Source organism: Macaca fascicularis, chromosome 1 (assembly GCF_037993035.2).
Source record: "Macaca fascicularis isolate 582-1 chromosome 1, T2T-MFA8v1.1".
Classification (NCBI taxonomy): domain Eukaryota; kingdom Metazoa; phylum Chordata; class Mammalia; order Primates; family Cercopithecidae; genus Macaca; species Macaca fascicularis.
The window spans coordinates 31,721,865-32,874,940 of NC_088375.1; the positions used below are offsets into that span (position 1 = coordinate 31,721,865).

The 1,153,076-nt window shown below is 39.1% G+C and overlaps 6 protein-coding genes, 4 long non-coding RNA genes, 2 other non-coding genes and 2 pseudogenes across 54 annotated transcripts; 8 read left to right on the forward strand and 6 right to left on the reverse strand.

Moving 5' to 3' along the window:
- Positions 1–37,324: 37,324 nt before the first annotated feature.
- On the forward strand, positions 37,325–836,901 carry RABGAP1L (RAB GTPase activating protein 1 like). 30 transcript variants are annotated; one of them, XR_010581946.1, is made up of 27 exons: positions 37,325–37,461; positions 107,497–107,667; positions 109,697–109,889; positions 119,274–119,484; positions 123,280–123,454; positions 132,497–132,654; positions 134,501–134,611; positions 153,851–153,917; positions 158,680–158,782; positions 162,486–162,652; positions 180,519–180,660; positions 242,387–242,480; positions 259,087–259,237; positions 474,626–474,739; positions 519,839–519,913; positions 532,870–532,995; positions 535,466–535,609; positions 583,025–583,066; positions 649,885–650,013; positions 712,365–712,578; positions 798,488–798,580; positions 810,562–810,672; positions 816,988–817,092; positions 819,731–819,814; positions 823,574–823,645; positions 830,251–830,448; positions 831,456–836,901. XR_010581946.1 is itself a non-coding variant. In XM_065531858.1 (27 exons), exons 3-27 carry the CDS (start codon positions 107,530–107,532, stop codon positions 831,606–831,608), a joined length of 3,156 nt encoding a protein of 1,051 aa, XP_065387930.1. In that variant the 5' UTR covers positions 37,325–37,461; positions 44,387–44,441; positions 107,497–107,529; the 3' UTR covers positions 831,609–836,901. The 30 variants fall into 30 exon arrangements, 29 of the variants coding, with proteins under 29 accessions (XP_065387930.1, XP_065387928.1, XP_065387932.1 ...); XM_065531858.1 differs by lacking the exon at positions 712,365–712,578 and adding an exon at positions 44,387–44,441; XM_065531856.1 differs by lacking the exon at positions 712,365–712,578 and adding an exon at positions 70,299–70,518.
- On the reverse strand, positions 84,869–84,970 carry LOC123571221 (small nucleolar RNA U13). The gene has a single exon (XR_006695406.1). It is a non-coding gene; the product is annotated as a small nucleolar RNA U13 (small nucleolar RNA).
- Positions 238,471–239,282, reverse strand: LOC123575310 (UAP56-interacting factor pseudogene; annotated as a pseudogene).
- GPR52 (G protein-coupled receptor 52) lies at positions 311,880–314,946 on the forward strand. The gene has a single exon (XM_065531920.2). The coding sequence runs from the start codon at positions 312,015–312,017 to the stop codon at positions 313,098–313,100; it is 1,086 nt and encodes a 361-aa protein (XP_065387992.1). The 5' UTR covers positions 311,880–312,014; the 3' UTR covers positions 313,101–314,946.
- Positions 414,930–421,136, forward strand: LOC141408727 (uncharacterized). Its single transcript, XR_012425050.1, has 2 exons — positions 414,930–415,006; positions 419,056–421,136. It is a non-coding gene; the product is annotated as an uncharacterized lncRNA (long non-coding RNA).
- A 1,204-nt stretch (positions 836,902–838,105) lies between the features above and the next one.
- LOC123570941 (U6 spliceosomal RNA) lies at positions 838,106–838,211 on the forward strand. Its single transcript, XR_006695169.1, has one exon. It is a non-coding gene; the product is annotated as a U6 spliceosomal RNA (small nuclear RNA).
- An 860-nt stretch (positions 838,212–839,071) lies between these two features.
- On the reverse strand, positions 839,072–841,251 carry LOC135967766 (uncharacterized). Its single transcript, XR_010581996.2, has 2 exons — positions 840,211–841,251; positions 839,072–839,324 (listed from the first exon to the last, which is right to left on the reverse strand). It is a non-coding gene; the product is annotated as an uncharacterized lncRNA (long non-coding RNA).
- On the forward strand, positions 841,026–852,650 carry CACYBP (calcyclin binding protein). 4 transcript variants are annotated; one of them, XM_074017896.1, is made up of 7 exons: positions 841,545–841,793; positions 843,344–843,604; positions 846,199–846,418; positions 848,334–848,430; positions 848,689–848,788; positions 850,180–850,277; positions 851,766–852,650. In XM_074017896.1, exons 3-7 carry the CDS (start codon positions 846,313–846,315, stop codon positions 851,920–851,922), a joined length of 558 nt encoding a protein of 185 aa, XP_073873997.1. In that variant the 5' UTR covers positions 841,545–841,793; positions 843,344–843,604; positions 846,199–846,312; the 3' UTR covers positions 851,923–852,650. The 4 variants fall into 4 exon arrangements, with proteins under 4 accessions (XP_065388002.1, XP_073873997.1, XP_065387999.1 ...); XM_065531927.2 differs by having other exon boundaries at positions 843,505–843,604; XM_065531930.2 differs by lacking the exons at positions 841,545–841,793; positions 843,344–843,604 and adding an exon at positions 841,026–841,292.
- Positions 852,651–852,751: 101 nt separating this feature from the next.
- LOC135967768 (uncharacterized) lies at positions 852,752–853,915 on the reverse strand. Its single transcript, XR_010581999.2, has 2 exons — positions 853,835–853,915; positions 852,752–852,954 (listed from the first exon to the last, which is right to left on the reverse strand). It is a non-coding gene; the product is annotated as an uncharacterized lncRNA (long non-coding RNA).
- Positions 853,916–856,349: 2,434 nt separating this feature from the next.
- Positions 856,350–856,448, forward strand: LOC123570930 (U6 spliceosomal RNA; annotated as a pseudogene).
- A 1,836-nt stretch (positions 856,449–858,284) lies between these two features.
- On the reverse strand, positions 858,285–867,337 carry MRPS14 (mitochondrial ribosomal protein S14). Its single transcript, XM_005540053.5, has 3 exons — positions 867,269–867,337; positions 862,362–862,520; positions 858,285–858,690 (listed from the first exon to the last, which is right to left on the reverse strand). Exons 1-3 carry the CDS (start codon positions 867,311–867,313, stop codon positions 858,508–858,510), a joined length of 387 nt encoding a protein of 128 aa, XP_005540110.2. The 5' UTR covers positions 867,314–867,337; the 3' UTR covers positions 858,285–858,507.
- Positions 867,338–922,952: 55,615 nt separating this feature from the next.
- Positions 922,953–994,007, forward strand: TNN (tenascin N). 4 transcript variants are annotated; one of them, XM_045399296.2, is made up of 20 exons: positions 922,953–923,055; positions 925,724–925,921; positions 932,565–933,008; positions 934,510–934,884; positions 935,335–935,598; positions 938,921–939,106; positions 940,606–940,695; positions 949,128–949,391; positions 952,539–952,805; positions 953,455–953,718; positions 963,975–964,241; positions 965,597–965,860; positions 970,132–970,395; positions 972,837–972,967; positions 973,906–974,038; positions 974,469–974,620; positions 981,725–981,821; positions 982,699–982,866; positions 990,265–990,428; positions 992,839–994,007. In XM_045399296.2, exons 3-20 carry the CDS (start codon positions 932,600–932,602, stop codon positions 992,977–992,979), a joined length of 3,900 nt encoding a protein of 1,299 aa, XP_045255231.2. In that variant the 5' UTR covers positions 922,953–923,055; positions 925,724–925,921; positions 932,565–932,599; the 3' UTR covers positions 992,980–994,007. The 4 variants fall into 4 exon arrangements, 3 of the variants coding, with proteins under 3 accessions (XP_045255231.2, XP_015301343.3, XP_045255298.2); XR_012424415.1 differs by lacking the exon at positions 925,724–925,921 and having other exon boundaries at positions 965,597–965,687; positions 992,839–993,706; XM_015445857.3 differs by lacking the exon at positions 925,724–925,921.
- Positions 994,008–1,002,479: 8,472 nt separating this feature from the next.
- On the reverse strand, positions 1,002,480–1,037,193 carry LOC107128934 (uncharacterized protein KIAA0040). 8 transcript variants are annotated; one of them, XM_045392979.3, is made up of 5 exons: positions 1,036,721–1,036,865; positions 1,021,699–1,021,772; positions 1,011,433–1,011,597; positions 1,005,618–1,006,047; positions 1,002,736–1,002,872 (listed from the first exon to the last, which is right to left on the reverse strand). In XM_045392979.3, exon 4 carries the CDS (start codon positions 1,005,912–1,005,914, stop codon positions 1,005,618–1,005,620), a length of 297 nt encoding a protein of 98 aa, XP_045248914.1. In that variant the 5' UTR covers positions 1,005,915–1,006,047; positions 1,011,433–1,011,597; positions 1,021,699–1,021,772; positions 1,036,721–1,036,865; the 3' UTR covers positions 1,002,736–1,002,872. The 8 variants fall into 8 exon arrangements, with proteins under 8 accessions (XP_015301366.1, XP_015301380.1, XP_065384699.1 ...); XM_015445880.4 differs by lacking the exon at positions 1,036,721–1,036,865 and adding an exon at positions 1,036,939–1,037,193 and having other exon boundaries at positions 1,002,480–1,006,047; XM_015445894.4 differs by lacking the exons at positions 1,021,699–1,021,772; positions 1,036,721–1,036,865 and adding an exon at positions 1,036,939–1,037,193 and having other exon boundaries at positions 1,002,480–1,006,047.
- A 30,770-nt stretch (positions 1,037,194–1,067,963) lies between these two features.
- Positions 1,067,964–1,117,001, forward strand: LOC141408753 (uncharacterized). The gene is made up of 3 exons (XR_012425217.1): positions 1,067,964–1,068,191; positions 1,107,276–1,109,187; positions 1,116,340–1,117,001. It is a non-coding gene; the product is annotated as an uncharacterized lncRNA (long non-coding RNA).
- The last annotated feature ends 36,075 nt before the right edge of the window (positions 1,117,002–1,153,076 follow it).

A 1,153,076-nucleotide genomic window follows, 5' to 3' on the forward strand; every position in this document is an offset into this window, starting at 1 on the left:
CAGGCCCCACCTCCAACAATGGGGATTACAATCTGACATGAGATTTGGGCCAAACCATATTGGAAACAATGAATAAGATCTAGTATTTGATAGCACAATGGGGTGACCTGAGTTGATAATTTAATTCTACATTTTAAAATAACTAAAATAGTATAATTGGATTGTTTGTAATACAAAGGATAAACACTCGAGGTGATGGATATTCCCTGATATGGTTGGATCTGTGTCCCCACTCAAATCTCATGTTGAATTATAGTCCCCAGTGTTGGGGGTGGGGCCTGGTGGGAGGTGATTGGATCATGGGAGCAGTTTCTAATGGTTTAGCACCATCTGCCTTTGGTACTGTATAGTGAGTTCTCACAAGATCTAGTTGTTTAAAAATGTGTAGCACCTTCCCCCACCTTCTTCCTGCTCTGGTCATGTGAGGTGCTCACTCCCCCTTTACCTTCTGCCATGATTGTAAGTTTTCTAAGGCCTCCCCAGAAGACAAGCAGATGCCAGCCACTATGCTTCCCATACAGCCTGCAGAACTGTGAGCAAATTAAACCTCTTTTCTTTATAAATTACCCTGTCTCGGGTATTTATTTAGAGCAGTGACAACAGACTAATATGGAAAGTTGGTACCAGGAGTCACGTATTGCTATAAAGATACCTGAAAATGTGAAGCAGCTTTGGAACTGGGTAACAGGCAGAGATTGGAACAGTTTGCTAGGCTTAGAAGAAGACAGGAAGATGAGGAAAAGTTTAAAAACTTCCTGAAGACTGGTTGAATGGTTGTGGTCAAAATACTGGTAGTGATCAATGGTTGTGGTCAAAATGCTGGACAGTGAAGGCCAGGCTGAGGGTTTCCAGATAGAAATGAGGAACTTATTGGGAACTGGAGCAAAGGTCACTTTTGTTATACTTTAGCAAAGAACTTGGAGGCATTGTGGCCCTGCCCTAGAGATCTATGAAACTTTGAACTTAAGAGTGATGATATTCAGGGTATCTGGAGGAAGAAATTTCTAAGCAGTAAAGCATTCTAGATTTGGCCTGGCTGCGTCTAACAGCCTATGCTCATATGTATGAGCAAAGAAATGACATTAAACTGGAACTTATGTTTAAAAGGGAAGTAGAAAGTAAAAGTTGGGAAAATTTGCAGACTGGCCATGTGGTAGAAAAGAAGAGCCTATTTTCTGGGGAGGAATTCAAGCAGGCTGCAGAAATTTGCAAAAGTGAAAGGAAAGCAAATGCTGATAGCCAAGACAATGGGAAAAGGCCTGGAAGGCTTTCATACATCTTTGTGGCAGCCCTTCCTACCACAGGCCCAGAGACCTAGGAGGGAAGAATAGTTTTTGAGCCAGGTTCAGGGCCCAACCATTCTGCAAAGCCTTGGGACACTGCTCCTTGTATCCCAGCTGCTCCAGGTCCCGCCTCGGCGCAAAGGGACCTAGGTACAGCTCAGGCATCTGCTTCAAAATGTGTAATCCATAGCTTTGGTGGCTTTCATGTGGTGTTAAGCCTGTGGGTGCACAGAATGCAAGAGTTGAGGCTTGGGAGCCTCTGCCTAGATTTCAGAGGATGTATGGGAAAGCTTGGATATTCAGACAGAAGCCTGCTGCAGTGGTAGAGCCCTAACAGAGAACCTCTACTGGGACAGTGGAGAGGGGAAATGTGGGGTTAGAGCTCCCACATTAAGTCTCCACTGGGGCACTGCCTAGTGGAGCTGTGAGAAGAGGGCCATTTTCCTTCAGATCCCAGAATGGTAGATCCACTGGCAGCTTGCACCCTGTGTCTGGAAAAGTCAGAGGCACTCAACATCAGACCCTGAGAACAGCTGTGTGGGCTAAACCCTGCAAAGCCACAGGGGTGAAGCTGCCCATGACTTTGGGAGTCCACCCCTCACACCAGTGTGCTCTGGATGTGGGACACAGAGTAAAAAGATATTATTTTGGAACTTTAATATTTAATGACTTCCCTGCTGGGTTTTGGACTCGTACGAGGCCTGTAGCCCCTTTCTTTTGGCTGATCTCTCCCTTTTGGAATAGGAGTATTTACCCAATGCATGTACTTCCATTGTATCTTGGGAGTAACTAACTTGTTTTTGATTTTACAGGCTCATAGGTGGAAGGGACTTGCCTTGTCTTAGATGAGACTTTGGACTTTTGAGTTAATGCTGAAATGAGTTAAGACTTTGGGGGATGGTTGAGAAGGGATGACTGTATTTTGCAATGTGAGATGGACATGAGATTTGAAAGGGCCAAAGGAAGAATGATATGATTTGGATCTATGTCCCCACCCAAATCTCATGTCAAATTGTAATCCCCAATGGTGAAGGTGGAGCCTGGCGGGAGGTGACTGGCTCATGGGGGCAGTTTCTTTTCCTTTTTTAAAAAACTTTTTCTTTTACATTAAGTTCCAGGATACAAGTGCAGAATATATGCAGGTTTGTTACATAGGTATACATGTGCCATGGTGGTTTGCTGTACCTATTGACCCATCCTCTAAGTTCCCTCCCCTTGCCCCATACCCCCAACAGACCCTGGTGTGTGTTGTTCCTTTCCCTGTGTCCATGTGTCCATGTTTTCTCATTGACCAACTCCCACTTATGAGTAAGAACATGCAGTGTTTGGTTTTCTATTCCTGTGTTAGTTTGCTGAGGAAGATGGCTTCCAGCTTCATCTATGTCCCCTCAAAGGGCATGATCTTATTCCTTTTAATGGCTGCTTAGTATTCGATAGTATATATGTACCACATTTTCTTTATCCAGTCTATCATTGATGGGCATTTGGGTTGGTTCCATGACTTTGCTATGGTAAATAGTGCTGCAATAAACATATGTGTGCATATGTTTTTATAGCAGAATGATTTATATTCCTTTGGGTATTGACCCAGTAATGGAATTGCTGGGTCAAATGGTATTTCTGGTTCTAGATCCTTGAGGAATCGCCATACTGTCTTCATGATGGTTGAACTAATTTACATTCCTGTCAACAGTATAAAAGCATTCCTATTTCTCCACAACTTTGCCAACCACTATTGTTTCTTGCCTTTTTAATAATCACCATTCTGACTGGCATGAGATGGTATCTCATTGTGGTTTTGTTTTGCATTTCTCTAATGATCATTGATGTTGAGCTTTTTTTCATATGTTTGTTGGATTAATAAAAATCTTCTTTTGAGAAGTGTCTGTTTATAACCCTTGCCCACTTTTTGATAGGGTTGTTTGTTTTTTTTCTTGTAAATTTGTTTTAATTCCTTGTAAATTCTGGATATTAGACTTTTGTCAGATGGGTAAATTGCAGAATTTTTCTCCCATTCTGTAGGTTGACTGTTCACTCTGATGATAGTTTATTTTGCTGTGCAGAAGCTCTTTAGTTTAATTAGATCCCATTTGTCAATTGTGGCTTTTGTTGCAATTGCTTTTGGCATTTTTGTCATGAAGTTTTGCCCATGCCTATGTCATAAGTGGTATTACCTACGTTTCCTTCACGGGTTTTTATGGTTTTGGGTTTTACATTTAAGTCTTTAATCCATCTTGAGTTAATTTTTGTATAAGGTGAAAGGAAGGGGTCCAGTTTGAATTTTCTGCATATGGGTAGCCAGTTTTCCCAGCACCATTTATTGAATAGGAGATCCTTTCCCCATTGCTTGTTTTTGTCAGGTTTGTTGAAGATCAGATGGCTGTAGATGTATGATGTTATTTCTGAGGTCTCTGTTCTGTTCCATTGGTCTATATGTCTGTTTTGGTGCCAGTACCATGCTGTTTTGGTTACTGTAGCCTTGTAGTATAGTTTGAAGTCAGGTAGCATGATGCCTCCAGCTTTGTTCTTTTGGCCTAGGATTGTCTTGTCTATACAGGGACTTCATTGATTCCATATGAAATTTACAGTAGTTTTTATCTAATTCTGTGAAGAATGTCAATGGTAATTTGATGGGGATAGCATTGAATCTATACATTACTTTGGGCAGTATGGCCATTTTCAAGATATGGACTCTTCCTATCCATGAGGTTGGAATGTTTTTCCAATTGTTTGTGTCCTCTCTTATTTCCTTGAGCAGTCGTTTGTAGTTCTCCTTGAAAAGGTCCTTCACATCTCTTGTTAGCTGTATTCCTAGGTATTTTATCCTCTTTGTAGCAATTGTGAATAGGAATTCATTCACGATTTGGCTCTCTGCTTGTCTATTATTGGTGTAAAGGAATGCTTGTGATTTTTGCACATTGATTTTGTATCTTGAGGCTTTGCTGAATTTGCTTATCAGTTTAAGGAAGTTTTGGGCTGAGATGATGGGGTTTTCTAAACATACAATCATGTCATCTGCAAACAGAAACAATTTGACTTCCTCTCCTCCTATTTGAATACACTTTATTTCTTTCTCTTTTCTGATTGCCCTAGCCAGAACTTTCAATACTACGTTGAATAAGAGTTGTGAGAGCAGACATTCTTGTCTTGTACTGGTTTTTAAAGGGAATGCTTCCAGCTTTTGTCCATTCAATATGATATTGGCTGTGGGTTTGCCAAAAATAGCTCTTATTATTTTGACATATGTTCCATCAATACCTAGTTTATTGAGAGCTTTTAACATGAAGGGATGTTGACTTTTATCGAAGGCCTTTTCTGCATCTACTGAGATAATCACATGGTTTTTGTCATTGGTTCTGTTTATATGATGGATTATGTTTATTGATTTGCACATGTTGAACCAGCCTTGCATCCCAGGGATGAAGCCAACTCGATCATGGTGGATAAGCTTTTTGATGTGCTGCTGGATTTGGTTTGCCAGTATTTTATTGAGGATTTTCACATCGATGTTCATTGGGGATATTGGCTCAAAGTTTTCTTTCTTGTGTCTCTTCCTGGTTTTGGTATCAGAATGATGCTGGCTTCATAAAATGAGTTAGGGAGGAGTCCCTACTTTTCAATTATTTGGAATAATTTCAGAAGGAATGGTACCAGCTCATCTTTGTACCTCTGGTAGAATTTGGCTGTGAATCCGTCTGGTCCTCAGTTTTTTTTTTTTTGGTTGGTAGGCTGTTAATTACTGCCTCAATTTCAGAACTTGTTATTGGTCTACTCAGGGATTGAACTTCTCCTAGTTTAGTCTTGGGAGGGTGTATGTGTCCAGGAATTTATCCATTTCTTCTAGATTTTCTAGTTTATTTGTATAGAGGTGTTTATGGCATTCTCTGATAGTAGTTTGTATTTCCATGGGGTCAGTGGTGATATCCCTTTTATCATTTTTTATTGTACCTATTTGATGCTTCTCTCTTTTCTTCTTTATTAATTGAGCTAGCAGTCTATTTTGTTAATTTTTTCAAAAAATCAGCTCCTGGATTCATTGATTTTTTGGAGGGTTTTTCATGTCTCTATCCCTTTAATTCTGCTTTGATTTTAGTTATTTCTTGTCTTCTGCTAGCTTTTGGATTAGTTTGCTCTTGCCTCTCTAGCTTTTTTTTTTTCCTTTTTTTTGAGACAGAGTCTCGCTCTGTCGCCCAGGCTGGAGTGCAGTGGCATGATCTCGGCACACTGCAAGCTCTGCCTCCCAGGTTCACGCCATTCTCCTGCCTCAGCCCCCCGAGTAGCTGGGACTACAGGCACCTGCCACCACACCCAGCTAAGTTTTTGTATTTTTAGTAGAGATGGGGTTTCACCGTGTTAGCCAGGATGGTCTTGATCTCCTGACCTCGTGATCCGCCCACCTCGGCCTCCCAAAGTGCTGGGATTACATGTGTGAGCCACCATGCCTGGCCCTCTCTAGCTCTTTTAATTGTGATGTTAGGGTGTCAATTTGAGATCTTTCAAGTTTTCTCACGTGGGTATTTAGTGCTATAAATTTCCCTCTTAACACCGCTTTAGCTGTAGCCCAGAGATTCTGGTACATTATCTCTTTGTTTTCATTGCTTTCAAATAACTTTTTGATTTTTGCCTTAATTTCATTATTTACCCAGCAGTCATTCAGGAGCAGGTTGTCCAATTTCCATATAATTGTGTGGTTTTGAGTGAGTTTCTTTATCCTGAGTTCAAATTTGATTGCACTGTGGTCTGAGAAACTGCTTGTTATGATTTCAGTTCTTTTGCATTTGCTGAGGAGTGTTTTAATTCCAATTATGTGGTTGATTTTAGAATAAGTGCCATGTAGCACTGAGAAGAGTGTATATTCTGTTGATTTGGGGTGAGGAGTTCTGTAGATGTCTATTAGTTCCACTTGATCCAGAGCTGAGTTCAAGTCCTGAATATCTTTGTTAATTTTCTGTCTTATTGATCTGTCTAATATTGACAGTGGGGTGTTATAGTCTCCCACTATCATTGTGTGGGAGTCTAAGTCTCCTTGTAGGTCTCTGAGAACTTGCTCTATGAATCTGGGTGCTCCTGTATTGGGTGCATATATATTTAGAACAGTTAGCTCTTTTGTTGAATCATTCCCTTTACCATTACGTAATGCTCTTGTCTTTTTTTTTTTTTTTAATCTTTGTTGATTTAAAGTCTGTTTTTTCAGAGACTAGGATTGTAACCCTTGCTTTTTTTTCTTTTTTTTTCTTTTTTTTTGCCTCACATTTGCTTGTTGAATTTTCTTCCATCCCTTTATTTTGAGCCTATGTATGTCTTGCACATGAGATGGGTCTCCTGAATACAGCACACTGATGGATCTTGACTCTTTATCCAATTTGCCAGCCTGTGTCTTTTAATTGGGGCATTTAGCCCATTTACATTTAAAGTTAGTATTATTATGTGTAAATCTGATTCTGTCATCATGATGCTATCTGGTTATTTTGCACACTAGTTGATGCAGTTTCTTCATAGTGTCATTGGTCTTTATATTTTGATGTGTTTTTTGCAATGGATGGTAGCAGTTTTTCCTTAGCTTCTTCATATTGAATTAGAACATGCTCCTTTAGCTCAGCATAGTTTTTTATTACCCATCTTCTGAAGCCTACTTCTGTCAATTCATCCATCTCATCCTCTGTCCAGTTCTGCTCCCTTTCTGGAGAGACAATGCAATCATTTGGAGGTGAAGAGGCACTCTGGCCTTTTGGGTTTTCCGTGTTTTTTTTTTGTTGTTGTTGTTGATTCTTTCTCATCTTCATGAGTTTGTCTAGTTTCGATCTTTGAGGCTGCTGATCCTTGGATGGGGTTTTTGTGGGAGCTTTTTGCTGTTGTTACTGTTTGTTTTTCTTTCAATGGTCAGGTTCCTCTTCTGTAGGGATACTGCAATTTGCCGGGTGGCGGGGGGCTCCACTTCAGGCCCTATTCTTCTGGTTTGTTCTTGTGCCTGGAGATGTCACTCAAGGAGGAGAACAGCAAAGATGGGTGCCTGCTCCTTCTTCTGGGACCTCTGACCTCAAGGGGCACCAACTTGATGCCAGTAGGAGCACTCCTGTATAGGGTGTCTGACAACCCCTGCTGGAGGGTCTCACCCAGTTGGGTGGCATGGGGAACAGGATCTGTTTAATGAAGCACTTTGTCCCTTGGTGGAGGGGTGTGCTTTGCTGGGGGGAAACCCACTCTTCTGGGCTGCCTGGACTCCTCAGAACTACCAGTAGGAAAGGCTAAGTCTGCTGGTCCAGAGACTGTGGCCTCCTCCCCCTAGGGGCTCAGGCCCAGGGAGATGCGGGTAATGTCCTTGAGCCTCTGGCTGGAGTTATTGGAGTCCCTGCAGGGAAGCCCTGCCCAGTGAGGAAGGATGAATCAGGGTCAGGCCTGAAGAGGCACTCTGGACACAGTCTGCCACAGTCAGTGTGTTGAGCTGTGGGGGACATATCTTGGGACCAAGCTGTCCAGCTTCCTGGCCCCAGCAGGGGAAAAGTGTGGCCTGGAGCCATAGAGATGGCTGCCATCCTTCCCCTGCCCAGGGAGCTCAGTGTGTCAGGCAGTTGTGAGTCCCAGTGCTGGCTGCTGCCCCTCCCACAAGGAGCTCAAATGGCTTAGACAGCAGGCAGCTGCAGCCCTGGTGCTGGTCGCCCCTCCCGCCAGGAGCTTGGTAGGCTTAAGCAGGTTCCAGCTAAGAGGCTATTGAGAATATGTGCGGCTCTGGGGTTGGGATGCTAGGCCCCAGTGGTATGGGTTTGTGAGTGAGATCTACTGATCTGTGGGCCGCACAGGTCTGTGGAAAAAGCACGGTTTCCCTGGCTGGGTACCATGCTCACTCACCACCTCCCTTGGCTCTGGGGTGGGGGCTCCTCCGCCCTGTGTGGCTCTCAGGTGGGCCACTGCACCACACTGCTCTTGTTTCCTCTCCGTGGGTCATGCCAGTCCCCTAGTCCATTTTGATGAGAGCTTGGATACCTTGGTTGCTCGTGAAGGATTCACATGCTTATTATGGTCCTTTTTGATGGGAGCCTCCAATCACCGCTGCTTCTAGTCGGCCATCTTGGCCCCGATGGGGGCAGTTTCTAATGGCTTAGCACCATCGCCTCTTTGTACTGTATAGTGATTTTGTTCTCACAAGATCTGGTTGTTTGAAAGTGTGTAGCACCTCCCCGACTTCCTCCCGCTCTAGCCATGTGAGGCGCTTACTCCTCCTTTGCCTTCTGCCATGATTGTAAGTTTTCTGAGGCCTCTCCAGAAATTCAGCAGATGCCAGCTGCTATGCTTCCTGTACAACCTACAGGACTGTGAGCCAAATAAACCTCTTTTCTTTATAAATTATTCAGTCTCAGGTATTTATTCATAGCAGAGTGAGAATGAACTGATACACTCCTTCAAAAAAATAAGTTAATAAGTTAATTGAACAACAACAAAAAATTGGCTACCACAGCCCAAAAAGTACACCAGCAAGTACACAGATAAAAACATTTGACTCTTGAATAACATGGGTTTGAACTATGCAGGTGAACTTATATATGAATTCTTTTCAACCAAATGCAGATTGAAAATACAGTATTCAAGAGATGCAAAACCCACGTATAAAACAGGGCAACTTTTCTTATACAAGGGTTCTGCAGGGCTGACTGTGGGACATGAACCTGTGCAGATTTTGGTAAACGTGGGAATCCTGAAATCTGTCCCCAAAGTATACTGAGGGATGACTATAATTGAAGAGTACCTATATAGAGAGATATTCCTCAGCAATAAAAAGGAAGAAGTATTGGTACACACAACAACATGGGTGAATCTCAAAATAATTATGCTGAATGAAAGATGCTAGACAAAAAAGTGTGTGTGATTTTACTTAAATAAAATTCTAGAAAATGCAAACTAACGTATAGTGACAGAAAGCAAATTAGTGGTTTCCTGGGGAAGGAATAGACAGAGAGAGGCAGGAGGGAAAGGGGCATGAGAAAATTTGGGGTGATAGATATCATTATCTTGGTTGTGGTGATAGTTTCACAGGTGTTTATATATGTGAAGAGGTATCAAATTACACACTTTAGGCCAGGCACGGTGGCTCACGCCTGTAATTCTAGCATTTTGGCAGGCCAAGGCAGGCAGATCATTTGAGCTCGGGAGTTTGAGGCCAGCTTGGGCAACATAGTGAGACCTCGTCTCTACAAAAACTTTTTAAAAAATTAGCTGGGCATGGTGGCTTGCACCTGTAGTTCCAGCTACTTGGGAGGCTGAGGCAGAAGAGGGCTTGAGCTTGGGAAATCGAGGCTGCAATGAGCCATGATCATGCCACTGCACTACAGCTTGGATGACAGAATGAGACCCTGCCTCAAAAAATTTTTTGCACATTTTAAATATGTGCAATTTTTTCTACATCATTTATGTCTTAATAAAGTTGTTAAATCTGGGGGGCAGGAGAGTCAAAGGAGACTGTCTCCATGCCCTGACAAAAGTCTAGAAGTTTTTCTCTACCCATAACAAAGGGCATGTAGCTTCTAATTCAGGTGGCCAGGCTCGGGCCAGATATTAGGTTTCTGAGGATGCCCTGGATCTCTTTAGAGGAGCTTTGTTTTGGGGTCAGCTAAGCTTGTTCACTGTGATCCTCATTGGGGCCGCCTCTTGCCCCCATTTCTTGTGCTTATCATTTGCTATCCTGAAACGAAAAATAGGAGTGGGCTGGGTGTGGTGGCTCATGTCTGAAATCACAGCACTTTGAGAGGCTGAGGCAGGCAGATCACCTGAGATCAGGAGTTCGAGATCACCCTGGACAACATGGTGAAACCCCATCTCTACTAAAAATATGAAACATCATCAGGGTGTGGTGGCGCACCTGTAATCCCAGCTACTCAGGAGGCTGAGGCATGAGAATTGCTTGAACCCAGGAGGCGGAGGTTGCAGTGAGCCGAGATCGTGCCACTGCACTCCAGCCTGGGCAACAGAGCAAGACTCCGTGTCAAAAAGAAAAAAAAAAAAAGACTGAAGTCATTATTTGTTCAATAAGTACTTACTGAGCATCTACTAAGCGCAAGATGTTGTGGGCATATTTATTGGGCAGTTTCCCCACACCTTGTATGGGATCCTTGTAACTTGCTTTGACCCATACAATGTGGAAGAAGTAATACTGTGTGCCAGTTCTGAGTCTAGGCCTTATGAGACATCTGCTTGGAAATCTGCTAGTCCACGTGAATAAGCTGGTGCTAGCGTGATGCAGGATGACAGATATATAGTGCAGTCATCCCCATCTCCTAGCTGCTTTTTGCTATACTCTAAAAGCAGAACCTCCTAGGTTCCTGGAAATTGACTGCAGATGCATAAACCAGTTCAACTGAGACCAGAAAAGCTGCCCATCCAAGTCCAGCCCAAATTACTGAACCATAAAATTGCTGAGTTAAATAAACGGTCTCTTTCTTTCACGGACACATACACACATGGTTCCTCCTCTTATGACTAGTACCCAAATGACTTGGTCTCGTTATTTAACCTGTCAGTACTTCAGTTTTCTCATCTTTAAAATGATTATAAAAATACCTATATTTGCTTATATATTTGAGGTAATTATATGTTATATAATTATATATATAGTTATATATAATTGAGGTAATTATATATTTGTTATATATAATTATATATTGAGGTAATTATATATTTGTTTATATATTTGAGGTAATATTTGTAAAGTGCCTAGCACAATGCCAAGTATAATAGGTAACAGAATATGGTAGCAATAATTATTTTTTGAGATAGGGCCCATATTTTACTTGTCTTTTTTTCTCCTGCAACTAGCACAGAGTCTTCTTCATGAAAGAAACTCAATAAGTAAATGTAACTATTTTAGAAGTGTAGTAATCTCAATGAATAATCTGATTATAATCTTTATAACGATAGTTCATATCTTCATAAAGATATGTCTATCTTAAAGGCAGTAAGAATCATTACCTCTCTAGCCGGGATTTTATTTTATTTTATTTATTTTATTTTTTTTGAGATGGAGTGTTGCTCTGTCGCCCAGGCTGGAGTGCAGTGGTGCAATCTAGGCTCACTGCAAGTTCTGCCTCCCAGGTTCATGCCATTCTCCTGCCTCAGCCTCCTGAGCAGCTGGGACTACAGGCACCTGCCACCATGCCTGGCTAATTTTTTGTATTTTTAGTAGAGACGGGGTTTCACCGTGTTAGTCAGGATGGTCTCGATCTCCTGACCTCGTGATCCGCCCGCCTCGGCCTCCCAAAGTGCTGGGACTACAGGTGTGAGCCACCGCGCCCGGCCTAGCTATGATTTTTAAAAGCAAGCTAGCAAATAAACAAAAAATCTTTGTTATCTTCATTTCCTTGAAATCCAGGACTGATATTGGAATTCTCACTTCTTTTCTTCTTAACCATTCAATACCAGCTGATCATTCCTTTCTCCTTGAAACACTATCCTTATTTGGCTCCTATATAGCATACTTCGCTGATTCCTGTCTGCATCATCAGCCACAGACTCTTTTGAGAGTTCATCCTCCTCTCCTCAGCCTGTAAATGTTGAAGTGATCTAGGGCTCAGCCCTTTGCCCTTTTCTCTTCATTTCCATTCTTTCCCTTGGTGATGTCATTCAGTTTCATGGCTTTAAATAACTTTCCTATTACTGGCAATCTCAAATTTTTGTCTCTAGCTCTGACCTCTCTCCTGAACTCCAGTCTTATAAATCCAACTTCATAAATCTAACTGCTGATTTGACATCTCTATTTGGGATACTTAATAGGCATCTAAACCTTTATGCATCTAAACTTTAACTCCAGAGTCTGCCCTTCTTCCACCTTGAAGTTGTTCCTTCTAAAATTTTCCCTATCTCAGTATATGACAATTCCTCTTTCTAGTTCCACGCACTGCTAGGACAACCTAATATTTAGGGAGCAATTCTCCTAAGGTATTGCCCATTATTCTGCCTCATATTACACATAGCAACCAGGAGTGAAGGGTGGGAGATTGTCACAGTATATCAATGCTAGATGTTGTCAATGCCAGTTTGAGACCATTCATGGTCCCCTGCCTCTTCAGCAAAGTTCTCCTGTCTTATATTGCTTTTTCTTCTCATCATTCTAGGTAAAAATACATGATAAATTAATTACTTTTAAGATGATACTTTTTCAACAAGCTTTGTGCCCTTAAAAGCTCCCTCTCTACTAGTGGGTTCCTGTGCTGGCATTTTATAGCAAGCTCCATTCATTTCTCTGATGAATTATTCCAAAATTATATGTGTGTGTATATATATATATTTAAAACTTTCTGTTATATATATAACTTTCTGTTTTATATGTATATATGAAGGTTTCTGTTTTATATGTATATATAACTTTCTGTTTTATACTTGTTATATATATATAAAACAGAAACCTTTATATATATATAAAACAGAAACCTTCAGTATTTCAAAATTCAAAACAGTAAACACTGGCCATCGTAGCATGACTACTGGGGAATACAGTGTTAGACAAGTTAATCTTTTCATGCCAGTCAATATCATACTTGACCATCTACTGTGCTTCTCACAAATGAATTTGTCTTCTCACAAGAGGTTAATTCTGTTTCAAAAGTATATTTTAACATTTTTATGTCTTCTTTCCTTCAGAAGACTTTCATATGCAAGGAGCCCAATTATTTTTCTGCTCCTGGGTTCCAGAAGGCTATTCTTGAATACCCTTGAACCCCTCCTGGGTTCCAGAAGGATATTCTTGAATGAAGTGTCATTTTCTCCCTTTTTCATAGATTTATTCAGCATCTGAAGAATTACCCAAAAAAGAAATGAATCTGCATGGGATGGTTCATATTGCATAAAGTTTCAAAATTACTTTCATATCCACTTCCTCATCTAATTCTATTAATATCCTACTTCTAATACTGATATCTCCTGATTTTATTATTACTGATACTATTGCGTATCTTGTCTCTTACCCCTGCTACAAGCTGGTACCACACCCTCACTGACTATTTGTATGGCTTCCTAATATATCTCTATATTTTAAAAAAATATAGTAGAATGCATGATGGATTAGAGCAAAGAACAGTGACTCCATGTTCTTTGCTCTAATCCATCATGCAGTCTACTATATTTTTTAAAAATCTGAATTATCAAATTTGGACTACTTTCTTTTCCCTTAATTCTGGGGCTTTATATAAGGCTTTATAATTTTCAAGAATTTTTCAAAATAAGTATGAAATATAAGTATTCATAATAAATATTGCTTTATTCTTTTTTTTTTTTTGAGACAGAGTCTCACTCTGTCACACAGGCTGGAGTGCAGTGGTGCAATCTCAGCTCACTGCAAACTCTGCCTCCCAGGTTCAAGCAATTCTAATGCCTCAGCCTCCTGAGTGGCAGGGATTACAGGTACCTGCTACGACGCTCGGCTAATTTTTGTATTTTTAGTAGAGACAGGGCTTCACCATCTTGGCTAGGCTGGTCCCAAACTCCTGACCTCAAGTGATCTGCCCAACTCATCTCCAAAAGTGCTGGGCTTAGAGGCATGAGCCACCGTGCCCAGCCAATATTGCTTAATTCTTATTACAGTCCTATATTACTAACAGTATCACTAACAGTGCTGTAAAGATGATGCAACAACGTATACAGAGTAAGCACTACCAAAGAAAATCACACAGGTAATGCATGTCAGATTTGAGAGTCAAACTCAGGTCTTCTTTATTCCAGCTCAAGTAATTTTTTTTTTTTTTTTTGAGACAGAGTCTCACTCTGTCACCTAGGCTGGAGTGCAGTGGCACGATCTCACCTCACCGCAACCTCCGCCTTCCAGGCACAAGCGATTCTCATGCCTCAGCCTCCCAAGTAGCTGAGACTACAGGCTTGCACCACTGCAGCTGGCTAATTTTTGTATTTTTAGTAGAGATAGGATTTTGCCTTGTTGGCCAGGCTGGTCTCAAACTCCTGGCCTCAAGTGATCCACCTGCCTTGGCCTCCCAAAGTGCTAGGATTACAGGTGTTAGTTACTGCACCTGGCAACAACTCAAGTAATTTTTTTACAATACAGATGCTCTTTTTAACCCTTCTGATTACCTTGCTTTTTTTCTATTTATTTTTTATTTTTTAATATTTTGTAGAGATAGGATCTCACTATGTTTCACAAGCTGATCGTGAACTCCTGGCCTTAAGCAATCTTCCCACCTTGGCCTCTCAAAGTGCTAGGATTACAGGTGTGAGCCAGTGCACCCAGCTCCTAGAATGCTTTCTTATTCTATTCTCTATCTTTCAAAACTCTGCCGTCTTTCAAGTTCCAGTTCAAATACCATGTCTTCCTTAATACCTTCTTTGTCGTTACACCTGGAATTAACAATCAATCTATATAACTATAGCATTTAGTTTGTATAACAATATAGCTAACACTCATCACATATTGCTTTATAGAATTATTTGTGTGCATCGTCTCATCTGGCCTACTGTTGAGAAAACCTCTTGAGGGCAGAAAATTTAGCACATTAGTTTTTATGTTCCCCCACTGAGCAAATATATGGCAGTTGTTTGAGTAATTGTGAGTAAATGAATGAACACATGAAGGTCTTGGCCCACGCAGTTCTAAAAGGGATTAAGGCCTAAGGAACATCTGGATATCAACTAATGCATTCACCTATTGGCTTAGTTATACTATCTTAGAAAGAGATAATGAAATTACTGAACTAATAGTTAGTTAAGCTGTTGGTGCCTCAGGACAAAACAGAGCGGTGAGAAGGATTGATATATTTAAGTTAATAGCCCCCTAGATGCAAAGGTAAAAGTTTAGCTCAGTATTTCCTAAACTGTATTCACTTCACAGATAAGGAACAATAGTCATTTATTATAGAGTCCATAGTCATATAGTGAAAATATTGATGATGATGATGATAATGATAAAATTGCCTTCTGAATTTATTATTTGTCATTCCTGGACACATAAACAATATTATCTCCAAATTTTATTGGCAATTATAGTTAATTTTTTTTTACACATTTATATATTTTTCAATATAAATATATATACATGTATCACTATGATGAAACTACTTTATAATTATTTTATTTTTTTATTAAAATGCATTTTAAGCATTATATAATGTTTCATAAAATACTTCATGAGGTAACCACCTATGGTTTGTACAGAGAATTCACACCCTCAACACCCTTGCTCTTCTCTCCTTTGGTACTTGCCTGGCAAAACAAGCCTGGTGAAATGCAACTTCTCACCTACTCTATGCCTACATCTAATCAACTGGAAAAGAACAAATTATCATGCTAATTGGACTCAATTTAAAATTATGACCTCAAGCCTCAAGTGGCTTCTCAGTGTTGCCCAGCAATTCTTTACAATTCCGTAGTCATTTGACTCTTCTACTCTTCAGATGAAACTGTTCCCCTCAAGCCTCTTTCTTCCTCCTCCCTCTCAGCTGATGATCTTGCTTTCTATTAATACTTCACTGAAAAAAAGAAGCAACTAGAAGAGAACCTTCACAACTTCTCACCACTAATTTTACTCACTTACCTGCATCTTATCTTCCCTTCTACTATGAAGGTTGAAATATTCGTGTTTCTGTCTGAGTCTAACCCCTCCCTCCTGTGCCCTTGGTCCTATCCTCCTTTGCTCCCAAAATTATCCCATCTCTTTCCTGTATCAACTTTTCTCTTTCTGTAGAATCATTAACATCAACATATAATATATATTTGAATATCTCCCACTTAAAAGAAACTCTATCCTGATCTCACATTCTTCTTTAGCCACGGCTCCACTTCTTTTGCAGAAAATCTCAAAGGAATTATCTAAATTTATTGTCCCTTGGTCGTCTCTCATTCTATCTTGAATTATCTTGAATCCACTCTAATAAGCCTTTTTGCCTTCACTATTCTACTAGCAATACTTTCATCAAGTATACCATTGCCCTCCATATCACTAAACCCAATGCCGAATTATCAGTCTTCATGATATCATGGATGACCTCTTAGCAGTATTCAGCACAGTTGATCTTCTTGGAACACATTCTACATTGGCTTCCAAAAAAACCTCTCTCTCCTGGTTTCTCCCTTATCTCTTTGGCTTCTTTGGAGTCTACTTTGCTGGTTCCTCTTCATTACTTGTCAAAGTAACGAAGTGCTGGAGTGCCCCAAAGCTAGCTCAGTTCTCCTCTAGCTACCCTCATTTCATTCCCTAGGAGCTTTCAATCAGTCTTGTGTTTTCAAAAACTATATATAATAGTTTGTATATAGTTTTAGATATAGGATATCTAGGTATATAGATATAGATATAGATACAGGATATATATATCTTTCTCTTCCCCTTTCCTTTCTCTCCTTTTTTTTTTTTTTTTTTTTGTGAGACGGAGTCTCGCTCTGCCACCCAGGCTGGAGTGCAGTGGCCGGATCTCAGCTCACTGCAAGCTCCGCCTCCCGGGTTCACGCCATTCTCCTGCCTCAGCCTCCCGAGTAGCTGGGACTACAGGCGCCCGCCACCTCGCCCGGCTAGTTTTTTGTAGTTTTTAGTAGAGACGGGGTTTCACAGTGTCAGCCGGGATGGTCTCGATCTCCTGACCTCGTGATCCGCCCGTCTCGGCCTCCCAAAGTGCTGGGATTACAGGCTTGAGCCACCGCGCCCGGCCTCCTTTCTCTTCTTAAATGATTTGATCCCAAAGCCATTAGGTGGAAAAAGCAAGGTTGGAATTGGGCCTGAGTTGGGGAGAATCACAGAGGCCAATTGGGATTTTGGAGTCCAATATGGGAAAGGAGGATGCTTGCATAAGAGGACTGTGTAGCAAGGATAGTTATAGCCTGAGAAGAGTGAGAAGGACATCCATGCAGAGGGGCAGCATAGTATGGGCTACTGGGTATCTGCACAGAAAACTGGTCATGCACGAGGAGTCAAAGCCTAAGCAGAATGAGAAAGACATTTACATGGCAGGGGTAGACAGGTATTAGAGACTGAGTGGGGTGAGGAGGACATTTGTGCATAGAAGAGAGTGGTGGTGACAATCAACAATCTGTTATTACAGGGGGCTTAATTACATAAATAAATATATTAAAAAGTTAGAGCCAGGTTCCCCATTGACAGATGGAAAAGAATACTAGAATAAACCTTGTGATGTTTGATTAGAATAGGAGATATTTGTGTGAACTTATGGTTATATATCTAAATAGATTGATTGATATGGATATCTACATATAGAAATGAATACAGATGTAAAAGTGTATGTGTTTTCATGTATCTCTATTTTTGTCTCTATATTCCTCATTTCTGACAAAGCCTGGGAGTAGCTATACCCCAGTAGCAACTGAGCACATCTACTAACAGATTTTGACTTCTAAGTATCGTTCTCCACAAAAATAACCAGGGTTCTTTGAGAAATGGCTCATTCCAGTACTGGGGCAGCAAAAGTACAAATTAACCCTGGAACATCTGCTGAACCAGAAAAAAAAGTACTCTAGGAATGATGGGGGTACGTCAAAAAGACAGAGAAGCCAGCTTGAGGGGCTTTCTACTGACCAAATCTGGGACAATTGGATATTTATTTATTTATTTAGACTTCCTCAAATCATGGGATGAGATGATTTGAGAATTAATGGTGGAAACAGATTATACTCATTTAAAAAACAAACAATGAGTCAACACAAACATAAATTAATAAATTTAACACATGAAAAGTTTGAAGGCTGGGCATAGTGGCTCATGCCTATAATCCCAGCACTATGGGAGGCTGAGGTGGGTGTTTCACCTGAGGTCAGGAGTTTGAGACCAGCCTGGCCAACATGGTGAAACCTCATCTCTACTAAAAATATAAAAATTAGCTGGGCATGGTGGTGTATGCCTATAATCCCAGCTACTCAAGAAGCTGAGGCAGGAGAATTGTTCGAACCCAGGAGGCAGAGGTGGCAGTGAGCTGAGATCATGCCATTTGCACTCCAGCCTGGGCGACAGAGCAAGACTCCATCTCAAAAAATAAATAAGTAAATAAATAAAGTTTGATGAAGAATAGGATATTTGCCAGGCATGGTGGCTCACACCTGTAATCCCAGCACTTTGAGAGGCCAAGGCAGGTGGATTGCTTGAGCCCAGAAGTTCAAGACCAGCCTGGGCAACATGGCAAAACCCTGTTTATACCAAAAACAAACAAACAAACAAACAAAAAACTGGTGTGCTTCTCTAGTCCCAGCTACCCAGGAGGCTCAGGTGGGAACATCGCCTGAGCCTGGGAGGTTGAGGCTACAGTGAGCTATGATCCTGGCACTGCACTCCAGCCTGGGAGACAGAGCAATACCGTGTCTCAAAACAAAAACAAAAACAAAAAAGAACAGGATATTTACATAGCTTCAAAGTACTTTTCTACAAAATACTTATTAAGAACAAAAGGAAAAAAAAAAGTTTTAAAATGGAGAAGCTTATATTACTTTAATCAAGTGATTCAAATGAACATCATCAATAATGAGACAAATTGAAATTGTGTCCCTAACACCTGATAGGATGCCATAAGAATATAGGATTGCTTATTTATATTCTTAATAAAGAGATGCATAATCTGAATCTAATCACGATGAAATATAAAATAAATTCAAAGGCCGGGCGCGGTGGCTCAAGCCTGTAATCCCAGCACTTTGGGAGGCCGAGGCGGGCGGATCACAAGGTCAGGAGATCGAGACCACAGTGAAACCCCGTCTCTACTAAAAATACAAAAAAAATTAGTCGGGCGCCGTGGTGGGCGCCTGTAGTCCCAGCTACTCAGGAGGCTGAGGCAGGAGAATGGCGGGAACCCGGGAGGCGGAGCTTGCAGTGAGCGGAGATCGCGCCACTGCACTCCAGCCTGGGCAACAGCGTGAGACTCCGTCTCAAAAAAAAAAAAAAAAAAAAAAAAAAAAAAAAAAATTCAAACTTGAGGGATATACTGGCCTGTAAAATAACTGGCCTGTTAATCTTCAAAAGTAGCAAGGTCATGAAAATCAACGAAAGACCAAGGAAATGTTCCTCAGTGAAGGAGACTAAAGAGACATAATAGTAAATTCTGAACTGAATCCTTTTATTATAAAGGACATTATGATTTGGATAAGGTCTGAGGGTTAGGTAAGTATAGCAGTCTTAATTTCTAGATTTTGATGGGTTATTGTGTTTATACAGGAAAACATCCTTATTTATAGGAAGAACACACTGAAGTATCGGGGGTAATGGGGAATAGAGTCAGCATTCTCATTGTGTTATTACTGGGTCAGTTTTTGTTGTTATTCTCAAATGACTGAGGAAAAATGTTGTTTGTGCTATCCTTGCATCTTTCTTGTAATTTTTGATACTGTTTTTTAAAAAGAAAGAAGACTGCATGTTAATGAGTTTCAAATTTCTCTCTCTGGCATGAATCTGAACCCAAGATCATATATTTAATATTCTAGTCAAAATTGCCACTTGCACCAAACTGGGCAACATAGCAAGACCCCATCTCTACAGAAGAAAATTAACCAGGCATGGTGGCATACACCTGTAATCTCAGCTACTTGGGAAGTTGAGGCAGGAGCATCACTTGAGCCCAGGAGTTTGAGGTTGCAGTGAGCTATCATGCACCACTGCATTCCAGCCTGGGCAACAGAGGGAGGCCCTGTCTCAAAAAATAAAATAGGCCGGGCATGGTGGCTCATGTCTGTAATCCCAGCACTTTGGGAGGCTGAGGTGTAAGGATCACCTAAGGTCAGGAGTTTGAGACCAGCCTGGCCAACATGGTGAAAATCCATCGCTACTAAAAATACAAAAAAATAGCCAGGTGTGGTGGCAGGTGCCTCTAATCCCAGCTACTTCAGAGGCTGAGGCAGGAGAATCATTTGAACCTGGGAGGCCCTCCGGAGGTTGCAGTGAACTGAGATCACGCTGCTGCACTACAGCCTGGGTGACAGAGCAAGACTGTGTCTCAAAAAATAAAATAAAATAAAAAGCCTTCACTTGGATGTCTAATCACTGTCAACCTTAAAATGTAAAACTGAGGGTGGCTGGCAAGATGGATGAACAGAAACAGCTCTGGTCTGCAGCTCCCAGCGAGATCAATGCAGAAGATGGGTGATTTCTGCATTTCCAACTGAGCTACCTGGCTCATCTCACTGGGACTGGTTAGACAGTAGGTGTAGCCCATGGAGGGCAAGCCAAAGCAGGGTGGAGTGTCACCTCAGCCGGGAAGCACAAGGGGTTGGGGAACTCCCTTCCCTAGCCAAGGGAAGCTGTCAGGAATGGTGCATTCTGGCCCAGATACCAGGCTTTTCCCATGGTCTTTGCAACCCACAAACCAGGAGATTCCCTTGGGTGCCTATACCACCAGGGCCCTGAGTTTGAAGCAGAAACTAGGCGGCCATTTGGGCAGACACTGAGCTAGCTGCAGGAGTTTTTTTTTTTTTTTTCCTTACCTCAGTGGCACCTGGACTGCCAGTGAGACAGAACCGTTCTCTCCCCTGGAAAGGGGGCTGAAGCCAGGGAGCCAAGTGGTCTAGCTCAGCGGATCCCACCGCCACAAAGCCCAGCAAGCTAAGATCCACTGGCTTGAAATTCTCGCTGCCAGCACAGCAGTCTGAAGTTGACCTGGGACTTCGAGTTTGGTGCGGGAGAGGCATCTGTCATTACTGAAGCGTAAGTAGGCGGTTTCCCCTCACAGTGTAAACAAAGCCACTGGGAAGTTCAAACTGGGTGGAGCCCACCGCAGGGCAGCAAAGCCGCTGGAGCCAGACTGCCTATCTAGATTCCTCCTCTCCGGGCAGGGTATCTCTGAAAGAAAGGCAGCAGCCCCAGTCAGGGGCTTATAGATAAAGCTCCCATTTCCCTGGGACAGAGCATCTGGAAGAAGGGGCTGCTTTGGGTGCAGCTTCAGTAGACTTAAACATTCCTGCTGGCCAGCTCTGAAGAGAGCAGTAGGTCTCCCAGCACAGCACTCGAGCTCTGCTAAGGGACAGACTGCCTCCTCAAGTGGGTCGCTGACCCCCGTGCCTCCTGACCAGGAGATACCTCCCAGCAGGGGTCGACACCTTGTATAGGAGAGTTCTGGCTGGCATCTGGTGGGTGTCCCTCTGGGACAAAGCTTCCAGAGGAAGGAACAGGCAGCAATCTTTGCTGTTCTGCAGCCTCCGCTGGTGATACCCAGGCAAACAGGGTTTGTTTTAGACCTCCAGCAAACTCCAGCAGACCTGCAGCAGAGGGGCCTGACCATTAGAAGGAAAACTAACAAACAGAGAGGAATAGTATCAACATCAACAAAAAGGACATCCACACAGAAACCCCATCTGAAGGTCACCAACATCAAAGACCAAAGGTAGATAAATCCACAAAGATGAGATAAAACCAGTGCACAAAGGCTGAACATTCCAAAACCCAGAATGCCTCTTCTCCTCCAAAGGATCACAACTCCTCACCAGAAAGGGAACAAAACTGGATGGAGAATGAATTTGATAAACTGACAGAAGTAGGCTTAAGAAAGTGGGTAATAACAAATTCCTCTGAGCTAAAGGAGCATGTTCTAACCCGATGCAAGGAAGCTAAGAACCTTGATAAAAGGTTAGAAGAATTGCTGACTAGAATAACCAGTTTAGAGAAGAACATAAATTACCTGATGGAGCTGAAAAACACAGCATGAGAACTTCGTGATGCATACACAAGTATCAATAGTCAAATCCATCAAGTGGAAGAAAGGATATCAGAGATTGAAGACCAACTTAATGAAACAAAGCAAGAAGACAAGATTAGAGAAAAAAGAATGAAAAGAAACGAACAAATCCTCCAAGAAATATGGGACTGTGTGAGAAGACCAAACCTACGTTTGATTGGTGTACCTGAAAGTGACGGGGAGAATGGAACCAACTTGGAAAACACTCTTCAGGATATTATCCAGGAGAACTTCCCCAACCTAGCAAGGCAGGCCAACATTCAAATTCAGGAAATACAGAGAACACCACCAACATACTCCTCGAGAAGAGTAACCCCAAGACATATAATTGTCAGATTCACCAAGGTTGAAATAAAGGAAAAAATGTTAAGGGTAGCCAGAGAGAAAGGTTGGGTTACCCACAAAGGGAAGTCCATCAGACTAACAGCAGATCTCTCTACAGAAACCCTACAAGCCAGAAGAGAGTAGGGGCCAATATTCAACATTCTTAAAGAAAATAATTTTCAATCCAGAATTTCATATCCAACCAAACTAAGCTTCATAAGCGAAGGAGAAATAAAATCCTTTACAGACAAGCAAATGCTGAGGGATTTTGTCACCACCAGGCCTGCCTTAGAAGAGCTCCTGAAGGAAGCACTAAATATGGAAAGGAAAAACTAGTGCCAGCCACTGCAAAAACATGCCAAATTGTAAAGACCATCAATGCTATAAAGGAACGGCATCAACTAACAGGCAAAATAACCAGCTAGCATCATAATGACAGGATCAAATTCACACATAACAATATTAACCTTAAATGTAAATGGGCTAAATGCCCCAATTAAAAGACACAGACTGGTAAATTGGATAAAAAGTGAAGACCTATTGGTGTGCTGTATTCAGGAAACCCATCTCACATGCAAAGACACACATAGGCTCAAAATACTATGTATTTGATGGAGGAAAATTACCAAAATTAAGGCAGAAATAAATAAGTTATTTGAAACCAATGAGAACAAAGACACAATGTACCAGAATCTCTGGGCTACAGCTAAAGCAGTGTTTAGAGGGAAATTTATAGCACTAAAATCCCACAGGAGAAAGTGGGAAAGGTCTAAAATTAACACCCTAACATCACATTTAAAAGAACTAGAGAAGCAAGAGCAAACAAATTCAAAAGCTAGCAGAAGACAAGAAATAACTAAGATCAGAGCAGAACTGAAGAAGATAGAGACACAAAAAAATCCTTCAAAAAAATCAATGAATTCAGGAGGTGGTTTTTTGAAAAGATTAACAAAATAGATAGACCACTAGCCAGACTAATAAAGCAGAAAGAGAGAAGAATCAAATAGACACAACAAAAAAATGATAAAGGGGATATCACCACTGACCACACAAAAATACAAACCGCCATCAGAGAATACTATAAATACCTCTAGGCAAATAAACTGGAAAATCTAGAAGAAATGGATAAATTCCTGGACACATATACCCTCCCAAGACTACACCAGGAAGAAGTGGAATCCCTGAATAGACTAATAACAGGTTCTGAAATTGAGCTGTAATTAATAGCCTACCAAACAAAAAAGTCCAGGACCAGATGGATTCACAGCCGAATTCTACCAGAGGTACAAAGAGGAGATGGTACCATTCCTTCTGAAACGATTCCAAAAAATAGAAAAAGAGGGACTCCTCCTTAACTGATATTATGAGGCCAGGATTATTCTGATACCAAAACCTGGCAGAGACACAACAAAAAAAGAAAATTTCAGGCCAATATCCCTGATGAACATGGATGCGAAAATCCTCAATAGAATACTGGCAAGCCGAATCCAGCAGCACATTAAAAAGCTCATCCACCACAGTCAAGTCGGCTTCATTCCTGGGATGCAAGTCTGGTTCAACATATGCAAATCAATAAACATAATCCCCCCCCCCCCAAAAAAAAAGAAAAAATAAACGTAATCCATCACATAAACAGAACCAATGACAAAAAAAAACATGATTATCTCAATAGATGCAGAAAAGGCCTTCAATAAGATTCAACACCCCATTCATGCTAAAAACTCTCAATAAACTAGGTATTGATGGAACGTATGTCAAAATAATAAGAGCTATTTATGACAAACCCACAGCCAATATCATACTAACTGAATGGGCAAAAGCTGGAAGCATTCCCTTTGACAACTGGCACAAGACAAGGATGCCCTCTTTCACCACTCCTATTTAACATAGTACTGGAAGTTTTGGCCAGGGCAATCAGGCAAGAGAAAGAAATAAAGGGTATTCAAATAGGAAGAGAGGAAGTCAAATTGCCTCTGTCTGCAGATGACATCATTTTATATTTAGAACACCCCATCATCTCAGCCCAAAATTTCCTTAAGCTGATAAGCAACTTCAGCAAAGTTTCAGGATACAAAATCAATGTGTAAAAATCACAAGCATTCCTATACATCAACAATAGACAAACAGAGAGCCAAATCATGAGTGCACTCCATTCACAATTGCTACAAAGAGAATAAAATACCTAGGAATACAACTTGTGGGATGTGAAGGACATCTTCAAGGAGAACTACAAACCACTGCTCAAGGAAATAAAAGAGGACACAAACAAATGGAAAAACATTCCATGCTCATGGATAGGATGAATCAATATTGTGAAAATGGCCATACCGCCCAAAGTAATTTATAGATTCAATGCAATTCCCATCAAGCTACCACTGACTTTCTTCACAGCATAAAAAAAAACTTTAAATTTCATATGGAACCAAAAAAGAGCCTGTATAGCCAAGACAATCCTAAGCAAAAAGAACAAAGCTGGAAGCATCACACTACCTGACTTCAAACTATACTACAAGGCTACAGTAACCAAAACAGCATGGTACTGGTATCAAAACAGAGATATAGACCAATGGAACAGAACAGAGGCCTCAGAATTAACGCCACAAATCTACAACCATCTGATTTTTGACAAACCTGACAAAAACAAGCAATGGGGAAAGGATTCCCTATTTAATAGATGGCATTGGGAAAACTGGCTAGCCATATGCAAAAAAACTGAAACTGGACCCCTTCCTCACACCTTATACAAAAATTAACTCAAGATGGATTGAAGGCTTAAACTTAAGACCTAAAACCATAAAAACCCTAAAAGAAAACCTAGGCAATACCATTCAGGATATAGGCATGCGCAAAGACTTCATGACTAAAACACCAAAAGCAAGGGCAACAAAAGCCAAAATTGACAAATGGGGTCTAATTAAAGTAAAGAGCTTCTGCGCAGCAAAAGAAACTATCATCAGAGTGAACAGGCAACCTATAGAATGGGAGAAATTTTTGCAATCTATCCATCTGATAAAGTGCTAATATCCAGAATCTACAAGGAACTTAAACAAATTTACAAGAAAAAAACAAACAACCTCATCAAAAAGTGGGCAAAGGATATGAACAGACACTTCTCAAAAGAAGACATTTATGCAGCCAACAAACACATGAAAAAAAAAAGCTCATCATCACTGGTCATTAGAGAAATGCAAATCAAAACCATAATGAGATATCATCTCACGGCAGTTAGAATGGTGATCATTAAAAAGTCAGGAAACAACAGATGCTGGAGAGGATGTGGAGAAATAGGAACGTGTTTACACTGTTGGTGGGAGTGTACATTAGTTCAACCATTGTGGAAGACAGTGTGGCAATTCCTCAAGGATCTAGAAACAGAAATACCATTTGACCCAACAATCCTATTACTGGGTATATACCCAAAGAGTTTGTAAATCATTCTACTATAAAGACATATGCACACGTATGTTTATTGCAGCACTATTCACAATAGCAAAGACTTGGAACCAACCCAAATGCCCATCAATGATAGACTGGATAAAGAAAATGTGGCACATATACACCATGGAATACTATGCACCCATAAAAAAGGATGAATTCATGTCCTTTGCAGGGACATGGATGAAGCTGGGAACCATCATTCTCAGCAGACTAACACAAGAACAGAAAACCAAACACCGCATGTTTTCACTCATAAGTGGGAGTTCAACAATGAGAACACATGGACACAGGGAGGGGAACATCATACACTGGGACCTGTTAGGGGGTGGGGCATAGGGGAGGAATAGCATTAGGAGAAATACGTAATGTAGATGACAGGTTGATGGGTGCAGCAAACCACCATGGCACCTGTATACCCATGTAACAAACCTGCAGTTCTGCACATGTATCCCAGAGCTTAAAGTATAATTTAAAAAATGTAAAACTGAACTTTAGATTATCTGTTCCCTAACTCCGCTTACTCCTTCCCAATGTTTCCACCATTCAGCTAGTTGATTAGGCCAAAACTCTTAAAATCTTCGACTCTTCTTTAATTCTTGGGTCCTTAGCAAATCCTGTTGGATCTGTCTTCAAAATACATCCAGAATTCAATTACTTTTTTCCATTTATCCCACTACCACTCTATTTCAAGTTGCCATCATCTTTTATCTGGTCTTTGAAGCTAGATTTCTAACTGGTCTGCTTGTTTCTACTCTTGCTTCCCTGTTGTTCATTCTCAACAATGGAGACAGATTGATCTTTTTAAAGCATGGAACTGATCTCTAAACTGATCCCTCCATCAGTTTAGAACAAAATCTGTAGTCTATGAGGCTCTCTATCATCTTAGCCACCAGCTATTACCCCAAACTCATCTCCTAACACTTTTTAATCACTGGCCCCAATCAGACTGGTTTCCCTGCTGTTCTTAGAATGCAAGGAGTCTGCCATCTTAGCCCATTTGTACTAATTAACCATTCCCTTATTAGAATTTCTATCCAGACATACTTCCCCAGAGAGGCCTTCCCTGACTACTCTATCTAAAATGGCACTTTGTTTCTCTATAGTGTTTTATTTTTCTTCATTGCATTTATTACCACCTGACATTATATTATAATATCTATTTATTTATCTATCTGTTTATTGCTGCTGTTTTACATGAGTATCCATGAGGGCTTGGACTTTTTCTATTGTGTTTACTGTTGTATCCTCAATACCTAAAACAGTACCTTTTACCTAAGAAGTACTCAATAAATATTTGTTCAATGAATGAATGAATGAATGAATGAATGGAAATGATTAATATTAAACTACTATGAACAAATGAAAATTATGTGGTAAGCTCTGATCAAAAGAGAAGGGGGGGGGGACTTTGAAGCAATATCCTTTAAAAGAATGATTTGCTTTTATTGTTTTGTTTTGTTTTTGTTGTTCTTGACCAGGCTGGAGTACAGTGGTACGATCTTGGCTCACAGCAACCTCCTCCTCCTGGGTTCAAATGATTCTCCTGCCTCATCCTCCCAAGTAGCTGGGATTACAGGCACGTGCCACCATGCCCAGCTAATTTTTGTATTTTTCAACATTGTTTCACCATATTGGCCAGGCTGGTCTTGAACTCCTGACCTCAAGTGATCCGCCCATCTCGGCCTCCCAAAGTGCTGGGATTTATAGGTGTGAGCCCCTGCACCCAGCAAGAAAGAATTTTGGGGGGTAAGTAAAGATTGTTTTTCTTATTCTGGTGGTGGGGGGTGGGAGGGAGTAAGAAGGGAATCACGCCAGGGACAAAAGTCTTATATGTCTACATTTCCCTTTTCTTCTTTCTGCTTACCCAGTTAGAAGCCAAGGAAAATCTTTGGAGAAGAGAAAGCTAAAATGTAGAAGTATAACTCAGTAGCAAAATACTGAGTAAAATAGTCAGTGTAAAGTAGTCAGTCATTGGAATTATTCCACAAACTGGTGCAGCTCTACATACATCTAGAAGGGCATTTGATTTTAAAGTGGTATTTGATTTTTAAAGAGAGCAGTTTAATATCTATTCTGAAAGATTTTTGTACTCTGAGGAGAACTGAGGGTTTGTTAGGAGAGAGTTTCTTAGGTCTGAAGGAATTCATGGTGGAGTGGGGAAGAGGATATAGGAATTAAAAGAAACTAGGGATGATATTTACCAATGAGAGAGAAAAATAACAATTTTGCTTTTCATGTTATTGACTAGTTTGTGATTATTATTATCAGTTTATATTCCTGTTGTTTTAATAAAGGAGTCTAATTTTAAAAGCATAATATATTGGGAAATTGTGCTAATCTCTCGGCAAAACATATCTGAGAAGTCTGGCTATTCGAATCCTGAAGATGTAACAAATATAACAGAAGATTGCATAGAAAATTTTGGCCTCAGCATTCCAATGCAATAGATGTGACATTTCTCAGTAAAGTACCAGACTAATAAGCAGCAATTTCAAAACAAGTTTCCACTAGTTAGAAGGTTTTGAAAAACCACAAATGTCAGACAGTAGAATTGAGACTGCTTTTTGTCAGAGGTGTTCTTTAGAGAAAGCCATGCTTTACATCCTATGTCCCTCTCACTAGGGTGAAGGAGAGGAGGGTGCCTGCTTCTCCACCTCAAGCCTAGTGAGCAGGGCTTCTTACAGAACTGTTCAAAGAACTGTAATGGGAAGATTGGGATGATGTCTGACTCCTTCCTCCTGGAAAAATCTAGAAGGCCAGAAAGAGAATGCCTGGCAGGTTCTTCATTATTGGAGAGGATATATCCAGTTGCATTATGACCAACCAGCTCACTCAGAGTTTCTCAACACAAATGATGCATAATGCTTCCCATGGACCAGATGTGGGCCACACAAGGGATAAAGAGCCAGGCTGGAGCTCTTTGTGACTACTGCACAAGGCAACTGCCTGAGATGTCAGTTGGGGTCTAACAGAAAACAACAACATGGTGTAGAGTTCTAAAAAATATCTGAGACTAGGGAGAAGTGGCAGCAAGAGGAATAGAATACACGGCCTGTATCACAGAAGGTGGAGGAGTTGTAGCTTGACTGACCAAGCATGTGAGTCTCTGAGGAACTCACAAAAGTGCCTGTAAGCCAAAGATTAGCTTTAAATATCTGCTCGTTTAAAGCTAACATATGAGAGAGTACAAAGCCACCTTACTACAGCTTCAGTCAATGAACACCTTTCTGCTCCCTTTTCCCTTATTCTCTCCCTGCACTTAAACCCAGAGAGTCACTGACCACAGCCATTGAGTAGGTGAGAATACGAACAGGAAAGACAGAAGAGCTGAACACGTTTCTTTTCTCAGAAGCCTCCCTTTCAAATGAGGCTGAATTTTGTGATTTAAAACATTTAAGACCTTATGATTTCTAAAAGTGGGCAGGAAAGTCATGAGACTTGCTGGAATTTTCATCTTTGTGGCAGGGGAAAAAACTAACCCCACTGAGTTAGTTTTAAGAGAATAGTTATGTTTTGATTATATTTTACAAGTCACACCAGCTCAATGCAATGAATATACAGATTTTCTGCTACACAGTTGGTGGAAACCTTTCAGAACCTGCAGGTACACGTCTTAAGAGGAAAAGAGCATTGCAAGCTCAAATTTGTAAAATAAAAAATTTGACAATTCCTATATTAGGTTCATTCACCAATCACTACACTAAGTCCCGAAGTGAATAAAATGTATGTATTCAAAATTTGTGAAAGAAATAAATTAAAAATTTGAATGGGCCCGGTGCGGTGGCTCACGCCTGTAATCCCAACACTTTGGGAAGCCGAGGCGGGTGGATTACGAGGTCAGGAGATCGACACCATCCTGGCTAACATGGTGAAACCTGGTCTCTACTAAAGAATACAAAAAATTAGCTGGGCGTGGTGGCGAGCGCCTATAGTCACAGCTACTCGGGAGGCTGAGGCAGGAGAATGGCGTGAACCCGGGAGGCGGAGGTTGCCGAGATCGCGCCACTGTACTCCAGCCTGGGCGGCAGAGCGAGACTCTGTCTCAAAAAAAAAAAAAAAAAAAAAAAAATTTGAATGACAAAAAATTCAGTCTTCTGGCCAGGTGCGGTAACTCAGGCCTATAATCCCAGAACTTTCGGAGGCCAAGGCAGGCGGATCACTTGAGGTCAGGAATTTGAGACCAGCCTGGCCAACATTGTGAAACCCCATCTCTACTAAAAACACAAAAATTAGCTGGGCATGGTGACGCACGCCTGTAATCTCAGCTACTCTGGAGGCTGAGGCTGGAGACTTGCTTGAAGCCGGGAGGCAGAGGTTGCAGTGAGCCAAGATCACGCCACTCTGCATTCCAGCCTGGGTGACAGAGTGAGACTCCCATCTCAAAAAAAAAAAAAATTCAGTCTTTTTTTTTTTTTTTTTTTTTTTTTTTGAGACGGAGTCTCCCTCTGTCGCCCAGGATGGAGTGCAGTGGCCGGATCTCGGCTCACTGCAAGCGCCGCCTCCCGGGTTCACGCCATTCTCCTGCCTCAGCCTCCCGAGTAGCTGGGACTACAGGCGCCTGCCACCTCGCCCGGCTAGTTTTTTGTATTTTTTAGTAGAGATGGGGTTTCACCCTGTTAGCCAGGATGGTCTCGATCTCCTGACCTGGTGATCCACCCATCTCGGCCTCCCAAAGTGCTGGGATTACAGGCTTGAGCCACCGCGCCCGGCCTCAGTCTTTCTAAGACAGGGAAATATGCAGTGTACTTTCAGTAGAATGATTTTCAAACCACAAAGGACTTAAAAAACAACAACAACAACCCTTTAGTCATGGTTATTAAGATGAAATAATTACTGAAATTCTTATCTAAATTTCCTATATCAGCTATTCTTCTAGATATGAGGTATCTAAGTGAATAATTTCAATTTTAAAGGAATTATTATTATTGTTATTATTATTTTTAGAGACATGGTCTTCCCTTATCACCCAGGCTGGACCACAGTGGTGCTATCATAGCTTACTATAACCTCAAACTCTTGGGCTCAAGTGATCCTCCTGCTCTAGCCTTCATAGTAGCTGGGACTACAGGTGTGTGCCACCATGTCTGGTAAAAACTTTTTTTTTTGTAGAGATGGGGTCTTGCTATGTTGCCCAGGCTTGTCTCAAACTCCTGGCTTGAAGTGATCCTCTTGCTTTGGCCTCCCAAAGTGCTGGGATTCAAGGCGCAAGTCACCATGCCTGACTAGGAATTTTTATTTGTTTTTGAGATAGGGTCTCACTTTGTTGCCCAGGCTGGAGTACAGTGGCAGGATCTCTGCTCACTGCAGCCTCCACCTCTCTGACTCAACCAGTCCTTCCACTTCAGCCCTCCAAGCAGCTGGGACTACTAGCAGGCGCCACCACACCCAGATAATTTTTGTATTTTTTGTAGAGATGGGATTTCGCCATGTTGCCCAGGCTGGTCTTGAACTCCTGAGCTCTAGTGATCCACCCGCCTCAACCTCCCAAAGTGCCAGAATTATATTTTTCTGAAATTATTTTAATAATTCCGTAAATTATAAATTATAATCTATTCAGAAGTCATGTGAATCAATTAAAAAGGAATATGACCCTAAGATAAGGTTTAAGAGTAAAAACAGTAGTTAGAATTAAGTTCAGTTGCAAGTGAGTAAAGCTACAAATAATAAATAATGGATTAAACACACAAGGTTTCATTCTCTGTAAGTTTGGACATTGACATTTCAGGTGGGATTTCAGGTGGGATAGAGGTTCCACAAAGTCCTCACGGACATAATCTCCTTCTGGTTCGTCACTCCACCATACCTAGGGTGGTCCTCATCCTCCGGCTGAAGATGGTTGCTAGATTCAACCATCACATCTATGTTCCAGGTAGTAGGAGGGAAGAAAGGGAAAAGAAGAGCCCAGTCTCTCTCTTGGGAGAAAATTTCACAGTTATTTTTCTCATTTGCCAGAATATGTGGCTGCAAAGGAAGCCAAGAATTATAGTCTTTTATCTGTGAATAGTTTAATATTGAATAAATTTGGGGTTCTTTTACTAAGATGGAAGGAGAAAAATGGATATTGAGGCAAACAGCTAGGAGTCTGTGGCATACAGACTTAAATATATTTCTTTTAATAAGATGGTTAGGTCTGACGTTAATTACTAACAAGTTAGAATTATTGGTAAAGATCTTTAATTGTACTGTAGATTCGGTGTTCTTTAAATGCTTGCTTTCTCTATGTAGAGAACATTTCTGTCACTTGCAACCAAAGAAAGATTAATTCATGGTCAGTAATCAGGGATTTGTTCTATTATTTAAGCTCTCTGTTTCACTAAGAGAAGCATCTCAGCAAATTCTAACACTAATTTGTAAATACATTCATTCAATTATTCATACAATAAACATACTGAATGCCTAGGTACTAGGAAAAAAACATAATTTTTTACTTCAAAGTGTTCACAGTCTAGTAGAAAAAGACAGTGATAAAAAATTTTAAATGTATAAAAGTGTTATAGGTGCAATAAAAATGTATGTATCTGGTGTTGTGGGGTATAGTACAGCGAGATATCAATTCTACAAAAATGAGATTAAAGGGTATGCATCCAAAGTAAGGCATACATTGATGGTGGAATTCAATTAAAAATGATTACATAATTTAAAATACATCAAAAGGTACAGAGAATAAGACAATGGCTATCAATTTATGCACATCTACCTATGAAACAAGATATTTTGAATATAATTACAAGATACAATTCTGATTTTCACATGCAGTTTGAAATTATTAGTAATGATGTATGTAGGTATGTCAAAAACTAAAAATCTTCCACGAAGAGGTTATTGTCACCGTCACCAAATCAGAGAATTAAATAGTAAGAATTTTCCTGAAATTGAGTGTCAGACAAAGTGTTAGGAATATTTTAATATATTCTAAAGCAATGGCATTTTCATTTTATAATTCCCATTTACTCTTGTATTAGAGAGTCTCTTAGAATTAGACATAATCTTTTTACAAATTTGCAGCTTATTTTTTATGTGGCAAAGGGAAAAGGACTAAAAAAATGTCCTGGAGAGAGGGTTAGGGTGTGGTGGAGAGGGCGTGAACTTCCCTTGACTCAGAAGAGGAAAGTGGTAATTTTCCTCCCTTTACCATTAAAGTATTTGTAATTTTTGAAGTAACTTTTCCTACAAAACATATGTATTTAAGGAATATTTCTTATATGTTCAAAACCTGCAATTTATTTGGTCTATGGTAAGTACTTCAAGGGAACTTGGAGTTTCCTGCCAAAGCTCTGTTTGGAAAAGCTTGTGCAGGGAAAGCATCAGGAAGGAAGACACCACATCTATAGAAAGGCAGGCTCCCTCTTTGTATAGTTTCTTTACATTGTTAAAAAATTAATATAATTCAGACTAATATGGCTAGCTAGACTGACAAGGGAAGACTCCATACCTTTACAAAAATATACGAATGCTGGAAAATAACTTTAAAAATTGAAAAAATATATTTTGCCAAGCTTGAAAGCAAGAAAGGGAAATCAGCTAGGTATGGTGGCTATAATACCAGCACTTTGGGAGGCTGAGGCAGGAGGATTACTTGAGCCCAAGAGTTTAAGATAAGCCTGGGCAACATAGAGATGTCCCATTTCTACCAAAAATTAAAAAATAATGCAGGCATGGTGGCGTGAACCTGAGGTCCCAGCTACTCGGGAGGCTGAGGTGAAAGGATCACTTGAGCCCAGGGGATTGAGGCTGCAGTGAGCTGTGATCATGCCACTTCCACTCTGGCCTGGGTGACATAGTAAAACTCTGTCTCAAAGAAATTTTTTTTGAGCCATCGAAATAACAGCAACAACAACAACAACAACAACAACAAAGGAAATCACTAGCTTTTAGAAAAAGGAAAACAAAAAACGAGAGCATTACAGGATGCTAAAGGCAAGCATATACTGAAGCCCAATGGCTCACATGAGTACTGGAACTTGATACATGCTGTGAGACTCAAAGACTTAGAAGGAATAGACTACTGACAAGTGCAAAAACATGAATGAATCCTGAAATGATTATACTGAGTGAAAAAAGTAACACAAAGGAAGAATACACACTATATGATTTCATTTATAGAAAATTCCAGAAAATGCAAGCAAATCTCTAGCGACATCAGATCAGTGACAGCCTCAGGACATGGAGGGGGATGAGTCAGAATAAGAGGGAGAGATTACAAAGGGGCATGATGGATATGTTTACTCTCTTGATTGTGGTGATGGTTTCACAGTTGTGTACATATGTCAAAAACTTGTCAAATTGTACACTTTAAATATGAATAGCTTATTGTATGTCAGTTATATCTCATGAAGATGTTAAAAAGGACAAACAAAATCAACATCCAAGCAAGTTCAACAGGTCCTTCTTCTCACTTATATGTGTGCAATTTACTTGCTGAAGAAACTTGGTGGTATGTCCTATAGAGTTTCTCACATTCTGGATTTTATTGATTGCAAAAAGGAATCCTTATCTTTTTTTTTTTTTTTTTTTTTGAGACAGGGTATTGTTTTGTCACCCAGGCTGAAGTGCAACTGGCACCGCTGTCACCCAGGCTGAGGTGCAACTGGCACCATCATGGCTTACTGCAGCCTTGACCTCCCAGCCTCAAGCGGTCTTCCTACCTCAACCTCCCAAGTAGCTGGGACCACAGGTGCATGCCATCACCCCTGGCTGGTCTCAAACTCCTGGGCTCAAGCAATCCTCCTGCCTTGGCCTCCCAAAGTGCTGGGATTACAGGCCTGAGCCATCATGCCTGGTCAAGAATTCTTGTCTTTTAGAGCTTTATACGATGAAGTATTTATGGGTGATATCCATGTGAGGGGTGGGGAAGGAGATTGGCCATATGTTGATAATTGTTCAAGTTGAATGACTGACTCATGAAGGGTCATTATACTCTCCTCTCTACTTTTTATGTGCTTAAACATTTTTTATAAGAAAAAGTTGAAACAAGTCCTGGGGCCTATCTTAGAGGTACTGAATTTCTTGGGGGTTGAGCATAGAGGTATGCATTTTTATAAACTCCCAAGTATAACAAGATTTAGCTATACACTATAGAGGATCACTGCCCCACATAAAAGAAAAGGACTCCTATGATGAGGTGAATTTCAAACACCTACCACAAGGCATGGGAAAAACCATTTTTGGTAGGTGTCCTTTACATTCAGTATCAAATTCTAAAAGTAGTAGGGGCTGGGCATGGTGGCTGTGGCAAAAGAGAGAATGCACGTCCTGCAGCTGATTGTTGTCATGTAAGAATGTAAGCTCACTCTTACCAAATCTTCCACTTTTTAAAGAGAATCCCAAAATGCATGTATAATCTTCTGGTTTATAACTTTGGATATAGATTTTTTAAAGTACCATGTATGCAAAAAAAAAAAAAACATGTTTGTGGATTTGATTTGTACCTGGACCACCAGTTGTCATGTTATGAACCATGCTGGAGTATTTTATAACAACGTCTCTCAAAGTGAGAGTTTCAGTCCTTTCATGGACCAGGGCTGCTAGGACATGCTTAATGCAAATGAAGCCACAGTGGAAAGAGAAGTGAGCAGTACATACCACATGAAGAATGCTTTCTTTTAGTTTCTCGAGTAAAAGATTGAAGACCTGTTAATAATTTTTTTGGCATGTGCTTACAATTGTTTTTCTGGTGATAGGGATGAGTTTGCACCAGATCACCTTAATTGTCTTTTATCTAGGTTCTCTCGTGACTTGTCTCTTATCTATGTTGTACTGTGAGGAAAAGTTCAGTTCTACAGAATGACCCCTGTTGATGAGAGGTGTTACATGTGGCCATGGGACAGGATTTTTCTTTTCCTTGTAGTAAGCTGGCACATGAAGATATCATGCTCCACTTAAATAGAAGAATTACCTCGCCAGTGGTGGCCACTATAGCTTTCAAAGACATATGGAATTGAGTTTGGGGAACACTGAACTTGTTTTGGACTTGCCATTTTTTTTTTTAATTCTTTTTTTGGCTAAGTTACCTATTGAATGCTCATAATTACCATATCTATTGTCCTTTTTTGTCAAAAAGCTTCACTCCAATTAGAAGATACCTGAAGGCAGAAACTATGGCTTTGTCAGCTGTTGACTTCCTCATGGTACCAGTGTAAATATACTACTACTTTATTTAGTAGATTCTTAGTACTTACTTGTTGGCAGATTTACTAATAGTTCCTGTACATCTCAGCAAATCAACAGATGATTTAGGTTATTCTAACCCTAACTTTATTTAATATAATAAAAACTTTCAGCATTTATTGTTAGGCCCAGGGCTAGGTAGGCTCCTGGGATAGAGAAGTTCATAAGGGAAGGAGCCCAGAAGGTAGGGGAAACAAAAAAATAGTTACAACACTCTTGATATGTCTCAGCATATATAGACATTAACATCAGGAAAAGCTGAGGGGTGGGGGGAAGGAATTTGTGAGGGAGGGCCCTTTGGACAAATGTCACGTTTCTCAGAGTAGCTTTTAGATATGGGTGGGAAAATGAGGGCAGGGCAATTGAAGTGGGATAGAAGGGAGATACTTAAACTAAAGTAATTCTAGGGCTCCAATCACTGACACAGGTAACTCTTCCTACACTATATTCATTTATCCATGCAATCACATTCATTGAGTGCTTCCTATGAGTTAGGCAGGGTGCACTGTGTAAGATACAAATGAATGAAGCAGGTCCACAGCGGTTGCTAGGGGGATAAAATGCTGCACAGGGCAACCTGGATAAGCCTGACACGTTAGGTGCCACAAAGCTACAGAAACAAAGTGCTAAGGAGATTCGGAAAATTTACAGGTCATTTCTGGATGCAGGATCTGGGAAGAAGGATGTGCACAGTTCAAAGATCAGTACAATCTTCGTAGCGAAAAAGCGTTGGTTTATTCTACCTCTACCTAGTTTGTGCCTCAACATCTTTGACCCCAAAGGATAAAAAGGTGCAAATAAGGGCACATTTTCTTCATAGAATACGTAATGGTATTTATTTAATGCTTTCCTCTTCATTCCCCGCAGTGATTTCCCTCTTCACTCTCCCCCGAGTCTCACAGAAGGAACAAGGGAGCGCTTCACAAGCACAGACACCTTTAAAGAGGCGCAGAAAAGAGTACTTGGTGAAAAAGTTAGTATTCTTTCAGGTGACTTTCCTTAAGATTACTGGTCATTAAGAATGAAAATATGTAAACCAGGTTTACGAGCAAGAAAACAAACTCTCCACATTCAGTTAATCTTCGAACTCAGCAACCGTCAGCAGAACTCACCCCCATCGAGGCGGGCTCGCGGGCGCGGTCCCACCCACAGGCCCCTCCCCCGCGGAGGTTCTCCAGCGCCGCCCGTACTCCCGCCCTTCGCGCGTCCCTGCTTTAACAGCTCTGGTTCTGTCAGGACCTCACTCCTCCGCCCCCGGCGCAACCGCGGCCAGGCAGCGACGTGCACCCGCGTGTGCGCCGCCGCCGCCCGGCAGAGTGGGCGCCTCCGACATCAGGAGCGCGCACGCCGTGCCGAGGGGCCTGGACGAGCGCGCTCCCGACCCACCGCCTCCTCCTCCTCCCCCTCCTACTCGGCCCGCCCCCTCCCTCGTCTCTTCCTGCCAGGCCGTCCTTCTCCCCTCCCCTCTCCGTTCCCTCCCCCCTCCCCGGGCTCCAGTGGCGGCGGAGTGAACGGGACCGGCCCGGCCTCAGAGCGCGAGGTGGCGGGTGGGACGCGGGCGCCTGAAGGAGTTGTTGTTTCGGCAGCGCCCGCGGAGACGTGAAGAGGTGAGGCGAGGGCGGCCTCCTCGGGACACGAGGGCGGCCCGGCGGCCCGGATCCACGGGCCGAGGCTGCTTGGGTGTGTTGGCGTCGGGCTGAGCCTGGGGAGGGTCGAGATGGGGCCCCGGCCCGGGACGGGGATGCGGGAGGACCGTGGGAAGGCAGGCACCGGGCGGGTTCAGGACTGTCGGCCGCTTCCCGGACGCCGCGGTTCTCCCAGGTGGCCGCCCCTGGCAGCTAGGGCGGGCGGGGTCTGCGCCCTTACCTGGGGGCGGGGTAGTGGCTTCTGCGGCCGCCGCCTCCAGCTGTGCCCTCCTGACATTGCTGCCTGGGCGGCTGCCGCCCGCTGCTACGCTGTGGCTGCTGCTGGATTCGCAGTCCCAGCAGCCCTGCGTCCGGTGGGCGAGTGGTTAGAGTATTTTCTTACCCACACGCAGGCTTCTGTGCTCGACCGTTTCTCTCCCTCGCCCTTCCTCTTCCTCCCCCGAGCACTTTGCTCGGCTCCTGCTGTTGATGCTTGTGGTTTTGTAGTTTGGGATGGGCTGCGTTCCGGGCAGATCCCTACCTGCAGGGAATGCCCCGCTTCAGAGTTGACCTCCTGAGCCATGACAAACACCTCCCCCCAGCCCCCACCCAGCTTCTGGGTGCTTAGTGTCCTGATAACTGAGTCAAAGTTTCTGAGACTGGGCTGGTACTTTGCACTGGTCGCCAACGGTACAGGGCTGGGCAGTGCGTCAGCATGTGGAAAGGGGCCACCGGCTAGCGGGATATGGCCGGGTGCATGGGAGCTGAACTGACGGGTTTCACATACTAGGCAGTGTGTCCAGGTCCTTGGATCTCTCAGATACGGTTATGTTAGAATATGTGCCAAAACTTAGGTGGTCACTTGCAAAATTGGTTTCATGCAAGTAAACTGAAATGCCAACCTTATTACACTAATGGTAAGGAGAACTTTTGCTTGCCGGACAGATTTCAGCGCAGTTTGGAAAATGATTTTAAGGCCTTTATTTTTGACACTGGAGGGGTTTAGGGATTTTTAATACATTTAAATTTCCTTGTGCATAGTGGGAGGTAAGTAGTTGCTTGTTAAAATTCTGAAAACACAGTTTCATGAAAACCTTCTGACTTTTCTTACAGTAGTGTTTATGTTTGACATCTTCTGTAGAATATCCATTAGTTATGATGTCAGAAGATACGGATGTGAAGTTTGCTTGTGGTCACATTGGAAGTTGATTTTGTTCATGGAAAATACTGGTTCACAAGCTCCTAGTACTAGAAAACTGGCCTGTGATTCATTTTCTCAGTATAGCGTCCATTATGAAATTGACAATGAGATTTCCAAGGAGAAAGACTAGTTGAACTTTATGTATACATTATCATCAAATTGTATTAAATGTACACCTGCTTCAGGGGTTAGCTCTAGACTTTGAGTTACACTGGTGTCTATACTAAATCAGTTCAATAAATGAGCTGATATTATGTTTTGTTCATTTGGAGAGAAGTAGATAAAGCAGGGCAGAATTTATATATTAGCATATTATATAGCCTACATTTGCTCTGATGTGTATTATTATTATTATTATTATTATTTGGGACGGAGTTTCGCTCTTGATGTCCAGGCTGGAGTGCAATAGCGCCATCTCGGCTCACCGCAACCTCCGCCTCCCGGGTTCAAGCGATTTTCCTGCCTCAGCCTTATGTGTAGCTGGGACTACAGGCATGCTTCGCCACGCCTGGCTAATTTTGTATTTTTAGTGGAGACGGGGTTTCTCCACGTTGGTCAGGCTGGTCAAACTCCTGACCTCAGGTGATCTGCCCGCCTCAGCCTCCCAAAGTGCTGGGATTACAGGCGTGAGCCCCGTGCCCGGCCTCTGATGTGTATTATTAAGTCATCTGGGGAGAAGTAGATGAAGTAGGGCAGAGCGTATATGTGAACATATTATATAATCTACATTGTCCTCTAGAAAGCTGGAAACAAGTTAGTAAGTCTCAGTACTATTGGGGCATATGGTGAATATACAAACCAACTTTAAAAAGTGTGACTGTAAATGTACGAAGTTTGTTTGTTTGTTTGTTTTAAAGAGACAAGGTCTCGCTCTGGCGCCCAGGCTGGAGTACAATGGCTCAATCCTAGCTCACTGCAGCCACAAAGTTCTCCTCACAAGAGATCCTCCCACCTCAGCCTCCTGAGTAGCTAGGAGTACAGGCACATGCCACCGCACCTGGCTAATTTTTTGTTTTAGTTTTGTAGAGTCAGGGGTCTCACCATGTTGCCCAGGCTAGTCTCCAACTCCTGGCCTCAGGCAGTTCTTCTGCCTTGGCCTCCCAAAGTGCTGGGATTACAGGCCTGAGCCAACCATGCTTGGCCCCCTTTTTTTTCCCACCTGAGTTATTTGATGGGAATTTCTATATGTTACAGTTGTGATATTCTGAGAATTTTTGTTTCTTTGATAATTGTTTCATGATTTAGATATTTTCTTTTTATCCTAGTAGTTATGATTTTTTTCCTTTGAATGAAATAATTTTATTAGGCATGTGAAACAGTAGTTTTCATGTAATCAGCTCACCAGTTCTAAATTTGTGACTTTTAAAAAACTTGAATTTTTTTCTTTGCCTTAACCCAAACTTGAATTTGCTCAGCCGCTGTATATTTATTTGAACTCTCAGATGATACAGCATTGAAGCGGAAAGTCCTTTTATCCATTCTTTTGGAGTAATCAAAAGAAGGAATTCTGTTGTGCCAAGTAAAAATATGTGTAGGAGATAGCTAGGCTTCAAGACATTGACTTTGAAGAGAGTAGCAGCGAAGTAGCAAAAATTTTCTTTTCTTTTTTTTTTTTTTTGAGACGGAGTCTTGCTCTGTCCCCCAGGCTGGAGTGCAGTGGCGCGATCTCGGCTCACTGCAAGCTCCGCCTCCTGGGTTTACGCCATTCTCCTGCCTCAGCCTCTCGAGTAGCTGGGACTACAGGCGCCCGCCACCTCGCCCGGCTAGTTTTTTTTGTGTTTTTAGTAGAGACAGGGTTTCACCGTGTTAGCCAGGATGGTCTCGATCTCCTGACCTTGTGATCCGCCCGCCTCGGCCTCCCAAAGTGCTGGGATTACAGGCTTGAGCCACCGCACCTGGCCGCAAAAATTTTCTGTATTGAGGGTGTAGAACTGGGGCTGCATTCCAACCTACCATTGTCTTCAAGTGGGGTATGGATCGTTATGACTGGTTAGAGGAGGTTTGGAGAATGAAGTTGATCCTGTAATGCTATGGGATTCCCAGGCGCAGAGCTTGCCTATGTCTTAATTTTAATGAGTTCTATATTTTTGTAACTCTTGACTTATAGAAATGGGTCAGCCATTGAGTCTGAGGATGACCAGCAGCCCAAGGCTATTCCAGGTGCTGGTATTTCAAAGATGGCTCAGGGATTTCTTGTGGAGATGATCTGATGAGCATTTTGCTATTACAAACAGTGGAGGCTGAGAAAGTATGGACTTGAGCCTGAGGTATGGTAAAAGATACTCGTTTTTAAAGGAGAGTTTTAATGTTGATATTATAGAGAAATACGTTGTTTGACTCCTAGACTTTCAGAATGGGAAATAATTTTGACTTTATAGTCAGTATTTGAATTGAGTATAAGTTTGTGAATTTCAGTGGACCCTAATAAGGAAGAGTTAATGAATTAAGCAGAGCTTTCATCTCTGAACATCTCCTTTTTCTACTTCATTTGCTTCCCATATTGCTCTTATTCAACAAATGGGATGGCATAATTGAGTATAGCAAGTTTATGCGCATGCTAAGTCTTTTTTGTTATCTTTTGGTGTTTTTTGGTGTACTTTTGGGGATTTTCCTGGGAAAGTTCTAGGCATATATTCAGTTGATTTAGAGTTAGATTTGGGCTAAGATTATTAGTATACTTGAAATTCTGAGCATTCTTATTTTCTAAATAGCTTTTAAAATAGAAAACATTTTGCCATTGCTGTTGGGCTTCAAAAAAACAAAACCCAACAACAACACAATTCTTTATAAATACTCATGAAAAATCAGGTTACAGGCTGTGTTGTGATAGACATTGTACAGCCAAAAATATATTTAAGAAAATTCTCACCCAGTTTAGTAAGCTTAAATAAGAAGAAAATAAGACTTTTTTTAAAAAATAAAAGCCTGATTTTCCCAGAATATGAAGCCTAACTACTGTTTGCTGTGTTATTTTCCCTCTTGCCTATTCTAAATTCAGCAAGAACTATGCATCCCTAGTCCATGGTAAAAGCTTAGTTCTCGTAGGGGATTCTTAGTAACGGAGGTCTCATTGAGGGATGCAAGGGATTTTGATTGGGAAACATCAGGCATGGAACATTTCCTTTTTACTGCTCTAATTTTCTCTGTACCTGGCTATGCAGTGGGATGGGAACAGGAGCACAAATACTAGAATTATCTGGATTTTTTTTTTTATACTATGGATTTCCTCTTCTTACCCCCTACCTGCCCTCCAACCCATTGCTAAGTGAGCCATTGATAGTAGGAGTGTGTTATATCCTTTAGGTATGTAGGGCTGAACAAATGCTAGGAACCTTGGCACTTGGCTGATATTCCATAAACCAAATTCCTGCTCTGTGTAATTTGCCTTCTGGTGATATCAGGAGATATTTGTTAATCCCATTTTTGAAGAAAAATATGAATTGTGGTGAAGAGACATCTGTAACCAAGAGTAAGATTTATCAAATTAGGTAGTATACATGAAAGACATCAGGAGGTTGTTTATCTGAACATTTATTAAACTCTTTTGACTGTGACCTACAATAAAAAATACATTTTACTTCTTGATTCAGCAAGTGCACACACACACAAAGTTGACAGTTTGGTGAAATAATATTTATCTTTTCAGGGCCCTGTTGAGTTGGCTATAATGGCTTGCAAGACCAGTTGTGCATATCTCTTCCTATCTAGCTCTATGTCCAGTGACATCATGTTGGTAGCTCAAAATTGGTCATGGTGGGAATATTTACACCAGGAAATTCAGCAAATGGTATTCTCAGGGCTTCCCTCTTCTTAGGTAGTTGTTAAACATTTATAGCACCCCATTGTTTATAACACACATAGATACATTCTGTTATTTCATTTCATTTTTAAAATGCTGGGTTTTGACTTCCAAATTAATTTTACACCCAGATAATGGATTATGGCCTACAGTTAACAACAAATACAACTAGTTTAGCCTACCCTCTTAACTTTGTAAGTGAAGGAACATACTAAAAGCCTCAAGTCCAAGGTTAGATAGTGAGTGAGTTATTAGCAAAGCCAGGGCTCTGGACTCAATCTGGAGTTGTTTCTGGTGGGCTTCTTTCCTAACCTCACTTAGTATGTATAAGGGATTGTGTTAATCAGTTTGAATAAAGATGGACCTTGACCCTGAGGACTTTATGCTTAGGTGGGGGATTAAATATGGAAACAGCAATGATAATGAAAGGCAGAAAGTAATGGGTGGTAAAAAGATAAAGATAAGGAACTGTAAGAGTTGGAAGAGGGAGAGATTACTTTTAGTTAAAGTAATGGGTGGTAAAAAGATAAGGAACTATAAGAGTTTGGAGAGGAGGGAGAGATTACTTTTAGTTGTTGTTGTTTTTTGACCCAGGCTGGAGTGCAGTGGTACAATTTCGGCTCACTGCAACCTCCGCCTCCCAGTTTCAAGCAATTCTCCTGCCTCAGCCTCCCTGAGTAGCTGGGATTATAGGCACTCGCTGCCACGCCCGGCTAATTTTTGTATTTTTAGTACAGATGGGGTTTTGCCATGTTGGCCCGGCTGGTTTTGAATTTCTGACCTCAGGTGATCCACCCGCCTCAGCCTCCCAAAGTGCTGGGATTACAGGCGTGAGCCACCATGCCTGGCCTGCTTCTAGTTTTAAGGATAAGAGAAGAGGTGACATTTGAACTTTTTTTTTTTTTTGCGATAGCATCTCACTCTGTGACTCAAAACTGAGTGCTGTGGTGCCATCACAGCTCACTGCAGCCTTGATTTCCTGGCCTCTAGCAGTTCTTCTGCCTCAGCCCCCAAGTGGCTGGGACTATAGGCACACACCAACATGCTTGGCTAATTTTTGATTATTTGTAGAGATGGGGTCTCATGATGTTGCCCAGGCTGTTCTTGAACTCCTGGACTGAAGCTGTCCTCCTGCCTTGGCCTCCCAAAGTGCTGGGATTACAGTTTTGAGGCACCATGCCTGGCCCCTGAACTATGTTTTGAAGAATGGGTAGGATTTGGATGTGTGGAAATAGGACAACTCGTATCACCCTGGGCCAAGGGCCAGGGTGATCAAAGGCATACAAGCATGGACAGGGAAAAATGAATAGTGAAAGAGCTAGGCAAGAAGGAGTCAGTTAGCACCAGATGGTTAAGAGCCTAGAATGCCAGTTTTCCTTTCTGCTTTTTGGTTTATCTTTCATTTTTGACTCTGGAGCAATCTAGTACTTCTTAACATTTCAAGATTTATTTATTGTGATTAAAATATGATCCAGAGAGCACCTAAGTATCCTTAGAGTAGAAGCTGAAGGGAAAAATTATTAGTTTTAGAGAAGCAACCTTGAGTTTACCAATTCTAAAAGTGTTGGAAAGTAAAAAATATTTTATTTGTAAGGAGATACAGTGTTTTTTTTTTTTTTTTAGTTCACCAAATAGCATCACATTGGCTGGAGTAGAACAGGAAGCAGTTTTGAAAGTCTTTACAAGGGCCTTCTAAAATGTGATTTCTAAATGACTGGATCTTAATTTTTGGAGGCAGGTTTAGTTCAGGCAGAAGGGTAGTTTATACAGATCCGCAGCTGAGCTGAGTAGCTTTTAGAATTTAGGGCAGCAAAGCAGGGTATTTTACGCAAAATTCATTTGTAAGGGATTGATGGCTTCTTTACTCCAAGAATTTTCTTAGATTTCAGTATTTATGTCTTTAACAGCCGGTGTGACTGAAGATGTTTTGAAGTCTTGGATGGAACTTGCCTTATTTCACAGGTGAATTGGGTGGCTAGAAATGAAGGTAAATGCCAGTAAGTTGTGTCTGTTAATCAAATTGAAGTACTGGTGGCAGTTCTCAAGATTTTCTGTCTGCTGATGATTTCACACTTACTGCTTCTAATTACATGGTGTATAGTCGATTTGAAGAAGCCTTGGTTCTCTTTGACCCACCAGTTCTGTAAAGGTAAAAGCCTTCTTAGAGTGTTGCCCAGGTAACAGCACATACAGAGACTGTTTAGTAGCTTGTCACAGAAGTGTGTGGAAAATTTTGGAAATGTTGGTAAAGAAGTTGCTATAGTAAATAACTGGTTGGTAAAAAGCTGGGCTACTTCTGCATAGTTGATAAAGAGTTTTTGAGATGAGCCTTGGTTCTAAAATAAATATGAATTGTGTCATTGCCATACTATTTTCTTCAGTTAAATAAGCTCCTAATATGTAAATGTTGTTGTCCTATCATTTTAGAAGGTTTCAGCAGTTTATAACTGTTCCACAACATAGCACACCCCAAACACCACGATAAGAGTTCAAATACGGCATGGCCCAGATGCCTCACACCAGTTAAATGATAAAGTTAATCATGTCAGCACAGTGTTTTTTAAAAGTTTTTTCCCCCTCTTTTTTGAGGCATGTTAGTTTTCACAAATTGAGGTTATTAGAATCTTTCCAGATTTTCTACCACCATTTTTTGTGTGTGTGTGTGTGGTAAAAAGTACAATGATGGTGTCCTTAAACTATGTAAACATTTGTAAAGATATACACACATACACATAGTGTGTGTATATGTATGTGTAGACATACATACATATATATTTACATATCATTAGTTGTTGGAATTTGTGGTGAAAATACACCCACCCACGGCAAATGACTGAAAACAAGTGTTCTGGCTCTTTGAAGACTACCATGTGAAGTATTCACAAATATGAAAGTAATGCAAACCCAAAGGGAGTTTTTGTATGCCTGATTTCAAGAAAGGAGCATTTTAAGAGGCAAGTATGGAATTCATTCATATACCAGTGAGGAATTTCTCAACTTCTCCTTTACCCAGCACATACACCCATTTACCGTCCTCATTATTAGCAGTAAGCAAAATTATGGAACTTTGAATCAGACTTCTACTACAAGCGATGCAAATAAATATTATTTTTAGAAAAAATACAAACTTGTGGTTTTGAGTTACAAAGGTTTAAGAGACACATATCACTAGTTTTTTAATAAACTACATGGAGTGTTTTCTGTGCTTCAAGATGTTTTAATTGTCATTGTGAGGCCTTTTGCTGAGAGCATTGTATAAAGGCATAGTTGTTAAAATGGTTATTAGGTGTTCTTTGAATAGTTTATTTTTCTGTAGTCAATTTGTCTTGCATACACTGATGGCCGGGCGTGGTGGCCCACACCTGTAATCCCAGCACTTTAGGAGGCCAAGGCAGGCAGATTGCTTGAGGCTAGGAGTTTAAGCCTAGTCTGGCCAAGATGGTGAAACCCCGTCTCTGATAAAAATAAAAAATTAGTGTGCTGCGTACCCATAGTCCAAGCTACTTGGGAGGCTGAGGCACAAGAATCTCTTGAACCTGGAAGACGGAAGTTGCAGTGAGCCGAGATGGTGCCATTGCACTCCAGCCTGAGCTGCAGAGTAAGACTCGGTCTCAAAAAAAAAAAAAAAATGAATAGAGTATACTACTTCACTGAAAAATCAACCATTGAAGGGAGGTTATATATATATATTGGCAGACAGTAGGGTTTCTGCTGTTGTTTTAGAGTAATTTTGTTATTCAGCAGCTGTTTATCCCCAGACCTCATTCATTTATTACTGCTTTTTCCATTTCTTTTTAATCTCATGAACTGTATTCTTTCATTTTAAATCTATCATATTTGCCCTGCGGTCAGTGGTCATATTTGTACTAATGTTTTGATTTGCCATTGCCTGTGCAAAGATCTATTACCAAGTTGCATTATGAAGTTGGTATTGAATGGTAATTCAGTTAATGTCCTCTTCTCTCCATTCTTTTTTTCCTTCCGTATTCTAGAAGTTACCCTAACACTAGTGTTAGATTCCTGGCAAAGTTAATGGGAAAATGAAATTAAATATTACTGTTATTCAAATCCTAGGATGACCTTTTTGCCAATACTAATGAACATACAAAATTCTTTAGCATGAATTACACAGCTTAAATTTTCACTGAGGCTAGGCCTCTTAAGTTTAAAAAATTAAAAATTAAAAAAATATTTATGGGGTACAAGTGCAGATTTCTTACATGTATAGATTCTTACATGTATAGATGTGGTGAAGTCTAGACTTTTAGTGCACCTATTACCTGAATATCCACCATTCTGTATGTCCATGTGTACCCATTGTTTAGCTCTCACATACAAGTGAAAACATGCGGCATTTGACTTTCTGTTTCTGAGTTATTTTACATATGATAATGTAGGCCTGTTAAGGTAAAAACCATTCTGACATGCATTTTATAGTTCTTTTTTTTTTTTTTTTTTGAGACGGAGTCTTGCTCTGTGCCCCAGGCTGGAGTGCAGTGGCCGGATCTCAGCTCACTGCAAGCTCCGCCTCCCCGGGTTCACGCCATTCTCCTGCCTCAGCCTCCCGAGTAGCTGGGACTACAGGCGCCCGCCACCTCGCCCGGCTAATTTTCTTGTATTTTTAGTAGAGACGGGGTTTCACCGTGTTAGCCAGGATGGTCTCGATCTCCTGACCTCGTGATCCGCCCGTCTCGGCCTCCCAAAGTGCTGGGATTACAGGCTTGAGCCACCGCGCCCGGCCCGCATTTTATAGTTCTTTTCAACGTTATCAATAGCTTTGCTAGATGAAACAGGTTTCTTCTGTTGCACTTGGTATCACAAACAACAAATTAGCTATCCCTACCATTTGAAAATATAAGATAAAGTTTTTTTTTTTTTTTTTTTAAAAACAGAGTCTTGCTCTGTCTCCCAGGCTGCAGTACAGTGGCGTGATCTCAGCTCACTGCAACCTCTGACCTATGCCTCCCGGGTTCAAGCAATTCTCCTGCCTCAGCCTCCTGAGTAGCTGGGACCACAGGCATGTGCCATCATGCCTGGCTAATTGTATTTTTAGAAGAAGTACTTTCACTGTGTTGGCCAGGCTGGTCTCGAACTCTTGAACTCATGATCCGCCAGCCTTGGCCTCCCAAAGTGCTGGGATTACAGGCGTGAGTGACCGTGCCTGGCCCAGATAAAGTTTTTTTTTAAAAGATAATCTAGTAATAGTAGGAAAGAGAAACCACTTTATCAGTTAATCTACTACTTCTCATTTTGAATATAAATTTCATTGTGTTGCATGCTAACTTCATTATGTTCTACTGAGTATTTACTTTTCTAAAGACAGAGCTTTAACAATTTTTCTTTTTTTATCGTGTTTTGGAGACAGGTATCTCTCTGTTGCCCCAGCTGAAGTGCAGTAGCACGGTCATAGCTCATTGCAGCCTGGAACTCCTGGGTTCAAAGTGATTCTCCAACCTTCATCTCTGGAGTAGTTGATGGGACTATAGAACTGCACCACCACACTCTGCTAATTTTTTAAATGGGAGTCTCCCTGTGTTGCCCAGGCTGGTCTCAGACTCCTGGGTTCAAGCAATCCTCCTGCCTCAGCCCCTTCCAAAGCATTGGGATTACAGATGTGAGCCACTAAACCCTGCGCAATTTTTCACCTTTTGAGAATTTCACTTAGAGGAGGATCATAGTAGCTTTTAGACATTTTTATCAGTTGTCCAAGGGTGGAAAAAAGTAGTTAGGATGCAAGTAACTATAAACATTTTTGCTTTTGTGGGAGACAGTGTAGGTAGAACATAGGACCTTAATTCTTGATCTGCTGCTGTGAGATTCAGAGAGAATAAGTGATTTAGACACAACTTTTTTCTCCTTTTTGCACACTAACCGTGAGCTAACATTGAGTGTTTACATGGGGTATTTATTACATAAGAAAATGTACATTATCTAGCTAACCTTCACAGTAACCATATGAGGTAGGAATGATTATAATATCATTTCCAGTTTGCAGGTGAAGGAAACAGGATTAGAGAACTTCAGTAACTTACTTAAGATCACATAGCTTGGCTGGGCACGGTGGCTCACACCTGTAATCCCAGCACTTTGGGAGGCCGAGGCGGGCAGATCACGAGGTCAGGAGATAGAGACCATCCTGGCCAACATGGTGAAACCCCAGCTCTACTAAAAATACAAAAATTAACTAGGCATGGTGGCATGTGCCTGTAATCCCAGCTACTCAGGAGGCTGAGGCAGGAGAATCACTTGAACCAGGGAGGCTGAGGTTGCGGCACTGCACTCCAGCCTGGTGACAGAGCGAGACGCCATTTCAAAAAAAAGAAAAAGAAAAAATCACGTAGCTTGTGAGAGACAGTTATTTCTTGCTTCTAAATCTGTCTCACAGTGCCTCTCTACTACTACTCTGTATTGACAATCTTTAAATGGGATGATACTTGCTTTGCACATTTCATAGGGTGGTTATGAGAATCAAAAAAGATAAGATGTACAAAAGAACACACAGATGTCTCTGGTATATTAATTTTATTGGATAATATTTGAGACACCAAAGAAATCTTTGAAATCTTGTATACATATATTAGTTTGTAATCAGTAATGCTATAAAATAGGTTTAACAGATGAATATTTGAAAAGTTATCTATAAAGACATATTTTGTGTGCATTCAAGGGATCTGTGAGTGAAAGGTAGAGGAAGGCAGAAATGTAGGGATGTATTGAATAAAAAGTGGATCATATGATCTCTAGCAGCCTGAATTCTTTCTGCAGTGAGGAGTATATGTAAGTAACAGGTGACCTATAAGATCCCTCCAACATCAATAATCTATGAGTCTTTGTTATGGGTTACTTTTTTTCTGTTAGAATATCCTCAAATTAGCTAGATGTGCCCAAAAGAGCTTTTTAATTTTATTTTAGCTTAGATCATCAATAATCACCATTCTTTGTCCTTTTCTAAAATTGTATATATTTAAGGTATACCACATGATGTTTTGCTATACATATACAAAACATATATAGATACAAAATCATGAAATGATTTGTATGTTTTGATATACAGATACAAAATCATGAGATGATTACTACAGTTAAACAAATTAACCTATCCGTCTCCTTCCACAATTTTTAAAATTGTCTGGTATGAGCATCTAAAATCTGTCTTAGCACATTTTATATATACTATACAATATTAATAATTATAGACATGCTGTGCATTAGCTCTCCAGACTTATTCATCCTACATAACTGTGAGTTTGTACCCTTTGACCTACTTATTCCCATTTACTCTTGTTTCTATGTATTCCACTTTAAAAAAAAAAAAAAGGATTTCTCCGGGTGTGGTGGCCCACGCCTGTAATCCCAGCACTTTGGGTGGCCGAGGCAGGCAGATCACGAGGTCAGGAGTTCGAGACCAGCCTGACCAACATGATGAAAACCCGTCTCTACTAAAAGTACAAAAATTAGCCAGGCATGGTGGCGTGTGCCTGTAATCCCAGCTACTTAGGAGGCTGAGGCAGGAGAATCGCTTGAACCCAGGAGGCAGAGGTTGCAGTGAGCTGAGATCATGCCACTGCACTCCAGCCTAGGCGACAGAGTGAAACTCCGTCTCAAAAATAAATAAATAACACTTTGGGAGGCCGAGGCCGGCGGATCACGAGGTCAGGAGATTGAGACCATCCTGGCTAACCCGGTGAAACCCCGTCTCTACTAAAAAATACAAAAAACTAGCCGGGCGAGGTGGCGGGCGACTGTAGCCCCAGCTACTCCGGAGGTTGAGGCAGGAGAATGATGTAAACCCAGGAGGCGGAGCTTGCAGTGAGCTGAGATCTGGCCACTGTACTTCAGCCTGGGTGACAGAGCGAGACTCCGTCTCAAAAATAAATAAATAACACTTTGGGAGGCCGAGGCCGGCGATCACGAGGTCAGGAGATCGAGACCATCCTGGCTAACCCGGTGAAACCCCGTCTCTACTAAAAAATACAAAAAACTAGCTGGGCGAGGTGGCGGGCGACTGTAGTCCCAGCTACTCGGGATGCTGAGGCACGAGAATGATGTAAACCCGGGAGGCGGAGCTTGCAGTGAGCCGAGATGGCGCCACTGCACTCCAGCCTGGGCGACAGAGCGAGACTCTGTCTCAAAAAAAAAAAAAAATAATAAAAATAAATAAAATAAATAAATAAAAGAATAAAAAAATAAAAAAAGGATTTCATATATAAGTGAGATCATGTTGTATTTTTCTTTTTGTGTCTGGCTTATTTCATTTAACATAATGTCCTCCAGGTTCATCTGTTGTTTCAAATGACAGTATCTCCTTTTTTTTTTTAAGGCTGAATAATATTCGCGTGTGTGTGTGTGTGTGTGTATATATGTATATATATATGCCACAAATTCTTTATCTGTTCACTTTAGGAGAGACACTTAGATTGTTTTCATAATCTAGTCTATTGTGAATAATGCTGCAATGAATATGTGCAGGCATGTATCTCTGTGAGATGCTGATTTCAGTTTCTTTGGGTGTATACCCAGCAGAGGGATTTCTGGATCATAGGCAGTTCTATTTTTAATGTTTTGAGGAACTTCTGTACCATATTCCATAATGTTTGTGTAGCAATTTACATTTTCTTTTTTTTTTTTTTTTTGAGGCGGAGTCTCGCTCTGTCGCCCAGGCTGGAGTGCAGTGGCCTGATCTCAGCTCACTGCAAGCTCCGCCTCCCGGGTTCACGCCATTCTCCTGCCTCAGCCTCCCGAGTAGCTGGGACCACAGGTGCCCGCCAGCTCGCCCGGCTAGTTTTTTGTATTTTTTAGTAGAGACGGGGTTTCACTGTGTTAGCCAGGATGGTCTCGATCTCCTGACCTTGTGATCCACCCGTCTCGGCCTCCCAAAGTGCTGGGATTACAGGCTTGAGCTACCGCGCCCGGCCGCAATTTACATTTTCAACAACAGTGTACAAGAGTTTCCTTTTCCCAACACTTTGGCCAACACTTTTCGTCTCTTGTCTTTTTGATAATAGCAATCCAAACAGGTGTGAGGTGATAGCTCATTGTGGTTTTGATTTGCTTTTCCCTGATAATTAGTGACGTTTTCAGTGCTTTTTCATATACCTGTTGGCCCTTTGTATGTCTTCTTTGGAAAAGTGTCTCTTCAGGTTCTTTGCCCATTTTTTAATTGGGTTTTTTTTTTTTTTTTTTTTTTTGCTGTTGAGTTGTGAGAGTTCCTTATGTATTTTGGATATTAACCTTTTACCAGATATATAGTTTGCAAATATTTTCTCCCAGTCCATAGACTGCCTTTTCATTTTGTTGTTTGTTTTGGAGAAGCTTTTTAGTTTGATGTAGTCCTACTTATTTATTTTTGCTTTCGTTGTTTGAGCTTTTGGTGTAGTATCCACCAATATCATTGCCAACTTCAAACAATATCAGGGAGCTTTCTCCCTGTGTTTTCTTCTAGGGGTTTAAAGGTTTTATTATAGATATTAATGTTTACTTCTTGAAACTATTTTAGCAAACATTCTTTAAATGTCAGTTGCACTTAGATTGAATACAAATATATAATTGTCTGAGTAAGATGCAGCTATGGTGGTTTGCTTTTCCCCCCCCAAGTTAAAAAGATCTTTTTTTTTTTTTTTTTTTCTTGTTGCCCAGGCTGGAGTGCAATGGCATGGTCTCAATTCACCACAGCCTCTGCCTCCTGGATTCTAGTGATTCTCCTGCCTCAGTCTCCCTAGTAGACTGGGATTACAGGCGTGCGTCACCACACCCGGCTAATTTTATTTTTAGTGGATTGGGGTTTCTCCATGTTGGTCAGACTGGTCTCAAACTACCGACCTCAGATGCTCTGCCCGCCTCAGTGTCCCAAAGTGCTGAGATTACAGGCGTGAGCCACTGCGCCCGGCCATTAAAAAGATTTTTCTGAGGATGGGGTGGGTGAAATGGCTTCCTATTACATTATTACATACTTGGTTCTTAATGCATTTCTTATGACTTCCTCTTAAATTTGGATTTCCTGAGTGTGTGCATTTTGAGAAGAAACTTAATATCATTATGTATATGAAAGGTCATTTTAATTTTATGTAGTGTTATAAGTTTATGGCTTTTTATACAGTTGGTTTCATTCTCCGTCATTGTTTTTTTCAACAAGCATTTATTTGTCAAGTAGAATGTGGGTTTTTTGCTGGAGAAGCAGAGATGAGAGATTGTTGAAGAGCTGACAGTCTTATTGGGGAAACAGATAAATAGAGTAGAGAGTAGCAAAGAGGGGGCACCACAAGATGTGTCTTCCGAAGGATATGTAAGCTGATCTGGGTGTCAAGTAAGGCTGTCTGAATATCTGAGTTGATAGAAAGCAAGAGGGATATTTTAGATATAGTATGAAACTTTGACATAGTAAGTCTTTACCTATCTAGACCCAGTGTCAGTACCTCATCTCTCTGAAATATTACAAAAGACCCCAATAGTTGTCAATTTAATAAGAAATTCTTTATAAATAAAGCTCTTTAGGCTGTCACTGAGAGTTCATTTTTACTTTATATGTGATACTTAGGGTTTCTAAGGTTGTAGTAGATTAAGGAGGAATAATTTACAAGCAGCAAGGTGCTGCCATGAACATATTGATAACGAGACAGATTTCTGACAACATGGTAGCAGTGAAGAAATTGCTCACACACACACACACACACACACACAACCGGATAAGTCATAGATAATACAAGGAAAACATCCTTGGACAACTAAATTTGCTTTAAGGGTATCAAATGTATTTATAATACTGTAGAATAATAATGAAAGTTTGCTGTGCTCTCTGTTACCAAGAAAATATGAAATATATGTTCTGTATAGTATATATATTAGTCAGGATTCTTCAGGGAAACAGAACCAATAGGATAGCTAGGTGTAGATACAGATGTGTTGGAATTGGCTTACACAATTATGGAGGCTGAGAAATCCTGTGATAGGCTGTCTGCAAACTAGGGAACCAGGGAAACCAGTAGCTCAATTCAAGTCCAAAGGCCTAAGAACCAGCAGAACCAACATTGTATTAGGTTGGTGCAAAAGTGATTGAGGTTTTTGCAAAATAACTCTCAATTTGAGACTGAAGGCTGAAAAACGAGGGGGCTGCTGATGCAAGTCCTGGAGTCCAAAGGCTGGAGAACTTGGAGTTCTGAGGTCGGAGGGCAAGAGAGACAAATGTCTGAGCTCCAGAACAGGGAGCAAGAGAGTGAATTTGCCCTTCTTCTGCCTTTTTGTTTTATCTTATCCCCCAGCAGATTGGATGGTGCCTGCCCACGCTGGGTAAGGGTGGATCTTTCTTACTCAGTCTGTTGATTCAAATGGCAGTCTCTTTAGGAAACACCCTCATAGGCATATGCGGAAATGATGCTTTTACTAGCTATCTGGGTATCCTCTCGTTTAGTCAAGTTGACAACTAAAACTAGCTATCACAGTAAATTTATGATGGTATTAAAGTATTTATATTACTAAGATTTTTAAAATATGAACTAGGATGAAAACCAGGGAGTAAACTTAGTACAGTTATCAAATTGTTTTTTTCAGTATGATTGATTTCTAAAAGGCTTTGAATAACCATAGATTTAATTTTCTTATATGTATATGATGTAGACCTGCAGTGATGTAGACCTGCAGATTATGGAATACTAGACATTGTTCAGTACAATATTATATAACTGTAGCTAAGAAATTACTTATATAAGATACCGGAGTTATGGTTCTTAACCACTTGGGTACCAAGAATTTTTAGAGAGCATGAACCATGTCATCTTTTTGCTCCAGATGTCATGAAGTTGGGGTCTAAGCATAGATATCATCTTAAAAAGCCTTTCTTGAGACTGTGGTCTCTGTTAGAAACCTCTTATTTGTGCTTTTAAAGCACTCCTATTTTCCTCTTTGTTGTCATGCTAATCACATTGTATTGCAACTTGCCTGTTTCTGCATTAGACTACAGGCTTTTATCTTGGCTCACTGTAACCTCCGCCTGCCGGGCTCAAGCAATTCTCCTACCTCAACCTCCTGAATAGGGACTACAGGCACATGCCACCACGCTCTGCTAATTTTTTTTCTTTTTCTTTTTTTTTTTTTTTTGAGACAGAGTGTTGCTCAGTTGCCCAGGCTGGAGTGCAGTGGTGCGATCTCAGCTCACTGCAACCTCTGCCTCCCAGGATCAAGCGATTCTCCCACCTCAGCCTCGCGAGTAGCTGGCATTACAGGCACCCGCCATTGTGCCTGGCTACATTTTGTATTTTTGTAGAAATGGAGTTTCACTATGTTGGCCAGGCTGGTCTTGAACTCCTGACCTCAAATGATCTGCCTGCCTTGGCCTCGCAGAGTGCTGGGATTAGAGACATGAGCCACTATGCCCAGCCAGGATTGCTTAATTCTTATAATAGTCCTGTATTACTAACAGTTTAGCAAGAAGACAGCATTGTTTTAGATTTTGCAAACCTCTGTAATGTCTGGCTTCACAGAAGACATACAAATTCTCATATTTGTTACAGCATTCACCCTATTGCAGTATGCTGTTTGGGTTGAAGTATCCAAAGAAAAGCTGACCTCATATGTAGCTTGTAAAGGGAGGAGTATTTTAATAGTCTTTTAAGATAATGTCAATATTTTTCTTTTATATCATACCACAATTCTACAGTTGGTAGTTTTATATTAATGGTTAGTTGCCATGTGAAATATTATATCACGTTAATGAACCTTTTGTAACCTGTTACATTTAAAATACACTGATCTGTCTTGCAGTTTGAATGGATCTTTTATCTATGCATAATTTTGTAACCGGTCATTTGTAAGGCATTGGTTCACTGATTAATGCAGATCTTTACAATATTGGCACATCTTATACCATATAAAGAAGTCAAGTTGGGCATGGTGGCTCACACCTGTAATCCTAGCACTTTGGGAGGCTGAGGCGAATTGCTGGAGCTCAGGAGTTTGAGATGAGCCTGGGCAACATGGTGAAATGCTTTCTCTACCAAAAATACAAAAAACTTAGCCAGGCGTGGTTGCACATGCCTGTAGTCCCAACTACTTGGGAGGCTAAGATGGGAGTATCATTTGAGCCTAGGAGACAGAGGTTGCAGTGAGCTGACATGGCACCACTGTACTCCAGCATGGGCAACAGAGGGAGACCCTTTTTCAGGGGAAAGAAAAAAAAAGTTGGTATTTGTTAATACCGCCATCAATGTCATCAGAAAAGTCTTCTAAGGGCTGGGCATTGTGTAATCCCAACACTTTGAGACGCTGAAGCAGGCAGATCATTTGAGTCAGAAGTTTGGGACCAGTCTGACTAACATGGTGAAAACCTTTACTAAAAATACAAAAAAATTAGCTGGTCACGGCGATGGGCACCTGTAATTCAAGCTACTCGGAAGACTGAAGAAGGAGAATTGCTTGAACCCAGGAGGTGGAGGTTGCAGTGAGCTGAGATAACACCACTGCACTCCAGCCTGGTCGACAGAGTGAGACCTTCTCTCAGAACAAAACAAAACCAACAGAACCAACAGTGTAGAAGCATTCCTATTTCTCCACAGCCTTGCCAGCATCTGTTGGTTCCTGACTTTTTAATAATCACCATTCTAACTGGCATGAGATGGTATCTCATTGTGGTTGTGATTTGCATTTCTGTAATGACCAGTGATGATGAGCTTTTTTTCTTATGTGTGTTGGCTGCATAAATGTCTTCTTTTGAGAAATGTCTGTTCATATCCTTTGCCTACTTTTGATGGGGTTGTTTGTTTTTTTCTTGTAAATTTGTTTAAGTTCTTTGTAGATTCTGGATATTAGACCATAGTCAGATGGGTAGATTGCAAAAATTATCTCCCATTCTGTAGGTTGCCTGCTCACTCTGATGATAGTTTCTTTTGCTGTGCAGAAGCTCTTTAATTAGATTCCATTTGTCAGTTTTGGGTTTTGTTACAGTTGCTTTTGATGTTTTAGTCATGAAGCCTTTGCCCATGCCTGTGTCCTGAATGGCATTGCCTAGGTTTTCTCCTAGGGTTTTTATGATTTTGGGTTTTACATTTAATTTTTGTATAAGGTGTAAGGAAGGGGTCCAGTTTCAGTTTTCTGCATATGGCTAGCCAGTTTTCCCAACGCCATTTATTAAGTAGGGAATTCTTTCCCCGTTGCTTGTTTTTGTCAGGTTTGTCGAAGATCAGATGGTTGTGGATGTATGGTGTTATTTTTCTGAGGTCTGTGTTCTGTTCCATTGATGTGTATATCTGTTTTGGTACCAATACCACGCTGTTTTGATTACTGTAGCCTTGTAGTATAGTTTGAAGTCAGGTAGCATGATGCCTTCAGCTTTGTTCTTTTTGCTTAGGGTTGTCTTGGCTATATGGATTCTTTTTTGGTTCCATATGAAATTTAAAGTAGTTTTTTCTAATTCTGCAAAGAAAGTCAATGGTATCTTGATGGGAATAGTATTGAATCTATAAATTACTTTGGGCATATGGCCATTTTCACAATATTGATTCTTCCTATCCATAAGTATGGACTATTTTTCCATTTGTTTGTGTTCTCCCTTATTTCCTTGAGCAGTGGTTTGTAGTTCTCCTTGAAGAAGTTCTTTATGTCTCTTATAAGTTGTATTTCTAGTTATTTTATTCTCTTTGTAGCAATTGTGAATGGCCTAATTTGGCTCTCTGCTTGTCTATTGTTGGTGTCTAGGAATGCCTGTGGTTTTTGCACATTGATTTTGTATCCTGAGACCTTGCTGAAGTTGCTTATCAGCTTAAGGAGTTTTTGGGCTGAGATGGTTGGTGGCAGTATAAATTAGTTCAGCCATTGTGGAAGACAGTGTAGCAATTCCTGAGGGATCTGGAACCAGAAATGCCATTTGACCCTGGGTATATACCCAAAGGATTATAAATCATTATGACATAAAGACAAATGCACACGTATGTTTATTGCAGCACTATTCACAATAGCAAAGACTTGGAACAAACCGAAATGCCCATCAGTGATAGACTGGATAAAGAAAATATGGTACATATACACCATGGAATACTATGCAGCCATAAAAAAGAATGAGTTCATGCCCTTTGCAGGGACGTGGATGAAGCTGGAAGCCATCATTCTCAGCAAACTAACACAGGAACGGAAAACCAAACACCACATATTCTCACTCATAAGTGGGAGTTGAACAATGAGAACACATGGACCCAGAGAGGGGAATATCACATACTGGGGCCTGTTGGGGGCTGGGGGGCAAGGGAAGGGAGAGCATTAGGACAAATAAGTAATGCATGCAGGACTTAAAACCTAGGTGATGGGTTGATAGGTGCTGCAAACCACCATGGCACATTTATACCTATGTAACAAACCTGCACATTCTGCACATGTATCCCAAAAGTAAAACAAACAAACAATAAAACAAAACAAAAAAATCCCAGAAAAGTCTTTTAAGTAGTGTGAGGCTGTTAAGCTAATTTTTTTTTTTAAAGAGACAGGGTCTTGCTGTGTTGCCCGGCCTGTACTCAAACTCCTGGGCTCAAGTGATTCTCTTGTCTCAGCCTAAGCTGATTTTTGCTTGAAGCTAAAATTTTATCATTGGCAACAAATACTGTCAGTTGTTTTCTTCGAAGTGACTGTCTTACCTTGTTCTATTTGGAGAAAATGTCTTCCAGATACCTGAGTCCTTACAACTATAGTTTGTCAGTTCGTTCTTCTTTAAAGTAAAAATGGTATTCTATGAAGAAAGTGGTTACTTTAACTTGCTACTGAAACAATTACACAAGTGCATTTTCTTCTGAAAACTATTATACTTCGGTGTGCAGCAGAAATACTTTGTGTATTTCCTACTTTGTCACATAGAATGTTAGAAAGATGTGTGCTCAAAAGCTTGGAGACAATAATTTTTGCTGTTTCATTGAAGACAGTTTTAAGCAGCACACACACACACACTTTTTAACTGAGCACATATGGTTGTACGGTGACTACCAGTTTACTTTGGTGCTGCTGTTTCATTTGTGTTAAGACACCAGTAGTCTCACTCACCATTGCTTTTGCACCATCACATTAGCGCAGTGAAAAAAGCAAATAATGTCTTAGTATTATTAGGAAAATTGCTTTGACCTTATGAACTCTCTGAAAGGGTCTTAGGGGACTTCTGGGGTCCATGGACCACACTTTGGAAATAGCTGGAATAGAGCAAGCCCTGTATAAGCCCAGCAATTTGTTGTTCAGTGTTACTTTTTCATCTTATGTATGCATTTAATGTAGAAAATAATACGTTAGTATTATTCAATAATTTGGATATTTGTTAAAGTCTCAGAATACATTCCTTGGAGATAGCAAGAGTATGCTGGAGCAAACTTTTTTTTTTTTTTTTTTTTTTGAGACGGAGTCTCGCTGTGTCTCCCAGGCTGGAGTGCAGTGGCGTGATCTCGGCTCACTGCAAGCTCCGCCTCCCGGGTTCACGCCATTCTCCCGCCTCAGCCTCCCAAGTAGCTGAGACTACAGGCGCCCGCCACCACGCCCGGCTAGTTTTTTGTATTTTTAGTAGAGACGGGGTTTCACCATGTTAGCCAGGATAGTCTCGATCTCCTGACCTCGTGATCCACCCGTCTCGGCCTCCCAAAGTGCTGGGATTACAGGCTTGAGCCACCGCGCCCGGCCTGGAGCAAACATTTTTAAAATAACTTTATTGAAACATGTTTTATAATGCATATTCTTAAGACTCTTCTTCCTAAAAGGAATAAAGAATTAGTTGAGATTTCCATAAGGGATACCTTTATATCAGTTGCTAAGTTCAGGGTACTGATCCTGTATAAGAATAGATTCCAATTCAGATCTATAAACAACAAAATAGTTTAGTGAAAACACACACACAGGATTTGGAGGTAGTAGAGAACAGTTGTTCTAGAGCCAGACAGACCTGGTTTGAACCCTGACTCCATTGTTTTAACCTTGGGCAAGTTGATGTGACTACACTGTCATTTCTTAGCACCCTTTACTGCTACTTTATATGTTCTCGAGGTCTTTCATTAGTACTAGAATAATGATACAATGATAGTGATGCCTGTAATTATGACAAGTGGAAACTTGCTATTTCCTCCATTAACTAAAATTTGAAAACCATAATTGATAAACTTTGCTTAAGTTGTACGTTTTTTTGAGAGGAGGCCTCATTCTGTCATCTACCTTGGAGTGCAACAATGTGATCATAGCTCAGTGCATCCTTGAACTCCTAGGCTCAAGGGATCTTCCTCCCTTAGCCTCCCAAGTAGCTGGGACTGAAGGCACATGCCACCATGCCTGGCTAATTTTTTATATTTTTTGTAGAGACAGAATCTCGCTTTGTTGTCCAAGCTGGTGTCAAACTCCTGGGCTTCAGTTATCCTCCTGCCTTGGCCTCCCAAAGTGCTAGGATTATAGGCATGAACCACCGTGTCTGGCCAAGTTTTACTTTCATTTTGTGAAAATAGTACCCGGTAGCCTCTGAATAATATATATTTCTTGTTGTGTTTTAAAATTTGGCTTGTGTTCGTGTATTCAGTCTTGATAATTTAATAATTCTTAAAATACTTACTCTGTGCCTGGTACTTGTTTCATGCTTTACCTGCATTATTTCATTTAAGATCAATATGTGAAGTGGGTACTTTTCTTACATTTAATTCACATGAGAAAAGAGGGATACAGGGAGATTGAGTAACTTGTCCTATATAATATGGTTTATAAGTGGCAGAACTGAGATGTAAACTTTTCTATTAGGTTCTTTTTTGCTTCAGTTAACACCAGAAAAGTAGCTTAAACTTAGGATGTACATAGGTTATATGCCAGTACTAAGCCATATTATTTTATTTTGATTTTTTTTTAAGAGATGAAGTCTTGCTGTATTGTCCAAGTTGGTCTTGAATTCCTATGCTCAAGTGATTGTCTCACTTTGGCCTCCCGAGTAGCTGGAATTATGTGCATGTGCCACTGTGCCCAGTTACTAATCATTTTGTATAAGGGTTTTTTTTTTTTTTTTTTTTTGAGACGGAGTCTCGCTCTGTCACCCAGGCTGGAGTGCAGTGGCACAATCTCGGCCCACTGCAAGCTCCACCTCCCAGGTTCACGCCATTCTCCTGCCTCAGCCTCCTGAGTAGCTAGGACTACAGGCGCCTGCCACCACGCCCGGCTAATTTTTTGTATTTTTAGTAGAGACAGGGTTTCACCGTGTTAGCCAGGATGGTCTCAATCTCCTGACCTCATGATCCGCCCGCCTCGGCCTCCCAAAGTGCTGGGATTACAGGTGTGAGCCACCGTGCCCAGCCTATACAAGGGTCTTGAGCATCATCTGTGGATTTTGGTATTCATGGGGATCCTGGAATCAAGCCCCCACAGATACCAAGGGACTGTAACCACCATTACTAGTAGGGCTGTGAAGAGAGAGTATGTGTGTGTAAGGTTACTGAGCATATGCCAGTAAGGGAGACAAACAAATTAAGGGCTTTGCCAATAGAAAGAAGGGAGATGGGTAGGAATGATTATTTACATAGGTAGCAAAGGGTGTCTGCTACTTTGTGTCTTTTAACCACTACTATACTGTACTCCCTCCCTAATTTAAGAAGATATTTTAAAATAAAAAGCATAAATGAGGGAGAAATATAAATGGTAATAAATTTCAGGATAGAAGAAATCCTATGGAGATTTGACAGTTACGGTGGTTAGGTAGTCTAAGTTCTGATGCAGATGGGTAAGTAATACAGATCATGTTAAAAAGCAACTTTGGGGTGAATTAATATAACTGTGTCCTCGGTGGACTGATTAGTAACCACTTGCTTTACTTAACCCTAATTCGCTTCGTGTTAAATAATTTGGTTTAGCTGTGTATTTTCAGGGCTATGGGAAGAAACTGAGGAGATTCAGGGAAAGAAAATGAAATATGCATTAAGGAAATGAAGCATAGGCTGTCTGAGCTAATTACCAGAATTAGTGGAATTTGTCTGTATGTTAGTAGAGAGAAAATAAGTGACTTTAATAGTTTTCAAGCTTATAAAATTTCGAAGTTGAAATGGCTCCTGTCTCTCCCACCCCTTCAATTCCTAGAAGAGGAAATTGAGATTATAATAAAATACTTTGGTTAGAGGTAAAGAACAGCTTTCCGACTGTAGAGGTTATTAAACACTGGATCTTAGGGGAAGAGGGCCAGCTGTAGGTTTCAGTCAAAAGATGAAGTGAAAAGGCAAGACCCATAAATCGTAAGTTATAGTTTAAGCAGTGAAATTACAGTTTAAGCCATTTTTGAAGCTGTCGGGACATAATTCTGAGTCTGAATATTTCCACAGTCAAGCTCCTGAAGGTCCTGCCTCCCATCCTATCCTCTCTCCCCACTTGAATGAATCTTTGTTAGCGTTTAAGACTTTTAGTTCCCCCGTGTAAATAGTTCTACAACAGTGTAGAATTTAAAAAATTAGAACTGCAAATATGTGTTGCCCTAAGAAATACATCAACTATTTTGATTTTTTTCATGTTGCCTTTCTCAGTATGGCTATTTAAAGTTTCTTAAGACATTTTTTTCCCACTAAGTTATTTATGTTTATTATAGAAAACCAGAAATAACTTCTGTGAGCATGTTATAATTTTCTAAAGCTTTTTCTTTATATGCATGTGTTTCAGAGTTGTGTGACTCTATGGTTTCATAACAGCATGCATAATAACACTGAGTTATAATAGTTCCCTTATTATCTCTTTCCTATTAGACCATGAGCCCCTTTAAGGCATATATTATTGTGTTCATCTTTATATACCTTGCAAAATCGATGTACTTCACATAAAGATGAGGTGAGAGTTGTAGATAACAATTTGTATATTTTCTTGATCTATCATTAGCATTTTCTTCCATATTTTATTAAAATGGATGCCAATAAAAACAGATAAATTATTCAACTCACTCTGTTGTCCAGGCCCTGCAGTGGTGAAGATCACGGCTCAGGGGGTGTTGCTTTGTTGCCTAGGCTGATCTCGAACTTCTGGGCTTAAGTGGTACTCCTGCCTTGGCCTCCCAAAGTCTTGGGATTACAGGTGTGAGCCACCGTGTGAGCCACCAAAACCGGCCTAAAGATATACTTTATTTTTTAAAGCAGAAAGTACAGAGAGTTCCTGCATATCCCCTGCCCCTACACGACATGCACAACCTTCCCCACTATTGGCATTCATACATCAGGGTAGTAAATTTATTACAACTGATGAACCTACTTGACACATCATTTCTTCACCTTAAGTCTGCAGTTTACATTAGGTTTCACTATTGATGTTATACATTCTGTGGGTTTTGACAAATGTATAATGACATGTGTCCACCATTATTAGTATCATATGGAATAGTTTCACTGCTCTAAAAATCCTGTATTCAGCCTATTCCTCCCTCCCTGGACCCTAATTTGTCTTGCCTCAATACTTTTGCCTTTTCCAGAGTGTCATGTAGTTGGAGTCATAGAGTATACAGCCATTTCAGATTGGCTTCTTTCACCTAGTAAAATGTAGTTACTGTTCCTTTGTGTGTTTTCATGGCTTCGTAGCTCATTTCTTCTTAGCATGGAATAGTATTGCATTTTGTCTGGATGTACCATGGTCTATCTATTCATCTACTGAAGGACATCTTGGCTGCTTCCAAGGTTTGACAGTTATGAATAAAGCTGCTGTAAATATCCATGTGCAGGTTTTTGTATGAATGTTTTCAACTCATTTGAGTAAATACCAAGTAGTGCAATTGTGGGGTCATATGGTAAGACTGTGTTTAGTTTTGTAAGAAACTGTCAGACTGTCTTCCAAAGTAGCTGTATTATTTTCTATCTCCACTAACAGTGAATGAAATGACATCATAAATTTAAATTCACTTAAAATGTCCAAAATGAAATCTGTCAGCATTTTTTTTTTTTTAATAAATTAAAACAAAAACAAAACACTTTTAAGCTCAGGAAATTAACCTCCAGAGTACTTTCAGAATATCCCAGACAAACTGGGGCTTCTCAGATTAATCTTTGCAGGTTGATCTTTGCCTGGGATCTTCCATATAAAATTTAAAAATGAAGTCTTATGGTAGCTGTTCTTGCCTGGAGTCTCTGCTAATAGAGAAGTTTCATGAAACTCTACAATGTTAATCCCTTATAAACTATGGATTTAGAAACTCATATTCCCAGACTAAGACCTAGTCTCTTTATTTATTTCTTCAATTCATAGTAGCCAAAGGTAATTAGATTTTACTTTTGGCAGGTGTATGCTAGCAATGTCTACTTTAGTTAAGAAGATGCTCAACCTCTAAGTGGTGTGGGAGGTGTTCCTAAAGGTCACTCAAGGTTGGGGTACAGTTGTGGTGGCAACCCTTCCCTGCTTAACTTGGTATTTGCTCTGTAGGGCAATGATTCTTAACCTCTTTGGGTTATAGATTTCAATGAAGTGTTTCTAGGGATAGGAGGAGCCTGGGAGGGATCTGTCAGTGCTCTCTGCTATCCTTTTGTTTCTAGTGACAGTATCTGCGAAATATGGGGAGACCTTAAGAAGTCTTATAATCTTTTAGATCTGTTAGGTTGGTGCAAAAGTGATTGCGGTTAATAACTTCAAAATCTACTGGCTAGGGATCATTCAGTAAGCAAGTAAATATACCAGCTGAGATGGAGAAAAGTGTAGGCAGCTTGCTTTGAGAATTTTAGAGCTAAAGTACAGTGAAGGGTAATTTTAAATTTTATTTTATTTTATTTTTTTTTTTGAGACGGAGTCTCACGCTGTTGCCCAGGCTGGAGTGCAATGGCGCGATCTCGGCTCACTGCAAGCTCCGCCTCCTGGGTTCACGCCATTCTCCTGCCTCAGCCTCCTGAGTAGCTGGGACTACAGGCGCCCGCCACCGCGCCCGGCTAATTTTTTGTATTTTTAGTAGAGACGGGGTTTCACTGTGGTCTCGATCTCCTGACCTTGTGATCCGCCCGCCTCGGCCTTCCAAAGTGCTGGGATTATAGGCTTGAGCCACCGCGCCCGGCAAATTTTATTTCTTTTAGAAGGTTTTATTTATAGTTAAAATGACTTTTTGGTTTTATTTAAATAAATATAAAATTATACATTCAAATATTTCAAGAAATTTATTTCTTGAAATTTTCTCCTTTATTTTAAAATGCTGGTTAGTATGTGATAGTTGTAGCACATTTAAAGAAGAATGCAAGTAAAAAGTACAATTATACTTCTCCCTATACATTGTTTAATAAGCATATGCCTTTTAAAAAATGAGTTTATAATGGACTGAGTATATTTTGGATATTTTTCTGTGGCAACATAATACCACATAATTAACTGTCTCCTTATCGTTAAATGTTTAGAATCCCTCCTCCCCGCACCCCCTTTGAAAGAAATCCTGACATGTGTGTCCTTGTAATTGTACTTTCATATATTGGCAAGTAGTTTCCTGGGACAGAATTTTGCAGATGGATCCTGGATCATTGTGTACATTTACTTTAAAATTTGCTTAAAGGCCGGGTGCGGTGGCTCACGCCTGTAATCCCAGCATTTTGGGAGCCCAAGGTGGGCAGATCACCTGAGGTCAGGAGTTCGAGACCAACATGGAGAAACCCTGTCTCTACTAAAAATACAAAATTAGCCAGGTGTGGTGGCACATGCTTATGTTCTCAGCTACTTGGGAAGGGTGAGGCAGGAGAATCGCTTTAACCCAGGAGGCGGAGGTTGCGGTGAGCCAAGATCCCGCCATTGCACTCCAGCCCAGGCAACAAGAGCGAAACTCTGTCTCAAAAAAAAGAGAAAATTTGCTTAAAAATTTTCTTTTAATTCTAACAGAGTTTTATGTTGACTTTTAGTGCTTTTTGGGCGCTGATGCTCAAACTTATTTTGATAAAGATGAAAGATGTTTACCAAATAGAATATTGGACGTAGAAACTCCCAAGGAAATTCTCTACGTAGCTGAATTACAGGTAGATGGTAAAGATGCAAGGATAATCTCACAAAGTTATAGCTAATAATCACTAATTCTGAGTGATTTGGCAATGTGTGGGCAAGTAGTTATGTTATGTTATGTTATGTTATGTTATGTTATTTTATTTTATTTTATTTTTTTTGAGACAGAGTCTCGCTGTGTTGCCAGGCTAGAGTGTAGTGGCGCAATCTCGGCTCACTGCAACCTCTGCCTCCTGGGTTCAAGCGATTCTCCTGCCTCAGCCTTCCAAGTAGCTGGGACTACAGGCGCTTGCCACCACACCCAGATAATTTTTGTATTTTTAGTAGAGGCGAGGTTTCACCATGTTAGCCAGGATGTTCTCGATCTCTTGTCCTCGTGATCCGCCCGCCTTGGCCTCCCAAGATGCTGGGATTACAGAGTTACGTTATTTTAAACTGCTTTCTAGTAAGAAATATAAAGTCAATGCTTTGATTTAAAAAGAATGCATGTGGTTAAAATTTAAACAGTTCAGAATGTTATCTGTCTACTGTGTAGATCCCTGCTCCCCTTCCACACCAACCTGTAGAAAAACTAGTCAGCTCAGTTATTCAGAGGCTGATTTACCAGTTTGTTATTATCTGTGTACTTTTATTCTCTATATTTGACCTTTTACTACTCAGTTCTACATCAACTAGTATGGACATGTGAAAGGAAAGGGAGAGAATGTGATCATATCTAGTAAATGATGGGTTAATTGAAAAAGTTGTTTAAAGTCAGGAATCATAAAAACATAACATACATACACTTTAAACATTTTACTTTAACTTGAAATCGATGTATACATTTATTTACCAAGATTTTGATGTTGGGCCAAGGCCTTCTGGCATTCTATATCTTGGTCTTTCTTTCATGCACTTCCCCTATGCTTCATTGTAGATTTTTCAGTGTATTTAAAACTTTAAATCCTTAAATGTGGTACAAGACTGTACATTATGTGGCTCTTTGCCAGTTCTTTTGAAATCTACTTATCCTCAGGTTTTCTGTGATAAGTTTTACTGGCTTTTCAGTTTCTTAAACTTGCCTCAGGGCCTTTCCACATAATGTTCCCATAACCTGGAATGATAATTTCTTTAAATCATTGGCTGGCCCAGATCTTTTGAGGTCTCATCTCAAATGCCCTCAGAAAGTCTTGTAAATATTAGATAATATTCTAGTATAAAGTAGGATAACCCCAACTTCCCCACAAGCCCACTAATATCACCCTTTTCTCTTCCTTCACTCTACCTGCCACACTTGGCAGGAAGTGAACAGAGTGATTTTCTTTTTCCAAGACTGAAGACTCTGTGAAGGCAAGGGCCATATATGTTGGGTTTACCATAGTGTAATAGCCTTTGCTTAGAGTAGTGTCTGTTATATAATAAGAAGCTTAAATATTTGTAGACTTAATCAAATGTTTATTATTTGTATATAATGTGTCAGGTACTGTGGGGGGCATTACTTAGTAAAATGCCACTTAGTCACCTCATTGATAGCCTATAGTGCATTTTAAAATGGAAATGTGTACATCCAAGTGTGCATTTAATGAAATATGGGACATTTAAAAAGTTCTCAGATGCTAATACTGGAGAGAATAATACAAATTTACTAAAATAATTAGGACCCTTTTTAAAACATGGGGGCAATGTTGCTTATCTTTTTAAAAATAGTCATTTATTTTTCATTCACTACCTTGAGAATTCTGATCATCTTGTAGGAAACTTAGAAAAACTGGGAAGGTCATAGGAACTATTATTAATAATTATAGAATTGTTTTCCTCTAAATTAGAGTTTTCTTTGTGACCCTGCATAATGTAATGATACTTGCTCTCTGGAGAGCCAAATGGGCTTGAAGTATAGAAACAGAACTGGAGCCTAGGTAATTAAAACTAAACTAATATACTATAATTCTGATTGTTATATCTTAAGATCTGTTGGCCTTAATAAGGTGTGCTGGGATAAACAAAAAGGAAGGCATCATTTGTAAAGATTTCCTCCTGTAATCCCACTTTTGTTTTTGCATAACCAGAAATTCTCTGATATGGCAGGGTACACTTTATATAAAGACTATGGGCGGTAAGTGTTTAGTGTTTGTCTTTATATTAGGTCTGTGGAGTGTGGTTTCTTGATTATGGGTGAGGAAATTAGCCTTTCAAATTCCATTTGCTGTAAAGTGAATTTGGATTTGGTATTTGTATTAGTTGGCTAATTTAATTCAAATCTTTTGAAATTTTCTGTGCTGAAATGATCTTAGAAAGATCAAAATGTCTCTAATAGAAATTATTTTGGTCTTTGAAGTGTATAAATTTAACCTATTCATAAAACAAGTGTTATCAGCTGGTATGTTTCTTATACTTTTCTGGGAATATAAAAATGAATAAGGCATGGTTGTTGTCTTAGAGGAAATAATTGTAATTGATGAGATACATATAAATAATATGATACGATAAATGCTAGAGTAGGAATATAAATTATGTAAAGTGTTGTATAAGCACTGTAGAGGGAGTGATTGACTCTTTGAGAGAGTTGGAGAAAGTTTACAGATTTGTTAATCCAGACATGTCTAATTATTAGGATTTTTAACACTTTTGTGTCTTCTCTTTTTCCTGTTTAGCTTTGTACCTTGCCATTAGAACTGTTGAGTGACCACGTGCATTGTAAATGAGCAATAATATTTTGAAATAAATCTTTTTTCCTGAGCAGCGGGTCTTAAAATACTCAGTAAACAGTGCTCTACACAGATGTGCTGTCATCTAGGCTTTGTTGTTCCATTTTTACAGCACAGGCAGAGTAGATATTGCATAATTTTTAAGGGTCCTGTGATTTTTGCAATGGGATGTGAGCATTGGATTCAACTTAAAGTCACCAGCTGCATTAGCCTCTAGAGAGTCAGCATGTCCTTCGAAGATTTGAAGCCAGGCATTGACTTCTCTCTAGCAATGAAAGTCTTAGATAGCATTTATCTATCTATCTATCTATCTATCTATCTATCTATCTATCTATCTATCTGTCTGTCTGTCTGTCTGTCTATTTATTGAGACGGAGCCTCTCTCTGTCTCCCAGGCTGGAGTGTAGTGGCCTGATCTTGGCTCACTGCAAGCTCTGCCTCCCGGGTTCACACCATTCTCCCACCTCAGCCTCCCGAGTAGCTGGGACTACAGGCAACCGCCAGCACGCCTGACTAATTTTTTATGTTTTTGGTAGAGACGGGGTTTCACTGTGTTAGCCAGGATGGTCTCGATCTCCTGACTTAGTGATCTGCCCGCCTCTGCCTCCCAAAGCGCTAGGATTACAGGCATGAGCCACCACACCCGGCAGATAGCATTTCTTTCAGTAGAAGATTGTTTGTTTACATTGAAAATCTGTTGTTTAATGAAGCCACATTCATCAGTTATCTTAGCCAGATCTTCTGGATAACTTACTGCAGCTTCTATTACTGTATTAGTACTTACTGCTTCACTTTATAGTGTGTTATGGAGATGGCTTTTTTTTTAAACCTTGCTTATTGTTTGAATATTTGTCCCCTCTAAAACTTCTGTTGATATTTAATTTCCATTGTGGCAATATTGAGAAGTGTGATTTTCAGAGGTGATTGCGTCGTGAGGGCTCTGCTTTCATGAATTCATTCATGGATTAATGTATTAATGGATTATCATGGGAGTGAGACTGACTCTTTAAGAAGAGAAGGGGGCTGGATGCAGTAGCTCACACCTGTAATCCTTGTACTTTGGGAAGCCAAGGCAGGAGGATTGCTTGATCCCAGGAGTTTGAGACCAGCCTGGGCAACATAGTGAGACTCTGCCTCTACAAAAAATAAAAAAATAACTAGCTGGATGTGGTTGTGTGTGCCTGTAGTGCCAGCTGTAGTCCCGGGCTGGGTGACAGAATGAGACTCTGTCTCCAAAAAAAAAAAGGAAGGGAGACCTGAGTTAGCATATTCAGCCTCTTTGCCATGTGGTTCCCTGTTCTGCTGTTCTGCTCCGACTCTGCAGAGAGTCCCCACCTGAAAGAAGGCCCTCGGCCGGGCGCAGTGGCTAACACCTGTAATCCCAGCACTTTGGAAGGCCAAGGTGGGTGGATCATGAGGTCAGGAGATTAAGACCATCCTGGCCAACATGGTGAAACCCCGTCTCTACTAAAAATACAAAAATTAGCTGGGCATGGTGGCATGCGCCTGTAGTCCCAGCTACTTGCGAGGCTGAGGCAGGAGAATCGCTTGAACCCAGGAGGTGGAGGTTGCAGTGAGCCGAGAGTACACTACTGCACTCCACCCTGGTGACAGAGTGAGACTCTGTCTCAGAAAAAAAATAAAAATAAAAAAGAAAGAAGGCCCTCACCAGATGCTGCCCATTTACCTTGGGCTTCTCAGCATCCATAACTGTAAGAAATCATTTTCTTTATAAATTACTAAGTCTCAGGTATTTTTTATAAGCAGTAGAAAACAGACTAAGATAAATGATGTGAACCAGCATCTGCTACTTTCAGACTTTTCTTCTGCGGTTTCCTTACGCTTTTCATCCTTGCTTAAAATTGAAGAGTTAGAGCCTAGCTCTGGATTGGGATTTGGCTTAAGACAATGGTTGGTTTGATGTTCTCTCCAAAGTACTAACACTTTCCACTCAGCAGCAATAAGGCTGTTTCACTTTCTTACCATTTGTGTGTTCAGTGGACTAGCACTTTAAATTTTTTAAAAGCACTTTACCTTTGCATTCAAACTTCACTGACTGGTACAAGAGGCCCAGCTTTTGGTCTGTCTCCGCATTCAACATGTTGCCTTCCTCAGTAAGCTTAATAATTTCTAGCTTTTGATTTAAAGTGAGAGACTTGCAACTCTTCCTTTCATTTGAACACTTAGAAGCTATTGTAGCATAGTTAATTGGCCTATTTTAAATATTGTTGTGTTTCAGGAATAGGGAAGCCCAAGGAGAGGGAAGGAGATGGAAGAATGGCTGTTGGTGGAGCAGGCAGAACACACACAGCCTTTAAACTGTGAAGTTCGCTGTCTTAGATAGGTGCAGTTGTGGCGCCTGTCAACTATTGCAGTAGTAAAGATCACTGATCACGGATCACCAGAACAGATAGAAAAATAATGAAAAAGCATGATAAAGTAAAGCACAATAAAATGAGGTATGCCTGTACCTTATAATGGCTTGAAAATTTCTTAAATTCTGTGTTTTATCTCAGGAATGTGTGTGAATTTTGCATTTCATTGCATACTGTTAATATACATATACAAATATTTGAATTACTGCCAGGAAAATAAAAACAAAAATCATTTCCTTTTTGTCTATTAATTTGTGAAAACTGGCGTGAATGAAGAGAGCTGACACTACATACCAGGTTTAGCACTTACTTTCTTTTTCTTAGTATATCCCTGGTATGTTTCAGTTTATACCTGAAGATGTATGTCACCAGTTTGAGAAAAAAAGATTGGTCAGTCAGATCATGAAACATTGCATTCTTTTTCTCTCTCTTATATATAGTATAGTCTTGGAGAAAATTACTTAATTTGAGTCTTCTACCCTCTTAAATTGGGCCAATAATGTGTACCCATACTTTTTTTTGGAGGGGATCATATAGTAACTGCTAATTAAACATTTTATTAGCTGCTTCTTCCTTTTCTTCCCACATTCCTGTTGCTTTCTTCTTGGCTTTAACCCAGGTCTTATAACTGCTTGGTATGCTTTAATCAGCTTGCTTACTGCCTTGCTGGTTTTTATTAGCCAGTGTGTAGAGAATAATGTGAGAAGATGCTTGGGGCATAAGCTGAGACATTCCTGGAATGATAGAGACACACTGACTCAGGAGCAGTCAGTGCACAGGGAAATGTTGAAATTTAGCTCATCAGAATAAGCAAAGGTCTAGAAAGACATCTACATTAATCAATGGAAACAGGGGCCAGACTAAAAATTGGAATTAGAATGTAGGACTGAATGCATTTATACGTAGAGTCTGCTTTCTGTGCCGCAGTAAAAGCAGGTGGTATTGACTTAGGTTTTTTCAAAGTGGTTAAAGTATTAGACTGAATGGTCTAAAAATTTCCTAGATTGAAGTAAAGGTATGTTCAAGAATAGACTATCTCTGAAATGTTACAATTGAACATAGAACATTTATGTTAGTGGTTTTATTCTGTAAATGATAATACTAATCCCTGTAGTTCTCTTTATGTTGTCAGTGTGTTTCATTAACTGTATCTGCTTGATCTCAAACCTTGATTATTTCTCTAACTGCATAAAAGTCACTTATCCACCTCTCAGGTTTTTTTGTTGTTGTTGTTGTTGTTGTTGTTGTTTTTTTTTCTTTTCTTTGAGACGGAGTCTCACTCTGCTGCCTAGGCTGGAATGCAGTGGTGCGATCTTGGCTCACTGCAACCTTCACCTACCAAGTTCAAGTGATTCTCGTGCCTCAGCGTCCTGAGTAGTTGGGATTATAGGCACATACCACCATGCCGAGATAAATTTTGTGTTTTTAGTGGAGACAGGGTTTCACCATGTTGGCCAGACTCGTCTCGAACTTCCAACCTCAGGTGATCCACCTGCCTCGGCCTCCTAAAGTGCTGGGATTACACGCGTGAGCCACTGCACCCAGCCTCAGAGTTGTTTTTTTTTTTTTTTTTTGAGACAGAGTTTTGTTCTGTCCCCCAGGCTGGAGTGCAGTGGCACGATCTCGGCTCACTGCAAGCTCCGTCTCCTGGGTTCAGGCCATTCTCCTGCCTCAGCCTCCCGAGTAGCTGGGACTACAGGCGCCTGCCACCGCACCCGGCTAATTTTTTGTATTTTTAGTAGAGACGGGGTTTCACTGTGGTCTCGATCTCCTGACCTTGTGATCCGCCCGCCTCAGCCTCCCAAAGTGCTGGGATTACAGGCGTGAGCCACTGCGCCCGGCAGCCTCGGAGTTCTTTACAGAGAAGAGAAACAATAAGTCTAATGTGGATCAAAATGAAGTATTGAGCTTCATTACTGGTAAAGGTGAGTTGGAAAATGTGGTGAATATTACAGTATTGCACTCCTAGTGAAAAGTGAAAGCTCCCACATCAAAATAGGAGAACAGAGGAATAGGTTTTTCTTTTCAGTGTAATGAGATCTGGCATTGCCAGAGTCCCTTCAGATAAACACTTTGGGCAGGAAACTAGGCAGGCATATCACCATTGGGCTTCAGATGGGCACCTAACAATGCTGTCGTTACTTTAGGAGACAGATCACCACAAAGTGAGATCGATTTGGTTGCTTCAGATCTGGACTGAATATTGTATTTTAATTAGCTATATTAAATAAAACAAATTAACTCTTTTGAATGTATTGCTTCATTTGTAAGGTGGGATTACAGTTATTTGAGTGATGATTACAAACATAAACATGACTAAAATGCCCAGTACTTTCTGGTTTATAGTAGTGGTTTCTGGTTTAGTAAATAGTAATAAAAGGATAACTGTTAACAGTTAACAAGTCAAACCTTGAAAATGTTTGCATCTTTAAAAATTGTAACTGCCACATTTGTTACATTTTAAATTGTGCTGTTAAAAGTAGAAAACTTGGCTGGGCGCAGTGGCTCACATCTGTAATCCCAGCACTTTGGGAGGCCCAGGCGGGCAGGTCATCTGAGGTCAGGAGTTCCAGACCAATCTTGCTAACATGACAAAACCCTGTCTCTACTAAAAATACAAAAATTAGCTGGATGTGGTGGCAAACGCCTGTAATCCCAGCTACTCGGGAGACTGAGGCATGAGAATTGCTTGAACTTGGGAGGTGGAGGTTGCAGTGAGCCGAGATTGTGCCACTGCACTCCAGCCTGGGTGACAGAGCCAGACTCTGTTTCAAAAAAAACCCCCGAAATTGAAAACCTGTCTCCTTAAACTAATATTGTTTCTCTGACCTACTCATTTCAGGAAACAAAAGGCTACAATTGCCTTTATGCTGATATGCCCTTATATTGAAGACTTGACCATATATAGGAACATTACCCAGAATGCCGGGTATAGGTTTTGATTTTCTTGTCAAAATAAAATGTCAGACATATTCTCCATGTGTTTTGGAGAAGGTAGTATTATATGGGTCAACTGTACATTAGTGAAGACCTGTCATTTGAAATAGGAGCTTTTAAAATTGTATATATTTAAGGTGTAAAACATGATGTTTTGATATACATATACATAGTTAAATGATTACTACAGTAATAGGAGCAATAATTTCAATTTGAGCCAATGTGTTGAGATTGTGGAAAAAGTGTTATTTTAGGGCACAGGAAAACATACAGAATATACTGACCTGACTTAAACTTTCTATAGGATAACTTGCACATAATTATTGTTTAGTAAATATTTGTTGACTGGCCTCTTGCTGTATATTCATTTAGTCAGATACATTAATGAAGATCCTAAGGTACTTCATTAAAATTTGAATATGTGTAACAGGATACTCCTTTATCGATGGAATAAAGTGAGGCTAAAACATACATTTAGTTGTGTTCAGTCTGTTTGATGCTAGAAGTTGTAACAAGGGGCTGGGATTTCTGGTACTAAATAATATTGTTCTTTGGGGAGAGAATTCTGGAGCTTTTCTTGGACCAGTTACTGTTTACTGATTTAGTTTTAAAAATGTATATGAAGAAAGTCATTTAAGTATGTGCTGTGTCCTACGTTGTCTGCATCAAGCCTCCAGCTGTTTAACCATTCTCTTGATAGAGCAAATTGAAATGTTTTTGGCCTATAGAAGTTTGATATATTTTGACAAGATTATGGCAAGTTTGAAAGATCTTATCCTTTTATTTTTTAAAAAACTTTCATCTTATACTGATTTGCCATAGCATCAAGTGTTACTGAAGTTGTGTGCTAGGGCTTTTATGAAAGGCTGATAATATTTAGCATATTATGTACAAATTGCTTAAATAACCCTGTAAATAAATAAATAATAATAATTTTAAGGTGCTGAGGGAGGTTTTGACTATTGGGAGGAAAGTTACTTGGTGATGTTTTTTTTTAAATGTGAAGTTCAGATGTAGAGTTAACTACTCTGGTTTCTGTGTTGATTATCTTGCTAACAATTTCCCATTTGTTCACTTGCTAAGGCCATTAAAAAAAATTTCCCTGCCGGGTGCGGGAAAATCCTGTAATCTCTGCACTTTGGGAGGCTGAGAAGGGAAGATTGCATGAGGCCAGGAGTTTGGGACCAGCCTGGGCAACACAATGAGACCCTGTCTTTAACTCCCCCCGCCAAAAAAAATAGCCGGGTACTGGGGGATGGTGGCATGCACCTGTGTTGGCTGAGATGGGAGGATCACTTGAGCCCAGGAGTTACAGGCTGCCATGAGCTATGATGGCACCACTGTACTCCAGCCTGGGCAACAGGGCAAGACCCTGTCTCTTAAAAAAGGAAAAAAAATCTCATATGCAAAACATAGTTCAAAAGTGGTAATTTTCTTATAAAATTTTCTTATAAAATATTGTTTTTAATCTGAATTTCTTTGTTCAGAAGCAGTAGAGGATCCATGTCTTATTTTTTGCGTTTAGGAGAAACAAATAACATTTAGTTGTGTGTTAAAAAGATAACTGGGGAATTTACTTGAGGGGGAGGAACCTTTGACTTTTTACATTGTTCTTGGGTATTGGTTTACTATTGTAAAATTCCCAAGTATAAGCTTTGTGAATCAAGAAGGGATTGTTTATATAAGGGAGCATTACTATGTTTATACCTGTATACTTACTGTCTGGCCCTATTCATAGCTATTAGGAATAGTCAATTTTTATTTTGTATTTATAACCTTTTTGAGATAGGGTCTCATTCTGTCTCCCAGGCTGGAGTGCATTGGCACATTCATTGCTCACTGCAGCCTCAATTTCCTGATTATCCCACCTCAGCCTCCTAAATAGCTGGGACAACAGGTGTGCACCACCATACCTGGCTAATTTATTTTTATTTATTTTTATTTTTTTGTAGAGAAGAGGCCTTGCTATGTTACCCAGGCTGGTCTCAAACTCCTGAGCTCATGCGATCCTCCTGCCTCAGCCTCCCAAAGTGCTGGGATGAGGTGTGAGCCACTGTGTCTCGCCTATTCTATGTTTTTTTATGGTAGAAATAATTGTTTATTTCACAATTATCTCAGTATAATTTAACTAGATTAAAAGAAAATGCCTCTGGTTAAATAAACTAAACTTCAAATCTTCCAGCAATACAGTAATATAAAAACGGCTTCGGAAAACCAGAATTCATCTTCCCAGCTTACCTAGATAAATGAGGCTATGATGTAAGAGGCTCTTTACCAGTCTTAAACTTACTGATAGAGTTAGACAGACCATTTTATGTATTTGTACTGCTTGGAGCTTTTAGACTGTTGGGATTTTTTTCTTTTTTCAATTTCAAGTTTTGACTGTGTCTTTAAAATGTAATAATAGTTAGATTTGGGATCCAAGTAGATCACTTTACTCAAAAAATTTGTAATTCTTAGTGGGATTTGGTTTCAGGATAAAAATATAGCTCAGTATAACTATCTGAGCTTTTTTTTTTATATGTCTGTCTTTCATCCTGTGTTTATAAAAATCAATAAAGTACAGAGTTGAAAAGTGTTATTTTGCTGACTGAAGTTATAAAAGCCTTGAGTATTTGAGTTCAGTTAAGACTGATTTCAGTGATAGATATTTTCTTTTTTTCTTCTTAATGGTATCAGACTATGAGGGCTCTTCCCTGAGACTTTGACTGTCATTATTATTGACTAAATTGGTAGGTGAAAATTAAAAATAAACTTTTCAAATAAAATAATGAGTTCTCATTTGTTGACTTTATTTTCTTTTTTGTTTGTTTTGTTTGTATAGAAGCTGCATGCTTTGTGACTTGCAGTGCAACTTAAGGAACCCAAAATAAGGATTATGTCCAACCTCCTTCATATGGGTACCTTTTTTTTTTTTGAGACAGGATCTCACTGTCATCCAGTTAGGAGTGGAGTGGTGCGATCATAACTCGCTGCAGACTTGACCTCGTGGGCTCAGGTGATCCTCCCACCTCATCTTCTCAAGTAGCTGGGACTATAGGTGCATGCCACTATGTATGGCTAATATTTTCTATTTTTTGTAGAGAGAGAGTTTTGCCATGTTGCTGGTCTTGAACTCCTGGGCTTAAGTTAACTGCCTGCCTTGGCCTTCCAAAGTTCTGGGATTATAGGTGTGAGCCACCATGCCCGGTCAGATTGATACTTGCATTTGTGGACTTAACACATGCAACTAGTGCTGTTCCTTTAATTCTTATGTTTTGGGATATTCTCATTTTTATTTTGTATTCAGGATCAGGAACCTATAAGACAACTGGTTTGCTTTAAGAGACTAAACTTTATTTTGGGGGAGTTGGGAAGAATTGTTTGGAAGTGCTGAAATTTTTGTTTTCCTTTATGTTTAAAGAGGTCAAATAATCCACAAGGTGTATGTGGTGATTTGAGAAGCTGCAGGGACACTCCATTGTTGTAGGTATTAGGGGCCTGAGGAAGCCACAACTTTAATTCATCTCTAAATTCTCAGCTTGTTGTGTTAAGTACATTGTAGACTTCCAGTTACTGTTTGAATGAATGAATTCATGGTAGGCACATTAAATATTTGGCATATTTTGGGTAAGTATTTAATTATTTTTCTTCTATTTTTGGGTCATCTTTAGAAATTATGATACATCATAGTTGCTCCATTTTCTTAAAGTTAGGCTGATGTGACTAGCCATTTATATGGTTTGTTTTCTGAGTTCTGCTCTCCTGGAAAATTATATGTCTCTGTTTGTCAGACTTTTTATGCGCTTCAGTAAAATTTACTAGTATTCTTTGTATGTTCTGTATATATCATAATTTTATTGTTACATACCTGTTTTATTGATATTTTATCATAAATAGGTTTCTGTCACCCCTGTTTGGATGAGGGTAATGAGATACAGCTGGTCTGAAAGAAAATTGCTGAATTAGTATGTTTTCTATCTGGCAGGTTTGCTTAATAAAATTTATATTATTAATTGATTTATTATAAATTGATTAATTTATTAATAAAATAGGAGATAATACTGATTATCTCCTATCTTCATAAGAAATGTATTTAAAAAAATTTTTAGATATGTCTAAAAGTAAGATTTACATTGCAGGGTGGGGGGGTTCTGTATTCTATTCATAGATAGCTAAGTAAAGTATGAAATTCCTGGAAAACAGATATTGTTTTTAGGCGAAGGTTAATTATGAGCTGGTTGAGATTATTTCTACAGTTTCAGGGGCCCTGGGGAGGAATTCCAGTCACTTTCTTATTGTCTTGCTAGCCTGAAAGTCTTTGGATGGGACCACATATCTGTCCTGGTAGTGGTGAAGATAGGGATTTTACTTAATGGTCATGACTGCAGAGGAGACCTTGCCTTTTTCCTCTGGGCAGATAATGTCACTATAAAAAAAGAGGAAATAATATTTGTCCCATGGGTATAAATAATTGCATGTGGTATAAGAAAGGCAAGTTAAGAGAGTTACGTATTTATAAAACATGAAACTATGAAATGTTTTTTATTATAATTAAAAATATTTATAAATATATTTTTATAAAAACAATAAAATGACTAGCACTATTTTGTATACTTAATATGTCCTAAGAGTTCTGTTATTTTTCTGAAATCGCTTATTAGTTTTAATTGTTTTTCAGTTGATACTTTCAGATTCTGGTGGCAATTTGCACAGTAATAGTACTATAATGGTACAAAACCAGCAATGTTTTGATATATATAGTATTTTCATTTTTATAATTTAAGCAGCTTGTGATTATACTTTTGATGTCTTTATTGCCACCAAGTGTATAGTGCTTTTTAATTTCATTCAGCACATATTTATTTTAATATGTGTCAGGCACTTGTTTAGGTGCTGAGGATGCAGCAGTGCATGAAACAGATCTTATGTTCTACTCAAAGCTGGGGAATGTTGAACAATAAGTGAGCAATTACAATCCCCTCTAATTGATATAAACTGTAATCGATACTTAGTTTTATTATATTTTAGTGAGGAAATATATCCTAAGCAATCTCTATGAAAATTATTAAAAGTTTTTTTTTGTTGTTGTTGCTATTATTTTTTGTGGCTGAGGGTATGATCTCTTTTGAAAATGAACCTTTGTGTTTGTTTAAAGTAATAGCTCAATATTTAGGTATATACCAGTTAACCATAAAAATTAAATGGCACTTTATATATCCTAATTTCTTATGCATTTGATTTGTCAGTGACTAATTTTTCTTCTGCTTGAATTGTGTTATCTGTCAATTTTTTATTGTTTTTGAACAGTTTTTGCTGTATGTATTTGATGTTATGCTATTTGGTATATAAAGGCTTTTGACTAAGAGAGTTTCAGTTTGGCTTGTATTACTTATCAATATAAAAAGACCTGTTTGTTCTATTTAATGCTTTTGGCCAGAATCACCCTCTGATACTGAATCTGCCAATTTCAGTATCTTTTTTGTTTAATTTGCCCGATAGTGATTTATACTTTAAAAAAACTTGGCATGTACGTTTGTTTTAGGTATGACTCTTAGGAGCAGTGTATATTAGGTTGAACCACGTGAAATTGCCATTTAAAAATTTTATTCTTTAATTGACTTATAATTGTACATATTTATGGGGTATGTAGTGAGATATGATACATATAATGTATAATGATCAGATCAGGTAATTAGCATATCCATCATCTCAAATGTTTATCCATTTCTGTAGGTCAGAAAATTTCATATACTGGCAATTTCATATGGTTCAACCTATGGATAGTCATCATTTTTTTCTAGTCATCATTTTGACTACATGTGAGAATCTTTTAATAGGCAGTATAGATATCAGTAATAATTAGCATTTATTGAGTACTTATGTGTGCTGTTCTAAGCACTTATGGTAACTCATTTTATGTTAACAACAATCCTGTGAGATAGGAATATTTGTCTTCCATCTGAAAAAAATGAAGGCATAGAGAGATCAAGTTACGTGTTCAGGGTAATTAAACTGATCCATGTAGAAGCCATGATTCAAAACCAGGCATTCTTAGTGCCCAGCTTGGGGTCAACACTGACCTGCTTGGCTTTGGTACCTCTTTACTTGGATTTGTACTAAGCACTCAGTCAGTAGTAACCATTCTCTTCTCCCTTGTGGTAATTAATGGTGGTGGTGGTAGAGAGTCTACAGGATTAGGCTTCAGTTAATTCTTTTCTTTTCTTTTCTTTTTTGGAGATGGAGTCTCACCCTGTCGCCCAGGCTAGAGTGCAATGGCATGATCTCAGGTCACTGAAACCTCCGCCTCCTGGGTTCAAGCGATTCTCCTGCCCCAGCCTCCCAAGTAGCTGGGATTACAGGTGTGAGCCACCACACCCGGCTAATTTTTTGTATCTTTAGTAGAGACGGGGTTTCACCATGTTGGCCATGCTGGTCTCAAACTCCTGACCTCATGATCTGCCCACCTTGGCCTCCCCAAGTGCTGGGATTACAGGCATGAGCCACTGCGCCCAGCCGGCTTAAGTTAATTCTAAAGCCTGGGACTGTCAGTAGGATTTTAAATCTTAGAGACCAGTTCTGAGAAAGTGACCTGTTGGCTCTGTATTGCCCCCAGGAAAAGTGTTAAGATTGTTATCAGTTACCTGACACCTGGTGGGCCGGCATGCCTTAGCCACAATCTCTTGAATAGTCAGGAATGTCTAAAAAGTTGTAAGAAGAAAAAGCAACAGGAAGAGACAGACAACAGACAGGTGGTTGCCAGAAGCCGGGGTAAGGGGGGAATGGGTAGTGACTGATGGTGGGCACAGGGTTTGCTTTGAAATTAGATTGACACAAATTATTATTTTCCAGTGTATAAAATCAGGTTTTTCAGGAAGTCTTTACATTGAATCACGAGTGATTTCACCCTAGTGTGGTGTAATTGATTTTATTGTTCACTTTTAGTTCTTTATAGACTAATTTCCCCCTCCTTGAGTGTTTGTTTTAAAATTTTGGCTCTTTCTTGGTAACCTGGAATATATATTTGGATAATTATTTTCAGGAAGAGTATATAATATGAGTGATCTCTTTTCTGAGTTCTTGTCCAGTTGAGAAGGACTTGATTATGTACCTGTGCAGGTATGGGATTCTCAGATTTTGATCTTTATGTTTCTGCCTGGGAAAGTTTAAGGGTTGTTATAATCTGGCTTTTACTTTTCCAGAGGAAAGGGCTAAGTCTGAGATTAACTTGATTCCCCTTGGCCCTTCCTCTCCATTTCTCCTTTTTTCCTCTTTGTAGGTAATCTTTTTTGATTTCTTGTTTTTTGGTAGGATTAAAACATGTTTTTACTAGGCTATATTTAGATATTGGCATGTTTTAATTAATTTTTCCCTATATACTCAAACTCTGTACATGTCTGATTCAGATTTTTCTTCAGTTTAGAAAAAATTCCTTCTAGTATTGTTTTTGAGAGTGTAATATGTTTAAGACCACAGACTGAGGAGCCAGACTGCTTGATTTCCAATTCCTGTTATACTAGTGACTTTGGGTAGGGTTCTTAAGTTTTCTTTTTTTTTTCTTTTGAGACAGTCCCGCTCTATCGTACAGGCTGGAGTGCAGTGGCGTCATCTCAGCTCACTGCAACCTCCGCCTCCTGGGATCGAGTGATTCTCCTGCCTCAGTCTCCTGAGTAGCTGGGATTACAGGTGCACACCACCATGCCTGGCTAATTTTTTTGTATTTTTAGTAGAGATGAGGTTTCACCGTGTTAGCCAGGATGATCTTGATCTCCTGACCTCGTGATCCGCCCACCTTGGCCTCCTGAAGTGCTGGGATTACAGGCGTGAGCCACTGCGCCTGGCCTGTAGTTCTTTTTATTTTCTGATTGTGGAATTATTTTATTTAGATTGCCTCTTTTGGATATGATCTCCGTGTTTTTCTTTCCTCAGCATTTCTATTTCTTAATCCTTTTATTCTTTCTGGGAAAATTTTTTGAGTTTTTAATCTTTTTTCTTTTTTTTTTTTTCTGTTTACTGAAATACCTAATCTGCTGGCCAGTTCTGCTGTTGTTGTCATATTATTTTTTATCTGCAGTTTCTCCAAATCTTAGGTTGTTCCCCATCATAACTTCCTGCTCTAGTTTCTTGTTTGTAATCTTCTCTTGGATTGTCCTGAGAACATCAGTTGGAAATTTTATAAACATGTTTTCCTGTATCTCATAGTAAATCTGTTTCTGAAGAAATTTGCATTCATTGTTTAGGCTAGTATCCATAATTTGAATTAATGGTATTTTTTTTGGACATCAATTTTGTCTTCTGCTCATTTTTATAGTGGAAGGTCTCTGCTAGCTTGGTATTAGTCTTAGCATATGGTAGAATTTGAGATGTTTTATAAGAAAGATAGATGTAGATCATATTAAATTTTTGATTTAAGAAAAATGAAAGGTGGCAATATTTCTTGAAGCCCCAGGAATGACTGATCTGGGATTCATAATATCATAAAAGAGAACGATAAGTGATAAACATTAATATTTATTTAGCTTTTTAAAATGTGCCAGGCACTGTGCCCAGTGCTTTACATATGAATTATATCCTTTACTCTTTCTCAACAACTCTATGGTAGATACTATTTTTCCTGTAAACTTAACGAAGTTGAAGTTTAGAGATTTACTCACTTAAGGTCAGGATTAAACCCAGGTGTGTCTGACTCAGGCCGTTGACTGTCAAATAGTTAGGTTTTAATGGCCTCTCGTCAGTATCCCAAAGGGCTTGAACCCTTGTAAGTAGGTTCAGTTCCAAAATGATACACTGCCCAATCTTAATCATGATGGTCAGTAGAAGATGTGTTTAGATCCCTCTTGGTGAAAGGAGCCCCCGAGTTTCCATGTAATACACTTGGAAAACCACAGAATTTGTTTCCTTAATTTTGCTCATTCACAACCCCTCTGTCACACTGCTTGATTCTTCTCTGTTTCTTAAGCGTTGCACAATACATCTGATCTCTTGTTTTTAAAAAGTCTCTTCTGCCTGGCCAACATGATGAAACCCTGTGTCTACTAAAAATACAAAAGTTAGCCGGGTGTGGTTGCGGGCGCCTGTAATCTCAGCCACTCAGGAGGCTGAGGCAGGAGAATTGCTTGAACCCGAGAGGTGGAGGTTGCAGTGAGCTGAGATTGCGCCATTGCACTCCAGCCTGGGTAATGAGAGCGAAACTTCATCTCAATTTAAAAAAAAAAATCTGTTATGGTCTGTGTTATGTAGATATTCTTGGAGTTCTGGGCATGTAGCTGACACCTTTTCATGAAGTGCAGAAAAACCCATTTTATATGAATGTGTTTTCAGAGTCAACCATAGTTCCTATTACAGAAGATAGACCCATTAATTATTGGTTGTGTGAATGTTGTATAAATTAAATTAGATAAGGAGATTACATATCATACTCCTCTAAAATGGGCATATTTAAAGTAGTTGGGTATATGTATCATGATCAACTGGAAATCTTTTTCAAAATACAGATGTTTATTATGACTTAGAAACACTCTTCTAAGTTGAGTATATTTAGAGACTGTAAAAGTAATTGAATAGTTTTTGGTCAATAATTGCTACTTTTCTTGATTTTTAAATATTCATGCTGTAATGATCAAAATGTCCAAATTCATAGCGTATATGGTTTAGATCTAGTTTATATTATACAGAGAAAGGCTGTCAGGAGTTTCTTGAGGTAATAAATACATTATTGTCTAGTTCATTTTGGAGTTATTTACTGTACTAAACCAGCCTTACAATGAATTTGCAGATTTTTGATATTACTCTCGGCTTGCAGAGAGAGAAGGATGCACAGTAAATAATCCCTAAATTCAGGGAGTTGACCTAATGAGAGTAAGTTGAGAATAGTTGAATTTTTAAGCTCTTTGGATTCTGGGCTAGTATTTTGATTTATTTGATTTAAGATGATTGTTGAGGTTACATGAAAATAAGTCTTTCCAAAATGAAAATATTTTTAGTAATCAAATGAGGATTTTCTGATCAGCGATAGGGTGCATTGGAAATGAGATTTTCTGATCCACAGCAGCATGGATTGCACCGTACTGGGGAATTGATGTAAAGTAATACTTAAAAGTTTATATTACTGGCCAGGCACCTTGGTCATCAAGAGTGAGTGAGTCCAATAACTAGTAGGTGTCTTGGCTTGTGAGGTGCCCCCTCCAGCATTAATGGGAAAAGAGATGAGGGCCAGGGCCGGGCACAGTGGCTCACTCCTGTAGTCCCAGCACTTTGGGAGACCAAGGCAGGTGGATCACCTGAGGTGGGGAGTTCGAGACCAGCCTGACCAACATGGAGAAACCTTGTCTCTACTAAAAATACAAAATTAGCTGGGCGTGTGGTGCATACCTGTAATCCCAGCTACTTGGGAGGCTGAGGCAGGAGAGTTGCTTGAACCTGGGAGGTGGAGGTTGCAGTGAGCCAATATTGCGCCATTGCATTCCAGCCTGTGCAACAAAAGCAAAACTCCGTCTCAAAAAAAGAAAAAGTTCTTATTACTGAGGAAAATTAAAAAATTCAGTGCCTTCAATATAAACACTTAAAATTATGGAATATGAAAATTATGGACATATCAGACCTGAATTTTATGTTATTTTACCCACTTGACCGGTAGGGTCTTGAGTCATATATTTTAGTGGAGGCAGTTTTATTCGTGTATTTTTTTTTTTATTTTTTAAGACAGGCTCATGCTGTGTTGCCCAGGCTAAAGTGCAGTGGTGCGGTCTCGACTCACTGCAAACTCTGCCTGCTGGATTCAAGCAATTCTCCTGCCTGAGCCTCCCGAGCAGCTAGGATTACAGGCGTACACTACCACACTCGGCTAATTTCTGTATTTTTAGTACGGACGGGATTTCACTGTGTTGGCCAGGCTGGTCTCAAACTCCTGACCGCAAGTTATCCGCCCACTTTGGCCTTCCAAAGTGCTGGGATTACAGGTGTGAGCTACCACACCCAGCCCATACATTGTTTTTCAATTCTAAAACATTCTGTTTTAAAAGATCAGTTATTTTGTTCATTATTTCCTTAATAGTGTATTCTTTCATGATTATGAGAGCCAATTCAATATCTCTAATGGTCTTTTGAAAATCTTAAATACGACAAATTTTATTCTGGGTTTCCATGACTCAAAAATCAGTGTTGATGGTTCTTGTCTCCCCTCCCTCATAATGTGGTTTGGCACAATGCTTCAGGGAAATAACAGTGAGGGTGATTGAGGGAAAATTGAAAAATCCATGAAGGAAGTAATAGCTATTCTTAGAATTATTGGCTCTGAAAAAATACTTTCTTAGGTTCTCTTTAGTCATGATTACTCATAGGAAACAAATATGAGGTTTATAGTTTTAAATCCAGGTATTTCTTTAAAGAGAAAGTAAATGTTAAAGAAGTCATATTCATTGTTTTCATTAAGATTTGAGATTTTTGTAACAAGTTAGAGTAAAAGGGAAGTAAAAATCAAATAAGCTAAAATAAGTACCTGAGATGTCTTTTTTTCCCATGTTAGACAGATAATGTACCAACGCTGTAGCAAGGTTTGAGGGAGGCACATCTCATATGTGTGTGGAAACCCAGTTATCACGCTTATGAACTACAAAAGGATCTATATAAGTTCTTGTGTAGGTGTTAGCTAACAATCTGGTGTTCCTAAAATGTGAAACGCATATATCTTACTCTTTGGCAAATTAGCAAAGTAAGCTGGCGTAACAGCTTCTATTCCTGACAGGAAAATTTTATACCTTTTTGTACTTGATTATTCCATTACATTATTATCTACAGTTACCTGAATGTGAATTAAAAATTAAAAAGAAATCTATATATGAGGTAGATGGATGGCTCCCAGAAAACATGTACGTACAGATGTTTTTGCCATAAACCTATAGAATAATCATATTTAACTAGAGTAGATTTAATCACTTGGGGACATTGTTGAAACTGCTTCCAGAGGTGGCACAAGTTATATTTTGAAGGTTACAAATTTTGTTATATTTAGTTTATGCCACTTTAATACTTCTAAGGTTTAAATTTTCTGTGCTTTTTTGTTTACTTGACATTTCTGGGATTGAGATCGTGTTTGTTTCCTGCTATATTTGTTTTCTAGTCACGTTGAACCTTGTTTTTCTAATAATTATGCTGCAATATTATTTGATACATAAAATTTTAGCTATGTTCTCTTGTCCCTGTTGATATTTTGCATTTATATAAATAACCTTTATAGGATAAAGTACAGTGTCTTTTATCTTGAAAAAAGATGAAAAACTTTTCCAGTGTGTCCCCATTTGGTTCCAGTTATCCACATTTGAAGTCACTGTGGCTTCGCCTGTTTAAACAAGTTTCTTTTCTTGTCCCTGCAGTAGCAACCACCAGGGCCATCGTTTTACATGTCAATTTCTTTCATTCAGAAAGAGGTGCTCACTTTGGTCATTAATTTTTGTTTTCGTCTGCTCCTCTCATTATGGTAGTTTATAGAAATTATTTTTTAATTTTAGTTTTATTTTTTCTTTTTTTGTAGAGACAGTCTCACTCTGTTGCTCAGGCTGGTCTTGAACTCTTAGCCTCAAGCAGTATTCCTGCCGCAGACTCCCAAAGTGTTGAAATTACAGGTGTGAGACACCACACCCAGCATAGAGATGGCTTTTTTTTTTTTTTTTTTTTTTTTGACGGTCTCCTGCCTCAGCTTCCCGAGTAGCTGGGATTACAGGCACCCACCACCACACCCGGCTAATTTTTGTTTTAGTCGAGGTGGAGTTTCACCATGTTGGCTAGGCTAGTCTTGAACTCCTGAGCCCAGGTAATCCGCTGACCTTGACCTCCCAAGGGGCTGGGATTATAGGCGTGAGCCACTGCACCCGGCCTAGAAACTATTCTTTAGCTGTGATATGTACTTTATTCTATCATCATTTATTTTATTTAGATACCACACACTGTGCTAGATTCTAAAGGGAATGTATGCTTGTATTTTTCTTTTTTTTGTTAAGCTAACTTTTTCTCATGCTTTTATTACTTGGAATTTTTTTTTTTTTTTTTTTTGAGACAGAGTTTCACTCTTGTCACCCAGGCTGGAGTGTGATAGCGCAATCTCTGCTTACTGCAACCTCTGCCTCTTGGGTTCAAGCAGTTCTCCCACCTCAGCCTCCTGAGTAGCTGAGATTACAGGCGCCTGCCACCACGCCTGGCTAATTTTTGTATTTTTAGGAGAGACGGGATTTCACCATGTTGGCCAGGCTAGTCTCGAACTCTTGACCTCAAGTGATCCTCCCGCCTCAGTGTCCCAAAGTGATGGGATTACAGATGGGAACCACCGTGTCCGGCCTTACTTGGCTTTTTTATTCTTTTTATTTTGGCAAATTTGAAGCATATACAAAACCAGGGAGACTAATATAAATATTCCTGTCACCTTTTGCCAACTTTAGCAATTACCAAATAAGGAGCAATCTTATTTCCTCTATGCCTCTATGCCTCCCAGTTCTACCTTAGATTATATGAAGCAAATCCCAGACAGTCACATCATTTAATATGTAAATATTTCAGTATGTACTGCTGCAAGGACACCTTCATAACCATATCACCATCCTCACACTCTTAAAAATGTCAGCAGTAATTTCTTAAAATCATTATCTAGTCTGTGTTCTTTGTTTTTCTTGCATAGATGGGAAATTTGGAGAGGAAATCTCAACATTTTAATTTACTCTTCCTTCTTTTAAAAATTATCTTTTAGTGTCTCGTATCATAAACCTTCAGAAGTTCAAGTGTGTACTGGTGAGTTAGTCAGTTGAAAGAAACCCATCAGTGTACTTATAGTGTTCCCTCAATGGCACAGTCCTGATCAGACTGTGGAGTACTGGGTGGCTCCTGGAGTTTCAGAAACTTTTAATTTACTCATCTTGGAATTTATTTGTGCAGCAAATATTCAACTGTCTGCTCTATGCCAGGTGTACTTCTAGGTGCTTGGGTTACATCAATGAATAAAACAAAAATCTTTGCCTTTGACAATGTTGTATTCTAGTGACAGACAGTAAACAGTTAATATACTACAAAAATAAATTATATGTTAGTAAGTAAGTGCTCTGGCAAGCAGGAGTAAGTAGAACAGAATAAAGGGGGAAATTGGAATTTGATGGTGGTGGGAAGCAGTATTAAATAAGGTGAGCATGATAGGTCTCTCAAGAGGATGAGATTTGAGCAAAGGTGTGAATAGGAAACTAAGGATGGTAGTCAGGCAGTTATCTGGGAGAAGTGTGGGTTGTGATGGAACAGCCAGAGCAAGTAAGCCAGGGTTGTTTGAGGGATTGCAAGGAGATCCTTTAAATGGAGTTGAGTAAACAAGGGGGATAATTGTAGAAGATAGGTTACAGAGGTGAGGTAAAGTGGAGTCAGGAGAGTAGTGAGGTGGGGTAGTTTGTAGTACCAGGTGTGTAATGCTTTTGAAGGTCATTTGGCTTTTATTCTGAGTGAAATGGGAGAGTCATTGGATGGTTTTGATCAGAGCAATGACAGGAACTAAATTAAAAAGATCACTCTGACTACTTTTTGGAAAATAGGCCATAGGAGAGCAAGTAAAGAAACAAGAAGGCTGGTTAAGGATGCTTTTAGAATAATCCAAGTAAGAGACAGTGACTGGGACTGGGTAGTGGCAGTGGAGATGGTGAGAAATAGATGATTTCTGGATATAATTTGAAGGTAGAGCCAAAGGAATTTGCTGACTATAGATATAAAGGGTGTATGTGTGTGTTTAAGGAAGGACAGAAAGAGAGGAGTAGCATGACTCTTAAGTTTTTTGGCCAGAGTAGCTGCAGGGAGGGAATTGCCATAAATTGAGATGAGAAAGCCTGCAGGAGGTTGGTGTCCGGTTAGGGGTAGGTTGGAGGTAGAAAGAAAGGTTAGATTTTTGAGTGTGTTGAGTTTGAAATGTCTTTTAGATGTCTAATTTGAGAAGACTGCCTTATAACTATGTCTGTTAAATAATAAATTTTTGACACCACCACCATCACCAACAAACTCTTGTTAAAAAAAATGAATTAACTGGATTCTGTGTGAACAGCAGTAGAGACCCCATGGCTGTAATATTTCAGTTTCTGCCCTCAGTAAGGCAGCAGGTCTCTTGTGGCTTGACCCAGGATTTAAAGGCATGACAGATGTCAAGATGGACATCAGGATGCAGATTTAGCAGCATGAGTGTTGAAGATTGGATAGGTGATGGTATTTTATAATGCCTTTCCTGTTTAAAACATCTGAAAGCAATGAAAAATATCCGTTAGGTGGACTATTCAATAGAAATGGTTATGAGGCTAGTTGATTCTGTTGAAAGCATGAATAATTTTCATTTCCAATTATGTAAAATACCTTTGGATTTTGTTTGCCTTGTGAGAATGAAAAATTGTAAAACCAAGTAGAACAATTCAGTACTAGAACAATTTTTCACTTTATTTTCCAAAGTAACAGTGACTCAGTTTTTGTATTAATAGTTTCAACTCAACAGGAACTGCTCTCTCTTGCTTTTCTAAACACATGGCATTATATTATTTCATAGAAAATACTTAAGAAATTTTAGGCATGTCATAGTATTTCCTAAATATTAGCTTCTTCAGACCATTCTTCTGTGTGTTTATATTTTTTGTTTGTCCTAATTGGTCATTGATTATCTTGTCCAAGCCAATTGTGATTTCTGCATCAGAGGTTGAAAATCCTTTTTTAAGGGTTTGAAAACTTTTCCCCTGACATTTCATAAGTTTCCTCATAAGTATCCTGCTGAATCATTTTACTGACAATATTAGGAAGTAGTCTCAAATGTAAACTCTTCTTTGTTATAAATTGTTATCAAATCAAAGGAAAATGCCTTTTCTTGAAATCTAGTTAATTTGAGAGGTTTTTATGAATTCTAATTCTTACATGGATCTCTTTTTTCAAATTTTTACTAATTCTGTAAAACTAGGCAGATATAAGTGCATACACATAAAAACATGCACACAGATATACACTATATGCCAAGAAGCCTTTGAGTACTGTGCATTTCAAATTCTTCTTCTAATAGCTTAGAAGGTATTAAGTCAGGCATATCTCAGAAATCTCAGTGTTCTAGTAAACCCAGAAGGCTCTGTGCTTCAAACACAGAAATTGGATCCTTGCTTTTAGGCTTTAATGGGAAAGGAAAAATAGATAATTAAAAAAATAATTTGAGTTCTCTTCCTTAGTTGTGTTGGTACTATATCTTTGTGGGCAGTGACTGAGGCTCCCCTGACTGCTGATCTTATTTGGATCCGTTAGTTGAAGAGAATAACAGGGAAATTTCTTAGTGTTTTTCTTAGCTTCAGAAATCATGTTCGCTTGCCAAGTTAATGAATTCTTACTTTCTACCTTGAATCTTTCTGTGCCAGACCCAACAAATTGGGTAATGGCTTTTCTGTTAACTTAATGCCAGTTATGTAGGATATGCACAGTAAACATTAATTCACTTTCTTTCCTCCTTATTTCTGCTTGCTGTTGTACTTTGGTATACTTTTACAGAGTGCATTATGTGATGGCAGAACAGATAGTCAACTGGAATGTTGACTATCCAGTTGAATGTTCAAGGCTAGTCTTGAACTCCTAGGCTTAAGTCATCCTCTCACCTCGGCCTCCCAAAGTATTGGGATTACAGGTGTGAGTCACGATACCTAACCTCAACGTCTTTATCCATATTAAATTTCTTCATATATAGATATATTCTGAAAATAAATAATTGATGTGTAGAATTTTTAGAGCTCAAAGATCTTGGATATAAACTAGCCCAACTCCTTATTTTTCTGTTAAAGAAAGTGTGTTCGTAGAGATGAGATGCGTTTTCCATGGACACATTGGGCTGGAAAGAAATGAAGTTTTTTTTAAAAAAACTTTCAGGTTCAGGGGTACATGTGCAGGATTATTATATAGGTAGACTCATGTCACAGGGGTTTGTTGTACAGATTATTTCTTCACACAGATACTAAGCCTAGTACCCAATGGTTATTCTTCCTGCTCCTCTTCCTCTTCCCACCCTCCACCCTCAAGTAGGCCCTAGTGCCTGTTGTTCCCCTCTTTGTGTCCGTGAGTTCTCATCATTTAGCTTTCTCTTATAAGTGAGAACATATGGTATTTGGTTTTCTGTTTCTGTGTTAGTTTTTTAAGGATAATGACCTCCAGCTCCATTCATGTTCTGGAAAGACATGACCTCATTCTTTTTTGTGGCTGCATAGTATGCCATGGTGTATATGTATCACATTTTCTTTATTCAGTCTGTCATTGATGGCCATTTAGGTTGATTCCATGTCTTTGCTGATACGAATAGTGTTGCAGTCAACATTCACATGCATTTGTCTTTATGGTAGAATGATTTATATTCCTCTGAGTATATATCCAGTAATAAGATTGCTGGATTGAGTGGTAGTTCTGTTTTTAGCTCTTGAGGAATCTCTCCACACTGCTTTTTGCAATGGTTGAACTAATTTACACTTCCACCAGCAGTATATAAGTGTTTTCTCTGCAACCGTGCCAGTATCTGTTACTCTTTGGCTTTTTAATAATAGCTTTCTGACTGGTATGAGATGGTATCTCGTGGTTTTGATTTGTATTTCTCTCATTATCAGTAATATTGAGCTTTTTTTCATGTGGTTGTTGGCCATGGGTATGTCTTCTTTTGAAAACTGTTCATGTCCTTTGCCCACTTTTTAATGGGGTTTTTTTTTTTTTTTTCTCTTGTAAGTTTGTTAAAGTTCCTTATAGATGCTGGACAGTAGCCTTTGTCAGATGCATACTTTGAAAATATTTTCTCCCACTCTGTAGTTTATTGACAGTTTCTTTTGTTGTGCAGAAGCTCATGAATTTAGTTAGATCCCACTTGTCCTTTTTTTGCTTTATTGTGATTGCTTTGATGTCTTTGTCATGAAATCTTTGCTTGTTCCAGGATAGTATTTTTTAGGTTGTCTTACAGGATTTTTATAATTTTGGGTTTTACATTTAAGTCTTTAATCCATCTTGAGTTAATTTTTGTATATGATGTAAGGAAATGGCCCACCTTCTGTGTGCTGCATATGGCTAGCCAGTTATCCTATCACCATTTATTGAATAGGGAGTCTTTTCCCCATTGCTTGTTTTTGTCAGCTTTGTCAAAGATCAGATGGTTATAGGTGTGTGGCCTTATTTCTGGGCTCTCTATTTTGTTCCATTGTTCTGTGTGCCTGTTTTTGTACCAGTACCATGCTGTTTTGGTTACTGTAGCCCTGTAGTATAGTTTGAAGTTGGGTAACGTGGTGCCTCCAGCTTTGTTATTTTTGCTTAGCATTTCTCTGGCTGTTCAGGTTCTTTTTTTGGTTCCATGTGAATTTTAAAATAGGTTTTTCCTAGTTCTGGGAAGAATGTTGTTTGTTGTTTGATAGGAATAGCATTGAATTTGTAAATTGCTTTAGGCAGTATGGCCATTTTAATGACATTCTATCCATGAGCATGGATGTTTTTCCATTTATTTGTGTTGTTTCTGATTTCCTTGAGCAGTGTTTTGTAATTCTCAGTGTAGAGATGTTCTACCTCCTGGTTAGCTGTATTCTTAGGTATTTTGTTTTTTTGTGGCAATTTGGAATGGGATTGCCTTTCTGATTTGGCTCTTGTCTTAGCTGTTGTTGGTGTATAGGAATGCTAGTGATTTTTGTACATTGATTTTTTTTTTTTTTTTAAGACAGAATATTTATCTGTTGCCCAGACAGGAGTGCAGTGGCATGATCTCGGCTCACTGCAACCTCCACTTCCCAGGTTCAAGTGGTTCTTGTGTGTCAGCTTCCTGAATAGCTGGGATTTCAGGCGTGTGCCACCATGCCCAGCTAATTTTTGTACTTTTAGTAGAGACAGGATTTCACTATGTTGGCCAGGCTAGTCTCAAACTCCTGACCTCAAGTGATATGCCCACCTCGGCCTCCCAAAGTGCTGGGATTATAGGCGGGAGCCACTGCGCCTGGCCTGTACATTGATTTTGTATCCTGAAACTTTGCTGAAGTTGTTTGTCAGTGAAGGAGCTTTTGGGTTGAGACTGGGGCTTTCTAGATACAGAATCATGTTGTCTGCAAACAGAGATAGTTTGACTTCTACTCTTTCTGTTTGAATGCTCTTTATTTCTTTCTCTTGCCTAATTGCTCTGGCTAGGACTTCTAATACTATTTTTAATAGGAGTGATGAGAGGGGCATCCTTGTTTTCTGCTGGTTTTTACAGGGAATGCTTCTAGCTTTTGACCATTCAGTATAATGTTGGCTGTGGATTTGTCATAGATGGCTTATTATTTTGAGGTATATTCCTTCAGTACATAGTTTATTGAGAGTTTTTTTTAACATGAAGGGGTGTTGAATTTTACCAGTGGCCTTGATATGGTTTAGCTCTGTGTCCCCAACCACATCTCATATTGAATTGTAATCCCCAGTGTTGGCGGAGGGACCTGGTGGAAGGTGATTGGATCATGGGGGCGGATGTCTCCCTTGCTGTTCTCATGATACTGAGTAAGTTCTCACAAGATGTGGTTGTTCTCACGAGATCTGGAGTGTAGCACTTCCCCCTTCACACTCTCTCTCTTTCCTGCTCCTCCATAGTAAGATGTGCTTGCTTCCCCTTCACCTTCTGCCATGATTGTAAGTTTTCTGAGGCCTCCCAGCCAGGCTTTCTGTACAGCCTGTGGAGCTGTGAGTCAGTGAAACCTCCTTTCTTCATAAATTACCCAGTCTTAGGTAGCTCTTTCTAGCAATGTGAGAATAGACTAATAAAGGCCTTTTCTGCATCTGTTGAGATAATCACGTGGTTTTTGTCTTTAGTTCTGTTTATGTGATGAGTCACATTTATTGATTTGTGTATGTTCAATCAACTTTGCATCCTGGGGATGAAGCCTGCTTGATTGTGGTGGATTAGCTTTTTGATGTGTTGCTGGATTTGGTTTGCAAGTATTTTGTTGAGAATTTTTGCATTGATGTTCATGTAGGATATGGGCCTGCAGTTTTCTTTTATTGTTGTGTCTGTCAGGATGATGCTGGCCTCATAGAATGAGTTGGGGAGGAATCCCTCTTCCTCAGTTTTTTGGAATAGTTTTTGTAGGAATGGTACCAGCTCTTCTCTGTAGATCTGGTAGAATTCAGCTGTGAATCCATCAGGTCCTGGGATTCTTTTGGTTGGTAGGCATTTTATTACTGATTCAATTTTGGAGCTTGTTATTGGTCTCTCTGGGGAATCAGTCTCTTCCTGGTTCAGTCTTGGGAGGACATATGTGTCTAGGAATTTATCTGTCTCTTGTAGGTTTTCTAGTTTGTGTGCATAGAGGTGTTTGTAGTAGTTTCTGATGGTTATTTTTTATTTCTGTGGGGTCAGTGGTAACATTTCCTTTGTTATTTCTAATTAGGTTCTCTTCTTCTTTATTAGTCTAGCTAGTGGTCTATCTATCTGCTAATTTTTTTCAAAAAACCAACTCCTGGATTCATTGGTCTTTTAATTGTTTTTTCTTGTCTCCATTTACTTCAGTTCAGCTCTGATTTTGAATACTTCTTGTCTTCTGGTAGCTTTGGGGTTGATTTCTTCTTGCTTCTCTAATTCTGGAAACCCAATTCAAATTAATTTATGCAAAAATAATTTGTTGAAAGGAATATTTTATGGAAATAAAAGAATGGCAGATTTATTAAGACTGAGGATGGGGACAGTTGGAGCTAGGCCTCAGGAATGACTCAGAGGGATATGACTTGGTTAAGACTCTTTTTCTTGTCTCCGTCTAGGGTTTACTTTTCTCTCTCACTGCATATTGTCATTCTTCATTGAGGAAAAACATGGCTGGTCACTAGTCCAAAAATCTTAGAAATTGGATTAATTGATCCAGCTTTGATTCATTTATTTGGCTGTGGGTTGATATTTTTATAAAAGCTATGTAGTTTAAGTAGAGAGAGGGCTTATTCGCAGAATAAGATGTTTGAGAATTATTGTTGGGTGGATAAAAATAGGTATCCATTAAAGTAATGTGAATTAATAAAGTTTTTTTGTGCTGTTTTCAGGGCTAGAGACATACTTGTGTACATGCATACATATTGGTTTGGTTCTTGCTTGGGAACTAGAGTAGTGGATAGACTGTTTAGTAAACAAAAGTCATGGTAGTTTTTTCCTGGATTGGCTCAGTTTTTCAAAGCACAGAAGAATTTTGGTTGGCAAATGTTGTGCTATAAAGTATTTGTCCATTTTCTTAGTGTAAGTTAAGAATAGTTCCCTTTCTATTTTTGTAATGGATCTCCTACAGTCATTCTAATTCTTATGCCTAATAGTCTTTGCAGCCTATCGAATTTTGACTCACCCTTGTATTTTTAGGTTTCTATTTTAGCTCAGGAGCCACTTGAAAATGAGTAGGCACAAACACGTGATCTGAAAGCAAGAAGGAGGATAACCACATTTGGCACTGAAGGAAATTAGATCATGTGCACTGTGATTGCATAGTGTCGAATATGTTCAGTTATTTTGGGAAGAAAATAGCTTTCAGTTAGACATTGCTGAATATTGTTGTACTATTTCTTGTATATGTGAAAATTGTAGTTTTAGGCGTCCAAGTGAGGTGTTAATTTAGATGTCATTATTTCTCGTTTAGCAAAAATGATGTGGCATCAAAGTAAGAATTATAAGCTATTTCACTTGGTAGAATTTTTGTAGTTGTGGGGGAGAAGTGTGTCTTTAAGTGATTTAATTTAATCTAAATATTTATTGAGCTCCTTTGACTTTAGAAGGGGATGGACAAAAGAAACCAAACACACATACGTACCAGATTTTCTATAATGCTGATAAGCTTCTGTTCCTTATTTCCATATATCTTTAAAATGCCCTGAAAATGAAAATATTTATGCTTATATTTCCATTATTTTTTGCGTCTGAAGAAACGTAAAAATCTTTTGTCAGATTTTATATTCTGATTTTTAGATTGCAACAGGACAATCTTTTAACTAAGTGCATTTTAAAGCAGTTTTGTGTTTGTACAGTGTTCTGTAGTACATGCTGCATTGAAATGGATGTATTAATCTGAAATTCACTAAAACAGTGAGCTTCATATTATTTAAAAGACCTCTGAGAATATTCCAGCTGTTGAAATAATAGCAGTTTGCCATACATAAAGACAAAGTTAACATTTTGTTATGGCACACTTCTGCGTAATAGTAGACTTAGTAAATTATATTTTGAAAGGACGTTTTGGAATGTAGGTCAGGAACTGACTGGATTCTTCTAGAAATCACATAGCGTGAGAATCTTGAGTCAAGTCAGTACTTGACTTTAGAACTCATGCAATCCAACTTCCTACCTGATGCTGGAGTCCATCTTGCTATCCCAAATAATTCATTTGGTTATTAAAGAAGTATTTATTGAGCCCATAGTGTGTGTAGACACTGTCCTGGGGATGTGTTGGCTAAAATAAAAATAGACTTGATCCCTGCCCATGTGCAGATGGGTCTTTTTTAGAAGGCTATTAATTATTGTTGATTCAATTTCTTTCAAAATATAGGGGTATTCAAGTTATCTGTGTTTCCTGGTGTGAATTTTGGTACTTTGTGTCTTTTAAGGAACGTGTCTCCTTCATCTCAGTGGCCAAATTTGTGGACAAAGAGTCTAACTTGTAGTTGAGTGTTCAGTGCTCAATCAGTCTCAGCAAGTTATTTTTTGAATCAAAGTACTTAAGTTGGGAAGAATTGACAATTTAACAACTTTGAATTTTCTAATCCATGAACACTGAATATCTCTACATTTATTAGATCTGCTTTAATTTCCTTCCTCAGTGTTTTTTAGATTTCTCCTTACAGACCCTATACATATTTTGTTAGATTTATACCTAAGTATTTCATTTTTCCGCTTGCTCTTGTAAATGATACTGCTTTTCTAACTTTCAAATTCCTGTTGTCCATTGTATGTAGGGAGAATAGTGACTTTTGTATATTTACCTTGTATCCTCCAACCTTACTATACTTGCTTATTAGTTCTGATGGTTTCTTTTTTCTCTTTTTGAATCTTTAGAGGTTTTCCACATTGACAATCATGTAATCTGTAAATAAAGACAGTTTGATTTCTTTCTCTCCAATCTGTATACGTTTTATTTCTTCCAATCCTAGGGTGAAAGTGTCTGGTTCATGATTATTAAGTGTGATGTTTTGTAAATTTCTTTATCAGAGGAAATTCCCCTCAATTGCTAGTTTACCGAGAGGTTTTTTTTTCTTTTTTTTTTAAAATTATGAATGGATGTTGGATTTTGTCAAATGCATTTCATTTGACAAGATTATGATTTTTCTTTAGCCTATTGATATGTATGATGACATTGATTCGTTTTTGAATGTTGAGCCAGTCTTTTGTGCCTGGTATATAATTCTTTTAATACATTGTTGGATATGGTTTTCTAATATTTTGTTAAGAATTTTTGTGTTAATGTCATTATAGATATTGATGGATAGTTTTTTTTTTCTTGTAATCTGGTTTTGGTATTAGAGCAATGCTGGACTCACAAAATGAGTTAGAAAGTGTAACCTCTGCTTCTATATTCTGGAGGATATTGTGGAAAATTGATGTTATTTTTTCTTTAAATGTTTGGTGGAGTTTACCAGTGAAGTCATCTTTGGTGTTTCCTTTAAAAATATAGGGCTATTCAGTTTATCAGCTTGGCGATAGTAGGATAGAACAGCAGTCCCCAACCTTTTTGGCACAAGGGACCAGTTTTGTGGAAGATGGTTGTCCACGGAATGGGGGTGGGAGATGAGATGGTTTCAGGATGAAAGTGTTGTACCTCAAATTATCAGGCATTAGTTAGATTCTTATAAGGAGCACTCAACTTGGATCCCTCACATGCGCGGTTCACAGTAGGGTTCACACTCCTGTGAGAATCTAATGCCACTGCTGATTGGACGTGAGGTAGAGCTTAGCCAATAATAATACTCACTCACACACTGCTTACCTCCTGCTGTGTGGCCCGGTTCCTAACAGGCTTAGGACCAGTATCAGTCTGTGGCCTGGGGCTTGAGGATGAGGTAGAGCACAAAGTGGAGTCTTTGGGTCCCCATTTACAGGCCTTGGCTCTTAGATGATATTTCTGGACCTGCCCTGGACCAGAGGTGAGCCCTCTGCCCTGAGGAATGCGTTCCAGGCCAGCCAGCATTCACCAGAAACTGACTGAAGAGCCCTTGGGCCTTAAGGGAACATTGGCAGTAGCCTGGAAATATACCCAATGGGCCTGTGTTGTGGGTGGCCACGGGATAAGGCTCCTCTGCCTGTGGAAATGGTAGAGATGAGTGGGAAGAACTGTGTCTTGTGGTTTGAGTGCCAGCCCAGCTGTAGCATAGTAGAATACTAGGTAGACCTCTAGGTTTTGCAACTCCAGTCCCTGGCTCCCAGATGATACCTCTGGACCCACCTGGGGCCTAGGGGAACTTGCTGCCCTGCGGGGAAGGACACAAACCTGGCTGGCTTTGCTACCTGTTGATTATAGAGCATCAGGGCTTTGAGCTGCTATAGGGGGTAGCCAGGTTGTGCTTACAGCAGGCCTTTGGTGAGACACAGTGCTGTACTGACTTTAGGTTTGACTCAGTGCAGTCTCAGTGGTGGTGAAATAGGGGTCTTGTATCACTCTGTCCTCAGCCCCAGGTGGCACAGAACAGAGAGAGAGATTCCATTGGTTTGGGAGAAAGTAAGTAAAGAGAACAAGAGTCTCTGCCTGGTAATCAAGAGAATTCTCCCAGATCTCTTATCCAAGACCATCAAGGCTATACCTTTGTGAGTCTGCAAGAGCTACAGTGTTACTGGGTTTGGATGGAGTGCCCCCAATGCAGATACGGCTTAGATCACAACACCCAAGTCCTTTTGATTGCTAGGAAAGCCTTCCCAAGAAGGATGGGTACAAACAAGCCCAGACTGAGAAGACTACAATAGATACCTAACTCTTCAATGCCCAGACACAGATGAACATCCATAAGCATCAATACAATCCAGGAAAACATGACCTGACCAAAGCAACTAAATAAGGCACCCGGGACTAATTCTGGAGAAACTGAGATACGTAATGTTTCAGACAGATAATTCAAAATAGCTGTTTTGAGGAAGTTCAAAGAAATTCAAGAAAACACAGAGAAGGAATTCAGAATTCTATCAGATATATTGAACACAGATTTAAATAATTAAAAAGAATCAAGCAGAAATTTTGGAATTGAAAAATACTGTTGACACACTGAAGAATGTGTTGGAGGCTTTTAATAGCAGAATTGATCAAGCCAAAGGAAGAATTTGTGAACTTGAAGACAGGCCATTTGAAAATACACAGAGGAGGCCGGGCGTGTTGGCTCACGCCTGTAATCCCAGCACTTTGGGAGGCTGAGGCGCGTAGATCACCTGAGGTACGGTGTTCGAGACCAGCCTGGCCATCCTGGGGAAACTCCATCTCTACTAAAAATACAAATATGAGCCGGGCTTGGTCGCGGGTACCTGTAATCCCAGCTACATGGGAGGCTGAGTAACACGAATCACTTGAACCCGTGAGGCAGACATTGTAGTGAGCCGAGATCGTGCTACTGCACTCCTGCCTGGGTGACAAGAGTGAGACTCCATCTCAAAAAAAAAAAAAAAAATACGCAGAGGAGACAAAAGAAAAACAAAACAAAAACAATGAAGCATGCCTACTGGATCTAGAACATAGCCTCAGAAGGGCAAATTTAAGAGTTCTTGGCCTTAAAGAGGAGATAGAGAAAGATACGGGTAGAAAGTTGATTCAAAGGGGTAATAACAGAGAACTTACCAAATCTACAGAAAGGTATCAATATCCAAGTACAAGAAGGTTATAGAACACCAAGCAGATTTAAAGGAAGATGACGTCTGCCTCAAGACATTTAATAATCAAACTTCCAAAGGTCAAGGATAAAGAAAGGATCCTAAAAGCAGCAAGAGAGTTCCATTGTGTCTGGCAGCAGACTTTTCAGTGGAAACCTTATATACCAGAAGAGAGAAGCAGGACATGTTTAAAGTGCTGAAGGAAAAACTTTTCCTCTAGAATAGTATGTTTAGTGAAAATATCCTTTAAACATGAAGGAGAAATAAAGACTTTCTCAGACAAAGAAAAGCTGAGGGATTTCATGAACACCAGACCTGTCCTATAAGAAATGCTAAAGGGAATACTTCAACCAGAAAGAAAAGAATATTAATGAGCAATAAGAAATTATCTGAAGGTACAAAACTCACTGGTAATAGTAAATTTACAGAAAAAGACAAGAGTATGATAACAGTAACTGTGATGTGTAAACTACTCTTGTCCTAAGTCGAAAGAACAACTTTTCAAGACATAGATAATCCAAAAAGATATAAATAGAGACAAGAAAAGATTAAGCAGGGGATGAAGTTAGGGTGTAGTGTCTTTCTTAGTTTTCTTCTTGCTTGTTTGCTTGCTTATGCAAAGTGTTGTTATCAGCTTAAAATAATGGGTTACAAGATAGTATTTGCAAGCCTCATTGTAACTTTAAATCTAAAAACATACAATAAGCACAAAAAAAATGAAAAGCAAGAAATTAAATCATACCATCATAGAAAATCACCTTGACTAAAAGGATGACAGAAAGGAAAGAAGGAAGCAAATACCATAAAACAACCAGAAAACAAGTAACAAAGTTGCAGGACTAAGTCCTTATTAGCACTAACAATGAATGTAAATGGACTAAACTCTCCAGTGAAAAGATACAGAGTAGTGACTGAATGTACAAAAAAAACCCAAGACCCACTGATGTGTTGCCTACATGAAACATATTTTACCTGTAAAGACACACATAGACTGAAAATAAAAGGATGGAAAAAGATATTCCATGCCAATGGAAACCAAAAAGGAGCAGGAATAGCTATACTTCTGTCAGACAAAATAGATTTTAAGACAAAAACTATTAGAAGAGACAAAGAAGATCACTATATAATGATTGAAAGGTCAGTTCAGCAAGAGGGTATAATGATTGTACATATATATGCACCTAACCCTGGAGCACCCAGATATATAAAGCAGATATTATTAGAGCTAAAGAGAGGGATAGACCCAAATACAATAACAGCTGGAAACTTTAACACGTCACTTTCAACATTGAACAGATCTTCCAGTCAAAAAATCAATAAAGAGTAATCCGACTTAATGTGTCTTATAGATCAAATGAACCTCATAGATGTTTATAGAACATTTAATCCAATGGCTGACGAATACATATTTTTTTCCTTAGTACATGGATTATTCTCAAGGATAGACCATATCTTAGGTCACAAAACAAGTTTTAAAACATTAAAAAAATGAGATGATATCAAGCATTGTCTCTGACGACAACAGAATGAAACTATTAGGTTGGTGCAAAAGGAATTGCAGTCTTTGTCGTTAAAAAGGCAATTACATTTGCATCAACCTAATAGAAATCAGTAACGAGGAATTTTAGAAACTATACAAACACATGGAAATTAAATAACATGCTCCTGAATGACCAGTGCTTCAATGAAGAAATTAAGGAGGAAATTGAAAAATTAATTGAAACAAATGATAATGGAAACAGAAGATAGCAAAATATATACGATACAGCTAAAGCAGTACTAAGAGGGAAATTTATTACTATAAGTGCCTACATCAAAAAAGAAGAAAAACTTCAAGTAAGCAACCTAACAATACATCTTAAAGAACTAGAAAAGCAAGAGCAAACCAAACCCAAAATTAGTAGAAGAAAAGAAATAATAAAGATCAGGGCAGAAATAAATGAATTTGACACAAAGAAAGCAATATAATAGATCAACAAAACTAAAAGCTGGTGGTTTGAAAAGTTAATCAAAATTGACAAACCCTTAGCCAGACTAGGAGAAAAAGAGAGATCCAAATAAATAAAATCAGAGATGAAAAAGGAGGCATTACAGTTGATATTGCAGAAATTCAAAGGATCATTAGTGGTTACTATGAGCAACTATATGCCAATAAATGGGAGAACCTAGAAGAAATGGCTAAATGCCTAGACACATACAATCTGTTAAGATTGAACCATGAAGAAATCCAAAACCTCAACAGACCAATAAGTAATGAGATTGAAGCTGTAATGAAAAGTGTCCTAGCAAAAAAAGCCTGGAACCTGATGACTTCACTGGTGAACTTTCCCAAATGTTTAGAGAACTAATCAAATATATTTAAACTATTCCAGCCGGGCATGGTGGCTCACACCTGTAATCCCAGCACTTTGGGAGGCTGAGGTGGGTGGATGACCTGAGGTCAGGAGTTCAAGACCAGCTTGGCCAACATGGTGAAACCCTGTCTCTACTAAAAATACAAAAATTAACCAGACATGGTGGTGCATGCCTGTAGTCCCAGCTACTCTGTAGGCTGAGGCAGTATAATCACTTGAACCTGGGAGGTGGAGGTTGCAGTGAGCTGAGATTGTGCCACTACACTCTAGCCTGAGCGACAGAGTAAGACTTATTCAAACTATTCTAAAAAATAGAGGAGAAGAGAATATTTTCAAAGTCATTCTAAGAGGCTAGTATTACGCTCATACCCAACCAAAGACACATCAAAAACAAACAAACAACTGTAGGCTAATATCTTTGATGAATATTGATGCAAAAATCCTCAAAAAAAGGTTTCCAAACAAAACACAGTAACACATTAGAAAGATCAAATTGATCACAATCAGCGGGATTTATCCCAGGGATGCAAGTATGCTTCAACAGACATGTATCAGTTGGTGTGATACATCATATCAACAGAATGAAGGATGAAAACCATATGATGATTTCAGTTGATGATACAAAAGCATTTGAAAACCTTCAACATCCCTTCATGATAAAAACCCTTAAAAACTGGGTAAGGAAGAAATATACTTCAACATAATAAAAGCCATATATGACAGACCCATCACTAATATCATACTGAAGGAGGAAAAGCTGAAAACCTTTTCTCTGATATTGATAACACAATAAGGATGCATACTTTCACTGCTTTTGTTTTCAGCATGTATTGGAAGTCCTAGCTAGAGCAATCAGACAAGAGAAAGCAATAAAGGACATACAAATTGGAATGGAAAATGTCAGATTATCCTTGTTTGCAGATGATATGGTCTTATATTTGTAAAAACCTAAAGACTCCGCCAAAAAACTGTTAGAACTGATAAACAGATTTATTAAAGTTGCAGGATAAAAAATCAACATACAAAAGTCAGTAGCATTTCTATATGCCAACAGTGAAAAATATGAAATCGAAACCAAGAAAGTAATCCCATTTACAGTAGCTACAAATAAGATAAAATACCTGGGAATAAACTAAAGAAGTGAAAGACCTCCACAATGAAAACCATAAAACATGGATGTAAGAAATCAGAGAAGACACAAAATTGGAAAGATATTTCATGTTCATGGGTTGGAAGAACCAATATTGTTAAAATGCCCATACTTACCCAAAGCAATCTACAGATTAAATGTAATCCATATCAAAATACCAATGACATTCTTCACAGAAATAGAAAAAACAGTCCTGAAACTTATATGAAACTACAAAAGACCCAGAATAGCCAAAGCTAGCCCAAGCAAAAGAACAAAACTGCATCTATCACATTATTTGCTTTTAAATTATGCTACATAGCTATAATAACCAAAACAGCAAAAAACAGTACTAGCAAGAAACACATAGACCAGTGGAACAGAGTAGGGAACCCAGAGATATATCTGTACATCTATGGTGAACTCAGTTTTGACTAAGCTGCTAAGAACATACACTGGGGAAAGCACAGTCTGTTCAGTAAATGGTGCTGGGAAAAATGAATATCCATATACAGAAGGATGAAACCGGACCCCTGTATTTCATCATATACAAAAACGAAATTAAAATACATTGAAGACTCCAATATAAGACCTCAAACTATGAAGCTACTAAGAGAAATTATTGGGAAACTCTCCAGGACGTTAGACTGGGCAAAGATTTATTGAGTGTTACCCTAAAAGCGTAGGCAAAAAAAGCAAAAATGGACAAATGATATCACATCAAGTTAAAAAGATGTCTGCACAACAAAGAAAATAACAAAGTGAAGAGACAACCTACAGAATGGGAGAAAATATTTTCAAACTACCCATCTGACAAGGGATTAATAACCAGAATATACAAGGAGCTCAAACAACTCTATAAGGAAAAAGTCTAATCTAATTAAAAATCTAATTTAGATTGGGCACAGTGGCTCATGCGTGTACTCCTAGCACTTTGGGAGGCCAAGGCGGGTAGATCACCTGGGGTCAGGAGTTCGAGACCAGCCTGGCCAACATAGTGAAACCTTGTCTCTACTCATAATACAAAAATTAGCTGGGTGTGGTGGTGCACACCTGTAATCCCAGCTACTCGGGAGGCTGAGGCAGGAGAATTGCGTGAACTGGGGAGGTGGAGGTTACAGTGAGCTGACATTGTGCCATTGTACTCCAGCCTGGGTGACAAGAGCGAAACTCCATCTCCAAAAAAAAAAAAAAAAAAAAAAATAATAAAATATAATTTAAAAATGGACAATAGCTTTGAATAGACATTTCTCAAAAGAAGATATACAGATGGCAGAAAGTCATATGAAAAGGTGCTTAGCAACATTGATCATCAGAGAAATGTAAATCAAAACTACAATGAGATATCATCTCATCCCAGGTAAATTGGTTTTTATTCAAAAGTCAGGCATTAACAAATGCTAGTGAGGATGTGGAGAAAAGGAAACCCTGGTACACTGTCGGTGGGAATATGAATTAGTACAGGCACTATGGAGAACAGTTTGGATGTTCCTTAGAAATCTAAAAATTGAGCTGTCACATGATTCAGCAATCCCACTGCTAGGTATATACTCCGAAGAAGAGATATCTGCACTCCCTTGTTTATTGCAGCACTACTCACAGCAGCCAAGATTTGGAAGCAACATAAGTGTCCATGAACAGATAAAGAAAGAAAATGTTGTGTACTATTCAGCCATAAGGAAGGAGATCCTGTCATTTTGCAGCAACATAGATGAAAGCAGATGTCATTATGTTAAGTGAAATAAGCCAGGCACAGAAAGACAAAGTTCATACGTTCTCACTTACTTCTGATTGCCAAAAAGTGGAATAATTGAACTCACATAGATAGAGAATAAAACAGTGATTACCAGAAGATGAGAAGGGTAGTGGGAAGGTGGGATGGGTAAGGGACATGGGGATGGTTAATAGGTATGAAAAAATAATTAGAAAGAATGAATAAAACTAGTATCTGCTAGCACAACAGGGTGAATGTGGTCAAAATTAATTTAATTGGACATTTAAAAATAAGAGAATAATTGAATTGTTTCTAACACAAAGGATAAATGCTTGAGGTGATGGATACGCCATTTACCCTGATGTGATTATTACGCATTTCATGCCTGTATAAAAATATGTCATATAACATATTAGTATATACACATGTACCCACAAAAATTAAAAATAAAGGAGTAAAAGAAATCGATTTTTAAATAATTTTATACTGCATATAACCCACGTACAAGTAGCGCCATTACCTTATAACAGGATATTTCCAATTCCTCTCTCTCCCTCCCTTTTTTTTTTTTTTTTTGCCATTTCTGTCATGTTTTTTTATCCATGTGGTATAATCATCCAATATATTGTTAACCCTTCCTTTTATCACTAGATCCACGTTTTTGACCTATATAATTTTCTTTGTGTCTGAAGAACCACTTTTAATCTTTCTTTCAAGTCAGGTGTGCTGGCACTGATTTTTCTTGGTTTTTGCTTGTGTTAGAACTTGCTGTGATTAAGGAATTATAATGAGAAAGTGATGGGGCAAGGGTGTATTGGGCCTTGTAAGTCTTGGGAAGAAGTCTGAATTTTATTTAAATTTTAGTGAAAAGGTTTTGGTCTGGAGTTTTCATATATTCTAATTTATTTTTCAATAAATAAATAAATAAATAAATTAGGTGGCTTTGTGAACAATGACATAGATTGAGGGAAGAAGACTGGAAGTAGAAGATGGGTTAGGAGGCTTTTATAGTAGATAAGAGCATTGTTTGGACTAGAGTGGTAGTAGTGGTAGACAGAAAAATGGATAGATGTGAGGCTTATTTTGGAAGTGGGTCTGACATGACTTGCTGATGTGAGGAGTAAAGAAGTGGAGGTGAAGATGATATCCAGGTTTCTTGTTCAAGTAACTTTGTAGAAGATGGTGCTGTTATTTACTGAAATGGTAAATCAGGACTGGAAACAATTTTGGAGGAGACATTAGGAATTCCATTTTGGTCATGTTTCATTTAAGATACTGATAAGACTTCCACGTGGAAATATCAAGTAGAGAGGTGGATTTCAGGGCAGGAATTTAGAGAAGACATTTGAGTTGGGGTAGAAGTTTGGAAGACTGTTAGCCTATAGATGGTATTTTCATCCATGACAATGAGAGACATTACTTAGAGTGTGTGAGAAGGGAAAAGGTCAGGATCTGAACTCAGGGAATTGCCAACATTTAGAAATCAGGTAGAGGAGCAGCAACCTGAGAAGGACTTGAAGGATTAACCAAAGAAAGACATCTGGAATATGTGGTGTTTTGGCAGTTAAGGATTCATTGTGCAGTCTGAAAGAGTAAAGACACGGCTTGTAACACATTCTGCATTTTTAGAAACATAATATACAAAGTGAGAAAAAACCTTTAGAGGACAGATGAATGTTGCTGGAAGGATTTTAAAAAGAAAGGGTGTTAACATGCATAACAGAAATAAATGATGGCTAGCTAATTACACTGGTCCAGGAGTATGGTTATTATTTTGATATTCTTAAATTTTTGATTTTTTGTAACGTTGGAACGTAATTACTTCTTAAAAGATACACATGTAACTTGAAGCTGGAATCAGTCTTTTTATTGCCAAGAGTAATGGTGTTAGTGTCACCTAATGGCCAAATGGAATATTGCAACTATATTTATAGGCTATAATGAAAAAGGTAACCTAATTATAACTAGAAAAATAACATTTCTGGGAGGATTTTAGGCATGGATCAGTAGACTTACTATGGTTTACAAGGTCCTGTGTTCTTTAGCCCTAGCCTGCTTGTTCTGTCCCTCTATCACATTACTTATTTGGTCACTGAGCAGATTGTGTAATAGGGTTCTTTTTTGTCTTTCAGTTTTAGGCTCAGATATTTTCCTCTCAGAGAGCTTTTTCCTACCACCTTAGTTTGTCCCTATACTTCCCACAGCTACTGTTTGTCACATTAACATGTGTATTTTTTGCATAGCCTTTAGAGTGACTTGGAATCACCATTTGCTCAGTTTCTTGTTTTCTCACTAGTATGTAAGCACCAGAAGTGCAGGCTACTTGTCTTCCTTATTCACTTTGTAACCTCAGGGCTGAGTTGTGTCTGTTATATAGTATATATCTTCAGTTGAACTTAGTTGTGTGAGTACATGAACTTCTGGGTATGATAGTGAGTGTTCTTTCTATGCTGTAGAGATCTGTCGAGAAAACAGAATTACACTGTCTTTGATTACTGAAACATTGTTTGCTATGTGAATGCAATATAGAAGCTTTTTTCTTTTTCTTTTTGTTGTTAATAAGTGATAATGTGTCAGGAAAGAGAAGCTATATGTCTTAGGATGTTGAATTCTGTATTAGTCAACTTTAGTTACTCAGAAAAAATATTTGCAGGTACAATATTCGGTCTTGAGGAGATAAGTTTTTTTTTTTTAAGTATTTAGATTTAATTAGTATAGCAGTGTCAGTGAATATGGTTTTGTGTCTGTGCATGCATTTGTAGGTATTTCTAGTATCGTTTAATTATTTCCTCTATTAAAAAGAAAAGAAAACAGTATTTCTGAGAGAAATGAGAGAGTGTGTGTCAAGTAAACAGTGATAAATCTGGTTGAGATATGAACTGGTTGTGTAAATTTTTAGGTAACAATGTGACTCTATTAGTCTGGAAACTTAGGATGAAGAGCAAGTACATTTCCAAGTGGCTCAGTCCAAGAAGGTAGCTTTCCTAACTTTGAGATAATTATCTAGCCGGTAGGATTCTTCACATGAACCGTTTTTAAAGCTTTATTAGTTCATGTTTTTAATTAGTTCATGTTTTTAATCAGAAGGGGTTTTTTTTTTTTTTTTTTTAAATCCCTTTCGTTTTTCCAGGTGGATGTGGGAAGAGAAGTTTGTAGAACTGAGATGGAGGTCAGAGCTTCATTACAGAAGGTTAGTGGATCATCTGATTCTGTGGCTACAATGAACAGTGAAGAATTTGTTTTGGTTCCTCAGTATGCAGATGATAATTCTACAAAACATGAAGAAAAACCTCAACTGAAGGTATTTTTTTCTTTTCTACATATGGTATAATTTTTAACTAAAATATATATATATATACATATATATATATATATATATATATATTTGAAACTTACCTCAGGAGATGTGTGAAATCCAAAAGTTTTTCTCAAGTGCTGACTTTCAGAATAAAATCAACGTTTGATTTATCCAGACCCTAATTATTTGGTTTGTATATTTTAAAAAGTTCTTGCTTTTGGTTATTTACCTTTTAATTTGGAATTTTAGGGGGAAGAATAAAAGAGGAAAAAGAAGAGAAAGGATTTTTTGCTGAATTAGACATAATGGTTAAAATTTACATTACTTTATCTGGATGTTTTTGTTTCTCTTACTGCTGGGTTTCAGAAGTTAATGAAATGTTTTGCTTTCATTTGAGAGACTTTTTTTCTTCATGATTTTAATGTTTTAAATCAGCTGGTAATGTTCCATTGTGTGATTTAACAGTCGACTTGTCTGAATGTTTTTAAAGCATATCTTATATTTTTAGCTTTTGAGTTTTTATTTAGATATAGTCCCTTTTCTTTTTCACTTTTGTGTTACACTTTCTTTTTTTTTTTTTTTTTTGAGACGGAGTCTCGCTCTGTGGCCCAGGCTGGAGTGCAGTGGCCGGATCTCAGCTCACTGCAAGCTCCGCCTCCCGGGTTCACGCCATTCTCCTGCCTCAGCCTCCCGAGTAGCTGGGCCTACAGGCGCCCGCCACCTCGCCCGGCTAGTTTTTTATATTTTTTAGTAGAGACGGGGTTTCACCGTGTTAGCCAGGATGGTCTCGATCTCCTGACCTCGTGATCCACCCGTTTCGGCCTCCCAAAGTGCTGGGATTACAGGCTTGAGCCGCCCTGCCCGGCCTTGTGTTACACTTTCTAAGTCAAAGAAAAGGAAGCAAACAAACTCAGTTATATAGGCTTGAAGATGGTATAACTATCCTCTAGAAACAGGAATAGGAAAAGTAGTTAAAAGTGCTATGTATTATTTATGACTTTTATTTACTGTTAACTATGGCATCAAAGGTGTATTAGTATATCAGTCTAATAAAATATATTCTGAAAATGAGATTACTAAATGTTTATGTTAAGAATATATTGTTTTATAATTTTATTTAACTAATCAATGACTTTATTTTTAGATACCTGTATTTTAGCATTGTTTAAGACATCATTTATTTGCTTAGGCTTTGTGTCTCACCTGCCTTTGAGAAAACTGTCAGTCAACTTAAGTGTAAGGAAATTAGCAGGATTCATCTTGGGGGCTAGCAAACAATTGGTAAAGAAATAGAAATATGGTTATGCTATGCTAACAAGAAATATAACCTTTTAAATAATATTCATAATAGATCCTATTTAAATTTACCTATTTTTTCCTTTAGACATGTACATTTAAGGTTATCTGATTTTTAGGATGTGTTCCTAAAAAAGAAAAAGAAGGGCCAGGCATAGTGGCTCATAGCCTGTACTCCCAGCATTTTGGGAGGCCAAGGTGGGCGGATTGCTTGAGGTAAGGAGTTCAAGACCAGCCTGGCCAATGTGGTGAAATCCTGTCTCTACAAAAAATACAAAAATTAGCTGGGTGTGGTTGTGCACACCTGTAGTCCCATCTACTTGAGAGGCTGATACATCAGAATCGCTTGAACCCAGGAGACGTAGTTTGCAGTGAGCCGAGATTGCACCACTGTATTCCAGCCTGGGTGACAGAGTGAGACTCTGTCTTTAAAAAGAAAGGGAAAAAAAGATAAATACATCTCTGTAAATAGGATCTTATATATCCAAAATGTAGTTGGAAACTGCCTTAAGTGTTTTATAAAGAATCCTTTTGTGAAACTAATAATCTTCCTCTAATTTAGTTTTATAATCTGGATTTTAATGTATTATATATGTGAAACAACTTCTTAGTGTTTTAGTAACCATATTTAAATATTTAGATTGTTTTAATTTCTTCTAGATATGAAATATTTTCATAAAATTTAGCTTCAAAACTATAATAGAATTGAAATAGAATTATCTTGCTCTGTCTGTAGATAGTTTCTAATGGTGATGAACAATTGGAAAAAGCCATGGAAGAGATTTTGAGAGATTCCGAGAAAAGGCAAAGCGGTCTTCTTGTTGATTGTCAAAGTTCCAGTGAGATTTCAGACCATTCATTTGGAGATATTCCAGCCAACCAAACAAATAAGCCATCTCTTCAGTTAATTTTGGATCCGTCTAACACAGGTACTGTATTGAATTCTTAGAAACTATTGAAGAAATGGTATGAAGAAATGGTATAAAGTAATGGTGAAAATTTTAAGATGAAAATCAGAAAAAATTATTAGCTTTTTTCAAGCTTTCAGTTCTCGTTGAGAGTTTCCACTTCGGTGGTCTTATGTTTCTGCCTGTATCTCTGCCTATAAAAACCAGGTCTTAATGTTCTTTGGGAATAAAGACTATGTCTGGGTCCTCATTTTACACTCAGTACTTCATGCATGGTAGGTCATTAACAAGATACTTATTGAACAAGTGAGTAAATACTTGGGCATCACAGAATAGTATAATGGAGATAGTCTTTCATATGATGTGCCTTCTTACTCAGTTTCACTAGACTTATTTAAAGTTATATTTAGTAAAACTCTAAGTAAAATATATCAATTCCAACAGTGTATTAAATAATACATATATCTATGAAAAATTAGGATTTGTACTTTGAATACTAGCTAATAAGTCAGGATGCTTTTGGGTGCCAAAATAAATAAAACCAAAACCAGCTCCAACTTCAGCTGGCTTAAACACCACAGGTATAATTTGATCTAGGCTCTGATGGTGTTTTTTGGTATACTACTCAGCTGTGATCTCTAGGTTACCTTTCTCCTTAGCTGGTTACAAAGTAGCTACCAGCAGAAACTGGTAGGTAAGGGAAACTGGTAGGTAAGGTGGCCTGTTTATGCCTGGTGGCAAACAGAAAGTCTTCATTCTTTTACTGATTTTTAAAATTTCTCTGGTGTCAGGGTCTCATTCTGTCATCCAGGCTGAAGTGCTGTGATGCCGTTCAGCCTCCTAAGTAGCTGCGATGGCAGGCATGTACCACCATGCCTAGCTAATTTTTTTTTTTTTTGTAGTGGTGGGGTTTTGCCATGTTGACCAGGCTGTTCTTGAACTCCTGGCTTCAGGCAATCTGCCCACCTCAGCCTCCCAAAGTGTTGGGATTATCGATGCAAGCCACTGCACCCATCCCTGGCCTATTTTACTGATTAAATAAAAGTTCTGAGTTTCACTCTGATTGGACCAGTGAAACCATTTTCTAGTGGTGAGGGAAATGACATGAACTGGTAGCCATAGGCCTGGGTTACATTCAAACCTCTAAATAAGTCACTGTGACAGAGGGGATGGGATTATCCTAATTGGCTTAGGGAACTCATGATTCATTTCTGAACCAAATGAACCTTGGTACAGGGTAAGTGTAGGTGTAGCCAAACTGTTACACAATAGGGCTATGATGCATTTGTGTAGGGAATGTAATCACAGTGCTTTCCATGGCAAGGATGATAAAGCATTAGAAAAATCTTTCACTGTGGTTTACCACATAAAGTAGTGAAGAGCGAAAAAGTATCAATAGATAAAGAACAAGCACTGGATACAATTTAAAATCCATTTTATGTATATGCACATGTAAAGTTCTTGGAACACTTAGAAGGAAACTTGCTTAACCAAGTATCTATCAAAGTCTTACATTTTATGCTGAAATTTAAAATCCATTACCATCAAGATATATTGAAACAGGAACAGTTAGGGCATGATAGTTATCACCATAGCTCTTTGACATTGTATTAAAGAATCCAGACAATGCAAGATGACAGGAAAAAGAAATGAAGTGTCATTAGAAAAAAAGTGAAAAAATTCTCATGATTGGTAAAGTATTTAAGAAAGGGAATGGATAAGCTATTAGATTTAAAGACTTTTTGCCAGGCATGGTGGCTCACGCCTGTAATCCCAGCACTTTGGGAGGGTAAGGTGGGCAGATCACTTGAGGTCAGGAGTTTGAGACCAGTCTGGTCAACATGGCAAAACCCCGTCTCTATTCAAAATACAAAAATGGCTGGGCGGGGTGGCTCAAGCCTGTAATCCCAGCACTTTGGGAGGCCAAGGTGGGCAGATCATGAGATCAGGAGTTAAAGACCAGTCTGGCCAAGACAGTGAAACCCCGTCTCTACTAAAAATACAAAAATTAGCTGGGTGTTGTGGCATGTGCCTGTAGTCCCAGTTACTCGGGAGGCTGAGGCGGAAGAATCGCTTGAACCTGGGAGGCGGAGGTGGCAGTGAGCTGAGACTGCACCATTGCACTCCAGCCTGGGTAACAGTGATACTCTGTCTAAAAAAAAAAGAAAAAATTAGCAGGGCGTGGTGGTGAACGCTTGAAATCCCAGCTGCTCAGGAGGCTGAGACAGGAAAATCACTTGAACCCAACAGGTGGAGGTTGCAGTGAACTGAGATCATGCCACTGCACTCCAACCTGGGCAACAGAGTGAGACTCCGTCTCAAAAAAAAAAAGATTTAACGACTTTTAGGAAGGTTAGCAGCAACAGTAGAAAATAAAAATGCCATTCATAATACCAACAAAAATAACAGGTATCAAGGAAGAAACTAAAATTTATGTAAAATTTTAATAAAGAAAATTATAAAATATTATTGAAGGAAATGAACACCTGAATGAATGGGGAGAGATGCCATATTGATTGCTAGGAGTCAACCTTGAAAAGATGTAACTTATCTCTAAATTAGCCTGTAACTTGGGTGGGAATTTCAAATTTTCAGTTATTTTTATAAACTAATTCTGAAATATATCTGGACAAGTAGAGGTACACAGGAAGAAAATTTTTAAAAAGAACGTTATGTATTAAGATAGACTACAGAGTTACAGTGATTAAACCAATGTGGTATTGCTTTGTTATAGAAGTAAATCACTAGAACAGGGTACCAGAAACAAACCTATGTATATAAAGGATTTCAGTACATGACAGAATCCGCTTCACATATCACTGGAGGAAATGGTAACTATGGAGGAAATGGTAACTATGCAGTAAATGGTGTTAGGACAATTGCATCTTTGAGTGGAATAAAATAAAATTAATTTCCTTAGTTGTACATAAAAATTATTTTTAGTGAATAAAATATTTAAATGTGAAAAATAAGCCTGTAAGAAGGAAAAATGGAGTGTATTTTTGTGATTGTCAGGGTAGGAAAAGCCAAATCAGAAAAGGAAAAGATAGATGCATATCATTATAGAAAAATTTAAGTTTGGACTGGGCATGGTGGCTCACACCTGTAATACCAGCACTTTGGGAGGCCAGGGTGGGTGGATTACTTGAGGTCAGGAGTTCAAGACCAGCCTGGTCAACATGGTGAGACCCCTGTATCTACTAAAATACAAAAATTAGCCAGGCATGGTGGTGCCTGCATGCCTGTAATCCCAGTTACTTGGGAGGCTGAGGCAGGAGAATCGTTTGAACCCAGGAGGCAGAGGTTGCAGTGAGCTGAGATCACACCACTGCACTCCAGCCTGGTCAACAGAGTGAGACTCCATCTCAAAAAAAAAAAATTTAAATCTGAGTGCAAAAGACCATTCAGGTTATCTGTTTCTTCTTGAGTGTACTTTGGTGTTTTCATCTTTCAAGGAATTGGTCAATTTCACCTAAGTATGGGGAAAGAGTTGTTTCTCTGTTACAGAGTAATATTTTCTTATTATCCTTTTAATGTCTGCAGGATATGTATTAATATCCTCTCATTCCTGATACTGACATATGTATTACATTTACATACATTGAAAAACCTACCAGTCTAATATATTTTGCTTTCAACAGCCATACATATATTTCCTTGAGCACTTTAAAAATGCTTTTCCAATGTCTTCTCATCTCCATTGTTTCTGACAAGGAATCTGAAGTGATTTTAATCAGTGTTTTCCTATTTGTAATGTGTTATTTTTCTTTGCTTTTAGTACTTTTATTTCATCGTTTTCTTTTCAGCAGTTTGATTATCTGTGAGTGGTTTTCTTTGAGTTTATCTTTTTTTTTGGATCACTGAGGTTCTTGAATCTGTAACTTTATATCTTTAACCAAATTTGGGAAGTTTTCACCCATTATTTGTTGGTAATTGTTTTGTTTCTACACGAATCTCTTTCTCTTCTGGAACTCAATAGACAAAAATGGTAGACATTTCTATACTGTTTTTACAATTCCTTGGCTCTTTTCATTGTTTTCCCTATGTTCAAGCTCACTGACTCTTTACTTTGTTAATCTCCATTCTGCTATTGAGATCTCTTCTGATGAATTTTTAATTTTAGATATTGTATTTTTCTGTTTTAAAATTTACATTGGTTTTTTAAAGTTTTTTTGTTTCTCTGTTGATAGTTTTAATATTTTTATTCATTACAAGTGTTTTCACGTTTATTTTATGGAGTATTATTATATCAATTTTAAAGTGTTTGATGATTTCAGCATTGGGACATCTTGGGATTGATCTGTGAATTATTTTTTCACTTGAGAATAGGTCACCCTTTTGTGTTTTTTTGTTTGTTGAGTAATTGGCTTGTTCCCCAGATTTTTTGAATATTATATTTTGAGACTATTTCTTGTTAAAATCCTCTGAAGAATGTTGACTTTTTTTTTTTTTTTTAAAGCAGACATTCCACCTGGTTGTGTCCAGACTGCAAGATCTGTCTTGCTTTCTGGTTCCGAAGTATTTTCAATTCTCAAAACCTTTGCTGTGCTTCTTCAGTCTGTTCCACATGCATACACAGTTAGTTTACACACAGAATTAGGTGTAAACTTCTTCAGCTCTCTCCTCTCTGAGATTTCCCCACACTCCTTGGGCCCATTTTCCTTCTACCCCTCTGTAGAAAGACAGGTTTCTTTCTTAGAGTTTTTGCTGCTTTGTGCTGTTGTGCAGAATCTCATGTCTGGAGCTAACTTTAGGACAAAGTGGTGAGAGAAACGAGAGGAAAAAATAATAAGAGATTTTCTTTTCCATTTTTGGGTTATAGGGGCCTCTTTGCTTCAGTATTTCAGCCTTTGAGACACTTCTTTTCCTCCAGGTTGTAGATGCTTACAGTACTACCGCCACTACCAGCATTTCAGGTAGTTCTGTGGTTGGGGCTAGCGGTAGAACTGGGAGAGAAAACAAAACAGAAACAAGTCATGATTTCTCAGATACTCTCTAGTTTGCAGGGACTTCTTTTTCTGTTATTTGGCCAGAAAGATTGGATTTCTTTGTTTTGTTGCTCACTGCTGTTCTGCAACTCAGGCCACCCTTAGATCAAAGCTGGGAGGTGATGATGAGAAAAATGGAAAACTCACCACCGTAACAGAGATTCAGGTTTTTACTTTCCTTTCCAATCTGGCTGTTCCTGTTTACTTTTTAAAAAGAGGCTGGATGTGGTGGCTCACGCCTATAATCCCAGCGCTTTGGGAAGCCAAAGTGGGCAGATCACTTGAGCTCAGGAGCTCAAGACCAGCCTGCGCAACATAGCAAAACCCCATCTCAATGAAAAAAGAAGGAAAGAGTCCTCAGGTAGTTGCTTTTTATATTCTGTCAAGAGTTTTCAGTTACAATCTGTGGGAGAGATAAATTATAACAGTGGGAGAGAGAGATTATAACAGATTATAACAGACTTATCACTTCAATTTGACTGGTCCAATTCAATCATCTTGAGTCTGATTTTGCTTCAGCTATTTTGAAGTTCTGCTATTAAGGGCACAGTCACTTAGAATTTTTGTGTTTTCTTAATGAATTGACCGTTTTAGCATTGTGAAATATCCCTTTTCTTTTTGTTAAAATTCCTTGTCCTGAAGTCTAGTTTTTCTTATGTTAATATAGCCACTTTTGGTTTCTTATAATTAGTGTTTACATGGTATATATTTTTGTTTTTCCTTTTTTTAAAAAAAATTTTCACCTATTTTTATCTTTAAAGAGTGTTTATCATAGATACCTTTTGAAAATCCAGTTTGATAATCTCTGTCTTTTAGTTGGGTTTAGACTAGGGTAAGTAAACTACTATCTGTGGGCCAAATTCCACTTCTTACTTGTTTATGGTGTGGTTTGCAAAGTAAAAATGGTTTTTACATGTTTAAATGGCTGAAATATATCCAAAGGAGAATAATACTGTGACATATGACACTTATATGAAATTCAAATTTTAGTATTCATAATTAAGTTTTAAATTTTGTTAAAAAATCTGTGGAGGGTTGTTTTCTCACTTGTATAAATACTTGCATAATATTGTAGATTTTGTCTCTTGGCCCACAAAACCTAAAATATTTATCATATGACCCTTTACAGAAAAAGCTGACCATTAACTTTTTTTTTTTTTTTGAAATGGAGTTTCATTCTTGCTGCCTAGGCTGGAGTGCAATAGCACGATCTCAGCTCACTGCAACCTCCACCTCCTGGGTTCAAGCAATTCTCCTGCCTCAGCCTCCCGAGTAGCTGGAACTACAGGTGCACGCCACCACACCCAGCTAATATATATATATATTTTTTTAGTAGAGATGGGGTTTCGCTATGTTGGCGAGGATGGTCTCGATCTCTTGACCTCATGATCTGCCCGCCTTGGCCTCCCAAAGTGCTGGGATTACAGGCATGCGCCACTGCGCCCAGCTGACCATTTACTTTTGTTGTAATTTTTAATATATTTGGATCTAAGTGTACTTACTGTCTTGCTGTTTGTTTTCTCTTTGTCTCTTCTGTTTTTGTTTTTCCCCCTCCTTTCCTGCCTTCTAGATTATTTTTAATGTTCTATTTTATCTCCATCATTGGCACATTAGCTATATAATTTTGTTTTATTATTTTAGTAGTTGCTCTGGAGTTTATAACCCAACTCTAACTCATGTACATTCTAATACTATCATAACACTTCATGTACATTGTAAGAATCTTTTGTTACCTTCTAGATTTTATGCTTCTGCTCTCATTCCTTTCACTAATACATAGGTTACAAATTCTACAAAATACTTGCATAGGTTGGAGTGCAATGGCAGGATCTCTGCTCACTGCAACCTCCACCTCCTGGGTGTTTTTCTTTTTGGCTTTAAATAGTCTGTTATATTTTGAAGAAATTAAAGAGCAAGGAATATGTCTTTTTCTCATATTTAACTTCTTGTGCTCTTCAGTTTTCTCTGTATCATTTTCCTGTAGCCCAAGGAACTTCCTTTAACATTCTTCTTCTGCAATTTAGAAACTGCTGTTATATCCACCTGGGGAATATTTTACTTCAGATCTTATATTTTTTCAGCTCTAGAATTTCTTTTGGTTCTTTTTTATGTCTTTCATTTTTCTTCTTATTTTGTTAGATGTTTATCTTTAAATCCTTGATCATATTTATAATAGTCGTTTTATAGGCCTTATCTGCCAATTCTATCATTTGTTATTTTTGGTTCAGTTTCTGTACCGTTTTATATTTGGGATTTATAGAGTCATGAATCTTGGTTTACACAGATTTGTAAAATACCTCTTCAAACAACTTCTTTTTGGCCTCCTCTTTTCTCTTTTTTTAAATATTATTTTTATTGTTTCTCCCTAGTTCCCATTCATCTTATATTTTTTATTTTTTTAAGACTCTAGTTACACACTATGTTAGATCACTTGAACTACTTAATCACCCAGGCTCATCAGTCTTATTGTTGCTGCATAAGTGCTTGTTACATTAAGAAAAGTATGTAATAACCTACATGTATATAATAATCTAATACAAAATAATTTAAACATATTAAAATGTATTTGTAGGTTTTTATTTATCCCTTTTGAAATACATTGTAATGAACTGACTGAAACAGGGAGAGAAACATGTTTCAGTGGTTGAAGAATATGGTAGATGAAGTAGTTCATTTTGAATGGCTTTAGTTCCTTAACAAAAAAGTCAGTGGTGAAGTTGCATATTTTAGTATAATATTTAGGAGCTGCAGTGGGGGAATTTGAAATGACTTCTGTGAATTATTTATTAAAATCCTATCCTACAAGAGGAATCCTGGTAATGGCAGTCTGAAAATTCTGCAAGGACCTAGTTCAAGTGATACATTTATGCTTAATTTTGTGCAGCATGAATGTAGGTAACAAAGGGGAAGCCAAGCAGAATGTGGATTTTGGGTAGGGGCATGAAGGGAGAATGTTATACTACCTGGTATACGCAGATGGATGCTCTCTAACCACAATTGGACCTTGGCTGCCTGCTGTTGTTAGAATAAAATGAACAGTTTTTTTTTTTTTTTTTTTTTTTTTAAAGAATTTCATTATGATGGGGATGGAATTGGTTGAAGCAATCATAGATTCATTCTTCAAAAATAATTATTTTGAGAAAAAAAAAATTCCACTGGAACACTTAACATAGTTCATAGAAGCCAGCAAACCAGGAGTGAGGGAAGTAAGGAGCTTGACATTTGTTGTTGGTATGAGATGTAACATTTTAACATAGCTTTTTTTTTGCTTAGGAAGTTAGGCTGCTTAATAAATGTGGTGCAGTGAAGGATCTTTACAGTCAAGAGAAACTTTTAACTGATTTACTTTTGTTTAGTCCTCATTATTTTGGGGCTGATTCGCGCTATCTTTAGTGTAGTTTTTTTCTCCTTATTGTTCTATATCACTTGTTAACCAAAAAGTGGCAGGTCTCAATCTGTAGAGGTTTACTTAGTCAAGGGTTTAGTATGTACCTGGGAAAAACATAGGTCACAGGAGTAACTGTGACCTGTGCTTTTCTAGAGGGGTTTTGGGAACTTCAGCGTTTAGAGGGGAAAGTGCAAGAACAAGTTAAAAAAGAGGGAAAGGTAGGCGGTAAGGCAATGGTTGCTTTCTTATGAGGCTTTGACTAGCCTCAATAAATCTACATTTTACATGTGAAAAGAAGTAGAGGAAAAAGCCAGTTACACATTCATCTTAGTGTAAGTGAAGGGATGATTTCTGGTCTTGTCCTGTGTCTGTGAAGATAAGCTGATAATTGAAATTGTCAGGATGAGATTTGACAGAACTCAGCTTTAGAGCTAGTTTATAGGGAGGATACATATTTTAAAAGATTTAGGGGCTCACAAGGAATTTCCTTGTGAGTAATCTGTGAGGGAAGCCATCTGGGGAGATATGTGCCCTTCTATCGTTGTGGGAACCTGGCATATGGATGAGGCTATGACACAGGGTTGTGAATTTACAGCTATCTGGGAACAAAAAGAAGGCAGTATTGTGTGACTCGGTTCCCAAGCTTATCTTTTGCTTTGGCATAGTGAGTTTGGAGACCAGAGGTTCTGTTTTCTTTTACATACTTGTAGTCTATATTTTTGATTTTTTTAAATATAAAGCTTAAATTTTTTCTCTCATCTGAAGAACTTATAGTTAAGTAAGATAATATTTTGAGAGACTTGAAAGTATGAAATGGCTGACTCTGGAACTCTGACATAAGATTTAGGATTATAAAATCCTAGAATCCTAGATTTTAAATCCTAAAATGTTAAAATATAAAAGAAATGAAAATACAGAGAGACCTATATTTTATTTGAAATATTTCATTTCTTTTTGGGCATTGGCAAGATTATAATGATGGTGGAGTTTTGCATTGACTTTTGAGTGTTTCTTTTTTTGTTTCTTCAGAAATTTGTACACCCAGACCATCTTCTCCAGGTGGACTACCTGAAGAAGATAGTGTTTTATTTAATAAACTGACCTACTTAGGATGTATGAAGGTTTCTTCCCCACGTAATGAAGTAGAGGCTTTACGGGCAATGGCAACCATGAAATCTTCCAGTCAGTACCCCTTTCCTGTTACCCTGTATGTACCAAATGTTCCAGAAGGTTCTGTGAGGTAAGCTCTAATTTTTTTTTTTTTTCCCCTAGACACGTATTAAGTCTTTTGGGTAGTGGCAAAGATGTTACAGCATCATCAGGTGTAGGACTTGCTGTGAACTCACTGTAGACATGCAAAGTAAACATGTTTAGGCTTAAGACTGTGTTCACTGTTTGAAAGGGGGCATTTGAACAATTGTATTAGTCTATTCTTGCACTGCAATAAAGAAATATCTGAGATTGGATAATTGATCAAGAGAAAAGGTTTAACTGGCTCTTGGTTCTGCAGGCTGTAAAGGAAACATGATGCTGGCCATCTGCTCAGCTTCTGGGAGGGAGGCCTCAGGAAACTTACAATCATGGCAGAAGTCAAGGGGAAGCAGAATCGTCTTATATGGCAGGAGCAGGAGCAAGAGAGAGGGGGGAGGTGCCACACACTTTTAAACAACCAGGTTTCATGAGAACTCAACTATCATGAGAACAGCACTGAGGGGATGGCTAAACCATTCATAAGAAACTGCCCCCATGATCCAGTCACCTTTCACCAGGCACCACCTCCAACACTGGCGATTACAATTTGACATGAGATTTGGATGGGGCTGCAGATCCAAGCCCATATCAACAATTACGCTTAGAATATTATAAATAGAAATAAAACTGTAAAAATACTTGTAATGTGCATTTCTCTATCCTGAATGAGCATAAAAATCTGCCTTCAGCTTGTCAAATAATAGTGGTTGAAAGAAACTGGAGTGAGCCATAGATTTTAAGTTACTTACATTAGACTGGAAAGAAGCAAAATGACTTTTTCCTCTTATGCTTAATTAGGAATAATACATTATGTCAGCTGAACCTTTAGTTTCTTTAAATGTAACTCAGGGCCGGGTGTGGTGGCTCATACCTGTAATCCCAGCACTTTGGGAGGCTGAGGCGGATGAATCACTTGAGGTCAGGAGTTCGAGACCAGCCTGGGCAAAATAATACAAAAATTCGCCAGGTGTGGTGGCGCATGCCTGTAATCCCAGCTAATTAGGAGGCTGAGGCAGGAGAATTCGCTCAAACTCGGGAGATGGAGGTTGCAGTGAGCGGAGATCACGCTACTGCACTCCAGCCTGGGTGACAGAGATCCCATCTCAATTAAAAAAAAAAAAGTCAGACAATGTTATTCTCCTACATTCAGTCTTTGCCTCAGTCACACTTGTGGTTATATTTGAAATCCTTATCATGGTTAGCTACTGTTGACCTATTGCTCCAACTTGTTCTTCCCTTCCTCCTCCTCCTTCCTTCCTTTCTTCTTAGCCTGTTTGTGCTGCTATAACAAACTGCCATAGACTGGTGGTTTACATACAACAGATAATTATTTTTCACAGTTCTTGTGGTTGGGAGTTCCTAGATCAAAGCTCCAGCATATTTGGTGTCTGGTGAGGGCCTGCTTCCTGGTTCATGTGTTCTCTCATGGTAGAAGAGAGTGTAAGAGCTCTCTGGGGTTTCTTTTATAAGGATACTAATCTTATTCAAGAGGACTCCCTTCTCTCTCACTCTCTGTCCTTCTGTCTCCCTCCTCCCTTCTCTCTCTTCATTCATCAAAAGAAGATGCAGATTTGTGTGTGTGTGTGTGTAAGATATGCAAGAATATGAAGATTTGTTTACTTGCAATGTTAGTACCACTTTCCTCTCCCTTTCTCTCTCTTCATTCACTACATTCCAGTTATCCTAGCCTCTGTGTTCATTCTCATAGGACTTATCAGTCACACTTCCCGCCCCAGGACCTTGGCATATTATCTTTATTCTCCCTAAGTAAATCTTTCCCTGATTTTCCAATGTTTTTTGTTTCATCTTAGTAAACATTTTATCATAAGAAGACTTCCTTGGTTATATCATGTAACCCTCTTTCTTCATACTGGGCTTTTTTTTTAAATAGCACTTTTCTTTGAATAGATATTATATTTATTTGCTTATTAGTTTATTGGATATCTTCTTCACTAGATTATAAGCTTGTGAGAATAGCTTCTTTGTATTTTTCCCTGCTGTAGCGTCAGTGGCTAGGGAAGTAAGTGATTCATTGCAAGATTTTAGCAAATATTTGTTGAATGAACAAATAAGCAGACCAGGTCAAAGAGAGGAGGTTGAATTTGTCTTGAGCCTGGAATATTCTCTGAAAGTTGCTTTAATCTTTTTAAAACCCTGTCTAATTTGCCTCATTCTCTAAAGTTTAGAATGTGGGAAAACTTAGGTAAGTTCCGAGTACTAAAATAATAGCGATATAAATTTAGAAAATTTTGGTAAAAATGCTTGGAATTTTTCAGGAAGGGGTTTTGCATGTATATTGTTTATATGTTGGCGTCTAAAAATGTCAAGATGTCTTTTTAAAGAAAAATTGTTTTCAAAATGTCTTCTATGTTATCTGTTTAGCTTCAATTTGCCAAACACACCTTGACAGAGATTTAGTGTTTTGACTTGCCTCTTTATTCCTGGGGTTGTCCCCTTACCCCTCAGTTTCTTAATTTCAGATCTTGAAGGGGTCTTGAATGTGTAGATCAGTCCAGGACTTAGGATTGTTTTTTGTTTTGTTTTCATTTTTGTTTTTGAGACACAGTTTCACTCTGTCGCCCAGAGTGGAGTGCAGTGGCATGATCTCGGTGCACTGAAACCTATGCCTCGTGAGTTCAAGTGATTCTCATGCCTCAGCCTCCTGAATAGCTGGGAATACAGGTGCCCATCACCATGCCCGGCTGATTTTTGTGTTTATTAGTAGAGATGAGATTTTACCATGTTGGTCAGACTGGTCTCGAACTCCAGACCTCAAGTGATCCACCCATCTCGACTTCCTAAAGTGCTGGGATTACAGGCGTGAGCCACTGTGCCCAGCCAGGACTTAGGATTTGTGTAGGGAAAGTCAGAGAATTATTTGCTTCCAAATCCCACAGACTCCTTTCAGCTGTTGTATTCTGTTGTTGAATTCATCTTTGGAACCACCTGACCTTGTCTGTGGTAGAAAGGACCTCAGTTGAATAATGAACTGGGGCTTAGATAAACTAATAGGTGCTGCTGAGAATAGAAGTGGGCTCTTTAGGGATAGTCTATACTGTTCTAGACTGGCATTCCTTTTGTCATAACTGAAAAAGACTAGATTTTAGGGATGGGTGATATAGTTGTTACCAGGCATGTATACTTAGCTTTGGAGTAAATGAGTTGGATCATAGGAAACATAAGAGTGAAGAAATTGTCAGAAGATAATAAAGAATTTGTGTGTATGTGTGTGTGTGTTTGCATGTGTGTGTGTGTGTGTAATGAAAATGAAGATAATTTGTTCTCTCTTGCATTGTTAGTTCCAGTTTATTTTTGTGATTTTTAAGATACTTTTGATTGGCCGGGTGCAGTAGCTCATGCCTATAATCCTAGCACTCTGGGAGGCCAAGGCAGGGTGGATCACTTGTGGTCAGGAGTTCAAGACCAGCCTGGCCAACATGGCAAAACCCCGTCTCTACAAAAAATACAAAAATTAGCCCAGTGTGATGGCGGGCACCTGTAATCCCGGTACTTGGGAGGCTGAAGCGGGAGAATCACTCAAACTCGGGAGGTGGAAGTTGCAATGAGCCAAGATTGGGCCACTTCACTCCAGCCTGGGGGAAAGAGCGAAACCGTGTTTCAAAAGAAAGAAACAAAGAAAGGGGAAAAAAGATAGTTATGTTTATATATCATATATTGTCATAGTAAAACTATTTGTTCTTTTTTTTTTTTAAACCTAACTGGAAATATATCTTTGTTCTTCGATAGTTAATATTTTATCTAACTTTTCATTACTGTTCTACAGAATCATAGACCAATCCAGCAATGTGGAGATAGCATCTTTTCCAATCTATAAGGTTTTATTCTGTGCACGTGGACATGACGGAACAACAGAGAGCAATTGCTTTGCATTTACAGAGAGTTCCCATGGTTCAGAAGAATTTCAGATACATGTTTTCTCCTGTGAAATTAAAGAGGCAGTAAGTATACTATAGTGTAGCAATTTGCTATAGAGATGAATTAGGGTAACCTTTTTGAGCTCTAATTTCACTGTTGTATAAATATATTACATAAATTTGGAGCATATTTCTAAAGACAAAATTAGTATTTGTAATGACATAGAACTGAATGTGGAAAGTCAAGTCCGGTATATCTGCGTAGGTAGGGCACTCTCACAGCTTAGCAATTGTCATAGAAAAATACAACTGGATGAGTTGCCTTTCTACCAAACCATGGTAGTGAATTACCTATGCTCAGAAGGGAGACTATTTTTGCAGTTCTCTTATTACTTTGCCCTAGTAGATTTTTCCATGTGATATAAAAAAGTGCCTATAATGATACCTGTTTCTCTGATGGGCTGGATAGTTGCATATTGCTTTCATTTAGATATTGCATTAATATTATTTTATTGATCTGTGTGGTTTTCACTGGTGATTATTTGTTTTGTGCTTTCTTGCTCAGAGGCTATATTTTGCTTCAGAGAACTGGCTTAATTAAAAATACAAATGCTCACATAGAGCGGGTATAACAACTTGTTGTCCTTTGAAAATGCCAGTAAGTTTTTTTTATAGCAATTATTAATTGGTAGATTATTGTTAGGAGAAATGGTTTAGATTAAATGCTGTTAAATGCATAGGGAAATCTTATTTTCTACATCTATTGAATTATCCCCAATTTTAAAATGTTGCACTATTAAACTCTTAGTACTTGCAGCCATTTCAAAGGCATTCATAAATGTGTGTGGATGGCAATGTCTCAGGTATGTTTGCTTGTAAAAAAATAAATTATCAGCAGAAAGTGCTGAAAGCAATAGTTATTCTAGCTTGTATCATGAAACATGAATAAATCATTCTGTTAACAGGAGTTTTGGGTTTATTTCTGGCCACAAAATGGGAATTCATGGAAATGTAGATTTCTGTGAGTTTGATACAAAGCATGATGTGGTGTCAGTTCTTGTGCCCTGGTAATCAGTTTGCTTTACACTAAACTGAACATGCACAGATGCATAAAATTTAGAGTGTAACTGTAGAAATTATCTGTCAGAACCCATGCCTTATGAAAGAAGTTGAAGTTTTGTGTTTTGTTTTTTAGATGGGGTTTTATCTATTTTTTTCCCCAGCACTTATATATCTATGTGTATACTGACTTCTTATTCAAAATGGTCTGATAGATAAGAGAGTGAATGCGTGTAAGTTTGCTGCTAGTGTGCCTGGCATATAGTAGTGAATATAAATATGCTGAAGGAATATGTATGTTTTTGTGAATGAGGGGGGCTATTTCTGATCCTTACGAACTCCACTACAGAGGTGGGGAAGCAGATGGTAGAATCCTGGCATTTCATGTTGGCAGCCATCATTTAACACACCTGTGTGATTTCTGAATCACTGGAACTCAACAGCAAGGAAATGAGCTTTGAAGACCTGGAGAACCTGCTGCTTGGAGAGAGAAATGCTGCTGCAGAAGGAAACTGAATTGCTGCAAGAGGTTTCCATAACTAATGGTATGAAACTGTCTTCTTTTGGATTATAGCATTCACTTGGGTTTAGAGTAGGGGAAATGTTTGTTATTTTTGAGAGCTTATTATGGTAGGTAAACAGTGTGAAAAAACTATAGGAAATTCTTGGCCAGACCATTTTGGATATAGTATTAAATAAATGCTCTCGATTTCTAGAGAGCATATTTGTTCCATTGCACGTTGTAAGCAAGTTATCTCCATCTATTATAAATTTTTTAGAGTGCATTTTAGAAAGTGTTACATTATGCAGGCATTAGTGGTAAAATATATTGTTTGAAGGAGAAATACATGACAGTGGTCATTAAACCTTCTTATGAAACATTATTTCTTTTTAAAAAAATTTAAAAATCCTCCTCCAGGTAATGAATGAGACATCAGTTCTAAATGAGGAATAACCCAGTATAAATAGAGAGCTTATGCCAGGCACTGTGCTAAGCATTCATTTGATACTCATAACAGCCCATGACCAGGTTGGTCTTATTAGACAAGTGACTTTATGTTTCTCTTTGCCTGGAGCAGTTCTACTTTATGCTTATTGTCCAGGTTATTACTAATACCCTCATTTTTATTCTCAAAAGTGTTGTGGTTTGGATGATAAATTGTGTGATTACCCTTTGTTTATCCTGTGGCTAAGAGACTGGGTGAGAGAGCTGGGTTTTAAATTGAAGTCTTTGACTTTGAAGAGCCATACAGTTTTCAGTAACAACTTTCCTGTTGCTTACATATTCTAAAACACAAATGTGGATTTTTGTATTTTAGTTATGTTTTATAAAGGGATTTATTGATTGGCAACATAGCTTGCATTCCAGTTACTTTTTGTATTTTATCTGACCCTTTTACAGAAGCTGTCCAACATCTTCCTCTCTGCCCTAAAAAATAATTATGCTTTTAATTAATCTGAAGTCTTTTAGTTACATTTACTGGCCATCTGGTTGTCTAGTTCCCAGAAGTTTTCTGTTCTGTGATGAACACCTTTAGTCGTTAGTATTTCAGTCCCTCTTGATGGGCACAAACTGTTTGCAGATAGTTCAGGAACCAGGTGACAAACATTCTTACTGCTTAAGTATGTACTGTCCAGTAATGCCACACATTTATTTATTTATTTATTTATTTATTTTATTTTTTTACAGAGCTCATGGATGAGAGCTGAAGAGGTTTGTCGTTAAAGGAAGATTTCTGAAGCAGGAGTAGCAACATGGCTGCCACTACTGTCACTGTGATGCTTATTTCACTATAAAACCCCTCAAACTGCAGGCACCAACAGTGGTAGAAGGGAATCCCAGTGAGGGTGATGACTCTCTTGGACACCTGTGACACAAGGATTAGGAGGTCCCACAGAAGGGTTAGGACACATTTGACTTGCAACAAACACTTTGCTGTGCTTCTACAGGACCCTGCTGGAGTAGATTTCAGTAATCTATGGCAAAATGGTTGGACAATCCAACCAGAAGTATCTTGAGGTCAATGATCTCTGTATAAGGAGAATGATATGCTAGGCTTCTGCTGAAGAATTGCAGACCAAGCAAGGTATCAGAAAGTGTAGTAAAAAAAATACAAGGAGGCACCTGTTCTTGTTGCATCTTTGTGGATGTATTATATAAAACTTTTAATAAGATACTTTTAAAGTGTTGAGTCTTTTTAAGATTATGTTTCTACTAGCTAGTGTAACCATTCTATTCAAAGCAGATTTTGATGATATTTGTATGTTTTAGGATACTATTCAGTATTAGAAACTCTTGAATGTTACATTATAGGAGCATGTTTTTTATCATCTGGTGTTAAAGGCATTCAGAGATATTTCTTGATAAATATCAAGGGCATCATTGGGAAGATATTTATTCTTATTGCATTGGGGTTGCAGATATGACACTGTATAAAATAAAACCTGTTCCTTGCATGGGAAAATTTCTGTTTCTTTTTCTTCGAGATGAAATTTCACTCTTATTGCCCGGGCTAGAGTGCAATGGTGCAAACTTGTTGCAACCTCCACCTCTCGGGATCAAGTGATTCTCCAGCCTCAGCCTCCCAAGTAGCTGGGATTACAAGCACGCACCATGATACCTGGATAATTTTGTATTTTTAGTAGAGACAGGGTTTCACCATGTTGGTCAGGCTGCTGTCAAACTCCTGACCTTAGGTGATCCACTTGCCTGGGCTTCCCAAAGTGTTGGCATTACAGGCGTGAGCCACCACACCCAATGGAAAATATCATTTCTAAACAAATATTTAATTGGTATGTTAGCTAAATGCCTCATTTTGGAACATAATTCAGAAGTTGTCTTGTCCATGTTTTCCTTAAATCAATTGATATTTATGATTTTTAAAAAGTTCCCTGGTAATGTGCCTCTTATTTTAGCTCCTTCCCATGAATAATGTATTTGAGCTAGTTGTTTTAAAAATTTTAATACATACCTTTCAAGGTATGTATTTTTCACATTTATTTCTTGGGTGAACTTTTTTTTTTTTTTTTTTTAAGTGGAGTCTCCTAGGCTGGAGTGCAGTGGCAAGATCTCAGCCCACTATGATCTCAACCTCCTGGGTTCAAATGATTCTTCTGCCTCAGCCTCCTGAGTAGCTGGGATTACAGGCACATGCTACCATGCCTGGCTAATTTTTACGTTTTTAGTAGAGATGGGGTTTCACCTTGTTGGCCAGGCTGGTCTTGAACTCCTGACCTCAAATGATCCACCTGCCTCAGCCTCCCAAAGTACTGGGATTACAGGCATGAGCCACCATGCCTGGCCTTGGGTGAACATTTTCATGATATATGGTGTTTCTAAACGAGTGGGTTATCTTTCACCAATATTAATGAAAAGACTTCATCTTGGAGAAACTAGCTATGTTATTTATTTTAAATAAATACCTTTGTTACTTAATAACAGTGTTTTGGACTTTTAAGATGTAATACATATTTGAGAATTTGGAAAATACTGAAATAAAAAAGAAAATAAAAGGTGCTTAAAATTCCGCCACAGTTAAGATTTTGGTGTATCTCCATTCCAGATATCTACATGTGCTGTCCTCCCTGCCTCTTCAAAAATAACAACAACAAACTCAAACAGATATACTGTTTTGTGTTTAGTATTTTCTATAGATACTGTTTTCTGGAGTAAGATTGTATTATTTATCAATAAACCTTTTCCTTCTGCAAAGAAAATTCAAGACTATTGGTGTATGTGTTTTAATAGTGTGACATATATTGAAGTATTTGCCATGGAATGTGTTTTTAATTTTCTTTTCTTGATGTACAGTCAGCCCTCTATATTTGTGGGTTCTACATGAATGGAGTCAACTAACCATGGCTTTAAAATATTTGATAAAAGTGTATGGTTTCATCTGTACTGAATATGTATAGCCTTTTTTCCTTGTCATTAGTCCCTAAATGATACAGTATAAAAACCATTCACATAGCATTTATATTCTATTAGGTATTATAAGTAATCTAGAGATTAAAGTATATGGAAAGATGTGTGTAGGCTATATGGAATATTACCCAATTTTATATAAGGGACTTAAACATCTATGGATTTTGGTATCTGGGAGTTTTGGGGGGTCTTGGAAACAATTCCCCATGGATACCAAGGGACAACTGTAATTGGTTATCCAGTTTGTCCTAAGATACTGATAGTCGTTGTTTCTGAAGTTTATCTTGTTAATTCTTGGATTAGTGTTTCAGCTTATTCACAGACTCTAGAATTCACAATTTATTTTAACTCTTGGTAGAAGTGACAACTTGTAAGACGTAGTATTAAATGCAATTTGATTGCCGTTAATGCGGTTAATGTACTGTCATATTCTTTCTCCAAAAGAAAGAAAGATGGAGTCTGATTTTTTTTTTTTCCTCCATCATTCTCTATCACTCTGGCTCAGCTCCATATACTTAACCTTTCTATAAAGAATTTCTTGAAGCCTTGCCATCTGTTTTAGAATTTGTCAAGTTCTTTGACTTTTTTTGATATGACCTTCTGATGTGACAAGCTGGCTGATCTGACATAAAGAATGTGAAAAAGAAGAGATGGGAAAAAAGAATAAATATGGCTGGGGTTTAACTCTACCAATGTATACAAAATTACATACAGGTGTTCCCCTGTTTTCACATACAGTGCTTTCTTAAAAATATACTTGTCTGGAAGTAGCCAGAAAGAGTCTTGGCCCAAAACCCCCTAACAGCAGTTATTGTGGTATCTCTACAGTGGGGAATGTTGTCGGAGTTATTAAGATATTATTTTAGGCATATAGAGAGGAAAAGGGGTCCTTGGGAAATTTTCATTTTTTAAAGCATCTCTGGAAAAGTTTCTTGTAAAGCCCCGGCTCTTAGAGCCAGGCCAGCAACCTATAATATGTAAATGCCAGCCGGTAGAAACTGGGTCCACCTGACATGGCAATTCCCATGGCCTTCTTGCCCTTGTCCCACATGTTCCTGGCAACATGGCTGCCCACACATATCCTTGCATGTGGAGAGCATCATGGCGCCCTGTATTTGCATATTAAAAGCTAGGGTGGGAGGGCTAGCTTTTTCCGCCTGCTACTTGAATGACATGCCTAGTCAAACCCATCCCCTGAGCCCTATGCAAATCAGGCATTGCCTCCTCCAGCCTCTGCATATATACCTGGTTAGTATCTGTGGCAGGTGGTGTTCTGTCTCTTGGCTTTGGAGCCCCTCTCCCTCTGTCTCTGTATAGGGGAGCTGCTGCTTTTTTTCTTTGCCCTTCTTTCTTGCCTGTTAAACTCCCCACTCCTTAAAACAAAACAAAACAAAAAATATGCTGAAGTTAAATGTATAAAAAGCAGACAGTAGATTTTATATTTCATTTAGGAATAGCAAGTGGAGAATACCCAGAGAACTAAAAGTAGTTTAAAGTCTCTGTTTATAGTTGACCTTGTAGGCATAGTCTTCAGTGACATGTGTCTAGCATATTCTTTGGTTCTGTTTTCCTCTATAAACATTTGAATTATTGGGCTAAATCCAGTAAGTATCCAGCTGAGGCTGAACCTTTCTGCTTTTAGCTTACCTAATGATTCCCTCTCATCCATCCCCAAGCACATTCAACTTACATTTGCTGAAGTATAGGCTGTATGTTCTCTCTTGTATTTTTGGTACCTAGACTAATACTTGGTATACAGAAGGTGCTCAAATAATATTTGTTGAATGAATGAGTTTATCATTGTCTTAATTGTATAAGATTTGAGGCCTACAGTTCTTATTAGCGTCAATCCTTTGCTGCTTTTGTTATTTTTACTCATACAAGATTAAAATGGGGATAGCATGGTAAAATACTGAAGAAATTTTAGGAACATTGTGATATAAATATGGTGCTACTGCAGAAGTTGAACTTTAGACTGGCAGGTAGGATTTCTGTAGAGTCGTTAAAAGTTAAACTATTAATTTGGCATTGGGAAGGCACTTTAGGGTAATCATTGATTAATGGGCATAAATGTGGCAATTGGAAGTTTTTGAATGTGTTAGACTGTGTGTGCTTGTACAAGAAAAAGTGGCAGAATATGTGAATAAAACAAAGGAAAACGAAAGACCTCATACATTAACAGACTCTTCTGTTATAGGGAGTATTCCTGTTTCAAGCAAGTTACAAATATTGTATTCCTAGACTAATACAGTTCAACAAGTACTTTGAATTCACTTTATCTAAAGTGAGGGATTTATTAATGTTCACAGCATTCTTCTTACCTATAATTTCCAGTGTGACATATTGAAAATATTTTTTTAACCCATCATATTTCACCTTGTTTTCATTGTCAACCTATGGGTGGGCTGAGAGATTTGGAGAATCTTTGGTGCTTCAGGCTCACAAGTTTGTGATGATCTGATGCATCTTTTGGAACCAAGAAGGAGAATAACTTCTAGAGAAGTGTTGGATTTAGAGTACTTCTTCACTTTGAGGAAAGAAGATGAGCTATACACACAAATATACACACATATGTATATCCATATATATGTATGTATGTATAAAAGTAGTCAGTAGAGTGGCCTAATACCAATAAAATAGATAAGAATAAGACCATTTCAGCATTCATTCTGGGAACCCAACACTTTTATAGCACAACAGCATTGAGTAAAAATGCTGGTAGCTCTTTATATTACTGGCTTTAGCAATAAAGCCAGTATCTACTTTATGGTTCTGTATCTAGCCCCCAGAGGCTGAGGGAAGTGAAAAGAGAACTTGGGAGACTTGGGCTAAAACCTTGTTTGTGAGAGAGTGTTGGGAAGATTCAGATACTAATACCATTTTAGTAAATCATCTTAAGATACATTCAATTTCGTAGTATATTTTGAAGCCTAGAAATATCTATAAATATAGTTTATTTTGCGAACTTAAATTAGTTCAGTATGTTTATCACCGTATGTAAATGTCAGAGTTGAGAGAAGCAAGCAAATATTTGAAAGATAATTTTTTTTAAAGTAAAAGGTCCGTCCCTTCCTTCCTTCCTTCCTTCCTTCCTTCCTCCCTCCCTCCCTCCCTCCCTCCCTCCCTCCCTCCCTTCCCTTCCCTTCCCTTCCCTTCCCTTCCCTTCCTTCCCTCTCTTCCCTCCCTTCCCTCCCTTCCTTCCCTTCCTTCCCTTCCTTCCTTCCTTCCCTCCCTCCCTCCCTCCCTTCCTCCCTTTCTTTTCTTTTCTTTTCTTTTCTTTTTTCTTGTCTTGTCTTTTCTTTTGTCTTTCTTCTCTTTCTTTCTCTCTGTTTTTTTGAGACAGAGTCGTACATTACCCAGGCTAGAGCAGTTACGCAATGGCTCACTGCAACCTCCGCCTGCCAGGTTCAAGCAATTCTCCTGCTTCAGCCTCCCGAGTAGCTAAGATTACAGGCATGCACCACCATGCACTGCTAATTTTTTGTATTTTTAGTAGAGATGGGGTTTCACCTTGCTGGCCAGGCTGGTCTTGAACTCCTGACCTCGTGATCTGCCCACCTTGGCCTCCCAAAGTGCTGGGATTACAGGCGTGGAGCCACCGTGCCCGGCCCTCTTGCCCGTCTTCATTCTCAAGATGCTCAGATTCTAGTTGCAGCTCCTAAATCATAGTTCTCTGCTGGTCTCCAGTATGTAAGCTGGTGGTGCTTACTGTTGAACTTTGTGTACATTTGAAAGCCCTCCTCAGATTTGAACTTAAGTTTCCATGAAGTGAAATGATACCCCATTATTAATTTCAAAGTAAAACATTCTGTTAATTTACTTTTTAAGCGATATTTCTGCAATATTTCCCTTCTTGGACTTCACATTGATGATATTTTTTAGGTTGTAATAATTTGGAGTTTGGATGGTCTACATTTACCACCAAAAGTTGTTCACCCCCTCTTTTTTTAAATACACAAGTGATGAAAATGTCATGTAATTCTAAACATCTGATAAATACTTGGACTATATATATAAATATATATATTCTGCTAAAGAAAATTCTGGTCATGGAAAATTATAGATTGAATAGTTCGGAGAGAAGGCTATCAGAATGCAATTAAAACCTTTGCCTAATGGTATTTCCTTTTTTATTCTTTTAGGTAAGCAGAATTTTGTATAGTTTCTGTACAGCATTCAAACGTTCTTCCAGACAAGTGTCTGATGTTAAAGACTCAGTTATTCCTACCCCTGACAGTGATGTGTTTACCTTCAGTGTCTCTTTGGAGGTAAAAGAAGACGATGGAAAAGGAAACTTTAGGTGAGGCATTTGGAAAGATTAAAAATTAGCATTGTGTCTGGAGTATAATATAGGCTCATACAAAGTTTTAAGAAACTATAAAATGTTGGCATAAAGCCTCAAACTGATAAATATTTGATTGGTGAATGAATATTTTTATTCTCGTGCTTGTCAGATATTTCTTTCCTTTTTTTTCTTTTTTTTTTTTTGAGATGGAGTTTCATTCTTGTCACCCAGGCAGGAATATGCAATGGCACAATCTCGACTCATTGCTACCTCCGCCTCCTGGGTTCCAGTGATTCTCCTGCCTCGGCCTCCCAAGTAGCTGGGATTACAGGCGCCTGCCACCATGCCTGGCTAATTTTTGTATTTTTAGGAGAGACGGGGTTTCACCATGTTGGCCAGGCTTGTCTTGAACTCCTGACCTCAGGTGATCTGCCTGCCTTGGCCTCCCAAAGTGCTGGGATTATAGGTGTGATCCACCGCGCTGGGTCAGATACTTATTTCCTTAAAGATTTAAAAGATATTGATACTTGAGAAAATTTAGTAAAATAATAAAAGTAGAATAAAAACTATGATCTTGTCAGCCACAGTCACTTTTAACTTTGGTCTGTTCCCTTTGTTTATTTCTAGGGGAATTTTTACACAATTATATATGTAAAAAAAATTGTAACCTTTTTTTCTTTATGTTAAGTGTGCTAATCAAAATTGTTTTTAACAGTAACTGATAATATATGGTTTGATCACCACTTAATTAACCATTTCTTTCTTTTGTATGTTTAGAATGTTTTCCTCCAGTTCAGATATAGACAGTTAATAGGAAACAGTTACATTATTTAATGCTCAACTTTGTTCCTTAGCTGTGCCTTTAATTCTAAGAGTAGTTGCTAGCTAGGCGTTTTATCTGTAGCTTTACAGACATAGAAATTGAGGTCATGTCAAAGTTGCTCAAGATATTTTTTCTTTTCAGATAAGACAACCCATATTTTATACATTGTTTTAATTAATTAATTTGTAAGAATGGTCTAGCCTAGGCTAGAATTTGATTAACTTGTCCCTGTTATGTATCTTTGTCCATTTTTTATTTATATATTCATGGATACATCACAGTCATCTCAAATTCTATGAGTCTAAAAGTATGCTTTTCTCACTTCCTTTGCTTTGGATTTTACTGTTTTACAGGCACTTATGATCACCCAACCAGCTAAACCAGACATGTGACAGTCTTAACAATTTTAAGTAAACATTATTCCTAAATTTGTTTTAAAACTGAAATTTATCATGTTCTCTCTCTGTTTTTTTTTTTTTTTTTTTTTTTTTGAGATAGAGTCTTGCTCTGTAGCCCAGGCAGGAGTGCAGTGGTGCGATCTTGGCTCACTGCAACCTCTGCCTCTTGGGTTCAACCAATTCTCCTGCCTCAGTCTCCCGAGTAGCTGGGACTGCAAGCGTGCACCACCACTCAGCTAGTTTTTGTATTTTTAGTAGAAATGGGGTTTCACCATGTTGGCTAGGCTGGCCTCAAACTCTTGATCTCAAGTGATCTGCCTGCCTTGGCCTCCCAAAGTGCTGGGATTACAGGTGTAAGCCACTGCGCTTGGCCATGTTGTCATTTTTAAGATCTTGCTTTTAACCTTAGTTAGCAGACAAAATATAAGGCTCTTATAAACTCAATTTAAAAACTAATAATGGCTGTGTTGCTGACTATAAAATTTATAGTTTGCTGCCTGTGGCAAGATGAGAGTTTAGTATATCTTAAGAATAAGATTGTTGTTGCTTAAATACTTCGTTGTTTTGTTCTAACCTTGGAATAGGTATTTTATCATTTTATTAGATTATTGGTAATTCCTTTTCCTTTTTAATATTTCAGCCCTGTGCCTAAGGATAGAGATAAATTTTATTTCAAATTAAAGCAAGGAATAGAGAAGAAGGTTGTGATTACAGTGCAGCAACTTTCTAACAAAGAATTAGCTATTGAAAGGTAAGCAGCTTGCTCCTGAATGCTCCCAAAAACTTGTATTGACATTGTTACTGTCTCAGATGCATTGCTCAGTGTGGCTTTTCACTGTGCTTCATTTTCTCCAATTAAAAATGAGAATAATTAATAATACTTTCTCTACTTTAAGTTAGATGTAACTGGTTCATTGAAAATCTCAATTGTTGGGGTAAGTAAACATGAAATGGCTTTAGTTTTTCAGTCATAACTGTTACAACTGGGTTTGTTCACATCCCTTTTTCTTGTTCCTTATTTACCTACAGCATAAATACTTTAACTTTTCAGTTACTTTCGATTATTCTGCCACTTAGCTGCTGGAATTTCAGAAACTTTAAAAGACACATTTTTAAAATATATAAATACATACACATATACTTGTGTGTCAATTCACAGGAAAGCCATTCAGGAAACAAAGGAATGGTAGGATAAAAGATATAAATAAGGTCAATAAGAAATGATAGTTCTGGGAAAAAATTTGAAATATAGATGATAGAGGAAAAGTTAATGTCTACAATATACATAAATTTCTTAACAATTGTCAGAAAGCAGAGGAGAAAAACAGGTCAGAGTATAAATAGATGACAGGAAAGCTATTGGATGGCTAATAAACATATGTAAAGAGGTCCTGATTCACAAAAATATAGGGAAATATGAATTATAGTAACCTTAAGATATCAGATTGCAAAAATACGTAGTGATGGTGGGGGTTTGGGGAAAAGGAATTCTCATACTGTTAATGGAAATGTAAAATGTATGTATGTCCTTTTTGAAAATCAGTTAGGCAACATATATAAAGATTTCAAAAATACCTATAATTGGACACATAAGTCTTATTTTAGGAAATCTGTGCTATTTGAAATAAAAGTATCACTATTTAAGGACATATCTGTAAGGATGTTTGTTAATAAACCTAATTCAAAGTTAATTCAATACCTAGTACTTCTTTGTCTTTGTTGCTACATATTTGTTAAATTGAAAGTTGCTTTATTATGCCAAAAAGGAAGTGCTAAAAAAAATGATGGGGGCATATCATAAAAATAGGGTTTGAAGGGGCTCCAACTGGTTACTTCTCGGGCAATCTGAACAGTAAAATAATTAGGTACTTCAGTCAATTATCGGTAAGTACTGAAGTCAATCTGTACTTCAGTCAAACAACAAAGGATGTTTATTTAACTTTGAAGTATTATTTGTAGTGGCAAAAACTGGAAATACAGATACCTATTTAGCTTCAAGGAGCGAAGGAAGTTGGTGATGCTGAAGAGAAATAAAAGCCTCTTCATCAAGACTGCTGTATACTATGACACTTCCCTCTGTCTTCCCTCCATAGTCTCTAGACTGGGATGAGAGTGGGAGGCAATTCAGGCGCTGGCTGATGACATCATGGCCACTTCTGTTGCTCTTAAATCTAGGAGAAGGTATCTGGCCCCCAAATTATCTGCGGTTTTTTTTTTAGAAGGTAGGCTGTCTAGCTCCACTTTGTTCCCGTCTTTGAATCCTGCCAGGCAACAGGAAAAGTTTTATTCAGCATCTTGGTACAGTGATGCATGCATGTGTTTTTAATTGCTTGCAAAGTTTGGCCATATGTAAAAACCATCTTTTATCAATTTTAAGATGCATGTGTTTTCATATTGAATATCTCTGAAATTGTAGTTTGTCTTATAATTGATGGCATTTTTAAAAAATACTTTTTAAGTTCTGGGATACATGTGCAGAACATGCAGGTTTGTTACATAGGTATATTGTGCCATGGTGGTTTACTACATCCATCAACCTGTCATCTAGATTTTAAGCCCCACATACATTGCTTATTTGTCCTAATGCTCTCCCTTCCCTTGCCCCCAAACCCTGTCAGGCACTGGTGTGTGATGTTCCCCTCCCTGTGTCCATGTGTTCTCATTGTTCAACTCCTACTTATGAGTGAGAACATGTGGTATTTGGTTTTCTGTTCCTGTGTTAGTTTGCTGAGAATGATGGTTTCCAGCTTCATCTGTGTCCCTGCAAAGAACATGAACTCAGGCTTTTTTATGGCTGCATAGTATTCCATGGTGTATATGTGCCACATTTTCTTTATTTAGTCTGTCATTGATGGGCATTTGGGTTGATTCCAAGTCTTTGCTATTGTGAATAGTGCTGCAATAAACATACATGTACATGTGTCTTTATAGTAGAATGATTTATAATCCTTTGGGTATATACCCAGTAATGGGATTGCTGGGTCACATGGTATTTCTGGTTCCAGCTCTTTGAGGAATCGCCACCCTGTCTTCCACAATGGTTGAACTGATTTACACTCCTGCCAGCAGTGTAAAAGCATTTCTATTTCTCCACATCCTCTCCAGCATCTGTTGTTTCTTGACTTTTTAATGATTGCCATTCTAACTGGCGTGAGATGGTATCTTATTGTGGTTTTGATTTGCATTTCTCTAATGGCCAGTGGTTATGAGCTTTTTTTCATATGTTTGTTGGCCACATAAATGTCTTCTTTTGAGAGGCATCTTATAATTATAGTTGTCACTTTTTTTTTCATGAGATATAAAAAATAATGATGAGTCTTACAATTGATGACTTTCTTAAAATTGATGAAAAAGAGTTGAAGATAAAGTATTTTTGATGTTGAATATTATGGTTCCAAAATAATACGGTTACATTTTACATATAGGAACCTTTTAGTTTTTAGGGGTAAGCATTATATATAGCAATGTTTTAAACTTTTTATTTGGAAGTAATTTCAAACTTACAGAAGAGTTAAAAACAATCAAACTAGTAGAGAGAAGACCTGTATACTCTTTACCAAGATTGTTACCAATATCTCAGTGTTACCAATGTTACTAAAATCTCATCTATTGGAGACATTTTACCTAATTTGCTTTGCATTCTCTTTCTTTTTTTTTGAGACAAAGTCTCGCCCTGTCAGCCCGCCTGGAGTGCCATGGCCTGATCTTGGCTCACTGCAACCTCCACCACCCAGGTTCCAGCTATTCTCCTGCCTCAGCCTCCTGTGTAGCTGAGATTACAGGTGTGCTCTACTACATCTGGCTAATTTTGTATATTTTTAGTAGTGACGGGGTTTCACCATGTTGGTCAGGCTGGTCTCGAACTCCTGACCTCAAATGATCTGCCTGCCTCAGCCTCTGAAAGTGCTGGGATTACAGGCATGAGCCACTGCGCCCAGCTTGCATTCTCTTTCTCTTCTCCCTGCTACTCCCCATACACATACAATTGTTTTCCTGAACACTTTTAAGAGTGAGTTAAATACATCATGGCCCTTTTCTCCTAAGTGCTTTGGTGTATATTTTACAAGAATAGGGATATCGCTTACATCACCACAGTATACTTATCAACCTACGTGAATTTAGCATTCATACACTATTAATCTAACCTGCCATTTACCTTCCTATTTTGCCAGTTAACCTAATAATATCCTTTTCCCTCCTCCAGTTCAGGATTCATTCTAGGATTAGATATTGCATTTAGTTGCCATATGTCTTTAGCTTTCTTTAACCTGGAACATTTCCACAGCCTTCCACTGTCTCTTAAGACGTGGAAGTTTTTGGAGAATATATCCATTTTTCTTCTTTTTAATGTAACATTGCCCTTTTTTTGGCTTTGTTTAATATTTCCTTGTGATTAAATTCAGATTATATATTGCTGCATAAGTTATGTGTCCTTCACAGAGTATCACATCTGGAGGCGCTTGATAGCCATCTGTCCCTTGATGATGATGTTAATTTTGATTACATAGTTAAGATGTCTGATTTCTTCCCTCTATGATTACTTTTTTTCTCCCTTGCAACCGGTTAGCAGTTGTGAAGAAACACATTAAGACCATGAAAATATGCTGGGCGCGGTGGCTCACGCTTGTAATTCCAGCAGTTTGGGAAGCTGAGGCGGGCAGATCAGGAGGTCAGCAGATCGAGACCATCCTGGCCAACATGGTGAAACCCTGTCTCTACTAAAAATACAAAAATTAGCTGGGCGTGGTGGTGGGCGCCAGTAGTCCCAGCTACTCAGGAGGCTGAGACAGGAGAATCGCTTGAACACAGGAAGTGGTGGTCGCAGTGAGCCAATTGCACTCCTGCCTGGTGACAGAGTGAGACTTCATCTCAACAAAACAAAACAAAAAAACCAACCACAAAAATATATCCTGCTCCTCATCAAAATTTCCTCCTTAATTTAACATTCTTTTATGATTCTTGTTGGATCTAGTCTGTACTATGATGATTGCAAAATGATTAATTTCTCAACTCTTGCCTTCTCTCTACATTTTGCGTTCAGTCCTTGGCATTCGGATGTAAACCAGAGCTTTCCCTTTTCTTCCATTTAACTACTTGTTATTGTTACAGATTCCAAAATTAACCCCCCTCCCCCCAGTAATACATAATTGATTGAAGTACCTAATTATTTTGGTGTTCAGATTGCCCCAGAATCAACCAGTTGGAGCCCCTTCAAACCGTGTCTTTATGATATGCCTCCATCGTTTTTAAAGCATCATCATCCTTTTTAGCCTAACAAAGCATCTTTCAATTTAACAAGTCTGTAGCAACACAGACAAAGAAGTACTAGGTATTGAGTTAATATAACTTTGAATAAGTGTTATTTTAAAATCTTGGACTTTTATGATTAAGTGGTATATTATGCCTAAACTGTGCCTAAATGTGAAGATAGGCAATCTTTTCTTTTCTCAGTAAGTTCCAAGTTTGATCAACTTGAATATAGAAACCTAGACAAATATAGGTGAAATAGTTGAATGCCTAATTATATATATGTTCTTTGCTAACTGGGTAAAACATTTGCACACACATTTAAATATATTACACAAAACAATAACTTAGAAATGTTACTTTTTGCCCACTCTTATATTCATAAAACAATTTTATCAGACTCTCATAATCTTTAATATCAGTGTCTTCATCATCATTAAAGCTACTTTTTGAATAATTTTAAGGCATTTTTTCCAGAGCACATTATGTCAACTTCTGCCTGAGTTGAGAGAAAATGCCTTTTGAATCAGTATATGCTACTGTCATTAGATAGTTTACCAAAAACATGAGTACACATTTGTACACATTAGGACAATTCTTTTTAAAATTACTTTGAATACATAAATACTATATTGGTTTTATTTCTTTTTTAATTGACACAGAAGAGTTGTATTGTATACATGTTTTGAGAGATGTATACTTGTGGAATGGCTAAATTACATTGCTTTTATTTTAACATAACTATTTTGCTGATGCTAATATCTGACGCTTGCAACCATGGACTCATATATCCAACAGTAATTACTGAATCCATGTTAAATTGCGTTGCTTCCTTTTCCACTGATTTTGTCAGATAATCTCTGTAAACATCCAAATGTTAATTGACTAAAATTTCTTCAGGTGAATGACTCTTCCCTAAACAATACTTTGTTCAGCATAACAGACCAAATTACCTGTGATGTAGAAGATTTTGTAAATTCTTGGATTTTTCTATGTTGGTAAAAGAAACGTTTGCATTTCATTGGGTTAAATGTGGTATTTAATATGTTTAAATCAGACTGTAAACAGTGGAATTTAAGGTTGTCCAGCAGGTGGCAGCCTTACCAAGAAAATTTTTAACACCTCCGAATCTTTTCTGTTAGGCAGGGTCTCACTCTGTCACCCAGACTGGAGTGCAGTGGTGTGATCCTGGCTCACTACATCTTCCATTGCCTAGTTTCAAGCGATCCTCCCATGTCAAAGGAGCTGAGACTACAGGCACATGCCATCATTTATGGCTAATTAAAAAATTTTTTTGGAGAGATGGGGGTCTTCCTATGCTGCCCAGGCTGGTCTTGAATTCCTGAGTTCAAGTGATCTTGACTTGGCTTCCTAAAGTGCTGGGATTATAGGCGTGAGCCACTGTGCCTGACTGAAATCTTTAATAACTGCTGCTGACAAGTTAATTTGTACTATAAAAACACTGGTGTGAAAGAAAATCCTTCAAATTACATAATTTTTGCTTATCTTCTGAAGGAGAAAATAAACTTTATCATTAAAAAAAATTTTTAAATCATTTTTTAAATTATGTAAAATTTTCAACATTCAGTTTTTTGTTGTTGTTGTTGTTGTTTGTTTTTGGTGACAGGACCTTGCTTTGTTGCCCGACTGGAGTGCAGTGCTGTAATCATAGCTCACTGCAGCCTTCAGCTCCTGGGGTCAAGCTATCTTCCTGCCTCAACCTCCCGAGTAGCTGGGACTACAGGTGCCCACCACTACTCTGGGCTAATTTTATCTTGTCTTATTTATTTTTCATGGAGACGGAGTCTCGCTTAGTTGTCTGGGCTGGTCCCAAACTCCTGGCTTCAAGTGATCCTCCTGCCTCAGCCTCCCAATAAGGGTTGTTTATATCTAGATATTTTGCAAATTATACTGCAGTTGTCTGTCTTGACCCATTTGATAACAAGTACTATGTTGTTTATCCCAGAATCCCCAGCATATAGTATAGTGCTTGGAACATGGAGCTTTATGCTTAGCTACTTACTCCTGCTTAGCACTTTCTCAGTGCCAGACACTGTTCTAGGTGGTATTTATGAGGTATAGGTACTATTATCTTCATTTTGCAGTTGAGGAAACTGAGGTACAAAAGTTACATAACTTGACGGAGGCTATAAAATTAATTTTTAACTAAGTACATCTGGTACTGGAATACATGTTCTTACTCTTTACTGCTTCTTTTTAAATACTTGGATAAATGAATAAAAAGTATATAAAATTTTATAAAGATAGAGCATTGGCTAAATTTGTTATAATATGGAATTAATAACTGAATATTGCACCAATAAAATCCTGTATTTTTTAGAGAATGTATGAAAACTGTTCTCAAGTCATGAAAACGTCCAGTATTCTTTTCCTATTCTTGATTACCTATGTTGGATATCACATACTAAGTTTTATTTAATAACTGGATATAAAAGAGCAATAATAATGGCCAACATTTAATGAACACTTACTGTTTGATGGCCATTGAACAACTTATCTAAACATGCGAGGAAGGTGCTATTATAATTACTCCATTTTTTTTTTTTTTTGAGACAGAGTCTTGCTCTGTTGCCCAGGCTGGAGTGCGGTGGTGCGATCTTGGCTCACTGCAACCTCTGCCTCTTGGGTTTAAGCAATTCTTCTGTCTTAGCCTCCCAAGTAGCTGGGACTACAGGCATGCACCAACACACCCAGCTAATTTTTGTATTTTTAGTAGAGACAGGGTTTCACCACATTGGTCAGGCTGGTCTTGAACTCCTGACCTCGTGATCTGCCCACCTCAGCCTCCCAAAGTGCTGGGATTACAGGCGTGAGCCACCATGCCTGGCCTATTACTCTGTTTTTACAGATGACGAAACAGAGGTTTAATCAGGTTAAGTAACTTTGGTTACTTGGCCAAAAACTGGTAGAGCCAGGATTTAAACCAGGAGCATCTGATTTCTGAGTGTGTACTCTTAAAGGCTAACCCCAATTAAATCTTGATTATATACTAGGTTTAAAATTAAGCCAGTTTGAAGATAAATGAATTGGTATTCTTTGGTATTTTTTCAGCAGAATTTAAAAGTGCGAACTTAGATGTTAGGGCATTCAAGTGATTGCTTAGGAATTTCAAACCCTCAGTGCCTTGGGAGAAAAGCTGATTTGTAGAAGAGAAAGCCAACATTAACAACTAAGAGGAGAAAGCAAGATCATTGTATATGAAATGTATGAGGAGTGGTAGGCCGAAGCTTACTTATGGAGGGCCTCCAACTGAGATGTTCAAGTTTGTGCACATGAGGTCAGGGTCTTCTGGTGTTCCCAAAACAGAAATGGTGATCATTTCTCTCCCTGACTAGCTGCCATTATTATGGGTTTTGGTATCACAACATACATAAATATTGCAAAAGATTTCTTGCATACGAATACATTGATATGTATTTTTAAAGCCTTGATAGTGTTTAAAATAGATTATTACTAGCACTGTTACCTGAATGCATTATTACTAGCACTATTATTTAGCACCCACTTGGATGCTTTGAATAGTTTGCTATGCTCAATAAATATTCTAAAGGTCAGAAAAGAGAAGGGGAAAATTTTTCAGTCTTTGCTGTATTAGTGCTCTGTCTAGTTGATTTTTTTGCCAAGTATTACTTCTTATTTCATGATAAAACGATTCAAGTCAAATAATACCATATACATTTAGAAAATGAGCCTCTTTATTATTCTTTAACATGAAGAGGTTCCAATAATGGTAATTTCAGGCCTTGGGGAAGAGTAATGGGGAGGCAATTTTTGGCACCAGGGTTTTATGTCTGTCCTATCACTCTGTTCTCAGGGGTCTGCCCTCATATTAATACTTGTGCTAACCAGAATGAAGTGTAGTGATACAGCAAGCAGAATATAATGATTAGAGTTGTTATAAGCACACAACTCAATTTGCAGCGAGTAACATGGGCCAATACTGTTGGAAAAGAAGGATTTTCATGAGCCACTTCTATCTCACATTGATTTGGGGAGATATAATTATTATATATACATTAGAAAAAAAACACATCATTTCTAAAAGGCAGTGATCATATCAGATCATGTAGTTTGATCATTTGGAGAGTTCAGTGATGTGCCTCTTTCTGTAGCAATTTTGCTTCAGTTTTCAGTTTGTGCTTGCTGGCTTGCAGCACAAACTTTATAATGAGAAACTGAAGTGATAAGAACCATACCCTGTAGCATGGGTGATTGATAGTACCTTTCCGTGTGTTATTTTCTTGAGGAAAAGATTTCCTAGACAAGGATTACTGAAAAAATCACCCCGGGACTCTTTTCTTCTTGTGAAACAGTTTTTTAGTGTGATTTGCCATCACGAAATTTGATGGACGTAGAATTTGAATTGTTTATTATTTTTGACTGCTCTAACTTCATGTTAGACCATTCTGAGGGTCTTTTGCTGAATTTACTTGGTACTTATTTTTACTTTCGCCTTAGCAAGTTGTTACCGTTTTATTTAAGAAAAAAGTCAAGTTACTGTCTTGAAATTGCCTAGAGGTTAGTCTGATTTGGATGTTTTATTCTCTTATGTAAATTAGTACGTTTTTAAACTTTTACAGCAAAATAAAGAATTTTGGATGTTCTAATAATTTCTCTTAGAGGATATCATTCTTCCCCTTCCTGAAAATGGGAATAGATGAGTGGGATGACCCATCTTCTGCATAATGTTTGAAAAGCTGCCCTGTGAGCTTATTCACTTGTCCTGTTTGTGTTTTCTTTTAAGGCAGTAGAAAGATGACTCTCTTTTTCCTTAGGAAAACAGGCATTACTTACTTATACAAAAGTACTTTCATTGTTCTCTGTTAATGATTTCATGTGACAATTGATAGAAAGCTATTGGCATTTTCAGGTGAAAAATTTGGGGAGTGGATAATTGGAAGCTTCTACCTGACTCTCAGCCTTTGAAGTGAAACTTGTAATCAGCACAGAATTTTCAGCATCTTTTTATTGCTGGCTTCTGTTGGCATCCAGTCGGGAGAGGTGGCATCATGGTTTAAGTATTAAATGTGGATGTAGTACTATTACCTTTTCAGCATTGTATTTTAAGAAATACTTTTAAAATATGAGCAATGAAAACATATATTGTTGTCTGTAATGTGTTCTCATAAGTTGATTGATTCTAGATGTTTTGGAGCTCATTAAAAAAAAATTCTAGTTTGAAGTAATTGTAGATGCACAGGAAATTGCAATAATAGTATAGAGATGCTCCATGTATGCTTCCCCATTTCCCCCTGTGGTAACATCTTACATAACCATAGTACAGTATCACCGCTAGGAAATTGGCATTGGTACAATTTGCAGACTTCTATTGCAGCTCTTTTTGAATCCTTTTGTAAATCACAGTATACTCTATAATATAAAAATTTAATTTGTTGGTTTAAGAAATGTGGATATGTAGCCTGGCTGCTAAGTAATTGGAAGAGATTGGGTGTTTTAACCCTATCCTGTCCAGTTATCATGTTATTGCCCCTTGGCTCCAAATCTGTCCTCTTACCTGATCTGCATTAATGGAGCTTTAAACATTTCTTCTTTGCAGCAAGCACAATATTAAATTATGCCAGTAGAGGGTGTTGCAGGGACACTGTAGGAAGATGGGGTTTCTTTTGTTTCTGATGTGTTACATTTAGTGTTTTCTTGCTCTTGCTACAAGATCCAGGGACATCCAGTGATGCTGTGCTTTTGCTGATGTTTGGTTCAACCTAGCTGTGCAACCAGTGCATGCAGTCCCTCCGTGAGCTCATAGCTTTGGTTCTGTCTCAGTGAGGCCCTTCTACAGCCCTCGTGACACAGACATTGTGTGCCCCAGGCCTCATACCACACTGCCAGTGAGCTGGCTCTGGAAGCCCTGATTTCCTTTGCCCACCTGCCTGCCAGCCTTTGCTGGCTGCAGCCCAGAGGGTTATTTCCTGCTTGCCTGTCGTCCAACTTTGCCTAGGCAGTCCAGCAAACTTCTTTGCTATTCATTGGGCTGTAATCCTACCTTCTCCAGTGAGGTCTGAATACCAGCTTTGGCGAAAGGACCCAACTGCCAAGTTAGTTCTTCCTTATGGTACTCTCCCTTAGCTTTAGGGTTATAATTCTCTTTATAGTTACTCTACTATGACAATTAACAATTCTTTATAGTAATTTCCCCCTGTTTAGATTACTGTGTTTTCTGTCCTAATAGAATCCTGACTTACAGTATCTAATTGAATTAATATCTAATGATATTAAGCCATCCATAAAGTTTCTGATATTTTTCCAGGAAAAACAAAACAAAAAGTGGTTTAGATAATCTTTTTACTGTCACAGTAATGGCAAGGAAAAAACAACTATTTTTTCTACGATATGTTTATTTCCATTCCACGTAGAGCCTTTTTCATACTAAAGCAAGGAACCCTGCAAAGTAGATTATCTTTTATTTACTTTTTTTTTTTTTTTTTTTTTTTTTACAGTGAGTAGGGAGCTAAAGCATATTTTTTTTTTTGCTTTGCTGTGAAATCTAGCTTATAATTGGCAACACAAGTATTTGAATCAAGACCATCTTGCTATTCTTCCTAAAGCCTTTTCATTTGACTCTTCTTATGATTTTTTCTTTCTTTTTGGGGGGCTGGGGGATGTTTACAGGGGTCAGTGTTAAGTTCCTATAAATAGGATATGATTATTTTATTTTATTTCTTTAGTAAATATTGTTTAGTTACTAATATTTTATCCGTATTTGTAATAGTAACATAGTTGTTTTATTCCCTTTTAAAGATCTTTGGATCATTTGAAAGGAAGAGGGACTTAAAAATGTTATTTTTTTTAGTAGGACTTTAGGCAATTAATTAAAAGTTAAATATGTCTTATAGGTGAAATTTTGTGTTTGTACTTTAAATGTTTGATTTTTAAAATCTTCGTATATTTTAATAAATTTACTCATTCTTTTTATTTCCCTGTTATTTTTAAAATTTTTATTTCCTTTTTAAAATTTTATATATTTAGGTGAATTATTTCATTATTCCACTGTACTATAGAAAACTTAATTCTTTTATAATATGAAATGTCTGTGCTTTTAAGGGTAATTTTCTACTTGTATACTATATTTTATTCCATTTTGCCATCTCAAAGACATCGTTTGAGCAGTCTTTCTTCTACCACACTTGCTTGTTAGATTAGCCCATCCAGTCTCATGACTTTAAATATATCTATAAGTGGATGATTCCAAATGTTTATCTCTGACCTGTTGTCTCCAAACTTACATATTCAACAACTTCAGATCTTCATCTGGCATCTCAAAGTTAATATGTTCAAAAATCAAACTAAAAAATCAAGTTTGACACCATCCCAAACTTGTTCCTCCCGTAATTTCTCACAGTCTTATTAATTTTTAACTTGATCTTTCCAATTACTGTGGATGAAAAATTTGGCATTTTCAACTCATTTTTCTCTCACTCTACATCTAATTCTTCATTAAATCATATTAGTTCTACTTCCAACTGTGTGAAGAAAGATAAAACTCTAGAGGAAAGGAATTAAATAAAAAATACAAATAGAATTGGGAAAAAATGTAGACTGTAGATAAAAGAAAAAAAATTAGAAGAAAAACAAAAGAAATGACAATCGAGAGAAAAAGAAACAGGAACTCCAAGTCAAATTGCTAGGATTCTTACTTTATCAAAAGTTAATGTAGGTGCTTTTGCTGTAAATTTTCTCATTAAATTGAATTCATCATTTTTTGCCCATGTTTGGTTCAACCCTATCTACATGTGTTTTATGAGTGATAATCAGGAATCAGTAGCCTGTAAAATCAGCCTTTGTGAAGGAGAAAAATGGACTTTCGTTAATTAGCTGTAGCTATACAGGGGAAGATACTCCTTTTCTTTATGCTTTTAGATGTTTTTGAATTGTGTTTACAAGTATATTCAATTGAAAAAATACTTGTAAATTAGCACCCGTTTATTTTGATGCATATATCTAGTATCTACAAAAGTCCAAATAATATATCACTATCTGAATGTCCTGCATTAGTCTTACGGAATGGAAAAGCAAAATAATTGATTTTAAATGTTTTAAGCAGGGATTAAACCATGTCAGACTTTGAAATTTACTGGTTTTCTTGTTATAATCATTTTAAATATGTTTTAAAATCTGACTGTAGCTAAGTTCTCATTTTGTGTTTGAAGGGAGTTAGTAAAAGTACTCATATTTGGTGGGAGGATGGCTTGAATCAGGAGGTGGAGGTTGCAGTGAGCTGAGCTTGTGCCACTGCACTCCAGCCTGGGTGACAGAGCCGGAGCCTTTCTTTAAAAAAAAAATGAAGAAAGAAAACACTCATATTTGAGTTATTCTGCATTTTAAATTTTGACCCTTTATTAATGTGAGAATTAATGGGAACATTATTGCTAAGGAGGGTTTTTTTTGTTTTTGAAATGTATTCAATGAAAAGTTTTAAAAACATTGACCTAAAAATATTCTTTTTTTCTGTATGTTATTTTCTCTGTACTGGTATTTTTTTTTTTTTTTTTTTGAGATTTATGGGTTGAAAATTTTAAAAAATTGACCTAAAATATTTTTCTTTTATAGCCTGTCTGTATGTTAAATTCTGTATACTGGTAGCAGCTCTATGGCAGTCCTAAGATCTATTTTAGGTTATTTTTTTTTTCCTGGTGGTTTTTCCTAGTGTTCTAGGAAATCTAAGATAGTTGGTTAGTTAGATACATAGATACATAGATAGATAAAACTATTTCCTACCTGATGAATGAAAAGAGTAACCAATTTTTAAATCTCTCTTGCTGGTAAGTGTAAATCCTACTGGAGAGACTTCTTCCTATTACTGATATCACTGAAGTTACTAGAGTGAAATTTTTAGGATAAATAGCTATGGAGTACCCTCATCTGGGTTTGAATCTTGGCTTTACAGTGATCTTGGTCAAGTTATTTAACTTTTCTGTGCTTCAGTTTCTAATTTGTAAATTGCGAATAAAACTTACCTCTTAAGATTGTGGGGAGAAGATCAGCTAGTAAGTGTTCAAAATAATGCTTAATAAATGCATGCTATTATTACTATTAGTGGTACTATTACAATAACCACAGTTAAAAATTTAAGACTATTGGTATTTTGTGAATGATAATCAGGAGTAAGTAACTTGCAAAATCAGAGTAGACTGCCACCGTCAGAAGGCAAAATCTTGGCTAGAGTTCTTTAGAACCTATGTGTATGTACAGGCAGTCCTTGCTTTGTAGTTATGGTATACATTATTTTCTCTTACCGTGGTTCAGTTATAACACTAGTCTCCCAACCACGTGGTTCAAATTTCTGTTACCATAGTATATTAACAGAGTAATTGCATATCAAACTCGGCTGTTCAGTCCACAAGTCACGATATACATACATGATTAGTGACCAATCATGTCACTTCTTCCAAAGTCTGTTGGTGATTGGTCACTGTGTATCTGTTATTCACTTTACTTTCAGATAGCAAAGTATGTGGTTGTGTTGCCTCTTTGTCTCTGGTAGTAAATCCGTTTGACATTTTACAAAAATAGATAATCCAAAGAGTAAATTGGCCAACAAAGATAACAGTGCTACAAAGAAATGAAAAGTCATAATGCTGAAAGTGAAATTGCATGTAATTTTAGAAGATGCACAGTCTTAGAAGATTTCAAAATGACAACAGCAAAATGAAGACAGGTTGACACCTAGGCCTGTTTAAAGCTGTGATATGAATCATATTGAAAAAGTATGATGAATTTAAAAAAATGATAAAATCACTCCAACATCGTTTAGTTTAAGTTTCACTAGGAACAGAAAGCTGCTTATGGTTTAACTGGAGCATATACTTCTGCTTTGGATTGAAGACTAATACACAAAAATTCCAATCAGTTTTGCTAGCATGTCAGCCAAAATATTGAAGTTAGATGCCACATCAAAAGGAAATAGTAATTATAAAGAGACTGGAAATTATGCAATTTCTTTATCTCAATTTTGGGAGAAATATGACATAAAGCATGCAGTTGAAGGCATCATTTCAGGGAGCAACAATGAATATTATGTCTGTAGTATAGCAAAACTTTTACTTCGCTATAGAAGTACGTTTGCGGGATCTGAATAGGACATGTATGGAGATGTAGGAGAAATAGCTGTCTGCGGGAGTGCTGCCACTGTTGCTATTCAGTGGACTCTACATATGCAGCCAGAGGAGCTTTGTGAAGATGAACTTATCAGCGTACATAAGGAAAGTGGTTGTGATGAAAAGGATGAATGTTCCAGGGGAAATGACTCTGGCGAATTTTTCACATTAAAGGAACTCTCGGAGCTATTTCACAACACTGAATATGCAAAGGATAAAGTTTGGAAGCTAATCCAAACTTAGAAAGGAATATGACAGCTTGCCAAGATAGAAAAGATACTTTGTATTGTAAATTGTATGAGAAGGCAGCAAGCACTCTTCAATATATTCTTGATAAGTTTTTTTTCAAATAATTAAAATACTTTAATTTTTGTGCTTCAAACAACGAAGTGCTAAATAAATAATAGTTTTACTTTTTAACAATTGTCCTGTACATTTATAACTGAAAATAAGAGAGTTTTTGAAGTTTGGACAAAAATTTTTAAGGGTTACTGAAGAATCATAATTTTTCCCTTTGAAAATATGATCATTTTATATACAGTTTTAGCTTATATGTTTATTTTTATGGTTCTACACCACCGTACATAGTGACAAATGCCTGTGTATCTTTTTCTACTTCAGTCTTTTTAGTAAGGGAAATAACAGTCTCATTGACACAATAGAAGATTTGCCCAATTATCTTTCTGCTTTAGCCCCTTTGGGGAGACTGACTGAGATTCCAACTTTTATGAAATTATTTAGTTTTAGTGTTTTGCATAAAGTTTTGAAAAACTATGATTACATTATAGATTTTCTTATTTGCAGTTCTGTTTTCCCCTTAATTTTCTTTTTTTTTTTTTGACAGTAACTGTTTATTGCTTGCTTACTCTGCAACAATGCTTCCTAGAATAGTGTTTCTCAGTTCTTGTGAGATACAATTTTTGCTCCTTGATTTATACAAGTACATTTATACTAGTTGGGTAATGATCTAAGTTTTAATATTTGTTTTTTAAATTATACTTTAAGTTCTAGGGTACATGTGCACAACATACAGGCACTGTCACTTTTTCATTTTTAATAATAAAAGTACAGCAAGAGACAGTGTTCTTGTCCTCTCTCTCTCTCTCCTTCCCTACCTTCCATTTTTATCTTCATGGAGATATATATAATTCCTAATGATTTGATAAGCTAAAGGTAAAAGTTTTTAAAAAATTAGTTTCATATTGCAGGACATTAATACATCTGTTTTTCTCACTTTTTCCTGCAATTAAGTCTAAAGTGTATTAGTGATATGGAGTTTTTGGTATTTGTTCTGGTGGTTAACTTGGTGTTAAAAGCTGCTTAAAGTTCTGTTTTGAGTAAACACTAAGTACTACTATGAAAGGCAGAGCTTTCTCTTCTTAATGATAATGGTAATTATAATAATGACTTATAATTATCAACCGCTTTATAGCTTACAGTGCACTTTTACCATGAGTTTTTTCATGTCAAGTTTACATTGACGTAATCAACATGAAAGCAAGTATTTGTACTTCAGAAATGTGGAAAGTGAGACTTTGAGGTTTGTGATTTGCCCAGGGTCACTCAAGGAGTTTATAGTCTTTTACTGATAGCCCTTGGCAGGCTGAAATGTAAAAGACCATATAGTTTTGTAGTGATAGACATGGGCATGAATCACAGTCCTGTAACTTAGTAGCTATGTGGCTTTGGGCAAAACCATTCTTTTTGAAAATCAGTTTTATCATTTGTTATATGAAGGTTGCTTTGAAATTTAAATGCAGCAGTATAGTAGAGCCTGGCTTAAAGTTAAGACATTCAATAAATAATATCCACTACTATGATAATAATTGATATAATAGCATCATCATCAGCTCATTCTCAGGAGGTTGATTTCAGTTTTTGAGTGAAATCAGCTAGCTATTCACTCTATTATAAATTATGTTGGATGTCTCTTCTATACTTTGTTAATATTGTGTACTTACAGGTATTTTAGAACTAACAATATCAGATTCTAATTGCCTATTTACTTACTTTCCCCCCACTATACTGTAAACTCCTTTAGAAAATAGGTGGGATAGCAGTTTGCTTTTTACCTTATGAGTTAATAAGAGACCGTTGAATGCTTTGAACTCCCCAGTGAAACACTTAATACTCCCATTAGGTGTTAGTGTTACTAATAATATCTATCTAATTTCTGACACATTATTCTTAATAGATCTTGCTGGCCTCCATAGGAATCCTGATGTGCTTTAATGAAGTGTAATTTTGAAAATGACTAATACAGCTTGACAGAAAATAATTATGTAATTTAAGTGCTTAAAGTTCATGTATTACACTTTTCCTGTTTGCTAGAAGAGGGAGCTGAGTCCCAGGGGATTAGGTGCTTTCTCTAAGGTCATGCTGGTTGGTGGCAGGCCTTTTTTTTTTTTTTTAATACAAGCCAGGAAAAGATTAGTGCATTAAAGATTATCAAAATAAGATGATGAGTATTGCTACTTAAGAAAAATCCAAACCTCTAAGGCTCCTTTTGCAGTACAATGTAATATAGAAATATTATGCTAAGAAAATGTGAGATTTCATCTGTTTTATCATTCACCTGGAAGTGCTTGAGAAAAAAATGGCATTATACTTTAACTTTTATTATAGCCATTAGAGATTACAAAAGGTAGGAGGGTGGGAGAGGGGGGTGAAGGTTAAAAGATTACCTGTTGGTTACAATGTTCAGTCTTTGGGTGATGGGTACTCTAAAAGCCCAGACAGACTTTAACACTACATAATGTATACATGTAAGAAATCGACACTTGTAATCTGTATGCCTATAAAAATAAAAATTAAAAAAAATATTTTTCTGCCTTAAAAAACAAAAAATCCTTTAAATTTTAAAAAAGAACAGAAAGAAAGAGAGTATACATTCCAAACTGTTAGCATTGTTTCCTAAGGAGGCTGAGAGAAGGGAGAACTTATTTTTTCTTTACATACTTTGGTAATTGTTAACTTATTATGGTGACTATATAATGGGTTTGTAATTTAAAGCCTATAATATAGAACATTGTTCTTAAAACAAAAAAAATTAGAGATGCAAGCTGAAGCAAAGTATGTAAGGATGTGTGAGATAAATCTGTTCTCACTGACCTGACTTTTTAGAGGGACCAAATTTTATTTCTAAAAAAGAATTAAATTTTTATTCTTCCTTAGCAAGAATTTAGGACAGTAGTATAAGAAATAGTACAGTGAATTGCATGATTAATTATCATTTAATTTGTGTAGACAGTGTTTATTACAAGAATTCATAGGAGAGAGATCATAGCAGTATATAGTTGAAATTATGAATACTAGAGTATAATTATTTCTCTTGTAGATTATATTTTTTGTTCACTGTATTTGAAAAGTTATCTTCAGAGCTTACCAACTTTAGCTTTGCTATGTACCTGATCATTTTTGGGGGCCAGAAGGAAGCCTTGAGCAAGTCATCCTCAAGCACTTATAGGAAGTATATATTTACTCCTTACTAAGCTTACATTTGGACAGGACCAGTGATCTTGCTCATGTAAGCATTAGCCATGATACTAGGAGAGTAAACCTTTAAAAAACAACAAGGATCAGAATCACAGCTGAGTGGTTAGCTGCCACTACTTTGAAATTGAAAAAATCTTATGTTTAATGTAGTTATATTTTTTACCCTTTCTATAAATTATTACACAGCATATCTTAAAATTTTGGGAAGCTACAATAAAAACATTCTTGTGTGTGGGTATGCGTTGTTGGCAGAGGGACCCTGTGGACAGATTACATTGCTTCTCAAGTTATGGGACCTGTAATATAGCAATATGAATTTGAGTAAATTGCTTAACTTCTCTGGACTTCACTTTGCTTACATGTAAAGTGGAGTTAATAGTAGCTAACAAACATAAAAATCTTCAATTTAGCTGAATTTTAGAGCTTATGCAAATCCTTTACAAATAAAGTGGCAGTGTTGATGGGATTCCTAGAGCTTCTCTGACATCAAGAAGCACAGAACAATATTAAATAGTTAACAGTGTATTAATAATATGTTGGATATGATATCTTCACTAATAGCACATTTAGTAATAAAATTTGTATAACTTTTTTTTAAAACAGAGGATATAGTATTAACATGCTACTTAGTGAACATGACTGTGGAGGGCCAGGGTAATAGTTTGCTTTCTTTTAAATCTGGTTTGATGCAAAGAGAGCATAGTGTCATCTTCTTATTTTTAAAAACCTCCTTTTTGGTTTAACTGGGTTAATGGACCTATATGTTTGGAATAAGTCTAAGGCAAATAAAATCTCTTATCTTCCTAGAAACTAATTTGTTTCTCTGTACCATATTTTCTTTCAACGAACGATTTATGGCCACTTTTATGGCAGTTTCTTATCATTGGTAATCTTTTACGTGCAAATAAAGATCTGGAAATTTATATGACTTATTTCTGTGTGATTTTATTGTGTATCTTCATAAATACTTATTTCTAGTGTTCTTAGAAAAAAACTAAAGCTTATTATAAATACAGAGCTCAGATTGTATAGTTATTGTAAAAAGGCTTTTTGCTCACTGGGCTTCTATATATTCTTGATACCTTATTTCTCCTTTTTTCCCCCAATATTTTCAGATGTTTTGGAATGTTATTAAGCCCAGGTCGAAACGTGAAGAACAGTGACATGCATTTACTGGATATGGTAATGATAATCTTAAGCACCTTAACCAAGTATAGATGATAGTTATTTTATATTTTACAAGTATTTTCTGTTTACAAATTTTGTCATATTGTCAAAATTATTTCTTGCAGCTGTGTGATAGTAATAATTAAATTTGGAAACACATACTTAAAATTGTGAAAGAGGAATTCAGGACAGTTTCCACCAAAACAGTCATATGCAAGTTGAAAGCAAATAAAAGGATTGTGTTATGACAATGTCCATTTATTTTTTTGGCTTCTTAGAAAGATGTTTTTTCTTTGAACCTGTAGTAACAAGTACATAATTATAACAAGCATCTCCAGAGTGAATATGGTGCCTTTCATTTATTTTAATGCCCTGCTATTAATTTGAGTTCGTGACGGATACTTTTGTTTTCTTTAAAGTGTTTCCCTTTCTAAATTTCTTCTTGATTACCTGTCTTTAGCAAAGTACGTTTATTCTAGGAGTAATATTTATTTAAGGAATGTCCTTAAAGGTTAATATATATTCAACAGTTGATATTTAGTGTAAAAGTAGCAAGCTATTTTAACTTTCAAATAGAAATACCTTCTAATATTGCAATTCGTGAAAACATTTAATTTGTGATTTAGAAATGTTATAGGAAACTAATCATCTTAGAGTAAGTGTAAAGTTTCTTAGTGAACTGAGATTCTTATATTTAGTGATAGTAAGCACTATACGTTTTCATCTTTTCAGCGTGTTTTGCAAATATCAGTTAAACATTACTAATTAGGTCAACTTTTTTGAGTAATTTCATGGTAATATCAATATTGATTTTATATCAGTACAGGAATGGTTTATTCAGGCTTTTGGGTACCTGTTTGTCTGCTAAGTGTTGTGTGAAGTGCTGAGGTTATGCATGTGAGTAAAATATAGCTCTTACCATCTGTGGGTTCATGGTCTTGTGGGAAACAAACCTTTTCAGTATCTGGTGGTACAACGAGCTGTAGAAATATAGAGGAAGCACTGCCTGAATAGGTCAGGTAAGGACAACCAGTTAAATTGAGTATGAAAACATAAATTAGATACTGATCTATGTCTCTTACCTCTTTTTTTTTTTTAAACCACATATCAGTAATGAAAGTGGTTTTACCTAAGGCAAGTCATTAGCATTTTGGAGCCCTGAAAATTCCACGAGGAAGTAGATTAGGAGGATTGAGGTATTAAAAACTTTTAAGATCCTAGGTCTTAATTAATCATAGTCTTTCAGAGTTTAAAGGACTAAGATGAATTACTGCAGAGATTTGTCCATAAAACCTAAATTCAGATTACAGAATTACAGAACTGGTATAAACTTCTGAGGCCTCTTCACTGTGTCTCTCTAACTTTCAGAACAGTCCTCCCCACCTTCGAGTCCATATCTAAATCAAAAGAATTGTGAGCATTCATGCTCTCAGACAGAGAAGGGGCTTATTTGCAATAAATAGTTGGGCAAATGAGAGGCTTGTATGTGCAATGATTAGCAGTTGTGATTTGTTATTACCCAGTATTGTTAATCTTCATAGTGGACATTAAACCTCAGCTAGACTACTTCTAATGAAAAGAAACTCATTGCCTTCTGTTAAAGTCTAAGGGACAGTTCTGGTTATTACAAAGTTATTTTTTTATAATCACCTGAAATCATAGTTCTTGTAACTTTGCCTAATTAGTCTTAATTCTGCCCTCTAAAACAAGATATTAATACTTTTACTCCTTCTATGACACTCCCAAATATCATGTGATCCTCATGAAAGGAAAGTCCTACCTATAAATGAAGATATATTTTTCAGTGAAATAGCCAGATTACTTATATATAACAGTCACACGCAGAGTAAGAACATTTCCGTGAATGATGTGCCATACTTTGAAGGTCGTTCTGTCAGATTATAATGTATTTTTACTGTACCTTTTCTGTGTTTAGGTACACAAATAGTATTGTTATAATTGCTGTAGTATTCGGTACAGTAACGTGCTGTACAAGTTTGTAGCCTCGGAGCCACAGGCTAGGTGTGTAGCCCCTATACCATCTAGGTTTTTATAAGTACAGTATATTCTATTTGCACAAAGAAATCACTTAATGACACATACCTCAGAATGTATCCCTATCATTAAGCAACAGATGACTGTGTGTGTGTGTGTGTGTGTGTGTGTGTGTGTGTGTGTACATACACAGTTTTTTTGGGAGAGTACAAGTAGTAGAGACTCCATTTTCTTCCAATAATGAGAATATTGATACTTGTAGGAATAAGGAAATATTGATACTTGTAGGAATAAGGAAATTAGAATTTTATTTTTTATTTTTAATTTTTTTGAGATAGACTTGCTCTGTCACCCAGGTTGGAGTGCAGTGGCACAATCTCGGCTCACTGCAACCTCTGCCTCCTGGGTTCAAGTGATTCTCCTGCCTGATCCTCCCTAGTAGCTGGGATTACAGGTGTGTGCCACCACATCCAGCTAATTTTTATATTTTTAGTATAGACAGGGTTTTGCCATGTTGGCCAGGCTGATCTCGAACTCCTGACCTCAGGTGATCCGCCTGCCTTGGCCTCCCAAAATGCTGGAATTACATGTGTGAGCCACTGCACCTAGCCAAAAATGAGAATTTTTGATTCACAGTCCTGGATTCCTGGGAAAAGCCTAACAGTAAGGTACCAAGAAAAGCAGAAAACTCAGTAGAACCAGGTTTCTTGGAACTGGAGCATAATTTAAAATTTTAGATTAAAGTCCTAGAGATTCCTCAGAAAGTTTGTGGATCTTTACAATTAACCATATATTAACACTAGACCAGTAGCTATACCCACAGTTACAAATACATTTTATGTTGTAATCTAGCATACTCATAATGTGTATGGTGTATGTGCAAAAAAGCAAAAGTAAAAGTTTCATAAAACAGTTTTACATGTACGATGATTTCTGCTATTTTCTCTTCCACTTGCTCCCTCCCCCACTTACTGCCTCCCAGTATCTGCTTTTGTTTTTTTGTCTGTATAATTTATAATTTTTAAGGGTTTTTTTTTAATGTTTGTTTTCTCCATTTCTCTTACCACTTAACAGTTTTCTAATACGTTGTACTTTATATATTTTTTCCCTACTTCATAATTGTTATAACTTTGTCTTATATGTGGCCTATCATAGCCTGACTCCTAATGAAAACCTTTTAGCTTCCACTGGTGACTGCCCACTTTCTTTGGTTTTTGTTGATTGAAAGAGATTTTGAGCACTCAAGCACAGCACAAGTTCTGATCTTGAAATGGATTGAATTCTTTTTGGGTCAGAAACCTGTTCCTGTACCAAACGGAGCCTTAATTAGGGAGTAGAGATGGAGGATGGGGGCCTGTGTACATGCCTGTGTGTGTGTGTGTGTGTGTGTGTATGTGTCCTGTTCCAAACGGAACCTTAGTTAGGGAGTAGAGATGGAGGATAGGGGCCTGTGTACATGCCTCTGTGTGTGTGTGTGTGTGTGTGTGTGTGTGTATGTGTGTGTGTGTCCTGTTCCAAATGGAGCCTTAATTAGGGAGTAAAGATGGAGGATAGGGGCCTGTGTACATGCCTGTGTGTGTGTGTGTGTGTGTGTGTGTGTGTGTGTGTGTCTGTAGAGGTGGTGGAGAAAGAGACTGTAAACATATGAGTGTGTTGGTGAGTGGGTTTCCTTTACAAATGACCTTGAGTGTATTTCATCTCTGGAATGCATAGTCCCTGCACTCAAGCTACACAATCTGATTAGTGAAGTATTACTAATAAACTAGAAAAATATACATAGTAATTACCACATGACTGACACAATTTTATAGGGGGTTCAGAGAAACATCTGTGAATGGGTAATAATGAAAAAAGGAAAGTTTTTCTCTTTGTTTTACCCTTTTAACAGTCTCTATTCATAATGTGAGGAAATTGCTACAAAAATTGAAGTATTGCAGATACTGTTCATTTGCATGTGGAAATACTTGTATGCTGTATGTTGTTCTTTCATGGAACAACATCTACCTCTCCACATACATATCCACAAGCTATAAGTAGCCTTGCTTATAGGAGTTGCTGGCTTTTTTAGTGAGAGTCAAGAGCTGGCTTAGTAAAGTCTTAAAGAATGGAGGAGAAGAGGAAGGAGAGAAGGGAAGAAAGAGGGAGTAAGTGTAACAGTAGAGGGAGAGAGTTAATACACTTGGATGTTGCTTACAAACCAAAATTAGTCTCCTAATACTAATTTATGATTGTAAGAAAGTATACAAATACCTGACATACAGAAAATAGAAAAGTGTTAATTTTAAAGGTATTAATGGCCATAAACAAAATTAGTATTTTAAGAATTCATTAAAAATTAGAATATTAGAAGAAAAATAACTTTCCCTACTGTGATTAGCTACTAGTTCAGTTTGACTGTCTTCAGCTAATTCTATATTATTGTTTTAATAGAAACCATATACATCCTATATGTATATGAGATTTGGACAGTTGGCATCAAGATCAAGTTAAATATAACTTTGTAACAATATTATGTTTTTGTGATTCAGCATGTAAGTGTATGCCTCCTTTTACCCAAGGGTACTTGTCTTTAAGTAGAAACCATGCTTGAAGAAAGCTGTAGAAGAATTTAATATTTAAATAAATGCCTTTGTAGGATGAAAAGAATTTACAGTGGATATAAAGCTCCTGCTTGACTGTAAATCCAAATGTTAATACATTGTATTGCTTAAAGTAAGATATAATTTAAAGTAGTGATTTTTTTGATATCTTTTATCAGTAATTACTGTTTGAATTTTTATAGGAATCCATGGGAAAGAGCTATGATGGGAGAGCTTATGTCATCACTGGCATGTGGAACCCCAATGCACCAATATTTCTGGCGCTTAATGAGGAAACACCAAAAGGTGACTTTTCTTAAAATATCCCTTTTGTTTGCTTTACATTTTATATTATGATCAATGTTGTTTTGTCATGTTTTTTTAAAAATGTGGAACTCACTTAAAGTGAACATATTCTTTCTATTGAGAATTTGAGGTTCATTTTTGTTCTTTATGCTTCTATGGGGGAAATCTCCACTATTTAAAAAAATCCTCCCCAAAAGATATGTGAATGATTATTATTGTTATTATTTTAAGAGACAAGATCTCACTCTGTTGCCCAGGGTAGAGTATAGGGGCATTATAGCTCACTGTAACCTCAAACTCTCATGCTCAAGCAATCCTCCCACCTCAGCCTCCTTAGTAGCTATTAAATAGAACTACAGATGTGTGCTGCCATGCATGGCTAATTTTAAAATTTTATTTTTGTCATGCTTTGTTGCCCAGGCTTGTCTTGAACCTTTGGCCTCAACTGATCTTCTTGCCTCCCAAAGCACTGGGATTATAGATGTGAGCCACTGCACCTGGCTTAAATTAATTTTATTAGATTATAGAGAAAGCATTTGGGCTTTGGTTTTCATATACCACTATAGAGTTGTTTCATTTGTGGAGACTAGTGATAGAGAAATATTAAAGAAAATGATGAAAAGGAAATATTTTGGAATTTTGAATATTTAAAAATTATTATTTTAACTATTTTTGCATTATAGTTTACTTATAGTTTTCCATTTATTAATTATTGGCTCCAGTCTTTTGGCCTTTGGGATGCTAGAATATATATGAAATATTTCAGTTGTAGCAAATAGTTTCTTCTTTGTTTTTTACATTTTCATATTATTTATCATGTCTAGTATTGAACAGAATGTATAAATGTTAGTCACATTTTTTCATTTTTCCATTGTGTTTTTTCGTTCCTACTTCATCCAGATAGCTGTTAATTTCCTATGTTTTTTGCCCCTTCATCATCTACTTTTAAACTAAATTTAAAGTTTTACCTGGTAAGTTACATTCCTACCCTGCTTTACTGTCGTTAAACCATTAATTCATATTTGCAATATAATGGATCAGTTTGTTTTATCATTAATTTTGTATTATTTAGTTTATACCCACAGTAGACTTTTGCTTAATGACAGGAAGCATTTGTGAATACTGATACGAAAATATAATATGTTTATGAAGGGCATTAAAATGATAATTATTCTTTCATTTCCTTAAAGAGAGTATTCACCATTTATATAAATCACATGCATTTAATCATATATTAAGCTGTCTAAAAATGAGGGCTAAAAAGAAAAAAAAGATTATTTAAAATTTAACTTTTCATTTATTAGCAGTAAATAATTTTTAGATCCACAATTTGTTATTTCTGGAGATAGGCTTGCAAATACCTGTAACCTTCTTTCTTATACCTGTTCAGAAGGAAGCCACGAAAATGATAAAAATAAGCCAGTTGACAGTTTTGAAGAACAAAATAGAAGAATTTTGTATATCAAGTTATAAAAATAGTTTTTGTGTTTTTAATGTAACACCTAGTTTAGTTTCATTTTGCAATAAAATATATATTTGGTCCACAAATAAAAGAAAATTTATTTATAATTTATTAAAATAAACTATATGATAGTATATTATAATAATATTCTGGTCCAAAGTATACGTTTTAAATTTAAAATTATCTCATATGCCACACAAAAATGTTGCCCTGATTTTTAAAATTTCTAAATGATGTCCTTGAAATTACACATTACTCAGAAAATTTGTGATCAAATAAAGTTTGATATTTATGGAAGACGTTTAGGCCCTGAGAGATGAAAAGTCTTGGATCTTTCCACTGCACTAAGATTCAGTTGAGTGTTATATTCTGTCTTGTGTTATTCTTACTCTTTTCCCTAAGTTCCTTCAGGTCAAGTACAATGTCTAACAAATTTTAGTTTCTCTTGAATTGGCAGGTGTATTTAGTAAGACTGTAATTAGTAAGAATGTAATAAAATTGTTATTGAATTTAATATAAATAGAGAAGTAGCTGATGAATCTGAATGTTATATAATATTTAAAAAACACTATTGAGGGTTTCCTCTAATGGTGGCCTTGGTTATTTGGACTTTCCTTTAACAGAGAACTAAAAATTGTAGCGAAAATAAATTTTAAAAAATATTTAAAAAGGAATGAGGAAATTACAAAATAGTATGGAATGACCAGGCCATAGATTCAAAAACCTCAATGAGGCCAGGCGTGGCGGCTCATGCTTGTAATCTCAGCACTTTGGGAGGCTGAGGGGGGTGGATCATCTGAGGTCAGGAGTTTGAGACCAGCCTGGCCAACATGGTGAAACCCTGTCTGTACCAAAAATATTTTGAAAATTAGCTGGGCCTTGTGGCAGGCGCCTGTAATCCCAGCTACTTGAGAGGCTGAGGCAGGAGAATTGCGTGAGTCCTGGAGGCAGAGGTTGCAGTGAGCCAAGATCGCTCCATTGTACTCCAGCCTGGGTGACAGAGTGAGACTCCTCTCAAAACAAACAACAAAAACCTCAATGAATATCAAGCAGAGTAAATAAAATAAAATAAAATGAAATTCATGTTTCAACTCCTCATAGTGAAACTGAAGAAAACCTACAGACACTGGCCTAGATGATTCGAGATTCAAATTAAAGGAAGACTGTGGCCTAGTAAACATTTCAAATCATAACTAGAATTTTGGCTGATAACACATATCGTCGTTGTCTAAAAGCACTTGTCAGGACTCTGATATATGTGTATATATATTTATACACACACACATATATATTCATGTGTGTGTGTGTGTGTATATATATATATGAAAACTACACAGGACTATTTCTTTGGAACTTTGATTAATGATTTTCCTGAGGGTTAATATGTATTACAACAATGAGGGTACTGAAAAATCTCTGGAGACTTTTCTTGAAGCATACAGCATGCAAGTATTTATATCAGTGACGTGCTTTTTGAGACAGAGTCTCACTCTGGTTGCCCAGACTGGAGTGCAGTGGTGCAATCACGGCTCACTACAGCCTCAACCTCCTGAGCTTAGGTGATTCTCCCACGTCAGCTTCCTGAGTAGCTGGGACTACAGGCGCGCACAAACATGCCCAGCTAATTTTTTGTATTTTTAGTAGAGATGGGGTTTCACCATGTTGCCCAGGCTGGTCTCAAACTCCTGGACTCAAGTAATCTGCCTGCTTTGGCTTCCCAAAGTTTTTTACAGTTGTAAACCATTGCGCCCAGCTTTCAATCACATTTTATGTATACAAGTTTAACATAGAGAAGGCTGAGTGTGTCTCTTGATTTGACAGTCCTTCCAGTGCAACTCATTAAACAAACCTAGTAATTTCTATTATCTTTTTTTATAAGATGAAGGGATAAATCTCTGATTTTCTAGAGGTTCTCTGGGAAATCAGATAGTTTTAGAGTAAAAGATATGCTTTATTATTGTATTCTATTTATTTTTATATTAAAGACCTAATTTGGGGAATGAAAAAAGAAAAAGTGTCAGGTAATTTATTAATAGACACTTAGGATTATTAGTTCCTAAGAAACATGCTTGGAATACTTGCATACTTATTTAATCAAAATGTTAATAGAACATTTAAAAATAAACATAGAAGGTATTACAATTGTAAAGAACATTAATTCTTTCATAAGTGAGGAAACTTTATTTAAAATAGTCAAGGAATACTAGAGCTAGCATAAAACCCAGAAACTTTCTACTACAGATAAGCGAGTATACATGACTGTGGCAGTGGATATGGTAGTCACAGAGGTGGTGGAGCCTGTTCGCTTTCTCCTGGAGACAGTAGTCCGTGTGTACCCTGCAAATGAGCGATTTTGGTATTTCAGCAGAAAGACTTTCACAGAGACTTTCTTCATGAGATTGAAACAGGTAGGACCTTTTTTTTCTCTTCATATAGTAACATACGTTTTTCTTTCCACACTTTTTTAATGCCAAGATAATTCCTGAAATTGCAAAACAATACAATTCCTCAAATAAATCAAATGATATTTGAAGTCAACCAACAGAGTGTTTGAAAAATTCACATCTAGGTAATACTAGCTAAAAAACCCCAGCTAGTTTAATAATTATATACTTTCCCCTAGAAACCTGTAATGTATGAACCTTCTTAACAGAAATATTGACTCTGTATATAAAACAACTTATCTACCCTTTATAAACAATTACTTAATGCCAAAAAGGCAGTGCACAGAAATATCATATGCTTATAAAATTTTAATGAAAATGTTTCCAAGAAATACCTAATTTCTATAGTTATTTCTACCTGTAATATTAGATAGACAATATTATCTGAACATCTTGTTTGACTCAGTAGTGAGGTTATAAAATTATTTTAATATTAAATGAACAAAATTATCGTTTCTATGATCTCAAATTAGGCAGTGTTAGTAGATAAAATATGTAATTTTTGTATTATAGCGAAGGAAGCAGATAATAATGAAAACTAGCTTGAATGCTAATTGTGAGTTTTTAAAAAATCAGGATAAAAATGCTCTGTTACAATAATGAACATCTTTTATATGCTGTTTTTGTTAGTAACTTCCGTTCTCCCAAGTTTTAAAATGCTTGCTGCTTCATATACTATAATATGTGAACTGCTGTGTGATAAAAGCAGGCACCAGCACAGGGAACAAATATAGAAGCCTCTTACCCATTTTCATATTTTAAAAACTTGCCATGGATCATTTTGGCTTCGTATACTGTGTACTTGGAAATTCTTGTGGTTTTAAAAAAATCTTTCATAAAATTATTATGGCTGTTATTTGACTCAGTTTTTATTACTGTGTGAACTGCTTTTATAGCATATTGTAATGAAGGTTATATGAGCAATATTCAAACTTCAGTCTCCTAAGCATCTTTTAATATTTTATTATAAGATTTTTTTTCTCTGTCTTCCTTCCTCCCCATCCTTCTGTCCTTCCTTTTGCAAAAAAATAGCTTAGTTGTTATGACTATCCAATAATTCTTCATTTTGAGCCAAAGAATTATTCATAGTTGCATAATCGTGAATAAAGGAGCTGGAACTGTATAGAAAGTTGTCATTCTTCTAATGATGATAAATTATACATTATAATGTAAATTACACTTCCTAGAGATCTGAGAAAAAGTTAGGTTTTTCCCAGTTCTAGTACTTTTGACTGTCTGTCTGTCTCCAGAGAGAGAGAGAGAGAGAGAGAAGTTAAAGTAATTGTTAAAATTCATGTAATTATTGCAAGACCTGAGACTACAACTCCTTACCTTAAACCAGAGTATGCTGCTGTAAGGCCATACTAGCATCTTTCTACAACTCCAAAGAGTGGGTTGGTTTGGGGTGGTTGATGGTAATCTGGAGATGTTGGTCTACACTATACAACATCAGTAGAAAGAATGAATTAGGTGATTACCTAATGCAATTCAAAGTAACCTTTGAAAATCTGGGTCTAGGCCATTACTACTTTAAAGAAATAGAGAGAATGCATTGATTTCAGTTCTAAGTGATTTAGACACCTAGAACTTTTTCTTTCATTCTGAGAGTGTTGGACTTACTGAATGAAACCAGAACTTGTCCTGTACCCAGACAGGATTAGACCAGACTCCTCGGGGCAACACCAAAGTAGATGAGATGCCCTGTTCCCAAACTGTTTTTTCTTGGCAGCTTTCTTCTCTTAAATATAGCAGGACTTTATGTGTGGGCAGTGGGGATGTATGAAAGTCTGCTTTGTTCCTGTTTAGTGTCCTCTCAGGGCCAAATGGCATTTCATTTCATTCATTGTCCATTTACTGGGAGCAAGGAGAGCACTTAACAAGAGGACAGAAACTAGAAGCTGGGAAAGTAAACTAGAGAAAATCCTTTTGTGCCCGGAATTTGTTCCTTCTGGTGAGTTCTTGGTCTCGCTGACTTCAAGAATGAAGCTGCGGACCCTTGCGGTGAGTGTTACAGTTCTTAAAAATGGTGTGTCCGGAGTTTGTTCCTTCAGATATTCAGATGTGTCTGGAGTTTGTTCCTTCCGGTGGGTTCGTGGTATCGCTTACTTCAGGAGTGAAGCCGCAGAGCTCTGCAGTGAGTGTTACAGCTCTTAAAGGTGGCGCATCTGGAGTTGTTTGTACCGCCTTGTGGGTTTGTGGTCTGGCTGGCTTCAGGAGTGAAGCTGCAGACCTTCACAGTGAATGTTACAGCTCATAAAGGTAGTGTGAACCCAAAGAGTGAGCAGCAGCAAGACTTATTGCAAAGAGCAAAAGAACAAAGCGCCTATTGCGTGGAAGGGTACCTGAGCGGGTTGCCGCTGCTGGCTGGAGTGGCCATCTTTTATTCTCTTATTTGTCCCTGCCCACATCCTGCTGATTGGTCCATTTTACGGAGTGCTGATTGGTCCGTTTTTACAGAGTGCTGATTGGTGCATTTACAAGCCTTTAGCTAGACACAGAGCACTGATTGGTATGTTTTTACAGAGTGCTGATTGGTGTGTTTACAAACCTTTAGCTAGACAGAGCGCTGATTGATGCGTTTTTACGGAGTGCTGATTGGTGCGTTCACAAACCTTCAGCCAGACACAGATTGCTGATTGGTGCATTTACACTCCTTTAGCTAGATAGAAAAGTTCTCCAACTTCCCACTGGACCCAGAAGCCCAGCCGGCCTCACCTCTCACCTTGACCCGAGGTCTAACGGGAGTAGACATTAATTAGGTGTAAGTGGGAAACACCAAGCATAAATGCCCAGACAACCGGAAAGACTGGGAAGCACAATAGTTGATGATGAAAGGCAAGTAGGTCCCCGAGCATGTGAAACTTTGGAGTCTACGTTCAGAGTTCTTTTCGAAATCAACTTTATTGAGGTAGTTAGCATACAGTAAAATGCACCCATTTAATAGTACATTTTGATGAGCTTTGACAAATTTATACACATGAATAACCACCACCAAAATTAAGATCCCTCACTCTTAAAAGTTCCATCGTGTCCTTGCAGCTAATCTTTCCCACCCTCAGCCTCAGGCAACCACTGATGTGCTTTCTGTCATTGTAGATTAGATATACAGTAACTGGAATCATACGCTTCTTTTATGTAAAAGCTTTCTTCGTGTAACAATGCTTTTGAGATCCATCCATGTTGTATGTCATTTGTTAATCTTTTTATTGCTGAATGTTATTCCTTTGTATGGATGTACCATAATTTATTAGATCTGTTGGAAATTTGAGTTGTTTCTGTTTTTGGTTAGTGTGGTTAAAGCTCCTGTGTCTTTCTGTGTACATAGATTTTCATTTCTTTTGGGCTGATAACAGGAAATGGAATTGCTGTGTGGTATGGTAAGTAGAAACTGCCAAACTGTTTTCTGCAGTGCTTGACCACTTTATTTTCCCTCCAGCAGTATATGTGTGTCCCAATTTCTCCTCATCTTTGCCAGCCTTTTAAATTGTATTTAGTATTGTCAGTCCTTTAAATTGTAGCTATTCTTAGGGGTGTGTAGATGTATCTCATTGCAATGTCAATTTGTATTTCACATTGAGTAATGATTTTGAGCATTTTTTTCTTGTGCTTATTAATCATTCATGTATCTTCTTTATAAAATGTCTATCTAAAATTTTTGTCCGCTTTTTGTTTGTCTTACTGAGTTGCAGGAGTTCTTTATGTTTTCTGAATATATTTTCTTTTGTCAGATACACATATTTCAAATAGTTTCTTCCTGACAGTGGCTTGCCTTTTTAAACTGAATGTCTTTTGAAGAACTGAAATTTTACATTTTGATGAAGTCATATTAATATTTTATTATTTTTGCTTTTTTTGTGTCCTATGTAAGGAACTTTTACCTACCGCAAGGTTGTGAAGATGTTCTTTATGTTTTCCTGTAGAGACTTTATAGTTTCAGGCCTTTTATCCATTTTCTGTTAATTTTTATGTATGGCATGAAGGCTTGAGGTCATCCACATCGCTCTCATATGGGTATACAGTTGTTCCAGCATCATTTGTTGGAAAGACTCTTTTATCTATAGAATTAGTTTGTCTAAAATTAATTGACTGTAGATGTATAAGTCTGTTTCTGGGACATTATTTCTCTTCCATTGATTTCTATGTGAGTACCACACAGTCTTGATCATTACAACTTTATATTATGTAATAAAGTCTGTGTTGTAAGCTTCCCAACCTTTCTCATTCTTAAAGTTGTTTTATTTGTTGCAGGTTCTTTGCATTTCCATCTGAATTTCAGGATGAGTTTGTCAGTTTGTAGAAAAATGCATGCCCAGGCTAGATGCAGTGGCTCACACTGGTAACCCTAGCACTTTGGGAAGTTGAGGCAGGAGGATCACTTGAGGCCAGGAGTTTGAGACCAGCGTCGGCAACATAGCAAGACTCACTTTGTAAAAAAAAGTAAAATAAAATTATCCAAGTGTGGTGGTGCACACCTGTATCCCAGCTACTCAGGAGGCTGAGGTGGGAGGATTGCTTGAGCCCAGGAGTCTGAGGCTTCAGTCAGCCGTGATCATGCCGCTTGCACTCCAGCCTGGGCCACAGAGTGACACCCCATCTCTAAAAAATAATAATAAAAAAAAGAAAAATGCATTCCCAGATTTTGACTGAGAATGCTTGGAATATGTATATGATTTTGGGAAGAGTTGCTTTTTTTTTTTGACATGAAGTCTCAACCTGTCGCCCAGGCTGGAGTGCAGGGCACCATCCCAGCTAACTGCAACCTCTGCCTCCCAGGTTCCAGTGATTCTTCTGCCCCAGCCTCCCAAGTAGCTGGGCTTACAGATACTCACCACCATGCCTGGCTAATTTTTGTGTTTCTAGTAGAGATGGGGTTTTGCCATGTTGGCCAAGCTGGTCTCGAATTTCTGACTTCAAGTGTTCCTCTCTCCTCGGTCTCCCAAAGTGTTGGGATTACAGGAGTGAGCAACTGCACCTGTCCTCTAAGAGTTGCTGTCTTAAAAAGAGTGAGTCTTCAATAAACATGGCCTATCTCATGGAATATCACTTCTTTTATTTAGCTCTTCTTTATCTCAGCAGTTATGTCACTTTTAGTATAAAGGTTTTACACATACTTTAATTTATCTCTACCTAGTTCATGAATTTTTCATCTCAGGGTATAATTGACAAAATGGAATAGACTTAAGGTGTACAATGCAATGATTTGATACATATATATAGTGAAATGATTACCAAAATCAAGTTAGTTAACACATCTGTCACCTCACGTAAGTTACCTTTTTGTGTGTGTGTGGAGAACACTTAAGATCTACTACTGTTAGCAGATTTCAAGTACACAATACAATATTGTTAACTATAGTCACTATGGACTGTATTCATCTTATAACTGAAAGTTTTTACCCTTTGATCAGCATCTCACTTTTTCCCCCAAACCCCGTCTCCTGGCAACCACCATTCTACTCTCTTTCTATGAGTTTAACTTTTTTAGACAGTTAAAAATGAGATCATACAGTATTTGTCTTCCTAGTCTAGCTTTTTTTTTACTTAGCATAATGCTTTCCACCTTTACACATGTTACTGCAAATGATAGAATTTTCTTCTTCTTTATGGCTGAGTCATATTCCATTATGTTCATGTATGTGTATATATATTCATTCATTCATTGACAGACACATTTCCATGTCTAGTGAATAATGTTGCAATGAACATGGAGTGCAGATATCTCAAGATACTGACTTTGTTTCTTTCAGATATATACCCAGCAGTGTGATAGCTAGATTATGTGGTAGCTCTATTTTATATTTTTTGAAGAATCTTTGTACTGTTTTTCATACTGGCTGTACCAGTTTACATTCCTACCATCAGTGTGCAAGGGTTCTGTTCTCACCAACATTTGTTATTTCTTGTCTTTTTTTTTTTTTTCCTGTGATAGGGTCTCATTATGTTGCCCAGGCTGGTTTCAAACTTCTGGGCTCAGCTGATCCTCCTACCTTGGCCTCCCAAAGTGTTGAGATTTTAGGCATGAGCCACTGTGCCTGGCCATATTTCTTGTCTTTTTAATAATAACCATTCTAATGGGTGTGAGGTAATATCTCATTGTGGTTTTGACTTGAATTTATTTCTTTGAAGATTAGTGATATTGAGCACCATATCATGTATCTGTTGGCCATTTGTATGTCTTCCTTGGAAAACTCTCTATTCCAGTTTTTTGTCCATTTTCTAATTAGAGTATTTGGTTTGTTTCTTTTTTTTTTGCCATTGAACTGTATGATACACACACAGACACACACACACACGCACACACACACGCCCCTCATCAGATATATGTTTGCACATATTTTCCCCCTTCCATAGGTTGCCTTTTCATCTTGTTGAATATTTCCTTTGCTATGCAGAAGCCTTTTAGTTTCCTGTAGTTGTGCTTGTTTATGCTTTTTTTGGCCTATGCTTTTGGGGTCATATTCAAAAAATAATTACCAAGACCAGTGTAAAGGAATTTTTCCCCTGTATTTTCTCCTAGGAGTTTTAATGGTATCAGGTCTTAAATTTAAGTCTTTTTGTCTATTTTGAGTTAATATTTGTGAAAGATAAAAGATTGGAGTCCAATTTTAATTCCTTTGCAGATGAATATCTAGTTTTCCCAGAATCATTTGTTACAGAACTATGTATGTGTGGGCTTACTTCTGGGCTCTCAGTTTTGTCTCATTGGTCTGTGTGTTTTTATGCCAATACACTATTGTTTTGATTATTATAGCTTTGTAATATATAGAAATAAAGAAGTGTGATGCCTCCAGCTGTGTTTTGTTTTATTTTCCAAGATTGCTATGGATATTTGGGTTCTATATGAATTTTAGGATTGTGAAAAATGCCATTGGGATTTTGATAGGGATCACATTGAATCTATAGATTTCTTTGGATAGGATGGACATTTCAACAATATTTTTTCAATCCATGAACATGAGATATCTTTCCATCAATTTGTGTCATTTTCAGTTTCTTTCATCAGTGTCTTACAGTTTTGTTTTTTGTTGTTTTGTTTTGTTTTGTTTTGTGACGGAGTCTTGCTCTTTTCGCCCAGGCTGGAGTAGAGTGCTGTGATCTCGGCTCACTGCAACCTTCACCTCCCAGGTTCAAGCTGTTCTCCTGCTTTAGCCTCCTGAGTAGCTGGGATCACAGGTGCCTGCCACCACGCCTGGCTAATTTTGTACTTTCAGTAGAGACAGGTTTTTTATGTTGGCCAGACTTCTCTTGAACTCCTGACCTCAGGTGATCTGCCTGCCTTGGCCTTCCAAAGTGCTAGGATTATAGGCATGAGATACCATGCCCGGCCGACGTCTTATAGTTTTCAGTGTATGGATCTTTCACTGCCTTGGTTAAATTTATGTCTAAGGGATTTTTTGTTGGTATGCCACTGTAAATGGGATTTTTTTTACATTTATTTTTCAGATAATTTGTTGATTTCATATAGAAATACAAGCAAATTTTGAATGTTTAGTTTGTACCCTGTAACTTTACTAAATTTGTTTGTTCTAACAGTTTTTTTTTGGTGGGGTCATCAGAATTTTCTATGTAATAGGATCATGTCATCAACAAACAATTTAACTTTTTCATTTCCAATTTGGATGCCTTATCTTTCCCAGTTGCTCCTGCTAGGACTTTCAGTACTATGTTGAATAGAAGTGGTGAGAGTGGGCACTCTGTGGGTTTGTCATATATGGCCTTCCTTATTTTGGGGGGTACATTCCTTCTATACCCAATTTATTGGGCATTTTTATCATGAAAGGATGTTGAATTTTGTCTTTTTTCGGAATCTATTGAGAAGGTCATATGATTTTTATGGTTTATTAATGTGGCTTATCACATTTATTGATTTGTGTATGCTGTCATCTTGCATCCCAGGGATGAATACCATTTGATCATGTTGTATGATCTTTTTACTGTGCTGTTGATTTCAGCTTGCTGGTGTTTTGCTGAGAACTTTTGCACCTGTGTTCATTTGGATTATTGGCTTGTAGTTTTCTTGTGATGTCTTTGTCTAGCTTTGGTATCAGGGTAATGCTGGCCCCATGAAATGAGTTTGCAAGTATTTCCTCCTCCTCAGTTTTTTTTGAAGGAGTTTGTGAAGGATTAGCATTAAATGTTTGGTGAAATTCAGTAGTAAAACCATCAGGTCCTGGACTTTGCTTTGCTGGGAGACTTTTTATTGCTGAGTCAGTCTTCTTCTTCTTTATTGGTCTGTTCAGATTTTCTGTTTCTTCATTATTTCATCTTGGTAGGTCGTATGTTTCCAGGAATTTATTTATTATTCTAGGTTATCCATTTTGTTGGCATATAGTTGTTCATAATAGTCTCTTATGATCTGTTGTATTTCTGTGGTATCAGTTATAATGCTTCTTCTTTCGTTTGTAATTTTATTTATTTGAGTCCTCTCTCTTTTTTTCTGGGTTGTTCTAGCTAAAGTTTTGTCAAGTTTTGTTTATCTTTCCAAAAAACCAGCTTTTAGTTTTGTCCATTTTTCTGTTGTTTTACTATTCTCTATTTCATTTATTTCTACTCTAGTCTTTACTATTTTTTCCGTATGCTAATTTGGGTCCAGTTTTTTTCCCTAGTTTGCTGAGATGTAAAGTTAAGTTGTTTGAGGTCTTTTTTTTTTTTTCCCTGTAATGTAGACATTTATCAATATAAACTTTCCCACTTAGAACTTCTTTTGCTTTATCCCATAAGTTTTGATATGTTGTATTTCCATTTTGTCTTTTATTAGATATATTTTAAATTTTCTTTTGACCCATTGATTGCTTAGGAGTGTGTTCTTTAGTTTCTGTATATCTGAATTTTCCATTTTTCCCTCTGTTTTCATTTCTAGTTTTATACGTTTGTGATCAGAAAAGATACATGATATGATTTTAATTTTCTTGAATTTAAGACTTTTTTTGTGTGTCTTGACATTTATTCTAAATACGTGTGTGTGTGACAAGAATGTGTATTTTGCTGCTGTTGGATAGGATGTTCTTTATATGTCTGTTAGGTCCGCCTTTTCTATAGTGTTGTTCAAATCTGTTGATTCCTTATGATTTTCTGCCTGCATGATCTATCTATTGTCAAGAGTGGCATAATAAAGTCCCCTCTATTATTATATTGTCATTTATTTCTCTTTACAGTTCTCTTAATACTTGCTTTATAATGAGGTGCCTTGATGTTAGATGTATTACTGTTTACAATAGTTAAATCTTCTTGATGAATTGACCCCTCTTTCATTATATAATGATCTTCTTTGTCTTTTCTGACAATTTTTGACTTAAAGTCTAGTTTGTCTGATATAAATACAGCCACCCTGTTCTCTACTGGTTACCATTTGCATGGAATATGTTTTTCCATCTCTTCATTTTCAGCCTGTGTGTTCTCAAAGCTAAAGTGAGTCTCTTGTGGGTAGCATATTCGTGGATCTTAATTTTGTATCCATTCAGTCACTCTATATCTTTCTGTTTTTGTTTTGAGAAGGAGTCTTACTCTGTTGCCCAGGTTGGAGTGCACTGGTGACGTGACCTTGGCTCATTGCAGTCTCCATCTCCTTGGTTCAAGTGATTCTCCTACCTTAGCTCCATGAGTAGCTGGGATTACAGGTGCACACCACCACACCTAGCTAATTTTTGCATTTTCATTATAGTCAGGGTTTCACTGTATTGGCCAGACTGGTCTTGAACTCCTGACCTCAAGTAATCTGCCTGCCTCAGCCTCTCAAAGTGCTGGGATTACGGGTGTGAGCCATAGCACCCAGCCTACTCTATATCTTTTGATCAAATAATCCTTTTACCTGTAATTATTGGTAGGTAAGGACTTATTGTCATTTTGTTGATTTTTTTAATGGTTTGTAGTTCCTTTGTTCCTTTCTTTCTCTTTTGCTGTCTTTCTTTATAATTTGGTGACTTTTTGTGATGGTAGGCTTTTATTTCTTTCTATTAATCTTTTGTGTATCTACTACAGGATTTTGCTTTGTAATTACCATGAGGCTTACATAAAATATAATTATTACATCCTATTTTAAGCCAGTAACAACTCAACTGTGGTTGCATACAAAAATTCTACACTTTTGTTCCCCCATCTCTCATGTTTTAGGTCATTGATGTTACAGCTTTTGATATTGTGTGCCCATTAAAATTATTTTAGCTATAATCATTTTTAATATGTTTGTTTTTAACTTTTATACTAAAGTTGATAGTGATATACATACCACCACAAGAATATTAGAGAATTCTGATTTTGACTATCTATTTGTTTTTACCAGTGAGTTTTATACATTCATATGTTTTTACATTGTTAATTAGTATCCTTTCATTTCAGCTTGAAGATCTTTGGCATTTCTTATAAGGCAGATCTTAGTGATGATGAACTCCTTTAGTTTTTGTTTGTTGGGGAAAGTCTCTCTCTTTCATTTCTGCTGTACAGCTTTGCCAGGTGTAGTATTCTTGGTTGAGGGTTTTTTTTTTTTTTTCTTCAATATATTGACTGTATTATTCCAGTCTTTCCTGCCCTGCAAGGTATCTGCTGAGGAATCCACTTATAGTCTTACAAGGGCTCTTTTGTATGTGACAAGGTGCTTTTCTCCTGCCATTTTCATAATTCTCTGTCTTTGACTTTTGACAGTTTAATTATACTATGTCCTGGTGTAGACTTTTCAACCTGTTTGGAAATCTTTGGGTCTCATAAATTTGGCTGTCCTCTTCTATTCCTAAATTTGGGATCTTGTCAGCCATTATTTCTTTATATAGATTTTTCAGTCTCTTTATCTGTCTCTTTTCCTTTGGATATTTCTGGAATGCTTATGTTGTTTTGCTTGATGGTGTTCCAGATATCCTGTAGACTTCCTTCACTCTTTTTTTGTTTGTTTGTTTTTGCTTCTTTAACTGGCTACTTTTAAATGACTCATCTTTGAGTTCACTGATTTTTTTATTCTTCTGCTTGGCCAAGTCTGCTGTTGAAGCATGCTGTTAAAAATTTTTTTAATTCAGTGATTGTGTTCTTCAGCTTTATGATTTTTTTTAAGAGGGTGCAGGGTCTCACTCTGCCACCCAGCCTGGAATGCAGTGGCACAATAATAATTCTCTGTAACTTCAAACTCCAGGGCCCAAGTGATGATCCCACCTTAGCCTCCCAAATAGCTAGGACAACAGGCATGAGCTACCACAGCCACCTACTTTTTTAAAAATTATTTTTGTAGGGACATGGTCTTGGTATTTTGCTTAGGCTTGTCTTGAATTCCTAGTCTCAAGAGATCTTCTCACCTTGGCCTCCCAAAGTGGTAGGATTATAGGCATAAGCCACTGTGCCTAGCTGGATTTTAAAAATGGTTTTTATTACTTTGTTGAACTAGAATATTGATCCAGACCTTTTTTTTTTTTTTGAGACAGAGTCTGGCTCTGTGGCCCAGGCTGGAGTGCAGTGGCCCAATCTTGGCTCACTGCAAGCTCTGCCTCCTGGGTTCCCGCCCTCAGCCTCCTGAGTAGCTGGGACTACAGGCGCCCGCCACCACGCCTGGCTAATTTTTTGTATTTTTAGTAGAGACGCGGTTTCACCGTGTTAGCCAGGGTGGTCTTGATTTCCTGACCTCGTGATCCTCCCGCCTCAGCCTCCCAAAGTGCTGGGATTACAGGCGGGAGCCACCGGGCCCGACCTGATCCAGGCTTTTACATTACCCATACCTTTTGTTGTTTCTGAGCTGCAGCCGGAAACTGCTGGTTGGTTCATGGGAACAAGCAGGGTTAGTCTAAAATGTAGGCAAAAACTTAAAAACAACTAGTGAGTTTAGAATTTAATGGCAAATAAGTTTTGAAACATGATTTCTCTCTGTCTAGTCCTCATGTTGTTAAAAAACCAATCATCATAGGACTGAGTGGTTTGCAAAATAGACATTACTTTTATACTTGGCCTGATTATTTGCATAAAGTACATCAAGAATAATTATTTCTATATAGGCCTTTTGGATTGACTTTGATGGAAGTTTGTTCCATAAGGAATTTCAGATAAGACCTTTTAAAGCTGAGCCCAATCATGGGTTTGTATCCTCAAACACCTGTGAGTTGGGTGATTCTCTCCTCTTAGGGTCCCAAGATAAACTTGGAGCTTCTGGACCTATTAGAAAGTGACATTCTTTACTGACCACAGGTCATGAACTCTGTACAGGGACTGTGTAGACAAGGGTAGGAGGCCAGTTTCCCACTGGGCTTTTATGGGCTCTGCAAGTTGAGATTGACTCAGCCTCAGTAAAGTAACCACTTTCTCCAATTGTGTTCTGTTGCAAAAGAAAAATGAATTCTTACCGCACTGATGGAAACAACTACATTGCCATAAGAAGACTCACAGATGGTTTCCAAATTCTGGTGGAACCAGGCAGAGAGAAACAAACATGCTCCAAATCTTGATCATAGGAATATACCTCACTCAGTTACTGAAGGCCATAAATAGTTCAAAATAAGTTTCCTTGACTCTGAAAAACAAAGCATGGATCAGCAGTATTCCAAGCAAAAGTCAAAAAGGTTTCTTCAGCTTTATGAGTTCAGTGCATTTAGTTAACTCTTGTTTTGCTTGATATTCATGAATATTTCAGCTCTTCGTGAGTCCTGTACATTTTCCTTTATTAAAATGTTACAGTCTCCAAAGTTATCAGAAGTCTGTGTTTGAGAGCAACTGTTAAAGTTCTATGGCTTATTATAAACCATCTTTTGAAAAGGATTAAAATAAGACAACAATTGTCTGTGAATAGCAAAATATCAAGGGTAGTTACAGTTACAAACACAATTAACAAAGAAGTGTGGTTATTTCTGTGGTTTATGATAACTTAACATTAATTATGGTTGACAGCATATACTTAGACATTAGAATTTTAGAAATCCCATGTGATTTTTGGACTTATATTAGCATTACTCACAAAAATATAACCGAAAGAAGATTGAACATCATTTTGGCAATCTCATGTACCTAAACATGTCAAATAATCCTGTTTACCTCTCGTTTGCTGGACACTTCAGGGCCCCCTGAAGTATTTGAAAAGCCAAGTGGTGGCTGGGAATAGTGGCTCATGCCTGTAATCCCAGCACTTTGGGAGGCCAAGGCCAGTGGATTGCCTGAGGTCAGGAGTTCGAGACCAGCCTGGCCAACCTGGAGAAACCCCATCTCTACTAAAAATACAAAATTAACAGGTTGTGGTGGCGCATGCCTGTAATCCCAGCTACTTGGGAGGCTGAGGCAGGAGAATCCCTTGAACTTGGTGGGCAGAGGTTGTGGTGAGCCGAGATTACACCATTGCACTCCAGCCTGGGCAACAAGAGCGAAACTCTGCCTCAAAAAAAAAAAAAAAAAAAAAAAAAAAAAAAGCAAAGTGCCAAGGAACACGGTTTTGCAACTGAAGTTTGATTTTGGGAAGGCTGTGAAATGTTCAAGCTTTAAAAACACTTGAAGCCAGGCCTGGTGGCTTATGCCTGTATTCCTAGCACTTTGGGAGGCCAAGGTGGGTGAAACCCTATCTCTACTAAAAATACAAAAATTAGCTGGGCATGGTGCTGGGCGCCTGTAATCCCAGCTACTCGGGAGGTTGAGGCAGAGAATTGCTTGAACCTGGGAGGAAGAGGTTGCAGTGAGCCAAGATGGCACCACTGCACTCCAGCCTGGGCGATAGAGCGAGACTCCATCTCCAATGAATGAATGAATGAATGAATGAATGAATGTCTGAGAACTGAATGACAAGAAGGAACTCACCATAGTGATGCAGGATTTTTCTTGGTCACTTTGCCAGTCGGAGACCTCTGGCTGATAACGCCCCTGTCTGGGCCTTACTGGGCCTGGTTTCACCACAGGAGATGCCCCATCCACTTGGCCTGCCAGTTCATGCCTGGCCTGCAGTTTGTCACGGATCCCGTGGCCATTGCGACTGTGTGTTCAGCCCCTGGTGAACACACAGTCAAGTATGTGGTCAAGTATGTGGTTCAGCAAGTATGTGGTCTGACCAGTTGTTCCAAGTGCCGGCACAGAAGCAGGCTTTGTGCGGTGCTTGTTGCTGGACTAGGCGTGTCTCAAACCCCTCCTGTGATGGTCTCTGATGTCCAGATGGGGGAATGTGGTGGCACCCAGGCAGGGGTGCCATGACTCCGAAGCCCCTGAGGGGGTGTTACAGCATGTTAATTAGCTCAAGGGGCTGAAAGAGCTGTTAACATGCCATCATCTGGAACGGATGGTGATGTGTTAACAGCTCTTTCAGACCCTTGCCCCACTTTGGCCTGTGGCTGCAGGCCTGGCTCAGCCCCACTGCTGCTTTCCGTTGTGTGGGGCAGCTGCCCTCTGCCAGCAGAGGGCAGAGGGTCACAATGTTACAGCCTTCTGTGTACCCACTTTCAGTGGGTCCTGAGTTCTTGTCCCACGTCCAAGAAGAATAGGATCACGCTGAGAATAGAAGAGTGAGGAAGGTGGAGAATTTAATTGAGCAACGAAACAGATCTCAGCAGAGAGGGGACGCAAGGGTGGTCCCCTACCCAAAGTCATGTGGTTTCTGTCCCACTGTGGCTGGGTCTGGGGCTTTTATGGGCTCAGATTGGGGCGTGTATGCTGATTGATTTGTGAGTATGCAAAAAGATTAAAACAAAAGCACTACTCAAAGTTGGGCACAACAGTGTAAAAAGTCAATTAGGGAAGGATAGGTATATATAAAATAGGTGAAGGCTGAGGATCAATCAGAGGAAAGTGTGCCAAATGGGAAGCCATTCTCAGTCCGGTTTGCGGATTTGACTTGTAGCTTGGCTTTCAGGCTTTAAACTGTCTTTTGGCTTGAAGGTGGGGTTTCACTGGGGACCTGCCCCTCTCTGCTTAGGATTTGTCTGCCTTCTGCCACTGTCAATATAAAGATCCAGGGAAAGACCTTTCAAAGGAACAACTAATGAAAAAGTTCTAAGATATGGACAAGCTGGGATTGTTGTTAGGATTGAATTCTTGCTATCCTTATTGTTATTACCACAGTAATTATTTTTGCAGGATTTCCAGAGTAGTGCTAGACTAGGACACGAAGCCACTTTTGCTGGTTCATTATTCCTGAATATTACTTGTGTATTGTACTATAGGTTAGACTCTCTCATGCCTCATAGTGTTACGTCAACAGCACAAAATGATAACAAGAATTAACACTTGTGTAGCACTTTCTGTGTGCTGAGCATTTTTCTAAATACTTTACTTGCTTTTTGTGTCTGGTTTGGGACACAATTTGGATTCAGAAAAGAGAGAGGTCTCAAGAAATGAGAGGAAGGAAAGTTAGAATGAATTGAGAGGAGCTATAATGGTAAAAAGACATGAAATGGTACTTCAGGTGAAGAGTTAAGGGGGAACAGAAACTTTTCTCTTGACAAATCTGTTTTCCACATGCCAACTTACTGTTTCTTGTTTTCAGACAAGAGATAGTTTGGAGGGAAGACGCTTGCCTATAAGAAAAGGATAGGCTCCAGGTCAGGACAGGAGTTTAGCTGTACTCAGAAGTTTCTATGACTTGACTTTCAATAAAGGAAGTAAGCTACTTTTTTGATCTGTGCTAGGTGTGGGTTTGATATTAAAATATCAAATGTTTTCTTGCCCTCTCCTCCAAATCTCTTCTTTACTTTTGAGTGCCTTGACATTCCTTTTAGTTGGAGACAAAACTTTTAATCAACTATTAGAGTTAAAAAGCATAAAAGGAAAATTCCCATTTGAAGATGCATGTTGGTTTCAACTTATTTAAATCAAAGTATGATCAGTCAGTAAATAACCAAAAGTAACTGATTAATAACTATTCTAATTGCAGAAAGGTGAAAATTAACAAGGTTGTGGAGTACTTCTAAAGTTGTGAGAAAATAATCTGTTGGGGACTTTTTTTTTTTTTTTAACTTAGTGCTTCTGATTACCTTTGGCGTCTTTACTGTCACCTCAGCAGAGGTAAACAGAAGCTGCTTGGAAATGTATTTTTTTCATGTGATTTTATGTATCTGTAGCTTACTGAGAATATTTGATTCTGTTATGTGTTTTATATAGACATTCTTTCTGAAAATAACAGGTCTTGTAGGCAATAGTTCTCAATTCAGCTTTGCATCAGAATAACTTGTGACCCTTAAAAAAAAAATCCAGATTCCTAAATCCTGCCCTAAGGAGTAAGCATTAGTGTTTGAAATATAAAAAGCCTCAGATTTGGTTTCCTCATTTATAGCCACTGTTGAGACTTGTAACTTTAGAGAATTTTTAGAGATATCAGCATATTGTACTTTGTATTTAATAGTTGATGATGGCATGCCATATTGAAAAAGGTTTTAGAGTTTATTTGCATAAATGTGATGAATCTTTGTAATGTAACTTAGCCAACCCACATTTATTGAGCTCCTGTTTACATGTTGCTAAGCTGTAATGAATGCTAATATGAATCAGACAATTTTCTTTACAAATACAGATTGATTTTTTAGTTATCTAAAATATGTGAATATTGGGAACAAATAGTGTTTTTAAATAAAAATATACTTTATTTGAAACTCAGTTTTTAGGTGCAATATTTAGATTCTATATGAGATCAAAGTAGTTCAGATTCTGCTTGTATAGGAAACTTAAGTGCAGATGAAATATTTTACCACTATTGTAGAATTTTGTACTACAACAGCAGAGTTGAATTGTTTATACAAAACGTTTGTCAACTTCTGAGAAAGACAGTTACATTGTTTGTAAATAAGAACAGTTTTATTTCCAATCTGTATGCTTTTTCTTGCTGTAATGCACTGGACAGGACTTCCATGGGCTGTTGAATGAGAGTGGTAACAGTGGACATTCTTCCTTTTTCCTCCATCTCAGGGGGAAATTATTCAGCCTTTCACCTTTAAACGTAGTGTTACTTGTAGATTTTTCTTAGATACTCTTTATCAGGTTGAGGAAGCATCCTTGTATTACTTGTTTACTGAACAGTTTTGACATGAATGAATGCTGAATTTTCTCAAATGCCCTTTATTTTGATATGACATTAATTGATATGAACATACGGTCTTTCTTCTTTCGTCTATTAATATAGTAGATTATGCTGATTGATTTTTCCAGTGTTGAACCAGCTTGGCATTCCCCAACTAAATCCTATTGATTGTGATGTATTTTGCATGTATGTATGTATGTATAAAATTTGTAATTTGGTTTGTATGTATTTGATTTGAAATATATTTGAATAAATATTTATTTGAAATTGTTTTATGTATATGTATAAAACTGGATTTGATTTGCTAATATATATAATTTATAATTTGATTAGCAAATTAAATCCATACTTTTATATGTAACCCACATATATATTTTTATACATATAACAAATATATCTTTAACAAAAAATATAACAGCTATATCTGTGGCTACCTATCAGGGATGGGTATAATACAGGAAGGCATATTGGTATGGGTGTGGTTGCCCAACTGTATACAGTTGTAAAAATTCTTTGAACTATATACTTTAGTTTTGTGTAACGTACCCAGTTAAGAGTCTAGCATCACTTGCTTATCTGTCTGTCCTAGAACCTGTGGTGTCTCAGGTTTTTCTGATGAAAAGAAATTGAGCTCTCCAAAAATAATGAGTAGGTTTCATTGTATTAGTTAAAAATAATACTAGAGGAACATAAATTTAGAATATCCTGTGAAGGACAATGCACCTTAAAAGTTTTCAGAATCTCAGACATGCTGGAGATCAAACACAACATGCCATTCTTCATTGCAGCTCTTTTGAATGAACTATTTAAAATAATATCTTTCAATACTATCTGCCAATGTTTCCTTCAAATTTCTAATACTTACTGTTATATTTTTCTCAGTCTGAGGGAAAAGGCCATACCAATGCTGGAGATGCAATATATGAGGTGGTGAGTCTACAGCGAGAGTCTGACAAGGAGGAACCAGTCACTCCTACTAGTGGAGGGGGTCCAATGTCACCCCAGGATGATGAAGCAGAAGAGGGTAAGAAGTTGGACTTACTCAGTTTCTTCTGTCTGTATAGCTGCTTTACTTACAATCTTCAAAGGAGGTGTGTGTGTTGCGGGGAGAAGTGGAGGTTATTCCTAACCTCTGTTACCCTTAGGCTAGATTCTACAAGATGCAGAAAAGAATTTGGTTCATTTGGTTCCTAAGTTGCATAGTCCCCAGTGCCACTTATGCAACTATTTAAATTTGACAGCATCACTTGGCTGTTGTTGTTTTCTATTTTATTTCAATTATTTTTATTTTGTATTTTTTTGAGATGAAGTCTCCCCTGTCACCCAGGTTGGAGTGCAGTGGAAAACCTTGGCTCACTGCAACCTCTGCCTCCCGGGTTCAAACAATTCCCCTGCCTCAGCCTCCTGAGTAACTGGATACAGGTGTGCGCCACCACGCTTGGCTAATTTTTTTGTATTTTTAGTAGAGACAGGGTTTCGCCGTGTTGGCCAGGCTTGTCCTGAACTCCTGACCTCAAGTAATCTGCCCACCTCAGCCTCCCAAAGTTCTGGAATTACAGGCATGAGCCACTGCACCTGGTCTCAATTATTTTTGAAGTGTCTAATGAGAAGTTTCAAATGATCTCATGTGATTTTAGAATTTTTATGTTTGTTACGTCATGTCCTATTTCTCATCTGACATTATTCGGTTCTTGTTTTTTGTTGTTGCTGCACCCCTTACCCCTACTTTTTTTGGAAATAGTGGGGTATCTGCTCTATTTGCTACTTGGTTGCTGCTGAGAGATAACTGACCTCACAAAAGGCACACATCATTTGGCTCTGTGCTCAATACTCTTTTTATAGAAACTAGAACTAAATGACAGATGTTTACTTTGAGACCTTGTATCATGTGCTTCTAGGGTATGGTTTATTAATAGTAAATTTCTTGATTTTTATTACCGTTGAAAAAAGCATCTTAGAATTCTCAGTCTGTCTTCTGTATGAAACTATTTTTTTCTTTGATTGCCATAAACATAATTATTTTTAGCTATTATTTATTTAGTGCTTACTATATTCTAAGAACATTCCAGGTATTACAAATATGTTACCTTATTTGAGTCTTACAATCCTGTGAATACTCTTATTAACTTGGTTTTAAGGATGAGAAACTGAGACAGAGAGAGCATAATCACTTGCTAAGCTCACTCAGTTCAAAGTGGCAAAGCTGAGATCTCAGTCCAGGCTATCTGACTTTAAGATTTGTACTTGTAACTATGGCATTATTCTGTCAAGTTAGCCAGTTGATTAAAACATAAAAACAATTCACTTTTAAAACTAAGGTAAAATTCACATAACATGAAATTAACTATTTAAACATGGACAATTCAGTGGCATTTTAGTACATTCACAATTTTGGGCAATCATCACCTCTATCTAGTTCTTAAACATTTTCGTCATCCAAGAGGAAATATTATACCCATTAAGCAGTCACTCCCTGTTCTCCCCTTTCCCTTCCCCCAGCAGCCACTAATCTGCTTTCTATCTCTGTGGCTTTACCTATTTTGCATAATTCATATAAATGGAATCATACAAAATGTGACTTTTTGTGTCTGGCTTCTTTCACTTAGCATAATGTTTTTTGAGCATTTTGTTTCATCTACATTGATACGTGATGTAGCAGGTGCCAGTATTTCATTCCTTTTTATGACTGAATAATAATTAATTATTTAGATAAAGCACATTTTGTTTATCCATTTATCTTTCAATGGACACTGGTTGATTCCATATTTGGGCTATTGTGAATAATGCTGCAGTGCACATGGGAGGGCATCTGTCTCCTTGACATACTGGTTTCATTTCCTTTGGATATATATGCAGTAGTAGGATTGCTAGATTATATGGTAGTTCTATTTTTAATTTTTTGAGGAACCACCATACTGTTTTTCATAATGGCTGTACCAATTTGTATTTCTACCAATAGTGTTCAAGGGTTCCCTTTTCTCCACATCCTTGGGAACACTTATTTTTGCTTTTTGATAATAGCCATTTTAACAGGTGTGAGATGATATCTCATTGTGGTTGTGATTTCCATTTCCCTTATGATTAGTGATGTTGAGTACCTTTACATACACCTGTTAGTCATTTGCATGTCTTCCTTTGAGAAATGTCTTTTAGGTCCCCTGTCCCTTTAGAGAAATTTTTTTTTTTTTTGCTATTGAGTTGTGTGAATTTCACATATATATGTGTATATATGTATGTATGTATGTATATATGTATACAGACAATATACATATCTATACATATATACACATATACATATATTGCATATCTGTTATATGTGATTTGTAAATATTTTCTCCCATTCTGTAGGTTGCCCTTTCATACTGTTGATTGTTTCTTTTGTTTTGCACATGTTTTTTAGTTTGACGTAATCCCATTTATCTATTTTTGCTTTTGTTGCTTATGCTTTTGGGGTTGTATCCAAAAAACCATTGCCCAAACCAGTGTCATGGAGCTGGTCCCCTTTGTTTTTTTCTAGTAGTTTAAGTCTTTAATCCATTTTTAGTTTATTTTTATGTATGGTGGTGTGAGATAAAAGTCTAATCTCTAATTTCATTCTTCTGCATGTTGTGGATATCCAGTTTTTCCAAAACCATTAATTTGAAGAGACTGTTCTTTCCCCATTGTATGGTCTTGGCACCTTTGTTGAATGTCAGTTGGCTCTAAACACATGGAATTATTTCTGTTCTCTTTATCCCATTGGTCTATATGCCTATTTTTCATGCTGATCTCATGTTGTTTTGGTTACTTTAGCATTGCAGTAGATTTTGAAGTCAGATAGTGTAATGCTTCCAGCTTTGTTCTTTTTGCTCAAGATTGCTTCACCTATTTGGGATCCTTTTGGCTCTGTATGAAAATTTAGGATTTTTTTTTTCTATTACTATGAAGAATGTCTTTGGAATTTTGTTAGGGATTGCGTTGTGATCTGTAGATTGCTTTGAGTAGTATAGACATTTTAAACATATTAATTCTTCCAATTCATGTACACAGTATATCACTCCATTTACTTGTATCTTAAATTTCTGTCATCGATGTTTTATAGTTTTCAGTGGAGAGATCTTTCACCTCATGAGTTAAATTTATTTCTAAGTATTTATCTTTTGTAGCTATTGTAAATGGGATTTAAAAAATTAGTTTTCAGATAGTTTGCTGTTACTCTGTAGGAATGCTACTGATTTTTGTATCCTGCAACTTTACTGAATTTATGTATTAATGCTAACAGTTTTTTTATGGAGTCTTTAGGGTTTGCTATAAATAAGACCATGTCATCTGCAAACCAGGACAATTTGATTTCTTCTCCAGTTTGTATGCCTTTTATTTCTTTCTCTTCCTAATTGCTTTGGTCAGGGCTCAGTACTATTTTGAATAGTAGCGGCAAGAGTAGGCATCCTTGTCTTGTTCTGAATCTTAGAGGAAAAGTTTTAACCTTTCCCCATTGAGTATAATGTTAACTGTGGGTTTGTCATATATGGCCTTATTTTATTGAGGTATATCCCTTCTATACTTAATGTGTTGAGAGTTTTTCCCGTGAAAGGATGTTGAATAATGTCAAACGTTTCTTCCGTATCAGTTGAAATTATCATATGATTTTTGTCCTTCATACTGTTCATGTGATGCATTACATTTACACATTTGCATATGTTAACTCATTCTTGCATCTCCTGGATGAATCCCACTTGATCACGATGAATAATCTTTTTAATGTGCTGTTGAGTTTGGTTTTCTAGTGTTCTGCTGAGGGTTTTTGCATCTGTGTTCTTCAGAAATATTGGCCTGTAGTTTTCCGTTTTTGTAGTGTCCTTGTCTGTGTCTGGCTTTGGTATTAGTGTAATGCTGGCCTCACAAAATGAGATTGGAATTACTCTGTTCTCTTGAATTTTTTGGAAAAGTTTGAGAACAGTTGGTATTAATTCATCTTTCAGTCTTTGGTAGAATTCAGCAATGGAGCCATCAGGTCCTGGGCTTTCTTTTTTTGATGGGATACTGTTTATTATTTATTCAGTGTTATTACTCATTATTGGTTGGGTCAGATTTTCTATTTCTTGATAATTTAATCTTGGTATGTTGTATGTGTCAAGGAATTATTCATGTGTTTTAGGTTGTTTAACTGAATATAATTAACTATAACAGTATTTTATGATTCTTTGTATTTCTGTTGTATCAGTTGAAATGTCTCCTTGGTGTTCAGGAGCATGTTGTTTAATTTCCATTATTTGTGAATTTTCCAAAGTTTTTTCTGTTATTAATTTATAGTTTTATACTGTTGTGGTTGAAAAAGATACTTGATTCTATTGCAGTCTTCTTAAATTTGTTAAGACTTGTTTTGTGGCCTAACATATGATCTGTTCTAGAGAATGTTTCATATACAGTTGAGGAGAATGTATATTGTGCAGTTGTTAGATGGAATGTCTCATATATTATTTAGCCTAGAGTATACTTTAAGTCTGATGTTCCTTTATTGATAATTCTGTCTGGATGATCTGTCCACTGCTGAAAGTGGGTTGTTGAAATCTCTTACTATTTTTGTATTGCAGAATGTGTCTCTTCAGATCTATTAATATCTGCTTTATATATAGGTACTTTGATGTTGAGTGCATATATTTACAATTATCATAGTTTCTTGCTGAATTGACCTTTTATTATATCATCACCTTCTTTGTTTCTTTAAATTTTTTTTAATTTTAATTTTTGTGGACACATAGTAGGTGTATATATTTGTGGGGTACATGAGGTGTTTTGGTAAAGGCATGCAGTGTGAAATAAGCACATCATGGAGAATGGAGTATTTATTCTCTCAAGCATTTATCCTTTGAGTTATAAACAATCCAGTTACACTTTTTAAGTTATTTTGAATTGTACAATTAAGTTATTATTGACTATAATCATCCTGTTGTGCTGTCAAATACTAGATCTTACTCATTCTTTCAATTTTTTTTGTACCTATTAACCATCCCCACCTTCCCCTCCCAATCCATCGCTACTATTCCTAGCCTCTGGTAGCCATCTGTATTAGTCTGTTCTCACACTGCTGTAAGGGTACTACCCAAAATTGGGTAATTTATAAACAAAGGAAGTTTAATTGATTCACAGTTTTGCATGGCTGGGGAGGCCTCAGGAAATTTACAATCATGGCAGAAGGGGAAGCAGGTACTTTCTTCACAAGGTGGCGAGAGAGAGAGAGAGAAAAGGGAAGAGCCCTCTTATAAAACCATCAGATCTCATGAGAATTTACTCACTATCATGAGAATAGTATGGGGGAAACTGATTCAGTTTCCCATTATTCAGTCACCTCCCACCAGGTCTGTCCCTCAACAACTGGGGATTACAATTCAAGATGAGATTTGGGTGGGGGATGCAGAGCCTAACCGTATCATCATCCGTCTACTCTCTGTGTCCATGACTTCAATTGTTTTGATTTTTAGATCTAACCAATAAGTGATAGCATACAATGTTTGTCTTTCTGTGCCTGGCTTATTTCACTTAACATAATGATCTCCAGTCCAATCCATGTTGTTGCAAATAACTGGATCTTTTTTTTATTTTTATGTTTTTGAGATGGAGTTTTACTCTTGTTGCCCAGGCTGGAGTGCAGTGGTGCAATCTCAGTTCACTACAACCTCCACCTCCCGGATCTAGTGATTCTCCTGCCTCAGCCTTCTGAGTAGCTGGGATTACACGTGCCCACCACCATGCCTGGCTAATTTTTTGTATTTTAGTAGAGACAGGGTTTCGCCGTGTTGGCCAGGCTTGTCTTGAGCTCCTGACATCAGGTGATCCACCCACCTCGGCCTCCCAAAGTGCTGGGATTACAGGCATGAGCCACCGTGCCCCGCTGACAGATGACTGGATCTTATTCTTTTTTTATGGTTGAATAGTCCTTTGTTGCATATAAGTACCACATTTTCTTTATGCATTCATCTGTTGATGGACACTTAGGTTGCTTCCAAATCTTAGCTGTTGTAAACAGTGTTGCAACAAACACAGGAGTACACATATCCGTTTGCTACACTGATTTCCTTTCTTGTTGGTATATACCCAGCAGTGGGATTGCTGGATCATATGGTAGCTTAATTTTTAGTTTTTTTTAAGGAACCTCCAAACTGTTTTCCTTAGTGGTTGTACTAATTTACATTTCCACCAGCAGTGTACAAGGGCTATTTTTTCTCTACATCACTAGCATTTGCGATTGCCTGCCTTTTGGATGTAAGCTATTTTAACTGGGGTGAGATGATATCTCATTACAGTTTTGATTTGCATTTCCCTGGTGATCAAAGATGTTAAGCATCTTTTTCATATGCCTGTTTGCCCTTTCTGTGTGTTGTTTTCTTGAGAAATGTCTATTCAGATCTTTTGCCCATGTTTTAATCAGATTATTTGATTTTTTTCCTATAGAGTTGTTTGAGATGTTCCTTTTATATTCTGGTTATTAATCCCTTGTCAGATAGGTAGTTTACAAATATTTTCTCCCATTCTGTGAGTTATCTCTTCACTTTGTTAATTGTATCCTTTGCTGTGCAGAAGTTTTCTAACTTGATATGATCTCATTTGTTCATGTTTGCTTTGGGTGCCTGTGTTTGTGGGGTATTACTCATGAAATTTTTGCCTAGACCAATGTCCTGGAGATTTTCCCCGGTGTTTTTTTGTAGTAGTTTCATAGTTTGAAGTCTTATACTTGAGTCTTTAATCCATTTTGTTTTGATTTTTGTATATGGTAAGAGGGGACTAGTTTCATCCCTCTGCATATAGATATTCAGTTTTCCCAGCACCATTTATTGAAAAGACTGTTCTTTCTCCAATGTATGTTTTTGGCACCTTTGTCAAAAATGAGTTCACTGTAGATGTATGGATTTATTTCTGGGTTCTCTCTTCAGTTCCATTGGTCTATGTGTCTGTTTTTATGCCCGTTCCATGCTGTTTTGGTTACTATAGCTCTGTCGTATAATTTGAAGTCAGTTGTGATTCTTCAATTTTTTTTTCTCTTTGCTTAAGATAGCTTTGGTTATTCTAGGCCTTTTGTGGTTCCATATACATTTTAGGATTTTTTTTTCTGTTTCTGCAAAGCACGCCATTGGTTTTTTGATAGGGATTGCATTGGATGTGTAGATTGCTTTGGGTAATATGGAGATTTCAGCAATATTGATTCTTCCAATCCATGGGATATTTTTCCATATTTTTGGTGTCCACTTCAATATCTTTCATCAGTGTTTTATAGGTTTCATTATAGAGATCTTTTACTTCTTCGGGTAAGCTCATTCCTAGGTATTTAGTTTCATTTATGGCCATTATAAATGGGATTATTATTATTATTTTTTGAGTGGGAGTCTCACACTGTCACCCAGGCTGGAGTGCAGTGGTGTGATCTCGGCTCACTGCAAGCTCCGTCTCCTGGGTTCACGCCATTCTCCTGCTTCAGCCTCCTGAGTAGCTGGGACTACAAGGCGCCTGCCATCATGTCTGGCTAATTTTTTGTATTTTTAGGAGAGACCGGGTTTCACTGTGTTAGCCAGGATGGTCTTGATCTCCCGACCTCATGATCTGCCCACCTCGGCCTCCCAAAGTGCTGGGATTACAGGCGTGAGCCACCGCGCCTGGCCATAAATGGGATTATTTTTAAAAATTCTTTTCCACATTGTTGACAATTGGCATATGTAAATACTACCAATTTTTGTATTGTAATTTGGTATCCTGCAACTTTACTGAATTTGTTCATGAGTTTTAATAGTTTTGTGGTGGAGCCTTTAGGTTTTTCCAAATACAAGATTATATCATCTGCAAACAAGGATAATTTGACTTCTTTCTTTCCAATTTGGATACCCTTTATATCTTTGTCTTGTCTGATTGCTCTAGCTAGGACTTGCAGTACTGTGTTGATTAACAGTGGTAACAGTGCTGATTGCTCTAGCTAGGACTTGCAGTACTGTGTTGATTAACAGTGGTGACAGTGCTGATTGCTCTACCTAGGACTTCTGATACTATGTTGAATAACAGCGGTGATAGTGGGCATCCTGGTTGTGTTCCAGATCTTAGGGGAAAGGCTTTCAGTTTTTCTCCATTCAGTATGGTACTAGCTGTTGGTCTGTCATATATGGCTTTTATTATGTTGAGGTATGTTCCTTCTATCTCAAGCTTTTTTTGAGGGTTTTTATCATGAAAGGATGTTGAATTTTATCAAATGCTTTTTCAGTATCAATTCAAATGACCATAGTTTTTTTCCTTTATTCTGTTGATAAGATGTATCACATTGATTGATTTGCATCGCAGGGATAAATCTCAATTGGTCATGATGAATGATCTTTCTAATGTATTGTTGAATTCGGTTTGCTGATGATTTTTGCATGAGTATTTATCAGAGATATTGGCCTATAGTTTTCTTCTTCTTTGTTTTTTTTTTTTTTTTTTTTTTTTTGATGTGTGTTTGTCTGGTTTTGGTATCAAGGTAATACTGGCCTTGTAGAACGAGTCTGGACATTTGGAAGAGTTCCCTCTGCCTCTGTTTTGCAGTAGTTCGATTTGGATTGGTATTAGTTCTTTAAATGTTTGATCGAATTCAACAGTGAAGTCATCGGTTCCTGGGCTTTTCTTTAGTGGGAGACTTCTTATTATTGCTTCAATCTCAGTACTTGTTATTAGTCTATTCAGGTCTTGGATTTCTTCCTGGTTCAATCTTGGTAGGTTTTATGTGTCTAGGAATTTGTTATATTCTTCTAGATTTTCCAATTCATTGGCATATAGTTGCTCATAGTAATTATTAATGACCCTTTGAATTTCTGCCATCTCAGTGATAATGTCTCTGTTTTCATTTCTGATCTTATTTATCTGTATCTTTTTGATTTTTTTTCTTAGTCTGGCTAAAGTTTTGTCAATTTTGCTGAAATTTTCAAGAAACCAGTGGTTTGTTTCATTGATTGTTCATTCTTTTAAGTTTCAATTTATTTCTTCTCTGATCTTTATTAGCTCTTTCCTTCAACTAATTTTGGGTTTGGCTTGCTCCTGCTTTTCTGATTTTTTAAGATGCATCATTAGAATGTTTATTTGAAGTTTTTCCTCTTTTTTGATGTAGACATTTATAGCTGTAAAGGTCTCTCTTTGTACTGCTTTTGCTGGGTTTTGGTATGTTGTGTTTCCTTAATCATTTATTTCAAGAAATTTTTCAATTTTCTTCTCAATTTCTTCATTGACCCACTGGTCATTCAAGAGCATATTGTTTAATTTCTCTGTGTTTATATAGTTTCCAAAATTCCTCTTTTTAACAATTTCTAGTTTTACTCCACTGTGGTCAGAGAAGACGCTTGATATTATTTCAGTTTTTTTGAATGTTTTAAAACTTGTTTTGTGACCTAAAACATGGTCTGTCCTTGAGAATCATCTGTGTTCTGAGGAAAATAGTATGTATTCTGCAGCCATGGGATGAAATATTCTGTAAATACCTATGAGGTCCATTAGGTCTATGGTGCAGATTAAGTCTGATGTTTCTTTGTTGATTTTTTGTCTAGAAGGTCTGTCCAGTGCTCACAGTGGGGGGTTGAAGTCTTCAAGTATTATCGTGTTGGGGTTTATCTTTCTCTTTAGCTCTAATGATATTTGCTTTATTTATCTTGGTGTTCCAGTGTTGAGGGCAGATATATTTAAAATTGTTGTATTTCCTTGCTGAATTGATCCCTTTATCATTATATGCCAGCTTTCTTTGTCTCTCATAGTTTTCTATCTTGAAATCTATTTTTTCACTATAAGTATAGCTATTCCTGCTCTTTTTTGTTTGTTTGTTTGTTTCAGTTGGCATGGAATGTCTTTTTCCTTCTCTTTATTTCTGGTCTATATGTGTCCTTGTAGGTGAAGTTTATTTCTTGTAGGCAACAGATGAATGGGTTTTGATTTTTCATTCATTCAGCCAGTCTGTGTCTTTTGATTGGAGAGTTTAGTCCATTTACATTCATTGTCATTATTTCTAAGTGAAGCTGTACTTCTGCCATTTTGCAATTTGTTTTCTGGTCTTCTTTTCTTTCCTTCCTGTCTTTCTTTAGTGAAGATGATTTTCGCTGTTGCTATGATTTCATTTCTTGCCTTTTTTTTTTGAGACATGGTTTTGCCATGTTGCCCAGGCTGTAAGATCTTTTCTTTATCTTTAGCCGTTGGGAGTTTGATTATCAAATGCCCTGACATAGTCTTCTTTGGGTTAAATGTGCTTAGTGTTCTATAACCTTCTTGTACTTGAATATTAGTTATCTTTCTCTAGGTTTAGGAATCCATTTCAATAAACTTTCTACCCTATCTCTTTCTCTACCTCCTCTTTAAGGCCAATAACACTTAGATTTGCACCTTTGAGACTTTTTTTTAGATCCTGTAGCCATGCTTCATTCTTATTCTTTTTCTTTTTGGCTTCTCTGACTGTATTTTCATATAACCTGCCTTTAGACTCACTAATTCTTTCTTCTGCCTCATCAGTTTTGCTGTTAAACGACTCTGATCTGTTCCTTGGCTCCAATTGCATTTTTCAGCTCCAGCATTTCTGCTTAATTAAAAAAAATATTTCAATCTCTGTTATATTTCTGTGATAGATTTGTGAATTCCTTCTTTGTGTTATCTTGAATTTCTTTGATTTTTCTCAACACAGCTATTTTGAATTCTCTTTCTGAAGTTTCACATATCTCTGTTTCTTCAGGAGTGGTCCCTGGTGTCTTACTGAGTTCATTTGGTGAGGTCATGTTTTCCTGGATGGTGTTGATGCTAGTAGATGTTTTTCAGTGTCTGAGCATCAAAGAGTTAGGTATTTATTGTAGTTTTCACTGTCTGGGCTTATTAGTACCTGTCCTTCTTGGGAATGCTTTTCAGATATTTGAAAGGACTTGGGTGTTATGATCTAAGCTGTATCTACTTTAGGGGCTAGCTCCTCAAGCTCAGTAATGCTGTGGTTCTTGCAGACTCATAGAGATACTGCCTTGATGGTCTTGGATAAGATCTGGGAGAATTCTCTGGATTACCATGTAGAGACTCTTGTTCTCTTTTCTTAGTTTCTCCCAAACAAACAGTCTCTCTGTCTTTGTCCTGAGCCACCTTAATCTGGGGATTGAATGACACAGTTACCCCTGTGGCTGTCACAACTATGACTACACTGAGTCAGACCTGGAGCCAGCACAGCACTGGGTCTTGCCCAAGGCCTGCTGTCACCAGTCCCTGGCTGCTGCCTATGTTTACTGAGGCTCTGGAGCTCTACCATCAGCAGGTGGCAAAGCCAGCCATGCCTGTGTCCTTCCCTTTAGGGTGGTGAAGTCCCTCAGACCCCGGGGTTGGAGGTTCAGCGGTGCCATCCAGGAGTCAGGGACCTAAGAATTCTACCTGTTGTTCTGTCATACTGTCCCTGACCTAGCAGTCGAACCACAAGGCACAGTCCTTCCCACTGTTCTCTCTACTTTCCAAAGGCAGAGGAACCTCACCCCATAGCCACCACCCACCCAGGCTACGAGGAGTACTGCCAGAGTGCCATAATGTTCCTTTAAGGTCCAAGGGCTCTGAAGTCAGCTTGTGGTGAATGCTTCCTGGCCTACGACTCAGCCTTCAGGGCAGTGGGCTCCCCATTTGGCCAGGGCAGGTTCAGAAGTGCTGTCCAAGAGTCAAGTTCTGGAATCAGGGACTACAAGAGCCCACTTAGTGCTTTGCTTCCCTGTGGCCATGCTAGAACCTAAGGTGCAAGACAAAGTCCCCTTTACTTTTTCCTCTGTTTTTCTCCAGTAGAAGGAGTTTTGCCCTGTAGCCACTACAGCTAGTAATGTGCTGAGTTTTACCTGAAGCCAGCAAGTGTCAGAGGTTCAGCCAAGGCCCTTGATGTAGTACCTGGGTATCACTGCTGGTTATTTCACGTCCAAGGCTCTTCGGATAGCAGGTGATGAACGCTGCTGGGATTGGGTTTTTTCCTTCAAGGCAGTGGGTTCCCTTTTGGCTTAGGGTGTGTCTAGAAATGTTGTCTGGGAGCTACGGCCTGGAATGGGGACCTCATGATTCTTATGGTGCCCTATCTTGCTTTGGCAGAGCTGGTATCCAAGATGTAAGACAAAGTCTTTCCTACTCTTCCTCTCCTCTCCTCCAGTGGAAGGAAGGGTGTCTTTTGGAGCCGTGAGCTATGCAGATTGGAGTTAGGGGAGGGGTGATACAAGCACTCCCTTGGCTGCCCCAGATGATATCTCAGTATGTCATGTTTCCCCCCAGTCCACTGTCTCTGAGCCTAGTTCATCACTAGGACTAGCCTAAGAGTTGCAGTCCTTATGGTCTAGACTGCCTTTCACATTTACTTGTACATAGCACTGTAGCCCTTGGTGGCAAGGTTTGCAGGAACTCAAATTTGTACTGCTGGGATCAGGGATTTCCCTTTGGCCAGGGCTGGTTTAAAGGCTCCCTCCATGGGCGGTTATCAGCAAGAGTTTGGTCAGGTTTTGCTATCTCCTCTAACAGGACAGCACTAAGTTCAGTGCCCCACAATTGCTGTGTTCTCCCTCCCCCTGTGCCCAAAGATGTTCACCCCACCGTGTCACTGATGCCAGGGGTTGTTGAGGGGTGGTATTGGCAATTCAGGACTGTTTTTTTTTTCTATCTCTTCAGTGCCTCTTTCAGCAATAAGAAGTTAAAATCAGGACTATGAGTGCTCACTTGAGTTTTGGTTCTTACGAAGGTTTTTTTTTTTTTTTTTTTTTCTGTGTAGATAGTTGTTAAATTGATGTTCTTGCATAGGGGACAATTGGTGGAGCTTTCTATTTCCTATCTTTCTCTGCCTGCCTCTCCCCTTGTCTCTTTTTACACTTTTGAACTTAAAGTCTGTGTTGTCTGATATAAATATAGCTACTCCTGCTCTGCTTTGGTTTTTATTTGCATGGAGTAACTTTTTTCTTCACTTCATTTTTAGGTAAAGTGAGTCTTAGGTGAGTTTCAGGTAAACTTTTCTCCTTACAGGTAAAGTGAGTCTCTTGTAGGGAGCTATAATTGGGGTGTTGAGTTTCTGTTTTGCTTTGTTTTTCTTCCATTCAGCCACTCTATGTCTTTTGATTGAAAAACTCAATCCATTTATATTCAAGATATTTATCTTTAGATAACGACTTTCTGCTGCCATTTGGTGATTGCCTGCCTGCCTGTCTGTCTCCCTTCCTCCCTCCGTCCCTCCCTCCCTCCCTTCCTTCCTTCCTTCCTTCCTGCCTTCCTTCCTTCCTTTTTGTTCCTGTCTTACTCTCTTTCAATCTTCCTTTGTGATTAATAATATTTGTAATGACACACTTTGTTTCCTTACTTTTTATCTTTTATGTATTTGCTATACTTTTGCATTGTGATTACCATGAGGCTTATGAAAAATATCTTATAAAGGCTATTTTAACCTGACAACAGCTTAACTAACTGCATTAAAAAAACTTTATACTTCATCTCTCCTTCCCATATTTACAATTCTTGATACTACAATCTATATGTTTTTAGCCTGTGTATTCTTTAAAAAATTATTATAGCTATTATTGTTTTTAATAGTTTTGTCTTTTAACCTTCATACTGAAGATGTAAGTGATTTACATACTGCCATTACAGTATTTGCATATTTTATATATTTTACATATTTGCATATTTGTACTTTTATCAGAAACTTTTATACTTTTAGATCAGTATGTTTTACACTTTCAAATGTTTTTCTTACTAATTAGCATTCTTTACTTTCAGGTTGAAGAACTCTCTAGCATTTCTTGTAAGACAGATCTGGTGACATGATATTCTTTGATTTTTTTTCCATCAGTTTTATAGTTTTCCTCATAGATCATGTACATATTTTATTGGATTAATTTTAAGTACTTCTTGTTAGTAATATGAATGATACTGAGTTTTAAATTTAAAATTTCAATGGCTTATTTGTGGTATGTAGAAAGGCAGTTGACTTCTTGTATATTGACTTTGTATACAGGTAACCTTACTATTCTTGGTTATTAATTCTAGGAAGCTTTTGTTTGTTTTATCAAATCTTTGGAAATTTCTGCATACATCATTATGTCACCTGAAAATAAAGACAGTTTTATTTCCTCCTTCTCAATCTGCATAGCTTTCATTTTATTTTCTAAGTGTCTTATTGCATTTACTAGGACTTCCTGTACAGTGCTTAATAGGAATGGTGAGAGGGGAACATTCTTGTTCTTTTCCTGATCTTAGCAGAAAAGCATCTAGTTTCTTACTATTAACATTAAGATGTTAGTTGTAGGTCTTTGTAGGTGTTCTTTATCAAAGTGAGGAAGTTCTTTTCTATTCTTAGTCTGCTGGGAGTTTTTTATCATGAATAAGTATTGGATTTTGTTAATTGCTTTTATTGATATGATCTTAGGATTTTTCTTCTTTAGCTGTTGATGTGATAGAGTAATTAATTGATTTTCGAGGGTTCCTCTGTGGTTATTTATTTTGCACTCTCTACTTTCTCATGCCTTGCCATTTTGCTTCATCTGTTCCCTAAATAAAAATCTTGGATCACTATGTTTTTGCATCTTTAATATATGAACCACCAGTTGAAGTTCCTGCCTTCAGCTTGCTCACTCTTCAAAAACAGGACATTTGACTGATTTTAGTCTAAAAATTTTGATGTGGGTTTTGATACAGAACCATTGAAAATAAACAGTATGAAGGCATAAATTATATACACTAGAATGAACGTATTTTGAGTGTGTAGTTCACCGAGTTTGAGAAGTGTTATACATCCATATAATCACCACCAGAATTATGATATGAAACATTTTCATCACCCCAGCAACTTTCTCTTATGCCCTTTATTACTCATCCTTTCTCCTCACTTGTGGTTCCTGGCAACCAGTGATCTATTTTCTGTCATTATAGTTTTACCTTTTCTTCAATTTTATATAAATGGAATCACTTAGTACATAGTCTTTTGTATCTGGCTCTACATTAGCATAATGCCTTTTAGATTTATCTACATTGTGTTAGCAGTTGGTTCCCTTTTATTGCTGAGTAGCAATCTATTGTATAGATATGCTACAGTTTGTTTAGTCATGAGTTAATGGATATTTCGGTTGTTTCTGGCTACTGGCTACCATGAATAATGAATTTGATTACTTTTTTTTTGGCAAATATATGCTTCCATTTCACTTGGAAAAATACCTACGAATAGGTTCACTGGGTCGAAATTACCAAGCTACTTTTCCATCCTTACCAGCAATAGATGAATCAGTTGCTCTATACCCTTGTTAGCATTTGGCCTTACTAGTTTAAAAAAATTTAGCTATTCTAGTATGTGTGTGTTGTGGTATATTGTGGTATTAATTTGCATTTCCCTAATGACTCATGTTTTTGTGTATCTTTTCATGTGATTATTTACCATTTGTATATCTTCTTGGTCAAGTGTCTGCTAGAATATGTAGCTCATTCGTAGATTCTGTTACTTGTCTTACTGATTTATGAGAGTTGTTTATATATATTAGACAAAATTTTTTTATAATGTGTTTTGCACATATTTCTTTCATTCTGTTATTTGTTTTCATTTTCTGAAAAATGTCTTTTGAAGAGGAAGTTTAATTTTATGAAGTCTAATTTGTCAATTTCTTTCCTTTATGATTTATATCTTTTGTGTTCTGTCTAATAAACCCTTGCCTAATTCAATGTCACAAAGATTTTTTTCCTTTGCTCCTTTAGATGTTTTATAGTTTAGGTTTTACATATAGGTCTGTTATCTATTTGTTTTTATGTGTAATTGCAGGTAGTTTTTTGGCTTAAAAAACAGAAAACATTTATTTTATGGTTTCTGCAGGTTAGGAATTAAGGAGTGGCTTGTCTGGGCAATTCTGGCTAAGAGTTTCTCATGAAGAATCAGATACTGTCTGGGCATGAGGTCACCTGAACTCTTCACTGGGTGGGGCAAGAATTCCCAAAAGGACTCACACATATAGCAGTCAAAATGATGCTGGTTGTTGGAAAGTAACATCAGTTTCTCTTTACGTAAGTTTCTTCAGAGAGGCTACTTGGTTGTCCTTATGATATAATGTCTAGCTTCTGCCAGAGAGAGCAACCCAGGAGACCAAGGCTGAAGTTTCAGTGCCTTATATTTCCTAGCCTTGGAATCATACAGTATTACTTACACAGTATTCTGTAGGTCACAGAGTTAAGCCCTTATTTACATTGTGCAATTCTACTGTATTCTGTGGAAGACTTCCAGGAACACTGATGGGTCATTTCTATCTCAGCTGACATGAATGGGTAAAGAGAAGAGATCACATGCAGGAGATTTTTGGGGCAGATCTAGAAGCTGTGCACATTATTTTCTGCTAAGCAAGAACCACAGGGGCAATTCGAGAATGTAATTGAGCTGTGTGCTCAAGGAGAAGAATAAATAGGTGTGATAAGCATCTACCAGAAAGTTATTTGAAAACAAGATTTCAGGTAATGTCATACAAAAATGCCATTTTCTTTAGAAATGAAAAATACATGGAACTAGAATTGAGAGAGAATAAAATTAATAAAATGACAGGTGCTACTGAATAAGAATATATTATACACTTCAGTATCATATAATTCGGCCTTTTGCTCTAATTTAGTGAAAAACAGTTATCACTTCTGTCCTACTATGTTTGAAGAAGATAACTGACATGGTTTAAGTACCTGTTTTGTGGCATATATATTAGATACTTAATATACCTAGATTTATATTTTACTCATTTTAGCCCTGAGAAATAACTATTATCATCTGCATATTACATATAAGGAATAAGATTCAAAAAATGTAAGTAAATAGTTTGAGATCATAGGGATAATATACAGAATTCAAATCTATGTGAATCTCACCTGGAAAGCCCATGATTTTTCATGATAAACAAAATAAAGATACTCTTCTTTAAATCACTGAATCTATATAAGTTCACTCTTAACTGCTTAAAAGATAGTATTTTTAGTGTTCCCTTTCCAGATGAGACATTCTAGATCTTATATATTCTTAATATTCTGGATCTGTCTGAAATTGCAGACTTGTGATAGAAAGATATAATTGAATATAATGTGAAAATAGAACATGAAACCGTGTCTTCTAAACACTATTGTTTAGGGAGCTTTCATCATATTTGGAAGCATTTTTGCAAAGTGGTTTCAAGCATGCAAATAAACTAGTATGTTATCAAGGAACTCTAGGTATAGAATATTTTAAATTATGTCACCCAGAAGCCACATATACTTCTTTAAAGGACCAGTTGTAGAAAAATCTACAACTGGAAACCAAAATATTCTCTTCAAAATGTCTTTTAGACAACAAATACACCTTTAGTGTTTATACCATGCATTTTGTATGATAAATTACTTAATGTTATTAGAAGTTTGAAAAGGTATTTTATGATCCAGTGTTAATTACTTTAGTGGTGAAGAAATTTGAAAGTTGTGCGGATATGCTCTATAATGGAAGAGTTGTTTACTTATGAAAAACAACATTACTAGAAAACTGATAAACTTAGAAGTAAATGGCAAGCCAAATGACCCCACAATTTTGGCATGTTATTAACCTGCAAATTATCCAGAAACATCAACTAGGATCTTAAAATCATGTAGGTGAATCATTGGAAAGTCATTTTTTTTTTTTTAGTCTTAGCAAAAAGCTAAATTAGATCAATATTCATTTTTTCTCATGGCCATTTTGACAGTTTTCTTGAAACAGTTGCACTGAAATGACTACTTCAAAATATAAGAAATGAGGGGCAGAAGAGACAGATTCGAGATATTCTGGAGATAAAACTAGTGAGGCTCATAAATGAATTGGATGCTATAGGTGGCAGAAGAAAAGGGAGGAGACAGAATCAAAGGTTATATTCCAATTTTTGGTTTAGGTAACTGGATGATCTTGGTGCCAGCAAATGAGATAGGAAACACAGAAGGAGGAAGAGTGGGTTTGGAGGTGGGAGGAAAATATATTCAGTTTAAATGTTGATGAGTTTGAGTTCACTGTGGAACACTGAAGTGGAACTATTTTTCAGTTATTAGAAATAGTCTTAAACTGTGAGAGAAACTTTACAACTAGCGATATAAAGTCTTGAGAGTCATCAGTATGAAGCAATGAGAATAGCTGAAATTACCTTTGAGGAAAATGTGGGAGAGGTGGGTTAAAAGTAGATGTTAAGACATCACTAACATTTAAGGGGTAGGTTCAGGAATAGAAAGCCCTAGCTAAAGGATCTGCAGAAAAATGATGACAATATGAGAGCCAAGACCGGGATAGACTAAGGGATGGAGATTGTCAAAGAAGAAGTGATCTTCAGTGTTGTCAAAGAAACAGGGAGGTTTAGTAAGATAAAGACCAAAATCTGTTCTTTGGAATTGGTTAGTTGGGGGCGGGGTTATGGAACCTCTATAAGGCCAATTTTAATAAAAATGGGAAAAAAGCCTCCTTGTAGGGCATTGAGGATTGACTAAAGATGAGGAAGGCGAGAACAGTGTTTTAATAACTTAAGAAATACAAGAAGAGGAAAGAGATTAGATTGAAAATACTGAATTATTTCTGTCCAAGAAAGGACAATTTTAGGGTGCAAAAGACTTGAGCTTCTTTGTGGTTAGAAAGGGAGAACTAAAAATAGAGAGAAGTTCACCCACCCTGCACTTAACCATACAGTTTCCTGACATGCTTCTGTGTCTTAGCAACTGCTATTTACTCTGCTTAGAGTTTTTTTCAACAAAGGCATGTTAATAGTGGGGGAAAGAAAGTAATTTTAGCATAGTGGCAGTTTCTCAGACATCTTTCAAAATATTTTCTATGACCTTTTTACTAGGTTACTCTGGCAAATTTTATTTAAAATGCATTGTGGGTGGAGCAAGATGGCAGAATTTATCTCTCCATTGATAGTACCCCTACAGAAACATCAATTTGCACAACTATCCACATATGAAAGTACCTTCATAAAAGCTAAGGGAACCTGAACATGCAATCAAGGCTGTAAAGCCCCGATGAACTGCAAAGATGAATAAACTGTAGTTGGAAGATAAGAGTATTGGTTCTCTGTGACCAAGATGCCTCTTCCTACAAGCCATTACAGTGCCACATGTGGAAGTTTCTCCTGGACTCATGGTTTCTACACTGGAAAAAATGAGGTGGAGCTGCACATTTGGCTTCCCCACAATCCCGTGTCCTTTCGCAGGAGACTCTCTTCTGCACTGGCCCATGGGGAGCAACACAAGTCCTGATGGAGCTCAACTATCTGAGGCCAGCTGGGAACAAACAGAAGATGTGGGACTAGCAGCAGCTGGTGTGTGGAACTTGGAGGTGGCTCATCATACCTGCCATAGGAGCTGCACTAAAGAGGCTGTTTATGGGCATCATGCTGCAAGAAGCACATTCCACAGGCCCTCTGGACTTGAGAGCCTGACTGGCTCTCCCACATGGCGTAGGGGTCCTTCATGGACCTTCCGTGGGTCCATCCTTTGCATCAGTGGTAGAGCCATTGTGAGACTCGTGTCTAACCTGGGCTTAGGATGCCTTCTAGCGCTGAAATAGAATACAGTAGTCAGTTCAGATTCCTAATCAAGCCCACCAAAATAGACTGATCACAAACAAACCTAGACTACAAAGACTAGAATAAATATCTAATTTGTCAATGAGTAAACAGAGACGCATGTCTACAAATAGTAGGAATATCCTAGGAAAAATGGCCTCACCAAAAGGACAAAACAAGGTCCTAACAACTGATCCTAAAACATGTAGATGAATGATCTGGTGGACAAATAATTCAAAATAGCTCTTTGAGTAAAACTCAGTGAACTTTTAGAAAACAGAGAAATAATTCAGAAATTTATCAGAGAAATTGAGAATCATATAAAAAAATCAAATGGAAATCCTGGAGTTGAATGATATAATAAACAAAATCAGAAATGCAATAGAGGGCATCGCCCGCAGAATTGATCAAGAAGAAGAAAAATCAGCTCGAAGACAGGCTCTTCAAAACTATATAGTGGGAGGAGGAAAATGAAAAATGGAATTAGAAGGTATGAAAAATCTGATAGGATTTATGGGGCACCATCAGAAGAGCAAATGTGTATATCATTGATGTTCGAGAGGGACTAGAGTAGGGAAAGGGGATAGAAAGCTTTTTCAAAGAAACAATAAAAGAAAATTTTTGAAAACTGGAAAAATATACAAATATCCAGGTATAAGAAGATTTGCCAATCTTCTTATAGATTAACCCAAATAAAACAACTGTAAGACATATTAAAAACAAACTGCCAAAGATCAAAGACAAAGAGTGGATATTGAAAGCAGAAAGAGAAAAGCAAATAACAAATAAGGGAATTCCAATACTCCTGGAAGCAGGCTTCTCAGCAGAAACCTGACAGGTGAGAATGAGTGGAATGATATATTCAGAGTGCTGAAAGGAAACAATCAAACAAACAAAAAAACTTGTAAACCAAGAATACTGTACACAGCAAAGCTATTTTTTTTTAAATGAAGGAGATCTGAAGGCATTCTCAAACAAAATCTGAGGGAATTCCCTGTAACCAGATCTGCCTTGCAAGAAAGGTAAAGAGAGTTTGTCAAACTGAAAGAAAAAGATGCTACTGTGTAACATGAAAAAAGTCTGAAGATATAAAACCCATAGGAAAAAGTTAAGTGTCCAGGCAAATTCAGCATACTCTAATGCAGTGATTGTGGGACATAAACTACTTAGGGTTTAACCTTCCTTGTTAAGGGTTAAAAGACAAGACAAAAATAATAGCAGCTATTATAATTTGCTAAGGTATAAGCAGTATAAAAAGATGTAAATAATGATATCAAAAGATAAAATGTGGGAGAGCAATGGAGTTCGTGTTTTCTTTTTTTGAATAAAATTATCAGCTTAAAATAATATGTTATAAGATTTTTTTGTGTCATGGTAACTACAAAACCTGTGATACAATAAAAATAAAAAGTAAGAAATCAAAACATACTGATAGAGAAAGCCTCCTACCTGGAAAGGAAGATAGTAAGAAGAAAGGAACAAAGGTTCTGCGAAACAAGCGGAAAACAAGTTGATAATATGGCAGCATCAAGTCTTTACCTGTTAATAATTAACTTGAGTGTAAATTGGTTAAATTCTTCTTTGAAAAGACACAGAATGGCTAATGGATAGAAAAACAAGACCTAACTATATGCTGCCCAAAGAGACTCACTTCACTCTTAAGAACATGTATAGACTGAAAATGATGAGTGGGGAAAGGTATTCCAAGCAAATATAAACCAAAAGAAAGCAGAAATTCCTATATTTCTATCTGATAAATGGAATGCAAGTAAAAAATTAGAAAAAGAGACCAACAGGGCCATTTTGTAATGTTAAAGGGGACAGTAGAGCAAAAGGATAAGAGTTGTAAATATATATATATATACACCCAACATCAGAGCACTTAAATATATAAAGCAAACATTAATAGATCTAATGGAATATATTGGAATACAGTAATAGTAGGGAACTTCATCTCACTTTTAACAGTGGACAGGTCATCCAGAGAGAAAATTAACATAGAACTGGATTTAAACTGTGCTCTATACCCAATGGCCCTAACAGACATTTACAGAACATTCTGCCCAACAGCTTCAGAATTCACATTCTTATCAACTGCATATGAAACATTCTCCAGAATAGATCATATCTTAGGCTAAAAAACAAGACTTAACAAATTCAAAAAAAGTGAAATTATATCAAGTGTTTTTTCTGACTATAATAGAATAAAAGTTGAAATCAACAACAGGAGGAAGTTTAGAAACTGTACAAATGCATGGAAATTAAACAATATATTCCTGAACAACCAATGAGCCAATGAATAAAGGGAATTTTAAAAATTTCTTGGCTGGGTACAGTGGCTCATGCCCGTAATCCTAGCACTTTGGGAGGCTGAGGCGGGTGAATCATTTGAGGTCAGGAGTTCAAGACCAGCCTGGCCAACATAGTGAAATCCAATCTCTACTAAAAGTATAAAAATTAGCTGGGTGTCATGGCAAGCACCTGTAGTCCCAGCTACTTGAGGCAGGAGAATCACTTGAACTGAGGAGGCGGAAGCTGCAGTGAGCTGAGATTGTGCCACTGCATTCCAGCCTGGGTGACAGAGCAAGACTCCATCTCTAAATAAATAAATAAATAAATAAATGTTTCTTAAGGCAAATGATAATGGAAATGCAATATACCGAAAGAGCAAAAGCAGTCCTTAGAGGGAAGTCTACAGTAATAAATGCCATCATTAAAAAAGAAGAAAGATCTCAAATAAACAACCTAACTATCCATCTCAAGGAACTGGGAAAACAAGAATGCATCTCAAGGAACTAGGAATACAAATTGAGAGAAGGAAAGAAATAGTAAGGATCAAAGCAAATATAAGTGAAATAAAGACTTAAAAATACAAAAAACCCCCTAGGAAACAAAAATTTATTTTTGAAAAGATAAAATTGACAAACCTTTATGTAGACTAAGAAAATAAAAGAGACTAAGTAAACTTAAAAATGAAAAAGGAATCATTACAACTGATAACCTAGAAATACAGTGGATCATAAGAAACTGCTATGAACAATTATATGCCAACAAGTTGGGTAACCTAGAAGAAATGGATAAGTTTTTGAATGCATACAACCTGCCAAGCTTGACTCAAGAAGAAATAGAAAGTCTGAACAGACTGATATTGAGTAGCAAGATTGAAGCAGTAATAATGTCTCCCGTCAAAGAAAATTCAAGGACCTGATGGTTTCACTGCTGAATTCTACAAAACATTTGAAGAAGAACTAATACAAATTATTCACAAAATATTCTAAGAAACTGAAAATGAAGGAACTCTTTCAAACCCATTTTATGAGACTAGCATTTTCTTGATTTGAAAACTAAGCAAAGACACAATAAAAGAGAAAACTACAGGCCAGTTTTCCTGATGAATATAGATGTAAAAACAAAAACAAAAACAAAAAAAACTAGCAATAAGGATTCAAAAGCACATTAGAAAGGTAATTCACCATTATCTTGAAGGATTCAACCGAGGAATGTAAAGATGGTTTAACATAGGCAAATCAGTAAATGTGATACATCACATTAACAGATTGAAGGATAAAACTATGTGGTCATTTCAATTGACACAGAGCGAGCATGTGACAGACTTCATCTTTTTGTGATAAAGCTTCCAGCAAATTATGTTTACAAGGAGTATACCTCAACATAAACAAGGCTAGATATGATAAAACCACAGCTTGCATCATATTAAACAAGGAAAATTTCATAATAATATTTTTTTTTAAAAAAAATACTGATTTGAATAATAATAAAACTTTGGTCTCCTGCAAAAAAAAAAAAAAAGTTGAAAACTTTTTCTTTAATTTCCGGAACAACATGTGGATGCTCACTTTTACCACTACTATTTGATATAGCACTGGAAATTCTAGTCAGAGCAGTTAAGCAAGAGAAGGAAATAAAAGACACCCAAATTAACAAGGAAGAAATCAAGTTGTCCCTGTTTGCAGACAATATGATTATCTATATAGAAAACCCTAAATAATCCACCAAAAACTCTTAGAACTAATAAACAAATTCAGTAAAGTTGCAGAATACAAAAAGCAACATACAAAAATCAGTAGCATTTCTATACACCAATGGGAAACTATTGGAAAAATCAAGAACGAAATCCTATTTACAAGTCAGATGCAGTGGCTCATGCCTGTAATTCGAACACTTTGGGAGGCTGAGGCAGGAGGATCTCTTGAAGGCAAGAGTTTGAGACCAGACTGGGCAATGTAAGGAGACCTTTTCTCTACCAAAATAAAAATAAAAAAATTAATGGGGCACAGTGGCACCCACCTGTAGTCCTAGCTACTCAGGAGATTGAGGGAAGAGGATTGCTTGGGCCCAGAAGTTTGGCACTGGAGTGAGTTGTTATTGTGCCCCTGCACTCCACCCTGAGTGACAGAGTGAGACTCTGTCTTAAAAAAACAAAAAACAAAAACAAACAAACAAACAAAAACACCTACCTAGGAATAAATTTAAGGAAGTGAAAGATCTTTTCATTGAAAATTATAAAACACTGATGAAAGAAATTGAAGATAACATAAATGAATTGAAAGTTATATCATGTTCGTGGATGGTAAGAATTAATGTTCTTAAAATGTCTGTACTACCCAAAGCAATCTACAGATTCAGTGCAATTTCTATCAAAGTTCCAATGACATTCTTTACAGAAATAGAAAAAAAATTTTTTAATTCATGTGAACCCACAAAAGACCCTGAATAGGGCAAGTTGAGCAAAAAGAACAAAGCTAGAGACATCATGCTACCTGATTCAAAATCTACTACAAAGGTATAGTAGCTGAAACAGTATGACATTGGCATAAAAAACAGACATAGACCTATGGAACAAAATAGAGAGTCCAGAAATAAATTCATGCAGCCAGCTGATATTTATGGAAGGTGCCAAGAACACACAATGGGGAAAGATTTTTTGCTATAAATGGAACTGGGAAAACTGGATAGCTACATATAAAAGAATGAAACTAGGCCCCCCTCTCTGTCTATATATAAGTCAATTCAAAATGGATTAAATACTTAAATGTGAGACTTGAAACTATGAAATTGCTAGAAGAACACATAGGAGAAACACTATATGTGATTGTTTTGGGCAAAGATTTTTTTTAGACAAGACCTCAAAGATAAGAGCAACAAAAGCAAACATGAATGGATCTACATCAAACTAAAAAGCTCCTGCATAGTAAGGAAAAAATCAACAATGAAGAGACAGCCTACGATATTGAGAAAATATTTGCACATTATGCATTCAATAGCAAAAAAATCCCAAATAATCTGATTTAAAAATGGGCAAAAGATCTGAATAGATATTTCTCTAAAGATGACGACAAATAGTCAATAGGTTTATGATAAAGTGCTCAACATCATTATCAGGGAAATGCAAATCAAAACCATAATGAGGTATTGCCTTACCGTGGTTAAAATGGCTATTATCAAAAACACACAAAAAAATGTTGGTGAGGATGTGGAGACAGAGAAATTCTTTTTTTTTTTTTTTCGAGATGGAGTCTCACTCTGTCGCCCAGGCTGGAGTGCAGTGGTACCCAGAACTCAAATTTCATAGACTGACTTTGTTCTTAGTAGAAAATCTATTTGAAAGGAAATTTGTGAAGTAGCAAGAGAAAAAGAAAAGCATGGTAAAGTTAGTATTTCGTTATATAGGTGTGACAGCTGGCACCCAGTTTTCTCGTTTGGTTATTTAAGTGAGCCTAAACAAGTTGTCAGTATTCAAGGCTATATCTGTACAGTTGGATATTTTGACAAGTCCCAAATATGTAATTCAGGCTATCATGAGTGAACAGTCTAATAAAGTTCATCTTAAGATCATAAGAATATTTTTATATTGCTTATTAGTTAGTTGAGGAAGAATTGGTCTTCAGTGTTGTTTATACTCTTTGAAGGGAATTTTATCTATTTTTTTTTTTTGAGACGCAGTCTCACTCTATTGCCCAGGCTGGAGTGCAGCCGCATGATCTTGGCTGACTGCAACCTCTGTTTCTGGGTTCAAGCGATTCCCCTGCCTCAGCCTCCTGAGTAGCTGGGATTACAGACGTGCACCACCACGCTTGGCTAATTTTTGTATTTTTAGTAGAGATGGGGTTTTCCCATTTTGGCCAGGCTGGTCTCATACTCCTGACCTCACGTGATTCACCCTCTTTGACCTCCCAAAATGTTGGGATTACAGGCATGAGCCACTGCGCCCAGCTGAGAAACAGGAACTCTTATATGTTATTGGTGAGAAGGTAAGTTAGTACAGCTATTGTGGAAAACAGTGTGGAGGTTCCTCAGAAAATTGTAAAAGCTAAAACAAACAAACAAAAAAAACTGATCCAGCAGTCTCACTACTGTAGTATTTATCCAAAGGAAATGAAATCAGTGTGTCAGAGAGACAGCTGGACTTCCATGTTTATTTATAATAGCCAAGATATGGAATCCACCTAAATGCCCATCAGTGGATGAATGGATAAAGAAAATGTGGTATACATACACAATAAAATGCTATTCAGTCATAAAAAGGATGAAATCCTGTTATTTGAGACAATATGGATGAGCCTGGAGGGCATTATGCGAAGTTTAATAAGCCAGGCAGAGAGACACAAATACTGCATGATCTCACTCATATGTGGAATCCAAAAAATTGACCTCTTAGAAGTTGCGAGTGCAATAGCGGTTACCAGAGGTTGGGGAGAATGGGGAGAGGAAAAATGGGGAGAGGCTGGTCAGTGGGTACAATGTTACAGTTAGGTAAGAGGAATAAATTCTGCTTCTCCAGTTTTACAGTGGTGTGACTGTAGCTACCTATAATGCATCGGATATTTCAGATAGCTAGAACAGAGGATTTTGAATGCCTTCCCAACAAAGAAATGATAAATGTTTAAGGTGATCATATGCTATTTACCATAATATGATCATTACACAATGTATACATACATCAGAGCATCACATTATACTCCATAAATATGTATAATTATTACATGTCAACAAAAATAAGTAAAATAAAAAATGCATTTAATGCAGAGTGGCTGAGTGAAGAGCTCAGCAAGTCCACTTACTCCCAAGTGATGATTAAAGTGGATTAAACTGTCAAAAACAGCCATTTCAGGACTTTGGAAAGCAACTAAAATTATACACCAGATTGAGAAGCAATTATTCAAGAAAAACTACTGAACCTTATGTCTATGGTGTTTTAGCCCCTGAGACTGCTCCCATTCTGCTCATTTTCACCACTGACTTACTATCATGTTAGTTTTTATTAGGGTAGGGCAACCTGTAGAAACCAGTAGCTTTGCTGTTGATGCTAGGGAAGGCTCACTTGATTTGGAGCAGAGCATGGAACAACTCTATGTTTCCACAGTATTGTTAGAAACACTAGTGATTTTTGTAGCAAAAGAATGGGAAGCTCGGTGTTGCAAGTAGCACGAGATTATAATCCTGGTTGGGGAAAGCTACAGATTGGCCAGGATTTTAACATGGAGATCTGAGGAATTAGTGGAGCTCCTACAATTATCACTGGTCATCTGGAAGGCTCTTTATATGTGCAAGGCTCTGGACACACTCAGGAGAAACAAGAGAGGGCCCGCCCAGCTGGTCATATGTCCATGTTGAGACCTTGCACGTGTATGATGGAGACATGTTTCCAGAATTCTGTCTCCTAAATAGTTTTGCTTCTTTCTTTTCTGTTGTGTGAAGAGAATCTGTGCTCCCGGAAATGACTGGCACCTGATTCTCACACAAAATCTACAGTCTTGTCAGTAAGTGGTGGCTCTTCGGCTCCAAGTATAGGAATTTATAATCCAACCTCTGTCTGACCCTATCTTTTCTGTACTGGATTATTGTAATACCTCAAACTGGTCTTCCTGACTTCCAGCCTTGTCCCCTCCCCTGCAGTCTGTGTTCCACACACCAGCCATAGTCATCCTTTTGAAATGTGTCAGATGACATTATTCCTTTTCTGAAAATCCTTTGTTGGCTTCTCATTTTACTTAGCTAAAGTTCTTTTTATCATGATTCACAAAACCATACATAATCTTGCTGTCCGAGTTTTACTTTTCTGATCTAATTTTCTACCACTCTTAGCCTCATAAATTATACACTTGTCCTTTTGCTGTTCTTCCAACAAACAAACCAGATGAATTGCTGCCTCTGGGCTACTGCACTTGCTCCTTCCTCTCTACCTGGAGCTCTTTTTTTCCACCAGATAGGCACATGGTTCTTTCCCTCCTCTTTTTCCAGTCTTTCTTTGAATGTTGTCTTCTCAGTGAAATCTTGCCAGCTCAGTAAATAGTATGAATAATAATAAATGAATGAATGAATAGCAATAAATGGATAGTAATGTGAATGAATGTTTTTCTTTTAAAATACCTTAAAATTATTCAGTAATGAGAAAGACTAGAAAAGCAGAGATAACATTTCTGGAATTGTACTTGAAAACATGAAAAACATAAAATAAAAATTTCAATTACTTATTCTTATATATGGTCCAAACAGGAGCAAGTCATTGAATTTCTGTTTTTCTCTTAAAATTTTTTTCACTTTTGTTCTTAACAGTTTTTCACTATTTGAGATGTCACCTTGTCTTTTGAAATATGTATTAGCCATCACCTATGAAAAAAAAAGCTACAAAAATTACAGAGTAGGAAGTAATAGTTTCTTTTCTTTTATAGATCAGATGTTTCATACATTTTCAATATACTTTATTATTAGTTCTGTAATTGACATTTTGTCAACGCAAACATCAAAAGTTAGAGCTGGAGGTGGCATAAAAATGTTTCCTGCTGTGGGGAATTAAGAGTATTCTTTTATTTAATTATTTTCAACAATTTGCCTGTCAAAGCAAAAGTGGAAGTTCAAGTCATTCTAAATTGTCTTGCCTTAGCCTGTAATTTAACTAAAAAGGGATACAGATTTAAAATGACTAAAATTGCTTTTAATTTTCTGAGAGAGATCTAAAGTAAAATGAATTAAGGTATCTTTACCTATCTTTCACATCCTGTTCAAAAAATGAAATGTGTTAAAGGGTATGAATGCCAGTAATCTTAGCAGAAAGTTAAGTCCACCAACACTGCTTTATAAGGATTATTTTTAAATTACTTTGTCACCTGTATTTACTTCCACATGTTCTGGATTGCCTCTGTTGAAGTTTGAGGGACACTTAGTTTTGCTTCATGCAAATTTTAAACTGGCTTTCTGTTTGTTGGCCTCATACTTGCATTTAGTTACTTGTAACATGGATAGTAAGCTACAGGAAGAAGCTATTTGAAGAGAACAAATGGCTTATACAGTGTGCTATCCTAAAGGCTCAGTTCTGGGTTAGTGCCCCTTGGAAGAGGGCATATTTGTGTAGTAATTTGATTCATGTAACAAATATTTGTGTACCTGCTGTATTTTTAGCACTATGCTTGATTCTGAGAGATGACAGGATAATTCTATTTCTATTGCTTAAAAGACATATGCCCAAGTAATTTTAAGTGTCCAGGTTCATGGTAACATTAGGTAAGCTTAACACTTTGTTGTACCTTTTAGGTGTAGTAAAATCTGCATTTTTTGTTGTTGTTTTTGTGTTTGGATTGGCTAAAATGCTATCTTAAAAAAATTTTCCTCCTGAGTTGTCATAGCTTTTACTATAGAAACAAGTTTGCAAATGAAAATTCTTTTTTTGAGACAGGGTCTTTCTTACTCTGTTGCCTAGGCTAGAATACAGTGGTGTGATCATGGCTCACTGTAGCCTTGAACTCCTGGGCTCAAGTGAACCTCTCATTGAACCTCCTGCGTCAGCCTCCTGAGTAGCTAGGACCACAGGCATGTGCCACTATACTGGGCTAATTTTTAAGTTTTTTGTGTAGTCGAGATCTTCCTATGTTGCCCAAGGTGGTCTGGAACTCCTGGGCTCAAGTGGTCCTCCCGCCTTGGCTTTCCAATGTGCTGGGATTACAGGCATGAGCCACCATCCCCGACTGAAAATTGTTTATAGTTGGATGAAAAGGAACTAGAGGATATGGAAAAGAAATGAACTTTTAAAGAAAAGATAATCCTATAGTGCTTATGTGTGGCAGGCACTGGTTAAATAAATGCTTTTTAAACTTTAAATGTGTACGTGCATTACCTGGAGATCTTGGTAAGATGAAGCCTTATTTTATAGGTTGGGGTAGGGCCTGGTGTGCTTTTCTAAAAAAATCTCTGGATGCCACTGCTCTTGGTTACACCATGCTTTGAGAAACAGGAGTTTAAATTGCTTACCTTTATTAGCTCATTTAATCCTCTTATCAACCCTATATGGTAGGTACAATTATTATATCCATTTTACAGATGAGGAAATATGTTTCCATAAAATAATCTTGGCATGATAGATGCTGTTTCTTTACCAGTCAGATAATTTCGGTGTTTATAAATGTGTGTGTGTGTATGTGTGAATGTGTGTGTGTGTGACACAGAGAGATAGAGAGAGAGAGAGAGAGAGAGAGAGAGAGAATGGAGGAGGAAGGACTTTAAAGTATTGTTTTATTCTTGCATTTTTACATTATGTATTCTGACAAATTAAAATGATTAAAAATATATCTGATAAGGAAGAGTATTTGAGAAAAAGTGGAGGGAGAGAGTGTATTTGTATTTGTTTTCTATTGCTGCATAACAAATTACCCAAAACAAATTTAGCATCTTAAATCATCACACATTTACTAAATCACAGTTTCCATGGGTTAGGAGTCTGGACATGTCTTAGTTGAGTCCTCTGTTCAGAGTTCAGATGGCTGTAATCAGTTTTGTTTAGGGCTGCAGTCTCTTTGAGGGTTGGGATGCTCTTCAAAGCTCACATGATTTTGGTAGAATTCATTGCCTTGCAGCTTTAGAACCCATGGTAACTTGCATGTTCAAGGTCAGCAGAAAATCTCAGGGAAAAGTAGAAAGTAGAAAGGATAACATTTTCACATTTGTAAAACAAGAATTACAGGTGCAAGCAGAATATGAAGTATGGTTATGAGGCAATGTATGAGGTTGGAGAGGCAGACTGAAAGCAGGCCATGAAGAGCCTCCACAGAAGCATTAAACATTATGGACTTGAATTGTGTAAAGTAATGGAAAATCATTGGAGGGATTTGAGGTAGGACATAGCACGAGCAAAGATTTTCGTGAGGAAGGTTAAGCTGGAAGTCAGCTTTATAAAATGTAGTTAACAGAGAAGAACCTATGACATGTAAGTCTCATTTCAGGGGATAAAAGCCTGAACCTAGGGTACTGGCCCTAGAAATAGAAAATGACTGATTTTAAGAAAATTGTTGACAGGAAGGGGTGACTGAGTCAGACCTCTATTTAATTGCCATATTCAAGGACTCAGTTCTGGGTTAGCTTGCCCTGGAAGAGGCCATATTTGTGTATTAATCAATTTTATTCATTTAAAAAATATTTGTGTACCTGCTATATTTTTAGCCCTACGTTTGATTCTGAGATGGCAAAAAGTTCCTTTAAGGTTGCTTACATTTTAAATAGGAATAAACAATTTAAATCATTACAGAAGTTAAGGAATACTGTGAAACACTGCAGTTTGAGTTGCATTTGACTCAAATATAGTAAGTGCCAAATGCGTGGCTTAGATCCTTAGTGCTATGGGACTAATTAAAAGTATTACTTGACTCTTGACCTTTTTCTCTACAGTTAACCAGTGGTATTTCAAAAAACAATTTAACCATTGTATGCTTGAGTGTGATAGGGTCTCGTATCAACTGGATTCAAGCATTTAATGTGAATTTTCTCCCCTGTGATTTGTATTTGATTTAAAGCTCTGAAATACAAAATAGCAATGTTAAATTTATTATTATAGTCTGTTAAGGTTTAATCTTATTCTAGCCTCAATCACATATAATCATTATGTATTTTAAAAATACAACAGCTTCTCAACTGTGACAATCGACAGCATTCAATGAAAGTATCTTAAATTTTCAGGTTTCTGGGTTGTATGTCTTTTACCGGTAAAAATCCTCATGCAGTTTTAAGGAGTAATTGGCCTTTCAGTTTGACAAAGAATATATTTTAATCAACTCCTGTAGCAATGTTTTTGTCACTGCAGAGTTTATTATCCTGTTTTAACTAGTGGAAAATTTACTGAAACGTAGTGTTTTATTTTTTTAAGTGGTACTATTCTTGAATTTGATGGATTGAAATCTGATTTTAACCTTATTTATTTAGTGTATGTGGGAAGTGATTTTTATTTTATGTAAATTATAAGGTATATAGTCTGGTATTTTATTATAATAATAATGTTTATTGCTATAAATATATTCTCACTTTTAATGAAATTGTTGCTTTGGAAAAGTGTAGTATTGGACACTTAAAACATTCTTTCATCTTTAACATTTTTGAAGCAAATAAAATATGAATTGGTACTCTGAAAGGAGCCTTGGGTTGTCAAATTAGGACTCCTGAGCTATGAATGGTTGCAATAAAAAAAGAAGAAAAGTGTGCTACAGAGCTGAAAATATTTACTACTTGGTTCTTTACAGGAAAGCTGGCTGACCCCAGTAGTCACAGCATATTTGTGAATAGATTTAAGTATGTTTTATGTAATTCCTGAAAGTCTGTGGAATGTACTGTATTACTATTCTTTTCTTGTGTACATATCATGTTACTTTGGTACATTTTATTATATAATACATTTTCTTTGGATTAGTGCTTCAAAATAAATGGTTCTTATAAAACTTTTTACATGGATAGTATAATAACGTTTTAGTGTATTTCTAGTAGAAAATATCTTCAAAAAATTAAAGTTTTTTTTTTTTTGCATTTTGAAACAGTCTTAGTGCAAAACTCAAATTTCATAGATTGACTTTGTTCTTAACAGAAAATCTGTATGAAAGGAAATTTGTGAAGTAGCAAGAGAAAAAGAAAAGCGTGGTGAAGCTAGTATTTCCTTATATAGATGTGACAGCAGGCACCGAGTTTTCTCATTTGGTCATTTAAGTGAGCCTAAATAAGTTGTCAGTATTCAAGGCTATAACTGTACAGTTGGGTATTTTGGCAAGCCCTAAATGTGTAATTCAGGCTATCGTAAGTGGACAATCTAATAAAGTACATCTTAAGATCATAAGAATTTTTTTTATATTGCTTATAAGTTAGTTGAGGAAGAATTAGTCTTCGGTGTTGTTAATACCTTTGAAGGCAATTTTAGCTAATTTTTTTTTTTTTTTGGAGATGGAGTCTCACTCTGTTGCCCAGGCTGGAGTACAGTGGTATGATCTCAGCTCACTGCAACTTCTGCCTCCCAGGTTCAATTGATTCTCCTGCCTCGGCCTCCCAAGTAGTTGGGATTACAGACGTGCACCACCATGCCTGGCTAATTTTTGTATTTTTAGTAGAGATGGGGTTTTGCCATGTTGGCTATGCTGATCTCGTACTCCTGACCTCAAGTGATCCACCCACCTTGGCCTCCCAAAGTGCTGGGATTATAGGTGTGAGCCACCACGCCCTTGAATGTAAAAATATCATATGAAGTTTAAGTTTTAACTTTATAGTAAATATGAGTTGTGACTATGACTTTTTGTATTGTATGCTTTTAGAAAAGAGTTAATAAAGTTTATTTTTAAATGCTTCTATTTGGTTATTAAATTTTTATAGGTTTAGTTTTTCTTCGTGATCTTTTATTCCCTTTTCTTTTGGTGTTTGCACACTAATGTCAAATTTAGTTCATTTAGTACTTTGTAGATATACCATGTACATGATACGAAACAATATTAATGTGAAGAGACATTGCCACGAATTAAGTGAATATGTTTCTCTTTATTTCTAATTTGTTTAAAACTCTTTGTTTCAGAAGTTAAGGAATTAGTTCTGAATTAGCCAGTGCCCCACAGAATGTTATACTTAGTTTTTCCTTTTCTTTTTTTCTTCAAATTTTAAGTTCTGGGGTACCTGTGCACATGGTTTGCTGAAAAGATCAGTCTATCACCTAGATATTAAGCCCAGTATCCATTAACTATTCTTCCTGATGCTCCCCCTTCTCCACTCCCCAGACAGGCCCCAGTGTGTGTTGTTCCATGTGTCCATGTATTCTCATTGTTCAGCTTCCGCTTATGAGAATATGCAGTGTTCGCTTTTCTGTTCCTGCATTACTTTGCTGAGGATAATGACTTCCAGCGCCATCCATGTTCCTACAAAGGACATGATCTCATTCCTTTTTATGGCTGCATAGTATTCCATGGTGTATATATACCACATTTTTTTAATTTAGTCTATCTTGATGGGCATTTGGGTTGATTTCATGTCTTTGCTATTGTGAATAGTGGTACAATGAACATACAGTGCATGTCTCTTTATAATAGAATGATTTATATTCCTTTGGGTATATACCCAGTAATGGGATTCCTGGGTCAATGGTATTTCTGCTTCTAGATCTTTCAGGAATTGCTACATTGTCTTCCACAATGGTTGAAACAATTTCTCAACAGTGTAAAAGCGTTCCTTTTTCTTCGTGACCTTGCCAGCATCTGTTGTTTCTTGACTTTTAAATAATCACCATTCGGAGTGGTGTGAGATGGTATCTCATTGTGGTTTTGATTTGCATTCCTCTAATGATCAGTGATGTTGATTTTTTTTCATGTTAGTTGGCTGCATGAATGTCTTCTTTTGAGAAGTGTCTGTTCATGTCCTTTGCCACTTTTTAATGGGGTTTTGTTCTTGTAAATTTCTTTTAAGTTCCTGGTGGACTCTGGATATTAGATTGTTGTCAGATGGATAGATAGTTCTTTCTTAATTCATGTTATTTTCATGTGATGATAAGGTGTATACAGCTGTCCATCATTTTTTCTAACTTCAGTGTGATAAGTGCCTCACTTCTCAACTCCCCAAATTCTGAATGCCAACTAATATGATGCTTGTTTGCCATGCTTCATGTTACAAAATGTTGCTTGAAAGATGAAGATTAAAATTAATTTATAACTTACCTTAGAGATATTGGCACCATGCTGGTTGTATGATTTCTTTTCAACACTTCTGTAAATGTTGTAGAATAGGATGAAATTGGATAGGAGAGAATATTAGAAGTAGGAGGGAAGTTCAATTTAACAACTTGGATGAAAACTTGACCACTTATGTATTTTATTGACATTGTTCAGAGTACATGTTGTACACAGATGTTTTATTTAAAATCCCTGAAGTTTGAACTGAAATGGAATTTTTCATGTCCATTAAAATCCCTTTTTTCTACTTAATGTAATTCATAGAATAATTGGGAATTGGGTGAAAATCTTTGATTTCTAAAGTTTTAAGCTAATACAAATTTTCCTTCTTTGTTTTTCAAGGCAGATAATTATCTTATGACCTGAAGATTTGTTTTGCTTAATGAAATATGTTTCAAAAGGAGAGAAATCTTACATATCTACATGCAAAATAGTCGTATTCTAAAAAAAGTTATACACTGATACTTATCTGAGGGTTGGAAGGCTTAATTTAAGTATCTTTGTTGATAAGTACAGCCAGCCTTTAAATGATGAATAACTGAACTCTGTACTTAAAGGGTCAGTGGAGCTGGCTAAATGTTATGTAGTTTTTCATACAAATTTGACTTAATTTTTAAAATCTTTCAATTTATGTGTAAGTATATTTTCTTAGGTTGTTCAGTAAAGTGTGTGTTTTAAAAGACTGTCTAGATGCAGCATTCTAAAAGAGGGAGGTAAGAATGTTTATTCATTATGGCTACAGTCTAATATGTTTAATATGTTATTAATAACATTTTAAATGGTAGCTTAATAAAGAGAGGGGATTGGTCAGAAACAGGATAGAGTTCTTATTGCTGTTGAGTAATGATAAACTAAATGTAACAGAAAATCCCCAAGTGGATTTTATCTGAGATAAACTGATAATATAATAGCATTTTCTATTTTTCCCTAGTAAGTATTGTTGATGTTTATCATTTCATTTTTCCCAAGCCCATGAATTAGCTAACGTTATTCTCTGAACTAATCTTAGTTTTTGACTGAGAATATCATGTACTTAACCAAATCTTTGAGATATTTAAATAAATTAACAAAGCTATAAAAATCATCTCTGTAAAACTAGTCACAGATTTATGATTTGGGAAAGTAAGCAGCTTTGTGTTACTTAGAAAACAAGTAAAAATATGTAGAATTTCTGTTCTTTTTCTTTTTTATTGTTTTAAAATTTAAATCAACATCAGTGTGTAGATGGGTAGATAAAAATTTAAATCAACAGATGTAAAATGAACCATTCCTCTTCCCTACCCACCAATTCTAATTCTCAAAAGATTTTTTTTTTCCTTTGAGGTGGAGTCTTGCTCTGTCGCCCAGGCTGGAGTGCAGTGGTGCTCTCTTGGCTCACTGCAACCTCCACCTCCCGGGTTCAAGTGATTCTCCTGCCTCAGCCTTCGAGTAGCTGGGACTACAGGCATGCGCCATCACGCCCAGCTAATTTTTGTAGTTTTAATAGAGAGGGGGTTTCACCATGTTGGCCAGGATGGTCTTGATCTCTTGACCTCAGGTGATCCGCCTGCCTCGGCCTCCCAAAGTGCTGGGATTATAGGCATGAGCAACCGCGCCCAGCCAGAAATTTTTTTTAACAGTTTATATATTGTTTTCCAAGAGTAATATTCTTTATATCCTGCTTAGCAACTTGTTTTTCATCTCAAACAATGTTATGAACACTACATTAAATGATTTCTCACTCTTTTTAATTGCATGGTATTCTGTGGTGTGGATGTAGCATAATTTTGTTTTTCCATTTCTCTTTTGAGGATTCTATAATCAGTTTCCCTTTTTATTTCCTGCTATTACACATATACAAATAGTATGTACTCTGAAACACAAACAAATATCTGGAATTGAAATTGTTGTAGTATGGAGATCTGTTTTTTTATAGGTACTACCAAATTTCTGTCCAGAAAGATTGCAAATATATGCCCTTTCCTATTGTGTATCCGAGTACCCTTTGTCTCATAAATTTACCAACAGTAGATATTATGTCTTTTCAATTTTTACCACTCTGATTCACAATAAATATCTCATTTTGTTTACATTTCCCTGATTACAAGTGAGGCTTAGCAAGTTTTATATGTTTATTGGGCTAATACGTTTGATTTTTTAGGTAGACTATATGCTGTAAAACCCCACTAAGAACTGCTCTTTCTGTCAGAGATTTAATTTGACAATACCTGTAGTCAAATTTTCAAAATCTGATTGGGTTTATTAGTCTGCCTCCATATTATTCTAAAGGAAAGTCAGAAAAGTAGGGGAAGAACCATGAAAAATTATTCCTTCTTTCCCTTCAAAAGGAGTGGGTGCTCCTTTTGGATTTTTATCTGTTAAGCAGTCTATATTGTTTGGGCTCTCAGTACATTATAGATTTACAGATCAAAACTACTAGGAAAACCAGAAATAATCCATCCTGTGTGAGGGGAGGGGATTTGTGCCTTCCCCTAGAAAGGCATCTTTCTCTTAGATGTTTATTGAGTGTCTTCTCTGCCAGCACTGTGGCTGCTGGCCATTTAGTCCTGTTTCATCCCTGACTGACACCAGCTTTACTTGGTGTGGTGGCAGTAAATCAAATCAAAATGTCGTGCCATTAGAGTAAGACATCTTAATCATGTTTCAACTGACCTAACAAATTTAAATGTTCTGGAGGATGATCTCTGGTGAGAGCTGGAGATCTTACAGTTTGTCAGGAATGTTAAGGTATAAAGGGTGTCTAAAAGCGTATAGTACTTGAAACTTATTTTTGTGGTGATCTCTGGAGAATGCTTTCTGTAATGATAGTAACAACAATAAGCGTTAGCTTTTATTGAGCATTTACACATGCCTGGGATTACTGTCAGCATTTTACATCTGTTCTCCATAGTGTGAGGAAATACTTTCTGGCCTTTGGACTTTTACTCTCATAAGTAGTTGTAGAAGGTCTGCAGCTACACAAAGCCTATTTCTTTAGGAACCTTGTGTCTAGCGGTGCTTGCATAGCCATTTTACCCTCTTTTGCTGCCTATTTAGTGATTAGGATTCAGACTAAAAAATGATTCAGTGATTACCTTGGTGTGATCATTCACACATCATGGTGATAGTGATACACCTGCATATTTTCAGTGAATCTTTGAATTTGAAGAGTTAGAGTCATCTACTGCTTCCCCTTTTCTGAAACAGAATCCCCATACTACCTTGTGAGTGCACTGGCCACTGTGGAAACAGACTGAGTGACTGATTCACAATGGAATTAATTACACTTTCTAGTTAATAATAAGGAAAATATGTGTGAAACACTTGGTAATTATCCACTTACCAGAAGCTTTTTAACTTGATGTGATCCGTTTTGTCCATTTTTGCTTTGGTTGCCTGTGCTTGTGGGGGAATTGCTCAATACATTGTTGCCCAGACCAGTGTCCTCGAGAGTTTCCCCAGTGTTTTCTTGTAGTAGCTTCATAGGTTTTGGTCTTAGATTTAAGTCTTTAATCCATTTTGATTTGATTTTTGTATATGGTGAGAGGGGCCTAGTTTCATCCCTCTGCATATGGATATTCAATTTTCCTAGCAATAACATTTATTGAAGAGACTGTCCTTTCTTCAATGTAGGTTCTTAGCACCTTTGTCAAAAAAGAGTTCAGTGTAGATGTATGGATTTATTTCTGTGTCCTCTCTTCTGTTCCATTGGTCTGTGTGTCTTTTATTTAATGCCAACCCCATGCTGCTTTGGTTACTATAGCTCTTTAGTATAATTTGAAGTCAGGTAATGTGATTCTTCCAGTTTTGTTCTTTTTGCTCAGGATGGCCATGGCTAGTCTGAGTCTTTTGTGATTCCATATAAATTTTAGGATTGTTTTTTCTATTTCTGTGAAGTATGTCATTGGTATTTTGAAAGGGATTATATTGAATCTGTAGAGTGCTTTGGGTAGTATGGACATTTTAACAATATTGATTTTTCCAGTGCATGAACATGGAATATCTTTTTATTTTTCGGGGTCCTCTTTGATTTCTTTCATCAGTATTTTATAGTTTTCATTATAGAGGTCTTTTGCTTATTTGGTTAAGTTAATTCATAGGTATTTAGTTATTTTTTAGATTGTTTGCTCTTGACTTATAGAAATGCTACTGATTTTTTATGTTGATTTTGGATTCTGCATTTTACTGGATTTATCAATTCAAATAGTTTTTTGGTAGAGTCTTTAGTTTTTCCAAATATAAGATCATATCATCTCCAAAGAAGTGTAATTGGCTTCTTCCTTTTCAATTTGAGTGCCCTTTATACCTTTCTGTTGTCTGATTGCTCTGGCTAGGACTTTCAGTACTATGTTGAATAACTGTGGTGAAGTTGGGCATCCTTGTTGTGTTCCATTATCTTAGAGGAAAGACTTTCAGTTTTCACCCATTCACAATGATACTAGCTGTGGGTCTTTTGTATATGGATTTTATTGTGTTGAGATATGTTGCTTCTGTATCCAATTTTTTTTTTGAGGGGTTTTATCATGAAGGGATTTTGAAGTTTATCAAAAATTTTTAAACATCAATTGAAATGCTCATATGGTCTTTGTCCTTCATTCTGTTGATAATGATGTATCACATTGATTGATTTGTGTATGTTGAATTATCCTTTTATCTCAGGGATAAATCCCAGTTGGTCATGATGAATGATCTTTTTAATGTGTTATCGAGTTTGGTTTGCCTAGCATTTTGTTGAGGATTTTTGTGTAATTGTTCAACAGGGATATTGGGCTGTAATTTTCTTTTTTAAATGTGTTTTTGGTTTTGGCATCAGGGCAATACTGGCCTTGTAGAATGAGTTTGGAAGTATTCCCTTCTCCTCCTTTTTTTGGAATAGTTTCAATAGGATTGATATTAGTTCTTCTTTAAATGTTGGGTAAAGTTCAGTGATGAAGCCATCAGATCCTGGACTTTTCTTTGCTGAGAGATTTTTTATTACGACTTTGATCTCATTACTTCTTATTGGTCTATTCAGGTTTTGGATTTCTTCATAGTTCTATCTTGGTAGGTTGTCTGTGTCTGGGAATTTATCCATTTATTTTAAGTTTTACAATGTATTGGCACGTAGCTGCTCATAGAAGTCTTTAATAATCCTTCAAATATCTGCAGTATTGGTGTAATGTCTTTTTATCTCTGATTTCATTTATTTGGATCTCTTTTTTTTCCTTAATCTGGATAAAGTTTTGTCAATTTTGTTTATCTTTTAAAAAAAACTTGTCATTTTGTTGATTGGTGTGATATTTATTATTTCTTTTTTTCTGCTAATTTTAGGTTTGGTTTGTTCTTGCTTTTCTAGTTCTTTAAGTTGTATTGTTACGTTGTTTGATGTTTTTCTACTTTTTTGATGTAGGTGCTTATAGCTATAAACTTTCCTTTTAGTACTGCATTTGCTGTATCCCATAGGTTTTAGTATGTTGTGTTTTCATTTTTATTTGTTCCAAGAAATTTTAAAATTTCCTTCTTAATTTCTTCATTGACTCACTGGTCATTCAGGAGCATGTTGTCTAATTTCCATGTGTTTGTATAGTTCCCCAAGTTCCTCTTGTTATTGATTTCTAGTTTTATTCAGTTGTGGTCAGAGAAGACACTTGATATAATTTCAGTTTTTAAAAAAAATTTAATACTTTTTTTTGGCCTAACTGATGACCTATCCTTGTGAATGATCCATGAGCTGAGGAGAAGAATTTGTATATCCTGTAGCCATTGGATGAAATGTTCTACAAATGTCTGTTAGGTCTATTTGGACTATGGTGCAGATTAAGTTCCATGTTTGTTTGTTTACTTTCTGTGTGGATGATCTGTTCATTGCTGAAAGTAGAGTGTTGAAGTCTCTAGCTATTATATTGGGGCTGATCTTTTTCTTTAGTTCTAATATTTGCTTTATATATCTGGTGCTCTGATATTGGGTGCATATATATTTACAATCATTATATTCCATTGCTGAATTGACTGCTTTATCATTACATAGTGACCCCTCTTTGTGTGTGTGTGTGTGTGTGTTTTTTTTTTTTCTTTGAGACGGAGTCTTGCTCTGTTGCCCAGGCTGGAGTTCAGTGGTGTGATCTTGGCTCACTGCAAGCTCCACCTCCCGGGTTCATGCAATTCTCCTGTCTCTGCCTCCTGAGTAGCTGGGACTACAGACACCTGCCTCCATGCCCAGCTAATTTTTTTGTATTTTTTAGTAGGGACAGGGTTTCACTGTGTTAGCCAGGATGGTCTTGATCTCCTGACCTTGTGATCCGCCCACCTTGGCCTCCCAAAGTGCTGGGATTACAGGTTGTGAGCCATACAATTTTTCTCTTGAAACCTGTTTTGTCTAATTATAGCTTCTCCTGTTCTTTGCAGCTTCCATTTGCATGGAATATCTTTTCCATCCCTTTATTTTCAGTCTGTTGTGTGTCTTTACAGGTGACGTTTGTTTCTCGTAGGCAACAGATCGTTGGGTCTTATTTTTTAAATCCATTTAGCCACTCTGTGTTTTTATTGGAGAGTTTAGTCCATTTACATTCTGAATTATTATTGATAAATAAGGACTTACTCTTGCCATTTTGTTATTTGTTTTCTTGTTGCTTTGTTGTATTCTCTTCCTATCTTCCTTTCTGTGAAGGTTTTTTTTTTTTTTTTTGGTGATGTGCTTTGATTTTTTGCTTTTTATTTTTTGTGATCTTTTGTATGTTTTTTGACTTGAGGTTACCCTGAAACTTGTAAATAACATCTTATAACCCACTATTTTAAACTGATGACAGCTTAACACTGATTGCAACAACAAACATACTATTAGATTGGTGCAAAAGTAATCACAGTTTTTGCCATTACTTTCAATAGCAAAAACTGATTACTTTTGCACTAACCTAGTAACAAACAAGCAAAAAGAAAACTAATAAAAAATCCACACTTTACCTTCATTTGCCCCTCTTTTAAACTTTTTGTTGTTTCTATTTATACCTTATTATCTTAGGTCTAAGTCTTGAAAAGTTGTAGTTATTTTTTAACAGGTTCTTTTCATCTTTCTACCCAAAATATGAGTAGTTCACTAGTTTAAAAAGCACAATTATAGTGTTGTCATTTTCTGTGTTTGTGTACTTACTATTACCAGTGAGTTTTGTATCCTCAGATAATTTCTTATTGTTCATTAATGTCCTTTTCCTTCAGGTTGAAGAACTCCCTTTAGCATTTCTTGTAGGACAGGTCTGGTGTTGACAAAATCTCTCAGTTTTTGTTGATTTGTGCAAGACTTTATTTCTGCTTCATGTTGGAAGGCTATTTCACTGAATATACTATTCTAAGATTTTTTTTTTTTTTTTTTTACCTTCAGCACCTTAAAATGTCATGGCACTCTCCTGGCCTGTAAGGTTTCCACAGAGAAGTCTACTGCCATACATATTGCAGCTCCATTGTATTTGTTTCTTTGCTCCTGCTGCATTTAGGATCTTTTCTTTATTCTTGACCTTTGGGTATTAGATTGACCTCTGGGTATTATACAGTCTCGACCTTTGCGTGTTACAAAACAACCTTAATGTTGTCTTCTTTGGGTTAAATCTGCTTGGTGTTCTGTAACCTTTTTGTACTTGAATATTGATATCTTTCTCTAGGTTTGGGAAGTTCTTGGTGGTTTTTTTTTTTTTTTTTTTTTTTTTTGAGATGGAGTCTTGCTCTGTCGCCCAGGCTGAAGTACAGTGGCATGATCTCGGCTCACTGCAGGCTCCACCTCCTGGGTTCATGCCATTCTCCTGCCTCAGCTTCCCGAGTAGCTGGGACTACAGGTGCCTGCCACCATGCCCGGCTAATTTTTTTGTTTTTGTTTTTTCAGTAGTTACGGGGTTTCACCATGTTACCCAGGATGGTCTCAATCTCCTGACCTCGTGATCCGCCCGCCTCGGCCTCCCAAAGTGCTGGAATTACAGGCGTGAGCCACCACGCCTGGCTGGGAAGTTCTGTGTTATTATCCCTTTGAATACACATTCTGCAACTGATCTCTCTCTCTCTCTGCCTCCTCTTTAAGGATAATTATTCTTAAATTTGCCCTCTTGAAGCTATTTTCTAGACTTTGTAGTTACGGTGCATTCTTTTTTATTCTTTCTTTCTTTTATCTCTTCTAATTGTGTGTTTTCAAATAGCCTGTCTTCAAGGTGACTAATTCTTTCTCCTGCTTGATCAGTTCTGGTGTTGAAAGACTATGCTTCATTCTTCAGTATGTCAGTTGAATTTTTCAGCTCCAGATTTTTTTCTTGATTTTAAAAAAATCATTTCAGTCTCTGTTAAATTTATATGATAACGATTCTGAATTCTTTCTCTGTGTTATCTTGAATTTCTTTGAACTTTCTCAGAGCAGCTATTTTGAATTCTCTGTTTGAAAGGTCACATATCTCTGTTACTTTTGGATTGATCACTAGTGCTTCATTTAGTTCATTTGGGAGTTGATGATTTCCTGGATGATCTTAATGCTTATGGATGTTTGTTGGGTGTCTGAGCATTGAAAAATTAGGTATTTATTGTAGTCTTCAAGTTTGGATTTATTTGTACCAGTTCTTCCTGGGAAGGCTTTCCACGTATTCAATGAATTGAGTGTTGTGAGTTAAGTCTTTGGTCACTGCAGGTATATCTGCATAAGAGGGCACCTCAAGCCATCTAATGATCCTTGCAGCATTTTAGAGGTACCTCTTTGGTGGTCTTGGGTAAGATCCAGGAAAATTCTCTGCTTTAGTAGGCAGAGAGACTCTTGTTCTCTTCCCTTACTCTTCTCCAAAGAGAGTCTCTGTCTGTGTACTGAGCTACCTGGTGTTTGGGGAGGGGTGACACAACCATTTCTGTGGCTACCACCTTTGGGACTGTCCTTTATCAGACCTGAAGCCAGCATTGTACAAGGTCTTGTCCATGGCCTGTGGCTCTATTGCCTGGCTACTGCTGATGTTTATTTTAGACCCAAGTGCTCTTCATTTAGCAGGTGATGAATCCTACCAAGAGTGGATTCCCTTTTCCCTTTTGACCTAGAGTGTGTTGCGAAATGTTATCTGAGAGTGACGGCCTGGAATGGGGGCTTCAGGACTCTGCTTGGTGCTTTATTTTACTATTGCTCAGCTGGCATTTAAGTTCCAGGACAAAGTCCTCTTTACTCTCTCCTCTTATTTCCTCAAATTGGAAGGAGTATCCACCAAAGCTGCAAGCTGCGCTGCCTAGAATTACAGGAATGGTGACATAAGCACTCCCTTGGCTGCCCTACCTAGTGTCTGTCTACGTCACATGCACCTCATGTTCCCTTGCTCCAAGCCCAGCACGGCACCAGGACTTTCCAGGAATTACAGTCCTTGTGGCCTAGAGTGCTTTTCAAGTTTATTTAGGAGCCCAGAGTGCTTTAGCCTGTGGTGGTGGGGCTACCTGGAACTCACTGACTGCTGGGATTCCCTCTTGCTAGGGCTGGTCTAAATGCTCCCTCTTTCGGCATGGGCTGAATTTTGTCCTGTGTTACTCTCCGCCATGATAGGGCAGCAGTGAGTTCCAATGCAAAGTTTTACAGTCACTGTGCTCTGTCTCCCCCAAGTACACGGATCCTGTCTCTGAAACACACAGGCACCGTCCAGGGATGAGGGAGTGATGGTGTAGGAATTCAAGACTGTCTTTTTTCCTCACTCCAGTGCCTCTTTCCTTGATAGCTACTCTGTCTTTACCATGTCTGGTATTCGAATTTGCTCAGTGACTCAGTTTGGTTCTTTTCAGTGGTACAAATAGACTTTAGGAGGGGATTATACAAAAATCTGAATGCAGATATGAACCTGGTCTCATTGTTACTTCCTTGACTATCTGATTTCATGTTGTTGTTTTGGCTAGTATTGTGGACTTTTCTCTTTTATTATTGCTTTGTATTTTCCCTTTTAGAATTCCACGCTTGATTGAAGACAGTGATCTGCCCAGTTAGAGATGGGCTCTAACATCTAACATCTAACATCTAACAGATGTTAGCAAGCTTCCTTTTCATCCATTAGTTAAGTTTGAGCTATCTTGATGGGTTCTTTCTTTTCTTCCACCACTTTGCTTCTTTCTTTTAATTCAATTTAATTTTTATTAATTAATTTTTACCTTGCAGCTCCAGCTCAAAGGAAGCTTTGCTTCTATTACCTCCAACACTTGCTTAATTTTTTTATTGTAATTGATTGGCTGCCTTATAAAAAGCCTTTCTTTGAATGTATGTTTAAAACTAATCCTTTCTGTAGCTATTTATGTATCCTTTCCTATCACCTGCAGAGTGCTTCTCTCCTTTGCTACCTCTCAATTTACTTTGAAAAAAGAGTCATAGATAATAAATTCAAGTAGACATTCCTCAGTTATTGAATGATAACCACATGCTACCCTGTGATTAAGAAAGCATTTTCCTTAATATTGTTAACTGTTCTTCAGATAAGATGTGTTGACTGCCCTAGGTCTCGAGTATTTTTGACGGGCTTCAATGATTAATGATATGTTTTTATTAATCACTTATGCTTAGCAGCTGCAGGGATTTTTAATTAAACACTTGTTACTAGATTCAGAATGACAGTGATGATGCTCAAGTTGGGAAAGAAATCATTTGAGTTGTAGTCTTTTCTACCTTGAATCTTCTCTCTATAATAAAGCACCCTGCTTTTGACAGTGGGAAATGTTATAATATTTAAGAAATTAAAGATGATTTGTGTTAGCTTTAATGGCTTACATTTGTATGTCAGCTTTTCTATAGAACAAGTATAGTATTCTGATTCTGTCATTTGAGAAACGAGAGATTATATTGCATTTAAGATCATACACGTGGTTTTAGTCTTTCACAGTCCAAAATGACCTAATTTACATGGAGGTAATGAAAATAGATCACTTTTATATTATTCTAGTTATACAAGTATGATTATTACCTTTTCTGATCTGTGCTGCTTCCTACAGGCTTGCATGATTAATAAGATTTTGGGTTTTTTTCCCTTGTTGTGGTTAGAGGAAAGTTTATAGAACCTATTGTTGCCTATATTATTTTAAGCAAGGATTTATTTACTAAAAACAGTAAAATTAAGAGAAAAATCTCTGAAGACCCTCAATTGCATTTTATTTGTGTTCTACTTGGTAGCTTTTAAAGTAATTCTCTGGTTAAAAAAAGAAAAGAAAAAAATGAGATTTTGTGTATTTTTGCCCCAATTTTGTGATTTATTTTTAACTTTATTTGAAAACAAAAAAGAATTGTGTGTATAGATATTTCTTTTATAATGTCAATTAATACTGATTCTGAAAATTTCCTTTTATTATTAGGATGAAAAGCATTGCTAATAGAAACACAATTTTTTTTTCAAAGCCGGGAGTGACCAAAATTAAGAGAAACAGCCCTGAAATTATTTTGATTGAAGTATCATACATATTTATTTTGTTTGATCTAAAAATTTACATCTATTGTATCTTATTTTGGTGTTGCACAGTTAGCTACTGATCTCTACATGTTAAAAATCAGTGGATAATAAGAGATAAAACAAACTGGGAATGTGTTTTTAGTTACCTTTGAAGTGACAGACATAAAGCAGAAGACTCAATAACAATAATATTAATTCAAAGAATGATAGCTAACACTTGGGTACTACTGTGTGTCAGGTATTATGTTTAGCACTTCATATATATTTTCATTTAATTTTTACAACACTATGTGATTGAGACTATTATTTCCATTCAACACATGTTTAGATTGAAGTGGTAGTCCTACTGTATGGGTCTGATGACATCTTGTATACTCTGTGTAGTACTGCTTTTTGAAGGAAAACAGTAAACCGCAATAGATGAGGAAAACGTTCATGAAAAGGAGTTGAAGTTAGGCATATTAAAGGAGACTTCACCAAATTCTACTCCCTAAGTTAAGCATAGTCTCTCAGAGATCTCTTCTAATGTTAAAATTTATAGAGGAAGTTGGGACTGCTAGGTATGAATTTTCTTAACTTCCTTTCTTAACATCTTCATAGTTTCCCAAAGTCCCAGTCAAAAGATAAAGTGCCCTCCTGATCAGTCACGTCCCCAAATCTGGGCACTTTCATATTTTTAAGGAATGTACTCAGTTCCTCGTCTTTGTCTCTCTATTGTTTTTCCTTACCCTAAGCATGTGAATATATTCTAAAAATAAAGCACTAACAAAAAAATTCTTTATTTCACATTCCAGTGTCATGTGCTAAAAGCTACTGTATAACAACAAATAAGATACAGTCCCAGCACTCAAAGAGCCTGGATTCTAGGAAAGAGAAAATACATGTAAACATGAATATTGTAGATATTAAACACACGAGTAAATAAAACCAAACATGTTTTCATGAAAGTTTTATATGTATTATAGTAGAAGTCTACATAGCAAAAAGGAAGGACTGGCCAGTTTTCCAGGAAATGGGAGTTGATAAAGGGAGCATAAGGCTTGCATTGACTGTGCAGTTCTCTTTAGCTATATTAAACCTGTCTCTCATCTTTCTTTATTTCCTGAGTTGGGTAAAGAAGAGTATACATTTAATATCTCCACTTTCCTCTCATATATTCCTCAAACCTGTGCCAGTAGGCATTCATGTTTGTTAAATGGTAATGGCTTGTGATAGCTTACACTTATAGAGCTCTTGCCCTTTGCCAGGCACCCTAATAACATGTTTCACATATAGTAACTTGCTTATCTCTTACAACTACTTTCTAAGATGAGTACTGTTATTAGATACAGACAGCTGAAGCACAGAGAGGTTAAATACCTTGACCCGTATCACAACTAATAAATGTTGGAACTGGGCTTCAAATCTAGGCCATTTGACTTCGGGACCTATGCGTTATGAATGACTTGTGAACAAAATTCTCTAAAAAGGAATTTGGGGAAAAGAGACTTTTTTCCCAGTCAACAGTTTGCAAACCAGGGAAACATAGCCGTCAGTGTAAAATGAAGAATGCATTTCAGAGAACAAAGAGAAGGTTTGGATTTTATAGAAAAATACGCTTCCTAAATTCCCAATCAGGTCCATTTATGCAAATGAAAGATTTAAATTCATGTAGTTCCCAATAGTTGGCACAGTGGAGTTCTGATTCGTTGATACGGCTGAGCCCTGATTGGCTGGGGCAGGTGAGTCCTGATTGGTTGCTTTCCAAGCCCTAAACCAGAGATCTCTGTCAGATGTTTCTTTCAAATGCCTGGCGGGTGGTATAGGGTTTTTGGTTATTTATCTTGGCACAGACATCAGGAACTGGTTTGGCTTGATTGTAGAAAGGGAGGGCCTGTGACACTTTTACATCTTTCTGAGAACACAGAGTACATGACTGCTCCCTCACCCAGGATGGCCGCCTGGTTCTGTCTTAAGTTTGAGCATCTCAATTAGCCACAGAGAGTCCGTTTTGTCTGTTGGATAGGGTATACTTTTAACAGACTGAATGAACCTAGTTGCCTTTTACCCATGTCTGCACACAAATGCCTATATGCTAAAGTTCATTTATTTCCAAGGCATACATTTTTCCTAGTTTTAATGGATTTTCCATTGTCCTCTCCCTTCACTCATTGAGGAAATTTTGAATACTCTTATGGCCAAGTACTAATCTAGCACTGCAAATATAGAAATAAAAGTGGCCACTACTATCACAAAACTCATAGTATGGGAGAAAATGTGGAGGAAAATGGATAATTATAATATGACGTGCTAAGTGTTATGATGGTATAGGCCTAAAGGGGGCAATATTTAACCCAGCCAGAAGAGGGTAACCCCTAACCTGAATTATGATGGAAAAGTAGGATTTGGCTAAGCTTCTTTCTATTATTTGTCCTCCCTATTTTTTTGTATGTGTAATGGGATACAGTTGCTTTTTCAAAACCTTCAATTACCCCTTTACATATCTGCACTGTTGCATTGTTCCTTCTGTTTTCTTCTTCGTCATGTTCTACTTGTAAGCCTTCTCAGTGTGTCTTTTACTGTACTTTGGTCTCCAGTGTCTTTTTCATTCTTATTTCCTTTTTAGCTTATTCATCCTATCTAGAAACTTGTCTTATCTACTACAGTAGGAAATTTAATTTACTTTTCTTCAGCTCCTTTATTCCTCTCTGGCAGGCTGCCAAAGTGTTTAAAACACTCATGATTATTGGTTTCTTCAGAGAGGAAGATAGATCTGGGTCATATGCTTGATGTGACTGGGATATTCATTTCATTTTTGTTCTTTCTGGGCATCAAGGGAATTTTACCCCTTGAAGTCTCTCAATTAAATCTTCCCCCAATTTACTGTTTCTTGGGCATGTTCCTTTAATGTGCCTAGCTTTTCTGTTTTTGGCACGAGTGCCCAACATTTACTGCATATTGGCACTTGGCACACAGACTGATATCTGCTGAATGCCAGATACAGCCTCCTCTACAAAACATGGTGGGAAAAATTATAAGGGAAGGTAGTATTTGACTCTGGATTCAAACACAGGTTGAATTCTAACCTTTTATCATTTATTAGCAGGATAACCTTAGGCAAGTTACTTAACCTCTCTCTGCCTCAATTTTCTCGTTTTTAAAATGGGCAAACTAATAGTGACTACCTCATTAGGTTTTTAGAGGATTAAATGGGTTAATGCCTTTAAAATTTAGAGCAGTGAATGGAATATAGATAAAAAAGGAAGACATTTAATAAGAGCCTGGGGTTCCTAGCCTCCCTGGCCAAGAACTGTTTTTCCATCCAACTGTTTGGCCCCTGATTTGCTGTTGCCTCTCCCTTACTTGTTCATCAGGGATCTGGTTTTACTTCAAATTGTGCTCATTATCTTTTATTTTCCTGTGATTCTCCTCTGATAATCTAGGTTTTTATAGTTCTAATATCCTTTTGTAGTGGAAAATAATTTGGGAGCTTGTCAGGAAGACAGTAATTGTTGTTAACAGTGAGATTTTATAGCTCATTGTTGGAGTTTATAATAATAGGTTTTTGTTTCATATAGCAATAGGAATTGTTCAAAAGTTAAATTTTTTTTGCCATCCTTATCATTATGCATACTTATAAGAGATTAGAATATTTCAGAAATATAAAACTCAGAAATAAACAAAGTATTCCCTAAATATTTCGTGCTTGCTATGTGGTAAGATACTGTTGGAGGTACTGAAACATAATTGCTAGTAATAGTTTGGCATAATTTCTTACAGTTTTTCAAAAAGATCTGTATAGTCATAAAAGTTACATTATTTATGAAAATAAGAATGATAATGTTTTTTTTTGTTTTGCAGGAAAAGTCAACACTAATAATATGCTCTAGAGAAACTATCGCTTGCTTAGATGTTTTTAACATTATAGTAAACTAATATGCCAAGCTTCAAAATGACCAAACATACAACTTGTAGCTGTGGTATTTTGGTGTATTTGGCATTATACCGTAATTTACAGTATATAACATCTGATGACTTTTAGCAGTATCTTGGTACAACAGACTAACTCCTTCCATCCTATCAGAGGTGGAGAGAGGAACTCTTTTCTCCCCATAAACTCTTGATTTTTAATTAATTAATTAATTAGTTTTTCTAGTTTTCATCTCCTGTCTTAATATTGGACTTTGATATTTACCCTTTTTATTCATTTTGTTTATTTTTTTAAAAAAATTTTGTGGATGGCCGGGCATGGTGGCTCACACCTGTAATCCCAGCACTTTGGGAGGCCAAGGCAGGCAGATCACAAAGTCAGGAGATCGAGACCATCCCGGCTAACACAGAAATATGCTGTCTCTACTAAAAAAATATGAAAAATAAGCTGGGCGTGGTGGTGGGTGCCGGTAGTACCAGCTACTCTGGAGGCTGAGGCAGGAAAATGGCATGAACCCGGGAGGTGGAGCTTGCATTGAACTGAGATCGCACCAGTGCGCTCCAGCCTGGGCAACAGAGGGAGACTCTGTCTCAAAAAAAAGATTGTGGATATATAGTAGCTGTATATAGTTATGTGATACATGAGCTGTTTTGGTACAGCCTTGTGTAGAATAATAATGACATCATGGAAAATTGTGTATCTATCCTCTGAAACATCCTTTGTGTTAAAACAATCCTAGTATACTCTTTTAGTTATTTTAAAATGTACAATTATTATTGATTATAGTCTCCCTATTGTATTATTAACTACTAATTTTATTCATTATTTCTTTCTTTCTTTCTTTCTTTTTTTTTTTTTGACACAGAGTTTCGTTCTTGTTGCCCAGGCTGGAGTGCAGTGGTGCGATCTCGGCTCACTGCAACCTCTGCCTCCAAGGTTCAAGTGATCCTCCTGCCTCAGCCTCTTGAGTAGCTGGGATTACAGGCATGCGCCACCACGCCTGACTAATTTTGTATTTTTAGTAGAGACAGGGTTTCTCCATGTTGGTCAGGCTGTTCTCGAACTCCTGACCTCAGGTGATCCGCCCACCTCAGCCTCCCAAAGTGCTAGGATTACAGGCGTGAGCCACCATGCCTGGCCTCTATTCATTATTTCTAACCTTATTTTTTTAACCCATTAATTATCCCTACCTCCACCCTATCCCCCTACTATCTTTCCCATCTTTTGGTAACCATCCTTCTATTCTCTATCTCCCTGAGTTCAGTTGTTTAAATTTTTAACTCCTCTAGATAAGTGAGTACATTTGATGTTTGTCTTTCTGTTCCTGGCTTATTCACTTAACAAAATGACCTCCAGATCCAATCATGTTGTTGCAAATGATAGACTCTCATTCTTTTCTGTGACTGAATAGTATTCTGTTGTGTACATATACCACCTTAGGTTGCTTCCAAATCTTGGCGGTTGTGAGTGGTGCTGCAATAAACATGGGAGTGCAGATATATCTTTAATATACTCATTTCCTTTCTTGTGGGTGTATACCTAGCAGTGGGATTGCTGGATCATATGGTAGCTCTATTTTTGGTTTTTTGAGGAAACTCCAAACGGTTCTCTGTAGTGGCTGTACTAATTTACATTCCCACCAACAGTGTACAAAAATTCCCCTTTCTGCACATCCTCACCAATATTTGCTATTGCATGACTTTTGGATATAAGCTATTTTAACTGGGGTGAGATGATAGCTCATTGTAGTTTTGATTTGCATTTTCCTGACGATCAATGATGTTGAGCACCTTTTCATATGCCTCTTTGCCATCTGTATGTCTTTTGAGAACTGTCTATTCAAATCTTTTGTCCATTTTTAAATTGGATTTTTAAATTCTTTTCTATAGAGTTGTTTTAGCTCCTTATATATTCTGGTTATTAATCCATTGTCAGATGGGTAGTTTGCAAATATTTTCTCCCATTCTGTGGGTTGTCTCTTCACTATGTTGATTGTATCCTTTGCTGTGCAGAAACTTTTAAACTTGATATGATCTCATTTGTTCATGTTTGCTTTGGTTGCCTGTGCTTGTGGGATATTACTTAAGAAATTTTTGCCCAGATTGATGTTCTCGAGAGTTTCCCCAATGTTTTCTTGTAGTAGCTTTCTAGGTTTAGGTCTTAGATTTAAGTCTTTAATCTATTTTGATTTGGTTTTTGTATATGACAAGAGTTAGGGACCTAGTTTCATCCCTCTGCCTATGGATATTCAGTTTTCCTGGCACCATTTATTGAAGAGACTATCCTTTCTCGAATGTATATTCTTGCCATCTTTGTCAAAAGAGAGTTCACTGTAGATGCATGGACTTAGTTTCTGTGTTTTCTCTTCTATTCCATTGGTCTCGATGTCTTTTTTCATGCCAGTCCCATGCTGTTTTGGTTACTGTAGCTCTGTGGTATAATTTGAAGTCAGTAATGTGATTGCTCCAGTTTTGTTCTTTTTGCTCAGAATAACTTCGACTATTCTGAGTCTATTGTGATTTCATATAAATTTTAGGATTTTTTTCTATTTCTGTGAAGAATGTCATTGGTATTTTGATACGGATTACATTAAATCTGTAGATTGCTTTGGGTAGTCTGGACATTTAAATAATATTGATTCTTCCAATCCATGAACATGGAATATCTTTGCATTTTTTTGGTGTCCTCTTCAGTTTTTTCATCAGCATTTTATAGTTTTTATTATGGAGATCTTTTACTTCTTTGGTTAAGTTAATTTATAGGTATTTAATTTTATTTGTAGCTATTGTAAATGGGATTACTTTTTTGATTTCCTTTTTGAATTGTTCACTGTTGGCATATAGAAATGCTAGTGATTTTTGTATGTATATTTTGTATCCTGAAACTTCATTGAATTTATCAGTTCTAGTGGTTTTGTTAGTGGAGAATTAAGTTTTTTCCAAATATAAGATGGTATCATCTGCAAGCAAGTTTCATGTGACTTCTTCCTTTTCAGTATGATGCCCTTTATTTCTACCTTTTAAAAAATACTTTTAAGTTCTGTGGTACATATGCAGATTGTTACATAGATAAATGTGTGTCATGGGGGTTTGTTGTACAGATTATTTAATCATCCAGGTATTAAGCCTAGTACCCATTAATTACTTTTCCTGATCCTCTGCCTTCTCTCACCCTCAACCATCCGATAGGCCCCAGTGTGTATTGTTCCCCTCTATGTGCCCATGTGTTCTCATCATTCAGCTCCCACTTATAAGTGAGAACATGCACTATTCAGTTTTCTGTTCCTGTGTTAGTTTGCTAAGGATGATGGTTTCCAGCTCCATCCATGTCCCTGCAAAGGACATGATCTCATTTTTTTTATGGCTACGTAGCATTCCATTGTGTATATGTGCCACATTTTCTTTACCCAGTCTATCATTGATGGACATTTAGGTTGATTTCATGTCTTTACTATTGTGAATAGTTTTGCAGTGAACATACGTGTGCATGTGCCTTTATAATAGAACAATTTATATTTCTTTGGGTATACCCAGTAATGGGATTGCTGGACTAAATTGTATTTCTGTCTTTAGGTCTTTGAGGAATCGCCACACTGTCTTCCACAAAGGCAGAACTAACTTATACTCCACCAACAGTGTATAAGCATTTCTTTTTCTCTACAGCCTCTCCAGCATGTGTTATTTTTGACTTTTTAGTAATAGCCATTCTGACTGGTATGAAATGGTATCTCATTGTGGTTTTGATTTGCTTTTCTCTAATGATCAGTGTTGTTGAGGTCTTTTCATTGATTGTTGGCCCCATGTATGTCTTTTTTTGGGAGATGTTTGTTCATGTCCTTTGCCCACTTTTTAATGGGGTTGTTTTTCTCTTGTAAATTTGTTTAAGTTCCTTATAGATGCTAGATATTAGGCTTTTGTCAGATGCATAAATTGCAAAAATGGTCTCTCATTCTGTAGGTTGTCTGTTTACTCTGTTGATAGTGTTTTGTTGTTATTGTTCTCTTTTCTGTGCCAGAAGCTCTTTAGTTAAATTAGGTACCATATGTCAAGTTTTGCTTTTGTTGCAGTTGCTTTTGGCATCTTCATCATAAAATCTTTGTGCCGATGTCTCAAATGGTATTGCTGAGGTTGTCTTTAAGGATTTTTATAGTTTTGGGTTTTACATTTAAGTCTTTAATCTATCTTGAGTTGATTTTTGTGCATGGTGTAAGGAAGGGGTCCAGTTTTCATCTCCTGCATATGGCTAGCCAGTTATCCCAGTGCCATTTATTGAATAGGGAATCATTTCCTCATTGCTTGTTTTTGTCAGGTTTGTTGCAGATAGTTGTAGATGTGCGGTCTTATTTCTGGGTTCCCTATTCTCTTCCATTGTTCTATATGTCTGTTCTTATATCAGTGTCATGCTGTTTTGGTTACCATAGCCCTGTAGTATAGTTTGAAGTCATATAGCATGATGTCTCCAGCTTTGTTTCTTTTTGCTTAGGATTGCCTTGGCTATTCAATCTTCTTTGGGGTTCCGTATGAATTTTAAAATTTTTTTTCTAGTTCTCTGAAGAATGTCAATGGTAGTTTGATGGAAATAGCCTTGAATGTGTAAATTGCACTGGGCAGTTTGACCATTTTCACAATACTTCTTCCTGTATATGAGCATGGAATGTTTTTCATTTGTTTTTGCTCATCTCTGATTTCTTTTTTTTTTTTTTTTTTTTGAGTCTCGCTGTGTCACCCAGGCTGGAGTGCAGTGGCGCGATCTCGGCTCACTGCAAGCTCCGCCTCCCGTGTTTACGCCATTCTCCTGCCTCAGCCTCCGAGTAGCTGGGACTACAGGCGCCCGCCACCATGCCCAGCTAGTTTTTTGTATTTTTAGTAGAGACGGGGTTTCACCATGTTAGCCAGGATGGTCTCGATCTCCTGACCTCGTGATCCACCCGCCTCGGCCTCCCAAAGTGCTGGGATTACAGGCTTGAGCGACCGCGCCCGGCCATCTCTGATTTCTTTTAGCAGTGGTTTGTAGTTCTGCTTGAAGAGATCTTTCACATCCCTAATTAGCTGTATTCCTAGGTTGAATGTCCTTTATTTCTTTCTCTTGTGTGACTGCTTTAGCTAGAACTTTCAGTACTTTGTTGGATAACAGTGGTGACAGTGGGCATCCTTGTCTTGTTCTAGATCTTAGAGGAAAGACTTTCAGTTTTTCCCCATTCAGTATGATACTAACTGTGGGTCTGTCATATTTGACCTTTATTATATGGAAGTATGTTTCTTCTATCCTCATTTTTGAGGGTTTTTGTAATGAAGGAATGATGACGTTTACAGAGTGGTTTTTCAGCGTTAATTGAAATGATCATATGGTTTTTGTACTTCATTCTGTTGATATGATGGATCACATTGATTTATTTGCATATGTTGAAACATTCTTACATCCCAGGGATAAATCCCACTTGGTCATGATGAATGATCCTTTTAATGTATTGTCGAACTCATGTTTGCTTGTATTTTGTTGCCAATTTTTGGATCAGTGTACATCACTGATATTGGCCTATAGTTTTCCATTTTTGGTATGTCTTTGGTTTTGGTATCAGGGTAATACTGGCCTCCTAGAGTAAGTTTGGAAGTATTCCCTCTTCCTCTATCTTTCAGAACAGTTTGAGTAGGATTGGAATTAGTTCTTTAAATATTTGGTAGAGTTCAGCAGTGAAGCCATCAAGTCTCAAGTTATTCTTTACTTAGAGGCTTTATTAGGACTTCGATCTTGTTACATATTATTGTTCTGTTCAGCTTTTGGATTTCTTCATGGTTCAATCTTGGTAGGTTGTATGTGTCTAGGAATTTATTCATTTCTTCTAGATTTTACCATTTATTGGCATATGGTTGCTCATAGTAGCCACAAATGATCCTTTGAATTTCTGCAGTATCCATTGTAATGTCTTTTTTATCTCCAATTTTATTTTGGATTGTGCTGGGTCACCCCTGAAACCAGCATGTCTCAGAGCCCAAGGTCAATGGTATACTTGTGGGTATGAGTGCTGGTTGTTCAGGGCCCAAGGGTTCTTTAGTTAGCAGATGATAAATCCTTCCAGGACTGGGTTCTTCCCTCAAGGCAGTGGGATCCTTTATGGCCCAGGGTGTGTCTAGAAATGTTGTCTAGGAGCTGGGTACTGGAATTGAGGCCTCATGACTCTGCCGTTACCTTATTCTACTGTGAGTAACTTGGTGTCCAAGATGCAAGACAGAGTTCTCTTTACTCTTTGCTCTCCTCTCCTTAAGCAGAAAGTAGGAGACACTTTCTTGCTGGGAGCTTCACTGCCTGGGGTTGGGGAAGTGATGACATAAGCACTCCCTTTGCCATGCCAGTTGGTGTCTCTCTGGGTCACATGCCACCCTATTTCACTAGCTCTAAGCCACGCCTAGTGCTAGAAGTTGCCTAGGAATTGCAGTCTTTGTGTCCTAGACGCCTTTCAAGTTACCTAGGATCCCAGAGCATTTCAGTTTGCAGTGTTGAGGCTTGCTGAGCAAGTTCCATCTGTTTCGATGGGTGTTTCCCTGCTGGCTAGGGCTGGGCCAAATGCTCCCTCTGTGTGTGGGCGCTAGCTGAACCTAGGATGGCTCTATCCTCCACTGTGACAGGGCAGCACTGAATTCAATGTGAAGTCCCCCAGTTGCTGTGTTCTTTATCCCCAAAGTACACAAATTGCCTTTCTGCACCACAGGCGGCTGCTGAGGGATATGGGTGGGTTGGTATCAGCAACTCAGGACTGTCTCTCCATTCTTCCTCATTGCCTCTTTTGGTAATACAAAGTTAAAACCATGCACTGTGATTGCTCACCTGATGTTTGCTTCTTACGACAGTGTTTTTCTGTGTGCAGATGGTTGTTTAAATTTGGTATTCCAGGGGGTGTGGGAGTGTGATTCGTGTAGGCTTCTATTCTGCAATCTTACTCTGCCCTCTGAACTTTAATTTATACCATACAATAAATCAGAGTGAAAGGTAAACAACAAGGTTACAATGTAACTCTATTATAAATTTTGAATTTTTTTTGGTGACAAATACCAGTATATTTTTGTCTTTGGAGCTATAAATTACTTAATTTAGCAAGCTCTAAAGCTTATACATTTTAACTTCTCAAGTAAGAAGTCTGGCACTTTATGGCTATAAATTTTACTATCAAAATATCCAGGGTAGTGAATTCATTTTAATAATTATAATTCTTCTAAACATCATTTGAAGAATTATTTGTGGACACTAGACTCAAGACTATATATACTAAATCCAAACAGTATGCCTAGGACCTCAGTTTTGAGTTTTTCATCTCAGTTATCTGTCCTTCAACTTACTACTTCCTCTTACACTTTCATTTACTAAACACATTTTCAGATTTTTAAATTGGACCTTCTCCTCCAAGGCCCTATCGGACAACTTTGTAAATATGCATTTACAGCCTTTAAACACCAACATTTTAAACTGAGACTAATTCCTGCAACCACATTCCTTGTTAAAAGTTCAGCACTAGGCCGGGCGCGGTGGCTCATGCCTGTAATCCCAGCACTTTGGGAGGCCGAGGTGGGCAGATCATTTGAGGTCAGGAGTTTGGGGCCCACCTGGCCAAAATGGTGAAACCTTATCTCTACTAAAAATATAAAAAAAATTAGCCAGGTGTGGTGGCGGGCCCCTGTGGTCCCAGCTACTTTGGAGGCCGAGACAGGAGAATCGCTTGAACCCAGAAGGTTGCAGTGAGCCAAGATGGTGCCGCTGCACTCTAGCCTGGGTGATAGAGCCAGACTTCATCTCCAAATAAATAAATAAATAAATAAAGCTCAGCACTAACAATATCCCTCTGTCATTTTCTTCTGCTCAAGGAACAAAAGAAGTCAAACAGATAATGGGTTCTGCCTGAGCCATTTGTGAAGTCTAAGAACAGATATGTATACTCCCTGTTATTCTTCCAGGGCATTATTTTATCCTTTTTTTTAAACCTTGAAAAATAAGTGTTACTTACCCTTATAAATATTTTGAAGTAAAGTTTCTGAATTTCCGTGAAGAACTCTTCTAGTAATTCAGCTTTTCAAACACAGTCGTTACTCAATAGTCCCTGTAACATGGGATTTATTCCACAGTTAAAAAGTGACTTCCCCCTTTGTTACATGTGAGAGTGGCTCTTTGTTTTCTCAGGATCCCAAACTGCTCATTCAAAACTATCTCTGTCTGTTTTCCAACACTATTTATGTCAGATTGTAGGGAAACACCCACGGGAACTTTTCTTTATATTCTTTTGCTGCTGTTTTTTAAAGAATGAAGGTACAGCAGTGTGAATTAATCATGGTTTCTCAGTTGCTGGGCATTGTACTGCTCCAGGGTTGTCAGTAGATACAGTCAGATTCCTGCGTTTCTGATAGAAGTCTGGCGTTGACTAGTTCTCTTTGCTACTACATCATCTAGCAGTTGCTCCGTGTTCAACTGGGCCTGAACCTTCTTCAGGCCTCTTCCGAAAAGAAAAGTTACCTGTGAAGTGTCTTTCTGATGGCTTAATTTATTTCTTCTCCTGGTAAAATTGGCTGTAATGTTATTTTTTCTGTTTAGCTGGTTAGGTCTCTTGAGACCTGCAACTGGTTTCCTACATACTTCATTTTGTTTCAGAAGGCTTGCCTTTCTTTTTAACACTGGAAAGTAGTGTTTTGTATTCTTGTCAGTTAGACATGGACAATTCATAGGACTAATTCCTTTTCCAATTCCAGATGATTTCCTAACTGCAAGGCCAATGATTATCCATGAGGATGTCTCTTTCTAGGCATTACTCTTCCTCTACAGCTTAGACTGGTTTTACCAACACCAGAATTCTGTTGGAGTACCCATTGTATTCTCATCCTAAATTGCTGGAGTCTTCTGTTTAGTTTTGGAAAAGTCTGCTTTTTCCTTGCTTTCAATTCGGTTTGATGACACCATCCAAAGACATGTCAATTTTGTCAAGGTTTTTGTTGCTGTGGGCTTTCAGCAGCTGTGACAAGGTCACCATGGCTTCTGCCAATTGGGTACCAAACTGGTTTATAGCTTGAAACGTGGTGCTAAAACAGTCAGTGGGGAAGGCCAGAGTTGGAGACCTGCCACCTCTCATGCATGCACGCAAGCAGACTACTGGGCAGCATCCTTGTCCTCCCACCTGTGGTTGCCAGCATAGACCAATTTATCCCATTCATTTAAATTACTTGATAGTGTTCTCTGGAATACTCTTGAATATACCATAATTTAGCTAGTAAAACATATTGATGGATTGCTGATAGTTCAGTTTCTTACTATTACAAGCAGTGACACACTAAAAATCCTGTTACACATATGTCTTTGGAGTATGTGTTTCTGGAGGATACATTTGATGAAATGATATATTAACTTAGCATCTTAATAAATTCAAAAAGATTGTTCTTATTTAAACATCAACCTTCTTGCCTGTTTCCTTATGCTTTTAGAAAAACTTAAGTATTATCAATTTTTATACTGTCTGTCAATGTAATTGGTAGATATGTTTCATTGTTTTAATTTGCATTTAAAAGATTAATGAAATGGGTTTTCTATAACATTTTTATTTTAGTCATGTTTTACATATTGTGACCTGTACTGTCTTGATATCCTTAGCTCAGTTTTCTGTTGGATTTTTCTTTATTCTATTGATTAGTAAGATTGTGGTATATTAGTGAAAATAGCCATTTGTCAAATGTTAGAAATTTTTTTGCTTTTAAAAAATATACATACTCTATACTGTCATAGATGTTTTTAATTTATAGGTAATCAGATTTTTAAATCTTTTTAATGGTATCTTTGATTTTGTTCTTATGCTTAGGAATTCCTTTCCCAGCAAGAGTATTACAAATTTGAAAGATTTTCTGTCATCAGTATTTCTCATTTTTATTATAATCAAGATTTATGATATCCAGGAATGTTTATTTCCTTTTCCTTTTTTTGTTTTCGTTGTGTTCCTAGATTCTGGTCTCTAATTTGGCATGTACAACATCATCAAATAACAAGCCTGAAACCTTGGCATATTATTATTTACTGTGGATCAGAATAAAGTATTAGATGGGATGATCTTGGATTCTGCTTAATTGAATACCAATTTATAAGTACCTATACTTGGTAATAGTTTATAAGTGGGCCAATTATCAGTCCTTGTTTGCATGACATAGTCTAAGTTTAACCTGTCTTCCAGAATAATTTTTTTTTGAGATGGGGTCTCACTCTGTCACCCAGGCTGGAGTGCAGTGGCACAATCTCAGCTCACTGCAACCGTGGCCTCCTGGGCTCAAGTGATCCTCCCATCTCAGCCTTCTGAATAGCTGGGACTACAGGAGTATGCCACCATGCCCAGCTAATTTTTTGTAATTTTGATAGAGACAGGGTTTTACCATGTTGCCCAGGCTGGTCTCAAACACCTGAGCTCAAGCCCTCCTTGTCCTCCCAAAGTGCAGGGATTACAGGCCTGAGCCACCACACTTGACCAAGAATAATTTTTAATAGTCTCCTTTCACTGTAAAAAGTGCCTCAGTTTAAATAAAAAATTATAAATGTTATAAAAGATAGTTGTTTACATGGGATAGTTCCTCAGGGTATTATAACAGTAAAGCTTTAGTTGTTTCTATTTATGTCATTCAGTTGTTTCTGTTTACATTACTTCTATAGTAGTAATATTTCATTTGCTTTAACTTTTAAAATATGTTATTTTCATGATGAACTTATTACAAGCTTCATACAGTTGCTTATGTGAGAACAGTCATGCTAGTGTGTACTTTCTTTGCCTTCATTTTAATTACCAGAATGATGTTCACTTTTTGCATTAAATGTCCCTTACAATTCTTATTTACCTAGTATTGCTTTAAAGATGATGAAACATTTGTCTCTGTATGTGGACATATTTTGGTTATATTTTATTAAATATGTCATCAAATCTTTTTTGTACGGCTATGACCTAATGTTTTAACCTGGCCAAATAAACCATTACTTATTACATTAATGTTTTCTGATGTTGCATATACTCAGATCATTGGATTTTGTGGTGTGCTAATTAATACTGGATCATTGGATTTTGTGGTTTGCTAAGTAATACTGTTCTTAACACAGATCCCTGTGGGAGCCACTAAATGCCAATCCCTATTGTACTGTCACAGTGTTGATAAAAGTTTGGTACTTGTTACCTGCCAGATAGATTTTCAGCTATCTTATTTTATTCTGATAGTATTTCTCCAGCCTTTTCTTATGTAGTACTGTGTCAAAGAATATTTTATAATAGGTAAATTGTGTCTGTTGTTCTTTCTTTCTTTTCTCTACTACCTCTGCTACTGCTTAAAAGGTTTATAGAGTTTAGTATTGGTCATTTTCACCACTGATTATAAACTGTAAATCAACCCATATTCTTTTGCATTTTGAGGTGTTTTGTAAAATTGCCATATAAAAAGGCCAATTTCAATTTTCCTCTAATTAAAAATATCTTTTTTTTTTTTTTCCGAATACATCTTAAGAAACCTAACTTTTTTTTTTTTTTTTTAAATAACATTTCTGGTTGTTTGTGTGTTCATGTCATATATGTTTCTCAGTGTCATATTTAGGTATATATGTTTGACCCTTAATTTTTATGTTTGTTGGTCCCATTAATAAAATTTGAGAATATCTGTGGAGTAGAACACCGTATAGGAATTACCAATTTGTGCCACCACTACCTTTTAAACATTACTCTTTGGATATAGCTATTTATTTATAGGTATTTTCAATTTCATGTTATGTAAACTGTATATGACATTTTCATAAAAGTTTGTTCTTTTAAAATATCTAGGCACTGAAGATTAATGAAGTTCTTACCATTATTTTTGCAATGCATGTAATAATGTAAAAAGAAGACTGTTTTATTAGACACAGAGTCATTTTTCTTGTTTTATGATATTTAAAGTATCTACTGTAATATATAAAGTAATGTTTGTTGGTGTTTGCGTTTCTTCTGCAGACAGTGATAATGAACTCTCAAGTGGAACAGGTGATGTGTCTAAGGATTGTCCTGAGAAGATCCTGTATTCTTGGGGAGAATTGCTAGGAAAATGGTAAAATTTTATTTTTCATACTGAAAATTTTATATTTACATAGTTGATGTTAATTTGTTGTATTAAAATCTCTGTGTTAAAATAGGTTTTAAAGGATTAATATTAAAATCTATCTTAATATCTTAATGTTTAAAAACTTAAAAATTAAAATATATTTTATAGATACTCTTTATATTTGGCTAGGTCTTCCCCCCAAGTATGGTTTTATTTAACTTGCTTTTAGAAGATGTCTTTGTCTTATTATTTCACTCAGACCTTATTATTTGTCTTATTATTTCACATCATTTAGCAGAGTCAATTTTATGCTATATTGCCAGTGCATTTAAATGTCTACTGTTAAAGGGTTACATTTTTTTAAAACCAAGTCTATTACCACTCAAATAGGCTGTATAGTTTAGAATTTCTCATTTTACCACTGACACAGCTTGTTTCATTCTTTCTGACTAAAACTATTACTTTAAATTTTGATGTATTTTATGTGGAATTACGAAAGAGTACTCTGTTTATATTTATTATATTAAGTACTCTTTATATTTATTTTAAATACATTTTTTAAAAGGACTGTCATATGTTGGTGTAATGAAAAAATTCTGCCAACAAAATACTTCCCCATACTAGTATAGACATAGAAATTCAATTTATTGTTGAATAAGCATATCAGATTACATGCATGCAGGTAGTCCAGGGGAGACTACAAAGTCTGGGCAGTCACATCTCTCTCAAGACTTAGTGTTTTGTTTTGTTTTGTTTTTCCCATTCCAATAGCTTTTAGGTTTTATTTTCACATGGAGCACCAGTAAGGTATTAGAGCCAATCAAAATAAGGAGTTGATTTAGAGATTTATTTTCTTTACCTTGCAATTCATTTGCACTACCATGAATGGGAATCCTTTGCATAGCTATGGACAGTAAACTTTGCATTGCCATTATGTTATATATGTTGAGAGTTGTAAACTAGCCTAGTGAAAGACAAAGGCACACACTTCTGTGTTGTCACACAATTCTCAGATGTTCCAGCCATTCCACTGAAATGATGTTCAGTAATCTTTTTGTCCATTTCCGAAATCTTATACAATTTTACCCCACACTATATCCAGGATCTAATTTACTCATTTGCAAGCATTGTCCACCTAAATCTAAATTTATCTCATATGTTTTTATCTGTTTTATTTAGGGTTACTCTCTTACTTTACTTTAAGATGAACAGTTCTCTTTTTAGATGGTCCTGAGTTAGGACAATTTCAATGGGGGATGGAGAGCGGCAGGAAGTAAGATGGGAGAGTGTGTTCTAGTTAGAGGCAGGTGACTTTTTCAGTCTCAGTCCAGGCTGGGAAATAGGAAGCATGCTAAACTTTTAAAACAGAAGCATTTTAATGCAGATAATTGACTTACAATGTGTTAGAAGTTTGAGAGAGCAGAAAGGAGACATTATGACTGGAGTAACCCAAGTAGTAGGAAACAGCTATGGCCTATAGGACTGGAGAAATAAAATGAAAGAAATATTGTTACCAGAATCTAGGAACTCAGAGGACGTCTGAGGAGCTGACGCAGGAATCTCTGAAGAGGGCTGCATCCTGGTTGCTTAGAATTATGAGGATGCTCATAGCAGCTAGTGTTTAGAAGGAACTATCAGGGCAGGGGACAACTGTTTAGTTCCACACTTCTGAAGAGATATCCAGATCTCGGGTATCGGAGCAGGTGGGGAGAACCACATCATTGGTGCTGGTACTTCTTGGCCTGGCTAGAATTAGTATTTTTCAGGAGTTATGGTATAGCTGGTGCTGGCAATGGAATTCGTTCTTCCATTCTTCTACCTTCCACCTGTATATGTCTATTACTCATGGGCAGAATCTAACCTGGAAGCCAGTGGGTAAGGGAGTTTGGGATATGTAGTCTGCAGATTCTCGGCCTTTATATCTTTGAGCAGAATACAGAAAGGTGGACTTGTAGTTGATAGGCAGTGGGTAAATGACTACAAAAGGGTAAAAGCTGGGCCTAATTCTCATTTACCCATTTATCTGGGTCAGTTGAATTAGGCATTCTTAATACCCAATGTTTTTAGATAGAGATTTATTTATTAGGAACACTGGTAAGGAAAAAAGTAAATAAAAAACAGCACCAACAACTTGTCCTAATCTTCTTCATCTTTGGTCTGAAAGTGTACATTTATGGTCCAACCATATGGATGTGATTGATAGCAGTGGATAGAATGGTAGCATATGCATTGATACCACAGCTTGGCTTCTACTGTTACATGGTTTCTTTCTTTCTCACTTCAAGTTATTTGCTGGGGGAAGGCTTAGGAATTTACATGGACCTCCATGCACCATAGAAATAAGCAACGTGTCTCCTGCGGCAGCTCTACTCTCTGGCCAGAATTTATTTTTCCCTGATTCTCTGGTCAAGAACAGGGGCATAGTCTTCTATTGTGGTCACTTCATAAAACAAGGGCTCCCTTCTTACTGGATCTCTCATTACTGAGAATTGGGTGCTTACTTTTTACCGGCCCAACACATTCATTCTTTCTAGTATAGCAAAATACATGACACCTAAAACTAATACCTTATACTCCAGTTGAAATTAATCAACAAAAGAGCTCTTAGAGATCTATATATAGGTATTGTAGAAACTAATTTTCTTTGGATAAGATGTTTCTTCTTGTCCATAATTTACTCCCAAAGGCAAACTAATTTCAACTTGATAAGATCTATGGAAGGGGAATATAATTTAATGGGAAAAATACATTATGCTAAAACTCAGAACTGAATTAGAGTTCTAGTTGTAGTGCTAACTTGATAGGTAGCTTGCACAAGTTATTTAACATTTTTGGGTTCCATTTTTCCAGTGAAGCTTTTATAAACTTGCTCATGTATGCATGCTTTGTCTTTCAGAAATGGAATAATGTTTGCAAAGTTTTTTTGTGTGTTTTGTTTTTCTTTTCCTAGCCCTTAGATTGAGAAAATACCTTAATTTTTATTGTCTTTTTATGGTTTGGGATTATATCACCATTCTTGAGGAATTTACAATAACAGTCTGGGCTCTTTCATTTAAGAGAATATGTGCAAACATCTCACTTTCTTGATTCTTAGATGAAATTTAGTTAAAAGTCCACATGCTTATTGGGAGAAATGGCAAGGTGAGAATGGTTGGGAAGGGAAGTAGAGACAGATACTGGCTTTTTATCAATCAAGTTTCGTTTGATTTTAAATTATTTATTCATAATATTTTCTACATGGCAGTTAATATTCTAAAATGATAAACAAAATTTAATATAGAAAAAAAATTATGCTTTTCTTTTTTGCCTTTGCATGCTCTTATTTCAAAATAGGTTTAAAATTCATGGCATATTATACTAGAAAACAAGTCTGTCAATGATCTAAGCTTCTATCTTTAGATACTAGGAAAAAAGAGAAAAACCCAAAGCAAGCAGAAGCGAGGAAATAAGAATATAAATAAATGGGGTTGAGAAGAACACTACAGAAAATCAGTCAAACTGAAGCTAATTTTTATAAAGATAAATATATTTGATAATGATAAACATCTAACTAGACTGATCAAGAAAAACGAGAGAGAAAACACAGATACAAGAATCAAAGAGGCTACATCATTACAGATCACCACAGACATTACAAGGATATAAAAGAATATTATAAGCAACTCACTGCCTATAAATTTAGAAGCTTAGGTGAAATCAACAAACACTTGAAAGTCATAAATTGCCAAAGCTTACTTGAAATAAGTAACCTGAATAGTCCTATATTAGTTGACAAAATTGAATTTATAGTTAAAAAGTTTTCAGTAGAGAAAATTTGAGGCCAAACTGACAAATTCTACCAAATATTTAAGAAAAAAATAATAAGACTGGGCGCAGTGGCTCATGCCTGTAATCCCAGCACTTTGGGAGGCCGACGCAAGCTGATTACTTGAGGTCATGAATTTGAGACCAGCCTAGCCAACATAGTAAAACCCCGTCTCTACCAAAAATACCAAAAAAATTAGTCAGGTGTGGTGGTGTGCACCTGTAATCTCAGCTACTTGGGAGGCTGAGGCACAAGAATTGCCTGAGCCTAGGAGGTGGAGGTTGCAGTGAGCTAGGATTGCACCACTGCACTCCAGCCACTGACAGAGCAAGACTCTGTCAGAAAGTAAAGTAGAGTAGAGTAGAGTAGAGTAGAGTAGAGTAGAGTAGAGTAGAGTAGAGTAAGAGTAGAGGAAAGGAAAGGAGGAAGGAAAGAGAGAGAGAGAGACAGACTGGCAGAAAGAAAGAAAGAAAAAGAAAGAAAGGAGGAAGGAAGGAAGGGAAAGAGAAGGAAGGAAAGAGAGAAAGAAAGAGAAAGGGAAGGAAAGAAAGGAAAAAAGAAAGAAAAGAAAGAAAGAAAAAAGGAAGGAAGGAAAGAAGGAAGGAAGAAAAAAGTATATAAATTTTACATAAACTTTCCAGAAAATAAAAGAGAAGGCAATACTTTCCAGCTAATTTATGTCATTTGCTTACCATGCTATTAAAACCAGATGAAAATATTACAAAAAAGAAAATTGCAGACCAGTGCCCCTCATGAATATAGACTAAAAAGACCTCAACAAGTCCTAGCATATCAAATCCAACAATATGTAAACTTAAAAAAGGATAATGTTGCATGACTATGTGTGATGTATTTTGGGAATCAAGACTGCTTTGACATTTGAAAATAAATCAGTGTTATTCACTTATATCAATAGGCTAAAGAAGAAAAGCCATATAATCATTTCAATAGATGCAGAAAAAGCATTTGACACAATTCAGCATTCATTCATGATTTTAAAAAACCAAAAAACAAAAAAATCTCTCAGCAAGCTAGGAATACAAGAGAGCTTTCTTAACCTGATAAAAGGTACCTATGAAAAACCTGCAGCTAACATCTAACTTAAGAATGTCAGATCCCAAGACTGGGAATAAGGTAGGAATATCTATTCTCATGAGTCTTACTCAACGTAGTACTAGAGGTCTTAGCAAGTGTAATAAGCAAGGAAAAGAAATAAAAGGCAAACAAGATTGGAAAGGAAAATATAACACTGTCTCTATTTGCAGAGATGTGATTGTCTGTGTGGAAAACCCCAAGGAATCTACAAAACAAACAAAAAACTCCTAGATCTAATAAATGAGTTTTACAGTGTTAAAAGATACAAGATCAATATGTGCACATCAGTTTCATTTCTATATACTGGCAATGAAAAATTGAAAATAGAAATGTTGAAACAAAAAAGCACCATAAAAGAAAACCATGAAATAGACAGAAATCTAACAAATTGTGAGCTAGATATATACTTTGACATACTAGAAAACAGTAATCAAAGACATCAAGGAAGACAGAAATAAATGAAGATATATACTATGTTCATGGAATGAAAGTCTTGATATTGTTAAGATTTCAATTATTCCAAAACTAATCTTAAAAGTAGTGCAATTTCAATACAATTCTCAGCAGATTTTTTGGTAGCAACTAACAAGCTGATTTTAAAATTTATATAGAAAGGCAGAGTAAGTAGAATAGCCAAAACAATGTTGAAAGTGAAGAACACAATGAAAAGACATATTACCTGATTTCTAGGTTTACTATAGAACTACAGTAATCAAAAGAGTATTGATACAAGGATAGACATTGAGATTAGTAGCATAGAAAACAGAGTTCAGAAATAGAGCCACACAATCTAAAGAGACATTTTCTAAAGAAGACATACAAATGGCCGAGTAGCACATAAAAAGATGCTCAATATCATTAACCATCAGGGAAATGCCAATCAAAGCTACAGTGAGATACCACTTCATACCCACTACGATGTCAATAATCACAAAGACAGATAATAACAAGTGTTGGCAAGGATGTGGAGACATTGAAAACGTCACATAGCAACTGCAACTTTCATATGTTGCTGGTGGAGATGCAAAATGGTGCAACCATTTTGGAAAATAGCATGATATTTTCTTATAAAGTTGAAGACTGTTATACCACCCAGCAATTCGAATCCCACTGCTGTGTATTTACCAAGGTGAAATTAAAACCTGTATGTGAATGTTTATGATAGCCTTGTTCATAATTACCCCAAACTGCAAACAACCCAAATGTCCTTCAGAAGTAAATGTATCAACCAACTGTGGTATATTCATTCTATGGAATACTACTGAACAATTAAAAGAATGAACTGATATACATCACAACTGATGGATCTCAAGTGTATCATGTTAAGTGACATATGCCAAAGTCAAGTGACTTAATACTATGTTATTCCATTTGTATGATATTCTGGAAACCCTGTCATCATAGGAAGCATGTCAGTAGTTGTTAAGGACTGGTGGTATTGACTACAAGAGGGTCCAGGGAATTTGGGTATGGGGGAAATGAGGGAACTATGCTATATCTTGGTTATGGTGGTGGTCACACACCTATTTGCATTTGTCAAAACTCACAGAATTGTATACTAAAAACGTGAATTTTACTCTGTATAAATTGTGCCTTAAATAAACGGCAAAAAAGAAAGAAAGCCCAGAGTCTTAACTGCTAGTAGGTGCTGAAGCAAGAATAGTATCACTAAATCTAAAAAAGAAAAAAGAGGAAAAAAAGGAAATTTATGTCTTATACATAGATGGCTATTTGAAGTGTGTTCTTTTCTCCTGTCACAACAGTTCCTTCATTATACCTTGCATACTCATTGGTAACTCTGTCTTAACTAACTTTTCTCTTCTTATCCTGCAAAGTTATGTCAAATGCACATGACCTCCTTAAAGTCACTGTTGTTTTAGAGACATCTCCTGCAGTTCCTAGAGTATAGTAGGTGCTCAATTCATATTTATTGGCTGAATTTTTTAATGAAATATCTCTCACCATTACAGATTTCTGTCCAATTTTATGAATATTTTATATATCTATATTTGGATCTATATTTGGTAATTATTTTTATCTTATATAGTGTTTTAAGAAATCTAAGTTGTAATATTCTCCATTAGATTATACACAGATTCATTTATCTTATATCTGGCTTCATCTTGAACCCTGGGAATGTTACTTGAATAATTTGTGTCTTGATCATGTCATGGTGAGATATTCTGATTTAAACATTTTAAAAATATTATTCTGACTGCCCAGTGAAAAATGGATTAAAAGGGAACAAAGATGGAAGCAGGCAGAATAGGTAGAATGCTATTGTAAATAATCCAGGGGAGAGATAATTATGTTTTGCACCATGCTGGTAGCAGAGGGTGACATGTGATCAGATTCTGGATATATTTTAAGAGACTAATGATAGTATTTGCTTCTGTTTTCTGTGTGGCCTGAGAAAAATAAATAACTGGCCACTGATGTCAGAGTTTTTGGCTTGAGCTACTAGAAGACTTGTTGTTTACTCAAATATAGAAGAAGAGAGATTTGGAGGATAAAATCAAGATTTTGGAGACGTTGAGATGCATTTAAGACATCCAAGTGACTATGTCCATTAGTCATTTTCATATAACACTGAGTTCAAGGAAAAGATAGGGAAGGAAATATGAGTTTGGGAGTCATCAGTATATAGATGGTTTTTAAAGCTATTAGAATGAAATGGGTGAGATTACTTAGGGAGTGAGTTTAGATGACGACATCATCCAAAGACTGCACCCCCGACCACTCCAGTGTTTGGGAGTTGGAAATATGAGGAGGATCATGCAGAGGAGCCCAAGAAAGCACAACCAGTGAGGTGGGAGGAGAATAAAGATAAAAATCAAGTAAACTAAGTCTATCAGGAAGGAGACAGTAATCAAATGCTGATAGGTGAAGTCCAATGAAGCCTAGAATTCCACTGGGTTCAACAATTTAGGTGTCACTGGTGATCTTAAGAACAGTTTCAATGGAGAGGCAGGAATGAAAGCCCAGCTGGATTGGAAATCAGCAGATATAGATAACTCTTAAAAATAGTTTTGCTATAAAGGGATGATAGGAAATGAGGACACATTAGTAAGTGGATGTGGGTTGAGAGTTTTTTATTAAATGGGCAATATAGCATGTTTGTATGTTGTTAGAAAGGATGTAACAGAGAAAACTTGATAGTGTCAGAGAAAGAGGACATAATTATAGGATAAGTTGATGAATAGGCAAGAAAAGATGTATATGTTGACTAGTGGAGGGGTTGAATTTGGAAGCAGAGGTAGCTCATTGTAACAGAAGGAAAGGTGAGGCGTGGCTACAAAGGTAATAACTGACAGTTCGGTGCACTTACTATGTGCCAGGTTCTATTCTAAGCACTCTCCATGTTAATTGTTGCAGCAGCTCTCTGAGGTAGGTATTATCATATCTTCATTTTAGAGATAAGAAAACTGAGGCATAGCTATGTTAGGTAGCTAGTGTAAAAATACAGAAAATATAATGGCAGCAAGTAAGTAACTTGCTCAAGATCTCACAGCCAGTAAGTAATTTGCCCATGATCATGTCAAGTAAATGACAGAGCCAGTTTTTGAATCTAAACCACTCTGGTTTTAGAATTAGAAGTGCGTGTGGGGGTGTGTGTGTGTTTTCTGTTTTTCTTTTCTTTTTTTTTTTTGAGATGGAGTTTCACTCATGTTACCCAGGCTGGAGTGCAATGGTGACCTCGACTCACTGCAACCTCCACCTCCTAGGTTTAAGTGATTCTTCTGCCTCAGCCTCCCGAGTAGCTGGGATTTATAGGCATGTGCTACCACGCCCTGCTAATTTTTGTATTTTTAGTAGAGACGAGGTTTTGCCATGTTGGCCAGGATGGTCTCGAACTCCTGACCTCAGGTGATCCACCTACTTTGGACTCCCAAAGTGCTGGGATTACAGGTGTGAGCCACCGTGCCTGGCCATTAGAGCCAGAACATTTTTAACCAGGTGGGCAGGCTGCCATTTCTATAAATATAGGTACCTTGCTAGAATAGTTTGTTTTTTTTTGAGACAGAGTCTCACCCTGTCACCCAGGCTGGAGTGCAATGGCGCGATCTAGGCTCACTGCAACCTCTGCCTCCCAGGTTCAAGCGATTCTCCTGCCTCAGCCTCTTGAGTAGCTGAGATTACAGGTGTGGGCTACCACACCTGGCTAATTTTTTGTGTCTTTAGTAGAGGTGGGGTATCACCATGTTGGCCGGGCTGGTCTTGAACTCCTGACCTCGTGATCTGCCTGCCTGGGCCTCCCGAAGTCCTAGGATTACAGGTGTGAGCCACTGCACCTGGCCTAGATTAGTTTTTATAAGAGCGTGTAGAAGTTCTAGTGAGTGAATGAATAAACTAGGAAAATTGATACTCTTGCCCAGGTAGTACTTGAAGCTTCTGGTCATGATTTTAAAGAGAGATTATGAGAATGGCAGTATGGTGGATAAGAAAACAAAATCTTTTGATGACTAAATAAATAGCCAAATAGAGATCTCCACTTAGTTTCTAAAATGCAAGATTTATTACTTGATTCAATGAAAATTTATGAGGCATCATCTTAGGCTCTTAGAGATACATAGAAAACAACATAGTTTCTACCTTTGAGGTTTATAATCAATGTGGGTGGGAACGCATACTCATAACAGTTATTTAACAAAGTTACTGAAACACTGAGACTGTTTTCACATTTCTTGACCACTTTTTTCCAAGTCACTTCATTCATTCATTTATTCATTCAACTTTTAAATCTTAATCATCTATTCTTTCTTAGGGACTTTAACAGACACTGCTGATTTAAAGATGAGTAAACATAGTTTCTACCCTCAAGGTTTACCATGTTATAGAGGCGTGTAGACCTTTAAATAGAAAATTGTGATATAATCAATAAATCCTTCTGAAAGCATTGTAGACCCAATGGACATTTTTGAATGTATACAGAAATAAAATAGTACAATGAAGCTTCTTGCGCCTACTGCCCAACTTCAATAAAGACAATATCTAACAAATTTCTTTAAGCTGCGATCCCATTGTTTGTTTGTTTGTTTTTTTTTCTTTGGCGGGGAGGGAAGGTAATATTGGAGTAGAAAGAACATTGATTAACAGGAAACAAATTGGGAGGTAATTGCATGGGTTGATGATATTTATACCAAACTCACAGACCCTGTGTACGGAGAGGAGGCTCCAAATGGGAAAAGACTTTTGAGGTAGAATTGACAGAGTTTCTCAGCCGAAATTCAGTGTACATTTTTTTCAGAAATAAAATATTTCTAATAATATTTTTATTAATGGACTTGAGGAAATTATTTAAAGGTCTGAGGGAAATGTTTTTAAAAACTAAGACAATTGATTCTTAGACCTTTAGAAAACTTGTTGCATCTTTTACAATTCAAATATTTTTTTTTATTTGGGCCATTATAATTATGTCATGATATGAAAAGGGTAACATTTGCTTAAACTATAGAAGTTTAAACTACTATGTCTTTTATACAAGGATTGTCAAATATTTTTAATTGTGCTCAGAATTTCTTTCTGAAACATTCGATTTAGAGATTTCCTAAGTCTCAGGAAAAATAGGTAGGCATTTACATACAGACTTTTTTAGTGATTTATGTAGGTAAAGCACCTGTCGTGTGGAGTCCTACACTTTGTGCTTTGTGGAAATATTTTTTAAAGTGAAGAGACAGTATATATACTCAGTGAAATTTTATTTTTATTTTTTTATTTTTTTATTTTTATTTTTTTATTTTTTGAGACGGAGTCTCGCTCTGTCACCCAGGCTGGAGTGCGGTGGCCGGATCTCAGCTCACTGCAAGCTCCGCCTCCCTGGTTCACGCCATTCTCCTGCCTCAGCCTCCCGAGTAGCTGGGACTATAGGCGCCCGCCACCTCGCCCAGCTAGTTTTTTTTTTTGTATTTTTTAGTAGAGACGGGGTTTCACCGTGTTAGCCAGGATGGTCTCGATCTCCTGACCTCGTGATCCGCCCGTCTCGGCCTCCCAAAGTGCTGGGATTACAGGCGTGAGCCACCGCGCCCGGCCCCAGTGAAATTTTAAATGTGTTTGAAAATATTTTGAACTTACTCTTAAATAGCTAGATCATTCTATTAAACAAGCAAAACATGAATAAAGTCAGAATTCTTATAATCAAATATACTATCAGAAAGATGTAAAGGAAAAATATTTCAATACTAATTTGAAATCATTAGAAAAAATAAAAATAATATAGAAAAGAAAACTAAGAACAGACTATATAAAAAGTTCAGTACTGGAGGTCTTTAAAGCAGATTGGAGTTAAAGGTGTATTGAAGAAATAGCTGCATGAAAAAAGCATGTGAACTAAAGAAAGAAAGATTGAGAGAGAGAGAGAGAGAAAAAAAAATCATTTGTGATGGGAGAACTTGTAAAACCAAAACTAGAAGTGGTAGCAATATTTCTTCATATGTTGAATATATTCAGAATGGTAATGATGATGATTTAACTATTATTTAAATTATTTAAGGGATTAGGCAGAATAATATCTGGATAACTGCTTCAGGTTTTGAAATGCATGGAAAACTTGAAAAAGTTTAAAGACAAAAAAAAAGGTAGTGCTCACTGTGAATACTTAGCCATAAGTCAACTTTTTTCAGGAAGAATATGCAAGAAGATTTTCTAACCAGAAAGACTAAGTGAACATTGGAGGAAAAAAATTGGGTATTGGATTATTACATCGAGTAAAATCACCTTCAAATCTGTCATTCTCTTTTATTGAATAAGATAAAATTGATACTTATTTAATAGGCATTTTAATTGTATTTTTCATGGCTCTTAATTACTTATCATCAGAGTGGGAAAATGTATTCAGAATCTGTATGCTTTTCATCTTCATAATGACCTTTAATCTATCCTTTTTCTTGAAACATTTCTTAATGTAGGTCATATAACTTCTCCGTATGTAGTTCTTCTCATTATTGTGGGATGGAGAAATCTCCGACCTTTCTTGATGCCACCTCATCTTTTAATTTCAGTTGTAGTTCTTTCCTTTTCTGGAGAGAACTTTTTCAAATGGGTCATGCTGCTGGTGTCATATTCTCGTATCTAATAGCCACCTACTTCCACCTCCTATCAAAATTTCTCTAATTCCATTGGTGACTTTTCAGTGGTCATATTCAGTGACTTTTATCCCCCTCATCTCTTGCTTTTTCTGCTGTTTTTGTTAGAAATAACTCTTTCCCTTTGAAATTTTATCCCCCAGTAGACACCTTTAAAAGTAGAGTTCTTACATGCCTAAGTAGCTTCAAGAAAATCCTCTTTGAAAGCAAAGGAAATCCACTAGATGAGTCTGTGGCATTTTTTTGATCCTATTAAATTCAGTGAGAATGTTTGCTTCTAAAAAAGCATTCTTTTTTGTTTAGCTTTTGTAATTGAGATACTAATTTCATTTCATAATTATATTTATTCACTTACCAAAAATGTATTAAATGCCTTTTATATGCAGAGCACTGCTTCTAGGTGCTTAAGATATATAAGTAAAGAAGACAAAGATTCTTGCCCTTGTGGAGTTTCTATTCATGCATTAAAACCTAGCCAATTACTGTATGATTAATAGATATTTGATTTATGTGTGACTTTAAAAATAATTGTATTAGGTATCCATCTTGTTTCTAGGGTAGAGTTCAGCTGGTATCATAACCAGTTGCATATTTTCAAGTTCCTGATAGCTACAGTTAATGTATTAAAGCAATGGCAATGTGTAGTTACATTTTAATCAGAAATATTGAAAGCAATGATTATTTTTATAAATTTCTGTTTTATTTATTTGGATCTTCTCTGGTCATAGATATATACTAGCAGCATCTGGCTTAATATTTATTAGTGCCTCTCAAGTGATAGGGTGCTATATGCGGTATAATTGCTGTACTGTTACTTGGGATAACCAGTACAATAAGGCTGTTAAGCAGTGTTATGAGTGACTCAGTTCTTTTTAAATGTTAGTCTCTAAAGATAAATGGTGCTTCAATTGTTAAGAGAGGAGAAAAGACATTTTCGTTTGCCTGGCCAAACAAGTGGCTAAGGGTCAGCTAGAAACTGAATCAATGGAGTTGGATTATATTATGATAAAGTATTCATTGGGGACTGTTGACTATTAATCTTAAGGAGTATGTGTATGTATGTGTGTATGCATGTGTTGGAAGAGATACTGAAACTTTAAAATATTATAGTTAAATCATTATTATATATCATTATATAAAATATTACAGTTAAATCATTATACAAAACAATCTGGGCCAACCGAATATTTAACCAAGCTGTTTGTTATTTTCATTTTGCCTACAATATTGGAAATATGTTGTAGTAGGTCCAGTGAATGTTAGGATGCTATTGCAGAGGTTTAGGGAGGATAAAGTTGGTTGCAGTTGAGATAGAAGTGCATGAACTTTGTAGAAGTTGAGAAAATAAGATATATTAGACTTGGTGATGGATTAGTAATAGATGATGGGGCAAAAATAACTCCTGGGTTTCCAGTTAGGATGGATTGTGGTAACAGTTTCTGAGGTGGAATACCCTGGAAAATGACCAGGTTTAGGGAGAAGAAACTGAGTTCAGACTTGGGCATACTGATTTTGAGGTACCTTTGAGCTTCTGGAACTTGGGATACATGTTTATAGGTGATAATGCCTACAGACAAGAGAATGAAAGAAAAGCGCAAGAGTAAAGAGAGAGAACTTTAAGCACTTAAGAGGTTAACAGGAGAAGCAATCAACAGTGGAGTTTGTGAAGGTGGATAAAGAGGTAGTGCTTTGTCACTGAAGCCAAGGGAAACAGATTGGTCAACAGTGAAAGGACTGAAAGTATGTCTTGAATCCAGTGGAACATGGAGAGAAGTCATAGATCATTTAAGTGAAAACTTTTCAAGGAGAGATGCAGAAGCCATGTTGAACTGAATTGAGGAAGGAATTGGAGGGTAAGAAATAGAGATAGTGCTTCTATACCAATTCTTGAAATTTGTTGCACAGGGTAAGAGTATGATGGAGAATTATACATGCCATTGAAGAAATGATTTTTTTCAATGTTCTTAGTTTTTAAATTTTGGGACAGGATCTCACTCCGATGCCCTAGCTGGTGCGATCTTAGCTCATTTGGTCTCAACCTCTGAGGCTCAGGTGATTCTCCCACCTCAGCCTCCCAAGTAGCTGGAACTATAGGCACATGCCACCATGTCCAGCTAAGTTTTTTGTGGTTTTTTTTTTTTTTTTTTTGGTAGAGATGGGGTTTCGCCATGTTGCCCAGTCTGGAACTGGTCTGGAACTGGTCTGAACTCCTGGGCTCAAACGATCCTGCCTACTTCAGCCTCCCAAAGTGCTGGGATTATGGATGTGAGCCACTGTGCCCAGCCAAGAAAGGATTCTTTGACATGGAGTTTTAATTAATTAAATTTATTGGAGTTTTAATAGCTGTAGAGACACAGTGATGTCTTGCTGATCTCTATATAACATGTAACATATACTATATTTAACTACTTTGGATTTCCCTTACATGATATTATAAATTATTGGACTCATAATTCAAAGTATTTTGCATTTAATTTTAGAGGGAATGAACTTTGCTTTTTGTACATCATTGCTTTTAATTAACCTAATTTTCTATACTAATACCCTTAACCCATATGTTTTTCCTATTCAAAAGTATAATCAGAGCCAAACATTAAATTACAAAAAGATCCTTTTATAACTAATCCTGGCTCTCTTGTGGCATAATATTCTTTGTCAAATAGTTTATTCAGGTGGAAGTCTTCTGAAGAATAATTAATACTCTTCCTCTACTTGATATATTTTGTGAAACATAATTATCTATAGTGTTTTTCCAAATTAACTGAAATTATGTTTTAATTTAAAGCCATGAGAGAAGTTTAAAGAATTGAAATGACTTTTTGTGTTTAATGATTATGAAAGAATTTAAAATTATTATAAATATTTCAGACAGCATAGGAAAATAAAAGGGCTACTTTCCCTCTTAATTCTATTACATAGATATTTTGGAGTATGTTCTTCCCTATTATTTTTCTAGGCGTGTGTAAAAGCAGGTTTCAAAATAGTGGGTATGTAGGTGTATTTAAACTAACACCTATTTACTAATTTGAAACTTGCTTTTGTCACTTGGCACCATAACTGTTATTTTAAGGTGTTAAATCATATCAGCTCTACCTGTCTCTAGTTTATTTTTGCTTCAAGCCTATCAGTATTATCAGCTTAGTTTCTCTAACCCAACAATACAAAAGCTTAGCTAGAAAAGGCTAAAATAAACCATTAAATCTGATGGTTTACTAACATTATTACTGGGATGAGTTTACTTGAACTTGTTTCAGTTGTGGAAGTTTTAGTTTTTTTCTGAGATAGCCCAATTATGACAGTATGGGAAAAGCAAGGAATATATTTTCAGTGGAAGGTATGCCAATACTGGGGTTTGAGCTAGAGGTGGAACAGTGTGTATAATCTAGTGAAGTAGCTGGGAGGTCACTTTTAGAAAATAGACGTGTGGCTTTTATGACTTTTGAGGCTCAAAACTTGAAACCAGAGCCTGGGGTGTTAGATCAAACCAGAGTACATTGTCAAGGTTTGGAGTCCCAGTGGTTGCACCAGAGTCAGCTCTAAGAGATAAAAAGTGAGCAGCAAATAAAAGTAAAGTCTGAGCAAAAAGGCATAGAATATAGTTCCAGATTCAAGCTAGGCACCCAGAAAAAGATGACAGATGAAATTACATTCACAATATTGAGATATGCAATTCAGTTTCTTGGTCAGATGTGCATAGTAGCATATTTACTATGTTGTGATCATTGATTTTAGGAGGAGAGATCTTTGCCTTTGTTCTGACGCCGCACACCTTCGGGATGTGGTAAAGCCTGATAAATATATGTTGCTTCCCCAGCAAGTTGGAGTTGTTGCGTAAGTTCTGGTGATTGTAGGAAAGGGCTAGGTCCTTCCTTTAGTGAGCACTTGCTGTTGTAACAAGTCAGGGAGACAAATTCAGACATGTAAACAATAATGAACTCTTCTTACTAGAAAACCTATCTTAGGTCGTTTTAACTTGGAAGTTCATTGATATCTAAGTTTATCCTGGAACAAAGAATTCCGAGTTAGGTCATCAAGAGACAGGGCTTCCTGGAGGACCTTGAAGTCAGGATGTGGCCGCCACATAAAACTTGACTGTAATATGTATGCCTTATGTCTCCTATACTGTGGAGCCTGTCTTTGGCACTTGGCCCAGCTCAGCTTGGCCTCAGAGAAGTGGGTATAGTCAAGGTGTGATAGGCCTGTGGTCCATTTTCAACATCATTTCCTGAACCCTATTCCCTGCCACACATCATTGTCCAGCTTGCTGTACATTCATTTCAGGGGATTCAGATGGTTCATTTTATGCCTTGGAATGTTGCCTAGCAATATATAACTAAAACATTCATTATTATGAATAAGTCCATAGGATGATTTTTAAAAGTAAATGAGAGGAAGAAAAAGCTTTTCCTGGAGGTAGAATTATCTGGTTCACCAATAAAGAAGATGAGATCAAGAAAAAAAGTTGAAGACATAACTGAGCTTAAGCAGTACTATTGTTTAATGCCCCACCGCAAACAATTTTCTCTTGAGCCAAGCTTACACTTTTATATAAACTAGTATATTTTTCATAGCAACAGCAGTTCAGGAGTTATAAAGGGAGTGTGAATGGATTATTTTCTTGTCTTCTCAGGCACAATAACCTTGGTGCACGACCAAAAGGGCTATCTACTCTGGTGAAGAGTGGTGTCCCCGAAGCATTGAGGGCAGAGGTATGGCAGTTACTGGCAGGCTGCCATGACAACCAGGCAATGCTGGATAGATACCGAATTCTTATCACAAAGGTAGGAAGTTATTTCATATTATTTTCATTGGATGACCTATTAAATAAATCCTAGTTTTCATAGCTCCCGTAAGCCATAAATGCTTTGAACTTCTTCATGAATATATTGAGGTCATGAAGTCAGTACTTCTACCTTTTGTTCTGAATACTTGTGGTGGTAAACAATGCACTTAGTCATCTATGAATACTGTATGCCTTGGTTTTCATCTTTTCATTCAAGTGATTTTATAATAGCTATTTACCAAATTGGAATATATTTATATTTCAAGTGTTTTCTAACTTCTCAACCTTTTTAAATTCTATGAGATTTATATAGTTATAATCATACATAGTTACTCTATTATAGTTTTATAATAACATTAAAATGAAATAAAAAATTCTTCTGTGTTTATGTCACCTAACATTTAAATGATGTAGATACTTGCCCTTTTTCTGTCAGGGGCCTTTGGTTTCACTGTAAATTCCTTTGCTTATGTCTAAATACCTGGTTTTAGAGCATAAGTAAAGGTAAGTGTTGGCCTTGATCCTAGACTCACCACCCTAGGTCTCACCACCTAATTACTTAGTCTACTCTAAATACTGGATTTTTAAATAATAGTAAAATTTTATTTTTTAATTTAAAAGAACCTCTCTTCATAAATGAGATTTTTACAATCAAGACTTTGTTCCTTAGACTATATGAACTTTTAGAACTTTTTATCTGCTGTAATTTCTTTTTACTTTTCTTTCCTCTTTGCCTCCTTTCCTTCCATAAATATTTTCTGAGTGCCTAGTATAATTATCACTGCTGAATTCAGTTTTTTTTTAAACGTTAACCTCTTTTTTTTGTTTTTTTAAGATTGATGGCCTCTACATTGGAATATGCAGGATGATCCATTGGTGTGTGGGAAAAAATGTCCAAAGTTCCATTTGTATATTTTTAAAAATAATTACACCAAAGGATACTAAGCTGTACTAATATTTGGTGTGCCATAGTACTGAGGGTTTATGAGGTCCTTGGATCCAGTGGCCACTGGTCCCACATGGTTCAGGAGTGACCTGAGGGAAGAATGGAACTTGCACACTTTGGAGGAATCATTGTGGGGCTCACACTCGTATATTAACTTCCAAAATATTACAGTTTTCTTGCATTTTGCATGTGTTAGATTAAATGGATTTACAGGTTATCTAGGTGTAACTTAATCCTCATAAAATGTGTGATCGGCTTAAAAAGATTGCTATCACAGGATGCTGCATTTCAAGTTTTTTTTTAATTTAATATGTTCCTTCAGTGAAGAATTCATATTATGATAATGAATGACAAAGCAACTACTTTTGGAAACAAACTCAGGTTACAGAGATGGACATTTTGAAACATATGGCGATTTAAACACCTCTGTGATTTTTTTCATTGAAAAAACATGCATCACTATAAAAACTTTCACATCTTCACACTTAACCTGGAATCAGAAATTTTAAATATGTTTAAAACTTATACAAGCAGTTGCAGAGGATTTGGAACTGATTGTTAAAAGCATATAAACACAACACCTTCTGATTTATTCATATGAGTATCTAGAAGCTGGCGTGGTGGTATATGCCTGGCGTCTCAGCTGTTGAGAGGCTGAAGTGGGAGGACTGCCTGAGGCCAGGAACTTGCACCTGTGACTAGCCACTACACTCTGGCTTGGGCAACATAGCAAGACCCTGTCTCTAAAAAAAAAAAAAAAGAAAGAAAGAAAACCTAGAGAAAGCAGATATTTCCTAGCCAAATTTCAACAAAATGATTGATGAGTGGGACTGAAAAAATGATGTATGTCTACTTGGGTCTGTGGATCTTTGCAAGTCTTTTTTGGACATGATAACAGAACCATGAATCAAAAAACTGATGCAGAAACAAGTTTTCATTGTTGTTTTGTAAACTGCTATAACAAACATATTAAAAATACTGACTCATATTTTATGATTATTTTTATATAAAATGTTTAGAATAGGCAAACCTATAGAGACAGAAAGTGGACTAATAGTTGCCAGGGGTTGGAGGAAAAGGGAATTGGCAGTCACTGCTAACAGATATATGGGGTTTGTTTTTAGATGATGGAAATATTCTGGAATTAGACAGTGGTGACAGTTGCTCAAGATTATGAATATACTAAAAACCACTGAATTGTACACTTCTAAATGGTGAATTTTTTGTTATGTTTAACACAATAGAAAAATTTCACACACAAAAATAATGATCCATATTCAATATTGAATAGTATTTTATAGCATTTTTAATTATCTTTTTTACATCCTATCTAAATTTCTGTGCTTCATAATATCTATATTAGTATAGTAGCACTTGTACATGATAAATATATGTATATTAGATATTTATGCCTAGAAGTTTTTATTGATGGAGTATCTGATTGAAATTTTCAGAGGTCATAACTCTGGGCATCAGAGTACTTTTTCATGTAAATAATAAACTAAATTATATACATTTATTGGCTGCCATGGGGTAAGAGGTAACTGCCATTCCCCTTTTTTTCACTAAGAGGCTCTCATAATTCATACCTTTAAAAATTTCAAGGGAAAAATGTAAAGAATACCATCCCATGATATTATTTATGAATTCTTGATAAACAGTGTATGTTCATATAGTGAGAAAATTTTTATCATTTATACCAAACACCATGGTAGTTTTAATTATACAACTTGCAAAAAAAACCCTTTAAGATCAGGAGATAGGGCTTGGCTCAGTGGCTCATGCCTGTAATTCCAACAGTTTGGAAGGTCGAGGTGGGAGGATGGCTTGAGCCCACGATTTCAAGACCAGCCTAGGCTACATAGTGAGACCCTGTCTCTACAAAATAAATAAATAAATAAATAAAATGCTGGACATTGTTGCACAAACCTGTAGTCCCAGCTGTTTGAGTGGCTGAGATGGGAGGATTGCTTGAGCCCAGGAGATCTAGGCTGCAGTGAGCTGTGATTGTGCCATCAGACTTCAGTTCAGCTGGGGTGACAGAGTGAGACCCAGTCTCAAACCACAAAAAACAGAATGGCAAAAATCATGAATAAAATATATGGAAGGTACTTGGAGGCTGATAAAATATATTTTTTAGATTTTTTCCCTCTGGAGTTCTAGCTGTGATTTATTTTCTGCCAGTGAAGATTGCAGGGAGGCAAAAGCCATATTTTCTCTGGCAGTGTGGTTGGCAGATACCCGGGCTTCACCAGTTGTGAAGTTTTTGCATCTGTCTCTGGGCATTTCATTCTCAATCACTTGCCTTCGCTCTGGGGTTCCTGTTTCCTGTGGTTTCCTTTCCTGAGTGGCCACAGCAACCTCCTGATTCTCTGGACGATAGCTGTGGTGACACACCTAAAGAGCTGGAAGGGCAAAAGACTGCTACAGCAGGATCTTCAGTCTTTTGCCCTTCAGCTCTTTCAGGAATGAAGGACCTTCATTCCTGCATTACATCATTTTTGAAATAGTTTACCTGATTAAACCCTGTCTGATAGACTTGGCGTATATTTGTCTCCTTGTTGTCACAAGATGGCTTTTCTACATCCAGCATTACATTTAGAAAAGAAGAAAAGAAAAACAAAGTCAACTCAAGGTAGCCAGATTTGAGGCTAAGAGCCCAGTCCTCCAGACTGCCAACTTTGTTCAAGACTTCTGACATCAACCACAATTTGGGGGTTCTTAGTGCCACCCTGACTTCAGACCAACTAGCTTCAAACTTGTAGATCCTCACAGACTTCCTCAGGTTTGATAATTTGCAAGAATAACCTACAGAACTCAGTAAAGTGCTATACTTAACAATTGTAGTTTTGTGGAGTTTTTTTTTTTTCTTTTTTTCTTTTTTTTGCAAAAATATACAAATCTGAACCAGCCAAAGGAAGAGATGTATAGGGCTGAATGTGGGACTAGGAGAATTCCCAATGTGAAGCTTCCATTATTCTTAAGGATATGTTGCCCTCCTGGCATCATCCTCAAGGGCTCAGTACCTGCCTAGCATCAATATGTAGCAATATACACTTGGAGTATTGCCAGTCAGGAAGCTCACCTAGTTTTGGTGTCCAGAGTTTTTATTGGAGTTTTATTACATAGGCATGATTGATTGGATCATCACCTACCTGCTAGAACTCAATCTCTAGGCTCCCCTTCTTTCCTCCCCAGAGGAAAAGAAGATAGGGACACAGCCAAACCATAACATACTGGGGCTGTTGCGTGGCTCAAAGCCCCAATGCTCTAATCACATGGTTGGTCTTTGTGGCTTGGGTAGCCTACATCATGAGTCTTCTTCTTAGTCTAAACTATCTGGGGGCTTACCATGAATCATCTGATTAACATAAACTATCAGATGTGGTTAGAGGGGCCTACCACAAATAACAATCCTGTTATTTAGGAAATTTCAAGGGTTTAGAGGTTACCGTCCACGAGCTGGAAAAAAGACTAGACCTCTCTTTGGCATTTCAGAACCAAGTCTATCACCCTTTTAAAGAATTTTTCTTAAGCACCAAACAACAATCCCATCTGTATATTCTTGACCAGAATTCTGTTACATGGCTACTATCTTCATGGAAAACTAGAAATGTTTTTTTAAAGATAGACACATTGATTCACCCCTCTACCCCCTCCAAATCTAGGCTTTTTGTAAAGAGGAAAGAGAAAATAGGTATTGAGTAGAGAACTATGTTTCTGTTCACCAACTGCCTCTTAATAGTGGTACTAGTTGATACCTATTATGGAATAAATTATTCTAAAAATATATGTAAATTTGGTTTATTTTAGATATTTACACTATATATAGTGTAAATATTTACTAATTACCACTTGAGATTGACTATCAATGTGTAATTCAGGTCGTATAATAAATATTTTCACATTCAGCTTATAAATCTATGACAGCTTAAAGTTTTTAATGTTATTTCTATTGTTAATACAATTCTCAAAAACATTTTCATACAAACATTATAGAAATATGTGACTCTAATCATGTGTGTTTATTCAAATCATAAACAGGGTCAAATCATAAGACTTCTTTGACATAAAGTACAGTGGTATATTTAATTTTATTGTCTTCCTTGCATTTATAGTAAGATGAATAATGTCATTTTTTCTAAAAATGATTTTTTCCTTTTACTGTCCTTGGGGTAGCAATGAGATAACTAGTGCCTGTAGCCAAGAGTATATGTAAGTACTTTGGTAGTGAATACATCTGAGCTTACTAGTCACTAAGTGGAAAGGGCACGAACACCCGGAGGATTTTCTATAAGAAGTGCCTGCATATTTGGCACTTGTTGGTCATGGTTCAGCAGCTGTTTGTCCTTCTTTTGGTCCAGTTAATTTTTCCTGTCTTATTAAGGGAATGGCAAGATTTCAAGGTTAGTTAATGAAATGGTTCAGCTTGAACAAACAGTTGCTTTATAAAAACCCTACCAGAGGCCTCAGATTACACAGGGAAGAAGGAATATAAAGTATTTTGTATTTGTCTCTTCTCACACTGCTATAAGGACCTACCTGAGACTGGGCAGTTTATAAAGGAAAGAGGTTTAATTGACTCACAGTTTCACAGGGCTGGGAGGCCTCAGCAAACTTACAGTCATGGCAGAAAGGGAAGCTAACACATCCTTCTCATGGTGGCAGGAAAGAAAAGAATGAGCAGGGGAAATGCCAGATGCTTATAAAACCATCAAATCTTGTGAGAACTCACTCACTATCAGGAGAACACCATGGGGTAAACCACCCCCGTGATTCAATTATCTCTACCTGGTCCCTCCTACGACACATGAGGATTATGGGAAGTACAATTCAAATGAGATTTGGGTAGGGACACGGCCAAACCATATATTTACAGAAAACTTAAGGTTTGGCTTCCATGAAAAAGTAGTCTACCATTTAATTCTATAGTAGGAATGCACATTCTGAAGCATTCTTTCAGGGGTGGCAAACATACAACCAGCAGGCTAGGTAGAACCTACAAATATGCTTTGTATAGCTATCAATACATCAAAGAATGGTATACACTTATGGGTGAAATTTGTACTTTCTTTTTGCTATGGGTGTATTACTCTATTACTTCCTATCTATCTTTTATACATTTTAATGCCTGTTTGGACCTCAAATATATTCAATTTTGTGAATCTGTTATTATACTATGTCAGCAGCCATTGCTTGCTTCAGAGGAGGGGGCTATCACAGTGTACTCGCAATTGATTAATGTCCACTTCCCCAGCAGACTTTAAAATCCAGAGGAGCAAAGACCACAACTGCGTTGCTCTTTATGAGATATCCTATGCCTGGTATAGGGCCTGCCTGACACATTCTAGATGATAAATAAAATTTTGTCCCTCCTGAGGGGAGCATAAGGTCATAGTTGACTTATTTGTATAGTTATTTATTCTTTTGTTCTTTTCCATGAACTATAGCCTTATATTGTGTTAGGTCCTGGATAAAGCTTTTAAGTATGAAGCAATGTCTTTTTTGCAGGAAACCTATTCATCTCGTTGGGGAGAGCTATAAGCAGTGGGTCAATTTGAGCAGCGGTTCCTGGTGAACTAACCTCTTCTGTTTTTGCCAGGAAGGAGGCGGCAGCCCTTAAGAATTAGTCCCCTAGAGAATTTTGCAGTGGTAGTGGGTCATGTAGATTGAGTCACCTTGAATCACGGTAGGTCAATGATTGGCCTACCATGGTAGGATAGACAATAATACTGAACATAGAATATGGCCGGGATTACAGTGTGGAATAATTATACTTTATATCGTCTTGTTGGTTTTATAATCTATAGAAAATAAAGTTCTTCATATCATTTTGACTGGTAGAAAATGACTGTAGGGACCAAAGTTTAAAAAAGGGTGAAAATCTCTGGATGAGATTCAAGTGAAAATGAAGTAGGTTAGGAGCTGTAGACCAACTGATAACCTCAATCTGGAACCAAGGACCAAGCAGGACCAGTCAGAAGAGCTGTTATATGTAAATCCATGGAGAATTATGTTGAGTCACTCTCCACTTCAGAAGGAACTTTCAGGCACACCTTGCCTTGGTAACAGTGGTAGCTTCGCTTTAGGAGGAGATTTTGGTGCTCACTATGCAGGAAGACCCTGGGTTTGAATCTCAAATTCTGCTACTTACTGGTTTGTGACCTTGGGCAAGCTCCTTAACTATCTTCAGTCTCAATTCCTTCTTTTGTAAAATAGGCATAATCATATGTATCTTACAGGATTGTTGTGAGAATTTAATAAGATAATTTATATAAAGCACTCAGTTGCATGCCTAATACATAAGCACTCACCAGTGATAGGGAATGAGGAAAATTATAAAGCAATATATGCCTAAAGGAAGTTTGAAGTAAGCTTTCAGAAATAACATCATCAGAAAGTACTATAGGAAATATGGAGATTACTGTGGGCTCTTGAGATCTGTGCAGGTTTCAAGACATTCATCTGAGAAACGGGGAGAAAGAAAACAGGAAGTGTGTAGCCCCCTGTTATCTACTTGTACCACTAATTCATTCATTATTTATCAAACAGTATCTCTTCTGTATCAGAGGCTATGCTAAGTACTAGACGTGTAAAGAAGAATAACACCTATACCCTATCCTTGAGGAGTTTACAGCCCAGTGGGGGAAGATAGTCAAAAAGGCAAAGCAGCAGCGATAACATGTTTAAGCACTGTGACACAGGTATGAGCAAAGTGACAAGTGAGGACAGAGACTGGATACAGCCATTTCTGCCTAGGAGCAGAGAATGGGAGCATGTGTTTAGGCTGAGGCAGTGCCATGCATAAAGACACAGAGTTGTGCAAGGTCCTGCCATGGTCAGGGGGTGAGAAGTTCCGTATGACCCATGGGGGTACTCTAGACTCTACTGTCTGAGCAAACTACCAGTGAGCAAAGACGGTATCTGGGTTTTGCTCACTGCTCTAACTTTACTACTCAACGCTAGGACTGCCCTTCAGTAGATGCTAGATAAACGCTTCCTGAAAGATTTAATGGGGTATGTGGGAGACATTATGTCTAGTGCTTTCATATATCCTTTCCATGTAAGCCTAACAGCTTCTGTGATGTGATTCCCATTTTTACCATGAAGAAAGCTGTCACATAGTTACTAAATAGTAGAATCCGTAAAGTCGAAAACCCAAAACTAGAATGAAAGGGACAGCTCATCCCTACTTTTGGTCTTGTAAAGATCCTTTAGAGGGAAAAACTCTTTATATTTTTCTGACCATCAATTATTAAGCGTAATAAAGAAGGCTGGGCGCAGTGGCTCACGCCTGTAATCCCAGCACTTTGGGAGGCCGAGATGGGCGGATCATGAGGTCAGGAGATGAAGACCATTCTGGCTAACACGGTGAAACCCCGTCTCTACTAAATTACAAAAAATTAGCCGGGTAGTGGCGGGCGCCTGTAGTCCTAGCTCCTCGGGAGGCTGAGGCAGAAGAATGGCATAAACCCGGGAGGCGGAGCTTACAGTGAGCTGAGATCGCGCCAATGCACTCCAGGCTGGGCGACAGAGTGAGACTCCGTCTCAAAAAAAAAAAAAAAAAAAAGAGTCATAAAGAAAAGGTTGAAGAAATAAAAACGCTATCGCATTTCTATATACTGTTCATTGTATGGAAATGAAAATTGATAATTTAGAAACTATTCTGTTTCTATTAGGAAACAAGTATAAACCTTACAAGTCAGTGAGTAAGAAAGAGTTCTAAAGCGCCTAACTTCAAGTCATCTCTTTTAAGATGAGTCTTGAGCCTTCAACCATTGTCTCTTGTTATATGAGTCCTGCCACTGAGGCATAAGGTACTACTGATGCAGATGAATCACTGGAAGACTTTTACCACATATTTCTGAAATCCTATGTCCTTTATTGTTTATCATTGAGATGTTTTTATTATTCCTATTAAGCTGCATTTTTCATAACGTTTGAGGTGATCTGAAAGGACAATAGAAGGATCATGACCTTGTTCCTGTGTAGAAACAAGCAAACAGAATTTAGAGCTTCTGAAATGAATATTTCTTAATTGTTGGCTTGAGGACCCACTAAGCAATGATCATAGTTTCACATATTCTTAGTCATTTGAAATGGGGATTGTGTATGTTTTAGGGCAACTCAAATTTTATGTAGCATAACAGCTGTGTGTGTACTTTCAGTAATTATATGACATATATGGTATAGTTTACCTATCACATCTGCTGGTTTATATAACATAGCAAATATTAGATTGTAGTTGTATGCTCTCTTTTAAAAATTATCTTTATGTAACATTTGTACCACATACTTTGTTAAAATCAAAATAAGCTTTTAATTCATAAGCTTTTAGAAATAATAACGCCATGAGCTCTTTCTCTCTACCACTTGAATTCCTGTTTTTCTCCCAAATGAATCTTCTCTTTCAAAAGTGTGTTTATATATGAGAGTGTGTGTGTGTGTGTGTGTGTGTGTGTGTGTGTGTGTGTGCGCGCCATTTCTTTTCTTTCTTTCTTTTTTTTTTTAAGAGACAGGATTTCACCATGTTGCTGAAGCTGGAGTGGTGGCTCTTCACAGGTGTGATCATAGCGCATTGCAACTTACTCTTTTAAAAATATTTCAGTGCTACAGGTTGATAGACCTGGATTTAAGATTCACCTCTCCCATGTATTAATTTGTGATCTTGGAACATTATCCCAACTTTTTAAGCCTCAGTTTCATCATTTTTAAAGCAGGCTTAATAGTAGTATCTACCAGGATTTTTGTGTAAATTACATAAAATGATGAAGTGCTTGGCGTATAGTAAGTACTCATGATTAGCTTCTACTGTCTTTATCAATATGATATTACATCATGAACAACAGTAATAGTAATGTTAATACTAATAATGGATATTGGTGTCAGGGTATGTTTCTAATTTAATACTTGTGTTAGATAATTTCCAGTTACACAGTTTTTATAAGAGCACATGATGTGTATAACAGCTGGTTAAACTGAAATACGAAGTGTCAGGTTTGTATTTTTCTGGTTTGGGGTTTTTTTCTGGTTGGTGAATATCATGGAGTATTTGCATTCTAAAATTTGACTTTGTATTGGTTATATGAATTATTTTAGTGATTATGCAAATTCAACTATATAGTAAAGTCAAATGATATTCTCTAAAAATCACTCCTAAATACTGTGTGATGTAATCAAGACTGGAAGGGAGGTATTAATCTCATTCACTTATTCATTCACTTATTCACTAACTCTTGATTGATCAACTTTTATGGGCTAGGCTCTCTATTGTTTCTAGGGCTATGTAGATAAAAAGACTTCACACCCTTGAGGAGTCCAGCTAGGAAAACCAGGCTTATGCACTGATAGATAATTTTATTATGATACAAGTTATAATAACTGTCTTAATCAAATATGTAGAATGCAGAAGAGATAGTGACAGCTCTGCTTGAGTGAACCAGGGAAGACTTCACAGAGGAGAGAATATCTGAGGTGGGACTTGAAGAATATTTCTGAGCGGGATAGAAGAGGGCATGTAGTATAGGGAGTGGCTTATGTAGTTTTTCAGCTTCCATTTAATGAGTTAGCTTGGATAGGTTATCCAGGAAGCCTTTGAGAGTTAAATCAGTGTGTTCCTTCGCCTACTCTCATGCTAGTTGGCTGCCGTCATCTATTTATGCATCAATGCGTGTCTCCTTGTTAAATAGAAACTTAATGTAAGTTTATTCTTGTTAGAACAAATACATATCATGATAAGCCTTGGGAAATATGTCATGTCAAAATGATATCACAAAAGAATATTTAATTGGTGATCTAAGGTTGATGTAATAAGATTTTAACTTATTAAAGCATCTATTCAGTTAATGTTTAAGTACCTATTGTGTGCCAGGTACTGTGCTAGGATGATAATACATATTAATTTTTAAAATTAATTAACTGAAAAAATATTGATTGACTAAAGTAAAACAATATAAACTTGCAAAGAAGCAGCACTGTTTTATAAACTCCAGAGAGCAAAAAGGGCAATAGTTGCAAATATTAATTTGGTAGTTGCTGTCAAAAATTCTTTTTGAAATAATAAAAAAAAACTGCAAGAGTGGCTCATTTTAAGATTCTGAAAATTCTCTGCTTTGTTGATCATTATATGGACAGATAAATTTTCCCTGCCTTTATTCACATCTGATTACTGGTACTGCTCAGAGTAAAGCCTGTCTTCTTTCTGTTCTCCAGTGTACTATTGTAGCAGATGGCTTTTAATAAAACATTTAGCTAAAGAAGAATTTTTACTCTGGGTTGGTGGAATGTATTATAATGATAATATTGGAAATTCTCAAGAGGGGGTGTTTAATTTGATATTTTTCTTTTGATTGAATAACCTTTAGTGAATATTTAATTGAAAAGTCAAATTATGGTATCTGTTACATCGTTTTTTATTTGATAAGTTTCAAAACTAAATTAAACCCTGTAGGTCATGTGTAGCCAAGTAAATATTTGCTTTTTCTTTACATGGTTTACTTTTTAAAAATTAAGGCAGTTTATTAGTCAGATAACACTGAATACTAGATTTCATTGAGAGTCAGAGCATTGCTTAATTATATGGCTGCTCTGTTCTCTGTCGTCACCTTGTCTAGGTGTAGGCATTGAGCTTTTTGATAGAATGAGGTTATTCCAGCTGTGTCTGTACCATTGGTATTTATAAAAACCACAGGCTGTTGTATAAAAACCACATTACTGATATAAATATAAAATTTACAAAGATCTCATCAGAAATTTATAGTTACTAAAAATTTACTAACCAAAACAATGAGACAGGCAAGGAGAATAAAGAGTACTCATTATGTTGTAATGTAAATGCCTTGAATATGTAGGTACTGGAAGGCCTTTATTAAAATAAACTAAGAATTGGCTGGGTGCAGTGGCACACACCTATAATTCCAGCACTTTGGGAGGCTGAGGCGGGCTGATTGCTTGAGCCTAGGAGTTCGAGACCAGCCTGGGCCACATGGTAAAACCCTGTCTCTACAAAAAATACAAAAATTAGCTGGGTGTGGCGGCACATGCTCGTAGTCTCAGCTCCTTGGGAGCCTGGGGCGGGAGGATCACTTGAGCCCGGGAGACAGAGACTGCAGTGAGCCAAGATCACACCACTGCACTCCAGCCTGGGTAACAGAGTGAGACCCTATGTCAAAAAAAAAAAAAAAGAAGAAAAGAAAAAAAACCTAAGAATTAATGAAAGAGATTCTTTAAGAAAATATACAATTTATTTTCTCTTTTCTTGCATAATTATACATTTGCTTGTGATTTTTTTTTACAGAATGATTTAAATCAAATTTTCTTGATCCCCATCCTTTGAGATCTTTCATTTACTGTCTGTCTATAGTGATATCTACATGTATAAAAACTATAATTATATGTGAATTTGAGAACTAACAGTTTTCTTCTCAACTCTCCAACACTGTATAAAAATTTTAAAACATACTCTAAGTATTTTCATGTACTTAAGTGATATATTCTATTATTAGTAACAAATATAGTTTTTGTTATCCTTCAAATGTGTTTCATAGTTTTCAGGTAAATTAAGGAAGATATAACTTTTTAATATTACCTTCATTTTCGTATTATGGAATTAGAGTAGGATTATACTGTTTTGAAGAAAGAAGTTAGAGGTTATTGTTGAGCGTAGATCATTTCATGGCTTACATGGTTTACTTTTTAAAAATGTAAGACAATGTTAGTCAAATAACACTCAATACTAGATTTCACTGAGAGTCAGAGAATTGCTTAGTTATACGACTGCTCTGTTCTTTGTCATCACCTTGTGTAGTTTGGTAGGCATTAATCAGTAATAAAATCAGTACTTGCTTGGGCATGGTGGCTCATGCTTGTAATCTCAACACTTCTGAAAGCCAAGGCAGGAAGATCTCTTGAGTCCAGGAGTTAAAGACCCTGTCTGTACAAAAAATACAAAAATTATCTGGGTGTGGTGCCACATGCCTATAGTTACAGATACTCGGGAGGCTGAGGTGGGAAGATCACTTGAGCCCAGGAGGCTGTAATGAGCTGTGATTGTGCCATTTCCCATTTTAAATGACAAAACCCACAATTACTTTTGCACCAACCTAATCTCATATTTTCAAGAGCCTGGGATTACACTCCTGTATTCCAATTTCATAATAATTTTATTGATGTTAGCACATATTTCTGGAACATATTTAATTTATGTTTCATTGGGTAATATGGTGTGGTGAGTTTTCTCTAGGGATTTTGCTTTGTCTTTTATTTACTTTTCCATTTAAATTTATGAAATTTATGTTTAGATGTGTTTACTATTGATTAGGGCTGAGGTGAAAAAAGGGATAGGCAGCTGATTCCCATGAGGCAGGTATCAAAAGTCTGTCTTCCTGCCTCTTGCCCCAACATGTTACACATTTCTGCACATGTTTTGGTAACAGTTCCATTTTGTAGCCTCTTATTTGATTGCTTCATGAATCTGTTTCTCATTATCTTCTTTCATCTTTGTGTCTTTGTTTTTTTTTTTTTTTGTCTCTCCATTATGTCTTCAATTTTCTTTTTTACTTGCCTCCGTTTCTTAATTGTCCAAAATGTAGAGTTGACTCTTGAAGAATGCAGGGGTTAGCGGCCGGCTTCCACGTCAAGGCAGTTGAAAAATTGTGTATAACCTTTTGCTCCCCCCAACCTAACTACTAATAGCCTATTGTTGAGTGGAAGCCTTACCAATAACATAGACAGTTAACATGTATCTTATATTATGCAAAATCTGCAGAATCTTTGGACTTTTTGCATAATATAAGTGCTGATGTAGCTGCATTGACAGCTTCATGAATTTCCTCTTTAATTATTATTATTATCATTATTTTTTACTATGGTCCTTTTGCTGGATTCATTTATCTCAAAGTGGTGGACCTCCACAGCTGCAGACTTCAATCTGTGGTACTTATTCAGAATTCAGCTTTTTCTTGTAATGTGACTTTTCTGTGCTTCTTGAAAGCACTTTCAGCTTCACTAGTGGCACTTCATATGGGTCCCATGGTATTATTCAAGTTTTATGGTATTGCACTAAACAATGAGAAATACGTGATCACTTTTTACAACAATAAAATGTATTGGAGAGATGAACTGCTCACATGGAGATGATTAGCATTACCCAGCATTTCAAGCAGATATACTCACCACAATAGCAACCTGAGATGGGGTTGAAAATTTTGCAGTTGCGTAGTATGTACTACATTTAACTTTGTGTAGTTTTGATGTAATACTGCATCTTTATGTTTGTTTTTTGTTTTTCAAATTTTATTTTAGATTCAGGGGGTACATATACAGTTTTGTTACCTGAATGTATTGTATGATGCTGAAATTTTGGGTGTGAATGATCCTGTCATTCGAGTACCGAGCATAGTACCCAGTACTTAGTTTTTCAACCCTTGTCTCTTTCCTGCTTCTGTTAGTCTCCATTGTCTGTTGTTGCCATCTTTATGTCCGTGAGTACCCAATGTTTATCTCCCACTCATAAGTGAGAACATATGGTACTTGGTTTTCTGTTTTTATGTTAATTTGGTTAGGATAATGGCCTCCAGCTGCATCCACGTTGCTGCATAGGACATGATTTCATTCTTTTCTGTGACTGCATAGTATTCTATGGTGTATATGTACCACATTTTCTTTTTCCAATCCACTGTTGATGGGCACTTGGGTTGACTCCATGTCTTTGCTATTGTGAATAGTGCTGCAGTGAACATGCGAACATGTGTCTTTTTGATAGAAATATTTGTTTTCTTTTGGGTATATACCCAGTAATAGGATTGCTGGGTTGAACTGGGTAGAATGGTAGTTATTTGAGAAATCTCTAAAGTGCATTCCACAGTGGCTGTAATAATTTACATTCCCACCAGCAGTGTCTATGTGTTAATTCCCCTTTCTCTGTAGCCTTGCCAGCATCTGTTGTTTTTTTGACTTTTTAGTAATAACCATTTTGACTAGTATGAGATAGTTTCTCATTGTGGTTTTGATTTGCCTTTCTCAAATTAGTGATGTTGAGCATTTTTCATGTTTGTTGGCTGCTTGTTTGTCTTCTTTTGAGAAGTGTCTCTTCATATCTTTTGCCTGCTCTTTAATGGTGTTATTTGTTTTGTGCTTGTTGAATTTTTTAAGTTCCTTATAGATTCTGAATTTTAGACCTTTGTCAGATACATAGTTTCTGAATATGTTCTCCTATTTTGTAGGTTTTCTATTTACTCTGTTGATGGTTTCTTTTCCTGTGCAGAAGCTCTTCAGTTTAATTAGGTTTCACTTGTTAATTTCTGTTTTCTTGCAATTGTTTTTGAGGGCTTAGTCATAAATTATTGTTGCGGGAAGTCAGGGATCCCGAATGGAGGGACCGGCTGGAGCTGCAGCAGAGGAACATAAATTGTGAAGATTTCATTTTAATATGGACATATATCAGTTCCCCAAATTAATACTTTAATAATTTCTTATGCCTGTCTTTACTGCAGTCTTTGAACATAAATTGTGAAGATTTCATGGAGATTTATCAGTTCCCAAATGATACTCTTATAATTTCTTACTCCTGTCTTAATCTCTTAATCCTGTTATCTTTGTAAGCTGAGGATGTGCGTCACCTCAGGACCACTATAATTGTATCTAACTGTACAAATTGATTGTAAAACGTGTGTTTGAACAGTATGAAATCAGTGCACCTTGAAAAAGAACAGAATAACAGCAATTTTCAGGGAACAAGGGAAGACAACCATAAGGTCTGACTGCCTGCAGGATCAGGCAGAATAGAGCCGTATTTTTCTTCTTGCAGAGAGCCTATAAATGGATGTGCAAGTAGGGAAGATATCACTGAATTCTTTTCCTAGCAAGGAGTATTAATAATTAAGACCCTGGGAAAGGAATGCGTTCCTGGGGGGGAGGTCTATAAATGGCTGCTCTGGGAGTGTCTGTCTTGTGCTGTTGAAATAAGGACTGAAATACGCCCTGGTCTCCTGCAGTACCCTCAGGCTTACTAGGTTTGGGAAACCCCACCCTCGTAAATTTGAGGTCAGACCGGTTCTCTGCTCTCAAATCCTGTTTTCTGTTGTTTAAGATGTTTATCAAGACAATACATGCACAACTGAGCATAGACCCTTATCAGGAGTTTTTGATTTTGCCCTTTGCCTTGTGATCTTTGCTTTGCCCTTTGCCTTGTGATCTGTATTGGCTGCAGAAGCATGTGATCTTTGTTCTCCTTTTTGCCTTTTGAAGCATGCGATCTTTGTGACCTACTCCCTGTTTGTATACCCCCTCCCCTTTTGAAGTCTTTAATAAAAACCTGCTGGTTTTGCGGCTCAGGTGGGCATCACGATCCTACCGATACGTGATGTTACCCCTGGAGGCCCAGCTGTAAAATTCCTCTCTTGGTACTCTTTCTCTTTATTTCTCAGACCAGCCAACACTTAGGGAAAATAGAAAGTACCTACGGTGAAATATTGGGAGCAGGTTCCCCTGATAAATTATTTCCCAAGGCTGATATCCGGAATGGTGTTCCCTAGGTTTTCTTCCAGATTTTTATTGTTTGAGGTCTTACATTTAATTTATTTTTTATTTTTTGGAGACGGAGTCTCACTCGTCGCCCATGCTGGAGTGCAGTGGCACAATCTCGGCTCACTGCAAGCTCTGCCTCCTGGGTTCACATCATTCTCCTGCCTCAGCCTCCCGAGTAGCTGGGACTACAGGCACCTGCCACTATGCCCAGCTAATTTTTTTGTATTTTTAGTAGAGACGGGGTTTCACCATGTTAGCCAGGATGGTCTCGATCTCCTGACCTCGTGCTCTACCCGCCTCAGCCTCCCAAAGTGCTGGGATTACAGGCACGAGCCACCGTGCCTGGCTGAGGTCTTACATTTAAAATTTTAATTCATCTTGAGTTAATTTTTGTATATGGTGACAGATAAGGGTCCAGTTTCTTTCTTTAGCGTATGGCTAGCCAGCTATCCCGTAATAGCAGGGATAATGTGTGGCTAAGTCTTTTCACCATTTATTGAATAGGGAGTCCTTTCCCTATTGCTTATTTTTGTTGACTTTGTTGAGGATCAGATGGCTATAGGTGTGTGGCTTTATTTCTGGGTTCTTTATTTTGTTGGTTTATGTATCCGTGTTTGTACCAATTATCATGTTGTTTTGGTTCCTGTAGCCTTATATATAATAGGAAGTCAGGTAATGTGATGCCTTCAGCTTTATTCTTTTTGCTTAGAATGCTTTGGCTATTTGGGCCCTTTTTTGGTTCCATATGAATTTTAGAATAGTTTTTTTCTAGTTCTTTGAAAACTAATGTTGGCAGTTAAATAGAAATAGCATTCAATCTCTTGCTTTCTTTGGGCAGTGTGGCCAGTTTAATGAAATCGATTCTTCCAATCCATGATCATGGAATTTTTTTTATTTGTTTCTCTCATTTCAGATTTATTTGAGCAATGTTTTGTAGTTCTCCTTGTAGAAATCTTGTACCTCCTTGTTTAGATGTATTCCTAGGTATATTTTTTTTGTGTGTGTGTGGCTAATTGTGGGATTGTGTTCTTGATTTGGCTCTCAGCTTCAACGGTATTGCTATATAGAAATGCTACTGATTTTTGTATGCTGATTTTGTATCTTAAAACTTTTCTGAAGTCATTTATCAGTTCCAGGAGCCTTCTGACAGAGTCTTCAGGGTTTTCTAGTATAGGATCACATCATCAGTGAAGATAGATCATTTGACTTCTTCTTTTCCAATTTGGATGCCTTTCTTTCTCTTGCCTGATTACTCTGGCTAGGACTTCCATTACTATGTTGAATAGGAGTGATGAGAGTGGGCATCCTTGTCTCGTTCATTCTCAAGGGGAATGCTTTCAGTTTTTACCTGTTTAGTATGATGTTTGCTGTGGGTTTGTCATAAATGGTTCCTGTTATTTTGAGGTATGTTCCTTTGATTCCTAGTTTCTTTCATTTTTATCATGAAGGGGTGATGGATTTTTATCAAAAGCTTTTTTCACATCTATTGAGATGACCACATGGCTTTTGTTTTTGTTTTTGATTCTGTTTATGTGTTCATTCAAATTTATTAAATTTTTGATATGCTGTTGAATTTGGTTTGTTAGTATTTTGTTGGGGATTTTTCCATCTATATTCACTAGGGATATTGGGCTATAGTTTTCTGTTTCTTTTGTGTCTTTGCCAGGTTTTGGTATCAGGTTGATGCTGACTCTGATTTTATTTACTTCAAAGTATTTTTTAATTTCTGCCTTAATTTCATTGTTTACCCAAAAGTCATTCAGGAGCTGGTCATTTAATTTCTATGTAACTGTGTGATTTTGAGAGAGCTTTTTGATACTGATTTCTATTTGTATTCCACTCTGATCCAAGAGTATGGTTTGTAGACTTTTAAAAATATATATTGAGACTCATATTGTTGCTGAGCATGTGATTGATCTTGTTGTATGTTCTCTGTGTAGATGAGAAAGATACATATTCTGTGGTTGATGGGTAGAGTATCCTGTAGATGTTTATTAGGTCCAATTGGACAGATGTCAAGTTTAAGTTCAGGATTTCTTTGTTAGTTTTCTGCTTTGATGATGTGTCTAATGCTGTCAGTGGGGTGTTGAAGTTCCCCACTATGACTGTGTGGCTAAGTCTTTTCGTAGGAATAGGCATACTTGTTTATACCCCAAACTTGGGCGTGTATATATTTAAGATAGTTAAGTCTTCTTGTTGAATTGAACTCTTTATCATTATGTAATACCTTTATATTTGTTCACTTTTACTTTTGTTGGCCTAAAGTCTGTTTTATCTAATATAAGAATAGCCACCCTTGCCCATTTATGTTTTCCATTTGCATGGTAGATCTTCCTCCATCCCTTTATGTTGAGGCTTTGGGTGTTATTATGCGTGAGATGGGTCTCTTGAAGACAGCAGATGTATGGATCTTTTTATCCAACTTGTGACTCTGTGCCTTTTAAGTGGGGTATTTCGACTATTTACACTCAACAATAATATTGATAATGTGAGATTTCGATGCTATCATAAAGTTGTTAGCTGGTTGCTTTGTAGTTTCTATTGTGTTGTTTCCTGATAGAGTCTGTGGGCTATGTATTTAAGTGTGTTTTTGAGTAGGAGGTATCTTTCCTTTGATTCCATGTATAGAAATATCTTAAGGATCCCTTGTAGGACTGGTTTAGTGGTAATGAATTCCCTTAGCACTTGCTTGTCTGGAAAAGGTTTTATTTCTCTTTTGCTTATGAAGCTTAGTTTGGCAGAATATGAAATTCTTAGTTGGATGTTTTTTTCTTTAAGAATGCTGAAAATAGGCCCCAATCTTTCCTGGCTTGTAATGTTTCTGATGAGAAGTCTACTGTTAGCCTGATGGGATTCCCTTTGTACGTGATCTGACCTTTCTCTCTAGCTGTCTTTGAAATTTGTTTCTTTAGCATTAAGCTTGGATAGTCTTGTGACTATATAACCTGGTGATGTTCATTTTGTGCAGTATCTCACATATGTTCTCTAGATTTTTTGTATCTGGATGTCTACCTCTCTAGCAAGATTAGGGAAGTTTTCTTGAATTATTCACTCAAATATATTTTTCAGGTTGTTTACTTTTTCTCCTTTCTCAGGAATGCCAGTAATTCATAGATGTGGTCATTTTACATAATCCTATTTTTATCAAAGACTTTGTTCATTTTTAAAAATTCTTTTTTCTTTATTTTTGTTGACTGTATTAGTTCAAAACACTGGTCTTCAAGCTTTGAGATTCTTTCCTCGGCTTGGTCTCTTCTGTTGCTAATACTTTCAATTGTATTTTGAAATTCCTTAAGTGAATTTTTTAATGACCGAAGCTCTCACTGATTTATTTTTAAAGATATTCTCTCTTCTCTTATTTCCTGGCTTGCTTTAGACGTTTCTTTGTGTCAATTTTCAACCTTGTCTTGGATCTCATTGAGCTTCCTTGCAATCCATGCTTTGAATTCTTTCTGTCATTTCTGGGTTTCCATTTTAGTTGGAGACCATTGCTTGACAGCTCTAAGACAATCCTTTGGTAGTGCCACTACATTGAGATTTTTCATGGTGTCAGAATTCTTGTAGTGGTTCCTTCTCATCTGAAGACAGTGGCACTTCTAATTTTTGTCATTATTTTTTTGCAGATAGGATTTTTTTCTTTCTTCATTTTCCTATAATGTTATTTTATTTTTTCTGCACCCCCCCCACCCCCTACCCTTTCTCTATGGGTGAGACTGCAGAGAATTCTGGTTAGGGTCTTTTGGCTTTGCTTCTATAGCCCTATGCTCTTCTTTGGGCAGGTTTTATATGGGGCTGTGCAGTTTAATGTACAAGCCAGTAGATGGTGCTAGGCAGCCAATGCAGTTGGGTATATATTTGATTCTTACTTATTTTCAGAAGCTCTCTGTTGTGTCAGGCAGTGTACTGATTCTTTGAATGCACAGTGGTCTGAGCTCCCTGCTTAGCTACCATAGGACAGATGCCATGAAGGGCAGAGCTAGACCAGCACATCTGCCCACACGTCCCCTGACGGCAGGCACTTAAATTTCTCTCAACTGTGAATGGCACCATGTATGGTCTGTGTTTGTATATGTACGTTTTTATAAATTATAATTTTTAACGATAGATTTGTATATTTTTATGGCAGTGAATTATAACAGACTAGTAGTTACATATATTTCATGCATCCATGAGATAACTTTTTCTTAATTTTTTTGATATTTCTAGGCCACACGGTTTGCATGTTTTTCATGTTATCACAGATCTTCAAAAAATTTTCCAATAATAGTTTTTGAAAAAAATCCACATGTACTTGGATGCATTTATTTCAAACCCATGTTGTTCAGGGGTCAACTGTAGTTCTGAAAAGTGATATTCATTATGTGTTGTTTTTTATTTGCTGGATTTTACTTTCCCTTTCAGTTTCTCAGATTAGTCTGCTTTTCAGTTGTATGACTTTTAGTTGGTTTTTAAATTGACAGGATAGTGGGCTATGTCATCACAGAGAAACTGTGTTCTTTCTTTGTACTTTATATGCCCAGAGCCTGGTACTAGCCCTTAATAAATAAGCATTGAATGACTATATGAATTAAACTTAGTGCTCCATGATATTTTTTAAAAGGAGAAGTTAATTTTCTATGGCACTGTAATTGAAGAATTTGATTTTGATTTGAAGTTATATAAATTTTGGTAGAAAACTTTTAAGTTATATACAATAGCTAATTAATTGAAGTCTTACTTTTTTTCACCACATTTAATGAGTAGTTCCTAGGGACCAGATGCAAACTAGTTTTTTTTTTTTCACTATAATTACTTCATTTTACTTATTACTTATGAAATAGAAACGTAGTTGCTAATATGCACACCTCAAAATATGACCTATCATACATCTATTGAAAACTGGTTTCCTAGTTTTTACTGCCTTTTTCTGTCAAATAGAAAAAAAAATGGAAAAACCATTTAATGGAAAGCCACTGAGTAAATTTAAGATTATTGTTGGCCTTGGAAAAATTCAGTTCTTCTGTGAAATTTCTTGAGCTTCATTAAAAATATTCTGTGTAAATACCATGTTGGGGATATTATTGATACCGTAAAATCTTTTTAGACTTTAAAGCTTTATTCCATAAACTGGCTTGTGATTTAATTAATATATTGTTCTTTTAACATTATTCATTAGATTGTTTCAAACTATTTCAATTAATTCAATACGTTGCAATGTTAAAATAATAATTATATCCTTTTTTTTAGGATTCTTTATTCAGTTCCTTTTTCCCTGTATTAAATCTTTACGTTTTCTAGATTAACAGTTTATCAGTAATACTTCCATTAAACGCACATAATAGACTTCAATTTTCTACATACAAACATTTTTATTCCTAATAAGTGATGAATAGGCTCAGTAAAAGTTGCTAAGAATTTTTTTGTTGCTGGATTGGAATATCATGGATATGCATACTTTTTTTCATAGGAGAGAGCTTTAATTGTTACTGAAGTCAGGATAATTCAGTCACTTTTGCACTTTGAGAAGCTGATCTCTGACATGTTTATGAAAACTGCTTAATCTTTTAATAGGTGACAGATTTTTTGAAGACAGCATCATGACGCTTCTACCTTGATACCTGCAAAAATGATGTGAAAAGGAACAGTTTTCATTTTTCTTTTTATATCTTCAGTTCTGGTGTGAAGTAGCATGGCAATTTTGGATTGAAAGCTTATCTTAATTTTTCTACCCATCTGTCTAGTTGGTATTTAGATATTCTAAGTAAGGCTCCATTTCTTCATAGGGATTCTTTAATCGATGTTACTGTAGCTTGCTTTCTTTACTTTCCAGGGACCTCAGATCTTATTTTCAAAGCTCAAGTATTTGCAGGGGTGATTTGGGTATGTTCACACAATTTTTGACTCATTCAGTCCTATGAATTTGACCTTGGATTCAAAATGCTTATTGATCTTTATTTTATATTATTTAAAATCAAGATTTTCTGCATAAACTATACCAGAACCTTAAATTAAGTACTTAAGGAATATCCCTAGATAATTTACATATACATATATCTACATACTTTTTTTTTTCCTGTTTGGCCTGATTATATGTCTCTTGCTGTGAGCTGCAGTTTTTCCAACTCACTTCTGCTGTGACAGACCATATCCCATTTGGACAAAAAATAGATTGAGCTTAATACTAGGAAAAAGATTATGCTTAACTATTACTATGAAGAGAATAATTGTTCATCCCAGTGGCACACTGTAGTCTTGTATTAAGTGTTCTGGGACTAATTAATCAGGAAACAACTCTTACTGAAAAGGAAACTGCTCATCAGCTGCCTGCTTGGGCTATTCCATAGAAACAAACTGTAGACCTGGCTACTTGGACTCCATCTTGTAGCATCATTGTTTAACTGCTTATGTCCCAATTAAAAGAAGTAATTTAAGGATTTTTAGCAGAGCTTATTTTGTAGTGATAAACTGTAATGTTAAATTAATATTAAAGGACTTGTTGAGTGTAAATTAACATAAAAACAATAATATTGGGCTAGAATATTTTGGTCAATCTGGAAGGTTTCTTCTAATCTTACAACATTTTAAATCCTGGAACAAGTCATGCTGCTTAAATATAATCCTAGTAGATAGCATTTGAGTGTGTATGTAAATATATATAAACAAACGTGTTTGTCATGCAAGATGAAAATTTAAAAATGTAACTATTAGTGAGTTATTTGAAGTACATCATATTGACATTTATGTTAACTTACTAGTTTATTTGACTTAACTAAAGTCTTAGAGAATTACTGTATAAGAGAGTATTTTAACTTAACAAGAGTATGTGCATTACATATGTGTTATATGTGTTATTTCCCAAGCTGGTTTGTGTTTGTAAGATGATTATTGTATCTAGGGTTTGAGGTGTTTCTTAATTTACCAAATGGGAATTGATTATAAATTATTAATGAGAATTTTATAATTGTTCTTGATGTTGCTTTTGTTAATTTTACCTTTTCCTTTTTGATATTTATCCTAATACATATACACTATCACAAGTTAATTAGTTTCTAAAATAAGCAAGTAGTTGGATGAATTAGGAAGGTTTTTGGCATTACTTTCAATGGCAAAAACCGCAATTACTTTTGCACCAACCTAGTAAGAACTGGAAAGCTATTCTCAGTGAAGACTGGGATTGTAACTTACTTTTCTTGTATCCTTCCCACCATTCTGTCCCCAACCACCGACACATAATGCACATACTCTGAGCATATTTTTATAAAGCCAATCTGAATTGTGGCCTTTTGGGGATTTATTCTGTGCTATTGTAATATTTCAAATCAGTTATAGTTTAAGGTGCTAAATCTTGTACAAATGATGCTGCAATATAGTCTAATGTTTACAGACTTCATGGCACTGTTAGGTAGGGCAAACAATCTTGTGAATGTTGGGGGTAGTTGCTTTTTAATAGGTATTTGCAGTTCTATTGGCTTGTTTGTTTAAACAAAGGAAGAAAGTTATTAAATGCCCAACTTATTTTATATGTGATGCATCTGACGGAAACAAGACAGTATCTTGAACCAGAACAGTGTTAAAGCCATGGGTTTTATTCAGGTTTTATATCTCTGGGCTTATTTTTTTAAATAGTTTGTTTTAAACTTTGGGTATATAGATTTGTATTAATTGCTATAACTTAATTACTCAAGTGCTCACCTTACTGGAAGTGTTGTTGTGTGTGTATTTAACACAGTCATTTTAAGAATCACATATTAATTTACTTTTGTGACTCATTAGTGGACTATATTGATTTCAAATAATAATATTACAGTTAACACAGAAGTCTAAAAGCTTAATTACCCAGCCCAAGTCAAATAGAAAATGTGTTTTAGAACTGGAAATACAAATGGGAGTTACTAATAGTTTATCTGTGATTTCTAACTCTTTTTTTAATGTTTTCCACTGAACATTACTTGGAGCATAATATTATAGAGAATTTTTTTATATTGTGATAAAATTGCAAGCTTATCAAAGTTTCCATTAATAGTATTTCCACAGACTAAACACTAAGAGGCAACTTATTGGCTCTCCAGAGGTGAAATTTTGAATGCTGAGGCATGACCGCACATATGCAGAACTTGTTTTGCTTTTTGGTTGTGTTGCTTACCGATGCTTAGTACCTGTCTTCCTTGGTGTACATGAGGCAATGGATGAAAGCTGTACATCACTCCAAAATGATGCTGCACTGATTCCAGTTTGATACTTGAATTACCTCCTTTCCTAAGGTAACATGTCATGTTCAGTTTCAGTGTGGTAGTAGATATTATTTCCACAGATATTGTTTATGGAACTCAATGTAGAATGATTTTTTACCATATAAGAGGAAAAATTATCTTGTTGCTAAATTCTATCCAGTTTGGACCAGTTCAGTGGTGTCTTAAGTCACTGGATAATTCTTGAATGTAAGGTTCCTGTGATGGCACATTAATGCTTTGATAGAATGGTTACAATTAAATGATGATGATGTCTTTTTATCCTGGATAGAGATACTCTGTAAGAATGCCTGCAGCAGTGGGGTGTCATTGAAATTTGAGGGAAACACATGTCTTACCTTGGTGATCTTAAAGGTTCTTTAAGGATTCTATGATGCTTCAGGGCCACTCCAAGCAATTTTTAATGAGTCTTTAGTCTCATGAAAATATGGCAGGAAAATGATATGCCAACATTTTGTCATTTTAATCCTGTGTAGCGTCTAAATTTTGGAATACAGGCCGGGTGCAGTGGTTCATGCCTATAATCCCACCACTTTGGGAGGCTGAGGCAGGTGGATTATTTGAGGTCAGGAGTTCAAGACCAGCCTGGCCAACATGCTGAAACCCTGTCTCTACTAAAATGCAAAAATTAGCCAGGTGTGGTGGCGTGCACCTGTAATCCCAGCTGCTTAGGAGGCTGAGGCAGGAGAATCGCTTGAACCTAGGAGGCAGAGGTTGCAGTGAGCCGAGATTGTGCCACTGCACTCCAGCCTGGGCAACAGAGTGAGACGCCTTTGCTAAATAAATAATTAAGAATGCAATCTAAGGTACCAATTCCATATCTCCCTTCATTCAAGTCTTGATTTAATGATTAGAGCACTTAGTTTTTGATAATCTATTCTTGGTTTATTTATATTCAGTTTTAATTTTACTGCTACCTTTTATTTGTCAGAAACATTACCTAGGACAGATCTCAAAATTTAATGTGCATTAAAACCACCTACGGATCTTGTTAAAATGCAAATTCAGTAGGTCTGGGATAGAACTTGGGATTCTCATTTTGAACAAGTTATCAGGCGATGTCAACACTACTACTAGTTATGGATCTCACTTTGAACCAAGGGTCTAGATCATCGACTGTAAACTCTAGAATGTTTCTAAAATATTTTTTGGATTATTATTAGCTCAGTGAATTCATGAGATTATTTCTCGCTCAGTTTAGTTTTAAGAAAATAAATAGTCTAAAAATTTACACTATATCTTACTATTTTCTATAAAACAGTTTTTGAAATTTTCTGTAACTATGGTTTGCTTTCATCGTAATAGAGAGTTCATGGCATAATTTGTTACTCTAAAAAGATGGACAGATAATATAATTTAAAACTTAAAATAGTTACAGTTCACTATCAAAAGAATATTATGTAAATAAATATAAAATGAACTATGAAAGTGGGCTAAAGATACTTGCCTTATAAGGTTTAAGTTATTTTTTCTTAATTTATGCTTTATGTAACAACTAAATCATCTGACATTTGTCTTTTATGTGATGTGAAAGTAGGAAGAAAAGTCAGAGAATCAAAGAAGTAGAAGATGATTCTTCTGAATTTTTTTTCTCTCGGGTTTTGGCTGTCCACTTTCATTTTTGATTCAGGCTTCTTTAACTTTTCACATGTATAGAGGCATTTAGATTTTCCATTTGAGCCCAAGAAACAAGAATTAGATTTTAGTTCCATGAATCTTCATTCTTATACTATTAATATTCAACACAGTTAAAACCATAATACATTTTACTTCCTAGGAAGATAAGTTTTGTTTCCCATTCCTTCTCTCGGGTTATACTAAGAGAAGAGGGCTTTAATGAAAAAGCCAACCACATTAATTTAAAATGTTCTATCATGGAGCTAGTAGTTTAACACAGAGTTTAAGGTTCTTAGAGGCCTAACCTCCTTGTTTTTTTTTTTTTTTTTAATGGATAGAGATGTAGCCAGAAAGCTAGAAAGGTATTGTGACAAACAGCCCTCTGGGAAAACTGGCCAGTGTTTTTGCTATGGAAATGTAGTGGCACATACTAAAAGCTTTGACTCAGCCTCTTTATTTGCACTATCTTTTAGAAATCATTCCCAAGAAGAAAGAGAGTTAAGATGTTATTCATGATATAGTTGATTACTGACATTGAGATAATGATATGAATCTTGAACATACAATTTGCTAATCTAGATTATTGACTTAGAGAACATTAGGTTGAATGTTAACTAATTTAATTTGTTGGGGTGCTTTTTAAATGACATTCATCATTTAAGACATCTCTAGTATTATTCTAAATTATCAAGAGAGTTTATAAACTAGCCTTTAACATCATTCCTAATATGCATTCCTAATATGCTGCTTAGTTTTGTTTGAGTATGCAGTGTGGATTCAGGTTTTATAGGACGTGAAGCTTATATAATTTGGAGGCAACAGCTCTTTAAGGACAAGAACCTTTTGTGGGTGTGGGTGCAAATTTTACAAAAGTATTTAATGATGTGAATGTGTTTCTAGGGACCCTTCTAGGACAGAATGAAGATAAGCTAAGCTTCATCTTCTGCTACTGTCACAAACTGAGATGATACTTCATATTTTTTTTATGTTGAAGGATAGTCCACTGTGTTTGGAAAGAGCATAGGCTTATGTTACAACTGGGATTCAAACATGGGCTTTCTCCATCTTCTTTGCTACTGTTAGAGTCTTAGGTACATCTTTTTCCTAGGCAACAACAGCTTTCAAAATGGTATTCACATTTCCATCTTTGTTTTTTTACACACTCCTTCCCTATAGCCTGTTCTCTACAGTGCAGCCAAAGAACCCTTTTTAAAAACGTTTCAGTGACATATTCAGGATGTAGAATAAAATCCAGATTTTTTACTATTTTCAGTGTTCTTCATTCATTCCTAAAGATCTGAGTTTCTCTCTGCTGTCATTTCTCTTGAGCCTGAAATAATTTTTTTTAGCACTTCTTATGGTTCAGGTCTGTTGGTGAAAACTTCTCTTAGTTTTCCTTTATTTGAACATGTCTTTATTTTGCCTTTATTCTTTATTCTTGCAGGGTGTTTTCACTGGACTGCTGGGTTGACAGTTTTTGCTTTCAGCATTTTGAAAACGTTCTGCTGCCCTCTGGTCTTCATACTTTCTGATGAAAGTTTGTGATTTTTGTTTGTTTGTTTTGTTTGTTTTTGTTTTTGAGACGGAGTCTCACTCTGTTGCCCAGGCTGGAGTATGGTGGCACGATCTCGGCTCCCTGCAAACTCTGCATCCCGGGTTCAAGCAATTCTCCTGCCTCAACCTCCTGAGTAGCTGGGATTACAGGCATGTGCCACCACGCCCAGTTAATTTTGTATTTTTAGTAGAGACAGGGTTTCGCCATGTTGGCCAGGGTGGTCTCAAACTCCTGACCTCAGGTGATCTGCCTGCCTTAGCTTCTTAGAGTGCTGGGATTACAAGTGTGAGCTAACATGCCCAGCCTCTAGTGAAAGTTTATTATCATTCCAGGATTGGTTTCATAGGCATGTGACCTATGTGATTGCATAGGGACCTGTACTTAGAAAGATCTTGTGTTTCATTAAATGTTCTGCTATTGCTGTCTTGATATGCTTAATGACTTTTGAACAAGGGCCCTGTATTTTCATTTTGCACTGATTCTGTGGTTTCTTCTATTTTATATATATTATACATGAAGCAATCCAGAAATTCTTCTCTGCCTATTGGGTAAGAATTGTCTTGTATCTAGGCTACCTGTGCTTGATTAATAGGGATCATCAAGATTTAAGTAGATTTTTTTTAAACATTCCACCAACTTCCAAAAACAGTTTTTAGGAATAGAAAATACAATTTATAATAATAAGAATACTCATATTTCATAGACATTTATAGTTTATCAGGTTATTTCCAAATACTTTCTGATTTTATCCTTATAAAAGCCTTATTAGTTAGACCATTAATAAATTCTATCCCCTTTTATTGATATGCAGATACAGGCCCAAGAGAAGTTATATGAATTAATCTTAAATCAGTCGGGTAACCATTCTTCTCTGATTAAAACCTAGTTTAAGATTTTTTTTTCTCTGGCTGGGTGTGGTGGCTAATGCCTATAATCCCAGCACTTTGGGAGACCGAGGAGGGCAGATCACCTGAGGTCAGGAGTTTGAGAGCAGCTTGGCCAACATGGTGAAACCCTGTCTCTACTAAACATACAAAAATTAGCTGATGTGATGGCACACATCTGTAATCCCAGCTACTTGGGAGACTCAGGCATGAGAATCGCTTGAACCTGGGAGGTGGAGGTTGCAGTGAGCCGAGATCAAGCCACCGCACTCTAGCTTGGGTGATAGAGTGAGATTCTATCTAAAAAAAAAAAAAAGATTTTTTTTTTCTTGAACCATTATAGCTAAAAATAGTGAATAGTGACATTTTTTAGCACACTTTATAATTTTTTTCCCAAAATGTTTCATAAATATAATCTCATTTAACCTTTCAGTTAGCCATCTGATATAAGCAGTATCGTCGTTGTATTTCCCTTTTTTGAAATGAAAAAAACCTCAAGGTACAAAATATTATTTGTATGGGTTACTTAAGTAATAATGTAAGATCTAAAGCTGTAGCCCAAATCTCTAACTGTAAATTCTGTGTCCATTTTTTTAATACTGCACTATTTTTTGTTGTTTAGAGATGAATTCAACAATATACAATATACGTTTATTGTCAGCTCACCAATATTTTTACCTTGTGTCTTTAGACTGCATCTAATGTAGGAAGCACTCAACACTTTATTGAATCAACAAATAATGAATGTAAAAAATATCTTTTGGCAACGTCTGATGTCCTTTGGACTTTGACTTCTTTTTTCTCTTCTGGAAAATGTACTATGAGTAAAACTGCCTTATCTCTAATCTCAAAATGAACTGCATAATATTTCCAAAATGCCATATACCTGTATTTTGAATTATGAATCAACTAATAAAAAAAATTAAAAGACTTCTGGGCCAAAAGGGCATTTAAATGCTAAGTAATATGCCTTGGGATGAAAACACATTATAAATATTTACATTTAACCAATTTTTTATAAACCCTTTTGGAGGTCTTTTGAAGGTTTCTTTGTTTGCTTCTTCCTAGCTCCCTTTCTCCCTCCCTTCTTTCCTCCCTTTCTTATAGGGAATGCTATTCTGTAAAAGCTATATTCTATCTTCTGCCAAACCCTCAAATCTAATTTTGGAACAACAACTTCTGTAGGTAATTTAAGTACAGAAGATAGATTTAATGTTCATTTTACTTTTGATTTATATATGACATCTGTTTGGAACCAAATTTTCTCTGTTTTTAGAAACAGAGAAAAAAATTATTTTGGGATATGTAGGCCAGAGGCAAATGATCTGACAAGTTAGCCCCCTTGTTTCTAAAGGAAAAATTACCACAGTTTTTATAAGAGTGGTATAAAGGCCAAGAAGTTGACCAAGACCAAAGGAGATCACAAAGAAAGCATAGCATACAGTAGACTTTCAAGAAAGAAGTTTACTGAATGATGAAGGAAAGTATGTGTCTATGGTTTTTATGGCCTACCTAGAATATAGGATGTATCTTCTTTTTTTCTGACCCACTACCAAAGAAAAGTTATAAAATTCCTGTCTTCAGTCGTGTTGACCTAAAATAAGACATACTGTGGTATGACAATATCAACCTTTATGTGCCTTATTCTCAGTCTTTGTGCCTTTAGGTTAAGTAGAGATATTGGCTAATAGCTTTAAGTCTTGCTACTTTTCTGTTCTCAGTGTGATGTTCAAAATTAGTGAAATACAGACTTTTATTTCTTCCCTCGAATGTAAGTCATTTCTGTATTTCTGTAGTTATTAAATGCTTTTTGATAATATGATGAAAATATACATTGCATTGGCTTTTAGGAACATTTTCGTCATATATATTTCAAACTTTAATTAGGACCTCTAACAATAACCATATTTTAAAACAAAGTTGGGCAGCAGTTGGCTTTTTGTTTTCTTTAAAGAAATTGAAAAGGTGCTATAAGAAGGTGCTGAGTAATTTTAACCACATGCAATGTAGTAATCACCTGGAAATCACACACTTCCTGAATTGTCTTATTGCTACTATGAAAAACAGGAATAAATTTTAGTTGTTAACACCTTTATTCTTTTTTTTCCGGAGAAAGATTGAAGCTGAATTTAACACATTTAATTGACTTGTATATCACATCATTCGTGACACAAATTCATATTTTATTTGTGCACATGATTAACACTTTATTGGCATTATTACTATTACAAGATTGTAATATACAATTGGATCCAAATTTTTGTGGAATTAAAAATAAGCTGACAATAAGATTATCATTAAGCATTTAGAGCCGAATGGGTTAAACTGTCGTTATTGGTCAGAACAACCAAATAATAGGATTTTCTACATTTTATTTTTTTGCTGGTTTTGGTTGGTATAGAACATCATTATATAACAAATACTATTTGAGATGTGTAGATCATAAACTACAGCACTGGGAATCTTTTGGTCATGCCAAGGTTTTTCATTGGAATTTGTTGTAGCATTTGCTGTAAGTGGGTTTGACCTGTATAACCAACAGATAGTGTAGGATGTTACTCTTTACCAGTAGTTTTCTGTAACTATTATGTGTACAGTCTTTGTGTCTCAGCCTACATTTATGATATCTGTACATCTTAACAGGCACTCTTTTGAATGTAAATATTTAAGAGCTCTTAAGGAACTTAAAGACATCTAATCCTGCTATTGCATGCTTCAGGTGGTAAGCGTGTCATTTTAAAAAATGAGACATATAGGCGTTTAGGACTGGGAGAAGTCATGAGTTTCTCCCTGTCATCCAGTGAATAAGTGGATTAGAACTTTCTTCTGTTATTTCCAGTAGTGTTTGGCTAAGACATGAAGAATATTTGCAACAAGTGAATTCAGAATTTGTCACAAACTTAGATTCTCATGAAATCCCCCAAAATGTAAGGAACAAATTAGACATAACTTAATGGTATTTATACTAACAGAGTTTTCTAAAACCGGATAAGTAAAACAAGACAGAAACAAACACCTTAGTTTCACTGTCTTGTCTGTTATCTTTTATTAATGATGAAGTTTAGACGTATTTTCCATGAATACAGTGTATGCCTGTGTTACTTAATAATTGAAGTTTCCTTCAACTCTGTTTAGTTGGTTAAAACCATTTTTTATGTAAAGTTAAAATTTACAGATATAAAGACATTCCAGGGATATTGGGTAAATGGTTATTCCAAAAATATCCAAAACTTTTTAAACACCCATTTCATACACATATAAACAAATGTTAGTTGTAACTGCCATACATCTAATTTATTGGAAATTCAAAGCATTTGAACTATATTTATAATTAAGTTTCTTATATTTAGAGGGAAGAAAAGTTATTTGTTGAATATCGTTGTTGTAATTGAGTGATATAATTTTGCTGTGTTACAATCAATCATCATTGTTCTCATAAAATTCTGTAGGAAATACTGCCTATTTAATACCTTTACACTTGAACACCACCAATAATTTTGTTTCCCTTCAGGGCATACAGCTGTTTCCAGCCTACTCAGTACCATGTCAGGACATAAAATTATCTTGACAGAAAGATTTAAATTATAAATAGTCCCATAATGACATTCAGCTTGGGCGGTACATTTATAAAAGGAGTTATTAAGGAAAATGTCATTTCAACTCATTACTATAACTAGATTCTCTCATATTTCTGAAGCTGTCTTTTGGTAGCCCGATAATATTTGCATATGTAAGCATTTAAACTATTAAGGTTATCAAGTCTACAAGTATAAAAACATAATATAGATATTAGATAAATGGTTTCCTGAAATTTTCCAAAACTTTTCTGTTACAAATACGTCTTAATATATGTCTTTGCCCTATGAAAACTGATAAAATACTGGGGAGTTGAGACCCCAAGATCTTGATATTATTCAAAAAGCATAGCACTGGAAATACTTTATATATAATGAAAGAAGAAAAGGACTAAAAGTCAATCTATCTTATAAGCAACATCAGAATATTGGATAGTGAATAAAATTTTATGAGCACTTTTTTCCTGGAGTAAATGTTGACTATAAGTTACTTGGTGTTAGTGTTCTGATTTTTAAATACCCAGTTTACCATTTTATTAGTACATTTTGATCCTATGAGAATCTACTTTTAACCCAAGTCATATTTTTCTCTGAAAAAAATTATATTTATTCAAAAAGCTTTACTATTTGAATAAGTATTGCTATGAGTCATTTTTCTATTTTATGCTGTGTGTGTACTTAGTTATGTCAGCATCTGAAAGTACAGATACGTAACAGAAAGTGAATGGGAAGATCAGTGAATCATAACAATATGTAATATGGGTCTATGTTGCAGAGCCACACTTATCAAAGCTTTAGCCTGTGTTATGGTCATCACTAAAAAAATCTAGAGCATTGCTGGTTTGAAGCTGGCATGGTGGAGATGTTAGTGTTAGATTAACAGTAACATTTAACCTCTGTAATATAAACCTCTATGAAACCTCTGTTTAACATAAACCTCTGTGTGTTTGTGTGTGTGTGTGTATGTATGTGTGAACATTGATTTTACTTCTAAAGTCTGTAGTTTATAAACATTATTGCATTGTGCTGCTTAGTGGGCCAGAAATTACCCAAGATGATTGCTGATCCCAACTTCAATCTTTAATTCAGTTTTGAATCAAATTTTCTTGTTTTGATTTTGACTCCTTCTCAATAGAGATATGTCTTACTGGGTTTCTGCCAGTTTAGCAACATTCATTTCTCTCTTAAGCATGCCTTAGAAACAGCCTAATATATTTATTCTTTACTTTCCCAATTTCTGTCTCTTAAAAAGGGATTTCTGTCAAAGGTTCAGTGTTCTGAGTTGTTCCCTATGCTACCTAATCACTTTAGCCACTTAGCTTTGAAACTACCTGATGAAAAAGGAAGTTGTACTGGCATATGTAGGTCAATTCCTTTGATTTCTCATTTTTCTTATTCCCGCACATAGAATGATGAGAAAGTTTAATATTTTTAGCTTTCTTGTAAACAGCTTTATATTCTGGGTGGTTTTAAGTCACCCCAATTTCTGATAATTTAAAAGAATCCTGATGTTTATTCTAGATAAGACACCTGCTATGTAAAATAATATTTTATGTTGATGTTCAACAGGAAAGGGATGCTAATCAGTCCACCTGATTTATTTAGCAAATATTGTTACCTTCTACTGTGTGCCAGGCACTGTGCTTGCCACCAAGGATAACAGTAATGAAATATTTTGTCAGAGGAGCTCCATTGCCTAGTGAAGAAGATGATCAAGCACACTGAGACCTTTGTTGATTAGTCAATTGAATTGCTTAGTAAATTATTTCAGGCCCCTGCAGTAGGATCGTATTGATCTTCTAGTGAATACATCCCTGGTCTGAGAGTTAGAAGGTTTTCATACCATTTCTTTCTGCTGGCATTTCATCTTTTATCATACATCATTTTTATAAAGTTAGTAAAGTCTGTTACAACATATTGTGAGATCTTTGGGACAGAAATGCAGAGTCAACAGAAACATTATCCTTTCGACAAACATGCACTGAGTACCTATGATTGAAGCACTATGTGTTAGGCTCCCTGAGTGATACAGAGATAAGTGAGTTCTCTAGGTCTAGGAGCTGACAGTGCAGTGTGTTGGATGGAAATGAGGTATGGGGGAAGTATAGAGGAGGCCATAACAGTTAAGACATTTCTTTAGTGCTTTCTTGTAAAGAGCAAATGTATGTTTAAATGAGAATCTTATTATTAACTGTATTCTCTGTAACTCTTTATCTGTTAATAATGATTTGTAGTTGGAGATTTTCCAAAGCTTAATGGGCACTGTAAACTAAAAAATTAAGTTAGTTTATTATCAACTTATTTAAATAGTGTTCTTTAGCTGCCTTCACTTTCGCTTGTATTGCCAGAGTAATTAATCATTATTAAGAGATATTTTTTAACATTTCTACTATTTGTGTCAGGGTTTTCAACTTTGAATAACATGCCAAACCATTTCATGGGGGAAAAAAGTCCTCACAGACCCTCTTTTCACCAGTGTTGGGTGTGTGTGTTTGTGTGTCTGTATTTTATTCAGTGTTATCTAAATATACGGAGATATACAATTAAATACAAACTATACCCTTAACTCTCATGACCATAATCTATTAGAAGCAAACTATAAAATCAATGAAAATGTGTATTTGCCATATTAATCTAATGTTATAAATTAGGTTGTCTTCCAGAAAATAAATTACTGCTGACAGTGTGAATATGATACTGAGAGCTACAATACAGATTTTTTTTTTGAGCTTTCTTTTAAAAAGCACTATTCCAGCTATGTAAAATTATATTAGGTTCCTTTTCTGGTGCTTTTTCAGTGCTCGTAATTCCTTTTTTAAAAACTAGGACAATTAAGCTTTTGTTTAAGATGCAGGTAAGCATGGAGTAGAATCAAGCAAGGTATTGTAAATCATTAATCTAAAGGATAGTAATATTTATTTTAATGAAAGGCAATATAATTATATTAGGCTAGCTTTAAAATAATAGTGGTCATCACTAGTCATCTTCTTTACTGGATAAGATAGTTAAAGGAAGGGCATCTGTGTTTTTTGAAGGCATTATGTTGCTACAGAGTTATGAGGATCTATAATATATATAACAGGCTTTCCCTAACCAGCAAGTCCCTTTCTAGGTCTAAGGAAAATCCATGGCACTCTTTCCCACCAAGCCCAGCTTCTCAAGTCTTCTTTACTAGCTCATAAGATAAACCAATGGAGGGCCAGCCATGGTGGCTGATGCCTGTAATCCCAGCACTTTTGGAGGCCGAGGCGGGCGGATCACGAGGTCAGGAGCTCGAGACCCACCTGGCCAACATGGTGAAACCCTGTCTCTACTAAGAGTACAAAAATTAGCCAGACATGGTGGTGGGCGCCTGTAATCACAGCTACTCGGGAGGCTGAGGCAGGAGAATTGCCTCAACCTGGGAGGCGGAGGTTGCAGTGAGCCGAGATTGTGCCATCGCACTCCAACCTGGGTTACAAGAGAAAGACTCCATCTCAAAAAAAAAAAAAAAAAAAAAAAAAAAAAAAAAATACACCAGTGGATTTAGGGGGAAACAAAGGAGACAGATAGAGGGTATAAATAAAGCAGAAAGGTATGGAGAGACATACATAGGGGTCTGTTTCCAGCCAGGTTTGTCTATAAATGCTGGGGAAATGTGCTATGTTAGCAACATATATTACATTTGTTACTGCATTTTGGTCACTAGTTATTAGCAAGGAACATAGGAAACTAAAGACGCTTCTTGATTTTTTGATACAAAGCATGTAAATTTAAAATTGTATTTCCCAATAAGGCATCTTTGGGGAAAATAAATTAATTTGTGTTACTTCTCAGCTTAAATCCTTCAAAGGGCTGCATGCAGTGGCTCACCCTTGTAATTTCAGCACCTTGGGAGGCCGAGGCAGGCAGATCGCTTGAGCTCAGGGTGAGACCAGCCTGGGCAACATGTTAAAACTCCATCTCTACAAAAAATACAACAATTAGCTGGGTGTGGTGGTACATGCCTGTAGTCCCAGAGTCTCAGGTGGGAGGATTGCTTGAGCCCGGAGGAGGCAAGATCGCACCACTGCACTCCTGCCTGGATGATAGAGCCAGACCCTGTCTGAAAGAAAAAATAATTTTCAAAGGCCTTACCACTTCTTATAGCACCTTCTTGATTTTATTTTTTCTGTGAGAGTAGGGTTCCAGACCTCAAACAATACCTAGCATGCAATAGACCTTCATTAACATTTTAATTTAATTGAACTCTAATTGCACGAATCTGGGCACCACATGTTGGCAGTAAGTAAATCTTTTCCATTTTTAGTGTATTCTAGGGCAGAATATTCAAGATTGGAGGTATGGAAGCAAGTTAGAAGAGCAGAAAATCCAAATTTCACACAAACCAAATACAGTTCAGTTTAACAGACATTTATTGAGTGCTCAATATTTCCCACTATTCTTGGAAGTCAGTAATATGTAGGGTTGTCAAAGTCACATTGTTGAATATGTGTAGAATGATGAAAGATATAAGTGATATAAAAAACAACTCTTATGATTAAGGTTTTGTTTTTTGTTTTTTAACTTGGACTGCAGAGACAACTTATAAAGACAAGAGCATGAGTATTTCAAGTTTTCTTTTGAAAACTGAGTCATAGATGTTGCATTTCAAGCCAAGGTTTGATCATTCTATACTTCATGGCTTTTTAAAATTCTAGTTGCTATAACAACTTTGATATTTCTTTATTATTTTTAGCACTTCAGTTGCCATAACAATAAGATATCCTAAAAAATAGCAATTTTCTTTTATAAGAGAAAATTTTCTTTTAATTAAAAATGAATGTGAACCAACATTTCTTTCCTATAATGTGAACCCATTATTTAAAAAAGGTTTGTACTCTTCTGTTTTCATATAATTTTAACAAACTTTTGTAGGAAATGTCTTAAGGTTCAACTTTTCTCTCTCTGTTTTTACTGTACAAAAGTTGAAGGGATACAGCTGTTTTGAACCAAATTCTATGAGATAATTCTAATTTTTATCAGGTTTCATTGATACAAAAATGAAATGATATAAAAAATTTAATTTCCAAGCAGGAAAAGATCATGATTGATGGATACTTGTAAGCCATGGGAGATGTAAGAAACGCTGAAATTTCCTTTTCTCCTGTGTTATTTTTAAGTGTATTTTCATACCTGCTGCATACTAAAACAGTTACCTCCTCACTTATCTAGAAATAACTGACAGCTTAGGCCTGAGCTATGGCACTTTACTCATAGAGCAGTTACCTTTATTTACTCTCTTTGAGAAAAAGTTCTTATAAGCTTAGTTTCTGATACTGAAGCCTCTAGAAAATAAGCACAGCAAATAAGAACAGGAAGGAGGGGCTACTGCTATGTTTGCTATGCAAATAGATTCATAAAATATAGAGAGCTGAGTATTATTTTTAAGGTACCTAATTCTTATGGAAATCAAACAAATCCAGCAGCTACAAAGGTATGATTATATCAGAAGACAATATTCAAATTGATGTTAATAGTGATGATCTTAGGCTACCAAATATTAAATTATGTCAGAATTCTTGGTTTAAGAAGACAGAGGAATAGATAATACATCTTACAAGAATTGAGATGCCTAATGTATAGGTAAAACAAATTTTTTTTAAAACTTGAGATCATTTTTCTTTTTCTTTTTTAAAGAAATAATTTCAACTTTTATTTTCGATTCAGGGATACACATGCAGGTTTGCCATATCAGAATATTGCATGATGCTGAGGTTTGGGGTATGGTTGATCCCTTCACCCAGGTAGTGAGCATTGTACCCATAGTTTTTTAAGCCTTACCTTCCTCCCTCCCTTCCAACTCTAGTAGTTCCCAGCATCTATTGTTGCTGTCTTTATGTCCATGAGTACCCAATGTTTAGTTCCTAGTTACAAGCGAGAACATGGGTTTTTGGTTTTCTACTCTTGCATTAATTTGCTTAGGATAATAGCCTCTGGTTGCATCCATTCTGCTGCAAAAGATGTGATTTCATTTTTTTATGGCTGTGTAGTATCCCATGCTGTCTGTGTACCACGTTTTCTTTATCCAGTCCACTAGCATAAAACATAATATTAAAAAACAATTTTAAAAAGCCCCTCATTTATCTGGGAAATGTAAGATCCACATACCTTAGGTTTTCATAGACTAAGCCTTGGTAATTTTTGTGTTATTTTATTCCTAATCACAAGATTTTCCTAAAAAGCATGGTCAAGTTCAGACAATGATTTTTCTTTTCTTTTCTTTTCTTTTTTTTTTTTGAGAAGGAGTCTCTCACTGTCACCAGGCTGAGTGCAGTAGTGTGATCTTGGCTCACTGCAACCTCTGTCTCCCAGGTTCAAGCAATTCTTCTGCCTCAGCCTCCCAAGTAGCTGGGACTACAGGCATTCACCTCCATGCCCAGCTAATTTTTGTATTTTTAGTAGAGCCAGGGTTTTTCACCGTGTTGGCCAGGATGGTCTCGATCTCTTGACCTCATGATCTGCCCGCCTCGGCCTCCCAGAGTGCTGGGATTACAGGCATGAGCCACTGTGCCTGGCCGATATTTCTTTTCTTTAATGTACTTTAAAAAAGGAATGATGAGGGAGTTGGCAGTCAATAGAAAAGAGAAAGTGTTATTATTAATTTCCAAAACTCAGCATGTTACCTGTGGATGTAGTTTCTGAAGGAAAAACGATTGAACAAAAAGCTTACTGATGGTAAAATAATATGCTTATCTTACTATCAGTGAGCTTTGAATGAATAGCCACTGTATGCTTTGTTTTTAAGTTTTTAGTTTTCATAACCAACTTTTAAAGGTAAGTATTTACTATCTCCATTTTAAAGATGGAAGCTGAGATACATGGAAAGATATACTCAAGGCCTCATAGTTAATGAGTGGTGCAGCCATCATGCCAACCCAAGTCTGTCTGATTGTAAAGCCTACATTCTTTCCTCGAAGTCATAGTATCTCCTTGTCTTCAAACTTAATAAATGTTTATTAAAGGTAATAACATACCTAGGGGAAAATATGAGAAGAAATATACTGAGTATGGTTTTATTTTATTGCTCTGCATACTGTTTTGACCTATTAATTGAGTTTTAAATACATATTTTGTGTTTGAGACTTTCTCCCACTAAGAAGGTGGTAAATATATATGTAAATTGGTATTTTTTTCTCCATTTTTCTTTATGATTGATGAAACATAATGGAACCTCTCAAAGGTTTTGCTTACTTAGCCCATTGTCTTAGATCTCAGCTAGCTAGGGCAGTCTCAAAGTGTTGTATAACTGGCATTTAATATGTCTTTTCTCAGTGTCTCACTTGCAGCTGGGCTGTTGTGTCTTGAGTACAAACACTGAGCCATGAGTCAGATATGCTGATTGAGTGTGAAAGTACGCACAGGCTGGATATACTTACTCCATCCACCAGTATCTGTTCTTTTAGACATTTTAGTAGCTCTCCTTCTTTATGGCACATTGCTACAAAGGATTCTGGTATGTTTCTTTTTAAATATCATTATACTATATAATTTCCTGGCAATGCCTCAAAATTCACTCAAATTATTTAGGGCTCTCATTTCGTGGCTTTACACAGAAGTTGAACACTTGATTACATGCAAATGCCATCACAGCCTTTTCAGGCTTTTCAGCTATCACTTTACACAGGTCTTAAATATTACATTTTAATGAGCTTTGACATGCATGCATGTGTGTAACCACATGTATCAAGATACAGAATGCTTCCCTCATTCCTGAAAGTTCCCTCATACCTCTTGCCGGTCTTGACTGGTACATGTGTGCACATGAGTGCATGCATACACACACACACACACACACACACACACACACACACACACACCCTGCTGAGGCAACTAGGGTTCTGATTTCTTTCAGCAAAAATTAGTGTTTCTCATTTCAGAACCTCATATAAAATCATGCAATGTGTATTCTTCAATGTATGGCTTCTTTCCTTTAGTTTTAAGATTCATCCACGTTATGTGTGTCTTTAGTTTTGTTCCTTTTCATTGCTATATTTCATTGTATGGAAATATCACGGTTTGTTTATTCATTCCCCTGTTGATGGATGTGTGTGGGCTGTTTCTGGTTTTGGCTATTTCATTTTTATACATACTGCTATGAACATTTTTATGCAAGTCTTTGGTGGACAATGTGTTTTCCTTTCTATTGGATGGAATTGATGGGAGAGAGAGGGTAGTTTTTTTAAATGTCATAAGAAAATTCCAAACTGTTTGTCAAAGTTTTCAAAGTTGAGCCATTTTACACTACGACCAACAGTGTATGGTTTCAGTTGTTCTATATCCCTACCAACATTGTTCTGTCAGTCTTTTAGTTTTAGCCATTCTAGTGGGTATATATTGGTATCTCATTGTGGGTGTATATTGGTATCTCATCTACTTTGCCTTTTCCTGATGACTGTGGATGCTGAGCACTTTTTCATTTTCTTAATGGTTATTTGTATATCTTCTTTTGTGAAGTGTCTTCCAGTTTTTTCACCATTTTTCATCGGATTATTTGTATTCATATTAACAAATTGTAGGTGTCAGTTATGTATTTTGGATGCAAGTACTTTGTTAGTTATATGTTTTGCTAATACTGTCTTTGGCTTGCTGATTTGCTTAATGATGTCTTTTGCTAAGCAGAACATTTATTTTAAGTATAATGTATTAAACTTTTTTTATAGTTATTGCTTCCAGTATCCTAATAAGTCTTTGTCTATTTTTTAAGAGACACAGTCTTGCTGTGTCACCTAGGCTGGAGTGTGTTGGCATGATCATAGCTCATTGTAGCTTAGAACTCTGGACTGAAGCAGTCCTCCTGCCTCAGCTTGCAGGTAGCTGAGACTACAGTTGTGCACCACCACACCCAGCTAAATTTTGTTTTTGGTATGAACAAGGTTTTGCTATGTTGCCCAGGCTTGTCTTGAACTCCTGGGCTCAAGTGATCCTCCTGGTTAGGCCTCCCAAAGTGTTAGGATTGTAAGTGTGAACCACTACACCTGTTCATCTTTGTCTATTCTTAAGTTATGAAGATATTCTTCTTCTAGAATGTTTTCCTTTAGAAGCTATATGTTTGCAGTTTCAATTTTTTTTTGTTTAGATCTATGATCCATCTCACTTAAATTTTTCTATATATTGTGAGGACTTGGTCTAAGTTAATTTTTCCCCAGGAGATTATTCAAATTTTTCTAGTACCATTTACTGAGAAAATTTTCCTTTTTCCTTGATTTGTCTTAGAATTTTTAATTGAAATTCAGTTGACCATATAAGTGTGGGTTTATTTTTAGACTTTCTTCTTCTCACTGATCATTTTGTATATCCTTTATGCAAGATCTTAACTCTTAAGGCTTTATAATATGTCTTGAAATCAGATTGTGCCCGTCTTTCAACTTTGTTTTTTGTTTTCTGTTTTTTTTTTTCTCTTTCCCGAGATTGTTTTAGCTATCCTAGATCCTTTATGTTTACATATAGGTTTTAGAATTAGTAGCTTGTCAGTTCTACAAAAAACTGCCTGGATTTTAATTGCAATAGCCATGAATCTAAAGATCAATTTGAGAAAAATTGACGTTCTTAACAGTATTGATTCTTCCATTCCATAAAGATAGTAGGCCGGGTGCAGTGGCTCACGCCTGTAATCCCAGCATTTTGGGAGGCCGAGGCAGGTGGATCACTTTTGAGTTCAGGAGTTCGAGACCAGCCTGGTCAACATGGTGAAACCCCATCTCTACTAAAAATACAAAAATTAGTCGGGCATGGTGGTGGCCACCTGTAGTCCCAGCTACTCGGGAGTCTGAGGCAGGAGAATCGCTTGAACCCAGGAGGCGGAGTTTGCAGTGAGCCAAGATCACGCCACTGCTCTCCAGCCTGGGAGACACAACAAGACTGTCAAAAAAAAAAAAAAAAAAAAAAAAAAAAAGATAGTGCATATATATATCTCCATTTATATAGGACCTTTTAATTTTTCTCAAATGACATTTTATAGTTTTCAGAGTAGAGGTTTTTTACATTTTCACCTCCTTTCTGTTTTTCAAGGCTATTTTAAATGATTTATTGTTTTTAAATTTTGTTTCCTACTGTTTCTTGCAAGTATATTGAAATGCAGTGATTTTTATATATTGACCTGTGTTCCGACAAAATTTACTCATTAATTCTAGTGGGCTCTTGGAAAGACATTTTAGTATTTCTTATGTGCACAATTATATCTTCCTTTTCTTGTATGGCTTTTTTTTTTTTTTTTTTCCTCGATTGTTATACTGGCTGGGACCTCTAGTACAATGTGTATAGATGTGTAAGAGCAGATATCCTTCCCTTTTTCCCAGTCTTGGGAAAAAAGCATTTAATATTTCACCATTAAATATTTCACCATTAAATATTATGCTAGATGTAGGTTTTCCCATAAAGTGTCTTTGTCAGGTTGAGGAGGTTTTCTTTCTTTTGCCACTAAATTAACTTATTCTTAAATATTCTTAGTTGCTAATAATTTGTCTCATAATGAAATGAAATTGACAACATGAAATTGTTTTCTGCCCTTGAGAGGTAACTAAATCAGTAGATTGTGATATGTATCACTTCAGAGGTTTATTTGATTCTTGGCACTTAGACCAAGTTGCTTTAATACTACATTTGATAGTACATTTAAAGTGCATTGATCCTGTATTTTGCAGCATTTGGCATTGTTAAGATGATAAGTAATTAATCATTGTCTTGCTAGATAGGACTTTTCAAAGCGCTAGTGAAATACTCATATTTAGTTTAGTGTAGGGAGATTTATAGATGACTAATACTGCCCTTCATTTGAATATATTAGGAGGTTAATTCCCCCCTCCCACAATTGGGAAATACATTTTCTAGCTTTTTCTTGTGAAGTTTGTGGATTCTGAGCTTCACATAGACTGGATGTTAGTGTTTTTCAGTCCTTTGATAGACTCTTTTAGCTATTTTATGTGCCTTATATTAAAATTATGTTAAATACTTATTTGTTCAACACCTATTCTGTGTCTAGCACCACAGTGTAGGCACTTGAGATGCAACATCAAACAAAGCAGATGTTGCTCCCCTCATGAGACTTGCAATCTAGTCAAGAAGACAAAGCTGAATGAAGTAAATAATTATAAACCATAATAAGTGTAGAATCTGGTCTGGTTCCCTGTGGGAACTCAAGAAGATTTCCCAGAGGAAGTGTTATTAAAACTGAGACCTAAAGATTGCATCTGAATTAAATAAAAAGAAGTGTGATGGCCTAGTAAGCAGCAGTTATAAATATCCTGAGACCGTAGGGAACATAGCAAGTATATTTGTGACTATTGGGTGAGGGATATGAGTTGGTGGGGAGGTAGAGGTAGTTTAGTTAATCCTAAACAACATAAAAGAGAAATGAGACTGGGTGAATGCATGGAGACCAGTTTTTATAGCACCTGTTAGGATCTTAGCATAAGGGCAATATAAAACCAGTGAAGTGTTTTAAAACAGAAGTAATGTAATCTGGTTTGCATTGTGGAAAAAAATACTTTGTCTCTTTTGTGAGTAATGAATTGAAGAGAGACTACAAACAACTCAAAAAGGCCACACTGGAAGACCCTACAGGTGTCTAAGCACAAGATGATGCTGGTTTGCTAGGGTAATGATAGGGAAGATCGAGAAAAGTTACCAGGTAGGAGAAGTAGTAGAGGAAATAGGTAAATTTTGAACGCATATGCCTTTTGGTACGTTTTTAAATTTATTAAAGGACGACAGGTTTACTTTAGTCTCTATTTGTTTACTTTTTTTTCTTTCTTTTTTTTTTTGAGACAGTCTCAAAACTACCCTGTTGCTCAGGCTGGAGTGCACAATGGTGCTATCTCTGCTCACTGTAAGCAATTCTTATGCCTCAGCCTCCTGAGTAGCTGGGATTACAGGCATGCACCACCATGCCTGGCTAATTTTTTGTATTTTTAGTAGAGACAGGGCTTCACCATATTGGCCAGACTGGTCTTGAACTCCTGACCTCAAGTTAATCAGCCCACCTTGGCCTTCCAGAGTTCTGGGATTACAGGTGTGAGCTACCTTGACCGGCCTCTATTTGTTTACTTTCTTTGATACTATATTGCTTGTATAGTTCTCTTTGATAGACATTGCCTATTATTTATCCTATTTGCCATTGACGACTAATGGTCCTTTCATGCTTTGCTACTTAAGTTCTTTTGAGGAGTAGTTTGAATTGACTGGATGTTTTAATAATGAAATATTGATAAATATAAAAGAATAAAACATATCTAATGTATAAATAAAAAATCAAATGCCTGTGAAGTATCATGTAATAAAGCTACACAGTTTGGGCTGTTACAAGTAATTCCGTATAATGATTCCTCCTAGATATTTTCTGATTAGCATTCATCAGTTGAAAGCAGAAGGAGGCAGTTGATGATTGTGGAAAAAAATGGCAATAATAAGATACCTAATGACCCTGAAAATGAAGAGAATTATGCCTAATTTAAAAACAAAGAATGCTTTATATAGGAAACTGTGTAAATATATATTAGTACTCTTTTGTCAGTAAAACTTCATGTTATAAATGTGTTCATACTATAATCTGATTGGAAAAAAGTATGGGAAGGAAGAAAAGTAAGGAAGCTAGTACAGTCAGCTGGGCGCAGTGTCTCACGTCTGTAATCCCAGCACTTTGGGAGGCCAAGGCGGGTGGATTACTTGAGGTCAGGAGTTCGAGACCAGCCTGACCAGCATGGTGAAACCCCGTCTCTACTAAAATACAAAATTAGCCAGTCGTGGTGGTGCATTCCTATAATCCCAGCTACTTGGGAGGCTGAAGCAGGAGAATTGCTTAACCTGGGAGGCAGAGGTTGCAGTGAGCCGAGATCATGCCATTGAACTCCTACCTGGGCAACAAGATTGAAACTGTGTCTCAAAAAAACAAAAACAAAAACAAAAACAAACAAAAAAACAAGGAGCTAGTACAGTCAGTTGCTAAAAAGAAAAAACTACTTTATTTGAGCTGCTGAAGCTTTTTTCTTTTTTTTTTTTTTAAGCTGGTGGAAAGAAAGAGGGAGACTAGTGGGTCAAAGACACTGCTTCTGAAACTTTATCTCATGTTTTCATCTCCCTTTAGAAGCATGTGCAGTTATGGATTATTTACAGTATTTCTAGATTCAAATAGTTACCAGTGATTATTTTTTGGAAACAAACTAAAGGGATTTAGTATGTGAAATTTTCTGAATGGTATTTTTTGCCATTTTCCTAATTTTAGAAATATTATGATTCAAAACTGTTTCAAATATGTGTAATGGCTATACTTTTTCAATGGTTTGGTAGTGAATCTTAGCATTTAACTTTTCTTTACAAGGAATGTGAGACCTATCTATATTCATGAATATTTATCAAATATAATTTTATTTTAAATATTTATTTTTCTTGTACTAGAGAATATTAGATCTGAATTTGATTTTAATACTTTCATCTCTAAAAGTCAAAATATTTCCCTATAAAATAGGACTTTCTAGCCTTTTGTATAAAATTTAAATATTGCCTTTTCATCCTTAAACATAGTATTCATGTGAAAATTGTTATTCTAATGTGTCTTACATCTCATTTCTGGTAATGAGAAATACACTTACCATTCTATATTCACCTAAACCTCCAAAGATTTTGACGGTAACATAGTTTTCTCTGAAAGGCAATTCAACATGGAGGAAAGAATAGGGCCTTCTACTCTTTAGAAATAACTTTTTTCCAACTTTTATTTTAGAATCAGGGAGTAGAAATAATTTTTACAATTAATTATACATAATAGTTATATATGGGGTACATGTGATATTTTGATACATGCATACAATGTGTAATGATCAAATCAGGGAAATTGGGACATCTATCATCTCAAACATTTATGACTTACGGTGTTGGTAACATTCTAACTTCTCTTCAGCTATTTTGAAATATACAGTAAATTGTTAACTATAATCTCCTCACTAGAAGCACTAGAACTTATTCCTTCTATTTGACTGCATTTTTGTAACCATTAGCCAACCTCTTTTCATTCCTTCTTCCCTACCCTTCTCAGCCTCTGGCAACTATCATATTACTCACTACTTTGATAAAATCAACTTTTTAAACTCACACATATGAGTGAGAGTATTCATTGTTTGTCTTTCTGTGCCTGGTTTATTTCACTGAACATAATGTCCTCCAGTTCCAATAATGTTGCTGCAAATGTAAGGATTTCATTATTTTTTATAGTTGAATAATATTTTATTATGTATACATATTGCTTTTTTCCCCCACCTATTTATATCTTGATGGACACTTAGGTTGATTCCGTATCTTGGCTATTGTGAATAGTGTTGTAATAACATGGTAGCGCATATATCTATTTGATATTGCTGATTTCCTTTCTTTTGGATATATACCCAGCAGTGGGATTGCTGGATCATGTGATAGTTCTATTTTTAAATTTTTGAGGAAATTCCATATTGTTTTCCATAATGGCAATTTTAGTTTTACATTCCCCCAATGGTGTATGAGTGTTCTGTTTTCTCTGCATCCTCACCAGTGCTTGTTACTTTTTGTCTTTTTGATAATAGCCATATTAACTAGGTGAGACTATATCTCATTGTAGTTTTGATTTGCATTTGCCAGATGCAAATTGAGTAATTTTTCATATACCTCTTGGCAATTTGTTTGTCCTCCTGTGAGAAATGTCTATTCCTATCTTTTGCGTACTTTTTAATTCTTTTTTTCTCATTATTAATCCCTTGTCAGGTGGATAGTTTGCTAATATTTTCCCATTTTATAGGTTGCCTGTTCACTGTGTTGATTATTTTCTTTCTATGCAGAAGCTTTTTAGCTTAATATCATCCTGTTTGTCTATTTTTGTTTTGTTGCCTGTGCTTTTGAGGTCTTACTCAAATAATCATTTGCCAAAAACAGTGTCCTGAAGCATTTCCCCAGTGTTTTCTTGTATTAGCTGCATAGTTTCAGGTCTTACCTTTAAGTTTTTAATCAACTTTGACTTGATTTTTGTATATGGTGAGAGACAGGAGTCTAGTTTTATTTTTTTCTACATATGGATATCTAGTTTTTGCAGCAGCATTGATGGAAGACACTATCTTTTCAACAGTGTATTTTCTTGGTGCCTTTACTGAATTTAGGTTGACTATAAATGTGTATATTTATTTCTGGGTTCTCTGTTCTGTTCCATTGGTCTATGTGTTTTTATGCTAATATCATGCTGTTTTGGTTACTATATCTTTGTAGTATATTTGGAGTCAGGTAGAGTGATGCCTCTAGCTTTGTTCTTTTTTCTCAGGATTGCTTTAGCTATTCAGGGTCTTTTGTAGTTCCATACAAATTTTAGTTTTTTTTTTTTTTTTTTTTTCTCTATTTATTTGAATGTCTTTGGTATTTTGAAAGGGATTGCATTAAATCTGTATGTTGCTTTGGGTGATATTGTCCTTTTAACAATATTAATTCTTCCAATCCATGAACATGGCATATCTTTTTAATGCGTTGTTTGGTTTGCTAGTGTTTTGTTAAGGATTTTTGCATCTATGTTCCTCAGGGATATTGGTCTCCTATAATTTTCTTTGTTGTATGTGTCCATGTATGCTTTTGGTATCAAGATAATGCTGGCCTCATAGAATGAGTTTGGAAGTATTCTCTCCTCTTAACTTTTTAAGAATAGTTTGAGTAGAGTTGATATTAGTTCTTCTTTAAGTGTTTGGTAGAATTCAGCAGTGAAGCCATCAAGTTCTGGGCATGTCTTTGATGGGAGACTTTTTATTATTGCTTCAGTCTCTTTACTCATTATTGGTTTGTTCAGATTTTCTATTTCTTCATGGTTCAATCTTGGTAGATTGTATGGGTCTAGGAATTTTGCCATTTTTTCTAGGTTTTCCAGTTTGTTGGCGTATATATTTTTCACAATAGTCTCCAATGATCCTTTGTATTTCCATGGAGTCAATTGTAATGTCTTTTTTTTCATCTTTGATTTTATTTATTTGGGTCTTCTTTTTTTGCTTAGTCTAGCTAAGGGTTTGTTGATTTTGTTTATCTTTCCAAAATCAAGTTTTTGTTTTGTTGATCTTTTGTATGTTTTTTAGGTCTCAATTTCATTTACTTCTGCTCTGCTCTTTATTCATTCTACTAATATTGGGTTGGTTTGTTCTTGCTTTTATAGTTTTTTGAGGTGTGTCATTAGGTTATTTATTTGAAGTCTTTCTATTTCTTTGATTAGGCATTTATTTCTATAAGTTTCTGTGTTATTGCTTTTGCTGTATCTCATAGGTATTGGTATGCTGCGTTTCCATTTTTATTTGTTTAAGAACTTTTAAAATTCTCCTCTTAATTTTTTCATTGACCCATTGGTCATTCAAGAGCATATTGTTTAATTTCCATATATTTGCACAGTTTCCAAAGCTCCTCTTGTGATTTTTAGTTTTATTCCATTGCAGTAAGAAAAGATACTTGATATGATATAAATCATTTTTATAAAATTTGAAATTATTCTAAGACATTTTCTGACCAGCAACCATCAGAAGAAAGAAGAGAGTGGGGGTTTTATTTGTTTTATTCTTGTATTTTTGCTTATTTATGGTTCAGGGAGTACACGTACAGGTTTGTTACATGGGTAAATTGTGTGTCACTGGTTTGGTATACAAATGATTTCATCACCTAGGTAGTGAGCATAGTGAGCATAGTACCTAATAGGTAGTTTTTCAGTCCTCTCACCCTCCACTTTTCCTGTGGAGTCAGGCCCAGCATCTACTATTCCCCTCTTTGTGTCCATATGTACTCAGTGTTTAACTCCCACTTATAAGTGAGAAAATGCAGTATTTGGTTTTCTGTTTTTGCATTGATTTGCTTAGGATAATGGCCTCTAGCTGCATCTGTCTTTCTGCAAAGGACATGATTTTGTTCTTTTTATGGCTGCGTAGTACTTCATGGTGTATATGTACCATGTTTTCTTTATTCAGTCCATTGTTGATAGGCATCTAGATTGATCCATGTTTGCTATTGTGAATAGTGCTGCATTGAACACATGACTGCATGTATCTTTTTGGTAGAATGATTTCTATTCCTCTGGGTTGAATGCTAATTCTGTTTTAAATTTTTGAGAAATCGTCAAACTGCATTTCACAGTGGCTGAACTAATTTACATTCCCACCAGCATTATATAAGTGTTCCTTTTTTTCCACCACCTTGCAAACATCTGTAATTTTTTCACTTTTTAATAACCATTCTGACTGATGTGAGATGGTATCTCATTGTGGTTTTGATTTGCAATTTTTAGTCTTAAGAATAATAATAACCTATTTCAGTCCCAGTTTCACAAGTCTGTAATTATAGGCAAGTTATACTTACTATCTCTAGTATCTGCTTTCTTCGTTTGGAAAAGGATAATGATGATACCTGCTTCATAGAGTTTTAAGATTTTTATAAAGGAGAAGTATATAATGCACACAGCACAATGCTTGACATATAGAAAATACTCAACAAATGTTAGTTATCTTCCATTTTTATCTTGATTTTCCTGGTGTATTTTAATTCTGAAATAATTTGTAAATTAGTTCTAAGTCACTTTTAAGAAAAGTGCTGATCCCATAAGAAGTATGTTTAAAATAGTGAATGTTTGTCTGTAGTAAGTCAAAATAATCAGAAATGTTTTTAATGTCCATCAAATATTTGAGTTTAATTTGCATTGTTCTAGTTTAGGTATGTGTAGCTCAAGCGCTTAGAACAAATTTCTTTGACCATTTGACCTTTTTTTCATATTAGGATAAAAAGTGGATAAGCAGTGTTTCTATTTATTCTAATTTCTGTGCTCTGTTGAGATCATATTTGACCTTCATTATTTCTCTGAATAGATTTTGGTACAGTAGTGCTAGTTCTGTTGATTTGTTTGTACAGTTAAATACATCAAACTCAGCAATTTTTTGTGGGTGTGGTAGGGATTGGAGAGATTAGTAAATGATTTATAATTTCTGTTAATTAAAATATAGCTATATATTTTAGAGATAAATTAGTAGTCAAATCACTTTAGTTCATGAAGACTTGGCAGATTTTTAATAATTAATAAGTTTTTTCTGCCAATGAGCATTAGATTACTGCTGACTTTTTAGTGTCATAGTACCTTGTGGTAGTTTCTTTACAGGGTTTACAGGAGTATGCCAGTTTATTTTTTCTGTCCTGTCCATGCAAAATAATCTTTACAAATGCTATAAGGAGAATACCTTGAGAAGATCATAAATACCTTAATATATTATAAAGATCGGTCAGTTCCATTGTCTTCTTTTGTCAGTCTTGATCGGAGCTTGCCGAGTAAGTCTATAAGCCTGCATGTGCCTGGCAACTGTTACCTAGTGACAGTTTCAGCTGCAGTAGCCATTGGCTGTGCTGTTGATTGGGGCAGGAGGGCCGAGTCACCTTTCTGATGGTGAGTTTTTCTGCATCAGCCCAGGATGAGGAGGAGGAGGAGGAGGGCTTGGGCTCAGGTGGAGGCATTGATGCTGAGAGATTGTGAAGAATATACTGAGAGCATCCTTGTAACTGCATCACAGTAAATCGGACTTCTGAATCAAGCAGCCCAGCCTAGCAGCTGATAAGAGTGAATGTAGGTGAGAAGCATTACCTTATTCCTGTAACAAGAGAACTATTTTGTGATAAGTGAAACTAGGAATGTACAAGAAGAAATATCCTGTGGCTATTATAAAAGAAGAAGGACTTGCCTGAATGACTTGGTGGTGCACCAGAAAATAACTTTCAGAAGAATGCTTTCTATTAAGCTGCTGCATTGTTCCTGGAGGAAACGTTATTTCTAATGCATGTTATTTCTTCAAAAGATAGGATAACAAAGAATGACAAGAGACTCTCTGAAATGACTTTACTTTTAAAAAATACTTTGGCAAATGTTAACCTGATATCAAAATGACCTTGGAAGCATTTTGGATGGATTCTATCCTGCCAGCCTTACAATATTTCAAACTCTAGGATTTAAACTCATCTTGATACTTTAGAGGTATTTTAAAATAAGACTAACTTGCAACCTACCTAATGGCCCCTGTGTTAATTGAGCAGTTGCTCAAAATAGAATACAGAAATAGAAGAGGCATTTTTTAACATATGGCTGCTACATAACTGCAAATGTAATAAACAAGGTAATTTTCCACTTTCAGAAGATATAGTTGAAGTAATGATTTAATGTGTTAATCATCTACCAAAAATAGAAAAGGTATAGCAAAATAGAATATGAAGCCTATTAGAAATACCTAAGTAATAAATAATGGCAACATTTCTGGTCAAATAAGCTCAGAGTGTATTGAAAAGTTTTATTATTGTCTAACTTTACATTTATATAGATATGTGAGATATGGGTGTACAGTTGCAAAGGTGAAAAGTAACTGTGAGTTACATATTTTATTTTCATGCTCCATTATAAGGAATGTGGTATATCAAATAACAAATGTTATTTTAAGTTATAGATGCCAAATTAATATCAAAAATGATTTCATTTTGAAAAGGAAGAGGTATAAGTTACATTGCTGTTAGTACCACCAGTAACTGTAATGAACTAAAACTGCTTTCATCTAAATGCTTTAAAAATGCATGCAGAATTAAAACTTCAGAAGTTTATTATATTTTGCCAGGTGTTAATTCATTAATTCATTGTATATTATCTTTTCTATTGGAAAATACTTTTTTCTCATGAGAGTTATACGGCAATCTGTAGTCTGTTACCTCTGTTCTGCCCATGTAGAGATGAATCTTCAAATTAACTTTGATAGAGTTGTTTTTCTTAGATTTTAGAAAAATGAGAAATAGATGATAAATTTGACCCCCCAACATCAATCCCTGAACTAAGCCCAAAGACACTCTTTTCCACAATGAACTTTTTCTCAGCTTTTCAACCAAATTTGAGGTCTTAATTATTTAAAATCTAAAATACAAATGCATTTTTCATCATAGATAAAGCAGGAAGCCTGAGACGGTTTAAGAGTTTTCCTTTCTCATTCTTTCTAGTTGCTCCCTAAGAAACTGCCTCTCTTGGAGAACAGCCCACAGAAGCTTTTCTTCCTTTGGCAATTCATTTTTTTTTCTTTTTACAGATTTAATTTTTCATAGTGCAAGATAATAAGTCTATTTTCTCTAGAAGTACCTTATGCCTGCAAAAAGTTCTTTGAGGGCAAAGGAAACTAATTAGTGACCTCTTTTCACCTCCTTTCTAGCTTACCCCCTTCTCTCCCTTCTCTCCACCCCCCACCCCCCCACCCCCCGCCCGAAAGCTGAGGTGTGTCACTGCTGAACTGAGGCTGATGAAGAGACTTGAGCACTCTCTGGGACTCTCAGCTGTGACAGAAGCACTGACATTGTCTACTGAAGCAGGTTCTGAAACACTCGTGTGCGGTGTTTAACAGATGCTGGACAGGGCACCTGCTTGCAGTGGCCAAGTCTGCATTCCAAGCCATGAATGAATCCAGGTGGACTGAATGGAGGATCCTGAACATGAGCAGTGGCATTGTGAATGTGTCCGAGCATCACTCCTGCCCACTTGGATTTGGCCACTACAGTGTGGTGGATGTCTGCATCTTCGAGACAGTGGTTATTGTGTTGCTGACATTTCTGATCATTGCTGGGAATCTAACAGTTATCTTTGTCTTTCATTGTGCTCCACTGTTACATCATTATACTACCAGCTATTTCATTCAGACGATGGCATATGCTGATCTTTTCGTTGGAGTTAGCTGCTTGGTTCCTACTCTCTCACTTCTCCACTACTCCACAGGTGTCCACGAGTCATTGACTTGCCAGGTTTTTGGATATATCATCTCAGTTCTAAAAAGTGTTTCTATGGCATGTCTTGCTTGCATCAGTGTGGATCGTTATCTTGCAATAACCAAGCCTCTTTCCTACAATCAACTGGTCACCCCTTGTCGCCTGAGAATTTGCATTATTTTGATCTGGATCTACTCCTGCCTAATTTTCTTGCCTTCCTTTTTTGGCTGGGGGAAACCTGGTTACCACGGTGACATTTTTGAATGGTGTGCCACCTCTTGGCTCACTAGTGCCTATTTTACTGGCTTTATTGTTTGTTTACTTTATGCTCCTGCTGCCTTTGTTGTCTGCTTCACTTACTTCCACATTTTCAAAATTTGCCGTCAGCACACCAAAGAGATAAATGACCGAAGAGCCCGATTCCCTAGCCATGAGGTAGATTCTTCCAGAGAGACTGGACACAGCCCTGACCGTCGCTACGCCATGGTTTTGTTTAGGATAACCAGTGTATTTTATATGCTGTGGCTCCCCTATATAATTTACTTTCTTCTAGAAAGCTCCCGGGTCTTGGATAATCCAACTCTGTCCTTCTTAACAACCTGGCTTGCAATAAGTAATAGTTTTTGTAACTGTGTAATATACAGCCTCTCCAACAGCGTTTTCCGGCTAGGCCTCCGAAGACTGTCTGAGACAATGTGCACATCCTGTATGTGTGTCAAGGATCAGGAAGCACAAGACCCCAAACCTAGGAAACGGGCTAATTCTTGCTCCATTTGAAGAGAGCTACATAGTAAATCAAATGTAATCTGACAGTGGTTTTGGATCATATTCTAGATTCATCTGGAAATTTGCCATCAGAGAAATATTTACTTGAATAGTTGACTATAAAATGAAGTATGAGACTAAAGGTTTCTCTTTTTTTTTCTTTTTCATGGAAGAAACTAAAGGGAAGGATGTATAGAGGGTTATCTCATGAAATAATTACAGCATGTGAGTATTTGTGTGCAGTAATAGGAAAAATTAAGCACTGAGATGAAAAATAATATCTCAAATCTTCTGCAGGACATGAGCAAGCTCCTTGGCTTGGCGTTTCTGTCTTTCTGTCTGACTGTACCATGCCTCTGTCTTTCTCACTTTGTCTGTTTCTCTCACTCTTTGTGGAAGTTATTACTTACATAAATTACCCTTTATAGAAAAATGCTACATATTATATATGTGGCAAATTATAATTTTTGCATCAAAGTGTACCTTTAATCACACTAATCTACAATCCATAAGTGATCTCTTCATGGAGGATGCACAGTAAGCATTGCATTTTATTACTTGCCAAACAACCCCTTTGCTTGTGTTTCTAGAATCTTCTCTGCAGCACAATTTTTCTGCTACAAACAAATAGAAACACTATTTTTGTTTCTTCTGGGTGAAATGACATTTGCTATTCCCCCTTTTCCTAACAGTCTCCTGTTTTTTTGTTTTTTTTTTTTGTCTCTTTTTCTTGATCTGCATCCATTGCTACCTTACTTTAGAAGTGTCTTAGCTATTGAAAGAATCTACTGTATAAAGCATCCATAATGTTAAATAATGTATTTCTTCCAGCAAAGCAATCTGGTAGCTTATTAAATATTTTTAATGGCTTTTTGAAACATTTTTATCTGGTTCCTTTTAAATTAGTTCATCTGCTTAAAAGTGATGTCTTTTTTTGCTATAGTAAAGCTTTGTTTTTCTTTAAGAAACCCACTAGTAATTCTAATGCAAATGCAGGATACTCACCTAGCAGTGAGGCATTACTCTTAAGGGTACTTAGAATGCCCTTTTAAAAAATAAGTAAATAAAATAAAACATGAATCTTTTTTGTGTTAGGTCTACGATAGCTTACTGTTGTGTCCACTAGTCAGTCATTTGTGTGATATGCGTTTGCACATATTATATTTTTTACAGCAAAGAAAATGTAAATTATGTTATCTGTGCCTAATGTTTTCTTAGCAAAATATATAGATCAATGTTGTTTAAGTTGTCAACATTGGAAAAAGTATATATAAAAACTTATTTTAAGAGAAAAATACTTTTGTGTAACTGTTATTTAGATATTTATATTAGACAAAGCTGCATTTTTAGTGCTGCTGATAATATAATATACTTAATTATCAAATACAGGTAAGAGCTGACAGTATTTTCTTTTGTAATGATCTGTTTTCAAATGCAGAGATTAACTTATTTTTTTGCGTGCTACATGGGATTGTGTAATAAATTATCAGGGGTTTAGATATAGCAAAGTAGCATTTTGGGGAATTAGTGAAGCAGGTATGAGCAGTAAAACATCTAAATATAACTTTTTTACCATAAGTTTCTTGCCTGAAAGATATTTTAAAATTTATATCAAACTACTGAGTATTTTTCTTCTCAGCATTTTTGATTTCTTTGTTTTATGAAATGCATTTAATAAAATGTGCCTATGACTCTTCAAATTAGAAGCCAACCATGTTTGCACCCTGGTGGTTTGGCTTCAAAGGTCTTTTAGTAGAAATGTTGTCATTTTATTGAGGTTGTTCTGAACCCCTGTATATTTTTAAACGTGTAAGAAAAATTTAAAATAAAGAATAAAACAATATTCTATATATCAAAATCAGACTTTGCCTCAGTTTAATAAAACACTTAGGACAAGAATTTACTTTTTTGGGAATCAAAAAATAATTGTTTTATTCTTCTGTAGCTTGGGTTTATATTTATTCTTGTCCCCTGTTTGCCAGTGGCATCTTGGTTTAAATGTGCCTTTTAAATTCAGACCAGTTCAAGGAAAACATAAAGTTCAAGGAAATATAGTACTGCTAACATTCCAGATATCACCTATAAAATCTTCAAAATTATACATATTATTTGGTAATCGTATCTTAATTTCTTTAAGGAATAAATATAGTTAAAAAAGACCCAGTGGATTCTGTGTACAGAAAGCCTGAGGCCATGCTTACTGCATTTTATCCTTATTATGTGCCAGGCTCACTGTTCAGTTTTACATGTGTTATACATTTAATCCTCACTACAGCCTTTTGAGATAATAGTTATTATTCCCACTCCAAAGATAAGGAAAGAAAGAAAAATGATTATTCGTCAGTTAACTAGTCAATGGCAGAGGTTCCCGCCCATCCAGTAGGCCTGGGCCAAAGCCTGCCTACTTCACCAGTAGGCTACACTGCTTTCATTTCAAAAGCCTTTAAATTTTTGTACCTCTGTCTATACCTTTTCCCTACAATATTTCTCTGAGTTTTACTTCTTTTTTTCTCATCATAAGTCTTTTGCTTGAGTTATTTTCTTGTCTTGTGATCTTTTTCTTTGATCTTAAAAGTTTCTTTTATTAAAACAGCAATCTGATAAGCTCAAACTTACCAGTTTAGTCTGTAATCAAACTGAAATTCTTAATATTACTTTGGTTTACTTTTGTTATTTCCCTTGAATAACTCTTTGAAATCTCTATCAATTTCTTTTTGAAAAAAAATTGTTTTGAAGAGGAAGAGTAGAAAAGAAAGGCTTTATCATAGGCTGAAAGAGGCTGAATGAGGCAAGTTCTAAGTTTAGTTTTTAAATTTACTATAGTTTTTATATACAACTGTAGGGCAAACCACTTAACTTTCTTTTGTCATATTTAATGTGTTTTTATAATAAGATAATACTTATTTTGAAACCTCTTTTTTTAGGTAATGTGTTTTAAGAATAGGAAGCATAACCATTTTTCTCATCATTGTATTGTATTTTGTGGTAATTATCCGGCTTGGTTGTAAAAGACAGCCCAAAAATAATGCATTCTGTGTTCTCTTTCCTAAGGGTTCTATTATTTGCATAGCTGTTTCTAGAGTTATAGAGTGTTGGAAAGCTTCATAATTTACACTATTAGTATATGAAACTTGGGCTGAGATCCAGGCCCTCATAAACTGCTTGGCCTTAGGTAAGATACCAAATGCTCTAAAACCTTAGTTTTGGCATTGATTAAAAAATATTAAGTCAGAGACTTGTAGCTCCCTGTTCAGCTGAATTTGAGAACTAAATGAAAATTTGTAGTATGTGTGCCCAGCACAGCACCTGGCACAAAAAAAATGTTCAGAATATGGTAGCTGCTGTTTTTGTTTGTTTGTTTGTTTTTTGTTTGTTTGTTTGAGGCGGAGTCTTACTCTGTTGCCCAGGCTGGAGGGCAGTGATGCGATCTCAGCTCACTGCAAGCTCTGCCTCCTGGGTTCACGCCATTCTCCTGCCTCAGCCTCCTGAGTAGCTGGGACTACAGGCGCCTGCCACCACACCTGGCTAATTTTTTGTATTTTTAATAGAGACGGAGTTTCACCGTGTTAGCCAGGATGGTCTCGATTTCCTGACCTCGTGATCCGCCCACCTCGGCCTCCCAAAGTGCTGGGATTACAGGCGTAAGCCACTGTACCTGGCCTGTAGCTGCTGTTTTATTATCTTTGTGGGTGCCATATTTATTAACATCACAACTTAAAGGTCACTAATCCCAATTCAAACAGAAATAATCCATTGAGCATTAGGGTTTTCTAAGATAACATTTCTTTTTGTAAATTGATTTAAACTCAAATTTTGGGTTAAACTCAGATATTTCAAGTGTATTTCTGAAAGCTCATTTCCCAGGAATGGTTATTCATGAACACATCGTTTGAGATTAAAGATATCCAGCAAGCGGATGTTGAGATGAGACAGTCAGGCATGATTCAGAGGTTAACCTACCTCTTACTTTATTACACTAAATATGCTTAAACATTTTATTCTCATTAGGGAAGTAATAATAGGAAGGATTATCCAGGGATGTCTTGTCATTTGTCTTTGCACTTTAATTTTCCTTATTTATTAAAATGGGATTTGAAGTATTTTGTCATGTATCTATTTCTTGGGAGAAACAATGATTAATAAGCTGATTTGCTCCATAGATACCATAAATTATGTGAATTTAAAGATAAACGAAGTTGCCTTAAAGGACCTTTCCTCTTTTCCTCCCTACCCTAGAAGGTAATCATTAGATGTGAAAAAGATACAATTATATAATAAGTAGATAAAAAAGATTTAGATGTGAGAAATCTGCTGGTGTAACATTCTGAGCATAGATAGTATCATGTATGTGCAGGTAGGGCCATTTTGGTGCATAGGAGCATGTATGTGTTACTGAGTCAGTGCTATACTCGATGTGTAGGTTCCAAAAGATGCTCTTTTCCTTGAGCAGAACTTTATCTTAGATTAAGAGAGATATGTAGAAAGTGGTACATCCTGTAACCAAATATATAGATATTGAGGAAAACAAAATGGCTAGAATAGAAAAACCAGTTCCCATTTTATGATTTCTCATAAATGGAAGTTTGATTCAGTGTTAGTCTTGCTCTGTATTTTAAAATATTAATAACTTTTCTTAGTAGTAAAAGTGTTTTTTAAAATATTAACATGATGTAATTAAGTTTTTCCTTCATGACTATTTTGTTTTAATATTTTACAATGAGCATTGGTAAAATTTCTTTTATAATCAGGAGAATTAATATTTGGTTTAAAAGAATGCTGAAAGCTGGGTGTGGTGGCTCACGCCTGTAATCCCAGCACTTTGGGAGGCCAAGGTGGGTGGATCACAAGGTCAGGAGATTGAAGCCATCCCTGCCAAAATGGTGAAATCCCGTCTCTACTAATACAAAAATTAGTTGGGTGTGGTGACATGCACCTGTAGTCCCAGATACTTGGGAGGTTGAGTCAGGAGAATCACTTGAACGCAGGAGGTGGAGGTTGCAGTGAACTAAGATCGCACCACTGCACTCCAGCCTGGCGACAAAGCGAGATTCCTTCTCGGTCGGGGGTGGGGGAAGAAGAAGAATGCTGAATATTTAAAAAATATTTTAACATTTCATGAAACAGCTTATGTTGATGCTACAAATAACACTATCCAATAATGTCTCAATATTGTCTTATAAAGATAGGCTATATAGTTTTTCTGAGTTCTGTAATATTTGTTATTTCAGGTAGATTTTTCCGATAAACTTGACAACCTTCTCCTTGCAATAGTAGATGTTCTTGACTTATTTTTGTTTTAATGTAAACAGTTTGAGGTATTACTTGATGACTCTGAAATGGTTCTCAATCACTGTAGGATTTTCTTTCTTTTTTTTTTTTTTTTTTTGAGACAGATTCTCGCTCTGTTTCCCAGGCTGGAGTGCAGTGGTGCTATCTCTGCTCCCTGAGAGCTCTGCCTCCCGGGTTCACGCCATTCTCCTGCCTCAGTCTCCCGAGTAGCTGGGACTACAGGCGCCCACTACCACTCCCAGCTAATTTTTTGTATTTTTAGTAGAAACGGGGTTCTACCTCGTTAGCCAGGATGGTCTCGATCTCCTGACCTCGTGATCTGCCCGCCTTGGCCTCCCAAAGTGCTGGGATTGCAGGCATGAGCGACTGCACTAGGCCCACAGTAGGATTTTTAAATGCATCATTGATGGCACCTTTCTGCATTTTTCACATCTTTAAACAACAAAAAGATGGCCCTGCATTAGGAAATAGGCTCTAGCTGGTACGTTACCTGCATTTCCTACATAGGCAGAATTCTCCAAAGAGCATATTTATAATTTTTAAGGGTAACTTTTATTCTGCTTTTATGTATGACTTTCTACAAAGGTGAAGAAAATAACAGTAATAAATTTAGCTGGAGTCTGTTATATCTGATAAATATTTAACACGAAAGGCACATATCACCACCTTCATTATGGTAAATGGAGCCAAATTAGTTTTTGAGATTCTAAAATTCTAAGGTTTAAAGTGATAAATATCAGGAAACATAGTACATAATAATAGAATTCATGAAATGAAAATAATTTGCAAAAATTTGAAAACTTCCAAAAATGATACTTTATACAAAAGAAATACCTATCATTGACTTAAACATTTGACCCCAGTTTTATTTTATTTTCTACTTAAGCAATTGTAAATAAGGTTGATGCCAGTTAAAAAATGGCAAAATATATATTATAAACGCAATTATTTTAATTGCAAGGCACAAACAAGGTACAGAGTTGTACGACCTGTTCTTTAAAATTTTTAAATTTATTTTTGAATAAAATGTGGATTGTAGCAAGATATGTGCAGTAATTTTGTCTGAGATTATACATGACACAAAGAATGTTTTTGTACATACTCTGTGAAGTATAGCTTTAAGACGTTTACTTATGTTATTAATCGAGTTTGAAGTTTAATATAATTATTAGTGGATGGCACATTTTTATACAAATAACCTCTTCACAATTATTCATTTACTTTTTCAGGAACTGTATAATTAAAAATGCTAAATTGGTAAGAAATTATTGGAAAATGCTGCAAGTTGAAATTTGGAAATGCTTATAATGCTTTTGAAAATATATAATGCTCTTGACATTATAAGCGAGGTGTATTATAAAAGCTTCTGTGAGTAAACACTATCTCATTTCACATATAGAAATCTGACATAAGATTTTAAGTGACCCTAACAAGATCATGTCGTTTGACAAAGATACTACTGACCACATGTTTTGTGTGACAATAATGTTGCCTGTGATAAAGTTCTTGAATAATGTATTTATAGATGACTGGTAATAGAGTGACCTGATCTTTCTTTCTTGAGAAGAAAATGAAGACTTACTTATTTGATATAGAAGAAATTCTATGTGAAATTTTTTCTTTTAATTCGTGACGCAGGAAAAATTATTTTAAAATTAACTTTATGTTGGAGATGTGATTTTTGATATCATAGAAATTTTTGATATGATGTATTATCAGCCTTGATTGGTGTTTTAATATTTCTTAAAACAGTTTTTTATTTATAGAGGGTAACAAAAAATTTACTTCTCCTTTTGAAAACACAGCAGTCATCTACTGAATACATTGAGATATGTAGAATAAATTGAACAGTGTTCGCTGTGTATTCTAAAAACTATAACCTTAAAGATGAAGACATCATGTACCCTAGAACTTAAAGTATAATAATAAAAGATGAAGACATCAGAATCACATTATATTAATGTACCTACTTTTGGAAAGTACTGATTTCATAGTCATGTATTTTATGTTTTGAATTTTTTTTGGTAATAGATTTGCAATGTTGTTGAGTCATTATAGGTTGGATTTTTCTCAAGCATTATGATGGAAAAGATTTTGATTTTTCAGGCTATAGTGCTTTTGTATGTTTGTAATCTAAAATATCAGTCATGGAATCAGTGATTAGTTTGAATTAGTGATATATTAAATAAAGCCTTTTAAATAAATAATTCAGTTTTATTTCAATGAAATAAATGTAGTTACAGAAAAATTAAAGGGACTCAAATTAGGCAAACACAAGATTGCCTTGTAAATGTCCTTAGAGGAAATCTTTAAGTAGTTTCTAGTGTCTGTATCAGTTGAATAAAAATGAGTTCCATTGAGTTATTTGAAAAGTTTATTTTCTTAAATATGTAAAATTTCCATAACAATTTTATAGCTACTTAATTTATGTTACTTATTTAAAGAGTTTGCAGGATGAATCATTGCAAAGTCCAAATTTGGATTTTAATCTGAATTAACCAGATATTTTTGCATTTCAAATCAACAAGTTAGTTCAGTAAATATTTATCGATTATGCTATGTTAAGGGCATACATTGTGGTTCTATAATAGTCTTGGATTCTTAAGAGTAACTCATTGAATTGTGTGAATCCAATAAGCAGGAAGATTAATTTCTAGAATTTGAGGGAGAGATTGCAGAAAAGTCATAGGAACTATGTAATACATTGTAGCATTAGAGGGATTAATGCACTTTACAATATGAATTGGCTTCAATATTTAGCCATGTGTTTGGATGTTATAGTTCTAAAGGATACCACAGGATATTTGAGACGTTATTAAAGTGAAAGGAGAGGAAATGTTCAGTGTTCAGTTTAGTACAAAAGTGTTGTGGGGAGAAATACACCATAACTTTGGAATGCAGTGTAAGAAAAAGAAAATATCCTTTATGTGGATTATATCTGATTAGAGTAAAATCATCACTTTAGGTATAAATTATAAGCTGTGAGATTAGGACGGGAATATTAACATGGGCAGAAGTAGCTTGAGGAATTGCACATAGGACATGTTATACCAACTCAGGCATCGTCTTTTTTTTGAGATGGAGTCTTGCTTTGTCACCCAGACTAGAGAGTGATCACCAGTGTCACCCAGGCAGTGGAGTAATCTTGGCTCACTGCAGTATCCACCTCCCGGGTTCAAGTGATTCTCCTGCCTCAGCCTCCCAAATAGCTGGGACTACAGGTGTGCACCACCACACCCAGCTGATTTTTGTATTTGTAGTAGAGACTGGGTTTCACCATGTTGGCCAGGCTGGTCTCAAACTCCTGAACTCAAGTGATCCACCTGCCCTGGTCTTCAAGTGATGGGACTACAGGTGTGAGCCACCATGCCTGGCTTCAGGCATCTTCTTAGACCACTTTTTCTAGAGTTGTTTTCCTAATATTTGTCTTGTGATTACAAGTGAATGTCACTATATACAGGCTATTATGACAGGCAGGTTTTAACTTCTCTGTCAGTCAAGTTAATCATATTATGTAGGCCTAATATTTTTTGAATAATAGAATCACTCATTCTTTCATTTAAGTATTTATCAGGTTGTTACTGTGTGCAGGGGACTATTCTTAATGCTACGTAAGATAAGGAAATTTCTTAAGTAAAACAGATTTTCAGTTCTCCAAGAGCACTTAGGCTGCAAGGGGCTATATGGACTTTATATGGATAACTATAGGGCAAGATAGGAGTTGACAAATTATAGTCCACTGACTGTTGTAGATACAATTTTACTGGACCATAGCAGCGCTCATTCATTTATATATTACCTGTGGGTGCTTTTGTGCTACAATGGTAGAGAGTAGTTGTGATGGAGATGTTATGTCCTACAAAGCCTAAATATTTACTGTCTGGCCCTTTACAGAAAAAAATTTGCTGACCCCCTGGTATGAGACATTATAATGCCTTTTGTATGCTACTCGCAATAGAATGTTGTGCTTTTATGTTTGCTAAAGGATCTCATACAAAGGAGTGATTTCAACCTGATTCAGTCAGGCATCAGGAAAATTTCTAGCATATGAGTAAAAACCTAGATATTGATTCCTCCTCTATGATTCCAGTGGTTTGTCAATTGTATATCTGTCTGTAAATGAAACACAGATCTACTTTTTCTAATTAGTTCTTACTATTATATAATTGGTCTCAGGTAAAGTTCTTTGCATATCAAACTTAGTGTCTAGTTTCTTAACTACTAATATAGCATAATCATATTTTACTTTTAAGCATGGAGTCAGTAATAATTAACATTGGATGTAGTCTTCAAACTTCAGAAGCATTTGTTAAACTTCTCATCAATAAATGATAATCTCATAGTCTAAAAGAGTTAATTTACTTATAAGTAAGCATGCCTTTTTTGTAGTACTCTGATAGGCAGTAAAACAAAAAACTACAAAACAGAAGATCTAGCTGTATAAGAGCCAAATTTACATGCAACTCTAAAACATATACGACTTAAGAGAATTTATAATTCAGCACCAATGTGTGACATTTTTAATAGGCTCTTAATAATATATAAGTTAGAAGATAAATGGATATAGTCCTACACTTGGCTAAGATGTATTGCAGTGCTAGGAGTTTTATGTTTTTTGTCATTGTCAACTAATGAATGAAAATACAAAGCAATTTTAAATGAGCCACGATTTATATTTACACAAAATTAAGCCGTTTTAAAAATCTTGATGTTTCAGTTAAATCACAGGTATTTGATACATTATTTAATAATATTTGCCTTGGCAGTACTATTGTTTTAAACTATTAATAATCCATTGGGAAGTTTTGGTTTTCTTCAAGTTTAGTAAATCAGTAAGAAAATGAATAAACAATCTTGATGTTTTTCTTGAAAATACAGTTCACTGAGTCTGTTAGAATAAAGGAAACGCTTACACAATTGTCTGTCGTTGTCTGTGTGGGATTGGTTCCAGGACATCCCAGGGATACCAAAATCCACAGATGCTCAAGTCCCTTTTGTAAAATCGTATACTATAACCTACACACACCCTCCCATATACTTTAAATTATCTCTGAATTACTTATAATATCTAATACAATGTAAATGCAATATAATTAGTTGTATTATTTAGGGAATAGTGACAAGAAATGTACAAATACATTTCAAGTACATATACAAGTCTGTATATGTTGAACACAGATGCAGCCATGCATTTTTTTCCCCTGAATATTTTCAAGCAGTGGTTGGTTGAACCTATGAATATATAGGACTGACTGTATATGCTTTTATGCTTTCAGTACTGTTTAAAGTCATTGAGATAGTAGAGCCATCATTATAACCCACTCAATAATGTTTATTGTATGTTTTCCCAAACAAATGAATAGAATAATTTTATGTAAAATTGTGTATTAAAAGATTGTAAATGGTCAGGTTTCCATTAGTTTGATGTTGAGAGAAATAATTCAGAGAATCATTAGGTCCTTCTGCCTTTTTCAGAACAATCAATGGACTGAAGGGTCTTAAGAGAAGACCTCAGGGATTTCTTATAGAGATAATTTGAGTGACAAAGTATTGTTTCCACTTTTTTATATACCCACCAGCTTGCCCTTCCATAATTGGTACCTTTTAATTTCTGACAATGTTGTAAAAGGATGAGTTATAGCAAATCACTATTAAGTTATCTCAAATGTTTCTAATTCTCATCCCTTCCACATAATTAACTTCCTTTTATTCCTCCTCATTCATTTTAGTTATTTTTATTTTTAATTGTCAAAGAAATATTTGCTCATAAAGGAAATTTAGGGAATGTTTAAAATGATAAAAAGAGACTAAATTACACATAGTTCTCTTACCCAGGTATAATTAGGTATGATGATAATGACAGTTGATTTTGGTTTTCTTTTCTTCCATTTCCCCCCTATGGATTAGGGCTTTTTCTAAAGGATTTTTAAATGTGGGTATTTATAACTTAAATGTTTTTCCATATTATTGCATATTGTTTATGAACATTTTTATAAATTAGGCCTTTCCACATTTAGTATTATTTTCTTAACTTTTAAGGGAGAAATACTGAAGCAAACAGTATGAAGGTATTTTACGATTATTTATATATATTGCCAAATTGGTTTCCCAAAGGAGTGATCCAGTTTATCTTCACACTAATAATGTATCAAACTATGATGATTCATTGCAAACTTGCAGCAATTCTACATTAATAAATAAATTAAAGGAATTTGATTTTTTACTTATTTCTTCCCAGCCCCTATAGGGAATTTGTTTACTTCTTTGCAATTTTTTTTTCTTCCCTACACAAAACATATAGGTAGGTAGGTAGGTGGGTGGGTAGGTAGATGGATGGATGGATGGACGGATGGATGAACTAGGATGGATCTGCTGAGCCTCTTTTAAACCAAATTGTCTCAAATTATGTATTCCAGAAGTCTTTAAGCTCAGATAATCTTCTCACTATTGTTATCTCACCATTTACTTTGTGCTGCTGCTGCTTTGTTGTTTAAGGCTGTGCATTATTTTAAGAACACTGAATTCTGTCAATGCTGTTCTCCCATTATTACTGCTATCTTCAGCATTGTCTGTTTCATTGTATCTTGTGTGTGCCACACAGTCATGTAGATAATGGGTTTGAGAAAGTTTTCAAAATTTTTTTCTATTCTTCTGCCTTTGTTGCAGTGATATCTCTACCGGCCTTTCAAGGTAGGGGAGGATATTTTCCTAAGCAGAAAATTTTGAGGCCTGTGTCCTTGGAGAGTTTGTGAACATGAAGATTTCAGTAGTTAAGCGCTGACCCCAGGCCTGGTATTGATACTTAGGATTTCCCTAACCTGCAGAACCATGGGAATAGTATCTACCGTGGTAGAGCCATGGTAAGCAAATCAGCTTTCACATTAGAAAAGTCACGCTTGGTGTGGTTGTCTAACAAGCAAGCATGCTTGCAGGTCCGTACTGTTTCTCTTCATTATGTCTTTTACATCTCTCTGGTTCCTCAGAGTGCTTTGTATATAGTGGCTACTGAATTATTTGTTGAGCCGAGTACAGAGTGCTCTGTATATAGTAAGTCATCTATTTCTTGAGCCGAATTGAATTTGTTAGGGTTAACAGTATTTCTTGGGTCTCTTCCAGTAGTTCTTTCATCTCCAACTCACTTGGGGATGTGGTTGGACTGAAGATTACATCAAGATTCTTTTCCCCAGTGCTTTGCTGTTACCGACTGGGGAAGCTATGGAAAAGAATATTTTAGGAGAGTGGAATGATGATTTAATATACCTATCTTTTAATATAGCTTCCCACTTTAATTGAATTTTTCCTTCCAAAATGGACATTCAGTGGACTTGTAGGCTCTTCTTGAATATGTGTCTTAAAGGGGGGTGAATGCACTTTGGGGTAGCTCAGGCTTTTTCTATAATGTTTATTTATATTCAGCTGAAATGAATATATTTTTGGCTTTTTCCCATTGTGATTATATAGGAAGAATGAGAATTTTTGTTTTACCCAAGAACCTTCTATATACCTTAGTAGAACCATTGTTTCTGTCCAGGCTTCTCCTGGTCTTGAACCATTCTCATAAAATATGGTTTTGAAACTCATCACCAACTTTTCCCTGAATATGCTCTGATAATACTTCTTTTAATGGTGCTCAGAGCTGAATAAAATGTTACATGCGTGATAGGACTAGTAACAGATGAGAGCGAGACTATCGTTTTCCCTTGATTTATATAACTATTCTGCGATTTACTCAGGCCAGAAATAAGTTATATATTTTTAGTAGTTACATTTTGTCCTTTAATTTATTGAGTTTATTTTCAATAAATCCATATGTCTGCTTTACACGTGCTTAATTTATATTCCTTCTCCGTATACGTACAATGGTTTTCGTTTTTTAAAACTAATTTTACATTGTTATTTCCCTTCAACTTCATCTTGTTAGAGTTGGCTCAGTTTTTCCAGCATTGCTGAAACCTTTGTTCCGTTTCTAATACGGTCATTAAACTTTTGACTTCTGCAAATATGATATACTTTTTTTTTTCAACTTTTATTGTAGGTTAAGGGGCTACATGTGCAAGTTTATTACTTGGGGAAATGTCAAGACACTGTGCTTTGAGGTAGGAATGATTCCATCACCCAGGTAGTGAGCATAGTACCCAATAGGTAGTTTTTCAACCCTCATCCCCTTCCCTCCTCCCTCTAGTGGTCCCCAGTGTCTGTTGTTCCAATCTTTATATTCACGTGTACCTATGTTTAGTTCTCTCTTGTAAGTGAAAGCATCTGATGTTTGGTTTTCTGCTCCTGAGTTAATTTGCTTAGGATAATGGGCCTCTACCTACATCTGAGAACGTGAACAGATGCTTCTCAAAAGAAGACATATGTGTGGCCAGCAAAGATATGAAAAAATGCTCAACATCAGTTATCATTAGAGAAATGCAAATCAAAACCGCAATGAGATACCATCTCACACCAATCAGAGTGTCTGTTACTAAAAAATAAAAAAAATAGTAATAATAACAGATGTTGGTGAGGTTGCAGAGAAAAGGGAACACTTATATATTGTTAGTGCTTATTTTATAACATCTAATTTTATATAATCCAGATATTTGGATTTGTCAGATGAGAATTATTTATTTTCTAAGCTTATACTACATATTGGATTATAAATTTTTTAAAGTCCTTCCGTTTACCCGTTAAGCAACCAAAGTATAATTTGATGTATGATTATTTGATAGCATTTACTATGAGAAATGTTACCGTTTGTATTCCATAACTACACTTAAAATACGGAAAGATTTTAATACAGATACCTTTAGCGTTTGGGACATATTTTGCAGAAAGGTTTTCAAGAATGCCTTTTAGTGGAGATTTGTAAAATGAAAGATAATAACCTTTGGGGTTTAATGTAGTTCTGCCCAAGGACAAATAAATGAATGGATGACTTTTCAAAATAATCCTTACAGAGTTATAATTTTGTGATGCTCTCCCCATCCTTAATTAATTGTTCTCTTTAATTACTTTCACAGAAAGCCCATCTACTCTCTGGGATTAAACTGTCGTCCTTTTGCCAAGTATTCCAAAATAGAACTCTCAAATCTGGCCTTGTACCTTTTTTTTCAGGAACATGTACTATGCTGCCTTCAATGAGCCTTTGTATTCTGGATTTTTCATAAAAATTGAAACCTGAACAATTTCAAAGGAAAATCATTATTACCGTTTCTTGTTCCTTGTACTGCTCATCTCTTTTTGTTGTTGCTGTTATTGTTAATGTCATTGGTACCACTGCCTTCTTATATTTCCACTTCATAGCCCTGTCTGTTTAATAAATGTTCATTGAAAAAAAAGACTATCCAGATTTTTTCTTCTACCTTAATCACTATTTCATTTAGAATCCAGTTTATACACTTCGTTCTTCACTGTCTTTTAAGATACCTTCTCTGGTTAACCAGATCACTTTTTTTCCCTTCTTCCATAGAAAGATTACCTTATTTTTTTTTGAATCTTTATGTGTAGTTTTATTATATTCTCTATGTACTTTGAATCATAGGAACTTTAGGTTAACTGATAACTTATGGATACAGCCTTCTACCATGGCTAAAATTCCTTTCATAACTATCAAGGTAGCCTCTTCAATTATTATAAAGTTCTGTGACTTAGAAGATACTTCTTAATTATGAGCCCAAAATCTTCCTTTTGATCCTATTGACATAGGATCAAATGTCCACCATATCTCTGTGGAAACACAGAAATAAGTCTCCCTTTATGATGTAGCTCTTATGGCATATGAAAGCTACTGTTATATCTGCCTTCTCTTCTCAGTTTAAACATCTTTATTTCTTTAACACATTGCTAATTCATTCATTCAGCAAATATTTATTGAGCATTTTTTTTTTTTGAGGCGGAGTCTGGCTCTGTCACCCAGGCTGGACTGCAATGGCGCGATCTCAGCTCACTGTGACCTCTGCCTCCCAGGTTTGAGCAATTCTTCTGCCTCAGCCTCCAGAGTAGCTGGGACTACAAGTGTGGGCCACCACGCCTGGCTAATTTTTGTACTTTTAGTAGGTTCTGGGTTTCAACATGTTGGCCAGACTGGTCTCGAACTCCTCACCTCAGGAGATTCACCTGCCTCGGCCTCCCAAAGTGCTGGAATTACAGGCATGAGCCACCATGCCCAGCCTGTTGAGCGTGTTTTATGTGCAAGTCACTGTTTAGGTATTTGGAATATGGTGGACAGGAATGATAAACTCTTTTCTCATAGAGCTTACATCCAAATAGAGATAAAAAGTATTCTAGATTAAGATGTCAGCAAGTAGAAAAAAATAAGATAATTTCAGATTATGATGAATGCCATGAAAAGAATAGAACAAGATATTAGGATAGAGAGGTAATAGAGATGGGAGGCAGCTTGTCCATGAACCTTGATTTACAAATATCTCATCATTTTGGTTGCCTTCCACCACAACATGAATGAACTTAGCACTTTTAACATTCTTATGATGAAAGACTTCTGATCTGCTAATGTCCTCTATGTACATAGGAAAGTATGGAGCTTCTTAGTTACATGGAAGATGAATGAAGCTGTTTGAACTACATCAGTGAGGGAACTATTAAAGAAGGAGACACAAAAATGTAGACCTTTTGCAGTTATTGTTAGACGCAGTATTCTCTTGCTCAGTGTGCTCTTCTTACAGTGGGATGAGTAGTTGCCATATTTGGACAATGTGCTTCCTTTAGTGCAGCTCCCCACTTCCCTTAGTGCAGCTGTTTCAACAACAGGTCACCCTAGCTTTGTAGTGAACTTTTTTAGGTCTAGATCTCACCTGTTTGGAACTTGGAAAATCAGTTTATTGAACATAGTTGCAGGGCTTTGCAGTCATTCCTTACTTACTCAGCACTTTCTTTTACTTTAATGTGATCTTTTCTAAGGTTTTTAGTAGATTTGGGAAGCTTACGTTCTCTGTTGTCTTTAAAGTTAGCAAAAATGATATAAACAGAAGAGTACCTAGGCAGAACTTAGTAAAAAGCTTTCTTCTAAATTGATTTTTCTTTATTTAATTAGCACATTTTGAGTAAGGCCATATGTCTACCTCAAACTCTACCTAAACATGTTAATATCTAGTTCCCATTTTTTCCCTTTTGTTTAAAATATTTTATGAAATGTTTGCTAAAGAGACTGAAGCATAGGCTGGGCATGGTGGCTCACGCCTGTAATCCCAGCACTTTGGGAGGCCGAGACGGGTGGCTCACTTGAGGTCAGGAGTTTGAGACCAGCCTGGGCAACATGGTGAAACCCCGTCTCTACTAAAAATACAAAAACTAGCCAAGTGTGGTGGCACACCCTTGTAATCCCAGCTACTCAGGAGGCTGAGGTTTGCTTTAACCTGGAAGGCAGAGGCTGCAATGTGCCAAGATCGCACCACTGCACTTTAGCCTGGGCGAGAGAGTGAGACTTTGTCTCAAAAAAAAAAAAAATAAAAAAGAGAGAGAGAAGCATAATGGTTTAGCCTGCTCTCTAGAGTCAAATTGAAATTTTTTATTCTGTCACTTGTTACCTGTGTAATACTGGGCATGTTACCTAACATCTCTGACCATTGGTTTCCTAGTAATTGTATTGGCTTTATAGGGGTTTCTGAAATAATGATATATAAATTGCCCATCAGTGTCTGGCATATAGAAAAGTCCAATAAATGTCAGCAATAGCAGCTGTAGTCATTGTTGTTCCTGGTCCACAGAAATTAAATATAGTCTATTTTGGGCTTTCTAGATCTAAAAACCCTTTAAATGCATGTGCACACACACAAATATATACACAGCTAGGTTTTTTTGCCATTTATTCTTAGGGATGGACACAGTAAAAACATCTTTATTTTTTAAGTCTTATATGCCATCTGTCTAGAGTTTTACTAGATGAAGCATCAATGTTACCGTCTCTGAAATCCATATGTTCTTATTGAAAGCTTAAAATTTGTCTTCTCTCTAGTCATTTATCATCTTTTCAGGGGTCTACAATTTCTCAAAGATTAATACTACCACCAGATCTTCTAGTAGCTTCTTTGATATTTCTTTGTTTGAGCCTAGTTAAAAATAAGACATGGGCATGAGAGGCTGAAAATAAAGTCGAGAATTGCCTGGGTATTTCAGTTAGCCATGATTCTCAGGTCTTTGTTAGACAAAGAGTAAAATTATCTATACCAGGGAAGAGAAATAACATTTCTACTAAATAAATGTAAAAGTAATCACTAATAAATAGTAAATAACAAAGCTACTGTATGACAAGTACTGTAAATATATATTATATATTCATATTATATAATATGTTTAATCCTTTTAGCAACTCCTTTTCATAGGTGAGAAAATTGAGCATCAGTATTTAAATATCTTGGTTATCACACTTTTACTAAGTGGCAGAATCTATAGAATTTGCATCCAGTTTTGTCTGACACCAAACCATGTCCTTTCTACCTAATATATGCTACCTCCCCTACTATTTGGCAGTTAACATTATACTGACATGTATTAAACTGAAACTAATAAAGAGAAGCTAATAAAGGATTTTTTTCTTTTGACTCTAGAAGATACTTCTAGAGTCAGAGAATTGATGAGGATCCATGAGTGAACTCAACAAATTTCCCTCAGTAAGAAAACGTTAGCATTTTTGAAATATTATAAAATCATGAAATCTTAGGGTTGGAAGAAACCTTCTTGATTATGAGTTTTGTTTCCTGGCCACATAGCAATTATATATGTGGGATTATATTATAAAGAATTAATTTTATTATTGCTGTATCTGTAATATTTTGATTGAGATTTAAGATAAATTGTTGCTTTTGTTTACTTATTTATTTACCTTATTTACTTCTTTATAACACTTTGTATTTTTTTTTTTTTTTTTTTTTTGAGGCGGAGTCTCGCTCTGTCGCCCAGGCTGGAGTGCAGTGGCGCTATCTCGGCTCACTGCAAGCTCCGCCTCCCGGGTTCCCGCCATTCTCCTGCCTCAGCCTCCCGAGTAGCTGGGACTACAGGCGCCGCCACCACGCCTGGCTAATTTTTTTGTATTTTTAGTGGAGACGGGGTTTCATTGTGTTAGCCAGGATGGTCTCGATTTCCTGACCTCGTGATCCGCCCGTCTCGTCCTCCCAAAGTGCTGGGATTACAGGCTTGAGCCACCGCACCCGGCCAACACTTTGTATTTTAAAAGTTTCTTTTATATTGTATAGTCTAATGGTTACACAAATATGATACATGTGAATTAGGATAAACAAATAGAGATTTCAGAATTATTCCACATGTAAGAGGTGCCCTAGTGCTCTAGTTTATAACAGAGGGATTGTTATGGCTTATACTGAAATACTAGAAGAGAGTTTTGCTTGCAAAACATGTATACAAATAGGCTGATTTCATATTAAACAATTCTTCTTTATTGTAAGAATTCATCCTGATCATTGTTCAATAATGGATTCACATTCTACCTTATTTTTGTGATTGTGCTGGTGTTGTAGTATAAATTATAGTTATTTTCCACTTCAAATTTAAATGTTATTGATGAGGTAAAATTAAGCATTTCACATGACAGTGTGGGCAGATATTTTTGTGTAATATGAAACAGTGAATTTCAAATAGTAGTTAATTTCTTAAACTAATGTTGAGCATAATATCCCTAAAGACAAAAAATTTTAAACCCAGAGAAGAAATCATAGACACTATATCTGTATCTACCTCTACCTCTCTCTCTCTCTCTCTCTCTCTCTCTCTCTCTCTCTCTGTCTCTCTGTCTGTCTGTCTCTCTGTAAAATCATTCCAGTTTCTTCTGCTTAGAACAGTAAGTTCCACGGGGCAGGGACTTTGTCACATTGCCCACTGTTTCTACCACCGAGTGCAGGATGCCATACATGGTAGATGTTCAGTAAATATTTGGGGGCAGACTCTGTTGGCTTTGCAGATTTAAGTGTTATACTAAAAATGAGGGAAATGCTTTTGCTTTTGAGTAGATTACACTGATAATCATTTCAGAGTTTTGCTTGAATATTTCTCAGGGTTTACGTTTTTTCCCCCTCTGAATTTCTAGATGCCATTAGCAGAATGTTTTATACAAAAGTTAAGAACAGAATGTTTATATTTGTGGTAAGTATATGCTTATGTGTATTTATGTTCATGTCTTTTTATCTAGTAATAGAAAAATGCAGCTGTTACTGTGTTTTGTCTCTCATCAATTGCTAAGGGTTAGGTAAGTGTTGCTTTCATTTGTAGTCCCAGATAATAGGTTTAAATCTTTGTGCTTATATATCATTGTATATGAATATATTGCTGATAAGGGAAATTATTTTGGTTATCAAATATCAGAAAGTTTCATATTATTGCCTGTATCTTTCTGGTAACAAGGCCACTACTTTCTATTAAATCAGGTATTTTCTCTGATGTGAATTAATTCTGTAAGCCACTAATCCAACATTTCTCAGAAGTATAAACTGTGGACAGTTTACATCAGATTCACTGGTAGTGCTTATTAAAATTACAGATTTTCAGCAACTATCTTAGTTCCCCTAAATCAGAATATCTAGAATGTGGGTCTCTGAATTTGTGACAAGCTCTGCAGGTGATTTCTGTGTACTCAGAAGTTTGAGAATCATAGTATGAAACTTTCCTGGAAGTGTCTTTGCCCTTGGGAGGGGTTCCATCCTGGAAGCTCTACAGAAAGAATCCCTTGCTATAAGCTCTCTGCCCATTTAAGTTCCAAAATAGTCAGTCTTAAGACACTGATTGTGTCAGTTTGAATTACAACCAAACGTACATTATTTCCAAAAGCTGTTGGACTGGAACAAAACAGGAACATCAAAATTGCTCACTAGACCAATACTGAAAGCAGACAAAATTGCGCTCAGTTCCAATTCCTGGCAACATCCCAGGAAATGTCTCAGCTGCCTTCACTGGGGATTGTCACTGCCAAAAACACTTTACCCCTTTAAAGCCTAGTGGGGAACTAGGCACTCCAGAACTCAGCTAACTGGAGGGGAAAAAAAAAAAAAAGTTCTACTTTTTTCAGGTCTATAAGAACAGAGCTTTCTCTGGTACTATGAGAATTTCAGCCTAAAAGTTCTTTGTATGTGAGATCTTGACTATATGATCAAATCCTCTCTACAGCCATGACCCATCTTGAATATTTTACCGCTTGCACAGGGTTGCTACTGCATTTGGCAGGGTACCGAATGCATCTCCCCATCTCACAGAATAGATATCATTCCGTGTATTGATCCATTTTTTTCTCACTTCTCTATCATCATCTATAAACTGATTTTGAATTTCAGCGTTTAAATCAGGAACCCTTACTTTCTAGCCACTCAAAAGCCAGTTTAGAAAAAATGTAATTTTACATATGTACATTCTATGTAAATTTGTTTGTATCAGAGAGTTGGTAATACTACCTTTTATATACAAAGATGATGATACTGAATTAAATTTCCAGAAGTAATGATGAGTTTTTATTCATGCATGCATGTTGTAATCTCTGGCCTTCCTTGAATTCAGAGACATTCTAAAATGCAGTGTTTTGGCCTGGCACAGTGGCTCAGGCCTGTAATCCCAGCACTTTGGGAAGCCGAGATGGGTGGATCACCTGAGGTCAGGAGTTTGAGACCATCCTGTCCAATATGGTGAAACCCCGTCTCTACTAAAAGTACAAAAATTAGCTGGATGTGGTGGTAGATGCCTATAGTCCCAGCTACTTGGGAGGCTGAGGCAGGAGAATAGCTTGAACCTGGGAGACGGAGGTTGCAGTGAGCCAAGATGGCGGCATTGCACTCCAGCCTGAGTGGACAGAGCAAGACTTTGCTGTCTGGGGAAAAAAAAAAAAATCAAAAATAAAACAAAATACAGTGTTTAGTTAGAGAAGAGACCATACCAATTAATTTTTACATAAATTAAATCCATTGCTTGACTGGCATTTTGCCCTAGCCAAATTAGCCTAAGAAGTTGGATTTTGCCTCTGTGTTTGTTTCATTTAATTAGTCAAGAATTAAGAGTACTGACATTATGTATTAAGCTTTTTTGTACCCCCTGGGGTAACAAACTAGCATGGTGGCTTATACATAGCAGGTATTTAGGAAAAAAAACACTTTGATTTATTGATATTGATTATGTTTCAATACGAGGGCAGTTCAGCTACTTTGCATGGATTTCTTTGGGAAGGATTTACTATGATTTCTATTTATATATTCTTGTATGTTTTTGTGTTTGAGTTCAGTCATACTTATCACTTACCCATCTTCTTGCTGAAGCTCCCTTTTGATTGAATGTGGTTATTGCATTGATGGTGTATTAGTTGTTTTGAAGAATTAGTATTTCTTTCTAATTCAAGCCTATGATGTGACTCAGGCTGGTGATACAGTGATAGTATTAAGACAATGTTCATCCCCTTCAACAGGGAAAGTAAAACTATTCAACTTGCTTTTGAATACCCAGTATACCTGTTAGTAATTTATTTAGGAAGGTAATGGTCTCTGCATATATTAGAAATTTTGCCACATTAAACAAAATCTTAGAAAAGTCAATATTTATCAGAATTTAATATTAGGAAATTGTTTTTCAAAGGATTGAACATATCCAAATCAGAGCTAAATACTGTCACAAATAGCTCTAATTTTTTCATTGTCAAGCAAACCACATTCAGGTGTTATTGGCTCTGAAGTAGTTGTTCTGTATACTGTAGGTGTTGGAGGCCCCTCCTTGGTGGACTTTGAAATAGTAGAAACTCATAATGATTGCATTCTCTTAGGAATCTTACTTAATCTGGCTGCAGAGTACAGAATTTATTACAGGAGTCAGACCAGATAGGAGACTGTTACGGTGAATGTTTGTGTGTCCCCCTCTCCTGGTGTTCATATATTGAACCCGTAATCCCCAATGTGACTATATTTGAAAACAGGGCCTGTGAAGAGGTGATAAAGGTTAGATGGGGTCATAAGTGTGGGGCCCTAATTGGATAGGGCTGATTCCATTATACGAAGAGGAAGAGACATCAGAGCTCTCTTTCTCTGCAATGTGAAGACACAATGGAGAAGTGCGTAATGCATGCTATGTATAAGCCACCATGCTAGAGAAAGTAGCCGTCTGCAAGCCAGGAAGAGTCCTCACCAGGAACGGAATCAGCCAACACCTTGATCTTGGACTTCCTAGCTTCCAAAACTGTGAGAAATAAATTTCTGTTGTTTAAGACACCCAGCTGTATGTTTTTGTTGCAGCTAGGGCAGACTGAGACTGAGACAGAGAACACTGTCATAATCTAAGCTTGAGGTGGTAAGGGGAGTGGTATCAGGAAAGACGGCAATGAGACGGGTATGGTGGGAAAGGAAAGAAAGTGGTATAAGAGAAGAGTCCATGGGACCTAGTGGCTGACAGCATGTGGGGACAAAGGATGACGTATGTTATCTGTATTTCCCAAAGTGGGGAAAAGTTTTTTTAAGTCTAATTTTGTTGAGAGTTTTGCCTTCCAGGTCCCCAGGTTTGGTGATTTGCTGAGACTAACAGGACTCAGCATATAGTCCTCACTGCTATATTTATTACAGTGAAAAGATACGAAGCAAAATCAGTAAAGGGAAAAGGTACATGGAGCAAAATCTGGAGGAAACCAGGCACACACTTCCGAATCTTCTCCCAGTTAAGTTGCACAGGATTAGCTTAATTACTCCAGTATCAAGTTGTGAAAGTATGGTAAAGTGTTATGTGCCAGAGAAGCTTGCCTGAGCCTAGGAGTTCAGGGTTTTTATCAAGAGCCCATCACATAGGCACCCTTTGCCTAGAATGTACCAAAATTTCAGACTTTCAGAAGGAGTTTAGCATGAATCACATTGTTTGTACAACAGTTTAGGTACAGTAAACCACACTTAACAGGGAATGATGGCAACTCTCCTGAAATTCAAGTTTCCAGATGCCAGCAAAGGGCCAACCTTTCAAGCATTTCATTCTAAGAACAGCAGTCTCAGACCTGCAATGTTAACTGTTTTTTGCACAGTAATATTTTAAACTAGAAAAGGAACATTAAATATATGTCACTCTGTTTTTCTTAATGAAGTTTATGCATAATAGAAACAAATTTTAACCCTAATTATTGTCTTCAGTTGGCCACACAAAAGGATATTTTTGAGAAGTGTTAGGAAGAGAAAAACAACTCTGAATACAATGAAATGTTGCCATGCCTTTAAAGTCAACCGTGGAACAGAATTTTAGGTTATATTCTCCTATAGAGTAAGAGTTATATACACAGTATCTTTAGTAATAAATACCTAGAGAGCTCAAAGAGGTAAGATGTCTTTGTGAAAGCACCATCTCTTGATGACATAGGATCTCTGTAAACCTTGCTGGTGTGCAGAATTCCTCATATGTCAGGTGCACAGTCCCAAAGCTTTCCTGCTTTGTACTTCAGGTGCAAAGAGATTTTCAAAGCAGCATCTTATTTTCTTGATTTTGGTATAGCATCTACTGCCCAGAGCACTGGATGAGTCTCAGTTAGAAGTGGGAAGTAAAAATAGCATAGGTTCAGGAGCTTCCAGAAAACAGGATGCCCTGACAGTGTTTTCCTCTCCTATACCACGTATAGTCCTTTCTTTCCTTAGGATGTTACCTTAGAGGTTTCTCTTGCTAGTTAATAGAAAGATAGTTTTGGGGCAGACCACAAGTTCCTAGGTATGGTTTGAGGTAAGCATCATCTGGGACATATAATTACATTATGTTAAACTTTAAAAGTTTTCAAACTTTCTTTTAATGCCAACCAAATCTTGTTTAGAATCCACATATGTAAAACATGTAAAAGCTGAGCTGCTGAGCAGGTTGAGCTGAAGCAGGCTGAGGAGTCCTGCAATCATTCACCCCTAAAGCTCCTGCAGAGAATGTTACAAGCTCTTGGAGATTGCTTCTCCTCTCTAACTCCCTTGTAGTAGAGAGGAGAAAATGAGTGATCAGGAAATTAATCTCTATCAATTAGTTCTTTCAAGTCCTTACAAACCCTTTTCTAGACCTTCTTTGACTAATCCCATTTTCTCCTGTAGCTGTTCCTGTAACATTTTATATAAACATAGTGCTTATCATTTTGTTTTATACATAAATGTTTGTGTTGTCTCCCACAGAGTCCCTAATCTCAGTCTATTTTTAAAAATTAATTTTAGATCCTCAGTGCTTAATGTAATCCTAGTATATAGTAGGTAGTTAAGAAACACTGCATTAAAATGATTAAATTTATTCAATACTTTCCTTGGAAATTATTCAATTTGTAGCATCGTTTTGCATTCTTGAAGTCTTAATTTCGAATGGTTCTCTTGTTAATTTCTGAGATCGTTTATTTCTTCAACTACATTGTCAGCTCTTTTAAAATCTTTATTGCCTACTCCCCAGCATGAAACCCAAATAATAGGAGGATTTTGGTTAACCAAAGAGAATTCCATAGAAAATGGCATGATAACTGTAGCTTTACTTCCTTCTCAGTACCTCTCAAAATATTCCTGACGTTGACTAGTAACAGTGCTCTGCTCTTTCTTTTATGAGGCCAGTATGTAAAGAAGCAGTGTCTAAGTGAAATAACACGAATTTGTCTCCAGGATCTACCACTTATTACCTGTTGACCATGGTCATAATATTGAACCTCTCTGATTATTATTATTATTATTATTATTATTATTATTATTATTATTTGAGAGATGGAGTCTTGCTCTGTCGCCAGGCTGGAGTGCAGTGGCGCGATCTTAGCTCACTGCAACCTCCGCCTCCTGGGTTCAAGCAATTCTCCTGCCTCAGCGTCCCAAGTAGCTGGGACTACAGGCGTGCGTCACCACACCCAGCTAATTTTTTTATTTTTAGTAGAGACGGGGTTTCACCATGTTGGCCAGGATGGTCTCAGTCTCTTAACCCTGTGATCCACCCACCTCTGCGTCCCAAAGTGCTGGGATTACAGGCGTGAGCCACTGCGCCTGGCCTTCTGATTCTTATTTCTGTCATCTGTAAAGCAGGGAAAGTAGTATCTGCCTTACGATAAGTAAATGAAATAACATATTATGTGTTTTAATGTATGATTATATTAAATGTAATGTATGTTACAATAAATATTTAAATGTCAATAAATATCATTTATTAATAAATATTTAAATAATAGCTGATGTCATATACAAGCAGGTGTGATGAACCTGCTAGCGGTGTTTAAATTTTAACATGAGTAAAGATCACCTTCGGAGCCTGTTCAATTGCAGTTTCAGATTTAGTAGGTCTGAGTTAGGACCTGTAATTCTTCATTTCTGATAAACTCCTGGGTGCTGCTGATGCTGTAGTTTACAGACCAGACTTGGTGTAGCAAGCACTGGAGTATTCAAGATTACCATGTTACGTTTTTTTTCTTTTGACATATGTTGAATGATTGGTTGGACTGTCTTTGGCAGTTATTTTGTATCTTCTCAGATATTGTGACTGTTTTTAAGGTAGTTAATAATATTTTGGACTCATCCAGTGCTTTGTTTTGAAAACTTCTTTTTTGTTACAATGCCAGATACACAATATTTTTGAAAATATTTTGTAGCGCTGTATATAATAATATTAGGGGCAAACAATTAAGGCAAACATGATGATCTTATCTACTTTTGTAGGTAAATAGATTTATTGAGTTTGAAAGGATGCCAAGCAAGGATTTATGGCATATTAAGGCAGGTCAAGCCAGGAATGGTGGCTGACACATTTAATCCCAGCTCTTTGGGAGGCTGAGGTGGGAAGATGCTTGAGCCCAGGAGTTCAAGGCTGCAGTGAGTTATGATTGTGCTACTGCATTCCAGCCTGAGTGACAGACTGAGACCCTGTGTCTTTAAAAAAAAAAAAAAGATCAGATCTTTGGCCATTTGCTTCTGCTGTATAATTATCTACAGGCCAATAATTAAAAGTACAAACCTAAATCCTCAATGTTAGATGAACATTATAACTTATTAGAACATTATATATGTATAATTAACATTATACCAGTATATAACATTATAACTTACTATTTAGAAAGATTGTAAATCTAAGTTGAAGTTGAAAGAACACTAGGGTGGGAGTCAGGAGATGTGAATTCTGGGTTTGGCTCCAACAAAGCTTAGCAGAGTGACCTTGGAAAGGTGAGAGTTAATTCTCACTTTTTCATGCATTCATGATACTTTATAAAAATTACTTTTCAACAAAGTTCTCAGTCTTCTATTTAAGAAAATATCTTACCTATAATAATTTTCTAACCTTTAGCATTCAAAGTTTAAATGTAAAACTATCAAGTGCTCTGAAAAATTAATGTTGCCTATGCTATTTTTATTTTAATTGTATTAATTTTGTTAATAAGATTTTAAAGTAAATTTTGGAGCAATTTACTGGCTAGTTGAATATCTAAGATATTTCATTAAAATGTGAATGTATTTTTATAAAAATATAAGTAAAGCATTTGTAAAAAATTTTAAACTATAATTTCAGGTTTTCTTCTAATATATGCAAAATTATCTATTAAAGTAAAAGACAAAACACAAGAGATTTATGAAGTCTTTAATATTATATTCTTCAGCCACTATGTGTAACTCTTTCAAATACCATGTTAATTTGTGAGTACCTCCACAACCACAAATTAAAACATAAAGTAAGGAAATGGACATTTGGCACTATTGGGAAATGGTACTTGGTTAAGCAGTGCTTTATTGCGTACATGATATTTGAGAGGAAGGATTTGACAAGTTAATTAGTCTTTTCTGTTACCTAAGTGATTTCATCACTCAAATCCTCCAGAAGTTCCAAAGCAGTATCTATCTGTCTTCAGCAGCAGCACAAACCAAACCTTGAGAGCATTCTGACACATGATCCCCTTTTATTTTGAGGACATAGGGCAAGAGATGTGCAGAAGCATTTCCTTGGGGCTTGAAGCTGTTATTTGTGAGAGTAGATGTTCAAGGGTACAGATCACACAGTGTCAGTCTGAGGGCCAGCTCCCAGTGGCAGAAGACGTTCATGTGTTCTTCAGCAAATTTAATTTGGGTTATTTGTGATAGCTAGAGCCCTCTGAAACATAGGGTTTGTGGCAGGGTCCCCTCTTTCTTAGGCCTAAGGGTGGTACTGCTTGTGTGCCATAGTCCCAGGAGCAGAACTGAGTGTGCTGAGATATCAAAGTTATACATGTAATCTCAGCCAGATTGTTATAATTAAATATTATTTGGGTATCAGATAAAATGCTAGAAGTTAATACTGGGTAGGCTGCTGTCACAAATCTCCTTAGCTAATCTATATGTTTAAATGGCAGCCAGACAATTAAGTGTGTGAACAAATAGCATTGCAAGCTAACATTATGCTTTTCATAAGCAAATAACCTCCACTGTGCTTCTTAGCATCTTGGAGTTGTTCTCTTCTTGGTTGTGGCTACTGTTAGGATGTTCGTATATGTAATCATCAATGTTTAACATTTAGGACTTCTGAGCAATCAAGTAAGCATTGATTTTTTTTTTTCTTATTTCTAGTGTAGAAAGTAGGAAAGGAAGTAGAGAAAATTTTCAGTTTAGTGTTGATTCAAAGTCAACAAATAGGTGATGGCTATTTCACATAATTTTCTGGTATTTGCTTTCTGTAACATTGTTTTCAAAGTCAGGGTCCTCAGATGGGAGAAGTACTGGACATCTGGACATCTTCTTTTCTGACAGCATTGTCATAAGCTGTGATAACTATTTTATGTTTAAAACTAATGTAATCAGGCAACATTGTAGGGTGCAATAGAAACACTTATATAATGTGTGAAATAGTACAATTATATTTAAGAGGATATTGACATTTATTTTGTATTTGACTCTATACAAAATAAGTTTTTACTGTATCTACATTAATAAGATCTCCAGTAAGTGCTTTGAGATCAATTAGTGCTTAAATGAGTGTTTAGAGATCAGTCCTTTAGAGATTTTTTCAAGTATATATAAAAACCTGCATAGTATATTTTATAAATAGGCTGCTAATATAGATAGGATTCTCATAGCTGAGTGGTACTAATGTCATAAACTAGTAATAAGTTTTATAATTACTTTAATATGATTCTGTGGTTAAAAAATAAGTTTGTAATATGTACATAAAGTATTATTTATGAGGCAGCACATTTTGTCAAAGAATAATATTTATCTTGGATATGCATATTACCTTCTATTTTCCCTGTCTAGTTTTCAAGTATATCTTTTTGAGCTTTAGTCCCCTCTGTGATTGATTTGTACCCCACCTTGTTTCAAAGAAATTCAAGGGAACTGTCTCTTAACTTTTTTCCCCGTTTTTGTTGTTGTTGTTATTTGTTTTGATCGGAGGGGTGTGGTTGAGACAGGATATCACTCTGTTGCCCAGGTTAGAGTACAGTGGTGCAGTCATAGCTCACTGTAACCTTGACCTCCTGGGCTCAAGCAATCTACCTGCCTTAGTCTCCTTAGTAGCTAGTAGTATAGGTGCACACTGCTATGCCTGGCTAATTATTTATTTATTTATTTATTTTTTAGAGATGATGTCTCACTGTGTTGCCCAGGCTAATCTTGAACTCCTGGCCTCAACTAATCCTCTGGCTTGGCCTCCCAGAGTGCTGGGATTATTTAAAAACCAGGCACCACATTCAGCCTTGGTTTTTAAATTCTTTTCAGGAAGTCTTTTTATTAAGCACAAAACTATATCCCAACCTCAAATGCATTCATACATGGGGAAAATGTAACTTTTTGAATGTGTTGAATTTATAAATGAATAAGTTCTTGGTTATTATTTATATCTTAAGTGGGTCTTAGAGACCATTACAACTCACAAACCATTGCTACTATGAAACCTTTTTGAACTTTTGTTTCTTCTCAGTTGTATTCTGAATAACTTCCATCTTCCATCATTATCATTAATATAATACTGGAAAGAGTAGAATGGAAATGATATTAGCCTGAGTGTTTTTAAATTTCCAAAAGATATTTGGAATCTTCTGTCTGCATTTCAACAGGGCCTTAGCTTCGATTGCTTATTTTACTATAAAGTGTGTTTCACATGTTTGCCACAATATACTTTAATATGCTTTGCTGTTTGACCGATGTAAAATCATACCCCAGAAACACCTGCATCCAAGAATAACTGCTGTCGATCAGTGTGTTTAAGGCTTTAATGCAAATAGCAATCACTTGGGGATCTTGCTAAAATGTAAGTTCTGATTAAGCAGGGTTGGCATGGGCCTGAGATCCTGCATTTCTGACAAGCTCCCTTGTGATGCCACTGTTCCTGGTCTAGGTACCATATCTTAGGGAGAAAGTATGGGTTACATCTATATGTCTAGTGCTTCCTAATGCATTTGCCAAGTGTTACAGGTCTAACTTGTTCTTAGGCAGTGGTTCTCAAACTTTAGCATGCATGAGAATCACTTGGGAGAGTGAGTGTTGGCTCTAAATTTACATGCTTGGGCTCCACTCCTCAGAGTCTATTTTGGTGGGACTTTGGGACCCAGGAATTTGCACTTTTGAAAACTCCTCAGATTTTGATGCATATGGACTAACACCACAATTTGAGAAACTGATACTTTAAAGTTTGGAATTGCTATAGAAATTCATGGTCCCTTCTGGAATGACAGCTTGTTAAAGCCAAGCAAGGATACAGTGAAAAGCCCATCTGAAAGGAGATTGCTTTGAATGCCAGTGCAGTATTTGGTTAATGGGGAAGCAGTTGTATAATTTTGCATGCTTTTCTTTTCTATTCCCTTGCCTCAGGCAATATAATTTACTAGGTGTATAATTTATTGTAATATATCAGTGGTGAAGACCATAGCTCATTCACTCCCTAATTAACCCTAGAGGAGTCTTAATTGGATAATTGGTTAGAAATAGTAGATTAGTAGGTATATTAAATGTTGAACGGATGGTCAGTATTGATTCTTCTCTTGGATTCTGACCAGGATATTTACTCTATCTCTCGGAAACATCTGTATCTTTAAGATTACTTGCTATTATATTTACTAACTCTCACAAGAATACCCTGTTCCACATATAAAATACAGAGTTAGTTCTCATGTTTTTTGTTAAAGGGAATTCAGATAACTCGTGAGTTGTTTGTCATTTTCATTTAAGACAGAAGTTAAATTCTAAAAGTATGTCACTCAAAGTGAATTTTAAAAAATTATATCTTTTAATAACTTTAAGATTGATTCTTCATCTATTCATGTCTCTGTTTTAAGGATGTGGGTGGTATTTATATAATTCCTAATTGATTCTATACAAAGTATTTTAAACAAAAGGGTTATATAGAGGTTATAGTTATTAGATAATCTTGTCAGAAACAGTGCCATTTAGAATACTTGGTTCAGCAAACTGTTTAATGTCAGCCAAAGTGATTTAAAAGCTTTATTTAGGATTAATCCATCATCTGCTTAAATTTATTATCTCATTTATTCACTAATTTGCATATGACTTTGCAATTCAGAAATTTTAAGCAAACAGTGGTATACCCAAAAATGGATTACAGGATAAATTGAATTAAAGCAAACTGCAGTGCAATCAAGGCCAGCTCTGGACAGAAACCTGGGATTAGTGAGCTGTGATTACATCACTCCTTTTCTGCTCCTCCATCTTTAAGAGCACGCTTCTTTATGCTATCCCTGGATGGTTTGGTTCCACCCCCTTCGCTGTGAGGTCTCTCTTGCCCATGGGGATTTAAAGTTTTGTATCAAAAATAGGTTTGAAGATCATCATGACCAAATGTAGTTAGTGCTATGTGAGAAGGATATATGTCACACAAAATGCTTTATGGTCACAGAGAGATTAGTTCTGTCTGAAGGAAAAGGGAGATGATGAGAAACATTCCATAGGGGCAATTAACATATAACCCTTCTATGGGTGAGGATACTGGACCAAATGACCTTTTTGGGGTGCCTTTCTGTTGTGAATTTTCTAGTTTATTAATAAGAACTGTGCCTTATAGTTCATAATATTCATACCTCTCAAAACCAAGGTACTTAGGGAGGGAAAAGACTCTACTAATTTTTAAAGTAGACCTAAACAATTTGCACTGCAGGTGTCTTTGACCTGATTTTTTACTCTTACCCTTCTTTATCTGTCCAGTTACCTTTGTGCTCTACCAAAGCTTTAATCGTATGTCCTCTCAAACTTTTTATTTTACTTTATTTAACTACAAATTTATCAAAACAGTCATTTACACTTGATGCCAGCCCACTCCGAAACAGCTGCAATCTAGCTTCTGCCACCAGCACTTGACTGTGAGTGCTTATTTGAAGATCATCAGCGATACACTAATTAAAACTCCAGTGACTTCTCTGGCTTTGCATTCCTTCATCTCTGCCACAATTGAATCATTGACCACTTTTTGCTTGAAATTCTCAGCTCATACTGCTTTCTATTGAGTGCTTCTCATGCTACCTCAATGGTACTTGTTGAATGTCTTCCTTTTCTACTTGCCTTCCATTTAGTTGCACAAAGCCCCGACCCTCTATACTCGTCTCTGCCTATTAACAGATCCTACCTATGCTCTAAGGCCTGTTTCATAGGCCATCTTCCCTTTAAGTATTTGAGCTAAAATGTTTCCTCAGTTCTGTGGTTTTTAATCTAATTTTTACTTGGAGCATTTTTAGGATGGGTGTTTCCTTGATAATATGATTTTGTACACATTTCTTATCTACTCGAGCAGATGTTAAAAAAATAAAAAAGGATGAGAGAGATGATAACTGTAGCTTCACCAGTGCATTATCAGAAATATTTAAATATTTCCTTAATATACTGTGGTAGGCAGAATAATGGCACTCCAAAGATGCCCATGTCTTATTATTTGAAACCACTGAATATGTTAGGTTACATGGCAAAGTCAAATTAAGTTGGAATTAAAGCTGTTAATCAGTTGATCTTAAAATGTGGAGATTAATCTGGATTATGCTAGTGGGCCCATTGTAATCACAAACATCTTTAAAAATAAAAGAGGGAGGCAGAAGAGAGAGTCAGAGTGATACCATGTGAGATCTCAGCCCTTGCTTTAAAGATGGAAGAAAAGAACCATGAGCAAGGAATTTGGGAAGCCCTTAAAAACTAGGAAAGGCAAATAAAAGGCAAGAAAATAGATATCCCCCCAGAGCCTCCAAAAGGAATGCAGCTGACACGTTGATTTTAGTCTAGTGAGACCTATGTCAGACTTATGACTTACCAAATTGTAAAATATATACTAAAAATTCAGAGACAATGGTATAAGTAAAATAGGAAAATAAAACTCAATATTCCAAGACTTGCTTAATTCCCTTTAGAGGTAATTTGTTCATTATTACACTGTTTTTTGGTTGTTTTACAAAGGAATTCTATATAATGTAGTTATCTCAATGAAGAAGGAGCCCTGATAAGATATATTGATTTTTTATGTCGTAAAACAGAGTCTTGCTCTGTTGCCCAGATGGGAGTGCAGTGGCACAATCTGGGCTCACTGCAGCCTCACTGCGGCTCAAGAGATACTCCCACCTTAGCCGCTAGTAGCTGGGAATTACAAGTGTGCGACCTAATTTTTGTATTTTTGTATCGATGGGGTTTCATCATGTTGCCCAGGTCTCAAACTGCTGGGCTCAAGCTATCCTCCTTCCTTGACCTCCCAAAGTGCCAGGATTGCAGGCGTGAGTCACCATGCTCTCAAACAAGAAGAAATTGGTTGGTACATATACACAGCTTTCTGACTTCTTTTTATTTGAGCTTCATAATTTGAAAAAGAAAAAGATACCTCTATTGTTCAGTGGGGCTGCTGCATAGTAGGAGCTCAATAAGTATTGAATGAATGAAAAAATAAAATTGATGAATAAAGAGAAAATGTTTTTATTCATTCTAAGAAGCAAATTACCCTTTTAGCATTTTTTAATTTTTATTTTTTTGTGGATACATGGTAGTTCTATATTTATGGGTTACATGAGATATTTTGATATAAGCACGCAATGCACAATAATCACATCAGGGAAAGTGAAGGTATCCATCACCTCAAGCATTTATCCTTTATATTTCAAACAATATAATTATACCCTTTTTAGTTGTTTTAAAATGTAGAATTTATTTTTGTTTTACTATAATTACCCTGTTATGATAGCAAATACTAGGTCTTACTCATTCTTTCTATTTTTGTACCCATTAACCATCCCCACTTCTCTTCCACGCCCTGCCACAACTTCCCCTCTCAACCTCTGGTAACCATCCTTCTACTCTCTCTCTCCCTGAGTCAATTGTTTTAATTTTTAGCTCCCACAGTTAAGTGAGAACATGTGATGTTTGTCTTTCTGTGCCTGGCTTATTTCACTTAACATAGTGACTTCACATTCCAGTCATGTTGTTGCAAATGACAGTATCTCATTCTTTTTTATGGCTGTGATTCATTGTGGATATGTATCACATTTTATTTATTCATTCACTTGTTGATGGACACTTAAGTTGCTTTCAAATGGTGGCTATTGTACTCCTGTAATCCCAGGACTTTGGGAGGCCGAGGTGGTCAGAAGTTCGAGAACAGCATGGCCAACATGGTGAAACCTCGTCTTTACTGAAAATACAAAAATTAGCCAGGCATTGTGTCAGGTACCTGTAATCCCAGCTAGTCAGGAGACTGAGGCAGGAGAATCACTTGTATTCATAAGGTGGAAGTTCTAGTGAGCCACGGTTGCACCACTGCACACCAGCCTGAGCAACAACTCCATCTCAAAAAAGAAAAAAAAAAATCTTGGTTATAGTAAATAGTGCTGCAATAAACATTGGAGTGCAGATATCTCTTTGATATTCTGATATCCTTTCTTTTGGGTATATACTCAATAGTGGAATTGCTGGATCATATGGTAGCTCAATGTTCAGTTTTTTGAGGAGCCTCGAAACTATTCTCCATAGTGGTTGTACTAATTTATATTCCCACCAACAGTGTAGGAAGGTTCCCTTTTCTCCATATCCTCACCGTCATCTGTTATTGCCTGTCTCGGATAAAAGCTATTTTAACTGGGGTGAAAAGATACCTCGTAATTTTGATTTGCACTTCTCTGATGATCAGTGATATTCATTACCTTTATATATACCTGTTTGTCATCTGTATGTCATCTTTTGAGAAATGTCTATTCAGATGTTTTCTCATTTTTTAATAAGATTGTTAGATTTTTCTCCTTTAGAGTTGTTTGAGAACCTTATAGATTCTTGTTATTAATCCCTTGTCAGATGGGTAGTTTGCAAATATTTTCTCCCATTCTGTGGGTTTTCTCTTGACTTTCTACATTGTTTCCTTTGCTATGCAGAAGATATTTACCTTGATGTGATCCCATTTGTCCATGTTTGCTTTGGATGCCTGTGCTTGAGTGATATTACTCAAGAAATGTTTGCCCAGGCTAATGTCCTTAAAAGTTTCCCCATTATTTTCTTGTAGTGGTTTTATAATTTGAGATCTTAGATTTAAGTCTTTAATCCATTTTGATTTGGTATTTGTGTATGGTGAGAGATAGGGTTCTTCTGCATATGGATAATCAGTTTTCCTAACATTTATTGAAGAGACTGTCCTTTCCCCAGTGTATTTTCTGAGCAACTTTGTCAAAAAGGAATTCATTGTAGATGTGTGGGTTTATTTCTAGGTTCTCTATTCTGTTCCACTGGTCTGTGTGTCTGTTGTTATGCCAGTAACTAGCCGTTTTGGTTACTATAGCTCTGTCATATAATTCAAAGTCAATAATGTGATTCCTCCAGTTTTGTTCTTTTTGCTTAGTATAACTTTGGTATTCTGCGTTTCTGTGCTGTCATGTAGATTTCAGGATTGTTTTTCCTATTTCTGTGAAGAATGTCTTTGGTATTTTGACAGGGATTGCACTGAATCTGTTGATTGCTTTGTGTAGTATGGACATTTTAAAAGATTGATTCTTCCAATGCATGGACATGAAATATCTATCCATTTGTGTGTGTGTACTCTTTAATTTCTTTCAAAAGTGTTTCATAGTTTTCATTGTAGAGATCATTTACTTCTTTGATTAATTTGCAGGTATTATTTGCAGCTATTGTAAATAGATTACTTTTTAAATTTCTTTTTCAGATTGTTTGCTGTTATAAAAATGGTGTGTTTTTTTTGAGACGGAGTCTCGCTCTGTCGCCCAGGCTGGAGTGCAGTGGCCAGATCTCAGCTCACTGCAAGCTCCGCCTCCTGGATTTATGCCATTCTCCTGTCTCAGCCTCCCAAGTAGCTGGGACTACAGGCGCCCACCATCTCGCCCGGCTAGTTTTTTGTATTTTTTAGTAGAGACGGGGTTTCACCATGTTAGCCAGGATAGTCTCAATCTCCTGATCTCGTGATCCGCCCGTCTCGGCCTCCCAAAGTGCTGGGATTACAGGCTTGAGCCACTGCGCCCGGCCATAAAAATGGTTTTTGTATGTTGATTTTGTGTGCTACAACTTTATTGAATTTGTTTATCAGTTTTAATAGTTTTTTTGGTGGAGTCTTTAGTTTTTTCAAATGTAAGATTATATCATTTGCAAACAAGGATAATTTGACTGCTTCCTTTCCAATTTGATGCTCTTTATATCTTCCTCTTGTCTGACTGCTCTAGCTAGAACTTCTAGTACTATGTTGAATAACTGTGGTGACAGTGGACATTCTTGTCATGTTCTAGATCTTAGAGGAAAGGCTTTTATTTTTTCCCAATTCAGTATAATACTAGTTGTTGGTCTGTTGTATGTGGTTTTTATTATGTTGAGGTATGTTCCCTCTATCCCCAGGTTTTGGAAAGTTTTTACCATGAAGGGATGCGGAATTTTGTGAAATGCTTTTTCAGCATTAATGGAAATGATTATATGGTTTGTGTCCTTTACTCTGTCGATATGATGTATCACACTGATTGATTTGCATGTGTTGAATCATCCTTGCATTCTAGGGATAAATCCTACTTGGCCATGATGAATGATCTTTCTAATGTGTTGTTGAATTTGGTTTACCAGTACTTTGCTGAGGATTTTTGCATCAATATTCATTAATGATATTGGCCTGTAGCCCGCCTTGGCCTCCCAAAGTGCTGGGATTACAGGCATGAACCCCTGTGCCTAGCCTCTGCTCTGATCTTTATTACATCTTTTCTGCTAATTTTGAGTTTGGTTTACTCTTGGTTTTCTAGTTCTTTAAGATACATTGTTAGGTTGTTTATATGAAGTTTTTCTTCTTTTTTGATGTAAGCACTTACGTCTATAAACTTTCCTCTTAGTACTATGTCCCATAGGTTTTGGTATGTTATAGTTTTATTATCTTTTTTCATAAGATATTTTTCAGTTTCCTTCTTAATTTCCTCATTGACCACTCATCATTCAGAAACATATTGTTTAATTTCATGTACTTGTATAGTATTGAAAATTCCTTGTTACTAATTTCTAGTTTTATTCCATTGTGGTTAGACACTTTATATTTTTTCAGTTCTTTTTAATGTTTTAAGACTTATTTTGTGACCTAATATATGGTCTGTCCTTGAAAATGATCCATGTGCTGAGGAAAAGAATGTGTATTCTTCAACTGTTGGATGAGATGTTCTGTTAATATTTAGTAGGTCCATTTGTTCTATAGTGCAGATTAAACTGATGTTTCTTTGTTGATTTTCTGTCCGGAAGATCTGTGTAATGCTGAAAGTGGGGTGTTGAAGTCTCCAGCTATTATTCTATTGGGTTTTATCTTTCTCTTTAATAATATTTGCTTTATATATCTGGGTTTTCCAGTGTTGGGTCCATAGATACTTACAATTGTCATATTCTTTTGCAGAACTGACCCTTATATAGTGACCTCCTTTGTCTCTTCTTATAGTTTTGTCTTGAAATCTATTTTGTCTATTAGAGCTATAACTACTCCTACTCTTTTGTGGTTTCCATTGGGATGAAATATCTTTTTCCATTCCTTTGGTTTTAGTCTATGTATGTCTTTTTAGGTAAAGTGTTTTTCTTGTAGGCAACAGATCATTGGGTCTTGTTTCTTTATCCATTCAGCCACTTTGTGTCTTTTTATTGGAGAGTTTAGTTCATTTACATTCAATGTTATTATTGATAATTAAGGACTTACTACTGCCTATTTGGTTTTGGTTGTTTTGTGGTCTTCTTATCCCACTTTCCTTCCTTCCTGTCTTCCTTTTGGTTAAGGTGGTTTTCTCTGTTGGTATGATTTAATGTCTTGCTTTTTATTTTTTGTGTATCCATTGTATGTTTTCTGATTTGAGGTTACCATGAGACTTGCAAACAATATCTTATAACCCATTATTGTAAGCTTAACAACTTCACACTGTTTGTATAAACAAACAAGCAAAAAGAAAACTGATTAAAAACTCTACATGTCAACTTGATCCCCCAGCTAGTTAATGTTTTGTTGCTTCTATTTGTATCTTATTATACTGCCTGTCCTCAAAAATTTTAGTAGTTACTATTTTCTGTTGGCTCGTATTTTAATCTTTCAATTTAATATAAGAGTAGTTTATACACCACAGTTACAGTTTTGTAATATTCTATGGGTTTTTTTTTTCTGTGTATTTACTGTTACTAGTGAGTTTTTACCTGCAGTTTATTTCTTATTGCTTATTAATGTCCTTTTCTTTCTGATTGAAGTACTCCCTTTAGCACTTCTTGTAACAGGTCTAGTGTTGATGAAGGCCTTCGGCTTTTGTTTGTCTGAGAATGTCTGTATTTCTCCCTCATGTTTGAAGGGTATTTTCACTGGATTTGCTATTCCAGGATAAAAGTGTTTTTTTTTTTTTTTTTCTTTAGCAGTTTACATATGTCATGCCACTCTCTCCTGGTCCATAAGGTTTCCACTGAGCTTACTGTCTGACATATTAGAGCTCCATTGTATGTTATTTTTTTCTCTTCTCTTGCTGCTTTTAGTATACTTTCTTTATCCTTAACCTTTGAGAGTTTAACTATTAAATGTTTTGAGGTAGTCTTCTTTTGGTTAAATCTGCTTGGTGTTCTTTATAAGCTTCTTGTACTTGGATTTTGATATCTTTCTCTAGGTTTGTGAAATTCTCTGTTATTATCTCTTTGGATAAACTTTCTAACCTTATCTCTTTCTCTACTTTTTTTTTAAGGCCAATAACTCATAGCTTTGCTTTTTTGAGGCTATTCTGTAGATATTCTAGGTGTGCTTCATTGTTTTTTTTTTTTTTTCTATTGTGTCCTCTGAGTGTATATTTTCAAATAGTTTATCTTTTTTTGGTCTATTTTTTATTATTATACTTTAAGTTCTAGGGTACATGTGCACAATGTGTAGGTTTGTTATGTATGCATACATGTGTCATGTTAGTGTGCTGCACCCATTAACTCATCATTTACACTAGGTATTTCTCCTAATGTTATCCCTCACCCCTTCCCCTACCCTACAACAGGTCCCAGTGTGTGATGTTCCCCACCCTGTGTCCAAGTGTTCTCATTGTTCAGTTCCCACCTATGAGTGAGAATGTGCAGTGTTTTATTTTCTGTCCTTGGGACAGTTTGCTCAGAATGATGGTTTCCAGCTTCATCCACGTGCCTACAAAGGACATGATTCCATTCAGGACATAGGCATGGGCAAGGACTTCATGACTTACATACAAAAAGCAATGGCAACAAAAGCCAAAATAGACAAATGGATCTGATTAAACTAAAGAGCTTCTGCACAACAAAAGAAACTACCATCAGAGTGAACAGGCAGCCTACAAAATGGGAGAAAACTTTTGCAATCTACCCATCTGACAAAGGACCAATATCCAGAATCTACAAAGAATTTAAACAAATTTACAAGAAAAAATCAAACAACCCCATCAAAAAGTGGATGAAGGATATGAACAGACACTTCTCAAAAGAAGACATTTATGCAGCCAACATACACATGAAAAAATGCTCATCATCACTGGTCATCAGAGAAATGCAAATCAAACCCACAATGAGATACCATCTCACGCCATTTAGAATGGCAATCATTAAAAAGTCAGGAAACAACAGGTGCTGGAGAGGATGTGGAGAAATAGGAACACTTTTACACTTTTGGTGGGACTGTAAACAGGTTCAACCATTGTGGAAGACAGTGTGTTGATTCCTTAAGGATCTAGAACTAGAAATACCATTTGACCCAGCCATCCTATTACTGGGTATACACCCAAAGGATTATAAATCATGCTGCTATAAAGACACTATGTTTATTGCAGCACTATTCACAATAGCAAAGACTTGGAACCAACCCAAATGTCCATCAATGATAGACTGGATTAAGAAAATGTGGCACATATGCACCATGGAATACTATGCAAATAGTTTATCTTTTTTTTTTTTTTTTTTGAGATGGAGTCTCGCTCTGTCACCCAGGCTGGAGTGCAGTGCAGTGGCCAGATCTCAGCTTACTGCAAGCTCCTCCTCCCAAGTTTATGCCATTTTCCTGCCTCAGTCTCCCGAGTAGCTGGGACTACAGGCGCCCACCACCTCTCCTGGCTAATTTTTTGTATTTTTTTAGTAGAGACGGGGTTTCACCGGCAAATAGTTTATCTTAAAGGTCACTAATTCTTTCTTCTGCTTTATCAATTCTACTATTAAAAGAGATTAATATGTTCTTCAGTATGTCAATTGTATTTTTCAGATCCAGAATTTCTGCTTGATTCTTTTTAATTATTTCAATCTCTTTGTTCAGTTCATGTGATAGAATTCTGAATTCCTTCTCCGAGTTATCTTGAATTTCTTTGTGTTTTCTCAAAACAGGTATTTTGAATTCTCTCTGTAAAAGATACCATGTATCTCTTTCTCCAAGAGTGGTCCCAGGTGCCCTATTTAGTTTGTTTGGTGAGGTCATGCTCTACTGGATTGTGTTGATGGTTGTAGATATTCTTTGGTGTCTGGACATTGAAGGGTTAGGTATTTATTGTAGTCTTCTCATTCTGGGCTTATTTGTAACAGTCTTTCTTGGGAAGGCTTTCCAGGAATTCTCAAGGACTTGGGTGTTGTGATCTAAGCACGGCCTGCATGAAGGGGCACCCCAAGCCCGGTAACACTGTGGTTCTTACAAACTCATAGAGATGCTGCCTTGGTGATCTTAGATAAGATCTGGAAGAATTCTGTGGATTACCAGGCAGAGACACTTGTTCTCTTCCCTTACTTTCTTCCAAACCATCAGAATTCTCTCTATGTTGAGCTGCCTGGAGCTTTGGGATGACACAGGTGCCCCTGTGGTTATCACCATTGGGATTGCACTGGGTCAGACCTGAAGCCAGCATAGCATTGTGTCTCACCCAAGGCCCACTATAACCACTACCAGGTTATCGCCTATGTTTTCTGAAGGCCCTAGGGCTCTACAGTCAGCAAGTGACAATGCCAGAAAGTCTTGTGTTTTTCCCTTCAGGGTAGTGAGGTCCCTCAGGCCCAAATGGGTCTAGAAAAGCTGTCCAGGTGCTAGGGACTAGAGTGAAAAACCTTTGAAATCTACCTGATGTTCTGTTGTACTGTGGCTGAGCTCAAGCCATGAGTCACAGTTTTTCCCCTTCTTCCCTCCCCTTTCCACAGGCACAGGAGCCTCAGCCCACAGCCACCACCAACACAGGCCCATGGGGAGTACTGCCAGGCTTCCACCAATGTTCAGTTAAAGCCCGAGGGCTCTTTAATCAGCTTATGGTGAATGTTGCCAGACCTGAGACTCACTCTTCAGGGTGGTGGGCTCCCCTCTGGCCCATGGCAGACTCAGAAATGCCATCTAAAAACCAAGGCCTGGAATCAGGGACCCCAAGAACCTGCCTCATGGTCTGTCACCCTGTGGCCTAGCTGGTACCTAAGGTGCAAGACCTTAAAGTCCTCTTTACTTTTCCTCTGCTTTCCTCAAGTAGCTGGAGTCTCTCATCATAGCTACCACAGCTGGGAAAGTGCTGTGTCTCACCTGAAGCCAATATGTCTCAGAGTCTCTCACCCAAAACCCGTGACATATTCCATGGTATCTCATTGGTTATTCAGGGCCAAAGCGTTCTTTAGTCCACAGGTGATGGGATCTGCCATGACTGGGTACTTCCTTTCAAGTCAATGGGTCCCTTCTGACTGAGGGAGTTTCTCAAAATATTTTCTGGGAGCTAAGGCCTGAAATGGGGGCCTCATGACATTGCCTGATACCCTTTCTTACTGTGGCTGAGCTGGTATCCAAGATGCAAGTTAAAATCCTCTTTACTCTTCCCTTTCCTCTCTTCAAGCAGAAGCAAGGGGTCCCTACTGGAGCCACAAGGGGTCTCTTTTGAAGCCTGGGGCTGGAGGAGGGTGGTGAAAGCACTGTATTAACCATTGTATCTGGTGTCTCAGTAAGTTACATGTCCCCCCAGTCCACTGGCTCTGACACTGGCCCAGCACAAGGACTCACCTAGGACTTAGAGTCCTTATGGCCTAGATTGCCTTTCAAGTTTATTTAGGTGCCCAGAGCACTCCAGCCTGCAGTGGCAAGGCTTGCTGGAACTCAGATTTTGACTGCTCAGATGGGTGATTCCCATCTGGCTAGAGCCAGTCCATATGCTCCTTCCATGAGTGGGTGTCAGCTAAGTACACCTGGTTCTGCTTTTGCTATGACAGGACAGCACTGAATTAAGTGCAGAGTGTCACAATCACTGCATTCTTTCTCCCCAGATGCACAGATTCTTCTTGCCATGCAGCCACTGCTGGGGGATGAGGGAATGATTGTGTTGTCAGTTCAAGACTTTTTCCTGCCCTATCCAATGTCTCTTTCTGTGATATTCAGTTAAAACCAGGTAGTATGAATGCTTACCTTATTTTTGGTTCTTAGAAGGTGCTTTTTTGGTGTAGTTAATAAATTTGGTATTCCTCTTGGGAAGATGATCAGTGGAGCCTTCTCTTCCGCCATCTTGCTCCACCCTCTATGTCGAATTACTTTTACTTATTTTTTTGAGACAGAATTTCACTCTTACTGCTCAGGCTGGAGTACCGTAGCATAACCTTGGGCTCCCTGCAACTTCCGCCTCCCAGGTTCAAGCGATTCTCCTGCCTCAGCCTCCCGAGTAGCTGGGATTACAGGCACACCCCACCACGCCTAATTTTTTTTTTTTTTTTTTTTTTTTGAGATGGAGTCTTGCTGTTGTCACCCAGGCTGGAGTGCAGTGGCACGATCTCAGCTCACTGCAACCTCCACCTCGCAAGTTCAAGCGATTCTCCATTTCAGCCTCCCAAGTAGCTAGGATTACAGGCACATGCCACCACACCTGGCTAATTATTTTGTATTTTTAGTAGAGACGGGGTTTCACTGCGTTAGCCAGGCTGGTCTTGAACTCCTGACCTCAGGCAGTCCACCTGCCTCAGCCTCCCAAAGTGCTGGGATTACAGGCATGAGCTGCTGTGCCTGGTCTACTTTTAATTCTTTAAATGCACTGTATTCTTATCTCCACCCACCCTGCCTCAACTGTGCTCTCCCTATTCCTCCTCTCTTGTACAAATTATACTTCCATTACCATGAGGCTTTGTTCTCCTTCCCTTTGAATAAGTCCTAGCAATTTTTAAAATTTTTGTTTAAATCTTAAGCCTTCTGTGAAGGGTTTCTTCCTTCATCACTCACTGCCTTTCCTTCCCCTCTTCCATATTTATAAACAGGTATACCAGCTTTTTGTTTCCATAGCACCTTGTACTTCCACCATAGCCTTAATACATTGCAGTGTTATTGTCCATTTAATTGTCTTTTTCATTAGACTGTAAGCTCCATGAGGTTAGGGACTATGTCTCTTTTTCATCATTATTGCATTCCCAGGCTTGGCATAATGTATATTTAATAAATATTTAGATCAGGCGCAGTGACTCACACCTGTAATCCCTTACTTTGGGAGGCTGAGGCAGGAGGCTTGCCTTAGCCCAGGAGTTTGAGACCAGGCTAGGTAACATGCTAGATCCTGTCACTGCAAAAAGTTTAAAAATAAATTTTAGCCAGGTGTGTTGGTACATGCCTGTAGTCCTAGCTACTTGGGAGCCTGAGGTGGGGAGGTGCTTGAGCTTAGGAGTTTGAGGCTGCAGTGAGCTAGAATCACACTACTGTACTCCAGCCTAGGCAACAGAGCAGAGAAAAATAAATAAATAAGAATATTTATATCTAGACTAACATTCATGAAATTTACTAGTAATCTCAGATGTGTCCAAAATACAGTCTAGGTAGATATAAATATTGTTTTCAAGTTCTTTATTAGCTCATTTGTTGAAGTTCATAACCCTTCCCAATATTAAAGTTGATGATAATTTTATAGACTCAGCCCAGTGTGGTGGCTCATGCCTGTAATCCTGGCACTTTGGGAGACTGAGGTGGGCGGATTGCTTGAGTCCAGGAGTTCAAGACCAGCCTGGGCAACGTGGCAAAACTTTGTCTCTACTGAAAATACAAAAAATCAGCCAGGCATGGTGATGTGCACCTGTAGTTCCAGCTACCTGGGAGGCTGAGGTGGGAGAATCACCTGGCTCCATGAGGTTGAGGCTGCAGTGAGCCGGGATCATGTCAGTGCACTCCAGCCTGGAAAATGGGAGTGAGACCCTGTCAAAAAAAAAAAAAAAAAAAAAAAGTATAGGCAGAATGTAATGTCCTCTAACAGCAAATCTACTTTTAAGTAAACTATTTGAGGTTTATCCAAAGTTCAAAGTTGACATCTTGACATTGTTTCACATTTTTATTTGAACTTAAATACTTTTTGGCAGTTGTCATTTTTAAGTTAGATGGTGTTTTTCAAGCAAATAATTTTATTTTTTCTGACTTTTCTTCTTTGGAGCCTAGTAATTTTGGGAGCATATATTTAGAACATTGTGTATAGTTTTTTAAGAAAGAAAATGGTGATCTGTTTCTTGCCTTTTGAAAATAATACTTTGTTGGTGGTTTGGAAAGGTTTATGTAGAGGTAAATGGGTTTATGTCTGTTGATGGTCTCCTGCAGATAAAGCCACAGCCATCTTCAGCCATGCTGCTTTTGTGTTGATGTTCTGTTTTTCCCTTGGGACAATAGGTGCTGTTTGTTGTAAGGTAAAAATATGGTAGGAAAGGAAATTTGTTCTGTTTTGCTGCTATTTAAAACACCACAGACCTGCTTAGTAGACTCTGACACTGTATTCATCTCATCCTCAGTTGAAGTATTGTTGTTTTTTATTAGGGAAAATTTTCCTTGGAAAACTTTTTCCTTGGAGATAATGCCTACCAAGTAGTTATAATTTACAAAGTTTTCTTGGTTTTCCATGTGAAATGAAATTATTTCTGGAGATTTGGGCCTATGACTATCTGGTTTCAGAATCTTAATCATTAATTGTTTTGCCTCCTATTTAGATGATTAAAGTTAAAGCTAATTTATTTTCTCTATTTTCATTACTAATGTAAAATTTTTAGGTGGCCAGTAGAAAGAATTCCTAACAGCCAAAGGCTCTGGTCTTTTAGAATGTCATTTTAAACCACTTTTCTCTCATCTTCATATACATATTTGCTCCGACTCTACCTTTCGCTGTGGGTTTCATTTACCCTGGAACCTAGGTTACTAGGGGCTGCAGGAAGTCCCTGGTGCAGGAAATGGGTGCAAGAAATACCAGCACCCATTCTTTCATAGCCAGGAAAAAGGAGAGAGGGTGTTGGTATATATACAAACAAGTCAAAGTTGGGGAGACTTGAGTGCATCAAGTTGATAAGTCTTTGTCAAGTCCTGCCTACTGAGGGATGCTCAGTTTCTACAGGGCAGGGAAAACACCTTTGGTAAGGAAATAACTTACCTTCTAGCATTGATCACCTTATCAATCCCTTATCCTCCTTTAGAAGAACTGAAATGCCTCTGAGTAGCTTCTAACTTCCACAAAGCATGTAGTACCCTGCAGCCTGGGTTGTAAGGCTTACAGTGTTTACCCTGGTCTGGGGATTCTTTTTACCATAAGTGGAGTGTCTGATGGAAACTGCCTCCCTCTGAAAGATGTATATCATGAACTCTCATTGTTTCAGTGTAACTTCTAGTCTCACAAATTCATGGAGTGAAAGTATGTCAGAGAGTGAAATTTAGCTTTGTTTCTATGGGGATGCGAATAATCTTTAGGGCTTATTAAAACAATATCCTTTTTTTTTCCCCCAAATTTTCCCTTGCTCCTCTTGTTCCAGCTCTTCCCCCCCGATTCACCTATGGAATCATCTGCATTCATTATTTCAGGAGAAAGGTAGATAGAACCTAAAATATAGGAGTAATTGCTCAGCTCTGAGACATTTTATAAAAATAAATTCTTATCTTAATGTAAAATACTTGTACAGGAAAAAAATTCAAAAGATACAAAAGGATCTAATTGTACACAAATCTCCTCCTTCTTTCCCCCCAACTCACCAGCACTCTTTCTCTTTGTCATTCAGTTCTATATACACAAACAGTACATAGTTTAAACTCTTGTACATCTTGCTTTTTTCAAATAATACCTTTGCTATAGTTCTAGATTGGTACATATTCAACTACCTCATTATTTTTAATTAGTTATAGTAATCATATTTTACTGGTAGATATTATTTCAGTTCCTCATCTTATGCTTTAACAAATGATGCTGCAGTGAAAACCCCTAGCCACACATCATTTTGCACACATATGAGTTTATCGATAGGATAAATTCCCAGGAGTAGAATTGCTAGGTCAAAGACTTATTTTATTTTTTAGAGATGAGGTCTTGCTATGTTACCCAGATTGCTCTCAAACTTTGGACACAAGCATTTCTCCTGCCTCAGCCTCGCAATGTGCTTGGATTACAGATATAAGTCACCACATCCAGCCAAGACTAGTATTTTTAACTTTTGAGTTTTAAATTTTTTTTCTATGTCAAACTGTAGACATGAAAATTTAGGCTTTTTTCCCGAAACAAATTAAGATTTTTCTAAATTCTAGAAATTTCTCAATATGTATTAACAAAATTTGAAAATCTGTACATAATTCCATTATAAACCATGGTGTAGAAAGGACTGAAGATGATACATGGACAATTTCTGCCACATTAGAAGGAAAATCCTATCCAATATTGAGAAGAAGAGCCATAGGTCAGTGTCTTTATTACCCTGTATTCCTTTTCAGGAGCTGAACTTCAAAAGTAGGAAACAGGGAGGTGTTGACAGTGATAGTGATAGTAATAGTGAAAACAGTCAGTTAGGTTCAGGAGAGAATCTGAGAACAGCAAGATTGTCTGAGAAAGAAGACCCTCTAAGGGATAGGGAACTTCTAAGAGCACTGGTAGACTGGCCAAAGCCTAGAAACAGAGCATGGAGGCTGCAGAATACCTGGACTTTCAACCAGAGGATACAGCAAAACTTGAGGGCATCAGTAGTGGTTGCCAAGAAGATCAGCCAAATCTCAGTGAACACAACAAGCACAGGATACTTACTGACCAGGTTGAGTGGTAAATATCTCAATTGAAGGCAACCAATTGCCTGACCCACAGCAAGTGAACTAGCACGTGTGTCCTCTCCATCATGACCATGAAACAACTCAGCCTCCTTCTTGTACCTAGTTGCCATCCCAGGAATGAAGAGAGAGTAGAGAGATTCCTTAAAGAAGTTGGACTTTTTATGGAAAGATTGTTTGCCTGAAAGAGACTGCTTTAAACTAGGAGACCGAGTTATGTTTAGTCGGTAAATTTGTGACAACTCCCGACCCTTCCCACACCCATCACTGTTAGAGGAAATTGATGCTGCAGAGCAAAATGATATAAAATGTAGAAATGAAATTACATATTTTTTGAATGTCTCAGTCATTGTGTATAAATTTTATCACCCTTCTCCAGCATACACACACATGTGCACGCACTACTGGGGAGTATCTCTCTAGGTTCTTCTACCACATGTAAGGCATAACCAAGGGTAAATCATATTGTAACATACACAAGTTTCTACATTTTTTCTATTAGCTTTAATATTAATAGAATTCTGTGTGAGTATATAGTAACTTCTGATTGCCTGTAGCTATCTTTACTGAAATATTCCATCGTATCTTTACCATATCACAATAACTTAAATATGGACTCTTTTCCTTTTATCAAGTATAGTAATAGCTAACATTAGTGAGTGTTTATTATGTGTCCAGCACTGTGCCCATATGTAATACTTTGTGAGGATCAGTGGGCTGTATATGAGGGAACTGCAAGTTAAGGAACTTCCATGTATACTTTGAAGTTCATTCTCTTAAATAAGGAAGCTATATCGCCTTCCACTGCCTTGCATTTTTGTTTTCAGCCCTGCCCTTCAAAACCTTACTGTGTTTGTGTAAATTCTGTCTTCCCATGTTCCTTCTCCCCCACTCCCTTGTCCCATTTGGTTTTCTGGTCCTTCTCTGTTGCATGAATTCTATTTCCCTCCTTTTATTACCTGAGGTCTTTCTGGCACACTGATTCTCTGAGCCTGTTCTTATGCTCCTCTTCCCCTCCCACTCTTTGCCCTTTTGTCATTGGCAGCTTCTTACAGATTCCCTTGCTCTTTTTGTCTTCTCTCTCTCAGTCCAACAAAGACTGCTTATAAAGAGCAGTGACCCTATGATTTGAACAAAAGATTCCAAGAACCCTGTGTAGGTTGGTTCTTGATTTGCTTAACTGAAGAAACTGATTAGCTACTTCATCAGTTGTTGAGTATCTCTATTAATGTCAGGGTGTTACATGTTACAGTATTAGTAGCTCTGACAGTGACTGTCTTCAAATTAATTTTACTGACTGATTTTATCTCAGAGGTCTTATCTGTAGAGTGATCACTCTTAATATCTCCCGAAAGGAAAGATAAAATCCCTGAAAGTTCATTACCTTAGAGGCTTATTTTAAAACAACTTCTATTTTTTTATTTCACATTTTAAAGTTCTAAATTATGCTTGGAAAAGATAATATCATTTAGGCCTTTAAGTTTCTTTTAGCTTTGAATTCACTGATAATGTATTTTTCATTTAGATTTGAAATATGATAATTGAGAAGAGTATAATCATTCAGCAAAGGAAGAGTGAGGTAATATATGAATGTATATGTGAACCTAACTACATATATTTATAGAAATATGCATATGCTTCCATAAATATTAACCATACATGATTTTGTATGTAATAGTCACATATTGCTTAGGAATGCTAATTAATAAAAAGGTCTTGTTGAATTCAAATTGGTTTTATAATCTTCATTTTAACGATTTGTCATTATTACTGTGCGACTTTGAAAAACCAGGTCTATTGAACTTATGGATATGGGAAATACATATATTTAAACTGAAACAAAACTATTTTATTTTATTTTATTTATTTTATTTTATTTTTTGAGAAAGAGTTTTGCTTTGTTGCCTAGGCTGGAGTGCAGTGCTATGCGATATCGGCTCACTGAAACCTCTGCCTCCTGGGTTCAGATAATTCTCCTGCCTCAGTTTCCTGAGTAGCTGGAATTACAGGCGTGTGCCACCACACCTGGCTAAATTTTTTTTTTTTTTTTGTATTTTTACTAAAGATGGGGTTTCAACATATTGATCAGGCTGGTCTTGAACTCTTTACCTCAAGTAATCTACCCGCCTTGGCCTCCCAAATGCTAGGATTACAGGTGTGAGCTGCCGCGCCCGACCTGAAACAAAATTTTAATTGGGACTTTCTAGCATTACTTTCTCCTCAAAAAGCCAAGAATTGACTCTTTGATATGTTATCTAGTGAAATAAATTTGATATTTTTTCTTTGATTTCTGTATGTCTTACCAATTCAAGAGGTTTTTCCTTCCAGAAGAACAGTCTTCTAGCTGATATTAGTTGGTGATGTGCTGTGGACTATACTGCAGTAGAAAATTTTTGTTTATAGTCTAAATTCCTTTTGGATATCCTTAAGAATTAATTATTTTAATAAGTGGAATAGGTTTTCTAATTATTAGTAAGTTGTAATTATTTACCCCCTCATTTTTTTTCAATCTTACAAAAAAGGCCAAAGTATCACAATGAACATATCCAGTAGAACTGGGGGGAAAATTAAAAATGAGTTTCTTTATGCAAAATTGCTACCACATATAATGCATTATGATATGGGGAGTGGCTTACAGTTCATATATTCTTATAGTTTATATATTCTTGATGAAATCTTTTACAGAACTTAGAAATTTAAGTTAAAAACACTTATTTTATGTGGATTAATTTTATATTTTGTATACCGTTCATATGACTTAGAACATTTAGGAAAACTACAGGTATATTTTGGCATAGAAAATAGCAAAATGTATTGTTTTTACTTTTTTGTTGGATTTCAATCTGATGTTTACAAGTGTTGAGGTTATCTTATATAGTACTAGAAAGCTTAGATATCTAGAAACATGGATTTTTTAGTGGTGGGGTTTGGCATCAAACACACATTGGCCTGAGTCAGCGCTTTATCCATTTCAAGCAGTGTTACCTTGGGCTACCACTCCGAGCCTCAGTCTCCTTGGTTATAAAATGGGAGTGATAGCAATTATCAGAACGAATTATTGTGAAGATGAAATGATAAAATGTTTAGCACAGTGCCTGGCACTTGTTGAGGGTTAGTAAATGGTAGTTGTTGGTAATTTTAGCGATGATAACAGTTCTAGTGTTGTTTAGTGTGAGAAAATAAAATCAAATCTGAAACATATATCACATCACTTTCCTAGCTTTCTCTGTCTGTTTTCAGTCTCTGTTCCTGGGACTCTCTTTTAAGTTCATATATTATAATATTATTAATTTTAAACGCTATTAACTTCTAAACTGTTTAGAGTCACAGTTATGTAATCATAAACTTTTAGAGCTAAAGGGAATTTGGGGATCATTTAGTCCAAACCTCTTATTTTACGAGTAAAAAAATTGTCTTCGGAGTTGTGAAGTGATTTACTCAGTATAAATTACTTGTGGCAGGTTTCCTTTTTTTTCTTTTTTTCTTTTTTGAGATGGAGTTTTGCTCTTGTATCCTAGGCTAGAGTGCAATGGCGCGATCTCAACTCACTGCAACCTCCGCCTCCCGGGTTCAAGCGATTCTTCTACCTCGGCTTCCAGAGTAGCTGAGAATACAGGTCATGCCACTACACCCGGCTAATTTTTGTATTTTTAGTAGAGACGGGGTTTTACCACATTGGCCAGGGTGGTCTCGAACTTCTGACCTCAGGTAATCCACCCTTCTCGGCCTCCCAAAGTGCTGGGATTACAGGCGTGAGCCACCGAGCTCAGCTGGCAGGTTTCTTATAGGTAGAACGCTGTGCGTTGTACCACATGCTGCCCCCCTCAATGTATCATTCATTTAAAGTGTGAGGCTCTGTTAATTTGATTGGTTCACTTGAGACCCTGTTATACACTGGGTACTATGCGTGAAATGAGAAATAGAGAGTTCTCACCCTGCAAATATTCACAGTGAAAGGAACTGATTGACAATCACAGAAGTGTGAGAAGTATTATAGAAGTAGGGTATAGTAAATACAGTTAAAAGAAAACAAAGGGCTAGGAACCGTGGTTTATTAAGTGTCTATATGACAAGTAACTCCCATACACTGTCATTTAATGCAATAACCTTCTGATATAGATGTTATTATCCATAGTTTCTTATTTCATGGCAAAGCTCAGCCCCTGATTGAGAAGGAAGGAAGGAGGTACAGTATCCCTGAGTTCCAGTTAAAAATTCAGTGCTCGTGAGGACATGGGCCTTCTATAAAAGATTTGGTAGATATTGGTTGATAATTAAATGGGAGTGATGAATCATTGACTCTGTCTTTTTACCTGCAGCTGACAATTAACACCAAGTTGCTTTTTTGTCATTTGTAGTTTACAAATTCGTTGCCTTAATTGAGTAGGAGAAACTAAACATTTTCTAATTTTTTTAGAAGCTCTGTGGACTTCAGTGGGGTTTGTTCAAGGGTGCACCTCATTGTCAGTGGAGTAGTGACTTGGCCAGCTCTCCGGGATTCTTTTCTTTTGGAATAGTCAGTTTCTCCAGAGAGGAATCTTTCAAATTATTGTCTATGTAATATAAATTTGGTTGCTAATATTCTGCCTGGAGTTCTAGCTGCTTATAATAATTAATGAACTTTTTGCATACTTGTTGCTTTTAAAAACATTTTTAGTTCTTTTAGTTCTTTAGTATTTAATATATAAAATAGTCTAGAACTACTAGATTTTCAAGGAATGCCTTCATTGTGAATGAAAACCAAATAACACAAAACAGAGAAAAAGAAAACCCAGGAAACAACTCAAGAGAAACAGAGATCATGCAGAAGAAAATACACGGAAAATATATACATATATATATATATATATATATGTATATATATATAGTGTTTAAAGGAAATGATAAAGAGAACAAACAACTCTTAGAAATTAAAGATGTAAGAGCAGAAATTTTTAAAAAATTATTTAAAGGAGATAAGATGAGGAATTTCCCAGAAAGTAGGATAAAAATACAATGGAAGGAAAATAATTAAAATTAGAAAAAAATAATTAAAATATCAGTCTAAAAAATTGACATTTTATAAAAGGAGTACAAAGGAAGAAATTATTGAAGAATTCAAATTTTTCTAAAAACAAAAGTTATCACTTTCATATTGAAAGATCCTACCAAGTACCACCAAAATTTAAAAAGCTCATATCAAGATACCTCATCATGAAATTTAAAAATAGTAAGAATTAAGAAAAGATCTAGAAGCTTCTGGAGAGAAAAACAGTCAAATAAAAAGGCTCAGGGATTAGAGTGGTACCAGGCTTCTGAACAATAACTTTAGACAGAAGAAAATGGAGTATTAACTTCAAATTTTAAGGGAAAATTATTTCTGCCTTGTAATTCTACACTCAAATAATCAAATATGAGGATAGAAGAATAAATATATTTTCAAACCTGCAGGGTCTCAAAATCCATCATTTCTCATATACCCTTTCTTAGGAAACTGCTGAAGCATGTTCTTCATGAGGTTTTAAAAATGAGGGCCCAGCACAGAAGACTTGTAAAGAGACATCCCAGGATGACAGTTGTATACCAGATCCAGAAATGACCACTATAGATCGTCATAGGAGAACAGAGGGCCGCAGGACATATGTCCCCAAGAAGAAAATAGAACTAATGAATATGTAAAGGGTACTGCATTCAGAGGAGGCTTTTCAGTTCTTTCAGAGAGTATGAGATGAATTAGTGAAACTTTTCAAATGCAAAAATGACACAGTTACTAACTCTAGGAATGACCAAGCTTGAACAAGAATACATAATTACAGAACATTAGATGGCCTGTGAATAATAGGTATGTGGTCATAAGACAATAAATAGTGATTAACCTAAATTGGAGATATAATGATATTAGGATAATAGGTGTAGTAGAAGAGAGAGAGAGTGTATGTGTGTTCATTCATGTGCTTGTGCATACATACATACATGAGTGCAGACATGACCATCGGCATATGTGTTGGTGGATGGGTAAGTGCTATATTCTCATCTTCCACATTGGGAAGTCAGTAGATAAGGGGTTTGCAAACTACAACCTGGGGTCCAAATCCAACTGCCCACTGTTACTTCAAAATAAAGTTTCATTGGAACACCGCTACTCCTATTTATTTACATACTGTCTACAGTTGCTCTGGTGCCACCATGGCAGAGATGAATTGTCAAGAAAGAATCTATATGGCCTACAAAGCCTAAGATATTTACTATCTGGCTACACAATTATTAAATTTTAAAAATCAGGAAATAGCAGTACATCATTTAGAAATATATATGTAAGCCTGTGCGCAGTGGCTCATGCCTGTAATCCCAGCACTTTGGGAGGCCGAGGCAGGCAGATCACGAGGTCAGGAGATCGAGACCATCCTGGCTAACACAGTGAAACCCCATCTCTACTAAAAATATAAAAAATTAGCTGGGCGTGCTGGCGGTCACCTGTAGTTCTGGCTACTTGGGAGGCTGAGGCAGGAGAATCGCTTGAACCCAGGAGGCGGAGGTTACTGTGAGCGGAGATTGCGCCACTGCACTCCAGCCTGGGCGTCAGAGCGAGACTCTGTCAAAAAAAGAAAAAAAAAAAAAAAGAAAAAAAAATCAGTTGTGTTCTATATCGTAATAAGGAACTATTTAAACAAGAAATGAAGAGAACAATTCCATTTACAATAGCTACAAAAAAATTAAGAATAAATTTAACCAAGGAGGTGAAAGACCTCTACACTGAAAACTATAAAGTATTGATGAAATAAATAGAAGAGGACACAACAAACGGGGAATATATCCTGTGTTCATAGATTCGAAGAATTAATATTGTTAAAATGTCCATACTACCCAAAAACAATCTACAGATTCAGTATACTCTTTTGTGTGTGTGTGTCAAGGTCTAACTCTGTTACTTAGGCTGGAGTGCAGTGGTGTAAATCTCGGCTCACCACAAACTCTGCCTCCAGAGCTCAAGCCATCCTCTGAACTTAGCCTCCTGAGTAGCTGGGACTACAGGTATCAACCACCATGCCTGGCTAATTTTTGTGTTTTTTTTTGTAGAGATAGGGTTTCACCATGTTGCCCAGGCTGGTCTCCAACTTGTGAGCTCAAGTGATGTGCCCGCCTTGGCCTCCCAAAGTTCTAGAATTATAGAGGTGAGCCACCACGCCTGGGCAGAATCAACACCCTTTATCAAAATTCCAATAAAATTTTTCACAGAAATAGAAAAAATAACCTTAAAACTTGTTTTAGGATTGTTTAAATCTTATTTGTTTAAATCCTGTTTAGACCCTGAATAGCCAAAGCAAACTTGAGAAAAAACAAATAAACAAAAAAACCCAAACAAATAAAAACAAACCTGGAAGCATCACACAACCTCACTTCAGAATACAAAAGAGAACCATAGACCAATGAAACAGAAGAGAGGGCCCAGAAGTAAATATGTTTGTAGTCAATTGATTTTTGACAACTATGCCAAGAACACACAAGATGGAAAAGACAGTCTCTTCAATAAATGGTCCTAGGAAAACTGGATATCCTTGTGTAGAATAATGAAATTAGAGCCTCATTTCACACCATATACAAAAATTCAAGTCAAAATGAATTGAAGACTTAAATGTAAAATCTGAAGCTGTAAAACTACTAGAAGACAATGTAGTGGAAAAGCTCTGTGACATTGGTCTGGGTGATTTTTTGGATATAACTCCATAAGCACAGGCAACAGGAGCAAAGGTAGACAGGTAGAATTGAATCAGATGAAAAAGCTTCTGCGCAGCAAAAGAAATGACAGAGTGAGGAGACTTCCTACAGAATGGGTGAAAATATTTGCCAACCATACATCTGATATATCCAAAATATATTAGGAATCAATTCGATTGTAAGAAAACAACCTGATTTAAAAATGGGCAAAAGACCTGAATAGACACTTCTCAAAAGAAGACATAAAAATGACCACCACGTATATTAAAAAAAAGTTCCATGCTGTAAGAGGAATTTGCATACCTTTAAGTACAGATTTGGCAGTGATCAAAGCAGACGGCTGGAAAAGCTCAACAAGCAGAATTCTCCTTTGACTCCTTGAGGAACCTTACCTTTCAGATTGAGAAAAGCTATATAATATGATTTAAAATCCATCTGGCATTTGCTGTGATTTTTGGTAAACAGCAGACAGTGTCAGGTTTTATTTTATTTTCCTAGAATCAGGGTAGTCAAGAATATTTCATTTACTCTAGCCAGTTCTTTTTCAAATTTTGTCCCAAATTTTATTCCCAAACTTTATTCGGTACATATTTTAAAATCTAGCAAACACATGGGCATTTGTGAAGACCTTTTGTTTTGTACAAAATACGTTCTGAATTTTTGCTTGTACTGAAAATTATTTGCAATAAACACAGGAAGTGGTACACTAAAAAATGCTCAACATCGCTAATCATCAGGGAAATGCAAATCAAAGCTAAAATATCACTTCACACCTGTTAGAATGGCTGTTAGCAAAAGGCAAAAGATAAGTGTTAGTGAGGATATAGGGAAAAGGGAACCCTTGCACACTGTTGGTGGGAATATAAATTGGTAGAGCCATGATGGAAAACAGCATGTATGTTCCTAAAAAAATTAAAAATAGAACCACCTTAGGATCCAGTAATCCCAGTACTGGGTATATATCCAAAGGAAATGAAGTCAGTATGTCAAAGAGATATTTTCGCTCCTATGTTCATTGCAGCATTAATCACAATAGCCAGGATATGGAATCAACCTGAGTCCCTCAGTGGATGAATGGAAAAAGAAAATGTGAATACATAATGGAATACTGCCCAGCCTTTAAAAAGTTAGAAATTCTGTCATACACAAAAACATGAATGAACCCGGAAGATGTTATATTCTGTGAAATAAACTAGGCACAGAAAAACAAATACCACATGATCTCTTAACGTGCAATCTAAAAAAGTTGAACTCGTAGAACAAAGTAAAATGGTGATTACCAGAGGCTGGAGGCTGGAGGATTGGGAAGATGTTGGTCAGGGGACCCAAAATTTCACTTATATAGGAGGAACAAGTTCAAGAGATCTATTGTATATCATGGTGATTACACTTAATGAAAATATATTGTATACTTGAACATTGCTAAAAGTATATTTGATATTTACATATTGTGTACAGCCGCTCTGGTGCTACCATGGCAGAGAAGAATAGTCAAGAAGGAGACCATATGGCCCACAAAGCCTAAGATATTTACTATCTGGACCTTTACAGAAAACATCCTTGTGATACACAATAATTAAAACAAAAAAAATCAGGAAATAGCAGTATGTCATTTAGAAATATATATATGTAAATACAGAAAAAAAAAGTTGTGTTTCTGTACAGTAACAAGGAACTGTTTGAACAAGAAATTAAGAAAATGATTCCATTTACAATAGCTACAAAAAATAGGAATAAATTTAACCAAGGAGGTGAAAGATCTCTATACAACAAAAAAATGATAACTATATTAGGTAATACATGTGTTAAATGGCTTGATTTATCCACCTCACAGTGTATGCGTATATCAAAACATCATGTTGTCTACACATTGGGTACAGTGTACACTGCTTGGGTTATAGGTGCACCAAAAACTCCGAAATCATCGCTAAAGAACTTATTCATATAACCAAAAACCACCTATTCCCCAAACACTACTGAAATTTTAAAAAAGAAAAAAACAAAAAAACTCACACCTGTAATCCTAGCACTTTGAAAGGCCAGTGTGGTTGAATTGCTTGAGCTCAGCAGTTCGAGTCCACCCTGGGCAACATGGCGAAACCTCATGTCTACAAAAAATACAAAAATTAACCGGATGTGGAGGCACGTGCCTGTGGTCCCAGCTACTTGTGGGGCTGAGGTGAGAGGATCCCTTGAGCCTGGGAGGTGGAAACTTACCTTATATACCATAATTTTAATTTTTACTTGTCAATTTAAAAAGAATTTAAGAAACTATGTTTGAAAATATGAAAAGAAATAGCTTAAAAAATTGACAGTGTTCACCTAAGGTGTGTAAGAGTCTGAAGTGCAGAGGAGTGGGACAGAATACGGCAGCTTTTCATTTAAGCCTAATAGTACAGTACTGTTTCAAAACCGTATACATGTATTGCTTTAATAAAAATTTTAAAAATTAAATTTAGAAAATTAAGAAAAGATAGCCATTAGAATCAGGCTTGTTGATGTAGGATTTGCCATGTTATACTGATGCATAATTCACCAAATACTGTATTTAAAAAGAAAGTATCAGAGATACCATGGAAAAAAATATATGTTAAAAAATACCAGTACCTTCAAACACCCTATTCCCTATAGTATCAATTTTTTATTATTTGCTTTCTGATATAAGTATAGTAGGTAATTGATGCAAATAACCTCCATCTCTTATTTTAGTATTATTAGTGGCTTCAAAACTTCCATGTAGCAACTTCTTTTTATCATAGCTGCTAATGAGAAGCAAAAAGAAAAAAATCAAACCAAAGAAAATTGATTTACTATCTTGTCACACTCTTTTGGTGATGGTGGTAAACCAGAGGAGAAAAAATTAAAAGAGTAGTGAATTGGCTCAAAGTATATCAGATGAGTACTTCTGGGGGTCAATGAACCCTAAAACCTGATGGTAGATAATAAAATGTTGCTGAATTTTGATTTACTATTAAGTATCTCTAATGTACTGTATTTTATGTTCACCAAATAGAGTTATCTTTTCATGTAAAGCAAGATTTTTAAATGTAAAAACCATGGTTTATTTAGTTTTGTATCCTCTACAGGGTGGTGTTTGGACTTAGTAGGTGCCCAGTAAAGGCATGCTTTAATATGAATGGGTTTTCACTACTGAGTAGCTTGTTCTAGTTGATTTTCAAAAGAGTCTTAAATTTGTAAGTGAATAAAAAATTATATGAGTATTATGAATGTTCGAACAAATGGAAGCATTTCTTTTCCCTGATTTCGCATATGTGTATGATTCGTGCTAAGTGATGATAAAGACCCTTCTGTTTTTCACTCTTGGAAGAGAAATGCTTATCTTCTTTACAAACAATTTCAGGTTGTTATTGCTGTAAAACAAGCCCTGAGACCTCTTATCTATTCCTTGTTATTTTTTCTATTTTCCACCATCCTGTGGAGAACATCTTTTTAATGTGGTTTTATACAATAAGCCTTCAATGTGTCTCAGATACGGGTTTAGTAAATCTGTTACGTACTTTTGTTTCAGTCTTCTGCTTTTTCTCTGAACAATATAGTTTGCAATTTCCCTTGTTATTAAAAGTCAGGAATATTTTCTTATTTATCAATATACTTTTCAATCATTTCTGCCATGTTCTTTTTGGAAGACTCTTGCTTTTTAGCTAAATGGTACCAGAGCCCAAGAAAAAGTGGCTAAGATCTGATGACATTTGATGAATTGGTATGTCATTTGCAATTGTGTATTTTACCCAGTTCCCTGGGTAAAATTGAGAGAGATTTTCCCATGTTTTCTCATGGAAGTGCTAGAGAAATTGTTATAGCATAATTCCTTAGAAAAATTATTCATAGTAATGTATCTGTGAGACACATCTAGACCAGGGATATCTCATGGAAATGACTGTCCTTTCTGAACAAGTGCCACATATTTTCATTTGTAAACTTATTTTCTTCTCATCCTGGAAATCATGATATTAATATTAAAACATTGTGTGACTAGTGAGCTATGACTCTAATATACAAACAATACCTATTTTATTATTTCTGTAAAATAAGCAAGTCCTGTTGTGTTCATTTAGCTAGAAATGAAAAAAACCCAGCACCCCTGCATTTTGCATTTAATTAATTTGTGGTAGTATAGTATTATACCATCTTTTAAAAACTACTGGCAAATTTTAAATGTTCAGTGCACTATATAAATAGGAATGAGAAGAGTCTGTTCAGGGCAAGGTAATTAGAGCATCTTTGGCTAGAATATCTCTGAGTAAAAATAGCTGGTCTCAGTGTTGGAGTAAGGTAATTAAGTCCTGAAGAATAATGATGAAAACTTTTTGCTCAGATATCCTTTCTTCATTTAACTTCAATGCCGTACATTCAAATAAAATCTCTATGTAATCAAACTAGCCCGTTAAGTACTATTGAGTGAGATAAATTGTAACACCTATTCTATATCCTTGCAAAAGGGAAATGCATGTTATCTAAAAACATAACAGCTTATAAATTAAAAACGTTCGTTTTTCTTCTCTTTTGTCTTATATCAACTTTATGTATACTTATATACATAATCTCCTAGCTCCTACCTCCTCTTCTTTCTTCCTTCTTCCTCAGGTAATGTACAATAATACATTATAGTAACATAAATTGAGATTGATGGATTTTTTTGTGTTCTTCTTAACCCTCTGACAAATCATTTCTTGCCCCTTTTTCCCCCCAAATCTTAAATGTAAGCATCTTTCAATGAGTTGTCTCAGTCCCATTTTTCCCCCTATAGTCCATGCCTTGGTAAACCTTTATTCCTACCACAACACTTTATGCAGTGATTCCCGAACATGTCTTCCTGGTCAAGTCTCCTGGACTCCAAAATTGTATTTCCAGCTGTTGCCTGGATTTCTATATTTGAAATGTAATGACATCTTAAACTAAATGACTTCAAAGTCAAGAGTCATTATCTATTCCATCTAATCATCCCACCTCCTCTTCACACAGCCTTCACTATCTCAGTTCATGACACCATCAGTCACTTTTGATAACTTGCAGCATTTTACACATCCAACTAAAGTCATGTACATTCTACTTATGTAACATCATCAAATTTACCTCCTTCATTCTGTTCTCATTGCCCTTGCTTAGGTTGAGGCCCACATGTCCTCTCGCCAGGAATATAACAGTTGCTCTTCATCTTCATGTGCTGCTTCACCAGTCCGTTCTACCCACAGTTCATAGATGTGCTTTTTTAAGAACTGGACTGGTAATGCCATTACTCTGTTTAAAGACTTCCACTGGACCTTCACTGCCTCTTAATCTAAGACCAGAATTTTTAGCCTTATTTGCAAGGCCTGTCCCAGTTTAGCTCTTTAGCCTCCTTTTACACATATGCCCTATTCTAAAAAATGGAATGGATTTTTTCCCCTTCAGATATGTTACGTTATTTTCCATCCATATGTCTTTTCATAAAATGTAACCTTCATGAGGGCAATGATTTTCTTTTAATCTGTATTGTTTACTGTTTTATCCCTAACAAGTAAAACCCATATGTCACACGTAGCAGGTACTCAGTAAGTATTTGCTGAATGAATAGGTAAGTAAATGGATAGAAGAAGGAATTGGAAGATACATTTCATGAGACTCACCTATTCCTTTCCGACTTTGAGTTCTGAACAAGAGTCCTGTATCTTCTCAGTAAGTTTTCTTTGTTTGTGCTAACTTAAGTGAATTATATTACTTCTAATCTAATTATACTTTACTGAGACAGCACAAAAAAGTTAGAAAGGCAACTTGGATAGAGGGACTTGGTTTAGAGACCTGTTTCATTTTGAAAAGGTTTCTCTCAGCTTTGCTTTGTCATTCACACAGTATAAATCAACAAAACCCCACTCAAAGATCAGATATCCCACAACCCAAATATGTGCTGAAGGAAGAAACATTCTGCTTTCAATGGAACAACAATACTGTGTTTTTGGTTGCATGTAACAAAGAAATTTAATAAGACAGTCATGTATTAATTACAAACATATTTATCCTAAGATACTAATTTATATACTAATTAGTTGATTTTCAAGGCAAACTAATTTGGATGGTTGTCAGGCCACAATAAAACTATCCCCAATATTTTGTATCCACATTCATTTTCTTAATAAATGACCAAAACTGTAGGCAAGAAGCAAGATCAGAATCATGATGAAAATGTGATGTCAAAACTTTGGAGTTTTAACTACTAGTTATGTTTCTTAAGGAATCAAGACCTGAGATGGGGGACTCTAGATTCATAACCTGATAAAGCATTTTCAGGTTTGAATAGATGTTTGAAACACCTTTAAAAGCCAACTACATAGCTTCGATTAAGTGGAAGAATGTGATAAATAGAGGACAGCTTAGATTTTAAAAACAAAGTCAAGAAATAAATGTGTTTCTAAGGTACATAAGGTAACTGAGGCGCTGAAACATAGGTGCTGATAAATATGCAATTTTCTTTGGTTATAAAAGATTCTAAGAGGCTTACAGAAGATGCTGAATGTTTATAATTAAGTAAGCTTACTCTAAGAAGCACAAATTTAGAACACAAGAAACTAAAATAAATTAAGCCATAATTTCTGCCTAAGAGACATGAAAAGTTCATGCTTTTTTTCATGACTACTGGAGTAATTGTAGGTATACCGAGCATGCTTCTTTCATTTGATGTAATTTTGACTCTCCATCAATCTATCCCATGGTTAAAACTAATTCTCTCCTGGTGGGCTTTTTAGTAGCATGCGATTTTCTTAGATATTGTGAAGTGTTTTAGATGATTTTTTTCCAATATTTTATTTATTTAAGATTTTGCTTGACAAAGTATAATTGTACATATTCATGGGGGTACGTAGTGATATTTTGATCCACATAATGTATACTGATCAGGGTAATTAACATATCCATTCTCTCAAACTGGATGATTTTTAATGAATAATAAACCGATCTTATTTCTAACTAGTTAGGAAAAACAAAGAATTCTTCGTTACATTTATGCACAACACAAGGGTACTTATGAGAAGATAAGACTTACCATCTGCGACAAAACATTTCTACCCTAGTATTCTATTCATGGTGATGGCTAATAACTGACATTATTCTCAGGGACAGCAGTAGTGGTAGTATTGCCACTGTTATAGCTTCTACTCTAGTCACTGGCTTCCAGCAAACATATTCTTGTTATATATTTTCCAATTAACACCTTACATAATGTCTGAAATGTATGGTGGTAGGTGTTTTAACCTGTTTTACTTTAAAATGGGAACATAAGGAAGATAAACATATACATAAGAAGTCAGTGCTTAAGCCCATACTAAAATTTACATATTATACTCTAGCACAACACCTTCTTCGAAGTAAAAGGGACAGCTGAAATGTGTCATCTTGCCATGTATAAAAAGACATGTTTCAAAGCATAATGACCATACTGTAAGCCTTCACTGTTTCTCTAATCTTCTTTAAATTTGCACATGGGTAACAGGTCAGACATTCAGAATAGAGTTGCCAGGTAAATCAGAATTTTTCATTATCTGGATTTGTATGGCTGACTTGGTGCATTGGGGGAGGCCTCTATGACAAGCATGTTAAATGTATACTTTCTGGAGCCCAAAATGCTGAAGACATTGCTTTAACCTAAGTTATTCTTCTCAGAGAAGAAAAATTATTTACACATGTACATATATAAAATTATATATGCTATTTAATACATGTTTTAAATAGATATACATACAAATTTTCTTGCCCTTGCTTACATTCTTCATCTATAGTGCTGTAATGCAATGAAATTAAGCCTCTCTGGTAACTGCAGTTCTCCCTGAGAATAAGTTTCTCTTATAGTACCATTATGCTAGAGGGTCCTACATATGCCTTAAGGGAATACTTTATGACAGTTGCTAATATTATAGCCACATGATGCTTTTATTCCAGTTTAATCATTCATAAAAGGCACATATAGCATCTGGTAAGTACTTTCATTTATTTTTTCCATTAAGTGCTTTTAGAATGTTGATTCTATAGCATCACTCAATAATATTTATCAATATAATTTTAAGTATTATTTACTTTTATTTGATTTGAATATAATGTCTGCCATTCATGGATTATTTGCTACCTGAAAAAATAAACTTTGGGGTCAGATGCAGTGGCTCATGCCTGTAATTTTTGCACTTTGGGAGACTGAGGCAGGAGGAACGCTTGAGGCTAGGAGTTTGAGGCGAGCTGGGACAACATAGTGAGACCTTGTCTCTACAAAAATTAAAATAAAATAAAATAAAATAAAATAACCAGACTTGGTGATGCATGCCTCTAGTCCAGTTACTCCAGAGGCTGAGGGAGGAAGATCACTTGAGCCCAAGAAGTTGAGGCTGCAGTGAGCCATGATCACACCAGTGCACTACAGCCTAGGCAACAGAGCAAGATCCTATCTCCCCAAAAATAAATAAATAAAATTTGAGCCTAGTAGCTGTTGTCATTTGCCACTTTCCTAGACTAAATCATTATTATAGGCTATACCATATTACTGACATGTTTTGATTAATGTAACAAATGCTTTTCCAACTTAACATTTTTCACAGCTTATTTTGATATGGAGTTTCTCTTAATGTTATAGTAACATTACTAAAATAGTTTTATTTAGATAAAATTCTTTAAAATGTATAGTACAAATAACATCTTTGTTAGATCTGTAACTAAGAGGCAATAAATTTGAAGCACACTCCATATGAGAAATTGTAAAGCCAAACGAACAAAATCATGATTGTTTTGGGATGACACAATGTCACGAAAGTCGAGAGTATCATGGAGACTGAAAAATGATAGCACTGAATGCTGCTGTTCTTTTAAAGATGAAGGTTCAGCTATCAAAGCAGGAACCTAAGGGCAAAATCTGAAATTAATAAATCAAGAAATAGCAATATAAGCATATGGCTATTTAGGAATAATTATTACTATTAGATAAAAAGTTGCTTCTGGAAAGAGGATTCATGACAACAGTGGAATCATGGACTGTTTTGTGATATTGGATTTTTAAATCATGAAGCATGTGTTATATTTTAAGACAAAAAAAAAAAAAAAAAAAAAACTGGGGAGGGATCTTCGTGTTGGTAGGATTCATTTTCCACCTTTAAAAATTTAGGTAAGGAGAGTGTGATAGAAGCCAGACTTTAAGTAGACAAGAAATGGAGAGGAAGTGGAACAGCAGTCATAGACCAGTTCCTCCAGAAGCTTGACCTGAAAGAGTTAGTATCAGTTAAACACCATGAGATAGAGGAGGGTAATTTGCTATAAGTTATAACTTACACAGTTTGCTGATTTTTATCATGAATTAAATATATGTACTTGTTTAAACATTGCACTGTCATTTACCATTTGCTAAGTAGATGCATAAGAACACTGAGGCCAAACTTACAGTCTCAGGAGCCTCAGTTTCACTATGGAGTTTTCCTTCAGCAAATGTTTGCTTCTCCTGGTCCTTTTATTTTAGCTAACCTTGGTTTCTAGATCAAGATGATTTTCCTTCTTTGTTTTCACATAGCATATTCAATCACACCACACTCTTTTTAATCACAGTTCTTTCTGATGGGTTTTTGATTGGATCCAAATTTGCAGGCTGGGCCCTGAGAATCTAATTCATATGTCTGTTGTAGTACTTCTCAAATATTTTAGTTTCAGAACTGCTTTATATGCTTAAAAATTATTGAGGACCCTGATAATTTTTGTTTTTGTAGCTTTTGTCTTTTGATATTTTCCATATTAGAAATCAAACCTAAGAAATTTTAAAAATGTTTTTACTACATTTAAAATAACATTATTATTCCCATTATATATTAATATAACATTTTTCTGAAAAAGTAACTATTTTCCAGTATCAAATAATTGAGGGAGAAGAGTGTATGTTTTTTCTGATTAAAAAAATTCTCTTAGCAATTTTCAATGCGTTATTTACTATAGTCACCATTTTGTACAACAGATCTCTTGAATTTACCCCAACTGAAATTTTGTATCCTATGAAGTAGTTACTGTAATTACAGCTAATCTAGGAAAATGGGCAAATATTAAGAACAACTCTAATTCATTCAAAATATCCACCACTTTTGGGAAGTAAAATTATCCGCTCCTGTAATAAGATTAGATAAAATCTTAAAATCAATTAGATGGCACTTGAGTTATAACAGTTTTGAAAATGTATGTCTCTGTGTTCATACATGCACACACACTCAAGTATAATTTATTCAGAAACAGGGTTTGTTCCCACTTGGCAGGAGTGTTGGTTTTCTAGCTTATCTGCAGTTTGAGGTAATAAGTCTAATAAGTTTTGGGAGATCTTAAGTATTATACTGTAGTTTGAAGACTGATTTGTTACATTTGCAAATTGGTTGGTTTCCACATACAGACTGTAATACACCTACCTGTGTTAGTTACTTTTTAAATGTTTGTTATTGCTGCAACCATACTTACGTGTTTCATTGAATTACAAGTTCCTTAATAACAGTGATGGTATTTTAAAAATCTGGAATAGCCCACCATGACTAGGTATATTGTATTGAAGTGCTGTGTGCGTATTGACTGACCCATACTTGGTAGATAAGGGTTACTATAAATAGAAATAGTCCTTCTTATTGCTGACAATGGTGGTAAAGGCATAACTCTGGAAATTGTTTTTATTTTTAAAATAAAAATTGTAGAATGAGCACCCTATCTTAAGTTGGGTCCTACTATAATATTTGTAATTAGATCACTTGGAGACATTTCTTTTTTTTTTTTTTTTTTTTGAGACGGAGTCTCGCTCTGTAGCCCGGGCTGGAGTGCAGTGGCCGGATCTCAGCTCACTGCAAGCTCCGCCTCCCGGGTTTACGCCATTCTCCTGCCTCAGCCTCCCGAGTAGCTGGGACTACAGGCGCCCGCCACCTCGCCCGGCTAGTTTTTTGTATTTTTTAGTAGAGACGGGGTTTCACGGTGTTCTTCAGGATGGTCGCGATCTCCTGACCTCGTGATCCACCCGTCTCGGCCTCCCAAAGTGCTGGGATTACAGGCTTGAGCCACCGCGCCCGGCCAACTTGGAGACATTTCTTAGGTACCTGCTAATTATTTGTTAATCAAAATAGGAGCCAAGCTTCTAATAGAAGTGTCTAAAAAACAGTAATAATGATAGTTTCTGGAAAATCGCTTGCAAATATTCAAATGCAAAATAAACTTAAGAACTTTTATTAACAATGTAGATTATTATGAAAGTCAAGGGATGAAAACTGAAGCCCTACACACACACACACACACACACACACACACACACACACGCACGCATGCTTTGAGATAGGGTCTCGGTCTGTCACCCAGACTAGAGTGCAGAGTGGCACAATCACGGCTCACTGCGGCCTCGACCTCCTGGGCTCAAGTGATCCTCCTTCCTCAGCTTCCTGAGTAGCTGGTACTACAGACATATGCCAAATATGCCTATACATGTAATTCCCAGAGTTATTCCTATAGGGAATTGTAGTAAACTACAATTCTCACCAAAAACTACAAAAATATGACTAATTTTTAATTGTTTTATAGAGATGGGGGTCTTCCTCTGTTGTCTAGGCTGGTCTTGAACTCATGGCTTCAAGTGATCCTCTCTCCTTGGCCTCCCAGTGTGCTGGTATTACATTTGTGAGCCACCATGCCTGGCCCTGTATTTTTCAGTATTAATTTGAAGAACATCCTTGAATCAATGACTATTACTCAAATATAAAGGCCAAATTTAGAGTTTATCAAGACTCAATAGATAATTACAGTAGATAATATTTACTGAGTACACACTGTGTGCCAAGCACTGTGATACATACTGTTATGCATTTTCTCATTTAATCCTCAAAACAAGTGTGTTATAATTACTCGCACTTTATAGATGAAAAACTGTGGCTTACCAAGGTTTGATAACTAGTTCTAGTTAAGTGGCAGAGCTGAGACTTGAACCCAGGAATTTGAACAGTGATTTTTAAGCAATTATTGATGTTGGGAAGCTGAGGCAGGAGAATCGCTTGAACCCAGGAGGCACAGGTTGCAGTGAGTCGAGATCGTGCCACTGTACTCCAGCCTGGGCGACAGAGTGAGACTCCATCTCAACAATAAATAAATAAATAAATAAATAAATAATTGTGCTTTGAAATGTATGTTGTTAATATAGTTCTGTATTCAAGTGTTAGCACACAATTCTTTTAAAATGTGGAGCTAACCAATTATTCCAAAGAGAAACTTGTTATAAAGTCCCTAAAATTTCACTAAGGGGAAAAGTGCAGATACAGACATGAATAATATTTCACCAAGGTATAAGATTATTATAATTGGCTGGGCGCGGTGGCTCAAGCCTGTAATCCCAGCACTTTGGGAGGCTGAGACGGGCGGATCACGAGGTCAGGAGATCGAGACCATCCTGGCTAACACGGTGAAACCCCGTCTCTACTTAAAATACAAAAAAAATTAGCCGGGCGAGGTGGGGGCGCCTGTAGTCCCAGCTACTCGGGAGGCTGAGGCAGGAGAATGGCACGAACCCGGGAGGCGGAGCTTGCAGTGAGCGGAGATCGCGCCACTGTACTCCAGCCTGGGTGACAGAGCGAGACTCCGTCTCAAAAAAAAAAAAAAAAAAAAAAAAAAAAAAAAAAAAAGATTATTATCATTAATGAGATATTATGGGGATGCAATGTAACTTAACCATATGTTATTAAAAGTGTTTTTATTACATTGATGAGTTATACATTCATGTGAAGTATTTATTTCATATGTTTTGTAGTGAGAAATTTCAAAGAATTTGGTTAAATCATTTTGAGGACATAATTTGAGAGAAATACATCTTTTGCAATATTTTTATATCCCTGGAAATTTTTTGTTAAAAGCCTCCATCTTTAAGAGGGCTAGAGGTTCTCTCCTGGAAAGTGATTAGACCAGTGATAAAACGTTGTAGATCTGGAGTGAACAAATTATATCACTGCAGTTCCCGGGGTGCTATTGATATAATTTCTAGAAAAGGCAGTTTAAAAAATGCCTGTATCCATAGAAGTAGGTTCTGTAGAAATATATGTAGAAGTCAGAGCTGTACCTGTTAAACTTCTCCCTTCCTTATTATGGGGTAAAAAATCAACTCTAGCCATTGAATGTAAATGCTATTTGATTATGGTAGACTCTTCCAGATATACCCCATTCAACCCAGTGCATCTGTTTCTTTCATGAAGCAATGTGTTCCACTCCTGAAGAATGTTTGTCTTTAATGTATCACATTGAAATTCCTTCTTCTTATTTTATACCTTTACACAGTTGATATTGTTTTGGATGTTATTTTGTGTTGACATAGTTCTTTATATTTGCATTGACATCGTTCTTTATATATGCATGTTAACATTTGGCAATTAAGCGTATTACTAAGTTTTTTTTTAATGTTAAAGCTAGGTAAGCGTTTTAGGTAAAATATTTTGTGATGTCAATGGATACAGAAGATTAAATCATTTGTCTTTGTCTTGAAAGACTTGAATCAGAATTGATATCATTATATCAGTGGTTTTCAACCATGGTCGTACATTAAAATCGCCTAAGGGAAGTTAAAAGCAAACAGAAATGTATGTTAAAAAACGAAAACCAGAAAACAATACCAGGACCTGAGATTCTGGTCATCTGAGATTCTCATTTAACTTGTCTGGGACAAGGTCTAGGCAAGAGTATGTTTAAATTACTGCCCAGGTGTTTCTGATATGTGACCAGGGTTGACAGTCACAGGATTGAACTATCCATATACAGCCTCCCTCAGTATCTGGGGGGAATTGGTTTCAGGATGCCCCACAGACACCAACCTCCAGGATGCTCAAGTCTCTTATATTAAATGGTGTAGTATTAGCATGTAACCTACACACATCCTCCTGTATGCTTTAAATAATCTCTAGATTATGTATAACACCTAATACATTGTAAATGCTATTTAAATAGCTGTTAACTGTATTTTTGTTTGTATTTTGATTGCTGTATTGTTTTTTTTTCCTGATTATTTTCAATCATTTGGTTGATTGAATTTGCAGATGCAGAACCTATGGATTGGAGGGTAGATTGTATTCTGTATTCATCTCCTCTTGGGCGTCAAATATACATTTAGTACAGCCATGTTGTACAGTTCAAGGAGATGCCATTCACATTGTGTTCCTTCAGGAATGAATGGTGCCCTTTGGAGTTGGCTGCTAGTTGTAAAAATAAGCTAATGGCTTCAGTAATTGCTGTTGGAGGAATATGCATTATGGCAATAGCCTTCTTCAGTTCCAGTGTACAAATGATTGCCTTGACAGTCACTCTTTATTTAAAATTAGTTAGATGTATATAACAGCAAGACCAGAAAAAGTCTGTATTTTACAGTAGCTGAGGATTTCAAAGTTCCCAAGAGGAATGATGGGAGCTGTGTATGAAATTAAAATTTGCTTGAGGTTTCAGAACTAAGAGCACGGGAAATGGTCCAGTACAGCTTTTTCATCATTGCTGATTATGGAAGTGTTATAGAAAGCTGATTGCATTAGGCAGGGTTCCCTAGAGAGAGAGAACTAATTTATATATATATACACGCATATACACAAACACACACACATACACACACGTTATATATAATATATATGTATGTACTTTTTGTTTGTATTTTTGTATAAACTCCCATGTGTAAATATATATGTACACACACACACATATGTGTATATATGAGTTTATTAAGTATTAACTTACATGATCACAAGTTCCCACAATAGGCTGTCTGCAAACTTGAGGAGCAAGGAGAGCCAGTCCAAGTCTAAAAACGGAAGAACCTGGAGTCCGATGTTTGAGGGCAGGAAGCATCCAGTGTGGGAGAAAGATGTAGGCTGGGAGGCTAGGCCAGTCTCACCTTTTTATGTTTTTCTGCCTGCTTTATATTCGCTGGCAGCTGCTTAGATTGTGCCCACCAGATTAAGGGTGGGTCTGTCTTCCCAGTCCACTGACTCCAATGTTAATCTCCTTTGGCAACACCCTCCCAGACACACCCAGGATCAATACTTTGCATCCTTCAATCCAGTCACGTTCACACTCAGTATTAACCATAACATTTATCTTTCTAAAATAGAACAGAAAAATATCAATGATTGTAAAAAGAGACGCCTGATTAAATGCTATTAGAATAAAGAATACATGGTACATCTGTTGAGTCTCTTGGTAACATGACAAACATACATTGCTAACTGTGCGTAGGTTCTTTACATTTTAATTAATTATCCGTGATGTAAAAATCACTGGCCTTTAACAACAGTTTGATTTCAAACCCATTAATGAGGCTAAGGCAAAATGTGGCTTTAGTCTCTCAGCCCCATTGTGTATTCTTTATTGTGGTGAATATCAAAACAGCAGTTAATTATAGTAGTACCATTTCTGTTCTTCATTTCATTATCTCTGTCTTGCACTATTATTTTCTGTTGCTGCTGGCTATACGGCATCAGGCCTGGCACCAGCAAAGTATGAACACAATGCCAGCACTGCATTCAGCACAAGAATAGAAAGGCAGATGGCAGATTTTACTATTTATAGTTGTAGCCAATCTGCCTGAGGTGAGTCCTGCTGAAATGGTTCTTATCAAGAATGTTTTCATTTATTAAAGGGATAGGAAATGAAAGCCAAATAAAAAGCCTCAGTCCTCAGGACTCTGAGAGCAAAACTTTTGCTATAGATTACAAAGCAATTCTAAGTACTGAGTAGACATTTATGAACTGGAAAATTATATATTTAACTCTCTAGTCTCAAAGTAAAGACTTCAGGCCAGCAGTGACTTCACAGCAGAACTTGAGGAATTCATTGTTCAGTGAAGTTGTGCTGCCATAGCAACTGATGCAGAGTGAATTTTAATTGTTAAGATCAAAATAGGCTTATGATAAAAACTAATTATTTAACAACATCAAATATATGAACTGAATTGTTTTTACTTTCTCACTAATCATTTCTTGACTGCTATAGAAACAGCATAAAATAACTCTACTTCACATTTAATTCTTTATATTGTTTGAGAAAATTCATTGTTTGAAACTCCAGTAAATATTTTAGAATATCAATTAGTATGTTGAGCTAAACATTGTGTTCAAAATTAAAATGGCATGTGAATAATCTAGCCTTTCTTATCCTCTAGGCATCTGATTTAAAAAGTGTTTTAGTCTCTGCTGGGCGCGGTGGCTCACACCTGTAATCCCAGCACTTTGGGAGGCTGAGGCAGGGAGATCATGAGGTCAAGAGATTGAGACCATCCTGGCCAACATGGTGAAATCCCATCTCTACTAAAAAAATTAGCTGGGCGTGGTAGTGTGAACCTGTAGTCCCAGCTACTTGAGAGGCTGAGACAGGAGAATCACTTGAACCCAGGAGGCGGAGTTTGCGATGAGCCGAGATTGCACCACTGCACTCCAGCATGGCGACACGGCGAGACTCTGTCTCAAAAAAACAGTGTTTTAGTCTCAAGAACATTGTGGTGATAACTAATACACCCTATTGAAGAACTCAGGTGGTTCATGTAATCTGAAATACAGCAGTGAGTTATGATAGTGGCTAATTAAATTTATATTCCACAGAAAATAAAAACCTTAATTGTAGGCTAAAGAAATTAATTTGATTCAATCATAGTGATTAAAGAAAAATATTTTGATTGGATCTATTGGAATCTAGCAGATTATTTAGTAATATTCTAAATTATTGCAAAGCATCTGTTTGTTTTAAATCATGGTAAAATCTGTCATGTGAGTTTATTGATTTTATTAGATGAAATGATTAGTTGATTGGAAATTTTCCTTTTTTCAATGGCTTATACTTTGATAGAAGAAGCTTATAGAAAACTAGGTTTAGAAAGGTACAGCTACAATCTAAATTTAGAATTAGATTTCTTGCTTTATGAATTTTATGTTCCTTTTCAAAATATAGCAAAAAAGCAAAAAGGACTTCTGGTTAGACACAAAGATATGCAGATAGCTCAGGTCTTTCCCAATGACTCTCCAAAAGTAAAGAGGTTTTTAAATAAACTTGCAAGGGCAAAGAAAATTAGTGAGGAGATAAGTAATAAAATTTGGAAGTTGGAAGGCAGGTGGATGAGAGCTAACTAATTTAGACCTGAGGAATCTCAATTATAAGTTTATAGTGGGGGAAAACTGACAAAAATCTGATTTATATACTAGCATCTTGTACAACTCAGAAATTGGAAACACTAGGGACTTTTGGAAGTAGGAGTTAAAGTGGGGGCTGGGTGTGGTGGCTCACGCATGTAATCCCAGCTCTTTGGGAGGCTGAGGCGGGCGGATCACGAGGTCAGGAGTTCGAGACCAGCCTGACCAACATAGTGAAACCCCATCTCTACTAAAAATACAAAAATTAGCCAGATGTGGTGACACGCACCTGTAATCTCAGCTACTCAGGATGCTGAGGCAGGAGAATTGCTTGAACCCGGGAGGTGGAGGTTGCAGTGAGCCGAGATGGCGCCATTGCACTCCAGCCTGGACAACAGAGCGAGACTCTGTCTCAAAAAAAAAAAAAAAAAAAGTAGTAGTTGGTTTTCAAGATCCCATCCTCCTCATATAGCTGGGCCATCATACGGTAATGCCCCTCCTGCTTGGCAGAAGACTAAAGGCATATATTCTGTAGAGGGTAAACTATGGTTGCCAGGACCGTGGATATTGCAGAACAGCAGAAGGCAGAGGGTGGGTGTATTAGGCCATTCTTGCATTGCTCTAGAGAAATACTTGAGTCCAGACACAGTGATTCAAACCTGTAATCCCAACACTTTGGGAAGCCTAGGCAGGTGATCATGTGGCCCCAGGAGTTGGAGACTAGCCTAGGCTATATGTTAAAACCCCATCTCTAAAATAAATTAGCTGGGCATGGTGGCATGCACCTGTAGTCCCAGCTACTCAGGAGGCTTAGCTGGGAGAACACGGAAGGTTGAGACCTTGTCTTGAAAAGAAAAGAAAAAAGCAAAAAGAAAAGAAAAGACAAGAGGGGAAAGGAGGTGAGGGGAGGGATGGGAGGGAAAGGAAAAGAAAGGAAAAGAAAAGAAAAGAAAGAAAAGAAAAATACCTGAGGCTGTGTAATTTATAAAGGAAAGAGCTTTAATTGGCTTACAGTTCGGCAGGCTGTTCAACAGGAAGCATGATATTAGCTGGTGAATACTAGATTGAATCAGAGATAGTATATGGAATTTTTGCCTGTTGAGTGTTGAGAATTCAGTCTTCTGTTAGCCCTCAGCATATTGGTAATCAAGTATATATAATCAAGGCAAGAGACTAGAAGAGTTTTCTATGCCAAATTTAAGACGTCTAAGAAAGAAAGACTTACAGATTCCCTGGGAGTTCCCCAAGGATATAGCTCAGTCACATCATCCTTCAGTGAACACAATTGTCAACAAGCCCCATCCGTTCTACTGGCCTTCCACTTAGCTTTTTGGTGTCGTATTCTTAAATATGAGCATAAAGCCAAATAGCATTAGGCATTGGAAGACAGCTAATATCATCTGGATGTGTGTCCCGGCTCAAATCTCATGTTGAAAAGTAATCCTCAGTGTTGGAGATGGGGCCTGGTGGGAGGTGATGGAATTATAGGAGCAGATTTCTCATGAATGATTTAGCACCATCCTCTTCATGCTATCCTCACAACAGTGAGTTCTCATGAGATCTGATCCTTTAAAAATGTATGACATTTCCCACCTCTCTCTCTCTCTCGTTCCTGCTCTGGCCATGTGACATGCTTGTTCCCCTTTCACCTCAGCCATGATTGTAGGTTTCCTGAGACTTCCCCAGAACCTAAGCACTTAGCTTTTTGGTGCCCTATTCTTAAATATGAGCATACAGCCAAATAACATTAGGCATTGTAAGACAGCATTTGACTTTCTTTTAGAGACCACAACAAAAAAATAAAAACAACTTGAATAACACAGACTATTCAAGGAAGGGGGAAAAAACATAAAAAGAAGCTAAACTAAAATTAATATCTGGGGAGATGATAGAATATGAAACAAAATGAATATTTTCAACATTTCTTTTATTGATTCATAGTATGTTATGTGTTTATGGGGTACATGTAAGTATTTTTACATGCGTAAAATGTGTAATGATCAAGTCAGGATATTTATGGTATCATCACCTTGATGATTTATCATTTCTATGTGTTGGTAACTTTTTAAGTCCCCTCTTCTAGCAGTTTTGAAATATATGATAATACTGTTGTTAACTGTAGTCACTCTAGTCTAATATCTAGTGTTAGAACTTATTTCTTCTATCTAGCTGTAGGTTTGTACCCATTCACTGACCTCTCTTCATTTCCACCTCCCACCATCACACTCTTCCCTGTCCCTGGTACCTCATTCTATTCTCAATTTCTGTGAGATCAAGTTTTGTAGCTCTCACATATGAGTGAGAACATATGGTATTTATCTTTCTCTACCTGGGTTATTTCACATGCCATAATGACCTCCTGTTACAATCACATTGCTGCAAATGACAAGATTGACTTCTTTTTATGGCTGCGTAGTATTCCATTGCATATATGTACCACATTTTCTTCATTCATCTGTCAGTGGACAGTTAGTTTGATTCCATATCTTTGCTACTGTGAACAGTTCTGTGATAACTTGCAAGTACAGGTATCCCTTTGATATACTGACATCTTTTCCTTTGGACAGATAACCAGTAGTTGAATTGCTGGATCATATGCTAGTTCTATCATTTTTTTTTTTTAAAGAAATCTCTATACTGTTTTCCGTAGTGGTTGTACTGATTTACATTCCCACCAACAGCGTATAAGAGTTTCCTTTTCTCCAGATCTTTGGCAGCATCTGTTATCTTTTGTTTTTTTAATCATAGCCATTCTACCTGGCGTAAGATGATAACTCTTTCTGATTTTGATTTCCATTTCCCTAATGATTAGTGATGTTGGACTTTTTTTTATATACCTGTTCGTCATTTGTATGTCTTCTGTTGAGAATTGTCTATTTGTGTCATTTGCCCATTTTTAATGGGATGTTTGTTTATTTATTCTTGAGTTCCTTGGGTATTCTAAATATCAATCTCTTGTTGAATGAATAGTTTGCATATATTTTTTCCTGTTCAACAAGTTGTCTCTTTACTGTGTTGATTATTTCCTTTGCTGTGCAGAAGCTTATTAGTTTAATATAGTCCCCTTTGTTTATTTTTTTTTTTAGTTTTTTGTGCTTTCAAGGTCTTAGCTATAAAATCTTTGCCTAGACCAGTGTTCTGAAGTAATTTCCCTATGTTGTCTTCTATTAGTTTCATAGTTTTGGGTCTTACTTTTAAGTCTTTAATCCATCTTGAATTGATTTTTGTATGTGATGAAAGATAATGGTCCAGTTTCATTCTTTGGCATATGGATATCCAATTTTTCCCAGCATCATTTATTGAAGAGTGTGTCCTTTTCCCAGCGTATGTTCTTGGTGTCTTTGTCAAAAATCAGTTGGTTGTAAACAGGTGGATTTATTTCTGTCTTTTCTGTTTTGTTCCATTCGTCTTTTTGTCTGTTATGGTATTCCCATGCTGTTGTGGTTACTATGGTCTTGTAATATAATGTGATGTCAGCTAGTGTGCTGCCTCTAGCTTTGTTCTTTTTGCTCAGGATTGCTTTGGTCATTCTGGCTCTTTTTTGGTTCCATACACATTTTAGGATTGTTTTTACTAACTCTGTGAAAAATTACATTGTATTTTTATAGGGATCGAATTAAATTTTAGATTGCTTTGGGCAGTGTGGTCATTTTAACAATACTAATTCTTCTGATCCATGAGCATGGGTTGTCTTTCCATTTGTTTATACCCTTTTCAATATTTTCCATCAGTGTTTTATAGCTTTTTTTGGTAGAGATTTTTCACTTCGTTGGTCAAATGTATTCTGAAGTATTTTATTTTACTTTTTAGCTGTTGTAAATTGGATTTCCTTGATTCTTTTTTGGCTATTTCATTATTGGTGTCTAGAAATGCTTCCGATTTCTGTTTGTTGATTTCGTATTCTACAACTTTACTGAATTTGCTTATCAACTCTAAGAGATTTTTTGTTGGACTCTTTTAGTTTTTCTAAATATAAGATCATGTCATCTGCAGAGAGGGACAATTTGACTTCCTCGCTTCCAATTTGTATGTCTTTTATTTATCTCTTGGCTGATTGCTGTGGCTGGAACTTCCAGTACTATGCTGAATAGGAGTGGTAATAGTGGACATTCTTATCTTGTTTCATTTTGTAGAGGAAAGGCTCTCAACTTTTTTCTGTTCAGTATGATGTTAGCTGTGGGTTTGTCATATATGGTCTTTATTATTTGGCGGTATATTCCTTCTATGCCTAGTTTGTTGACAGTTTTTATCATGAATGGACATTGAATTTTGTCACATTTTTTCCTGCATCAATTGAAGTAATCATATGGTTTTTGTCTATCATTCTGTCGATATGATGTATCACACTGATTGATTTGCATATATTAAATCATTTTTGGATCTCTGGTATAAACTCCACTTGATCATGGTGTATTATCTGATTTTCATTTTCCTGATGATTAGTGATGTCGAACATTTTTTCCTATACCCATTGGTCATTTGTATGTCCTTTTGAGAATTGTCTATTCATTTCCTTTGCCCATGTTTTAATGGGCTTATTTGTTTTTCTATTGTCGATTGAGTTTCTTGCATATTCTGGATATTAGTCCCTTGTTGGATGAATAGTTTGCAAATATTGTCTGTTGTGCTGTTGAATTATGGTTGCTAATATTTTGTTGAGGATTTTACGTCTGTGTTTTTCAAAGATATTGGCCTATAGTTTTGTTGTTGTTGTTGTTATGTCCTTGTCTGGTTTTGATATCATGGTAATGCTGGCTTCATGAGATGAGTTAGGGAAAATTTGCTCCTCTTCAATTTCTTGGAATAGTTTGAGGAGGATTGGTATTAGTTCTTTGTGTGTTTGGTAGAACTCAGCAGTGAATCTCTTCGGTCTGGCTTTTCTTTGTTGGGAGACATTTTAATTACTGCTTCAAGTTCTCATTACTGGTCTTTTCAGGTTTTCTGTTTCTTCCTGATTTAATCTTGGTAGGTTGTATGTTTCTAGGAATTTATCCATTTTCTCTTAAGTTTTCCAGTTTGTTAGCATATCGTTATTTATAATAGTCTATTATGATCTTTTGTAGTTTTGTGGTATCAATTATAATGTCTCCTTTTTTGTTTTTTAAAAATTTGGGTCATATCTCTTCTTTTCCTGGTTAGTCTAGCTAGTAGTTTATCAATTTTTTCTTTTCAAAGAACCAATTTTTCATTTCATTGATGCTTTGCATTGCTTTTTTAGTCTCTATTTTGTTTAGCTCTGCTCTTACCTTTATTATTTCTTCCTTTCTGCCAATTTATGGTTTGGTTTGTTCTTGCTCTTCTAGTTCCTTGAGGTATATTGTCAGATTGTTTATTTAAAATCTTTTTACTTTTTAAATGTAGGTATTTATTGTTTTATATATCCCTCTTAGTACTGCTTTTGCTGTATCACACATGTCTTGGTATGTTGTTTTTCCATTTTCATTTCTTTCAAGAAATATATTTTTTTCCATCTGAATGTTTTTATTGACCTAGTGTTTGTTCAGGAGTATTTTATTCAACATCCCTGAATCTATGGTTTTCAACATTCCTCTTGGTTAAAACTTCTAGTTGTATTTCACTGTGGTCTGAGAAAACATATGATTTCTATTTTGTTTTCTTTTTCTTTTGAGACAGTCTCACTCTGTCGCCTGGGCTGAAGTGCAGTAGTGTGATCTCGGCTCACTGCAACCTTTGCCTCCTGAATTCAAGCGATTCTCTACTCAGCCTCCCGAGTAGCTGGGATTACAGGCACCTGCCACCATGTCTGGCTACTTTTTGTGTTTTGAGTAGGAACTGGGTTTCACTATCTTGGCCAGGCAGGCTGGTCTCGAACTCCTGACCTCAGATGATCCGCTGCCTTGGCCTCCCAAAGTGCTGGGATTACAGGCATGAGCACAGCGCCTGGCCTATGATTTCTATTTTTACAAATTAGTCGAGACTTGTTTTGTGCCCTAACCTATGGCCCATGATGGATAATGTTCCATGTGCTGATGAAAATAATGTCTATTCTGCAGTTATTGGATAACAATCTCTGTAAATGTCTGTTAGGTCCATTAGTCTAAAGTCCAGTTTAAATCCAATGTTTCTTTACTGATTTTCTGTCTAGATTATTTATCTAATGCTGAGAGTGGGGTGTTGAAGTCTCCCACTGTTGTATTAGAGTCTCTGTCTCCTTATATCTAGTAATATTTTATTAATGAATGTGGGTGCTCTAGTGTTAGGTGCATAAATTAATATATTTAGAACCATTATATCCTCTTATCCTCTTCCTGGAATAATTACTTTATCATTATATACTTGTCTTTTTTTTTTTCCTACTTTTTTTGATTCAAAGTCTGTCTTATTTGATGTAAGCACAGCTACTCTTGCTTGCTTTTAGTTTCCACTTGAGTAGACTTTTTCCATTCCCTTTACTTTCATTCTATATGTGTCTTTACAGGTAAAGTACATTTCTTGTAGACAGCATATAGTTAGGTCATTTTTAAAAATTCATTCAGTGAGTCTATGTGTAGTAAGCAAAGAGTTTACTTCATTTGTATTCTAGGTGGTTATTAATATATAACATTTTGTTCCGTCATATAGTCAGTTGTTTTTGGTTCTTTTGTATATTTTTTGCTCCTTTCTCTTTTCTTGTTTGTCATTGTGTTTTGGTGGTTTTGTGTAGTTGTACCTTTCTCCTCCTTATTTGTGCTTAAGTTTTATACATTTGCATATTTTCATGATGGTAGATGGTTATCAGTTTGCTTCCAGGTTTAGGACTCCCTTGAGCATTTCTTGTAGGGCTGGTCTGTTGGTGATGAATTCCCTCAGCTTTTGTTTGTCTGGGAAAGACTATGTTTTCTTCATTTTTTTAAGGATAATTTTATTTGATATGGTATCCTTGACTGGCCATTTTTTTTTTTCTTTCAGCACTTGGAATACATCATCCCATTTTCTCCTGGTCAGTAAGGTTTCTGCAGAGAAATTCATGTTAGTCTGATGGTTTTATTTATTTTTTTTAATTATAGGTGACTAAACACTTTTTTTGTTTTTAGAAGTATTTCTTTGTCCTTGACTTTAGACAATTTGACTATAGTATGCCATGAAGACCTTTTTGTGTTGTGTTTGTCTGGGAATCTGAGAGTGTCCTGTGTCTGGATGTCTAAATATCTTGCCATACTTGTCTGTTATTTCATTAAATTGGTTTTCTAACCCTTTCTTTCTCCCTTTGCCATCTGGGATCCTGGTAATTCAGATATTTGGTCATTTTATGATGTCTCAGATATCACAAATACTTCACTCATTCTTTTTTGTTCTTTTCTCTTCATTTTGGTCTGTGTGATTTCAAAAGACCTTTCTTCTGCTGTTCTACTCTACTGTTGAAGCTATAGTTCCAGAACTTCTGTTTGGTTCTTTTTTTTTTAATGATATCTATCTCTTTGGTATATTTCTCATAATGTCCTGAATTATCTTTTGTTTTTTGTTTTCAGAATTCTCTTATATTGCACTGAGCTTCTTTAGAATTGATAATTTTCATTTTCTGGGATTTCATGAATTTCTTTTTGATTGGGATGTTTCTGGGGGAATTATTGTGTTTCTTTGGAGGTATTATATTTCCTTGCTTTTCCATGTTTCCTGTGTTAGTACATTAATATCTATACATCTCATATAAAAGTTGCTTCTTTCAGTTTTTTGAATTTCTGACTTTTATAGAGGAGGACTTTTTCTGAAAGTGTATCTATGATGTTGGTTGGTTAGGACACTTTGGCTTTGATTCTGGGTGCAGGCTAGTAGTATAATCTTTGTATGATTTCTTCAACTGTAAACAACATCAGTGGATCTGTGATTTCCAGTGACTTAGGGTGTAGTTATTAGTGGAGGTTGTGCTGGAGTTTTTATGGGGATTTGGATACCAAATAGTTCAGTATCTGGGCCCTAGTGGTGTCAGTGGTAGGTTTGGTGTGCCTGTTCCTGGGCCTCAGAGTTGCATACGCCAGCACTGATGTTGGCACGTCTAAGCGGGCCAATACTTGGGCCTCCAGGTGACTTACCCAGGTGTTGAAGCCTTGGTTCCAGCAAGTGGGCAGGTTCTCAGGCCTCTGGGCAGCTAGTGTGGCATGGGCAATGACAGTGACAATGGCGGGACAACCCTCTGGTTCCTGAGAAGTATGCTTTCATATTGGGTTGCTGCAATGGGATGAACAGGCCAGTCTCCAAGCCTGCAGGCAGCATATGCTTGTAGGTGTTAGACATAGTGGTATTAGTTGGATGGAAAGTCCCACCTTCAGGCTTCTTGGGGTAGTGTTCAGATGCCAACAACGGTGGACTGGGCTGGGTATTCCCCTGACCCCCAGACTCTGCTCTGGCACGGAGAAGGCAGAGCTTGGCCAGGTAGGCTTGTCCTTAGGCCCTCTGATAGTGAGTGCAGGTACCAGCCATGTTACACAGGAGTGGGTCAGTTCCCATGCTACTGGCAGAATGCTTAGCTGGTGGGAGGAAGCAGTTGTGCTGCTGCCTTGTGACTGGGGAGGGTGGGACTGCCTTCAGTGGCAGGCAGCCTAGGCCTCTCCAGTGGCAAGGCAGCAGCACAATGGCCTTGTCACTGGGTGTACTACTTGCACCTCAGCCCCAGTGGTGCTTGTGCCTCAGCCTCCTGTGCAGTCGCCCATGTTTGCTCATTTCTAAGCCACATAGCCAGTTGCCATGTTTCTCTTGAGCTTTAGCCCTGGCTCTGTTGGATTCCAGAACAGTATATAATCTGTTGTAGACAGCATTCAAAGTAGTACCTTGCTGTAGCTGTTTAGGTTTCAGGGAGTGTCTGGGACCCAGCATGAGCTCCTTCCCCTCCTTGGAGCAGTGCTGTTGCACAATCTCATGGCATCACCCTCTGTTAGTTTCAGAGCCTGTAAGGACTGAGGGGTTCTCCCAAAGCTAGGATTGCAGGAGTCCACAGTGGGAATGTGGACTACTGAGGATCTTTCAATTACTTTTTCCCCACACTGGGGAGTAGCTCTTCACTCCCAGCTAATCCCAGCCAAGGAGTCTGCCTCCCTTCCTTTTTCCTTGCTTTAGGTATTTCCTGTCACTTTCTGTTAAATTCCAGTGTTCTCTCTTGGATGATCTATTTGAAGTATGATTATTCACTCACTATTTTGGTTCTTCTTAGTGGAGGAAGCAAGTATGACAATCAAAACCAAGATTTTTATACATACATACATACATACATACATACATACATACATACATACATTCCTATAAGGAACATTCAGGGTATTAAAACCAGCTTGTGGAATTTTTTTAATCAGAAAAAAATTTTAATTGAATCTAATAAAGGGTTACAAAATGAAGTTGAGGGTATCTCTAGAAAATAGTACAGAGAGATAGGAAATAGGATAGACAATAAAATTAGAGAACTCATAGCAGTAAAAAGAAGAGACTTGCTACACATTACCCCATGGGTGAATCTGAATACACAATTATTGAGTGAAAGAAACAAGGAGTATATAGTAGATGCTTTCATTTATGTGAAGTTTAAGAATAGATAACACTATGGTCATGGCCATAATAGTGGCTACTTATTAAAGATGGCTATAATACAGGTTGGTTATAACACAGGAAGATAGGTTGATTCATACGTCTATCAGAAGTGGTATAATACAAGAAGATAAATTGTGGTTCACCAAGTGTATACACATGGAAAAATTATTTGTGTTACATGCTTAAGTTTTGTTTACTGTGTATTATAAACACAATTGAAATAATAGAGAAGGAAAAAAAATCAGAGAATCAATCTAAGATGCGCAACACTTCAACAATAAGAATTTCGGAATTAGATAAAAATAAGAAAAATATAGAGCAGAAAAAACAGAAATATATCAAGGATGTTTTCTGGTATTGAGGACAAGTATTCAAAATGAAAGGGCACACTAGTTATCCAGCATATTGGATAAAATTCGATAAAAATGACTGTGTGGCTTAGATACCAGCCAGGGGCAGCTGGTCACATCTGTAGTTCAAGCTACTTGGGGAGCCAAGGTGGAAGGATTGCTTTAGGCCAGGAATTTGAGGCTGTAGTGTGCTTTAATCACACCTCTGATTAGCCACTGCACTCCAGTGCAGGAAATATGGTGAGACACTGTCTCAGGGGGGGAGAAAAAAAAAAGATATACTAAAACATATTATTGAGTAATTGTGAAACCCTAGGAACAAATAAAGATCTTGCAAGCTTCCAGATGAGAAAAAAATAGGTTTTGCTATGCAATAGAAATACTGGAAGAAAGGAGACAATGGAACATCACCTTCAATATCTGAGAAAAAATTATTTCCAACCTACAGTTTTATACCTAGCAAAATTACCAGTTATGAACATCTTCATTCACCTTTTCTCAAGAAGCTACTATAGTATTTTCACTGCCAAAAACAAGAAAACAAGTAGAAAGGAAGACATAAGATATAGGAATTAGAAAATCTAGTATGAGTGAGAGAGGTGAAAGGAACCCTTGGGAAGAGGGAAAGGAAAATTCCAACTCGATAGCTGAATAGAGGGCCTATTGAGAAAGCAGTTTAGATCGGAAGTCAGAAGGATCACAAGAGATTTTTTTTTTTTTTTTGAGACAGAGTCTTGCTCTGTCACCCAGGCTGGAGTGCAGTGGTGCGATCTCAGCTCACTGCAACCTTTGCCTCCCGGGTTCAAGCAATTCCCCTGCCTCAGCCTCTTGAGTAGCTGGGACTAAAGGCGTGCACCACCACACCTGGCTAAGTTTTGTATTTTGAGTAGAGATGGGGTCTCGCCACATTGGCCAGGCTGGTCTTGAACTCCTGACCTCATGATCCACCCGCCTCGACCTCCCAAAGTGCTGGGATTACAGGCATGAGCCACCGCACCCAGCCAGATGTTTTTCAAGAAGACGAAATTGATAAATATTGAGAGTATTTAAACATATTCAGAGAAGATTTATAAAACTGGGGGAGAGTTTTAGTACATAGAAAACGGAAAACAAAAAAACAAGATAGGTATGAACTGTGGAGGAAACTGTGAGAAATGGAATGGAAAGACAATAGTATATTATATTATCCAGCTATGAATGGGTTATGTAACTACATGACTATTAATATAAATATCTCATCCAGATAGTGTGAATACTATAAAGCAGCAAAGAGGAGTTAATCACAGATATATAAAAAACATAATGGGGAGTAAGCAAAACAAGTTGCCACTAATACTACTTATAACAAGTTTTGTTATATTTCTAAAAACGCATAAAAAACTATAGAATATAACATGATAAATATCCATATATCCACAACTAAGCTTAAGAAATAAACATTATGGCCAGGTGTAGTGGCTCACGCCTATAATCCCAGCACTTTGGGAGGCCGAGGTGGGCGGATTACAAGGTCAGGAGATCAACCATCCTGGCTAACATAGTGAAACCCCGTCTCTACTAAAAATACAAAAAAAAAAAAAAAAGAAAAAATTAGCCAGGCGTGGTGGCGCAGTCTTGTAATCCCACCTACTCGAGAGGCTGAGGCAGGAGAATCGTTTGAACCCAGGAGATAGAGTTTGCAGTGAGTCAAGATCCCGCCACTGCACTTCAGCCTAGGCGACAGAGTGAGACTCCATCTCAAAAACAAACAAACAAACATAATGGAATCCTCCCATGTGCTCCCCTCTGGTACAATTGCTTTTCATCTTTGTCTGAAGGTAACCACTGTTTTAAAGTTCATACTTGACATTCCTGCATACGTCTTTATACTACATACAGTTGACTCTTTAACAACGTGGGCTTGTACTTCGCAGGTCTGCTTACATGCAGATTTCCTTTTACCTCTGCCACCCCTGAAACAGCAAGACCAATCCCTCCTCTTCCTCCTCCTCCTCAGCCTACTCAGTGTGAAGATGATGATGATGATGATGATCCACTTCTATTTAATAAATAGTAAATATATTTTCTCTTCCTTATGATTTTCTTAGAGTTTCTTTTCTCTAGCTTACTTTATGTGACAATGTAGTATATAATACATATAACATACAAAATATGTGTTTTTGTTTTGTTTTTGTTTTTGAGATGGAGTTTTGCTCTTGTCACCTAGGCTGGAGTGCAATGGTATGTTCTCAGCTCACTGCAACCTCCGCCTCCTGGGTTCAAGTGATTCTCCTGCCTCAGCCTCCCAAGTAGCTGGGATTACAGGTGCATGACACCATGCCCAGCTAATTTTTTGTATTTTTATTAGAGATGAGGTTTCATTATGGTGGCCAGGCTGGTCTCGAACCCCTGACCTCTGGTGATCCACTCGCCTCGGCCTCCCAAAGTGCTGGGATTACAGGCGTGAGCTACCGTGCCTGGCCCACAAAATATATGTTAATCAGCTGTTTATGTTATCCCCAAGGCTTCTGGCCAGTAGTTGAGTTTTTGGGGAGTCAAAAGTTATACATGAATTTTTGACTGTGCATAGGGCCAGTGCCCCAACCCCTGCATTGTTCAGGGGTCAATTGTGTGTGTATATGTATTTCTGTCCCTAATCAATGTTTAGCAAGTTGACTGTTTTTAAACTCCCCCTGCAGTTATTCATGGGGATTACATTCCACGACCCCCAATGGATGTCTAAAACTATATTAGTACCAAATCCTGTATATATTATGTTTTTTCCTATACATATGTACCTATGATGGTTTAATTTATAATGTTTGCATAGGAGATTAACAACAATAACTAATAATAAAGTAGAATAACTAGAGCAGGCCGGGAGAGGTGGTTCATGCCTGTGATCCTGGCACTTTGGGAGGCCGAGGCGGGCGGATCACCAGAGGTCAGGAGTTCGAGACCAGCCTGGCCAACATGGTGAAGCCCCGTCTCTACTAAATACAAAAATTAGCTGGTCATGGTGTTGTGCACCTGTAATCCCAACCACTTGGGGGCTGAGGCAGGATAATTGCTTGAACCTGGGAAGTGAAAGTTGTAGTGAGCCGAGTTTGTGCCACTGTACTCCAGCCTGGATGACAGAGCAAGACTCTGTCTCCAGAAAAAAAAAAAAAAAAAAAAAAAAGAATAATTAGAATAGTATGCCAGGATCACCAAACTTTTTTTTTGTACTTTGGAGCAATTATTAGGGAAAATAAGGGTTACTTGAACATAGCACTGTGATACTGTAATAGTTAATCTGATGACAGTCGATCTGATGACAGTTGAAGAATAACCCAGAGGGTGCCTAAGGGTTAGTATATACATCGTGGTTTGATTCATTGAAGTTATGCTCACATCATGGTCAAAAGATGAAAGTGGAATGGTTTCTATTTCCTTGTTCTCAGGAAAAAATACAAGTTTTTGAATGCCACTGTTCAACTTGACACTTGATCTGTTGCAATTAAGACAATTTGCGTGCATCTTTTAGGTATAGCTGTAAAATTTTCTCTTTTGAAATATCATGAGTCAAAATTGAGCTGTGTGAAATAAAAAAATAAAGAATTTGTGTGTGTGTGTGTGTGTGTGTGTGTGTTTTAATGAAAATCTCTTCGTATATTGGAATTTCATGATGGTCTAGGAGGCCTGAAACTCTGCAGGTCTAGATTGTGAGGATCTCTGAGAACTGCATACTCTGCATATTATAGGTACTCAATCAGCAATGATTGCTGGTGGCATAAACTGCACGAGCTACATAATAGCCAGCAAGCAAAGATGCCCAATTAGTTGGTGAATGATTTACCAGGGGAAGTCTATTTTCAGCCTGGGTAGTTACTATTAAGAGAGGATCCTAGAAGCTGCACTTTTTGCCTGCTAGGTGTTCAGAATACTTTTGAAAGAACTGAAGTGTTCAGTTCAGTGGAGACATCTTGGATCGTCTATATTTACAGCCCTTCATTTCCCAATTTCTTCAACCTTTTTCCTTCCTGAAAGTCACACTTTCATAGTTTAGGGGAAATAATTAGTTTTATAAAACATTCAGTTCCTAAAAGATTAATAATTCCAAAGGAAAATATATTAGTTGTAGTTATGAAAAATGTAATGACAACAGGCTGTCAGCTTTCAGAATTGCTTCTTAGTTTTTCATTAAAATAGAAAAATCAAAATGTCCCATGAGTTTTATAGAAAAATTGAGCATATTTTAATATTAAGTTAAACGTGTATAATTTTATAAGAACAAAAAAGGTTTGACCTTGAAAATTTTTTTCTTCAGTTTTAATCTGTTACAGGACAGTGCCTGCACATTAGTAGGCACTTGGTGAAGATTTGTGAAATGAATGTGATAGCATCATGTTATCGGAATTCATCATTGCTGAATTAATGTAGATTTGTGTTTTCTGTAGGAAATCTTGTCCTTATCTCACCCCAGGTTTTTACCATAACATTTTTTTCCTCTTTGCAAATATCTTTTGATTGGTATTTTAATTATTGATAAGGTGTGCACTTGGAACATTTATTCAAAATGAATAATTCCAGTGTCAGGGGGAAAAAAAAACCCTGGAAATTTAATGTATGGCTTTTTTTAAGTATATATATCACTTTTTTTCCCAAAGAACAGTTTGAAAGTGAAATATTCCAAAGTAAAAACAATTTTAATTTTCTGCAACTGTGTATATGTTTGTGTGTGTGAAAAAAAGATGGAAAAAGGGAAAGATAGAAGAAGGAAGGGTTGGGAGATTGAGGGAGGGAGAGAGAGTAGAGAAATGTGCTTTCTATGAAATTTTGACACGTTTCCAGGATAACTGAGAATGATAAATTAAGTAAAAAGAAAAATAAGCATTCTTATTTTATGTGGGAAGAATTATGCTTTTTTCCTTTTAAAAAATTGGTTTCTATGAAAACAAGCAATAATAGCTTTAACAAATACATAATAATTTTTAGATCAAGCTGATAACTGCTTTTAGATAATAGCCTAAGTCACTGATTAGAAGGGAAAAACCATCTTTGGAAAAGATCTTTTGGAAATCATCTTTTGTGTATAATATTAAAATCAAAATTTTTCATAGTCGCTTCAAGGAAATTTTCTAACATTAGGAAGGGAAATATTATTAATTATTTTCAGCAGAAAGTAGAGTATCTGCATTAATGACAAATATGTTTTTACCTTAGACCTTTTAAATAATTAATTTTTTCCTTTTAATAGAGAAAAGGACACATTTAGATATTGGATGTTTATTTTACACTTCAAAACAGTCTTCTTTGGGAAAAAAATAGGCTGAAAATTGTAAAACCAACGAAATTTTAAAGTTGTAGAGCATAAGTAGATACTGACAATTTTTCTTGCCACATCTGAAGTTGGTTGTTTGACTTAAAAGGCCAACAATCTCATTTATTGGTTTCTTTGGAGTAGTTGGTTGCCTTTTCTCTCTCCTACACCAAACTATAAAGATAATTTCATGAACCTCTTTTTAGTTGAGCTTTTGTATTTTGCTAATTTTTCTGACTTAGATGAAGTTTCAATTAAAAATAGACTATAAACTTATATGTGGGTGGCAGTCGAATGAGTTGCTATGACAGTTCATATTATGAGGTTGAACCAAATGCAAAGTAGCTTAACAGAATTTGAGAAACATAGAGCTATATCAGTACTAATGATTACCCTTCTTTAACCTATGCTGGGTAAAAAGGAACATGCCTTTCTCTCAGGGTACAAAAGTTTTACTGGAGAAATCAGTGGAGCCTGTAACCCTTATCCTATGGCTACTAAGAGCCTATTTTCCTAAGGAACACCCCTCTTTCCCACTTGTGGATATTGGTAAGAGGTCTTGGGAATATCAAGTCTGGTCTGTATTTTCCCATCCTCTACAGGTAATCTCAGAAGAGGTGCTTAATAAATGCTATACACCATCATCCAATTCTTGCTCCTCCTATTCCTGACAGTTTAGATTTTTTTCTTCCTTTATGGAATTTTCTTAAACTGATTCTGCCATTTTCTGGACACCATATTTCTCTTTTTTAATTTTAATTTTTATTTTTTTTTGAGACAGAGTTTCACTCTTGTTTCCCAGGCTGGAGTGCAGTGGCGCTATCTCGGCCCACTGCAACCTCTGCCTCTCATGTTCAAGTGATTCTCCTGCCTCAGCCTGCCGAGTAGCTGGGAATACAGGTACATGCCACCCATGCCTGGCTAATTTTGTATTTTTAGTAGAGATGAGGTTACTCCATGTTGGTCAGTCTAGTCTCGAAATCCTGACCTCAGGTGATTCACCCACCTTGGCCTCCCAGAGTGCTGGGATTACAGGTGTGAGCCACCATGCCCACCCCTGGACTGTATTTCTCAATGGAGGCTTGGAGTGTTGCAGTGTATCTGTGCGTAGACCAAGCAGTTTTAATAGTCTATTATTAATGTGCCATTGGACATTAAGCTTTGGTATTGAGCAGGAAGGCAAACAGCATTTTACTGGCCTCTATTTTAAGAAAAGGTTTCCATTTACAGAACACTGGCAACTAAAAATAGAAAAAGGAGAATTAAAAGGAGGAAAGTTGGCAACTCTATTTTTATTAGGAAATGGCTAATAAAATTTATTTGGATAATGACAATTCAGATATTGGAGAAAGTATACAAGCATTGGGTTTATTTTCTCATTTCTAGGAGGAGCTGTGGGTAGAAGAAATTGACAGGTTTCATTCTCCTGTCTGTAATAAACGCTTTCAAAATAAAATGTTGATTGTTCAGAATGAAAATATGCACAACCAGAGTTGAACAACTACAGGTTTCACAGAGGAAACAGAAACCTCTGTTTATTTTCCCTAAGTCACAGTAAAGGCTTTTGATTCTTCTTGAGGAAGTAGGGTTACCATTCCTCTAATCAATCATGTGTATTTTATATATGCTATATTCTGCTTGTAACCTATATTTTAATTTCATTTAACACATCCTTGTGAACATTTTCCCATGCCTCCAAATATTTTCTATAACATAATGATTGCATAATTTTTTATCATAAGGCTGTTACGTATTTCACATTTTTTCTATTACTGAGTACTACTTCTGAATATAATTTTTAATGTTCTACCATGAAGTTTACAATCATTTTTTACTTTTTAAAATACTATATGCTGAGTTTTTACAATGACATACAAAGAAAACATTTTTGCTTTTGTTTTTCTCTCTTTTAATTACTGCATGCTGGGAAAGAAATAGTTCCAGAAGCCCACTTTAAGTATCTGAGGTGGTAAACTTCTAAAAACTGTGTTCTTGATAAAGGCTAGTAGAACTTAATGGACCACTCATACATAGCCTTTGTATATTTTTACAGATTACTCTTAACTTTGATTATGTGCTCTACCATCATTATTAACAACATTACTTAGTGTCTTAGTCTATTTTGTGTTGCTATAAAGGAATGCCTGGGGCTTGTTAGTTTATAAAGAAAAGAGAAAGCTCAGAGTTCTACAGGCTGTACAAGCAGCCTGGCACCAGCATTGGATTGGCCTCTAGTGAGGGCTTTTGTACTGCATCAAAACATGGTAGAGAATGTCAAAGGGAAAGCGAGCATGTATGAAGAAGGACCAAATCCAAGAGGCATCTTGCTTTTATAGCAACCCACTCTCAGGGGGAACTAATCCATTCCTGTGAGAACAAAATCAGTCTCTCCAGAGTGGAAGCTCACTGCCACAAGGAGGGCACAAAGCCGTTCAGTAGGGATCCACTTCCCACTAGGCCCCATCTCTCACTACCACCACACTGGAGATTAAATTTCAACCTGAGATTTGGTGGGGACAAACAAACCATATCCAAACTATAGCACCTAGATTCTAGGAAGATTCGATCCGGTCTCCTTGTTATGCCTCACAGGCAGAAAGTAGCTGCTTGATAAGTTTTTTGTTTTTAGTTTGTTTTTAATGATTCAAGAAAGGAAATAAGTAGGGAAGGAAGAGAAGAAGCAAGATTATTTCTTAACAGGTGCCTCATTTTCAAACTCCATCGTGATTAAATTTAACTTGAAAAGTCACATTTTCTCTAAATCTTATTTATAACTTTAAATTATACATTATGTAATTAGGTTGTAAAAATTCCTGTTTAACTTGAAAATTCTCTTTTAAATATTTATGACCCTTATTATTAAGATACAGTTTTTGAACTGTATTTTTATGTTTTGATAAAGATTTTATTGAAAATTAAACTTTTATATAACTAATGTGACCCTAAGGAGGACTTTTGAATATTATAATCTTATCTGGAGATACTGATATATTAGGTTTGTAAGTGGTTTACCATTCATTAAGAAATGTTACTTTGAAACCAGTACCTTTAGACTAAATAGACATAAACATATAAATGTGAAATTTATATTCACATTCAGATAAAACAACATTAACTCTTTGGCCCACTGAATCCAGAGCCAGTCTTGTCAGCACAGCAGGGGTTGCCTTTGGTGTCCCTCCATTACTTTACACAAGGTAACTCTACCAATCTCCATGCACATGCTACTGCTTTGTACGCAACATCAGTGCATGCATGCTGCCCAACTCATTAGTGTTCACCGAAGTAGTTAGAGATACCAGAAGGACAACCCAGAGGCTACTGCTAAGCATTCTTTTGAAATTTTGAAGGTTGGGGTATCTCCTACTCTGCCCATTGTTACCATGGCTCTGAGCACAGTCTCACTTTTCACCTAATTAAATCCTTGATCAAAGAATGGGATCCTTAAGTAGAATGGACAGATTAGTTCTTTCTCTTAATGAGAAATAGAAAAATTGTGATGTCATTTCATGTATTTACTGCTAGAATCATTTAGTCAATAGATATGTACTGAATATTGTCTACACGCCAGAAACTGTGTTAAGTACTTGGGATACAGTTATAACCAAGACAGTCCTTGAGATGCTATGAGTTGAGGGGAGTTATACATAAACAGGAAACCAAGAAGTTATGATATAATATGGTAAGTGCTGAGCTAACAGTGTATAATATTCTATGGGAGCTGATAGGATAGGCATCTTATCAAGTCTTGGCAGAAGGATGAGGAAAGACTGACTACCCTTGCCTTACCCCTAACATTTATCCCATTCATCCCCCCCTTTCCCTTTTTTTTCTGTAATTGCCATGTTTTAGACATTCCTACTTAGATTATTACAACCATATACAGTACTTCTCAGACATATCCACCTTAGAACTCTCCACAGCCAGCAAAGAAGAGGAAGCTAGTTATATGGAGAGAGGTGTAGAGTGGTGCTACCTTAGAGCATAATGCTAATGATCTGCCATCGTGTGAATTTTCCATATTATTCTGCATTGTTTGTGGTCATTGTGGAAAAGTATGATTCTGATGCATGTATAAGATCTTTTAAAGAACACAAAAAAAGTTATGATTTTTTCAACTCTAAAATCTTCCAGTGAAACTAACTTTTAAGGAAGATCTTCCAAGAGTATCTAGTGGCTTCACATACCCTCTATGCAGCAGTATTGTTCAATAACGACTCATCCAGTTAGTTACTCTCTTCCTTAGTCAGCCTTTTAAAAATGCTGCCAGATGACTCTCCTTGAAGCTCACATTGTTATGCAATTTTCCCTATTTTCCTTAGAAACAAATTCTGAAGTCCTTAGCTTGCCTGGAAATGCTCTCTACAATCTGCCCTGAACCTCCCTTTCCAATCTTAGACCTCATTTCTCTCGTCATGCGTGCTGTAGTACAACAATGTCTGAACCCTACTTTGGGAAAACCATTTCTTCGCTTATGTTGGTACTTCCGTTTGGAATGCACACTTCTCTTTGCTGTGAACATTTGAACTATTTCTAAAGTCCGGATCAAATGCCTAGTCCCTCTTAGGCTTTCTCTTGCTTTTCAACCTGGGAGTAATTTTTCTCTTTTTTGGTTTCTTTGTAAATCTGTTCTACATTTTATTAGTATTTAACCCTTCCCTGACAGTTCTTCACACATCTTTTTGTTCTCTGCCAGAATATAAACTACATAAGAATAATCTTTTACATATTCCCAAACCCAACATTGTCTGCTCTGTATCCTGTATAGTTTGTGCCCCGTAAATGTCTACTGAATTGAACTTAAACTTTGAAGTATAACCCTATAGATGTACCACTAATCTAGGGACATTTATATTCTCTTTCAGTGCTACCGTGTACTCTTTGAAGTGCATCCGGACATTTAATTTTTCTATTTCTTATTTTTTTTAACCCACAAGGTGGTTATAATATTTCACTCTGCACTATAAAATTGTTATGTTATTTATCAAAGAACTACTTTGAATTCCCTGGGAGAAAAATGGTCAAATATATGAAAATCATTATAGAATTTCACTTCTGACATATGGTACAACCTAGAGATAATTTTTTTTAAATGCCAAGTAATCTGGAGCTATAAGTTCCGTAATACCACATAGGTATATATGTGTATGGATGAGTAATCTTTCATGTTTATAACCTCATTTTGTAATGTGATAGTAGGCTATGGTAAATTTGTCTTCTAATTTTTTAGGAGGACAGAATTGTTACAGAAAAACATTTTAGTTTAGTGTGTTGAGAGTCTAGGCACTAGAGATAGACTGCCTACGTTCAAATCACTCTTTAGTCCTTCGTGTGACCCCGGGCGTAATGCTTTGGTTTTCTCATTTATCAATCAGAATAATAAGAGCTCCTATTTACAGTATAGTTTTCAAGAATAAATTATCTAATACTGGCCCATAGTAAATACATATTAATTATTATTTTTATTATATTTTCATGGATAAATCATACAGAGGCTTAGTTGGAGGCTAAACTTAGTGGTAAAGAACTTAGAATCAGATAAACCTGGGTTTTAATACTCACTCTTCCTGTTGCTACCTAGGTAGTTTTGTAGAAGTTACCTAATTGCTTCCAAGCTTCTGTTAGATTTTTTGAGAATTGAATGACATAGTACATTTTGAATGCTTAACATATTGCTTTGTGCATGGTATTATTTAATAAATATTAGCTTTGGTTATACTTGCAATGTTCTGTTATTTCTCTTTTTCACACATGTTGCTTCCAATCTATTTGGCATTTATTTTAGCATTAAAGTAGAAAGTTTTCAGTAGAAAGGAGTTCTGTATAAAGAAAAAAAAAATCTTAAGAAGATAAATCTAAGTGGAAATTTAAAGAAAATAAGGCTTTTTTAGACCTAGCCTGTAAACTCTTTTAGACTCTTGAATTTGATATTCCACTAGCTCTTCTGAGTATTAGGAAAAAAAGTTCTTTAAGCTGCTCTAAAGTTGGGTCTGGAGGCAATCCTTAAAAAGTGGAAGCTGGAAAAATTTCACATCTTTAGATCAATGGCATCCAAACTGAAGAGTATACTATAACCAAGTGGGTGAGAGAACATATTAGACCACCTACTTACATATATTTTCTCTAAAATTATTTAAAATACAGGTTGATAGTAGTGCATGTAGGTAACCTATTAGGTATAAATATATTGAGATAGTGACTCAGTTTTATTTTTTAAAAATATACTATCAAACCACTGCTCTAGAGAATGGCTATATTAAGCCAACGTTTTAGTATAAACAAAGTTTAGATATTTGTCATTCATATAATTTAGATAACAGTGCTGTAAATTATCAGCTCTTTGCTTTCCTGTAATGTGCCATTTGTGATAAGGGGGAATAGGAACTTTGCTCTGAATCCTTTTCCATAGGAGGTGCTTTTAAAGATGCCTCTTTCAGTCCTGGTTAGGTAAGGGAATTAGAACCATTAGAATTGCTTTATAAAAATTGAGGAAAAGGATGATAGAAATGATTTGTTTAGCTATCTGTTTTCAGTGAATTGCATCCTTTTCATTAAGATGAAACAGTTAAATTAAGACAAGACCAATAGAGATTTTATTAAGTTCACTTTTAAAAAATGAGTTTTGACATAGAGATTTAAAATTAAACAGACCTATATTCAAATCTTCATTCTTGATCTTGCTAGCAGTGACGTTTCTTTGTGAGTAAAAAGTTAGGGGTATAATAACAGTAGCCTTCTCCTGCTACCACCTGGCATTTAGCAGATCAGTTCTCAGTGAATATAAGCATTGATTATTTTTAAGGTGGTAGAGCTGATGAAAAGAGCAAGTAAACCTGGGTGCGGTGGCTCACACCTGTAATCCTGGTACTTTGGAAGGCTGAGGCAGGAGGATCACTTGAGCCTATGAGTTTGAGACAAGCCTGGGCAATGTAGTGAGACCTCATCTCTACAAAAAAAAAATAAAAAATTAGCTGGTTGTGATAGTGTGTGCCTGTACTCCCAGGTACTCAGGTGGCTGAGGTGGGAAATCACTTGAGCACAGGAGGTTCAGGATGCAGTGAGCTGTGACTGTGCCACTGTACTTCATCCTGGGCAACAGAGTGAGACACTGTGTTGTCTAAAAAGAAAAGAAGAAAGAAAAGAAATGTATCTTATACCATAGAGCTTAACTTTCTTTAAATATGTGTAAACTGAAAGTAATTCTGTGCTCTTTTAGACATGGGGAATTTCTCTGCAAAGTTTGGATATGGAGTCATTGTATTTGTATTTAAACTGACCTTAGATGTATCAATTTATTACCTATTACATAGTATTTGAAAATAATTATATTTATTTTGTCTTTTAGCAACAGATGAAATTTAGTCTTACACCCAGACAGACTATTCACCTAATTAAATATGAAGGGTCTGTGAAGGTCTCCATGACACCCTGTAACCAGCTGCAATTTGACATTAGACTGGATGTTCTGATTACTTACACTTTTTGTTTTAGTTCTTTTCCTGAGCTTTAATTGTACAAATATGTCCTAAAACACCAACTTATTAAGAGGCTTAATGCCTTTTAAATGCATCAGTGCTCTTGGCAGCTTAGCATGAGTGCTATCTTTGCATGGGAGGTTGCAGTTTAGAAGCAACTTTATGGATCAGTTCCCAGGTTGATGTTGCATATGTTCATTTTACAACCTGTGTGCATAATCTCTCAGGGTGAAGGTAATTAAGAGAAAGCATGAGCTACAGAATTGAAGCCAAGTAATCTAAGATTCTGTTTTTAAACTCTTTGCTATATAACATTAATTAAGTTGTTTACCTTCTTAATTTATCCATTTGTAAAATGATAGCTTTTGTTGTTAAAGTGCTTTATAACCCTTACATTACAAGTTCTGTCTACCATATATTTAAAACTATGGATAGAAATAATGAAGAAACTCTGAACTTGCTTTTGCTTATATATGGATATATCATATTATATGCTTAAGATTGGAGATAAATTTTATAACCTGATTTTCTCATGGCAGTGTACAAATGAAATTATTCTGTAAGTTTTTCAAAACAGTAAAATCACTATTTTTCATCTTTTTGTGAGATGTACTTTTTTCATACCCACAGAAATTTGCAGAGGGCTTCTGCATACCACCCAGCTTCCAGTATTTCAGTATTTGGCTAGGTTCCCCTCATTTTGCTTAATTATTCATTTTGGTTGGAAAGTTTACTACTGAAACTTCAGATTCTATATACTTACCACTTTTCTGATTTTTAAATTTAACATTCAGTAATTATTTGATGTTATTTTAGCTGCATAGGTTTAAGTAACACTAAAAGTATACCTGAATTTCTAGGTAACATATTTATAAGCTTAGTTAGAAGTATCAAAAAGCACTTAAAAAATAATTTAAAACTACAGTAGTGATCTAAAGTTTTTAATGATTTTTCAACTATGAAAATGTTTTACTATTGTGCTTATCCCATGAAGATTTAAAAATTTAGTGGCTGATACCTGAAATAGTATAGGTAGATAGGATACAGCATATGTTATTTTCAGTGTATCTAAAGCCATGTCCTTGGGTCCTGTGTAAATGCAAAGTGGATACTGAAAACTGGATTAATGCCATCAGATTCATCTGATAGGTTATATCCTACTCAAAAATGACAGGAAAACCAAAGGCTACTATGTTAGCAATTTCTGCTGACACTTATTGGTATCCTGTACCCTCTACTTCTTAAACAGATTACATTTTTTTCACTATACTAGTAGATCTCAAAAGGAGATAGAAGAAGCAGGGTTTTTTCCCCCAGGGTAGAGCATTGTTTTGACTATTTCTATTTTTTCATAATGTAAATTATAGAAAGTAAAACTCAACAAAATTTTCTTTCAGAGGATGGGAAAGTGGTGGCTGTAGGTACTTGAAAGATAACATAAGAAAGCATTAAAAGAGGAGACTGGATTTTAAACATTGGAGTGCAGTCCTATTTAGATATTCTAACATAGTATTCTGGTAAAGAGAAAAGCCACTGCAAGTCTATGCAAAGTTGGCCACCATTCCAGGCTAAATTTTAGAAGGATGTAGAGATGAATTAAAAATCTGAGACTTTTAGTAATAGCTCTTGAGATCTCAAGAAATGGAACAAGCTGAAGAAGTAAAACTATTAAAAAGCCAAGCCAACTTGTTGCTGAATTCCCTAAACCAAGAATAATTTCAGAAGCTTAATTTTTTTCCTACAATTAGTACAGAAGAATGAACATTGCCATTAAATAGGGGTTGTGCACTATACCAGTCTGAAACCCTTGAGATTAAAATTAGCTAGAAGACAAGCTATAGAAGACAAGACAGTTTATAATCCCTTCCTTCAACCTCTCCCAACTTAGGTTTTGGAAATAATCTTATGATAACTGAGGGTAAGCCAGGTGCAGTGGCATTCCCTGTAGACCCTGCTACTTGGGAGTCTGAGGTGAGGATTGCTTGAGCCCACAAGTTCAAGGCTGCAGTGCACTGTGATCATGCCTGTAAATAGCTACTACACTCCAGCCTGGGCAGCATAGTGAAACCCCATCTCTAACAATAATAATAACATTTTAAAATAAATTATTAAAATTTCACATTTAGAATTATTTTTGTGCTACAGTAATTGGTACCTCGCTCACTTAAAATGGTAACACTAGTTGAGAATTATACCTCCAGAAATATATATCTAGATAATCCATTATGTTGTCTCTAGCAGGTTTTTCTGAGGAAAAACCAAAAGGAGGACTGGTAATTAAAAGTAGTTAATTTTTACATTCAAGAAAGGAAAAGACTTCTTTGAACAAAGTCCCAAGTCATGAATAAGTAATCACCAGTAATTAGAAATCACTTTTGATCAGTACACATGATGTGAAAATCAGCCAATCAGTGACAGCCTCACTCCTGTGGCCATGCTTCTGAAAATCATCCAGTCATCAACAGCCTCACTCCAGTAACTATCTTCCGCATATCTGCAAATCAATGATAGTCCTAGGCTTCTGAGAGTCAGCCAGCGACTACTCCTATATGTTCTGCATACTGACTCATTATTTGTCATTAAAAATTCAATGGACAAAAGAACAAAGTATGTCTGATGTGGCTGCTTTAGAGGCCAGGATCTAAATGGACCCAGGATCTCTAGTTAGCACCTGATAGAACTTTTAGACAGAAAGTCAGCAAGGATATAAAAAAGATCTGAATAACACAACCAACCTACAAAATCTAATTGGCATTTATAAAACCCCCTACCCAGCCGGGCACGGTGGCTCACACCTGTAATCCCAGCACTTTGGGAGGCCAAGGCAGGTGGATCATGAGGTCTGGAGATCGAGATCATCTTGGCTAACACGGTGAAACCCCGTCTCTGCAAAAAAAAAAATACATACAAAAAATTAGTCTCGCATGGTGGCACATGGCTGTAGTCCCAGCTACTTGGGATGCTGAGGGTGGAGAATTGCTTGAACCTGGGAGGCGGAGGTTGCAGTGAGCCGAGATCACACCACTGCACTCCAGCCTGGGTGACAGAGCGAGACTCCATCTCAAAAAATTACAAAAACAAAAAGCTACTCTACCCAACACAAGTAGAATATGAGTGGAACATTCACCCAGGTAGATCCCATCCTGGGCCATTAAACAAGCCTCAACATATTTAAAAGAACTGAAATCATGTAGAGTATGTTCTCTGACCATAGTAGATTCAAAGTAGAAATCGATAACAGACAACAGGGGAAAAATAATCAATGGGTCAAAGAGGAAGTCTCAAAGGAAATTTAAAAATACATACAACTGAATGAAAATAATATATATCAAAATATGTGGGAGGCAGTTAAACCAGTGCTGACAGGGAAGTTTATAGCAGTAAGTGTTCACTTTTGAAATGAGGAAGGTTCTCAGATCAATACTGTAAGTTTCTTTCTCAAGGAACTAGTAAGTTTCTACCGTAAGAGACTAGAAAAAGAAGAGAAAATAAACCCGAAGTAAGCATAAATAAATAAATAATGAAGACAAAAACAGAAATCAAAGAAATTGAAAACACAAAACAGCAGAGAAAAACCATGAAACAAAAGCTATTTTTGGAAAAAACATTAATAAAATTGGTAAACCTTTGGCAAGACTGAAAAATCTAAAAAGGGAAGGCCTGAGTCACCAATATCAGAAATGGAATAGGAGACATCAGTTCAGATCTTGCAGCCGTTAAAAAATTTCAAGAAAACACTATAAACAACTTTATACCCATAATTTAGAAGAAATGAATCAATTCTTTGAAAACCACAGACTACCAAAATTCAACCAAGGTGAAATAGACAATCTGAATAGCTATTTAACCATTAAAGAAAGTGAATAGGTAATTTAAAGCTCCTGAAAAAGAAATCACCGTGTCAAGATATTTCTTCCTTTTTTAAAAAGATATTAATACATCTTTAATAACATTCATTTTATCCTTTCCATTTTGGCGTGGCACATGATCTTCATCTGGATTTATATTTTATGTGATAAATGATTTTTTAATTTAAGTTCAAGGGTACAAGTGCAAGTTTGTTACATAGGTAAACTTGTGTGCTGGGGGTTTTTGTATAGATTATTTCATCACCTAGATATTAAGCCTAGTATTCATTAGTTGTCTTTCTTGATTATCTCCCTCCTTCCACCCTCCCCCTCCACTCTCCAAAAGACCCCAGTATGTTGTTTCCGTCTATGTGTCCTTGTATTCTCATCATTTAGCTCCCACTTGTAAGTGAGAACATGTGGTATTTGGTTTTCTGTTCTTGTGTTGGTTTGCTAAGGATAATGGCCTCCAGCTCCATCCATGTCCCTGCAAAGGACGTGATCTCATTCTTTTTTATGACTGTCTAGTATTCCATGGTGTACATATACACCATGGAAAGAATGAGATAAAAAAAACAATGAGATCCTATACACCATGAAATACCAATACTCTTTATCCAGTCTATCATTGATGGGCATTTAGGTTCATTCTATGTGTTTGCTATTGTGAATAGTGCTGCAGTGAACATATGCGTGCACGTGTCTTTATAACAGAATGATTTATATTCCTTTGGGTATATACTCAGTAATGGGATTGCTGAGTCGAATGGTATTTCTGTCTTTAGGTGTTTGAGGATTCGTCACACTGTATTCCACAATAGTTGAACTAATTTACACTCCCACCAACAGGGTATAAGCGTTCCTTTGTCTCCACAACCTCAACAGCATCTGTTATTTTTTGGCTTTTTAATAACAGCCATTCTGACTGGTGTGAATTGGTATCTCATTGTGGTTTCAATTTGCGTACCTCTAATGATCAGTGATGTTTAGCTTTTTTCCATATTCTTTTTGGCCACATATATGTCTTCTTCTGGGAAGCATCTGTTCATGTTCTTTGCCCACTTTTTAAGCAGGTTGTTTTTTTCTTATAAATTTGTTTAAGCTCCTTATAGATGCTGGATATTAGACCTTTGTCAGATGCAAAGTTTGCACAAATTTTCTCCCATGCTATAGGTTGTCTATTTAATCTGCTGATAGTTTGTTTTGCCAGGCAGAAGCGCTTTAGTTTAATTAGATCCCATTTGTTGATTTTTGCTTTTGTTGCAATTGTTTTTGGCATCTTTGTCATGAAATCTTTACCTGTGCCTACGCCCCAAATGGTATTGCATAGGTTATCTTCCAGGGTTTTTGTTTTTTTATGTTTTGCATTTAAGTCTTTAATCCATCTTGAGTTGATTTTTGTATATGGTGTAAGGAAGACATTCAGTGTCAATCTTCTGCATATGGCTAGCCAATTATCCCAGCCAAGATATTTCACTGGTGAATTTTACCACACATTTTAGGAGAAATTAACTTCAAGTTTATAAAATCTCTTCCAGAAAAGAGAAGAAGAGGGAACACTTCCTGACTGATTTTATGAAGCTAATATTATTCCTCTAAAACAGACAGATAGTACAGAAAAATAAAACTATAGACCATTATTTCTCACAAATGTAGATGTAAACATTTTCAGTAAGAATCATAATGCAGAAATCCTCAACAAGAATCATAGAATTAGGGTCAGGCGCAATGGCTAATGCCTGTAATCCCAACACTTTGCAAGGCAGAGGCAGGTGGCTTTCTTGAGCCCAGGAGTTTGAAACCAGCCTGGGCAATATGGCGAAATCCCATCTCTACAAAAATTAGCGCGATGTGGTGACACACACTTGTAGTCCCAGCTACTTGGCAGGGCTGAGGTGATAGAATTTGGGCCAGGGAGGTCGAAGCTGCAATGAGCTGAGATCATGCCACTGCACTGCAGCCAGGGTGACAGAGTGAGACCCTGTCTCAAAAAAATAAAGAAGCATAGAATTAGAAGGAATTACAATCAATATTCCTCCTCTTCAAGATTAATAAAGACTGCCACTTTAATGGCAACCTCAATTCAGTGCTGCTTTAGTTACTTCTCCTTTAGTCTGAAAATGAATTGATTTAAGGCAAATTCAGTAGGTTTTTACAGTTTCATTTGTCATCAGTGTTTTTCAAATATAAGTACTTTTGCAAATTGGACCAAATTCTTGGTGCAATTTAAAAAGTTGGGCCGTCTCTCATTTGCCTATTTTGAGAAAGGCTATTTCCCTTTTCTTTGATTTTCTGTTTTTTTAGAATGTTGAACTTACTTATTCTGAAGTTTACCTCCCTTTTAAAGGAAATATCTAGAAGTGTTTCTGGCAATGTGTTCATAATTAGGTTAAATTTTCCTCTTGATAACCTGGTGGCTGTAAAACTGAAATCACTGTGAATGAAAATAATCTTACTATGTCTGCGTCCCCTTGGCATTTGTAAATGAGTTCCTTGAAATTTTGTATTGGTAGATTTTAAAATATCAGTACTTTTATTTCAAAGTAAAATATGCCATAATATGTTTTATAGGATGAAGTGTTTGTTTTTTATTTGTACAGTATAATTACATATTGTATCACCTTCTTTGAAAATACATATTTTTAAAATAATATCTCAGTTTTAGGCAAAGCACATTCCTAGAAGTTTAAAATTAACATTTTCTAAATGTCTAAATTAAGGAGATAATTTTCTGTGAAAATAAAATGTTTGTGGGGGGTGAGGCTTATCACATATCACAGATCATACCTGTTTTAAAGGAAGAAAGTGAAAATAATCTTTAAATTTAGTTGGTGACATAAGCAGAAAGCATGTTTACTTTTTGATACTTAATAACTCTTGAGGTAGTAATAAACGATGATAGTTTCATAATCTTTTTTGCACTGTTGTAATTAAGTTTACACTTGGAGTTTCCAAGGCCAACATGTAAGGAATTGCTCTTTAATTAGGTTCCAACAGTTAGAATAAGCAAAAGGATGCCTGACCTATGACATTGAAGTGTGTCCTGATAGAGTTCCCTTAGTTGTGGTTAAAGCAAATAAAGAAAACAGTGAGCATTCTTTCACAATTTTATATTTTCTGTGTAAATGAGAATTCTTATTTTTAGAGAAGTACATTGAAAAGTAATAACACAAATTAAATAAATGGAATAGACTATAAATTTAGAGCCACTTAAAAAGGATTACATGTATGCCAAGGTACAAATTATCTTTCATACTCAATTTCAGCTGTTACTCATCACTGCTTAACCTACTCTTGAGTAATAACAATATTCTTGAAGCTTTAAAACATTCTCTAATGTATTTTTAATATAGATGGAATACCTATCATTAGCTTTATGGAAAAAACCCTTGCAAACATTTGTTTCCCTTAATCATGTAAGCACCAAATATTTATTGATCACCTGGTGTAATTATATGTAGTGTTGTAAGTATGTCTCAGGATTCATTCAGCAAACATTTGTTGAGCATTTATTATGTAAAAGAAAAATGTATGATCCCTTTCTTTAATGTTTTCTGTGAATAGTGAAGATATAGGTATGCATAGAAAGACAACTAATAATTCATGGCAGTAAATTATCAGTGTTGACTCTCAATTTGGGGAAGAGTTTTGAGGAGAAAAAAAGATCACTTTTGGTTTGCAGTGGATATTGATAGTCTCAAAGGCGATGGAATCTCTGTGTAAAGATGATTTTGATAAAGGAAGGATTTAGGGACTACATTATGGTAGAGAACCAAGAGAGAAATTATAGGAACGGGAAAGAATATGTCTCGTATTCTTTTTCAGGGAATGTGACTGTATCAGTTTGTTTGGAGTGCAAAGTTCATTATAGAAGATGAATGAATGGTTAGAAAGGAAAGGCATTAGGGACTGAATATTGTAGGACTATGTTTGGATCACATAGTGGTAATGAAATATAAAAGCTGAGTTCTTTTGCCTTTTTTTTTTTTTTTTTTTTTAAGATGGAGTCTTGCTCTTTCGCCCAGGCTAGAGTGTAGTGGTGGGATCTTGGCTCACTGCAACCTCTGCCTCCCGCGTTCAAGCTATTCTCTTGCCTCAGCCTCCTGAGTAGCTTGGATTAAAGGTGCCTGCCACTGTGCCTGGCTAATTTTTGTATCTTTAGTAGAAACAGGGTTTCACCATCTTGGCCAGGCTGGTCTCTAACTCCTGACCTTGTGATCTGCCCGCCTCGGCCCCACAAAGTGCTGGGATTACAGGCGTGAGCCACCGCGCTCGGCCTTTTTTGACTTTGAAAAAATATTTCATTACGTATGTTCATTTTAGAAAGATTAGAATATATTGATGAAGAAAAAGTAGAAAATAATAACACAAAAATGAAAGTTTTTAGAAATACTTATTTGGTGTTATCCAGGATGGATGAAATAAAAGGATGAATGAAGGTGGGAGGCCAGTTAGGAGACTGTTTTGGTGGTCTTCTTTTCCTCTTCCCCATCCTGTACTCTTCTTTTTTATCAAATGGGTGTACTCGTGGCAGAAGCTTGAAATTTGAGGAGTCAGAGCCAAAAGAAGGATGCAGTCTGAATAGTAACTCTGGGATCAGGTTACACAGTTGAAATAATAGACATTACACATTACGTTTCTTTCCTGGGTCTTGAGGAAGTTCTTTAGTGAGGGCTCAAGACATTTGGAAATGTTTGTAGATGGATGAAGTAAGTTCAACTTGGGTGATGGCTTTGTGCAGTTTGATAACTGTACATTTCTCCAAGTACAAACTTATGGGAACATTATTGGTGGTGAGAAGGATGAATCTGGAGATTTGTACTAAAAAGTTAGTGGCATTTTTGTAGAGGGAGATTCACATCTCTGAATTCTTCAACCATCCCAAAATTGAGCATGTCACGGAATCTTTCTGGCTAACAGCAAGCTGTAGGTTGTTACATCCTTTAATGCCATATGTCTGCAAAGGATCTTATCTATATATACTCTTGAATGACATGAACTGGCACATTTATGACTAGTGCAAAGGGACTAACTTGGATTTGCATGCAAATTTTTGTGGCTGGAAAGGTCGACCCGACTGGCTTGTGCAGCAACCTTTGCCATTGCCCTTGCTTGATAATGCTGTGAATTGCCCATGATTTTCCTAAGTGTAGCATGGAGGTTCCACTCAAGATCAAGCCTGAGATTCTCCATGAACTCTTCAGGACTATGGCACCTCTAATATCTTCAATTTGGAAATTACCAACTGCCTTGCTGATGCCTTGATTGAGGCTGAGTGATACCATTGTATATCTGCTGGATACAAATATCACTACTGTCACTCTGATGGCCATGTGTATCCCTTGCTTAGGTAGTATTTCTGGCCTGAACCGGTGATGGGCTGTGTACCACCAGAGTATCCTCCAGAAATTCTTCTTACTTCTGTGACCCTACCCCATCCCCGTCATTCTACTTCTACTACTTTGGGGAACTGTGGGTCTACTATAACCTTGATGTAAGAGCAGGTGCTAGCACCCCACTGAATATTCCCATTTAGATCAGATCAGAGACTGTACCTGAATTATATCATCCTGTTGTTCTCATGGCCAGATAATGGGGGCAGCCAGTCCAAGCTAGGATCCCAGTGGTTTCTTTAGCTTTATACCAAGATTGAATGAGCTAGAGATGTTGCCTAAGAATTCTAAGCCTCTGGAGACTAAACTGCGTGTCTAAATCCCTATAGGAGTACAGACTCATTCTTAGGACTTAGAGTTTTACATCGTTCAGGATATACATTGGAAAAGAACAATTGCTTTGCCAGGAGGGCTGCGCTTTTTGATTGAGAAAGATGATGTGGCTGTGGAAAGCACGTGGATCACATCAACTTGGGGTCGGGGTTATCAGAGGGCAGTCAGTTTGAGTGCTACCACCTGAGCACTCTTCTTCAGAAGAAAAAGAAAGCACTCCAGCTTAATCCTTGCATTTTAACTATTCCCAGTTTAAAGAGTTACATTGCAGCCTTTTGCAGCCACTTCCTTATCCCCTGAAGGGGAATGGGATAAGGAAAACATTCTTCTTTCCCTGAAGAGTTTAAAATTGAAGGGAGAAAATTTTAAGTCATCAGATAAAGGCAAAGACAGTTCATCCCTATTACTTTTTGAGGCACAGATATATCTCAATTAAAATCTGTATTAATTTTCCCACAGTTCAGTTGTATTGATCTCCTTTTTCATTCAAAAGGTCCACCTTGGGGCTGCATGCCAGCCAACTTGGTGCTTTTTGTAAGGGCCGTGATGTTTTCTCTCAACCTAAGGAAATTCTTTGTGCTGTTTTATACCTTTACTGCCAGAGTAAGTTAAAATTGCCATTGAATCAATATATATAGGTTAATAAGTTTGCTCCTTTACCCAGTTTAACCTTGTCTCATTTTCAAGGTTTGCCAAGAGTTACCCTAGAGAGACAAATATTCTTTCTGTGTCATCTATCATTCTATTGACCTTCATAGTTGATTTGTCTGATATTTCTGAACAAAGGAAGACCAGTTAATGGTTAAAGGTAGAAGTATCTGGACCTCTACTCCAAATAAAAGCTTTCAAGTTACATTTGGAGATGATACTCTTGAATATTTTTTAACCATACTGTGTCTCTTAAACAAAAATGCTGCTGCTTACCCATAGCATGCTAATTAATACCTTATATGTCTCATTCCTGATAATGAAGTTACTAGTACCATGTGGGAGGTTCATTCCTGTGGGCATTATATGAGGCTAGAAGAAAACAAAGACATGACAAATCTATAGACTTATGGTTCAGGCAGATACTTTCTTTAGTTTTTTCTTAGTCATTATGAGTCTTTCATTCAAGACAAATTTAGATGTATTTGTCTCAGAGTGAATGATGGAAGAAACCTGAAGGTAGCAAGAGTTAGCTCTCTGACGACAGAGAAAGAAGGAATTACCTACCTGGAAATAATCTGTTCAGTATAGTTTTATTGTCAGAGTAAGTTAAAATGAATGATTCTGCCAGAATGTCAAGAATGGGTAACCTAGGCATCCTTTCCAGAAATGGGTCATCTAGTCAGTCATCCTTTCCAAGCTATGCTTTTGTTACTTAAGTATTCACTGAAATGTAAATACCATGTGTTTTATCATGTTTCATACTCTGAAAGTATCATTTTATTAATATGTTTTTGAAATAGGTACTGTGTTTTCTATTGCTCACATTATCATGATCATGAGTCTTAGAACTTTATGTATTCAAGGTAATAAAAATTTCAACTTTGGTCTGCCCAGACTGTAGAAAACCAAGCTTTGACACACACATAAAAATATGTACACACACACACATACACACACACACACACACACACAGAACATTTACTTTATTAAAAAAAAAAAGAGAGTGCATAGGGGCTTCAGGTCACTGTATTTTCAAGGGACTTATCCACATCTTTGATAATTCAGGATAGAGTATCTTAATATAACCTTTTTCTGTGCTCGACACCAAACTGTGCTGCACTGGTAACATATTAAGAATATGCTTAAAACATTTTCTCATGGAGATATTACCTTTTTAAAATATTTTAAATTTAAAGATGGTAGAAATCCATTTTCTTCTGCTATTGAGTGAGACTGAAGATAAGACTAGAGAATTGAGTGGAAGAAATAATTCCATTTGAGCCATTCTATTTCACGTCTTTCCTAAATGGTCAATTCTTTTGGTTCTGGTTCTTTTGAAGTCATCATGATGAGAAACAGGGTTGGTAAAGCCAAAAGCATGACCTGGGAACAATAATGGGTTATTGATTCCACCAGAAGTCCACCTACCAGTGGCCCTGGCACTGTGAGAATAGAGCAGGCACATGTATCCAGAAAAGTTCCCTTTTGGCCGAGTGTAGTGGCTCACGCCTGTAATCTCAGCACTTTGGGAGGCCGAGGCAGGCAGATCATGAGATCAGGAGTTCGAGACCAGCCTGGCCAACATGGTGAAACCCCGTCTCTACTAAAAATAGAAAAAATTAGCCAGGCGTGGTGGCACATGCCTGTAATCCCAGCTATTTGGGGGGCTGAGGCAGGCAATCGCTTCAACCTGGGAGACAGAGGTTGCAGTGAGCTGAGACCATGCCACTGCATTACAGCCTGGGCAACAGGGCGAGACTCTGTCTCAAAAAAGAAAAAAAAAGGTTTCCTTTTTTGAAAGCTGTATTTCAGGATTGACAGTTGTAGTTCCCATTTGGGTTTCTGTGTCAAGAAGACTTTCTACCACGTTTCCTCATCCTGTAGACTGTGCTAAACTGTATCTCCACCTTCACCCCCCCAAAATATACTTAAGTGTAGTATTCATAGTAGTCTCATATATCAGTTCTTTTTTCAGCCATATCAAAGTTATGCAACTGGTGGGTGCCCCATCCTATGAGTTAAGAATTTAAGAACTGTGAATAGAAAAGAATATTTGAACTGGTAGGTGACACAGTAAATGAGTAAGCTGAGAATAGGGGCAGGGGAATCTACTTTGTAAGTCATATGTTAATTGTGATGATTGTGGGGCAAAACTGCAGCTGATTGAGAACCACTGCTTTATTCATTTACTTTTTTCAGCTTTTATTTCAGCTTCAAGGGATACATATGCAGATTGTTACATCAGAAAATTGTGTGATGCTGAGGTGTGATGTACAAATGGTCTCATCACCCAGGTAGTGAACATAGAGTACCCAATAAGTAGATTTTAGACCGTCCTCCCCTTCCCATAGTAGTCCTCAGTGTCTATTGTTCCCATCTTTATGGCCATGTGTACTCAGTGTTTAGCTCCCGATTATAAGTGAGAACATGTGGTATTTAGTTTTCTGTTCCCATGTTAATTTGCTGAGGATGATGTCTCCAGCTGCATCCATGTTGCTTCAAAAGTACATGGTTTCAGAGAACCTATGCTTTAAATCACATAAATTATTTAAGGAAGCATACTTCTTGTAATGCAGTTAATCTAATTTTGACATAGTAGAGTTATTTATGTGTGTAAATAAAATTTAGAGCCGGGGTGAACAAACAAGGCCCTGAGGTCAAATCTGGCCTGCTTTGTGTTTTGTAGTAAAGTTTGTCTCTGTTTGCAGATGACATGATTGTATATTTAGAAAAACTCATTGTCTCAGCCCAAAATCTCCTTAATCTCATAAGCAACTTCAGCAAAGTCTCAGGATACAAAACCAATGTGCAAAAGTCATAAGCATTCCTGTACACCAAAAACAGAACACCAAATCATGAGTGAACTCCCATTCACAATTGCTATAAAGAGAATAAAATACCTGGGAATACAACTTGAAGGGATGTGAAGGACCTCTTCAAGGAGAACTACAAACCATTGCTCAATGAAATAAGAGAGGACACAAACAAATGGAAAGACATTCCATGTTCATGGATAGGAGGAATCAGTATCGTGAAAATGGCCATACTGCCCAAAGTTATTTATAGATTCAGTGTTATCCCCATCAAGCTACCATTGACTTTCTTCACAGAATTGGAAAAAACTACTTTAAACTTCATATAGAACGAAAAAAGAGCCCACCTAGCCAAGACAATCCTAAGCAAAAAGAACAAAGCTGGAGGCATCATGCTACCTGACTTCAAACTATACTACAAGGCTACAGTAACCAAAACAGCATGGTACTGGTACCAAAACAGATACATAGACCAATGGAACAGAACAGAGGCCTCAGAAATAACACCACACATCTACAAATATCTGGTCTTTGACAAACCTGACAAAAGCAATGGGGAAAAGATTCCCTATTTAATAAATGGTGTTGGGAAAACTGGCTAGCCATAAGCAGAAAACTGAAACTGAACCCCTTCCTTACACTTTATACAAAAATTAACTCAAGGTGGATTAAAGACTTAAGTGTAAGACCTAAAACCGTAAAAATCCTAGAAGAAAACCTAGGAAATACCATTCAGGACATAGGGATGGGCAAAGACTTCATGTTCAAAACACCAAAAGCAATGGCAACAAAAGCCAAACTTGACACATTGGATCTAATTAAACTAAAGAACTACTGCAAAGAAAAACTATCATCAGAAGGAACAGGCAGCCTACAGAATGGGAGAAAATTTTTGCAATGTACCCATCTGACAAAGGGCTAATATTCAGAATCTACAAAGAAGTTAAACAGATTTACAAGAAACAAAGAAAGAACCCCATCAAAAAGTGGGCAAAGGATATGAACAGACACTTCTCAAAAGAAGACATTTATGGCAGCCAACAAACATATGAAAAAATGTTCATCATCACTGGTCATTAGAGAAATGCAAATCAAAACCACAATGAGATAACAATCTCACACCATTTAGAATGGCAATCATTAAAAAGTCAAGAAACAACAGATGCTAGAGAGGATGTGGAGGAATCAGGAATGCTTTTCCACTGTTGATGGGACTGTAAACTAGTTTAACCATTGTGGAAGACAATGTGGTGATTCCTCAAGGATCTAGAACTAGAAATATCATTTGACCGAGCCATCCCATTACTGGGTACATACCCAAAAGATTGTAAGTCATGCTACTATAAAGACACATGCTCACGTATGTTTATTGTGGCACTATTCACAATAGCAAAGACTTGGAACCAACCCATATGTCCATCGGTGATAGACTGGATAAAGAAATGTGGCACATATACACCATGGAATACTATGCAGCTATAAAAATGATGAGTTCATGTCATTTGCAGGGTCATGGATGAAGGTGGAAACCATCATTCTCCGCAAACTAACACAAGAACAGAAAACCAAACACCGTATATTCTCACTCATAAGTGGGAAATGAACAGTGAGAACACATGGACACAGGGAGGAGAACATCATACACTGGGGTCGGGGGATAGGGGACTAGGGGAGGGATAATATTAGGAGAAATACCTAATGTAGGTGATGGGTTGATGGGTGCAGCAAACCACCATGGCATGTGTATACCTATGTAACAAAACTGCACATTCTGCACATGTACCCCAGAACTTAAAGTATAATAAAAAAAAAAAGAAAAGAAATAAAAATGAAGTTTGATATTATCATTTACATATCATCTATAGTTGCTTTTGTGCTACAGAGTCAGAGATGAGTGATTCCTATAGACATAAGTACTGGCTACCCAGCTTGAAATATTTACTATCTGACTCTTTACCACAAAAGTTTTTCAACATATTAGAGTGTTTTAGAGTTTGTCAGAGCCTCCTTTGCTATGCACTGAGCTGTGAGCTGTAGTGAGTCTTAAGCTTAATGTTTGGTTTTATGTGAAAGCTTTGATGAAAAAAAAATTCAATTTGCACAAGTATGTAAATTAGATATGAAATTAACAGTTATTGCATATATTTGTGCTGGCTGCCATATGGACATACAATATAGTACATTGATTAAAAGAGGAGAAACTATGGAGCCAGACTGCTTTGGTTCAAATCCTGGCTCTACTTTTCTGTCATCTAAGGCAAGTCACTTATCCTTTCTGTGCCCCAGTTCTCTTAACCATAAAATGAGGATAATATTAAAACTTGCAAGGGCTAAATAAATTAGCATATACAAAGCATGTAGAACAATGTTTTCCATGTAATAAACACTAAATATTACTGTGATAACTTAAGGGTTCCAAAATCAACTCAATGTTTGGCCTCTTTAATTCATTACATAGCAATGAAGTACAAAGGTGTAAATGTGTAATAGTTGTTTTCAGAGTAAAATGGGGGAAAATAATTTCACTTAATTTGTTTCTTTCCCTAGTGGTAGCATCTTCAATTGCACAGAATATACCTTTTCTGTTCTGGTCTGCAAAATTGTACAGAAATGAATGAATGGAGGGAAAGCTGTTGAATTGGCATCTAGCCAGGCTACACATTTAACTCCAGCCAGAGATTAGAGTCCCCCCAAAAAATGTTGTTACCTCAGGTCTTGCCACTAGTAGAAAACAAAAGACCTCTAAAAAAATTATGGCTTTTTCAAAATGTTTATTACTTTCAATGTCTTCCCTGGGATGGTTACTCCAGCTCATGCAAAGCTCTGCCTTGTAGTAATGAGGGGTATCCATCAGAGTTTGTGTGCCCCAGCAAGCCTCCTCTTGCTTCTTAGAAATGCACATTTTAGTATAATTTTCTATTTATGGTATATCATTTTTCCCAAAGCACAAAGATGATTACAAATCTTTTTAATCTCATATAATATCAAACAGTTATCATTTCCATATTTTTTCTTTTTGGAAAACCAAAAACAGAAGATTGGTAAATCTCAAGATAAAATTTTTATTCTCACTTTTTTTTCCCTGAGACATACTGGTTCTGTTAGATCTGTCACATATATTATGATTGATCAGCTTGCAATGAATTACTGAACTCCTTTGTATGCAGTTAATATTTATTAACCATTTAGGATATCAGCTACTCTACCAGGTGCTTTGCATGTGTTGCTTTGTTTAATCCACACAGCAACAACCCATGAGATACAACTATTATTATCACCATTTTACAATTGTATATGGTGAAACACAGAGAAGACAAGTAACTTTTTCAGATCACACATCTGGCAAAGTAGCCTGCCAGGGTTATACTTGACCGTGTCTGATTCTAATATTTTCAACAACTCTTATTCTGCTTCTTGTTCTCTTTTTCCTACTTGTTTGAAACACCTCAGATCCTCTGGGCAGAGTAGATAGATGTAATTCAGGGACTCTGGTTGGATTTCAGGCAGCTCAAGTGTCTTCGAAAGCATTTTGCTGGCTTAGAGATGTCAACTTCAGAGAAGTGAAATATGTGTAAAATTAGGGGAGAAAAGAACTTACTTAATATTTTTAGAATTCTCTAGATCCTGTGGATAGGAAAATTGTTTTAAAAGCAGTATACCTGAATAAGGTGGGCCACCCTGAACACATACCAAGGATTAACTGTCTTCTAGTTCCCAAATACAACTCCCCTTCACAAAAAAAAAGTTATTATATAGTATCATGCTATGTATCTTCATGAGTATTGTGATCATTTCCTCCTAGAATATCAAATATTTGCCATAAATTTAATAATTCTTTTTAAAAGGACAGAGCATTTGTTATAGAGTATGTAGGCAGTGTGCTTTGAAGATAGAGGTCACATTTAGTGGGGGATTTGTGGTTTAATAGATTAGAAGAGGGGATTATTAGATGGGATGGGTTTGGTGGGATATGTGAGTTTTCTAAAGTCATGAGGTGTTTTATGCATGAGAACATAAAAGAGCTAGGGCTGGAATCAATTTTATTCTAATCTAACAGATATCTTCTACTCTTAAGACACCTGCGTGATGAAACGTGGCTTTCCCCATGTCTCCCTACTTTCACTACACTTAATGAATATGCACAGCTGTACATTGATATACTGTATCATCTATTCCCAATAGAGGGGTTTTGCTTCCTTAGATTTTAATTATCAATAAGTTCATTGCAGTATTCTCTGCTTTCTTGGTTTCCAGCTAATTTCCCCACTTGTTTTTTGTTCAACTAGTTACTTTCTTCTTCTACCCCTGTCTATAGCGTTTCTTGGCTTCCACTTCCTCTTATGTTCTCCCCTGAATTCCTTTATGTATGTTAATATTAAGCTGATTGTCATAATACTTACAAGGTTTTCATTGTCTGGACTTGACACACTTTGGAATTTTCCTAGCACATCTGAAGTTAAGTTTTAAGTACCAAACAAAGTTATGCTGCTTTGTGTAACTTAACACCAGTCACAATTGAAGAAATTATGCCAAGGTTCATTTTCCCATGTCTTGGTTGTTTTGTGTTGGGAACCTGGAAACAGATTCTTTTTGAGGCAGGTAAAGTGCTACAGTTGAAAAAAAAAAAAAAAAAAGATGTGGGGGAATGGTATCTTTCAGGAAGCTGATCAGATCCATTCACTACACGAAAAATGTGGTGAAGATTTGGCTGCTTTTGGCAGAATCCTTTTCCATGGGTATCTAAAAATTGAACTTTCTTTAGTTGTTGAATAAATGCAAAATGCAATAAGTGTTTTCAGACAGGTAAGTGTTGATTTCTGGTATAACATTATATTAACAATTTCTCATTCCTGATTAGGATAAATTTCTTTACAATTCATTCCAAAAAAATACAAAGATATCTCAGTGATACTTACAGTTGGTGAATCCTTTCCTTTTTTTAAATTTTTTATATTTTTTGAGACAGGGTCTGGCTCTGTTGCCCAGTCTGGAGTGCAGTGGCAATGTCTTGTTCACTGCAGCCTTGACCTCCCGGGCTCAAGTGATATTCCCACCTCAGCTCCCCAAGTAGCTGGGACCACAGGCACATGCCACCACACCCAGCTAATTTTTGTAGAAAGTAGGTTTTACCATGTTGCCCAGGCTAATACTTTACTTTTTATTGTATCTTTTTTCTCTGGTATCAAGCTTTTGGTAATTTCATTGTTGTTAGCTGTTTGTATCACCAATAGAAGTTAAGCAGACAGCAAGTGAAGAAATTCCAATTTGCCATTTGTCAGTAACTGGAGAGGAAGTGAGGGGTGGGAGATGGAGAAGGATCTGGCTGGAGAGCTGTAGTTTCACCTACAAAGAGTTTTGTTTTTGTTTGTTTGTTTGTTTTAATTTTGTTTTTTCTTTTAATTTTGAGAGCTTGTTGGGTGCTATAGGGAGGAAAGGTGGAGGAGAACTGCTGTTGGTAATTGTTATTCACCCTGCTCTGCTTTAGTCTCTTTGATAGTATCAGTGTCATGGTTGATATTTTGTGGCATTTTTTAGGACTGCATAATCCAGCAACTTATAATTCCCTGCTAGGCAAGGAACCACAGCTTTCAGTGTATACTTACAGAGTGACTCAGACAGTATCACTTCTTCTCTTTATGCCATATATTCTTCATTTATAAAATGGAGATTATAGACTTGTCCTTGAATATCTATTGAAGTAATTGCAAAAGTTCCATATGTATTTGAGTCTTTGCGAGGCCTTGAACATAGACTTGAATTAAACAAGACCTTACTGAGAGTCTTTTGTATGTATGTGCAAGATTTTTTTCCTGAAGGCACTATTGATCGTGTTAGGAAAGCAAGGCATGGTTAGTGGATTTATTGTTTAGGTGTTTTACAGCTATGATAGTTTTCATTTGTTATTGGCCACAGGTTTGAGAAGAGTATGAAACAACCATGTAGAAAATTTTCTAGCATCTCCCAGTCCCAGAAGATCTTCATCAGCCTTCAAGAGTCTATGAAGTATGACTATAACATAATGTGCCTGATATTTTTTTATTGTGGTAAAACATAATATTTATCATTTTAATAACTGATAAATATAAATTCAGTGACATTAAATATGTTAAGTGTTGCATAACTATTACCACTATCTATATACAAAACGTTATCATTATCCCCAATAAAAACTATGCCCATTAAACAATAACTCCCACCCTCCCCCCTCTCCCCACAGCCCCTGGTAACCTACCCTACTTTCTGTCTTTATGAATTTGCCTATTCTAAGTACTTCATATAGGTATAATTATACATTATTTTCCTTCTATATCTGCCTTATTTCACTAAGCATAATGTTTTCCAGGTCCATCCATGTTGTAGCATATATCAAAATTTAATTTCTTTTTATGACTGAATATTATTCTGTTTTATGTATAGATCACATTTGGGTTAGCCTTTTATCTTGTGCCTTATATTTTAATTTATAAAATGGTTTCATAATAAAAGGCTGTGATTTTATATCTAAATAAGGGATATAGGAAGAGTTTATTTTGTTAGAGGGGAAATGATTTATGGAAGATGAATGAGTAGTAATATGGCTTAGCAATTTTAAAATGAGGATAATTATGGTCTAACTTATAGGGGTTGTTTTGAGGATTAAAGAGTTAGTATATGTGTCTTAACAGCAATGTAGTATTATAACAGTATAAGTGCTGTTTTGCTGTTTGCTATCATTATTATTATTAGTTGATGAGAGCTTCATAGTAGAGATCACAAATGAGGCAGGCCTTAATGCAACTCTGCAGGATTTGATTAGAAAAAGAATTTTAAGGTAAATGTAGAGAGAATGCAGATGGCATGTTTTTACAATAAGAAAGATGTCACACTGGTTAAACATATAGCTTTTGAGATCAACAGACCTGTGCTCCAATCTCAGGACTGCCATATATTTACTGTGTGACTTGGAATATAATCTTTCTAAGCTTTAATTGTAATCTTAAACATGGGGATATGTGTTAATTCATTCTTGCGTTGTTATAAAGGAATACCCGAAACTGGGTAATTTATAAAGAAAATACGTTTATTTTGTCACATGATCCTGGAGGCTGTACATGAAGCATAGCACCGACATCTGCTTCTGGTGAGGACCCCAGGAAGCTTTCAATCATGGCAGAAGGTGAAGGGGGGCCAGCACATCACATGATGAAAGAGAGCAAGCGGGGTGGAGAGGCACTACACTCAAACAGCCAGATCTGTGAACTCAGATGAGTGAGAAATCACTCATCACCAAAGGGATGGTGCTAAGCCATTTATAAGGGTCTGCCCCCCTGATCCAATACCTCCCACTAGGCCCCACTCCAACATTGGAGATTATATTTTAACATGAGATTTGGAGGGAACAAACATATAAACCGTATCAGGATAATAATGATGGTAACATCAAAGGATTACTATGAGGATTAAAAGGAGTAAGACACTTTGCATGTTACCTGGCAATGAAAAAAACTTTCAAACAGGGATAGGCTCTATTAATTTAATACTTTTTGTGGTTACCATTTTTTGTCGTTGTTACCATTAGCATTATCCACATTGGCTCATAGTGGGTGATACCTTTGGAAAGGTATTAGGGAAATAAAGAAAGAGGAGTTGTAAGTGATTATGGCATACCCTTAAAATAGGAATGTGCACTTGAATTTAGGCAATGGGATGCCACTAACATTTTATTTGAGAGAAAGAAAGAATGAGTGTGTGTGTGTGTCTGTATTTCTGTGTTTGTGTAAGTGTGTGTACATGTTCATGTATTTTGGCAGGAACATTAATAAGAAGAGGGGCCTTGCTGAAAGCAGTGATTTGAAAAGATCTGTTTACACTATGCAGATAATTTGGGTTTTGGAAAAGAATAGTTAAACAAAAGGGAACAAAATTGCTTTTACAATTTTTAACAATTAGAAGGAAATTAGTAAGAGAAAAAAAATCTGAAGAAAAATGTTTACATGTGTTGGGTATTTAATTGTATGCCAGGCACTTTGCTAACCTCTCTATGTTGATTACTACCATTTCATGTTCACAGTAACCTTATAATGGAAGATTCTATTATTGTCTCCATTTTATAGATGAGAAATCAGGGACATAAAGTGGTTAAGGTCACACAGATAGTGTGGTAGAGACAGCTAGTACCCCAAAATCCTTTATGACCTTTTCCCCATAGTAATAACATTTTCGGCTGGGCACGTGATGACTCCAAGTGAAAAACCACATTTCTTAATCTCCTTTGCAGTCAAGTATGACTGTGTTGTGCACCCCACCCACCCCTCAGAAAAAGAGTTGTGAATAATTTTGGAGAACTTTGAGAATTGGCTTGTACCCTCTGACCCTTCTTCCCTTCCTTATTCTGCCTTCCTCCTGTTACAGACATGTGACAGTCATAGCTCATCTGACTTCATGAAGGCCAGGGCTGCACCCTAGAATGGTAGACCATAAAGCAGGGAGGAAGCTGGATCCCTATGGAACTTGGAAAACAGAACATCCACACCAATTCTGTACTGCCAACCTTTGGGCATTTACATCAGAAAGAAAAATAAGCTGCTCTCTGGGGTTTCCTCTTACTTTTTCACCTAACACAAATCCTTACTAATGAAGATCAGAGGGCACTCTCATCCACAATGTATACTCTTTACCTTGGCTACTCTCAGATACCCACCAGTTTTTATAAGGAATTGTAAAGATCTAACTCTTGTGTTGTAGCTCAGACAGCCAAATTTACTGAAGTTAGGCACATGTCCAGAGATGGATTCAAGAACCCAGTGGTATATTTTCTCAGCTTTCTTGAGTAAAAATCAACCAAGTAGAGAAGTTTGAAAGCTCTGCTTCTTCTACCTTTTGCTAGACGAGATTGCTTGCATTTCTTTTTGCTTTGCCTAAGTATCTCTAATTTTGAGAAAAGTAACCTTGGCACATAAGGAAAGAAGTTGAAGGGTAGTTTATTTAATTATCAAGAGCAATGATGTATAAATGGCTTTTGGGAAAAAATGATATCTAACTTTAAGCTAAGAATTTGTGTAGTTATTATTGGAAAGAAGTGAATTCTGTAAAACATTTATATAAGGTAAATGCGCTTTTAGATGCTGCATGTTATTCTATGATTTCTATTTTGAGCAATAACAAAAAGATGTTGAAATTATACCAGTTGACCAGTTGCTGACAGGCAATCCTGAAGTATTGGCTGGAACTGATAAGAGGTTACCAGCATTATATATTCGTAGATATTCTCAACTTGAAGTACTTTCTAAAGCAAACAGTTCTGTCATCATCACTATGCATAGAGGTATAATGGTAATGCAGGGCGATTTTCAGATAGACTAGGTTTTTATTTTGCCTCTATGCTAGACAGGTTTTTATTTTGCCTCTATGCCTCAAGCTGAGTGACCACAGAGCTCCATATCTTAGTTACTAGTGTTTAAAGAGATTGTTTTTGCATTATCCTAAGTGAATTAACACAGGAACAGAAAACCTGCTACTGTGTATTTTCACTTATAAGTGGGAGCTAAACATTGGGTACACATGGACATAAATATGGCAACAATAGACACAGGGAACTGCTGGAGAGGGGAAGTGGGGAGGTAAGTAAAGATTGAAGATGAACTGTTAGGTACTATGCTTACTACCTAGGTGATGGGATTCATCATACCCAAAATTTCAGGGTCGTGCAATATACCCATGTAGCAAACCTACCCATGTACCCTCTGAATCTACAGTAAATGTTGAAATTATAAAAAATAAATGAAAAGACAAAAAAAAACTACAGTGGGGTATCATCTCATCTCAGTTAAAATGGCTTTTATCAAAAAGGCAATAACCAGTGCTAGCAAGGATGTGGAGAATAGATAACCCTTGTACACTGTTGGTGTACAAAATTAGTACAACTACCATGCAGAACAGTTAGAGATTCCTTGAAAAACTAAAAATTTAACTACCATATGATCCACCAATTCCATTGCTGGGTATATACCCAAAAGAAAGGAAATTAATATATGGAAGAGATACCTGCACTTCTATGTTTGTTGCAGTACTATTTACAATAGCTAAGATTTAGAAACAACCTAAGTGTGTATGAACAGATGAATGAAGAAAGAAAATGTTGTACATTTTCACAATGGAGTACTAGTCAGACATAAAAAGAATGAGATCCAGTCATTTGAAACAACATGGATGGAGCTGGAGATCATTATGTTAAGTGAAATAAGCCAGACACAGAAAGACAAACATCATGGGTTCTCACTTATTTTTGAGATCTAAAAATCAAAACACTTGAACTCATAGAGATAGGGAATAGAAGGATAGTGACCAGAAGCTGGGAAGGGTAGTTTTGGGAGGCAAGGTTGGGGGGAAGGGGGAATGGGCAAAAAAAAATATTTAGAAAGAATGAATAAGACCTAGTATTTGAGAGCACAACAGAGACTGTAGTCGATAATAATTTAATTGTACACTTTAAAATAACTAAAATAGTATAATTGGATTGTTTGTAACAGAAAGGATAAATGCTTGAGGGGATGGGGACCCAGTTTTCCATGTTGTAATTATTATGCATTGAATGCCTGTACCAAAATATCTCAATTACCCCATAAATATATACACCTACTGTGTACCCACAAAATTAAAAATAAAAAAATGTTAAAAAGAAATTATATTTTGTAATCAGTGGTGTATGCATGCAATATGAATGCTTGTTCCTAGAGGATTTCAAGATCATATGGTCTTTCTAAGTCACATACTATGCCAAAGCTCTTCAGACAAGAGCTTCTTATACAGTCTAAATTTGTGCAGAATCTCAAAAGGGCAATAAAATTTTGAAATAATGTGATTAACTCCAAATTCATTACAAATTATGTAGTTTCAGTGCTGGGAACCAAGTGAATTATAAAGTATGTTTACACTGTTTCAGCATGGTGGCTCCATTTTAGCTGCAAACAGAAATTCTTATCATTTTTTTCAGGATTAGTCCCAAATGCTTAAGTTTAAGTTATCCTAAATCTTTCTTTAGGAACGCCTCACAAATAAAATATAAGAAATTTTGATATTGTACTCTTGGCAAAGTTTTGCTCTGCTTCCCTCATCTGATGGGACAGTGACAGCTTACAATGAAACATTTTCAAAAACATTCCCTGCTAAATCTAATTGAAATCCAGGGGATTTACGTGGACATTTGAGATAGTATGTTGTAATAGAGCATAGACTGTCCAGTAAGAAGTCTCGCATGGACTATGGAGTAAGACCAGTCCTTCTGCCATCTTGAAACTTGACCTTTTTTTGTAAAATTGGAACCATAACAGCTCACCATTTTGTTGAGAAGACTAAATGAAATAATATGAAAGTTCCTTAAGGAAGAAATGTTAAATGTTATTACACTTGACCTGTGTTCTTGTTAACATCTTATATTTTGAAATTTTCTTTAAAGCCTCTAAACGTTGTTGTTTTTGTTTGTTTGTTTGTTTTGACGGAGTCTTGCTAGTCACCCCAGGCTGGAGTGCAGTGGCACAATCTTGGCTCACTGCAACCTCTGCCTTCTGGGTTCAAGCAATTCTATCTCAGCCTCCCGAGTAGCTGGGACTACAGGCACGCACCACCACGCCCAGCTAATTTTTGTATTTTTAGTAGAGACAGGGTTTCGCCATATTGGCCAGGTTGGTCTCGAACTCCTGACCTTGTGATCCACCCTCCTCTGCCTCCCAAAGTGCTGGGACTGCAGGCGTGAGCCACCGCCCCCAGCCAAGGTTGTGTTTTTAAATACGTTAAAGTTAGAGCATATCATTTTAAAAGCCTTTATTTCTCAACTCAAATATTAGAAACTCAAGAAAATGGATGCACTAAGTTGAAATTTCTCTACTACTTTGGCAGCCACATTTAAGGCAGAAAAGTAAGTTAAAGATCTTATACCTTTGAGTTTAAAAACAAACAGTGATTTTTTCTCATTTAGCAGCCGATCCAGAATCATAGCAGAATCATCTCATCTCTCTTGGGAGAGATGTTGGCAATTAATTAAGCCAATTCCTTTATTTTGTGGTTAAGTGAACTCAGATCCAGGCATTGACTTTGCCAAAGTCATTTATCTAGTTAACTGTAGAAAAGGCAGAACCTCTTGAATTCTTGAATTCCAAGCTAGTGGCTATTTCACTTTGCCAGTATTTTTAAAATCATTGACTTTAGTATATACACCCACACATATATAGTATATATACACACACACAATATATGTTTATATGTATATGTGTGTGTGTGTATATATATATATAAAACTAGTGTGTGTGTATATATATATAACTTTTAATGTTATTTTCCAGTGTCAGGAGACCATTTGAAATTAAATCTGGCTTCAAACAATGTTACTGTCAAAAGTTTTTAGGTGTTTTCTGGTTTTGATACTTGTATTGCGATTATATAAGAGGTGGTCCTTGCCCTTGGTTTACACAGAAGTATTTTATGATTAAAAAATATTAATAATTACTGCCTACCAATTTTTATGTTAGGTATTTTTCAAGGCACTGGGATTTTTCTTTTGAAAATCCTATCCTTGAGAGATTTTATCTATTACTATGTTATGGTGTATTTTTGCCTTACAGTGATTATGATTTTTTTTTTCTTTCTGCTTCTGAAATGTGGTAGATAATGTGTAGAAATCATAAGAAATGGCCATTCTTGGTATCAAACTTGTTTTATCTTCAATTATCATAATAAACTATTGAATGCAAAAAAAAAAAAAAAGTTGCTGAGAGTAGTAAGTGCTTAATAGAGAAATATTTAGAAAAGAGTGAAACCAAACCCAGTAAAGACCTCAGTAAAGACCCCAGTAAAGACCCTAGTAAAAACTCTATTAAAGAAGGATTGTGAACAGTACTTGAACTGAAATTTAGTTTCAGATCCAGAATTCTATTCAATGGCCTGTGCAAAATAATAATGTGAACAAGATTAGAAAGGGAATGTTTTCAATGGTTAAAAGAACAAAATGTCTCTGAGCGGCCAGCCTTCAGTAGTTGAGAATGCTGATTAACATACACATAAGAGGCATGCTAATTACAGGCAGCCTTATCGGGTCATTACAGCCGGTCTCCCAGGACCTTTCTGTTACTGGGTAGAACTTGAAAGTAATAAATTTGCTTTTCTTTACAATTATTCTATAATTAGAAATTTCACAAATTTAAGTCATTTTCTCATGGAATTGCCCTTATTAAACAATTGATTTTTAGCAAATATTCACACATTTCCTGATATATAATACAAAATAGATACTGATATGTGAAAAAGAAAGATGGTGACTCTATTAGAAAGCATCATCCTTTTTAGTTTTTCCACACTCATTTTGATGAGAAACTTTAAAATCCCTTTTACTTTTTTTTAAATTGATTTACATCTGAAGGCTGATATCGATCTTGTTCTTAATGAAAGTCAACATAGTATTCTTAGGTCTTAGGTCTAGTCTTTTTATTCTTCGATGGAACAGATAGAAATTTGTCTCTCCTATTGATGAAAAGATTGAAACTTTTAACAGAAAGGAGACATCAGTACCATTTTTTCAAAGAATATGCCCATATTTAAATGGTACAAATTTTGTTTTTCCATGAGTACAACAATCAGATATTAAAATGGCATTTTTTTTAACTTAAAAAGAGTACTATGTAGTTATTATTATGCACATTCATATGGCACCTTTTCTCAACTGTTAGAATATTCTTCTTAGATATCATCACCAAACAACTGATTGTTTGGCCATTTAATTTTTGGTCATGTGTTATCTTTCCTAATACCTAAATGGCACAAACAGCGATGAAAATAGCCTAAGGCTCAGACTTCATTGTACCTAAGAAATTAGTGAAGCTTTTCATCAGGTGGGAGGAAGAGTAGACTGGATTTTCTCTTAGATGTGTCTGCCTCTTTCTTTTAAAAGTTTGTTTGTTAGTTTGTTTTTGAGACAGAGTCTCACTCTTGTTGCGCAGCCTGGAGTGCAGTGGCGCAATCTCGGCTCACCACAACCTCTGCCTCCTGGGTTCAAGCGATTCTCCTGCCTCAGCCTTCCGAGTAGCTGGGATTACAGACATGCGCCACCACACCTGGCTAATTTTGTATTTTTAGTAGACACGGAGTTTCTCCATATTGATCAGGCTGGTCTCGAACTCCCGACCTCAGGTAATCCGCCCACCTCAGCCTCCCAAAATGCTGGGATTACAGGCATGAGCTATCGTGCCTGGCCTCTTTTACAAGTTTTTATAGTTTTTTCCAGATGGGATAACTTTTTACCTGGATAATATATTTGGTAAAAACATACAGTTTTCCAAAGTGTTTATATCATTTCAGTTGTTGTTTTGACCCTTCTCATTATTTAACAACTCTATTCATGGAGACTACTAGGGGGAAGTCTTGAGTTTTGCCTATTCATGGAAGGCAGGAAGTAAGCCAGAAGGAACCTCATTCCATCCCCAGATTTGTTTATCTGAAAAACCCATCATCATTTGTGAAATGTGGAAATTTTAAGCAGGGTCCTGCATATAAATTTTGTAGATGGGAAAACTGTTGAAAAAAGAAAATGCAGTTGAGAGATATTACTGGTATTTTTGTTGTTGACAACCAAGGATAACGATTGCATTGCTCCCTTGTTTGTGATGCATAGAGACATCCATATTTAAAAGACATTTTATTTGAGCACCAAAGTAATTATAAATGGTTTACTATATTTATAACTTTTTCTCTATTTATTTATGCTGTTTATGTTTAAGTATGGTTCCCTGAGAGCTCACCTGATAGATCACACTGCTAAAACTGAGCTAGATCTCTAAAGCTTTCTCCAAATTTAACATCCTATGATTCATTGACTATGTCAATTAATTATAACCATTGATGTTGAAAATGTCTTCTCATGGATCTGTAAAGGTTATGTAGAAAAATCTAGTTGCTAAATAACAGAGCTATCTCCAGGAATGAAAACTGGTAAAGAATATTGTTGGCTGGGTGCAGTGGCTCATGCCTGTAATCCCAGTGTTTTAGGAGGCCGAGCTGGGGGGACTGCCTGAGACGAGGAGTTCAAGACTAGCTTGGGCAACATAAAAAGACCGTATCTTATAAAAAATTTTAAAAACTAGCTGGGCATTGTGGCATGCACCTATAGTCCTAGCTACTTTAGAAGTCTGAAGTAAGGAGGACCCCTTAAGCCCCGGAGTTAGAGGTTACAGTGAGCTATGATAGTACCATTACATTCAGAGTGAGACCCTGTCTGTTAGGGGAGAAAAAAATATACACACACACACACACACACACATATACACACATATATACATATATACACACACAAACACAGTGGAAGAATTTAGTCAATATAAATGTATTTATATATATAGTCAATATAAATATGTATATATAGTCAATGGAAGAATTTCCATACATTTTTGATCCCTAAGTATACAGCTTCACTGGGTTATTAAAAATATTAAAAAACACATATAAAGTGCTTAGAACAGTACCTGGCAACCTGGTAAGTGCTATGTTAAGTGTTTACTGTTACTGCCACCAGCACCACTAAGGATCCAGCAGAGGATTCTATGATAAGTTGTCTTTGTCCTAAAAATAGTATATCCTCTTGCAGTTATTGGAAATAATGTGGCCAATAATCTAAAATATATAGTTTCCTATTAGCTATAGGCTATTTTGAAGTCATTCTAAAAACCAACCATTAAACCTGAGCTTAATCTGTTTAACACATAAAGAAAGCTGTTTCATAAGACTCTGAAAGAGATTTATAAAATGAAAATGCTGTGGCATCAAATATTAATATTTTGCTAGCAGCAGGCAGCCCAAATGTTAATGGCTGGTATGCATTTGAAGGCCTACTTAACTGTGAATTTTATTAGGACCATTCGTCAGAGCTAGAGTTATAAATGGGCTTATAAATGAGAAATTAACCACCCCTCTAGGGAACAGCAGTTTCTTTGAAATCTTAATTAACCAATCACACTGATCTTCTCTTTTTTCAATTGCCAACACTTGGTTAAATGTTGAATAAAACATTGTCTAATTGGAAATAGCTTAAGTACTGGGAACACCATTCTTTTATATGTTGAAATAAGTATAATGGTAAAATGAAATACATTTTGAAAAGTAGTGCATATGTGCCTGTTTGAATATTTTCTTTTGTTCACTATACTTTTAAAAAATTACACTGTAAAAAAATTTCATTGTAAAACTAGGATTTTTTCTTTTTTCTTTATTGAGACAGTCTCACTCTGACACCTAGGCTGGAGTGCAGTGGTACGATCAGGACTCATTGCAGCCTTGACCTCCCAGGCTCAAGCAGTCCTCTTGCCTCAGCTTCCTGAGTAGCTGGGACAACAGGTGCGCAGTACTACACCCTGCTAATTTTTTGATATTTTTGTAGAGACGAGGTCTCACTATGTTGCCCAGGCTGGTTTCAAAATCATGGGCTCAAGCGATTTTCCCACCTCGGCCTCTCAAAGTGCTGGGATTACAGGTGTGAGTTACCAAGCCTAGGCAGAAGTTTTTTTTTTTTTAACTGGAAAATAAGCATAAGAAACAGGATGTTTCATGTCTAGAATGGCCATTACTTACCATATGACTTTGTAGTATCACTTTGTTTACTTCCACACAGAACATTACAAATAGAGGCAACATATTTGTAAAGAGGTTAATAAATAAATATAAATAAATATTTGTAAATAAACTGATCCATTGTAAAGTGTTATCTAGAAAAGATAGTTTATGTTGTGGAATGAAAAAATATATACAGGTGAAAATTTAGTGACCTTTCTATTGAATTTTTTGAAGAAATAGAACATTATATTTTCTAAGATAAATTCTTCTATGTAATTTTATTACTTTCTTAAAATGGATACTACAGTCAATGTGATTTTCTTAAATTTATAAGAACATAGAAAAGTAAGATAGTTTTGTGAACAGTTAGCTCTGCCTTAGGCTTATTATTACTTTGAAATTGTTTTATTTGTACTGTATGGTTTTCATACGTATGAGGCTTTTCAATAATAGCTATTGAATGGAAAAAAAAAACATATAGAAGACATTTAAGTTACTCAAATTTCTAGAAATAAAATATGGAGACCTGCTTTCCCAAATATATTTGCTAAGTCCTTTTTCAGATTTAGCAAACATTATGCCTTCTATATGCCATACACATTTGCAGTTATCATATTTAATGTTGAATACAGTGTTGTTAATGAGAGATATGTTTCAAGCAGAAGGAATAGCATGTAGGTACAACGGTATTTGATTATAATGAGCCTGGCACGTTGGATAGGGTCAGAGAATTTTTAATGCTAATCTTTGGGAAGGGAGTTGGAGACCAGATGACTAGTAGGCTAAAATGATGTGTTAGGGCAGTTCCTGTTGGACATTGAATGGCAAAGGGGAATCCACAAGAGTTTATATTTTATTCTTTTGTCTGAGGGTCTTCGAATGGGCTTTAGTCCATTGTGAATCTCTTTAAATTATGTATGTGTATATGTGTTAGTATGCATATGCACTTGTACATCTGCCTCCACTGAATACATGTTCTGTGGAAAGGGTTCATCGTTTTCATTAGATTCTGTAATTCCACAAAGTTAAGAATCACTGCAGTAGATATGACATATCCAATTAGAGGTTCTAATTATGTGATGATGGTGTAAGAATTGTTGGTTGTTTGCTTTTTAAGAAAGATCATTTTGGCTACAAGACCACAGGTCACTATCTCACATCATATACAAGAATGAACTTTAAGAGCTAAGACTGTGATGCTCTTCGAAGAACACACAGGGGTAAATCTTCATTACTTTGGATTTGTTTTGTTTTGTTTTGTTTTTTTGAGATGGAATCTCACTCTGTTGTCCAGGCTGGAGTGCAATGGCATGATCTCAGCTCACTGCAACCTCTGCCTCCCAGGTTCAAGCAATTCTCCTGCCTCAGTCTCCTGAGTAGCTGGGATTATGGTGTGTGCCACCATGCTGAACTAATTTTTCTGTTTTTAGTAGAGATGGGGTTTCACCATGTTGGCCAGGCTGGTCTCGAACTCCTGACCTCAGGTGATCTGCCTTGCCTCGGCCTCCAAAAGTGCTGGGATTACAGGCATGAGCCACTGTGGCCAGCCATGACTTTGGATTTAATAGTGGTTTATTATATATGAAACTAAAAGTATGAGCAGCAAAATAAAAAACATAAACTGAATTTCCTTAAAACTTAGGACTTTTTGTATTAAAGGACATCATCAGGAAAATGAAAAGGCAATCTAGAGAAGAGGAAATTTACAAATCATATCTCTGATAAAGATTGAGTATTCAGAATATATCAGTAATTTTTATAACTCAATAAAAGTATAACCCAACTGAAAAATTAGAATCAATATTTCTCCAAAGAGAATATTTCTCCAAAGAAGAAATACAGATGCCCAGCTAGCACATGAAAAGATGCTTACCACCATTAGTCATCAGGGAAATTCAAATGAAAACCATGATGAGATACCACTTCACACCCACTAATATGGCTATAATCAAAAAGTCAAGTGTTGGCAAGGATGTAGAGAAATTGGAACCCTTACACACTGCTGGGTGGGATGTCAAAATGCTGCAGCTGCCTTAGAAAACAGCTGACACTTCCTCAAAAGTTTAGACATATAGTTACCATATGACCCAACAATTCTATTTGTAGGTATATAGCCAAGAGAATTGAAAGCAAAGCCACACAAAAACTTGTACACAAATCTATATAGCAACATTGTTCATAATAGCCAAAAAAGTGGAAAAAACCAAAATGTTCATAAAGTGTTGAAGAGATAACTCATCCATTCATAGCACATCCAAAACATGTTATAGTCATATAAGGAATATTACTGAGCAATAAAAGAAATGAAGTATTGATGTATGCTACAACATGGATGTACCTTGGAAACATACTAAGTGAATGAAATGAGTCACAAATGCTCCATATTATACGATTCTGTATATATGAGATGTTGAGAATAGGCAAATTTATTAGAGAGAATGGAAGTAGAGGCTACCAAAGGCCTCTGCTTTCAGTAGGAGAATCGGAATTATTGGAGGGTGATGACAAAAAGATACGATGTTTATTTTGGAGGTATGAAAATGTTTTAAACCTCAACTCGTGACAAATGTACAACTCTGAATATGCAAAAAGTCATGGAATTGTACGTTTTAAATGGGTAAATTTTTTGGTATGTGAATTTTACCTCAATAAGTTTATTTTTTAAACAAAAAGATTATTTATAATATTTCTGGGAGACGAAGCTCAGGTCCTGAAATAAGGTAGGAGCAATAGAAGTGGAGCAATGATGATGGATTTGAGGGTCAATAATAAAGAACATGTAAAATGTTTAAAATTGCTTTGACACCAACAGTCAGGAAGGAGAATGCATATATGGTAATTCCTAGATTTCTGGCTAGCAGGGCTGGATAGAGAATGGTGCCATTACCACAGTGGGGTAGGAATATGGAAAGGAAAAAATAATTTGGGGAAAAGATGATGAGTTGTTTTTTTAAGTAGGCTGACTTTGAGTTAACTGTGGGACAACCAGGTGGAGATGCTCAGTAGGCAATTTAAAATGTAGGTCTGAGACTAAGTGAGGTAGCTCACGCCTGTAATCCTAGCCCTTTGGGAAGCTGAGGCAGGTGGACTGTTTGAGCCCAGGAGTTTGAGACCAGTCTGGGCAACATGGCAAAAAAACCCATCTCTACAAAAAAATACAAAACATTAGCTGAGCGTGGTGGCACGCTGCACTCCAGCCTGGGCAACAGAGTAAGACCCTGTCTTAGAAAAATAAAAATTAAAAAATGTAGGTCTGAAGCCTAGAGATGAGGTTTGAAAAAAATCATTAGTGAACAGCTTGAAGTTGAGGCTTTGTATATGAGAAGCTGCAAAGAGATGAGATGAAAATCAGGCAAGAGGTATTCAGGAGCCCATGAAGAAAGAGGTTCAAGAAGAATGGAGTGGAACCTGGCAATGGTACGTGCCTGTAGTCCCAGCTACTGGGGAGGCTGAGGTGAGAGAAATTACTCGAGCCCTGGAGTTTGAGGCTAGTCTGGGCAACACAGCAAGACCCCATCTCTTTAAAAAGAGAGAGAGATGGAATGGTTGGCTTTGTCAGTCACTGTCCACTTCATACAATATGAGTACTGAAAAACATCCTTTGTGCATGACAATTCAGAGGTCACTGTAACCTTAATGAGCAGTTTCAGTGGAGTGTTGAGGGTATAATCTAGAAGGGTTCAAAGGAGGATTTCTTTTAAGATAGGATATTGTCAGGTTTATAAAAGACAAACTTGTTTTCCCTAATCCTTTTATGCCTTAATACTAGGACTTTTTCCTTTAATACAAGCATTTTCAAACCATGGTGCTTCATTGCTTAGAAATCACATGTGCTTTAATTCAGGTTGGTTTTTCTTTTCTTAACCAAAAATAGCAATGCAAACTATGGCATATGTATTGTACACTTTATTAGGGATCTCAAATTATGTAAATCTCTCAATTAACACACAAAAAGGATTATATTAGATTCTATTTGTGAAGTCAGAAAAATTCCTTTTTCCAGAGCCTTAACTCTTATATTTCCCAAGTGCTTTTATAAAGAAATAATCATTAAGGAAAAAATGACTGTGTTTTATTCAGTGAAGATTTCATGTCATCTAGTTAGCAAACTATACTTTGTCTTAGAGTCCTTTTAAGGTAGTTGGACTTAACACAGACATACTGACCAAAATTAGGATCATTGTATCCTTATTCTATGTCCATATTTCAGAGCCCATCTTTTACAGATCTCTCATGATTGCCCTAAAAATTCCATTTCAAGGGAGTCAAAGGCTGTCTTCTTTCCTGCTCATCTGCATCTCTTAGGAAGTGAGAAGTTTTGGGCTTCCTTGAAATTCTAGTGTGTTCTGAGGTAGTGGTGATCAAACTTTTTTTTACCCTCCCTGTACATTTATGTATGTTTGCCTGTGAGTCAGAAGCAAAAGTTTTCAGTAATCATTCTATGAGATGCTATAGTATTCACTATCTCTTTTTTCCTTTTCATTCCACGATGAGCTAGCATGCTGAGTGGTAGGTCATAATCATGATTCACCAATGGAGACTTAAAGTTCCCATAGCTCATACAGGAGTCCCAGGAATGGCCATATATTTGCTAACCCTTAATTTCTTCACTGTGACATCATCTTAGAAGTTTTAGGTGTGATCTGACTTTCTTGTAACATCAGAATGCTCTAGGAGTTGCCCAGTTTCCAGGTACTAGATTTATTGCCCTTGCGCTGTAGAGAAAGAGCAAAAGAATTTTAGGCTTAATAATACCCTTACATGTTTACTATGTGTCAGGTGCTATGATTGGTATAGATAATATCTAATCTTAAAACAATTTTGAAAATTAGAATTAGCATCACAATTTTGGTGGGTTAGTAGGGGAAATGAAGAAAACAAAGCTTGGAGACATGAAGTAACTTGTCTAAGAATATACAGTGTGTAGGTGGCTTTAAAACCCAAATTTTTTTTCACTTCCATAAGCTTTCTGAAAAAGGCATTCCATTATGAAGGGTCAGCCTCAGTGTTTGTCCCTGTTGCACCTAAAGGAGATAGAGAAACATGGGGTGGGGCGGGGAAGTCCCCAAATCATCTTGGATAGCCTAACCTTTACGCATTCTCACTGCTTAAATGGAGAACTCTGGCAATGTTAACATAATCAGGTCACTGCCATTTCAATACAGGATTCAATAAAATTGCTTTCATAATTTTTGGCAATCTGTGGATAAAAATTATCTCTGAGATCTGTACAATCATATGTGGAGTTCATTTAAGCCAAAGTCTATAAATGTTTAGGACCATGCCCCTGTTTGTGCTTTTTACTGGTGTTTCTCTATTAGCCTGGAGTGATAGGATCAATCCTTGTTAATTATAACTGATAGGGAAACATGGCTAAGAAATATCATTCTTAGGTTAGGCACAGTGGCTCATGCCTGCAATCCTAGTGCTTTGGGAGGCCAAGGCAGGAGGATTGCTTGAGTCCAGGAGTTTAAGACTAGCCTGGGCAACATAGCAAGACTTCATCTCAATAATGACATTTAAAAATTAGCTAGGTGACAGAGTGAGCTCCTGTGTCAAAAAAAAAAAAAAAATATATATATATATATATCAATCATTCTTGGTGATGGGTTTGGCTACTTTGTAAGAAACCTTGGTATTTCAGATGATAGGAAGAGGAAGCAAAACCATGAGCATTTTTCTCTGTAATGTTTAGTTGTGAGGTCAATAAACTTAACACTCTCGGAAGCAGGTTTTAAGAACTTCTTTTCTATCATTTTCTTCTCTGTTTTTACTCCCCTACTCAAAAGATGTGTGTGTGTGTGTGTGTGTGTGTGTGTGTGTGTGTGTGTTTAAATCCCTCTTACATAGAGAAAACCTTGTGGCAAAGGGAGCTCAGGTATAGGATGTAGCTTCTCCGTTAAAATCCAGTCCTGCCCTGTCTGATATAATAACCACTAGCCACATGTATTATCAAGCACTTAAAATGTGAAAAGTCAGAATTAACAAGTGTTGTAAGTGTAAAATATTTCATACTGTATTTGAAAGACTTACTATGAAAAAGAGGAATGTAAAATATCAATAGTTTTTAATATAGATTACATGTTAAGATAATATTTCACATTCATTGAATTAAATGTCATTAAAATTTCTTCTGTTTCTTTTTACTTTTTAAAATGTGGCTACAGTAAAATTTTAAATCACATATTTGGCTTGCATTTGTGGTTGTATTATATTTCTTTTTGACTGTATGGATTCTAGGGCAATACTGCAGCTACCCTACCCAGCCATGCTTTGAAATACAGCTCATTATCTAATTTTAGGACCCCCCCACCCAAAGAGGGCTAAATTTTGCCCAGCCTTTTCTTCCTGTCCACTCCCTACCTCAGCTTGAAAGAGTATATAGTGCTTTACTGGACAGGTAAGGCACATAAAAATAAATCGAGTTTTCCCCAGTTGGAAGTGAAAACAGATGGTTTTGGATGGCGTGGGACACCAGACTGGTAGGACCCAGATCCAATAGATTTGCTGAGGATATTCTGTGAAGCAACTTGAAGAAAGTAAAGGAAAGTTCACATTTTTCCCATTACAAGTACTTCAGTGGTTTTGTTTTTGTTTGAAATATCAAATTCTTCCAAGACAGTTTTGCTCCTTTTCAGGCACTGTTTTCCTGATGTGCTAAGCATGTGCTTAGTCTGTGTGATATACTTCCAAAGACCACCAAGCCCTTGATAAGTCCACCCTGGAGTGGTGACATGGCAGGTTGTCAATACCTGAGCCTTGAGAGCTATATTCCTTCAGTGGCTGGTTGACTGATTGCAGGCAAAAAGATAAAAATTGCCAATGAAAATTATTTCGAAGGAAGTAGTGTATCATGTGTGCGTGTCTATGTGTGTGTATTTATTAAAGAAGATTCTGCTTAAATTATTTCTACTTTAAAATTCTCTCTTTTAACCATTGTGGAAGACAGTGTAGTGACTTCTCAAAGATTTAGAAATGGAAATTCCATTTAACCCAGCAATCCCATTACTGGGTGTATACCCAAAGGAGTATACGTCATTCTATTAAAAAGATACATGGATGCGTATGTTCATTGCGGCACTATTCACAATAACAAAGACGTGGAATCAATCCAAATGCCCATCAATGATAGACTGGGTAAAGAAAATGTGCATATACACCATGGAATACTATGCAGCCATAAAAAGGAATGAGATCATGTCTTTTGCAGGGACATGGATGAAACTGGAAGCCATTATCGTCAGCAAACCAACACAGGAACAGAAAACTAAACACCTTGTGTTCTCACTTATAAGTGGGACCTGAACAATGAGAACACGTGGACACAGGGAGGACAACAATACACACTGGGAACTGTCAGGGGAGGGTGGGTAGGGGAGAGCATTAGGGAAAAGAGCTAATACATGCTGAGTTTAATACCTAGGTGATGGGTTGTTAAGTGCAGTAAACGACCATGACACATGTTTACTTATGTAACAAACCTGCACATCTTGCACATGTACCCCAGAACTTAAGAAAAAAATGAAATTATTTTTAAAAATTCTCTGTGTGTACATATGTATGTATTTATTATTTATCGAGATAGAGTTTTGCTCTCATTGCCCAGGCTGGAGTGCAACGGCGCGATCTCTGCTCACTGCAACCTCCACCTCCCGAGTTCAAGCGATTCTCCTGCTTCAGCCTCCCAAGTAGCTGGTATTACAGGCATGCGCACCACACCCAGCTAATTTTGTATTTTTAGTACAGACAGAGTTTCACCATGTTGGTCAGTCTGGTCTCGAACTCTTGACCTCAGGGGATCCATCTGCCTTGGCCTCCCAAAGTGCTGGGATTATAGGTGTGAGCCACCGTGCCTGGCCAAATTATCTGTTTTAAAAAGTGCAATATGAGAAGAAGAAAAATCACATCTTTCAATTAAATAATATACAAGTATTCAAAGACAGACCAAGAATTTGTTCAACTGTGTACCGTTATTATCAGACACTATAAAGGAATTCAAAAAGTTTGTGGGGAAAATGCAATTAAAAGAATAAAATAAATATGAACTTTTCTTCCCAACATAAGCTCCATCAAGGTCAAGACACTTCCTAAATAAAAAGTTATGAGTACAGAGTAGGTATATATGTTTATGGGGTACTTGAGATATTTTATACAGGCATACAGTGCGTGACAGTAACGGGAAATGAGGTATTCACCATCTTAAGCATTTATTTCTTTGTGTTATAAACATTCCAATTATACTCTTTAATTTATTTATTTATTATTTTTTGAAACAGAGTCTCACTCTGTCACCTAGACTGGAGTACAGTGGCGCAATCTTGACTCACTGAAACCTCCACCTCCTGGGTTCAAGCAATTCTCCTGCCTCAGCCTCCTGAGTAGTTGGGACTACAGGCGTGCACCCCCAGGCTTGGCTAAGTTTTTTGTATTTTTAGTAGAGACAGGTTTTTGCAATGTTGGCCCGGCTGGTCTCGAACTTCTGACCTCAAGTGATCCACCTGCCTTGGCTTCCCAAAGTGCTGGGATTACAGGCATGAGCCACCACGCCTGGCCTATTTATTTATTTATTTATTTAGAGACAGTCTTGCTCTGTCACCCAGGCTGGAATGCAGTGGCATGATCTCGGCTCACTGCAACCTCTGCCTCCGAGGTTCAAGCGATTCTCCTGCCTCAGCCTCCCGAGTAGCCAAGATTACAGGCATGCGCCATCTTGACTGGCTAATTTTTATATTTTTAGTAGAGATGGAGGTTTCATCATGTTGGCCAGGCTGGTCTCGAACTCCTGACCTCAGGTGATCCGCTTGGTTCAGCCTCTCAAAATGTTAGGATTACAGGCGTGAGCCACCATGCCCTGCCTGGCCTAATTATTTTCAAATGTACAGTAAATTATTGTTGACTGTAGTCACTTTGTTTTCCTATCAAATACTAGATCTTATTCATTCTATCTAACAATATTTTTGTACCCATTAAACATCTCCACTTTGCCCCCACTACTCCTGCTACCCTTCTCAGCCTGTGGTAACCATCATTATACTATCCGTCTCCATGAATTCAACCATTTTGGTTTTTTTAGCTCCCACAAGTGAGTGAGAAGGTTGTCTTTTTCTGCCTGTTTTGTTTCATTTAACACAATGTCTTCTAGTTCTATCTATGTTGTTGCAAATGATAAAATCTCATTCTTTTTTGTGGCTGAATAGTACTCCATTGTGTACATATACCACATTTTCTTTATCCATTCATCTGTTGATGAACACTTAGGTTGCCTCCAAATCTTGGCTATTGCAGATAGTACCACAGTAAACATGGGAGTGCAGATATCTCTTCAACATAGTGACCTCCATTCTTTTGTGAATATACCCAGCAGTGGGATTGCTGGATCATATGGTGGTTCTGTTTTTAGTTTTTTTTTTTTTTTGTTTTGTTTTTTGCAGAACCTCTATACTGTTCTTCATAGTGGCTGCACTAATTTACATTCCCACCAACAGTGTGCAAGAGTTCCCTTTTCTCCACATCCTTGTCAGCATTTCTTATTGCCTATTTTTTGGATAAAAGCCATTAAAACTTGGGTGAGATGATATCTCATTGTGGTTTTAATTTCCATTTCTCTGATGATTGATGATGTTGAGCACTTTTCTATATACCTGTTTGATACTTGTATTTCTTCTTTTAAGAAATGTCTATTTAGATTTTTTGTCCATTTTTAAATTAGATCATTAGATTTTTTTCTATTGAGTTGTTTGAGCTTCTTATGTATTCCAGTTGTTCATCATTTGTCAGATGAAGTTTGTAAATATTGTCTTCCATTCTGTAGATTATCCCTTCACTTGGTTGATCATTTCCTTTGGTGTACAGAAGCTTTTTAACTTGATATGATCTCATTTGTCCATTTTTTCTTTGGTTGCCTGTGCTTGTGGGGTATTACTGAAGAAATCTTTGCCCAGATTGATGTCCTTGAGAGTTTCCTTAATGTTTTCTTATGTTAGTTTCATAGTTTGAGGACTTAGATTTAAGTCTTTAATCCACTTTTACTTGATTTTTATATATGTCAAGAGAAAGGGGTCTAGTTTCATTCTTCTGCATATGGATTATTCAGTTTTCCCAGCACCATTTATTGAAGAGACTCTCCTTTCAGCAATGTATGTTCTTGGCACCTTGTCAAAAATGAGTTCAATGTAGATGTATGGATTTACTTCTAGATTCTTTACTCTGTTCCATTGGTCTGTGTGTTTCTTTTTATGCCAGTCCCGTACTGTTTTGGTTGCAGTAGCTCTGTAGTATAATTTGAAGTCAGGTAATGTGATTTCTCCAGTTTTGTTCTTTTTGTTCAGGATGGCTTGGGCTATTCCAGGTCTTTCATGGGTTCCATCAAAATTTATGATTATTTATTTATATTTCTGTGAAGAATGAGTTTGATACTTTGATACAGATTACATTGAATCTGCACATTACTTTGGACATTTTAACAATATTGATTCTTCTAATCCATGAACATGGAATATCTTTCCATTTTTTTGTGACTTCTTCAATTTGTTTCATCAGTGCTTTGTAGTTCTTATTGTACAGATTCACTTCTTTGGTTAAGTTATTCCTAGATAATTTATTTGTAGCTGTTGCAGGTTGGATTTTTTAAATTCCTTTTTCAGATTGGTCATCGTTGGCATATTTAAATGCTATTGATTTCTGTATATTGATTTTATATCCTGTAATTTTATATAATTTACTTCTCAGTTCTAATAGTTTCTTGATTAAGTCTTTAGGTTTTCCTAAATATAAGATTATATCTTCTGCAAATAAAGATAATTTGACTTCTTCCTTTTCAATTTGGATGAGCTTTATTTCTTTATCTTATCTGATTACTCTAGCTAGGACTTCCAGGACTATGTTGAATAATGGTGATGAAAGTGGGCATCTTTGTCTTGTTCCAGATCTTGGAGGAAAGATTTTCAGGTTTTACCTATATGTAGATGTGGTTCTTTTCTTTATGGCTTTTATTGTGTTGAAGTATGTTTCTTCTGTATCCAGTTTTTTGAGGTTTTTAAAATTTAATCATGAAGAGATGGTGAATTTTATTGAATGGTTTTTTTGTATCAATTGAAATGATCATATGGTCTGTGTCCTTCATTCTTTTGATATTATGTTTATATTGATTGATTTGCATATGTTGAACCATCCTTACATCCCTGGGATAAATCCCACTTGATCATGATGAATGATGTTTTTAATGTGTTGCTGAATTTGGTTTGCTAGTATTTTGTTGAGGATTTTTTGTATCAATATTCATCAGAAATATTGGCCTGAAATTTTCTTTTTTTGATGTGTCTTTGTCTGGTTTTGGTATCAGAGTAATTCTGCCGTCATAGAATGAGTTTGGAAGTATTCCCTCCTCCATTATTTTTTTGGAATAGTTTGAATAGGATTGATATTAGTTCTTTAAATGTTTTGTAAAATTCCATGGTGAAGCCATCGTTTTCTGTGACTTCTTTTGATAGGAGACTTTATTACATCTCAGTCTCATTACTTGTTATGGGTCTATTCGAGTTTTTGATTTCTTCCTGGTTCAATCTTGGTAGGTTATATGTGTTTAGAAATTTGTCCATTTCTTCTAGGTTTTCTGATTTATTGGCATATGGTTGTTCATAGTAACTTCTAATAATCCTTTGAATTTCTGTGGAATCAGCTGTATTTTTTTTTTTGAATCTCTGTATTTATTTAAGTCTTCTCTTTCTTTCTTAATCTTCCTACAGGTTTATTGATTTTGTTTTCAAAAAACTTTTCAAACTTTTCAAAAAAGTTTTCAAAAAACCTTTTGTTTTGTGAATCTTGTGTATTGTTCTTTTTCTCTTTCCAATTTCATTTATTTCTGCTTTCATCTTAGCTATTTCTTTGTTCTACTTTTTAATGTAGGCACTTATTGGTATAAACTTTGCTCTCAGTATTGCTTTCACTGTATTCCGGAGATATTGGTGTGTTGGGTTTCCATTTTAATTTGTTTTAAGGAATTTTAAAATTTCCTTCTTCTTCATTGACTCACTGGTCATTCAGGAGCATAGTGTTTAATTTCTATGTGTTTGTACAGTTTCCAACATTCCTCTTGTTGTTGATTTCTAGTTATACTCCATTGTGGTCTGAGAAGATACCTGTGATGATTTCAGGTTTTAAAAACATTTTAGGCCAGGTGTGGTGGCTCACGGCTGTAATCCCAGAACTTTGGTAGGCCAATGGGGGCGGATCACGAGGTCAGGAGATCAAGACCATCCTGGCCAACATGGGAAAACCCCATCTCTACTAAAATACAAAAAAATTAGCTGGGCGTGGTGGCGCTCATCTGTAGTCCCAGCTACTCGGGAGGCTGAGGCAGGGGAATCCCTTGAACCCGGGAGGCGGAGGTTGCAGTGAGCTGAGATCGTGCCACTGCACTCCAGCCTGGCAACAGAGCAAGACTCTGTCTCAAAAAAAAAAAGCCAAAAAAAACCAGGTGTGTCTTTGAGAATGATCTGTGCACTGAGGAGAAGCATATGTATTCTGCAGCTGCTGGATGAAATATCTATTTGGTCCATTTGGTTTATAGTGCTTAGTCCAGTGTTTTTTTGTTGATTTTTCAGTCTGGATGATCTGTCCAATGCTGAAAGTGGGATGTTGACGTCTCCAACTATTATTGTATTGGGGTCTATCTCTTTCTTAGCTATAATAATATTTGCTTTATATATCTGGGTGCTTCAGTGCTGATGCACATAAATTTATAACTGTTATATCTTTTTGTTGAATTGACCCCTTTATCATTATGTAATGACCTTTTGGTCTCTTTTCATAGTTTTTAATATTTAATTCTATTTTATCTGATATAAGTATAGCTACTCCTGCTTTTTTGTTTTTCATTTGCATGGAATATCTTTTCCCATTCCTTTATTTTTAGTCTATGTGTGTCTTTATAGGTGAAATATGTTTCTGGTAGCCAACAGATCATTGGGTCTTGTTTTTTTAAATCCATTCAGCCACTTCATTTCTTTTGATTGGAGATGTTAGTTCACTTACATTCAATATTGTTATTGATAAACTAAGGACCTACTCCTGCTATTTTGTTGTTTGTTTTCTGGTTGCCTTATGATCTTTCTTTCTCCCTCCCTCCCTCCCTCCCTCTCTCCCTCCCTCTCTGCCTCCCTCCCTCCCTTCCTTTTACTGTTGTTTTTGTGAAGGTGCTCCTCTCTGATGGTATGTTTTAATTTCTTGCCTTTTTTTGTGTGTTTGTATCTGTTGTAGGTATTTCAGGGTTACCACAAGGCTTGCAAATAACATTTTGTAAACAATCATTTAAAACTAACGTCAACTTAACACTGCTTGTAAAACCAAACAAACAAAAAAGCAGAAGGAAAACTAATAAAAAGTCACACTTTTATTCATCTCTCTCACTTTTTAACTTCTCTTGTCTGAAAAGCCACGATCTCTGTTTCTCCAGGATTGGTCCTTGGTGCCTTATTTAGTTCATTTTTTGAGATCATGTTTTCCTGGATGGTGTTGATGCTTACAGATGTTTGTTAGTGTCTGGACATTGAAGAGTTAGGTATTTGTTGTATTTTTTGCAACCTGGGCTTGTTTGTTCCTGTCTTTTTGGGGAAGACTTTCCAAGTATTCTAAAGGAATTGAGTATTGTGGCCTAACTCTTTGATCACTGCAGCTATATCTGCATTAGGGGGCACCTCAAACCAGTAACACTGTGACTTTTGCAGACTTGTCAAGATCACCTTGATGTTCTTTGATAAGATTCAAGAGAATTTTCTGGAACAACAGGCAAAGACTCTTGTTCTCTTTCTTTACTTTCTCCAAAGCAGACAGAGTCTTCCTCTCCATCCTGAGCTGCCTGGTATTGGCAAAGGGGAGACACAAGCACCCTGGTGGCCGCCATCACTTGTACTGTGGTTAGTCAGACCCGAAGCCAGCACAGTACTGGGTCTTGTCCAAATTTGGAGGCAACTGCTGCCTGGTAATTGCCAATCTTCATTAAAGGCCAGAATTGCCATTTGGAAGCCAGGGCCAGGAATCAGGAACCTTAGGATTCTACCTCCCGCTCTATTCTACTCCACCCAAGCTGGCACCCCCACCGCCAGACAAAGTCTTTCCCACTCTTCTCTTCTTTCCTCAAGTAAAAAGAGCCTGTCTTAATGGCCACCACAGCTGGTATTGTGCTGGGTCACATCTGAAGCCAGCACAGCACTAGGTCTCACCCAAGGCCCACAGCAACTACTGCCTGGTTGCAACTGATGTTTATTCAAGGCCCATGCAGATGATGAATGCTGCCAGAAGTGGGTTCACCCCTACAAGGCAGCAGGTTCACTTCTGGCCCAGGATTTGTCTAGAAATATCATCCCGGAGCTAGATCCTGGGATGGGGGCCTCAGGACTCTGCTTGGTGCCCTGTTCTTCTGTGGCTAAACTGGTGTGCTAATTGCAAGACAAAGTCCTTTTTACTTTCCCCTCTCCTCTCCTCAAGCAGAAGAAAGGATTTTCTTCTGGAGCTGTGAGCTGTGCTGCCTTGTGTTGGGGAAGGACTGACACAAGTACTCCTGGGCTGGCCTAGCTGGTGTCTTATAGGTTGTGTATACCCCATGTCCTCTGACTCAGAGTCCAGCACAGCACCAAGACTTGTCCACGAATTGCAGTCCTTGTGGCCTAGATTGCATTTCATGTTTATTTACGACCCCAACGCACTTTAGTCCACAGTCGGCCTAGCTGGAACTCAGATACCAACCACTGGGAAGGATGACCCCCTCTGGCTGTGGCTGGTCTAAATGCTCCCTCCATTGGCACTGGCTGAATTCTGCCATGTGTTTCTTTGCTGTGACAGATAGCATGGAGTTCCAATGCAAAATCCCACAATCACTGTCCTCTCCTTCTGCCTGTCACACATATTCTCTCTCTGTGCCATGCAGCTAATGCTAGGGGGTAGAGGTGATGGTGTTGGCAATTCAAGACTGTCTTTTCTGCCCTCTTCAGTGCCTCTTTCCTTGATATGATGTTAAACCCAGACACTGTGATTGTGTACCTGATTTTTGATTCTCATGAAGGTGCTTCATTGTGTGGATAGTTGTTCAATTTGGTGTTCCTGTGAAGGGGATCATTATTAGAGGATGCTATTCAGCCATCTTGCTCCACCGCCTTCTCTCCAGACACTTTTGTAAGTGATGATAACAGTCATTTAGTCCATCCCTGAAAAACTGAGGAATCTGGGAATTTACCATGTCAGTACCATCTTTGTAAGATTATTACCTAAGAAAAATGGGTGTTCTTTACTTTAAGAGTAGAAAACAGAAAGAAGTCACAAGTAGCCACACGAGGACTGTAAAGTGGATGCTTAATAATGTTTCATCAAAACTCTTATAAAATTAGGGTGAGTTCAGTGGCTCACACCTGTAATCCTAGCACCTTGGGAGGCTGAGGCAGGCAGATCACTTGAGGTCAAGGTTTCACCAGCCTGGCCAACATGGTGAAACCCTGTCTCTACTAAAAATAGAAAAATTCGCTGGGCGTGGTAACACATGCCTGTAATCCCAGCTATTCAGGATGCTGAGGCAGGAGAATCGCTTGAACCTGGGAAGCAGAGGTTGCAGAGAGCTGAGATCACACCACTGCACTCCAGCATGGGCAACAGAGTGAGACCCTGTCTCAAAACAAAACAAACAAACAAAACTCCTCTTATAAAACTGACCTTGTTTGATGGGAGGAATGAGCAGGAACATTGTTACGGTGAGGAGGGACCCTCTGATGAAGCTTTCCTAGGCATTTTTCTGCTAGATCTTTGACTAGTGTCTCAAAACACTCTCATAAGCAGATGTTATTCTTTGTCTCTCCCAGAAAGTCAACAAGCAAAATGGCTTGAGCATCTCAAACAACTGTTGCTATGACCTTTGCTCTTGACTGGTTTATTTTTGCTTTTACTGGACCACTTCCTCCTCTTGGTAGCTATTGCTTTGATTATGCTTTGTCTTCAGGATTATACTGTAAAGGCCTTTTTTAATTTATTTTATTTTATTTTTTTAATTTCCTATTACAGTTCTTTGAAGAAATGCTTCAGATCTTGATCCCACTTGTTCAAAATTTAGTTGAAAACTCTGTTCTTGTCTGAAGCTGATCTGGTCACAAAAGTTTTGTGACCAGATTGGTGCAAAAGTTTTGCACCCATCGCATGGAATATTTACTCAACTTTAATTTTTAGTCAGATTTATATAAGCTGAACCAATTGAGATGTCTGTAATGTTGGCTTTTGTTTCTGCAACTAATTGTTGGGCCCTTTCAATAAGAGCACAAACAAGATAATTTTGTTCTTGCAGATTTATATGGATGGCCTGCCACTGCAGGCTTCATCTTTAACATCATCTCATTCCTTCTTAAAGTGAATTTTCTATTTGTAAATTGATTATTTCTTTGGGGGCATTGTCCTCATAAACTTTTCATAAAGCATCATTGATTTCACCATTCTTCCACTCAATCTTCACCCTGAATTTGATGTTTGTCTTTCAATTTTGGTGGAATTAATGTTGCACTGAAAGGGACTCTTTTCAAATTTATGTCTTACTCTTTTTAGCGCCTCAAACTAGATCCTATTAAGACATGTTATAACAAGTTAGGGAGAATTTGTTTTGGTGCAAATGTTTTTGAAATTCATGCATTGTATTTAATAATGTATACTTTCCATCAACATTTTGAAGACCCCTCATATAGTACCTACTAGTTTATGAAATTTCAATAAAAATGTAAAACCCTTCAGAAAAATAATTACGAATGGCTAAGTGTAGATGTTAATATTTATTATCTTAGACATTTTTTATTCAAAAATAATTCATTTAAAATATGCAACTCATAAATTTTGATTTTTCCTGAATTCATAGTCATATATAATGGTGCTTGTCCCCAGCCTGCCACACCCACTGTCTTTCAGATTGTGCCCTGATACCACTTCACATCAATACTTGCAATGACAATACTAGAGAAATAAATTGTCCATTGATAAAGCATACCATGGGTTTATTTCATTATGCCAATTTTAAAGCTACTTTCTTCTGTGACCAGAATATTTTTTCAGATGTTAATTGGTTGGTCTTTATTTGGCATTTGATCAGAGGAGAGACAATATTGACAAAGCAGACATTTTTAGCATCTTTGTCGTTTATTCACTAGCGAGAATCTTCATCTGTTCTCTGCCTTCGTGTCTTTGGAGACCTCAGACCAGTCTGGTATATCTTAATTTGATCTTGTTTTCCAGGCCAAAATTCAGTTTTTCTGTGCCTCACAGGCTTGGTATTCTCATTAATGATGATGTCTGTCTGTTGTTATCTCAAAGTCCTCATTTTCCTCTCAGTCTTTTATAGCTGAGATCAGATTTTTCTGATTCTATTCATAGCAGTATCTGTAGCTTTTAACTAGTATTTTTGCATCTTAATTAAATAAATGTAACATAGCTAGCTTGTGAAGTAAAATGTGACTAGTTTATGTCAAATATGGTAACTTTCATACATAAATATTAAAACTTGTTTAATCAAGAATAAAACCATTTTTGCAGATACTGGGGAGTTGCTTTTCCCAACACTATGATATTAGTAGTCTGGGTAGGACTGCCATATGTAGCAAATAAAAATACAGAACACCCACTTACATTTTGGTTTCAGATAATTAACGACTAATTTTTAATATCAGTATGTTCAATGCAGTATTAAATTCCATGTGTTTTAACTGGGCATTTTATATTTTAACTGCCACCCCTAAATTTTCTTCATAGGGGCATTAATTCTTGTAGTTGCCCTACTGAAATCCTTTAGTAAAATACAAACAAAGAGCTAACAAGTTAAGAATTCTTTTTATGAAATACTGTGCCCCCAACTTATGTCATCTTTTCCCCCCATCACTTTGCCAAAGTTTCCTTCATTCTCTATGGGCAGTGGTCCTGTGGTGTTGCAATACCTGCTCTCAGAGGGTAGGGCCAGACCACTCTTTTGCCCCACTTAGCCCAATCTCATCTCCATCTCTCCCTAACTGTTGGGTTACAGACATTCCTTTGGTGGCAAAAGCAGAGGTGTCCTCTGGGCTGATACTCAGGATCACAATGCTGCATCTTTGTTGTCTAAAGACTCAAAATCAGCCACCACTCCTTTGTGCTCTCTGTGGCTCTCATATTTGCTGCATTTGTGAAAAATTATCTGGTTTACACTACTCCAGTTTTATTTCAGGGCTGTATCACTTACATTATGATCTTGAATACAATATCACAGCCATGATTAGCAGGAAATACTAACTTGGAAGAGAGCTATTTCTAGTGGCTACTTGGATAATTGGAGCATAACATCCTCTTCATAAAGCATTTTAGCTGAGGCTGAGTTGAATAAAGATTTAAGCAAAATGTGTGTTTTATAAACCTATGCAAAAACTTCTTTGGTTCTTCTTTCCTACACATCAGGAAGATAGTATTGAGAACTACAATGTGATGACTTGCTCCAGAGTTACCTTCAAGCAACCCTTAGGAAGGTGTGATTTTAAACAATGAGATCATTTGTTTCACGTGGGTAAAAATGTCGTGAATCATGGCATTGATTATGGCAGTAGTTCCATTGGATAACATTCTGCCTTATAATGGATTTTATAAACTCTCTTCCTAGGTAGACAGCTCAAAGCATTTCACAGGGCAGATGTGAGTGCCCAACAAAGAAAAATTTGCCCCATCCTAGCTTTCATATGTGCCGCAGTGTGAGGCATGACTCACCTTCCACTTAAGCAGTGATATAACCTTTTTCTTCATCCTCTGCCTTTCTGCCTTGGTTCACCATTTTCTTCTTTCTATCATATGGATCATTTATAATAATAATTATTCAACAAATATTTGTTCAGCCCCTATTACATTTAGGGTACTAGATGTGTTACTATAAGGTGCTGCCTATAGTGGCCAGGAGCTTATCTTTCAGTTAGTGGAAGTAAGATATGTCTTAGCCCAAGGCAATATGTGAGTACATGTTATATAAGTGTATACAACTTGGTATTATAGTAACATAAGGGAAAAAGGTGTTTTTACCTGGAATCATTATGAAAGCACTATGGAAGGAATCTGACGAGCCTATATAGATCATAGGAGGATTTCAGTAGGGGAACATGTGGGATGTAGGATCATTCAGGCAGAGGAAATTACACAAAAGCCTTGAAGCTTAAAGAAAAGCACAACTTTGCAGAATGGAATGTGATTCAGATAGAATGGAATAATTCTTTTTTTTCTATTTGAGGGTAACGGGTCAATATTATAGATGGATTTGAATGGTATATGGGAACAAAATAGTGCTTCAGGTAGATTAATTTAAAGGTACTGTGTAGACTGATCGAAGGGCAGAAAGTTTAGGGAATTGATTATTTGAAATAGTTTAGGCATAAAGTGATAATATCCTGACCTATTAATAGATGGTAGTGCCAAAAAGCACACAAGGTCTAGCTGGCCCACACAATGGTTGGTTTGTCTGATTAGACAATATATTGAATAATATCTATTTTTCATAATATTTTCATATTGTGAACTACTTAACATTAACACTCATACTGAATTACCTTAACACTAATAATATTTTCTTATTGTGAACTACTTAACATTTATGCCTAATTACCTTAACACTTATAACTAATCACTATGCAAAGTAAGAACAGTCTTGTATATGTAATTTGTTAGCAACCACTTAAAACTTTGGGAAAATGAAAGAGTTTTTATTTGTAGAACTGGGTCTAAATAAAAAGGCAAGGCCAGACAAATTCCTGGAAAGAAACCTTCTTTTAGCCCTATAGCCACTGAATCAAGTCAAAATACCTTCCACAAATGGCAACTTAATACTTAAGGAATAAGTGAAGTTACTTTTACAGTTTCTTAATTTTAACAGCAGTTGGATTTTCTTTCTTTTTATTACAAATTCAGACTTTAAAAATGTTCTCTTAGCTGCATGAGAGTCACTTAGGAAAAAGTTACATAAAAATCGTTATTCCTCATGGCATACAGATCAAAAGCAAATATGTATATTGATTAAAGTGGTAGAAGGGAATTTTAAAAGCGAGAAGGACCTTAACCATAAACTGTTTCTGTCACATATGGTATTAAGAACAGCAAAGAACCTGAGCCTATTACACACTATAATCCAGAGGTACACTGAATGGGAATTTTCTGATCCTTACCTAACCTTGATATCAATCGACTGCTTCAAGCTATTTATCTGTGAAAAAGTTAACATGTAAACTAAGACAGATACCTGAGATTTAAGAAAAAAACTATTATAATTTGCTTCTAACAGTGTTTCATACACATTATGTAATTCATCTGTCATTTTAATAAGACCGATTTTAAAATAATGCAGGGATTGAATGTATCTTTATCTTTTTTACTTCTTTTCATATAAAATGAAGTAAAACTCAATGAGCAAACCTCAAACAGTTTTTTAAAAATTATTTTGGATGAATCAAATAATAGTAGGATTTTACATTTCTATTTTAAGATAGAGATCCATTTTGTTTTGTCCATAGTTTATATAATATGTAAAATTATTTTTGTATATTATCTTTGATATTAGAAATGACATTCTGGTATGCATTTTGCTGTGAAATTTTGGTTTGGAAGTCTATGAATCCTTGTCATTTTCTTTGGTTATGGCACAAATTATTACCTTTTGCTACTGCTGTTGACAAAATGATGTTGGGAGAGAACTTAAATTTCAAAGCAAAAATTTAAAAACTTGAGCCTGTTTCCATCTTGAGGAATAGATGGTTACCCCACCTGCTTCCCTAATTCTGATTTATTCAGTACTCATTTGCCTAGTGCCTACTAAAGTCTCAGGCACCAGGGAAACAAATAAGAATTGATCATGGTCGACCTAGAGGTGGCAATCAAGTGGGGGTATTCATACATGGACACTAGTTAATTAAAATAGCAGAGTGAAAGCCCAGAGGACCAATTGATTAAGTGAGGAAAAAGGAGAGAAGACTTCCACAATAATTCTTTGTATGTCAGCTCAGAGATGGGAGTGGAAGTTCACTCTATTGCGGTTGAGAATAAAAAGGATACTTGACTATGTGGATAATTCTGAATTGAGTTTTATACTTCAGTTTTAAATGTGGAATGAAGTTCTGTTAGACCAGTAGTTCTCAAGTAACAGTTTGTGGCCTTTTGCTGGTGGCTACATAGATGCTTGTTAAAAATACAAACTGCCTGGAGGTACTATGTTCTGAAAAAGCATCTCAGGTGATTCTAATAATCCATAAGATATGACCCCTACTTTAATAAAGATCCAGGAGAGAGAAAATAAATGATAGTTGAAGTCACAGAAATGGGTAAGACTTCCCTTGAAAGTGTGGAGAGTAAGCAAAGCAGAAGACAGAAAGTAAGCAGAGAAGGAGCCAGCAAAGAAACTAAAAAGGAATATACTGTGTCCAGGAGCTAGGACGTATATTTACCTGAGTCTTTTAATTCTTAGATTGCTAATCCTCGTTTCGGAATCGATATATAGAGAAAAAATGTAGAAGAAAAATCTCTAGACTGCTACTTATGATTTGGCTTTATTCTAAAAGGGATTAATCAAGTTTCAACTTTGCCCTATCTCCAGAATTTTTTGCCTACTTCTGAAGGAAGTATAATCACCAAATCTGTAGCAGAAACAGCAACTGACCCTCTCAAATAGAGAAAAATGAAGAAAGTAGAGTATCAGAAAAGAAAGTTGTAATATTAACCAGGCTTTGTAAGACAAAAAATGCCCCATCATACAGTTACTAGATGGAATGAGGATATTTAATTTACTGAAGTGACCTTTATAATTGAGAACTAGAACTATTATAGTCTCTCGGGAACAAATCCTTCTGTTCTTAGGCATTACTGTTCTTTTGTATTGATGTTGTTGTGATCCATGCATCTTCTACTTTTAGGTGACTAAAGCCTTATGTTAATAGAAACGTGCTGTTATAAAACGGAACAAAATGGCAATTATATAACCTGAACTGGTATAAAAATTAATTGTCTTTTTCAAAATCTGTATCACAAAATAGAATAACTGTTGATCCTGAAGGATTTTAAAAATATATACATTGCCAAAATTTTGGTAGGTATGTAGTTATTATTCAATTTTTTTGAAATGGATAAGAGACTGGAATGCACTCACTCTTCTTTGAAGTTTCAGGTGATACTTTATGAAAAGGAATTCCAAGATCATTTTAATAGTTATGTGATCAACTTTTCACTTAGTATTCTTCCTTTCACTGATTAGATACAGATTTTTTTTTTTAATTTGTTTATTATTATTATACTTTAAGTTGTAGGGTACATGTGCATAACGTGCAGGTTTGTTACATATGTATACTTGTGCCATGTTGCTGTGCTGCACCCATCAACTCGTCATTTACATCAGGTATAACTCCCAATGCAATCCCTCCCCCCTCCCCCCTCCCCATGATAGGCCCCTGTGTGTGATGTTCCCCTTCCTGAGTCCAAGTGATCTCATTGTTCAGTTCCCACCTATGAGTGAGAACATGCGGTGTTTGGTTTTCTGTTCTTGTGATAGTTTGCTAAGAATGATGGTTTCCAGCTGCATCCATGTCCCTACAAAGGACACAAACTCATCCTTTTTTATGTCTGCATAGTATTCCATGGTGTATATGTGCCACATTTTCTTAATCCAATCTGTCACTGATGGACATTTGGGTTGATTCCAAGTCTTTGCTATTGTGAATAGTGCTGCAATAAACATACGTGTGCATGTGTCTTTATAGCAGCATAATTTATAATCCTTTGGGTATATACCCAATAATGGGATGGCTGGGTCATATGGTACATCTAGTTCTAGATCCTTGAGGAATCGCCATACTGTTTTCCATAATGGTTGAACTAGTTTACAATCCCACCAACAGTGTAAAAGTGTTCCTATTTCTCCACATCCTCTCCAGCACCTGTTGTTTCCTGACTTTTTAATGATCGCCATTCTAACTGGTGTGAGATGGTATCTCATTGTGCTTTTGATTTGCATTTCTCTGATGGCCAGTGATGATGAGCATTTTTTCATGTGTCTGCTGGCTGTATGAATGTCTTCTTTTGAGAAATGTCTGTTCATATCCTTTGCCCACTTTTTGATGGGGTTGTTTGTTTTTTTCTTGTAAATTTGTTTGAGTTCTTTGTAGGTTCTGGATATTAGCCCTTTGTCAGATGAGTACATTGCAAAAATTTTCTCCCATTCTGTAGGTTGCCTGTTCACTCTGATGGTAGTTTCTTTTGCTGTGCAGAAGCTCTTTAGTTTAATGAGATCCCATTTGTCAATTTTGGCTTTTGCTGCCGTTGCTTTTGGTGTTTTAGACGTGAAGTCTTTGCCCATGCCTATGTCCTGAATGGTACTACCTAGGTTTTCCTCTAGGATTTTTATGGTATTAGGTCTAACATTTAAGTCTCTAATCCATCTTGAATTAATTTTCGTATCAGGAGTAAGGAAAGGATCCAGTTTCAGCTTTCTACTTATGGCTAGCCAATTTTCCCAGCACCATTTATTAAATAGGGAATCCTTTCCCCATTTCTTGTTTCTCTCAGGTTTGTCAAAGATCAGATGGCTGTAGATGTGTGGTATTATTTCTGAGGACTCTGTTCTGTTCCATTGGTCTATATCTCTGTTTTGGTACCAGTACCATGCTGTTTTGGTTACTGTAGCCTTGTAGTATAGTTTGAAGTCAGGTAGCATGATGCCTCCAACTTTGTTCTTTTGACTTAGGATTGTCTTGGAGATGCGGGCTCTTTTTTGGTTCCATATGAACTTTAAAGCAGTTTTTTCCAATTCTGTAAAGAAACTCATTGGTAGCTTGATGGGGATGGCATTGAATCTATAAATTACCTTGGGCAGTATGGCCATTTTCATGATATTGATTCTTCCTATCCATGAGCATGGTATGTTCTTCCATTTGTTTGTGTCCTCTTTTATTTCACTGAGCAGTGGTTTGTAGTTGTCCTTGAAGAGGTCCTTTACATCCCTTGTAAGTTGGATTCCTAGGTATTTGATTCTCTTTGAAGCAATTGTGAATGGAAGTTCATTCCTGATTTGGCTCTCTGTTTGTCTGTTACTGGTGTATAAGAATGCTTGTGATTTTTGCACATTAATTTTGTATCCTGAGACTTTGCTTAAGTTGCTTATCAGCTTAAGGAGATTCTGGGCTGAGACGATGGGGTTTTCTAAATATACAATCATGTCATCTGCAAACAGGGACAGTTTGACTTCTTCTTTTCCTAACTGAATACCCTTGATTTCTTTCTCTTGCCTAATTGCCCTAGCCAGAACTTCCAGCACTATGTTGAATAGGAGTGGTGAGAGAGGGCATCCCTGTCTTGTGCCAGTTTTCAAAGGCAATTTTTCCAGTTTTTGCCCATTCAGTATGATATTGGCTGTGGGTTTGTCATAAATAGCTCTTATTATTTTGAGGTACGTTCCATCAATACCGAATTTATTGAGCGTTTTTAGCATGAAGGGCTGTTGAATTTTGTCAAAAGCCTTTTCTGCATCTATTGAGATAATCGTGTGGTTCTTGTCTTTGGTTCTGTTTATATGCTGGATTATGTTTATTGATTTGCGAATGTTGAACCAGCCTTGCATCCCAGGGATGAAGCCCACTTGATCATGGTGGATAAGCTTTTTGATGTGTTGCTGAATCCGGCTTGCCAGTATTTTATTGAGGATTTTTGCATCGATGTTCATCAGGGATATTGGTCTAAAATTCTCTTTTTTTGTTGTGTCTCTGCCAGGCTTTGGTATCAGGATGATGTTGGCCTCATAAAATGAGTTAGGGAGGATTCCCTCTTTTTCTATTGATTGGAATAGTTTTAGAAGGAATGGTACCAACTCCTCCTTGTACCTCTGGTAGAATTCAGCTGTGAATCCATCTGGTCCTGGACTTTTTTTGGTTGGTAGGCTATTAATTATTGCCTCAATTTCAGAGCCTACTATTGGTCTATTCAGGGATTCAACTTCTTCCTGGTTTAGTCTTGGAAGAGTGTAAGTGTCCAGGAAATTATCCATTTCTTCTAGATTTTCCAGTTTATTTGCGTAGAGGTGTTTATAGTATTCTCTGATGGTAGTTTGTATTTCTGTGGGATTGGTGGTGATATCCCCTTTATCATTTTTAATTGTGTCGATTTGATTCTTCTCTCTTTTCTTCTTTATTAGTCTTGCTAGTGGTCTGTCAATTTTGTTGATCTTTTCAAAAAACCAACTCCTGGATTCATTGATTTTTTTGGAGAGTTTTTTGTGTCTCTATCTCCTTCAGTTCTGCTCTGATCTTAGTTATTTCTTGCCTTCTGCTAGCTTTCGAATGTGTTTGCTCTTGCTTCTCTAGTTCTTTTAATTGCGATGTTAGAGTGTCAATTTTAGATCTTTCCTGCTTTCTCTTGTGGGCATTTAGTGCTATAAATTTCCCTCTACACACTGCTTTAAATGTGTCCCAGAGATTCTGGTATGTTGTATCTTTGTTCTCATTGGTTTCAAAGAACATCTTTATTTCTGCCTTCATTTCGTTATGTACCCAGTAGTCATTCAGGAGCAGGGTGTTCAGTTTCCATATAGTTGAGCGGTTTTGATTGAGTTTCTTAGTCCTGAGTTCTAGTTTGATTGCACTGTGGTCTGAGAGACAGTTTGTTATAATTTCTGTTCTTGTACATTTGCTGAGGAGTGCTTTACTTCCAATTACGTGGTCGATTTTGGAGTAAGTACGATGTGGTGCTGAGAAGAATGTATATTCCGTTGATTTGGGGTGGAGAGTTCTATAGATGTCTATTAGGTCTGCTTGCTGCAGAGATGAGTTCAATTCCTGGATATCCTTGTTAACTTTCTGTCTCGTTGATCTGTCTAATGTTGACAGTGGAGTGTTGAAGTCTCCCATTATTATTGTATGGGAGTCTAAGTCTCTTTGTAAGTCTCTAAGGACTTGCTTTATGAATCTGGGTGCTCCTGTAATGGGTGCATATATATTTAGGATAGTTAGCTCTTCCTGTTGAATTGATCCCTTTACCATTATGTAATGGCCTTCTTTGTCTCTTTTGATCTTTGATGGTTTAAAGTCTGTTTTATCAGAGACTAGTATTGCAACCCCCGCTTTTTTTTGTTCTCCATTTGCTTGGTAAATCTTCCTCCATCCCTTTATTTTGAGCCTATGTGTGTCTCTGCGTGTGAGATGGGTCTCCTGAATACAGCAGACTGATGGGTCTTGACTCTTTATCCAGTTTGCCAGTCTGTGTCTTTTAATTGGAGCATTTAGTCCATTTACATTTAAGGTTAAGATTGTTATGTGTGAACGTGATCCTGCCATTATGATATTAACTGGTTATTTTGCTCGTTAGTTGATGCAGTTTCTTCCTAGCCTCGATGGTCTTTACATTTTGGCATGTTTTTGCAATGGCTGGTACCGGTTGTTCCTTTCCATGTTTAGTGCTTCCTTCAGGGTCTCTTGTAAGGCAGGCCTAGTGGTGACAAAATCTCTAAGCATTTGCTTATCTGTAAAGGATTTTATTTCTCCTTCACTTATGAAACTTAGTTTGGCTGGATATGAAATTCTGGGTTGAAAATTCTTTTCTTTAAGAATGTTGAATATTGGCCCCCACTCTCTTCTGGCTTGTAGAGTTTCTGCTGAGAGATCTGCTGTTAGTCTGATGGGCTTCCCTTTGTGGGTAACCCGACCTTTCTCTCTGGCTGCCCTTAAGATTTTTTCCTTGATTTCAACTTAGGTGAATCTGGCAATTATGTGTCTTGGAGTTGTTCTTCTCGAGGAGTATCTTTGTGGCATTCTCTGTATTTCCTGGATTTGAATGTTGGCCTGCCCTACTAGGTTGGGGAAGTTCTCCTGGATGATACCCTGAAGAGTGTTTTCCAACTTGGTTCCATTTTCCCCCTCACTTTCAGGCACCCCAATCAGACGTAGATTTGGTCTTTTTACATAATCCCATACTTCTTGCAGGCTTTGTTCACTTCTTTTTCTTCTTTTTTCTTTTGGTTTCTCTTCTCGCTTCATTTCATTCATTTGATCCTCAATCGCAGATACTTTCTTCCAGTTGATCGAGTCGGTTACTGAAGCTTGCGCATTTGTCACGTATTTCTCGTGTCATGGTTTTCATCTCTTTCATTTCGTTTAGGACCTTCTCTGCATTAATTACTCTAGCCATCAATTCTTCCACTTTTTTTTCAAGATTTTTAGTTTCTTTGCGCTGGGTACATAATTCCTCCTTTAGCTCTGAGAAATTTGATGGACTGAAGCCTTCTTCTCTCATCTCGTCAAAGTCATTCTCTGTCCAGCTTTGATCTGTTGCTGGCGATGAGCTGCGCTCCTTTGCCGGGGGAGATGCGCTCTTATTTTTTGAATTTCCAGCTTTTCTGCCCTGCTTTTTCCCCATCTTTGTGGTTTTATCTGCCTCTGGTCTTGATGATGGTGATGTACTGATGGGGTTTTGGTGTAGGTGTCCTTCCTGTTTGATAGTTTTCCTTCTAACAGTCAGGACCCTCAGCTGTAGGTCTGTTGGAGATTGCTTGAGGTCCACTCCAGACCCTGTTTGCCTGGGTATCAGCAGCAGAGGCTGCAGAAGATAGAATATTTCTGAACAGCGAGTGTACCTGTCTGATTCTTGCTTTGGAAGCTTCCTCTCAGGGGTGTACTCCACCCTGTGAGGTGTGGGGTGTCAGACTGCCCCTAGTGGGGGATGTCTCCCAGTTAGGCTACTCAGGGGTCAGGGACCCACTTGAGCAGGGAGTCTGTCCCTTCTCAGAGCTCAACCTCCGTGTTGGGAGATCCACTGCTCTCTTCAAAGCTGTCAGACAGAGTCGTTTGCGTCTGCAGAGGTTTCGGCTGTGTTTGTTATTGCCCTGTCCCCAGAGGTGGAGTCTACAGAGACAGGCAGGTTTCCTTGAGCTGCTGTGAGCTCCACCCAGTTCGAGCTTCCCAGCAGCTTTGTTTACCTACTTAAGCCTCAGCAATGGCGGGCGCCCCTCCCCCAGCCTCGCTGCTGCCTTGCCGGTAGATCACAGACTGCTGAGCTAGCAATGAGGGAGGCTCCGTGGGTGTGGGACCCTCCCGGCCAGGTGTGGGATATGATCTCCTGGTGTGCCTGTTTGCTTAAAGCGCAGTATTGGGGTGGGAGTTACCCGATTTTCCAGGTGTTGTGTGTCTCAGTTCCCCTGGCTAGGAAAAGGGATTCTCTTTCCCCTTGCACTTCCCAGGTGAGGCAATGCCTCGCCCTGCTTCAGCTCTCGCTGGTCGGGCTGCAGCAGCTGACCAGCACCGATCGTCCGGCACTCCCCAGTGAGATGAACTCAGTACCTCAGTTGAAAATGCAGAAATCACCGGTCTTCTGTGTCGCTCGCGCTGGGAGTTGGAGACTGGAGCTGTTCCTATTCGGCCATCTTGCTCCGCCCCCCCAGATACAGATTTTTTCACAGCCTCAGTGAACAAGTGGTAAAATGGTCAACAGTGGTTCTAATATATTTAGCTTTGGAAGTTCTAAATTAAAGGTTATTTTTAAAAAGTTTTCAAAATTAACACGGTCTTAAGGAACTATTTTATTATGAATAATATTTTGTTAATGACAGAGGAAAAAGCAAACAATGATACATATATATCTAAATAGAGAAAATTTACTGGTGAGAATACCATAGTGAGATTCAAATTTGTTGATGGCCAATTTGTGAGAGTCTAACTAACTGAAAGTTAGGGAGATCACAATTCACACTGCCCTCACTTCTGACACCAGTTGTAAATTCAGGGAGTTATCAAAACCACCCTTAAGTTCATAATTCATTAGATGTGCTCATGGAAGCTGACAGAAAGCTGTTATACTCATAGTTACAGTGCGTTACAACTACAGAATAGAGATTAAAGCCAGCCAAGGGAAGAAACACAAAGGGCTGAGTCCAGGAGAAGTACCAAATACAGAGCTTCCTTTGTCCTCTCCCCATGAGTAATGGATGTTACTTTTCTGGCATCAGTGTTTGATAATACACCTGGAGTATTGCCAGCTAGGGAAGCTCACCCAAGCCTTGTTGCCCAGAGTTTTTATTGAGGCTCACTCACATATTACCTATGTGGCTGACCTTTATTCTCCAGCCTCTCTGTAGGTAAAACTTGAATGGCATGGTCCGAATCCTTAGTCATAAATAACATTGTTAGACTATTAAGTGGCCAAGGCCCTCATGCAAGCAAAGACCGCCCCGATCAGGCATGATAGTCCATGGACTAGACGTCACCTATTACTAACCAATGGCAAAGGCCAAACTTCTCTTTGAGTAAGGTTAATTTTTCACTACACACCATGTCATTCAGATAGTAAAAGCAGATGAAACCAAACTGGAACCAATGGCTTACAAAACTGAGACTACACAGACTATGACAGATAAAATGGCTCCATATTGTCCACAGGATTAAGTTAAAGTGTTTTCATTGAAGATCACCTTTCTATATTCTGGATCTCTCTCAACTTGTCCTTTTATGAATTCCCTTCTGCAGTCAGTTAGAGTCACATCTATTGGGCATGCCAAGTGCTTTCCTGCTTTGGAGGGTTTGTTCACACATTTACTGTTAATATATTCATTCATGATCTGTAGGCTTTGTTGAGCCCAGCCCAGGCCCCATCTCCTGTGGAAGGCGACTTTCACCACTTGACCACTTTTGCAGACATTCTTTACAGATTTCCCATAGCTAACATTGACCGTATAATTTTTTTGGCTGTTAGCATATATTTCTTTCCATCAATATTTATACCTATATCTTGTCTTTACAAGTTGATCATAAACCTTTTGCAGTTTAAGGAAATAATGGACTATGCCCTGTGTTTTTTTGAGCCCCTAAATCCTATCACAATGTCTTGCACATAACAAATGTTAAATAAATATTTAGTGGTAAGTTTTCATATAGACGTGCAAATAGGAGTATGTTATTCAAATATATGAATTAAATCATCTTGTAAAAATGATGTGAATTATACTTACAAATTTCTGAGGTAAGTTAATCCAGAAAAATATTGGAATCATTTTTGACAATTCATTGAAGACAGTGGAAACATACAGGTCAGAAAAATGCTGGAAAATGTCAAGAGAAGTATTTTGCCATTCCACTCCCACTTCAAGGCCTTGCACATTGCTTTCCCTTCTGACTGTAATATTCTTTCTCTAAATAATCTCACTCAGAGAGGCAAAACCACCCTACAGCCCTTTCTTCACTATCTCTTTATCTTGCCTTTTTTTTTTTTTTTTTTTTTTTTGAGACGGAGTCTTACTCTGTCACCCAGGCTTAAGTGCACTGGTACAGTCTTGGCTCACTACTACCTCCGCCCCGCTGAGTGTAAGCAATTCTCCTGCCTCAGCCTCCTGAGTAGTTGGGATTACAGGAGCCTCCCACCACACCTGGCTAATTTTTGTGGTTTTTTTTTAGTAGAGACAGGATTTCACCATCTTGGCCAGGCTGGTCTTCAGCTCCTGATCTTATTATCTACCCACCTCGGCCTCCCAAAGTGCTCAGATTACAGGCATGAGCCACCATGCCCAGCCTATCTTGCTTTATTTTTATATTACTTTTTACTAACCAATCAACATTATATGCTTAATGTCTTTCTTCCCTACTACCAGATTATAGGCTCCATAGGGTCAGAGACTTCTTCTTGCTAACCATTACATCTTCTACATCTAGAATAGTGTCTGATTCTTAGTAAGTGCTAAGGAAAGTATTTGTTGAATACATGAATGAGTTTGTACTATTCAGGAAACAGAAAGCTGAATTTTTATATACGTTCACTTTTTGTGGGGTGAGGGGTGTGTGTGTGTGTGTGTGTGTGTGTGTGTGTGTGTTTGTTTTGAGACTGGGCCTTGCTCTGTTGCCCAGGCTGGAGTGCAGTGGCATGATCTCAGATCACTGGAACCTCAGCCTCCTGGGCTCAAGTTATCCACCCATCTCAGCCTACCAAAGTGCTGGGATTACAGCCCTGAGCCAATGCACGTGGCCTTACAGTCGCTTTTTGTATTATTCAATTTAAGAAAATGTAATTCAGCTTGAGGAATTTCAAAGAGAAGCATCTAAAGTGATTGAGGAAGTGGTAGAATTGTTTTTTTTTTTTTTTTGATACAGAGTCTTGCTCTCTTGCCCAGGCTGGAGTACAGTGGTGTGATCTCGGCTCACTGCAAGCTCTGCCTCCCAGGTTCACGCCATTCTCCTGCCTCAGCCTCCTGAGTAGCTGGGACTACAGTAGCCTGCCACCACGCCCGGCTAATTATTATTATTATTATTTTGTATTTTTAGTAGAGACGGGGATTCACCATGTTAGCCAGGATGGTCTCGATTTCCTGACCTCGTGATCCGCCCACGTTGGCCTCCCAAAGTGCTGGGATTGCATGCGTGAGCCACCGCGCCCAGCTGGAAGTGGTAGAATGTTTTCTAAAATTACTAAAAATTATTCAGCTTATAAAAACAATTATTAACTTTGACCATATATGGGTGCACACATGGTCAAAGTTATAAAATTATAAACTGTAATAATTAGGTTAAAATAGGTATGTTCATCAAACCCTAGTTTTATCGAGGCATTCCTTAAAAGTTTTTCAGAGAAGTAAAAGAATATGATTTTTATATAGTGGATAATGAATATGGAGCTCTTTCTTAAAATTTGCATGTATTTCAAAAGAGTTCAAAGAGCTGTTTTGATAAAAATCACAATTTTAAAGATAATGCAAAATGAGAAATATTTATAACTTTGGAAAATAACAGCCTGGAGTTCAGCTATTGTGCTTTATCCTAAAAGGAGTTGCAGGTTTCATTATTGCCTGTTGATATGAATTCCAAGAATGTCAAGTTCCCCAGTTGGAACAATGAGCAGTCAGCAACCCTGAGAACGAAGGCATATCCAAATATGACCACAGGAGTATTGGGTAGGTGTATCTGGAGTCTAAAAGTAACCCCACATTTTTGTCAGAAAGTAATCTGGAACTCTGACCTAGATTACTTAAGATCTATGGGAAATTCAGGCTATGCCCATAGGCCTCAGTTCTTCCTAGTCTTAGAGTCTTGAAAGAATGCTTTGTTGTAGTCAAATATTTTCCCCTGGAATCCCAGCACTTCCTTCAAGAACAAAGTACACATCATGAATATTGACTGCTCTTGAAATATGCTTCCTCCTCTCCTCTCTACCCGCCTCCCTTTAGTTCTCATTGTAGCTTCTTTTCCTGGAGAGGTTTATTTCAACCTGAAGCTAGAATATGGCTTATATTTTTGGCCTTTGTGTCAGGCTTTGATTCTGAAGTGTTTGGCAGCGTTTCTGTGCAGTGACTGGGAAGCAGTGCGTTCACAATATGATTTTAATGAGGTTTTTTTCCTTTTCTTCTGTATTACCACACTTAAGACTCCCCCCACCCCATATTCAAGGAACAAAGGCTGGCAATGACCCAGCCCTTTTGTGTTGTTGTTTCAGTTCATGATTTTAGTAGCATGTTTGAAACTAGAATACACTTTTATATTTTCTCTTTTCATCTCTGCCTCTTTGGATTTTTGGCAAACATCAAGATGAATAAATCAGACCGACCACTGCAAACCCATCTGCTTTCAGGAACATGTTAGCAGACCAGTTTGTGATGTTTTACCATCCAACATAGAACTAAAGGAGGCTCCCTGTGGAGTAAGAATAGAAGGCAAAGTCTGAGGTCAAAGAGTTTTTCCGCTTTGAATTATTTATCTGCCTACTGATTGTGCTAGGGACAGTCTATATTGTCACGTTTAATGGCACTCACAGATTGGTATGGTATAATACTTATAAAGTTGAAATGATTTTATGGTAGATGTAAAGTGAAAATACAGTTTACACTTTGGATTTGACAATAGGGATTAATAAAAAAGATGCCGTCACAATTTTTTAAATAATGGCAAATCAAGGTACAAAGTGTTCATTTGACAGAATATTACTTTTACAATCTGCCGCTGCTAAGGTTACGTTTGAAAACAGTCTTCCTCACTAAAATGCCTTTCTAGTTGTTGACAGCCCAGAAATGGGTTCATAAAAAATAATAGGCTGTGGTCATACAGAGCTGTCCTCCTAATGCTTGTTGACACTTCAATGCTGCATTCATTTCTTTCTCACAATGAGCAAGTAAGTGATGATTCTCTTTGAATAAGAGTTAAGAGAATTGCAAACATGTCAGTGTATATAAGTTATACTGGGAGAACAGTTCATGTAATACTCTTGATAACAGGCACTAAATTGAACCTACTTTAAATTGATCAAAAGTTAAGCAAGCTGCTTACATCTCATAGAGTTGGTTTTAGGCTGATCTTCAGCAAGCTGAATTGTATTCTCTGCTGGACTATGATTTTATCCAGTAGAGATCAATGTCTTTTTTTGAGAATAAGTTTATTCTTACTACCTAATGGTTTGGAAATTAAAGAGAATCCTTGAAAGGCAGATTTAGTTTCTCTGTGATGATAATGTCAAGGGCGTGGGGTATGGGAGATAAAACTCAATTTTTCAGACTTTATTACAAATATCTTTCTACTTTGTGATCTGAGTCAGCTTTTGTTTATGGACCATCCTGACTAAGGCAGGAGAAAGGATGCTCTCAAGGACTTTGCATATGAGTTACATTCTTGGTGGTGATGGTCCAGAAGGGAGGTATATAGTTGTGATAGTGGTTTTTGTCCTTTCCATACATGACTTCAACTTTTTTTTATCTTTAGAAGCTAAATTCTAAAGTAATGGTGGAAATGGTGATTGCTCTGGCAAATTTAGGTTCTACTGTACCCTGTCCTTCCTATCCTTCTGGACATATTTGTGTACATCTTTATTGTGTGGGTTATATGCAAAGCTGGGGCCAGAGTGTGTATTAGTTGATAAAAGCAGTACTTTATCTGAATAGTTGTTCACTGTTGCTTTTATGAATAGATTCATAGAAAAAAGGGTAATTTAGGACACATAAAATACATGATTGGAAATTAAACTGAGTGTGTGTGCATGAATCCATTGTGTTGTAAATCTCTAAAGGAATTGGTTTCATAATCATAATGTAACAGAAAAGAGTTGTTTATTTAGGTATACAAATACAGAAGGATGTCTAAAATGTATATTCACCAAAAATTTTAAACAGTTGAATAATGATTCTTATGGAAATGGGAAAAATATTTCTTGTTAATTAATAATTTTATTTATTTAACAAGTACTCAGTTTATACTAGGCAATATGCTAAGTACTTCACATACATTCTAAATAATGTTGTTTTAAATAACATTATGCATTTGATATTATCATCCCATTTTACAGATGAGGAAACTGAAGTTTAGCAAGATTAAGTAACTTGTCTGAGATCCTATAGGAATTAAATGAGGAAAGTGGAAATAGAATCAATGAGTTTATCTGGCTTCATAGCCATTAAAATATTGTATTTGAGGTGCAAAATGGGAGATACACCTGCTGAGAAGTAAGTTCTGGAGCAATTTATGCATCCAGATATTGGTGAAGTGGCTGCCCCTAAAGGAATGACTTGTTCCCTCTTCTCATTCTGGAGAAAACTGGCGGGACTTAGGGAGCCCCTGCATATATGGGAATCTTCTCAGAAAATGAATTTATATCAGTTTTGGTTGTGCTATAAAATGTTTTTAGCCGTATAAAAATAAAACGTCACAAGAAAGCCCTTAGCTCCAGATATTTAGATGATGAATTATTGAGCCTCTTTTTGTCCTTCCTCTTTCTTCATTATATTTCTTGTAAAAATTGACCATTACAACCAGAATAAGTCTAAAAAGAAAGGAATTAATATTGAAGAGAAAAATTGTTTTGTTTTCCTTTTGAAGAATGTTAGGTTTTGTAACTTTCTTGACTCAAATATTTGTTGAATGAGTGAGTGAGTGAATTTGGATGATTAAATGTGCATTCCTGAAATATAAACTGTTCCTACTCTCAACTGTTATGGGTAATTGGAAGGTGGGTTGACATTAGCTTTTGCTTCAAAAACATAATTATTTTCTTTTGATTTTTCACAAGTTCAGTGCACAATTTCATTCCTATTGGGCTGTTTATGAGACTCTGTTATAATCTACTGACCTTCACTTATATGAGATGGATCAGTGAATAATGTAGCAACACACCTTATTTAGTCTATAAAGTGAAGTTCTAGAAATTATTCCCTTAGCCAAATGAGAGCACTATATAGAAAGAAAACTCTAGGAACACATATGTATTAAACATTTAAAAGTAATCCTAGGAAGGGAAATTTTATTTTAATTATTATTATTATTTTTTGAGATAGAGTCTCACTCTGTCACCCAGTGGCGTGTGATCCGATCTCGGCTCACTGCAACCTCCACCTCCCAGGTTCAAGTGATTCTCCTGCCTCAGCCTCCTGAGTAGCTGGGATTACAGGCATGTGCTGCCATGCTGGGATAATTTTTTATATTTTTTAGTAGAGACTGGGTTTCACCATGTTGCCAAGCTGGTCTCGAAGTCCTGAGCTCAGGCAATCCGCCTGCCTCAGCCTACCAAAGTGCTGGGATTATAGGCGTGAGCCACCGTACCTGGCCGGGAAATTTTATTAAGGACAAGGTGATTTTATTTTCATTTGATTTTGTCCTTTATTTCTTAAATATGGAAGGTCAAGTGTGCATAGAAAAAAAAATCTCAGTATTATGCAAATTTACCCTCTAGATTTTTTTTTCCTACCAATTTTTCTTTCCCTGAATCAGACTGTTGGAGCCATTTAAACACAGCATAATGCTAAATGCATAATCAGTTTCTAGGGAATACAGTCCAATGATTTATCTCTCTTAATGTCCTGAAAAGTACAAAAGAGTTATCCTGCGGGCCAGTGGGCACATATGGTTCCCAGTACACTGAAATAGTTCAGCAATGGCAGTAGTAACATTTTCATTCCTCATCTTTCAGGTAGTTTATAAGTGGAAACTATTAACTTATGGAAAGAGGGCTCTTCTGTTGGATAAAACCTGGCAGTGAAAACTTTGGTCTGCCTGGTAACCAGATTTTTGTACTCAAGACTCTAGACAAGATAAAACAAATGTTTTATAATATATCCCTTTATACAATACCTTTATATTTACCTTTTTCTATACCCTCACCCCTCCCTGCAGTTTTCTTTATCATTAGAAACTACATTTACCTTGGCAAATGTAAATTTTCTCTGTATCCTTTTGCTTAAGTTATGGTGATTTTTTAAGGCTCTATTTTAATTCACGTTTAGCATTTCATTCTTGTAAGCCATTAGAATTTCCTCTGCATCGATCTGTAAGCAAATTTGTTTGCTAGCAAATTTGGAAGTTTTCGGTTTGCTTCCTCTCTTTCTGTATATGAGATCTAATTACCACCCAGCATGAAATAGCAACTGAAATGAAGGCAGCAAGAAAAGGTAATGGCTTACCTTAGAGCTAATCAACCACCCCCTTCTTGTATATTTCACAGCTATAAAGAGAAAAAGAAATGGCATTCATTAAAATAACATATATTAAACTTTTTTTCTTTCTTGAGACTGAAGAGAAGATTTCTTCAAATCTTTATGGAAATAAGACATTAAGCAATTCTTTTAATTTGCAATAAGTAGTCTGATGTGAATTGTACAAAATACTTTCACCATCAGCATGGCTAAAAGTAGTCCCATACTATTTTCTTGACATTAAAAAGATAAACATTTCCAGGAATAAAGTAAAATCAAGAGAATGTTTAATCATTTTTATAAGGCTTAGAATTTGACTCAATTTGGGATTTTGGTTTCTAAGTTTGTCTTCAACAAATATCTAGGCTTATCTTTAAAGAAGATATCATCCTTCACGCCTGTAATCCCAGCACTTTGGGAGGCCGAGGTGGGCAAATCATGAGGTCAGGAGCTCGAGACCAGCCTGTTCCAACATGGTGAAACCCCATCTCTACTAAAAATGCAAAAAAAAAAAAAAATAGCTGGGCATGGTGGTGGGCGCCTGTAATCCCAGCTACTTGGGAAGCTGAGGCAGGAGAATCACTTGAACCCAGGAGGCAGAGGTTGCAGTGAGCCAAAATCGCACCATTGCATTCCAGCCAGGGCAACAGTGTGAGACTCTACTTCAAAAAAAAAAAAAAAGAGATCATCTTAATATAGTAGCCTGTAGCTTCCTGTTTTGTGGAATCAGTTTGTTGGGTAATTAACCTAGGAAAGATTGATAGTATTTTTACTTTTTAAATGACCATGGTCTGAATTTTTACTTATCAGATTATCAGATTTAAAACTTAGATAATCTGTGGTATTAGCCACACTCTACTATTGTTTGGAGTATGTATTGGAATGAAATTTAAATGAAAATTATAAATTACATTCATCAAAATTGGAAATGCATGTAACTTTTGACTTTGCAATTAAACCTCAATGAATTTTTCCTTGAACATGTGCATAAGACATATGTATAAAATATTCCTTATGATATTGTTTGTTATATAAATAAAGCAAAGAATATGGTCACTAATAGGAAAATGTTAAGTAAATTATGATATATCTATATCTAGATATACCTTATTTTTAAAAAGTAACTGCTCCTACAGAGAATAAACTATATGTACATGTCTTGATAAGGAACACTCTATGTTATCCCATTAAGTGAAAGAAACAGTCTAGTTTGCTTCTATGGAGATGTATGTATACAACTTCCTGCCATCCCTGCCCCTTCTCCCCATATAAACATACATACACACACAAATATATGTAGACGGATGGGTGAAAAGATACAAAGGAGCTATTGGTAGCACTTATCTTGGGTATAGGACTATGGGTCTGGGATAGAAGGAAAGTTTTTATGTTTTTCTGTTGTTTACTTGTTTGCTGTTTTAGTTTTTTACCATAACTGGAAAAAAAATTTAATAACCAGGTCTGGTTTTTTTTCTTTTTTAGGACTCAGCCCAGGAGAGTGTTATTACTCGAGATATTCATCGTACATTTCCCGCACATGATTACTTTAAAGACACTGGAGGAGATGGTCAGGAATCGCTCTATAAGATCTGCAAGGTAGGACCCTCTACCTCACTTTTTCTAAATTATTTTACAGAGCTGTATTTTAGAAACCCATTTAAGGATTTTTTTACTCTGTCTTCATTTCTTATTTGCACTATGCCATGTTTTCTGCTTTGCACACACGCTATGAGATCCTCAGTACTGATCCCAGAAGGTGACTTTTTGGTTGCATGTTTCATGCCTCATTATGAGGGAGGAGGTACAGCATAGCCTCCGTTTGGCTCTCCTGCTAACAGGAAAGGAACAAAAGGTCCTCTCAGGCTATGTTGTAAAAGCTCAAAAGAGTCCCAGATGAGGCCGGGCGCGGTGGCTCAAGCCTGTAATCCCAGCACTTTGGGAGGCCGAGACGGGCGGATCACGAGGTCAGGAGATCCAGACCATCCTGGCTAACATGGTGAAACCTCCTCTCTACTAAAAATACAAAAAACTAGCCTGGCGAGGTGGCGGGCGCCTGTAGTCCCAGCTACTCGGGACGCTGAGGCAGGAGAATGGCGTAAACCCGGGAGGCGGAGCTTGCAGTGAGCTGAGATCTGGCCACTGTACTTCAGCCTGGGCGGCAGAGGGAGACTCCGTCTCAAAAAAAAAAAAAAAAAAAAAAAAAGATGACTCTGTCTTTCTGACAAGATCATGCAGCAGTTGTCTCCATTTTTCTGACAACAGGCAAGCGTAAGAATCAGTGTGCTTATTGTTGAATACTGGCAAGTTATTGGATGTTGTTGATGTATTCTGAGTTCTATCACATCATATATTTTTGTATGGTTTTTATATCCCATTTTGAAATCTTTTTTCTCCCTCATTATTAGTAGGCCTAGAAAAAACTGTTTCCTGATTTTCAGTAAATGTCCTCTGCTTGGATATAGAAGATTCTGTCTCTGTCAGTATAGAATAGCCATCAAGTTACTAATTTTATCAGAAATGCAGAATGAAGTGTGGTGGGTATACTCACATTGTTCATATCTACCATTCTAAAGAGATGATTAATGAATAATGAACTGCACAAAAATTTGGTAATAGTATGGAGAGAAAGGCAAACATCATGGCTAGTTTGTAAGTTAGGTTATCAGTTCCTGAATAATCCAATTTAGCCTTTGTAATGAGTAGAAAATATTAGCCAGTAGGTAGTCAAAAGTATATTCACAAATCTATTTCATTTTATATTTATTGTTTTTTAAAAAGAACACTTATAAAAGCACTCGCCTACATATTCTAACCAAGTAGGATTAATGTTTAATTCTGCAAATGGCACAGCTTTCATTAAAGTCCTTGCATGTTGGTGGTTTTGGCCTCGTCCCACTCCTATCTCTTTTTTCCTTGCTTTTTCTCTCTCTCATACTTTTTGATCTAACCATTTTGGAGGCTTGTAAATATATGCTGATCAAAAATCTATTTTTATATGAATGTGTCATTCAGAGCTAGAAATATGTAACTTATAATCTGAGAGTATACTGATCTTTGGAAAACGATGTAGCATCTACTTTGAAAAGTACCAAAGACCATTGGATGCCACAAAAAAAGTTGTATGTTCATTATATGCCTGTGAAGGACAAAAGTAATTATTTAAAAATTTTTTCTACTAATTTGAAATTCTGCAAACTGATTACTGGCTTGTGTAAAGAGGTTAGGAAAATTTATATCATTTCCAGGTTTATTTAGGAGGGTCTATTTTATGGCATATGGAACATTTTTTTCCCCAGCATATAGTATATTTTCAGCCAGTCAATAACTTTTCCCTCAGCTTTCCTGTGATTGATACTAGATACTTTCTTCATAAAGCTAAAACAGATGGTTCTAATGTGCTTGCAACTTCTGACTTAAAATTTTGCTCCATTGTAGTAAAAATAGTGTTTGCTTTGTTATGTAATATTTAGAGGGGAAATAATCTGAAACATTTCTAAACACAAAAATAAAAGTTGAATGATGGGCACTTTTAAATAGTTGATACACTTTGCTTTGGTGTTGCAAACAATAATGCAACCTTGAATTCATTCGAAAATATTCATCAGTACATTTGCAGAGCTCATGTGGCCATTTTAGATTATCAGTATGTGTTTTACAACATGACTAAACCATTTTAAAACTCTTTCTGAATGAAGAATATTGTAAAATGTAGATCTGAGATACTTTATTATCGACAAGTAGCTTAAATCACACTAAATTTTGTGAAGTTGTAGAAAACAAAATTACATTAGACATAGTATTAAATAAAAGTAATAAAAGTTTTTAAGGATTTTAATACTGTACTGAGCTGTATATACATAAAAATAATTTCACAACAGTCTTTGATAATGGATGTGAGCAGAGATGTATACATCCTACCCTGTAGACCACTTGGTTTGTGACTGACCTGGTTCCTTCCCCTTTTGATTTACTATTATTTAGTAATCCAGTGCTCATGCCAGGAAACCTTAAGTTCGATGACAGCTCAGAAATACGATAGCATACCTATGAGTAATTTAGCATAGCATACTTATGAGTAATTTAGAATGGAGCATTATTCTCAAGGTTCTGCATCCACTCTTCTTTGTTTTTTGTATCCAATTTGAACCACAGTCTTTTATTTTATGACCCCCATCCCATATTCCCAAAAGCTGCCTATGTATAACCTTTAAGGCTTAAAGGTAGTCTCACCATTTAAAGGTAGTCTAAGGCTTAAAGGTAGCCTAACTGTGTAGTCTAACTATTCCAACATTGTTTCCAGAACCATTGGTTCTAGAATAATAACTAGCATTAAACCTCACACTCAGCAATCCACCTTTGAGTTTCAATTCTGGACACCCCGTGCAGAATTCAATAAACATTAATAACACCTTGATCTTATCTCAGCTGCTTTGCTATATGTAAATAAGGACAGTTTTACTTTTCCTTTACCAATCCTTATTCTTTTTCTATTTGTCTCTTGTCTTATTGCACTGACCACACCTTTAGTATAGTGTTCAAATAAAGCTATCATAGCAGATACCTTATCTTTCTCCTGATTTTAAAGGAAATGCATCTAATGATTAACCACTAAGAAAGCTGCGTCTTCTTCACATCAGCAACACAATCATAGGCCTTTAAAAAAAAAATACAGTGTTTTCTATATGTTAAAATAATTTTACATTTGCAGAGTACTTTCACATATATTACCTCGTTTATTTTTGACAATTCTTCATCAGTAGAGCGTACACTAGGGATATAATATACTATGCTCTTAAATTGAGCAGAAATTAAGAGAATTTCAGTGACAGTAAGTTTAGAAATCAACTCTGTTTTCAAGGATACAACAATCTGACTTTGTAGTTGAGAAGTTTTCTGTGGCTTTGGTGAAAGGAGAAATGATTTGAACTGCCATGTTAGAGGGAAGACTGTTAAAAATTCACTGTCATGTTTTAATGGCCCTGTCAATTCCAGTTTTGCCTCTTAATATCTTTTTCAGAGTAGGAGGAAATCAAAATGGTTCAAAGCTTCTTCTGTTGTCATAAATTTATGTGAGGGAAGTTGAGCTGAAAGTATTAGTAGAATTCATAGGTTTCTGCAGATGAAAAGGTTTGCAAATTAATAGATTTCTACAAATGAAAGTTTCTGCAAATTTGGTTCTTCCTTGTTTCTCTCCCTGTTTTTCCTATTGGTTAGGTCAATAATATATTTTAAAAGAATGTCCATAAGACAGGGAAGAATATATTACCACCCCAAATATATTTCGCATTTTTATTATTTAACATGTGATATAAAAATCTGCTGTAAGCTGGGAGACAGGTTGGTACAGTTTAAAGCACTGGGCATCAGGAAATCTGGTTCTGGTTTTGATTCTTTCACTCAGTAGATCTAAGAATAAGGGAAACTTGTAAGGGTGTGGTATCTGATAAGATTGTTCCGGTTCCAATTTTCTATGATTCTCAGTGTTGTTTAAATTTTTTTTTCCTGACATATAACACATAAATGCAGAATTTAGCAGTTAAATCCTGTGTCAGTTATTAGCTCTCTCAATACTAAAGATATAAAAGGGTCTTCTCCTTAAACCTGAAGATTTTACCTGGCCTTCTGTTACAGTGTGGTTTGTCCCGTCAAATGGAGTGCATTTCGTGGTTTCCTTTTAGAGATATATCTCTTTGTAAGACCTAAGACCAGTTAGTCATAGTAATCAGCTAAAATATTATTCACAACAATATAATTGGAAGTGATATTTGGTGTACAATTTAATTTGTGCATATTACTTTTTCTAATTTTTTGTTTGGTGTAAATGCTCTCTGAAAAAAGAGGATACTGCTATTAATGGGAGAGATTGAATATATTATAGAGAGATCAATACTTTTGTTTATCTGGATTAATAATTTGATAGCATAATGGTTTATAGGAGGACAAAATAAACTTAACCCTTATTTTACCAAATATTTTTATCAAAAAAGATTGTATTTATTATAAAAACTAGAGCATTTAAAGTATTGTTTTGATACTAATGATGAGTTATCTGCTGCATAATTTCGAAGAATGCAAACAATCACTGACTCTTAAAATGACATGTAATCATACATTATTTATATTGTTTTCTAGACATAGGGGATATTTGTGATTATGAGGATGAATTATTTTTCACTTAGTTGATATTATTTTCAATACAATTTTCTAGCCATTTGACTACTTTTAATTCAACTCTTTCTTGGTGTGTCTGAATGAGCCCTAGTTTGAATGTCAGCATTTACTGAACAAATTATAGTCCACTATGCCTGCCTGCCTGCCTGCCTGCCTTCCTTCCTTCCTTCCTTCCTTCCTTCCTTCCTTCCTTCCTTCCTTTTTTTTTTTTTGACAGAGTCTTGCTCTGTTGCCCAGGCTGGAGTGCAGTGGTGCCATCTTGGCTAATTGCAACTTCAGCCTCCCAGGCTCAAGCAATCCTCCCACCTCAGCCTTCCAAGTAGCTGGGATTACAGGCACGCACCACCACTCCGGGCTAATTTTGGTCTTTTTAGTAGAAACAGGTTTCACTATGTCAACCAGGCTGCTCTTGAATCCCTGAACTCGAGCAATTCGCCCGCCACGGTCTCCCAATATGCTGGGATTACAGGCGTGAGCCACTGTACCCAGCCGCCCAGCCCCTATTCTTTACATAGCCCTGACTGGGTGCTCCTCCTACTTCTGTGGAGCTCCTTCCACTCATGTCTTTGGAATCGGATGGGCTCCAGAGTAAAAGCTCTTTATTGTGGGATGATAAGTGCTCTTGGATTAGATGGATCCAAAAGGATTTAGTTTGGAGCAGTGCTTTTGAGGAATCAGGAAGTCCTTGGAGAATCAAGCATATTTTTCTATTCTCTGTGTGTCTCCTATCTCTTCCTTGATTTCCTAGTAAGCCGCTTTGAATTATGGCAACCTTCTAATGCAGATCCAAATATGGGCTTCCAAAGAATCCTTTGAACCCCTGGGACCACCTGCTTTGCCAGCACATTCTAATGAGCAGTGAATTAAGTGGTTTTAACAGACACTTAGGAACAGCAGCATATTCTCAAAGCAAATTAACTTCCTTAGGGAACAATGAATTCTTTCAGGTCTTATAAGAAAGACTTGGAGAACCATCCTACTGTTGATCAACATAATCATAACAGTAATAGTAAAAATTTGTAAAGCCCTGTGGTTTTGAAAGCATTTTTTTTTCATATTGTTATTTGATCCCCACAGTTACTCCAATAGAATAAAGAAGGTACCAAATTTGCATACTGATAAATATTAATCTCTTAGAGTCAGAGTTTGATTTAGGTTTTTTTCCTCTTTAAATCTTTTCATATTGTTTATTTTAGATGAATTGTCCAATTCTGCTTTATTGCCAAGGATAATTATGTTTATATCTATTTAGAACTCTAAATATATGCACACACATATAAATAAATCTTAGCAACCCAAAATTGAAAAGTTTCACTTATATGGCAGGGGTGTGTGTGTGCGCGTGTGTGTGTATGTACGTATGTTTGGGGCTAACTTCATACTTATCCTTTACTCACAAGACTTCAAAATCATTTATTGTCATTATAGTTATACAGAAGGGTTATTTTGGGGTTTTGTTTGTTTTTTTTTTTTGGTCCTTTTAATTTATGTATTAGTAGGATAGACTTTATGAATCACAGCTCAACTGAGACGATACAGTGTGATTTTAAAATTTTTCTTCAGAGACTGTAACAATGAAAAGGTCAGGGTTTGTGAAGCTAGAGTCCTGGGAAGAGAATGAGTGATTTATAATGCTCTTCAGAGTGCCTGAAGAGAGGTTTAAATTTCTTCATGGTCTTAGTCCCATAAGAGCTTTCCTTGAAATAGCTTTGTAGTTTCTGTGAAGCCTGTAGTCTTTCAATTAAAAGGCTAATTGAAGCCATCACACTATTACTGGGATACAGAAGAGAAAGAGTGGGATTATGAGGATGATAAAAATGTATAAACTTAGAATAAAGGGATTGGTGTGAAGCCTAAGGGTTTGATTATAGTCACTCTTTTTAAAAAACATTACTCTTTGAGGAGGAAAAGGAAAGTAAGATTACTATCTAAAATAGGAAAGAAAAAAAACTAACCTGCGAAGACAAAACACGGGGAACCTTCAAATAAAATGCTGTTTATGGTACCTCCTGAATTATGATTTTTTTTTTCATATTTGAAATCTATTTCTATACTAGATTCAACTGGCTTAAATGTCCTAGACAAAAACTTGTAGTTATTCTTAAATGGATTATTTTATGTTACAGAAGTATGGGGATGTATCTGCTGGTTACTAATTGTTGTGTAGTTGACAATATTTTTATAACTGAAGACTCCTCTTCCTGCACCTTTAAAGCCTCTTCTTTAACCAGAACCCTTCATCCTTTCTTCCTAGAAATAATGTGAATCTAAATTGCCCTACTCCTCCTTCCCATCTGTCCAAATCTAAGTTGCCCATCTCCCTTATAAAGGTAGTCCTACCCACTCTACCAACAGTGATTTATAGAATAAAACAAATCTGGAGATCAAATGTATAACATGAGCACTATAGTTAATAAAATTATATTGTATTAGGGATTTTTGTTAAATAAGAAGATTTTAGATGCTTTTGTTACACAAACAAAAAGAAAAGTACGTGAGATGATAGGTATGTTACTCTGCTTCACTGTAGTAACCATTTTATGATAAATATGTATCCCATAACATGTTGTAAACCACAAGTATACACAGCAAAATTTATTTTAAAAATATTTTTTAAAATTTGGACTATGTATTATATATATTTTTAATTATACTTTATGTTCTGGGATACGTGTGCAGAGCATGCAGGTTTATTATGTAAGTATACATGTGCCATGGTGGTTTGCTGCACCCAATCAACCTGTCATCTATGTTAGGTATTTCTCCTAATGCTCTCCCTCCCCTAGCCCCCCGCCCCCCGACAGGCCTCGGCGTGTGATGTTCCCCTCCCTATGTCCATATGTTCTTATTGTTCAACTCCCACTTATGAGTGAGAACATGCAGTGTTTGGTTTGCTGAGAATGATGGTTTCCACCTTCATCCATGTCCCTGCAAAGAACACAAACTTACTCTTTTTTATGGCTGCATAGTATTCCATGGTGTATATGGTACCACATTTTCTTTATCCAGTCTATTATTGATGGGCATTTGGGTTGGTTCCAAGTATTTACTATTATGAATAGTGCTGCAATAAACATACATGTGCATGTGTCTTTATAGTAGAATGATTTATAATCCTTTGGGTATATACCCAGTAATGGGATGGCTGGGTCAAATGATATTTCTAGTTCTAGATCCCTGAGGAATTGCCACACTGTCTTCCACAATGGTCAAACTAATTTACACTCTCACCAACAGTGTAAAAGCGTTCCTATTTCTCCACATCCTCTCCAGCCTCTGTTGTTTCCTGACTTTTTAATGATTGCCATTCTAACTGGTGTGAGATGATGTCTCATTGTGATTTTGATTTGCATTTCTCTAATGACCAGTGATAATGAGCTTTTTTTCATATGTTTGTTGGCCACATAAATGTCTTCATTTAAGAAGTGTCTGTTCATATCCTTTGCCCACTTTTTGATGGGGTTGTTTTTTTCTTGTAAATTTATTTAAGTTCATTGTAGATTCTGGATATTAGCCCTTGATCATATGGATAGATTGCAAACATTTTCTACTATTCTGTAGGTTACCTGTTCACTGATGATAGTTTCTTCTGCTGTGCCGAAGCTTTTTCATTTAATTAGATCCCATTCATCAATTTTAGCTTTTGTTGCCATTGCTTTTGGTGTTTTAGTCATGAAGTCTTTGCCCGGGCATGCCTATGTCCTGAATGGTATTGCCTAAGTTTTCTTCTAGGGTTTTTATGGTTTTAGGTCTTACATTTAAGTCTTTAATCCATCTTGAGTTAATTTTTGTATAAGGTTTAAGAAAGGGGTCTAGTTTCAGTTTTCTGCATATGGCTAGCCAGTTTTCCCAACACCGTTTATTAAATAGAGAATTCTTTCCCCATTGCTAGTTTTTGTCAGGTTTGTCAAAGATCAGATGTTTGTAGATGTGTGGTGTTATTTCTGAGGCCTCTGTTCTGTTCCATTGGTCTATATATATATTTTCATACCAGTACCATGCTGTATGTGTTACTGTAGCCTTGTAGTATAGTTTGAAGTCAAGTAGCATGATGCCTCCAGATTTGTTCTTTTTGCTTAGAATTGTCTTGGCTGTACAGGCTGTGTCTTGGTTCCATATGAAATTTAAAGTAGTTTTTCCTAATTCTGAGAAGAATGTCAATGGTACTTGATGGGGATAGCATTGAATCTATAAATTACTTTGGGCAGTATGGCCATTTTTTTTAATATTGATTCTTTCTATCCATGAGCATGGAATGTTTTTCCATTTGTTTGTGTCCTCTCTTATTTCCTTGAGCAATGGTTTGTAGTTGTCCTTGAAGAGGTCCTTCACATCCCTTGTAAGTTGTATTCCTAGGTATTTTATTCTCTTTGTAGCAATTGTGAATGGGAGTTCACTCGTGATTTGGCTTTCTGTTTGTCTGTTATTGGCCTATAGGAATGCTTGCAATTTTTGCACATTGATTATGTATCCTGAGACTTTGCTGAAGTTGCTTATCAGCTTAAGGAGATTTTGGGCTGAGACGATGGGGTTTTCTAAATATACAATCACAACATCTGCAAACAGAGACAATTTGACTTCCACTCTTCCTATTTGAATACTCTTTATTTCTTTCTCTTGCCTGATTGCCTTGACCAGAATTTCCAATATTATGTTGAATAGGAGTGGTGAGAGAGGGCATCCTTGTCGTGTGCTGGTTTTCAAAGGGAATGCTTCCAGCTTTTGCCCATTCAGTATGATATTGGCTGTGGGTTTGTCATAAATAGCTCTTATTAATATGTTCCACCAATACCTAGTTTATTGAGAGTTTTTAGCATGAAGGGGTGTTGAATTTTATCAAAGCCCTTTTTGCATCTTTTGAGATAATCATGTGGTTTTTGTCATTGGTTCTGTTTATGTGATGGATTACGTTGATTGATTTGCATATGTTGAACCAACCTTGCATCCCAGGGATGTAGCCAACTTGATCATGGTGAATAAGCTTTTTGACGTGCTACTGAATTCAATTTTCCAGTATTTTAGTGAGGATTTTTACACTGATGTTCATCAGGGATGTTGGCCTGAAATTTTCTTTTTTTGTTGTGTCTCTGCCAGGTTTTGATATCATGATTGTGCTGACCTCCAATGAATTAGGGAGGAGTCCCTCTTTTTCTATTGTTGGAATAGTTTCAGAAGGAATGGTACCAGCTCCTCTTTGTACCTCTTGTAGAATTCAACTGTGACTCCATCTGGTCCTGGGTTTTATTGGTTGGTAGGCTATTAATTACTGCCTTACTTTCAGAACTTAATGTTATTGGAATTTTCAAGGATTCGACTTCTTAGTTTAGTCTTGGGAGGGTGTATGTATTCAGGAATTTACCATTTCTTCTAGATTTTCTAGTTTATTTGTGTAAAGGTGTTTATAGTATTCTCTGATAGAGTTTGTATTTCTGTGGGATCAGTGGTGATATCCCCTTTATCATTTTTTATTGTATCTATTTGATTCTTCTCTCTTTTCTTTTTTATTAGTTTGGCTAATGCTAACGGTGTATCTGCTTTGTAAACCTTTTCAAAAAACCACCTCCTGGATTCATTGATTTTTTTTTTTTTTTTGAAGGGTTTTTCATGTCTCTCTCTCCTTCAGTTCTGCTCTGATATTAGTTATTTCTTATCTTCTGCTAGTTTTTGAATGTGTTTGTTCTTGCTTCCCTAGTTCTTTTCATTGTGATGTTAGGGTGTCAATTATTGATGTTTCTCGTTTTCTGATGTGGGGATTTAGTGTTATAAATTTTTCTCTAAACACTTCTTTAGCTGTGCCCCAGAGATTCTGGTACATTGTGTCTTTGTTCTCATTGGTTCCAAAGAACTTATTTACTTCTGCCATAATTTTGGTATTTACCCAGTAAACATTCCGGATGAGGTTATTCAGTTTCCATGTAGTTGTGCAGTTTTGAGTGAGTTTCTTAATCCTGAGTTCTAATTTGATGGCACTGTCGTCTGAGAGACTGTTATGATTTCCGTTATTTTGCATTTGCTGCAGAGTGTTTACTTCCAATTTTGTGGTCAACTTTAGAATAAGTGCGACGTGGTGCTGAGAAAAATGTATATTCTGTTGATTTGGGGTGGAGAGTTCTGTAAATGTCTATTAGGTCCACTTGGTCTAGAGCTGAGTTCAAGTCCTGAATATCCTTGTTAATTTTCTGTTTTGTTGATCTGTCTAATATTGACAATGGGGTGTTAAAGTGTCCCACTATGATTGTGTGGGAGTCTAAGTCTCTTTGTAGGTTTCTAAGAACTTGTGTTATGAATCTGGGTGCTCCTATATTGGGTGCATATATATTTAGGATAGTTAGCTCTTCTTGTTGAATTGATCCCTTTACCATTATGTAATGCCCTTCTTTGACTTTTTTGGTCTTTGTTGGTTTAAAGTCTGTTTTATCAGAGACTAGGATTGCCACCCTTGCTTCTTTTTGCTTTCCATTTGCTTGGTAAATATTCCTCCATCCCTTTATTTTGAGCCTATATATGTCTTTGCACATGAGATGGGTCTTCTGAATACAGCACACCAATGGGTCCTGACTCTTTATCCAATTTGCCAGTCTGTGTCTTTTAATTCAGGCAGTTAGCCTGTTTACATTTAAGGTTAATATTGTTATGTGTGAATCTGATCCTGTCATTATGATGCTAACTGGTTCTTTTGCCCATTAGTTAATGCAGTATCTTCATAGTGTTGATGGTCTTTACAATTTGGTATGTTTTTGCAGTGGCTGGTACCAGTTTTTCCTTTCCATATTTAGTGCTTCCTTCAGGAGCTCTTGTAAGGCAGGCCTGGTGGTGACAAAATTAGCATTTGCTTGTCTGTAAAGGATTTTATTTCTCCTTTGCTTATAAATCTTAGTTTGCCTGGATACGAAATTCTGGTTGAAGATTCTTTTCTCTAAGAATGTTGAATATTGGCCCCCACTCTCTTCTGGATTGTAGGGTTTCCTCAGAGAGGTCCACTGTTAGTCTGTTAGGCTTCCCTTTGTGGGTAACCTGGCCTTTCTCTCTGGCTGCCCTTAACACTTTTTTTTCCCTTTCAACGTTGGTGAATCTGACAATTATGTGTCTTGGGGTTGCTCTTCTTGAGGAGTATCTTTGTGGTATTCTCCATTTTTCCTGAATTTGAATGTTGGCCTGTCTTGCTAGGTTGGAGACATTCTCCTGGATAATATCCTTAAGTGTGTTTTCCAACTTTGTTCCATTCTCCCCGTCACTTTCAGGTACAGCAATCAAGTGTAGATTTGCTCTTTTCACATAGTCCCATATTTCTTCGAGGGTTTGTTGTTCCTTTTCACTCTTTTTTCCCTAATCTTGTCTTCATGATTTATTTCATTAAGTTTGTCTTCAATCTCTGATATTCTTTCTTCTGCTTGATCGATTCGGCTATTGATACTTTGTATGCTTCACGAAGTTCTCGTGCTGTGTTTTTCAGCTCCATCAGGTCATTTATGTTCTCTAAAGTAGTTATTCTAGTTAGCAGTTCCTGTAACTTTTTTTCAAAGGTTCTTAGCTTCTTTGCATTGGGTTAGAACATGCTCCCTTAGCTCGGAGGAGTTTGTTATTACCAACCTTCTGAAGCCTACTTCTGTCAATTTGTCAAACTCATTCTCCGTCCAGTTTTGTTCCCTTGCTTGCAAGAAGTTGTGATGCTTTGGAGAAGAGGTGTTCTGGTTTTTGGAATTTTCAGGCTTTTTGCGCTGGTTTTGCCTCATCTTCATGGATTTATCTACCTGTGGTCTTTGATGTTGGTGACCTTCGGATGGTGTTTTTGTGTGGATGTCCTTTTTGTTAACGTTGATGCTATTCCTTTCTGTTTGTTAGTTTTCCTTCTAACAGTCAGACCCCTCTGCTACAGGTCTCTTGGAGTTTGCTGGAGGTCCACTCTAGACCTTTTTTGCCTGGGTATCACCAGTGGAAGCTTCAGAACAGCAAGATTGCTGCCTGTTCCTTCCTCTGGAGGCTTTTTCCTAAAGAGGCACCTGCCAGATGCCAGCTGGAACTCTCCTATATGAGATGTCTGTCGACCCCTGCTGGGAGGTGTCTCCCAGTTAGGAGGCACAGGGGTCAGGGACCCACTTGAGGAGGCAGTCTCTTCCTTAGCAGAATTCAGGGGCTGTGCTGAGAGATCCACTGCTCTCTTCAGAGCCGGCAGGAAGGAATGTTTGCCTGCTGAAGCTGAGCCCACAGCTGCCCCTTCCCCCAGGTGCTCTGTCCCAGGGAGATGAGAGTTTTATCTATAAGCTCCTGACTACTGCTGCTGCCTTTCTTTCAGAGATGCCCTGCCCAGAGAGGAGGAATCTAGAGAGGCAGTCTGCTTACAGTGTCCTTGCTGAGCTGCAGTGGGCTCCGCCCAGTCTGAACTTCCCAAAGGCTTTGTTTACACTGTGAGGGGAAAGCCACCTACTCAAGCCCCTCCCCCAACCAAGCTGGTGCATCCCAGGCCAACATCAGACTGCTGTGCTGGCAGTGAAATTTCAAGACAGTGGATCTTAGCTTGCTGGGCTCCGTGGGGCTGGGATCTGCTGAGCTAGACCACTTGGTTCCCTGGCTTCAGCCTCCTTTCCAGGGGAGTGAATGGTTCTGTCTTGCTGACATTCCAGGTGCCACTGGGGTATTAAATAAAACTCCTGCAGCTAGTTCGGTATCTGCTCAAATGGCCACCCAGTTTTGTGCTTGAAACCCAGAGCCCTGGTGGTGTAGGCATCCGAGGGAATCTCCTGGTCTGTGAGTTACAAAGACCATGAGAAACGTGTCGTATCTGGACCGGAATGCACTGTTCCTCACGGCTTCCTTTGGCTAGGAGAGGGAGTTCCCTGACCCCTTCACTTCCTTTGTGAGGCGACACCCCACCCTACTTCGGCTTGGACTCTGTACCCACTGTCTAACCAGTCCCAGTGAGATGAGCTGGTACCTGTATTGGAAATAAAAAATCACCCACCTTCTGTGTTGATCTCGCTGGGAGCTGCAGACCGGAGCTTTTCCTGTTTGGCCATCTTCCCAGCCCTGTGTATTATAGTTTGAACAATATCTGATTAGTTTCATTTAAGTCTTCTCTGCATTGTGTTCAGTATTTGAGGGAAGAAGGTATCTGACATTTTCTTTGTCCTAGAGAGCCAAGTGTTACATTGTGTCCTAGAGAGCCAGTTACATTGTGTCAATATAATTAGCCCTGTGAACTTGACTTGATGAAAATGAGTATGTTAGTTCAGATCCTCTGAGAAGCCTGTCACTAAGACAGGATTAAGTGTGTAAGAAATGTATTATGGGGAATGCCTGTAAGAGAAAAACAGGGAAGGAGCTGGGAGAGGCCCAGAGAGCCATTGGACCAGAACGCAAGTCCTACCCCAAGGGAAGAAGTAAGGAAAGTTAGATGCAAATATTGTAGATTGTAGTTTATTTTTAAGGAACATTTGAAAAGACCAATAGTGAGTCGTCAGCCAAAGTTACTAATGAGGTTTCATTTCTTCAGAAGCTGGCCCACCTTAATATTCCTGCTGTGCTCAGTCACAGCTCCTGGGAACCTCGTAGGAACTATGGCCTTGGTGCAAAGGCAGGAAAGATTTTACGGCGTAGCCATCAGTTGGGCCCTCGTTCAGTTACAGTCTCTTCTGTTGGAGATTATGGCCAGAATACAGATATTTTAGATGAAAATTTAATGCATATAAACCCTAAAAGAGCATTCTATTTGTATCACTTACTTCTTCGGTGAAGAACTTTTATTCACAAAAACTTTTCAGGTTACATTCCTTAGGGCAGGGCTATAGCTTTTCTTCATTTTGTGTAGTTCATGAGTGGTGTCCTGTATTAGACCCTATTTAAAAATCAAAAGTCCAAGAATGTAAACTAAATGCTCTGAGTAATTTACCATGTTCAGATAGTAGTTTACTTGTAATGGGGACGTTACAATTTTTTAAAAAAGAATATGGTGTTCTAGTTGTTTTACATTTCTGTTTCTAAATAAAAAAGTATGTGAATTCACTTTTAAATTGTGGCCAAAGGCCTTTTTTTCTTTACAATGTTACATAAAAGGAAGCTTACATATAGGAATTTTGCCAACTATGTTAGATAAGAAAATTGCTTTGTGAGTGAATATTTGTGAGTACATCTAGTTTTCTACATTTATTGTCTCCAGTGTTTATTTCATATCAGTGAATCTATTTTTAGAGCTTATGTTGATACTCTCCTTTTTCCCCAGCATATAGGACAAATGTAATAACCTTTTTTAGACTCATTTTTTTATTACTAGATTCAACAGACAAAATGATACTGTCAAATTTATATATACATATATTTCCAAATTTTTATATATTTTTAACAACCTCAAACTCACAAAAGCTGCAAGTACAGAATTTTGTTTTCCTAAACTGTTTGAGAGTGATTTGCCAACATAATGCCTCATCACCCCCAAATACTTTAGGATATTTTTCTTATAAACAAGGATATTCTTCTACATAATCATAATGCAATATCCAAATCAGTACTACCTAATCTATAGACATCATTCAGTTTTTTTTTTTTTTTTTTTTTTTTTTTTTTGAGACGGAGTCTTGCTCTGTCGCCCAGGCTGGAGTGCAGTGGCTGGATTCAGCTCACTGCAAGCTCCGCCTCCCGGGTTTACACCATTCTCCTGCCTCAGCCTCCCGAGTAGCTGGGACTACAGGCGCCTGCCACCTCGCCCGGCTAGTTTTTGTATTTTTTTAGTAGAGACGGGGTTTCACCGTGTTAGCCAGGATGGTCTTGATCTCCTGACCTCGTGATCCGCCCGTCTTGGCCTCCCAAAGTGCTGGGATTACAGGCTTGAGCCACCGCGCCCGGCCTCCATCATTCAGTTTTTACTAATCATCCAAATGTTCTTGATAGGATAGAAAAAGTATCCAGTTCAGAATCACTCATTTCATTAAGTGTTCATGTCTTTAATTCCCTTCACTCTGGAACCATTTCTTACTCTTTCCTTCACTTTCTTGACCTTGATGCTTTTGAAGATTACAGGTCATTTTTTTGAATATCCTTCAATTCGTGCATGTCTAATGTTTTGTCATGGTTAGATTCGGGTCATACATCTTTGGCAGGAACAACACAGAAAGAATAATCTGTTCTTATTTCTACCTATAGGTAATATGTATGCAGTTTTGTTTTTTCCCATTATTGGTGATGATTAATTTGATTACATAAATAAGGTGTGTCTACCAGGCTACTACACTATGAAATTACTCTTTTACCCATTGTAATTAATAGGTATTTTGTGTAGGTATACTTTGTAACTATTTAATTGCCCCATTTCTCATCAGACTTTCAATTTATTCATTTATTTTTATGTTATATCAATATGGACTCATGAATTCTCATTTTATTCAATGGATTGTATTTCCTTGCTATCATTATTTGTTTTCATGTTGAAATTTTCCCCATATTGTCCAGTGGGAAGACTTCAAGCTGGTTTCTGTGTCCTTTTAATGTATTCCATCATCCTTCGAGCCTTGCCTTTCTTTATGGTTCAAAAAGATGTTCCAGGCTTATTTCTGTGTCCCAGATCTAGAATTAGATCTTTCTCCAAAGAGCCTTGTTTCCTTTAGTCAAAATATTAAGAAACCAAGATCTGGATGGTAAATGTGTTTATTGTTATAAGGGTGTCATTACTTACAAGTCATCTCATTGTACATAACTAAGGAATCTATATGTATATACATACATATATGCATGTGTGTGTGCATACAAACGTATTTGTGCCCATATTTTTTCTTTTTTATTAATATATAATTCACATAACATTCACCCCTTTAAAATGTACAATTCAGGCCAGGCACAGTGGCTTACACCTGTAATCCCAGCACTTTGGGAGGCCATGGCGGGTGGATAACCTGAGATCAGGAGTTTGAGACCAGCCTATTCCAACATGGTTAAACCACTTCTCTACTAAAAATATAAAAATTAGCCAGGCGTGGTGGTAGGCGCCTGTAATCCCAGCTACTCAGAAGACTGAGGCAGGAGAATCACTTGAACCTGGGAGGCAGAGGTTGTAGTGAGCCGAGGTCATGCTACTGCACTCCAGCCTGGGCAACAGAGTGAGACTCCATCTCTAAAAATAGAATAGAATAGAATAAATGTACAATTCAGTGAGTTTTAGAATTTACAAGGTTGTGCAACCATTACCACTGTTTAATTTCAGAACATTTCCATCAGTCCAAAAAGAAACCCTATACCCATTAAAAGTCACTCACCCTTTATCACCCCTGCCCTCAGCCCTTGGCAGTCATTAACGTGCGTTCTGCTTTTATGGATTTGTCTGGTGATATTATTGTTTGTTGTGGCAGTTGTTTGATTGGTTACTGACTTTTGTGAACTAATTCTGTAGAGTTTGTGTTCTTTGTCATGCCTGTCCTCTGAAATCTCTGCTTGGTGGTCAGTTAATGATTGAACAGACATTTCCTTAAATTTCTGGAACCAGTAAGTCTACCGGTCTTTGCCAAGGAGTTCTGTATTCTGTGTGTGTTCAAACGTGTGTTTCTGTTACTCAACCATTCAATTGAAAACTCTGTTTTGCATTCACCTCCTGCTTGTATAGAACTTCAAAGTCAGCCAAAGGCAAGAGTGTAGAGCGTTCTCAGGACTTTCCTAATGCACAAAGCCTTGAGCATGTACGTAGCCCTGCACATGAACGTTGCTCTCTAAGTTCTCAGAAATATATCTGAGTCTTTCAAAGCCTTTATGGATGTCTCATCCCCAGCATTTCCTTTTAAGCTTTTTGATTAGTGTATTTGCCACAGTTTTTTATTGTGTATAGTTAGGGTCACATAGTGGTATTTTGATACGTACAATGTAAAGTACTCAGATCAAGGTAATTAGCATTTCCATCTGAAATATTTATCATTTCTTTGCATTGAGAACATTCAGTATCCTCCTTCCAGCTATTTGAAACTATTTATTATTGTTAGCTATAGTCATTCTACAGTTCTATAGAACACTAGAACTTATTTCTCCTATTTAGCTGTAATTTTGTATCCTTTAACAAATCTCTCTCTCCACCCCCTTCTCCCTACCCTTCCAAGCTTCTAGTATCCTCTGTTCTACTTCTTTCTTCTATGAGATCAACTTTTTTAGCTTCTGCATATGAATGAGAACATGCAGTGTTTAACTTTCTGTTCCTGGCTTATTTTTTTAACATAATGTCCTCCTTTTTCATGTTGCCACAAATGACAGGATTTCATTCTTTTTTGTGGCTTAAAGTATTCCATTTGATATATGTACCACATTTTCTTTATCCATTCATCTGTTGTTGGACACTTGGGTTGATTTCATATCTTGGCTATTGTAAATGCTGCAGTGAACAAAGGAGTGCAGATATCCCTCCAACATCTTGATTTCCTTTCCTTTGGATAAATTCCCAGTAGTGGGATTGCTGGATCATATGGTAGTTCTATTTGTAGTTTTTTAAGGAAACTCAATACTGCTTCCATAGTCTTTTGCCCCAATTTGTATCTATCTCCTCAGACAGCCACAAAATTAAACAGTTGCCTGTAATTGCTTTTGACAAATGCCCCCAGGAAAAAGGCTTTTCATATTGGGTGAGTCTTGCAAGTGGAGTGTTCCAGGGAACCATCATTCAGGTCAAATAATGATAATTCTCTGCAAATAAGGCTTTGCATTTCACTGTCTCTGGTGCCTGCCAGACTGCTTGTCATTGCAAATGCAAGCTGTTAGTTTTCAAGGCATGGAGCTGGAGGGTGGGAGATGGCACCAAAGCAAGTTAAAAATGCCACAAAGTTCCCTGTTCCTACTAAGATTCAGTTATTTTTCTGGAATAATTACCCTTCAGGCAGCTGCAGGTCTTTGATCAGTTTCTAGAGTTCTGAAAAAGGTGATTCTGATTATTTTTGTGATATTTCCTGCTATTGTGGAGGAACTAATTTTTGGCGATTCTTGCTCTGCCTTTTTGCTGATGTCACTGCCTATATTTGTTTCCATACATAACCATTTGTGTTGAAAACTAGGGATTCATAGCAGTATTTCCAATTCCAATCCAACACCAGAAGATTAATCTAGTGTTCTCCCTTCCTATATTTGTAACTAACTTCTCTGACAGGGAGAAATGTAGCTCCCGTTATCCTTAATATATTTATCTTTTTGAGCAATATCTCTCTATATAGCCAATCTCCCATTACTGCTGTCAGTCCTCTGGTATGCAAATGCCCTCCTTACTATAGTAAGCTCTAACACCCTGTACCAGGATGAACTCCTCCTCATCTTGTCATACATTGATTCTCCATTCTTGGCCACCCACGTCCCCACCTGGGTGGGTTTGTCATTCTTTTTAGGGTCTGACACTCCACACTAGGCCACCCCTGTGTGAATGTTCTATCTTGCTCTGCCATAGGTTTCAGGAAGGGAACAGGAAGCTTAATTACTTTTTAAAGATGAATTGTATTACCCTTTCTGTTCTTCATGAGTTTTACTTATGAGAGTTTGCAAAGATGCGTTAGACCTAAATTGGTATGTCTGGCTTCAAGAATGAAGGGAAGGTACAAGAAACTGGTAAACAAATTGATTTTTGTTTTAGGCACCTGTAAAAAAAAAAAAAAGTGATTATTTTCAAGAAGGCAGTGAATCTAAGAATCCATAAGAATTTTAACAATGAGTAAGACCCTATCCAGGCAGCTCCATATTTATTCCTGATGATAAATCAAATGGGTTATTTGAAAGAAAGACATAGTAATTTTCCTTGACATCAGCCAGTCATTACTGCCATTTAGTCAGCACATCCCTATGTGCTAGGCATTGTGTTTAATCCTTAAGTTTGTATGGTGGTTTCGATTTTTACCTGTGTGTTACAGATGAAGATACCTGCTTTACTTTACCAAAAAAAAAAAAAAAAAAAAAAAAAAAATCCTCAAAAGATTGATCTATAGTTGCTGTTACTGATTCCTCTCTTCTTTTTATTAAACCCTTTTCAGTTAGGATTTCACCTATACCACTTTTCTGAAAATGGTGTGGTCAGTACACAAATGTATTCCACATCATAACTCTGATTATTAAACATTAGTCTTCTTCCTCCAGACCTGTCAGCACCATCCTGAACTGTTGATCACTCCCTTGTTCTTCAAGCGCTTTCTTCACTTGGCTTCTACTACTCTGTTTTTGTCTTGCAGTCACTTTGGCTCTTGCTTTCTCTTTTTCTCAGCTTCTTCATTTCAGTCTTTAGACATCTTTTTTCTATCTACACTTATTGCATTGGAAGCCTCATTGAGTCCCATGGCTTTAAATACCATGGATTCATTGATAACTTCCAAATTTATATATCTGACCCCAACCAATTCCTTGTACTTCAAACTTATGTATTCAATTGCCTATTTGATTTCTTCTCCAGAGCTCTAACAGATATCTCAAATACAGCCTATGTAAAACTGAATGTTTGATCTTTCTCACAAAAGCTGCTCACCTGTAGTTTTGTTTTTTTTTTTAATCTCAGCTAACAGTAACTCCATTCTTTGAATTGCTCAGTCCAGAAACATTGAATCATCCTTGATGCTAATTTCTTCCTCTTACACTACATATTGAGTAGGTAATACCTGTTGCCTACCACCAGAAGAGCAATCGCAGGATATTAGCCCACAACACGGTTTGCAGGTGTTAGGGTTGCCAAGAAAAACATGACTCACAGAGGCACTGGATGGAACAACACTGTACTCACAAAGAGAATAAACAGAACAACAGCATCAGTAGTTAGTGTCAGTGAATCTTGTCTCACAGCCGTGGCAGAGAGTGATCTGTATACACCTCTCTTGTGCTGCAAGTGAAGGACCTTGTTCGCTGTCCACCAGGGACAGAAATAGCAATGGGGTAAGCCAAATGCCATATGACACACACTTAAGGAGAGCAAAGAAGTATAAATCAAACTCAGAAGAGGGGAAGAAATTCCTAAAAAAGGTATGCTGTGAGGGCTCCTGATCTTCATGTAAGAAACTATTCCAGGCCCAAGGCATATTCTTTTGCAACCATGGAATGGTCAACAGGTTGCACACAATTCCCTTGCCCAGTACCACACAACCAATTTTTAGGAAATCTTACTGACTCCACCTTCAAAATACAGCCAGAATCTGATTATTTCTCGCCACTTCACTGTAACTACCCTGGTCTAAACTAACATCTCCTACCTGGTCACCTGGCTTCCAGTGGGTTTCTTTTTCATTTAGTATAAAAGCCAGCATTCTTATAGTGATTTACCAGGTTGTAAACTCCATGTATGACTATTCTCTCTATCATGCATTCTGTCCCAGGCACACTGCCAGCCTTGCTCACACTTCAGAGCCCTTGCCCTGACTGTTCCCTCTGCCTGGAACACTTATCCAAGAGATCTACATGGCTTGCTTTTTAACCTCTCTAAATCCCTTGCTCAAGTGTTACTTTCTCAATATGGCCTGCTTTAACCACTCTTTTAAGTTGGAACCTCTTCTTAGCCCAGCATTCCTCAGCCCTTTTCTCTGCTTTTTCACCATTGCACTTACTGCCTTCAAGATACTATATACATTATTTGGTTTTTTTTTTTTTTTTTTTTTTTTTTTTTTTTTTTTTTTAATACTTTAAGTTCTAGGGTACATGTGCATAACGTGCAGGTTTGTTACATATGTATACTTGTGCCATGTTGCTGTGCTGCACCCATCAACTCGTCAGCACCCATCAACTCGTCCTTTACATCAGGTATAACTCCCAATGCAATCCCTCCCCCCTACCCCCTCCCCATGATAGGCCCCGGTGTGTGATGTTCCCCTTCCCGAGTCCAAGTGATCTCATTGTTCAGTTCCCACCTATGAGTGAGAACATGCGGTGTTTGGTTTTCTGTTCTTGTGATAGTGTGCTAAGAATGATGGTTTCCAGCTGCTTCCATGTCCCTACAAAGGACACAGACTCATCCTTTTTTATGGCTGCATAGTATTCCATGGTGTATATGTGCCACATTTTCTTAATCCAGTCTGTCACTGATGGACATTTGGGTTGATTCCAAGTCTTTGCTATTGTGAATAGTGCCGCAATAAACATACGTGTGCATGTGTCTTTATAGCAGCATGATTTATAATCCTTTGGGTATATACCCAGTAATGGGATGGCTGGGTCATATGGTACTTCTAGTTCTAGATCCTTGAGGAATTGCCATACTGTTTTCCATAATGGTTGAACTAGTTTACAATCCCACCAACAGTGTAAAAGTGTTCCTATTTCTCCACATCCTCTCCAGCACCTGTTGTTTCATACATAGTGTTGGAAGTTCTGGCTAGGGCAATCAGGCAAGAGAAAGAAATCAAGGGTATTCAGTTAGGAAAAGAAGAAGTCAAATTGTCCCTCTTTGCAGATGACATGATTGTATATTTAGAAAACCCCATTGTCTCAGCCCAAAATCTCCTTAAGCTGATAAGCAACTTCAGCAAAGTCTCAGGATACAAAATTAATGTGCAAAAATCACAAGCATTCTTATACACCAGTAACAGACAAACAGAGAGCCAAATCAGGAATGAACTTCCATTCACAATTGCTTCAAAGAGAATAAAATACCTAGGAATCCAACTTACAAGGGATGTAAAGGACCTCTTCAAGGACAACTACAAACCACTGCTCAGTGAAATAAAAGAGGACACAAACAAATGGAAGAACATACCATGCTCATGGATAGGAAGAACCAATATCGTGAAAATGGCCATATTGCCCAAGGTAATTTATAGATTCAATGCCATCCCCATCAAGCTACCAATGAGTTTCTTCACAGAATTGGAAAAAACTGCTTTAAAGTTCATATGGAACCAAAAAAGAGCCCGCATCTCCAAGACAATCCTAAGTCAAAAGAACAAAACTGGAGGCATCACGCTACCTGACTTCAAACTATACTACAAAGCTACAGTAACCAAAACAGCATGGTACTGGTACCAAAACAGAGATATAGACCAATGGAACAGAACAGAGTCCTCAGAAATAATACCACACATCTACAGCCATCTGATCTTTGACAAACCTGAGAGAAACAAGAAATGGGGAAAGGATTCCCTATTTAATAAATGGTGCTGGGAAAATTGGCTAGCCATAAGTAGAAAGCTGAAACTGGATCCTTTCCTTACTCCTGATACGAAAATTAATTCAAGATGGATTAGAGACTTAAATGTTAGACCTAATACCATAAAAACCCTAGAGGAAAACCTAGGTAGTACCATTCAGGACATAGGCATGGGCAAAGACTTCATGTCTAAACACCAAAAGCAACGGCAGCAAAAGCCAAAATTGACAAATGGGATCTCATTAAACTAAAGAGCTTCTGCACAGCAAAAGAAACTACCATCAGAGTGAACAGGCAACCTACAGAATGGGAGAAAATTTTTGCAATGTACTCATCTGACAAAGGGCTAATATCCAGAACCTACAAAGAACTCAAACAAATTTACAAGAAAAAAACAAACAACCCCATCAAAAAGTGGGCAAAGGATATGAACAGACATTTCTCAAAAGAAGACATTCATACAGCCAACAGACACATGAAAAAATGCTCATCATCACTGGCCATCAGAGAAATGCAAATCAAAACCACAATGAGATACCATCTCACACCAGTTAGAATGGCAATCATTAAAAAGTCAGGAAACATTATTTGTTTATTATGGCCATTGTTTATCATCTTCCACTAGAAAATAAGCTATATAAGAGCAATTTTTTGTCCATTTTGTTCATTGTTTACCCTAGCCTTCCACATGATAGATAATAAATATGTGTTGCCTCAGCAAAAGAAGTAAAAGTTTAGGGAAGTTAAGTAATTCTAGTAAGTGGCAGAGCTGGAATTTGAGATGTTTAGCATTCAGAGCTACTGTTAGAAAACGTGTAAGTAAATTTATTAACAAACAGTGATTTTAAAGTACTGCCAGCTAGTTACTGTTCTGGGCTGTATATTTAGGGGCTAATTTTATGATCTAGACTAATCTAAGAACCTCATAACCATATTGATTTTATGGGAAAATACATGCTGAGTTTCAAAGAAAAACTGGTAAAGAACTTTTAGAAAATGATCTGTTCATCACTGTGGACTACCTGTACTGAACACTAAAGGAGTAAGAAAACGTGTAGTTGATAATGATTCTAAAGGCTTGGGGAAAAAAGAACATGAGGAATATTGAAAAAAGAACATGAGGGTACTGAAAAATTTTAATAAAAATATTTATTTAAAACCAATTTTTTAAATGTAAAATTGTAGTCTGGGAATATACCTATGTTAATATTTTACTGACTTAATTTTTCCAGTGCTTGTGGGCCTTCCTAAAACTAATAATTCATTATTATAATCAGTAGCAATTTTGGTTTTATTAATTAAAAATATTTTGTTATGATTTTTGTAGGCTAATGCAGCAATAAACTCTTTCGATTTAGTTCTAGATATGGCTGTGTGTGTGTATCTAATAAGATATACCATCATGCATCCCTTAAAGACATTTCAGTCAACAATGGACTGCATTTACAATGGTGGTCCCATAAGATTATAATGGAGCCGAAAAACTCCTATCACCCAGTGACATCATAGCATCATAACATTATAGCGTAACACATTACTCACCTATTTATGTTGATGCTGGTATAAAACCTACTGTGCTGCCAGGTATATAAAAGTATAGCATATACAATTATGTACAGTAAATAATACTTGATATGGACAGTAAACAACTATATTACTAGTTTATGTGTTTACTATACTGTGCTTTTTAATTGTTATTTTAGGATGTATTTCTTCTACTTACAAAATAACCATAAAACAGCCTGAGGTAGGTCCTTCAGGAGGCATCCAGAAGAAGGCATTTTTTTTTTTTGAGTTGGAGTCTGGCTCTGTTGCACAGGCTGGTGTGCAATGGCACAACCTTGGCTTACTGCAACCTCCGCCTCCTGGGTTCATGCAATTCTCCTGCCTCAGCCTCCCAAGTAGCTGGGAGTATAGATGTGTACCATCACGCCCAACTAATTTTTGTATTTGTAGTAGAGACAGGTTTTCACCATGTTAGTCAGGCTGGTCTTGAACTTCTAACCTCAGGCGATCCATCCGCCTTGGCCTCCCAAAATGCTCGGATTACAGGTGTGAGCCACCACGCCTGGCCTGGTTTTTTTTTTGAGACAGAGTCTTGCTCCGTCGCCCAGGCTGGAGTGCAGTGGCACAATCTCGGCTCACTGCAAAACTCCACCTCCCGGGCTCAAGTGATTCTCTTGCCTCAGCCTCCTGCCATCACACCTGGCTAATTTTGTATTTTTAGTAGAGATGGGATTTCACCATGTTGGTCAGGCAGGTCTCGAACTCCTGACGTCAAATGGTCTGCCTGCCTCGGCTCCCAAAGTGCTAGTATTACAGGCATTAGCCACTGTGCCCAGCCAAGAAGGCATTTTTATCACCGGAGATAACATCTCCTTGCATATTTTTGTCCCTGAAGACCTTCAGTGGGACAAGATGTGAAGGCGGAAGATGATGGTATTGATGATTCTGACCCTGTATAGGCCTAGGCTAATGTGGGTGTTTGTGTCTTCATTTTAAATAAAACAGCTTAAAAAGTAAAAACAAATAAATGAAAAAATTTTAAGTAGAAAAATATTATAGAACAAGGAAATAAAGAAAATATTAAAGAATTTCTGTATAGCTGTACAATGTAGTTTTAAGCAAAGTACAAAAGTTGACACGTTTTAAAAATTAAAGGTTATAAAATAAAGTCACAGTAAGCTAAGATTAATTTGTCATTGAAGAAAAATATTTTTGAAATAAATTTATTGTAACCTAAGTGTATAGTGTTTATAAAGGCTACATTAGTGTACAGTAGTGTTCCAGACCTTCACATTCACCCATCTCTCACTCACTGACTCACCCAGAGCAACTTCCAGTCCTGCCAGCTGCATTCTCAGTAAGTGCCCTTTACAGGCGTGCCATTTTAAATCTTTTATACCACATTTTTGCTGTACCTTTTCTATGTTTAGACACTCAAATAATTATCATACTGTTGTATAAAACCATGGCACATCCATGGTTTCTTGTAGCAACCCAGTAAAGAATTGCCTACCATTCAGTCCATAAGACTAAATAGCGTATACCATAACATGCTGTACAAGTTTATAGCTCAGAAGCAATAGGCTATACTATATAGCCTACGTGTGTAATAAGCTGTATCACCTAAGTTTATGTAAGTACTCTCTATGATGTTCTCACAACAACAAAATTGCCTAATGGCACGTTTCTCAGAATGTATTCCTGTCATTAAGGAAAGGGAATGCCTGTGCATATATGTATATGTACTCACATACACACACATGTAGTTGATCCTCATTATTTACAGATTCCGCATTTGCAAATTCACCTACTTGCTTAAATTTATTTGTAACCACAAAGTCAATGCTCTCAATACTTTTATGGTAATTCACTGATATGTGAATATGCAGTGTCAAAAAATTTGAGTCACCTGATGCACACATTTCAAGTTCAGGTGGAATAAGTTCTGCCTTCTTACTTCATTTCTCATGCTGTAAACAAGTATTCTCCTGCAATATACTTATCGCCATGTTTTTTGCATTTCTATGCTTCTTGGTGATTTTTCTGTTTGAAACGATCCCTAGGTGCAGTGCTGAAATGCTGTCTCCTGTTTCTAGGGACTCAGAGGCTGTGATGTGCCTTGCAAAGAAAATACACATTACATAAGCTTCACTGAGGCATGAATTACAGTAATGTTGGCCATGAGTTCAATATTAATCAACTATATATATTAAATAAGGTATCTTTAAACAGAAATACACTTAAAACAACTTTGTGTATTGATTGGTTGCTGAAAATGTTGTGACCAGAAGTTCTCAGGAGCCCAACCCTCTATTATCCCCTAGGGGTAGTAATTCAGTATTTGTTTATAATCAGTGTTGGGGTACCTTTATAGAACATAGCTATTAAGAACAATGAGAATTGACTATATATATTTGTATACAGTTTGTACAATTTGTATAATTTGTACAATTATCCCCAAGAAGAATAGTTGTCATTTGTTATCTACTTCACTATTTGAATCTTACATTAACCTCCAGTGAAGCCTTGAGATGTGTCTTCAATATATTTATATTCTGGAGAAATCACCCAAATTGAAATCTTAACACAAACCATTGAATGGATGATTACTAATGAGTAATTTTAAAAATATTTTAACTAATTTTTAAAATGGTGTAATATTCATTCAAATGAATAAAAATAATGTATTATTTGAAAAAGTAGCAGAAGTAACATCCTTGAACTTACAACTTAGGAAATATTACCAATATTTTTTAATACCTTCAAAGTGCTCCTCTTATATCCAGTCTTTCCCTACCAGAGTAAACCACCCTAGTGAATTTTGTGATTATGGTTATTTCTTTTCTTTTCTTTTCTGTTTTTTTGAGATGGAATTTCACTCTTGTTGCCCAGGTTGGAGTGCAATGGTGCGATCTCGGCTCACTGCAACCTCTGTGTCCCAGGTTCAAGCGTTTCTTCTGCGTCAGCCTCCCGAGTAGCTGGGATTACAGGCATGCGCCACCATGCCCGGCTAATTTTGTATTTTTAGTAGAGATGGAGTTTCTCTATGTTGGTCAGGCTGGTCTTGAACTCCCGACCTCAGGTGATCCGCCCGCCTCGGCCTCCCAAAGTGCTGGGATTACAGGCGTGAGCCACTGCCCTATTTCTCTACATTCTTCAACTAAAGTCGTTTTTCTGGTTGGTTTATGAATAGTTATGAAATGCAGATTAAAAAGAAAAATTGGCATTTTATAGTTAGGTTTTATGGTTGTTCGCCTGAATATCATGAGATCCAGAGACCAAATAGTGACAGTGGCTAAGTACCTGGGCTCTGGAGCTGGACTGCCAGAGTTTGAATTCTAGCTCTGCTGCATTCTAACTGGAACAAATTATTTAACCTACCTTGAATAAATTATTTAATTTTTTAGTGCCTTAGTTCCGTTCCCTTCCCCTTCCCCTTTCCTCCTTTTCTTTTGCTTTCCTTTCTTTCTTTCTTTTCTTTTCCTTTCTTTTCTTTTCCTTTCTTGTCCGCCTTGCCTCACCTCACCTCACCTCGCCCAGCCCCGCCCCGCCCCGCCTCGCCTCGCCTCTTTCCTTTCCTCTTTCCTCTTGCTCTGTTGCCCATGCTGGAGTGAGGTGGCCTGATCTCAGCTCACCGTAACCTCTGCCTCCTGGGTTCAAGCAATTCTCCTGTCTCAGCCTCCCGAGTAGCTGGGATTACAGGCATGCACCACCGTGCCTAGCTAACTTTTGTGGTTTTAGTGGAGACGGAGTTTTACCATGTTGGCCATAGTTTGGCCAGGCTGGTCTTGAACTCCTGACCTCAGGTGATCCGCCTACCTTGGCCTCCCAAAGTGCTGGGATTACTGGCGTGAGCCACTGCGCCTGGCTTTAGCTTCTTTATCTATAAAATTGAGGATAATAAGAGTACTTTCTCCCAGAGGGATGCTACAATGATGAAATAAATTAATATATGTAAATAAATGGAACAGTAGAGTAGTAGTAACTAATAAATAAATGTTAGTTATTTAACAGGTAGAGAAATTAATGCAAAGAATTCTTTGAAAGCTGCTTGAATTCTTACATACTATATTAAGTAATCTTTCTTTAAATGTTTCTGTAATTTCTTTTAAACAACTAGTGTCTTATGATTTTTGTCACTCTGTGACCTCTTCTTATTCAACTGATGGTGGGATTACTTAAAATTAGGCTTTCCTTGGTATCTCTTTGTGTCTCCCAGCTTATGTGAGAACAGATTTCTTTTCAGTTTGTAAATAAATTTATTCCACATATTTTTTACTTGGTTGTTCCCCTGACATACTCATTTAAGGGCTACTGCTGCCAAAAATGATAATCCAAAGGCTCATTTATGTGTTTTAGCCTCATGTTGGCAGAAGTTCTTTGTAGGTTATAGATGAAACAGTTTATCTAATAAATGGCAAATTGCTTTATCAAGCTCCTGTTAAAGTAAAAAAGGAGGTCTGTGTTAGTATTGTCTGTTCTCAACATTGCTATTCAATCTGTACTGAAAAAATCATGACAGTTCAGTATTTACATTAGACGTTGGAGAAATACGTGTCAGAGTTAAAACTGATGAACTTTGCCACTGTTTATCAATAGCAAGTAAATTGGCAAATATGTCATTTATGTTAGCAGTACCAAGAAGCTGAATGGGAATGTTTTAGAAGTTTGACCCATTCTTGCACTCTCACATGGCAGCCTCTTTATCTTGTTAGAGAACATCTTTTGATTTCCCTTTTCATTCTTCCTGTGAGTCTGAGCTTTCCTTTTTACCTATAAATGTGCTTGTCTTATCAAATAGTACTGCATGTTGCCCATTCCTGGGACAAAAGAGAAATACCATTCTGTATTTCTTGTAGCAACCCAGTTAAGGTTTGTGTGTGAGGGAGCATTTTGGAGAAAAGAGACTTGTAGATAAATGTTTAGGTATAATCTAGTTGGAAAACTAAAAACTTTCTATAATAACGTTAAGGTAAGTCAAGAGCAGTAGTAGTCATTGTGTGTTTCCGGTTAACCAAGAAAGCCCTACTGCCCTGTGAAAATTTATTTTCTTTTTTTTTTTTGAGATGGAATCTTGCTTTGTCGCCCAGGCTGGAGTGCAGTGGCCGGATCTCAGCTCACTGCAAGCTCCACCTCCCGGGTTTACACCATTCTCCTGCCTCAGCCTCCGGAGTAGCTGGGACTACAGGTGCCTGCCACCGCGCCGGCTAGTTTTTTGTATTTTTTAGTAGAGACGAGGTTTCACCATGTTAGCCAGGATGGTCTCGATCTCCTGACCTCGTGATCCGCCCGTCTCGGCCTCCCAAAGTGCTGGGATTACAGGCTTGAGCCACCACGCCCAGCCGAAAGTTTATTTTCAAAGTTAGCATTCCTATCAATGGATAACAATTACAAGGCAAAAAAAAAAAAAAAAAAAAAAAAAAGTCAAATATTTTCCATATTTATTTTATTAAGGAGCACTTATATTATGTATAAATGTTAGCACCAAAAATATTAAGCCTTATCAACTCTCTATGTTTCCTAAGTTTTATCCTGTGGTCAGCATGATAATTAATATGTTACATAACGAAATTAAAAGTCCTCCTTTCTAAGCCCAGAAGACAGGATTAAGCCTCCCTTGATCAGTTTGTTACTTTTTCCTTTTGAGGATAGGTAATTCTATCCTCCATCTCTATTGAAACCCAAGGCAAGTCAGAACATAGGTACCCCCCATCTTCCATGGACACAAACACAAATATCTAAGAAGCATAATTCAGCACAGAGACAATGTAAGTGATATAATGAAGGTAATAAGGGTATGGGCTTTGTGTTGGAACAGACTTGGGTTCAAATGCTGATTCTACCATTTACTAGCTATATGACCTTGCCCAAGTTAGGCACCTTCTGTAAACCTATTTGCATCTCACAGGACTTGTGAGATTAAGTGAAAACATTGAAAATAACTTAGCATTCCATCTGGCACATAATAAATATGTCAAATTCTTTCATGCCTTTGTACATGCCCTTTTTTCTGCAGCGTGCCTGAATAATTTCTATAGTCTTCCTTCAAAAACATGGGGTCAAGTTTGTAACACTTCTGGTCATGCCATCTTCTTTGAAATTAAGACATCACCTTGTCTGTGATACCTTCCTTGCCTTTAACTCTATTCCCTGTGCTATGACCTGGTTATTTACTCTTTCTCTCTGAGCTTCCATGTATCTGTCAGCACTTCTCTCACTGTGCACTATTTCATTGTACATGTTGACCTCCTCCACAGAGCTAAATGCTGAGGAGCATGGACTGTGTCTTTTCAACTTTGTATATGCCTTACTAAGCACAGTTTTTGATATACAGTAGGTGCTCAGTAAATACTCACTTGCTGAATGAAGGTATAAATCACTTTTGGGAGCACAGCCAGAAAAGTAGTCTGCAGTCCAGAGCAGGAAGAGGGACTGGGTACAACCAAATAATTTTTTTCCCCAAAAGTGTTATGAAAAGTTTTGAATATACAGAAAAATTGAAAGAATTACAAGGTAAACATCCAAAAACCTGCCACCTAGATTCTAGAATTAGCATTTTGTAAGAATATACTATATTGCCATTAATTGTAAGCATCATGCTGTACAGTAGACCTGTTAAACTTACTCCACCTATCTAACTGTAATTATGTATCCTTTGACCAACATCTCATCAACACCCCCTTCCTCCTGACCACCACAGCCTCTGGTGACTGCCATTCTACTTTCTAATTCAATGAGGTCAGCTTTTTTTTAGAGTCTGCATATGAGTAAGATCATGTGGTATTTGTTTTTCTGTGCCTGGCATACTTCACTTAATGTAGTATCTTTTAGTTTCATCCATATTGTTGAAAATGACAGGATTGTCTTTTTTATGGCTTAGTATTCCATTGTGTGTGTGTGTGTGTATGTGTGTGTATATATATATAGATATATATATAGATATCACATTTTCTTTATCCATTGATCTGCTGATAAGACTCTTAGGTTGATTCTGTATCTTGGCTATTGTGAATAGTGCTGTAATAAACATGGGAGTGCAGATCTCTCTTTAATATATTGATTTAATTTCTTTTGTATATATACCCAGTAGTGAGATTGTTGGATCATATGGTAGATCATATGGTAGTTTGAATTTTAATTTTTTGAGGAACATTCATACTGTTTTGAATAATGGTTTTACTAATTTACGTTCCCACCAACAATGTGCAAGGGTTTCTTTTTCTCCACATCCTTGCCAACAGTTATCTTTTGTTTTTTGATAGCCATTCTAAAAGGAGTTAGGTGATATCTCATTGTGGTTTTGATTTGCATTTCCAGGACAATTAGTGATACTGAGCATGTTTTCATATTCCTGTTGTATGTCTTCTTTTAAGGCATGTCTATTCACGTCTTTTGCTTATTTTAAATTGGGTTGTTCGTTTTCTTGCTATTGAGTTGTTTGAGTTCCTCATATAATTTTCATTATTAACCCCTCATCAGATGTTTTATTAGTTTGTTTTCACACTGCTAAAAAGAACTGCCTGAGACTGGGTAATTTATAAAGGAAAGAGGTTTAATTGACTCATAGTGCAGCATGGGAGGGAGGTCTCAGGAAGTTTACAGTCATGGTAGAAGGCAAAGGGCAAGCAAGGCTCCTTCTTCACAGGGTGGCAAGAAGGAGAATGCAGGAGGAACTACAAAACACTTATAAAACTATCAGATCTCATGGGAACTCACTGACTATCATGAGAACAGCATGGAGGAAACCACTCCCCTGATTCAGTTACCTTCACCTGGTTTCTCCCTTGGCACTTGGGGATTTTGGGGAGTGCAATTCAAGATGAGATTTTAGGTGGGGACACAGCCAAATCATATCAGATGTATAGTTTGCAAATAATTTCTCCCATTCTGTAGGTTGTCTCTTCACTCTGTTGGTTGTTTTCTTTGCTATGCAGAAGCTTTTTAGTTTGATGCAATCCCTTTTTTCTATTTTTACTTTTATTGTCCGTGCCTTTGAAGTCATATCCAAAAAATCATTGCCCAGACCAATGTCCTTGAGTGTTTTCTCTTTATTTTCTTCTAGTAGTTTCATAGTTTCGAGTCTTAACATCTTTAATCCATTTAGAGTTTATTTTTGCAAATGGTGAGAGATAAGGGTCTAACTCTATTATTCTGCATTTGCATATGCAGTCTTCTCAGAACCATATATGGAAGAGACTATTCTTTCCATATTGTATGTTCTTAGTACCTCTGTTGAAAATCAGTTGGCTGTAAATGTGTGAATTTATTTCTAGGCTCTCTATTCTGTTTCATGGGTCTAGCTTTCTGTTTTTATCTCAGTCCCATGCTGTTTAGGTTACTATAGCTTTGTTGTATATTTTGAAGCCAAGTCATGTGATGCCTTCAGCTTTGTTCTTTTTGCTCAAGATTGTTTTGACTAGTCAAGGTCTTTTGTGGTTCAATATAAATCTTAAAGTTTTATTTTTCTATCTTTGTAAAGAATGTCATTGGCATTTTTATGAGGATTCCATTGAATACATAGGTCACTTTGGACTGTATGGGCATTTTAACAATATTAATTTTTCCAGTTCATGAACGTGGGATATCTTTCCATTTATTTGTATCTTCAATTTATCTCATCAATATATTACAGTTTTTAGTATACAGATTTTTCACTTCCTTGGTTAAATTTATTCCTAAATATTTTTATAGCTATTTAATTTTTAATTTTTAATTTTTAAATTCTGTGGGTACATAGTGGGTATATATATTCATGGGATATGTGAGATGTTTTGATATGGGCACGCAATGTGAAATAATCACATCATGGAGAATGGGGTATTCATGCTCAGAAGCATTTATACTTTGTGTTGTAAACAATCCAATTACACCCTTTTAGTTATTTTTAAATGTACAATAACGTTATTATTAAGTATAGTCACCCTGTTATGCTATCAAATAGTAGGTCTTACTCATTGTTTCTTCTTTTTTTCTGATTAATCATCCCCACCTTTTCCCTGAATTCTCCCAATAACTACCCTTCTCAGCCTCTGGTAACCATCCTTCTATTCTGTATGTCCATGAATTCAGTTGTTTTGATTTTTAGATATCACAAATAATTGAGAAAATGTGATGTTTGTTTTTCTGTCCCTGGCTTATTTCACGTAACATAAAGATCTCCAGTTCCATCCATGTTGTTGCAATTGGTAAGATATTATTTTTTAAGGCTGAATAGCACTCTGTTGTTTATATGTACCACATATTCTTTATCCATTCATCTGATGATGGACTCTACATTGCTTCCAAGTCTTGGCTAATATGAACAGTGCTATAATAAACATGGGAATGCAGATATCTCTTCAGTATACTCATTTCCTTTCTTTTGATTATACCTAGCAATGGGATTGCTGGATCATATGGTAGTTCCATTTTTAGTGTTTTGAGGAGCCTCCAAACTGTTCTCCATAGTGGTTGTACTAATTTACATTCCCATCAACAGTGTATAAAGGTACCCTTTTCTCCACATTTTTGCCAGCATTTGTTATTGCCTGTCTTTCAGATATAAACCTGTAGATATTTTAAATGGAATTGTTTTCTTGATTCTTTTTTCAAACAGTTCACTGTTAGTGCACAGAAATGCTACTAATACACTTTTTATAAGTCGATTTTGTATTCTGCAGCTTTACTAAATTCATTTATTAGTTCTAAGTTTTTTGGTACAGTCTTCAGGGTTTTCTACATATAAAATCATGTCATCTGCAGACAGGGACAATTCAGTTTCTTCCTTTCCAATTTGGATACCTTTTATTTCTTTCTTTTGCCAAATTTCTTTGGCTAAGACTTCCAGTACTGTGTTGAATGGAAGTGAGAATGGACATCCATATCTTGTTCCAGTTCAGCTTTTCTTCATTCAGCATGATGTTAGCTGTGGGTTGTCATATATGGCCATTACCTTTTTGAGGTACATTTCTTTTATATCTAATTTTGAGAGTTTTAAATCATGGAGTGATGCTGAATTTTGTCAAATGATTTTTCTGCATTTATTGAAATGACTTTTATCATTTCTTCTTCTAATGTGATGTATCACATTTATTTTACATATAGCGAATCATCCTTGCATCCCTGTGGTTAATTACTTGATCATGGTGGATGATCTTTTTGATGTGGTATTCTACTTGGCTAATTAGTATTTTGTTGAGAATATTTGCTTGTATGTTTATCATAGATATTGGCCTGTAGTTTTCTTTTTTTGTTGTACCTTTGTCTGGTTTTGGTATCAGAGTAATGCTGGTCTAGCAGAATGAGTTTGGAAATAATCCCTCCTCTTCAATTATTTGGAAGAGTTTGAGAAAAATTGGTGTTAGCAGTTTAAATATTTGGTAGAATTCAGCTATATTTTTAAATATTTGGTAGTTTTTTAACTATCTGGCTTTTTGTTGATAGGAGACTTTTTTTTTTTTTTTTTTTGAGACGGAGTCTCGCTCTGTGGCCCAGGCTGGAGTGCAGTGGCCGGATCTCAGCTCACTGCAAGCTCTGCCTCCTGGGTTTACACCATTCTCCTGCCTCAGCCTCCCGAGTAGCTGGGACTACAGGCGCCCGCCACCTCGCCAGGCTAGTTTTTTGTATTTTTTAGTAGAGACGGGGTTTCGCCGTGTTCGCCAGGATGATCTCGATCTCCTGACCTTGTGATCCACCCGTCTCGGCCTCCCAAAGTGCTGGGATTACAGGCTTGAGCCACCGCGCCCGGCCCGATAGGAGACTTTTTATTACTGATTCAGTCTCCTTACTCATCTATTTCTTTATAATTCATCCTTGATCAGTTTTATATGTACACAGATTTATCCATTCTAAGTTATCTAATTTGTTGTCATATAATTGTTCACAATAATTTCTTATGATCCTTTAATTTCTGTAGTATCAGTTATAATGTCTCCTTTTTTATCTCTGATTTTGAGTCTTTTCTCACTTTTTCTTAGTCTAGCTGTTTATTTTGTTTATGTTTTCAAATGAACAACTCATTTCATTGATTTTCTTTTTCTTTTTTGAGACGGAGTCTCCCTTTGTTGCCCAGGCTGGCGTGCATGGCTCAATCTTTGCTCACTGCAACCTCCGCCTCCCCAGTTCAAGTGATTCTCCTGCCTCAGCCTCCTGAGTAGCTGGGATTACAGTTTTGTTTTTGTTTTTGTTTTTTTTTGTTTGTTTGTTTTATTTTTATTTTCCATTCCATTTATTTTTAGTCTGATCTTTGTTATTTTCTTCTACTAATTTTGGGCTTAGTTTGTCTTTTTCTAGTTCTTTGAGATCCAAGATTAGGTTTTTTATTTGCAAACTTTCTTCTTTATAGGCATTTATTGCTGCAAATTTCCCTTTCAAACTGCTTTTGCTGCATCCCATAGGTTTTGGTATGTTGTGTTTTCATTTTTCTCAAAAAAAAATTAAATTTTCTTTATAATTTCTTCATTGACTTGTTGATTGTTCAAGAGCATACTGTTTAATTTCCATGTGCTTGTGAATTTTTAAACATTCCTCCTGTTACTGATTTCTAGTATTATACTATGGTCGGAGATCTACAGTTTTTAGGAATCTTGCACTTAGACATCTTTCATGGGAAAGGGGAAGCGTTGAGAATATACTTATCATTCATGTAACATGCTTTGTCATCAACAAATCTCAGAGTTCCTAGTTCATGGAAAAGGAACAGACAGACTACTGTATAATCAGGAATATTCCAAATAGGGATAGGATTCAAACTTTTCCATCATTTCTTTCCTTTTTTCTTTCTGTATTCTCTCTTTATCCTACTTCCAACCCCTAATACACACACACACACACACACACACACACACACACACACACAGAAGAGTGTATGAGGGTTCCCTTTCCTCCACATCCATAAGCTCACATACATCCATGAGCTCTAGATAAAAGTACAAATTAAGCAATCAAATATAAATATATAAATCAAAGAAAAATAAGTAAAAGAATACCAATTGATCTTTCAAGATTAGGCAGCGCTCTGGAAACTGATGATAATGAAGAAAAGCTCATTTCACATTCATTATGTAATGATTCCCATGATCTAATTTTTCTCTCATTAGAACAGAGAGTGATAATATCATTAGCAGAAAAAATTAAAGGAGAACAATGGACCATAGTTTGATTTTTTTTTTTAGACTGAGTGATTGCCTTTCTATTTACTGAAAGATCTGAAAGGGTTTACAAAATTAAAACTCATGTAAAAATAGATAAACACAGTGACCAAGAGGAGTGGATGCTATCAGGTACCTGAGATGAGCTATTTTCTATACTTGAGTAATGAATCTGATTATTAATTTCTGTTAATGAAAGCAAAAAGAAAATACTAAATTATATATTTCTGTTCTTAATGCATTCTTTTTAAAAAATAAGGGCACAAATTTTTTTTTATTTTTCATGCACAGAATTGGAAGAATATAACCAGAGATACATGGTTATACTAGGTATGGGCATTTGGAGTAATATGGTAGAAAGTGACTTCAGTGTGGTTTTATAAAGGATGCATAGGTGGTACCTAAATGAAAATTCTTATATGGACCGGGGTTCTAGAGTTGAGCATTCTGAAGTCTGAAAGGCTGAATATGTAATGTCAAATACTAATTCAGTAAAGAGAGTTCCGCGGAATATGGTACTTTGCCAGCTCATTATTTAGCTTTACACAGAGATAATATTTAAAGCATGTGGAAATTTTTGTCATCAATAAATCACATAGTATGTCTTCCTCAAGGAAAATGAGCAAAGGATGACTTTTACTGCATATAAATTATACCTCCATAAACATGATTTGTAATAAAATAAATTGTTTTTGAGTGTTCAGAGTTTTTAATAGCTGAAAGACTGCATTGCTATCACCTACTTCTTAGATGTCATAGAATCTATGTGATTCTGGCCACATGCTGAATTATAACCAAAACATAGTGGTACTTAAAAGCCCCTGTAGCTCTCATACTTCTCCTAATATAAGCTTTTGGTTAAAACAAGAAACGTTTTTGAAAGAAGCATATTGTCATTATCCTTTTGTGAAATTTTAAGAGCCAGATTTGTATTCGTTACAAATCTCGTTAGCACAGTGGTGGATAACAGAAGAACTTGCAAGTAAAACCGAGGTTTTTTTGTTTTGTTTTGTTTTGTTTTGTTTTTTTGAAGTAAAAGAAAGAAAAAGCAGCTTTGAAGCAGGTACTTACACAAATACTACTTTGATTTACCACATGTCTGTAATGGATGGCCTGGGAGTAGTGACTGCAGCCTAAAAAGTAATTTAGGGCATGGGGTATTAACGGATGACCTTATCCGTAAAATAATTTTAGTTATCCTGTGGAAGTTCTGATTTTAGCTGACAAGACAGAAGCTTTTATAGACCTGTATATTGTTGCAACTACAATATGTTATTCTAAGAAGGCTTTTTAATAGATTTGCTGAGTGTAGTTGATGAAAATGGCCGTTTTAAATATTAGGGAATTCATACTAGATTTACTGTTTCAGTTTTTTCATTACAGATTTTGAGAGGCTTCTCCTGGTAGTAAAAGGTCAGACGAAACTGTTACTGTAGAATTCACTAGGTTACTTATTCAGTTTGTGAGTTTTAGAAAATGTTCTTCTATAGAGATTTTAAATAGTTTTTGTGACAAAGCAAAAACAAAGCAAACCGAAGTTCTCCCTGGGTTGAAGCAGCTCATCAAATATTTTAACATTTGGAGTTTCAACTTCTAAGTGAAAAGATTCCTGATTTTAAAATATAAAAGGATTATTTGAGAAGCACATACTTTGTGCATGAATGAAGAAATGTATCTATTTTCCAGTGAAAGTTTACATTTTGGTGACTGCTTCTTCTGAAGTGATAGCATGGTCAGTAGTATTCCAACATCTTTGGATACTGTTAGCTTCAGCCATGATATGGTTTGATTAATTGAACTGTTTCCATATGGTGGTATCTATACTAATCTGATTTTCTTTTTTATGTTACATAAAATTCCTCTCATAATTTGAGTATGTACTGGATTCAAAAAATTTATGATAGCTTAAACTCAGAGGAAATCATTTTCTAAAGGAGTCATCTGTAGATGGTTTATGTTAAAGTTGGACAAATGGATAGAACATCAAGATTTTAATATTTGTTTCCACATTTGTCCCACATATAGCATAACAATCAGGGAAGTAGCCAGATGGGGTGGCTCATGCCTGTAATCCAAGCACCCTGGATGGCTGAGGCAGAAGGAACACTTGAATTCAGGAGTTTGAGACCAGTCTAGGCAACATAGTGAGACCCCATCTCTACCAAAAAAAAAAAAAAAATTATCCGGGCATGGTGGCACGTGCCTCCCAGAGCTATTTGGGAGGCTAAGGTGGGAGAATCCTTTTAGCCTGGAAGGTGGAGGCTGCAGTGAGCCGACAGAGGGAGACCTGTCTCAAAACAAAAAAGAATCAGAGAAGATACACATTCATTTGCTTTTAGAACTTATAATAAACTGTTAATAACAACTCAAGGATTAATTAGGCCTAATATTTGAGCCAAGTATAGCATAACACTTCTGTTACAAATTACTGGAGGCATTTGTGAATTATCTAGTTAATTTCATCTGAAGAAAGAGACCTAAAAAGGAAGCTGCGGTAGACCTGCTTTTGCCACGTACCCCACTTCATTTCTTATGGCTAAGGTTGCCACAGTAGCCCTAGTTTCAAACCTTTGCCTTGGTAGCATAACACCAAATTTTTCTGAGGCTATAGCTTTGGAGTTGGAATTGCCTAGATCTTCACAGAAATGATTATGCTGAAATCTATTGGGTTGACAGAGAGCTGGGTACATACCACCCCACTGACCTATCGTATTTGGGGAGGATGACAGTTGGCAAGGATTGGCACCATTATCGGTATTTTAAAAAGGTATCAAGAAATTATACAGGCAAGTTTATAGCTTTAAATGCCTATATTAGAAAAGAAGATAGATCTAAGTTTCTATCTTAACAAGTAGAAAATTAAGAACAAATTAAAGCCTAAGTAAATAGATGGAAAGAAATAATAAAGAACAGAAATAAATGAAATAGAAAATGTATTAGAAAAGGAAAAAGATAAAACCAAAAGCCACATCTTTGAAAAGATTAATAAAATTAATAAATCCTTACCAAGACTAATCAAGGAAAAGAGAAAATATAAGTTTAAGCTTTTATCAGTGAAAGAGGATAAATCACATACAGATATTAAAAAGTCAACTAGGGACTTTTATGAACAAATTTATGTCAGTAACCTTAACAATTTAGATACATTTTTTGAAAAACACAAATTATTTAAATTGAAACAAAAAAATATGAAAATTTGGATAGCTCTATTTCCATTAAAGAAATTTAATTCATAATAAAAACCTTTCCAAGGAGAAAACTCTAGGCCCAGATGGTTAAAGAAGAATTAATACCAGTCTTACACAAAACTCTTTCAGAAGCAGAGTGAGAGAGAACACTGACACACTTGTTTTATAAGGCCAGCATAACCCTATACCAAAATGTGTCAGGCATTACCGAAAAAGTTACAGACCAATATTCCTCATAAAATATTCTCCAAAAATCCCCACAAAACAAAACAAAACAAAACAAAAAGAATAACAAACTTAATCCAGTAATATAAAGGATAATAACTCTTGACCCAGTTATACAAGGTTGGTCCAGCATTTGAAAATCGATGTATTTTACCACATTAACAGAATAAAGGAGAAAGTAATATGATCATTGTGTTACTGGGGGTCTTTGTTCTTAGAGTTCCCAAGATGGTGGCAGGCTGCTTCCAAGATGGCGGCAAGCCTCTGGTTCTCTGACCTGGGGTTCTTGGCCTCACAGATTCCAAGAAATGGAATCTTGGGCCATGTGGTGAGTGTTATAGCTCTATTAAATACAGCTTGATTAGGACGAACCTTGGGCACTTAGACTGCACAGGAACAATGGTGAGCCTCTAGCCCAATTGGGAGTGGCAATGGGCACAGCCTCACTGGATCAGGAGCATAGTGGACACCCTGCCAGATCCGGGGGGGATGGAAGTCAGCAGCCGGTGTGCAGCTGTGGCAAACTGCAGTGGTGGACAGGGAGCGAAAGTTCAGCTTGAGCCATTACAAACACGAACCAGAAGAGTGTGCAGTTGCAAGATTTAATAGAGTGAAAACAGAGCTCTCATAAAATGGGAGGGGACCCCAAGGGGGTTTCCACTGCCTGCCCGAATGCTTGGGTTTATATCCTGATCATTGTCCCTCCCGCTGTGCTCTCAGGCGATTGATGATTGGCTATTTCTTTACCTCCTGTTTTTGCCTAATTAGCATTTTAGTGAGCTCTCTTTACTACCTGATTGGTCGGGCGTGCGGATATGAGCTCAGTTGCAAGCCCCGTGTTTAAAGGTGGATGCAGTCACCTTCCCAGCTAGACTTTGGGATTCTTAGTCTGCCTAGGAAATCCAGCTAGTCCTGTCTCTCAGTTGCAATAGATGCATGAAAGGCATTTTATAAATTCAGTACCCACAGAAGATAAAACATGCTCAGCAAAGTAAGAATAGAGAGAAACTTCTAAACCTAATGAAGGATATCTATGGAAAATCTATAGCTGATATTATACTTCATGGTGAAAGACAATGTTTGACTCCTAGCATCTGGAAGAAGACAAAGATGTCCTTCCTCTTTCAGCACTTATATTCATCATTGTATTGGAATGCACTGTAATATAGTACTGGAGTCCGTGCAGTAGGGCAAGAAAAGAAGGCATATGGCCAGAGGAAGTAAAACTAACATTCACAAACAACATGGTTATGCATGTAGAAAATCCTAAGAAATAATAAATGGAGATAGATTTATCAGGTTCATGACTGTTAGACTCTATATTGTGAAGATATCATTCTCCAAATTTACTTATAGATTCAACACAATCCCAGTCAAACTCATGGTAGGCATTCCTAGGAAGACAATAAATTATTTCTTAAATGTATATGGAAATGCAAGGAATCTAGAATAAACTGTTTTGCAAAAGATCTAAGTTGTAGAACATAGACTTACCCGGTTTTTAAAACTTCTTATTTCAAAGTGGATTACAGACCTAAATGTAAACGCCAAAACAAAAAAAACTTCTAAAGAAAACATAGGAAAAAATATTCGTGACATAAAAACAGGGCATGTACAAACACAAATATGAACCATAAAAGACAAAAACTATTAAATTGAACTTTGTCAAAATTGAAACCTGCTCTTTGAAAGACAGCATTAAGAAAATGAAAATGCAAGCCATAGACTGGGAAAACATATTCATAATATGTATATCTGACAGTGGACTTGGCAATGGTCCCATTGTTTGTGTCACCTCAAAATTCGTATGTTGAAATCCTAACCGCCAAAGTGATACTATTAAGAGATGGAGCCGCCGGGCATGGTGGCTCACGCCTGTAATCCCAGCACTTTGGGAGGCCGAGGTGGGCGCATCACGCCATCAAGAGATCGAGACCATCCTGGCCAACATGGTGAAACCCTGTCTCTACTAAAAATACAAAAAATTAGCTGGGCGTGGTGGCACTCGCCTATAGTCCCAGCTACCTGGGAGGCTGAGGCAGGATAATCACTTGAACCTGGGAGGTGGAGGTTGCAGTGAGCCGAGATCGTGCCACTGCACTCCAGCCTGGCGACACAGTGAGACTCCTTCTCAAAAAAAAAAAAAGATGGAGCCTTTGGTAGGTGATTGCATCATGAGGGCGGAACCCTCAGGAATGGGATTAATGCCTTAATAAAAGAGGCCGGAAGGAGCTTGTTTGCTCCTTCCACCACGTAAGGAGACAATGAAAAGGCAACATTTCTGTGAACCAGGAAACTGACCCTTATCAGACTGAATTGGTTGGTGCCTTGATCTTGGATTTTGTAGCCTCCAAAACTATGAGAAATAAACTTCTTTTGTTTATAAGCTACCTAGTCTGTGGTATTCTTGTTATAGCATCCAGAATGGACTCAGACAGAGTTGTATACAGAACATATACAGAATGAAGAACTCCTATGAATCAAAAATAATGAGATGAACAACTCAAACAATTGGGCAGGCTGTAATCCCAGCCCTTTGGAAGGCTGAGGTGGTTGGATCACTTGAGCCCAGGAGCTCCAGACCTGGGCAACATGGCAAAACCCCGTCTCTACTAAATATAGAAAAAAACTTAGCTGAGTGTGGTGGGGCAGCCTATAGTCCTAGCTACTCAGGAGGCTGAGGTGGGTCGATCGCTTGAGCCTGGCAGGCGGAGGTTGTGGTGATCATGCCACTGCACTCCAGCCTGGGTGTCAGAGTCAGACCCTGCCTCCAAAAAAACCAAAAAACAAAAACCAAGAACGCATAATTGTGCAGGAAATTGAACAATCAGAAAAGAATATGTATCAATTGTCTAAAGGTAAGTGGAAACATTTTCTGTATCATTAGCTACCAGGGAAATGAAAGTCAAAACTACAGGAATTAATTAAAAGGAAGAAGACTGACAGTATCAAGTATTGACAAGGAAGTGAAGCAAAGGGTACTCTCATATGTTGCTGCTAGGGGTGTAATAATTGTATAACCACTTTGGGAAACAATTTGGCAATTTCTTATAAAGATAAACTTAACCTTAACATTTGAAGTTGGAACCTCCATTCCTAGGTATTTATTCAAGGAAAATGAAAATCTGTATCCACAAATGCCATGTATATATTTACAGCCCCATTCATACTAGCCGAAAGCTGGAAACAGAGGAATGAATAAACAGATCGTGGTATATTCATACAGTATATATTCATGCTACTCACCAATGAAAAGGAGTGAACTGCCGACGCACACAACATGAAAGAATCTCAGGAACGTTATGCTGAGTAAAAGTAGCTAGACACAAAAGCATACATATTATATGAGTACATTATTGTAGGATTCCATTTATATGAAATTTTTAAAAATGCATTTTAAAAATGCAAAACTAATATGATAAAATTCAGATCTGTGGTTGCCTGGAGTGGAGGTGTTTGACTAAAGAGAGGCATGGGGGAACATTCTGGAGTGATGGAAATATTTATAATGGCAGGGCGACATAAATGCCCCAGCTCAAGGAACTGTACAATTAAAATGTGTGCCTTTCACTGAATATCAGCTGTACATCAATACAGTTTATATTTTTGAGTAAAAGGGAGTTCCAGACTGTGCTCTGACAACTTTGGCATATGGGGAATACTACACTTACCCTCCATAAGTGAAGCCTTCCTAGTTATCTTTGATAAGCCTTGTCCTAGACAGAGACAATTTTTATACTGACAAAATAAAAATACATTCTATAAGGCAAATTAAATGGAAATCTCCTCACTAAAATGAAGTACAACACCTAGATGGAATACATGGGATGAGATACACATCCTGGACTCTTTGAGAGTCTTTTAAAAATATATTTGGCAGGCTGGGCATGGTGGATTATGCCTGTAATCCCAGCACCTTGAGAGGCTGAGGTGAGAGGAACACCTGAGGTCAGGAGTTCAAGACCAGCCTGGCCAAGATGGTGAAACCCCGTCTCTACTAAAAATATGAAAATTAGCTGGGTGTGGTGGTGGGCCCTTGTAATTGCAGCTACTCAGGAGGCTGAGGCAGGAAAATCGCTTGAACCTGGGAGGCAGAGGTTGCAGTGAGCCGAGATCATGCTGTTGCACTACAACCTGGGATACAAAACTCAGTCTCAAAAAAATATATATATATAAATATATATGTGTGTGTGTGTGTGTATAAAATATATATACATATTTATATATATATATATATATAAATATATACACACACATACATATCGCAACATCTAAATTTTAAAATTCTAATACAGGGTTCAGTGACTGGACCATGCAGCCTATTTTTGTACTGCCCCAATGTAGGAATGGTTTTACATTTAAAAAAGTTGTTTAAAAAAAAAAGTCCTATCCCTTAAGAAAAAAAAAAGCAACCAGTACTATAAGTGTTCCTCAAAGTCTACAATATTTACTTTCCGAACTTTTGCAGAAAAAGCTTTCTAACTCCCATTCTTTACCCTTTGATCTGCACACTCTACCTACTGTAACTGATTCAGCCTCTCAAAAACTAACATGTCTTTTTTTTTTTTTTTGCATTAGAGAATCCTAGATGTTTGTAGTACTAATTAGTATACACTAAGCATACAGCCTTATTTCCTTTCCTCTGAAAACTAAGAGGGAATGTTAAGTTGAATGATATGATAGCTACTTCCCAAGGAATGCTGTATTTCTTATAAATTGGCCTCTTTGGCTGTATTCCAGATGACGTTAAAGCTGTGGAATAGCCAAAGCACCTGAAATAGCAGGTATATATGTAGCATGAAGCCCTTAGCCATTTTGCAAAAAGCACGGGGCAATGCTAAATATTTCTGGTTTGCCCCAGTGGTATAGATTGGAGGAAACATTTTTACTCTTCAGCCTTCATGAAAAATGGCAGGATAGTTTAAAAGGTCTTTGAGAAATTTTGGAGGTTCTAAAGGGATTTTGTTTTGTTTTGTTTTGGCATGGGGTTGTCAGAATAGCAAATCTGCACTACAGTCTCAGCAATATCAAGATTTCCCCCTTTAGTGCATTTGAACTCACACTTCAACCTTAGAATCTTCTTACTCTCTCTCACCTTTTGCCTCTGCCTCCTGTGGTCTCATACAGCTGACCTAAAACCATAATGGATCTTTTAAAATTAACTTAGGTCCTCTGAGCATCTCTTTATTTCAAAATTTTAAAGATGAACCTGGGATAAAGGGACATAGAGCTGCTTTAGGAAATACATAGCCTCTTTCGGGATCTCACTGTGCTAGTGATACACACATTCAAGTTTGAAAGACCAGTGGAATTGTGGTGGATAGCCCAGGGACAGGAACAAGCAGGAGCCTGGTATGAGCTAACATTTAAGTTAAAATCTGTGACTATTTATGATATTTCTTTCTTTTCATCTTTTCTCTAGGCCTACTCTGTGTATGATGAAGACATTGGATACTGTCAAGGGCAGTCTTTTCTTGCTGCTGTATTACTGCTGCATGTAAGTAACGGTCCATGTGATAAATAGCACAGTGCTGCCAAGTTTATTGTACTTTCTACTGCCTTTATTCTTCCTTCTTATTTCCCATTTACCTGATGGAGATTACATATGGCATATCTTTTTAAAAATGTACATTAGGTGATAAAATAAGAAATATTATGTCAAAAATAGGACAGTTTCTCAATGGAATTAGTTTTGTTGTCTAGAAAAGGATAAATTGCTTATTTGGAGTTATTTTTAACTAGAATTCTCTGGAATTAAAGAAGTCGGTGTAACTGCCCAAATATCAGGACCTGGACCATTAAGACCCACTGTACTGTGACAAGGAAGTCCTTTATCATTTCTGTGATGTATTTTTATATATCCTCTTTCCTGTCAGTTACCTTCATTTGACAGATCATTTATTGAGCATCAATTGTCAGGTACTGGGCTATGAAGTGGGGTTATAAAGATGAATCATTTATAATTTGTGTTCTCAAAGGCTTCATAGTCCAAGATGGGGCACAGATAATGTAGGCATGCACTTATAATTTTCATTCTCTTTTATGTGTCTTTATTTTTCTGATGACAAAAATAATACATACTCATTAAATAACTTACAGTATGCTAAGGGAAAGTGATACACAGGTTAAGAGAATAGAGAAGAGAATTACCCAACGAAGCTCTGCCAGAACTTTCAGAAAAGACTTTCTGGAGGAGGTGGCGGCTTTGTCAAGACATAAATGAGATTGGAGAAGGTGAGAGGGGAAAGGGAAGGGGAAAGAATTATTGACAAAAATCACAGTATGAGAAAATGTATGGAAATACGATAGGGCACAGTGTACAAAGGGAACAATATGAAATTACAGTTTACTGTAGCAGTTGTACACTGGGAGTGGTATGACGTAAAAATGGTAAGATGGGAAATTGTGAAGACTTTGTAATATGTCAAAAATGCCGACTTTATTCTAGAGCTAATGAGGAACCATTGATCACTTGGGAGCAAGGGAATAATACAGTCATATGATCATTTTAGATAAATTCTTTTAATACCTGTGTAAAGGGCAGAATTAAGGGAAACAGACAGCAGCAGAGAGACCAGGTAGAAAATATCAATATGGCCAGGCATAGTGGCTCACACCTGTAATCCCACAATTTTGGGAGGTTGAGGCAGGAGGATCACTTGAACCCAGGAATTTGAAACCAGCCTAGGCAATATAATGAGACACCATCTCTACCACACACACACAAAAGGTATCTGGGCATGGTGGTGAGCACCCATAGTCGTGGTAAGCACCCGTTGTGGTGTTGAGCTACCTGGGAGGCTGAAGTGGGAGGATCACTTGAGCCTGGGAGGTCAAGGCTGCAATGAGTCTTGATTGCACCACTGCAGTCCAGCTTGGGGCAACAGGAGACTGTGTCTCAAAAAATAATAGTAATAAAAAGGAAAAGAAAATGTCAATTTAAATGAGAGATGTTGAGAGCCCAGAGAAAAGCAGAATTAAGAAACATTCGGGGAGCAAAATTGTTAGGTTTGTGGATGGACTGGCAAAGGAGCAGTCAAAGGTGACAGATCTAGTTTCCTGGCTTTGGTGACTGGATGAATGTTGTATTTTGAGTTGAGATAGAAAATATATTTATGGAGATTGAATGAAGGAAAAAGTTTAGGAGTTGATGAGTTCTTTTTTTTTTTTTTTGAGACGGAGTCTCGCTCTGTGGCCCAGGCTGGAGTGCAGTGGCGCCATCTCAGCTCACTGCAAGCTCCGCCTCCCGGGTTCACGCCATTCTCCTGCCTCAGCCTCCCGAGTAGCTGGGACTACAGGCGCGTGCATCACCATGCCCAACTAATTTAAGTTTTTTTTTTTTTTTTTTCCCCCAGTAGAGACGGGTTTTACCATGTTAGCCAGGCTGGTCTTGATCTTCTGACCTCATGATCCTCCCACCTCAGCCTCCCAAAGTGCTGGGATTACAGGCGTAAGCCACCACGCCCGGCCACAAAGTAATCTTTGAACATACCGTAGTTTAGCATTTTTTACCTGTAGCCCTGTTTAACATATTATAATATATTCATTAACGTTCAGTGAGAAGAATATCTCTCTGAGAAATCTGTTTTGGATTTTACAGGAATTTGGGTTAATTGTAAGTTCATAATTATTTGGCAACACCCTCCCCACCCCCGCCCCCAAAGAGAGAAAGAGAGAGATTCAAATAACTAGAGAGCTGAAATACCTAGAATTTTTTTCTACATTATGTACTCTCCTATTATAAGGGCCACGTGGTGAGTCAGCCTTAGTGAAATGCAACAAGATAGTTTCCAGTGTATGTTACAAGAGGGACAGAAATTCAGTCTAGTATCTCACACTTTCTACATTAATAGAATTATTCAGTGTTTTCATGGCTTTTATAAAAGTAACTTGAAATATAGAAATCCTTTTAGAATCCTTAAGGGAAAGATGAACTAATATTCAGCATTCTGTTAATGAAAAACATGTCATTTTCTAATTTTTAATTGGCAGTATGTTTGATGATTCTGTTAATTAGTATATTCCATTAACTAACCAACCCATCCATTCAACCAATTTGAATAACAGAAGTTAACTGTAATTTATTTTTTACTATATTTTTGTCTCCCTGGTTTAAACAAATGGAAGAATACGGACTGGTTTAAACAATTCATCAAACACACTATCTCAGGTTCCAGAGAGATACATTATTAGGGTCTTACTGACTAATTTGTTATCAGTTACATAAGCTATTGCTTCTTTTTGCTGCCAGACATCTTTGGAAGCTCCATATTAATCACTGTCAGAGCCTGCTTCTTTTTGGGTTGCTGTCCTTTCCTCACCCATAGTCATTTATATTTCACATTCATTGCTTGAGAAGAAAGTAAGACCAAAAATGAAAGTATGTTCAAAAACAGTTTTGAATTTTTAGGATTTTTTTCATGTCTAAATAGTTTAAAGAATTAATTAGCCTCTTCTTGTACTTGGAAATTTCTAGATGCTTTGACAATAGCTTTGTAACATGTAGTAGTTTAGGCAATGAGAATTAAATGTTTATCACAGTAGACTTTTATACATCCATTTATGAAATTACAAGAGATTTGTCATTTACAGTTGGAGAATGTTATAGTACAGATTGCCTGCAACCATTACAATGTTCAACTGCATTTGTAATCAAATATACAATAATAATTTGTAATTTCATAATAATAATATTAATCTTTATCTCTTAGTCATAATAAATTATGATCTGATTATATTTCACTTACTCTAAAAATTATAGAAAATATCTTAGATAATTTGTAACCCAATATATTTTCTACCATATTTATTGTTAGTAGTTTTAAATTTTTTGATTGAACATGTACCTTTTTAGACATTCAGAAGATTATGTTCTTTTTTAAGGTTAAATTACTGTATGTATACTAATATTGGCATTTATAGAAGCTTTCCAACTCAGGAAGGATTATGTTTGAATAATCTAGCATGTTTAAAACTATTGAATTTTTTTTAAAAAAATTATGACTAGGCACAATTCCTTTGGAAACTGGTTTGGCTTTATCTAATAAAGATATGCACACCCAGAAGTTTTACTCCTAGACATACCTTAGTCAAATTTATGCACTTGTACATTAAAATACTTGTATTACTTTTATCCTAATAGTGTTTATAACAGTCAAAACACTGAAGCAATTCAAATGTCCACTACTAAAATGTTCAATATTAGAATTGTAATTAGTAAGATGGCTAAATTATGGTATTCTTAGAGTATGAATGCCATACAGCAATGGAAATGAATATTTTACACTACATTGGTTCATACAAATGAATCATATAAACATAAGATTTAGTTTAAAAAAAGCAAAGTACAACATTACATTTGGTATGATTCCATTTTGCATAAAGTTCAGTAACAGGCAAAACTAAATTCTATTGTTAGGATGCTACATAGATGGAAAAAACTATAAAGAACACCAATGAAGTGATAACTGTTAAAGTTAGGAAAGTGATTTCTTTAGGGAGAAACTGGGAACCATAACTGAAAAGAGACACAGGGATTTTCAGAGCTATTGACAGTGTTCTCTTTCTTAACCTAGATAGTGGTTACATGCATCCTTAAAGTATACATTTAACTTTTATGCATTTTTCTGTTTGTTGTATTTCAGAGTAAAATAAATTTAAAAATTATAAATTTAAAAATATTTCTCACCAAAAAGACAGGTTTGGGATAAGATTTAACCAATGGATGTAAATAAAAAGCAGAATTACCTATTACAGATTCCAGAGTCCAAGGTGACAAGATAAAGGCTTCATTTTGAAGTCTCTATCATATGTATGTGTGTATATATATATAAGTTAAGCATTTGTGGCATTATATTATTCAAGACCCTTTCTGCTGCATGTGACAGAATTGACTCATATAACTGGGAAATCTAGGGTCAGAGATGATTTTTCACATGATTGACTCCAGAGTTCACATTTTGTCATCAATAATCTGTTTGTATCTCTGCTTTTCTTGAATTTTTTTGTCTTAATTATGTTAGTAGACAAAAAAGTGGGCAAAATGACTGTTGGCTGGCCTGGATTCATATGATCTGGACAACTTCATTTGAAAGGGACATTTTTTGCTACCTTGTTTAAAAGGGACTGTCTTACTATAGCTCCTGCATTTATTTAAAATGACACACAACAACAACAACACCTCCCTCTGTTTTTCTTCCTGTTGGACTTTGGCCTGGTTGGGTAGGGCATTCTAATTGTCACAGCCCAGGTCTTTAGTCCAGATCGGTGAACCCCATCAGCCCCTCCTAAACAACAGAATGGTCTTCCTATAGGAAGAGGGGTTTTGATATTAGATGATGGGACAATAGGGTGCTGAACAGATACATCACATCATCTTGAGTGATATACTTACTACAAGGTTTTAGAGTATTTTAAAAATGAGTCCTGTACTTCCAAATCACTTTTCTTTCTAGTTCAAGAGAAGGAAGCATTCATTTTTCTATTCCGAGTTAATTCTTATCAAGTGTTTTGAGCCATTTTCCAACATCTCCCTGTGTCCTAATATACACAAACATTTTACCTATTTAAAAAATATTTAACTACTATCTTATGTCTCTCTGCCTTTTGAAGCTGAACTCTTTCAAGGGATACTGGAAAGTACAACTGTGAATCTGGATTGTGGTTGGTTACATGACTTTGGGCAAGTGTCTTCAACTGAGCTTTAGTTTCTTGTTATCATTCTTCTAGGCTTATTATGAGTATTGAGTACCTTAGGATGAGCATAAAGAGTCTTACATATTTTGTACCTAGCACAAAAATAGTGCAGTTATGAGATTAAAACCAGGCTTTACTTTATAGACCTATAGTTAGTTACTGGCAAGTCATTTAACTTCTTTGAACTTCACTAGTATTACACTTACAATGTAAAAATAATGCCTACCTTGCAGGATTTTTGCGAGGGTCAAATGGGGTTATGGGTGAATATGTCTAATAATGGTAACTGTTGCTGTTATTTTTTATTTATTTTTATTTTTTAAATTTTTTTTAAATTTTTTTATTTTTTTGCTGTTATTTTTTAAATTAATAATTATTTGCTTTTAAATTAATAATTATTTGCCCAGCCAATTTTCTTTTGGTCCCCGGTCCAACTAATTTGAATGAATTACACATAGGAATCTAATATATCATACAATGATAGAATTTTATGGCTTATAAATTTACATTCAGTTTAAATGTATTAAGCTATTTGATTTAAAGGGAAAATAGACAAATGGCTAGAAGTTTTCATTCTATTTGCTTTTTAATATGTAAACAAAAAATGAAGACATGATAAATAACCTTGAGTTTCAAAATAGTCACTAGCATTCATCTTTTTTTCTTTTTTCTTTCTTTCTTTCTTTTTTTTTTTTTGAGACATAGTCTCGCTCTATGACCCAGGCAGGAGTACAGTGGTGAGATGTTGGCTCACTGTAGCCTCTTCTCCTGAGTTCAAGGAATTCTCCTGCTTCAGCGTCCCAAGTAGCTGGGATTACAGGCACATGCCATCATGCTCGGCTAATTTTTGTATTTTTAGTAGAGATGATGTTTCACCATGTGGGCCAGTCTGGTCTCAAACTCCTGACCTCAAGTGATCACACACAGCCACCCAAAGTGCTGGGACTACAGGCATGAGCCACCATGCTGGACCCATTCATTATTGTTGAAGAAAATTTGGAATATCAGTAGAGTGTTCATCTTCTTCATAGAGAAAGGTAGATCATTCCAAAAAGATGTGAAACACATCATGTGAAGTAGGAAATTTAGTTTTACACTAACTATGGGAATCCCTTTAAATTATCAAAATATAATTTTACTTCAAAAAATACCTTGATGTAAATGATTTCAGGTGCATCTTAAAGGCTTGAAATACTTAGCACTGCTTTGTTTTATAGTTTATTGTGGAGAGTAGTAGTGAGGGCTTGGAGATAGTCTCCATTCAGTGGTCATCACAATTAGTACAAGTGTCAGATGATTATCAACATTTATTACCAAACAGTGATTACATCACTCAATTCTCAATTATGCATGTGAGGCAGGTATTTTGTTTTGTATTTCATAAAGCCATGGATGATACTTTGATATCTTAAATTATAATATTTTAATGTTTATCCCCTCTTTTCCTTAATGAAATAACACTGTTAATAAAGTTTCTGTACACAGCAAAAATGGACATTCAGTCTTAGAGACCCACCATATTCCAACATCTTAATATTTTATATAAAGATGTGTTGTTCAATTATTTATTTTTATTGTAACTTTAGACGAATTGCATAAATTGGATAAATTGGATTAACTTATTCTATGAAGCATTAATCATTGTAATAAGTTAAATAGTCATTTTAGTGCTTTTTTTTTAAGTAGGTAGGTACCACCATACTACCTAGTGGAGGAACTGCATGTACTAAGGTGAAGTTTGATAGTACAACCTAGCATTGCATCTCACATCTCGGTTGATTTTCTTTATGCCGATTGAGGGATAAGCTGAATAGTCAATACAAAATATAGATAAAGGCTTTTCATATTTAGCATTTGGAATAGAATTATAAGAAATCAAGTTGGAATATAGTACCATTTGGCTGCCCCTTGCTTCTAGCCTTCACACCAATACTTTCCTTTTACATTTTTGTTGGCAGTTACCAACAGATTGCCTTACTTGTGTGGCATGACTTCATTAAAAAGGCAGATGTATTCAGAATTTAGCTAGTTTATCTTAAAGAAATATTTAACACTTGATATTTATTGAAGGTTTTATGCTAAGAGTTGTGGAGTGGGGAGTACAACATTACAGTAGTGTTTAGAGGTTAGAAGCGCACAAATAACTATAATGGTATACAACAAAGTTTTGGGATTCAGAGAAAGCAAGAGTCTCCTGAGGTTAAAGAGAAATAACAAAGTGCCACTTATGATCAGTTTTAAAAGATCAGTAATATTTTAAAGGCAGAGCTGTGCTATAGAGTATACCCCAACCCAGTTATCCCCTCTGAGCTTGTATACAAAACTATGTGGAGAACCTTGAAAGTGCAGCTTGTCACTACTTGAGTCATAAAAAGCATGGGGAGGAGGAGGGGGACGTTCTTCCTACTGATACACAAGAAATGCTGTCATTTATATGAAAAGCAGCACATTTTTGCTACTTCATGTTAAGAACTTAAATTCCAGCAAATCGTTTTAACAGAAAGATCTTAGAGTAAAAATTTTACCTATGCATCTGTTTATTCTTTTGAATATCCTTGTATAAAGCACTTTGGTAATTGTCGATGTATAAGACAGAGTCTCTGTCTTTAAGGAAGGAAAGAGAAGAGAAATTTAATTTAGTGATTGCCAACAATATGCATATGTCTCTTAAATATATTTCATTTAATACTTGTAGTATCCCTATGACATAGGTATTATTATTTCTAATTTTTTAGAAGTAAAAAATCTTAGGCATTAAAAGAGGTTACCTGCTCAAGATCACCCAGCAAGTAATTAAAACCTTACCTGAAATTAACATCTATTGGTATAATTCCAAAATCATGTTTTTCCCCTGTAACGCCTTTTGTATATTCATGATCTGTTTCTGGGCAAAACTTTGAGGGGAATGATTGAATATAGATTCTTGATTATACCTTTATACAAAAGAAAAGTGATAGATTCTCACTAAACCAAAATGTAGTTGTCCCTCAGTATTGAGAGCTAATGAGGAATTGGTAGCAGCTGCGTGACCTTACTAAAAATAAAAATCAGATCCGCTGCTGTAAACTCTTCACTGATTTCCCACTGCACTTAGAATACACTCCTAACTCTTTATCATGGTCATATCAGTGCTATGTACAGCCAGATCATACCAACTTTTGAGGGCCAATTGTTAAATTCTCAGGAATTCTGTGAACCAGTTGTTAAGCACAGCCATTGTTAAAAATTAAATGATAAAAATTTACAGTTAAATAACTCATGTTAAAAACAAAAGTAATAAGTACTCAAAATTCATCACTTCTTAGTATGTTAGCACTTTTTATTGTTGTCTGTGCTCTTGAAATTATTTACATTGTCTGTTTTATCTGTATGATAAAAATGGTATATAATGGTGTGCTGCAGCTCTACTGTTATGCATCACTTTTCAACTCCAGTCCATTTATTTTCTAGTATTCTACTCTGATCTCTTCCCCTACCTCCTCTTTATGGTCAGTAATTCATAGATTTGCCCTTTTGAAGCTATTTTCTAGATCTTGCAGGCATGCCTAATGTCTTTTTATTCTTTTTGTTGTTGTTTTTTCTCTATATATTTTCAGATAGCCTGTCTTCAAGCTCACTAATTCTTCTGCTTGATCATCTGCTGTTCAGAGACTCTGATATATTTTTAAGTTTGTCAGTTGAATTTTTTAGCTTCAGAATTTCTGCTTAATTATTTTTTATTATTTTGGTCTCTTTGTTAACTTTATCTGATAGGATTCTGAATTTTTTTCTCTGTGTTGTCTTGAAGTCATTGAGCTTCCTCAAAGTTGCTATTCTGAATTCTCTTAAATGTCACATATCTCTCACTGCAGGATTGGTCCCTGGTACCTTGTTTAGTTCGTTTGATGAGGTCATGTTTTCCTGGGTATTCTTGATGCTTGTGGATGTTCATCGATATTTGGGCATTGAAAAGTTAGGTATTTAATCTTCATAGTCTGGACTTATTTATACCCATCCTTCTTGAGAAGGCTTTCTAAAGGGAATTAAGTGTTGTGATCTAAGTCTTTAGTCACTGAAGTCATATCTGCATTAGGGGATGAGCCAAGCCAAATAATGCTGCAATTTTTGCAGACTCGCAAAGATTGAGCCTTGGTGGGTTTGGGTAAGATCTGAGAGAATTCCATCATTCCTAGAATCTCTTTTTCTCTTCTCTCACTTTCCCCCAAATAAATGGAGTTTTTTTCTCCTCATGCTGGGCTTCCTGGCGTTGAGGAGCAGGGTGACACAAGCACTAGCCACCACAGCTGGGACTGGCTACTATGGCTGCGACTGCACTTGGTCACACCTGAAGCCAGCATGGTACCTAGTGACGACTGCCTGGTTACTGCTGGTGTTTATTCAAGGCCCCAGGGTCTTTACATTCAGGGTAGCAGGCTTCCTTCTGGCCCAGGATGGATCTAGAAATCCTGTTCAGGAGCTAGGGTCTGGACTCAGGGGATTCAGGACTCTGCTTCATGTTACTGTGGCTGAACTGGTACTCAAGTTGCAAGACAAAGTCCTCTTTACTCTTTCCTTTCTTTTCCATAAGCAGAAAAGGGGTATCTCTCAAGCTGCCCTGCCTGGAGTTGGGGAAGGGGTGTATGTATAGCCATGCTTGCTTTTTTGTTGTTGTTTCTATTTGATCCCTTGGCTACCCCAGTTGGTGTTTCACTGGATCGTATGTACCCCAAGTTCACTGGCTTCAAGCCAAGCACAGCAGCAAGACTTGCCAAAAGATTGTAATACTTGTGGCCTAGACTGCTTTTCAATTTGTTCAGGACACCAGGGCACTTTAGTCTGCCAGGGGGCTTCCCCTCTGACCGGGGCCAGTCTAAATTCTTCCTTCTTGGGTGCCTGCTAAATTCTGCCCTGTGTTGTGTTCTGCTGTGACAGGGCAGCACTGAGTACCAATGCAAAGTCCCTGCACTCTCCTTTTCCCAAGTGCATGGATTCTTTCTCTACACATGCTGGGGGTATAGGATAGGTGTGGTGTAGACAATGTAAGACTGTTTTTTCAACCCTCTTCAGTGCCTTTTTCCTTGATATCATGTTAAAGCCAGGTACTGTGATCAGTCACCTGAATTTTTGTTTTTTATGAAGGTGTTTCTTGCATGGATAGTTGTTCAATTTGGTGTTCTTGAGGGAGGATGATTGCTGAAGGATGATTGCTATTTGGCCATCTAGCTCTGCCTCCTCCAAAATTGTCTCTGATGTTTACGTTTACTTCCAACACCCAACATTCCCTAGTCCAGGACTTCTGCATCCTTGTGAAACTCAAGCTGAGTTGCCTGTTTACTCTTCCCCTAGGGAGGCACTATACCTTTATCTCTGTATCCCTAAAGCCTAGAACAGTGCCTGCACCTCGTCTGTTCCGTGACTATATGTATGAATGCCAAAAGGCACATAAACCTTTTATTTGCCCTAATGATTTTACCACATTCAAATAAATAAAAACATATTCCCTTTATAAGATACCAGATGGTAAGACATTCAACTAATTGTCATTTACTTAGAAAGAGAAAGACCTAAGTGAATTAGTGTCTCTAGGACTGGCTATAGTTATCTTTTTTTCTTTTTTCCTCTTTTGAGCAGAGTCTCAAAACTCCAGGCTGGAGTGCAGTGGTGCGATCTCAGCTCACTACAACCTCCACCTCCCGGATTCAAGCAATTCTTCTGCCTCAGCTTCCCCAGTACCCGGGATTACACGTACGCACCACCATGCCCAGCTATTTTGCATTTTTAGTAGAGAGGGATTTCCTCATGTTGGCCAGGCTGGTCTCGAACTCCTGACCTCAGGTGATCCACCTGCCTTGGCCTCCCAAAGTGCTGGGATTACAGGCGTGAGCCTGGATACAGTTATTTTACATGCAGCTGTTTTGTATAGACATTTGAGTAGAGATCTGAGAGGAAGATGAGGAGGCTTACAACTTGTTAAGAGAAGTATTCTTGGCCATATATGTTCAAGTTAGTGTCACTTGAGGTTTTGATGACAAAGGAGTAAAGAATACAATGTAATTGTATCCTAAATAACCAAATGGAAGCTGAAAAATAGTTGCTAACTTGAATAGCTGAGGTCAGTGGCCAGAAATTTTGAAAAGGTCTCAAACAACTCATAGATAAAAAGAAAATAAGCAAATGTTTAAAGAATCAAAATGAAAACACTGTAGTGTATTTATTTAACTTTTGGAGATGTTATTTAACAAATTTGGGTGTTTTATGGTTTATAATTGGAAAATAGAAGTGGCTGATTTGTATAAACTTTTAAATAAACAACTGCATTTCTAAGTGGATAAATGGAACTCTACCTGATTCAGTTACTGAAGTATGAAGTTAGTCTGACAAATGTGTGAAATACCATAATCAACCAAATGTAAATTTTCAAGGAAGTTATATTTAAAGTAGATGTTTATACATCCTGGGACGTTGAGTAAGTACAACTTTTTCTGTATGTTTGGTGTAATTTCTAGAATATTAGATATGTCCTTTTCCATATTCTTTCACCTGTCGATACCACTGTTTAGAGGTTTGTTCCTTTGACTTCAGACTTTATTCCCTATTCAGATAAAAATACCTCTTAGAAAACTAATATGTTAGAGTTTACTGACCATTTCCCTGAAACTGTATTTTACAGAAAGTAGCAGCATCAAGAAAACTCAGGGAAGAGAGCCTCACACTCTTTACCAAAATTTAAAATGCATTTATTTTTTCACCCAGCATTCCCCTTTTTGGAAATGTGCTCTACCCCATCCCATTTTTGCATATGTACAAAATGATGCATATACAAAGTTTATTGAAGCTTTTTATGATTAAAAAATTAGGAACATCTCAAGTATCAATAGGAAACTGGTTAAATGAACTATAGTACTATATATTCTATATAATGGAATACTGTGTAATTGCTTTTAAGAAAAGAGACAACGCGTTGTATACTGAGATAGAAAGATTTCCAACTTATATTGTTAAAAATATCAAGATGTATAACAATGTATATAGAATATTATCTTTTATGTAGGATGGGACAAAATAAAATTAGAAAAGTAATGATTTTATTTGCATAGATAATCAGTGGCAGAATACAGGAGAAATTATTAAGAGTAGATATGAGGTTATGCAAAAGAGGTTGAGGGATGTAGGTACCAGGGATTAGTGTATGTATAATGATAGGGAGGAGTGAGACTTTTACCTTTAGATCCTTTTACATTGTTTTGATTTCTTTTTTTTTTTTTGAGACAGGGTCTCACTCTGTCGCCCATGCTGTAATGCAGTGACGTGATTTCACTCACTGCAACCTCCGCCTCCCAGGCTCAAGCGATCATCCCACCTCATTCTCCCAAGTAGCTGGAACTACACGCTCATGTTGCCACACCTGGCTGATTTTTTTATTTTTTGTAAAGACAGGGTTTTGCCATGTTAGTCAGGCTGGTTTGGAGCTCCTGGGTTTAAGTGATCCACCTGCCTTGGCCTCCCAAAGTGTGCTTTGGTTTTTTTAATCATGAGTGTATTGCCTATTTTTAAAGATGGCCTAATGAATGAATGACAACGTGATTAAAATTAACAAAAGAGGATAATTCATCTCAAGTAAGGAGGTCATGTCATTCTGCCAAAGACTGGCTCTGAAGGACTTCATTCGCTCCAGGACTTCAGCTACTTATGCAGAGGACTAATAACATGAGGGAACTTCTCTGACATTCTGGCAAAATGCCACTTATTTATGTTGTATATGTATATGTTTTTCTGTAGATGCCAGAGGAACAAGCATTCTGTGTTTTGGTGAAAATCATGTACGACTATGGTTTGAGAGACCTCTACAAAAACAACTTTGAAGATCTTCATTGCAAATTCTACCAGTTGGAGAGACTAATGCAGGTAAATAAAAATTAGGAATTTTTATCACTCAGGGATTTGTTGAGTCATAGAAAAAGCCTAATAGAGTTGGTAAGCAATAATGAATTATAGAAGTTTAATGGAATATTATAGAAAATGTAAATGGATTTAGTTTCAGACCAGCATCTACATTGGTCTATCATAATGTTTATTTAGCCATTTTACTATTTTAAAAATATCTCGCATTTTAAATGTTCAAATTAAACATACTTTGAAGTGAGAATCTAATGAGTTTAATCATTGAGAGATTGCCAAGTATTGTTTGTAGAGGAATGAAGATATTTACAGAGTAAAAATTGAAATACCTAAGAGCTTTCTCCATACTAATTAGCACCACTTCCTTATTTGGGTCTACATAGAACACTTGGAAAAGCTGGAAAGATATTCATAAGACAATAAAACATATCTGAAATACTGTAGGGATATATTTAAAATTTTTTAAACATAATTCCTAATTTCAATGTTGTTGTTGTGCTTTATAATACGTATTTACAAATGTGTGTGAGAAACATACATCCTTTTATATATACTAAATATTACATAGTAAAAAAGATTGTGACCACAGGCAAAGTGATTGACCAGAGCTGACAAAAGGAATTTTTAACTAACTTTGGAGTTCCACCCGAAGTTGATAATCTTAAATTTATAATGGGTCTATGTGACATGTTTATGTGACTTTGTCTAAAAGGGGTGTTGGGAATCCAAGAGAAATGTGAAGGAAGTACATGGATGGATTGATTCCATCTTGGGGAAGGGTAAAATGGTTGAGGAAGGAGGTTAGTAGAATGTGAGAGCAGAAGATGCTGGTAGGAACTCATTGATATGAACTGCCAGGGGATCTGTAGGTGTCTAAAGGGGGAAATGAAGCAAATAGGAGACTGAAAGAGTAGAAGAACAGGGCAGTAGAAGATGAATTTGCAGTGAGGTTAAAAGAAAAATTTATTCAGAGAAGGGAATGTAGGAGGGTAGAAGACTTTAAAATTGAAAAGAAATAAAAGGAGCGAGGGATGTAAAACGAGCCATAAGTACAATGACAAATGGGCATTAAGGAGGAAAAAGACTGTGTAGAAGAATCTGGTAAGTATGGATATTAAAAGCAATAAGCTCCTTTTTAACGATTTAATTTTACCAAGTAAATATTTGGGATTATTCACTTTTTGCCTTTTATTTACAAAAAAGTTCATATATTTTCAAAGGTCGGTATTCCTAAGGGCTTTGAGAATCAAGTAAATATACCTAATAAAGAACAAATTTGTGGTACTGTGAAGAATTTCAACCACATTTTTCTGTTAGCACTTTTTTTTTCAGTTAACTGAATGAGCATTTGGACATTCCATTTGAAGTACTTAATGGGCACATTTGGCTATTTTTCAAAGAGAGCATGTAGTTCAATAAATGGTTTATTTTGTTTTTTTTTTCTTCTTTTTGTGGTCTATTTATGAAAACAAAATGGAGGTGGGCTATTACATGACTTTGCCTTTGTCTTTCAGTTATGGTAATAACTATGCTAATACTTTGTACCTTGCTGTTCATGCTTTTGAAAACCATTTGCTTGTTTAAATTGGGGAAAAATAAAGTTACCATAAAGGCATTTTTAGGAGATATCCAATTTTATATATTATACCCTTGCACACTTTCTTTGCTTTGCCATTTTTAATATGTTGAAGACAGATTTCTAAATAGTTTGTCATACTTTGGAAATTTCTAAGTGTTCAAAAAATATACTGAAACATCATAGACCCCAGATAATGTTGGCATTAGATGATTTCCAAAGAGAAGATACATTTCTTTTCTAGCTAGTTAAGAATTGAACCCTGGCCCAGGCACAGGGGCTCACACCTGTAATCCCAGCACTTTGGGAGGCCAAAGCGGGCAGATCACTTGAGGTCAGGAGTTCGAGACCAGCTAGGCTAATATGGTGAAACCCTATATCTAGTAAAAAATACAAAAAATAACGAGGCTTGGTGGAGGATGCCTGTAATCTCAGCTACTCAGAAGTCTGAGGCAGGACAATGACTTGAACCTGGGAGGCAGAGGTTGCAGTGAACCAGGATCATGCCACTGTACTCCAACCTGGATGACAGAGCAAGACTCTATCTAAAAAAAAAAAAAAAAAAATTAACCCTGAATGGGGATGCTATGACTTGACCCTGGAGTCAAGATACTCATTAGACTACAGATGCTCTTGTAGAATGAGCATTTTGCAAGAAACAAGAACAGTCAAGTGAGCAAGAGATAGTCTTTCTTAAGTCTCTTTTTATTTTCCTCAATTATCTGTCATATCCCTAATTCTCATCTGCTGTCTTCACTTCTGCGCAGTTATATAAAAGACAACCAATACTAGAAGACAGTTACAGCGATCACAGAAAGCTGTAGTTGTGGCAGGAACTTCATTGTTCTGCTGCAAGCTTCTCATTGCTCCTCTTCCTAAATTTTCCACTTTGACTTTTAGGAACAGCTACCGGACCTGCATAGCCATTTTTGTGATCTGAACCTGGAAGCTCATATGTATGCATCCCAGTGGTTTCTCACTCTTTTTACTGCCAAGTTCCCACTCTGCATGGTGTTCCACATCATTGACTTACTGCTTTGTGAGGTAGAGTGACTCCCATCTTTCACTAAGCCAAAATAGAAAGTAGCTTCTACTAAAAATGGTTACAATTTTCTTCCTTTTGTTTTTGCCTGTGACATTAAGCCATAAATACTCACTGACCAAAAAGTTGTATTTGAATTATCAGTAAAAACTATTTTAATTGTAATTTTATTATTTCTGAGGAATGAAAATATTAAGGCATATATAATTCCTGCAAAGTAAAATGGGCGATTAAATTTGCATAATGAAATTCATAATAATTCTATATCTGTGTAATAATGTTTTACCAGTATACAGTGCCTTTAAGGTTAAATAAATGAATTTGGAATTGGGTGTTTTTTAATATTAATGAATTATACTCCAAGAGTGAATATAAATAAGATTTTTATAATAACTAATTTCTCAATTCATCAGATATCTTTCTGTTTATCCTGTTTGGGACTGCTGCCAAATGATGAGACAAATGATAAACTAAAGCTATTATGTCACATAATTATATTTTTATACAGTAGAATATTTCAAAAATTAGTTTGTAAAATTTCTTAGGTGTTTATATTTGTGTATTTTATTGCATTTAGTTCCTTAGGTGGCTATCTTTATTTACTTTACTCTTTTAAAGAAATAAACAGTATTATGCATGTATACAGCTTATATTGCTCGTCAAAATGTTTGACAATCTTAGCAGTAATGGGGAATTTGCCAGATAAGAAGTGTATATTTTCAATGACAGTATAAATGTATATAAAATACAGCTATCTTAAAAAGCAGGACTAATAAAAAATATAAGCTTATCTACGTGATTATAAGCTTAATATATACTCTAGACAGTTTTGTACCTACTATGCTTCTTAAGGTAAGCATCTTTCCTTTAAAAAAATTTTCTTTTGTATAAATTTAAGGGGTACAAGTGATGTTTTGCTACATGGATATGTTGTGTAGTGGTTAAGTCTGGGCTTTTAGTGTAACCATCACCTGAATAATGCACATTGTACCTGTTGACTAATTTGTTATCCCCTATCCCCTTCTCACTGTCCCTTGTGAGTCTCCAATGTCTATTACAAATTCTGTGTCCATGTATACACATTATTTGGCAGTATTGGACTTTCTGAGTTGTTTTACTTAAGATAATGGCCTCCAGTTCCATCCACATTGCTGCTAATGACATGATTTTACTCTTTTTTTTTTTTTGAAATGGAGTCTTGCTCTGTTGCCCCGGCTGGAGTGCAATGGTGCAATCTCAGCTCACTGCAAGCTCTGCCTCCCAGGTTCACACCATTCTCCTGCCTCAGCTTCCCAAGTAGCTGGGACTACAGGCACCCACCACCATACCCAGCTAATTTTTTTGTATTTTTTTAGTAGAGTCAGGGTTTCATGATGTTAGCCAGGATGGTCTCGATCTCGATCTCCTGACCTCGTGATCCGCCCGCCTCGGCCTCCCAAAGTGCTGGGATTACAGGCTTGAGCCACCACGTCTGACTGATTTTACTCTTTTTTATGGCTGAATAATACTACATTGTATGTATATACTATGTTTTCTTTATCTAATCATCCACTGATGGACACTTACGCTGATTTCGTATCTTTGCTATTATAAATAGTGCTGTGATAAGCATACAAGTGCACGTATCTTTTTTTATACAGTGATTTCTTTTCCTTCAGATAGATACCCAATAGTGGGATTACTGGATCAAATGGTAGTTGTATTTTTAATTCTTTGAGAAATCTCCATACTGTTTTTCATAGAGGTTGTACTAATTTACATTCCCACCAGCAGTGTGGACCCTTTTCTCTACATCCTCACTAACATCTGTTATTTTTTGACTTTTTAATAATAGCCATTCTGACTGTCATAAGATAATATCATGTTATGGTTTTAATTTGCATTTATTTGATAATTAGTGATGTTGAACATTTTTTCATATGCTTATTGGCCATTTGTATATCTTCTTTTAAAAAACGTCTGTTTATGTCTTTTGCCCGCTTTTTAATGGGGCTAGTTGATTTTTCTGTTGTTATTGAGTTGTTTAAGATTCCTCTTTCTTTTTCTTTTTCTTTTTTCTTTTCTCTTCTGGTCTGGTCTGGTCTTTTCTTTTCTCTTTTCTTTTTTTGAGATGGAGTCTCACTCTGTCACCTAGGCTGGAGTGCAGTGGCACAATCTCGACTCACTGCAACCTCCACCTGCCGGTTCAAGCAATTCTCCTGCCTCAGCATCCCGGGTAGCTGGGACTACAGGCACACACTACCATGCCCAGCTAATTTTTTGTATTTTTAGTAGAAATGGGGTTTCACCACGCTGGCCAGGCTGGTCTCAAACTCATCCTCCCAAAGTGCTGAGGTTACAGGCATGAGCCACTGAGTCCTGCCAGATTCCTCTTTCTTAAAGGGAAAGTCTAATGATTTTATTCACACTAGGAATTAGAAGTTTAAATTTAAACATAAGATTTTAAAAGATGCAATGTATAAGCTATATAAAGCATAAAAATGTTACTTCTCAGCCTACTAAAACAGTAACAGTTATATATGCAGGCAAGGCTGGTCTTTTGCTCTTCAATGGCTTTAGTTAGTACTTGCATAATACCTGAAGGTCACAGGGCGTTTGTAAGCATGTAAGAGTTTTAATCATTTGTACTGTACTTTGATAAAGAAGGGTTCAGTGACTTGCCGCACTCGCAGAATAGGTTTCCAAATCCTGAATACATAACAGCTAGAGGATCTGATCTATAATATGTTAATTCTCCGACTTGTTTTACTTACAAATTTGTAAAATGCATTTCTAAATGTATCTTAAAGGAAGAATTCGGAACTTGGAGCTGAAACTTTATTCAAAGTCAACATGGTGTGATCACAATATTCACAAAGCATATTTGGTCATTTGTACCAAAAACTCTACCTGATTATCAAAATTAGTATAGTGAACAGTTCCAACTCCGCTATTTTATAGGGCAATGCTCTTTGAAAGTATAAACCAAATTCACATCTTTGAGTTCTAGAATATTAAAATAAGCTAATGCTAAAAGTTTTGATAAATATTCATAGACTTTTTAGGTACTGAGCTGAGTTTAGTATTTCATGGTATTTCATAAAAATAGGAAAGTGGGGATATGACATTTTAACAGTTTTTGAATTATATATAGTATGAGCTTGCAAATATTTATTATTGCTTCACAATTTTTGCAGAAAGAGATTAATTTCATACTAGATTGGTTCTATAGTGTTCATTATAGAAAAGGGAATAAAATTAATGTGCTTAATCATAACCAACTAAATGTGATTTCTCAACCACTTTTCATAGAGTGGTATCTCTGCCCTTCAGTTCACTGGGATGGTGACTTTCTAAAGTTGTCTGCCTGAATGGTGGCACCCATGGCATTGGAACATTGTCCATGGGTTTTCCGGAACCTAGATTCAAATTTTATCTTGAAGATACATGAATTTCTAATGTCAGTTAAGAAAACTAGCAGTTTATGCTACAAAAAAGATAAGTAAATTTATTAGCCTTCCCATCACTTGTCAACTGTGACTTAAAATCAGTGTTTGAAAGGTCATAATGTTCATTAATATTAATAAGAACATCATAGTTACTACTTTTTCTCCCCTTAAACCTGTACTCTACAGCTGTTTAAGGAAGTTGGAAAACTTTTCAAAACATAGGTTGTAATCATAGCATCATGATATTCAGGGAAGTAAATGGTAACATCCTTTAACAGTAAAATTGCTTTTCAGAATAACCTATTGGAAACAATATTGTAGTGTGCCTCAGGATATTTATTCTTTCCACTAACTCATCTTTGTCAAGAATTATTTTACAAAGGAAATTTTTAAATAAACTTTTATTTCCTGCATGTCTGTGTTTTCTTTTTGCCCCTTTCCTTCTTGTAGTTAATAAAATATTTATATCAAAAGCTATTATTTCATATGTGATGACATACTCTAAGAATTGGTAACACAGTCTTAAATAGATAATCCATAGGTATTTGTTTTTGTCATATTCTCTGTTTTTAAGAAAACAATTTAAATTTTGAGGTTACGACTCAATGTTTAGTTATAAATGGAAGGACGGGAAACTCTCAGGTAGAAAAGTGTTGACTTTTCAGAGTTTTACATTCTGATTTTTAACACATGCAACATGTTTACTCAAAGATCCTATTGCAAAGCGAAAAAGAAAGACGTTGAGTTTGAAACTTTATGCTTAGAAGACGTATCATGACATGCTTTCCTAAGCTATATTATTTTAAAGTTTTCTTCATCCATTCTGAGGTTAAGCAATAAAGCTAATTTAGCAGAAAAGAGAAGAATTTTATAGACCTTGACAATGCAGCCTGAGTGAACAACTGCTAATTATTAATAGTTTTATTTAAAATATTTGCTTAAACCTGAATTACAATAACATGGGTTAGTTAATTCCAGAATGATGGATGGGAATGGGATTTGAAACTAGAGTTTAAAAACATTTTCTTATATTAAGATGAGTGAAATCTCTTTTGATTGTCTTTTAGTCAGTAACTGAAATAAAAATCATTTTTAAAAAAACAAACCTATATCTTATTATCTGCCTTTATCTGGTTAGCAAGATAAAAGTCTAATAGTATTACATTTATAGTGTAAATATTATGCTATTAACCTACCAAGAATAAAACATTGCAGTCTTTAAAATAACTTTTTATTGAAGTATAACAACAGATAAAAGAAAATGTGCAAAAATTAATGTAGAACTTAATGATTTTTCAAAAAATGGACATAATAAAGTAACCAGCACCCAGATTTAAAAAAGAACAAAAAGGAACATTATCTGCATTTCAGAAACCCTCTTTCCCTTCACTGCACTTTTCCAGTAACTACACTCTGAAGAGTAATCACTTTCCTGACTTTTAATGCCATAGTTTAGCTTTGCTTGTTCTGGAACTTTATGTATATGAAATCGTACAATACGAACTATTTTCTGTCTAACTTTTTTCACTCATCATTATGTTTGTAAGATTCAACCATATCATTGCATTTAGGCATAGTTTGGTTTTCCATTCTCCCATTCTATTGTTGATGGTTATTTGAGTTGTTTCTAGTTTCCAGAAGGCCATTATGAATAGTGCTCCATGTGAATCCTGTGAACTTTCTTGAACTTGTCTTTTGGTTAACGTACCTATGCACTTCTGTGAGTACACACTAAGGAGCAGAATTGTTGGGTTAGGATGTACATACATTCAGCTTTAATGGATACTGTCAAACAGTCTTCTAAGGTAGCATGAGCATTAACTTTGAGTTGTTTTTATTCAATAAAGATCTTTCTTGTGATCAAGGGCAAGGTTTTGTTCTGTTTTGTTTTGTTTTTAGATCGCAGATAATGGGTTAGATTAGAGTCCGTGAGTATGCAACAAAATGAAACTCATTTGGTGATTGGAATGAGTCACTTGATCTTTGAAGTTGCATACAGACAGATTGAAAACTAAGAATTGGATCTAAAAGCAGACTCCCTTTAGTGCTTTTATGAGGGAAGTTACTATGATGGGGAAAATCCAGCAAAGTATTTTCAGTCTTACAGAGAGCAATGTAGAGACAGTATGACATTTGGGTTAGGATATTGGACTTTTTAGTCAATCTCTCCTAGACAGCCTTGTTCAAGTTACTTGACCTATGTATATCTCATTTTCTTTATTTGTATAATGAGACTAACAATACCTGTCTCTCAGCTTTAGTGTAAGAATTAGATGAGATTATGGCATCAAGTACTTAAGTACTATGCCTACTATACAGTAAATATTCAATTAATAATAATATTGCCCTGCAGTCTGCTCCATTCATCTGTATAGCCTGTTTAGTTGCTTCTTAATTTCTTCAATTATCTAGGTTTCTAATCACCTTCCCCTCCACCACCCAGTGGTTGAGATGCTTCTTTGGTAAAAGCAAAATTTTAAGTGAGTGACCTTAATGGGAGCTTCATTCTATTTCCTTTTTCAGTAGTGATTCGCTTCATTCTATTTCCTTTTTCAGTAGTGATTCAAGTACTTCTCTAGAAGTGTTTTTTGCTTCTCCTCCACATTCTTTCAAAAGACATAAGGAAAATACCGGTATTTCTTTTAGTCTTCACGGAATAACTGACAGCCGGTGTTTGAAGTTGACTCTTCCCAGATAGTTCAATTTTTAGAGTACCAAATATGTTCAGTTTTATATAGTAACTTGGTATTTTCATGAAATTTAAGGAAATCATTGACCCTTCAAATTAGAATGTATCTTCTGCTTCTCTTTTCTTCTCAGGATGATGAAAAAATGACAGTACTACGATATTTGATTAAATATCACCAGGGATAATAATTCTTTCAAAGCAGTCTTCAGAAGTTGTTATCTGAAATAGATTCATTATTTATTACACAATATTCTCCCTCTTTATGCCCATTCTCCCCCATAAAAAACTCATCAGAATGAGCTTAATACAAGCAAGATTAAGACTCTGACGTAGGGGAGCTGGCAAGATGGCCAAATAGGAAAAGCTCTGATCTGCAGCTCCCAATGAGACCAGTGCAGCAGGCGGGTGATTTCTGCATTTTCAACTGAGGTACCCAGTTCATCTCACTGGGACTGGTTAGATAGTGGGTGCAGCCCACGAAGGGTGAGCAGAAGCAGGGTGGGGCGTCACCTCACTCGGGAAGCACAAGGGGTCTAGGAATTCCCCTCACTCAGCCGAGGGAAGCTGTGAAGGACTCTGCCATGAGGGACAGTGCTATCCAGCCCAGATGCTACAATTTTCCCTTGATCTTCGCAACCTACAGACTGGGAGATTCCCTCGGGTGCCTACACCACCAGGGCCCTGAGTTTCAAGCACAAAACTGGGCAGTCGCTTGGGCAGACACCAAGCTAGCTGCAGGAGGTTTCTTTTGTTTGTTTGTTTTGTTTTGTTTTGTTTTACCCCAGTGGTGTGTGGAATGCCAGTGAGACAGAACTGTTCACTCCCCTGGAAAGGGGGCTGAAGCCAGGGAACTGAGTGATCTGTCTCAGCAGAACCCACCCGCATGGGGCCCAACAAGCTAAGATTCACTGGCTTGAAATTCTCACTGCCAGCACAGCAGTCTGAAGTCGAGCTGGGATGCTTGAGCTTGGTGCAGGGAGGGGTATCCACCATTACTGAGGCTTGAGTAGGTGGTTTTCCCCTCACAGTGTAAACAAAGCCTCCAGGAAATTCAAACTAGTTGTGGAACCCACCACAGTGCAGCAAAGCTGCTGTAGCCATACCACCTCTCTAGATTCATGCTCTCTGGGCAGGGCATCTCTGAAAGAAAGGCAGCAGCCCTAGTCAGAGGCTTATAGATAAAACTCCCATCTCCCTGGGACAGAGCACCTGGAGGAAGGGGCAGCTGTGGGCGCAGCTTCAGCAGACTTAAACATTCCAGCCTGCCAGCTCTGAAGGGAACAGTGGATCTCCCAGCACAGTGCATGAACTCTACTAAGGGACAGACTGCCTCCTCAAGTGGGTCCCTGATACCTATGCCACCTGACTGGCAGACACCTCTGTGGAGGGGTGACAGATACCTCATACAGGAGAGCTCTGGCTGGCATCTGGCAGGTGTGCCTCTGGGATGAAGCTTCCAGAGGAAGGAGCAGACAGCAATCTTTGCTGTTCTGAAGGCTCTGCTGGTGATAGCCAGGCAAACAAGTTCTGGAATAGACCTCCAGCAAACTCCAGCAGACCTGCAGAAGAGGGGCCTGACTGTTAGAAGGAAAACTAACAAACAGAAAGCAATAGCATCAACATCAACAAAAAGGACACCCACGCAAAAATCCCATCCAAAGGTCACCAGCGTCAAAGACCAAAGATAGATAAATCCACAAAGATGAGGAAAAACCAGCGCAAAAAGGCTGAAAATTCCAAAAACCAGAACGCCTCTTCTCCAAAGGATCACAACTCCTTGCCAGCAACAGAACAAAACTGGATGGAGAATGAGTTTGTCGAATTGAAAGAAGGAGGCTTCAGAAGGTGGGTAATAACAAACTCCTCTGAGCTAAAGAAGCATGTTCTAACACAGTGCAAGGAAGCCAAGAACCTTGACAAAAGGTTACAGAAACTGCCAAGTAGAATAACTAGTTTAGAAAAGAATAAAAGTGACCTGATGGAGCTGAAAAACACAGCACAAGAACTTTGTGAAGCATACACAAGTATCAATAGCCAAATTGATCAGGTGGAAGAAAGAATATCAGAGATTGAAGATCAACTTAATGAAATAAAACAAGAAGACAAGATTAGAGAACAAAGAATGAAAAGGAACAAACAAAGCCTCGAAGAAATATGGGACTGTGAAAAGACCAAACTTGTGTTTGACTGATGTACCTGAAAGTGACGGGGAGAGTGGAACCAAGTTGGAAAACACACTTCAGGATATTATCCAAGAGAACTTCCCCAGCCTAGCAAGACAGGCAAATATTCAAATTCAGGAAATACAGAGAACTCCACAGAGATACTATTCCTCTGTGGAACCCCGCAAAGAGCAACCACAAGACACATAATTGTCAGATTCACCAATGTTGAAATGAAGGAAAAAATGTTAAGGGCAGCTAGAGGTAAAGGTCAGGTTACCCACAAAGGGAAGCCCATCAGACTAGGATCTCTCTGCAGAAACCCTACAAGCTAGGAGAGTGGGGGCCAATTTTTAACGTCCTTAAAGAAATAATTTTCAACCAGAATTTCATATCCAGCCAAACTAAGCTTCATAAGCAAAGGAGAAATAAAATCCTTTACAGACAAGCAAATGCTGAGAGATTTTGTCACCACCAGGCCTGCCTTACAAGAGCTCTTGAAGGAAGCACTAAATATGGAAAGGAAAAACCAGTACCAGCCACTGCAAAAACATACCAAATTGTAAAGACCATCAACACTATGAAGATAATGCATCAACTAATGGACAAAATAACCAGCTAGCATCATATGGCAGGATCAAATTCACATATAACAAAATTAACCTTAAATGTAAATGGGCTAAATGCCCCAATTAAAAGACACAGACTGACAAATTGGATAAAGAGTGAAGACCCATTGGTGTGCTCTGTTCAGGAGAACAATCTCACATGCAAAGACACACATAGGCTCAAAATAAAGGGATGGAGGAATATCTACCAAGCAAATGGAAAGCAAAAAAAAAAAAAAGAAGAAGAAAAGAAAACTGGGGTTGCGGCTGGGCACGGTGGCTCAAGCCTGTAATCCCAGCACTTTGGGAGGCCGAGACGGGCGGATCACGAGGTCAGGAGATCGAGACCATCCTGGCTAACAAGGTGAAACCCCGTCTCTACTAAAAAATACAAAAAAAAACTAGCCGGGCGAGGTAGCGGGTGCCTGTAGTCCCAGCTACTCGGGAGGCTGAGGCAGGAGAATGGCGTAAACCCGGGAGGCAGATCTTGCAGTGAGCTGAGATCCAGCCACCACACTCCAGCCCGGGTGACAGAGCGAGACTCTGTCTCAAAAAAGAAAAAAGAAAACTGGGGTTGCAATCCTAGTCTCTGATAAAACAGGCTAAACCAACAAAGATCACAAAAGATAAGGGCATTACATAATGGTAAAGGGATCAGTGCAACAAGAAGAGCTAACTATCCTAAATACATATGCACCCAAAACAGGAGCACCCAGATTTACAAAGCAAGTTTTTAGAGACCTACAAAGAGACTTAGACTCCCACACAATAATGGAAATTTTAACACCCCCACTGTCAATATTAGATCAATGAGACAGAAAATTAACAATGATATGCAGGACTTGAACTCCCCTCTGGACCAAGCTGACCCAGTAGACATCTACAGAACTCTCCACCCCAAATCAACAGAATATACATTCTTCTCAGCACCACATCACACTTATTCTAAAATTGACCACAAAATTGGAAGTAAAACACTCCTCAGCAAATACAAAGGAACGGAAATCATAAGTAACAGTCTCTCAGACCACAGTGCAATGAATCAAATTAGAACTCAGGATTAAGAAAATCACACAAAACCACACAACTACGTAGAAACTGAACAACCTGTTCCTGAATGACTGCTGGGTAAATAATGACATTAAGGCAGAAATAAATAAGTTCTTTCAAACAATAAGAACAAAGACACAACGTACCAGAATTTCTGGGACACAGCTAAAGCAGTGTTTAGAGGGAAATTTATAGCACTAAATGCCCACAATAGAAATCAGGAAAGATCTAAAATCAACACCCTAAATCACAATTAAAAGAACTAGAGAAGCAAGAACAAATAAATTCAAAAGCTAGAAGACATGAAATAACTAACATCAGAGCAGAACTGAAGGAGTTAGAGACATGAAAAACCCTTCAAAAAAATCAGTGAATCTGGCCAGGTGCAGTGGTTCACCCCTGTAATCCCAGCACCTTGGAATGCCGAGGTGGGCAGATCACCTGAGGTCAGGAGTTTGAGAGCAGCCTGGCCAACATGGCAAAACCTCATCTCTACTAAAAATACAAAAAAAATTAGCTGGCGTGGTGGTGGGCACCTGTAGTTCCAGCTACTTGGGAGCCGGAGGCAGGAGAATCGCTTGAACCCAGGAGGCAGAGGTTGCAGTGAGCCAAGGTCACACCACTACACTCCAGCATGGGTGATAGAATGAGACTCCATCTCCAAAAAAAAAAAAAAAAATCATTGAATCCAGGAGCTGGTTTTTTGAAAAGATTAACAAAATAGATAGACTGCTAGCTGGACTAATAAAGAGGAAAAGACTGAAGAATCAAATAGACACAAAAATGATAAAGGGGATATCACCACTGATCCCACAGAAATACAAACTACCATCAGAGAATACTATAAACACCTCTGCACAAATAAACTAGAACATCTAGAAGAAATGGATAAATTCCTGGACACATACACCCTCCCAAGACTAAACCAGGAAGAAATCGAATCCCTGAATAGACCAATAACAAGTTCTGAAATTGAGGCAGTAATTAATAGCCTACCAACCAAAAAACCCCAGGACCAGACAGATTCACAGCTGAATTCTACCAAATGTACAAAGAAGAGCTGGTCCCATTCCTTCTGAAACTATTCCAAACAAAAGAAAAAGAGGGACTCCTCCCTAATTCATTTTATGAGGCCAGCATTATCCTGATACCAAAACCTGGCAGAGTCAAAACAAAAAAAGAAAACTTCAGGCCAATATCCCTGATTAACATCAATGCAAAAATCCTCAATAAAATACTGGCAAACTGAATCCAGCAGCACATCAAAAAGCTTATCCACCACTATCAAGTTGGCTTCATCCCTGGGATGCAAGGTTGGTTCAACATATGCAAATCAATAAACGCAATCCATCGCATAAATAGAACCAATGGCAAAAACCACATGATTATCTCAATAGATTCAGAAAAGGCCTTTGATAAAATTCAACACCCCTCCATGCTAAAAACTCTCAATAAACTAGGTATTGGTGGAACATGTTAATAAGAGCTATTTATGACAAACCCACAACCAATATCATACTGAATGGGCAAAAAGCTGGAAGCATTCCCTTTGAAAACCAGCACAAGACAAGGATGCCCTCTCTCACCACTCCTATTCAACATATTATTGGAAGTTCTGGCCGAGGCAATCAGACAAGAGAAAGAAATAAAGGGTATTCAAATAAGAAGAGTGGAAGTTAAATTGTCTCTGTTTGCAGACGGTGTGATTGTATATTTAGAAAACCCCGTCGTCTAGGCCCAAAATCTCCTTAAGCTGATAAGTAACTTCAGTAAAGTCTCAGAATACATAATCAAAGTGCAAAAATCGCAAGCATTCCTATAGGCCAATAACAGACAAACAGAGAGCCAAATCATGAGTGAACTCTCATTCACAATTGCTACAAAGAGAATGAAATACCTAGGAATACAACTTACAAGGGATGTGAAGGACCTCTTCAAGGAGAACTACAGACCACTGCTTAAGGAAATAAGAAAGGACACAAACAAATGGAAAAACATTCCATGCTCATGGATAGGAAGAATCAATATCATGAAAATGGCCATACTGCCCAAAGTAATATATAGATTCAATGCTATTCCCATCAAGCTACCATTGACTTTCTTCACAGAATTAGAAAAAAATGAGTTTAAATTTCATATGGAACCAAAAAAGAGTCTGTATATCCAAGACAGTCCTAAGCAAGAAGAACAAATCTGAAGGCATCATGGCACCTGACTTCAAACTATACGACAAGGCTACAGTAACCAAAACAGCATGGTACTAGTACCAAAACAGAGATATAGACCAATGGAACAGAACAGAGTCTCCTCAGAAATAACAGCACACATCTACAACCATCTGATCTTTGACAAACCTGACAAAGCAAGCAATGGGGAAAGGATTCCCTGTATAATAAATGCTATTGGGAAAACTGGCTAGCCATATGCAGAAAACTGGAATTGGACCCCTTCCTTACACCTTATAGAAAAATTATCTCAAGATGGATTAAAGACTTAAAACGTAAGACCTAAAACCATAAAAACCCTAGAAGACAACTCAGGCAATACCATTCAGGACATAGGCATGGGCAAAGACTTCATGACTAAAGTATCAAAAGCAATGTCAACAAAAGCCAAAATTGACAAATGGGATCTAATGAAACTAAAGAGCTTCTGCACAGCAAAAGAAAACTGTCATCAGAGTGAACAGGCAACCTACAGAATGGGAGAAAATTTACAATCTATTCATCTGACAAAGGGTTAATATCAGGAATCTACAAGGAACTTAAACAAATTTACAAGAAAAAAACAACCCCATCAAAAAGTGGACGAAGGATATGAACAGACACTTCTGAAAAGAAGACATTTATGCATCCAACAAACATAAGAAAAAAAGCTCATCATCACTGGTCATTAGAGAAATGCAAATCAAAACCACAATGAGATAACATTTCACGCCAGTTAGAATGACAGTCATTAAAAAGTCAGGAAACAATAGATTCTGGAGAGGATGTGGAGAAATAGGAGTGCTTTTACATTGTTGGTGGGAGTGTAAATTAGTTCAACCATTGTGGAAGACATTCCTCCAGGAAATAGAACCAGAAATACCATTTGACCCTCCAATCCCATTACTGGGTATATACCCAAAGGATTAAATATCATTCTACTATAAAGACACATGCACACGTATGTTTAGTGCAGCACTATTCACAATGGCAAAGACTTGGAACCAACCCAAATACCCATCAATGATAGACTGGATAAAGAAAATGTAGCACATATACACCATGGAATACTATGCAGCCATGAAAAAGAATGAGTTCATGTCCTTTGCAGTGACGTGGATGAAGCTGGAAACCATCATTCTCAACAAACTAACACATGAACAGAAAACCAAACACCACATGTTCTCACTCATAAGTGGGAGTTGAACAGTGAGAATACATGGACACAGGGAAGGGATCATCACACACCGGGGCCTGTCAGGTGGTGTGGGGCAAGAGGAGGGATAACATTAGGAGTAATACCTAATGTAGATGATGAGTTGATGGGTGCAGCAAACCACCATAGCACATGTATACCTATGTAACAAACCTGTACATTCTGCACATGTATCCCAGAACTTAAAGTAAAAGTATAATAAAATTTAATTAAATTTAAAATTTTTTTAAAGTCTCTGACATAAATATAAATGTTTCTGAAAACTCTAGCAGTTGTAGTTGGCCACAAATGTAGAGAAAATTATGCATTGACTAAACCATTAAAAACCGTACAGACTATTATAAAGTTATACTTATCAACAGAAATTTTCAGTGCCAGAGAAAGTCTCTCTAAAATCTCATTTCTGGACCCCAACTCTTTCCCACCTACAAGAATCCTTATGGTTCTTATATCAGTTGACTTATAATTCTGTTTTGTGCTTTTATTAATTTTGATATTACAGAGAAAGGGAGAAATCTCAAAATGGCAGAACCATTGTCTGTGCTTCTTATGACTTTTAGAGGAACATCCATTCATTCATTCAACATTTGTGAAATAAATAAATTTACATAAACTTAAATCTAACCAAGTCCCTAGCACCATTGCAGTTGAGGGATAAACAAAAAGTAAAAAGCAGGTAAAATTCTTGCCCTCATAATATTTTTGACCTTGTGGACGAGACAGATAATAAGCAAATGACTTAGTAGAATATATAACCAGAAATAAAAAGTGCTATGGAGGAAAATAAAGGAAGGAAAAGATACAGTAAATATTAGTAGGTCCTTTTTAAATTTTTATTATTATTATTTTTGAGATGGGGGTTTCACTTTGTTGCCCAGGCTGGAGTGCGGTGGCACGATCATGGTTCACTGCAGGCTCAAGTGATTCTTACACTTCAACCTCCCAAGCAGCTGGGACCACAGGGGTGTGCCACCATGCCCAGCTAATTTATTTTTATTTTTAAAAATGACAAGGGCTCCCTATATTACCCAGGTTGGCCTTAAACTCCTGAGCTTAAGCAATTCTCCTGCCTCAGCTTTCAAAGTCCTGTAATTACAGGCATGAGCTACCACACCCAACCATAACAGGAACTTTTTTGACCATTGTAAAGACTAGGTTTTACTGATCTGAGATAGGAAACCATTGGCGGGATTTGAGCATAGGAGTGTCACACACTGATACAATTTTATTCTGATCACTGCAGTTTCATTGTTGAACAAAGATTGTGGGGAGTTAAAGGAGAGAAGTTGGAGACAAGGTAGGAGGCAATTGCAGTAATTTGGGTGGGAGATGATTGCTTGGACCAAGGTAGTGACAGTGGTTGGATTCTGGACAAGTTTCAAAGGTAGCCGCAACAGGATTGATGGATCAGCTGGGGTACGTTTTATTAATTATGTGTTCTCATTTAATGTGGTAGTGAGAGAGCAGGGTGGCTGGTTTTGTGGTTTCTACCCTTCCAGGAGCATCTTGTAAACAGATGATTTTGTGAAGTGACTGGAGAATGTTATTTTTATCTGCTTTATTCTGGCAATGCTCAGATTGCAATAGCTCTGCAGTGTTTATTCTAGAAGCAGGTTTGGATATGTGGGAATATTTAAGGTCAATATTTGCATCTCTAAATAAAAAATAGAGTGGAATAATTATGGAAGATGAACAACAGGAGAGTAAGCATGTCAAAACCAATGCTTTTAAATAAGGGTATATATTTATTTCTAAAAATAGAAGTGATATTTTGCTCTAATAAAACCAGATCCATATTACTTTGAAGATTCACAAAGACTTAGACCTGTTAAACAACCTTCACTATATTCAGTTGTGTGTTTCGTTCTCATGATCAGAGCAAGGATCACTGACTTCAAGTTATAAGATTTTTTTTTTCCTAATAAAAATTGTCCGTTTCCTCATGAGTTGGAATAACTCAATAAACCACAATGAGAACATTTCACGCCAGTTAGAATGGCGATCATTAAAAGTCAGGAAACAACAGATGCTGGAGAGGATGTGGAGAAATAGGAACGCTTTTACCCTGTTGGTGGGAGTGTAAATTAGTTCAACCATTGTGGAAGAGAGTGTGGCGATTCCTGAAGAATCTAGAACTAGAAATACGATTTGACCCAGCAATCTCATTAAAGTTACTTCATAGTATTTTTTGGTGCAGAAAAACCCATAGCAGTTAAACTGTGTACATTGATTGAATAAAATGACTAGACAATTTTTTAAAAATGTATGATTAAATATTTAAAACATACAAGAAAGCAATGTTAAAATGGGAAAAGTTCCCTTATCCCCCTCGCAGAGCATGTGATGGGAGTGTGGCTCACTTTTTCGGTGCCCCGCTGCTCCAACCTCTAGGGGGTACATGCAGACAGGCAGGTCATGGGGATCTGACCCTACAGCAGCATATAGGGATGAATTCTTACAGCTCCTGAAACCCCGGTGGGTGTGTTACAGTGTGCTCTTTCAGTTTAGCTCTCCGCAGGCGGCTTGTATTAATCAGCTCAATTAGACCCTCTGCCTTATTGCAAGGACAGAGGGCTTTCTGTATCCTGGGGTTCTTGCCTTGGTGTACTGGAAAAATCGGATCACACATGGACTTGGGAGGATGGGTACAAGGCTCTCAATGAAGTGGATGGGGAGACCAGAAGGGGAAGGTGGTGGTTTTCCCCTGAAGTCAGGCTGCCCAGCAGATGGGCTCTCCTCCAACCTCCCCAGCCAAACTTTGTGTCATTCCATAAGTCGATGGCCTGCTGGTGTCTGCCGGTGCCTGTTGGTGTGCTCTTCTGCAGGTGTGTTCCTCCCAACGTCCAGCCGCTTGTGTCTGTGCCCCCAGGGTCTTGGGGATTTTATAGGCACAGGATGGGGGCATGGCGGGCCAGGGTGGTCTTGGGAAATGCAGTATTTGGGGACAAAAACAGAAATGCCTGTCCTCATTTAGGTCCGATGGCACAGGCCCAGGGATGGAGCCCTTGCCAGGAAACCCCCACCCTTGTCCTCCCAGCACTTCCTTGCCCCCATCCTGCATCATTAAAACATATATTGAAGTGCTCTGTATCTCACCTCTAGAAGTAAAACAATGTCAATGAGATTAGAAGCTTTATATATACCTCTTCCTGACTACACCTTCTTTGGCCTTCCTTGGAACCATAAGGATTTCAGTGTTAAATCATTCCCATGCATGTCTATATTTTTACTACACATGTATGTATCTCTGGACAATTTATAATTGAAAATATTTGAAAAATATTATTTCAGTCTGATGTGGTTTTGATATTTGTCCCCTCCAAATCTCATGTTGCAGTGTAATCTCCATTGCTGGAGGTGAGGCCTTGTGGGAGGTATTGGATGATAAGGGCAGATATTTCATGAATGGTTTAGCACCATCCCCTTGGGAATGAGTGAGTTCTTATTCTGAGTTCATGGGAGATATGGTTGTTTAGAAGACTGTGGCACCTTTCCCCCAAACCCTGCTCTTGCTCCCTCTCTCACTATATGACGTGCTGGCTCCCCCTTCTCCTTCCACTGTGATAGTAAGCTTCCTGAGGCCCTCACCAGAAGCAAATGCTAGCACTATGCTTCATGTACAGCCTGAAGAACTGTAAGCCAAAATAAAACCTCTTTTCTTTATAAACTACCCAGCTTCAGGTGTTCCTTTATAGCAATGCATGAACAGGCTAACACATACTCACATACTCACCAGTTTATCAAGTCTACCTCCAAAATAGGTCTTGAACCTTTGTTCTTTCTCCGAGTCAGCATTGTCTCTTATTCAGTAACTTCCTAACCGTTCTTCCCACTTGTGCTCCTGTCATTTGTTTTCCCATTATTCTCCATAGCATCCAGAGAGGATTTTATAAAACATAACAGATTATAATCCTCTACTGAAAACCCTTCTGTGGTTTCCCACTAATAAAACTCACATTGTTTCAACTGGCCTGCAGTTATTCCCTTCCTTCCTCCCCAGTGGTATCCAAAGGTCAGCCTTTCTCCTGCTCTTTGTACTGGAACACTGGTCTTTTAGTTTCTGGAACACTTAAGATCTTTTCAGATTGAAAACATTTGTATATTTTTTAGAACAGCAGGAATGTTAATTAAAAAAAAAAAATTTTTTTCCTCCTTTTGCTTGGAATGAACTATTCACTCTACCTTGCTAGCTCCTTCGTCTAAGAAATTTTCCCTGATCACCGGTTCTTAAATGGGTACATCCTTTTCCTTTCTCTGTTAGCACCCTGTGGTTGGTGTTTATTTATTGACTTACTTTGTATTACTTTTAAAATGCCTATTTCCCCCATTAGATTATAAATTTCTGAAAGGAAGAGCTCTGTCATTTTTGTGTGCAACTGAATACCTAGTATCTAACTTCACATATGGTAGACATACTCGAAGTATCTGTTGAAGGAAAATAGGAATGAAGAAGTAATGGACATAATTATATTTATCATCTTCATTTAAATTCTACAGGCTGAAAAATAACTTTGCTCTTGAGTTTTAAGAGGAAAAAATAAGTTGTTTTAGTTTAGATATTTTAGGAAACAGAAATCTAGACATAGTAGCTCCAGTACAGTGGGGGTTTATTGTAAAGATAGAGGAAATCTGGGAAAAGTTGAGCAAGCAGACTTCAGGGAGGACAGGCACCAAAGTTAACCTAGACATTCGTCTGTAATTCTCTGTCAATCTCTATGAATCAGATTCCCCTCTTTCCTGACCTACTTCTTTGTAGCTTTGTTTTTGTTTTTGTTTTTGTTTTGAGATGGAGTCTTGCTCTGTCACCCAGACTAGAGCTCAGTCTCGGCTCACTGCAAGCTCCACCTCCCGGGTTCATGCTCTTCTCCTGCCTCAGCCTCCCGAGTAGCTGGTATTACAGGCACCCACCACCATGCCCGGCTAATTTTTTGTATTTTTAGTAGAGATGGGGTTTCACCATGTTTACCAGAATGGTCTCGATCTCCTGACCTCGTGATCTGCCCACCTTGGCCTCCCCAAGTGCTGGGATTACAGGCATGAGCCACCGCGCCTGGCCTATAGCTTTGTTTTTTTATAGGGCCTAAAAGATCTCAGAAAAGTCTACATGACCTTTTAACTCTAATACCAATAGCTCTTGATAATCTCCCTATGTGTCTTTTAGATAAAATTACTGAGGGAGAGCCTGATTGGTTTTGCACATGCTTTAAAATAAGTCTGCATAGTCATAGGTCACCTTAGGCCAGTTGTCAGTCTCTCATCCATTGTGCTGTGTCAAGGAATAGGATTGGGTGAGTCACATGACCTATAATCCATTGAACAGGAATTGTACATGGAGGCAGATTTCTGAGAAGGTCCACTGATGGATCTTATACAATAATATATTTCTAGTGTGCATGTAATTTAAGACTAAAATTCTTAATGTTGACTGTATTGAAAGTAGACATTTGATAAATGTAATATTAAGTAAAATTCTAATGCATCTCAAGATAAGCTATATATTAGCTTGGCATAGGAATTTATTTTTTAATTAGAGTGGCATAGGAATTAGCTTGGCATAGGAATTTATTTTTTAATTAGAGTGCAGCATAGCATAGTTTTAATATAGGGCATAATCTTTAAAATTATAATTTGGTCCTCAGGGTTGAAGTGGTAGCTGGATCCAAATCATTTTCATAGTATACATTTGCAGGTGAGGTTATAAGTAAAAGCAGTGTGCAATTTTGACCCATATAAATTATTTTAATGATTACTGGCAAAAGTATATGAAAGATTTGAATGCTTCCCATTGTCTAGAAACTGTATTGGGAAATCATATTCTAAGTAATAAGTGTTGAGAGACTTCTATTGCAATTATTAGTAACGTTCTTTCAATTTATAAATTATCTATATTGTCCAAAGAGAAGGAACTCAAACAGTATCAGCTGAAAGTGGATTAAAAATGAGACCTTACATTGAAGAGTATTTATTTCCCTTTATCATCTTGTTTTATAAATACCCAATTTTAGCTGATAAACTTTCAGACTTACTGTTTAAGTCTCAAATATTTGAGGACAGAATACTGGCAGGCTTTACTGGAGAGTATTTCTGGGCCACACACTGTACTCAAAGATTTACATACCTTGTCACACTATTCTTACCTTCTCTAAACAGACTGCAGCCCTTCACACCCCTCATACAGTTGCTCAATTTAGAAATAGGTTTTTCAACTTTTTTCAATTCACATGGGCAGACACTGTGATTATCCTTGTCCTTCATGTCCCTTAGCAAATAACAGATGGTCTTTGTCTCTTTTAAGACATCCTCATTACCTACTGTCATTTAAAGACAGAAGTCGTAATCAATTCCCAGTATCATTTTGGGTCTTTCAGTCCAAAACTCTACTCTGTTGATCTCGTATCCCAGGTACTTCTATGGTCTGGCAAGACTTCTCCATGTTAAATTCCTTCCCCTGATGCTCCTGGTATTCTTTTCCAGCTGCACTTTTCAGGCACAGTTTTCCATTGGTATCCACAGGGTTTAAAGACACCCTCATCCCCCACAGATACCAAAATCTGAGGATGCTAAAGTTCCCTGTGGCATAATATTTGCATATAACCTACACACATCCTCCCATATACTTTATATCATCTCTAGATAACTTATAATACCTAATACAATGTAAATGGTATGTGAATAGTTGTTATATTATTTTTAAGTTTGTTATTTTTATTGTTATTATTTTCATTTTAAAGATATTTTCCATCTGCAGTTTTCCATCTGTTGTTTGAATCCATATATGCAGAATCCATGGATAGGGAGGGCAACTGAACTTAATTATCTGCATCCATTGTTTGGCATTTAGTATTATTATTATTATTAGAGACAATCTTGTAGTGTTGCCAAGAGTGGAGTGCAGTGGCTATTCCCAGACCCTATCATCACAGCGCACTACAGCCTTGAACTCCTGGGCTCAGGTGAGCCTCCTACCTCAGTCTCCCAAGTAGCTGGGACTGCAGGTACGTGCCACCATGCCCAGCTGTTTGGCATTTTTAACCAAACAGTAGTTTTACCTTTTTCTTATTTATCTGGGGCTTCTTAACCATATCTAGACATAAAATATTTAGCTTTCAGTACTAGGACTGCTGACTGCATTTGTTTAAAAAGAGGCATAATAGGACTTTCCGGTCTCCTACTTTTTGGGTTGTCTCACCAGGGCTTTCAGAGGCTCTTATTTTTTATTTTTATTTTTTTCTTTCAATACCTTTGGTATGAAAGCTGTTATCTTTTAGAAGTCCACTTGACATTTTGCTTCTTGTCCTCATCCTAGTAGTATAGCCCATTTTGCTCTTCTTAGGAATATGCCAGAAAGTTTTTCATAATTGAAGAGAACAATTTCCTGCTGGTCCACTGGCTCATTGACCTATTGGATTTCAGCTTGGACCACATCATGTCTGGAAATTATTTCTTAAGGCATTTAAAGCACCTGGTAGTTTGTTTACTTACTTACTTCGTCTAGTTGTTCTCCTAATATCCCAATGAAGTAGGTACATCCTACTTTGTAGACTCTAAAGATTCTTAGTTATACTCATTGACAGGCAAGAATCCATTTTGTCCATAAGAATCCTTAATACAGCGAAGAATTAGCGCATTCTTAGTGTTTACCATCTCTGTTACCTTGCAAATATACGTAAAAGATCCGTCATTAATATTAACATGTGAATTTTAGGCCAGGTGCAGTGGCTCAGGCCTGTAATCCCAGCATTTTGGGAGGCTGAGGTGGGATGATCATTTGAAGTCAGAAAGCTGAGACCAGCCTGATCAACATGGTGAGACCCTGTTTCTACCAAAAGTTAAAAAATTTAGCTAGGCATGGTGGGTACAACTGTTCTCCCAGCTACTCAGGAGGCTGAGGCGGAGGATCGCTTGAGCCCAGGAGTTTGAGGCTGCAGTGAACTATGATAGTGCCACTGTACTCCAGCCTGGACAACAGAATGAGATCCTGTCTCAAAAACAAACAAACGTATGACTGTAAAAGAATGAAAGATAAATATTCAATAGTATTGATTAAACCTCTCATTTAAGTGCCCTCTTTTGTTCCCATTAAATAGAATCAAAGCACATTTTATCTAATAATATATAAGCTTTCAACTTGAAAAACAGCTTAAAATAAGTGACTAAGGTTGAAGCTAATATGAGTCAACCTTAAAACATTCCAAATTTTTACAAAAAACAGGTCGCCTTTAGGTGCCAGGTATTACTTTGCCTATTCACCAATTTAGATGTATGATCTAATTCTTGTCTTAGACCTCACATTTTTTTCCCCCAAAATCAGTATAGTTGCTTTCTGTTTATGTCTGGTAGTGAACCGCATGATAACTTTACAAGTACTGCTGGTTCTATGAGAGTCTTTTTCTTGCTATCAGAAGAGCATGAGGAAACAGTCCAACACTGAAAGAAAAAGGAAGTACATTAGTTGATTATACCAGTGAATCTTGAAGAGCATATCAAGTAATTCTTTTCTCCAAACTTCAAATTGTTATAGTTCATACAGAACTAATCTTGGGTAGGGAGGCAGATGGCGTGGGCTTCCTCTGTCTGCTGCTTCCTGTCCCAGTTGCTCCTCAACAGTAACACCTGAGTCTTCTTAGCCACAGTTCTCAGTACCTCAGGAAACCTCTGTGAAGCTTTCTTTCTCTTTACTTATCCCTCCAGACTCTCCATCTGTTGTCTTCTTCTTTTATTCCTTTGCCCTGTGGTCTTCCTTCCTTTTAGGTTTTGGTTTGGATTTTGGTTATTCAATCCCACCTAATTTCACCTGGGAAAATGTTTGAGATCCAATCAGGTTGAAGAAGAAAGGGAAAGAAAACCACTTGCACTAGTCCCTCAGGATCTACCGTATATAAGCCAAACAGACATTCTCCTCTGCTAGAATACTTACCTGTTTGCAGAACTTTGTTCCTAAGAATCTCTATCTCACTTCCCTGCTTAGAGTTGTATTATAAAAGACCCCTTTCTATTATCCTGGGTTGATATCAAATAGTATTTGTATCCTGGGTCAATAAGTACTCAAGCTCAAAAGGGAAAGAAGGGATGTGCTGTGCCCCAAGAAAGGATGATAGAGGAAGAAAAATCCTGTCTTGGCTCATCTGATGTCTTGGTTGGATATTACCCAGTTCTTAATGTTTAATAAGCCCATTTATTTTTGAGACCCTTGGCATCATTTGTCATCGTGTACTATTTTAATGACAATAAAACATTTCTCCAGCTGTATCATGCTGAGTGTGGGGATGGTGGAGACCCAAAGCAGTTTATATGAAACCCTCCATGGGAAGGAGAGGAGAGAAAGTCAGGATGAAACTACAGCCACAGGCAGAATGGTGGACTGAAGTACCAGTGTTCCCTCAGATGGGAGAATGCCTTCATAGTGTGGTAGGTTTTCTTTTCTTTTCTTTTTTCTTTTTTTTTTTTTTTTTTTTGAGACAGAGTCTCACTCTTGTTGCCCAGGCTGGAGTCCAATGGTGCCATCTTGGCTCACCGCAACCTCCGCCTCCCGGGTTCAAGCTATTCTCCTTCGTCAGCCTCCCGAGTAGCTGGGATTACAGGCATGTGCCACCATGCCTGGCTATTTTTGTATTTTTAGTAGAGACAGGGTTTCTCCATGTTGGTCAGGCTGGTCTTGATTTTCTGACCTCAGGTTATTCTCCCGCCTTGGCCTCCCAAAATGCTGGGATTACAGGCGTGAGCCACTGCACCTGGCCTATAGTGTGATAGTTTTCTGAGGCCTTCTTTATACCAGTTTTAAAAATAAATTTTTAAAATTGTGCCAGAATTCAGATTTTTTAAATCTATTTTTCTCCAAGAATTATTAGCTGCTTTAAAAAATATCTTTAATAATTAAAGATAAATTCGGATTTTATTTGAAATGTATTGTTAAACCTGAATTACATGTTACCTAACATATTAACTGTCTTTCTATCTTCAACCTTCAAATCTATAATAGACTTGATATCAAATAGTATTTTGAACCCAGTGGAGTTTCACAACCTTTTCCTGATCTTTCAAGTGTAGAACTACTTACTCTCAGTCAACAAGCATCTATTAAATCTTTCTAAGTTCAAGAAAAGATCCTTTAATTTAATCTAGCATTTGGATAAAACCCTTGAAAAAACTGGGTGTTGGTTACACTTTTTCTACTTTTCCTTAATGAGGCTACTTAAGGATTTATTTTGGTCAGATATGGCCAACTCAAATGCACAAAAATGAGTGAAATGTGCTAGGTGTAACACAATGCGAAGTATTGAGGACTGGGATGAACTGCAGAGTACATATTCATGTAAAGGAACTCAAATTCAACTTTTACAAAAATACTATGAGGCCAAATAGAATGTATCATCTGTTCAAATTCAGCCAAAGGCTGCCGTTTGTGACCTCTGATTTAGATAGCAAGATGACATATTATTCTTTGGTTGGGATTTTTGGAGGTGGTAGGAGTGACTCCAAATCATAATTAATATATTTGTACTTCAGAAGCCCATATTGCAAGAGTTGTATTTATGATGGCTATAAAATATATTGATAAAAGAGTATAATTATGCCTAGAAGCATAAGACAGTATTTCTCCAAGTGTAGTTCATAGCAACTTTCACCAGAATAATTTGGGAGGGGTGGGAGAGGGACTATTTCAAAACTTACTACAAAGCTATAGTAATCAAAACTGCGTGGTAATGGCATAGGTGTAAATCTATAGATTAACAGAATGGAAATACACTCACGTATTTGTGGGCAATTGATTTTCAACAAGGATGCCAAGGCAATTCAGTAAGGAAAGAATAGCCTTTTCAACAAATGTTGCTGAGATAACTGGGGGGGGAGAGAGAGAGAGAGATAGACAGATAGATAGTTTTTTCTTTTTCTTTTTTTTTTTGAAACAGGGTCTAGCTTTGTTGCCAAGGCTGGAGTGCAATGGCATGATCTCAGCTCACTGCAACCTCTGCCTACCTGTGCCTCCAGAGCTCAAACACTCCTCCCACCTCAGCTTCCTGAGTAGCTGGGACTACAGGTGCATGCCAGCATGGGCCCGGCTAATTTTTTAATTTTTTGTAGAGACGGAGTTTTCCCATGTTGCCCAGGCTGGTCTCAAACTCCTGAGCTCATGTGATCTGCCTGCCTCAGCCTCCCAGAGTACTAGGATTATAGGCTTGAGCCACCGGTCCCAGCTGGTAACTGGATATTGACTTATAAAAGAATGAAGTTGTACCCCTACCTCTATGGCAAATCCATAGAGATAGAAAGTAGATTAGTTTCCAAGAGTTGAAGAGAGGAGAGATTGAAGAGTGAGTGCTTATAGGAAAAAGTTTTCTTTTGGAGATGATGCAATGTTCTGGAAGTAGATAGTGATGATGGTTGTACAGCCTTGCAAATATACTAAAAACAACTGAACTGTACATTTTTGAAGAACAGATTTTATGGTGTTTGAATTACATCTCAATTTAACAAAATAACTTGAAGCAGGAGAGATTGCTCATTAAACATAAAAATTCTAGCGATCATCTTAGACTCAAGCTTCTTTGAGGATATGGCTCTAGAAATCTACAGGTTTAACAAATATACTCAGGTTTATTTCCTAATGACTAAACTAAGAAATACTGATTTAACAGTTGTGTATACTTGTACATTGAAATGTGTTTAGGCTAAAGGACATGTGCTTTTTGATCATTTTAATCATCAGCAGCAAAGAGTTGTGTGGTATTACTTTCTGTTCCATATGAGAGTTATCAAATGATATAGGTGTGATGCTTTCTCTGGAGGAACAAGAAGACAGCCATACAGAAGCATGAAATGTGTACTTTTTCATTTCTTTGAATTTGTTACTTTGGCAAATTCTAGGAAGAAAGATAATAGTTCAAGGTAATGAATTCAGAGAAGCACAAAACTTAAGGGAAATATCCAGCAATGTTCTGTGGTTGCTGTGTTTTTAGTGTTTATTTTGGGGATGAAAACCTTGGTGTGTTGATTTTTCTCAAGGCTTTCTTGGTCAGATGTTACTGTGGGCCTTTCAACAAAGCCAAGTTGACAGAGAACAGATGCATATTTTAATAACTAAACTTCCTCAGCAATAGTGTGTGGATCAGATTTGTTTCACAGCGGTGTTGTAGCAGGATAAATTATAATTAAAAATAGGCAGGTATTTTATTTCGTGAAGATTTAGGGGAAGAACAAGATGGAACTTTTTAGAGTTAGCAGTGACCAAATAGGGGGATGTAGATAGATCTGCAGTTTCCCAATACAAAGTATTTGGGGGCTTATTCAGATTTTTACTTGCACTGAATTGATAAATGGTATATGATCATCAGTAGTATTCTATAAATATTAAACTCTAAGTCTCTTTTGAAAATCTAAAATTACTCCTTTTTCTAAATTATCAAAGGTTTTAAAACATCAAATTCATAAATACCTTTTTTATTTAAAGAGAAAGTAGGATTTGATACTCAATTTTTTTGTTGTTGTTGAGATGGAGTCTTGCTCTGTCGCCAGGCTGGAGTGCAGTGGCGCCATCTCGGTTCACTGCACCCTCTGACTCCCTGGTTCGTGCGATTCTCCTGCCACAGCCTCCCTAGTAGCTGGAATTACAGGCAAGCGCCACCACGCCCAGCTAATTTTTGTATTTTTAGTAGAGACAGGGTTTCACCATGTTGGCCAGAATGGTCTCCATCTCATGACCTTGTGATCCACTCTCCCCACCCACAAAGTGCTGTGATTATAGGCATGAGCCACTGCGCCTGGCCGATACTCAATTTTTTTATGGTTGATGCCAGTTACACTTACTTTGGCTAATCCTATTTCTTTCACAATAGAAACAGATGATCAAGCTTAAAAGATTCTACACTTATATGAATGGTATATTGTTTTGTTATATGTAAGATGTAGGACAAGTACTTTGCTTAATTAGGGTCTAGGAATATGAATATCATGATTAGCCTTTCCCATTTTTGCTTTTTTATCGCAAGCTGCTGCTGCTTTTTTTTTTTTTTTGAGATGGAGTTTTGCTCTTGTTGCCTAGGCTGGAGTGTAATGGCGCGATCTCGGCTCACTGCAACCTCCGCCTCCTGGGTTCAAGCGATTCTCCCGCCTCAGCCTCCCAAGTGGCTGGGATTACAGGCGCCCACCACCACGTCTGGCTAATTTTTTGTATTTTTACTAGAGATGAGGTTTCACCATGTTGTCCAGGCTGGTCATAAGCTCCTGACCTCAGGTGATCCACCTGCCTCAGCCTCCTGAAGTATTGGGATTACAGGCGTGAGCCACTGCACTCGGCCTTTATCTCAAGCTTCTACCAGTAGTGATAAATGGCTAGCAGGAATCTTCTATGCCTTAACCTGAAGGAGATGGGTTCCATTACCAATCTTTCTTCCAAAATATGGAACTTCAGATATTTGCCCGAGGCTGCACCCTCAGCCAATATTTTGGCTCTATTTTGGCCTCAGCCAATATATTGTGCTTTATATTAGGCAGGTCACAGTACTTGATGGAGACACAGAACTGATAAACACTTTCAAAAGGAGGCATGTTGGGGTGATTCAATACAAGTAAGATAGACTCTTGCATTATGTTGACCCGTAGGAATTTGCTCTTTTTTTGTTTTGTTTTGTTTTGTTTTGTTTTTGAGATGGAGTTTTAACTCTTGTTGCCCAGGCTGGAGTACAATAGTACAATCTCAGCCCACTGCAACCTCCAACTCCTGGGTTCCAGCAATTCTCCTGTCTCAGCCTCCCGAGTAGCTGGGATTACAGGTGTCTGCCACCATGCTCGGCTCGTTTTTGTATTTTTAGTAGAAATGAGTTTCACTGGCCGGGCGCGGTGGCTCACGCCTGTAATCCCAGCACTTTGGGAGGCTGAGGTGGGCAGATCACAAGGTCAGGAGATCGAGACCATCCTGGCTAACACGGTGAAACCCCGTCTCTACTAAAAATATAAAAAATTAGCCAGGCGTGGTGGCGGACGCCTGTAGTCCCAGCTACTTGGGAGGCTGAGGCAGGAGAATGGTGTGAACCCGGGAGGTGGAGCTTGCAGTGACCTGAGACCATGCCACTGCACTCCAGCCTGGGCGACAGAGCAAGACTCCGTCTTGAAAGAAAAAGAAACCAGTTTCACCATGTTGGCCAGGCTGGTCTCGAACTCCTGACCTCAGGTGATCCACCCACCTGAGCCTCCCAAAGTGCTGGGATTACAGGCATGAGCCACCATGCCTGTCCAGAATTTGCTGTTTTTGTAAGTCAAAAATTTTTGAATATTGGCAGTTTCCTATGGTGCATCCTAATATTATACTGAGAGTAGTGATATGTTGGACATAAGGTCATAAGAACAGGTAATAACTAATCTAAAGTGGGAGAATAACTACTGTTCAATCCCACTATTGGGCCATAGTAGTCACTGTTTATATAATAAATGAGTGAAGTCTTCTGTGATGTCTTTTTGACACATATATTCAGTGTGTATTATGTGTCTAGTAGTCTCCCAATCTCAAAGCTTCTTTGAAGTTGCATATCATATATTTAAAATACATGTAAATTTTGCATTTTGCTGCACAATAGAGCCATAGTTGTCTTAGTACAAATATTTTTTTCACATGTTTAAGTAAAACTTGTCCAAAGAGATATAGCATATTTGCCTTGTTTTTCCCTTTTCTTACACACAGCTCTTTGTACCTCAGGGGTTTGTCACACCACAGTTTGGGATGCATAGTTATATAAATGGGAGGCCACTGAAAGTTTTTCAAGGTAATGCCTTTGTTAAATTGATGTTTGAGAAAAGTAATTCTGAGAGAGTCAAAATAATTTGTGTTGTGACAGCAGCTGGCATATTTGCATTAAAAACTGAACATTAAGGATAAATGCTGACATTGTGGATTATTTGTTGTTTTATGTCTGTCCTCTAGCACTTGTGCTTTTTATCTTTTGTATTAAGTATGCGTTTTAAGAGTACATGGTATACCACCCAATTGTCTAACAGTGCTACATTTTTGTGGAATTTTGAGGGAGGGATCATATATATTTAAAATTTTGTATTAGATTTTCTTTTATAGCCATTTACATGATGTGACTTTTTATATTTGGAGGAAAAAAGAATTCATAGAATACATTAATGTGTTACATGATGTCAGCAGATAACTAGATTTCTAAAGGTTAAGTTATTAAAGGCTTACATGGAAATCTAAAAAGACTCATGAGTAATTACTTTTAAAGGCATTGAAAGGAGTGAAAAAGTGGGTGACTATCTAATTCCAGATATGAGAATATGAATATGAGACAGACTAGTACTTATAGCAGTTAGGAGGATGCCAGGGAAGCCAAAAAGGGAGCAGCATATGCTTCCAAATTGTTTTGAAGTGAGGTTTTGTCTTATCTCTAGAAAAATGGCTAATATCTCATCAATTTAACATCTAGAGGATCAGAGATATTCACTGAAAGGAATGTTTTGTATTCATTCAATTATTCTTTCATTTATTAAGTATTGAACACACTTTAATGTGTTGACACTGAGGTAATCCTAACATACCATGGTTAACAAACAGACATTGTCTTTGCATCTATAGTGCTAATACACTAATGGGCAGACAGATAAATACAAAAAATGTATATGACTATATATTATAATAAATGTTATAAAGGGAAACTACAAGTTACCTCAAGATTTGGTAACAAGGAAATCTATTTTAGATTAGGGTTTCAAGAATGGTCTCTCTGAGTAAGTGACATTTAAAGCTGAGATCTAAGAGATGAGTAGGAGAAATTGTGGTGATGAGTAGGGGAAGTGCATGCTCAAGGCTCTTGGGTGGGAGGATCTAAAAGAAAGCCAGACTTTCTAGAACATAAGAGCAGTTGGCCAAGAGGTAGATAGGACCCAAATTATACCAGAGCTTGGTGGCCATATTGAGGAGGACATGAGATTTCATTCTAACTGCAGGAAAAAGCCATTGAAGATCTTTAAGCATGGAATTGGATGGACTGACTTAAGTGTTTCAGAAATGACTATGGCTGTTGTGAATGCATTGAAGGGGATAAGGAGACCAGGGAAACCAGTTAGGAGCTACTGCTCGGGTAAGAGTTGATGGTGGTTAGTTGAATGTTTCAGCAATGAGCTTGCAATTGAAGTCAAAGCTAACTATAAATTAAACTCTTAAGAATATTATTGGTGGTATGTCTCCCAAGAAAAAGACCTGTCTAGGAAAATAGGAAACATCATCCCCAAAAGACTAAATACATAGTGTGAAGGTTGAGAAAGAGGAATATATTGCAGGGAAATTTTTGGTGAGGTTTATTTGTTGTTGTTGTCTACTTCCAAAATATGGTTTCCATTTTTCTCCCCCACAAGTTTTCTATTTGGGAAAAGAGATTTAGTGGAATTATAAACTGAAAGAATTAATATATAACTTTTGCCTCACTTTACTTTTTATTTTCATTTTTAGTCTTTCAATTATTTCCTTCTATAACTTTCCTGTCTTTGAAAAAAAGAGTGCAGGTGCCTTATGTGTCCAAGAATGAAATGAAATAGTCTCTGAAGTACTATCTATTTGCTTGATAGCTTGCTGGCTTGCTGGGTCAAATAAAAGGAAAGGCTTATTTATACTGTAACAGTGTTTTGATTTAACGTGCCTCTGAGGTTTTTACTGTGTTCTGGGACAGTACTTATGAACGTTGGGAGTTAAAGAAAAGAATTGCGATGAGTTTGAGTGACACAAAAATAAAATTCTCACGATAATTCAATACCATAAATTATCTTTATTGAGTGAAATAAATTCTGAGGGTATAATAATTATTTTATGGTTCTTTTGCATTAGATTTGTGTTTGCTTAATAATTTAACACTTGAATTTTCTCTTTGAATTTTTATTTTTCCAGAAATGTTTGCAGGGTTGGAGTTTTCATATTGTGACTTTTGGGCTAACATCTCTGTAGCTCTTCTTATTGGTTAATTTTCAGCAGATTCTTTTTTTTTCCTATATTGCCCAGGCCAGTCTCAAAATCCTGGGTTTATGCGATCCTCTCTCCACAGCCTACCAAGTAATTCATTGGGATTACAGGTGTATGCCACCATGCCCAGCCTTGGCCGACTTTTTATATATTAGCATACCTCTTTCTTCTTTTATTTTTTCACATAATTTTGTTTTTGTTATGAGCAAGTCTGAATCAAAAGTAAATTCCTTTCCTGGTGGTCTAATTGCTAGGATAAAGAGAGGGAAAAAATAACTTCATCATTAGTGAATTATCAAAATGAGGTCTTTTAAATTATCTATTACTATTATAAGGCTAGTTAGAAAATTTGAGTCATTTTCTAAAAGATAGAAATTTGACAGCTTGATTTTTCTGACTTTTTGTCATTCCTTCACTGATGCATGGTGCCATCTGCTGTTTGTAGGAAGTATTTTATATTTTGAAACACTACACATAATAGAAATACAGTGTCTAAAAGAAAAATGCCAAAATAGATGAAATGAAAAAAGCAGAAGTGTGGCCCATTTGAAACTTTGTGACCTGTGGCTTATTTGTTTCTTTTTTACGTAAAATTATTTTTATATCTGATTATTTTTAGTACTTACATGAATCACAAGATTTTGTACTCATCATATTCTGTCTTAATTTTGTTTTTGCTGAAAATAGAAGTAATCGGTAAACATTTGTTGGTTGACTCATTTGGTTTGTGTTTTGTGACTACTCAGGCACCTTTCCTGTAAGCTGCTGCTTAGTCTATGCAACCTTAGGCAAATAATTTCAGCTCTGTAGCACTTCTGTTTTCTTCTCTGTAAGAAGAAGATAATAATGTCAATTGCTTAAGGTTGTTGTGAGGATTAAATAACACTTGTCATATGCATAGCACAATCCTTTCCTTTCACTAAAATGTTATTTCCAGGTCCAGTGAGTTTCCCTTTTACCTTATTTCAAAGACACCTTTGTTAAGAATCAGATTTCATTGCTATAGGATCATAAACTCTTTGAGCCAGAGGAACTATAGTAAGTGGGCCTCAAAATGTTAGTACGCATTTGAATCACATGGTGATCCTATTTAAATGCTGATTCGGATTTTGTTGGTGGTTATAGGATATGGAACCTGATAGTCTGCACATGTAACTTACACTTAAGCAATGCTGATACTGCCCCCACAGAATGCCTTTTCTGTAGCAAAGCTTTGGAAAACAACAAACAGAAAAACAACTAGTAAAGAAAGAGATGGATGGGAAGAGGATGACTGAAAGGCATAAAATTGCAATTAGAAAGAAAGAACAAGTTCTGGTATTCTATTGCATGGTAGGGTGACTATAGTCAACAACAAGTTATTGTATATCTTAAAATGACAAGAATAAAAGGTTCTGTGTCTTCACACCCCAAAAACAGTGATAAATGTTTCAGGTGATGGATATGCTGCTTAGCCTGATTTTAACATTACACAATGTATGTTTTGAAACATCACATTGTAACCAATAATATGTACAATTATTATGTGTCACTTAAAATAATTTTTTAAAAAAAGAAAGAAAAATAATCCACAAAAATCTGATTTTCTTTTTTGGGTAATCTCATGTGCCAATCATTATAACTGTATTTCTTTGTAGAAGAGGAAAGGAATCCAGAGTCTGTCTGCAGAAGATATTCCAGACTAATTTCTTATTCTTTACTCTCAGCACTAAATTTTATTAGTCAGCAGTTACATTTTGTTATTTGTACCAATGTTAAACAGCAGTAACATTGCTGAGAGAAATTATTAAAGAGAATTATATTCAAAACCCAGTTATTTATTGTCCAAGCATTATGACCTATAAATATTTAATTGGGATCCATTTAAAATTCAACTACAACTTTTATTTCTATTTGTAACTTGTTACCTAGTTCTTTCCTCTTCAAATTGTCTTTAAATTTTTATAGCATTAAAAAATGAAAAGCTAAAATTAGCAACTTCAGTAACATTTGAGGTTACAAAATCAATGTACAAAAATCAGTAGCATTTGTATACACTAATAATGTTCAAGCTCAGAGCCAAATAAAGAATGCAATCCCTTTTATAAGAGCCACACACACAAAATGCCTAAGAATACATCTAACCAAGGAAGTAAAAGATCTCTACAAGGAGAACCACAAAATGCTGCTAAAAGAAATCATAGATGACACAAACAAATGAAAAAACATTTCTTGTTCATGGATTGGAAGAATCAGTATCATTAATGTGGTCATACTGTTCAAAGTAACCTACAGATGCAATGCTACTCCTATCAAACTGCCAATGTCTTTTTTTTTTTTTTTTTTTTTTTTTTTTTTTTTGAGACTGAGTCTCATCACTCTGTCGCCCAGGCTGGAGTGCGGTGGCACGATCTCAGTTCACTGCAACCTCCCAGGCTGGAGTGCAGTGGCTCAATCTTGGCTCACTGCAACCTCTGCCTCACAGGTTCAAGAGATTCTCCTGCCTCAGCTTCCCAAGTAGCTGGGACTACAGGCGCATGCCACCATGCCCAGCTAATTTTTTATTTTTAGTAGAGATGGGGTTTCACCATGTTGGCCAGGTTGGTCTTGAACTCCTGACCTCAGGTAATCCACCCGGCTCAGCCTCCCAAAATGCTGGGATTACAGGAGTGAACCACCACACCCGGCCACCACCACACCCGGCCACCAATGTCATTTTTGACAGAACTAAATAAAACTATTCTAAAATTCGTATGGAACCAAAAGAGCCCAAATAGCCAAAGCAATCCAAAGCAAAAAGAACAAAGCTGGAGGCATCACATTACCTGACTTCAAACTATACTATAAGGCTATAGTAACCAAAACAGCATGGTACTGGTACAAAAATAGACACCTAGACCAAAGGCACAGAATAGAGAACCCAGGAATAAAGATGCACACCTACAAATATCTGATCTTTGACAAAGTCAACGAAAATCAGCAATGGAGAAAGGACTCCCTATTCAATAAATGGTGCTGGGATAGTTGGCGAGCCATATGCAGAAGAATGAAACTGGACCCCTACCTGTCACCATATACAAAAATTAACTCAAGAAGGATTAAAGATTTAAATGTGACATCACAAACTATAAGAATCCTAGAAGAAAACCTAGGAAACACCATTCTGGACATCAGCCTTGGGAAAGAAACTAAATCCTCAAAAACAATTGCAACAAAAACAAAAAATTGACAAGTGGAACCTAATTAAATTAAAGAGCCTCTGCATAGCAAAAGAAATTATCAACAGAACAAACAGACAACCTACAGAATAGGAGAAGATATTTGCAAACCATGCATCTGACAAAAGTCTAATGCATAGAATCTATAAGGAACGTAAACAGTTGAACAAGCAAAAAACAACCTCATTTAAAAAAGGACAAAAGACATAAAGAGACACTTATCGAAAGAAGACATACAAGCAGCCAAAATAAAAAAACATGAAAAAATGCTCCATATCACTAATCATCAGAGAAATTCAAATAAAAACCACAATGAGACCATCTCACACCGGTCAACATGGCTATTATTAAAAAGTAAAAATAAATAACAGATGCTGATGATGCTGTGGAGAAAAGGAAACACTTATACATTGTTGGTGGGAATGTAAATTCAGTTCAGCCACTATGGAAAGAGCTTGGTGATTTCTCAAATAACTTAAAACAGAACTACCATTTGACCCAGCAATCCCATTACTGGATATATATTCAAAAGAAAACAAATCTTTCTATCCAAAAAGACACATACACTCACATGTTAATTGCAGCACTATTCACAGTACCAAAAAATGGCATCAATCTAGGTACCAATCAGTGGTGAACTGGATAAAGAAAATGTGGTACACATATACCACGGGATACTTTGCAGCCACAAAAAGAACAAAATCATGTCGCTTAAAGCAACATGGATTCAGCTGGAGGCCATTATCCTAAGTGAATTGATACGAGAACAGAAAACCAAATGCCTCATATTTGCACTTGTAAATAGGAGCTAAACATTGACTACTCAGGGACATAAAGATAGCAACAATAGACATTGGAACAACTCTAGACTAATAGAGGAGGGGAGTAAAAGGGTGGGGGCAAGGTTTGATAAGCTACCTGCTGGATACTATGCTCAGTACCTGGTTGATGGGATCATTCACACCCCAAACCTCAGCATTATGCAATATAGCCAGGTAACAGACCTGAACATGTACCCCCTGAATCTAAAATAAAAGTCAGAAAAAAAACCCAAACAAATTAGCCCCAATGACTCTCTGTAAATTCTAGAGTAATTACTTGACTCCAATAAGACCTTTTTTTTTGGGTGAGAATACTGTTCTCTTGATGTTTGGATTTTCCTCAACACTGGTTGATTATATTTAAAACTGAATACTCTTGTGTCCAGTGCACTAGTGTGGGTTCAACAGGATAAAGTGTCTATCCACAGTTTTCTCTGAGAAGGAATCCTTTAGTTTTAGCCAGAGAGTCATAGAGTTAGTTGTTCACACCTGAGGGGTCATCCAGCCTAGTTACACAAGTTCAGGGTCCTAAAGGAAATTAAAAGAGGCATAAAATGACTTCTCAGAAATGTATAGATTGACTAAAAAGTAAAAATTGTGGCCTAGAAAAAAACTTAATGAGTAGAAAGTTTTTTCCAAATGAAATCTTATATATAAGGATAATATTACCCTTTCTTCCTACCTCCCCTGAAGTGATGCTAAGGAGTATCTTGCTATTTTATTTTTATTTTTTGGAACAGCATCTCGCTCTGTTGTCCAGGCTGGAGTGCAGTGGTGCAATCTCTGCTCACTGCAACCTCCACCTCCTGGGTTCAAGCAATTCTTCTGCCTCAGCTTCCCCAATAGCTGGGATTACAGGTACGTACCACCATGCCCAGCTGTTTTGTATTTTGAGTAAGGAAGGGGTTTCACCATGTTGGCCAGGCTGGTCTTGAACTCCTGACCTCAAGAGATCCACTCGCCTCGACCTCCCAAAGTGCTAGGAATGCAGGCATGAGCCACCACGCCCAGCCAGTGTCTTGATTTTATCTAGTGTAGCCCAGTGCATTCACAAGCATTGCTGTGAGACTAGACAAATGTCATGAGAGCTACTAGGATTTGTATGGACAGCTTGCACTGTCATCCTATCTGGATACTTGTCATGTTTAAGATATCTAGAAAAGGAACTTACCCAGTGTACTTTGATAACTTTTTCATGATTTTTAGTTCTCTTGCTTTTACATCTGTGAAAAATAGATTATTATAATACTTTTGAGGTATATTTTTTTCTAATGGATAATGTGAATGCAAAATCAACCAACAAAACAAACAAAAAACCCTGTTATACCCTGGAACTCCCAAGTTGAGAATTTTCTTTTCTTTGCCATTCCTGGCTTCCATCTTCACTGTCATTCATAGACTCACCCTCTCTTTAACTTTGCAAGATCTCTGGAAATTATTCCAGTCTTAAAAGGCTAGATTCTATAGGCATGTTCTGTAAATGCGTCTTGGTTTTCAGACTGCTTCATGGTAATGTTGTTGCCTTCCTTGCTACATCTTCTGAGAACTAGAACTTAAAGAATTCCATGTCTCTGTACGCCTATTCAATCTGTTCTTCTTTTAGAATCAGAAAAAACAAGGGACTATCTTTCTACTATGTTCAAATCATAAAGAATCATGGGCTGGGTATGGTGGTTCACACCTGTAATCTCAGCACTTTGGGAGGCCGAGGCGTGAGGATCACAAGGTCAAGAGATTGAGACCATCCTGGCCAACATGGTAAAACCCCGTCTCTACTAAAAGTACAAAAAATTAGCTGGGTGTGGTGGCGCGTACTTGTAGTCCCAACTTGGGAGGCTGAGGCAGGAAAATCACTTGAACTCAGAAGGTGAAGTTTGCAGTGAGCCGAGATTGCACCACTGCACTCCAGCCTGGAGACAGAGCGAGACTCCATCTCAAAAAAATAAATAAATAAATAAAAATTAAAAAAAAAATCATGGATTGTTAGACTTGAAAGGAACCCTACAGGTAGTTTAATTCAATACCCTGGTTTAAAAGAAGAGGACTTAAGTATGACAGTAAAGGTTGAAAGAACCATGACTGATCTCAAGCTCAAAGCTGGAGTAGATAGTAGCTTAGCATTAGGGCTTAAAGTTAATACTCTAAGTAGATTAGGTAATTCTTTAATAGTAGACTGTGGTATTTGGACCTATGCTACAGAATTCTGTCTAGTTTTATTTTTTAGACGATTTATAAGAGTCTTGAAGATAATTTATAGGTGAACAAATGAATTTAAAATTAGTTCGCATGATAACAGATCAAAGGAATTATGAATATTTCCCTGAAAAGGGTACCTTCAAAGGCATCTTCAGTAACATGAAAAATTCAACCAAGTGTTATCTACTCTATTTTTTTTTTAGGATAATACAAAAGGAAGTAAAGGCATACTATAGTAAAAAGAACAGTAGCAGTTAGGTGTGAGGCAAATCCACACAATGAAGCTGGTAAACACTAGAACAGGAGGGATATTTGCCTTCCTGGTTATTTTCCTCAAATTCTCTGCTTATTATCAATATCTGTTTACAGTGGTTGGGATTTGGCATCCAAAGGCATGAATGGATGCACTTCCCCAGACTCTGTCCTGTTTAGTGATATTTCATGGTCTATCTAATAAACTGTTTGGGGGACTTTAACATGATAATGTGTCCAGACATATAGTGCTTAACTATGTGTCAGACACTTTTCTAAGTATTTTTCATATAGTAAGTCATTTAATTCTTTTAAAAACACTCTCTGAGGTGTGTATAAGGAAACTGAGGTAGAGAGAGTTAAAATAACTGTAAGTCATATAGTTAGGAGGAGATGCAAAGTTGATTCAGACCTAAGAAGGCTGGCTGTGAGTCTGTCTCATAACCACCATGCTTTATTGCCTCTCCAAAAAAGAATAAAAGGAGGAACGGGTCAGACTTCAAGGGAAATAAAATTTCTTTTATGTTGCCCAGCTATCCCTAGATCTGATAACAGCTGGGACCAAGATACAGCAGGCTGCAGGGGTCAAGGAGAGCCAGCAAGCAGTGAAACACCTGCCTGCCTCTCCAGCTTCATCCCTCACATGCACTTTCTTGGTCTCATCCCTCCCAGATCACCAGCAGTTCTGGCTGCTTTGTTTCTCTCTGCCTTTACAGATGCTGTGCTGTTGGTTTGCACTGCTTTCCTCCCAATACTTTAACGTGACCAAGTTGTATTTATTTCTCTACCTCATTCAGGCAAAACTGCTTTGTAAGCATCTACTGCATTGTGAAACATTTCCAAGTCTACCCAAGAAGTACTGATCTTTCTACCTTTGGGCTCCCCCTGTGCCCTTTATGTCTCTCCTTTTTTTGTATTTTGATCACTCATTTGACAACTATTGATTTAGCACTACTATGTGCCAAGCACTATTCTGGACACTGAGGAAATCAGTCAGTCCAAATTTCTGACCTGGTAAAACATAATATCTAAGTGGGGAAGAAAAGCAAGATTTGGAAGAGAAATGATAGGATCTGATGTCTCTCTCTCTCTCTCTTTTTTTTTTTTTTTTTTTTTTTAATATGATGCTTCTTAAGGCCTTGGTTCAGAATTCTTTTTTTTTTTTTGGATTTTGTTTTATTTATTTATTTTTTTATTATACTTTAAGTTCTAGGATACATGTGGATAACGTGCAGGTTTGTTACATATGTATACCTGTGCCATGTTGGCGTGCTGCACCCATCAACTCGTCAGCACCCATCAACTCGTCCTTTACATCAGGTATAACTCCCAATGCAATCCGTCCCCTCCTCCCCCCTCCCCGTGATAGGCCCCGGTGTGTGATGTTCCCCTTCCTGAGTCCAAGTGATCTCATTGTTCAGTTCCCACCTATGAGTGAGAACATGCGGTGTTTGGTTTTCTGTTCTTGCGATAGTTTGCTGAGAATGATGGTTTCCAGCTGCATCCATGTCCCTACAAAGGACACAAACTCATCCTTTTTTATGGCTGCATAGTATTCCATGGTGTATATGTGCCACATTTTCTTAATCCAATCTGTCACTGATGGACATTTGGGTTGATTCCAAGTCTTTGGTATTGTGAATAGTGCCACAATAAACATACATGTGCATGTGTCTTTATACCAGCATGATTTATAATCCTTTGGGTATATACCCAGTAATGGGATGGCTGGGTCATATGGTACATCTAGTTCTAGATCCTTGAGGAATCGCCATACTGTTTTCCATAATGGTTGAACCAGTTTACAATCCCACCAACAGTGTAAAAGTGTTCCTATTTCTCCACATCCTCTCCAGCACCTGTTGTTTCCTGACTTTTTAATGACTGCCATTCTAACTTGTGTGAGATGGTATCTCTTTGTGGTTTTGATTTGCATTTCTCTGATGGCCAGTGATGACGAGCATTTTTTCATGTGTCTGTTGGCTGTATGCATGTCTTCTTTTGAGAAGTGTCTATTCATATCCCTTGCCCACTTTTTGATGGGGTTGTTTGTTTTTTTCTTGTAAATTTGTTTGAGTTCTTTGTAGGTTCTGGATATTAGCCCTTTGTCAGATGAGTAGATTGCAAAAATGTTCTCCCATTCTGTAGGTTGCCTGTTCACTCTGATGGTAGTTTCTTTTGCTGTGCAGAAGCTCTTTAGTTTAATGAGATCCCATTTGTCAATTTTGGCTTTTGTTGCTGTTGCTTTTGGTGTTTTAGACATGAAGTCCTTGCCCATGCCTATGTCCCGAATGGTATTACCTAGGTAAAACAGCATGTCTTAATTTGTATACAAGGTTACTATGTTGGTCTGTGAAATCCTTTAAAAAAAAAAAAAAAAAAAAAAAAAAGCGATTGATTTTCAGTGCTGTAATCCTGACCTCTAGTGGACATTCAGAACAAAAACCCAAACATCACATCGTTTTATTTCGTTACCCCATCAAGCACCATTAGCCATCCTAAGATAAAGAGCTTAAAACATGAGAAGCAGAATAAAGTAAAAGAATTTTTGGCTAATATTCTAAATATTCTTGCTGTAGAACCTATATTTAAGAGTAGCTAGTATTAACTTATTTCTTTTTGACTGTTAATTATCTGTCACTTTCACTACTTTCTTTGAAACAATGCATTGCTTTATAGATCATAGCAGCAAGAAATTTATCAAAGAGAAGTCAAAGGGGTTTTCTTCTGATTACCTGTAATATATAAGAAGCTACATGAAAACCGAGTGACTTTAAAGGGATAATGATTTTTATAGTGAGACATATAGTGATGTTATGTAACCTCCTGATAGAATGCACTGAGAAGCAGCAAACTATCGCAAGACAGAAAACCAAACACCGCATGTTCTCACTCATAGGTGGGAATTGAACAATGAGAACACTTAGACACAGGAACAGGAACATCACACACCAGGGCCTGTTGTGGGGTCGGGGGAGGGGGGAGGGATAGTGTTAGGAGATATACCTAATGTAAATGATAAGTTAATGGGTGCAGCACATCAACATGGCACATGTATACATACGTAACAAACCTGCATGTTGTGCACATGTTCCCTAGAACATAAAGTATAATAATAATAATAAAAAAAATGATGCACTGAGAAGGGCACATCATCACTTCTGTGGTATTTGTGCTGAAAATACATATTCTGAATTTAATCATAAGGAACCAGCAGACATATCGAATTGACAGACATTTTATAAAATAACTGGCCAATACTCTTCCAAAGCATCAAGGTCATGAAAAATAAAGGCTGAAAACGGTCCCATATGAAAGGAGACTAAGGAGACATGACAACCAAATTCAGTATATAATCCAGAATTGCATCCTGGACCAGAAAAAGGGCATTAGTGGGGCATTTGATAAAAATAATAGTTTCTTGGTTTTGATCATTATACGGTGGTTATGTAAGATGTTAATGTTTGGGTGAAACTGAGTGAAGGATATGTAGGACTTCTTGGTACTGGTTTTGCAAATTTTTTCTAAATCTGAAATTATTTCCCAGTGAAAAAAAATAAAAGCAATCATTTATTTTCTTACAATCTCATGAGTCAGAAATTTTGGAATTCAGCTATGTGGTTCATCTCTGATCCACTTGGCATCGGCTGGACCACCTGATTCACTTCCAGATGACTTCTTTACTCACATGTCTACCACCTTGGTGATTCTTGGTCTTTCTTCTTTACTGATGATATCTGGTCCTCCAGGCCTTCTTGTGATTGCTTGGTTACTTAGAGAGCATGGGGGTGTAAGTAAAATTGCACTTCTTATATGGTAGCTGGCTTCTAAGAGTGAGTGTTCCAACAGACTGGACATGAAAGCTGTCAATATCTCAAGGACTGGGCACATAAACTAGCATGGCACCACTTCCACCATATTCTACTGGTAAAAGCAGTACCATAGTCTGCCCAGGTTGAAATGAGAGAACAGAGACCTTAACTCTCAATGGGAGAAGCATCAAAGAATTGGGACTCTTTAATCCATCACAGATATCTAACCAAAGCCCCACTGAGTTAGCACTCAATGTGGAATTAGTGGAAAAAAGCATGGATTTGCTTTAGTCTGATAGACCTGAGTTATAGCCTGGCTTTACCATTTACTAACAGTGTTCTGTCTCTGAGCTTCAGTTTAGTCATCTCTAAAATGGGGGCAATAACACATATGCCATAGAGTTACTGAGAGGATTAAGTGAAAAATATAAAATACTGGATATATTAGGCAATGAATACATGAACCTAATAATAATTGCTAACGTTTATTGAATATTTACCAAATACTCAGTTTATTTGATGTATGCTATCTCATTTAGTCATTATCTCTTCCTAGGGTGGTATGTTTTCTTCTGGGTGGGTCAGAAAGGACAGAACCCCATTTCTTCTAGCTTTGTCTGTGAACCTGCTTCATTTACTTTGGCCATTTTTGGTTTGATAATTTGGTAATTTGGGTTACTGACTTGTTGTTAGGATTTCCATTATTTCCCTTTTATTTTGATCCCTAAGAACCCAGGTGCTGATGCACACTTGGTACTTTTTGACACTACCTTTTCAGCATTTGTTCTCAGTGCTGTCAGCTTAAGTTTTTGACAGCTTCTCACGCAATCTGTCAGCTCCCTCTGAACCCACGATTGCCTGCTTATCAGAGCCAAAATGTTCGATGTCTTTGTTTCAGTGGGTGCTCTACTGTCAGCCGTTATTTTATGCAAGACTGTGGGTGCTTAATCCTTGGCCTACCTGAGAACGCCATGATCTGCACTTTGGAGCAATTATTCAATTTGGGGCAATTACTTGTAGGTGTTCTTTAAAGCAAAGATGTTGCCAGAATGTCATTGAATTTTGAAATAGCAGTATCCAAATCAGTTAAAAATCTACTTCTTCATGCATACAAGGCTGATCTCAATCAGTTGTCATTAGAGGAAGGTGGTGACCCTTTCTTCCCACAGCAAGCTGGGTTTTTGTTGCCTCATATACTGCAAGCAGTCAGCTACTTTTTGTAAGTGTTTTCAGTGTGGAAACAAATAATAGAATTTAGTTCTGGTAGAAGAACTAAATTTGTTTGTTATCTTTTTACTCTCTGCTCTCAAAATTTACCTGCCTTTAAATGGAAAGAATTGCTTTAATCCTTTAGGAAGTAGAGGACACATTAAATAATATCCAAATAAGAGATGTATTCATTCATTCATATATTCATTGAATTATCTTCTCTAACTTAATTGTTTAGAGTATCACTTTTGGAATTAGGCTGCTTAGGTTAAAATCCTAGATCTGCACTTATTAGGTGTTGGACTTAGGAAAATTACTTTGATTTCTTTAAATCTTGATTTCCTTGTGTATAAAATGGAATTTTAGGTAGTTGTGGGATGAAATAAGGACATGCCTTTAATGTAATTCATTCATATCTTGGCACATACAAAATACTCAGTAGATGTTGGTTATTATTTTGCATTTGGAGTTAGACCTTGTACTATAAATGATGTGGCCATAACATGTTTACTTATTTTTTACTCTTAATAATTTTCCAAACTTTTAGCCCTTTGATTTCTACTAGGTACATGTTTTCCCCTTAAGAACAAACAAATTGCTGGGGATTACATATTCCTAAAAACTGGAGGCATCTTGAAAATGTATGACATCTTTTGCTTTTAAAAATACACTTCAAGGCTGAGTGTGGTGTCTCATGCCTATAATCCCAGCATTTTGTGAGGCCAAGGCAAAAGGATCACTTGAGCCCAGGAATTGGAGACTAGCTTGGGCAACATAGGGATACCTCATCTCTACAAAAAAAGTTAAAAATTAGCCAGGTATGGTGGCACACACATGTAGTCCCAGCTACTTGGAAGCTGAGTTGAGAGAATTGCTTGAGCCTGGGAGGTTGAGGCTGCAGCGAGTGGTGTTCACACCCCTGCACTCCAGCCTGTGTGACAGAGTAAAACTCTCTCTCTTAAAAACAAAACAAAACAAAACAAAACAAAAACCTGATAGAATAACAAGTTCTTTTCTGAATTCCATCAACTCAAATGTCTTAAAGTGTATTTGTTTGCATTGTCGAGCCACTCTGTTTTACTTTACTTCAAGGCTTATAAAGTCTTTACTTTTCTTTATTTTTATGGGTTAATGTCTAGAGCTTCATATAAGCAGATATATAATACCTTATTTTTCTGAACTTGTTTAAAGAATTTACATATATAAATTTTTCTGGTAACTGAAAGTTTCCTCTTTAGCTTCCCAAACTTCAAAACATCATTATCTACTTTTTATTTAAAACACACACTCACCTCCCTTAAGCACAGTATTATAACATGATATAAGCATTCATTAATCCTGCTAGATTGTCATTATTAATAGTGATAATTAACAGTGGTTAATAATTAACTATTGAAGATTATTGGCTCCCCCAAGTGGACCCAGAGAGCTATGCATTTTATCTTTTTTTTTTTTTTTTTTTTTTTTATGTCTTCTATTTCTGTGAGATCTGATATTTTAATTCTGACAACTGTCACTATAGGCTATCTATCCCTGATCCCATCTGGCACATACTTTATCTTGTGGTTTGCTACTTCTGATATCTACAAGCTTCAAAATCATATCACCAAACTAACTGGAAGTATGTATAGAATAAAAAGTTGAGCAAAGGTTTCTCTTGGTGTTTGTGAGAGCCATTTTGGCTATTTAGAGATCTTTATTTAATTTTTACTTGTAAGTTCTTTGTGTTTTGCACAGCTTGGTTGTCTAATTGATTTTGAGATAATTGAAGAAAGGGGTTCTTACTGTAATTTGATGATAATTCTGTAAATTGGTCTAGTTGGGTCCACAGGGAAATAAATCAACCCCAGAAAATTTGGGAAAGCTAGTGTAGTTTAATCATTAAGTCTTCAAATAAGCATTTACTATGCACATTATACCAGCACTGTGTGAGAAAATCTCACTAGACTAGACATCAGGAGGCTTGAGGGGGTGATTCTAGCCTGTTACTAAACACATATGTAAACTAAAAAGCATCTGAGATGGGTTTCATTCAATTTAGAGGTTTATTTTGCCAAGTTATAGACTATGATCCATGACACAGCCTCAGGAGGTCCTGAGAACATGTGCACAAGGTGATTGGGTTTCACATTGGTTTTATATCTTTTAGGGAAACATAAGACATTAATCCATTGCCGAGCACAGTGGCTCATGCCCTTAATCCTAGCACTTCGGGAGGCTGAGGCAGAGGGTTGCTTGAGGCCAGGAGTTCAAGAATAGCTTGGCAATATAGTGAAACCCTCTCTACCAAAAAAAAAAATTATCTGGGTGTGGTGGCACATGCCTGTAGTTCCAGCTACTTGGGAAGCTGATGTGGAAAGATTGCTTGAGTTCAAAACGTCAAGGCTGCAGTGAGCTCTGATTGTGCCACTGCACTCCAGCCTGGGTGACAGAACAAGACTCTGTTTAAAAAATAAAAATAAAAAAAGACATCAGGCCGGGTGCTGTGGCTGACACATGTAATCCCGGCACTTTGGGAGGCCAAGACCGGTGGATCACTTGAGGTCAGGAGTTTGAGACTAGCCTGGCCAAAATGGTGAAACTCCGGCTCTACTAAAAATACAAAAGTTAGCCAGGTGTGGTGGCAGAGCCTGTAGCCCCAGCTACACTGGAGGCTGAGGCTCAAGAATCGCCTGAACCTGGGAAGTGGAGGTTGCGGTGAGCCGAGATTGCACCACTGCACTCCAGCCTGGGTGACAGAGCAAGACTCTGTCTCAAAAAACAAAAACGACATCAGTCAATACATGTGATGTGAAGCATACATTCATTCAGTGCAGTAAGGCAGGACAACTCAAAGCTGGGGCTTCCAGATCATAGGTGGATTCAAAAATGTTATCTTTTTCTTTTATTTTCTTTTCTTTTTCTTTGTTTGTTTTTTGAGACAGGATCTTGCTCTGTCATCTAGGCTGGTGTGCAATGGTGTGATCTTGACTCACTGCAGCTCACCCTCTCAGTTCAAGCATTCCTCCTGCCTCAGCCTCCCATGAAGCTGAGACCACAGGTGTGTACCACCACACCTGGCTAATTTTTTTTTTACTTTCTTGTAGAGAGGGGGTCTCACTTTGTTGCCCAGGTTGGCAAAGATTTCCTGATTGGCAATTGGTTGAAAGAGTTGTTATTATCTAAAAACCTGGAATCAATAGAAAGGAGTGTCTGGGTTAAGATAAGGGGTTGTAAAGACTGGGGTTCTTCTTATGTATATGAAGTCTCCTAGGTAACCACTCCCAGAGGCAATAAATGGCAAATGTTTCCTTTAGAGATCCTTAAAAGGTTCTAGACTCTCAGCCAATCTGTCTTCAGGATCATAAAATGACCTGGAAAGAAAAGGGAATCCTCTATAGAATGCAAATTTTCCCCACAAAAGACAGGTTTTTAGAACCATTTCAAAATATGTTAAAGAATCTATTTTGGGATAAAACAGTTTGGTTTCTTTCAGGGCCCTGCTATCTGCCACGTGATGCTATACTTAGAGTCAGGTTGGAATTTGGTATCTTATTGCTACAGGGTCTTTTCTGTCTGTCTTAGGATCTCTCTTTTAATGTTAATGCTGGTCAGTTGTGTGCCTGAACTCCAAAGGGAGGAGGGTATAATGAGGCATGCCTGATTCCGCCTTCCTATCATGTTCTGAACTATTTTTTCAGGTTTAGTTGGGTCCCTTTGGTCCTCCATTTAGTCAGTTGGAGGGCTTAGAATTTTCTTTTTGGTTTTCACATGATAATATTGGGCTAGTCACATTCATACTCTAAAAAATGAGAATCATTTTATAAGTTGTTATAAGAATCAATGAAATTTCACTATTCCTGTGAATATAAGGAATTTGGGGGGAATGTTTGACAGGGAGGTTAAGAATACAGCCAAGGTAGCTGAACATGGAGTGGAGTTTCCAAAGGCTACCATGAAAGGATTTGGGAAGGAGAGGAGGAGTAGGAAACTGGCTTAAGATAAAGGACCAGAGCATTATGAAGATGAGAAAACAGAGATGAGAGGGGTTTACATTTTGAGCAGTGCCTGGAAAAACAAGAACCAGAGAAATAGTGGATCAGGTTCTGATGGCAGGCTGATAAGCACTCAGGTTGTGAGAATTCACTGTTGCCTAGCAGTTGTGATGTGGTGGTGGTGGACAGAGTTGGAGAACAGGGCAGTAGGTCTCTTTTATATTGGCCTTTAAGTTTTGGCAGGTGGGCAGCAGCTAGTGGGTAAGAAGTGAAATTTTGATTCAGAAAGCAAATTTTGCTTAATTGTAACCCACATTTTAAAATCTGTAATAGTCTTTCTTTTCTCTAGTTGGTAAATTGTGATCAAAACCAGTCTAGGATAATTGCTTAGTATGGTTATGAACTGCGTTCATTTGTTTTTATCTCCTGGCCTGATTATACTTATTTCCTACTTCTTTTGGTTTCTTAAAGAATTAACTGAGTAAACCCCAAACTAAAAATACTTGGTTTATATTTTAACCAACTGAATATTTGTGTTTATCATTCATTCCTTCCATCATTAGTCATATTTCTGGTAGCTGAATGTGAAAGGTTATGTTAGCAAATCATAACAGGAATACACTCTAAATATCTGGGGCTAATCCTTGCTTCTGGAGTTATTTCAGAAACAGAAAAAACATGGTTTATTGTAAGCTTTTTGGGTAGTACATTTGGTACAGCTCCATATCCAAAAGCTAGCCAGAGTGTATCAGTGACCACGATGAAGAGGGCACATGAAATAGACCCTGGACTTACGGGACTTATGCCAACTCATACTTGAAATATCTTTTTTCTTATGTATGATGACTTGCATGGCAAGGAAACAGCACATTTTGTAGCAAACTTATTTCTGATTGTTATCTTTATCATATAAGATTCTCTATCTTTTGAATTTAATAACTCAACATCTCTTCAGAGCAATTGGGCAGAACCCAGAGTTCAAAATTCAGTTCTAGAATGGCTTCTTCAAGAACAATTTAATTTGTTTATTTCTAAAGAAATATTGCTATGGTTTTCAGAAAAGAAAAGGAAGTCTGGCAGATAGCCGCTAATGACCACCTCTAGTTATACGAATAATACTTGAAAGCAATCACTAAAACAAATAAGAAAACAGTAAGAACAGTAGTGGAAATGCAGTGTGATACTTAAAGCCTCCAGTACACAATCTGTCCCACTTATCGGCAACATTGCCTTGTTTTGTTTTATTTTATTCTGTCTGCTACTTGTAGTTTAACTGTAACACCGAGATGTCTAGATTAGGGTTAGGAATTTCAATTAATAATTTTAGACTTCTGCATCATTATGCCAGCTTGAGCAAGGAATTTGACTTTCACAAGACTTAGGCACATGCAAATAATCCAGAAATTGACTGAAGGGAAATAACTTATTGTAAAAACAATTTTATGTGAACATTGATTAAATAGCACCTAAAATTTACAACAAGCCACTCAGGGAAAGAAAATGCCTTAAAAAAAAAACTCATGGTTTAGTTATTGTTTGTGAAGATGAAAGCAATTAGGAATTTTATTAAAGATATATGGAAGTCTTGGGGAAATAATAAAATCGTGGTATATGTGGCACTACTAATTTTCACTTTCTTTTTCTATTTCAGGGTTTGAACATAATCTTTCATGTAGCTTTGGCTCTCCTAAAGGTAAGTCTTTTTTTTTAATCTTAAGTTACCAAATTCTCTTACCTCTTTGCACTTGGGACTGGAATAATTCAATTTACAGTCTTTGAATCATTTTAGTTTCTCAGACACACAAGAAAAGATGACTTCTCTGAGAAACTCTGATCCTCTTCCCTCCTCTCATTCTTTTCTGTTGTTGTTTATTTGGAGTCTTTTTTTTTTCTTATAATCTATGTATTTAATGGTACTATTTTAGTGTTTTTTCCAGTAACATAAAATATCTTTTTATCATGAGTTGGATGATATAAGAGAAAAAGTTAAAAATTGTTTTCTGTCAGAATGATGCCTTCTTTTTTCTTAAAACACTTTTTACTGTAACATCTCTGGAGGTACCTAAACATGTAATTGAATTATTAAAGTTTCCATAATATGCTGACTAAAACAGGAACTACTACATTTCAATTTGCAGTTCTTTCTATGATAGTTAGAAATTTATAAAACACTTTAGAATTCTATTGTAATTACCTTGTTGGATTTTATGTCAACATATCATACAGCTTTAATAATGTGGTAACTGCAAGACATTTGCTGCAGAGTTGGTGAAAATAACCCAGCTGGTTTTTGTCCTTCAGTCAAAGAAGACATTCGGATAGTAAAGGTGATAATTGCCTCAAAGGCACAGGCTTACCCTTTCCTCAGTATAACATGGTGGTTAAAATGGCAGACCTGGACTCCGACAGATTTGCTTCTAATTTCAGCCCTACCGCATGACCTTAGGCAAATTATTCTAAGTGCGCAGAGTCTGAGTTTTGAGATAATAATAGAAATTAATATATGAGATTGTTAAAAGAATTGAGATGATCAAAGAAGTCCTTAATGTAGTATCTAGAACATTTTACTGCCTAGTAAATGTTAGCTGTCATTATTATTGTTCTTTACAAGGTGACTCAGAATATGTTCCTAGGTCCCTTATCATTCTTCTGAATCCCTCAAAAGATAGTGACGTGGTATCATAGGAGGACCTCTTGATATGTTAGGAGAGCCTTAACCATACCTAATCATTAACATAGCCTTGATTTTAAACAAAGGCATGAAATAGTACAGGCCCTCTGCAACTCAGTAAGTGGGTTTCTGTTCCTCATCTCTTATTCCATTACACATTTGCTCTTTGTGAAGTTCGTAAAATGCACTTTTTAAAATTAAATCATTTGTGTTTATATATTTTTATGCCAAAGCTATTTAGAAAATAGAAAAATATTTTAAATAAAATAACACAAACATATTTGCTGTGTCCTTTAATGAAGTCATGGGTTTTGACCTCTAATTTTTTTTCTTTTATTAAAACAAATCCAAGCCGAAACTTTGCAACATGTCCTCTCCACAGGGCTGGAATAAGACTTTTAGAATGCCTAAGCATTGAAAGTATATGTAATTCAGACTAAAAACAATATTAAAACATAAAGTAGGCCGGGCGCGGTGGCTCAAGCCTGTAATCCCAGCACTTTGGGAGGCCGAGGCGGGCGGATCACAAGGTCAGGAGATGGAGACCACAGTGAAACCCCGTCTCTACTAAAAATACAAAAAATTAGCCGGGCGCGGTGGCGGGCGCCTGTAGTCCCAGCTACTCAGGAGGCTGAGGCAGGAGAATGGCGGGAACCCGGGAGGCGGAGCTTGCAGTGAGCCGAGATCGCGCCACTGCACTCCAGCCTGGGCAACAGCGTGAGACTCCGTCTCAAAAAAAAAAAAAAAAAAAAAAAAAAAACATAAAGTAAGTATAAGGAGGTCCACGAAAGTTCTGATTTCTCATATTATATCTAATTTTTTAAACTCTTAGATATTATGTCTTACCCAAAATGCCTTTCCTCATTTTTTTGGTGACTCATCTTTACCAGTGCTTTCACTGCATGTTTAATCTGTCTTTTGAGTAACCCAGGACTACCTCTCTGGATATCAGACCTATACCCTGTGTCAACTTAATACTATATACATTAGTAAGTTATCTTCTTGATTGACATGTTGACTTGTTCATATTATTTTCATTTATTTTGTCCATGTTAACCCAGACAAGAGCTCTACAGAGGACATTCTCTGGTCACTGGGCAGGAAGGCTTTTTCTGTCTTCTTTAGCAATACATGGGCACTCTTCTAGCATCATCTGAGAGAATTTTACTAGTTAGAGAAGATAAAAAGAGCCCTCTCATCACTAGTGCCCTATATTTATGTAACTTCCTTATATGAATCCTGAAGCTGACCCCCCCAAAGACAAAGTATATATGGGACTAAACTGAAGTGTACTTTAGTCATCTATTGCCACCACTTGGAAAAAAGCATACCCAAACTAGTATAGTATACCAGAAAAATTATATGTATTTGTTTATATCAAAATTTAAAACTTTGGAGAACTTCAAATTGCTGGGGTTTTTGTTGTTGTTGTTTTGTTTTGTTTTGTTTTTTGCTTTTTGAGACAGGGTCTCATTCTGCTCACTCTGTTGCCTAGGCTAGAGTACAGTGGCATGCTGATAGCTTACTGCAGCCTCAAATTCCTGGGCTCAAGTGATCCTCCCACCTCAGCCTCTTGAGGAGCTAGAGTTACAGGTAGATGCCACCATGCCCAGCTAATTTTAAAAATTTTGTAGGCCGGGCGCGGTGGCTCAAGCCTGTAATCCCAGCACTTTGGGAGGCCGAGACGGGCGGATCACGAGGTCAGGAGATCGAGACCATCCTGGCTAACACGGTGAAACCCCGTCTCTACTAAATACAAAAAAAAGTAGCCGGGTGAGGTGGCGGGCGCCTGTAGTCCCAGCTACTCGGGAGGCTGAGGCAGGAGAATGGCGTAAACCTGGGAGGCGGAGCTTGCAGTGAGCTGAGATCCGGCCACTGCACCCCAGCCTGGGCGGCAGAGCAAGACTCCGTCTCAAAAAAAAAAAAAAAAAAAAAAAAAAAAAATTTTGTAGAGACGGGGTCTCACTATGTTGCCCAGGCTGGTCTCAAATTCCTGGACTCAAGCAGTCCTCCTGCCTTGGCCTCCCAAAGCACTGGGATTATAGGTGTGAGCCAATGAGCCTGGCCTTCAAAGTGCTTATGAATTGAGCCTAACGAATTTTCAGTATAGCTACAGAGAGACTTCAGATATCTCTGTATTATAAGCATTTCTTGTGATGAGGGGACAGACCTAACATTTCTTGAACATTTATACTCTGTGTTAAGTACTAACAGATTATCTCATTAACATACATTAAATGTCTAGGTGTTATTTGTGGAAGAGTAATGGTATTAGCCAGAGAAAAACATCTAATTCTTCCCCCAGCCCCTAGTTGATGATTGAGAGATCAAAGCCCAAGACCACCTAAAGACTTTTGTCTCAGTAGTGGGAAAATTGGATTTATAATGTTTTTGAATGGGATAGATATAGGATGAATTCTCTGTTGCTCAGTTTGGTTTTAAAGACACCTGCTTTCTGAACAGGATCAGCTTCTTTTTGGTTAGTAATAGCCTATCAGGTAGCTAGAAAGGTACTGAGCTAAAAGAATGATTCACAATACTAGGCAGCATCATGAAATCATTTTGTGTACAGTAGGTAGTTCAGATATATTCCTCCAAATCTAATTTATTTACTTATATGAAACATTAGGTAGTCATAGAATACATTCAATAGATTTAATAGACTGGAGATGATAAGTCAGAATTGATCTTAGTCACTTCATATTGGGCACAGAAATTTTTCAGTCAGAATAGGTTTTTTGTTTGCTGACCGTGGTTAAAAGCAAATGGCAGAGTGTTTTTCTCTGGCCTTCCCAAAGTATTATATGCTCGTTTCGTGTCCTACGTGTATATGCAAACACTACAGAGATAAATAAGGCCCAATCATAATCCCATTCCCAGGGATAACCATAATAAAAACTTGGTATAAAGCCTTTATCCCATGCTTTGGTCTATGGTTATATAAGTATGCATTACCTACCTATACACATATGTATGTATGTATGTATATTTTTAATCTGGGTTTGAGATAAGATGGGAAAGTGGGGGAAAATCCAGAAGAACAGTGTGAAAGGATGCACATAAATTTATTTTCTTTCAAAAAATGCTGTTGAACAATACTCTTTTTCATTTAGTATATCATGAATATCTTTCCATGTCACTAAACATATGTAATGGTTAAAAGCATGTGGACATTGGAGCCAGACTACTTAAGTTCAGATTCATTAAAAACAATTTGTCCAATGGTCTTAGGTAAATTACAGTTTCTCCATTTTTTAAATGGGGGAATATTAGTAATACCAGTCTCATAAGATTGTTGTCAGAGTTTAATGAGTTAATATATGATTGATGCCTAGCAGTCAGTACTACAGTGTACTGAGGTGCTATTTAGCACCTCTGTCTCTAAATTCTGTTAGAGACAGAATTTTCTTTTGACTGTTTTTATCCTATTGTATATGCCATAATTTATTTTGAGGCGGAGTCTGGTTCTGTTGCCCAGGCTGCAGAGCAGTGGCACGATCTTGATTCACTGCACCCTCCGCCTCCTGGGTTGCAAGTGATTCTCCTGTCTCAGCCTCCCTTGTAGCTGGGATTACAAGTCCAAGCCTCTAAGCCCTGCTAAATTTTGTATTTTTACTAGAGATGGAGTGTCACCATGTTGGCCAGGCTGGTCTCGAACTCCTGATCTCAGGTGATCCACCCACTTTGGCCTCCCCAAGTGTTGGGATTACAGGCGTGAGCCACCACGCCCTGCCCTGTACCATAATTTTTTTTTTTTTTTTTGAAAGCCACTGACTTAATTGATCTAAAAAACTTTACAAGGACAGTGACTTTTTTGTCAAAAAAGGAGCCAAATGGTATCAAATGGACTGAAAGTGAGGGTGGGGGTGAGGGACAGGGCCAGGAACCCATTCAGGAAAGCTGGTAACTGTCCCCAGGGAACTGGCAGGGGAAAAAGGAAGACAGGAGGCATGCAAGAGCGAGAATCCAAAAAAGTTAAAATGGTTAGGAGAAAAAACTCCCAAAAGACCCTGGAGTACATTGTAGGTGAGTAGGACAATAGCAGTCTTTTCCTTTGTTGAGGACAGGGGAGGAGTCTCTATTCGCTTGCAAGCTCCAGTTGAGGGCTGGGGATTGAGGGCTTCCCAGAAAGCATCACAAGAAGACGTCACACCACTCTCAAAGGCATCCGAAGCAATCCTGGTACTGCTTGGCATTGGCACCACCAGTGTCCCTCAGCCATTCTCGGAGGAGGTCTTCATCTTTAGCACCAGAAACTGGCCAAGGACAACATAGGCCTTGTCAAAGCCCCTTTCCTGCAGCTTCTTGTCCATAACTTCACCAATCCCAGCCAGGCTTCCTCCTGGCTTTTCCCCCACGGACTCTGCCACAAAGTCTCGGTGCTTTTGGGAGGTTGTAATCTTGCTGCTGTTCAGGTTTAATCGTCAGCTTCAGTTCTCATAATGGTTCCTCCTGCCACCCATCCGTTCAAGCCACTAGAACTTTCCCCTATACCATAATTTATTTAACCAATTTTATATTTAGTTTTTATGGACATTTGTTTCCAGAATTTCCTGTTAAACAAAACCGTAACAAATATCCTTAAACTTGCATCTTTGTGTACTTATCTGATATCTCGGGTAAATTTCTAGAAATGGAATTGCTATGTCAAACTGTAACCAACTTTTAATTTTGGATACATATTACAAAATTCTTCTCTGCCAGCAACATGAGAATGCATTTTCCTATACTCTTCAAAAAAACCAGAATTGCTAAACAAGCACGTTTATGGAAATTGAAAGCAAGTTATCAATATCAGTATAAATATAATATATAAACAAATGTATACATTTATATATTTATACATAAATATGTAAATGTAATAAATATAAAGCAAAGCAGTTTAAAAGTAATGATTTAGTAATCTTTTTATTAATAAATCATATAAACAAAGCTCTTCAGTCAGCTTCGAAGAGTCCAGTATTATTTTCTTTTTTTGGGAGAATATCCGGTTTCTTTAGGGAAGCAGTGAATCATAGCTAAATTCTAGAAGCCTGGACCTTCTCTTAGTTTGGAAGGGCTTATATAAAAGTTCTGACACTTGGGGGGCCAAGGTGGGTGAATTACCTGAGGTCAAGGGTTCGAGACCAGCTTGGCCAACATAATGAAACCCCATCTCTACTAAAAATACAAAAAACAGCCAGGCGTGATGGGGGGCACCTGTAATCCCAGCTACTTGGGAGGCTGAGGCACAAGAATCACTTGAACCTGGGAGGCAGAGGTTGCAGTGAGCCAAGATCACACCATTGTATTCCAGCCTGCACAACAGAGTGAGACGCCAACTCAAAAAAAAAAAAAAAAAAAAGTTCAGAAGGGAGCAAGATGGCCGAATAGGAACAGCTCCAGTCTCCAACTCCCAGCGCGAGCGACACAGAAGACCGGTGATTTCTGCATTTTCAACTGAGGTACTGGGTTCATCTCACTGGGGAGTGCCGGACGATCGGTGCTGGGCAGCTGCTGCAGCCCGACCAGCGAGAGCTGAAGCAGGGCGAGGCATTGCCTCACCTGGGAAGCGCAAGGGGGAAGGGAATCCCTTTTCCTAGCCAGGGGAACTGAGGCACACAACACCTGGAAAATCGGGTAACTCCCACCCCAATACTGCGCTTTAAGCAAACAGGCACACCAGGAGATCATATCCCACACCTGGCCGGGAGGGTCCCACACCCACGGAGCCTCCCTCATTGCTAGCACAGCAGTCTGTGATCTACCGGCAAGGCAGCAGCGAGGCTGGGGGAGGGGCGCCCGCCATTGCTGAGGCTTAAGTAGGTAAACAAAGCTGCTGGGAAGCTCGAACTGGGTGGAGCTCACAGCAGCTCAAGGAAACCTGCCTGTCTCTGTAGACTCCACCTCTGGGGACAGGGCAATAACAAACACAGCCGAAACCTCTGCAGACGCAAACGACTCTGTCTGACAGCTTTGAAGAGAGCAGTGGATCTCCCAACACGGAGGTTGAGATCTGAGAAGGGACAGACTCCCTGCTCAAGTGGGTCCCTGACCCCTGAGTAGCCTAACTGGGAGACATCCCCCACTAGGGGCAGTCTGACACCCCACACCTCACAGGGTGGAGTACACCCCTGAGAGGAAGCTTCCAAAGCAAGAATCAGACAGGTACACTCGCTGTTCAGAAATATTCTATCTTCTGCAGCCTCTGCTGCTGATACCCAGGCAAACAGGGTCTGGAGTGGACCTCAAGCAATCTCCAACAGACCTACAGCTGAGGGTCCTGACTGTTAGAAGGTAAACTATCAAACAGGAAGGACACCTACACCAAAACCCCATCAGTACATCACCATCATCAAAGACCAGAGGCAGATAAAACCACAAAGATGGGGAAAAAGCAGGGCAGAAAAGCTGGAAATTCAAAAAATAAGAGCGCATCTCCCCCGGCAAAGGAGCGCAGCTCATTGCCAGCAACGGATCAAAGCTGGACGGAGAATGACTTTGACGAGATGAGAGAAGAAGGCTTCAGTCCATCAAATTTCTCAGAGCTAAAGGAGGAATTACGGACCCAGTGCAAAGAAACTAAAAATCTTGAAAAAAAAGTGGAAGAATTGATGGCTAGAGTAATTAATGCAGAGAAGGTCATAAACGAAATGAAAGAGATGAAAACCATGACACGAGAAATACGTGACAAATGCACAAGCTTCAGTAACCGACTCGATCAACTGGAAGAAAGAGTATCTGCGATTGAGGATCAAATGAATGAAATGAAGCAAGAAGAGAAACCAAAAGAAAAAAGAAGAAAAAGAAGTGAACAAAGCCTGCAAGAAGTATGGGATTATGTAAAAAGACCAAATCTACGTCTGATTGGGGTGCCTGAAAGTGAGGGGGAAAATGGAACCAAGTTGGAAAACACTCTTCAGGATATCATCCAAGAGAACTTCCCCAACCTAGTAGGGCAGGCCAACATTCAAATCCAGGAAATACAGAGAATGCCACAAAGATACTCCTCGAGAAGAGCAACTCCAAGACACATAATTGCCAGATTCACCTAAGTTGAAATCAAGGAAAAAATCTTAAGGGCAGCCAGAGAGAAAGGTCGGGTTACCCACAAAGGGAAGCCCATCAGACTAACAGCAGATCTCTCGGCAGAAACTCTCCAAGCCAGAAGAGAGTGGGGGCCAATATTCAACATTCTTAAAGAAAAGAATTTTCAACCCAGAATTTCATATCCAGCCAAACTAAGTTTCATAAGTGAAGGAGAAATAAAATCCTTTACAGATAAGCAAATGCTTAGAGATTTTGTCACCACTAGGCCTGCCTTACAAGAGACCCTGAAGGAAGCACTAAACATGGAAAGGCACAGCCGGTACCAGCCATTGCAAAAACATGCCAAAATGTAAAGACCATCGAGGCTAGGAAGAAACTGCATCAACTAACGAGCAAAATAACCAGTTAATATCATAATGGCAGGATCAAGTTCACACATAACAATCTTAACCTTAAATGTAAATGGACTAAATGCTCCAATTAAAAGACACAGACTGGCAAACTGGATAAAGAGTCAAGACCCATCAGTCTGCTGTATTCAGGAGACCCATCTCACACACAGAGACATACATAGGCTCAAAATAAAGGGATGGAGGAAGATTTACCAAGCAAATGGAGAACAAAAAAAAGCAGGGGTTGCAATACTAGTCTCTGATAAAACAGACTTTAAACCATCAAAGATCAAAAGAGACAAAGAAGGCCATTACATAATGGTAAAGGGATCAATTCAACAGGAAGAGCTAACTATCCTAAATATATATGCACCCAATACAGGAGCACCCAGATTCATCAAGCAAGTCCTTAGAGACTTACAAAGAGACTTAGACTCCCATACAATAATAATGGGAGACTTCAACACTCCACTGTCAACATTAGACAGATCAACGAGACAGAAAGTTAACAAGGATATCCAGGAATTGAACTCATCTCTGCAGCAAGCAGACCTAATAGACATCTATAGAACTCTCCACCCCAAATCAACAGAATATACATTCTTCTCAGCACCACATCGTACTTACTCCAAAATCGACCACGTAATTGGAAGTAAAGCACTCCTCAGCAAATGTACAAGAACAGAAATTATAACAAACTGTCTCTCAGACCACAGTGCAATCAAACTAGAACTCAGGACTAAGAAACTCAATCAAAACCGCTCAACTACATGGAAACTGAACAACCTGCTCCTGAATGACTACTGGGTACATAACGAAATGAAGGCAGAAATAAAGATGTTCTTTGAAACCAATGAGAACAAAGATACAACATACCAGAATCTCTGGGACACATTTAAAGCAGTGTGTAGAGGGAAATTTATAGCACTAAATGCCCACAAGAGAAAGCAGGAAAGATCTAAAATTGACACTCTAACATCACAATTAAAAGAACTAGAGAAGCAAGAGCAAACACATTCGAAAGCTAGCAGAAGGCAAGAAATAACTAAGATCAGAGCAGAACTGAAGGAGATAGAGACACAAAAAACTCTCCAAAAAATCAATGAATCCAGGAGTTGGTTTTTTGAAAAGATCAACAAAATTGACAGACCACTAGCAAGACTAATAAAGAAGAAAAGAGAGAAGAATCAAATCGACGCAATTAAAAATGATAAAGGGGATATCACCACCGACCCCACAGAAATACAAACTACCATCAGAGAATACTATAAACACCTCTACGCAAATAAACTGGAAAATCTAGAAGAAATGGATAATTTCCTGGACACTTACACTCTTCCAAGACTAAACCAGGAAGAAGTTGAATCCCTGAATAGACCAATAGCAGGCTCTGAAATTGAGGCAATAATTAATAGCCTACCAACCAAAAAAAGTCCAGGACCAGATGGATTCACAGCTGAATTCTACCAGAGGTACAAGGAGGAGTTGGTACCATTCCTTCTAAAACTATTCCAATCAATAGAAAAAGAGGGAATCCTCCCTAACTCATTTTATGAGGCCAACATCATCCTGATACCAAAGCCTGGCAGAGACACAACAAAAAAAGAGAATTTTAGACCAATATCCCTGATGAACATCGATGCAAAAATCCTCAATAAAATACTGGCAAACCGGATTCAGCAACACATCAAAAAGCTTATCCACCATGATCAAGTGGGCTTCATCCCTGGGATGCAAGGCTGGTTCAACATTCGCAAATCAATAAACATAATCCAGCATATAAACAGAACCAAAGACAAGAACCACATGATTATCTCAATAGATGCAGAAATGGCTTTTGACAAAATTCAACAGCCCTTCATGCTAAAAACGCTCAATAAATTCGGTATTGATGGAACGTACCTCAAAATAATAAGAGCTATTTATGACAAACCCACAGCCAATATCATACTGAATGGGCAAAAACTGGAAAAATTCCCTTTGAAAACTGGAACAAGACAGGGATGCCCTCTCTCACCACTCCTATTCAACATAGTGCTGGAAGTTCTGGCTAGGGCAATTAGGCAAGAGAAAGAAATCAAGGGTATTCAGTTAGGAAAAGAAGAAGTCAAACTGTCCCTGTTTGCAGATGACATGATTGTATATTTAGAAACCCCATCGTCTCAGCCCAAAATCTCCTTAAGCTGATAAGCAACTTCAGCAAAGTCTCAGGATACAAAATTAATGTGCAAAAATCACAAGCATTCTTATACACCAGTAACAGACAAACAGAGAGCCAAATCAGGAATGAACTTCCATTCACAATTGCTTCAAAGAGAATAAAATACCTAGGAATCCAACTTACAAGGGATGTAAAGGACCTCTTCAAGGAGAACTACAAACCACTGCTCAGCGAAATAAAAGGGGACACAAACAAATGGAAGAACATACCATGCTTATGGATAGGAAGAATCAATATCGTGAAAATGGCCATACTGCCCAAGGTAATTTATAGATTCAATGCCATCCCCATCAAGCTACCAATGAGTTTCTTCACAGAATTGGAAAAAACTGCTTTAAAGTTCATATGGAACCAAAAAAGAGCCCGCATCTCCAAGACAATCCTAAGTCAAAAGAACAAAGCTGGAGGCATCACGCTACCTGACTTCAAACTATACTACAAGGCTACAGTAACCAAAACAGCATGGTACTGGTACCAAAACAGAGATATAGACCAATGGAACAGAACAGAGTCCTCAGAAATAATACCACACATCTACAGCCATCTGATCTTTGACAAACCTGAGAGAAACAAGAAATGGGGAAAGGATTCCCTATTTAATAAATGGTGCTGGGAAAATTGGCTAGCCATAAGTAGAAAGCTGAAACTGGATCCTTTCCTTACTCCTTATACGAAAATTAATTCAAGATGGATTAGAGACTTAAATGTTAGACCTAATACCATAAAAATCCTAGAGGAAAACCTAGGTAGTACCATTCAGGACATAGGCATGGGCAAAGACTTCATGTCTAAAACACCAAAAGCAACGGCAGCAAAAGCCAAAATTGACAAATGGGATCTCATTAAATTAAAGAGCTTCTGCACAGCAAAAGAAACTACCATCAGAGTGAACAGGCAACCTACAGAATGGGAGAACATTTTGCAATGTACTCATCTGACAAAGGGCTAATATCCAGAACCTACAAAGAACTCAAACAAATTTACAAGAAAAAAACAAACAACCCCATCAAAAAGTGGGCAAAGGATATGAACAGACATTTCTCAAAAGAAGACATTCATACAGCCAACAGACACATGAAAAAATGCTCATCATCACTGGCCACAGAGAAATGCAAATCAAAACCACAATGAGATACCATCTCACACCAGTTAGAATGGCGATCATTAAAAAGTCAGGAAGCAACAGGTGCTGGAGAGGATGTGGAGAAATAGGAACACTTTTACACTGTTGGTGGGATTGTAAACTAGTTCAACCATTATGGAAAACAGTATGGCGATTCCTCAAGGATCTAGAACTAGATGTACCATATGACCCAGCCATCCCATTACTGGGTATATACCCAAAGGATTATAAATTATGCTGCTATAAAGACACATGCACACGTATGTTTATTGCAGCACTATTCACAATAGCAAAGACTTGGAATCAACCCAAATGTCCATCAGTGACAGATTGGATTAAGAAAATGTGGCACATATACACCATGGAATACTATGCAGCCATCAAAAAGGATGAGTTTGTGTCCTTTGTAGGGACATGGATGCAGCTGGAAACCATCATTCTCAGCAAACTATCACAAGAACAGAAAACCAAACACCGCATGTTCTCACTCATAGGTGGGAACTGAACAATGAGATCACTTGGACTCAGGAAGGGGAACATCACACACAGGGGCCTATCATGGGGAGGGGGGAGGGGGGAGGGATTGCATTGGGAGTTATACCTGATGTAAATGATGAGTTGATGGGTGCAGCACAGCAACATGGCACAAGTATACATATGTAACAAACCTGCACGTTATGCACATGTACCCTACAACTTAAAGTATAATAATAATAATAAATAAATTAAAAAAAAAATCAATAAATTTCCCAAATAACAATCAAAAAAAAAAAAAAAAGTTCAGAAGTATATCTTTGATGTTTTTGGCTTTTCAGCCCTTTCCAGTATGGTTTTTCCTTACCATTCCATTGAAGCTTTTTTGATATCTTACTTGATCCTTCAACAGTTGTCAAAACAGCATAATGACAGACACAACGCTTCCTTTTTCTTCCCCTTCTTTTTTTATGTTTCGGAAACATCTTCCCTCGGCTTCTGTCCTTTCTTTTATCTCCACCTCTGCTGCTTCTCTCTTTTTTTCCCCTCGTTTCCTTTTTTTTCCCTAGCCATTAACTTGGAGTTCTACATATCTCCAGCCTCTAGGAAGTCACTTCTTGCTTCTCCCTTGTTGATCCTGTTCATTCCCCTGGTTTCATCTATAAATGTTTACTCTCATTTATTTTTATTTTTTTAATCCCTCACTCCGCTCCCACTCTTTCCCCTTCTGAGTCTCCAGTGTCCACTTTCTACTTTGTATGCTTTTGCATACCCATAATTTAGCTCTCACTTATAAGTGAGAACATGCGGTGTTTGATTTTCCATTCCTGAGTTAATTCACTTAGCATAATGGCCTCCTCTTTCAAGTTGCTACAAAAGACATTATTTTGTTCTTTTTTAAGGCTGAGTAGTATTCCATGGTGTATATATTAATGTATCACATGTTCTCATCTACTCCTCAGTTGATGGGCACTTAGGTTGAGTTTACTCTCATTTTTATTTAATCCAAACCCACATATTTGGCTGTGAACTGAACATGTCGACTTGGGTGTTTCACAGGCACATCAAAAGTCAAAACTGAAATAATGTGCCCTCCCAAATGTAATTTTCCTCTAGTAACCTCCACTTCAGTAAGGACTCTACCCAGCTGCTCAAACCAGAAACCTAGAAGTTATCCTTAACTCTCTTCTTAATATCCCATATCCGTTCAATCACTAAGTCCTGTGGATTCTACTTCTTGAAAATTTTTAGAATCTTCCCACTTTCCTCCTATTCTTACTTTGGTAGCTTTTAGGCCACCAAATTTTCCAGGAAAATGATGGTCTCCTGGATTATTGCAGGACCTCCTGTAGTAACAAAAATTGGATACCTATGAAGTGCCAGGTACTGTTCTAGGCATTGGAGATAAAGTAGTAACCAGGAAAGAAAGACCCTGCTTTCATGGAACTTGCACTCCAATGAAAGAAAGATAGTAATTAAACAAATAAATGAATATATATGTTAGTTCTTGCATTGCTATAAAGAAACATTTGAGGATGGGTAATTTATTAAAAAAAAAAAAAAGAAGAAGAAGAAGAAGTTTGAGCCAGGCACATTGGCTCACGCCTGTAATCCCAGCACTTTGGGAAGCCAAGGTGGGCGGATCGCTGGAGGTCAGGAGTTCGAGACCAGCCTGGCCAACATGGTGAAACCCATCTCTACTAAAAAAACTAGCCAGGCATGGTGGTGTGCACCTGTAGTCCCAGCTACTCGGGAGGCTGAGGCGGGAGAATCGCTTGAACCTGGGAGGCGGAGGTTGCGGTGAGCTGAAATTGCACCACTGTGCTCCAGCCTGGGCAACAGAGTAAGACTCTGTCTCCAAAAAAAAAAAAAGAAAGATAAGAAAAGTGGTTTTATTTTGGGCTACAGTTTAACAGGCTATACATAAAACATAGTACTGGTATCTGCTTCTGGTGAGGGCCTCAGGAAGCTTACAATCATGGCAGAAAGCAAGGGGAGCTATATATCACATGACAAGAGGAGAAGCAAGAGACAGAAGGGGGAGGTCCCAGACTCTTTTACAACAGCCAGATCTCATGTGAACCCACTGAGTGAGAACTAGCTCATTAGAAAGGGGATGGCAATAAGCCATTCATGAGGGATCTACCCCTGTGACCCAAACGCCTCCCACTAGGCCCTACCTCCAATATTGGGGATTACACTTCAACATGAGATTTGGAGGGGACAAACATCCAAACCATATCAATATGATTAGTTTAGATCATGCCGAGATTTATGAAAGAGTTAGGTTTGAGAAGATGGTGGCTTGAATTTGAGTATTAGCAGTGGAACTGACAGCAGTGGGTGACTGCACTTCCCCCATATACTCTTGACTGTTGTTCAGTCCATTGCCACACTGCCAGTAGAGCAGTCTTTTTAAAGCAGATTTTTTTTTTTTTTACTTTGAATTTCAGGGGTACCTGTGTAGGTTTGTTATATAGATAAATTGTGTGTCATGGGGGTTTGGTATACAGATTATTTCTTCACTCAGGTGATAAGCATAGTACCCAATAGGTAGTTTTTGGATCCTCACCCTCCTCCACCCTCAAGTAGGCCCCATGTCTATTGTTCCCTTCTTTGTGTCCATGTGTACTCAATGTTTAGCTCCCACTTATAAGTGAGAACATGTGGTATTTGGTTTTCTGTTCTGTGTTAGTTTGCTTAGGATGATGGCTCCAGCTGCATCCATGCTGCTGCAAAGGACATGATCTCATTCTCCTTATGGATGCATAGTATTCTATGGTGTTTATGTACCACATTTTATTTAACCCAGTATACTGTTGATGGGCATCTAGGTTGATTCCATGTCTTTGCTGTTGTGAACAGCGCTGCGATGAAGATACATGTGCATGTGTCTTTATGGTAGAACAATTTATATTCCTTTGGACATACACACAGTAATGGGATTGCTGGGTCAAATGGTAGTTCTGTTTTAAGTTCTTTAGAAATTGCCAAATTGCTTTCCATGGTGACTGAACTAATTTATATTCCCACCAACAGTGTATAAGCATTCTCTTTACTCTGCAGCCTCACCCAGGGTCTGTTGTTTTTCGACTTTTTAATACTATTAAAGCAGATTTTAGTTATTATTCAACAATATTTACTAAACACCTATTTAGAGACAGATGCTGTTCTATGTACTTGAATAGATCAGTGAACTAAAGTAACAAAGCTACTTGTCTCTGTGGAAATTATGTTCTAGCAAGAGACAGTTGATAATTGTATTAGTTCGTTTTCACACTGCTGATAAAGACATACACAAGACTGGGCAATTTACAAAAGAAAGAGGTTTAATGGACCTACAGTTCCACGTGGCTGGGCCAGGCCTCACAATTATGAAGGAAGGCAAGGAGGAGCAAGTCACATCCAACATGGATGGCAGCAGACAGAGAGGGCTTGTGTAGGGAAACTCCCGTTTGTATTTATTTATTTATTTTAACTTAAAAGTAAACTTTAATGTCAAAAATGCAAACCTGAGGAGGGCAGAAAGATCACACACAAGGTTGCCACTTCATACTTGTATGGCTGCAGAGCAGCCGGCAGAGGTGCTCCTCACTTCCCAGACGGTGCGGTGCGGGGGCCAGGGAGAGGCGCTCCTCACTTCCCAGACGGTGCGGTGCGGGGGCCAGGGAGAGGCGCTCCTCACTTCCCAGACGGTGCGGTGCGGGGGCCAGGGAGAGGCGCTCCTCACTTCCCAGAGGGTGGGGCGGCCAGGCAGAGGTGCTCCTCACTTCCCAGACTGTTGGGTGGCCAGACAGAGACAATCCTCACTTCCCAGACGGTGCGGGGGCTGGGCAGAGGCGCTCCTCCCTTCCCAGATGGTGGAAACTCCAGTTTTAAAAACCATCAGATCTCATGAGACTTACTACCAGGAGAACAGCATGGGAAAGACCCGCCCCCAGGATTTAATTACCTTCCACCGAGTTCCTCCCACGATACATGGGAATTGTGGGAGTTAGAATTCAAGATGAGGTTTGGGTGGGGACACAGCCAAACCATATCAACAGTAAACATAATAAATATATGAATGCAGTATATTAGAAGTTATAGTGTTATGGAGAAAAGGAAAAGTACTGCAGGGTAGTGGAAGTTATGGGTAGGCTGCAATGTTAAATAGGGTAGTCAGGATAGGCCCCAACTAGAGGGTGAGATTTGGACAAAGACTGAAGGTAGTGAGGAGATGCTCTGTGCTGGGAGTGTGACTGAGTGTTGAGGGACAGAAAGAAGCCAACGAGACTACAACAAGAGAGTGAGGGAAGGGCGGTAAGAGATGAGGTCAGAGAAGTAACTTGTTTCTTGCTTAAAGTCCTTCAAAGGCCTCCATTGCTCTTAGGATAAAGTTCACAATTTTGACACAGTCCACATAGTTTTTATGATCTGGCACAACTTACCTGTCCATCCTCAACTGCCCCTTCCTTTCCTCTCATTTGCACTCTCTCAATCAAGACATAATGTACTTCTTTCAGGTTTTCCGAGTAGACCAATCTGTCTTTCACTTAAGAGCCATCACATGTACTGGTTTCCTCTGCCAGGAATGCTTTTTCTCCCTCTCTTCAATAAGCTAATTTCCATTTAGCTTTCCTACATTAGGGACTTTCTGTGCCTTCTGCAAACTTAGGTTAGACAGTGAAAACACAGGCTCCCTTTGTCTTCTAGGACATCTATTTGGCAGCCCTTCGCACATCTGGGACTGTTACCTGATTAAATGGTTGGTTGGTTGTCTTCCTCCTTGTAGTTAATCTCTATATGGGGTCTGCCCACTAGTTTACCTTTGTATTGGAGTTGCTGGCACATAGTAGGCACTTAATTAATATTTATTGACTAACTGACTTAGAGTCAAATTGAGAAAGCATAGGTTTTCTTTTCCCTCAATTCCTCCTATGTGTATATGAATAAGAAATCTGCCAGGATAGCAGCTTTTTTCAACCCAGGTCTCCTTTGCTTTTTTTTTTTTTTTTTTTTTTTTTTTTTAAGATAGATTCCAGCTCTGTTGCTCAGGCTGGAGTGCAGTGGCTCTATCTCGGCTCACTGGAACCTCCATCTCCCAGGTTTAAGAGACTCTTGTGCCTCAGCCTCCAGAATAGCTGGGACTACAGGCATACGCTGCCATACCTGGCTAATTTTTGTATTTTTAGTAGAGGCAAGCTTTCACCATGTTGGCCAAGCCGGTCTCAAACTCCTGGCCTAAAGTGATCTACCCACCTTGGCCTGCCAAAGTACTAGGATTACAGGCATGAGCCACCGTGCCTGGCCTCCTTTGCTTTTCAAAGCTTTGAAATTAATTGCTCTTGTCCCCAGTATTTAGCTTCTCTCATTTTCATTATTGAGATATAATTTGTGTGTCATAAAATGCCCTTTAAAAATGTACAATTAGTGGTTTCTCGGATTGTCACAAACTTGTGCACCCATCACCTTTATCTAATTCTAGAACATTCTTATCACTCCATGAGCATAGTAGCCACTTCCCATTTCCCCATCCTGTCACCACCTGACAACTTCTAATCTGTTTTCTATCTCTGTGGATTTACCTCTTCTGAACATTTCATATAAATGGGATCATATAAGTGGTCTTTTGTGACTGGCTTTTTTCCCTTAGCATAATGTTTTCAAGGTTTATCCATGTTGTAGCATGTATCAGTTCTTAAATCCTTTCTATTGCTAGATAATATTCCATTATTCAGATGTACCACATTTTATTTATCCATTAATCAGTTAATAAACATTTCAGTTGTTTCCATTTTGACTGTTATGAATAATACCACTGTGAACATTTGTGTACAAGGTTTTGTGAATATATGCTTTCAGTTCTCTTGGGTATATGCCTAGGAACAGAATTCCCGGATCATATGGTAATTCTGTGTTTAACTTTTTGAGGAGCTGCCAGACTGTTTTCCAAAGTAGCTGCACCATTACATTCCCCGAGGCAACATATAAGTATGTTGTAAGGCCTAAAATTAAAGCCCAATATTATGTGCCGCCTCAACATCTGGCAGAAACCAGGAAGGTCTCCAATCACCTAAGTGCAAGGTCTCCTCCTTATTGTGCTCCTGTGGGTAAGGTTTCCTAGCCAAACAACCCTCCTTAACCAAAGGATGAGACACTGTTCTTTTCTTTGATTTTTTTTAGGGCTGGGGTCTCACTCTGTTGCCCAGGTTGGAGTGCAGTGGCATAATCATAGCTCATTGTAACCTCTAATTCCTGGACTCAATCATCCTGCCTCAGCCTCTAAAGCAGCTGAGACTATAGGCATTAGCCGCTATACCCAGTGGCACTGTTCTTTCTTATCCCTGAGTAGCAAGCTTCAGTTCCTTGCCAGCCTGTGTCATTACTCAAACAAGCCAATCACATCCTCCCAGGGGAGCTGGGGGGCACTGCACTCTCTTGATACCATAAAGGCTGCCTCCCACACCCCTGATTGTTCACTGTTTTTTAATCCAGGCCTTACATGATGTTTTCCTCCCTTGGGGATATGAATACATGTTACTAATAAACTCCTGTCAGTCTTATCTGTCTATATCAGGTGTGTTTGACCATGTTTGCAACCGTAGGGCAGGAATTCCTCCCGTATTAGCAGGGGGAATAGGAGACAATCGAAACAATGAGGGTTCTGATTCTTCCACATCCTTGCTAACACTTATTATTGTCTACCTTATTTTTTTTATTATAACCACCTTAGTGGGCATGAAGTGACATCTTGTTGTGTTTTGATTTGCATTCTCCTGATGTTGAACAACTTTTCAAGTCTACAGCCATACCACCCCAAATGCGCCCAACCTCATCTGAACATATTTTCATGTGCTTATTGGCCATTTGTATATCTTTTTTGGAGAAATGGCTGTTCAGATACTTTGCCCACTTTCTAATTGGGTTTCCTGCACTTTTATTGTTGAGTTTTAACAGATATATATGTATTTTGAGTCAGGGTCTCTTTCTGTTGCGCAGGCTGTAATGCAGTGGCATAATCATGGCTCACTGCAGTTTCAGACTCCTGAGCTCAAAGGATCCTCCCACGTCAGGCTCCCAAGTAGCTGTGACTACATATGTGCCACCACATCCAGCAAAAATTTTTTTTTTTTTTTTTAAGAGACAGGATCTTACTAAGTTGCCCAGGCTGAGTTGTAACAGTTCTTTATATGTGCTGGGTATTGCCTCCCATTCTGTGGACTGTCTTTTCATTTTCTAGATAATGTCCTTTGAAATACAAACATTTTTAATTTTAATGAAGTCCAATTTATTTTTTCTTTTGTTGTTTGTGCATTTGGTGTCATATCTAAGGTCATGAAAATTTCTTCTTTAAGGGTTTTATAATTGTAGCTTTTACATTTAGGTCTTTGATGCATTTTGAGTTAATTTTTGTATATGATATAAGGCAGGGCATTATGGCCGAATTGTGTTTCCCCCACCCCCAAAATTCATATGTTGAAGTCATAACCCCTAGTTACTCAGACTGTGACAGTATTTGGAAATAGGGTCTTTAAAGAGGTAATTAAGTTAAAATGAGCTCATTAGGGTGGGCCCTAGTCCAATATAACTGATATCCTTAAGAGGAGATTGGGACGCAGGCATGTATGGAGAGAAGACCATGCGAAGTCACAGGGAGAAGACGGCCATCTGCGAGCCAAGGCGTGAGTAGCCTCAGAAGAAACAAACCCTGCTGACACCTTGATCTTGGACTTCTAGCCTCCAGAACTGTGAGAAAATAAATCACTGTTGTTAAGCAATCCAGTCTGTGATTCCTTTTTATGGCAGCCGTAGCATACCAATACACTAGGGGTACACCTTCATCCTTTAGCACATGGCTGTCTACTTGTCCCCATACCATTTGTTGAAAAGACTCTTATTTCTCCTTTGGATGGTCTTGGCATCCTTGTCAAAAATCAGTTGACCATAGACACAGTTTTATTTCTGGACTCTCTATTCCCTTATCTGTGTGTCTGTTCTTACACCAGTGCCACAGTCTTGATTACTGTAGCTTTGTAATAAGTTTTGAGATAAGGAAGTGTGCGTTCTTCGGCTTTGTTCTTCCCTTTCAAGATTGTTTTGGCTCTTCCAGGTCCCTTGCATTTTCATATGAATTTTAGGATCAGTTTGTCAGTTTCTACAGAAAAGGCAATAGGATTTTAATAGGGATTGCTTTGAATCTGTATCCATTGAGGAATAATGCCATCTGAATGTAAACCAAAAATAAAATCCTAAGCCCCCTGACCATCTCTTACCTCAGCCCCTTGAGAAGGGCATCTCAGAGGTAACCTGAAAAATCAAATTCAGCCCATGATGGGGGAAGGTGGGAGTCAGACATGCCCCATTATGCCATCTTCCCTTTTGGAATTACCAATAGAAAAGACTTGTTAAGTCTGTTAAACATTTACAATCCATTCTCTCCAACCCTGCTATCTGGAGGCTTCACCTGCATGATAAAACCATGGTATCCACAACCCGTTATCTTAACCCAGACATTCCTTAGTCTTTAGAAAACAACTTAACTCTTTCACCCAATTGCCAATAAGTAAATCTTTGAATCTACGTGTGACTTGGAAGCCCTCACTTTCGGTGGTTTCACCTTTCTGGACTGAACCAATGTACATCTTCCATGTATTTGATTGATGTCTCATGTCTTCCTAACATGTATAAAACTAAGCTGTTCTCCGACCACCTTGGGCACATGTTTTCATGATCTGAAGGCTGTGTCGTGGGCCATTGGTCATTTATATTTGGCTCAGAATAAACCTCTTCAAATATTTTACAGAGCTTGACTCTTCATCAACATTAAAAATATTGAGAGACTTTTGATCCATGAACATGAGGTGTTTTCACATTTATTTAGATCTTATTGAATTTCTTTTGATGATACTTTATGGTTTTTAGCATACAAAAGTCTTAAAGCACTTTTTAAAATTTAATTCTGACTTCTATTCTGCTTGATGCTATTGTGAATTGAATTGTTTGTTAATTTCATTTTCACTGCATCATTACTGGTATCCAAAAATACAACTGACTTTTTTTTTTTTTGAGACAGAGTCTCACTCTGTCACCCAGACTGGAGTGCAGTGGCACGATCTCAGCTCACTGCAAGCTCCGCCTCCTGGGTTAAATACAACTGACTTTTCTATATTGATCTTATAACCTGCAACCTTGCTGAACTCATTTTCAACTTTAATATTCATGTATGTGTATTGTGTGTTTCCCAAGATTTTTGAAATACAAGATGTCATTGTATTAGTGCGTTTTCATGCGGCTAATAAAGACATACCCGAGACTGGGCAATTTACGGAAGAAAGGGATTTATTGGACTTACAGTTCCACGTGGCTGGGGAGGCCTCACAATCGTGACTGAAGGTGAAAGGCACGTCTCACGCGACTGTGGCAAGAGAGAATGAGCAAAGTGAAACAAGTTTCCCCTTATCCATCAGATTTCACGAGACTTATTCACTACCATGAGAACAGTTTGGGGGAAACCACCCCCATGATTGGATTATCTCCCACCGGCTCCCTCCCACAACACGTGGGAATTATGAGTACAATTCAAGATGAGATTTGGGTGGGGACACAAAGCCAAATTGTATCAGTCATCTTGTAGAGATATTTTTACTTCTTCCTTTCTGATTTGGATGCCTTTTCTTTGTTTTTCTTGCCTAATTCCTCTGACTAAAACCTGCAGTACTGTTAGAATAGGTAACTAGGCAGACATGAACAGGACAGGAGAGGGCCCTCCTCCCCTGGAATGTCAGGTCACCATCAGGTAATAGTCAGGCAGTTGTTAAACTACCTAAGATAATGGTTGTAGCTTCTGCCAGGGAAAGGCTGTCTCCCAATAGATAGAAAACACCTGAAGCTGGTGATCAGCAGCTTCTTAATAAGATCTCAGGATTTGGGCAAGTAGGCTCAAGCATGCCCACTAGGGGGCAAAATGGTGGAGTTTCACTGGTATATGACCCTCCTCTGGGAACACTTGACTGGTAAGGGAAAAAATATCTCAAATGAGCATGCGCACAACTTCAGTAAACACACTGTACATGTGGCCCCGCCCAAGGACTGGCAGGCCACTGTGCATGTGGACAACCCACCCCAAGGGAAGAATCTGGGGAGAAGAAACATAAACCCTGGAATTATGCCAATGTATAAAACCCTAAGTCGGGGTCAGACAGTACACTTGGATCTCTCAAGTTGCCCGCTTGGCTCTCTTCCAAGAATACTTTACTTCCTTTCATTCCTGCTCTGAAAGTTTTAAATCAATTCTCACTCCTACTCAGAAACTTGCCTTGATCTCTCACTCTGCCTTATGCCCTCTTGGACAAATTCTTCTTATCGAGGAGGCAAGAATCAAGTTGCTGCAGACCTGTAAAGATTCACTGCTAACAGTACGTTGAATGGAAGTGGCAAGAACAAGTGTCTTGTTCCTGATCTCTTTTACTCTCTTTCAGAAAAAATTTGTTTTCCTTAGAACTTCATTTCTGGATTACTACTATCACCATTATCACTGTAACCACCTGACAGGTGCTTCCTGCCCACTGCACAAACAAAATCAATTCATGGAGCATTGCAGTAAAGAAAGAGATTAATTGATATGAAGACAGCCACACTATGCAGGTGATGGAGTTATTACTCAAATCAATCTCATTGAGGGTTAGGGATTTTCCAAAGGTAGTTTGGAAGAAGGGGTAGAGGTGGCTAGACAGTGGATACTTGCTGCTGATTGGTTGGAGGTGCAATCATAGGCGTGTGGAAAACAGTCATCTTGTGTGCTGAGTTGCTTCTGGGTGGAGCCACAGGAGCAGTTGGTGGGTCTAGGTGGAGCCATTGGTGTCAGGCAAAAAACCTGAAAAGATATCCAAAAGGCCAATCTTAGTTTCTGTAATAGTGATGTTATCTACAGGAGTAATTGGGGAAGTTGCCTGTCTTGTGACCTCCAGAATAATGGCTGATAGTCATGTCCCCACCATAGCAGCATTCAAGCTCCTCTATCTCTCTAGCCTGGTGGTCTCTCATTAGCTTTACAACGTTGGTTGAGTTTTGGGGAGAGGCTTTTATCATTTAAACTATAAACAAAATGTTTCCCAAAGTTAGCTTGGCTTAATGAATGGCAGCTTGAAGGCTAAAGGTGAGAGGCGAGTTTGCTATATCATATATTCTGCACTGCCATAATTTTCTCACTGTTACAATTTTTGCAAAGGCGATTTCATCACCACCACCTCCTTATCTACTTGCTTAATTTTGAAATTTTTCTATCAGATATTATTCATTTGTCTCTGCCTATTTCACTTACTTTAGTATTCAGCTGTTAGAAAGGATCTCTACGTAAAAAACAAGAAATATATTTATATTACAATACTAATTTGTTTATCTTTTTTCCATGTTGCTTGTCTGGTACTACAGTTGATCTTAGCCGAGGGGCTTAGAAGTGATGTTTGTGTGGCTCTGATTTGTATTTCAAGTAGAATCTAAATGCTTAACTGTAACCAAACTTACAGTTAAACTTTCTTGATCTAAACTTTCCTCATGTCAGTAGCTTGCTACTACAGGCCTGGTTTCCATGTCTCAGAATCTATCTGGAATTTCCTAGGATAAATAGCCTTTCATATGCATCATTTTGGCCCCTGTCAAAAGCCTTCCAGCTTACTGTCACTGGGCTGGAAGCTCTCTCCTAAGCCACACTCTGTGTGTCCCATCCTGCTCTGCTTATTAGTTAAGTGTCCCTTCCGCAGCTAAAATAACCTCCCGCTATTTCCTTTTAGGACCTTTAATAACCTTCTAATTTCATAATCTTTCACTTGCTCTCCAGCAACTCATCTGCCATTTCCTACTCAAAACTCTCCTAGGACCCATGAAATGCATTATATATTAACATTCATTTATTTTATTCATTTAGCAATGACTTTTGAGGACCAGTTATGAGCCAGGCAGTATGTTTCATGATAGGGAGATACAGGAAGAAATATAGTCCCTTTCCTTGAGTTGTTTAAGTAGTATCTGGCTGGGCACAGTGGCTCACTCCTATAATCCCAGCGCTTTGGGAGGCTGAGGTGGGCCGATCGCTTGAGGCCAGGAGTTCGAGACCAGCCTGGCCAACACAACAAAACCCCACACGACAACACCCCATCTCTACTAAAAATTCAAAAATTAGCTGGGTGTGGTGGCCTGCACCTGTGATCCCAGCTACTGCAGAGGCTGAGGCAGGAGAATTGCTTGAACCTGGGAGGTGGAGGCTATAGTAAACTGAGATGGCACCACTGTACTCCAGCTTGGGCAACAGAGTGAGACTGTCTCAAAAAAAAAAAAAAAAGAAAAGAAAAAGAAAAAAAGAAAAAAAAGTACTATCTGGCAGTCCTTGTAATACATAATAGCAAATAAGACATCTTCCTCTTACTTCTTAATCCAAAAAAAATCTGCCCACCAGTCTCCAAAAAGAGAGTGTCCCAACTTATTTTAGTTACGTCATAGTAAGTCCCTAGAGCAGTAGAACTGAAAGTGATTCTTAACCATTGGTATACTTAATAATCATCTAAATCCCAAGGAGTTTGTTTAAAATTAGAATTCCTAAATGCCTCATTCTCCCCAACTCCAACTACCACCCCCATATTCTAAAGCCAGCAGTTGCAGAACAAAAAGAGTAGGAATATTCATGTACTGGTTAGAGCAGGGATTGTCAGCCTTAACTGTATATTAGAATTATTTGTATATTATAATCAGTTTTTAAATTTTTCTGATTCCTGAGTTGTACTCCAGACTAATTTCTTTTGAATGTGTAGGTGAGACTCAAGTATTATTTGTATTGTTATTATTCATTTTTTATTTTTATTTTTGAGATGGAGTCTTGCTCTGTCACCCAGGCTGGAGTGCAGTGGTGTGATCTCAGCTCAACTGCAACCTCCACCTCCCAGGTTCAAGCAATTCTCCTGCCTCAGCCTCCCAAGTAGCTGAAATTACAGGCACACACCACCACACTCGGCTAATTATTTTGTAATTTTAGTAGAGACAGGGTTTTACCATGTTGGCCAGTTTGGTCTCAAACTCCTGACCTCAACTGATCCAGCTGCCTTGGCCTCCCAAAGTGCTGGGATTACAGGTGTCAGCCACCGCACCTGGCCATTATTTTTAAACTCCCCAAGTAATCCCAGCGTACAACTAAACATCTAGTATATTATGATCAAACATTCATAATTAAATTAAAATAAAATTTTATTTCCCCCTTCCCTTTCTGCTGGCATTGGAAAAAAGGACCAATTCATTCTCAAGAGGCTCTACCTGCTACTCTCCCTACAGGGCCTTATTGGAATGCCATGTAGGGTTAAAGGAAGAGAACTGAAAAGCAAAAGACCTTGAAACTGGAAAATGGATTTCAGTTCTGCCTAGTCTTTGATGTACAAACTTGGGTTAAAAGTTCTTGTTTCTGTGTTTGAAGATAGTGACTTAAGGAAGAACTGAAGTTGGGAATGTAGTTTCTGTAGTTAATATTTGTGTTACAAAAATAGAAATCTAAACACCTGAAAAAAAAAAATGAAACAACTCATAAACTTTTTTTTTGCATTTGCATTTGCAATGATTTTGTATATTCCATTAGTTTTGTAATGTTCGTGAAGGAATGCCTATTGTCCTGTTGGTGGCAGTAAAACACCACTCCTGGATATGGAAATGGCCTATAATGATGCAGCACTTTGAATTCTGTGACATTGACATTCCTTTATTTCAGTTTCCTCTACCGACATTATTTGTTACTTGAATATTTCATTTGTTTGTTTTTAACTTTCTCTGGTACATCTTCAGTTTGATGATAGGTTAGATTCAAGATGCTATCTAGTAAATGCTAAAACAAACCAACAAACACAAATACTGGGCTTCTAATTAAGATACTCAAGGAATTTTAAAGTTTTAAAGTTTCAGAAATAATACATTTTATGAAATAGGGATCTGTATCAGGAAAATATCACAGTACTATTCATGTATTATATAATACCTTAAATTTGTTGAAGCAATTTCTCATTACTTATTTCTCATGAAACAATCCAAAATATCAAGAAGGGAAGACAGTTGAATAAATCACACCATTTCCAAGTAGTCAGTGATTAAATTGGACTTAATGTACCCTAAGAAATATGAGCTCACTTGACAGAGAACAAACAGAACGATAAAATCCAGTTTCCTCCTTGTTCTATTTTTGTGAGCAAAATAAATACTCATTCAAGCTTCCATCCCTTTTACTTAAAAATCTCTCTCCGTCTTCATCCTCCTCTGCTTTGCTCTTGTCTTTAATGAAGGTCTATTCTGCCCCCATTCCAAGGCTAATTTCCTCACTGTGTCCTTGATGCCATCCTTCCTGCCTCTCTTTGGAGAAGCCTGTGATGGTTAGTTAGTTCACTTATTCAACAGATATTCACTATTGACAGTCCCTGGGTTAGGTGTCAGGGGATACAGAGATGACATTCTGTGTCCTGAAGTTGTCACGTCTAATAGAGGAGGCACACAGACAGAGTTCAGTGTGATTGATCCTGGGGTTTAAAGGGGAACTTTGGGAGCCTAAAGGCAGGATGCCAGATTCATTCTGGGAAAACTAGGAAATATTTTCCAAAGGTGGCATCTAATCTGAGAATAGGGCATGAGAGTGAACAGCATGTAGAAGAGGAATGAGGAAGAATGGCTGAGGCAAGTCCTTTGCCATGGCACATTTGAGGGGGATGCGCAGGATACGATTCTGAGGGGCTTTAATTACATTTCTGCCATCAATTTACTGTGGGATTTTAATCAAATCGTCTAACCTTTTAACACTTAATTTCCTAACTTATAAAATAAAGAGACAGGGAAACATGCTCTAAATTTGTCATGCCAACTGTGTCAATCTATGCTATAGGTGTGTGTATATGTGTGTATGTCTTTCAGTTCAGTCCTTTAATGAATAGATAAGAATCTTTGTATAATTTGCATGTTTCTTGTTTAAGTGCTTGGCTAAATTTATCTTTGTCTCTTTCACACACACAAAAAAGTGTTTACAGAACGATATAATAAAATTAGGAGCAAAGGAATATTTTATTTGTTATACTTCAAGATGAATACCACCAAACTGTTTTCATTTCAACTAAAAATCTCCTTATAACCATGCTTAAATATAAACAACTCATTTGTTCTACATTAGTGAAATGTTAGTTTGTGTATTTGTGTGTGTGTAGGGGTATGTGTCTAGCACTCACACCTCTGCACTGTGATCATTCTATCAGGTATTTACAGATATCTAAGCAATGTGTTGGATCTATGTAAAAAACTTTGACAGCTACCATCAATAACAATATAATTGTGTAGCATTTAAACAGTTTGTAATGAGCTCTCAAATCATTTTAAAAATGTTTAATAAATAGAATTAATAGTAATACACCTATCATTTATTGAGCACTTAAAATGTATCTGATGCTGTGCTAAGCACTTTAAAACTAATCTTCACGGCAGGGCATGTTGGCTCACGCGTGTAATCCCAGCACTTTGGAAGGCCGAGGCAGGTGGATCACGAGGTCAGGAGTTCAAGACCAGCCTGGCCAAGATGGTGAAACCCCATCTCTACTAAAAATACAAAAAATTAGCCGGGCCTGGTGGTGGGCGCCTGTAATCCCAGCTATTCGGGAGGCTGAGGCAGATAATTGCTTGAAGCCGGGAGGCGGAGGTTGCAGTGAGCTGAGATCACGCCACTGCATTACAGCCTGGGCGACAGAGTGAGACTCTGATTCAAAACACAACAACAACAACAAAAGAACAACTAATCTTCACTAGATTTACTTTTGTTTATTGTAGTATAATATACATAACATAAGATGTACAATTTTGGCCAGGCACAGTGGCTCACGCCTGTAATCCCAGCACTTTGGGAGGTCGAGGTGGGCAGGTCACCTGAGATCAGGAGTTTGAGATCACCCTGGCCAACATGGAGAAACCCCGTTTCTACTAAAAATACAAAATTAGCCGGGTGTCGTAGCATGCACCTGTAATCCCAGCTGCTCAGGAGGCTGAGATAGAAGAATCGCTTGAACCCAGGAGGTGGAGGTTGCGGTGAGCCCAGATCACACCACTGCACTCCAGCCTGGGCAACAGAGCAAGACTCCATCTCAAAAAAAAAAAAAAAAAAAGTACAATTTTAACCATTCCTAAGTACACAGTTCAGTGACATTAGGTAAATTGGCATTGTTGTGCAACTATCACCACCATCCATCTCCAGATCTTTTATTCATCTTGCAAAACTGAAACTCTGCACCTGTTAAACAGTAACTCCCCATTCCTTTCTCCCCTTAGCCCCTGGCGGTCACCATTCTGCTTTCTGTCTCTATGAATTTGACTACTCTAGGTACCTCATGTAAGTGGAATTATATCGTATTTGTCTTATCTCTGGCATATTTCACTTAGCATAACGTATGACCCTTAATTTTTTTACAGACATTAATCAAAAGAAATCCTAATTTTAAGAATAATTCTATTACTGTTAATACTGTATTACTGTTTTATCAGTGATTCAATTACTATTAATACTGTATTGACTTGTTGGTATGAATCAATATGCTCATTTTACAGATTAGGAAACTAAGACTTATAAAAAATTAAAAAACTTGGTTAAAGTCATTCAGTCAGGCAAATGACATACCACAATCACAACTGGGCCTGTCTTACTACAGAGGCAGTGTTCTTAACTTCTGAGCTATGGGGTGTGTGTGTGTGTGTGTGTGTGTGTTTATTTTAAACCTTACAGTTGCTCTGTGAAGAAGAGATTATATCCCACTTGATACTCAAAGCCCAGGCATGGCGACACATGCCTGTAATCCTACCTACTTGGAAGGCTAAGGTGGGAAGATCACTTGAGCCCATGAGTGCAAGACTAGCCTGAACAACGTAGTGAGACCTGTTATCTAAAAAGTAATAAACAAATAAATAAATAAAAGCCAGGTGGCTCTCACTAAAAATTCCATGCCTTTTTACATTATACAGCAGGAGACGCTTAAATTATAGTGAAATCAGTCTCCATTCCATGTTGACATCATACTGTGAGTGAAAAGAGGTTTTTTAATTCAATTTGTTTGAATTAAACATATTCTGTTGTATGTTCAAAGATAGTTGTCCCAATTTAAAAATGTCCTTGGTTGAATAGGACAGAAGCAGAGCCAGAGCAACCAAGAGCCATTGCTGTATCAACAAATAATTGAATTTAGGCTAATGAAAATGAACTCACTGTCAAAAATGATCATGAAATTAAAATATTCTCTGCTCTTGACTGGCTGGAATAATATTTGATTCCTGAATTCTGCCTTTCCACTTATTCTGTCATAATCTTTGAGATATATGAAGTCATCCCTGAATACTGTTTAATGCTCTGGTTAAACTCCATTTCGCTCTGACCAATCAGAGTATGTGAGCTGATCATAAGGAGATATTATTGAGAGACTTGTCAGAGGATGTCATTGCCCAATATGTTTTTGTGACCCTTTTTATCTGTAAGAGTTGCTGGTATTGCTTTTGAGAATGAAATAGACTAATTTTGTCCATTACAGTGTTGATGGTTTGATAACTCACTGTGGGAATCAGTTGATCTTATCAGAATAATATAACCAGTAGAGGAAATGTAACTGAAGCATATACAGATTTATTTGATATATTGTTTATGCAGGTTGAGAAAAGGCTGAAATATGCTCCTTGTGCTGGAAATATAATAACTAAAACCCCCATAGCCTTGATCTTTTTTATCTTTTATTGCTTTTCCTTGACTAAGAGAATTTGGTTTTGGCAAAGCTAAATGAATTTAGAATAAAGTCATTTATTTGTGTCATACATAAGCTTGATTAAGAAGGTTTTTATGGTCAAGAGCTATGGCTCATGCCTGTAATCCCAGCACTTTGAGAAGCCGAGACAGGAGGATCACATGAGTCTTGGAGTTCAAAACCAGCCTGGGCAACATAGTGAGATCTTGTCTCTACAAAAAATAAAAATAAATAGCAAGGCATAGTGGCATACCATTGCATTCCAGTGATCGCGCCATTGCACTCCAGCCCTGGGTGACAGAGTGAGATCCTGTCTCAAAAAAACAAAGGAAGATTTTTATTTCTTTTTAGAAGGAGAGTGCATAAAAGAGAAAGCATAGGCCACGGACAGTACCTCATGCCTATAATATCAGCACTTTGGGAGGGCAAGGCAGGAGGATCGCTTGAGCCTAGGAGTTTGAGAGAAGCCTGGGCAAAATAGAGAAACCTCATCTATCCAAAAAATACAAAAATTAGCCAGGCACAATGGCACATACCTGTAGTCTCAGTTATTTGGGGGGTTGAGATGGGAGGATCACTTGGGCCTGGGGGGTTGAGGCTGCAGTGAGCCATGATTGTGCACTGCACTCCAGTCTGGGCAACAGAGCAAGACCCTGTCTCAAAAAAAGAAAGAAACCATAAAAAATATAATGACTTTAAAAAGATGGTGTATTTCTTCCACACATATTAGTCTAGAGAGAAAAGGACTGGCCCCAAAAGGCAGATAGCTCAGTTAAATAAGATCACTCAAGGACTCAGGTTCTATAATGAATTCGTTCAATTATCTCTTAGGATGTTGTCCTCATGTACATAGTTAAAGTCAGACACATCTTTCAATTCAGAAGAAGAAGAAAATTTCAAGCAAAAGTGAAGGGAAGGCAATTTCCTTTTAAGCAAATAGTGAGGAAGTTGCATATATCACTTTTATTCACATTCCATTGACAAAAATGTTGTCCACGGCCACACTTAGCTGCAAGGGAACTAGGAAATAATTGTCTGCAACTCAGCAGCCATGTGCCCTGTTAAAATTATTATATCTATGGAACCAGGAGAAAACTTTTTTTTTTTTTTTTTTTTTGAGACTGAGTTTCGCTCTTGTTGCCTAGGCTGGAGTGCAATGGCATGATCTCGGCTCACTGCAACGTCCACCTCCCAGGTTCAAGAGATTCTCCTGCCTCAGCCTCCCGAGTAGCTGGGATTACAGGCATGCACCACCACACCTGGCTAATTTTGTATTTTTAGTAGAGATGGGGTTTCACCTTGTTGGTCAGGCTGGGCTTGAACTCCCAACCTTAGGAGATCTGCCCGCCTTGACCTCCCAAAGTGCTGGGATTACAGACGTGAGCCACTGTGTCTGGCCAGGAGAAAACTTTTTAAGAAAACAATCAGCAGTCTATCATAGTCTACCCTACTGACTTTTCAGTGTCTGTGATTACCTTTATTCTCACACATGGATACTCCCTCTCTCCCAAGGGAGACATTCCAAGGCTCCCTTGGATTACTTCATTTGCTCAAAGTCAAGGATACCTGAATGATGCACATTCCTGACTTTCAGGTCTGTGATGGTCCCTCGCAGTTCACTAACATGTTTTCTGTTCATCTCGCATCCAGTATACTGCAGTAAAAGCTGTCATTCAGAAGATGGAAGAATGGGGAGCATGTCACAGTCAGTCCATAGGAATTTCCAAGATTCTTGCTATTTCAGTAGAGGAGATTTCTTGGTTAGCCTGTGTAGCTGTGCCCTGGTTCTAATTTCTAGGAACTACACCATTTTCCATTGTCCTCCATGGCCATATCTAAAATTGGTGTTAGAGGCCAGGCACAGTGGCTCACACCTGTAATCCCAGCACTTTGGGAGGCCAAGGCGGGCAGATAACTTGAGATCAGGAGTTCAAGATCAGCCTGGCCAACACAGTGAAACCCCATCTCTACTAAAAGTATTTTAAAAATTAGCTGGTTGTGGTGGCAGGCACCTATAATCCCAGCTACTCGGGAGACTGAGGCAGGAGAATCGCTTGAACCCCGGAGGGTGGAGGTTGCAGTGGGCTGAGATTACACCACTGCACTCCAGCCTAGGCAAAACAGTGAGACTTCATCTTAAAAAATAAAAAAATAATAATAAAGTTGTTGTTAGGGAATAGTACATCCTCCTAGGGAGCTGCACACTTTCAAAAACTTGCTGCTTGTGGAGATTTGGAAGCCCAAGAGCTGTTTTAGTGATCAAACAAATGACTCTTTTTTAGACCAATTTTGATTTCTTTTGGGAAATAATTCTCTGAATACTTTTGTCGACTTGTGGTCTTTTTGCTTCCATTCAGTTCCTTCTGAATAAACAGATCTAAAGATTTTTTCTAAACATAGTTCCTAAGTCTTCTTGTTTCATTTGTGTACCTGTTTGCATTTAATGGCCCATTCTTTTTCCCTCCATTTTAATGGTGGTTACCCTGAGGCTAGCTAAAACCACAAACTTGAGTGAGAAGGCAATACCATTAATTTGATCTTTGCCTCTTAGCTGGCTGTATGTTTTGGCTGAGAAGTCTTAGTGAGAGATACTTATGAAAAATGTAGATCCTTTTAAACCCTCTGTTTGGGTACAAGTAGTTCGATTTTCTAATCCTATATCCTTAAATTACTGTACTTAATCAGTTTAGATTATAGACCACTTTTTCTGAAGTGACAGGTATCATGGGCACACAGTCTACCTTCCAAGTTATCAAAAGCAATAGTTTTACTAAATATTGTGACATGACATAAAAAGGATCATTAGTTTTCCAGCCTGCAATATTTATTTTTTCACCTTGACCTTTACTCAGCCACAAAGCCAAGAAACATATTTGACATTTTAAGTTTTTATTTTGGCAGTGTATCATTTCTGGTTACTTATCCCAAAACACAGTACCTTAAATAAGAAATTTTTTTCTTTTTATGTGATAGTATGTGGAGATAGCACATGGTCCAGAACTTTATGCATCTCAGCTCCATGAGATCATTCACAGACTTGTGTTCTTTTCATCCTAGTGTTCTGCAGCAGTATTGCTCAAACTCAGTACTATTGGCATTTTGGGGCAGTTAACTCTTTGTTATAGGTGGCTGTCATGTGCATTACAGGATGTTCAACAGTATTCCTCATCTCTACAGGATGCCCATAGGACATGCTCATTTGAGACAAACAACATCTGCAGACATTGTCCAATGTTCCCCTGGGAGCAAAATCACCCCTGGTTGAGAATCATTGCTGTATAGTTGCCTAGGATCTCATCTTCATCTGCATGATCAAAGCAGATTTTGATCCATAATAAAGAGTAAAATAAATCATTCGAAATCACCCCAAATTTTATAATTGGCAGATAAAGACATTAATATTGTAACTTTATTCCATGTATTCAAAAAAATAAGTACAGAAATGCAAGATATTTAAAAGGAACCAAATTAAACTTTAAGAGATAAAAATTACAATGTCTAATAGAACTAAGAAATATATGGAATAGGATGAAGGGCAGATGGGACATTGCAGAAGAAAAGATTAATGAACTTGAAAACATACCAGTTGAAACTATTCAAAATTAAATACAAAGAAAAAGCAAATTTAAAAAAAGAGAGAAAGGAGCATCAGTGAGCTGTGAAATCCTTCAAAAGGCCTAATGAATGTGTAATTGGAAGACCTGAAGGAAAGGATGGGAGTGAACGGTGGGCAAAAAGCATTTGAAGAAATAATGGCTTATGTTTTTCCAAATTTGGTGAAAATTACGGACCCAAGAAGTTTTGTGAATTCCAAGCAAAAGAAACATGAAGAAAACTACATCGAGGCATGTTATGATGAAATTGCTCAAAACCATTGATAAAGATAAAATCTTAAAAAGTATCCAAAGGAAAGAAGATAATATGTGTAAAGAAACAAAGAAAAGTATGATAGCAGATTTCTCCTTAGAAACAGTGCCAGCAATAAGACAGTGGGACCACACGTTAAAAATACTAAACAAAACAAAAAGCAAAAATGTCTCTCAAAAACTAAGATGAAATGCTTTTATAGACATACAAAAGCTAAAATAATTCATCACTAGGAGATATGGATTACTGATAATGTTAAAGGAAATCCTAAGGAAGAAGAAAAATAATACTTCACAGAAATATCAATCTACTCTATGCAAAAGAATTGGGGAGCATGGCAAATGGTACCTATGTGGGTAAAAATATAATAAGAATATAATTCTGTATTCTTCAGGTCCTTTCTTTGCTTATCACTTTGGTGGGTTTCTCTTCTTCTGTAGTTTTCAACAATAAGTCCTTGAACCTTCTGCTTTTTTCTTTTTTTTTTTTTTTTAGTCAGAGTCTTACACTGTTGCCTGGGCTGGAGTGCAATGGCGCGATCTCAGCTCACTGCAACCTCCGCCTCCTGGGTTCAAGCGATTGTCCTGCCTTAGCCTCCCGAGTAGCTGGGATTACAGGCGCCTGCCACCTTGCCCGGCTAATTTTTTGTATTTTTAGTAGAGACGGAGTTTCGCTATGTTGGCCAGGCTGGTCTCAAACTCCTGACCTTGTGATCCACCCACCTCAGCCTCCCAAAGTGCTGGGATCACAGGCATGAGCCACTGCACTCTGCCACCTTCTGCATTTTTATATTGCATTCTTGCCTTTGGAGAAGTCGTAAATACACTTTTCAAAAAAAAGTAATTTCTAATTTTTGTCCTAACCCAAGTTCCAATTTAATAACTTTAGTAACTCTATATAAAATCTTCAGTGGACCAGGCAACTTGTGTACAGCACAACTTCAGGGATACCATTCCCATAGACTATGATTGTGCATCTGTACATCATGTTTCTGATTATAACACTGCATTCACCTTTTCACTCTCTCATCAAAAGTATTTGAGTTGAACTCGAGCACTGTTTCTTAAAAACATCTTTATCTCTTATATCATCTCCCCTTTTCTTTGTATAATACTGAGCCTTCCTAGCCCTTATGTTGTGGCTTAAGCCCCGCCTTCTTTAAAGGATGGTTCTAAATTCTTTCTGCCCAAAATGAACATCTAGTATGATTATACCATGTGTCATTCATTATGACACCAAAATACTGTCTTCTTGTTATTTCGATGTTTCGTATGTGTATGTCTTGTCTTGAATTCTTCAATTAAACTGTTTATTTTTTAAAGACATTGTGAGGCTGTTTATCCCCTAGGAGAGCAGTTGAAGTTCTGCATGTTCAGCAAGCATCCCTAATTCCAGAATTGATGCATAAAGTAGCAAAAGGCCAAAGGATTATTAACTTTATGCTTTTTTTCAGTTGTTCTATTTAAGCAAACTACACTCCATCTAAAGCAAGGTTTGAAGTAGTTTGAACTTTTCTCTAAAGATTTGATTTCTGCTTGGTTTTGAAGTTTTGTATTAGAAAGAAACCACATTAACCCTTACTTCATTTGATTAATATTTGTTAATTGTTTCTATGATAAATACAGATCTCTTCACATAGATTATGTATACTGAACTCCTTTCTTTTGAATACAAAAGTCCCATATTTCCAAAATTTAGTTTTTATTTAAATAATCATGTCCTGGATCACCTGAGGTCAGGAGTTTGAGACCAGCCTGGCCAACATGGTGAAAACCCCATCTCTACTAAAAATACAAAAATTAGCTGGGTGTGGTGGGAGGCACCTGTAAAACCAGCTACTCGGGAAGCTGAGGCAGGAGAATTGCTTGATCCCAGGAGGGGGAGGTTGCAGTGAGCCGAGATAGTGCCACTGCACCCCAGCCTGGGAAACAAGAGTGAAACTCCATCTCAAAATAAATACATACATACATACATACATAATTATGCCCTAATTAAAATTTCCCTCAATATTACCAGTGTTGGGTATGACCTCACATTGTTTCCATCCTGCTTTTCCATACTTAATAGGCCCTCACTGACTCCTAAATATTGAAAATGGAGTTCAAATACTTAGTTATTCCTCAAAATCCTCCCTCCATACTCTGCTCAGATGGATGATTCCAACCTCATCATGGATCTCTGCTCTACCTAAAGTGGAAGTGGACTCAAGATTAGCCACACATACCTTAGGCTTGCCTCCTTTCTGTCTGGGAATAGCCTTCCTCCAGCCCTCCTAAATCTCATGTTTTTCAAGTCTAGCTAGTATCTAATCCCTGGTCATCAGTTACCTTCCTCTATTTTTACATTATCATCCTAAATAGAGATAACTCACAGGGAATACTCTTGTATTATAGTTTACTTGCTAAAGTACATGAATTTTAATACATGCTTTACTTAAATGTTATTTAAAGAATTTGGTGAAAGCTCTGAAATTTTTCTTCATTTGTTACTCTTCTCTGGAGCACCTCTGCATTTCCACATGGGGTGGCACTTTGCATCATAGGAGAGAATGGACATTTCATAGGTACAGTGGATTGAGGTAGCGATATTGAGAGACAGGACTAGCTGGATTTCCGAGGCGGACTAAGAATTCTTAAGCCTAGCTGTAGATGGTGACCATACCCACCTTTAAACACAGGGCTTGTAACTCAGCTCACACCCAACCAATCAGGTAGTAAAGAGGGCTCACTAAAATACAAATTAGGGTAAAAACAGGAGGTAAAGAAATAGTCAAATCATCTATCATCTGAGAGCACAGGGGGAGCAACAATGATTGGTATACAAATCCCAGGCATTCGAACTGGGATCGGGCAACCCCCTTTGGGTCCCCTCCCGTTGTATGGGAGCTCTGCTTTCACTGTATTAAATCTTGCAACTGCACACTCTTTTGGTCTGTGTTTGTTGCTGGAGCTGAGCTTTGGCTCGTGGTCCATCACTGCCCAATGCTGCCATCGCAGACCCGCCATTGGCTTCCACCCCTCTGGATCCGGCAGGGTGTCCGCTGCACTCCTGATCCAGTGAGGTGCCCATTGCTGCTCCCAATGGAGATAAAGGCTCGCCATTGTTCCTGCATGGCTAAGGGTTCGTCCTGATCAAGCCAAACAGTAGTTGCTGGGTTCAACGGTTCTCTTCCGTGACCCACGGCTTCTAATAGCGCTGTAACACCGCATGGCCCACGGTTCCATTTCTTGGAAATCGTGAGGCCAAGAACCCCAGGTCAGAGAACAAGAGGCTTGCTGCCATCTTGGGAGCGGCCCGCCACTATCTTCGGAGCTCTAAGAACAAAGACCCACCCCCCTTAACAGTATGAGAGAGTACCAGATAAGAAATCTAAATACATTCCTAGCTCTTCCTGAGCCAGTTCTATTTGAAATGACTTCATTATTCAAGATAATGCCTAATACATAAGAGATATTCAAATAGAATTGCTACAACTTATTCAAATCTGTATTAATCCTCAATTTGAAATTAGTACTGCCATTCTCTGTTGATAATTGAGAGGTTACTGAACATCTTTGCATCGTTGGTATTATTTTCTTCTTCTTCTTCTTTTTTTTTTCACTCTGTCACCAAGCTGAAGTGCAGTGGTGCGATCTCGGGTCACTGCAACCTCCGCCTCCTGAGTTCAAGCGATTCTCCTGCCTCAGCCTCCCTAGTAGCTGGGACTACAGGTGCCCGCCACCATGCCCAGCTAATTTTGTAATCTTTACTAGAGACGGGGTTTCACCATATTGGCCAGGATGGTCTCGTTCTCATGACCTCATGATCCACCTGCCTCGGTCTCCTAAAATGCTGAGATTACAGGCGTTGAGTTTTTCTTCTTATTCTTCTTCTTTTTTTTTGACGGAGTCTCGCTCTGTCGCCCAGGCTGGAGTTCAGTGGCGCGATCTCAGCTCACTACAAGCTCCATCTCCTGGGTTCACGCCATTCTCCTGCCCCAGCCTCCCGAGTAGCTGGGACTACAGGCGCCTGCCACAGCGCCCGGCTACTTTTTTGTATTTTTAATAGAGACGGGGTTTCACCATGTTAGCCAGGATGCTCTGGATCTCCTGACCGCGTGATCCGCCCACCTCAGCCACCCAAAGTCCTGGGATTACAGGCTTGAGCCACCACGCCTGGCCAAGTTTTCTTCTTTTATTTGGATAACTATAGATTTTATTTGGATAACTATAGATTTACCTACTTATTCTCTATTCTTCCTTCTCTTTAGTGCTCTGTTGTCAATTTATTATATTTATCTTATCTCATATTTCTTTTCTTTCTTTTATATGACCCGTCTGCAGTCCCTCCTATATTGTGGTGGGAGGTGGGAGAGGCTTACCCCAGCAGGCCTGGGACTGGTAGTGGGAATATCTTCTACCCAGACATGGTAATATTTTATTTTGTAAGGGTTGAGTTGAGTAGATGAACTGAAGGAGGTAACTGAGACAAGCATGGGCCATCCAGCAAGGCTTGCCTGAGGGGCATGTCAGGAATCAGAGTACAAAGCCAAAAATAGACCGAACTGCAGGAAAGCAAAATCAAAATGAGTGTAAAGGAAGGCAGCCTAGAAATGGGGGTGTGTGGAGAGCAACGTGGGTGTTTACCTGGTACTAGGCTTTTACATGTTCTACAAGCCCTTGCATGGTTGAAGAAGCTCCATTTTGAAGAATCAGTATTGGAGCAGAAGCCACCAGTCAGTTTCTTCTTGATTATTAAATCATAAGCAATTCCTCCTTAATTAAAAAATAATGAAAGATGGCAATTTTAAATAAGACCCATTGTATTTTCAGTAGCATTTAAATGAAAAGGTATGTTTTGGGGGAGAGAATATACTACAGTATTTCACAATGAAATATTTCCATATAAGTGATTTTATTTTATTTTTATTTTTGTTTTTGTTTTTGTTTTTGAGACAGAGTTTCACTCTTGTTGCTCAGGCTGGAGTGCAATGACACAGTCTCGGCTCACTGCAACCTCTGCCTCCTGGGTTCAAGCAATTCTCCTGCCTCAGCCTCCCCAGTACCTGGGATTACAGGCATGCATCACCAATCCCAACTAATTTTCCATTTTTAGTAGAGATGAGGTTTCACTGTGTTAGTCAGGCTGGTCTCAAACTCCTGACCTCAGGTGATCCACCTACTTTGGCCTCCCAAAGGGCTGGGATTACAGGGGTGAGCCACCGCACCTGTCCTGAGTGATTTTAAAATTAGAGAATTGTCTTGTTCTGAGATTAGGGTTAGCTTATTGTTCAGCTACTATTACTGGAAAATAAATAATTCCAGTAAAGGAACGATAATTGTAGTTATCTTGGCTTAGTATATTATACTATGTTTAGGCAATTTTAGCGTAAAGAGAAGAAATCAAAAGCTCTTGCTTAGCACACGTGCTGGTTAGGCATTCTTGTTGGAAAATAATGCGTTCTCATTTCAGAGCAAAGACAGCAAAGCTGACTCTGGTATTTGGAGAGCTAAAGGAGTGATATTTAAGAACAGGACCATTCGAGCCCTGTAGGAGCTTTTAAGCATGTGTATTCAACTGTTCACTCTCATGTCTATAACCCGCGCTGCTTCTCCACCATTATGTGCAGACCATAAGCCCTATAGTGGTGACAGCTGCTTTTAGGCCCCTTTGCCTTAAATACAGCAGAATGCCTATATATTAGACTTTTATTTCTTGAATCTTGGCTAGATATTTCAACTTTCATTTAGGTAGCATCACATGATCAGAGCATTATAACCTGGAGTATCACTGATAGGAAAGAAATAGTAAAAAACCATATGTAAATATGTTAATGTAAAAATAAATGGAAATTTGAACTCAATTATTTGACTAATGTGTGTATACTGTCTGGCTAACTCCATTTCAAACATCTTATGCATTTACTTGTAGTTTTTAATCTTCTCTAAATATAATAACTTGTAGTAGAGACATGTGGAAGAGTCTTCCATTTACCAAAGTGATTTCTATGTCATTTTTTTGAGTTTGATTTCAGTCTTTTGACTGATAAATTCTAAGTATCTGCCCTTTTGAGCAAATAAACTTGTCAATCAGATATTTTCTAAAAGGAATATTTTTTGTTAATATTAGTTTAGGTTCACGTGGACATTGTTTAAAAATCTTTGAGAACTTTAACGATTAGATTTTATAATACTTTATTAGTTATAGCCAAGTATGCTGCTGCTTCCATCAAAACTTATACTCTGTTTCTACGTGAAATGAAAAATACTGTTTTATTTGACACTCCCCTCTTCATTGTATTGTACACACTAAAATCCAAACGGAAGCCAATAACTTCTGAACTCTAATTGTGTCCATCCTGCAAAGCATATGGGTTTGTTCACTGATTCACTTCCAGAGAACTAGACCATCATCATGAGAACCCCCACATTCCTCAAATCAAATTTACATGTTTCTGAAGGAACACCAGATGGTAGTGAGCCCTTTGCTAAATAACATTGAGTTTTATTTATTTTCTTATGGATTTTATCCTGTTTTACTATGTGTCAGTATCCCTCGCTTATTTTAGAAATCCATAAACATTGCACTTACTTTCATTTTGAACTTTCTTCTTACGAATTTAGACATTAAATAAAAGAGATATATATACTTATTATCCCCAAGTTTAATATATATATTTTTAAAAGTTAAGCTCATACTTTAATTTTATTTCTTCATGCGAGCATCATTTATTCATTTGTTTATTTACCCAATATTTATTTAAATGATCTGTGACCACAGTGACTAAAAACTGTTGCATACTAGAGGTGCAAAAATGAATATGTTGTGTGGTTAATCTTAGAGGTTCACTGGGAAGTAGGGGAGACAAACATGCATACAAATAATTGCCATAGAAGAGTTGCTATTGTAGGGTCATAAATGGGACAGGATGCAAAGGCAGAGGAGGGAGGTAATGACAGGGCTGACTTGAAAGAGAAAGTGAGGCTGGGCGTGGTGGGTCACACCTGTAATCCCAGCACTTTGGGAGGCTGAGGTGGGTGGATCACCCGAGGACAGGAGTTCCAGACCAACCTGGCCAACATGGTGAAACCCTGTTTCTACTAAAAATACAAAAATGAACCAGGCATGGTGATGCACATCTGTAATCCCAGCTACTTGGGAGGCTGATGCAGGAGAATCGCTTGAACCTGGGAGGCGGAGGTTGCAGTGAGGTGACATCGCACCATTGCACTCTGGCCTGGGTGACGGAGTGAGACTCTGTCTCAAAAAATACAGTAAAGTAAAATAAAATAAAATAAAGAGAAAGTGACATTTGACTCTTGAAAGATTAGCAAGAGAAAACAAGGAATGATGTTTTAGGCAACAAGAGCAATATATGTAGATAAGAGAAGCATCATTTTAAAAAAGCGTATTTGGGAAATAATGAGAAATTTCATGAGGACATTGGGCATGAAGGATCAAGGTGACAGATGTAATTGGAAAGACAGGATAGATCTAGCTTGTCTGAAGGATGTCTTGTGCTTTGAACCTGTGGACTAAAGGATATGGATACTTTCAAACAATTGCATGATGAAATGTTTTGTTTTAGGAAGATAATTTGGAGGCAAAAAGACTGAAATGTGAAGGTAGTGGTAATACATATGGAGAATAGTTAGGATACTACTAGAATAGTCTGGGGGAGAAATAATGAAGACTTCTTTAACCAAGACTGCAACAATAGGGATGTAAAGGGGCAAACTGAGCAGCATTTCCCAGGTACTGTAGGGAACTTGGGTACAGTGGATATGTGAGACAACGAATAGTGAGTCATTATTATTCTCCACTTTTCTTTTATCTTCCTTTAAAAAACTTCCCTGTCCTGGTCTCTCTTTAATTTTAAGGAAAAGAGCTGCTAAAATGTGTGCTTTATAGAGAAAGAAGCTTACTAGACCTTATATGTTCTCACTTACGGCTCATTTAGTGAAAACCAGGGTGTCCCTAAGCAATTGAGTAGTGATACCAGACCAGCTTCTGCATGGTACAGCTTTAATGTGTTATTGTTTGAACTTCATTAATAATTAGACTTGCAGGCCGGGCGCAGTGGCTCAAGCCTGTAATCCCAGCACTTTGGGAGGCCGAGACGGGTGGATCACAAGATCAGGAGATCGAGACCATCCTGGCTAACATGGTGAAACCCCGTCTCTACTAAAAAATACAAAAAACTAGCTGGGCGAGGTGGCGGGCGCGTGTAGTCCCAGCTACTCGGGAGGCTGAGGCAGGAGAATGGCGTAAATCCAGGAGGCGGAGCTTGCAGTGAGCTGAGATCCGGCCACTGCAGTCCAGCCTGGGAGACAGAGCGAGACTCTGTCTCGGGGGAAAAAAAAAAAAAAAAAAAAATTAGACTTGCAATGAAAATAACCAGTTCAAGTGATCTTATAATCAACTTTGTGCCTCAGCATCCGGAACTTTGAGAGAGCGACTGTGTTCATTTATCAGGAGGCATTCTGCTTCCTTGTGGTGTGCCATTCCCTGACTGGGTAAAGAGTATTGTCTCTCTGGCGGTTTTGTATCAGTGAGTTATACGAAGGAGGTCATAGCAAACCACCTGTACTTTAGAAAGTTAACACAGAAACGCGGAAGAGGTATTTCTTCTTTGTGGTACTTCTCAGATGCAAGCTTGGCTCTATTTCCATAGCACACCCGTCCGGGCTCTCATTTTCTCACATTCAGTTGACTACAAGAGCTTTCTGACTTGTCTACCTTCAGTCTCTTCCTCTCTTAAGCTGTCCTGCCCTCTGCTACTAGATTAATCTTTTTTTTTTTTTTTTTTTTTTTTTTGACGGAGTCTTGCTCTGTCACCCAGGCTGGAGTGCAGTGGCCGGATCTCAGCTCACTGCAAGCTCCTTCTCTCGGGTTCACGCCATTCTCCTGCCTCAGCCTCCCGAGTAGCTGGGACTACAGGCACCCGCCACTTCGCCCGGCTAGTTTTTTGTATTTTTTAGTAGAGACGGGGTTTCACCGTATTAGCCAGGATGGTCTCGATCTCCTGACCTCATGATCCGCCCGTCTCGGCCTCCCAAAGTGCTGGGATTACAGGCTTGAGCCACCGCGCCCGGCCTGCTACTAGATTAATCTTTCTAAAAGATTATCTTCATAGCATTCCTCACCTGCTTGTTGTCCAGTGCCCATCCTTTTAGCATTCCATTTTCATCATAATTTGGCCTCAGATGTACCTACTGGCCTCAAGTGTACCTGTTGGACACATTGAGATGAAGTCTTGCTCTGTTGCCTAGGCTAGAGTGCAGTGGCGTGATCTCGACTTACTGCACCCTCCACCTCCCAGGTTCCAGTGATCCTAGTGCCTCAGCCTCCTGTGTAGCTGGAACCACCACAACTGGCTATTTTTTTTTGTATTTTTAGTAGAGATGGGGTTTCACCATGTTGCCCAGGCTGGTCTCAAACTCCTGAGCTCAGGCCATCCTCCCTCTTCAGCCACCCAAAATGCTGGGGGTTCAGGTGTGAGCAACTGCAGTCAGCCTGTTTTGTGCTTTTAATTTCCTTCTCATTCCTAAAGTAGTTGACTGTTATATAACATGTATTATCCAAAGTTCACAGGACACTCTAAATACCAATATTATGATATCTTTATTTTTAAATATAGAAACCTTTCTCTTCTTTACCAAAAACCACAGTGACTCAGCTACTTGCATGTCTAAAATGGACTCTGCATTTTTCTGTGGCTAGTCTTTATGATGGTTATAGATCAGTAACAGCCTTTTTGGAAGCATAATATTAGGTATTAATCATGGCAATCTTAAGGAATCACTGCAGTTAACCAAGTAGACCAATTTAGTTGGACTGTTAACCAGGTAGACCAATTTAGTTAGACTGTGGTCTTTTTTTTTTAGTACATAAAAACATGGGTTCAGGGGATAAAAACAACTCAACATTCATGAAGAATGTATTTTCAGATGCTCTTACATTCCCTGATTTTTCAATACTGCTATGGTTTTTTAACAGTTTCTTTACTTATGAAATTGATATAAAATAACTGCCTTGTCATAAGAATGTATAATAACTGAGAAGGGCAAAGACTATAAGCTAATTTTACTCACCATCTGCTACATGGGAGTGACTCAGTTCATTGCTCAGCAAACCCACAAGTTACTGTGTTGTATCTCTGTGGGGTCTCATGGGGAGAACAGAAACAATAAATATTAAATCTGTAAATGTCAAGGGGTCACTTTAGTTGACTCTTGGTTGCTAAAGGAAACAGAGGTTCAAAGGTCCTGTAAAATTATAATCTTTCAAAGTGAAAATGAATGAATAGAAGAAGCTGAGACAAGGATCTTATTTTATGTTTGTTTTCCTCTCATACCCTTGTCAATTAAGATTTTTTGAATCTCTTGCTTTTCTCCACTGGAAGCCTGCCCTGATATTTTCTAATTGGGTACAGAGATAATACATAACTAGCCAGGAGTGGTGACTCATGCCAGTAATCTCAGCACTTTGAGAGGCTGATGTGGGCAGATCACTGGAGGCCAGGAGTTCGAGACTAGCCTGACCAACATAGTGAAACCCCATCTCTACTAAAAATACAAAAAGATTAGCTGGGTGTGGTGGCTCGTGCCTGTGGTTCCAGCTACATGGGAGGCTGAGACACGAGGATCACTGAAACCTGGGAGGCGGAGGTTGCAGTGAGCCGAGATCATACCACTGTACTCCAGTCAGGGAGACAGAGTAAGACTTTGTCTCAAAACAAACAAACAAACAAAAAAAAAGAGACAGGGAGAGCGAATACATAACAAAGAAGTAAGAAAACAATTTCAAGTAGTGATAAATGTCATAAAAGAAATAATACAAACTTTTTGCTGCCCTTCATTAGATAAAGATGGTAAGAGAGAAGGCCTCTGGGCTGGGCCTGGTGGCTAATGCCTGTAATCACAGCACTTTGAGAGGCCAAGGTGGGTGGATCACCTGAGGTCAGGAGTTTGAGACCATCCTGGCCAACATGGCGAAACCCCGTCTCTACTAAAAATACAAAATTAGCCTAGTGTGGTGGCTTACACCAGTAATCCCAGCTACTCAGTAGGCTGAGGCAGGAGAATCGCTTGAACCTAGGAGGCGGAGGTTGCAGTGAGCTGAGATTGTGCCATTGTACTCTAGCCTGGGTGACAAGAGTGAAAAGAAAAAAAAAGAGAGAGAGAGAGAAAGAGAAGGCCTCTGTGAGCAAAATGACATTGGAATCCAATGTTGCAGTAGAGCTAGCTGTATGAAGATCTGCAGCAAAAACAGTGCAGGGCCCTTCCGAAATTCTGCTGAATCCATCTGAAGCCATGAGTGTGTGTGTGTGTGTGGGGGGGGGCGTATGTGTTTATGTATGTGGGGAGAGCTAGAATGGGAGGAGGCTGTGCAATCTATTACCACCTTTGTTTCACAACATGGACTTGTCCGTTTCAAGAAAAAAAATGAGGCCAGGCACAGTGGCTCACACCTGTAGTACCAACACTTTGGGAGGCTGAGGCGGGTGGATCACTTGAAGTCAGGAGTTTGAGACCAGCCTGGCCAACATGGTGAAACCCCATCTCTACTAAAAGTATAAAAATTAGCCCGATATGCTGGCACGTGCCTGTAATCCCAGCTACTTGGGAGGCTAAGGCAGGAGAATTGCTTGAACACAGGAGGCAGAGGTTGCAGTGAGCCAAGATCGTGCCATTGCACTCCAGCCTGAGTGAAGGTGAGAGACTACGTCTCAAAAAATAAAAGAAAAAAAGAAAAAAATGAATGTCCCTATCTTGACATATTAATTTTGTAGAAATAAATTTACTTGCTAATACATGGGTTGGCCCATATAACTCCTCCGTTGAAAATATTATTTTTTACAATGACAGCTATTAAACTATACTTAGCATTCTATGTAACATGAAGATGAAGATGTTAGAGATTGCAAATTTAATATGAAATTGGAGATGGACCATAGGAAAAAGGTAGAGACAATTCACAACTTACTAGGATGAATACAACACCTCATTATTTTTTAACAACAAGGACAGTACACACACATAAAGATAAAAAAATGCTGGTCTAGCTTGAGAGGATCAGGGAATAGTCTAGATTCTATACACGATAATTTTAATCTGATCAATTCACAATTTAAAAACAGGCTTCTGCTAACATATGTTTATACATTCTGCTTAAGCTTGAAAATAAATATGAGCTTTATCCACACTGCCTAGGAAGGGGGATGAACGAACTGAGATAGCATTCCATTTTCAAGTCTGTGCCACTAACATGGCTTCAACAAAGCAGCTCTTACAGAGACGCTGTGGCTGAGCTGCCAAGGATGTAGCTCCTTGAACTGTTCATTTGGAAAAGAGAGTGCTTATCAGTTCAAAATTGAGAAGGCAGATGTGCTTTATTATAACAAGTGTGTGTTTAGAAGTGACAGTTCTCAAGGCAGACTTGTGGATACCCCTTCTCAACTCAACCTAAGAATCTTAGATTCTTTCATACCAGATGGCAGGCGCAGGCTCCGGATCAATTCCATGTGGAATAAAGTGGTGAAGCATAATCTTTCTAATACAATAGGTTCTTTATGGGCCACATTAATTGAAAGACCAAATTACAGTGCAGGAAATGCTAGGTTCCCTGCCGTGCATCTGTGCTCTGAAGATCTTGGCTTCCTGGCTTTCCCTCTGACAAGTTTTATGATCATGAGCAGTCACTTATCTACTGCCTCAGTCTTTTCAATAGGATAAACATGTTAGACCTTGGTGTTTTCTAGGGTCTAACAAGGTTTCATTACTTTATTATTTTGTTATATCTAGAGTATCTGTTTCAGTGTGGGCAGCCCTATGAGAGATACTGTCCAAAGCGTGTTCTTGAAGCAGCAAGCATGATTGTTAATAGTCTAGAATGGTCCAGAAACCAGCTCATAGGAGACCCAGTTAGCAGCAGGGATGATTAGCTTAGAGAAAAGAAAGTTAAGATTCTCTTTGAATATTTTAATTAATGTCACATGGAAAACAAATAGACTTAGTCTATGTTGCTATAAAATATTTAATTGAGGTGACTCTTATAGTAAGTGTTCTAACCACAAAAGGAAAAAAAACAAGACAAAACAAAGGGAATAGGAGGAAATTTTTAGAGATGATGAATAAGTTTATGGCACTGATAGTGATAATGGTTTCACAAGTGTATACTTATGGCAAAGTACATCAAATTGTACACATAAAATATCTACAGCTTTCTGTATGTCAGCCATATTCAATAAAGCAATTAAAACTATTTATATATAACTGAGCCTAGTTACTAGAAGTTTCAGATGTCTGGCTTAGTATGTACAGTATAGTCCTTTCCTAAATGTCCAGTAATAAAATAAGCAGCCTATTGAGCTACATGTCAATAATGACATAGAAGTAGAAACAGGCCAGTGCAGTGGCTCACGCCTGTAATCCTTGCACTTTGGGAGGCCAAGGCGGGTGGATCATCTGAGGTCAGGAGTTCGAGACCAGCCTGACTAACATGGGGAAACCCCATTTCTACTAAAAATACAAAATCAGCCGGGTGTGGTGGCGAGCACCTGTAATCCCAGCTACATGGGAGGCTGAGGCAGGAGAATCACTTGAACCCAGGAGGCAGAGGTTGCCACCACACTCCTGCCTGGTTAACAAGAGTTTAAAAAAAAAAAAAAAAAAAAGAAGAAAGAAAAACCAATTAGAAACAAAATGACTCTCTATGGACCGTAAGACATTCTTACATTAATAAAGGCATTACAGTAGAATCTGATCACAAGGATTGGCAGTAGGTATTAGTGATGCTACCAAGACTATTCAGAATGTTATTAAATTGCTTTTGGTAGGGGAAAGTTCTCCCTTCTATTTAAAAACCAAAAACCTTCTTTAACAGTTATGCCTTAAATTTTACAAGGTTAGAGCATTCCTTACAAACTAGGTAAGTCTACAATATTTTACAGAGATGCTATAAACATGTGACCTCAACCACCCACCAAAATGTCAGGTAACTGCACAGTATCTTTTATATTGTACTCTAATTCTTCGATGTTTGAGTTCCAACTATAAAATAATGAGACTCATTTCCCTGTGATATGACTTGTAAACTCAGTCTCATTACATTTCATTTTAGCTTTTCTTTAAGTAGCTTGAATAATCCATAAAGTTAGAAGGCAGCATCTGATCTGTCTTTCTATATCCAGAAGCATATAGTACAGTGTTGAGTAAAATCAAGACTTTTTTTTTTGAGATGGATTTGCACTCCATCACCCAGGCTGGAGTGCAGTGTCATGATCTTGGCTCGCTGCAACCTCTGCCTCCCAGGTTCAAGCGATTATCCTGCTTCAGCCTCTCCAATAGCTGGGATTACAGGTATACACCACCACACCCAGCTAATTTTTGTATTTTTAGCAGAGACAGGTTTATGCTATGTTAGCCAGGTTGGTCTCGAACTCCTGACCTCAAGCGATCCACCCACCTCAGCCTCCCAAAGTGCTGTGATTACAGGCATGAGCCACCGCGCCCAGCCCAGAATCAAGACTGGAATGAAAGAAAGAGTGTGATTTGTGCAGGATTGTACAGTACCACAATGGCACTACTACTCACTGTGTCACCTGTATTTTGACCTGTTTGCTGGATCTTAGGAACTTGCAAAATTATTGAAGGTTCATGTTTTTAAAAATAGTCAATCAGGCAAAGAATAGCTAGAGAATTAGGTTTCACTCTCCTAGTCAAGAAGGGCATGGATCCTTTGCTACTTATTGATGTGTCTGTGACTTAGTGAACCAAAGAGGCAAGTGATCTGACAGGAATGTCTTTTCAGTGTTTGACTAACTCTCTTTCTATTGTGAATATATCCAAAGTTCTTTTTGTCTTTCTAAACCCTAATCCAGATAAACACAATGTATTTTTACACATTTTCTTTTCTTCTACATGACTTCCTGAAAAGAATGAAAAAAACTACTAGTTATTGAGCACCTACCATGTGCTAGGCACTATGAGAGATTCCTTTGTATGCATTAATTTATTAAATTTTCAGAGCAGCTTTGCCAGCTAGGTGACGTTGCCATACAGAATCTCAGAGGGCTAAGTAATTTATTCATGTCCTACAGCTAGTAAATGTGACTAAAAGATAATGTAATAAGCAATGCCCTGTTTTGGTCTTAGAGATATATTTAATTCTCGTTACTCTAGGATTTGCGTCTAGGTCCATCCCAGTAGTATAAACCCAATTCTGTCTGCATCTACTGTGGACAACAGAGACATGCCTACCTCATAGCACACAGTGTGTCACTCCTTTTACAGTGTCCATCACACCCTGCTTTATCTTTGTATTTGGATACCTCCCTGATTTTAAGCTCCTGCAGGTCAGAAAGTGTTTCCTTTTTCATTTTTGTAACTACTGAAATAACTACCTAGCATGTTTTGTTACATTCAGTTTTCTTAATTATAGGTCCATGAATTAAGTCAAATGTGCTTTTCATTTTACAATGGAAATCTATGTGTGTCCTCAACATGTCTGATAACCATGACACAGTGGAGTGGTTCAGGAAGAGCATTCTCAAGTGCAAGGCTCTAACTGGGATAGCAGCACTGACCACCTGCTTCCAGCACTCCAGAGAATGACACTTCCAGTCATTAGACCATGGCTTTGGGACCATCACCTGGTTTTTTTCCCTTACTTTCTCTCATTGGGTATGAAAGGATTCAGAGTATGTCATCCCCCAATATATCACTTTGCCATAAGGATTATTTTGAGGTAAAGGCAATTGAGAAAAAGCAGACACAGGATGAGCTCTCTGCCATCCCCCATGTGCCTGAAAGTCAAACATAAATTCCTCTTGTGAAGGTACCTCCCCATTCACTTTCCATACCAGGAAAGAGATAGCAACCTTATAACTGGAGATGAGATGGCACCAAGAAAGAGTCTATACAAACAAACCTTATTAACTAGTCTTTATCTGTCATTAGTTTCCCCATATATTTGCCTTCCTATAATTTGTCACCCTAGAAGCTCAAAGTCCTTTTCCTTTGTTTTATCACTTCTCTACAAAAGTATTGTTCCTTCTTAATATGCTGATAAACCCCAAGTCCCAAGTTTTTGTTTTTCTGAGACAGGGTCTCACTCTGTCACCTAGGCTGGAGTGTAGTGGCACAATAGTGACTCATTGCAGCCTCAGCTTTCCAGACTCAAGTGATCCTCCTACTTCAGCCTCCTGATTAGCTCAGACTACAGGTGTGTGCCACCATGATTTATTATTATTATTATTATTTGTAGAGACAAGGTTTTTGCCACATTGCTCAGGCTGGTCTTGAACTCCTGGGCTCAAGCCATCTGCCTGCCTTGGCCTCCCAAAGTCCTGGGATTATAGGTGTGAGCTATTGTGCATGGCCTCAGCTCACACCTATGAGCTGAGTTGTAACCACTGGCCAAGTTGTAACCACTCCTTTGAGTTAGTCATTACTGAGTTTCTCCATGTATGTGCATACTGCATTTGTTAATAAAGTTCTGTTTATGTTTATCTTGCTAACCTGTATTTTCTCAGACTTATTTGCAGGGCCCCAGGCAGAGAACCTAGGAGAATAGAGGGAATAAGTTTTTCTCCTCTATAGGTGATTCATCCAAAAGAAATGTGAGAAATCATGCATTATTAATTAGTTAAATCAGAAGAGTTTCTTTTCTATTATTCCATTTTATGGACTACTTTATAACTCAAAAATTTCTTCTGTAAAGTGTTCTATTGGGTGCATGCCTGTAATCCCAGATACTAGGTAGGCTGAGGTAGGAGATCCCTTGAGCCCAGGAGTTCAAGATCAGCCTGGGCAACATAGCAAGATCCCATCGGAAAAGAAGAGTGTTCTGTGATTTATTACTGAATCTCAACAGCAATAAAAAAAGTATTTGGGATTTGGGGAGGAAGAGGAGTTTTGAAAAGCTCACTGAAATTAATGATGCTTTTAGAGCTTCAAAAACCCCTAGAATCTCTTTTTTCATTTCACCAAGTACTGTTCTAGAAGAATCATTTTACTTGATATTGATGGACATCCTATTCTGAAAGAATATCCTGAAAAAAGGACCAGAGCAGAAATGATGGAAATTTTGAATGCAAGGATTTTTGAGGGGAAGCATAAAGGAAGCATGAGGGATTTTTGATGGGGAAACTGAAATACATGACCACTTGTGGTTGTGCCTTGTACACAGCATTTTGTTAAATGTACCTAAATGTTTTAAGTGAAACTTGGTTTGCTCATTAAGATATCATATTTTGCTGGGCACAGTGGCTCACGCCTGTAATCCCAGCACTTTAGGAGGCCAAGGCGGGTAGATTATGAGGTCGGGAGTTGAAGACCAGCCTGGCAAACATGGTGAAACCCTGTCTCTACTCAAAATACAAAAATTAGCCGGGAATGGTGGCACGTGCCTGTAATCCCAGCTACTTGGGAGGCTGAGGCAGGAGAATGGCTTGAACCTGGGAGGTGGAGGTTGCAGTGAGCTGAGATTGCGCCACTGCACTCCAGCCTGGGCGACAGAGTGAGACTCTGTCTCAAAAAAAATAATAAAAAAGTCATATTTTAATTATTACATTTAATACATAGTATGTATGATTTTAACTTCTTTTTGTGCGCATCAGAGCCAAACCATACAGTTCCAAAATCACTTGATTAATTTTCACTTATTTTTACTGGACTCTTTTGGGGCAAGTCCTGTTTCTGATTTATATAAGAAAAAATGCTTCTGCTAGTACTTTTCAAGACCCAGTTAGTTGAGTGGAAACATCTTCCCTACCCTTTAAAAAGTCAACTAGAAAAAAATCCTATAACCTAAGAAGTGACTGAATTCTTCATTCACATTTAAGAGCAATTCAGGATATTCCCTTGTTCTTAAATGTGAAATGTCCATGGCAGTGCTGTTCATAGTAGTAGCACTGCTATGTAGCATAGTCCTATCAACCAAATTTAATTCAGAACACCAGTATGTATACAAGGTAAAAATGGAGCTGAGGGGTGTGTGTGTGTCTAGTGTGCATATGTGTGTATGTGTATGTGGTGTTGGGTGTGTGTGTGTGTGGTGTGTGAGATGTGTGTGTAGGGGCTGTATGTATGTTGTGTCTGCGGGTATGTGTAGGAGGGTGTGGGGGGTGTGATGTGTAGGGTGTATGTGGTGTGTGTGTGGGGGTGTGTATAGTGTGGAGTGGGAGTGTGGGTGTGTGGGGTGTATGTGGGGTGTGGGGAGTGTGTGTGTGGTGTGTGTGGGATGTGGGGAGGTGTGGGGGGATGTGTGTGTGTGGGGGGTTGTGTGTTGTGTGTGTATGGGTGTGCGTGTGTGTTTAGGGATAGAGTGTGAAAGGCCCAGAACCTCTTCCCTCTTATGGTCTCCCTCTTCCAGCTGAACCTATCCTCATCCTAGGCAGTACATCAAACATTTACTCCAAAACTTTAGGGACCTGAAATTTACTTGTATATATGTAATATTCTATGCTTATGATCATTTTACATTAAGATATTTACTTTGCATAGTTTTTTGTTTTTGTTTTTAGAGATGGGGTTCCACTATGTTGCCCAGGCTGGAGTGTAATGGCTGTTCACAGGCAGGACCATAGCACGTTACAGCCTGGAACTCCTGAGCTCAAAGGATCCTCCCACCTCAGCCTCTGGAGTAGCTGGGAATACAGGCACACACTACTGTGCCTAGCTCTACTTTATATAGTTTGTTAAGAAATCATTTTTGGCACTTTGGGAGGCCGAGACGGGCGGATCACGAGGTCAGGAGATCGAGACCATCCTAGCTCACATGGTGAAACTCCATCTCTACTAAAAATGCAAAAAAAAAAAAAAAAAAAATTTAGCCAGGTGTGGCCTGTAGTCCCAGCTACTTAGGAGGCTGAGGCAGGAGAATGGCGTGAACCCAGGAGGCGGAGCTTGCAGTAAGCTGAGATGCTGCCACTGCACTCCAGCGTGGGCAACAGAGCGACACCCCATTTCAAACAAATAAATTAAAAAAAAAAAAGAAATCATTTTTGGAAGAAATAAAAGGCTTGACAGCAACATATAAATATTTCATTTAAAATGACTTGCTAAGTAATACTTTAAATTTTTTTTTGTTTTGTTTTGTTTTGTTTTGTTTTTTTTGAGACGGAGTCTTGCTCTGTCGCCCAGGCTGGAGTGCAGTGGCCGGATCTCAGCTCACTGCAAGCTCCGCCTCCCAGGTTCACGCCATTCTCCTGCCTCAGCCTCCTGAGTAGCTGGGACTACAGGCGCCCGCCACCGCGCCCGGCTAATTTTTTGTATTTTTAGAGACGGGGCTTCACCGTGGTCTCGATCTCCTAACCTTGTGATCCGCCCGCCTCGGCCTCCCAAAGTGCTGGGATTACAGGTGTGAGCCACCGCGCCCGGCCTTAAATGTTAAATTTCTTAAAATTTTTGTTTTTCTGAGATTTTGGAAAAACAAAACCAAATAATATATTGTTAAGGGAGGCAGAATCTCTCTTCCTATTTCTTTAAGCTCATTTTCATAATTAATCTATTTCTTTAGGCCTACAGACATAAATCAACAAATATGTTTCTATTTGGTTATTTGTAGATACATAACATATTTGTCAGAGTAGAAAACTAAGACTCACAAAATACATGCTCTGGCTCTCTTAGCCTTGTCTCTCTTTGTACCATGCTATAATTTTTATGGAGAAACCAACCTGGTACTTAAGAGAGCAACTACAGAACCACAGAATCAAGATGCTGAATATGGATTAGTTAATTGTTAGGATAAAGTTAAGAGACTGTCCCTACGGTGATTTTGTCATTTTGCCTTCATTTGGCTACAACTGATTATTTATTCACAAGTAAATTAATATAACACATTAGCACTAAGACTGTAAAATTTTGAACTATGGATAATTTTTATATTATTACTGGGGAAGGATTAATTTGATCAGAGATTATCAGAACATGTTTTCAACTATTAGCTGAGTGTTTGTCAAGGTCTGTGGCATACAGAAGTTATTTATGCTTTAAGAATTTCAATTTTAATAGTTCTTTAAATGTATACTCTTAATATGTGGTAGGTTTTTATTATTTATCATATTGCTTGTTTACAAAAAATCTTCCTTTTAATTATGGTCAGCCTTCCCAGAATCCTGAGATGCTTCTTGTATTTGCATTACAAAAAGTCATTATTATTGCATAAACACTTCAACTTGAGGGTGTGTCATTTCTTGGATGCTTGGTCTTTCGCTCTTCTGTCCATACTCTATCAGTTCACCCCAATACCTCTCTTCTGTAGCAGTTTCAGTCATCTAATAAGGATTGGAACATCCCACTTTAAATACAAGATCTGTTCTTGTTGTTAGAAAGCAAGAGTGAATAAAGGTCAGCCGTTCAGATGACTGGCTGTCTGATTTTTTTCTGTGGGCATCACATGTTAGAAAAAGCTAGTTCATCTCTCTGTGGCTTAGGATTCAACAGCATAAGCTGTCAGACTAACACTGATTGAAGGTAGACTGAGAGGGGGAAGCGCATCTGTCCAATGGCTCGCCATTGGCTTCTTATTACAGCATTCTCCCCTGAGACACACTCTGCATGCTCATTCACCTACCTCCTCCTCTTCCCTCCCCTTCCTTTCCTACCCCTTCATTACTGATTCACAGCGAGAGGCAGCAGCAGCAGCAGCAGTAGCAGCAGCAGCAGCAACAACAGCGCTGCTTGTCACGAATCGGGATTGCAATGAGCTCATCCTTTTCTCCTTGCAGCTTCACAACTGCCCTGGCTTCCTGGCTACTGCTGCTGCTTCTTCTCACACATAGACACACACACACCCTTTCTCGCACACACATACACACACTCACACATTCTCACATGCTAGACCCTTCTAAGCAGCTTGTCCGTTTTTACACATGTATCTGAACTCTCCTGCATCACTCTTGGCCATTTTCTTGCATTCGATTGCTTTTGCCGTTTTTAATTTAGATCAGTACTTGATTTCATTTTCATTTTCCAGTCTACTTTGGGGATCTCGCAGTGGATAATTTAGCCAAAATGTTTTTCTTGTGGAGACAGTAGCTGACAATTCCCACCACAGACTGGCTTGTATATCCTCCCAGGGAGACCTAAACCTGGCTCCCCTCCCACCGCAGTTCTTAAAATTGTGGATAAGAGATCCATCTTTCTCATTCTGGATACCTACTTAGTGCTCATGGAAGAAGGGGTGCCCTGCCCAGCCCCAGCTGCTAAGCTCACACCTCCTGTCAAAAAGTCCCAGGACATGCACGACGAGAGGAGCAAGCTGGTGAATGAGTATGCGTGTCGAGTGCTGGAACTTCTGGGGATGGGGCATCGTCTGTTTGTGCCTCGGCTTCTGGCGGTGAGATTGTTTTTCATTGAACTTCATTTGTAGGGAATCTGCTTTCCTCTGTGAAAATTCCTTGTATCTCTGAAAGAGGCTTGTGGTCTCTGGTTTTCTTCTCCTTCTCCCCATTCTGCCGAGAAGGAAGTGCTGAGTGACCACTGCTGTGCAGCTCATTTGGAGCCTGGTCCACACCACCCCTTAATTGGTTAGAGGAAATCATGGCTCTTTTCTCAGAGCCCAGGGTCACATTAGTGGCATTATTTCTGTGGCAGCAAAAAAATGGTTTTCTGCCTGGCTAGGCTCAGCAATAAAGCAGAATACCCAAGTGCTTGATGTAGGCATTCTGTTATTTGTATCTACAAAGGGTTAAATTTTACAACAGACATAGCAACTTATCTAGACTGCTTGTGGTTTGCTTTCTAACCTCCCCATTTGATTGCCAATTTGATTGTTGTTTTGTTTTGTTTTCTGATAGAGAATTTTACCACCTAAAAATACTTTGGTAGGAAATTGTAGGTTTGTCTCCTAGAATGATTGAACTGTTTATCTGTGAAACAGCTTAAAGCTGCTGGCTTCTGTGCTGTGAATCTGGGAAGTCTGACTTGCTTGTTATTTGGTTTCCTGAATAAGAGAAAAATCACCTTTCCTCCTTTCCTACCAAGGGTTAAAATTAAATACCCACAATCACTGTTGCAGGCTTGAGAACTATACCTAGCAACTATTCCATAAGGTAATTGGTTTACAGTAGTCCTATACCATTATGTGGTAATGGAATAAGAATAATTTAGCCTTGTCTGTTTTATAGAATGGAGTTTCATACCATTTTAGACTATTTCTTCATTATGGTTCTCTCATATTAAAGTCTTTTCAGTACAGTATTTACATGACTGAATTTAACTCTTTTCTCTCACATATCTCCCTTCACTATAGTTCATCTCTATTTATACTTATCTTTACAATTACTAGTTCAGTCTTTATGTATGTATTTACATGCAAGTATAATTTCTTCTGTACAATCATAACAGACATGTTAGGTAGTCATGTAAATAAAAAATTTCCCATCCTAAGGAAAGTCTATTTGTCATTGCAAAACAAAGTTTGATGCAATGACTGGCATACAATTATAGGGGGGGTATTTTTGAGAAATACAATTGGTTTGTCATTTAAATAAGAAATAAAAAGAGCTGAAGACATGTGTTTTAATGTCCAGGTGAGGTCATTATTTCCATGAACCCCATCTTTTTCTTAATAAAGGAGAAAACTAAGGATTCATGATTCTGTTAGAAAGGGTTTTTATTATTATTATTATTATTTTTGCAAGTGAAATAAGCATTTTATTTCAGGAGTTTTGATATTGTGAAATGCTAAACTATATTTCAACAAATTCTCTACATCTCTGAGGAATCAGGATTGGTCTAATATATTTCTGCATCCTAAAGACCACTCAACTTTGTGACTCAAAGGCTTTCAATGGTAACCTTCCAGTAATTTGGTACCACCTCTCTTTGGCATTTACATTTTCAGTGTTTTGAAGGAAAACATAAATTGGTAATTAAGAATATTTTGCGTATTCAACTCTGCATTAGGGATGAATTTAAACTGCCTCTAGTTTGAAAAAATTAATTAGCAATAAAATCCACAGGGAGTTGGGCTCTCAAGCTTGAGATCTTTGGAGGTGATGTATATCTGTGTGTTGCAATTGTACCAACTCTGTTTGGTTGCCAAATTAGGCATCTGAAGTAGCACATCTCTCAGGTGGTCTTGAGACATTACTTAGGCTCTATCAGTTAGAGCCTAAGTAATAATGCCACTTGCATTATGTGTGAAAAGCGTATGCTAGGCCAGACGCAGTGGCTCATGCCTGTATTCCCAGCACTTTGGGAGGCCAAGGCAGGCAGATCACCTGAGTTTGGGAGTTTGAGACCAGCCTGACCAACATGGAGAAACCCCATCTCTACTAAAAATACAAAATTAACTGGGCGTGGTGGTGCACGCCTATAGTCCCAGCTACTCGGGAGGCTGAGACAGGAGAATTGCTTGAATCTGGGAGGCAGAGGTTGTGGTGAGCCAAGATCGCACCATTGCACTCCAGCCTGGGCAACAATAGCTAAACTCCATCGCAAACAGAAAAAGAAAAAGAAAAGCATATGCTGATTTATCTTTGGGGCTACTTGAAAATCTCTGGCTTTGTTTTACACCGTTGCACTTGAAAAATTATTGTTAATACCAGGATACTCTACATTTTTGGAAATTACAAGTTCTTTAATTAGCAATATGGCTGTGAGTTAGGATCTGCTGTTCAGTAAGTTACTGCTCAAAGTTTAGCATGTGTACCAGGGGGAAGTTGTTCAGCCTTGTGTTATTGAACTGGCTAATAATGTGGGATCAATGGCTAATCTGCACAGGGCAGTCCTAAGAGGAATCCTGCTACATGCGGTTTTGCAATCTTTTCATTTCTAGTCAAGAGAAAGTACTAAAGTTAAAATATCTCTTTACCTTTTTAGTCATGTTTTAAACATGAATGCTTGTGGATTAAGCACATACAAGTATTTTATTTTACTTTTAAGACCCCAGTATTTTTTTTTTCATTATAAAACAAGTCATTTTTTAAAAAATCAAATAAATGAAGATTTACCAAGACAGTGTTGTGGATCTGGGCTCTGAGCCTTATTACTTATTGTTCCCTGATTCAGAGAGGGATCATCAAACTACTAGAACTCTAGGCTTCTATAACCTTCAGTTAAGAAGGTTACTGATATAATAGAGGATGCACATTTGGAATTTTTGCTTGTTACCCTTCAAAGGTACACCCAGTAAAGGACAATTTTCCTTTAATTAATCAGGTATAAGCATCTCATTTTAGATATTACCACAAGGCCTAAATTCTGTACGTAGATTCACCAAACATGTTTTTTTTTTTTTTTTTTTTTTTGTGAAATTAAAATACTGAAACAGGAGATGCAAATATCCTAGACATCAGCTAAGTGGTATTTCCCTTTTCTAAAGCCTGTACTTTCAAATGATTCTCAGAGCTCCAGAAATTTTTACCTGAATAAAAATTCTGTTAGATACCGTAACTAAAGGAAAAACAAGCCATTTAGGGTAAAGATAGTGAAGATAAGAAATAGAATCACAGTTAGAATTTTTTTTTTCAAATAGTCCCCTAAAAGAATCAAACCTAGAATCTGCTGCTTATTAGAGGCCCTTAAAGAAAGATTTATTCAAGAATAGAGAGAAGTTTGGAATAGAAGCATCTGGAGCTAATACTCAAACAGTGGAACTATTTCCACCCACCTTACCTCTTTCAAAAAAAAAAAATCAGGCCAGGCGCAATGCCTCACTCCTGTAATCCCAGCACTTTTTGGGAGGCTGAGGTGGGCAGATCACCTGAGGTCAGGAGTTCAAGACCAGCCTGGCCAACATGACAAAACCCCATCTCCTAAAAATACAAAAATTAGTCAGGTGTGGGGATGGGCGCCTGTAATCACAGCTACTCTGGGAGGCTGAGGCAAGAGAATCACTTGAACCTAGAAGGCTGAAGTTGCAGTAAGCCGAGATTTCACCACTGCACTCCAATCTGGGTGACAGAATGAGATTCCGTCTCAAAATAAATAAATAAATAAATAAATATCACCTTAAAATGTGATACTCTTGCACTGAATTTTTCAGTGGGAAAAACACATTGAAAATGGTATCAGCAGTGGCATGTGGCCAGAGTCCATACTCTGTAAGTGTGTGATATTTGGAGAAGGAGGAGAAACTTTGACTTTACTCGTGTTCAGAATCTCCCCTTTTCCCTCTGGATTTTTTCTTTTCTTTTTTTTTTTTTTTTTGAGATAGGGTCTCAGTCACCCAGGCTGGAGTGCAGTGGTGTGATTTTTGGCTCACTGCAAGCCCCACCTCCCAGTCTCAGGCAATCCTCCCACCTCAGCCTCCTGAGTAGCTGGGACTACAGGCGCCCCCCACCATGCCTGGCTAATTTTTGTATTTTTTGTAGAGATGAGGTTTCATCTCATCTCTACAAAACTTGAAAGGCTGTTCTTCACCTGGGAAATTCTTGCCAAGGCTGCTCTAAAACTCCTGAGCTCAAGCGGTCTCTCCAGCTTGGCCTTCCAAAGTGTTGGGATTATAGGTGTGAGCCACCATGCCCGGCCTCCCTCTGGATTTTTAATTTTTGCTACTTATATGCCATAAGAAGTTATCAGACCATTATATGTTAAAATTAGTGTTAGCTAGAGTTTGAATACAGCTACTTATTTTCCACAGTGAATCGAAGGAGGGTTGATTATACATACGCAAATGATCTAGCTGTCCCTTTTAGTAGCCATTTTAAGGTTTTGTTTTGATCAGATTTCTTATGCTGATAAATTGCATCGCAATCTTGTTTGTTTTTAACTTTGTGGACTTTCTTAAAACATTAATTTTAAGGAAGGATGAAAGAGCAGAGGAGAATTATGTCTTCCCCTTTTACCTCTGTTGTTAACAACTGCAAGGATTGCTCTTTAAAGAGAGATTACAACTTATAACAGAAGTTAAAAACCCAAATGCAGAAGTTGCCATGTATACTTCTGATACCCCCAAAAAATCTAAAAATCAATTTTTATATAAAAATAAGTCCTAAATATATTCCGTAATTTCCATTTTATACATCTTGACTTTTGAATACTGGATATGCTTTAAGTGGAGCCTTAATAAATTCATGGAACAAATTTATGTCGATATCTATTGTGTGCCAGGCAATTTGCTTAATTCATATCACTGGGGTAAGTGCAAAGGATACTTACATTAACATTCTACTTACCTTTCCCTCTGGGTATTTCTTCCTACCTACTTGAAAGGAAAAAGAAGTAGGACTTGTTTAAATGACTTTACTTTTATCTTTTTATATAGTTCTATTCAAATGAAGAAAGAAGTAATGTCACCTTTGAAATGTAATTGGTAAACATGGTTCATATTATTTAAAAGGATTTGTCAGAAAGCTCAGGGAGCAAAAAGACGGTTGTTTAGTAGAGCCACTAATTTCAAAAAGTTATCCTTTATTAGTTCTCACTTTATTTTATTTTATTTTTGGAGCCAAAGTCTCACTCTGTTGCCCAGGCTGAAGTGCAGTGGTGTGATATCGGCTCACTGCAGCCTCCACCTCCTGGGTTCGTGCAGTTCTCCTGCCTCAGCCTCCCAAGTAGCTGGGACTACAAGGATGTGCCACCACGCCCAGCTAATTTTTTTTTTTTTGAGACGGAGTCTCGCTCTGTCACCCAGGCTGGAGTGCAGTGGCCGGATCTCAGCTCACTGCAAGCTCCGCCTCCCGGGTTCACGCCATTCTCCTGCCTCAGCCTCCCGAGTAGCTGGGACTACAGGCGCCCGCCACCTCGCCCGGCTAGTTTTTTGTATTTTTTAGTAGAGACGGGGTTTCACCGTGTTAACCAGGATGGTCTCGATCTCCCGACCTCGTGATCCGCCCGTCTCGGCCTCCCAAAGTGCTGGGATTACAGGCTTGAGCCACCGCGCCCGGCCCACGCCCAGCTAATTTTTATATTATCAGTAGAGATGGGGTTTTTGCCATGTTGATCAGGCTGGTTTCAAACACCTGACCTCAAGTGATTCACTCTCCTCGGATTCCCAAAGTGCTGGGATTATAGGTGTGAGCCACCGCACCCGGCCTGTTAGTTCTTATGTAAAAGCTGGTAGAGTTATTTTCTTTATTTCCAAGGGAAGAAAACATGCCTTTGCTTATTCAAATTGTCTAAATCCTATTCATATTATCTTCTGGCTAACATTACTTAACTAATGTTGGGAAAGGAGTTGCGTTTTCATTATTTTACTCTTCCCTTGCCATTGTTCTGAAAGCAAAATAGAAAAGCTCTAAGAATTTCCCAGTTGAAGAACAGCCTTTCCAGTTTAAGTCAGTTTTTCTAGCCTGAAAGGATTTTGTACAGTGAGCACAGATGTATAATTGTAAACCAGAAGCCAGCACAACCTATTTTGAGTACTTGGTTTGGCTTTCGAAGTATTAGTTTGCCTTTTAGGGGTACATTTTTAAAGCATAGATCTTATGATCACAAGATCATGCGTTAAGCCTCTTCATTGTCAGGGTAAGGGCTTAGTATTCCTACAATTATAAACTCAATTATAAGCACTAATTATCTGCATAGCCAGCTCATTAATAATTAGTATGTGTGCAGGCGTGGTAACTCACTCCTGTAATCATAGCTACTAGGAAGGCTGAGGCAGGAGAATGGCTTGAGACCAGGAGTTAAAAACCAGTCTGAGCAACATAGCAAGACCCCATCTGTAAAACAGACAAACAAACAAAAAAAACCAAATTTGCCAGGTGTGGTGGCGCATGCCTGCAGTCCAAGCTGCTAGGAAGGCTGATGCAGGAGGATTGCTTAAGCCCAGGAGTTTGAGGCTCTAGTGAGCTCTGATTGTGTTACTGCACTCCAGACTGGATGACAGAGCAAGACCCTGTCTCTAAAAGAGTAACAACAATAATAACAATAATTAGTACTAGGATGGTGAGATAGTAGTACTAGGATGGTGAGAACTGGTTCTGGAACCCTGGTTGAAGCCATGTTTTATTTTCATGAACAGCACTGCTACTTATATTTTAGAATAACAACATTACATTAATGCTTGACATTCATAAAGCTTATTTATTTATTTATTTTGAGACAGAGTCTCACTCTGTCACCTAGGCCGGAGTGCAGTGGTGCAATATCAGCTCACTGCAGCCTCCATGTCCTGGGTTCAAGCAATCCTCCTGCCTCAGCCTCCAGAGTAGCTGGGATTACAGGCACGTGCCATCACGCCCAGCTAATTTTTGTATTTTTAGTAGATATAGGGCTTCACCATATTGACCAGGCTGGTCTCGAACTCCTGACCTCAAAGTGATCCACCCGCCTTGGCCTCCCAAAATGCTGGGATTACAGGTGTGAGCCACTGTACCCGGTCTGTAAAGCACATATATTTAACAAAATAATATGTACAGGAAGATTCAAATTTTGTTAAATATGTGTAAGATATGTATGTAATGATGGGGGAAAGGACTATAAATAATGTAATAAAATATTAATTATGTTTATCTCTGTAGTCAGACCTTATGTTAGGCTTTTAAAAAAATTTTTATTTTGGGCCATGAATATGTAATCAAGAAAAATTGCGTGACCCCACCATGTGGACAATACACATACATATGTACGATTTATGATTGAAAAAGTATTCTTTAAAAAAAAAAAAGCCAAACGACTTTTGATAAGTTCTTAGTGAAACATCCAAATCTTTGCAGAACAAGAAGTGTCTGTCCCTGGATTGTAGAGGGAAAAACCTTTTAGATACAGTTGTCAGCAAATGGAGAGTTACCTCTGTAAGCTTATAATCTGCTTATGGCATTACAAAGGCATTTGAGGTGATACTTAATGATTATGGAAGTCTCTCAAAGATAGAAAATTGGAGGAAAAAACCCATTAGAATCAAAGTAGGACTAACTACAGGTTGTCTTCTAGAATACTGGCAAGCAAGGTTTTTGTTTTATGTGTTTTTTGCTTACTGGCGTTTTTGTTTTCATTCACAATGAAATTAGGTGTATTGTAGCGCATAAGAAGAATATAAGTTCTTGCAATTTAGACTGCCCACTTTATGGAATTAAAAATATCAATGAGGCCAGGCACAGCGGTTCACATCTGTATTCCCAACACTTTGGGAGGCCTAGGTGGGAGGACTGCTTAAGGCCAGGAGTTTGAGATCAGCCTGTGCAACATAGCGAGACCCCCATCTCTACCAAAAACAAAACAAAACAACAACCAAAAAAAAATTATTTTTTTTTCTTTTTGAGATGGAGTCTCGCTCTATCGTCCAGGCTGGAGTGCCATGGTGTGATCTCGGCTCGCTGCACGCTCCACCTCCTGGGATCATGCCATTCTGTCTCAGCCTCCCGAGTAGCTGGGACTACAGGTGCCTGCCACCATACTTGGCTAATTTTTTTTTTGTATTTTTAGTAGAGATGGGGTTTCACTGTGTTAGCCAGGATGGTCTTGATCTCCTGACATCGTGATCCGCCCATCTCAGCCTCCCAAAGTCCTGGGATTACAGGCATGAGCCACTGCGCCCAGCCAAAAAAATATATATTAATACATAGCTGGCATGGTGGCACACGCATGTAGTCCTAGCTACTCAGGAGCCTAAGGCAGGAAGGTCTCTTGAGCTCAGGAGTTTGAGGCTGCAGTGAGCTATATTGCACCACTGTACTCCAGCCTGGGCAACAAATCGAGGCCCTGTCTCAAAAAACAAAAAACAAACAAACAAACAAAAAATCAGTGAGAGCAAGGTACTGCTTTTAGCCACTAAGATATCTATTTTTGAGCATGTTTGAGCAACACAGATACTATCACCCCTTATATTTCTTTTGGAGCTCAAAAGATGCGTTCTTATGCCTTAAATTATTTCATTCTCAAGTACTTTTGTGTGTGTGTGTGTGTGTGTGTGTGTGTGTGTGTGTGTGTGTTTGAGACAGAGTTTCACTCTTGTTGCCCAGGCTGGAATGCAATGGCGCAATCTCGGCTCTCTGCAACCTCCACCTCTTGGGTTCAAGTGATTCTCCTGCCTCAGCCTCCCGGATAGCTGGGATTACAGGCATGAGCCACCACGCCTGGCTAATTTTGTTTTATATTTTTAGTAGAGATGGAGTTTCACTGTATTGGTCAGGCTGGTCTCGAACCCCTGACCTCAAGTGATCCACCTGCCTCAGCCTCCCAAAGTGCTGGGAATATGAGTGTGAGCCACCAAGCATGGCCTCATTCTCAAATACTTGTGATTAAAGATATTCCCATTTTTAAAATGGGAAAACTTACATAGCACTGCAAGTTTGCCAAAATTGAAATTAAAATGAATTTATTACATTCTTTGCAACCTTGAGTACCTTTAATGTGTCAAGTACTCCAGAGGCCGAGGTTAGCAAATTGAATAAGATGCAGTTTTCACACCTTTGTGTACTTGAGCCTCCCTGCCCCATGGTTGCCAGATCTCTCTTCTTGAGCTTAACTGAGCTGGGCGATCCATGTGATATGCAGGAATATCAACACCAGCAATGTCTAGGAAAGGACAGCCACAGGGAACTCTGGCTTCTTGTGTCCAGAGACTCAAGCTGAGTTGGGCTTCAGCCCCACCCTGGTGGGAACCTCATTGCTGTACCCTCCCTGAGACTATTAGCCTCTCCCAAGCAGCATCTCTGCCTACATGGCCATCCCTGCTTGACCAGAGGTCCAGTGTGTGAGAACATAGGATTCCTCATTCTTGATCCCTATCTATCTGCCTTTGTGTGTGCTAAAAGGCTGGATTTGAAATTAGGCCTTGGCAATTTTAGAAAATTAGATAACTGTGCTACTGTCTGCAGAGAAGAGATTGCCCATCACCATTTTGGGGCATCTGTTTCCAGGTAACTAGAGGTTAATTGCACTAAAAATAGAAGAGGTGCCTTCAGAGGACTTTCAGTAGTGAAGAAAGGGTTAATCCTGTTTCTCTACAAACCCTGGAAGCAGTTTGTCTGGAATTGTCCAAACCATTACCAGAGAGCTAATCATCAGCACTGGTATTATATATGAAAAAGGAAGGCTAGGGATGTGTGGTATGTCTGGTAGAATTGGTAGCTGGATGCTTTCCCCCATAATTCAGCAATTGGTATTTTAGTTAGAAAGGCTCTCTTCAGACTGAAGTTGTTTCCAGTAACTGCCTTTTCCAACTAAGTTAAGGTGAGTTGAGAGCATGCTAAGCATTCTCCACTACTTGTTGCTATCGCATCTGTATATTTATGAGGAAAGAGAAATCTGAGATATACTGGAGTTTTTTGTTTTTTCATTACTACTGTTAGCCTAGCTCCATTGTTTGATTACTAATTTGTGGACTTTTGTGAAACTGTCTGGTGTGAATATGTTCTTTTCTTTCACATTTCTGTTTAAAGGGCAGGGGAAAAGGGAAGCAAACTGTAGCAAAAGAGAGATGAAAGTAGATTTCATTCATTTTTTCTGTTACAAATTTTAATTGAGTGCCTCCTATATTCTGGTCATTGTTCTTGTTGCTGTGGATATAGCAGTGAAAAAGACAGACAGAGAGGGGAAGAAGGGGAACAGATGTAAAACTGGAAAGTGAATTAGTGGGGAATGGGCTGGGAGGAAGAATTTAAGTGCTCAGAGAAGGTTTCACTCAGATCTTATATTGGAGCCAAAATGTAGATTACAAGATGTTGCTAAGATTGGACTACATGTCTTGCTAGTCATGATAATGACTTGGACCAGGGTGGTGATGACGAAAACTGAGACCCTGTTACAAGCAGGAATTTCTCTGGCCTGCTGCCTACTTTTTCAGTGCAGTCTTTAATCAGCTTTACATTTAAATTTAAATAAAGTAATATTTTGACATAGCATATAGTTATGTGATTTCTGGGTGCTTTTTTTAATTGTTGAAGTTTTTGACTATTAATTACTAACTGTAAAACATCTAATTTGTTTTTGGCTTCTATATACTGATCTTCCTAAATCTATATGTATCACAGTGTTTGTGAAAGTTGTTTATAGCTGTTTATTAAAATATTTATTGTCTTTCTTATTATAAAAGCGTTATACAGAAAGTATAACAAAATATAATGAAAAAAATAACCTGCAGGGTGCAGTGACCCACGCCTGTAATCCCAGCACTTTGGGAGGCTGAGGTGGGAAGATACCCTGAGGCCAGGAGTTATCAGCTTGGGAAACAGAGTGAGACCCCCATCTCTATAAAAAAAAAAAATTACAAGTAGCTAGGTGTGGTGGTGTGTGCCTGTAGTTCCATCTACTCAGGAGGCTGAGGCGGGAGGATCACTTGAGCCTGGGAGGTTGAGGTTGCAGGGAGCCATGATTGCACTATGCACTCCCACCTGGGCAACAGAAGGAGACCCTGTCTCAAGAAAAGTAAAAATAAATGGTAACCCATGATTCCACTTTACAGATAAACATTTTGTTTTCTTTTTAGTCTTTTTTCTGCACACAGATATATTTATTTCCAAGTGTTTTTTTATTTTTTGAAGTAGTAAATTTGGTAAACAATAGTTTTCATAAGAGTTCAGTAGTTAGGTGTTTTGTTTCATTTACTTTTTCGTAGCCTTCTTCAAGGTATGGGATCAATTTCCTATTCTTTTCACTTGAACTGCTGCTGTCATTAGTTGAAAAGCCATCTTCCCATTAGGTGTTTATTGTGTAATTCTGATGTATTTTGATTATATTTTCTATGTCTTCAGCCAGCTTTTTAATAATATCCTTAAAATGTTCATTGAGCTGAAGTCACAGATTAGTCCTTGAGTTCAGTTTCTTTTCCTTTTTTAGATTTATTCTTTTCTCAGAACTATAACATGGTAAGCTTTGCCAGAAACCATCATTCTAATTTTCAGCTAATATAAATTCAGTATGTTAGTTTGTTAATTAACTCTTAGATTGCTTCTATGATTTATGGTGATTTATTTCAGCTGATAGCAGTATCATCTAAATATTGAAATGTTAGAAATATCTTCTTAAAATGTTTGAATTAACTTAGATCTTAACTATAAAAGTATATTCAAGAAAATATAAATTATTTTTGAAATATATTTGTCCTCAAAGCAGGATGAAATGTAATGATGATTCTTGATTATTATTTTGCAGACTTCAAAGGAAGACCTTCTGCAGGCTGATTTTGAAGGTGCTTTAAAGTTCTTTAGAGTTCAGCTTCCAAAGAGATACAGGGCAGAGGAAAATGCAAGAAGACTGATGGAGCAGGCTTGCAATATTAAAGTAAGACACATGAGTTTTTATATAATAAAGGTAAAATATGAGTTCGGAATAATACAGCAAATTATGTAAAAAAATTTTTATATGTTGCAAGGTTTGATTATGTTTAAGGTTAGATTGTGTATGAACTGGTTTCTCCCAGATGTGTTTGCCAGGCTAATATGTGTATAGTAGCTGTACTTTCTAGTAGGACTTAGAGTGAAAGTTGGCAGGCTTAGATTATAACAATAGGAAGACAAACATTTATCTCATAGGTGGGGCTCTAGAGTGGGCTGCTGTGATAGTGGTTTCCATGGAAGCAGACTTAGTATTTAGCTTTTGCCATCTGTTTTAAGATTATTTAGGACAAAGCAAGAAAAGATTTCTTAGGCAATGCTTTCATTTCTCTAAGGGACTTGGAAAATTTGAGTCTTGATCTGCCCATTCCCATCCCACACCTGCCAAATATCTCTGGATACATTGTCACATGTCAGATAAAACTAAACACATTTTATAAATCAATTTGAAATTGAAAACTCTTTCCAGAAAGTTGTAGTATTAAGGTGAGAGAGCATTCTTAAAATATTTGGAACCAATTTACTGATGCTAATTCTTATACCTCTACAATATGCCAAGGTATCTTTTTACCCAACCATAACATAAATATAAATTGTTTTCCTAAACAAACAGAGATCCTGGTCTTAGGGACTTTACATTCTTGCAGAAGGAAACAGAAAATAAGCAACATAATAAATGTATTATTTATTTAACATGTTAGAAGGTGATAAACAGCTGTGAAAAAAAAAGAGTAGGAGAAGATAAAGGGAAATTGGATTGGTGGGGGAGCAAAGGTTATGATTGTTTTTAGATAGTCAGCATGGACCTCACTGAGTCAACAAAGGAGATGAAAGATTAGTCATGGAGATGTCCCGGGGAAAAGCTTTCTAGGCAGAGGCAACAGCCAGTTGAAAGGCCCAGAGACTGTCTCATGCCTGGGTGGGCTTGAGGAACAGCAAGGTCAGTGCAGCTGGAGTGAAGTCAGTGAAATGGGAGTAGTAGGAATGCTCACAAAGAGCCAGAAAATGTAGACCATTGTAAGCATTTAGGCTTTACTTTGAGCGAAGCAGGGAGCTCTTGCAGGGTTTTTAGTGGAGCAGTGATATGATCTGTCTGAGATTTTTAAAGGATCACAATGGCTATTTTGTTAAAAACAACCGTAGGAAGGTAAGAGAGGTAGGGACATCAGACAGGAGATTTTGGAGTAATCCTCTTGAGAGATGATAGACTGAACCAGGGTGTTAACAGTGGAGACAGAGATGGAGATGGAGTGGAGATGGAGATGGTTGGAACCTGGGTATTTTTGAAAGAGAACCAAAAAGATTTCATGATATATTAAATGTGAGTGTGAGAAGAAAAGAAGAGTTAAAATGATTGCACAAATTTTGAACTACACAACTAGGAGATAAGAGTCACCATCAGTGACTTAGCATATTACTTCAAAGGTACTTTGACCAGACTTCTTTTAGGCACCAGAGCCACTGTAACATTTTTTTGTGTAACACAATTATTTTGAATTTAAAGCAAATTATAAATGTTAAAAAGTACAGTTCAACACTGAAAGTAAGTAACTGGGCAGAAAAAAATTATTTTGTCTTTCAAGTGAGCTTTATATTCAAAGAGATCATTTTCCAAAGCTATCGTAAGAAAGATGGATTTCTGAAGTTTTCATTCTGAAATGAAAACTCTTGAAAGCCTTCACGACTGGTTGTTTTATTTGGCCAAAGTCTAAACCACATTTATTTGTAACTTTGAAAGTATATTCTAGGCTGGGTGCGGTGGCTCAAGCCTGTAATCCCAGCACTTTGGGAGGCCGAGACGGGCGGATCATGAGGTCAGGAGATTGAGACTATCCTGGCTAACACGGTGAAACCCCGTCTCTACTAAAAATACAAAAAATTAGCCGGGCGAGGTGGCGGGCACCTGTAGTCCCCGCTACTCAGGAGGCTGAGGCAGGAGAATGGCATGAACCCGGGAGGCGGAGCTTGCAGTGAGCTGAGATCCGGCCACTGTGCTCCAGTCTGGGCGACAGAGCGAGACTCCATCTCAAAAAAAAATAAAAAAAAGAAAGTATGTTCTAGTGGGCATGATGCCTTTGACTGAATTTTGTGGGTGGTGAATTTGAAAGGTAGGCTTCAGCCAACTGATTGTTTTGGAGATGCCAGAGAGAAGTATTGTAAATTGGGTCAATGCTGTAGGCATCCTTTAAAATAAAATATTTATTTCTAAGAATATAAGAGTGGAGAAATAAGAGGTATAGGTAAGGTGAAAAGTTAAAGGTTTTTAAGGGAAATCTCAGAGCATTGGCAAGTCACTGAGGACAAAAAAAAAAAAAACCAGGAAAACAATTGAAAAACATGAAATGTATAGGGAAAAATTTTTTCTCCAACATAATTTATGAAGTTCCTGGAGGTGGCTAGTTATTATCAGTCCAGAAACATGGGATCTGAGAGATGGAGAAGCATAAAATGTTAGAAAACAAGTTCAAAATATAATCCAAATGGACTGTTCCTGGAAGGGAAGTGCTGGGTACAACCAGAATAAATGTTTTTGGACATGAGTAGGGAAATATGAATATTTTTAAAGCTTTTAATATGGTTTCAATAATTTAAAATGTTTAATAATTTACTATGTTTTAATAGTTTTTTTGTAGGGTTTTCTTTGCATTATCTAAGGAGAATGCCTTTTTCTTGGGTATTTAAGACGGTATCCACAGGACACCATTTCATTTATAACATACAATTGTAGAGTGAATGATTGTGAGGCAGATATGAGGTGAAACTGAAAGAAGGAAGACACGAGTAGTCCAGTATTGGGCTGGAATTGTGCTGGGACTAGAATGTGGGTCTCCAATCCAAAGGTCTAAAATTGTCTTTAAACCAAGACCTAGATTTTGGTTGCTTTTATGTCAAGACTGTGACTCTATGTACGTACTTATATACAAACATAACTGAAGAGATACTTACCCTTACACTGAGGCACTCTGATGGTTTTTGTTCTATTATATTGTATTTCCTTTTTTTTTTTTTTTCGAGATGGAGTCTCATTCTGTTGCCCAGGCTGGAGTGCAGTGGCGCAATCTCTGCTCACTGCAACCTCCCAGGTTCAAGCAATTCTTCTGCCTCAGCCTCCCGAGTAGCTGGGACTGCAGGCATATGCCACCACACCCGGCTATATTTGTATTTTTAGTAGAGACAGGGTTTCACCATGTCGGCCAGGCTGGTCTCGAACTCCTGACCCCAAGTAATCCATCACCTCAGCCTCCCAATGTGCTGGGATTACAGGTGTGAGCCACCATTGCCCAGCCTATTGTATTGTATTCTATTCTATTTTAAACTTCTCCCCAGATCCCAAGAAAATCCCCAAACCAAAAGGCTGACCACAACCCACTCAATCGATTTTACAATAGCTTGTAGCTTTGAAAAAACACCAAGACCTGTCCCACCATTCCTACCACCTCCCCGTTCCCCATTCTGATCTACCACAACCCATGAGAGGCTGTAGATGATGAGGTGTTACAATAAATAATGGAAGTGCATGTGTGGATAAGGATGTGAGTCATCATGCCATCATTACAGCAGCTTGTGCTGGCAGTTGGAACTTTTAGGAGATGATGGACTTACAGACTGAGACTTATGTGTTAGACAAAGCATTCATGGACAAAGGTGACTGCAGGCATGGAATAGGCAAGAAACTCCTTATCCATAGCCTGTTTAAGATTAAAGATAGAATTTCTGCCAAAAGTAATCACGTTTTTAAAATTTTAAAATTGTTTGCAAAGTTGGTGTTATATATAGTTGTATCTTTTTTGAATGGACATGTTCCCATTGAATTACTCCCCAAAATAATCACTTTCCTTTAATTTTAAGGAACTGTAACCAGTGATTTCAGTGAAACTGAAACTGACTTTAAAATAGTGCAGCAGTTGCAAGCAAAAAATAACTTGTTAGCTCTGTATGTGGTTTATTTCTGTGAATGTACCAACAAGATTTGTTAATAAAGCACATTAGATTGGATAAATAATTTTATTTTTCTAAAACTTGCATGACATTAAGTATCAGGAACATTTTCAATAGCTTCTAAACTGGTAATTTAACTAATGTGATTCCAGGTTATTCTAATACCCTTCTGTTCCTATGGTTTCAACTAGGCTAAAATCAGAAAACATATTGACCCATCAGGCTTTACTTTGAATAGTCATTTGGTTACTTTCAATATTGAAATCAAGACCTAAATAAAAGATGCTTAAAGTGCCTAATATGAATATCCTGTACTTTCCCAGGGAGTCAGTTTGTATTAAATATCATAATTTGATTTTTGCCTTATAGTTAAAAATTCTATCATTGCAGAGCTTCTTAAATTTGGGTTTTGGCTTCAGAGACTCTGAATTACCAGAAATTTGAATTTCTTTGTATGAACGTATGAGCATTTTGTTTTTCTTGGTAACATAATATATAGCCTTTTTTTTTTTTTTTTTTTTTTTTTTTGAGACGGAGTTTCGCTCTTGTTGCCCAGGCTGTAATGCAATGGCGCCATCTCGGCTCGCTGCAACCTCCGCCTCATGGGTTCAAGTGATTCTCCTGCTTCAGCTTCCCGAGTAGCTGGGATTACAGGCATGTGCCACCACGCCTGGATAATGTTGTATTTTTAGTAGAGATGGGGTTTTTCCATGTTGGTCAGGCTGGTCTCATACTCCCGACCTCTGGTGATCCGCCCTCCTTGGCCTCCCAAAGTGTTGGGATTACAGGCGTGAACCACCGCACCAGGCCTCATAATACATAGCTTTATTAAGTGCATATACACATAATCTTCATAATTCTTGATCTGATTACCTGTTTTCTACATATTTTTATTCAATACCATTTATATTGTATGAGGTTGAATTGATGAAATTACCATTCCTGTTGGTCAGAAACTGTCAGGTATTTGATGGTTGTTTGTGATTCAGTATTTTATGCCTCCTTACAGCTCAGATAGATGCATATGTAGCTTAGCTCTATGGCCATGCAAACTTTTCCTGAAAATTATTCTCCGAAGGTTAAGAAACAAGTCTTTTTTTTTTTTGAGACGGAGTCTTGCTGTGTCACCAGGCTAAAGTGCAATGGCACGATCTCTGCTCACTACAACCTTCACCTCCCCAGTTCAAGCGATTCCCCTGCCCAGCCTCCCGAGTAGCTGGGACTACAGGTGCATGCCATCATGCCTGGCTAACTTTTTGTGTTTTAGTAGAGACGGGGTTTCACCGTGTTGGCCAGGATAGTCTCAATCTCCTGACCTCGTGATCCACCCACCTTGGCCTCCCAAAGTGCTTGGATTACAGGCATGAGCCACTGCACTCAGTCCAGTCTTTTTTATTTTTAAAGTTGATTTTTATTTGGAATAATGTTCCAAGTACCATATTTACAATGGACTTCACTAGTAGCAAAGTTCTTAAGCACAATCATCCCAAATTTTCTGTTGGTAGAGCTTTATAATAGAGCATTTTAAAATATGTTAGCTTATTTCACTTGTATTTTATTAGTAAAAATAATTTGAGCAAAATTAAAATGCAAAATCTGACATTAACCTAAAAGAAGAAAATTAGGAAAGAAAAGTTATTTATTGAGTGCCTGTTGTGTCCCAGGAACTATGCCAAGAGGACTTTTCAGAGGAAGTAACAGTTAAAATGAAACCTGAAAGATTATTAGGAGTTAAGGAGTGTACCAAGGCAGGGAGAAGGATGTTTCATGCAGAGAATATGCAGAAGCCCATAGGTAAAAAAATATGGAGTTGCCCAAGACCTGAATGTAGGTCATGACTGGAGAGTAGGATGCAAGGAGGGAGAGGGAGTTAGGGGAATAGATAGAGAAAAGACTAAAGAGGTAAGCAGGAGCCAGCCAGCTTGTGCAGAGCCTTCTAAACCATGGTAAACAATTTGGATTTTATCCTGAGGGGAGTGACAAGCACTGAAGGATTTAAAATAAGAGACATAAATTATCAGGTTATTGTTAGGAAGGTCATTCTGGTTGCTGTGTGGGAATGGATTGAAAGGGTTAAGATTCAATATAGGTGACAGACCATTTCAGGAGCTGTTGCAGTCATCTAGGTGAGAAGAGACCAGAGTTTTTGCAATGGGCTGAAGAAATAATGGATGAATTCCAGAGACATTCAAGACATAAAATTAACAGATTTTAGTGATTAGATGTGAGCATCAGGGCAGATAAAGAGAGCCAGTGATAGCACTTAGGATTCTTACTTAAGCAACTTGGTGGAAATCACACTGAGAAAGGAAACAAACAAGAGAACAAATTATAAGCACTAAAGATAATGAGTTAAATTTTGAATATGTTAAGTTTGTGGTACATATCCACAACTCATATCCAAGTAGATATAAATATCTAATAGGCAGGTGGATACTGAAGTGAGATCTGAGCTAAAAGTAGACATTTCAGAGTCATCAGCATTGAAACCATGGGAGTGGGTGAATTCTCATAGAGGAGTATATACAATGAGCAGAGAGAAGGTTGGAGGATAGATGCATTCACATGTAAAATACAGACAAGGGAATAGAAGCTGGTGAGACTAAGAAGGCAGGAAGAAACCCAGAAGAGTATGAATGTGAACACTAAGGGAAAAGGTGTTTGTTTTCAAGAAGGAAGGAGTTGAACAAGTGCCGGTGGTACCTAGAGATCATGTATAAGGTACTGAGAAGTAGAAAGTGGCTATTGTGCAATATTTAATGAAAAGATATCCTCAATGGTCTTAATGGAAGTAGTTTCAGTGAAGTTATGACAAATAAAAGCCAATGATTCAAGGAATAAATAGCAGGTTAGTAAATGGAGAAATGAAGATGAGACTGTTTTTCTAAGGTTAGTATGGGGAGAGGATGGAAAATGGAAGAGATAACCAGTAATTGGACTGGGCATAGTGGCTCACACCTGTAATCCCAACACTTTGGTAGGCCGAGGAAGGAGGATCACTTGAAGTCAGGAGTTTGAGAGCAGCCTGGTCAACAAAGTGAGACCCCATCTCTACAAAATATTTTAAAAGGCCAGGCGCAGTGGCTCACACCTGTAATCCCAGCACTTTGGGAGGCTGAGACAGGTGGACCACTTGAGCCCAGGAGTTTAAGACCAGCCTGGGCAACATGGCGAAACCCCATCTCTACCAGAAAAAAAAAAGAAAAATTAGCCAGGCATGGTGACATGTGTCTGTAGTTTCGGCTACTTAGGAGGCTGAGATGGGAGGATTTTTTGAGCTTGGGAGATGTGGGTTGTAGTGAGCTAAGATCATGCCACTGCACTCCAGTCTGGGTGACAGAGTGAGACCTGTCTCAAAAATACCCCCCAAAATTATCTGGGCATGGTGGCACATGCCTGGAGTCCTAGCAACTCGAGTGGCTGAGGTGGGAGGATGGCTTGAGCCCAGGAGTTGGAGGCTGCGGTGAGCTATGACTGTGTCATTGCACTCCAGCCCAGGTGACAAAGCAAGACCCTGCCTGTCTCTAAAAAAAAAAAAGAGAGAGAGATAGCAAGCCTGAGAGTAAGTATGAGAGAGAGAGAGAGAGAGAGAGACAGATGAGTAAGTACAGGAGAGAGATATAAGAGGATATTGAGACCAAGATGGATTTTTAGAGGATGGGAAAGATGAGTCTTTAATGCTAAAAAATGTCCAATGAATCTTAATTTCTTCTTTGAGCACCTACTATATGCCAGGCATTGTACCAGATAGACCCCAGAAATATGAGATTGAGCAAAAGCACATATGCTCTCAGAGCTCATGGAATTCACAGTGTTAATTTAATCACCTTAATAAATGTATACTTACAGAATGAGATAAATGTTCAGAAGAGATATATAAAGATATACGAGAGCAAAGAGCAAAGGAACCTGACTTTGACTCAATGATCTAGGGAATGCATTCTTGAACTGAGATTACAAAGTATTCCAGACTGAAAAGCAGCATATGCAAATCCTGTGAAGAGGGAGAGAATATAGTAAGTTGTAGAAACTAGGAGAAGGCCAATGTGACTATAGTTCAGAGAATGATGACGGTTGATATCCAAGGACCAAACCACTTCATCTACCAATAAGAAGGAAAAGCCCACAGAAAGAGCAAAGTTAAAGATTAAATAAAGAAAGGGAAATATGTTAACAGAAAAAGGACTCTGAAGAGGTAAGGGATTAATCTCAAAAGAATGGACCTTTCTTTCATTGCAAGCTGGAGGGAATAGGCAAGGGAAGGATGGGGAAAATGGTGAATTTGTAGTTTGGTGAGGAAGAAATTGAGGATATTTCATTTGAAGTTTTCGATTATTTCTGTTAAACAGTATCTAGAATGAAGGGAATGCAGTAAAGTGACAGCTTTGAGAAATACGGAAGAGCTTTTAGACTGGAAAAACTCAAAAGAACAGCTAGTCTGTATTGTTGTAGACTATGAGTTCATAGTGGCAAAAATCTGCAGTGTTTTGTAATTTTCTCTAGAAACATTCAGTAGTCCAAATGTATATATGAAGAAGACAGACAATTATTTTAACCGCAGTTGAGGTTTGCCAACATGAGACAAAGGAGGACATGGGGCCAGGGCAGTGCTGTGCTAGTAAACTGTATCTTGGGTTGGGGAGTAAGAGGGAGTAGAGAAAGAGGTATCCCTGATTTGTAGCATTTGCCCATTTCCATGGTATGAATACCCACCATGGCCAAATTTCAAGCTACCAATGACTTAACTGCCCCACTCAATTTCTGAATCTTAAGAGTCACTTTTGAGCTGGTAGTTGCTGACACTGGTACACCACAGGGTTGAGGAGATAAGGCTAGTAGCAGGAGAGTGGTTGACATGATGGGAAATGGAGTCTAATTAATAGAAAAGAGAGTGAAGATAGATGGGACTGAAAGACTGCAAGAAAAGGGCCTGGGAGAAGGGAGCAAAGAATTATTGGACTCAGGAAAAATGGTGGAAGAGGAGATTAATTCACTTATTGGTGGTTACCCAAGATAAAAAGCATCTTTTTCTCAAAAATTCTTATAAGAGAGCTTTCTGATATTAGAAAGTAATACTGCCCTGGGCCTTGAATGGTGACTCGCACCTGTAATCTTAGCACTTTGGGAGGCCGAGGCGGGCAGATCACCTGAGCTCAGGAGTTCAAGAGCAGCCTGGCCAACGTGGTGAAACCCCATATCTACTAAAATACAAAAAATTTGCCAGGCATGGTGGCACATGCCTATAATCCTGGCTACTCAGGAGGCTGAGGCATGGGAATTGCTGGAGCCTGGGAGGCGGAGGTTGCAGTGAACTGACATTGCACCACTGCACTCCAGCCTGGGCTACAGAGTGAGACTCCATCTCAAAAAAAAACTGCCCTGTGCTCATAATTTCCAGTGATCAGCTCAGATTAATTAGTGGCAGCAAAAACAGGCCAATTACTATTTTGGCATTCATAGCCACCTCCTATGATTTGCTTCTCTTTGTCCTAATAATTCTGCCACCATCACTACCATTTTACTCTGATCACATGATTTAAGGGTTGGAAATGCATTGTAGGAGGAATAGACAAAGATGGCAGAGGCAATGCAGGTAGGCGGAATGAGGGAATGAGGGAATGAGGAAGGGCACTCATGGTTAAAAACAGAATCCTGACCTGGCATCTTCTCACACACCAAAATTGTCTTCCTACCCCATGCTAGAGAGGTGGCTGCCAATGATAAGATGTTACTTATCACCTACTTGCCTCAGAAAATTCTAAGTTCTGCTCCAGCCCAATTACCTATATATTGTGCTGGACTATTTTCTACTTTCCCAAAGTTGCAAATACAATTTGATCGTACCCCTCACAAATCATGTTTTTAATGAGACAGTGGTAGATTCCTTTATCTAGAATTTAATATTTTTTCTTCTAAGACCTCCATATTCGTAACTGGATTTGAATGTTTTTGAAAATAACTTTCATAGTAGAGCAAAAGTGTAAAGAACAATTGCATTAAAAGCAATTTACCTCTAATTTCTTCATGCCGTTTGCTATTTATTGCTGGCTGTTGTTGCTGTATGTGAACAAGAATGTACTCTCTGAAATAGAAGCTTTCTTTGAATTAGCATTGAGGTCCTACAGAAGTTTTTGTCAACTTCCTGAATCTAAAATGTGTGCTTTTATGTACACCATTGAAAGGGTTCATTTTTGATTAAAACACATCTTGTGTTCCTTTTCTATAAAAACTTCTATATATTGACAACCACATTTGAGTTGTTAGGTTTAAAGTGTCATAATCTTCTGCTGGAGAAATGTTATCATGTTATAGGATACAGAGATGTGATAATTAACAAATTGATAATGAAGCCAGGTGCAGTGGCTCACGCCTGTAATCCCAGCACTTTGGGAGGCCAAGGCGGGTGGATCACGAGGTCAGGAGTTGGAGACCAGCCTGGCCAACATAGTGAAACCCTGTCTCTACTAAAAATACAAAAATTAGCTGGGCATGATGGTGCATGCCTGTAGTCCCAGCTACTCAAGAGGCTGACGAGGAGAATCGCTTGAACCCGGGAGGCAGAAGTTGTGGTGAGCGGAGATTACACTGCTGCACTCCAGCCTGGGCAACAGAACGAGACTGTGTCTCAAAAAACACAAACTGGTATTTAAGTAGTTTCTATATCAAAGCATTTGCCACTGTTTGCCTTTGAGACTTCTATTAACACTCATAGTCCTCAGTGCACCTTAGATTGGGGTATTGTTTTATTCCCAGTGAGCAGGGAACATGTTAATGTTGGACATGTTCTGAAACAGTTGATAACAGGCAGAGGAAACAGGTCAGAGTTCCAGATGCTTAGGCATCAGGCACCTTTCACATTTAAAAAACTCAGCTTTTGTGGCCCTTCCTAATCAGCTAGAACAGTGGTCTCCAACCTTTTTGGCACCAGGGATCATTTTCGTGGAAGACAATTTTTCCATAGTGGAGGGGGAAAGCATTAGATTATCCTAAAGAGAGCAGCCTAGATCCCTTGTATCTGCAGTTCGCAATAGGGTTCATGCTCCTATTCTCATAGGAGCTGATCAGATAGGAGGCAGAGCTCAGGTGGTAATGCTTGCTCTCCCACCAGGCACCTCTTTCTGTGTGGCCCGGTTCCTAATGACCAGTACTGGTCTGCTGCCTGGTAGTAGGGACCCCTGAGCTAGAACACATTTGTCTCCTTTATTTGCTTCTGCCATTTTATTTCTACCCTATACCTACTTCTGCCAATCATTTTCTGGCAGTTCATTAAAAAGAAAGCCATGCATACATTTTAAAATTAACTTGATGGATAAACTAATGGATATAAACATTGATTTGTATTTGGTCAACTCTTTTCTTAGAAAAAGAAATAGTAAACCATATTAATAGAGCATTATGCCTTTATAGATGTTCCAAAATTGGAACTATGTGCATTCCATGCATGATTAACAACAAAAAGAACATCAGAATTGCTATCTCACCTAGTAGTTTCTTTTTCTTCAAAAAGTTTAAGTATTCTTTTTTCCCTATACCTGATTCACTCCCAGCAGTCTTCTAATGGATCAAAACCTAATGATTATGCTCTTAAATAGGAGTTTCCATATTTTGTTTACCTTTCTGAAGTGTTTTGCCAAATACCTTTTATCCAGTAGTTGTGATTTATATTTATCAGAGTTGGGATTGGGAACAGCAGTAATCAATAATTTTCCCACAACCATTTACCATGATTCCACATTTCTTTGAATTATTTATTTAATATCACTTGAATTCATATTAAGATTATATTTAAAGTGTGCTTCATAGTTTGTGTTTGGGGATCTGATTTACAGAAGAAAATAAAACATTCCTCTGTACCCTTGTTGCTTCTCACTGGAAATAATTTAATTTCATTCTTTTAGGCAGCAATAAAAATAAATGAAGAGAGGTTGGTTAATGGGCACACAAACATACACTTTGATAGAAGGAATAACTTGTAGTATTCAATAGCACATCAGGGTGACTACAGTTAACAATAATTTATTGTGTACTTCAAAATAGAAGATTCAAAAGGTTCCCAACAAAAAGAATTGATACATGTTTGAGGTGATCAATATCCTAAGTATTCTGATGTAATCATTATACATTGCATTCATAGAGCAAAATATCACATATACCCCATAAATATGTGCAATTATTATGTATCCATAAAAATAAATTATGAATTGGCTGGGCACAGTGTCTCATGCCTGTAATACTTGCCTTGGCCTCCCAACACTTTGGGATACTTTGCCGATCACTTGAGGTCGGGAATTTGAAACCAACATGGTGAAACCCTGTCTCTACTAAAAATACAAAATTTAGGCCAGGCGCAGTGGCTCACGCCTGTAATCGTAGCACTTTGAGAAGCAGAGGTGGGTGGATCACCTGAGGTCAGGAGTTCGAGCCCAGCCTGGCCAACATGGTGAAACCCTGTCTGTACTAAAAATACAAAAATTAGCTGGGTGTGGTGTCACGTGCCTGTAATCCCAGCTACTAGGGAGGCTGAGGCAGGAGAATCTCTTGAACCCGGAAGGCAGGGGTTGCAGTGTGCCGAGGTCGTTCCACTTTGCTCCAGCCTGGGCAAAATAGTGAAACTCCGTCTCAAAAAAAAAAAAAAAAATATATATATATATATATATATTTTGTACATATATATATGTATGTGTGTATATATATATTTTGTACATATATATATATGTACAAAAATTAGCTGGGCATGGTGGCACATGCCTATAATCCCAGCTACTTGGGAGGCTGAGGCAGAAGAGTCACTTGAACCCAGGAAGAGGAGTTTACAGTGAGCTGAGGTCATGCCACTGCACTCCAGCCTGAGCAACAGAGCAAGACTCCGCCTCTAAATAAATAAATAAATAAGAAATAAATGTCTTAGGTGTTTCGAATAGGTTATATTAGGAAGGCTGGGCCATTGGATCCTGAGGGTTTAGTATTCTAAACACTTAAAACACAACTGTTTCAGATACCAATGCCTCTACTCTGGGGAATATAAAATATAATTATATTAGATTTATTGAGTAATTATTCATATTTTCATTTCTCCAACTCAGATCCATTTACCTTGCAAATATCTAAATCAAATTAATATTCCGGAGAAATTGCTTATTTTACTCTTGGGCCTTTTTCTCTCCTCTCTCCCCTACTGTTCCTAAAAAAAAATTTTTTTTTTTGAAATGGTGGAAGCAACATGTAAATGACCATAGCAACCAAAAAAAGCGAAATATTTTAAATGTTGTTCACATATCTCCAACTGTTGTTTGTCAAGCCTTCTGAAGTTCCACTTAAAGACAAACAAACTAGTAAGGAGGAAATTATATTCCTTGCTGTAGTTAATAGTTTTGATTAAATGGGCAGTCTTTTCTCATTGCCAAACCCTCTGGCTTGGGGATTTTGTTTGTTCAGCCTGTGAGAGGAAGAGAGCTATTTCTTTCATCTAGAACATCTGCCTTTTGCCTTTTTTCTCAGCCTGAGGCACTTCCTACCCAAATCATTACTGTATATGTGGTTAATATAGTCTCTTTTAAATACTCATTATTGGTTTTGCTTTTTTTGATTTTTATAATGTGAGGGAATCTTGGAGTACAAACGATATGAAGAGGTGGTAAAACATAGTGTTCGGATAGTAGTTTAGGCTAGGAGAAGCATCATGTATTCATTGTGGCACAGGTTCAACAGATTTATCAGTGTGTTAGCCTTTCCAGGCACTGCCTTATTCCCTGTTATCCCTAACCCATAGGGTCACTGTACTTCCTACTAAGTCTTGCTAGTTTTATCCTGAAAAGTTTTAGCTGAAGTTTCTTACAATGTTGATTCCTGAAGAGGTCATACTTTCGTTTGTTTCTCATGTCTGCTGTTTCACATCTGCATTCATTTTCTAGGGATGCCCTAACAAAATAAATACACACTGGAAGGATTTTTTACTCAACTTTTATTTTAGAATTGAGGGTATGGCCGGGCACAGTGGCTCACACCTGTAATCCCAGTGCTTTGGGGGACCAAGGTGGTGGATCACTTGAGACCAGGAGTTTGAGACCAGCCTGGCCAAAATAGCAAAACCCCTTCTCTTCTAAAGATAAAAAATTAGCCAGGTGTGGTGGCGCATGCCTGTAATCCCAGCTGTAATCTCAACTCGGGAGGCTGAGGCAGGACAATCATGAGGTTGCAGTGACTAGAGATGGTGCCACTGCTCTCCAGCCTGGGCAACAGAGCAAAACTCTATCTCAAAAAAATAAAAGAAGAAAAAGAATCAAGGGTACAGGTGCAGGTTTGTCACGTGAGTATATTGCAGGATGCTGAGGTTCAGAGTACAAACGAATCTCTCACCCAGATAGTGAGTGTGGTGCCCAATAAGTAGTTTTTCAACTCTTGCCTACTTCCCGCCTCCCTCAAGTAGTCCCGAGTATCTGTTGTTCCCATCTCTATGTCCGTGTGTACTCAATGTTTAGCTCCCACTTATAAGTAAAACATGTAGTATTTGGTTTTTTGTTTGTGCATTAGTTTGCTTAGGATAATGGCCTCCAGCTGCATCCACGTTGCTGCAGAAAACGTGATTTCCGTTTCCATTTTTCGTTTTTTGGAGACAGAGTTTCACTCTCATTGCCCAGGCTGGAGTGCAATGGTGCGATCTTGGCTCATGCCTCTCGGGTTCAAGTGATTCTTCTGCCTCAGCCTCCTGAGTAGCTGGGATTACAGGTGTGTGCCACCATGCTCAGCTAATTTTTGTATTATTAGTAGAGACGGGGTTTCACCATTTGGCCAGGCTGGTCTCGAACTCCCGACCTCAGGCAATCCACCTGCCTCGGTCTCTCAAAGTGCTAGGATTACAGGCGTGAGCCACCACCCCCGGCCACCACATTTTCTTTATCTAGTCCACTGTTGATAGTCACCTGCTTGATTCTAAGTCTTTGCTGTTATGAATAGCTCTGTAGTGAACATACAGGTACATGTGTCTTTTTGGTAGAACAATTTATTTTCCTTTGGGTGTATACCCAGTAATAGGATTGCTGGTTCAAATGGTAATTCAACATTTACTTCTTTGAGAAATCTCTAAACTGTTCACTACAGTGGCTAGAGTAATTTACATTCCCACCAACAATGTATAAGCATTCCCTTTCCTCTGCGGCTCCCCAACATGTTATTTTTGACATTTTAACAAAAGCCATTCTGACTGGTGTGACATGGTATCTCATTGTGGTTTTGATTTGCATTTCTCTGATGATTAGTGATGATGAGCATTTCTTCATATGTGTTTAGGCTGGTTGGATGCACAGACTGAGAGGCTTAAACAACAGGGATTTGCTTTTTCACAGTTCTGAAGGTTAGAAGTCCAAGATCAAGATGTTGGCAGGGTTGATTTCTTTTGAGGCCTCTCTTCTTGGCTTCCACATGGGATGGTCACCATCTCATTGTATCCTCACATGATTATTCCTCTGTCTATATTATCTGTGTCCTAATATCTCTCTTTTTTTTTTTTTTTTTTTTTAAGAGATGGGGTCTCACCGTGTTGCCAAGGAGTGCAGTGGCTAGTCACAGGTGTGATCATAGCTCACTGCAATCTTGAACTGCTGGGCTCAAACGATCCTCATGGCTTAGCCCTACTGCATAGCTAGGACTATAGGCATGTGCCACTCTGCCCAGCTCTAATCTCTCTTTTTTTTTTTTTTTTGAGACGGAGTCTCGCTCTGTCGCCCAGGCTGGAGTGCAGTGGCCAGATCTCAGCTCACTGCAAGCTCCGCCTCCTGGGTTTACGCCATTCTCCTGCCTCAGCCTCCCGAGTAGCTGGGACTACAGGTGCCAGCTACTCGCCCGGCTAGTTTTTTGTATTTTTTAGTAGAGACTGGGTTTCACCGGGTTAGCCAGGATGGTCTCGATCTCCTGGCCTTGTGATCCACCCGTCTCGGCCTCCCAAAGTGCTGGGATTACAGGCTTGAGCCACCGCGCCCGGCCTCTAATCTCTTTTTATAAGGACACCAGTCATATTGGATTAGAGCCCACCCTAAGGACCCATTTTAACTTAATTGTCTCTTTAAAGGACTTATCTCCAAATACAGATACTAGAGGTACTGGGAGTTAGGATTTCAACATATTAATTTGGGGGACACACAATTCGGCCCACAACAGTGTTGTTCTCATAGTAACTAAGTGCACATTTCTTCTCAATTTCTCTGAAAACATTCTCTTCTGAACGTGAATCTTGCTTGGCAGCTCTGAGCTATACCTCCAATATCTTATAACACATGACAGCTTCCTATTTTTGTCAGCATACCCAACATCGCCCATTTTCTCCTAAACTCTCAGATCATCTAAAACCTATTTTTCTTTTTTTTTTTTTTTACAGCTCCACCCTCCACTTCTATCAGCCCACTTGGTTGGCAAGGAATTTTCTCTGGCATGCATGATAGCTTGTTAGAAGTTCTAATTTACCTTATATACCCTGTTCTCGTATGGTCTTGTTGCATTAACTTTATTAAAATCCTGCCTTTATATTGTATCCTATCTTATGCAGACCACAACCTCCCTCATTCCTCTCTTTTCTTAAAAGAGAGGCAGTGAATTGTGCAAGTAAGTTATATCTTTGTACAATGTCCAGTGGCAGAAGAAAGTCTATACTGTATTATAATAGAATATTTTAAGCAACAATATATGTTGAATACTATATAGGACACAGGGACTTAGTTTACTTTCTAGAATTATTTACATAAAAACTTTTATCCCTAAATTTTGACCAAATTTTAGGATGGCCATTGTTTAAGAAGTCAGATGGCAGACATCGCTTCTGTGAAGGAAACATTTTGAAGATTATCTGACATAGTAGGATCTTCTTAGAGCCATCAGAATTTGCAGTTTCAGGTTCCTGACATTGCTTGTCTGGATTGCTATAACTGTCTCATAACTGGTCTCTCCAGCTTTAGTTTCTGTCCCCTCTAGTTTCCTCTGCATACTACCATTTGAGTTGTCTGTCTGGAAAACCAACCTCATTTTATCACTTCTCAGAGGACACTGCAGCTCCCTGTTACCTGCAAGACAATCCCACACACCTCAGGTTGGCACACTTCCCTTTCACTCATACCAGTATGCCATGGCCTTGTCACATCCTGTTTCTTCTGCCTAGGTTGCTTTCCGTCTGTGGAGTGTCTGGAGAAGGCAGAGGCTTTGCCGGTAGACAAGTCTAGGTTTGAATTCTGGCTCCAGTCCTGACTGACTGAGTGATCCTGAGAAAGTTGCTTGATCTCTTTGAGTATGGGTTTCCTCATCGTGAAACAAGGCTAATACCTACTGCACAGAGATGGTCGTAAGAATTAATTAAATTAAACACACGTGTGAAGCATTGGCTAAATTAATTCCTTGTTGTAGCCATGCAGTCAAGCAAACTCCTATTTACCCTTTAGGATGCAAGTCAAACATCACCCGCTCTGGAAACCTAGGCTGTTATTTATTCTGACTCTGGCAATTCCTACATTAGAGCACCACTGTTGGTGTTAAGAACATGGTTTTCTTTCTTTCTTTTTTTTTTTTTTTTTTTTGAGACGGAGTCTCGCTCAGTTGCCCAGGCTGGAGTGCAGTGGCGCGATCTCCACTCACTGCAAGCTCCGCCTCCCGGGTTCATGCCATTCTCCTGCCTCAGCCTCCCGTGTAGCTGGGACTACAGGCGCCTGCCACCGCGCCCAGCTAATTTTTGTATTTTTAGTAGATATGGGGTTTCACCGTGTTAGCCAGGATGGTCTCGATCTCCTGACCTCGTGATCCGCCTGTCTCGGCCTCCCAAAGTGCTGGGATTACAGGCGTGTGCCACCGCGCCCGGCCAAGAACCTAGTTTTCTGAAGCCACGTTGTTGGAGTTTAAATTTAGGCTTTTCTACTTAATTAATAGCTGTTTGATCTCTGGCAAGTTATTTATTGTACCTCAGTTATCTCTTCTGTAAAATGGTGATAATATTATCTATGAAATAGGATTGCTATCAAGATTATACATAGGATAATATAAATAAGAAACTTAGCACAATGCAGCCCATAATTAGTGTATAACCAAGTTAGTCATTATGACTCTAGTTTCTCCTATTGTGAGGTCCGCAAAGCTGTGACTCTTCCCTGCGCCCGCTAGATGCCTGAACCAACACCTAGCATAGTAGATGAATCAAAGAAGTCCATCTACTATTTATTTATATTTATTGAGATAATAAACCCTGTTTTTAAAAGATAAAGAATATTGGGCTTTGCGTTTTCCCTGAAAATACTTCTGGTAATAAACAGGAAAATCCTCAAGTGTTACACTGAGTGGTATTCCAGGTTTATTCCTATAGAAAAATGAAATAAAAAGTGAAATCTGTCTGAATTTTGCTTTTAAGAGTGGTGTTTATCATACTGTATAGCTTAGAGGGATCATGCAGTATAAAGTTGTGAATTGTCCACCTTTCCAGACCATTAAGACTTAGATAGAAGGTCATCATTCTTCCTTGATGTTGTGGATAGCCAGATGCCCTCCCTCTTTCCTATTAGATTTTTTTGGATTATTATGCAGTGATTTTAGGATACTAAAAGTTTTTTCAGGTTTCATTTGCATAAGTTTCTTAGTCGTGTGTGATCAAAATAACTGTGTTGAAAGAATTGAGGCTAAGATGTATATGCCACAGACTTTAAAACAGAGTAGAATGTCAGATTAAAAAGAGTTTATAATCGAAAGATTACTAATATAATTACTAATATAATTACTAATAGATCACAAATGACAGACTAGTTAGTTCCATCTTTATGTATGAAGTTATAATCACATTTTATATTTTGATGTACAATTTCTTTTATGCATTTCATAATTATCCATTTATTTTATTCTTCACAAATTCAAAGACTGTCATGAGTATATCTGTGTATTTATGCTTGCATATTGTGTCAATTATCTATTACTGTATAACAAACCATCCCAAAAGTTACAGGTTTAAAACAACAGTTAATATTTTTCATGATTCTGTGAGTTGGCTAGGTGTTCTTCTGTTGGTATCTCCTGGATTCACTCATGTGGTAGCATTCAACTGTTGGAACAGCTTAGAACGGGGCCTCTCTTTCCACATGCTTATTCATGCTCAGCATTTGCACAATACCGTGATGTATATTCTCAAGAAGGCAAGACCCAGTGCACAAACACTTATCAAGCTGTTTCAAAGACACCACAAGGGATAAGGGATACCAGGAGTCATGACTGATTAGAAGCCATTCCTTTAACAATCTGCCACATTCATGCATGGAAAATTTGTGTTTGAATACAAAAAAAAAAAATTAACTTAGTTTCTGAGGAGAGAGCTGAAAATCTGGTGTGGAAGGGAGACTTCCTTGCCATTCAGTAAAATTTACTTTTATTCATTAATAATTTTTATTTAATCTATTTATTTTTATTTATGTGATTTAATAATTTCCTTTTATATAATTTTTTTTTTTTTTTTTTTTTTTTTGCCGTGAGCTGTTATTTTTCTTCTTTTTCTTTTGAGACAGAGTCTCACTCTGTCTCCCAGGCTGGAGTGCAGTGGCATGATCTTGGCTTACTGCAGCCTCCACTTCCCAGGTTCAAGTGATTCTCCTTCCTCAGCCTCCCAACTAGCTGGGACTACAGGCATGTGCCACCATGCCTGGTCAATTTTTGTATTTTCAGTAGAGACAGGGTTTCATCATGTTGGCCAGGCTGGTCTCGAACTCCTGACCTCAGGTGATCTGCCCACCTCAGCATCCCAAATTGCTGGGATTACAGGCATGAGCTACCGCACCTGGCAAGCTGTTATTTTTCAAACAAAACAAAAATACGTCACAAAACCAATGAATGAGTGAACCTGGCATCAGTTTAGGGTCTCTGATAGCAGAAACAGTAGATGCTTACGAATTGGTAATAACATTTGAGTAGAAATACTCTGATTACAAGGAACATCTAACCTATGATACTGATTCTATCATACATCAGAAAGGTAGGTTTCCAGAGTTCAGAGGAGGCTCAAAATTGTTTAAGTTGTCTACCTCATGGTTATTAATAATTTACAGGAGATTTGAGGGAAATTTTCAATTTTGTTTATTTAATTTTATTTTAATTTGACAAGACTTTGGTATCTTTTGGTTGTGCTGGTTCATTGTTCTATCGAACAATGTTGACTCTAAAAAGAATGTTTTAGACAGCATAAATCAATGGAGGAAGATAATACATTTGCCAAAATGAACATGAACACTTTCTTAAGAAAATAGCACATGAGAATATTGCAATCAAAGACTGAGAGAGTACTCTGAATCTCCCAAAGTACCTACATTCTTAGCCAAGATAGAGCAGCAGCTGACCTTTAAATTCACATATTCCAATTTAAATAGGAAGTTAAAGTTGAATATTACAATTGGTTTTTCAGGATAAATGTTGTCCTTTTTTTCCTGAGGATAAGTCCACCTTGTCTTAAAGAAAGGACAACCGGAAATTCTTTCTCTGACACTGACCAATTGAAAATATGAGAGAACCAAATAAAAGCTTTCCATATAATATCAACCTAACTATTCAGTGTTTTACTATAGACAGACTCTTTGATTGGACCTAGTTAATCTGTTCTTGTTTTAATTCATCTCAAGGTTCAGCATTAGTCATTTTATCACAACAGATATAACCTTAGATTATTTCTATGGATAATATAGTTAGACTCATCTTAATGTAAATTTTTTATGGAGGTTCATGGGTAGATGGTCTCAAGGTGACTAAAAAAGAACTAGCTTTATATCTAGATAAAAGGGTACAACTTTGTTCCTTATAAAATAATCAGACCTGTATAGTCAGTGAAATATCACAAGATCCAGATTCTAGTGACTTAATTTTAGATTGATCTAAGACCTAAGGTAGGAGAGTAGAGTTGGGGGTAAGCACAGGAGAGGGTATTATGTAATACATTCTCAGTATTTGGAGAAAAATGCAGTGGAAACAAGAAAGAATACAAAAGAAAATTCAAAAGATTTAGTATTTTGTCTTTTGAAAAATAAGATCCAGGCCAGGTGCAGTGACTCATGCCTATAATCCTAGCACTTTGGGAGGCCAAGGCGGATGGATCTTCTGAGGCCAGGAGTTCGAGACCAGCCTGGCCATTATGGTGAAACCCTGTCTCTACAAAAAATGCAAAAATTAGCCAGATGTGGTGGCAGGCACCTGTAATCCCAGCTACTCAGGAGGCTGAGGCAGGAGAATTGCTTGAACCCGGAAGGTGGAGGTTGCAGTGAGCCGAGATCGTGCCACTGCACTCCAGCCTGGGTGATAGAGCGAGACTCCATCTCAAAACAGAAAAAAAAAAAAAAAAAAAAAAAAGAAAAAAGAGATCCATGAATAGAGTACTGCATTTGTTAGGGAAAATACTACATTAGACAAAACTTGCCTTTAATGCCCAGAGATACTTGCTGTTGTCAAAAGGTGCACAACTTAATTTTGCCTCTTTGGCTGATGTTCCCCACTATTCTAGATGAACTGAGCCCAAAAACAGATCCAAAGATATCCTTCCCCACAGAGAGTTGGTGATGGATCTTAGGAACTAAGTGCTATGAGCATGTTGCAAAAGGAGATCACAGACCCAGTTCAGGGTCCCTCCAGCAGCCCCTTCTCCCCTGACCTCTATGTCGGTTACGTCCATGTGCTGATAGTGGGCACCCACACAGCCACTACCAGCTGCCTTCCTCCTGGCTGTCTCTGTGTGTTCATGACTCGTGCTGGCACATCTGTAGCCCTAGGTCCCTTTCTCCAGCTTGCCACTCCAACATATTTTTCCCTTATGATTCTATGCTGTTTGCCATTTTTGTTTGAAATCTGTGCATTGGTTAACAATAACTTTGTAATGATAGCAACCACCATAGCAATTATATCCTGCTTCCTTGTATGCCTGGCATGTTTATCATTTAATCGTCACAACACCATGAAGCAAATATTCTTATTGACCCAATTTTATAGATCAGAAAGCAGGCCTAGAATGTGTAAGTCCCTAATGAAGGCTACTTGGCTAATAAAAGACAAAGCCAAATTTTGAATCCAGGCAATGTGGTTTCAGAGTCTTTGCTTTACTACCTCTCTTTTACTCACTATTTTTGTACTAGTCTTACACTTTACTACATAGTTTTTGAAGGCAATCAAAATTTAAAAGTGGATTATTATTGCCAGTATTTATCAGTCGCAGAATGTATTTATATTTATTTTTTGAGACAGGATGACACTCCATCACCTAGGCTAGAGTGTAGTGGTGTGATCACAGCTTACTGCAGCCTCAATCTCCTAGGTTCAAGAGATCCTCTCACCACAGCTACTGGAGTAGCTGGGACTAGAGGCGTGTGCCACCACAACCAGCTAATTTGTGTGTGTGTGGTGTGTGTGGGGTGTGTGTGTGTGTGTGTATACATACATATATATATAAAATATATATATTTTATATATAATATATATTTTTATATATATATATATATTAGAGACAGGGATCTGTCATGTTGCCCAGGCTGTTCTCGAACTCCTGGTCTCAAGTGATCCACCTGCCTCAGCCTCCCAAAGTGCTAGGATTACAGTCATGAGCCATCATGCCCAGCCCAGTAACAGAATTTAAAACTAATGCAGTATGATCATTTACAGGGCATCCACTCATTCTTTCACTTAATCTTTACCACTTATTGTGTACCCACTAGGTCCTAGTACTGCAGTAGGCATTCCATTCAGTAATTATCACAACAGAAAATATTCCTATCCTCCTGAAGCTTTCGGGATAATGGAAGGAAGAGATAACACAAAAATAATATATAATTGCAAGTTGTGATAAATGTTACAAAAGAAAACAAAAAGTTGTCATAAGATAGAAAATAGTAGGAAGCTAACTTAGATTGAGGAATGATGATCAAGGAGAACTTTTCTGAGGAAGTGACATTTTAAGTTGACGCCCTAACAGACCAATAGGAGCTAATCAGCTGAAGAGGAATAGTTAAGTATGCTTTTAGAGGAGCTTTTATTTCTGGAAAAATAGTAGACTAGATGTCAATATAAGTTCTGCCTAAAATAATTAAAACTTTTTAATGTGTGGCTTAGTAAGAAAATAAGGAGAGTTTTTAGAAGCCAGAAATTATGAAAAAGTCTGAATCCTGATACAGAAGTAAATTCTAAGCCAGGTGCGGTGGCTCACGCCTCTAATCCCAGCACTTTGGGAGGACAAAGCGGGCGGATCACCTGAGGTTGGCAGTTTGAGACCAGCCTGACCAACATGGAGAAACCCTGTCTCTACTGAAAATACAAAAAAAAAAATTAGTGGGATGTGGTGGTTGCTGCCTGTAATCCCAGATACTCGGGAGGCTGAGGCAGGAGAATCGCTTGAACCTGGGAGGCGGAGGTTGCAGTGAGCCAAGATGGCACCATTGCACTCCAGCCTGGGCAACAAGAGCGAAACTCCGTCTCAAAAAAAAAGAAGTAAATTCTAAACCCGTGTTTTTTTTCTCTGGGCATTTGCCAATCCTTGGTGGCCAAAACCATGGGCTTTAATAGACCTTGTGCAGGAGACAAAAGGCAAAGCCAGGACTCTAAAAGACTTCTCTGTCAATAGGTAAACTAGGAGAAAGAAGCCCATTCCCCTCCATAAACCTGTTCTTCCCACAGACATGCTGTTGGGATAATTGCATGTCTTGGCCTTAGTGCTTGAATGGGTGGGAATCATATATATATATATATCAATTATATTTTGTGTATGCAAATACATTTCGTCATAAAAAGAAAAACATCAAACTCTCTAGACGAGCAATACTATATTGCAAGGCCCTCAGTAAGAAAGGTATTTAGCCTTTGTCAAAAAAATAAAAGGCTGGTACACATAGAACAAAATAAGGGCTGGAAAATGAGGTTGGAGATGAAGCCAGGGACCAGATTCATGCAGGTTCTCGAAGGCCTTGGTTAAGAGTTTGAATTGTATGCTAAGTACAGTGCAAATCTTTTGAAGGGTTCCTCTCTAAAGATGGAAGGAGAGAGGAAACTGTAGCAGTAATCCAGGTGAGAGGGAGATCTGACTTAGATTAGAGGAAACTGGAAGAAATGAATAGATTAAAGATACATTTTGAAGGTAAAATATATCTAACTGCTGATAAATTAGATGAAAGACTTGAGAGTGAGTAAAATATAAAGGGTTATTCCTAAGCACCTGACTTGAAAAACTGCTTATCCAGAAGTCTTTTCTTCTGAGCTGAGGAAGTCAGGAGGAAATATGGAGAGGGGAATGATCAAGAGTTCAGTTTTAGAAATATTAAGTTTGATAAGTAAAGAATGCTAATGGAGATAGTACCACTGTTTGATATAATAGAACTAAAGATGTTTTTAAAATATTCTTATTTAGTTGAACTCATAATCGAACAAGTCATGATGTAATGATAATGCAAATTTACCTTTTGCAGGCAATTCAATTTATAGTAAATTTCACTGAGAGGCAAATTTTTTAAGTAGTAGAATTTCATTGCAATAAATACACCATTTATTTAAATTCACATTCCTAGGACACAAGAGCTGGATAAATTTGCAGATAAAGTAAAATATTCAGAGAGAGACACTGTGGCAGAGATTGGCTAACTGTTCACCAAATCTATTTTCTTTTCTTTCTGCTGACACAGCTGGACTATATTTCCCAGCTTCCTCTGGCTTCTAAAATTATTTTCTTTTCTATTTTATAAGATGATAATAAAGCCTCTTCTCATAGTGATTGTGATGAGCAAACCTAAAATCAGTTCTGAATTGTCAAAAGTGAAATAAAAATTCGTTTTTATTAGTATTGGCATGTGACTGAGACTGGGCCAAGGAATGAGAATAAAAGTGATCAACATTTCTTCCTTTGGTCTGGTTATGTAAAAAAAAAAAATTCCTTATGCAGCTTTCATGCTACTGGATATTGGCACCCAAAGTAACCTTGGAAGCCACACATTGAGGGTGACAGAACTACCTTCAGTTGAAATTCCTAAAATGACTGCATGGTTCAGAATCCCCATGCCTACTTTTCTGCCATCTAAACTTTGCATGAACAAAAAAAAACCCTATTATTTTAAATCATTCAGATTCTGTAATTCAACTGCTTCAGCAGCTAACATACATTAAAAGATGTTAATTTTATTTCAAGGTGGTATCAAGAACATAATTTTATTCCCATTCATTTCTTTTCTCTCTCTTTTTTTTCAACATGTATTTTCTGTCATACATGACCAGGCAATTTGAGTAGACTAGGATGTTAGGAGGTTTGTTCAGGGAGTGAGGGAAGCTAAGATGCTTGAGGTATGAAGGAGAAGTTGAAGGATATAATTTCTTTCTGTGCTCCATATAAGATAACCCTGCTTTTCTCTCTCCCTGTGTCTGACACAGTAATTCATTTCAAAGATGTATTCTTCTATAGCTATTTATTTCCACCTGCTAATAGCACCCTCATTATCATCAAGACTTGATGACAATCTTGATCTCTCTCTTCTTGCCCAGTTTAATAATCAAGTTTTTACACTGGAATACAAAATAATCATAAATCAAAGTTGAGAAATATGTTTTCTTCCTTTGTACATCTGATAGTAGATTTCATATATCTCTTGAGGTAAACACTTTTGAGAGCATGCAAAGTGTGACATATCTCTGATAGGACATGCTGAAGCCAGAACGTGCCCTCTGTATCTTTGGCCAATGGATTAGCCAGTTAGACATACTCTGACATTGTTCTCTGTTATATTTACTTATCAGTCTTTTTGCATTGTTGGCTTCATGGCTCCATCTCTTGAGGGAAAGCATGAGGTAAATTCAGTTCCATATGCTGAATACCCAGCATGATTCCTGGCAAAATGATATTACAAGTGCTCTGTAACTCCTTGAATGAAAACCAAATGAATGCTGAAAATAGTGTGGTATATATCTGACTAATAAAAATGATGTTCCAGGCTAGACGCAGTGGCTCATGCCTATAATCCCTGCACTTTGGGTGGCCAAGGTGGGCAGATCACCTGAGGTCAGGAGTTCGAGACCAGCCTGGCCAACATGGTGAAACCCCGTCTCTACTGAAAATACAAAAATTAGCTGGGTGTGGTGGCACATGCCTATAATTCCAGCTACTTGGGGGGCTGAGGTAGGAAAATCACTTGAACCCGGGAGGCAGAGGTTGCAGTGAGCCGAGATCATGCCATTGCACTCCAGCCCGGGCAACAAGAGCGAAACTCGATCTCAAAAAAAAAAAAAAAAAAAAAAGAAAGAAAAGCTCCGTATAGAATGAATTTTCTGTATTATTCACTATAAAGAATTTCTTTTCAGCCACATCAGTAATATGTCCATAAGATATAAATCATTACCAGGAAATTGAAAATATTTTTATGAGAAACTTCTCATTATGATGTTTATTGTGTAAGGATCTTAAGTTTATATAACCTTTATTTGATGAATATATCTTCAACTTGTGTACTCTAAAAAATTATCAGATTATTTTTATGATTGGTAGAGTTTATAGGGCTGCAAGAATTGTGCATATCTCACACACAGGGACAGGTGGAAGAACATGCCCCCACAGGAGCCTTAAAGGAATACATTCTGGCCCTGTGGAGAATTGCCTCCTTTTCAATTCCAGTGGCATATGGTTAGATTTGGGCAAACAAATGCTATGCCAAATATGGCATTTATTGCCTCAGTTCAGATACCAGGCCAGGCTGAAGTTTACAGCTGTGTCCTGGTTGAAATTCTAAAACAATAGGAATTTATTCTCTTTATCTAGTGTACCCCCTAATCTAGAATGATGGCATTGTTAGCATCTAGAATTATTTTCTTTCCCATTTTATAGGATGATAATAAAACCTATTCTCATAAGGATTGTTATGAGCAGACCTAAATTCAGTTCTGATTTGTCAAAAGTGAAATAAAAAAACTTCTGTGTGTGTGGTCTTAGGTGGCAGAAATGTAATTATAAGTAAGCCCTAATTTCTTCTAGGTATACTAGTGCTTGACCCTGGTGAACGGATAGTCTCTTTATAGAAGTAGATATATTAATCCTTTTAACCCCTTGGAAACCAGCAGTAGTAGCTATTTGATATAACTCTTTCCAAAAAGTTTCTAGCTGGCCAGGCTAAGTTTTCATGCTTTTGGTGGTATAGCATATGGACATTTATCTTGGCAGTGATTATGTGTAAGTATAAAAGAAATACTTAAAATGCAATAAAATGAGCCTATCTATCTGTTTCACAAGACTAATGTTTCTTGCTAATCATAGAGAACCTAGGATAAAATGCATAATGTTGGTCATCGGAACTGAGGAAAGCTTAACAATTATACTATATTGGAATATTGGATAGGCCAAATCTAGGAGTATCTGTATATCTGGAGTCCTTTCCTAAGGGGTCCTACCTATAGCCTCTTGCTAAGGATACCAACTCTAGCCAAATATATATAGGTGGCCATGTTCTATATTGCATGACTTTACCATCTTAACCACATCTCAGAACATTTGACCTAAAGTATTCAGGTAGCTTGAAGGCTGACAGATTTAACAACCTAGTACAAGTGTTTTATCTAACTAATGATAGTGACATGGTGGACTGATTAGATGTTCTTTCTTAGGAAATTTTTAATTTGAAATAGAGAGTATTATTTGATAAGAGCAAACACCAATTGCTCTAACCAGAAAAAGAGGCAGACAAAAATGACATGAGTCAGTAGAAGCCATGAGTAAGCAAGAGTGACAAGTAAGTAGGAGCAAGGTCATGAAATTTTTTACAAGTGTGTGTGTGTGTGTGTGTGTGTGTGTGTATGTATGTGTGTTGGTGGGGGTGAGAGTAGATACACATACTTAAATTATATCTGGGAGGGAAGACGATGGTCAACAAATTATTGCTGCCAAGGGGATAAAGAACTAATTACATCATTACTTATCTATTGGATTCTGAACAACTTGAAATTACAACTTAAAATTCTCCATCTCTGTTCCTATACTTTTCATGAGACCTGGTTAAAATACTTTCCATGAGTTCGCATAAGGCCTAGCCACAAAACATACCTTTGTTCCTTGTTTTCATGTGAAACCTTACAATAACTGTTCCCAGTTACCCCTCTCACATACACATCCACACAGATACTTGAGACAACTTTAGTGAGTCTCTATTCTTTGTGGTCAAAGGATCCTAATTTATACAACTGCTCTATGAGTTCAATGTTTATTATTTTGGCTCTGTAACCAAGGCAGGGACTGATGAACAGTAGCAGTTTTGTGGCCACCCAAGAATGTATTGACCTTGAATAGGAAAAAGCAATGTATATAATCCTAATTGTTTAAGAGAGGTGATGCATTACAGGGAGGGCTCAGAGAAAGATGGCTAACACTAATAGCACACATTGGCATTGAGGAGACTACATGGAAATGTGCATTTAGCAAAATAGCTTCAGAACAATATGTTTTCTTTCTCGCCTATTAGATTATGAATTCCTGAAGCACTCATCTACCTATGCCTCACCAATTCCCAGGAGAGGGCTCTGTATATAATAAGTGAAACACAACTGAGCACATCATGTGGCCCAGCTATGGTTCTGTCTTAAGGTTTAGCAGCAGCTTTGAACTGCCTGGTAAAAATATTTTTTCAGGCAGACTAAACTGAACTGAAGAGAGAGACACAAGTTAGAGACAAGAGTCGGAGATCCAGAAATTTCTGGGAGAGATAGATATAGACAGTGTAGAACAGCCAAGAAACCGTGGGAGGAATTTCAAGGAACCAGATAATATATGCATAATGTTGGTCATCAGAACTGACGAAAGCTTAACTATTATACTATACTGGATAGGCCATTCACATTTAGGGGACTAAGGACCAGAACATACTGTTATCTAGAACATCTGCAGAGCACAGAACAGCATAGCTTTTGTCCAGAAAGCATGACATAGAGTGTGGGATAGAGGAGGAGAATTGGCAAAAAATAAATTCTAGATTCTGAGTTTTAAAATGACAGAACAAAGATTACAGCACTATTTTCCTTCTCCCTTACAAATTATCCAACTGCACTAGGAGAGCGAAATGGTAAAAACATGAACCCCATCTTCAAAAAAAGATACATGTGCAACTCCAGACTACAAAATGTGATGAAGAATGATAAATGCAGTTAAAAGTGCCCATGGCTGCAGATCTCACACAAAGCTGGCAGAACTTTCTAGGGGGCAAAACCAGTAATGCCCAGTTTAGACTATGGGATAGGATTTGTGAACTGGCAGCAGGAGCTTTCTTGGCCTTCCTAGGGTATAAAGAAGAAGCAGGGGGCCAGGCACGGTGACTCACACCTGTAATCCCAGCACTTTGGGAGGCCACGGCAGGCAGATCACCTGAGGTCAGGAGCTCGAAACCCTGTCTCTACTAAAAATACAAAAAAAAAAAAACAAAACAAACTAGCTGGGCGTGGTGGCAGGCACCTGTAATCTCAGCTACTTGGGAAGCTGAGGCAGGAGAATTGCTTGAACCCGGGAGGTGGAGGTTGCAATGAGCTGAGATTGAGACATTGCACTCCAGCCTGGGTGATGGACTGAGAACCTGTATCAAAAAAAAAAAAAAAAAAAAAAAAAAAAAAAAAAAAGAAGAAAGGAGGAGGAGGAGGAGAAGAAGAAGAAAAACAGACTCAATGAGGAATTACACAGATAAGATGGAAAACATGGGAAAACACAAACAAAAAAGTAGAGATTATATCTTTACTATTAGACAAGATTGAATTTAGTGGAAAAGCTTTAAGAAAGGCAATGAGGAATAATTCAAGGCAGCAGTATAGCATTAAGCATCCATAAAGCAAAAACTACAGAAAATATAAAGAATAATAGTTACATAGTAGTTATAAGAATGTTTATTCACTTCCCTTTGTTCATAAGAGATCAAGTGGACAACAACTAAGAGAAAGAAAACCCAAACAAAATAATGAATGAAGAAAATATTTGATATTCGTCAAGCTTTGTATCCTGAAAACTAAGAATGTCAAATAAAATGTTCACAAAAATTGACCATAAAGAAAATTTCAAAGAATTTCAAAAGGCAAAGTAAATATATACAGCATTCTCTGATCTCATTGCAATAAAACTAGAACTTAGGAAAAAGAATATCATCACCTGGACACTTTAAAATTTCTACTAAAACACGTCTTAGATCAGAGGAAACCAAACAAGTTATAGAAAATCTAAGACAAAAGCATAATGAAAACACTACATATCAGAACTTGTGGGATGGAGCTAAAATAGATTTCAGAAGCACTTATCTTAATGAAGAAAGAAAATAACTCCATTAAATGTCTAACTCAAAGTTAGAAAAATTATCAATAAACATAAAAAAGCAAAATAAGGGAATAAGAGTTAATAAATTAGACAAAAATTGATCAGCTAAATAAAAGAGCTGATTATGTTTTTAAATAGGATATTAAGTTTTTAAAATCAAAAAGTAGACAGGAAAGAGCATAAACCAAGAAATAATGGGGAAATGATAAAAATAGAAAAGAAGAGAATCCTAAGAAAATATTTTGCTCAATCCTGTGCGAATTAATTCGAGAACCTAGAAGAAATGGATGATTTTCTAGGAAAATTGAAAAGATCAATACTAACCTTAGATAACTAGAAAATCTAAACTATTATCACAGAATAACTTTCTTTATATATATATATATACACACACACATCTATATATATACACACATCTATATATATACACATCTATATATATACATATCTATACACACACACACACACACACATATGGTAAGTCCTTTATTTTGTCATGTGAAACCATATAACAGCTGCCTAATCACAATGTAGATAGCAACAGAAGATGGCTCAGAAATAGCACTAGTGACTCAAATAGTGACCATTATGATAAAATGAATAAAGTTTTGACTGATTTACAGGAGTTTTAAAATGTATTTTATATTGAGTAGTTACTTCATGATTTCTCAAAAGAATTATTATGTTAAACCAAAAATAAACTAGGTATAGTTTGTTCACATAACAAATCTACATTCAAAGACATGCTTACAAATTTTCCACTTAGTCCATTTTTCTGTTCTTAGCATTACTACAAATGCCTCTTTCCGTCATCATGTTGAATTCTTCAGTATCTTCTATATCATTTCCAGAGGCATCTCTGGGAAGTAGTGATGCCTGTCTTCCCTGAGAAGCACTGATAACCCCAATATACCCACAGTTCACATCTTTTCCCTTTCCTAAGGCGTGCTAGTTTTTGGCACGACAGAAAAAACACACTACTGGGATTTGAAAACCTAAATTCTGGGCCTGGTTGGGTCATAAACTATAGAACCATAGATTATATATTCTTCCCAGGTGCCTGTTTCTCCACTGCAAAAAAATTCATATTTGCGTGGTCCTTTACTGTTTCATTTATCTTCATGATAACCCTTAAATTTAAGTAAGGTAGCAGTATGCTCATTTTATAGAAGAAATTTATTCTCAAAGAGGATACACAGTCTCCCAAAGATCCCACAATAATAATATCTTAGGCAGAGCTAAACTCACACAATCTCACTCAAGATCCTAGTACTGGTACATGGCATACTCATAGTTTGCTAAAATGGATGAAGCAGCAATTTCTAAGGTCCCTTCCAATGATCCTGTTCTCTGCTTCTACTTGCTATTTTTTTTTTTTTTTGAGACTGAGTCTGGCTCTGTCGCCTAGGCTGGAGTGCAGTGGCCAGATCTCAGCTCACTGCAAGCTCCGCCTCCCGGGTTTACGCCATTCTCCTGCCTCAGCCTCCGGAGTAGCTGGGACCACAGGCGCCTGCCACCTCGCCCGGCTAGTTTTTTGTATTTTTTAGTAGAGACGGGGTTTCACCGTGTTAGCCAGGATGGTCTCGATCTCCTGACCTTGTGATCCGCCCGTCTCAGCCTCCCAAAGTGCTGGGATTACAGGCTTGAGCCACCGTGCCCGGCTACTTGCTGTTTTTTTCTCTCTTCTCTCAACTAGCGTTAACATCCAAAACTATATATAATCACCAAATTTCATTTACCATGGTTTTCTTATTTAATTATTCTTTAAAGTTTTCTATTTCCATGTTAAATCCAGGGAAATGTTCCTTTTTCGAAAGTTTCTACTGCTGCCTGCCTATCTGAAGGCCATGAGACTTACCTATTTGTTTGTCAAAGCAAAAATTCTCAACATTTTGTAAACACCACTAATTACTTTTTATAACTGTAAAAACAATTATTTCATACTTAAAACCAATTCAAAATAAAATAAATCCTCGATACTTCTTATTCCCTGGAGTAGTAATTTTAATTAGATTCTATTGATTTGTAATTTTTTCCTGTGTGCCTTTATTTGGGAAATACTGTTAGTCTGCCTCACTATCAAGTCTCTTTCCCTAACAAGAAAATGTCACAGTCTTAAGAGTGAGGAAAGCTTTTACTTTCACTATCACATATGAAGAATGAACTAAACACCTAAACTGGAAAATAAAACTTAAATGAGGGATTCAGGATATTTCCCAAGGGGTCGTATGACTAATTTAAAAGTTGATATGATGTGCCTAAAATAACATGCTCACTCTTTTACTTATAATAAAGGTACAGATGTACTGATTAGTCATGCTGACATGTACATACAAAATATGCCTATGCCAAATTAAAAGGAAACAAAATACATTTTATGGCAATCCTGAAAAGTCAGGGAGCTCAATAAATATTAAGAGTATGCTCTCACAATTAGCATTAAACACTTGGTAATTAACATAATTTAATATGTGAAAAATGAGAAAATATACAGGATGAGAAGTACATATAGGAAATTGTGATTTTTCTTCATTTTGATTGTATTGCTTTCTTGTCTTCAGGAGGGAAGATTTTGACTTCAGAATTCACAACTTTCTGTTCTAAATGGTATTCTTGGGCTATTTTCTTAGCAGTTCATGTTTCTGGATAAAGTTTATGATTATTGAGAAGTGTCAATGCTTCTACAATGGAAATTTTGCCTTTAGGAATGGTCTTAATATTTATCATGTTAAAGTGATGGCCGAAAGGCAATGTGAATTCTTTCGGCTCTTGACATGTTTCAGCAGCTTTTACCTGCACGGAAGACACAGGATCTTTGGAATCAACATACACATCTTTTAGAAATGGCAGCAGCTTGTCATCTTTACGAGCAATCTCTCCCTTAATTTCTAGATACAGACTAATCTGCTCTCGCAGGAGGCTGTTGGTAGTGGGGTGCCTGGGAGCAGGAGAGGGCTTCATCTTGTTGATTTCCCGTTCTGCTCTAGGTTGAAATTCTCTAGGTTGTTCTCTAGGTTGAAATTCTCTAGGTTGTTCTCTAGGTTGAAATTCTCTAGGTTGTTCTCTAGGTTGAAATTCTCTAGGTTGTTCTCTAGGTTGAAATTCTCTAGGTTGTTTTCTAGGTTGAAATTCTCGGCCGGGCGCAGTGGCTCAAGCCTGTAATCCCAGCACTTTGGGAGGCCGAGACGGGCGGATCACGAGGTCAGGAGATCAAGACCATCCTGGCTAACACGGTGAAACCCCGTCTCTACTAAAAATACAAAAAACTAGCCGGGCGAGGTGGCGGCGCCTGTAGTCCCAGCTACTCGGGAGGCTGAGGCAGGAGAATGGCGGGAACCCGGGAGGCGGAGCTTGCAGTGAGCTGAGATCCGGCCACTGCACTCCAGCCTGGGCCACAGAGCGAGACTCCGTCTCAAAAAAAAAAAAAAAAAAAGAAAAGAAATTCTCTAGGTTGTTCTCTAGGTTGAAATTCTCTAGGTTGTTCTCTAGGTTGAAATTCTCTAGGTTGTTCTCTAGGTTGAAAGTTCTCTAGGTTCTCTAGGTTGAAATTCCTGATCCCACGAGTCACCGCAGCCCCCATCTCCTCATAACATGATGCCCTCAGGTTCGCGCCACAGGTGGGAACAGCGGTGCAGGAAACCTCCGGGGTACCCTAGAATAACTTTCTTCTACTGAGGCCTTGGTGATTTAACAGGGGAATTCTACCAAACCTTTCAGGAATAAATCAATCCAGTCCTCCCAAATACGTATGCTTTAATAAATGTGGATATCTCTGGAAGGACATGAGAAACTAGTAAATGGTTATTATTAACAGGGAACAGAACTGGGGCTGAGGGACACTGTTAGAAATAAGTCTTGTTTTTTCCTGTATATCTTTTATAACTTTTGTATTTTGTACCATTTGCATATAGTACTTATCCAAGTATGAGGAATTTAGAACATCTTTGTTTTACATTTGAACAAGTTGACAACACTATTTGGCTGTTGTTACTATGTTTACCTTAAGTTTTCAATAAATATAGTAGGCATAATTTCTTAAATATCTCCCTTCCCCAAAGACGTCCCACCGTAATTCCTGGAATCATGATGAATATGATGCTGTATTACTGATTCTGTGATTATGTTTTGCCATATGGCACAGTTGACCTTAAAATAGGGAGATTCAAGCCTAGATTATCTGAGTGGGCCTAATTGAATCATGTAAGCCTTGAAAGCAGAGAGCTTTCTTTGGCTAATAGCAGGAGGGAAAGTCAAAGAGATTGGAAGTATGAGGAGGACTCAGTGTGCAATAGCTGCTTTGAAAGTGGAGGAGATCACTTGAGAAAGAAGGCAAGTAGCTTTGAGGAGCTGAGGGCAGCTCCCGGCTGACAGCTAGCAAGGGAACTGGCCAAATCCCTGCAACTTCAAGGAACTAACTCTGTCAAAAACCTGAAAGAGTTTGAGAGTGGATTTTCCCCGGTCTCCAGATAAGAGTCCAGCCCAACAGGCATCTTGATTTCAGCTTTATGATACCCTGAGCAGAGCCCACTTGGGACTCCTGACCTGCAGAGATGTGAGATAATAAATGGATATTGTTTTGAGCTGCTAAATTTGTTATATAGGAATAGAAACTAATAGAGCAAAACTACGTTCTAAAACTTTCATACATGTGGGCTTTCAGAGACTTTAGAGATGGGAGCCATATTCCCTCCAGTCTGGATGTGATGGGTAGTGCCAAAGCAGCTGCAGAGCCCATGGAACAGTGTCATTGACAGCCAGAGGCTACGTCGTTTCCATTGGTGCCATAAGTAGAATATGCTCTGCTGTCTTTTCATTACTTTCTCCGATTGTGTAGAGAATGAATTTTGTATACCTGTCTCAGTCTTTCCCTTTTTCAGATTATAGTCTTAGAAGCAATTTTTTGGCATTTCTGTTTTAAATAATCTTGCATTTTCAATGAAGAAGTTGCCATTTCTTTTTTTTTTTTTTTTTTTTTGTGAGACAGCGCCTTGCTCTGTCACCCATGCTGGAGTGCAATCACCACTTACTGCAACCTTGACCTTCCAGGCTCAAGCAGTCTTCCCATCTCAGTCTCCTGAGTAGCTTGGACTACAGATGTGCACCACCATGCACAGCTTTTTTTTTTTTTTTTTTTTTGATAGAGACAGAGTCTTCTGTGGTTGCCCAGGCTGGTTTCAAACTCCTGGGCTCTAGCAATCCTCCCCACTCAGCCTCCCAAAGTGTTGGGATTACAGATGTGTGCTACCACACCTGGCCTTTTCTTTGAATGTCTTAGGAAATTAACTCCTACCTTTCTAAAAATTCCTGGGTGTATGTGACCTGAATTTAAATGGTCATGAGAGAAATTTCTGATATAATAGTGCAATCAAGTAACACTGGAATTCTTTGACTACTTTAGTTTTTCTAGAGTTTTACTTAACCCAATTTTGTTTCATTGGCAGTTTTATCTAAGACTGAATAAAGGTAGTTTACCTTTTAAGTTGCTATGCACGAGAACTTACCTTTCAATTAATTCTTTTAATTTAGCAGTGTGGGAAGCTGTTATTTACTTTTTATTTCATTGATTGTACTTTTGTAAACTTTTACCTGGAGAAAGTAACTTTGAGAACCACAGAGTAGAAACATATTGGTTAAGGTCTCTGAAGAGTGTCAGAGGCTCCTATCTCTAAAGCCTCTGAAAGCCCACATGTATGAAGAAACATATTGGTTAAGGTCTCTGAAGAGTGTCAGAGGATTCAAGAATCTGTGATTCCCATCACTTCACATTCTGAGTGGAAAAGCACACAACAGAAATGCTGCAAGTCAGCATCAGGAGACCATAGCATCCATCATTAAGTGCAATAAGACTATGACTTTCTGTCTGAGTTGTGCTGCTTTTTCTTTTTGCCAGTAAGTTATATGGTCCAGTTTTTTCTTTCTTAGATGACTTCAGGGACTTGTTGTAAGCCTGCTAAGGTCAGGGAATGCTTCTGCCTTATGTACAGTGTATTATACAAAGATGTATCTATAATAAAAGTGGAACCCAGCTGGGCGTGGTGGCTCACACCTGTAATCGCAGCACTTTGGGAGGCTGAGGCAGGCAGATCACTTGAGGCCAGGAGTTCGAGATCAGACTGGCCAACATGGTAAAACCCCATCATTACTACAAATACAAAAAAATTAGCCGGGTGTGTTGGCGTGGGCCTGTAATCCCAGCTACTCGGGAGGCTGAGGCAAGAGAATCACTTGAACGCAGGAGACAGAAGCTGCAGTGAGCTGAGATCATGCCATTGCACTCCAGCCTGGGTGACAGAGCAAGATTTGGTCTCAAAAAATAAAAACAAAAAAAGTAGAACCCATGAAGAAAAATTTAAACAACTGATTTTAATGACTGTAAAGGAGTGTCACTAGTAGAAAAATATTTCTATATTGTTAGTGTAATCAAGTTTCTTTAAAGATAATATTGATCTTTTTTTTTTTTTTTTTTTTTTTGAGACGGCGTCTCGCTCTGCCGCCCAGGCTGGGGTGCAGTGGCCAGATCTCAGCTCACTGCAAGCTCCGCCTCCCGGGTTTACGCCATTCTCCTGCCTCAGCCTCCCGAGTAGCTGGGACTATAGGTGCCCGCCACCTCGCCCGGCTAGTTTTTTGTATTTTTTAGTAGAGACGGGGTTTCACCGTGTTAGCCAGGATGGTCTCGATCTCCTGACCTCCTGATCCGCCCGTCTCGGCCTCCCAAAGTGCTGGGATTATAGGCTTGAGCCACCACGCCCGGCCAATATTGATCATTTTTAGCAGAAGTTTGTTATTTTTCTTTAGGAAATGAAATTAAATGTTTTACTTTGTTTTGTTTTTAATGTTTCTAAAAGGAAGGAAACGATATTATTGCTTATTCTGTTGTGGATTGAGGCATTGAGAGTAGCAAAAATTATATTAATACTCTGTGCCAAAACACATAAAACGGCTTTATCACTGGTGTCCCAATTATAAAAAGATAATAATTTGCATAATATGATAAGAATGCCACCTGAAAGAAAGGAGGCTGGGTTGTTTTTTTTTTTTGGTTTTTTTTTTTACATCCAGTAAAACATGATTGACATCATCTAGTCAAATTATATATTATACTGAGCTTTGTTTTCTGTATAAACCATATTTTCCAGATATTATTTTAAAAGAAATTTAAATCTTCTGGGCTTAGGTTTCAGAGTTATACATAACTCACAAGTGAGCCATGTGAGGTGAGTTCCTTGAAAGCCATACACCTAGGTCTCATTTCAAAGGCTAAATTTGGGCCGGTTGCGTTGGCTCATGCCTGGAATCCCAGCATTTTGGGAGGCCGTGGCAGGTGGATCATGAGGTCCAGAGATGGAGACTATTGTGGCTAACACGGTGAAACCCTGTCTCTATCAAAAATACAAAAAATTAGCCGGGCATGGTGGTGCACACCTGTAGTCCCAGCTACTTGGGAGGCTGAGACAGGAGAATTGCTTGAACTTGGGAGGCAGAGGTTGCAGTGAGTCGAGATGGCACCACTGCACTCCAGCTTGGGTGACAGAGCGAGACTCCACTTTGTCTCAAAAAAAAAAAAAAAAAAAAAAAGGCCAGCTTTGTTTCAATGCCCAAACCTGGCTCTGGTAGACTATTTTCTAAGATGACTCTTGATGAGCTTTGCTAAAGGAAACGGAGGTATGGTACAGATCATCTCAAAGTCATGTTTGGCTCTCTCTGCATTTGGGGTTTTCCTCTGGCGTGTTTATCTTCTGAATAATGCTCCTCCTAGGCTAAATAGAGTTTGAACCCTCCATCTTATAACAGATGTGACAGAGGAGTGCTTATGATCAGTGACGATGTACAGTCCACAGAGAGAAAGAAATTGGTGGGGATGAGACTTTGAGAAGTATAATGAATGTCAGATTGCAGGCTGCCCATAGTACATCCAGCATCAGCACACTGTAGTTTGCCTTAACTAATTTGGGCCTCTGCAGCTTTGGGACAGTATTGCAAATAGGTGGTATAATAAGCTTAAATAACAGATTTCCATCACTTAAATATAAAAATCTCAGATTTGTCACAGTAATAATATTTACCTCATGTTTTTGTTTATATTTTTTGTTCATTGACTTCATGAATGAATTGTATGGCAGGAAAGCAGGTGATACACTTCCAGACCTTATATTACATAGGTGTTGAGGCTAGAGAATGTCACAGAGGCATGCCCTTATTCATAAAACACTAGGGGAAATGCCTTACTATGTTTTATTAAGCGAAGACCTTTTATTGTAAAAGTGAGATTATTCCTTTAGAAACCATATAAATTACTGAAGGGAATTATGACCAAGAATATATTTTGGGTTCATAGATGCCAAATGCCCATCTCTCTGGATGATTATTATTCTAAATATTTTTCTATTACCTAGTTTCAGCTCAGGAAGTCAGTTAGACCCTTAAGGGCCTAAGCAAGCAGGAAATGAGTGATAGATTTGTAGATTCCACCAGTGAATTTGAAAAAAAACCCTTTTGCCTTTTAAATTATAACTGCAGTAGACTCAATATAAGTGCTTTTTAAAAAATTATTTTATTTATTTATTTATTTATTTATTTATTTATTTTTGAAGCAAAGTCTCACTCTGTCGCCCAGGCTGGAGTGCAGTGGTATGATCTTGGCACACTGTAACTTCTGCCTCCAGGATTCAAGTGATTCTCTTTCTTCAGTCTCCTAAGTAGCTGGGATTACAGGCACATACCACCACACCTGGCTAATTTTTGTATTTTTAGTAGAGATGGGGTTTTGCCATATTGGCCAGGCTGGTCTCGAACTCCTGACCTCAAGTGATCTACCGCCTCAGCTCCCAAAGTGCTGGGATTACAGGAGTGAGCCACCACACCCAGCCCATAAATGCCTTTTTTAATGCTCCATCTTCCTTTCCTATGTAAACCCTTTTCAAGTTATATTTTCCCTATGATATTCTCAATAAGGAACAAATTACATAAAATCAGGAATCCTGATTTTATATTAAGTGTGGGAAGTCAAATTACCATTGAGCCTAGGTCATATATTCTAGTAGTAGAGACCAATCTATTTGCTGCCTTGTTCTGGAGGGTCATAGCAAGTCTGAACCAGGCAGCCAGGTAGACCACTCTGATGGCTGCATTCAAGCTTAGAGCTTCTCCAGTCTGAAAGACACTGGAGGAGGCTTCTAACCACCTTATTTAGCTCCAAGAGTTCAGTTGTGCTCTATGGAACACTATGAATGACTGTATCCTAGACATAAACCAAGGGCAAGACATGGTTTTAGTTTCCATGAGGGCCTTTGCTTAAGAGTCAGAAGGGCTGCTACACATCTTAATTTTGCCACTGAATAGCTATGTGATACCAGGCCTTTGACATAAGCAGTTAAGTTAGAGGACTCCAGAGGGCCTGTCTAGCTCTTACATCACGTAAGTCTAAATTCCACCTGTGATTTCATAGGATCCTTAAGTAAGCATTCCACTTCTATGGGTCTCGTTTTCTGCCCCTATTAAACAAAGACATGGCTCTTGAGAGCCTGTTAAAAGCAGGTTTTTGAAAAAAAAAAAGGCTCAAGTCAAAGAAATTCTGAAACAGATTGAGATTAAAAGGTATTTTTGTGTGTGTGGAGAATGTAGGATTAACTAATTTATTTTCATTACATATAGAAATTTCAGTTTGTTACTATAGACTATTTATAGATGAGTTCTTGAGTTTTTCATTCTGCTACCCCAGATGTGTAGCACTCTGCTTTGTACATAGGAAGCACTTAGCAATTTGTGTGTTCTCTTGAATTTCACTGAAGTACCACTTAAAAAGGTAAAGTTATATAAACTACTTTTTAGTATTTGAAGTTTCTTTAAGCCTATTTTTAATGAGGGCTTGGTGTTCATGCAATGACTTATTTTTGTTTATACTGGGAGAGCATAGCTTTTTCAGTTGGCCAGTTAAAATGAAATGACAAGCTGGGCACAGTGACTCATGCCTGTAATCCCAGCACTTTGGGAGGCCAAGGCGGATGGATCACAAGGTCAGGAGTTCAAGCCCAGCCTGGCCAAGATGGTGAAACCCCATCTCTACTAAAAATACAAAAAATTAGCCGGGTGTCATGGCGGGCACCTGTAATTCCAGCTACTCGGGAGGCTGAGGCAGAGAATTGCTTGAACCCAGGAGGCAGAAGTTGCAGTGAGCCAATATCATGCCACTGCACTCCAGCCTGGGTGACAGAGCAAGACTCCATCTCAAAAAAAACAAAACAAAACAAAACAAAAAAAAGACAACTTGTTCTATTATTTTTAAAATATTATATACTTCTAGCCCCATACAAATGCTTTCAGATTAGACTAACCAATTACACATTGGATTACCTGGACAGTTTTAAAATACAACTTAAACTTGAACAGAAGCATCCAAAGGTCAACCACTGTTTTATTGGACATACCTTTTACTTTTCTATTTTATGTATTTTACATTAAAAGCTAGACCTTTGAGGCCAGGTGCAGTGGCTCACGCCTGTAATCCAAGCACTTTGGGAGGCTGAGGTGGGCAGATCACCTGAGGTCAGGAGTTTGAAATCAGCCTGGCCAACATGGAGAAACCCCATCTGTACTAAAAATAAAAAAATTAGCCGGGCCTGCTGGCACGAGCCTGCAATCCCAGCTACTCAGAAGGCTGAGGTAGGAGAATCACTTGAACCCAGGAGGCGGAGGTTGCAGTGAGCTGAGATCACCTCACTGCATTCCAGCCTGGAAGACAGAGCAAGACTCCGTCTCAAAAAAAAAAAAAGTTAGACCTTTGGGTTTAAAAGCCCCAGGATAAACACATGAAAAAAATCTTTCAAAATTTAAAAGTTTAAAATGTGCTCAGTACACCCTTCTTCCCACCCAACCAAACAACAACATCTTAAGTTAAATCAAATGGTATAAAATAACAACCTAGAATTCTACCACTGCCCCAGGGAAGTTGTATCTGCCCACTGTCACCTGCTTTTACAGGTCTACACCAGAAACAACTTCCCTTGATAGGAAGTACTGACTTTGTTCAGAGCTGTAAAATTATACCCAGCACCTCCGTTGTCTTCTTCTGTATGAGTCCCAGGGCCTGAGAGCTGCCATTTATGATGCTTTGGTTTGTCACACCCTGCATACACCATTAGAGACATTATTTTCCTCTCTCAGCTTTGTATCTGCTTCCTTCGGTTGCTACCCTCTCCATTTCCTATTTTCCTCATTTTTAAAACTGAAATTTATTTTTGCTTTTTCATTTGTCTAAGACTTAGGCTTTCATTTCCCCATCTGTAAATCAGGCACTAGATAATAATCTCTGAAGCCAATTCCAATACCCTGTGAAGTCATGGTATCTTATATTTATGAGTAAATATAGTTATCTTTTTTATGATAAATTCATCAATAAACCATGGATTGGAAACATAAGAATTTGAAAACCCTTTATAACCCTCCTATCTCTGAAATTCACAGATACTGCTATATAGAACTGATTAATGAATTTCAATAGTTATCTATACCAACATATAATTAATAATGATATGTATTGATAATATTGATAACAATGAGACACCCACAGATGACTTGTCAGTAACTGATTCGTGATTTCCTAATTTTAAGAGTGTGTGTATTCTTGTAATCTACGAGAGCAAGAACCTTCTCAAAATAAAAGAGTTTTTCACGGATACTAATTCAGTGACTCATTTACTGACAATTTTTAGTAAGGTCAGAAACAATATCAGATCGGTCTGAAATCATAATTTTTTTTTTTGGTCGGGGGAGAAGTCTCGCTCTTGTCCCCCCAGGCTGGAGTGCAGTGACACAATCTCGGCTTACTGCAACCTCTGCCTCCTGGGTTCAAACGATTCTCCTGCCTCAGCCTCCCAAGTAGTTGGGATTACAGGTGACTGCCACCAGGCCCAGCTAATTTTTCTGTATTTTTAGTAGAGACGAGGTTTCACCATGTTGCCCTGGCTGGTCTCAAAATCCTGATCTCAAGTGATCCCCGGCCTTGGCCTCCCAAAGTGCTGGGATTACAGGCGTGAGCCACTGCGCCCAGCCCATAAAAAATATTTCTAATGGCCGGGCATGGTGGCTCACCCCTGTAATCCCAGCACTTTGGGAGGCCAAGACAGGTGGATCACCTGAGGTCAGGAGATCGAGACCATCCTGGCTAACACGGTGAAACCCCGTCTCTACTAAAAAAAATACAAAAAACTAGCCAGGCATGGTGGCGGGCACCTATAGTCCCAGCTACTCGGGAGGCTGAGGCAGGAGAATGGTGTAAACCCGGGAGGTGGAGCTTGCAGTGAGCTGAGATCCGGCCACTGCACTCCAGCCTGGGCGACAGAGCGAGACTCCGTCTCAAAAAACAAACAAACAAAAAAATATTTTTAAGGGTCTAATAGTTAAAAGTTAATTTGTGGTGAAAAATAACTCCTGTCTATAATTGTATTTTATTTTACTGTTTTAATTTTATTGTTTTATTGTTAAATTGTTTAATTATTTTACTGTTTATTTTGAGACAGGGTCTCACTTTGTCACCCAGGCTGGGATGTAGTGGTACTCATTGCAGCCTCGACCTCCCAGGCTCAAATGATCCTCCTACCTCAGCCTCCTGAGTAGTTGGGATTACAGGCATATGCCACCACGCCTGGCTAATTTTTAAAATTTTTTTTGTAGAGATGGGGTCTCACTATGTTACTTATGCTGGTCTTGAACTCCTGGGCTCAAGTGATCCCCCTGCCCTTGGCCTCTCAAAGTATTAGAATTATAGGCGTAAGCCACACACTGTATATCCATGGTCCTCAACAGGGAGTTGCTTTGCCCTGAGGGGACATTTAGCAATGTGTGGAAAATATTTTGGTTGCCACAGCCTTGGGGTGTGAGATGCTACTGGTATCTGGTGTGCAGAGGGCAATGATTGTGCAAAGCATCTTTAAATGCACAGGATAGTCTCCCCACAACAAAGAATCACCCATTCCAAAACACTAATAGTGCCAAGATTGAAAAACACTTCCGTATGTGACTCTGTGACTCAACATAAGAGTTCTATGATTTAGAGAGTCTTCTCATATTTGATTCTAGAGGTTGTGAAAATAAAATGGGCCGGGCGCGGTGGCTCAAGCCTGTAATCCCAGCACTTTGGGAGGCCGAGACGGGCGGATCACGAGGTCAGGAGATTGAGACCATCCTGGCTGACACGGTGAAACCCCGTCTCTACTAAAAAATACAAAAAACTAGCCGGGCGAGGTGGCGGGCGCCTGTAGTCCCAGCTACTTGGGAGGCTGAGGCAGGAGAATGGCGTGAACCCGGGAGGCGGAGCTTGCAGTGAGCTGAGATCCGGCCACTGCACTCCAGCCTGGGTGGCAGAGCGAGACTCCGTCTAAAAAAAATAAAATAAAATAAAATAAAATGAAGGTCATTATAATGTTATAGTTCAGCCATGTGTACCATTACCAACTGCTTGCTGACTCTTGGCCTTTTATCCTTACCTAGACTATTAGACCTTCACAATGGATTCTTAAGTCTGGCCTGAGACACTTCTTATTCCTACAGGAAAACAAAAAAGAAAGCAAAAGATCCTACTATCTGGTAATAAATATCTCATCTGAGCAGGTTTAAAGATCAAATAGTCTTTGAAAAATAACATTTCTGGCTATTATTAAAAAGTCAAAAAATAACAGATGCTGGTGAGGTTGTTGAGCAAAAAGAATACTTTTAGCCTGTTGATGGGAGTGTAAATTAGTTCCACCATTGTGGAAGACAGTGTGGCGATTCCTTAAAGACCTAATGACAGAAATACCATTTGACCCAGCAATCCCTTTACTGGGTATATACAAAAAGGAATATAAATCATTCTGTTATAAAGACACATGTGTGCGTATATTCATTGCAACACTATTCACAATAGCAAAGACATGGAATCAACTTAAATGCCCATCAGTGATAGACTGTTTAAAGAAAATGTGAGGCCGGGTACAGTGGCTCATGCCTGTGATCCCAGCACTTTGGAAGGCTGAGGCAGGCGGATCATGAGGTCAGGAGTTCGAGACCATCCTGCCTAACACGGTGAAACCCTGTCTCTACTAAAAGTACAAAAAAAAGTTAGCCGGGCTTGGTGGCGGGTGCCTGTAGTCCCAGCTACTTGGGAGACTGAGGCAGGAGAATGGCGTGAACCCAGGAGGCGGAGGTTTCAGTGAGCCGAGATTGTGCCACAGTCTGGGTGATAGAGTGAGACTCCATCTAAAAAAAAAAAAAAAAAAAGATAATGTAGTACATAGATACCATGGAATACTATACAACCATAAAAAAGAATGAGATCGTGTCCTTTGCAAGGACATAGATGGAGCTGGAGGCTATTATCCTTAGCAAACTAATGCCGAATACTGCGTGTTCTCACTTACAAGTGGGTGCTAAATGATGGTCACAAAGAGAAGAACAGCACACACTGGGGACTACCAGAGGGCAGAGGGTAGGAGGGAGAGGATCAGGAAAAATAACTAATGGATACTAAGCTTAATACCTGGGTGATGAAATAATCTGTACAAAAAAAACCCATGACACATGTTTGCCTATGTAACAAACCTGCACATCCTGCACATGTACCCCTGAACTCAAAAAAAAGAAAAAAGAAAATTAAAAATAACGATTTTTATAAGGCAGTATGCTTTAAAATGATGTCATGGACTGTTAAGCTTTAGTAGACTTGACCAATCATTTAGTCCAATGCTTTTTTTTTTTTTCAAATAAAGTAAGAGCCTCACTATCTAAGCTCCCATGGTATATTCGTTGCAGGATTAATATAAGGAGGCATGATTACATGATCACAATCCAGACACAAGGCACCTCCTTCATGACAAAATTCATCACAAATGTAGGTTCTTTATGTGGTTCTTTTATGGCCCTCACTAGCTTTTGCATCAAGGTTTGCTCAATGTGAACTTTACGAAAATCAGGCAGGAAATGATTTAGTGAATAAGGGGATTAGAAATTGCATCCTGGCACCATTTACACAACTTGCAACACAATATTAAAAAATGATTAGGGAGGCGGAGGTGGAAGGATATTTTATGTATGTATATCTTAGCCACACCCAGTGGTACACACCTACTGTCCCAGCTACTTGGGAGGCTGAGGCAGGATTGCTTGAGCCCAGGAAGTTGAGGTTGCAGTGAGCTGTGATCGCGCCACTGCACTCCAATCTGGGTAACACAGCAAGACCCTGTCTCGAAAAAAATAAAAAATCAGATTTTTTTTAAAAATGAAGAAGAGGACAAGTAGAGAGGTAGGGTGGGGAATTTTCCCTTGAATCCTCAAAATAATAAAAGTCTATATTCCACTTTCTCCTTCCTTCACAACATTTGAAATTCCACAGTAATTCTCCCTTCAGTTATTTGCCTATTTCCTTTTTAATGAGTTTCCATTGTTATACCAAGTAGATTAAACAACATTCTTCTTTACTTATTGAATTGATATAGTAAAATCTGGGGGAAAAAAAAAGTTATTCCAAAATGCTAACAGTAAAGAACAAAGTTTTTGGGGATCTAATAGTTTCTTTCCTTCCCAGCTTTATTGAGATTTAATTGACAAAAATTATTTATATTTAAGGTATATAACATGATGATTTGATATGTGCATACACTGTAAAATAATTACCACAGTCAAGCTAATTAACACATCCAATACTCCATATAGTTAACGTGTGTGTATGTGTGTGATGAGAACACTTATGATCTAGCAAATCTAAATCTCCCTTACCAAACTTCAATATACCATAGAGTATCATTAACTTGTAGTCACCATACCGTACATTAGATACCCAGAACTTTATCATCTTATAACGGAAATTTGGGCCCTTTGAGCAACATCTCTCCATCTATCTTATCCCCCAACAAGGAGCAATCACCATTCTACTCTCTGCTTCTGTGAGTTTGACATTTTTAGATTCCTTCTGTAACTGAAGTCATATAATATTTGTCTTTCTGTGTCTGGCTTATTTCACTTAGCATAATGTCTTCCAGGTTCATCCATGTTGTCATGAATGGCAGGATTTCCTTCTTTTTTATGACATAATATTCTATTATGCATATGTATAAATATAAATATATATACCACCTTTTTTGTATCCATTCATCCATCAACACATGCTTAGGTTATTTCTATATCTTGGTCATTATGAATAATTCTGCAGTGAATGTAGGAGTGCAAATATCTCTTCAAGATACTATGCTGATTTCATTTACTTTGGTTACATATCCAGAAGTGGGATTGCTACAGTAGTTCCATTTTTTATATTTGAAGACCCTCTGTACTGTTCTTCATAGTAGCTGGGCCAATTTACATTTCCACCAAAAGTGTATAAAGGTTCTCTTTTCTCCATATCCTCACTAACACTTCTCTCTCTCGCTCTCTTTTTTTTTTTTTTTTTTTTTTTTAAATAATGGCCATCCTAACAGGTATGAGGTAATATTTCATGGTTTTGATTTGTATTTCCCTAATGATTAGTGATGTTGAGCACCCTTTCATGTACTTGCTGGCTATATTTGTGACTTCTTTGGGAAAATATCTATTCAGGTCCTTTGGCCATTTTTTAATTGGGTTATTTGGTGTTTTGCTGTTGAGTTATATAAATTCCTTAAATATTTTGGATATTAACCCCTCATGAGATATATAGTTTGGAAATATTTTCTTCCATTTTCTAGGTTGCATTTTCATTTTGTTGACTGCTTCCTTGGCTGTGCAAAGCTTTTTAGTTTGATGTAGTCCCACATGTTTATTTTTCCTTTTATTGCCTGTGCTTGTGTCAAAAAATCATTGCCAAAACCAGTGTAAAGGAGTTTTTCCCTTAAGTTTTCTTCTAGGAGTTTTGTGATTTCAGGTCTTAAATTTAAGTCTTTAAATATTTCACGTTAATGTTTGTTATGGTATAAAATGAGGGTCCAGTTTCATTCTCTTGCATGTGGAGATCCAGTTTTTCCAGCACCATTTATTGGAGAGACTGTCCTTTCCCCATTGTGTATTCTCCTCGGCGCCCTTGTCAAAGCGAGATCTAGTAGTTTCTAAGCAGCATGATGAAGCTGTAGCTTTACTGATTTCATGTTACAACAAAAAATTTTTAAGCACAAAACCAGGGGTGTGACATACCCTGAAACTGGTGATTTGAAAAACAGTAGTGTTAGAGAAAGGGATCTATGGAGATCATTGTTGGTAGTAGTAATTGGGGCATTGGATCAGGATACTGGGGTATCCTGATCTGATACCTTAATTATATAATTAAGTTTTTAAGTGTAGAAGTGGGTATAATGATCACTGTTTCAATAAAATTAAAATATTAATGTGTTAAAGTACCATCTCATTTGGTGCTAGTAGAAAATGAAATGCATAAAAACTATTGCTAAAAGTCACTAAACCTCTCTTACAGCCTAATTAGCAAGTTAATGCTTTTTCCTTTTGGCTGTTCCCTAATTTTTCATTCAATTTATGTTTTCCCAAAAACCTGCTAATTTCATGTACTTTAACCCTATGGAAGAGGATGTTGCTTAGCAACTGCCTAAATAACTAATAGACCTAGGTATCTAGTAAAGACTTGAAGGATTTACTTATTTTAAAGTTATATATTTGTATATTAACCATCAAATCCAAGAGGAAGTTGTTTTACTTTGATATTTCTTCTGATTTCTGCATTTTTATGATTAATTCTTTTTTTTTTTTTTTTTGAGATGGATTCTTGCTCTGTCGCCCAGATTGGAGAGCAGCAACTCGGTCTCTGCTCACTGCAACCTCTGCCACCCGGGTTCAAGTGACTCTCCTGCCTCAGCCTCCCAAGTAGCTGGGACTACAGGCACACCTACCATGCCTGGCAAATTTTTGTATTTTTAGTAGAGACAGGGTTTCACCATCCTGGCCAGGTCAGGATCTCGAACTCCTGACCTCAAATGATCCACCCACCTAGGCGTCCCAAAGTGCTGGGATTACAGGGGTGAGCCACTGTGCCTGGTCTGCATTTTTATAATTAATTTGTACATGAGTTGTTTGTAGAAAAAAAAAAAAAGTATGTTTTATGGGAACTTCTTTTTTCTCCCTTCAGTCTCATAGTAGCATTGCTGTATTTGTCATTTAATTTAGTTAATCTTTTCTAACAGAATACCCTATCAATGATATTTGCTGAGTAGGAGTGTTTTCTGGCCAGGCACGGTGGCTCACACCTGTAATCCCAGCACTTTAGGAGGCTGAGGCAGGCAGATCACGAGGTGAAGAGTTTGAGACCAGCCTGGCCAACATGGCGAAACCCTGTCTCTACTAAGAATACAAAAATTAGCCGGGAGTGGTAATGCATGCCTATAATTCCAGCTACTCAGGAGGCTGAAGCAGGAGAACTGCATGAACCCAGGAGGCAGAGGTTGCAGTGAGCCAAGATCGCGCCACTGCACTCCAACCTTGGCAACAGAGCAAGACTCCGTCTCAGGAAAAAAAAAATAGGAAAAGAAAAGAAAATATTTTCTAATTCACTGGATACAGAATTCTGTAATATTTCTTTTTAATGCTAAGCTGATTCTTTTAGAGGAAATATATTAAGGTTTTAGGAGAAGGAATTTAGAAATTAAATTGAAGTAGTTGCTATTACTTACATATGATGGTTTTACTTTTGGTTGTTTGACCCAGAAGTACCTCAGAAGCGTCATCTGAGCTAAGGGTGTTCTAGGTTTGAGGGTGTGAGTAGTGCTGTCATTTTGCAATGTCCTGTCATACTTAATTTAGCCTTGGTGTGTTTACTTGTCTGAGGTTAAGTCTCCCCACTATGACATATAAAGTTGTATTATTATCCAAATCTCAGACCTATTTTCTTCACTCTTGTATTAGTTCATTCTCATGCTGCTAATAAAGACATACCAGAGACTGGTTAATTTATAAAGGAAAGATGTTTAATTGACTCACAGTTCAGCATGGCTGGGGAGGCCTCAGGAAACTTACAATTATGGCAGAAGGGGAAGCAAACATGTTCTTCACATGGTGGCAGGAAGAAGAATGCGAGCACAATGGGGAAAAACCCCGTCTAAAACCATCAGATCTCATGAGAATTCACTCACTATCACAAGAACAGCATAGGAAAACCACCCCCATGATCTGATCACCTCCCATGAGGTCCCTCCCCCAACACATGGGAATTACAATTTGGATTACAATTCAATATGAGACTTTGGGTGGGGGCACAGCCAAACCATATCAACTGTGATTCTGTTCAGCTGCCCTGAAGTAAAAACAAAATACTAGCAAATTTGCTTACTGCACCCTTTGCATTCTGTGGTTCTGAGACATTAAAGACCATTTGCACCAGGCTAGTGTGGTGACTCACTCCTCTAATCTCAGCACTTTGGGAAGCCTGGGAAGAGGATCACCACAGCTCAAGGGTTTGAAACCAGCCCGGACAACACTGCCAAACCATGTCTCTACAAAATATAGAAAAATTAGCTGGATGTGGTGGCACACACCTGTGGTCCCAGCTGCTTGGGAGGCTGAGGTGGGAGGATCACCTGAGCCTGGAAAGTTTGAGGCTGCAGTAAGCCGAGAGATCGTGCCACTGCACTCCAGCCTGGGCAACAGAGTGAGACCCTGTCTCAAAAAAAAAAAAAAAAAAAGAAGACCACTTGCCACTTGCACAAAAATATTAGCAGTAAAAAGAACACATAGTTGGGCATGATGGCACATGCCTGTAATCCCAGCTACTTGGGAGGCTGAGGCGGGGGATTATTTGAACCCAGGAGTTGGAGGTTGCAGTGAGCCCAGATGGTGCCACTGCATTCCAGCGTGGGTGACAGAACAAGACTGTCTCAAAAAAGAACACAGGCAACTTATATTAATAGTGTTAAGCAAGTCTACATTAAAGAGAAACTGTGCTTTCAAAGAGTTACTTTTGTCTCAGAATGAAACGGCTTTACAAAATGGCTACTTTAGAATTCTATCTTGCAGAGAGGCTTTGGGCAAATTTATAGCTTGTTTTCTTTCACAGGCAAGAACTCCTAAGATAACATTTTGTATAATGATTAATTACCCTCTATACATATCAGACATTTTTTGTTTTAATGGAGTATCTTCAGTAAGACATTACCCTATCATAAAATGAAGTGTTTTTAAAGCAATATTGCCAGGCATGGTAACTTGTGCCTGTGGTCCTACCCACTCGGGAGGCTGCGGTGAGAAGATTGCTTAGCCCAGGAATTCAAGTCTGGCCTGGGCAACATAGCAAGAACCTGTAACTTTTTTGAAAAGGCAATATTAGATTATTAGTAGCTATAGTAACTATAAATAATAGAACATTTCATCTACAATTGACTAATGTAGAGCTTATTTATAAACTGCAATCTATAAGACTGTATGTATCATGTTCACATCTCAACTGTGTTCATATCTTATTTGCATTGTCAACCACTGTACAAAGAGAACAATGTAGGATAACTAGAGTGAAGTTTAAAGGTTCATACTTAGTAAGTTATCGGATACAAAGACAATATCTGCCAAATAGTTTAGGACAAAAATAATTTTTAAGAGATATGTAAGTTTGAGAGAGAGTGAAGGAGAGGTGGGGAGAGGGAGGGAGGGAGGGGGAGAGAAAGAGAAAGAGAGAGAGAGAGATGCCAGCCTGCCAATATTCAAAGAGTTTAAACTTCAACCATAACATTTATTTTTTCTCCTTCTCTCATCTTTCCCTATCTATAGAAATATAAAGACATATTTTAGATTTAACATAAAAAATAAACTGTCATTCAAATGAATGAAATTAGAATGTTCTGAGCATTGCCACTGCCACCACTATGGCAACTATTTTAAAATTATGAAAATCTTTTTATTATTCTATTTTAGACCATTAAGCAATTTATTGTTGCTCTAAAAGCATGCATAAAGCTAATTTTTAACATCATGGAAGCCATCACTGACAAGAATGCTGCCTCAATTCACATGATATTTTCCATTATAGCAGTCTGTTGATATGTGTATTGCATTCATCAGTAACTTGAGAAGAAATTGATAAATTGCCTTCAGTCTTCTTTCTCTTCATATTTGCAAATCCTTATATAATAAGTACTACTACAGGCCAGGCATGGTGGCTCACACCTGTAATCCCAGCACTTTGGGAAGCTGAGATGGGTGGATGGCTTGAGTTCATGAGTTCGAGACCAGCCTGGGCAACATGGTGAAACCCCTTCTCTACTAAAAATATAAAAAAATTAGCCAGGCTTGGTAGTACATGCCTGTAGTTCCAGCTACTTGGGAGACTGAGGGAGGAGGATTACCTGAGCCTGGAAGGTCAAGGCCACAGTGAGCTGTGATCGTGCCACTGCTTTCCACCCTGGAAAATAATGAGACCCTGTCTCAAAAAGAAAGAAAAAAAACAGTTTTAATTTAAAAATTAGCTGGGAATGGTGGTATTTGTAGTCCCTGTTCCTCTGGAGGCTGAGGTGGGAGGATCACTTGAGCCCAGGAGGTTGAGGCTGCTGTGAGCTGTGAATGCATCACTGCACTCCAGTCTGGACGACAAGGGAGAAATCCTGTCTCAAAAATGATAGATAGCTGGCCACGGTGGCTCATGCCTGTAATCCCAGCATGTTGGGAGGCCAACACGGCCAGATCATGAGGTCAGGGGTTCAAGACCAGCCTGGCCAACATGGTGAAACCTTGTCTCTATTAAAAGTACAAAAATTAGCTGGGTGTGGTGGCGTGCACCCGTAATCCCTGCTGCTTGGGAGGCTGAGGCAGGAGAAATGCTTGAACCCAGGAGGTGAAGGTTGCAGTGGGCTGAGATCACACCAAAAAAAAAAATAGATAGATAGATAGAGAGAGAGAGATAGATACTATTGGATGCAATAGAAGTTTTCAGCCCATATTTTCATTATATAAGGATACAATATTAAGAGCAAAATACTGAGAGAAGAGAAATATAGTCTACCATTAGAAATTTTAAAACTTCTATTTCAGGGTTTCCAAATGGGCTGTTCAAAAGTGAATTGAATCTCCTGTCTTTTCTCTTGCTTTCATTTGTGATAAACCTAATGTAGGTGGGAAAAAACCTGAGCCTTTGTAATCACATGTTTGGGTTTAATCATAACTCTCCTTTAGTAGTAGTGTGACTTATTTATTTATTTATTTATTTATTTATTTATGAATGACAGAGTCTTGCTCTGTTGCCCAGGCTGGAGTGCAGTGACGTGATCTCAGCTCACTGCAACCTCCACCTCCTGGGTTCAAGTGATTCTCCTCCCTTAGCCTCCTAAGTAGCTGGGATTACAGGTGCATGCCACCAGGCTCACTAATTTTTGTATTTTTGGTAGAGACGAGGTTTCACCATGTTGTCCAGGCTGGTCTCGAACTCCTGATCTCAGGTGATCCTCTCGTCTCAGCCTCCCAAAGTACCGGGATTACAGGCATGAGTCATTGAGCCTAGCCAAAGTAGTGTGACTTTAAATTGCTTCAACTCTTTTGTTGCTGTTGTTGTTTTTGATGGAGTCTCACTTGCTCTGTCGCCCAGGCTGGAGTGCAGTGGCACAATCTCAGCTCACCTCAGCCTCCGCCACCTGGGTTCAAGTCTCAGCCTCCTGAGTAGCTGGGATTGTAGGCACCCACTACCACGACCAGCTAATTTTTTTTGTCTTTTTAGTAGAGATGAGGTTTCACCATGCTGGCCAGGCTGCTCTCGAACTCCTGGCCTCAGGCGATTCACCCACCTTGGCCTCCTAAAAGTGCTGGGATTACAGGCATGATTTCCATGCCGCCCAGCCTAAATTGGTTAAACTCTTAGGGCAAGTATCTCTTCTGTAAAATTGGCATAATAAAACCTGCTATGAAGTATTGTATAAGAACTAAAAGAGATAATGAAATTATGGCTCCTCCCTAGCACACTAGGTTTTAAATAAGTGTTATTTCTCTCCCCTTCCACGTTTACCTCTGATGGAAACTTGTTTGACATCTTTGAAGTGAAGTGGTTAGTCAGTTCTTAGTTTCTGAGTTAACTGCTACTCTAAACCACTGCACAGGGTATTTCTTTTGACTCAAGATAAAAATGAACTGTGGAAAACCTTATTATAATACAGTTATGAAGAGGGATTATTTATTTTCACATGATAGCCCATAGTAATGGTGTTTTGTTGATCAGATTACAATAGATTAATATCATCATAAAACAAATGTTCTTTTTTCCCTGTTCTCATAGTTGCTCAATTTAATAAGAGGTAATTGATTAAATTCTGTTTGCATTGTAGTCAGGAAACTGGAGAGGGCAGCAAACTATAGGAGATTGTGCCCCACCGCCCTACCCAGGCCTCCCTATCAAGACTTCACCTCCGGCCGGGCGCGGTGGCTCAAGCCTGTAATCCCAGCACTTTGGGAGGCCGAGACGGTGGATCACGAGGTCAGGAGATCGAGACCATCCTGGCTGACACGGTGAAACCCTGTCTCTACTAAAAAATATAAAAAATCTAGCCGGGCGAGGTGGCGGGCGCCTGTAGTCCCAGCTACTCGGGAGGCTGAGGCAGGAGAATGGCGTAAATCCGGGAGGCGGAGCTTGCAGTGAGCTGAGATCCGGCCACTGCACTCCAGCCTGGGCGACATAGGGAGACTCAGTCTCAAAAAAAGAAAAAAAAAAAAAAAGGCTTTACCTCCACTAACCTGTCTCAATCATTTCTGACAGAGGACTCATGTAAATTATCAAATTACTCCCAAATCAATCAGCATCCAGAAAGATTTAGTTGTTTATGGAAAATTGGTAGAGGAGTGAAATTGTGTGACACTGTTATTCGTCCCTCCTGGACAAGGAAATACGGGGAAAAAAAAATGGAGGCATTGGTTATGTTCTTGTATACTGAGAACCTCACTCCCTGCCCCATTTCTAAAGGTTACAATTCCATCTTCTCTTTAGTTTTTTTCAAATAATTTTGCCCCTCTGTACATCATTTTTATTAATATTGATAATAACAACCGACATCAATCAAATGCTTTCCAGAGTCAGGTACCTCACTGTACTGTTACTATTTTCTCATTTTCTGGATAATGATATGGTTTGGCTCTGTGTCCCTGCCCAAATATCATCTCAAATTGTAATCCTCACATGTCCAGGGAAGGAGGTGAGTGGATCGTGGAGGAGTGGATTATGGGAGGTGAATGGAACAGCATCTGCCATGCTGTTCTTGTGATCGTAAGTGAGTTCTCACAAGATCTGATGGTTTCATAAGTGTCTGGCATTTCCCCTGCTTTCCCTTCTCTCTCCTGCTGCCATGTGAAGAAGGTCCTTGCTTCCCCTTCACCTTCCACCATGATTGTAAGTTTCCAAAGGCCACTCCAGCCATGTAGAACCGTGAGTCAATTAAAACTCTTTCCTTTATAAATTACCCAGTCTCGGGGTTTTTCTTCATAGCAGTGTGAAAACGGACTAACACAGATGAGAAAACCAAGAAGTGAGACAAATTATGTAATTTGCTCATGGTCACTGCTGTAGACTGAATATTTGTGTCCCCCCAGAATTCACCTGTGGAAATACCCAAATGTGATGATATTAAGAGATGGGACCGCCGGGCGCGGTGGCTCAAGCCTGTAATCCCAGCACTTTGGGAGGCCGAGACGGGCGGATCACGAGGTCAGGAGATCAAGACCATCCTGGCTAACACGGTGAAACCCCGTCGCTACTAAAAATACAAAAAATTAGCCAGGCGTGGTGGCGGGCGCCTGTAGTCCCAGCTACTCGGAGGCTGAGGCGGGAGAATGGCGTGAACCCGGGAGGCGGAGCTTGCAGTGAGCCGAGATCGCGCCACTGCACTCCAGCCTGGGCGACACAGCGAGACTCCGTCTCAAAAAAAAAAAAAAAAAAAAAAAAGAGATGGGACCTTTGACTGGTGATTAGATTATGAGGGTTAAGTTCTCTTGAATGAGATTAGTGCCCTTATAAAAAAGACTCTAAGGAGACCCCTTCCTCATTCTACCATGTGAGGACACAGAGAGAAGCCCTCTGCCTGTGACTAGAAAACACGCTCCCACCAGACACTGAATCTGCCAGCACCTTGATCTTCCACCCTTCAGAAATGTGATAAATACATTTCTGTTGTTTGTAAGTTATCCAGTCTATGGTGTTTTATTCCAGTAGCGGCCCAAACAGACTAAGATAGTCACATAGCCAGTGAGTGGTAGAGCCAAGTATCAAACTAGGTTATTCTAAACTCTAGAGCCCACACTTCCTTTCTCTAATGGTGTAAATGGAAGCTAGAAAGGCAGAAATTTAATAATCTTCAATGACTGGCTTTGGCCTATTTGTTGACCTGATATTTGCAAACTACCATAGGCTAATTTAAATCTGCCTTTGAAACTTCTACTGTGTCCAGTATCAGTTTACCACTCTGGTCATTCTAAATTCATTTTTCCCTGTAAAAAATTATTTCACTTTGCCTATTCATTGCCTAAATTCAATCCATCTTTTCCATGAAGTCTTCCCCATCTGCAGAGGGACTTCATTCTATCACAGTCCTATATCACTAATTATTGTATTACATGACAGACATAGCTTTTTTAATAGTCTGTAACCTACGTATGTGTGTCAAGGAGACATCAGTGTTTGAGAAGCAGCAGTGTTTGACACATGACTGATTCTGGTATACGTTTGCCTACTTTCCTTATCCTTTAGCGTGTACACTAGAAACAGACACACCTGTTTTTTAATCCTAGCAGCTCTATTTCTAGCTGTAGGTATTGAGTCAAATCACAAAACTTCTCCATATTTTAATTATCTACAAAAAAGGAAAATTATGGTATCTAGTTTATTGATTCACAGTGAAGATTAAATGAGATTCTGTGTCTAGGATGTAGTGAATACTTATTAGCGGCCACAATTATAACATTTTCAGTAAATATTCATTGTTATAGATTATTTGTATTACTATATTACAAAATCTGTAATCCCCCTTTTACACATTATAAGCATTTAGTAAATGTTGAGTTTTTTTGTTTGTTTCTTTGTTTTTTGTTTTGAAACAGAGTCTTGCTCTGTTGCCTAGGCTGGAGTGCAGTGGCGCGATCTCAACTCCTGGGTTCCGGTGATTCTCCTGCCTCAGGCTCCTGAGTAGCTGGGATTACAGGCATGTGCCACCACACCCAGCTAATTTTTGTACTTTTAGTAGGGACAGGATTTTACCACGTTGGCCAAGCTGGTCTTGAACTCCTGACCATGTGATCTGCCTGCCTTGGCCTCCCAAAGTGCTGAGATTGCAAGCGTGAGCCACTGTGCCTGGCCTGAGTTGCTTTTTAAAAATAAATTAAGATTTAATTCACATACCATCAAACTTGTCAAGTTTTAACTGCAGGATTTTAGCCAAGTGCCCTGCTGCAAGCTGCTGGTATATAACATAATGCAGGCATGTGAGGTCCCATTGGAAAGCGAGTTATCCAGGCTGGGAGAAAAACTTGAGAGAAATGGGCACTTGCATGAAATCCTGTTGCTGTTCCCTAAACCTACCCTCTGATCTTATGAAAAAATGAATATCATGTGAAATGGTTTCATTTGGTTGTTAGTGAAATTTTTTAAATAATTATTTGAATGTTTTAGAAATTAATGTATTGTTATTTGTAATTAGAATTCAGTTGTGCACTCTGCTTAAAATGAGGCAAAGTGAAGCATTACTTATGTTTTCAGGTATGTATGAAACTATCTTCATTTTGGGTGATAACAAATATCAGTGAATGCTTACAAGCACTTGAAACATTTACTTTTGGTTAGGTAAAATTTAATGTGAATGTGTTGGTGGTGGATTTTAGTTTCAAATGAGGTAAAAAGCTGAATTGTTAAAGAGTTGCATCTATTCTTTCATAGTCTGGAATCTACCTCACCCTCATTCTTTGTGGTGAGTTGCAAATGAGGCAGCAAGATACCCAGCATACCTGTTAAGCAAGTATTTATGTCCCACAGGTTTTTCTTTTTTTAGTTTAATGCTAGGTTTTTTTTTTTTTTTTTTTTGAACAATCTGTTTTCTGAGGTTTTGAATTTTCCTAGCAACTGCTAGGAGAGATAGGGAAGATAATGAGCTGAATGGCTGGTATTCAACACAAGAATAATGGTGTTCTTTATTTACCTTTGCATAATTTTAAAGAGAACAAGTTTACTTAACTTTTACTTGTTCTTTTCCCATTGTAAAAACTCAGTAGGTGTTACTAGACTATTCTGAAATACAAATTCTGAAAAGCTTTCTTCTACTGATATTTCTATGGTTTCTCATTCATATTTTCTCTTTTGTTACCTCACTTAGAGCACATGGGTTTTGTAATGCACACTGCTAAGAGTAGATAGAAACCTGCTTGGAATATTGATTTTCTGTAATTAAGCATGTATTTATAGAATTTTGTCTTTCTTATAGTTCTTTTTTTTTTTTTTTTTAAGAGCATCTTATTCTGTCACCCAGGCTGGAGTGTAGTGGCACAATTGCAGTTCACTGTAGCCTGAACCTCCTGGGTTCCCTGCAAATAGCTGAGGCTACAGGAACTTGCTACCATGCCTGGCTGATTTTTAAATTTTTTGTAGAGATCTGGGCTCAAGCAGTCCTCCTGCCTCGGCCTCGCAAAATTCTGGGATTATGGGTGTGAGCCACCACAACCAGCCTTTCTCATAGTTCTTTGTCTCTCTGTGAACACTGTGAACATTTTGTCATTTTGAAGATGCTTAACATTGAGTCATGTATACTTTGTGAATGTTTGCATAGCATGATTTAGGAACATCTGGAAGAATGTTCATGAAAGATTAGAGGAGAGCCAGTCATGCAGGAGGAGCAGAGTTTCTTCAGGGCGCCACCCATCTACGTGGGGGTTGCAAAAGACCTTCTGCCCTCTAAACCATATTTCTTTTTTTTTTTTTTTTTGAGATGGAGTTTCGCTCTGTCTCCCAGGCTGGAGTGCAGTGGTGCGATCTCGGCTCACTGCAACCTCCGCCTCCTGGATTCAAGCGATTCTTCTGCCTCAGCCTCCAAAGTAGCTGGGACTACAGGCACACACCACCACGCCCAGCTAATTTTTTTTGTATTTTTAGTAGAGACGGGGTTTCACCATATTGGACAGGCTGGTCTCCAACTCTTGACCTCGTGATCCACCCACCTCGGCCTCCAAAAGTACTGGGATTGCAGGCGTGAGCCACCGTGCCTGGCCTAAACCATATTTCTCTTATAGTTGTTTTGTCCTTCTTTCCATCTGATCCTGATTTTGTGGCTGACGTGATGAGAATATTCAACAAGTAGAATATGAAATATAGGAAAAGGGTCTTGACTGCTACTCTCCTGAGTTGAGATAATTTTTTTTTTTTTCCCCGAGATGGAATCTCGCTCTGTCGCCCAGGCTGGAGTGCAGTGGCGTAATCTTGGCTCATTGCAACCCCTGCCTCCCGAGTAGCTGTGTCTACAGGCGCACGCCACCACACGTGGCTAATTTTTGTATTTTTAGTAGAGACCGGGTTTCACCGTATTGGCCAGTCTGGTCTCAAACTCCTGACCTGGTGATCTACCCACCTCAGCCTCCTAAAGTGCTGGGATTACAGGTGTGAGCCACTGTGCCCAGTGAGGTGAGATAATTTTTATACTTGCTGCTTTGACTGATGAATAAAAAAAATGCTACTCCCATAATGAAACTGCTTTGCTGCATTGCAGAGAACACAACAATAGAAAAACCGCCACATCTTATTCAAGCTTTTCTTGATTTTTATTTCGGCTGTTTCTAAATTTGACACTTGAGAATAGATGGTTTATACTCATAGTATGACCCAGGTATGCTTTTGTTAAAAAGAACAGTTCTAGAAGGATGACTGTTGAGGCAAAATTGGCTACTAGTATGGAATACTCTCTCAGTATAAAATCTCAGAACAACATTTAAAAATCATTGTAGATATTTTGTTCGTAAACATTTTCTTAATAAGATCCAGAAAGGGTTTATAAACCTAATAAACCTATTTGATAGCTTCTATCAAATAAACCTATTTCTATCTTCTATCAAATAAACCTATTTGATGGAAGGAAATAGGAATAGGACACATTGCTTTTGACTTTCTGCACCCATGTGGAAACCAGGGATCTATTCTCTCCCTCTCAATTTACATGACCATGAGGAAACTGAAACCTAGTGAAGTTAAATCACTTGCCCGGGGACAGACAGCTAGCTAGTTCCTGCTTGAACTGGGGACCATCTATTTGATTACCGGGAGTGCGGTTGGTTTCTGTTGCCTGTTTGATACTCTTCTGGAAAGTTTTAGCGGCAAATGGTATTGTCCACACCACGGCCCTTGATCTCAGGTAATTCTCCACACCACTGCCTTCTTTTTTTTTTTCCAATGCAGTTGCGTGGTGTGAAGGTGATAACCTCAGAAACTCAGGTGTAAATAACCCCGGGAATCAATGGGCTGGGGGGATGGTAAAACAAGAGTTTGTAAACATGACTGTGTACAATAGCTTCTGAAGTTTCGGAGGGTATTGGTTTAGCTGTTATTTCTGAGACTGGAGAAAATGACAGTAGAGCGACAGTTTCTCTATCATCAGTTTTCAAAGAGCATGCTTTTCGTTGGAACCACAAATATAGTACACCTAATAAGGGGAAACGAAACCTTGAATTTTTCCTTCCCAGACTCTGAAAAGTAAACTTTAAGGAACATTTTAAGGGTGACAAAAGGTGAAGATTGCAAATCAAACTTAGAGTGTCCTTGCTCAAGAAAATCTGTGCACTGCAGCTCCAATAGAGGACCACTTGGGTTTAGAAATGACATGTTATTAATAATTCTAGTCACTGTGGCTGATTAAAACAGTCTGTTGAAAGTTATAAATTATAGAAGCTTTTAAAAACATTTATATAAGAACCTGTGTAGAATTCTAAAAGGACTGAATTATTTGAAGTTATTACTCTCTGTGTACGTAAACTTAAACTATTTTTACGCCTTTGATTATTTTTCTAAAAATGTTTTTGCACACTTATAGCCTGATGCCGTAAATGTTTTAAGAGTTTAATGTACAGCACCTCTAGGTGCTATTTAAAACTTTTTTCTGGTCCTTTTCTTTTGGGTTATAAGGGTTCTTCGTAACCAAGAAGATTACCTATAGTTAGGCTGAATGCACTCTCCCAGGGTGCAGAGGCAGCTGCTCAACTGCGGTTATAACTCTTGTTTGCCCCTGGGTGGTTGCCAGCAGGGAGTAAGGCATTGTGGGAAGTACTTTCTTTACCTTCCACAACAGGTGTCTTTGTCAGTGCACCTTATTCAGATATCCGTGTGTGGAAGCACTGAGTCACTGTGTAGCAAAGAAAAATATGAAAGCAAGAGGAATTGCTTTCACATCTAGAAAATGTTGCAAGATAATCTGAAATCTTCTGGTGCTAGTGAATGCATGAAGAGGTTCACAGTATCTTTTAAAGTACTTCTGAAAAGATAAGGAGTTTAAAAGGTATGAACTGCCTGGACACCTTATAATGCCTTGTCTCCTGATTATCGTTTACTTTTTACCTGGTTAGTCAGCGTCAGGATAAATGTGCAGGAAAAAGATGTTAACGAAAATAATGCTTAACAGACAAAGCAGCACTGTCGAACAAAAATGAAGTAAAAATGCTTTACTGACTCCAGCAAGGGTCAAACACAGTTTGCAGCTGTTTTAATCTTGTGGATTTATTTAAAATATTTCATTTTTTTGTTTAAATAAGCTTATTAGATTTGCTTGTTTCCTAGCAATAAGGTGCTTTTCCCTCCTTCCTTGTGCTCGCTCTTAGCTAGAATGCTATAGCAGTTGTAAAACTCTACTAATTACATTTAAATGGGACAAGTGTTATATAAGTAATCATGTTACTGTAGATGAAAAAATACTTTAGGAAAACATGGGAAAATAGACACTATAGATCTCATTCTGAGTTTTGTTTTCTGAAAAGCAAACAATTTAGACAACATAATCCTGTTATTGGTAATGAAGACTAAACATTTCAACCAGTAGCTTATTTCTTTTGATTTTTAGACAAACATTGCTAAATTGATTTCTAGTTCTAACAAATAATATTTCTCATGGTACTGCAGTGTCATGATCTAGAAAAAGCAGGGAAGAGATTAGCTTAATTAGGAATATTGAAAAACAACTTCAGAGAAGCCTTATCTGTCTTCCCCTCATTTTTATTTGCTTAATTCTTTTTCCATGAAATTAGTATACATTATATTTCCTGATCAAGCAACTTTGTAATGGTGATTATGGGCAGCTTTCAAACTTTTCATCTGGAAATATGGCAGTTCATTTATGGTCTCCAGCTGTAATTTTAAAAATTACTACTGGTGGTTAAGGTACCAACAGTTCATGCTATCTACTGATTTGAATAATTAAAAGAAACCTCTAACCTTAAAGACGACTTTTATCTATGGGAGCAAAACAACCAGTTTATAAATGAGACCCTTGTATTACTTTCTGAATAACAACACAAAACTAAATTATGCTTAAAATACCTATTTTTTTTTTGTAGGAAAAGGAAGTAATGATTATTAATTGATATTGCTGTCCCTGTTTCATTTTTATGTTTTGGCATTTTTTTTCTTTAACAGAAATACTCCGAGGGGAAAAAAAATTTTTTTTTCATACTTCAGGAGATCATTTGTAACTGTACTATGAATTCTTTAAATTCTGAGAAATTAAAATGGTTTTCATCTGTTTATTTTCTAAGATTACGAAAAAATAAGCAGTAAGAACACTAAGAAAATTTACTTCTCCTCCAAGAACAATCTTCATGTAATAATACTGCAGTAAGAAGATGAGCTATTGTGAAAATTTTTAATTACCAAGAACATAACACAAATCAGTTTTTTTGTTGTTGTTATTGCTATAGGATATTTCTAGTTAGGAAACATTTTTTCTTTTTTGAAGTTTAAAGGTTTCCAAAAATTAAATTTTCCAGCTTCTCTGTTATGAATGCAGAAGGTGTTTATAGTGTATACTTCCTGCATAGATAAGAAACCTCCTTTAGTTTCCTACTGGGGGTGAATTGCTAGCCAAGCCTGTGATAGCAGCTGCTTTTTTTTTTTCTTTCTCTCTCTTTCTTTCTGGATTTTTGACACTCCACCCCCTCGAACTCAGGTGGGTGTGTACACTGGCACTGAGCTGCAGTAGGATTTTTCCTTGGATAGTCTGGTCTGGAGCTGGGACAGCAGCTGCTGCTGTGGAAAGGCCAGCTGGCAAGATGATGGAAGAAATCTCCATTATGGTAGCCTATGACGCCCATGTTTTCAGCCAGCTGCACGATGAAGACTTCCTCACTAGTCTGGTGGCCATCAGCAAGCCCAGGTCTATGGTAGGTAGTGCCTTGCACACTACTCTGGGACTCTTTTCTTTTCTAACATGGTATCTATACTCCTGTAGCAACTGAGGCAAACTTGCTGTTGGCTTTGTGTTGTGTCTGCAGGTTTTCAAAGATTTATTTACATAATTAAACACTCATATAACAGTAACACACTTAAAATGTTAGGTTGTAACATTTTAATGAGGTTGAGAGGAATATATAATGAGGTTGAGAGGAATTTTTTAGTGCCAAATATCATTTTGTCTTAAGTTTCTGCCTTGTAAATATGTATATAATTATCAGGTAGGGGCTACTTATATTTACATAGCTTACAATTGGGGCTCATAGAAGGGGAAGATTTCTACCAGTGAGTCGTAACATCAACTGATAATTGAGCTACCCAAAAATCAGGTAACTTTCAAGGTCTTAAATTATTACTAAGAAGAACTATTAGGAAAATAACAGTACAATTTTAGTTTGGCTTTAATATTTGTAAAAAAAAAAATTTACCATTCTCTAAGGATCTTAGCGTGTGTGCATGTCCTGGCATAATCAAAAAATGAAGTTCTTGCAAGTATTTATTTTTTCTTCTCTTAGATGTCATCATTATAATGGCTATTGAGTTTAAGATATCAACAATTTATACCTCTGAAACCAACTTTTTTTTTTTTTTTTTTTTTTTGAGATGGAGTTTCACTCCTATTGCCCAGGCTGGAGTGCAATGGCACGATCTTGGCTCACTGCAACCACTGCCTCCTGGATTCAAGCGAGTCACCTGCCTCAGCCTCCCTAGTAGCTGGGATTACAGGCATGCACCACCATGCCCGGCTAATTTTGTATTTTTAATAGAGATGGGGTTTCTCCATGTTGGTCAGGCTGGTCTCAAACTCCTGACCTCAGGTGATCCACCTGCCTTGGCCTCCCAAAGTGCTGGGATTACAGGCATGAGCCACCACGCCCGGTCCCCAGAATCAACTTTTTAACTACAATTGTAGTAACTTCTTGTTTATTATATTTAATAGGACTCATCAAAAACAACAGAACGAAGAGTGTATCATAACACTTAAACCTAACTAGTATGAAGCCCTACTTCTCTATTTTAAGGCACAGGGACCTTAAAAACATGGCTATTTCTTGAAACAACAAATTACAAAAAATAAAATTAAAAAAATAAAGGAGAAAGCTGTAGATTGATTTTAAGAGACTTAACAGTTATATCAACCAGATGCAATAAATCAACCTTGTTTAAATGCTAATTTGAACAAAATATAAAAATATCTCTAAGATAATTTGGAAAAATTTGACCTCTCATTAGGCATTTAATAATGATATTAAGAGAATTATGTAATTTTTTTGTGCATTGATATTACTTTTTTTTTTTTTTTTTTGAGAGGAGTCTCACTCTTGTTGCCCAAGCTGGAGTGCAGTGATGTGATCTCAGCTCACTGTAACCGCTGCCCACCTGGGTTCAAGCGATTCTCCTGCCTCAGCCTCCCGAGTAGCTGGGATTACAGGCACCCGCCAACATGCTTGGCTAATTTTTTTTGTTTTTTGTTTTTTTGTTTTTTTTGTTTTTTTAAGATACAGTCTCGCTCTGTCACCCAGGCTGGAGTGCAATGGCGTGATCTCAGCTCACTGCAACCTCTGCCTCCTGTGTTCAAGTGATTCTCCTGTTTCAGCCTCCCAAGTAGCTGGGACTACGGGTGCACGCCACCATGCCTAGCTAATTTTTGTATTTTTAGTAGAGACAGGGTTTTACCATGTTGGCCAGGATGGTCTCAATCTCTTGACCTTGTGATCCGCTGCCTCGGCCTCCCAAAGTGCTAAGATTACAGGCATGAGCCACGGCGCCCAGCCATTTTTCTGTATTTTTAGTAGAGACAGGGTTTCACCATATTGGCCAGGATGGTCTCAAACTTCTGACCTCATGATCCGCCGACCTTGGCCTCCCAAAGTGCTGGGATTACAGGTGTGAGCCACTGCACCCAGCTGATTCTATTATTTTTTAAATGATCATTTAGAGATATATATTAAATAGTTATGGATGAAATGTCTGCAGAGATTCAAAATTAACTAGTAGATTATGCGTTGATAATTATTGAAACTGTGTGATAAGTATTAATTCATACGGATTCATTATATTCTCTCCACTTTTATAGAGATGCAGTTTAAAAGAATCAGCTGGGCTGGGCACGGTGACTCACGCCTGTAATCCCAGCACTTTGGAAGGTGAAGGCGGGCGGATCACCTGAGGTCGGGAGTTCGAGACCAACCTGACCAACATGGAGAAACCCCGTCTCTACTAAAAATACAAAATTGACCGGGCGTGGTGGCACATGCCTATAATCCCAGCTACTAGGGAGGCTGAGGCAGGAGAATCGCTTGAACCTGGGAGGTGGAGGTTGCGGTGAGCCGTGATTGTGCCATTGCACTCCAGCCTGGGCAAACAAGAGTGAAACTCCGTCTAAAAAAAAAAAAGAATCAGCTGGAAGACAAAAAAAAAGCAGAAAGATTTGCAAAAAGCAAAACAGATATAAAACTGTAATATACTCAGCCAGGTGTGGTGGACCACACCTGTAATCCCAGTACTTTGGGAGGCTGAAGCAGGCAGATCACTTGAGGCCAGGAGTTCGAGACCAACCTGGCCAACATGGTGAAACCCTGTCTCTACTAAAAATAACAAAAATCAGCCAGGCATAGTGGCGCATGCCTATAATCTCAGCTACTCAGGAGCTGAGGCATGAGAAATGCTTGAACCCAGGAGGTGGATGTCACAGTGAGCCAAGACAGAGTAAGACTCTGTCTCAAAAAAAAAAAAACAAAAAAACCCATAATATATTTCTGGAAGTGGAAGTGTTAATAGAGAAACATCTGGCCCGTTGCATGCTTTCTTTACATAATATATATACTTTATGTTTTTATAATTATATATATTATATGAAGATGATTGCCAACCCCCTAGTTAACTATAACATACATTATAACTGAATCAGGATAGGATAATCACGGTTGTGGATAATCTTTAAATTTTATTTTAGTCCACCATGAAAGCTTATCCAGAGAATTCAGAATTATGGCTGGGTGCTGTGGCTCATGCCTGTAATCTCAACACTTTGGGAGACCAATGCAAGAGGATTCCTTGAACCCAGGAATTCACGACCACCATAGGCAACATAGAGAGACCTCATCTCTACAGAAAAAAATAAAATAAAAGAGGATCTTGACAGGACCATCATAAAGAAATGAAACAATTCTGAATTTTTTTTTTCTTTTCTTTCCTTCCTCCTTTCTCCCTCCCTCCCTCCCTCTCTTCCTTTTTTGGGACAAGGTCTCACCGTGACACCCAAGCCTGAGTGCAGTGGTGTGATCATAGCTCACTGCAGCCTCAAAGTCCTGGGCTCAAGCAATCTTCCCACCTTAGCCTCTCCTGAGTAGCTGGGACTACAGGTGCACATCACTGCCCCTGGCTAATTTTTTTTTTTTTAAGAGATGGGGTCTTGCTATATTGCCCAAGCTGGTTTTGAACTCTTGGGCTCCAGCAATCCTCCCACCTCAGCCTCCCAGAGTGGTGGGATTACAGGTATGAACCATCACACCCAGCCAAGAGCCTCTTAAGAGGTCTGAGTTGAGTCTTCAAAAACTAACAGGAGTTTTCTAGGCTAAAGGAGAGAAGAAACAAATACAGAGATGTGAAGTAGCAGAGTGTAGAGGACAGCGGTGGCTGAAGAGGTGGACAGTGAACAAGTCATAGGGAACATCCTATGCTCAGTAAGTGTAGGACGTTGTGTGTGTGTATCTATATGGACGCACGCACAAAAGAGACTGGGAGGGAGAAAAAAATGAATGAATTAATATAAATGTGTTTACCAGGAAATAATCTTTCATTTGTAGATTGTATGTATATTATGCCTTGTTGCAACCCTAGCGCACCAAAGGGAAATCCCACTCCTAACCCTGTAGCTCATTTTAAAATAGAATTTGTTGACTAATATGCAAAAGCCTTGGAGTTCTGATAGAAACACATAATACTGTTTTATATACCAAACTTTTAAATAATGCAGATCTTGGGGTGTTAAATTATAAAAGTTTCTGAAGATATTTAGTTTTCTTTATCAGATTTGAAATTTAAAATAGTCTTTTGGAGGTAATATTTGGTTTTGGTTCATTTGGAAAAGTTATACTAAAATTGTGCAAGATAAAAATATATATCATTTGCTTTTTTTTTTTCTTAATGTGGAGTCTCGCTCTGTCACCTAGGCTGGAGTACAGTGCACAATTTGGGATCATTACAACCTCCGCCTCCTGGGTTTAAGCAATTCTCCTGCTTAAGCCTCCCCAGTAGCTGGGATTACAGGTGCTAGCCACCATGCCCAGCTAATTTTTGTGTTTTTAGTAGAGACAGGATTCCACCATGTTGGCCAGATGGGTCTTGAACTCCTGACCTCAAGTGATCCACCCACCTCAGCCTTCCAGAGTGCTGGGATTACAGGTGTGAGCCACCATATCCGACCTCATTTGCTTTTAATTCCATATTGAATTTTTTGCTCTGAGATGAACATTTTTTCATCAAACAAACATTTTGTTTTTTTGTTTTGAGATGGAGTTTCGCACTTGTTGCCCAGGCTGGAGTGCAATGCGGCATGATCTCAGCTCATGGCTATCTCTGCCTCCCAGGTTCAAGAGATTCTCCTGCCTCAGCCTCCTTAGTATCTGGGATTATAGGCATGTGCCACCATGCCCAGCTAATTTTGTATTTTTAGTAGAGATGAGTTTCTCCATGTTCGTCAGGCTGGTCTTGAACTCCTGACCTCAGGTGATCTGCCCACCTTGGCCTCCCAGACTGCTGGGATTATAGGTGTGAGCCACCACACCTGGCCAAGATGAACATTTTAAATCAAATAAAAGAAATTCTCAGATTTTCTCTAGTATGAAATTGCTTCTCAATCTGATAACTGCACTGTGAAGCAAATTACACTCTTGCTAACTTATAAAATCCTCCTTAGGTTTGGGTTCACTATTATTAAGGGTATTTAGAAACTTTCTTAGTACAGGCTTAATTAAATATCTTTCTGTAATTTGACTTTGTTTCATAATGGGAGGTGTTTTGATTCCTTGAATGGTAAAAATCCCATTAAATGCAGTGGTTCTCAGGTGTGGATACTGCATTTTTTTCTTATTCATAAGTAACTTTTTTGTTTTTGATAGGAATCTGTAGTAAAATATACATTGCAAGCTGTTACACACACAAAACCGAAAGAAAATTTGACTGAACAATACCTACTCTTGCCATATGTTACCTATGAAAGGGATTTTTCTGTTCTATTAAATGTTTAAAGGCTTTCATTGTTTATGACCCACTAAATTGAACTCAGAAATCTCTCTATCCACACTTTGGAAAATATGATTATATCCTGTTGAGTCCTTAAAATGAATGATGATGGAAGAAAATCACAGATCCCTTTACATAAATTACAGGTAAGAAAAAACAATAAGGAAGCCAAGCATAACTTCTTAGGTCTTCCATATCATACACACACAAGCAAAATAAGAAATTACCTAGACCAATATTGTTTACTATGATAAACTAAACAAAAGCCTAGTCACTACCAGCAGAACATAGAACTTTTTTTTTTTTTCTTTTTTTGGAGACAGAGTATGGCTTTGCCACCCAGGCTGGAGTGCAGTGGCTCAGTCTCTCCTCACTGCAACCTCCACCTCTCAGGTTCAAACAGTTCTCCTGCCTTGGCCTTCTGAGTAACTGGGACTACAGGCACACACCACCATGCCCAGCTAATTTTTGTGTCTTTAGTAGAGGCGGAGTTTCACCATGTTGGCGAAGCTGGTCTCGAACTCCTAACCTCAAGTGATCCACCTGCCTTGGCCTCCCAAAGTGTTGGGATTACAGGCGTGGGCCACCACACCTGCTTTTAAAGTTACACAGTTCTCAGTTCAAGTTTTCAATTCACTACTTACCAGTGAGCTACTTAATTTCTCCCAGCCTTAGTTTTCTCATCTGAAAACTGAGAGACATAATAGTACTACCTCATTGGATTACCATGAGGTTATTTGAGAGCACTTGTAAAATATTTAGCACAGTGAAAGCTATCATTAATTGTCTCCTTTTCTAATAAGGGAGGAGCTACTCAGACTATTTGGAGAAGGTCTAAAGGAAGAAGTGGGATGAATAGATAAGGCACCCTGGAGATGCAGGAGAAGGAATGGGGAGGACAAAAGGAGAAAATGGACTAGTTGGGTTACCCTGGAGAATTACTTTGCTTGATTAGGGAATCACTATCAGGATATCAGTCCTACAGGAAACTTGAAGCCTTCTGCTCTGAAGATGGTGCTGAAGATCTTAGGTTTGAGCTCAGGACAGTGGGAAGGCAATGTGGAACCAATAGAAGGGAGTATGTATAGGCCAAACCTTCTGATGAGTAGATGAGATCAATTACTGCAGCAGGAATCTTGCAGTAATGGACTGGCAGGGCCCACATTGACAAAGGAAAAAAAATTGTAAAGGACATTGGAGCAATGCAAGTGAAAAGAGATGACAAGTGTCTGGACTTAGACACTTGACACTGGCAGTGTAAAGAAAGAAATTAGTCTACACATGTTGGTTAGTTCTCACAAAGGATATATACATTAATATTATTTAGGAAGAAGCAGCAACTGATGTTATGAGAAGAGTAAATGATTGAGATAAGTTGAAAATTAAGCTTCCAGCCATACAAAAGTGGAGATTGTTGTAGTGTCAACAGTCTTTGGGAATGAGAAAGTTAGGTTATCAAGAATAGAATGGAGGAAAAATGACCTATTCTGGCTTTACCATGTTCCATATCTAGAAATTCAAGGTCACAGTATGACGGTAAGATAATTGATTGTCCAATGGTTAGAACGCTGTCCTTTAACAAAAGCCATTTAACCAGACTAACACATGGGTATACTATATTGGCACTGGATAGATATTCTTAACTGACAGAAACAAAAATAGCAGCACTGTGCCAGCAAAGGAAGGGAGCTCTTTCTTGGAGCTACAGTTTCTCTGTTCTATAAATGGGAGATGAGGGTAAGCATTCTGTAATTACTTCCTCCTTATCGGATTGGCACAGATTTCAACAAGCATGCCAAATTAAAAAACAAAATTCAGAGCAATTCCATATGTCAGAGATGGGGAAAACAATAAAATTAATACTGTTCTTTCTAAATCTTTACTAGATATACATTTCAAATATTGATTAGAATAAACATAACAATTAAGATTCATCCATATTTTTAAAAAATGTTATCTGAATATTTTTTATTCTCATTGTTACATAGCAAGTACATATTTTGGCACTACTTTATCAATTTCAGTTCAGTTCAAGCATCCAACCAATCATTTGGTTGATCAATTCTGATGAGTTAAGGTTCTTATAGTTAGAAGTAATAAAATCTTGTGCTATCTTAAACAAGAAAGGAATTTTATCACTTGGACAACAAGGTGTGTTCCTTTAAATACAAGGGCAGTTCGTCTAGGCAACAGAGCTGGTACTGGGCTGACGCTGGCAACCATTCTCCCTATCTCTTGCCATCTAATGAAAACTTCTCTCTTGACATCTACTTTATTTCTCTGTCTCCAAGTTCTCGGCTTCTTTATTTCTATGGCAGAATATTGCTGCTACACAGCATCCACATTTATAGTTCTACCATCTGAATCACAACTCCAAATTTATTTGGTGAGCATCTGACCGAATAGTGTTAGGTGAGTTTTGTGATAGTATAGAGCAGAGCCCCTGAGCACACACTCACACTAAACTACCTGGGTTCAATCCTGCCTCACCCGCAATTAGCTCTACGACTTTGGGCTGATTACTTAATCGCAAACTTCATTTTTCTCATCTGTAAAATTGGAGTCTGTAAGAGAAAGTGCTCCTGACCGAAATCGGCCAGAAGCCCCTCTCATGTTTTATCTAAAGTAAACCTATCTTTAACTGCCAAGCCATGTTTCGTGTTTCTTTCCTCTTTCTGTAACTCTTACAGGAATCATGTTAGTAGTACCTGTAATATTATATCAAAATTAAGTTTAAATTTAAATTAAATCAGTAATTTATGTAAAGCACTTAAGAAAATTAATTCAGTCAATATATGTAAAGCACTGGATACCTAGCACATAGAAAGTAGCATGTGTATGTTAGTTATTATTCCATATTGATTCTTTTATTATTTATGAATGGATGAGACAAGTCTCCTGCTCACTGCTGCCTCAACCTCCTGGGATCAGGTGATCCTCTCTCCTTAGCCTTCCAAGTAGCTAGGTGTACAGGTGCATGTCACCATGCCTGGCTAATTTTTAATTTTTGTAGAGATGGGGTTTCACTATGTTGCCCAGGCTGATCTGGAACTCCTGAGCTCAAGTAATCCTCCAACCTCAGCCTCCCAAAGTGCTGGGATTACAAGGGTGAGCTACCACACCTGGCCTGGTTAACAGAAATTTAAAATGATGATTAAGGCCAGGTGCAGTGGCTCACACCTGTAATCCCAGCACTTTGGGAGGCTGAGGCAGGTGGATCACGAAGTCAAGAGATCGAGACCATCTTGGCTAACACGGTGAAACCCCATCTCCACTAAAAATACGAAAAATTAGCCGGGCATGGTGGCGGGTGCCTGTAGTCCCAGCTACTCAGGAGGCTGAGGCAGGAGAATGGCATGAACCTGGGAGGCAGAGCTTGCAGTGAGCCAAGATTGTACCACTGCACTCCAGCCTGGGTGACAGAGTGAGATTCCATCTTAGAAACAATAAAAATAAAATGATGATTAAATTATTAGAGAAATTTATTTATTTATTTGTTGAGACAGAGTTTTTGCTCTTGTTGCCCACGCTGGAGTGCAATGGCATGACCTCTGCTCACTGCAACCTCTGCCTCCCACGTTCAAGCAATTCTCCTGCCTCAGCCTCCCGAGTAGCTGGGATTGCAGGCATGCGCCACCACACCTGACTAATTTTGAAATTTTCGTAGAGACAGAGTTTCTCCATGTTGTTCAGGCTGGTTGGTCTCAACCTCCCGATATCAAGTAGTCTTCCCGCCTCGGCCTCCTAAAGTGCTGGGATTACAGGAGTGAGCCACCGTGCCTAGCAAGAAACCAATATTACATCAAAACTTACCACAGTGCACAAGCTCAACAAGAAATCAAATTGTAGTACTCAAACTCATTGCAAGGACTTCAAGCTTATTTACAAACAGGATTTACAGCAAACAAAATAAAACAGTATAGCCCTATAATTGTAATGCCCACAATAGGATTTCTAGTAGGCTGAAATATAGAAGCCCTCTTATCCGACACAGTCAGGACTGTAGTTGGTTAATAGAAAAAGTTGGTTCAGGAGAAGAAGGATAAAAAATGCAAAATACTAACCTAAACTGTTGTTTTTACTTAAAACTTCCATTATCAATTTTAAGGCCTTTAATGCTCTTGGTCTGCATTGGAATTCTGAAATCCATATGCCTTCTAGTTTCAGTTTCCTTAAGAGGGGCAGTAAGTTAATAAATGTATGAAGCAGTCTAAGGGCAAATTTGATAGATATTTTCATAACTTTTACATTTTTTCTGGCAGCATTGCCACCATTTAATTCTTTTTTTTTTTTTTTTGGAAACAGGATCTCACTCTGTCTGGAGTGCAAATGGTGCAATCTTGGCTTACTGTAACCTTTGCCTCCCAGGTTCAAGCAATCCTCTTGCCTCAGCCTCCTGATTAGCTGGGATTTCAGGCATGTGCCACCATATCCAGCTAATTTTTGCATTTTTGGTAGAGACGGGATTTCACCGTATTGGCCAAGCTGGTTTGAAACTCCTGACCTCAAGTGATCTGCCCACCTTGGCCTCCCAAAGTGCTGGGATTACAGGCATGAGCCACCATGTCTGGCCTCACGCTTTGGTTTTTGTCCATGTTCCATTGACCAAACAAATCAAAAGGCCACTTCCAACATACTGGAAAAGGAAAGTGTACTCCACAATAGGGGTTGTGAGAGGGGAAAGTGAATATTTGCTGAACAATAATCTACCACATATATAATTGACCTAACTGACCCTTCATATGATCACCATGGTTAGGTTAGCTGTGTAAAATATATAAGCACTGTGTTTCTCAATAGCACATTTACATAATATTCACAAAAATTGTACATCCACAGATGCATCATCAAAATATGACATATACTCATTGAAAAATGCAGTAAAATTGAAAATTCAGACTTACCAAACGGTCTTTTACCATTATTAATTTTACTTGGAACTTTACAGTGAATTGGCACTCTTTTTTTCCCCATCCCTTCCAAAGGTAAATAGAAACAGAAATCTCTTGCCAATGTTTCTAGGGTATGCCAACATTGTTATCTCAACCTGATCTATATTTATAGCCCAGGGATTTGCAGAAATTTGGGGGGAGTCATGGATTCCTTTGGCAGTCTGGTTAAGTCCATGGACCTCTTATCAGAAAAAAATATTTTTAAATGCATAAAATAAGATAGGTAAGATTACAAAGGAAATCAGTTGTATTGAAATACACTAAAATAGGCCAGGTGTGGAGGCTCACGCTGTAATCCCAGCACTTTGAGAGGCTGAGGTGGGCAGATCACTTGAGGTCTGGAGTTCGAGACTAGCCTGCCAGCATAGCGAAACCCCGTCTCTACCAAAAAAATACAAAAATTAGCTGGGCGTGATGGCATGCACCTGTAATTCCAGCTACTTGGGAGGCTGAGGCAAGGGAATTGCTTGAACCTGGGAGGCAGAGGTTGCAGCGAGCTGAGATCACGCCACTGCACTTCAGCTCTGGGGGACAGAGCGAGACTTCATCTCAGAAGAAAAAAAAATACAATTACAAAAACAGATAGAAATCAGATTTATGATACAGTAATAAGAACTTCTTTATTAAACACATTAAATAGCAAGAAATGGTAGTGAGGCTAATATAATTGCAAAATAATTTTGAGATATATGTAATACATATAATGTGAATGAAAAATCTGTGATATCGGTGGTAGAATCACAAATAACACAGTGGATTATTGGCTACATTTATAATAGAAGGAACTGATAAATTTCAGTTAGAGGTTCAGGAAAATAAAGGTTTTTTTTCCATCTAAGTTCAATTCAATGAATTCCCTCCACATACCCCTAATATAACCTTTATCTGATACTGACTGAGACACAAAGATTTTTACAAGTCTTTTCTTTCCTTACTGCAGACTAGGAGAAATCTTGATTGTGCCTTCCACTTTCTCTCTTCCTCTTAATGGTATAGAAAATTACTTTTGTGATTATTTAATGAATCTCTCAGTAACCTATAACTTCCCTATGTCTGTTGTTTTTTATTTTGGAAACAGAATCTCACTCTGTCACCCAGGCTGGAGTTCAAGTGATTCTCATGCCTCAGCCTCCCAAGTAACTGGGATTACAAGTGCGCACCACCACGCCCAGCTAATTTTTGTATTTTTTTAATAGAGATGAGGTTTCCCTATGTTGGCCAGACTAGTCTCAAACTCCTGACCTCAAGTGATCCACCCACCTGGACTCCCAAAGTGCTGGAATTACAGTCGTGAGCCAGCATGCCCGGCCAGCTATTTCTGTTTTTACTGTTGTATTTCAAGCCCAGCATTGTGCCTACGGGAATTATACACACTCTGTACATATTTAATATATTGGGGGAAGATGAAATCCCACATAGTTATAAGCATAACCTTCAGTATGTTTGTGACAATTAAATACATTCATGTGTGTATATGTATACGATACGGAATTTATTTTTAAATCTTTTTATCCTTAGATCCATATACTAAGTTCTTATGATGATGGAATCAGGTTAGAGTCTAGCTGAGTACTTAGTTAGCTCTTTTGTTTTCTTTTTTGAAATTTTTGTTTTATTTTTTAATTTTAATTTTAATTTTTTTTGAGACAGAGTCTTGCTCTGTCACTCAGGCTGGAGTGCAGTGGCATGATCTTGGCTCACTACAAGCTCCACCTCCTGGGTTCAAGCCATTCTCCTGCCTCAGACTCCTGGGTAGTTGGGATTACAGATGCCCACCACCACACCCGGCTAATTTTTGTATTTTTAGTAGAGACACGGTTTCACCATATTGGCCAGACTAGTCTCGAACTCTTGACCTTGTGATCCGCCCGCCTCAGCCTCCAAAAGTTCTGGGATTACAGGCGTGAGCCACCACGTCCAACCCTGTTTTATTTTTATTTGAGACAGGGTCTCTCTGTTACCCAGTCTGGACTACAGTGGCATGATAATGGCTCACTGCAGCCTCAAACTCCTGGGCTCAAATGATCCTCCTGCCTTAGCCTCCCAAGTAGTTGGGATTACAGGTGCATGCCACCACACCTGGCTAATTTTTTTGTGTGTTTTGTAGAGATGGGGCGGGGCGGGGGGGCGTCACATTGTTGCTCAGATTGGTCTTGAACTTCTGGCTTCAAGCAATCCTCCCACCTCAGCCTCCCATAATGCTGGGGTTACAGGCATGAACCACAGTGACCAGCCTTTCTGTTCTTTTTTGAGATAGTCTCTCTTACTCTGTCACCCAGGCTGGAGTACAGTGGTGCAATCACGGCTCACTGCGGCCTCAAATGCTTGAGCCCAAGTGATTCTCCCTCTTCAGCCTCCCAAGTAGCTAGAACTGCAGGCGTACACCACCATGCCCAGCTATTTTTTTCCTTTTCTTTTTCTTTTTCTTTTTGTAAAGAGGGAGCCTCACTAAGTTGTTTTGGCTGATTTTAAACTGCTGGGCTCAAGTGATCCTCCTGCCTTGATTTTCCAAAGTGCTGGGATTACAGGTGTGAGCCACCACTCCCAGCCTTAATTAGCTCTTAACTGTTTCAAAAAACAAAAAACAATGCAGTGATTATTTCTGTTATACCTTTATTTAGTGGTTCACTTAACCATGTATACCTCCTATGTGCATAGCACTGTGTTAAGCTTTGAGACATCGTCAAAGAGATAACAGTCCAGTTTGAGAGACAGCCATGTAAACAGCCATACATGAGTCAGTGATGTGAGCACTGTTAGAAATGTGTAGGTGCTGTTTCTCCTATATGCTACTGTCATACCTTGCACCCTGTGCACTCACTGAAAAGGGATATTCTATCTGCTTTTCTGAGTTGTACCCTGAAGTTCATTTTCCTTGTGGGTTGTTTTATTTCTTCTCTCTCTCTCCCTACCGTAGTACCTGGCACATAGTGTTAGCAGCCAGTAAGGTTCTAATTATTGAATAAAGGAATGGTGGAGATAATTAGAGATATTTTCATAAAGATGTTTTAAAGTACAGGTTTTGATTTTTAAACTCTTACAATTTTACTTTATCAATAATACATGCACACAGTATCAAAATTTCAACAAATATGAAATGATATCCAGTGAAGCTACCTAACTATTCCTGTTTTCCTAGCAGTTTTAGTAGTTTTTTTTAGAAGTATCCTTCTATAAATATTTTTATACATGCAAGCAAATTTATATGTGTTCTCTTTTTTTTTTTTTTTTTTGAGACGGAGTCTCGCTCTGCCACCCAGGCTGGAGTGCAGTGGCCAGATCTCGGCTCACTGCAAGCTCTGCCTCCCGGGTTCACGCCATTCTCCTGCCTCAGCCTCCTGAGTAGCTGGGACTACAGGCACCCGCCACCTCGCCCGGCTAGTTTTTTTTTGTATTTTTTTAGTAGAGACGGGGTTTCACCGTGTCAGCCAGGATGGTCTTGATCTCCTGACCTCGTGATCCGCCCGTCTCGGCCTCCCAAAGTGCTGGGATTACAGGCTTGAGCCACCGCGCCCGGCCATGTGTTCTCTTTTTACAGAGCTTTTGGTGTCCCTTTTATGTTCTGTACTTTGCTTTTCTCACTTAACAGTATGTGTTGATTTTTCTATGTCAGTTCACAAAGGGTGTCCTTGTTCATTTGAAAGCTGCATAGTATTTCACTGTATAGATTTCTTTTTTTTTTTTTTTTTTTTTGAGACGGAGTCTCGCTCTGTCTCCCAGGCTGGAGTGCAGTGGCCGGATCTCAGCTCACTGCAAGCTCCGCCTCCCGGGTCCACGCCATTCTCCTGCCTCAGCCTCCCGAGTAGCTGGGACTACAGGCGCCCGCCACCTCACCCGGCTAGTTTTTTTTGTATTTTTTAGTAGAGACGGGGTTTCACTGTGTTAGCCAGGATGGTCTCGATCTCCTGACCTCATGATCCACCCGTCTCGGCCTCCCAAAGTGCTGGGATTACAGGCTTGAGCCACCGCGCCCGGCCCACTGTATAGATTTCTATAATATATGTAACCAACTCCCTCCCACTCTGTGAGTGTGTAGGTTGTTTTAAATATTTTGCTCCTACAATACTGCGGTGAATAATCTGATACAACATTTCACAAAAGTGTGTGAGTATATCTGTAGATTAAATTCCTAGGAGTGGAACTGCTGGGTTGAAGGATACATTCATTTGTAATTTTGATAGATAAAGCCAAATTGTTTTCCTTAAAGGTTATATTAGTTAATATACCCATCAGCAGTGTATACCTGTGCCTGTTTAAAGGTGGAAACTTTTGAACAGGATTCTAACAAAAAATAGGAATTTATCGGGTTGTCAGGGGACGGAAAAGATGTTCCAGGCAGAAGGAATAGCACTTTAAGAGGCACAGGATAGAAAGGTGGCACAAGAGGAACTTTAACTTGTTCCATCTGGCTAAAATGTGGGGGGTAGGCCAGGAAATAGAGAGTGGAAGTTGATCATGATAGGTTTTGTATGTAATGCTGAGTAACTGATATTTTAAATTCTATAAATGAAGGTTTTGAATGGGAAAATCATATAATAAGGTTGATTAATGAATTTTATTAAAAGAATAGCTATTTGTGTGTATTTATTTAAATTGACGTTTGCCAAAAAGGTGTAGTCCCTAAAGATTTGTCTTGCTTTTTTTGTTTGTTTATTTGGAGACAGGGTCTCTGTTGTTCAGGCTCGTGTGCAGTGATGATCATAGCTTACGGCAGCCTCGAAATTCCAGGTTCAAGCGATTCTCCCACCTCAGCCTCCCAAGTAGCTGATACTACAGGCACATGCCACCATGCCTGGCTAATTTTTAAAACATTTTTTGTAGAGACAGGGTCTTGCTATGTTGTTCAGGCTGGTCTTGAACTCCTGGCTTCAAGCAGTCCTCCAGCTTCAGACTCCCAAAGTACTGGGATTATAGATGTGAGCCACCATGCTCAGACTTTTCTTGGATTTAAATGAGCTTTTCTTTTTACTAAGGATTCAAATAATATGTTGACTGTAGAAAATTTTGAAAACATATATAAATAAAAACTGAAACACAGAAAGAAAATACAGAAGTTACTCATAAATTTACTACTCTGAGGTAATCTCCCTATCCAAATAATTCCTATTGTCTATAAAACAATAAAAGAAAACCAATATATGTGTTAGGTGGGTTAGAAAATACAAAGTCGCCCACAGTCCGGGTGGGCACGGTGGCCGCGGCGGTAGCCTCTGCGACTACATCTCTAACCGGCCCGGAGCCCGCGGCTTCCCTGGATCCCGCAAGCATCTCGCATGGTGGCTCTGGCTGGCTCCAGTACTCGGTCGGGCCGGATGACCAGACGCCTTTAGCTACCCACTGCCCTCTTCCGCCTGGGCTCAGCCCACCCGCGGGCGACTCACCCCGGGACACAGCACACTTCTCAAGTGGGTCGCATTTTTAGCCACGAGTGCTGAAAAGTCTAGAGGGAAGGAACCAGGTAGAGAGTCAGAGGGAGAAATTAGTTTCTATTTCCAGCTCCACCACTGTAACCCCTGGTTGAAGAAATATGAATATCAACACGAAATTGTTCATCAGTGTTATTTGTGCCAGCCTTTTCACCTTCCAGCTTCTTTTCTACTTTGTAAGTTACTGGTTTTCACGAAAGTTTCTCCAAGTTTCAATAGTCTCAGCTTTGAAAAGAAGATTGGATGGAACTCAAGGGTAGTATTTACATGCCGTTCTTTGGTGGTTGGTGTTCTTGGCCTGTACATTTTATTATTTGATGAGGCTACTAAAGCTGATCCACTTTGGGATGGTCCGTCACTTGCAAAAGTGAATATTGCTATTGCTTCAGGCTACCTCATTTCTTTTTTTCTTTTTTTTTTGTGATGGAGTTTTGCTCTTGTCACCCAGGCTGGAGTGCAAGGGCGCCATCATGACTCACTGCAACCTCCGCCTCCCAGGTTCAAGCAATTCTTCTGTCTCAGCCTCTCCAGTAGCTGGGATTACGGGCGCCCGCCACCTCACCCAGCTATTTTTTTTTTTTTTTTTTTTGTATTTTTAGTAGAGACGGGCTTTTACCATGTTGGCCTGGCTGGTCTGAACTCCTGACCTCAGGTGATCTGCCCGCCTTGGCCTCCCAAAGTGCTGGGATTACAGGCATGAGCCAACACACCCAGCCAGGCTACCTCATTTCTGATTTGTCCATTATCATTTTGTATTGGAAAGTGATTGGTGACAAATTTTTTATAATACATCATTATGTGGCCCTGTATGTGTACTACTTTATACTGATATTAGTGAATTCTAATTTGGCATAATTTCTTCAAGAATCAGATATATCGAAACATCTCTCCAGATCACCCATTTGGAATCACAATATAAATAATTATAAATGTTTTAAAAACTTCTTCCGTTCTCTCGGCCCCTGAAATCACAGGCTTAGCAAATGGCTGGCTCTGTGTGGATTGGCAAGCTGAATGTTTAATTATGTGGGGTGAATATTATTTTCTCTTTGAACTTTTATGCCTTTAAAATAAAAAAAATATATATATAAAATAGGAAATACAAAGTGGTTTCCAAAGACAATCACTTGTTAAGAAATTCTTGTGATTCCTTCTAGGAAGAGAGAAAAAAACAAAAGTGATGCATATACCTGCATAAATTACAGCATAATTGTTAACGTAGAGCTATACAACAAAGATCTCTTAAATAGATGAATGTCTTTTAAAGACAGAAAGAACTGTTTTATTTTCTTTAAGGGCCTCACTACAAGCCTTTTAGATAGATTCAAATCACATGTGCTACTTTCCCTCTTTGTAACACTTCACTAGCAGGTACTTCCTAATCAGGATCTCAACAACTATCAGCCACATAGAATACTTGGAAGGAGGGTAACTTTTCATATTCGAAAGCCCTCTTCTGGAAGAATCCTAATATTATTAATAGCAAGTCTTCCACTTGTAGGAACAGTTTGTGACAAATCCTTCCCAGACTATTCTTTGAGTATACGAGTTAATATCTCCAAGTCACTGCTACTCTGAGCACATGCATCCTGCTGCTAGGGAAATGCATTAAGGTACCTTCAAAACTTTTTTTCCTCGGTAATTACATCCTAAGATTACACTGGAGGGAGGGCCAGGGTGGAGGGAAGGTGCATTTACTGAGCTATCTATCAAAGTCCACCAAGCTAATAGATTGTGACCACAATTTTGATGATTTGGGATTCCATATCTGCAAGGCAGTGTTAAAACTACACAATATGTGATAAATGATAGAATCAGGATAATTCCTCTAAATAGTTAACATTTAACCGGAAGCTCTACAGTGCTCTCCAACCTAACACATTAATTTATTCCTTCATGTAAAAGGATCATTTTTATTGCTGCTGCCTGAAAGGTACAAATTGCTTGGGTGTAGGCTGCTCAACTTCCTTCTTACTAAAGAGGCAGGAAATATATCTTCCATTTAAAGTGTTAATGGCATCTGTAAATGTGTAGTCCAATTTGTTATTGACTTGAACTCCAAAGATTTGAGAAACAAGGTTTAACTTTAGCACTCAAGATTGTTACACAAGAATTAAATGTTTTCAATGACTTCCTTTTGTGGTGTTGGGAAGGGTGCAAAAAGGAAAGAGAAGGCTGGAAAATAAATATATTTTATCTAAGAGGGCATGACTGAGTTGGCTAAGCTCTCAATTTCATTTTTCTGTTAGGAATGACTTTCACCTATTATGTTAGAATGTGTGCTCACATTTCCTGTTGTGGATCAAAATGGAGCTTGAAGTGCTACTTTTGGTGCAGGAGAGGACTGTTGAGACCAGAACCAAGTTGGGTTTTTTGTTGTTTTTGTTTGTTTTGTTTTGTTTTGTGTGTGTGTTTTTGAGACAGAGTCTTGCTCTGTTGCCCAGGCTGTAGTGCAGTGACATGATCTAGACTCACTGCCACCTCCGCCTCCCAGGTTCAAGTCATTCTCTTGCCTCAGCCTCCCGAGTAGCTGAGATTACAGGTGCTAACCACCATGCCCAGATAATTTTTGTATTTTTAGTAGAGACAAGATTTCACCATGTTGGCCACACTGTTCTCAAACTCCTGACCTCAAGTCATCTGCCCACCTCGGCCTCTTAGAGTGCTGGGATTACAGGCGTGAACCACTGCGCCTGGCCCCAAGTTGTTTAACAGACACCTGCCAAAAGACAAGGACTTCCGCTGAACCCTTATCAGGTCAAAACATGGTAGATATTCTACTAAAATTGGTCAAATAAGTAAATGGAATAAGTGAATGAAAATTGGTCAAATAAGTAAATGGAATAAGTGAATGAAAATTATTCATTCTTTCAAGTTTGTTTAGAGAAAATAATGGAAACCGTTCAACTTGAGAATAAAGTGTTTAAAATATGTATAGGCTATACAAATTTGAAGTGCTATTAGTATCCCACTATTAAGTGCCACTTGTTACATTCCCCTAAATAATCTAGAAGGGGCAAGCAAAGAAAAACAATGTAAGACAAAAGTAATAATTCCACCCAGGGTGAAATGGCATTCAGCCTACTCTAATTCTTTCATCTATGTTGTAGTTGCTTATGTATTAAACATGTACGAAAACTATATGAAATCGTTATTAATTCATACTGAAATGTTCACTTGCTTCTGATCTATTTAAGCCAAGCCAGTAGATGTCAACCTGTTTCTGACCTCAGGAGCCTAGGCCCACCTATGCTAACATAAAAGCCATGATGACTGTGGCAACAGTGTTGCTGACATTATACTGACCATATTGCTGTAAATGTCTCCATGGCACATCTGCTTCTGCAGATTCAGTCTTACTCTGCTTTTAGAGACTTTCCCATAAATGCTAAAATGTACTTGCCTGTTAGTGTGTTTGATACTCTTCAAAGGGAGAGAATTGGCCTGGCATGGTGGCTCACACCTGTAATCCCAGCACTTTGGGAGGCTGAGGCAGGCAGATCACCTGAGGTAAGAAATTTAAGACCAGTCTGGCCAACATAGTGAAACCCCATCTCTAGTAAAAATTAGCCAGTTTGGTTGCAGGCATCTGTAATCCCAGCTACTCGGGAGGCTAAGGCAGGAGAATCTCTTGAACCCAGGAAGCAGAGGTTGCAGTGAGCTGAGATCGCATCACTGGACTCCAGCCTGGATGACAGAGTAAGACCCCATCTCAAAAAAAAAAAAAAAAAAAAAAAAAAAGGAAATAATTAATTTCATTTCTTGGTTCTCACTGACTTCAATGAGGAGACTTGGAATAGGAAAAGAAACTTAGTGTATGAACAAGTTGAGATGAAACAGAACTGACATAAGAGGAACATAAAAGGCAGAGTCCATAAATCTTGCAGTGTGATAGCCTAGGTTTCATCTTAATAGCACTAATACAGACACAAAATAAAAAGACAGTTTGATGATGTAAGTACAGTTTTTCAGGCCTGTCTCACAGGTGTTAAATCTGAAGCACAGATTAAGTTACTTGTTCAAGGTCACAGTACTGGAAAATGGTAAAGTCAGGATTTGAGCACAGGCTTTTGGCTCTAGGGCTGTGCTCTTAATCATTATTCCAAATGCATGGCATTTGTTCTTTGTACTCCCTCATTAGATGTTACAGACAATATTCCTTTGATTATATATCCCTTTGATGATCAGAATCTGAACTTTTCTAAACGTTTGCAGTTTCTTAGGAAGGTGATAATTTAGACGTCAAATCTATAATTAGAGTTTCTTTTATTATTGGAGCATGGATTTTGAAGGTGAATGATTAACAGTGATTGACATTGTTATCAGATTTTTATTTACTTTCTTTTAGATGTTTGGATAATAAAGTAATCATGCTTGTCTGAATAACAGCAGTTCTCTGTTGGGCTTTGTGCTTTATACATGGAAAGGGAGCCTTGGTCTATTGCAAGGATACTAAACAGTGACTGTATAGTATAGCATGTTAACAATGTTTTAATATATATTTTTAGCAATTATGAGCTAATTTAAGCCTTTTTAAAATGGAATATTTATTATTTACTTTGTGCCTAGTAATGTGTTACTGCTAAGACTAAATAAAAGAGCAAAGCAAATGCCATTCCTGCCTTCACAGCACTTACAGTCTAGCAGGCAACATCGATATTAAACACGTACTCAAAAAAAGGGTTTGAGTTTTGTAAAGAGAGGGAGTGCTGAATCCTCTGGGAACATCCTCTGATCTCATCTAAATTTGAAGCCCTGGGTTCTTGGGGAACATATAGCAAGAACTAATCCAAGTTAGGGGTCAGAGAAGAAGTGAAGAATGAGTAGGATTTAATCAGCTGAAGAGAATGAGGCTATGGGGAAGAGTGTTCTAGGAAGAAGAGAAATACATTCAGCCTTAGAAATGTGCATCAAAGAACTTAAACTGCAGAGACTTTGGGGAGAAAACAAACAAAAAAACCAAACACACACACAAAAAACTCTTAAAGAAATTAAATAAATGGATCATAGAGTACAAGAGCTCAGGAGGGGCTTGAAATTAGGCTGGAGAAGACGTTAGGAACTAAATTACGAAGAACCCTGCTATTTATGATAAGGAATTGGGCTTTATGCAAAGGGCAGTGGAAAACTGTTCAAAAGATTTTTAGCAGGGCCTTCATTAATTTCGTGGCTCTATCAAAAACATTAGGCCAATTATTTAAACTTGGGCAATTCATTTGATCTTCCTAGTTCTAAATTTTCTCATTTTTAGAGTAGGGGACTTGGATTAGCCCTTTCAGATCAAAGATCCCTAATGTGAGTTTATGCACCCTGAGAGTATCATGTCTAGAAAGAAGTAACAGTGTCCTCATCCATCCTGCTCTCTATTCTTTTCCTTTTCCTTTCAGATTTCAATATCAATTTTGTCATGAGGCATATTTTAGTCAGTATTTTGGAGAAGGTATTCTGATGACTCCTATGTATGTTTTTTTTAAATAAAATTCATTTTATCATTATAAAGGTAATATAGAAAAAATGTTTAAGCATAGAAAATGAACAAGAAAGCAGTCATAATCATGGATGTCATGATACTGAAACCCTTGGGATATAGCTAGACTGGAAGTCAGGCTGGTAAAGCAAATCCCATGAGAGGAGAGAGCACTTACTGGGAGAGGGGAATGTTTGGGGGGTAGAATAATCTTCAGATTCCTGAAGGACTATAGTGCAGAAGTTGGAATAGAAGACAGAATTGTGGTTAATGAGTAGAAGCTACTAGAGATACAGATTTTAACTCAATTTGGGAAAAACAAAACTAGCAGTTAGAACTGTCCACCAGAAAATTAGTGAATTCCTCTGAATGCCCATAGGTATTCCAGTAAATTACTACATGTACTCGAAGGTTGCCAGTGAAGGTGTTCAGGTTCTTGGCATCTCATACAAAGAATTAGACAAAGTGCATGCACAACGTGAGGAAAGCGAAAGCATGGATTTACTGAGAACAAAAATACACTCCACAGTGTGGGAGCGGGCCTGAGCATGAGAGCCCTGCTTACAGAATTTTCTGGAGTTTCAATACTCCAGAGGTTTCTCATTGGTTACTTGGCGTATATTCTATATAAATGAAGAGAATAGAGTCACAGAGTCATTTACTCAGACTGCGCCCTATTTTAAATGGAGACGATGTTACTTGGTGTGTGTGATCTAGGTAAATGGAAAGGATGGATGTGAAGCTACGAAGTGTAAATGGAGAGGATGTTACTTGGTGTGTGTGGTCTATGTAAATGGAGAGGATGGATGTGAAGTTACAAAGTGTAAATGTTTGGAGAGGATGAAGTGAAGTTACAAAGCCATTCACATTCCTGTCATTGCTCAAGTGCTTTCACTTGATTTAGTTGTAGGAAATCAGTGTGGATTGGCCTATGTTCCCTGCCTCCAGGCCCTATTTTCCTGCCTCAGCCTCCTGAGTAGCTGGGATTACAAGTGTGAGCCACTACACCTGGCTAAAGGTTTCACCAAGTTGGCCAGGCTAGTCTTGTACTCCTGGCCTCAAGTGATCCACCTGCCTTGGCCTCCCAAAGTGCTGGTGTTACAGGTGTGAGCCACTGTGGCCAGCCTGAATTTGAATGTTGACCTGTCTTGCTAGGTTGGCAAAGTTCTCCTGGGTGATATCCTGAAGTATGTTTTCCAATTTGGTTATTTTCTCCCCATCTCTTTCAGGTACCCCAGTCAGTCATAGATTTGTTCTCTTTACATAATCCCATATTTCTTGGAGGTTTTGTTCATTCCTTTTTTATTCTTTTTTCTCTGTTCTTATTTGTCTGTCTTATTTCTGAAAGATAGTCTTCAAGCTCTTCAATTCTTTCCTCCCCTTGGTCTCTTCTGCTGTTGATACTTGTGATTGCATTGTGAAGTTCTCATGTTGTGTTTTACAGCTCCGTTAGTTAGTTATGTTCCTCTCTAACCTGGCTATTCTGGCTATCAGCTCCTGTATTGTTTTATCATGATTCTTAGCTTCGTTGCATTGGCTTATGTATTAATTCGTTCTCACACTGCTAATAAAGACATACTCGAGACTGGATAATTGATAAAGAAGTTTAATGGACTCACAGTTCAGAATGGCTGGGGAGGCCTCAGGAAACTTACAATCATGGCAGAAGGGGAAGCAGACACGTTCTTCTTCACATGATAGTAGGGGAGAGAATGAGTGCCCAGTAAAGGGGGAAGCCCCCCTTATAAAACTATCAGATATCATGAGAACTGTCCATCATGACAACAGGATGAGGGAAACTGCCCCCATGATTCAGTTATCTCCACCTGATCCCTCCCATGACACCTGGGGATTATGGGAACTATAATTCAAGATGAGATTTGGGTGGGGACACAGCCAAACCATATCAGGTTACAACATGCTCCTTTAGCTTAGTGAAGTTCATTACTACCCACCTTTTGAAGCCTACTTCTGTCATTTCAGCCATCTCAGCCTCAGACTAGTTCTGTGTTCTTGCTGGAGAAGTGTTAACGGTCATTTGGAAGAGAACAGACACTCTGACTTTTTGAGGTTTTAGCATTTTTGCATTGATTCTTTCTCATCTTTGTGGGTTTATCTACCTTTGATCTTTGAGGTTGCTGACCTTTGAGTGAGGTTTTTGTGGGGTTTTGTTGATCTTGTTGTAGTTTTCGGTTTGTTTTTCTTTTAACAATCAGGCCACTCTATCGTTGGACTGCTGTGGTTTGCTGGGGTCCAATCCAGACCCTAGTTGCCTCAGTTTTTCCTGTACCTGGAGGTATCACCAGTGTAGGCTGCAAAAAAGCAAAGGTGGCAGCCAGCTCCTTCCTCTGGAAGCTCCATCTTAGGGGAAACTGACCTTTTGCCAGCCCACCCCCACCTGTAGGAGGTGTCTGAAGACCCACATTGGGAATTGTCACCCAGTCAGGAGGAACAGGATCAGGGACCCACCCAAAGAAGCAGTCTGGCTGCTTTTTGGTAGAGCAGGTATGCTGTGTTGGAGGAGGTCCCTTCCTTGTTTGGACCACCTATATTCTCCGCAGCTAACGCACTAGAGCAACTGACTTGACTGAACTGTAGAGATGGTGGCTGCCCCCCCCCCCCAGGAATTCAGAGCTCTCTCTGATGGACTCTAACCCACTGCCATTGGCTGACTGGGATTCCAGGCCAGTCCGTCTTAACTTGTGAGGTGCTGTGGAAGTGGGGCCCACAAAACACCGCTGCTTGACTCCCTGGATTCAGCTCCCTTCCTAGGGATATATACAGATGGATTTTCCACCTGTCTGGGAATCCTGGGGCTGGAGTGTTTAAAACTCTTGGGACTCTGCATGTACCTGAGTGGCTACTGTGCCGTGACTCCACACAGCTCTGTGTATCAAACCCAAGGCCCTGGTGGCATGGTCTCATGAGGAGACTCCTGATCAGTGAGTTACAAAGATCTGTGGGAGAAGTGTGGTTTCCTAGGTGGGGTTGCACAATCACTGTTTCCCTTGGCTGGGGGTGGAGGTTCTTTTGGCTCCATGCCACTTCTGGGTGGGCTGTCGCTGCCCTGCCTGCCCCACCCTGCTTTTCTTTGTTCTCTCTGGGTCAGGTTGTTTGCCTAGTTAGTCCCAGTGTAACCACCTGGATATTTCAGTGCTGAATTCACGCATCCCTTTTCATTCCTCTCCATGAGTGTAATGGATCAGAGCTGTGTCTAATCGGCCATCTTGGATTGATCTCTGAGACTAATTTGTGGGTTTTTTTTTTTTTTTTTTGAGACAGAGTCTTGCTCTGTCGCCCAGGCTGGAGTGCAGTGGCGCAATCTCAGCTCACTGCAAGCTCCTCCTCCCAGGTTCACGCCATTCTTCTGCGTCAGCCTCCCGAGTAGCTGGGCCTATAGGCGCCCGCCACCACGCCTGCCTTATATTTTGTATTTTTAGTAGAGACAAGGTTTCACCGTATTAGCCAGGATGGTCTCGATTTTCTGACCTCATGATCCACCCGCCTCGGCCTCCCAAAGTGCTGGGATTACAGGCGTGAGCCACTGCGCCCGGCCTTCTGAAACTAAAGGTGAGGAAACTGTTATGGGAAGTTAAGGAAACTGGCTAAGACATCAGGACTCAGTGACAAAACTGGGATTTATATTATAAATTCCAGTCTCTGATTCCAGCAGCTGTAAATTTTTTTCCATTGTATGCATCTTCTAAAATTCTCTTGTATATTAGAGTTATAGAGGCAACAGAACAATTCTTGTTTCCTGGAGAGTTTGGGAAACTACCTAGAATTCCAAGACACACAAGTACTATAAGTGTAAATATCCTTCCAAAGGCATTTGCCTTCACCTGGGTGCCTAAAGCTTCAAGGCTCAGTTATGCCATAGAAATACAGATCATTCTGTAGTTGGAGTTGTCCCATTAAAACTCTGGGTTTATGAAATGTGCATCTGGTGAAATACATGAGCTTTTGTCTTCAGATTGTGAGTAGAATGTGTGTCTGAGTATAATATAAAGAGAAACTTCTTTTAATATAGATAATGCATTTTTCCTTATCACAGACCTTCCACAGATTCTGCTGTTCTATCTGGGTATTTGACAATGGACTTTGTAATGTATGACAGTGCATATGGGAAAATACAATGTTCATATGGGGGATGGGGAAAGAGAATTCTGAGCAAATGAGTTGGAATTAGAATATAAAGCAGTATAGCATTAGGGTTTGAATATAAAACCATATAAAGCCATATAGCACTGGATATAGGTGGATAAGAAGTGGATAAAAAAATTTCCTGGCCAGGTGTGGTAGCTAATGCCTGTAATCCCAGCACTTTGGGAGGCTGAGGTGGGTGGATCACCTGAGGTCGGGAGTTCGAGACCAGTCTGACCAACATGGAGAAATACTATCTCTACTAAAAATACAAAATTAGCTGGACATGGTGGTGCATGCCTGTAATCCCAGCTACTTGGGAGGCTGAGGCAGGAGAATCACGTGAACCCGGGAGGTGGAGGTTTTGGTGAGCTGAGATCGCGCCATTGCACTCCAGCCTGGGCAACAAGAGCGAAAATATGTCTCAAAAAAAAAAAAAAAAAAAAATTCCTAGGGAGATTTCTGATTTTAAAATGGTGCCATGGAAGCAAGCTGCCTTCACTCTCCCCTCCCCCGACAGAAAACCAAAAACAAATACATAGCGCCAAGATTTTTGCTAGCAACAACTCTGAGCAGTCAGTAGGAGAACTGAACTTCCATATCCACGATGCTGCTCTCTCCCCCATTCTGCCTGGCAATAAGCTTGAGGAAAACCTTTCCCCAACTTATGGCTTCTACACTAGAAAAAGTGAGATTGAGGCCAGATGTAGTGGCCCATGCCTGTAATCCCTGTGCTTTGGTGGCTAAGGTGAGAAGATCACTTGAGCCTGGGAGTTCAAGGTTCCAGTGAGCTATGGTTGTACCACTGCACTCCAGCCTAGGTGACTGAACAAGACCATGTCTCTAAAACAAAAAGAGAGATTGAGGTGATCAACCATCTTTTCCCACCATACTGGGTTACCTGGCAGGAGACCTCTTCTTGCCTTAACCCACAGGAAGCATCATGACTGCCTAAAGGAGGAATATTGCCCCAAGGACGGGCAGACAAAGGGGAGAAATGGGACTCTCATCCCTAGCTCTGAAAACTCTGCTTTGTAACTAGGCCAAAGGAGATGCCACATAAAAGTGGCTGTTCAGTAGCACTATTCTATAGGAGGTACATTTCTTTCTTTTCTTTTCCTTTTTTTTGGGGGGGGAGGGGGGGTCTTTCTCTGTCACCCAGGCTGGAATGCAGTGGCATGAACACAGCTCACTGCAGCCTCAACCCCCTGGGTTCAAGCAATCCTCCTACCTCAGCCTCCTGAGTATTGGGACTACAGGTGGGTGCCACCATGCCCAGCTAATTTTTAAATTTTTTTTGTAGAGACGGGGTCTCACCATGTTGCCAAGGCTGGTCTCAAACTCCTGGGCACATGGGATCCTCCCACCTCAGCCTCTCAACGTGCTGGGATGAGAGGCATGAGAAGAGAGGTATATTTCACAGGTTCCTTGAACAGGAACCTCTAGCCAGCCTTCTCACACCACTGGGATAATCTCTTTGGGAACTCCCTAGTTTGGGACAGGGAGCACTCCAATCATGCACTAGAGCCAAGGTGAACCTGGGCTTTAAGATGCCACAAGAGCCAAAAAGGAGGAAGTGACCTAGTAGTAAAGATTTGCTAAGGAACTATGTCTAATGAAAACCAAAACAAGCCAGACAGAAAATACTAAAATAAATAACTAATCCTTCAATGCAAATACTAGAATAAATAACTAATCCTTCAGTGCAAAAACCATGACCTTTCCAAAGAGACAGAGCAAAAATTCTGTCACTGGCCTTAAGTGATGATTTGTAAGATCTGCAGCCTAGCATTAAAAATGGCAGTTTTAAGGCAACTCAGTGATCACCATCATAACAAAGAAAAGCAATTCAGAAATTTATCAGAGAAGTTTAGCAAAGATTGAAATAATAAAAAATGAAATGGAAATCATGGAACTAAAGAATACATTTCCTGAACAGGAGACTTCATTAAAGACTCTCAACAGTAGAAAGGACTAAACAGAGGAAAAAAAAATCAGTGAGTTTGAAGACTGTCTGAAAATACACAGAGGAGTCTGGGTGTGGTGGCTCATGCCTGTAATCCCAGCATTTTAGGAAGCCGAAGCAGATGGATCACTTGAGGTCGGGAGTTCGAGACTGGCGTGGCCAACATGGTGAAACCTCATCTCTACTAAAAATACCAAAATTAGCTGGACATGGTGCCAGGTGCCTGAAATCCTAGCTACGCAGGAGGCTGAGACAGGAGAATCACTTGACCCCACAAGGCAGAGGTTGCAGTGAGCTGAGATCGCGCCACTGTAATCCAGCCTGGGTAACAGAGTGAGACTCTGTCTAAAAAAAAAAAGAAAAGAAAATACATGGAGGAGAATAAAGAAAAAGAATGAAAAGGAATAAAGATGGCCTATAATATATAGAAAATTGCCTCAAAAGACCAAATCTTAGAATTACTAGTATTCAAGAGAGAGCTGAGCAAGAATAAGGAAGAGGTAGAAAGCTTATTCATTTCCTTTGAGACAGGATCTCACTTTATCACCCAGGCCGGAGTGCAGTGGCACCATCTCCACTCACTGCAACCTCTGCCTCCCAGATTTGAGCCATTCTCCCACCTCACCCTCCTGAGTAGCTAGGACCAAAGGCGTGTGCCAACTCTCCTGGCTAATTTTTTTATTTTTTGGTAGAGATGGGGTTTCACCATGTTAGCCAGACTGTCTCGAACTGACCTCAAGTGATCTGCCCAATTCAGCCTCCCAAAGTGCTGGGATTGTAGGTGTGTGCCACCACGCCTAGCCTAGAAAGCTTATTCAAAATATAATAATAGACTGGGTGCATTGGCTCATGCCTGTAATCCCAGCACTTTGGGAGACCAAGGCAGGTGGATCACATGAAGTCAGGAGTTCGAGACTAGCCTGACCAACAAGGTGAAACCCCGTCTCTCCTAAAAATACAAAAATTAGCTGGGTGTGGTGGCAGATGCCTATAATCCCAACTATTGGGGGAGGGTGAGGCAAGAGAATTGCTAGAATCTGGGAGGCAGAGGTTGCAGTGAGCTGAGATGGTGCCACTGCACTCTAGCCTAGGTGACAGAGTGCGATTCCATCTCAAAAAATAAAAATATAATAATAATAATAGAAAACTTTCCAAGTACAAGAAAGCCTGAGATCACTAAACAGATTCAACCCAAATAAGATATCCCAAGGGATATAGTAAACTCTCAAAGATCAAAGATCAGGAGAGGATTCAAAAAGCAGCAAGAGAAAAGAAGTAAATAACGTATAAAGGATCTCCAGTTTGGCTGGAATAGACTTCTCAATGGAAAACACACAGGCCCATGAGGGGATGAAATGACATTTTCAAAGTGCTCAAAGAAAAAAAAACTTACATTCAAGAATACTGTGCACAGCAAAGTTATCCTTCACATATGAAGGAGATATAAAATCTTTCCCAGACAAGTAAAAACTGAGTCATTCACCACCACCAGGCTTGTCTTACAAGAAATAAAGGGAGCTCTCCCATTTGAAAGAAGAAAGCACTAATGGGTTAAAAAAAAAAAAAAAAAGGTTTCAAGATATAAAACCCACTTGTAAAATTAACTATAAAGATAAACCCAAAATACTCTGTTACTGTAATGTAACAATAGCTACAGCAGTCTGTTAAGAGATAGATAATGAAAAATATATAAAATGAGGCAACTGAAAGTCAAAAGGGAGAGGCAGAGTAGAATTTTGTCATGTTGTTTTACTTTGCCTGGTTCTGTTCTTTTATTTGTGATCCAAGATAAGTTGTCTATTTTATTTTTTAAGATTGGGTCTCATCTGTCACCCAGACTGCAGTGGCATGATTATGGTTCACTGCAGCCTTGACCTTCTGGGCTTAGGTTATCCTCCCACCTCAGCCTCCTAAGTAGCGGTGTATGCCACCACACCTGGCTCATTTTTTTGTATTTTTTGTAGAGACGTGGTTTTGCCATGTTGCCCAGGCTGGTCACAAACTCCTGGACTCAAGTGATCCACCCACCTCAGCCTCCCAAAGTGCTGGGATTACAGACATGAGCCATAACACCTGGCCCCTACATTGTCATCTTTTTAAAATAATTTGTTATATCTATAAGATGTTTTTTTTCTCATGATAAGCACAATGCAAAAAACCTATGATAGATTCACTAAAAATAAAAGCAACAAATTTACTACCTATTAGGTAGGAAGAAAGAAAGGACTCCCAAAACAACCACAAGACAGGCAACAAGTGGCATTAGTAAATCCTTACTTATCAATAAAAACACTGAGTATAAATGGTCTCAGTTCTCCAATTAAAAGCCATACAGTGGCTGAATGGATAAAGAAACAAGACCCAGCTATATGCTGCCTTCAAGAAACCCATTTCACCTGTCAAGGCACACATAGACTGAATGTGAAGGGGTTGGAAAAATATATTCTATGCAACTGGAAACCAAAATGAGCAGGAATAGCTACAGTTAGATAAAATAGTACACTAATCAAAGGATGTAAAAAGAGACAAACAATGTCACGACATAATGATAAAGGGATCAGTTCAGCAAGAGATATAACAATTATTTATTTTTACACTCAGCACCAGAGTTCCCAAGTATATCAAGCAGATGTTAAATCTAAAAGGAGAGGTAAACTGCAATACAGTAATAGTAGGGGATTTTAAGCCCCACTCTCAGTAACAGATGATCCAGAGAGAAAATTAGCAAAGAAACAGTAGAGTTAAACTACACACTAAATCTAACAGACCTATCTGACATTTACAGAACATTTCACCCAACTGCTGCAGAATACACATTCTTTTCATCAGCACAAAATGACCACAAAATGAGTCTGAACATATTTTTTTAATAAAGAAATCATATCAAGTATCTTTTTCAACCACAATGGAAAAAACTTAGAAATCTATAACAAGAGGAACATCAAAAAGACACCAATAAATTAAATAAATACATTAAACAACGTATTCTTTTTTTTTTTTGAGACAGAGTCTCACTTTATTGCCCAGGCTGGAGTACAATAGTGCGATCTCGGCTCACTGCAGCCTCTGCCTCCCAGGTTCAAGCAATTCTCCTGCCTCAGCCTCCTAAGTAGCTGGGATTACAGGTGCCCACCACTACACCCGGCTAATTTTTGTATTTTTTGTAGAGGTGGGGTTTCACCATGTTGGTCATGCTGGTCTCGAACTCCCGAACCTCAGGTGATCCGCCCACCTCTGCCTCCCCAAGTGCTGGGATTACAGACGTGAGCCACTAGGCTCAGCCACAACGTATTCTTGAACAACCAATGGGTCAATGAAAGTACTAAAAAGGGGCCGGGCACGGTGGCTCACACCTGAAATCCCAGCACTTTGGGAGGCCAAGGTGGGCAGATCATGAGGTCAGGAGATCGAGACCATCCTGGCTAATATGATGAAACCCCATCTCTACTAAAAATACAAACAAACAAACAATATCAGGTGTGGTGGCACGTGCCTGTAGTCCCAGCTAATTGGGAGGCTAAGCAGGAGAATCGCTTGAACCCAGGAGGCAGAGGTTGCAGTGACCCAAGATCACACCACTGCACTCCAGCCTGGGTGACAGAGTGAGACTCCATCTCAAAATAATAATAATAATAAAAGGACTAAAAAGGAAATTAAAAAAAAAAGTTTTTGTTTTGTTTTTTGAGAGAAGGTCTTACTCTGTCGCCCAGACTTGAGTGCAGTGTCATGATCTCAGCTCACTGCAAGCTCTACCTCCTGGGCTCAAGTGATCCTTCCACTTCAGCCTCCCAAGTCGCTGGGACTATAGGTGTGTGCCACCATACACCTGACTGATTTTTTAAAATATTTGTGGAAATGAAGTATCACTGTGTTGCTCAGGCTGGTCTTGAACTCCTGAGCTCAAGCTGTCCTCTCACCTTGGCTTCCCAAAATGCTAGGATTATGGGCATGAGCCACTGTGCCCATCCTAAAAATGTTTTGAAACAAATGAAACTAGGATAAAATAAATTAAAACTAAAAGAACAATAGAAAAGATCAACAAAATGAAAGTGGTTTTTTTGGAAAGATAAAATCAAAACTTTAGACTGAGAAAAAGAGAAGACCCAAGTAAATAAAATCAGAAACAAGAAAGGAAATATAACAACTGAAACCTGAGAAATACAAAGCATCATTAGAGACTGTTATGAACAACCTGGAAAACCTAGAAATGGAGGAATTCCTGGATACATACAACCTACCCAGACTGAACCATGAGAAATAGAAAACTTCAACAAACCAATAACAAGTAGTGAGATCAAAGCTGTAGTTTAAAGTCTCCCATCAAGGAGATGGAGATGCAAGGAAGGTTCAATATATGCAAATAAATAAGCATGGTACATCACATGGACAGAACCGATAACAAGAACCATTTGATTTTTCAATAGATGCCAAGAAAGCATTTAGTAAAATTCAGCATCTCTTTATGATAAAACCCCTCATCAAAATGGAAGTAGAAGGAATGGTTATATACCTCAATAATAATGGAATTATTATACCTCAATAATAAAGACTGTAAATGACAAACCCACAGCTAACATTGTACTGACTGGGGAAAAGTTGAAGCCTTTCCTCCTAGGGCCAGAACAAGACAAGGATGCCCACTTATACCACTTTTTTCCAACATCACAGTGGAAGTGCTGGCCACAGCAATTAGGCAAAAGAAAGAAAGAAAGGACATCCAAATTGGAAAGGAAGAAGTCAAATTAGCCTTATTTGCAGATGACATGATCTTAACACATAGAAAAACCTAAAGACACCACCACAAAACTGATAGAACTGATAAACAAATTCAGTAAAGTTGCAGGATACAAAATCAACATACAAAAATCGTAATTGTAAGTCAGAGATGATCTGTACAAGTATCTGTTTGAGCCCCTGTTTTCAGTTATTTGGGGTATATACCTAGGAGTGGAATTGCTTGCTTAAATCATAATTCTATATTTAACTATTAAGGAACCACCAAACTGTTTTCACAGCAGCTCAACCATTTTACATTTTCACCAGAAATATAGAAGGTTCTAATTTCTCCACTCTTCCCTAACATATGTTATTTTCCATTTTTTGATTCTAGCCATCCTGGTTTGTGTGAAGTGGTATCTCACTGTGATTCTGATTGCATTTCCTTAATGACTAATTATGTGGAGTACCTTTTCTTCTGCTTATTAGCCATTTGTATATCTTCTTTGAAGAAATGTCTATTCAGATTTTTTACCTATTTTTTTTTTTTTTTAAATTTTTGTCAAGTAAGCTGTTTTATATATTGTGGACAGCAAATCCTTATCGGCTATATGACACAGATATTTTCTTCCATTTTGCAGGTTGTCTTTTCACTTTCAAGAAAGTGTTTTTGTTAAAAAGTTTTAAACTTTCTTGAAGTTTATTTTTGCTTTTTTTTAAAGAAAGCAAACTTCTATGTAATACTGAGTGCAAACGGCTTTGTTGACACTTGCGGAAATAATAGCTCAATTTAATGCAAATTTGTGTGAGTTGAATAACTTTGTTACATTTTCAAAGCTTTATCTTTCTATGAAATAGAGTCGTATTCACCTATAAAGGATATTTTGGGATTTTTCACTAAAACTTATAAAATCTGAGAATGTGCTTAGAAGACGAGATAAATTTTGTGAGCCTATTGTCTAGTTAGTAATGACACCATCTTATTAAATTTCAAGGTGTTAAATATACCCCATTCAAATACTCGTATATGAAATTTAATTATTATTGTTATAGAAGTTAAAGCTCACTTGCTGATCTATGATTCTTCTAAGCTGCTGAACATAGAGACACATGGCTGAGCAGTAGGAAGTGCTTACTGCTTCCAGAGTTGCACTATGCTTGCCTTGATGGCGTAGATTAAAGATGACTGTGGAAACAGTGATTTTTAAACTCCTCTCAGAGTTTTGGATATGCTCCATATCCAAATGAAACAGATGATTGTGTTCTGTTCTGTAGATTTTACTACTTTTTTCTGCCAGTAGCCTCTCAAATTTGTCACACAATAGGAACCAAGTAAGAGAATCTGGACAGATCAGCTCACATCTATTGCCCCGTTAAAGTAACTCAAAGATATACCTAAAGAGTTGGATACTTGTTTCATCACTGGATAAGCTGGAACTGTCTATAAGTGGCTAAGATGTATCATGCCTTATCACAAGAAATATCAGAAAAAAACAAATATATAGTCTTTGATTTCATTATGTTTCTTTTCCTTCTTTTATTTATTTATTTTTTTGGACACAGGGTCTCTCTCTGTCACCCAGGCTGGAGTGCAGTGGTGGTGCTAACATACCACCCTGCAGCCTTGAACTCTTGGCTGAAGCAATCCTCCTGCCTCAGCCCCCTGAGTAGCTGAGACTACCGGTGCATGCCACCATGCCCGGCTAACTTTTTCATTTTTTTGTAGAAATGGGGCCTCACTTTGTTGCTCAGGCTGTTCTTGAACTCCTGGCCTCATGTGATCCTCTCATCTCGGCCTCCCAAACTGCTGGGATTGCAGGCCTGATGAGCCACTGCACCCAGCCAACTTGAGGAAGTTTGAATATTCTCAGAAAAGAACGTAATCATATCTAGAAATGTCTGATGACTTAAAAAGCAAAGTATAACCAAGTGCATATTAATAGGGCACAAACCGAATCTGGTAGAGTATCAGCTGTGTCTAATCTAATAAGTTTATTTCATATGGAAAATGTGTGTCAATCTTAGATGAGGCTAATTTGTTGAAAATAACTGAATTCTGGTCTCTTCTAGATTGTCAGAAAGGGATTCATTTAACAGTAAAATTTAATCCAGATATATGTAGTCATATGTTTTTAGACTTTTAAACCTTGAAAATTATTGAAATATGTGCCATTTTAATAGTATCAGCTTCTGATTGCTTTTATTCCATCATCATGTGATATTCTCCTCATTAAGCAGCACCAGTAATCAGAGTTTAATTATTGTGTAGCACTGTGTGAAAGCTTTTGTGTCTTTATTATAGATGGCACAGACAGTACCCTTGGGTGTAAGTAGGGGTATCCAGCATAGTTTACTATGTGCTTATTTCTTTCGTTCTTTTTTTTTCTTTCTTTTTTTGAGACAAAGCCTCACTCTGTCGCCCAGGTTAGAGTGCAATGGCACAATCTCAGATCACTGCAGCCTCCGCCTCCCAGGTTCAAGCAATTCTCCCCCCTCAGCCTCCCAAGTAGCTGAGATTACAAGTGCATGCCACCACACCTGGCTAATTTTTGTATTTTTAGTAGAGACAGGGTTTTACCACATTGGCCAGGCTGATCATGAACTCCTGACCTCAAGTGATCTGCGCACTTTGGCCTCCCAAAGTGCTAGGATTACAGGTGTGAGCCACTGCACCTTACGTCTACATGCTTATTTCTAAGAGCTATATAATAAAACAATATAACTGTACAGATTTTGATTGTTTCCTCCACAGCCTTTGCCTTGCATATCATTGCTGTGTGAGAAGGGTAGCAGCACTAAACCTTGTGTTTCTAGAGATAGAAGTCTGAGGCCGGGCGCGGTGGCTCAAGCCTGTAATCCCAGCACTTTGGGAGGCCGAGACGGGTGGATCACGACGTCAGGAGATCGAGACCATCCTGGCTAACACGGTGAAACCCCGTCTCTACTAAAAAATACAAAAAACTAGCCGGGCGAGGTGGCGGGCGCCTGTAGTCCCAGCTACTCGGGAGGCTGAGGCAGGAGAATGGCGTGAACCCGGGAGGCGGAGCTTGCAGTGAGCTGAGATCCGGCCACTGCACTGCAGCCTGGGTGACAGAGCGAGACCCCGTCTCAAAAAAAAAAAAATAAATAAATAAATAAAAAAATAAAAAATAAAAATAAAAAGAGATAGAAGTCTGTCCCTGTGTACTGTTGATTAGGACAGGCAGTTTTTCTTGTCTTGCCTGAAGAACAACATACCTTTTTTGAGATACAATCTTTCTGATAAGGTAAATGTGTTTAGCAAAGCCTTATTTTGTGGAAATTTTCCAAGGTTCAACCTCGTAACTTCTATAGTAGAGAAAAGGGCAGTGCTTTCAGACTTTTAGCTCTTCTCCTGGTTGGTTGCCTGCCATGTTTGTATTTTAAATTGAGTAGCAAGTAAGTAAATACTTAGCTTCTCTCTATAAATGAGCTGTCTGCAAAGGGTTTCTTTGTACTATATGACTGTCTTAAAGTTTCAACGGAGTAACTATAGGATAAGAAAAAGAACAGATTTTTACTTAGTGCTGTGTTAATGCCAGTGTTTGTATGCAATGAAAATGACTGGCCACTCATTGTTTCAGAAAATAGATCTTAACACTCAAACAAATTCTAAAACTTTAATAACTTTGAGGAACACTCCTTAAATAAATAGACTTTAGATACATACTATTGTCCAGGATAGATTTCCCAGCATATTTATCTACAACAGATCTTAAATATTGAAAACTAACAGAAGTTGTTGCATAAATTTTTCTGCAATTAGATAAGAACATTCTTATGGCTGGTCTGCAAACAGTCCATAAAGATAGTTGCTGCCTATCATACTTACAGTTGACAAATGTTGAAGGATGAACTCCATTCTTTATTTTCTAAACTGTGATTGAATTATCCTAAAATCCAGTGGTTTTTCTCACATACAGTCTAGGATTGAGAGGTCCAAGGCCAGTAGGGTGCCTCTGCTTCCATTGATGGGTTCAGGGATTTGTTAGAGCTTTTACCATCTCCCTGCCAACAGGGGAAAGGAAGAGATAACACATCCCTTCCCTTTTAGGGGCACAAGTATCAAATGACATCTATCACTTTTATTTACCAACCAGACCTAATCATATGGCCATACCAAGCTGCAGGGATGGCTGGGAAAGATCATCTTTAGATGGATAACCACAAGCTCAATTGACAGGAAGGATTATTACTAAAGGAAGAAGCAGAGTGGATGCTGAGGTACAACTTCAGTAGTCTCTGCCACAATGCACTCTGAATGCATACATATAAATCTGCAGGCACAGTCCTACAAAGGACTGGTGAAGCTTTACGTTAATATACAGTGGTTTCCCTTTCTTTACTGTCTGCAGAAAGATTCTGGCTAGATTTTTTTTTTTTTTAACTTTTTCAGCAGCCTTATAAAGGTATAAGTTATATAGTATAAAATTCACCTGTTTGTTCAATTTAGTAGAGAGTTCATAGAATGATGCATCAATCATCACATCCAGTTTTAGAGTATTTCTAACACTTCCCTAAAATTCCTTCGTGCTCATTTGCAGTCAGCCCTCATCCTACCCCCAAGACCCAGTCACCCCAATCTGCTTTTATATAAATGGAATGTATGTACAAATGGAACCATACGATACTTAGTCTTTTATACTTGGCTTCTTTTACTTGGTATAATGATTTTGAGGTTAATCTCTGCTATAGTAAATGACAGTTATTTCTTCCTTTTTGTTGCATAATAGTGGCTTGTTCCTTTTTGTTGCATAGTGCATTGTATGAATAGCCCACATTTTGTTTATCCATTTACCAGTTGATGGACTTTTTGCTTGTTTCTAGTTTTTGGCTACTATGAATAATGCTCCTATGAACGTTCACCCACAAGTTTTTCTGTGAACATATGTTTTCATTTCTCTTGGATTGATGCCTAGGAGTGAAATTGCTGAGTATAGTAAGTTTATGTTTAACTTTTAAGAAATTGCCATACTATTTTCCAAAGCGGCTATAACATTTTACATTCCCACCAGCTATGTATAAGGGTTCCAGTTTCTCCATATCCTCAACAACACTTGATGTCAATCCTTTTCTATAACCATTCTAGTGGGTGTGTAGTAGTATCTCATTTGAGGTTTTTATTTATATTTTTCTAATGGTGTTGAGCCTCTTTTCATGCCCTTTATATATTTTCTTTGGTAAAATGTCTGTTCAGAGTTTTTGCCCTTGTTTTTTGTTTTGTTTTGTTTTGTTTGTTTGTTTTCTTGAGACAGAGTCTTGCTGTGTCGCCAGGCTGGGGTGCAGTGGTGCGATCTCGGCTCACTGCAACCTCTGCCTCCCAGGTTCAATTGATTCTCCTGCCTCAGCCTCCCAAGTCGCTAGAACTACAGGCACATGCCACCACACTCAGCTAATTTTTGTATTTTTAGTAGAGACGGGGTTTCACCATGTTGGCCAGGAGCATCTCAATCTCTTGACCTTATGATCCGACCACCTCAGCCTCCCAATGTGCTGGGATTACAGGTGTGAGCCACCATGCCCAGCCTTTGCCCATTTTTAAATTGTGTTATTTATCTTCCTATTGAGTCATGAGAGTTCTTTATATATTATAGAAATAAGTCCTTTATCACGTATATGATTTATAAATATTTTCTCCCACTCTGTGGTTTTTTTAAAATTAATGGTGTGTTTTGAAGAGCAAAGGTTTTAATAACTTAACAATTTTTTTCTTTTATGGATTATGCTTTTGGTGTCATCTAATAAATCTTTGCCTAATCCAAGATTGCAAAGACTTACTCTTATGTTTTCTTCTAAACGTTTTATAGTTTTAGCTGTTATATTTAAGACTATTAATAAATTTTGCTTTAGTTAAGTTCTTTTTTTTTTTTTTTTTGTATGGTGTGTGATAAGGGTCTATGTAAATTTTTTATTGTTGTTGTATAGGGCTATCCAATTATCCCAGCACTATTTGTTGAAAATACTATTCTTTCCCCTATTGAATTTCGCTGGCAACTTTGTTGAAAGTCAGTTGACCATAAATGTAAGGGTTTATGTCTGAACTCTCAGTTCTGTTCTCTTAATCTATACGTCTCTCTTTACCTGGCTAGATTTTTAAGACTTTCACAGTAATGTTTCTGAATTTACCTTCTTGCTTTTACATGCAATCTTGTCAATGATGGGACCGGAAATGACCTCATAACACTTAAACGTCACTGAAAAGAGTGATCCAGAAGCTGAACAGAGTTTTATATTCATAAGCCAGATAAATAAATAGAAGATAAGAAGCATGTTAACCCAGAGGAGAAAAGGGCCAAAACTGGTGGGAAAATATGATAGTCACAAATATGAAGTTTTTATTGTATTAAAAAACAAGTTAACAAAGAGATCTAACCAAACAGTTGCTTAACAAGAAAGATCTTCATTTTTGTCTTTGAGTATCAGTTTGAGTATACACAATCCAAATTTGATACAGTGGCTGCGTTGAAATCAGGAAATCAAATGCTCTCTACCATCTCAAAGGAGAGCATATCTCTTCCTTTGAAATAAGTTTCACATACTAATTTCGTTCATTCCATTGGTGAAAACTTGTCACTGGCCATACCTAGATGGAAACAGCACTTGGAAGCATAATCTTTAGCTGAAGGACGTGTGCCCGACTAAGACTTACGTTACTAAATAACAAGCAGGTGTCTTAGTCAACTCAGACTGCCATAATCAAACACCATATACAATATTGCTTAAACAATGAATATTTATGTCTACAATTTTGGAGGCTGGGAAATACAAGATCAGTGTTCCAGCAGATTTGGTTCCTGGTGAGAACTCTTTTCCTGGCTTGCAGATAGCCACCTTTTTGTTATATTTTCACATGGCAGAGAGGGAGAGTTTTGGTTTCTCTTCCTCTTGTTGTAAGGACACTAATAATCATGGGGGCTCCACCCTCATGACTTTATCAAAACCTGGTTACCTCCCAAAGGCCGCACCTCCAAATACCATCACGTTGGCTATTAGGGCTTCAGTATCTCAGTGTGGGAGTGGGTTGGGGAAGACATAAACATTCAGTTCATATCAGGGGAAATGCATACTTAGAGGAAATTGGCAGGTTATGCTTCCAGTTACATCAGTATTATAGATTTATAAATATGTGTTTATGTATACATCAGACTATATAATGTATTGTATGTATGTGTTGATATTATGTATACATCAGAAGACAAACATTGAGGACTTACATTGGAGACCCTGTTGTGGCAATTGCAAAGACTGCCTTTAGTGAATTTAACAACTGGTGGAAGGGGAGGCAGTTATAGTGTTTTGACTTTATAAATGTTATTTCTAAACTGAAAATGCCATTTTAATTTTCCAAACACAACCACTGCAGATCTAAGCTGCACTATTTACAGTTTTGTAGCTACCTTGATATAGTAATTCTTTACTTCAAAAAATATTTATTGAGGCTGGGCATGGTGGCTCATGCCTGTAATCCCAGCACTTTGGGAGGCTGAGGTGGGTGCATCACCTGAGGTCAGGAGTTTGAGAGCAGCCTGGCCAACATGACAAAACCCCATCTCTACTAAAAATACAAAAATTAGCCAGGCATGGTGGCAAGCACCTGTGATCCCAGCTACGCAGGAAACTGAGGTGGGAGAATTGCTGGAACCTGGGAGGCGGAGGTTGCAGTGTGCTGAGATCATGCCACTGCACTCCAGCTTGGGTGACAGAGTGAGACTCCGTCTCAAAAAGAAAAGCCCAAAAAGCATGTATGCATATATTGAGTATCTGTCGTGGGTCAGGGATACAGGGGTAAGTTATCTGTAACCAGAAATACAATTATGTTTGGTCTTGAACAGAAAGCAGAGTCTTCTCATCCTGAAATATTGCAGTTTGAATAATAATATAAGAGACTTTTATAATTTAGAACTTATTATGAAGTAATTATGTTTTGGAAAAATCCCAGGACTGGATGTGAAGAGACTTAAGTGTATGTCCCAGTTCTGTCACTCATCAGGCAACTGTAGGTTGACCTTAGTTTCCTCACGTTTAAAATGAAGGAGTTTATTATATATTTGTTTCTATAGTCTCCTTTGTTTCTATGATTCTGTAGCCCTAGTTATCTATAATGTGTATATTTATGTGAAATATATTTTATCTATAATCTATACATTTCTATGATTCCATAGCTCCAGTTATTTTTATTCTGTAGTCCTCGAGTATTTATTGCAAACCACCTCAAAACAGTGTCATAAAACAATGGCCGTTATGCTCACAGAATCTGCGGAGCACGAATTCACACAGGGCCAGGCATGGTGGCTCACGACTGCAATCCCAGCACTTTGGGTGGCCAAGGTAGGAGGATTGCTTGAGCTCAGGAGTTAGAGATCAGCCTGGGCAACATAGTGAAACCTCGTCTCTAGAAAAAAATTTAAAAACTAGCCAGGCATACTGCTGTGCACCTGTAGTCCCAGCTACTTGAGAGGCTGAGGTTGCTTGAGCCCAGGAGGTCAAGGCTATAGTGAGCCAAAGTTGTGCCACTGCACTCCATCCTGGGAGACAGAGCAAGATCTTGTTTCAAAAAAGAAGAAAAGAATTCAGAGCCTGGGCAACAAAGTGAGACCCCTGCCTCCATCTCTATACAAAATTAAAATTTAAAAATTTGTCTGGCACAGTAGCATGTGCCTGTAGTCCCAGCTATTCAGGAGGCTTTAGGTGGGAGGATTGCTTGAGCCTAGGAGTTAGAGGCTGTGGTGAGCTCTGATCGTGCCACTGCATCGGCCTAAGTGACAGAGCAAGACCTTGTCTTTTTTCTTTTCTTTTCTTTTCTTTTCTTTTTGAGACAGAGTCTCGCTCTGTCACCCAGGCTGGGGTGCAATGGCACGATCTCGGCTCACCGCAACCTCCGCCTCCTGGGTCCAAGTGATTCTCCTGCCTCAGCCTTCTGAGTAGCTGAGATTACAGACATGCGCCACCATGCCCAGCTAATTTTGTACTTTTAGTAGAGACAGGATTTTTACATGTTGGTCAGGCTGGTCTCGAACTCCCCACCTCAGGTGATCCGCCTGCCTTGGCCTCCCAAAGTGCTGGGATTACAGGCATGAGCCACCGCACTCAGCCGATCTAAGGTTTTTTACTCTTGTGTCAGGCACCAGAAGTGGGATGATTCAAAGATGAGGCTCAGCTAGAACCATTAACTGAACCACCTACTTCAGCTTCTCCGTATGTCTTGAGCTTCTTCACAGTACGGTGCCCTGAGTGTCTTACATGGCAGCTCAGGGTTCTCAGAACTAGTGTGCTCCAAGAGAATGTTTTTATCTTATAAAATAATTAAAAATATTTTAGTGTAATTAAAAAATTAAGAATTATTTTTAAACCAGGCATGGTGGCTCACTCCTGTAATCTCAGTACTTTGGGAGGCCAAAGTGGGAGGATTGCTTGAGTCCAGGAATTCAAGAGCAGCCTGAGAAACAAAGCAACACAGTGTTTCTACAAAAAAAAATTTTAAATTATCTGGGCACAGTGGTATATGCCTGTAGTCCCAGTTAGCTGGGAGGCTGAGGCAGGAGGATCACTTGAGCCTAGGAGTTTCAGGCTACAGTGAGCTATGATCATGCTACTGCACTCCAGCCTGGACAACATAGACCTTGTCTCAAAAAAAAAAAAAAAAAAAGAAATTAAAACCAAAGTGATGAAAAGTATTAAGTATCAGGTAGGTAGAGTTATAAAAGTTTATTTGGGGTCACCAGGAACTTAAAACTGGCATTTATTGGGTGTATACTGTATGCTTGGCATAAGTATACATAAGCACTTTTTTGGATTATAATGTGATTTATTCTTCACAACAGCCTTATACAGAAACCAAGGCTTAGAGAAGTTAAGCAACTTGTTCAGGTCATAATACTAAGTGGCTGAACTGTGACTCAAAACAGATCTAACTCCAATGTTAGTGGCTTAAGTACTGTATTAGTCCATTTTCACGTGCTGATACAGACATACCTGAGACTGGGCAGTTTGCAAAGGAAAGAGGTTTAATGGAGAACTCACAGTTCTACCTTGCAGGGGTAGCCTCACAATCACAGCAGAAGGCAAGAAGGAGCAAGTCACGTCTTACATGGATGGCAGCAGGCAGAGAGAGCTGGTGTAGGGAAACTCCCATTTTTAAAACCATCAGAACTTGTAAGACTCGTTCACTATCAGGAGAACAGCACAGGAGACTCACCTCCATAATTCAGTCACCTCTGACCAGGTTCCTCCCACAACACGTGGGAATTACAGTTCAAGTGGGAGTTACAATTCAAGATGAGACTTGGATGGGGATGCAGCCAAACCATATCAACTACTGTTATGAGTTGAATTGTCTTTATCCCATCCCTAATTCATATGTTGAATATGACTATATTTGGAATATAGTCAGCATCTCAGAATATGACTATATTTAGAGGTAGGGTCTTTAAAGTGGTAATTAAGGTAAAAGGAAGTCATTGGGGAAGGTCCTAATCCAATATGATTAGTGTCCTTGTAAGAAGAGGAAATTTGGACACAGATACACAAAAAGGAAAGATCATGTGAGGGCACAGGGAGAAGATGGCCATCTATAAGCCACGAATTAGGCCTCAGAAGACACAGCCATTGCCAACAACCTTTGTCTTTGATTTCTAGCCTCCAAAACTGTTAGGAAACAAATTTTTGTTGGTTAAACCCTCCAGTCTGTGATACTTTGTTTTTTTTTGTTGTTGTTGTTTGTTTGTTTGAGACGGTGTCTTTCTCTGTTGCCCAGGCTGGAGTGCAGTGGAGCCATGTTGGCTCACTGCAACCTCCGCCTTCCGGGTTCAAGTGATTCTTCTGCCCGAGCCTCCTGAGTGGCTGGGATTACAGGCGCATGCCACCATGCCCAGCTAATTTTTGTATTTTTTTAGTAGAAACGGGGTTTCACCATGTTGGCCAGGCTGGTCTCCAACTCCTGACCTTGTGATCTGCCTGCCTCGGCCTCCCAGTGTGCTGGGATTACAGGCGTGAGCCACTGTGCCTGGCCTAGTCTGTGGTAACTTTGTTATGGCAGCCCTAGCAAACTAATAATGTCACATTACTAATGTGCATACCTGGGTTTTGTTTTGTTTTGTTTTGTTTTTTTAACCTGTTTTAATCAGCCTACTTTAGTGCTGTCCTTCCGATTGCCCTCTCTCTTACAAAGATATTGTGGACAGATACATTTTTTTAAATAGATCTACAAACTTTCTTACCATTATCACATGCTGAGACATATAATAAAGGTGTACAATTCTTCAAGGTAAAAATACCTCCACATAGGCATACTCTTTCCTATAGGATAAAATTAGAGTTCTTCCCTCTTTTGAGATGTGAGCATCAATTAATAGCTCCTAAGGAGATTATTTTCTGCAAAGATCAAGATGAATTACGATTGTTTCAAAGTAATCTGGAAATCAATGTGGAAATCTCTGGTTTTATAAAGCTAGTTATTGGCTGCTAATGAACTGCCTAAATATGCTGAAAATTGAACTTTATCACATAGCACTTACCTTCTGAACCATGTATTTATTTATTATGATCTGTCATGTTTGAATTTTTTGTCTTGTGTTATATATATAAATCTTGCCTCCCTAATGAGCTTCCTAAAGATGCATATTTTTGAATCCTCTTTAGTCAGTAAAATGTAATGAATGCATTTGTAGGTGAGCACTAAATGCTATTAAACTGAATTGTGATTTTCAGATTTAGGTATTTTGTATACAGTTTCCCTCTAAACTCCACTTTTGAAACACTATTGAAATCATTATGGGGAATGCCGTTTTCATACATTGACTCTGCCCTTCAATTTTTTACAGTATAATTTCCATTTTATTTTTCTTCAGAAGATGCTTTTCTTCAGTCCTTAAAACTCAACTTCTTACACAGGCTTGGTAGAGATTGTAGGGCAGCACCCGGAGGCCTAAAAATGGGTGTTTAGTCATGCCCAGCTTCACAAGAACAATTCCTGTCTACTTTGCTATAGGTGGCACCACTCACACAGTAACGAAGTTTCACATACATCTTGGGAAGCACATAGACATCGAAGACACTCCAGAAATAATTCCTGACAGCTGTAGCCTCTACATGTTTCAGTGTTTCAAATGATGAGCTCTTAAAATGGCCTTGTCCTTGGGCATGCATCAGGCACTGTTTATGCAGCAAATAGACAGCACATGGCTGCAGCTCTTTTTGGCATGACCATTGTTCCTTCTTTATTTGTCATCTTGGAAGCAAGGACCCAAGAGCTGACTTTCAATTTTTAAAACCACAGTCTTCTTTCCTGACATGTTCTTTAGACAGTGGCTCTCTCTCCCAGCACTGTTTTCTCACCCTGGGGTTTAAGAACATAACCTATTAATCTATTGGAAGATAAATGTTTCTGAATAAGGACCAGGCATTTGATCATTTTGTGAGATATTCATGGTCTCCTCTATCTGAAAGAGCAATGATAACATTTCTAAAACTGAAACTCATGCATATTCACATCTCAAGTATACTAAAACTTTTCATTTTCTGGTGAAGAAATTCAGTGTAGTGGTTAAAAATGTGGGCTCTGTCTTGGTTCAAATCCCTTCTGTGCCAACTACCAGCTGTGTGATTTTAGGCAAATCAGCTTAATCTTGTTGTACCTTAATTTCCTGTTCTATAAAACGTGGCCAATTATAGAGGATAGATTGGGCACAGTGGCTTATGCCTAGAATCCCAGCACTTTGGGAGGCCGAGGTAGAAGGATCACTTGAGCCCAGGAGTTTGAGAACAGCCTGGGCAACATAGGGAGACCTTGTCTCTATGAAAATATCAAACAGCCAAGTATGGTGGCACATGCCTGTGGTCCTAGTTACTTGAGGGGTCAAGGAGATTGAGGCTGCAGAACTATGATTACATCACTGTACTCCAGCTTGGGTAACAGAACAAGGCCCTATCTCAGAAAAAAAAAAGTAAAGCATATCTAGAGTTTGTAGCTTTTGTCGCCTCTAAGATTTAATCAGGAAAGTAGTCAAAACTTATACTGCTGAGTAGTTTCATTAGGAGATGCAAATATGACTAAGCTATTACACTTGGTTCAGGGCTTGTACGCTTTCACTTTCAAACTACTGGACAGTCTGGTAAGCTTCATAAGAAAGATACAAAGTACTGGCTGGGTACGGTGGCTCACGCCTGTAATCCCAGCACTTTGGGAGGCTGAGGTGGATGGATCACGAGGTCAAGAAATTGAGACTATCCTGGCCAACATGATGAAAACCCATCTTTACTAAAAATACAAAAATCAGTCAGGCATGGTGGTGTGTGCCTGTAGTCCCAGCTACTGGGGTGGCTGAGGTAGGAGAATCTCTTGAACCCAGGAGGCAGAGGTTGAAGTGAGCCAAGATTGCGCCACTGCACTCCAACGTGGTGACAGAGCGAGACTCTGTCTAAAAAAAAAAAAGATACAAAGTACTATGGAAATCTAGAAAAGGGGAATGAGCATCTCTCACTGCAGAATCAGAAGGGAGGACTTCATGAAATAAATGGCATTTATGGAGAACTCTAAAGGATGACTTTGCTTCCTACTTCCCAGAGCATTTAGGGTAATTGGATTCTGCTCAGATCCGTTCCTTTTCTCCAGGCTCAGAAAAGATTTGTCCCCCTGCTATTCTACACTGATCTATTCAACCTTGCTTTAGATCTGGTCCTTCCCATCTTCCCCAGGGCCTTGCATCAAAGGATAATCTCAACTGGCACGATGATATCAACTTACGATGACTTTCCTTAAGCCTGGAACATGTTAACTCTCTCATTAAGAAAAATCAGTCACTATTACAGACCCCGAGAATTCCCTACCTAGTAGAGCTTAAGTAGAGACAGGCAATAAACACAATACCTAAGTAAAAATATATAGTACTGTATATTAGAAAATAACTAATAGGGAAAAAATAGGACAACGTCAGGAAGATCAGTAGTGCTGGAAGAGTACAATGTTAAATAGGGTGGTAAGGGTAGATTTCACTGAAAAGGTACTTTTGTGCAAGGACTTGACTGAAACAAGGGAGTGATCTATCCACATGGCTAGATGGAGGGAAGAATGTTCAAAGGAGAAAAGACAGCGGGTGGGCTGGGTGCGGTGGCTCACGCCTATAATCCCAGCACTTTGGGAGGCTGAGGCGGGCGGATCACAAGGTCAGGAGATTGAGACCATCCTGGCTCTCTACTAAAAATCCCATCTGTACTAAAAATACAAAAAATTAGCCGGGCATGGTGGGGGTCGCCTGTAGTCCCAGCTACTCAGGAGGCTGAAGCAGGAGAATGGCGTGAACCTGGGAGGTGGAGCTTGCAGTGAGCCAAGATCGTGCCACTGCACTCCAGCCTGGGCCACAGAGTGAGACTCCACCTCACAAAAAAGTAAAAAAAGACAGCTGGTGAAAAAACCTCAGCAGGAGCATGTCTGGTGTACCAGAGGAACCGCAAGGAGGCTAGAGCATGGTGAGACAAGAGGAGAGTGGAGGAGACCAGGTGGAGAATAGCAGGGGAAGAAAGCGAGTCAGGTAGGGGAGGGCCCTTGTAGGCCATGGGAAGGCATTTGGTCTGTAATTCTTTTATGATTTGTACTTTTGGTCTCTTATTTTAAATTTGTTCCTTACTCATAAATCATATATGATGAGGACTTACAGGAGGAGAAGGAGAATTGTTAATTATCCTCTTTCTAAAAACTGAATTTATAGATTTTCATAAAGATGAAAATGTTCTATATGTAAGTTTTTTGAATATGTTTTTCTTTTTTCAGTTTTTAGTTTTTTGTGCAATTAAAAAAATATAATGTGAGATGCAGAACCTAATTTTTCTTTTTTTTTTTTTTTTGAGACGGAGTCTTGCTCTGTCGCCCAGGCTGGAGTGCAGTGGCGCGATCTCGGCTCACTGCAAGCTCCGCCTCCCGGGTTCACGCCATTCTCCGGCCTCAGCCTTCCGAGTAGCTGGGACTACAGGCGCCCACAACCGCGCCCGGCTAATTTTTTGTATTTTTAGTAGAGACGGGGTTTCACCATGGTCTCGATCTCCTGACCTTGTGATCCGCCCGCCTCGGCCTCCCAGAGTGCTGGGATTACAGGCGTGAGCCACCGCGCCCGGCAGAACCTAATTTTTCTCATTTTGTTATTTGGGCTTTTTGTTTGTTTGTTTGTTTTTGTTTTTGTTTTGTTTTGTTTTTTTTTTTGAGACAGACTCTTGTTCTGTGAAGGCTGCGGTGATGTGATCTTGGCTGACTGCAACCTCTGCTCCCAGGTTCAAGTGATTCTCATGCCTCAGCCTCCCAAGTAGCTGGGACTACAGGTGTGCGCCACCACACACTGCCTATTATTCACATTTTGATCACCAGTTGTCTGACCAACATTTATTAAATAACTTATCTTTTCCCCACCAATTTGTAATAATACCACCTTAGTTTTGTGTCTGGGCTCTTTAATTCCAATTTGTTGATCTGTTCCTGAGCTAGTATTTCACAGTTTCAATTAGTAACACTATAAATCTTTGATGTCTAGTAGAGCAGATACCCTTTCCTTTATTATTGTTTCACTATTCTTGGTCCTTTGCTCTTCAGTAAGAAATTTTTTGATCACTTTGTCAAGGCTCATATTTTAAAAATCCTTTGAGATATTGAATAGAAGTGTGTTAAATTTATGGATTAATTTTGGAATAATTGATATGTTAATATTGTTCAGTCTTCCCATCCATTTTATTTAAGCCCTCTTTTATGTTAACAAAAGTTTTTAGAAAATTCCACATAGAGGTTTTATCATTAGATTTATTTCCAAAGACCTTAAGTTTTTATAGCAAGAATGAATGGGCTCTGTTTTTATTACATTTTAAATTGGTTGTTGCTAGTGTATAGACGTACTATTAACTTTGTAAATTAATCTTGTATCTAACAAACTTGTTAGTGTCTTTCTAAATGGTTTTCTTGTTTTATCAATATATTGTTTTAGATTTTTTTTAATTAAATGACTGCAATCATCTGTAAAAAATGAAGATTTTTGCCGTTTCTAATTTTTAACTTTATATTTATTACATCATCTTATGCATCAACAAGAACTTCTCTGTTAAAAGGGCCATGATGGCCGGGCACGGTGCCTCACACCTGTAATCCCAGCACTTTGGGAGGCCTAGGCGGGTGGATCACAAGGTCAGGAGTTTGAGACCAGTCTGGCCAATATGGTGAAACCCCATCTCTACTAAAGATACAAAAATTAGGTGTGGTGGCACGCGCCTGTAGTTCCAGTTACTCCAGAGGCTGAGGCAGAAGAATCACTTGAACCCAGGAGGCAGAGGTTGCAGTGAGCCAAGATCGCACCACTGCACTCCAGTCTGGGTGACAGAGTAAGACTCCATCTCAAAAAAAAAAAGGCCATGACAATAAGCATCCTTATGTTGTTCCTGATTTTAAAGGGAACATTTTTAAGATTTCACTGTTGAAGATTATGTGTGCTCAAGGTTCATATTGATAATTTATGTTGGGTTAATAGTTAATAGTCTATTCTATTCTATTCAAATTCTACTAATTTGCCAAGTTTTTAATTATTAAAACTGCAATTACTTTTACACCAACCTAATATTAATAGGTATTTAATTTTATCAAGTGTTTTTTGTGTATCTGTTGATGAATTTGTGATTTTTCTCCTTTAATATGTGAATTATAGTAATATTTCTTCCTCTTTTTTTAAATTAGAGATAGGGTCTCGCTGTGTTGCCCAGGCTGGTCTCGAACTCCTGAGCTCATGCAGTTCTCCTGCTTGGTCTCCCAAAGTGCTGTGATTACAGGAATGAGACATCACACCAGGCCATATTTCCTCTTTTTTAAAGACGTTTTAGAGACATGGTTTTGCTATGTTGATCAGGCTGGAGTGCAATGGCTAGTCACAGGCGTGATCATAGTACACTATAGCACCGAATCCTAGGTTCAAGCGATTCTCCTGCCTCAGCATCCCGAGTCGCTAGGACTATAGGTGCATACCACCACAGCCGGATAATGTTTCTTCTTTTAAAATAATATTTTAAATCGTAAAATGAAGCTGTTAAAAAATCTGAAATGTGATTGGGCGCGGTGGCTCACACCTATAATCCTGGCACTTTGGGAGGCTGAGGCGGGTGGATCACGAGGTCAGGAGATCGAGACCATCCTTGCTAACGTGGTGAAACCCCATCTGTACTAAAAATACAAAAAATTAGCCGGGCATGGTGGCGGGCACCTGTAGTCCCAGCTACTCGGGAGGCTGAGGCAGGAGAATGGCATGAACCAGGGAGGCGGAGCTTGCAGTGTTCCAAGATCAGGCCACTGCACTCCAGCCTGGGTGACAGAGCGAGACTATGACTCAAAAAACAAAACAAAACAAAAATCTGAAATGTAAAATTGAACCTCTAAAGCTACTCTTTCATCTCATTTCCCTGTTTCAAAGAACAGTACCATTCAGCCTAAAATCTCAGGAGCTAGTCTAGGCATTGCTCACAGCTGCTCAGTGACCAGATCCTGTCATTTTCAGTATTGTCCTTGCCTCTCTATTCTTTCTTTGTTGCCTAATTATTCTCCATATACCTGCCAGAGCAGGAAATTCCTTTGATTAAAATCCTTCAGTGATTCCCTAATCTGTAGCCTTCACAAATTTGAACTTCTTACTGTGCCCTATAAGGCCCTTCAAGATCTGGCCCTTCCTTCTCCAGCCTTGCAGGCCCTTCTTGTTGCACTCTACTTCCCACTGATTCGCCAGCAAATCAGTCATTCCTTGGAGCCTTTATTTAGCATGCCTCTCTTTGTCTAGCTGTCCAGCAGTTACTCATTTTTCCAGGCCCAGCCAAGCCTTATCTACCTCTGTAATATATGTCCTAACTTCCAGTTAGAGTGGACCGTTGAATCTTTGTACACCCTCCTATGCCATACAAACCTAGTTAATCTTTTGAAATTGTATGGTCTTTATTCATTTATGTATTTATTTCATCTACTAGACTTGTATCTAGTATCTTGAAGGTTGTGACTAGTTATTTTATTCACCATTGTATTCCTGACACAGTGAAGGTATTCAGTTTACATATAAGGGATAGATGAATAAACAAAAGAACAAGCAGACGGGCAGTGATTGAGATAAAAGAGAAAGGGATTATTCCAAAAGGAAAATAGTGAAAGCAAAAGCCTTGTTAACTGTTAATTTCATTATCTACATTGAGTCCTGGGTGGAGCCTTAGGGAACTCCAGAAATGATTCCAATGATTGTCTACTGATTGAGGGAAACAGATTCCCTGACCTGCAATATTTTAAAATTTGTTGCCTTTTTCCCTCTCTTTATGAAGAAGCTTTTTCTATTTTCCTCTCTTTGCGGGTTTTCTTTCTTTTGAATTCATTCAGTCAGTTAATATTTATTGATTACCTGCTATATGCCAGGCTCAGTGCTAGTGCTGGGAACTAGTTAGAGCCTGTCTCTACCCTGGAGGATCTCTCTAGCTGGCTGGGGTACAAACATGTAAACAAACAAATACAGCAGTGATTTTTAAATATCTATCCTAATTCTCTTGTCATGTTTTTCCACTGTGAACCCCACCTTGTGAAGAAGATTGGCCATTTATTGGGGTTTTAACAGTTGTGTTTGGTAAACAAAAGAATAACTGGAAGTAATTGAGGATAGGATGCTGGAAGGAAATTGTCTGAGATGCCTCTCTCCTGGTTTATTTACTACTCTCTTCCTCACTTTCAACTGTCAGTGTCGAAGGATTGTATTCCTCAGGTAAAAAATATGACTGGTTTATGTGCTTTAATTAGTTAAAAAGTAGAAATTTAGGGGCCAGACACAGTGGCTCATGCCTGTAATCCCAGCACTTTGGGAGGCCAAACTGGGAGGATCACTTGAGGCCAGAGTTTGAGACCAGCCTGGGCAACATAACGAGATCCTATCTCCACAAAGAAATTTAAAAAATCAGCCAGGTATATTGGCATGTGCCTGTAGTCCCAGCTACTAGGCAGCTGAAGCAGGAGTATTGCTTGAGCCCAAGAGGCTACCGTGAGCTATGATCACACCACTGCACTATACTCCAGCCTGGGTGACAGAGGGAGACACTGTCTCTACAAAAAAAAAAAAAAAAAACACCCAAAAATTAGAAATTTAGGAAGTATGTCGTCTCTACTGATTTTAAAGCAAAATTTAATAAATTTCTTTTTTTTTCTTTTTTTTTTTTTTTTTGAGATAGGGTGTTGCTCTGTCTCCCAGGCTGGAGTGCAGTGATGCAGTCTCAGCTCACTGCAGCCTCAACCCCCTGGGCTCAAGTGATCCTCCCACCTCAGCCTCCTGAGTACCTGGGACTACAGACATGTGCCACCATGCCAGATTTTTTTTTTTTTTTTTGTAAAGACAGAATTTTGCCATGTTGCTCTCTGGCTGGTCTCAAACTCCTGGGCTCATGCAAAGTGCTGACTCACCTTGTGCTCCCAAAGTGCTGGGTTTACAGGTGTGAGCTACCATGGCTGGCTGCTAAAAATAATTTCTTTAAATCCTTTAAAAATTTTTATTTTATGTATTTACTTATGAGATAGGGACTCACTTGGTTGACTAGACTGGCCTTGAGCTCTTAGCTTCTAGCAATCCTCCTGCCTCAGCCTCTCAAGTAGCTGGGATTACAAGTGTACACCACCACACCCAGATCAGACTTTTTTTTTTTTTTTTTTTGAGACAGGATCTTGCTCTGTCACCCAGGCTGGAGTACAGTGGCATTTGGCAGGATCTTGGCTTCCTGGGCTCAAGTAGTCCTCCCACCTCAGCCTCTCTAGTAGCTGTGCCTGTAGTCACATGCCACCATGCCTGGCTAATTTGTTTTTATTTTTTGTATAGATGGGGTTTCACTGTGTTCTCCAGGCTGGTGTTAAACTCCTGGGCTCCAGCAATCCTCCCACCTTGGCCTTCCAAAATGCTGGGATTATAGGCATGAGCCACTGCGCCCAGCCTACAAACCCATTTTTAAGTTGTCAAACATACACAAAACTAGAGAGAAAAGCACCGTGAACATCCATGTATTCATCACCCAACTTCAGTAACCTTCAGCCTCTGCCTTTCTTGTTTTATCTCTCCCCCAACTGTTTTTGCAGGAGTATTAAGTAAAAATTTCAGACATATCATTTTACTCATAAATACTTAAGTATATGTCTTAACACATAAGGACTTTAAAATCATAACCATAATATTGATATCATACCCACTGAAATTAATAATGTAATAGTGGGTACATTTTTAAAATTCAGATGAATATGAAACAGCCAGAGTCCAAGTAAAGGAACTTAGCATGTTCTAATTTACCAAGTAGGGGATAGTTTGGCTTTTAACCCCAAATTTAGTGGGATTTTTTTTTTATTTTAGCCAGAAACATTTAAAAATCATCCCATCATTGTGCCTTCTTTTAAAACAGAGTAACAAAGTAAGCAGAGTGAATGCTCTTAATTTATAATTTTATTCTCAGGGTATTTTACAATATACTGTGGGTGATGGGAATGAATATGTGTCCAGCAAAACTTGGTATTTTCTTATAGGATGAATATTTGCCATTTTATTTAAAAGCCAAAGCTGATGGGATATCCTTTGCATTATATTCTGAAAATAAAAATCAGAATCCCTGCTGCTAATGGTGAGACTGATATTCTAATACCCTAGTTCTAAGCCTAGCTTTGAATGCTTTGAATAAGGGAAGTCATTCCTTATGACTTCCAACAGATAATGCTTTGTTTCACTGATCCTCTTTCAGGGATTTTCTTTGTGCAGCTTTTCAAGCTAAATAGAAGCCAGTACTTCTGAGCCAAATTAAACCTTGCTTCAGCCCTGGAAAGACTTGCATGTTTTTTTAAAAAGAGACTAGGGAAGAAACAGTTATGGTCATGTTTTACTAGGCTATATACTAAACCAGAATTAGTCATCTCAGCCACATAGTTCTATTCTGCTCTTTGCCTAAAGGTATTAAAAATTTTAATTAATTTGTAAGCTGTAGCCATCTCAAGTTCAGTTATAAAATCAACTGATGGTACTTTAGATGTGCATTTACCACTTGCCATCGGTCTCCTGTGCACTAAAGGAAGCAAAAGATGACTTCTATTTTATACCAGAAGTCTTTGTTAATATTTCACCTAAAAAAATTAAATATATTGCCTTTTATTACTTCCTGTTTGAACCTACAATCAAGTGGAGAAATACCATGTGAAAGATTGTACATGTTGGCTTCTCTGGGAGAAGACATTGTTTGCCTTCCATTTTGTACCTAGGGGTAGATTTTTGAGCCTTGCCTGCTTACCATTAAAATAATATTTAAAGTATAACATTTCCTTAGACTGCTTTTTTGGTATGTGGTTTTTTTGTTTTTGGTTTTGTTTTTTGTTTGTTTTTTTTTTTTGCCTGTCCAGGGGAAGTTTTGAGCTATACTTGCTCAAAACTCTGACTATACCTTGAGCTCTGAATAATAGATAAGCAGTTAGATAGTAAACAGGGTAGCATTGGTAAATTAGAAAGGACCAGAGGAATCATCTGGTACTTTTCCTTCATGTAGGATGAAGGAAACCACTCCAGGAAGTGATCCTTTTCTCCAAAGTTTTCAAAGAGGAATGTTTATTCATGTATTTAATACTTTTTTTTTTTTTTAAGAAGAATTCTGAGCCTGATGCTGTGTTTAACTCTCTCTTTAGTCACGCTCAGCCTGGAATAGTTTCTCAGTCTTTGACTTTTATAATGTTGATACTTTTGAAGATGACAAGCTAGTTATTTAGTAGAATGTTTCTCCATTTGAGTTTGTCTAGTGGTTCCTTTAGATTTAGGGTATGCATCATGCACAAGAATATTATAGAAGTGATGCTGTTTTTCTCATCCCATTCCTTCTATCAGATGGAGTATGTTTTTAATTTGTCTCGTTGACTGGTGATGCTCACTCTGATCATTTGACCAAGGTGATTTCTGCAAGGTTCTTTATGTAAAGTTGCTCTGTTCCCCTTCATGACTAATAAGAATTTTGTGGAGAAGTACTTTGAAATTATGTAAATAACCAATTGCTAATTAAACTTTCAGTTTATTTCATTTATATATAGAATCATGATTTCCTATTTATTCAGTATTATATCTTATGCTACCATTTATTTTAATGCTGAAATTATCCCCTACTTGGCCACTGGGACCTCCTTCAGGATGGCTTTTGTGTCCTTTTGACATGTTCCCATTATTCTTCAAGCATAACTTGCTTTTGGAAAAGCAAGATATTCCAGGCTCTTTTTGTATGTTCCTGGCACTAGCACTAGAATCAGGTTTTTCTCCAAGTAGCTCTGGTTCTTTTTAGTAGACACTGATATATAGCAACCAAAATCTGTGCAGTAGATTTGCTCATTGCTTTTGGTTATGTATTGTTGCTTCTGGATTTTCTCAGCAGACAGAACTAGGGATTAAACATATACATACATACATACATACATACATACACACACACACACACACACACACTTATATGCATTTGCACCTGTGTTTCTACAACCCCACAGAGCTCATTCTAGTTTTTTATCTTTCTGGATCCTGAACTTATTGATAAATCCCCCAGTGTTTGCCAAGTAGCCACCTCTTTAATTGTGTGATTGCCACCTTCACCCTGTTCAAATGCTGCATGCCAGATTGCACCCTTCCATGGATGCCTTTCTGACATTCTGCTTGGGCTCCAACACATCCGTGTCAGGCTGCCACTTTTCATAAATGCCCTCGTTACCTTGCTTGGGCCAAGTCTCCCCAAGCACATGAAAAACTGCACTGTTTTCATGGGTTTGGATACCAAAGAAAATTGAATGACTGAAAAGTACTCAAGAGTTTACCTTAAAGGGAGGAAACTAGAGCAGAAGTTCTCCAGATGTGATCTCTAAACTCAGAACATCAGCATCCCCTGGGAACTTCTTGGAAATACAGATTCTTAGGCTCCATCTCAGATCTGAATCAGAAACTCTGGGTATGGGACCCAGCAATTTGTGCTTTAACAAGCTTTCTAGGCCGGGCGCGGTGGCTCAAGCCTGTAATCCCAGCACTTTGGGAGGCTGAGACGGGCGGATCACGAGGTCAGGAAATCGAGACCATCCTGGCTAACCCGGTGAAACCCCGTCTCTACTAAAAAATACAAAAAAAACTAGCCGGGCGAGGTGGCGGGCACCTGTAGTCCCAACGCGGGAGGCTGAGGCAGAAGAATGGCGTAAACCCGGGAGGCAGAGCTTGCAGTGAGCTGAGATCCAGCCACTGCACTCCAGCCTGGGCAACAGAGCGAGACTCTGTCTCAAAAAAAAAAAAAAACAATCTTTCTAGGGAATTCTGGCACATGCTAGTGTTTCAGACCCAATCCAAAGTAGAAATAAATTCTCAACTTAGTATTCTATCCTGCATCTAGGTTATCTCTGGCATAATGAAGACTCCCTGGGGTTGTCAAGGTCTTGGTACCATTTTTTAGGGCTTTGGAGCCATCCTAGAAATGAAGTTCTCCCATATGGATCAAGACTGGAATAACTATCCAGTTCAACCCACCATCTGTGGAAAACCCAATCATCTAGGGAAAATCAAGGAATTATACGAGAATTAAACTGTGCTTTGTCTTTTTGGTATAGAAACGTTTTAATTAAAGCCTTACAGTTAATAAATAGTTAAAGGAGGCCGGGTGCGGTGGCTCAAGCCTGTAATCCCAGCACTTTGGGAGGCCGAGACGGGCGGATCACAAGGTCAGGAGATCGAGACCATCCTGGCTAACATGGTGAAACCCCGTCTCTACTAAAAATACAAAAAAACTAGCCGGGCGAGGTGGCGGGCGCCTGTAGTCCCAGCTACTCGGGAGGCTGAGGCAGGAGAATGGCGTAAACCCGGGAGGCGGAGCTTGCAGTGAGCTGAGATCCGGCCACTGCACTCCAGCCTGGGCGACAGAGCGAGACTCCGTCTCAAAAAAAATAAAAAATAAAAAATAAATAAATAAATAGTTAAAGGAAGGACCAGAAATTAATATCAAAGAAATAAAAGTTTTGCAGTTTTCATTTTTGTTTGTTGTTGTTGTTGTTTCGAGATGGAGTCTCGCTCCGTTGCCCAGGCTGAAATACAACGGCATGATCTCAGCTCACTGCAACCCTCACATCCTGGGTTCAAGCAATTCCCCTGCCTCAGCCTCCCACGTAGTTGGGGTTACAGGCATGCACCACCATGTCCAGCTAATTTTGTATTTTTAGTAGAGACAGGGTTTCACCATATGGGTCAGGCTGGTCTCGAACTTCCGACCTCAGGTGATCCACCTGCCTCGGCCTCACAAAGTGCTGGGATTACAGGCGTAAGCCACCACGCCTGGCCGAAAGTTGTACAATTTTTACTTATTTTAAGCTCACATCTGATGTAAGAATGTACAATTAATGAGCTATTACTCTCCCGTACTGGCCGTTTTTTCTACAGTATCAAAAATATGCTTCAAGGCCAGGCACGGTGGCTCGCGCCTGTAATCCCAGCACTTTGGGGGGCCGAGGCAGGTGGATCAACTGCTTGAGCCCAGGAGTTTTAAGACCAGCTGGGCAGCATGGCAAAACCTCGTCTCAACAAAAAAATACAAAAATTAGCTGCTAGTGGTGGCATGCACCTGTGGTCCCAGCTACTCAAGAGGGTAAGACGGTAGATTGGCTTGATCCCAGGAGGTCATACCTTCCATGAACTGACACTGCACTCCAGCCTAGGCAGCAGAGTGATACCCTATCTCATTCATATATATATATATATATATATGCTTCACAAATTTTACTTATATATAGACATGGAGGTTTACATTTCGGGTAAATAAGACAGGCTCTGTATAAAGCAATTTGAGAATAAGAAAGTTTTATCTCTTTTTCTTGAGTGGCATGAAAAGATAAAAAACTTTATTTACAGTAGAGAACACAGCATATTCAAATTCAGTATTGTGACCTTCACCTCAACTGGATTAGCCAGGTAGTATGTTATTTGCTTAGATTCCTGGGTCAGATATGTCCTGTATCTGTTAGCTTTTCTGTCAGCAAAAAGGTATAATTAGGACACAGAACCTGAATTTTAAAATAGTTTCAGTTTAAATTAAAGTTTCCCTTGAATTACAGCTGATTCCCTTCTTAAAGGTGATTGATATTTATGATTTTTCATTTTCTTTGTTCTCAAGGAGACTTTTATCGTCTTACTGCAAAATTTTTGTATATATCTTTGGGTTCTGTTTTTCTGAGTTTATGTGATTAAAGTTTTGAGAATTATCTAGATATAGTACTTTTGACTTTTTCCAGACAAGAAACAAGATACGTAAACATATACCCATTCACATTTACAAAGCCTAGGAGATGAAGTTTCACGTAATACGGACTTCGGCTTAATTTTGTCTGGTTCTTATAAATAATCCTTTGAAAATGTGTCTCAGAAAATCATTAACACTGAAAAAGGAAATATGAAAGACTTAGAATTCTGAAAATTATAACATAGTAGACTTTTTAATTCATTATCATTTGTGATTTCAACCTTTTTTTTTTTTTTTTTTTTTTTTGAGATGGAGTCTTGCTCTGTCGCCCAGGTTGGAGTGCAGTGGCCGGATCTCAGCTCACTGCAAGCTCTGCCTCCCGGGTTTAAGCCATTCTCCTGCCTCAGCCTCCCGAGTAGCTGGGACTACAGGCGCCCGCCACCTCGCCCGGCTAGTTTTTTGTATTTTTAGTAGAGACGGGGTTTCACCATGTTAGCCAGGATGGTCTCAATCTCCTGACCTCGTGATCCACCTGTCTCGGCCTCCCAAAGTGCTGGGATTACAGGCTTGAGCCACCGCGCCCGGCCAATTTCAACATTTTTGTGAGATTACCTTAAGAGCCATGACACTGTAATACTTTGTAATTTTGTAAAAGTCCTGATTGTCAATATATGCCCAATGAGGGTTCGAAAAGAGTAAGTCTTGGCTGGGCGCAGTAGCTCACGCCTGTAATCCCAGCACTTTGGGAGGCATAGGCAGGTGGATCACCTGAATTCAGGAGTTCAAGATCAGCCTGGGCAAACGGTGAAACCCCATCTCTACTAAAAATATAAAATTAGCTGGGCATGGTGGCACATGCCTGTAATCTCAGCTACTTGGAAGGCTGAGGCAGGAGAATCGCTTGAACCTGGGAGGCAGAGGATGCTGTGCCGTGAGCCGAGATCACGCCATTGCGCTCCTGCCCAGGCAACAAGAGTAATCCTCCGTCTCACCAAAAAAAAAAAAAAAAAAAAAAAAAAAAAAAGAGTAAGTCTTGATAAGCGCAGCTTTTTTTTTCAGTATGTAGTTTTAAATTTAACTTTTTTTCTGGGTAGAAAATGTATCCAGAAAAAAAGACAACCACTAGTGCTGATATTAGAATTGATGAGAACACAAAGTCCAAGGACGTGATGATATTTAGCAAGGAAAGAGCAGCTTCTGCTGGGTGTAGTAGCTCACGCTGGTAATCTCACAACTTTGGGAGGTTGAGGTAAGAGAATCACTTGAGGCCAGGAGGTTGAGACCAGCCTGGGCAATGTGGCAAGACCCGGTCTCTACTAAAAATAAGAAAATTAGCTGGGAGTGCTGGCATACACCTGTGGTGCCAGCTATACAGAAGGCTGAGGCAGGCAGATTGCTTGAGCCCAGGAATTCAAGACCAGTGTGGGCAACATGGCAAAACCCTGACTCCACAAAAAATATAAAAATTATCTTGGTATGGTGGCACATGCCTGTAGTCCCAGCTCCTGAGGTGGGAGGATCACTTGACCCTGGCAGGTCGAGGCTGCAGTGAGCCATGAGCATATCACTGTAGCACTCCAGCCTGGGCAACAGAGCAAGCTGCTGTCTCAAAAAATAAATAAACTGAAGCATTCTTTAAATTGGCAGATTTATATTATGAACCTAAATTACTGTACACCTTATAGAGACAACAAAGTGCTCCCTAACACTAACCTAATCATGATGTTAGCTAGTAAATATTTGCTTATGAAAAGATGAAACTTCACTAAGAATTAGAAAGTACCAGAGCTTGGCCGGGTGTGGTGGCTCATGCCTGTAATCCCAGCACTTTGGAAGCCTGAGGCGGAGGGATCACGAGGTCAGGAGATCGAGACCATCCTGGCTGACATGGTGAAACCCTGTCTCCACTAAAAAATACAACAAAAATTAATTGGGCGCGGTGGCGGGTGCCTGTAGTCCCAGCTACTGGGGAGGCTGAGGCAGGAGAATGGCGTGATCCCAGGAGGCGGAGCTTGTAGTGAGCCGCGATCTCACCACTGTACTCCAGCCTGGGCCACAGAGGGAGACTCTGCCTCAAAAACAAAGAAACAAAAGAGTACCAGAGCTTATTACTTTGATCCCATATTTATATAAGTCACTTTCATTTTTTTCAATTAGTAATTTATAGCTTCAATTATATAATTATATGTTACACTATAAGTGACATTTGAAAAGATTGTCTTAGGACAACCTTCATATACATCAAAGTCTAGTGATAATGAGGAAGGACCATAATTTTTATAAGATTAATTTTTTTTTTTTTTTTTTGAGATGGAGCCTTGCTCTGGTTGCCCTGGCTGGAGTGCAGTGGTACAATCTCGGCTCACTGCAACCTCCACCTCCTGGGTTCAAGCGATTCTTTTGCCTCAGCCTCCTGAGTAGCTGTGACTACGGGCTCCTGCCACCACGCCGGGGTAATTTTTGTACTTTTAGTAGAGATACGGTTTCACCATGTTGGCCAGGCTGGCCTCAAACTCCTGACCTCAGGTGATCTACCCGCTTCGGCTTCCCAAAGTGCTGGGATTACAGGCATGAGCCACCAAGCCCGGCCAAGATTAATTTTTTTTCTTTTTGAGACAGAGTTTTGCTCTTGTTGCCCAGGCTGGAGTGCAATGATGTGATCTCAACTCACTGCAACCTCTGCCTCCCTGGTTCAGGCAATTCTCCTGCCTCAGTCTCATGAGCAGCTGGAATAACAGGTGCCCACCACCACGCCCTGCTAATTTTTTTCACTTTTAGTAGAGATGGGGTTTCACTATGTTGGCCAGGCTGGTCTCAAACTCCTAATCTCAGGTGATCCACCTGCCTCGGTTTCCCAAAGTGCTGGAATTACAGGCATGAGCCACCGCATCCAGCCCAAGATTAATTTTTAATAGCAATCCTTCATTAAAACATATATATCTTGCAGTTAGAAACTGTCATAAATGTATTACAGTGCCTGGTGCTGGTTTGTTTTGTTTTGTTTGTTTGTTTGTTTGAGATGGAGTCTTGCTTTGTCACCCAGGCTGGAGTGCAATGGTACAATCTCAGCTCACTGCAAACTCCACTTCCCAGGTTCAAGCAATTCTCCTGCCTCAGCCTCCTGAGTAGCTGGGATTACAGGCATGTGCCACCAGGCCCAGCTAATTTTTTTTGTATTTTTAATAGAGATGGGGTTTCACCATGTTGGTCAGTCTGGTCTCAAACTCCTGACCTCAAATGATCCACCTGCCTCAGCCTCTCAAAGTGCTGAGATTACAGGCGTGAGCCACAGTGCCCAGCCTGGTGCTGGTTGATAAGTAGGTTTTCAACATGTGCTTCTTGAAATAAACAGAATCAGACTAAATTCAACAGTGAAAAACCAGAGGTCCTAATTTGGAGCTCCTCTATTTGTTCTCCAGTTTGTTCTTATCTTGGAAATATCACCTTAGAGATTTTGGTAAGAATAAAAAGAATGGCCCCAAAAGTCTGTTAGAATACTCTCGCCTTATCCTGTTAGTTAATACTCTTGGCACCATTTTGTTGAATCACATTAGAAAATGTTCAGGTTGGCCGGGCGCAGTGGCTCACACCTGTAATCCCTGCACTTTGGGAGGCCGAGGCGGGCGGATCACGAGGTCAGTAGATCGAGACCATCCTGGCTAACACGGTGAAACCCCGTCTCTACTAAAATACAAAAAATTAGCCGGGCGCGGTGGCAGGCGCCTGTACTCCCAGCTACTCGGGAGGCTGAGGCAGGAGAATGGCGCGAACCCGGGAGGCGGAGCTTGCAGTGAGCCGAGATGGTGCCACTGCACTCCAGCCTGGGCGACAGAGTGAAGACTCCGCCTCAAAAAAAAAAAAAAAAAAAAAAAAAGAAAATGTTCAGGTTTTGGTCAGGCGCAGTGGCTCACACCTGTAATCCCAACACTTTGGGAAGCCAAGGAGGGCAGATCATGAGGTCAGGAGTTTGAGACCCGCCTGGCCAATATGATGAAACTCTAGCTCTAATAAAAATACAAAAATTAGCCGGGCATGGTGGCACGCACCTGTAGGCCCAGCTACTCTGGAGGCTGAGGCAGGAGAATTGCTTGAATCGGGAAGGCAGAGATTGCAGTGAGCCGAGATCGGCCACTGCACTCCAGCCTGGGTGACAGAACGAGACTCTGTCTCAAAAAAACAATAAGAAAAAAAAGAAAATGTTCAGGTTTTGTATTTGCCTGAGGCATGTGTGAGTAGAAGCCAACTTAGAGTGAAGAATTTGGGATAGCAACCTCTCCAAAAACAATGAAAAGGTAGCTCAGAGACACAGTTGACCTACGTACATGTAAAACAAAAAGAATTACATATTTTTTCTTTTTCAAACTTTGCATGTGTTTTATATGAGGGCATTCATTTAAGGTTATTATTATTATTATTATTGAGATGGAGTCTCACATTGTTGCCCAGGCTGGAGTGCAGTGGCGCAATCTCAGCTACCTGCAGCCTCCACCTCCTGGGTTCAAGTGATTCTCCTGCCTCAGCCTCCCAAGTAGCTGGGATTACAGGCACCCGCCACCAAGCCCAGCTAATTTTTTTTGTATTTTAGTAGAGATGGGGTTTCACCATGTTGGCCAGACTGGTCTCAAACTCCTGACCTCGTGATCTGCCTACCTCAGCCTCCCAAAGTGCTAGGATTACAGTAGTGAGCCACCATCCCCCGTCACATTTCAGGTTATTAATGAGGATATTTCCTTGAGCTAAAAGCATATAACACAGATTTCCATATATAAATAATTTTACATATGTATTCCAAAGCCCTTGGATGTAGAGGGGAATTGGGTAATTTTTAGCAAGTTCTGGCCTGTCCTTTTCAATTACTAAAGAAATATAGGTATACCTCACTACTTGAACTCAGGTGATTTGGATAGCAATACTGTATGTCTATAGATTTCTCTGCTAAGGCTTATGTCTAGATTTTACTACATTCACCGGGCTCTGTGTTCCCCCCCTGTGGGTAGCTGACAATCTTCACATAGTTTCTTGTAATAAAATATAATTAAATAGTGTTTAAATGTTAAATTAGATTCTTCCTCCCTCTCTTTCCCTTTCTCCATCCATCCTCAGTTTAATTAGTTACCCAGTACTTTTTCCACCCACACCATTTGGAGGAATTTTGTGATACAATGAGTTGATGAGAGTACTTTTGATTTCACTGTGTTTCCTATTGCAGTTATTCTCTGAAAAATGATCAATGACATTGGAATTATGAAAGACAGCAACGGACTCAGCTTCAAAAGATCCCATTGAGTGTTTTTCCTTGCACTAGCTATATAGTCAGTTTCCCCCTTGTAAATTATTACAGTGGGGGATTTATTAGGGAAAACATCATTTAAAAATTTTGACGGCTGTGATGAGCTGTCATTTGCAGTTCTCAGCTGACAGTCCAACAGCTGCAATCCGTTAGTGAGCTTTTACCTTCAGCTGCCAGAGGTCTTTCAACTCCTGTTCCCCTGGAAATGAGGAGGGCTGGGCTGGATGGGTAGAAGGGAAGTAAGGGTTGAAATACACATTTTCTCATACCATATTTTTCATGCCTCCCCACAGTTTCCATAGAAATGGGAACATAAATAACACCCCAGCCCAAACTTTGAAGAGCAATCATTTATGTGTAAACTGCAGTAGATAGACCTTAAAGAAGCACACAAAATAAGCTAATCTTAGGGTCTTTCCTTTACTTGTGTTTGACCAAGCCTAATTTCAGATAGATTCTCATTTGATTTACTCTGTACATAAAAAATGATTAGATATTTTGTAACCAGTTTTTAGAAAGTTTGATATTACCTTTTTTTCTGAAATGAGAATTCTCTTGAACATACTTTGATTGGTAGGTATAGATCTGTTGTTTATGTGTTAAAAATCTAGCAAGCATGGTGTTCTAACTTTCCTCTCATGTTCTATCCAAGATTAAAGAAATGAATTTTGGGTCAGGCGTGGTAGCTCATGCCTGTAATCCCAGCACTTTGGGAGACTGAGGCGGGCAAATCACTTCAGGTGAGGAGTTTGAGACCAGCCTGGCCAACATGGCGAAACCCCATTGCTACTAAAAAAGTACAAAAATTAGCTGGGTGTGGTGGCGCGTGCCTGTTATCCCATCTACTTGAGAGGCTGAGACAGAAGAATTGCTTGAACCCAAGAGGCGGAGGTTTCAGTGAGCTGAGATTGTGCCACTGCACTCCAGCCTGGGCGATAGAGCGAGACTCTGTCTCAAAAAAAAAAAAAAAGAGTTTTGATTTAGGGAATGCTGCAATTGCATAGTATAAAAAGTCTTCTCAAATAGTCTTATTCTTATGCATTATTTTAGAAATTGTCCCACAGAACAGAGGTAATTATTGGCTCTGTTAAACATATCAGAGAAAACTGCCAAATTTAATTGGTTATCACAGTTTTCTCATTTAGTTAACAAGAATATCCTATGTTAAGTGCATTTCTATGTTTTTCCACTTATCAGCTGTGTGTCATTACCTATCTCCTATAACACCCGTACTTGAGGAAAATGTATGGGCATAGTCTTCATCTGTTTGTTTTATTCTAACAGTTAACTAATTAACAAATTCCATTTGAATCATGAGTCAGTAAGAATATGCTTAACTGAATAAATCTGCTTTAGGCATCTACTAAGTATTCGGCTTTGTGTTAGGTTGTAGTAGATACCAACTGTAAGTAAGGCAGGATTTTTTGCCTTAAGGCATCCCAATGGAGTTTGGAAAATTCATACCCCAGGAATAGCTCATAACAGCCATATGTGATTATTACATGAGTGACATAGACTGATTCCCAGGACTAGGAAAACTTCTTTCCTTTCCCTTTCTACTGTCACCTTCTTCACAAAGTCCCTTTTTCCTGATTTATTTTCCTAACTTCCTAAATGTCCTTTCAATTGCTACCTTTCTCCTTTTCTTTCTTTCTTTTTTTTTTTTTTAAAGACAGGATCTCACTCTGTTACCAGGCTGGAATGCGGTTGCACGATCATAGCTCACTGCAACCTCAAACTTCTGGGCTTAAGGGATTCTTCTGCCTCAGCCTCTGGAGTAGCTGGGACTACAGGCACACACCACTGACCATGCCCAGCTAATTTTTTAAAAGAATTTTTTGTAGAGATGCAGTCTCACTTTGTTACCCAGGCTGGTCTTGAACTCTTAAGCTTAAGTGATCCTTTCACCTCACCCTCCAAAATACTAGAATGACAAGCATGAGCCACTGCACCTAACGCTTTCTTCTTTGCTTTATCTTCCCTCTACTTTAGCATATACATGATTTCCAGATTCATGTTTGTAAAAACACAGTCTTGATCCTTTTACTATTTTAAAACCTCAGTGATCTCTTCACATCATTGTGACAAGACTTTTCTTTTAAAAGACAGTTCTAACGTCAAATATTCTGCCTCATAAGCCTGGCTACCAAAACAATCCAAAAACTTTTAGTATTTTAGGTTCTTTCATATTCCAAATTGCTTCTCATATCCAGAATGGATGCAAACATCTGTTAAGACCATCTGCCTGGTTTTTATTTCAGAAAATATGGTCACTGAGCTAGCAACTACCAAAATAGGTTCATGCTTTCAGCGATTGGCAGCAACCTAGACAGTCTTCAATCTGGCTTCAGTGTATTCTTTCCGGCCTACTCTGCAGGTACCTTATGCCAGGTCATGTAGCTCCTCACCCAAACAAACAGAACTGCTTAGCACATTTAGTAGGCACACATTTTGTAGCTCCATGCCTTTGCTTACAGAAGTTTCCTTTAGGAATGAGGAAAGATAGAAGCAATAACGAGTTGTTCCTTCCATCTGGAACATCTTGTCCCTCCCTATACCCCTCTCATAGCCCTATCCTACTGTAACACTGTCTGTAATTTACATTAAAGCACCCCAGTCTACACAACGTGTTAGTTAGTCTACACCTTGGACATGATTGATTAACAATGAAACACACCGATACGGGAATACATAGTGTATGGGTAGTTGTTTGGCATTGGAACGACCCTAATCAGGAGATAACTACTGTAAATTTAACCTGCTTATCTTTAAATCTACACCAGAGGGTTTTCTAGTTAGCATAAAGGATGCCAGAAATAATTTCACATTGGATTGGTTAGAAATACCATACAGTTTCCTCTGGCCCTGCATGAATTGCACATAAGATTCCAGCAAGCCAGATAGCCTAATGCCTGCACCCGAGGCAGAGCACTGTTTGGGCCTGTTGACTATCACCTAACAGAAGATGCTTTCTACCTGGTAGAAAGGTAGTGAGGAGACCTATGGCCACGCCTATCTTCAGTCTTTGGAGGCACTGATATATACCCTCCTTCTCCCCCACCAAAACAAAACAAAACAAAAAATCGCCTGACACTTCGGAATGGTCAATAACAAAACCTCCCTCCGGGACAATGCTTACATGCTATCTCTTCCTTAAAGTCTATCCTAAATTTCCTGATGGATTTGTGAACTCATTCTCCTCTGCACCATCATAGAATGAGGCTTATATTTCTATTATGGCATTAACAAAATTTTAAAATTTATTGTAAGTTTCTTGATGAAAGGACTGTGTCATAACTTTCTTTGTATTCCACATAGCGTATGGCACAGTGCCTTGTACACAGTAGATATTTGTTATAATGAGCACATGCATGTACTTACCAATTCTGTAAGGAACAGATCCAGCTTTGGGTCATAGGGACACTGGGAGCCAATGTGTGAATTCTTAGGGTTCCATTTAATTCACTGTTCATAGTTCTAAGGGAGTCAGTAGTAATTGTCCGTAACTACATGGCTCTAGTTAGCCATCGATGCAAAGACACACTGGGACTGACGCCAGCAGCAGAGGAAAGTAGTGCTGTCTATGTTGTCTTCTTTCAGAAACTCACACCTAAATGTATTTCATACTGCTGTTCGGCCAACTCCGGCTCTAGATAATAAAGAAGTACAAATATTTAGGACAATTATTTCTCTTATTCTATATTTCCCAGCCAATTTTAAGCAGTATATATAACTAACCAAGTACACCAGGAGAAAAGTAAAGGAGGTGCAATTATAGCACACAGATTTAAAAAACAAAGCAAAATAAAACACTTAATGTTAGTAAAATGATAGTATAGTATAATAGTTCAAAGCAAGGATGTTAAACTCAGACTGCCTGGATTCAAATTAATCCCCACTTTACTAGCTATGTGGCCTTGGGCAAGCTATTTAACGTTTCTGTGCCTTTGTTCTTCTTCTGTAAAATGAAAATGATAGAATAGCACCTACTGCAGAGATGTGAGGCTAAAATGAATTAATACACATAAAGCATCTAGCACTCAGTGCCTGGCACATAGGAAGTGCTGGATGTGCTTGCTATTTCTGCAGTGATATGGTTAAATCATAGCTCCAACGGCAGAAGTATGCTAATTTCAGTCAGTGTGCAGTCCTTCTGTCTGTGTGCTTTGCAGTTCTCCACTTCCAACTGAGTCATCTTCATCCCTTGAAGCCCCCACATATTGGTACTTATACCTTTCTTGTGGAACCTGTCACATTCTACCCTAAATTATATAATTATTTGTAAGCGCCTTAAAAGCAGAAACTATATTCTTTGTCTTCCTCTCAGCACCCAGCAGAATGATTACATAACAGCCTTGCTTACACAATAGCTCTTTGCTAACTATTTCAGGAAACTATGAACCTCTGTGAGGTTGGTCCCTGGAGGCCCTGCACCTTGGACTGGTTCCTGTGTACCTCTCATACTCTTCAGCTAGCAATCCCTCCCCTCACTGTGCTCCAGCAACTGGCCTTATGACCCTTAAACATGCATCCTTTTCCAAAACTGGCTTAATGTGTGTGTGACCTTTGCAGTCACATAGGTCCCCATACTTGCTTGAATGCTGTATCACTAGCTTGAAATTCTTAGTTTTTGTGTTCAATTTTTATCTTGCACTGAGCCTGCAAATTGTGTAGCTGGTCTTGCTCTTCGTTATCTGGTGCTTATTGTTCCCTGTGTCTGGAACACCCTTTCTCCCAAATCCTCACTGGCTACCCTGCTCTTCAAGGCTCAGCTTCATTGTCATTCCTCAGAGAAGCAATAAAAATTAGAGCCATGTATTAGTATCCCTCCAGCTTTTCTTCTCCCTCAGAGTACTTAACTTACTTTGTAAATACAGTATTTATTTATATTGTGATTATTTCTTTTAAGACTTTCTCCCAGGTTAGGTGTGGTGGCTCATGCCTGTAATCCCAGCACTTTGGGAGGCTGAGGCGGGTGGATCATGAGGTCAGGAGTTCAAGACCAGCCTGGCCAACATGGTGAAACCTGTTCTCTACTAAAAATACAAAAATTAGCCATATGTGGTGGCAGGCACCTGTAATCCCAGCTGTTTAGGAGGCTGAGGCAGGCGAATCCCTTGAACCCAGGATGTGGAGGTAGCAGTGAGCCGAGATCATGCCACTGCACTCCAGCCCGGGCGACAGTGCGAGACTCCATCTCAAAAAAAAAAAAAGACTTTCTCCCCACCGGACTGTAAACTCCTCCAGGGGATAGACTGTGCCTTTGTTCCAGGATGGCTTTGCCTGCTACATAGTAAATAGTAAATAAATATTTGTTGAATGAGTGAGTGAATAAATCATTTTTAGAAATGCCAAGTTGTGGCCAGATGCAGTGGCTCACGCCTGTAATTCCAGCACTATGGAAAGCTTTAAGTGGGCGGATCACTTGGGGTCAAGAGTTCAAGACCAGCCTGGCCAACATGGCGAAACCCTGTCTCCACTAAAAGTATAAAAAAATTAGCCAGGGATGGTGGTGTGGGCCTATAATCCCAGCTACTCAGGAGGCTGAGGCAGGAGAATCGCTTGAACCCAGGAGGTGGAGCTTGCAGTGAACCAAGATCATGCCACTGCACTCCAGCCTGGGCAACAGAACAAGATTCTGTCTCAAGAAAAAAAAAAAAAGAGAGCAAAGTTGTATGGATAAACTTTTCTTCCCAAGCTAAAAAGTTGATGTATAAAAATGGCAATGCAAGGCTAGGTGTAGTGGCTTACACCGGTAGTCCTAGCACTTTGGAAGGCCAAAGTGTACAGATCACTTGAGCCCAGGAGTTCAAGACCAGCTGGTGCAACACAGTGAAACCCCACCTCTACAAAAAAATTAGCTAGGCGTGGTGACTTACACCTGTGATCCCAGCTACTCAGGAGGCTGAAGTGAGAGGATCGCTTGAGCCTGGTAAGTCAAGGCTGAAGTGAGCTGTGATTGGACCACTGCACTCCAGCCTGAGCAACAGAGCGAGACCCTGCCTCAAAAATTTAAAAAAAAAAAAAAAGTCAGTACAATCTTCATGCAATTTAATATTACTGGTGATGACTTTTAACCAGTTTTACTTACTATCTTTATAGGTAGATGAATACAGTAAAATTTCCCATTTTTCTTTTCCACTGTCCTTCTCATATAGTCTGGTATAGTAAAGTTGAATCTCTCTAAAGTCAGATTTACTCAGGTTGTCTTATACATTAGTTTCAAATTAAATTTCTTAGAGCATAAATGTCTATAGCCTTCTGCCTCTTGTATTTTTAGCAAGCGATACGTATTTACTTTTGACCTAATTGCCAGCGACAACTGACATAAAAGTAATGTTTCAGGTTTCTTAGCATTTTATGGTGGAGAAACCAGTACTATTATAATGAAGTTAGCACTTGATAGTAATAGAGAACAGTGACCTACTTAGTTTTCCCATCATTCTTTCTCTCCTCTCTTATTGTCTGTGTTTAAATAAGCTTAATTAACTCATTCTGAATGTATAGCTGTATCAGCTTTTCTGTGGTCCAATTTTGGAACTATATCTGGTTATTCTACTCCCTGAAATCAGACCAATACAATTCAACATGTAACCAGATTTAATGCATGCCACCTTACTGTCTTAATTTTTAGTGCTTGGTAGTCATTCCATTACTCTCCAAATACTGTACTAAAATTTTTAAGTGATAAATTTCTAACCAAAAACTCATTTAGAAATGGATTTCTACTTGAGATTTACAATGGATTTTGAGCACCTCCCCCAAAAGAAATAAAAAACATCCAGCATGGTATACTAACTTGATATTATTGCTTCTTAATTTTTTCAAAGAGGAAAAGAATCAGAATTTCTATAATTTAGCCCCACATTGAGAATCATCAATACAGTGAGAGAAGAATTTTTATTGCTTAAAAGAAAAAGAGGCTAAATATCCTTTTTTCTTTCCTTCAAGTGTAAAGAATCTGAGAAAAACAGATTTTAAACCAATAGAAAGAATGGTTATGATCCAGCAGCAACTGTTACATGTGGGTGAAGAAAAGAAGCCAGCATCATTTGTACAAATCTGTATGGGATGCAGTGAGAACAGAAAGAAACAAGGAAGAATAGGAAATAGAAAAGAAGGGCACTCTCAGTGAAGATGTAGGCCTCAAAAAATGTTCCATCTAAGCACTGACTGATTCCAGTACCTTAAGGTGATCTGCTTTAAGCTGTAAATCTTCTGAGTGGTTTATGCTCTCAATGCTTTTTTTTTTTCAGAAGGCAGTGAGAGGAGGAAAAATATATTATTTTCAGTTTGCCCCCAGTTAAGACTTTATGGAATTTTAAGCAGGCTTCTCCCAGAGTTAAATTCCTGATTCAAACACCCTATTTGGCCATCTCTCTCTCTCTCTCTCTCTCTTTTTTTTTTTTTTTTTTTAATTTAAATCTCCTAACTTATGCCTGGTAATGTGGCAAGTATCTTGGGTTCATTATCTCTCATTTATGCGGTAACGGCATAATCTCCATCATTGAGGTGATTAGCTCAGTTAACTGCTGCAGGCTACTGATGAGGCTTATCAAAGGTCCTATGCATGTTGGCTAGATGACAGGCAATGTAGATGATAGTCACGTAACACTGTATGATTAAGGCTTTAACTTTGGTGTCAAAAAGACCTTTTGGGTCACTGAGTGCAGAGGCATGTACCTGTAGTCCCAGCTACTTGGGAGGTTGAGGCAGAAGGACTCCTTGAGCCCAGGAGTTCATAGCCAGCCTGACAACATAGTGAGACCCAGTCTGTTAAAACAAAAGCCTGTAGAGTCTGTCATTATTATGGGGTCTATGAGTGTTACTTAGTCTTTCTTGGTTTACTCAATTTATAAAATGGATATAGTAACACCCAGTTTCTTTGTGAGGCTTAAGAAATATAAAAAATGCTAAATGGTGGCTGGGCGCTGTGGGTCATACCTGTAATCCTGGCACTTTGGGAGACCGAGGCAGGTGGATCACCTGACGTCAGGAGTTTGAGACCAGCCCAGCCAACATGATAAAACCCCGTCTCTACTAAAAATACAAAAATTAGCTAGGTGTGGTGGCGGATGCCTGTAATCCCAGCTACTCGGGAGGCTGAGGCAGGAGAATCACTTGAACCCAGGGGGCAGAGGTTGTAGTGAGCCAAGATCACGCCGCTTCACTCCAGCCTGGGTGAAAGAGCGAGACTGCATCTCTCTCTCTCTCTCTCTCTCTCTCTCTCTCTCTATATATATATATATATACACACACACACACATATATATATATACACATATATATATATATATATATATATATATATATATATATATATATATATTTGTATATGTATGTACTAAGTGCTTAGGCCAGTGCTGCAGCATGCATTGTGTGCTCAATTAAAGGAAATGGTCATGGTAGTGGTTTGTGTTACCCTATTACAAAACATAAACAATTGAAATTCTGAGTAAGAGGTTTAAGTAAATTGCTCATAAAATTATATAGCTAGTATTTGGCAGAGAAAATTTTCAAATGCAAGCCGTTTAATTTCTTTCTTTCTTTTCTTTCTCTCTCTCTCTCTCTCTCTCTCTCTTTTTTCCCTCAGCTAATGTTTGTATTTTTAGTAGAGACGGGGGGGGGGGGTTCACCATGTTGGTCAGGCTGGTCTCAAACTCTCAAACTCGTGACCACAGGTGATCCACCTGCCTCAGCCTCCGAAAGTGCTGGGATTATAGGATTACCAGCATGAGCTACCATGCTCAGCCAACCCTGTTTAATTTCTTTCTTTCTTTTGTTTTTTTTTTTGTTGTTGTTGTTGTTGTTGTTGAGACGGAGTTTTGCTCTTGTCACCCAGGCTGGAGTGCAATGGCGCGACCTCGGCTCACTGCAGCCTCTGCCTCCTGGGTTCAAGCGATTCTCCTGCCTCAGCTTCCTGAGTAGCTGGGATTATAGGCATGAGCTACTACACCTGGCTAATTTTTTTGTATTTTTAGTAGAGATGGGGTTCCACCATGTTGGCCAGGCTGGTCTCAAACTCCCGAGCTCAGATGATCTGCTCACCTCGGCCTCCCAAAGTGCTGGGATTACAGGCATAAGCCACCATGCCCAGGCAGCCTGTTTAATTTCTAAACCACCCCAAATAGAGTATCAAAGAGAAACTGCTGCTCAAATAATTGTGCGTGAATATGCTTTTTGTCTTCTTTAAAACTTGATTTTATTCTTATATCCAAGCTGCTTATATAAATAGATTCTTGAAATATTTGGGGACACTAAAATAGTCCTTCCTGATCTTACAAATTTCTTCTCTCCTAAAATTTGTTTATAAATTGGTTGTTTGAAACTCAGAATGGATATTCCCTTAGGAAGTGGTGGTTGTGTTGTCAGGCCAATTCATAAAAGCTTCTCTCGCCTGTCTCTTCTTCCTTTCTAGTACTTAATGTTTTAGTTCGGTGGTTTTTCAGATGGGCAGTACATCAAAATTGCCTGAGTAGCTTTGTAAATATAAAAGTACTTGAACAAAATAAAATTAGAATGAATAAGACCTCGAGTTTGATAGCACAGCAGGATGACTATAGTCAATAATAATTAATTGTACATTTAAAAATAACTAAAAGAATATAATTGGGCTGGGTGCAGTGGCTCACATCTGTAATCCCAGCACTTTGGGAGGCTGAGGAAGTCAGACCATTTGAGCCCAGGGTTTCAAGACCAGCCTGGGCAACATAGCGAGACCCTGTCTTTACAAAAAATACAAAAAATTAGCCAGGTATGGTGGCGGGTGCCTGTAGTCCCAGCTACAGGCTAAAAGGTGGGAAGATCACTGAAGCCCAGGAGGTTGAGGCTACAGTGAGCGGTGACTGCGCCACTGCACTTCAGTTGAGGCCACAGAGCAAGACCCTGCCTCCAAAATAAGAGTATAACTGAATTCTTTGTAACACAAAGGATAAATGCTTGAGGGAATGGCTACCCCATTTTACCTGATGTGATTATTACACATTACATGCCAGTTTCAAACTCTCTCTTGTACCCCATATATGTATATATATACACCCCACATATATATATACACCCCATATATATGTACCCCATATATATATAAAATTACTATGTATCCACAAATATTAACATTAAGATTTTTTAAAAAGATAGAGGTGCCTGATCACACCTCAGACCTTCTGAATCAGAATTTTAGGGTGAATGTGCTAGATCCATCTCAGCAGAAGCCTGAGGCAGGGGAGGGCATGATGCAGTAAAGGTACTAAAAGAACTCCTGTGTAGCTGGAGCAGAGACTGATTGTCTTTAAACTCTTGATTGTGATCCTTGTGAATGAAAGTCATGTGAGCCCATACCACCAATACATGTACATTCATTTTTAAATAAATTAGCTACCTGTACTACAATAAAATACGCATGAATATTTTTTAAAAGGTGAAATAAAAATAGTCCTTCCTATTTTCATGTTCTAAAAACAACATGAAATTCTCATAATCACCTTTTGCTTTCTGTACCTATTTGAATAGTTTTATGTACTTTCTGAGATGGACAAACCACACTTTTGCAAAATATAGGCATAGAGAATGAAGGGGAGGTAGATAGAGACTAGATTCTATAGGACTAGCAGAGCCAAGTATTTCTCTATCCTAAGTGCAATAGGAAGCAATTGGAAAATGTTAGGAAGGAAAATGATGTTAGATTTGCATCCTGGAAAAAAATTACTTTGGCTGCCCAATGGCAAAAAGATTTAGTACAGCAACTATGAACATGGGGAGTCCCACTTTGGAATTTATGGCACTAGTTCTGATGAAAGGTGATTATGGCTTGAATTGGGCATTGCCAGTGAAGTTCAAAAGAAAAACAAGATAGATATTTTGGAGGCATACAGTATAGAATCTAGTGATGGATTGCCTGAGCATTGGCTGGGGGAGAAGACAATGGTGACTGGTGGGTTTCTGGCTTGAGCTTCTGGATGGAAGATGAACAGTGGGAGAAGAACAAAGGTGGGGTATTAGTCCAGGTTTAAATGTCTTGAATGTGAATCATCCAAATGATGATAGGAAGTTCACAATTGGATATGTAGGCTAAGCTTAGAAGTTCTGGGCTGAAAACTATAAATTTAGGAGTTGTCAGCACATAGTACAGAAATTCCTCTACCTCCAGATACTATTTATTGATAGGAAATCTCTAAAGCAGAAGTGCCAAGGAGTTCCACAAAAATATTATACAAGATTAGATTTACAGGCCTGAAAATGAGGAATTAAAAATGAACAGGTAAGCAGATTCTGTAAAATGCAAGTCTCCCAAAATTGCTACAGCATTGGGACCACAGCTTATACGAGAATGTGGCAAATACAAATCAGTATTTCAGAAGCTCTCAAAGATACTTTAATGAGCATGTTACATTCTGGAGTAAGCCACAAACATTAGAAAGTGGCTCATGTCACACAATTATTCATGAATAAAGGTCCAGGAACCTGTCACAAGTCTGCACACATCTAGGCTTGGGTAATTGGGAAAGCTAGACATGTCAGATGAGATTAAAGCAAGTACAGCACCATAGATTGTGTGTTAGTACGAATTCAGGAGGAGAATGCCTAGGAATTTGATGTCTATAATAAGCCTTGGACATTATGTTAGAGTTGCAAGAGATAAGTATGTCCTTTGTCCCCACCCCCTTAAACTATTATGCTCCTTAAGTATTGGAATACAGCTAATAATCATTTACAGGCTCTTAGATTCTCTGAAGATTCCCCCTGACACCCAAGACAAATGGGGCAAAATATAGTTATTTAATATGTTCCCTCTCCTCCTAGTGCTAAAAGCTTAAAAGAAGTCAAAGTGACTTCTTTTGCTGACCACTATGAAGAGGATTAAGTGAAGCCTATAGGACGTGTCCCTCCTCTTGTTGGATGCCGTCTCCTGATTCTTTTTCATCTGTTTCTTCCTGAGTCCTTTATACTACTACAAACTGACTGTTAGAATTTTGGTTGCCACTGATCCACTTTATGTCCAGATTTTTTTTTTTTTTTTTTTAAATTTATTTATTATTATTATACTTTAAGTTGTAGGGTACATGTGCATAACGTGCAGGTTTGTTACATATGTATACTTGTGCCATGTTGGTGTGCTGCACCCATCAACTCATCATTTACATCAGGTATAACTCCCAATGCAATCCCTCCCCCCTCCCCCCTCCCCATGATAGGCCCCTGTGTGTGATGTTCCCCTTCCTGAGTCCAAGTGATCTTATTGTTCAGTTCCCACCTATGAGTGAGAACATGTGGTGTTTGGTTTTCTGTTCTTGTGATAGTTTGCTAAGAATGATGGTTTCCAGCTGCATCCATGTCCCTACAAAGGACGCAAACTCATCCTTTTTGATGGCTGCATAGTATTCCATGGTGTATATGTGCCACATTTTCTTAATCCAATCTGTCACTGATGGACATTTGGGTTGATTCCAAGTCTTTGCTATTGTGAATAGTGCTGCAATAAACATACGTGTGCATGTGTCTTTATAGCAGCATAATTTATAATCCTTTGGGTATATACCCAGTAATGGGATGGCTGGGTCATATGGTACATCTAGTTCTAGATCCTTGAGGAATCGCCATACTGTTTTCCATAATGGTTGAACTAGTTTACAATCCCACCAACAGTGTAAAAGTGTTCCTATTTCTCCACATCCTCTCCAGCACCTGTTGTTTCCTGACTTTTTAATGATCGCCATTCTAACTGGTGTGAGATGGTATCTCATTGTGGTTTTGATTTGCATTTCTCTGATGGCCAGTGATGATGAGCATTTTTTCATGTGTCTGTTGGCTGTATGAATGTCTTCTTTTGAGAAATGTCTGTTCATATCCTTTGCCCACTTTTTGATGGGGTTGTTTGTTTTTTTCTTGTAAATTTGTTTGAGTTCTTTGTAGGTTCTGGATATTAGCCCTGATAAGTTCTTTCAGAAATAACTGACTCTGACTTGGAAACTCTCAGCAACCCCCAAATTTCCAAGAAAGTGATACTATATTACATATCTATTTTTTCTCTGTCCATTGATTAATATATTAAATGAGATCATTTATATTCATCCTAAGAAATTGTCTGAAGTGAGCAAGAGCAGCACATAAATGGCTAGTACCTTTGGCCTATTAATTTTCTAGGCACCTGAACTGAACACCGGAATCTTCACTTCAGAAAATGTTAACTTGGGTCATATCAGCATTTAAAAAAGAACAACACAGTGATGTACTTTACCAGCATTTGCATCCATAAATTAATATTTTTGTATCTTTCATTTCTGAATTACAGAAGGAGATTCATCAAACGCTGAATGATAGCTCTTACAAGTGACTGACCCAATGTTAAAACTGAGTACAGGGGAAATGCTCTGTGTTTTAACTGGGCAAGGAAGCTTGCATAAACCATTCATCATGAAAATCCTCCTCACTGAGGTGCTTCTCCCTCTCTAACCCTCTGTCCCACAAATTTCTCCTTGATCATCTTTGTACCTTTTATAAATATCTGTTATTGCACTTATGAAACTAGATGATAACTAGACACATATTTGGCACTATGTCTAGACTGTCAGCTTCTTGAGCAGGTTTACTTTAATCATCTGGTGCCAGGCAGTAGAGCAAAGTAGTTAAAGAGGGCAGGTTCTGGAGGCCAACTGGATTTCATTTCTGACTGTTTACCAGCTGTATGATCTTAGGCAAGTTACCTATCCTCAACTTATTCATAAAATCCAAATAATACTTCCCTCATGGAGTTGCTGGCAGGATTAAATACAGATTTTTCTAAATTATAGGCTGAAAACTGTTAGGAAATTTTTTGACATGAAGGAATTCCGTACTTAGTGCCAATTACTGCTAACCAGGAACAAAGCAGAGGGAAGTGGACATCTGAATATATCAATGCAGTGCTAAAAACCTTGCACACTGTTCCAGGCCTCTCCTCTTGTCTTTATTGATAGTTTAGCTCAGTGGTTTTTAGTATGAATCCCACATCTTCTCAAACATGTACCCCTCAAATCTACTAGCCCCCAATATCCACACCTGGTTTAGAAGTGTGTGTAGGCATCCTGTTTGTCACAGTGACAGGCAGCTGCTACTGACATTTAATAGGTGAAATCATAAATGGGCCCAGGGATGCCATGGGCTCAGAAATGGAGAGCATAGTCTACACCAAAAATTATTCCACCCAAAATGCCAATAATATCTTACCTTGAGAAACACTAGTAGTGCCCAGGTTCTTTTCTCTACTTAAATGCAAAAACAACTTTTCACAAAAATAATATACTATTTCATAAAGTCAGGATATGCCAAAGATCATGCCATATATATTACAGAGCATAGACCAACTTGGAAAATCTTTACATGTGTATTCTGTTATTTCTGTCTTTTCTGTGTATAAGTTCTTTTCAAGTTACTATAGTAAGTTTCAAATTTGTTACTTAAGAGTTCCATTATTCCGTTAATTATGATCTGAAGTTTAAGATCTGTGGTGTTGAAAAGCACTGCAGCTCCTAAATATACAAAACGCTTGAACTCCTAAATGTACAAAGATCTTGTTTGGGCCAGGCATGGTGGCTCACACCTGTAATCTCAGCACTTTGGGAGGCTAAGGTGGGAAGATTGCTTGAGCCTTGGATTTTGAGACCAGCCTGGGCAACATAGTGAGACCCTGGCTCTACCACAAAAAAAAAAAAAAAAAAAAAAAAAAGAAGAAGAAAAAGAACGCTAGGCATGGTGATGTGCCCCTATAGTCCCAGCTACTCAGGAAGCTAAGGTGGGAGGATCACCTGAGTCCAGGAATTCGAGGCTGCAGTGTGCTGTGATTGCGCCACTGCACTCCAGCCTGAGCAGCAGAACAAGACCCTGTCTCTTAAAAAAAAAAAAAAGATGATTGAGTTTGATAATCAGGAAACTTAACCAAATCTTATATGTAAGCAAATAAATATGTTTTTATTTGTTTTGTTTTGAGACTGGGTCTCACTCTGTCACCTAGGCTGGAGTGCAGTGGCATGATTTTACCTCACTGCAACCCAGCCTCCCAGGCTCAGGTGATCCTCCCACCTCAGCCTCCCAAGTAGCTGAGACTACAGGCATGTACCACAATGCTCAGCTAATTTTTGCATTTTTAATAAACACAGGGTTTCACCATGTTGTCCAGGCTGGTCTCAAACTCCTGAACTCAAGTGATCCACCCATCTTGACTTCCCACAGGGCTGGGATTATAAGCGTGAGCCACTGCACCTGGCCAAAATAAGTTTTATTAGAAATAACTCACTTTGGGAGGCTGAGGAGGGCAGATCACTTGAGGTTAGGAATTCAAGAGCAGCCTGGACAACATGGAGAAACTCCATCTCAAATAAAAATACAAAAATTAGCTAGGCGTGGTGGCGTGCAAAAAAAAAAAAAAAAAAAAAAGAACTAATGCATGTGAAATTCAAATATTAGTAAGTATTCAAAATCAGATATGAAAGTAAAAATGCAAAATAGGGTGATATCACTAGTTGATATGATTAGTGAGATGAAGATTATTAAGGCAAATTCATCTAATAATTATTGATATACAACACAATTAATATATATTCCATCTACAAGAATCATATATACAAATATGAAATAAACACCTTAAATGAGAAGAAGAGAGAAGACATGGAGAATGAAATCTTCCCCTCCCATATCCCCAACTGAGGCCAGCATGACTAATATTGAGAAAGAGTAAGGCAAATGAGTAATTATTGTGCTCTTTTACTGTTATTGAAGGTCACTGTTTAGCACTCCCTCGCCATTCCTCTACCACTCCCCTTTGCCTCAAACTCATTAAGCTCTTTTCTTTGTATTTCCTGATAACAGCTGACAAGGACCCACTCTCATCTGTAATAACAGTTGAGGGTATTGGTGATAAGTAGAGTTAATAAAGCTTCTCCAGTGATTTAGAACTATAACCCTCTGAGTATTATCATGAGGGGAATAGATGAAAAAGCCCATTTCATTTCGTGCAGTGTCCTTCAAACTGCTGATTATGAAATCATTTTAGAGGGTCTGAGAACTAATTGTGGAATTACAATGAAACATAATAGAAAATATCAGTGGACACTGTGAGAGATCAGTCAGAGTGGTGGGGAAAAACTACAGGGAAAGGACGCAAACCTTCTGAAAGGTCAGAAGGTTCTGCAGAGCCCCAGGGGAGAATAGCTGAAGACAGCTCTTCTATAACCCTGAGGCATTGGGCAAGGAGTAGGTACAAGAGAGTGTAGGGGAATTTATCTTAAGCTTGTTTACTTATGTTGACCAGGAACTGACCTTTGATCATCCATGGGGACATTCTCCCTGAAAGGGGAACAATAAATGTTAATTACAATAATAACAATAAATGTTAATTGTTTTTGCTCCAGGCTTTTGGCATTGTGCCTGCTCTGAATAAAAGCAAGTAGCTCCAGCTTCTTGGGGCTGCTCTCTGGTGACTAGAGCCAGGCAGTCACCTAGCTGCTCTTACACTGCATACCTGTGTCCGAGTACTCATTTCATCCATCGGCCAGGGTCTGTGGGACAGACCCAGCAGACACACAGATCCTTGGCAGGAACTGGGTACAACTGGTGCAACCAGTTGCCATTAGTGATCTGAGGGAGAAAGCAGAAAGGCACTGAGTGAATCTATGCATGGGCTGGGGTGGACTTGTTTTTATTTTTTTGCTTGCTGTCTAGTTTGGTATTCTGGTATGTATGTATGTATGTATGTATGTATGTATGTATTTTTTTTTGAGATGGAGTCTCACTCTGTTGCCCAGGCTGGAGTGCAGTGGAGTGATCTTGGCTCACTGCAAGCTCTACCTCCTGGGTTCATGCCATTCTCCTGCCTCAGCCTCCCAAGCAGCTGGGACTACAGGTGCCCACCACCACTCCCAGCTAATTTTTTATATTTTTAGCAGAGATGGGGTTTCACCGTGCTAGCCAGCATGGTCTCGATCTCCTGACCTTGTGATCTGCCCACCTCAGCCTCCCAAAGTGCTGGGATTACAGGCGTGAGTCACCACGCCCAGCCCCAGTATTCTGATATTTATAACATAAGGTTAATAGTTTATGGTTGACTTTATATTGACATAATTTGCAGTTGGTTGTAAAATAAAGAGCAGAGGAGTTCTTATATTGTCTTAAGCAAAAGTGTTAAGACTTTCAACTGAGTTTTGTTTGTAAACATTTAGTAGCTCAATTAATTGTAGTTATTTATAATATGTTGTTTTAGTTTCCTATTGTTTCCATAACAAATAACTACGAAGATAAATCTTTTAGTATATAATTTTGTACAAGTCTGAGTCTCACTGGGCTAGGAATGAGGGTGTTGGCCAGGCTGCCTTCCCTTCTGGAGGTTCTTTGGGAGAATCCATTTCCTTGCCTTTTCCAAGCTTCTAGAGGCTGCCTACATTGCCTTACTCATGGATCTCTCCCCGTGTCTTCAAAGCCACACAGCATTTCTTTGATCCTTCTGCAGTAGTGATATCTGAATGAAGTCCCGAAAGGTTCTCTTCTTTTAATGACTCACATGATTTCACTAGGCCCACTCAGATAATCTAAAATAACCTTCCCATCTTAAGGTCCTTAACCTTAATCACATCTGCAAAATTCATTTGACCATGTAAGGTAACACATTCACAAGTTCTAGGGATTAGAATTCAACCATCTCTGGGAGACCATTTTCTGCCTACCACAGTTGTCTATGTTGATTCCAAATGGAATGTTTTGTTGGAAAATAAATTTATATAAAAAAATTAGTTGATTTTGGTTGGGTGTGGTGGCTCATACCTGTAATCCCAGCACTTTGGGAGGCTGAGGCAGGCAGATCACTTGAGGGCAGAAGGTTGAGACCAGCCTGGGCAACATAGTGAGACCCCTGAGTCTTCTTTTTTTTTTTTTTGAGACGGAGTCTCGCTCTGTCACCCAGGCTGGAGTGCAGTGGCCGGATCTCAGCTCACTGCAAGCTCCGCCTCCCGGGTTCACGCCATTCTCCGGTCTCAGCCTCCCGAGTAGCTGGGACTACAGGCGCCCGCCGCCTCGCCCGGCTAGTTTTTTGTATTTCTTAATAGAGACGGGGTTTCACCGTGTTAGCCAGGATGGTCTCGATCTCCTGACCTCGTGATCCGCCCGTCTCGGCCTCCCAAAGTGCTGGGATTACAGGCTTGAGCCACCGCGCCCGGCCGACCCCTGAGTCTTAAAGAAAAAATAGGCTACAACTGGGCGTGGTGGTTTACGCCTGTAATCCCAGCGCTTTGGGAGACCGAGACAGGTGGATCACCCGAGGTCAGGAGTTCAAGACCAGCCTGACCAACATGGCGAAACTCTGTCTCCACTAAAAATACAAAAATTAGCCAGGTGTGGTGGTGCATGCCTGTAGTCCCAGCTCCTTGGGAGGCTGAGGCAGGAAAATCACTTGAACCTGGGAGTCAGAGGTTGCAGTGAGCCAAGATTGCACCACTGCACTCCAACCTGCGTGAAAGAGTGAGACTCCATGTCAAAAAAAAAAAAAAAGAAAGAAAAAACATAGTACAACGTGTATGGGCATGGCAAAAATAATGAAAGTGGTATCCAAATGACTAAAGTTTGGGAAACCCTGCACCTGAGAGGTGGCCCAGTACCCGGAAGGAGGAGAGTGCAGGCCAGAGAGGCAGTGGATCCACCCAGACTCCCATTTGCTCTGCTGCAATCAGGTGGCTCTGTCCAAGACTCTAGCCACATTTATTCAGTTTCTTCATCCCAAAGAAGGGATTGTACCAGACAAGTAGTCTCCAAAGGTTCCTCCAGCTCCAATTTACTCTTTCTGTGTAAATGGATATTTATGTTAGGAATTTCAATGTCAGGGCCAAGCACAGTGTGAAATATAAACATTACAAACTATTTAAAAGGTGAAAACACTGGTTCTGTCTGTAAATGCTGCCAAATGTAGTGTCAAGCCTGCAATGTCAAGCCTTGGTTGATTATTTAAATGACTGCTATCATACTTGTTAGGGGTTGTCTTGCCATGGATGGATATCCTTTTTTTTTTCTTTTTCTATTTGTTTGTTTGCCTGTTACTAATACCATTTCAAAGTAGTGAATGCTCATCATTAGTTGCACACATAAAACAATTATAGATTCTTTGAGAACATTTCTTGAACTTAGGAAATACTGGAAGGACAGAGCATGGACAGTTGGTGGAACAGGACCTCAACATTAGGTAGACATTTAAAAGGACTGGTGGTTTTTTGTTTTTGTTTTTTTTTTTTTGAGACAGAGTCTTGCTCTGTCGCCCAAGCTGGAGTGCAGTGGCGCAATCTCGGCTCACTGCAAGCTCTGCCTCCCGGGTTCACACCATTCTCCTGCCTCAGCCTCCTGAGTAGCTGGGCCTACAAGCACCCGCCACCACACCTAGCTAATTTTTTTTGTTGTTGTATTTTCAGTAGAGACGGGGTTTCACCACGTTAGCCAGGATGGTCTTAATCTCCTGTCCTTGTGATCCGCCCGCCTCGGCCTCCCAAAATGCTGGGATTGCAGGCGTGAGCCACCGTGCCCGACCTGGACTGGTGGTTCTTAGCACATTCTTCAAGTACACCGTTATTTACAGGATGTTTCAATTCTGATATCTCTTAGTGACTTTTTGTTCTTTTAATTAAAAGTACATACTGAAGAGATTTTTTTTTTTCTTTTGAAACGGAGTTTCACTCTTATTGCCCAGACTGGAGTGCAATGGTGCAATCTTGGCTCACTGCAACCTCCACCTCCCAGGTTCAAGCGATTCTCCTGCCTCAGCCTCTTGAGTAGCTGGGATTACAGGCATGTGCCACCTCACCCAGCTAATTTTGTATTTTTAGTAGAGATGGGGTTTCACCATGTTGATCAGGCTGGTCTCGAACTTCTGACCTCAGGTGATCCGCCTACCTCGGCCTCCCAAAGTGCTGGGATTACAGGCGTGAGCCACTGTGCGCAGCCCTGAAGACGTTTTTAAATTTCTTTCTCCAGTAAGAAAAATTTCAAACTTCTGTATCCCATTCAGTATTCCCTAAAATAAAATCAAGTTTGTCCTGAAATATGGTTTTAAAAACTGAAAATCTATTTTCTTTGATTACCTCATAAATAACAAGAGTTTCATATCAGCTCTCCTGTCTCTTCCTCCTCCACCCTTTTCCTCCCTTTCATGTTGTGCCAGTCACACAGGTGGATGCTCAGTATCACCCCACAGCACAAGATAAATAAGCTTGGAAGGTTTCCTAGCAACATATTGTTCTGGGAACCTGCTCTGTTTCCCTGAACAAGATGAAGCCAAATATCCTAGAATCTCAGCCAGATGGGAAAGGATTAGCTTATTGAGAGTGTTATTGCCTTTTTTTTTTTTTTTAATATTTCACTTTGAAATGAACCTCTTAATATAAATAGTAAAAGTGACTTTTAAAAGGGCACATAAAAATATCTTTTTAAAAGAACATTTTTTTCTCTTACATATAAAAAAATATTGATAATAGTTTGAAGTTTAAAAATATGGTTTCAGAATTCTCTAAGCACAAGCTTCCAGTATGTAATTCAGTCACTGGTGAGTGGATCCATTTTAGAACCATGTAGAAAATACTTCCACATGGGACTAATACTCAGCCTGGTGTCCAGTGGTATGGTATTCCTGCTGTAAAAATACTGAAATACTTCTGATCTGGTGGGAAAATGGCTCCAGGGGTAGGCTGTCTCCTCACAATACCTTTAGCTGCTCCCCTTGGCCCTGGCATCTGGACCTAGAGAAACATTGGAGACACCTTGTCACTCCTTAAAACCCTGAAGCTTCCCCTTTTTCTATAACTCCAGGACTATTTTAGTACTAGTGATTTACAACTTCATCTTCAGAGTCTATTTTTGGTTTTCTCAGTGTATGATTGAAGTATATAGAGAAAATAAAACTGAAAGAAATTGAGACTGCTATCAAAGCCAAGAAAAATAATGTCATTGTTGTTTTGTTAACACATGATCGTGTATATTTCCCTTGTTTATCTAATGATCTGTGAGGCTACACAGTTGGCAGCTGGTGCTTTCCTTTCTGTTGCACTCTAGTTGGTCACAGTATACTTGTTAGAGGTCTCTGGAGATGGAGTAATAAAGGATTCTTGTTTCTTATAACAGTATTCAGCAGTGGCTTTGCAATTCAGTTTCACCCTGGGAAATGTCCTCACTCATTGTTTGGCTGGGGAGACATTCCCCCATCAGCCAGATGACTATTCTCATAATGTGGTTGTTGACTGGTTTGTGTCATCTATCAGGTTTGGACTGAGTTTGTGAAACTTCCCAATTGTGGTCGGAAGCTGATAATTCTAGTACTTTATAGTGTTCCTGGATAGGAAAAACAAAGTAATTAGAATAAGATGGGAATGACACCTGGTGTCTTTGTTTTTATGTAACAAATGATTTGGCCAGATGCCAGAGAATTAATGCTGTCCTCATTTTGATGAAAATAAGGAAATTGTGAGATAATTTTATATTCATGCTAGGTGCTTTCCATTCTCTTTTGCTCTCTCACTCATATGTATATGTTTTCTAAATACCATATTTTAAGCTCAACAAGGAACAATCTGTTGAGGGCCTAGTATGAGCCAAATACCACTGGGTATTATGGCAGATACTGAGGGCAACACATCATCCTTTCCTTCTCAGAATCCGCAAGAAGTTTGCAACATAGCACGTTTGTAATCGTAAACCAAACAAAAACATTAAGGAAAGGTTTTGATGTTTAAAGGAATCATGGGCTAGGCACAGTGGCTCATGCCTGTAATCCCAGTGCTTTGGGAGGCTGAGGAAGGAGGATCACTTCAGCCCAGGTGTTTGAGACCAGCCTCGGCAACATAGCCAGACCCTATCTCTACAAAAGTTAAAATAAAATAAATAAGTAAAGGAATTCTATAACTTTGTCCAAAGAAAGACTAAAAGTATATTTAATATGTATTATGGAACAGAATAAGTTCTAATACCTTAATTTTGATTGAATACTTGTTTTTAAAAAAATTTAAAAATGTCCATGAACCAGGCATTGTTTTAGATACCTCTCTGTTAACTCATTTAATTCTCCTGACACCATTATGAGGTAGAAATTTTATTTACCTGCTATTTTTTAGATGAAGAAACTGAGGCTAGGAGAGTTTTTTTGTTTGTTTGTTTGTTTTAAAAGACTGAGTCTCATTCTGTTGCCCAGGTTAGAGTAAGTGGCCGTCATAGTGCAGTGCAGCCTGGAACTTGTCCACTCAAGCATTCTTCCATCTCAACCTCCCAAGTAGCTGGGACTATAGATGTGCACCACTGTCCCCTAAGAGAGGTTAAATATCTGTTTATTGAGGGCTTTTATACTATGCCGTGCTTATTTGTTTATTTTTAAAATTTGAAGAGTCCATAGGATTCTAGTCTTTTTTCAGAAAAGAGTAAACTACTGTCTTTTGTGGATGACATAATTTTCGCAAGAAATAAATGAGTTGTTTAGATGACTTTCTATTATCTCATATAGCACAATGATTCTGTATTTGAGTTTTCATTGTCAAACAGTAAAACCTTTCAGTATACTAACTCCATTTTAGAATATTTTTCTTTTTCTTTTTTTTTTTTTTTTTTTTTTTGAGACCGAGTCTCACTCTATCACCTAGGCTGGAGTGCAGTGGTGCAATCTTGGTTCACTACAACCTCAGCCTCCCAGGTTCAAGCAATTCTCATGCCTCAGCCTCCAGAATAGCTGGGATTACAGATGCCCACTACCGCGCCCAACTAATTTTTGTAATTTTAGTAGAGATGGGGTTTTACCATGTTGGCCAGAGGCTGGTCTCAAACTGCTGACCTCGAGTGATCCACCTGCCTCAGCCTCCCAAAGTGCTGGAATTACAGACATTAGCCACCATGCCCAGGCCATTTTAGAATATTTCTCGTAGCTAAATTTTTTACTTGTATAAAATAATAATTTTCATTTTAAACATAATAGAAGGATATGAGTGAATTATACTTAAGAAAGTTAAAATTAATAGCACTATTAAATACATTAACAAGAGAAGGTTGTGACATCAGCAATATTATATATAACAGAGGTGGACAAACTGTAGCCTGTTTCTGTAAATTAAGTTTTCTTGGAACACAGCCAGACTCATTTGTTTAGGTATCACTCATGGCAGGTTTTGTGTAATAATGACAGAGTTGAATCTTTGCAACCTAGACTATGTGACCCACAAGGCCTAAAATACATACTGCCTGGACCTTTACAGGAAAAGTTTGCCAACCCCTACTCTGGAGTCTGTATTTTTCTCCTAACTTTGAGTTGGGCATGTTCCCTTAGAATGCCAAAAATTTAGCAAACACATCTGAATTTTTTTTCATAAATGGCGCCCTTGTCTAACATGGTTTTCCTCAAATCCCTGCAGGTACCAACCAAGAAGCTGAAGAAATATGAGAAAGAATATCAGACAATGCGAGAGAGTCAGCTGCAACAGGAAGACCCAATGGATAGATACAAGGTATGAGAAATATGTTGCACCTATCAACGTACCTTCTTTTTTATTTTAAATGAGACTGAGTCTTGCTGTGTTGCCCAGGCTGATCTTGAACACCTGGCCTCAAGCAATCCTCCCACTTCAGTCTCCTAAGTAACTGGGATTACAAGCACGAGCCACCATTCCCAGTAAAGTACCTTTTTTTTTCTTTTTTTTTTTACTTAAAGCAGCAGTTGTGGCAAGTTCAATTCCCTCTGTTCCTCCTCGAGTGATTTAGACACTCTCTGATCATGCTAACTGTCCAGGTATGTTTTCATTTCAGGAGACTCCCAAATAGCCAACCATAATATTTCTTTTCTTTCAGTTTGTATATTTGTAGGTAACTCCAGCTGTTGCATTTATACTGGGAATCTTCATAAGAAGCTGAGAGAAAGAGAGGGGAAAAAGAAAGTGGCTTTCTACTTTCAAAAATGAAACAAAAAGGAAAAATGGCAAAGTACTGTTTTATCTGTGCATGGTCATATCCACAAAGACTTTTAGCAGGTGAACTGTTCCAAGACTGACACAAGGATGTTTCAAACTTGCTCTATCTGTAGCAAATGTTAAAAATACCAACTCACTTGGAAGGAAAAATAAAAATCACAAAGGTATATTGAGCACAGTAATGGTGTTTGTTGCAACATTTATTTCCACAAATGAATTTTTGAACAACAGTGATATTTGACTTATAGTATGAAGTTTCAGAATCAAAATAATTTCATTTTAATATGTTCGTTAATTGTGAATCTCTTCAATGGTAATTAGCAACACTTCCCAGGATGCAATGTTGGGAAACACTTATTTCCAACTTATTTTTTTCCAAGTAAAATATTGTCTCTCTTCAACATGCTTTAATTTTTCAGACTCATACAGATACATAATAGCTCCTTCTCCCTCCACATCAATACACTAAGATAAAAGAATACTGTATTTTCAGCACCGAGCAGCAGTGCCGAAATGTCCTGCCAATAAATGGACTGTGTGGCATTATTAATTAAATCACCCACATTGGGATGACCTCCACTTTTGTAACTAGAGTTATCTTTATGTGGTCAGAGCTGAACATAGGCAGCATAGTCACACAGAATATCTTATCTCTGTTGCTGAATTGAATAACACGGGATGTGTACAGAGGAACATGGTAGGAGTATGTAGATTTTGTAGTCAGACAGACCTGAACTCAAATCTTGCTCATTTTTTTAGAGCACAGGATTTGGACTCCATATTGAGGGTTTTAATCCCTATGCCACCATTCAGCATCTTGGACTAGTTATTGAACCTCTTCCTTATCTGTAAAAGATATAGTGTATCTGCTTCCTTGGTGGATTATTACAAGGATGAGGGATGCTGTATGTTAAGGACTCAGCTCATAGTTGCATTCAATAAATGGCTGTTATTTTATGAAGCCTACTACTACAAATTATGCAATTATTACTAGAATAATGCCAACTTATGTGGGTCTTCCCGTCTAGTCCCTTATTGATTGTTCTCCTTTCTCTCAAGTGTTGCCAACTAATAATCTCCCCTTGCTTATAGAAGTGGTTCAAGATCTGATGATAAAATCCCACATACTTCTCTATAGCAGGTAACTATTAACAGATAAGGTGTTTACAGATAATGTTTGAAGCTAATTTTCACCACTAACATCCCCTCAATAAAACCAACTTTTAATGTAAATCACATGGCATGCTGCTTTAGAAAGGCTGGAAGGTAGTAATTATAAACTATTATTAAGCATCCAAAATGAAGCTCTCCTTTTGCTAACATCATTCTGATTTTCTTATTACTACCATTGTTGTGAATAAATTCTGTGAAGAATGCTTTAAAATAAGAGAGAAATGGAAGACCAAATTTGTACATTTAAAATCAGGCTGGAATTGAACTTGTTATTGTGTCTTAAATCATTTTTTGTGCCAAAGCAGGTATGTATACATTAATAGTAAGATGTACATTATTTTTAAATTACTTATAACATGTAAGATTATCAGTTAGTATAGTTTTTATTGAGAGATCAAAGTAGGATTAAACTTTTTGTTTTGAAAGCAGGCATTACTTTTTAAGTTCAAGTATTGTTGCTTCTTATTTGCACTTATCTGATACCCTCTATCACTATTTCTTTTAGATTATTGTGGTAACTTGTCAGTACATTCATCTAATGTCTCTATACTCTTTTAATAATGTCTAGGCATTTGTCCTGGTAATACACTTGGCAAATTTATAGTTCTTAGATTATAATTACACCTTCAAGGTGGCAGTCAACAATATAAGTTTCTAACCATCAACATATTTGGTTTTTAAGATGATCAATATGTAGTTTAAGAAGCCATATTATAATTATCTTAATTAAAGTAGCAAAGTTAGAAAATACCTTTTACATCTTCTAAGTTTAATCCTGTGAAGAATAAGATCTCTGTCCTGGGAATGAGCACTTTATAATTCATAGATCTTGGACTGGGAACCCAGTTAGTGTAAACTCTTAAAGACTGACTTGGGAACATGTTGAGGGCATTGAGTGAGAACTTGCACCAGTTCAGTGACAACCCCTCCTCAACATTAGAATCTATATTGCTTGAAAAGTCATTTCCACACCCTAGCTTGCCATATGACAAGAGAGTTAGGAAGGTTGTGGGAATTTATTTTTTAAAGCCCACATATGTTATATAATAAGATATTTTAAGAGGTATTTCAGTTCAATGCTATTTCTCTTAGACATGGTGGCATATGTAAAAGGGCTATCACAGGGAACCTGGAGGTGGGATTAAAGATCCAACAATGTAGATGTAGCTCTCAACAGTCATATTTCTTGCTATATCTATGTAAACATGTGTTTGATGTCTATTTTTATGACATATGTAAATATCTTCATGCTCAGGTTATATCGCTGTAGTCACCTTTATTCAACACTTAAATCTCAACCACAAAGAAAGAGATGAAATAATGTTAGTATAAATTTAAATTTTAAAACTCCACATATCATGAAAATCTTCTGGAATTAGGAAGTAGTGATGATTGCACAACTTTGTGAATATACTAAAATCATTACATTGCACATTTTAAAAACATGACTTTTATGGCATGTGAATTACATCTCCAAAAAAAAAGCAGAATATTCCAGGAGGATTGTCATTTAGGCTACCCTTTTCCTTTCATGAACCCTAAGTCACACCAGAGGTACTTGTTTAGAAGCTTTGCAGGAGGGAGAGCTTCCTGTTGAAATTAGAGCTAATTAGTGACTATTGATCTTATATGTGTTCATATTTGCAGAATAAAAGCCAACACAGTGGGTGGTACATTAGTTTTTAGTGAAGCCCATTAATTTCCAGATAGAACATATGTTGTACATTGTATGTATACACACAGATATAAACATATATACGTAGGTCATACACACATATACATGCACTGCCTGTGCTACCTGGGCTTGGCATCGGTTTATATTTTAAACTCAGTGAACACCATAATGACTGCTCTATAGCCTTTATTCTTTCTGTTTCTCTTCATGACTAGATTCCAGGAGACAGAAAGGAAACTTTTTTGGAAGAACAATGTAGAATATTTATTTCAAATCTCTTTTATCTTCCTTCTTAACTTGGACCTGACCAGATTTGTGTAAAATTCTTTATCTACTCTAATATTTTGGTTTGTAAATTTAGTGATTGATTTCTAATAAGCTGAAATTAGGATAACGATTTGGCTGTAGAAATAAGCATGTTTTCATTTTTATACAGGTTCCCCAGAAAGCACACATTCATCAATATGTGTAGCTGTTTTTAGTGTATTTTAGAAACTAGTAACTAAGCCCTTAATAAGCAAAGTTACCAATTTCAGAAATTAAAATTTTTTTTTTTTTTTTTTTTTTTTTGAGACGGAGTCTTGCTCTGTCGCCCAGGTTGGAGTGCAGTGGCACAATCTTGGCTCACTGCAAGCTCCACCTCCTGGGTTCATGCCATTCTCCTGCCTGAGCCTCCCCTGTGCTGGGACTACAGGCGCCCACCACCGCACCTGGCTAATTTTTTGTATTTTTAGTAGAGACGGGGTTTCACCGTGTTAGCCAGGATAGTCTCGATCTCCTGACCTCGTGATCCGCCCATCTCGGCCTCCCAAAGTGCTGGGATTACAGACGTGAGCCACCGCGCCCGGCCTTAAAATATTTTCTATCTTAAAGAGATGAATCGTTTCTATTGTGAGGAAAGTTTTCTAGTGATGGTATCAGTTGATGGTACTTTTTGGAGATCTGTAGCCTTCATCTACCTTTGGAGAATGATATGCTTTTCTGGTTTAATTAAAGAACTATTTGCACAAATGTGAGCTAAGCCTTAAAAAACACAGCTAATTGACCGGGCATGGTGGCTCTCGCCTGTAATGCCAGCACTTTGGGAGGCTGAGGTGGGTGGATCACTTGAGGTCAGGAGTTCCAGACCAGCCTGGCCAATACAGTGAAACCCCACTTCTACTAAAAAATACAAAAATTAGCTGAGTGTGCTGGCAAGCAACCGTAGTCCCAGCTACTCGAGAGGCTGAGGCATGAGAATCGCTTGAGCCTGGGAAGGGGAGGTTGCAGTGTGCCAAGATCATGCCACTGCACTCCAGCGTGGGCAACAGAGCCAGACTCTGTCTCAAAAAAAAAAAAAAAAAAAAAAAATGGCTGGGCGCGGTGGCTCACGCCTGTAATCCCAGCACTTTGGGAGGCGGAGGCAGGCAGATCACGAGGTCAGGAGATCGAGACCATCCTGGCTAACACGGTGAAACCCCGTTTCTACTTAAAAAAAAAAAAAAAAATTAGCCGGGCGTGGTGGCTGGCGCCTGTAGTCCCAGCTACTTGGGAGGCTGAGGCAGGAGAATGGCGTGAACCTGAGAGGCGGAGCTTACATTGAGCCGAGATCATGCCACTGCACTCCAGCCTGGGCGACAGAGTGAGACTCCATCTCAAAAATAAATAAATACACACACACACACACACACACTCACAGAGCTAATTAATTAAATTCAGTGAATCTCCCAAAGCATAATAAAGGTTACCTGTTCTAGATGGGAAAATACTAAAAGAATCTGGAATGCTTACACTGTCTTGGGTTTGGGACACAGATAGTATTATGAATACATAATTTCTAATTGAAGTGTCTTATCCATGTTCAGTACATTAAATTTAGAATGTTTAACCTCGTTCTTGAGATTAAACATAGTAATTTTTAAAATCAAAATGTAATTTAAACAAAGGAAATGATTCCTCTATGTTTCCACAGTTTTTTCTTGCACATACTAGTTTTTGTAGAGCAGTTGCTCCTACATGTAATTTAAAATTAAGCTATTATGCATAGTGAAAATAATACAAATGAAATATTTGAAATAAAGCTTAATTGTACTTTTTTGCCATCCTTACATATCTAATGCAATAATTTAGAGCAATTATCACATTTCTTTTAAACTTGACAAATGAAGAAAAGTTTAAATTAGGATACATTTCTAACCTATAAAAACGAGGGAGTAGACTTTTTAAAAAAACTGTTGGGCCCTTTTTGGTGTTGGACCCTTTCTTACTCAGGGGAGTCAAGATAAGTGAATCCATCTTTGAAAATTATTTTTCTGGCTGGACACGTTGGCTTACACCTGTAATCCCAGCAGTTTGGGAGGCCGAGGCGGGTGGATCACTTGAGGTCAGGAGTTCGAGACCAACCTGGCCAACATGGTAAAAACCCTTTCTCTACTAAAAATACAAAAATTAGCCGGGTGTGGTGGCACACACCTGTAGTCTTAGCTACTCAGTAGGCTGAGGCGGGATAATCTCTTGAACCTTGGAGGCGGAGGTTGCAGTGAGCTGAGATCGCACCACTGCACTCCAGCCTGGGTGACAGAGCAAGACTCCATCTAAAAAAAAAAAAAACATGTTTTTCTGCCAGAGCAAATAAACTTACATTTTATTATTTTTTCACATCACAGAGACTGTGTTGGCTTTTGGAAATATTATGTTATGAAATAATGTGCTTTTAAGGAATAGTAATAGACATGAGGTTGGTTTCTATATGCCTATGATAACTTAATGATACACTTCAGAAGGCTTCCACTTTCTCTTTGAGCTTGGATAACGCAGAGAGTTCATTGTTGTAGGATGGTGAAGATGCAAAACTAAATCCTTTTGGCTTCTCAAGCAATATAGCTAATCAGGAGTGGGCGATTTCTAACAATGCTGGTCTTTTGAGTCCCTTATACTTAACCCTTGGGGGAAGAATATGCATTCAGCACACTAAGAATTTCTAGTATGTTTATTGATGATCGTCAGAGTTTTCAAGAAACTTTCATTAATTTTTAGAAAGTTTTCTTTTCCGTTTAAGTATTACTGAGAAAATTACCTGACACTAATATGTTTCTATATCATCTAGAATGCATTTGCTTTTTGAAAATTTGATTTGTGTACTAGAGTGGAGCAGGGATCTGCAAACTGTGGTTTATAGGCCAAATCTGGCTCACTGCCAGTTTTTGTAAACCAAGTTTTATTGGAATACAGCCACACCTATTTATTTATTTATTATGTGTGGCTGGTTTCGTATGACACCGGTAGAGTTGAAATTTCAACATAGACCATGCGACTTGCAAAGTCTAATATATTTACTGTCTGGCAATTTACACCAGAAGTTTGCTGACCCCTGTGCAAGAGTATAATCTAAGATAGTTTTTTAAGTGCTAAAAGAAATGCAGTCTGTTTGGCCAGCTGTCATTTATTACTGACAAGATTTCGTTTTTAGTTTGACATTTAAAAATTTGAAATTTTCCACTACAAAGATAAAATTGGATGTGATGAGTAAAGTAAAAAGCTTCAAATATCCATATTTTCTTTCTCAGATCTTCATTTAAGGACAACATAGATATTTAAACGTTTTATCTGTAGGCATTTGAAAACTTGAATATGATAGCTGTCAACTCTTTTAAAAGAGGTATCCAAAAGAAAATATGTGAGCGTTGAGTGTGTTGTTGCTAATAAATTTGCACTGAGTCTTTTAGGAAAACATTTTCTCCTGACCCTTAAAAGGCTTTAAAACCATGTGCCAAGAATTCATCATAGCAGCAGACAACACCCAAAATATTGAGCTAGGGTTTATAAAGCCACCTCCCTCCTCGTCATTTTTTCCTTTAAAGCTTAGTTTCTTTACTTTTAATTACCAGTTCACATTTCTCTGGTTTCTCATCTTGGAATAAATGACATTCACAATCCCTTGAACTGCTTCACCGGGACTTCAGCCCCCAGGAACACATGAGATCCAGGATCCATTTTTCTTTTGCATTACCCTGCCCAGCAATTTCATTCTTTTGTCTGAAGATGAACTATTTTGCAAGATTTCTGACCTTGTCATATAAGGAAGTTCCTTCCACCCAGCTTTAACAACACAGTATCAACACCTCACACCGTAGTTCCTTAATAGTTCCACATACAGCATTTTAGTCGTTCATGCAAACTGTAAACAGCAGTGTGGAGAGGGAGGAGTTTGAGGATATGAGTCTTCCTGAGTTGAGACTTGCCCACTGGCTGCCTCAAGTATACTTTGTTCCATTGAATGTTTGCAGTCACAGAGAGAACTTTATATGACACTCGAAGGAAAAGCAAAAGAGCATTAAGAAGTGTCTGTTTTTGTTATTGCCATTTCATAAATATTTTAGTAGGTGTTCAATTTCATTGGATATTCTTTTTTTTTTTAATTGTCTTTGTACCTATGATTGAAAACGGTAGTTGGTCTATGACTTTTGAGGAGGTAAGTTTCTTTTTTTAATCTATGTATGTCTGTAACATCGGTGTCTGTCTCTTTGAAAAATGCAGTATCCTCCTCCCAAAAGTTACTAACCAAACTTTCCCAGCTGTACATCTCCTATCCATAAGGGGTGAAACTATGAGGACAGTTGTTATCTGCTTTTTGTTCAAATGGTGTCAGTTGTGTGAGATGGGGAGGATATGTTTCAGACAGTGTGATGTGAATGTTAAGAGTTATGTAAGCAGTGTCTCCTGTAATCTTTTCTGAAAGGCAAGAGGGAACCAGTTTGCCTGTTTTGTTTACAGGCTTTGAGCAGTCAGCACATCTGCTTGTGCAAACTTAGAGCATGTGAATTTCTCTGGGCTGACTGAGGTTATTGGGGCTGACTTTAAGTCTGTCTCCCATGGGCAACCCTTGTTAACATTTCAAAATGAACCAAGCAGGGTTACTACCTTTCCCAAGACCATCAAAACCAAACTCTCTTCTCCATTCTAGAATACAGGCAAACTTTTTCTGGAATGGGTCAGTATTGAAAACAGTTTTGGCTCCTTGAGAAGAACTGTAAAAGACAGCCAAGTAATATAAGCTCTGTTTAGCCCTCAGTAGGTAAGTGTGGGCAAGTTCTTTGTAGAAAATCTCCATCTCAGTAGCAGGGTCTCACTGTAGTGCTCAGTAGCACTCACCCTGGGTTCATACTTTGGAGGATGATACTGCATTTTTGGCCCCGTAGCTTGCTTTCCCACTTGTCTGTGAGTGCAGAGCAGGAGTCTGACACTTCCCACTGTGCTGCTTGCTTTGCAGACACTAAATTGAAGCTTCTTGCTAAAGCAAAAGCAAGTAGGCGTGCCCTCTAGGCTATTTTGCTTTGCAGGGACCAAGACTCTCAGTTTCTCCCAAATCTTTTCCCACCCTTGCCCTTGCCCCTTTAAGTGTGTGTCTGTAAGAAAGGGTTTCAGTTGCAACAGTCATTGTAATGAGAAGTTACTAGTCAGAATTTCAGCTGAACTCATACCTCTTTCTTATATAACAGATAATCCATCAGACATTTATCTCTAATCAACAGTGAAGTAGCTACCTGGTATGATTTCTAAATACTTGAACAAAGTACTTTTCCACGAACATCCTATGACTTTACCTGGAGGTTACTTTAACTCAATTCTAAGCATATAATTGTAACCTGAAAAACTGGTAGTGGCAACATTTTCACTTGTGCCAAATGGATGTAATGTACATAATAGTCGAGGGAGGTTTTTGTACTTTGGGGTTATACAAGTACAATTTCAATAGCAATAGGACACTTAACTCGGGTATAGCTATTAAAGTAGTCTTATCTTAGTTTCTTGAAGAGATTTATCAAGAAATGAGAAAAATCTCTTCCCTGGCTAAGCAGCTGCATTGTGAAATATGTCATGTTGAAATTGTGCTGGTATTGTTACTCTTTCCTGGCTAGAAGGAAATTTATTGAAAAAGCTTCTCAAATCTTTTTTTTAATCTAAGTTTCCTGTAAGTATATAAGTTTTTTTTTTTTTTTTTCCATGAAAAGGAGTAATAGATATATCAGAAATAAAGGCTAACTCTCCAGCCCCTGCTAGAAATTGTGTTACTTGGGCAAAGATTGAAAGATTTCATTGTAGAAGCTCTGGCTTTTTAGAAATCTGTTTTTTAGTCTCTACATTTATTATGCTTCTGTGGGAGGGTGGAACTTCTGTAGATTGAGGGAACTGACAGAATCTGATGAGTACAAGTTGCCTCTACAAGAGCATACACAGTCTTCTCAGGAACATCTGGGGAAAGAGTTCCTAGCAAGGCACCACTTCTTAGGAGTTACATTATATCTTGGTCAAAAAGGAGGATCTAATATGGTTTTGTGTAGAATATGACCTTCTAACAGAAGTGGACTTAAAATTTTTTTTTTCTCATTTTGGCATCTTATCCCTTCCAATGGAATTAAAAATCTGAATTTTTTTTTCCTTAATAAAACTATTTTTTAAATCCTATTACAAATATATATTCATTGTAGAAAACTTGAAAACATTTTTAAAAGGAAAAGGACAACAGTAAAGAAAATTCACTACCTACAGTTAATATTTATTGTTTATATTTTTATAATGAGATTCTCCAGTTATTTATTGGGGTTTTTTTCCCCCCCTACAAGGCAGTGTAAGCATTTCCTGTTATTATATATTTCTTTCTTTCTTTCTTTCTTTTTTTAGACAGGTTCTCACTCTGTCACTCAGGCTAGAGTGCAGTGGCATGATCACAGTTCACTGCAGCCTTGACTCCCTGGGTTCAAGTGATCCTCCAACCTCAGCCTCCCCAGTAGCTGGGATCATGTGTGCACACCACACCACCCAGCTAATTTTTTTTTTTTTAGATGGAGTCTCACTCACTCTGTCATCCAGGCTGAAGTGCAGTGGTGCAATTTTGGCTCACTGCGAGCTCTGTCTTTCAGGTTCAAGCAGTTCTCCTGCCTCAGCCTCCTGAGTAGCTGGGATTACAGGTGTGTATCACCATACCTGCCTAATTTTTGTATTTTGTTTTAGTAGAGATGAGATTTCACCATGTTGGCAAGGCTGGTCTTGAACTGACCTCAAGTGGTCCGCCCACCTCAGCCACCCAAAGTGCTGGGATTACAGGCATGAGCCACTGCACCCAGCTGTACCCAGCTAATTAAAAAAATTTGTTTTGTAGAGATGGGGTATTGCCATGTTGCCGAGGCTGGTCTTGAACTCCTGGGCTCAAGCAATCCTCCAGTCTCAGGCTCCCAAAGTGTTGGGATTACAGGCACGAGCCACTGCATCCAGCCTTCTCCAGTATTTTAACACTGAGTCGAATTCTATTGTGAATTTATTTGAAGTATGAAAGTGATTTGGGATTGTTTTTATCTTTTTTAGTAGATATGTTTTTCAATAATGTTTTAATATTCTCCAACTTTTCTAATTTTTTTCCAAAAAAAAAAAAAAAAAAAAGACAGAAATGGGCCCTGGTGGCTGGTTAATCAAGGTGCAATATTTCTTAGCCCTTCTTTTAAAAAACAGGAAAAAGAAAGAAATTGTCTTCTCTTTCAATATAGCAAACACCAGGTTGTTATATAGAAGATAAAATTAACTTCACATTGCCTGGTATGCTATGATAAACTATCTTCCAAAACATATATTTGTCTTCTAGTTTTGTGTCACTGCTTTGTCAAAGGTTTTTGACAAAAAAAAAAAAAAAAAAAAAAAAAGGTTTTTGCCACCTTTGCAGAAAACACTGTTAGGAGAGTAAATCTGAAAAACAGGAAGGTCTCGTGACATTAGTCTTTCCTGTCAGCTGTCTTTTGAATCTCCTATAACTGTTAACAGTAGCAAAGAAAGTAATTTTGATACTTTGGAATGGAAGACATGAAATAACTATTCTGAAAATAGTTGTGAACATACCAAGTTCACAGTGTTTAGTTAAGGAAAGACCTTGCTTCATAAGAATTAGTGACTGGGTTTTTTTTTTTTTTCATTTGTTTGTTTTTGTTTTTTTATCATGTAACTTTGTTTCAGATTTTTCAAGGTTGGGGGGCAGAAACCCTCAGTAATTTATTTTACCTGGAATGTTTTACTCTGAAGTTTTTTTAAAAACAACAAAACTAGATATGACTATTGCTGTCACCCAAAAATAGGTGTTCAGAAAAGTAAATATATTCTTACTCAAAACATAAAAATGTCGACTGTTAGCAAAGTCATGAACCCATGTGTCATGATTCTTGATTTAATGCTCTTAAATATACTCAATATGAACCTGTCTTAGAAAAACAATTTGAAGAAATGTCTAGTGGTTTTCCCCTGTTTCATTCCTACTGTGTCTTGTGGTTTCTCTTGAGGTCAAGGGTGAGACTACCGTGCATGTTTGAAATAAAGAATTGCTTGTGTCTGTGTTCTAGATCTATGTAAAAACCTCACAGGATTGGGGGGGTATGTTCAGAAAGTTTGCTCTTTGTGGCACATGTTTTATAATGAAGTTCCATCTTGAGAGTTTAAGGGACAAGTTTCACCGGGTAGAGAACCGCATCTGCATTGCTAGCTAAACTCACTGTTGTTTCCCATACAGCAATCCTGCCTTCCTGTGCCACTTGCGCCTTCTCCTTTTTACACCTTTGAAAGTTCACTTTGTTGCTTGTTTTTCCTCACTAGTTCTATTCATTTCTGTATGTCCAGACACTAATGCCCACCTCCGGATGTTGTTCTTTTTCTGCAGAGGGAGAACCGAAGATTACAGGAGGCCAGCATGAGGTTGGAACAAGAGAATGATGACCTCGCCCATGAACTAGTAACAAGCAAAATTGCTCTACGGAATGACTTGGATCAGGTAAACTTTAGAAATGAGACTGTGATGACTTCCTCAGGGCAAAGACCAATTTGCCCTCACCGCTGCCCCCACAAGCTTGCTTTGTTCTTGACTTTGTTCTTGATGAATGGAGGAGTGGCAGGGACAGTTTGTGTTAATTGGAGAGAGTGGAAAACACAAGCCTTTGAGAAAGGTTTGGGTCATTTCTAAATAGCATGTGTGACATAACTTTCTTTATACCTCTAAACTCTGTTATGTCTCTGTTGATACCTTTCCTGAACCAATGGCTGTCAGCATAATTATCTGAGAACATCAGTCACCAAGAATATACCTGTACTAATGCCACTCTAACAGTAGGCACCTTACTCTTTGTTCCAGTAAGAATTCTTCTCCAGAATAAATGTGAACTTTTACATGAAGTACCTACATTAAGAGTTGGATTGTTAGATTGATAGGCATCTGAGTGGCTGAGAGCCAGACTGCCCTATTGTGAATGCTGGCACCACCACTTGTGACCCATATGACCCCGGGCAGTTCTTAAGCTGTCTATAGATATAAAAAGGTGTCTATCTCATAGAGATGATACAACAAATAAGTAAAGCACTTCAATAGTATGTGTTCATTAAATGTTAGCTGTTGCTAGGAAGACCTTAAACTATTTAGCATTCCCTTGTTCTTTCCAACTAAGCTGACAGTCTTAGGACCTCCTGTTTTTTCTTGCTAGCATTTTCAGAAATAGTTGGCAATATGGAAGCAGTCTTGTGCAGATTTAAAATTACCACTCTATTTTCTGACTTCTACAAAGTAAATATTCCCAACAGACAGTGGAGGGTCAGAAAAACTGACTCGCAGACTGTTGAGTCTGTAAAAGAGTCATTACCTGTGGTGTAAGTTTGCATTGACAATATTAAAAAATACAAATTCATTCATAACATAAATCTGCTTAAATGTTTAAAATTAAAGGACAGCTGAAAATGGCCCCTGCCACAATTCCTGTTTTCCCATATAGATAGCCAATTTTGTGGCTCAAAAGTTCTAACCATAGTAAAGTTGGAGATAAGACCCATGTTCAGGAAAACAGTGCGGTATCTGGGAGAGGAGGACACTGAGAGAACTGGCACTAAAAGGAGTTCGAAAACAAAAACAAAAACAAGAACTGTGTTGCTTGGGACACGATATGGAAGGTAGAAAAAGCAGCCCAGAGAATGCTTTTTTAAAAAGTTGTGGCCCTGTTAACTACAAACCTCCTTTAGCCCGTCCATTTGGAAGCTGTGAGAAGTGATATAAGAAATATGTGACTAGGAGAGTCAGAACCAAAGAAGGAAGCAGGATCTCCATTCAGTCAGGGTAAATTCAGCCTTAACTCAGTGGTCGTATTTTTGTATTCGAGACTGTTGAGATAAATCAGTGCTATAATGAAAGTCTTGGTTCTATGTTAACTTTCCAAATGGGATTGATTCTACCATTTTGAATCTTTTATCCATTAATAATTTTCTTACGATGGCTGACTAAATGAAACAATTTTTAAACAGTTGGATTCAGTGAGGATGCAGTGAAATGAGCTAAGGAGAATTTCAAAGTTGTTTGGGAAATGTAGTTGGTAATATGTGTTAAGACTTTAAAAGGTTTAAGCAATAATAAAATTAAATTTTACTATATACCCACTATGTGCCAAGCACTAAATAAAGCAATGTATAAACATCATCTCATTTAATCTCCCTAATGACTCCAGGAAGCAGTTATTATTTTAATCTTCCATTTCATAAATGAGAAAACTATATAGATGAGGAAACTAGAGATCCTCTGACTTGTAAAGCTAAAAAAAAAAAAAGATTTGGTAAAAAAATGTATATACAAGTTGTTTACTGCAGTGTTACTTATAAGAATGGAAAATAGAAATATTATAATATCTATGTTCACTAGTAGGGGAGAGTGACAGTTTGACTGTCTTTCTGGAATAATTTTTTTTTAATGGGAAAATAATGATAAAGTAGTTTTTTAAAAATACTTTTTTTCTGTAAACAATAAACACTTATAATGTTTGCATCTAAATTTCAAGGGCTACTGGCTGGCACTGGGTCATCCTATTGGGAAGGGGACCATAGTATACCTAGATAGGGAAGAAGCCCATAAGGAAGTACATCAGAATGTTACTGCCAGGTATCTCTGGGTGATAAGATTAAATCTGATTTTTATATTCATCTTTATAGTTTTTTTCCCATTTAGAATTTATACAAAGACCTTAAATTACCTAACCACCATAGGTTAAGTAAAAATGAGGATTAGAACTTTTAAAAATCAGAAAAATAATGAACATTATAATATGCATATTATATATGAATATAATACTAAATAATATATATAACTTTAATCCAAAAAAAATTATCTTAAAAATCATTTATTCACCAAGAGAATCCTTTATGTGAGTCAGTCTGGAGTGACTGCCATTATAGGTATTCCTGAAGTAATTGGTTATTGAGTACCGGGGTAACTCATGATGTGAGTGCTAGAACAGCCCCTGAAGAAAAGGTTCCATCAGACCTTCATTCTTCCTCTCCCCTCTTCCCTCCTTGACTCTCCCTCTCTTTTAAGAAAAGTAAATATGACCTGGGCCCTCCCTTTTGGAGCTTTTTATCTAGATGAAAGAATCTAGATGAAAGAATAAAAACGCTATTTCATGCATATTTCCTCCTAACTTCTGATTTTGCAGTTTCCTCCTCATTGGGGTTTATTTGCCTACCAAAAAGCTGTCCCTACAGTTGAAGTGACCTGTCCCACCAGTCTTCTAGGAAAGGCCCTAGCCTGAGAGTGGCTTTGCAGGCCTTCACCCAGTTTGCCCAGTATTTTCCCATTCCCAGTTCATGAAAATCAGATCTTTTAACTAAAATAGCAAAACACTGGCAAACTTTAAACAAATATGAAAGCAGATTGTATTTAAGACGACATGTAAGCAAACAAACATGAATTAGGAAATTAGGTACTTTGCAAAAATAAATCATTCCTTACTGTGACCATTTTAGTGCTAATTTTGGGCTTCCTGGACACCAAAGGCTCTTCAGCTTTTGCCTCTGACAGAGCCTTCCTCTCTGAGAACTTGCCCTCTTTCAGATTCCTTAAATAAAGATTTCTCAGTGATTAGAAGTGAAAAAACGTACAACATCTCCATTTCAGTGTCTGCTTACTATCTGCTTTCAAGCCTTTCCTGTCCTTCCCTATTTGCAAGGAACAAAAGAGAAGAGACATGATTAGTACTGTCCTGCTGAGGACCAGGGGTCTAGGTTCCCTCTCACCATAGCAAGTTCTCTTAGCCCAGAAGCTACATGGACTAAATGGAAAATTATTTTGTTTTGTTTCAAGTTGAACGACTGGCCTGGTTATTTCTTTCAGAAATCATTTCTCAAAGATCCTCATTTCTGGTATTAGGGCTGAGTCTTTGCTGAGGTTATTGGTTGATTCATGATTAAATCACACATTGCAGTGCTTGTTTCTCTCATATATGTGTAGCAGGAGCCCTGATTGCAATTAGAACTTTCAATATCAGTGAGACATTATAAGATGTTGGTAAGTGTTTAGACTTGAAAATGACAATGTTTCTCTCAATCTTGTCAAATTATGGTGAAGGCTGTCGGGCGCGGTGGCTCATGCCTGTAATCCTAGCGCTTTGGGAAGCTGAGGTAGGTGAATTGCCTGAGCTTAGGAGTTCGAGACCAGCCTGGGGAACCCGGTGAAACCAAGTCTCTATTGCAGTTTCCTCCTTATTGGGGTTTATTTGCCTTTTGCTCTAGATATCTAGATTTTGCTCTAGAAATAAGTGAAGTTGCCTTAATCTTGACCTAATGAAGACTGGCAGAAAATGTGCAAATAAAAATAATAGGTCTTCTTAGCATAAACATTTAGGTGTTTTTGAAAAAAATTCCTCAGGGAAGTGCTTTTCCCCGTTTTCTTTTTCTTTCTTTCCTTTTTTTTTTTTTTTTTTTTTTTTGAAACAGAGTCTACCTCTGTAGCCCAGGCTGGAGTGCAATAGCACGATCTTGGCTCACTGCAACCTCCATCTCCTGGTTTCAAGCAATTCTCCTGCCTCTGTCTCCCGAGTAGCTGGAATTACAGGTGCCCACAACCATGCCTGGCTGATTTTTGTATTTTTAATAGAGATGGGGTTTCACCATGTTGGCCAGGCTGATCCCAAACTCCTGGCTTCAGGTGACCCACCCGTCTTGGCCTCCCACAGTGCTGGATTACAGGCGTGAGCCACCACGCCTGACCAGCATTTACTTTATAACATTTTTGCAAAATGTTAAAATTTTAGATGGCTCTAAACTGAAAAAACCAAACTGAAGTTTCAGAGACCAAACTGAAAAAAAACATTTATTTTAGTATCATGATGAACATTATGAAAGGATCAGTCTCTTCACAAAGTGGAAATTGCTGTGCGTCCTGTTAAGAGGAAGGCTTAGTTGTAGTCTTCTTTTTTAGCAGGGCTCAAACATTCTGGGGTAGAACCTGAACCAGTGGGCTGCAGTTACAGGGAGAGAGTTGGTTCAGTTTTTAAGAACACTGAAATGAGCAGTACAGCTGCTCTTAAAGTGCCACTCTGTGCCCATCTATCAGAGACTTTGGGAAGGTCTCCCTGCTTTGTGAGTAACCTCAGTCAGTCATCTGGCTTGGGGCTCTAGAATGGAAGTTTTGTGCTTCCATGGTTTATTTATTTATTTTTCTCTTTTTGTTTTCTTTTAAAATGCCATACTTTATGCCAGATGCTTCCATGATGTACATCAGGTGTCTTACAACTTAACTGAAAACTTAACTTGTAGTGTTCTCATTGCATTCTCGAGGTCTACCTCTCATTTTAGTATGTTAATTTGCTGTTAGATTTTCCCCCCTAAAATCTAATACATCAGAGCAATTTTTAGTGTCTTAAAGACTTTTAAGGGACTTTTTCACCTTAACTACCCAACGGTTTCAAATGATCTGCAAACAGAGCTCTAACCACTGGGCTATGAGCCATCAGGAGCCAGAAGACAGGGCAAGCAGAGCAGCTGGAATGCAGTTTCTCTACAGTCACCAGCAGACTGTGCTGGTCTGGCCATCTGGATGTGCAGGAGATATGGCAGAAAACAGACAGAAGGCCGCTTGGCCAGTCCTCAGCAGACTGGCCCATCTGGACATATGGGAGATATGGCAGAAGACAGACAGAAGGCCACCCAGCCAGTTTTCACCATTACTTGGATAACATTTTGCTGCTGTCAGCCAGGGATAGCTTCTTCACATAATTGCCTCTCCTCTGTGTCTGGGTTCTCTCTGCTGAGCTCATCCTGTGGTCTTCTGCCATCTCCACCACATGCAGTCTACATCTGCAATGATTTAGCCACACCTCTTCATTCAACAAGTACTTAGGGAGCACCTATGCTGTACTTGGCATTGGGCTTGGTGCTTGGGATAGGGTGATGAGCAAAAGAGATATGGTTCTTGCCTCCTGGAGCTTAACGCCTAGTAAGCAAGACAAATAAATCCCATGCGTAAGTTGTCATGACAGTCCTATCAAGGGAAATATGAGAGATTTAGATAGGGGAGCTAACTTAGATGGGAGTGAGTGGGCCAGGGCTGAGGGCATGCTTCATTGCCATGTGAACTTGAAGTCGTGGCCTAAAAGGTGAGAGCCCGGCATGTTAAATAGACATCATCATTCTAGAAATGCGATCTTTTCTTCCTGGATTCCTGGTCCATATTTCCGTTTTCTTCATGGCTCTCTCTATCATGGATTTTTGGTCTTAATTTCTCCTTACTAGACTCACTGCCCTGTGTGAGTGGCCATGTGGGCAGGTTTACCTCAACTAGTCCTTGAATTTATCACCTAATTGTTGTCCTCAGACCAGCCTGTCTGCTCCTCCTCTCTGAGTCAATCCTCATTCTCCACCAGTTGGAAGTTTCTGTGTGAGGCTCTACCCCTTCATCAGATCCATCTGCACAGAGTGAGTGCTGTTGTAACATCTAAAACTCTGTAAGAAGCATTTAGAAAGAGGATGGACTTTGATGTTATTCAAATCTGAATTCAGATCATGACTCTATTAAATGTGTGACTCCAGACAGTTTGTTGGATCTTTCCAAACCTCAGTCATTATCTGTAAAATTATTGTTGGTGTGTGGATTAGAAATAATGTGCGCCAACTAGCTGGCACATAGTTGGCATTCAGTGAAAGCAGTCATCCCTTGGTTGAGCTAGGAGGGAAAAGAATGACTTGCAATAATTTTGGAACAGCAACTGAAGATTGGGTTTGGAGAAAATTTCCACACACTTTCTTTGCCCTATGTATGACTGTGATGTACCATGATTTGCAGGCAGAAGACAAGGCAGATGTGTTGAATAAGGAACTCCTCTTAACCAAACAGAGGCTGGTGGAGACTGAAGAGGAGAAGAGGAAGCAAGAGGAAGAGACTGCCCAGGTAAAAGGAATATGTAGGCTTTTCTTTGCAAAGGTATGTAGGTAGGGAATTGATTAATACTATAAAAAATCAGGAAAATTAAATTTCTTCTAAATCAAAGGTGATGTTAAAGCGGTAAGTAATTGAGTGTACTTACTCAACATTTTTGTTCAACATTTCTGACATCTTTTTTTTTTTGGAAGTGTGTTAAAAGAGGAGGCAGTATTTCTACCCTTGAACAGCTTTTAGGAATTTGCCTTTACTGAGATATTTAGCAAGAGTGTTGAGTTTTCTCTAAGTTTAGTAACTTGGAATTATGATCCAAGAGCTTTGACGAATCTGCAAATTTTGTGTTGTATCTCCAAGACAAAGACTTCTCTGAAGTAGTTTATGAGCATTGTTAAACCGAAAGCCCACAGAGACTTCTGCTGGGAGTTGCCACACAGCCCCTGCCTCAATCAGTCACACTTCATTTTCCTGATTCACACCTTAAGGAGCATCAGTATTCCTGGCAAAGCTTTCAAACCTATTTCCTGGGGGAATATAAAGAAACCTTTTGAGAAGCAGCCTTGAAGTTAGCACCCTACACTCTTCATGGGAGCTGTAAGGCCAATTAGCCAGAAAATGCCACCAGTGCAGAGCAGTGTAGGACAGGGGCAGAGAGGCCTATCGGCCCAAGGAATTGGAGCTTTCCACTTCCCCAAGGAAGAACATGCTGCTTCATCAAGGTTTTCTACCCCTGTCAGTCCCAGCTAGGGACCTGACACAGATTAGATTATGAGTCAGTTTCATCACAAACAATTGAAGTCTTCTGCCAAGAGTGTGTTTGAATTTTACTAATGTAGCTAACTTATAAAGTGAGGAAGCATCTCAAATCGTGATTAGCTTATTTTAATGAGTTTCATTCTGAGACATCAGTAATACTAAATTTAAAGCACAGCATAAAGCATTTCAAAGATCTACATCCAAGCAACCAGAAAAAAGTTCCACTAAAGTTACATGTGGAGGAATGTGTCATTTAGCACCTTCCAGACTTTATAAAAAGTGTTCCATGGTTTCTTTTTCCTTGGAATCTGATTTAGTGAGTCTTTGGCATTTACAGCGGTCCACGATATATATTTTTTACCTACTCAAAAATTTTCAGGGGCTGATTACCCAGTTTTAGATTATTTAGGTTCCTTAATGGGTTTTGTTTTTTCTTTACTTCCTGCCATCTTTGGACCACTTAAGCTACTCTAGATGAGGAATAAAGCTCTTGGCAAATGAACTTAACCCAGGTTCTACCTGCTCCATGGTTCCATAGACATATACTAGCCTGTAGGCAATTGATACCTAAAATGGGAAGGAATGTGACATTTGAATACTCACCTAGTATGTGGCAAGAACAATGCAAGATGCTTTGCACTCTCCCTCCCCTCCATGTGTGTGTCTGTGTGTGTGTCTGTCTGTGTGTGTGTAACTATTTTAATCATTATGGTACCCTTGTAAAATAGGGATTATTCCCATTTTCAGAGGAGGAAACTATGGCTTAGATAAATTTAGTGACCCTTGCTCAGAGACTCTCAGCCAGCCAAGTCTGTCCTAACATCAATGGGGCCTTATCATGGGAGGCAAGAAGGTTACTGTTTATGTCCTTCAATTGGGTCAGATAGAGAATAAAGATCAATATAAACCACGGAGTTTAGATCAGTGTAACTTACCAATTGCTTTTAGAATTTTAGAATCTAACAGATATGAAGAAATTCAGAAATCTAATGAGGAGTGCAGTTATAAATTGCAATAATTTATGAACTAGCAATTACAGAGTATACACCATTAATAATTTGAGATGCTGTACTGCAGAATGCATCTCTTTATTCTGATTATGTACTTAAGTTTAAGCAGAGTTGTTTTTTGTTTGTTTCATTACTTGTTTGTTCAACAACTTGCAGAATTTAATTCTTTCCTTTGTATCTGGTAGCACGTGAGCTTTTCCATCACCTTCATTTTCCTATATGCCTAGAATTCTAGAGGTTCTGGGCCACAAAAATAACTGTGGTTATAACTATAGCATTCATAATTTAACATTTCAGTGACTGTAACAAGTACCTTCCATTATGTGTCACTTTAGCTCCTTCTAAAGTCAGTTTCTTTAGTCCCTGAATCTCCTGTCCTTCTCAAAAGCTCTTATTTTCTTCTGTCTTTTCTAACTCTAGTCTCCAAAGCCTCTTGTTTCTGTCTCTAGAGAGGTAACAGCAGTAAAGGTAGACTATAAATAAGGAGGCCTACAATGATTTTTTTCAGTAATTTATAACATCAAGAGTAACAAATTTAGCATGCAGTATTGCCTTGATGTTTTGTTTTAGACTCTTACAAGGATAAAGATAGCTTCAGAATGGACACTTATTTAGCAATATGTTTAGAAGTAGCATAAGCAATTTTATAATGGTGTTGCTCATATGTCTCATATTTTATAGAAAAGAAAGTAAGGTTTGTGCATCTCTGGAGATGATTGACTTTTTCAGATTATCAAGATGCACCTTCTATGAAGATAATTTATATAGTTAACATTGTTACCATTGTTACTGACTATGAATCAGACAGACTTGAATATAGATGTTTATGAAAATTTATTAAGATTTTGGCTGAATCCTGATATTTCTCATTCTGTTCTTTCTAGCTAAAAGAAGTCTTCAGGAAACAGCTAGAGAAGGCAGAATATGAAATAAAGAAGACTACAGCTATCATTGCTGAGTATAAACAGGTAATGTACCTCTGTGGCACATAGAGCTAGTTATAGTTTGCTGCTATAAAAGTAATTTTTTAATTTTTTTTTTTGCTTGAGGCCAGGAGTTTGAGACTAGCCTGAGTGGCATAGCAGGATCCCATCTCTACAAAGAAAAAAATTTTTTAATTAGCCAGGCATAGTGGCGTGTGCCTATAGTCCCAGCTACCTGGGAGGCTGAGGCAGGAGGATCACTTGTACCTAGGAGTTTGAGGCTGCAGTAAACTATGACTGCACCACTGCACTACAGCCTGGGCAACAGAGCAAGACCCTATCTCTAAAATAAATAAATAAATAAATAAATAATTATTGTTGTTTTTCTTTGGGAAAGAAATATTTTTGTTTTTAAAGTTTCCAGAATAGTTTTCCAGATTTATTAAATTTAGTGACTCACTCTCTCCTTTGAAGCAGACAGTGGTTGGACATACCTATTACTTATAGCTTATTACTTATAACTGATAACTTGGGAGGTCTAACTGACCAAAGCAATCTATTGGTTGTTTACAATGTTGGGTAGATTTAGAGGAACAGAAAACCTTTTGATGACTGCTGAGATCCTGTTTCTGCCTTACTCAGATGCTAATTTCCAGTAGATCACACTCGGAACACCTGCCTCTTTGCAAAGTTTAGTTATTGTATTAAACGGCAGTAGCTGGGGGATCAGTGTATCCTTTGCTCCCACAGTACAGAATGTGGTGGGCACTCTTTTTCCCACATGGCTATGTGGCCTTCCCCTCTGCAGGCCAGTGCTAGCAGGAAGCTTTCTATTGTGAACCTTAAAATGCTTTTAACAAAGGGCTCATCTTCTTGAGGATGTTTCTGACCCCATCACCAGAATGGTGTCAGAAAGCCCCCCTTTCCTGGTATCTACTGGTACCTTCCTGACCTTCCTGTTGGCTGGACATGGCAAGGACTCCTCTCATTGCTGAGACCCTGCATGATCTGTTCAAATTCCAGGTTTCTAGAATTAATTAAAGTACCATATGCCATCTTCTCATCTAAGGAGTTCCCTGGGGTCTTCTACTTCACATAGGACTCTGAAGTCTGATACTTACTTTTTTTTTAAAAATGTGGTTTTTTTGCTTATAAATTAAATTTGTGTTCTTGTGGAAAATTAGAATAGTGCAGAGAAGCACAAAGAAAACAAATCTCCCTCAATCTTTCTAGCTAGAGATAATCATTGTAATATATTGAATATGCATTGTTGCTATACAAATGCTTTATAAATAAATTTATAATATATATAAACAGGATGAATTGTATTGTTTATCCTATTTTTTTGTAACTAGCTTTAGTTCACTTAATACATTATGAACATCTTTCCATAAGGAATCTGCATACTCGCGGAAGACTGAGAAATAAAACTTTAGAGCTATTTTACTTTTCTATGATAATCAACATATGTTTATTTAATGCCTTCTCTCTGTGAGGCTTAATACTTTGACAGACAGAAAGATGAATGAATTCAAGTTTTCTTCTCTAGAAGCTTATCATATAATGTGGAGATAATACCTATGTAGAAATAAGAGGAAAGGAAACTTATTATGTGTGGGAAATGAATCCTTTTGAGCTGCGCTTCAAAGGCTAGGTGAGACTTGGATCTGTAGAGATAAAGAAGACAAAGAAGAGGATGGAAATGGTAGAAAAGAGGGAACAGGATGTGCAAAGGCATGGAAGTAGATTAGTGAAGAGAAAAATAATTCATTTGGTAAGAGATTCCAGTACAAAAGAGAAGCAAAGGGACGTTAGGGTCCAGATCAAGGAAAGATCCGGGGCTAGGCTTGGGACCTTGGATTTTATTTTGTTTGTGGTAGGACCTTTTTGAGCAGTAAAGTGGCATAATCAAAGACGTATTATTGGCACTAATCTGTCCCAGTAAGAAATGTGGAACCAAGGAGACAGACCACAAATACCAGAGTCCAAGTAAGAAGAACCAGGTCCCTGAATTCACAAAAGACAGCCTTTTTTTTTTTGCTAGACAAGAGAAAACCTTGAAGGTGATCTGAGATGTTGAATGTGGGCATCTAAGAGAAGAGGTGGTAGACATTAACCAATATAAGGAACATTAAAGACCATGTGTTGTGGAATTTCCCATCGCTACAAATGCATATTTTTCATTGCCAGATTATGCCATGGATGGCCACCAAATGCAGCACTCTTCAGATAGTAATCCTGGGGACTATTCTTGAATATTATCTGGCAAGCCCTTGAAATAACGCAAAAGGCAACAGACCCATCTGTTTGAAGATAATTAGGATATAAGACACAATCTAAATGTATTCTATAGTTGGAACATAGCTATTACTGGCTCTGTGCATAATGTTTTGGTTTATTTAAAAGGGTTTAAGGTTTGCAGAATCTACCATGGTAATCTCTTCTTTTTAACGTCAGTCAGTACAGTCCTACTAATGGTTCCTCAGGCTTGGATCTGGAGAATTGGAATGAAACTCAACAAACTAGACTCAGCAAGCAAGCCCTCATCTCCAGAGCTATTTTTGAGTAAATTGGGATTGTTTTTTAACGTATGTTTTGATAATAGAGGTAGACCATATATGTTTTTAGCCAAAATTGTACTTTAAAATTTCACATCCCCTGTTTTTCCATCTTTGTTTTGTTTTGTTTTGTTTTTTGTGAGACAAGGTCTTGCTCCGTCACCCAGGCTGGAATGCAGTGATACAGTGGCCTGAACACAGCTCACTGCAGCCTTGACCTCCTGGGCTCAAGCTATCCTCCCACCTTTCATCCACTTTTCTAAAATAAAAGATTCTTATTTCAGGCAATGGATTTGAATATCCAGTTTCTATTTCTACCATCTATCTATTTCTACCATTTCTTTTATTTTTCTACCATTTCTAATACTTATTAGCACCTTATTTCAGAATCGAAAATAATAATAATAGATTTTATTTAATGTACGCTTACTATTGGCCAGGTGCTATGCTAACCCCTTTGCATACTTTTTTTCCACTTGATTGCTATAGCACAGCACTTTTTAGTCATGAGAAAACTGAGTCTTGGAAAGATTAATGACTTTGCCCAAGCTCACAAAGCTATAAAGAAATGGAGTTTGCTTTAAACTCACATTTAACTCCAGCAGCTAAGCTTTTAATTTCTATGCTGTGTTGCCAAGCCTACTTAATAAGAGTTTTAGTCTGTATTAAGGTATTTTTCCTAATGTTATGCCTCCCGTAGTCCCCCACCCTTCCACCAGGCCCCGGTGTGTGATGTTCCCCTCCCTATGTCTATGTGTTCTCATTGTTCAACTCCCACTTATGAGTGAGAACATCACTCTGCCACTTCTTAAGGAAACTTTTGTGATTGAAAACAGGTTCTTTCTGTGACAGTAGACAGGAGATATTTCTGTCTAGAATTCTTTTCATCAAGATTTTCTCAGCATACTAACTTGCAGAAAGTGAATACTCAGCAAAGATTCTATAGGTTAATTCCAAAAGTGAAGCCAGGAATTCACTTGAACCAGTCACAGAAGGCTAGTGGCAGAAAGAAACCAAATCTACCCCCTGTATGTTTCTACTAATTAAGGTAGAGTATGCTTTACATATGGAACGTTCTGGCTTTCTGCTGCTCATTTCCCAAATGACTGGCATTTGCAGTGCTATTCATTTGCAAAATTCCTTCTAGGATCAGATGTGCTAGAGTAACATATGAATTGATAAGTAGTTATGTGTACATGCTGCAAGAGTTCTGTTTTCTAGTAAAAGACTCTTTTCTCATCCTTAGATCTGTTCACAGTTGAGTACCAGGCTGGAGAAACAGCAAGCAGCCAGCAAGGAGGAGCTGGAAGTGGTAAAGGTAAGGAGGGAAATCGTTCTGCGATAAAATTTATTTCAAAGTCCCACAGGCTTGTAAGTACCCAAAAGAATCCCCAACACCACCATTTTTATTAAAGGATTTATTAATAGGAATTATGGAGACTAGGATACCTGTCTTCTGACTGGGTGTGATTGTCTTCCCTGCCAGCTGAAAGGTTATGATGCTCCCATAAATCATGTGGACTGTCAGAGGCAGCTAACATGAAAGGAGGTGGAATTTGACATTGTCGCAAGAAGCCCCAGAGCTTGAGATGAGCCATGTAGCTTTCTTTGGTGGTGTGAACCTGAGAACCCTCAGCAGCCCACATCTGACTGAGCCTGCATTGATGTGGCTTCAGTATGGGACTCAGTAGGATCATCCCGTCACTCTCTTTATAAGTAAACACCATGGGCAATGTAGAACTTAGCTGGAAAAACATGTGTTGGGTAACTGATTCTTGCACTAAGTTTTAGAGGTTTATTTTTGAAGAAAACCTATGGCATTTGTTTACTTGCTGCCCCCTGGTGGTAAAATGCATTATGTTGCTGCTCTATTTGAAAAAAACAGATTGCTTATTCCATAGAAACAACAGTAAACCAATGAATTGGTATTCTTAAGAGGCAGTGTTGTCACGGTCAACTTTTGGGACCAGTGTTACAGAAACCTGACATCATCTTGTTTGAATATGTTCAGGTTTCATACTAGTAAATAAATGTGTATTAAGTAATTTAGCATATAATTTAACAATCTTGAAAAGTGATTTAACCTTTCTAAGCTTCATTTTGTGTTCTGTAAAATGGAGATAACATTACCTGCCTCATAAAATCATTCTGAATGTTAAATAAGATAATGACTATAAAGTATATGGTGCATATAAAGTGCTTAGATTAGTATCTGACATACAAGACCTTGTATTCCAAAAGTATTTTCTTCTTACTCATATTACAAAATATGAATCAGAGATTTAGTGAGTATAGGGTTTGGTGGTCTCCCTCTCTGATGAGATAAAATTTGATGTTTGTATCTTCCCTTTCTGGTCTACCTTTGCACTTCTTTCTAGTTAGCACTTATCACTCTTTGTACATTATAGGCATACTGACCAAGATTCAGTTGATGAAGTGTCGTGGTGTAAAGGGGTTATCTATCCTGAAGTGAATTTTTTTTTTTATTTCTTCTTAAAAAAAAAAAAAAAAAAAAAAGGGGGATACATGTGCAGAAGGTGCAGGTTTGTTACATAGGTATACATGTGCCATGGTGGTTTGCTATGCCTGTTAACCCGTCCTCTAAGTTCCCTCCCTTCAGTCCCCATCCCCAACAACAGGCCCTGGTGAGTGTTGTTCCCCTCGTCTGTGCCCATGTGTTCTCAGTGTTGAACTGAAATCTTTATGGAAATAACAAAATGAGAATTTATATTGATTACTCACTGAAGGTTTTACTGAGCATACACTATGCGTATAGCTATTAGACTGCCATTTTGTTGTAGAAATTACCCATGAAAAGGAGCTTAAAATTTTCCTGTAGGACAAGTTACACATGCAAATTAAGAACTTAGGAAACAGTTCAAGGGAGCTCAGCTGGGCCAGGTGCAGTGGCTAACGCCGGTAATCCCAGCACTTTGGGAGGCTGAAGTGGGCAGATCACTTGACGTCAGGAGTTCAAGACCAGCCTGGCCATCATGGTGAAACCCTGTCTTTACTAAAAATAACAAAAATTAGCCAGGCATAGTGGCTCACACCTGTAATCTCAGCTACTCGGGAGGCTGAGGCAAGAGAATCACTTGAACCCAGGAGACGGAGGTTGCAGTGAGCCAAGATTGTGCCACTGTACTCCAGCCTGAGCAGCAGAGTGAGATTCCATCTCAAAAAAACAAAAAACAAAAAAAAGCGCTAAGCTGGATCACACTGACAATCAGCGTCGCAGAGAAAACAAAATCATGAGAGCTATAGACCAAAAAAGCAGGGTGGATAGAAATTAGTTAGAGAGAAGTGTTTAAAAAGAACATTATAGAAGAAATGATGTGAGTGAAGACCCAAACATAGGAATGAGTGTGGCTTTATCATCAATAAAAAAGAAGATATACTGTCTTTTTAAAAAAATTATATTAATGATAAATGATTATCATTAATCGTTTAATTATAAATGAGTATTAATACTCATTTTAGGAATGAGTGTTTCAGTGTCTCATTACAGAGAGTGATGTGGTTAGAATATGTATTAAGGAACAGAGGAAAATATTGGCTAAGTAGGTGAGACTGCCTAATGAAAGTCCATGACATTCAAGAAGAGGAATATAAACTTGTCTTAGCCAGAATAAAGAACAACTAGGCTCACGCCTGTCATTCCAACACTTTGGGGAGGCCTAGGTGGGCGGATCACTTGAGTCCAGGAGTCCAAGACCAGCCTGGGCAACTTGGTGAAACCCCGTCTCTACAAAAAATACAAAAATTAGCTGGATATGATGGCATGCACCTGTAGTCCTAGCTCCTCAGGAGGCTGAGGTGGGAGGATTGCTTGAGCCCAGGAGGCTGAAGCTGCAGTGAACTGTGAGCATGCCATGGCACTCCAGCCTGGGTGACAGACCCTGGTACAAAATTAAAAAAAATTAAAAAGACAGTATATCTTTTTTTTTATTGATGATAAAGCCACAAACAGGCAATTCCTTTGATCAAGGTTACACAGCTAGTAGAACCAGGATTTAAGCCTGGAAGTCAGACTCTAAAGTCAGTAACATTAGCCGTTAGACTATACCACCTCCCGTTTCTCTAGTGCTTCTTCCTATCTCATTTGGTATGATAAATAGCTTTTGTTTTTTTCAGTTTCCTATAATAACCTTCTTTTGTCATGATCACACCCCAGTTCATCCTTTACACTATAATCAGAATGAGTGTTCCCAAATATAAAGTGATATTTGACTATCATTCTGTGTATCAATGCAGAATTAGATTGGCCACATATAGGGAACCCAGAATAGCATTGGCTTAACCATAAAAGGTGTTGATTATTTTACATAAAAGCAGCTTAGGACTAGAAAGGTATACCCTTGGTGTCATTAGTAACCCAAGCTAATCAGTCATTATTGACCCACATCTTCATGTGGACTTCTATCCTCAAGGTCACCTAGAAACCAATCCTTTCTTTTTTTTTTTTTTTTTGGCTTCTTTTTTTTTTTTTTTTTTTTGAGACGGAGGCTTGCCCTGTTGCCCAGTCTGGAGTACAATGGCACAATCTCAGCTCACTGCAACCTCTGCCTCCCGGGTTCAAGAGATTCTCCTGCCTCAGCCTCCCGAGTAGCTGGGATTACAGGCACGCACTTCCACGCCCAGCTAATTTTTGTATTTTTAGTAGAAAAATACAAAATACATGGTTTACCATGTTGGCCAAGCTGATCTCGAATTCCTGACCTTGTGTCCCACCCACCTCAGCCTCCCAAAGTGCTGGGATTACAGGCGTGAGCTGCCGCGCCCAGCCCAAAACCAATCCTTTCTACTAGAGCTCCCACCATCACACCCATACTCTAGGGCAGAATTTTAGTCCGAAAGGAGATGCAGTATATAAAGGCCTCATTCATCTGGGTGAGCTCTTTCTAAGCAGCCTTCTTAGAAGCTCCCCTCTAAACTTCTGCTTACATAGCAGCTTTGAGGGAATTTAGGGAGTGTCACCTTTTATCTAGACACACTGCCAGCTCAAATAAACTCAGGGTCTGTTAGGAAGAAGGAGAAATGGATATTGGGTGAGAATCAGCAGTATCCATCACGTTTTAGCAGGTCTGCCAAACTGCAGCTCTGTCAAACTTATTGCTCTATCTTTGACATGTAGCACCGGGCTCGGTAGAGTAAATGAATGCATTTTCTGTAGGATAAAATCAGAATTCAGCAACATGGTATTTAAGGACCTTTATGACCCGGGCACAGAGATCTCTCATCTCGCTCATTGTTGAATCACTTTCTGCTTAAGCCATTTTGAATTATTTGAAGTTATCTGAAGGTGCTATGTCTTTGCACATGGAGGTGTCTCTTTGCTGAAATGTCATCCTCCCTCTTATGTGATCAATCTATTTCTTCATGTGGTTCAACCTAATAAAATTACTTAGCCAACTCAGTAAATTTTTAATCATTTAAGACTCAGATCAAAAGCTATTTAACATTTTTAGTCAACAGTAAACACACAACAAATATTTACAATATGCCTATACTGGGCTAATTATTCTCAGAGGTTCTTTTTTTTTTTTTTTTTAATTTATTTATTATTATTATACTTTGTTGTAGGGTACATGTGCATAACGTGCAGGTTTGTTACATATGTATACTTGTGCCATGTTGCTGTGCTGCACCCATCAACTCGTCATTTACATGAGGTATAAATCCCAATGCAATCCCTCCTCCCTCCCCCATCCCCATGATAGGCCCCGGTGTGTGATGTTCCCCTTCCTGAGTCCGAGTGATCTCATTGTTCAGTTCCCACCTATGAGTGAGAACATGCGGTGTTTGGTTTTCTGTTCTTGTGATAGTTTGCTAAGAATGATGGATTCCAGCTGCATCCATGTCCCTACAAAGGACTCAAACTCATCCTTTTTTGTGGCTGCATAGTATTCCATGGTGTATATGTGCCACATTTTCTTAATCCAATCTGTCACTGATGGACATTTGGGTTGATTCCAAGTCTTTGCTATTGTGAATAGTGCTGCAATAAACATACGTGTGCATGTGTCTTTATAGCAGCATAATTTATAATCCTTTGGGTATATACCCAGTAATGGGATGGCTGGGTCATATGGTACATCTAGTTCTAGATCCTTGAGGAATCGCCATACTGTTTTCCATAATGGTTGAACTAGTTTACAATCCCACCAACAGTGTAAAAGTGTTCCTATTTCTCCACATCCTCTCCAGCACCTGTTGTTTCCTGACTTTTTAATGATTGCCATTCTAACTGGTGTCTCAGAGGTTCTTAAGTAACAGAATGACAAGTTTTGTTTTTTCATGTCTAATGAATATTAATGAACAGGAATACAAAGAGTAGATTATGGATGGGATGAGAAGGAAGCCAGTGAGTACTGAGAAGGCGACCCTTAGGGATTCAGCCTGGAATGGCAAGAGCTCAGACATGTCAAAGGAGAAAAAATTTTTTTTTTTTTTCTTTTTGAGACGGAGTCTTGCTCTGTCGCCAGGCTGTAGTGCAGTGGTGCGATCTCGGCTCACTGCAATTCTCGCCTCCTGGGTTCACACGATTCTGCTGCCTCAGCCTCCCAAGTAGTTGGGACTATAGGTGCGCACCATCATGCCCAGCTAATTTTTGTAGTTTTAGTAAAGACGGGGTTTCACCATGTTGTCCAGGTTGGTCTGGATCTCGACCTCGTGATCCACTCACCTTGGCCTCCCAAAGTTCTGGTATTACAGGCGTGAGCCACTGCACCCGGCCCAAGAGGAAGAAATTAATGGTCAACTGGACATAGGATGAAAGAGAAGCTAATGAAAAGATGATCCAAAGTCTTCAGGCCCAAATGGTGGAGACATGCCCAGTGGCACAGAAGTGTGGTGGAGACTTGCTTTTTGTGTGTGAAGAGAGGAGGATGGGCATGGTGATGGACACATGGAGCTTGTTGTAGCAGTAGGGCATCAAAGTAGAAATAGCGTGTAATATCTTTTACCTCTACTGAATTATTTTTTAAAATACGTTAAGAAAACAACAGCACTATTGTCTGGAAAACAGCTGCTGTTGTTCAGTGCTATGTGCTCAACTGGCAATCTGGGCATGTGGTAGTTACTTTTTTTTTTTTTTTCCTGAGATGGTGTCTTACTCTGTCGCCCAGGCTGGAGTGCAGTAGTGCAATCTCAGCTCACTGCAACCTCCACCTCCCGGGTTCAAGCGATTCTCCTGCCTCAGCTTCCCGAGTAGCTGGGACTATAGGCACATGCCACTACACCTGGCTAATTTTTTGTATTTTTAGTAGAGATGGGGTTTCACCATGTTAGCCAGGCTGGTCTCAATCTCCTGACTTTGTGATCCGCCCACCTCAGCCTCTCAAAGTGCTGGGATTACAGGCATGAGCCACTGCACCAGGCCGGAGTTACTTTTATTACTTTAAACAATAGGGGTCCTCTTTGCTTAAAACTCAACAACAGAACATGTGCTTTGTTGCAAGGGTAGATTTAGGCTAGTCATGATGACCGTCCTCAGTCTACTATAGGCAAGTTCTTTAAACTCTGAGTTTCTTTCTTTATGAAATGAGGATGATGATAGTGCTTACTTACAGAGTTGCTTTAGGATTAGTAAAATACTACAAGTAAAGCATTTGGTGTGGTGCTTGGCATCTAGTAAGAATAATGATAGCATAAAATTTCTAGAACAGATTTCAAAGAGATGCTACAATACTTTCTATTTCTAGGGTATTTCTAGAGATACTTCAGGAAAAGGGAGCACCCATCTTGGATAGTTGGGTTCGGGCTGACTAATGATTTTGATTGCAGCACAAGAAAAATAACCTTCAGAAATGGGCCTGCATTCGTGACAATAAACAGCATCTAAAAAAGTCATATATTGTTTCAGAAAGTGATTTAGCCTATGGAATACAGCTTGATGTTGGTTGTCTCTTTTGGATACTTTAGGGTAAGATGATGGCATGCAAACACTGCAGTGACATTTTCAGCAAGGAGGGTGCTTTGAAACTAGCAGCCACAAGCAGAGAGGACCAGGGAATTGAAACGGATGATGAGAAGGACTCACTTAAGAAGCAGCTGAGAGAGATGGAACTGGAACTGGCACAAACCAAACTGCAGTTGGTGGAGGCCAAGTGTAAAATTCAGGTTGGTGATTTGATAAAAGGACAAGAAGAAAGAATAAACAATTAATGGTCCAAGATACTCTGGTACTTCAGAATATACCTATCTAGGTCAGAATTGTATGATGAATATGTTTTCTATCTGCTAATGTGTCCTGCATAATCACATTTTATATCATGTATTCTTAACACTGATATAAACAAATACATAATTTTAAATGAAATTTTAATAATTAAAAGTATATCTTAGGAGAACTTAATTAAGCATAAGCTTTTTGTTTTTTTTACCCTGAGATTTTTTGCTTACATCCTTTCTCACAGAATGTGGTCACTTCAGTGGCTGATCCTGAAAATGAAAAACCAAAGCCCCTCTGCTGTGTGTACCCTGAGAGCCACACATTAGCTCTCAGGGTATCTTTATCTTTAGCTCATTTTGTCAACCGCCTTTCCCCATTATCTTTCTCCATATTGGAGCATAATATAATTAGAAATAGTCCTGGCTTCTGATGGACTCTTCTTCATTTCATTTTCTCAGTGATCCCTACCAACGCCATAGCTGCCATGTCGCCAGCCTGCACCACACCAGCCAGCTTCCACCATGTGTCTGCTCTGACCCTGGACATTCTTAGGGCAAAGCCTATTTCTTTGGAACTGGAATTCATTCATGCTTATACTACCAGTAAAAATTCATCCATATATTTACATTTATTTGTGGTTTTTAAACCTGTTATCTTGGGTTGCAACCTAAACCTAAATTTGGATCTAACTTGCAGGGGAAAAAAGAATAAAATCAGGTTTTCTTTCACTGTTGACAGAAAGTACAGATTCCAGTTTTTTGATAAATCTTTTAGCTCTTAACTTTATCCTTGTAGTAACCAATTCAATCTCTCCTGGGTTTTGTGGGAGGAAAATTGGCAGCACATACCTTGAGACTCCAAAAAGCTGCACATTTTTAAAAATTAATTAATGTATTTATTTATTGGCAAAAAGAAAACATTTATTTAACTCAGATTATTTTCTTGCTTTAACTAGGAACTTGAACATCAGAGAGGAGCCCTTATGAATGAAATCCAAGCTGCAAAAAACTCTTGGTTTAGCAAAACCCTGAACTCTATCAAAACGGCCACGGGCACCCAGCCATTGCAGCCAGCACCGGTCACCCAGCCACCCAAGGAGAGCACATAGTTCCAGCCTTACCCAAGCACAAGAGCACAATGTTCAAAGCAGTGGAAATCTGGGAGGATTCTTCCTGGTGTCCCTTTGAAGGAAAGTCAAGGAGGCCAGAAAACAAGCCAGAATCTTTCAGTAGCTCTCTTTCTTGTATGACACTTTTCAAAGGGAGGGTATTTAAACTGACCTGTTTTATGTTGAATATCTATTTTCCAGCTTCTTCATGGAAGGCCATGTTCAGATCCATCATAGTATTAACACATTATTTTGTTTGCCTGATGTTTAGTTGGAAATAAGTAATTCAGAACTAAATGCTCTTTTATTTAGAACTAATTATTCATAATTATTTTTATCTTACGTAAAAATGGAGATATCTGTTATTCCAAGGTTGAAGTGAAGTGATAGGAAGATCTTTGTCACAGGAAAAAAAAACATTGAAACCTAAACCTCTTAGCTTTTCAGGATTTATTCAGATAAAGCACACTGTGGGGCCAGGCATGACTGCTCTCAGGTTTCCTCCTGAGCCTGATTCCCAGGGGAGTGATAATCCTGTCCAAAGGAAAGAACCAATCAGTGATCATTGGTTTACTTTCATTATCTGGAAATGAAGTGCCAGGAATAGATGGGCTATTCAGATTATACATTAGGTAAAAGGAACTGAGATTTTAATAAGTGTAGGTTAGGATCATTTGGGCTGTGGTATTCTAACAGATCCTTTTAAGAACTCCACATGGGACTTGTGAGTTCCTAAGTATGCCTAAGTATGGACACAGATGTGACTTCTGGCACTTATAAAGTTAAAGGTGGATGTTGCGCCTTACAGACTTAGGGAGCCTTTACCAGAGACGCCTAAAAAGTCCCAGGTTCAGCCATTGTGCTGAATAGAGTGGAATACAGAACCAGGGACAGAGTATTTCATTTAACATTGATAGATATTTGCTAAGGAAACACTAACAATACTGTAACTTTGTTAAAGGACATAGTATTGAAATGAGAAATAGAGGTCAGGCTCACATCATCTTAGCTTAATGTTGGGCAACTTTTTCCAATTTCGGTAGTTCACTGAAAACGTGTCCTTCATACCCATAAAGAGATACAAATGCATTTGTAACATTTTTGATTGAATATAAAATCTTTACAGAAATACTTATCTCATGGAAAGGTAAAGCTATTGTTTAAAAATTAGTGGAAATATTTTTTCAATTATATTTAACATGCCTATAAAAATAGTCCTTGCAGGAAATTATTTGATAAGAGCAAAACTATTTTTATTTTATAAACTATTTTGGAGGCCTCTGTTCCTTTCACACCAACCAAACTACTATTAGATATGTACAACAACATTTGTTGATATACATCATTGGCCTCATTGTTGAACATATTATTTGCAAAGAATCTTAAACTCTGCAGTGCCAGAATGATTTTCATCTGTGCCATATGTTGCAATTAAAAGTAACACACCCTTAGAAAAATCAAATAAGAGCCATCTCCACCCCAGGAGGATACAGCAAGTTGCTCACGGTGGATCTTTTCCTCTAAAATGATCTTTTATGTTCTAAAAAGTGAAATCCCCTTTTTCTGTGTTTATATTATCTACAGCCCATAAAACTGATGTGATTATTATGTTATACTCATCAGATAATACTTTTCTTACATAAATCTTTTGTTGTTCTGACATCTTTCATTACAAAATTTATTTTCTTACCAAAAAGGAACATAACTCAGCATTCCAGGTGTCTATATTGACTTTAATATTCTCTACATGGTGGTCTAGAGAAGCTAATTTTTTTTTTTTTTTTTTGTAAAATATAGTAGCTAGAAAATGTTATCTTGGCACTTGTTTTTGTAAATCATTTCGTATAGGCTGTTAGCTTTACTGGTACTTTACGCTTTGATTCCAAGAAGCCCTGTGCAGTTGCCTTATCAAATGGCCAGCTAAATTAAAGATGCTCTTTTGTGTTGTGAATTTCATAATTCTGTACAGAGCTTGTTTCAACTTACAAAAATAAGTACATTCCACAGAATGCCTAAAGTGCATAATTTTCTTTAAATAATAGGTGAGGGAGAAACATAATGGCTCTAGGTTAATCCCTTATCTGGAGACCTTGTTCAACTTCATAGTCCCTTTCCTTTTGAAGAGAAAAATCCTCCCCCAGCCAAGCATGGTGGCTCACGTCTGTAATCCCAGCACTTTGGGAGGCCAAGGTGAGTGGACCACCTAAGGTCAGGAGTTTGAGGCCAGCCTGGCCAACATGGTGAAACCCTGTCTCTATTAAAAATACAAAAATTAGCCAGGTGTGGTGGCGGGCGCCTGTAATCCCAGCCTATTCAGGAGGTGGAGGCAGGAGAATTGCTTGAATCCAGGAGGCAGAGGTTGTAGTGGGCCAAGATTATGCCATTGCACTCCAGGCTGGGCGACAAGAGCAAAATTCTGTCTCAAAAAAGAAAAATCACCAGGTACATACCTCTCAAGTTTGATAAGTCCATCTTTTGAGTTTTCTTTTAGCTCTTTCAAAAGATTGTAAGGGCAATACATAGTTGTTTTTTTTTTATTCTCCAGCCCCATATCATACTTGGATATGCCTGTTGGTACCATAAGCCTAAACTCTCCCTCACTGCAATGCCTTTGAGTCAGCAGCAATAGTAAAGACAAGAAACAAAGAAAATTCAGAATTTGGTATGTGGTATGATTGTTCATACAATATGTTATAATAGCAATATTCCAAACAATATGTCCTTCACTGTCTGTTGTTTGAAAACTCATGCATCCCAGCATGAAGTAACTACTAGTTTTAATTTCACTTATTTTGAGATATATTTGAGAATTGCATCTCTTCTATTGAATTTCATTTAGAAGAGATGAACCAGCCAAATATCCAGGAAAGTTTCAAAATATTCTAGTGTTTTTCATCCTTTCCTAGGATGTGCTCTGTATAAAACATTCCTCTGAAAATCTAATATTTGTAATATCTAAGAATTGATCATTTCTATTTTCATTAAATTCTGTAGAAAAAAATAAATGAATGAAATTCAACTTCATAATTCAGCTCATCAGCTTTTATATCTTGAGAATCTTAACACATTCTTTAAATCTGAAAGAAACCAAGCTGGATTTTGCAGTGCATATGTTTGCTAGCTTCCCACATCCTGAACCATGTCAAAATTTGGTTATATTTAGTTATATATAATTTAATGCAAAGAAATTCTCAGTTACTTAATGTTCTGTTTATTTATGAGTGCCTATCAGGAACACTAATAGGAATGCCATTCAACTGGTGTCTTCTCCTGCCCTTCTCCCAGCTGTTAAATTAGTACTTTCTTCTTCATTGGCTTTCTGAAATGCCCTGAGTAAAGTAGAAAAGCGACCTTTGTATGGATGTGGGGATATTTAATACTATGTATCTTGTTTCATTTTTTTCTAGGGTGTATTAATATTTATTTTTCTCCAACGCCTGCTCCATTTTCTTAAAATATTTTCCAGTTAATAGTTAGTTGCTTTATTTCCTAGCTGAAGTGAGAAAACCAAGAGAAAACAACACAGATTTGGGCAGAGGAGATACAGTTAGATCCTTAAAGGAGTCAGCCACCCACCCAGAAGGAGAATCACATGTGTAACTGATGTAGGGGTTTAAGCCTTCTTTTACTTTCGCTAAAATCAGTCTACTAACTCTTCCACCAACCTTTGCATCAAACACTTAGGTAGCTGCCTGATTAGGGGGCCCCTTGAAGGGGGAAAAAAAAACTTTTAAAAAATTAAATGCCTTGGTTTTATCTTCTGGGAAAGAACACTTTTACTTAATTAGCAAGATGATTACATTATATAACTTGCCCTTAAAAACACTCCAAAATACTGACTCCTTTGCTCCAATTACAAGTGAGAGAGTGAAGAAATTCTGTTGTATGATTTGAACACTATTAGGTTTGTATGTGTGTTTAATTGGAAGAATTTTATATAGAGTATCTCTGCTTCTTTTGTTTCCCTGGGTACCACACAACCAAATACACATTGAGATTTCAAGAAATAAGGATGAAAGCCAGAAGGCCAGACCACAGCTCTGCAGCCTGTTTCCTACTATCAGATATGAAACTCTTTCTCATTACCATGCTGATAGTCACACTGAACTAGAACTGTCCCAACACATACTTTCTCTCTCATAGTGGCTTCCATTTAACACAGGCAAAGCCCTTTACCTTAGCAAATTCTTTATCTTTCAAAAGTGACCAAAATGAGGACTTCAACCTTGGTTGCTCCTCAATAGAGATGCTGATCTTGAGTTGTAATGAGAAAAGTGGACATATAGATTTTAGTGACTGCAGTCAGCTCTCTGGCATTCCTTTCTCAGTTTGCATCTAAAAGACTACAATATGTCAAGCTTATCTCCACCTGAATTTGCTGCCTACTATAAAAACATTTCATTAATATATCTCATTCTTCCTACCTCCATCTCTGGTTTGTCATTAGTGGTATTCTGAAAAGCTTAAGAAAAAAGAATCATTGAGTAGAAAGTGAACATTTTAAGTTATTTTCCTTTTTCACTGGCAATTAGTTAACATGTAAAATCTTTTCCATTAAACTCTATAACTTTTAATAACTATATATTATATATGGGATAAAATATATGGACTGAATTGTGAGAATATAAACGCATCGAGAGACTCTGGTGTCATGAAAGCACAAGAATAAGGCTGGAGATGGTCCCAGATCCAAGATGTCCCAAAAGCCTTTTGTATCAGTTTCTCTATTTTTGGTATTTTGCATAATGCATGGATCCTTAGTTCAAATGAGGGACACAGTTTCTCAGCCCCACTTCTTTCTTTCCAACTCCTACCTTTCCCTTGCAGAGGAGGTAGTAGAGATTCTGAATTATCTATTATGAATTCTATTATTTTGTCCATGGCATCTCTAATGAAAACAGGTTCTAGAATAAAGGAGTTGATTAGTCTGAACAGTACTAATTAACTACAAAAATGTTAGTGATCAGCCTCTTCCTCTATAAACGATGACCAATTAGATGTTTCCATAATTCCATGTATTATGTATAGTACACTCTATAAATGTAAATGTAATGCTTGTCTAAAAAGTGCAATTTATCGTACATTGTCCCAACAAATGTTTACTTTTATAATTGTTACGAACTTGAATTGGATTAGTATTTTGTTTTTATGTGTGAATGAAGCCTTGTGAAATAAACAAATGCAACTGAGAAGGTAACAAGGTGACTGTTTTTGTGAGCCAGTGATGTTTTCAATGCTTTGTGTTGCCCCTTTGGCCCCATTAAGCAGTAATAAACATTTGTTCTGAAGTTCATGTATGTCTTTTTAATTTTTTTTAGTTGACTTTATTCTGACTCATTTGAACCCAATGTTTATGTAACACTTCTTACACCTGACACTAGACTCCAGTCAACTTAGAAAACAGTATATACCCTGCAAAAATGATATCCTGTGCAGCACCACCACAAAGTGCCTTATTTTCCTCTCTACTGAGGTTCCTTGATTCCAAGTAACAGAAACCTTTGCAAGCTAGCTTAATAATAGTAATTTTAAGAGGCAATTAACCAAAAGGAAATAGGATATCTGTATCATAGGTCCCAAAGGCCAAACACTTGGGCCTGAACTGGCACTAGGACAAGGGGCTGGAATGCTATCAGGACCCTGAAAGCAATTGTTCCCATAATTGTGCTTCTGCTTGTCCTTCCAGATGACACTTACCTGCTTCATTCTTCTCTCTGAAAACAGGCTTTCTCTGCTTCTAAGTACACAGCTACCAAGTTTACATATCCTCTCTTCAAACTACCAGCAGAAGACTGCCATCTCAATTGTTCCAATCACAAGTTCTGGAAAAAAAATATGATTGGCTAATCCCGGGTCAGGTAGCTGCTGTTAAGTCCTTTAAGGTACAGCAAGGTAGGAGATATATAATTCAAACTAAACTTCAGAGGCACTTATGAAAGTGGAAATCGTGTGCAGAGAATCCCAATCATATCTCATTTGCATTTGCATTTTGTTCTGGGAATCCACGGAACCCAAGTGAAATACCAAGAGATTGGTCAGCTCCTCTTGGAATTCGGCATGTATTAAAAAATAATAAAAGACTGTAAGATTACAGATTTTGGTCCAAATTCAGACCACAGACATCTTTCATTTGGCCATGTGGTGTTTTCTGTTTGTTTTCTGAGACGGTCTTGCTCTGTCACCCAGGCTGGAATGCAGTGGCGTGATCTCAGCTCACTGCAATCTCCACCTCCCAGGCTCAAGTGCCTCCCACTTCAGCCTCCCAAGTAGCTGGGACTACAGGCAAGCACCACCACGCCTGGCTAATATTTCTATTTTTTACAGACAAGGTTTTGCCATGTGGCCAGGCTGGTCTCAAACTCCTGAGCTCAAGCAATCCACTTGCCTCAGCCTCCCAAAGTGCTGGGATTACAGGCATCAGCCACTATGTCTGGCCCCCTCTGGTATTTTAAACAATGTGAAATTTTACATAAAAAGTAAAACAAAATTACTCAGAAGTGCTCACTTCAACAGCATATACACTAAAACTGTAATCTACAGAGAAGATTGGCATGTCGCCTGCACAAGAATGACACACAAGTTAATTAAGCATTCCATATTTTGCACAGTCCCCAGAAGGTCATTTCTTTATCTACTGACAAGCCCCAAGAGAACAGTATGAGTCATAGCAAAAAAAATTAAAAATTCAAGATATCCATTGAATTTGGCAGTTAGGAAATCATAAGTAAGCTTGACAGGTACAATAACTGGGGGAAGCAGAAAGGCTGCCTGCAATCGGACAACTGAATGAGAAATAATTTCATTTTGAAAAGAAAATTATTCCAAACTTTGGAAACTAGGCAAAAAGGTGAGTGGCATGTCCTTTCAGTGTCAAACCAAGGACTAGGGGATTGCACTTTGTTTATTTCATTGTTTACTATTGATTTAAAAGTCCTATACTGAATCTATACAGTAACTTCTAGATTTTTGTCCAATAAGAATGCAAATCCCTACTTCCTTTCCAGTGGAACAGGTAACACCAAAAGTTAGAGTTTATTACCCTGTGACACATTAACAGGTTTGTATCTAACCTTCCCACCTTACACTAACATTACATTGTTAAATTGCCTATAAATACCTGGCTACTCAAATACACTCTCATTAACCAATGAGTTGAATTAAGTATTTGTCACATGTCCATTTATATTTGCACAATATTGTCTGGAAAAGCCTCCCTTAGTGTTACTTCTGAAAGACCTAAACAGAGTGAAGAAACGATCTGTGTGATGAACTGGAGGAAGAGGATTACAAGTGGAGAGAAAGCTGGGTACAGACTTGGAGGCAAGAGCAAACCCAGTGGGTTCAATGACTAAGAAAAATGCCAGACTGTTTAAATCAGGGAGTGGGGAAGGAAGAGTGGTGAGAGATGGGTTCTGATGTGAAGCTCATAAAGGTGAGATAAGATACGTAAAACACTCAAGTTCACAGTAAGGAGTTTGTACTTTATTTTAAGCCTAATAGAAAGCTGTCAGAGGTTTTTAAGCAAAGGGATATAATGATCTGAAAAGATATCGCAGGCTGCTCTGTGGAAAACTAACCCTAAAGGCACAATGGGGAAGCAGAGAAACCAGTTAGGAAGCTAAAATTTCAGACAAAATAATGATGGCTTGCACCTGGGTGTGTAGGGTAAGAATTATCTTTTCCTTCTACCCATTTTAGGCTCATTGGCTTGGGATGCTGTAACAAAAGACAAATTAACAAGAGAAAAGCATAAATATTGTTAGTTTTACATAACATGCAAACTTCATAAAGAAATAAAGACCCAAATAAATAGTTAACCTTAGTGTTCTTTAGAGTAGGTTTGAAGAAGAATGAAGAATTGTGGGAAAATGTGATGGGGCTAAAAGACTGTGATCTAAGGGTAATAAACTGGGGGAAACTTAGCAAGGCCTGATGTTCATATTCATCTCTACGTTCCTGTGTTTTCAGAGATAAAGATGTTACTTTTATTCCAGGTATAGACAGGGCAACTCTCACATTAGGGTATTACGTCCTGCTTCAGGGCAGAAAGGTGCAAGAAAGTTAGAGACATTCCTGCATATGTTCTTTCTCAAATTCCTTCAGTTTGAAGTATTCAGTATGTCTAGGTGCCATATTCTTGGGTAGCATGCCCCAAACCCCGTCAGGTGGTAGAAGCAGAGGTTGTGAGAAGTCGTTTAATTCGCTACATATTTTGAGATTAAGCCAGTAAGGCTTGCTATATGATAAGATGTAAGGCCTGAGATAGAAGACTCACCTGTGACGCCTTAGCCTGAGCAATTAAGAGAATGAGGTGACTGTTCACTGCATTAGGTCAAGCTTTCACTCGGTGCAGTGTGATATCTGTTTTTATTTAATTATGTACTTAACAATTCCAGGCTATTGGTTGGCCACTTAAAAAAAATACGATAAAATACACAGCTCTTAGTTCATCCCACGAACTTTGACAATTGTATGTATGGGTGTAATATTTCTATTACCTTGGCAAATTCCCCCCCACCCCCGCAGGGCCTTAAATATAATCTATAGAAGAAACTACGTACATAAAAATACGTTTACAACTTAATTTCTAAAGTGAACCCACCTATTTATAAATCAGTGTCTAAATCAAGTAACATTACCGGAACCTCAAAAGCCCCCTGGTGGCTCTTCCACGTCATTGTCCTTCCCACTACGCTCATTAACACCATGGGCTAGTTTTTAGACTTCATCTAAATTGAACCACACAATATGAACTCTTCTGTGTCTGGCTTCTTTCCCTTAATGTTATTTTTTGTGTGAAATTCACGCATGTTGCGCTTCGGTAATTTATTTTTGTACTGTACTTCCGATTCTTTATTACAGATAATGGTCAGCCTCCATTTCGCTAAGAGCTTTTTTTCCTCTCCGAGTTGCTGATTCTAATCGCTGCCTTGGGCGATCTATAAAGCTGAGTGCTCGCTATGTAACCTCTCAGGGGTCGCCGCCTTGGACGATCAAAAAAGCTGAGCGCGGGCTATGTGATCTCTGAGGGGTTGTTTCCAACCGTGTTGTTGACATCTTGAGCCTGCCAAGGACTAGAATAACCTGAAAACTAGGCTTCTCTGGGGTCTCGCTGAGAGGCAGCGTTAGAACCAGAAGAGAACATCGTCTCCAGAAGACATTCCACCATTTTCTTTGATGGTAAACAGGCTCACTTATACCGAATCCAAACCCAGGCGAGAACTACGGACTCTTGAAATGGTCGGTGAAAGAGGCGAAAGCACCAGGAAATTATGCTTCAACAGTCCACGACAAAAGGAGGGTCTGAAACTGTGGCCAAACGCCGACCCTTTCGTTAGGGCCTTGACCTGGGCTTCCGCCACGGGGCCGGGTCATGTGGCCAACGCAGCTCCACCTCCTACCGCGGCCAATGATGACGACACGAGGTCGGAGCGGACAGAGAGCGGTGACGTCTCCACTGCGGCAAACTCACTGAAAATCAAACCGCTACCATTAGGAGTCCTCCACGCTTAACATATCCATTCATTCTCGTTTGAACATAACCAGGCAGCTCCTTCTCCCCATTTTTTGCCTTCTCGCGGAGGCTGAGAGACTAGCCTTACACAACATGGCTGCCTGGTGTGTCTGGTGTCCTAGAACGGACGGAAGACTCTACTCAACTTCCCACTTGGACTCCGAAAATCGGTACGTTATTTCCGGGGCTGGGTTAAGGCAGCGGTTCCGAGCTGCGACTGCGCAGCCTGGCCTAGTGCGGTCAAATTACAATACATAAAGTTGTCGGGGCGGAGAGTAAGGCATTACTCTGCTCGGACTGCTGGTTCGCTCGCGAGACTTGAGCGTTGCTAGGAGATTCGGCAGGCGGGCGGAGCCAGACTCGGCGGGGCGGGGAGGGGCGGGGCCACACTCTGCGAGGCGGGGAGGGGTGGGGCCAGGCTTGGCGGGTGGAGCGTGCTCGCGGTGGGCGGTGGCGGCGGCGGCCTCGCGAAGGTTCCAGATCCGTCGCGTGCGGGAGGCGGGCTGCGATCTCGCGCAGGGTCGGTGTGCTCGCGGGCTGCGGCGCCGCGACTCGTGCGAGTGGGCGTCTGCGCTCGGTTTGAGGGCTCCGCGCGGCGTTTCCTGTTCTCTCCTCTGCGCGGCTGCAGCTCGGGCCTTCGGCCTGATCCAGCCCCCATGGCTTCAGAAGAGGTAAGTGGTTCGGCCCCATCTTCTTCATGCTCCCCGGCTGGAGCTGCAGTGCCAGCCTCCCGCCCCACCGCCGTTTCCGTGGGCTGAGCCGCCCTGCGGCGACCTGGTGCCGCGGCAGTCGGCGCGCCGCCTTCCCTGGGGGACGCCTCATTCGCCCTTTCCTGCGCCGTCGGCTCCCCGCGCTTCCTCTCGGCCTCGCACCCCACCCGCCTGCCGGGCCGGAGCAGGGGTGTGCGGCGATTCTCCGTGCAGGCGGTGCGGGGAGTGGGTCTGAGAGAGCTGCCCCCTGCGCGTGTTCCTCAGGCCCTTTCTGCGCTGGTTTCCCAGCCAGAGGACAGGAAGCTTCATTCAAGCAAAGCTGGGTGCAAACATGAGTGTCGTTTATGGTAGAGGGCGGTTGGAGGGTGAGAAGTTTTCGGTGCTAGCACTTGAATTCTCTTAGTCATGTTTTCTCTACACACGAGGAGCTGTGTTACTCTGGGCAAGTTGTTTAGCTTTTCAGTGTCGCAGTAGCATCCGTTTCATAGAGTTGTTAAAAAGTATGATTTCTAGGGGTTTAAACCAGTGATTGGCAAACAGCAATCTGCTGTATGTGATTTTTAAAATAAATAACTTGGAAAATTAGTTGTAATTAATAGTAAGAAACCCAATGGCCTGTGTTAAAGCTCCGTAAACTCTGAACGTTGGAGAATTAAATTTTATGGAGACTTGGTTTGCTCAGTTAGAAAATGGGAATGATAGTACTTGTATTGCTCATTTCCTGGCCTAAGGGGGAGGTGAAGACGGAACAGTTATTCACAGTTAAGTGTTGTGTGTGTAGTAACTAGATTTGCTTTATGAAAACAAGTACTGGGAAATCCCAAGCCTTTTTTTTTTTTTTTAACTCAAAATCTTTTCTTTAAATGAAGAAAAACTCTGAGATTTGTGTGTTCTAGTATTAATCTAGGTATCTTGTGACAAGTCTTTTAAGGTAGGTCTTGGGTACTATGTGCCCCTAGGAGAGAACTTCAGTCATGCAGGTGGATAGCTCAGTGTTAGTCCTCTTGAGAGTAGAGAACGTTCTCAGTTTAGGTACTTAGAAGTAGACATTTAAGGACACTTCATTTTTGTTTTGTTTGAGATAAAATTCAAGTTTTTAACCATTTTAAAGTGTATAATTCAGGTATTTTTTTTTTTAAATATATTCAGTGTAGTGTAGCCATCACCACTGTCTAGTTTCAGAACATTTTCATCACTCCAAAAAGAAACCATTTAGTGTCTTTTAAACAATTGCTTCCTATTCCCCCTCAGCCCCTGACAACTACTCATCTTATACTTTCTGTGAATTTGCGGATTCTAGGCATTTCATATAAATGGAGTCACGCTGTATGTGGCCTTTTGTTTTTTGGCTTCTTCAACTTAGCACTAACATTTTCAGGTTCATCCATGGTGTAGAGTGTATTAGTACACATGCTCTTTATGGCTAAATAATATTCTATTATATGCGTATGGCACATTGTGTTTATCCTTTCATCCGTTTATGGACATTTATTTCCACTTCTTTTTTTGAGATGGAGTCTCGCTCTGTCGCCTAGGCTGAAGTGCAGTGGCGCAGTCTCGGCTCACTGCAATCTTCGTCTCCCGGGTTCAAAGGATTCTCCTGCCTCAGCCTCCTGAGTAGCTGGGATTACAGGCGCGCGCCACCATGCCCTGCTAATTTTTGTATTTTTAGTAGCGACCGGGTTTCACCACGTTGGCCAGGCTCGTCTCGAACTCCTGATCTCAAGTGATCTGCCCGCCCGCCTCGGCCTCTGAAAGTGCTGGAATTACAGGTGTGAGCCATGGCGCCCTGGCTTATTTCCACTTCCTGACTAGCATAAAAATAATGCTGCTGCGAGTGCTGTGTACAAGTTTTTTGTGTGGATGTGTTTTCAGTTCTCTGGGGTATATACCTAGGAGTGGAATTACTGGTTCAAATGGTAACTTTTTGAGAAACTGTTAGACCTATTTCCAGAGTGGTTGCATCATATTTCCACAAGAAGTGTTTGAAGCTTCTAGTTTCTCCACATCCTTATCAACATTTGTTATTTTCTGGGGTGTTCTATTTTTGTTTCTTGGTTTATAACACCATCTTGCTGGGTGTGAAGTGGTATCTTGGGAATTTGATATGCGTTTACCCAATGATGAAGATGTTGAGCATCTTTAATGTTCTTGGTGTCCATTTCTGTATCTTTGGAGAAATGTGTGTTGAATTCCTTTGCCCATTTTTGAGGCACATTGGTGTTAATGCCTCCTAGTGAAAAATTAGGAAATAGGAAGATAGAGCTTGAATGCGTTACGGGTAGGGATAAAAAGGAAATAAAATTTTTATATACGTAAAACAAATACATGCCAAGAAGGCAAGGAAAATTACATAATAAATTAGATAGGAAACTATCTAGGACATCTTAAAGTATTTGTGCAGAAAAAGCAGATCTTTTTTTGGTTTCAAGTCTGCCAACAACAGAACTGAGGAACTGTCTCAGTTTTAAGTTTTTTCAGTGGATACTTTATAATAAAAAGAGTAATTTAGAGCCAAAACTGGCAATAAAGAGGGCTTGGGAATTCAGCCATTGGGGGAATCCCTTGCCTAATTTGAATTACTTTTCTGATTCTGCTAAAGCATTCCTATTTCAGTCAAAAAGCAAAACCTCGTACTTAGACTTACTATATTTCATTTTACATTTCAATATTTTATGAATTAGGAGTTGTAGAATCAGCGTTTTTTTTTGAAACCATTAAAATGTATTATTTTGAACTGAAACATCTTGGTTCTATGCTCAAAAGACGAGTTTGCAAGAGTTTTTGTCATAGTATTATGAGCTGTTCTTGGAAGGGGAGAGTGTGGACAAGAGGGTTGGGCAGAGTTGAACTTTTTTTTTTTTTGATACTGAGTTTTGCTCTTGTTGCCCAGGCTGGAGTGCAATGGCGCGATCTCGGGTCACCGCAACCTCTGCCTCCCGGGTTCAAGCAATTCTCCTGCCTCAGCTTCCTGAGTAGCTGGGATTACAGGCACATGCCACCATGGCCGCCTAATTTTTGAATTTTAAGTAGAGACGGGCTTTCGCCATGTTGGTCAGGTTGGTCTCGAACCCCTAACTTCAAGTGATCCACCCGTTTGGCCTCCCAAAGTGCAGGGACTACAGGTGTGAGCCACTGCACCCGGCGAGAGTTGAACTTTTTATACCATGTCATCTGTTGTAGATAGGCAAAACTAGGGCATCTGAGTTAAATGAGATAATAAAAGACTAGTAGTAAAAGAAAAGAATTAGTTCTGTTATTGCATTTTATAAGACTATTAAGAAACAAAGGCTTTCAAACGCTGTTGTGCGTCTGATATTCTGAGTTATAAAGCACTAAAAGACTTTTAAATTGAGCTTTTGATATAATCAAGCTGTGACACAAGATTTTTTTGGTCAAGTTGCTAGTATCAAGCTAGAGTGTAAAGTTACTGTAAGAAGTGAAACAGCTGTTTGGAAAGATCTTGTGTATTTGCAGTATGTCAGAGGGTAATTGGGGGAAAAAGACTTAGGCTCAATAATTTTCTAACATTGTCTTTAACTCTTGAATTTCATAAAATGTTGCCTCTATCTCTCGAAAGTAAAAAGAAGTAGACTTTAATAGATGATGGATTGGCATGAGAAGAAAATGAGAACGTGGTGGCTTTTTCAAAAGATAATTTCCAAGAGTATGTTGCATTTTGGGTCTTTTGTCACCTTCTATGCAACCAACTCCTACACTTCTAACTGTAAGACTGACCCAGCTTCAGAGCAAGACTTTTTCTCAAAAGCAGAATTTTTTTTTTTTTTTTTTAATATTTTGTCTTAAAAATTCGGACTCTCTTTATTTGAGGTATTTGAGGTGGGAAGATCAGTGAAGACCGATCAGTGAAGACCAATCAGTGACAGAAAATGGAGCATTCATTACCTCAGTAAAGTTTGCTGTGTAGCATTTTACCATGGTCACTGTGTGTTCTCTCATCTCTTAAATTTTTAAAAGTGTCTAACATCTGATGACACTCGGATTAGATGTTAAAGGAAATCTCTGAATCCCTTGTCAAAAAAAAGTCTTTGTTTTACTGTTTAAATCGCAGATGTTTCTTGTAAATATTTTAAAGCAAATATAAACTGGAAAATTTGGGTTTGATTACCTATTTATTGTTTGTTCAAGATTGTTCAAAGTTTTCCTTTTGGGAAAAAAAGGAAGCTTGAGTTAATTACAGTTAATAAGCTGGAGGGAAGAACTGAAGTTGCAACTCAATCCTAGAAAATTTAGATGAACCTCTTAATTTTTAGTGCTTATTTCAGTAAGTTGAAATGAGTGATAAGCACAATATCAAGCTATTTCCTTATTGATCATAGCTAACTTATTTTTTGTCTTAACACAGCTACAGAAAGATCTAGAAGAGGTAAAGGTGTTGCTGGAAAAGGCTACTAGGAAAAGAGTACGTGATGCCCTTACAGCTGAAAAGTCCAAGATTGAGACAGAAATCAAGAACAAGATGCAACAGAAATCACAGAAGAAAGCAGAACTTCTTGATAATGAAAAACCAGCTGCTGTGGTTGCTCCCATTACAACGGGCTATACAGTGAAAATCAGTAATTATGGTATGACTTGCTTCCCTGTGGCCAGTTTTGCCTCCGAGCAACCTATTCCTCATAGTGATCTAACAAATTCATCTTTAAATGAGTTTTGAGGCTGTGTTTTCGGTGGCTTGGAGGAAGACCCATCAGTTTTTATTTAATAAAACTTTCTTTAGATAGAAATAGGAAAGGATACATTCTAGAAGCTGTTAACAAGAATAAGGTGATTTACTACAAAGATGAGGAGTAGCAACAAGGAAGGAACTTATTCTGAAATTATTCAGTATATATGAGGCACCGCTTTGGTGGTGGTGGTGGTTTTTAATCATGTTTTATGTTTCACTCTGCCAACCACTACAATTAACTGAGGAGAGGAATCCAGTTAAATTCAGGAAATATTTTTGAGCACCTAATGTATATCACTATTGTGCTTGGACTTACGGATACACAACAGTGACTAAGACCCAATCCTTTCTCATGGTGTGGTTGGGACATAGACGTATAACTCATAGCATAACAATGTATTAGCAAGACAGTATTAGCAAAAACTAATACTGTTTTCCTTCAATGGTGTATATAGTGTTTTTGTTTTGGCGGCAGTGCAACTTCAATGAGAGTGATGAGCTCTCATTGGAGCAAGGACAGTCTGGTTTTTCTTTGTGCTAATAATGTCTAGCACATAATAGGTAACATAGCTGAGGAAATAATTCTGGAGGTGAGGAACAGGGAGAATTAGATGAGTGTGAAGGGTGAGCTGTACGTTCAGCAAAAGGAAGGGAACAGCATGAGCAGAGGACATGAATAGAGACTTGGAAGGCATGATCTATTTTGAGTATTGTTATAGTGAAAAGCATGTGTATGTCGTGCTTAAGTGATGTACTATATAGTACTACATGAAATTGCACCGTGTACTCAGTTGAGTATGGGAAACTGGTCTGAAGGTGTTTAGGATTATGGCATTTTAACCAGGAACATAGATTTGTGTTGAGGGAGAAACTTGTCAAACCGGAGGATGGACTGACTGGGAAGAAACTATTAATAAATGAAGTTCTCTGGAACCCTCTAGGGCATTTTTTTGATCAACACTATGTTTCTTTTTAATTTTCGTGGGTACATAGTAGGTGTATGTATTTATGGGGTACATGAGATGTTTTGATACAGGCATGCAGTGTGAAAACACGTCATGGAGGATGGGGCATGTTTCTATTCCGTAGGACTAAGTGAGGAAGAGTCAGGGATATGTATGTATATATTCTTGATAAACAGAAGATGCTTTTTGTGAAGTTTTTTATTTTCTACAAATACAGTGGTATTTTGTGAAGCGTATATGTCTTGTATGTTGACAGAGTTCTTCTAGGTTAGAGACTTGCTGGTAGGTTGATAATACATACTGAAATGGCATTTAATAGATACCAGTAGGTTTGTCAGATTTGGATGAAGAATTGGAGTCGTTTACATTCTGTTTTGCCCTGGAAAGGAATTAAGAGCGCTAGGATTCCATTTGTTATACTACTTAGAGAAGTAGAAATGGTTATGGAATTAGACAGTATTGATACTTAGCCATCCAGCTTAGTGGAGAACTACCGATATTTAGATGTGGGACAAAATTGTTTCCATAAAAGCAGTAAATGAACTAATCTTAAAGAATGTATTTAGTGATCGTATTTTTATTCTGAAGGATAAAAAGAGCATAGGCTTTGTATTCAGAAACCTGGATTTGAATCTGAATTCTATCACTTGTTAGATGCCTAACTTTGGGTAGAGTACTTAACTGCTTTGAGGCTCCATTTCTCAACCTAGAAAATTTCTTGGGTTTCAAATTTTTGTATGACTGGATTTTCATAATTTTACTTTCCTGAGTTATGAGCCATGTGCATTTGCTGTTCTAGAGATAGTTTCAGAGACTTACTTATGTCCCATCTTTTGTTGTCGTTGCCAGGATGGGATCAGTCAGATAAGTTTGTGAAAATCTACATTACCTTGAGTGGAGTGCATCAAGTTCCCACTGAGAATGTGCAGGTGCATTTCACAGAGAGGTGAGTTCTCATTATATTGGGAAAGACGATGATCATTAACAGTCAACATTGCCTTATCTTGAGACTCTTTTCTTTGCAGTTTTTAAAATTCTTCTTAAATTTAGAATTAATTATCCTTTACAACTACTTTCAAGAGGTGAGCATTAACTGGCCAAATGCACACCCTGAAATAAAGCTAGCAGCTTTTTTTCCACTCTGATGGAGTAAGAGTACCTTTCATAGAACTAGAAAGATGATGTATTCACCATTGTGTTGCAGGTCATTCGATCTTTTAGTAAAGAATCTAAATGGGAAGAGTTACTCCATGATTGTGAACAATCTCTTGAAACCCATCTCTGTGGAAGGCAGTTCAAAAAAAGTGAGTGCTTTTTTTGGTCGTAATATTCTGAAACCTTACCAGATTGAACCTAGCTGATTTAGAATTGAGAGGAACTGGAATGAATTTGTCCTGTAACAGGGACCACTGCCTGTTTTGTGAATGTTTCACTGGGACATAGCCAGGCTTATTTGTTTGTGTGTTGTTTGTGGCTGCTTTTGTGCTACAATGGCAGAGTTAAATGGCTGCAGCAGACCACATGGCCCTAAATGAAACCTAAATATTTACTGTGTGGTCCTTGACAGAGAACATTTGCCAACTCCTTTTGTAGAAGAATAGGCTGTTGTAAGAATATTCCATTAAAATCAGGAAGGAAGTAAACGTTTGAAGGTAGTTAAGAGTGAGACTTGAGTTTTATGCCAGGTTTACCGCTTATTGTTTGTGACCTTTGGCAGCTTAATCACTCTGTGCCTCAGTTTCTGCATTTATGCAATAGTAATAATTTATTTCACAAAGTTGAAATGATACACTGAAGTGCAATACCATATGTAAAGTGCTTAAATTAATGGTAGTGTTGGCATTGTGCATAATACTCGTATACATAAAAGGAGGTCTTAAGCACTTAGCCTCCTTGGAGTTAGAAACAGCTATAAAAATAAGGAAACTGTCTTTTAAAAACTACTCTTTATAATTTTTACTAAATCAGATAGTCCCTCTTTTCTGCCTAATTTGAATAAATGAAGTTTAATGCATTAGGTATATACATATGCCATTCTGCCATCTGTTTTTATAATACATAATTACTTAACAGCTTACAGGTGATACTCAAATATAGTTGGATTTGCTGTATTCCTGCACCCTTCCGCATCCACTAGTCCCGTACGTAGAGTACCAAAAGATCCCTAGAAGTCGTGTTGATCATTGTTTAAAGACCTGTACATTCATTGCCCTTCTTTCACACTTTCCAAATGCCTCACCTTGCTCCATACTGCCTTATGTGACTTGGTTTCTTGCCTATCCTCGACCCCTCTTATTATATTACTATCTCTCTCAGTCACTAAAATCCAGCCACTCCTCCTGCTCCTCAAACACACGAAGATCATCCCATCTTGGAGCCATTCTACATGGCTCTGCCAGCTGCCTTCTCCTGACCTTAAGCTTCAGCTCAGATTTTGCCTCAGGGAGGCCTTCCTAATGAAGTTCCTGCTCCCACCCCCATTAACACCTGCTTTGTCTTGCCAGCACTTTCTAGGATATGACGGTATTCAAGTTTTACTTATTTACGGTCTTTTCACGCCATGAATGTTCAGATTTTGGCCTATTCATACAAGTATTACTAGCACCCCAAATAAGTCTATACATACTAGGGACTTGATTAATTAAATAATTGTTTTGTCTTCTAAGCTGTATTTCTTTTCCCGCTTTTCTTCCAGGTCAAGACTGATACAGTTCTTATATTGTGTAGAAAGAAAGTGGAAAACACAAGGTGGGATTACCTGACCCAGGTTGAAAAAGAGTGCAAAGAAAAAGAGTGAGTCTACTTTCATTTTTTAAAGAATTTTAGTGTATTGTTTCAGATCATAGATTTTTAAGTTTGTCTTTATGGATAATATATTTCTGCTTTCAACTGTCAGAAACTACCTGAAGAGGGCGCGTCCAGCAAGTTGCTTTTTAAGGTCTTTGTAGTTAACAGTTGGCTCTTTAGTGTGGTTGTTAACCCTAGGCACTTCTATACAAATACTGTGCCCATTCCCAGATACTCTGTTTCAGTAGTTCGAGAGAGGCTCAGATACCCCTGTATGTTTTAAATTTCTCAGATGTTTGTGATACGTAGTTGTTTTCATTGTCACTGGTTTAGAGTGAAAAAGATAAAATATTTTTATCCTCCTTAATAATGACCTTTTAAAAATGTTTATTCAATGATACTTGCATTCTAGGTCAGTTCATCTTCTAGAGGTACTGACTAATTCAAGACTCAGGTCCAGATCTGTGTATCTCAGGCTTAAGAGGAGAGCTTTTCTAATTATAAAATACATGAGCTTCAGGGTACATCCATGTGTAATGTTTGTGATTTTCCCTCAATTGTTTTTTTCCAAATTATGAGGAAACATGCTTTTAAAAAATGAAAACAAGTTAGAAAATCAAATCTTTACTTTTTTTTTTTTTTTTTTTTGAGACAGAGTCTGGCTCTGTTGCCCAGGCTGGAGTGCAGTGGCCGGATCTCAGCTCACTGCAAGCTCCGCCTCCCGGGTTCATACCATTCTCCTGCCTCAGCCTCCCGAGTAGCTGGGACTACAGGCGCCTGCCACCTTGCCCAGCTAGTTTTTTGTATTTTTTAGTAGAGACGGGGTTTCACCATGTTAGCCAGAATGGTCTCGATCTCCTGACGTAGTGATCCGCCCGTCTCGGCCTCCCAAATCCTTACTTATTTTACCTGTTAAAAATGAGGCCAGGCGGGGTGGCTCATGCCTGTAATCCTAGCATTTTGGGAGGCCGAGGCGGTGGATCACCTGAGGTCAGGAGTTTGAGACCAGCCTGGCTGACATGGTGAAACTCCATCTCTACTAAAAATACAAAAATTAGCCGGACATGGTGGCACGTGCCTGTAATCCCAGCTACTTGGGATGCTGAGGCAGACAGAATTGCTTGAACCTGGGAGGCGGAGGTTGCAGTGAGCCAAGATCGCACCACTACACTCCAGCCTGGGTGACAGAGTGAGACTCCGTCTCAAAAAAAAAAAAAAAAAAAAAAAAAAAAAAATCATGGGAAATCCCTGTGCCTAAAAACAGCCCCTTACTATTTTGATGACCTCTTTCATGCACCAAGTGTGTGCATGCTTGGTAGGTGTGTGGTGTTTTCATTAAGATGAACTTAGGCTTGCCATTTTGATTGTGAATATCTTTGGATACACTGTCTTCCCTCTTATCCCTCTACTTCCTGCCAATGTTAACAACCTGAATTATAGTATCTTCCCCCGTGCCTTCATTTCTCCATTGTTGTATATATTTTCTTTTTAAAGGAAGCCCTCCTATGACACTGAAACAGATCCTAGTGAGGGATTGATGAATGTTCTAAAGAAAATTTATGAAGATGGAGATGATGATATGAAGAGAACCATTAATAAAGCCTGGGTGGAATCAAGAGAGAAGCAAGCCAAAGGAGACACGGAATTTTGAGACTTTGAGGTCCTTTTGGGAACTGTGATGTGATGTGGAAATACTGATGTTTCCAGTAAGGGAATATTGGTGAGCTGCATATATAAATTTGACAGATAGCTATTTACATAGCCTTCTAAGTAAAGGCAGTGAATTCTCCATTTCCTACTGGAGGATTTATTTAAATAAAATATGCTTATTAAACACTCCTGCAAAGATGGTTTTATTAGTACCTTGGTCATTTTGTTCAAGGAAGGGTTATAATTGCATTCTCATGTGAAATATAAAAAGCAAGTCTTGCCCAATAAAAACGCTACATTGTGTGTATTTTTTGTTCAGCTAAGAATTGGAAAAGTATTTGCTTGCCTTTAAGTTACTGACATCAGCTTCCACCAGTGTAAAAATTGAGTAAAACCTGAAGTTTTGCATAAAATGCAGATCGGTACCTGTGCTTGAAGGTTGCTGTAGAGCATCTGACCCCTTATTACCACCTTAAGCAATGTGTATGCCATGCATTACCATGCACTAATTCAATCACAGGTGTTTCTATCTAGATTGAAATATGTTTGTCAATGAATATAGAATAGAAACTAAATCTAAACATGACAATAATAGACACACATCTTTGTATGGTACCAGTTAGTTTTGCCGTGGATCAGATGGTTTATGAAAGTAATAACCATAAAGCAAAAAATAATCTGAAAGCCCGTCTATTCCTATGCTCAATAAAGTTAAGTTTTTCTTCATTAGAACAGTTTTATGATTTATTTGCCTAGGAGTATGTCAGAAAAATGAGGCTTCTAGTAGGAATTATTCCTATTGCCCCTGAAGTCAGGACCAGTGCCTGTCATCTCCATTACTATATTTTATTGGAGGTATTAACCAACACAGTTAGATCAGAGAAAGCAATTGAAGCCAGGCATGGAGGCTGGTGCCCATAATCCCAGCTACTCAGGAAGCTAAAGCTGGAGGATCACTTGAACCCAGGAATTTAAAGCTGCAGTGAGCTATGATCATGCCACTGTACTCCAGCTTGGGTAACAGATTGAGAGCCTGTCTCATTTAAAAAAAAAAAAAAAGCCATTAGACACACAGGAAAAATCCAGAAGGGTAAACTAAAGCCACAATTAATATGGGAATTTGGAAAAAGTGGTAGGATTTACAATACAGCAACAGCTTATGTATAGGATAGCTGTAAGTAAATACTGAAACACATTATGCCTCTGTAATTGGTGTTGATACATGAACAGAATAGCAGACACAATGCATATGAAAGTTACAGAATATGGTAAAAGTGGGATAAAGATGGGTTTTTAATGATGGTAAGATAACTGAAAATAGGCATATAGATACATTCCAGGCAGACTGAAGATCTAATTGTAAAAATGAAAGCATATGGGCCGGGCACGGTGGCTCAAGCCTGTAATCCCAGCACTTTGGGAGGCCGAGATGGGCGGATCACGAGGTCAGGAGATGGAGACCATCCTGGCTAACACGGTGAAATCCTGTCTCTACTAAAAAATACAAAAAACTAGCCGAGAGAGGTTGTGGGCATCTGTAATCCCAGCTACTCGGGAGGCTGAGGCAGGAGAATGGTGTAAACCCGGGAGGTGGAGCTTGCAGTGAGCTGAGATCAGGCCACTGCACTCCAGCCTGGGCAATAGAGCGAGACTCCGTCTCAAAAAAAAAAAAAAAAAAAAAAAAAATGAAAGCATACAAATACTAGAAGAAAATGGGGGAAAACTACATTATATGTGACTTAAAACCTAGAAGAAACAAAATTTGATCAGTTTTAACTACATAAAAATGTTTATAGGACAAGAAAAACCCCACCACAACCCAAAGCAAACAATGTATTGAGAGGATTCCAATAATTAAGAATACTTCATACAAAAAGAAATGTAAATGATCTTTAACCTGTAAAGATGCTTACCTTGTTCAGAAGAGAATAAACCACAGTTTCTTTTTACCTTTCACTGGAAAAAGTTTAAAAACAAATATATTCAGTGTTGAGGCTGTGGAGAAATAAGGACACATATATGGGAATGGAATGAAAAAGTTAAACTCTGGTTAACACTCAAGAGTATTTAGGTGCGTGCAGTGGCTCACGCCTGTGATCCCAACATTTGGGAGGCCAAGGCGGGCGGATCACTTGAGGTCAGGAGTTTGAGACCATCCTGGCCAACATGGCGAAATCCTGTCTACTGAAAATAAAAAAAACTAGCTGGGCATGGTGGCAGATGCCTGCTACTCGGGAAGCTGAGGAACAAGAATCACTTGAACCTGGGAGGCCAAGGGACGAGAATCACTTGAACCTGGGAGGCTGAGGGACACGAATCACTTGGACCCGGGAGGCACAGTTTGCAGTGAGCTAAGATTGTGCCACTGCACTCCAGCCTGGGTGAGAGTAAGACTCTTGTCTCAAAAAGAGTATTTGGTAATAACCATCAGAATTACATATGCATTTATCCTCTGACTCAGAATTTTAACTTCTTTCTGGGCTCTGAAAGGTGCATTTACAAAAATTTGGAGTGCTATATGCAAAAGATCAGAAATACCCAAGTGTATTAAACAGGAAAGTATTACGGTTCATCCACATGAGGGAGTCACAAAACAATGAAGATTTCTGTATAATGTAAAATGGTCACCAGGATAGAGTAAGGGGAAAAGCAAAGTGCAGAACATTTATGGTATACCCACTGGGTTTGTGTAAGAAAGGGTGAGAAATGCGAATGTATGCACATAGGTGTATTTGCTTATGTTTCAAAAAGAAACTCGGGTAAACCCAAAGCTAATAAAAATTGTTAGCAGGGGAAGGAAGGAGATGAGGATGGAAGCTAGTCTGTGAATGTAACTTTTTCTAGAGTTTTGACGTTAGAACCATCTAAAATTTAACATGATTGATGAAGTAAAAAATGACCCTAAACCCACCAACACATTGTCTTAGTCTATTCCTGCTGCTGTAACAAAATGCCACAGACTAAGAATTCATAAATAATATTTATTTCTTGCACTTCTGGAAGCTGGGGAAGTCTAAGATTTGGCACCAGTAGATTGGTGTCTGGTAAGGGCTTGCTTTCTGCTTCCAGTATGGTGCCTTCTTGCAGTATCGGAAGGGTAAAAGGGACAAACTCTCCCTCAAGCCCTCTTAGAAAGGCACTGATCCCATCCATGAGTGTGGAGCCATCCTGGCCTAATCACCCCCTAAGGGCCCCACCTCTTAATAATGTCAATGCATTGTGAATTAGATAGCAATGTGAATTTTAGAAGTACACAAATGTTCAAACTACAGCATGTATATACATCAAGTTGGTAGTACAAACTACTTTCAAATAACTAGAACACAAGTGTTCACCCATTGGTAGTGAGATGGATTCTAAAGACAAAAAAACCACAAGTGAATCTAAAACTCTAATTACTAGTGTTAGCAGTAAAATTATATTGAAACTTTCAATATAATTTATGATAAAGGTAAACAGGCTGATGTCATTAGGAGCTAAGATTTTTGTATTTGTATTAAATACATTCTAAAATCAATAAAAACTCACCATTTTTTTTTTTTTTGAGACGGGGTCTTGCTCTGTTGCCCAGGCTGGGGTGCAGTGGTGCAATATCAGCTCACTGCAACCTCTGCCTCCCAGGTTCAAGGGGATTCTCCAGCCTCAGCCTCCCGAGGAGCTGGGACTATAGGTGTGTGCCACCACGCCCAGCTAATTTTTGTATTTTTTCGTAGAGACAGGGTTTCACCATGTTGGCCAGGCTGGGTCTCAAACTCCTGACCTCAAATGATCCACCCGCCTCAACCTCCGAAGGTGCTGGGATTATAGGCGTGAGCCACCGCACCCGGTCTATTTTTACCTTTTAAAAAAAGACTTGCCTAGGTAGGCCCGCTGAAAGGACCTAAATGCAATGATGATAATAGCCATCAGCACTGCCTAGTGCTCAGTGTGGTCTCTAAACACTATTTCCTACAAAAAGGTCCACGAACCCTTGGAAAAAGTGTCTGAGGCAGGAAATGGACAAAGTAGACCTGGGTTAGCTTATGTCAGAAAGCAAGGAAATACTGAATAATTCTGTACCAATTCAGTAGGATACAGTAAACAACTTAAGGGGCTCCCACTGGTAATGGGACAATTTGAGCATCAAGAAATAATGAATGGAATAGATTGAAACAATATACACAAAATTTGCAAGTTCACTACAGTGAAAAATAAATGATTGTTACCATTTTCATTGGCTAGAGCACCAACTCATTTACTCTAAAAATTGTTAAAGAATCATGCATTTATCTTGAAGAAATATATTTCAGGAAAATAAATTGCTGATAAGGAAAAGTTCTTGACAGAAAAATTCTAGCCAATACAGAAAAATTATGGAATTAGAAAACTACAATTGCAAACCTTAACAACAGATCAGAGTAACAATCATCAATGAAAAGCAAAAACTGCTTGCTTCAGCAGCACATATATTAAAATTGAATGATACAGAGATTAGCATGGCCCCTGTGCAAGGATGACATGCAAATTTGTGAAGTATATTAAAATGCTGTAAAACAAAAAAAAGCAAAAACCATTGAGTGGCAGGTTAATGAATGGTTAACTTCAAATGCAGGGACCAGGCTGATCCCACCTGAACCTACTGGTCAAGCAGCATTCAAAGTTGGACAGACAGATAACGTGCCTTCTGGTGTAACAGTACACAGCACTGCTGATGAAAATTCATCTCCAAAACATGGAGCCTGAATCTAGGCCAGTCTCAATGTAACTTCCAGTTTATAGGGAATTTGGGTGACAGGAATACATTTAAAAACACACGAAAGAAGCAAACAGCGAAATGTTGGACATTCTACAGGAAAAATGGCCCGGTTCCTCCCACAAATGAATGACATAAAGTTGTGGAGAAGAGGTTTATAGAACAAAAGGGATGTAAGAGATGTAGCAACCAAATGAAATACATGGATCATACTTGGACTTATTCAAACAAACCAAAAAGATGTGGGGTGTCCTTTCAATGATATGCCAGAAATCAGTAAATCTGATTGTTCTAGTTATGATTTGATTAACACTAGTTACTAGTTATTAGCTAGAACATTCCAGTTGGTAAGTTGTCATACATATTTAAGAAATATGAATCCAAATTAGATTGTGATAATTCCCTCATAACTTCACCTCCACCTGAGTTTCAGACTCTGCTATCCAGCTGCATACTAGTCTTCATCAGATGACACAGGCATCTCCAACACTGCATGACTGGAACCTGAACTCACTTATCTTCTGTTTCCCCTAAATCTGTTCTTTTTCCAAATTTTCTATCTTGGAGTTGCCCTCTACCATCTATCTAGACACTTTTATCAGGAACTGAGAGAGCCATCTTTACCTCTTAGATATAATCAGTCTTGTAAGTCTTGCCCAATTTTCTTTCCTAAAACTTTAAAAATCTGTCCTCTCTTCTCTAGTAAATACCACAACGTTAGTTCAGGCCTTCATCTTCCTCAACAATTAAGACATCCTCCTAACTGGTTGTCTTGCCTGTAGCCTTTTCCTCTCATGGCCATCTGCCACACAGCCATCACTTACCTGTGTTACCAACTGATGATGTCATTCCTGTGCTTAAAACTATCTAATACCTGGTATGTCAGTCTTAATTCCTTCACATGATTTGTGAGATCCTCCACTATATGAGCCTTGTCTTGTGCTTCATATATCTGATCCACTGAAGTGACTGTGGTTCTCCGATGCTAGAGTGCCTTTGCTTCTTTGTGCTTTTGTTCCCTCTGTGTGCAGAAAAAAATCTCACCCCTCACCTCCTGATTTATTAATAAGTTCTCCAGGAATATTTTCCTGATGTTAAGTAGGTACTTCGATATGTGTATTTTTATCACTGGGCTGATCACACTGTTGAGTTACTGAATGAGAACTTTGTGCTACCCTTACTCATTTCTGTTATGAATTAAATAAACATAAAAATGTGGAATATATACTGTTCCAACAAAACTCTTCCTCTTTGGATGGAAACCATCAAGGACTTAAAGAGGCATAATTTGTTTTAAAGTCCCTTAAGGATGGACAAGAAAACACTTAGTGGTTCTTTTGTTCAGCCATCACACAAAGAAGTGGAGCATTAGATAATCCAGAATAGCAGCCTTGCTATCCAATCTACTGTGTTATCCAACAATAATAGGAAGGGGAGCTCTGCAGGTCAGGAAAGCTAGCCCAGGATTACAAACTGCCATAAATGAGCTACATGTCAATTAGTTGGATTATGTATAACATTTTATGAAATAATGCTCTTAAAAACAAAAACCCTTATATGTTACTAAAAGATTAAACTTAAAAGGAGGGTATAAAAAACATATTCACAGAAAATATTTATTATACTACTCATTGCACTATGTATGGAACAGTATGTTTATTAAGTCCAAGAGAAAAGATAATTCACTGACATGAAACACCCAAATTTCTTCATTTTAAAAGTAGTTTAGAGATAGCATCAGGTAGGCCAAACAACTGTACTGGGCCCCTGTAGAGCTTAGGGTTTGGTCTATTAAAAAAATCTTTTCTTGCTGGAACTGGCTTCCCTGCAAGCTCAATAGGTTCTGGAGCTCATTTACCACATTGCTCGCTGGATCCCAGAAAGTTGCCCGTGGTCAGCTAAGTGACGGAAGACTATACGACTAAGCCTCCAGCGCCGCTTCACACCACGCGGACGGGACGTCATAACACACCGATTCCTGATTCTAACGGGACAGCTATCCCGGGGGAGGGCAGCGATTTCTTCATCGGCCACGTCCTAAGGGAAATCACATTATTACACAGATCACATTACATTGTTGCACATATATCTTGCTCCTTCTCACTGGCAGTTAACTTTCTTTTTTCCTTTTTTTTTTTTTTGAGACAGAGTCTCGCTCTGTCACCCAGGCTATGGGCGACAGATTGTGCAATGTCACAATCTCGGCTCACTGCAACCTCTGCCTCCTGGGTTCAAGTGATTCTCCTGCCTCAGCCTCCCAAGTAGCTGAGATTACAGGTGTGCACTACCACACTCAGCTAAATTTTGTATTTTTAGTAGAGACGGGGTTTCGCCACGTTGCCCAGGCTGGTCTCAAACTCCTGAGCTCTGGCAATCTGCCTGTCTCGGCCTCCCAAAGTGCTAGGATTACAGGTGTGAGCCACCGCACCCGGCCACTGGCAGGTAATTTTCATTGCATGAGTACCATAATTCATTTATCCATCCTACCTTTGATGATCATCTGTCTCATCTTCCGATTTCAGCGAATATGAATAGTACAGCTACATACTTTTGTTTAAGTCATTGGTAAAGCATGTGAATGTATTTCTGTTGCCTCCTCACGTTTTTTGAATCACAGAAGTTTGAAACCTCTGGGCTGATGATCAAATAGGAGGGAATATGGCTTGAGATAAGACTAGACAGGGAGGAAGGAGAGTATCACATGGAGCCCTGATGTCTATGGTAAAGATTCTGACAACTGGAGAAGTAAAGGGGAGAGATCAGATGAGGTTTATATTTTTAAAAAATCATTTGCAAGGTAGAGGATGAATCAGGTAAGGGCAAAATGGTTGAGGAGAGAAAAGCGGGATTACAGCAGTAGCTAGGGCTCAGGTTTTGTCAGTAGAGATTTCTTCCTATGTATGTGTTCAAGAGTTGAGTGTTCATAATATTCACTTTAATCTGGTAAGTGTGCTGACAAGTATGATGGACCCTGTGCTAGACTGTGGTGCAAGCAAAATAATTAACACATTAAAAGAACACAAATTAAATGAAAGTATATACAAACCAAAAATTAACACAAAAGCTTATGCATGTGTTACCATTATGAACTAACAGAATTACATAAAACAACATGATTGCCAGGCGCGGTGGCTCACGCCTGTAATCCCAGCACTTTGGGAGGCTGAGGCGGGCGGATCACCTGAGGTCGGTAGTTTGTGACCGGCCTGACCAACATAGAGAAACCCCGTTTTTACTAAAAAGACAAAATTAGCTGGGTGTGGTGGTGCATGCCTGTAATCCCAGCTGGCCAGGAGGCTAAGGCAGGAGAATCGCTTGAACCCAGGAGGCAGATGTGGTGAGCCGAGATCGTGCCACTGCACTCCAGCCTGGGCAACAAGAGCAAAACCCCATCTCAAAAACAAAACGAAACAAAACAAAACAAAAAAAACGAAAAAACAACATGACTGAGCCATTGAGTAGTAAACAATAAATGCTATACAAGGAACTGGAGAGAAGAAATGACTGGGCAGGAAGATTGAAGCCAAGTTTCATGGAGGTGGACTTTAAAGAATAGCTAGAAATTACTGATTGATTGATTGATCGATTGGTTGGTTGATACATACTCCTCCTTGTTTCCCGAAAGATTTAAGGCAGTTTACAAATGAGGAAACTGGGGTAAAGAGAAATGAGAGTAGAAAAGATAAAAGCCTCAGGAACACAAAAGTGCATGCTGTGAAAGCCTGTAAGTTTGTTAGAACTGGGACATAAATTTGACTTGTAACAAACTTAGCAGGCAGCAGAGAACCATGATCAGTTTACATGATTCAGACTCTGCACAGTTATTGCTGCTAGTCATACCAGAGACACTTCTTCTGGGTGTCTTCATAAAGGTACTCAAACAACACACCCCCAGCTGTATTAAGGCATAATTGACAAATAAAAATTGCATATATTTAAGGCATACGATGTCATGATTTGCTGAACATACACATTGTGAAATGATTACCACAATGAAGCTAATGAACGCATCCTTCACCTCACAAGATTACCTTTTGTGTGTGTGTGTTAAGAACACTTCAGATCTACTCTCTTAGCAATTTCAAGTACACAATACAGTACTACTGACTATAGTCACGGTGCTGTGCATTAGCTCCACAGAATTGATTCATCTTACAACAGAAAGTACACGCTTTGACCAGTATCTCCTGATTTCCCCCTGTCCCCCATACCTTCCATACACCCTAGTCCTCCTAGCTCCAAGCAGCCACCATCCTGCTTCCCTGCCTCTATGATCAACGTCTTGAGCTCAGATTCTTGGGGGCCCCATTTTTTTTTTTTTTTTTGAGACACAGTCTTGCTCTGTCACCCAGGCTGGAGTATAGTGGCATGATCTCGGTTCACTGCAACCTCTGCCTCCCAAGTTCAAGCAATTCTCCTGCCTCAGCCTCCCAAGTAGCTGGGATTACAAGTATGTGCCACTTGCACCCATCTAAGTTTTGTATTTTCAGTAGAGACAGGGTTTTGCCAGGCTGGTCTTGAACTCCTGACCTCAGGTGATCTGTCCGCCTCGGCTTCCCAAAGTGCTGGGATAACAGGTGTCAGCCACTGTGCCTGGCCTGCCACTTCTTATTACTCCCTAAATGTAGGAAAGTAGCTTAATGCCACTTTAGTGTAAGCCATAACCCAGTGGTCCAAGGCCCTCAGTTTTCTGCTCATCTGGCTTAATCCAGACAACACTAAAAAGAAACCATAGTAATAAATAGGATGTATATCATTCTGTCAACTTCTCTAAATGTAGTTTTTTTAAAATCTGAGTTCTCAGTAACTTGAGTGGCCTTGAGTTTAATTTATATCTCCCTAATAAGCCTGCTTAATGCAGATATGCTACATCACCACTTAGGTGCAGGGCTTTATGCTTCAGAAAGCCAAGCAGGGTAGACATCCTCTTATTCAACCCAAGCAGTATGACAAGAAAGTAAGCCTTAATGGAAAGGCACTTCAGCACACAGAGGTGGGCAAGGGAGTTCAGGGAGACAGGCTTAGAATGGTACTGGGTAAGGAACAGTTTAGGCTGTGTGCTAGGCACATAGCCTTCAACATCAGCAATGCCTCCCAATGCCTTGCCAGTTAAAAGATTGCGATGAGGCTGGGCGCACTGGCTCACGCCTGTAATCCCAGCACTTTGGGAGGCCCAGATGGGTGGATCACGAGGTCAGGAGTTCGAGACCAGCCTGGCCAACATGGTGAAGCCCCGTCTCTACTAAAAATACAAAAATTAGCTGGGCATGGTGGCATGCGCCTGTAATCCCAGTTACTTAGGAGACTGAGGCAGGAGAATTGCTTTAACCTGGGAAGCAGAGGTTGCGGTGAGCTGAGATTGCACCATTGCACTCCAGCCCGGGGGACAGAGAGAGACTCCATCTCAAAAAAAAAAAAAAAAAACAAGATTGGGATGAAGTCAGGGAAAGACCTTAGGTGAAAATAACACCCAGTTTACCAGTACTTTCTAAGGCTGGCATAATGAAACAGTTGAAAGGCTAGTTAGGAATGAATAGTCTTTAATTTGAAACTCACTAAAATCAGTTTCAAGGCTATTTGTTTATATTGATGTGGATCTTATTCTCCAGAAATTATATTGATACCAAGTCAAAACAAACAGTATCAAAAGCGATCTGATGTGAGTTAAGGATCTTGTGGAACAAAGGGACTCATCTTAATTAGCTAACCTGAAGAATTTTTGGCAAAATGGTATTCTTCCTGAGTGAATTAATACGTAGCCTCTCATCTGCGTATTCATAGGCCATTTTTCGTCTCTTCACATCGCGCCACATTCTCCAGTCTACATAGTGACTTCGAACTTGGCCTGAAGCTGATGAAGGAACCATCTGAAAGACAGAGACAAGGGACCAGTGAAGGATAGCCAGGCCCACATTCTGAGTGTTCCTCAATCCTGCAATTCTCTTTCTGCCACTATTTATGACCTAGTATTCTTTTAAGAGTTGTTTTAGATCAGTTTAATAATTTAAGATAATAGACTTCCTAATTCAGAATAAATAAGTTTTATGGATGTATATTAAGTCAAAATCATAATAATATAATGCAATAACATATGTATTGGAAGGTGAAAGACAGATTTTCAGAAATTTTTATTATTCTGTTTGACCTGTACTTAGGCCAATAAGTACAAATGGTTCAAAAATCGAAAAGGTATAAAAAGACACACAGTGAAAAGTCTCCCCGCACCTCATTCCTCACCTGCCCAGTGACTCCCATGCCCCACAGGTATCCACTGTTTCTAGTTTCTTGTATATCCCTCAAGAGATTTTGTCTGTATACACTCCCCTCCCATTTTTCATTCCCTCTTTTCAGTTAACAATATACGTTAGAGATCTTTCAATATCTGAATGTAAAAAGCTTCCCCATTTTCTTCATATTGCATAATCCACTATATAGAAGCATCATAATTTAACCTGCCACGTATTGCTGGACAGACCTCACTATTTATCATTATAAACAATGCTACAGTGAATAATGTCTTAGAAATCATTTCATATGTATTCCTATATATCTTGAAGATACATTATTATTTATTTATTTATTTTACTTTTTTGAGATGGAATCTAGCTCTGTCACCCAGGCTGGAGTGCAGTGGTGCAATCTCGGCTCACTGCAACATACGCCTCCCGGGTTCAAGCAATTCTCACGCCTCAGCCTCCTGAGTAGCTCAGACTACAGGTGCCCGCCACAACATCTGGCTATTTTTTGTTTTTTGTATTTTTAGTACAGACGGGGTTTCACCATGTTGGCCAGGCTGGTCTTGAACTCCTGACCTCAAGTGATCCATCCATCTCGGCCTCCCAAAGTGCTGAGATTACAGGAATGAGCCACTGTGGCCAACGAGGATAAATTATTAGGAGCAAAACTGCTAGGTCAAAGGGTACTTTAAAACTATCACTGACCTGATACTTCTCAGCACTAGTTGTCCAGCAATAAGACAGTATATTCCTTGTTATCTCACATTTTCATGGTGATAATTTATAGTTTTGACTGACAGTATGGGCAAAGGGAGTATAGATCGCAAGAAACGTAAGTCTCTCTCAAACCAGAGGAAATATTACATGTTAATTAAATTGCCCCTATAGAAAAATGATGGCTTCTGATAAGTGATGTTTGTAAAAGAATTATATGTATAGCAGAATATAAAACTGAAAATAAGAATACTTTAAATAGAAAGCCAACATTTTTTCTGTCTATTAACAAAAGATAAACTGAACATCTTCAGTGCTCACATTACTAAACAAAAGTTCCATGGGGAAATATAACAATTCTGCAATCACCTTTTGGAAAAAAGATAAGCAGGAATAGAATGTAAACATTGATGTGGCATATGACTGAGTCCAGTGAATGCCTTGGTAACCATGGCTGGAAATGCTTGTCCCAGAAACACGGGCTTTGAAATGTTGACAGAATTTTGACTAAAGTGGGGACAAGGGAGGGGAGAAAAGCTAGTTTGTCCAAACAAAACATAGAAAAGAACAAGATATATTCATAAGATCAAGGAGAAATCATTCTGGCTGAAAGAAACCATTCACATTGAGGGGCAATGTGAGGTTTGCTTTTACCTATGAAATTGAGGGTACAGGGGATTTAGAAAACAAGATTAAGCATTTCTTCTTTGAATTCTTTTTCAAAGTATTCCTAATCAAATTCTCCTAGAAAACAAATTTTCAAGAATGAAATAGTCTTTCTTTCTATTTTGCATACCTTGTTTTCTTACTAGAAAAGTAATACACTTTTTTTTTTTTTTTTTTTGAGACAGAGTTTTGTTCTTGTTGCCCAGGCTGGAGTACAATGGCATGACCTCAGCTCACTGCAACCTCTGCCTCCCAGGTTCAACCGATTCTCCTGCCTCAGCCTCCCGAGTAGCTGGGATTACAGGCGCCCGCCACCACGTTCGGCTAATTTTGTATTTTTAGTAGAGATGTGGTTTCTCCATGTTGGTCAGGCTGGTCTTGAAATCCGGAAGTAATACACTTTTAAAATAAAATATTTATTGGCCTATTACAGTATTTCTTCTGTGAATGCTTTTATGTCCTTTACATTTCTACTGTGGTGTATTTCCTTACCAGCTTATAATGGTGCTTTATAGATTAAGGCTGCATCTATTCTGCTCTGTACACATCTTATCCTGCCCCCATCTCTTACCCCTCTTCAGCTCCTAAAACCTTTCCACTGGGCCCTCTCAATCCATGGTCTACCATCAAAATCTTTTAAATTCTCAACTTCTCTTAACATCTCCTTCACCTTTCGCTCTGGCCAAATTTTAAATCCCTCCTCACAGCTTTTCCTGTAGCTCCTTTTTCTTCCATTACTGGGCCTAGAGATGGGATAGGTAAGTGTCTTCCTTGCTCTTCATTGCAACTTGCAGTTCTCCTTCCTTCCTGAAAGCTCCTGGCTTTGACTCATGCCATTGGGCTTACTACCTTCCACTACCTCTCATCATTACAGTCATCTACCAAAGCCCCTGCCACTCCCTTTCATTTTTCCACGATTTTGGATCCTGGCTTACTGTCACTCTCTCCAATATTCTTGCTATCTTAATTCCTGGTGATTTCAACATACATGAAATTATACCCTAATCACTCTGATCTCTTAACACCTCTCCTTCAATGATTTTTGTTACTCTTGTTTAACTATTCAATTCCATGCCCATGTCGTGGGTATTTTATTATTAATTAGTGCAAGTTCTCCATTATCTCACTTTGTATATCTCATTCTCTATCACTTCTTTCTAGCTTGCTCCTTCTAACACCCCAGTAACAATGCTTCTGGGACTTTCAATCCATTGATCCTACCATTTTTCACTTTTTTCACTCAGCTTTTGATTTCCTTTCGTCCTCTCTCACCCAGCCTGAATTCCTTTGTTCTATAAATACAATGTTCTCTTGTATACACCATCAACTCTCTGGCCTCTCTCTCACTTCTCTGTACTTACTCCAATTCTCCTGACCATTCCTTCTGTCCATTTCCAACTCTTTTACATGGTCTCTTTCCCTTAAATCTCTGACACTTGCTCCCACATCCTCACACTCAGCTGATGACTTCACCTTCTCCTTAATTATAAAATTAGAAGAAATCAAAAGAGCATTTCTATAAATGCTCACCATCACAGTGACTCACTTACTAGCATCTGTATCATATGTTCTACATTCCCTCCTGTTATCAGAGATCCACTCTGTCCAACAGAGTAGCCGCTAACCACATAGGGGTATTAAACACTTGTAATATAACTAGTACAACTGGGGAATGTAATTATTTTAATTAATTTAAAATTAAAAACCAAAGCATTGTAAACATTAAACAACTTTATTATTTTGGTAGAACTATATTTTCCATTTTAATTATGGGAAATTTATCATCCAAACTGAGATATGCTTTAAGTGTTTGAAAATCTAGTATGAAGAAAAGAATGTAACTATTTCATATGTCATTGTTATATTGATTCCATGTTTGGAACCACAATATTTCAGATATACCTGGTTAAATATTATATTAAACTTAATTTCATCTACTTCTTACTTTTTAAATGTGGCTACTAGAAAAATTTTAAATTACACATATGGTTCACATATTTCTATGGACAACACTGCTACAGATGAACTGTCCAAGTTCCTAAGATCATACTTCATGACTTCATGCACAAGACCCCATCGCTTTTTTTTTTTTTTTTTAAATGTTTTTGGTATTTTTACGGCTAGTCAAGTGAAGCAGTGGGAGTGGAGAAGGAACAAATAAATCTGTATCTGGTTGTGTCAATTAGTTTTAAACATCACTGCACTCGAACCAGCCTCCATTGCCTCTTACCTACATAAAGGTACAGCTCTAGCAATTCTTCCCTCTTCTACATAATCAATTTTTAATACTACTGGATCTTTCCCTTTCATACACAAACATGCTGTTTTCCCTGCCATGTTAAAACAACCCCCCGCCGCCCCCGTTATTGACCCAAGTTTTTTTGTTCTCCTTTACAGCAAACCTCCTTTAAAGGCTTATCTATACTCCAATTTCTTTCCTCCTATTCTCTAGAACGTTTTCGTCTCCATAACATCATCAGAACACCTGTGATTAAGGTTCCAACAACCTTCACATTGCTAAACTCGTCAGCCAATTCTCAGCACTTCTTTTTAATTGATTTATCAACTTTGAGCAGAGTTGCTCACTCCTTACACTTTGAAATTCTGTCATCCTTTGCTTCCCGGCCATCCCACTCCCCTAGTTTTCCACCTCCCTAGCTGACAGCCCCTTTCAGTCTCCTTTGCACGGGTCTCATCTCTTAACGTTAGAAGTCTCTGAAGGCTCAATCCTCGTAACTCGTCTCCCATCTACTCACTCTCTTATAAATCGGAGTCAATCTCACATCTTTCAATACCAGTTAGTTATATGCTTACGAAAACCAAATTGACATCTGCAGCTCGGACCTCCCCTGAACCAAGCCCAAGCGGGGAAGAGGGCGGAGGGAGAACCCCTGGACTAGTCCTCACTGAGCACTACAGATGGCAGAGTCGTGGGGGACCCGTGAGTTACGAGATTCAGGGGTGAGGGGTAGCGGTGTGGATAAAGGTAGGAGCCTGACCTGCTTGAACGTCCGAAGCAGCGAGCCCAGCATGAAGGCCGCCATGTTGTCCGCCGCAAACTACAAAGCGCTGCAACTTTATTGACACTGCCGAATAGCCTAGGACACGAGGGGCGGGGCCTGGGTCGCCTGGGGCGGGGTGGGGCGGGGTGGGGCGGGGCGGGGCGAGGAGAGGAGGCGGGTGGGAATGGCCTACAGGAAAGTGGAGTTAGTTTTGGGATCTGAGCTCTCGCGATATTTCATGGTACTTGGGCAAATGACAAATCCGAAGGCGTCGCGTTGATTGTGATGGCGCAGCCGACGTTCCTCGTGTGTTGCAGCTCTTCCTTCCGTTTTACACACCCTCTTAAACTACCTATGTCTCTGCCCTCCTCCTTTCCTTCCGCCTTTACCTAGTCGGCCGTCACCAATTTCTCTTCCACTGCATTCTCGGTTCCCTCCAACATGCACCTCCTATATACTCCACTCGGGTTAGGGTAGAAACCTAGAAATTATTGCCACCTCCTCCTCCTCTGCCATCTCTCCTATAGATCCTGCAAATCTCTCCCTTTTCTCCACTATAATGGTGGTGTGGTGATGACGTTGATGATGGCAATGATAAAGATAGTTCATTTGTATGTCTGGGTATATATATTATCTGTATTGGGATTTTAGGTTAAAAGGACGTAAACATTATGTTTGTCCTTGGTAGAGGCATTGCCATTTAAAAACTGCTGTTTTCACTTTGTTATGCAGGAAACTAACCTTCAGGTCATCTTTAGAGCCGCTGTCCTTCCTCTGGGATGAACCCTTAGAGGGGCCACTTTCCTTTGTATGGATGTAAGGCAAGTACCACGCACCTACCGTTCTGATAGAAGAGTATGGAGGAGCATGTATTACCTTGGCAAGTACCCGTGTCTTTGATGTGTTGGTGGATGAAGTGGAGCGATGCCCATGTGCTAATTACATCTGCATTGCTACACAGGAGCCTTCTGGGAGGAAGGAGAGCTGAATGTAGACTCTTTTCTTTAGAGGTTCAAATGTATTAGACCATATCTAATGGATGGGGAGGGTCTGACAGGCCAGCTGGCTGGTAAACATAACATGAGTCCCTGTTGTGATAGAATCAGAAAACTAGACTGGCCTCAGGCAGGCATCTGTTCCTAATTCAAACCCGTGTAATACCCTTCTCTCCCTCCCCACAGCTGGGCTCATCTTCTATCATCAGGTCATGAAATAGGTGAGCTAGCTCTGTGCACTCTGGTCTTTTCTTACTTTCTGGAATACTAGTTCTGAAAGCATCTTTTTTGTTGCTGTTGTAGGTTATGATTTAATTCTACCTTTTTGGTGTGACCAGGAACAGGGGCAAGAGTCCACCTCTACAATCTCATAGGAAGAACAGTCAGGAGAATTATATACATCTACAGTGGGCACAGGACTTAGGCCAGATCTTCCTGGAAAGTGGTCAGAAAGACTTAGACTAAGCCACGGGAGTTAGGCCAATCTGATGGTTTGCCCTTTCAAAGATGGCAAAATACTGTTCGATGAAGAGGTAGCCCAGGATCCAGAACTCTTCTGGGTGGTGGAGATGTTCATGCCCTGGAAGCTGCTGGTGCCCCCCTGCTGGCTTTTTACTGGTTTTATGAAGGATATTAAAAAATGGGCTGAGCATGGTGGCTCACACCTGTAATTCCAGCACTTTGGGAGGCTGAGACAGGTGGATCACTTGAGGTCAGGAGTTCAAGCCCAGCCTGGCCAACATGGGTGAAACCCAGTCTCTGCTAAAAATACAAAAATTAGCCGGGTGCAGCGGCAGGTCCCTGTAATCCCACCTACTTGGGAGGCTGAGGCAGGAGAATCTCTTGAATCCAGGAGGCAGAGGTTGTAGTGAGCCGAGATTGCATCACTACACTCCAGCCTTGGCAATACAGCAAGACCAAAAAAAAAAAAAAAAAAAACTAAAAAGGATATAGATGAACAGTCAGTTGGAAGAGAGGTGTGGGAGAAGGTACAGGGGATGGGACTTGGAGCTTCAATGCCCTTTCCTGGTGGGGCCACCCTCCAGAAACCTCCATATATTCAGCTATCTACAACTTCTGAAAGCATCTTTAAACAGCATTACTAACTTTTTTCTAAAAATTGTGATACAATATACATAACATAAATTTTCCCATCTTCACCATTTTAAGTGTACAATTCAGTGGCATTAAGTACCGTCACACTGCTGCGCAACCGTCATCACCGCCCATCTCCAAAACTTTGTATCTTCCAAAACTAAAACACTGTACCATTAAACAATAACTCCCCATTCCCCCTTCCCTTCAGCTCCTGGCAACCACCGTTCTTCTTTTTGTCCCTATAAATTCAACTACTCTACATAGCTCATATAAGTGGAATCGTGCAGTGTTTTGTCTTTTTGTGACTGGCTTCTTTCACTTATAACATCTTCAGGGTTTATCCATGCTGCAGCATGTCTCAGCACTTCATTCCTTTTTATGGCTCAGTAATATTCCATTGTTTGGCTACACTACATTTTGTTTCTCTGTCATTAACACTTGCTTTACCTACACCTTTTAGCTGTTGTGAATAATGCTATGAACAAATATCTTAAGCAGCATTCGGATCTTGTTAGGCCATTTTTCACTTTAAGAAGAGATTAAAACAACCTAATGGTGTGAGTGAGGCAGGAAACTCTGAGATACTGAGACAAGACTCCAGGGTCTTCTTTAATTGAATTGGTTTTTTAAAACAGCCTAAGATTTCCCCCCAGATCCCACAATGTGCCCTCCTCCCTTAGTGTATGGGCCACTTGGCAGGACCTAAAGAAGTCTCGGTTTACCTTGAATTTTCCCAAGGAGTCTGATTCTCTCTGGCCACTTAACAGAATGTAGGAAAGGCTCTTGTCTTTACTGTCCTGGAATATTAGAATCAGGAGAACCATCATAATTCACTTAATCATTCAGAAAATATTTACTAAATGCCTATTATGTCCGAGTGTGTAAGTATGTGTCAGGTCGGAGACTGAAAAAACATCCCAGCCCTTCTGATACTTGTAATTCCACTGGGGATTGTAGATTTGGACACGAGTGGAGCTATCTACCAAGGACGGTTATATTACCTTTGGTTTTTCCTTATATTCTTTCCTTTGGAGGCTTAAAAGTAGTTTTTGGGTGGATAAAATAAAATTTAAGAGTTAATTATTTTTAAGTTCGATTGTAAGAGATGTTTATAGTTGCTATTTTCTAGGCCTAATTAAATTATAAAAATGATTGCATAGATAATGAAATTGAGGCATAGAGAGGTTAGGTAACTTGCCAAGCCAGCTGAGCTAAGAACGTTAAGGCAGATGCTCTTTTTTTGTTTTTTTTTTTTGTTTTTTTTTTTGTGGTGGAGTCTTGCTTTGTCACCCAGGCTGGAGCGCAGTGGCGCGATCTCGGCTCACTGCAAGCTCTGCCTCCCGGGTTCTCGCCATTCTCCTGCCTCAGCCTCCTGAGTAGCTGGGACTACAGGCACCCGCCACCTTGCCAGGCTAATTTTTTTGAATTTTTTGGTAGAGACAGGGTTTCACCGTGTTAGCCAGGATGTTCTTGATCTCCTGACCTCGTGATCCGCCCGCCTCGGCTTAAGGCAGATGCTCTTAATCCTCTCTCCATGTTGTCTTCTGGAGGAGTGATGGATGGCTCAGGATAAAGGCCTGACTGTTGTCACAGAATTCTGACTTATAAAATGTATCAATTGATTAATGTATGGATTTCATGCCATTCTAATGAATACTTCAATATATATAATACTCCTATATATTATATAAATATATATTTGTAATAAATATATAAATATATATTTAGGTTATATATAGGTTAAATATAAATATATATTTATAAATATATTTATTAATACATAATATATACTGTAATATAGAAATACATATTTAATATATTATATATGAATAAACATTTTTTTTTTTTTTTTTTTTTTTTTTTTTTTTTTTTTTTTTTGAGACGGAGTCTGGCTCTGTCGCCCAGGGTGGAGTGCAGTGGCCGGATCTCAGCTCACTGCAAGCTCCGCCTCCCGGGTTTTTACGCCATTCTCCTGCCTCAGCCTCCCGAGTAGCCGGGACTACAGGCGCCCACCACCTCGCCCGGCTAGTTTTTTGTATTTTTTTAGTAGAGACGGGGTTTCACCGTGTTAGCCAGGATGGTCTCGAACTCCTGACCTCGTGATCCGCCCGTCTCGGCCTCCCAAAGTGCTGGGATTACAGGCTTGAGCCACCGCGCCCGGCCATGAATAAACATTTTATAAATATATAGCATATAGTATATTACTCAAAATAAATATATATTAAATATATGTATTATATAATCTATTAATATATGGTCTATATAAATATATATTTATATATTATATTCATAAATATATATTAAATATATATCCTTATCTATATTTAATAAGGATATATATTTACCCAATTGTGCCACTTTGAGGAATTTTTCCAAGGAAATACTGAACTAGATATATATTTAAATCTGTATATATTCTTATATATTTAATAAATATATATTTATATTAAATATTCGTATATTTATTAATATATATAAGGATGAGTGGATGGAAGAGAGGTAGAAGCTCCCTTATAGAAAACCATGAATTTTATTTTATTTTTTGAGACAGAGTCTGGCTGTATCACCCAGGCTGGATTTAATGACTGGATCACAGCTCACAGAACCTCAACCTCTCAGGTGCAAGCAATCCTCCTATCTCAGCCTCCGGAGTAGCTGGGACCGTAGGCCGGCGCCACCACACCTGGCTAATTTTTTGTATTTTTTGTAGAGATGGAGTCTCATCTTGCCATATTGCTCAGGCTGGTCTTAAACTCCTCGAGCTCAAGAGATCCTCCTGCCTCAGCCTTCCAAATTGCTGGGATTACAGGTGTGAGCTACCACACCCCATGAAATTTTTGAAAACAAAAAAATACTGAATGGTCTTACCCTACCGGATCTTAATATTTCATACATTATAGAGCCATAGGGATTGAGCTCATGTGGTACTGGCACCAAAATCAACAGACAGGTACATGAAATAGAATAGATCAGCCAGATAGAAACTCCAGTGCAGTTAGAATTTGGTTGTGTATTAAAGGAAGCATAAAAATTGTTGAACAAGTGGTAATGGAACAACTGGGTAAAGATTTTGGAAAACTTTAAAAATTATATCTTCATCTCTTACCACATATCAAATTTTAGATGAAGAGTTAAATACTAACAAAGGCTTAAAAAACAGAAGAAAATAAAAATGAATATATTTTTAATTTTTATTGTTTTATTTTATTTTTATTTTTTGAGATGGGGTCTCACTCTGTCACCTATGGTGGAATGCAGTGGTGCAATCTCGGCTCACCGCAGTCTCTGCCTCCTGGGCTCCAGGTGATTCTACCTCAGCCTCCTAAGGTGATTCTACCTCAGCCTTCTAAGTAGCTGGTTCTACAGGTGTGGGCTACCACACCCTGGTAATTTTTGTATTTTTTGTAGAGATGGGATTTCACCATGTTGCCCAGGCTGGTCTTGAACTCCTGAGCTCAAGCATTTTGCCTGCCTTGGCCTCCCAAAGTGCTGGAATTACAGATGTGAGTCACCATGCCTAGCTGAATCTATTTTTTACACTTTTAAATCTTAGTAGACAATTTTCAGACTGTCCAACAACATTAGATGTGTTCAACCTCACTAGTTTCCAAGAAAATGCAAATTAAAATAATGAGATCTATTTAAGCTAGAAAATTAGCAAAGGTTAAAAAAAACTCAGCATTGTCAGAGGTGTGAGGAAATAGGTAATTTCATAGTCGAGTGATAAGAATATAAATTGGCATAACTTGTCTGCAAAGCAATTTGGCAAGTCTTTTCAAAGTTTGTAACTATTGACCCAATTATGCCACTTTGAGGAATCTATTCCAAGGAAATACTGAGAAACTCTAAAATTTAAATAAAAGGTCATTTATCATTGGCTTATCTATAATGACAAATAAATAACAGTGAGGGGAGAGTTCAATGAATTAAGAAATCAAGTTATAATCCTAAATTTAAAAATCTGATGGGTTTCTCATTTTAAAATGTATATATATTTACAGATACAGGTGTAGATATAGATCAGATAGATAGGGTAGATAGATAGATAGATAGATAGATAGATAGATAGATAGATAGATAGATAGATAAAAAAGGACTAGAAGGGAATACCCTCAAATATTAAGAGTGGAGGTGAGCGAGCAGATTACTGGTTTTTCTTATGGTCATTAAAATTTTCCAATTTCTCTATAATTTATATTATTAGATTCACATATGTGTTGAAGTTGATTTAAAAATAGTAACCTGTTCTCGTCTTTTTATATTTGTATTATTTCACCCAAAGTATTTGAAAAATCTGTTTTTCAAGGGGCATATAGGAAGGGTTCATTCCTGGTCCCCATCAGTATCTTTTGCTTATCCTTGGGGACAGGCAGAGGCCAAACCCCGACCAAAGCAGCAAGAAATTAAGAATTCAGGGATGCTTGCTTCATTCATATTTAGTACCAAGCCATTCACTCTTCCCTTTGTCTTCATTTTTCTGGTTTCTGTGTATGCCATCACGTAAACTGTCCTTTTGGTGTTTAATCTGTATCTAATACAGGAATGACTATTTCCTTAACTTCTGTGTTTTCTGAGAGGACTAATTAATTATTCCTTTTCATTATTTTATAACTGGTAAGTTACAGAACTAACTTGACTGCAGCCCCTGGTGCCACACAGTAAGAATGTTTACTTGGTGTGTGCTTGTTCTGAGCTGGCCTAGGCTGAGTCACCGGCATCCTTGGGCCTGAACACCCACCCCAATGCACTCCCCTGGTGCCTCATCATGGGCCTTCCACGTGAGAGCTGGATATGGCTCAAAAGAACCAGACTTCTTGGGCTATGAGAGGGAACTACAAAGAGGAAGAAAGTGAGAATAAAGGAAAAGAACCTGTGGAAGGAGAGCGAAAGGCACGGGGACACATTGGCCACATGCGCGCGCACACACACACACACACGGGGACACACGCACCACATGCACACACACACACACAACACACACACACAAATATGCATTTCAACCCTGGCTCTGAAATTGTGTGATGGATAGTAGGTGAAACCTCTGTTCTCATTACACATCTGCCTTCATTAAAGGCCACCAGCGGAATGGCAATCCTTTTGGTTTACCAGTTTGGTCATAGAGTGTGGATGGCCTTAGCGCTTCTGGAAGCAGCCACAGGTTCCATGCCTGTGAGCCTCCCATGGAGCTATGTGCTGTGCACCATGCCAAACACAAGATGGCAGTATTACTACATCTGCGTTCCTACACCCACCCATCCTCGGTTCCCACACACAGGGCCTGATGCAAACTGGACACACACACACACAGAGCTGTCCCTCAAATAAAATAATGACACTTTGCCTATCATCAAGTGGGACCTGTGTTTGAGACTGAGTTTGCCTCCTTCGTGGGGGTCAAAGGCAGGACACGCTATGTGATTTGTAGGGCCCAGTGCAAAAGGAAAATGTAGGGCCTCTTGTTCAAAAAGCAGGGAAAAAAGTGCTGTTAAAGGCAGTAAAATATGAAGCCTTTTCCTTTCTTTCCTGGACTCTTGACTTGTTATATGATTTTTTTATTTGCTATTAATGTTCTAAGTCAAGAAAAACAGAATCATTAAATGTACTTTTAAATCATTAGCATCAATTTTACCACTCACGGTCATATTGAGGAATGCCAGTTCACAGTGCAAATGTAAGAGCATTTAACTCATAGGCAGAATCAGTGAAGTTATACAATTTTTATTTTGTTGCTTGTATATGCTTATGTGTTTTGTTCTTACCCTAACAGTGAAAATATTGCATAAAACTAACTCAGTTGCTTTTATTTTACTTCTTGATCCATGCACATTCTACCAGCACCTTCTGCCTTTGGCTTACTCATGAGTAAGAGAGGACTGAAAGGAAAAGGAACTGTTTTCCCTTTAGAATGTCAATGCTTTCATGTATAGGAAGCAAGTGCTAGTGGCCTCTTGGGGCTGCCAGTGCCCCAGCTGACTCAGTCATCGACATAGTACTCTTACCTTGGACTCACTTTGAGTCCCATTCATCTCCCATATATCATGGGGCCACCAGAATTCCATGTGGATGGGGCATCATACAAAGGGAGCAGCAAGGAACGATGGGTGCATGTGTCCCCTCTGCTCATGCGGATGTTCCATTGTCCCATTGGACCTCACTTACAGACACAAATTCAAAAACATAGTGATTCAGAATTTCAAGATAGTGACAGTAGAGCATTAAAGCAAGCACAGGGCTCTCCTGAATGCACGGGGGATACATGCACAGACACACACAAACACATAAGTAAGAACGGCAGTGGCTGTGTGACACACGAGTGACATGCCTGCAAAGCCAGCCCAGGTCACAGGCTCTCATGATCTCAGTCACTTGCATTTTCCCAGTCCACACTTATATCTCCAATGAGTGTTTTCGCCAGGGGCCAGAGCTCCTTCAACCCCACATGTACCAGTCTGAGCTAGTGAGCATCCATTCCTTCAGCAAACATTTATTGAGCATTCCTGTTACATGTCAGATACTGTTCTAGGAGCTGGGGATGCAGCAGGGTACACAGTCCCTGCCCTCATGGAGCTTACACTGTAGTGGAGAAGGGGGAAGAGCAATTCACAAATCAATAAATATGTGTCAAATGGAGACATGCTATGAAGAGAAAAGCAGAGTAAAAAGAGCATTATGGTAGCAGATATTGTTACCTAATGTAGTCAGAGAAGGGCTCTCTGATGAGCCGGCATTTGAACAGAGACCTTAAGGGTGTGAGGGAGTGAGCTAGGAGGTTCTGGGGGAAGGACCTCCAGGCAAAAGGAATGGCAGCTATGAAGGCTGTGAGTGGGTGTGCATGGTGTGTCTGAGGGGGAACAGGGAGGCAGCAGCTGGAGCCAAGTGAGTGAGAGGAAGAAGGTAGGTGAGGTCAAAACAGTGGGGGCACAGGGGGAGCCCATGTAAGGCCTTGCATTCCCACATAAACTTCAGTAAAAACTGTCTCCGCTACATTGCCTCCTCTCTTCTAAAGGCCTTATGTCTTAATGAATGGCCTCGTTGGGAATGGGAGCCACCTTTGGCTCCTATTCTCTCATGTCTTTAGCCTGACTTCTTGCTCCAGCTACTGCCTGGCTGACCACTTCCAGGCAGGGTGCTACCAGCTTAGTCCAGCTGCAGTGACACGTACCTTGGGTTCACACCAGGAACCTCTCCTGTCTTGCCCTGGGGCTTCTCTGGTGTTGGTGTGGACACCTGAGGAGCCAGGAGCCTGTTCAGCTCTCATGTGTGCATAGCTTCAAGTGCAGGGGGAGTGATGCCCGTGGGGACACCCTGAACCCATGGAGATGGAAGCCTACGGATAACACATTTCATAAGTCTCCTTGGAAGGCCTTAGCGAGACATCAAGCTCCAGTCAACCGCAGCAGTGGCTAACTTAGTAGTCACTTAGTGGCGTCCTTGCTTCTCTTTTTCATTCGTTCTCGTTCCATTGCCCTGATCCCTCACTCTTGCTCCCAGATAAACAAATTGCACACACGCCTCTGTCCTGGATTCTCCTTTTATGGGTGGCGGGAATAAATCAGGCTCAGATAAAAAATATCCCTTCCCACTGATCATTCAAATCTTGTTGATTCTACTTCAAATTGTTTCTTTAATTTTTCCCATTCCTGCTCCTACTCCCCTGGTTCAGACCCTCTTCATCTCTTCTCTGTACTCGGACCAACTGGACTCCTACCTGCTCTTTTGCCTCTCACCCACCCCCCATTTTTTTTTTTTTTTTGAACTTAACCCATCATCTCTCCTACAAAAGCATTCATCCTTTTCTGCTGCCAGAGTGAAGTTTCTAAGACACTACAACTACTCATTTCTGGTACCTCCTTATCACCTACAAAATAAAGTTTAAACCCCTTAACATGATGTTATGATCGCTGTCCATGCCTGCAGCATCGTGATTTTCCGTCTCTCCCCAGAAACACCTCTGACCACCTTGGACTGTTCATCTGTCGTTTCCCCTTCAGTGGTTCTTCCTCTCGAAGCCTTTCTTTCTGCCAACCTTTCCATTCAGTCCCCTTTAGTTTATCAAATGCTTAATTGAACATAGGCACATACCAGTTCCTGTCACCCGAGGAGGTGAGGAGCAGGTGACAAGATAGGGGAAGGTAGTGTTGCAGAATACGTCGCATGTCAACACAGTCCCATGTAAATGTTTTAGTTAGTTTGCCCCAGTTTAGGGACCTGAATGTACTTTTTCATCAGGCTAGAGTCACTGCAGGGGTTTTGGTAAGGAGAAAGGACATTTTTCTTTTGCAGAACTTGAGATCGTGTGGAAAAATAAGGCCCTAAGGGGGGATAAATTTATGGAAAGTCATCTTTACATTAATCATCAAAGCTGATGTCTAAATAAAGACAATGCGATTGAGATTTTGCACATTTTTAAATTACTAGTAGTGGATAAAGCACTCAATTTTCACTTACCATTCCTGCTTCAAAAAAAGAAGTGTTAAATTTTCTTCCCAGCAGATTCAAGGAGATGCTTGCTTATTTGTTTTCATTTGTTGCAGATAATATGCATGCAGAGAGGTTTTCCTTTTCTGAGTCTCATTTTCCATCCACATATTCAATGTCTTCTTGGCTTGCACTTAGGATTGTTGATTTTCCACCCCTCTAGTTCTGCCTGCTGGGCCACTGGCTACAGTGTGCAGGTTGGGATCATAGGACTGTGACTGGCCAAGGGGGCACATGGTTCTGACTCTCAGCCCATGAGGTTTGCCAGGTTGGGCTCCCTGGCTTGTGGCTGCATTACATTCTTATAATTCTGTCGTGATTCAGAGATGTTAAGTAAGTTGGTACTTGAGATAGAAAGGTTTAGGATAATCTTATTTAACCAATGAGGCCCAGCTCAACGGGTAATTGTCAGCCCTTCTACCCATCTCCCAGGGTTTATCGCCTCAGGCATGGCCCTGGTATCTGTGTGCAGAAACAAACCTGTCAACTCTTCTTTCCCATCTTAGCAACCTCCTTCCTCTCAGACCAATTCCCAGTGCTAAGAACCTGGTTACCCTTCCTCCTTGTGATTCCTGCAGCTAGAATAACAAATGGTCACGAAACATATCCTCTCACATTTCTGGAGGTCAGAAGTCCAAAGCCAGGCTCTCAGCAGGGCTGCACTCCCTCCAGTGGCTCTAGCAGAAAACCCTGTCTTGCCTCGTCCTCCTCCAGCCTCTGGTGACAGTTGATGTTCCTTCACTTGTGGCAGCAGCATCCAGTCTGTGCGTCTGTCCTCACCTAGCCTGCTTTCTTGTGTGTGACTCTGTGTTCTTTCCTGTCTCTCAATAGAACTTTCTCATTTAGGGCCCATCCTAATCCAGCATGATCATATTTCAATCTTTGCCTTCATCATGTTTTGATGACCTGATTTTCAAATAAGATCACATTCTGAGGCTGTGACATGACATGATTTGGAGTGGACGCCATTCACCCCACCACACTCATCTACTTTAACTTTATCAAGACTTCAATGCAAGCACGTCTACTTCTTACATCCCCTGTTTTACCTCCTTTTCCTGTTTTCAACTCCCTGTTCCTCTTTTCCTCATTTACCCCTTTAAGAATGACTTATAATTTGTGTGCACAAGATTTGACTATTCTGCATTTTCGAAGAGATGTACAAAGGTAAGCACATATTTATCAGAATTTCATATAGAATTAGAGGGAAGTCAAAGTCAGGAAAGGAGGGACTGATCTATTCATATACAATTATTTTAGTATTATATTTGTATTAATTTCCTCAACCCATTTGAAAGTTCCCCAAGGAAATGTGTGGTTTTCAACTTAATATGCAAGTTCCTAGCAGAGTGTCTGGTATGTAGTAGGTGCTCATAAATTAGAATGAGATGAGTCAACTTCTTACCTTTGACTGTGTCCTAACCAAACATTGCCAAATAAATGGGAAAGGACTGGACTGGCACAAAATTCTCTCTTCATTGCTCATGGACTTGCCTCTCAAGTCCAGCCTCTATGGATACAACCTGCTAGTCTAGTATTGTTGAAGAAAATGCACTTTGATCTCACTTTTCTCAGGAATGACAAAGACCACACTTACAGTGATGATGGGGATAATTTTTTCTGTCTTCCAGAGGAGAGGAACAAGAGCATCCTCAAGAATACAATAGGGGGCGTGAAGGGCTTTCATGAGCCTCTGTAAAACACAGCTGTGGCCGGGCGTGGTGGCTCACGCCTGTAATCCCAGCACTATGGGAGGCCGAGGTGGGTGGATCACTTGAGGTCAGTCAGGAGTTCAAGACCAGCCTGGCCAACATGGTGAAACCCTGTCTCTACTAAAAATACAAAAAAAAAAAAAATTAGCATTATACAAAAATCACACACACCTGTCGTCCCAGCTACTTGAGAGGCTGAGGCAGGAGAATCACTTGAACCAGGGAGGCAGAGGTTGCAGTGAGCCGAGATTGCGCCACTATACTCCAGCCTGGGCGACAGAGTGAGACTTTGTCTCAAAAAAATAAATTAATAAAAATAAATTAATAAATAAAACACAGTTGTAAAGCATATGTCTTGTCCCTCTAGTAAGAAAGGCAAGTCCAGAGGCCAGAAGTGAAGCCCGGCCTCTGTGTTTCTAACATCAAGGATGCTGCCCTGCCCAGGACCAACACCCGGCAAACTTTGGATGATGTCTGTAAGGTGATGTTCATCAACATCTTCAACAGCAAGCTGAAAGCCTAGCAGACATGCTCACTGTCAGTCCTCTGGAAGGCCCAAGAGAGCCCTTGCCTGCTACCTCAATAGATGAGGACCTCCAGGGCTACCTGGCCTTTGTGGATTCCAGACGTCCTGTATCAGCCGAGCTCCAGGAGAGCCCCAGCAGCACTCTCTTTTCCTGCTGCCTCGGTGCTCAAGACAATGGTCTTTTTGAGTGTCCAGCTGATTCTGTTGCTCACTTCTGCCTCTCCCATTGTGTGGATGCCTCTCATCCCTTGCCTGAGGTAAGCCTACACTTACTCTGAGGTTTTGAATCTGACTCAGTGACCTTCAAGGCTCTCCCTCCCAGCTGCCTGTGGCCCAGGCCGAAACACAATGTTTCATGTGGTTTCAGGGATGAGGTCACACCCATTTTCTTTGCAATATCCTTAACAAATTTTCATTTGGGGAAAATAAAGAGTTGTTAGGAAAGCAGCCTTTTCTTTCACATCATTTCTCCTTATTCTCTTTTCTTTTTCCTCTTCCTGGTTTTTCTAAATTCCAACCCCATCTAATGAAAAGGGAAACTGTTACTAATAGCAATTTAGCTTAAATGCATTGCTTTTAGTAGCCATGGGGACAAAAATATCAAAGAGCCATAAGTAGAATAAGGGTAGAAAACTTCTGCAAAGCTACAAGGCACATCCTGATAATACCAGTACAAAGCTGATGTCCCTTTTCTGCAGAGGATACACAGTGCAGACGAGCCTGCAGGTCACCCGGTAGCCGTAGAGCAGTAGAAGTGTGTACCATGTTATTATGTCTGTAGTCTATGCTGAGGCCTGGGAAGGGCCAGAGACAGCATGCTCTGTTTATATTCCACATTTGCCAAAAAGACCCTCTCCACAGCTTTCTCCCAGGGCTTGATCTAGAAAACCCAGAGATCCTTAAGTTCCACCCATCCCTTGCCTTCAGGCTAACTGCTGTTAGAGTAAGAAAAATGTCCCTGAATGTGCCTGGTCTCCTGCTGGGAGTATCATTTGTCAGTCAAACCAGGTGAATTAGCATTTTGTCCCGATTTACTTTAGAAGAGGAAATGAAAACTATCTCTAGATGTATTTTTGTATCCTTTGCTTTGTGCTGTCATAAAGAGCTAAAATAATTTTTCCGTGTTATTCACTAATTCCTGTTTTGTCTCTGAGGGTGGAATTCATGCCATAACACTTTCTTTCTGGGGTTTCTCACAGCACACAGCACAAGCCTTAGGTACACAGTAGGCATTCAGCATTCATTAAACCCCTTTTTGATCAAACGATTAAGTTACAGGATTGAGTTCTACTTGCTGGACCTCTGCTTTCAGTATTCCATTTGGGTTTCTTTTTTTTTTCCCCCTCCCTTGGATATAATTCATAGTGAACTGATACTCTTGGTGTCTTTGTTCTACATGAAGAGGAGAAGAGAGGAAAAAAATATGATGGTAACTACCTATATCAATTTCCATATGACACAAGCTGCAGGGTCATGTTTTAATGTTCATTAGAATCCTGTACAGCACTGAGAAATCTAGTGTTGATACATGAAGAAGACAAACTATCGTGAATGCATTTACTCCTCTCATAGAACTACAGATCAATACTTTGTTAATATTGACTTCCTTCTGTATTAGTCCATTCTCACGCTGCTATAAAGGACTGCCCGAGACTGGGTAATTATAAAGGAAAGAGCTTTAATTGACTTGTAGTACTGCAGGGCTGGGGAGGCCTCAGGAAACTTACAATCATGGCAGAAGGGGAAGCAAACACGTCCTTCTTGACATGATGGCAAGAAGGAGAAGTGCCGAGCAAAAGGGGGAAAAGCCCCTTATAAAATCATCAGGTCTCATGAGAACTCACTCACTATCACAAAAACAACATGAGGGTAATCAGCCCTGTGATTCAATTACCTCCCACCGGGTCACTCTCATGACACATGGGGATTATGGGAACTACAATTCAAGATGAGATTTGGGTGGGGACACAGCCAAACCATATTACCTTCTATTACAGGGAGTGCTAATTTGTCTCTCCCTCTAGAAATGTAAACTCCATAAGGGCAGGGATGATGATGAAGAGTCTATGCTATTTTGTTCAATTCTGTATCCGCAGTTCATAGAACAATCCCTAGCACATGGTATGCACACTGAATAAATATTTGTGGAAAGACTGAATAGGATTTATGTTATGTGTGGTATAATCTTACAGATTATGGTAATCAGCAAAGTAGAAATTAGACTCATCTCATATGTCTGAAATCTGTCCTTGGGGTTTGACATCAGACTGTGACTCCCACTTGGGTTTGAGCTGGGATTCTGTACAAAACCTCAGCCCCATGCTTTAGGTAACCACAGGGTCTGCTTCTGGAAGAGAAGAAGTGTTTCAGTAATGAAGGGAAATGGTGACCCGTAGGAAAAGTTGATGTAATGGAGATGAGGGAACAGACCCACTCGTGGATACTTCCCTACTGAATACATTTGTGTATGTGGATGTCGATAGCTACCACAGAGGCCTTTCACAGTATCCTCTTTCTCCCCTTTGCCTCACTTAGTTATTCTTTACCCCTCTATAGTAATAGTTTGAGTTTTGATTCATGTTGATTTTATTTATTGACAGAGTCTCACTGTGTCACCCAGGCTGAAGTGCAATGGCATGATCACAGCTCACTGCAGTTTCAATCTCCCTAGGCTCAGGTGATCCTCCCACCTCAGTCTCCCAAGTAGATGGGACATACCTGGCTAACTTTTCTATATTTTTTGTAGAGACAGGGTTTCTCCATGTTGCCCAGGCTGGTCTTGAACCCCTGGGCTCAAGTCATCTGTCTACCTCAGCCTCCCAAAGTGCTGGGATAGCAGGTGTGAGTCACTGTGCCTGGCCCATGTTGATTTTAATACTTAGAAAGAATCAAAGAAGATTGATACTAGTCACTGTTAATGATGTTTTTTGGGTTACTACATCTTAGTCATCTTCGTTTCCTCTGAGAACATATTGACCTCTCAGATATATAAACATGGGTTTGTTAACCTTGCGGTACACTGAGGCTGAAAGATCATCAGCTCTATTTTTCAGATGGTGAAACCAAAGCTCAAACACTTACCGGGGCCAAGACAGCCTATTCTGCTATTATGGTCTTTTATCCTGGTACCCAGGCCTTCTTGACCTCTTATTGCCAGAATGCAGTAGGATTTTGACTTGTCCCTACTATTTGATGCAGAAAAGGATGAGTCCCATGGTTCTAACAGTATCTTTTTTTATGCTGTACATTTATTATCACTGGAATAAAAGCCTGGGCAAAGGAGACCAACTATAAAGCTCTTTGAATTTAGGACTTGTCAGTCCCTACAGGGAAACAGAGGGCGTTAGAGAAAAATGAACTGGTGGAGATTATGCGGCCTCAAAAGGTTTTTAAATAATGAGCGATCTCTGGTCTATACATTAGAGTGTAAATTCCAGATGCTTGAATTTTCAAGTTTTCAGTCCTGAGGGTGGGATGTAGTACAAGTTACAGACTCTGGAGCCAGACTGTGTTGGCTCCACCATCTGCTTGCCCTGGGACCTTGAGCAAGTTACACGACCCCTCTGTGTGTAAGAGTCTAAATCTGCAATACTCCCCACCTCACTGGGCTGCTGTGGGGATTAAAGGACTTAGCACAATTCATACTTAAAACACTTAGAACAGCAACTGGCTCACAGTGCGCATTCAACAATTGCTCTACGATGAGCATAACGATGGTGATTTCCCATTCTAACTGGGGGCAACAAGTATACTTTTCTCTCATTTTGTCTCATGTCATAAAATGGCCATTTCTATAACTTTTTAACATTCAGATTGCTGGATTTTACCCCCAAATGAAGCTCTTTGGATATTTCCAGCAAAGGAAAAGAAGAGGAACAAGACTTAGGAAGAAAGCAGAGGAGTGTTCACAGACATAGTAGAAAAAATAATTAATTCTTGAATTCACTCAAGAATTAGGATTTGCCTTTATTAAGTATCTGCCATATGCAAAATATTGCACAGGGATGTGAAGGGTGCATATCACACACGTGTACATGCGTGTGCATGCAAGTATACAATATAGTTCCTGCCCTCAAAGAACCTATACCCGTCTTCTCTAGGAAGCCTTCCTCGGGACTCCAGGCAAAATTAGGATTGCTCCTCTGTTTGCTCCTAGCACCCTGCACTCACCTCTGGCACTCATTTATTATTAGGCTTTGTAATCACCTGCTGTCTAGAAACCAATGAGCTTCACAAGCTTATGAATCATGTCTTCTTAGCTTTTGTAGCACCCAGCAGTAGTTTGCTGGACAGGGCAGGACTGGACAGAGCTAGCAGAGGTTCTCTGGTATGGATCTTCCTCTTCTTCCATTGGCTTTGGTGCTACACCTTTAGCCTTAGACCTACCTTACTTTTAAGACTAATTGTTATCCTTGAACCCTTCTTGCTTCCTCTTCACCTGTGACCTTCTTTCTTTGCCCCTTTGATCCCACTGGAGACACTAAGCCTCACCACCAAGCCAAGAGAAATAAGGGGTCTGTCTTCTTCCACTGGGAAGGAAGTGTAGAGGGCTCAGCTCACCGACAGCTTCTTGAGCTTCAGGACATCAAGGCTGTGCAGGTTCTGGCTTTTGCATCCCTGGAGGTGGTCTCTCTCTTTAAGATTTCTCTGCCTATTCACTCATCTTCCACTAGTAAGAGAAACCCAGTATGGAGTGAAACTGGGGGCTGTAGGGGGAAGGTTGGCCAAAGCTTTGATCAAAGAACTTCCCCATCAGCTGTGTTTACCTTGTTCCTTCTTCCCTGTCTCCCCAGCCAGGTTCTCAAGCACAGACTTCTCAGGCCAGCCATTCCTGGGGCAGCAGATGGATCCACTCATTCCCTCAGTTGAGTCTCTGCAGCTTCTGGCTTCTGTCAGTGGTTGGAACTTTAGAACTGTTTGAAAGCAACCACACATTGTGTGTCTGCAACGTGTTTATGCCAAGCACAGTTTCATGCAGATGTTCATAAACACGCTGCCAGTTACCAACCATCTTTCTGTCAGTCTGAATTGCTATTTGCTTTTCCAATTCAAACTGAGAGGCACATACTCTGGTGACATGCAGGCTCCCTAATACACGCTATCCACTAAGACATCAGCCAATGTGCTTTCCCCCACGTTCATGTTCACACACTCGCCATGCACCCCAATGTCTTCTGCACAGACCTGCCTCATCTCTGTCTCCCTCTGTGGTTATGTTTAGCCAGATCCTTCCTTTGTAATTGTTTTTGAAACTTAGCTTTAAACCTCTCCCAAAACCACAGTGGCATGGTAGAAGGTAAAGGCTGCCAAAGTTTAAGAGAGTCATGATGTCTGCTTTCCCCTTGCCTCAGGCCATCTTCTTCTTCTTGTGGAACATTGTAATGGAAAGGTGGACGGGTCTTTTTCCGCACTTGGCCTGACGGCTCCTTCTGGAACACAAACGAAAAGCTCCATGGTCCACGTGGTGCCAAAGCTCTATGACAGGGGCTCATGGTAGAGGCTATTGGATGAACTGCGGTTGGTTTTGGACTTGGCTAGAACAGCAGGATTCCTGGGGGATGTTTTTTGTCCTCTGTCATTGCTGAAGGTCTGATTAGAAGAACCAAGCAAAATAATGACAGATCTTGAAATTCTGGGTTTTACTCTTCAGCTTATCCAAGTCAGTGGTGATTTGGTTTATATGACATATTTTTTGATGAGAAATATATTCTTAAAAGGTCATTCTCTACTTCCTTCCTCCAAATCTCAGATTCTGGACCCTTGGCCCACATTGTTTTTTAATTCCCCTGCTGGGCTGGGAGGCTCAGCTGGCAATAGCCAGCACATCCAATACATCCATCATCACTACTCATCATGGAGGAGCTGGGTAAAGAGTCAACCTCTTCCCTGGCATTTATTTTATTTAAAAAATATTTTTATTTTACTTTTTGTGGGTTTTAGTAGGCATATATATTTATAGGGTACATAAGATGTTTTGATACAGGCATATGATACATAATAGTCACATCATGAAAAATGGGGTATCCATCCCCTCACGTGTTTATCCTTTGTGTTACAAACAATCCAATTATACTCTTTCAGTTATATTAAAATATACAATTAAATTGTTATTGACTGTAGTCATCCTGTTGTGCTATCGAATATTAGGTCTTATTCTTTTTTTTTTCTCTGTTGCCCAGGCTGGAGTGCAGTGGTATGATTTTGGCTCACTGCAGCCTCTGCCTCCTGAGTTCAAGTGATTCTCGTGTTTCAGCCTCCATAGTAGTTGGGATTACAGGTGTGTACTACCACATTTGGCTAATTTTTGTATTTTTAGTAGAGACGGGGTTTCGCCATGTTGGCTAGGCTGGTCTCAAACTCCTGGCCTCAAGTGATTTGCCCACCTCGGCCTCCCAAAGTACTGGAATTACAGGCATGAGCCACTGCACTCGACTTTATTCATTCTTTCTAACTTTTTTGTACCCATTAATCATCCTCTGATTTTTAGATCCCACAAATAAGTGAGAACTTGCAATGTCTGTTTTTCTGTGCCTGGCTTATTTCACTTAATTTAATGACCTCCAGTTCCATCCACGTTGTTGCAAATAACAGAATTTCATTCTTTTATTATGGCTGAAGTACTCCATATATGTACCATATTTTCTTTATTCATTATGTTGGATGGACACTTAGGTTGCTTCCAAGTCTTAGGTATTGTCAACAGTGCTGTAGTAAACATAGGAGTGCAGATGCCTTTTTGAAATACTGATTTCCTTTCTTTAGGGCATCTACCCAGCAGTGGGATTGCTGGATCATACGGTAAGCTCTATTTTTAGTTTTTTGAGAAAACTCCAAACTGTTATCCATAGTGGTAGTACTAAATTACATTCCCACCAACCATGTACAAGGGTTCTCTTCCTTCCATATCCTTGTCAGCATTTGTTATTGCCTGTCTTTTGGATATAAGCCATTTTAACTGAGGTGAGACGATATTTCGTTACAGTTTTGATTCGCATTTCTCTGATGATCAGTGATGTTGAGCACGTTTTCGTATGCCTGTTTGCCGTTTATATGTCTTCTGAGAAATGTCTATTCAGCTCTTTTGCTCTTTTTAAAATTGAATTATTAGATCTTTTCCTATAGACTTGTCTGAGCTCCTTATATATTCCAAGTATTAATCTCTTGTCAGATGGGTTGTTTGCAAATGTTTTCTCCCATTCTTTGGGTTGTCTCTTTACTTTATTGATTGCTTCCTTTGCTGCACAGAAGCTTTTTAACTTGATGTGATCCCATTTGTCCATGTTTGCTTTGATTATCTGTGCTTGTGGGATATTATTTAAGAAGTCTTTTCCCAATCCAATGTCCTGGACATTTTCCCCAGTGTTTTTTTTAATTTTATTTATTTATTTATTTATTTTTGTAGTAGTAGTTTCACAGCTTGAGGTCTTAGATTTAAGTCTTTAAACTATTTTGAATTGAGTTTTGTGTACAGCAAGACATAGGGGTCTAGTTTCATTCTTCTGTATGTGGATATCCAGTTCTCCCAGCACCATTTATTGAAGAGGCTGTCTTTTCCCCAGTATGTTCTTTGCACCTTTGTAAAAAATGAGTTCATTGTGGGTGTGTCAATTTGTTTCTGGGTTCTCTATTCTGTTCCATTCATCTGTGTGTCTGTTTTTATGCCAATACCATGCAGTTTTTGTTACTTTAGCTTTGTAGTATAATTTTTAGGCAGGTAATGTGATTCCTCTAGATTTGTTCCTTTTATTTTGGATAGTTCAACTACTCTGGGTCTTTTGTGGTTGCTTATAAATCGTATGATTTTTTTTCTGTTTCTGTGAAGAATGTCTTTCGTGTTTTTTTCTGATTTTTGAAGTAAGTTTATTTTTTATTTATACATAGTAGATGTACATACTTGGGGATACATGCAATCATTTAATTCATTCATATAATTTTTAGAGATCAAATAGGTATAATTGGAATATCTATCACCTTAAATATTATCTTTTCCTTATAACACCTGAATTATTCTCTTTTAGCTATTTAAAAATATAAAATAGATTATTGTAAACTATAGTCACCCTACTGATCTTTCAAACACTAGATCTTATTAATATCAAACACTAGGTCTTATCCCTTAGATCAAGCTGCATCTTCATTTCTTTTGCATTTTCCTACATGCTCTTGACTACAGTTCTCTACATAAGGATTTTTTTTGCTTTCTTTCTTGGTCTTTTTCAACTCAGTGTTTATTTTAAAATCTTTTATTTTTTTATTATACTTTAAGTTCTAGGGTACATGTGTACAACATGTATGTATATATGTACCATGTTGGTGTGCTGCACCCATTAACTTGTCATTTACATTAGGTATGTCTCCTAATGCTATCCCTTCCCCCTCCCCCCATCCCATGACAGGCCCTGGTGTGTGATGTTCCCATTCCTGTGTTCAAGTGTTCTTAATGTTCAATTCCCACCTATGAGTGAGAACACGCGGTGTTTGGTTTTTTGTCCTTGTGATAGTTTGCTGAGAATGATGGTTTCCAGCTGCATCCATGTCCCTACAAAGGACATGAACTCATCCTTTTTTACGGCTGCATAGTATTCCATGGTATATATGTGCCACATTTTCTTAATCCAGTCTGTCATTGATGGACATTTGGGTTGGTTCCAAGTCTTTGCTATTATGAATAGTGCTGCAATAAACATACGTGTGCATGTGTCTTTATAGCGGCATGATTTATAATCCTTTGGGTATATACCCAATAATGGGATGGATGGGTCAGACGATATTTCTAGTTCTAGATCCTTGAGGAATCACCACACTGTCTTCCACAATGGTTGAACTAGTTTACAGTCCCACCAACAGTGTAAAAGTGTTCCTATTTCTCCACATCCTCTCTAGCACCTGTTGTTTCCTGACTTTTTAAGGATTGCCATTCTAACTGGTGTGAGATGGTATCTCACTGTGGTTTTGATTTGCATTTCTCTGATGGTCAGTGATGATGACCATTTTTTCATGTGTCTGTTGGCTGCATAAATGTCTTCTTTAGAGAAGTGTCTGTTCATATCCTTCACCCACTTTTTGATGCAGTTGTTTGTTTTTTCTGGTAAATTTGTTTGAGTTCTTTGTAGATTCTGGATATTAGCCCTTTGTCAGATGAGTAGCTTGCAAAAATTTTCTTCCATTCTGTAGGCTGCCTGTTCACTCTGATGGTAGTTCTTTTGCTGTGCAGAAGCTCTTTGGTTTAATTAGATCCCATTTGTCCATTTTGGCTTTTGTTGCATTGGTTTGGTGTTTTAGACATGAAGTCTTGCCCATGCCTATGTCCTGAATGGTATTGCCTAGGTTTTCTTCTAGGGTTTTTATGACTTTAGGTGTAACATTTAAGTCTCTATTCCACCTTGAATTAATTTTTGTAAAAGGTGTAAGGAAGGGATCCAGTTTCAGCTTTCTACTTATGACTAGCCAGTTTTCCCAGCACCATTTATTAAATAGGGAATCCTTTCCCCATTTCTTGTTTTTGTCAGATTTGTCAAAGATCAAATGGTTGTAGATGTGTGGTATTATTTCTGAGGTCTCTGTTCTGTTCCATAGGTCTATATCTCTGTTTTGGTACTAATACCATGCTGTTTTGACTACGGTAGCCTTATAGTTAAGTTTGAAGTTAGGTAGCGTGATGCCTCCAGGTTTGTTCTTTTGGCTTAGGATTGTCTTGGCAATGCGGGCTCTTTTTTTGTTCCATATGAACTTTAAAGTAGTTTTTTCCAATTCTGTGAAGAAAGTCATTGGTAGCTTAATGGGGATGGCATTGAATCTATAAATTACCGTGGGCAGTATGGCCATTTTCACGATATTGATTCTTCCTGTCCATGAGCATGGAATGTTCTTCCATTTGTTTGTGTCCTCTTTTATTTTGTTGAGCAGTGGTTTGTAGTTCTCCTTGAAGAGGTCCTTTACATCCTTTGTAAGTTGGATTCCTAGGTATTTTATTCTCTTTGAAGCAATTGTGAATGGGAGTTCACTCATGATTTGGCTCTCTGTTTGTCTGTTATTGGTGTATAAGAATGCTTGTGAATTTTGCACATTGATTTTGTATCCTGAGACTTTGCTGAAGTTGCTTATCAGCTGAAGGAGATTTTGGGCTGAGACGATGGGGTTTTCTAAATATACAATCATGTCATCTGCAAACAGGGACAATTTCATTTCCTCTTTGCCTAATTGAATACCCTTTATTTCTTTGTCTTGCCTGATTGCCCTGGCCAGAACTTCCAACACTATGTTGCATAGGAGTGGTGAGAGAGGGCATCCCTGTCCTGTGCCAGTTTTCAAAGGGCATGCTTCCAGTGTTTGCCCATTTGGTATGATATTGGCTGTGGGTTTGTCATAAATAGCTGTTATTATTTTGAGATACATCCCATCAATACGAAATTTATTGAGAGTTTTTAGCAAGAAGAGCTGTTGAATTTTGTCAAAGGCCTTTTCTGCATCTATTGAGATAATCATGTGGTTTTTGTCTTTGGTTCTCTTTATATGCTGGATTATGTTTATTGATTTGCGTATTTTGAACCAGCCTTGCATCCCAGGGATGAAGCCCACTTGATCATGGTGGATAAGCTTTTTGATGTGCTGCTGGATTCAGTTTGCCAGTATTTTACTGGGGATTTTTGCATCGATGTTCATCAGGGATATTGGTCTAAAATTCTCTTTTTTGGTTGTGTCTCTGCCGGGCTTTGGTATCAGGATGATGTTGGCCTCATAAAATGAGTTAGGGAGGATTCCCTCTTTTTCTATTGATTGGAATAGTTTCAGAAGGAATGGTACCAGCTCCTCCTTGTACCTCTGGTAGAACTCGGCTGTGAATCCATATGGTCCTGGACTGTTTTTGGTTGGTAGGCTATTAATTATTGCCTCAATTTCAGAGCCTATTATTGGTCTATTCAGCGATTCAACTTCTTCATGGTTTAGTCTTGGGAGGGTGTATGTGTCCAGGAATTTATCCATTTCTTCTAGATTTTCTAGTTTATATGCATAGAGATGTTTATAGTATTCTCTGATGGTAGTTTGTATTTCTGTGGGATCGGTGGTGATATCCCGTTTATCATTTTTTATTGTGTCTATTTGATTCTTCTCTCTTTTCTTCTTTATTAGTCTTGCTAGAGGTCTATCAATTTTGTTGATCTTTTCAAGAAATCAGCTCCTGGATTCCTTGATTTTTTGAAGGTTTTTTTTGTGTCTCTATCTCCTTCAGTTCTGCTCTGATCTTCGTTATTTCTTGCCTTCTGCTAGCTTTTGAATGTGTTTGCTCTTGCTTCTCTAGTTCTTTTAATTGTGATGTTAGCATGTCAATTTTAGATTTTTCCTGCTTTCTCTTGTGGGCATATAGTGCTATAAATTTCTCTCTACACACTGCTTTAAATGTGTCGCAGAGATTCTGGTATGTTTGTCTTTGTTCTCATTGATTTCAAAGGACATCTTTATTTCTGCCTTCATTTCGTTATGTATCCAGTAGTCATTCAGGAGCAGGTTGTACAGTTTCCATATAGTTGAGCAGTTTTGGGTGAGTTTCTTAATCCTGAGATCTAGTTTTATTGCACTGTGGTCTGAGAGACAGTTATAATTTCTGTTCTTTTACATTTGCTGAGGAGTGCTTTACTTCTAATATTGTGGTCAATTTTGGAATAAGTGTGATGTGGTGCTGAGAAGAATGTACATTCTGTTGATTTGGGGTGGAGAGTTCTGTAGATGTCTATTAGGTCCACTTGGTGCAGAGCTGAGTTCAATTCCTGGATATCCTTATTAACTTTCTGTCTCGTTGATCTGTCTAATGTTGATCTAATAATGGGTGTTAAAGTCTCCCATTATTATTGTGTGGGAGTCTAAGTCTCTTTTTAAGTCTCTGAGGACTTGTTTTATGAATCTGGGTGCCACTGTATTGGGTGCATATATATTTAGGATAGTTAGCTCTTCTTGTTGAATTGATCCCTTTATCATTATGTAATGGCCTTCTTTTTCTCTTTTGATCTTTGTTGGTTTAAAGTCTGTTTTATCAGAAACTAGGATTGCAACCCCTGCCTTTTTTTGTTTTCCGTTTGCTTGGTAGGTCTTCCTCCATCCCTTTATTTTGAGCTTATGTGTGTCTCTGCATGTGAGATGGGTCTCCTGAATACAGCACACTGATGGGTCTTGACTCTTTATCCAATTTGCCAGTCTGTGTCTTTTAGTTGGAGCATTTAGCCCATTTACATTTAAGGTTAAGAATGTGTGAATTTGATCCTGTCATTATGATGTTAGCTTGTTATTTTGCTCATTAGTGATGCAGTTTCTTCCTAGCATCGATGGTCTTTACATTTTGGCATGTTTTTGCAGTGGCTGATACCAGTTGTTCTTTTCCATGTTTAGTGCTTCCTTCAGGAGCTCTTGTAGGGCAGGCCTGGTGGTGGCACAATCTCTCAGCATTTGCTTGTCTGTAAAGGATTTTATTTCTCCTTCACTTATGAAACTTAGTTTGGCTGGATATGATATTCAGGGTTGAAAATTCTTTTCTTTAAGAATGTTGAATATTGCCCCTGCCTCCCCCTTCCCCGCCTTCTGGCTTGTAGAGTTTCTGCCGAGAGATCTGCTGTTAGTCTGATGGGCTTCCCTTTGTGGGTAACCCAGCCTTTCTCTCTGACTGCCCTTAACATTTTTTCCTTCATTTCGACTTTGGTGAAACTGACAATTATATGTCTTGGAGCTGCTCTTCTCAAGGAGTGTCTTTGTGGCATTCTCTGTATTTCCTGAATTTGGCCTGCCGTGCTAGGTTGGGGAAGTTCTCCTGGATAATATCCTGCAGAGTGTTTTCCAACTTGGTTCCATTCTCCCCATCACTTTCAGGTACACCAATCAGGCATAGATTTGGAATTTTCACATAGTCCCATATTTCTTGGAGGCTTTGTTCATTTCTTTTTACTCTTTTTTCTCTAAACTTCTCTTCTCACTTCATTTCATTCATTTGATCTTCAATCACTGATACACTTTCTTTCTTCCAGTTGATCGAATCGGCTACTGAAGCTTGTGCATGCGTGATGTAGTTCTAGTATCATGGTTTTCAGCTCCATCAGGTCATTTAAGGACTTCTGTACACTAGTTATTCTAGTTAGCCATTCATCTAATCTTTTTTCAAGGTTTTTAGCTTCTTTGCAATGGGTTCAAACTTCCTCCTTTAACTCGGAGAAGTTTGATCGTCTGAAGCCTTCTTTTCTCAACTCGTCAAAGTCATTCTCCGTCCAACTTTGGTCCATTGCTGGCAAGGAGCTGCGTTCCTTTGGAGGGGGAGAGGCACTCCAATTTTTAGAATTTTCAGCTTTTCTTCTCTGTTTTTTCTCCATCTTTGTAGTTTTATCTACCTTTAGTCTTTGATGATGGTGACATACAGATGGGGTTTTGGTGTGTATGTCCTTTCTGTTTGTTAGTTTTCCTTCTAACAGTCAGGACCCTCAGCTGCAGGTCTGTTGGATTTCGCTGGAGGTCCACTCCAGACCCTGTTTGCCTGGGTATCAGCAGCGGAGGCTGCAGAACAGTGAATATTGCTGAACAGCAAATGTTGCTGCCTGATCATTCCTCTGGAAGTTTCATCTCAGAGGGGTATCCAGCCGTGTGAGGTGTCAGTCTGCCCCTACTGGGTGATGCCTCCCAGTTAGGCTACTCAGGGGTCAGGAACCCACTTGAGCAGGCAGTCTGTCCGTTCTCAGATCTCAAACTCTGTGCTAGGAGAACCACTACTCTCTTCAAAGCTGTCAGACAGGGACATTTAAGTCTGCAGAGGTTTCTGCTGCCTTTTGTTCAGCTATGCCCTGCCCCCAGAGGTGTAGTCTACAGAAGCAGGCAGGCCTCCTTGAGCTGTGGTGGGCTCCACCCACTTCGAGCTTCCAGGCCACTTTGTTTACCTACTCAAGCCTCAGCAATGGTGGGCGCCCCTCCCCCAGCCTCACTGCTGCCTTGAAGTTTGATCTCAGACTGCTGGGTAGCAATGAGCAAGGCTCCATGGGTGTGGGACCCTCTAAGCCAGGCGTGGGATATAATCTCCTGGTGTGCTGTTTGCGAAGACCCTTGGAAAAGCACAGTATTAGGGTGGGAGTGACCCGATTTTCCAGGTGCCGTCTGTCACAGCTTATCTTGGCTAGGAAAGGGAATTCCCTGACCCCTTGCGCTTCCCGGGTGAGGCAATGCCTTGCCCTGCTTTGGCTCTCACTCAGTGGGCTGCACCCACTGTCCTGCACCCACTGTCCGACAAGCCCCAGTGAGATGAACCCAGTACCTCAGTTGGAAATGCAGAAATCACCTATCTTCTGTGTCGCTCATGCTGGGAGCTGTAGATTGGAGCTGTTCCTATTCGGCCATCTTGGAACCGCACCTGTCTTTGGTATTTTGATAGGGATGTATTGAATCTGTAGGTTGCTTTGGGTAGTATGCACATTTTAACAATGTTGATTTTTCCCATTCATGAACATAGAATATCTTCCCATTTTTTGGTGTCTTCTTCAATTTCTTTAATCAGTGTTTTATAGTTTTCATTATAGATATCTTTCATTTCTTTGGTTAATTCTTAGGTATTTGATTTTATTTGTAGCTACTATTAGGTGGGATTACTTTTTAAATTTCTTTCTCAGATTGTTTACTGTTGGTGTATAGAAATGCTACTAAAATGCAAATTTTTGTATATTGATTTTCTGTGCTGCAGCTTTACTGAATTTATGAGTTCTAATAGTTTTTTGGTGAAGTCTTCAGGTTTTTCCAAATGTAAGATCACATCTTCTGCAAGCAAAGGTAATTTGACTTCTTCCTTTCCAATTTGGATGTCTTTTATTTCTTTCTCTTGTCTGATTGCTCTAGATCGGACTTCCAGTACTATGTGGAATAACAGCGATGACAGTGGGCATCCACGTCATTCTCCAGGTCTTGCAGGAAAGGCTTTTGGTTTTTCCCCATTCAGTATGATACTAGTTGTGGGTCTGTTGTACATGGCTTTTATTATGTTGAGGTATGTTCTTTCTATATCTAGTTTTCTGAGGGTTTTTTATCATGAAGGGATGTTGAATTTTATCAAATGCTTTTTCAGCATCAATTAAAATGATCATATCATTTTTGTTCTTCATTCTGTTGATATGATGTATCATATTGATTGATTTGTGTATGTTGAACTATCCTTGCATCCCAGGGATAAATTCCATTTGGTCATGGTAAATGATTTTTTTTTTTTTTCTTTAGAAGGAGTCTTGCTCTGTTGTCCAGGCTGGAGTGCAGTGGTGCGATCTCGGCTCACTGTAAGCCCTGCCTCCTAGGTTCATGCCATTCTCCTGCCTCACCCTCCCGAGTGGCTGGGACCACAGGTGCTCACTACCATGCCCGGCTAATTTTTTATATTATTAGTAGAGATGGGGTTTCACCATGTTAGCCAGGATGGTCTTGATCTCCTGACCTCGTGATCTGCCCACCTCAGCCTCCCAAAGTGTTGGGATTATAGGCATGAGCCACCACACCCAGCCAGTGAATGATCTTTTTAATGTGGTGTTGAATTTGGTATGGTAGTAGTTTGTTGAGGACTATTGCACCAATATTAATCAGATATTGGCATGTAGTTTTCTTTTTCTGACGTGTCTTTGTTTGGTTTTGGTATCATACTAACCTCAGAATGAGTTTGTAAGTATTCTCTCCTCCTCTATTTTTGGAATAGTTTGAATAGGATTAGTATTATTTCTTCTTTAAATGTTTGATAGAATTCAACAGTGAAACCATCAACTCCTGGGCTTTTCTTTACTGGGAGACTTTTTATTATGGTTTTGATCTTGTTACTTGTTATTGGTCTGTTCAGGTTTTGGATTTCTTCATGGTTCAACCTGGGGAGGTTGTATGTGTCTAGGAATTTGTCCATTTCTTCTAGATTTTCCAATTTATTGGCATATAGTTGTTCATAGTAGCCACTAATAATCTTTTGAATTTCTGTGGTATCAGTTGTAATACCTCCTTTTTCATTTCTGATTTTATTTGTTAGGATATCTTCTCTCTTTTCCTTAATCTGACTAAAAGTTTGCCTTTTTTTTTTTTTTTTTTGACAGAGTCTTGTTCTGTCACCCAGGCTGAAGTGCAGTGGCATGATCTCAGCTTGCTGCAACCTCTGCTTCCCAGGTTCAAGTGAATTTCTTGCCTTAGCCTCCCAAGTAGCTGGGATTACAGGCATGGACCACCCCACCCAGCTTATTTTTGTATATTTTATGGAGACAGGGTTTCACCATGTTGCCCAAGCTTGCCTCAAACTCCTGACCTCAAGTGATCCTCCTGCCTTGGGTTCCCAAAGTGCTGGGATTACAGGCATGAGCTACCACACCCAGCCTCTATTTTGTTTAACTTTTCAAAAAACCAACTTTTTGTTTCATTTGTCTTTTGTATTGTTTTCTTCATTTTAATTTTATTTATTTCTTCTCTGATCTTTATTATTTCATTACTGCTACTAATTTTGGGTTTGTTTTGCTCTTGCTTTTCTAGTTCTTTAAGATGCATTGTTAGGTTGTTTATTTGAAGTTTTACTTCTTTTTCGATGTAGGCACTTTTAGCTATAAAATTCCCTCTTAGTAGTGCTTTTACTATATCCCATAGTTTTGGTATGCTATGTTTTCATTATCATTTGTTTCAAGAAATTTTCAAATTCCTTCTTAATTTCTTCATTGACCTACTGGTCATTCAGGAGCATATTGTTTAATTTGCATGTGTTTGTATAGTTTTCAAAATTCTTCTTGTTATTGATTTCTAGTTTTATTCCATTGTGGTCAGAGAAGATGCTTGATATTATTTCAATTTTTTAAATGTTTTAAGACTTGTTTTGTGACCTAACATGTGATCTATCCTTGAGAATGATCCACGTGCTGAGGAGAATGTGTATTCTGCAGCCATTGGATGAAATATTCTGTAAATATCTATGAGATCCATTTGGTCTATAGTGCCAATTAAGTCTGCTGTTTCTTTGTTTATTTTCTGCCTGGAAGATCTGTCCAATGCTGAAAGTGAGGTGTTGAAGTTTCCAGCTATTATTGTATCTGGGTCTATCTCTCTCTTTAGCTCTAATAATATTTACTTTATATATCTGGGTGCTCCAGTGTGGGGTGCATATATATTCAAAACTGTTATCTCCTCTTGCTGAATTGATTATTTATCTTTTTTATTTTGAGACAGAGTCTCATTCTGTTACCCAGGTTGGATTGCAGTGGTGCAATCTCAGCTCATTGCAACCTCCACCTCCTGAGACCTCTTTATCATTGTATAGTGACCTTCTTTGTCTCTTCTTATAGTTGTTTTTTTTCTTGAAATCTATTTTGTCTGATAGAACTATAGCAACTCCTGCTCTTTTTTTGTTTCCATTGACATGTATCTTTTTTTCATCCCTTTATTTTCAGTGGATGTGTGTTCCCTGGCATTTAAGGACCTCCAGCATCTGGCTCCTACTTGTCACTCAATATATTGCTCACTTCTTATAACTCTTGCTTTGATTAAAATGATGCTTCTTGTTTCATATAATATTCTTGTTTCATACAATATTCTTACCTTTCTGACAATTCCTTCTCAATTTCCTTTTAGGGCACCTCTTCCTCATAAATATCAGTTTCCCAAAAGTTTTGATGTTGGTCTTTTTCTGCCCTTCTCATCTTATGTATGTTCTTATTTATCTGGATGACTTTACTATAATCACCAAGTCCATATCTTTATCTACATCTAGAAATCTCTCCTGAATTCTAGACCTGGATAATTGCATATATTTTTGATGTCTCAATGGACACTTCGAACTCAACTTGTCCAAACCTGAATTCAGTTTTTTCCTTGAGCTTAGTTCACTTTCTGTATTTTTAGCCTGAAAGAATGACCCACAAGTCAAAATCTGGGATTCACCCTGCATTTCTTCCCACTCCTTACTTCTCATCTGAAATTGCAACTCTTATCCCTCCCTCTAACAATTGCCACCTCCATCTCAGAAAATTTTATCACCGTACATCCAGCTGCTCAAGATAAAACACTTGAAGTCTCCTTATCTCTCTCTTTGGCGTGATTCTAGCATCTAATCCATCAGCAAGCCCTATCAGTTCTATCTCCAAAATTTTCCCCAACCCTCTGTTTCTTGTTGAATGAATCCAGGTAGTCACTAGGTTCTGCAGATTCTTTTTTTTTTTGAGAGGGAGTCTGCCTCTGTTGCCGAGGCTGGAGTGCAGTGGGGGATCTAGGCTTACTGCAAGCTCCGCCTCTCGGGTTCTCGCCATTCTCCTGCCTCAGCTTCCGAGTAGCTGGGTCTACAGGCGCCTGCCACAATGCCCGGCTAATTTTTTGTATTTTTAGTAGAGACGGGGTTTCACTGTAATCTCGATCTCCTGGTCTAGTGATCCACCCGCCTCGGCCTCCCAAAGTGCTGGGATTAAGGCGTGAGCCACCGCGCCCGCCGTTTCTGCAGATTCTTTTCGGTGACATCTCCATAGCTCTTCCTCCCCTCCATTGCTCTGCCCTTTGTTCAGTATAGGTACTCTCCATCCCTTGTCAAGATGACCATAACTGCCTTCCTATTGGTCTGTCTGTCTCCAGTCTTATACCCTGTAAAGCCATATTGATTCATTCCAATAATATTTAATGGAGGGACCACTGTGCTTGGGAAACATCTGTGATCCCGCCCTCAAGGGGCTTATGTTCTGGTGGGAAAGAGAGACAATCCATACTTTTAAGTATCACAAATGGTGCGAGAACCCCAGGGACCAAGAGTGCCAAAACTTGGAGAGCTAACTTAGCCTTAGGGGTCAAGCAAAGCTTTTCAGTGAAGCAAAATTTCAGCTGAAAACTGAGGAATGAGTAAGAGGCAATTAGGAGAAGGAGAAGGTGAGGGGAAGGGTAGGGTATCCAAGTCTGTGGAACCATCAGATGACAAAATGTGTGATGAGCCTCCTCCACGCTGTGAAAAGTTTGATCTTTCTATCTTCTTACTTGAAAAAAATTTTTTCTTCTGTTAGAAAGTAATGCACACTCATTGTATGATATTTAAAAAATATGAGACATGCAGGAAAGAAAGTAACATTTACTCACAATTTTCCCATTCAGAGACAAGCATTGTAACACTGAGGTGCTTTTCAGCTTTTTCTAATTCCATATACATTTTCAAAATGATCTTTCTACACTCAAAATCTCATCAAACTATTTCCTTTCTTAAAAAGCCTCAGTGACTTCTCACTGTCTAGGATTCCAGTTACCTAGCCTAATGCTTAGCAATAAATGTTTGCTGAATGTCAGGCTAATTGCATGAGTGAGCGACAGAATAAATGCTTGAGTATTCATCTCCATGCACTCTTCTTCTTTTTCCTTCCCTACTTAGCAAAGCCTTGTCTTAGGTCCTGACTCTACCCAAAGCCTTCTTCAAAGGCCCCAACTCTCATGACAACACCTATCTTTAAGCACAGATTGTATTGCTCCTCAGGTCCTCAGCAAAGGTTAGCTGCCTTAGATTTTTCTTTTTTTTCCTATAGTTACACTTAGAAGTCTTTCGTGCTTAATTGTCTGTGGACAACATCATGCCATTCCTTTTGCACTCCACCGTTATCTCAGGGGTTGAAAGCTGGAGAACCACATGTCCCTGAATACTTTGCTGGCAGTGTTCCCAGTTAGATTCCACCAAGGAGAGGCATTCACCTGAGATTTGGAATGAGAAAGGCAGCAGAAGCATTTCATCGCTCTTCTGGTTGAGGAGGCACGTGTGTGGCAGGGGTTTCCTCTGAAATTTTTTTGCTTTGCTGTTGTCGACAGCTGGAATCATCAATGGTGGCTTTCTGCAGTTCTAGAAGCTCTGGATTTTCTAAAAGAGGCAAACCTGAGGTCTGCCCATTGTGCCTTTGTTCCTTTCTATCTCATTCTGTGTTAGCGCTTCTTTCTTTTGATGCCTCATCTGAACTCCCTTATGGGCTAGGGCTGTGTCCTATGCCTCTTTTTATCTACTTATTTGGCACAGTGCTTTGCCTGGCTTTGTTCCTCAATACATATCTGCTGCTGCTGAGAAAGACAGTAACATCCAATACTTCATTACTGTCAGCAAAATGCCTATCTTAGTGGACAGAGCTGCATCTTTCTAGTGACTTAACTTTCTCCTCTACAGTGGCTTACTGAGGATGTGTGCACTTGTGCAGTGTAACAGAAGAGTGTTGCAAGACAGGTGGATACCTGCCAGTAACTTAGCTTACCAAAGTAATAGCACTAATTTTGTGGCACAATCAACCACCGCTTGAAGAACTCACCGGTACTTATTAACCATCTATTGTGTAGCTAGAACTGCATTAGGCTTTGATGGGGTTGGATGCCAGGGGAAATTACTATAAACTTGTGTCCAACTGGTAAGTGCCTATTAGGTACCAGGCATGGTGCTAGATGTTGAGATAATGTGGTGAATGAGCATGGCAGCTCTCTGCCCACCAAGAGGTTACAGTCTAGCAAGTTCAATATCTGATGGGTCTTACTGAAAAGAAGTAAGGCTGGACATTCCCCATTCCACCGTTACTCTCTGTGACCCTGGCCCAGATAGCATCGAAGTCTCCATGTCTACTGAGCCCCCTAGAGTTTCTAGAAGACAGGGCTGTGAACCAGGCCCTGTCTGGGGTTCCCTCCAGCATGCCAGCGTCTGTAGCCTCCTTGACTATTGTCAAGGTCAGCATGGTCCTTTCAGGATTGCTTTCTTCCTACTCCGCACTTCATTTACTGCAGAAAGCTGGCCTAGAAGCTCATGGCATCCAACCTTAAATATATTAGAAAAAGAAAAAAAAAAAGGCACGGAGTGTGGTAATGTGACTGTTGAAAGGTGGGATTGGATGAACTTTTGCAGAAAGACTAGAGCAGTATTCTATGCCAGGCTGCAGGGTGGAACATATAGGGGATAGAATAACATTTACATACTATATTTTGAGATTTTCAGGAAAAAGGAAAGAAATATAAAATCTACTAAGTAACTGAAGAGGTGCAGAGGTAGCCATCCCATGGGTTTAGCTAACATTTACTGAGGGTTTACTGTGTGCCAAGCACTGTTCCAAGTGAGTTGTATTAATATTCTTTTCATCCTCACAACACCTGTGGGTAGAAAGGTACTACTATGATCCCCACTTGACAGGTCAGGCTACTGGGGCAGAAGAGAAGAACCTTGTCCAAGGCCACATCAATAAATGGTGGGACTGGAGTGTGAATCTGGGTAGTCTGATCAAAATTGGGGGAGAAATTAAGTTTCCATCTTCTGGAATTTCTCCTGGTTCCATCTGAGCTAGTCTGATCTGGCTACCCAGAGAGTAAGTGCCAAAAAAATGATAACTTTAAGAGGTAGTTGTAAAGTGGGCCTGTGGGTATTTTCCATGACTGCTATGATCTGAGATGTTTATACTCAGGCCCCAGCAGTCACAGTTATCTCCTGGATCTAGACTTCCCCCTCTAAATGTGTATGTGTCATTTGATCATTGATCAGCCAAAAGCATCTTAGTGTCAATTGCCACATCAATTAACTTTATTTTCAAGATGTGTGGCTCAGAACAGATAGATTGTAATGGAGGTCGAGGAGAGAGAAGGGGTCAGAGAAAGGGGGCAATAGGGGTGGATTTACTCAGCATCTGCTGCAGAATGTTAGGGGGCAAAAGTCCCTTCAGAAAAACATATGACCTTGAAACTTTAGAAGCATACCCTTGAAGATCACGATCAAAATAAGGATAGCAGCTTTCAGTACTCCTATTCAATTTTGTGCAAAAATGTAAGAATAGAAAAGAAGGGAATCAAACTGTCATTTTCACGTTATTATTTTTTAGAGAAACTTGTGAAAATCTATTAAAAAGTTATTAGAATTAGTAAGATAGTAAAAATATAAGGTAACAAAAATGTAAGGTAACTTAGAATAAATCTAACAAAAGATATATTAAGATGCTTATGGAGAAAATTATAGAACCTTGCCAGTAGAAAATAATAAACAATAATATTAAATGGAGATATAATAAAGAATAAAAGGAGAGATAGCCCACATTTGCAGATAAGAAAACTCAGTGTTCTGACTGATACACCAGTGTTCCCCGTATTCGTTTGCATGAGAGGCCATAACAAAATACCACAGGTTGTGTGACTTAAACATCACAAATTTATTTTCTTGCACTTCGGGAGGCTGGAAGTCTGAGATAAATGTGTCAGTAGGGTTGATTCCCTTGGAAGCCTCTCTCCTTGGCATGTAGATGGCCAGCTACTTTCTTTGTCCTCACCTGGTCTTTCCTCCATGCTGAGAACATAGCAACAGGAATAAATTGACTAGAGTCACATGTATCAACAGTGTGGCAGACAGATCTTAGGCTGACAGACAGATCCAGGCAGATAGACAGATCCCAATGACTCCTACCTGCTGGTGTCCATACTTTTTGTAATCCCCTCCCTTTGAGCATGGGCAGAATCTGTAACCTGATGCTCATCCAGAGAATATGACAAAAGTGATGGGATAGGTCTTTATATTATGTAAGACTCCGTTGTAGCAGACTAGAGTGAGAGACTTCTTATGGCCTTGAAAAGCACGCTGCTGTGACATGAACTGCCTAGAAAGAGGGCCACGTGGCAAGGAACTGTGAGCAACTTCTAGAAGCTGAGACCCTGAGCCACACAGATTCAAGGAAATGAGTTATGCCAAAACCCTGAATGTCTTGGAAGTGAATTCTTCCCCAGCCACCTTCTCCAGATGAGAATGGAGCCCAGGCAGCACCTTGACTGCAGCTGTGAGATCCTGAGCAGGGGACCAAGCTAAGCCACACCTGGGCTTCTAAGCCACACAAACTGTGAGACAATAAATGTGTGTTGTTTTAAGCCACCACATTAGTAGCAGTTTGTTATGCAGCAATAAGAAATAAACACAAACATGGATAAAAACCTAATATTGGTCCAGGTGCAATGGCTCATGCCTGTAATCCCAACACTTTGGGAGGCCAAAGCAGGAGGATCACTTGAGGCCAAGAGTTCGAGATCAGCCTGGGTAACATGGGGAGACCCCATCTCTACAAAAAAAACTTAAAAAAAAAATTAGCTGGGTATGGTGGTGCACACCTGTGGTCTCAGTTACTCAGGAGGCTGAGGCAAGAGAATCGCTTGAGCAAGGGAGGTTGAGGATGCAGTAGACATGATGGCAACACTGCACTGCAACCTGGGCAACAAAGTGAGACTTTGTCTCAAACAAACAAACAAACAGACAACAACAAAAAACAAAAACACAAAACCAAAAACCAAACCAAAACAAAAAATTCCATAATATTGACAGAAATAAAGCAAGTTGCATCAAGAGACATATGATGATACTATTTACATAAAGCTTAAAAGCACTTAGACCAATTCTATGTACTGTTTAAACCTACCTACAGACATATGCGATAAAAATATAAAGATATGTACTGCAATGATAATCCCAATTTCAGGAAAGTATTTCTTTCTTGGAGAGAGGGAAGTTTTTTATAACACCCTTTTGTATATCTTTTTGTTTGCCCGAAGTATTCCATAATTTTAAAAAATATCTGTCTCGAGCTTTAGGCTCCAGTGGGGATGACGCTGTGTTGACAACGAATTTTGCCGCCTTCCCAACATTTTCCAGACCTGTACTTGGCAATAGCATGGGCAGAAGAGCCTGTGAGGTCAAGCTAGGAATGGCCACAGGAGAGTAGAGCTGGAGGGAGATGGGAAGGCAGGAAGCAGAGGGATGGTGGTCTGCAGAGGTGCCTGTGGGAATCCTGTTCCCCAGTCACTCTAAGCTGCCTATATACTCATTTCTCAGGGACCACAGATGGCCTTAAATGGGTGACTTCAGCACTTCCACAAGAGGACCTTGTCATTATGCGTGGCTTTGCCCTTGCATGGAATGGAACAGTCGCCCACACAGCAGACTTGCTGTAATACCATCCTCTGAGAAAACAATTAAGAAAACTGAAAAATAAAGCCCAAACATTGGCAGTTAGGCTTATTAGGGTGAATCAAACTTGTGTTTTGTTTTGTTTTGTTTTTTAAAGCCTGAACAGCATGGCCTTAGGAGGAAAATTTGAGACAGGACACTACCACTACCACTCAGTAGGAAAGGAAAGTAAGTGGATTTTCCCATCATTTTTAAGCAGTTAGTCATCTTCAGGGAGGGACAGTGGGGTCTTTCATCTTTTTGATTTACACCCATGAAATCTGGGAGATGTTAGGATGCCTTGGTTGTGTAAGGAAACCTCTGATCCCCAGAAGCAATGTAGAGGGAATTTCTAGTGCTGTATTGGTAACATTTAACAGCCGGCTTTCTATGGGGAGAATGCATTTGCTGATTTCTATGGTATGAATACTCCCACAATGGCTGATTTTTAAGCTACCAATGTGACATCATGGAGCATAATCATCTTTGGAAAGCCATACATGCTGGCTACAACCTACCACTGGAGCTTCCTTCATTGCAGGATGTTGAGCTCCCCAGCAAGAGGTCTCAGCAGGGAGGATGGCCACTGTCAGAGAGGAGACCCCTATATCTATGGCCTCTCTCAGCTCCTCAGTGCAAAAAATTCAACCTATGTGTGATACTTCTCCCATCATCCTCAGTCTAGAGGGCAGGACTGTTTGCAGATCTCAGGGAAGCTTAATCTGGGGCTAAGTTTGGAAACTCTACTCTTGGAGAATTTCAAATTTCCATGTCACTGTGTCCAGTTTTACCATCCTCTTGAAATTTTGCAGTCTGAAGGGCATTTTCTGTGAAAACTTAGGGGGTCCATGTTGGTTAGAATGATTTGAGTACAAGTAAGACAGCACCCTTACCCAATTTGCTTAAATGATGAAGAAATAAATACTCAGAGAATGAAAAATCCCAAGGTAAGAAAGCACCAAGATTGATTAACTTAGAGGATTAAGTATGTCACTGAGGACTCAGATTCCTCCCGTATTTCTTCTCTGTCATCCTTTGTCATGTTTAGCTCCCCTCATAGTTGTAAAATGGCTGCCATATTCCAGGCAACGATGACAACCACCATTGGAAGGAGAAGGACTAACTTTTCCTATACTGGAAAACTGTTCCAGAAGCCTCATTTGACCGAATTGGGTCAAACATTCTTTTCTACATCAAACAATGTCAGGGAGGCTACAATTACTATGATTGGCTTAGAATAAATCAGGATTTAATACGAGTCACATGGAAGAAGTGTAAACAACCATACAAAATTGTGGTCCTGCTTGGTAAGCAAATGTCCTCCCAAGAATTCTTCCACTATTTCAATTCTAAGGCTGTCAACTTGACAAGTTGGTTTGGTCCTTTTGGTTGATTATAGAGATCCACTTGAATCAGAATAATCAACGTGATCAGAAATAAATTATGCTATGTTTACTAAATTCATTGACCTCAAGATCAATTTATTTCAAAAGTACTTATTTAGGAGCTGTGGGAACTTGGCACGTGGAAGCCACAACTAGTAGGCACAAGGCCCACTGGTATATAGACATAAATAATTGGACTTAGAGCTCTAACCAACAGATAGAATACATAAACATTTCTTTCAGGTGAGCAGAGGTAAATACTTTAATTTTTTAATTTTTATTTTTTTTTATACTTTAAGTTCTGGAATACATGTGCAGAACGTGCAGGTTTGTTACATAAGTATACATGTGCCATGGTGGTTTGCTGCACCCATCAACCCGTCATCTACATTAGGTATTTATTCTAATACTATCCCTCCCCTTGCCCCCCACCTGCCAACAGGCCCTGGTGTGTGATATTCCCTTCCCTGTGTCCATATGTTCTCATTGTTAAACTCCCACTTATGAGTGAGAACATGTGGTGTTTGGTTTTCTCTTCTTGTGTTAGTTTGCTGAGAATGATGGTTTCTAGCTTCATCCATATCCATGCAAAGGACATGAACTCATTCTTTTTTATGACTGCATAGTATTCCATGGCATATATGTGCCACATTTTTCTTTATCCTGTCTATTATTGATGGACATTTGGGTTGGTTCCAAGTCTTTGCTATTGTGAATAGTGCTGCAATAAACATACATGTACATGTGTCTTTATAGTAGAATGATTTATAATCCTTTGGGTATATACCCAGTAAGGGATTGCTGGGTCAAATGGTATTTCTGGTTCTAGATCTTTGAGGAATCACCACACTATCTTAGTAAAAAGAACAAAGCTGGAGGCATCATGCTACCTGACTTCAAACTATACTACAAGGCCACAGTAACCAAAACAGCATGGTACTGGTACCCAAACAGATATATAGACCAATGGAACAGAACATAGGTCTCAGAAATAACACCACACATCTACAACCATCTGATCTTTGACAAACCTGACAAAAACAAGAAATGGGGAAAGGATTCCCTATTTAATAAATGGTGTTGGGAAAACTGGCTAGCCGTATGCAGAAAACTGAAACTGAACCTCTTCCTTACACCTTATACAAAAATTAACTCAAGATGGATTGAAGACTTAAACGTAAGACCTAAAATCATGAAAACTCTTCAAGAAAACCTAGGCAATACCATTCAGGACATAGGCATGGGCAAAGACTTCATGACTAATACACCAAAAGCAATTGCAACAAAAGCCAACATTGACAAATGGGATGTTATTAAAGTAAAGAGCTTCTGCAGAGCAAAAGAAAGTAGCATCATAATGAACAGGCAACCTACAGAATGGGAGAAAATTTTTGCAATCTATCCATCTGACAAAGGACTAGTATCCAGAATCTACAAGGAACTTAAACAAATTTACAAGAAAAAACAACCCCATCAAAAAGTGGGTGAAGGATATGAACAGGCACATCTCAAATGAAGACATTTATGTGGCCAACAAACATATGAAAAAAAGCTTATCATCACTGGTCATTAGAGAAATGCAAATCAAAACCACAATGAGATACCATCTCACGCCAGTTAGAATGGTGATCATTAAAAAGTCAGGAAACAACAGATGCTGGAGAGGATGTGGAGAAATAGGAACCCTTTTACACTATTGGTGGGAGTGTAAATTAAATACTTAAAAATATGCATGTGACTATGATTTTCAACAGGAAAGAATGCCAGGACAATTTAATGTGGAAAGAAGAGTCCTTCTCAAAAGCTCCTGGGACAATTGGATATCCACATGCAAAAGGATAGAGTTGGACTCTTGTCCCATGTCATACACAAAAATTAACTCAAAGTGGATCACTGGCTTAAGTGTTAAAGCTAAAACTATAACAAACTTGTAAATCTCATGACCCTGGATTAGTCAATGGTTTCTTATATATGACACCTAAAGCACAAGGAACAAAATAAAAAAAATTTGACCTTATTAAATTAAAAATTATTGTGCTTCAAAAGACATTATCAAGAAAGTGAGACTTGATGCCAAGATGGCTGAATAGGAAAAGCTCCAGCCTCCAGCTCCCAGTGTGAGAGACACAGAAGACAGGTTATTTCTGCATTTCCAACTGAGGTACCGCATTCATCTCACTGGGGCATGTCAGACAGTGGGTGCAGGACAGTGGGTACAGCCCAATGAGCGAGAGCCGAAGCAGGGTGAGGCATCACCTCACCCAGGAAGCGCAACGGGGAAGGGAATTCCCTTTCCTAGCCAAGGGAAACCGTGACACACAACCCTTGGAAAATTGGGTCACTCCCACCCTAATACTGCACTTTACTAAGGGTGTTAGCAAAGGGCACATCTGGAGATTATATCATGCGCCTGGCTCAGAGGGTCCCACGCCTACAGAGCCTCCCTCTTTGCTAGCACAGCAGTCTGAGATCGAACTTCAAGGCAGCAGGAGGCTGGGGGAGGGGTGCCCACCATTGTGGAGGCTTAAGTAGGTAAACAAAGCGGACTGGAAGCTAGAACTCTGTGGAGCCCACCGCAGCTCAAGGAGGCCTGCCTGCCTCTGTAGACTCCACCTCTAGGGATAGGGCATAGCTAAACAAAAAGCAGCAGAAACCTCTGCAGATGTAAATGTCCCTGTCTGACAGCTTTGAAGAGAGTAGTGGTTCTCCCAGCATGGAGTTTGAGATCTGAGAACGGACAGACTGCCTGCTCAAGTGAGTCCCTGACCCACAAGTAGCCTAATGGGAGACATCCCCCACTAGGGGCAGACTGACACCTCACATCTCACACGACTGGGTACACCTCTGACACGAAGCTTCCAGAGGAACAATCAGACAGCAACACTTGCTGTTCAGGAATATTCACTCTTCTGCAGCCTCCGCTGCTGATACCCAGGCAAATAGCATCTGGAGTGGACCTTGAGCAAACTCCAACAGACCTGCAGCTGAGGGTCCTGACTGTTAGAAGGAAAAATAACAAACAGAAAGGACATCCACACCAAAACCCAATCTGTACGTTACCATCATCAAAGACCAAAGGTAGATAAAACCACAAAGATGGGGAAAAAGCAGTGCAGAAAAGTGGAAAATTATAAAAATCAGAGCGCCTCTTCCCCTCCAAAGGAATGCAACTCCTCACCAGCAACGGAGCAAAGCTTGATGGAGAGTGACTTTGACGAGTTGAGAGAAGGCTTCAGACGATCAAAATTCTCCCAGCTAAAGGAAGAAGTATGAACCCAGCACAAAGAAACTAAAAACCTTGAAAAAAGATTTGATGAATGACTAACTAGAATAACCAATGTGGAGAAGCCCTTAAACGACCTGATAGAGATGAAAACCATGATATGAGAACTATGTGACAAATGCACAAGCTTCAGTAACTGGCTCAATCAACTCAAAGAAAGGGTATCAGTGACTGAAGATCAAATGAATGAATGAAGAGAGAAGAGAAGTTTAGAGAAAAAAGAGTAAAAGGAAACGAACAAAGCCTCCAAGAAATATGGTACTATGTGAAAAGACCAAATCTACGTCTGATTGGTGTACCTGAAAGTGACGGGGAGAATGGAACCAAGTTGGAAAACACTCTGCAGGCTATTATCCAGGAGAACTTCCCCAACCTAGCAAGGCAGGGCAACATTCAAATTCAGGTAATACAGAGAATGCAACAAAGATACTCCTCAAGAAGAGCAACTCCAAGACACATAATTGTCAGATTCACCAAAGTTGAAATGAAGGAAAAAAAGTTAAGGGCAGCCAGAGATAAAGTTCGGGTCACCCACAAAGGGAAGCCCATCAGACTAACAGTGGATCTCTCAGCAGAAACTCTACAACCAGAAGAGAATGGGGGCCAATATTCAACATTCTTAAAGAAAAGAATTTTCAACCCTGAATTTCATATCCAGCCAAACTAAGTTTCATAAGTGAAGGAGAAATAAAATCCTTTACAGACAAGCAAATGCTTAGAGATTTTGTCACCACCAGGCCTGCCCTACAAGAACTCCTGAAGAAAGCACTAAACATGGTAAGGAAAAACCAGTATCAGCCATTGCAAAAACATGCCAAAATGTAAAGACCATCGATGCTAGGAAGAAACTGCATCAACTAATGAGCAAAATAACAAGCTAACATCATAACGACAGGATCAAGTTCACACATAACAATATTAACCTTAAATGTAAATGGGCTAAATGCTCCAATTAAAAGACACAGACTGGCAAATTGGATAAAGAGTCAAGACCCAACAGTGTGCTATATTCAGGAGACCCAGCTCACTTGCAGAGACACACATAGGCTCAAAATAAAGGGATGGAGGAAGATCTACCAAGAAAATGGAAAACAAAAAAAGGCAGGGGTTGCAATCCTAGTTTCTGATAAAACAGACTTTAAACCAACAAAGATCAAAAGAGAAAAAGAAGGCCATTACATAATGATAAAGGGATCAATTCAACAAGAAGAGCTAACTATCCTAAATATATATGCACCCAATACAGTGGCACCCAGATTCATAAAGCAAGTCCTCAGAGACTTAAAAAGAGACTTAGACTCCCACACAATAATAATGGGAGACTTTAACACCCATTATTAGCTCAACATCAGACAGATCAACGAGACAGAAAGTTAACAAGGATATCCAGGAATTGAACTCAGCTCTGCACCAAGTGGACCTAATAGACATCTACAGAACTCTCCACCCCAAATCAACAGAATGTACATTCTTCTCAGCACCACATCACACTTACTGCAAAATTGACCGCATAGTTCGAAGTAAAGCACTCCTCAGCAAATGTAAAAGAACAGAAATTATAACAAACTGTCTGTCACACCACAGTGCAATCAAACTAGAACTCAGGATTAAGAAACTCACTCAAAACCACTCAACTACATAGAAACTGAACAACCTGCTCCTGAATGACTACTGGGTACATAACGAAATGAAGGCAGAAATAAAGATGTTCTTTGAAACCAATGAGAACAAAGATACAATACTAGAATCTCTGGGACACATTTAAAGCAGTATGTAGAGGGAAATTTATAGCACTAAATGCCCACAAGAGAAAGCAGGAAAGATCTAAAATTGACACCCTAACATCACAATTAAAAGAACTAGAGAAGCAAGAGCAAACACATTCAAAAGCTAACAGAAGGCAAGAAATAACGAAGATCAGAGCAGAACTAAAGGAGATGGTGACACAAAAAACCCTTCAAAAAATCAGTGAATCCAAGAGCTGGTTTTTTGAAAAGATCAACAAAATTGGTAGACCACTAGCAAGACTAATAAAGAAGAAAAGAGAGAAGAATCAAATAGACACAATAAAAAATGATAAAGGGGATATCACCACCAAACCCACAGAAATACAAACTACCATCAGAGAATACTATAAACACCTCTATGCAAATAAACTAGAAAACCTAGAAGAAATGGATAAATTCCTGGAGACATATACTATCTCAAGACTAAACCATGAAGAAGTTGAATCCCTGAATAGACCAATAACAGGCTCTGAAATTGAGGTGACAATTAATAGCCTACCAAACAAAAAAAGTCCAGGATCATATGGATTCACAGCCGAAATCTACCAGAGGTACAAGGAGGAGCTGGTACCATTCCTTCTGAAACTACTCCAATCAATAGAAAAAGAGGGAATCCTCTCTAACTCATTTTTTGAGGCCAACATCATCCTGATACTAAAGCCTGGCAGAGACACAACAAAAAAAGAGAATTTTAGACCAATATCCCTGATGAACATTGATGCAAAACTCCTCAGTAAAATACTGGCAAACTGAATCCAACAGCACATCAAAAAGCTTATCCACCATGATCAGGTGGGCTTCATCCCTGGAATGCAAGGCTGGTTCAACATACACAAATCAATAAATGTAATCCAACATATAAACAGAACCAAAGACCAAAACCACATGATTATCTCAATAGATGCAAAAAAGGCCTTTGACAAAATTCAACAACCCTTCATGCTAAAAACTCTGAATAAATTTGGTATTGATGGGATGTATCTCAAAATAATAACAGCTATTTATGACAAACCCACAGCCAATATCATACTGAATGGGCAAAAACTGGAAGCATTCCCCTTGAAAACTGGCACAAGACAGGGATGCCCTCTCTCGTCACTCCTGTTCAACGTAGTGTTGGAAATTCTGGCCAGGGCAATCAGGCAAGACAAAGAAATAAAGGGTATTCAGTTAGGAAAAGAGGAAATCAAATTGTCCCTGTTTGCAGATGACATGATTGTATATTTAGAAAACCCCATCGTTTCAGCCCAAAATCTCCTTCAGCTGATAAGCAACTTCAGCAAAGTCTCAGGACACAAAATCAATGTGCAAAAATCACAAGCATTCTTATACACCAGTAACAGACAAACAGAGAGCCAAATCATGAGTGAACTCCCATTCACAATTGCTTCAAAGAGAATAAAATACCTATGAATCCAACTTACAAGGGATATGAAGGACCTCTTCAAGGAGAACTACAAACCACTGCTCAACGAAATAAAAGAGGACACAAGCAAATGGAAGAACATTCCATGCTCATGGACAGGAAGAATCAATATTGTGAAAATGGCCATACTGCCCAAGGTAGTTTACAGATTCAATGCCATCCCTATTAAGCTACAAATGACTTTCTTCACAGAATTGGAAAAAACTACTTTAAAGTTCATATGGAACCAAAAAAGAGCCCACATTGCCAAGACAATCCTAAGCCAAAAGAACAAAGCTGGAAGCATCACGCTACCTGACTTCAAACTACACTACAAGGCTGCAGTAACCAAACAGCATGGTACCGGTACCAAAACATAGATATAGACCAGTGGAACAGAACAGAGACCTCAGAAATAATACCACACATCTACAACCATTTGATCTTTGACAAACCTGACAAAAACAAGAAATGGAGAAAGGATTCCCTATTTAATAAATGGTTCTGGGAAAACTGACTAGCCATATGTAGAAAGCTGAAACTGGATCCCTTCCTTACACCTTATACAAAAATGAATTCAAGATGGGTTAAAGACTTAAATGTTAGACCTAAAGCCATAAAAACCCTAGAAGAAAACCTAGGCAATACCATTCGGGACATAGGCATGGGCAAGGACTTCATGTCCAAAACACCAAAAGCAATGGCAACAAAAGCCAAAATGGACAAATGGGATCTAACTAAACTAGAGAGCTTCTGCATAGCAAAAGAAACTACCATCAGAGTGAACAGGCAACCTACAGAATGGGAGAAAATTTTTGCAAGCTACTCATCTGACAAAGGGCTAGTATCTGGAACCTACAAAGAACTCAAACAAATTTACAAGAAAAAAACAAACAACCCCATCAAAAAGTGGGCAAAGGATATGAACAGACACTTCTCTAAAGAAGACATTTATGCAGCCACCAGGCACATAAAAAAATGCTCATCATCACTAGCCATCTGAGAAATGCAAATCAAAACCACAACAAGAGACCATCTCACACCAGTTAGAATGGTGATCTTTAAAATGTCAGGAAACAACAGGTACTGGAGAGGATGTGGAGAAATAGGAACACTTTTACAGTGTTGGTGGGACTGTAAACTAGTTCAACCATTGTGGAAGACAGTGTAGTGATTCCTCAAGGAACTAGAACTAGGAATACCATTTGACCCAGCCGTCCCATTACTGGGTATATACCCAAAGGATTATAAATCATGCTGCTATAAAGACACATGCACACTTACGTTTATTGCGGCACTATTCACAATAGCAAAGACTTGGAACCAACCCAAATGTCCATCAATGACAGACTGGATTAAGAAAATGTGGCACATATACACCATGGAATACTGTGCAGCCATAAAAAAGGATGAGTTCATGTCCTTTGTAGGGACATGGATGAAGCTGGAAACCATCATTCTCAGCAAACTATCGCAAGAACAGAAAACCAAACACCGCATGTTCTCACTCATAGGTGGGAATTGAACAATGAGAACGCTTGGACACAGGAAGGGGAACATCACACACCAGGGCCTGTTGTGGGGTGGGGATGGGGGGAGGGGTAGCATTAGGAGATATACCTAATGTAAATGACGAGTTAATGGGTGCAGCACACCATCATGTCACATGTATACATATGTAACAAACTTGCACATTGTGCACATGTACCCTAGAACATAAAGTGTAATAATAAAAAAGAAAGAAAGTGAAAAGATAATCTAAGAATGGGAAGAAATGTTTGCAAATCATCTATCTATTAAAGGTCTAGTATCCTGAATATATAAAGAACTCATACAACTCAACAATAAAAACCAAAAAAAAAAAAACAACACAGAACACCCCAAATGAAACAATGGGCAAAGAATTATCCAAAGAAGATATACAGATGTTCAATAAGCACATGAAAAGATGTTCAACATCATTAATCAATAGAGAAAGGAAAATAAAAACTATAACATAGCATTTCAGACCCACTATAAAAAAAAAGACAAATAATAGTAAGTATTAGTGGGGACACAGAAAAATTGGAATTTTTATACATTGTTGGTGGGAATATAAAATGGTGCAGCCACTTTGGAAAACCATTTGGCAGTTCCTCAAAAAATTAAATATTGAGAGACCACATTCCCCAGAAATTAACTCCACTCCTAAATATCCAAATATCAAAGACAAATAAAAGCATTTATCTGCATAAAAACTTCAACACAAATGTTCTTAGCACCATTATTACTAAAGGCCAAAAAGTTGAAACAACCCAAATCTTCATCAATTGATGAATAGGTAAACAAAATGTGGTATATCCATATGATAAAATATTATTTAGCCATGAAAAAGAATGAAATTCTTATATATGCTACAACATGGATATATCTTGAAGACATTATGCTCAGTGAGAGAAGCCAGACACTAAAGGCCACATATTGCATGATTCAATTTATATGAAATGTCCAGAACAGACAAATCCATAGAGATAGAAAGTAGATGAGTGGTTGTCATGGCCTGGGGGAGGGGGAAGTGGGAAGTGACTGCTAATAGGTATGGGGTTTCTTTTTGAGTTGATAAAAACGTTCCCAAATTAGATAATGCTGATGGCTTTTCAACCTTGTGAACACACTAAGAACCGTTAGATCAAAATATTAAAAGTATACATTTTATGGTATATGAATTAAATCTCAAAAAATATATAATGGCTGGGCACAGTGACTCATGCCTGTAATCCCAGCACTTTGGGAGGCCAAGGCAGGTGGATCACTTGAGGTCAGGAGTTCGAGACCAGCCTGGCTAACATGGTGAAACCCTGTTTCTACTAAAAGTACAAAAAATTAGCTGGGTGTGGTGGACTGTCCCTGTAACCCCAGTGACTTGGGAGGGTGAGGCAAGAGAATTGCTTGAATCTGGGAGGCGGAGGTTGCAGTGAGCCGAGATTTCACCACTGCACTTCAGCCTGGGCAACAAGAGCCAAGAGCAAAACTGTCTGGGGGAAAAAAAAAAAAAAATATATATATATATATATATATATATGACTATCTCAGGGCTTTGGGGAAAATAAGACAAAGAAAATCAGTGAACTAATAAATGTTTAGTTTATGAAATTTATTATATAAAATGATATTATGGTTGTGAAATTTACTTACTCCATTTTTTATCCTCCTGCCTCCCTGATCTAAATGACTTATAGTGTAGATCAGTAGTTCTCAACTCTGGCTATGCACTTGCACATTTTAGAACCACGAGGGGAACGTTTACAAAATACAGTTCTTGGGTTTGACCCATGGCCAATTAAATCTCTGGTTCTCTTCCCCACCCCAACACTGCCAATTTCTTTTCTTAAAACTTCCCAAGTGATTACCATATGCTGCCAAGACTGGGAGAATTGTAGGGTAGACCAAGACCTGGGCAACACTGAGTCAGATTATGTGGGGATCCTTCAGCAAGTCTTTTCATTTGTTTTTTCTTAAGTCAGGTTTATTGAGATATAATTTATATATATATTAAAACTTATACTTGTAAAATGTACAGTTCAATGAGTTTTGGCAAAGTATAAAGTCCTATGACAACCACCACGATCAAGATATACAACATTTCCAGTACTCCCCTAAATTTCTTTGTGTCCCTCTGCAACCAATCCCTTACCCCGTACATTTGATGTATATACTAGAATGCTGAGCAACATTAAAAAGCGTGTCCTTTAAAACAAATGTAAGGAAATGGAGAAAAAAGTTACTGTATAAAGAGCAAACAGCAGAAAAAATTCCCTATATAATATAATCTGAATTGTTTAATCTTCTTTTTATGTATGTGCACAGATATTATATGTCCCTCCTTATATGAAAACATTTGTTGAAAAAAATTACTGGTTATTTCTGGTTGTGAAAATTACAGAAAATGTTAATTTTTTAAAATATTTTTATACATTTTCTAGTTAATCTACAATAATAAGTTACTTTTATCATGAAAATAATGATATTTACAAAATAGCAACATACGGGCAAGTAATGCATGAAGAGCCTTCTAAGGATCGAAATGTCATCCCCTAGGTTCTGGGTCCCTAGCTGCAAATGCAGATTTCTGATTTCACACACCAGGTCATTGGCTCATAGCAACTGCTATTGCTAAAAGAGGTTTGGAATGAGAAGATATTGACTTCTACTGAGATGGATATCAAAATATATTGACCCAAGAGAAGGAAATATTGATGGGAAAAGAATCAAGGTCTTCCATTGCCTTGAAGGGAGTAATAAACCTTCTTTGCTAAATCCCACATTCTCTTCTCTGTTTTTACAGGCACAGACATCTAAAGTCAAAGATGGCACATCTCTGTAAGCCCTATTACAGATTTGAATTCAGTATCCATTACAAGGAATGAATAAGAAGAAAATGATCCTATGGGTACATAATAAATATAATTTATGGCGCCCGTGCTCGCACACACACACACAGATACAGAGAGAGTAAGAGAGAGAGAGAAAGAGAGAGAGAGAGAGAGAGAGAGAGAGAGAGCCAACACAAGATCTTGACCCTAGATGTCTGTTCAACTTTGGTTTCAGTTCTTTTAGATTCAGCAGAATCCTAATTAAAGATAGGAAGACATACCGTCCAGCCAGCTCAAACAGATCAAAACCAGCTGAGAGCAGCTCTAGGTCTCCAAACTAGACAACGGATTCAGGTTCCGTTAGAGCCAGCACATTGGCCTATTGGGTTTTTGGTGATTTCTTAGGATGAATACAATTAGAGATGACCACAGATGACTGAAGTTGGAATGCTTTCTCCTACATTTTTCTCATATAAAATAAAACATAATAACATGTTGGTTGAACCATCATTAGAATCAGTGACTTTTTTCTGGGTTGTTCTAGAATGGGGTATACTATTTGGACAAAATGAGTTGAAATTAGTTTCATGTTAAACTATTCCCCTAGTTTGAGTATAGGCTGTTCCATCATTTTTCCGTTTACATGTTCCTAAGAAAAAAAAAAAACCTGAATCCCTTAGAATGCTAGCAGCTCTAAAAAACAAACTCCTGATTCAAGAGGGTTCTGAAGTAGGAAAACTTGAGAGGTGGTTAATTCAGCAGGATAGCAACATCATAAATAAACGGGATTTCTTCCATTTTCTGTTCCGACATCCTTGGTGTGTTTTCTTTGTCTTTGGCTAGCACCCCTTACGGTTGGTTATAAGGTGTCTGCCACAGTCCAGGTGTTCTTTGTATATGTGACAATATCCAATTCTTTTGAATTTTTTTGTGTTGTTTTGTTTTGAGACAGGGTCTCACTCTGTTGCCCAGGCTGGAGTCCAGAGTCATGTTCACAGCACCCTGCAGCCTTGACCTCCTGAGCTCAGGTGATCCTCCTACTTCAGCCTCGAGAGTAGCTGGGACTACAGGTTCACACCACTATACCCAGCTAATTTTTGTGTATGTGTTTTGTGTTTGTTGTCGTGTTGTGGGTTTTTGTTGTTGTTGTTGTTGTTTGTTTTTTTTAAGATGGGGCTTCATCATGTTGCCCAAGCTGGTCTCAAAATCATGGGCTCAAGCAATCTGCCTGCCTTGGCCTCCCAAAGTGCCTGGATGGCAGGTGTAAGCCACCACGCCTGGTCTTTTTTTTTTTTTTTTTTTTGGAGTGAAGGAACCTTTCCTTGAATCTCCATTGATGTCCGCTCCTTTATGTCTCACCAACCCCCAAATTCACTGCATGTTCTTGCCTAAATTAGTCACTGGCAAGGGTGATGAAATTTAGTCACTGGCAAGGGTGATGAAATTACCCTGATTGGCTTAGATCAGTCAGAGCCCTTCCTTGAACCCAACCAAGATCAGGAGGCAGTGAGTAGACATCAAAATAAAATTAGGGTTCTTGGGGCAGAAGAAGGAGGGCAAGGCTGTCAGGGTGGCAGGCAAAATAGAACCTGCTACCACGGTGTAGGCCCCATATGTTTGGGGAATTTGCCTTGTTCTTGGGCATCTTGAGGCATAAATCTGTCATGATGGAATTTCAGGTAGCTTATTATTTACTTTACAATACCATAGGTAGTGAAGGCAATAAAAGAAAACAGTCCTCATTCTCCATGAGCTCATACTGAAGTTAAGGAGCCTCTGCATGGACACAACTAACAGCTAGCCACTACTGAAAGTCTCTAAATGAAGAATTCTGAGAAGAAATCCTATAGCTCAGGTGTCAGCCAAGATCAGCTTTCTTAGGGAGTTAAATAAAATTGGCTCCAGTCTCAATCCTACAACTTGTGAGAAATCCAAGATCTCCCCATTCCCACATCCATCACCAACTCCTCTGGATTCTGTCCTGGGCAGGGTGAAGGGCTTACATCCCAGGGGTCATGCCTGGACCCGAATTCCTGCTTTCTCTGAAACCTGTTGCACTATGCCTCACATCTTATGGACATTTCCTTGTGCAGTGCTGACCCAGATGTGTGATGTAGCTCCTGTCTTTTGGTTTGTCTTTCCCCATCACATGAGTTAAAAAAGTATTTGTGTGGGTGGAAGACTTAACTTAAGGTTTGGGACCAGGAAGAGGGATTTATAGAAAACAAAGCAAACAAGCCAGGGGTGGTGGCTCAGGCCTGTAATCCCAGCACTTTGCGAGGCCAAGGCAGGTGGATCACTTGAGGCCAGGAGTTTGAGACTAGCCTGGCCAACATGGTGAAACCCTGTCTCTACTAAAAATACAAAAATTAGTCAGGAGTGGTGGCTCGCACCTGTGGTCCCAGTTACTTGGGAGGCTGAGGCAGGAGTATCACTTGAACCTGGGAGGCAGAAGTTGCAGTCAGCCACGATTGCGTCACTACACTCCAGCTTAGGCCACAGAGTGAGACTCTGTCTCAAAAAAAAAAAAGGCAAAACAAACAATGTAATATTGAGAAGACATTCTTGTTCTTAAAGGTGATTTTCCTATTTCACCTGCCCCACTCCTCCCCAGGCCTTAGCCTCACGACCTTCATAATCTTAACAATCTTTTCTGTTTTCCCACTGCCAGTTCCTATTTATTTCATGCAGAGCAGTTTTGCATTTTTTTTTTGGTTTGTTTCTTTGTTTCATTGCAAACTTGTCCTAAGGATCCTAAGTATTTTCCTAAACAAAGAGAGTTATCTCTCTAAGAAAAACTCTGAAGTCAGGTGTTAAAAAAGTAAACATTTCACATTGATTTGGGCGATTGTAGTACGGAAATCCGAGCAGATCTCTTGGATGTGGAGATGGGACTGACTTCAAGAAGTCAGGGCTGCATGACCAGTGTCTGGAAAAAGGGAGGAGCATCACGTTTACCAGGGACTGAGAGGAGGCTGAGTTGGTTAAAACTGATGGTTTGGGCCAGGTGTGGTGGCTCACGCCTGTAATCCTAGCACTTTTGGAGGCCGAGGCAGGTGGATCGCCTGAGGTCAGGGGTTCGAGGCCAGCCTGGGCAGCATGAAGAAACCCCGCCTCTACTAAAAAAATTAAAATTAGCCGGGTGTGTTGGTGGGTGCCTGTAATCCCAGCTACTCAGGAGGCTGAGACAGGAGAATCACCTGAACCCGGAGTTGGAGGTCACAGTGAGCTGAGATCTCACCACTGCACTCCAGCCTGGGCAACAGAGTGAGACTCTTTCTCACAAAATAACTAAAAAACAAAAAACCTGGTAGTTTGTATTTGTAAATAGCAGGGGAATAATTTAGATATAGTGGTGCATAGGAAGGGGCATGATGGGGCAGTTACAGAGAACTTTAGAAGCTTAATCCTGTAAGTAATGAGAGTTTCTGGACAGGGAACTCTTTGGGGCAGGGAAATGATATGATTAGATTTTAGAATTCAGGGAGAACATTTTGCCGGTAGTGATTGGGTAGGCTCTGTGGCAGACTTCAAGCTGCCCATCAACCCCTATTCTTCCTTTCTTTACTCAGAGCTCCTGAGGTTTAGTTGAACACAACCACTGTGCCAGCCTCTCTGGCAGCTCTATGTGCACACTGGCTAAATTCTGGCCAATGGGATGCAGGAGAAGTGATATGTACCTTTTTGAGGGTTATCCAAAAAGTGCATCATTCTCTAATAGAAATAAATAAAGCTTCTTGGAGAAATGGCTGCTTCTAAAGGACTGGGTAGGAGAAGTGCAAGATAAGTCTGGAATATCTTGCTGTGCTAAAAGTAAAGAAACACTCAAAGAATGATGGGAGTGTGTTAAAAGCGCACAGGAACCAGCTTGAAGGGATCCCCCTGGCCAAATCTGGGGTAATTTGAGCAGCAAAATAATGATAGTACAGGAATATAACCCATAGAATAAAAAAAAGAATATGAGTCACTTTGAATGTAAAGTAATTGATAAAATAAAGGTGGGGGAAGAAAAATTATTTTTTATAATAGAATTCTATCTAATAAACATAAAAGGAAAGATGAAATTAGGAAAATCACCATTTGGCAGCCACCATAGTAGTAATCGTTCCAGGCAAGAATCAACAATGGATGTTAAAACTAGTGGGTGAAAATAGGAGAAGCAGCAGAATATTTACATGGTTTAAAAACATCATCCCACAATATACCTGTTAAATAAAAGGGGGCAAATATTTACTGTGGAGAAACCTGGCAGATACCACCCTAACCAAGTGGTCCAAGGTAACATCACCAACATGGGGACAGACTGCCATCAAGTGTCTCCTGGTATGATGGATCAAAAGACACGCTTCTGCCGCTGCCTGCCAAAAATGCATAGCCTAAATCTAGGCCTGAAGAAACACCACACAAATGCAAACTGAGGACATTCTTCAAAATAACTGACGTTTTCTCTTAAAAAAAATGTTAAGGTCATGTAAGACAAAGACTGAAGAACTATTCCAATTTAAGGAAATTTTAAAGACAGGACAACTAAATGCAATTAAATATCCTGAATTGAATCCTGGGCCAGTAAATTATTTTTCTTTTGCTATAAAAGACATTAGAGAAACAATCAATGTAATTTGAATATAGTCTGTAAATTAGACAATAGTATTATGTCAATGTCACTTCCTGACTTTGATCATTGTATTGAGGTTATGGGAGAGTATGCCCTTGTTGGGAAACACCCCATACTGCAGTGTTTTAGACATAAGGGGGTAAAGAGATAAATCATGTCTTTAATTTGCTTTCAAATGTTTTTGGGGAAAACTATTAAGAGAGAATGAATGATAAAGCAAATATGATAAAATGCTAACACTTGGAGAATGTGAATGAAGGGTATACAGGGATTCTTTTAATATTTTTGCAATTTTTCTGCAAGTCTGAAATAAGTATAAAAAGTTTTTGTTTTTGTGTTTGTAAGGAATGAGCGTGCACTTCCATCTGCCCTCATCCCCTCGCCCTTCCTATTGGCTGAGAGATGATGGCCCTAGAGCGTGGTGGGTGTGTGCTGTGGATGGCAGCACTTCCCTACCAGCCCTGGGCCACTGTCTTCTACTGTTATGTGAGAGAAATCATCTATGTTGTTAAGCCACTGCATTGGAGCGTCTCTTTGCTACAGCTCCATGTCCTAACTAATACAGGCAACTAACTAATACCGGCTGTAATAAGGAGAGGCTAGAAGAAGGTGGCTTCTTAGGAGCGTGGTGCACTGGTTTAGTTATTCCTATTGAGGGCATGGAAAATGGGGTCATGGAGAGAGTTGGTGAAGACCACTCATTTGGGGAGAATTGGTGAAAGGAAATTAAGAATAGGAGAGCAACTTGAGGGTGCAATAGAGTCTTAGGATCCTCTAGAAGAGATTTTCCCTTTTAAGGAGCAGAGAAAAAAGTCCAAGGGAGAAAAGAGATGTTTGGGAGTTGGGGAATTTTCTGGTGACCTTGGTTCATACCCCACTGGTCACCTCTGTGTATGGCTGGCCTGGATTCCAGGACCAGATATCAGAACTATTTATGATTATAAGTGAAGGGCAGAGAACTATGAACCCACCTGGACTGACGTGGAGATGATCAAATATGATTTAGTGGGATACATAAGGAGAATTTAAAAATTACAATAATCATGGTAGCAGGTAATCTTTACCGAGTCCTCATTGTGTCTTGGGACTAGTTTAAGTTCTTTACCCCATCTACTCATTTTAACCTCACAATAACCATAAGACACTCTTCCTATTTTACAGATGAGTAAGCTGAGCCACAAAGAAGTTGTCAAAGGTCATTTGCAAGTAGCAGACACAAGCTTCAGATACAGGCAAGCTGCCTCGGGGCACCCCCTCCAATTTCTGGGGGCCACTTTTTGGTTCCCCGTCTCTCCTTCTCCTTTCCCTCCAGCAGCATTTGATGCTGACATAGGTGAACTGGAGACAAATGGTCTCCTTCATGTTGTTGTGGATCTGCACTCCAGAATCTACTTCCCACAGAGCAGGAGAGGGATGGGGTATGAGGAAGGGCAGCAGGTGTCAGCCGTGCCCTATTGAAATGACTCTGGCTCATTGGAAGGATGAAGGCCTGTCCATCTGAGGGCAAAAGAGGAAGGGCAGCCAGAAAGGGGCATGACTATTCTTTCCTGGTTTTGGAACTCTTGTGCTGTTGGCATGTGGGAGGCATTTGGGATGGGGTGAGGGTCGGAGTGGACTTGTGGGACCGAATGTCCCCAGTCTGCTATTCCTGCCCCCACTTCAGAGCCCTGCCACTCACAAGTGTGAGACGATGGATAAAGGAGGAGGGAAGTCAGAAGAGCTTCTGTCCCTGAGGGTCTCCACTCATTTCTTTCTGTGCTAAAGACTTTTTCCCATTTTAAAAGCAGTAGGCAATAAGTCCCGGAATGCCTGAAACAAGAAAAAGAGAAACTTTATAAATGCACTTTTGAACCTGGAGACCCAGCTCCTGGCCAGGAGATGGCAAACTCTTTTAATATCCTTATTCTGGATTCACTTAAATGGAAACAGCCTCCAGTATTTTTAGCTGCTGTGTAATCAAAGTGAAAAAGAAGAAGGAAATGTATATATTTTTCTTTCCTAGTTAGAATAAGAGAAGGAATTGCTCATATCTTTTAGCAGAGTCCCTGCTGGGAAGGGAGGAAAACACCAGGAGTCTCCGTTTGCTCCTCCTCTGGCCTAGACAGGATTTAAACCCAGGGAGGGAAGCCAAGGAGAGACGAGAACAAGGGACGACCAGCAAGTACCAAGGTCTGCGGCAGGAGGAGACCGGCTCACAGGAGCAGCAGCGTTGGAAGAGGCACCCAGCAGCCTCCCAGGTAAGAGTGCCAGTTGCCCAAGCTTTACTTACTGGAGGGAGGAAGGTGGCCAATGCGGATGAGCTCAAAAGTGGTGGCTCAGGTGCCTCCGTTCCCGAGCCTGAAAATCTGGGCAGTGTAATTAGTCTCTTATCCACTCCACGAAGAGTAAAAATGAATTGGGAGGTACCTCTCAGGACCCATGTGCAGCGTCCTTAGTATTATACGCCAATCTCAGACAGGGCTAAGCATAGTTATCTTCTTTCCTGGCCAGATGCAGTCTGTGTTGTATCAGTTTCTACCTGGAGTAACACATTTTTGTATAAAATGTTTCCTTTAAAATGTTCCTTCTCATCTTTTTTTCTTTTTAACTTATTTACAATGTCAAAACTTTCTCTCTCTCTCTCTCTTTTTGGATAATTTAGTATTTGTTATATCTCATTATTCTTTTAAATCCTAAAACAGAATGGTTATTTTAGTTAGGATTAGGAAGCTAGGATAACTTTCCCTTTTTTCTGGATTTTGTGTGAATCAGTTAAGGGGATGTTTGCAAACACATTTGAACAGTTTTGAAGTATATCCAGACGTTTAATTTTACAGGTTTTAATTATTATTTGTTTAGACGACAACTTCTCTCCAAATCCCCATACTATTACCCTCACACTACCTCAAAGAAAACATTTCAAGATATCTCAAAAACTTGGCCAGGCGCGGTGGCTCACGCCTGTAATCCCAGAACTTTGGGAGGCCGAGGTGGGCAGATCACCAGAGGCTGAGATTTCGAGACCAGTCTGACCAACATGGAGAAACCCTATCTCTACTAAAAATACAAAATATTAGCCGGGCGTGATGGCGCATGCCTGTAATCCCAGCTACTCGGGAGGCTGAGGCAGGAGAATTGCTTGAACCCGGGAGGCGGAGGTTGTGGTAAGCCGAGATTGAACCATTGCACTCCAGCCTGGGCAACAAGAGCAAAACTCCGTCACAAAACAAAACAAAACAAACAAACAAACAACCACGCTACTTTTTGGAGGTCTTACTTTTTACTTATTTATTAATTTTTGTACTTGGGAGAGATCTAGGGGAAGGATGGAGAAAGAATGAATGAGAACAGGCAGGGTTCCACTTAAAAGCATGAAACCTGTGTTGCTTATATAAGCATTAAAAGAAAAGAACAAGTTCCAACATAAAAGTAACAAACTACCCACATCTGGACACAGATTAGCCATAGTGCCTAAAATCCACTGGTTTTTGGAAAAGCTGAGGTGTCACCAAGGCATCAGATGGTACCTTGCTCGGTCAGGGCTACATATTGACAGCTGGCCTCTTGACATTCAGACATTTGTTGCAGACTCGGAATCAAGGTGACAGTGTCAGACACAGGAAAAAATAGAGTGTCAATACTGGTATCATTTTTCCCGGAGAGAAGGAAAGAAGGCACCTGGCATTCTTTCATACAACTCTAAGTACTGCTTTGTCCCCAATTTGTAGGCTGCAGCTGACTCCCGAAGGAGGGAAAATAGAACAAATGATTTCAAATCATCCCGTGGCTTCTGGTTTTCCAGTCCAGTGCTGCTCTGTGGTTTGAAATGTAGGGTGGGCAGAGCTCTGTTTCTGAGAAGATGCCTGAAGAAATTGTGCCCAGGCCCAGTGGAAACTTTTGTCCATTCACTGCTCATTCCAGAGCCTTGGCTCCTATAGGATCTGGATACAGACATGAGATCATGGTTTAGGTCCTGTAGCAGCATCTGGAGCCACCAGTCTGTGAGCTGAGGATGCTAAGATCTCAGGTCTGATCCCTGGATGGACAGGGACTTTGCTGTTTCTGCCACAGTGGACTCACTGCTAATGCTGCCCAGCCACCGTTTGAATCTGTACCCAGCCCGTGTGAGTGGAACAGTGCAAATGCTTGGAAATTAGCAAACACTCTCCGCCTTGCTAGAAGGCTGGAACTTTAAAGTTACTTCAGTATGTGGAAAAAAAACACATTAGCTAAAGAAAGAAATTGCAGAGTTTTTGTTTTGTTTTGTTTTAATCTGATGCCTCTCACACCCACGGATATTAGGGCTAATTGGATACAAAGTAATACTTAGTCATTCTGGAAACTGGCTGTTTGGTTGAATATGGGAGAGGAAGGTTCCTGAATTTAGGTCCTGGGTCTATTTTATCTTGTTATTGTGCACGAGGTTGGTCCCACAAAAGCTAAAGGAAGTTCTTGCTGTGAAAAAGTGATTCATCCTCTGGGGGTAAGTGACCATCTTTGCCTGATGTTTAAGAGGAGATTTTAAAGTGTTTTGCCCAGAGCCTGGCATGTAATAAATGCATAGAAAATGGTAGCTACCATTATCATCACCCATTTAAGCCTTTGCAAGGCAGATTAAGAGTCAGTTGTCAAAAGAAAACACAATGAGCCTGTGGCCACCCCTGAAAAAGTGATTGAGCGCTGAGGCTGGGTCAGGACACCATCCTTGATCTTTTCAAGCCTCAGGCGGGTGGGCAGACTTGATGGGATGGCTCTCCAGGAAAAAGGTTCTAGCACAGTGGTATGAGAGTCATCTCCAAGGACTTCCTGGGCACTCTCTGGGTGTCCCACAGAACTAGGAGAATGGGGGCACAGAGTGATGCCCAGAATGTGACCGTACTAAGCCCTATCACATAAAACCAAATTTCTGTTCTTGTCCACACCTAGCTGTCTTGTATCCTACATGCAATGCTTGCACAGAGTTCAGCGTCACAGAGACTAGAAATAAAGATGTTTGTATGTACTTGCTGCCCCTGGAGTTTAACCTAGGAGAGACAGACCTCCCTTGTACATCCATGTTCTTGGATCTGAAGGAGAAAGAGATACAGAGTTTGTGAAATCTGTTGCCTAAGCCTCCAGTTCACGGTGAGTTGAACCAGGGTAGATTCCTCAGCCAGCTGAGAACTTGCTGTCCTGGACCAGGTTACTTGGGAAGTACAGGGAAGACCCCTGAGTCACCCAGGGCCCAAGCTGAAGATCATTAGCAAAATATGCCTAAGAGAGTTAAGAAAGCAGTGACAAGTTTGCCCGTGTTTGTGACATTGATGCATCCCTAGCCACTCATCTCCCTCATTTTCCTTCATAGTTTAATGATATCTACCCTGTCATTTGGGGACAGAATATCTTCTTAAGTGACTCTGCTGGAAATCCACGATGATACACTCTTTCTAAAACCCAAAGCAGTGCTTTCATTTTCTTGTGGTTAACTGTCAAGGCAGGATGAGATAATACGGGAACCAGAGAAAGCCCTGAATTTAAGTATAAAGGTCTGTAACAGTGGCTAGAAATTGGCTACCTCTCTTCTTTGGCGTAAGTAGTATTTTTTTTTTCCTGACCCAGGGTGTGTGTCCTTCTTTGGGGAAAATGAGGTGACACAGAGACCATCCACCCCTGGGGTCCGAGAGGACCATCAGGATTCAGGGGCCATCCTCCTCCCTTGGCCAACGCTTAGATGCCATCTGCCCCTGCAGACAGAAGTCTCCGTGCACTTTGGTGTTTCCTAGGAAGGGAATTCTCCAGCTTTTCATGGGAAGTGACTGGGACTTAACCTCCATGTGAGGGAAATGCAATTCATGTTCCCAGTGGATCATCCTTGGCACCACTCAGAGGAAGTACAGGCACAGGATTTAGTTATCGATTTATTAATTTTTAACTGAAAACCCAATTTATACCTTGGGTTTCTTTTATTTTCAGGAAAAAAAAACCCTGTCTTAAAAACACGTGGCAGAACGGAGGACATTTGGTGGGGTTTTTTTGTTTATTTGTTTTGTTTTTTATATATACAGGACATATAACAGAGAGATAAAGAACACAGATGTGGGTAGTGGACAGACCTGGTGTATGATCCCAGCTCTGCTGCTTTTTAGCTGTGTGTCCTTTGGCAAATTACTTAACTTCTCTGAGGACCTGTCACAAAGAATGATATCAACTGACTCCTAGGATTTTGAGGATTAAATGAGGATAATTTTTATAGCGTTTGGCACAATGTCCGTTATCTAATAAGCACACACACACACACACACAAATCCAGTGGCTATTACTATTTACTTCACAAAATATTACTTTGACAGGACTGTGCTATGAGGCTGGTGATACAGACGGGATCAACACAGTCACGGCCATCTCGGTCATCTCTGAGCTCATGAGGATGCCTGGGCTAGGAACATGCATACAGATTTGGTGGCTGTCAATATTTGGCTGGAAATTAAAGCCACAGGGGTAGATGCAGATACCAAGAGAGAACACAGCAGAAGCACAGAGCCCTGCAACATCTGAAGGCAGAAGTAGGGGGACCATCTGTGGTCAGTCGTGTACCCCTCAAAGAGCCTTTCTGGTAAAAGCAATACAACGAAGCATTTGTTCCTGAGTCTAATGTATCCCTCCCTCCCAGCTTCCCACACCACCCAACACCTCTCCTGCAGTTAGAATTAAAGACCTGACTAGCCTTTGTAAGACAATGATTCTTGGGGACAACTGGTTTTCTGTGGTTCCTACATACACATTTCCTGCATGTAAATGCCCTTTGCTTCATGCATCCCTGAAGAATTTACCCAACTTTCCATGGGAAAATACCCCTCAGTAGAATAATCCTCCCTATTTGGAAATGTATCATCCTGCGTTTTGCTTACAAAAATCTTCTGCCCTCTCTGCCCCCTCCCCACCGTCGCGGAGCTCAGCCTGTGGTTTGCTGTGCATACTGAAAGAGTTGATGAAGTCATCCTTCCCTTCTGCTATTAAACAAGGAGTCTCTCTCCTGCCACGTGTTGAAGTGAGAGCCAGCAGGCTTCTCTTCTTTCTCATTACACTTGACAGAGTGTTAGGTTGAGGATTTCCCTTGCTCTCATCTTCTTTTGAACAATCAACCTACCTAGGAAAATCTGAGTGCAACTTTTGGAATCTGAGAGGCAGTAATTAATGAGGACATCTTGTTACAAATCAGAAGGACAGGCAACACCAAGGGCTCCAACAGGGACTTCTGGGGTTTCTCATATTCCAGGCTACAAAAACAAATGCTGTAGACCTGGGCTCTGGGCAGCCTTGCTGTGGTTTATGGCAAGAGTCCATGGCTTTTTGTGTGTGTGTGTTCATTGAGAACTTCTTCAGAAAACCATCTGCACTCCATTTATGTCTCAGGCTGGGAGTAGGGGGTGGGATGGAAAGCATGGGCAGGGAAGTTTGCTTTTTCAGCCCTATTTTTGCCCAGGAAGAAGATTTTTGGATAGTGGAAACTCATAGGCTGCCATGAACACAGTAGGTGCTTCAGAGATCAATATGAATTGTTACTGGGGAACGGCAGAAGTACACAGGGGTTAATGGCTCCATTGCTGGAAACTGTGCACCTGGGGTTGCATCTGTGGCCGTGTGCTCATCAATTGCATAATCAGGACATGTTGCTCGATGCCACTGAGCCTCAGTTCCTATCCTGGGGATCAAGTGGAGAAAAGTGTGTGGCTTTTATCTTTGCAATGAACGTTTAAGGATGGTCATTGTGAAATACCATTATTTTTATCCTATACCTGCCTTCCAATTCATTCTCCTGGCTTCCCACTCCCTCCATCCTCTGACACAAATCTCAAGCAGCTTCCAGAGCTTTTCTGGTAGCTTTTGGTCTTAGAAGAGAATTGCTTTTGTGAAGGCAAGTCCATTTCAGTATTGAGCCTCAGTCTGTCATCCAGGTCACATCTTTTCTTCTTTCTCAGCTCAGACCTGACGCTGGAACCTGCAGAGAAGCTGGAGGGAAGGGGCTTGGTGCTTTCCTCCCTCCATTTCTCCCTCCCTGACATGCATGGCTGCTTCTGGCTTCACCAGGTTGCTGCTGCCTGGGGCGAGGTGGGGATTAGAAAAGAAAAAGAGGGCATTTTTACTTTACTGGGGCTGTTGTTGTTCCCTTCATTGGATGCCCTTGTTATGGCGAATGCTCCCAGTGCTGGGCCACCCCTCCTTTCTGGGGAGCTTCTGTGGGATCTTTAGATATTCCCCTTCCCACCCACTGAGCATGTTCTCCTGCAGTCGCCGCCTTGGGGTGGCACACTCCTACTGAATGGTGGACATGCACCTCAGCTCGGGCCCTCAACTGCCCTCTTGGCAGCTCTAACATGCCTCATTTCTGTGACATCAAGTTGGCCTTGCCAAAGTCTGAGTTTCAGGCCTCTCACACTGCAGCCCCCTTCCTCTGTTTGCCATGCAGTCTGTTCCAGCCACGCTTCCCTCTGTGAATTCCTCTGGGCCAGAATCAGGCACTGGTCTCTTTGCCTGCCACTCCGCCTTATTCATCCTGACCTCACCCCCAACCCCCAAACCTCCAGTAGCACACTCTCTTTGAAATGTGTGGGCACAGCCAGGTGCGGTGGCTCACAGCTATGATCCTAGCACTTTGGGGAGCTGAGGTGGACAGACTGCTTGAGCCCAGGAGTTCGAGACCAGGTTGGGCAACATGGTGAAACCCCATCTCTACAAAAAAACACAAAAATTAGCCAGGCACGGTGACATATACCTGTAGTCCTGGCTACTCAGGAGGCTGAGGTGGGAGGATCACTGGAGCCCAGGAGGTGGATGTTGCAGTGAGCCGTATTTGCACCAATGCACTCCAGCTTGGGCGACAGAATGGGACCCTGTCTCAAAAAAAAAAAAAAAAAAAAAAAAAAGAGAAAAGAAAAGAAATGTGCAGGCACTTATTACCCATGGTCCAAGTTGCAAGACAGCAAGAAGTGTCCCATTGACTATTTCATTCCATCTGCTGGGTGTTGAGTCCAGTGCCTGAAATGCACTCAGTGCTCAGAAGAAGTGAGCTCTTATTATTATCAACAATACATGTGATAGGAAGAGCCACGAAGGAGTGGGAGGGCAAAGGGGTAACACAAAGAAAAACTCTTCATAGGTACCATTCTGTTTAATTCACAGTGGTGGCACATCCCTTGGGTACAACATGTATAACAGATGAAAGCATTGCATAGGGACATGTATCTAACTGCTCTCTTTTGTCATTTGTATCAGAATGTCATACTAACGCAGAGCAAGCATAGGCTTGCAATTAGATGGGTCTGCGTTTGAATCCTGGCTCTGCCACTTTTAGTTGGACAACCACTGGCAAATGACTTTACCTCTCAGATCTGGTTTTCTTACCTTTTGAGTGAGGAGAGGAACACTGAGCTTACATGGCAGCTCTGGGGATTAATTACACGGATTAATGCACCTAGCCAATGCCTAGCGTGTAGCAGCAACTCAGTAAATAACATTTAGCATCTAATACTATTGAGATTCTTCTTCTTTTTATTCTCCCAGGGCTCTTCATCCCCTGTTTCCTCAACTTCCTGATACTAAATGAATTATGACTATTAAAAGTAAAACATTTTACATATTACCAGAATTTGGCTTAGTGGCTAGAAATATTTCTTCCTTTTATGATCAATATAGTTGAAAGATGCCTTTCAACCTAGGCATATTAGTATCATTATTATTATTATTTGAGATCGAGTCTTGCTCTGTCACCCAGGCTGGAGTGTAGTGGCACGATCTTGTCTCACTGCAGCCTCCGCCTCCCGGGTTCAAGCGATTCTCTATCTCAGCCTCCTGAGAAGCTGGGATTACAGGAGTGCACCACTGCATCTGGCTAATTTTTGTGTTTTTAGCAGAGAAAGAGTTTCACCATGTTGGCCAGGCTGGACTTGAACTCCTGGCCTCAAATGATCTGCCTACCTTGGCCTCCCAAAGTGTTGGGATTACAGGCGTGAACCACCGTGCCTGGCTGGCATTATTCTTTATAGTAAAAAACATAAGGAAGAAAAGGAAGTCACATTCAGTACTTGATTGAAAACAAAATAAATCTCAAAATATTGACCTAGCCCTGCTCACGTGCCAGACACGGTGCTCACTGCTGTCCACATCCAAGAGGGGTGACGCACTGTCATTCCCACGTTACAGACAAGGAGGCGGAGGCTCAGGTTGAGGAGCACTTTTAGAGATACACATCCTAGAGCCTGTCTGAGGTGCCTTTCCACCATATCCCAACCGCCTCTCACCACAGGCAGGGAGAGCCTGGGCTCAAGCAAAACACAGACCACAGGAAAGGACTGTGTTTCCTGACTTCAAACTTTGGCATAAATAATTGCAGGTCTTAGGTTGGTTACAGAAACCCATTGTCAAGAGACAGCTCTGCAGATCAGTTTCTAGATAACTGCTGTACGCAAGCCCAACTGGGATGTGTCTTGTGACTGAGGTTCCTGTGAGCAAAATGTGAGGTGAAAGCGGGGTCTCTTGTGGTCTGTCCTGCCTCAGCTTGTTAGTGTGCAAAGAATGGGCCATCCCAGATGGGGACTGGGGGCACAAGGGGAAATGGCTGGAAAGAGGAGTTATTCTGCTCGTTGACAGTGGTGAAGACACCACCTCCTGGTGAGGGAGGAGGCAAAACCTAACCGCTGGCCCCATCTCAGGTCATCTGCTTGACTGACAAATTGGGCCACCCATGCACGGATAGATTTGAGAAACAGTGACCAAACCTCTCAGCATGTGTGACTGTGCTCCTGCCCCAGGAGGGCCCCAAGATGAATCAGTCCTGTCCTTAACAGGTTCACAGCCTAGTGGGGAGACAAGCTGCATACAAGAGTAACTGTAATACCAGGTCAACACTCAAGAGACCAGCAGTGAGGGACAGGTCCATTTCTCTGAATGCTTAGCAGAAGCGAGGCTAGTCTCTAGCTGGATGAGGCAGGGGGACAGGAGAGAAGACTTTGTGGAGCGGGTAATTTTATTAGAAATTCTTATATTTTACTGGTACACAAGTGGGTGTCATGAGCAGGACGCTGGCCCTGCAGTCAGTGTACTTGAGTCTGAGTACAGGTTCTGCTCTTCCTGGCTGTGGGACTCAGGACAACTTGCTCAGCTTCCTCATCTGTGCAAAGCAGCGTGGCATTGTGGGGATGAGCGTGGACTCTGGGGTCAGATTGCCTGGGTTCAAATCCTGGTTGGCAAATCATTTAAAGTAGTAGTGCTTCCGTTTCCATATCTATAAGATGGGGGTAATCATAGTATATTCCACAAACAATTGTGAGAATGGAATGAGTTAATAAATGTGAAACACTTAGAACATTTAGAATAGTGCCTATCACACAGCAAGTGCTCTATGTGCAGCTCTTATTGTTGATGTTGTTAAGAGGGAGGATAATATTAGGGTTGCTAGATCCAGAATTAGGGGGATCAAAGCGTGACACACAATAGGCTGTCAACATAAGAGAGCTGCTCTTATTATTATTAATAAGTGCAGGTGAGCCTAGAATGAGAGGTGAAGAGAAGGGCATCCTGGGCAGTGTGAACAGTAAGCAAAGACAGGAGGCAGGAATATGCAATCTGTGAGGCAGGAACAGAAAGTAATTTGGTTCGGATCCTTGGGAGAAATAGAATGAGTTCTTTCTGCTGGTTTCTCAGCTTCCTGTGGGCTCTTAGAATCTGGTAAAAAAGCCAGCTTCCCTCAGCACATCTCCATGGCTTTCTTTTGTAATGTTTCTAAATACAGGCATCCTGGAGGGTCTGCTCCCTGTCTTTCCAAGGATGAGTCTCCAGGAGATGTTCCGCTTCCCCTTGGGGCTCCTGCTTGGCTCTGTGCTCCTGGTGGCTTCGGCCCCAGCCACTCTGGAGCCTCCCAGCTGCAACAACAAGGAGCAACAGGTCACTGTCAGCCACACCTACAAGATCGATGTGCCTAAGTCTGCCTTGGTTCAGGTGGAGGCTGACCCTCAGCCCCTCAGTGACGATGGGGCTTCGCTTTTGGCCCTGGGTGAGGCCGGGGAGGAACAGAACATCGTCTTCAGGCACAACATCCGCCTTCAGACGCCACAGAAGGACTGCGAGTTGGCAGGCAGTGTCCAGGACCTCCTGGCCCGGGTGAAAAAGCTGGAGGAAGAGATGGTGGAGATGAAGGAACAGTGTAGTGCCCAGCGCTGCTGCCAGGGAGCTACTGGTGAGCTCACCACCTGGTATTCATTCAACAAACATTTGATGAGTACCTATTATGTGCCAGGGGCTCCACTAGCCTCATAAGTACTTTGTGACTCTGGCGTGCTCCCACTTCTCATTCTAGGTTTTCTCTAGGAGGCCCATCCCTACTATTTATTCATTTATTCACTGGTACTAGCTCCAGGGAGCATCTGGAAGCTGAGCAAGGAGGGACCAGCATCTCTTGCAGAGAGTCTAGACTCCTGGCCTATTGCTTCCAGATGGGAATGCTTCTAGGGGCTGTCGTGCCTGTGAATCAAAGCTCTATTCAGAGAGGAAGCGATGACATACACAGGAAAGATAGGGCCTTGGAGCTAGACAGGACAGTTTACAAATCCCAGTTCTACCACTTTTTAGCTGTGTGACTTTGGGCAAATCCCTTACGTTTCCTCAACTGTCCAACAAGGATAATTCTATCAACTAGTATAGTTCTGAGAACTAGAGATGATGCATAGAAGATTCCTGGTCCTTAGTGGAATTTACAAATCAGTAAATTATAATTATCTTATTAGTAAATAATTACAATTGTAAAATAATTACAATTTAATTTTACAAATAATGAAGGTTCTCCCCCCACCCATCCCCCGTCACTTTTAAACATAAACTGCCCAGGCTGATCCAAGTATAATGAACAGTACTTTGGCATAGGATTTCATGCCTGAAGGAATTGCTACGGTTAAGAGCACCTTAACCTTCAGATCCAGATACAGAACTCGGCACCAGGGCCACTGCCATGAATAACCAGCATGGACTTGCCTCTGAGGAGCCCCCACTTTGGAAGCGTTTTTAGGAAGGAGAGAAGGTGTTCTGAGAAGCAGAAGGTGGGCCACAGAGGAGATTGCACTGACCGGTCCGCCCTCCAGCTGCCTCTTGCCGTGTAGGGTCAGAGAGGGGAGCCTGGTTAATTCCCTTCTCCACAGTACCCATAGTTGAGAGTAGGCTATTTTGTGGCTTCTGCAGTTTCGTTTTTCCAGGCTTCAGTCTGGACTCATTTCACAAGGTCCCAGCCTTGCTAGTTCCAGCAAACTCCAACCTGCCTGGATCTCACTTTCCCCCTAGGAGTCCTGCCCGGCAGTGACAGCTGGCTAGGGTGGAGCATTTAAGGCCCCTCCATAGGAAGGCACTAAATAATGACCACCATGTAGAGAGGAAGGAACAGGGGGAATTCACATGGGAAGGAAAAGGAAAGAAGGGTGGGTCCTGCAGCCTTTTCAGGCAGAGAAAGGAGGAGACGTTTGCAGATGTCACAGATTAGAAAGCCTGGCCCAGGCTGGAAAGGGCCAACACCTTTTCTACCTTGTGGAGCTCCACCATCCTCCAAAAAAGAGCCGTGCAAGACCCAGAAATCACCAGACCCTTAAGAATGGGGCTAGTGATTTCTGGGTCTTGCATGGCTGATCTCAAAGGAAGGAGATCCCCTCGCACAACCCTTCAACCCAGCCTACTGTTTTACCTCTCCCTCCCAGATCTGAGCCGCCGCTGCAGCGACCACGGGACCTTCTCCCTGGAGACCTGCAGCTGCCACTGCGAGGAGGGCAGGGAGGGCCCCGCCTGCGAGCAGCTGGCTTGCCCCGGGGCGTGCAGCGGCCACGGGCGTTGCGTGGACGGGCGCTGCCTGTGCCACGAGCCCTACGTGGGTGCCGACTGCGGCTACCCGGCCTGCCCTGAGAACTGCAGCGGGCACGGCGAGTGCGTGCGCGGCGTGTGCCAGTGCCACGAAGACTTCACGTCTGAGGACTGCAGCGAGCGACGCTGTCCCGGCGACTGCAGCGGCCACGGCTTCTGCGACACGGGCGAGTGCTACTGCGAGGAGGGCTTCACAGGCCTGGACTGTGCCCAGGGTGAGAGCGGAGATGTGCCCTCGGGCCGCCGGACTCTTCTTTCCAATGCACCATTTAACTGTCAATTACACGTTGTTCCCTTTGGGGGTGTCTTCCTTTAGCCTACCCAGATTACTGAGTCCCAATCCCAGAGTTTCTGATTCTGCGATGGGGCCTAAGAATTTGCATTTCTAACAAGTTCCCAGGTGATGCTGATGCTGCTGGTTTGAGGCCCTAACCTTGAGGACCACTGGTCTTATGATCTAATGGCTGTGTGTGAGTGTGTGCGTGTGGTGAGGGGGTTAGTATTCATTACCTGTCGTTCGGCTAATAACTTCTGGGGGTCGGGAATGGCGCCTTACACAGGTCTGCATCCTGCACGCCCACCCTTATAATGCTCAGGGAATACTCACTGGGTCTGGATTGCCTGCCTTGCTCACCCTCTCTTCCCTGTTCCTGTTCTGCCTGCAGTGGTCGCCCCACAGGGCCTGCAGCTGCTCAAGAGCACGGAGGAATCTCTGCTGGTGAGCTGGGAGCCCTCCAGCCAGGTGGATCACTATTTCCTCAACTACTACCCCCTGGGGAAGGAGCTGTCTGGGAAGCAGATCCGAGTGCCCAAGGAGCAACACAGCTATGAGATTCTCGGTTTGCTGCCTGGAACCAAATACATAGTCACCCTGCGTAACGTCAAGAAAGACATTTTTAGCAGCCCACAGCATCTACTTGCCACCACAGGTGAGGAAGCCACCTGATGCCCCAGGGTTTCCAGGAGAGGCCCCATTCTAAATGTTTTCTTTCATTATTCCCACAAATACCCATCAGGCAGTTGCCTTGACTTGGAGTTTGAAAAACACAGCTGCCACAATCCTAGGTTCTGAAGAGTCCCAGTTCTCTCTCTTCTTTCCTTGCTCCCTGATTACTGGGTCCTCTAAGCCCATGAAGACCTGCTAGATGGGGGCTCATGGGGTCTTCTCTGTCCCTGAGATTAGTAGGGTCTGCACCTTCTCATAAGCAGTCAAAGGGTAGACCTGCATCCCCAGTCCCTCACTGAACCCCCAAAGCCATTCAGAAAGTTCAAGTTGGTATGGGTGAGAGGCTGCTGAAGCCACCTGTATCAGTTAGATTCATCTCGGTGGGAAAGACATGACACGAATGGGATAATAAATTTCAAAGTTTAACCAACAGGTTGTTCACAAAAGTGTGGGTGGGGGTTGGATAGTGAAACACGAAGACCTGCATCAATAAGGATACACTCCTGCCTGAAGGGGCAAGGGATAGACGTTGGATGTTGGTACTTGGACCCAGAGAGAACTGTGGAAAAGAGCTGCTTGGTGGGATTGTTTTGGTAGAGGGATGCAGGCAATCCACTGTGTCTCCACAGAATTCTGTCTTCTGCCCTCTGATCTGCTGATGATTCCTGCTAGCTGAACCTGGAAGCCAGAGGATCAGGGAAAATGGCTGACTCAATTCACAGAGAACATAGCCTGGGGTACAGAACAGGATGGAGGATGGTGGAGGCTTGATATGGAGAAACGAAACCTCCTGTGCACCAGCAAATGCCACCAAAATGTTTAGAAGGATAAGCATCACTGCTTACTCTTTAAACATTCTTGTTTCCTTGTGAACATTCTTAAAGCAGCTTAGATCTTCAAGGATTTGGAAAAACGTAGTTGGTTGAATGACTGAATCATTCCTTCATGCAGTACATTTTTATTGAACACTTACCATTTGTCAGGCACTGCTCTAGGTACTGATAAAAATTTACTGCCTCCATCCTGCCCTAAACTCCTAGGGAAAGATCTAGGAAGATACAGATGGATGGAACTTTGGCATGCAGTTGTCTTTGCAGAGACATCAAGCTGCTTGTCCTTTTTGGCGGTGGGAGTAGGGTGAAGGTGGGGATGGGTCAGTGTTGGAAAGGACTGTGAGAGACTTGGTCATCATGAGGGCACCACATGTGATTGCCTTTGTCAGTGCCCTCAAGCTAAAGACCCCCAGGAGCACCCCTGTAGTTAAACAACTTGGGTGTCTTGATTGTTCTAGCATGGATGACTGCACACTATGGGAGACCATAGGGGTGTCTCAGTAGACAGTGTTAGAAAGGACTGGTTAGAGAATTTGGGCCTGTGTTATGTAATTTGGGGGAAGGTGTAAGGAAGCAGGGATTGGGTGCTGTCAAGAAGTGAGGAGAACCTCTCCCCTCTGAGAGGCTAAAGTTGGTGATTGTAACAGAAGTGGTCATTACTCATAGTAGTCAAGAGAGTGGGTGTTTAGCTATTTGTGTGGTTGGGACAATGGTCATGTTTTTGTCTGTGTTCATAGTTGATCATGGAAGGGTCTTGCTTTTGTCTTGATCTACATGGTCAAGAGTGACCTGACATTGATGTCCTGTGAAATGGTTTATGTTCATTAGGAGACACCAAGTCCTCACTGTGAGAGCCAGGCCCGCTGTGGCTGGCAGACTCTGCTTTTCTCTTCTTCCCCATTTTGTCTATGTCTACCTCTGGTACAGCTAGCACTGTGTCCAAAGCCTCCCAGTGCAGCATAGAGATGCCTATTCTGAAAGTCCTAGCAGCCCGTCATGACATCTTGCTCTCGGGATTTGTAAAATTCTGCTAGTGTGAAGTTTCTCTTACCTTCTAATCTGATTCGGCTTAAACACATTCTTATTTGCTCCTCAGGGGAGCCTAAGACAAGAGGTATTCATCCCCACCATAATCGGGAACATTCTCATTAAGTCCCTGCTTTTTCATTTGTGACTCCCTCCCAATTCTTTTACACCATGTAGGAACTCTTCTACAAGCCTCAAGTCACGTTTATTACTCACCTCTTGACCTGTCCTTCAGGGAATTCCATCTTTAATGGAAGTCTAAAAACAGCACCTGGCAGATGGAAGCCCGTGGGTGAGGGGAAAAGCTTCAGAGAAAAGGCTCTGTGAGGCTCTTTATCCATAACTGAGTGAATCGGGGATGTTCAGAGCCCGGGGACCTTGAGATCACTGAGTTCACACCTGGCCTGATGCACTAATTCTCTGTCCTGCATCATCCGTCAGTTGGCCTGGGTGGAGACACCTCCAGGGAGGTGAAGGTGGGGGTGTGACTGATGAAGGGGGGAAGCCTGAGAACTGGGGGGGCCTTGGCTTTCCTGTTCCAAACTTAGAAGGCCAGGCTCCCTCAGCCTGGGATGTGGCTGTTGGAATTCAAACTGCTCCTCAAAGACCCCAGTCCTCCCATCCCCTAGGAAAGCTCTCCCCTTAGAGCCATAGCAATGAGCCATTCGTTTGTATTAATCACTGTAATTTCATGTTTTTTTTTTCTGAGTAGAAGAGTAAACATTTAGCTGTTAATACTTCACTATAAATAAATATATGCAATAACTCTCTTCCTTCACAGGACAGACAGATTGGGCAGCATGAGAATACCAGGTACCTGATGGAAGTGCTAAAATTTGGTAGAAAGAGCAGGAAGGACACTCAGATGGACCGAGTTAAAATTCACCTACTTTATAGTTTTGCCTAGGGTTCATCCTTAGAGGAGAATCTGAGAGGCAAGGGCTGCAATTTGGGAGATGAAGGAAGGAGCTTGTTGGATCATTAATGTTGTTCTCAAGAAAGTTTGAAATGGATTCTCTCCACTTTCCATGGAAGTGCCTGAGCTTCTTATCCTGAGGTCGTCTTAGAGGGCAGGGGCTCTGCAGCTGAAGAGTGGGCCTTTAGTTCAGGGCTGTAGCTCTCTGAGCTCTGGACTGAGTGATTTGGGTGGCCAGCCTGAGAGGTACAGTCTGGGCTTGACCAAAGTCAGTGTGGACAGGGAAGACCACATGGCCTCTGGTGGGATGGGGAAGTGGAGGCTTTCCCAAAAGACAGTCTGCCTGTGGAATATGTGAAAAACAGCAGCTGGGTAGCTCAAAGACACCTGTTAAGAACTGTGTCCTGGGACTGAAGCCAGCTCTTGAGATGTCAAGAAAGGGAGCTGACTTGATAACCAACAGCCTGTCACAGAATCTCAGAACCTTTGCTCTTCACCACTTTCTCTTGCCTCCCTCACCCCTGCCCTAGACCTTGCTGCACTTGGCACTGCCTGGGTGACAGAGGAGACTGAGCACTCACTCGACGTGGAGTGGGAAAACCCCTCGACCGAGGTGGACTACTACAAGCTGCGATATGGCCCCATGACAGGGCAGGAGGTAACTGAGGTCACTGTGCCGAAGAGCAGTGACCCCAAGAGCCGATATGACATCACTGGTAAGAGCCATCACTGGAATGTGGGGTGTTTGCTGTAGATGCAGAGGTGGGGATAGTGTGTGCAGACAGCACTGGCATCTGCACTGCTCAAGTGTGCGCAGAGAGTCCAGGGGCCTTAGGAATCACACTTGAATCCGATCCTTGAATCTGCCAGACGTAAGCCCACCCAGGAGGCCTGTAGACTCTGTCCCAGCATTCCAGAACTCGATCCCAGAGCACCTTGTTAACAGATTATATTTGTGAGATGTTCTCCAAGTCAGCAAACTCTCTTGAAGACCCTGTCTGTGTCTCAGGATGGATTTGATGGTGTATAGATATTCCTTTTAGAGGAACTTGTGTATTTGGGTATTGGGGGCAAGAGGGGGTAGAGAGACAGAGAGAGAGAGAGAGAGAGAGAGACAGATTGAGATTGGTTTGTTGAGCATGATGCACGGAAGGGGTTGTGTTGGGAGGCGTGGAGGAGGGCAGGGAGCAGTGAGCAGGGATGGCTCCCTGTTTCAGATTTCTGAGCTAATGCTGCCAAGAGCTGGAGCTCAAATGGCTGCTAAGGAGACAAGGCTGCAGGGATGGATCAAGTTTGGCAGTGCCTGAAGTTTGTACAGTTCCAGGGCTCTTTTTTAAGAAAAGTAATACACAAATTACTTTTGTGTATTACTAAGGCACAAGGCCTTAGGATGGACCCATGAAAGTGTGGGGCTTATTAGCTTCATGGTGAATTCCCTCCTGGAGCCTTGTTCTGCCATCCACTCCTTGAGTTCTGTGTTGACAGGACATTTTGGGGTTCTTAGTGTTTGTGGAGTGAAGAATGAGGGTGTGTGCCTCACACAAGCTGCTGTTTGTCTGCATTTTACCATTAGAGTCTGAATATTTGTGCCCAAGGAAAAATAATAATTCTAGTTGCTTCTACAGAGAAATAATTTTTTTTTTTTGAAAAAAGGGCTGGGCATAGTGGCTCACGCCTGTGATCCCAGCTACGTAAGAGGCTAAGGTGGGAGGATCCCTTGAGCCTAGGAGGTTGAGGTTACCATGAGCCGTGTTTGCACTGCTGCACTCTAGCCTGAATGACACAGTGAGGCCCTGTCTCTAATAAATAAATAGGAAAAAATTAGGCTAAATATTACATTGAGAAGGAGAGATACTTTGGAAGGAAAAGGGTTGCTGGGAGCAGAAACACATTTGGACCTATAAATAAAATTGGGAAATAAGTGCTAGGTGGCCCAGTGAAGAACCAGAGAGCATTTGAAATGCATTTCAATTGGTGTCTTCTCATTTGCTCTGATGCCCTACTCCTGTCCCCAGCCAGTAAGCCCCCTCAGTGACTCCTCAAGTTCCACTGCTCCTGCGGGGCTTTATTTGCCGCCTGCAGATACAGATTCGTCTTTGGAGGAGGAAGCAAAACCCCTCATCTTCCCTCATGGGAGAAATCCTGGGGAGGAGCCGTGCTGGGGAGAGGGGTCTGGAGCCTGCACTCATGTCTCGCACTGCCTGCTTATTTCCAGGTCTGCACCCAGGGACCGAATATAAGATCACGGTGGTGCCCATGCGAGGAACGCTGGAGGGCAAGCCGATCCTCCTGAATGGCAGGACAGGTGAGAGCTACTTGGAGGCACTATGGACGTTTAATCATGTTTGCATTCTCACATTTTTCTTGGCTGACTCCTCTCTGGATAAGAATTCTGGGATTTGCAGACAGGCGGGGTGGCTCACGTCTATAATCCCAGTACTTTGGGAGGCCAAGGTGGGCGGATCACCTGATATCGGGAGTTCAAGACCAGCCTGACCAACATGGAGAAACCCTGTCACTGCTAAAAATACAAAATTAGTTGGGCATGGTGGCGCATGCCTGTAATCCCAGCTACTTGGAGACTGAGGCAGGAGAATTGCTTGAGCCTGGGAGGCGGAGGTTATGGTGAGCCGAGATCGTGCCATTGCACCCCAGCCTGGGCAACAAGAGTGAAACTCCATCTCAAAAAAAAAAAAAAAAAAAAAAAAAAAAAAAATTCTGGGATTTGCATGTAGAGAGAGTCTATCCCTTTATTACTGATGTCTATTTTTAGGCAGGGAAAGGGAAGCAAACTTTTCATATTTCAAATTTTTCTTGCCATTGAAAATCTCTCCCAGGGTCTTGGAGTCAAAGGATAAGACCGTATCTGATACCCTTCTGCTTATTTTAATAGCTTCTATCACTGCATTGTTTTTAAGGCATTTATTATCTAGGATATAGGCACATAGCTCCTTTTTCCCTAAAAACAAGTGATCTATAATTTTCTTCTTGCCACATCTGTGTTTTTTCTTGATGACCACACTTAGTAGACTCCTCTAAAATGTCAAAAGATATTAAAAACCCTCACATGGGAATAGTGGTATGTTGTCATCTGTGTATTCAGAAAATATATAGTGATAAAAGGTTACAAATCGGTTATATTTGACAATAAGTTTGTAATTTATTAATCAGAACAGAATTTGAAAACATGGTAGGCATACACATGAGACATCCTAGGTAACTTTTAGTTTTTAAACAATAATTGAGTCCATATTGAATTGTGAACTTCCTCATTAACTCTGTGCTCCTGCCTTCCCCATGCTGGAAACCCGTGATCTAGAACATGGTGCCACTTGGGCAAACCAATCCTTGGAGCTGGTAAAGAAGGAGTCTTTGAGTTTTGAGTCTTTCTTGAAAAGTTTTTTAGTTCTTTCCAATTCAGTCCTGGAAATAGCTGGTTATGGTGGAGAGAATAAGGGGTGAGATGCTGTGAGAATTGAATTCACTATTTCATCTGCCTAACAGATTGCTTATATGCAGTATGAAAGAGTTGGGCAATTATAATGGAGAACATATAACTTAATTTACAAACTAGACAATGTGGACTGTACAGTCTGCTTGAATAGTGGACTAGTGAACCGTTTTAATGAGCTGGAAAATGGTAAGTACTTCTGTGCCTCCAGTGGCATTCCCTGTAGCTGTGAATTAATTGAGAGCTTACTGAGTGCCAGGCATTATAATCACTACATAGTTTTTATGAATATCTCATTTAGTTCTCACAGCAATCCAATGAAGTAGATACTATTATTATTTCTCTGCCATATATAAGAAAACTGGAGAAAGTAAGCTCAAGATTGCCCAGGCAGGAAAGGACAGAGCTGGGATTTGAACCCAGGATACCCAAGTGTAAGCCTTTGGGCTTAGCTACTGTAAACCAAAAAGTATCTGAGATAGGCCTTAATCAACTTAGAAGTTTATTTTTCCAAGGTTAAGGACATGCCTGGGAGAAAGAAACATGGAATCACAGAAACAATCTGTGGTCTGTACCTTTCTCCAGAGATGATTTTGAGGGCTTCAATATTTAAATGGGAAAAGTGGGCTGGAGAGGAAATAGGGAGGGTATGTTAATTCCCATGTTGGAAGAGAAAAGGAGCAGGTAGGGGGATAGTCAATTATGTGTTGAGTAAATTTGCACTTTTCATAGGATAAGGTGAACACGGAGTAGCTACGTGTGGAGATATTTAACCTTCTATCTGTAGCCTGCATAGGAACAAAAGGAAAGGCAGCTTCTTGCATAACTCAGCTTTCAGCTTTATTTTTTCCTCTTGGCAGAGTGAATTGGGGTCCCGAGTTTTTTATTTTCCTTTCACGTTACAAAGCTAAAGTGCTTCCCACTTTTACCCTCCTGTAAGAGATAAACACTTTTTCTTCTCTTACACAGTCAACACAACTCAGAACATTTCCCCTCTGGAAGTGATTTTTCCCCATATACCAGGGAGTTTTCCATCAGACACCAACTGGGTGTTCTATAATTCAATTCATATGTGACATTCCTCCCTGGAAATAGCATCAGATCCCACAAGTTAAGGGCCCAGACCACAAGACTTTCCTCACTTCAGATGCCTGTCACAGTCCCCAGGTTATGACCTGTACTTCTGACCATTTGGCTATAAATTGGGGGTTTTTATGACTCCCCTCCTTAGGTTCCATTAATTTGCTAGAGCGGCTCATAGAACACAGGGAAACACTTTACTTACATTTACTTATTTATTATAATAAAGAATATTACAAAGATCCAGGTGAAGAACCAGATGGAAGAGATGCATAGGTCAAGGTATGTGCTTCCATGGCCTCTGTGGGTGTGCCACCCTCCCCAAACCTCCACATGTTCAGCAACCAGGATGCTCTCTGAACCCAGTCCTTTTGGGTTTTCATGGAGACCTCATTATATAGGAATGATTGATTACATCATTGACCACTGGTGATTAACTCAACCTTTAGCAACTGTGAGTGCCTCTCTCCTCCCCCTTGTTAGCAGGGTGGGCAGGTGGGGCTGGAAGTTCCAATCCCCTAATCACAAGGTTGGTTCCCTGGCAACCACCTCCTTTCTGAGGCTATCCAGGAGCACCCTCCAACCCCTTACAGCAGTCATCTCATTAACATACAAAAGACACCTCACTTTGGAGATTCCAAGGCTTTTAGGAGCTGTGTGCCAGGAATCAGGGAACCAAGACCAAACGTGTTTCTTGTTATAAATCATAATATCACACCTCTCATCCTTCTTGCCCATTATTTCTGGTTAATTTTCATACTGTTTGCTTCCTAACTGAAAAATTTTCTATGATTCATCACAGACTGAGGAGGAAGCATAATGCTTTTATCTTGGCCTCCGTGGTCTGTGCAGCCTGGGCCATTGTTATTCTCATTGCTTCCCCAGGGAAAGCCTTCCTGTAGCCAGACTGTTCTTGGGGTTTCCTAACAGAAGACTTACCTCTGCAAGTGGGTTTCTGTTGTTACTCAGGCTAGAAAACCCTTGCTATTATTTCTAGCCACAAATTAATTTAATTCAACAAACATTTATTGCAGGATGTATCTGGGCCGAAGAGACCTGATCCCTTTAGAAATTTCCAGAGCTGATAAGCCATGGTCCTTGTCCTTCAGGGGATCACAGCAATAACGTGAGGTTCCACTGCAGCCTTCTATGACCTCATTAAATGTCAGCCAGATTTGCCTCTGAGGTCTGAGAGCATTTAATCACATATGGCCTTGAATTGCTACTTAGCCTTTCACGTATACTGGAATGTTACTACTCAAAAGTGTTTTTATTGTCAATTATATCCTAAAACCAGGATAGAATATTTTATTGGATTGCAAATAAATTTGTGTCATGTGTTTTACCAGCATAAAAAAGAAAAAGACACTGTAATTTACAGGGTCAGGAAACACTCTTAAACCTGGCTAGACTGTTAAGTAATTTAAGGGAAAAGAAGAATCGCTGTTTTCTCCAAACGTTTTGCATCCCACCAGGTGGAAAAGGATGCTGGAACTTAAGAACAGCCTAAGCATGTGCAGGGAGGAAACGACACAATTCAGGGATTTTTCATTTAATGAGGCACCCAGTGTAACTAATACCATGACAGGGAAATGGTTGACTGAAATTTCTCACCCTGTTAACCCAGCACACTCAAAGTGCGCTGGAACACCTTCCAGAAAGGCCGGCCTCAGAAGCACGTCAGCTTCAGGAGCAGCAAGCATAGGCCAGGCCGGTGTCTGTGGGGGGTTGTGAGGGGGAAGGTCCCTGGACTTCTGCATCATACCCTGACAGCTATGCTTCCCATCGAATGAGAAGAAAGGGAGGCTACTAACTGAGAGGTGATGTCATTCTTTTGTCCTCTATCTGTAAAATGAAGAATTGGACTAAGTGAGTTTAAAGTCCTTTCTCTTTTCTTATGATGATGGTATTCTGTTAATAGCTTCATGCTTTTCCCTGGTGTGTATAAAACAAAGCATGCTTGCTTTGTTATAATTTCACAGGCTCCCGTGCACAGCAGAGCTTATAGCCTAGAATATTCACTTGTCATCCATTTTCTCAGAACTTTCCTCCTTAGACTATGCTGTGAAATAGCAGTTTTGCTTTTCTTAATATCTTTTTCACTTCTTACGGATTTCCAAACACAGTGTTCCGTTTGAAATGGCTTAGCCCCTAAAACTTTGGAAACTCCTTCGTGTCCTAAGCTGAGCTCCTGTCACCATTCAGAACTCCTGTCTCACACACAGCCACCAACACACACATTCAGCATCTGGACAACAGCAACAATCTCTATCATTTGCGTGACCACTGTATTCTAGTGGGCTTCTGTACACTGTGAGACTTTGTAAATATGATCTCTGGTCCTTATAATATCAATAGGATTGCAAGCATTATTATTTCCATTTTACATATGAGAACATTGAGGCCTACAAAGTTTAGGAGACTCAGGGTGAGCTAGTGAATAGCTAGCTGGCACAACTCAGGTTCACTTGAAATCAAACTCAATAACCTTTTTAGAAGAAAAGCTGGAGGACAACAGGAAGAAGGGTTGCCCTCTCTGAGTGCATTTTCTACAAACGGCACCTTCTGGATAATTTTGTTGCCACAGTGGAAAGACATTAGAGGAGGTATGTGTAAACAAGAGTGCAGAACTTGTAGGTATTGTGGTCTCAAGGCACCTCTTCCATGAACCCACCTTCAAATCAAAGACACAGGTCCTGCCCCTGCGTCTTCCTCCCCCAGGCTCGTTTCTCATAGATTTTATATCCTGTCGGTGCCATCTTCTACTGCACCAACTGGGAGATTCACAGGTGGCCATTGTGAGTGGAGAAACCTGTTCCTAATGCCTGTGACTACGTGCTCAAGTGTGGACATGGGCTATTGGATGTTATAGCCTAGACTGAAGACAGCCATTCCCTACCTAACCCTGTGGCGAATCATGTTATAAAGTGGAATAAGCTTTCCTGATGTGAACAGAGCTTCTAATTAACTTCCTCCATATACTGTGTTTAGGTTTTGCAAATTAGATCTCTTTGAAGTGAAGTGCACCTTTATTCTAACTAACATATGTATTCATAGGCGAGTTCCACCTATCCAGTTTTATAAACCTTACCTTACATCTCTCTGACCTTGAATGGCCCTGAGAAAGATCCCACCAGGGCTGCTGGTGTCCAGCAGTTGGGAAGTCACAGCCTGGGGAGGATGTTGGGCTGTGGTGGGGAGAGCCTGTCTTGTAGTAGAGGCTACAGCTATGGCTCATCTGTGATTTAGCCAGCTGCTGCAGCTGCTGAAAGGCTTTCTTGCATGGAAAAACTATTTCATAATCTCCAGATCCCTTTTTGGTAGAGAGAGGTTTCAGTCCTGCAAAGCTGGCCTCTTCCAGCAATCTGTCCTATCATGGGGGTCCCATCTCTGAGGCCTTCCTCCCATTCCTGTGTCTCAGCACCTGATCCCAATCACTGGAATGGTTAAGGAGAGCAAGCTCTGTGAAGACCCCCTCTCAATTGAGTTGCTGTGGTTAGGGACCTGAGAGAAAAGGGAAGGCAGGGGGCTGAGAGCTGTACTGGCACTGTGAGCTTGGAGAAGTCACATCTCCTCTCTTAAACCTCCTTAAACCTCCAGGTCTCCTATAACCCTAAGCATAATATGATTCAGTTTTACCTTCCTACTCTTCATGCCCAAGATGCTGTTTCCTGGTTCTTCTCCATGCCTTGAGAGCTCTGGGACTGGTGGGGGAGAAAGGAGCTACAGGGCTGGTTGCTGCTTCCTCTTTCCACCCATGTGGACGTGATGGATCTTTCCTTTATTTGTTGACTTTTATTTATTTATTATTTTTATTTATTATTATTATTTTTAGACTGAGTCTTGCTATGTCTCCTAGGCTAGAGTGTGGTGTGTGATCTCGGCTCACTGTAACCTCTGCCTTCTGTTCAAGCCATTCTGGTGCCTCAGCCTCCTGAGTAGCTAGGATTATAGGCGTGCACCACCCTGCCTGGCTAGTTTTTTGTATTTTTAGTAGAGACAGGGTTTTGCCATGTTGGCCAGGCTTGTCTCCAACTCCTGGCCTCAAGTGATCCACCCAGCTCAACCTCCCAAAGTGCTGGAATTGCAGGTATGAGCTGTTGTGCCTGGCTGTGATATATCTTTCAACACACACAGGCAGCACCAACCCCACAAAGCCACAGACCTCTGCTGTGGGTCCCAGAAACAATGGTAGCAAGCACAGATCTGGGGCAGGGAGATGGGGTGGGAGGCACTGCTGGGATATGGGGTTGTACAGATGTGGACACTTTTGAGAAGGAGAGGGCCATGAACTTTAAGAGCAGGACTGCTAGGATGTTCTTCCTGCACCCTTAGTTTTCCATTTCCACTTTGTCACTAATTTCCCCAGATTGAGATGTTGGTTTTGGATGGCTCTTGTCATCTCTTCCCTTTGACATGCAGGATCATATCTTGCACCGAAAGTTGTAACAGGATGCAGAGAGATTTCTCTCTATCATTGCACTTTTTTCCTTGACTGTCCTCTTAGAGCCTGCTAGAGCCTCCAGAGGCCCTGGCCATGGGGTCAGATGGTGGATGCCTGCATCCTAATTGTCCCCCCTGTCATTCCTGGAGGCCCACAAGTGGCAGACTATTGTGAGACTATTGGCTCCGAGCTCACAGTCACAGTGAGACTATTGTCTCACAAGGCAATAGTTCGAGACCAGTTTCTCTCTTTAGTTCCTGTGTATTACTGCTGCTGGATTTCAGGTCACAGTAACCTTTCAGATCACACTTTACTTTATTTATGATTTATTATTATTATTAGTTTCAAAGGAAAATGCTATTGATAGTGCTGCTTAGGACATAGAGGTAAAAAGTGGAAATGTACAGTCTTTGTTAGATAAGAATGAGTTCAAATCTTGGCTCTACCACTTAATGTATCCAAAAGCAAACTCTTGGTCCTCTTCCTCTCCCGACTCCCTACTGCAAATGCTTCCCTCCCTCAGCTATCCCTCAGATATCTATATATATAGAGATATAGATGTCTCTATAAATGGCCACCCCATTTTGCAAATTACTCAGGCCACAAGCCAACAAATCATTCGTTGTATCCCACATCGAATCTATCAGCAGATTATGACAGTTTTACCTTTGAAAGCTCCAAAGCCAGCCTTCTCCATGACCTTCATTACTGCCGCAGTTGCCTGCACCCCTGCCATCTTGCATATACACCACTGAAGCAGCCTCCTAGGTGACCTTCACTCTTGGTTCACTTGAGTCAGTATTCTCCCCAGAAGCCGGAGGGATCCTTTGATAGCTCAAGTCAGATAAAGTCATTCTTCTTTTCAAAGCCCCCAGAGACTTCTCACGTTACTTAGTGTAAAAGACAGTGTCATTACAATGGCCTTCAAGGCCATCCATAGTCCACTGTCCCTCTCACTTTCCTGGCCTCCCTTCCAGCCACTTGACTTAACTCTGTCTAGATGCACTGGCATCCCTGCTGTTTCCTGAATACATGAAGCAGGACCTTGGGTTAGCAGGGACTTGTGTAAAAGAAAAAATGAGGGACTTTCTAAGGTCATGGGCTAAGGATATGTTCTTGGGAAGCGCAGAGTCTAGGACATAGCTGGCATATTGTTCTGGGTTAGTTCTTTTTGAATATAAACTCCACATTGGCAGGGATTTCTGACTGTTTTGCTCAGTGATAACTCCTAAATGTCGTTACATTCCCTGGCACATAATGGATATTCAGTGAAGTGCTGTTGAATGAATGAACTGAGTTTTGGAGATTTGTATTCGAAAAGAGAGAGAGGAGCATGTGTAGATATAAGTGCCAGGTCTGGAAACCGTAATTGGAAGGAATGAATAGGGGAGGCGATGTTGTTTTGATTTGAGGAGAACTAGGGAGGGGAATGATGACTCTTCTTGAATACTTGGTCTCCTGGAAGGGGAATTAGATGTATTCTCTCTGTCTACCTAGGGTAGACAATTGGAAGGAGTTACATTTGAAGGAGTTTTCGAAAATGGAAAATGGAATGGATTGTGTTGTCTGTTGGAGAGTCCCTTCTCAGTTTAGGGTTCAAGCAGAAGCCAGTTGTCCACCTGTCACTGATGATGGAGAGACCCCCTTGTCTTGCATAGACCATTGAACTAGGTCACCCAGGTGAACTAGATCTTTAACAATCTATGATCTTGACCAACCAACTGGTTTCTCTGATTTTTCTTTCTCACGTATTTTTATGAAGAAATTGACAGTCCAACCAATGTTGTTACTGATCGAGTGACTGAAGACACAGCAACTGTCTCCTGGAAACCAGTGCAGGCTGTCATAGACAAGTATGTGGTGCGCTACACCTCTGCTGATGGGGACACCAAGGAAATGGCAGTGCACAAGGATGAGAGCAGCACTGTCCTGACGGGCCTGAAGCCAGGAGAGGCATACAAGGTCTACGTATGGGCTGAAAGGGGCAACCAGGGGAGCAAGAAAGCTGACACCAATGCCCTCACAGGTAATAGAAGGACGGGAGCATAAAGTTTTCTCGTGGCAGGGAGAAGGTTGATTTTTGAATCAGGAGGTCATTGCTCACCTGGCATCAGCTCTTTTGTTTGCAGGAGTGGGGAGGAGGGTTGCAAAACCAATTTTGATTTTCATAATTATGTATTTTTTTCTTTTTTGACATCAAACAAAAGAGATCAGCCTTTTCACTCGATGCAGAAGGTCATACTTATTTGAGTTGGAATTCTGTATGCAACCCCCTCAGAATAGGGTAACACTTTCTGATTTTCATTTTTTAGTGTGAAAACTCAAAACACTGGGCTGACAGTGAATTTGAATGCTTATCTCAGTTTGCAGTGGCTGTACAGGCACTTTGCATATAATCTGGAGCTCTCTTTTAGACCGTGGAAATAGTTTGCATCCTAAGTCAACATTTACTAAATGGACCAATTCTTCCTTTAAGCTTTCAGAAGCTGCGAGGGTTCTCTTACTTCACCCAGTCATTCTGCTCAGTTTGTGCCTGTAGGGGTCCTGGGACTATGCTGGGACATAGCCCAGCCATTCTTTCTGCTTAAATCCTCTCCTGGTGCTTCTCTGAATTTAGAGCAGCCTGATCCTGGAGCCCACATGAGGTTCCAAAACACCTGGCAGGAAATCAGAGGGAAAGGCTTCGCTTATTGTTTGCATTCTGTTCTGGACAGTCACTGAGTATAGAGACTCTCAGAGAAGCAGAGAGGTGGTTAGGAATATAGTTTCAGAAGCTTGACTGTCCAGGTTTTAACCCCAGTTCTGCCATTGACTAGCTGAGTGGCTTTGGGCAAGTTACTTTACTTCCGTTCCTGTTTCTTATGGCATAAGTGAGAGCAATGATTTTTTAGAATGTTAGTCAGTATTTGGCCCTTGAAAGATTTCGTGGTGCACAGCCTCCTAGATCCATGTGGGCCTCAATAGTTGACCTCTTCTTCAGGGGAGCAGAGAAGATATTGACAGTAAGGATGGTGATATCTAAATCTGTTTAAAGTCAAAGTCAGCAAATTTCTGTAAAGGGCCGGATAGTAAATATTTTCGGCTTTGGGGGTCCAACAGTCTCTATTGCAATTACTTAACTTTGCCATTGGAGCGTGAAAACAGCCACAGACAATGATGTGTAAATGGACTGGTGTGACTGTGTTCCAATAAGACTTTATTGATAAAGATTGGCAGTGGATCAGATTTGGCCTGTGGGTTGTAGATTGCCGCTCCTGGTTTACATTACACCTGACTCTCTTTTTTACTAGGATTCTGAGTGTCATGAAAAGAGCATTTGGGTCGGCATTTTTTGTTTGTTTGTTTGAGATGGAGTCTTGCTCTCTCACCCAGGCTGTAGTACAATGGCGTGATCTCGGCTCACTGTAACCTCCACCTCCTGGGTTCAAGCAATTCTCCTGCCTCAGCCTCCCAAGTAGCTGGGATTATAGGCGCCCACTGCCACGCCCGGCTAAGTTTTGTATTTTTAATAGAGACAGGTTTTCATTGTGTTCCCAGGGCTTGTCTTGAACTCCTGAGCTCAGGCAATCCACCCGCCTTGGCCTCCCAAAGTGCTAGGAAATACAGGAGTGAGCCACCGCGCCCAGCCCAATTTTGAAACAGAGGAGGTTGGAATAGAGAAGAACCTTCCCTTTTCTTTGGCAGGGATTGTGTGAGCAGCAGGGAACCTCTAGGGGGTGGCATTGCCACTGGGAAGGGGTCAGACCAGAGCTGAGCTCTGGGGGCACAAACATGAAGGATGTGGTTCATGCCCGTATGACATTCACAATCCTCTGGGTAGAGAAGACAAGTGAAAAAGATAAAGGACAGTGAGTTATGTTCTAGAGGAAACAAAGGTCCCTGGAGCTATGGGGAACTGAAGAAAGGGGACCTACCACAGACTGGGACAGGATAGGGGTCATGCAGGCTGTGGGAGGAGGTGACACCTGAACAAAGCCTGGAAGGATGGGTGGGAGTTAGCACGGGAGGCAGCATATGCAGAGGCTAAGGTGTGAGAATATGACAGGTTAGGTCCATCTCAAGGGGTTTTTATGGCAGGCCGGTCTGTGTGTTTGGTGCACTAGTGAAGGATGAAGCCAGCTCGGAATCCTGGGTGCTAAATCATTTGTCCTCAGGTCAGATGTCTGTGGTGCTTGCTGAACTCTGCTCCCTAGGGTGAGTCACTGCACGTGGCTGTGCATTCCACCATGCTGGCCTGTCCCCCTCGGCAAGTGGTCCTGTGCAGATATGAAATGCAGGTACCGTCACAAAAACTACAGCCTTTTTTGAGGAGGTAGTTTCTGAAAGAGGATAATAAAGGCATGCTAACCACACACATAATTGCTTGGATTTTTGACTCCCAAAAGATGTACGTTTTGAGGAGAAAGTGGTATTTCATGCCTCACATGCCATTAATAATAGCAACTTATATTTAAGCATTTGCTATGCAATATCTCATTTACTATTCACCATAACCTATGAGGTAGGTACTGGTATTTCTTTCTTCATAGAGTTGAGGAGACAGACACTTAAATTACATGGCTTGTCCAAAGTTAGCCACCAGGAAGAGATGGAGCCCAGGTTCTAACCCAGTTTAATCACAGAGAAACCCAGACAGATTCTACAAGTTTTATTCTTTTTATTAGCCCAGACCTCGGATACTATCAATTGAAAAGTCTCCTGGTTCCCTGGCCACAGATATAATGTTTTATACAGAAAGAACTGATGGCTACTACTTCTAGGATATTTTTCTTCTCAAAGAACATATTAGAGCAGATGCAGAGGTTTATTCAGTATAATTGCTTTCTAGTACAAGGAGTCAGGAACTAGAAGAATATATTATATAAATCCAGGGTAAAGGAGAAATTTGAATGTGAAGACCAATTCTTTTTATTCCAAAGCAACTTACGGGAAAAGTTTATAGAGTTGATAAAGATGCTGGCTTTGTTTGAAAACTCCACTTCTTATTAAATGTTATTAGCCTATTACTGGAATTTCAGACCATTTGCTTAATTAGACCTTTACATTAACTCAATCATTGACATATTAGAGACTCTGACATTTGTTGAGGTTATGATTTTGACTGTGTATGTGCTATCTTTATGGAATTAGAGGGTGGTAAAGGCTACATTCTTCTTTCATCTCTCTCTTAAAGAAATTGACAGCCCAGCAAACCTGGTGACTGACCGGGTGACTGAGAATACTGCCACCATCTCCTGGGACCCGGTGCAGGCCACCATTGACAAGTACGTGGTGCACTACACCTCTGCTGACAACCAAGAGACCAGAGAGGTTCCGGTGGGGAAGGAGCAGAGCAGCACTGTCCTGACAGGCCTGAGGCCAGGTGTGGAGTACACAGTGCACGTCTGGGCCCAGAAGGGGGACCGAGAGAGCAAGAAGGCCAACACCAACGCCCCAACAGGTAACAAAAGAGAGATGGTCAATTGGAATTGTGTTTTGAGCTTGTGGATTTGAATGGGTATGGTATCAAAGGATGTGGCCTGAGCAGAGAGACTTTGCAATTAGAAGTCTTAAAGATGAAAGAAAGACTGAGCTCTCGTGGTGATGGCAGTGGGCTGCTCTTCCCTGACAGTGATGAGCTGTTCATGAGACCACTTGGCCCACTGGAAGGGAAAAGTCAAGTCTTATAGTAACAATGCTTTTAGCAGAAGATGTGTACAGGATCTGGTCATTGCAATGCTTGTGATAATACTTTTAGAGTGCTCATCAGTGCAGCAGCCCTTGATAAAATGTTAAGTTAGGAACCCTAAACGTCATGGCAGCTGTTTAATTGGAGGTTGTGATGTGCCATGTGCTTCTAAGAAGACATCGTTCCTCCCACATTTTAGGGAACTGAAAGCCGAGAAAGAATGCCTCATTTATAATGATTCTTCCTTTGAACTTCAGAACCAAGGGCTACTTTCTCCTTAGACTCCCAGAGGAGACTCAGGATGAGAATGCCATTGCCTTGTTCTAAAAGAGCTCGGGAAGATGAAAATGATGAAGATGGAGGGATGGATATGTCTTCCATGGCTTCAGAGCTTAAACCTTTCCAAATATTTTCCTTCCAGACATTGACAGCCCCAAAAACCTGGTGACTGACCGGGTGACAGAGAATATGGCCACTGTCTCCTGGGACCCGGTGCAGGCCACCATTGACAAGTATATGGTGCGCTACACCTCTGCGGACGGAGAGACCAGGGAGGTTCCGGTGGGGAAGGAGCACAGCAGCACCATCCTGACGGGCCTGAGACCGGGCATGGAGTACATGGTGCACGTGTGGGCCCAGAAGGGGGACCAGGAGAGCAAGAAGACTGACACCAAGGCCCAGACAGGTAAGGAGTGTGCATTATCGCTGTACCGGTGCCATGCTCAGGGTCTGTCTACATGGGGTTTTCTTCTCTGACCTTGGCATAAAGGGAGACTTTATGGAAGAGCAGGTTGGTATCCTCCCATAATACATTGTGTACCCCTCACTTCCTTTTACTGGCCTCTCTTAGAATGCCTCAGTGGTGGTCTCCAAACTCTAGTCTTTAAAGATGGCTGACCACTGCGCATAGTTCTTTGTTTCTTCTTTGCCTGAGTACCTTTGTCATTAACACACTAACTGCTTCACCTTGACAAGGAATAAATATTAAGAAGTAACTATCATGCTGAGGGAGCCAGACTTAGGGATTGTGATCAAAAAACACCTTAAAAAAAAAAAAAATTCCTCATCTGTTTAAACCCTTTGCAAGCTTGTTTTTGTTCCTGCCCTCCGAATGAATGTTTTAGGCAGAAATAATAACAGTGTTTCATTAGCTAAAAATAAGCAAATATCTAGTCATTTTTAGTTCCCCAGATGTATAATTTTAGTAATTATGTCATTTTCATGCAATAGTCCCTACTTCCCTACATGAAATCTCCTCTCTCTCAGCTTGGGCCACCTGTGGGCCAGCTGCCTGCTCCAGGCAGGGGACATGCAGTTTCTCTTGTATTTTCTGCTGTGTACCTCAAGCGCTGCTCTTCTAGCTTGCTGTATGCAGTTTCTCACCCATTTATCTTTGGCGTTGCTGGGAGAGGTAAACTGATGAGAGGTGAGGGGTGAGGATGGGGAGAGGTGAAGGGTCAGGAAGGAGGAGAAGTGAAGGGTCAAGGGGAAGGAGAGGTGAGGGGTCAGGAGGAGGAGAGGTGAGGGGTCAGGAGGAGGAGAGGTGAGGGTTCAGGAGGGGGAGAGGTGAGGGGTCAGTAAGAGGAGAGTTGAGGGCTCAGGAGGAGGAGACGTGAGGGTTCAGGAGGGGGAGAGGTGAGGGTTCAGGAGGGGGAGAGGTGAGGGTTCAGGAGGGGGAGAGGTGAGGGGTCAGGAGGGGGAGAGGTGAGGGGTCAGTAAGAGGAGAGGTGAGGGTTCAGGAGGGGGAGAGGTGAGGGGTCAGGAGGGGAGAGATGATGGGTCAGGAGGGGAAGAGTTGAGGGAGTCAGGAGGGGACGAGGTGAAGGGTCAGGATGAGGAGAAGTGAGGGGTCAGGAGGAAGAGAAGTGAGTGGTCAAGAGAGAATAGAGGCCAGGGGTTAGGGAGGAGGGAGCCAGGGGTCGTGGAAGGTCATGCTTGACTGTAACAGGTGTTTGGGCCTGCCCTGGAGCCTGATGAGTGCTAAAGCTGACTCTGTCATGAAGCACTTCTGTGCTCCTCTTCCGCTGTGGGTCTCTCACTGTAGGCAAATGCCTGTCTTCCACTGGTCTTTTACTTCCTTTCCTCTGCCAATACATCAGGGGTTCCCCCAGCGTCTCTCTGGTGGGGTCACCCTGCCCCTCTAGGTGATCCTCTTGGACAGCTTCTAATACAACCCCAGGCCTACCCTGCTGTGCTGGGCCCAAGTCTGGTCCATGGAGAACCTGCATGCATCCTTTGTCCATTCAACCAGATGCGCAACTCTTTTGCAATGCTACAGCCTATCTTGGCTCTGTGTCGCAGCAACCAGCTATTTCCTTACCTCTTAGATATTTTAGCATATGTCAGACACCAGCCCATATGGATCCCCAAGCTTTGGGCAGGGCTTCTCACCCTTGGCACTATTGCTATTTTGGGGTGGATAACTCTTTGTTGCAGGGGTCTATCTTGTGCATTGTAAGATGTTTAGCAGCATCCCTGATGTCTCCCCCTATCCCACACTGAGTTGTGACAACCAAAACTGTCTCCAGACATTGCTGATTGCCCCTGGTTGAAAACTGCTGCTCTAGGGTATACAAAACAAAGTCTGTCAGGGATTCTATTGAAAACTGCTTATTCAAGGCTTGGGCCTCACCCATGGGACTCACAGTGTATCTTTTTCCAAATAAATCCCTTCTTTAAGTCCCACCTCATTGAATTCTCCAACATCTTTTATAGGGTGAAAACTGTTGGTCAGCCAAGGGTCACAAAACTGTTGTTGATCTTGCTTTGACTATGGTCCCTCAGGTTGGAATGTAGATACCCATTTTCTTGGGGTTACAGCCTAAACCAACATGTAATAGGATGTGTGAGCAAGTGACTTTGGGAAAATGACTTTTGTAATGAATTATTTAGAACAAAGAAATGCTAGTTTTTTTTTTGTTTTTTTTTTGTTTTTGGTGAATGTATTTTTAAGTATCTTCTGTGTATGTAGTATGGAGGAGCATAATTTCTTGTATTTATAATGTATCAACAAGCTGGTCTTAATAATGATAGCTTATGGTCATTGGGCATCTACTCAGTGCTAAGAATTCATAATAGACATTTCTGTTTTAAAAAAATTGATACATAATAATATACATATTTATAGGTACATGTGATATTGTAATACATGCTTGCCATGTGTGATGATCAAATCAGGGTAATCAGGATATCCATCAGCTCAACATTCAACATTTCTTTGAGTTAGAAACATGTCAAATTTTCTCTTCTAGCTATTTTGAAATGTACAATAAATTGTTGTTAATAGTATCCTACTGTGCTATCAAGCACTAGAATGTATTTCTTCTATCCAACTGTATTTTTAAACCCTTAAGCCAACCTGTGTTCATTCCCCTTACTCCTACACTTCCTAAGCTCTGGTAACCATCATTTTATTCACAGCTTCCATGAGATCAATTTTTTTAGCTCCCACATATGAGTAAGAACATGCAATGTTTCTGTTTCTGTGCCTGGCTTATTTCACTTAACATAATCACCTCTAGTTCGATCCATGTTGCTGCAAAGGAAAGGATTTTATTCCCTTTTATGGCTGAATAGTATTCCATTGTGTATGTATGTATATGTGTGTGTGTATAATGTATATAATGTATATACATTGTATATTTATATATGTTATTTATATATAATGTTATGTAATATATAATATATACACACACACACACATATATATATATCACAATTTCTTTATCCATCCACTAGTGGACAGTTAGATTAATTCAGTATTTTGGCTATTATGAATAGTGCTGCAGTAAACATGGGCATGCAGATAGCTCTTTGATCTACTGATTCCTTTTTTTTTGGATGTATACTCAGCAATGAGGTTGCTGGATCATATGGTACATCTACTTTTAGTTTTTTAAGGAAACTCCATAGCTTTTATCCATAGTGGCTGTGCTAATTGCCATTCCCACCAGCAGTGAACTAGTATTCCCCTTTCTCCACATCCTCACCAGTACCTGTTATTATTTGTCTTTCTGATAATAGCAGTTTTAACTGGGATGAGATGATATCTCAATGTGGTTTTGATTTGCATTTCCCTGATGATTAGTGGTGTTGAACATTTTTTCATAAATGTTTGTTGGCCATTTGTATGTCTTCTTTTGAGAAATGTCTATTTAGATAATTTGCCCAATTTAAAATAAGATGATGATGATGATTGTTATTATTATGTTGCTATTGAGTTGTTTGAATCCCTTATGTATTCTGTTTATTAATACCTTATCATACAGACAGCTTGCAAATAGTTTCTCCCATTATGTAGGTTGTCTCTGCATTATTTTGATTATTTCCTTTGCTGTGCAAAAGCTTTTTAGTTTGATGTATTTCCATTTGTCTATTTTTGCTTTTGTTGCCTGTGCTGTTGCAGTCTTACCCAAAATATCTGCCTAGACCAATGTTCTAAAGTGTTTCCCCAATGTTTTCTTCTGTAGTTTCATAGTTTCAAGTCTTACATTTAATTCTTTAAGCCATTTTAATTTAATTTTTGAATAAGGTGAGAAATAGAGGTCTAGTTTTATTCTTCTGCATATAGATACTCAGTTTACCTAGAACTACTTATTGAAGAGCCTGTTCTTTCCCCACTGAATGTTCTTGGTTACTTGTCAAAAATCAGTTGGCTCTAAATATGTGGATTTATTTCTGGGTTCTCTATTCTGTTCCATTGTGTCTATGTGTCTGTTTTTATGTCAGTACCATGCTGTTTTGTTTACTATAGCTTTGTAGTACATATTAAAGTCAGCTCGTGTGATGCCTCCAGCTTTATTTTTGCTCAGGATTTCTTTGGCTATTTGGGGTCTTCTGTGGTTCCATATGAATTTTAGAATTGTTTTTTCTAGGTTGGGTGCAGTGGCTCATGCCTGTAATCCCAGCACTTTGGGAGGTCAAGGAGGGCAGATCATTTGAGGTCAGGAATTCAAGACCAGCCTGGCCAACATGGCAAAACCCCGTTTCTACTAAAAATACAAAAGAAAAAAAAAAAAAGAAAAGACTTTCCATGGTACCTCACGCCTGTAATCCTAGTACTTTGGGAGGCCAAGGTGGGTGGATCACCTGAGGTCAGAAGTTCGAGACCAGCCTGGCCAACATGGCAAAACCCTGTGTCTACAATAAATACAAAAATTAGCTGAGTGTGTTGGCAGGTGCCTGTAATCCCAGCTACTTGGGAGGCTGAGGCAGGAGAATTGCTTGAATCTGGGAGGCAGAGGTTGCAGTGAGCCAAGATCATGCCATTGCACTCCAGCCTGGGCAATAAGAGCAAAACTGTGTCTCAAAACAAAAACAAAAAAAAATTAGCTGGGCATGATAGTGCATGCCTGTAATCCCAGCTACTGGGGAGGCTGAGGCAGGAGAATCACTTGAACCCAGGAGAGACGGTTGTTGCAGTGAGCTGAGATCATGCCACTCCACTGCAGCCTGGGAGACAGAGTAAGACTGTCTCAAAAAAAAAAAAAGAATTGTTTTTTCTAAAGAATGTCATTGATAATTTTGATACAGATTGCATTGAATCTATAGATTGCTTTTGGTAGTACAGTTATTTTTACAATATTCTTCCCATTCATGAACATAGGATATATTTCCATTTTTTGGTGACATCTTCAATTTCTTTCATCAGTGTTTTATAGTTTTTCCTTGTAGAGATCTTTCACCTCTTTGGTTAAATTTATTTATGGGTGTGTTTTTAAAAGTAGCTATTGTGAAAGGGATTGCTTCTTTGATTTTTTTTTTTTTTTTTTTTTTTTTTGCTAGTTCATTGCTGGTGTATAGAAACACTACTGATTTTTACATGTTAATTTTGTGTCATGAAACTTTATTGAATTTGTCAGTTCTAAGAGTGTTTTGGTAGAGCTTTTTAGGGTTTTCTGTATATAAGATCATGTTATCTGCAAACAGGGACAATTTGGCTTCCTTTTTTTCAATTTGGATGCTCTTTATTCTTTTCTGTTGCCTAATTGCTCTGGCTAGGACTGCCAGTACTATGTTGAATAAGAGTGGTAAAAGTGGTCATCCTTGTCTTGTTCTGGTTCTTAGAGAAAAGCTTTCAGTTTTTCCCCAATCAGTGCATTGTTAGCTGTGGCTTTGTCTTATATGGACTTTAGCGTGTTGAGGTATGCTTCTTTTATATCTAGCTTGTTGAGAGTTTTTATCATGAAACATTGTTGAATTTTATCAAATGCTTTTTACATCTGTTGAGATGATCTTTTTATTCTTCATTCTGTTGAGATGGTATTTTTATTCTTCATTCTGTTTGTGATGTGTCACATTTATTGATTTGTATATGTTGAACTATTCTTGCATCCCTGGGATAAATCTCACTTGTATCCTCTTGCTGAATTGATCTCTTTTTCTTTACATAATAACCTCCTTTGCCTCTTTTTATACTTTTGACTTAAATCTGTTTAATCTCATGTAAGCATAGCTACTCCTGTTTGCTTTTGGTTTCTGTTTACATGGAATATCTTTTTCCATCCCTTCACTTTGCATCTATATGTGTTTCCACAGGTGAAGGAAGATTCTTGTAGGTAGCACATAAGTGGGTCATTTTTTAAAGATCCATTCAGCCAGTCTGTCTTTTTTTTTTTTTTTTTTTTTAGGCAAAGCCTCACTCTGTTGCCCAGTCTGGAATGCAGTGGTGTAATCTCGGCTCACTGCAACCTCTGCCTCTCAGGTTCAAGTGATTCTTCCACCTCAACCCCTCAAGTAGCTGGAACTATAGGCATGTGCCACCACGTCTGGCTAATTTTTTTCTGTGTGTGTATTTTTAGTAGAGATGGGATTTCACCATGTTGGCTAGGCTGGTCTCAAACTCTTGACCTTCAAGTGATCAGCCTGCCTCAGCCTCCCAAAGTGCTGGGATTACAGGCATGAACCCTGTGCCCGGCCTCAGCCAGTCTATCTTTTAAGTGGAGAATTTAATCCATTTACATTCAAGGTTATTATTGATAGGACGGGAGTGACTCCTGTCATTTGTAAATTGTTTTCTAGATTATTTTGTATATCCTTTGTTAATTTCTTCTTCTATTATTGTTTATTATTGTGGTTTGGTAGGTTTTTGTAGTATTGAGGCTTGATCCTTTTCTTTCTCCTTTGTGTATCTGCTCTGCCAGTGAGTTTATACTTTTCTGTGTTCTCATGATTGTGATTATCATCTTTTTGCTTCCAGATGTAGGACTCCCTTGAGCATTTCTTGTAGAGCCAGTTTAGTGGTGATGGGTTCCCTCAGTTTTTGCTTTTCTAGGAAAGACTTTGTTTCTCCCTCATTCTGAAGAATAGACTTGTTGGGTATGGTATTCTCAGTTGACAGTTTTTTTCACCCCTTTCAGATACATGGACTATATCATCGCTTTCTCTCCTGGTCTATAAGATTTCTGCTGAGAAATTTATGGTTAGTCTAAGGGGAATTCCCTTATATGTGACCTAACACTTTTCTTTTACTGTTTTGAGAATTTTCTCTTTGTCTTTGACTATTGACAACTTGACTATAATATACTTCAGGAAGCACCGTTTTTGGGTTGGATCTATTTAGGGACTTGAGCTTCCTGGATCTGAATATTCATATCTCTCCCCAGACTTGGGATGTTTTCAGCTATTATTTCATTAAGTAGGTTTTCTATACCTTTTTACATCTTTTTTCTTTCTGGAGCTCCTATAATATGAATATTTATTCACTTAATAGTATCCCATAGGTTTTGTAGGCCTTCTTTACTCTTTTTCATTTTTATTTCTTTTTTTCTCTCACTGGGTAATGTCAAACAATTTATCTTCAAGTTCAGCGATTCCTTTTTTCTGCTAGATCAAATCTGCTGTTGAAATTCTTCATTATATTTTTAAATTTCATTCTTTGAATTTGTTAGCTGTGTTTCTTTTTTGTGATATCTATTTCTTCATTGAATTTCTCATTCATATCATGTATTATTTTTCTGATTTCATCAAATTGTCTGTCTGTATTTTTTGAATTTCATTAAGTTTCCTTAAGATCATTATTTTGAATTCCTTTTCTGACAATGTATTGATTTGTTTTTAATTGGGGTCTGTTTCTAGAGAGTTATTATGTTCCTTTGGTGGTGTCATATTTTCTTGCTTTCTTCATGTTCCCTGTGTCCCTGCATTGAGGTCTGTGTGTCTGGTTGAACAATTGCTTCTTCCAAACTTTCTAGAGTGACTTTCTTAGAGAAATACTTTTACCTTGGTTGAATTTTAATGCGCCAGTTGGGAAGGGTGGTTCTTGTAAGTTCAGTGGTATAGTCTTTGTGCAGCTTCTTTGACTGTGTTTGACATCAGCAATAACTATGAACATATCAGTGGCCTAGACTACAGAAGTTTGTGGTAGTGGTGGTGGCAACATAGGTTGTTAATGTCCTTGGTGGCAAGGGCTGTTGTGGCAAGGGCTATTCTATTCTTATTTTCTCCATAATGGGAAGACTTAGCTGAAGGGCTCTCTCTTGGTGTCAGGTCTGACATGGCATAGAAGCAGCTGCCAAGGCACTGGATTTCAAGTACAGGTGCTCAAAGCAACTATGGGGCAAGTTCTTACTTAGGCTCAGGGTCTTGTGAACCTATAGTGGCACTTCAGTCTTGGGATGCAGAGTGGTCTCTGTGTCAGGGCTGGATATAGGTTGCCCATGGTGCCTATCAGCTTGGCTTCAGGGGGTCAGGTTGTAACTGTAATTCTACCCCTGGTGGGCAGGGTGCAGCCCTGGTTTAACTTGGAAGAGAAAGAAGGGCTCTGGAAGTGTGAACCCAGAGTGCAAGATATGGCTGTAATTGCTGTAATTTGGGAAACTGCACCAATAGAGTTCAGTGGCAACTTGGATCCCTAGGGGTGAGGAATTCTGTAGTGGTGATTCTAGACTCTGCAATGGTGGGACTTGACAGTATCCCAGTCTCTGTGAGGCCAGATGCAGCAGCAGCAAGCTCCCCAAAATAATCAAGCACACTGTTTTTTGGGCTGTACCAGGGCAGGGAGCAGCACAGCAATGACTCTACTCCCTGGGAGAAGGGTGTCTCAGGAGCTCAGACTCAAGGGGCCTACTCCAGCTCTAAAGAAGCAGAATACTAGAGCTGTCTGGCCAGTAAGGTGGGGTGTCTCAGCCAGCCACTGCTGTATTTCCCTGGGACCTAGGATACTATGTCAGCACAGCCCTAGGATATACAGCTGCTCAGCTTGGCTGAGGCACTGATTCCCCAGCAGGCAATGTGCCACTCCAGTTCAGTCCTGAGGGATGTGACTATTCTAGATAGCCTCAACACCATTGTCCTGGGATATAGGGCTCTGCTAAAAGCATTGTTCACTTAGGAACTGAAACTAGTGCAGTTTCGGCTTAGGCCCCTATGGGTAGGGTGCTGCCTAGTGTGAGAGAAGTGGGTGGAGCTGTTTTACCAAAGTACTGATTCTCCAGGGAAGAGGGTACAGCTTCAGCTCTGGAATAAGTGGGTAGGGGATGGGGATGTGGAGTGGTTCCACTGCTGCTTGGCCCCATGGGGAAAGGTGTAACAGTTGCTCACAGCTCTGCTTGGAGATGTCAGGTCACTGAGTGGTGGTGTCTCAGCAGCAGTTTACCCTCAGGGATGAAGGGGTGAATGGCTACTCACCCCCAGAGCAAGACACATTCCAACAGTAGTCCCGGTTCCAAGATGCCAAGACGGTGTAGCACAGTAGCCATGCAGGCCACAGAGGATGGGGCACAGTATTGGCTCCATCTCTAAGGAGCATAGTTGTGTGCCTGTAGGCAGCTCCCTCAGCTGGGCTTAGTGCCTGTGAGAGCTGTAGGAGATCCCAATGGTGATGATGGTAGGTGTACAAGGTGCTGATAGGGGCTACTGGGATCTTCTTGCTTACCTTTTGCTGTAGGGAGAAGTTCTTCCTGGTTTCCAGCTGCTCTTAGCTGGGCAATGGAGTGCTGGGATCCCAGGGTTTCCTTCTGTTCTCTATCTGGCTATCCTGAGTTTCTGTGCTTACCAGAGTTTCTGTTTCTCCTTTGATATAATCCTGCACTCTCCTTTAGTTTTTAAAAAAATATTGTTGTTTATTCTTTGTTGTTGTTGTTTTTGTGCAGAAGACAAGTGTCAGGGATTTCTAATTGGCCATCTTGCTGACATCACACTAGGAAACATGTTATTAACTCATATAATACTCACAATAATTCTGTAGAATATGTACTAATATTATTTTTCCCTGCCTTTTTTTCTCTTGTGGAGAAAATTGAGGCAGAGAGGTAGGTTTGCCCTTAATTACGTTTTAAATTATAGAGTAAATATTCTGTGGCTTCAGAGTGGTAAACACTGTAATACTTTAACATTTTCAAAGCCCTTTGCTACATAACATTTTTTTCTCTTGGTTTACAGAGCTACTCAGAGTGTGGTAAGTGCAATAATCACTAACAACCACTTTTAACAAATACAGAAGTAAAGTAAAGCAATTTGCCCAAAGTCACAAAAACAAGTTAGTAAGTTATGAAATTAGTTACATGCATGGAATATTCATGCTTGAAGGAATCTTAAAAGTTTATCAAACCCAAACCTCAGATTTTACAGATGAAGAAGCTGAGGCCCAGCCAGCAGCAACTGAACTGTCCAGAGCCACAGCTGGCAGACGGCAGAGCTGGGATTAGATTGCTAGTAACCTGGCTCCACCCTGCACCTCTACTCTGCCTCTCTGGGCTGGAACTAGAACCCAGTTCTTCTGACTTTGGATTTAGTACGCATACCACTCTCCTGTGCTGCTTTATTGAAAATCCAAGAATCCAGCTGTGGGGATAAGGTCTACATCCATGAAATGACTGAAAACCAGCATGTGATATGGAGAAACCATAAGAACAGGAAACTGCCTCACCACAAGTGAAATGCCCAGATCTCACTCTTTGCTACCTGTTAATAGTGTTTATTGATCAGCAATTTTTTTTTCAGACATTGACAGCCCCCAAAACCTGGTGACTAACTGGGTGACAGAGAATATGGCCACTGTCTCCTGGGACCCAGTGCAGGCCACTATTGACAGGTATGTGGTGCGCTACACCTCTGCCAAGGACGGAGAGACCAGGGAGGTTCCGGTGGGAAAGGAGCAGAACAGCACTGTCCTGACAGGCCTGAGGCCTGGTGTGGAGTACACGGTGCACGTGTGGGCCCAGAAGGGGGCCCAGGAGAGCAAGAAGGCTGACACCAAGGCCCAGACAGGTAAGGAGCATTGTTCTTTGGGAATATAAGAGCTTTCATGCTAAGTCAATGGATGACAAGTTTTGTTTTCCTTCTCTGACATTGGCAGAAATCAATGATTAATGGAAGAGTGGGATGGCGTCCATCCTTTCATAACAGATTACACACACCATCCCTCATTTTCCTTTAACTAGTTTCCTTGCAAGTCAGGGCCACATGGCAGTCTCCAAGCTATGATTACATGGTCATGTCCATCAGCTCCTCTTCTGATTGCATGGATCTTTTGCCGTAGACAGTATCAAGGGTCTCTTAGTGAGTCTGTGAGTGGGAACAGAAAATGAAAATCAAATTTTGTCAATAGTATACTGAAAATTTGACTTTAAGAATGTAGACGTCACATCTGCCATAGCAAGAAGATGTATATCATTTGGTTTATGACAAATGAATCATATTATAACTATAAAAAAATTTATAACTAGAAATTATGATAAGTTCTATAAAGGAGATGACACAGTGTAGGTGTAGAGAATAATGAAGTCGTGATGTTTCTCAGATAGGATGGGTAAATAGCAATAGGATACACATGACCAGAACAACCAAATAACTGTTGCTTAAACAAGAAAAGAGCATGTTCCCCTCTGTGGAACAGCAGAGTATACATTGGCCAGAGTTTTGAGGATAAGGATAGCTCTTGCGTTATATTCTTATTTTAGTGGAAGCGATATCTAACCATATTTTGTACCGTGATTTAATCAGCAAACCAGCATGATGAGTGAATCTATGATATACTAGAGAATATTCACCCAGGGTTTTACTTTTTGCTGATTTATTTAATAATATATAGTAAGTACTTTCCATGTGTCCTGCCCACTACTAGGCACTGGGAACACAGGAGAATAGGATGCTGCCCTTTCCCTCCAGGGGCTTATATTTAGGGGTGGCTTTTAGAATCTTCTAGTATGAAATAGGAGGTCTTTACTGACATGATGCCAGACATAAAATTGTTAGTTCCTTGTGAGCAGAAACCATGTATTTCCCAACTCTGGATTCTGCACACTGTCTAGAACATTTCGTGCATAGAGTTGGGGCTTGATATACCCTTTCTAGATGAATAAAAGATTTGTTTTGCTAAAGACTTGGTAGAGGTAACAGCCTGGATTTTCAGTTTCTGATCTATTTTGCTTTTCACTTGAGGAGCCTGGTGTATCTCCGGGGAGAAGATGATGTCCATGAACCAGCTAAAAACAAAACAAGAGCATATGAGGCAGAAACCCCATAAAACATGAAAGGGTTTCACCCCACGCAAAATGGTCATGAGTTTCTGCACTCTGGGACCTGTTCATAGTGCATATTGATCAGCATTTTTTTTTTTCCAGACATTGACAGCCCCAAAAACCTGGTCACTGACCGGGTGACAGAGAATACAGCCACTGTCTCCTGGGACCTGGTGCAGGCCACCATTGACAGGTATGTGGTGCGCTACACATCTGCCAATGGAGAGACCAGGGAGGTTCCAGTGGGGAAGGAGCAGAGCAGCACCGTCCTGACGGGCCTGAGGCCAGGCGTGGAGTACACGGTGCACGTGTGGGCCCAGAAGGGGAACCAGGAGAGCAAGAAGGCTGACACCAAGGCCCAGACAGGTAATAGGAGTGAAGAGAAGAGCAAACTGGGGTAGTTAATGCAGGTTGATCTATTGCAGCTGAGTGGTGATGCAGCTGCTTTTGGCATCTGTAACCGCAGGGCTGCAGAGTGTTTTAGGAGAGTTTGCTGTAAAAAAAAACAAAACAAAACAAAAAACAAAACAAACACTTTCATTCACCTAAAGAAAGAAAAAAGTGTTACAGGATACAGGAAAGGGGTCCCAATCCAGACCCTTAGAAAGGGTTCTTGGATCTCATGGAAGAAAGAGTTCAGGGCGAGTCCATAGAGTAAAGTGAAAACAAGTTATTAGGAAAGTAAAGGAATCAAAGAATGGTTACTAGCCATAGGCAGCGCAGCCCCGAGGGCTTCTGGTTGTCCATTTTTATGGTTATTTCTTGATGATATGCTAAACAAGAGGTGGATTATTCATACCTCCCCTTGTTAGACCATACAGGGTGACTTTCTGACATTGTCATGGCATTTGTAAACTGTCATAGCGCTGGTGGAAGTATAGTAGTCAGGATGACCAGAGGTCACTCTCATTGCCATCTTGGTTTTGGTGGGTCTTGGCTGCCTTCTTTACTGCAGCCTGTTTTATCAGCAAGGTCTTTATGACCTGTATCTTGTGCCGACCTCCTGTCTCATCCTGTGACTTAGAATGCCTTAACTGTCTGGGAATGCAGCCCAGTAGGTTTCACCCTTATTTGACCCAGTTCCTGTTCAAGATGGAGTTGCTCTGGTTCAAGCGTGTCTGAAAAACTACAGTACTGGACCCAGTGGGAGCAGTCCCACGAATGTCTTTTCCCACAAATGTCTTGGAACTCTTTCCAAAGCCTGTGTTTTCAATCATTGTGTCTCTCAGCTATAGACAATTATAGAAAATAATGTAAAACCAATATGAAAGTCTTAAAACCACTGATTAAAAACCTGTTTTGTGGCAAGCTATTTTGTGTAGGTTTGACAGAATAGACGCTGTGTAATAGAAAGGAGCAAGTATTCACCTGGGTGCTGGAGCCCTGTTTCCTTGCAGTAGGCAACTGACTTTTAGTGAGTATCGTCTAAGTGCCAGGCCTGGGGAACACAGTGGCGAACAAAACAAATATCTCTACTCTCTTGAAGTCTAGTGTGAAGATAGACAATAAATAAGAAAACACATTTAAACCCGTAAATTGTGCTAAATTCTGTGAAGGAGATGAACATGGTATAGGTATAGAGAATTACAGGGTAAGGATGTCTTGTAGATGGGAAGGGTGAGTAGTAATAGGATTGCTATGCTATTGCTATACATTGACAGAAACACTCAAACAGCAGTTGCTTCAGCAGGAAAGGAGTGTATTCCTCTCTGAAGAATGGCCAGGGCTGATACGGTCGCTCCTCATCCAGGACACCCAGGCTGCTTCTGTGATTGTTGCTTAGTCATCCCTAGCAAGTTGCCCTCCTTTACCTGGTCACCACCCTGTCTGCATTGTAGCCAGTGGGAAGAGGCATGCTGAAGGTCAGGGCATCACTGGGACATTGTACACATCAGCCCTTCTCATGTTCCATTGCCAGGTCCCAGACAGACCTCACTGCACAAAAGGCTAGGAAATGAGGTCTTTAGCTGGATGGCCCTATGCCCAGCTTTACTTCAGTTATGCTGTCCTGTCCAACACAGCAGCTGCTAGCTACATGTGGCTATTAAAATTATTTTTATTTTTATTTTATTTTCAGAGACAGGGTCTCATTCTGTTAGCTAGGCTGGAGTACAGTGGTATTATCACTGTTCACTGCAGGCTTGACCTCCTGGGCTCAAGCCATCCTCCCACCTCAGCTTCCCAAGTAACTGGGACCATGGGCACATGCCACTAAGCCTGGCTAATTTTTAATTATTTTTAGAGTTGGGGTCTCACTATGTTGAACTCCTGGGCTCAAGTGATCCTCCTGCCTCGGCTTCCCAAAGTGCTGGGATTACAGGCATGGTCACCATGCCCAGCCTAAATTTTAATTAATTAAAAATAATTAAAATAAAAAATTTTCTTATTTGGATTAGCCACATTTCAAATGGTCAGTAGCCACATGTGACTAATAAAATTGTGGTATTGGACTGTGCCGATCATAGAATACTTTCATCATTGCAGAGAGATCTGTTGGACAGTGAGTATGCTTACAGAAGAAGGGGGAGAATGGATGTTGATGAAAACTAGCCATTTCTGGCAGAGGGAAGAGTATGTGTGATGTCCCTCAGCTAGAACAGTACCGGGGGATGGCTGGAAAATGAAAAGAGGCTAGTTTTGCTGGAGCATAGTGGGCAGGAGAGCAAGTAGCCTGAGATGAGGTGGGAGGAGCAGGGGCAGGTCAGCCAGGACCGTTTGGTACTTAGAGGACAAAATGGGCTATATTTATTAATACTAGAAGAGTGATATGATGCAGTGTTCATTTAAAAAACACTTTCCAGGCCACAGTGAGGAGAATAAATGGATAAAATGACAAGGATAGAAGTGGGGAGATTCGTAGAGAAGCTGCTAGAAAAGTCTGGGTGCAAAATGCTGATTGTCTAGATAAGTGTGATGGCAAAAGGGATAGAGAAGAGGGGATGTCTGGAATATATTTTTGAGGTATGGATGATAATACCTGTTGATAGATTTGAGGTAGGAAGAAAATGAGGACTCAGGTATGACCTGTGTTATTTATTTGAGCAACATGGGAGATTGAACTACCATTTCTTGAGAGGGGAGACTGAGAAATAAAAAGTTTGGGGAGGAACATCAAGACTTTTAAATATTTAAGTTCAAGATACTTGTGAGATTCCTTGTTAGTTGAGTGATTCATTTATTGATTACATAAATATGTATTGAGTGTCTAATACAGGCCAGGCACTGTGGTGGAGATGCAGTTGTATAAACTAGTGAGGGGCTCAGAATTAATAGATATTGTGGAGCGATTAGCATCTAGTTGGTATTTAAAGCCACGGGCATGAGTGAGATCACCTAGGCGGAAAAGCAGAGAGAGGAAAAGAGGGAGCTTTGGGACAGGTGCAGTGGCTCTCACCTGTAATCCCAGAATTTTGGGAGGCCAAGGTAGGTGAATTGCTTGAGCTCAGGAGTTTAAGACCAGCCTGGTGAAATCCTGTCTTTACAAAAAAAATACAAAAATTGGCTGAGTGTGGTGGCATGCACCTGTATTCCCAGCTACTCAGGAGGCTGAGGTGGGAGGATTGTTTGAGCCTGGGAGGTCAAGGCTGCAGTGAGCTATCATGGCACCACTGCTCTCCAGCTTGGGTGAAAGAGCGAGACTCTGTATCAACAAAACAAAACAAAGCAAACAACAAAGAAAGGGAGCTTTGGGTGCTCCAGTGTTTGAAGGTTGCTGACAAACGACTGAAGAAGAGCCAGTGAGTTAGGAAAATCAAGGGAGTGTGTAGTCACGGAAGCTGAGAGTTGAGAGTGTTTCAAGAAGGAGGGCGTGGATCAGCTCTGCCAAATGCCACCCAGAAGCAGTGTAAAGTTGAGAAAGGCAAGTATCCATTAGAGGTGGCAATACGGATGTTGTTGGTGACTTAGACTAGCAGATTTAGTTGTGTGGCATAGAAAGATGCAAACACAATTGATTGGAGAGTAAGCAGTGAAGTTGGGTATGTAGACATTTCTCTTGAGACAATCTGTCAGTTTAGGGTTGCAGAGAAATGGAATGATATGGGGGAGGATGGGGGATTCTAGACCTTGCTTGTCTGGGACTGATGACAGAGAAGAGGAGATTGATGACACAGGAGAGAAAGGGCAGATCCGCAGCAAAGTCCTTGAGAGGGTGGGAGGGCCCAAAATTCAGAGTGAAGAGTCTTGACTTTAACATAAGATGTCAACAGGAACTTAGCCTGTACCCTCCATTTCCCTGGGCCTGCATTCTCCTCCTGTTTTATAAGTCAGAAAGGTTGGAGGATATGACCTCGACTCTCAAAGTAACTAGATACCAGGGAGATCAGAAAAGAGGTTATATCCACAGCAGTTTTGGTGGCTCATCTTGTTGCTTAGCAAGTTTTATTGTTATTTTGATGAGAATTACAAGGACAGAAATTTTTTATATATAAAAACTGGGAGAAGATCTGATTCCTTCCAGTTTTATGTCCAGTGGTTTGTTTCCTTGGAAATGAGACCAGGGGCCTTTGACTGGTGTTTTAAGTAGAATTCTACCGTTATTAATGATAACATGATGGAGAGCACCTGGTGATGGGGTGGTAAGATGGGATGCCCTCCTTTGTTCTAAAGTTCAGCCTTTTCTAAATCCTTTTAAAAAGAAATTGACAGCCCCAAAAACCTGGTGACTGACCGGGTGACAGAGAATATGGCCACTGTCTCCTGGGACCCGGTGCAGGCCACGATTGACAAGTATGTGGTGCGCTACACCTCTGCGGATGGAGAGACCAGGGAGGTTCCGGTGGGGAAGGAGCACAGCAGCACCGTCCTGACGGGCCTGAGACCGGGCATGGAGTACATGGTGCACGTGTGGGCCCAGAAGGGGGACCAGGAGAGCAAGAAGGCCGACACCAAGGCCCAGACAGGTACTGAGAGGGACCAGGCCAGGGGAACCCCTCACACTTACCAGGAGAGAACCTTCCTCCATGGGCTGGGGAAGGGAGCAGGAGGGTGGTTGCTTTACCCGAGGGCATTCTTCAAAGTGATTCCTTTTTTATGTCTTTGAGATAATTAAGTTGACCCAACAACACAGCTAAGAGAGTGTAGAGGGAGTGCTGGTGTCAAAGGCGGCCTCCCTCACCCCTCCACCTGGCCCAGCGCTCATACTCTCCACACTTGCTATGGAGAAAATGGTTGGACCTTAGCTGCAGTTGGGAGAAGATAGAGGCAGGAACCTCTTCTGTTTCCATCTTCCACAATGGAGGCAAAGGGGGTGCATCTTTCTCCTTTCCATCCTCAGTTGAGGAGGAAAGGCACCTGAACTGCATGTATTTTGTGTGTGTGATGGGGCCTCTGGTCTTGGCGGAGCATCAGGGAGGTCAGAACCCAGAAGCACTTGGAAGACAGCACTGTGCCCACCCTGAGGTCTGTGGGCCTCTTCAGGCAGTGCGGGCAAGGTCTGTCCATTCCATCCTTGGTTGAATGCACCAAATGTTGCCACAGGACCTAGAGATGTCTTGAATTTCTCTATGATCTTTATTAGTTAAAATTAACTTGCATTTTTAATCTAAAAGGTAATATATGCTTGTAGTAAATATTTTCAAACTAAACAGAGATGTGTTAAAAAAAAAAAAAATGGCTGGGCACGGAGGCTCATGCCTGTAATCCCAGCACTTTGGGAGATCGAGGCGGGCGGATCATCTGAGGCCAGGAGTTTGAGACCAGCCTAACCAACATGGAGAAACCCTGTCTCTACTAAAAATACAAAAATTAGCCAGGTGTGGTGGCAGGTGCCTGTAATCCCAGCTACTTGGGAGGCTGAGACAGGAGAATTGCTTGAACCCAGGAGGAGGTTTCAGTTAGCCAAGATTGTACCATTGCACTCCAGCCTGGGCAACAAGAGCGAGACTCCATCTCAAGAACAAACAAACAAACAATTCTTCTCTTTGTCCTGGACTCCCTAGTACGCAGTGTTGCTCTCCAGATGCAACCAGTAGCCAGTTCTCCCTCCTTCCCTTTTTCCCACTTCCTACCTCCTTCTCCCCTTCCTTTCTCTGTTCCTTTCTCCCTTATTCCTTTCTTCTCCTCTTTCTTCTTTATCTTCTCTTGGTTTCACCTTCTCCATTTTTGAAGACAGCAATAAAAAAAATTCTTATTTTCCTGCTCCATAGAAATGTGAAAGTAACTAAGACATACATCTCTAGTCCATAACCAGGGGGTGGTGGGCAAAGAGGTGGCAGGAGATTGCTTAAGATATTAAAATAGCCACAGTTTTGCCTTGATTATGAAATCAGGAAATTCGGTTTTTCTGTGAGACGACTAGAATAAAATCCATGCCAGATGTTATGCTTTAGAAAATCAAACCAAGTTGATATTACAGAAACTCAAAATTTGTCAAAACATACTAATTCAAAACAACAGCTGTCTGATTTCTATTAAAATACTGCAATTCAGTTCTCAGCTGAAATGCTACTGGGTAGAAAATAGCCTGGAGGCGTCTTTTTGGGAAGTTCTAAATTAAAATAACCTTCTGTGATAATGCTTTTTCAAAAAAGAAATTTCCATTCATATCTTCTTTGGTTAAAAAAAAAAGAGCCTTCTGACCAGTTATGATGTTGACTAGTATTTTTACTGAGCTTTCGTTTTCCTGGTCTACAGTGCACACTTGCTTACCCACACTTGCTTACACACTTGCTTTCCCTCTAGTGTTTGGGTGAGGAAGTACATTGAAGAAAAGCTCTGCTTTTCCTATATCCCTTCTCTTTCCCTCCTCCCTCCCCCACCTCTTCCTTTCTTCTCTTTTCCTTCCTTCCTTCTCTTTCTTTCTTTCTTTCTTTTTCTTTCTTTCTTTCTTTCTTTCTTTCTTTCTTTCTTTCTTTCTTTCTTTCTTTCTCTCTTTCTTTCTTTCTTTCTTTCCTTCTTTCTTTCTTTCTCTTTCCTTCCTTTCTTTTTCTCCTTTCTTCTTCCTTTCTCTCCTTCCTTCCTTCCTTCCCTCCCTCCCTCCCTCCCTCCCTTCCTTCCTTCCCTCCCTCCCTCCCTCCCTCCCTTCCTTCCTTCCTTCCTTCCTTCCTTCCTTCCTTCCTTCCTTCCTTCCTTCTCTCTCTCTCTCTCTCTCTTTCTTTCTTTCTCTTTCCCTTCCTCTGGGACCCACCCAATGCCCTGTTCTTCTTGTCTGTAATGGGTCTGTACTTTTAGAAACAAAGGTCAGAAAGGCCCTGTGGCAGGGAAGAAGAGAGTCTGCAAACTGCTTGAAAGAAGGAGGAGAAATGGGAGGGTTTGAAAGGGGAAAATATAAACTGGTATCTCAAAAATTACCTTGCCTCAGTTGTATCTTAGTAATAACAATTACCTGACTTTCTACGTACAGAAATTGACCCTCCCAGAAACCTTCGTCCATCTGCTGTAACGCAGTCTGGTGGTGTATTGACCTGGACACCCCCCTCTGCTCAGATCCATGGCTACATTCTGACCTACCAGTTCCCAGACGGCACAGTTAAGGTACGGGGGATTCCTTGTCTTTTCTCCTGGTGCCTTCTCTTCTGTGTGAAGCAACTAACTTGGGCCAATCCGCTCATTTGGTGGCCTCATGGCAGCTTGCTGATCTTTATTGATCACATTGCTGCTTGTACATCTGCTCCGGGTTATTTTGTTTATGGTTAGTCTTCCTTAATAAATGTAAGCTCTATGTTTGTTTCATTTATCACCATATCTAAAGTGCATAGGACAGTGCTTAGCACATGGTAGGTGTTTGATATATATTTATCGAACGAATTGATTAACCCTTATTTCAAGGGTTATAGCTCCCCTTAGAATCTGAAGGCCAGCAAATTTTCAAAGCCTGTCCCAATGGAAAATTATTATTCTCCCTCCTTGCCAATGAAGAAAGAAGGGAGGAAGGAAAAACAGGAAGGACACTTAGGTTTATTTGTTATCTTAATTAGTGCTTATGACAGCACCGCTAGGAAGATTAGCCCTATGTTTATAGAGGAAGTAAGACTGGTTCAGAAGGAAGTTTATTGAAATACCAACTATCTCCTTGTCTCAGATATCAGTGGCCAGTTTCACTTCCCCTATTAATTTCTTCTTAGCCCGGCATTGCCAGCCTGTTGCTGCCAGCGATGGCTGTAGTTAGAGCCCCTGTGTGTATCTGAAGGCCAAAGTATCCCAGAAACTTGGCCGGTAATCCTGAAGCTGCAGTCCTGGGTACTGGCTCTCAGCTGATGCTCCCAGTGGTGCTGACTCTCCATGGCATGGCTCTCCAGAGAAGTGGCTGGGACCCACTGTGATTCTGGGCTGCCACTGAGGCTTCAGAGAGACAAAAGACTGTGCCCTCAGAGAGCTTCTGTCATTAGTACCCGGGAATGCTGTTGACACCTAGGGTGCTAGTGGGTGATAGACTGAGTCACTAGCTGTCTACTATCTGCCTTGTTTGGTAGGAGATACAGCTGGGACGAGAAGACCAGAGGTTTGAGTTGCAAGGCCTGGAGCAAGGTGCCACCTATCCTGTCTCCCTTGTTGCCTTTAAGGGTGGTCTCCGGAGCAGAAATGTATCCACCACCCTCTCCACAGGTAAAGTGGAATCCTGTGCTCTGAATGACCATGCAGTGAGAACCAGCATTGGAGAGGCTAGCAAAGCAGTCCAGGGAGGAGCAAGTGGATGCAGAACTATTGATTTCTCTAGGCATGGGGAAGTGGAAATGGAGTTATGTGTTCAAAAGAAATCCATCCCACAATGGGGAGGCTAAAGAGAGGAGTGAAAGAGAGTGTTATTTTGTGGGGCAGTTGAGTTGGGGGAGGAAGTGATGTGAACTTGACTTTTTCCTGGTACATTTGGGGAGTTGAATAGAAAAATAAGATATGAGTGAAGAGTTGGAAGAAGCTAAAGTAGGAAGTTACAAAATGATTTCCAAACAAAATAAGTTGCCTTAACATAGGGAGAAACTCTACCTCTTTCCTCCTTGCCCAGCTCCTAACAATACTCTCTCTGCTTGGCTCCCAGTTGGTGCCCGTTTCCCACACCCTTCGGACTGCAGTCAGGTTCAGCAGAACAGCAATGCCGCCAGTGGTCTGTACACCATCTACCTGCATGGCGATTCCAGCCGGCCCCTGCAGGTGTACTGCGACATGGACACGGACGGAGGTGGCTGGATTGTGAGTCACGCAGAACCCTGGGGAGCTCTGCATAGGGCCTTGCTTCTCAGCCCAGGATACCGGTCATGGATGCTCCACAGAGTGTTTGGAGCCCTATTTCTTCTCCACCCATGGAAGAGAGGAGTTTTGGTGGCTTGTTGCTGTTTTTAGAGAGATCCCAATGTTACAGGAAAGCAATCCCCATCCAGATCCCAAGAGAAGGTTCTTGGATCTCATGCAAGAAAGAATTCGGGGCGAGTCCACAGTGCAAAGCAAAAGCAGGTTTATTAAGAAAGTAAAGTGGTGAAAGTACAACTACTCCATAGACAGAGTAGGGCGTTTCTGAAAGTAAGGAGGAATGCATGCACCCTAGGTACGATACTTGTTTATATATAGGATAAAAAAAGATCTTGAGGAGATGTGCTCTGTTACAAGGGTTTGTGATAGAGGATTAATTTTCTTAATTACTGTATTTTGCAAGAATCAATATTATTATATTTAAAGCAAAATTAGGAGTGCTTCTGTTCTCAAGATATCAGGATATCAGGACATTCCTAAGTCTGGGTCTGTTTAGTAAACACTGTCAATCTGTTCCCTTAACCATAAACATCTGGAGGCTCGGAATACCTAACTTTCTGGGAATGCAGCCCAGCAAGTCCCAGACCCATTGTCTTAGCACTCACTCAAGATGGCTCTGGTTCAAACGCCTCTGACACCAACCCACTGTAAGGATAGAGCCTAGTACTTATTCCCTGTCCTAGAAGGCTTGTGGGTTGATCATCATCTAGTAATGCCTTATATGTATGTATTACCTATATTTTACCTTCTTCAAAGCACTTTGAACACATGACCCTCACACAACAGCTTTAGAGTAAGTGAGAGAGGATTGTTTTTCCTATTTTACAGATAGGGACAGTGAGGCCCACAGAAAGAAGTGCTTGACCTAAGTCATACAAGAATGACAAAGCTGGGACCAGATTTCAAGACTCCAGCCTCCTAACTCATTGGTCTTCTCAGTGAGTTCATCTCAGGTCATCCAAAATGCAAATACATAGCCTGTCTGGGGAGTTCAGTCCTCTGAACTGGAGTCTGTTGTCCAAGTTCTGTACCCTGGCTCCACAGTACAGTAACAAGGCCTTTGAGGTTTTGATTGGAAAGACTAAAGCCTGAAAGACGGAAACTTGGGCAATGCTCTAATTGTCCCTCTTCTGTGTAGACGTTTCATTCTCTCGGGCCATTGTCTGCCTAAACCACATGGCAGCTTCTTTGATTGCAGCAGCCTGATCCAATTATATGATGAGCTGCTTTTGAGGGTTGCAATCTGATCCTTCCATCTCCCCTTGCCCCTTTTCTTCCTGTGCCTGAATGATAAAGACTCTCACTGCTCCAAGCTACAATGCAGCCTTAACCTGCTGTGCCTCTGCAAGTCACTGTGGGAAAGAGAGAGCATGATCTCATAGTGCTCAAACCTTATTCATTTACACATTCACTCAGGGGCCTGGGAAACCAAAGACACTTGAGCAGACATGAATAAAAAGATACCATCTGATGAGCAGCAATGAAGAAAACTTATTATCTGCACAGCGGCATCTGACGGTTGAAAGGCAGTAATTGGATTGGTTGGGGGAAATTCTTGATTGATGTAAAAAACAACAGAACAGAATGTAACATGGGAGGTCCTCTACCGACCAGACCCATAGGGCTGTACCTGCTGCTTTTCATCAGCACCATTGTAAGGCTAAGCATTCTGTCCCTTCAGGCCTGCAGTCCAATTTCCTGCCTTTGTGCCCATAATTGACCTTTGGCAGGATGTTTGTATTGTCTAGTGTGGCCTTTTTGTAAGCCAAGCTCCCACAGAGAAAGAGGCGTTTATCTGGGACAACATTTAGAAAGAGATCTGTCAGTCTGTCTGCCCTGGAATAGTCATGACTTATTGCACAAATATTTATTGAGTGCCTACTGTGTGTCAGGCACTGTTTCATGTACTCAAGATCCAGCAGTGAACCAAACCAATGGAAATCCCTGCCCCCAAGCAGCTTGCCATTTATATCCTGCTCATGGAAAGGACCCCTCCTCAAACACAGAGATTGGTTCCAAAAATAATAAAACCACTGTGCATTCTGACCCTCCCCAGCCCCAACCCCACCCCAAGTCTTGTTTTCTGAGCCAGATTCCTGGGGGTCGTGCATGAACTGAGGTTCTGCAGGGTTTTACTTAAAGGCACCATGCTCCAGAAAACACAGAGTCCTGAAAACTTCCCCACAAAACATTTTACTCACAGTTGTCATAGTTTTTTGGGGGGAGTTCAAGAGTCCTTTGTCAATGAAGGATGACCCATAGTCAGTTTCTCTGTTTTATTGAGCTTTTAAAATCCTTTTATGGTAATTCTTCCATCCCAAGCAGCAGGAACTCAATTTGAAGAACAGACCAGAAGAACTGTGCCCTGAGGTAAACTCTGCCGCTGGTGGGAGGCTGGAAAGAACATCAGGGAACACTTAATGTCTCAAATATTTCCATCTTTGTTTTCCATCTTGAAAGTCTTAAGGGCTGCATTAGAGGCTCTTTCCACAGACATTTCAGTGCAAGTTTGACTTTTTTTCTCTGTATTTAGTCATTCAGGGCATTGAATAAGTTCTAAAATGCAATGACCACTCTAGTATAGAACGAGACATAAAGAGGTTTTTTTCCCCCCTTTGAAACTTACTTGGTCAGGGGGTTTTATGATACCCTAATAGTTCATTATAGGGTGTTTTCATCTCATCAAATGAGAGTGGCTTAGATTCTGAGTGAGTCAGTTAAGGCTGCCTGATCCAGATGCATCAGTGGTCCCTGTGGGTCCGTTCATTTGGAAACGGATATAATAAAATGCAAACCAACATTTATTGAGCGATCATAACAACTTCTTATATCTCTATGTGCCACGGTCTGGCTTAACTACTTTATGATTTACTATGATTAATGACCTTGCTGAAGCCTTGATTTAAGCTTGTGACCGAGAGGCTGTTAACATGTTAATCTAACAGTTTGGAAAAGTGAGGCTTGTCAAGGTTGCCCAAGCACACAGCTAGTAAGTATAGAGTTGGTTCTGGTTCAAAACGGTGATGCAAAGAGCACCAGAATCATTTTTGGAAGCTTCCCTGGCCCAGATGAAGTATTGTTACACACACACACACACACACACACACACACACACACACACACACCGCTGGAAAGCTCCTATCAAGCTTGGGCACTGGGTCCATTGATTGGAGATAGAGACCAAATACCTTTGTAATGCATCCTAGGAAGGAAAGGCTGGATTTGAGCCTGACCTTGTGGTGGGAACGTGATTTGACCCGATGTATGTGGAGCCATACATCAGTGCTACATCTGTCCTAAATTTCCACTGTCCACGGTACAACAAGAGTCTCAAGGAAGGGGTGGGATCAGGCACCTTGTTAGGAAATTAGCAAGTTCTCAGAGTCTTTGGAAATGCTATTTGCGAAACAGATTCAGTAGGGCTGGTATTTTCAAACTTTCTGACAGAAAGATAAGGTTTATGCGTGGTCTCTGTATCAGTGATTAGCTGTAGCACTCTGGATACTCGCTTTTCTGGACTTTCACATCTGTCAAATGGCATCATAAATACTTGCTCCAGGGCCAGCACTCAACAGATGCTCACGAAATGATTGTCATCTAAGTGAATAAATGAGTGAAAAAAAAGTGAGGGAAGCCAAGAAGGAAACAGGGCACCTTTAAAAGATGGATCCTTGAGCAAAGGGGAAAGAGAGCAACAATGTTAACGTGGTGTTAACTGTTTGTCGTGATCTTTCCTATATTCTGTTTGGCAGCTCTTGCCCATTTATAGAACATTTTATGTGGTGTCTCATTTAGTTCTCCCAGCAGTCTTATGAGGTAGGCTCTTCTCTTCCCTTCCATTCCTGTTTTACCATGAGCTGGCCGAGGGTCAGGAATAGAAGAGGCTGCCTCAGCAAATCCCACCCGTCCCCTGCCCAGGAAGTGGCTGTGGTCTGACTTGGAGCCTGGAGCCTTCTGCATCCATGGTGCCCCACTCCTTGGCCAGCAAACTTGGATGGGTGCTTTGGAAGGAGTTAAATATGAATTCCCATGTGGAGTTCTCAGCATTGCTGCAGGGTAACCTACTGTCTCCTCCCTCCCTTTCTCTTTCCGGAGAAAAATATAAAGAATGCACAAATGTCAGGCGGTTTACCTTATAAATTCAAAATAATGTGTTTTACTTCAAGGCACATGCTGTGAAGTCTAGTGGAAAGGAGGGAGATTAGATTTTGTGTTGGGGCTTCTGCATCTGAATGAATGCAAAGAAAAATAGGCAGAGAGAGAAATGCAATTCCAGCCTTTGGTTAGTGGGAATCGTTCCTGAGGTTAGCTAGGATGGTATTCAGCTTGGTTCTCAAGGTCATGTGGAATTAGATGTGTTATCAATTTCAGTAGTGTACACAGGTGTGTGTAGGTACTTTTCAGATTTACTTCCTATAAAAGAATCCAATTTACTGTGACTGGAACAGTGCCTTCCTTCTCCAAACAGAGGAATTTTTGAAAAGAAAGCAGTCCACACTTTGGTGAATGGTACCCAACTCTGCCTCCATTTTCTTGCTTCTCACTCATTCTTTGTTCCGTTCCAGTTTGGCTTCTGTCCATATCTCACACTGACACAGCCCTAGGTAAAATCACCAGTGATTTCTGTGCCACTAAATTCTAGGGATGGTTTTGACCTCCTGTTCCTTGACCTCTCATCAGTACTTGACACTACTGACCACACCTTTCTCTTTGTGGCTTTTGTGATTCCATATTTTTCTAGTTTCTTTTTCTCCACTTCTGTTGCCCCTTCTCTTTCCTTGATGGATTTGTCCTTCTTCGTTATACATACTGGATGTCCTCAAGGCTTGATTCTAGGCCACTTTATCTTTTCAGTTCCCATTTTCTTCCTACATGGTCTCATCTTTTCCATGACTTCATTTTACCCTCCTCTGGGTCCCATGCTTCTCTGCACTAACTAGGATAGAATAGGCTATGCTGCAGTAACAAACCAACTCTAAATTCCAGCAATTGAACAAACACAATGTATTTTTCTCATGTGTGCAATGTGTTGTGCAGGTTTGGCAGCCAGTTACAAGTGTGACTCATGGATTCAGGCTGTTTCCATCTCATAGTTCTGCTGTTTCAGTGTGTGGCCTTTCCCATGGCCCTGTGGTGCATGGCAGTAGAAGAGAGAGTGTGGAGAACCCACCCACACACAAAAGGCTCCCACCTACAGCCTTTTGGCTGCAAATAGTCACATGGCTCCAACTTGAATGCAAGGGAAGCTGTAAATGGACATCCTCCTGTGTTCCTGGGAAGAAGAAAGTGAACTGGGACTCGGTGAACTCCTAGCATTGCCTGAGACACACTCTACCTCAATAAGTCTAGCCTAGACCTCTCTTTAGAACTCCAGCCCTTACATCCAATTGCTCTGTGATATTTTCATTCACCAGCATACCTCAGAAATAACTCACACTTACCACATCCCCAAATGAGCTCATGACCCACTCATAAAATCTGTACTCGGCCAGGCATGGTGGCTCACACTTTCACTTTGGGAGGCCGAGGTGTGTGGATCATGAAGTCAGGAGTTCAAGACCAGCCTGGCCAATATGGTAAAACCCTGTCACTACTAAAAATACAAAAAGTAGCTGGACATGATGGTGTGTGCCTGTAATCCCAGGTGCTCGGGAGGCTGAGGCAGGAGAGTCACTTGAACCTGGGAGGTGGAGGTTGCAATGAGCCGAGATTACACCACTACACTCCAGCCTGGGCAATGAAGTGAGACTCCACCTCAAAAAACAAACAAACAACAACAACAACAAAAACCCCAAAAACTACAACCTGTCCTCTCTGAATCCCCCATCTCAGTGAATAGCTGAGGGAAGAGTCATCTGCAAGCCCAAACTATAAGAAACTTATCTTACCTTGACTTCCTCCTCTTTCAGTTCCACATTCTGTCACCAGCCCTGTCAACTTTACCTTTTATCCACTTCCGTCTATCCTCAGGGCATCCCTCATCCAAGCTACTGTCCCCCTTCATCTGCACTCTACAGTGGTCTCCTAACTAGTCATCTCACTTCCACTCTTACCGCTGACCAGTCCATTCCATGCACTATAGCTAGAGATGAATCTGATCGGATCTCATTTCCTGCTTAAAACTCTGCAATAATTTCCACCGTTCTTACCTGGACCAATGTCTTCAACAATCTCTTTTAAAAGCTTACCAGGACTGACTCTTGCCATCTTCTCAGCCTCCCTTTCCATCCCTTCCTCAGCCCCCAGCAGCCCCAACATTGCTCCCCGTGCTCTTGCCTGACCACTCCTACTCATCCTGCAGCTCAGCCATGTCCTGGGGGTGGTTTCTTGGCTCCTTGGTCAGGTCCTCCCGTTTTACGCTCTTGCAGTTCTGTTGCATCTTTCCCTCATAGCCCTTATTACAGTTTTAACTGCACTTAAAAATTATTTAATTTAGTAATTGTATTTACTGAACTATTAGCTCCAGGAGGGAAAGGACCATTTCTGATTTATTCACTTTGCACACTATCTTGTATATTGCCTAGTGCATAGTAGATCCTCAGTAAATACTTGTTGTGTGAACTTTTTTCTCCATAAGTATTAAATAATCGCTATGCTAAGAATCAGGTGAATTAAAAAATAATTTCTACTCTCAAACTATTTGAGAAAAGGGGAAAAAAGATGCTATAAATGTGATGTGCCCCAATTGAGTTAAATGGGTGTTGAAAGTTACATGTGAGAATTGGCAGAGGTCTGGAATGTCTTGCCCTAGACAATCCACACTGGCAACTAAATCACACAAATAATGGAAAGAACTGAAATTTCTTGAGGGCAGGAAGCTTCTCTGCTTTTGCTCTACACGCCTTAGTACCTGACATACTACTGTACATATAAATAATGCTTATTAATATAGTGAATCTACTGACATATAAATAAAAAGCCTCTCTAAAAAGAAAGACATGCTAGCTGGAGGAAGGCAGTGTATGAGCAAGTTCTTGGTTTTCTCTTGTCTCCCAGCACCTATATCTGTTTGGAGGGTCAGAATGAAGTGTTCGTCTCCCTTCTCAGGTCTTCCAGAGGCGGAACACTGGGCAGCTGGATTTCTTCAAGCGATGGAGGACCTATGTGGAAGGCTTTGGGGACCCCACGAAGGAGTTCTGGCTTGGTATGATCTCAGAATCCAGGAGGCTGGGGCTGTGGGGGGTGATTTCTCCCAGGACAAGCTAGCTAGGAGGCTTAGGGAAGCTCACCACCTTCACAGAGAGGCCCTAGTGGCAGGGAGACAGAGGACTGTGCCGAGCAGGGTCTTGGTGGGCGTGTTGATGGGAAGGCTCTCCTGCACTCTGAACTTGTTGAAAGGTAGGGTGGTCACAGGGGTTTTATGCTGATTTAAGCTCTGCAGGATCTGCCTGCAGCCTGAAGATCTTAGAAGGCACAGTAGTAGAAAAACAGTTCAGGGATTGGGATGCTGGATCATTACTGGAAGGTCACTCTAGCAGTCTCTAAAATTCTGGTGGTGATGCCAGGCACTGTGGGCAATGTTTTCCCCCTTTTCCCTCTGTTCTCCTCTGGAGCAGATGTTCACAGAGAGGGAAATAGCCAAAAGCATGAATTGGGAAATGAAGAATTAAAAAGTCATGATTCAGATACCCAGTGTCTAATAGAGTAGATGATGTTGTGGTTTGTTCAGTATAAAATCTCTTCGGGGATCTTAGGATGAGTCATTGACCCGCCCTCCTACTTGGTGAGATAAATGGATGATAAATACAACTGCTTCTGTTTTAGAGGGATGGAGCCAATGGAGGCAGATTCCTTCTGGGGTTACCCTGACCCCTCACTGCTCCCTTCCATAGAACATGGTCTCCACACTCCTTAGTGTGACTATGAGTCCCTGAAAGAGAAAGTGCTGAGACTGCCCCTTATTAGCAGAGAAGGTAAAGACTAAAGTGACTTTAGGTCCTGAAAGCCTCAGACGCACATGTTGAGTACTCAGTCGCACACATGGGTGGATTGGGTGTTGGAATTCCGTTTTTTATTTTTAGGACTTGACAAGCTACACAACCTCACCACTGGCACTCCAACGCGGTATGAGGTGAGAGTGGATTTACAGACTGCCAATGAATCCGCCTATGCTATATATGATTTCTTCCAAGTGGCCTCCAGCAAGGAGCGGTATAAGCTGACAGTTGGGAAATACAGAGGCACAGCGGGTGAGGAAAAATGTTTTCTTGCTGCAAAGGTCTCTTGCTGTCTGTTGTATAAGGATTGGTTTGCTGTATGCCACTGATCTGGGGGATGGAATATTATTCTGTGGAGGTGAATTGTTCTCATTGACAGTGGAGGCCCTACTGTCTGCAGGGGGTCAGGAGTGAGCAAGTAGTTAAAGCAATCCTTGACCACCATAAAATTGGAAATTGTGTATGTTATACGTCACAACCCCCCAGCCCCCACGCCCAGTAAAAACCCTCCTCTTGTGCTCCGCTTATTCGGGCCGTTGTACATTAGCTGATGAGCCCATATTCTGAACAATTTATTGATGCTTGTCAGTCTTTCATTCAACTTTAGCAGTGTGGCTGTCATCTTTGCACAGTTGTGTGTGTGTGTGTGTGTGTTATTATTTGAGCCTTTGGTGGCACTTTGCTATAAAAATAGAACAATGAAAGTGCTGATTCAAATAATAAGTGTGGGTCTCATTAACTTAATTCAACTGTGACAACACAGAAATGAGCAGTTCAGTGGAAAGTCGGGCAACCTTTATCCTCTAGTGGCTGCTCATTGGAGCTAAGCCAGTTGCTGGTGTGTTTGGTTGTGAAGAAAAAGAACAAAATTAAGCAACATGACTGAAATGCTGGAATGATACCAGTAAATTAAATATTTTGTGTAAGAGGGGGAGGTGTGGTTATTGTTTTAATACTAATATTTTAAAAGCTGTATTTATGGTTTTTAAACCCTAACAAGTAAGCCTGTGTTTTGACATTTGCATGTTTTTGACTTTGGTGTATTTATATAGGAATGTGTTACCAGCCAGGTTGACTGACTGTATAAGACATGGCAGTCTCTCTCCTTAGACTTAAATGTAGATAGGTGAAAACAAAAGAAGGTAACTTTTGCAGACAGTCACATAAGGGGTAAGAAACATAAAGAGCTACAGGAGTGTGGAGAAGGTGGGCACACGGAGGATGAAGCAACTGGAGGGAGTTGGATCTGCAAAACGGGGGAAACTCGAGTGGGAGGAAAGAGAGGGCTCTCCAGGCCTGGGGGCTTCGGGGTGAGTGGGGACTGAGTGGAGGAAAGAACGCTGGAGTTTATCTCACAGCCTTGCTGGACTTCTCAAGATTGTCTACTCAAGGAGCCCTGATGGCAGAAGACCGTGAACAGAACTTCTGAGTGTCTGGGGCCATGATCTGGGGTGGCCAACTGTGAATGCAAACCTTTCTTTGAGATCTTACAATTTCATTTAAACAATAGTCAGATGAATTTTGCATTTGTTCTTACTTCCCAGGGCCTATCTCAGAGCCTGGTACAGAGTGGGAGAGTTTAAAAAATGAAATTGCTAGCAGGACTTTTCTATATACATAATCTTACAGATGTTTAGTATCTTACATAATAGTCCCTGAGACCCAATAGGTTCCACAGGGGTGAATGAAAGTGTGAGTTTGGTGACATGGTGACATGGGAGGAGACAAAGAGGGAGTGGTAGGCACCTACCAGAGTATGAGGCATTTTGGCTACAGACATGAGGAAACTTCCAGGATTCTGAGTAGGGGTTGGGTGAGAAAAAGTATACAAATAATTATTTCAGGGAAAAGACAATCCTTGAAAAAAAAGCATTGCAGCTAGAAGATCCCTGCTGCCTTTGGATACTGTCACTTCTTTCCTCAGTAGTCCTAGGTCTCCACGGGCTGGAGACAGGCTGTGCTACGTGCACTTGAAGTATAACATAGTCATGCGTTGCTTAACGACAGGGATACGTTCTGAGAACTGCATTGTTAGGCATTTCATCGTTGTGCAAACATGGAATTCACTTACACAGACCTAGATGGCAGAGCCTGCTATAGACCTAGGTATATGGTGTAGCCTATTGCTACTAGGCTACAAACCTGTATGGCATATTACTAAATATTGTAGGCAATGGTAACACCATGGTAAGTACTTACAGATCTAAATATATGTAAACATAGAAAAGGCACAGTGAGAATATGGTATAAAAGATAAAAAATGGTCAGTCTGTACAGAGTACTTACCATGAATGGAGCTTGCAGGACTGGAAGCTGCTCTGGGTGAGTCAGTGAGTGGTGAGCAAATGTGAAGGCCCAGGACATGACTGTACACTCCTGTCGAATTTAGAAACACTGCCCATAGGCTACACTAAATTTATTTTAAAATGTTCTTTCTTCATTAGTAAAAACTAACCTTAGCTTATTGTAACTGTTTTACTATATAAACTTTAACATGTTTTTCAATTTTTTGACTCTTTTGGAGTAACACTTCGCTTAAAACACAAGCACATTGTACAGCTGTACAAAAATATTTTCTTTATATTCGTATTCTGTAAGTTTTTTTCTATTTAAACATTTTTTACTTTTATTTTTTCCTTTTTAAACCTTTGTGTTAAAAACTAAAACACAAACACACACATTAGCCTAGGCCTGCAACAGGGTCAGGATCATCAATATCACTGTTTTCCACCTCCACATCTTGTCCTGCTGGAAGGTCTTCAGGGGCAATAGCACACATGGAGCTGTCATCTCCTGTGATTACAATGCCTTCTTCTGGAGTATGTCCCAAAGGACCTGCCTGAGGCTGTTTTACAGGATTTTTTTTTTTTATAAGTAGTCATACACTCTAAAATAACAATAAAAAGTATAGTATTATTCACATAAACCAGTAACATAATTGTTTTATCATTATCAAGTATTATTTACTGTATGTAATTATATGTGCAAGACTTTTTTATGACTGGTAGGTTTGTTTACACCAACATCACCACAAACACATGAGTGATGCATTGGTCTGCGACCTTACGACAGCTGTGATGTCACTGGGTAATTTTCAGGTTTATTGCGATCTTATGGGACCACTGTCGTATGTGCAGCCCCTTGTTAACTGAAATGTTCTTATGCAGGGCATGACTGTATAAAACATGAAAGTCAGGTATAGAAAAAGACAGTTATAATACAATTGGGAAACATAGATGGACATTCATATGATTATGAGGATATTAACTGAATGAGAGGGGATTTAAAGATGCTCTTTTGTATGACTCAGCACACTGCCCATATGCTCCCACCCCATCTCTAAATGAGATCAGACTATGTTCCTGACAGCTTATTCCAGGTTCTTCCAACCCTTTGGTATAACAGAGTACACACATTCCAGTCTGTCCCAGAACCCTCGGGCCTCTTCAGTCCGCATGGAGTCCATCTGATCATTTCTTTGGTTTCCAGTACCCTGTTGTCTGCTCTTCATCATGGCCATCAGTTAGCCTCAGCCTTTCCTTCTTGGGTTAAAGAAGTCTACATAAGCTCCGAGTGTGGAACCCTCCCTGTACAAAATATGAAGTTGGGTATTTTTCTTTGGCCCCCGTGCCCCACGTCTCTCCCTGAAACCCAGTGCCCTCCCTGGCCTCCTGGTCATGAGCCTCACTCAGGCCTGTCCTCCAGGCTGCATATTTCCTTTCCCTTGGCCATTACCATTTGCCTTTTCTGAAGCCTGTGCTAAAATGGTCCAGCAAATGAACTGATGCCAATGGGAAAGAGACTGAAAGGGAGTCAACATATTTGGGAATTATTTTAATTCTCCTCCCAGGTAATCTGTTTGCATGTTACCTGCAATGAGGGGATAATTCCTGTTCTAAGGTTGTTCAGGCCAACAGTGCCAGCCAGTAGAGGATGTATTTTTTAATAGAATGTATTTTTTAATAGGAGACTTTCACACAGCATTTAGGCAGCGATCTAGTCTTCCCATGTGTACTATCATTCCCGCTTTTGAATTCTGAATTACAATGGTAGCATTAGTGGAGTCTTAACGTTCCTTATGTATGCTGATCGTCCGTGAGGAGGGTTTCAGAATTTAGAAAGCTCCTAGCTACTCGTGTCTTGAGTGCTGAGGCACTGTTTAGAGGACATGGCATTCAAATGAAAGGTGAACATTTTGATACCTCCCTGCATGGCACCAGCTCTCCCCAGCCTCTATCATCATTTTAGCTCTGATTAGAACTGACATGCATGCAGCCTGGCAGGAATGTGTGGCTTAAGGCTGAGACTGTCCAGGTGGGCCCTCAACTTTTGACTTCCACTCAAGTCTTATCAGAAAGCCCATTTTCCCTTCATGAGGCAAATTCCAGCAAGGAAATGATGTGTAAATTTAGTTTCTGATTCTGAGTCTTTGAGTGGGGGCAGGGAGCATCTTATGAGCTCCACCTTTAAGATGCTATTCATCTATTTAGAAATCATAATGAAAACATAAAGAGCTAGGCATTCATAATGGTGCAGAATAAATTCTAGGGCTAACCAATTATTTACAGCTGATTTCAAGTCCCACCTGCATGGGCTACAGTGGGAGCACAACCAGGGATGGGTCCCACCCTGGGGGCACTTGGAAATGTGACTGGGGAGCTCTGGAAACATTTAGTGGGTTGGGGCCAGGGATGGATTTTTAAATGCTGGCACTTGAAAAAAAAATAATAATAATGGGTACATGGACAAAAGGGAAAGCTAGAAATGGCACAAATCATTTGTAATCATCCATTCTTAATCCTGAAATAAAAGACATTCAAGGTTCAGACACACAGTACTGTGTCTGTGTGTGACTGACAGAGGATGTGATGTTAATGGCTTCTCCTGATCTTTGGAGGTGCAGCTGCCTGGGCCATCTTTCCCGTCCTGGTGAATCCTAGAGGGGGAGAGTGGGTCTCAGAGGGACATTTTGATGAGATGGATGGTGACCAGCTTGTTCACCTCTGAGTTTGGGTGCAGCCCTTCATGGGCCTGCCACGAACCCCTCCAGTCCTCATTCTCACTCTCTACACTCTGAACATTAGGATGGCTTCAGTTTCTAGAAGGTAGAAAATCCTTCTGCAGAAAAAGACCTCCCACATTTGGGTGAACACCTGCTTTACATTTCTTTATCCCAGTGCCCAGGTTTAGATAATCACAAACATGTCTTTAAGGGAACCTCTGCACAGATTCTTAGAAAGCGGCCCCGGGAACCTTCTATGTAAATTAGGTAAGCTGTGCTCATTAAAGAAGGTTACTAAGGGAGACACTGCACGTTATTTCAAGCTGTGGTTAACTTTCTGTAGGAAGTCTGGAGGGAGGAGGAAATGTGTATGACTAGCATGACAATATAACTTTCTTGGATTGGAGAAAACTACTGGAGACAGACCCATCTGCTGTGTCTGTGTGGAAGTGGCCTCTGTGGCCCGGGAATTCTCATGCTTTTTCCGGGTGAGGTATAAATGAGCTGCTGGTGAGATTGCAGACTTGGGGGACAAATTAGGACCTTCCCTTTTAACATATACTACCAACTCTGCATATTCACCCAACTCACTCCAAAAACGTTTTTGAGAGCAAGGACCTCCTCATCTTTGTGTTCACAGAGCCAAGCATGTGCTGCTCCATAGCAGGTGTTCAGTAAATGTTCCCTAAAATCAAATGAGTGAAGTTGTAGAACAGGTTCTCACACTGTACTGCGTCAGATCATCTGAAGGGCTTGTCAAGGCGTAGATTGCCAGGGCCCACCCTGTAGTTTCCTGTTCTGTAGGTCCGGGCTGGGGCCAAATAATTTGCATTTTTCTTTTCTTTTCTCCTTCGTTTTTTTTTTTTTTTCTTTTTTTGAGATGGATTCTCTCTCTGTCACCCAGGCTGGAGTGTGGTGGCATGGTCTCGGCTCACTGCAACCTCCACCTCCCAGGTTCAAGTGATTCTTCTGCCTCAGCCTCCAGAGTAGCTGGGACTACAGGAGTGCACCACCACACCCGGCTAATTTTTGTATTTTTAGTATAGACAGGGTTTCACCATATTGGCCAGGCTGGTCTCCAACTCCTGACCTTGTGATGGGCCTGCCTCGGCCTTGCAGGGATTACAAAGTGCTGGGATTACAGGTGTGAGTCACTGCACCTGGCCAATTTGCATTTCTAACAAGTTCTCAGGGGATGTGGACACTGCTGGTCTGGGAACCCCACTTGAAGAACCATTGATAGATGAAGCCCCCCATTGAAACAAGGAAGCCATAGGTGGATTGGTGTGTCAGAAAGAACCCTGGACTTGGAATCTCAGGACAGAGATTTGAGTCCCAGCTCTGCTGTTTGTGGACTATGGGACCTTAATAAGTTCCTAGAGTCAAACCTTTTTGAATTTGTTTCCTCATGGGACCAAGAGCTGCCCTGCCCACCTCACAGGTTTGCTGTGAGAGTGAAATGAGAATGCACATGTGAAGAAGATTGCTAAACTCAGAGCTGAGATATAAATGTAAGAATCCTTATTGCAGGAACAAAGCTTGATGAAGCTTGTGATTGATATGGGCCCTTATTGCCTTTTATGAGCAGGAAAAGAAAGTTTATAAAAGGATGACAAATGTGAGAGGGAAACAGGAGATACACAAGCAAAATAATTAAGGCAGTTTTCCAGATGGGATGTAAGGAAGGACTGAATTTTACATGTGTCTCCAGAAGGACTCTGGAAGTTCAGGGATGTTTGTGTGTAGGGATGTGTTTGTGTGTGTGTGTGTGCATGTGCGTGTGTTTGTGTGTGTGTTAGGAGGGTGCGTGGGAGGACCAGTAAGGAGAATCTTCCTTACAAGTGGGCCTGAGCTAGGCTTTGAAGGATGGTTAGGATTATTTGGACAGATGAGGGCAGAGAGAAATCCCCCGGACGGTGGGCTGGTCCACACTGGAAGGTGCGTGGTAGAGATGGTGGGATGCAAGATTGTGCACAGGGCACAGCCAACCTACAGGCCTGCAAGGCACGGAACAGGAATTCACCTTGTTGTGGTACGAAGTAGACTGTTGGGCCTGAGGTGATGAAAATGGACGTCTGAACTCCAGAGGGGCTGGCAGGCAGGCAAAAAGCCAGAGAGAAGGCTGTTTTGTTAACACAGACCCAGGATGAGAGAAGGCCGAGGGCGGGTGTCATGGGAGCAGAGACGTAGGGGTGTATGTGAGTGATCTGCAGGAGGGAGGCCTTGAGAAAGGGTATGAAGGGATTGTCAAACATGGCTCCAGGTTCCAGGTCTGGGTGGTGGGGAGAGGAGTGGACCCAAGGCAGACGGGGGAGAGTGGAGAGTGGTGCTCTTGTGTGTGGCGTGGTCAGGGACTTGGGGAGAGTTGTTATGTTTGGATGTTTGATCTGACTGTGGAGCTTCCAAGTGAAAACGCTATGAGGACTGTTGGAGAAACAGGCCTGAAGTTGGGGTACAGGCCAGGAAAAAGAGCCTGTTCACATGTGTCATGTTCCCATCTGGGCTGTGAGAGAGCAGTGACTACCTGTGACATGACTGGCTGCATCCTTGGCATTTTCATGCCTGGAGATCTTCCTGCTGGGTCCTCTTTTGATCATCTCCTTGGTGGCTAACCCTGGGCTCTCACCTCTGTCTCTTCTCTCCTGCAGGGGATGCTCTTTCTTACCACAATGGATGGAAGTTTACAACTTTCGACAGAGACAACGATATTGCACTCAGCAACTGTGCCCTGACACATCATGGTGGCTGGTGGTATAAGAACTGCCACTTGGCCAACCCCAATGGCAGATATGGGGAGACCAAGCACAGTGAGGTAGGTGACAAGTGAATGTCTTTTCTGTCCCAGGGTGTGCCCACATTCAGCTTCCAAAGGGACACCCTCCAGGCCAGTCTGGCAGCCCCTCTCCTTCTGAAGCTTCCAGTCAAAGCAGTAGAGTTTCTCCTCCAGGCTCCATGGCCTTGAGGTTGTGGCCTCCCCTTCCTGATGGCCACAGCCCTGCTTGTTTTGCATTCCCAGTGCTGCACACTTGCCTAGGGGCAGGTGCGGGGAAAGCTTGGGCTGCCCACTGCCATGTAATGACAGATGATGTGCTCCACACACTGTCTCATTTCACTAGCTCACACATGGACACTGTCAGCTCCGGCTGCTGTAACAAAATACCACAGACCAGGTGGCTTCAACAACAGACATTTATTTCTCACAGTTCTGGAGGCTAGGAAGTCCAAGATCAGGGTGCTGGCAGATTTGGTTCTTGTTGGTGGACCTTGCTGGCTTGTGGATGGCTGACTATGGCTGTGCGTCCTCACATGGTGGACAGAAAGGAGCTCTGATCTCTTCTTCATATAGGGGCATGTGTCCCATCATGGGGGCTCCACCTCATGGTCTCATGTAAACCTTATTACCTCCCAGAGGCCCCCTCTACATACCATCATGTTGGTAGGGGGTGGTTAGGGCTTTACTGCATGAATTTTGAAGAGATGCAAACATTCAGTTTATAATAAACACTGCCTACTTTTTTCTAGTTTTTCTCCTAGTTGAACAAGAACTATTTCTTTTGGCTGAGCACGGTGGTTCATGCCTGTAATCCCAGCACTCTGGGAGGCTGAGGTGGGCTGATTGCTTGAGCCCAGGAATTTGAGACCAGCCTGGGTATCATCATGAAACCCCATCTCTACAAAAGATACAGAAATTAGCTGGGCATCATGGTGTGCACTTGTAGTCCCAGCTTCTAGGGAGGCTGAGATAGGAAGATCACTTGAGCCTAGGAGGTTGAGACTGCAGTGAGACATGATGAAGCCACTGCTCTCCAGCCCGGGTGGCAGAGCAAGACCCTGTCTCAAAAAAAAAAAAAAAAAAAAAAAAAAAAGCTGTTTGTCTCAAGTCCTTTGATCACCAGGAAAACAGTCTTTTGTGCCTTAGGTCAGACCGACTCTTGGGTCCACTTCACCCAAAGCCTGCCCAGAACATTGAGCTAGACCAGTCTCTCCGCATTGGGAGTGTGCACCCAGGGCCCAGGGGTCCAGGAGGGGTTCTCTCCCCACATTGCTCTGAAACTGTCCCACCTGCTATTTCTCAAGCCTCCTCTGCCCCAGTGCATCATCCTGACTCTTTGACAGCTGCAGGGCACTTCCTGCCTGCTCCCTCACAGTTTCTTGAAAATTGCATCTTTGTCTCTGCTCATCATTAATCCTCTCCCCTCCACAAACCCTGAGTCCCCATCCTAGGTTTCTAATTTCCCATCCACAGCCCTGATCCTAGGCCTCCAGGAAGCCACCTCTTCAGAACTCACCTTGTACCAATATTACTGTAAATATTAGCACATCCAAAGTCCAGGTACATTTTGATTACTTTGGCTCTGACCAGGCTGCGGGGACTTCCAATCTTTATGTGATTTTTCAAAGGGAAGAAGAAATTTGCCCCCAGGGAAGCTGGGGAGGGTTGGCCCATGAATCACGGTGGCAGCGTGTGGGCTGGCTCAGGGAAGCCTGGGATAGGAGATCAAATATTGGAAATGAGCAAGCAGGATGCCCTGAACCATCCCATATTTGCTAATAAAAGACATTCATCTGGTTAATGCGCTTTTCACAGTCTGCAAGGCATTTAGCTTCTTGTTTATTATTTACCTCACAAATTAAAATACATAAAATTGGTCACTTGGGCTTTTTATTGGCCAGGTTGCAAGGTTATTAAGTGAATTAAATATTATTGCACTCACCAGTCAAAAGACATAAAATGAAATTTAGTTTTCAGCAGGCTATTTGTTACCCCAGAGCTAGTATCTAAACAGTCTAAATTGAAAATGATTTTACACAATTGGCCAATTAATATGTTTATTTTTGCCTTTAATTTTTTGGAAAGGAAAAGAGGGAAGCAAAGATAATTTGCCCGTTGCCGGCCTGGTTGACCCCTGTGTTGTCTCTGTGGCTGCTCTGGCCTCACCCACCTCCTGGGCTCACACCCCCTTGCTCCCACCATAGAGACCGCCAGCTTCCAAATGTCCAAGTCCTCAGCCAGTCTAACCCCAGCTGCCCAGCAGAGGGCGCGTGTGTTTGGATCCTGCCCTCCCTTCCCTTCTCATCACCCCCGTCTCTTTCCCCTGAGCAGAGAGGGAGTGGTTTCATTGGTGACTAATTAATTCCTTTGTACCATAACCCACCCTGCCCTCCTCCCAAGAGCCTCTTCTTGATGTGGCTTTATTTATTTATTTATGTATTTTATGCAGGGGGTGAACTGGGAGCCTTGGAAAGGACATGAATTCTCCATTCCTTACGTGGAGTTGAAAATCCGCCCTCATGGCTACAGCAAGGAGCCTGTCCTGGGCAGAAAGAAGCGGACGCTGGGAGGAAGGCTGCGAACGTTCTGATGGCCTGTGTGAGCAGTCCTTGCAGGAGACAACACCAGCTGTGGGAGCTTGGGGCGGGGTGGGTAGTGGTGACTGGGGTCTGGGAGTGCTCAGAGCCTCTGGGTTCTGGGATCGCCTGATAGCCCAGAGAACAAATCATGTCACCAAGCTTCAAGCCATGGAGGTTCCTTCCCTCTCACCTGCATTTTTGCCCGTCTTTATGAGGGTCTTGAAAATCAAAACAGTAGTTACACAGTATGCGTAGGAAAGACAGGACTGGAACGGCAAGGTTTCTCAGCTTATCTTCGGCAACAAATATACTGGATTAGGGCAAGAGAAGGAATCACCCAACACTTCACCAATTGGAAATCTCTGGAAATTTACATCTATGTATTAAAGCTCTGCTAATGCAAATCTTTTCTCTAGAAAGAAGCACAGAAGGGGGGTTCTCATGACCCAGGGGTTAGGGCTGAGGCAACTGGACGTTTGTCAACTCCTTTCCCACTGGGTTTTTAGGAAAACAGTGTGAACCTCCCCCTTTTAATTTCTGGTGTTATGAGGAAGAATAAAGGGAATAAAAGGGGCTAAGATGGACTCACGTTTAGCTAAGTTCTGACTAGTATCCAGCATGCTGGAGACCAAAACTGCCGCCTTACTGCTATTTTTAAGCGCCCTCTTTTCAGTCATTTGCATAATTGCATCCATAGAACTGCATATGTTGTGAATAAATTCTCACTCATTTCAACTTTGAATAATTTGACTCTCTTGATAATTGGTTCCTCCCAAAGACTCTTCTGCAACTCCCGTTCATGCCTACCAGGCTTCAGACTCCCTCTTTTCCCCGCCCCGCGCTGTTGGAGCCCTGGGTTTTCTGGGAGTGCTCGGCACCGTGAGTCTCACTGTTTGATCGAACAGTTGGCAAGATCAGATCCTTTTTGCTTATTTTCTGTCATTTTGGAGGGTTTTCTGTAGCAAAGTCAGTGACCAATGAAGTAACTTAAATTCCTATTGAAGAAAAAAAATAATAAACCCCTTGATTAAAAAAAAAATTGCCTTGTGTTATTTCCCCCCACATAAGTGCCCTTGAATTCTAAATTGAACCTAAGTGCAAGTGAAGGTACAATTTGTGCATTGTAATGGAATTTGGTTGGCTGTGGACTCTGATTTGCATGATGGGAAATAATGGTATTTAGAATACAGAAGTGAGTGAATGGGAAAGAAGGCAATGCCCTGAAAGCTGCCATACCCCTCCAGGACAAGGGTGTAGTCTATGGCCTAGGTGTCTCCACATTTTAACCTCTGGGTAAGTGTCAAACCATACTCCTGAAACCGTGTCTGTCAACCTTTAAAGTCTTCAGCACCCCCTCTGTTGCCTTCCTTCCCCAGACACACACATTAAGCAACACCACGGAACTGCTTGCTCTGACAATGAGTGGTCTCAGTGAAATACAGTTTTAGTGTTGACACTGACGATGAAAAAATGTACCTGCATGTTATTAATTGATTCAACAAGAGTTTATTAAGTGTTTGTCTGCTTTGTATCAGGCAGTGTGCCTGGGGAAACACAGGTGAGCGAGATAGACACTATCTTTGTATTAATGGAGCTTGTGTGCTGTCATTCATTCATTTGTTTACATTCACTCGTTCAACAAATAGAGATGAAGCCCTATTATGTGCCAAGTTCCATTCTAAGCATTGGTGTTAATCAAGGACATAACATCATAATCCCGTCCTTGTGCTAATATTCTCGTGGTTCTAGGCTGACATTAAACAACAAATAAATGTGTAGTTACGGCTGGGTGTGGTGGCTCATGCCTGTAATCCCAGCACTTTGGGAGGCCTAGGTGGGCGGATCACCTGAGGTTGGCAGTTTGAGACCAGCCTGACCAACATGGAGAAACCCCATCTCTACTAAATATACAGAATTAGCCGGGCATGGTGGCACATGCCTGTAATCCCAGCTACTAGGGAGGCTGAAGCAGGAGAATCACTTGAACCTGGGAGGCAGAGGTTGCGGTGAGCCGAGGTCGCGCCATTGCACTCCAGCCTGGGCAACAAGAGTGAAACTCCATCCAAAAAAAAGGAAAAAAAAATGTGTAGTTACAGGAAGTAGGAAGTGTCATGAAAGAAAAAGTAGGATGAGAAGATGAGGGTGTTACATGGTGTTGGACTATGAAGCCTCTCTGAGGAGATGTTTACAGAGATTGACCAGATTTCTCCTGGTCTTGATCTAGCTTTGTCAGGGCCTGAGCCTGAGCTAATCTCCTTGTCTGTCTTTTTTTGTTTTTGAATGGGGTCTCCCTCTGTCATGCAGGCTGCTGTGTGTAGTCACATGACCAAGACTCACTGCAGCCTTGAACTCCTGGGCTCCAGCAATCCTTCCGCCTCAGCCTCCTGAGTAGCTGGGACTACAGGCACATGCTACTGTGCCCAGTTAATTTTTTAACTTTTTTGTAGAGATGGAGTCTTGCTCTCTTACCCAGGCTGGTCTCCTCATCTGTCTTAAAGGTCTGTCTGCACAACTTGCCAATTCCAAGTCTTCTCCTCAAATTCTCTTCTTTTAAAAACATTTTTTAAGTTTTTTATTGTTTTATTTAATAGAAATGGAGTCTCACTGTCACCCAGGCTGTGTGAGGAAAGCAGTGTAAATCTCTCCCTTTTAATTTCTGGTGTTGTGAGGAAGAATAAAGGGAATTAAAAAAAAGGTGAGTGGTCATAGCTCATTGTGACCTTGAATTCCTGGAATCAAGCAATCCTCCCACCTCAGCCTCCCAAGTAGCTGGGACTGCAGGTGAGTGCCACCATGCCCAACTATACGTATATATCTATATCTATATCTGTATCTATATCTATATCTATGTCTGTCTCTATAGATATATAGCAGGGTCTTGCTATGTTGCCCAGGCTGGTCTTGAACTCCTGGCTTCAAATGATCCTCCAGCTTCGACTCGGGAAGTAGCTGGGACTATAGGTGCTAGCCGCCGCACCTAGCTGGAATTCCCTTCTGCTGTTCCATGACCCTGTTTGCATGTAGGGTACTCAACTTTGTGATTCCGAAGCTTTGGGCTCATCACAGTGGTCCAGGCTTTTTAGAAAACTGCCTGCTTTGCAAAATGGATCAAATCCCAGAGATCAACTTCGCGCCAAGGTTGGTGGTTGTTGGCAATCCTTCTCAACTTTGAACATGCTTGTTAACACAGAGATTATGGGGTCCCTTCCCCAGACACTCTGGTTAAGTGGGTCTGGGCCGAGGGCTGCTGCTGGAGTGGTGTCCACTCTGAGTAGCTCTGGCGTGAGGGAGCTGCTGGTGGTCTTTTTGCTCTGGAGGAGTCTGTGATGGTAGCAAATTATAAAACGCACACCCCTGTGTTCATTGACCCCAGGGTTTCTCCACCACTGGCCAAGAGGAGGACTTTTGGGAAACAGGAGCTATTTCTTACATTCTTTTGCCTGCAGGACCCATGGTGCACAAAGGAGCAGGTGACGAAAACCTCAGCTGACCTTTCAAAGGTTCTGCTGGGGACCAGGAAGGAAGTTGGGAGAAACTCATTTTCAAGGGGACTTTGTCTGACTGAGGAGAACATTCCAACTGGAAACTTCCATGCCTAACCTCATTTTGACGTGACCAGTGCTCACAACTTCCCATCTGGTAGCTGAATATGGGCCCATGGAATGAGTTTCTGGATAGACCTGCTTTTTAGAGAGAGTCCATTTTCTTAGAACCAGGTTATGAGCCATCAAGGTTTTGAAGCTTATAGGAACAATTTCTACCCTTTAGGACAAACTAAAGCAAACAAAAGCTCTCATAGAAGGGACAGGCTGCAAGCCAGGCACTAGGGTAGATGCAAAGATAGAAGTCTTGGTAAAGTTTCCATAGTGTTGCCTTTTATGCAGGACACGAGCAAGACAGTGATGAACAGAACACAAATGCAGCCCGCCAGCAGCTCTTGGAGTGGTGGCAGAGGGAGCTGTGGAAACAAACCGGGGAGAGTGAGTCCACAGGGAGGTGGACTGAACACTGTGGGCAGAGTCGGGGTGACTCATCCTGCCGGGGTGCCAAGGGAGAGAGCTTCACGGGGATGTGATGTCGGCTTTAAGTCTGGAAGGATGAGTTCCGGGGGGAAGAAACCAGAGGCCCCAGGGGGGTGGGACCCATCGGGTACAGGAGACTTGGCAGCAAGGAAGAGAAAGTGTGGAGTGTGGCATGTCTGAGGGGGGCAGAATGGTTTCTTACTGGGGTGAGGAGAGCTTGGTGGGGAGACAGGCTGGTGAGATGGGTGGGGATTCTTCCTTTGCCAGGCCAGTACTGTGGTTCTCGGTGCCCACTGCCTGTCAGTGGGGGGCCTCCATGGGTACAGAAGCTCCCCTCCCCTCCACAGGCTCTGCTCCAGCGGGTCTCAGGTGAGTTCTGTGCACCTGAGCTTCCTAAAGTGCCCCCAAGGATTCCAACGTAGACCATGGTTGAGAGCCACTGCTCAGACGAAAGCATGTGGAAAGTGGGGAACACACAGGTTTTTAAACCTCGGAGTGACAAGGTCAGATGCATATTTTGGAAATATCAGTCTGGTGATCGGATAGAGAACAGGGCTGGGGGTGTTGAGGGAGGTTTTGGAGGAAGGATAAGGACTCACAGGCAAGTTGAGTGCTATTGTGATAGTTCAGGCAAGTGGTCATAACTTCCTTGGCCTGTGGCAGAAGTGGCGAAGGGGAGGAGGGCCTAGATTGGTGAGATATCCAGGAAGAAGGAATGGGGGGCTTTGAGGAGGATGGGTGGTACAGGCAAGAGATGGGTCTTTTCATGTCAGAGCTTAGAACTGGTTGTTCCTGACGGTGACTTCCTCTGGGAATAGGGCCCCAGAGTTTATGTTTGTCAAATGAGATCAAAAGCTCTGCGTTTAAAATTTGAATTCTCAGGGATTTCAAGATGATTAAAGCCAGGAAATGCTGAAGGAGCTGAGGAGAAAGATAGAAAATGCCTCCAGAAATTGTGATCATGGAAGGAAAAAGGCCAGGTGTGGTGTGTGAAGAGATGTGGACAGGGAACATGCAGACGAAGGGATGGCGTGGCAGAAGGAAAAACAGGTATAACAGCGAGAAACTCTTGGTGGAATTCAGCCAGCTGATGGAAAAGGCCCTCCACTAATCCCAGCTACTCGGGAGGCTGATGCAGGAGAATGCTGGAACCCAGGAGGCAGAGGTTGCAGTGAGCCGAGATTGAGCCATTGCACTCCAGTCTGGGCAACCAGAACGAAACTCCGTCTCAAAAAAAAAAAATTATAAGTCATTACCTCAAGCTCATCGCTAGGGTGGTGGAGGGGATCAGGAGGGAGTTCATGTCAATACGAAGCCGATCAATACCGTTGGGACGGTATTGTGCAGCTTAGTGCAAGAGGCTTGCTATATTCAGCATGGCCAGGAGATGGCAGTGTTGTCCTGTCGGGAGCCTCTCATTTCAGCGCCACTTCTCTCTTCTATAAAGAGGAGTTCTGGGGGCTAGGTCCCCACTTTTCTCTTTTCCTGGGTGGTGCTATCTGGTGAGTGAGTCGGTGAGGTCCAGGTTAGTATTGGGCCTGCACTTGGTGGTTTCTTAGGCAGGGTCCAGCAAGCTGGACTAATGCGCAAAAAATAATTGCGAACAACCTTGAGGAGATTGCCTGGTGAGATTGGACTCTATCCCCAGACCCGGCGTAGTGGGCTGCTGGGGAGCTGGGGAGGAAAGGCGGATGGAGGTGGTCAGCCTGATGAAAGGTGAAGGGGAGCACCCCTGGGAGGAATTTCAGGCAGCTCCTAATTTGCAAATGAATTCACTTCTCCAGTTCCTTCTGTCAGTTGGCTGTTTCTGTGGGTGAAATGATTTGAGTTCCAATTCTAATACTATATAAAGAAGGTAGGTTCTCAGGTTAGCCCATAAAACTCTGTTTACTCTACAACATAGATGAGTTGCTGTGTATGTATAATGAAAAATAGAAAAGAATAGTATTGCGGTACTGTAATTTAAATAAAAGAAAGAAACAAAATGGAATGGAAACAGTTCTTTATTTTGGTGAGTGAAGAAAGTTAGGTTTAATTAGAGAAGGAGAAGGAGGCAGATGAGGCTTGCTGTGTGACATATAAAGGAGACATATAGGCACTTTCAAGGCTTATGGGCAGGCCCTTGATTGTGTTCTGTAAGTTTCCAACTTAAGGGAGATGCGTCTACAAGTTCAACAGTTTTTGAAGAACCAGGATCAGATTGGCCTGGATCTCGATGCCTGGTATGCAGAAGGAGCACTGGGGTAGGAGTCTGAAGGCGTGGGTTTCTATTCCAGTTTTGGGTAAACTGGCTTACCTTCTCTGGGCCTCGTTTTCTTCACTTATAAAGTGAGAATCAGGTGAAATAATGAAAGTGGTTTTTATGTATGAAGGCACTCTGGAATGGTAGAATAGTGGGCTTGGATTTTCAGTCTTCATATTTTCATTTAAATCTTTTTCTCTTTTTTCCTTTTGGTGGAGATGTCTCTTTAGCAGCTCTAAAGCATATTTGCTATGAACAGTCACCAACAGGATTATTATGGGTTGCAAATGGAAGAAAGAGAAAGGGAAGAGTAAAAGAGAAAGGTTCATAAAGGTTAGTGAAAATCTGTGTACATTGCAGAAAGAGTTTCCTCTGGAGATGACATTGACTGAGCCTGTAGTGGAAGTCAGGCGCAGAGGAAGCCTGGAGGGCGCACTAGCCCTCTATGGAAGACGGGAGCAGGGGATGCGTGGAGTGTGCACCAGCCCTCCATGGAAGTCAGGAGCAGAGAATGCCTGGAGTGCGCACCAGCCTTCCATGGAAGTCGGGAGCAGAGGACGCCGGAGGCGCACTAGCCTTCCATGGAAGACGGGAGCAGAGGACGCGTAGAGTGCATTCCAGACCCTGACAGATTTGTGAATTTCACATAAAGCCCCGTGACTCTTTTGCACATTTAATTTGAGAACAGGTGAACTAGCTAGATGGATGTTCTACAGGAAACACTTCTAAGGTGAGTAAGATGTTGACTCACGCTTTCTCCTGATCTGGCCACCAGGTGGCACTGTCACGCTAGGGCGACTTGGTTGTGGGCAGAGGCGGGACAGATAATTAGGCAGCCTCGCCTGTCACATACTGCAAATCAGGAGACCTTAATCCATGCAGTATTGGTAATCCTGTAGATAGTGCAGTATGTGGTGAAATTAGGGAACACATCACATCATGGGGAATAGAAAATGCAAATTATTTTCAATCCCTATCTCATTCGATTTACCTGCATCATTTGACTCTATGGACTGTTGCTTTCTTCTTGGAAATTTCTTTTCCTTTGACTCCTAGGACACAGCTGTCTCATGATTTTCCTTCAATCCTTAATAATAATAAGTAACATTTATTGGGCACTTAAGCCAGGTGCTGTGCTAAATGCTTTATACACATGATCATGTAATGCTCTCTATGAGGTAGTTACTCTCATTAGCTTTATTTAGCAGGTAAGTCTTACAGAGAGATTAAGCCATGGGTCCCAATTACATAACTAGTGAGAGATGGAGTTAGCATCAGGGCTGGGACAACCCGAGTCCGGAGTCCTAGCCCATTGCACCTATGGCCTCCAGAGAGCCCCGATGGCTTCTGAAGGGTCCCCCTGTCTGCCTGCATCACTACTCCAGGGTGCACTTGCACTTTGTAGACTGTGCACCTGGGGCCCTCCTTTCTCAGTTTCTTCCTGTGCAAGTCTCTAGACACCTCCTTGGCGATCTCCCCTGGCCTGTCCTGAAGCCAGCCTGGGAGCTTCCTTCTAAGGAAGGAATGGCCACACTGTCTTGTGATGGTCTGCTTGCTTGTCTGTGCCGCCCTACCAGGTTCTGAGCCCCTCTAGGACAACTTAGTATCACTGGCACCTAGCGTGCTTGGCATATAGTAAACAGTCAGAAATGTTAATCGGATGAGCAGCCTCAAAAGAGGGCTGGAGGTACACAGTCACAGCCATTCCTGAATAAATAGAATGTGGCGTTGCGCACACAGGTGTTTGAAAACACCCCTTTGAGTCTATGACAGACAGAAAGGAGGTTGAAGGGATTTTTTTTTTCAGTCTTGTAAACCTGTGACTTTGAATTAGGAAATATTACTACGGTCAAAGGGCAAGGGGCCAGCGCAGAGTGCTGTGGTGAGCTGAGAATGCTAATGGCGTGATGGCATTGTCCAAATCCATATTATACCCCAAGGCCAGGATGGAGCCGGGGTGGGTGAGGCTGCGGGCATTGAGGACCAGCATCCCCTCAGGTGTGCAGCAGCTGCTCCCCTCCCAGATGGTTTCTGAGCATCAGTTCCTCCTCTGCACTGGAAAGTTTAGCAATGTCCTGGGTGGATGAACAGGGAGCTGAATGAGGAGTCTCTGTTCTCTGGTTGTCATGACTGTGTGGTGATAGGGAAGAGAGCCCAGGAATGAACTCATCTGGAACTACAGATATAATCTGCTTTGGGGGAGATAAGGCAAAGAGTCCACCTGTGCTCTAGGCCTTCCTTCCTAAGCCCTCCTTGAAATCCCATCAGCATGGGTGTTTTTCCCAGGTGTTTGACCCTGCCCCCAACAAGATCATAGACCTATGCTGTCCAGGATGGCAGCCGCTAGCCACGTGTGGCTACTGAGCACTTGAGTTGTGGCTGGCATGGCCAAGCGCAGTTGCCCATGCCTATAATCCCAGCACTTTGGGAGGCTGAGGCAGGCGGATCACTTGAGGCCAGGAGTTCAAGACCAGCCTGGCCAGTATGGTGAAACCCCATCTCTACTAAAATACAAAAAAAAATTAGCTGGACATGGTGTCACATGCCTGTCATCCCAGCTACTCAGGTGGCTGAGACATGAGAATTGCTTGAACTCAGGAGGTGGAAGTTGCAGTGAGCTGAGATCATACCACTGTATTCCAGCCTGGGTGACAGAGCAAGACTCCATCTCAGGAAAAAAAAAAAATATAGGAGACGTAGCTGAGCTAGTGTACCTTCATTTCATTTCAATGAATTTAAAGTCACCTGTGGCTAGTGGTACCATACTGAACCATATTGGACAGTGTACACACACATACACACATACACACACAGATACACACATATTTTTTGCCCTAGTGGCTACTATAGAGGTTTTTGATCCCTTCCTTCCCAACACTGGATTTAACTCAAAGATCCATTTTTCCTTAGGTTTTTGCTATTTCCCCCCTTTTCCTTTAAGAAGCCATTGATGGACCTCATTGACAGAAAGTTCTCTAAATGTTGCCAAGGAACATCAGTGTATTTTTCCTGTAGCTGGCACCTCCGGGGGAGTCTGGTCTCCAAGGCCATCTGTTTTGCAAGCAAGGGTGAGCCAGCCACATTCCTGGTCCTCAGACCTATGACTCTACCATGGTGAGGGCAGTGACCGGGGAGGGCTGGGACATTTATGTCACAGAAAGAGTCCCTGCATCGATCATTGCTGAGTGATGTCTGAGTGGGGGTAATACCTAATGTTGGGAAAGTAACCGTCTGACTCCATCAAGACTTTTCATTTTCAAAGTATTTTATTTAAATAAATTTTTCTTTTGTGTGTGTTTGAATTTTACAGAAAAAAAAATACTGACAAATACTATACAGCTTGGACCATTTATATTTTTCTTGGAAAGGTGACTGCCATTTTTCTACCTTTCTCCCTCCCTGCTCCCCTCCGAGAAATAAAAACATGGAATCCATCGAGCAATGGGGAAAGGCCGCCTCTGGCTGCCGGCCGGAGAAGTCCAGGCCTAGGGGATCTCTTTCTCGAGCCTGTGCTGGTCTAGGAAGCCTCTTCTTTAGGAATCCTTTTTTTGTCCCCCGTGAACTTAACCTCCCCAGATGAGTCAAGCAGTCTCTGGTTCTGAGGTCCCGTGGGTTGCCAGTAGCAGTTCAGGGACAGAGGCTGGAAAGAGTAAAAATGGAGAGGAATAAAGGGCTGGGGCTGGCCTGGTGCAGGCAGAAGAGGGAATCAGAGAAGCATAAAACACGGAGAAAAAGATGAGAAGGAAGTGGAAAGAAGAGAGCAGACACCAACGAAAGGCCTTAGGCTCCTTTCATGCACCTGTTTATTTAACAAAACTTTTAAGGCCAATCCTGCGCTGGGACTCCTCTAGCTCCACCACGAAATGTTGTCAGGGGAGGCTGTGGTGAGGAAAAGAGAGGCCTCATTCTGGGTTTGGCTCTTCTGAGTCATAGGCTGTGGAAGTGACTGAGAAGTGAGGTCCTGGGTGTTTCATGCCTGGCGTGACAGCAAGTCCATTGGATTAGAAGACAGCAGGGACACTGTGCCTGGAGATAGAGGCCTTGTTATGGCAATGACAACTGACTGCTGTCTTAATTCAAAGGAGCAAGCAGTTGCCATGGAAACCATGTTACTTGTATGGTCCCGGATCCCGGTGATCCGCCCTCCTAGATCATATCTGACACCACGTCTCAGCTGTCAGCCTCCACGTCTCCCCAGCCATCCATTTTAGGGGGACTGAGAGGTGGAGACAGGAAGGGCAGCTTGTCCTGGTGAGCAGTGGGAGATGTGGGGAGACATCTCCCACATCCCTGGGTTTGGTGCAGGCAGATGGCAAGTCATTCTGTTATGGGAAGGGCACAGCCAGAGGCTCCGTGAAAAACTCTCTATATGACAAGGGGATAGAGAACCAGAGTGCTTCTTTCTCTGGTCAAAGGGGTTGATGAGTGGGAGGCCTGAGCGCTCAGGCAGTTTACGGCCATATACGGTGAGAGGGCAAATGCAACTGGCTGTAAAATATATGCAGGTTTGAATGATGATTCACAGGGGTCATCTGTTAGAAAACCCTGGTGCAAGGGTCACCACTAAATGCCCACCCTCCACGGGCCTAAAGCACACCCGGAGGGCAGGTGAGTACCAGGCAGCCCAAATGAGCAAATAGAATATATCTTTCCTTTAATGCAATCTTATAGAATTTAGTTTTTTGCTACTATAAATATCATAGTTTAGCTACATTATTAATTAGATAGCAATTTTGCCACTGTGTAGAATAGCTTCCTTGGGAAAATACTTCAAGAGAGCTTCCCAGCATATTTGCAAATAAACTTCTAGAGCACAACTTGCTCCCAAGGAGTGAACTGTCCATCTTTGCAATACAGTCACAATACAATCAAAATACCAACCAGTTCATCCTATAAGTGGATTAACTCTGCCTCCCAACCTCTCTCTGGTGGGGAAAGCCCTCCAGATCTAATATACATGTCCTCACATACCTCAGGGCACACGTGTCACCTACATGTACCCACCTGCAGCATTAAACACCCAATTTCATCCATTGCAGCAATTAGTGGGCTCACTTAGAAGAGAAGATCACTTGGGGAGAATTGGTGAGGTATTACAAGCTTACCCTTAACAACATCACATATCCAACAGTAACCACAGACAGTTATAAGTACCTACTGTGTGCAAGGCACTTGCCTGAGCTTCAAGATAAACATAAATAAACCTCTTTATAGCTTAATCCTACTTTCATTTAAACTCCATTACCTCTGCATCCCGCCTGTGCCATACCATGCACGCATTACAACCTTATGACATCACTTCCAGTGTTGCCTTCTGTGAGACTGTCCTGATGATTGTCTAGTTCCTTCCCTGCTGGAAACTTTGGTTATATAGGAGATACCTAGCTCAGGTGTAGCATCTCCTTACCCTTTCCATCTGTAAAACATACATTGCACAGGTACCCAATTGCAGTCCACTGACATAAATGAGTGGGCTTCCATAGCTTTCTAGCAGTTACTACCAAGAGCTGTTTGTGGAGAAAGGCACTTTGCTGAGTGGTTTTGGGGGGTCATGTTTCAAAGAGAGGTCTTGGACCACATTAAACACCTCTCAGTGGCAATGAGGACGGACCTTGTCATGAGTTACAAGAAAAGAGCTTTCAATGAATTTTGAACCATGACGCTTTAAATATCTTGGCACAGGTGAGGCGTCAGAGGCACATAAACTTGGTGTGTCTGTATCAAGACATACAGGGGTGGGGACTGTAGCAGGTTGCTGGAATGTCCAATTATGAGTACTTCCAATAAAAGTTTATGTGTAGAGATAGAAATAGGAAAGCATGCATATCTAACCTGAGTGGCTTATGGAATAGATGGTGTATGGGGGCCTTGCTGGTTATGAATTTGTATATATGTGTCTGAATCTGGCGAGGCTTTCCCGTGAGACATTTTTGTGATTATAGATAATGTACTTCCCTGAACAAAGTACATAGCCAATGACCATTTGATGAGCAGAATATACTTGCCCAGGTACCTGTTGCCTGAATTTGTGTGTGTGTGTGTGTGTTATGTGCATGTGCACACACTTGGAAACCATATCAAGATGTATGGATAAATGTTCTTTGTGCTTTTGCATATGGGGTATGCCAGAGACAGGTGAGAGGCATGCCTGGGTCTGCAGTAAGGAGCATTGCTATTGGACACATAGCTGCCAAGACAGTATCCAAGAATTGTCCACGTGGTCCCTGGGACTGCCCTCCACTGGGACACTTAGTCTGAGGTTTGTTCCTTGGTTGAGTAGTTACTCTGTGGACAAAGTGCATCATTTCAGGGGTTCCTGAAATGTCTGTGTGTGGTCAGAAGGAGGCTTAGCCCCAGAAAGGAAACACCTCTGCTTCCTGCCTACCTAAACAGGCAGTGATGGTCTCTTCTCCATCTGGAGAAGTTTGGGTTGAGCAGAGATCCAGAGGTCTTCTTCATCCTTCTTCTTCTTCTTCTTTTTCTTCTTGTTCTTCTCTGGCTGCTGGCCCCTCTTGCCTGGTGGGCTCCAGCAGCAATGGCAACACATGAAGAGGAGTGTGATGATCACCAAGAGTGGCAGGCCCAGGAGGACTCCCAGGCAGATGGTGTTGTAGATGCCTTCTTGGTGTTTGGTCAAGATGGTGTCCCAGATAGAGCTGAAGAAGGCGCTGATTCTCTCCATGGTGCTTGGCTAGATTAGGGCCAGAGAACCCTCTCGGCTTACTAGCAGGTCCTGGACTCAAAAGGATGCAACCTTGACCACTTGTAATTTATTCCTCTTCCAGCTTTGGGTTTGGGCATGCCACTGACAGCACCTGAAGGATTAAAACAGACAACTGAAGAGAAATGCAGAGGGACTGGTCTACAATTTTAATAGTTTCATAGATATTAGGCTTAGGAAAGGGGAAGGAATTGAAGATTTCCAGGGTTCAGTAAACTTGCATTGAGACTCAATAAACAAGATAAATGCATGCATGTAATCAATAAGCATCAACTAATTCTTGCTATGTACACACATTATATTGGGCTTAGGATATAAAAATGAATAGTATATCAGGTCTGGCACGTAGGAAGTTCTCAGCAGTTGTGGAATAAATGAATCAATGTGTGTGTTCAGTGTTCTGATGAGGGGTTGCTTCCCTGAACCCTTCTGCAACAGCAGTTCTCAATCTTTTTTCCACTGCAGCTCAACTGACAGATGTTGAACACACACTCCCCATGGGACAGATCTGTATGTAACCTGTTATTAACATAACTTGCCATTTTCAAAGCTTATTGAAGCTTTAAGCACAAGGTGAGATGTCTACGTCTTGCTGTTTGTAGTAGGGGACTTGGGTCTCCTCTGGGCTAAGAGGTCATCACTCCTCATCCTGCCCCATGCCTGCTTTCCTTGCTGTCCCCTCATGATCTCTTCCCTACTCCATGTCTCCTCCCCTCCTTACATCCCATTCCTGTGCCTGAAAAGTCCTCTCCTTCCAAGGCTGAGAGAACCAGAGGTGACCGTTTGCTGCCTTTCCACTTTCTACCTTCCTCTCCCTCATTACCCTTGTCTCTGTTTTCTATTCCTCGACCAAATACTCCAAAGTCTCCTGCTCTCTTTCTTCTCCATGGGAAAGGAGTCCTTGCAGGCTGCTTAGTGATGGTGCTTAGAAACCAGGGTGAGGTTCCTGGGTGCCTCCCTGCTCCTGTTCTGAACTCACCATATAGCTGGGGCCATTCTCCTGGTTGCTTGTACAGAGCTGCCCCTCTTCCCTGATCACCCCTCCACATATATCTTAAAGCTCAGCTCTCAAGTATAAGGTCTTAAGAGGCTGCCTTCAGTTCTGGAATTACAAGTTCCTGTGTACAAACAAGACTTCAAGGACAGGCATGATTCAAGAAAATTTAAGAGGCCTGTTGGTGTAAGACATTCCCCAGGACCCAAATATTAAGGAGTGGTTGATTTTCAGGATGGACACTCTAGAGATCATCCCAACCAACTCTTTCACTTAAGTATGAAGAATCTGAGGTCCAGAGCAGTGAGGTGACATGTCTGAGGCCATGGAGACCCACCCAGGCCACACAAGCCCACCCAGACCCACCCAGACCTTGACAATGGGTTCAGCACTCTCCCCAGGCTGCCAGGCAAGCAGAGGAACAAAGGATGATAATGATGTCACTTTATACTTGAATTTCACTTGATACTTTTCTAATCATTTTCATCTGCATTTAGTCTTCTGTGTGAGAAACAGGACGGTGCTGTGCCTATGGATGGGAACACTGGGGAGCTGAGCCTGGAATTCAAGATCAGCTCAGGCTTCGTTGCATACATGTGCAGCCCTCCTGGGTGATGTTTTCTACCTGATGCCCCAGCAATTGTCCTCAGAGGTCTAATTCCTTGGATAGCATGCTCTATCAATGTCTCATGATCCCAGTGCCCATGTGCCCATCTAAGCCCCAGCTGACCTCAGTCCTGGTCTGCCGGCATGTAATCCCACCCTCTCATGACATTATTTACATAGTTTTTGCAAGTGTAGAAATTGGCACCTACTACTGAGCCATTTGGTCCATGGAGCCTAAAGAAATGCTATAGGATGACAATAATAACTTTAGCCAACTTTTAGTTAGCACTAATTATATACCAGGCACTGTTCTAGGCACTCTATTAACTCATTCATCTTCATGACACCCTTATGAAGTAGGTACTGTGATTCCCCCATCCTGCAGCTGAAGAGATGGAGGCTCAGGCCACACAGTGAGTGAGTGCCAGAGCCGGTCTCCCTCATTCTGGAGAGTTTGGCTCCAGATCCCCAAGGAGTGAGCTGTTCACAGGCGTTACTCTGCGGCCTCCTATTCCTTTGTGTGGAATTAACCCATTTTTGGCAAGCAGCCCAGGATTTACAGAACCTTACAATATTTGGCTATTCCCCAGATTGACTTAAATGCTTATCCCAGTCTATTATAGGAAAGACTGCAAAAAGACTTATTTCTCATTGTTAAATATTTCCCAAATGCATGAAGATACATAAAATAAAAACCAAATCCTGCCCAAGTGCAGGTTTATAGAAAGCATATGGCTGCCCGAACTTAAACTCAACATGCAACAAAGGAAAGTATCCTGAGGAGTCATGTCCTCTCGTCCAAGGCTCTGCTCAAGCCCCAGCCCCTCTGAGGCCTAGGAACAGCCCATGCCATGGATCTGCCCACACACCATCAAGCTGCCAGGTTCTCTGTGGAGAAAAGCAGCCCTTAGCATGCTTCTAAGCCCTGGTGACACTGTATCTCAGGCCACTCATCTCTTTTCTGGATTTTCCTTCTCCCTTTGCCATGACTTTTGCTTTTACCTCAGTCTTGGGTGGGTTTTTGACCCTGTCTGTTGGGATCTTTCTGCTCTGTTGTGGAAAGGCTTTGGGTGCTTTTCTCTAATTTGATCCTACTCACAGTTTTCCTGATTCATGTTAGATAACACCACCACCACAAATGTTCACCAACTATTCTGTGCCAGGGGTCGTGCTGTTCCTGCAGGGAGCAGACAGGTATCAGGGGCCCCTCTGCATTCAGCCAGCGAGGAAGGAGGGCAAGCCCATGGAGAACATCAGGGCAGTTTTCATGAAGTTGGAGCCACTTGGGGAAGACCTTGAAGATGCGTGGTATTTTGACAGAGAAATATAAGTGAAAAGGATGTTCAAACATTCCAGGCAGAGAAACTTCTAGAACATGAGCAGGAGAACAGGGTGTCTTCTGGTGAGCCTGGAGCTCAGGGTGGGAGAAGAGAGGATGAGAAGGGACGCTAGGAGGTAGGCATGGCCAGGGTAGAGAGGCCGTCATAGGGTTTGTGCTTATTTGGGGGCTTTACAACAGGAGAATGTTGTGATCAGAGCTGCCTTTCAGGAAAAGATAACAAGATCTGAAGAACTCTGGAAAATGTGTTAAGAAGGTTCTTTAAAACTCCTTATCCGTTTATCAAACATTCACTGAGCACCTAATATGTTGCATGCACTGTTGGGTGTTGAGGATTCAATAGTGAATGACAAAGATATGGTTTCGGACATCGGGGAGCCTTGACCATTCCAGGGGAGTTATTACTATTGATAGATCAAGTCATAAAAGCCAAGTATAATAAGCAAATTCCAAACTAGATTGCTTAGTTGGCTGAAGTAGAAGCATGCATTTGAATTATATGTTTATCTCAACGTCTCGGGCCCTCCCACCCCTCCCAACTTTTGCCTTAAACTCATCCATCCCTTGGCACCTAAAATGGCCTTTGAATAAATAGATTTCTTTTCAAGCTAAAGCTAAGTCAATAATTCACTTCTGGATTCCTAAGGGACTTATTTGAGGCTGCTCTCCATACAGCCAAAGAGTATTCATTAACATTTGGGAAGCCAGTCTGGGGAAAATTCGATTAAAAGGTATTCTTTATATTTTTTAATCTAAGAATTCTTTTCTAGGCACCCCCCAGGTTACTTGCTGAGCTCTGCTAATCTATAGTGTTTCATTAGTATTTATGAGTCTTGCATTATTAGCATTTCCAGAAAACAATCAAATATCTCCTTAGTGGCATGAATTAAAAGTGAGAACTTCCACGGAATGCAAAAGAAGACACACTTCGGCCCCTGGAAGTACATTCTAGCCTTTTGTTGGCTTTTGAATAGCACTGACACGGTTTAAAAAGTAATTCATCTGTTTTTGTAAGACCAACAATAGATGCCAACCAACCTCATCTGTCTGATTGTGGCTGTGGGGGTGGGTGAGAGGAGAGAGAAGAGGGGAAAAGTTGCTTTCAATTTCTTTGAAACCAAATATTATTTACCTCTATATCCTCTGTCACAAGCCTCTATCCACCCACGTATGAGGTGTCAATGGGAAACAGTGATCCCAGAGCCAGAAGGTCTGGTTTTGTGCCTTGGGTCAACCTGCATGACCTTGGCGAGTTACCAGACCTCAGCTACAAAATGAAGCTAATGAGCTTCCCTCATAATGACACTGTGGGGATCAAAAGGGTTCAATATATTTAATGCATTCTGTAAACTGTAAAATATTTACACAAATATAATCCATAAAAAGTGAGTTATCTTGAAATAACAATGGACTAATTCTAGTGCTAGGCTTTTCTTCCTCCTTCCTCACCTCCAAGTCAATCCCTATTGCCAAAGAATCATGGGCCCCCACCTCACTGAAATGAAAAGGTCTTCACAAGTAATCTCCCTGATATGGTTGTTCTGTAGGTCTGCAGCTGTTGCTCTAGACTCTGGCATCCAGAAATAGGATGGAGAGGGGTTGCTTGGGGAACATTTGAAGGCACCTGGAGGATTGCTGAGTTCATAGGTGAGGTGGAGGAGAACAGCTGGCCATCTACAGGCCCTAGCCTCCCTCCCAGGCTTTGGGACCCTTGGAAGTGTTACAGGCGTGGGTCATTCCACAGGGAGGTCTGCTTCAATCTCTGAGAGCCAAAAGCTACTGCAGGCTATGTTCAGGGCTGGCCCTGACACTACTGTTCTTTCCGGTGCTCTCCAAGAAGGGAGCAGGACATTCTATTCTGCATCAGCCTCTCATTGTTCTTGTTTGTTAGATAAAATAATACATGTAAAGCTCTAGAACAGTGTCTGTGAGACAGTAAATACTTTCTGGAAAGGTTAATAATAAGGATCACATTGGCACCCAATTAGAATCCCTGAGACCAACTCCAGAGTGACCTCCAAATGGTACAAATCGTCACCCTTCTTGTAGGGGGAGGTGGGAGGTTCAGTTCTCTATGAGAACCTTAAGAGGCCCCTCTTCTGCGGCTGCTGACTCCTGGATTTGTGTGGGGGGCCATTTTATAACTGACAGTTGGGAGCAAAGACCTCCCCTTGGGCCTTTGCTCAGACGGCTCCATTGAGCTTTCTGCCTTGGGTTGCGCTGATCACTGTGCTTGCTTTAGCTCCTCTGCCCAGGATCCCAGGTGACAGCAGGATGGACTGTTGGCTATGAAGAGTCATTTAAGCAGTTAAAAATACAGATTCCTGCATCCTGCTCCTGGAGACCCTGATTCAGTCGGGTCTAGGATGGGCCCAGGAATTTATGTTTGTAGCAAGCAGCCCGAGTGTTTCTGGACGATTGTCAGGTTTGAGGCCCATTGCATAAGCAAGTTGAGCAGCCGACCTTCATTTATGAGCACAGGAGCCATGTGCTAAATGAGGGAATGAATCATGGGTGAGGAGAGGGGGGAAGAAGTTTACCTCCACACACAGCAGCACAATGGCCAGCTTGGGGAGCCTCCTTCCACGTTACTTCTTATTCTGTGTTGTCAGGGGATCTCAGCCAGAACTGCTTTTCTAGAGGTCACGTTCAACGTAGTAAACAATCGCTGAACACCAGCATTCAGATCCTGATCACTGCCCAGTCTAGCAAGGGGGAGAAAGAAAAATAGAAGTATAGTTTGATGAGTTCTGTGGTTAAGTTCTGTGGTTAAGTTCTGTGTAGGGGGGACATGGGAGCAGCATGGCAGAAGCAGCCAGCAGTCCTGCCTGGAGAGGGTTGAAGGAAGGTGACGAAAAGAAATGACCATCAGGATGAGTGTCTGAGCAGGCATCATGCAGTGTCTAATTACTGAGCACCTACTCCTGCTGGGAACTGTGTATCCAGAACAAACAAACCAGATCCCTGTCCTTTCTGTGCTCCAAGTCTAGTGTGGGAACCAAACCAAACATTCATCAAAGAACCATACAGGCAGGTGTGAAAGTGTAATTATGGTGAGTGCCATGAATGAGACCCCATGATGCTACGAAAGGGGTAACAGGGAGGTTAGGAAGGGTCTGATGAGGGATGACTGAGCTAAGATCTGAATGACAAAAACAGCAAACACACGGCTAGCGTGTCTGAAAAATCTTGAAACACAAAATAAACTTATTTTAAAGCATTTCCAAGTAATATGCTTGATAGGCTTTTCTTCAATCCTCCAGTACCTTTTCAGGTGAAGTTCTCTACATTTAAAAAAATGAGTTCAATTGTTAATACACCGTAAAGTGTCCCCCCCAAAGTCTAGAAACATAGGCAAATAATATGTGTATTGTGCTTTTTATTAGATGAACAAATTAGACCCATTGCTGTCCCTGAAAACGACCCGAAGGGACAGTGTAGCTGACAGCAGCAGTGGAGGGGTGAGCGTGGATGGCGGGACCCATGAATGGCAGCCCCACACCACAGGACCTTGTAAGCCACGTGGAGGGCTAGAGTTTGCTGTGAGAGCCACAGGGTTTAAAGCAAGGAAGGGACATAATTGATGTGTATTTCATAAAGAACACTCTCTCTGAGGTGTGAGAGGACAGATGGGAGAGGGTGTAGGGGGAGGAAATGATCACAGTTGTCCAGGGAAACTGACAGCTGGGCCAAGGGTGATGGTGGCCGGAAAGGGTGGGATGATGGTGTAGCTCAGGTGTTTTCCAGCAGATGTGGGTGGGAGAACTCTCAGGCAGAGGGACATGAGAGGAGGTGTCCCTGGGTGTGCCCAACTTTCCTTCTTCTAACCCTAGTCTCCTATAAGGGCTCTGAGTCTGGACTGTATATGGATATTCTTTTCTTTTTTCTTTCCAAAACAGGAAAATCATCAGTCTCTACCTGACTCCTCACCATCTTTCCTGGGAGTTTAAAACATCTTATTCAACCCCAGGCCTCTCCACCCTGCCTGTCGAAACCTTGCCCCAGCCCTCAAACCATACTGCCTTGCAAAATCCCTGTGGTTATGATAATATCGCACACTTCAGAAACCAAGGATCTCTGGCAGCGAGGGCACGAAGTGGAACCTCAGTCAGTAGTTATTAACTCGGCTGTTCTGGATATATATTTGCTTGATGGTTCTCACCTTGCTAACCTGGCATGCTCAGGTGCCCTCAAATAGATGTAAGTACTGTTTTTACAAAAATGGTCTGATCACAGTAAATGATCTGCTTGCAGAATATTACATTTACTACTTAGACCCAGCTCTAGGCATTCTGAAACAGGTATCTACATTTTCCCCAATTTAATGAATTGCTTCAAATAACTAGTCCTAACACAAAGTCGGAAGCTGTTTTTTCCCCCCAGAGTATATATGATGCGTAACTAGATATTGAGTATTAAAGGAAAATAGATAGAATTTTCCCTCAGAATTGATGTTACAATTATGGTTGCAATTTTGAACAAAAGCACAAATAGAGCATCAATAGAAAAATGATTAAGGCACCATGGTTATTTAATAAAATGATGCTTTATCATGTAAACATTCTGGATTAGAAGACTCCTGAAATGGGCCATCTGGTTGATTACCTTACTTTACTGATGGGAAATCTGGGACCAAAGAGACTGCATCTTGCGGGAGATTACTCAGCTAGTGGCTAGTACAGCCAGGGCCAGAACCAATGTCTTCTGAGGCCCAGGTTACCTTTCTGCCAGGTCTCTTCTACAAACATCCTTAAAAATAAGCATTGACACAGTGCTTTGCAAGATGCCCACCATATTCTCTTTCTGAGCACAAGTGTGACCATACGTCTCAGCCCCTTACGTCTCTGTGGGGCCATGTGACTGAGTTCCAGCCAAGGAAATGTGGCTCCCGAAATCTTCTCATGGGACCTCCCTGTTCACTCTCTGCTTGCTCATTGGCTGGCCAGATGCAGAGCATCCAGGGGAGGACTCCAAGAGCCCTGGGGATGGTAGAGATGGGAGGTGTTCCTGAATGACTGCATGGAGCAGAGCACCCCTGCTGACCACAGTGAAAAATGAAATGGGTTAGAATAAACTTTTGTTGGGTGAAGCCACTGAGATTTGGGGATTTTCTGTTATAGCAGTTAGCCTATCCTGCCTAATACAAGTGACAAAAAAGCTAGTTGCTAATGATTATTAATTATCATTGCATATATAATCCCTAGAATGATTTGCTTATAACAAATGTGCAATGTGTTCAACAACTCTTCTATAGGGCAACTTTGGCCCAAGAGGGGTTTACCTTAGTGCTTTTGAGCAGTGGTTCGGGGACCAGATATCCTGGGTCCAAATTCTGGCTCTCCCACTCACTAGCTGTATCACATCAGGCAGGTTAACCTCTCTCTGGGGCTCTGTTTTCTCATTTGTAGAATGGCATTGACAATAATAGGATGTTGTGAGAATGAAATGAGTCAGTAGAAGTAGAGTGCCTCAGAGCCTTGCCTGGCAATAAAAGTTAGTCCTGATTGTTTGATCCCAAACAAATAGGCTGGCCAAAGTAAACATCCCTTGACTCCTTAGCTAATGATGGTTTTGCTTGTCTTTTTCAAATGTGAGATGGTTCTGGAGTCATGAATTTGATTATGTAGGTCTCCTTTACAAGGCATTTTCTCTTTTCTCTAGTTTTCCTGCAGTAGACTAAATTAGTTCATTCATCATTCTCTTTCAGGGCGACCATTTCAGAATGAAAATATGGATAAGCATCACTCAGGAGCTGAATTATAAGGGTTTAGATATAGTTCCTTCCCCTCTCTGCAGGGCTCTCCCAACATTGTGTGGAGTAGGACACAGAAGCCTCCTTCCTTACCCCCACACCAAACTGCCCTTTCGTCTTTTCCTACTTTCCCTTCTTTCCTTCCCCCAATGTATTTAATGAGCTCCTAGGATGTGTCAGTTCTTGTCCTGGTACCGTGGGTATAGTCATGCATAAGATAGACATTTTGTTTGTGCACTTCTTGTTATGTCTCTTCTCCAGGTAGAAAGTATACATGTTAGTGCAATAAAGGAAATAATTGGAGTGGCCTCTGCAGAGGTGACTCTGAACTGAGATCTCGGGGTGCTGAGGACCAAGTGTGCACAGCGCTAAGGGCAGGACCTTGGGTAGCAGGAACATTAAGGGTGAGAGCTCTGAAGTGGGAAAGAGCAGGCACATCCGCGAGAGAGGGCAGCCAGTGCGGCTGAACCATGGTGAGCATCGTAAGTAAAGCAGGGCTTAGAGCGAGGGGGACTTGGGCCCTGTGGGTATGGAAAGGCACAGAAAGGTGCCTTCCGCTTTATCCCCATTGTTACCTTATTTGTCCAGGTCTTCAAATGACCTCTAGTTTTTCCTTCTTTCAATTCGTCTTTCTAAAATCTGGATGTAACGTGCACTCCCTGCGCACCCGTCGCTTGGCTGCTCACCACTTGTATGATAATCACACCTCCTTAGCAAGGAGGACTCGCTGATGATCCGACTCTCCTATTACCGCAGCCTCGCCTTCCTCCACCACCCCCACCACCCTAGCTGTTTATCACATCATAGGTGCTAATCAACATGGGGCAAATAAATGAATTCCTTCAACACTTAGACTAAGCTTCTCTCCTCGGCTTTACCTCCCCACCCCTACCTCATCAGCTGGTCCTACCTGCTCTCTCTTTGTGTCCTGACTCCATTCACTTCCCACCATTTCCATGGTGAGGCCATTGCTACCTCTCACCTGGGTTACTGCAGCAGCTTCTAACCAATCTCTCTGGTTTTGCTCCTCCCTCCCTGCGGCCTGTTCTCCCAACTAGAGCCAGATCATATCACCCCCAGGCCCTGCTCACACCTCCTGGCTTCCTGTCACTAGAAGGATGACATCTAAACTCTTTCTCATATCCCCAGGCCCTGCCATCATCTGGCCCCTGCCTCCTCTGGACCTCATCTGGTATTCTCTTCTCTCCCATTCACTGTGGGCTAGACGCACCTACTCCTGGACTGTCAGCTCGCTCAGGACCCTATTTGTCCCTTTGCCTGGTATGGTTTTCCTCAGATCTTGGCGTGATTGCTTCACAACAATTGTGTCAGCTCAAATACATTTTCATACAAATTTCCTCCTGCGTTACCTCATCAGGAGGCCTTTTCTAATGGAGTATGGTAATCTAATGTCACCCAACCCCCAGCCAACCCCTATCTCACCATCTTGCCCTACTGCCTTGGTGATACTCCTCACTTTGAAATTTCTCAAGTCACTTACAATGCTGCTGTCACACTGGTTTCCATGTTTACTGCCTGTCTTCCTGCATTAGAATATAAGCTCCATGAGAGCAGGGCCCTGCCTGTCCTGTTCTGTTTGGATGCCCAGAGTCTGGCATGTAGCTGAATGAATGAATGAATGAATGAATGAATAAGTGAAGTTAATTCAAGGGTTCTAAAAAAATGAGATCTTGAATAATCATCTGTCAGGCAAACCAGGTCACGGGGGAGAAAGAGTAGAAGCACCAAAGGGCATAGAAAAGTGACCATCAGTCACACTGTGGCTGGACTTTGATGATAATTACCCACCCGCAGATTGTGCTGTCCAGCCAGATCTTCCAGCCACGAAAACTCACTGGAGGGAGAAATAATGATCAAGAAAATCTCCTATCACTGAGAGCAGTAGAAAGTGGGGGCAGGGGTGAGTGTTTTATCAGCTCCTAAATAATCATCTACCTTCCTTTTGCTCAGTTACAAAGAGCCCATTGTAGCTGGGACTTTCTGATAACAAGGGATTCTTTCCTAATTACTATATGCTCTATTTCAGGTTCAGCAGAAAAGAAAATTAAAAAGCTCCATTTCACTTTGGGTTCAAATGAGTCAATCTTTCAGTCAGTCAAGTATTAATTAAGACATGCTAGGAAATACGGGGGAGGTAAAAGACATCCTCTCTTGTCTCAACGATGATACCAGGGAAATAATTAGAGAATGATTTAAGAACGATGAAAAGAATTTTAAAAAGGCTTCATGTGGACTTTCTTTGATTTTCTATTATGGAAGGTCTGGAATCTCCAGTTCCTTTATACTTCTTTACTCTTTTCCCTTTCCTCTTTCCTTCCTTTTCTCTCTTTTCATCCCTAATTATCTTTCTCCAAAGGGTCCAGACTATACACTCTAAGAATAGTTAGTTCTCCTCATGTTACCCTTAGGATTAATCATGTGAAATTATGTCTGATTCCCTGAAAATTCCAGCTGTACTAAATGTGAGTGAATACAGTTTCTCCAGTCTGTTAGCAAGTCAACTTCCTCATATTTACCTCCTCAAGATCAAGGAAATTTCCTAATTTTTCTTCTCATATGCCAGATAACTTGTAGTCAAGAATTTTGCCAGCCTGGGCAACACAGCAAGAACCTATCTCTACAAAAATAAAAATTAAAAAAATTAGCCAAGTGTGGTAGCACATGCCAATAGTTCCAGTTACTCAGGAGGCTGAGGCAGGAGGATCACTTGAGCCCGGGAGTTTGAGGTTACAGTGATTGCACCACTGCACTCCAGCCCGGGTGACAGAGTGAGACTTTGTCTCTAAAATAAAAAACAAACCAAAAAAAAACCTGTCTCCACCACTAACGTGGTGTGGGTCTGGGGAACATTCACTTAAGTGTTTTTTCCATTTATTCTTCTGTAAACAAGGATATTACCATCTTTCTCAGAGGGCTAGGTGTTTTATTCACTGTGTTACATCATTTTACTCTCAGTATCTGGCACAGGGCCTGGTAGAAAGTGGACTGGCAGTAAGTACTTGCTGAATGGATGACTGAATGAATGCATTGCTGAGCAGAGTAAATGAGATAATGTGTGTGAAGCATGTTGTGTAAGTATATTTCACACAGTGGGTGCCTTAAAATTGCCTTGACAACTGTAAAACACTCTATTTATTATTATACTATTCACATTGTGTGAAAGGTGAAAACATCCATTTGTGAATTATTTTGCTCTAATTAGAGTTTGATCAGCTTTTCACTGAATTGGCGTAGAGAATGAGTTAATCAGCCCCTAGTCAATCAGGGCAGCCACCTTTGCCTCTCCCCTGCTTTCCTGCTAACTTTATTTCCATTCACTCCCAGTTGCTTCTCCCTCTCCCAGCCCTCCTGACCTCCAGGATCGCACTTCTCAGGGAGCCTTGTGTTGTCCATCACTATCAATTTTCTCCTCTTCATTTCAGCTAGAATGCTCATTTGTTTTCTTTTGACAGTCCTCTTTTGACTTAAATACTTCAGGAAGCCAAAAATCTCAAAACAGAGGGTTGGCAAAAGTCTTATCACCTTTCACACAAACGGGGAATGATCTGTTGAATCAAAAAGCCACCATTTGCTGAGTTCTTACTAAGTGTGCAACTCTGTGTGTGGAATCAAGGGTTTACAGACATGGTCTCCATTCAACAACTCAAGAGGTAGGCTTTTCCTATGCCCATTCTACAGATGAGGAAACTGAGGCTGTGAGAGATTAAGCGATTCGCCCAAAGACATGGAGCTACTCAAGCACAGAAAGAGGTTTGACTCTAGTCCTCTCTGAGTCCAAAGATCCTTCTGTAACCACCATTCTCAGAATGCTGAGGACTTTAATTTCTGGATCTTCCAAGATGATGGGGTGTTCATCCAACTATTCATCCATCAGCATGTAAAAGCCTGCCACGTGCGTCACACCCTGTGGGTGCACTCTTGATTACGATGCCTTCCATGACCTCAAGGAGCTCATGTTTTAATAGGACCGAACATGTTGAATAGAAGTGCAATACAACATCCCACGTAATATATATCACCCCATATATGCTGGGGCCCCAAGGCATGAAACTCCACTAAATAGGCGTAGCACTCACTGGCAGTCTGGGAGCTATATCCAACCCCCAGGCACTTTTACTTTGTATTATTTTTCTGCTTCCTTCGGTTTCATATCAAATTCTCAATCTTTAGGACTCAATGTGGTCCTAAGATTTGGCCACACTAACCTCCCACATGGCCACAATCTGCTGGAGCTTTAAAAGGGCCTGTGTTCTCTCCATTCCCCGACCCCACACCCCAGTCCCCATCCTGCCTACTTCACCAAGTCCTGTTCACCCACCTGGTCCCTGGAAGCATTTTAAGCTCATCTCCCCTGGATTTAACTCACTCAGGAGTAGGGACTATGGTACATGTTCTCTGTGCTGTCATCTATGTAGAGAAGAGCCATGCAGGGGGCTTAAAAAATATAAATGAGGACAAAAGGCAAGCCTTACATAGCAGATTTAACCTCCAGTTTGATGGGTTGATCCTGCTCTGTGGTTAATCAGACAAATGATAAGGGTGAGGGATATGTGCAAGAGGAATTAATGCATATCAGAACGCCCCTGGGCACAATACAAACAGCTGGCCCAAGGGTGCAATTAAGCGAGGAGTCAGAGGACCCTCTCCTAGTCCCAGTTCAGTTGTCCTCCAGGCCTTTGACCTTGGGCAAAATCAGTTAAGCTTTCTGAGCCCTTTCCTCATCTGAGAAATGAGGTTATCACTCAACCTGGATATCTCTCAAGATTATTGTGAAGAACAGACAAGACATGTGGAAGAACACTGAGCAGGGAAAACTGCAATCTCAATGCAAGGTAGTGGTATTTTAGGGGATTATATTAAAAGGCTGAATTAAAGCTCAAAGTAGAAAACTGAGCTTCTCTTACTGATACAGTCCTCCACCCTCCTATCCCCTCTCTTCCCCCCAGTCTGTAGTTATTAGAAGCTACATTTCCAATGTGGAGAATTCATAGGGGAACTCTAATACCACTCACACTTCTGTTCGTCATCTGTATGTATATATTATATATATATACACACACACATGATCTGACCACATCCTGGTATTAGTGCTAATGAAACCTGTAGCCATGGTTACAGTGAACTATCTTGGTTATACAGTTCTCATTTTCATTTTTCAAAATAGTTTGGTAAAGGATTTTGGAGCCAATGTTTGTGGGTGTGGTAAAGTGTCTAGGTGAAGTTTTGTTTTTGGAGAGCCAGAGCCAAGGCTCTGAGGTCATCTGTGAGTTAGGAGCGGCTTAGCGGGGCGTTGCCTTTTCTGTTCCACAAATAAAGGGAAACCTCTGCTTCTGGCCGACTCCAATAACTGATGCTTAAGTGTTCAAACGTCATAACCTCTTGGAAGGAAAAGGTGTTTTTTGAAAAAGCATGAGAACAACCAAACACTTGTGTCATTCAGGGTCTCCCTGCCACACAGGTGGTAATTAAAAGTTGCATAATTCTCTTTACTACTAGAGATGGGAACTTAAGAGTTCTGCAAACTTTGTGGCAATAACAGAATGACTGACATATTTCTTTTCGTTAGTGGTGGTGGGGGAGACATTTACAGGCTGGAATAGCTGAAAACTAACGGAGTGGCAAAAATATACAGTTATGCAACTCAAAAGCGATACAGATATGGTTCTATTTTCCTTTCCATTTTGTCCCTTCGTTTAATGTTAACAAAATTTCTGGGCAATTAAAAGCCAAAAGCTACCTTACTGCAATATTAAGTCTTAAAATGCAAAGATCAAATCATAGAGGGAGTGAGCATAAATATTCTCATTACAAATAACTCACCTCTGTGGAATGTTCAGTGTGGTGGATTTCAGATTTGCCAGGCTTTGGGTTGCAGCTTCCGCCTCAGAGGGTGGGCTGTGCAGAGGAGTTCATGTGTCTGAGGATAAATCTTTATTTCCTCTCTGCATGGGCTTAAATCTGCATTCCTAATGTTGCAGGGAGTGTTCTTTTTTTATGGTTTTGATAAATAATGGTTGATGAATGCAGAGAACATATATGAGTGAGCTAAAATACTTATTGAATACCCATCCAGTGTCAGGTTAAGTAGCGTGCCTTTTTTTTTTTTTTGGCTTCAGCACCTTCTTTCTTTGATACAGATGACATATGCTTAGTCTCATCACGTGCAGCTTTAGTTGCCTGCGTGCAGATATTGTTATCCCTAAGAACAGCCGTCACCTCTTCCCTGATGCCCTCAGTATGCCCAAACGTTTTCCTCTCCATCCTTGAAATGCCCTTCCCAAAGGAGATGGCAGGTATTGCAAATTCTTGAATTGGGAGTATGTATGGAAGAAACTGCTTAAGCTGGGGATTGCAGGGGGGTGTCCCATATTGCAGGGGGAACCCCCCTCAACACAGGGTTCCCTCAGCCTCATCCCCTCATTCCTTCCCGTCCACCACCTCTGCTCCATCCGTGCCTGGTGACCTCAAGGCTTTGTGGGAGAACCTCTGGAAAGTACTTAAGGCCACTGGGAGCTGGTGGGGATGGTCAGAGAGGCCAGGGAACTCAGCCCTTGTCTCCGAGCTCTCCATGGTGTGGCCTCAGGGCTGAGCTATCTGCAGGCTGCCCACCAGACGTTAGGCTTTATCTCCCCTTAGCAGCCCAGACATATGTTTTATCAGACCAACCCTCAAAGTATCAGGGTCTTGAAGAAGTAACATGTTAGGTGGGAGTGCTTTGATAGAGCAAGATATTCTGAATGTTAGACTCTACACATGACAGTTAGAAGGCAGAAGATGCCCTAGGGATGGCAGTTGGCCTAGAGCAGCCAGAGAAGAAAGTGGATGTCCTTGTAGTGCCTCATAGGGGTAGGCAGTTATGCTTCTCAGTGGAGAATCTGTGGGGCCTAGGCCCCCTGTTCTGGCTTTGACTTTTATCTGATTTTACTTATTCACATTCTCGTAACTTGCCCTAGGAGCCAAATTCTTGGCTCAAGGGTAGTTTGAGTGCACAGGAAGCTAATGGATTGAGGAATGAGAAGCAGTTATGACTCACTCAGTGTGTGTCCTTGGGAAGGTCACTCAGCTGCTTTGAGTCTCAGTTTCTTCATCTCCAAAATGGGGAAAAATCTAGAAGAATACACAAGAAAATGATAGCATGTACTGCCCCTTTGGAGGGAAATTAGGGGCAGTGCTGGAAGGGAGACTGGCTTTTTCTCTCATTCCTTTGGTACCATTCTGAATGTCTGATCACATGTATACACTTTCTAAATTAAACCAACAAGTGGAAGTGAGTACCTGCTCACAGGGTCCTTAGGTAAAAGCACAGAGTGCATGTAATGTGTGTCTGGGCGGTTAGGAACTGTACAAATATTTAGAGTCATAATTGGTATTATTCCCAGCAGTTGCAGGGGTATGGCAAAAAAAAAAAGTCACTCCTCAATTCCGCCAGATAGTCAAAGTGGCCTGAAATTCTTGGGAAATTTGGTCCAATGTTGGGAGGTCTTCCTGCCTCCAACCCAGAATGGCTGGATGGAGACCACTCCTAAATCCTCTCCACAACCAGGCCAGCCCCTTCACCTACTTGTGTAGTGGAGCTGAGGCCGCTGCTGGGTAACTTGTGTCCTCCATGTGTACAAATGACCCCAGATTTCCAAGGGCTAGCCAGCATGTCCACTCTGCTGAGCAAGTTCTGACAAGCACATTCCATCCATTGCCAGGAGGCAGGGGGCAGCACCTTCAGTGTGAGCAGAGGGAATGGTACCTACATTTGTGGCTGCCTTTTGCTTGGCCTCTGAGGCTGGGGAGAGCTTTGTATAAAATGTGTGTGAGTCTCCCTTAGGTTGTTTACTGAGTCCCTATAATAAAAATAATGCTGCAAGCATATTGTTCTTTATACATGAAGAGGCTAATAGCACTAATAACAACTGTTTGCATCAATAAAATATGCCATTTGAATGATTTTTCCTGTAGTTGCATGTGAATTTCGCGGTCAAGAAGTATTAGTTAGGTATTTACTAGTTAACTGACATAGTGCTGCAGGGGGAAAAAAACTGTACCAACTGGTTCTTATCCTAAAAGAGTTTCTTCATGAACCTTAGAGCACTGAAGTCCTGCTCTGCTTAGCCAAGTGGTAGGGCAAGTCATAGAGCTTCATGAGCCTCAGGCTCCTGGTTTCTAAGATGGGAAGACAATGATGATAACATCAATTGCCCTCACTATTCAGTGTGGTTGTGAAAGTCAAATGATAATATATATGAGAGTTCTTTGTAAACTGAAAATGTCCTACAAAGTTGAAGTTTCAAAAATAATAGTAACTAAATACTAAACTAAATACCAGAAAGTGACAAAATGCAGATACTGTTAGAAAGGAGAGAGATCAATGCTGGCTTAGGTTTTATCAGAGCGGGGGACAGGGGGCGGGGGACATCATGGAGGAGAGGGAGGCTGTGCCAGCTCCTGGGCTGTGTGATTACATGGAGGGCTGGACATTCTGGTGGGGAAAAGGGTGAGTTGGGGTGAGCTACATAGGTTGGAAAAGCCAGAACAGAGGTACAGAGGCCAACAGGTACAGAGTTCGAGATGGGGATGGCAGCGAAGAAGCCTTCTAAGGAAGAGTGAGAACTGAGGTGGCACAGGCAAGCTTGGTGAGATCACAGGGGGCTTTGAAAGCCTAACATGGGGCTGGTGCAACAGCCTCAAGGAGGCCCTGAAAGTTGTGAGCAGAGGAGACCTAATAGCCTCACTGTTTCAGTGGCCACATTCTCTTACCTGACCTTGCTTGTGATGGAAAGTACACCCTACCAGAGCTCGGGATTATGCAGGATTAAGCTCCCAGCCATGGGCTCACTGGCAATCTGCCCTAACCAGTCAGGCAGAGTAATCACAGATACCACAATTAAAAAAAACTTTTATTAATAGCATCCGTTCTCCCTTAGACAAAAATCTAATTATAAACCGAAATGAAATATCACCAAACCAATCAGAAGGAAATGGCTATTTATCTCTTGATCCCTTGGGAATAGGGGGCGAGGGATAAAAACAGGATGCAATCAGTTCTCCCTCCTTCAAACTGGCACCCAGCTGGGCTTGGGTTTATTTATGATTGGTGAAAGTCCGATCAATATCCTACACTGATAACTTAGTTTAGTTTTTTGAAGGCTCCTGAAAACATTGCTTCCTTCAATCTACTGTAATTTGTAGAGGGGAGGGATCTCTTGCCCTATTTCACAGATGAATAATCTTTTCACAGTAAAAGTTTGTTCCAAATTTGTTCAAAATTGTAAAGCTGGTTAGTGGCCAATGGCACACAGGGCTCTAGTTTTCCACTTCCCCATGAGATGCTTTCTGCACTAAAGTAACTCCTAAAATGCAACGAGGGCAGCAAGCAGTGGCAACCAATCCCCTTCACAGTTTACAAAGCCTCCCATTTCTCAAACTCTGTGAGATATGGGGTTCCCCTCCAGCTTTGGATCCTTATGCAACCGTAGCTGTCTCTCACCCCACTCCCATCCACTGCCCTGTACCCCATCTCCTGGCCTCTATTCAACATTGTTTCCCTGGGGAAACCTTCCTTGACCTCATTACAGGTCAGAGCCCCTGCTCTGTGCCCTTCGCCATATCTATATTGTCGCTACCACCCATAATCTGTGGTAGGATAATTGTTTAATCATTGTTCTTCCTTTCTAGATGGAATCTATTCCCATCATGGCATCCTCTGCATCTGGGACATATTTTGCCCTTGGGAAATATGTGCTGAATTAACAAATGAACATGTTTATAGATGAAGAAGCTCTGAGGTTCACTGAAATTAAATGACTCGTCTAAGGTCTCATACCTAAGAAAAGATCATGTGCCAATTCCTCTACCTCTAAATAGCCAGTTTTCCTTCTGCTGTGCCACACTAGTTTCTAGGTTCATACAGATCATGTTGGTCAGTTAGAAGGAGATACCCAGGAAAATAAAGTCTGCCAGTTGAAATGTCAATATTTTGGGTTTGGAGAGCTCTTTCAGCCTGGGCAGTATGCTCAAATACCAGGTATTCTTGGGTGCTCCTGAGTCTCAGATCTCTTTCGGAGACTGGCTACTTTTTAATCTCCAGTGAGGCTGTCAGGACTAAGAAACAGATGAGAGCAGCTAAGGCTCGACTTCCAAGGAACATTGGTCTCAAATGGACATCAAGCTTTGTTTTCATGGGGTGCCATGTTGAATATCAAGATTACATCACTTGGAAGTGAGACTACCCCCATGTTGTTAGAAAGCCCTGACTGGCTGTGTTTCTGACTTCTTGGTGTTCTTAATTTTTTACTTTTTAAAAAGATACAGGGTCTCACTCTGTTACCCAGGCTAGTGTGCAGTGGCACGATCACTGTAACCTTGAATTCCTGGGCTCAGGCAATCCTCCTGCCTCAGCCTCCCAAGTAGCTGGGACTGCAGGCGTGCACCACCACACCTGGCTAATTTATTATTATTATTATTATTTTGGTAGAGACAGGGTCTTCCTATGTTGCCCAGGCTGGTCTTGAACTCCTGGTCTCAAGTTATCCTCCTGCTTCAGCCTCCCAAAGTGCTGGGAGTACAGGCGTGAGACGCTGCGCTTGGCCTCTGTGTGTTCTTCAATTGATATGATTTCATTTGGTAATTTCTGGTTGCAAAGTCAACTGAGTAGAGTATGTGTGTACGTAGGGGGGCTCGCTACCTCACTGTTATTACTGTAAAAAGACCTCCCTGCTTTTTCCTGGAGGGAGGAATTTCCTTTGCTGGCTTTTTCTTCCTTCACTGATTCTGGGTTGTTGACACCAATGTGGCCGAGGAAGCCGAGAACTTCCATTTCCATTCTCTGCTGTACAGCAGCAAATTATTCAATTCAACTCACATTTGTTGAGCATCTACTATGTGCATGAAGAACTTCCCTCTCTTCTAAGGCTTTCCCAGATAATGCTGCCTAGTGAGAAGTAGAAAACTTGCTAGCTATCTGGGTAAGGAAATCAGAATTGAACTTTTCTTCTTCTGATAGAGACTTTGGGAATAAAGTCAAGGAATTTATTTTTTTTGTTGGGGAACTGGGCAAGCACAGGCAAAGTACCATAAGGCATGACTGGTTCAGTGTCCCAAGGGAAATTCAAACAAATGCTTATGGAAGCAGCAAGGAGGGAGCCGTTAATTCCAATGAGGAATCCAGGGCAGACTTCGATGAGGGTGTGATTTGAGTTGGCATCTACAAGGTACATAGATGGAAAAGAAAGGTGATTCCAGGCTGCTCAAGAAACTGAACTGGCTCAGGGAAAGAATCCAGTCAAAGTGGCCCATGTTCCAACTCAGCTCTAGAGGCCTCCAACCTCCCAATGTTATGGCCGTAACGCTAAAACAGCTCACTCCACCTGACCCCCTCTCCCAGGGTCTTCTCGCAGCCACTGCTTTAATTGCCATGGCATTCCAGGGACCAGCCCAGCACCTGAAGGGGATTCTTCAAGGTTCTGGCCCTAGGAGGAGGCTGCTCCTGATGTTCTCTCCCTCCATACCTCATAACATGTTATGACTTGAGTGTCCGGTGTTAGGGCCGTGGACAGGAGTGACTGATGACATACTGGGCTAAAGGACATTCAGGGCTACAATTTCAAATTGTTTTCACATTTCACTGTGAAGGCAGATTACTGTGTTAAGGAAACTTGAGTGTATAGTGAGTTTTTTGCCTCCTCCCTGTCCCTCACCCTTACCCCAACTACATTTTATCTCTTTATACAGCATATCCTTACATTTGACGATAATTCTGACTTCAAATCGGGTGTCACAAGGCCCTGGGTAACCAAAGCCAGTTCCACTTGGCTCACATTCAAAGGGATCCCTCTTTCCCTGCCTCCTCCCCCACACTCAGCCCGCCAACATTTAGCACAAAGTTTGTGGAAACCAAATGACATTTTGCCCTAAGAGTCAAGCCTAGATCGGCCCATGGTCAGAGGTTGTACAACAGAAGCCCAGGAGGCAGCTACCACCAGAGAGCAGGTTGTGTTTGATCTGCAGCTCTCAGTCTATGCTCTCACCCAGCTTGTGTGACCCTCTCAGATGGACTAGCCTGGGTCAAAGCCTGGTCCCACCACACACTGGCTTCTGAACATGGAAAGTCCCTTTCCCTCTCTGTGCCTTAGTTTCCTCAACTATAAAAGGGGGATAAGAATAGACCCTCTCTCGTAGGATTGTTGTGGGAACCAGAGGAGTTAAATACTCTGTGTGACGTGGGTGAAACAGTGCCTGGCACAGAGCACATCTTCAGTGCATGTTGGCTTTACCTGTCAGGCACCCTGTAGGCATCTGAGCTTGTGACCTCTGCTGGGACCCAAAGCTGAGGAGCTCGAGTATGCAAAAGGGACGACAGGGATGAATCCTGTGTGCATCGTGGAAAGACACTACCGTTTCAATATTTCAGAGCGAGTGAGGAATGCTCAGGCCTGTAAAACTGAGACAAAGTACCCTCTCAATAGGCGAGAGAAAGGAGGATTTGTTAGTCCCGGGGCCATTTTCTGGAATCATGTGTAGCGCAGAGATATCATAGTTGAAAATTTCCTTCCTTCTCTACCACCTCACCTCCCTGACAATGCTTGCTCACTGATAGCACAGAGGCTGCTCCTGTCTGCTTTCCCACTCCACAGTAAGCTATTACAGAGCTTTCTCCTTTGGGTATCCCCAGGGTGTTCAGTGTTGGCACATATTAGATGTACAATAAATGCTTTTTGATTAAGTAACTGACTGACTGGTTATGGTCTGGGGGGGATGAGAAAGAACCAGAGTGAAGAGTCTCTCTGTGAAGGCTATGCTATCTCCATGGGCCAGGAAGCCCACATTCACTTCTGGCACCCCAAGCTCTCATACCTATGCAAGCTTCTTGTAGGCCCCTGCAGAGTCAGATGATGGGGTGGGATAGCAGGGTAGGCCTCCAGCAGGGTGAGGGGGCCAGGACTAGGGCCTGGGCAGAGCAGGAAGACCTTGCAATGGGCTGAGCTTTCACAGTTGGGGTTGCAGCCCACAGCAGCAGCTTATGGTTCAGGTAAGTTGGTCGGACATCTGGGGAGCCAGCGGAACAAGGGTGAAGCAGGACTCAGGGATTCCAGAATGGCACAGCCACAGCCTGAGCAGTGGGTGAAGAGATGGCCGCACTAGCGAGCAGAGATCCCAGGATAGACTAATCCCAGGAACGGGCTTTTCTCACAGCTCTCAATGAGAGGGACAGGGCTTGTAGCAAGGTGCTTGCAGGCTCCTGGGTGGTAGGTGGTAGGTCCTTGAATCTGTGCCTGCGTTTTGTTTTGTTTTTTAAAAATTCTCCACAGCCTCTAGTATAGTGTCAGGTACACACAGAAGAGATTGAGAACTGTGTATGGGAAAAAATGGAAGCAGCCAGAGTCATGTCCGGGCAGCTTCTGCCATGTAAAGCAAAGCTACCAGGCCTCTTAGGAGTCCTCAAAATTCTCTTTATGCAAAGAGGAGTTGCAGATGACTGACCAAAAGTAAGTGATACACCCTGACAGTGCCTGGGAGAGAGGAGTGAGAATTACCAACTGGACAGAGTCTAGACCTTCCCATGAAGTTACTGCTTTTTGTACCTGCCAGCTGAGATGAATTGGCAAATATATGTATAGCCATATGCTATGAATCTTTGAGTAATAATAAACCTTGAATTGAAAAGGAGAAATTAGAGTTTAGGGAAGAGGTTTCCCAGTTCATTTCTTCTCTGGGGTCTCATGTCACATTACAGGGTCTCTTCCCTGGGCATGGGCTGACCTCACACAGTGCCACCGGAAGGCCTCCTGCCCCGCTCCCTACCCTTCTTCTCTCTCTTCCCTTGTCTTATTCTCATGCACACAGTGTCTGTTCAGAGATAGAGGACAGCCAAAACCATTGGAGGCCTTTTCTCATCTCCTTTCCCCATCGCAGGACACATCTGTTTTGAGAAAGCCTGTGAGTTTTGAAATATAGGACCCAGGCATAGGAGTTCCATGACAGTGTGACAGGGCTGGGAGTTCCTTTTACGGAAGCACACATGTTTATGAACCCATGTTTAATAAGTGGCAACTGTGTGCCAGACACTGTGCACTGGCAATGCAATGATGGAATAATGAAGTCAAAGGGTGCCTGGGGAGGGTCAAACATTATCAATGATCCCACGGGGTTATCAAGAAAATAAGAGACTTAGATTTCATCTCCTTTGAAAATTCTACAGCTTAGGGCCGGCATAAGTGCTCTACCTCTGTGTCCCTGTCATGATGCCTATCATAGCTTTTGTAACACTGCGTTATAACTGCCTCTTGACCTATCTGTCTGCCAAAATGACTGCAATCCCCTGAGAAACAGAATGGCTTCTTATTCATCAGTGGTGGCAGCTGCAGAGTTCCCTTGTAGGAGCTGGGGAAGAGCACTTAGCTTTTGGTGGAGACCTCAATTTCTTCTTCTATAAAATAGGGATGTTACAGGTTGAATATCCCTAATCCGAAAATCCAAAACCCCAAATGCTCCAAAATCTAAAAGTTTTTGAGTGCTGATAGGACACTGAAATGCACATTGGACTTTGAATAGGGATGCTGAACTGGTAATTCCAGTAAAATAAAAATATTCTAAAATCTGAAAAAAAAATCTGAAATCCAAAACATGTCCAGTCCCAAGAATTTTGGATAAGAAATACTCAACCTGGAGTAGTACCTATTTTGTTGAGTTGATGTGAGGGTTAAATAAGGGAAAATAGGTAAAGCACTTAATGTTATCCCCAGCACAGATAGAGTACCCCATAAATATTGCTGTTGCTAGCTGTTGCTTCTTACTCAGTTATACCAAGAAGGGGCTTTAGTTTACCCCCAAATATTTTCTGGGGCTTTAGTTTACCCCCAAATATTTTCTATCTCGAACATCCAAATACTCCCAAATCTCTAGGGCAATGAGAGGCAGTATTTAATATCTTTTATTAAAGCATAAGGTCAAATGCATCAAATAAGAGACCAGACAGGAAAAGGTATGCCACTTAATATGTGTATTATCTTCAAGAAAGGAAAATGAATTTATAAGTATGTTGATAAAAGTGTGGGGGAAAGGAAAGCAGTTTTGCAACTCCTCAAAAAAGGTAAAGGTAAGAATTACCATATGATCCACCAATTCCATTCCTAGGTTTATGCCCAAAAGAACTGAAAACAGGTATTCAAACAAATCCTTGTTCACAGCACACTATTCACAATAGCCACAAGGTGGAAACAACTCAGATGTCGGTCAACAAATAAATAGATAAACTATTATGGTATATGCACACAATGGAATATGATTCAGCCATAAAAAGGAATGAAGTACCAATACATGCTACAACATACATCAACCCTGAAAACACGTTAAGTGGAAAAGGCCAGTAGCAAAAGGTCACATATTATGTAATTCTATTAATATTAAATATCTAGAATAAGCAACTCCATAGAGGTAGCATGCAGACTGGTGGTTGCTTGGGGCTGGGAAAAGGGAGCAATAGGAAGAAATTTCTTAATGAGGATGGGGTTTTATCTTGGGGTGATGAAAATGTTTTGAAACTAGATGGAGGGGCGATTGCACAACATTCTGAATGTACTAAATGCCACTAAGCTATTCACTTTAAAATGGTTAATTTTATGTAACATAAATTTCACCTCAATTAAAAAAATGCAAGAGGAAATAACAAAATTTCTGGAAAACTAATAGATGTCACATGGGAGAGAATGGCAGAGTTTCCCTTATTAATTGTTTGAGAAATATAAAATGTTGTCTGTGATCTCTTTAGCGTGTATTTATTCATCAATTCCAATGCCAAGTGTTGAATGACCACATGCCCAGTGGTTTAAGTACTTTTCCCCTTACCCTCAGGCCCTACCTTGAAGAAATAATATTTTATAAACCACCAAAATCTTATTCCTGGAAAATGTCAGTCAGGAGCATCCGACCTTCTTCCCCTGTGACACATGCTTTGTGACTGTGTCTCCTCCCTTGTTCCAGACAGTGTGGAGGACTGCAGTGCTTCTGTCTGGAAATGAGGTGTTCTTTCCATGGCCAGCTTTGGGAAGTTGTGCTATCCACCCACTGAAAAGAGTCAAAACCCAGCTCTTTCCTCAAAGGGGTCAATGATGTCCTTATGCAAAACCAAGAAAAGCACAGTCTTTGGAAATCAGCAAGGCACCCGGTAATGCATTGCTTTCTTCCTGTACTCGTGAAGGCTTTGGTCCAAGTATCTTGCAGGGCAAGATCTGAGTTTCTAATTTGGAAACTAGGAAAGCTCTGAGCAGACTGCACCTGGTGGGGTGGTATGCAAGTGTGTTCCCCTTTCCCAGTGGAGGTTTCATTATGGGATGGTGTGGGTCACCCATGTAATGAGCTGCGAGGCTTTTATCTAGGCCACTGTTGTGCAGTGCTGGCAACTGCTACTCAGCAGATTGTGGGCCTTGGGCAGGAGGGAAGTTTCAGGTCAGGAGTGGAAGGTGGGGAAAGAGAAGGGAGGGTGGAAGCCATCAGTCATTTACAAGAAAGAGGTTTCATAGATAAGCTAAGTCTGCAGGACTGGCCTTAAGAGTAACTTATTCTCTTTTGTTATTGACACATCTCCCTAACATAATGTTGAAGAAACTACATATGTTTCTAGTGGGGGTGGGCAGGAATGTATGCCTTAAATTCTTAGCACCACCATTCAATAGGTGGTTACTGAGAGCCTAGCATGCACACTGAAAATTTGTGGGAGCCAAGAAAGTGTGGATGGACATTTGTTTACTCTAGGTTCCAAATCACTGGGAAGGGCACTTTGACCCCAGCGTTAGTTCCTGGGTGGTTTCAGGCCAGTGTGCATGAGTGGCTGACTGGAGCTTGCAGGCTACAGCCAGGGTTTTGGTACATGATGATCACATGCAGAGGGGCTTTTGAAAGCTGGCACTGTGGCCCATGGGGCTGCAGAGGAATCACAGGTTAGAAACCATGAGCAGATGGATGCACACTCAGTATCTTACTTGGGTTGGGGAGGAACAAGAAGCTCTTGACTCAGAGTGCAGCATTCTTTTCTCTTATTTATGGTGGCCACTGTCACATGTCATTCAGGTTAATACACAGCATATCCACTGTACTATTCTGTTTCCATAATACTAAGCTCATGGGACTTCCCTGTTCCCACTGCCTCCTTCCCTGACCCTGCCTCTCTTTCCCTGCCCCTACACCACCTCTGAACCTGTGGCCCACAGCTCTTTTCCCTGTCAGGACAATTTGAAGACTAAACACACTATCACATGCAACTATCCTTATTGTTATTATTTGTATATTACTTTCCTCTCTTCTGCCAATTTTCTTTTTATGACTTGCCTGGGAAACTAAAAAAAAAAAAAAAAAAAGCTGCAGGGCTTTTCTGAAGACGATCCAGCTTGAAATTAGGGTTGTATTTGAGGAGAATAAAACGTAACTGAAAAACATCCCATTGGGAGGAAGCTATAGTCAAGAGCAAGGGCATGTCTGCAGTGGCTTCAAAATACAATCATCTCTTCAGTTTTGACGAAGAACTACAGCAATGGTTAGGTTTTGTTTTATTTCTTAGTGACAAACTCCATGGAGAGGCTTGCTCACAATCGTGGGAGAAAGTCTCTTCCCAGGGGTGGGGATTGGGTTTGGATGCCACCATGTCCCTTGGGAGTTGCCCCTGAGAAAGAAATCTTGTGTTTGTGTGAGGTTCGTTTGGGAACTTAGCTGCCCTTTCCTGGTCTCCACTAAATGTCCACTCATGTCCCCAGATGATGCTCTGTTCAGATGGCTCGGACTGATGTGGGGGAAAAGCCAGAAACCTGGCCTGGGCTCTGGCCCTGGGGATTGTCTTTCAAGGAATTTGCACTCGGTTTTCCTTTTGCTGTCCAGGGAGGGAAAAAGTCTATCATGCCACTGTCTTTATCTCCCTTACTGTGCCTGTGACAAGTCTCCTGAATGCCCATTATTCACCTGGAACCCTTCTCACTGAATGGTAAATGACATATCAATATTGGATGTATAATTCTGACTCATCCACTGGTCTCTAGCTCATTCTAGAGAGAAGTTTGAGGAAACACTAAAAGGATTTTAGTTAATTAAGGCACCCGGTGTTGTTTCTCTTCTTGAGGGGTCTTTGGGAACTCTGAGAAAACTTTAAGGATTGAAACTGAGGAAACAGAAGAGACGAGGGTGGTTCAGAGGTTGCCTTAAAAGTGGAAAACTACCTGCATCCCTTGAGGGTCTGTTCCTAGTTCGCCCCGGAGGCCACTGGGGGAGGATTCGAACTTCAGGTACAATCTTTTCATTTTACCTTTCTGCAGGCATTTGAATGCCTAGCTGTGTCCTTGTGTGCGAGATACAAAAGGGGATAGAGACCCAGGATGGTATTGGGTATTCCTGGGCAGAGGCAGATAGAACTTGGATTCTGGTCCTTCCATTAACCAGCTGTGTGACTGGGCTCACACTTCCCCTCCCTGAACTGTAGTTTGCACATCTGTGCAGTGAAGGGGTGGGGCTGGCTCCTCTCAGAAGTGTTTTTCCGTTTGAAGTCTCTGAATCTGTGGTTACTTCCTTTTTTTCATCAACAGTTTAGCCTCTATTAGAACTCTGTTTACTTGAAGGTTTTTGATGTTGGCATAACATTCCAGCTTCACGGGGTTGGAATAAGTCAGGCTTCCCTGGTCGGGACAGGGAAAAATCACAAATATATCCAAACCATTAACTGATGCTCAGATTCAGGGCCATTGGATTAAATGGGTTAAACCAGCACCTTGGTGAGAATTAGAAAAAAGCATCCCCTCCATGTGGACTCAACTGCAAGTGGGGTGGGTCTAAGGCCAAGCAGGTGGAATACTGGTGCTTTCAGCTTCATAGACTCCCAGGAGTCCTCATGCAGTACACAATCAGCATAAGCAACAGCGGAGCGTTGACTTCTTTGGGCTCTGACCACTTTCGATAAGGAGGACAAAAGAGGCCAGAGTAGATGCATGTCATTGATATGATGGAAGGAGACTTATAATTGCTGCCTTAAAATATGTCATACAATAAGAAAACTGCAATTTTGAGATGAAGATGCTGCCCAGAGCCTATACCTACACAGTCCATCTAATTTTGGTAGTTTCAAGAGGCAAGATTAGAAATAATAATAAAACTCCTCACATTTTTATAGAGTCTTATAATTTATGCAGAACATTAAATGCACTTTCTTTTTCAATTTGATTCTGATTCTAACCATTGCCCTGGTGAGTAATAATTATCCTCATTTTAAATATAAGGGAAATGAAGTTGAGAGATTCAAGAACTTGTTCAAGGTCAGCTAATAAGTGGTTAAGCCAGGAACTGAACCCATGAATGTGTAGCTCCAAGCTCAAGGTTTTTAGTTCCATGCAGGTCACACAAGATCGTGAGCTGAGCATTGGTAGCCAGACCTAAAGAACTACTCTGTAACGGTCTGAAATTAGTCAAAGCGGGTCATCCTTCTTGTTTTTATGAAGTCAGGACTCTCCCACACAGGGATAGGTAACTAAAGACTTGGAATGTGAGTTCTGGAAAGGTCTTCACAGATCTTACAACTGAACTAAGTATGAATTTTTCACATGGGGGAGTGATAACTAAATGCATCTTTACTGTCTATGTGCCATGAACCCAGAATTCTCTCCTTCATTTTAGGAATTATCCTCCAAGGTATCCTGAGAAAGCCTTGAGCGTTTGGAGAAAGTAATCTGGAAGTCACCATATGATATGAAAATAATATCTATAGGCCACTACTGACAAATACAAGACTCTTCAGCACCAGTGTGGTGCTACCACAGGCCTCTTTAGCTGCCTTCTACCTCTGCCTACGTTCCAGACCTGTATACCCAACTGCTTATCTCCATCTGGACATTTCCTGGGCATATTCAACTTTAATATGTCTAAATGTTCACCACTGCCTTCTCCACAATCTGCTTCCCAAGTCCACTCCTTCTCTACCTTACGTGAAATTTTTTAATGGTTCCACAAGGTACCTTCTCCTGCCTATCCCACTCAACACCTTATAATCACTCTCTGTTCAACTCATTCCTCCTTTACCACATTCACTTGGTCACCAGGTACTTTTGATTCTACTTCCTAAAATCCATTCCTTTTCCTCAGTTCCCACTGCTGTTGTCTTAGCTGAGGTCTTAATTATCTCTGCTTCCCATCTCTCTAAGCCAGCCCCCATCTGGCCAATAATTCTTTCTCCAAACACAAATCTGACCGGATCCTTCCTCTGCTTAAAAACTAAAATTGCTTCCCATAGGAGGGAGTTCACCCTTCTCAGTCTGGCAGTGTAATTCCCATTACACGCTGTTCCCTACCTGCCATTGACTTTGCATACCCTCTTTCCTTTGTTCAAAACACCTTTTCCCTGGGAACTCCTAGTCATTTTCAGGACCTGCTCATCCATCACTTCTGTGGTGCGGACTTCACAGATAATTCTGGGGAAGAATCTCCTGTCCTCTCCCCTGGATTAGTCAGTGCCCTGTGGCTACTGCTATTATAATGTATATTATCCTAAACTGTAGTTTATTTCTGTATCTGTCTCACTTACTAGACAGAAGCTCCTCAAAAGCAGAAATCATCTCATTATCTTTGGACTCCAAGGACCTGGTATACTGGCCAGCACACAGTAGGTTTGGTAAATGTTGAATGAATGTATGGAATGGATGTACCTTCCTCTTTGGTGAAATCAATAACTTAGCTTGTTGAGTGTTTATTATTCTCTTGGGTTTAGTCTTAGGGAAGAGGATAGAAGTCATACTCATTTCACAGGCTAAATATTGACAATGTATGGAGGCCAAAGAAACATTTGTTTTACAATATATCTCTTTCCTAAAATTGTATCTGGGGTGGGGACACAGAGGCAGAATTTCAGACAAAAGGAAAGACTTGGTCAGATTTTCCTGTACAGCTGCCTCTACAGCCCAGCACTGGGTGAAGGGCAGGCACATCACACTAAGTGGTTGATGCAACTCATCCAGCTTAAAGGCTGGTAAGACCCTTGCAGAAGTCTTTAGATAGAACTTGCAAACCATTTGCAAAAGGGTTAGGAACAGGTTACATCAATGATATTTTTAAGTCCTGCTCTTTGTAACTCAAGGTTCTCCCACTATCTAACAGAACTTCAGAATGAGGGTACCTTAAAATTCGCTTCAGGTCCTTATGAGCTGTAGCTGAGCAAATGAAATGCAACTGCTTTAGAAGGGAGGTGCTTCCAAGATGCTCCAGTGGTCTTTTCCTTCCCTTCCTCGTACTACACAATCAGGTGGCACAATCCCACTACATAGCATGGCATGCTGGCTGCCAGTGTTCTCTGTTAAATTAGGGTGAGTGCTTGTCTGTGCTTCAGTTTCCCTTTCGGTTAGACAGGACTGGTCTTCCCACTAGCTATCATCTATAGTTCACTTAACTCTATTATCATATGAAGAATCCCCGTAAAGCTCTTCATAATGTTAAGGAAACAGGTCCTATTATGTCCCCCATTCTACCTTCATGGGTAGGATGCGGGGTCTGGGAGTGGGACCATTGAGAGTCAGAGAAGTTAAAAAGTAATCTGTGTCACAGCAAGCTCCCCGGAAACTCTCAGAATAGCAAACAGGTTTCCTCTCCGCCCCTGGCTCCAGGCCATATTTTCGTTTTGGCTAGTTCCTTAGCCCCAGAGAAAATCTGGCTTCACCTAGAATGGTTTAGAAACACCTAAGCCCGCGATGCTTTCCAGAGGGTCTCAGGCCTTGGCCTTCCTCAGTAAAAAACAGAATATCCATGTGTCCCCTTCAAAGCGCTCCTACCAGCAGCTGGAGTAAGGTAACTCCACCGCCGACCTCCGAGGAGCTCATGTGGACTCAGCCCAGGCGCAGAGGGGAAGACTCCTGAGAGTCCTCAAGAAGGAGGGAAACACACGGAACTAAAGTTGTGAGGACGCAAGAGGCTGCTTAGGAATAATTCCTTGTATCTCTGGGGCAGGTCTCATCCTTCTAAAGACAGCAGTTGAGTGGGCGTCACCTTCCAAACAGAAGGCGCTTAAAAATGTATTTTTAAAAAACATAACAGAAAGTCCTGAAACTCACCTTTCGGTCCGTGGAAGGGCTTCCTGCAGGCGTGGTTGCCCAGGGAATCTCCTGGGTGCTGCCCCGTCTGACAGCGCCCCAGGCCCTGGAGCGAGGTGTGGGTTCCTTTTTGGTTGCCTCTGCACTCCCACTCCTAGCCAGGTCTGGCGTGTAGGGCCCCGGCGTCAGCCGAGGTCGTGGGAGCAGCCCGCCCCGCCCCGCCCCGCCCCCGCGCGTACCTGCCGCTGCAGCCCAGGACAGCGCCCTCTGTGTTCCCTGCGCTCCTGCGGGCCGACGCCTTGCATAGTTGAGGTTTCGCTCCAACTTTGTCCCGCCCCTGATGTCACAGGCACAACTTCCTGAATCTGGCTCGCCGTTCCGCCCGCTCCAGGGGCTCGGCCCAGCTTTCCACCCCGGGCCAGCCCACCTCGGGTGCCTCTGGCCTTGGGCGCACACGCCCCAGACGCGCTCTCCCTCCCTGTCTTCCCGCCAGTGGCTCCCCACTCCCCGCCCCCGCCATTACGTGTCCTTGCCCCCTCAGCCCCGGAACACGCCTCCTTCAGGGCACAGCCGCTGCGGAGCCAGCCCCAGTGTCTTTCACAGACGCACCAGTGTTCCAGGAACGGGACATAGAACTCAGGGCAAACCCGGCTTCAGGGAAAACAGCTGCCTGAATAGAGCGGCCTTCCTGGAAGGGGTGGGAGGCGTTGGAGAGGGATACCAAGCGACAGGTTGGGTGAAGGCTCCGATGTCTTATCGGGACAAATGAGCATGACAGTCCCCTCTAACCAACGCCGGTTGCTCCAAGGGATGCAGGTGACATCTCAGAAGAGTCATCTCAGAAGAGTCTCTGAAGAGTCTTAACGCCTGGAGGCGTTAATGAAAACTGCGCTCCAGGAGCTGTCACAAGCAACGATGGAGGGGAAAGCTGACTTCAAAAAGTTCTCAGGGGTTCTTTCCTCTCATCCTCAGCTGCTCTCCATCTACTTTTTATTCAGATCTCTTGGCTCTAGTTCCGAGCACGTGGGATGCTAGGAAATGAAAAGACCTGCGCCCGGTTGAATAATAGGGGACTGCAGACACAAAGCTCTGATGATTCAGGGCTTGTTCAGTGCCTCCAGGGATACTGTGGGTGGGAAAAGAGGGGGATGCCAGGACCTGGCTGTGGAGCATCTCAGGGGCCTCCTCAGTGTCATCCTGGGAGGTCCTCCCTGACAAGGGCCTGAGAGGCTGTTCCCTGGACTGTATTTGTCGGGTACACAGGTACCAAGTGCCAGGTGCTGAGCCGGGACTTGCCCGTAATCCACTGCGCCTGAGTATGGGGGTCCTTTGGCTTCTGTAAGTGGGCATTAAAATGCCTACCGCAACTAGCTGTCACAACTGAGATTCAAGAGATTCCTTTCTGTTTATTCAGTAGAAACCACGTGGTTCTGAGTTGAAAGGCCAAAGAGAAAACCCACCATCCAGCCTGAAATGCCAAAAATGGTTAGAAAAAGAGGAAATTTTTTTTTTTTTTTTTTTTTTTTACAGAGGAAGAGTAGATTTGCAAGCTGGGAGAAGCTCAAATCTGTAATGACACTTTGATACACAGTGTATTATTCAACCTTTCACAACACATTTATGAGATGTAGTATTATCCTCATTGTATAGGTGAGGAAATTGTGGTTGAGAGGAAGCTAAGGAAGTTCCTCAAGGTCACATAGCTAATAAATGGTAGAGCCAGGTTTGAATCCAAGTGTTTCCAACCACCCCCCCCCCCCGCCCCACCAATGCATCCTTTTACCACCATATCACCTAGTAGAGGAGGAACTTGCCTTCTGTGAAGGAATTCCACATGAGCAGGGATAGTGTGCAGGTCTTGAATGATGCCTATTGTGGGGAGGCCATAGAAAATACTTTCCTGGAAGTCCAGAGCAACATTACAGATTGGTTCTGGCCAGGGTGATGGGTATGTAGGGCTGCTTTTAAGAGAAAAGAGGAAGAAACTAAATGAGAAAAACAGGAGCAATCGAGTTGAGCTCAGGGCTTCATGGACATGGTTGTCTGATAGTAGAAAGGAAACCAGGGGCAATCCATAAGATGGTATCTCTAGCTATCTCAATTCGTAAGGAGAAAAGTCTAGTGCTGAAAACCAGCAACTTCTGTGGCAGAGAAATCAGGGACTTATAGGTGGGCTGGATGGTGGATTTACTCACACTAGACTGCCAAGGCTGCAAAGTCTGTTGCTGTATTGACACTACTGGAAGATGCAATTATGCAGAAGAAAAGAAGTGGGCATCTGGCCAGGATGTTTTCACCCTGGATGAATGATGCATTTCTTATAAAAAAGCAGGTTGGAGCACCCACCTACTATTTTATTCTCTTGGCAGTAAAATCCCAACTCCTATGAACTCATGGACAGCCCCAGGCAGCAACAGGGCTATTATGTTTTGCTTAATCCTTATTATTTTTCTTGTTTTCAGTAAGGATATTTGAAGGTGGTCAAGAGCTTAGTGGGCACTAAATGGAGTGGAATAAAATATTAACTTTTTTTTTTAAAAAAAAAGAAGCCAAAATAAGCAGATCTGTGCACTGAGACTAGAAATTGGAATCCCCTTTTGACCACTTCTCACTAGCTTTAGCACCTCCTGATCTCTGGTTTCACATCAGTATGTTGCAGAAAACAGGTGTTGCCTCCCTCTCAGATACTGTGAAAATCAATGGAGTACTAAGTATTGAACTTAGTCTGCTTTGAAGCTAAGACTGACTACACTTGGATTTCTTTCATGGCAATCCCCTATTTCAGACAGGTTAACTTGCAGTATTGGCCAGTACTGATCCACCTGTGCTGCCTGGAGACAGTTTCCTGTGAGTTAGCAAACTCAGAGTCTAGAAACTATGTCTTTTACAATGTGGTTGCACCCAGGACAGTGCTGCACAAAATTGGACACATTCTTCAGGTGTGGGAAATTTTAAATTGGGAACATTATTTTACTCTTACCAATAGCTGTGGTGTATTCTTGCCTGCAGCGCTGTGAGAGGGTCTAGAAGGTTAAAAAGGGGATAGGGAAAGTCCCCAAACAGCAACCTGGATGCTCTGAGGAACTGAGTAGAAGTCACAGGGCTGCTGACAAGGAGAAGGCTGTTAGGAGGAAATGATCAGACTATAAATGGTGTGGATACGATGAGCACAGACTTGTTCATCAGATCCTGAAATATAGCAGTGCTTTGGAACCACAAGTGGGGCAAGTTCAGGACAAGTCAGCGGAAATACTACTTCATGCAGCAGGTAATAAATGTATGGAATGAATTATCTCCCAGAGGTGGTACAAACTGGCAACATAAATGGATTCCAGAAGGGTGAATGGCAGAGGCATAAAGAAAGCTGCAGGAAGCAGAGAGATACTCCATGTGGTGGGGAGTTCAGGGTGACCCAATGGGGCCTTACACAGTGTGTACCTGAGGGTCTTTGTGGTCAAAAGAGTCCTGGCCTGCACAGGGCTTGCATTGGAGCTGATGGGCGGCACAAACACTACCTCCCTAATTCTTCAGCCTCTCTGGCTTTTGCCTTAAGGCTGCAAAACCATGTTCTTTTTACCTGAGCCTTACAGCCCATTTAAAATGCTTTGCTTCTTTATTTTGACTTTCAACTTCTAAACAGATTTGAGTGTCTGTCTGCTTCCATACTGGTTATCATATTTAGCTCTTGCAATTAGATTTCTGTTCAGGTCTTCCTCCTAAATTATCTAATTCTGACATAAGTTACTCTAATTATGAAAGCTTAAAACAAAACAAAACAAAACAAAAACCGGAGTTAACAATATACTTTCCTTGGGAGCTTATTTTTTTTAATGCGGCATCCAAAATGTCTTCAATGCTACATCCAGGATGCCTGGGAAAATGTTACTTTTACAGCTGTAGCTCCAAATCTTGGCACTGGAGGAGGTTTAGGAAGCTCTTGGATGTCTCCTCTAATAATCTACCTGTCTTCCTCAACACACATGCCCCGCTGCTCCGTGCACTTTGTGCTTTCTTGAGCACTCCTATAAGTTCTAGAGATAGTGCACCATGCCCCACCTCTTCCAGTATGGGGGTCAGGGTGGGCTGGTGGCTTAGAAAGCCCTTTGTTTATACTTCTGGGGCACGAAAGGGCTCAGTTTCCATTTTCTGTTTCTGGCTCACAGCCCCCCGCCCCAAGTTGTGTCTTTAAAGCTATTTTTATAGCACTATCACTGGCAGTCATAAACTGGCCAGGGCTACTCTTCAGGACCCTTTGTTGGGATTCAGCATCGGCTTTGTTCAGATGTAAACAACAGGCCTCTGGATTCCATTTTGTGGCTGGGGTCTCGGGCCAGAGGGAGAGCCTCACAGAGTTCTCATTTTGCCTCTCTTTGTAGTTTCCCTTGTCATCTGCTCTTCCCTTGGGGATGGGTTTACATATCAATTTGTTGAGTGAGCCCATCATGTGGGTTTCATGTAGTAGCATTTACATGGTCTGGGTAGAACACTTCTTGTCACTTTGTCAAACAGATTCCTGGGAAACCCCAGCTTGCCCTGCCCAGTGCATTCATTCTGGCAGAAGTTTCTGTGAGGGCTGAAATTGTTCATTCCTCTTGCCCTGAGGGCCCACAAAGTAATATGGCTTTGAAATTTACTTCCTTAACTAGTTCAGTGACTCAGAACATCAAAGTTGCCACAAACAAACTTCCTCTCCGAAGGCTGGCTTGTTCATAACAGGTTAAAGGAAGGGCTGACAAAAACATCACAGAACAATGGGATAGCCTTCATTTATCAAGTTGCAAAAGTACACTCACTCTGTGTTTTAATTACTATTGACTTTCTCTGTGCCAGGCACTGTGCTAAACTGCTTATACGTATTGCCTTTAAATTTCTAACAACACTATGAGGTACTGTTATAATATCAATCTAATAGGTGTGGAAACTAAGATTTGGAAAATTTAAAAATTTGTTAAAGATCAGTAAGTGGCAGACAGATATTTCAATAAATAGTAGTGAGAAATACTTTTATTCAGCACAGATATGTTCCCAGCACCATGCAAAATATTAGATTTGCAAAAATGAATGGGACTCTGGTCTAGTGAAACTAAAGTTTCAACCCAGAATTTTCTGAATTCAGAGCCTGATTGCTATTCACCTTAATCAGCTGGACGGGTATGGGATGTCCGTGGGGCAGAATTAAATTACTGATTCTGGGATGATAACAATAATAATAACATTATGATGACAATCATAATACCTGGAGCTTTGTAAGTTTTCAGAGATGTTTCACGTAGATTATTTACTTTGATTCAACCTTTGTTAAGGGAGCAAGATCAGTGAGGAGCTGGGGCCTGGAGAGGCTGCTGCCCATGATAGTTGCATGACTGGACTAAAACCAGGGGGTCTGGTTTCTAATCCAAAAATCTCTACTTGCAGAATTCAAGAATGTATCTGGAGAGACACATTCCAGGAATATCTCTTGGTAGTATACTGAAATGGTCATCAGAAAGTAACTGGAATCAAAGCTCAGACTGTTGAACTCATGCAGAGTATGGACATTAGCCTTGGAGGGAATTCTTCCACTTGGGAAAGCTATAAAATGGCTATAAAAGTGCTTCAAATTCCGCACTGAAGTATCCCTAAAAGATAGGAAATTGTTGCTTTAGGAAGACATTATTTAATATCTTGTGGCTTCACATACACTTGACACACATTTTCATACACCTCTGGGGATGTATGCACCACAGTGTGAGAAGCATAGTATCAGATGACCTATGAAACTGCATTAGAACTGTGCCCTAACCAACTGAACTAATAAATACAGCCATAGAATTTCATCCATCCATCCATCCATCCATCCATCCATCCATCCATCCATCCGTCCACTGAAAAATATTTATGAAGAACCTGCCACAACCTCTGCACTGTGCTGGGTAGGCACTATGATACGATATGATAGGATATAGAAGTTCCTGAGGAATTTACAATCTAATGTGGAACTGACCATTGAAATGATTAGCAGTAGTAGAAACTGCTTATAATGAAGTACTAAACTGTGTAATTTGTATTTAAGTGCAGTGAGGGCTGGAGCATTCATGAAAACCTTCCTGGTGGAGGTGAGTTGACCAGAATGTGGGAGGTGCGGAAGAATTTGAAGATAGGGAAGGATAGAATGGTTTCTAGTTGACCACAGCCTGAACAAAGGTGTGGAGAAGGAATAAACATGGTAGGACTCTTTCGGTAAGTAATGTTAATTATTTGATGATTCATTCTCTCTCTCCTCTTCTCTCCACCCACCTCTTTCTTGTTGATGCAGAAAATTAGGGAAAGACTCAAAACAATGGAGAAAAGCAAAACATCCATAATTCTGGTAACCAAAATGTAGCATTTTGGTATGGGCTATTTTTGTCTTTTAGAAATAGATCAGAGTTTGTACGTAGGTAATTTTGGCCACTGCAAAGTTTGAATAGTGGGCTGACCAATCTCAAAGACAGTTAATCTGGTGGCCTTTTGCAGGATTTATTAGAGTGGGGAGAGATTGGGAGACTGAAGTCAGAAACTTCAACCTAGTAAAAGGCCACCATATACTCTAGCTCCTGCCTTTAAAACTAACTAGCTAACTCACTAGCTGCCTTGATCAATGATGAGCTCTCCATCACTGAAGCAATTCACACGGAGACTGGATGACCGCCTGGTGGGGTGCTGTGGAGAGGACTGCCATACCTGGAGAGAGGATTCAGTAGTCCATATGACCTCTTTCAATCCCAAAATTCCAGGACTTATATTGTTAGCTGTGGAAATTTCATATTCAAATAAATTATGAGTTCTCTCCTCTTTCTTATGATTTGACAGCAATTGCTTTGCTTAGTACATATTATTGGGTAACATAGTAAATGTTGTTGGGCACTAGAAATCAACTAACTTTGAGGGGCTTGGGTTAAGCTCATATGAATTTTAGCACTGCTGTGTTATTATTTGGAAGCTGCTCTTACATGGGAAACATTTAAGGAGAAACTCTCACCTCTACCCAATCTCTACCTGCCTGAGTCCTAGCTCAGCCACCACCTCCTTGACTCCCCAAGACGGAGGTGGAAGCCTCTTCTTTGTATTCCCACAGGACTCTGTGCTGACCCAGCATGAAGCCTGTCCCGCAGTAATGACATTGCCTGTTTCTCTGTCTCCCACACTGCACTGTGAGCTCTTGTGAGCAGGGAGTGTCTGGCAGATGGTAAGCTGTTGGTCAACATTTGTTAGTGAATGAAGACCCTTGGCCACAAGGCCAGATCTGGGAGCTTTAGAAGCTTTCTCTGAGCAGGGATGAGCATGGTGCTCTTCTTTGTGCACTTACCTCCTTGTGAGCGCCCAAAGCATTGAGTTCTTGCCTTCCTCAGTATGGCTCTGGGGTCTGCAGTTCTGTGTCCTCATGAAAGACGGAAAGTATAATTGGAATTATGCACGAAAAAAAAATCATGAGAGGGGAAAGTACATAATTAAAGGTGACATGGGCTCAGAGTATGGCAAGGGCAAGGCTAAGAGGCACTTCTGAAAACAGATCAGGTGCACACTTTTCCTAAAGCCTCTGTGCCAATTCTAGGAAAGAACCTCTCTGCTGTTCCTTTGCCTTGGAACTCCCTTCTTGAAACATCCAATCCTGTTTCAGACAAACAGAAAGAAGACACTGCAGCTGCTATTATTCCCCACTTCCAGCATTACAGTGTTCTGTCTTGGGCTCCTGATGTTGCCAGCTGTTGGCAAAGGCTGGGCAGGGGAAAATTGCTGCAGGCTCATCAGGAATTCTGGACACAGAGTGCAAGTCTGAAAATGCTGGATCTGAGTTCCTGTGAGAATCACACAGGTTCCAAGTAGAGCCTAAGTGAAGAGGGGAAAAAGTCTACAAGCTTATCTTCCACCACTCCAACAGAGTCATTAGGCAACACAGTTTTCAGTGGTTCTAAAAACCATGTGGGCAAAATATTATTTATTTCTATATATGGCCAGAAAATAGCCCAGTCACAGGGGCTGGCTTCCTGGTTGACACTCTCCAGTTTTTCCAGACCTGCAGACTCCAGAGACTTCCAGGCTGGACATTGGTTTCTGTGGCCTGCATGTAACTAGTTTGGCAACAGAAAATGTGGTTCCCAGCGCGACTGCCCCTACTTTTCCTCATCCCCCAACCCCTCAACACTTGCCTCCCTTAGAATGCTGCAGCTAAAGAGCAAAGAATGAGGCTCTCCCAGCTGCGGCCCTGCTAAAAATAGAAAGTTTATTTATTTTATGTTCATGAAGCCCTTTTCCTGCTGTTGCTGTTGTTATGAGTGTAACTCCCAGGCAGGAAGGGGACTGACTGCACTGGTCACCAGCCAAGTGCGTTCTATCCTATGTCGAGGGATCTAATTGAGTCATTAGGGGCCAGAGGATTTGGTGATCTGTTTTCTTTTTTGAGCCTCTCCTCTCCTAGCTGACACCTGCTGTCCAGAAACCGGCGTGTGTGTTTCTTGGTTTTTAGAGGATCTGCTTGGATGTACTTCCCTTTCAGATGCGGCCTTCCGCTTACTTATGATGTATTCACGGGGGAGGCATGGCCAGAGGAGAAGGCACTGAGCTAACAGGCAAGAGGCCTCAGTTTTTCTTCCAGTTTTGTTACCTGGCTTTGTGACCTTGAACAAGTCACAACTTCTTTGAACCTCAGTTTCCTCGTCTATAAAAAAGGGATAACAACATATGCCTAGAACGCAAGTGTGATAATGGATGTGAAACAACTTTGAGAAGTTCAAGGCATAAGTGGACGGATTATTGTCTACTTTTGCTAAACCCGAGTTTCTCAAGTGTGTCCAAAAGATAGATGCTTCCTTTGCCCCAGAGGGCTCTTCACTCCCTCTCTCCCAAAAGGAAGAGTAGAAGGGGGAGAAGAAAATAGTACCAGGGGGAACATATTTTGATATTTCCTATGAAATATGCTAGAAACAAACTCATGTTGAAACACCTGAGAAGTGGCCAGGGACAATGGCTCACGCCTATAATCCCAGCACTTTGGGAGGCCAAGGCAGGTGGATCATTTGAGGTCAGGAATTCGAGACCAGTCAGGCAACATGGCAAAACCCCATCTCTACTAAAAATATAAAAATTGGCTGGGTGTGGTGGTGCGCACCTGTAATCCCAGCTACTTGAGAGGCTGAGGCAGGAGAATTACTTGAGCCCAGGAGGAGGAGGTTATAGTGAGCCGAGATCGGGCCACTGCCTCCAGCCTGGGGAACAGAGTGAGACTCTGTATCTAAAAAAACCCCCCAAAACCCAAAACCAACCAACCAAACAACAACAACAAAAAAAGCAAGCCCCTCCCCCTGCCCCCAAAAATAAAAAGAAATACCTGAGAGGTGATTGAGGCCTTAATAAATGATCCTGGATTAGAGCAGGGGAAATATTCAACATTCTGTTAGCTTGCTATGGGCTTTGGAGTAACAGTTATATTGCTATGTGTCTTATTTTCCATCTCATTGTGTACTGCCATTATTAATAGTTGATTGTCCCAGTTGGAAGGGACCTCCACTTGCTCAGCCTTCTAGATTACTTGGTTCATACCACACATGCAGTGCCTATGACATGTTTTCCAGACATTGTCTTGGAGTGTCATCACTGACACTTACTCTCCCCTCTAAGATCCTAACAGCTGAGGGCAGGGCTGTGTTGGCTATGTCTTTGAGTCACCTGGAGCCCACTATCACTATTGTGTTTGCACGGAGAATCCGGCCATATCTAGGCTGGTCCTGGTGCCTGGTGCCCTGTATCTGACAGGGTTCTTGATTGTAAGTCAGAAAATGACAGCTTTGGATGATGTAAATGGAAAAGAAATGTATTTGAATCAGGGCTCTTGCTTTTCTTGCTTAAAATGTAGGGTCTCTGTGACTTGGATGGATCCTTTTTTTTGTCTCAATAGTCTTTCACTGTTTTTAACATTTCCTTAAGTTTTGAATGTAGACAACAAACCAGGTACCTGTGACTTTGTCATCTTTGGACACCACAGATATTTTCAAGTCATATTTCACTTGTTGCAGACATTCCCAATATTGTTTATGCTCATTACTACTTTTCAGTAACAGAAGTTGTTAAATCTGCCATTAGATTTTTTTAAAGCATTAATACAAAAAGGCACACACGATGCTATATTTGTTTTTTTAAATTTTAAACTATATTTTAATATAACTGGTTTCCTTTATATTTCATTTTGTGCATGTAAAAACATTCTTCCTAAGCTTTATAGGTTTCACCAGACTACCAAGGGCTCATGAGCATAAGAAGTTAAGAACTCCTTGACCTAAAGCATATTAGCTAGCTCATAGCAGGATTGGTTACATAATTTTCAAGATCCAAGCAAAATGGAAAGGTGAGGCCTCTTGTTAAAAGAACTGTAAGAATTGCAAGATGGCAATAGCAGAGCATTAAACCAAGCACAGGGCCCTGCTGAACCTGGGGCCCTGTATGATGGCACAGGTTGCATAGCTATGATGCTGGCCCTGGCTCACAGAATTTCCAGAAAGGTCCAGGGGCCTGGCTTAGGGGCTACGAAGCCAGGAACAAGATGCAAATTGTGCTGGAGAACTGATCTGGTGAAAACCCAGTGCTGCTCCTGCTGGGTGCAGATACTGAAGCTTGTCGTCATGCCACACTGAGAGTAGATGCTGGAAACGAGCCTTGAATCTGCTGCCACTGATGCATCAGCAAGCTGGATGGAGTTGTTCCCATTGCCAGAGTGACTCCTGCTTTGATGTATCACTAGTTACCAATTTAAAGTCTTGGTTAGGTGCATTTGATTGGTGGTGCCTAGCTCATGGTCAGCCCTCCAGCTGCAAGGGAAAGTGGTGAAACAAATATCTGTGATTGCTGGCCTCCGTAAAGGGAGATCAGCTCTAATAGGGAGAGGGACTCCCCAAACATAGGAAGGGGGTTCAGATGCCAAGTGGCCAAAAAGTATGACAAACGTTCTTGACAGAACCCACGGACCCAATGGGTATCTTGACCATTTTAGAAAATGCCTGTGGGCTAGTATAGAATATGTGGCCACCATTAAGTAGATGAGACTGTCTGGGAGACCACACTTTACATGCTGAAATATTTTTAATTTTTGGGACATTTGGATTGTTTCTAGTAACAATAAGGCAGAGTATTTGGAATAGAGATTATTCAAGAAAATTCACACCGTATGGAGGTAGGACAAAGAAACTTGGCACTTTCACTAAATATTCTCTATCCACAAGACCAGACAAAGCCAAGAAGACCAGATGGGCTCTACACCGTCACAAAATGACAAGGCCTAATTAATTTAAGAGTTTCCTTGAAGCAAAGGACAGTGAGTCAATGTGGATGCACTTAACGTTTGTGCCGAGCCAAGGGGAGCAAGTGTTGTTCTGGAAATGAGCCACTGTGTAGTACTGCAGAGAAAGTAACACTCAGTGAGCAGGGGCTGGGCCCTAGCCGCAGCTCATGGCTCATTGTTTTCCTTCTCACTTTCAACTAAAGTAAATGAGCAAGTATGTGGTAGGTTTTTCTGTCTTCCTATCTCAGCAGAGTGATGGGTGGGCTGTTCTTTAAAAAGTGGTGCAAGGACAGAGCTGCTGCCAGCAGGCTTGGCAGGAGCCAGCAGAGTGCAAGCTGGTCCCTAGAAGTGTTATTGAGAGGCCACTACTCACTGTCAAGGGGCTAAGCCATCCAGCAGTTCCCTGGGAGGTCAGGAACACAGGGGACCCTGCCTGATGAGACAGAGGAGCAGTTGCTGCACCCAGAGGGCCCACCTATGAGCGCTGTCAATGAAGAGTCAAACTCTGTAAAACATTTGAAGAGATTTATCCCAAGCCAAATATGATTTACCAATGGCCTGTGACACAGCCCTCAGGAGATCCTGAGAACATGCACCCAAGGTGGTTGGGCTACAACTTGGTTTTATACATTTTATGGAGACATAAGACATCCCTTGATATACATAAGATGTACATTTGATTTGATCTGGAAAGATGGGACAACTGGAAATGGGGGTGGGGAAAGTAGGCTTCCAGATCATAGGCAGATTCAGAGATATTCTGATTGTCAATTGGTTGAAACAGTTATTATCGGCCAAGTGCGGTAGTTCATGCCTGTAATCCCAGCACTTTGGAAGGCTGAGTAGGGTGGATCACCTGAGGTCAGGAGTTCGAGACCAGCCTGACCAACATGGTAAAACCTCGTCTCTACTAAATAAAAAACATTAGCTGGACATGGTGGTATATGCCCAGATACTCAGGAGGCTGAAGCAGGCGAATCTCTTGAACCTGGGAGGTGGAGGTTGCAGCGAGCTGAGATTGTGCCATTGTACTCCATCCTGGGCAACAACAGCAAAACTCCGTCTCAAATAAAATAAAATAACATAAAATAAAATAAAATAAAATAAATTAAAAAAGTTATTATCAATGGAAAGGAATATCTGGGTTATAATAAGGGGTTATGGAGACCAAAGTTTTATCATGCAGATGAAGCCTCCAGGTAGCAGGCTTCGGAGAGAATAAATTATAAATGTTTCTTATCAGAATTAAAGAGTTTGCTCTATCAGTAATTCCAAAAGGGAGGAGGGTATAATGAGGTATGTCTGGCTCCCCCTTCCCATTAAGGCCTGAAGCAGTTTTTCAGATTAACTTTGGAATGCCCTTGGCTGAGAGGAGGGTCTGTTCAGATGACTAAGGGGTATAGAATTTTATTTTTGATTTATAAAACTCCCTTGAGAGGCTGGCAGGAGGGTCTGTGGGGTTGGCCTGAGAAGGAGCAAAGGGAAAGGCCCCTTACCTAGCTCCAGATGTGTGGAGTGCTCTATGTTCACTCTCTCTTTGATTCTCCACAGTAGCACTGGTGAGAGTATTACTATCCCCATTTTACAGTCTGGGGAGCCCAATTCCCAATTCTCTTTACGTTCCCAACATAATATCTTGAGGGGAAAAGAAGTTGGTCACCATCTTTTTTTTAACGTCTAGTAAAAAGCTGGAGCTAGTTGTCCTTTTAATATACGTTTTTCTAGAGAGAAATAATTATAATTCCCATCCCTCCCACTCACCAAATAAAAGTTCTTCAGCAAAGAAACCTTAACTTACTATTTTTTGTGTGATTTTAAAAATAAACAATTAATTAAACTTTGGAATAATTGTAGATCTATAGAAAAGTTGCAAAGATGGGTGCAGATCCTGTCTACCTTTCTTTCATTCAGCTTCCCCTAATATTACCATCCAATGTAACCAATGGTACATTTGTCAAAACTAAGAAATTAGCATGGTATAACACTGTTAACTAAACTATGATCTAAACTATGGTCGTTTTTTAGATTTAAACAATTTATCCATTTATATCCTTTTTCGATGTTTTAGGATCCAATTTAGGATACCACATGGCTTTTGGGACACTTTGCATTTTAAGAGAACATTCAGATTGCCACTGGAGGGTTTGACTCAGGATGAAAAACGAGTTTTATTTATAATATTCTCTTGTTTTCTTTACCAAAGAGCTTTGAATACTAAGTGCTTTTTAAAGCTTTGTGATACCAATGGGCTCTTAGCTGCTTCATTGACATGTTAATGTTGAAGGTTGAAGGTTGAATTAATAATAAATAATTATAATAATCAATTGATAATATTATTATTAATAATTAATTATTATTATTATTAATAAGGTTGAAAGGATTTGAAGACTTCGGCATCAAGGTGCTGCAAAAGTGCAAAACATTGTGGTCTTTGGAAATTTGGTATATCCAGGTCTATTTCTTTTCCCTAAGTTCCAAGTCTTAAACAACAGGATGCTTTTCACACAGACTTCCTCTTTACATCTTCCTGTGGAGTCATATAAGTTTGGACTTGGACTCTTGCTTTGTGCTGAGGCCAAAAGAGAATTAAAACAGGTGAGGTGTGGTGTGATCTCATTTGTGCAATTGGTTTCTCTGAGTTACCCAATCCATTGTTCACAGCCCTGACTTTGCACTGGCAATATTCCAAGTCATGAAATGTCTTATTACATTTGTCTGGGCTTCTGCTTATTAAGTGGGCATCCTTGCTAACATAGTTTATATTCTCTTGAGAGGCATTTAAAAATGAAATTATGGTTAGATATTCTTGAGCCTATGGCAGGTCCCTCTTTGTACTCTACTGACCTGGACTCTTGGTGCTTTGGGAAATCTGAAAAATTTCAGGAGCTAGGTGGCTGGGGGTCCCTGGTTATAAGGCAGTGAGATCCCACAGAATAACTCTAATAAGAGTTATTTATGAGACTTCAAGAAATAGATATAGCATAATTCGTAAGTGCTGGCTTGACTGATAATTTAACTCTCCACTCCCAACCATTATCAAAAGGTGTGAGCGTATTATAGAACCATACATAGCAATACCAAAATGTGGACATATTATTGAACCATACATATAAATCTATCCATCTGCCTTGTAGTCCACCTAACTCTTAGGGCTTACTTTTAGAATAGTGATACTTGCTAATGTTTGTTGAGCTTTTACTATGTGTTAGGTAGTCTACTATATTATTTACATGTTTTTATTTGGTATAATTTTTCATAACTCTGTGTGGTAGGCACCGTTATCATGTTCATGATTTGGATGAGGAAAATTAAATTAAAAACTTAATTTCATCCAAGGTCACATAAATAGGAAATAGGGAAGCCAGGACTTGAACACAGAACCCTCTAACAACTCCAAACCCAGTGTTCTCTTAACCACCTTGTCACACAGAACCAGGATATTTGGGTAGTTGGTAAATACACATACACTTTTCCAAACAATGACTCCCTATACCCCTTTTAAGCAAAGATTACCTAAGTTCCAAAAATCAATAATCTACATCATTTAAAAAAATTTTTTCTACATGCAGAACGCTGTGCTTGATAATCAAGGGCATAGAGAAATCAAAGAAAATTAACAAAATACTGGAAGAGAAAGATCCTGGGAGATCTAATTTCTCACCCCAGCTCATTCACTGATTGGTTTGGCCACATGATGCAACCTCTTTGAGCATTAGATGATTTATCTGAAAAATGAGCGGGTGGGATTAGATGAACAAAAAGGTCCCTGCCAGTTCTTTGATTCTGTGCCCCCAGCTTTGTGTCAGACATGGCCCAGGAAAAATGCCTGATGTCATTCCTGCCCTCAAGGATCATAAACCAAAACCTTCAAACACATGAAGCAATTATAGAACAGTAGAGTCATAAATTGTCTACCATGTGCTATAAGCAATCACTGGATAAGTACTCACTTGAGCCTCTTATGTACTCAGCAGTTTTAGGGATAAAAGATACGTGTCATAATTTCTGCCATTAATCAGTGTACAAATTAGTTGGGAAAACAAGACCTAAGAATTTGGAACAATAGCTAAGACATTAGATAATTAAATGCTAAATAGTGTCATGTAGTTATTGTGTGGTGATTGTAAAATGGTAACAACTGACATTTACTACCTTACTTGTTTAGCAAGTGTGCAAAATTTAAGGAGCGTAAAAAACCACCTCAGTAATCAAGATAAGTAATATTTTAATGCAATATTTTTAAAAATAAAAATATTTTTTAAAAATGCAAAAATTTCATGCTGAACAAAATATCAAAGTCTTAAAGAAAGATTGGATCATTATTATGGAATTTTCCTTTCGTCTCAGGGTCCAGTAAGGCTCAGCACGGCACTGTGTGCTGGAGACTATACCTTGCTGGTTTACATTCATTGTCTTATTTAATCCTCACAATGATTCTTGTGATTAGATTCTACTATTAGTGGATGAGGAAACTGAGGCTTGGAAAACTCAAATCTTAGAGGTTGTAAGTGGCAGGACTTGCATTCAGGTCTCTGGCTTTATAATTCATGCTTTTAAACACTGCTGTATGTGTTCTTACAAATGTACAGAGTTCACTCTCCTGGAAGGCCATCCCCAGTGCTGCTGAGCTGGGGGAGGTCTCTGCCCAGGGCAACCCTGTGGTCTTCCTGGAGGGGCACTCAGGGCAGCTGTGCTCCTTGCACCTGTTGCCTGCTGACTGGAACACTTAAAGAGCTCTTTTCCCCATCCAGAGCCTGAAACCACTGTTGGGGGGATCCCCAGCCAACACCACAACACCAGGGTGCCCTTCACGTTCCAGGGTGTGCTTCACACTCATTTCATTCATCCAGAAGTAGGGAATCCAAGGTGAGGGTAATTGAAATGGTCCTTTCTGTCTGACCCCATGAAAAGAAGAGGCTCTGTGAGTATTTACCAATATCTCCCAGCAAAGGAAACCATGCTGAATGCAGAACCTATCTTAGAAGTGTTTATCTTCTAAGGCCACATCTGCAACACTGAGCTCCATTTCCGGGCAGGAAATGAAACCACAGAGTACAAGTGAGGTCTTGATTTTCAAGTTACCACTTTGGGGCAGCAGTCAGTATTTTGGCAGCTGTACATCTAGCACACATTTGCACAAGGTTGGGGGCAAAGGCACAGACCTTCTAGGCTCATGGAGCACTTCAGCTGAACTATACTGTTTGGGCCAAAAATCCACTCATGTAGAGTTGAGTTTCTTTTGCCCAAGACAATTGATTCTTGATACAGACGGAGCCTTGAGATAACTAGATATAAAGGGAAAAAGGAAAGAATGGCAAATTGTCAAAAAGGGAGCTGACTTTCAAGGTTACCTGGTTCATTTCTTCCTTTTACAGAAGAGGAATTAGAAGCCCAGATAAATTATGTGACCTTGAGAAAGGTCACATAGCCACTTTGTGGTAGGTGTGGGACATAAAATTGAGTAGATGGTATTTTGAAGTGGTAATTTAAACTCAACCACAGGGCCTAGGTTGACACCTAAAAAGCACTGTTTTTAAGAGCACAATGAATAATTTCACTCTTTTCTTTGATCTTGCATATCCCCTTCTCTCAGGTTCAGTGGGGAAACAACTGAGATCATCTAGTGATGTCTTCCACAGTGGAGGCCCATGCGTAACACGCTGGCTATTCCTGCAGCATACGTCAGGTAATCTGTAGTAGCACAAAACCCTAGAGTGTTTTGGGTCTCCCCACAAATTGTCATATACTGTCTTTATTTTTAATCTTGGAGGAAATTTTTCTATTTCTGCTTTGTGGAATAAACAACCTATGTCTTAGGTTTCACTGTGTACATAGCTGACTTACGTACTACTTGTAGCTCTGTCATTTTATTAACAATTCCAAAATCTGTATTCTTTTAGGACGTTGGGTTGCTTTTTTGGGCCATGGAGATGCACATACTGGGAAGTTGTATCCCTTTATCTTTCAGCCCCCTTCCTTCCCATCCCTTCCCATGGTCATCATAATTGTGGGTAGTCTGTCCCATAAGAATTTAAGAACCTGTGAAAAACAAGGTATCGATGACTGAGGGCCATTTAATGATCTATAACTGGTTACATTTCAGGTGTTAAAATTAACATGATAAGGTGAATCTGATGAGTGATTAGGTGAATCACAGAATAGGGAGGGAAAGGGTATGGTGCATGCATCAACAAAATGGGAATAATTATTTGCTGTTGAGTGCACAAGTATATTAACATATGTTTATACTATACATGTTAGACAATATATACACATACATAATGTATGCTTTGTAAATGTCCCAAATTTTATGGCACTATCCACAGTTCCCCGATTTTACCCCATAATTTCAGCCTTTTCCAGGAGGTTCTCCCTGCATGGACTACCCTTTCCTTCTGTTGGCATGGCAAGTTTCTTATCTTTTAAGAAGGTCCAGCTCAATTGTTACTATGTTTGCAAAATATTTCTTAATCCTTCAGGTAAAACAGACCACTCTTTTCTTTGTGCCACCATGTGTCGTCATACATGCCTTCGGAACAGCTAATCACTCCCTGTTGTCAATTATTTATTTATTGGACCATCTCTCTAATTGAGGGCAAGGATCATGATCTGTCCATCATGGTGTTCCAGAGCCTAGCATGGTACAGGAATCTTAATAACTATTTGTTAGGTAAACCCTGTCTTCAGGGCAATGATGTTCTAGGAAATGTTCTAGCAGGCTCTTTAGTCATGGGTGCATAGGGTGGTGCTTTCAGTGTCATTTGGAAAGAGGTGGTCACATGTCGTGAATACACATGTCCCTCTATATTTGGAACACTTTTGCTTCTAATGCAGCAGTTTTTTTCCAATAAGTTGCCAGTATTTTCGGTACTGTGCCTATAGGTGTTTATATAAACTTGTGGCTATAAAAGAAAACTTGATTTTTTAAAAAATGATTTTCCGTTTCCTTTACTTTTGCTTTAAAAAAATCAAATACTTATTGAAGTGTAATCATTATCCTGTGCAGATTCCAAATTACTTTTTCTCTCTTTCTATCTATGTGATTTTATGCTCTGACTACACATTTGTCAGTCAACAAGTATTTACTGAGAGCCCTGTGGGGTATCTAACATAACATTTTTTAAGCATATCATACTTTTCTTAAGTATTTTCCTGGTGTTATAACTTTGGTTTCTAATACGGTTTAAATGAGAAAAATGTTTCATGTGAAGGTGTTTTGGAATTGATAACCCAGAGACTGGTGCCTTTGACAGGGAAAGGGACAGTTAAAATTTATTGGCCTACTATGTGCCAGGCATTATGCTTCACAATTTACATACATTATCTTATTTAATTCTCACACCCATCCCACAGGTTGATGCTCTAATACTACATTTTACAGCTAAGAAAACAGATTCAGAGATGGCAGTTTCCTATAACTAGAAAGGACCACCCAGGGCTTGAATTCAGGCCCATCTGAAGCAAAGCTCACACTCTTTCCCACATATTATTTTCTTATTACATTGAACTAGCCAAATTGTATTAAAGGCAAATGTTTGGAATGATTACAGCTGAAAGTAGATTGTAAATTTGTCAAGGCTGGGACCGTGAATAAAACTAAAATGTGTCATTTGGTGATTTTAACATATGTTTGTGTCTCTTTTTCTCCCGGTGTGTGAAAAATAGGACTCATACTGGGATTTCTCTCTAAGCAGCATGATATGAAGATTTCACACCCGCCCCCTTCTATCAGTCCCAAAGAATAATCTGCAGGAACTAACCCCAAACTCAAAAGCTGTGCAGTGGTTCCAACCGTATATTCATTCTTTTTAGTTTGTGCTTTTGCTTAAACAGGGCTCTTCCTTGTGGGTTATGTGGTTTTTTTTGTCTTACTGTCTCTTTCTTTGTATGTGTGTGTATATGTATAAAAGGTCCTGGAATAAAGCAAAAAAATTATCAATACTGTATAATATATAAGGTATTGCATGGTCATTCATTTGTTAATTCATTTGTCAATCAATTTTGCGCCCTTTGATGTGTCTAGAAAGTGCCTAAAAAATGCACACTACTCACCTGTGAGGAACTCTTAGGCAAGTATGCACAGAGCTGACTGCAAGATGATATATTAATTCCAATTAGTTATGTGAAAAAAGTCTAAGGGACTTCAGGAGAGTAAGAAATTAAATATATAGGAGGAAGGATGAGAAAAGGGGAGACCAAGGAAATCAACAGACTGGAAGAATCATTTAAGCTGGATATTCAGCCATTCCACAAATATTTATTAACTACCTGATATATGCCAGACAGTATTTAAAGTACTGGAAATGCAAAGATGGATAATACACAGATGGATAATAACCCCCAAGTCATTTGCAGATTTGAAGAGGAAGAAAGACACAGAAGCAACTGTTAGGTACCAAAATCAATGTACAGGTTACAGGGCAGAGTTAACATTATATTTCAGGTACATTATTGAAAAGTTTTCTTCTAAAGAATTTACAATTCTATATTAAAGTTTGAAAATACATACAAATTATGTTGATGGTCATTTAGATTGCTTCTGAATCTTAGATATTGTGAACAGTGCTACAACAAACATGAGTGGAGATATTTCTTCTATATACTGATTTCCTTTCTTTTGAGTGTATACCCAGTAATGAGATTGCTGGATCAAATGGTAGCTCAATTTTTAGTTTATTGAGGAACTTCCAAACCTTTCTCCATAGTGGTTGTACTAACTTAGATTCCCACCAGCTGCATACAAGAGTTCCCTTTCCTCCACATCCTTACTGGCATTTGTTATTGCCTGACTTTTAGATATAAACCTTTTTAACGGGTGAGATGATATCTCATTGTAGTTTTAATTTCCAGTTCTCTGATGATCAATGATGTTGAGCACCTTTTTATATGCCTGTCTGCCATCTGTATGTCTTCTTTTGATATATGTCTATTCAAATCTTTTGCCCATTTTTAAATCTAATTATTAGATTTTTTTTTTTCCCCTACAGGGTTGTTTGAGCTCCTTATGTATTCTGGTTATTAGTCCCTTGTCAGATGGGTAGTTTGCAAATATTTTCTCCAATTCTGTGAGTTGTCTCTTTACTTTATTGATTGTATCCTTTTCTGAGCAGAAGCTTTTTAACTTGTTGCAATCTCATTTGTTTATTTTTGCTTTAGTTGCCTGTGTTTATGGAGCATTGCTCAAGAGATTTTTGCCCAGATCAATATCCTGGAGATTTTCCCCAATATTTTGTAGTAGTTTCATAGTTTGAGGTCATCAACTTAAGTCTTTAATCCATTTTGATTTGATTTTTGTATATGGTGAGAGAGAGGGGTCTAGTTTCAACTTCTGCATATGGATCATATGGATATCCAGTTTTCCCTGCACCATTTATTGAAGAGACTGCCTTTTCCCCAGCATATATTCTTGTCTCCTTTGTTGAAAATAAGTTCACTCTAGGTGTGTGGATTTGTTTCTGGGTTCTCTATTCTGTTCCATTGGTCTATGTGTTGATTTTTATGCCAGTACCACACTGTTTTGGTTACTATAGATCTGTACCATAATTTTAAGTCAGGTAATGTGATTTGCACAGTTTTTTTTTTTTTTTTTATTTGGCTTGGTATAATTTTGGATATTCTGGGTCTTTTCTGGTTCCATATACATTTTCAGATTGTTTTTTCTATTTCTTTGTAGAATGTCTTTGGTATTTTGATAGGGATTGCATTGAATCTATAGATTGCTTTGGGTAGTATGAACATTTTAACAATATCGATTCTTCCAATCCATGAAGTGTCCTGTTCAATTTCTTTCATCAGTGTTTTTTTTCTTTTTTTTTTTTTGAGACGGAGTCTCGCTCTGCCGCCCAGGCTGGAGTGCAGTGGCGGGATCTCGGCTCACTGCAAGCTCCGCCTCCCAGGTTCACGCCATTCTCCTGCCTCAGCCTCCCGAGTAGCTGGGACTACAGGCGCCCGCCACCTCGCCCGGCTAGTTTTTTGTATTTTTTTTTTAGTAGAGACGGGGTTTCACCGTGTTAGCCAGGATGGTCTCGATCTCCTGACCTCGTGATCCGCCCGCCTCGGCTTCCCAAAGTGCTGGGATTACAGGCTTGAGCCATCGCGCCCGGCCTTTCATCAGTGTTTTATAGTTTTCATTATAGAGATCTTTCACTTGTTTGGTTAATTCCTAGGTTTTTAATTTTATGTGTGGTTTTTGTAAATGGGATTACTTTTTAAATTTATGTTTCACATTGTTCACTGTTGGCATATAGAAATGCTACTGATTTTTATATGTTGATTTTGTATCCTGGTTTTGCAAACTGAATTTATTTATCAGTTATAATAGTTTTCTTGTGGAGTCTAGGTTTTTCCAAATATAAGATCTTATTGTCTGCAAACAAGGATAATTTAACTTCTTACTTTTCAATTTGGGTAGCTGCTCCAAAATCTTTGTAGGACCATTCTAATATCTATTTCATCTCAGCATTGGCATTTATTGATGATTGTCTTTCTTCAGTCAGTTTGAGATGTTCCTGGCTGTTGGTATGAGGAAAGATTTTCAATAGAAACCTGAACATTTTCATATCATGGTCTGAGACTCTATTTTATTTAAACTTTCTTGTTTTGTTGGCCTTTTTGGTACCACTGTACAGGGGACAGGGGTGAGGGTCACCACCTTATTATTGCAAAGTGAAGGTAAAGACCATGTTCTTTACTTTGTTCTCTGTTGACAACTGACACCTGAGGGGGCTGCTTCTTATTACTGTGAGGTGAGGATTGGAGCTCTGGCTCCCCATGTCATCTCCATTGATTCTGCAGTAAAGGTGCCTTCTTTTACTGCTCAGTAGTCATGAAAGTTTGGACTCTTTATGTGGCCTCCACCAGCACCACCCCAGAGGAGAGGAAAAGAGCTTCTTGGTAACTTCTGGATGAGAGGGTAGAAGTTCAGGCTTCCAATGTTGTCTCCATGGACACCATGGTGAGAGGTGGATTGGGAAACTTGTTACTGGCAAGTGGAGATGAAAGTCTCAGCTGCCTATGTGACCTTCTCTGACACCACTCCAGCAGATGTGTTAGACACCTCATTACAGTCTCTCAACGGTAGAGAAATGGCTCCTAGTTGGACTTTGCTGTCACAGGTAGGAGTAGGCCACAGGCTTTTGTTTGTTTGTTTATTTTCTGTGGTGTTTGGTGAGAGAGGAATGGTTATTACGTAAAATTTTCCTGTCATGCAACGCTGCTCCTTTTGTAGGTTTTTTTTTTTTTTTTTTGGTCCGTGGCTTTTGATGCTTCTGGGTTGTTATTTTGTTTAGCTCCAAATCTGAGATATATGAGGCAAAAAGAAATCCAGAGAACTCACTGCTCTCTTATTCCTTGGGCTTTGGAGTCTTTAGCCAGTCTGCTTTCCTCACTGTACTTTTCAGTATCTTCTTATCTTCATTTTATATATAATTTCCAAGGTTTTTGGTTGTACTTAATGGGAGACGTAGATATGTCTACGTATGTCTATTCCATCTTCCTGGAAGTAGAAGTATTGAATGCAAATACTTTAAATAAAAATTTTGTATGAAGCTGAATTTTAACTTAACTTTAAACAATTTAATTATATATTTTAAGTGTTTTTATAGAAATTAAAACAACTTATAGTTTTAGTATTCAAAATCTGTTTAGTTGACAATAAAAATATTGGTAGCATATAGATCACTCCTACATACAAATTTAAGGCCAATATGATTTGTTTAATATTGCAAAATACACCTCAGTTTCTACCTGCATCTGTTGCAAATACTGTGCTAATTTGTGAATATTTCTGGAACCTCAAATTAGAATATAAAGAGAAGGAAGAAAATAGACATCTGGCACTATTAGGAAACAATGATTTGCCATGCAAGAAGTATTGCATTTAAGCTGAAAGGAAGAATTTGACAAGTTAATCTGTCTTTTACACCTAAGTGCTTCTGCTGCTCAAACTGTCCCTATGGTTCACCGCAGGACAAACCCCACAAACCTTCATGGCATTCAGATGCAGCTGCCTTCTGTTTCAAGGATATGGGCAAGAGATGCGAAATGTTTCCCTGAGGCCCAAAGAGTTCTAGAAACAAGAGTGAATGTTTAGGGTTGTGGGTTGCTCTGCATCAGAGTCGAGCACCAGATCCCACGTGACAGAGGTGTTCATATTATCTTCAGTAAGTTGATATGTGTATAATGTGAGAAATAGGAGACCCTCTAACACATAGGTCTGGGGCAGGGACCCTCTTGCCCAGAACATAAAGGTAGTGCTGTATCCCACTGGGCAAGTTTAGTTAAGACTTTTAAGCTACTTACCATTTAAGGGTCTTCTTTCTCATCTATTTTCTTGTAATCTGGTGTAAGACTATCAACAGTGTAAATGAGGCAAAACTAACCATTTCCACATTCAACTGAGAATTAATATTAGGTAAACACAGATCAGGAGATGGTGAGCGTTCTTTCTCTGTAGTTTATGATACAGTTTTAATGGCACTGCACCACTGTGGCTCTGTGTAGAGAAACCATGTGGACAGAAAGGAATATTTCTCCCCCCAATTCATTGGGAAAAGAGCTTAATATTTTTTAACAGTCAATTTTTTAAAGCTAGATTCAAACACATGATATGATAATTAAAAGTACATCAAGTCACCCAGAATAGTAGCAGTTGTGGGTTTGGCTAGATGACAGGATAATTGCCAGCCCTTATCTCCAGTTTTCAGACTTAAATCTCCTTCCCATTTAGTTTTAATTGGCTCTAGGCTTCCATCTATCCTTACCTTTGTGTCGATTGTTTTATATGAGCTAAGCCCATTTCCAATGGATACAATAAATCTTTGTATCTGGTTCATCTTTGTTTTTATGGTTAATATTTTTAAGTTATAAAACCAGACTCTTCAGAGTGTGAAATACAGGAGTAAGTCTCTGCATTCCAGAATTACTCTGTCAATGTCTGAGAAAAGGCATTAGCTCTTGGGCATTAGCTTATTGAATTACATTTTTTAAAAGATCTGTCTTAACATTTTTGTAATATTTTTATTTTCCCTGCCTTTAACTCCTGTTGATTTTTCACGACTTCCATAGCAGGTATTTTTGAAAATTTAGATCTTTTCATAATGATTTCTTCTTTTTCCCAGATTGCCAATTAAAGAGTGACCTGGTTTAAGGCTACATTACCACCTTAGGCTGTAATGTTCATGCAGAGCTTGACACAGTCCTGCTCACTGGCTATCAATAGTGGATAAAGCCTTTTTAGGGTGGAGGGGGGGTTGGAGATGCCTATAAATATCTTATTAGGTTGCAGATGCTTGTAAATATCTTATTAAAGTTACAAGCCCTGTCCTTAAAAAAATGCACTTAAATGCCTACAGTTTTAGGAGAGTCACAGACATCCTGAAGTTGTGCCTAGCTTCCTTAGGGTTTCCATGACCCCAGGTTAAGACCACTTGGTGGCAGAAACATTTGCAGCAGTTATAACATAGTAATGTCTTGGATTACTTACAGGATGCGGTGTGCTGATGCTGTTTGGGCAGGTAGATTGAGGTAGAAAGTTCACTTGATTAGCCATGAATGTAATTAGAGGCTCAGTGCCTAAAGGATAGTAGGGCAGAGAATGCTACAAATCAGCGAGTGGGCTTATAAATGAAATGAAAGACTTTTTCTCTGCTTTCTAATGAATTAGAATTAAAGTCGTCATTATATTGGCGAAATGAAGAAAAAGGATCAACATTGAAAGCAGCTGTCTTTGAAAGCTGATGCTTCTAAAGGAGCCAAAGGATTTTGGTTCCATTGCACACCTAGATGGGCTTCAGATATGCAAGGCAGGGGAGAGAACTACCATGCTCTCAGCCAGAAGTAGGAAGAATTCTCAGGGGAGACAGGGATAGAGGAGCTGTGGTGTTGCACATTAAGGCATGGCCAGTGAGAAATCCCCGGAGAATGTTCAAGAAATGGGACATCTAGTATCAGATGTTAGGTTGTTTGCTGTGTGGTGAGAAAATGTAACCCATCCCTCATGACCTACAAACCATCAATAAAAATTCTGCTAACGTGCAACGCTTGTAAAAATGATTGCTTTTAGGTGAGAGGATAAGGTTGGATGAAGAAGGTGCAGAATTATGGAGAACAGAGAATAAGAATTCAGCAAGGGCAGGAAATTGGGGCCAGAGGTGAGAGGAGAATATAAGCTCCCTTGTAATTTGCAGAACTCTCAAGGGAGGCATTAGATTTTTCCCTTGGACATAATATAGGGGTTTGAGCCAATCAGATGTATATTTTAAAGAGCATAGCGACCTGCACTGACCTCTGAGTAACATTTGTCTAAAGCTTTTACCTTTCTAGAGCACCTTTATACTCATTCCCATTGTTCTCCTTTGTCTGCGAGTCCTTGCGGGGCTGGCAGAGGCCTGCCTTCTTAGTCTTGTGAGGTGGCACCTGCCCCGGGAGGCAGTGACTGAGAGAGAATGCAAGAGCGCTTTTAGAACATGTGGGGAGAGACAAGATTAATGCCGCTCTGAGAGTCAAATAAAAACGTTGGTGGGGCCTGAAAATTTGAAAAGCATTTCAAAGCTTTATTAAAAGGTGCCTAGTTTCATCATATCTAATTCCCAGGTGCGACAGCCCTGGTGCCCAAAGGTGACGCTTTAGTTTTTTTCTGGGAGGAAATGTCCTGTAAGAATATGCTGACCTGATCTGACCCCTGGTCTCTCCCAGAAATGTAGAGCCCTGACTTTTGAGGGGCAAGAAGCAAGGTCTTGTCAGGTCATGAGGTAAAGTAGAAGTGGGGTGGAGCGTGATAATTCCTTTCTTCTTTCAATTGTTGGCTGACAGGGCTAGGCCCTAGGACAAATTTGGTATGCTGACTTGCGCTGTCTTAAGTGAAAATAGACTAAGTACACCTCATCTCCCTTGCTTATTAGTGTGCCTTATACATGCTTTGACTCTGCACAGGAATTCCTTCCTGGGGAAATCTTTAGTGCTCTTTGAATGGCCTCTGGAAGAGGGAGGGAGGAAGGGGGACGCTGATGCAGAGCCATAAAAGGTGGAAGTACAGGGCCAGAAGATAAGTTAACTTATGACAATTAAGAATGCTGACCTGTTTCTTTGGTCGCATGACCTGCATTCTCAGCCCTTTTCTACAAGAATCTAATATAAAATGGTTTCTGGAGACCTGGGGTATCCCCCTTCAGAGTGGGTGAAGACACGGGCTGTGACTACACTAAGTCTTATATTGCATCAGGGATGCTTGCAGGGTTGGAGGGGGACATGGAAGTGTTGGGGAGGGGAAATGGAATCCCCTGTTGGTTGGCAGTGATGACTCAGCACTGATGCATGCAGTAGGACATCATGAGTGCGTTGCACCTGCAATGATCCACTTGACAAGTATTTACTGGGGGCAGGTAATATGCCAGGGATTGGGGATACAGAAATGGAAGTGGAGCTTATGGCAATTTCTATTCCAGGTGGTGGATTACAAATTGGGGAAAAGGCTTACAAGACCCTATCTGACTTGGACCCTGTTACTTCTCCACTCCAACTCCCCCTATTTTATCCTGTGTTCCCTCTGACAGCCCCAGACACACTGGCCTCTTTGCTGTTCTTATAACACCCAGGCACACTCCCACTTCAGGGTCTTTGTGCTGGCTGTTACTTCTGTCTAGGTCGTTCATCTCCCTCACCTCTTTCAGTGTTTACTCAACTGTCTGATCTCCCTATTAAAAGTATGAGTGGTTCTCTTGCCGATACTGCTGATCTCTCTTATTTTGTTCTACATTTTCTTTCTAAAGCATTTATCTCCTTCTACCATACCATCCAGTTGATTTATTATGCTTTATTATTTATTTTCTGTCATCACCTGCTAGAATATGAGCTTCATGAAAGCAGGCATTGCTGATGCATCCCCAGCACCTAGAAGAGCATCTGTTGAATGAATGGATAAGCAAAATTTAGATCACATTTGGGAGACTAGAATTGGATCTCTAAATGAAAGACAAAATCCTTCTTTCAAAAACTTCCTTTGCTGAGTTATCACAAAGCAATGATAATTAAGTTCCTAAAAACATTCCCCAGAGTGACAGTGTGTCCCCTCTTCTACTTGGTTGCATTCCTTTTCCTGCAGGCTCCACAGGAAGGAAGTTTCTCTTGCAGCTCAAGCTTGCTTAGAGAACCTGATGCCCGGGCCCTTTGCATTACCCTAGTGGGTAGGTGGGGGCTGCAGTAATGACCAGACTGGATTTCTCACCAGACTGGAGGGAATGGGGCTCAGAGGCACATTAAAATGAAAGTAAATAAAGCTGTAGGACATTTCTATTTCTTGTACAACCAAGTTTGTGGACTAATATTCATTCATAGTGCTTGATATTTTGTTTCTGTCAAAGTGGGGAAGACAGCTGGGAAGGGAGAAAATATAACATCAAACTGTGCCCCAGCACAGGCTCCTAGTCCCAGGATCCCCTTGAGCTCCCTTGGGCACCTTCCAGATCACCCTTGGACCGTGTCCTCCCAGATGTGTCTCTTGGTTTGAACTCCCACCCAGAGTAGGGGCCTCACTTGCTCCAAAGCCCTGTTCCTTAAGAATTTGCAGTCACAGCATTTGCCACATATGTTCTGGCAGCAGGGGTGAGGTTGAGGCAACACAGGCCTCTTATGGTCCAGATGAGGGATGATCAGTGCCAAATGCATGGCATCCCTTGGTCGGCTGTGGCCTCAATCCTCCCAGCTTGTAAAGAGGAATTCTTAGGCTCTGCAGGCTCAGTCCTTTTGGGAAGAGAACAAAACCCTTCTTGACCCTTTTCTTGTTCTAAATGCCCCTCTCCTCCTCGGTCCTCTTCCTTCACCCTTCTCTCTAGAGGTTGACCTAGAGAGAAGGAAACCAGCTGGCTCAGGGTGAGATTTTTGCTCAGACAGTTTTCCACCAAATGGGAGCTGGGAGCTAGAGGTGGGATTGCTGCTATCATCTCGGAAGCAAAGTTGCTCTCTGGCAGAGAGCTGAAGCGGGCAGCAGCAAGGTGCACCGTCCCTTTCACAGACTCACCAGTCTCCTGGCCCCACCTACAGGAATTCCGAGGGCTTGTGAGTTAAGGCTGCAGGAGGACTTTCTGTGCAGGCAGGACTGCTCTGTGCTGCTGGAATGTTTTCCTTTTCCCCAAAGGAGGTGAGTGCACCCAAATATGGCATAAAACCAAAAAGCTCCCAACTTTCTCTGGGGACTGGCAGACTATAAAATACATTATCTGCTTGAGCAGTGGAGGAAAAATACCCTCAGGTTGGGTCATGCTTGTGCCTTTCTCCACATCTCACCCCTCTAACCCCATCTCCTTGTCCTGGATAAATAAAGGAGGGAAGGAAGGAGAGGGAGGGGATGGAGGAGAGGAGAAGGAAGGAGAGGGAGGGAAGCCTCAAAGTCAGATTTGGAAGCGGTTTGGCCAGGAACCAAGTATAAGATTGGGAAAACTGTCTTTATTGAGGGCATGAATGTAATGGCCTTAGGGAGCTTGGGTGGACGTTGGTGGAGTGGGTATCTGGGATCCCACATCAACAGGATTACGGCAGCCACAATAGTAATTCTGCCTTGCATTTTATACCAGAATGGGCTTTACAGAAATTTTTACATATATGTTCTTATTTGCTCCTCATGACCTCCCATGTGGTAGAAGCAAGGGTAATAATCCTCCTCAGTACCAAGCGGGGCTGGACTCGACACCTTTGAGACCACTTCAGCTCCATCACTCCAGCGTTCTTGGGCATTGTCCAAGGGCCCACCTTGGGCTATTCATTAGGTAGGCACACTTCAGAAGCTGTGAAGTCAAGATACATGCATTGCCTGGGGGCCTCCTCCCTGCCTGGGATTCTGAACAGGAGACACAACAGTAAAGAGGGAGACAAAAATATTATCTTTATTACTTGCCAGAAGCTACATGGGAAGAAGCAACTTACAGTGAGAAACAAATGACCCTGCTATTTGAGCACAGGATTGGGCAGATCTGCCTACCCTGTCCCAGCAGGGGACATATTTCCAGGTAAGACTTTGAGCATAAGAAGGCAGAAGGGAATAAGAAGAAACAGAGGAAGGGGCTGGAAGACTCTGTCTGGTGCTTCCCTCCAACTCACCAACCAGGTGAAGGGTGGGAAGGGCCAGGAATGTCACATGAACGGACATCCCTTCACGTGGGGGAAATGTCAGAGCTAGGGAAAACATGTTCCTATATGAAAAACTGTATTGTATTGACATGCAACTTCTCTTGGGACCAGGCTCTCTATGCTGGCAGGAGTGGCTTAATTTTCCGGCCCATTAAGAGTTCATTGCCATATTAGGATTCTCCAGGGAAACAGAACCAATGGGATATATAGGAGATGTGTGTGTGAGTGTGAGTGTGTGTTTGTGTGTGTGGGTACAGAGAGAGAGGGAGTATTGGGGAGGGAAAGAGACACCAATATAAGTAAATTCACTGAACAAAATTAAATTATGAAGATTGATATCCATCCTTGGATCAATTGGTACCTCTCAGTCACCTGGCATCTGTGGACCACGCCCTTAGTCATGGGGCTTCTTAAATATTTCTTGTATTGAAAATAAGATAAGAATGACTTGCTTCTTGATTCAAAGAGGAGGAGAAGTGTCTGCTGTGTGCAATGCCCTGTGTTGTTGAGGACACAAAGGGAAATGACATGTGGTATGTGGTATTTGTTTTCTGGGAGCTCAAGGTTAAGTTGATGATGGCAAAGCATAACACAATGAATGCGTTTAAGAAGATATAAGCCAAGTGTTGTGGTCTGAGGTGGGATTAATTCCCAGCTGGAGTCTGAAAAAGGCTCCGTGGAAAAGAAAACATTTGAATTGTACCCTGAAGAGTGAACAGAATTTTGAAAAGCAGAATTTAGGTGGCTCAGCCTGTAATCTCAGCACTTTGGAAGGCTGAGGAGGGCAGATCGCTGGAGGTCAGGAGTTCGAGACCAGCTTGTCAACATGGTGAAACCCCGTCTCTACTAAATATTCAAAAATCAGTTGATTGTGGTGGTGTGTGCCTGTAATTCCAGCTACTCGGAAGGCTAAGGAAGGAGAATTGCTTGAACCCGGGAGGCAGAGGTTATAGAGAGCTGAGATGGCACCACTGCACTCCAGCCTGGGCAACAGAGTGAGACTCCATCTCATAAAAGAAAAAAGAAAAAGAGAAAAGAAAAGCAGAAGTTAAAGAAAAGGATATTTCAGGCTATGTTGAATTTAAGGAATGTTGATAAATCTGGTCTTGTTAGAGTATTTTTGTTGTTGTTGTTGTTTGTTTTCGAAACAGTCTCGCTCTGTCACCAAGGCTGGAGTGCAGTGGCGTGATCTCGGCTCACTGCAACCTCCGCCTCCTGGGTTCAAGCAATTCTCATGCCTCAGCCTCCCAAGTAACTAGGATTACAGGAGCCCATCACCACGCCTGGCTAATTTTTGTATTTTAGTAGAGATGAGATTTCACCATGTTGGCCAGGCTGGTCTCAAACTCCTGACCTCAGGTGATCCTCCCGACTTGGCCTCTCGAAGTGCTGTGTTTGTGGGGAGCGAAGTGGGGAGGGGGATGGCTATAGGGGCCTTCTTCTTGGGGCTGGAGCGCGGGAAGAAAAAATTTAAAGACAGAGCTCAGGTGGGAAAGATAGGTTACAGTTACACTGGGAAAGGCATCTAGACGGGACCTGGGGGACATAGAAGAAAGTGTTGTGCTAAGGAGTTAAGACTTCCTCATGAAGGTAATGGGATGCTATTCAATGTTTTTAAGGACAGGACACACACACACACGCACGCGCACACACACACACTCACCCTATATAACCTGTTGGTTCTATCTCCCTGAAGAATGCTGACTAACACAGCAATGAAGGATTACCTTCTGGCAATGCAAATGCATGAAGGAAGAATGGTGGTGAGAGGCCAGTACAAGAGCCTTGGTAACAGCTGGATGAGGACTGAACCATTGCAGAGGTGGTGGGAAGGGATACGAGGGCACTCATTGGAGAGGTTTGGAAGGCTGAACCTGATAACAGATAGGAGTAATTTTGGTTGGCATGGGAGGAAGTCAATCAGGAGATTATCCCTATTTTAACCCTCAGCATGTTCTACTTCGTGTCAGCGACTCTTTCTTCTATGTCCCCCAGGTCCCATCTAGATTGAAGATGTGTTGAAGACAGTCGGAGCTTTCATCTTTGCGTGCGTCTCAGCCTTCAGCACAGAGCTCAGGCCAGGTGAGTGCCATATGTAAATGTTAGTGACAATGAAGTGACCCCAGGAGGATAGGCCGGGTCATGCAAATCATATGAGAGAGGGTCTGTTTGTCTCTGTGTGGGTGTGCCACCTGGCACCTGAAGTGAAACTCTGCAAAGCCACATGTGGTACGAAGGAGCCTGTGTGGGAAATCCCTTCTTGACACCCATGAGTGGTCACCTCATTAGCGTCCCCAGAACGGTAGAGGGAAGGAGCCTGATCAGTAACAGGAGGCCAGGAAGGTCCTCCTATTCGTCCTATTCTGGGCTGGGGAAGACAGGCCAGCCAGGATTCCTGCTGAGGGGAGCACAGGTCCTGGCCACTCACTGGCCTAGGAATCACCACCTATGGCTATCACAGGAGCCACAAAAGGATGTGGAAGTTATCATTGGTGATAAGTTCCTGGGGTCACCTGCAGGGGCATTTGTCTGGCAGGATGAGGGCTAAACATTCCCTTCTTTTATATTTGATTTACTTTTTTTGGAAAAAGTAATGCATGTAGAAAATTTTTAGAGTATTTGAAAGTCCATACAATTAAAAAGATAAATAAAAACACCCATTGTCCTACCAGAAAAGACAGCTTTTGCCAAATTTTCATGATTGTAAGGCAGCATGTCTTTTCCATACATATCAGGTATATATATTATTTATCATATATATGCTGTACGATATACCATACTGCATATGTGGCCACTACCAAGTAAGTAGATGGTGCTTTTCATTTCTTCAGTTAATCACCAGGGTGCACTTTTATCCTTATTTGTAGGAAATCCAGGATCTCATGAGATGCCCTTTTCTCTTCCATTTTTCTGAACACCAGGGAGTCACTCAGTCCAAAGGGAGCCAGACTTTTGGCTCAAACACAATAGGTGACAAAGCAGGGTCTGATCGAATGCACTTTATGTTTCCCGCTGCCACGTGGTATCCCTGTTGAAAACTATTTGCCAATCCCATGGCATCTTCAAAGTTCTAGGCTATTGTCAGTACTGTTGAATCCACACTTAGGCTGCAAGGGTACAGCTCCCTAAGTTTCACACTCTCACTCTTAAACATTGCTCCCAAAGGAATACCCTGAGTTCTGTTGACTTCACTGTGAGCCTCTTTCTGCCTCAGCCATACACTCTCCCAGAGTTGATTCAAACCCATAAGCCTCAGGCCTCAGTGATAAGCCTGAGTCCCCAGCATGGCATCCCATCACCCCTCTTGTCTTTGGGGCCTTTAGGATCCTTTCCTGCCAACAAAACATGGTCAGGCCACTCCTGCTTCTGTAATTTTAAATGTTGGGTAGGAAGGAGTAGGAATCTAGGTTACTTCCTTTCCAGAAGATTCCAAATGCCATATGCCAACTGGTCCTTCTTTTCCCCAGAAATCAGCTCTGCATATTGAGGAATATTTGTTAGGCTACAAAAGGTTTAATTCCATTGTTCTCCAAGGAACGTGCCAAACAACTAAGATCTCCTCTAAGGTGTCAGAGAGGACAGCCACAATGATAGTTGTATGACTGACTGAAAAGTTAGCTGATCTCTCACCTAGGAAGAGAAGCAGAGGCCGCTTTGATGCATGCTTACATGGGGCTTTCCCTTTGGATCCAATAAGATCTCTGCTCTGCCCACCTGAGTGCTGTCCTGGTGATTTGGGCCTCTCTGCACTCAAAGGGCAGGCTTGGAATGCCAGGCATTGCCTCCCAGGGCATTGATGAAGTACTCAGCTCAGCTCTTTCAATCATCAGTTTAAAAAAATGGAAATGCTTCCAAACCTCAGAGCTGAGGATTCACTCTGAATAATAATTTTATGTGAAATTGAGGTACTCTGTTCAGACTAAATCCCGTGTCTTATCACTTCTTACCACCCAGGTTCAGGCCACTATCATTGCTCATCTGGACAATTACAATAACCTCCCAGTTTCTCTGCTTACACGCTTTCCCCTCTGTTGTCTGTGCTTCACGCAGCAGCCAGGATAGATGGCTCAAAGACCTCCAGTGCCTTCCGAGAGCACACTAGAATAAAATCCACACTCCCCACTGAGGCATGTGGGCCCTCCAGTGTGTGACCCCTGTGAGTCTCTCCAATCTTACCCCTTTCTCTTATCACTCCAGCCACACTGCCCTTCTTGCTCTTCCTTGAGTAACCAAGCTTGTTTCTTCCTCAGGGCTTTTATTTGTTTTTCCTTCTTCTTAGAATGTTCTTCCTTCATTCCTTCACATAGTTCACCCTCTCGATTCATTCAAAGCTGCTCAAAAGTCACTTTTTCAGAGAGGACTTTAAAAATAGACACTGCTTCCTGACCAACATCCTTCCCTGCTCCCACCTGTATCCCTGGATCACACTATTTTTCTTCATAATTTTTACCATTACCCCCCACATTGTTTTTTTTTTTTTTTTTTTTTTGAGACATAGTCTTGCTCAGTTGCCCAGGCTGGAGTGTAGTGGCACGATCTCGGCTCATTGCAAGCTCTGTCTACTGGGTTTACACCATTCTCCTGCCTCAGCCTCCCAAGTAGCTGGGACTACAGGCACCCGCCACCATGCCCGGCTAATTTTTTTTTTTTGTATTTTTAGTAAAGACAGGGTTTCACCATGTTAGCCAGGATGGTCTCGATCTCCTGACCTTGTGATCTGCCCGCCTCGGCCTCCCAAAGTGCTGGGATTACAGGCATGAGCCACTGTGCCCCACCTACCCCCAACATTTTATACTTTATTGATTTGTTTCTTTACGTGTTGTCTGTCTTCCTAGCATTAGAATTGAAGTTCCTTGAGAAAAGGCCTTGTCTACCCCTTCCGTGGTGGAGTCCACTGGTCCTAGAGCAGTGCCCGGCACATAGTAGATGCTTAATGAATGTATTGTACATGAATAAATGAAGGAATGCAACTGTTTGTCAAATCAAATAGTCTTTAATCTATTGTTTCTTTAATCTTTTGGGTTTATAAACAGGAATAGTTAGCAATTTGGATGTGGTTTGGCCAGATAGTTCTGTTTCATATGACACTGGCTGTTGTCACTCATTCATCTGCATTCAGCTAGTGCCTAACATGGGCTGGGAGATCCAAGAAGGCTTCATTCATATGTCTGGTTCCTCAATGCTCTCTACAAGGCTTTTTTTCTCCACATGGCTAACTGGGCTTCCTTACATCATGGTGGTCTCAAGGTGGTTGGACTTTTTACATGGCAACTGACTTCCAAGAGGGAGCAGAAGTCTACGCACTGAGTTCTAAAATATTACCTACTAGCTTTATGACACTGAGAAAATTATTTCAATTCTCTAGGCTTAAATTTACTCACAGGTTTAAAGTGATATCTGTATAAGAGGAGAATGGAATCCCAGAACTTCATGACCCCTATGCTAGGGACAGGGTGAGAATTACTTTTCTATTTACTTCCTTTCCACTTACAAGAACTATCGATAAGAGAGGGGTTCCTGATCAGAAGTGCAAGAAAAATTGCCATTTCAAAGCTTCATATCATTCAGCCTAGAAAACCCACATTAAAGAGCCGTTTGTGGTTATTGAAGGCAAAGCTCAGGGGTATGAAATAAAACTAAGGGGGTCTAAAAGTGCCCTGCATAACAAAGTAACAGAAAATTTCTGTTTTCTAGCCCTGTAGCTGAGAGAATGAGAGAAAGCTCACAGTGGGAGGTTGAGATCCCAGGTACATGGCAGCCTTAGGCCTAGGTTCTAGAAGTGGTAGCGGGGTTGGCAAGACTGTGATATTAAACTCCAGCCTGTTTCCTTTTCTGTAATTGCTTCCATATCACCAAACCATTGGGAAAAACTTTGTGTTGTATTATGTGGAGGCCTAAGGAGAAGGAGCCTTATTTAACCTTCAATGAAAGAGGAAAGGAGAGAGAACAACATCTCAGGAGGAAGAGGGAGAGAAGAGGTAAGAGGTGAGCTGACAGCAGAAATTTGAAGAACATTTGGGCCAATCTTAGAAATACTGGAGAAAATATTAGACTTCTCTGATGTAGCATGTTGCCTAGGGGCTCAGGCTATTTTGTTAGGGGAGGCTGACCCCAGGATACTAGTAGAGTAGGGGATATTCTGATTTAGCACATAAAATACTTGGCCCTTTGCTGACTTATCTTACATGGTGACTTCTGCTATTATTATTCAGAGTTGAAGTAACTTGCCACGGGAAGTACAGTTGGGCATGACAACTGACGTTCAGAACTAGGCTTATCTGAGTCTTAATATCTTCATTTTTTCCACTCTACCACATTTATTTCAAGGACTATGTACTTGTTACTAACTCTTTATTTAGAGTATTAAAGCCAAATGAAAGACCTGGTGGCAACTTGCAGCCAAGTTATATGATGATGCACCCTAGATCACCCAAGGCAAGGCACGGGCATTTTTAGGGCTGGCTGGGGATCGCCCAAGCACAATCTCTCTTGATTATTTTGGGGTCAAGTCTCCAGAGAGCATAAGGCTCTAAAGTCCATCTCTGTTCCAGCACTTTAAAAATCTTGTTTATATGCTAATTGTACTCCACCTTCAGCTGGGGTTCTATCATCTGTCAAGTAAATAGTTTCGATAATGAGAAAAGAAACCAGAAACGCAAATGAAAGGAGACAAAGAGTATGAGTGAGCCAGAGCAAGTTTAGAGGAAACTTATGCATTCCTGCTGAGAGCCACATTGTCTCATATGTAAACTCATACCTTTATTTTTATTTATTCTGGCATAAAAAGCTTTCCTTGCATTAATATTGATACTGTTAATGTTTTATAGGGTGTAGATGTCGTGGTTACATTGAAATTCTCCTTCAGTAGACGGAGGATTCTTATATTTATTGAAACATAAACTGAGTTTGAGTCAGACTGTCATTTACCCCTACCAAAGACCTGAGAATTCTTCAGGGGTGTTGGTGACCTTTAGCCCTTCTTCCATTGTTAACATACACTCCTCTATGTCCCCAAAGAGTGAGACTCTTCAACCCTTTTTTCTTTTATTTTTAACTTTTGAGAGGGAGTTTCATCCTTATGCCCAGGCTGGAGTGAGGTGGTGCAATCTTGGCTCACTGCAACCTGCATCCCCCAGGTTCAAGCGATTCTCCTGCCTCAGCCTCTGGAGTAGCTGGGATTACAGGTCTGCACCACCACGCCTGGCTAATTTTTGTATTTTTAGTAGAGACGGGGTTTTGAAACTCCTTTTTCTTAACTGAGACCTAGATGTTCTTGAAGACCTAACTTCCTCTGCAGTCTCCTCTCTGCAAGCTGAGGAGCAAGGTCCCACAATAGGCTATCTGTAAGCTGAGGAGCAAGGAGAGCCAGTTTGAGTCCCAAAACTGAAGAACCTGGAGTCCAGTGTTCGAGGGCAGGAAGCATTCAGCATGGAGAAAGATGTAGGCTGGGAGGCTAGGCCTGTCTCTCCTTTTCATGTTTTTCTGCCTACTTTATATTCACTGGCAGCTGATTAGATTGTGCCCACCAGACTAAGGTGGGTCTGCCTTCCCTGGCCCACTGACTCAAATGTTAATATCTTTTGGAAACACCCTCACAGACACAGCCTGGATCAATACTTTGTATCCTTCAATCCAATTGAGTTCACACTCTGTATTAACCATTACAGTTCCTTTCCTTCATAGATGATTTTGGAATGTCTGTCAGTCATTGTCCCCATTTATTTGAGACACAGTCCTAGGATATTTTAACATTTGTCAGACAATCCAACAACCCAGTCTCCAAACTGCCAGACATTGTTGACTCCAGTATATTCTATTTCTTTCCCCATCAACCAACCTCTACTTGGGCAGTACTCCAGGATCCTGCCCTCTGATCCCAGTGTCCGGTCCTTAAAATATTCTTCCATTACACTTTGACCTCATATGCACTTTCTGTCCCTTGATCACTCTATTTTCCTCACATTTTATTAACACCTTTCTGACTACTTTTTTTCTGTAAGCAGACCCACCCTTAATCTGGTGGGCACAATCTAATAAGCTGCCAACGAATATAAAGCAGGCAGAAAAACGTGAAGAGGCGAGACTGGCCTAGCCTCCCAGCCTACATCTTTCTCCATGCTGAATGCTTCCTGCGCTTAAACATCTGATTCCATATTCTTCAGTTTTGAGACTCAGATTGGCTCTCCTTGTTCCTCAAGCTTGCAGACAGCCTATTGTGGGACCTTGTTATTGTGTAAGTTAATACTTAATAAACTACCCCTTATATGTATGTGTATATATATATCCTATTAGTTCTGTCCCTCCATGGAACCCTAATACATATAGATGACTAATGTAATCTATATGTAATACAAAATCCAATAGTAATATAATCTATTACTAATATAATCTATACGTAATACAAAATCTAATAGATTTTGGTAACAGGAGTGGTTCTAGAGAAACAGAATATTAAAGATGGGGTTCTTTCATTGATTTGGGGGTTTCTGGAGTTGACTGCTTAATATGATTAGACCCCAAAATGCTAAGGATTCTACTTTTAATAGTGTGGAGAACATTAATAGTCCTTGGCATAAACTGTTGTAAGACATATGCAAAATAAATGCATTTGACACTCTTGATTCACTGCTCATGAGAGGCAAGGAGTTTAGTGATTCTATACATAATACCTTTGACCATACGTGGAGAATCAAGGAACATAATGAAGCTGGTTGGTTGCTCCTAAGTTCAGTGGGCAAAGTGATGAAAGAAGATGATGGCCTCAGGGATTCTTTCTCCCAGGTTCAGGAGCAGATACTGAGCCTCAAATCTGCTAAGATTGCCCTGAGTAAGAATCTTATCTCCTGTAGAGAAAGAGCTGAAATTGTTGAAAAGCAGACACAAAGTCTTATCATGTGAGTGGCTGATCTATAATGAAAGGTGCATGGACAGCCTCTCCAGGTGTCTACTGTTAAAGTGAGTGCATTGATTGGAAAAAAAAATGGGACCCTGCAACTTAGAATGGGGATGTGTGGGAGGACCCTGATGAAGCACGGGACACTGAGCTTTTAAACTCTGATGAACCTTTTTGCCAGAAAGAACAGTTTCCCCATCCCCAGTACTGGCAACACCCTCTCCCTGATCCATGCTGCCATCAGCCTTTTTACCTTTGTCTGAGGAGATAAACCCAAGTGCTGCCTGAGGCAACAGTGATAGCCTCACCTGAGGCAGTTGCCAGGCAAAATAATGTTGATTCTCCTCAGGAGCCACCCCCAAAACCCCTGTTTGCTTCTAGACTTATAACTAGACTAAAGTCCTGGCGGGCCTCTAGAGGTGAGGTTTACAGTGTCACCCTTGAGAAAGTGCACTACAATGGAAAAGAAGTGCTTGAGTTCTCTAATTTACATAAACAGAAATCTGGAGAACATGCATGGGAATGGATATTAAGGGTACGGGATAATGGGGGAAAGAACATAGAGTTGGATCAGGGTGAATTTATTGATTTGGGTCCACTAAGTAGGGACTGTGTATTTAATGCTGCAGTTTGGGGAGTTAAAAAAGGTTCTAATAGTTTATTTGCTTGGTTAGCTGAAATAAGGATTAAAAGATGGCCCACTGTGAGCGAGCTGGAAATACCTGATCTCCCTTAGTTTGATGTAGAGGAAGGGATCCAAAGGCTTAGGGAGATTGGGATGGTGGAGTAGATTAGTCACTTTAAAACTACTCATTCCAGCTGGGAGGGTCCAGAAGATATACCCTTGACCAATACCTTGTGAAGTGGATTTTTGAGGGCAGCACCTGCATCTTTGAAGAGCTCTGTAATTGCTCTTCTTTGTATGTCAGATCTAATGGTTGGAACGGCAGTCACTCAACTACAAAATTTAAGTACAATGGGAATAATTGGATCCTGAGGTGGCCCAGGCCAAGTGGCAGCACTCAACTGTCAAAGGTAAAGTGGGCATAGCTATGTAAAGGAGAGGCAAAGTGGAAATCAGAATAGTATGACTCATGTAGAGCTCTGACATTGGCTAATCACATTCTAGAAGTGAAATTGATAGGAAGCTTACTGCATTCCTACTTAAATTATACAAAAGAAAACTTCTAGGTCAAATACACAAAACACTAATTTGAATTATAAAAATAGATAATCACAGCCCCTCAATTTCCAGACTTGAGCCAGTTAACAGACCCATAACCCCTTGAATGAAGAGGAGGCCATGTCCCCTTGAGGAAGGACCCCACTACATTACTGACAATTTATGCAGTGAATCTTTCTCCCATCCTTCCCCAAGGGGACCTCCAGCCTTTTACCAGGGTAACTGCATTGGGGAATAGGAAATGACCAGACATTTCAGGAACTACTGGACACTGGCTCTCTGAGCTGACATTGATTCCAGGGGACCCAAAACGTCATTGTGGTCCTCCAGTTAAAGTAGGGTCTTATGGAGGTCAGGTAATTAGTGGAGTTTTAGCTCAGATCTGACTTATAATGGGTCCCCAGACTCATCCTATGGTCATTTTCCCAGTGCCAGAATGCATAATTGGCATAGACATACTTAGCAGCTGGCAGAACATCCACATTGGCTTCCCGACTGGTAGGGTGAGTGCTACTATAGTGGGAAAGGCCAAATGGAAGCCATTAGAGCTGCCTGTACCTAGAAAAGCAGTAAATAAAAAATATATATATATCACATCCCTGGAGGGATTGTGGAGATTAGTGCCACCATCAAGGACAGGGTGGTGATTCCCACCACATCCCAGTTCAACTCTCCCATTTGGGCTGTGTAGAAGACAGATGGATCTTGGGGAATGACAGTGGATTATCATACGCTTAACCAAGTGGTGACTCCTATTGCAGCTGCTGTACCAGATGTGGTTTCATTGCTTGAGCAAACTAACACATCTCCTGGTACCTGGTATGCCGCCATTGATTTGGCAAATGCCTTTTTCTCCATTTCTGTTCATAAGGCCTACCAGAAGCAATTTGTCTTCACCTGGCAAGGCCAGCAATATACCTTTACTGGCCTACCTCAGGGATGTATCAACTCTCTGGCTTTGTGTTGTAATCTTATTCCGAGAGACCTTGATCGCTTTTTGCTTCTGCAAAATATTACACTTGTCCATTACATTGATGATATTAAGCTGACTGGATCCAGTGAGCAAGAGGTAGCATACACACGAGACTTACTGGTGAGACATTTGTGTGCCAGAGGATGGGAAATAAATCTGACTGAAATTCAGGAATCTTCTACCTCAGTAAAATTTCTAGGTGTCCAGTGGTGTGGGGCCTGTCGAGATATTCTTCCTAAGGTGAAGGATAAGTTGCTGCATTTGGCCCCTCCTATAACCAAGAAAAAGGCACCCCTATTTGGATATTGAAGGCAACACATTCCTCATTTGGGTGCATTACTCTGATGCATTTATCAAGCGACCTGAAAGGCTGCCAGTTTAGAGGGCTATCCAGAACAGGAGAAGGCTCTGCAACAGGCGCAGGCTGCTGTACAAGCTGCTCTGCCACTTGGGCCATACGACCCAGCAGATCCAATGGTGCTTGAGGTGTCAGTGGCAGATAGGGATGCTGTTTGAAGCCTTTGGTAGACTCCCATAGGTGAATAACAGTGGCGGCCTCTAGGATTTTGGAGCAAGGTCCTGTTGTCTGTAGATAACTACTCTTCTTTTGAGAGACAGCTTTCGGCCTGTTACTGGGCTTTGGTGGAAATGGAACATTTGACTATGGATCATCAAGTAACCATGTGACCTGAACTGCCTATCATGAACTGGGTGCTTTCTGACCCATCTAGCCATAAACTGGGTCATGCACAGTAGCATTTCATCATCAGATGGAAGTGGTGTATATGTGATTGGGCTCAAGCAGGTCCTGAAGGCACAAGTCAGTTACATGAGGAAATGACTCAAATGCCCACGGTCACTCCTGCCACCCTGCCTTCTCTTCCCCAGCCTGCACTCATGGGGAGTTCCCTATGATCAGTTGACAGAGGAAGAGAAGACTAGGGCCTGGTTCACAGATGGTTCAGCACGATATGCAGGCACCACCAGAAAGTGGACAGTTACAGCACTACAGCCCCTTTCTAGGACATTCCTGCAGGATAGCGGTGAAGGTCAATCTTCCCAGTGGGCAGAACTTCGAGCAGTGCATCTGGTTGTACACTTTGCATGGAAGGAGAAATGGCCAGATGTGTGATTATATACTGAGTCATGGGCTGTAGCCAATTGTTTGGCTGGATGTTCAGGGACTTGGCAGAAGCATGATTGGAAAATTGGTGACAAAGAAATTTGGGGAAGAAGTATATGGATGGACCTCTCCTAGTGGTCAAAAACTGTGAAGGTATTTTTGTACCCTGTGAGTGCTCACCAATGGGTGACCTCAGCAGAGGAGGATTTTAATAATGAAGTGGATAGGGTGACCTGTTTTGTAGTTACCACTCAGCCTCTTTCCCTAGCCACCCCTGTCATCGCCCAATGGGCCCATGAACAAAGCAGCCATGGTGACAGGGATGGAGGTTACACATGGACTTAGCAACCTGGACTTCTACTCACCAAGGTTGACTTGGCTATGTCCACTGCTGAGTGCCCAATTTGCCAGCAGCAGAGACCAACACTGAGCCCTCCATATGGCATCATTCCTCGGGGTGATCAGCCAGCTACCTGGTGGCAAGTTGATTATATTGGATATCTTCCATCATGGAAAGGGCAGAGCTTTGTCCTCACTGGAATAGACATTTACTCCGGATATGGGTTTGCCTATCCCGCACACAATGCTTCTGCCAAGACTACCATCTGTAGACTCACAAAATGCCTTATCCACCGTCATGGTATTTCACATAGCATTGCGTCTGACTAAGGCACTCATTTTACAGCTAAGGCAATGCGGCAGTGGGCTCATACTCATGGAATTCACTGGTCTTACCATGTTCCCTGTCATCCTGAAGCAGCTGGATTGATAGAATGGTGGAATGGCTTTTTGAAGTCACAATTACAATGCCAACTAGGTGACAATACTTTGCCAGCCTGGGGCAAAGTTCTCCAGAAAGCCATGCATGCTCTGAATCAGCATCCAATATATGGTACTCTTTCACCCATAGCCAGGATTCATGGGTCCAGGAATCAAGGGGTCGAAGTGGAAGTGGCACCACTCACCATCACTTCTAGTGATCCACTAGCAAAATTTTTGCTTCCTGTTCCTGCTACATTACGTTCTGCTGGCCTAGAGGTCTCAGTTCCAGAGGAAGGAATGCTGCCACCAGGAGACATGGCAATGATTCCATTAAACTGGAAGTTAAGGTTGCCAACTGTACACTTTGGGCTCCTCCTACTTTTAAGTCAACAGGCTAAGAAGGGAGTTACAGTGTTGGCTGGGGTGATTGACCCGGTCTATCAAGCTGAAATCAGTCTACTACTCCATAACGGAGGTAAGGAAGAGTATGCATGGAATACAGGAGATCTGTTAGGGTGTCTCAGTATTACCATGCCCTGTGATTAAGGTCAGTGGGATACTACAACAACCCAATCCAGGCAGGACTATAAATGGTCCAGACCCCTCAAGAATGAAGGTTTAGATAACTCCACCAGGAAAAAACCATGACCTGCTAAGGTGCTTGCTGAAGGCAAAGTGAATACAGAAAGCTTAGTAGAAGAAGGTGGTCATCAATACCAGCTATGACCTCGCGAACAGCTGCAGACACAAGGACTATAACTGTCATGAGTATTTCCTCCTTCTTTAGTTAAAAACAAAAATGTGTGTATACACTTGTACTAAGAAAATATCTTCATTCTATTTCCTCTTCCTTTATCATGTGACATAAGATTCATTGACTTAATATCAGCATTTAAATATTGTTAACTTTATGTAATAGTATTTGGGTTGGGGATTGGTGAGTTTCCGGTTGTATGAAGGATAGTTGTATTATGTTAGGCATAATTATGACCTTCTTATTGTCTTTATTTGAAGATTATGTATGATCTCAGGAGATGTGTATGGGTTCAAGTTGACAAGGGGTGAACTTGTGATGGTTAATACAGAGTGTCAACTTGATTGGATTGAAGGATGCAAAGTATTGACCTTGGGTGTGTCTGTGAGGGTGTTGCCAAAGGAGATTAACATTTGAGTCAGTGGGGTGGGGAAGGCAGACCCACCCTTAATCTGGTATACACACACACACACACACACACACACACACACATATCTGATATATATGTCATATATATATATATGTCATATATATATATCCTATTAGTCCTGTCCTTCTAGGGAACCCTAATACACTATGCATAAAGTATTATTTCTCACAACATGAACACATACACACCACTTTGCCTATCTAATTCTCTAAGTTGGATGCCATTTTACAATCCTATCACAGGACTCTGTCATTTAAGAATAGTCTTATTACTATCTGGGTTGCCAGTGATTAGCCCAGAGTAAGGATTCCATATTTGTTGAATGAATACATAGATGAATAAGTATATCCTCTAGGGAGTTCAGTTTCCTGGATTTGACTATAGATTGGGCTTCTCTGTTCCTTCAACTCAGAGCTTGTAGAGTGAACTAAGAACTGTGCCTACAGATACCTCTGAGATTACTTTGTTATAGTTCCCATATATCCCATCCTATTGTAATTCTTAGACTGTTTTGTCACTGTTCTGGTGTTGGAATATAGGAAGATTTCTCCATGGGTCCACATGCAAGAAATAGTGAAAACAACGTATGATTCTGGAATTATTTGTATAAAATGAACACATGCATAAATAAACTGTTTGGTTCATTTTCAAGCTACCATAGAGGCTGTTGTTTTCTGATTTTCTTTATTTCCTTCCCCCCATTATTCTCCCACTCTCATTACCTCAGAACTGCTGAATGAAGAGATCCCCTGTCAAAAGAAGGAAATTCTTAGAGCTGCAGGAGACTGAGAAACAAAGCAGTGACTCCTGAGAACTTTGCTTCTTCCTGGATTTTATAGCCCATTGCATGAAAGTCTTTTCCAGTTTAGAAATGCTCCTTTCTCCATGAATGCTACTCTCCCTCCACCATCCATTTGGGAAATGCTGTTTCCCAAATACCCACCTGGAAGCCTCTGTACTCAGCTGGTCATAAATGAAAAATGTAGAAGAAGGTTAGCCCTGGGCACACTGTGGAATACACGGATTTAAATGCACTGTCTTTTGTTCCTTTTCTCCCTGCAACACAGAGAGAAAAGAAGGGACCATCATCAGTGAATCAGTGGCAGAACTTCAGGCCAGAGAGATGGAACTATATGGGGTAGGCAGGCCTTTTGTTGATTCATGTCTTCAGGCCACATTACAGAGGCGATTGCCTATTTGACCTGTTAATCAGAATAGGGTAACATTTATCTTTGACGAATAAGTTTTAAGATTCTTCAGACTCCCTGTAAATTCCTTAACTTCTTCCAATCACAAAGACTTCAAACTGAGGGGGTGGGGTGGTATTGATAAAATTAAAGATTTCTTTTTATTCGTTACCCAGGAACTTACACACACAGGCTGTTCCTGAGGTTAAGAAACAATTCTAAACTAGGAAAGACAGTTTATGAGGACAAGAACAGCAAGGACACTTGCTAGTAAGTGGCAGACACTATTCTTCTTCTTGTCATTTGCTACGGAAACATGAGTCATTACCAAACCTTTCCAGATCAGGGAGGGCCTGAGAGTCACCCCAAAATGCTCCCAGATGTGCCCTGTCGGATGTCCTGAGTGTGACTGTGAGCTGTCTAAATGCTCTTTTCCTTTTTTTTTTTTTTTTTTTTTTGAGACGGAGTCTTGCTCTGTCGCCCAGGCTGGAGTGCAGTGGCGGGATCTTGGCTCACTGCAAGCTCCGCCTCCCGGGTTCACGCCATTCTCCTGCCTCAGCCTCCTGGGTAGCTGGGACTACAGGCGCCTGCCACCTCGCCCGGCTAGTTTTTTTTGTATTTTTTTAGTAGAGACGGGGTTTCACCATGTTAGCCAGGATGGTCTCGATCTCCTGACCTTGTGATCCACCCGTCTCGGCCTCCCAAAGTGCTGGGATTACAGGCTTGAGCCACCGCGCCCGGCCTAAATGCTCTTTTCCTACTGTTAGAGCATTGAAATGGAAAATCCCAAGAATGTATTGCAGTGGGTTCTAGGGCTCCTAGGCCTGGTGTACTTAGCTGCTTGGTGTTAAATAAAAGGGATCAGAAGAATGCCAATGGAGGCATTGTGTGGGTAAACTGTGGTTAGAGGAACAGAGTTATAGATACATGGGGCTGTATTCTTCAGGATTGGGGCAGTGAAGGAGAGGTAGAGTTGGAGGTTTGAGGGACATATTTCCCCTTCTGCACCCTTTCTTGCAATCTTCTTAAGAGGTACCAGAAATCTCAATGGTGCAAACATGGCAGTATGTTTTGTCTAAGAAAATGTTCTGCTTTGATTTTCAGAAGTTATGATTCTGTAACTATGATAATCTTGTAAAAGTGTTAACAATATAGATAAGTCATGGATTATGACCCACACAATTAATTCCTCACTGAGAAGGTTGGTAGGTTTTTAAATCAATGATCAAACTCTCTTATCCATTTTGTGAAGCAACCATAATTTTAACCTCAGGTTTTAACCAAGAACTAAAATAAAAAGAAAGCTTTAGACTATTTCTGTTTATAGATAGAAGTATAGGGATTGTAAATAAAATATTAGCAGATGGAGGGTCACTTTGTAATCTGCTAAGGAAATCCAAACAGGGCATGGGAATAAAGAGGTGAGTACAAAGACATTAAAGAGAAGCTCTACTCACTTCATTGTTTGGACTAGAGCATGCCCTGGTGAGATAATTAAATCAAGAAATGAAAGAGAAGAAGGTTGCAGACAACTATGAAGCTATGTTATTAGAATAATAGGTAGCACTGGGTCAGATAAGTGAATTTGAATGCCAAATAGTGGCATACCTTATGTCAGTGCCCAACACCTTATTTGGAAATAAAGTTGGATAAACCAGCTAAGTATAAAAATCAATCAATGGTATTTCAGAAGTAGTGAATGCAGTTTTAATAATCAGGAGAATTGGGGACAACCTATTTGCTTTGAGACCATAGAAAAGTCACTTAGCTTCTCTGTGAAATGGGGTGGCTCTTCTAGTTCAGCACTTCTCAAACTTTAATATGCATATGAGTCACCTGAAGATTTTTGTTAAAATGTGGATTTTGATTCAGTAGAGTCTGGGACTAGTCTGAGATTCTAATGAGGTGAGGCCAGTGCTACTGTTCTGTGGACCACACTCTGAATAGTGAGGATCTAGATGATCTCTATGTCTCTTCCAGTTGAATTAAACCTGGTTTTATAACATACTCTTTCACAAGCAATCAGCTAAATCAGCTAAAAACTTTGTATTATAAGAGTGAAGGAAAAACAATGACAAGAACTACTGTACTAAATAAGAAAAAAATCAAGAAATGTGGGCTCTCAAAAGAATGGATCTGGCAGTTAAGTTTGACTCAGTGACTCCGTGAGTAAGAGAAGCAGAGCCAAGGTAAAATCAGGGAATGAATCTCAGTCAAAAGAATGTGACCAGAGAGAGGGAAGATCAATGGAATACTTAGGAATCCTGTGCAACTGAAAGCCCTTAATGAAGCATCCCTTATACTGCAAAGGAGCAGAAGGAGTCAGAGCCCTGTCAGCCCTCTATCAGTTCCCTCTCAGTCTCCTAGCTTCTTTTAAAGAACATATTGTCACTGTGATCCTTGACATTCCCCCTAAATCACTTAGTTTCTCTAAAATGCAAAGACAGAAAAGGAGTTCATTTGTAAACCCATTATAGAGCATTCTGAAGAGCCATTCAGATGTTGACTGACAGTCTTTGGTTTAAGGCCAGGCACCAGGAGTAGAGGATCCACAACACAGGTCTCAGGCTTGTCTGAGAACTTGGGAGGGGAAGAAAAAGGTGAGGAGGACACTGTTGCGGGAAGTCAGGGACCCTGAATGGAGGGACCGACTGAAGCCATGGCAGAACATAAATTGTGAAGATTTCATGGACATCTATTAGTTCCCCAAATTACTACTTTTATAATTTCTTACATCTGTCTTTACTGCAATCTCTGAAAATAAATTGTGAAGATTTCATGGACACTTATCACTTCCCCAATCAATACCCTTGTGATTTCCTATTCCTGTCTTTACTTGGTAGTCTCTTAATCCCATCATCTTCGTAAGCTGAGAAGGATGTATGTCACCTCAGGACCCTGTGATGATTGCGTTAACTGCACAAATTGTTTGTAGAGCATGTGTGCTTGAACAATATGAAATCTGGGCACCTTGAAAAAAGAACAGGATAACAGCAATGTTCAGGGAACAATGGAAATGAGACTTTAAACTCTAACTGCTGGTGAGCTGGATGTAACAGAGCCATATTTCTCTTCTTTCAAAAACAAATAGGAGAAATATCACTGAATTATTTTTCTTAGCAAGGAACATCCCTGAGAATGAGAATGCACACTGAGGGTAGGTCTATAAGCGGCCCCCTTGGAGGCAGCCATCTTTTATGGTCGAAGCCTAAAGGATGAAATAAGCCCTGGTCTCCTGTAGCACTCCCAGGCTTATTAGGATGAGGAAATTCCCTCCTAATAAATTTTGATCAGACAGGTTGTCTGCTCTCAAACCCTGTCTCCTGATAAGATGTTATCAATGACAATGCGTGCCCAAAACTTCATTAACAATTTTAATTTTGCCCCATCCTGTGGTCCTGTGATCTCACCCTGCCTCTACTTGCTTTGTGATATTCTATTACCTTGTGAAGCATGTGATCTTTGTGACCCACACCCTATTTGTGCACTCCCTCCCCTTTTGAAAATTGCTAATAAAAACTTGCTGGTTTTATGGCTCAGGGAGCATCACATAACCTGCCGACATGTGATGTCTCCCCCGGACACCCAGCTTTAAAATTTCTCTCTCTTGTACTCTTTCCCTTTATTTCTAAAACCAGCCGAGATGCTTAGGGAAATAGAAAAGAACCCACATTAACTATTGGGGGCAGGTTCCCCCGATAGGACACAGCAAGATAAACACTCAAAATGCCTTCAAAATCAGAAATCTTCCCTATTGCATGTATTCATTGAAACATTAACTTCAGGTTCATGTCAATAATGTTTAGTAATCATTGGATATGAAGTAAAAATTTTATGGAGTTTATAAAGGCAGCATTGTGATTCAATGTAAAAAAGGAAGAAATCAATATTAGGCAGGTTGAGACCATCCAGCTAATTAGTGTTGGAGGTAGAACTCAGTCAGTTAGTGTGGGAAGAGATCTCAGGTCTCTTCATCCCCAGTCAGTGGGGCTCCCTCTACAGTGTTATATACCTAGCACCACATATATTTAAGTATATTGAACTTTGACTTTTCTCAAATACTCCACTAACCTTTTGTATTCATTATGATTATATATTTACAAGATGCTTTGCTTCATTATTTGATAGCAAAATGTTGTAGAAAGTAAATCATCTGCCATATTGGTGGGAGTGACTGTCATTGTTGGTTGCCAGTCCTAGAACACTTACTCTTTCTTCTTTGCTGACACATTTTCTTTGTCTTCCTCTGAGAATCTGCTTCCTTCAGCAGGGGCTGAGATCTTCTTAGCCTTAGGGCACTGAATCTTAATTGATCTAAGCTAGTTAATATAGTATCACTTGCCAAATGACTGTTGAACTGAGAGCATATGGTGAAATTGTGGCCAATGAGACACGAAAGGGTGTTGCTTATGCTTTAAAAAAGGCACACATTACAGAGCTATTCCCTTTTCTTCCTCTGGACTTTGCCTACTATGGGTGATGCCTGGAACTTGGAACCATGAGAATATATTTAATACAATGTGAGTAGTAGAGAAGAAAAAGGGAAAAGACCTGGATTCTTGATGTCACTGAGGCACCAAATCAACCAAATGCAGGACTGGTCTTCCCTCAGATTTTATCTGGGGTTTCTTTTATTAGCAGCCAAAAGCATCCCAACAGATATAGAATGACTGAGATTCACTCTGCCATAATTGGCATCAAATAACCAGGGTTGAAATCTCAACTGTATCACCAACTAGTTTTGTAACCTTGAATAAGTTATTTTATTTCCAAGAGCCTAACTCCTTATAAAAATACTTTATAAGGTAGAATTTCTAATATAAAATATAAAAACACCTGAAAATTATTATTATTACTATTCTATTTATTTATTTATTTATTTATTATTTTTTTTTGAGACGGAGTCTTGCTCTGTCACCCAGGCTGGAATGCAGTGGCCAGATCTCGGCTCACTGCAAGCTCCGCCTCCCGGGTTCACACCATTCTCCTGCCTCAGCCTCCCGAGTAGCTGGGACTACAGGCACCCGCCCCCTCGCCCAGCTAGTTTTTTTGGTAATTTTTAGTAGAGACGGGGTTTCACCGTGTTAGCCAGGATGGTCTCGAACTCCTGGCCTCGTGATCCACCCGTCTCGGCCTCCCAAAGTGCTGGGATTACAGGCTTGAGCCACCGCGCCCGGCCTACTATTCTATTTATTACTATTACATGTTATGTAAGAATAACAGCACCATAATCAGACTTCATCATAAGCAATCTGCAGTGAGAATGCTTTCAAGTCTTTCTCTGTTTCCAGGAAAATTACTGCATCCTGGGACATTTGTACCTCCCCTTTCTCCTAAGGGCACATGACAAAAAGTCAGGCTGGCTGTAGTTTGGAATGAGGGGAGTTCAATGGAATATGAAAGCAACATCTCCTGACAAGCAAAAGGGGGCTCATCAGATTGCTTTTGGGGCTAATGTTCCACGAGAGTATTTCCAGCATTTCACACACATATGTGGGGTTGCAACACAAACCAGGTAACTTTTCTCTCCATTTTCCTTTGCTTTGAGAAGTGGAGAGCTCACAAATTTCAGGTGAAAGGTCATGTCTTTGATGCATGGAAAAGAAATATATCTAGGAGCCCAACTGCACTGTATTGCTGAAAGCAGCAGTTCCCCAAGTAGAGATTTTTAAAGGGCTTTCTTCCATTTCATTGTTTCTGTCCTCCCTGCTCCCCTGGACAAGACCACTGTAAGTCTTTTCAGGCTGCTATAACAAAGTAGCTCTGTCCTCCCTACTCCCCTGTACAAGACCACTGTCAGTCTTTTCAGGCTGCTATAACAAAGTAGCACAGACTGCGTGGCATATACACAACAGAAATGTATTTTTCACAGTTTTGGAAGCTGGGAAGCTCAAGATCTGAGTGTTTGCATGATTGGGTTCTGGTGAGGGCCCTTTTCTAGGTTGTAGACTGCCTTCTTCTTGTTGTATCCTCATAGGATGAGAAGAGAGTGAGAGAGCTTTTTGTGGTTCAGGGTCCTTTTTATAAGGACACTAATCCCATTTGTGAAAGTTTTACCTATTTCCCTTTCAAAGGCTCCATCTCTCAATACCAAAACATTGGGAGTTAGGATTTCAACGTGAATTTTGGGAAGACATGAGCATTCGGTCCATTGCAACCTCTTCTTAAGCAGCCCCTAAACACTGCAGGACTTGCTTTGTTTACAGCTATAGTCATTTTATTACTCTTTTCTTTACAATAGTAAGGGCCAGAGGAGCTCTACATTTTGTATGTTGTTTGTATTAGAAATAGCCTCTTGTTTTGGGCTGAAAATAATGTTGGATGTGTATGACACCTGTGAGGACACTCTCACAGCTGTTTGTTGTGAAAGCTCTGGAGAGGATTGGCACTGGGTTTGGACTGCATAATGAGGAAGAGGGTCCCATGGGATCATTTCTTGACTCAGTTTCATCCCAGAGCTCACTGTTTTTTTTAAGTGGAAGATCAAGAAATAAGGAGCTGGGCCTATGGACATCTGCCTGGAGTGGTAGTTCCAAATTGGTATTTCTCCTCTGGAGGTTTAGTTTCAAATTTAATTAGCTAATTAATGGTGGTAAATTACCATTAATTACCACCATTAATTAATTAATGCTAAAGTGCTCTTACTAAACAAAGCACTAAGCATAATTTTAGGGCAGTTAATATCTGGTCTAACTATGAGGACCAATTTGGGAAAGAGATTTTTACAGTAATAACATAAATAATAATAATGGTTATTTAATGATTTGGACTGGAGCCTTCTCTTGGTCTGGAACATTGCCTTAGAGGAGCATCTTATACAGTCTCTAGTTTCCTTAGTGAAAAGATTTACTGAAAAGACTTCTTTTGCCAGAAGCATCCCTGGAGGAGGAAGACCTTGTGAGAGAGCAATAAGCGTATCTTTACAGTCTGGTGGGTAAGATAAAAAAGTAAACAAGCAGTTATTATCTAGGAAGACATACGCTGTGATAGGGAGTTATCCAAGGAACTGTGGGATCACAGGAGGGGGTCCTGGAAGTGTCCCAGTGGAGGTGAGAGCTCCTGGTAAGAGATGAGTAGGAGTTCCTCAGGCATAGATGAGAATGGGGGAGAGGTTTAGAAGGGCAAGTGTGTGTGTGTGTGTGTGTGTGTGAGAGAGAGAGAGAGAGAGAGAGACAGAGAGAGGGAGGGAGAGTGCAAGTGCAAAGGAGAATCTAACACATTTTGAAAACTGCAAGTTGAGTGTGTTTGGAAGGGCATCAAGAGATTGAATGAAATTTGAACACGTGCATTATCTTTCATCCCTGACAAAATTCTATTAAAGTGATGATCATAGGATTTTTTTTTTCTTGATATGGAGTCTTGCTCTGTCACTCAGGGTGGAGTGCAGTGGCATGATTTCTGCTCACTGCAACCTCCGCCTCCCAGGTTCATGCAATTCTCCTGCCTCAGCCTCCCGAGTAGCTGGGATTACAGGTGTGTGCCACCATGCCTGGCTAATTTTTGTATTTTTAGTAAAGACAGGGTTTCACCATGTTGGCCAGGCTGGTCTCAAACTCTTGACCTTGTGAATTGCCTGCCTCAGCCTCCCAAAGTGCTGGGAATACAGGCACAAGTCATCCCACCAGGCCAATAATATGGTTTTTAAAAATATATATAAATATAGGAACAAACAGGAAAAAGACAATAGTAACCAAATTTTTAGAAGCTAAGCCATAAATGGAAGACTGTCAACTGATTTGGCATACTGTAGAAAGTGGAATTTGAACCTTAAGTAAGCAGCGGACAAACTAAGTGGGAAGCTGATTTGAACCAGGGATTGCCCTGCAAAAATCTCAAGAAACAGAGATAAAGGACACTGTGGAATTAGATCTAAAGGAAGATGTAAAACCAGGAAGATTATTTCAAATCCCTTTTTCTGTTTGTTTGTTTTTGAGAGACTGAGTCTCACTCTGTCACTCTGTTGCACAGACTGGAGTACAGTGGCACAGTCATGGCTCACTGTAGTCTTGACCTTTTCAGCTCAAATGATCCTCCCATCTAGCCTCCCAAGTAGCTGGGGCCACAGGCACATGACACCACAGTCTGCTAATCTTTAATTTTTTAATTATTATACTTTAAGTTCTAGGGTACTTGTGCACATCGTACAGGTTTGTTACATAGGTATACATGTGTCATGTTGGTTTGGTGCACCCATCACCTCATCATTTACATTTGGTATTTCTCCTAATGCTATTCCTCCCCCAACCCTCCACCCTGCAACAGGTCCCAGTGCATGATGTTCCCCTCCCTGTATCCACTTGGTCTCATTGTTCAGCTCCCACTTATGAGTGAGAACATGTGGTGTTTGGTTTTCTGTCCTTGTGATATTTTGCTGAGAATGATGGTTTTCAGCTTCATCCATGTCCCTGCAAAGGACATGAACTCATCCTTTTTTATGGCTGCATAGTATTTTGTGGTGTATATATGCCACATTTTCTTTATCCAGTCTATTATTGATGGATATTTGGGTTGTTTCCAAGTCTTTGCTATTGTGAATAGTGCTGCAATAAACATACAAGTTCATGTGTTTTTATAGTAGCATGATTTATAATCCATTGGCTATATACCCAGTAATGGGATTGCTGGGTCAAATGGCATTTCTATTTTCAGATTCTTGAGGAATCACCACACTGTCTTCCACAATGGTTGGATTAATTTACACTCTCACCAACAGCATAAAAGTTTTCCTATTTCTCCACATCCTCTCCAGCATCTGTTGTTTCCTGACTTTTTAATGATTGCCATTTTAACTGGCATGAGATGATATCTCATTCTGATTTTGATTTGCATTTATCTGATGACCAGTGATGATGAGCACTTTTTCATATGTCTGTTGGCTGCATAAATGTCTTCTTTTGAGAAGTGTCTGTTCATATCCTTCACCCACTTTTTGATGCGGTTGTTTGTTTTTTCTGGTAAATTTATTTGAGTTCTTTGTAGATTCTGGATATTAGCCCTTTGTCAGATGAGTAGCTTGCAAAAATTTTCTTCCATTCTGTAGGCTGCCTGTTCACTCTGATGGTAGTTCTTTTGCTGTGCAGAAGCTCTTTGGTTTAATTAGATCCCATTTGTCCATTTTGGCTTTTGTTGCATTGGTTTGGTGTTTTAGACATGAAGTCTTGCCCATGCCTATGTCCTGAATGGTATTGCCTAGGTTTTCTTCTAGGGTTTTTATGACTTTAGGTGTAACATTTAAGTCTCTATTCCACCTTGAATTAATTTTTGTAAAAGGTGTAAGGAAGGGATCCAGTTTCAGCTTTCTACTTATGACTAGCCAGTTTTCCCAGCACCATTTATTAAATAGGGAATCCTTTCCCCATTTCTTGTTTTTGTCAGATTTGTCAAAGATCAAATGGTTGTAGATGTGTGGTATTATTTCTGAGGTCTCTGTTCTGTTCCATAGGTCTATATCTCTGTTTTGGTACTAGTACCATGCTGTTTTGATTAGGGTAGCCTTATAGTTAAGTTTGAAGTTAGGTAGCGTGATGCCTCCAGCTTTGTTCTTTTTGCTTAGGATTGTCTTGGCTATATGGGCTCTCTTTTTGGTTCTGTATGAAATTCAAAGTAGATTTTTCCAATTCTGTGAAGAAAGTCAATGGTAGCTTAATGAAGACAGCATTGAATCTGTAAATTACCTTGGGCAGTCTGGCATTTTCACAATATTGATTCTTCCTATCCATGTGCATGGAACGTTTTTCCATTTGTTTGCATTCTCTCTTATTTCCTTGAGCAGTGGTTTGTAGTTCTCCTTGAAGAGGCCCTTCACATCCATTGTAAGTTGGATTCCTAGGTATTTTATTCTCTTTGAAGCAATTGTGAATCATGAGTTCACTCATGATTTAGTTCTCTGTTTGTCTCTTCTTGGTGTATAGGAATGCTTGTGAGTTTTGCACATTGGTTTTGCATCCTGAGACTTTGCTGAAGGTGCTTATCAGCTTGAGGAGATTTTGGGCTGAGACGATGGGGTTTTCTAAATACACAATCACGTCATCTGGAAACAGAGACAATTTGACTTTCTTTTTTCCTAATTGAATACCCTTTATTTCTTTCTCTTGCCTGATTGCCCTGGCCAGAACTTCCAATATTCTATTTAATAGGAGTGATGAGAGCGGGCATCCTTGTCTGGTACCAGTTTTCAAAGGGAATGCTTCCAATTTTTGCCCATTCAGTATGATATTGGCTGTGGGTTTGTCATAAATAGCTCTTATTATTTTGAGATATGTTCCATCAATACCTAGTTTATTGAGTGTTTTTAGCATGAAAAGCTGTTGAATTTTGTTGAAGGCCCTTTCTGCATCTATTGAGATAATCATGTGGTTTTTGTCGTTGGTTCTGTTTATGTGATGGATTACATTTATTGATTTGCATATGCTGAACCAGGCTTGCATCCCAGGGATGAAACGGACTTGATCTTGGTGGATAAGCTTGCTGGATTCTGTTTGCCAGTATTTTATTGAGGATTTTCACATCGATGTTCATCAGGGATATTGGCCTAAAATTCCCTTTTTTGTTGTGTCTCTGCCAGGTTTTGGTATCAGGGTGATGCTGGACTCATAAAATGAGTTAGAGAGGATTCTCTCTTTTTCTGTTGATTGGAATAGTTTCAGAAGGAATGGTACCAGTTCCTCTTTCTACCTCTGGTAGAATTTGGCTGTGAATCTGTCTGGTCCTGGACTTTTTTGGTTGGTAGGCTATTAATTATTGCCTCAATTTCAGAACCTGTTATTGGTCTATTCAGAGATTCAAATTCTTCCTGGTTTAGTCTTGGGAAGGGGTATGTGTCCAGGAATTTATCCATTTCTTCTACATTTTCTAGTTTATTTGTGTAGAGGTGTTTATAATATTCTCTGATGGTAGTTCATATTTCTGTGGGATTGGTGGTGATATCCCCTTTATCATTTTTTATTGTGTCTATTTGATTCTTCTCTCTTTTCTTCTTTGTTAGTCTGGCTAGCAGTCTATCTATTTTGTTGATCTTTTCAAAAAACCAGCTCCTGGATTCATTGACTTTTTGAAGTGTTTTTTGTGTCTCTATCTCCTTCAGTTATGCTCTGATCTTAGTTATTTCTGGTCTTCTGCTAGCTTTTGAATTTATTTGCTCTTGCTTCTCTAGTTCTTTTAATTGTGATAGTAGGGTGTCAATTTTAGATCTTTTCCACTTTCTCTTGTGGGCATTTAGTGCTACAAATTTCCCTCCACACGCTGCTTTAAATGTGTCCCAGAGGTTCTGGCATGTTGTGTCTTTGTTCTCATTGGTTTCAAAGAACACCTTTATTTCTGCCTTCATTTTGTTATTTACCCAGTAGTCATTCAGAAACAGGTTGTTCAGTTTCCATGTAGTTGCACAGTTTTGAGTGAGTTTCTTAAACCTAAGTTCTAATTTGATTGCACTGTGGTCTGAGAGAGAGTTTGTTGTGGTTTCCATTCTTTTATATTTGCTGAGGAGTGTTTTACTTCCAATTATGTGGCCAATTTTAGAATAAATGTGATGTGGTGCTGAGAAGAATGTATATTCTGTTGATTTGGGGTGGATAGTTCTGTAGTTGTCCATTAGGTCTGCTTGGTCCAGAGCTGAGTTCAAGTCCTGGATATCCTTGTTAATTTTCTGTCTCACTAATCTGTCTAATATTGACAGTGGGGTGTTAAAGTCTCCCATTATTATTGTGTGGGAGTCTAACTCTCTTTGTAGGTCTCTAAGAACTTTCATTATGAATCTAGGTGCTGCTGTATTTGGTGCTATATATTTAGGGCAGTTAGCTCTTCTTGTTGAATTGATCCCTTTACCATTATGTAATGGCCTTCTTTGTTTCTTTTGATCTTTGTTGGTTTAAAGTCTGTTTTATTGGAGTACAACCCCAGCTTTTTTTTTTTTTTTGCTTTCCATTTGCTTGGTAGATCTTCCCCCATACCTTTATTTTGAGCCTATGTGTGTCTTTGCATGTGAGATGGGACTCCTGAATACAGCACACATACCTGACAAAAACAAGTAATGGGGGAAAGGATTCCCTATTTAATAAATGGTATTTGGAAAACTGGCTAGCCATATGTAGAAAGCTGAAGCTGGATCTCTTCCTTACACTTTACACAAAAATTATCTCAAGATGGATGAAGGGTCTTGACTTTTTATCCGATTTGCAAGTCTGTGTCTTGTAATTGGGCATTTAGTCCATTTACATTTAAGGTTATTATTGTCATGTGTGAATTTGATCCTGTCATTATGATGCTAGCTGGTTATTTCACCCATTAATTGATGCAGTTTCTTCATAGCATCAATGGTCTTTACAATTTGGCATGTTGTTACAGTGGTTGGTACTGGTTGTTCCTTTCCATGTTTAGTGCTTCCTTCAGGAGCTCTCGTAAGGCAGGCCTGGTGGTCACAAAATCTCTCAGCATTTGCTTGTCTGTAAAGGATTTTATTTCTCCCTCACTTATGAAGCTTAGTTTAGCTGGATATAAAATTCTGGGTTGAAAATTCTTTTCTTTAAGAATGTTGAATATTGGCCCCCACTCTCTTCTGGCTTGTAGGGTTTCTGCAGAGAGATCCAGCGGATTCCAGTTCAGTAGGGGAGACCTTAACCCAGTGGCACTAGAGGAATTAAAGACACACACATGGAAATATAGAGATGTGAAGTGGGAAATCAGGGGTCTCACAGCCTTCAGAGCTGAGAGCCCTTTACAGAGATTTACCCACATATTTATTAACAGCAAACCAGTCATTAGCATTGTTTCTAAAAATATCAAATTAACTAAAAGTATCCCTTATGGGAAATGAAGGGATGGGCCAAATTAAAGGAATAGGTTGGGCTAGTTAACCGGAGCAAGAACATGCCCTTAAGGCACAGATCGCTCATGCTATTGTTTGTGACTTAAGAATATCTTTAAGCGGTTTTCCACCCCAGGCAGGCCAGGTGTTCCTTGCCCTCATTCCCGTAAACCCACAACCTTCCAGCATGGGCATTAAGGCCATTATGAACATGTTACAGTGCTGCAGAGATTTTGTTTATGGCCAGAGTTGGGGCCAGTTTATGGCCAGATTTTTGGGGGCTTGCTCCCAACATGTCCCCCTTCTCTGATTAGCAAAGAGATAAAAGCAAGGGCAGCTTTGTCACGGTTAGCTACTTCTCACAGGAGTTGGGATCTGCATCTGTAGACTATACAAAGACAAACAATATAGATTAAAAGCACAGTCATCATTGAAATAACAGAACTTCCAAGTGTTTTTATCCATTTTAATGGGTTACTAGCTGCTAATTTGTCTGCAGCTCCTTTAAGCACTCCAGTTCCTGGCATTAATGTCAGGTGTGCCTGGGATGCTTTAAATATTTGTTCTTGAATTTTGCTATGTCCCAAAACAAGTTTGTACAGTGTCCTTCTAAATGCTTTTTTATTCTTTCCCAAATTTTGATCTTATTAAGAAAATTTAATAGTTTCCACAAATCCTTATGTTAAGCTCCTAGAGTGGGCCATATCATCTGAGGTTGAGGTGCCACTATACTGCCATGGTTCCAGATAATAGGAACTTTTGCCATACTTCTTATTATATCTACCTTCTGACCATTTTGTTCAGATCAGCTGAACATAGTGTGATCGTGGCAGGCAGACTGAGAGGTGCAATTCAAACTCAACTTCCCCTTAGGGGAACAATTATTAATGATTCCATAGGAATCGTTGTGCAGCACCTCTGCCTATTCTACAAAGCATTTGTCCTAAACAAGTATGTTTATTTTTTCTAAGTGGGTCCAATCCTGTTTATAAATAGGTTTTTGATGGTGGTATGCCTCAATTATAGGAGCAGATTTATTATAGTAAATACTGAGATCAGAAAGCATGTGTAACTGTGTCATAGAGTGATTGCACCTGGCATTATTACCAGCCCTTATTGAAGGAATACTCACGGCAGTGGTGATAACCGTTATCATAGCTACCATTAAATTATTCATTGTGACTGGTTATCCTGCTTCCCTCAAGTTTTCTTCCACCATCTGTGACAGCTTCTTGTTCTGTCCCCAGGTGGGTGGCTGTGTTCAACAGGTGTTGTTTGTGACAGTTGGGGTCCTCCTCAGTGCCAGTCTTGACACAGCTGCAACTAGGGGGTCCTCGGGATCCTCCCGGAGTCTCTTCCTCAGCATCTGGCTCATGATAAGGTTTCAGGTGTCTTGATGTATCCAAATCGGCTGTTGATTTTGGCCTGGAGAAATACAACCTCTACCCCAAGTTATTATTTTACCTATTTCCCAACTTTTTGTTATTGGATCTCTCCACCAAATCAGGTGTTCTGTTTCTGTCTTTACAGCTGGTTTCTGTAGATGCTATTCAGGTGCTGATAACATCTGGCCTTTGGGCAGGCTCAAAAAAATTAAAGTTAATCATGCTAGGTTCAGTTGCATCTGTGGGGTTCCATATTCTCTCTCTCCCTTCTGCTTTTGCAACTGCTGTTTTAGGGAGAACTTCATTCTTTCCACTATGGCTTGTCCTTGAGAATTGTATGGGATACGAGTAATGTGTTTAATATTCCACATAGAGAAAAATGTAGCTATAGCTTGGCTAGTATAGCCTGGGGTATTATCTGTTTTAATAAAAGCTAGAATGCCCATCACCACAAAACACTGCAAAAGATTGTTTAACACAGGCAGAAGACTCTCCTGTTTGGCGTGTAGCCCAGACAAAGTGACAAAATGTGTCCACACACACACATACATAAGCTAGTCTCCCAAACGAGGGAACATGTGTGACATCCATTTGCCAAATAGAGTTAGGTTCCAATCCTTGAGGACTAACTCCTCCTGTAAAAGATGAGGAAGGTACCATTTGGCAAGTTAGGCATCGCTGGATAATAGCTTTAACTTCTTTCCAGGTAATGCTGTATCTGTGTTTGAGACCAGAGGCATTAACGTAGGTTAAATTGTGAAAGTGTCTGGCATTAGATATTGCATTAGCAACTAGATGATCAGCCATTTGATTCCCTTCAGTCAAAGGTCCTGGAAGAGGTTTGTGAGCTCTAATGTGAGTGATGTAAAAAGGGTGCATTCTACTCTTAATTTCTCTTTGCAATTGGGTAAATAAAGTCATCAGTTGTTCATCTATATGAAATCATAACTGAGAATTTTCAATTAGCTGTGTGGAGTGAACCACATATGAAGAATCAGAAATCACATTAATAGGCATATCAAAAGCAGTCAATACCTCAATTACAGTTACAAGCTCCACTTTTTGAGCTGAAGTATAAGGCGTCTGGAAAACTTTAGTTTTTGATCCAGAATAAGAAGCTTTACCATTACTAGACCCATCTGTAAAACAATGAAAATGTTTAGCAGGCTGCAGGTTGTTAACTGCAGGAATTGTAAATACAAACCATTCTCAGTCTTGCTCAGCTAAAGGGATAGTAAAGAAACAGTCTTAAATTTATGACTATTAAAGGCTATTTTTTTTTGAAATTATAGCAGGAGAAGGCAATCCTGGCTGTAATGCTCCCATAGGTTGTATAACTGAATTGATGGCTCTTAAGTCAGTTAACTTTCTCCATTTTCTTGATTTTTTCTTAATTATGAAAACTGGAGAATTCCAAGGAGAAAATGTTGGAACTATGTGTCCATTTTCTAATTGTTCAGTAACTAATTTCTCTAAAGCCTCCAGTTTCTCTTTACTTACTGGCCATTGTTCTATGTAAATTGGCTTATGTGTTAACCATTTTAAAGGTATAGGTTCTGGAGGCTTAACAATGGCCGCCATCAAAAATTATTTCCTAATCTTTGGCGGGAACTTTGTTTTTCTGCTTGAAGTGGTTGTTTCAAACCTTGCAAATTTTTTTCTAGTCCCATACCAGGGACATACCCCATTTCATACATTGTATTTTGACTTTGAGGGCTAGATAATTGTTCTGGAATTAGAACTTGTGCTCCCTATTGTTGTAATAAATCTCTTCCCCATAAATTTATAGGTACAGAAGTTATAATTGGTTGAATAGTGCCAGGTTGCCCATCCTGCCCTTCACAATGAAAAATATAACTACTTTGATATACTTCAGGGGCTTTACCAACTCCAACTATGTTAAATTGAGCAGATTGAATTGGCCACGTGGATGGCTAGTGCTGTAGAGAATGATTGAAATATCCACTCCTGTGTCTACCAAACCTTTAAATTTCTTTCTTTGAATAGTTATTTCATAGGTAGGACATTTTTCAGTAATTTGATTTACCCAATAAGCTGCTTTGCCTTGTTTATTTGTGCTTCCAAATCCTCCTGTTCGTTTAATTTCACTTTTTCCCAGTCCCACGTACAGCACAATCAGGGGCTGTACTATGCGCCCTCCTGGCTCTGCTTGCCAGGGAACAGAAGTAGATATGACAATTTGAATTTCCCCATTGTAATCTGAATCAATGACTCCTGTATGTATTTGTACCCCTTTTAAACTCAAACTAGACCTTCCTAAAAGTAATCCTATTGTCCCTGCTGGCAAGGGTCCACAGACTCTGTTGGGACCTTTTGCAGGGGTTCCCCAGGCAGAAGGCTCACAGCTTTTGTGCAGCATAAATCTACTGTGGCATTACTAGCTGTGGCAGGGGACAGATATTGTACAGGGGCGAGGGAATGGCCTGAGCTGGAAATGCCACAGTTTAGAATGGGGCCTGGGATGAGCCCCTCATGGCGTTTCCCAAAATCGGGTTCTCATCTTTATCAAACTTAGAGTGACACTGACTAGCCCAACATTTTCCTTTTTTGCATTTTGGACATATTTCAGGATGATCAGTTTTCTTTTTTCCCCTACCTGGCGGCCTGACTTGCTGATTTTTTCTACATTCTTTTTTAGTATGACCATGCTTCCCACAGTTACAACAAGCTCCAGAAAAAGGGGTATTTCCTTTATCCACTCTCAGTCCTGCCATTGCCTGTGCCAACAAAGTGGCTTTATGCAGACTACCTCCAATACCATCACAGGCCTTGATATAATCAAGTAAATGTGCTTTCCCTCTGATAGGTTGCAGAGCGGCCTGGCAATCGGGATTAGCATTGTTGAAAGCTAATAACTGCAACACTATATCCTGAGCAGCCGAATCTGCAATCATCTTTTTAACAGACTCCTGTAACTGAGCTGTAAAATCAATGTATGGTTCTCTGGGTCCCTGTTTTATAGCACTAAAGGAAGGGTATTTTTCTCCACCTGAAGTTGTGCATCTAAACCAGCCCAGTCGCCAACCCCCAAAAGTTGGTCTGCAGTTACATTAATTTGAGGCTGGGCCTGGGCATTGTGAGCAGCCTGAATGGAAGTTTCATCTGCCCACCAAGTTTTAAATTGTAGGAACTGAGCAGGAGTTAGACAAGCTTGAGTAAGAGCATCCCAGTCAGTAGGAATCATCCGACTGGAAACAGTAACATTCTTTAACAGTCCCATTACAAAAGGAGAACCTGGTCCATACTCACTTATAGCTTGTTTTATTTCTTTGAGTAATTTAAAAGGAAAAGGCTCAAATGTAGCTGAAATATTTCCCTGTTGATCTGGGGGGTGTATTCTAACAGGGAACTGCCAAGCCTCTAAATAACCCTCTTGTCTAGCTTGCTGAATTCCTGCCTGAATGAAACTAAGAGCGGTTGCTCAAGGTGCTGCTCAAACAGTCACTGGGGCAACTACTTTTCACCCAGTGTCCTCCAGAAAAGAAAGATCTGGGGGGTTATTTTCTTCAAAATAATAATGAGGGGGTGCAGAAGGGTAGGGATGAACCTCTCCTTCCTTTGCCACTTTAGCTTTAGCTGGTAAATAAACATACTCTGTAACCTCTTCTGTTACTTTGCTATGCTCTTGTTCCTCCTCATTATCAGTGTGAAAAAGTTGCAAGGTGAAATGAACCAGACCCCATACGTGTCCCATTGTTACCCTGATGCTTCCAAGCTCCCCTTCTTACTCACCATGGGGATTGCTTTAAGAGTACTTGGGTATCCTCCAGCTAGTTTTCCATTCCAACCATCGCTCTGGCGACTCTTCAACCTGGATTTGAGCCCCCACGAATGGACACCACTTGCCGAGATCAGCTTGGTTGGGGAGACCCTAACCCAGTGGCACTAGAGGAATTAAAGACACACACATGGAAATATAGAGGTGTGAAGTGGGAAACCAGAGGTCTCACAGCCTTCAGAGCTGACAGCCCCGAACAGAGATTTACCCACATATTTATTAACATCAAACCGGTCATTAGCATTGTTTCTATAGATATTAAATTAACTAAAAGTATCCCTTATGGGAAATGAAGGGATGGGACAATATAAGGAATAGGTTGCGCTAGTTAACTGGAGCAGGAACATGCCCTTAAGGCACAGATCGCTTATGCTATTGTTTGTGGCTTAAGAATGCCTTTAAGTGGTCTTCCCCCCTGGCCGGGCCAGGTGTTCCTTGCCCTGATTTCCTTAAACCTACAACCTTCCAGCATGGGCATTAGGGCCATTATGAACATGTTACAGTGCTGCAGAGATTTTGTTTATGGCCAGTGTTGGGGCCAGTTTATGGCCAGATTTTGGGGGGCTTGCACCCAACAAGATTCGCTGTTAGTCTGATGGGCTTCCCTTTGTGGGTAACCCGACCTTGCTCTCTGGCTGTCCTTAACATTTATTCCTTATTTCAACCTTGGTGAATCTGATGATTATGTATCTTGGGGTTGCTCTTCTCAAGGAGTATCTTTGTGGTGTTCTCTATATTTCCTGAACTTGTATAATGGCCTGCCTTGCTAGTTTGGGGAAGTTCTCCTGGATAATATCCTGAAGAGTGTTTTCTAATTTGGTTCCATTCTCTCTGTCACTTTTAGGTACACCAATCAAATGTAGATTTGGTCTTTTCACACAGTCCCATATTTCTTGGAGGTTTTGTTCATTTATTTTCACTCTTTTTTCTCTAATCTTGTCTTCTTGCTTTATTTCATTAATTTGATCTTCAATCACTGATATCCTTTCTTCTGCTTGATCGAATCAGCTACTGAAGCTTGTATTTGTTTCAAGAAAGTTCTTGTACTGTGGTTTTCAGCCCCATCATGTCATTTAAGCTCTTCTTTACACTGGTTATTCTAGTTAGCCATTTGTCTAACCTTTTTACAAGGTTTTTAGCTTCCTTATGGTGCGTTAGAACATGCTCCTTTAGCTTGGAGAAGTTTGTTATTACCAACCTTTTGAAGCCTATTTCTGTCAACTCATCAAACTCATTCTCCATCCAGTTTTGTTCCCTTGCTGGCGAGGAGTTGTATTTCTTTGGAGGAGAGGAGGTGTTCTGGTTTTTGGAATTTTCAGCCTTTCTTCTCTGGTTTCTCCCCATCTTTGTGGTTTTATCTAGCTTTGGTCTTTGATGTTGGTGATGTACGGATGGGGTTTTGGTGGGGATGTCCTTGTTGTTGATGCTGATGCTATTCCTTTCTGTTTGCTAGTTTTCCTTCTAACAGACAGGCCCCACAGCTGCAGGTCTGTTGGGGTTTGCTAGAGGTCCACTCCAGACCCTGTTTGCCTGGGTATCACCAGTGGAGGCTGCAGAATAGCAAATATTGCTGCCTGATCCTTCCTCTGGAAGCTTTGTCCCAGAGGGGTACCTGCCTGTATGAGGTGTCTGTTGGCCCCTACTGCGAGGTGCCTCCCAGTCAGGCTACATGAGGGTCAGGGACCCACTTGAGGAGGCAGTCTGTCTGTTATCGGAGTTTGAACACCATGCATGCTGGGAGAACCACTGCTCTCTTCAGAGCTGTCAGGCAGGGAAGTTTAATTCTGCAGAAGTTGTCTGCTGCCTTTTGCTCAGATACACCCTGCCCCCAGAGGTGGAATCTAGGAAGGCAATAGACCTTGCTGAGCTGCAGTAGGCTCCGCCCAGTTCAAGCTTCCCTGCCGCTTTGTTTACACTGTGAGCATAGAACCGCCTACTCAAGCCTCAGCAATGGCAGATGCCCCTCCCACTCTCCCACTGCCAAGCTCCAGCATCCCAGGTCGATCTCAGACTGCTGCGTTAGCAGTGAGCAAGGCTCTGTGGGCATGGTACCCACCAAGCCAGGCACAGAAGCGAATCTCCTGTTCTACCAGTTGTGATAACCATGAGAAAAATGCAGTATTTGGGTAGAAGTGTACTGTTCCTCCAAGTACAGTCACTCATGGCTTCCCTTGGCTAGGAAAGGGAAATCCCCCAACCCCTTGTGCTTCTCAGGTGAGGCGATGCCCCACCCTGCTTCAGCTCACCCTGTGTGGGCTGCACCCACTGTCCAACCAGTCCCAGTGAGATGAACCAGGTACCTCAGTTGGAAATGGAGAAATCACCCATCTTCTCTGTTGATCTTACTGGGAGCTGTAGACTGGAGCTGTTCCTATATGGCCATCTTGAAAGTGACCCTGTAATTTTTAATTTTTTTGTACAGGTGGGGTTTCACTGTTTCCAAGGTTGGTCTTGCACTCCTGGGCTCAAGGGATTCTCTTGCCTCATCCTATCAAAGGGAGGGAATAGAGGCATGAGCCACCACACCTGTCCTCAAGTTCTTATAAAGAAAGATTTGGACTCCCAAATTATTTCTCCTTTGTATAATAAGATGACTTCCCACTTCCACTTGGACAGAAGACTGGAGGATTATTTTCTCAAGGGAATAAATTAGATGTCATGTAGAGTTGGGTATGGGAATATCATATGGAAAATGTGGTGAGTTAGCAAAAGTTTACATATTGAAATTGAGACACCCTAAGTCTGCGTCTCCTAACAGGCTCTTAGAATTTTAATAGTGATATCTTTATACTTGAGAAGGAGATTAAAAGAGCCTTCTCTGGAAATATGACTAACCCAAGAAAAATGATCTAAAGTTATTAACATCAGGGCTTCCCCAGGGAGCCCAGTGAGATATCAAAAATGAAGATTACAAGTTCATCCATAGACTGAGAGCTCCCAATCAACTTCTTTGAACACCAAAGATCGGCTGAGAAAAGTTACAAATATAAAAGATAGAGATAAAAACAAACAGAAATAAGCAGCTTAGACAAGGTAGAGAACAAAGGAAGAAAAACTTAAATAATATATTACTATTAATATCCAGGGAGAGGCAAAAGAAGGTACTGCTTCAAAGAAACAGGAATATGATGCTATAAAAATAACACCCAGAGAACAAAAAGAGAGCTCTTGTAAATTAAAGGAGTAAAAGTAGAAATAAAAATTTCAATAGAAGCTTTGGAACATAAGATTAATGAACTCTCCCAGAAAGAAGAACATAAAAGCAAAAGGAAATAGGAGAGAAAAGATTTTAAAAACTATCCATCATCCAAATAAAAATTTCCAGACAGAGAGAAAAGATAAATTGAAGAGAAGGAAAGTATCAATAATTAAATCAGAAAATTTCTTAGAACCAAAAGACATGAGTACCAGAGTTCTGTACAATGAATGAAAATAAAACCACATAGAGGGTCATCACTGTGCAATTTCAGAATAACACAAATAAAAAATGGAAATCTACAATTTTTGAGATGGGGAAAAGATGTCATACAAAGGATCAAGATTCAGAATTACATCAGACTTCTCCTTATCAACACTGAAAATTGGAAGGCAATGGAATGATGCCTCCAAAATACAGAGGGACAGCAGTACAACTTAAAACTCTCTAACAGCCAAATTCCTACTTAGGGTAAAATAAAGACATTTTGAGATATGAAACATTTAAAAAAACCTGGTAAAAAGGATCCAGCAACAGAGAGAGATGAGTGGCATCCCCATGATGATGGCGAGCAGAGTTAACAAGATGAACAGTCTTGTAATATAGTTGGAGAGCTGGAAGCTCAGGATGGAGCCGGTTAGAAGGCTTCAGGATGGTTTCTTCAAGAAAGAGAAATTGATAGAAAATTGATAGGATACCTAATATACCAAGAGGGGTTGTACAATTGGTGGAAATATGAATGAAGACCATGAGTCTACTCCTAGACACAGAGATTCCAATCAGCTGAATTACTGGTAAGTATACAGAAAAAACTAAAGATGCACTCATAAAAATCTAAGCAAATAAACAAAAGACAACTAACTCCAAGGAAACCAGAAAGTTGTGCAAGAAATGAAAAGTCATTATAGTACATTACATGGCTCAGTTACAAAACATGTTTACATAGTCATCGTAATATAAGCAAGTAATATTTATGCTACCAAAATTCTAAATTACAAGTAGGATGGAGAGATGGAAAGTGTATGCTGGGAACAGGGATATATGTGAAAGAGAACATCCCATCCTCATCTCCTACAGTAGAAAATCAATAGGTTACATCTAATAATGGAAAAATCAGGAAGTAGTAATATAGTGATGGTCTTTATCAAGATAGGAAACACAGGGGAGAGGAATTATGAGGGCTGTAATAAGATGTATTGTTGAATTGTGGGTTTTGAGATATCTGTGAAACAACCAAGTGGAGATGTCTACTAGGCAGTTGGCCTTATGGGTCCAGTGCCAACTAGCCTGAAGAAAGGTTCTTGGAAAGAATTAAGTCCTACATAAAATTATTTGCATGACGATTTTTCTCAATTATTTCCCAGAATGATTGATAACTACTCACATTCTAGATACATAGGAGAGAAGTCCATTGATGATATACAGGTCATACCTAAGGGCACTAGAGCTTAATGTCCTTGCAGAAGCAACTGAGAAGCGCTGATCAATACAGTGGGAAATAGAGTTTGAAGTCATTGTCTGTATTGTCTGGGGAGTAGATGAAACTGGAAGAGGGCCAAGGATAGCTGCTAGGGGACACTAACAGTTTAGAGATGGGCAGGGCAAGAGGAAACTACAAAGAGATGAAGGAGTAATAAGAAATACAAGAGAACATGGCAACTAGAAGATACAGAAGGGATTTTGAAAGAGAAGGTACATGGGAGGTGCCAACAGCTGCAGAGAAGTTACATGAAGTAAGGACTATAAGGGGGCCATTGATTTTTACCTGTAAGGAAGTTGTGAGTGACCTTAGTTGAAGCAGTTTGTTGGAGTAGCTGGTATTCAGAAGCCAGATTTCAGTGTACTTGGAACCCAGTAATTAGTCAGCTGAAACTAGCTGTTTCTTAATGCCCATCTCTGAATCGAAGCTAACACTTCATTCATGCTCTAAGTCACACATAGGAGAGAACTGTGTTTTCACCCAGGAGACCACTGAGACACAAAATATTGGGTTTCCACAACAAATTCATGAGAACATTTCTAGGAATTCGTGAACCCTGGCCAATCTTTTTATTGCATTCTTTAGATTAGTTATTTTTATGTGTGTGTGTGTGTGTGTTTTTTTTTTTTAATGTGAAAGCTGACATGGGATGAGTCCTAAACTGACCAGGGGAAGAGTGTGTTGCATTACCTTGTCATTTAAGTAATCTCTCAGCATGGGTAAAGAACTTCAGCTAGAAAAGTAAGAGCTTCCCTGTAATAGACTAGGTGCTATTCATCTGTCACTGAAACTTTGGGTGGTATGACATTACTGCTCCATATATCTGTCATTATTTATTGTTCATTCATTTATTCAAAGTCTCCCCTTTGTTCACCAGGGATAAGTCCCAAAGCTCCCAATGGATGCCTAAAACTGTGGATAGAAGAGACTTTCATATATACAATGTTTATTTTACTGTACATGCATGCCTATGATAAAGTTAAATTTATAAATTAGTCACAGTAAGAGATTAACAACAACAATAATAAAATAGGACAATTATAACAATATGACAGCATCACTACTCTTGCACTTTGGGGCCATTATAAGTAAAATAAGAATGACCTAAACACAAGCACTGTGATACTGAGACAGTTAATCTTATCACTGAGACAGCTACTAAGTGGACAAATGGTCAGGTAGTATGTACAGTGTAGATACACTGGACAAAGGGAGGACTCATGTCCTGGGTGGGATGGAGGGAGACAGGGCTAGATTCCATCCCTCTACTCAGAATGGTAAGTGATTTAAAACTTATGAATTGTCTATTTTTGGGATTTTCCATTTAATATTTTCAGATCATAGGTAATACTAAAGCCATGGAAACAAAACTACAGAGAAGGGAAAACTGTATCCTAGGAGTTACAGAGATAAAACATGGAGCAAATATGAATCATGCTCTCAAGAAGTTTATAGCAAAGGGATGGTTCATGAGCCCAAGTAGCACTGGTACAAGGTAAAAAGGGCTAGAGAACCTTCTTCTTCTGGAGGGTCTTCTATCCAAATCAGCCATACATGGGAGGACTAAAGTGGGGTGGGGTCTCCTAGGAAGTATATTGTTTTGCCTTGACATTGTCCCTCATTTAACCTAAGTGTTACCTCAGTTTTTCCAGAGTGGTATGGGTTGTGAACTCTCAGCCTACAGGATTGCTTTCAAATAGTGTAGCTGTGCCTCATATGTAAAGAGAGGGTGAATTGGAGGCTCCATCTGAAGCTTGTTTTTGGAGTTTGTTATAACGCTCCCTCCCCAAAGGATAGCAAACAAACAAACAAACAGTTTTTCCTACTCTCCACTTTCACATTCAATACAACACAGTACCTCTGTTTACCAAAATGTGTGGGGATTTCTTTGCACATACAACCAAGCAATTCTGTAGTAGATTCTCCAGTAGACACCAGGTGGGTGTCCTACAGTTTAACTAAATTCTGATTATCTACCTGGAGATAGCGTCAGATCTCACAGGTTGAGGGCTCAGTCCCACAAGACTGCCTCCACCCTTGAGATACTAGCATGGCCTGTTGCTTCTAATCATCTGGCTTTCAATAGGGATTCCCATAATCCCCTCTTTGAGTGCTAGAGTGGCTCACATAACTCAGGGAAACACTTTACTCATGTTACCCATTTATTATAAAGAGTATTACAAGGAATACAGACAAACAGCTAGTAGAGAGATGCACGGGCAAAGTTTAGAAGAAGGGGCACTGACCATTGCTCCCAGGCCCTCTCTGGGTGTGCCACCCTCCAAGAAGCTTCATGTGTTCAGCTATCCTGAAGATCTCTGAAACCAGTCCTTTTGGGTTTTTAATGTAGGCTTCATTAAGTAGGCATGATTGATTAGATTATTGGCCACTGGTCACCAATTCAACCTTCAGTGCTTCCTCCTCTTCCCAGAGATTAAGGGGACTGATTTTCTAATTAGGCCATGGTCTTTCAGGTGACTAGCCCCCATCCTGAAGCTCTCTAGGTGCCCCCAGCTACCAGGCATCTCAGCATACAAAAGACACTCACCACACCAGAGATTTCCAAGGGTTTTAGGAGATGAATGTCAGGAAATAGGATGAAGACCAAATATGTATTTCACAATGGCATACTTCCTACAAAGGAATTATAAACTGGGGTGCATGAGTTTGGTGATACTCCTGATCTGCTGGGTGCTCAAAGAGTGTATCAAAATTTAAACAAGGAACCTCAACACTTGTAACTAAAAGACCCAGATCTTACTCATCTTTGGCTATGAAGTCAAATCAGATTTATGGTAATACCCCAAATATCAATGCTCAGAGCCCAGCTATCCTTGACAGGCAGAGATCCCTTAGTTTCCAGGAGTTTCTCTTCCTAAATATTTCTGGGGCCGCTCTCACAGATGTTTGTGCGTCTCAATTGTTCCCTTGGTTTCCTGGGGTTATGCTAGGTTGGGATTTGTGGGGGGCCAGCAGTTTCTCACAGTTGTCAGCAGAGCCTCTGCCAGCAGCTCTGACTTCCACAGCCACTGGTCAGCCAGGGAAGCTGTGTATTCTTCCAGCTGGCTTGATGACTTCAGGATGCTTCTCCCTCTGGGTCCATGGGGAATGCGTTTCTCTTCTAATAAGCTCTTTCTGGAGTGTTTTGCAGAGCACAGCTGTTGAACTTCAGTAACAGAGTCTCTCCTTTGCCTTACAGCCCAAGCCTTCCCAGAGTGGACAGCTCAGCTAAGAGGAGTTTGGTTGGGTGATGTCAGACTCCACATCACACTCCCGTGGAACCTTTGCTCCTCTAAATCCCAGGCCTGTTCTACCACTAAGCTCACTTATATGTTTGTTTTGTTTTTGGCCATTAGGCATAGCAGGGCTGCTATTGGGCAGCTACTTTAGAGTCCTTTAGTATTTCTGGGCAGTTAAGAAGCTCCCTAAACATGCTCAAGGAATTCCAAGAATTTCTTGAAGAAAGTGTTGCCTCATTTCACAACACTGACCTAGCCAGCTGTGTGTGGGAGTTGGTGGGAGGTTAGGATAGGAGGCACATTTTTTATTCAAGTGTGAGAAAACTAATAAAATTCTCTTTAAAAATGTAAACATATATATTAATGCCTAGAATGGCTACTTGGGGTGGGGGTGCTGAAGTGGGCATTCAAACCCCCACCCCCCCAAAAAAAAACCATGAAGTTTTGATTGTAACTTTCAAACCTGAGCCATTGCCAGCAGTGGCAGCTCCACAGGTTTGAGTGAGTTTAGCTCATTAAATAACATGCTATTATAATGTTTGCTGAAGAGTCTCAGCTATTTGTAGATTAGTTTCTGAAACTTTTCATTTTGCCTTAACATTTGTACTAGACAGAGGAGGTGGAATGTATGTGTTGTAGGAGGATGAGAGAGCAAAGTCTAACTGAATATGAAGTAAGGAAGTTGGAGAGGATAAAAAATATTTTGGGAAAGTGGACATTTGTCATTATTTTTGGCTGACTACTCCCCTCTTCACCTTTTGTCTTTGAGACATTCTCCTTTTTGGCAGATAGCAGAATCCTTTTCACTCAGTAGAAGTCACATGCCATTCTAACCTTCCTTATAGCTAGATTATAGGCATATGACTCAAGATACATGATGATTCATCAGTTCCATCCAAGGTAGATTGTAACTTAGAAGGTAGGAGTCCAAAGAGCCAGGGCCACCAGGAAGCTATCATGATGAGGTTAATGGTGTCTGTGGTGGCTAGATCCAGTTTCCAGGGTTCATGGTAACGGTTCCAGCAGCTAGCAGGGGCCAGTGTCTAGCATCAGTGTTGTCAGTGGGACAAGCAGTTGAGTCTGTGCCTGGTAAAAGCAACAGTTGTGCCTTCATAGAATCAGTTATATGAGGGAATTTTGTTAATTTTGAATGTTTTTCTTGGATGGGTGGCATTTAAGTTGATTCTGACACTCCTGGAACTTCCATGAGTAACACAATATCTTTCAATAATTCCCTTTTTGCCTTAATCACTCAGCTTGTCAGAGGTGTTTGAACTAGAGCAACTCCATTTTGAATGGGAGTGGGAAAAACGATTTTGAGACTTGCTGGGCCACATTCCCAGGAGGCTAAGTATCTTAGTCACAAGGTATTTACAGTTAAGGGAACAGAAACAGACCCGGACAATATCCTGATGTCCTGATATCTTGAGAACAAAAGCATTCCTAGTTTAAAAACAAGTTTTGCTTTAAAGATAATAATATAGACTCTTGTGAAAGATAGTAGTTACACAAAGATTAGCAATCCTTTATCCCAAATCCTTGTGGTAGAGCACATCTCTCCCATGATTTTTGTTATATACAAACAAGCATTGTACCTAAGGTGGGTGCATTCCTGTGCTTACTTTCAGGAACACCCTGCTCTGTCTATGGAGTAGCTATTCTTACATTCTTTTACTTTTCAAAATAGACTTGTATTCACTTTCCTCTGCGGACTTGGTCTGAATTCTTTCCTGCACGAGATCCAAGAACCCTCTCTTGGGGTCTCAATGGGACCACTTTCTGGTAACATCCTCCTGGTGAACCACAAAGGGACTACTGAAGAGACCCCTGACCCAAAGGAAATAAACTGCAGCACCAATTGGCCAATTCTGGGTAAGTGGTGGGGGTATATTCTATCCCAGGTGAGGAATGAAATTGGGTTAGAGACCCAACCTGGAAGGGTTGGAGCTCCTCCTAAAACATAGGGGCTTAAAGACTCCTCTTGGTAAAGAGCAATGATGGTTGTCCAAACTTGGGTTAAAGGCCCAACTAAGGGGGGTTAGAGTCCCTCCTAAGACATAGGGCATTAGAGATCCACCTTGGTAAGCCACCTCTTGGTTAAAAATAGATCTGACTCTACAGGATGTTTATCACTATTAACTTTGGATTAATTCACCTTGTCCTCTTCGCTTCCTGAATCAATTTCCTGGTTGCTGTCTTTGTTTCACTGCCACTTTCAGGAGACCTCATTTAACTGGTCTTGGGATTTTAAGTACCAGGATGGAAATCAGGGAATTTTCCTTGCTGTTTTGTTTCATTTGTATACTAATAAAACTTCTTTCCTTTCTTGGATTCAGGCAAATTGGCTTTGTCCAACCCATGCTGCCACTATTGCCTGGAACCTGCTCTCTCTGGTCATCTCCACCTAAATCCTTCTCATTTCCTTTGCCTTATTTGACATTTCTTTTGTCAGTTTCCATGTCATGGTTTATCTAGGGCCCATGGCTCAGCCTGTTTATATTATCTGGCCAATATAAATAAAGGAATTCAATTTTCAGCAGGTTTTCCATCATAATGCAGCGTGCCTTAAAAACTCTCTTGTCCTTTTTAATGGAACTTGGCCAATGGCAATACAGTCTTGCAGGTTTGGAACTTTTCTTTCAATGTCATCTGCCTCCTTTTTGGGGAATACAGCATTGATCCCAGAGGACTCACCACTAGGATGTATTCTTGAACATTGGGACAAGTTTAAACCAAATGGGCTTAAGAAAAGAAAATTGGTAGTTTCATATAATACTGTCTAGCCTCAAATTACTATACTTGGAAAAATAAGAAAAATCATCACCTACCAGAACTATGGCCTTTAATACTATACTTCAACTTGATTTGTTTTGTAAGTGTGAGGGGAAATGGGATGAAACCAATATGTTCAAGCATTTTTATTGCCCAGTCAGAATAAAACTCTGCAATAGGTATGTGCATGTTTAATGAAAGGAAAGGAAGAAAAATATTTAGACATACTAGATGATCACTTGATGCAAGACCCCTCCCTGCCAACCAGTTCAACAGGTACTTTTGAGTGAAACATGTCAGGTCTGATGCTTCAGGTCTATTGGCCTCTTCTAGCCTATCTGGAAGTCCTATTGAGATTCCTTTGTCCCCTCCTCGCTACCTGTCTAATCCCACTGTATACCTGCCACTCCCTGAGAAACCTAGCCCTGCTAGTACTACTTGTAGTGGAGCCTCTTATCAACTCCCAAAGGGAAACCTTTGTCTGCTTAGAGCAGTAGCAAATGGTGAAGAAGGCACTGTAAGAGTACATGTCCCCTTTTCTATGTCTGATTTGGCTTTGTGTAGAGAAAGTTGGTCATTTCTCTGAAGATCCAGGGAAATTCATAGATGAGTTTGAGAAATTAACTCTGACCTATAACTTGACCTGGCAGGATCTGTATGTTTTGTTGTCTGTTTTTTGTACAGTGGAAGGGAAGCAATGCATTCTGGGAATGGCTCAGACCCATGCAAATGAGATATTGGCCCATAACCCTAATCATAATATCTACCAGGCAGTAGGTAGAGCAGTCCCTGATCAAGATCCAGGATGGAACTATTAAAGCTGCAGTGAGGACTTGGGGAAGAGAGATCACATGGTAATTTGTTTGTTGGAAGGACTGAAGTATATGAAAAAGCCTGTTAATTATGAAAAGGTTAAGAAAAGTATTCAGGGTGAAGATGAGAATCCAGCGTTGTGTCAAGTTAAGACAATCAGGAAGTATGTAACACTGATCCTGACTCAAAGAAATAACAGACTTTATTGGGAGAATATTTTATAACCCTATCTGCCCCTGATATTAATAGGAAATTACAAAAAGCAGCCTTGGGTCCCTGGACTCCTATGAATCAGCATTTGGATATGGCATTGATAATTTTTAATAACAAGGACAAAACAAAGGAAGCTGAAAGAGCTAAAAGAAACTTCCACAAAGTGCAGCTTTTGGTTGCACCTCCTGCATGGGTTGCCCTTATGGCTATTGGCCTGGACAAGGGAAGCTAGAAGGTGAAAAGCCCTGAGTTGGGCTTCCAAGTCACTGTGCCTTGGGCACAAATCAGTGTGCACACTGTCAGAAAACTGGTCATTGGAAGAGGGAATTCCCAGTGTTCTGAAGGGAGCCATTGGCACCTGAACAAATGATGGCCAAAATAGCCAAGCAAGTCCATGAGTGATGGGGCCTCAGACCTTCAGGCACCAGTCCCATTGGACAACTAACCATTCTTTTGGAGGAACCTCAGGTAACCCTTGAAGTGGCAGATAAGAATATTAACTTTCTTCTGGATACAGGGGCTGCTTACTCTGTTTTGAACCATTATAATGGGCCACTGTCAACTTAAAACTACATGGTCATGGGGATAGATGGACAAACTCACAGATACCATTTTACCTATCTGTTAAACTGCTCTTTAGGGGCTTCAGCTTTCTCATATGCCTTTTCTTATCATGCCTGAATGTCCCACTGCTTTGTTAGGAAGGAATTTGTTGACTCAGCTGCAAACAGTGGCATCTTTTGGAGATAACAAGGCAGATAAGGGATTGCTTCTTCTCCTTTTCCGTGATAAGAGAGGAAAGTAAATAGGGACTTATCTAGCTTGCCTATTGAAGTAACCTTTCAAATAAATCCTATGGCATTTGACATTGAGGTTCCAGGCAAAGCACTAAATGTTCCTCTGGTTTGCATTTAGCTTAAGCCTGATGCCCTGTACTCCTGAAAGAGACAAGATCCCCTAAAGCCAGAGGCATAAAGAGGGATTCATCCATTAAGAACTAAGTTTCTACAATTTGGTTTGTTAAAACCCTTTGAGTTTTCTTGTAATACTCTAATATTGCCAATTAAAAAGCCAAACGGAGACTATAGATTTGTTCAAGATCTTCAAGCGGTCAACAATGCTGTCATTCCCAAACATCCTGTAGTACCCAATCCCTACATGCTGCTAGCCCAGGTCCTTGGGGATGCCAGTTGGTTTACAGTCTTAGATCTCAGGGATTTATTTTTTTCTGCATTTGAGTATACCCTGATTCAAAATTTATCTTTGCTTTTGGATGGACTGACCCTTGATAGTCATTTGGTTTCTCAATTAACTTGGACAGTTTTTCCTCAGGAGTTTAGGGACAGCCCTCATTTATTTAGATATGCATTGGCTAGAGAATTAAAGATGTTAAAATTGAATAGGGCCACGATTATTTGGTATGCGAATGATTTGTTGGTAACTAGCCCAACCCAAAGAGGCTCAAATAAAAATGCCATTAAGTTGCTAAATTTTCTGGGCACTAATAGGTATAGGGTGTCACTGCATAAGGCCCATGTTTAAGCTCAAGAAGTTAAATATTTAAGATATGTTTTAACCCCTGGCACCTGGGCAATAGCCCCCAGAAAAAAAGGAAGTGATCTTGGGAATCCTGGAACCCCAAACTAGAAAGCAGCTGTGAGCTTTCCTAAGGATGTGAAGATTCTGCTCTTAATGAGTGCCTGGATTTGGGCATATGGCCAAGTCTTTATGTAAGGCTCTAAAAGGAGCACACTTAGATCCTTTTGAATGCAGTAGCAATTGTAAAACATGCTTTTAATAACCTCAAGGAGAAATTGGGAATAGCTCCAGCCCTAGGGATCCCCAATCTTGATAAATCATTTTCCTTTACGTGGCTGAAAAACAAGGAATGCTCTGGAAGTACTTGTCTAGAAACTGGGAGGCATCCCTGACCAGTAGCATATTTTTCTAAGTAATTAGACCATGTAGCTTTGGGATGTCCCAGATGTCTCAAGGCAGTTGCAGCAATGGCTCTTTTGGTAAATGAAGCCAATAAACTGGCTTTGGGACAACATCTGGAGGTTTTGACTCCACACCAAGTACAAGGAGTACTAGAAGCTAAAGAACACCAGACGATGACTGGAGGACATGTATTAAAGTATCAGGTTTTGTTGCTAGACATTCCTGATGTAACTCTTAAAGTCTGCCAGACTTTAAACCCCACTACTTATCTGCTTGAATTCACAGGCACCCTAGATCATTCCTGCATATAAGTTATGGAGCAAGTTTATTCCAACTGGTTGTACTTAAATGATGAGCCTATAGATAATCCTGAGCTAGAGTGATTTACACGTGGAAGTAGCTTTGTGCACCAGGGAAACAGAAAAGCTGGGTATGCTATCATCAGTCAACATGAGATAATTGAAGCTCAGCTCTTACTGGCTTCTACCTCAGCTCAAGAGGCTGAATTAGTGGCCCTTATTAGAGCCCTACAGTTGGGAAGAGTTAGCATTTCCACTGATTCTAAGAAGTATGCCTTTCTGGTGCTTCATGCTTATGCTGCTATCTGGAAGGAATGAGAACTCCTAACTGCTAAGGTTTTCGTTATAAAACATCACTTGGAAATTCCGAATCTATTAGACGCCATTTTGCGGCCCAAGGGAGTAGCTGTAATCCATTGCAGAGGGCATCTGAAAGGGAACTCCAGTGTGACAAAGGGAAACTCCTTTGCGGATGCTGCAGCTAAAGTCACTGCATTAAAGGAGCCAGTTAAACTTGTAGGTATGTTAGTGTCCACTTCCCCAGTAGTAACAGAACCGAAATATACTAAAGAGGAACAAGAATAGGCTGACTGTCATGGCTTAATTTAAGATCCTTCTGGCTGGCTGATTAGTGACAGCAGACTATTGATACCAGATGCTAATTAAAGGAAAATAAATATTTGCATGATTCTACTCACTTGGGAAGAGATTCCTTGTTTCAATAAATGTCTCATCTTTTTATAGTAAATGGCTTATGTAAAACTGTAAAGCAGGTAACTTGAGCTTATGAACTTGGTGCCTGAAATAATCCAAATAACCCAGCTTTACCTTCTCCTTCAATAAGGCCTGTTCAGCATAGGGGAACATATCCCAGTGAAGACTGGCAAATAGATTATACTCAGATGCCCCTGTGAAATGGGTTTAAACATCTATTAATATTGTTGACACCTTTTCTAGTTGGATTGAGGTTTTCCTACCTGGTCTGAAAAGGCAATCAAGGTTTCTAAACTCTTATTAAATATAATAATTCCTAGGTTTGGGCTGCCTAAAAGCTTGCAGAGTGATAATGGCCCACCTTTAACTGCAACAATAACCCAAAACATATCTTTAGCCCTAGGAATTCAGTACTGCCTTCATTCAGCATGGAGGTCACGTCTTCAGAGAAAGTAGAAAGAGCCAATCGAACTCTGAAAAGGATGGTTGCTTAACTCTGCCAGGAAACATCAGAAGCCTGGCTGACTCTATTGCCTATGGCCTTGTTGCAGGTTTGAGCTGCCCTTAAAGGAAACCTACACTTCAGCCCTTTAAAAATAATGTTTGGAAGCCTTTTCTTAACTACAGATTTCCTAACGGACATAGATACTTTCAAGCTCCAAAATTATATAATCAACTTAGGACAAATGCAAAAAGCACTCCTTGAATATGGAAATCAAAGACTTCTTTTCCCTGCTTAGGAAGAGTATCTTATTATAACCTAGTGGGGAGATTGGGTCCTATTAAAAACTTGGAAAAAAGTATTCACAGCAGATCAACTTTCCCTAAAATGGAAGGGAACCTATGGAGTCCTCCTTAGTACCCCAATTGCAGTTAAACTTCTAGGAATAAATAGCTGGGTCCAGTTATCTTGAACTAAACCTGTCCCTTATGAAGCCCCACAGGCCATTGGAGACTGAGACTGATCCTACTTATTCCTGTGAGCCAACCAGTGACCTCTGGCTCCTATTCAGAAGGAATGAAAGGGATGGTTAACATAAAAATATGGATTGGCATTCTACTTTTGGGTATAAGTTAGAATCACACAGAGAATAACTTATTTGTTGAGTGAGCACAGACCTTAGCCTCACTGCATAATCAGACCAAATGTTGGGGATGTGGAAAATTACCACTTTCCTCCACTTCCAGATTGCCCTGGCATATTCAACCAGCCAACCTAAGTTTATGGGGACTGTATTACGATTGGGAAATGGAAAATAATAAACATACACCCTCTTTCCTCATGCACTATAGCCACACAGGCCTAAGCCCCTTTCCTCTCATACAGAGAGACAAAAAGGTACTTTATTTTTTTTAGTCTAACTAGGCAGCTAAATTCCATCACAACTTAGGTTATACTGTACAGGATGGACTTGGGTGGATGACAGTTATCAAGCAAAGTGTCTCTATGTCTTGAAAGGCACAATAACAGTCACCACCAGACAGGGACCCATGACATGGGATGGTTGCCACCTCAACAATGTAATCAGACCCTTCTTTAACAGACCAAATGTGGATGGGATGGCAACGTAATTCACCAAAAATAGGTGTCTACCCTTCTCCTTGGGGATGGTTATGGGCTTGTGGAACTCATGGCTAGCCATACTTACCTTAAAATTGGATTGGAAGGTGTACGTGGGGTTGTCCTTATCTCCCAGGACATATGCTCACTAAATTGGACTCTCTGCCATCTAACTGGGAAATTGGAAAGGCTTGCCATAGGTGACAAAAGAAAGCATCTTTGTGGTTTTACCTGATGGCTATAGTTTCCCCACAGGCAGCCACGATTGATATTGAACTCACCAAACTCACACTTGCAGCTTTCAATAATACACATCATGCCTTTACCCTCCTAACTGAGGAAACTTCTCAAATTAGCCTTACAAAACTGCATGGGTTTGGACATTTTAATAGCAGCTCAAGGGAGAACTTGTGCTTTGGTCAAAACTGAATGTTGTGTATATGTTACAAACTACTCACATACTATCAGCCAAGCTATAAAGGCTTTAGACATTCACATCTCTGCTACTGATGTGCGGCTGGTTGACCCCATATTGGCTTGATTCCAGCAATTGTCTAGTTCTTGGACAGCCTTCTTGCTTAGTTTACTTGGAATACTTTTACTTATATTGCCTTGCTGTTGTGGAATATCGTGCAGTGGTACTCTTTGTGTAGGAATTCAAGATAAGCTTACTCAATGCTTTCATAAATTGGATACTTATTAATCTTCCAGATTTCACCTGTTATCAGGACTCGGAGTTGTGAAAGACCCTCACCATACCAACGCTTTCTGACTGAGCTCCTCCACACCCTCAAGACAAGAGACCCTAATGATTAGATGAGAACATCACTGCTTCTGTTCAGCATGAAGAAGCTACAGAAGATGGATATTCATCCCTCTGCCACTTTTAGGATTAAGGCTTTCCTTGTAAAAGGAAGGGGGGAAATGTCAGAGGCATTCGAACTAGAGCAACTCCATCTTGAATAGGGACTGAGTAAAATGAGGCCAAGGCCTGCCAGGTGGCACTTCTGGAAGGTTAGGCATTCTTAGCCACAAGATATTTTTGCATAAGGAAACAGAAACATACCCAAGACCTAACAGACCCAGGAAATGTCCTGATGTCCCGATATATTAAGAAGAAACCATTCCTAGTTTAAGAATAAGTTTTGCTTTAAAGATAATAATATAGACTCTTGCGAATGGTGGTAGTTACACAAAGATCAGCAATCCTTTATCCCAAATCCTTGTAATAGAGTACATCTCCCTCATGATTTTGGTTATCTGATAAATAAACAAGCATTGTACCTAAGGTGGGTGCATTCCTCCTTTTATTTTTGGGAATACTCTGTCTATTCTTTTATTCATTTACTTCCTTAATAAACTTGCTTTCACTGTAATCTGTGGACTCAAGTTCTTCCTTGCACAAGATCCAAGAACTCTCTCTTGGGGTCTGGATTGGAACCCCTTTCCAGTAACAAGTTTGCAACTAAGAACCCTGACACCAAAATAAATAAACCAACAAAATCATCAAAACAATTTGGATTACAACATGCTTGGAAAGGAGGATAAAGGTCCCATAACCTTATTGCTTGAACACAAAAGTACTGACCATTATGTTTCCCTCAGGGCACCCTCCCAAAAGGATTTCATAAAACACTGGATGTCATGTGGACAAAAAAAGGCTCCATCATAAAATGATTTCAGAAATTTGAGAAATGTTCTGATAATATTACACAGCTTTCTTTACTTTGTTGCATAACTTCTCAAAATCTTTAGTATGGTAATGCACTTTAAGAAGATTCAAGAAAAGGATAAACAACTACATTTTTCCCCCTGGGAACATTTCAGGGGATATTGAGGAACACATGCTGCAAAATGCTGCCTTCTGCTCTATTTGCACATCCAAGTGATTTACATCATGATAAGTATAAGGCATGTGCAATTTTCTTCCCTGCTTTCTTCTATGCTATCCTGGGACTTTGAAGACAAGGCTTTGCGTAGAAACAGATTCTCTCCATTAGTCTCTGGGGTCTGTAAGTGTGAACCTGAGATGATCCAGCAGCAAGCGAGAAGGTAGGAACCCCTGCCCTGAGCTAGCAGATGGCGTCTTGGTACATAGTCTCTGCTCATGTGTACTCTTGTAGAAGCAGATTGTTAGGCCTTGAAATTAGGGCCAAGACCTCCTAATCCCGAAATAAATTTAATTTACTTGGGTATTTCCCAAGTAATGCTTTGAGATATACTTTTCCACTAAAAAGGCATATCCAACGTCCCATTCACTTCCCAAGCTTAAGAGTGAGACCTCTACAGTGATTTTACACAGACTATAAAGGAGGAAAAGAAACCTGATTTTCCAGACCTAAGCACGACTAACTACAGCAGGGTTTGCCATGTAAATGGACAAAGAATATCCTCCTTGCTCTCAATTATGCCCAGGGTGGAAGGGGCAGAGATTTAAGAAGACTTAACTTAGAGGAATGAAAAATAATGGATCATTTGTTGAGCATGGGCTGTTAAAGTGAAAAAAAAAAACAAAAAAAAACAAAACAACTCCTTTTCACTGTAGTGGTTTTTTTTCACTTGCTAAGTTGGCCTCAGGAAACATGACACTGATAGTTCTATCCCAACTGTGCTGCATAACTCTGCTGGTTAGAACATAGTACTGAAAAAGTCACAGACATGAATCTCCATTGGAATTTATATTCAATGAGGATGGGGACTTGGTTTTCTTTCACTGCTATATCCCCAGTATGTAGAATAGTTGCACTATAAATATTTGTTGAATTAATGAAATCTGTCTAGTTTGGCTGGGCCTCACAGACAGAGATTGAACCTAGAATCCCCACCAGCCTGAAACTTCTAGTTTAGTATATATGTGTGTGTGTAAAGGTAATACTATCATATTTCTCTAAGTTTCCTTTGAAAAACTGTCAAGCCACAGATCTCTGTTTTGTCCTGTTTAGTTGGAATTCACAGTGAATAATCTTGCTGTAAACATGCTTGTTCAGAAATGCATTGCTTTGTTTCTGGTAATATAATGGCTAGGTACCTGCAACAATCTTCTTGCTAATATTAAAAAAGTGAGTTAATGCATATATTAAAAACTCTTCCTAAAGACATCCAAGAACTAGTAAAACATAGCAGCAAGGATTTATCAGTCCAACATCTAAGGCAAGACAGGAACAAAGAGAAGTAAGCAAAACTCTGAAACAGGTTTTACCCTGAGGGCTATTGCTGAATTTATGATGAACCTGAGCTTCAATTTTCATATTGTTTTAGGACAAGTGCCTCTGTGTGTATGGTGTGTGTGTGTGCATGTGTGTATGTGTAAAAGAGAGAAAGAGACAGAGACAGAAAACAAAGTTCAGAGCCTATTCCCAAATTCTGTAAACCCAATGTGTCACAAGCTAAGTGTAAACGTGAGTGAGATCTAAACCCGACTTCAACCTTTCCACACACAGGAAATTTCAAGGCAAGTAGCTTAAGCACCAAACAAAACAGGGGGAAAAAAACTCCCAAAAACTCTCTCCGATAGTTAAAATCTTAAGCTGATCTTCATCTGAACATGTTAATAAAATTCATGTGACCTGGGTAGTCCAAAAATCTTCAAGTCAAATTTTAAAGTATTCCCAGAATGGCAATGCCCAAGCATCTGGTAAAAGTAAGCACAAATCCTCTCTGAAGAAATTCACTTTCATCCAAGGCCTCAAAGAATTCTCATGAGGAAAAGGAAAAAATGAAGCTAACAATGAAAATTTATTAAGTATATACATAGAAGAAACAGATCTTCATAAACTTTAGATATTAGTTTATTTGTTATAGATATACTCTAAATATTAGATATTTAGACTTTAGATTTAGACTTTATTTGTTTATTTATTTATTTATTTGAGAAAGAGTCTTGCTCTGTCACCCAGGCTGGAGTGCAGTGGCATGATCTCGGCTCCCTGCAACCTCCACCTCCCGGTTCAAGCGATTTCTGTGCATCAGCCTCCTGAGTAGCTGGGACTACAGGCTTGTGCCACCACATCTGACTAATTTTTGTACTTTTTGGTAGAGACAGGGTTTTACCACATTGGCCAGGCTAATCTCAAACTAGATTTGTGCTTTAGAAGTAGATATTGTAATAATCAGGTTCATCATCCAAAATGAACATGATTACTATGTTTAAAGAAACAAAAGACAACCTTAAAATATCTATAGGAAACACAAAATTATAATGAAGGCCTAGGCAGATTTGAAGAATCAAATATAATTTCTAGGAATAAAAATTATAATAATAAAATTTAAAAACCTAATGGATGGACTTAACATCAGATTAAATTATCCAGAATATAGCACAGAAACACAAAATATTAAAAATAAGAAAGAGATATCCAGAGACAAGGAGAACAGATTGTGAAGATCTAACAAGCATCTCATTGGAATTCAGAAGGAATGATGAGAATAAGATGTGAAAAATATTTGAAGAGATAATAGACGATAATTTCTGATAACTGCTAAAGAGTAAAAACTACAGATTCAAAACTCCACAAATTCCAAGAAAAAATTTAAAATGAATGTACATCTAAGCATTGTAAACATTTAGCAAAGTGAAAATAGAAAAGAATTATTTAATTTAATGGAAGGTATCTATAAAAATAAAAGGGGAGAGAAGAAGAGAAAACATCATTTATAATGATACAATTTTGAAAACTTTCTCTTTGAGATTAAAAGAAAATGAGACGAGAGTGCTATCTCTCACCACTTACATTGCTGTGGAGATTTTAACCAATGAAATAAAGCAGGAAAAAAGAATAAAAGATGTAATGTTTAGGACCAAAGAAAAAACACTTGATTATTTAAAATATGATTTACATACTATTTTCACTGATGCAATTTACTTTTTTTTTTTTTTTAAAAAGAAAACATACAAGATATTATTTTATAGAATGGAAGGATAGGCCAGGCACAGTGGCTTGCACCTGTAATCCCAGCACTTTAGGAGGCCGAGGCAGGCGGATCACTTGAGGTCAGGAGTTTGAGACCAGCCTGGCCAACATGGTAAAACCCCATCTTTACTAAAAATACAAAAATTAGCTGGGTCTGATAGCACATGCTTGTAATCCCAGCTACTCAAAAGGCTAAGACAGGAGAATTGCTTGAACCCAGGATGTGAAGGTTGCAGTGAGCCAAGATGGCGCCACTGCACTCTAGCTTGGGCGATAGAATGAGTGAGATTCTGTCTCAAGAAAAAAAAAAAAGAATGGAAGAATAAATGATTAAAATTAATGAGTTTGGTATGCATGTTAAAAGATTAGTATACAAAATTAAATTATATTTCTGTGTATCAGAAGCAGAGAGTTAGAAAATGAAATTTTTACAAAGGTAATCATTTATAAGATTATCTGACTGTGAAATTTGGGGATACTTTCCCATGAGTCTTTTATACTCTTACATTTCTTGCTGTGTATGCCAAGAATGCAAGGTCCCAACAATTCTTCATGCAGGCCATAAGGGGTTGCTTTTGCAGTGAAAAATCTTGCAGGACAAGATAATGTCTTCCTCTGGAGAAGAGAGCAAGCCTGCTTCTTGCTTGCAATGGAATAATGGCTTTCCCAAGGTCAGTGCTCCTCAGCTGTCAGGCAAACCCCCTCTGTGCATAGCATCCACCTGTGCTTCTTCACGGGACTTGGGCTGAGGAAAACCAATGCACATGCTGCTTGTTATGCCGTAAGTAATAGAGTTTTCATCTCTTCAGGAGGCTTGTGTCTTCTGCCAGCATTCGTGAAACAATAATAGGTCAACTTACTAGCTTGTAAGTAGTATAAAATCAAATCTCAGACCCAAAATAGTACCTGGCAGGGAATCTAATAAGAGACATGTAAAACCTCTCAGATGAAAATTGTAACTTTTTATTGAAAGATATTAAATAAGACATAAATTGAGAGGTATTCAGTGTTCATTGACAGGCCTCTTCACAACATTGTGTTGTATGTATAAAGTTGATGTATAAAGTTAGTGCAATTCCAATTAAAATTCTCGCTGTTTGTTTGTTTGTTGTTGTTGTTGAAAACTTACAAGCTGATTAAAGAACTTATTTGGAAAGGCAGAATCAAGAATAGCCAAATTCACTGACAAGAAAGAACAAGGGGGGAGGTCTTGCCCTAAAGATATTAATAATTATTTTAAAACCATAATAATTGAGATGGTGTAGTATTAGAACAGAGATCAACAAAAAGAACTACATTAGAACAATGGCACTGTGGATCAGTGGGCAAGACAGACCTGTAAACAAATAGTAATGGGGAAATTTGCTACTCATAAGGGAAGAAAGAAAAATATATTCCAGCCTCACATCATATATTGTGTTGAATGATATAGAATTGCAATTTTGTAGGTCAAAAGCTGTCAAGTATAGGCAATTTTATTCAACCTAACGAAACCTAATAATAATTTAATTCAACCTAACAAAAAATTCTGGGTAGATTAAAAACCTAAATGTAAAGGGTAAAACTACAACGTTTCTGAAGATAACATGGGAGAATATATTCGTGTCTTAGGATCAGAAAACAAGGCCAACAAACACTAATCATTAAGGAAAAGATTGATAAATTTGACTACATAAAAACCAAAAAATTCTCTTTATTGAAGACATCATAAAGAGGGTGGAAAGACAAGCAAATAGTACAAGATAAGATATAAATGCACATGACTGAAAAATGCTTCCTATCTAGAATATATAAAAAAAACCTAAAACCAATAAGAAAATGACAAACAGCCTAACAAAAAAATGGTTCAATGAGTTATGCAGATCTTTCAAATCTGACATATCTTATTATACAATATCAAAAAATTACATTTTTAACATCACTACTGATCTCATCAGAAAAGATCTTAAATGCTGGGAAGCTGTCAAGCTTACTGTAGTAGATACAAGTTTTTCAAAATTATAATTTTCTCTTGAGAGCTCAAATTTTATCAAGATTGTTTTCCTTGAAGTGACAGGTTCACTTGCTCATTTTCGAGGAAATGTCTGCCAGATACCCAAGTCTGATAAAACTATAGTTTGTCAGTTGTTCTTTCAAGTAAAAATGGCATTTCATGAAAAAAGCGACTAGTTCTGCTGGTGATTCGAACAATCACACAAGGTCTTTTCCTCAAAACGATCATTGTACTTGGGTATGCCACAGAAGTGCTTTAAGCATTCTTTCCATTTAGTCACACAAAATTAAAAAGACATGCAATCACGGTCAAAATGTACTAAAGTTAATAATTTCTACTCTTTTGTCAAGGACATTCTTAAGTGATTTTTTTGTTTGTTTGTTTGTTTTACTGGGAGTAAAAAATATAATTACTGTGAGTACGGTTTGTTGCTACTGCCTTGATTTGTGCTAAGACCCCTGCAGTTTTGCTAACCATTGGTGCAACTGTTGATGTGATGAAATTTTTCCTTAATATTATTATAAAAATAGTGTAGATTTTGTGGGTCCCCTGAAAAGGCCTCAAGGACTCCTAAGGATTCATGGACTACAGTTTGACAAATGTTGACCCAGAGGGGTGATTTTGCTGATGTCAACAAGGCAATAATAGAAACACCTAAAATCCATGTGGTCATCATCTTTCTTTTCTGCCATAAGGTCTCTTGGGACCATTCTGCCTGAAATGGTAATCAGGGCATTTTGATGGGTTCTATATGATGGAGTTCTTTTGACATAACTCATTTGACTGCACAACTGACATGACTGGAATGGATGCAGTGAGTTCAAAGACAGACAGAAATTATCTTCAACTCTCCTTAACTTTTTTTTCAGAACTGGAAGTTAATAATAGAGTTTTTCTTTTTAGAACGGGTCAAAACTTTCCCGATGTCTAAGCGTCATAAATATACTTACCATATTTTACAAGGTAAGATGCCTTTAATAGTGTTCAATTAAACTAAATTTGGCCTGAGGATGCCTCCATACTTTGAATCCTTACATAATGAACTGCAACCTAACTTAGTACATAAACTAACTCAAAGCCTAATTTCTGTCACAAATGGCTGAGGCTCAGCCTATCACAACTGAGTGGAGCTTTCGTCAATTGCAGGCAGCCCACGGATCAGGTGATGTTAGAAAAAGGTAAACGCAGAGCTGTAACCAATAAGGCTTTTTCTGTACCTCACTTCTGTTTTCTCTCCATAAATGCTTCCTGCCCACGTTGTGGAGCAGAGCTCTCTGAACCTCTGCTGCTTCTAAGGGATTCACGAATATATTTTTTTGCTCAATTAAACTCCTAAATCTAATTTGTCTAAAGCTTTCCTTTTAACAGTACCAAATAACAGAAAACCCAACGGAAACTGTCTTAAACAAACAAACAAAAAAAGGAGATACATTCATGATTCCAGGTCAGAACTGACTTAGCAATTTGAAAATGTAATCAGGACTCAGTTTCTTTCAATGTTTCTGTTTAGCCTCATGTGGTGTCAGCTTCATTCTAAGCCTGGCTTTTTTCATTCTAAGCCTGGCTTCTTTCCCTAGTGCAGGGCAAATGAAAGCACTGGTTCTTAGAGTTTCGTTCATACACTACAAAATTTAGAGAGAGTGAGAATTTCATTTCGTGAAACTAACAAAGAAACATTTGCTGTAATACTCTTGAACTGAATTGGGACGTGTGTTTTCCCTTGAAAAGATAACTGTGGGCCAGAATGGGATTGTAATAATTGACTTAGGCCTGAACAACTGTGTTCTACCCCTGCAGCGGTGGTTTTCAAGGGGAAATATTTTGCCTCCATGGAACAACTGAAGGGAGGGAGGTGTGCTACTGGTATCTAGTGGGTAGAGGCCAGGGAAGATGCTAAACATCTAGCAATGCTATGGTGCACAGGACGGTCCATCCCTCCACCGGTAAACAAAGAATTAACTGGCTCAGAATGTCAGTAGTGCCAAGATTGAGAAACTCTGCCCTAGGGGAAGGTGTGTATATCTGAATGAATTTGGGGGAATTTAGCAAGAATAAAGGGAATAGATGTTGCGGAGGCAGGCAAGTATTAAGTCTATTACATATACTTTTCCCCACTTCTGGTCTATCGGAAGACCTTCCTTGTGGAAAACTGTTTTCTATTTGGCCTCAATTCCCACTCAGGAAATTGGGAAGACAGTTTTATTTTCATTAGGAATGGAAAAGGATTCAAATGTTGCTGATTGCCTTTGAATACTTTAAGGATTGAATAAGTATAATAGTATCCGAAGTGAAAGGAAAAGAAAATTCTCTCTTAGGTGGACACTGAAAGTTGACAGAATCAAAATAGAGTCGTTTGTGTTAAAAAAAAATCTTGACAAATAAATCCAGGGAAGGCCATGAAGAGAAAGTTCTCGTGCATAAATGACTGATAACAAGAATATCACAAAATACTGAAAAAAAAAACCAACTTTGCACAAAGGCCATTATAATCTTATGAAAAAAATACTCCTATCAGGACAGCTGCCCCGCAACTGCCTGTCCAGTCTTGAGCGAATGCTACGCTTGTTCTTGATCCTTGTAGTCAAGGATAGTTTACTACAGTGTGTGTGTTCCCATTGCAATGCTGTATCCCCAAATCAACATCATTTCTTCTATACAGCCTCTCTGATAGAAATGGTGTCCAGAAGTGGGATCTGACATAAGATCACTTTTAAAGGAATTGGTGATTCCTGGAACTGATATGCAGTACTCACCTGAGCCCTGTGGGCTCTCTCCTTCATGGCTCACCTTTTCTGCATTAGGAGTCTTCTCTCAAGTCAAACCCCCTTCTTTTTGGCACAGGCTTTTTGAATTTATTCGGGATTTGGTTTTGTTATAAGGCTGTCTTAAATAAAAAACCTTGCCTCTATCTCTCTTGGGACCATGAAAGTTTTTCTTTTTTGGTTTTTGTTTTGTTCTTTGGAAGTGCTTTCTTGTATAAAGACAAGTGTCCTGGTCTGAGTAGCTTGGTTTCTACAGGATTTACATTCTCTATGGGGCATATCTTTTCTGGTGAATTCATCTTGGTTCTGTGTGCCTAATTTAATATTGTGTGTGGTCTGTATGCCTGATTTAAAATATTTGTGAACACACTGATTTCGGTTTCATTTTGGCTTGGTTAGGTGTGTCTACAGATGATTTGACTCTTTTCCCTTGCTTATCTCTGAAAATTTTCTGAGAGCAAAAAAGAACATTCTAAATGGTGGATGCAAGATGGCCAGTTAAAAGCCACTAGGACAGTCACCACCATATAAACACCAGTCCAAACTCCTGATATTCCCCGATCAAAGTTATAGGATTTTCTTTACTCTGGAAAAACTGATAAGAAAGAGAAGGATTCTCAAAATTCTAAGGCATGCCAGTTTTTCTGTGGCCCCAACAGACTACATGGCTTTTCTCATACACATTTCTAAATTCATGGCCATCGTGGAGATCATTTGAACTCATCAAGTCTGTTTTTCTTGGAGCTGAATTAAAAACTGCAACTACAAAGTTAATATATACAGCCTTCTAAGTTCTCGCGTTATTTATTTATTTTTTCCAGCCTACTTCTGACTTTTCTGCTGATGTTGAGATGAACACCAAATAGTCACAGCCTATAAAAATGATTAACAGGGAAATAAATTGAAATGATGACTTGCTTTGTTCAATATCTCAGTTTTCATAAGTGGTCTAAGTAAATTTTTTAAAAATAAATAATTTAGGTAAAAAACTGAGTAAATAACAGAATTAAGGCAGAAATAAATAAGTTATTTGAAACCAATGAGAACAAAGACACAACATACCAGAATCTCTGGGACATAGGTAAAGCAGTGTTTAGAGGGAAATTTATAGTATTAAATGCCTACAGGAGAAAGTGGGAAAGATCTAAAATCGACAACCTAACATCAGAATTAAAAGAACTAGAGAAGCAAGGGCAAACAAATTTGAAAGCTAGCAGAAGACAAGAAATAACTAAGATTAGAGCAGAACTGAAGGAGATAGAGACACAAAAAAACCTTCAAAAAATCAATGAATCAATGAATCCAGGAGCTGGTTTTTTGAAAAGATTAACAAAATAGATAGGCCACTAGCCAGACTAACAAAGAAGAAAAGAGAGAAGAATCAAGTAGACACAATAAAAAGTGGTGTTCAATAAAGGGGATATCACCACTGATCCCACAGAAATACAAACTAGCATCAGAGAATATACTATAAACACCTCTATGCAAATAAACTAGAAAATCTAGAAGAAATGGATAAATTTCTGGACTCATACGCCCTCCCAAGACCAAATCAAGAGGAAGTCAAATCCCTGAACAGGCAAATAACAAGTTCTGAAATTGAGGCAATAATTAATAGTCTATCAAAAAACCCCAGGACCGGACAGATTCGAAGCTGAATTCTACCAGAGGTACAAAGAGGAGCTGGTACCATTCCTTCTAAAACTATTCTAAACAATAGAAAAAGAGGGAATCCTTCCTAACTCATTTTATGAGTCCAGCATCACCCTGATACCAAAATCTGGCAGAGACACAACAACAACAAAAAATTTCAGGCCAATATCCCTGATGAACATCGAAGTGAAAATCCTCATTAAATACTGGCAAACCGAATCCGGCAGCACATCAGAAAGCTTATCTACCACAATCACGTCGGCTTCATTCCTGGGATGCAAGGCTAGTTCAACATATGCAAATCAATAAACGTAATCCATCACGTAAATAGAACCAATGGTGAAAACCACAAGATTATCTCAATAGATGCAGAAAGGGCCTTTGATAAAATTCAACACCCCTTCATGCTAAAAACTCTCAATAAACTAGGTATTGATGGAAAGTATCTCAAAATAATAAGAGCTATTTATGACAAACCCACAGCCAATATCGTACTGAATAGGCAAAAGCTGGAAGCATTCTCTTTGAAAACTGGCACCAGACAAGGATGCCCTCTCTCACCACTCCTATTCAACATAGTATTGGAAGTTCTGGCCAGAGCAGTCAGGCAAGAGAAAGAAATAAAGGTATTCAGATAGAAAGAGAGGAAGTCAAATTGTCTCTGTTTGCAGATGACAAGATTGTAAGTTTAGAAAACCCCATCATCTCAGCCCAAAATCTCCTTAGGCTGATAAGCACCTTCAGCAAAGCCTCAGGATACAAAATCAATGTGCAAAAATCACAAGCATTCCTATACACCAATAATAGACAAACAGAGAGCCAAATCATGAGTGAAATCCCATTCACAATTGGTACAAAGAGAATAAAATACCTAGGAAACCAATTTACAAGGGATGTGATGGACCTTTTCAAGGAGAACTACAAACCACTGCTCAAGGAAAAGAGAGGACACAAACAAATGGGAAAACATTCCATGGTCATGGATAGGAATAATCAATATTGTGAACATGGCCATATTGCCAAAAGTAATTTATGTATTCAATGCTGTCCCTATCAAGCTACCATTGACTTTCTTCACAGAATTAGAAAAAAACTACTTTAAATTTCATACAGAACCAAAAAAGAGTCTGTATAGCCAAGACAATCCTAAGCAAAATGAACAAAGCTGGAGGTATCATGCTACCTGACTTCAAACTATACTACAAGGCTACAGCAACCAAAACAGCATGGTACTGGTACCAAAACAGATATATAGACAAATGGAACAGAACAGAGACCTCAGAAATAATGCCACACATCTACAACCATCTGATCTTTGACAAACCTGACAAAAGCAAGCAATGGGGAAAAGAGTCCCTATTAAATATATGGTGTTGGGAAAACTGGCTAGCCATATTCAGAAAACTGAAACTGGACTTCTTCCTTACAAAATTTGACTCAAGATGGATTAAAGAGTTAAACATAAGACCTAAAGCCGTAAAAACCCTAGAGGAAAACCTAGACAATACCATGCAGGACATAGGCATGAGCAAAGACTTCATGACTAAAACACCAAAAGCAACGACAACAAAGGCCAAAATTGACAAATGGGATCTAATTAAACTAAAGAGCTTCTGCACAGCAAAAGAAAGTATCATCAGAGTGAACAAGCAACTTACAGAATGATTTTTGCAATCTATCCATCTGACAAAGGGCTATTATCCTGAATCTACAAAGAACTGAGACAAATTTACAAGAAAAAAATAATCCCATCAAAAAGTGCGTGAAGGATATGAACAGACACTTCTCAAAAAAAGACATTTATGCGGCCAATAAACATATGAAAAAAAGCTCATCATCACTGGTCATTAGAGAAATGCAAATCAAGTCCACAGTGAGATACCATCTCATGCCAGTTAGAATGGCAATCATTAAAAAGTCAAGAAACAACAGATGCTGGAGAGGATGTGGAGAAATAGGAATGCTTTTACACTGTTGGTGGGAATGTAAATTAGTTCAACCGTTGTGGAAGACTGTGGCGATTCCTCAAGGATCTAGAACCAGAGATACCATTTGGCCCAGCAATCCCATCACTGGGTATATACCCAAAGGATTATCAATCATTCTACTATAAAGACACATGCACATGTATGTTTATTCCTGCACTATTCACAGTAGCAAAGACTTGGAGCCAACCCACACATACACACCCTGGAATACTATGTAGCCATATAAAAGAATGAGTTCATATCCTTTGCAGGGACATGGATGAAGCTGGAAACCATCATTCTCAGCAAACTAACACAGAACTGAAAACCAAGCACTGCAAGTTCTCACTCATAAGTGGGAGTTGAACAATGAGAACACATGGATACAGAGAGGGGAACATCACACACCAGGACCTGTTGTGGGGTGTGGGGCTATGGGACAGATAGCATTAGGAGAAATTCCTAATGTAGATGATGGGTTGATTGGTACAGCAAACCACCATGGCACGTGTGTACCTATGTAACAAACCTGCACATTCTGCACATGTATCCCAGAACTTAAAGTATAATAATTTAAAAATGAAATAATGAAAAGAAAAAATAAAAAAATAGAAAATAAGTCAAATACATGTTTATAAATGAACTTTTCATGTAATTTAAAGTCTTAAAATTATGTTAAATTAAGTGATAGATATGAACATCTAGGTCATTTACAAATAAGATGAAATACCAAGATGTAGCAGACAGTTCAAAATTTCTTGTTTCCTAGGTTTTCACTAGAAATTGAGGTTACTAAGAGTCAAAATTTCTAAGTAATATATAATTCTGTTCAGAAAGTGTACAAAATAAGATGTGTTTTTAATGAGAAAAATTATAAGAGCCATAAAAATGTATTCCTCATTGAGAAAAAAATAATTTTGTCTCAATCCAGAGGCTTGTTTCCAGAAGTAAATTTAGAGAAGACATAGAACAAGATAGAAAGGAACCAGTAAGTAGGAGAGTGAGAGATGTGAAGAAAGGTATAGGTATGAAGATGTATTTTTGGTAAGGAAGATTAAAAAAGAACAAAAGAAGATTTTGCATGGGAAAGAATTTTGTGTAGTGAATTTTTTCCTAAAGTTAAAATGACTAGTTATTTAAGAAAGAGGAAACACAGGACAAAGCAAAAGGCTGAAGCATGCCATTGACAGTCTGAGTAAGTTGTGATAAGTTTTGTGAAGGATGAATTTAGGAAAGAAATTTTGTCTGTGATCAAGTTGGCTATAATTAGAAGGAAATTATGTCTTTCTAAAGATTGAACTTTGATATAAAAATTGAGCTTTTGATATGAAAAATTAAAAAGATTGAACTTTGATATATAAGTAAAAATTTTTGGTTCCCTGTGTTAGCACAACCAAGTTTCTTTTGAAGTATTGATCTTCTCTTAGTAAAAGTTGCAAGATGTTTTGATTTTTGATTCTGAAACCTGTTTTTTAAATTTTCAATTATCTTCTGAACTGCAGTTTCTTCCTGTTGTACAGTTTATGTTTCTGCCACATTTCTTCCTGAGATACATTTAGTTTTTCCTAGTTTCTGGTTAGAAATGCTATTTTCCTCATTTAGAATGGTAATTTCACTTATCAAGGTAAAGTTTTCCTCTTGAAGATTCTCAGATTCATGTATCCGAAGTTCAGCTTTTGCTGTATCTCTTTGCATGGAATTTTTAGGTCACATATCATTGCCTTCTGATCTCCTCCTTTCTCTCCTTGAGAAGGTCCAGAATGAGAACTCTCTCCTTAAACATTTTGGCCGGCTCCTATAACGTTTTCTCTATTTCTGTCCCTACTGTTATGGTCTGACACTGAAATGTTTCCCTTGAAGGCCTAGCAAAGCAATGTTTTCCTCCAGTATAACTTGACCTTCTATTCTTGGCTTTTCTTGATGTGTCTTAATTGTTTCATGTAGCCAGAAAACTTCCCATGCTATTACTAAAAGCCATGGATTACCTTGCTCAAGGTGTTGGTTTTCCTGTTTCTGTTCCTGTATAATGCGGTGTACACTCAGAGCTTTGACTATGTTCTTCCCGTGTCTGATTAAATTCAAGTGCCTTTTCATCAGGTTTGACTCCAGGATATCTAAATGGGTTTCCCATAAAAAGAAGCAATCATACTGCCAGACGATTTTAATAAAAACAAAATCCTTTTGTTAACTGGCCTGAGAAACAAAGATTGTGTATTTTATTAAGATAATTTCATATTGTATTTATTAGGTTTTTGATTACTTAGGGAAACTGAGTTTTGATGAGGTTAAGGGTTTTTGCATCCATGTAACTTTCTGTATTGCTTTTGAAGTCTTTTGATTATCACTCTAGTTAAATGAATAACGAGTATTTCCACAATGACCTGTGATCCTGTTTTGATCAAGTGTTTTAAACCTTTGGGTATCTTTGACAGACTTCCCCATATCAAAATTCTAAATTAAGTAATTTTGACCTAAAGTTAACTTTTAGATTTTTCAGTTGTATCCCTGGAGAGCCTCAAAGGATGTATTCCTCATCTTGTAGAGATATTAAATGATTAGGCTTATTTGGTAAATTATATGGGAAACATTGTCAAATGAGAAGTGATACTAGATCTTTTTCCAGTTACATTTATGGGTATGTCACTAATAAAAATGTTTCAAAACTGTATATGAAATTCTTTTTTTTTTTTTTTTTGAGACGAAGTCTCGTTTTTGTCCCCCAGGCTGGAGTGCAATGGTGTGATCTCGGCTCATTGCAACCTCTGCCTCCCGGGTTCAAGAGATTCTCCTGCCTCAGCCTCCCGAGTAGCTGGGATTACAGATGCCTGCCACTATGCCGGGCTAATTTTTGTATTTTTAGTAGAGATGGGATTTCACCATATTGGCCAGGCTGGTCTCAAACTCCTGACCTCAGGTGATCCGCCTGCCTTGGCCTCCCAAAGCACTGAGATTACAGGCGTAAGCCACCGCGCCCTTCCCTATAAAATTCTTAAAAGTGTAATATGTCATCTGTAATAGTTCTGGTTATTATATTGCATGCCACAAAAACAAAAATAAGAAATGCTCTGTTCTGGAAGTCCTATACACTGAAGTTATTAATAGATACATTTTAAGGAACAAGTCTCAGGGTTGATGTACAGGTTGTACAAAGTTCATCAAACTGTCTGATGCCATAAACAAAGATATTCGAACTGCAAACCAGTAAAAGAAGTTGATGTTTTTATGCTGTAGACAGCTTTTCCCAAGATATTAGAACAAGATTCCCTATCATAATGAGACTCTTACCCCTCTTAATTTTTACCTTTTTCATTTGGCAGGATAATGGTTATATGATTTATTTAATTGGTTGCCTTTTTAAGCCTAGGTTCATGGCTCAAAACTGTTATGCAAACTGGGATTGGCATATTACAATTAATTTTACTTTGTGTTTTTATTTTTAAAACTTTGTATCTGTTGCTTGTTAAAATTTGCAGACATATAACTCCTGAGAAAATAATGCAGGCCCAGCATTTTGAGATGTTGGCAAAAGACTATGGAACAGACAAAATTGAACTTAATAATGAACTTGGGGTAGATGTAGCCTGAGAGCTACTCCCTTCAAACCTCCCTTGTTGCTCAAATGTGGTCAAAAGGATTTTGACACAGCTCCTAGGTGCCATTCACTCCTTCCCATGAGGGACCAGGCCAACAATCTGGGATAGGTCCATCCCAGCATCCAGGGACAGTGAAAACCTAACTACAGGATGATTGATCACTGGTGCTTTTGGAGAAAGATCTTGATCAAAAAGGGGAAATGTGAAAGCTTTCAGAATCAAAATAAAGTCCCTTGTGTTAAACAAACAAACAAATAAACAAAATCCTGACAAAGCCAAGGAAGGCCATGATGGGTAGGTTCTCATGCATAAAAGCCTGAAACAAAAACTGTCACAAAAGACTGCAAAAATCACAACATGGCACAAAGGCCATTGCCATCTTAAACGCACACACAGAAAAATACTTCTGTAGGAACACTGCCCAGCAACTACCTGTTTAACCTTGAACTGTCACCACCCTTATTACTGATCCTTGTAGTCAAGGATAATAATCTCAAAAAGAATTATGTAATCCTCCTCACTTTTCCTTTAAAGATCTTTGTCTTCCTTTACCTTCCCAACTATGCACAGAGTTTACTATGGCATGTGTATTCCAATTGTAAAGTGGTATTCTCCCCAAAATACTGTTTTTCTTTTAAGAGAGTCTCTGTTTGTTATGTAGGTGGACAACATCAAAGTATTATAGTGTCCCTGAATTATTAGGTAGTCTGTGATTTTCTGGCTTCCAGTTCCCTAGCTGAATATTGTGACCAAGCCAACTGTATACTTATAAGGCCTTCCAAATCGTTTCCGCAAACTATTATACATCCTGAAATAAAATGCCCAAATATTTGCAGAGGTCCATATGGCTGCTTCTCAGACAAAGAAGAGAGAACTCAGACTATTGAGAATATCCTCAGAATCCATTTCCTCCTTTATACACACACATTTTTTTCCACTTTGATTTGATTTCTTAGAGAAAGAAGAGGCAGAGAATCTGAAATGCCTTTTCCTTTTTCAATCTGACTTCTTTTTGGTTTCTCTTGAACATAGACCCCTGTCCTGCTGCTCCCCATATTTCTCTAGGGGTTTCACTCACTCTAGTCAGGTTTTCACACCACTACTATCAGTCCTCTGTCAAGGTCACGAATAAACTTCTTACCTTAAGTCTTCTCTCAGCAGTATTCAACACAATTGATCACTCCCTCTTTTATGAATGTTTTCTTTACTTGGGTTTTAGGATAGCACACCATCCCGAGTTTTCCTCTTCTCCCAGTACCTTCTCATTTTCAGGTTCCTTTACCCAGGGAAACTATAAAGAAAATAGCTAAAAAAAAATGTAGTAAAAGAAATAAGTGGCAGGGTGCGGTGGCTCCTGCCTGTAATCCTAGCACTTTGGGAGGCCTAGGCAGGCGGATCACCTGAGGTCAGGAGTTCAAGATCAGCCTGACCAACATGGAGAAACCTCATCTCTACTAAAAATACAAAATTATCCCGGCGTGGTGGTGGGTTCCTGTAATCCCAGCTACTCAGGAGGCTGAGCTTGAACCTGGGAGGTGGAGGTTGTGGTGAGCCGAGATCAGCCTGGGCAACAAGAGTGAAACTCCATCTCCAAAAAAAAAAACAAACAAACAAACAAACAAACAAAAAAACAGAAAGAAAAAAAGAAAGAAATAGAAGAACAAAAAGATATAAGACATGTAGAAAAGAATAAAATGGCATAGGCAAGTCCTACCTTATCTGTAGGTTTATAAATATAAAAGATTAAACACCCTAATTCAAAGGAAAAAATTGGTGGGATATATTTTTTAAAACGATATAACAAGCTGTCTGTAAGAGACATGTTTTTGATTCACAGACAAAAATAGGCTAAAAGTAAAAGAATGAGAAAAGCTGTACCATGCAAACTAATCTCTCAAAAGAAAGCTGAAGAGTCTACATTAATATCAGACAAAATAGACTTTATGGCAAAAATTGCTACTGGTGACAAAGATATTTTATAATGACAAAAGGGTTAATCCATCAAGAAAATAGAACAATTATAAATATATGTGCACCTAACAACAGAGCCCAGAATCACAAAATAATATAATTGAAAGGAGAAAGAAACAATTTAACAATAATTGTAGAATTCCATACCCCATTTTCAATAATGCATAGAACAACCAGAAAGAAGATCAAGAAAGAAACAGAATACTTGAAAACATTGTGAAACAACTAGGTCTAACAGATACCTATAGAGCATTCCATCCAAAATCAGCAGAAAAGTCAGTATCTCAAGGGTACATGGAATATTCTCCAGGTCACAGAACAAGTCTTAATAGATTTAAAAGGTTTTAAATCTTATAAAATGTATTCTTTGTCTACAATTGAAATCAATAAACAGAAAGAAATTTGGGAAACTCACAAATTCGTGAGAATTAAACAACATATTCTTAAATAGTCAATAGTTTAAAGACCTAATCACAAAGGGAATTAGAAAATACTTTGAATTGGATGGAAATGAAAACACAACATACCAGAACTTGTAAGATGCAGCTAATACAGTGTTTAGAGGGAATTTTCAGTGGTGAATGCCTATACTAAATAATAATAAGATCTAAAATCAATAACTTAAACGTCACCTGGAGAATCTAGAAAAAGGAAAGCAAATAAAACTCCAGACCAGGAATAGGAAGAAAATAATAAAGGGTAGAGCAGAAATAAATGAAATATGGAATAAAGAGATTTGGAAAATCGATGAGACTAAAAGTTTCTTCTTTGAAAATATCAACAATATTGACAAACTTTAAGCTAGACTGAGAAAAAATAGAGAAGACTCAAATTACTGAAATGTGGAATTAAAGAGAAAACATTGCTACTGGTCTTACAAGAGTAAAAAAGATTCTAGGACAATATTGTGAAAAATGTATGCCAACAAATTCAATAGCCTAGATGAAATGGAAAAGTTCCTGGAAACACACAAACTACTGAAACTTGCTAAAGAAGAAATAAAACATCTCAATAGATATATAACAAGTCAAGAGATTGAATTAGTAATAAAAACCTTCCTACAAAGAAAATGCCAGGCCCATATAAGTTACTCATGAATTCTACCAAATGTTTAAAGAATAATTAATATCAGTTCTTCACAAACTGTTCCAAAACAAAAATATGAGAAAACACTTTCCAATTTTTTCTGTGACCCTGGTATCACTCTAATACCAAAACATAACAAAGATATCACAGACACACACAAAAAATCCACAGGCCAATGTCCCTTATGAATAGATAATAGATACAAAAATTCTCAAGAAAATACTAGCAAAGTGAATCTAGCAACATATACAGAGGGGTTATACACTATGATCAACTGGGATTTATCCCATGAAGGCAGGGTTGTTTCAACACATGAAAATTCATCAAGGTAATAAAGGACAAAGGAGAAAAATCCCATGATTATCTCAATAGTTGCAGAAAAAGCATTTGACAAAATCTATACCAAAAGTACAAGCAACTAACATAAAATAAATTGAACTTCATCAAAATTAAAAACTTTTGTGCTTGAAACCAAACTATCAAGAAAGCAAAAAAGCAACTCACAGAATGAAAGAAAACGTTTGCAAATAGTGTATTTGATAAAGGTATGAATGAGAATATGGAGAGAATATTAAGAACTTTCAGTGCAGCAACAAAAAGCCAAATAATCCAATTAATAATGGGCAAATAATTTAATATGTATTTCTCCAAGGAAGATATACAAGTGCTCAGTAAACACATGAAAAGACACTCGACATCATTAGTCATTAATTAGGAAAATGTAAATTTCTACAATGAGATACCACTTTGCACCCACTACTATGGCAATTATAAAAAACGCAGGGCAATAAGAAAAGTTGGTGAGTATGTATAGAAATTGAAACCTTCGTTCATTGCTGGTGGTGCAAAATAGTGCAAGTACTTTGGAAGCATTGTTAGCTGCTATATGACCCACCAGTTCCACTCCTCGGTATGTTTCCAAGAGAAAGAAAAACTTATCTCTACATAAAAACGTTGTACATGAATGTTCATGGGAACATTATTCATAATAGCCAAAAAGTGGAAACAACTCATATGACCATCAATTGTTGAGTGGCTAGAGAAAATGTGGAATATCTGTGTAATGGAATACTAACCAGCCATAAAAAGGAATGAAGTACATGCTGCAATATGGATGAACATTGGAAACACTACACGAAGTGAAAAGCACCAGACACAACTAACCACATAATGTATGATTCCATTTATATGAAATGTCCAGAATGGGAAAATCCATAGAGCTATAAAGTAGATTTGTGATTTTCAGGAGCTGGAGGAGGGAATACTGGGAATGACTGCTAATGGGTAAGAGGTTTATTTTTGGAGTGGTAAAATGTTTTGGAATTAGGTCTTAGTGATTGTTGTACAACCTCGTGAGTATACTAAAACCACTAAATTGTATAGCTTTAAAAGATCTGTTTTATGGTATATAAATTATACGTCAATTTTAAAAGATTCTTATTTCAAAAGTCAGGGCTTGGGAGAAATTGTAGTCATTCTTAACTTTTACCATTCCACATCCAATCCATCAGGAAATCCTGCCAGCTACACTTAGAAATATATCCAGAAACAGATCACTTTCACCAGCTCCATTGCTGCATCCCCTGGTTTAAACAACCATAATTTCTTCCTTAATTATTGTACTAGCCTCTTCACTGGACACTCTGCTTCCATACTTGCCTCCTACTCTATTCTTAACACAGCAGCTACAGTGATGATGTAATTCTTCTATGCAAAAATCTCTAATGTCATTCCACTTCACTGACAGTAAAAACCAAAGTTGCTATTATGGTCCATAGGCTCTAGAGCTATGCAGTCCAACATAGTAACCATTAGTCACATGTGGTTATTGAGCCCTTGAAATGGAACCTTAGCAAATAAGGAATTTTGAAGGTGTATTTGGAAGAACTCGTGTGTGTGTGAATCTACTTTTCCAAGTGTGAATTTTACGTAGTTTTAGATTTAGAAAGCTAAATACAGGTTGTAATTGTTTACTAGGGCTGCCATACAAAGTACCACAGACTAGCCAGCTTAAACAGAAATCCATTTTCTCATGATTCTAGAGGGTGAAAATCTGAGATGAAAGTGTCACTGGGTTGATTTCTTCTGAGGTCTCTTTCTTTGACTTGCAGATGGCTATCTTCTGCTGTCTTACACTGTCTTCCTTCTGTGTGTGTCTGTGCCCTGATCTCTCTTCTTATAAGGACACCAGTCATTTGGATTCTTCTTATAAGGACACCAGTCATTTGGATTAGGGCTAACCTATATGGCCTCATTTTACCATATTGACCTCTTTAAGGGCCTTCTCTCCAAATATAATCACATTCTGAGGTCCTTGGAGTTAGAATTTCAACATATGAATTTTGAGGAAATGCAATTTAGCCTGTAATATGGGTTAAATATGTTTAATGAAAATGTAGCATCCAAATTGACATGGACTGCAATCATAAATTATACACCAGAATTTGAAGATATAGTGATGAAAAAAAGAATCTAAAATACCCCCCCGCCCCCTGCCCACTTTTTGAGATGAGTAGAGATCTTGTCATGTTGCCCAGGCTGGCCTCAAAGTCCCAGGCTCAAGTGATCCTCCCACCTTAGCCTCCCAGGTAGCTGGGACTACAGGTGCATGTAAAAAATCTTTTTGATGAATTCTTTTATATGGATTACATGTTAAAAAAATAGTGTTTTGGATATATTGACAAAGTATATTATTAAAATCTACTTCACCTGTTTCTTTTTTAAGTGTGGCTACTGGAAAGTTTAGAATTCTATCTGTGGCTCACATTCTATTAGTCAGCACTACTCTGCAAGGTAGCCTCACATTTTACCCAGCTAATCCCATTTCCTGCTGCTCCATTCCAGTCTCTCTGTGCCAGCTTCATTGGTGTGCCTGGAACTCTGAGGTTTTTGCATTTGCTGTTCTTTCTGTCTGGAACACTTGAGCTCCAGATGTCCCCATGACTTGCTCCCTACCTTCTTGGGACATTATTCAAATATCACCTCATTGAAATCTTCTCCAGTGGTATATGTGTGTGTGTGTGTGTGTGTGTGTGTGTGTGTGTGTATGTGTATATATATACACACACATATATATACATATACACACACACACACATATGTATAAAAATAAATATTTACTGAAGCATAGTGAGGTCATAGGGAAGTGGAAAAGGGAAGAGGTGAAAGTCAATCAGTGGTGTCACAACTGTGGGAGACGCTCTGAGAAACTAGGTAGAGCACATCTTAGAACTGTCCTGCTCAGGAGCAAGGAGGCTAGGGTATATCCATCACCTGCTTTCTCGAATTATTTGAGAATCACTCCTGGGGACGGTCATTCCATAACATTTCCATAGAAAAACATTGAAGCTTGAGGTGAAATGCCATTGGCATGAATGAGAACTACCCACAAAATCTGCAGGTGACCTGGGGGAGAGCTAACAGTCCCTGCTATACTCCTTTGCCCCCAACACACCCCACCCTCTGAAACCAACTGAACTGTGTCCTCCAAAATTCACACGTTGAAATCCTTACTCCCAATGTGACTGTACTTGGAGACAAGATCTTTAAGGAGATCATTAAGGTTAAATGAAGTCCTAAGGTTGGAGCCCTGATCCAGTAGGATTCATGTCCTTATAAGAAGAGACACCAGAGTACTTGTTCTGTCCACCTGCACACAGAAAGGCCACGTGAGCACACAGCAAGAAGGCAGTTGTCTGCAAGCCAAGAAGAGAGCACTCACCAGAAACAGAACTTGCTGCTACCTTGATCTTGGGCTTCCAACCTCCAGAACAGTGAGAGAATACATTTCGTTGTTTAAGCCACTGTTGTTTACCATATTTTTTATGGCACCCATAGCAGACTAATCCACTCTCTGTGTTTATTTATTTACCTTCTGAGGTTTATCACCATCTCACATAGTATGTGCTGTACTAATTTATTTCATTTGTTTGTTTTGTTCATCCACTATTGTACAGAGTCTGTGAGGACAGATATTTTTGTCTCTTTTGTCCTCTGCTATTTCACCAGTGCATAGAAGAATGCCTGGAGTGTATTTGCTGAATGAACAAATGAATTCATGTCTGTAGCTTCAATTGTGGTCAGTATTTTATTGATATCATGAAATATTAAGGACCACCTACATAATTTGTGGGGACCCAGTGCAAAATAAAAATGTGGGAGTTTCTTATTCAAAAACTTCAAGTGGTGACAACAAAGTGTTAAATCACATATGGGACCTTTCTAGCATAAGGCCATCTGTGACTGTGCAGGTCACGAGCCCATGAAGCTAACCGCGTATGTGATCCTCAGATATCTCTAGCTTGGGCCACTCCTTTGATTTTTAGTCCTACACATGCAGCTGCCAGTCTCTTTTGCTTGGATATCTGAAGGCATCTGTAGCTGATGCTCCAAATGGAGTTCTTGTTTTTGGCTCTCACCCAGTGTTTCTTCCTTAGTTGGGCAGCCACCACCCACCCAGTCAGGCTGTCCAGAATTCTACACACCATCACTGTAACTTCCTCATCCACGTGTTTGGTTCTGTCCATTTAATTCCTAAATATCCCTTGAGGATATATATTTTTCCCAGCTCTACTGAAACAACCTGAGTCCAACTTACCCTAATTTCTCATCTGAACCATTCCTGATTTCCCCCCAAATCTTGTGCACCCCTTCACCATTTACACAATAGCCACAGCCAACTCTTTTAAATGTAGACATGATCATCTCACTCTCCTGCCTGGGCACTTCCCATGGCTTCCCAGCACTCTTTTTTTGTTTGTTTGTTTGTTTGAGACGGAGTCTCACTCTGTCATCAGGCTGAAATGCAGTGGTGCAATCTCAGCTCACTGTAACCTTCTCCTCCCGGGTTCAAGTGATTCCCCTGCCTCAGCCTCCTGAGTAGCTGGGATTACAAGTGTGTGCCACAATGGCTGGCTAATTTTTTGTATTTTAGTAGAGACAGGGTTTTACCATGTTGGCCAGGATGGTCTCGATCTCCTGACCTCGTGATCCGCAGCTTCGGCCTCCCAAAGTGCTTGGATTATAGGCATGAGCCATCGTGCCCAGCCCTACCACTCTTATAATCGATGAAGATTCATGCATGGCCCTGTCTGATTAGGTCCTGCTCTCCTTCCCAGCTGCACCTGTGTTAACCATCCCCACCCATCTGTGCTCCAGTCACTCTGGTTTTTCATCATGGCCTGCTCCCCACCTTCACTTGGAAAGGTAGTTATTCTTTATGCCATTTTACAGATAAGGACACTGAGCTTCAAAATGACAAAAGGACTTACCCCAGGGCACGCTACCTGTAAGAAGCAGAGTGTGTTCTGGAATCTTTATTGAATGAATGAATGCGTGCATGCATGAATGAACAAGTGAATGATGCAGTAAACAAAGGCCTTAGGTCAGGAGTACTTAGGTGGCTCAGTGGAGATGCATTGAAGGACATGGTCATCTGTTAGACCCTGCCAGGGCTCTCTTCGGCAGTATGTGCCTTACTATGTGTGAGGAGGTGCTGTCTTGCTTTCAGTGTGTAAATATCGTACCTTGATGGAGAAACTGCAGCAGAGAGGCCCTGGTGCCCCAGCACATCTGTCACAGCCCACACAACACCGCCAGAGTGAAAGCAACAAACTCAACGAACTGCAAACTTGTCTGTACCACCTGGGTGCAAGCAGGAACGGGTGTGAATGTGATAGTTTCTGTTCCTTTTCTTTTTATAGGTCAGGAGCTGGGAGAGGTGAATGATTCTCAAGGTGGCTATGAGCCTTATGTTCTTTCATATTGCCAGGCAGCATCAGCGCTGGGATGCGACAAGCTGTTTCCCCATTTCCAGGCCGCTGGGGTGAGGCTGGGGCCATAGAGAGCCCAGTTCCTAGCTCACAGTCAGTGGGGTGGAGTGGGGGACCTTCTCTGATAGCCCACACTTCTGTCAGTGGGAAGATTTGGATTTGTTCTGAGGGGCAGAAGCAGACATTCCTTCCTATGTGGGGCTATTGTGCAAAGTTTGGGGGCAAAGCTGGGTGGAGAAATGTAGGTATTTAGAATAATGTCTGCCTTTTCAAATGAAAACTCTTTAAACATTTGTTTCATACCTATGTAGAACTGGGGCTAAGACTGTAGTTATAAGGGGGATATGAGGAAGGTGCTGATGGCAGTGCTCTGCCTCTCTGTCCCTTGGTTCCCAGGCAGCCCACTCAACACAACAGAAATCCACAATCCTTAGGAGTCACTCAAAAGCCCCCTCCTAGAAGTTATCATCTATACTATTAAAGCACGCCCTTTGAGAGCTACCTCGAGAACCCAGCAGGCCTCTCAACCAGCGGCGTGGTCTCCTGGCAAGAGTTTTGAAAAATACAAGGGCTCTTAGTCAGGTGCCCTCAACCCACATATCTGAAGGATTGCCATTAACTACCTCTCTGTGATGGCTGCTGAGGGCCTGGGGCAGTACAGGTGGTGGAGGAATGGACTGGAACCTGACTGTCCTTAGAGAGCCTGTGCCTCAGAAACATACTGGGTTGGCTTTGCACACAGCCTAGTCTTCTTCACCATTCTTCCCCTGCAGAGTGGTCATGGGGGTGGCGTCAGATGTGCAGGTTTTGTCCCACTCCTGCGTCCTCTGTTCCCTTCGGCTCCAACCCCACCCTTGTCCCCTTTCTGTTGTCAGGTGTCTATCAGCTGACCTTTGATAGCAGGTTGATGATCTTATTTTGCCCACAGCATTTCTTTGAGGCAATAAGTTGTTTTGGAGAACCAGGTGAGTGAAATTTCAGGCCATAACACTGTTGTGAAGATATTTGAGATTTAAGGCTGGTTTTCAACACCATTTAACTTCTACCAAGTTAACACATTCTCAGTTGTAAGAACATCTGCTGTAAAGCATTTTTCTGCCCATTTTATAGTTTGCCCTTCACAATGGTCTGTGAAGTAGGAAGGACATTATTCTTAATCCCATTTTACAGAGAAGGACACTAAGCTTCTGAGTGACAAAAGGACTTATCCTAGGGCAAACTACCAGTAACAGGCAGAATGAGGTTGACTACTGATATGGTTTGGCTCTGTGTCCCCACCCAGATCTTACCTTGAATTGTAATCCTCATCATTCCCACGTGTCAATGGCAGAACCAGGTGGAGGTAATTGGATCATGGGGGCAGTTTCCCTCTTGCTGTTTTTGTGATAGTGAGTGAGTTCTCACAAGATCGGACGGTTTTATGTCTAGCATTTCCTCTGCTTGCACTCACTCTGTCCTGCTGCCCTGTGAAGAAGGTGCCTGCTTCTCCTTTGCCTTCCATCATGATTGTAAGTTTCCTGAGGCCTCGCTAGCAATGCGGAACTGAGTCAATTTAACCTCTTTCCTTTATAAATTACCCAGTCTCAGGTAGTTCCTCATAGCAGTGTGAGAACAAACTTATACAACTATATAGGTCTTTTGACGTCAGATGCAATGTTCTTTCCTCTGCTCCTCAGATAGTCTTAACATTTGCTCTTCTTGAATATTTTATGGATCTGTCCTAAATTTTACAGTACTAAAAGCTGTTAATTGAGTTTCTTTCATAGACAGAAGATAGGGTTGATTCAATTCAGTTTACATCAATTCTATATTGAGTCCAAACAGAGTTCTGGGCTAAATACTGGAAATAGAAATGGAAAGCCCAGGCTCTTCCCTTAAAGAGGTCACAGATGAGGGGAATTCTCTTCTCATCGGTGCCTTCCCAATCGCTTCTCAATCCTCTCCAGCCCTTTGCGAAGAAAATAAACCCTTTACTCTGCCAAGCTGGAGGTCTTTTCTCCTCAGAGTGTTTTTGTCTTGGAAGAGAAATAAATGGTTCTGCAAATCAGCTAGTGGGTTGCAGCCAGACTAACAGGAGAGACCTGTTTGGGGATGCTTCACTGGCTCTCCTTCTGGAAGAAGACCCTGTGATAAACAAGATCACGATGGAGAGCAGCATACCTCCTTTCGCACCAAGACGTGAACCTCAAATTGTCCTTCTTTGCTGTGAGCTCTGTGCAAGGTTCACCCTTGCAGGAAGGGACCTTATCAGAGTTTCTTGAGAGACTGAACTGATCTGTCTGTCTGGCCGAGAGAAGTAGAGGTGAGGACCGTTGATGTCAGTCACATTCACATGGTGACCCAATCCCAGGTGATCTTCACAACTGACATACCATTACAAAGATCTACTGTGGTGACTACATTTGTTTAAAACAAAACTGGACCAAGTAGCCCAGCAGGCATGGCCAGGACAATTGGAAAGAAAAATCAGCATTGAAACATCTCTAAAAAAGCTAGAAGTGAACATCTGCCCCCATCCTCTCCTGCCCCTGGTCTCTTCCTTTCTGTGTACTGGATTTCTTATTTGGGAGGATGAATTTGGTAAAGAGGCTTAGCTGAGGGTGTTTTCCTCTGTCACAAGCTGAGACTACAGCTGGTTAGCCCTTTGCTTTCTCTAACATCATGGAACGCTCCCTTAGGCATGCGACTTAGATATTCACTTTCTCCTGGGGAGCTTGGGTGGTGATACTGGCCTTCCTTGCTTTGTTGACTGCAATCCTGGACCTGAATATCATTCTTAGGTAGAATTTTGGCACAAAATCTTCTCTTCCTTCTATCTTTAGTGCCTAATTACCCTGTATTTCTTCTTAAGAAACCTTTAGGACATATGAGATTGTGAAGTATTTGGGGATCTTAAACAATCAATACCATTTATTATTGTCCATCAGGTGAAGCAACAGAGCCAAAGGTCTAATTTACAAGTGACTTGTGGTTTGAAATCTAATTGATTCCTGGGGAGCCATGACAAATCGAACCATTGTAAGACAAACTCTCATTTTCTGTAAGTGTCATTTTATCAATTCCACTTGGAATCTAATGTCATACCACAAAAATACCCAGAGTAATCCCAACAAAATGAAACTAAAATAAAACACAGATATAAACTTTTCAAACATTTATAAACTATATAAAGACAAATTCAATAGAAAAGCTATAACAATGTTCCATTTGGGCGATCCTTTTGTCTTTTTGGCTGAAATGAACCGGCCTGAAGCTTTTTGAAATGTTGCTTCCACGAAGCCTGGATTGAAGTTATCTCTTCTTTCTGTGATAAATCTCCCTATAACAGTGTCTCTCAACTGAGGGTGATTTTTTCCCCCCAGAGGACATTTGGCAATGTCGGGAGACATTTTTGGTTGTCACAACATGGTGGGAGGCAGGGGTCCTACTGGAATTTAGTGGGTAACAGCACAGGGCAGGTCCCTACAACAAAGAATTATCTGACCAAAATGTTAATAGTACTGCTATATTGAAACACTGCTTTGTAGCGTGGACATTTCAAACTGAGTTAACATTCAGGTCATTTCGTTGAAAGAAAAAACCAGATTTATGTGAATATGTCTCAAATTCTTTAAATGGTACTGGATGGGGGTTGGGGGAGGATAGGAGGGCAGGCCATTCCACATTGACTTCTTTAATCATCTCTTGCTTTTCCAAGTCAATATGTCAACTGAGTTACCTTTAATTGCAACCCAGGTTGTTATTGGTGCCAATTGTTTCGGTGTAGCTTTGGTTGTAAATACAAACTTTGGTTATTATTTTGTGGTTTTTATTTAGTGGGGACGGGGGGGGGGGGGGAATGTCATAAACAGCGAGTGGGCTCACAAATCAAGCCAGGTATTACCTGCATGCAGGCATAATATATGCATTCCTCATAGTTTTCATTGTTTATCTTGGATCTTTAAATTTCCTGTGCAGCTAGCATACTGAATTTTCATAATTGCTACTGCATTTCTTACAATGTACACGTATTTGCCAGAAACCTCTGAAGAGCTTATTGTTTGTCATGAAGAGCACAGCTGTGAATGAATGCCTAGCAGTGATCTCTGATGATAACGATTTTTATTTAAAGCATTAGAGGGTATCAGCATCTAAAGGTTGATCCATACCTTGCACTGGCCCCTGGTCCCTGCCCCTGGGGAAGATTCTACAGTAATCAGTTTTTTTTAGAAGGTCCTGTCAACTTTTTGGATTCAAGAGGCTCCTTAATTGCCACTTTTTTTTAAGTGTTAGAAGTGTTTGAAATGTGTCTGAGTTTTAAAAAAATATTGTCAATGTTGAAATGACAACCCTCATCCTAATTAACTGAGTTTTTTCACTGTATATCTCTTTCCATTTTCTCATGAACACATAAACATAAGTTTGGAAAGTTTACTTTAATCTATTTTAAAAACTGAAGCAAGGAGCCTTGCGTATGTGTGAAATATCTGAATTAGAGAGTAGGGAGTTTGGTAAAAACTGGTGGAAAAGGAAAGAGTCAAAAAGAGAATGTCTGGCCCACTGACCATGGATTGCTGAACCTCTTTCTAGAGAATGACTTCCCCACCAGCAGGAACGTCCCTGGGAAAGGAACCACATCTGGTTTGTTTACTGCCTTGCAACTGTGTGATGGTTGGTTTTATGTGTCAACTTGACTGCACCACAGGGTGCCTCGGTTAAACATTATTTCTGGGTGTGTCTGCAAAATTGTTTTTGGATGAGGCTGGCATTTGAATTGGGGTACAGAGTAAAGTAGATTGCTCTCCCTAATGTGAGTGGGCATCATCCAATCCGTTGAGGACTTGAATAGAACAAAAAGGCTGAAGATGGAGGAATTTGCCTTTTGTTTTCTTTCTGTCCACCTATTAAGCTGAAACATTGTTCTTCTTTAATGATTTGAGTGGGATTTACAACAGTGGCTTTTCTAATTCTCAGGCCTTTGGAATTGAACTGAATTACATGACCAGGTTTCTTGAGTCTGTGGCTTGCAGACTCAGATTGTGGGACTTCTTGGTGTCCATAATCACATAAGCCATTTCCTCAAAATAAATCTCTCTCTCTCTCTCTGTCTCTCTCTCTCTCTCTAACACACACACACAGACACACACACACATTCTGTAAATCTCCTGTTGGTTCTGTTTCTCTGGAGAATCCTTACTAATACAAACTGGTATTAAAGTTTCAATAAAAGAATTTTTTTAACTGGGAAAAAAGAGAGAGAGACAGAGAGAGACCAAATCTCTTCCGGGAGGAGCAGGGGGTGTGCAGGCCTTTCATCTTTTTATATATCCAGCATCAGTATCGGATCTGGTATATAGTAGGTACTTTTTGAATGTAGGTGATGAGATGAGTGAAGAGGAACAAGAGACTCATTTATGTGTAGCTTTACAAGTCCAACGCATACCCTTTTTATAATTCTTTGAAAGCCCAGGCAATGGGAATATTGTATAAGTCACATGAGTGGAAAGATACAGGCCCAAAGGGCCCTAATTTGTGGTGATGTCTTATTGCTGACTGGCAAAGGGGCCACTGCTAAAGCACACGTCCCCAGGGACACTGGGGGTATTACAGGCAAGAAGATGCTACTGGGTAATTAAACTGATTACTAATGTTCCCAACATTTCTCTTGCTTAATAATCTACTTTTAATATTACCCCCTGGCAGTTCTTCGTTCCCATAACACAACAATAATTAAATCTGTGTTCAGATGGTTGTAAATGTACCCAGAGGTCTTAAGCAATGGGTGAATTATACTCATTTAAGTTAGAACATAATTCAGCAACCTCAGGAATAAATACTAATTACTAAAGTTCCTTTAAGTTTCACTATATCGCATTAGTTTCCATTTTCATTTTCCAGACAACAAAGTACAGGACAAGATTCAAGTGACAGGTTTTTATCTCAATATTACAGCAGTCACTCCTCTAGTCCCATAATCCTGAGCTATAGGTTTCCAGAGTGGCTTATTTAAAACAGGACCAGGAAATGTGACTGTTTTTAAAGGGCCACCATGGTCTGACATTCCAGAAATTGTGTTTTGTTTGTTTGTTTGTTTTGTTTTGTTTTGTTTTTAGGAAATGAGGATTAAAAGAGGAAACGTGGCACAGGGCAAGGGCTAAGAAAGGTGCCTTGCCTGCTGTGTTTGTGAGAGGCCTTCTATGATAGATGGCCGTGTGGCTGGAGTTTTGTCCCTGTTTGACACATGGCCCCAGGGGTGTGAAGAAGCCTGCTGGTGTCTAAAAAAGACTAGGAAGAATAAGCCTTTTAAAATATTTATTTCCAGGGTTGGGATTCTGTTCCTTCTTTAAAGTACCCATGATTTCTCCCTTTTAACATGCAAGGTGGAGAAAGGTCTCTCCTTTGTGGTCTGGGGTCTTCACAATGCCCGGTCTGTTCCTGGCTCTGTTATTGAACTCCAAGCAAACATGAGTACTAAACCACTCCTGGCCACGTTCCAGCAGGCTATGCTGTTTCATGCCTCCGACCCTGGTTCATGTGGCTTCCACCTCTTTTTTTTCTCCCTTGGATAGTTTCTGTTGTCATACGACTTCCCCTGGACAGGCTCCTAAAATCCCCCTGCCCACTCCAGCATGGGAGAGCAAGTCTAGGTTTGCGGTGCTTACCCGACGCCATTACTCAGTTATCTCTGCACTTCCTGACTTCCTGTGCGCCTGGAACTGACTGGAAGAAGTTCCCCTCACCACTCTCTTTTTCGGGCTGTTCCCTGACTGGGGTCTTACTTAATGTAACCCAGAGGTGAGAGTTGATCTTACATTATGCACTGGGTCCAGGGACAGAAAGGGAAAAGGTTTTTCCAAGTGACCAAGGCTGAGAGGCAGTGGCTAATGGTGCATTAGCTGGAGCTGCTCCCAGGCAGAGCAACAGGACCTGGCAGCGGAGGAGCTGACTGAGTGGAGGGCAGGCTGGCTCAGCATGCCAGACCTGTCAAATGTTCTCCGGCAGTACCCATAGATGGCACTAGAGCCTTGGGGATCAGACCACCCCTGGGCACTTCAGGGTTGAGGGAGCCAGGAGAGGAGGCTGGAAGGAGGTGGGCAGTGAGTCACCGTCTCTGTGGCTGATCAAGGACTCAAAACTATACAAAAGGCCCATCTGGTAATACTAGGGCAGCAGACACCATCACCCATTGGTGACCTTTTCTGATGGTAAAAGCAAAGGGTGAGATGAAATTGGTATTTTTACCTGAAAAGGCTGTTAAAGGTTAAAATGACAAACTAACATTCAGAGGGTTTGGCGGATTTGGTGTTTATGATTTCCCAAAGTGGGTGGAAGGTAGGGAAGAAAGAAAGGAAGAGAGAGAGAAAGATGCAAAGAGAGAGAGAAAGATGCAAAGAGAGGAGAGAAAGACACAAAGAGAGGAGAGAAGCAGGAGAGTAGAAGAGAGGAGAGAAGAAGGAGGGAAGAATGAGGAAGGGGTCAAGACATTCAGGATATAATGAGAGAACAGAAACAGGGTGGACAAGGGGTGTAGATGGGGGAGCAGGGCCATGGGGGAGAACAGTCCACCCAAAGGGTGATGTGGAGAAGACATGTTGGCAGAAGTGGGCCAGAAACATTAAGGAAAGGAAGCCCAGAGAAAAGAAGGCAGGCCCATCCTTAAGACAGGCATGCCCCCCAATGCCCCTAGGACTCAGAAGACACACGTCATTCTTTCAGGATCTTTTATTAACGTATAGAAAATGTGTTTAAAAAAGGAACTATACAGAGGCTAAAAGCAACCAGGACTAAAAATACTAGTTAACAATGGTTAACAAGCAGAGATTCCAGTCTTTGAGCTACAGTGCCATGAAAGGATCAGGGAAGCTGGTTTTCTCCTCTCCCTTTCTCCGTATGTTTTTATTTTTATTTTAGCTCATTAAAGTGTGCATTGTCTGAGGAGTATGTACTCCATTTTCTTCTTTTTTTTCTTCCCTCCAGTCTTTCTTTTAAGTAAGCACTTTTTCAAGCTCATTGTAGCTACAAAGTCAGTAAACTGGTCTTTGTTATTTTTACCTGAAAAGGCCGTTAAAGGTTAAAATGACAAACTCAAATTCAGAGGGATTGGAGGATTTGGTGTTTATGATTTCTCAGAACAACAGTCTAGAGACCACCAGCATGGGTTTCAGCTGCTCGGAGCCCCAGGTAATGACCCCCTCAGTGTCACAGTGACTTGCTTAGGGTACCTGGGCATCCCCATGGGCCTGGGGAGTATTCAAGGTTGGAATAATTAGATGTGTGTGCTTGTGCATGTGCACCTGTGTATGTATGCATGCATGTGTGTGTGTGTGTGTGTGTGTGTGAATGATTGGAAGGAGGAGCCTGTGTGTTAACCAGAATAGATTCACATAGATTCTAAACCTTGAATCTGTGGGACCATGGTGTGAGTCTAGGCCTCCGCAGCTGGTAAAGGAGCACTTAGTTGGCTGACATTTTTGCAGGAATCATAGTGTCCGTTGCATCTAATGCACCGTTGTCACTGCTGCCCAAGCAGCCCCCACACTGGAAGGGAACCAGTGTTCTGGGGTTGTTTCTTGGGGAGATCTATTCCTTTATATATAAACATCATTCAGTTAAAGGGAAGGGGTTTATGTCTGGAGTTTTGGCCTGGCAGCTAAAAATACCAGGTTGCCAGGTACTGATTTCCTTCTAAATTCCCCAAAGTAGCAAAGAAAGATGAGATTGTAGCCAACTGTCCTCTGATGCCTTCCCACCCACTGGGGATGTGGGGCAGGTAAGGAGTGGGGAAAAGAAACCAGGGGGATAAGTAAAATGAATGTATCTCCTGCCTTCTAGCTTCATTCCCCAAATATTTCCACTGTCGTACTCCTGCAGGGAACTGTGAAGGTGTTTGTATCCCTGGAAGTCTGGAAGGAGTGGCCTAAATCAGTCTTCAACCTGCTGGTTTTAACCTACAAATTTATAGGATGCCTGCATTTGTACTATCCATACTGGTTTGAATACACTAATAATATAACCCTTTCTTCCCAAATTCTGGAGTGAAATTGATGCTCTGGGAACATGTACCATGTTTATTCTGTGGCTTCTCCTTCCTCAATCCTGGCTACACTGCCTGCTCCAGCCTGAAAAAAATGACTTTGGAATATCCACTCTTCTAATGTTGGGATGTTCCCAAAAGAGTGGGGTGGGGGTATTGGGTTTATATTCTGGTTCTTATCTTCCCTCTCTCATTCTGTTGGGGACCCTCTCCCTCACCTATCAAATTTAAAAAGAAAGAAAAGGAAAGAGATGTCAGGATGTTTCTTATTCCCCATGATGATGAGACTGAGGGTACCCTGGAGTATATGGCAAAAATAATGCAAGGATTTCCTTTTCTTAAAAGTCAGAGGAAGTGGCATCAAAGACCCTTTGTAAGAATATTAGTAAAATCCAAGATGGTGGTCACTTGGCTAAATAAATATAAGGGGAGCAGCCTCATGAAGTGGAAAAATCAAGGGCTTCAAAATTAGACAAAGGTTCAGATTATGGCTCTATTTAGTAGCTGTGTGACTTTGAGCATGTTACTTAACTTTCCTGGCCCTCCATTCCCTCTTCTATAAAATGGTTAAAACTGACTTAAAGTTTATGGTGAGGATTTAGTAAAGTAATATATGTAAAGCCCTTTGCACAGTATCTGGTAAATAGTAGGTATGCAATAAATGCTATTTATCTTAGTCTTCATTTGGGGAGAATCAAATTAAAAAGCCTATACCAGACCTGAACTCAGCTCTGTTACTAATTGCCTGTGTGAATGTGAGCAAATTGCCTAAACTTTCTTGCCCTTGGTTTCCTTGAGAGGAAATAAAATGAGAGGATCAGATTAGATGATCTTGAGTCCTATCCAGCTCTGAAAGTGTATTTCCAACATTTGCCTGTTGGAGGCAGTGTTGAGCATATTAGTGCTCAATGTCAGGATATTAAAGAGCAACACAGGGGCTCCCTGGGGGCTGCTAAACCAGTGATGGGAAGAAAATAATAGTCCATGCATTCTTGTCCATGCGTTCACTTACTGACAATGCATCTGGACTGAAACCCTTTCTTGTGACCTAGATGTTCTAGACCTCTTGGGTGTATGGCTTGCTTCTCAGGGAAGACGTTTGCACCACCTGACCTGAATCCATGGTGCCAATGAGTGAGTGCCAGTACCCAGGAGAGCTGGCCTCATGAGAATAATAGAGTACAATGTTTCTGAACTGGAACGTTAGCATTAGCCCGGCTTCATGGCCCAGACAATAAGGAGCTGTTTTATGAAGTTATCAGAGGGGACCAAGTGTGTCTGAGGAACAAGAGCTGTGTTATTTGGATGCACTGCAAGATCCTTATTAAGCTTGAGGAAGCAGGGAGGATTTCCCATTTGGAGAAAATGCAACACTGTCCAAAGACCGTGAGGTTTGCCAAGGACATTTGGACAATGAAGTGCTGCAGGTGCAATGAAGTCATGTTTCAGGCAAAGGTTGACCTTAAAAAATTAAACAGAATGCTGGAGATGACAAATCAGGCTTGTGACTACTGGTGATGCAAAAGTGAGATCCAGGCAGAACTGGTTGAGCCAGCAAAAAAAGCCCTTCTGCTTCTCGTTTTCTGTGCAGTGACAGGCCTCGGTGCCTTAGTTTCTCCTCAAGTTAAGTGAGTGAGTGGCAGAAGCTCTGGTGGGAGGTTGGAAGCCAGAATGTGAGAAGTCAATGCTGCTTCCTCTCCCATGGCTGCGCCTGCCTGGTCTCTGCATTTTAGTGTGGTGCCATCTGTAGAAGACTTGTTTTGAATCTCCAGTGATCCATCAGCTTCTTCTTAATTTTATATTTTTCTTCTTCCCACCTGTTTCTCAAAGCTTGACAAATGTAGAACTGGCATAAACAAATCCAGAGTGGATACAATTAGAAAGAACCAGAGACATTTTTTCAAACTGGACCTGAGTCTACACCAATACATCATCTTAAAGCATATAGGAGTTACTTTCCCTGCTTGTTTTTGAAAGTTTTCATTTCATCTGTGAGTTCTCATCTGGACTGGTAGTGTCCAAATGCTCCAGTATTGTTGAAGAAAGCTTTATCACATATGTGTAGGATTGGGTTATGGAAGAAGCAAAGGTTTGAGGAGGCATTCAGCTAAACATCTTCAGGACTGTGATCAAAGGACTCTGTGATACAACCAGAGAGAGGCTACAGGCACAAACCCAGAGGCCAGCCTATAACTCAGCTTTCTTTAGAGGATAGACCTTCTCTGTCATGGTAACCTGGGTGAAAGCAGACCATCGGCGAAGTGAGGCAGAGCTGAGTATGCAGCTCCTGGCATCTGGGTGGGAGGCAGACTCCCAGACTTCATACATCTGCCCCACTCCTCTGAGGTCCTGAGACTCCTCCTGCAGCCGTGGCAAGTTTGAAGCAAGTGAAAACAAATTATCCCAACTTCTTTGGGATTATTGAAACTGAACTGAATTTGGAATCTTTCAGAGGTTTCCTAATAAAAATTTAAGAGTGGACAGTGAGATGCAAGTAAGGTGGAAAGTGTCCCCCAACCCCACGCCCTACCTCCTTGGAAGAAAAGACATAGAACTAAGAAATTAGATTAAATAGCATTCTGGTGATAGAAAGCAAGCAGTAGAAAACCATATATCCTGGGTATGTGGCCCCGCCTTTCCTGAAATTCTGGGTGGAGGTTACGAAAAAGAAAAAGAAAAAATGTTTTCATGTCCCAAGAGTATTTGCAAATCCAGGTCACCAGCTCGTC

What these genes read in the sequence shown, in the direction of transcription:
- CACYBP (XM_005540051.5), top strand. An exon ending in TGGAAGGCAGTTCAAAAAAA is followed by an intron (nt 848,789 to 850,179) that starts GTGAGTGCTTTT and finishes CTTTTCTTCCAG; the next exon opens with GTCAAGACTGATACAGTTCT. An exon ending in AAAGAGTGCAAAGAAAAAGA is followed by an intron (nt 850,278 to 851,765) that starts GTGAGTCTACTT and finishes TTCTTTTTAAAG; the next exon opens with GAAGCCCTCCTATGACACTG.
- GPR52 (XM_065531920.2), top strand. Translation starts at nt 312,015, where the DNA reads ATGAATGAATCCAGGTGGACTGAATGGAGGATCCTGAACATGAGCAGT.
- RABGAP1L (XM_065531860.1), top strand. Translation starts at nt 107,530, where the DNA reads ATGGAGGTCAGAGCTTCATTACAGAAGGTTAGTGGATCATCTGATTCT. An exon ending in CGCTCTATAAGATCTGCAAG is followed by an intron (nt 474,740 to 519,838) that starts GTAGGACCCTCT and finishes TCTTTTCTCTAG; the next exon opens with GCCTACTCTGTGTATGATGA. An exon ending in CTGCTGTATTACTGCTGCAT is followed by an intron (nt 519,914 to 532,869) that starts GTAAGTAACGGT and finishes GTTTTTCTGTAG; the next exon opens with ATGCCAGAGGAACAAGCATT.
- LOC107128934 (XM_065528669.2), bottom strand. Translation starts at nt 1,005,914, where the DNA reads ATGGAGAGAATCAGCGCCTTCTTCAGCTCTATCTGGGACACCATCTTG.
- TNN (XM_045399296.2), top strand. Translation starts at nt 932,600, where the DNA reads ATGAGTCTCCAGGAGATGTTCCGCTTCCCCTTGGGGCTCCTGCTTGGC. An exon ending in TGACACCAAGGCCCAGACAG is followed by an intron (nt 965,861 to 970,131) that starts GTAATAGGAGTG and finishes CCTTTTAAAAAG; the next exon opens with AAATTGACAGCCCCAAAAAC. An exon ending in TCCCAGACGGCACAGTTAAG is followed by an intron (nt 972,968 to 973,905) that starts GTACGGGGGATT and finishes CTTGTTTGGTAG; the next exon opens with GAGATACAGCTGGGACGAGA.
- MRPS14 (XM_005540053.5), bottom strand. Translation starts at nt 867,313, where the DNA reads ATGGCGGCCTTCATGCTGGGCTCGCTGCTTCGGACGTTCAAGCAG. An exon ending in TGCTTCGGACGTTCAAGCAG is followed by an intron (nt 862,521 to 867,268) that starts GTCAGGCTCCTA and finishes TCTGTCTTTCAG; the next exon opens with ATGGTTCCTTCATCAGCTTC. An exon ending in TTTTGCCAAAAATTCTTCAG is followed by an intron (nt 858,691 to 862,361) that starts GTTAGCTAATTA and finishes GATTTCCCTTAG; the next exon opens with GACGTGGCCGATGAAGAAAT.